This window comes from Bos taurus, chromosome 5 (assembly GCF_002263795.3).
Source record: "Bos taurus isolate L1 Dominette 01449 registration number 42190680 breed Hereford chromosome 5, ARS-UCD2.0, whole genome shotgun sequence".
NCBI lineage: Eukaryota > Metazoa > Chordata > Mammalia > Artiodactyla > Bovidae > Bos > Bos taurus.
This window is the reverse complement of record NC_037332.1, coordinates 91,318,031-92,471,463: the sequence shown is the minus strand read 5'-3', so window position 1 is coordinate 92,471,463 and position 1,153,433 is coordinate 91,318,031. Positions and strand designations below refer to the sequence as shown.

At 37.7% G+C, this 1,153,433-nt stretch overlaps 5 protein-coding genes, 1 non-coding gene and 4 pseudogenes across 16 annotated transcripts; 5 read left to right on the top strand and 5 right to left on the bottom strand.

Annotated features, from left to right (window-relative positions):
* The first annotated feature begins 75,147 nt into the window (after positions 1 to 75,147).
* LOC112446826 (large ribosomal subunit protein uL22-like) lies at positions 75,148 to 75,932 on the top strand (annotated as a pseudogene).
* Positions 75,933 to 402,868: 326,936 nt separating this feature from the next.
* PIK3C2G (phosphatidylinositol-4-phosphate 3-kinase catalytic subunit type 2 gamma) lies at positions 402,869 to 1,072,737 on the top strand. 5 transcript variants are annotated; one of them, XM_059886331.1, is made up of 33 exons: positions 402,869 to 403,308; positions 628,645 to 629,406; positions 633,677 to 633,759; positions 638,730 to 638,887; positions 645,522 to 645,636; positions 678,636 to 678,738; positions 683,703 to 683,773; positions 687,286 to 687,349; positions 705,645 to 705,767; positions 711,460 to 711,493; positions 718,987 to 719,185; positions 727,681 to 727,803; positions 734,183 to 734,311; positions 744,250 to 744,364; positions 753,965 to 754,095; positions 763,417 to 763,605; positions 786,739 to 786,832; positions 790,796 to 790,890; positions 877,755 to 877,935; positions 882,277 to 882,384; positions 889,334 to 889,426; positions 891,090 to 891,219; positions 896,793 to 896,929; positions 899,669 to 899,838; positions 939,409 to 939,565; positions 949,498 to 949,607; positions 974,769 to 974,958; positions 975,442 to 975,563; positions 979,887 to 979,995; positions 1,015,545 to 1,015,620; positions 1,035,213 to 1,035,307; positions 1,058,998 to 1,059,123; positions 1,071,426 to 1,072,737. In XM_059886331.1, exons 2-33 carry the CDS (start codon positions 628,726 to 628,728, stop codon positions 1,071,576 to 1,071,578), a joined length of 4,464 nt encoding a protein of 1,487 aa, XP_059742314.1. In that variant the 5' UTR covers positions 402,869 to 403,308; positions 628,645 to 628,725; the 3' UTR covers positions 1,071,579 to 1,072,737. The 5 variants fall into 5 exon arrangements, with proteins under 5 accessions (XP_059742314.1, XP_059742315.1, XP_010803751.2 ...); XM_059886332.1 differs by lacking the exon at positions 402,869 to 403,308 and adding an exon at positions 585,947 to 586,036; XM_010805449.4 differs by lacking the exon at positions 402,869 to 403,308 and adding an exon at positions 605,386 to 605,493.
* LOC112446893 (uncharacterized) lies at positions 409,585 to 409,702 on the bottom strand (annotated as a pseudogene).
* On the bottom strand, positions 462,229 to 473,225 carry RERGL (RERG like). The gene is made up of 5 exons (NM_001105472.2): positions 473,115 to 473,225; positions 471,410 to 471,466; positions 468,498 to 468,571; positions 466,445 to 466,593; positions 462,229 to 463,699 (listed from the first exon to the last, which is right to left on the bottom strand). The coding sequence occupies exons 1-5, from the start codon at positions 473,164 to 473,166 to the stop codon at positions 463,417 to 463,419; spliced, it is 615 nt and encodes a 204-aa protein (NP_001098942.1). The 5' UTR covers positions 473,167 to 473,225; the 3' UTR covers positions 462,229 to 463,416.
* On the bottom strand, positions 960,500 to 961,407 carry LOC132345333 (dnaJ homolog subfamily C member 2-like). The gene has a single exon (XM_059887052.1). The coding sequence runs from the start codon at positions 961,303 to 961,305 to the stop codon at positions 960,562 to 960,564; it is 744 nt and encodes a 247-aa protein (XP_059743035.1). The 5' UTR covers positions 961,306 to 961,407; the 3' UTR covers positions 960,500 to 960,561.
* LOC101904596 (dnaJ homolog subfamily C member 21-like) lies at positions 1,024,669 to 1,026,298 on the bottom strand (annotated as a pseudogene).
* Positions 1,072,738 to 1,078,264: 5,527 nt separating the features above from the next.
* On the top strand, positions 1,078,265 to 1,078,336 carry TRNAC-ACA (transfer RNA cysteine (anticodon ACA)). Its single transcript has one exon. It is a non-coding gene; the product is annotated as a tRNA-Cys (tRNA).
* A 1,493-nt stretch (positions 1,078,337 to 1,079,829) lies between these two features.
* On the top strand, positions 1,079,830 to 1,085,273 carry LOC112446738 (ADP-sugar pyrophosphatase-like; annotated as a pseudogene).
* Positions 1,085,274 to 1,086,937: 1,664 nt separating this feature from the next.
* PLCZ1 (phospholipase C zeta 1) lies at positions 1,086,938 to 1,135,688 on the bottom strand. 7 transcript variants are annotated; one of them, XM_024991429.1, is made up of 14 exons: positions 1,135,367 to 1,135,500; positions 1,134,948 to 1,135,102; positions 1,133,816 to 1,133,939; positions 1,123,277 to 1,123,508; positions 1,118,734 to 1,118,935; positions 1,112,994 to 1,113,138; positions 1,108,579 to 1,108,728; positions 1,107,792 to 1,108,034; positions 1,106,372 to 1,106,519; positions 1,099,293 to 1,099,409; positions 1,098,002 to 1,098,174; positions 1,092,195 to 1,092,318; positions 1,088,242 to 1,088,391; positions 1,086,938 to 1,087,084 (listed from the first exon to the last, which is right to left on the bottom strand). In XM_024991429.1, exons 2-14 carry the CDS (start codon positions 1,134,956 to 1,134,958, stop codon positions 1,086,999 to 1,087,001), a joined length of 1,905 nt encoding a protein of 634 aa, XP_024847197.1. In that variant the 5' UTR covers positions 1,134,959 to 1,135,102; positions 1,135,367 to 1,135,500; the 3' UTR covers positions 1,086,938 to 1,086,998.
* Positions 1,135,689 to 1,135,704: 16 nt separating this feature from the next.
* CAPZA3 (capping actin protein of muscle Z-line subunit alpha 3) lies at positions 1,135,705 to 1,136,790 on the top strand. Its single transcript, NM_001040561.2, is given in 1 exon segment — positions 1,135,705 to 1,136,790. A coding segment is annotated over 1 exon segment (900 nt). The 5' UTR covers positions 1,135,705 to 1,135,876; the 3' UTR covers positions 1,136,777 to 1,136,790.
* Positions 1,136,791 to 1,153,433: the final 16,643 nt, after the last annotated feature.

Sequence of the window (1,153,433 nt, the reverse complement as noted above, 5' to 3'; positions counted from 1 at the left end):
ATATTTGATTAATTTAATTATATACCAATTTCTTTTATACTTACTGTACTGTGCTGTGCTTAGTCTCTCAGTTGTGTCTGACTCTTTGTGACCCTATGAACTATCACCCACCAGGTTCCTCTGTCCTTGGGGATTCTACAACCAAGAATACTGGAGTGGGTTGCCATGCGCTTCTCCAGGAGATCTTCCCAACCCAGGGATCGAACTTAGGTCTCCTGCATTGCAGGCAGATTCTTTACCATCTGAGCCACTAGGGTAGCTCAAAAACTCTACTTATTGTCCTTTGCTTTCAAGATTGAAGCTTAAAAAGCTGAGTTGTTTTCAAATGAATTTTTCTCTCATTCTGGATTGGAAACAACTTGTGGTATAGTTCCAACTTCTTTGGTGCCTTAAGGCATAAGAAATGGGTTCACTTTACAAAGGATGCATGGTAATATCCAGCAAATTAGTATTAGTTAAACAGAAGCAGAAGATATTAAGAAGAGATGGCAAGAATACACAGAAGAACTGTACAAAAAAGATCTTCAGGACCCAGATAATCACAATGGTGTGATCACTGACCTAGAGCCAGACATTCTGGAATGTGAAGTCAAGTGGGCCTTAGAAAGTATCACTGCGAACAAAGCTAGTGCAGGTGATGGAATTCAGTTGAATTATTCCAAATCCTGAAAGATGATGTTGTGAAAGTGCTGCACTCAATATGCCAGAAAATTTGGAAAACTCAGCAGTGGCCACAGGACTGGAAAAGGTCAGTTTTCATTCCAATCCCAAAGAAAGGCGATGCCAAAGAATGCTCAAACTACCACACAATTGCACTCATCTCACACGCTGGTAAAGTAATGCTCAAAATTCTCCAAGCCAGGCTTCAGCAATATGTGAACCGTGAACTTCCTGATGTTCAAGCTGGTTTTAGAAAAGGCAGAGGAACCAGAGATAAATTGCCAACATCTGCTGGATCATGGAAAAAGCAAGAGAGTTCCAGAAAAACATCTATTTCTGCTTTATTGACTATGCCAAAGCCTTTGATTGTGTGGATCACAATCAACTGTGGAAAATTCTGAAAGAGATGGGAAAACCAAACCACCTGATCTGCCTCTTGAGAAATTTGTATGCAGGTCAGGAAGCAACAGTTAGAACTGGACATGGAACAACAGACTGGTTCCAAATAGGAAAAGAAGTTCGTCAAGGTTGTATATTGTCACCCTGTTTATTTAACTTATATGCAGAGTACATCATGAGAAACGCTGGACTGGAAGAAACACAAGCTGGAATCAAGATAGCCGGGAGAAATATCAATAACCTCAGATATGCAGATGACACCACCCTTATGGCAGAAAGTGAAGAGGAACTCAAAAGCCTCGATGAAAGTGAAAGTGGAGAGTGAAAAAGTTGGCTTAAAGCTCAACATTCGGAAAATGAAGATCATGACATCTGGTCCCATCACTTCATGGGAAATAGATGGGGAAACAGTGGAAACAGTGGCTGACTTTATTTTTCTGGGCTCCAAAATCACTGCAGATGGTGACTGCAGCCATGAAATTAAAAGACGCTTTCTCCTTGGAAGGAAGGTTATGACCAACCTAAATAGCATATTCAAAAGCAGAGACATTACTTTGCTAACAAAGGTTCGTCTAGCCAAGGCTATGGTTTTTCCTGTGATCATGTATGGATGTGAGAGTTGGACTGTGAAGAAGGCTGAGCGCTGAAGAATTGATGCTTTTGAACTGTGGCGTTGGAGAAGATCTTGAGAGTCCCTTGGACTGCAAGGAGATCCAACCAGTCCATTCTGAAGGAGATCAGCCCTGGGATTTCTTTGGAAGGAATGATGCTAAAGCTGAAACTCCAGTATTTTGGCCACCTCATGTGAAGAGCTGACTCATTGGAAAAGACTCTAATGCTGGGAGGGATTGGGGGCAGGAGGAGAAGGGGATGACAGGGGATGAGATGGCTGGATGGCATCACTGACTCGATGTACTCGAGTCTGAGTGAACTCCGGGAGTTGGTGATGGACAGGGAGGCCTGGCGTGCTGCAATTCATGGGGTCGAAAAGAGATGGACACGACTAAGTGACTGATCTGATCTGATCTGATTGGTTTAGTTATTGAAATTAGTTATTTGTTTAAATTGTCTTGTAAATTCAAGTTCTTTGGTGCTTCAGATAAAGCACTGTCTGGGTTCATTGCTTGTGTGCATGCTAAGTGGGTTCAGTCGTGTTCAACTCTTGGTGACATTATGGACTGTAGCCTTCTTTGTACATGGAACTTTCCAGTCAAGCATACTGGAAAGGGTCACCAGTTCTAGGTGACATTCTCGACCCAGGAATTGAACCCTCATCTCTTGCATCTCCTGCATTGGCCAGGGATTCATTACCACTGAGTCAGCTGGGAAGCCCCATATAACTGTACCGCTGCTGCTGCTAAGTTGCTTCAGTCGTGTCTGACTCCGTGCGACTCCATAGACGGCATCCCATCAGGCTCCCCCGTCCCTGGGGTTCTCCAGGCAAGAACACTGGAGTTGCTTGCCATTTCCTTCTCCAATGCATGAAAGTGAAAAGTGAAAGTGAAGTCGCTCAGTCGTGTCCGACTCTTTACTACCACAAGGACTGTAGCCTACCAGGCTCCTCTGTGCTTGGGATTTTTCAGGCAAGAGTGCTGGAGTGGGTTGCCATTGCTTTCTCCAATATAACTGTACTGCTGCTGCTGCTGCTAAGTCGCTTCAGTCGTGTCCGACTCTGTGCGACCTCATAGACGGCAGCCTGCCAGGCTCAGCCATCCCTGGGATTCTCCAGGCAAGAACACTGGAGTGGGTTGCCATTTCCTTCTCCAATGCATGAAAGTGAAAGGTGAAAGTGAAGTTGCTCAGTCGTGTCTGACTCTTAGCGACCCCATGGACTACAGCCTACCAGGCTCCTCCCTCCATGGGATTTTCCAAGCAAGAGTACTGGAGTGGGGGTGCCATTGCCTTCTCCAGGATAACTGTACTAGTTAGACTCAATTATTTCTTAAGTTTTCTCACTCTTACACAAACATTCCAGAAGGTGTATTATTTCTACATGTCATTAAAATTTTTTTAATTACATAGTGATTCATGATGATTGCATCCTCAGAATTTTGCTCTATTGCCAAGTCCTGGGAGATCATTTTCTAGTTTCTACAGAAAGACTACTGAGGCCTATAGTAGTACTTCTATAAGACTAACTAGTTATCTAAAATATTTTTGGTGTCTATAATGTGTTTGTTCTCCTTTTCTTAACATAACCCAGATTTTATTTAATTGCTTAGCCATATGCATGATGAGAAAGAAACTATCTTTGAAGAGCACATCTGCTTTTTAAAAAAGTGGTATTTTTAAAAAGTGGTATTCTTGGTGTCCTTCCCCAGCATTTCCTGTCTCTAGGGTGGAATATTCCCAATTTTAGATAAGAACCCTAAAGAGAGAGCTTGAATATGCATATGGTATTCAGTGTGACGCTAGCAGGTGCAACATTGCTTTAAAGACTGCAGTAAGGCATTTTAAAATGAATGTGATATTGCTCAGGGAACTCCAATTCATTTGATTTAAGCTAAAGGAGAGTTTCCTCTGGGTTATTCTTCCATATTCAAAACACTTTGTATCCTTTTTCCTTCCATTAGTGATACAAAATAGACTACTAAAATCATGGTCTATATAAAGACATAACACTCAATTTATATAATCAGTTTAGAAAAACATGAGACTGAGATATTTAAAAGATTTCTAGAATCCTGTTTATAGCTATTTACCTGTTATGGACAGAATTCAAATACCCTACCTAGTCTTCATAAAAGTTTTGGCAGAAAAGCTCTGAATTAAAGCAAGAAAAAATTTTCATTTTCTTTCTACCTAGCTAAAGTTTGAAAATATCAGTTACAAGTCCAATCCTGGTTTTCTTACTAGGCTAGTCTTGATTCACTCCTATTTTAGTCAGTTACAATATACCTGTACTTGTTATTTATAGGTAATTTCTCTAGATCATTGGAAATTCTAAGACAGACTAGATATCACCTTGAGCTTACTTTTAGAATTTGTTACAAGACTTAACATTTTTCAAAGAAAATCAGATATCTTGATATATAGTTACAAATACGAAGTAGAAAACAATGAGTCTCAAAGAAGTGGTATGCAGTATTATGTGAGCAGAATAGGAAAATGTTGTTGTTTAGTCACTAAATTTTATCTGACTGTTTTGCTACACCAGTGACTGGAGCCCACCAGTCTCCTCTGTGAGATCTCCCAGGCAAGACTACTGGAAGACGAAAGAAAGTACACATTTATTTTAAAATTTTATTTTTATTTTATTTTTTAATTTAAATTTATTTTTTAATTAGATTAAAACAATGAAGTATAGTTACTATATAAGTTACTGTATGCAATATAGTGATTCACAATTTTTAAAGATTATATTCCACTTATAGTTGTTATAAAGTATTGGCTATAATCCTTGTGTTGTATAATATATCCTTGTAGCATATTTTACACAGAATAGTTTGTACTCCCTACTCCTACTCTTCTATCTCTATATTGCCCCTCCCCTCTTCCCTCTCCTCACTGATAACCACTAGTTTGCTCTCTATATATGTGAGTCTGCTTTTTTATTTGTTTGTAATATTCGCTAGTTTGTTGTACTTTTAGATTCCATACATAGGTGATATGGGAAGAGATTATTTTTATTTAAATGTTTTAAATTTTATATTGGAGTGTAGTTAACCGTGTGTTAATTTCAGGTGTACACCAAAGTGATTCATTTATACATACATATTTATATTCACTTACAGCTTTCTGACAAAGGTCTCTCTAGCCAAAGCTATGGTTTTTCCAGTAGTCATGTATGGATGTGAGAGTTGGACCATAAAGAAAGCTGAGCACTGAAGATTTGATGCTTTTGAACTGTGGTGTTAAAGACTCTTGAGAGTCCCTTGGACTACAAGGAGATCAAACCAGTCAATCCTAAAGGAAATCAGTCCTGAATATTCACTGGAAAGACTGATGCTGAAGCTGAAGCTTCAATACTTTGGCTACCTGATGCGAAGAACTGACTCATTGGGAAAAACCCTGATGCTAGGAAAGATTGAAGGCAAGAGGAGAAGGGGGCAACAGAGAATGAGAGGTTGGATGGCATCACTGACTCGATGGACATGAGTTTGAGCAAGCTCCAGGAGTTGGTGATGGAAAGGGAGGCCAGAAGTGCTGCAGTCCATGAAGTCACAAAGAGTCGAACGACTGAGCAACTGAACTGAACTGAACTGAGCTGATAGCTTTCCTGGTGGCTCAGATGGTAAAGAATCTGCCTGCAAAGCAGGAGACCTCGGTTCTATCCCTGGGTCAGGAAGATCACCTGGAGAAGGAAATGGCAACTCACTACTATATTCTTGCCTGGAAAATTCCATGGACAGAGGAGCTTGGTGGCCTACAGTCCAGGGGTCACAAAAAGTCAGACACAACTGAGCAACTAACATATACATACGTATTTATAATACATACATGCTGCTGCTGCTGCTAAGTCGCTTCAGTCATGTCCGACTCTGTGCGACCCCATAGACGGCAGCCCACCAGGCCCCGCCATCCCTGGGATTCTCCAGGCAAAAACACTGGAGTGGGTTGCCATTTCCTCCTCCAATGCATGAAAGTGAAAAGTGAAAGTGAAGTCGCTCTGTCGTGCCCGACTCTTATCGACCCCATGGACTGCAGCCCACCAGGCTCCTCCGTCCATGGGATTTTCCAGGCAAGAGTACTAGAGTGGGGTGCCATTGCCTTTCAAATCCTTTTCCCATTTAGGTTACTACAGAATATTAAGCAGAGTTCCCTGTGCTATACAGTAAGTCCTTGTTTGTTATGTATTTTAAATATAGCAGTGTGTACATGTTAATCCCAAACTTCCAATCTATACCCCCACTCTTTCCCTCTGGTAACCATAAATTCATTCTCTAAGACTGTGAGTCTGTTTCTCTTTTGTAAATAAGTTTATTTGTATCATTTTTTTTTTAGATTCTGCACATAAGCAATATTATATTATATTAGTCTTTGTCTGACTTATTTCACTCAGTAAAATAATATCCAGGTCCGTCTATGTTGCTGCGAATGGCATTATTTCATTCTTTTCAGTGGTTAAGTAATATTCTGTTGTATATGTGTGCCACATCTTCCTTATCACTCATCTGTCGATAGATATTTAGGTTGCTTCCATGTCTTGGCTATTGTAAACAGCACTACAATGAACATTGGGGTGCATGTATCTTTTTGAACCATGTTTTTCTCTGGATGTATGCCCAGGAGTGGGACTTCTGGATCATGCAGTAGCTCTATTTTTAGTACTTTAACACCATACTCAAAAGTAAACTCAAGATGGACAAAAGATCTTAATGTCAGACTGGATACTATAAAGCTCTTAGAGAAAAAATTAGGCAAAGCAATCTTTGACATAAATCTCAGCAATATCTTTTTTGTTCTATCTCCTAGATTAATGGAAATAAAAACAAAAATAAACAAATGGGACCTAATTTTACTCAAAAGCCTTTGTACAGTGAAGAAATCCATAAACAATGAGAAAAGACAACCCATGGGATGGGAGCAAATATTTACAATGATGTGACCAACAAGCGATTGGTCTCCAAAATTTACAAACAGCTCATGTGGCTCAATTAAAAAACAAACAAACAAAAATTAGGCAGAAGACCTAAATAGACTGTTCTCCAAAGAAGACATACAGATGGACCAGAGGCACACAAAAAAAATGTTCAACATCACTAATCTATTAGAAAAATGCAAATTAAAACCACAGTGAGATATCACCTCACATCAGTAAGAATGACCATTATTAAAATATCTATAAGCAATAGATGCTGAAGAGGCTTTGGAGAAAAGGGAATCCTGCTACACTGCTGATGGGAATATAAATTGATAAAGCCAGTATGGAAAACAATATGGAGCTTCCTTAAAAAACTAAATGGATAAGAAAGCTGTGGTACATATACACAATGGAGTATTACTCAGCCATTAAAAAGAATACATTTGAATCAGTTCTAATGAGGTGGATGAAACTGGAGCCTATTATACAGAGTGAAGTAAGCCAGAAGGAAAAACACCAATACAGTATACTAACGCATATATATGGAATTTAGAAAGATGATAACAATAACCCTGTGTACGAGACAGCAAAAGTGACGCTGATGTATGGAACAGTCTTATGGACTCTGTGGGAGAGGGAGAGGGTGGGAAGATTTGGGAGAATGGCATTGAAACATGTAAAATATCATGTATGAAACGAGATGCCAGTCCAGGTTCAATGCACGATACTGGATGCTTGGGGCTAGTGCACTGGGACGACCCAGAGGGATGGTATGGGGAGGGAGGAGGGAGGAGGGTTCAGGATGGGGAGCACACGTATACCTGTGATGGATTCATTTTGATATTTGGCAAAACTAATACAATTATGTAAAGTTTAAAAATAATAAAAAAAAAACTATAGATAGAGGCACACATTTATTTTAAAATGTTATCATTATTATGATCCTATGACTGTCATCCATTTTAACAGAAAATAACATCTGCTTTATTTGCTAATTATATCATGTATATTAACCTGAAATTTCAACAGGAAGTCAAGTGCTCAGAAATCAGTGTCACGGATTAGGCAAGTAATTCTTTATATCTCAAGTGCTTACTTATCAGTAGTTACTGTGTTGATTAGACAGTGTGCTGTAGGCTTTACAAATATTATCTTATTTAATCCTCTTATATAACTCTAGTTCAGTTCAGTCGTTCAGTCCTGTCCGACTCTTTCCGACCCCATGAACCACAGCATGCCATGCCTCCCTGTCCATCACCAACTCCCGGAGTCCACCCAAACCCATGTCCATCGAGTCGGTGATGCCATCCAACCATCTCATCCTCTGTTGTCCCCTTCTCCTCCTGCCCTCAGTCTTTCCCAGCATCAGGGTCTTTTCAAATGAGTCAGCTCTTCTCATCAGGTGGTCAAGATACTGGAGTTTCAGCTTCAACATCAGTCCCTCCAATGAACACCCAGAACTGATCTCCTTTAGGATGGACTGGTTGGATCTCCTTGCAGTCCAAGGGACTCTCAAGAGTCTTCTCCAACACCACAGTTCAAAAGCATCTAGAGGTGGGTACTAATATCTCACATTAACTGCTCAGGAATATGAATTAGATAGAACAGTGCTAGAGCTCTTATGAAGGATCAAGTATGTGTTTAAAATCTACCACTTACCTCTGTAAAATGTCACCGTGTATATAAACAGTCTGTAACTCAGATCTTTCATTTGTAAATGCTGTACAATATATTTATCTCATATTTAAGGAGAAATTCATTAAGTTAATATACTGAAAGTGACTAAAAGACAGCACATGTTAAATAACATTTAAGAGTTTACTGTTATTACAGTAACAGAGATAGTTAATTGCAAAACCAGAACATCAATCAAGGTATTCCTGGTTATTTCAATGATTTTGTAAGAAGCAGAATTCATATTGAAGTATATAAAGATTGATTGTAAAACAAATATCTATGTTCCACCAAATCAAGAGGAATTTCACCAAGTGCTTTCTCTGTATTTATTAAAATGAACTTATAGTTTTTTTTTCCCTTTCATTTGTTAATGAGGTGATTTTCCTTGGTTAATTTCTAATGTTAAGTGAATCTTGAATTCCTGATCATCTGAAATTCAGCTCAATTTAATAAAAATACAATGGAAAAGTTTTCATATTGCTATACTCAATTTGTAGTGTCCATCTACTAATTAGAGCTCCTCAGGTGGCTCAGTGGTAAAAATCTACTTGAAGGAGATGTGGGTTTGATCTCCAGGTTGGGAAGATCCTCTGGAGAAGGAAATGGCAACCCACTCCAGTATTCTTGGCTGGGAAATCCCATGAACAGAGGAGCCTGGTGGTCTACAGTCCTTGGGGTTGCAAAGAGTGGGACACAACTAAAATCTAGTGACTAAACAGTCTACTTATTACTCCATGAAAGGTAAGAAATTATTCTCTTTACTCTCTGGCTGATATCGACATCTTCTGTTTTTCTTTGCTATCCTGCAATTTCTCTGTGATGTGTCCAGGTGATAATTCCTTCCTCCTTTCCTCCCATCCTCACTCCCTTTATTTTTTTTCCCTTTCTCTCTCTCCCTTTCTCTTTCATCTTGCTTGGGATTTATTTGAGTTCTTTAGTCTGTCAATTGATATCACTCATAAACTCCATTGGGCTAATAGATTAGTAAGTATGAGTTTACTTCAAATTCTCCCTACCATGAGAGTCCTTCAGAGTCCCAGTTTAGTGGAGAAAGAATTTCCTATTACTTTCCCTTGACTTTGTTTTCAGTTTTTGTACCTCTGTGTGCACGTGCTCAGTGATGTCCAACTCTTTGCAACCCCATGGACTGTAGCCCACCAGGCTCCATTTTCCGTGGGATTATCCTGGAAAGAATACTGGAGTGGGTTGCCATGCTCTCCTCCAGGGGATCTTTCTGACCCAGGGATCAAACTTGTATTTCCTGGGTCTCCTGCATTTCAGGTGAATTCTTTACCTGCTGAGCCACTGGGGAAGTCCCTTAAGAGTTTATTGGTATAAGTTACAAATGCTTTCAAGGCAAAAGAGGCTACAATGTTTTATTTATCCTTTTGAATTTCTATCTTCAATTAGATATTGGTTTATTAATGTCTTACTATTATAGATGCCCCTCAATAATTTTCAGAATGCTTAAAAATATTCTACCTATCATTTTTAGTTAAGATTTTGTAGATTGTAGAAGAACTTAGTGCTACCAATTATCAGAAAAATAAGTGACATTTAAGCTAAAGTACAGTGCATCCTTAAAACATCTACTGTTCACCAAATATACTTCCCCATGAACTATTTTTAAAATGCATATTGTATGTGCCAGATAGTGTTTAAGATATGTGGGATGTATCAGTGAACAGAAGAAAGATCCCTAAGCTTATAGAGCTTACATCTTAGCTTACTTTCTATATTTTAAAAACTAAGATAATATATTAATCTGAGCACTGAAGAATTGATGTTTTTGAACTGTGGTGTTAGATAAGACTCTTGAGAGCCCCTTGAACTGCAAGGAGATCAAACTAGTCAATCCTAAAGGAAATCAGTTCTGAATATTCATTGGAAGGACTGATGCTGAAGCTGAAACTCCAATATTTGGCCACCTGATGAGAAGAACTGACTGACTCACTGGAAAAGACCCTGATGCTGGGAAAGATTGAAGGCAGGAGGAGAAGGGGATGACAGAGGATGGGATGGTTGGATGGCATCACTGACTCAATGGACCTGAGTTTGAGTGAGCCCTGGGAGTTGGTGATGGACAGGGAAGCCTGGCACGCTGCAGTCCATGCGGCAGCCAAGAGTCAGATGCTACTGAGTGACTGAACTGAACTGAAGATAATACATTAATACCTAGAGAGGTAGACTAATCTTCAGGGAAAGACATTAAATATACTACATGCTATTTTGAAAATTGCAAATGAAAGATAGGTTTTTTTTAGCACTGTTATTCTTTATTTTCAGTTTTGTTTGAATACAAGTAGACAGTCATGTTAAAGTTCCAAGCTGCTCTCATTCATAGTGTAATTAAATTGGTTAGTGAAGCTTGCTGTATTTTTTTTTTAATTGAAAACTGCTAAAGCAATTTAATGAAATAGTTTAGATTTGTTTTCTTTTAAAATCTGATTATTTTTCTCAATCTAAGCTCTTCTGAACATAAACAATATAATTTTACTTTGTCTCTTCCCAGGAGGCTTGCCTAGATTTTTGTTATTGAGCTATAATTAAACATTTTAATTGTCCATTTCTTTTTATTTTCTCTACCTCTATATCTGCTTTTCAGTAGTCCTCGCTCTCTGTCTTGTTTGTATTTTTTTCATTCCTTGCCAACAACATTTTAAAACTGCTATTTGCTGCTGCTATTTGGCCAGGCCAGAGCTTTCTATTTGTCCTTGTTTCTTTTTCACTACAATTGATTTTTAACCACCCAAAGATAAACTGTGACTTCCAACTGCTCTGTGGCTCTAGTTGTTGCAATTCCTTCTTTGAAATGGCTGAGTGAGCAGGAGATGACTCAAATCATGAGCAGGAAGCAAATGATTTCTTCCCTCATGAATCTTTGACTCAGCATTTGGCAAATTCTAGCGATGTGGAGATATTTCCAATTGCCTCATTCTTCTACTTTCCTCAGATTGTTCCAACATTTATGATCAATCAGAACTTCACAGAAAGGTTCATCTATTTTTGTAGCTCATTGATAAGAAATAAGCTGAAAAATCTGATAGTATGTTTTGGGTGATAGTTGAGATGCCAAGATAAGTTTAATTCATCTTTCAACTTACAGATTGCTTGAGGACTTACCATTTACAGTAAACCTTGTTAAAGAATTACTTAGTAAAGAATTAACTACTCTTTTTCATGACCTGAAGTAACATAGTACAGGGAAAATATAATTTGTTCTAGGATCAGGAAGCCTCGTGCTTCTTCCAGTATTTAAGATCAATCAGAAGTTTGAAGGAAGTTTGTCTTACTTTTAATGACTGTATAATTCTGGGTGTATTATCAAGGTCTTAGTTTGGTCATATATGGGATACAGTTTAAATGAGATGCCTTTTATAATACCACACAGTGTCTTTGCATATATATTTTACATACAATAAAATTTACTGTCTTTTTCTTTGAACAAATGGCCCTGAGAGGGCATCCAGGCAACTCAATGGTAAGGAATATGCCCGCCAATGCAGGGGATGCAAGGCATTCAGGTTCAATCCCTGGGTAGGGAAAATCCCCTGGAAGAGGAAATGGCAACCCATGCCAGTATTCTTGCCTGGAGAATCCCATGTACAGAGGAGCCTGGCGGGCTACAGTCCATAGGATCCCAAAGAGGTGTATACAACTGAGTGACCAAGCATGCATGCATAGTCCTGAGAACTTCATCACACATAAAAGTTTGTATACCTGCTGTCAGAACATAGCAAAGTTTTATCACATCTCCCCCAAACTCTTCATGCTACTCCTTTACAGATACACCTCTATCACCTCCATTCTCTAGCAAAAACCTATCTACTTTGCATCCCTGTTGAGTTGCCTTTTTGAGGATGTCACATAAACTGAGTCACACAGCATGTAACCTTTTAAGTTTAGTTTCTCTCATTCAGCATAATTTCCTCGAGATTCATCCAAGGTGTTTTGTGTATCAATAGTATGGTCACTTTTATTTTCTGAGTGGTATTGCATTATCTGGATATATAATCACAGTTGTTCATTCACCTGCTAAAGGGTACTCAGATACATACCTAGAAGTGGGATTTCTCAATTTTATGAAATTTCTATTTTTAGTTTTGCAAGAAACCTTTATTCTGTTCGCCATAGTTGCTGAATCACTTTCCAATTCCATCAATGGTCAATGGTACATAAGGGTCCCCTTTTCTCCACATCCTTGCTGACACTTGTTATCCCTTGTATTTTTGATGATAGCCTTTCTTACAGGTGTGAAGTGATGCCTCATTGTGATTTGATTTGCATTTCCCTGATGATTAGTAATGTTGAGCATCTTTTCCTGTACCTGTTGGCTATTTCATTGTCTTCTTGAGACAAAATGTATTTTTTTAGTTTCTCTGCCCATTTTTTAATCAGACTGTTGTAGTTTTTTGGTTTTTGCTTGTTACTGAGTTGCATGAGTTCTTTAAAAATTTGGAGTATTAACTCCTTATCCAGTGCATGATTTGCTAACATTTTCCTCATACTTTACACTGCCTTTTCATTTTGTTGATTGTTTATTTTGTTGTCCAGAAATTTTTAAGTTTTTTGTAGTCCAACTTGTTGATTTTCTTTTTGATGTTGTTTGTACTGTTGGTGTTATATCCAAAAAAGTCATTGCCAAGACAAATGCACAGGAGCTCCATCCCTGTTTTCTTTTAGTTTTATGGTTTCAGCTTTCTGTTTAATTATCTGACCTATTTTGAGTTAATTATCATGCATAGTATAAGATAGGGGTCCAATCTCATTTTTCTGCATGTGGCTATCTAGCTTTCACAACATTATTTGTTGAAGAATCTATCCTCTCTCCTTTGGGTTTTTCTGGCTCCCTTATCAAAAATTAGTTGACCATATATGCTAAGGTTTAATTCTGGGCTAAGTATTAAACATATTTTGTTATTTTTTAAAATTTGTTTTCAATTGGGAGAAATTTGCTTTACAATATTGTGTTGGTTTCTGCTACCCAGCAATGCAAATTAATCATCAGGCAGTTCAGTTCATCATAACTACACATATATCACCTCTCTCATGAGCCTTCCTCCTCTCCCTGCATCCCACCCCTATAGGTCATCACAGAGCACCAGAATGGGCTCCCTGTGTTATAGAGCAACTTCTCACTAGCAATCTGTTATGCATATAGCAGTGTATAGATGTTGATGCTACTTTCTCCATCCGTCCCACTCTCCCCTTCTTCCACTGTGTCCACAAGTCTATTTTCTATATCTGCATTTTCATCCTTCACTGCCATTTTTCTAGATTCCATATGTATGTATTAACATACAATAATGTTTTTTCTATTTCTGATTTGCCTCACTCTGTATAACAGGCTCTAGGTTCATCCACCTCATTAGAACTGACTCAGACTCATTCTTTTTCACATTTTATTATTTATTCACACATATTTTTGAGTGATGAATCAGAGGGTGCCTGATTTTAAACACAATTTATTTCTCAATATTATCTTGACTATGTCAGTTTAGTCCCCTCATTGTGTGTCTAAAAGTTTTCACCTTACTATTCTGCTCAGTTCTCACGTCCATAAGAATGACTCTCAAATTTAATTCTGTGATGTATTGACTTTTATCTTAATTTCTAGTTAGATGTCTGACTGTCAGAGCTTTATTAATGCACCAGGAGCTGCTTGATTCACCTTTTATACATTAAAACTTCCTATTTATCAAATTAGTATGTTCCTCAAATGACAACACACTCCAGTACTCTTGCATGGAGAAGTCCATGGATGGAGGAGTCTGGTAGGCTCCATGGGGTCTCAAAGAGTCAGACACGACTGAGCGACTTCACTTTTACTTTTTTTCTTATTCTGTTGTGCCATCATTCTCAGTCTCAAGACCTCACCAACCTCTACTTCATCTTTCTTCTTTGCTATAGCCCATGAATTGCTGAGTTTGGTTGATTTGGTTATATATAATGTTACCATCAACCATCCTCCATTATTTCTAGCACCACTGGCACACTTTGGTTAGAGGTTTGATTAAATCAAAACATGCAGGATTTACAATGGGTGAATATTGTACAAATACAAGTTTTTTTTTTCTCCAATATTTAGAATAAGTGTCTATTTCAGTTATAGAATATTAATTGGACTATACAGAGAAAGTCATTTAGAGAAATACAGAAATCCAATGTTTATATGAGTGATGGGCTGTTATGGTGTTTATTGGGAAGAGATCATTGGCACATTACCTGCATGTGCTATCGCTTCAGTCATCTGACTCTTTGTGACCCTATGGACTGTAGCACACCAGGATCCTCTGTCCACGGGGATTCTCCATGCAAGAATACTGAAGAGGGTTGCCATGGGCAGTTAATAAAAGATATTACATATTTTATTACATATTAAATAATATTTAATATTTATTGCATATTACATAATATTACATATTAAAAGAGTTGACATTGAAATGCTAAACCAAGAAAGGATTTGTAAGATGTTCAGACTTGCTGAACACACCTTGGATACCTCAGATACTTGTGATAGGAAGTTAGTGGCTGATGTGTTTTATTGATTGAGTTTAGTCTACGGGATCTATATAAAGTTTTTCTGCCAGAATACCTTATGGCTATTTGAAGTAAGATAAATGTGAAAGCTTGATTATTAACATGCAAGCAAATAGTTGGACTGGAAATGGTCAATTACTAAATAAAGCCAACTTAGCAATTTAATTGGAGAAGGCAATGGCACCCCACTCCAGTACTGATGCCTGGACAATCCCATGGACGGGGGAGCCTGGTGGGCTGCAGTCCGTGGGGTCGCTGAGGGTTGGACACGACTGAGTGACTTCACTTTCACTTTTCATTTTCATGCCTTGGAGAAGGAAATGGCAACACACTCCAGTGTTCTTGCCTGGAGAATCCCAGGGACGGGGGAGCCTGGTGGCTGCCGTCTGTGGGGTCACACAGAGTCGGACACGACTGAAGTGACTTAGCAGCAGCAGCAATTTAATACTCAGAATGCATACGAACATTAAATCTAAAAATCTGTACAAAATCACTTATTCAACTGGTATAATCTAGTGACATTTGAATGTAGTATACTATGCTAACTGTTGGTGGTATAGAAAGTAGACTACCATTGGCAGGAATTTAAAATAAAATACTGGAGTAAGTTAAATAACCGAATATTTATTACATATTGTGATACTGTTCTATATGCATTAAATATTGAAGAGGGGTTGCTAACCAAAGTACAGGAGAAAGAAAAACCTTTGATAAACTCACTTATTTTAAATTATATGCTTATTATCCCAAATTTAGGATATGATACTATTAATTTCAAATTGTCTCCTGGATAGTTCTTATGAGAGCCTACGCATGCATGTATGTGAATGTGCTAAGTCACTTCAGTTGTCTCTGACTCTTTTGAAACCCCATGGACTGCAGCCCACCAGGCTCCTCTGTCCATGGGAATTTCCAGGCAAGAATAGTCGAGTTGGGTTGCCAATTTCTTCCCCAGGGGATCTTCCCCAACTGGGGTTGGAATCTGCATCTCCTACATTGGCAGGCAGGTTCTTTACCACTGAGCCACTCGGAAAGCTAAAATTCCATTTGCTATTTGTTAGAGCATCTCCTGTACCTGTTCTTTTGAAGTGTGTACATAAAGTGGACATATCAAATCTATGCTGCCTAAACAGTGCATTTACAGTGTGTGTTCTTGGACTTCCATTATTTAAGGCTTTTTGCCAGAATGTGACTGCAGTATTCAGTTTAGAGAACTACTTCACACCTGCCATTCTTCCCACTGAAAGTGAAAGTGTTACTCACTCAGTCATGTCTGACTCTTTGCGACTCCATGGACCCTAGCCCACCAGGCTCTTCTGTCCATGGAATTTTCCAGGCAAGAATACTAGAGTGGGTTGCCATGTCCTTCTCCAGGGGATCTTCCTAACCCAGGGGTAGAACCTAGGTCTCCCACATTGCAGGCAGATTCTTTACCATTTGAGCCACCCGGGAAGCCCACTTCTGTTTAAGTTGACAGATGAGAATATTCTCTTTGGATATTTTCATTCAGCAACTTTGAATGCATGCAGATCTCAGATTGCCATCTGTTTAATCACCAATTACCACTGAGTGAATCCAAGAAGCAGTCCTTTGTACCTGACACATAATGCCTCTTTCCTGTGACTCAGTTACACTTATACTTCAGTCTGATAAGGTTTTCAATAATATTGATGTTATTCTAATTACATATATCAGTGACCTCATATATGCTCTTGACTCTGAAGAGTAATAATTCAGAAATAACCCAATGTCTTCAACTCAGCAACAAATAACATGTAACACATTGGACATATACACTATATTAGAATAAAATATACCACCACATTAGTCATATCCCAAGCAATATTTTAACCTTTTTAAACTTATAAATAATAAGAAATATTGAATAAAAGTAAAAGTTAATATAATAATCAGTTTACTGATATAAATTAATGGATGCTAACATTAAATATTTTTATAATACCAGCATCCAATAGTTATATTGGTGAATGAGTAGTTAATTATTTGAAACTAAAGAGCCACAAAGTGATTATCAGTCTAGGAAAAATTATATGTGCAAAAGGATTTAAAGTGATGTTGTTGTTCAGATTAAGAAGGAGAAGTTGAAGGTAGTGGAAATAAGCCAAGTCATAGATGGAAGATTTTTAAAGGAGGGAAAGTAAATACATGTTCTCTACGGTTAATGAGGTAAATTTCAATTAAGAAGATGTAGGTTAGGTCATTAAAAAAACTATTGTATCCTGTAGTCTCTCTTCCTGATTAAAGGCACTATAAAATAATGGATCAGATATACAAGATAATATTTTTTTCTAATTCTTAAGTCTCTGCTTTTATTTATTTACTTGCTGATTTATTTGCTTATTTATCACGCCATGCAGCTTGCAGGCTCTCAGTTCCCTAACTAGAGACTGAACCCAGACCCCTAGCAGTGGAAACATGGAGTCCTAACCATTGGACTGCAAGGAAATTCCCTCTAAGGCAATCTTTATAAATGTTCCTACCACTATATTTACCTTATAGTCAACATTTAAAGTATATAAATTTTCTTCTTTCCTACCCCCCAAACTGACTATTTTTACTATAATTTTAGAGTCTTAAAAATGTAGAGATGACATGATAAATTTCAATATAGATATATATGTAAAATGCTGCCAAAGGTCTCAAATATCTTCATGTTTATCTAACTAATATATTTCAGTTAATCCATTTGGTCAGAATCAAAGATATCAAGCTAAGTATAAAGCTTTACAAATTTGTTTTATTATCCATCATAAATTGTCATATGTATAATAAAAACTATCAGCAAAATATACATAAAGTTTAGGAAAAAACCATATACTGCCTTACTATCTTTTAAGAAAATTGAAAATGATGTATGTTCTTACAAATGGTGTATTTATATGACTCACATATATATGAATCACATCTGAATCATATATTATATATATATATATATATGGAAAAGTTTTAAGCTATGAGTTAGAACAAAAACTTTGAGATCTAGGGAGATAATATTTGAGCTCAGTGTAGAAGATCAACTGGAAAATTATAATGATATATCTTACAAAGTATTTAAATAATAGGTAAATTGCTGCAAAGTGGACTGACTTTCAATAACAGGCTTCAATGACTTGGAAGTCACGCATATAATTATTGGAGGAAAAGATTTTATCAAATTATTAATATTTCTTATGCATTTCAATGTATCTATTCATGTTCCTAAATTTGGGATTAAGAAATTTATAAATTTCTCTGTAAAAAGTGGAACCCTTAAAGAATGGTGGAACAAGGACCTTAAAAAACTCACATTACCACAAAAGCAATGAGAAAGCTTATAAAAATTGACAAAATCAACTTTTTCAGAACTCTGAGATCAACCAAAGGGTTTCTACAATTTGAAGAGCTATTTTTTAAGAAGAGCCTCCTGAATATTGGTAAGAACAGCAACACTGGGTATTTTAACTTCCTCCATTCCTCTATCCCTTTTCTTAAGTGATGCAGTGAACTTCAGAATCTTCAGCATCGTAAACATAGTAAAAACTAGAGCCTAACAACTGCTAGAGAAAGCAGAAGGCTTTTGTGTTTTCCCCCCAAATCTATATACTAAAGATTGTTACTTCTGAACCTCACTTGGCAGCTTCGTGAAAAAATTAATGTTCAAAGGATTCGTGTTATTTGATCTGATTCAGTGCTCAAGAAGTAATAACCTTATCACCAGGACTTTTTGTGAAACAATCAGTGGTGATTATTTAACTTCACAGTTGTCTGAGGAGCTGATATAAGTTGGAGTGAGCACTGGTCAAGGACTTAAGAGGAAAATATGCAGATTAGACATCCATAAGGGCCTTTGTAAAACACCAATATATGGGACTTCCCTGGTAATCCAGTGGTTAAAACCTTACCTTTCAATGCAGAGAGTGAAGATTTGATCCTTGGGCGGGGAGCTAAGATGTCTCACAGCCAAAAATTTCAATAAAGTTTTAAAAAAAAATTTCTGGACATCTAGAAGGCGATACTTTTGTGCAAGGCTATGCATATGCCCAGAAAAGCCTTAAGAAAATTCCAAAGTATTTTACCTAACCATGAGAGAGGATATTTGAGATGGACAGAGTAAGTGATTATTTGAAACAAGGTGGTAAAGAAACAGAGTTAAAAACAGATATAGTAGCCTGTAAGTTTTCTGCTATCTTAATCCTTCAAAAGCTCTCATCATTAACAATTGAATGTGTCAAGACATGAAAGTTGAAAATTGCTCTACAATTTCAGCCTATCCATCATTTTTATCAAGAAACTTGGATAATGGGAGTAATGTCAGTATAAGATGTCCTTTCTTTTTGCCCCACTGTCATGAGCTGAAAACCAGTGTCCATCAAAGAATAAAAGTTATCTGCAGGAGTTGTGGGATCTGTTACCATATGCCAAAGGAACTGGGAGGAATCTCCTCTACTGATGCATCACATGAGCAGATGCTCAACGTGTCTGACTCTTTGTGACCCCATGGACTGTACTCTGCCAGGCTCCTCTGTCCATAAAATTCTCCAGGCAAGACTACTGGCATGGGTTGCCATTCTTTTCTCCAGGGGATCTTCCCGACCCAGAGATCGAACCTAGATCTCTCACACTGCAGGCAGATTCTTTACCATCTGAGCCACCAGGGAAGCCCTACTTTCACTTTCACGCATCAAAAAATAGGCAGACAGACCCTGGTCTGGTATGTGGAAATGGGAGGTGTCTAGGAATTGTTTCAGTCCCTCTTGACTATGACTGGGGAGCATCTAGATTATGCTAATTTGGGCAGACAGCCACAGATGAGAGAGAATGTTTGTAGAAATCCAGGTTTTCCAAAGAAAGATCTAGCACTCTGTCTTGGAGATAAGAAATGAGCTTGGACACGTTGGAGAGGAGAAGAAGAAATTTGCCAGTGCCACCTCCTCCTTCAGCATGGAGCTGAGCTAGTCCACAATGACCAATAGGAAAGTGAGTGAATGCCCAGTTTCTCCAAATGTTCAGCACATTTCTGGAGAAACCTGTTTCTCTCCCTTAGTACCTACAGTATTGAGGTGGGATCGCTTATCGCAGGGAGAGAGGGGTTTGGGGAAAAGGCAGATAAGATTATCAGAACATTAAGAGACACTGTTCTTCCTGACTGCATTCAGGACTTTAGCATGAAGCCAGCCTATGAACTACTGGACAAGCCTCACTCAAGGATCCCAATTGTCCTGTGGGTACTTCCAGTGCCTGAGTGCCAAACCCGCATGTTCTGTCTTTTTGTGCACATTCCTGAGGACAGCAGCAAGAGTAAGGTTAGGTAGACAAGAAGGTTAGCAAAGAACTGGCCAGGGTCTATGAAAGAAAACTACAACTTTGAGAGCTAGAGCCACCTTCAGGCAAAAAACAAAACAAAACAAAAAAACCCACAAAGATTTTCAGCAGCTGATGTAACTTTAAAAAAAAAATGACTCAAATAAATAAAATCAGGAGTGAAAGAAGAGACATTACAACCTATACCACAGAAATTTAAAAGATTAAAAGAGATTACTATTGATAATTATACACAAAATGATGACCTAGAATAAAAGATAAATTCCTAGAAATGTAAAACCTACTGACTAAATCTTGAAGAAATAGAAAATATGAGCAGATGAATAATGAGTAAGGAGATTGAATCAGTAAACAAAATTTCCCAATACTGAAAAGCATAGGATGAGATGGCTACACTGGTGATTCTTCCAACTATTTAAAGAAGAATTAATGTCAATTCTTTTCAAACTCTTCCAAAAAATTGAAAAGAAGTGATCATTCTCAAATTCATTTATGACATTGGCATTTTCCCTGATATCAGTCAGATAAGGACACCAGAAGACAAAAAAAGGGCTTACTAGGTGGCGCTAGTGGTAAAGAACACGCCTGCCAATGCAAGAGACATGAGACTGGATTTGATCCCTGGGTCAGGAAGATCCCCTGGAGAAGGGCATGACAACCCACTCCAGCATTCTTATCTGCAGAATCCCATGGACTGAGCAGCCTGCAGGCTACAGTCCATAGGGTTACACAGAGTCAGACAAGACTGAAGGGACTTAGCATGCACACACAAAAGACAAGAAAACTATAGACTAATATCCCTGATGAATATAGCAACAAAAATTCTCAACAAAAAAGCAAATCAAATGAAACAATCTATTGTTCACCATTTTCAAGTGGGATTTATTTCTGGGACAAGAAAGGTTCAACATACAAGAATCAAGTATATGAAATACCACATTTAGTAGTGTGAAAGACAAAAATGATACGACCATCTTAACTGATGCAGAAAAACATCCAACAAAACATAACAGCCTTTCATAATAAAACCCCTCAACACATTGTGTACATAAGGTACATGACTCAGTGTAATAAAGATCATATACAACAGACTTACAGTTAGTATCACTCAACAGTGAAAATGTAAATGCATTTCCTCCAAGATCAAGAACAAGATAAACATGTCGACTCTCACTACTCTTATTCATCGTAGCACTGGAAGTCCTAGCTAGAACAATCAGATAGGATAAAGAGATAAAAGGCATCTGAGTTGGAAAAAAAAAAGAAGTAAAATTGTCATTATTTGCAGATGATATGTTCTTATATACAGAAAATTTTAAAGTTTAAACTAAAAGCTTGTTGGAACTAATTCAACAAATTCAGTAAAGTTACAGGATACCAAATCAACATACAGAAAGTTGCATTGCTCTACACTAACAATGAAATATGTGAAAAGGAGTAAAGAAAACAATCTCGTTTATAACATCAGCAACAACAAAATACTTAGGAATAACTTTAAGGAAGTGAATGATCTACGTAATGAAAACTATAAGATTTTGATGAAAGAAACAGAAACATATCCTATCAGAAGAATTAATATTGTTAAAATGTATATACTAACCAAAGTGATATACAGATTCAATGCAATCCCTGTTGCAATTCTGATGGCATATTTTACAGAAATAGAAGAATCAATCCTAAAATTCATATGGAACTGTGAAAGACCCAAAGATGCAAAGCAATCTTGAGAAAGAAAAACAAAGCTGGAGGTATCACATTTTATGATTTAAATTTTTTTTTATGGTATAGTAATCAAATGGTATGTTACTGGCATAAAAACACATGGACCAATAGAATAGAATCAAGAACCCAGAAATAAACCTTAACCTATATGATCAACTGATATTTGACAAGGAAGGCAAGAGCATTTATTGGAAAATAAGAGTCACTTTCATAAATGGTGCTGGGAAAACTGGATAATCACATACATAAAAATGAATTTGACCCATATCAAACATTTTAAAAATGACCCATATCTTACACCACTCATAAAGATGAACTAGAAATGTATTAAAGACTCAACTCTAAGACTTCTGATCATAAAACTCTAGAAGAAAAAAAAAAATAGCCTAAACATTTTTTGATGTAGATTTTGGTGACTTTGTTTTGATTTACTTCTAAACTATACTAGTATTCCGGGTTGCCTCAATGATGTCTCAAGAAATAAAAAATACTTTTCCTTTTATGAGCTGATTAAGGGAGGCCATTTTCTTTTCTTCTTTCTGACTGTAGAACTTGGCATTGATGGCTTCCTATCAATAGGTTAGATTTGTTAAAGAAGGTTAATTAGAGAATAGAAACAGTGACCTTGTTCTTTGGAAGGAAGTTAATTATTCAAATAAACTAATAAATGTGTATTTCATTCTAGAAAAACTGTGCCTTTTGCATGAAATCACAATAAGTCAGATAATATAATATCTGAGTTTTGTATTTCACATTGTTTATCAAAGATAAGAAATTCTCTAAGTACAGGCATGAAAGATTGAGCAAAGGAGAACAGAAGTTAAATTCAGGATTGTTTCTGTACAGAAATCACACCATACATTTTTATAAGAAATGAGAAATTAAACTATATAATCATACATGTATTGTTTCTATGGTTAGTGGATATCACTCACTTGTATTCAGTTTAATCTAGGTTATATTTTGGGAAGGTTTCTGTCTTTCCAGATACTTATTGAAAGAGAAACATGAAAAATGATACAGAACTAAGACATAAAGATAGCAACTTCACAAAGAAGAATGAATCATTGCACATTCAACAATGGATCTCATCAAAATTGTTCTTAGCATCACATACTTTACATTCAATGGTCAATCTATGAACAAACTAGTGACTGAGCTATGGGTTCCCCATCTCATTTATCACAGCAAAACTATATCTTTCGCATTTCAAGAAAATTACAGAAAATAAAACTGCAATAAAACCAAAAAGCTGGAAACAGAGATGACACCCATGACAACATTAAAAAAAGGATACTGTAGATGTGCAGCCATCCGCTCAACTTACAATTAATGCGGCTCAAGATGGATGTCTGACTTTTCCTGGTGCAATATCCAACTGAACCTAAAACAGGCCCCGATGGGAATGCATCAAAGACATGAACAAAAGCACACCAAAACAGGTTTCATTGTTGATTTAATTGATGCATAAATCATATATATTTCAGTTATATACATACTTATATGTATTTCGTTATGGCTCAACTTTAATTCAGTGCAAGTATGTAAAGCATTTGTTAATCTGAACCCTCACTAAGATGAATTTATGATTTAGATCTGAGCTAATACAATGCATTTCTCTCAAGGTTCTTATTCTCGGCCATCATCACTTCTATTTGTGATATCCCAACTAAGTAGATTTATCAAAACTACATGCTTCAGATTACATGTTTGTATATGTATACAGGTAGAAGAGAAAAGGGACAGATAAAAACGGGGTGTGAAAGGAAGTATATCATTAAAGATAAACCTGATTCATATAGAGTGCTCTGAAAATTAGGTTACCTTATAATATTGCAATCCTATAGGTCGGTGGTCTTCGAAACAAGGAAAAATGTGACCTAAAGAGCAAGAGAAAAACATTTCCAGGATTTCTATTCATACTTACTTTTTATATTTCCATTTTCATTGTTGTTGTTTAGTCGCTAAGTTGTGTTGACACTTTGCAACCCATGCACTATATATAGCCCTACCAATCTATGGGATTTCCCAGGCAGGAATCTTGGAATTGGTTGCCATTTCCTTCTCCAGGATATCTTTCCAACCCACAGATCGAAATGAAAAACAATGTCTCCTGCATTTTCAAGCGGATTCTTTGCTGCTGAGTCACCAGGGAATATACAAGTATATTAATATTGTATAAAATGCTTTTTAATTAATGCTAATACATATGTTGACAGGGCATACCCACTTTTTTTTCAGTTTGGGGATCATTGCCAGACATTACCGTTTGGCCTGTATCTGATTTCACATACAGCATGCAGGCTGCAGAAAGATAGATTTATTTCCCAGAAAAATATTCATAATCAACAAGTTGTATTAGAACAATAGATATGGATTGACAACTCAATGGGTATGTGCTTATCACTGATAAGAATATTGTGATCAGATTTAATTCCCTGTCGCTGATTTCGAAGGCCTAGTCTCTAAATATATAGTACTGGCCCCAAATCTATCCTAAGAGATTCATATTATGCAATTAATGGTAATGGTGAGGGTGGTAAATACTTTTTTTGTGTGTGTGCTCATTCTTAAGAAATCAGTATAAAGTATTAAAGAAAAAAAAAAAACCTGGGAATGAGTTATTTGGTTCCTGTGATGCAAATTTCTATTTATAAAGCATATACTTTTGAAATAAACACATAAACACATACAGCTCGTTTGGAACTTTATACAAAATACAATTTGTAAAGTTTGTACAAAATTTACATTTATGTAAGATTTATTTAGGATAAAAATTACTGAGAAAATGCTAACTTGAAAAAGGAATGCATTTTTTCTTGGGTTTTTCTACTTTAAAATACTTAAAAATACTGTACTTAAAAAAGAATTTGTTGCTGTTGTTCAGTCACTAAGCCGTGTCTGACTCTTTGTGACCCCATGGAGAGCAGCACTCCAGGTTCCCCTGTCCTTCACTATTTCCTGGAATTTGGTCAAACTCATGTCCACTGAGTCAGTGATGCTGTCTAACCATCTCATCCTCTGTCATGCCCTACTTCTCTCGCCCTCAATCATCCCAGAATCAGGGTCTCTTCCAATGAGTTGGCTCTCTGCATCAAATGGTCAATGTATTGACCACTTATCGATCAATACAATGTATTGACCATTTATTGACCAATATATTGACCAGCTTCAGCATCAGTCCTTCCAATGAATATTCAGGGTTGATTTCCTTTAGGATTGACTGGTTTGATCTCCTTGTTGTCCAAAGGGTTCTCAAGAGCACCTTTGATTCTTCTCAAAAGCACAAGGATTCTTCTCCAGCACCTCTAAAAATACTGTACTTAAAAAAGAACTCGTAGGAAGAATATGTAGTAGACATGGCTGATGGTGGCAAGGAGTTTCACCCTAATGTAGTGAATGGTAGTGGAGACAGTAGAGGAAGATTGCAGAGGTAACTCAGGTTAGCTCCTCTCATAGAGCATGCCCCTCCCTCCTCATGAATCACTGGAATGGGGTGGTGCAGTAAACAAAATTCAAAAAATGCAAACTACTCCAAGTTAATTAAAACGCATGAATATGGACTTCAACTCAGAATATATTTACCAGTACTTCTTTCAAATTATGTTTTCAAGGATGAGAATATAAAAACATATTTCTCATTTCCCCCAACATAGATTGAAGATTTTCTTTCTTCTCCCCATCTTCAGCACCTGGCACAATGCTTTCTATAAAGTGGGATAATATTAGTTATTTGTTACTGAAATAATATTCTATACCACCCAGCATAGCACTGCTGCTGTGGTGGTTAAAAGCTAAGATATGGAGCCAAATTATGAACATCCAAATTCTATCTCTGCCATGTTTTAGTTATGTGACTGTGGGGTAGTAACCTACATTATCTGTCTGTATTTCCACATCTGTGATTTGAGGAAAATCATTTTACCTATTTCATAGACTTGTGTGGATTAAGTATGCCTACAATGTAGAGCTCTGTAATTATTAGTTAATTAATATTATTATAGAGCTAGTTAATATTATAGATGACCTTTGAACAATACGAGTTTGAACTGTGAGGGTCCATTTATACGCACATTTTTTTCTCAGTAAATATGTCTCACAGTACTACACTATCTGTGCTTGATTCAGTTCACCAATGCAGAACCACACATGTAGAGTGTGCTATATGCTAAGTCGCTTCAGTCGTGTCTGACTATGCCATGCAGTGAACTGTAGCCTGCCATGTTCTTCTGTCCATGGGATTCTCCAGTCAAGAATACTGGAGTGGGTTGCCATGCCCTCCTCCAGGGGATCTTCCCAACCTAAGGATCAGACCCAAGCCTCTAGATATAGAATGGCTGACAATGAGGTTAAACTTAGATTTTGCATTGCATGAAGTCAGTGCCCCCAACCCTTGAATTTTTTAAAATTATTTTTTATTTTTCCAAATATCTAACATAATTCTTTATGCACTTAACAGAACTTAATAAATACTGTTGAATACATGAATGAAGACCTATGGATACTCATACAATTTTATGTTTTGAATCATAGACTTGAGGAATGAATAAGAAGAAAAGAGAAATTATTCTGGCTTTGGAAAGTGCAATTCATTCTCTACTAAATTCTTAGTAGGGCACCCTGTCCTCGTTCTTCAGTACGTGTGTGTGCATGCTCAGTCGTGCCTGTCTCTTTGTGACCATATAGATGGTAGCCTGCCAGGGCTCCTCTGTCCATGGAATTTCCCAGGCAAGAATACTGGAATGGGTTGTCATTTCCTTCTCCAGGGGATATTTTAGACTGAGGGATTGAACCTGCATCTCCTGCACTGGCAGGCAGATTTTTTACCACTGAGCCACCTGGGAAGGTTCATATACTGCTTAGTATATTAGAAACTTTTATTTATTATTTTCAGAATAAACACTTTTCTACTATTATTCCACTGATGAATTAAAAAATGTATTAACATTATTCAACTGAGTGTATTGTTGGTTTTCTTTTCTTTGCTTCTGAACATTTATTAAATTAGTTAAGCAGTGATAATACTTGTGTGTTCACAGAGCCTTACATATGCACATACTAAAGAAATATATTTATTTGGAATGCATAAATAAATGGAAAATCCCATTTTCCAGATACTACTCTCGAAAAAAGAGACAAAGATAATGTGTCAGAATCAAAATATGAGATGAAAGAAATAGTTTTCTAATTTTCTAAGATATTATGTGCCAATTTATTTTATTGCATGCTTATATGTTTCTGGATATGCACATATATATGTATATATATATATATGTTTGTATTTATCTTACTATAAAAATAGCATTTTTGCTGGTTGGGGCTATATTTTAATGTATCTGCATGCCACAATAGAATGTAACTTTTCCTGGAAGACAGTTGTATAGCAAGAGTTGACAACACTAAATTCTATATAGCTACACTCTGGGATGTTTCCTCTTTGCAAAACAGTTACCATGATAAAGTCTGAGAACATTCCTAAAGTATAGAAAAGCTATTCATCAAAATTTAAAATGCTACTTTAAAAATATATCAGTGAAAAATCTAGTGAGAATATGATCTAGAAGAATTCATTCATTCTTCATTCACTCATTCATTCAAGCCCAGTGTTAGGATCTGAGGGTAAAATGATAAATGATACTCATATGCTTCCTACTCCCATGCATCACTCTTGCATGAAAAAGAAACGGTAATTTAGATTTCTGAGTGACAAGTGGGAGAGACAGGTAAATTCTGAGGTCAGGGATACTAAGGCAATGCACATTTAGTTGGAATTTTACCTTCAGAATAGTTTACCTTGTCTCTCTCACTTTCTCAAACACCATTTCTTTCTTTAGCTCAAGTTGAGAGTTGAGCCTATACTTACTTATGGTGAATGCATACAAATACTAATAAAGTACATCTAGAAGTCTTTTTATTCAGCTTGTTGAATATGTATTGCTGAAACTCAGGTACCATATAGAATAAAATATAATACATTTGATATATAGCCCTTCATACTCAAGGTATCCCAAAGCACTTTACAGAGCAATGGCTTAGATAATGGAGTGCAGTGATTGTGTTGGCAAACTTGACTGTCATTACTAACTCAGCAATAGATCACACTCTAGCCTTGAACATTATAACCTGTTTGAGTGAGAGAAGCAAAGTTAGCTAAAATGTTAAGAATTATGCCCTGATAGGCTTTTTTAAATGACTCCCTGTATTGTTTTTTTTCCTCCTAAATCTGTTTTATTTAAAGAGCAAACTATTCCTTTGTTAAACATGTTACCCATAAGATGGCAAGGCATTAATGCTGCAATTTTTATTATATTGTATATTTAAGGAAGAGTAATTGGAAATCTGAATCCAGTTCATGTTTTATGGATTTAAATCTATGTTTGCCTAAATTTTCCTTCATTCCAAAGATAAGTCTGGAAAAAGTTTTTTTGAGGGGAGTACTTTTATCAAGTGCTGAAAAAATATATGTGTATTATAATAATAAATTATTTTTGTTGATACGTGTGATACATCATTCTAGGAATTTCTTATATCTTACTTTCAATCCTCATAACAACCCAATGAGATGTACATTATTACCTTCATTTTACCAGTGGAGAAACAGGTGCAGAAAGATAGGGGAACTCATTCAAGGTCACATTGTCAATAAGCAGGAAAGTAGTATTTAAATCCAGCTCTGTCTCCTTTCAGAGTGTATGACCCTTTCCCTACATGAACCAGTCAATGTAGTGTGAAGATGAAGAGTATGTTGATTCCTTTGTGTTGAATGTTTCATTGAAAGTTGAAGTTAGAAAACAGAGTCATGCCAATGTGTCTAGGCTAAGATTATACCTCAAATATAAAACACTAATTAAGATAATGTCACAGTAACAAATAAAACTATTTTGAAATCTTGAAAATAGCTTCAGATACTTCCAGTGTTCAAAAACAGTCTCAGTGTTTACTTGTTTTAGAAGCAAACCTCTCCAACCAGAAGTGAATCGCTGTGAGGACAAACAAAGTCTAGTTGTTCCCTTGAATAGTTATTTGACTTCTCACAGCAATTGTTCATGGAAATAAAATTGTATACTTACCTCTTTACTCATTGTCTATTAGATATAATATTCTGTATTGGGATTGAAGAATTATAAATGGGGACTAAATACAGATGCAGCTCTCAAGAGACTTACATTCTAGTTTGCTTGTACACAAATTTCAAAATGTAACTATTAATAAAATGAAAGAACAAAGGAAAAAGTACTGAAAGAGCAACTGATGAAAGACTTCCAGAAGAAAGGTCAGGGAAGACTAATGATTAAAAGGTACATTTGTTGGACAAGTGTCCAAGTCCAAATGTACAGATAACATGCATTTATGCCATCTGCTCTATATTGAATAATAACATCATTATATACTCAGACACTTACATGGGAAATCTACACTCTTTCTTTTATTTTTCTTCCTCATCCAACATGGAATACTGTCAGTCCGAGCTGGTAAGTGTGTTTCTTTTCCATCAGCTTTACCCTCTTCCCTATTCCCATGATATTCCAGACTTCTGTTATTATCCCCTAAGTCTACTCACCTCTGAATTTGCCACATTTCAATCTTCTCTTTGGGCTTCCCTGGTGGCTCAGTGGAAACAAATCCACCTGCCAATGCAGAAGATGTGTGTTCAACCCCTGGTTGGGAAGATCTCCTGGAGCTGGAAATGGCAACCCATGGGAAATCTCATGGAGAGATAAGCCTGTGGACTACAGTCTGTGGGGTCAGAAAAGAGATGGACAAGACAATGACGAAACAACAACAGCAGCAATCTTCTCTTCACACATTAGCAAAAGTTATCTTTCATTATATAAATATCACTAATGTCATCGCCAAGCTTAAATTTTTATCTTAGTCCTCAGTTTAAAGTTCACATTTTTAAATTTTTAACTGGGTTATTTTTGGTGGCAAATGATTATTTCTCTAGTATCATTTCACCACTTCCCACCTCATTCATACAAGTATTTGAAGTTATTAAAATATACACTAACTCCTAGGATCCCTACAAGAGCCTTATAGAAATCCATACATTGATCTATGTACCTTCACTATCTACCTTCACTATCACTACCTTCACTATATCTCCTCTAAATATATCTCACTAGATTTTAAGCATCACAAGAACAATAGCTTTCATATAGTACCTACAAAATACCTATTAGTAAAATAAATTTACAAATGCATTACTTTTTTGACCTCTCCTCAAGATTGTTCATTTACCACCTGTATATTTTTGTGTACATATTTTATATTTTAAGAAAAATATTCAGTAAAATTAAAACCCTGAAAATGGCTTCACAAGTATTTTTCAGGGTATTTTGCTTTGTTTGGGTCTTTTTGTGTATATTTCTTTGAAATAATTTCTCTATCAGAAAACTACCTGAGATAGATATTGTGACAACTATTTCTTGAGATTATTCACTGGCACAAGTGATTTTTTAAAAAGTGAAAATGTCTATAGTTTTCCAATACTTTTAACAAGAACTTTCTAATTGAGAATTTAATGTGTTTATCTACATGAAACATATCAGTGCAGCACAAATGTATACATGAGAAGGTTATATTTGTAGGAACTCTTTTATGTAAATAATTAAATATCTCTTAATATTACAAGGTAAAATAAGATAGAAAAGGGCAAAAGAAGGCAAAATGCTTTTTGAAATAATTATTTAACAATATGATAAAACTGAGAACTCATTGCTGTGTTTATCTTAGTTTTTAATTCATTCCTTTCTTTCTCCTGCTTGCAGTTTATTCCAGGAGCATTGTGTCATAGTTAGCTAAATTATAAAGAGGTGAAATAATTGGTTATTCAGTCAGTGATTCTACTGGGTTAAAAACAAGACAGGTTGGTAATGATCCAGCCAAAGTGAATAAAAAGAGAACAGGTAAGCACATATGGTACAACATCTGCTTCCAAACTTGGAAAATATCTTCTCGAATCCCTGAAGCTTTCTTGGCTTTTCTTCTAATTCTCTTTCTTTGCAAAAGCACTATAAAAACATACCCTGACTATTTTTTACATTTATTATAATTTCTCCAAATATTAAATCACTACAACTTCCATTTCACACTTTCTGATCCTATCACAAAAGCTTTTGAATACTGAAGCAAATAGATTGAGAACAGTTAAACATGATACTGAATCTGTATCTCAAAGAGAATCTTTCTCTTCTTTAAGTGGATTCAGTCTGTTTTGTTCTTTATCTTTTACAATAAAAAGTAATTTTGTTTTTTTAGAAGCCTGTCAATACATTATAGGAATGTTATACAAATGAGTTTATTGTATATTTTACTTGTATTATTCTTTACTTTCAGCAAGTTTAACTAAATGTACCCAGGCATCATTCTGAATACTGTGCTGCTTTGAAAGCACATTTTAACCATTCCTTTCTGCAATGATGTTAGTCCATTATCTTCTTAAAAGTGTTGATATGAAAAATTAGTTTTCAAATGTATTATTTTGATTTCTGATAATTCAGAATTTCTGATAACTGAGAAGTTCAGATTGATATGTAAAAGGAATTTTCCCATTTATTAAATAAATAAAGTAGGTTCTATAAGCAAGACATTATAAGGGATATTTTAATTGCATAAATATTTACTCAGAGAAGGCAATGGCACCCCACTCCAGTACTCTTGCCTGGAAAATCTCATGGACGGAGGAGCCTGGTGGGCTGCAGTCCATGACGTCACTAAGAGTCGGACACGACTGAGCGACTTCACTTTGACTTTTCACTTTCATGCATTGGAGAAGGAAATGGCAACCCACCCCAGTATTCTTGCCTGGAGAATCCCAGGAACGGTGGAACCTGGTGGGCTGCCATCTATGGGGTCGCACAGAGTTGGACACGACTGAAGTGACTTAGCAGTAGTAGCAGCAGATATTTACTATCTAATTATTTACAAATAATTATTCAATGATATTTACTTGTTCAGTTCTCCAACCTCTCAAAATGACTTTACTGCATTGCTCCAAAGCTATTCCACCTTTTACTGAGAACGTTACTAACTCATGAGTTTTCATAACATTTGCCTCATTGACACTCATAGCTACCCTCAGGACATTCCCACACACAGACTAGAAAGTGAGGCTTAGAGCTGGTAAAATGAGTCTGATGTCATAGAGCTGGAAAAGGAGAAGCTGACCATTCATTTCAATCTCAGTGTCTTTGATTTCAGAACTCATGGACCCCTGAGTATATGCTAATTTATCTTTATCATAACATTTATGAATTTTACAAAAAGTAAAATTTGAATTAAAAAAAAGTAAAATTTGAATTAATCAAAGACTAATACAAAATTTGTAAATTCTACATGGAGTGAGGAATATTGCATTTATTTTTTGAGTCATTGTAACAACCATCTCTTCAGTAACAGCACAGGGAAAATACTGCCTTTCTGAAACTCAGAAAGACATGATACAGGTCAATGACGCAATTCCTTTTGTAAGATATGAGATATTGTGGTGGATTTTTCTTACTTCTAAGGATTAAGGTTTACTTAGAAGATATAAGGCTTCTCTGGTGGCTCAGATAATAAAGAATCTGCCTGCAAAGTGGGAAACCTGGGTTTGATCCCTAGGTGGGGAAGATCCCCTGGAGAAGGGAATGACAACCCACTCCAGTATTCTTGCCTGGAGAATTCTATGGGCAGAAGAGCCTGGTGGGCTACAGTACATGTGGTCGCAAAGAATCAGACATGACTGAGTGACTAACACTTTCACTTAAAAGATGCACTTATTATTTTTTCCAATTTACAATCAGAAAATATCTTTAGTATTTTAAATGCTGATGTTGTTTGGAAAGAAGTTGTTTACATTTTCTTGTCTCTCAAATGGATGAAAGGTCAGTGTTTAGTCTGCTTCAATATTGTCCTTAAATTTTTCTGTAGTTTTGCCATCATTTATATTATGGCCTCACACAAGAGATAATAACCTCATAAAGATGCAGTTCTAACATCCTTATCTTTTTGTTGAATTAGCTTTTGAACTTGTGAATGGCTTTTACTTTTTTTCTACTGATAATCAGTCATTTCTTGCTGCACAATAGTTTTTATATGAAAGGCATAACTAGTAGCTTCCTTTTACTTGTACATCTAATCGGTTCATAGTGACCATGAGTTATAATCGCTAAGTGATTTCAGAACCACTGAACAAGTATTCATGCCATTCTTATTAATCAGGCATTTTATATTATCAGCATCTTCTTCAATATCATCCTTAGATTATTCTATCTGACCTATTGTCTTTACATGAAGCGCCTCAATAAAAATGTAGGCACCCAGCATTGGAATAACAGAGGAAAGGAGAGTCTATTCAGAAAAAAATACAATGTAAGTGAATTTGGTATTATAGCACCAAGTGATATAATTCTATTGTACTGTATTCCATACTTGCAAAGAAATCAATGACTCTTCAAGTGCATTTACTAAAGAGGAAACAGGATGAAAAAGAAAAAGAGGATGGATGGAAATAATCAGCTCTATTCTTCTCCTGGCAGGCAGGAGTCCTGCTAAGCAGATTCCTTAGAGAAAGAGAGAGAGTGTGTATCATTTTCCTGCCTATTCCAGACTAGAGCTGCTGCAGACCAGACATCTATGGCTTTCCTAGGAACTGTCATTTCTGTGGATGGAAATATTTAGGGAACTTATCCAACAGCCTGGAATACTATGTAACGTAAGCACCATCTTTTGTAGCAGTGACTCCATAGGATTTTCTTCCTGTAGAGTCACAAACTTTGCCCACAATGCTGCAACCCTAAGCCAAAAATGATTCAGTGGTGTGGAGAGGAAATATGAACTCTGTCTATCTTTTGCCTGAAGTGACTTTGCCTTTCCTTAAACATTTACTGACTGCCCTGAAAACATTTTCAAATGGAATTGGTTAGTAAGCCATAGTTAAACAAATATATTTCATTTATATCACATGCATATTGTTGTTGTTTGTTGCTGAGTCATGTCTGAGTCTTTGTGACCCCATAGACTATAGCCCATTAGACTCCTCTGTCCATGGGATTTTCCAGGAAAGAATATTTGAGTGGATTGCCATTTCCTTTTCCAAGGGATCTTCCCAACCCAGAAATTGAACCCATGTCTCCTGCATTGGCAGGCAGATTCTTTACCACTGAGCCACCTGGGAAGCTATCACACACACATATGTTTATTTTTTTTATAGTTATTCCATTTGTTAGAAATTAAATCCATCATGGAAGGTTAAAATGCCTGTCTGGGTAAAATAGTCCAGAGACTACATTTCAAATTAGGTTCAGAAATTGCATTACTTGAGCACAATAGGGCCTGAAGTACATAAACTAGCATATCTAATCTCTTCACATGAAAATAATAGATTCAGCTTTTAAATATGAAAATGTCTGTAAATCTTATAAAGTTGTATAATTTGCTTGCTACTTGACTATGCATTTTATCTAATTTTAAATATGAATTTATTTCTTACATAAGTATGCTGAATAGATAGTTACATAGGCCTTGCCTTATGTAGTAGAGAAAAAGATTGTTATGCTTCCCCTCACAGATAATTAGCATCTTCTTCAAACTAGTAGATAACATGAATCTACCTCTATTGGTAGATGATGTTAAGTAGAGGTGGGTTTTCATCAAAGTTCCATTTTAAAGCTGTGAGTAACACAGATGTTATAGATATGAGATACAGATATAGAACACAAGTTCTATTTTGCTTATCTCTAAAGTTTCCAGCCCTTGGCATACTCTAAGGTTAGAATTTTTTTTTTTTTCCTCCTTCCATGTGGTTGATGGCTATTCAGAAAAGTCTTTAGAACCAGCCTTACCTATTTAGTTAGCCCTAGATTGATGTATATCTTTAACAAGGAATAGTAAACTTTTGCTGCTGCTGCTACTAAGTCGTGTCAGTCATGTCCGACTCTATGAGACCCCATAGACGGCAGCCTACCAGGCTCTGCCGTCCCTGGGATTCTCCAGGCAAGAACACTGGAGTGACTTGCCCTTTCCTTCTCCATGAATGAAAGTGAAAAGTGAAAGTGAAGTCACTCAGTCATGTCCGACTCAACGACCCCATGGACTGCAGCCTACCAGGCTTCTCAGTCCATGGGATTTTCCAGGCAAGAGTACTGGAGTGGGTTGCCATTGCCTTCTCCGGTAAACTTTTGATGTAAATATCTAAATGTAAGATAACTTTACCATGATTCCTTATCTTGACCATGAAAATTATAAATGAGAAAAAGATACAACTAGACAAAATGCATTATTTTTGTCTGTGTAAACAACTTGTAAGTTATCTAATTACTGAATACATAAACTGCTAAATCTCTTTCCCCCTTTCTTGCTTTTCAAGTACATGCATTGAGTACATTGTAAACCTTCCAACTTTTCTTGCCCCTCAATAGCTTTTATCAGAGTGGTCTCAGGACTTTGAGTTAATGCTAAAAAAGTATCCAAGCCACTGGCCAATCTCTTACTACTTAGATATTTATGTGTAAGGTCTTCTGAGTACAAACTCAGAAGCCTATTAATAATCTTACAGAGGGATGACCGACATTCTGGTTAGTTGGGGCTCCTCCCCCAACTAATGGGAATGATTTTTCATGCAGCAGAGAAAATGACATTCCTAAGTAAATCCATTCTCACACATTTAATCCCAGAAAATTAAACTGCAATGAAAATTTACATGATCTAAGATATAACTTTTGCTCAAAGTCGGTTTGGTTTAAAACTGACACTATAAATGTAAAAAATCTGTTATGAGTTTTATAACTTTTGCAGTCACTTTCTTTGTATTATAAAATTAAATTAAAAAGCAAAAAGGCTTTATAGAAAAAGTGATTGATATAAGCACATTTTCTTTTTTTAAGAGCAACCAATTTCACGCATTTTAAAAATGTACACATTTATCAAGTATGAAATGTAAGAGACAAAGAGAAAGACTTGCAATAATATTTATTGATAAAAGTCATGCCCACTATTTTTCAGCTATATTCAGTTAATATTGGCTGATAAGTATGATAGAAGATACTTGTTACAAATTTGTAGCATCATTATCCATTAATTGTCTCACATATTTCTGAAATGTATTATTCGCTACTAGAGACACATAAAACAAATTATCGCTCCTCTTTGTTCATATATATATAATCATGCCTGGATTAAGAAGTTTAGTTTTTGTTTTAAATTATCTTTCCATACTTTGACTTGAATAATTATCTCATTTATAAAGATAAACCTAAATTGGATTTTTAATAAAAATGATCATATCTATTTTTAAGGGAAATATATCAATTCTGTATGTTGTTTTTTCTTTCAATTATTTCATGTGGCCTGACAAGGGCTTCTCCCAGAATAAAAGCAGATGGTTAATACCAGCTTGCAAGTGCAAAGATTGTCTGCCTTGTGAAATAAAAAATCAATGTGATGTGTCTACATTTACTATTTTTAATAGAGCTGTTTTCCTTTATTTCTTTCCTTTCCAATGAATGGTACTTTTACAGTTCATTGGTGGGACAGAGAGGCAGAACTGGATCTTTGAAGACCTCTGTTGTCACCTCTATCATTATTTCTGCTCTGATGACAACAGGGAGCATCCTGTCAATGTCCTCCAGGTAGTACCTTTATTACATGTGTCATTAGAGGATGCTTGCCATATCTGCTTTAACACCACGGACATTTTAAGTAGGTTATTCCATCACTTTGCCATTTTGATTATGACAACAAAATGACACCATATTGAAATGGATTTTGGAAAGAAAGGCTAACTGTCCAAAGAGGTCCATGCTCATTCTAATTAAAATTGGCTTAGGTGGCACAACCTTCATAATTCAGAGTATGACTATGAAGGATATGCATGTTGAAAGCCTTCTTTGCTCATTAGTGCTATTTCTGTCAGACACTACTACCTGCTCTTTTCTTAATGAATGCTAAGCCATCTCTTTAGAAGATTGTGCTGCTTCCCTGAACTGAAGGAACTGTCTTATTTCCTCCCAAGTTCGTCAGGAGTAAAATCGGGGAGTCACCTCTTTGACATTTCTCAACCTCTGTACTTATTTATCTCTTTGAGACCCTGCGCTCCAGAGATATCACTGTCTTAATTAAGAAGAAGGATGTGACCATGGTAAATTGACTGATTTCATTGATTAAGGACTAGCTGTACAAGTAACATTGATTTTAACAGTGGGTCTACATAAATGTAATTGTTCGAACATGGGGCTGCATAATTATGGTGATGTACGAGAATAGTTGGTTTGTCCTTTTCAACCTTCACTAACATTCTTTTGCATGATAATGTACCTTGTGCAATTAGCAGAAATTTTAAATGTTACAAAATGTCGTTTGTGAAGACATGAAGTAATAATCATATTCCAATTTAATTCAACAACATCAGACAGGTTTTCTTTTTCTTCTTTTTATCTTTTTCTCTTTGTACACAGAAGATAATGTATATGGTAACATGAATATGGTATTTTGCCTTCTAATTTCAATGATCAGTTTATACAAATATGTACAAATAACCCATTTTAAATTAAAAATGAATATGCTATGTATTTTCTGAAACAATAACTTACTATTAAATGAATTTTTAAAATAGGGTCTCCATATCAGAGTTTAAAGGCAACAAAGTATCTATTATCTTTCTACATATTTATGAAAAAACTATGTAAATGTCACTAAGTTTGCAAAAGATAGATAGTTATTAGGTTTTTATGTTAAATGTTTTAATAAAGCAAACATAAATCATATATAAATTGCTTTGCAAATAAAAAAATATAATCATTGCTTTATTTAATATTACTACTATATTTAGGTGAGGAAACAAAAAGATTTTCAGGATATCACTGTAGAGGATTATCTAACAGAAATTAGGTTTCCATGTGGATACTATTTCTCTATAGACAGTCAAGTATTTTTGATACTTGCTTAATGAACTGAAGAAAGAGAAAAATTCTAACTCTGCATACAGTAAAATTGAAAAAAATAAAGAGAAAGGAGTCACAAATTTACCTAGATAAAATAATCTTGGTTAGTGAATCAGGTGCATTGGGTTTTTGTCATAAACCTACCACTAATTAGTTTTGTGACCTTTAGTAGCTGTGTACCATACATAATAAAAAGCAGCATAGGAAATAGTGCAAGGATTCATTCTTCATGTGGTTCTGTCTCTTTTATCCACTGGTAGGTAAACTAAAAAAGAATTCTATAAGCTATTGGGAAAAATGCTAAGTTTCCAACTTGACTGTATTGGTATGTATATTTGCTCATTTGTTGATCAGTTGGTTTTTATTGTTTTTTTTTTTTTTTTTTTTTTTTTTTTAATTCTTCCAATTTTATTTTATTTTTAAACTTTACATAATTGTATTAGTTTTGCCAAATATCAAAATGAATCCACCACAGGTATACATGTGTTCCCCATCCCGAACCCTCCTCCCTCCTCCCTCCCCATACCATCCCTCTGGGCCGTCCCAGTGCACCAGCCCCAAGCATCCAGCATCGTGCATCGAACCTGGACTGGCAACTCGTTTCCTACATGATATTTTACATGTTACATTGCCATTCTCCCAAATCTTCCCACCCTCTCCCCCTCCCACAGAGTCCATATTTGCAGCTTGAACTAGGATGGAAGGTTAATGATGATACTGATAGCAAAACTATTCCTATATATCATTAGCATCCAGTAATCACTTGATTCCACTTTTATAAGTTAAACTCTGTTCCATACCTTACACATGTATGTAATAGGGGCAATATTTTTGAAACACCAGCTAATGCATATTCCCTTATCAATAAAACAATTTCTTTTTCTATATCTAGACCTTCATTGAGTCTAAGCCTGGCATATTCCTCTTCCATTTCCCACTTCAGAAAGGAGGAGATATAATCCTACACAATCCAACCCAATAAACCTTACCCAAAAGCCATAAGGAGGAAGATTCATAACCTTCTGGAATATGGGAAGAATATTAAAGATGGAATTTTTTAAGACATATTCTCTAACAAGAATGTCCTTATTTGCTTCAACTGGGCCAAAATCACCAAATACTGTGTGTGTGTGGCAGAGGGTGTAATTTGGAAGGTGATGGGAGATGTGGGAAGTAGAGGAGGCTTTTGTTGGGATCCTCATTTGGAATGCTGAGAGAAGAATCATGCTCAGGTGGTTCTGTGCTAACTCTGGGTACCTGCACTAGAGGAACAAATAACCCTACAGCATGTTGGAAAGAACCAGTATCACCTTCCTTTGGTTCACGTGAGGGACAGATGTGAAAGTGCCATAGGGAAAAATAAATGTAACTGAGTTAAGAGCTATCATATCTAAAATAAGGCTGCTGCAGCAAGGGCCAAAGTGACCCTACCACAAAAACCACCTATGGCCACCCCAGACACAGCCTTAAAGAATTCTTCTGAGATTTTAAGCTTGATGCTCCTGTAAAAACCAAAAAGAGACAAGTCAAGTAAGAAAATGTCACTGAAATCTGATTCAAGAGAACAAACTGTCCGTCTGTTAGCTGCATCTCAGAAGATATTAATAGCAATGTAATGGTCCCTGGGATCAGAGATGACCCTGAGCATGGAGAAAGCAGATGTTCAGAGAAAAGCTCAGATACCTTACAGGGACCTGAGACCCTTTTCTCCTTTGTTATTAGGACACACAAAGACCAAAACATCTGAAAACCTTCTGGGAGTGAAAGTGAAAGTGTTATCTCTCAGTTATGTCTAACTGTTTGCAACCCCCATGGACTGTAGCCTACCAGACTCCTCTGTCCATGGAATTTTCCAGGCAGGAATACTGGAGTGGATTGCCATTTCCTTCTCCAGAGGATCTTCTCAACCCAGGGATCGAATCTGCATTGTGGGCAGATTCTTTACCTTCTGAGCCACCAGGGAAGCTCAGAAGGCCATATAAAGACCAACACATCTGGAAACTTTCTTGGAGGCATTTATCTAAAAGGAAGTATTTAAACTTGAATACAAAGAGAAACAGAGAAGCTAAAGTTAAAGGTATATCTTTGTCCCCAAATTACACCAGCAATTAACCACAGGATGTATCTTCATTAAAGTATATCATTTATACAAATGAAAGAAGTCCCATTTTCTTTAATGTAAGCAGAAGTGTAAGCAGATTTGAAATTATATCCACTAAATTTAACCTCTAGGCATGGTCATTTCCATTTGGTCATGATCTTATTGTTTTTAAATTATCTTTACTTTAAATTCAAATCAGTCAAGAAACCCCACTGGATGGAGGGACTGAGTGGAGAGGAAGTTGCTACTGGCCAAAAGCCTTTATGTTCCAAGTTCTGTGTTGAGCACTCAAGATACATGTGTTATCTTTTTTAAGCCTGGATTTACACATCTTAATCCAGTCCAAACTCCAGGAGATGATAAGGGACAGGGAAGCCTGGCATGCTGCAGTCCATGGGGTTGCAAATAGTCAGACATGGCTTGGCGACTGAACAGCAAAACAATCCAGTGTTAACTTTGAGGAAGTGCATCCCAAGATTTTTGGGGAATATGGGGATATAATCCTACCTAATGCTTACTTGTTTCATGCACACACATAAACACACACACCTCTATCTTTTGCTCAAAAAAGAGACAATTCATCTACAGTTATAGGAAGAAATGCATTAAATCTATTCACAAACATTTTACTTTCGCATTCAAGAGACACATTGTTACTTTTACTAGGGCTAGTCAGAAAAGGAGATCTCTGTAAAAATTTATTCTTAAAATTTGAATAGATTTTTGCTTGTCGGCAGAAAAGGCACAGACAGAGACTAGAGGAGAGGAGTGAGACCTGAAATATCAAAGGAAATTTGGAAACCTGCAAGTCATTTGGAAGGGTTTGAGCATCCATACAAAATGGCAGTGTTGAGAGATGAAGCTGGTGAGTCATCGGGGCAAATTATAAGTGATTTATGCCTGATTAGAATGCCTTGAGTTTTCATCCCAAAGACAGTAGAACACCACTGAAGGCTTTTAAGCAGGTGTCTGACATAATCAAAATGGCATTAAAAAAGTCCTCTGCCATTGATGTAGAGTTTAATACAGAAAGAAGAGACTAGCCAGCAAATATTCAGTTCAGAGGCTTCTGCCAAAATCTTAGAGAGAAACAATGTTTTTGTGAAATAATGCAGTGGCAGGTAAAAGAAAAGGTGGAATATATTTGCAAGATAGGAGAATTCTCATCATCAGGTGGGACCTCAGCTCACTTTTTTTTCTACCAATATCTGTGGGCATAGGGTGAATAATTACTACAGGAACAATGGTACAAACAGTTTCCAGGCCCCGATTTCCCTGATATTCCCTTGATCACACTTGGGCTCTCCTGAGACTGTGATTCCATGAATTTCTGATAGTCTTGGCTGTCAGTTGAGCAATGGATCAAGGCTAATAAGGTCAGCTAAAATCTTTACTTGCTTCATAAGATCAAATGTGTGTGAAGCCATAGTCAGCACATTTTGTTTTGTTTTGCTTTCTTATATCTATAGATTAAAACACAACAATTTAATTATGCTTCATGGGACTTTCCTGGCAGTCCAGTGGTTAATATTGTGTTTCCAAGGCCAGGAGCATGGCTTTGATCCCTAGTTGGGGAAGTAAGATCCCACATGGCATGCTGTTAAAAAAAAATAAAAATTTAATTATGTTTCGTAACTTTTGGGCATATTATGTGTATATCAGTTGGACACGACTGAGCGACTGAACTAAACTGAACTGAACTTTCAGGCATATATATATGTATGTGTATAGACATACTATGCTTCTGTATTTAAAATATTATATCTTATTAATTTTATTGCTTTATGGGTTATGAAATTGAGATATTTAGTTAAATTTAATTTTCTTAATACCTTGTACTAATTAAAATTCTATTATGTAAATATATACCTCATTCTTTGCAGTTGATTTTGGAAGGTTCAGTTTCTTAAACAGTAATAAAAACAGGTAACATATATTATTAACTTCCTATGTATCAAGAATGATAAGTACTCTATGTGGAATTTTTAAATTTAATCCTCACAAGTACAAAGTGAGGTGAGTATTGTTATAGGGAAACTAATACTCATGAAGTTTCCCCTAGATCACATAACTCAAAAGGGGTAGTAAGATCAATTCAGATTCAAACTATTAGACTTCAGGTCTTTTGGTACAGATGGGTTAATTTGCCAGGCAGTGACTGGGGTACAGTAGTTGCTCAGTAAAGATTTATTGCATGAGTAAGCAAGTAAATGTCCACCTACAGATTTTGCCCACCTCTAAGTAAATGTCAAACTTATATTCACAGACCTAGGATGACCTTCCTTGAGAACAATGGGTGGACATCAGGCAACATGAGGGCTGTCACATGAGTGTTGTGCTTCAGTTGTGTCTGACTCTTTGTGACTCTCTGGACTGTAGCCCACCAGGCTCTTCTGTCCATGGGATTCCACAGGCAAGAATACTAGAGTGGATTGCCATGCCCTCCTCCAGAGGATCTTCCTGACGCGATGATTGAATCCACGCCTCTTATGTCACCTGTATTGGCAGGTGGGTTCTTTACCACTAGTGCCACCTAGATTTGCTTTATAGGTGACAAAATCGGGTTCCAAAACCAAAAGTACATATGGCAAAGGAGACAGCGAATCTAGTCAAAGAGCTGTTGCAGTAATCCAATGAGAGCTTAAAAAAATGGAAGAAAGGATGGAGGAAAATGAATTTTATATAAATTAGGGATGGAGAATGAACTGAAGTTAATGACTAATATGATGTTGTGGATTAGGAAGAAAAATGAGATATTTTTTACACAATATTATGCAAAAGTATCTAAAATTCACAGCTCCTTTCCTTTATTGATACTTATGGGGTCATGTCTTATAATTTTCATAACTCATATAATTTGTTGCAACAATCTGAAATCTACATATGAGGAAAAGAGATATTTCCATATTGAGGAACTATAAGTTGAGAAAAAGAGAAAAAGGAGTTATTGGAAAAGATTGTTTAGGACTTAGGTACATGACATTTGAATGCTAAGATGCCTTAATGTTTCTCTTGTATGTCTTATTTGAACACAGCCAATATCTGTGTTCTTTTCAAATCAAGTAAACAAGTATTGCTTAAGAATCTATTATGCTTATTCATCCATTTAAAAAAGTAAACACTGAGCAGGTGGCAGGTGTTGTACCAAACACTTTTCCTATTTAGTCACTTACTTTATAATGAAATATAGAAAACATAGCTTCTTGGAACAATAAATTTAGGTGGGCACAAAAAATGATGCAAACTCAACTTCCTCATAAATTTAAAGAGTGAAATGAAATGGTATGGGTTATTATTGAAACAAATATATGGAGAAATATACCATGTTCATGGATTGGAAAAATCAATATAATGACAATGAGTCTACTACCCAAAACATTCTATAGATTCAACACAATCCCTATCAAGCTTCAATGGTATTTTTCACAGAACTAGAAAAAATAACTTCACAATTTGTATGAAAACACAGAAAACTGAATAGCCAAAGCAATCTTTAGAAAGAGTAATGGAACTGGAGGAATCAGCTTTCCTGACTTCAGACTATACTATACTACAAAGCTATACTCATCAAGACAGTATGGTAGTGGCACAAAAACAGAAATATAGATCAAAGGAACAAAATAGAAAGCCCAGAGATAAATGCATGCACCTATGGACACCTTATCTTTGACAGAGGGGGCAAAAATATACAACAGGGAAAAGACAATCTCTTTAATAAGTGGTGCTGGGAAAACTAGTCAGCCACCTATAAAAGAATGAAGCTAGAACACTTTCTAACACCATACACAAAAATAAACTCAAAATGGATTAAAGATCTAAATGTAAGACCAGAAACTATAAAACTCTTAGAAGAAAACATAGGCAGAACAGTCTTTGACATAAACCACAGCAAGATCCTCTATGACCCACCTCCCAGAGTAATGGAAGTAAAAACAAAAATAAACAAATGAGATTTAATTAAACTTAAAAGTTTTTGAACTGGAAAGCTTTTGGATAGCAAAGGAAACTATAAGCAAAGTGAAAAGGCAGCCTTCAGAATGGGAGAAAATAATAGCAAATGAAAAGATTGACAAAGAATTAATCCTCAAAATATAAAAGCAGTTCATGCAGCTTAATACCAGAAATATGAACAACCCAATCAAAAAGTGGGCTAAAGAACTAAACAGACATTTCTCCAAAGAAGACATACAGATGGCTAATAAACACATGAAAAGATCAACATTACTCATTATTAGAGAAATGCAAATCAAAACCAGAACGAGGTATCATCTCATGCCAGTCAGAATGGCCACCATCAAAAAGTCCACAAACAACAAATGCGGAAGAGGGTATAGAGAAAAGGGAACCCTCTTACACTGCTGGTGGGAGTGCAAACTGGTACAGTCACTGTGAAGAACAGTGTTGAGATTCCTTAAAAAACTAGAAATAGAACTGCCATACTAACCCAGCAATCCCACTGCTGGGCATACACACCAAGGAAACCAGAATTAAAAGAGACACAGGTACCCCAATGTTCACTGCAGCACTGTTTACAACAGCTAGGACATGGAAACAACCTAGATGTCCATCAGCAGATAAGTGGATCAGGAAGTTGTGGTACATATACACAATGGAATATTACTCAGCTGTAAAAAAAGAACGCATTTGAGTCAGTTCTAATGAGGTGGATGAAACTGGAGCCTATTATACAGAGTGAAGTAAGTCATAAAGAGAAATTAAAATGTAGTATATTAATGCATAGATATGGGATTCAGAAAGATGGTAATGACAATCCTCCAAGCAAGGCAACAAGAGACACAGATGTAAAGAACAGACTTTTGGACTCTGTGGGAGAAGGTGAGGGTAGGATAATTTGAGAGAATAGTATTGGAACATATATATTACCATATGTAAAAGAGATGACCAATGCAAGTTCGATGAATGAAACACAACACTCAAAACCAGTGCTCTGGGATAACCCAGGGGGATGAGGTGGGGAGGGAGGTGGGAGGGGTGTTCAGGATGGGGGGACACCTGTGCACCCATGCTGATTCATGTTGATGTATGGCAAAAACCACCACAATATTGTAAAGTAATTATCCTCCAGTTAAATTAACTGACAAAAATAAAAAATAAAATAAAAATAAAAAGACCATCCTCAAGAGGAAAGCAAAGTAGGATAGTTAGTGTGACTATTCTGTAGCATGGCTTTTTTAGCCTTTGCTAGGGAATATAAAAATAAGAAAAACTGTCTTCTCACATGATGCTTAGCATTTCTCTGAGGAATTCTCAAAACTTGAATTGTCAGAAAACCAGAAGAAAGTATCTCAAACAAGAAAATGGTATGTGTAAAAGAATCCCCAAGAAACTGGTGTATTGGGGTAGGTGAGACATACTGGGAAGTAGAGGAAGATGACTGTGGATACATAAAACAGGACTATTTTACTGTCAGCTTTTGGGGTGCATATGAGGTCCTTGGGAAAACTCATCTTAGTATGGCTCACATAAAATGGGATTGCTTGTTTTTTTCTTTAAAACAAAGTTACAGTCAAAGAAACGCCAGTCCAATTTCAAATGTCTCAAAGAGTAATGTAAAGCTTTATATTAGTGTACCTTAAAGGAACAGACAGAGCTTTACAGTGTGCCAAATAGGAAATCTTGTAACTGCTCTTCGATTTCTCTTCTTCTTTATGTCTCTCCATCTTCATAGTCTTCCTCCTCCTGCCTCCCACACTGCACTGTTTTGTTTTTTTTTTTCACTCCTGAGTAGAGGTATTAATGTGCTACCCCATGATAAATGCCTAGACGCACTGCACAGGGACCTTCTCAATCTTTCTCAGATTCCTCCCCGCCCCCACCATACTCCTCTAAGGAGCAACCCTTCTAGAATCCTGATAAATAAAAACGTTCACCTTTTACTACATCACCTACATAGAAAACAATAGCTCTTCCAACAAAGTTATTTTGAAACTCACTCAGACTATGCGGAGAGAAACACTTTTTAAAAAATGAAAATAGAAAATCGTATGTATTCATCAATGTGTTGTTGTGACTCAGTGTTTCTGTGTATTTGTTTACTAACAACCCACTTTTTTTCAGTTCCACTTTTTCTTCCTCTTGGGCTTGGCATTTACTCTTTCTGTTGCCCTTGAGAATTCTATTACCTGTATTAACCAGCTAAAGTCTACTAAAATTTATTGTAGAAAACACTTTGTTTGTTTGTTTGTTTGCCTTGGTTAATTGCTCCAGGAGTTAATGTCACTTCAGTTTCTTTTGGCAAGTGTACAATTGGGCACATAATGCCCTTGCATGATGCAATGGTAACAAATCTAAGGAAGACAACATCTTGGGCCCTTCAGCCGACATTAGTAAGGTGACCACCCCATGCTGAGGACTTGCCATCCATCCTATAGATACTATTTTTGCCCAACTCTGCTGATGAAAGCACATTAGAAGATTTTTCTTTAGTCACTCAGTCGTGTCTGACTCTGCAACCCTATAGACTGCAGCATGACAGGATTCCCTGTCCTACACTATCTGCCAGAGTTTGCTCAAACTCATGTCCATCAAACCAGTGATACCATCCAACCATCTCATCCTCTGTCACCCCTTCTCCACCTGCCCTCAGTCTTTCCCAGCATCAGGGTCTTTTCCAGTGAGTCACCTCTTCACATCAGGTGGCCAAAGTATTGGAACTTCAGCTTCAGTATCAGTGCTTCCAATGACTATTAGTCTCCACTCAAAGTTCTGGACTATTTTAGTTTGGAGATCATGCTTTACATACTAGGACTTTGCTTGTCAAACCTTAATTTCAATAGGGGAAGATGTGGATGTATTAATTCCAGTTAGTAAAACTCAGAAACTAACAAGTTGAATGCTTTTTATAACACATCTTAATTCAATTTTTACACAGGAAAGCACACAACAAAAAAAATCTTCCAACAAAAGATTTTCCTTACAGAATTATAATGGATAAATACAGACAGACTAGGAAATTAAAAATCAGTTTAGAATAATACAGAAATAATTGCTGCAGGTGAGACTCAATAATGAATACTAACATTAGTAGGTGAAAGTTTAAGAAGAAACAGGATAGTTGTAAAATCCCAAAGTATTTCTCAGGCTTCCCTGGTAACTCAGCTGTTAAAGAACCCACCTGCAATGCAGGAGACTCCAGTTCAATTCCTGGATTGGAAAGACCCCCTGGAGAAGGGATAGACGACCTTCTCCAGTATTCTTGGGCTTCCCTGGTGGCTCAGATGGTCAAGAATCCTCCCCTGTGGGAGACCTGGGTTCAATCTCTGGGTTGGGAAGATCCCATAGAGGAGAGCATGGTAACCCAATCCAATATTCTTGCCTGGAGAATTTCCATGGACAGAGGAGCCTGAAGGGCTACAGTTCTTGGAGTTACAAAGAGTCATAAATGACTGAGCAACTAAGCACAGCACACAAAGTATTTCTCTCCCAAAATATTTAATTATTTGGGTGATTTTACCATTAAGTCCACATATTCTTATACATATATTATGTTTTTCAAGAGGTGATTTTTAATTCCCCTTTACTTGAGTGTGAACTGGACTTAGGATTCAATGAATAGAGTATGGAAAGGGAAAAAAGAATGACTTTACAGCAAAGAAAACTGACAGACACCATTTTATACACTAATATCACCAGTGTGTGTGTTCAGTCACTCAGTCATGTCTGACTCTTTGCAGCCCCATAGACTGTAGCCCACCAGGCTCCTGTGCCCATTGAATTTTCCAGGCAAGAATACTGGAGTGGAGTGACATTTCCTACTCCATGGGATCTTTCCATCCTGGGAACTGAACCTGAATCTCTTGAGTCTCTGGAACTGGCAGGTGGATTCTTTACCGAGACTGCTACCTGGGAAGTCAGTAATGAGACATACTGCTATTATACACCCAAATTTCAGGTGACAAGAAAGAAGTAATATTTCTGTAGTATTCTTCCCCCAAATCCATAATCTCATTCTAATTGTGAAAAACAGCAAACAAACCCATATCAAGGGGCATTCTGTGAAAATACCTAATCAGTGCCTTTTAAAAGCATAAAGGATATGAAAAACAAGTTCTTCCTTGAGCTTCTGTCACAGAACACTAAGGAGATATCACAGTTAAATATGATATGGTATCTTGGATCAAATCCTTGAAATTAGTGTAAAATTTGGACAATTTGAATAATGTCTGCACTTTAGTTATAGTGTTGTCCTGATGTTAATTTCTTAGCTTTAATAATTCAAGATATTACCATTGTGATAATAATGCAAGATACTGACACTAGATGAAGCTGAGTGAATATGTGGGAACTTTCTGTATTTTCCTTTCAACTTTAATGGAAGTCTAAAAATATTTCAAAATAGAAGTAGAGGGAAAATTTAAATAAAAATATATGTCCCTCTCCAATTCTTTTAAACTTAAAATTCCTTTTTTCCCCTAAAATGTCATATTCACTTGAGCTGAAAAACCTCTCTCTTTTTCTCTTCGTGCACTTTTCCTGATCCTATGAAGCTCTGTCTTCAACCTCCTGTCCCTGGTGTTGTTATAGAACCCAACTTGGGTCTATTTGCCCATGGACAGTGAAGTCAATCTTCTGACCCTGGGTTACTCTGAAGGCAAAAAATACTGTGTTGATTGCAGAGCACCAAACAAGGGGTATGCGGGGGCTCATGCTCAAAAAGCCCAAACTTCCTGATTTCAGGAAAAAGCTTTTAAAGACAGAGTGAGGGAGAGGGTTTCAGGGTGCCTGGTCAGCACCCTGAATTTGTTGGTGGTGAGGTAACAGGAAGTCAACATCATTAGCCTTCTGGTTCCAACTGGTCTGTGCTCTACCTGCTCGTAGTCATCATGCAGTTAACTTCTTCTACCTGGAGGGGGTTTTAGTATCTGCCAAATAACTCAAGAATATGATTGAAGGTATTACCCATAGCCTTTGAGAAGGAACTAAATGTCTTTGGCTTTGTTTAATGGCTAAGCTATTATTATTATGTCATGTTTGACTGTTTTCTCTTGTTTCTTCATTTTCACTTCTCTGATTAAATTTGATCTTTGGAACTCAGGGAAGACCTAGTACTCTAAAGCTTTCCTACAAGCAAGAGGCAGGGGAGGACTTCTGTGATGATCCAGTGGTTATGAATCTGCCTGGTTATCCAGTGGTTATGAATCCCCAAAGTAGGGGATACTAGTTCAGTCCCTGGTGTGGGAAGAACCCACATGCTGTGAGGCAACTAAGCCTGTGAGCTGCAACTCCTAAAACCTAAGCACCCTAGAGCTCATGCCCTGCAACAAGAGAAGCCACCACAAGGAGAAACCAGCACACTGCAACTAGAGAGATGTCCCCACCTGTCGCAACTGGAGGAAGCTGGCATGCAGCAAGGAAAAGGCAGTGCAGCCAAATAAATAAAAGAGGCAGGTGACATGGCAAGGTCCTTCTTGGTTTCAGTGGCATGTTTTTTCAGAGCCAGTCAAAACAAAATACAGTAAAATAAAATAAAATACAGGCTTAACAGCTAATTTTCCCAGCCAGGCAAAGTTCACTGGGGCTATTCAGACCTTGAGTCTTGAAATGTCTTGATTAACTGATTCCCACATCCTGATTAGTAAGCTCTTTCTAGGCTGGGAGTAAGGGTAGGACAGGGTGAGATTAGAATTATGCTCTCTTGTTTGCTTTCTAATTTAGAAATCTTCCCTCAAGAATTTGTAGCCCTTCTAATGACAGACTCACAATCTGAGCTTTAATCCTTACTCTTTTTCTTATTGACTCTGGAAACACAGAATGATCATTTAACCTCTGTAGACTCGATTTCTTTAAATACAAAATTGTGATAATTGCTTCACAGAGAAGTTGCTATCATCATATATTTGAACATCTCAAGTCCTTCACTTTTAATCTCCACTGGCACTCAACCCTATTCAAGCATTGATCCTTTCTTCTCTGAACCACTGTTTTAGCCTCTAAGCAGCTTGACCTATATTCATGTTGGCCATTATCCAATCCATTCCTCGTCTTGTGATATAAACAAGATTTCCAAAACACAAATCTAATCATTCTCTTCTTCCACCTTCAACCTTCACAATGTTACCATGGCTTGTGAAATAAATGCAAAATGGTTCAAAGACCCTTGCAAACTCAACCTTCTCTGCACTTCTATAGGTACCTCACATGTCATGCTCCTCCATGCTGTCTTCTTTTTTAAATTGGAATGGAGATGCTACATAATATTGTGTTAGATTCTGCTATGCAGCAAATTGAATTAACCATACATATACATACATGAAAAGAAGGGAAGTGAAAAGCAAAGGAGAAAAGGAAAGATATAAGCATCTGAATGCAGAGTTCCAAAGAATAGCAAGAAGAGATAAGAAAGCCTTCCTCAGCAATCAATGCAAAGAAATAGAGGAAAACAACAGAATGGGAAAGACTAGAGATCTCTTCAAGAAAATAAGAGATACCAAGGGAACATTTCATGCAAAGATGGGCTCAATAAAGGACAGAAATGGTAGGGACCTAACAGAAGCAGAAGATATTAAGAGGGGTGGCAAGAATACACAGAAGAACTGTACAAAAAAGATCTTCACGACCCAGATAATCATGATGGTGTGATCACTCACCTAGAGCCAGACATCCTGGAATGTGAAGTCAAGTGGGCTTTAGGAAGCCTCACTATGAACAAAACTAGTGGAGATGATGGAATTTCAGTTGAGCTATTTCAAATCCTGGAAGATGACACTGTGAAAGTGCTGCACTCAATATGCCAGCAAATTTGGAAAACTCAGCAGTGGCCACAGGACTGGAAAAGGTCAGTTTTCATTTCAATCCCAAAGAAAGACAATGCCAAAGAATGGTCAAACTACACACAATTGCACTCATTTCACATGCTAGTAAAGTAATGCTCAAAATTCTCCATGCCAGGCTTCAACAATACATGAGCCATGAACTTCCAGATGTTCAAGCTGGTTTTAGAAAAGGCAGAGGAACCAGAGATCAAACTGCCAACATCTGCTGGATCATGGAAAAAGCAAGAGAGTTCCAGAAAAACATCTATTTCTGCTTTATTGACTATGCCAAAGCCTTTGACTGTGTGGATCACAAGAAACTGTGGAAAATTCTGAAAGAGATGGGAATACCAGACCACCTGACCTGCCTCTTGAGAAACCTGTATGCACGTCAGGAAGCAAGTTAGAACTGGACATGGAACAACAGACTGGTTCCAAAGAGGAAAAGGAGGATGTCAAGGCTGTACATTGTCACCCTGCTTATTTAACTTTTATGCAGAGTACATCATGAGAAATGCTGGGCTAGAGGAAGCACAAGCTGGAATCAAGATTGCCGGGAGAAACATCAATAATCTCAGATGTGCAGATGATACCACCCTTATGGCAGAAAGTGAAGAACTAAAGATCCTCTTGATGAAAGTGAGAGAGGAGAGTGAAAAAGTTGGCTTAAAGCTCAACATTCAGAAAACTAAGATGTCCCATCACTTCATGGGAAATAGATGGGAAAACAGTGACAGATTTTCTTTTGGGGGGGGGCAGGGCTCCAAAATCACTGCAGATGGTGACTGTAGCCATGAAATTAAAAGACGCTTACTCCTTGAAAGAAAGTTAGAACCAACCTGACAGCATATTAAAAAGCAGAGACATTAATTTGTCAACAAAGGCCCATCTAGTCAAGGCTATCGTTTTTCTCATGGTCATGTATGGATGTGAGATTTGGACTGTGAAGAAAGCTGAGTGCCGAAGAATTAATGCTTTTGAACTGTGGTGTTGGAGAAAACTCTTGAGAGTCCCTTGGACTGCAAGGAGATCCAACCAGTCCATCCTAAAGGAGATCAGTTCTGGGTGTTCATTGATAGGACTGATGTTGAAGCTGAAACTGCAATACTTTGTCCACCTGATATGAAGATGACTCATTTGAAAAGACCCTGATGCTGGGAAAGATTGAGGACAGGAGGAGAAGGGGACGACAGAGGATGAAATGGTTGGATGGTATCACCAACTCAATGGACATGGGTTTGGGTGGACTCCGGGACTTAGTGATGGACAGGGATTCCTGGCGTGCTGCGGTTCATGGGGTCACAAAGAGTCGGACATGACTAAGTGACTGAACTGAACTGAATTGATACATACATCCCCTCTTCCTAGGATTTCCTTCCCATTTACGTCACCATGGAGCACTGAGTAAAGTTCCCTGTTCTATACAGTTGGTTCTCATTATTTATCTGTTTTATCTATAGTAGTGTATATAATGCCAATTCTAATCGCCCAAACCATCCCACCCAACCTTGCCTTCATTGGTATCCCTACATTTGCTCTCTACATGTACTGGCTATTGTAAATAGTGCGGCAGTGAACACTGAAGTGCATGTGTCTTTTTAAATTATGGTTTTCTCTGGGTATATGCCCAGTTCTTCTCCATGCAGTCTTAATTCCAGCCACAGTATTCTTCTTTCAACCTTTTATATATTATGCAGCCTCCAGCCTCCACCTTCTTTTCCTTCAGTTATCTCCAAATCTGACTCCTCTCTTCATACTTCGGTCCAGGCCACTTCTTCAATAAAGACCTCTCCAACTTCCCTTTTATCACTTTATAAATATTTATACTATTTTGGGTATCTATCATTTAACATCTGATTCAGTAGAGACTGTCCATGTATGTGTGTGATTATTTGATTAATGCCTACAACTTATTTCACATGAAGTATACACCCAGATTTTCTGAGGATAATATCATTTCTATTTTGGGTTAATTGGTGTTTAATAAAATGTCACTTATCAGTGTTTGAAAAAGATTTGTTCAACTATTAGTTAAAAAGAATTGCCATATGTAGATAACTATATAAATGTTTATATTGTCACCAAATCATTACCTAAAAAGTATCTTTGATCTATGCAACGATGATATTTTAGATTATACGGATAACTTGGCCTTAGAATAGACTCTCTGGGTTTGTTGAAAAATATTACTGTGTCCCCATCAAAAGAATAGAATATAAATTAAGTCAATTCTCATTATTCTTGGTAGTTATATTCTATAATGATGTGTACATGCTCAGTCGTGTCTGATGTTTTGTGACCCCTTGAACTGTAGCCTGTCGCACTTCTTTGTCCCTGGGATTTTCCTGGCAAGAATATTGGAGTGGGTTACTATTTCTTCCCCCAGAGGATCTTCCCCACCCAGGGATCGAACTCGCATCATCTGTGTCTTCTGCACTGCAGGCGGATTCTTTACCACTGAACCACTAGGGAAACCCAGCTGCTAAAAGCAATGAATTAGCAAATACTGAACCATAACTTCTGGTGATGGAATTCCAATTGAGCTATTCCAAATCCTGAAAGATTATGCTGTGAAAGTGCTGCACTCAATATGCCAGCAAATTTGGAAAACTCAGCAGTGGCCACAGGACTGGAAAAGGTCAGTTTTCATTCCAATCCCAAAGAAAGTCAATGCCAAACAATGCTCAAACTACTGCACAATTGCACTCATCTCACACGCTAGTAAAGTAATGCTCAAAATTCTCCATGCCAGGCTTCAGTAATATGTGAACCGTGAACTTCCTGATGTTCAAGCTGGTTTTAGAAAAGGCAGAGGAACCAGAGATCAAATTGCCAACATCTGCTGGATCATGGACAAAGCAAGAGAGTTCCAGAAAAACACCTATTTCTGCTTTATTGACTATGCCAAAGCCTTTGACTGTGTGGATCACAATAAACTGTGGAAAATTCTGAAAGAGATGGGAATACCAGACCACCTGACCTGCCTCTTGAGAAATTTGTATGCAGGTCAGGAAGCAACAGTTAGAACAGGACATGGAACAACAGACTGGTTCCAAATAGGAAAAGGAGTTCGTCAAGGCTGTATATTGTCACCCTGCTTATTTAACTTATATGCAGAGTACATCATGAGAAACGCTGGGCTGGAAGAAACACAAGCTGGAATCAAGATTGCCGGGAGAAATATCTGTAACCTCAGGTATGCAGATGACACCACCCTTATGGCAGAAAGGGAAGAGGAACTCAAAAGCCTCTTGATGAAAGTGAAAGTGGAGAGTGAAAAAGTTGGCTTAAAGCTCACCATTCAGAAAACGAAGATCATGGCATCCAGTCCCACCACTTCATGGGAAATAGATGGGGAAACCGTGGAAACAGTGTCAGACTTTATTTTTCTGGGCTCCAAAATCACTACAGATGGTGACTGCAGCCATGAAATTAAAAGACACTCCTTGGAAGGAAAGTTATGACCAACCTAGATAGCATATTCAAAAGCAGAGACATTACTTTTCCAACAAAGGTCCATCTAGTCAAGGCTATGGTTTTTCCAGTGGTCATGTATGGATGTGAGAGTTGGACTGTGAAGAAGGCTGAGCACTGAAGAATTGATGCTTTTGAACTGTGGTGTTGGAGAAGATTCTTGAGAGCCCCTTGGACTGCAAGGAGATCCAACCAGTCCATTCTGAAGGAGATCAGCCCTGGGATTTCTTTGGAAGGAATGGTACGAAAGCTGAAATGCCAGTACTTTGGCCACCTCATGCAAAGAGTTGACTCATTGGAAAAGACTCTGACGCTGGGAGGGATTGGGGGCAGAAGGAGAAGGGGACGACAGAGGATGAGATGGCTGGATGGCATCACTGACTTGATGGACCTGAGTCTGAGTGAACTCCGGGAGTTGATGATGGATAGGGAGGCCTGGCGTGCTGCAAGTCATGGGGTCGCAAAGAGTCGGACACGACTGAGCAACTGATCTGATCTGATCTGATCTGAACCATAACTTCTAGAAGAGATAAAAGGTTAAGTTCCTGAGAGCCTCTGGCCATAGCATTATCAGTTGATCATATGTAACCTTGTTTTACATGACTTCTCTTTAAAGAAACTTTACTTAATATATACTATTGTTTAACATTTAACTCATGGCCAACAGCAACTATAACTCATGTCTGAGTGAAGTTTATCTAACATAAGTATTTTTTCTGTTAAGTCACATCACAGCCTTCTTGCATCTCAGAGCACCAAGTAGCACTTGTAACACTTGATATTTGGAGTCATTTTAAAATAGCTAACTCACACACACACACAAAAGAAAACAATAAAAATGTGAAAAATGAAAAACATGACACTAAATAAACTGCAAAAGGGATACTTGTTTACAGTATGAGAGCTAGCTAAGCTGAAACAAAAAAGGCAGAATGTTACTTTTCACCTCAGCTTTGAACCTGCAATCAGCAAGGTAAATTTTTCACAGCTCCACTTTTGCTGTTAATTTCTCAGTGATCTGCACATGATGGTGGATGACTGCCCTGATAGCAATGAGCTTGGCTTTACAAATACATTGCAACAAGTAGGCAAATTCACAACTATGAGATCCAGGCGGGGAAAAAAATGAAGATACTCTCTATGTTGCTTCAGGTTGATCTAAAGGTGACTTCTTTTGTATTTTCTCTGAAAAATTATGGACTGAAAAAGTATAAAAACATGTTTTTTTAGCAGAAATAATCCACCCAATCCAATCCATTCTGAAAGGAATCTACTTCAAACTGGGGTCTCCTGCATTGCAGGCAGATTCTTTACCAACTCAGTTATCAGGGGAACCTTTCTGAAATATGACTAGTGAATTTCTACCTTCCATAGTATGGAATCAAATAAAATATTGTCCTTGGAGGACAAAATATGTTACTAAAGGTATTATATTATATACTCATATAGTGCACAGTAATTTCCTTTGTGCATTTAAATATTTCTTTAGAATGTTTTATCGTATATTTGGGTTGGTTCCAGACGAATGTTTCAAGTTTGTCACAATTCCACATACACTTGCCAGCGCTAATGTTGAAACCTGTGTCACTACCATGGGTGGACTAAGGATGACCGCAGCAAAATCATACCCACAGGTAACTCTGGGAGTCAAGGAGGAGACTATGCAAAAATGCTGCCTTCTTCACAAACTGAAGTCATACAGATATCATCTAAAACATGATATTTTGTAATTTGATATGCATATGAATAGTTTACAGGTAGTATACATATATTATTATTAGTGTACATATATTATTACATATATATGTATTACACATGTTACAGGTAATAATACTTGTACTGTGCAATATAAATGCTAATTCACTTAATTTAATGACATTTTTCTATGCTACCTCTTAGGATGGATGGTAGCATGGTCATTTTTAAGACAAAAGACAACTACAGAATTTTCTCATGCAATTTAAAACACACCAGTTTAATATTTTCTTCTGAGAATGATTCATTTTTAACAGGAATTTCTGCACCAATAGTGGAGATTAAAAAATACAAAATTTTTAGCAGGTTAATATACAGTGCTTTTTAAGAAATGCAATTTTGCACCAGATGCATCAATTTTTTTTTTTTCAGAAAACAAGTATAACTTTGCTTATTAGGGTGAATTGAAGTGAGGACATGTGTACATAACATTTAAAATAAGAAAGACAGGTATCAAAACAGAAATTAATATGATATATTTGGTATCAGGCCAACAGCATCTGATTATAAATGCACAATCAATAATATAATTTGAAACACTGGATCTTTCACATTGTGTTCATGTCCATAGTACAATAATAATACTACTAAAGGCCTCATACAAATGGACAGTCTCACGAGTTTGGGCACAGAAGAGAAGGAACGCTTTAAGCATCTAAGCCAGAGTGGAATACTGTGTACTTTTCCCCTTTTAGTCTTTATTCTATTTGCACTATCTTTTCCTGACCTATACAATTTCTCTGACTCTCAGTGACGGTGGAAAAGAATTGATTTTACCCAGACTTCTAATACCAGCAGTCTTCTATTCACTTAAGTCAGTGTTTTATTACACCTTCTTGGGGGGAGAGTGGTAGATTAGAGAAGAAACAGAGTTGAGAGATCAGGTTCAATTGTTTTGCATTTGTTTATTGCTCTTGGAACTTCTTAGAATGATCTATGTCTCCTTACATTTGCCCATTTTCCTCCTCTCTCTCACCTCCTCTCATTTTCTTTCTGGGTGTGTGTGTGTATATATTATATTTATAATATATAACGCATATCTGAATATTATATATATGGATATATATTAACCTATCTATGGAATGAAATATATATGTATGTATATGTATATATGTATATATATATATGAAGTGAAAAGTGTGTGGTTAGTCGCTCAGTCTTATAGGACTCTTTACAACCTCATGGACTTTAGCCCGCCAGGCTCCTCTGTCCATGGAATTTCTCAGGCAAGAATACTGGAGAAGATTGCCTTTCCCTTCTCCAAGGGATCTTCCTGACTCAGGGTTCGAACCAGAGTCTCCTGCATTGCAGGCCGATTCTTTACCATCTGAGCCACCAGGGAAGCCCCACAAACATACATTTTATTCCATATTCCTTGCCATTTAAAATGATGACCAAAAACTGAGAAATTTCTTTATACTGGTATCTCCTAGAATTCTTTTGTCATATAGCTCTTTGAGGTAAGTTCTAAGTACAGTGTTTAGGTGACCACATATATTGAGGTGAATAACTGCATATAATGAGGTGAATAATAATTTGAAGACACTTAGTGGAATCCGTAACTACCCATCTTCGCTGGCTGAGCACATCTGGCAAGGTGACTTTTGACACACTTGAATCGACCTGCCTCATCTGATGTTTAAGAATAGCCATCTCTCTACTAATGTCTAAATGAGAAGCTGAGCCTGCAAGTCAAAGCAGTACATTTATATTGACTTTTTGATGTTTGTGAGTAGCTATGTTTATATGCCTACATTGTGCATAAGTACCGCATGCAGATACACCAAAAATGTTTCGGTTTTGCTCATGTAGGTCATAGCTGAAACACAGATATATAGGCAGCCCATAAACATACTTAAAAGGATGAAAATAATGGTACAGAAAGAGTCACAGATCTGGAAAATCACAGAAGTCAAAACTCAGTGATGTAGATCAGTCAGAGACATAAACAATATTACTTCTATAACAGGAAATACTTTTTAGAAAGCTGTAAAAGATAGACATTGCTATATCACGAGAAAATAAAAGTGAATTTCAGCACTGTACACTTTAGATACTTATGCAAAAAGTCAACAAGTAGTATTGAGATGTGTTTATGTCTAGTAAAATGATTATTGATTAAAGATATTTCAGATCTCTGGCTGCAAATCAAATGTAATGAACATAATAGGCAATGGCTATGAGAATTGAGCAGATAGGATCTCATCTGCTTACCTGGGCAGATTCTTAGTCTTACTAACTTGAATTAGTTTCTTCTTTTGTGGAATGTAATTTTATTTTCTTAAGATTATTATGATCTTAAAGCTTTTATTTAAAATCCAATCCAATTATTTATATTGGATATCTGAAGACAATGCAAAATAACTATAAACTATAACTATAAACTATAAACATTGCACAAGGCAGAAGAAAAGGGACAGAGATTAAGAGGGATAATGTATGTGGTGTCTATGGAAGGGATACAGAGAAATTCTCAGCTTCTTAACTTGTGCAGTAATAAGTGAAATTAAAACTTCCCAAATAATTCATTGCTCTTCTCAAAGATGCCAGGAGAATGACTTTCTTTCTCTAAATCATGCTATGTTACCTAATAATTACCTAAAACTCCTCAAATGTCTCGCCATTCCACTCAAAGAAGTCACTTAATGTTTAGAATCAAAACTACAAGCGAAGTCGCTCAGTCGTGTCTGACTCTTTGCAACCCCATGGACTCTAGCCTACCAGGCTCCTCCGTCCATAGAATTTTCCAGGCAAGAGTACTGGAATGGGTTGCCATTTCCTTCTCCAGGGTATCTTCCAACCCCAGTGATCAAACCCGGGTCTCCCGCATTGCAGGCAGACGTTTTTACCATCTGAGCTGCCAGGGAACCCCCAAAATACAAGCTGTTGTCTAAATCTTAGATGATACCTTCAAGGTGGCAACTAGAAGTTTACTGGTGATTTTGTCCTATTTTCAGTTTTGTTTTTGTTATAGGCTTAAGTTAAAAACACAAAACTCACTCTTGTCAGTACTGACAGTTGATTCACTGTAGTCCAAGAGTCACTGAAGATTATTGTAAGACTCTCGACAATGGGTTTATACCGCATGTATGTACATATTAAGACACTTACAACATATGTCTCTGCCGGGGTCCAGCCCCGGCTGATCCAGGGTATTCAAAGCGGGGACGGCGTCGACGAGGGTCAGGATACAATAGCTTCAATTAGATAGTAATTAAAGATATAAAGAGTAATAGAATAAGGATTGCTCAGTAGGAAAATTCAGTGGAGAAAAGAGGCTGAGTGGCTTGGTTTACGCGGGAGACCAATAAAACTTCAAGACAAGAAGTTTGCACCACTTATGTAGGCCACAGGCATCCTTCCATTCTCCCGAAGGAGAGGAGACACTGAGGCCTCCCCGGTCGGATCTTAGAAGCCCAGGCATAATTAGTAAGCATGGTGGGTTCCGCAATCCAGATGGAGACTCAGCCAGAGTTAAAGATAGAGAGACATGGGGAGACCAGTATTTCGAGAAACTGATCCCAATTCTTTATTTTCCAGAGTCTGTTTTTATACACTGAGATGTTATACAAAAGTCACATGGGGACAGCAGTCCTGACTTTTATTAAAGTCAGGTGCTTCACACAAATGTATACAGAGGTCTTAGGGGTGTTACATCATCTTCTGGCCAGGGGGGGGCTGCTGACAATTTAAGACCCTCTCCTTGTGACAGCGGTCAGTCAACACTTATTTCTCCAGGGGTAATTATTCTTAAAACAGACGCCACCCAAATAAAGTTACGTTCCTATAGGGTGAGGGTATAGTGGGTTTTAGTTAAGGAAATAATTTTCTTAGCCTAAGGTCTGACATGAGTAATATCAAAGGTTAATACTTATTTCTTCTATATATTCACTAATGTGTATAAGGGCAGGGGATGTGGAGACTTAGCAACAAACATTGGCTCAACAAATGAAAAACCCTTCACCAACACAATTTCTAATCAGCCCATTATACTTATACTAATAGTTTTCTAACTTTTCTAAGGAACCTGTTTTTAGAAGGTTTAAAGCATCTCGTGCCTCTCACGGTTGGGAGGCTGTGAGCAATCACATTTGGCCGGACAAGCCCATCAGGCAGGCTAGAGAACCTTCAGAGGAGTTTGTAGGTTAAAACACTCTTGTCATGCCCAGGAGTTTTTATTAACTGGAGCTCTAAGTTAACTCCTTCTCCAAAAGAGGTGGTGGGGGACAGTCCCCTGTAAAGTCAGAGGTGTAGGTGAGAGCACAAAGTAATAAAGTGGGCAGGCTTTGGTTATGGGCATAGATGCTCGAGGATTTCCAGGGGGACTCCTGAGGTTCGATCCCGCCTTTGCGTATGTCGAGCCTCCTTCCTCATGAACTTTGCCACGGGCGGAGTGCCTCACTCTGGCCCCCAACATGTTTCAACATAACATGCTTTTACATTTGACTCCTCTACTTGTTTGTGAGTTTTCTGAGGAATGTATCACTCATTCCCAACCTCTAACTCAGCATTTCAGACACAGAAAGTGCTTAACGAATGTTTGTTGAATGAATGAATCAATGAAGTTCACATTTAAATTTACTATATATTTATTTTAAATAAACACTGATAATTGGTCTGTGCTTTTCATTCAGTTTAATAATGGGAAATAACTGAATCTTACAATGCCTTTTCCAAGGTATTTTACCAATATCAACTTTTTTTAAATGCCATTATTTTTAAGCATAATATTCTATGTTTTTATGTGATTTGGAAATTTTTTATTCAACTATAAAATTTTTGAGTGCATTACTATTGAAAGGTCTATCAAATATACATATATTTAAATTGGAAGGTTGTATTTTCTCTATTCTTATACTGGTAATATACAAAATCATGAAACTAACTAAAAAAAAGAGATGAAAAACCCAACTGTAGATGAAAGGCTTCATGCAATACTTACAGAATATTTATTAGAAATTAGAAAACAATACTAGATAAAATCAAAAGTACTCATATTTTCTTATTTTGTTTCTATTTAACTCTGATTATTGATGCTTATCTCTCATTGTTCTTAAAAATATAGCAGTGATATTTGATAATAATACCTTAAGAAAAAAAGGTTTCCAAATTTGTCAGATTTTTCCAAAAGATTCTGTAATTCTTTGCTCATTACTCACGGGGTTCATGTTGAATGCCTTATACTACACACGTAGACCTAAAAAACAGGCAAACTTTTAAAACTCTAGCAAATAGAACTTACAACTTTTAATGGACTCTAAAGCAGTTTATGTAGATTAGGAAAGGCTAGAAAATATAATTTTAAAGTTTTCTCACTGAGAATTTAATACCTATCTGATTTATATAAAAAAAAAAAACATTATTTAACTTAATACAATAATGACCTTTTTGTAGTAATTTGCAATATGTATTATTCCTTTAGGGGAATATCGTTATGCATCCTGGTAAGATGAGCTTTCCTATGTAAATGCTACCCTTTTAAGGTCAAAAGCTGTGCTCAGTTAATGACAGCAAACGAAAAACAGTTAAGTCAGATGTTCAATATAAACAACAAAGAAAATCCAGAGCTTTGTGGTAATCCTCTAATATACTTTAAAGCAGTTATAGCTATTTTAGTATATCTATATATGCACATATACTTATAAACAGAGCTATATAGATACACACACACAAATACATGTTTCTCCAGAGTAGCATACAGTTATGCTATTATTTTAAATTTCAATTTGAGTCTTAATCTATACTAACAAGGTAAGTAAGACCTTTCTAAATACCATTAGCATTGTGCATTCAATATTTTACTTCAAGCATTGGGCATACATCTGTTTTTATATTGTTAAGAATCTAAAGTGCAATTGGACCAAACATCCATACAACATCAATATTCCCTGTAAAATTTACCCTTCTACGTACACACTTAGGAAATCATCCTTAAAGTAAAAAGAGGTTTGGTATTCTTTTTTCTATAATTGCTTTACAATGTTGTGTTAGTTTCTCCTATACAACAACGTGAATCAACTATGTATATAAATATACCCCAGCTCTCGTGACCTTCCCTCTCCCCACCTCATCCCACCTCCAGATGATCACAGAGCACTGAGCTGAGCTCCCTGTGCCATACAGCACCTCCCCATTAGCTATTTATTTTACACATGGTAGTGTATATATGTCAATCCTACTCTCTCAATTCCTTCCACCTTTTGGAGGGCAGGGGACTTAGTATTTTAAATAATTATCTCTTTATTTATAATCAAGGAATTTAGTGAAGCCACTATTCAGAATCTTTCCCTTCTGTTACCATTACCATAGCTTCACAGGGCAGCACAGTCTAAACAACCTAAATGCCAGCATATTATATATACTTCCCATAAGATCAGCTTTTCTCGGTGAAAAAAATTAAGAGGAAACAGCACTTAAATAGCGGGGGGAACTAGAACTTGTTCCGTACAAGTTTAAGATCAGCAGTTACCCACAAAGCTGTCAAGTGGCACTGTTAACTATAGTAATTTATTCTATAATTTAATGTAATCTTGACCCCTGTCACATGTTAATACATCATGAAAAAAGTGGGTAAGAAGCTCATGCTTATTAATGAATTGAAGAAATGTCACATTGTTTTTTGCCTTTAAGTCTATATTCCAATGAAATATCTTAATATTAGAATTAGCAGAGCCTAGACAATTTCAATATGTAATTATGTCTGTGTAGATTTTGCTAGTTAGTGCTGCGATCAAGAAATACTTAATTTTTAATTATGTCATAGATGGAGGGTTGATTTTTGAGTCAAGGATAACCGGGATAAGTCTGGACATGAACTCTGTAATGTGGACTGTAATTTGTCTGCTGGGAAAGCAGAGAGTTTTAGCAGAAAGACAAACTAGATTACTAGAGTTAAGGTGGGCAATTACTTAGCTGTTAATCTCCATGGTTTTAATGATTTCACTGGTTAAAATACTTGTCACAAATATAAAGTAAGTGCAATTTGTTTAGTCATATTGTGTTGAGAGATCGGTGCCAGGATATATTTTATTCTCTCTTCTTTCTTGTGTGTTCCATTCCTCATCTCCCCACAAAATACACACATACATAATGCATATATGCATAAGATGAACAATGGTGTGTGCTGCTAATTTCTTCATTTCCAATTCCATCATAAAAGTTACCCTTACCTACAAGATAACATGTCATAGGTTAGTAGGAAAATAACTTTGTTTAGCAAAGTAAAGATTGAATCCTCTGTTGGGAAGCACTTTGATGGGAGTTAGTCCCCTTTTCCTTTCATTGTGTGTGTGTGTGTGTGTGTTTTCTCAGCCTGTAATATTCCATTTGATCACTCCCTCCAACCACTGATTTATAATTGAAGTGAATTATTAAATTAGTGTGAAAATGACAAATGTTCTAGAATTATTTATTTGAAAAGGGAAGTCACTTCAATATAATCAATTAACCTACAATCCCATAATAAAGAGTTATTGAAGGCATAAGATGATAACATCTGATTTTTACTGGTCTGACAATCCTGGGCAAATTACTACATCTTACTGGAAACACAGAGCTAGATGAGGGTATAGAAGATGGCCAGATTGTGCAAAATTAATTTATCCAAGCTGCTCCACACAGATGAAAACCTATAATATAAAAGAACACTTTGTTATTGCTTTGTTTTTTCTAGTGGGATTGAACGCTCATGTTTCCTGTCTTCATGTTTAAGTGGGGATCACTGCTATCTATGTTGGGTACATGTTGGGTGAATATAGGCAGCAAACAAAAAGTATCGTATTGGTCTACTTACTTTTTCAGGTCTATGACTTCTTTAACACCTCCCAAGGAATGGATTTTTCCTTGAAGTTGACTGATACCATGTGCTAACGCACTGAAAAGAGCCATCACCTTCTTAGCACAATTTGCTGAAACTCACAGGGGGATGCAATGTCTCACCTGCCTGGCAGCCACTGTCTTATATTTGCTAGGGTGTGATGTAGATACAGGTTATTCTAAAGAATGCCTCAACAAAATCTTAAAAGAGCATCATTATCACAATACAAGAGAACTAAAGATTTACATGCAAATTTAAACTTTCCCTTGGGCTGCATGAAAGAAGACTCAAACTTTTGCAAGGAGGGATCTCCTGTGTATTTTCACTTGGAATCTGACTTGACTTTTTCTCTTCTAGGTCCTTCAAATTCACTGCAGCCTCTCTCAAGAGTATCAGTCTGGGGACCACTCCATCTTGCCTTAAAAACCATCTTAATCTCTCCACAGATTTTTTTCCCTTGATTCCTTCATTAATTTTTGAAAATTCTAGAGATTCTTCTGCATACAGTGAACATATTTTCATAGTCTCCTTAGGGTCTATAGTCTCATACAAAGAATGAAGGTAGGTGTGTCCATTTCTGTTCAATATCCCACTAATAAGTATGAATCACTTGTGAAAAATAAATCCACTCTTCCCATCAATAGCAAACATTTCCCTTGGAGACAAACTCTTATAAACCACTAAGAGGTGAATGGTTTTCTCCTTTGAGTTGTAAAGCTCCTCCTCACTACTAAGGAGAGAGTACTTGGCTGTGTTGACTGGGACATGCTTCATTAGTAGCAACCAGCATTTGTCACTGTGATACTTGGCAACAAGGCACTGCTCTGATTATGTTATCTTGATTTGTAAAAAATCTACCTTTAAAAGCAGAATGCTAGAATTTGTTTTGACCATTTCCACTATTAGTGATAACAGTCTAGATTCTGAGTCAAACTGGCTGAACTTAAACCCACTGGCACCATTTACTCTACTGGTTTAAGCACTCTGACTAGTCTCTATAAGCTCAGTTTATTCTTCTGTTAAAAATATTACATAACCTATATAAAACCTTGAAATATTGAGTATATGTTTATATAAAATGTAACATTTACCTTATAATACACACACACACATATATATACACACACACACACACATATGCAGAGTACATCATGAGAAATGCTGTGCTGGAAGAAGCACAAGCTGGAAGCTGTAAGAAGCACAAGCTGGAATCAAGATTGCCGGGAGAAATATCAATAACCTCAGATACGCAGATGACACCACCCTTATGGCAGAAAGGGAAGAGAAACTACGAAGCCTCTTGATGAAAGTGAAAGAGGAGAGTGCAACAGTTGGCTTAAAGCTCAACATTCAGAAAATGAAGATCATGGCATCTGGTCCCATCACTTCATGGGAAATCAATGGGGAAACAGTGGAAACAGTGTCAGACTGTATTTTTCTGGGCTCCAAAATCACTGAAGATGGTGACTGCAGCCATGAAATTAAAAGATGCTTACTCCTTGGAAGAAAAGTTATGACCAACTTAGATAGCATATTGAAAAGCAGAGATGTTACTTTGCCAACAAAGGTCTGTCTAGTCAAGGCTATGGTTTTTCCAGTGGTCATGTATAGATGTGAGAATTGGACTGTGAAGAAAGCTGAGCGCTAAAGATTGATGCTTTTGAACTGTGGTGTTGGAGAAGACTCTTGAGAGTCCCTTGAACTACAAGGAGATCCAACCAGTCCATTCTAAAAGAGATCAGCCCTGGGATTACTTTAGAAGGAATGATGCTAAAGCTGAAACTCCAGTACTTTGGCCACCCCATGCGAAGAATTGACTCATTGGAAAAGACTCTGATGCTGGGAGGGATTGGGGGCAGGAGGAGAAGGGGACGACAGAGGATGAGATGGCTGGATGGCATCACCGACTAGATGGACATGAGTTTGAGTGAACTCCGGGAGATGGTGATGGACTGGGAGGCCTGGCGTGCTGCTTTTTATGGGGTCGTGAAGAATTGGACATGACTGAGCGACTGAACTGAACTGAATGTGTTAGTTGCTCAGCCATGTCAGACTCTTTGCGACCCCATAGACTGTAGCCCACCATGCTCCTCTGTCCATGGGATTTTCCAGGCAAGAATACTGGAGTGGGCTGCCATTTCTTTCTCTATATATAAATATAAAGGTGCATATATAAGAAGGCTGAGCCCTGAAAAATTGATGCTTTCAAACTGTGGTGCTGGAGAAGACTCTTGAGCGTCCCTTGGACTGCAAGGAGATCAAACCAGTCAATCCTAAAGGAAATCAACCCTGAATATGCATTGAAAGGACTATTGCTGATGTTGAAGCTCCAATACTTTGGTTACCTGATGTGAAGAGTTGACTCATCGGAACAGACCCTGATGCTGGGAAAGACTGAAGGCAAAAAGAGAAGGCAGAGGACGAGATGGTTAGATAGCATCACTGATTCAATGGACATAAATCTGAGCAAACTCCAGGACAAAGTGAAAGACAGGGGAGACTGGTTTGCTGCAGTCCATGGGAATCACAGAGTTGGGCATAACTTGCCAAGTGAACAGCAAAAGAACAACAACAAATACACACATACTGAAAGAAAGAAAAAGGAGACAGACTTAGAGGTTTCTAGAAAAGTGCCTGTATGTAGTAATGACTTTATCAACGACGTGGTTGAAGATGCGATGACTATACAGTGTAGTCCTAAATTCACATGACTTTGCAGACAAAGGCTTATAACCTCATTCAATAAATCACTATGTTTAGTTATACTCTTTTCTTTGAATCTAAAAAATAATATGAACAAGCAAGTTTAAAAATAATTTTTTCTAGCTTTTCTTCCCCTAAAATTTATTCAACATTCTGAAGTTTGTGAAGTTTTTCTACCAGAATTTTCATTACCAATAAATCACTTGGACAATAATATATTTAAGTTCAGCCCAATTAGGAATTTTCCTCACTACAACATTATATAACAATTTTATTCTTAAATAGAGCATCATGATAGCTGAACTACTGCCAGTCCAGTTTTTTTAAATAATCTTTTCATATTGGGATCAAAAATTAAGGTGTTAAAGATCAGTAAGTAATAACACTCACCAACTGAATTTATGTTTGCTGAAAAAAATGTAAGAATAATGTCAGCATCATGGCGGACTGAGACACTCCCTTTATCTCTCCCCTTCAAGCTACACATAAGATATCCACAACTCAGGAAAAATGCTTCTGCCCAACACACCAGGATGCTGGAGAATTCCACACATCTGTGGCTGTAAAGGTGGGTGAACTGGAGCACACAAAGCAGTCAGAACTAGAGGAACAGTGAAGGTAATGCTTGCATTCTGGATATAGCAGCTGAGTCTCTACTAGAAAAAGACAAATAAATGAAGCTCAAAGTCAGTAGAAGAAAGGAAATAATAAAGATCAGAGCAGAAGGAAATGGAATAGAAACTAAAAACACAACAGGAAAATCAGTGAAACTACGAGCTAGTTCTTTGAAAAAATGAACAGAACTGAAAAATCTTGGGATTTTCCCTCTGGTCCAATGGTTAAGACTTGGTCTTCCAATGGAGGGGATGTGGGGTTCAATGCTTGGTTGGGAAACTAAGATTCCACATCAGTCAGTCAGTTCAGTTCAGCCAGTCAGTCATGTTCAACTCTTTACAAACCCATGGACTGCAGTCCACTAGGCTGCAGCCCACATGCTGCAAGGTTTCACATGCTGCAGGTCAGTTAAGCCTGCATACCATGGTGAAGATCTCCTGTGCCTCAACCAAGATCTGACCCAGACAAATAAATAATAGATTTTTTTAAAAGAAAAGTCTTTAGCTAGACTCACTGCAAAAAAAGAGAGAAGGCTCTGAAATAAAATCAGAGTGGAACAAAAAGAAATAACAAATACCACAGAAATGTAAAAGGTTAGGTTATAAGAGGTATTATGAATAAATACCAACATATTTGATAACTTAGACAAAAGGGGAAAATTTCTAGAATCATACAATGGCTAAAAACTGAATCATGAAAAAGACAATCTGAATAGACTGATCATCTATACAGAGATTGAAACAGTAATCATAAAGCTTCCCACTAAAAAAAGGTCCAGGATCGATTGCTTCACAGATGAATTCTACCAAACATTCAAAGGGAATTTTATATCTATCCTTCTCAAACTCTTGCAAAAAAATGAAGAGAAAGAAACACTTCCCTATTCATTTTCAGAGGCCAACTCACCCTGATACTGAAATCAGATAAAGACAACATTAAAAAAGCAAATTATAGGGAATATATGTATACTGCTAAGAAACTTCAGTCATGCCTGACTCTGTGCGACCCCATAGACGGCAGCCCACCAGGCTCCCCCAAACCTGGGATTCTCCAGGCAAGAATACTGGAGTGGGTTGCCATTTCCTTCTCCAATTCATGAAAGTAAAAAGTGAAAGTGAAGTCACTCAGTTATGTCCAACCCTCAGCGACGCCATGGACTGCAGCCTTCCAGGCTTCTCCGTCCATGGGATTTTCCAAGCAAGAGTACTGGAGTGGGGTGCCATTGCTTTCTCCAATATGTATACCTATGGCTGATTCATGTTGATATATGGCAGAAACCAACACAATATTCTAAAGCAATTACCCTCCAATTAAAAAATAAATGAGTTTAACTTAAAAATAAAAATAAAATAAATTTTAAAAAGCAAAGATCTCTGATGAACATAGACGTAAAAGTCTTCAACAAAATATTATCAAACTAAACACAATACATTAAAAGAACTGTATACTGTATTAAAGTGAGATTTATTCCAAAGATGCAAGAATGGTTCAACATCTACAAATCATTTAACATGATATATCACATTAACAAAATTAAAGAAAAAAATCATATGATCATCACAATAGATTCAGAAAAAAGCATTTGACTAGATTTAACACACATTTATGATAAAATGGACATACCTCAACATAATAAGGGCCATATATGACAAAATCATAGCTAACATCAAACTCAATGATAAAAAAATCAAAAGCTCTTCCTCTAAAATTAGGAAAAAGACAAGGATGCCTACTCTCACTACTGTTATTCAACATAGTATTGAAAGCCCTAGCCAGAGCAATTAGGCAAGTAAAATAAATAAAATGCTTGTAATTTAGAAAAGAAAGAACTTTCACTATTCATAGATAACATAATTATATGGGTGTTCCCTCAGTAAGTCATCTATGTAGATTTACCAGTAGTAATACTCAACAATACGACATTTATAAATACACTTTTTTCTGTTTTTATATGTAGGCAAGGCATATATGTGACTCCCAAAATGTTCAATAAATGTTTTGTGCAATCTTCGAAAATATGTTAAAGTGTGTTCTCATCATGCATACACTACTAACTTAAACATTGCTTGTCAAATTGAACCAGGTGATGTCTCTACTTTATCAAAATTTATTAAAGATCAGGAGAAATGTGGCAGCAGAGGACCAACTAGGCAATTTGCAGGTGTGTTTGAGAGAGGATGACCCTGCAAGACTCAGGAGATACGAAAAAAGCAAGAATTTAGAATGAGGGCCTTTCAGAAAAGACTCAGTTTGATACACTCTCATGCTAAGCTCCATCACTTCGAGTCTCTTCTTTTCATTAGCTTAATGTTCAGATACTTAAGTCATACATTTCTTTTATATTACAATTAGAAGACATTCTTCTTCCCACTTAATAAAACTGAAAATAATTTCCTATTTTTTTTCACTCCTGTTAATGAGTATTTGGAAGCAGACTTATCATTCAAAAATTAAACTTTTTTTCGGTTTCTTCAGTTTTGGAAAATATATGCTAATAATTAGCAAGCTTTTAAAATTACAGAAAAAATTCAAAAGTTTCATGCTCTTTTGCATTATAATTTAATTAATATTGTGTCCTTATACTTCTTGTACTTCTTAATGGCATATATATATCAATGCCGTGATTCTATGCATCTGAAATAATGTACAATATCCATCATTTCTGTATGAGCAGAGATTTTGTTTTCATTTTGTTTCTACTTTGTTCAGCAGAGGTTTTTGACTCTGCAGTCACCCTTTCTCAGTGTAACTTCCATGAATTTGACCTCAGCCATACATATTGCTGGGCTTTCCTGGTGGTTCAGTTGGTAAAGAATCCGCCTGCAATGTGAGAGAACTGGGTTCAATCCCTGTGTTGGGAAGATCCCCTGGAGAAGGGAAAGGCTACCCACTCCAGTATTCTTGCCTAGAGAATTCCATGGACTGTATAGTCCATGGTGTCACAAAGAGCTGGACACGACTGAGTGATTTTCACTGTCATCAGTTCAGTTCAGTCACTCAACTTTGTCTCTTTGTGACCTCACGGACTGCAGCACACCAGGCTTCCCTGTCCATCACCAACTCCTGGAGCTTTCTCAAATTCATGTTCATCAAGTCAAGGATTCCATCCAACCAACTCATCCTCTGTCGTCCCCTTCTCCTCCCGCCTTCAATCTTTTGCTGCATCAGGGTCTTTTCCAATGAGTCAGTTCTTTCCATCAGGTGGCCAAAGTATGTAGCTTCAGCATCCGTCCTTTCAATGAATATTCAGCACTGATTTCCTTTAGGATTGAAGGATTGATTTCCCTCACTTTCATACATATTGCTAAAACATATGTCAAGTAAAGTAGCTTTACTAAATACCTGCGTGAGTGGTGAGTGCTTTCTCAGTCGCTTCAGTTGGGTTCATCTCTGCAACTCCCTGGACTGTAGCCCTCCAGGCTCCTCTGTCCATGGGATTCCCCGGGCAAGAATACTAGAGTGGCTTGGCATGCCCTCCTCCAAGGGATCTTCGCAAGCTAGGGATCAAACCAGCAGTTTTATATCTCCTGAATTGGCAGGTGTGTTCTTTACTACTAATTCCACCTGGGAAGCCCCAAACCACATTAATAATAGCTAAATTGTACAATTTCTATGCATCAGTGCAAACTAGTTGATCTTCATTACTTCATGGAGTCTTTATATCAATAATGTTCCTATGAGGTGAATATGTTCTAACCTGTATTTCTATGATGAGAAAACTATCAGTCATAGAAGCTTAGAAGTTTCCTATAGGTCACTGAAATCTAAGTGAACATTCAAATATAAACAGAATCAACAAGATCTGCCTAACCCCAGACAACTGTATCCAGATCAATGAGCTTTGATTTTCACTTTTGGTGCACAGATGAATCATGGAAAAAGGCAGCTGGGGTTAGGAGAATAGAGAGAGTAAATGTGAAGGTGGAGAGAGGGAATTAGAAATTTTCTCAAATGGAGATACTATGAGAGCTTGGAGGTTGAAGTTTGACTAAGATTTATGTTGATAACAAATATCATATATTAGCACATCTATGGAGAAGGCAATGGCACCCCACTCCAGTACTCTTGCCTGGAAAATCCCATGGACAGAGGAGCCTGGTGGGCTGCAGTTCATGGGGTCGCTAGGAGTTGGACACGACTGAGAGACTTCACTTTCACTTTTCACTTTCATGCATTGGAGAAGGCAATGGCAACCCACTCCAGTGTGCTTGCCTGGAGAATCTCAGGGACGGGGGAGCCTTGTGAGCTGTCATCTCTGGGGTCGCACAGAGTCAGACATGACTGAAGCGACTTAGCAGCAGCAGCAGCACATATATATGGAATCTAGAAAAATGGTATAGATGAACCTATGAGCAAGGCAGGAATAGAGATGCAGATGTAGAGAACAGACATGTGAAGACAGAGCTAAAGGGGAGGGTGGGATGAACAGGGATAGTAGGATTAACATATGTACACTTTGTTGCTGTTCAGTCACTAAGTCATATCCAACTTAGACTGCAGCACACCAGGCTCCTCTGTACAGTACCATATATAAAATAGACAGCTAGTGGGAAGCTGTTGCATAGCACAAGGAGCTGAGCTCAGTGCTCTGTGATGACCTAGATGGGTGGGATGAGGAGGGGAGGGATGAGTGGGAGGGAGGCTCAAGAGAGAGGGGATATATGTGATATATGTATACTTGGCAGCCCACTCCAGTGTTCTTGCCTGGAGAATCCCATGGACGGAAAAGCCTGGTAGGCTGCAGTCCATGGGTCACACAGAGTCGGACACGACTGAAGAGACTTAGCAGCAGCAGCAGCATAGCTTATTCACATTATTTTACAGTAGAAACTAACACACTGAGAATGAGAATTTAGTCTTCTATCAATTTAGCACTCATAATTAAATTAAGGGCTTAATCATCACCCAAGTCTGTTTTTCTGCTCTGGGAAATAAAGGTCTCTTTATATTGTGCCATGGAAACCCTTTGACACTGACATTTTTATTTAAATTGTTAATTAGTAGATCTGAGTCTGTCATTTTTTCTCTTCAATGAATCAATAATGATTATCAAAGCCACAAACTCTGCAGTTCTTATAGGTACCTACTCCTCTTTATCTCCCAAATGCACTAGACCAAGTTTTTTTCTTCTTTTTAAAAATTTTATTTTATATTGGAATATATTTGATTTAAAACGTTGTACACCTTCAGGTGTACAGCAAATTGATTCAGTTGTATATAGTGGAGTAGTGTTAGTCACTTAGTTGTGACCTACTCTTTGTGACCTCATGGACTATAGCTCACCAGACTCCTGTATCCATGGGATTCTCCAGTCAAGAATACTGGAGTGGGTAGAAATTCCCTTCTTCAGCATATCTTCCAGACCCACCAGTCAAATTCTTATGTCTCCTGCATTGGCAGATGGGTTGTTTACCACTAGTGCCACATGGGAAGCCCTGAGCCATAGTACACCTGGATTTTTGACCAATAGAACAATGATATAATGAAATTGTATTGTGTTAAGCCACTAACCTCATGGTAACTTGCTACAGCAGCAACAGAAACTAATATCAGGGGAAAAGCTATCTAAAATACTACACTCATGTTAATGCAGACTGCAGACCATCAGATTAGGCTATATCAACAGTATATGAAACATGAACTTCCAGATGTTCAAGCTGGATTTAGAAAAGGCAAAGGAACCAGAGATCAAATTGCCAACATCCACTGGATCATTGAAAAAGCAAGAGAGTTCCAGAAAAATATCTATTTCTGCTTTATTGACTATACCAAAGCCTTTGACTGTGTGGACCACAACAAATTCTGGAAAATTCTGAAAGAGATGGGGATACCAGACCACCTGACCTGCCTCTTGAGAAATCTGTATGCAGGTCAGGATGCAACAATTAGAACTGGACATGGAATGACAGACTGGTTCCAAATTGGGAAAGGAGTACATTAAGGCTGTATATTGTTACCCTGCTTATTTAACTCATATGCAGAGTACATCATGAGAAATGCACAAACTGGAATCAAGATTGCCGGGAGAAATATCAGTAACCTCAGATATGCAAATGACACCACCCTTATGGCAGAAAGTGAAGAAGAACTAAATAGCATCTTGATGAAAGTGAAAGAGGAGCGTGAAAAAATTGGCTTAAAAGTCAACATTCAGAAAACTAAGATCATGGCATCCGGTCCCATCACTTCATGGCAAATAGATGGGAAAACAGTGAAAACAGTGAGAGATTTTATTTTGGGGGGCTCCAAAACAATAGTTTTGACTAGATGGTCCATTGTCAGCAAGGTAATGTCTCTTCTTTTTAATAGGGTGTTTAGGTTTGTCATAGTTTTTCTTCCAAGGAGCAAGCATCTTTTAATTTCATGGATACAGTCACCATCCATAGTGATTTTGGAGCCCATGAAAATAAAGTCTGTCACTGTTTCCATTATTTCCACATCTATTTGCTATGAAGTGATGGGACCAGATGCCATGATCTTAGCTTTTTGAATGTTGAGTTTCAAGCCAACTTTTTCACTCTTCTCTTTCACTTTCATCAACAGGCTCTTCAATTTCTCTTCTCTTTCTGCCATGAGCATGGTGTCATCTGAATATCTAAAGTATTGATATTTCTCTCTGCAAACTTGATTCCTGCTTGTGTTTCATCCAGCCCGGCATTTTGCATGATGTACTCTGCACATAAATTAAATAAGCAGGGTGACAATATACAGCCTTGACATACTCCTTTCCCAATTTGGAACCAGTTGCTCCATGTCCAGTTCTAATTGCCTCTTCTTAACCTGCATACAGATGTCTCAGGAAGCAGGTAAGGTGGTCATCTCTTTAAGAATTTTCCACAGTTTAATGTGATCCACACCGTCAACAATTAGGCTTCCTTCATGGCTCGGCTGGTAAAGAATCTGCCTGCAATGCCGGAGACCTGGGTTTTATCTCTGGGTTGAGAAGACCTGGAGAAGGGAGAGGCTACCAACTCCAGTATTCTGGACTGGAGAATTCCACGGACTCTGTAGTCCATGGGGTTGCAAAGAGTGAGACACAACTGAGAGACTTTCACTCACTCACTCACACAGTCAAAAGCTTTGGCATGGTCAATAAAGCAGAAGTAGAAGTTTTCCTGGAACTCTCTTGCCATTTCCATGATCCAACAGATGAAACAGATCTTAAATTATCACGTATTTTCCAAGGGTTAATATTATATAATTTATTGTAGTAGAAATTATAGTGTAAACCAATACTACCATTAACCTAATGGCCTCAGACACTTTTTATTTTATTTTAAATGAAATTAAACTATTATTCATTACTTGTCTTCACATAATATCTTTAATCACCAAACTCTAAATCTTACTCATAGCACCATCTATTACATATATATATATATATAGCAAATAGAATTATATGATATACTATATGTGTATATATTATATACATACCAAGCATTACCCAAACCTGTGCAATTGTAATTGGAGAGTAAACATAGTCCTCAAAGTTTGGGAGATTTTAAGAACAGTGTCATGATAATAGTAAGATGGCTTTTTTGGTAAGCAGCCTGAGATGACCTCTAAAAATGGTTCATTATTCACTTAACCCAGAAAACCCCACAAAATGATGCATATCAAGAGTTCACATCTTAGTGTTCATTTTATTTATTTATTTTTAAAATTTTATTTTATTTTTAAACTTTACATAATTGTATTAGTTTTGCAAATATCAAAATGAATCCATCACAGGTATACATGTGCTCCCCATCCTGAACCCTCCTCCCTCCTCCTTCCCCATACCATCCCTCTGGGTCGTCCCAGTGCACTAGCCCCAAGCATCCAGTATCGTGCATTGAATCTGGACTGGCATCTCGTGTCCTGACCATTAAGGATATGCGTATCCCAAAAGCCATGAAGTATCTGAAGTAGTAGTTGTTCGTAGTTTAGTTGCTAAGTCATATTGAACTCTTGCGACTCCATGGACTATAGCCTGCCAGTCTCCCCTGTCTATGGAATTCTCCAGCCAAGAATATCCGAGTGGGTTGCCATTTCTTTCTCTAGGGGATCTTCCCCACCCAGGGATTGAACCCAGGTCTCCTGCATTGCAGGCAATCTCCCATGTTGCAGGCAGATTCTTTACCGACTGAGCCACCAGGGAAGCCATGTATTTGAAGGATGTCACTTTAAGGAAGCAATGTGTGCCATTCTGTTGTTTCATTGGTGGAGCTGGTAGGTGTTCACAGGCCAGACAGTGGGGCTGAATGCAGGGTCAATGGTCCAAAAAAAGTGTTGAATTTTTACTGCACATGCTCAAAAATGCAGAGAGCAATGCTGAATTTAAGGGCTTAAATGTAGATTCTCTGATCATTGAGCACGTCCAGGAGAACAAAGCCCCCAAGAGGCAGTGCAGGACTTACAGAGTTTGTAGTCAACTCAACCCATACATGAGCTCTCCTTGCCACACTGAGATGATCCTTAACTGAAAAAGAACAGATTGTTCCCAAACCAGAAGAGGAGGTGGCACAGAGCAAAAACATATCCTAGAAGAAACAAAAACATATGGCCCTGAAATATATGGCACAAAAAGCAAAAGCAAATGAAGTTAAAAAAAAAAAAAGTGAGATGGGGCAGATGCTATATTAAAATAAGATTTCTTGACACTTAAATATTTCATATGTAAGGTTACTTTTCCTTTCCCCAGGTGGCTCAGTGGTAAAAATTCCACCTGCCAATACAGGAGCTGCAGGAGATAGGGGTTTGATCCCTGGGTCAGGAAGATTCCTTGGAGAAGGAAATGGCAACCTGTTCCAGTATTCTTGCCTGGGAAATTACGTGAACAGAGAAACCTGGTGGGCTACAGCCCATAAGGTCCCAAAGAGTCACACATGACTTAGCAACTGAGCCTGTAAGCATGCATAATAAACAAGCTGACAAAAGTTGTTTTATTCCTTCAGTGTCATTGGGAAGTTTCTCAGTCATGTCCAACTCTTTGCAATCTCATGGACTGTAGCCCACCAGGCTCTTCCATCCATGGAATTTTCCAGGCAAGAGTACTGGAGTGGGTTGCCATTTCCTTCTCCAGGGGATCTTCCTGACCCAGGGATCGAACCTGGGTCTCCCACATTGCAGGCAGACGCTTTACCATCTGAGCCACCAGAGAGTTTTATTCCTTACTCACAATTTTTTTTTTTTTTTTCTGTTTTCCTTGGTCAGTTCATAAAACGCACAACTTTTGGAAATTTTTGTTTGACACACTTCCAGCCATTTTTTCAAGAACCAGCAGCCAACATTTGATTAGATTTAATTGTAAGAAAATTTGAAAGTTATTAAATATAATGTATCCTGGACAGAAACTGGTAAATGTTTTAGTTATATACAAATATTGTTTTTTTTTCAACTTCCAATAAACTTTAAAAATTGGTTCATGTATAAAATTTATCATTTTTTCTAAATGTTTTAGCTCAACAGTCTTTTTTTTAAGCATTTATTTTATCTATTTTATTTTTCAAAAATTTTTTGGTTGTACTGGGTCTTCATCACTGCACACGGGCTTTCTCTAGTGTGGTAAGCAGAAGCTACTCTTCGTTGCCGTTCACAGGCTTCTCATTTGCAGGGCTACTTTTCTTGCAGAGCACAGGCTCTGGGTGCATGGGCTTCAGTAGTTGCAGCACATGGGCTCAGTAGTTGGCTTGAGGGCTCAGAAATTGTGGCTAGAGCACTGGCTCAGAAGTTGTGGTGCACAGGATTAGTTGCCCCGCATCATGTGGAATCTTTCCAGACCAGAAATTGAGACACAGACTCCCACCCACTGAGCCACCAGGGAAGTCCTCAACAGTCTTAATAGTTAAGCAGATTAAGACAACAGCCCTGGAACTCTATGGATGCTTAAATGATAATGATCTTATTTCTGTCATCCATTTCTCCTAATAAAAATCTGCTTTTTCTTCCATTAATACATTCATCCAATTCCCAGCTAAACCTCTCTTTATTCTTCTTCAACTAGTTTGATAAAAAAGTAACAGAGATTCTATAACTGCCAGATATGAAAAGAATGAAAACAAATCTTTAAATTTCTATGACATATATTTAACCTTTTTGGGAATATCAGAAATATTTGTTACCCCAGTTTCCTTTCTTTGAAAAACCAGATAGGATAAACCACATGTCTAAGACACAAATTCTAATATTTCTGTAAAATGCAGCTGTAGATGTCATCAAGAGTAGGGACTTTTATAGTGCCATAAAAATTCAGTATCACTATAAATTTATGCTGCTGAAAATGTCGACATTTATAGCAACTTCTACAAGGACATATTTTAAAATGATGCTAAAACTTGATGCAGCAACTTTTATTTAGTTAAAAAGTAAGATTATAGAACAAAAACATTTACTCTAATTTTTTAAACTATCAGTATGGATGATTAATTGTTAAAATTCTCAAATCACATCAAGGTTTGATGGGTACTTAAAACTTAGATCACTCAAAATTAAAAGGCATGAAAGCATGTTCAGGTGTTATTATTCAAATTAACAGTTAATTACTGCATATACTTATTATTTATTTATAAGACATTTCATACAGACTTTTAATACCTGATAAAATTATTAATGATATAAGCATACAATGATGCTTATTTTAGTATTAAAGATAATCACATAATTATATTGGCAATCTATTTTCATTCACTTCATATTGAAGAGCAAGCAAAGTTACTATTTGGATTAATACAAAATAAGAAAATTCATAATAGAATTATCCAAATTCACCAATTCATGCAGAAGGATTTTTCCCTTTTTAGCTATACAAGTTCCTTTGCAATGAGGAAGAATAACCTCATTAAATGGTCTATTTTTGGCAACTGCAGAAAAACCAGACATTTTACATTCAAATCCAATATTTAAGTTACAATAGCTGCTGTAGGCTAATAAGGTATATTTGACAGTGCTGATTGGTTAGGTGGAAATCTTTGATTTAGAAATTCAACCAGAATCTGTCTCTCTCACTCTCTCTCTTTTTTTTTTTCCTTCAGTGCTGGAGACCCGGTTTGATCCCTGGGTTGACAAGATCCCTTAGAATGGCAACGCACTCCAGTGTTCTTGCCTGGAGAATCCCATGGACACAGGAGCCTGGCAGGCTACAGTCCATAGTGTTACAAAGAATTGGACACATCTGAGCAACTAACACTTTCACTTTCATAACTGGGCAAGTTGACAACCCAGGAGGCTTAGTCTTATCCTGAAAAATCCTGTCTTGAAAATTAGGGATTCAGAGAGCTCTTGTCTAACCCTCAGAGACAGAAGTGCTGCTTCTTGGGTTCAGATCCCATGTTACAATTCCTGTTCTGTGTGAGTGCTTCCTGAGGTAAAGTGCTCACATTTAATACAGCTATGTTTACCTGGATAATTTCATTGTTCCCTCTCTATGTTGAAAATGTGCTCTTATGAGGTTTAAGCCATAATTCTTATGGATAGAATGCCTGGCCCACAAACCAATATCATGCTATAAATGTTACCAGTATATTTTTACATGATTTGCTCTGTAGTCTCACATCCAAATTTGTTCAGAGATGATCTGTCAGATGAGTAAGTATCTTATCTATCCTGAAGGGATAAAAGAGTTTCAAGCTGAAAGACAACTTCTGAGGGTGTAGAGTAGTTCAGACTTCTAGAAAGTAATTGTTATCTAGTGATAAAAGTAAATCAGGGACTACTACTTCCAGAAAAATGGAAAAGACATACTTTCATTTCTATTACTAAGTATGACTAAAAACCTTGGATATTGTATACAAGACAAAAATAAGACACTGAAAGATGGAGTGAAGAAAGCAGACCAGCTACGAACTTTAGGACACATTGAATACCATGATGGTGAGTTTTGTGAATTTTCTTTCTGCCCTGTATATTCTTTTTTTCTTTATACTTTTTCTTTCTTTTTAATTTTTAAAATTAATTAAATAAATTTTTGGTTACAGCACATGGCATGTGGGATCCTAGTTCCCCTACCAGGGATTGAACCTGCACCCCCTGCATTGAAAGAGCAGAGTCTTAACCACGGACCGCCAGGGAAGTCCCTGCCCTGTATATTCTAGATTTGGGTTCCCAATTTGAAACTGTTAACGATGCAGAAAAAAAAAAAAAATGCAATAAAAGCCTGCTTTCTCTAACCAAAGAAATAGCAAAGGGGCAGGCCAGCAAGACAGAAAACATTCAAACAATGATTACTCTGTTCTTGCCACAGGAAAACAAAGAAAGAACAAAATTGTGGCCCATTCTCACCCAGGACAGCAAAGGGCAAGTGGCAACCCCAAAATTTCACTCAGGGAAGGCTGTAGGGGACCATCCCAATCTTTATGCTGCTGCTGCTAAGTTGCTTCAGTCATGTCCGACTCTGTGAGACCCCATATATGGCAGCCCACCAGGCTCCCCTGTCCCTGAGATTCTCCAGGCAAGAACACAGGAGTGGGCTGCCATTTCCTTCTCCAATGCATGAAAGTGAAAAGTGAAAGTGAAGTCGCTCAGTCATGTCCGACTCTTAGTGACCCCATGAATTGCGGCCCACCAGGCTCCTCTATCCATGGGATTTTCCAGGCAAGAGTTCTGGAGTGGGGTGCCACTGCCTTCTCCTAATCTTTATGCTGCTGCTGCTGCTGCCGCTAAGGCGCTTCAGTCGTGTCCGACCCTGTGCGACCCCATAGACGGCAGGCCACCAGGCTCCCCTGTTCCTGGGATTCTCCAGGATTCTCCAGGCAAGAGCACTGGAGCAGTCCAGCCTTAGCGGCAGCAGCAGCAGCAGCAGTAGGTGATTATGAAGCCCCCAATTCTCCCCAAGGCATTAGTGGAGGTCATATAAGGAGCTGGACTGCCACCCCCAATCTCTTCTCTGCTGTTTTTGGGTGGTGTCAGAAAAGGCCTAATGGAGAGTTGAGAAATGAAAACAAATGCTCAAACAAAAGCTTCCACACAAATGTTTATAGGAGCTTCTAGAAGGGGCTGCTAAGTCGCTTCAGTCATGTCTGACTCTGTGCAACCCCATAGATGACAGCCCACGAGGCTCCCCCGTCCCTGGCATTCTCCAGGCAAGAACACTGGAGTGGGTTGCCATTTCCTTCTCCAGTTTATAGGAGCAGTATTTGTAATAGCAAAAAAGGTAGACACAACCCAAATATCCTTTAGCTAATGAGCAGAGAAACAGATTGTGGCATATTAATAAAACAAAATATTCAACCATAAGAAAGAATGAAGTATTGACACATGCTAAAACATGAATAAACCTTAAAAACATTATACTAATTGAAAGAAATCAGGCAAAACTTTCACATATACTATGGTTCCATTTATATTAAATATCCAAAATAGGAAAATGCAAAGATAAGAAAGCAAATTAGTGGTTGGCAGAAGAGTCAGACATGACTGAGCATGCATGCCACACCACACAGGAGCCATGCAATAGGATGATGGTGAATAATTCCCCAAAGGGTATGGGTTTTCCTTTTGAGGTGATAAAAATGTTCTGGAATTTATAGTCATGATGGCTGCACAACATTGTGGATTTACTAAATGGAGCTGATTTATATACCTTAAAATGGTTCAAATGATAAATTTTATATGATTATTTTATCACAATAAAAAAAATAACCCAAATACATCAGTAATTACATTAAATTTAAATCCAAATATAACAATTAATAGACAGATACTGAAATAGCAGATAAAATTTATGACCCAACTATATTTTGTTTATAAAGAATTCAATTCAAATATAATATGAGTAGTTAGAAAGTAAAGATTGAAAATTGTATAATGCAAATATTGATCAAAAGTAAGCAAAACTAATGTCAGATAAATTGTACTTAAAGGCAAAAAATTACTGGAGACAAAGAGGCACTATTTGTTGAAAAATCTATCTTTTGTCATGGAATCACCTTCACACATTTGTAAAACATTAACCAATCAAAAATGTCATAACTGTTGATGGACATTTAGGTTGCTTCTGTGTCCTGGTTACTGTCAATACTGCTTAAGTGAACATTAGGGTGCATTTATTTTTTATACTTCTGGTTTTCTCCAGATATATGCCCATGAGTGGGATTGCTGGATTATGTGGTAACTATTTTTAGTTTTTTAAGGTACCTCTAAACTGTTCTCGTCCCTGGTGGCTCAGATGGTAAAGCGTCTGCCTACAATGAGGGAGACCTGGGTTCAATCCCTGGGTCGGGAAGATCTCCTGGAGAAGGAAATGGCAACCCACTCCAGTATTCTTGCCTGGAAAATCCCATGGATGGAGGAACCTGGTATGCTACGGTCCATGGGGTGGCAAAGAGTCGGACACGACTGAACAACTTCACTACTACTCACTATATTGTTCTCTACAGTGGCTATACCAGTTTACATCCCCACTAGCAGTATGAGAGGATTCCCTTTTCTCCACATCCTCTCTAGCATTTATTGTTTGTAGGTTTCTTGATGATGGCCATTCTGACCAGTGTGAAGTGACACCTCTTTGTATACTCCCCAAATTTTTTAATGGAATAACTAATTTTGGACTCTCGGCTTTGTTCTATTGGTTTATATGAATACTGTTATCCTAATGAAGTGAAAACCTCTCAGTGGTGTCTGACTTTTTGTGACCCTATACAGTCCATAGAATTCTCCAGGCCTAATACAGCATGAAATTGTATGGATATACCATATGTTTCCATGTGTCTTTTGATGGATATTTAAGTTGTTTCCGTTTTTTGGCTATAACAAATAATAATGCTATGGATGTTCATATGCAAGTCTTAATGTGGACATGAGTGTTTATTTCTCTTGTGTATATATCTAAGAGTAGAATTACTAGATCAAATGGTTACTCCATTTACTCTTTGAAGGAACAGGCAGATTATTTTCCTAAGTGGCTAGATAATTTTATACGGAGCTTCCCTGGTTGTTCAGACAGTAAAGAATCTGCCTGCAATGCAGGAGACCCAAGTTTGATCCCTGGGTCAGGAAGATCTCCTGGAGGAGGGCATGGCAACCCGCTCCAGTATTCTTGTCTGGAGAATCTCAGAGACAAAGGAGCCTGGGGGACTACAGTCCATTCGGTTGCAAAGAGTCAGGCACGACTGAAGTGACTGAGCAGGCACTCCTCTGGTTGTGAAGTTTTATGAGTTCCTTATATCTTCTACAAAGAAGTCTTTCGTTAGATATACTGATTTGAAAATATATTCTCCAAGCTTATAGTTTGTCTTTCACTTTTACATATTATCTTTGAAGCATATAGGTTTTTAACTTTGATTACATAGAAGTGAAACTGTTAGTTGCTCAGTGGTGTACAACTCTTTGCGACCTCATGTACTGCAGCCTGCCAGGCTCCTCTGTCCATGGGATTTTCTAAGCAAGAATACTGAAGTGTGTTGCCATTGCCTTCTCCAGGGGATCTTCCCAAATCAGGGGTTGAACCCAGGTCTCCCTCATTGCAGGCAGAGCCACCAGGGAAGTAGAGATGATCATTTTTTCCTCTTTTATGCATAATCATTCACATATTTTGATGTTATATCTAAGAACTCTGCCTGACCCAAGATCATGAAGATCTCCAAAAGTTTTATTCTAGAAGTTGAAAATTTTTGGTTTTTACATTTATGTCTATGACGCATTATAACTTAATCTTTGTAGATACTTTAAGAGTGTAATTTCACATTTTGTTTGTATACATCCAACTGTAGCAGCATCATTTGTTGATAAGGCTGTCTTTTCCTGTGGTCAACTTGGTATCTTTGTAAAATATCATCCAGTCTTCAATGTAAAGGCTTATTTTAGGGATCTCAATTGTGTCCCATTGGTCTGAAGCCCATTACTGTCTTAGTACAATACTGTCTTTATAATTGTAGCTTGATATAACATTTTAAAACCAGGAAATGTAGTCCTCTGTTTTTATTGGATGTTTTCTCTATTTTAGGTATTTTGCATTTCTAAATAAGTTTTAGGATTAACTTCTTAATTTCTGTAAAAGGGCTTGCTGGGATTTTGATAGGGATTGTATTAAATCTAGAAGTCAATTTGAAAAGAATTATTTTACAATTACTGAGTGTTCTAATTCATAAAATGCATCGTCTCTTCTTCTGCTTAAATCTTCTATGATATCACTCAACAATGTATTGAAGTTTTTGGTGTGCAAATATTGAACTTACTTTCTTAAATTTATTCCAAGGTATTTCATTCTTTTTTATTTTACTATGAAAGATTTAATTGGTAAAGAATTTCAAAATTTATGAAATCCTTTTGAAAATGAAAAATCCAAGCTAACAATTAGTATTAGATCTACACCCATTAGTTAATAGTCTAAAATAATAGTTTGTAAAGAGTAGGTAAGCAGCCCAAATTTGTGCTTGAAATTTTTTAAAGAGATGACAAGCATCAGCTTTTTACATCATAGGATGGTAATAGTTTAATTTATAAAAGCAGACGATATGACATATATATATATATATACACATATATATATATGTAAAAAGAGAAAAAAGTCATTATTATAACAGAGTAAAATGTAAATATATTTAAAATGGCCAAGAGGCAAAAAGCCATAATCCTCTTGGAAGTTGGCATAGAAATATCTTTCTAAACATTGTGAACACACACACAACACATTCATCATAAATAAATACTGAATCAAAACTAAAGGCAAATTTGAATACAAAAATCTTAAAAATGTGTGCAAATTTCAGACAGAGAAAAACTAAAAGTAAGATGTAAAAACAATGTGTAAAAAAAAAAATGGAAAAGAACAAAAAGTCTAAACATTTAGAAATAGCTACTACTTTCCACCTAAAAACTATCGTTCCCAGGTGACTTGGAAGGAGTGAAGCAAATCAAGAGCTGTACCTTAGATCATGTTTTCTTATTCCTGGCTCCAGCCATTTGTAGTATAATCTAGGCAGATGGGTGCTAAATTGCTTCAGTCATGTCTGACTCTGTGCACCCCAATGGACTGTAGTCTGCAAGCTCCTCTGTCCATGGTTTTCTGCAGACAAGAATCCTTGAGAGGGTTGCCATGCCCTTCTCCAGGGGATCTTCTGGACCCTGGGATTGAAACTGTGTTTCTTACATCTCTCTACACTGTCAGGCAAATTCTTTACCACTAGCGCCACCTGGGAAGGCCAGTATAATCTACACTTTGCATTTTGCGTTTGACAGATCAGGGCTAAACACGCAAGGATTCAGCAGTGCAGGGTTCAGCAAGCAGGGAAGGAGAACCCAGGGAAGTGGCACTAGAGGCAAGCTTTCCTACCCAGAGATCTATCATAAAGACTGCCTGGTTTTCAGCTAGACAAGTGTTTCCACCCACTAACTAGACGTTCTGAGGAGACATTAAAGCCAGACTGGCTATGTTCCATTTAGTAACCACTGGGGCAGCAGATATTCTTAGCTCAGATATTGGCTGTAGAACTGAGTCCTAGTATTATACATTAAGTAGATATGTGACTTTAGATGAGTTATAGGATCCTTTAAGTCTGTTTTTTTTTAAACCATAAAAGCATAAAATAGTTTTTTAAACTATTGGTATATTCAGAAAAGAAAAGGAGTTTTGACAACTCAGTTGCCTTCTCAAAATCAGAGCCATATAAGTACATGATTTCTCAAGGCATCAATTTTAAGTTTCCAGCCATATCAGAGAAGGAGGAACAATTTTATTTTAATTATTTTGATTACATTTACATTTGTATTAGAATTTCTCAGGTTTTTGTTTAAAATCAAAACTGAAATACAACTATTTATTAGTAAAGAAGGTTATATTCATCTCCAATTCTGCAGTGTTTTCCTTATTTCCCTGCTTACTGATTCTGAACAGTCCCTTTCATCTCATTGAAGGACTTATTTACAGTATGATGATTTTTAACATTTTAGTTTGTATTTAAAAACTTTAAAAATGTATCAATTTTATCTTATTTTCAACATATTTATTTGTATGGTTATGGTTATAGTAAGTGATACTGAATTTCTATGCATGATAGTGACACACTTGTGATTTTAAAAAAATGTATTGGCACATTTCTGAATAGATGTAAAGAAAACATGAGGGAAAAAAGAGGTGCATTGTGTCAAGAAGATGGTGACGGATATGGCAAAGTTTTCAAAGATGGTATGCCAAATGACCTAAGTCTGGGGAGCAATGTCTAAGTGTGGAAAATTCCATGGACAGGGGAGCCTGGTGCACTACAGTCCACAGGGTTGTGAAAGAGCTGGACACAACTTAATGACTAAAACAGTAACAACAAAAGGGCTCTCAGGCTGAAATTCCCTGTATTTGATTCTTTATGGTATAAAGCACACAGGATGAAGTCCTTTTGCAACTGTAGTCCACCAGGCTCCTCTGTCCATGGAATTTTCCACGCAGGAATACTGGAGTGGGTTGCCTTTTCTTACCCCAGGAGAATCTTTCAGATCCAGGGATGGAACTCACATCTCCTGCTTGGCAGGCAGAATCTTTACAACATCAGATAAATTGTTTTATTGAAAATACGTTCTCTAAACATTATTTAATGTTATTACTATTTATCAAATTGCAAGGCCACCACCAACTTTTTTTTTTTTTCTTGCACTTAGACATTGCTCCCCAGACTTAGGTCATTTGGCATACCATCTTTGAAAACTTTGCCATATCCATCGCCACCTCCTTGACAAAATGCACTTTTTTCCTCATGTTTTCTTTATATCTGTTTAGACATGACTTTGGAGAAGGCAATGGCCCTCCACTCCAGTACTCTTGCCTGGAAAATCCCATGGACAGAGGAGCCTCGTAGGCTGCAGTCCATGGGGTCACTAAGAGTCGGGCATGACTGAGCGACTTCACTTTCACTTTTCACTTTCATGCAATGGAGAAGGCAATGGCGACCCACTCCAGTGTTCTTGCCTGGAGAATCCCAGGGACGGGGGAGCCTGGTGGGCTGCCATCTATGGGGTGGCACAGAGTCGGATACGACTGAAGCAACTCAGCAGCAGCAGCAGACAGACAGACTTAGAGACTGAACACACATACATACATGTTTCCATCTAGTGTGTGTATCTGTGTCTATGTGTGTGTTAACCCAAGGATCATGTAAAGATAAGGAGTAAACCACATCTCCTGCTTGGCAGGCAGAATCTTAACTGACCAGCCATCAGGAAAGCCCAACAGAATATTTTTCTGTATCCAAACACATAAAATCATATACTTGTTTGCCCCTTCTAGACCTCAGGTGCAGATTGCTGAGTTAATCACATTCTTCAGTTCATGGTGTGAATCATCAGTGTCAAGCCTTTTACATTTTTAAATATTTTACCCATATCTTCAGTTTTTCACAGAATCACTACCACTTCCCCCAAGTAATACTTATTTAATATATTTTAAGAGCATCCTTGGGTATGTATATAATCATGTGAAATAAATAGTCTTATGTATTGTACATGCTTATTTAATGTACAAAGACTATATTTGCTGTCGGAGAAGGCAGTGGCAACCCACTCCAATACTCTTGCCTGGAAAATCCCATGGACGGATGGGCCTGGTGGGCTGCAGTCCATGGGGTCTCTAGGAGTCGGACAAGATTGAGCGACTTCACTTTCACTTTTTACTTTCATGCATTGGAGAAGGAAATGGCAACCCGCTCCAGTGTTCTTGCCTGGAGAATCCCAGGGATGGGGGAGCCTGGTGGGCTGCCGTCTATGGGGTCTCACAGAGTCGGTCATGACTGAAGCAACTTAGCAGCAGCAGCAGCAGCATATTTGCTGTAAATCACATGCTGCTTTTTAAAAATCAACTTCTTCTTGTGTTTTCTAGTATTTTTTTTTCAAAAAAAAAAAAGAAACATGATTAAAATCTTTGCACAAAGTCACTTGTCTCAATGTAAAATCAGTTTTATCTTAAAAAATTTTAGAAGTAAAGTCAGATTTTTAACACTGCATTAGCATTGTCTCAGTTTCAATTAGTTAATTAATAAAGGATTTTCTTTAAAATTACAAACCTTACAATTATTAAGTTTTGAAAAAAATTTGATCCAAATATTTGCCTGTACTACACAGCCTCAGTTCAGTTCAGTTCAGTTCAGTAACTCAGTCGTGTCTGACCCCATGAATCTCAGCACGCCCGGCTGACCCCATGAATCTCAGCACTCAAACTCATGTCCATCTAGTTGGTGATGCCATCCAGCCGTCTCATCCTCTGTCGTCCCCTTCTCCTCCTGCTCCCAATCCCTCCCAGCATCAGAGTCTTTTCCAATGAGTCAACTCTTCACATGAGGTGGCCAAAGTACTGGAGTTTCAGCCTCAGCATCAATCCTTCCAATGAACAGCCAGGACTGATCTCCTTTAGAATGGACTGGTTGGATATCCTTGCAGTCCAAGGGACTCTCAAGAGCCTTCTCCAACACCACAGTTCAAAAGCATCAATTCTTTGGCACTCAGCTTTCTTCACAGTCTAACTCTCACATCCATACAGCCTGGTACATACAAATAAATTTCTTTAATGTATCACTTTCTACATAATTTATCAGTAGAAATTATATGTCTTCATTAAACGTGCTTGATATCTATTTAGACTTTGAAGACTTCTGTTCCAACTGGGGCAACATTTATGTGTCTGTCTCCATGTAATACTGTTACTTTGAAGTCAATTAAGTTAGAAAAATCACACTGTCATAACACATAGTTATTTGCCTTAAGTAAAAACATTTAACGAATATAATTCAAAACAGTGTTTTAAAACAAACTAATAACATATAGACTAGTATAGGCAGTAAATTTTAACTTTTTTTCTTAAAATTAGCCTTTCTTTATTTACACACATTAATTATATATTGCTTATTTGAAAATTTAGCATAGAGAGCCTGTTTGCATTTTAGATTATAACATAAACTGAATTTTTATTACCATAACTATTTCATATAAGCAAATTATTAACTCAATTTTTAAAATACTGTATCTTTTTTCCTTAATAAGTCATTGATTCTGGAGTGTAGGTTTTAGAGCATGGACCACAAATGTAAACCTGCTGTAATTTGGTCTAAGGAAATGATGATTCCTTATCAAATGTTCAAACTGGGAGAAGCCCCCTACCATCTCTGTGTGCAAATTTTCCATCTAGAAAATAGGGGAGGCAAGAATATGGTCCTAATAGGGCTGCAAAAGTGTTATAATGTTGCCAACACTTAGTATAAGCAGAGCAAACTAATAATAAGTATTGTTCAAATTGTGAAGGGTATGTGGATATACCCTTAAAATGTGCAAATATTGTGTTTATTATTTTTCTTTATCTTTTCACACTGAACAAGGGAGATTCAGTTCAGTTTAGTTCAGTCACTCAGTCGTGTCCAACGCTTTGCAACCCCATGAATTGCAGCACGCCAGGCCTCCCTTGTCCATCACCAACTCCCAGAGTTCACCCAAACTCACATGGAGTTGGTGATGCCATCTAGCCTCTCATCCTCTGTCGTCCCCTTCTCCTCCTGCTCCCAATCCCTCCCAGCATCAGGGTCTTTTCCAATGAGTCAACTCTGCATGAGGTGGCCAAAGTATTGAGTTTCAGCCTCAGCATCAGTCCTTCCAATGAACACCCAGGACTGATCTTCTTTAGAATGGACTGGTTGGATTTCCTTGCAGTCCAAGGGACTCTCAAGAGTCTTCTCCAACACCATAGTTCAAAAGCATCAATTCTTCGGTGCTCAGCTGTCTTCACAGTCCAATTCTCAAATCCATACATGACTACTGGAAAAACCATAGCCTTGACTAGATGGACATTTGTTGGCAAAGTAATGTCTCTGCTTTTCAATATGCTATCTAGGTTGGTCACAACTTTCCTTCCAAGGAGAAAGTATCTTTTAATTTCATGGCTGCAATCACCATCTGCAGTGATTTTGGAACCCAAAATAATAAAGTCTGACACTGTTTCCACTGTTTCCCCATCTATTTCCCATGAAGTGATGGGACCAGATGCCATGATCTTACTTTTCTGAATCTTGAGCTTTAAGCCAACTTTTTCACTCTCCTCTTTCACTTTCATCAAGAAGCTTTTTAGTTCCTCTTCACTTTCTGCCATAAGGGTGGAGTCATCTACCTATCTAAGGTTATTGATATTTCTCCCAGCAATCTTGATTCCAGCTGGTGCTTCTTCCTGCCCAGCGTTTCTTATGATTTATTCTGCAAGAAGTTAAACAAGCAGGGTGACAATATACAGGCTTGACGTACTCTTTTTCCTATTTGGAACCAGTCTGTTGTTCCATGTCCAGTTCTAACTGTTGCTTCCTGACCCGCACATAGGTTTCTCAAGAGACAGGTCAGGTGCTTATGGCCAATGAAAGACTAAAATTTCCTCAGTTTTTATTTTACTTCATTCACATATAAGAAACTCATTCCTCTAATTCCTACTTTCCTGTAAGAACGTAACCATTCAGGAATTTTAGCTTTAAACTACATGTGAAGAAAATGCTTTCCAATATTTTTAAATTACAAGTTATTTATTCAATCATTATAAAACCTAAAAGTTTAGGTTAATCTGGATCAAATGATGAGATTAAAGAAGAATGGTAATGTGAAATTATCCCAGATACAAAACTAATAATTATCCAAATATTATAATTATAATTATAATTAATGCCTCAAGTTGGAATGCCTATTTTTAATTTTATTTTATTCTTTATTTATAAACTAGACAGTATTCTGAAAATAATATTATTCCAGATTAAACTAGGGATGAAGTTTGTAAGAAGAAGGATACGCAAAAAAAAAAAAAATCACACTAGTTTATGTCCACACATCATGTGTGTCAGACATAAAAACCTACAGCCTCTGCTGTTTCTATTACAGAAGTTGTGGCCACATGAGTAATTATATAGAACTGGCACAGAAATATTCCCTAACATCAGTGAACGAGACTGTGCAACACTTATCTCAGAGTTGTCTTTACGTGAGAGAGGGTACTTTCCTCATAAAAACTTGGTAGCAACATATAATAGAAATTTCCAAGTAGAAAATTTCATGTCTGCTAAAATTGCTTACAACATTTTGACAGAATTTCTAATAAATGTAATTAATTAACCCAGTACCTCACCTCTGATCTAGGGCTCCGACGAATCAAACATTTCACCAGATTGACCAGATATTCAAAAATGCATATACAGTCCCTTTCTTTTTAATAAAGGGTCATAGACTCTACTTCTAGCAATAGTGGATCCCACATCAACCCTTCTTCTGAGAATAATAAAATTTGTCAAATTTTATATATAGGTGTGTATGCTTAGTCTCTCAATCATGTCCGACTCTTTGTGACCCAGGGACTGTAGCCTACCAGGCTCTTCTGTCCATGGAATGCTCCAGGCAAGAATTCTGGAGTGGGTTGCTATTCCCTTCTCCAGGGCATCTTCCCGACCGAGAGATCAAACATGGGTCTCCTGCATTGCTGGCAGATTCTTTACCGTCTTAGCCACCAGGGATTCAGGTATGGCAGAAACCATCACAATATTATAAAGAAATTATTTTCTAATTAAAAAAAAAATAAGAGAGGAACAATTTAAAAAAGGAACTCAAGATAGGCATTCCCTAAGGAGAAATCTCTTATATTGCAGGTATAGAAAGCTATTTTGTTTTATTCTTATTTATACTCCTCTCAAACTCAGAGGACACCCTCTCTCAGGGTTTATATGTCTAAAGAACAATGGATTATAAATGAAAGGAAGAATTTCAGAAAGAAGAGATTTTGGAAGATAAAGAGTTTATGCTACAACCCCAATTTAAACTGTCACTTCAAATATTTTTCTACTCTTTATTTGTAAAAAAAAAAAAAATTTTTTTTTTTATGATTTATTTTCAAGAATGTAAACCTAATCAGCTTTCTTAGCTGTAAATTTAAACACTCAACCAGAGAGGAGAATGAAACAGGCTGGGGAGTTGCCCATATTCTCTGTTTTCTTGTTAGTATTACATTTCATACTGAGGATTTACCAATGCAAGAGATCCAGTTTCGATCCCTGGGTTGGGAAGATCCCCTGGAAAAGAGAATGGTTACCCACTCCAGCATTCTTGCCTGGAGAAGTCCATGGACAGAGCCTGGAGGACTACAGTTCATGGGGTCACGAAGAGTTGGACACGACAGAGAGACTCACACTTTTTGTCTTATGATGGACATTGTGTTTGTGGATTATGAAGGCTCTTTACTGCCACATTTTATTTCCATACCTCTAGATATTCACCAAAGTAAATATGTAATCTCTAAATATACAAGATGCAGTGAAATAAATCATTTAGTTAAAAGAAAATCCTATGGACCTCCCTCGTGCTCTAGTGGTTAGGACTGTGTTTCAAACACAAGGGCATAGGTTTGATCCTTATTTTGAGAACTAGGATTTCACTTGACAAGTGGTATGGCCAAAAAAATTTTTTTAAGATAACATCCTTGCAATAATATTCTATCTTCTCTGTACTCTGACCCTTTTTTAGTCCTTAATATGGCTGAGGATTTCAAAAGTTCTAAAATTTCCTGTGAAAACTGAGCTGTTTACATTTCTTTTTTATTTACTTTGGAACTTAATTCTCCTACTTTGGGGCTTTTCAATTTTGATATCCTTTTTCTATTGGCTCTTTCTGCATATTTTTGAATGGTTGAAAGAATAAATACTTTAATTTGGATAAAGGACTTCTTAACACTTGCTTTCTATATCAAATATAGATAATTTAGTCATATATATAAATTCTTACACCATGCAATATGATCAATATAATTAAGCTTAAGTATAGCAAAATGTTTATTTTAAAGATTCAAATGAGAGTTATGGCCTTTAATTTTACTTACATGTAAATTAAATATGGTCCTTACTTCAACATGAGTCAAGAAATAGTGAAAACGCCTGGAAAGAAAAATAGTGTTCTAGGTCCTGTCAGAGATAATGGAAGCTGTATCAGAGAAATTATCCTTGAGAGACAAAAAAAAAGGGGGGGGGGATTTGGTGAAGGTGCCAACTCCAGACCTGTGTCCCAAATTGTGATGCTTATGTAAGGTAAGGCTATTTTGGGTTTTCTCTATTATTATAGTCAAGTAATTGTGACATAGTCTCTCCAGTAAAAAGCAGTTTTGAGTATAGTAAACCTATTTTACACATCAGTGCATTAAAGTGCATACCTCTATAAAATATGATTGTCATGGTTGTCATCATATCAGTGGAAAAGAGTGGAGAAAACCATAAAGGAGAGTTTACTGAGCATATCACAAGGGATGGGGGAAGGGGAAAACCTTTCCTACCACTGAAGGTATATCCTATAGTTACTTGTGATCACTTCATGGGACTTAACTTATATAATTCTGTTTAACCAGCTAATTTGAAGCAAACAGATGAACCTCCCAAGAAGTCCTTACCATTCTGTGGCATATATCCTGATATCGACAACTATTAGAGAGCTTTATCACCTGGGGACTCCTGAGCGACTGATGAAACAATGATTTATACATTTACTAATTCTCTTAAAAGGTAGAAATAGAGTGTCCCTACAGTATATACTCACTGAAGTTTGTAATTTTAAAATCTAATTCCCTTTTCTTCTGAATCTCTTATCCCCAGCCCAACATTTATTTGAAGGAATGAGAGGTATATGAAACATTTGACATTAAAAAGATTCCCTTGTAATTTTCAGGTCATATGCATTGTCTTCTCTGTGCATTATGAATTTATTTCAAGTGGGTAAGGATACTTTGCATAATGAGGCAAAGCTTTTAAACGAGATAGTCTTGTGTATAAGGCATTGTTCTCTTTTGTGAGAGCTTAGCTCTATCTTAGTTACACAAAATGCAAGATTTAGAAGCATGTAAACCAATAATAGTTATTCAATCCAAGCTGTAAGGGTAACTTACTATGGGCACTGGAGGTTGAGATGGGATATTGTATTTGCATATATACAGTATATGGAAAACTATTCTACCATTTTATGGAGCAGCAATCATATTTAGTTTAATGTCTTTTAAGTCCCATAAAAATGATATTAGGAAATTTTGCTATTTGGATGGTGAGCAATCAAAGCTGTGGTGTTAACTCATCATAACACTACTAGTTTGACTCTTCAGGCTTCATTAAATTGGAGATATAAATATGCCAGATCAACCAAATGAAATTAGAATGCTCCTATTTCGGGGTTTAGAGTAGGCTGAATCAGCTTGGTACCTGTTTTATATTTGTGGTTAGGTACTATACTTGCCTACCTGTGATTGCATGGCTATTTCAAAAAGAATCGAGATTAATGTATATCAATAATTCTCAACTTTATACCATGACTCTCTTGTTGCTGCTGCTAAGTCGCTTCAGTCGTGTCTGACTCTGTGTGACCCCACAGACGGAAGCCCACCGGGCTCCCCCGTCCCTGGGATTCTCCAGGCAAGAAGAACACTGGAGTGGGTTGCCATTTCCTTCTCCAATGCATGAAAGTGAAAAGTGAAAGCGAAGTCATTCAATCATGTCCGACTCCTGCGACCCCATGGACTGCAGCCTACCGGCTCCTCCGTCCATGGGATTTTCCAGGCAAGACTCTCTTGAGTATCCTGTAAAATGGAAATCCCGAAATGATTTCTTTCACTGATTTTCTCATCTTTTGTTGTTGCTTTTTTTCTCTTGTGCACCTAAAACAAGCCCCAGTGTGTTTTGTAGCTATTCCAAGTAATAGCATTTTCAAGTTAAACTGTGACTGCATTATGGGGAACTCTGAAATTTTCTAAGAAAAACAATAGGTCAAATCATCTGATTCTTACCGTCTATATTTTGTCATTGGAATATTTGGAGTTTGGAAGTTCTATCTCTGTCATTTCTCTTGGAAGTCACTAACTGGTCCTCAAAATAAGTAAGAGAAAGCTACAATGAAGTTAAAAATACTCAAATAAATTTTCTTTTATAGTTTTAATGAGTTTAAAAATACTTCTCAAATTTATAAAAATGGGAAATATTTCCACATATTCTGGGGTTAATATATAATTTTAATTTTCTTTATTTTATGTAAGAAATTGATTTATTTAGAGAGAAACACACTATATAGTGTGGACCATTGCTGAATGTGGCATGCCTTAATTTTCTATATTTACCTTTAACAGGGGAAAACAAAAGTCATTTTGAAATTATATTTCCTCCTTATTTTTAAAAAAATTTTTGAGATTTTTGTCTTATTTTGTCCTAATAGAAAAGTCTCTTAGAGGCAACCACAAGACATACATGACACCTAAATATTTAAAAATAAGGGCATTCAGTTCAGTTCAGTCGCTCAATCATGTCCGACTCTTTGCGACCCCATGAAAAGCAGCACGCCAGGCCTCCCTGTCCATCACCAACTCCCGGAGTTCACTCAGACTCAAGTCCAGTGAGTCAGTGATGCCATCCAGCCATCTCATCCTTTGTTGTGCCCTTCTCCTCTTGCTCCCAATCCGTCCCAGCATCAGAATCTTTTCCAGTGAGTCAACTCTTCACATGAGGTGGCCAAAGTAATGGAGTTTCAACTTTAGCATCATTCCTTCCAAAGAAATCCCAGGGCTGATCTCCTTCAGAATGGACTGGTTGAATCTCCTTGCAGTCCGAGGGACTCTCAAGAGTCTTCTCCAACACCACAGTTCAAAAGCATCAATTCTTCGGCTCTCAGCCTTCTTCACAGTCCAACTCTCACATCCATACATGACCACAGGAAAAACCATAGCCTTGACTAGATGAACCTTTGTTGGCAAAGTAATGTCTCTGCTTTTGAATATTAGACTCTATTTGCTTGTCATAGGCATCTGTGAAATAAAGTGAAGAATAATTGAACATGAAATATAAATCCTTATTCATTGCTAAGAATATTGAGTGAAATTCATGCAATCCCTGAATCCAAAATGGAAATATAGACATTAAGAATAAATAAATAAGTAAAAGTCACTAATGTCACAGTTATAATGCATACATTGTTTCATAGTATACACACATTGTTTCATAGTAACAATGTTTTATTGTTACATTTTGTTACATTATTGTTACAATAAATGTTGCAGTAACATTTATTGCTATATTTTTATTGTAAATATACACTTGCTCAAATTTTTGTTAAAAAATTAGGCAACCTAAAAAACTAATGGTTATTTGTTAGCCTAGACACCTGATATTTGTTATTCAATGAAAAACTGGATTATGAATTCTAAATAATGTACTTTTAAATGCCTATTTGAAAGATAATCCATTTTTAGATTGGTGATCTACCCCCTTCAACACACGGGTTCCATAATCCTGATTGATCTAAGTAAATTACTTTTATGTTCTTAAAATATTTTCAAACATCTAATAATGCCAAATTTCAGTCAAAGGATTACTGATCATACCACTGAATAATAGCAATTTTTAGAAATGTTTCGTTTCTCTACAAATATTTTGAGTTCTTTTCCAAGTAATTATAATTAAGAAAAATAGACATCAGATGAGGAAATAAATAGTCAAATGCTTGGGTAGAAAACCAACAGCAATTAAAGTTATGAATAAAAATATATTAGCTTCATTCACTGAAAAAATTTAGCAATTCTTGGATCATTTTAAATTATGACATAAGTTTTTCAGAATCCAAATTTTATTTTCATTTTGCATAATTCAGATTAGGATTAGCTGTCAAATTGCTGCTTCACTTTTTAAACTAAAATTTATTTCAGTATAAATGATTCGAAGTTACATGCAATTACTGAGAATTAAAAATGAACAAACTACAGTAAATCAAGTTGGACTTTTTACCAGATTATTTCTGTTATAGTTAAGTAGAAGAAATTCTAAAGAATATTACCACCTCTTTATTCAGTGTATAGGGAGTTCAAAACTACATATGGTAGGAAATACATTTTACTCTTATTTGCTTACTTGGATCATTTTTAGATGCTTTTCACAGCTCAGATCCATTATGTCTTGGAATGTCAATTGAAAGTTGTTTGCTTGGTTTCCAGTAGAGAGTTAGTTATTGTGTATCTGTCTGCACTATTCTCATTGTGAGTGACAATCATAGGCTATTCGGCTGAATACCACCCCTGTCGTTGTTGGTGCTTGCTACTTGACTATTTTGTCTTTTTTTTTCACTCTTCACAAACGGATAGAAAAATCAAGTAATTCCTTTGAAGAAATACAAAGTTACTCAGCTTTCAAAACTGCCTGCTGTCATTTTTCTATAGTTAAGATCTTTACCTGAAGAACTGACTGTCTCACCCTGACATCAGACTGTAGTAATTAATCATTAAATAGTGATTGAGGCAGTGGACCTCAGAAAATATCTCCATATACTACCATATGCTGGAGCCAGCTGCAAGCCAGTACTTAGAAGAAGCCTCACGGAGGAGACAGCGTCTGGCAGTTTCCCGCTGTGAAGTCCAAGTGCAATGTGCTTCTAACTAAGGGCCAAAAACAGAATGTTCGCTTGTGTTGACCTTCACTACCTGACACCATTTAAAAGATAAAATGTCAGTGTTAATGTACTGGAAGTTTAAACATTTAATCACATTCTAATGAGTACACCAGCATTTTTCACACTTTACCATTTTTTTTCATTTTGTTTCCATAACAACATTAACAAATCACTTTAGCAACACATACCTGTTCTTTAAAAAATAGAAAGAAAATTTAAAACTGATCCCTCACTAGCAAACCAAATAAAGCAAATCTAAGATATTTAATTTTTTTTAAATTAAGGAATAACTGGTGGATGACAAAGATGTTGGCTTCAAATACTTAAAGGGCTAGTTGTATAGAAAACAAAGCAAAAATCTGTTATCCATTTCTGCACAAGCAGTTGATAGAACTTGTGAGTGCAAGTTAATAAAAGATACATTTGAACTCAATTTAATTGTTTATTGACAATTAGAACTGTCTAATAATATCACTGCCTCTGTCAAGAAGTAATGAGTTTCTTATCACATTTGGGGACTCAACATTTGATAAAACTGTAGTGAGAGTGTTATAAGAATTCCTTGAGAATGTGATTTAATAGATCACATGATCATATAAAAATTAAGTTTATAAGCAATGTTGACCAACTACTATATACTTATCATTACTTTAGATATTTTACAGACTTGTCCAATTTTAAAATACATCCAAAATTTAAAATATCAACCTTTCTTTCTTACTGAGTATAGAGGAATACTCATTTTCAATAGGAATTTTATTTTAGTTATTTTTATTTTATTTTTTCTGAAATGAAAATGAAAAATTTGCTCTGCTTGCATTAGATACATTTTATATACCACTTCTATTCTTACAAGTGTGTGTACCCGCTCAGTCATTAAGTTGTGTCCAACCCTTTGTGACCCCATGAACTGTAGCCCACCAGGCTCCTCTATCCACAGGATTCTCCAAGCAAGAATATGGTAGCAGGTTGCCGTTTCCTCCTCCAAGGGATCTTCCCAACGTAGAGTTTGAACCCTTGTCTCCTGTGTCTCTTGCACTGGCAGGTGGATTCTTTACCACTAAGCCACCTGAGAATCATTCTTACCACATGCAAATAGCTTTCATAAATTTTCTTTTGAGTACAGTCCATCAAAGTTGATTGCCAAATTTACACCTGGAGAAAGTTTCTAGATAGGTTTTTGCTATAACTTGGATAATTTTTTTTTTTAAATAGAGCTAGAAATCTTAAGCTGGGAAAAGATATCAAAAATTGCATGATTCAGAGGGCTTCCCTGGTGGCTCAGTGGTAAAGAATCAACCTGCCAATGCAGGAAACATGGGTTCGATCCCTGATCCGGGAAGATCCCACAAGTCACAGAGCAACTAAGCCTGTGTGCCACAACTACTGAGCCTGTGCTGCAGAGTCTGAGAACCACAACTGCTGAGCCATGTGCTGCGACTATTGAAGCCCATGCACTCTAGAGCCCATGCTCCACAAGAGAAGCCACTGCACTGAGAAGCCTGTGCACCGCCACTAGAGAGAGGTCCCTGTTCACAACCAGAGAAAAGCCTGCACAGTGATGGACACTCAGCATAGCCAAAAATAAATATATATTTTTACATTGCATGATTCAAACCCTCTGATTTTGGGTATTTTTATTTTATTCCCATTACATAAATGAAACAACTCATAAAATGGTTAAATAATGGTCCCCAGGAGAGTGGATAGAATGTCTGAATATAGAGTTGAAATATTGGTGGTAAAAAATTTCCCAAACTTCAGTTGATGAGATTTTCTTGCCAACTCTTTTAGATACTGTAATGTAGAGGTCAAGCTTCACTTCTTTCAGATATAAGAAGATATACAAAGATCTGGGATAAAGAGTACATATATATACTTTAAAAAGGGAGTTTAGTATGTTAAATCACAAAATATCCATTTGATTTATTTTTCTTTCATCTAGAAATTGTTGCTGTTGCTTCTTTGTTTACTTGATACTGATACCAGAAATGTTTATATAATGAAAAACATATCCATTAGTTTCCCTTATGGATGACATTGCTCTGCATTTAGTGGTACTTTTAATTAATGTGTCTATACTCTCATTTTGGGGTATAATTCCTTCAAGTAAGAAATGAAGTATTTAGCTGAGATATTTGAAGTTACTTTTGACTTGCTAAAATTTGGTCATCTTCCTTTCTATTACATTCAAGAATGATTCACAAATGGAAATTATCTGGTAAGGTGTCAGAAAAAGTTTTTGTCAGTTAAAGGTTCTAGTCATGATGACCATTAATATATATTTTCCTTTTCTTAAGAATTTAAATATGTTAACTCCGTATGCACAAGTTTAGATCTTTACTCCATTTGAGATACTAATTCTCTTCCTCTTACCTCCACTTTTTAAGATAACAGTTGTTTACCTGAAGACTAGGGCTTCCCTGGTAGCTCAGCTGGTAAAGAATCTGCCTGCAATGCAGGAGATCCTGGTTCCATCCCTGGGTCAGGAAGATCCCCTGGAGAGGGGATAAGGCTACCCACTGCAGTTTTCTTGGGCTTCCCTGGTGGCTCAGATGGTAAAGAATCCACCTGCAATGCGGGAGACCTGGTTTGATCTCTGGGTTGGGAAGATCCCCTGGGGAAGGCAATTCTCCAGATATTCTTACCTGGAGAATTCCATGGACAAAGGAGCCTGGCAGCCTACAATCCATGGGGTCTCAAAGAGTTGGACACGACAGAGCAACTTTCACTTTCACCTGTGGACTAAAGTTAGTTTGCTAATTACTGATGTCTGGCTTTACTATTGGGTCGGCCAAAATATTCATTTCATTTTTCCATAATATCTTACATAAAAACCCAGATGAACTTTTCGGCCAGCCCAATGTATAGCTTCTGTGCCTCTCTTGTTGGGCAGTTGTCTCTAGTTTCCTCATTATTTTTCCTTCAAAATTCAGTTGTTTTTTCTGGTCCAACATCAAAAAACAAAAATAAGGGATATTTCTAAAGGCTTAGATTTCCTAGTGCATAATTAATAGCCTTTATATTTTTCACAAATTTGATTCTGTTTGATATTTCACTTTTATGCATCAAATTTTAGGTTACTCTTTTGGGTCATATAACCTTGAAATATGAATATATTGACAGAGCTTATTTAAAAAATATCTTCTAAACTAATGGTAAGCACTAATCTATATGTTTTTTCCAGATGAATTAATCCTTCTGTCAAGAATAAGTATAGTAAAATTACTTGATTCAAGAAGGAAACATCTGTTTATTTTTGCCTTTCTAAACAAAATTTCCTTGAAGTTAGCATTGTCAGTAGCATTAGGTCTCCTTTTAAAATTGCTTTTGCTGTTTATTTATAACATTTAGTTGAAATTATACATGGATACATAGCTAAAAAGACAAAAACAAAAATCAGAATTGTAGATGATCTTTTTTAGAAAATGCAGTTTGAACAAAATTGGGCAAATTTGGAAAATCATATATTAATGCTTTGAATGAGGTATCATAAGAGGGAAAAGGAAAAAAAATGACATCTTGTTTCTGTATCAGCTCCTTTGGCCAACTCGAAATAATTATGGAAAATGTATCTTTTACAAACATTGACTAAGACATATGTCTTAAAATGGGCTTATGCCACCAATGGATACAGAAAAATCCAAGCCCTTCTGTCTCATAAATCCAAATAAATATCAGAAAAAAAAATTTAAATTCCAACAGAATGAAATGAAGCTACTGTACATCTATCTAACTTAATTTTATGTGAAGATTTTTTTTGGGGGGGAACATCATATGTCTTTCTCAGTATAAAAGTGAAGTGATCAAAATCACTTTTAATTAAGCTCTTTCTCAGTTCACTAAGGAATACTGAGAGAATGCCAAACGATATTAATGTACTCCATTATGACTTTGACTATATTTTACAACTTGAAAAATTTTCATTTTTATGGTGCCATCAGCCTGCTACTTAATAGAAAATGTTTTATTGACATTTATGTTCTTTACCTAATGATGTGTATTTAAATGATGGCTGCCATCTTCATTAGAAGTGACTGTTGAAAGAGTAGTAAGAGAATACAGAAAACTGGTTTCATTCTAATTGTGCAAACTGAGAGTATAACTCTGGGCTGAACAGTTTACCAATTTGGCTACAGTTTAATTAAAAATACCATCATGCTCCAACACTGTATGATTGTTTTAATTATTATTATTAAATTATTAGTTTATTATTATTATTATTATTATTTTAAAAAATGTCCATATTATCTATTTGTTCTTAAAAATAAATATACTAATTAATTATCTAAAATTTCTTTTTGTTAAAAAAAATCCAAATTCCTTAATATTGCCAATGATCATCAGAAAAGTATCAGGCCTGGGATAGTAGAAATCATCTCAAAGATAAAATCCACCAATATGCCAGTATTGATGAGCATATGCAAGTGGAGATCATTTAGACTTTTATTTGATACTCACGTAAATCCTCATTCTTCAAACAATTGGTTAATTATGTTATATTTATCATTAATTTAGTTAATTTTTATTAGAATTAATTATGGTTCATTTCAATCACTTTGATTTCCTGTTAACTTACAATTCCCTTTTTTCCATTTCAAGATTGTTCAGAATCTTATTCTTAAATAAAAATTTGTCAGTGAAGTTTTCATTATTCAGAATAAAAAATCTGAAGAACAAATTTATTTAAACATAATCAAAATACATAGTATAGCTTAGCTCATTTTTCTAATGAAGTATAATCTTCCACTTCACTGAAAATACAAACTTGGACATTTGTAATATATTAAATGATAAACAAGCAATATTTAGTTCTAAACATTAACCATTTATTTATACTCTATTTCATTTTGTTGAGGAATTTTATCAGATTTCCAACATAATTCCAAACTGGAATTTGTATTATTTCTTCAAATACAGTTATGACTTTACTATTCATTTCTGGACTATGTATTTACTATATATATATAATGGACATATATTTTTTGTATATATAACATTACTGTCTAATTAATACTAATTAGACAGTAATTAATTAATAGATTAGACCATAATTTAATTAATATTACTAATTTTTGTAATGATTTGTTTCATTTCCTCCAAGATGGCCGTGATGGTTCTTGTCTCTTGTGTAGGTGGTTATTCTTGCATAATAAAATTAATATAAAGCAACTGATGTGTTTGACTTCCTAGGATAGGTCATAAAAGCTAATATAGCATCAGCATTGTTTTCTTCAATTACTTGCTATGGGAAAAAGCAACTGTCATGCCATGTCAAGCAGCCCGGTAGCAAGGTCTAGATGGAAAGGAAGTAGAACTCCCAGTCACCAGCCATCACTCCCTTTCCATGTGAGTGGATCCTATCAGTCACTCTAGTGGGTCCTCTCAGTCACTCTGACCATGAGTTTACAGGACACCCTGAGTCAGATCCTAGTGTAGCTACCATTGACTTCCTGACACACAAAATCCTTGAGATACAATATATGAATATTGTTATTTTAAGTCATTACATTTTTGGAAAGAGTTTTTAAGCAGTCATTTGTTGTGGTTCAGGCATTCAGTCATGTCCAACTTTATGTGACCCCATGGATTGCAGCATGCCAGGCTTCCCTATCCCTATCCCATCTCCTGGAGTTTGCTCAAACTCATGTCCATTGAGTAGATGATGCCATCCAACCATCTCATCCTCTGTTGTCCCCTTCTACTTCTGCCTTCAGTCTTACCCAGCATCAAATTTACCTTTTACTTCTTGCCTTCATTAGCTGCTGCTGCTGCTGCTACGTCGCTTCAGTTGTGTCCAACTCTGTGCGACCCCATAGACAGCAGCCCACCAGGCTCCCCCATCCCTGGGATTCTCCAGGCAAGATCACTGGAGTGGGTTGCCATTTCCTTCTCCAATGCATGAAAATGAAAAGTGAAAGTGAAGTCGCTCAGTAATGTCTGACTCTTAGCTACCCCATAGACTGCAGCCTACTAGGCTCCGCTGTCCATGGGATTTTCCAGGCAAGAGTACTGGAGTAGTGTGCCATTGCCTTCTCCCAGGGTCTTAGCAGTCATAGGCAATTAATATAAAATTTTCACATCCTATAGGAAATTTCTTGACTATTTGAGCTGTGATTTTCCCCCCATCTATATTGCACAATGCTTGTCACACAGTTGGCTGATTATAAATTAATGAATTCGTGTGATCCTCCTCTGATATCGTAAGTTCAGAAAGAGCTTAAAAGGCCTGAACATTTTGTCATAAGTTCATAAAGAGCTTAAAAGGCCTGAACATTTGTTATTCAAATATTGTGAGGAAGAAGAGATCAACATCAACTTGGTCAAAGAAACAAAATATCATTTTAGGCAAATATAATTTTAAATAATTTGATCCATCAGGGCAATTCATTTAGTTATTCTGAGTGAAAATCTGCTAACTTATCTCAACAATCTAGCCATAGAAACGTTTATTCAAAATTATACATTTTCAAAGAATTATCTGGGCTCCCCAGGTGGCTCAGTAGTGAAGAATCCACCTGCCAAGCAGGAGACATGGGTTGGATCCCTGGGTCAGGAAGATTCCCTGGAGAAGGAAATGGCAATCCACTCCAGTATTCTTGCCTGGGAAATTCCATGGACAGAGGAGCCTGGTGGGCTAGTCCATGAGGTCACAAAGATTGGAAATGACTTATTGACTAAACAATAAGAATCAAATGAAATCCGTAGATGGTCAAGAATGTTATAATTGTAATACCTGTATTTCTACTTTTCCAGTTTCATATGTTTTTCCTATATTCTATGACACAATAATTTTGTATCTCAACTTTCCAGGTGCACTGACAGAAGCAAAGTCTCCCTCACCCATGAACAAAAGCAAAAACTACAACAACAAATTTTGCTAAGATCACTTTAGTTCTGCCCAATGTGATACTTAAATATGCAAAATGGAATTCTACCTAGCCTTTGGTCTCAGAACTAAGATTTGGATTAATTCAGCCCAGCTGTCATCTCTTTTTATGCATCATCAGCTCCTCAGAAAACTGGATCAGATTAATTTCACTTACCAAAAACACCTTTTCATTAATTATAGCTTTAGGATACTTTTTTATCTTTTACTGAAGGATGACATAAGAATTAAGTCATATGTGGAATGATTCCATTTTATAAATTATTTTTGGATAGAGAGGTTTACTGAGTTATCTCAAATGATCAGAATAGATTCTAAAAGTTAAAGCATTAGAGATCAAAGAAAAGACAAAGTAAAGATTTCTACAGGTTTAGATTGAAACAAGATTTTTTTTAAAGGATATGAACAAGAGCCAGTATTAGACCTAGAATCTGAACATTATTATAAGAATTTTTGAAAAGACTTTATTAATAAACTAGTGAAAATTAATTTGGATTTAATATCACAGTGCTTAACGTATCACATGTTTTTATTAATTATTTAAATAAAAAAATCTTTAATTTTGCTTAACTCTGTAGATAATTTTTATTGTCTTTCTAAGTGCTCATATTATAAAATGATTTTGAGTATCTTTAGAAGGAGACTCCTAAACTTCAGTGAACTCCAGCAATGTGTGTCACTCTATTAATACTCTAGTAAAAACATGTCCAAGGAGGGCATGGCAACCCACTCCAGTATTGCCTGGAGAATCCCATGGACAGAGGAGCCTGGTGGGTTACAATCCATAGGGTCACACAGAGTTGAAAGGGCCTGGAGGGTTACAGTCCATGGGGTCAGAAAAAGTCAGACACAACTGAAATAATTTAGCCTTGAAAAACAAGTCCAGATTAAGCATCAGTTCAGTTCAGTCTCTCAGTCGTGTCCAACCCTTTGTGACCCCATGAATCGCAGCACGCCAGGCCTCCCTGTCCATCACCAACTCCCGGAGTTTACCCAGACTCATGTGCTTCTAGTCAGTAATGCCATCCAGCTATCTCATCCTCTGTCGTCCCCTTCTCCTCCTGCCCCAGTCCCTCTCAGCATCAGGGTCTTTTCCAATGAGTCAACTCTTTGCATGAGGTGGCCAAAGTATTGGAGTTTCAGCCTCAGCATCAGTCCTTCCAATGAACACCCAGGACTGGTCTCCTTTAGAATGGACTGGTTGGATCTCCTTGCAGTCCAAGGGACTTCAAAGAGTTTTCTCCAGCACCACAGTTCAAAAGCATCAATTCTTTGGTGCTCAGCTTTCTTCACATAAGACTTACATAATCAATGCTCTAGCATGGAAAACTTGTTTCAGTCAACTTTACATAAATATAACATTGATTTGCAGATTTACTAATTATAGTTTCTCATTTTGAACATGTCTGAGGCCATTTTTACAAATTAAATTTGGTCCATTTGATACCATAATTTAATTATTTCATGATCAATATAAATAGGAATAAAGCAATAAAGTAATGGTTTTTGTGAAGAAGCGATCTGCCTAATGCCTGTAAAGAAGAAAAAAAACCATGAGGGCAATGAGTTAAAAGCAATATGACTTACTAATTCATTTTATTGACTAGAAGTAGTTGTGGTCATGGCCAAGTGAAGAATGAAAAAGAAATCAAGATAAGATTATACTGAGCAAATAAATAATTTTCTTAAAAAGTAGAGAAACTAAGAATATGATCTATATTGGGGATTTTTCTTAACTTTCCCTAAAACCAGATACTAGCCTTGCTAGTTTCAAAGATATCATTTTCTTCTTTACTTTTTCTCAGTCATTATAAAGAATGACCAATTGTAAGAATGACAAATTATCTGAAAGATTTTGTTTTTACAATTAAATGTGAATTAAATTCTTCCTTTTGGTCTTTTTATTGATCAGGTGATACACAAACTCATCAATGACCAACCCAGCAGATTGAAGAATTAACCCTTGTCTCTAAAACATTATCTCAATCAAGTTTTTTTTTTTCCAATTAAGAAAAAATAATCTTTTCTATTTCTTCCATGGGCTGCAGTCTGTGAGACTGCAAATAATCAGATAGGACTTTGCAACTGAGCACACACATCATTAATGTTAGAATATTGGCAATGCTAATAATTTTTATTTTTTAATTTTTTATATTTATATATTGTGTGTGATATTTATTATATTCATGTTATAATGAACTAATATGTTACATAGACTATAACATATACACAAAAATAGAAACTTTAAAAGGATGAAATTTTTTTTAATTAATAGAAATGGAAGTTGAAGTGGTCTTCCTGAACACTTGTGAATCATCTTGAATCTCCTACTCAGTTGATTTAAAGAGCTGACTCTTCTGAATGATCCAGATGTTTGCATCATTAATCTGTCCCTTTCTAAACTTTTATTATCCTTAATAACTTATTATTCAAAATCTTGCTGCTACTGCTGCTGCTAAGTTGCTTCAGTCGTGAACTCCTGAGTTTTGATATTTTTGTTCCAAGCAATCAGGTTTGCTTTTTGTAGTGAACAAAAGAGGCAACTGAGGGTCAAGTTTACAAGGCAAGTAATGTTAGATCAAGTGGTTTTCACTAAGATCCCTGACCTATCCAAGCCCTCCAAAATTGCTCTGTCATGGCTCATTTTTCTCTTCCATTCATTGGATTTTTTTTTAATTTAAATTTATTTATTTTAATTGGAGGCTAAGTACTTTACAATATTGTATTGGTTTTATCAAACATCAACAAGAATCCATCACAGATGTACACGTGTTCCCAATCCTGAACCCCCCTCCCATCTCCCTCCCCGTACCATCCCTCTGGGTCATCCCAGTGCACCAGCCCCAAGCATCCTGTATCCTGCATCGAGCCTAGACTGGTGATTCATTTCTTATATGATATTACACATGTTTCAATGCCATTCTCCCAAATCATCACACCCTCTCCCTCTCCCACAGAGTCCATAAGACTGTTTTATACATCTGTGTCTCTTTTGCTGTCTCGTACACAGGGTTATTGTTACCATCTTTCGAAATTCCATATATATGCATTAGTATACTGTATTTGTGTTTTTCTTTATGGCTTACTTCACTCTGTATAATAGGCTCCAGTTTCATCCACCTCATTAGAACTGATTCAAATGTATTTTTTTTAATGGCTGAGTAATATTCCATTGTGTATATGTACCACAGCTTTCTTATCCATTCATCTGCTGATGGTAGAATGGCTAACACTGGTACAAAAAAATAAACAAGAGATGAAAAGTGTTGGCAAGGATGTGGAGCAATTAGAACCCTTATGCACTGTTGGTGAGAATGCACAATGTTGTAGGCAGTATGGGAAACAATGTTTTAGTTTGTCAACATATTTAAAATAAATATTATCATATGATCTGGCCATCTTGCTTCCAGCTCTATATTTAAAAGAATTGAAATCAGGATCTCAAAGAGATACATGAATTTCCATGTTCATTGCAGCACTATTCATGGTAGACGAGGTATGGAAAAAACCTTAACTGTATATTGATAGATTAATTGATGAAGAAAATACTTTTTATAGCATCTGGACTTCCCTGGTGGCTCAGCAGTCAAGAATCGCCTGCCAATGCAGGAGATGCCAGTTCAATCCTAGGGTCAGGAAGATCCCTTGGAGTAGGAAATGGCAAGCTACTTCAGTATTCTTGCCTGGAAAATTCCATGGACAGAGGATCTTGGTGGGCTACAATCCATGGGTTGCAAAGAGTCAGACATGACTCAGCACAGCTCAGCAACAACAAAAAAGAAAATCATGCCATATATGACAACATGGATAAACCTGGAAGACATTATACTGAAAGAAACATCAGCTAACAGAAGGACTGATGCTAAGTCAAGCCATAAGAGGTGTCTAGTGTAGTCAGGCTCATAGAAACAGACAATGTTGATCATCAGAGACTGGGGGGAGAAGGACATGGTGAATTGCTGTTCAAAGGCTATCTGGTTTCAGTTATGCAAGATGAATGAGTTCCAGAGCTCAGTTGTTCATCATTGTACCTATAGCTTATAAGACTGTACAGGACAGAACTTAAATTTCTTAAAAGGGTAGACCTCATGTTATGTGTTCTTACCATGATAAAATGTAAAAATAAATTAATATAATAATATCATATATGAAACGAGTCGCCAGGCCAGATTCGATGCATGATACTGGATGCTTGGGGCTGGTGCACTGGGATGACCCAGAGGGATGGTATGGGGAGGGAGGAGGGAGGAGGGTTCAGGATGGGGAACACATGTATGCCTGTGGTGGATTCATTTCCATATATGGCAGAACCAATACAATATTGTAAAGTTTAAAAATAAAATAAAATTTAAATTTAAAAAAAGGGATGAAAAACAACATAGATAGGAGGCAGAGGCTTAGAAAGGTATAAAGAAGTGAAAATGTGTGAGATGCGAAGGACTCCAGGAATAGTTGCTTATGGTGAAAGCCTGGGTTGTAAGGTGCAAGTAGAACACCAGAGTGGCAAAGAAAGTTGCAAAAAAGTGGCAACAAAAGTTGCCAGTGAAGCAATTAAATATTTTTTCACTAACATCAAATGTAACCTTCTGGGATTTAAGTTCTTGGAAGGAGATTTTGTTTGAAAGATTCTCAGTGCTTAGAATACAGACCTGTTCAGTTCAGTTCAGTCGCTCAGTAGTATCTGACTCTTTGTGACCACATGAACCGCAGAATGCCAGGCCTCCCTGTCCGTCACCAACTCCCGGAGTCCACCCAAACCCATGTCCATTGTGTCAGTGATGCCATCCAACCATCTCATCCTCCATCATCCCCTTCTCCTCCTGCCCTCAATCTTTCCCAGCATCAGGGTCTTTTCAAATGAGCCAGCTCTTCGCATCAGGTGGCCAAAGAATTGTAGTTTCAGGTTCAAAATCAGTAGGTAATGGTTATTCAGTAAAGCTTGAGTTCATATCTGAATGCACAGATTAATAGACAAACACACACACACACACTTACACAAATATATATGTAAAGAGAGACAGAAATGAAACTCCATAACTTTCAGTAGATTACTTTAAAAACAGAGTATAAGAAGGATCCATTTTTGAAAGAGAGCAGGGTAAAAGAGAAATCTTATTAGTGAGTATACGTGAAAATTATATAAGCAGTGTATTGTATTTACTAGGAAACATGTTTAAATATTTTGTTCTGGGTGTGTGTTAGTCACTATGAAATCCTATGGACTGCAGCCCACCAGGCTCCTCTGCCCATGGGATTCTCCAGGCAAGAATACTGGAGTCGCTTGCTGTTACCTCCTCCAGGGGATCTTCCTGACCCAGGGATCGAACCTGGGTCTCCTTCACTGCGAACAGATTCTTTACTGTCTAAGCCAGCAGGGAAGCCACTATTGATTTTAAGGCATACAGAAAGCTATAAGGGAACTAAAAATACTGACAATGCTGAGGGGGCCATTGAATAACCCTTCTGCTAGAATTGCTGGTGCTGATTTGTGAATTGAGCTGCTGTGTTCAAGTAGGATTTGAGTTTTTCTTACTCTCTGCACTCTGCTGAAGACATAGAATGCCAATGGAGAATTAATCATATGTCCTGATACATAAAATTGAAACTTTTGTTTTTTAATTAAAATTCAAGTAGCTAAAAGTGGATACAGTAGACAGTTGGACAGCTTATTTGGCAGAGAAGCTATGTTTGAGAGAAGAAAAGAGAGAAACAATTTCCTTACATGACTGCTTTGGATCTCTGTTCTCTGAGCCCTTCTTGGTGCATGAAGTGAAACTTTACCCCAAATGCATAGTTTGGAAACAAGACAAAAAATAGCTTTTTTTTTTTTTTTTTTAAGAGTACAATGGAAACCGCATAAATCAACCTTCCCTCTTTGGATGACTTTGATAATTTGCATTCATCTGTTTAAAGAGAGATGTCTTTGGAGACTTCTGATTTTTACATAAAAATTACACTCAGCATCTCCCAGTCTCTTTTGTTCACTAAAATTAGATTTGCTCACTTATACAATTCAGAAGGACTAATTTGTTTAGAGGGAAGTTACATGCTATTTACGGTATGCCCTCTCCTTACCTACCTCCTTCAAAAAAAAAAAAAAATATATATATACATATCATAGAGTACACTCCTGTGGGTGAAAGGCCACCTGTCTATTACAAACTGGAAAAGAAAAATTAGCAAAATGTAAGATATGCAAGTACCATGAGATTTTGCAGGAGTAATTACCCAGGCCTTCAGTATCAATGAGCAGTTAGTGGACCATCCATGAAGCAGTCCACCGAACCTGCGGCTTCAACAGGTCTAGTCTTGTGGTTTGCCAGTGAACACTGTGCCATGTACTTAGCCATGTCCAATTCTTTGCAACCCCATGGACTGCAGCCTACCAGGCTCCTCAGTTCATGGGATTCTCCAGGCAAGAATATTGGAGTGGGTTGCCATTTCCTCCTCCAGGGGATCTTTCCGACCCAGAAATGGAGCCTGCGTCTCCTGTATCTCCTGCATTACAGGCAGATTCTTTACCTGGTGAGCCATCGGGGAATGGAGGCTTGACTCTATACCGATGCTGAAAGCTCTGAGATTTCTGTGGTTATTATGGCTGTATTGTAGACTTCTTCCATTGGATGTGTAATCTCATACCAATTTGGAAACCTATTAGCAAGACAGTTGCAGAGAGAAGTGTACTACATAGTAACAGCAAGGAGACATTTTATGAGACAGTGAAAAATAAAGAGCACATAGACATTTAAATATAATTTTGTAAATGGTGTGTATAATATTGCTACTTGTGCTCTGTAAGACTATAAACAAGTCACAAAGAGCTAGGCATTTAGTCATACATACATATGTATATGTCCATCTTTGTTGCTTACAAGGTGTGTACACTTGGGCAAAGCAGCTAAACCTTTTGAATCCTGGGTTTTCTAGCTGTGGAATAGGGATAATTGTATGTAACATTCTTGAGACCTCCAATGTCAAGTTATCAAAGCCAGATTCGCAGCTGTATGGGCAGTTACCAAGGCCCTGTGCTCAGAAATGCCCACAGTTGGTTTAAGGCTCTGCTGTTGCTCTCTTGAAATTCTTGATATTTAAATAGGGGTCTCTTTTATTTTCCTTTTGTGCTGGGTTCCACTAATTATGTAGTTCATCCTGCCAATGAATGAATCGTCCGGCCCAGTGATTGCCATAGGTGAGTCGCTCACTATGTTTGTCTCTTCTTGTCCTCCTTCTCCTAAAAATGCAAAGGGACTGTCATGGGGTCTACTACTTCATATTGGCTTTGCACACACAACACTCTCAGGCACTAAAGACCTGTTCATTTATTATCAGTGGCTGCCATTTCCCACTGTATCTAGCTACCAATACCTAACAATTCCCTGGCTCCGTGTGCCACCTCTCCCTTACAAAGGGTGTCATCAAAAGCCTTAGGAAACAGTTACTTGATCCCCTTTAGTGGTAGAGAACTGCCCCTAATTACTAGATTAAGACAGGAGGGTGAGGACATCGTAATGGTGCTTTGAGAAATGAAGTTTGGTTTTGGTGTTCAGCTAAATCTACCCTTCGCTTTTGACTTTGGCATCAGGTCCAGGTTTTAGAGGACCACATTACAGAGGGTCTACTTAATGTCAGTCCTAACCTCTAGGGGCTATGTTTCATTACAGACCTTGTAATCTCATGTTAATTCAGTATAATGGTGTCAGTAAAACAAACAAGTCTGGTGTTTGAGTAGTTAATATCAGAATAAGCATATTTAAATACAGACAAGAATTCCAGATGTGTTTTGGAATTTTTGCCTGTCTTTGATGCAATTTGGAGTAAAATTAGCTCTGAAGTGCTTTATATGTTGAAATTCCAGCTTTTAGTGGCTGTAAATATCCACTGTCTATCGGGGGCTTTCCTGGAGGCTCAGTCGTAAAGAATGTCTGTCAGTGCAGGAGACAGGGGTTTGATCCTTTGGTTGAGAAGATTCCCCTGGAGAAGGAAATGGCAACCCACTCTCGCATTCTCACCTCGGAAATTCCATAAACAGAGGAACTTGGTGGGCTACTGTCCGTGGGGTTGCAAAGTCAGATAGGACTTAGCAAATAAACAACGATTTATCATGAAGGGGAAAATTGAAAGTCCTATGTACTAATTGTCATTTTATTACTTGTTTTCCAGTTTATGTAATTCTTCTCTGTTCATTTATTTCTTCTTTTTTAAAAATTTCTTTCCTTGTCATTTGATCATTTTCTTTAGAACTGTGTTTATGTTCCCTTAGCTCAGGCTGGGATGTGAGCCGTGGCAGTTGCAGAAAACTGAGCAGCCCCTGAAGGGCTCCTCAATCTGCCCTTTCCACCCTGCCTTATAAGTAAGCCAACACTTGCCTGCTCCTCACCATTGGAGACCAGGCTTCCCACAGGCCACCTGTTAGTCCCAGTGGCCCACCGACCAGCCAAGGGGACTGGTCTTCCTTGTATTGGACCCCAGGGCTGAGGCCCAATGTGTGGCTCAAACCTCTCACTCACGGTGAATCTCTGCCCATGTGTTGTCTCTTTCCCTCGGATACCCCTCACAGGGTCACAGGTCCCAACCTAACCACTTCTTTTCCCTTCCTGCCCAGTTCTGTGTGGATATTTCTTACAGCCCTGGTTGTACTAGAGTCTCTCTGCCAGTTTCCAGTTAGTTTCAGTGAGAACTATTCCACTTATATTAATATATGTATGCTTGGTGTGTTCATGTGGGTAAGTGAGTTGCGTATCCTCCTACTCTACCATCTTGCTCAATCACTCTTCCTTTGTGGTTTTTACTGACCATTTACTATGATTCTATTTTTTTCGTTAGCTTATAGTTTATATATATATATATATGCATGTGTGCTAAGTGGCTTCAGTTGTTTCCCACACTTTGCGACCCTATGGACTGTAGGCCACCAGGCTCCTCTGTGCATAGGATTCTCCAGGCAAAAATACTGGAGTGGGTTGCCATGTCCTCCTCTAGGGAACCTTCCTGACCCAGGGATCAAAGCTGCTCCTTTTACATCTCCTGCACTGGAGATGCAGAGATTATTATTATTATTATTATTATTTTTTTATTTAGTAGTTGCCCTGGAGTTGCAACATACATTTACACCTAACCTGGGTCCACTTTTAAATAACATATCACTCAGCCTTCCCTTGTAGCTCAGCTGGCAAAAAATCTGCCTACAATGCAGAAGACCTGGGTTTGATTCCTGGGTCAGGAAGTTCCCCTGGAGAAGGAAATGGCACCCAGTTCCAGTATTCTTGTCTGAAGAATCCCATGGACAGAGGAGCCTGGTGGCCTATAGTATATGTGTTTGCAAAGTCAGACATGACTTAGCAACTAAACCACCATACCACTTCACAGGTAGTATGAGTATCTTATAATAACAAAATAACCCTAATTCTCCCTGCTTCCTTTGTATCAATACTGTCATTTATTTCACTCATATATAAGCATATATGTATGCTTATGATAGATATGTATGCATATGATAGATAAGCATACATAATTGAAAGCATTGCTATTATTATAAATGAAATATATGTGTTAAAGAATACATTTGAATCAGTTCTAATGAGGTGGATGAAACTGGAGCCTATTATATAGAGTGAAGTAAGCCAGAAAGAAAAACACCAATACAGTATACTAACGCATATATATGGAATTTAGAAAGATGGTAACAATAACCCTGTGTACGAGACAGCAAAAGAGACACTGATGTATAGAACAGTCTTATGGACTCTGTGGGAGAGGGAGAGGGTGGGAAGATATGGGAGAATGGCATTGAAACATGTATAATATCATGTATGAAATGAGTTGCCAGTCCAGGTTCGATGCAGGATACAGGATGCTTGGGGCTGGTGCACTGGGACGACCCAGAGGGATGGTATGAGGAGGGAGGAGGGAGGAAGGTTCAGGATGGGGAACACATGTAAACGTGTGGCGGATTCATTTCGATATTTGGCAAAACTAATACAATATTGTAAAGTTTAAAAATAAAATTAAATTAAAAAAAGAATTTTTTAAGATTTAATTTTATCTTTTTTAAAGTTTTAATTTTACCTTACTTTAGTTTTAATCTTTTAAAAAAATTAATCTCTTCATTCTCTTTTTTTAATAATTTTTATTTTATATTGAAGTATAGCTGATTAAGTGTTGTTATAGTTTCAGGGGCACAGCAAAAAGACTCAGTCATACATATATATATATATATATATATCTCCATTCTCCCCCAAATTCCTCTCTTCTTTATGTAGATCTAAGTTTCCAACCTATATTATAATCTTTTTAATAAATCTTTTAACATTTAAAGAAGTCAGACTTACTAACAGCAAATTTTCTCAATTTTGTTTATTTGAGAAAATCTTTATTTCTTCCTCACTTTTAATGAATAATTTCACAGACAGAAGTCATAAGAAAGAACCAAAACGAAAGGCTAGATATAAAATGCACTGTAACAGAAGTGAAGAATGCCTTTTATAGACCAAGCTGATGACATTTTTGCTCAACACTTTAAATATTTCACTGCACTAACTTATTGCTTGCATTGTTTCAGAGGATTTATCAGATATAATTTTAATCTTTGTTCCTTAATAGGTTAAGTGCTTTTATCCTCTGAGTTCTTTCAGGATTTTTAATTCATCTTTGATTTTCTGTAGTTTAAAATTATTTTGGAGAGGTAGAGAGAGGGCAGGCATTTTTTTCTATTAGGTGTTCTTTGAGCCTTCGGATTTGTGATTTGGTGTCTGATGTTAATTTGCCAAAATTCTCAGTAATTTCTGTTTCAAAATTTTCTTCTGTTCTTTTGTCTTTTTTCTCCCTCCTTCTGGTAATGCCATCATGAGTATGTTACATCTTTTGTAATAATCATACATTTCTTGCATATTCTGTTCTATACTTATCAGTCTGTTCTATACTTATCTATCAGTTCCAAATTTATCTTTCTTTTTTAGTTTTTTGCTATATCTTCTAGATCAGATATTCTTTCCTAAACTGTGTCCAGTCTGCTAAGTCTATCAAAGGAATTCTTCAATTCTGTCACAGTTCTTTTTTTTTTTTTTTAACATATAGCCTTTCTTTTTTATTCTTTTGATTTCCATTTTCAAGCTTACATTACTCATCTCTTCTTGCATGCTGTTTAACTTATCCATAGAACCCTTAGCATGTTTACCATAGTTATTTTTAAATTCCTGTTCTGATAATTCCAACCTCGCTGTCACATCCAGTTCTGATGTTTGCTCTATCTCTTGAAATTTTGAGAATTTTTGCCTTTATACCATTAGTGATAGATGAACATGATGTAATAGGTAAAAGGAACTGCTGAATTAGACCTATATCAATTTGTGGTGGTGAGATGTATTTGTTAGGGGATACAATGTATAAAATGATTAGGTCTCAGTCTGTTAATGAGAAAATGCTTCTGAATTTTGAACTTCACAAGTGTTTCTGCTTTCTTCCTTCCTCCTTAGGTGTTATAAGTTGGCCAAAATGGGCAGTAGCTGGGTATTTCCCAATCCTCAGGATCAGTTAAGTTCTGATAATGCCCTAGCAGATTAGGATCTGGTTAGTTAGTTTTCCCTAAGATGAGGTGTTGTTAGGAGGTGTAGAATGCTCTGGTGCATTTCAAAGTGATTCTTTCTCTCTTATTCTGTTAAAATCCAAGGGAATTTTCTCCAATGTTTACTGTAAGAATCTGGTCAAGCTTCTGAAGGTAAAACTCACAATATTGTGGAAGCCTAATTAATACTGGGTTATTCGAATTTTTTTTTTTTAATTCAGAATTATCCACATAGAACTTACAATGACTTGTCAATTACAGTTCAGACTGTCCTGCCCCAGCACCGGTTTCTGCAGCAGGACTTGTGAGTCTCTACCTGGGTAGCCATAGCTCTGTTTATCTACAGACTTCCCAGGTGGTGCTGGTTGTAAAGAACCCACCTGCCGATGTGGGAGTCATAAGAGACGCAGGTTGCATCCTTGGGCATGGATGGAAGAGAGCATGGCAACCCACTCCAGTATTCTTGCCTGAAAAATACCATAGACAGAGGAGCCTGGAGGGCTACAGTCCATGGGATCTCAAGGAGTCAGACACGACTGAAGCAACTTAGCACACAGCATGTACACAGACACACATATATGTGTGTAGCCTTGAGAAAGAAGGAAATCTTATCATTTTGAACAGCATGGATGAACCCAGAAGACATCATTATAAGCAGAATAAGCTTGACAGAGAAGGAAATACAGTATGATCTCACTTATATGTGAAATCTGTAAAAGAAATCAAATTCATAGAAATAATGAGTAGAATGGTAGTTATCAGGAATGAGGCATGGTCAATGAGTAGAAGCCTTCAGTTATAAGATGAATAAGTTCTGGGGTTCTAATATACAGCATGGAGACTATAGTTAATCATGCTGTACTGTATACTTGAAGTACCCACTGGTATGATCTTTCCTATGCTATGTTTCAAGCAAAGTAGGTTCCTCTGGGGATGTCTTTGAAAGTCTCTGTTCATTTTGATGACTTTTTCTTCTGGGCAAAATCTCTGGGCCATTGCTGCAGAATCACGAGCATGTCAGTGATCTGCTTCCATTGGATTAATACTTCTGATAATGAGAACAATGTTCAGTGAACACAACAACCTCTGCTTTTGTAAATTTACTTCTGCAAGTGTGAAACCTGTGGTCATGAGTGAACTGATGAAGGGACCACGCAAGCCCCAGATCTTCATCTGCCATGCCTAGAGCTGGGCATCTCGTCTATAAGCAGAGTTTAAGAGTAGGAAATCAACACTGGTTTCTAGGCTGCACTTGCAGGAATTTATTCTTTGGAACTTGGAGCTGGTGAGAACAGAGAAATGCTTCTGGCTTACTCTTCTTAATAAGAAACATATCCCATGACGATAAGCTCATGGTGCTATTGATAATTACAGTTACTATAGCATAATACAGAGAAGGCAATGGCACCCCACTCCAGTACTCTTGCCTGGAAAATCCCATGGATGGAGGAGCCTGGTAGGCTGCAGTCCATGGGGTCGCTAAGAGTTGGACATGACTGAGCAACTTCGCTTTCACTTTTCACTTTCATGCATTGGAGAAGGAAATGGCAACTCACTCCAGTGTTCTTGCCTGGAGAATCCCAGGGATGGGGGAGCCTGGTGGCTGCCGTCTATGGGGTCACACAGATTCGGACATGACTGAAGTGACAGCATAGCATAGCATAATAGCTCTGCATCACATTCCCATGTCTTACTTATGTTGTATCTGGAAGTTTGTTCCTCTTAATCACCTTCATCGTAAATGGTTAAGATTTTTTAAAATAATATTCTCTGTATTCACCCAACTCTTTCCCTTTCTCCCTTTGTCTACAAGTCCACTCTCTACATCCGTGTTTCTACTGCTGCCCTGCTAGTAGGTTCATCAGTACCATCTTTAAAAAAATATGTACATATATACATATATATGTGTATACATATATACACTCATTAATACATGTGTGAAACAGACAGTGGGAAGCTGCTATGTAACACAAGGAGCCCAGCCCACTGCTCTGTGTTGGCCTGGAGGGCTGGGATTGGGGTAGGGGTAGGAGGGAGGCTCAAGAGCGAGCCATATATATACACATACTTATGGATGATTTTTGTTGTTGTATGACAGAAACCAACACAACATTGTAAAGCAGTTATAGACCAATTAAAAACTATTTAAGGAAAAATAAATAATAATTTTTAAGAGCTATAGCAGTTCTCTGGGTAGCAACTTCATGCAGCTCCTCATACTGCAATTATATGTCTCATAACATTTTTAACAGAGTGCCTGATGAACTATGGAATGAGGTTCATGACATTGTCAGGTGACAGGGATCAAGACCATTCCCATGGAAAAGAAATGCAAAAAAGCAAAATGGCTGTCTGGCTAGGCCTTACAAATAGCTGTGAAAAGAAGAGAAATAAAAGCAAAGGAGAAAAGGAAAGATATAAGCATCTGAATGAAGAGTTCCAAAGAATAGCAAGCAAGAAGAGATAAGAAAGCCTTCCTCAGTGATCAATGCAAAGAAATAGAGGAAAACAACAGAATGGGAAAGACTAGAGATCACTTCAAGAAAATTAGAGATACCAAGGGAACACTTCATGCAAAGATGGGCTCTATAAAGGACAGAAATGGTATGGACCTAACAGAAGCAGAAGATATTAAGAAGAGGTGGCAAGAATACACAGAAGAACTGTACAAAAAAGATCTTCACGACCCAGATAATCACGATGGTATGATCACTCACCTAGAGCCAGACATCCTGGAACATGAGGTCAAGTGGGCCTTAGAAAGCATCACTATGAACAAAATTAGTGGAGGTGATGGAATTCCAGTTGAGCTATTTCAAATCCTGAACGATGATGCTGTGAAAGTGCTGCACTCAATATGCCAGCAAATTTGGAAAACTCAGCAGTGGCCACAGGACTGGAAAAGGTCAGTTTTCATTCCAATCCCAAAGAAAGGCAATGTCAAAGAATGCTCAAACTACTGCACAGTTGTACTCATCTCACACGCTAGTAAAGTAATGCTCAAAATTCTCCAAGCCAGGCTTCAGCAATATGTGAACCATGAACTTCCAGATGTTCAAGCTGGTTTTAGAAAAGGCAGAGGAACCAGAGACCAAATTGCCAACATCTACTGGATCATCAAAAAAGCAAGAGAGTTCCAGAAAAAACATCTATTTCTGCTTTATTGACTATGCCAAAGCCTTTGACTGTGTGGATCACAGTAACTGTAGAAAATTCTGAAAGAGATGGGAATACCAGACTACCTGACCTCTCTCTTCAGAAACCTATATGCAGGTCAAGAAGCAACAGTTAGAACTGGACATGAGGAACACGTGTATACCCTTGGCAGATGCATGTTGATGTATGGCAAAACCAATACAATATTGTAAAGTAAAATAATAATAATAATAAATAGTCATTAAAAAAAATAAATAAAACTACAAAAAAAAAAAAAAAAAAGACCTGGGCATGGAACAACAGACTGCTTCCAAATAGGAAAAGGAGTACATCAAGGTTGAATATTGTCATCCTGCTTATTTAACTTCTATGCAGAGTACATCATGAGAAACACTGGGCTGGAAGAAGCCCAAGCTGGAATCAAGATTGCCAGGAGAAATATCAATAACCTCAGAAAGGCAGATGACACCACCCTTATGGCAGAAAGTGAAGAGGAACTACAAAGCCTCTTGATGAAAGTGAAAGAGGAGAGTGAATAACTTGGCTTAAAACTCAACATTCAGAAAACAAAGATCATGGCATCTGGTCCCATCACTTCATGGGAAATAAATGGGGAAACAGTGGAAACAGTGTCAGATTTTATTTTGGGGGGCTCCAAAATCACTGAAGATGGTGAGTGCAGCCATGAAATTAAAAGATGCTTACTCCCTGGAAGGAAAGTTATGACCAACCTAGATAGCATAAAGCAGAGACATTACTTTGCCAACAAAGGTCTGTCTAGTCAAGGCTATGGTTTTTCTAGTAGTCATGTATGGATGTGAGAGTTGGACTGTGAAAAAGCTGAGTGCTGAAGAATTGGTGCTTTTGAACTGTGGTGTTAGAGAAGACTCTTGAGAGTCCCTTGGAGTGCAAGGAGATCCAACCAGTCCATTCTAAAGGAGATCGGTCCTGGGTGTTCTTTGGAAGGAATGATGCTAAAGCTGAAACTCCAGTACTTTGGCCACCTCATGTGAAAAGTTGACTCATTGGAAAAGACTCTGATTCTGGGAGGGATTTGTGGCAAGAGGAGAAGGGGACAACAGAGGATGAGATGGCTGATGGCATCACTGACTCGATGGACATGAGTTTGAGTGAACTCCAGGAGTTGGAGATGGACAGGGAGGCCTGGCGTGCTGCAATTCATGGGGTCACAAAGAATCAGACATGACTGAGCAATGAACTGAACTGAACTGGGCAAGTTTGGGAAAGAACTTGAAATGGATTCTTCTACTTGCAAAATTGCTACCAAAACTAAGGATCCAGATTTTCAATCATAGAAGATTTATTTCAAAGTGAAGGACCATTAGAAACAAACCCACAGTGAGAAAACATCATGTCTATCATTCTAAATGTGTCTACATAGGTTGAGACTATTCAAATAGTGCCTGTTTTTATTTATGATATTGAATAATTACAGTAATGATGTGAAAAACAATTAAATTTATATCAGAGACTACCTTGGAATAGACAAGGAAAAACACGGAAATGGAACTTAGAAGTGAAAGTGAAAATAAATATGTTACATCAATAAGTATTCTCAGATAAACTTTAACATCGTGTAGTAAAAATATATGATACCCTCTTTATGCTAAATTCAGATTATGTAAGCTATAACCCAACTTTCTCTTGTTCCAAGATATGTAATTTTAAATGATCTGATTGTGTTGTATTCTGCAGAAGGTATATTATTGTCAATGACCCATGTGACACCACTCCACAGAATCATTTTGATCTCCTGCTAGAAAGTTGCCCTTTGCTATCATAAAGAATGTTAACTGAGTTTATTTTTCTTTATTTAACATGTGATGCATTTCTCTTTTTATTTTATCAGACATTTTTACTTCTGAAGCAGAGACATTTCTTAATTTATAAAACTACTCATTACAATTTTGCTATACTCTATAGTGCCAGATAGTTAAACTAGATAATAAACCATAAATAATGCCTTCATGTCACCCCATCTATTTAACCCGACTATCTTTGACCTGAAAAGGAATCAATTATGTTCCAAATGCTCGAAAACTTGAACTAACAACTAATGGTTAAAAACATTGTTTTTTAACATGATGCTCAAATTAATTATTTTTCAAATGAGGCATGAAATGCCCTATGTCAGATTAAATTTTAAAAATGAATGACATCATTTGCTTGATAATGACTTATCCTATGCCAAAGTTTATGTGCAATATAACTAGCTGCTATGTTAGGATATATATAAGTTGGAATGAGGAAGGTATGTCAAAATGCAAGTCTTACAACAAAAGTACATCTATTTCTGCCTACAGGCTGTGATTCTTTTTCAATAACGAATGTTTGAACAACTTTCACTGGTAGCGTGCTGTTGCTCTCTGTTCAAGGATTAATTAAAACATGTTCCAATAAAAACCTCCAGCATGAATACATGGAACCAGAGCATGTTCTGTGTGCTGCACCTTCTTGTGTGATAAGCTATACTTTCCTTCAATGGATACACATTGCTTTCGTTTTTAGAACTATTAAGCCGGGATAATTATGGAACAATCTAGGCAATGTTCAATAGCCCATGCAGATGCCTGACAGGGCATGTTGTCTCTTAATTAGGAAGTTGAATGCCTAACGCTTGTATATTAACTGAAATAATTGAATAGATGTTTTACATTTCTTTCACTTTCACCGACATCAAAGCCAGACTAGCTGAAGTCATGTGTTTCAAAAAGAAAAAACTATAGTTTTCTATGTTACGTAAGAACAAAGGATGTTGTTGAATATTATATTTAGCAGATATTGTCTTAATAATTTTGCTTACATATTTTAGCCAAATATTCAATATGGTATTTTACAGGTTCTGATATAGCCTGTATCACCTTCTATTGCTACTGGAAATTGAAGTTAGATGTTTCACTTTTTTTTCCTCTACATATCTGTTCTAATTAGGCTGTGTAAACACTGCATTTGTGTGAGAAGTGTGTCGCTGATATAGTATAAACATCTGTATTGCTTATATTTAAAATGCTTGATAACTTAGTGTTTATTCACAACTATTAATACAAAAGCTGTTTTTAAACATAACAAATTGCTCTCTATTAGGAATACACATAATGACCTATTTCCATAAACATTTTTCATAAGAGATATCTTGATGTGCAAAACCCTGCAGACATTTTATGGAAATTAGACAATATTGTGCAGGAGTACATCAGAGCCATATTGTTTTTGCTTAATATTCTGAGAGGTGGATTATTTTTGCTTGATATATAATGCAAATAAAGGACCCTAAGTAGAAGTGAATATGAGCCTTTGTATGTTTCAATATATTTCTCCCTTTATTTTGCTCTTGTACCTGGTTTATTTCTAAGATTTTATGCATAAAACAAAAAAGATATTATTTGGGAACTATGTGCTCAAAGTACTCTCAAATGCACAATCAGATTATTGTTGATTATAAACAATAAGAATTGCCTTCATGAGCTCAAAGAGTCTTAAGAGGTATGAGTTTTGGTAAAAAGAAAGAAAAGAATATTTAGCCATCCAAATGGCCTATATTATTTAACTCAATTTTTTGAAGAAAAAATATAAATTTTGCCTTACACTGGAGAGTTGTGGGATTTAGAAATGTTTAATGTGAGACAAAGATATGCATATCAGCTTTTCTCCTAAATAATATGAATTATTTCACATTAGATTAATGTGATAGTCATGCAAAAGCATAGGGAGTAGAAGCTGTGTAGAAAAACAAAGCTATAATTCAGAAGAAGATGAACTCTCCTTGTAAGAAAAGAGTTGAACATCATAAACTATTCTAATTTTGTGTTATAATTCAGAAATGCTGACACTCTTTGCATTTTTAAGCAGCCATTCAGCATCTCCTATTTTTTGCAGTTTATTTTGCCATTTTAAAATCAGAAAACCCATATGAATATATTAGGTTGACTTAAATAATATATCAACTCTTCTCTTGTCTTTTTTGTAAGAATATATATATAATAAATAAATAATAAATGTATCAGCCCATGTTTGATAGGAAAAGATATATACCATAATGAAAAGATAACAGCAATATTATTAATAGAACAGGAAATACTCAATGCCCAATAGTCATTCCTTCTAAATAACAACAACAACAAATTGAGTCCCATTAATGTATTCAACAAAGCCTTGGTGACATATCCGATGCCATCTGTCATTACATGCTTATTATGTTGTTGGAATAGAATTATAAGATTTTGCTGACAATTGCTACAGAACATAGTATGTTGCATTCTTCTCTTTTTGTTTGGGGGGGTAGGTTGTATTTCATTTCCGCTTAGTCTACAGACAGCCTGAAGAAAAAAAAAAAAAACAAATATATGAATCGTACTAAAATTGAACTAAAAAATCACATTCTGTGACTCCTTAGATATATAACTAGAAATAGAAACATTCCCCTCTTTGATTCTTTGTTCCTTTCACTATCTTCTTTTTGATGGATATAATTTTATTTATATACATTTAGGAAAATATATTTTTAATTCAAAATGTCCTTTGTTTCCAAGCACTAAATCCTTTTGGAATGGAAATTTACAGAAAGAATTATTTACAGGAATCAACTATAATTACATATAATTCATGCTGCAGCTGCTTATGATTGTAGTTTTCCCCAGGACCTTCCCCTACTTATAATCACCCGAGAATTGCTTCTTTCTAAATGGTTAATCGGAATAATAATTTTTCTATAACTAGATGCAATGGTATTAAACGATTAGTGATACACTTTCTTCCCTATAATCAGATGGAAAAATTTTGATTTGACAGAAAAACTTTGATGAACACATACTATGTGTAGAAAACTGGCCAAGGTGATGCAAGTTAAGATGTAAGATATTTGGAAATGACAGTCTCTATCTGAGAAAAAATTTTAAATCTTGCCTGAGGATCAAAAACATAATCATACATAAAAACAGTGTGAAACTACTTGTAATAGATAACATTGAAGAAGTACAAAATATAGAATGTTATTTTACTATGTACAAGACCCATTCTTTCATAAAAAGGTAGTCTAAAATGTCTTCAAATAAACTTGCTTAAGAGACTAATGTAATGCTAGCTCATTGCTGTGTATACTTATGTTGTTGGAATTCCAAAGACCATGTAATCCCATGAACATATATGAAGTTTGGAATTAATCAGAATGAAACTTACATCTAGCACTGACACTTCGTGATTAAAAGAACTACTTATTTGGGGCAAATTATTTACACTTTCTCAGGTGTCCCCTAATTAAAAAAGATAACTATCTATCTCTTAATTATTAGAAAGATTAATTCAGACACTGTACATGAAAGCCCAACTTATAGCACATCCAGGAATAATTGACTATTGCAATGGCAGAATCCCATAAGAGCCACTGTGGATAGTGCTTTGTTGTCTTTTAAGCACTAGAATCTTTTATTATAATAATAATCATAGGATTAGTATTCTCTATTTATATTCAATACCTAGAGGTGCCTTTCATTCAGGAATTCATGAAGAAAACAAAAGTGTTTCCTGAGAGTGACTGAATGCATATTATATGTTAAAATATATGTACATTCTAACACATACACAGACACATAAATATTTGCTTCTATATAACAAACATAAGATTATTCAAAGATGTTTAGTTCCTCCATCTTTAGAAAAATAATGATACCTTTTAAACTTGTTCAGTCTAGGCGATCTGTGTGTCTGTTAGAGAATTCTTAAAGTTTCTGAACATACTCGAAGTACAGACTCTGAGTTTAGGATTATCTGAGTTGAGTAGTGTGCCTCTTGATGTTCATGTCCTTTGTAATTCCCATCTTTTTGTTTATGGCTTTGCCCTATGACTCATTTTGAACAATAGAGTCCAATGAAGTGACTCCATGAGACTTCCAAGAATAGGTCATTTAAAAAGCCTCATAGTTTCCTCCAAGGTCTCAGGAAAACCTTGCTCTTTGGCTGGACAGCTACTTAAGGGGCCCAACTATCTTGGGACAAATACAGATACCCCAGATGTGGCCCTGATTGTCAAAGAGAGATTTCCACACCTGCTATGTGACTGGATAGGTTTATGAAAATTCTGGCTTTCCCAGCAATTGCTAGAAGATTCTAGCAATTGCTAGAATTCAATTGGATGAATTCTGACATCCATTTCTCATGGGCATTAAAGATTTTTCTCATGACCCTTATGTTGATGAATGAGAGACAGGAAACTGTAAGAACAGGTGATGAACTGCTTGCTCTTCTTTCCTCTTAATGGGATATTCCAAGATGCTCCAGTTTCACATGGTCTCCAGGAATATATCCCAAGAAACTCAGAAACTAGCTGTGTTTATGGAGAATGGATGGCTCACTCAGTAATAAACCTTGTGCCACTCCTCTTGCCTACTCCTATTTTCTCACTTCTCTTTTTTACTCATTGTTATCTGTCTGATTGTCCCTTCCAATAAAACACTAATAGGAAAGCTTTTGGAGCTTCCCCGATGGCTCAAGAGGCAAAGAATCCACCTGCAGTGCAGGAGAGGTAAGAGACACTGGTTCAGTCCCTGGGTTGGGAAGATTCCCTGGAGGAGGAAATGGCAACTCACTCCAGTATTCTTGCCTGGGAAATCCCATGAACAGAGGAACCTGACAGGCTGTAGTCCATGGGGTTGCAAGAGTCAGACACGACTGAGCATTCAAGCAAAACATATTAAAAAAAAAAAAAAAATAGGTCAAGCTTTGACCACAGCCTCCATTTTCTAGAGAACCTAGGTATGAGCACCAGAAAAGGGACATTATAAAATACTTAAACTGACCTGTGTAAGGATAGATTAGAGTACAATAGACTGAAATCTTAGACTTTAGGGACTTTAAAATTTTATTTTGAAAGTTTTACATTTCCCAAAATATTTTGGAAGTCTAGCATTTTCTCAGCTTAAATGTTTTAGCTTGGTTTTTTCGTAGCCACCAGGTCCCTGTTCTGCCACGTGAATAAAATTGCGGTCCACTCTGGGTTCGGTTTGAGATATAAGAGGCAAAAATACTTTTTGTTGTAAGTATGCTCAGTTTCAACCCTGCTTTTATATTTAGGATGAATTCAAATTTAAATGTGAGTAGTATTAAAACCACCTAAAAAAGAGTGGACATTACATGTATGTGTTAATATAATTGATTCACATTGCTATACGACAGAAACAAACACAACATTGTAAATCAACTAGACTCTAATAAAAATTAATAAAAAAAATAAAGTTCTCATTTGAAAATGACTGTCAGCACTCTAATGAGCTCTCATGACTTATATTAAAGGGAATGTGATATTGCATAAGAGAGGTCATTTTCTTCTGTAAATGTAAACATTTTATGAGGCAGGAAAAGTGCCACTGGAGTCGATACCTCAGCATATCCAAGACCAGGGCTGCAAGTCAGGAGAATTAGCTGCTGGTGCTTAGGGTTTAGAAAGTGCTGAAGGGACGCAAGGCCGATGTGTTGGCTCCAGGTTAGTTCTTATGATCAACTATTCTTTTTATCTTTCCCTAAGACCACCTCTCTCGTTTGCTGCAGAGGATGGGAGGGCTAAGGGGAGGGGGCCAAGGAGTTAGAATGTTTGATTTCAAATAGGAAATGGAATTCCTCAGATGATGGCCCTGTAGCAATGAGAAAAAGCACATTAGCTTAAGTAGACTGGAGAGGGAGGCAGAGGATAGGGGCACCAGAATTATTCCCATAATTTAAAGCATTAAAAGTAAATCAAGACAATGGCCTGTTCCATGTTTAGACCTGTGCGATTTCTGGCCCCCTTTCCACACATTTTTCTTTTGTTTATCTCCTGAGAGATGCCCACATGTGTACAATACAAAGAACTGAGTCATAAAAGCAGAGGCCTGTTAGCCTCCCTGAGGACCAATTAATGATGCTCCAAGTCTTATGGGCAGGCAGATAAAAAGGATAGAGAGAGTGAAGGGAAAGAGGATGAATACTCAACTAGAGTAGGGCAGGATTTCTTTTTTCAGATGTTGGAAGGGACTTCTTTAGCTATTCTTATCTAACTTCTTTGGGGTTTGGGGGTGTTTTTTTCTTTCCTATTTTTTTCCCTCTCTCCACTGCTTCTGTAGTCCCCCTACTTGTAATATGAACAGAGAGAAAAGTCGTACTTCAAAATATCAATTAGACTTTCATCCGAACTGATGACAGCACGAGTCTAGTTGGAGAAAAAAATTAAAAAAGGCCATTTAGAATGTTTCTGTTCCTCCTTTCATATATTGGCAGTTTTATTGATAGGTGCTTGAGTTTGTATTACCATTTGTATCTCCAAGCTGGATATTACTGTGAATTGCAAGGAGCTTTGTAGTTCAACCTTTAACTCCAATCTCACCCCCTACGAGTCCACAGGCCTTTGAACAGCCACAGAGTGGCACTTTGAAATCAGGAGTTGAAAGTGTTTGACATGGAAAGGGGAGCTTGAAAGTCTTGCTCTTTGAACCTTTTATTTTCAAAGTCCCACAGAAAGTACAGGCGGGACAATAATAGGCAGTCTAGGGGGCTCTCTGAAGAGGGGCTCTGTGGTAATGAGGTTTTAAGTGTTTCCCTGGCTCCATCCCATTCTGTTTCCTCTGCATGAGGAAATTAAAGCTGTCTTAAAGATAACACAGTCACCTTTGGGTGGCAGTAGTTGGATTTCTTAAGGAAAAAAAATAAGTTAATTCATTGTTCAATGACATTGTGAGAAACATCCAGCCAGCCAGTGAAGACTAGAAAGTAGACATCAGAATTCTCTCTGGCCCAGGGAAGTTGGAAGAATGTAGCATGATGTTTCAAAACTTTCCAGTGACCAGGAAGAGGCTGTAAAAGGGAAGAGCAAATCTGACTCCATATTGGATTTTCTTTTCACTCTAACTTTTGTATTCCATTGCTTTTACTACTAGTTAAAAATGTTCCTCTATTTTGAAATATATAGGATAACCCATTCTCAAGTCACTGACCTTTAAAGGTATAACACGTTTCCATTCATGTAGTGAAAAAGTTGCAGAAAGAGAATAACTTTTGTCTTGTTGAAGCCTCATAGGAATATCTTGACCAGACCCACATGGGCAGCTGAGGCAATGAAGGATTCTGACATCAAGAAATTTGATACAACTAGCTACACTCCTCCCCCTTTTAGTGTAAAAGTAGCCTGAATTCTAACTCTGATAAAATGGTGTTTAGGGACATTAGTCCACCATCTTCTCAGTCTGCTGGCTTTTCTAACAAAGTCATTATTCCTTGCTCCAGCACCTCATCTCCAATTTATTGGCCTGTCCTGATTTAGTAACAAGGTGATTTCTGAAGCTAATCTACTGAAAGGAAGATGTGCTGCTTACCTTTACTTGAACAGGGATTTGGTCATTACTGTGGCATGATCAAGCTTTACTGCTTGGCTGAGAACTGGATTACGTTCCAAACCCATTATTGGTTTTAAAACAAAATTCAGATCTTTGATGAGCATGGTGAGGTAAGATCATGCCTTAAACTTTGGGACAATTTAACTCAATGTCAACAGAATGAAAAGGTGAAGTTGCAAGGAAAACAGCTCTACATGTATTTTCTGTCTTACTGGAAATTCTTTGAGGATGGAGATGCTTCCATCAGAGCAGTCTTTAAAATATACATCTTATCTTTCATGAAGTCCCCCTTTCCACCAGTGTACACTCCCTTTGTACCAAATCCATTATGGTGATGGAATGCAGAAAGCAAAACAGATTGCAAAGCAAAGCAATGAATGACATTGAATTTGATGTGTTAAAAATAAAAATTTATCAATACATTTGGTCTGGTGGCTAAGATAATCAACAGATAACCATATCAGATGGAAATTTAATCAGTGTTACATTTGAAAAAGGAAAAAGCAACAAGAATATTTACTAAGCACCTAATATGTGACTGACACAGTACGTTCCAATGTGCTTTACAGATGTTTGCCTATTAGCCTTCTTTATAACCTAGATATAGGTATGGTTATCCCTAGTTTATGGATGACCTTGATAGTTATAGAGAGTAAGTAGCTAAAACATAATCACAATGCTAAAATGTAGTGAAATCAAATATTTACATCCAATCATTGTGATTTCAAAATTCATGATTTTTGAATTGTATGGCAAATGGGTGGTTGTGTGCTCAGTCACTTCAGTCATGCACAACTCTTCACAACCCCATGAACTGTAGCCTGCCAGGCTCCTCTGTCCATGGCATTTTCCCAGCAAGAATACTGGAGTGGGTTCCCATGAGCTCTTCCAGGGGAATCTTCCTGAACCAGGGATCAGACTCATGCCTCCTGCATCTCCTGCATTACAGGCAGATTTTTTACCTCTGAGCCACTGAGAAAGCCCTATGGCAAATGAGTAACAGAAATTAATTCATAACAAAGACATATTTTGAGTAAATTATGTAGATCATTTATTATAACAATGACTATTAATCCCATTTTGGTATCAGCAAATTGCTTTCTTAAATAAGGAGAATTTAAACACATTTAACATAGTTTTAAAGATTTTGGGGATTAAGAGTATATACCAGTCCTAAGTGAAAACTCTTTCCAAACATTCTCATTAACCAACAATAATACATAATGCAGTTGTTGAAAATGATTGAAATGCACAGAGTCTGGAAATAGCTACCTGAATCCTTTATATAAATACCTTTTAATTATCTCCATGATTACTATGAATCTAAAAGCAAGTTTTCATTAGAGCATAACATTTTGTTGTGTTCCAATACCAAAGTAATTTATGCTATTTTTGTGGCCATTCCTGAAGGATGAAAAAAAAAAAACCTGGACTAAAATATACGAACTCTCTGGGTTGCTATAGTTTATTAATTGAATAAAGAGTACCTTTTTTTCCTGTGCTTTGAAATCCAAAAACATATATTTATTTTCTATTATGAAATTGTGTTTTCTTTGCATAGCTAACGTTCACTATACTGTGACTACATAAGGGTGAGTTAAAAATAATGTTCATTACTCTAATAAGCATAGACCCTTGTGAAATCCCTTCTGGCAGTAGATTGTTTTATTCCCTCCACAGTTTCTTGTATAACTAATTTGTGGCTCAGTGTTTTCTATTTTCTGACCTATTTGAAATATAAACACTTTGTTATAATAAAAGAAAAAATTAGTTTGAGCACAAACATTTACAAACATATATACATAAATGTATTGTTACATTTATGCACCATATACATAATGCACCATATTAAATTAGCAAGGGTCTTGGACACCAGACTGCTTAGACACTGGGTCCTGGTCAGATATTTCTTAACTATGCAACTGTGGGCAAGTTACTTAAGCTCTCTGTGTCTCTCTTTATTCAATTGCAAAACGGTGATAGTATAGCAAATTCACAGAGAAGTTGTGAAAATAAATGAGAAGACAAAAATAGTGCCAATGAAAGCTAGCTGCTATTGTTATTAAAGGTATCACGTCTTTATTTGTTCTAGAGACCTAGTAACCATAGATACCAAAAATTTAAATATAGCTGTAAATAATATGACTGTCATGCATCTCATTTTTTAAAATCTGGGAAACACTGAATAATCATAATTATGCTATTTTTAATCCATTATTATCATTATGGTTGTTACTACTGGTAAACTAAGTAACTAAGACAGAAAGCATAGATAGTCAACCCAAGGGCAATTATAAAAGTTTAATTATTATTAGAACATTTTTTCTAACTAAATTTTATTTTACTACAATACTGATGAAAAGAAAAACAAGCAAATAATAATTGGGCCAATTCTAGGATGGGTGATGGGTATGCAACATCTCAAGAAGACCCTTGATTCAGTTCAGGTCAGTTCAGTCGCTCAGTTGTGTATGACTCTTTGCAACCCCATGAATCACAGCACGCCAGGCCTCCCTGTCCATCACCAACTCCTGGAGTTCACTCAAACTCATGTCCATTGAGTCAGTGATGCCATCCAGCCGTCTCATCCTCTGTTGTCCCTTTCTCCTCCTGCCCCCTATCCCTCCCAGCATCAGAGTCTTTTCCAATGAGTCAACTCTTCGCATGAGGTGGCCAAAGTACTGGAGTTTCAGCTTTAGCATTGTCCCTCCAAAGAACACCCAGGACTGATCTCCTTTAGGATGGACTGGTTGGATCTCCTTGCAGTCCAAGGGACTCTAAAGAGTCTTCTCCAACATAACAGTTCAAAAGCATCAATTTTTCAGCACTCAGCTTTCTTCACAGTCCAACTCTCATGTCCATACATGACCACTGGAAAAACCATAGCCTTGACTAGACGGACCTTTGTTGGCAAAGTAATGTCTCTACTTTTGAACATGCTATCTATGTTGGTCATAACTTTCCTTCCAAGGAATAAGCGTCTTTTAATTTCATGGCTGCAATCACCATCTGCAGTGATTTTGGAGCCCCCCAAAATAAAATCTGACACTGTTTCCACTGTTTCCCCATCTATTTCCCATGAAGTGATGGGACCAGATGCCATGACCTTAGTTTTCTGAATGTTGAGCTTTAAGCCAACTTTTTCACTCTCCTCTTTCACTTTCATCAAGAAGCTTTTTAGTTCCTCTTCACTTTCTGCCATTAGGGTGGTGTCACCTGCATATCTGAGATTATTGGTATTTCTCCCGGCAATCTTGGTTCCAACTTGTGCTTCTTCCAGCCCAGCGTTTCTTTGATTAGGATTCTGTTTTGCAATATATCTAAAATGTGTGTGTGGGTGTTTATTCAATATAATAGAGTCTACTTTAGAAATATACAGACTATTTACACACACACACACACACAAAAATCACATTTTTTTCTTCCCAAATCACGAGATTGCATAAAAATGTGTTAAAGCAGAGGTGCAAGTTTGGAAAACAGAGGAAAGAAAACTGTAAGAAGTCTATGTGGGTGAATATATCAAAATAACTCCTAGGGCAATGTTTTTAAAAATTAACTAAAAATCAGTATGTTTCTCTTTATAACAAGGCTATTTCAGTTTATTTGAAGTCTTGGCTAATGCTAATACATTAATTTCTTCATTTGCCATTAACTCATAACAGTTATATATGCTGACAATGGCAATTCTTTACATATCATTTGGTTATCCGAATTCTAGACACAAAACACTTTAAACAGTCAGTACTCAATCAAAATTTCAGGATCTTGTCATTTTCACACAACATAAAATCACTTATTTTATAGGATAGTCAGTTCTGATAGAGGTTGGAAATTTTATGAAATTTAAAAATATTTTATTTAATTAGAAAATGCAACATCTTCATCATGTTTTTACCATTTTCCTATCACTGAAGGGTTTCATACTTTGCTTTAACTGAAAAACTAATTACATAACTTAGTATATGTTGCACATATAAAATAGATACAGATAAAATATTAACTTAGGTATTGATATGCAAAGTTATTGTTATACTAGCACTTTTCATTCTAGAATATTTCTTTTCCTGATAGACTTGGTGAACTACTTAATTGATGACTATGTTTCTTCCTGATGACTCAATAACATTGTAGTTTCAAAATAAACATTTTTTCTTGCAAAGTAATCAGCCATTTTCATAACAGAAACTAAAAGGCATAATTCTTATAATCCAAAAGGATTAAATGTTATTTAGAAAATGGCACACAAAATTCACATCATATGCAAATTTCCTTCCCCCATATTTACTTGTTTGTAGAACCACAAAATAAGAAAAATCTAAGTAATTATGGATTAATTGCACTCCATGTGCCAGACTGAATCTTTTCAGAGTGAGCTGGGAAGTCTGAGTGTGACTTTCACAGGATTTCAATTTTTACATAGATAAGATGAGGCTTCCTAAAATTATGGTTTAGAAAATGCTTTTAAAATCTATGAAACAAGTAGTCACAGGTATTCAACATGATTCCCAGATTTTCAAAATGGTAACCTTCTGACCAACTTTTTTAAAATGACCAGTTATGACCCATAAAGCTTGATAATAATAAAAATTCCCTGATCCAGCCCTGGAGTTTCTGACTCTTTCAGTCTTCAGTTCAGTTCAGTCACTCAGTCATGTCCAATTCTATGCGACCCCATGGACTGCAGCATACCAGGCCTCCCTGTCCATCACCAACTCCCGGAGTTCACTCAAACTCATGTCCATTGAGTCGGTGATGCCATCCAGCCATCTCATTCTCTGTTGTCCCCTTCTCCTACCCACCTTCAATCTTTCCCAGCATCAGGGTGTTTTCCCATGAGTCAGTGCTTCGCATCAGGTGGCCAAAGTATTGGAGTTTCAGCTTCAGCATCAGTCCTTCTAATGAAAATTTAGGACTGATTTCCCTTAGGATGGACTGGTTGGATCTCCTTGTTGTCCAATGGACTCTCAAGAGTCTTCTCCAAAACCACAGTTCTTGGACATAAACAAAAAATCTGCAGAGCCAACCATCTTACAATTTGAATGTGTTGCTAGATTTATGAAACATAAGTCTCAAAACTTTTTCTTCTAAAATATTACTATTATGTCTATATTATTAATTACTTTTAAATGAAAAACATTAAAGAATTTGAGTTTTCATTAAGAATAACCTATCTTTCAACCTTTCTGCTTTACTTACTGTTTAGACTGGAAAATAAACTAAAAATAATGGCAAATCAAATTGAGTAACTCTTTCTCCAAAGAATTTTTAGCATAAATTGAAATAACATTATTAGGTGGATGGAGCTGAAAGATTCCTCAGAACTCTTGGGTTTCCTAAATGAGTTGAGATGCATGAGTTCTGGAATGAATATTTTAAGTACATTGAGAGATTTAACCATTAATATATTTTCTTTTCATTCCTTTGTTGTTGTTGTTGCTGTAATATGGATTAGCACTTCACAATAGCCATTATTATGACCGTGCTCAGTAGCAATTGCAAGGGATCATAATTCAAAAGATTAATGGCAAGTGCTCTGAAGATAGACTTCTTAGTTTCAAATCTTGGCTCTACTACAAAATTGCTCTGTGACTTTGGGTAAGTTGAATCTTGATTTCTAGTTTGAAAATATCGATATAACATCATTATCTACCTCACAGAGTCCTGGCAAAGATCACCTGAAATAATATGAAGTTCATATTTTATTGCTTGGCATGAAAAATTTTAATATATATTATCTCTCTGATTATTATTATCATATTTATAAAATGAGTCACATTAAAAAGAAACCTCAAAACAAAACTGAAGTACATTCTGTGACACTGCTGAATAACACATACATTCTTTCACTGAAAAAGTATTGCCTACAGAAAAGTCTATCTTCTCTGTTGTCCCAAGAGTATATTATATTAGCATTTCGTTATAATTGTTAACAATAGCTTTGTATATTTTTTTCTCATTTAGACTTTGTTATTAAAAGTATGCATACTACTAAAAGATTCACTTGTAACAAACAACAGCAGTCCTATCCCCCTTTAGCTGGCTAATATCACCATTTCTAGACAGAATAATTTTCAGCTGCATGCGGTACACATATAGCATGACACTGCTGGGCAATAAAAAGCATTGTGCAAGGTGGCATTATTCAAAATCATCTTCATAAACAATAGGAAGATTATAATTCTGTGGCCTTTAAAACTGTCAAAACACTGACCACTTTTGGTGTCAGTTATAACTATATAGGAAAATGAAAAAAAAAAAAAGTAAAAGTAATATTTAATTACAAAATTGCAATTTAAAACAGTAGAAACATTGAAACCAGAATTTTGTTTAAATAAATTTTGTTGATTTGTTTTTTATTTTGGCTGTGCTGGGTCATCACTGCAACATGTGGGCTCTCCTTGTGGTGCTTGGGCTTTCTCTAGTTGTGGAGCACAGGATCTAGAGCGTGTGGACTCGGTAGTTGCAGCACCATGCTTAGCTGTCCTGCAGTATGTGAGATTTTAGTTCTCTATTCAGGGTTTGAACCCATGTCGCCTGCAGTGGAAGGCGAATTCTTAACCACAGGACCACCAGCCAAAGTCCCTCACCAACAGTATTTTGAACCAAGCTTGTTACCTCCTTGTAAAACATACAATACAGAGCAAGCATCTTTTCAATGCTTTTCTGAGTTGTCCTTCTTTTACCAGCATCACTTCCTCTGAGTGATCCATTCTGTTACAACCACATTCCTAGTTATGTCAAGAAATTATCTTCAGCTAAATTCCAATGAATGGATATCTTGAGCCTCTTAAACAACAGCAGTATTAAAGCGTTCACACTGTCTGCTATTTTTTCTATAATCCATTTATGCTGATTCAAAGTTCATGTGCAGCCTTATAACTCTCTATTTACTTGTGCACTTCCATCTTGTGCACCATTTACCTGTTTGATTATTCATTCTTGTAAAATGTCACATGGGTTTGTCATTGGAAGACAAGGAAGTAAAGCATCTCCACTCTTCTGCATATTTAACAGGTCTGCAGTAACCAATCACCAACAGAGTTTGAAAGTTGTGATACAATCAGTCACAGATCATGATGGGCAGCTAATATTTACATTATTGTTTGCATACTAAAGAGCAAGCAGTGGAGTTTTTACATTATGCTATTACTCACAATTATTAATAGTATATATGATAACAAATTTGAACCAGGTCTTAGGGAACTGGTGTCATTAAACTGTGCTTACTGAACTTTGTGTGTTAGAAAACTGCAAAATGAGGACACGTATTAATATTTTGACTAGACCTTTTGGAACTTACTTCCATGCATCGAAATTGCATGGTTATATTTGTGCTTTTTTGTTTAATTTTTAACCATTTTCTTTTGACTTTCCACTATGGAAGAGGATATACAATGTTCTATCACCACCATTTCATTGTTGCTCCCACGCATGCCCACGCAAGCATGTGTGCACATATACACAAACACACACATATTCTGTCCCCCTATATATACATATTTATATCATAATTTGGGGTTTGCCAGTTAAATTAGGCTAGATTATGCTGCAATAATAAACAATACTGGTATCTCCATGGCTTAAAATAAAAGGTTTCATTTTTACGTTGTTGTTCTAGTAAAACCCAATGCTGATCCAGGACACTCTCCAAGACCATTGTCATGAAGGTGATAACTCAACAATTAAGACTGAAGTAGGCTCCATAATTTAATAGTTGATTTCTTTGGAAAGTATGTCTTCTTCAGCCAATTCAGCCAGGAAACAGAGTGCTAAAGGGACCCACACAGGGAATTAAAGTCTTCAAACCAGAAGGGACATAGGTAACCTGTTTCCACAGCCTACTAGCTAGAACTTATGATAAGGCTTTGCCTAACTTCAAGGAACTGCTGCTGCTGCTGCTGCTAAGTCGCTTCAGTCGTGTCTGACTCTGTGCGACCCCATAGATGGCAGCCCACCAAGCTCCCCAGTCCCTGGAATTCTCCAGGCAAGAACACTGGAGTGGGTTACCATTTCCTTCTCCAGTGCATGGAAGTGAAAAGTGAAAGTGAAGTCGCTCAGTCGTGTCGGACTCTTCACAACCCCATGGACTGAAGCCCACCAGGCTCCCCATCCATGGGATTTTCCAGGCAAGAATACTGGAGTGGGGTGCCATTGCCTTCTCTGAACTTCAAGGAGCTAGGAAAGTGTAATTCTCCTTTACTCCATAAAATTGGTTACAGCTGAGTAACGGAAGCTTCCTACTAGTTAGGCAGTAATCAACATTCATATTATTTGAACTCTATGAACACTATTCTTACCAAAGAAAAATACTATCTGTAAAACATCTCTCCTGAAGAGTTTTCTCCCCCACTTCAGAATTGAAAATTGTCTTTACCCCCTCATTTTCCTAGGTATTTTTATTAATTCAATGCTTTACACCTTTTATCTGTCTAAATCTCAATACAGTAATACTCAGCAGCTCTTCTTAAAACATAATTCCATTTAGGAAATCTCACTCAGATGTGTCTCGACTGCTCTTATATGTACTGATCTTCCTTTACAACAATTGCACAATTCCATATCATGGAATCTCCCTACTTCATCTTCCGTGTGTGTGTGTGTGTTTGTTAGTCAATCAATTGTGTCTGACTCTTTGTGACCCCATGGAATGCAGCTCCCCAGGCTCCTCTGTTCACGGAATTTTCCAGGCAATAATACTGGAGTGGGTTTCCATGCCCTCCTCCACGGGATTTTCCCAACCTGGGGACTGAACCCAGGTCTCCCACATTGCAGGCAGATTCTTTACCATCTGAATCACCAGGGAAGCCCTCATTCTCCACACGATTATTTTAATTTTCTTGAGTTGTGTCTCTGTTTTCTGTACCCTAAGCTTTTTTCTCTTTGATTATATTATCTCACTTAGGTTGGTAGGCTGTTTTTTGTTTGTTTATGGTTTACTTTGCAAAAGTTTTTAAGTTTGATTAAGTCCCATTTGTTTATTTTTGCTTTTATTTCTACTGCATTGGGAGACTGACTAAGGAAATACTGGTACAATTTTTGTCAGAGAATGCTTTGCCTATGTTCTCTTCTAGGAGTTTTATGGTGTCATGCCTTATATTTAAGTCTTTAAGCCATTTTGAGTTTATTTTTGTGTATGGTGTGGGGGTGTGTCTAAGTTCATTGATTTATGTGTAGCTGTCCAACATTTTCAGCACTACTTGCTGAAGAGACTGTCTTTTCTCCATTGTATATTCCTGACTCCTTTGTCAAAGATTAGTTGTTTACAAGTGAGTGAGTTTATGTTTTGATATGAGTTTTTTGTGTGTTCGGAGCATCTTTTCTTCTCTCCCACTCTTCTGAGATTCTGCAATAATATTTTCCTTGGAGTTGGCCAATTTTCAACAATTGCTCTGTGCCTCTAGTAGGCCCTTTAATTTAGAAACTTGAGTTTTTTATTCTACTGAAATTTTTTAAAGTTTCATTCATTTCTTCCCCTCCAGTATTTTACTTTCTTTCTCCAGAACTGCAATTATGAACTATTGGATGCTTTAATAGTTCTCTAATATTTCCTCTAGTTTAACTCTAAATTATGGGATATTTACTCAAAATCTTCTAACAAATTTCCCATAGTATTTTTCATATCTGCTACTGTTTTTAATTTTCAAGAATCCTTATCAGCTAATATTCATTTTAAATATGTATAATATTAATTTTGAGTTATCAGATGATATTAATGTTATTTTTAAGAATTGTATTATTGTATAGTAACTGGTCCCTAAATGCTAATTCATTCTGTTTCTTAGAGACCTTCTTGGGTGTTGTGTGACCCTTGGTCTTTATGAAGATGAATGGAAACTCTGAGAAATAGGATGTTTCTGATTATGAACTTTTTCTTTGAGACCCAGCTTCACATTTCTTTGGTGGAAATCTTCAATATTAATCAGTTCAGTTCAGTTCAGTTCAATTGCTCAGTTGTGTCCAACTCTTTGCAACCCAATGGACTGCAGCACAACAGGCCTCCCTGTCCATCACCAACTCCTGGAATTTACTCAAACTCACACCCATTGAGTCAGTGATGCCATCCAACTATCTCATCCTATGTCGTCCCCTTCTCTTCTCGCCTTCAATCTTTCCCAGCATCAGGGTCTTTTCAAATGAGTCAGTTCTTCACATCAGGTGGCCAAAGTATTGGACTTTCAGCCTGAACATCAGTCCTTCCAATGAATATGCAGGACTGATTTCCTTTAGGATGGACTGGTTGGATCTCCTTGCAGTCCAAGGGACTCTCAAGAGTCTTCTCCAACACCACAGTTCAAAAGCATCAATTCTTTGGTGCTCAACCTTCTTCACAGTCCAACTCTCACATCCATACATGACCACAGGAAAAACCATAGCCTTGACTAGATGGACCTTTTTTGGCAAAGTAATGTCTCTTTTTTTTTAATATGCTGTCTACGTTGCTCATACTTTTCTTCCAAGGAGTAAGCGTCTTTTAATTTCATGGCTGCAGTCACCATCTGTAGTGATTTTGGAGCCCAAAAAAATAAAGTCTGTCACTGTTTCCACTGTTTCCCCATCTATTTGCCATAAAGTGATGGGACCAGATGCCATGATCTTAGTTTTCTGAATGGTGAGTTTTAAGCCAACTTTTTCACTCTCCTCTTTCACTTTCATCAAGAGGGTCTTTAGATCTTCTTCACTTTCTGCCATAAGGGTGGTGTCATCTGCATACCTGAGATTATTGATATTTCTTCCTGCAATCTTGATTCTAGCTTGTGCTTCATCCAGTCCAGCATTTCTCATGATTTACTCTGCATATAAGTTAAATAAGCAGGGTTACAATGTACAGCCTTCACATATTCCTTTTCCTATTTGGAACCAGTCTGTTGTTCCATGTCCAGTTCTAACTGTTGCTTCCTGACTTGCAGGTCAGGTGGTCTGGTATTCCTACCTCTTTGAGAATTTTCCACAGTTTATTGTGATCCACACAGTCAAAGGCTTTGGCATAGTCAATAAAGCAGAAATAGATGTTTTTCTGAAACTCTTTTGCTTTTTCGATAATCCAGTAGATGTTGGCAATTTGATCTCTGGTTCTTCTGCCATTTCTAAAGCCATCTTGAAAATCTGGAAGTTCATGATTCACGTACTGTTGAAGCCTGGCTTGGAGAATTTTGAGCATTACTTTACTAGCGTGTGAGATGAGCGCAATTGTGTGGTAGTTTGAGCATTCTTTGGTATTGCCTTTCTTTAGGATTGGAATGAAAACTGACTTTTTCCAGTCCCGTGGCCACTGCTCAGTATTAATGCCTTTAGCCTTTTCCTTGTAGCTGGATGTATTCAACAAGGGGAAACCCTCAAACGTCCTGCCTGGAGGATAAAAATATGGTGGCCAGCTTTGAAGGAACCAAATGGGTAAGAATAAGATCTCCAAACTTAGTATGTAAATATTAATCATTTGATTTCTGTTTGGGACTTTTGCCTTTGTGGCTCCTGTGTTCCACTGATGATCCTTCTGTTTCACTCTGTTAAGTAATTGAGACTCTAATGTTCTAAGAGACAGAAGTGACTAGAAAATCAAACTTCTTAAACAGGTTTCAAGAAACCCTCTTCCTTTAGCTTGGTTTCCACCTGTCTTTGAGGTGGTGTCTACCACTCCAGGATTTAAGCCTCTGTGCATTCTGTGGTTTATCAGGTCAGTGCTCAGTTTTCTTCCCTACCAGCTTATCATTTAGCTTTCACAGGTCTCTCAAAGTTGTTACCATCCAACACTTGCTTTTCACAACCAAAATTTTATTTTTTCTCACATTCCTCACATTGTCCTTATTAATTAATGTCTTTGAAAATTTCCTTTACTGTTTTTTTAACAGACTTTTAGTAGAAAGAAAAATATATGTGTATTATTTCAATGTCTATTTTCAATTTTTCATCTGTACCTAGAAGCTTCTTTATAGTTTTTAAATATAAACTAAAAATCAGCAATTCCCTAAGGTATTTTAATCCTCTTGATCAACATTCCTGGAAATCTTTTTGGTGGATGTATGAAAGAACCTTGAAATTTAACCCTCCAGTCAGGTATAAGTGGCCCTCAACCACTTTTTGGAGGAGAATTTCCTTCTCTCACATGGAGACCATTCACTTGGGCTGGATGCATCAAAGAAATGTTGATTTTCCTCCTCATGATCTATCCCATCTATTCTTATTGACTGTAGACAAATGGTTCTTAGGAACGTAGACCTTGATCAGCAGCAGAATCATTATCTGGAAACATATTAGAAATAAGACCTTGGCCTACTGAATCAGAAACTCTGTAGGAGGCCTACCAACCCATTTTATCAAGTCCCCCAGGAGGTTTTGGTTCATGCTAAAGTCTGAGAAACACTGCTGTAGACAAATAACTAGGATCAGATCTTATCATAACACCAATGTAAAATTATGGACCCACGCTATAGAAAACAATGCTTATTCATCACAAGGACTGTAAAATGATTCAATAAATATTGGTTGCAAAATGGGGATGGTTCTTAAAAATGTTAGAAGAAGGACATAATTTAAGGTTGGAGGAGAAATAGTTCATTGAAATTGGGCCACTCAGTGTCTAATATCTGGCAAGAGCACCTAGACTGAGTCCTAATAAGCTAGCTAATTGAAACATAAGCATGACAATGAAGTGGGGATGTCATATTCCCTTGACAGAGTATTGAGGAAAAGGTCACTAGGGCATTACAACTGGGCATACAAAACAGAATATGACTCTGTCTGACTCTATTCCCCAAGAAGGCTTACAAAGCCTTCTACTTATGCAAGTAAAATAACTGTCTTGTGAGATGAGCAGCAGAATCATTAAATAAGCTAATGAAAGAGTAATTAATTCATTACTTAAGAAGCCTCAGTGGTGTCTATCTTTTGCAAGCAAGTGATCATGGTAGGTCATTGCCTTGCATTTGGACTCTCTAGTGTCAAGGCAGATCATAGGATCCTAAGTAACAGAGGTCATATTGTGGCAATTATAGGTTTTCTATGTGGCACTAGTGGTAAAGAACCTGTCTGTCAATGCAGGAGATGTAAGAAACGTGTGTTTGATCCTTAGATTGGGAAGATCCCCTGGAGAAGAAAATGGCAATCCACTCCAGTATTCTTGCCTGAAGAATCCCATGGACAGAGGAACCTGGCGGGCTACAGTCCATGAGGTCACAAAGAGTTGGCATGACTGAAGTGACTTAGCATGCACACACAGAGGGTGGCCATTAAGAAGGGGAAGATAACTATTGTATTAACTTTCACGCTTAAATGATAACTTGGTGCTAACAACCAAGGTATCTACAGGGTCAAGAAACCTGTGTAGCCACATGTGGTATTACTTTCCTTCTATAACCAAGATCAAGAGCTGTAAGATGAAGGGCAATGTCAGTTGCCACAATGTAAAATTGTGATGGTTTCTTCAGTTTCCAGATCTAAAGTAATTCTCAAATTCAGATCTCCATTGACTGAACAGGAGGGTAGATCCATTTGATGAAGAATTCAGCAAAACATTTGGCCCTCCTTCTGTAGTTATGAATTCATCACTACCTGAAAAGCATCTCCTGATATATTCTTGGGCCCTTGGAGAGACTGAGCACCCAAGACATAACTCACTGCTGAAATCATAGTTGCTCTTCATTAGCTGTGTATTTTTATATTTACCAAGTTGGTGGAAGGACAGCAGCCATCCCTCTGGAGATGGAAATGGAACATTTTAGATCGGCCCTAATCAGGTCCAGAGTGCCCCTCAGTTGTAGCTGTTGCTTCTTGGTAAGCAACTGAGAGAGGGGGAGAAATATATGGTCCTGTCAGAACATGGGTCAGCTTGATATAGTGACACAAGCGGAAATTAGATTTCCATTACAGTGATGTGCTCAAATCAACCCTTTAGGGAGCGTTTCAAACAGTATACTTGACTATCGAGTTTGAATGGAAAGACAGTAACCTAAGGGAAGAATGTGCAGACTTTTGGACAGTGGCTAAAAGCTTGGCTGCTGGGCAGGAAAGATTGTGAAATAGGATGAGGTTTTCTAGAAAAGAGACATAGATCTCTGGAAGGAGAATAGAAGAGAATGAATTTTTATGAGTTATGTCAGTGCCCGTCAGAAAATTCACTTCAGAGATTATGTTCAATACCCTCTTACTCGTCACCCTTTGCTTTTGTCTATTTTCTTTGTTCCCATGTCTTTCTCTTTCATAGTTTTCTTCCTTATTTAGGTGGATTCCCTTTTCTCATGGCTTCCCCAAAACAGTTGCATAAAAATTGCATTTCCTTAGAACATTTATATTTTTGGTGTACTCTTATGATTTATATTTAACTGGGTAGATAATTGTATGCTTGAAATTATTTTCCTTCAGAAATTTTAAGGTATTACATTCTTACCTTTTGAGTTGCAATGTTGCTGCTTAAAAATCTAATATCAAAATTTTTTCTCTTTTTCTACATTATTCCTTTTGTTTTTCTCTATGTAAGCTTTTAGTCTATACTTGGTATCCTGAATTATAAAGATAATGCATTTTTAAAATTTTATTAAAGATTTTAAATTTCATTTATTGCCCCAAGCCTTCAATGGGGACCTTTTAATCTAGAAACTTATGGTAATTAATTCTACAAACATTTTAATATATTTGATTATTTTCTCCTATTCATTTTCTAAGTCACTTCTTCAGGAAATTGTGTTAATTGAATGTTGGTGTTCATTCAACACCACTGCAGTATTCTTGTTTTGTACTTTGTTTTATCCTATTTTAAACTTTATTTTCATCTTTCTTTGTGAGAATTTTGTGAAGTTTGAAATAAAAATTCTTTATTTCATTGATTATTTTGACACATGATTAATATAAAAGGCTCTTCTTTCTCAATTTTTCTCTTTAAATTACATTTTATAATACTCTATAAATTCATATGTTTTGGAAGTTTTATTTTGCTCATGAAATATTATTTCCCTTAGGTTTCTGTGTTTTGTTTATTTGTCTGTGAATCATCCTAGGTACCTATTTATATTTAAGGAAAAACATTAAGCAGCATTAAAGTGGTGTAATGAATTTATTATGCTGTTATATATTGTTGGAAGATTCCAAAATTTTGGCATCTGTTTTTTTTTTTTTTTTTTTACTTTAGTAATATTCAGAAGAGAAGACTCCTTCTAGAATCCAAGACAAGCAAGAGCATCAAGGGCTTTACTTTCACTGATTCCCCCCCGCCCCCCCGCCTTTTTACCCGAGTTCCCCTATCTTTATTTGTAGAGAACTGCCTCATTCATCTGCTGAAGTGACCATTGTCCCCAAAGTCCAGGGGGACAATGGTCCTGCTTTGCATCAATATTAGTAGTAGTCACCTGAAACTGATGTGAACTTGGGAATATGAAGGTTTAACTTTTCCTTATAAAGTCTTTCATCCAATCCACTTATTCATTTTTGTGAGGTATTTGATACTCCAGTCAGCATTAATTCAAACAACCAAAACAATGGTGTCCAATAGAAACATTAAAAGGAAGAAAAATAAGCAAGAAATATGTCCTTTGTGGAATTTGGCTTAGTGACATTTTTTTTTTTCTATTTAGGAGCAATATAGAAAATTATATTAGATAGATATAAAATATGCAGAGATACATAAATAGATAGATATAGATAGATGTCATTGTTGTTTGGTTGCTAAGTCATGTCTGACTCTTTTGTGACCCCATGGACTGTAGCCCTCCAGGTTCCTCTGCCCATGGGCTTTCCCAGGCAAGAATACTGGAGTGGGTTGCCATTTCCTTCTCCAAGGGATCTCTCCAACCCGGGATGGAACCTGTGTCTCTTGTGTCTTCTGCATTGGCAGACAGATACTTTACCACTAGTGCCATCTGAGATGCTATAGGTAATTATAAGTACAATAACTCATGACTAATGGTTGAGTGATTCTTTTTTTTTTTTTTTTTTGAGTGATTCTACAGTTAGGTTCCTATAGAGAAAATGCTATACAATCATAGCAAACAAAGAGAAGTTTAAGTGCAGAGATATGGCAGCAAGAAAATAAAAACTTAAAAGCCAATTTTAAAAATACAGATAAAATTTTATGGAACATATGAAAAGAATGTGAGTATAAAATCAGCATTTGCTTTTCTTCTCACTGCATTTGGTTAGATAGACATTCTTGGCCATTAAAGATTTTTAGAAATATGCTGAAAAATACCTTTATTTTATTAGAAAACTATATTGGCCCCATCTTTATTGCATACATATATTTTTCATTCATATTTCATTCAATTTGATCTTTTGGATTTAATAGATTTAAATACCTGCCTAGGGCAAATATAAAGAAAAAATTTTGTCCCCCATACATACATTTTAATAAACGAAAGCAGTAGGGCATAATAAAATTCCAGATTCTTTAAACAAATAAAATATTCATTATTAATATGGCTTTTTATTAGAAGAAATCTTCTTAGTTTTAAATGTTAGAAAACTGAAACTGAGAGAAGTTCTATATGACAAAAAAATCATACATCAATTACTAGAGCATCTGTTCTCCAACATATTGGTCTACATACCATGTGCCTGCTAAGTCACTTCAGTCGTGTCTGACTCTGTGTGACCCCATAGACAGCAGCCCACCAGCCTCCCTGGCCCTGGGATTCTCCAGGCAAGAACACTGGAGTGGGTTACCATTTCCTTCTCCAATGCATGAAGGTTAAAAGTGAAAATGAAGTTGCTCAGTCCTGTCCAACTCTGAGCGACCCCATGGACTTCAGCCTACCGGGCTCCTCCATCCATGGGATTTTCCAGGCAAGAGTACTGGAGTGGGGTGCCATCACCTTCTCCATGTGCCTAGTGTCTCTAAACTGTTATTTTTAAACCCAATTATTGCTGTTCATTGGGCTTTCCTGGTGGCTCAATGGTAAAGAATCAGACTGCCAATGCAGGAGATGCAGGTTCGATCCCTGGGTCAGGAAGATACCCTGGAGGAAGGAATAGAAACCCACTCTAGTATTCTTGCCTGGGAAATCCCATGGACAGAGGAGGCTGGCAGGCTACAGTTCATGGGGTCACAAAAATGTCAGACACGACTTAGCAACTGAACAACAACAATATGATTTGTCATTATGTAAACCAGTACATTTTCTAGGTATGCAATTATTTCTAAAGGATTCACACAAATTTCTCAGAATTTATTATTACTCATTCTTTGTCCTTCAGCAGATGTTTCTTAAGTATTATGTGTGTTTACACTATACTAGGAATATCATTAATATGCAAAAAAGAAATGTCTATTGGATATTCTTCACCAATAGTTGAATTTTTAAAATAAGAAGCAAGAAGGTGTGTTGCTAAGAATCTTTCAAAATTTAATGCCTCTCTCCACCTTTTTGTTCTACATAAGAACATCCAGGAGCCCCAGCTTCCTCCACTCATGAGAAATTTATCACCATGCAGCTTAGTCAGAATAATGTAAATGCTATAATCCACATGTTCCATAAGGAATGCAGTAGTCACTACAGGTTAAATAGAAACAGTTTTAATATTCAGGATGTTTTTCCTAGCACACTGAAAAGCTTCAGCACCAAGATAAGACTCTAGGTGACATAAGGTGACCACAGCAACATCCTGTGCACCTGGGAGGAACCCTACAGCAGACCATGCCTTTGTGATCACAAGCACCACCTAGAATAACAATTGCTGTTGCTAGCTGTTTAGTCACGTCCCACTCTTTGACCATGGACTGTCACCTGCAAGGTTCCTCTGTCCACAGGGATTCTCCAGGCAAGAATACTGGAGGGGGTTGCCATGCTTACCTTCAGGGGATTTTTCCCAGCCCAGGGATTGAACCCTCATCCCTTAAGTCTCCTGCTTTGGTAGGACAGTTATTTACCACGGGTGCCACCTGGGAAGCCTGAAGTACTCTTTAATGAGCTTTAATGTGTGCTGTTTGGAGAAGGAAATGGCAACCCACTCCAGTATTCTTTCCTGGAGAATTCCATGGACAGAGGAGCCTTGTGGACTCCAGTTCATGGGGTCTCAAAGAGTTGGACATGACTGAGCAACTAATCAATGTGTATTTTTGCATTTATTTCAGGTCCTTAGAGACAGCTCTTAACTTAGTGTATAGAGTGTATATCCTTATCAGAAATAGAAACATTTTTGTTACTTTTTCACTAAGATAACTTTAAGTAGAAATTGTTGCTGATGTTGTTTAGTCGCTAAGTGGTGTCTGACTCTTTGCGACCCCATGTGTTCTTTGATGAGCCCAGCAGGCTCCTCTGTCTATGGGATTTCCCAGGCAAGAATACTGAGTGGGTTGCCATTTCCTTCTCCAGGTGATTTTTCTGACCCAGGGGTTGAACCTGAGTCTCCTGCGTTGGTAGGCAGATTCTTTCCTATTGAGTCATCAGGGAAGCTAAATAGAAATCAAGTAGATTAATAAATCCCTAACCCTACATCATGGAGAAGGCAATGGCACCCCACTCCAGTACTCTTGCCTGGAAAATCCCATGGATGGAGGAGCCTGGTAGGCTGCAGTCCATGGGGTCGCAAAGAGTCGGACATGACTGAGCGACTTCACTTTCATTTTTCACTTTCATGCATTGGAGAAGGAGGTGGCAACCTACTCCAGTGTTCTTGCCTGGAGAATCCCAGGGATGGGGGAGCCTGGTGGGCTACCGTCTATGGGGTCACACAGAGTCAGACATGACTGAAGTGACTTAGCATAGCATAGCAACCCTACATCACATTCATTCTCACAATGCCCAGCAAAGAGTTGTTTCTATAGCAACATCAAATTTTAATATAAGTCCACCTATTTTGAGGCCCTCTTCTAATTACTTGTAATAATTCATAAAATGCTACAACTCCAATGAATAGATGTTATTATTGTCTTCATTTTAAAATAGAGAATTTGAGTCACAGGTTAAATAGTTTGCCCAGGTTTACAACAGTGGTAACTCTAAACCCATGGATTTTAAACTCTGAATTTTGCTGTCTCTGAGTTTTCAGTATAATTTTATATGGAGAATAAATTAATATATAATGGAAAAGAATCTTATAAATATTTCCTAATTTTTTTCAGTACCATTCTTGAACTAAACTTAGTAAATCTGTTGTATCTTTTAACCTCATTACAGTACCTTGAAGATTTCTAAGGACTAATTACTGTTTATCAAGGAAAAAACATCAGTTCACATTGTATTCAATGAGGGAATCTTGGATAATTTTCTAGATGTTTTTCACATGTTCAGAAAAGTTAAAGGCAAGCGTAATTATTGCACTGGGTTGTGTGGGAAGGATGTATTTTTATTTCACTTATACTGCCCTAGATATGAGACTTCCATTCAAAGGACTCTAGCCAGATCATGAATTTAACCAAGGGTATAACGGTGGCTCGTTTTTATAACAGAGGAGAAAACATAAGTCAATACAGCCAAAAAGACCAGCATTTAAAAATGAATGATGATAGCCGATGAATCAATTCTGCCTATTACCATGTTACAGTAATAAGAGGAAAAGGATATTCAAAGCTGAAGGGTAGTAAATATGGAGCAAATAAACTTAAATGGTATAACAAAGTGCACAATCAACCTATGGGATATACTACTACAGAATGTAATCTCATTGAATAATGTGGATGGATTCCTCAAACATTCAGGCAATTTTATGACCATCGACCACATTTGTCTTCATATAAGTTAAAAAGATGATAATCAAATCTCATGCTCCTGGAAGGAAAGTGATTGCCTATTAGACATTGTTTTGGATAATGTTTTTATTTGGTTTCTTCTGAATTATAAACTGATATAGGGAGGGTGTGAACTTTGTTTTTATTCTTTTGTATTTCCTGTTTGTCCCACTTTGGAACATTTATCTCATACTGCTGTATTGCAGTTATTTGTGCACAAATCTAAGTCATTTAAATCTTTAAGCTAACTCCTCAGTGGGAAGAACTACATTTATTCAACTATTTTCTGAATAGCTAATAAAGCAAATAACATATGATAAGGAGTTAAGAAGTATATGCTACATGTTTTTCTTCCTTAGAGAAAGAGCAACCTACTGAAAAGATGAAAAATATTTTAACATTCTTCTGAAATGTTATTTGGAAAAAGAGAATATGTTCTCCATATATATTACTTCTAAGTAACATGATTAATAACATAGTCAGCTTTAATTTTTCATTGATTTATTTCTTCATTATTTCTTTCTGAGATATTGACTTGATATTATAATATTATACCCAATTTACAGAAGGGAAAACTGAACACTAGGAAGGTGGTCAACTCCTTCTATCTAACTGGTGCAAGTAAAATCAAGAACCCAAGAAGTCAAACCTATTAATTTTTAACCCATGACCTTTCTGTATAAAAGTCTGTACCTCAGCAATTATTTAATCCCCAGAACTAAAGTATTTCACTATGCTAAATACATGAAGTCCCAGGGCAAATCATTACTTTTTGTGGTTAAATTTTCAGTAGTTGGTTTACTATTTTACAAGTACAAACTTTGCTTGGACCTTTAGACACAGCTTTTGGAGAGAAAGCTGTGAGAAGGCACCAATATGACGAATAACAATGTCCTGGTTGTGTAAGATTAGAAATGATTTAATTGTAGAAGGTAGGATGAGAAAATGTTTTAATGAAGCAGGTGAAAAGTTCTATCCTTTCATTTGTATGGTAGTGTGTAAATGGGTAGTGTGTAAATGGATACTGCTCTGTCGCTTCAGTCATGTCCCACTCTTTGCGACCCCCTGGGCTGTAACCCACCAGGCTCCTCTGTCATGGGATTCTCCAAGCAAGAATACTGGAGTGGTTTGCCATTCCCTCCTCCAGGGGATCTTCCCTACCCAGGGATACAACTCGCTTCTCTTGCATTGGCAGGTGATTCTTTACCACTAACACCCCCTGGGAAGCTCTTGCATATGTATCAGTTCAGTTCAGTTCAGTCGCATCCGACTCTTTGCGACCCCATGCATATGTATATGTACAAATAGATAGTAACAATTTGCAAGATTTTTGAGAAAAACCTACACTTTTCTCTACAGACAATAGAAGATTATGTTTTTAATGCTCTAGAAGAGAAGTAAGGTGGTTAACAGCAGTGATTCTGTAACCACTCTCTGAAAGTTCAGTTCAGTTCAGTCACTCAGTTGTTTCCGACTCTTTGCAACCCCATGAACTGCAGCACGACAGGCCTCCCGGTCCATCACTATCTCCCGGAGTTCATTCAAATTCACGTCCATGGAATCGGTGATGCCATCCAGCCATCTCATCCTCTGTCGTCCCTTTTCCTCCTGCCCCCAATCCCTCCCAGCATCAGAGTCTTTTCCAATGAGTCAACTCTTCGCGTGAGGTAGCCAAAGTACTGGAGTTTCAGCTTCAGCATCATTCCTTCCAAAGAACACCCAGGGCTTATTGCCTTTAGAATGGACTGGTTGGATCTCCCTACAATCCAAGGGACTCTCTAGAGTCTTTTCTAACACCACAGTTCAAAAGCATCAATTCTTATGGACTCTGTGGGAGAGGGAGAGGGTGGGGAGATTTGGGAGAATGGCACTGAAACATGTATAATATCATGTATGAAACGAGTCGCCAGTCCAGTTTTGATGCACGATACTGGATGCTTGGGGCTGGTGCACTGGGACGACCCAGAGGGAGGGTATGGGGAGGGAGGAGGGAGGAGGGTTCAGGATGGGGAACACAGGTATACCTGTGGCAGATTCATTTCGATATTTGGCAAAACTAATACAATAGTGTAAAGTTTAAAAATAAAATAAAATTAAAAAAAAATAAAAAGACAACCCATAGAATGGGAGAAAATATTTATTAAAAAAAAAAAAGCATCAATTCTTCAGCCCTCAGTTTTCTTCACAGTCCAACTCTCACATCCATACATGACCACTGGAAAAACCATAGCTTTAACCTCTGAGCCACCAGGGAAGCCTGTATAGATGTGAGAGTTGGACTATAAAGAAAGCTGAGCACCAAAGAATTGATGCTTTTGAATTATGGTGTCAGAGAAGACTCTTGAGAGTCCCTTGGAATGCAAGATCAAACCAGTTCATCCTAAAGGAAATCAGTCCTGAATATTCATTTGAAGAACTGATGCTGAAGCTGAAGTTCCAATACATTGGCCACCTGATGTGAAGAACTGACTCATTGGAAAAGATCCTGATGCTGGGAAAGATTGAAGGCAGGAGAAAAGGGGACAACAGAGGATGAGATGGTTGGATGGCATCACCGACCTGATGCACAATGAGTTTGAGTAAGCTCTGTGAGTTGGTGATGGACACAGAAGCCTGGCATGCTGCAGTCCACGGGGTCACAAAGAGTCAGATATGACTGAGCAAATGAATTGAACTGAACTGAATATGACCAAAACTTCTGACATTTCATCCAACACCTCCTTTTACCCAATTCTCATGATTTTATTAAATAGCAATTCCATATTCTCATCTGCTCAGACTTTAAAACTAGGATTAACCTTCATTTTCTCATTCTCTCACACTGTATAAGAAATCCACTCACAAATCCTTACAGTTTCATTTTCAAAGTCAGTCGGGAATCTAATCAAAGTTAGTCTGTGTTTGGAAAAACTGTTAGCCCAGAACAACCCCCATCATCCATCACCTGAACCGCTACATAATCTCCTAAGTGGTCTCCCTGTCTTCCCACTTCTCCTATGTCTCATTTTAGCATCCAGAATTATCATTTTATTTTTTGTTTTCGACCTCACTATGCAAAATTTGAGATCTTAGTTCCCCCGCCGGGGATTGAACCCATGCCGCCTGCAGTGGAAGCGTGGACTCTTAAACACTGGGCCACCAGGAAAGTTCCCAGAATTATCATTTTATAATAAAAGAGACATGTTCCTTTCACATCTCATATCGTTTATAATAAAATCCCAAACTATACTTTTCAAGACCTTGCATGATCTGATGCCTGATTACATTTTCAACTTTATTTCCTATCCCAGTTTCTTCTCTTTCTTGGACCCAGAACTGTTGCTTTTCCAACTATTCTGCAAAACTACCTAGAAAGCTCACTTTTAATATTCTTGTCCTAGATATTCAAAAGGCGGCACATTTAATTTTCTTTAACATGTCACCTCCTCAAAGTCTTCCATGATTAACCCTGTGTAAAGAAGGAAACTCTCACAGTTGTTCCTTGATTATTACTGACATTATATTTTATATTGATTTGTTCTTTGTCTGAACTCCTCACCAGAATATAATATTCTTGAGCATGGAAACTCAGTCCACTGTAATACCCCTAAATACTAAAAATAATAACTGTCACACAATGGTTATTCTGTAAGTATTGGATAAACTAATGGCTATTACATTTGTTTATATTTATGTAAAATATGTTGAAAGAATAAATACATTGCTTGTGAAACAGTTCAGTCTGAATGCATGCGCATACATACAGGTGCTCCTAATTTGCTAGATGTTTAATTAGATAAGTGACAGGTTAATTGGGAGGAAAAAGCAATATAACAGGGTAATGATAAAATGAAGAGATGTAAATGTGTGAGAGAAGAGAATCTCAAGGAAAACATGCAAAGAAAGCAAATGAAAATAAAGTGGATCATTGGAGTAACTGAAGAAAAGAAGTATTGTATGAGTATTGTGAGCTTCCCTGGTAGCTCAGCTGGTAAAGAATCTGCCTGCAATGTGGGAGGCCTGCATTTGATAGCTGGGTTGGGAAGATCTCCAGGGAACAGCTATGCACTCCAGTATTCTGGCCTGGAGGGTTCCACGGACTGTATAGTATTGTATGAGTAAAACAAGAGAAATTTGTGAAGAAAGTGGTTTTATTTACTTACATGTACATGTACATGTGTTCATGCTCAGTCATGTTCCGCCAGGCACCTCTGTCCATGGAATTTTCTAGGCAAGAATACTGGAGCGCATTGCTATTTCTTCAACCAGGGGATCTTCCTGACCCAGGAATCAAAACCAAGTGTCTTGCATCTCCTGCATTGGCAGGTGGATTCTTTACCACCGCACCACCTGGGAAGCCCTGTATTTACTTAGCAGAGTGGATATTTGTGTGTATCAATGGGCAAAACGCAATCAGTAGACAGCCTGGACTGTATGATGCTAGTTAAGATGGGTTCCTTAAAATTATATTCTCCTGGGCTGCCTGCTTCACCAAGATATCCCTCCCGAAACAAGTGAGAGCAAGGTTACCAACAATGTTAGATGACTGGCTCCTTTTCTCCCCCCTGATTCTTAACAACGATAGTTTTTCAACTCTGGAAGTCAAATCATGACATCTCTTTAAACTCGTACGTATTATTTCCCTGGTGCCAGAAATTGATGTGTCATGGAAAGATGGCCTACAGCTATGCCTTATAAGGCTGAAAAATAAATAAAGCGCACTGTGTTCCTCCTGTTGTCAAGCTTTCTCCTTGTAACTAAACCAGGCTGTCCCCCTTCATTCTGTTTGTTCTGACAAGTTTGCAAGTCAGGCCATCTATTCCCTTTCAGAGTGTTCTGTTGATAAAGTACTTGGTCGTAGGAATAGTCCTAGAGAGCTCATCAGTGCAAGATTTTCACTGATCCAGCTGTTTATACTATTTTTCATGGCAAGTCAGCAAGGCTGATGTGAGCAACCATTGCCAGAGTGCACCGGAAATGATAGATCCAGGCAGCTGTTTTTCGGGTTGTTTGTAAAATGTATTCTATCAGATCTGCTCATTGTTTTGATATAAATGTTCTACTTGAATCCTAAGAAAAACTCAGGAATCACCATTTTTTTCTTTTGGTACTTAGAAAATGATCATCATCACAACTAAATTCCATTTAGTGGAAGCCATTAGACACTTGTTACCAAGACACGCCTTTAAGAAACCCCTTCCACGCAGTCTAAGAAGAGTTGAAAAAAGCTGCCATTGGCTAAAGAGGTTATATTGTTTGCTTACACTCACCTCTGAATATCAGCCTGAACATTCACAATTCACCTGCTTTGGCAAAATTACTATTTATTTTAGACTGTGGGTCTCTGATCTGAAAATACTCAAATCTGAGAATGGTACCCTTTGAAGACAAAGATTCTACAATATAGGCACTTTTTGTACATCTTGGGGCTTCCCAGATTTATTGTTAAAGAAGCCATCTGCCAATGCAGGACACATAAGAGATGAAGGTTTGATCCCTGGGTTGAGAAGATCCCCTGGAGAAGAACAAGGTAACTCACTCCAGTATTCTTGCCTGGAGAATCCCATGGGCAGAGGAGCCTGCCAGGCTACAGTCCACAGAGTCGCAGGGTCAGATATGAATGAAGGGACTTAGCATCCACATGCATATCTCAATCTATCTTGTTTCCAGGAATTATGTGCAATGTCCTAAGCTAAACCAAGAGAAGTAGGAACCAGTTATCAATGTTAAAAATTCATGAAAAATATTCTAACAAAATTGAACAAAGACTTGGAAATTAAAAAAAAAAAAAAGACTTGGAAATTATTTGATGAGGGAATTATCTGATGAGTTTCACTATTGTAGGGACATAAGAAAATGATTTGGTTAACCATCTCACTTTGTATTCAATTCACTTAGTTATGAAAGACTCATAATTAAAGTTTTATTCCCAAATTATTTAAATAATTTGGTTCCAGTTTTCCAACCAATTTCCAATTCCAACCAAATTCATTGAGTTGTAGCCATATGCTATCTAGGTTGGTCCTAACTTTCCTTCCAAGGAGTAAGCATCTTTTAATTTCATTGCTGCAATCACAATCTGCAGTGACTTGGGAGCCCAAAAAAATAAAGTCTGACACTGTTTTCACTGCTTACCCATCTAGTTCCCATGAAAGGATGGCACCAGATGCCATGATCTTCGTTTTCTGATTGTTGAGCTTTAAGCCAACATTTTCACTCTCCTCTTTCACTTTCATCAAGAGGCTTTTTAGTTCCTCTTCACTTTCTGCCATAAGGGTGGTGTCATCTACATATCTGAGGTTATTGATATTTCTCTCAGCAATCTTGATACCAGCTTGGGCTTCTTCCAGCCCAGCGTTTCTCATGATGTACTCTGCATATAAGTTAAATGAGCAGGGTGACAATATACAGCCTTGACGTACTCCTTTTCCTATTTGGAACCAGTCTGTTGTTCCATGTCCAGTTCTAACTGTTGCTTCCTGACCTGTATACAGATCTCTCAGGAGGCAGGTCAGGTGTTCTGGTATTCCTATCTCTTTCAGAATTTTCCACAGGTTATTGTGATCCACACAGTCAAAGGCTTTGGCATAGTCTATAAAGCAGAAATAGATGTTTTTCTAGAACCCTCTTGCTTTTTCAATGATCCAGAGGATGTTGGCAATTTGATCTGTTTCCTCTGCCTTTTCTAAAACCAGCTTGAACATCTGGAAGTTCATGATTCTAATATTGCTGAAGCCTGGCTTGGAGAATTTTGAGCATTACTTTACTAGCGTGTGAGATGAGTGCAATTGTGTGGTAGTTTGAGCATTCTTTGGCATTGCCTTCCTTTGGGATTGGAATGAAAACAGACCTTTTCCAGTCCTGTGGCCACTTCTGAGTTTTCCAAATTTGCTGGCATATTGAGTGCAGCCCTTTCACAGCATCATTGTTCAGGATTTGAAATAGTTCAACTGGAATTCCATCACCTCCACTAGCTCTGTTCATAGTGATGCTTTCCAAGGCCCACTTGACTTCACATTCCAGGCTGTCTGGCTCTAAGTGAGTGATCACACCATTGTGATTATCTTGTTCGTGAAGATCTTTTTTGTACAGTTCTTCTGTGTATTCTTGCCACCTCTTTTTAATATCTTCTGCTTCTGTGAGGTCCATACCATTTCTGTCCTTTATTGAGCCCATCTTTGCATGAAATGTTCCCTTGGTATCTCTAATTTTCTTGAAGAGATCTCTAGTCTTTCCTCTTCTGTTGTTTTCCTCTATTTCTTTGCATTGATCACTAAGGAAGGCTTTCTTATCTCTCCTTGCTTTTATTTGGAACTCTGCATTTAGATCCTTATATCTTTTCTCTTTTGCTTTTCACTTCTCTTCTTTTCACAGCCGTTTGTAAGGCCTCCCCAGACAGCCATTTTGCTTTTTTGCGTTTCTTAGATAATCCAAATTGGTTCTGTCTTCTAATAATGAGACAAATTAATCTGGAACATTCTTATTGCAAAAATTATTTTAAAAAACTGAAAATATAAAATATTTGTTGTTCACATAATCCAAAATTACTAATTAGAAACCATCTATTACTTCAATTTTGATTGTTTATAAGCAGTCTTTGGGAGAATGAAAATAATCTTAATATAATAACATAGATATTTCTTGAAACTGCTTGAATAAATACAAAGTGGTCAATTGAGCTTAAGATATTTAAAAATGTACCCTCAATGTTTCCTCTGTTAATCTAACTTATTGAGAGATTAACTAACACAATCAGCAATATATAATTCATAAATCTCAGAGGTAATATAGAGTTGGCATTCCAGTATTTAACTTTTTTTTTTTTTTTTTTACCATTTCTTCTTATAAGATAGATTACTATGTATGTCTAAAAATTAGATGTAATTCTGTTGTCACTGTTTGGTCACTAAGTCGTGTCCAACTCTTTGTGACCCTATGGGCTGTAGCCCACCAGTCTCCTGGGCCCGTGAGATTTTCTAGGCAAGAATACTGAAGTGGGTTGCCATTTCCTCACTGAGGAGATCTACTTGACCCAGGGATTGAACTCACATCTCTTACATCTCCTGCATTGGCGGGAGGATTCTTTACCAGTGAGCTACCTGTAAAGCCCCATTACATGGGTAGGGAAAGCATTGAATTTAATAACATTCACTGCAACTGAAGAAAATCATCATATCCAATTCCCTTTTAGATGGAGACCAACTTAATCTTCAGCAGTGGGAAGAAATTCCATTCATTCATCCATTCATTCATTCATCCATTCATTCATTTATTCAGATTTTCAGTAAATATTTTTACTGTCAGCCCAGATTTCAAAACTAACTTGACTCCTGTGGCAATTATATGACTTTGAACAAGACATTTTATATATATGATCCTCTATTTTCTTATCAGTAAAAAAATAATGGGGCATAGCAATAGTAATGATTTTACAGGATTTTTTTTTTTTAATATTAAATGAGTTAATGAACGTAAAGCACTTAACAGGGCTCCTGACACTTGGAAAACATTTAATAGTTCTTACTAACATTTGTAAAATTATACTGTCATGTGTCAGAACCTGTGACACACTGAAGCTATGAAGTATGTTGTAAAGACACAGTTTATACCATCATATAAATTAAAAGCTTGTGATTGAGATACATAATAACTAAACAAACATGTGCACCATATAAAACTGTGATTGTGTTCAATGATCCAAAAAAAGGTGCTATCTTCTGTGAGAGCTTTAATAGAGACATTTATCACAGTGAGAATGAAGAGTTGCTTTATTTTGGGTTTTGTTTTGTGTTTTTTTTTTTTAATGACAGAAGGAGGAGAATGGTCAAGTGGATTTAACAGAAATGTATTTAGCACAAGGATACTTGTCTTCAAGCACAACATATCATCCACAACTATAACATTTTTCCATTTTTCTGTTCAATGAAGGAGATATTTGAACTTCTGCTAGTTCAGTTCCGTTCACTCAGTCATGTCTGACTCTTTGCAACCCCATGGACTGCAGAATGCCAGGCTTCCCTGTCCATCACCAACTCCCAGAGCTTGCTCAAACTTATGTCTTGCATTCCTCCAAAATAGAAGCAGTACATAGCATTTCACCAATTTGACCCCCAATTTTGATATTTCCAAATTAGAAAGAAGGATTGGATGGGGCATTTAGTTACTAGGCAGGATAAAAACAAAATCGCACAAAGTAAAAAGCTCAGGCTCCTTATGAACTGTTTCCTTAGCTTGTGTTTTTCAAACTTTTTGAACATTGCTCAATATGTAGTTTTCCAGATGCCTACTCTGAAGATTCTAATTCCCTGGACCTGTAGGTGGGACCATTTAAAAAATTTCCCCTATTATATCTTTCTTTTCTCAATATATGAATTTTAAAACATTTCATTTTATATTGGAGTATGTGTAGTTTAGTCATTCAGTCCTGTCTGATTCTTTGAAACCCAATGGACTACAGCAAGCCAGGTTTCCTGTCCTTAACTATCTGTCAGAGTATGTCCAAACTCATGAGTTTGAGTAGATGATGCCATCCAACCATCTCATCCTCTGTCATTCCTTTCTCCTCCTTCCCTCAAAAAGCATCAAGGTCTCTTCCAATGAGTCAGCTCTTCGCATCACATAGCCAAAGGATTGGAGTTTTAGCTTCAGCATCAGTCCTTCCAATGAATATTTAGGATGTTTTCCTTCAGCATTGGCTGATTTGATCTCCTTGCTATCCAAGGGATTCTCAAGAGTCTTCTCCAGCACTGTAGTTTAAAAGCATCAGTTCTTTGGCACTCAGCCTTCTTTATAGTCCAACTCTCACATTCATACGAACTAATGGAAAAACCATAGCTTTGACCATATGGACCTTTGTTGGCAAAGTGATGTCTCTACTTTTTAATAGGCTATCTAGGTTTGTCATGGCTCTTCTTCCAAGGAGAAAGTGTCTTTTAATTTCACATTAGATTCTAGCCAATTAACAACGTTGTGATAGTTTAAGGTGGACATTAGCGGGGTTCAGCCACACACATACATGTATCCATTCTCTCTCAAACTCCCCTTCCATCCAAGCTGCCACTTAACATTAAGCAGAATTCCCTGTGCTATACAGTAGGACCATTTTGCTTATCCATTTTAAAACAGCAAAATGTACATGTCTAATAAATAGTGCAGATGGTGATTGCAGCCATGAAATTAAAAGATGCTTACTCCTTGGAAGGAAAGTTAGGACCAACCTAGATAGCATATTAAAAAGCAGAGACATTACTTTGCCAACAAAGGTCGGTCTAGTCAAGGCTATGGTTTTTCCAGTGGTCATGTATGGATGTGAGATTTGGACTGTGAAGAAAGCTGAGTGCCGAAGAATTGATGCTTTTGACCTGTGGTGTTGAAGAAGACTCTTGAGAGTCCCTTGGACTGCAAGAAGATCCAACCAGTCCATTCTGAAGGAGATCAGCCCTGGGATTTCTTTGGAAGGAATGATGCTAAAGCTGAAACTCCAGTACTTTGGCCACCTCATGCGAAGAGTTGACTCATTGGAAAAGACCCTGATGCTGGAAGGGATTGGGGGCAGGAGGAGAAGGGGACGACAGAGGATGAGATGGCTGGATGACATCACCAACTCGATGGACATGAGTTTGAGTGAACTCCGGGAGTTGGTGATAGACAGGGAGGCCTGGCGTGCTGCAATTCATGGGGTCGCAAAGAGTCGGACATGACTGACCGACTGAACTGAATTAATACATGTAAAAAAATGCATAAAATTCTTGTCACTCAATGTGGATTTCATCTCTCTCAACAAATTACTATCTTGTTATCTTCATAAAGTTTCAAATTCAGGAATTCCAGGATACTCTTAAGAAAGACCAGTAGAGGGAAGATGTAGCATCAAGATGGTGATACCAAAAATAAGCATCACTGTTTAGAAATCAAATACAGCATTTCCCTCTATTTTTTAAAGGCATCCATTGTTTAGTATTTTTAAAAATATTTATTTATTTGTTTATTTTTGGCTGGGGCTTCATTGCTGGGTCTTTGTTGCTGCATGGACTTTTCTCTAGTTGTGATGAGTGGGGGCTGCTCTCTTGTGGCGCGTGGGTTTCTTGTTGCAGTGGCTTCTCTTGTTGCAGAGCACAGGCTCTAGGGCACATGGGCTTCAGTAGTACTGGCCCGTGGCCTCAGTAGTGGCGGCTCCTGGGTTCTGGAGCACAGACTCAATAGTTGTGGTGCATGGCCTTAGTTGCTCCACTGCATGTGGGATCTTTCCAGATCAGAGATTGAACCTGTGTCATCTGCATTAATAGGCAGATATTTTTTTTTACTACTGAGCCACCGGGGAAGCCCCTCCCACTATTTTTTAATTAAATAAGGCTATACATGAGCAGGTATTAGGATTTTCTTATTTATAGCAAACATACTGGTACATTGGAGAAGGCAATGGCACCCCACTCCAGTACTCTTGCCTGGAAAATCCCATGGATGGAGGAGCCTAGTAGGCTGCAGTCCATGGGGTCGCTAAGAGTCGGACATGACTGAACGACTTCCCTTTCACTTTTCACTTTCATGCACTGGAGAAGGAAACAGCAAACCACTCCAGTGTTCTTGCCTGGAGAATCCCAGGGACAGGGGAGCCCGGTGGACTGCCATCTATGGGGTCGCACAGAGTCGGACACGACTGAAGCGACTTAGCAGCAGCAGCAGCAGCAGCAGCAGCAGCATACTGGTACATCATAGATTTTTATTCATAATCTTCATATATGCTTTGTATTTTTGCCCCATTATAGCAATGTTTATTACAGTTATTTAGCCTAAAACTTTATTTACTTCAGTCATCTTATATCTATCCTTCCCACACACCTATACCTGAGAATCCTAGAAACTGGATCAGTATCACTAAGCATAAATGAACAGAACTCTGGTCCCTGAAGTAATCCACTATGCCTTTTGGTCTTTGGTTCATTAATACACACTTTATTTTTTAACTAAAAATCCTGAAAATCAACTGAAGACTATTTCTAGAGTTTTACAAGTTTTAGAATGTGTGAATTTCTCTCAATATAGTGATTTATGCTATTAAATTCTCCCAAATATCTTTAAAACTCACATCAGTGCCTTCAAATACAACCTTTATAAAAATTTATGCATGTAACTGTGTAGGAAATGGTAACAATTAAAAACATGGAGCAATTAACACCACACACACATACACACTCACACACACACGTGGGCGCATGCACATTTAATGTGCATTCCCATATCTCTCTTCCATTCCATGCTGTGAACTGAGTGTGTGTGTGTGTGTGTGTTAGTCACTCAGTCATATCCAACTTTTTGCGACCTCATGGACTGTAGCCCACCAGGCTCCTCTGTCCATGGGATTTCCCAGGCAACATTACTGGAGTGGGTTGCCATTTCCTTCTCCAGGGGAACTTCCCATTCCAGGGATCAAACCCAGGTCTCCACACTGCCTGCAGATTCTTTACTGTCTGAGCCACTGGGGAAGCCCATAAACTGAGTGTGTGTGTGTGTGTGTGTGTGTGTATATATATATATATATATAGAGAGAGAGAGAGAGAGAGAGAGTAGGTGTTTCTATGTCCATTACTGCAAACCATATGCTGCAATGTTTTAAGATGCTTTCATGTATTAACCTTTGTTACTTAAAAAAAAAAAATCTGTGTAGAGCAAGTAGATAGGAATGAAGCAAGGAAATAAAATTCACCTTTCTCACAATGCTTGAACATTTCATTTCCATACGTCTTCAAAGAGTCTTGGCTAATTTGGGTTATGTTTCCCTCACTATAGGTCTGCCCACCTATGCTAATTCAACTTTGCCTTAAGTAGCATAGATATCAAAAGTATCTCCTGCTGCTAAAATATATTGCACTCTTCATTAAGGACTGAGGGATATGTGTGCAAAGGTAATGAGTACCCATGTGGGTTTCACACCCATCATGAAATGAAAATGTCTTGTTTTTCCATGGCTGTTCCTTGTATGCCAATTTCAAAGCCTCTGCTCTGTGTCTCTTCCCCCTCTCTCTTTCTCCCTGCCTCAAGTTTTTAATAAAATTTTCACTCTTAAGGTGATGATGATGTATTTAAGTATTAGATACCTAAAATAGGAATTTTATATTAACTATATATAATTATAATAAATTTAGTTTGGAAATACATTTGCTACTCAATTTGTAGCCTGTTTATTAAAGGAATTATAGAATTAAAGCAACTACCATTTTCCTAATCTAAGCAGTTTTGTTCCATAAATGGATCCTTGCAAGTATGCAGAAACTCCAGAGTTATTTCAACTGCCCTTGTGTAGCAAAAATATGTTTACATTTGCCAAAACAAGATTTTAAATTTGCCAAAATAAGTAAAATAAATTTACCAAAATGATAATTTTGGCCATGTTTGCAATTAAGTTTATATAATACAAACCTAAATGAAATGAAAGGCTGATGTATTACTATATACTCATCTCTAAAAAATATTTGTCTATTGTTCTTTATATTCCTCACGATTATAACTATAACTATACTTTTTAGTAAGAGAAAAGAATGAAGGTGGGCAAGGGAGAGACAAGGATTATGTACAGGGCTGTAGAACACCTTGGGGTCCACTAAAACCATAATTCAATGTCCACTTATCTTTACTTTCCTAGAGAATGAAGAGATATAGCTTAATCTGATTTTACGTAGATTCAGGAGACATGCATCAGATTTCTGTGTTGGGATGTATCTCAACTGTGGGGCCCAAACCTGCCTTAGCCTAGACCCCCTCATTAAAAATAAGAACATAGAGCATTAGCCGTCTTCCAAGGGGTTGTCCCAACCCAGGGATCAAACCCAGGTCTCTATTTAGAAAGCATATACAATCACATAGTAAAAAAGAAAATTTACTGTATATGAGAAAAAAAAATTTTTTTTCCAAATTCTATTTTGCATATATTTTCCTTATATCCTATTTCATTAAAACAAATTTCTTTAATATTAGTATTCCATCTAGCTTTTTAGTTAGTTCCTAAACATTTTAGGGAGAAGGCAATGGCACCCCACTCCAATACTCTTGTCTGGAAAATCCCATGGGCGGAGGAGCCTGGTAGGCTGCAGTCCATTGGGTCGCTAAGAGTCAGATACGACTGAGCGACTTCCCTTTCACTTTTCACTTTCACGCATTGGAGAAGGAAATGGCAACCCACTCCAGTGTTCTTGCCTGGAGAATCCCAGGGACGGGGGAGCCTGGTGGGCTTCCGTCTATGGGGTCGCACAGAGTCGGACACGACTGAAGTGACTTAGCTTTAAACATTTTAGGACTATTTTGAGCATTCTGTGCGGTGCTATAATCTATGTATTGGGTCTTACAAGGCAGAACTTTCTCTACACTAAAAAAAAGTAGGGGGATTCACTTTCCAATTTCTTCATATATGAGAGTCAGTGTGTTAAATCCTAAGCCAAAGATGGTCTGAATGAGGAATACTAAGATGATATTTGCTTTTTTCTAGCGCCTTCAGTGTCTAGTCCAGTAGCATCGTCAGTGAGATTCAATTCAAGCGCTTCTCACTAGCTTCCTTGTTCTCAAAGGCAGAACATACTCACCAAAAGTTTATTTTAATTTTTACTTTTAGAAGTAATTCATGTTTTCATCTTTGTACTGTTTTCTAAAGAAGTAAAACAAAACAAAAACAAAGAAACCTCTACAACTTTGTAACTTGTCAGAGTTTCAAGTAGCCGGGCTTTTACATTGCTGCTGCCACCTAGTGGCTGCACAGTGGAAATTTATTAGCTAGATTTAGGGAATAAACTGAGACTTGTCAAACCACTGCGTGGTCAAGTTGATTTTCTTCTATGTTAGTCCTCTTGAGAAACATGCGCTAACAAACAGAAGAAAATGCTTCCCATGAAAAAGAATTCGAAGTTCTTCATTAACAAAGAACAGAGAAGCTGATAAATTTCAATGACTGAATCAGAGAAGTATAACATCTAAATTTCATGTACAAATCTACAAAAGCCTCCTTTTTTTGCTGTGATTTAAGATTTGCTCTTGTCATTTCAGGTAGTAGATGCACTGGTCTCCACAGATTAAAAGAAGAGCAAGGGGGAGAAATGAATTAAAAGAGAGATGAGAAGCCTGAAATAAGCAGCGTTTTGTCTCATAATTAGTTGCTTACTAGGTCCTAGAAAATGATGCTTATGATCATTGTTTTTGCTGTGGTCTTTCCCTCTACTCTCTGTTAATACTCTCTGAATTGTACAGGAAATAATTAATCTTCTAGAGATTAATGCCAGTTGTTCATCAAGTTGAGCAAATGAACCAACATCCTTAGAAATGATTACACAAAAAGGAGACTATCCTTCATGGCCTTCTAGGTAATTTGATGTAAGAATTAATTTATTAACTAATTTTCTAAAGGAATAACTGACCGCTTGCTTGACGTAGGATAAGTGTTTGGACATGGAAGGGAAGATTAGATGTGCATAATTTTAGGCACTGTAAAAACACAGGGAAAAAAATGCATGGTTATATAATAAGGTAAAATGTCTGAAAAACTTATCAAAATTGCTAAAAGTATTTTAACCACTTTCAGCTTTACATTGCATTGGTTATAACTGTCAGGTATTCAAGTTGAAAATGTCCTGAAACATCACTCTACACTCTGAATTTGTATTGCATGTAGTTCTTTATCATGGGCAATACGGTGTCGAAAGCCTATGATAGGGAGAAACAGATGATATATACTGTTTTAAATAGTGGAAAAGTAAAACATAATAACAATTGAATGTAATTCAGTCAATACTTGATGATATATCAATTAGGGTGCAGTAGTGAAAATAAAAATAACTCCAAGTCTATTAAAGAGAGAATTGCATGCAGGGGATGGTGATACAAGTAATGGAACACATGAGAAACCTCAACTTTAAAATGAGCAGTTGTCAAAAGCTCTTACCAATCCTAGATTTCACCAGGAGAAGGAGTCAATGTTATTCAAAAGAAGAGATCAAAGCCAACCAAAAGAAGCCAATACACAGAGTAGCCTGCCCTTCTCTTCTTACTCTCCAGTCTTACAACAGGGCCTTTAATTGGGTGAAAAAAGTCTGAAGCCAGGTCATATGGGAACCTGGAAATGCAACCTGCACACTTGATCATCTTTCAAAATAGAGCCCCCCCCCAAAAAAAAAGAGAGAAAAATAAATTCAATAATACACACACCCATATATATTATATGGAGAAGGAAATGGCAACCCACTCCAGTATCCTTGCCTGGGAAATCCCATGATCAGAGGAGCCTGGTGGGCTACAGTCCATGGGTCACAAAGAGTCAGACATAATTTAGTGACTGAACCACCATCATCTATATATTATATGGCCACACACAACTAAAATGGCCTAAAACAGACGTCCATGTAATTACAGTTGCAAGATGGAGACATTTTAGAGCGAACATTGTTCATTCATTCTCAGTGGATCAATATTCCTTTTTACAGGGTAGTTTTAGAAATGAGTGTCAAGTTTGAAACCAGATCTGCTAAGTGAGGGTTTTGCTGCTTGACCTCTGCACTGGGTCCTCAAATAAGCCTATGTGAATGTAGTTCTTTGCCCTGTGTAAAGAAGCAGCCATATCCAAACAGAATAGGAGGAAAAATCTAGAACTATTTCAAGTTTTATTTTTTTATACAAAAATAAAACAATGAAGATAATAATAATAAAGAATAAGTCAAGGACTGGCACAAGTAAGGACAGTAAGAAACAGACAACTTAAGAGACCTGAGAGTGGAACATGACCTGAACCATGAAGAAAGAGTAGAATGTAAAGAGAAAAACGAAAGGACAAGCGTATTGTGGCAACAGTTCAAGGCTAGATGGAGAGGAAACTCTGCAAAGGGTACAATCAGGAAGCAAAGAGAGGGAAACGAAACAGCTGTAAAACAGAGACATGAAAAACAGACTTGTGGACACAGTGTGGGAAGGAGAGGGTGCGTTGAATTGAGTGAGTAGCACTGAAACATAAACAGTACCATATTTAAAACAGATAGTCAGTGGGAATTTACTGTAGCACTGTGTGACGCAGGGAGCTCAACCTAGTGTTCTGTGACAACCTAGAAGGGTAGGATGGGGTAGGTTGGAGGACGGTTCAAGAGGGAGGGGACATATGTATACCTATAGCTGATTTATGTTGATGCTTGGAAGAAACCAACACAATATTGTAAATAAATTGTCTTCCAATTAAAAATACATAGTTTTTTTTTTTTTTTTTAAGGCACTGGTCATCTAGAAAACTTGAGCATGTTAGGAGGCCTTGAGTGCTAGAAAGGCAGAGCTCTAAATCAATCTTAAAAATCCGCACTTTCCAAAAGTTTTTACATAGGATTCTAATTCTGGAAGATGACGAAAGATTTTCTTGTGAAAAGGGTGTCATCCTCGAAAGAGTGAGAAAAATCAAGATTTTCTTAACTAAGATATTAAGATTTCTTAAAATCTTAATTAAGAAATTAAGATTTGTTAATTTTCCAGGGAAGATCCCCTGGAGAAAGGGATGGCAACCACTCCTCCAGTATTCTTGCCTAGAGAATCCTATAGACAGAGGAGACTGGTGGACTACAGTCCATAGGGTCTCAGAGTCAGACACATCTGAAGCAATTAAGCATGCAAACACGTGTTCTTTGAATTCATGAAGTATATATCATAAGTCAAGGTTTACAAATTTATTTTGTGCCAGTTTATTTCTTTTGTTTACTTGTTTGTTTAGGGTGCATTTCATGGGCCCAGTGTTTTGGCAAAAGATATTCTGAAAAATATTCAAGAATTTGGAGATTCTGCTACTTAGTAGCACACTGAATGAGGTGTCCATAGAGCAACAAAACCCCCAAAATTGAAGTGAAATTACTATTATAATAAGCTATAATTTATTAAGATTTCAACTAATTCAGAGTCCATGATCTATTATCTGGAATTATGCTCTTCATTGAAAAAGTGTTTGTTTAAAATAATCAGATGTTTTAATGGATTTTATTAGAACATATTTGATCTGAAATAAGAAAGCTGATCATTACAGTTTCATTTATTCACCAATGAATAAATGGCAGGTCAGGAGGTTTAGTTGCTAAAATAATTGTAAAAATGTTTAAGATTATTCTAGATGAAATTATTATCTAATTCACAAACTGCTGTAGGATGGGGATGGGACATCTGTTTAGAAGGTCAAAAGTGGTTCTTGAAAAAAATTTTTACAACAAGTGAAACAAACCCCATTTTCTCCTGGAATCCAGTAACAGGAAGGATAAACTAGGAAAGGAAATAGGAAATCCAGCTAAGAAAGAATTAACATCAGAGAAGTAATTTCCGTACACTCTCTTTGACCAACAGATGGAATACTACTTTGAAAATAGTAGGTAGAGGCAAGCAATCTAAGACTGACTGTAGGATAATAAGATACAAATAACTTGGTGTCATTTACATGGAACATGATAGATACAAAACTATATAAATAACCATGCTTTTAGAATGGGGGAAAGAGATAGGAGAGAAAGAATACATTTAGAAGACAACAGATTTGCTAACTTGGCAACCATGCACGGGGATAAATGATGGGGGAAGTCATGCTACCCAGAAAGAAGATGGCACTCTGGCAGGAAAATGGAAAACGAAAGGAAAAAAAGCAAGGAGATGAACTGGTATCTGGTTTACCTGGCTGACTTTGTCAAGATGGGTATTGAAAACTAGGATGAAAAAGAGAATGCTAATGTGGCTGGCATCACTGAGCTGATCAAACATTACAGATTCTAGTGGGATAAGAAAGCTGCTTTGCATCCTCCTGTATCTCTGTATAAGGTTCCTCAAATATGTCAAATATATCCAGGCTTGTTCAGTCACTAAGTCATATTTGACTCTTTGCGACCCCATGGACTGCAGCATGCTAGGCTTCCCTGTCCTTCACTATTTCCTGGAGTTTGCTCAGACTCATGTCCATCAAGTCAGTGACGCCATCCAACCATCTCATCCTCTGTCTTCCCCTTCTCCTCCTGCCCTCAATCTTTCCCAGCATCAGAGTCTTTTCCAGTGAGTCAATTCTTCACATCAGGTGGCCAAAGTATTGGAGCTTAAGCTTCAGCATCAATCCTTCCAATAAATATTCAGGGTTGATTTCATTTAGCACTGATAGTTTTATCTCCTTGGTGTCCAAGAGACTCTCAAGAGTCTTCTCCAATAAGACAGTTTGAAAGCATCTGCCGCATCCAGCCTTTTTTTATGGTCCAATTCTCACATCCATACATGACTAATGGAAAAACCGTAGCTTTGATTATATGGACCTTTGTTGACAAAGGTGATGTCTCTGCTTTTTAACACACTGTCTACAGTGGTCATAGCTTTTCTTCCAAGAAGCAAGCATCTTTTAATTTCATGACTGCAGTTACCATCCGCAGTGATTATCCCAGCCTAGAAAAATTCAAATCCAAGCATGAGGATCATGATTTAGAATGGAAAATTCTGAAAAAAAGGGCTGAATTTATCTCATCAGTTAAAGCCAGATATTTGAAAAATAGTAATGATAGGTAAGATCTATTTACCCCATCCCAGGTGGAAGATCAAAGGCATTTTGCTTTGAAATGGTCTGGGAATAGTATGCAACAGTTTTTGAATTATTGAATACACTGCTTCATTGTACAGAGATTCCCATGGAGGATAGAAAGAAAACATCTAAAGATCAAAGGTAAATAAAACTGGGTGGTATAGAGATGCTGTGGTGGTAGGTAATGACCACGAGAATTATGCTGCAAATTAGAAAATGCGGTAATAGAAAATTTTAAATATTCTATGACTATATCGACGGCTGTGCAGTGCTGGAGTGGTGAGCCATGGCTGCACGGTGCTGGAGTGCCAAGCAGCCAGAATAGATACCCTATGTCCAAGGTCAGTAGCAGTGGCCAGGAGGAGATACCCCAAGTCCAAGGTAAGGAGCAACAGCTGTGCTTTGCTGGAGCAGCTGTGAAGAGATATCTCATGTCCAAGGTAAGAGAAGCCCCAATAAGACAGTAGGTGCTGAGAGAGGGAATCAGAGGGCAGACAGACTGAAACCACAATCACAGAAAACTAACCAGTCAAATCACATGGACCACACAGCCTCATTTAACTATATGAAACTAAGCTATGCTGTGTAGGGTCACCCAAGATGGACAGGTCTTGGAGGAGAGTTCTGACAAAATGTGGTCCACTGGAGAAGGGAATGGCAAACCACTTCAGTATGCTTGCCTTGAGAACCCCATGAACAGTATGAAAAGGCAAAAAGATAGGACACTGAAAGATGAACTCCCCAGGTTGGTAGGTGCCCAATATGCTACTGGAGATAAGTGGACAAATAACTCCATAAAGAATGAAGAGATGGAGCCAAAGCAAAAACAACACCCAGTTGTGGATGTGATTGGTGATAGAAGCAAGTTCTGATGCTGTAAAGAGCAATACTACGTAGGAAGCTGGAATGTTAGGTCCATGAATCAAGGCAAATTAGAAGTGGTCAAACAGGAGATGGCAAGAGTGAACATTGACATTTTAGCAATCAGCAAACTAAAATGGACTGGAATAGGTAAATTCAATTCAGATGACCATTATGTCTACTACTATGGGCAAGAATCCCTTAGAGGAAATGGGGTAGCCATCATAATCAACAAGAGAGTCTTAAATGCAGTACTTGGGTGCAGTCTCAAAAACAACAGAATGGTCTCTGTTCGTTTGCAAGGCAAACCATTCAATATCATGGTAATCCAAGGCTATGCCCTGACTAGTAGACAAAGCTGAAGTTGAATGGTTCTATGAAGACCTACAAGACCTTCTAGAACTAACATCCCCCCCACCCCAAAGAAGTCCTTTTCATTATAGGGGACTGGAATGCAAAAATAAAAAGTCAAGAAACACCTAGAGTAATGGGAATATTTGGCCTTTGAGTACAGAATGAAGCAGGACAAAGGCTAATAGAGTTATGCCAAGAGAACACACTGGTCATGGCAAACACCCTCTTCCAACAACACAAGAGAAGACTCTACACGTGGACATCATGAGATGGTCAACACTGAAATCAAATTGATTATATTCTTTGCAGCCAAAGATGGAGAAGCTCCATACAGTCAGCAAAAACAAGCCCAGGAGCTGATTATAACTCAGATCATGAATTCCTTATTGCCAAATTAAGATTTATAGTGAAGAAAGTAAGGAAAACCAGTAGACCATTCAAATATGACCTAAATCAAATCCCTTATGATTAATAGTGGAAGTGAGAAATAGATTTAAGGAACTAGATCAGATAGACAGAGTGCCTGATGAACTATGGAGGTTCATGACATTGTACAGAAGACAAGGTCAAGAGCATCCCTGAGAAAAAGAAAAGCAAAAAAGCAAAATGGCTGTCTGAGGAGGGCTTACAAATAGCTTTGAAAAGAGGGGAAGTGAAAAACAAAGAAGAAAAGGAAAGATATACCCATTTGAATGCAGAGTTCTGAAGAATAGCAAAGAGAAGTAAGAAAGACTTCCTCAGCGATCAATGCAAAGAAATAGAGGAAAACAATAGAATGGGAAAGACTAGAGATCTCTTCAAGAAAATTAGAGATACCAAGGGAACATTTCATGCAAAGATGGGCACAATAAAGGACAGAAATTGTATGGATCTAACAGAAGCAGAAGATATTAAGAAGAGGTGGCAAGAATATACTGAAGAACTATACAAAGAAGATCTTCATCACCCAGATAATCACATCCTGGAATGTGAAGTCAAGTGGGCCTTAGGAAGCATCACTACGAACAAAGCTGGTGATGGAATTCCAGTTGAGCTACTTTAAATCCTGAAAGATGATGCTGTGAAAGTGCTGCACTCAATATGCCAGCAAATTTGGAAAACTCGGCAGTGGCCACAGGACTGGAAAAGGTCAGTTTTCATTCCAATCCCAAAGAAAGGCAATGCCAAAGAATGCTCAAACTACCGCAAATTGCACTCATCTCACACGCTAGTAAAGTAATGCTCAAAATTCTCCAAGCCAGGCTTCAGCAATGTGTGAACTGTGAAATTCCAGATGTTCAAGCTGGTTTTAGAAAAGGCAGAGGAACCAGAGATCAAATTGCCAACATCCGCTGGATCATAGAAAAAGCAAGAGAGTTCCAGAAAAACATGTATTTCTGCTTTATTGACTATGCCAAAGCCTTTGACTGTGTGGATCACAATAAACTGGAAAATTCTGAAAGAGATGGGAATACCATACCACCTGACCTGCCTCTTGAGAAACCTGTATGCAGGTCAGGAAGCAACAGTTAGGACTGGACATGGAACAATAGACTTGTTCCAGATAGGAAAATGAGTCAAGGCTGTATATTGTCACCTTGCTTATTTAATTTATATGCAGAGTACATCATGAGAAATGCTGGGCTGGATAAAGCACAAGCTGGAAGTAAGAGTGCCAGGAGAGATATCAATAACCTCAGATATGCAGATGACACCACCCTTATGGCAGAAAGTGAAGAAGAACTAAAGAGCCTCTTGATGAAAGTGAAAAAAGAGAGTGAAAAAGTTGGCTTAAAGCTCAACATTCAGAACACTAAGATCATGGCATCTGGTTCCACACTTCATGGCAAATAAATGGAGAAACAGTGCAAATAGTGGCTGACTTTATTGTTTGGGGCTCCAAAATCACTGCAGCCATGAAATTAAAAGATGCTTACTCTTTGGAAGCAAAGTTATGACCAACTTAGACAGCATACAAAAAGCACAGACATTCCTTTGCCAACAGAGTCCATCTAGTCAAACCTATGGTTTTTCCAGTAGTCATGTATGGATGTGAGTGTTGGACTATAAAGAAAGCTGAGCACGGAAGAAATGATGCTTTTGAACTGTTGCATTGGTGAAGACTCGTGAGAGTCCTTTGGACTGCAAGGAAATCAAACCAGTCCATCCTAAAGGAAATCAGTCCTGAGTGATCATTGGAAGGATTGATGTTGAAGCTGAAACTCCAATACTTTGGCCACCTGATACAAAGAGCTGACTCATTGGAAAAGATTCTGATGCTGGGAAAGATTGAAGGGAAGAGTAGAAGGGGACAACAGAGGATGAGATGGTTGGATGGCATCACTGACTCAGTGGAGGTGAGTTTGATTAGACTCAGTGAGTTGGTGATGGACAGGGAGGACTGGTGAGCTGTGGTCCGTGGGTCAGGAAGAGTCAGACAGGACTGAGCAACTTAACTGAGCTGAACTGAATTGATATCACTATTATCAGAATTCAAAGTTGGAATGGATAATATGTGTGAATGATGAATTCTGGCTTTGTTACACTCAAATGCGATATTGACTGAGTCACCTTCTTTCTCCAGTACTAATTGGATATGACAAAATGGTGCCTTTGGAATTCCTCAAGTTTTTCTTTTTTTTTTTTCCCTTTGGAATTATATGTTAGTATATAATTATGGAATGTCATAAAAAGAAATCACTGCTCTGATAAAGGAAATGTTATTAGATGGAGTAGAATGAGTATTCTTAACTCCTACTTCAAATAACCCTGTCTGATTAGCACATAATGCAGACTGTCCACAGAGAACAACAGTATGTTATCAGAGATTAAATGTTTCCCCCTCATGTCTTTAGTCATGGTCAGTATGGGAAAGACTACACAAAAAGTACCAGAACTCTAACAGGCTGTAGGTGACTGGAACACAATGATGGATGTGTCTGAAGGCTTCTTTTCTATATTCATTTTTGGGTCCAGCCTGAAGCAATCTGAATTTTAAAGAATGGCAGTCAATATACATGCACAAATTTTTCCACATGGATACTATCATAATTTAATGTGACAAGCTTTGAACTTGATGACCATTAAGAATAATTTACTATAATACATTCATCAGATCATAAAAACTGCCCCTCAGCAGAAGCAGTACAAGAGGAGTTAAAGACCATTGTTCAATATGATAAATGTAGACTAACTGATAATCCCAGATAAACTCCAAGTCCTGGTCCTATCTGTGAAATTTTAACAAATGTTGTGGGATGAGCAACCAGAGACATGTCTCAAACTTTGAGAAATAAATGATTATGTTTTACTCTGCTACTAAAGAATAAGTGCTGGAAGAACCATTAGTAGAAATCACATTACCCAACTAGGAATACTCCAAAATTCTATTGACTCTAAGGCTTGAAGCTCTCAAAAGTCCTGGACTGTACTTAGAAAATTAAAACTAATTATTTGAATATGTTTACAAGTGATATTTTCACTGACAGAGAAAATAGATTCTCTGTGTACAGGGAGATACTGAAAAATAATAAATATATTCTGTTCAGAGCAGGAGGAAATACTAACTACTTTTAATCCACTGTAGTCCGTGAATTGGCCCTATCACAAAGCAAGAACAGGGCAATTTGGGGTAATCAGGTAAAAATGAACTACTGAATGGCAGAAGAGCTGCCAATGTATCTCTCTGGCTCCATTTAGACCACCTTCCATGACCAATTCCAGATAGCTAAATTAGACCATTTGGTAGGAGAGCTTTTCAACTGTTAATGAGTAATATCTTGTAGCACATCCTTTTTACTTGCCTAGAGTTGCTTTCTGCAGTGCTCCTTGATAGAATTGGGTTCAGTACTGGGGATATTTAAACTATGCCATTAGTTCAGAGGATGACGGCATCGGAGTTCACACTCACAACCTTACAATAGATGTGTAGGTGTGTGTGTGTTCTCAGTTGTTCAGTCATGTCTGACTCTTTTCAACCCATGGACTGTAGCCCACCAGGCTCCTCTGTTCATGGAATTTCCCAGGCAAAATTATTGGAGTGGGTTGCCATTTCCTTCTTCAGGGCATCTTCCCAACCTAGGGATCAAACCTGCCTCTCCTGCATCCCCTGCATGGGAAGGTGGATTCTTTACCACCTGGGAAGTGCAGATGTATAGGTGGCCTGGCTGGCCATGCTTTTAACTCACTGTGACTTTTCTTAAGCAAAACGTTAAATATTCTGGATTATATTAAGGAAAAGCTATCAATTCCTGATTCTATAAGAATGTAGAGTGGCAAGAAAAGTAAAATATATGAAAGATCAAAGGCCATTGTTACTTAAACGTGAGACTGAAGAGAATAGCAGTGTATAGAGATTGCAGGCCCGATGTGTGATCACACTCCCCATGCATTTTAAGAGCTGCGAACGAATATCTGATTTCTTCTTTTTTTTCTCGGCAAGTCATATAGTAAATAGCTAGCACTAACAAAGTCAAATATTAATAACCAAGAACTACAGATCCTCAAATCCCCTTTCCCCCAACCAGCAAAACCCATAGAAATTTACACTGACCAAAGTAAATAGAAAATAAAAGTCAAACCACTTAAACGGTTGACATTTAGGGATGGAGCCAGACACTCGCTTTCATCCTTCTGAATCACCAGTGTTATAACATTAACAGAAAATAAGTGATATTATGAACTTGGTGTAAAAGTGAGTGTTCAGGTCCAGTGAACAATAATTTAATTAATACCTGCTGGTGATTAACGTATTTTTAAATTTCATGTTGGGAAAAGAGAACTATCTTCCTTTGCACATCATAGCTGCCTTATCTCTCTTGTTTTTCTTTTTCAGTAAGAAAGAACCATTTTAAAGTAAAATAGCTCATAGCCATGGCCACATGGACCATGATCAAAATTAATTTTGAACTGGACTTATTAGTTGTAATGAGCATGACTGACTTAGAATGCAGAGTGTCTAATTTATCAAATTTGCTTTTCTCTGTTTCTCTGATATTCTGTCCTTTGAAAATATGAATTTAAAACACATCCTTTGGGAAGTTATTTCACTGATCCCAGAGAAGGATAAATTTTACCTTATTAAATTGTTCCAGTATGTACTAAAGCCAGCTGTTTTTCAGTAGGTAGTGAAAATAGCGGATTATAGTCAGGAATACAATGATTGTTGCCTTTCAGTGTCTGGTGTTCTCCTTGTATTGAGAGTCCTGAATTAGAGAGGGAAAGAAAAACCATGATTTCTTCTCTAGCCAGACAATGCTAAGCATGATGATGGCTGAGACAGTGTGGGTACTGAAGAATGTCAGAAAAAAGCAACATTGAATGAACACTAAAGTCAACTAGTCAGAATTGTGTTCTGTAAAAAAGAAGACCATCACAGGTTGAAAGCACCAGGTAATTAAAGCTCCAAATACGACAGGCAAAGTCCTTTCTTTTGAACACAATTTGCTGTCCTACCCTCTTTCTTTTCCTTCGGTGTGTTTTAAGTTTCCATAAGAAGAGTTGACTTTTCATAGCAAATCTATGGAAAGCAGATCAACTAACTGTATGAGACTCAAGGAATCCCACATGGCCATAATCTCTCAATGAGAAAAAAAAAATATGTAAGGCAATGGCACCCCACTCCAGTACTCTTGCCTGGAAAATCCCATGGACGGAGGAGCCTGGTGGGCCGCAGTCCATGGGGTCGCTAAGAGTTGGACACGACTGAGCGACTTCACTTTCACTTTTCACTTTCATGCGTTGGAGAAGGAAATGGCAACCCACTCCAATGTTCTTGCCTGGAGAATCCCAGGGACGGGGGAGCCTGGTGGGCTGCCGTCTATGGGGTGGCACAGAGTTGGATACGACTGAAGCAACTTAGCAGCAGCAGCAGCAGGAAACTATGAATTGTGGATTCACTCTGAGTTTTAAAAATGCTGGCATGTAAAGTAAAAGTGGAAAGAACCAACTTTTTACATGTAGTTAATTAGAATTTCGAAAAAAGTTGACATTTGTTATTATGTTATTCCCAAAATTCTACACAGGGAACATGGCTTTGTGTGTGTGATATCTACTCCAAAATTTGTAGACAATTATGTTTTATAATCTACAGCTCCAAGAAGAACATAATCATCAATGATAGAGAAAGAAGAGGAAGGAGAAAGAGGAGGAGGGGAAATAAAACAAGAAGAAACAAGAAGAATGAAAATAATTGAAAGCCTATCACATGCTCAGTATTAGTCTAGGCCCCTTTGCCCTTATTTTTGTTTCAGTTAATACAGCAATTCTAAGGAAAAGTGTTGTTATCTCTATTTTATAGATGAGGAAAGAGATATTTAAAGAAGTAAGGAAGCTTGTTCAAATCCATTTATAATAATCTGTATTTGGCCTTCAAGATTGGTCCAAATGTTCACATTCATCCCAGTTTATAGGGCAACTCTTTTTTTTTAATTAATTTTTTTGGAGTATAGTTGCTTTACAATGTTGTGTTAGTCTCCACTGTACAACAAAGTGTATTAGCCACACATATACATATACATATATAGCCCTCCCTTTCAGACTTCCTTCCCATTCAGGTCACCACGGAGCATTAAGTAAAGTTCCCTGCGCTATATGGTATGTTCTCATTAGTTATCTATTTTATATATAGTATCAATAGTGAATACGTGTCAGTCCCCCTCTTGTAGAGAGCAGCAGTTGAGTCTAGTTCAGACACAAGAATCCTACAAGGAGCTAAAGAATTTCTCTGAAAAATGAAATAAGATTTGAACATAGACACTTCAAAACATATACAGACACAGTTTAAAGTACTTTTTTCCCCCCTTTCATGACGTCAAATACTAAAGTAAATTAAAATCCATAGGGAACAACAAAAAAGAACATTCCATAAGTATTGGCAGCAACTTTGCTAAGAGGTGGTTTGCAGGGAATCTTTGCTGAATCTCAATGCCCTCTTCACCTTCCATAAGTATTGGCAGCAACTTTGCTAAGAGGTGGTTTGCAGGGAATCTTTGCTGAATCTCAATGCCCTCCTCACCTCCCTCTCATATGGTATTTTTCCATCACCCAACGCCTAAATTGAGACAATCTTGGAAATATTAAAATTTGAAAAGTGAAACCTCTCAAGGAGAAAACTGTTTATCCTTTCTGTGTCTCCCCTCCTTAGTATACTAACAAAAGCTTGAAAGTGATAAAGAATATTTGTCTTTCAGTGAATATGGAAAATATCAGAAAATAGCTATAGTTTTAACATACATATATCAAAAAGAAAAGGCTTATCCGAATCTCTCAATTCCTCCCACCTTCTTCTTTCCCCCCTTGATACTCATATAGCTGTTCTCTACTATTTCTGCAGAAACTAACACAAGATTTTAAAGCAACTATACTCCAATAAAAATTAATTAAAAAACCATAAACCTGGGATTCAGGATTGATTTTCTAAGAGATTTCATCTCCACTTATGTAAGGATGCACCATAGAATTCCTGTAGAAACTTTCCTGTTGTTGCATTTAAAAATACTCGATTTGCAAAATTTCCATGTGCTCTAAAATCACAGTCTATTATTAGTAATGATTAAATTATGATAAACTATATTATATAGTGCAAAACAAAGGTTTAAACATAAGTAAATATTATTCAATAAGGTGCCATATTTCTTTAGAAACATTTTCTCCCTGGATTTTTCAATAAATGTTTGGCCAATGTCTGCCCTTGAAAACACTCAGACAACTCCTGCTCAAGTCAAAAATTATGCATACACGTATTTAGGACCAAATTTGGCCCGATGCTTAATTAGCGTCTGGCTGTGATTACATCTGTGGTGTTGAATTTTCAAATCTAAATTTCGGTGTTGCAACGAAACTTTGTAAATTCGCTTTAATTTCAGTAGGAGAAAACAATGTTGAGAGAAGTTTAGTATTTCAGTAAGTCTGAGAAAATATTTTTTCTTAGTCTGAAAGCAATTCCTCTCAAATGCAAAAAGGAATAAATAGTGACTTAAATAAACACTGAGATATTATAAATAAATAAGCTTTGGCCTCTTGAGTTTGACTTCTGAAGGTTGAGAGATTTTTTTAAGGAATACTGTTCTGGGTAATGGGTACTGACTTTTCTCTCTTGTTATCTGAGAAATAAAAATCATTTTCCCTTTTCTTCTTTTTTTCTTTCTATGATTCTTTCCCCTACTTCATTAATTGTTCACAAGTAGCTACTTAGTTAGTACAATTCAACTCTTCCAACAAACATACTTTTCTCTGGGCCCTATGGGCACTTTTTCCCTTTGTATATCTGGCACATTGGTTACAAAGCTGGGTTGGAAATTTTCTTTTTGGAAGCAAGTAGATCACTGTTAAACAGCATTTATATATATATATTTCGCCAGGTTTGTCCTGAGCTTCTTTGGTGACTCAGATGGGAAAGAATCTGCCTGCAGTGCAGGCGGTCCTTGGGTGGGGAAGGTCCCCTGGAGAAAGGAAGGGCTACCCAACCCACTCCAGTATTCTTGCCTGGAAAATCCTATGGACTGAGTGGTCTGGCCAGCTACAGTCCACGGGGTCGCAAAGAATCAGACATGACTGGTGACTAACAGACACACATACATGGTTTGTCCTGGTATTTTCAGTTGCAATGTCTTAGTGCCTACTGGGCCAAAACTTGAGGAAATGTAAGAAAGCCACAGACTTCCCTGGTGGCTCAGTTGTAAAGAACTCGCCTGCCAGTACAGGAGACAGAGGTTGGATCCCTGGATCCGGATGATCCCCGGGAGCAGGAAATGGAAACCCACTCTAGTATTCTAGGGCTTTCATACAAATGTCCTCCACTCTCGGGGTTTCATACAAATGGCCTCTGAAAAATAGAGATTTAGAACTACATGTATTTTAATTGTCTAATCTTCCATTTATTGAGTGAGCAGCAACTGGGTACAAATTAATTTGACCATAATTAACTATTTTATATTTCATAATACTAAATATCAACTCTTATGATTTGATCCCCTAAGCTTTTCAATGGTATTTGATGTTCAAAAAGTGTTTTTAAGGATTCTTGTCATCTCAAGGTTACCTTCACAGCACAAGAAGGCATAGTTATAATGCCACAGATGCTGACAGGGAGGAGAAAGATTCTTTCAATTGGTTGATACTAATTTTAGAAAATATTTTCTTTGGCTTTATCATACATAATTCTTGTTTGATAAAGTTTTATTTCTTGGCATGTCAAGTACTTCTTAGGAACTGGAATAAACATCCTTTGTATAAAAATATCTCCAGGATCTGAGTAGTTTGGTGTCTATTAAGGGTAGTTGGAAGATTGTTTACTAAATGAATTTTAGACTTTGCTAAGACCCAAACTGAAAAGTATCACAGTGGGTTAAAGACTTTGTATTCAGTTACCTGCTCTAAATAATCCAAGGTCATAAGACATTTCTAATGTTCTTTAATTCCAGATCATATTATGTGAAAATAAAAATGTATTATTTGTCTCAAATATTATAACATTTTCAATAAAAAAACAAAACTTATTTTTCCTGTAATTTGCTATTGAATTTTACAACAGCAGGCAAATCTTTCCAATATTCTGGAATTTATGGTGTCGACTTCATGTGACATGATCAAGAGCTATAACTTAACTGAACATATATTATTTCTAAGTTAATATGACTGAAAATTAGTACATCTGAATTCTGTTACATAGAAGGACCAGGGGGAAAATAATTACTTCCATTAGAACACTCCAAAATCTTTTTATAGACTATAATCAGTGATATGATTTACTCTTGAAGTGCCACTCTGGGACAAGGAACACTGTAAAAATTCTAATCTTCATTGCAATGGATGATGCTACTGGCCATCACTGATTTGTGCTTTCTGTCATCTTATTCACTGAACTGTCCACACTCTTTCTGTAGCTTTCCTTTATAACCAAAGCACTTGTTTTGCAAATATAGAAAGTAGCATCACATGTACACACACACACACACACAAATACAGACATGTGCACACTTCAAATATCTGTTCAATTTATACAGTTCAAGTTTTCAAAATCAAGAAAACCAGAAAATATATTGTTGGTCAATGAAATGAGAATAGAAATGTAAATTATTCCAGTAGATAGTCTCATATTGGTAGCTGATCTCAATTCAAAAGCTTATTTAGAGCCATTCCTATGTAGCTCAGTCAGTACAGGATCTTCCTGCAATGGGGGATGCCTCAGTTTGATTTGTGGGTTGGGAAGGTCCCCTGGAAAAGGAAATGGCAGCCCACTCCAGTGTTCTTGCCTGGAGAATCCCCTGGATAGAGGAGCCTGGCAGCTACAGTCCATGGGGTCTCAAGAATCAGACACGACTTAGCGCTACCTTTTTTTCCCCAGAAATATTAGAATTGCTATTAATTGATACCTGACAAGCCAAAGCCTGTCCTTTCTCAGTCTTCTTAATTCTTCAAAAGCAAACTTACATGCTTAATGTCTCATAAGGGATAAGCTTGATTGTTTAATTTATGCTTTTAAGATGTAGGGAACTCCACATGTGTAATATTCAAAGGTGTTAAAATTTCCTTTGTAATTTGAAACAATCTTTATTTCATCTGGGGTTTTTGTGTATATGTGCATTCAGATAGGACAAACTGAGATTAGATTCAGTCGGGCTGTCCAATTTGTGGGATGCTAATTTCTTCTTAAAGTTCTTGAAAACTCATGAAACTTTGCTAAGAATTTGCCAAATACATATTATTTGTCATGCACTGTGTTAGGCTCTGAGTTTTGAACTTAAAACATACTTTATTTCTTTAATTTTAGGAGCTCATAATACAATTATGAAAATAAACAAAAATCAAATTGTTATCAAAAAGTGGGGGTTTCCCTTGTGGCTCAGCTGGTAAAGAATCTGCCTGCAATGTGGGAGACCTAGGTTCCATCCTTGGGTTGGGAAGATCCCCTGGAGAAAGGAAAGGATACCCACTCTAGTATTCTGGCCTGGAGAATTCCATGGACTCTAATAGTCCATGGCGTCAAAAAGAGCTGGACATGACTGGGAAACTTTCACTCACTTCATTCACTGTGAAGAGTAAAAGTGTCGTAAGATCGCGTGTTTCAGTGGAAGCATATGGATGAGGTGGAGAGTTACAGAAAGTTCCTGGTTGGATATGACAGAGTTCTTTGTGATTGAAGATGCTGGCATCAGTGGTGACACTACTTGTGTATACACAGATGAGATCAAACAGAGTGTGTGTTTGAAACTATCTCTTTGCTTTATAGCCTGCCTCAAGGCTGAACTTCAAGAAAGGCACCTATACCTACCTAATTATAAAATTGCCTACTGGCTCATAATTCTCTGGAAATCCATATAAAACTACATTGTCTGAAGGTAGACTTACCTGTATCTTTAAGCATTTATTCTTCCCACCCTGTTCTGTTGTTTCTATCAATCTTACATATCGATTTTACCACAATATCCAATTATTATTTTTTACCCAAACATGTCTAGTCTAACAGTTTTGTACAGAAATGAATACAACTTGATTTATTCAAATCACTGCAGATAATCTTTGAGTAAGATACATGAGACGCATGAGAGAGTTGTATTGAAATAGGAAAGGTGTCTTTTCACAGAGGAAAAATCATCCAAATAGAGATGATAAATATGTTTTATCATTTGAGGAGATAGTATTCTCACTTTTTATTTTATAGCTATTTCCTAATTTTTAAATTTATTAACTGCAGAAAAAGTATCTTGAATATTGTCAATAAGCCTAAATAAAGCAAAATAAACTATAAAAATACTTTCATTTGCCTCTTAGTTTATAAGTAGAGCATTAGATTTTTAAGCATCTTTTTTGGGATATACTTTACGTGGCAAAAATTAACTTAGTTTAATTTAATGATTTTAATAAACATAATGAAATTGTTCAATTTATACCATAATCCAATTTTAAGGCCATTTGCATCACCCGCCTGGCAACCCACTCCAGTACTCTTGCCTGGAAAATCCCATGGACAGAGGAGCCTGATAGGCTGCAGTCCATGGGGTCGCTAAGAGTCAGACACGACTGAGCGACTTCACTTTCACTTTTCACTTTCATGCATTGGAGGAGGAAATGGCAACCTACTCCAGAGTTCTTGCCTGGAGAATCCCAGGGATGGCGGGGCCTGGTGGGCTGCCATCTATGGGGTAGCACAGAGTCGGACATGACTGAAGCAACTTAGCAGCAGCAGCAGCAGCAAAAGAGATCTCTCATATCCGTTTTCAGCCACATCTTGTTCCTCCTACTTGACATTTCTTTTTATTTTATGTATATGGTGATTTCTGACTTACAAGCTTTGTTCTAAAATTCAACTTATATTCACATGTTTGAAACTTGAAAATACACATATATTTGGAGGAACTACATTATTTAAAGAATCATCTAAAAAAAAAAAAAAAAAAAAGAATCATCTAAGCAGTGGTAATAAAACATTCCAGTGTAAAATATCTTAAGAATAGAAGTTTGTATTTCTCTCTGGTGTAGCAGGTCCAAGCTGCTAGGGGAGTTCTGCCAACCTTGAAACATGGTTTTTATCTCTGAGTTCAAGGACAAAGATCCAGCTTTTTCCTTTATTAGTCAAAGGGGAAGAAAGAGGAATGAGCCAGAAAGTTACATGTGGATCTCTTATGGGACAAAACCTGAAAATTACACACATCATTTCCATTAAAGCAATGTGGGGAAAATGGTCTAGGTGTCCAACTAAACATAGACATTTCTGTTATTAGAGATGGGAAAATAGAAGGAGTAACTAGTGACTTTTTTCCGTACCTAATGTATTTAACTAATGTATTTAATGTATTACCATAATGTATTTAACTGAAAAGTTTTAAACGTCAAGACTACTTATTTTTTAAAAAATTTACCTTTGCCTCCTCCACAGTGTACCTCTCAGTTACTTAATAAAAATTATTTTAAAAGCAAAAGCAGACTAAAAAAGATGTTTATGTACTTGTTATATTAAAAAAATGTGACTAGAGCATATCTCAGCTGAATTTATCTATGATTAGGAAAAATTGGAAACTTCACAAAGTCAGTCAATTAAGAGTCAAGAAAAAAGGTTAAATATAGGAGAAATTCACTCTTAATAAACCTCCATACCAATTATCAGATAGGAATATCTGTTTAGAAAGTCATAGATTTTAGCAAGTATCTTTGAGATGGGGGCTTTCCTGGTAGCTCAGCGTTAGCAATCCACCTGCAATATGGAAGCTGCAGGAGACACTGGATCCATCCCTGGGTGGGGAAGATCCTCTGGAACATGCCACTTCAGTATTCTTGTCTGGAGAATTCCATGGACAAAAGAGCCTGGGCTACAATCCATGGGGTCGCAGAGTCAGACATAACTGAAGCAACTTGGAACCCACCCACAACTTTGAGATAAGCAGAAATGATGAGAATTAAAAGTGTATATTCACAAATGTACATATAGGGCTTTGTTGCAAATTAGTTTCATAATTTGTTATAATCATTGCCTATGCTATTAATATCAAGATAGTCAATTTCAAGCCCTTTGGGAGAAATAATTTTATTATAACTTTCATAAGAAATTTGAAAAATAGAAACAATGTTATAAATCATATACCTCAAACTCTTCATTTAAAAAGCAGTCTTAAGACTTCCCCGGTGGTCCAGTGGTTAAGAAAGATCTTGTATATCTCCTGCAGGGGGCATGGTTTGATCCTTAGTCTTGGAACAAAGATCCCTTGTTGAATGGCCAGAAATAAATTAATTAAATAAATGGTACAACTCGAGGGTTTTAGCACATTCCTAGACTTGTGCATCACCAAGTTTTAAATGTTAAAATTTAATAAATTTTTAAAAAAGGCAATCTTTACTTAAAGAGAAATATGACATATTCCAAAGATACATTGTCAGGTCCATTATTCAACTAGTATTTATGAAATATTTACTAAGGAATGGACACCATTTTAGATTCTAGGAATTGAGAAGCACAGCATCTCTACTCTTGAAGTACATATATTTAAAGGAGAATAGGCAGAAAATAAGCAAACAATTCACAGAGGTATAATAAAAATACATCAAGTATAGTGTGATCAGTCATGTCCAATCCCGTGGTCCCACGAAATGCTCCTCTGTCTATGGAATTTTCCAGGTAAGGATACTTACCTGGAGAGTGGGGTACCATTTCTCACTCCAGGGAATCTTCCTAACCCTGGGATCGAACCCATGTCTCTTGAGTCTCTTGTGTCTCCTGCATTGGCAGGTGGAGTCTTTACCACTACTGGCACCTGAAAAGCCCATATCAAGTAAATTATATATTATTGGCTCAGATGGTAAGAAAAAACATCTGCCTGCAATGCAGGAGACCTGGTTCAATCCCAGGATCAGGAAGATCCCCTAGAGAAGGGAACGGCTACCCACTCCAGTATTCTTGCCTGGAGAATTCCATGGGCAGAGGAGCCTGACAGACTATAGTCCATGGGATCTTAAAGAGTCAGACAGGACTGACAGATTAACACACACACACACACACACACACACGCAAAGAATTAAGGTACAGTGATGTGACAGCTATTTTAGATTAGGTGGTCAAAGAATTTTGAGGAAGAGGAATTTAAGATTCAAAGGAAGCAGTAATATAAAGGACCTGAGGTCCAAACATGCCTGATTTACTCAAGGAAGAAAAAGAAGGCCACCGTGGGAGAAGTGAAGTTTTAGAAGAAACTCTAGATAAGATGATGTAAGAACGGCCAGGCTGGATAGGGCTTTGTAAGGCAAGGAAATTGTTTGCATTTTATTTTACAAGGAAGGTAGCCATTGAATGTCATTAGCAAGACAATGAGATGAGATGAGATGAGATCTATTTTGTTTAAGGTCATTTTGCTTTCTATGGTGATTAATTGGATGTTAGGGTGACAAAGAGAATCAGGGCTACTGGATGAGATTACTGTGTTATCTTGGATAAATGTAGTAGTTTGGGGGAGGAAAAATTATGGCCAGATACAAAATATATTTTGGAGAGTACAGTGAACAAAGTTGAAGATGAGTTATAGATTTGGCAAGAATAGGTGAAGGAAAAAGAAGAATAAAAAATAATGGGTTTTATTAAAAAAATTTTTTTATTGGGGTGTGTGTACATGTGTGCACGCGCGCTTATTTGTGTCTGACTCTGCGAGCCAGATTCCTCTGTCTGTGGGATTTAACAGGCAAGAATACTGGAGTGGATTGCCATTTCCTTCTCCAGGGGATCTTCCAGACCCGCGGGATCAAACATCTGTCTCCAGAGTCTGCAGCATTGCCAGGCGGATTCTTTACCACCAGCGCCACCTGGAGTCACTTTAAAATGTTACTTCCTGCTGTACTTGGACTTCCCTGGTGGCTCAGACGGTAAAGCGTCTGTCTACAATGAGGGAGACCCGGGTTCGATTCCTGGCTTGGGAAGATCCCCTGGAGAAGGAAATGACAATTCACTCCAGGACTATTGCCCGGAAAATCCCATGGACAGAGGAGCCTGGTGGGTTATAGTTCATGGTGTAGCAAAGAGTCGGACACGACTGAGCAACTTCACTTTCACTTTCCTGCTGTACAGCAAAGTGATTCAGCTATGTGTACACGCTCAGCTCAGCCGCTCAGTAACTTATGACTCTGCGACCCCATGGACTGTAGCCCACTGTAGCCCACCAGGCTCCTCCGTCCATGGGATTCTCCAGGCAAGAGTACGTGAGTGGGTTACCATTGCCTTCTCCCGTGTAAGGAGCAATCAGGTCCAAAGGTACAGATTTAGGAGTCACTGGTGTGAGGATGTCATCAAAGCCATGGGACTTGATGCGGTTCTTTGGGAGAATGCACACAGAGAGAAGAGAAAGATGTCCGATTCAGACGAAGCTTTGGGGTTCCAATATTAGGAAACAACTAGAAGAAGAGTTATCCTACAAAGAAAATTACATGGAAGATTTCAGGTTCAGTCACCTCCTTAAAGTTTCAATTCCACCAGAATGAGACGCAGAACCTTCCTTCCTGCAGACAGAACATCTTCGAAAGAAATCTCTACCTAATCAAAATGTGGCCAATGCAAACCCCTCACTGTGAATGAGCTACATCTCCTTCTGTGCGACTTCTCTGGAATGTTGACAACACTCACTTTGTGGCCCCAGCAGAAACCCTGGCTAAACTCAATTTAACAAAAGGTAACACATATTTCATTATTCTTCATTATTTTAATTCTTTTGTTGTTGTTCAGCTGAACACAAGTGAATACTTTGATTGAATCTTCTTTGAAAACCTAAAATGTTTCATGAACTTTACATTTTAAAAATTATTAATAAGTTTTAAAAAATTGATTGGTGCTTTGCAATAAGAAAAATTTTAAATTTTAAGCTGCACTTCATTCTTTGGGCTTACAGGCCTTGAAACAATTTGGAATCTACTAGGTTTATTTTTTATTTCTAATCTTACAGATAAATGGCATAATCAGCTCTTCTTTTGAATGCAAATCAAATAATCACAGATTAAGAATTTTATAGCCAAAAAGGATCACTTTGGAGAAAGCCCACACTAGCCACTTCACTTTATCTTTGATTTGAAGGGAAAGAACTACAATCTTTAAATTACTTGTTTGACACTATAAAACTGATTAATATTAAATCTAATTTTACGAACAAAACTTCCTTCCTTCATACCATGGTGTTCAGTATTTGTACAAAACAACAAGTGTTCCTGGTAATCATTAAAAAGTGTTGAATGCTTTAATTTAATGGAAGATTTCTTAAGATGCTCTTTTAAAAGTAAACAGTATTAAAGTGCATCAAAAATATCAATAATTATACTTACTGGAAAACAACTGCAATCTCAATTTAAAGATGTTTTATGGGATGGATTTTCCTCTCCTGAATGTCCTTCATATTTTTGGATAATATGACATTATTGTCTTGGCAGGATAAAATTCCTTCTCAGTTCCCCGGATTATGTTTCTTTTCCCCTAGTATAGTGAACAGATGCCATTGTTAGTGTTGGCGAATTTTGAAAGGTGTCTAGATGGGAATTTCCATCAAGAAACTCCTGGCCTCTCTGACTCTCTTAAACCTTTGCATTCACTCCAGGGCAAGAGAGAAGAAATGAGAAAACACAGGATCGGGTCTGCCACTGTGTTTCCATTAACCTGAGTGGTCCCTTCACAACCTCGGAAGTGCAGAGAGTGAATGATGGCCCAAGTGGGGCAGGACAGATCGATTCGGTAATTTTTACTCACTGTTTCTCCTCAGCTCTAACTGACTATTGATTGGATGAGTTGAAGATGGGTAGTGCCTCTGGGACCTTAAAAAGACTAAGAAGAAATTCCCTCCCTCCACCTAGCAACACCTTCAGGCTCTTATAGTCATTCACTTCCCAGAAGAGAGTAAAACAAAACTTAACAATGAAGTCATCTGAAGAGAAGTAAATTTCATTCTCCAGCAGGAAAATGAACTCACCTGAATGCTTATTTAGTTTTCAGATTCCAGTTACATATCTACATTAAAGAAGACAAATATTTCACATAGGTTTATAAAGTTGCTAAGTGAGTAGAGTATTTAAGATCATACAATCTAATTCTTTTACATAACAGATGTGAAAACAGAAGCTCAGAGTTAGTAATGCACTTCCTTCAAGGCTTGGGGTAACTGGAATAACCTTGGTTTTCCAATCCCCAGTCCAGCAGCCTCTATTCTTGGCAAGGTTTTCTAACTTCTAGCAGAGCCACAGAGAGACAGGTTCTATTCTTGTTATGCTGTATTACAACATCTAAAACTAATGCAGCAGCTTATTCCCAGTGTGAAGATGTAGCCAACATCATTAATGTCAAAGTGGAAAAGGGAAAAGAACCAGGGCTTTTGACCTTGCTAGTGTTCTTGCTTGGAGAATCCCAGGGACGGGAAGCCTGGTGGGCTGTCGTCTATGGGGTCGCACAGAGTCGGACACGACTGAAGCAACGCAGCAGCAACAGCAGCAGCAGCAGACCAATTTTTAAACTTGCCATACCTCTAGAATTTCTTCTTTATGAGATTACAAATTTCTATAAGTTTAAGGCAGTTTAAGTCAATATTTTTTTCCTTATTTCAGCTTGTGTGTGTATTAGTCACTCAGTCGTGTCTGCCTCTTTGTGACCCCATGCACTGTAGCTCAGCACGCTCCTCTGCTCATGGAATTTTCCAGGTAAGAATACTGAAGTTGAATTGCCATTCCCTTCTCTGGGAAACATTCCTGACACAGGGATTGAACCCAGGTCTCCTGCATTGTGGGTAGATTCTTTATCGTCTGAGCCCCCAGGGAAGCCCTTATTTCAGCTTAAAGAGAAGTGAAGTGAAGTGAAAGTCTTTCAGTCATGTCTGACTCTTTGTGACCTCATGGATTATACAGTCCATGGAATTCTCCAGGCTAGAATACTGGAGTGTAGCCTTTCCCTTCTCCAGGGGATCTTACCAACCCAGGGATCGAACCCAGGTCTCCTGCATTGCAGGCGAATTCTTTACCAGCTGAGCCACAAGGGAAGCCCCAGCTTAAAGGGTACTAACTAAAAAAATTATTCTTCTCAACCTTATTCTTTCTTTTTTTCTCCAGTGGAAAAGCTAACTAGTCTCCTTGGAGGAATAGAGAATATTTAACTTGAGGGACAGAAAAGATATTGGCTATCTTTGTTCAAGAAATTCAAACTAGTTGTAAGCAACTAGTCAACTAATTTGACTAGTTGGTCAACTAATATCTCTTGCTGGACAGGATTTCTCATCTATATGAAATGCACAAGAACTTTTTCAGGAATAAGGTTCTTCAGAGGTGGAAAGGCTGAGGGATTTATTCAATAGCTTATTTGTTTGCAACCAAAAATCATGTCACTAGGTTTTATTAAGTTCTTCTACACTGGTGGTTCCAAACCAGAGGTGGGTTTTGTCCTCTGGGAATTTGTCCTATGAGGGGACACCTGTCAATATTTGAACTCATTTTTAGTTGGCACAATTTAAGGGAGGGGCTATTGACATCTCAGTTCAGTTCGGTTGCTCAGGCATGTCCCATGGACTGCAAGCATGCCAGGCTTCCCTGTCCATCACCAACTCCTGCAGCTTGCTCAAACTCATGGCCATCGAGTCGGTGATGCCATCCAACCTTCTCATCCTCTGTTGTCCCCTTTTCCTCCTGCCTTCAATCTTTTCCAGCATCAGGGTCTTTTCCAATGAGTCAGTTCTTTGCATTAGGTGGCCAAAGTATTGGAGTTTTAGCTTCAGCATCAGTCCTTCCAATGAATATTCAGGACTGATTTCCTTTAGGATTGACTGGTTAGATCTCCTTGTAGTCCAAGGGAGTCTCAGGAGTCTTCTCCAACACCACAGTTCAAAAGCATCAATTCTTCAGTATCATTGACATCTAGTGAGTAGAAAACAGGGTGATTGTTAATCATTCTCCAGTGCACAGAACTGCCCTGTGCAGCAAATTACAAAGTAAAAAACTGTTAATAATTCTCAGATTGAGAGATCCTGTTTGTTTTGGATTATCTGCTGTTCACAGGAATTTCAGAGTCCTCTCATTTTCATAGAGTTCTTCTATGTCACCCAAAAAATGATTGCTTCAGACAGAAAGGTTGGCTTGGACAAAGGAGGATTTTTGTTATTTTGCAGGAAAATGCCAGATCTTTTAATGTTTGATTTTACTGCATCATAGAGTAGATCATAAAGCTGTCAGAAACCTGAAGGAGAGATCACAGAGAAACTGAAGTCAATGATACAGGCTTGGGGGGATGGTGTTTTGCCTCTTGGAAATTTAATTCAGTTTTTAACAATACATTTGTTCTTAGTATTTTATGGTGAATGAGAATATTACCTTCATTACTCTCCTTGAAAATTGATGAACCATGCTGCTAGTTCTACTCAACTGACTGTAGGCTTCTGGTTGGTAACTTCCCAGCTGTTTTTACCCTGGTTCCCTGATGAGCAGCACTCCAAGTGGCAGATTCTATCAACACAGTTGATTCAACTCGAGCAATAGATAACTTCGTTATTTCAAGGCACTGAGACTTTGGGTTGTATGTTATTTCAATCTAATCTAGATTTATTTTGACAAATAGAGTTAATAAATGTTTTAAATGGATCATTTTGTGTTAAAATGCAACTCAATCAAGTATAAAGTTGGAAAGTTAATTTAAATTAAAACCTTAAAAATGGCATCAACAGAAATAGGGGAAATATAACTCTTTAACCCCCACTGTACATCATGTAATTTGCTCATTTTCATTTCATAGATAGTTATTGATCTACTATGAAGTGAAGTCGCTCAGTCGTGTCTGACTCTTTGAGACCCCGTGGACTGTAGCCCGCCAGGCTCCTCTGTCCATGGGATTCTCCAGGCAAGAATACTGGAATGGGTTGCCATTTCCTTCTCCAGGGGATCTTCCTGACCCAGGGATTGAACCCACATCTCCTGCATTGCAGGCAGACGCTTTAACCTCTGAGCCACCAGGGAATAAGCCATTGATTGATCTACTATACCACTGACTAAATGTTAGATATTGGCAATTGAAAAATGACACAACTGGATGCTCTCAGTTACCAAAGATTTTCTCAGCTTTGCCTGCTAAGGCTCAAAACTTTAAGCTCCACTAAATGAGAGATGTACTGTCTTCACTGTGATCAATTTAGCATAGACTACATCAGCTGTCCTGGCTTCCCTGGTGGCTCAGACAATAAGGATTCCACCTGCAATGCTGGAGTCCCAGGTTCAGTTCCTGGGTTGAGAAGATCCCCTGGAGAAGGGAAGGGCACCCCACTCCAGTATTATTGCCTGGAAAATTCCTCGGACAAGGGAACCTGGTAGGCTATAGTCCATGGGATTGCAAAGAGTCGGACATGACTGAGTGACTAACACTTTCATTTTCAGCCAGCATATAGCAGGATTTGATGACTGCATTAATAAATAAGACTTTTAACAACTTAAGTTCAGGGAATTGTGAGCTGTTGGGGCTGAGAGGACCATTTCAGCCTAATATCTATTGTAACCAGCAGCTGGATGGGAGATGAGAACATGTAGTCAAATTTTGGAGTTGAGTGCTGTTAACTAAGGCTATTTCTTTAATACATCTCCATTAGAGAGAGTGAGAAAAGCCCTATGAAAGTCACTCTGCAAACTGGGAACACTGTTCTATTAAGTTAAGAATATTAGGCTTCCTAGGTGGCACTAGTGGTAAAGAACTCATCTGCTAATGCAGGAGACATAAGAGATGTGGGTTCGATCCTTAGTTCATTAAGATCCCCTGAAGGAAGAAATGGCAACCCATTTTAGTATTCTTGCCTGGAAAAATTCCATGGACAGAGAAGCTTGGTGATCTACAGTCCATGGAGTCGCAAAGAGTTGGACATGACTGAAACGACTTAGCACACACGCTTGCAAGAATATTCACCATCTTACCTCTGAAAGTTTCTGAAATGCTGCATAAATGATTGCTTAATACTTTTAGGGATATAGAATGACAAAGAGTGAAGGGGTAGATTTTGAGAGTGTTCCATTGCTGCAGCCCACCTTCGGAGCTACTATGGCAAGAAAATACCTCAAAATGTGGTTGTCCTCTGCATGCTAACCATCCCCCAAACATAATTTACTAAATTTGGAAAGACTAATATCAATAGCAATGTATGTTTGTGTGTAAGTGTATGTATCTGTATATATGTGCATGCAACTAGAGGTGGAGGTTAAAACCCATATGATGTCTCTGGACAAGGAATGAAGTAGAGGCATCTCATCTCACTTAAGATCTCTTAAGTACCATCAAATGTGCCCCATGTGGTATTCCCCCACAGAGGGCAGCTGTAATCAGTCAATATCACAAAGAGGAGCAATGACTTGGTAGGGAGAGAAAAGGAGACTTTATTTTAAAAGATCATAAATTAATTACCTTAAAACAGATATGTCTGGGTCTTAGGAACTAGAAGTTTGCTCTTCTCACAGCTAAAATTACTGACCACGTGCAGAAGTGAACAAAGTTGTCATCAGAGGAAGCAAGTGAGAAAGTGGGAGGTGTCAACTTAGTAGGTGTCAGTTATTAGAAAAATAAACTAGTTTTATGTCTCACTCCAGTAAGCTGAGAATCCTAAATGAATCCATTTCAAAGAAAAAGATAGTCCTTGCTGATGAGGTGCTCATAACGAGTAGGGTGAAAAAGACAAAAATTTCAACAGGGTACGAAAGTAGTGCTGTGGGGATACACTTAGCTACAGGGATGCTCAGAGTATTTCCACTTAGACCAGGGAGATACAGGAAGATTTCCTGAGAAGACAGCATGGTGAGAACTAAAGTTTTAAGGATGAATAAGAGTTATCCAGGCAGAGAATATGGGGAAGTACATTCAGGGCAGTTAAGCAGCATGAGTTAAAGCACAGAGCTGTGAAACAGCATGGTGTGTGAGAAACACAGCAAGTCATTTGATTCCAAGTGCATAAAATAAGAGGTGGGACAAGGCAGGAGAGAAGGTAAGAGTTAGGTCATGAAGGGCTATACAGTATATAATAGTAAAGAGTGTTTTATACTATTTTATGCAGTATAAAATAGTAAGTTTTCTAGTGTGAAGATTTTATGGGGAACAGGGTTCCAACAAAGGGTTCTAAAGCAGCCAGGTGGCAAGATCACATCTCATTTCAGGTGGAATATTAATGGTTATGCTAATTCCATGGAGGATGGATTGGAAGAAAGAAGTGCTACCTGCAGACAGCAGTTAGGCACTCATTGCATGCATGCTAAGTCGCTTCAGTCATGTCTGACTCTTTGCAACCCTTTGGACTGTAGCCTGCCAGGCTTCTCTGTTCAAGGGATTCACCAGCGAGAGTACTGGGATGGGCTGCCATGCCCTCCTTCAGGGAATCGTCCCAATCCAGGAATCGAACCTGTGTCTTTTATGTCTTCTGCATTGCCAGGCGAGTTCTTTATCCCAAAGGCCACCTGGGAAGCCCTAGGCACTCATTATAAGGGCTACATCCATGGAAGGTCTAAAAGAAAGGAACAATGAGCTGTTTAGAGGAAAGATTATAGATTTATAAACAACTTTGTCGATATATTTAGTAGGGGGCTTCCTGGAAGTTGGAGTAAGGAAAAGAAAGAATTTGACATTGTATCTCAAATATTGTGTTTAAAAAATTGCATTTGGACAATTGTTTTATCAGAAATAGGTTATACAAGACCAGGACCAATGTAACAGAGAAAGACAAGTTCATGCCAAGTTTGAGATAGTTTTGAAAACATCTCCAGAAGGAGGTTGGATATATAAATCGGAATTTCAGTGTAGACATTAGCATTAGAAATATGCAAATGGGACTCATAAACATTGGCTGGTAATTAAAACTAAGAGAGTGGAAAAAAGTCTTCAGGGAGTGTATGCAGAGTGAGAATGACCATAGGTCAATGTTGAGAGACGTTTAAGAAGTCAGCAGGAAAAGAGGGAAACCGTAGTGGATTGAGAAAGACAAGTCAAAGAGAGAGAAAATAGATCCCTAATAACAAATAAAAGAGTGTTCCTACTCTACTAGTAAGTTAAGAAAGAAGAAAAACTCACTGGATTTATAATTATAGAAGATCCTTGTTTACTCTGACAAAACAGTTTCAATAAAATGATAGAAACAGTGTGTAATTATATGATATCAAAAAGTAGATGGGAAATGAGGAAAATAAGATATTATTTCAAGAAACATGCTGGTAAAAGAAAAAGAGAAATCAGATGACAAGGGACTTAAGTTTCAAATAAACGTCTTTCTAGTTATTTTTTTTCCTGGTTGCAGGGGTTGGTACTTAGACACATTATACATGTTTGAAAACTAAGAATAAAGCCAAGAAAAAAGGAGAAGGAAAGGATGAAACTGATGCACTAAAATCTTGGAAGACATTTAGAAAATAAAAGACAGAGGTCTGGGTCATGTTTGGCCACAAAGAGGAGACTCATCCAATCCTCTAGGTAGGGTGTCTATTAAAATTATGAGGGTGAGGGGGACAAAACAGCATATAATCCATGTGTATGGGTTAAAATTCCTTATAGGTATTTACTTGTAAAGAATAAGGATAGGGATAAGGGAAGGCTTGGAGATAAATATGGAATATTTGTTGAAAGAAGTGGAAGAGGGAATTGATGAAGCAGGTTGCAGAAGAGGTCAAAAGATCTAGGAATATAAATTTGTGGCTACTGGAGTGTTTCTTTTTGCTTGCTTTCTTAACTTTTTATTTTACATTGGAGTATACCCAATTAATGATATTGTGATAGTTTCAGGTGGACAGCAAAGGGACTCATTCATACATGTATCCATTCTCCTGCAAACTCTCCTCCCACCCAAGCTGCCACGTAACACTGAGCAGTTCCCTGCGCTATGCAGTAAGGTCCTTGTTGGTTATCCATTTTAAATATAGCAGTGTTTTGTGGCTATAGGAATGTTTAATACTTCTCTAGCAATCTTGAACACTAACATAGTAAAGAAGGTAGACAGAAAAATTAATTCAGAATTGAAATTTTATCAGATAGATGTCTGTAAAGATAAGAGTACAAGACATAGAGGATATTGGTAAAATAGCAGCTTAAGTGATCAATAGCAGGGTTCAAGCTAAAGACAGAAGATGGCAAACCTTGGAAAATCTAGCTCAGTTTCTCAGTTGAAAGAGGTGAAGTAGGATCAACAAACTAATTTTTTTCCATAGCGTTGTTCAGCAGATGTAGTAGGAATGAAACCGAGAGCTAGAAGGATCGTTGAGTTAAAGTATGAGATACCAGTCCTAAGGTTCTTGTAGTTGCTGTTGCTTAGTCTCTTAAGTCATGTCCAACTCTTGCTCCCTTAAGGACTGTAGCCTGCCAGGCTCCTCTGTTCACAGAATTTTCCAGGCAAAGATACCCGAAGTGGGTTGCCATGACCTCCTCCAGGCGTTCTTCAGAACCCAGGAGTTGAACCTGAGTCTCCTGCATCTCCTGTGTTGGCATGTGGGTTCTTACCACTGGGCCACCAGGGAGGCTTAAGGTTCAGACGGAAATTTTGAATTTAACTTTAATGTACATTATTGACTGTGATGAGCTAGAAATTTTGTGCCCAATTTATGACAAAGAAACTGATTTGAAGAGGTTGGGTGATTTGTCTAAGGTGTAACAACTAGTAGGCATTAGAATTATAATTTGATCCCTAGCTATTTATTCTTTTCTCCAAATTTTCTGTACTTTTACCATATTGTTCTCCACAATTTGACTTTTCAAATACTGAAATAAAGGTATAGAACTTTACTTGCATGTTTGTACTGTTTTAATCTGAAAAGGGATTGGCATAATTCTGATAATCAACTGTCTTAATAGCTTTGTTTTATTTTGTTTATAAATGTTGATCACATTTGGTTACATTTTATCTGAGTCTGTGCTTTGGTAACATCTTCGGAGATCTTAGAATCATTTAAATTTTGGAGATATTAAGTCCAAAAACATTTTGTTCTTGACATTGTGTTAAACACATCAAAGGAGATCCTATTAGCTTCAGAATTACGTATGATTAGACAAGAGAGTAAGTTGTTAAAAGTAAGTCATTTTAATTCAAATTATATGATAGTATAGATATATTGTTTATGTTTTGCCAAAAATATTCTTTAATTGAGCTACCCAAATACCCTTTCTTATAGAATACATACATACTCTATAAAATCACAGACATCCCCTAATGAGTCCATCCAAATTTCTAGATAATTAGGATGCCCTTCAGCTTAATAATGCAAGGCTGGATCAAAATATTTTATCCATGAAGTTGTGGACACTAGTTTTCCTTAATATCACCATAGAAAGTTCTTAAGATCAATGTTAAACTTCTTTATTCTGTTTAACTGAATTTTTCTGAAGTCATTTACTTCTCCTATTTTCAATTAGTTGGAACACAGCCTTCCAAATATGTAAGTGTTCTTGTATTTACATAATTGAGTTAATTTCAGAGTTAGCTTCTGTAACAGCATACTTTAAAAATAAGAATAGTAAATATATTTTCTTTTCTTTACAAGGTTAAGTTTGGTCTTATTTGTGGCATTTTATTATGTCCTGGTTATTCTTATAGCATTTATTTCACACTGAAATGTCTGCTTTAAGTTGAATTTGGTACTGTGATTCCAGTAAAAGTAACTCATTAGAAAAATGTTCTGAAACTGAGTTGCTATTCCTTCTGTTTTGCAGAGAATTTTCAGCCAAAATACATCCTCCAATTTAAATAAACTCCTTTATTTTATAAATTAAATTGTTTATAAAAAGAAAATGCAGAAACATGGTTAAACCCTTAAGTATTAGGTCATTAAAAATCCATTCCTGCCTTCCTGCCCATAAATACATCTTTTTTCAGACCTGTCACCCATTTTATTTAAGCACTTAGCTCTCTTCTAATGAATGAATTGGCATTTCATATTACCTTATTATCCTATAAAGCAAAATGCATACTCAATAACATTAACGGTAATTTCTCATAAAGACACATTATCGATCCGGGTGCTACCTGTAAGCATTGAAAATTGCAGCCTGCACACAGAGCCTTTCACATCTGGGCCTGAAGAATTAAAGAAAAATTAAATTTGACAGCAGTAAATTCACAGGCACAATCTAGGCCCCAATTTATATGCAAAATGAAATGCTTTATGAAAATTTCTTCTATTTTCTCACGGAGATTTGGGAAAAAGATTTCACTATATGCTTCTTTCTTTAATATCCCTCTACTTAAATATTATACTGCAGTCACTGCAGACTCTCTTTGATGTATAAATAATCAAGTTAAATTATGTGCAGCAAGGAGACTAGTGCTCTGCCATTCTTATTTTACAAAGTAATTTCTACCCTAGAGGGTCAAATTTCCCTGACAAATTCTTAATTACTATGTTGCAACAGAAGCAGAATCTATTTGTGCATAAATCCTGGGCATTCCCATGTGGCAAGTAACTAATATTACCAACCATTTCACTTGGCCTGCTCACTGAACTCCATAATTAGATAATACTTCTGATGATGGTACATTTGAAGTCTTAATCCATTTAATTTTTTATGAGATTTTTTTTATTTTAATAGGGATATGTTAGTGACCACTGCCTATTTAAAAATCATTAAAATTCTGTCCACAGCAGTAATAAAGATTAAAGATTACTAATATGGCATTCATAACCTTGCTGGTTTTCCAGAAATCTAGGGCTTAAGGTAAATGTTAAAGGTCATTTAATATGTTAGTCACTAATTATAATCCTGGGTAATAGGTTCCTTTTCTAATTATCACGGTATAAGAGTTCTATTGTTTGGGTCTATTCTTCTGATTTCATATTTAGCTTTTTGGAGGGTGAGTAATCCTGGAATTAAGCTCCTGAACATTGATGAAAGTAGGTAATGCTTGATGATTAACTGGATAAAAGCTTATATTTGAATGCTGTATGATAGCTTGCCTTGAAGTTACCTACAAAAGATGCAGCATCCCTTTTCTAGCACTGGGTTCAGGGAAAAGGTCACTGTAAGATTAATGCACCCATATTTTAATATCAAACTATGACAAATTTGATAACAGCCTATTGGTGCACCTGCCAAAACATTAAGAAGAGATCTTGAACAACCTGAAACATGACGATGTTTTTAAAAAGTGAACTATACTTTGTCTATCCTTTAAGTGAATAATAAAAGCACAGAGTTATCTAATTCATGGGACAGTAAATCATACACTCCTTGTTTAAACACACACACACATACATATGCACACACATGTACCCTACAAGTTAGAGTAACTACCTAAAAAAAAAAATCACTAGCTGCCTTCTTGATGAATATTCTGGATCATGATGAGCTCTAACTAGGATGGACTGATTAAAGTCCCTCAAATTTTTGGTCATTGAATTTTACAAACAACTCAAATTGTCTTGATATTTTCCATTTATATGTACCTTTGTTTTGGAATGATCACATATTCTACTTATATGATGTCCACACTTCGAGTTATTTGATTAACATGTATTTTCCCTCATTTTGAAAATAATTTGCATATTTTGCCCATTCAGTGTTATTCAGGTGGCAAGAACCCATCTGCCAGTGTAGGAGGCATAAGAGACCTGGGTGCAATCCCTGGTCGGGAAGATCCTCTGGAGAAGGCAATGGCTACCCCCTCCAGTATTCTTGCCTGGGGAATCTCATGGACAGAGGACCCTGGCAGGCTCCAGTCCATAGTGTCTCAAAGAGTTGGACACAACTGAAGAGACTTAGCATGCATGTACTTTTGTCCTTGAAGGAAATATTTAGACAAACTTCTAATAGAATACTGAACATATCTTAGGTTGTTAGAACCATAAGACTATTTCATTAGAACTTTTTCTGTAGATATACTTCAATTAATTCATACTTGCTTATTGGCATTTGCTTTGTTCCTGACACATAAAGATGCTTATTATCATGAAACTTTTATTCTACTGACATGAGATGTACAATAAAGAAAATGAATATATATAGTATTCAATAATATGTCAACAGGTTCAAAGTACTAAGCAGAAGATAAGGATTAATGATTAGGAAGAAGGTTGCTATTTTAATTTCAAATAATCTTAGAAGGATTCATTGAGAAAATGACATTTGACCAAAGACTGGGACAGGGGACTCAGCGGACACTCCTTAATGTGTTAATACCTTAATAGCAGATATTAAGGAAGAGCAAACAGCAGGTATAAGGTTGTTTGCTCTGAGGCAGGAGCATATTTGGCTTATTTGAGAACAGCATGGAAATGAGTTTGAGTGGCAAAAAGCGAGTAAAAGTAAGAGTAACAGGAGATTTCCCTTTCAAAGGTATTAGAGGTCAGGTCATGAAGGGTCTTTAGACTCTTGTAGAAACTTCGACTTTTTTCTTCATGAGATGGAGGCCATCTGAGTATTTAAATAAGAAATTTTATAAGTCAGTTTGGATTTAAAAATGACAAATCAGCCTTCTGGTGCTCATAAAAATATAGAGGTAAAGCAGTAAGACTAGTTAAGAAGCTTTAGAAATCATTCATTCAAAAGATGATAGTTGTTTGGATCAGAGGATCATTCTGAATGTGTGCGTGCTAAGGGGTTTAGTTGTGTCCTACTCTTTATGACCCTATGGTCTGTAGCCCACCAGGCTCTTCTGTCCATGGAATTCTCCAGGCAAGATTACTGGTGTAAGTTGCCATGCCCTGCTCCAGGGGATCTTACTGACCCAGGAATCGAACCTGGATAATTTACATCTCTCCAGCATTGGTAGACTGGTTTTTTACCATGAGCACCATCTGGGAAGCCCACCATTCTGAATATTGGAAGTCAAATTCTATATACTTTGAAATTAGAGCCAAACAACTTGGTACCAAATGAGATGTAGGTTGTGAAAGAAAGAAAACAGTCAGTAATGACGCTAGAATTTTGGCCGTTAGTGACACAGCTTTCATTTGTAACCTCAATAAAAGCACTTTCAGAATACTGTGGAGTCAAATGCTTAAACGAAATGAATTAAAGGGGCAGTAGGAAAATGGGAATTGAAGATAGAAGATAAAAACAACTCATTCTAAGAGTTTTGCTGTCCAAGGTGAGAAGGAAAGGGAGGCAGTTAGAGGGAAATAGAGGTTTAAGAGGTTTTCTTTTGAAGAGGAAAGAAAAAAAGAAAAAGTGCTCATCAGAATGATCAAGTAGAGAGGGAAAAATAATAGTTACTTGAAATTGATAATTATGAACTTATATTGAGACAGTGAACTATGTCCAGGTTCAAAGGACTGACGTAGTTTCAGCAAAAGTTTGTATTGTTGTTCATTCATGTCCAGCTCTTTGTGACTCCACGGACTGTAGCACACCAGGCTCTTCTGTCCTCCACTATCTCCTGAAGCTTGCTCAGATTCATGTGCATTGAGTCAGTGATGCTATCTAACCATCTCATCCTCTGCTGCTTCCTTCTGCTTTTGCCCTCAGGAGAAGTGTTTTCACAGGGTAAGTTCCCAAGCAGATCCCAAACTTGAATGAATGAATTGGGTGGGTGGGGGAAGGTGGCAAATAAATGGCCTTAGTTTTGAAAGTGGTTAAGAGACAGGCTGAGAGAAGAGTCTCTTACAGGGGAGATGGGTTTGCCTGGCTTGAACTTCCCCATCTGGTACCCAGCGAGAGCATGAGAGCTTTTTCAGATTCTTTATTAAAAGAGGTCTCCAAGATTCCATCTTGCATTGCCTTCACAAATTATGAAGCCAGTCTTTGTTTTACAGAGGAAATACAAAGATATCTATTAGGGATTAACAGCTGTGAAGTAAAGAAGGAAAGCAAGATGGGGCAGAAGGAGAGACTGGACTGTCACTGAAGCCCAACAAAATTTAATATCCCCTGAATGGAGTCAAATGGCCACGATTTTATTTCCTCTTGTGCTTTTTCAAAGAAAGGATGCTGTGTACTCCTCAGCTGTTTAGTCACTAAGTCGTGCCTGATCTTTTGTGACTCTATGAACTGTAGCCCACCTGGTTTCTCTGTCCATGGGATTCTCCAGGCAAGAATACAGAATTGAGTTGCCATTTTCTTCTCCAGGGATCTTCCTGACCCATGGATCGAACCTGTTTTTTCTGCATTGGCAGGTGAATTCTTTCCCAGTGAGCCACAGGTGTAGCCCTCAGAGGTAGGGGCAAATCCTTCTCTGAAGGGTAACCTGGGCAGGTTCATCTCTTCATTTACCAAAGTGAAGCAACTACTCAAAATCTTTATATTTGTTATAGACTTTTGAATACAAATTAGAATATTTGATGTTTTTCAGTAAATTAAATAAGTCTGAAATAAAGGACTTAGAGGTACTCATATTAATGAGTGTCCGACTCTTTGTGACCCCATGGACTGTAGCCTACCAGACTTCTCCGTACATGGGATTTTCCAGGCAAGAGTACTGGAGTGGGCTGCCATTTCCTTCTCCAATCATATTAATAGATAACAAGAAAAAGCATAAAATTTATTGTTAAAGAAGTGGCATTCAGACTTCAACTTCATCATTTATTAGATCCATGACTTACTATTAATAGCTATGGAAAGCTCAGCCTCTTTGAGGGTTAGTGTTTTTTTTTTTTTTTTTTTTTATTCAGATGGTAACAGTACAAACAAATATTTATTGTGATGAATAAAAGTATGAAATAACTGTTGAAGAACAAAGGCTTTATATAAATGTTATTTATCTTCTAGAGCTTTGAAGTATAAACCTACTGACCTGTGCTTAAGCCACTCAAAACTCTGTTCTTTTGCAGTGGAAGAAAGTTTTAAAATTAGAGTTGATTCAGTATGTTTTATTATATTTTCACCCTTCTGTTAATAACTTTCTTTTTAAGAGCAAACTTTTAAACATACTAAAACATTCATGCCCATCAATCTATGCATATCTAACATTCTCCATGGCTTTAAATTTCTTATACTCAAATTACAAATAAAAATGTAAACGTAATGTGAATCCTCACCCAGGCCACCAAAGATAAAATAGAGTCCAAAATAGAGTCCAAATTCTATCTCAATTACATAGAGGTAAGTCTTCAGTTCATTTGGAGATGGTGGTAAAGAATCTACCTGCCAATGCAAGAGATGCGAGAGATGTAGGTTCAAATCCCATGGTTGGGAAGATCCCCTGGAGTAGAATATGGAAACCCACTACAGTATTTTTTCCTGAAAAATTCCATGGACAGAGGAGCCTGGTGGGTTATAATCCATGGGGTTGCAAAGCATGGGACATGACTGGAGCAACTGAGCACACACACACTAAATGAAATAAATAGGTCCCAAGTTTGAACAAAAAAAGTCTTAAACTTGCTCCAAATTCCCTTGTAAAGAAGGTTGTGTAATCTCATGATGTCCCTGGAGGTTTAAAAAGAAAGAGCCATTGTGTTATAACACTGCCTATGTTTCTTTTGGATTCTAATTTTTTTAAACTGAAGTCTTAAGATAGGGTTGGATGTGTAAAATTAAAGTGTTTTCATCACTTAAAATTCTACAGCTGTTTCTTTTCTTACAATGTTTAGTGTCATGCAGGCAAATCCTGTCCCTATTACATAAGAACAGATTTATCATTCCTGGTCTCTGAAATAGCTCAGAATATAATTGGAGATAGATATTGTATATACTTGTATTTATATGGGATTGGTAATGTCAAATAGAACTGTACACACACCCTTCATAGGAATCTTTAATAGGAAAATGGTCATTTTACAGCCTATTTCTCCATTTACATATTTATTTTAAAGCTAATTTAAGGAAACACTTAGCTCACTGATATTTTGAAGTTAGCTAACATTTGGGTATCCAACACCAGAGTACAGAGATATTTGAAAATGTCAAGAAAAAGAAACCAAAAAAATTACCATTTTTCTCAATCAGTCCGTTCTTTCTTTTTCTCCCCTCTGCTACACTGTGCTAGGCATATATGTCTTATTTAATCCTTTGTTGAGAAATGTAAAATGTCATAATATTAAATTGTGTGCTACGTGGTTAGTTGTGTGTGACTTTTTGAGACCCAGTGGACTGTAGCCCTCCAGGCTCCTCTGTCAATGGAATTCTCCATGCAAGAGTACTGGAGTGGGTTGCCATTTCCTTCTCCAGGGGATCTTCCCAGCCCAGGGACTGAACCTGAGGCTCCTGGATCTCCTGCATTGCACTCAGATTCTTTACCTACTGAGCAAATGGGGAAGACCATTATTAAATTAAAATGCAAATAGTGCTCTTCTTGAATGCCATTCTGTTGCCCAAACCCTGCATCAAACACGCAAGTGAAAATAAGAGTGGAAAAATGCTAAGGCCTATGTCTAAATTATATTTGTTAGGCCTAGAGATCTATACCTTAATACTAAATAATGAGAGAAAGAAAGAAACAGAATGAGAATTAGAATCATTAAGAATGTAGCCAGAAAGGTAACTTGAAAGTACAGTTGTATTTGATTCCCTTGATACTCATAGAAAAGTTGACCCAATTATCAGTGATTTCAACTTGCTACTTTCTTCAGAACATATACTCTCTCCCTTCATAGCTATTAAAAAGATTAAAAGTCATGATCACAGCACTTGAAAAGAACAATGCAAGCTCATTTTTGGCTAATCTGATATCTTAAAATAGACCATCATAAAAATCACTCCAGAAAGATGAGAATCTATTTTTAAATGCTTCCAGAAAAAAAAAAAAAAAAAGTAGTTTATCTTCCTCAGTTTATCAGTCTTGACCATGAAGAAAAAGGCTGCCTAGTTCTAAATCTAATTTTTAATTTAGTTATTTAATCATATACTTTTATGCTGAATATTAGTGAAAATGTGAGCTTCCTCCTCTCAAACTCTAGAAGTTTTCTTTCTGATTCTCTTCTTCTAGTGAACTTACTCAAGGCATGGTTTTTGGGCAGTTTATATTAGAATCACCTCATATACTGAACATGATGCCAGAAAATCTACCTTTGTAATTTAATTTCATTTTTTAAACAAATAGTTGATGATCTAATAATTACTAATGTCAAGAACCCTTTTGACCTAACCTCTTTATTATCATAACCAAATTATACTTTAAATTCTTTTCAGGTTACTCACCTCCATAAACAACTTATCATATTACTATGATATCAGCATAGACTTCAAATTTTGTCACAATTCAGAATAGTCATCTATCCTAATGATTAATGTTTTTCAACAAATGCAGCTCATATCTACTGAGCACTTTTTCTACTGCTCTATATTTAGGGTAACAGCAATAAAACTAATAGAAAAAAACCAATAATCAATTTCATGGAATTGGAACTTACTTTCTATTTTCTACAAGGGAGAGGTACAGACAATAAATAAAACAATTAACCCAAATATATTAAGAAGGTGATAATGTGTTAAGGAGAGTGGGGATGCCAGAAGGGAGCTGTGGTTTTAAATAGGGCAGTCAGATTTACTAGTAAAAATTTAAACAAGATGAATTTGGGCATGCTAAGTCAGGTCCAACTCTTTGCGACCCTATGGACTGTAGGCCGCCTAGCTTCTCTGTCCATGGGATTTCCCAGGCAAGAATACTGAAATAGGTTGCCATTTCCTCTTCTAGGAGATCTTCCCAACTCAGGGATCAAACTCGTGTCTCCAGCATTGCAGGCAGATTCTTTACCACTGAGCCATCAGGAAAGCCCCCAACAAGATGAGATAAAGGAGTAAATCAAGCAGATGTCTGAAAAAGTGCACCCACAAGACGGAAAGGAGCAATTACAATGGCTCTTGGTTAGAAGTACCACTAATAACACTCAAAAAATAACAAAAAAGGAACTGAGACTTAATAGAAGTGAAAAGGGGAGAAATAAGAGATGCCATTAGAAATGTAGAGAGAATCCAGACTGGGTAGGCCTTGGGTGAGATGAGAATCCCTAGAGAAATTTTAGCAAACTAATGACCTGGTCTGGCCAAATTTGAAAGAACTCCTCTCTCTGCTCTATGGAGAACAGATTGTAGAAGGAGCAAGGAAGGATGAAAACAGGGAAACCATATAGAAGCTATTACAATAATATTGGGGAGGATCTTCCCTGGTGGCTCAGTGATTAGGATTCCATGCTTCCAGTTCAGGGGATTCAGATTTGTTCCCTGATGGGGGAACTAAGAGCCCACATGCTACTCAGCATGGCCAAATAAATAAATAAATACACATCATAAATAAATACAATCCATCCATTAAAAAATAATATTAGGTAGAAATGATAATGGCTTGGACCATGGAGAAAGTTGTGATTGGGAGTCAGGTTCTGTATATAGTCTAAAGATAGATTCAGTAATATATTTTTACTATTTGGGTATGGAGAATGAGAATGAAGGGTCATGATTCCTCTGAGGTGTTCTTGGCTTCAATAACTGGAAATGTACAGAATGCATTGAGTCAAGGAATATTACAGGCAGACAAAGTTTGAAGAGATCAAAAGAATGATTTTCAACATTGTATGACTGGGAACTATATGAGATATTCTAGCGGAAATAAGAACTATCCAAGTAGATACAGGGGTCTTTGGTTAAAGAGAGAAAGCCAGGCTGGATCATGTTGCTGTTATTGTTGTTCAGCTGCTCAGTTTGACTCTTTGTGACCCTATGGACTGCAGCACTCCAGGCTTCCCTGTCATTCACTATCTCCTGGAATTTGCTCAAATTCATGTCCATTGAGTTGATGATGCCATCCAACCATCTCATCCTCTGTCACCCCCTTCTCCCCCTGCCCTCAATCTTTCCCAGCATCAAGGGTTTTTTCCAATGAGTTGGCTCTTTGTATCAGGTGGCCAAAGTATTGGAGCTTCAGCTTCAGCATGTCCTTCCAATGAATATACAGGATTGATTTCCTTTAGGATTGACTGGTTTGATCTGCTTGCAGTGGGAAGGACTCTCAAGAGTTTTCTCCAACACAGTAGTTTGAAAGCATCAGTTCTTCGGCTCTCAGCCCTCTTTATGATTCAACTCACATCTGTGTATGACTACTGGAAAAACCACAACGTGATATGATTGCATTCAAAAGCATCAAACTGAACAAAGCAATTTGGAAGAGAAGAGAAGTAACTAAGGAAAGTCTCTGTGGAACTCCATTTAAGAAATCCAGTGCCAGAGCAGGGAATGGAGATCTCATCCACGATTTCAAATGTGATTTGCAGGTCAAATTTAAAAATGTAATGAGAATTTACCTTTAGATTTGCCAACATAGTAGAATTGTTGACTTTGATGTAAGCAGTTTTAATCAAGTGGAGAATGAGAAGCAATAACCAGATTAGAGTGGATTTAGGGGACAATGGAAAGAGAAATTTATATCTTTCAGATATATATTGTTGCCATGCTCAGTTTTGCCCTTTCTGTATCATTTAATGAAGTTTTCTATTTTTTATCCACCCAATTAGGTCACTTTTGATTAATAGGTTTAATATCAAAATTGAAGTGTGAGTCACTCAGTCATGTCCGACTCTTTGTGACCCCATAAATTATAGCACATAAGGCTTCTCTGTCCATGGAATTTTCTAAGCAAGAATACTGGAGAAGGTCCCCACCTTGTCCAGGGGATCTCCCCTTCTCCAGGGGATCTTCCTGATCCAGGGATTGAACACATGTCTCCTGCACTGTAGGTGGATTCTTTACCCTCTGAGCTTTCTGGGAAGCACCCCTAGATTTAACATAAGTATACACTTTTTTTGGCCTCTTCCCCTCATTTTTTATATTGGAGTATAGAAGAGCCTAGTGGGCTACCGTCCATGGGGTGGCAAAAGAATCTGACATTACTGAGCACCTAAATAGCAAGAAAACAACAGTTGCTTTACAATATTTTGTTAGTTTCTGAAGTACAATGCCATGTATCACTATATACATATATATATATATATATATAATATATATGCCCTCCTTCTTGGATCTCCCTCCTAACTCCCCAATCCCACTCATCTCTGTCATCTCAGAACACCAAGCTGATATTTCTTTTTTATTGATGATTCAGAGTCTACATTATTAGGGGCATTGTTGTTATTGGGAACTGTGATAAAATCTATCCTCTATCTTGTAAAAACAGGATTTTTATGAACTCTATCCAGGTAGTTGGATGAATTTCTATTTGCAAACAAAATATATTTTTTAACTAGGATGATGTGTCAACAGATTTATAGCAACATATCTTACTTATTTCCCTTTAACTTAGTTGCATTTTCAATTTTTTAACAACCAAATGCAAAATGTACACATAACTAAATACAACATATTCCACCACAAACTATCCTGTCTCAACTTGTCTCAACTTGTCTGATGCTTAACAGCAATATTGTAATACTTCAAAAATTTTAAGTCTCTGAAAACTGATACTTTAAGTTGGATAAAACAAAACAAAATGCTTGAGTAGATCCTCAAAATATTTATGAGTAACAACATATAACAATACCATGTTATTCTATGTATGTGTGTGCATGCTAAGTCACTTCAGTCATGTCTGACTCTTTGAGACTCTATGGAGCATAGCCCTCCAGGCTCCTCTGTCCATGGGTTTCTCTAGGCAAGAATACTGGAGTCAGTTGCCATGCCCTCCTGCAGGGGATCTTCCCAACCCAGGGACTGAACCTGAATCTCTTATGTCTTCTGCATTGGCAGGCGGGTTCTTTACCTTTAGTGCCACCTGGGAAGCCCATATTGTATCAATGCCACATATTAATTCTACTTTTTTAAATGTAGCAACTAACCATCTTAGAATTATTCACACCCTAAAAGGTTAAAGTATATTTAAAGGAGGAAAGATACAAACTCTTAGCCATCCAGAATTCTCTGCTTTACTGAATAAAATACTTCTAAGTAATATCTTGCCCCACACTACAGATTATTAAAATTTGCTAGTAACTTAAATAATAAAATGCAATTCAAATATTCAAAGACACGTCCACATTTATTATTTCAACTGTTTAATTTTCCTCTTGGTGCATGTATTAATTAATTAATGTACTGCCCTTCCTATGTGATGACTTGCTTAGAAAGGTAGAATTATTAATAAAGAATATTTTTCTTGTGTTAGCATATTTAGGGCAAAGACCAAATGCTTGAGATATTTAAACTTATTTTAGCTTATGACAAGCTTAAAAAGAGCAGGAAATGTGTCCCAGATACACTCTATAAGATAAAAATTGAAAAAGCTGTGACATAAAAGCTGGGCAAGAAAGAAAAAATGCACACACACAAAAATAATTTTTACAAGTCCAATTCTTTTGAACTCTATGAAAACTGAAGAGAAGAATAGCATTACAATAATACTAAGTTGAGTAGAATCAAAATATCAGAATGAATATAAAGGACACGAAATCATCTAAAGGAAGAAAAAATTATTTTAAAATAGACACTATTCCCAGGATCCAAAAGAATTTTTTTAAATCCTTCATTAGAAAAGATATTAGCAAAAATTTTGGAGAGGGCAAATGTGCTTAAGTAATCTGTAATTAGCTACTATTTTTTACATACTGTCCTCATGAGTTGAAATTAGCCTTATTGTAAAAAGTCTAGAACCAGTGGTTTAGGGTAATCTATTATTTGAAATCTCCTCCATACAGATATAAACAGGATCAGCTTATCCATTAGGCACTGTAAGCATAGTGGGTCAAAGAAAACTTCATAATATAATATTAATATGTTATTATATCAGTCCTGTTGCAAAGTATCTTTGAATTTTGTGTTTAGTAGAATAAGGGACCTACACAGAGTTAGTGCCTCGAGCCCACAAAAGTCATAATGTGACCCTGGACTGTGAACCAAGTCCTATATTTATTCTGTTACCAGATGGTGAGATATTTCCTCCTCCCTTTTACTCAAAGTGAGGTTAAGACCATTTGCCTTTCAATTCTTAAGGAAAATGAAGGCAAGAACAGATTTTGAAATCATATAAATACTATATTTATTCTCATTCAGAATGCTTTTGTATCTACTTCTGAAAAGCTCTGTGGTCATTAGACACAGCTACTTTACCTTGAAATTTATGAATAGAAAAATTGATCCCCTCTACAGTAGAGACTATATTGCTCAGAAACAATACGAAATATGCAAAGATCACATGCTTCGACGGAGAAGGCAATGGCAACCTGCTCTAGTACTCTTGCCTGGAAAATCCCATGGACGGAGGAGCCTGGTAGGCTGCAGTCTGTGGGGTCGCTAAGAGTCGGACACGACTGAGCGACTTCACTTTCACTTTTCACTTTCATGCATTGGAGAAGGAAATGGCAACCCACTCCAGTACTCTTGCCTGGAAAATTCCATGGATGGAGGAGCCTGGTGGGCTACAGTCCGTGGGGTCGCAAAGAGTCGGACACGACTGGGCGACTTCACTTTCTTTCTTTCTTATGCCACCTTGCCTCTGTATGTAAAAAAGAGTATCATGACATGTAACAGGATGGTTATGATATTTCCCTGGAAAACCTGAACTCATACAGTATTTATTCCATGCCCATATAGCAGAAAATGCCACCACTACTCACCAAGCTGCTCAGAACAGAAACCCTTGGCCTGATCCATGAACCCTATCTTTCACAACCCGTGTTTAATTTGCCATCATCTTCATCAGCTCAAATTGTCTAAACCATCAATATCTCTCTCCTAGACCAAAGCCTTCAAATTGCTAGCACCCTCTGTGACTCTTTATCTGATAATCTATGCCACATAGATGTCAGAGTTCTCTTTTTAAATTAGAAATCAAATTATTATAGCACCAGTGTTTCCAACAGAGTATCCGTGCATGTGAGCACAGTTGCTTCCGTCGTGCGTGACTCTTTGTGATCCTATGGACTGTAGCCAGGCTCCTCTATCCATGGGATTCTCCAGGTAAGAATACTGGAATGGATTGCCATGCCCTCCTCTAGGGGATCTTCCCAACCCAGGGATCAAACCTATGTCTCTTACATGTCCTGTATTGGCGGGTGGGTTCTTTACCACTAGCACCACCTGGGAAGCTCCCCCCGCTCCAACAGAATATACAAAATCTTTATTAAACTACAGTCTTCAAGGCATTCTTTGATGTGGCCTCTTTCTATCCCTCTGACTTAACTTCCTAACTTTCTAGTTAGAATGGGATTTTTATCTTGTATTTAAAATAAACTTTAAATTTAAAATTCTTTAAAATTTACAGAAAAGCCAAGAAAATACAGTAGACAGTTTCCATATATCCCATAACTAGTTTCTCTCTTACTGACACCTTTTTTCATCATTAAACAAAATATTTTATTAACTGATATATAATGTGATATAGATGGGGAAACAGTGTCAGATTTTATGGTTTTGGGCTCCAAAATCACTGTAGATGGTCATTGCAGCCATGAAAGTAAAAGACACTTACTCCTTGGAAGGAAAGTTATGACCAACCTAGATAGCCTACTCAAAAGCAGAGACATTACTATGCTAACAAAGGTCTGTCTAGTCAAGGCTATGGTTTTTCCAGCGGTCATGTATGGATATGAGAGTTGGACTGTGAAGAAGGCTGAGCACTGAAGAATTGATGCTTTTGAACTGTAGTGTTGGAGAAGACTTTTTTTTTTTTTTCTTTAATAACAGCTTTATTGAGATATAATTCACCTACCACAAAATTCACTCATTAGAAGTGATGATTTTTAGCTATTCACAGGTATGTATACTCAACAACACAGTCGAGTTTCATCATATAAAAAAAAAAAAGTTGCACACTTAAGCTATCACTCTCCAACCCCGACTTTCAGCCCTAAGCAGCCAGAAATCTGCTACTTCTGTATAGATTTGCCTATTCTGGACTGGAATCAATATAATGTGTGGTCTTTTGTGACTGGCTTCTTTCATTTAACATACTGTTTTTAAGGTACATCCAAGTTGTAACGTGAATCAGTACTTCATTTCTTTTTATGGCTGAATACTAGTCCATGTATAGATGTATCTCATTTTGCTTATCCATTCAACAGTTGAAAGGCATCTGGATTGTTTCTACCTTTTGACTACTATGAATAACAATGCTATAAACATTCATATACAAGTTTTCACATGGACATATGTTTTCCTTCCTCTTGGGTATATACCTAAGGAATAGAATTGCTGGGTCCTATAGTAACCCTATGTGTAACCACTTGAGGAAATGTCAGTCCATTTTCCAAAATGACTGCCCAATTTTACATTCCCACTAGTAATGTATCAGAGTTCCAGTTTCTCCACATTCTTACCAACACTTGGTATTACCTGTCGTTTTAGTTATAGTCACCCCAGTGAGCTCAAATTTGTGGGTTAGATTTTCTTTTTCCTAATGGCTAATTACATTGACCATCTTTTTGTGCTTATTGGCCATTTGGATATCTTTTGTAGGGAGGATGTCTGTTTAGGTCCTTTGCCTACTTTTGCTTTGTATTGTCTTCTTATTCTTTTTTTTTAATTTTTTTTTTATTTTTTTTTATTTTTTTCATGCTCCCCATCCTGAACCCTCCTCCCTCCCAACCTCCCCATACCATCCCCCTGGGCCTTCCCAGCGCACCAGCCCCAAGCATCCAGCATCGTGCACTGAACCTGGACTGGCATCTCGTTTCATACATGACATTTCACATGTTTCAATGCCATTCTCCCAAATCTTCCCACCCTCTCCCACAGAGTCCATAAGACTGTTCTATACATCAGTGTCTCTTTTGCTGTCTCGTATACAGGGTTATCATTACCATCTTTCTAAATTCCATATATATGCGTTAGTATACTGTATTTATGTTTTTCCTTCTGGCTTACTTCACTCTGTATAATAGGCTCCAGTTTCATCCACCTCATTAGAACTGATTCAAATGTATTCTTTTTAATGGCTGAGTAATACTCCATTGTGTATATGTACCACTGCTTTCTTATCCATTCATCTGCTGATGGGCATCTAGGTTGCTTCCATGTCCTGGCTATTATAAACAGTGCTGCGATGAACATTGGGGTACACGTGTCTCTTTCCCTTCTGGTTTCCTCAGTGTGTATGCCCAGCAGTGGGATTGCTGGATCATAAGGCAGTTCTATTTCCAGTTTTTTAAGGAATCTCCACACTGTTCTCCACAGTGGCTGTACTAGTTTGCATTCCCACCAACAGTGTAAGAGGGTTCCCTTTTCTCCACACCCTCTCCAGCATTTATTATTTGTGGACTTTTGGATCGCAGCCATTCTGACTGGTGTGAAATGGTACCTCATAGTGGTTTTGATTTGCATTTCTCTGATAAAGAGTGATGTTGAGCATCTTTTCATGTGTTTGTTAGCCATCTGTATGTCTTCTTTGGAGAAATGTCTATTTAGATCTTTGGCCCATTTTTTGATTGGGTCATTTATTTTTCTGGAGTTGAGCTGTAGGAGTTGCTTGTATATTTTTGAGATTAGTTGTTTGTCGGTTGCTTCATATGCTATTATTTTCTCCCATTCTGAAGGCTGTCTTTTCACCTTGCTTATAGTTTCCTTTGATGTGCAGAAGCTTTTAAGTTTAATTAGGTCCCATTTGTTTATTTTTGCTTTTATTTCCAATATTCTTGGAGGTGGGTCATAGAGGATCCTGCTGTGATGTATGTCAGAGAGTGTTTTGCCTATGTTCTCCTCTAGGAGTTTTATAGTTTCTGGTCTTATGTTGAGATCTTTAATCCATTTTGAGTTTATTTTTGTGTATGGTGTTAGAAGTGTTCTAGTTTCATTCTTTTACAAGTGGTTGACCAGATTTCCCAGCACCACTTGTTAAAGAGAGTAATCCATTAGTATGAAATATTTTTATAATCAATGAATTAACATTGATATTATTACTGTTAAAGTCTACGTATATGTGTGTGTTAGTCACTCAGTCGTGTCCGACTCTTTGTGACCCCGTGGAGTATAGCCATCTAGGCTCCTCTGTCCATGGAATTCTCCAGGCAAGAATACTGGAGTGGGTAGCCCAGGGGATCTTCCCTATCCAGGGATTGAACCCAGATCTCCTGCATTTCAGGTGGATTCTTTACCATCTGAACTACAGAGAAAGCCCTAGCATCACCAACTCAATGGACAAGAGTTTGAGCAAATTTTGGGGGATGGTGAAGCACAGGGAAGCCTGGCACGCTGCAGTCCATGGGGTCACATAGAGTCGGGCACAACACAGTGACTGAACACCAATTAACGAGTCCGTGATTTATTATGATATATTAAGTTTTTACTTAATTTCCTTTTTCTACTCCAGAATATCATTCACATTACATTTAGTTGTTCCTTCTCTTTCAGCATCTCATGGTATGTCAGTTCTCAGACTTAAATCACCTGAATGCTTGTGAGAATGATTGGTAAGGTAAACTGCAGAATGTCCCTCAATTGGAAATTTTCTGTTATTTTTCTCATGACCAGACTGGAGTTAAAGGATTTTGAGAGAAAGATCTCAGAAGAAGTATGTAATTCTCATCACATCATAACACATCAATGGGACATAATATCAACACACTTCACCATTGTTGATGCTAACCTTAATCACCTTGCTAAGCCTGTGTTTGTCAGTTTTTTCTGCGGCAATATTACACTGAAGGAAGTCATAATGTGCATTCCACACTTAAGGAATTTAGGGATTTATGCACACTTTAAGGGTGAAGTGTCTCCATAAATTACTTGGAATTTTTTCAGTTGGATATTTGTCTTTTATCCTCCATTTCTTTATTCATTCACTCATTTCTAATAGTGTGGGCTCAGATATTTTCTTTATATTTGAGTTTATAATTCAGTACTATTTTATTTTATTGTTCATATAGTTCCATCTCTGGTCTTCGCTGGTGCCTCAGTGGTGAAGTATAAGCCTGCTAATGCAGGAGACACTGGAGATGCAGGTTTGATCCCTGGGTTTGGGGCATCCCCTGGAGGAAGAAATGACAACCCATTCCATTATTCTTGCCTGTAGAATCCCAGAACAGAGGAGGTTGATGGGCTACAGTCCAAAGGGTCACAAAGAGTTGAATACAACTGAGTGACTGAGCATGCATGCACAGTTCCATCTTTGGGTATCAGAAGCTATTCAGAGGAGTGTCCCTTTGACATGCTCCTACTATTTTTTGTACTGTTTTTTTATTTTTTTGTTAGCACTTCTTTATTTTCTATCATATAAAATGCTCTAGGTTTACTTTGTGTACTCCCACTTTCAATCTTAAAATCACCTATTTTTCTAAGGAGTTCTTATTACTCTCGTTGGAGAACAGTATTGGAAGCCAAGATCTGGGCACTGGGTTTGCTCATTGCTACTAAGGTGTAATGACTACTATACCTTCTCAAACCTCAGAACAATGCCGTCAATATATGTTAACATGCCAACTTGTGTTTGTACACGTAGCTATATATATATATATATATATATATGTATCAACTTATAAATATTAAAATAAATATAGGTCCATATTGATGTCTGTAATTCTAGTCCACTTGGATTCTAGCCTTTTCCCTTTGCATGTCTGTAGCTTGCAACTACAGCAGTGAGAAACTGGGCTCCTTGAGCCACCATCATTAATATAATTATTTAATTCCAATGTACATGTACAGTGGTTCCAGGATTGTCCACATATCCTCATGGGTAGCAACTTTACCAACTAAAGTACAGTGTCCAGTGCCTTTTGCCTTTAGTCTTACAGACTCGACTCATTTCCACAGTTACTTAGCTTAGCTCCCTTTTCTCCCAACTCTTACAGGGAGTTATTTCACATGTTTGTTAAATATTTTATCACAGCCTGCATTCCACCCTTGCATCCCTGGCCTCCTAAATAATTTTTTAGGTTTTCATACATGACCGGTGACTGTGCTATAAATTTCCTGGGGTTTAACTGAGTAAAAATTTCCCTTGCCTTACCTAAACAACCCTTTCTTCTCTCCCATATTCCTGGCAGCTGCTTACCTGTTTACTGTCTCTATGTTTTTGCCTCTGTCAACATTTCATTCTTGTTTTGGCTTCGCTTGACAATCCATTTATTTTTATCGTTAAATTGTGTGCTATTGTATGGATGTACCAGAGTTTATCAATTAACCTATTTATCAGCTTACTTATTAAAAATTTTTGGATTGCTTCTAGTTTGGGGCCATTATGAAGAAAGGTGCTGTAAATATTCATGGTCTTATTTTCAACTCAAACGGTTAAATACCATAGAACACTAGTACTGGATCATACGAAAAGACTTGATATAGTATTATAAGAAACTATCAAGTTGTCTTCTAAAATGGATATACAATTTTTCATTCCCACCAGCAATGAAATTTCCACCAGAAATGAAATTGCCTATTGCTCTACATCTCATCAGCATTTGGTTTTGTCAGTATTTTGGATTTTAGCCACTCTGATATGTTGGAATATCTCATTTTGTTTTAATTAACGTTAAAGTATGTTGAGTATCTTGTCACATACTTATTTGTTGTCTGTATATCTTGTTAGGTGAGGTGTCTGTTCAGACCTCTTGCTGATTTTTAAAATTGAGCTGTTTGTCTTCTTGTTGAAATTTGAACCTTCTTTGTATAATACATTTGTATTCCAGTTTAGCATACAGGTGTTAAAAAAGATTTCCTCCCAATCTCTGACTTGTCTTTTCATTCTTTTAACAGTGTCCTTCACAGAAGAGAAATTTGTAATTTTAAAACCCAATTTATTTATTTATTTTTTAATTCATGAACAGCACTTTTGGTATTATATCAAAAACTCAATATCTAACCCACAGTTACGTAAATATTCTCCTGTCTTCTTCTAGAAGTTTTATAATTTTGCATTTTACATTTCTATCTATGATATATTTTGTGTTAACTTTGTAAAAATGTAAGGTCTATGCCTAGGTTCATAGTTATTTTGATGCTGTTGTTGTTCGTATGCAGCTGTTCATATGCAATATGTTCATATGCAATTGTTCCAGCACCATTTTTTAAAAGACTAGATTTTTTTCACCAAATTGTGTTAGCAAGTTCACTTAAAAAATTTAAAAAACAGTTAATTATATTTGTCTTCATTCATCTAGGCTCTCTATTCTATTCCATTGATTTACATCTTTATTCTTTTGCCAATACATGATCTCTTATTTACTGCAGCTTTGTACTAAATCTTGAAAACTCGTAACTGGAGCCCTCCAATTTGATTCTTCATCTTCAATACTGTGATGGCTACTCCAGATGCTTTACCTTTCCATATAAGATTTAAAATCAGTATTTTAAAACCACAAAATAACTTGCTAGGCTTTTGATTGGGGTTTCCTTAAATTAATAAGTAAAGTTGGCAGGAATTTACATCTTAATAATATTGATACTACTGATAATGGAATGTCTCTCCATTTATTTATACCTTCTTGAATTTCTTTCCTCATTGTTCTTTACTTTGGGCATTGAATTCCTATTCATCCTTGGTTATTTATATCCAAATAATTTTTTTATAGGGCCAGAGGAGAAGCTATTTTAAATAATGCGTTTTTTAAATTTCAAATTCCAATTACTTGTTGATGCATATATGAAAGCAACTGACTTTAATATATTGCTCTTACATTATATACTAACCGTGCTAAATAACTGCTTATCTTTCCCAGAAGTTTAGTTTTAGACTTTTCCTGCTTTTTTATTATGTAATTTAATGATATAGATTTCCAATAAGAACTGCTTTAAGCAACTTTCTCTTCATCAAAAATATTTTGGTAAATAGTCTTTTCATTTCTAAATTAGTTTGATGATTTTCAAAAATTTCTCTCGATACTTCTTTACTTCATGAATTATTTTAGAAGTGTATTGCTAATTTACAAGTATTCAGGAATTATCCTGACTTTTTTTCATCTAATTGATTTGTAGTTATTTCCATTGTGGTTCAATAACGTATTTTTGTATATGTATTTTTTAATTTGTGAAAGTGTATTTTATGTCCCCAAATGAGATATATCTTGATTAATATTCCATGTTATCCTGAGAAGATTATGTGCTCTGCAGTTGTTAAATGCAGTATTATATAAATATTAATTAGATTGATAGAGCTGTCTTGGACATCTGTATTCTTACTGATTTCCACATGTCTGATCTATCTAGCAATACCTCTCCTTTCACTGGTGTATTTAGACCACTCACAATAATAGTTATTGATATACCTAGATATACAACATCCCTTTGGAATGTTTCTATTCACTGTGTATGTTCTTCAATCCTCTTTTTCCATTAATTTTCTGCCTTTATTGGCAGAAAATTGTAGTTGCATATTTTATATTATTTATTTTTTTCTCTGCTACTAGTAGAGATGTAACGTATTACTTCCCATGTTACACTTACTTGTAAAATGTTTTTACTTCTTTATAAAATGGTGCTATTGTTTACTTGAAGGGTATACAGATTAACAACCCTGTATTAATTTTTTAAATTGAGTTTTCTTTATGTTAAAATTTAACCTTGATTTAAGGTCATAGATTTCAAAGACATAATTCTGCAAGACTGGCCAAATTAAGTTAGGAATTTAGGGACCTAGAAATAGACTATGAACTCAGGATTTGATGCCAAGTTATGCGGTAAATTTAGCCTGGGCAGCATGGGAAGTATTTTTCCCTCATGGCTCCACCTACCCTTGCCTTCTCCCATCCTTCAGTATCAAATATCTTGACCTAAACTGAACATCTACTCTTCTTAAGGTGAATATTTACAAGGAAATTTTGATAAGGAAACAATGTACTTTTGTTACATGAGTAGATTGGTCAAGCCAGATGTGCAGCATCATCCTCTAAAACCTTAGTATTTTTGCTGATCTCACAAGTAAGCTAAATTACTACCTTGATCTTAAAGAAATTGCAAAATATATTATACCATCTTCAAGATATTAACATGGAGAAAATAAAACGGAATTATAAAAAAAAAATCAATCACCATTGCTTACAGGACATGCCCTTTTACGTCTTAGGATGGCTTTGATGACATTTTTTGAATTTGAGCTCTGAGGAGATTTTAAATAATATGCTTTTTTTAGACTTATACCCATGGTCAGAGTTAGCATGCCCGTGAGTACACACGCACACAAACACACACACGCGCACGCTTACACCATAAATCTGATTGGCTAATGCTCACTCTGTATCTATGTGTATGTTTGTACAGATGTGTATGTCAGTGCAATGGGGAGTGAAGTGTGTGTGTAAAGGGTTGGTCCTAATGAGAGAGACATTGGAAATATAGACTTAAAAAATCAAGATTATCTCAATCATACTTCCTTCCCCCATAATCATCCCTTAACCCTAAATCTCATAAACCCACATGTTTCTTTCACTTTGGATTCTAAATGCACTTTCATTACCTCAATGAAACAAGATTTCCTTCCTGGCTTTAATTTCCAAACAGATCAAATGGAACAAGGGCAGTTTTCTGTGAAGTTCATTTCCGTTATGAACATTACTTTTCTTTGATTACTTGAGTAATATATTTAAGTCTATAATACAGGAAATATTTAATCTAAGTATATATTGACTCTCATGCTGAATTTTGAGTTTAAATATATATAATTTCTAGATACATTTCATGTGAAAATGTTACCAAATAAAAGTGTGAAGGAAAATTAGGTAGAAAATAATGTTTGAAATATAATTTACAAACTTTGGAAAGTACATCACAGATTTTTAATTACACATCTTCTGAGTTTTGTATTATATTGAGTAGTTTCAAAAATGAAATATCTTTTTTGTCTCTTAATCAAAACAATATGTAGACAGCATTAGGAAAAAAAAAGAAAATATTGAATATATAAAAACTGATAATACCCAGAAGAGTAGACTATATATATATATATATATATATATATATATATATATATATATACATATTAATGCCTATTATAGGCATTAATATGTATGTGCATATATATGTATATATATACACACACACACACACACACACACACCTGTGCATATTTATGTGTTTAGTCACTCAGTCGTGTCTGACTCTTTGCGACCCCATGGTCTGCAGCACGCCAGTCTTCCCTGTCTATCACCAACTCCCGGAGCTTACTCAAACTCTTGTCTATTGAGTTAGTGATGCCATCCAACCATCTCATCCTCTGTCATCCCCTTCTCCTCCTGCTTTCAATGTTTCCCAGCATCAGGGTCTTTTCCAATGAGTCAGTTTTTTGCATCAGGTGGCCAAAGTATTGGAATTTCAGCTTCAGTATCAGTCCTTACAATGAATATTCAGGACTGATTTCCTTTAGGATGGACTGCTTAGATCTCCTTGCAGTCCAAGGAACTCTCAAGAATCTTCTCCAACACCACAGTTCAAAAGCATCAGTTCTTCAGTGCTCAGGTTTCTTTATAGTCCAGCTCTCACATCCATACATGACTACTGGAAAAACCATAGTTTGGTCTAGACAGGCCTTTGGTGGTAAAGCAATATCTCTCCTTTTTAATATGCTGTCTAGGTTGGTCATAGCTTTTCTTTCAAAAAAGATATGTGTATATATACCTACTCATGTGTATTGGCATATATATTCATATATGTATATTGTATACATATATATTTATATCTGTATTTTCTGATGTTATTTAGTCATTAAGTCATGTCCAACTCTTTGTGACCCCATGGACTGTAGCCCACCAGGCTCCTCTGTCTGTGAGATTCTCCAGGAAGTATACTGGAGTGGGCTGCCATTCCCTTCTCTAGGGGATCTTCCTGACCCAGAGATCAAACCACTAGGAAATTCTTTACCACTGAGCCACCAGAGAAGCCCTTATATAAGTATATATTATATCATAAATATTATAAAAACTGAGTTATTGTATTTCCATTGAATTCTTTCTCTGACATTATGAACCCTGTTTTATATCTATAAGGATAGGCATTTCATCATTTCTAAAGGCTGTATATTATTTTGCTAAGTGGACGTATTATATTTTATATATAGTCACCTATATAGTAGGGTGCTTAATTTTTATACAATTATTTCCTATTAAAATAATATATTTAGTGATTGCATATGGAATAGCTGTGTAATTATTTCCTAAGAATAAACTGTAAGAGTTAAAACTTTTGGATCTCATGGCACATTCATTTTTTAACACTTAAAGATTGTATCAATGCTAATAAAAGGTACAGATTGTTCAATTTTAATTACACTTGATTTTTGTGAATATACATTTATAAAAAATGATGAATTTTTTTTCAAATTGAATATAGTTTGAACCTAATTTGAATATAAATTTCTTTTTGTGGAAAGTAATAAACTCTAAAACCCTGATTTTTTGAAAATATATATATCTCCAAAATCTCAAATAATCTCAAATAACATAATGTATATTTTACCTTATTTAAGGTATAAATAGTGAAATGCTATAGGGACTCTAAATACTGCACACACAAAGTGTTATTAGTACTTTGGGTTGTGGTTGCTGAATGGTCAGCTATGCTCATAGCTCATCTGGTTTTCTATCTCACAGATTATCAATGAAGTATGTAAATCTCTGTTTTTAGTATAATTATAGATTACTAATTCTCACAGGTCCACTTGATTATCTGAAAACCAAAAATATTAAGTCTAGAAATTCCAGGCTACATTATTTACCAATACTTTGTTGAGTTTGAGCAAAGTCAAGGAGTTGATGATGGACAAGGAATCCTGGTGAGCTGCAGTCCATGGGGTAGCAAAAAGTCAGACATGACTGAAAAACTGAACTGAACTGTTTCCCTTCAACATTACTCTCAAAATAGGCAAATAATAGAAAATATTATTTAAATAATAAAAATTGATTTTTTTCATTTTTGGAATAATTATTTTCTGACAAAAATAAATGTGAGCATTCTCAAATTACTAAGAAAAAAAGCCATGCTTGAGATGTAGAATTGAAGAATCTTGTAATACCTGAAAATACACACTATTTTTAAAAATTTAATTTTAAAAAAAATCATTTTTCTGATATCAGGATGCTTTAATAAGGAATATCATCTTTTTAACTTGAATTTCTTTTATAAAACCTCAAATCTTGAATCATAAAATGCAGGACTACATCTCATAAAGGTTACATTTGTTTTCACATCTGGAAAAGAATTAAATCAATAGGTATATTTGGAAGAGCAAAAGTTGGATAGTATATTCCACTGGGTAAAGAAAAAGAAGATACCGCAAGGTAAAGGTAGATGTTAACAGACTAATGATCATTTTTTAATAACAGAGGGACCTTTCTGTGAAAAAAATACCACTATATATTTTTTCATTGCTGTCTTCTCTTTTAGCTAACCTTTGAATGAGAGAAACTTCTGCTGATGTCAAATGACCACAAGGATATTAACAACTGGACTTGGAGCCTGTCGGCTGCTGTTGGGTATATCTCCTTTACCAAGCTGGCTCTCTTCACTACTGCCACTGACCTTGCAAACAGCTCCGACAAAGGTCGGAATGGATTCATTGATCAGCTAGACCAAGCATATGACAGTCTGTGCCTTAATTGAATCCCAAAAGGGGGCAGACTGGGTTTTTATTACAGAGGCCAGCCGATAGCACTCATTAAAAGCTCCACAGACTGTGTGGTTTACTAATTAGTTTATTATACAGACACCTTGACGATGGGCAAAGTTGTCATTTTGCCCTTTATCGCACAGGGGATGTTGTTAAAAGTTTAATCAGCTAACACTGACCAAGTAAGCTTGGCAGGCTGTGGATGGTCATTACTGAGGTCACCCCTGCTGTAGCAATTCTGACAGGGTCACAGCATGAACTTACAATAAAGAGAGTGTTACATAAGGTAAGAGAACACCTGAAAGGGACCCCAGAAAAGAGATGTGCTCTGCGGGGAGTAGGAAACAGATGGGCTGTTAGGACAAGTGAATCCTTTTAAAGTTTATCTTTGCCTGCCCTGTTTAACATATGCTTCTGAAAAGATGGGGCATGCAACAATTGCTTTGATATGTTCATCAGAAATAAGATTGGTAACCAGTTTGGTGGGGGTAGGAAATATAGGGGCACCAGATTAAAAAATTATTTCTCTGTGTTTTATTTAAACTTTCCATAGTTTCAGGGAAGTAAGCAGGATATTTCATACTGTTTAAATTTTGCCCTAGATAGACCAAAGTCTTATTATAATCTAGCACTATTTTTTTAAACTCAGAAGATCATTTGAGCACTGCCCAGTTGTATAAGATTCTCTAATTCACCAACTTTGTCTCATTTATTTCTGAAGTTCTTATTTTTCTAATGGGCTGATTTCTAAAATAGATAACAGCTAAGGAAAATTTCCTTTGTGTGTCTAAGCAAGAAAGTGAACGAAGTGTAAGTGAAGCCACTTGATGAATTTGGTGAAAACTCATTGAACGTGAAAGAAAGTGAAAGTCGCTCAGTTGTGTCCAACTGTTTGTGACTGTAGCCTGCCAGACTCCTATTTCCATGGAATTCTCCAATCTAGAATACTGGAGTGTGTAGCTGTTCCCTTCTCTAGGGGATCTTCCCAACCCAGGAATCAAACCGGGGTCTCCTGCATTGCAAGTGAATTCTTTACCTGCTGAACTACTAGGGAAAACTCATCAAAGGAATATAATACAATGTCAAATTAAAAAGTATTGACAAATTCAAAATATAGAAAACCTATGTGCATGCATCTTCAGTCTTCTTTTTCTATGGGATTCTCTAGGCAAGAATATTGGGGTGGGTTGCCGTACCCTCCTCCAGGAATCAAACCCACATCTCCTGTGTCTCCTACATTGCAGACAGATGCCTTATTGCCAAGCCACCAGGAAATCCATAGAAAGTATACAAATGAATGCACAAAATATTCTTCTTGTTATGTCCACTTTTTGACTCTCATAATGATCTTTTTTCTGTGTTCTCAGCAGAACTGGTCATGCAGTCAATCTAATTCAATTATTAAATTAGCTTCCCATAAATTTTTCAAACCATAGTTTTGATTTTTGTTTCATAATCATAACGGGATTGTACTGTAAGTAGTAACTGTTTATGCATTCTAAAAGTAATTGTCAGCTCACTGTATTATCTATCAAGAAGCAGATTACCAGTTTAGAAACTAGTATCTGCATATTCTCTATGTCTTGTCCTAGGATATTCAAACCTTTAGAGATCTGCATGAATCTGAACTTTAGATTCAGTTTACACAGTATGCAAATTGTGCTAATCCAGACATGATCCTTTGACAGTGAAGCTTTTCCCAGCATATAATCTTATTTTTTCAACGACTGTCATCATATCTGAAAGATCTGAACATTTTGTGATGGCAAATTGATATGGTTCAAATGATGTAAGAATGTGTTCAAACTACATGTTTATGTCTGATGCAACAAACTTTTATATTGAGTGTGTCATGAAAAATAAAATGCCATACTGAAAGCATCTACCTTGGAGATTAAAGTATGATTTAATAGATGTGTGGTTACATTGAAGGAGGCTTTATGAAGAGAAATAAGAAATATTCTGTATTGTATTCAAACTGCAGAAGGACTTTTAGTAAACATTGTGTATTATCCAAATTGGAATTGATCCAGGACTCAAAGCCTGATATTTAGGCTAACTATAGGGTTTGCATAAAAGGTGGCATCTTCAGGGGTTCGTACTTTATGGAATTCCTGAGGAAGCTTCCCACTGAGACAGATTGTTCTGTCAAGCCCACACAGGCAAATGCCTCATCATTAACTCACTTTGGAACAAAAAATAAACTGCTGTAACAGGGGAATTAAAAGAGTATTGCTATTGTGCATGTTTTTCCCCACAGGCTATGAAGGAAATTATGAAAAACTTTTAGGAAGAAGTCTGATAACTCATCTTTTCAAAGTATTTCATCCTCAGCATGCTAGTTTCAAACATTTCAGTGGCTTTATTCTATATAAAAGCTTGGCAAATTTAACTATTAAAGGTAAAATTCTTTATTTTAATATATCACAAGACAGCTTAAGGTAAGTGAAATGTCAAATTTTAGACCATGAGAAGATATTGGCAATATACAAAACTTTCAAAGACTCAATGTCAATGCTGCTGCTGCTGCTAAGTCGCTTCAGTCGTGTCCGACTTTGTGCGACCCCATAGATAGCAGCCCACCAGGCTCCACCGTCCCTGGGATTCTCCAGGCAAGAACACTGGAGTGGGTTGCCATTTCCTTCTCCAATGCATGAAAGTGAAAAGTGAAAGTGAAGTCGCTCAGTCGTGTTCAACTCTTCGTGACCCTATGGACTGCAGTCTACCAGGCTCCTCCATGCATGGGATTTTCCAGGCAAGAGTACTGGAGTGGGCTGCCATTAGGGTAAGGGAAAATACAAATGGAAGAATGAATAGAAGACAATGATTAAAGTACTTTAATGGAAACAGGAAGACATGGGATTGAATATTTATGTATATGGTATATACATAACTGTGTATATAATATACACAAAAATATATATATATATATATATACACACATGACATTACATGTATGCAACATGCTCAGATTTATTTGTGATCCTGAGTGCATGCTCAGTCACTAAAGTCGTGTCCAACTCTTTGAGACCCCATGTAATGTAGCTGCACCCCCCCCTCCCCCGACCCCTGCCCAGGCCCCTCAGTCCATGGGATTTTTCAGGCAAGAATACTGGAGTGGATTGCCATTTCCTCCTCTAGGGAATCTTCCCAAGCCAGGGATCAAACCCACATCTCCTGTGCTTCCTTCATTGGCAGCTGAATTCTTTACCACTGAGCCACCTGGGAATCACATCAGGAAAACGTAGTGAAGATAACAATGATATATCATTTTGTCTGTATTTCAATTGCCAGAAACTTTAAATTCTGATAATACCAATGGTAAAAAACAATGTGATACATATATAATTTCATATAGAAGTTATATTTTTGAAAATGGCTTAGCATTACATATAATTGAATATTTACATACCCCTCAACCCACTAATCTTTTGCCTAGGTATGTACCCCATAGAAGCTTTGTCACACATGTTTCAGGAGATCTGCACAGGATTGTTCATATCCTGGATAGTATATTCACAGATGTCTGTTTACTAAATAATAAATAAATAAGCCAACCAACATGCAGATATACAAATAAAGTAGACTACATATAGACGATGATGGGCGTGTTAAAGGAAATAAGGTTTTTAATTTGTGTATCTGAAGAATGAGGAAAAAATAGAGAAAATTTTAAAAAATAAATAAAATGCACATGCTTGTAATGAAAAAGAAACCAACAATAAAATCACCAGGAGATAGATGTTGGAGCTTCCTGGGTAGGGATAAGAAGTTTTGATCTTGGTAACCTAGGCAGTTGGATTTTATTACCACTCAGGGACAGAAGATAAATGCTTGGGCCCAGGAGATGCAGGAACTTAGAATGAATACTGCTGTATAAATATAATACCTTCAAAGTTATATACCATTTGTGAAAAAGTGAACCAATAACTCAGGTAGATATTTAAGAGAAGTACGAAGTTTGAATTCTGGGTAAGAAAAGAAAATGATTTTTCCTGAGCAGCTTCACCAATGTCCTGCTACTCAAGATAGTTTGGAATCTTCATTATCAGTATATCCTGGGAATACACATGTCAAAAATTAACATAAAAAAGGAAGCATATTTCACTATGATTAAAGATTTTTGACAACACACAGAATAGAAAATGATTAAAACCACAAGTTGATCCTGTTATAATACAAATATAATTTAAAAAATATTTTACTAAGAAAAATGCAAGCAAACTATTTAAAAATATACACAAACTATAAGTAAAAGACAAGCTACTATGAAATTGATAAAGAGAGGAATAGTTAAAACTATGAAAATTAAAAATATCAAAAACAAGGTTACTTAAAATTTTTAAATATTAATATAAATTGAAGTGCAATTAAACAAATGAACTGACATAACCAAGGAAGGAATTAGTGAACTGGAATATAGTGCATTTCAGGCAGATTCTTTACCACTGAGCCATTAGGGAAGCCCCTGAACTGAAGTAGAAGAATGAGTAAATTAAATAGAATGCAACTCAGAAATAAAAAGTACAGAAATCACATCAAGAGATACAAGCAGTAGAAAAGAGAAGTGGAACAGATACTTAATTGTAGTTTCAAAAATAGAAAATAAGATCATGTATTGTTTGAAGTATTAATGGATGTCAAAGGATCAACAATAAAAACTGAAATTAAAAATGAAGAGACATTATTTTGTCCATTCAGATGTTTTTAAGCTTTGATTTATATATATATATATATAACAATGAAACACACTTAACATGTAATATATTTTATTTCTTTATTATCTCCCACATAGAATGCAAACAGTGTAGGAGCAGGCCCTTTTGTCTCTTGTCTTCTTTTGTTCATTGTTTACTTAAAAGAATATAACAGAGATTGGCAGTAAACAGTTTGATAATGAATGAAACTCTGGGGATAGTGAAGGACAGGGAAGTCTGGTGTACTGCAGTCTATGGGGTTGCAAAGAAGTGGAGATGGCTTAGTGACTGAACAACAACAATAAATGAATGAAAGAAAGCAAACAATAATATTATTTTGCCACAGGAGCCAACATTCATTCAAAATGTAAACCAAATCATTCATTCCTTTGTTTAACCTACCCTAGATTCTCAAACATATATGTGTGTGTATGTATGATTAATAGAATTATGTATATAACAGAACTACAATACACTTAGCAAAAGTATAGGGGTATCATCTAAGATTAGAGTATGAAGGATTTCATGAACATGACCAAAAACTCATTATCCAATGCTTGAGTGATCAAAATGATCCTCTCTTATTAACCAGCCTAGCCAGTTTCATACTGGTACTAAACATTGTCCATAGTGGTTTCCAGAATCCCAAGGGGAGATCAGATCAACAGACTTTTTCTCTGAATTTGCTGAAATATCCCTGAACGTTTCCTCGAGTGGGGATTTTAAAAACATTCCTTTCACCATTTTGCTTTTTGTCTCTTTTTCCCTCCTTGTTGTTTTTCAACTAAATATAATATGTCTGTTAATAACACTGTAGGAAAAGTCTTTCCCCAAGGTAAAAACAGCAATTATTCTTAGACCACCTTCCTTTAATTTGTTTAATACCTTCCAATGTTTTTACTTCTGGGGAGGTGAATCATGGGGGAATAAATGGAAAGCTCTCAACTCCTGTTAAGCAAAGTAAAAGTTGGTGTTCAAAATCCTTTCAGTTCTGTAGATAACGTCATAGAAGCAGAAAACAGAGAAGAATAAGAAGTGAAAAAGGCTGAAACGATACAAAACCCATGGACAGAAAATAGAAGACCCTGATACTGGGAAAGATAGAGGGCAGGAGTGAAGAGAGTGACAGAGGATGAGATGGTTGGATAGCGTCATTGACTCAACAGACATGAGTTTAAGAAAATTCTGGGAGACAGAGAAGGACAGAAAAGCCTGGCATGCTGCAGTCCATGGGATCACAAAGAGTTGGACTTGACTTAGCAAATGAACAGCAACAACAATAGAGAAAATAGATATTTTGTTCACTAAATAGAAAAATAGACTGAAAACAAAATGATGTGGCCTGTTTGAAATTTAGGTATAATTAATTTAATATGCTTGATAAACTAGATGAAATTCAATGAAATGTTACCACTGAATTTTTATTTCTTAAGAAGTTGCAACATAACATTCTTTTGATTGATATTCAGAGTATTACGAACCTAAAGATTCAATTGCTTACAATAGTAAAACAACCTTTTGTGTATAATTTACAAAGTGCTTCTTTTTGTTCTTAGTGAAGGTCTCATTTGATCTTCCTAACAACCTCAGGTAGGTAGAAATTTTAATTCCCAGTCCAAGACACTGAAATTGAAGTTTAGCAAGTCAACTTGCATTATCATTCTGTTAATTTAATCTGTTGGTGATTTTCTTCCCTCTGTATGACTTCACAGTCTTTGATATAAGAAAGGGGTTTAATACAAAAATTTCCATACCCCGATGGATAAGATCAATATAGTCTAGAATATGTTGACTATAAAAAGAGCTCATCTTATGATGACATAGTTGTTCTTCTCAGTATTGTCCTTCCCAGTATTAAATTTCAACATTAAGTACATACGTCTTAAAGCATTTATAATGTTGATTTTGGATGCAGTGTCTGACAAAAGAACTTAGAGAAAGAGAACCACAATTAAATGTGACTGAAAAGAACATATCCTAATATCTTACTGGAAATCTAAAAGAAAGTTATAAAACTCGAATAAAGAAAAAAGAAGGTATCAAGAAAGAAGAGATGCGAACAGTGTAAAATACAGTTGGTCCTTTGTATCCATAGGTTCTTTATCAGTGTATTCAACCAATCTCAAATTGAAAATTCAAAATAAAATTAAATTCCAGAAAGTTCCACAAAATAACACATAAATTTGCTAAAAGCTGGAAACTCTTTATACAGCATTTATATTGTATTATATTACCTATTATAAGTAATTGAGAAATAATTTAAAGTAGTTGAGAGGATGTGCATAATGATTTGCAAATACCACACAATTTTATATAAAGGACTTGAGCATCTGTGAATTATGGTATCTATAGGGATTCAGTGGGGAGTGAGGGCCTGTAACTAATCCCCAGTGGATACTGAGAGGGGACTCTACTCTTTTGAAAATTCAATGAGAGAGAAAACTGGATTATAATATGTATATGACTTAAGACAATGCAAAGAAGACAGTAAATGATCATATAGCAAAGGTCTTTTATGGGACATATAAAAGATTTTGGTTTCCACTTGATTGAGACAATTTGTGCTCAGTTACCTGTGCCCATTTGAAGGATGTATTTCAAATTGCTTTGATAAGAGTATATAACACCTGCACATCAAGGATTTCTAAATTAATCCTAAAGAGCAATAGGAGCTGATTAGGCTTAGCAGTTAAATGTTATTGGAGGTCTCCAGGAAATTAATCAATGAAATCTGAGAATAAGTAAGCTATAACCCCAGGAGTGTCTTCTCTAACATTTCTTACTTAGTATCTCTTAATTGTGATATATAGCCTAATAGAATGGATTCTTAATACGATAGCTGGCATGTTTTTCCAAACTTTCTTAATTTCAACACTGCATGAATTCAGACTTATGTGGTACATATCAAACCCACATTAATTTGCCAATATATTTTGGAATATCATGAATACTGATTATTTGGTCACTAAAATTTAGGAGTACAATTTTCCTTTACACTGTAAAAATTATCTTAAAAATCAGCATGTACAGGGACTTCTCTGGTGGTCTGGTGGTTAAGACACCATGCTTCTAATGCAGTGGATGTGGGTTCAATCCCTGGTCTGTGAGCTAAGATCCCCACATGCTACTCAGTGTGCCCCAAACCAAAACATAAAACAGAAGCAATATTGTAATATTTCTTGGTCCCAACTTTCCCATCTATGGTATAAGAAGGCATTCCTCCTTCCAGTAAGGAGCCTAGGTGTCACATAAGATGTTATGGCTTGGTCCAGGGAGGAAGATGAAGGGGGGAAGATCAGAGTGACCTTCTTGCTTCTGCATCATAAGCCGCTTATAAACAACAGGCAATAAACCAGAGGTTCTCCCAAGTCCCTTCTCATGCTGAATAATTTGGTAGGGGAGGGTGGGGCTCACAGAACTGAAGAAAACAGTTCACTTATGAGGTTACCAGTTTATTTTGCAAGTACTGAATTCAGTAATAGCCAGATGGAAGAGATGCATAGGACAAGATATGAGAGAAGGGCTGCAAAGCTGCCATGCCCTCTCTAGGCATGCAACCTCCCAGAATCTCCACAAGTTTACCAACTGGAAGCTCTCAAAACCCCATACTTTGGGAATTTTTATGGAGTCTTCATTCTATGCTGCTGCTGCTGCTGCTAAGTCACTTCAGTCATGTCTGACTCTATGCGGCCCCATAGACGGCAGCCCACCAGGCTCCCCCACCCCTGGGATTCTCTAGGTAAGAATACTGGAGTGGGTTGCTATTTCCTTCTCCAATGCATGAAAATGAAAAGTCAAAGTGAAGTCACTCAGTGTCCAACTCTTAGCGACCCCATGGACTGCAGCCTACCAGGCTCCTCCATCCATGGGATTTTCCAGGCAAAAGTACTGGAGTAGGTTGCCATTGCCTTCTCCATAGGCATGATTAATTAAATCATTGACCACTGGGGAATAATTCAACCTTCAGGCTCTCTTAATTGATCAGGGAGTTTGTTTAGTATTTATACCCAAATATATTATTCATGTAAATATTATGAAATGTTTTATTGTGATTTATAACAAGTAATATATATTTGGTCTTCAACCCTGTTTCTGGCATTGAGCTCCTGCTGTTTTTGCTTAGTCACTAAGTTGTGTCCAATTCTTTTGGGACCCTATGGACTATAGCCCACAAGACTCTTTTGTCCATGGGATTCTCCAAGCAAGAACACTGGAGTGGGTTGCCATGCCCTCCTCCAGGGGATATTCTTGACCCTAGGATTGAACCCATGTTTCGTATTTCTTTTGAACTGGCAGATGTGTTTTTTACCATGAGTGCCACCTGGGAAGTCCCAAACATATGACTGATTAGATATTTGAAAATTTCTGTCCTCCCCACCTTAGCCCTGACCCAATTATGGGGAGGGGAGAAGGGACGGAGACTGAGTTCAATCCCCAAAGGCCAATAATTTAGTTAATCATGCCTGTGCAATGAAGCCTCCATTAAAAAAAAGGATAGGGTTCACACATCTTCTAGGTAGATGAGCATGCGGCGATTTGAAGACGAGAGTGGTGAACTCAGAGAGCATGGAAACCCCTAGCCCTTTCCTCATACTTTTCCCTAAACATTTCTTCCATCTGGCTTTTCCAGAATTATATTCTTTCATGATAAACAGGTAACCTAGTAAGTATAGGATTGGCCAAAAATTTTGTTCGAATTTTCCTATAACATCTTATGAAAAAACACAAATGAAATTTTTGACCAACCCAATAAAATGTTACTCTGAACTCTGTGAGTCATTCTGGCAAATTAATTAATTCCGAGAAAAGAGCATTGTCTAACTCAATGAAACTAAGCTATGCCCATGGGGCAACCCAAGATGGGCAGGTCATGGTGGCGAGATCTGACAGAATGTGGTTCACTGGAGAAGGGAATGGCAAACCACTTCAGTATTCTTGCCTTGAGAACCCCATGAATAGTATGAAAAGGCAAAATGATAGGATACTGAAAGAGGAACTCCCCAGGTCAGTAGATGCCCAATATACTACTGGGGATCAGTGGAGAAATAACTCCAGAAAGAATGAAGGGATGGAGCCAAAGCAAAAAAAATACCCAGCTGTGGATGTGACTGGTGATAGAAGCAAGGTCCGATGCTGTAAACAGCAGTGTTGCATAGGAACCTGTAATGTCAGGTCCATGAATCAAGGCAATTTGGAAGTGATCAAACAAGAGATGGCAAGAGTGAATGCCGACATTCTAGGAATCAGTGAACTAAAATGGATTGGAATGGGTGAATTTAACTCAGATGACCATTATATCTACTACTGCGGGCAGGAATCCCTCAGAAGAAATGGAGTAGCCATCATGGTCAACAAAAGAGTCCAAAATGCAGTACTTGGATGCAGTCTCAAAAAGGACAGAATGATCTCTGTTTGTTTCCAAGGCAAACCATTCAATATCACAGTAATCCAAGTTTATGTCCCGACTAGTAATGCTGAAGAAGCTGAAGTTGAACAGTTCTATGAAGACCTACAAGACCTTTTAGAACTAACACCCAAAAAAGATGTCCTTTTCATTATAGGGGACTGGATTGGAAAAGTAGGAAGTCAAGAAACACCTGGAGTACAGGCAAATTTGGCCTTGGAATACGGAATGAAGCAGGGCAAGGACTAATAGAGTTTTGCCAAGAAAATGCACTGGTCATAATAAATAACCTCTTCCAACAACACAAGAGAAGACTCTGTACATAGACATCATCAGATGGTCAACACCAAAATCAGATTGATTATATTCTTTGCAGCCAAAGATGAAGAAGCTCCATACAGTCAGCAAAAATGAGACCAGGAGCTGACTGTGGCTCAGATCATGAACCCCTTATTGCCAAATTCAGACTTAAATTGAAGAAAGTAGGGAAAACCACTAGACCATTCAGGTATGACCTAAATCAAATCCCTTATGATTATACAGTAGAAGTGAGAAATAGATTTAAGAGCCTAGATCTGATACATAGAGTGTCTGATGACCTATGGAATGAGGTTTGTGACATTGTACAGGAGACAGGGATCAAGACCAACCTCATGGAAAAGAAATGCAAAAAAGCAAAATGGCTGTCTGGGGAGGCCTTAGAAATAGCTGTGAAAAGAAGAGAAGCAAAAATCAAAGGAGAAAAGGAAAGATATAAGCAGCTGAATGCAGAGTTCCAAAGAATAGCAAGAAGAGATAAGAAAGCCTTCCTCAGCGATCAATGCAAAGAAATAGAGGAAAACAACAGAATGGGAAAGACTAGAGATCTCTTCAAGAAAATTAGAGATACTAAGGGAATATTTCATGCAAAGATGGGCTCGATAAAGGACAGAAATGGTATGGACCTAACAGAAGCAGAAGATATTAAGAAGAGGTGGCAAGAATACACAGAAGAACTGTACAAAAAAGATCTTCATGACCCAGATAATCACGATGGTGTGATCACTGACCTAGAGCCAGACATCCTGGAACATGAGGTCAAGCGGGCCTTAGAAAGCATCACTACAAACAAAGCTAGTGGAGGTGATAGAATTCCAGTTGAGCTATTTCAAATCCTGAAAGATGATGCACTCAATATGCCAGCAAATTTGGAAAACTCAGCAGTGGCCACAGGACTGGAAAAGGTCAGTTTTCATTCCAATCCCAAAGAAAGGCAATGCCAAAGAATGCTCAAACTACGGCAAAATTGCACTCATCTCACATGCTAGTAAAGTAATGCTCAAATTTCTTCAGGCCAGGCTTCAGCAATATGTGAACCATGAACTTCCTGATGTTCAAGCTGGATTTAGAAAAGGCAGAGGAACCAGAGATCAAATTGCCAACATCTGCTGGATCATGGAAAAAGCAAGAGAGTTCCAGAAAAACATCTATTTCTGCTTTATTGACTATGCCAAAGCCTTTGACTGTGTGGATCACAATAAACTGTGGAAAATTCTGAAAGAGATGGGAATACCAGACCACCTGATCTGCCTCTTGAGAAATCTGTATGCAGGTCAGAAAGCAAGTTGGAACTGGACATGGAACAACAGACTGGTTCTAAATAGGAAAAGGAGTACGTCAAGGCTGTATATTGTCACCCTGCTTATTTAACTTCTATGCAGAGTACATCATGAGAAACCCTGGACTGGAAGGAGCACAAGCTGGAATCAAGATTGCCGGGAGAAATATCAATAACCTCAGATATGCAGATGACACCACCTTATGGCAGAAAGTGAAGAAGAACTAAAAAGCCTCTTGATGAAAGTGAAAATGGAGAGCGAAAAGGTTGTCTTAAAGCTCGACATTCAGAAAACGAAGATCATGGCATCCGGTCCCACCACTTTATGGGAAATAGATGGGGAAACAGGGGAAACAGTGTCAGACTTTATTTTTGGGGGGCTCCAAAATCACTGCAGATGGTGATTGCAGCCATGAAATTAAAAGACGCTTACTCCCTGGAAGGAAAGTTATGACCTAGATAGCAGGAGAAGGCAATGGCACCCCACTCCAGTACTCCTGCCTTGAAAATCCCATGGACAGAGGAGCCTGGTAGGCTGCAGTCCATGGGGTCGCTAAGAGTCGGACACGACTGAGTGACTTCACTTTCACTTTTCACTTTCATGCATTGGAGGAGGAAATGGCAACCCACTCCAGTGTTCTTGCCTGGAGAATCCCATGGACAGAGGAGCCTGGTGGGCTGCCGTCTATGGGGTCGCACAGAGTCGGACACGACTGAAGCGACTTAGCAGATAGCATATTCAAAAGCAGAGACATTACTTTGCCAACAAAGGTCCGTCTAGTCAAGGCTATGGTTTTTCCAGTGGTCATGTATGGATGTTAGAGTTGGACTGTGAAGAAGGCTGAATGCCTAAGAATTGATGCTTTTGAACTGTGGTGTTGGAGAAGATCTTGAGAGTCCCTTGGACTGCAAGGAGATCCAACCAGTCCATTCTGAAGGAGATCAGCCCTGGGATTTCTTTGGAAGGAATGATGCTAAAGCTGAACCTCCAGTACTTTGGCCACCTTATGCGAAGAGTTGACTCATTGGAAAAGACTCTGATTCTGGGAGGGATTGGGGGCAGAAGGAGAAGGGGACGACAGAGGATGAGATGGCTGGATGGCATCACTGACTCGATGGACGTGAGTCTGAGTGAACTCCGGGAGTTGGTGATGGACAGAGAGGCCTGGCGTGCTGCAATTGATGGGGTCGCAAAGAGTCAGACACGACTGAGCAACTGAACTGAACTGAAAGAATCATTGGAACCTCCAATCTACATGTCAATCAGAGGTCCAAGTGACAACCTAGAGCTGTGACTAGTCTCTGAAGTGAGGGAGGGCACAGTATTGTCGGACTGAGCCCTTTAACTGGGGGATTTGAAGATATCTCCAAGTAGACAGGGACAGAATTAAGTTGAATTGTAGGATGTCCAGCTGGTGTTAGAGAATTGCTTTTTGTTATGGGGGAAGCCACACACACACATTGAAATTGGGGTTCTAGAATCCTTTAGTTACATATGTCTATGCTTATAAACACTTTCCAATAAAATATTTATATTGTGTTTATATTTTTGACATTTCACCATTTCTTATATAGATTTAATACATTGTGTCTTTATTCTCACTTTGTTTCATACATTTTAGGCAGAAGATGTAGATATCATTGGACTCATTAACTTTCTCAGAGGCTAATCAATCCTAATTAGTGCATTAATAGCTTTATACAATAAACAAGTGAAACCAATCTTTACGGGTAAAATCCTGAAATAGAGTATTACATTGAATATTGGCAAAGATAAGTGCTTTCTTTGAACTCAGAAGTCAATCAGATTATTTTTGAATTGCTAGGTAAAATTTTTTAATTATTAGCACTTATTGTGATTCAGATTATTTTTGAATAATGAAGAATGCTGCCCATATCAGTGACTATGAGAACTGGTTATAATATCAATATTATCTCAATGATCAGATATCTCTTCTGATATCTGATGTTCAGAAAAAAATATCTGGGTTTCCAGCTGTGCATTTAAAATTATTTCATTTTTTTCCCAAGACAGAGAAAATTTACTTCATTCAGTTAACAGTAAGAGTGTTACAGTTATTTGGTGTGTTATTAGTGTTCAAGTTGGCATCCATCAATGTACTATAATTGATTCACAATAAGAATTTTCATTGTATGGTGTAAATATTTTCATGACTTAGATACTAAAAAATCTCTGAGGAGAGTAAAAGTGCAGCACAAGCCAATGAAAGAAATCTGTGACAAGAAAGAAGAAGAAGCTTCTAGGAAATTTGATAGGGATATAGATGTAGTATATTATGTTGAAAAGTACAAGATAAGATAGAAGTAGAGATCATAAAAATGAAGAAAACTTAGAGAAGAATAAATGGGGGAAGCCTAACACATGAATTCAAAATAAGCATTGAAACATCTTTTGAAAGAAAGTTTTGAAAATATTATACAAAATATTTGCTTTAAACAGTATCTTTTCTTCAAATTCTAAGAAAGTGATCTAAGATTCTATTGATGGTAACATGGCAGATGGATGCTGAAAATAAAGCAAATTCTGTAGTTTTGCAACATGCAAAATATAACTACTTATAAAATGTAATTGAAGCATCATATTGCTTAATAATAATATGAACAAAATACAAAAAATTAAGTGCATTTCTATGTCCTTTAGGACAACAGATATTGTAAATCTGCAGTCCTTCAATTGATTTATAACTTAGGTGAATTTTAATCAAAATCTTAAAGGGACTTCTTTTAAATGCAATAAGAGGATCACTTCAGAAAAATATAACCGTAGGATGTCATTTACACACACACAATTTTATTTCAAGTAGAAGAAAATTAGCATAAACATGAAATAACCTGCCACACCTGAGAGAAAGAGTTACCGCCCATGATAAAGAACTATTTCAAAAAATATAATTAAAAATAAGGGAATCAAAACAAAATTCATTTTAGGTCATTGTACAAAAAATATGAATAACCAATAAATGTTTCACTTCACAAGTGATTTGATAAAATTAATATGGACTAGAATTTGGCACAAATGTTTTTTTAATTACAAAACATAATATTCATTAAGATGGTGAAATTCTTAGTTAAACTGAATACCAGTGAGAGTAAAAAAAAAACTATAAGATCGTTCTGAAAGGCATTTTGCCAATATTTATTAAAAGCATTAAGCATAAGCAGACTGTTGATTTGTTAATTCCTTATTTAATTAATTTATCAAGATATTAGGGCTTCTCTGGTGGTTCAGTGGTAAAGAACCTGCCTGCCAATACAGGCGGAGAAGGCAATGGCACCCCACTCCAGTACTCTTGCCTGGAAAATCCCATGAATGGAGGAGCCTGGTAGGCTGCAGTCCATGGGGTCGCAAAGAGTCGGACACGACTGAAGTGACTTAGCAGCAGCAGCAGCAGCCAATACAGGAGAAGCTGGTTCGATCCCAAGTCAGGAAGATTCCCTGGAGAAGGAAATGGCAACCCACTCTAGTACTCTTGCCTGGAAAATCCCATAGACAGAGGAGCCTAGAAGGCTACAGTACATGGGGTCTTCAAAGAGTCAGACATGACTTAGTGACTAAACAACAAGATCTGAAGATATTAGACAAATGAACAAATATGTACGTAAAACCTGTTCATAATGTTATACTGAAATTTGTATTATTGTTTAGGTAGAATTAACTAAAATGTCCAAAGATATGTATTAATTCAGTACTGTCTCATAGACTTATCATAATGCAGTATGATTAACCACTTAAAAAAGGAAAAAAGAATATCATATAAGAAATGAATCTCCAGTCCAGGTTCGATGCAGGATACAGGATGCTTGGGGCTGGTGCACTGGGATGACCCAGAGGGATGGTACGGGGAGGGAGGTGGAAGTGGGGTTCAGGATGAGGAACATGTGTACACCCGTGGAGGATTCATGTTGATGTATGGCAAAACAATACAATATTGTAAAGTAATTAACCTCCAAAGAAGGTCACTACATAATGATCAAAGGATCAATCCAAGAAGAAGATATAACAATTATATAATATATATCCACCCAACATGGGAGCACCGCAGTATGTAAGACAAATTCTAACAAGTATGAAAGGAGAAATTAACAATAACACAATAATAATGGGAGACTTTAATACCCCACTCACACTTATGGATAGATCAACTAAACAGAAAATTAACAAGGAAAAAAAAAAAAAAAAAACATGTATCTATAAAGTTCACTAAAGCAAAGCACAGTAAAATGAGGTATGGCAATAAAAGGCGTTAAATTTATCAAATAAAAAAAATAAATAAATAAAGTGCTGAAAAATTAAAAAAAAAAAAAAAGGAACAGAAGAAATAACATAAGCAATAAACTGTCTCGAGCAAACAGAAAGCATCTGTAAAAATTGCTAGACTGGATGGTGTCGACAATACAAACTATTTTTTTTTTTTTCCATCTCATGTCTTTTTCCCCTCAGTCTTCTGATCATTTCTGTTTTTCTTTATCCTGGCCTGACATTACCATCATTATAATGTCTTCAAAAGTTCAGGAATGTATCTGACAGCTTGGTGTTGAAGTGGGCATTCCAGGAAAAGATAGGTAGGATCTAGCTACTATACTGTTTTAAAGCTACTGCTATTTCACCATAAGCCAAAATACCCATATTTGGAAAGAGTTAACTTTTCATCATTATTTTAAGATTGATATTGCCAACACAACAACTGAAATAAAGGCATAAATTTTCAAAAAAAAAATAAAATAAAATAAAATTAAGCCTAAAAATAATTATTGGAGTAGGAAGATTGGGGATTGTGGTTGTAATACTATTTGAGTTCTATAATATTTCTTTAGCAACGTTTAAGGAAAACATGTGAAATAAAATTTTTTCTGATGCGTAAAAAAAAATAAAATAAAATAAATAAAATAAAAATAAAAATAAAAAAAAAAAAATAAAATAAAATAAATAAATTTAATTTAAAAAGGAATAAAAAGGAGTGGAATATATATAGCATAAATATTTTTTGCATATATTTTAAGTGAAAAACAACACAAACAATGTGAATTTTATAATTGTCTAAAGACCATGAATTTGCTTTTTAAGTCTTTCTCAGGTATATTTTGTTTAACGTAAGAGATGCTGCAGTGGTAAAAAATCCGCCTGCCAATGCAGGAGAAGCAGGAGATGCTGGTTCGATCCCTGAGTCCAGACAAGCCCCTGAAGGAGGAAATAGTAACCTGCTCCAACATTTTTACCTGGGAAATTCCATGGACTGAGGACCCTGGCAGTGTACAGTCCATGGCATCGCAAGAGTTGGACAAGACTGAGAAAGTATGCAGTAGTAGTAGTTACCATAATTAGGAACAAAATACTGTCCACATATCATACTTGGTTGATATTTCCCTTAATTACATTTTAAACTATGCATTCTCTTTCTTTTGTATCTTACAATTTATCAGTTGAATAAAACAGGCTGTTAGTCCTGTAGTATTTCCTGCGAGCCCCCATGTTGGTGGTATTCCTATGGTGTCATTTAATTTATCCTTCTGTTCTCTGCATTTGCTGTCTTTTGGTTAGAACTACAGGTTTTACCTGTTTCAGTTTCATGTTCAGTTTTGACAAGAATATTTCACAAGTGTTTCTGTATTAGGATTTGGGAATGTGAGCAACTATTGATAATCATTCCATGTATCAATTATTTATTTAATGATTACAAAATGGTAATGTTAAAATATTCATTTATTCTGCATATATTAGCTAGAGTGTCTTTATAGAGAGAAATTGCCTGTTATCCACTATTTGTTTCCTTTGAAATAGAGTTCAATAAGAAAATTACAAATGTATATTTGTTATTTTCATCCTCCTGGTAACTCTGAGCTTCATTTTTCTACCTAGTTCCTTGAGGCATAAAGGTAGGTTGTTTATTTGAGATCTTTCTTGTTTCTTAATGTAGTCATTTATCACTATAAAATTCCCTCTTCAAACTGCTTTCACTGAATCATGTAAGTTTTGGCATGCTGTGTTCCTATTTTCATTTATTTCAAGATTTTTTTTTTTCACTTTTGATTTATTCTTTGACTCATTGGTTGTTCAACAGTGTATCACATAATTTCCACATATTTGTGAACTTTTCAGTTTTCCTTCCATTGTTGATTTCTAATTTCATACCATTGTGGTCAAAAAAGATACTTGATATGATTTCAATCATCTGAAGTTTTCAAAGACTTGTGACCTAACACATGATATATCCATAGGAATGTTCCCTGTTGACTTGAGAAGAATGTATACTCTGCTGCTGTTGGATGGAATGTTCCGTATATGCCTATTAGGTCTGTTTGGTGTAAAGCATAGTTCAAGTCCAGTGTTTCCTTCTTGACTTTATGTCTGGATGATCTATCCTTTATTGAAAGATGGGGATTGAAGTCACATACTATTACTGCATTATTGTTTATTGTTCCCTTCAGATATGTTAGTATTTGTTTACTGTATTTGTGTGCTCTTATGTTGGGTATCTTTTCCATAATATTATTTAAGGCTGACCAATAAGAATGTTACTACTTAACTGTCATTATAAATATATGAATTTTTAACATACTTTCTGTGTGTGAACTCTTTTCAGTTATTCTTATTCATGATTAACTTATCCAACTTTGTCTCATGATAAGCTCACCAGGCTCACTTTAATTCTATTTGCCAAATTCCAAATAATCTTGGAAACGTACTATTTGTCACTATAACAAGCTATTGAGACCCATTTTATGTTTGTCCCCCACCAGATATGGAGTCAACTATTTTTCCTGGAATTCTTGGTTCTTTATAGTAAGAAATAACATTTAGAGAAAATGACATTTAGAGACCACAATCTGTGTAGCTGAGCTCAGCTTATTACCATCGTATTTTTAAGTGTTTCTAATGTTTTCAGAATCTATATAGAAACTATATAAGGTTTTTGAGGAGACTATAATCTTGAATTTATAAAAACTGGCATTTCCAATGTAAAAAAGACTAAAATCTTTTTAATAGAATCATTTGGATTATGTGTTTCAAACTCCTTTCCCTTATTCTAGAGTTATTGGTTCTTAATTGCATTAACATAATTAATTGCTTTCATATAGTGTGTTTGGGTATATATACATATCATGATGTCATTACTAATAATATACATACAAAAACAGTTAAAATATTTTGGTAGTTTTATTTGTTCTAAGGATATCTTATAAGACATAAATGACCGATTAGTTTACAGTCACTTGAAATAACTATTCTTCATGTGATACACCAATTAGATACATGGCAGGTTCATTTGATTTATGTTACCTGAAATTTTAAGTCTTTCATAAATTTAGGTTTATTTTACAAGGATCTTAACATCTCCATAAAAGCAAAGTCAAAAATAAAATATTAAGAATATATAAAGAAGCCTAAATCGTGGGACTGCCATTTCCTTTTCCAGGGGATCTTCCCTACCCAGGGTTTGAATCCACATCGCCTGCATTGGCAGGTGAATTCTTTACCACTGAGACACCAGGGAAGCAAACAAAACAAAACATTTTCCCCTTCCTCTCCACTTTGCTCCCTTTCTCTCACATCTTTTTCATTCCTTTTTAAATTTATCCATCAGATAGATGTTCAGTTCAGTTCAGTTGCTCAGTTGTGTCCAACTCTGTGTGAATCCATGAACCACAGCACGCCTGGCCTCCCTGTCTGTTACCAACTCCTGAGTCCACCCAAAGCCATGTCCATCGAATTGGTGATGCCATCCAACCATCTCATCCTCTGTCGTCCCCTTCTCCTCCTGCCCTCAATCTTTCTCAGCATCAGGGTCTTTTCAAATGAGTCAGCTCTTCACATCAGGTGGCCAAAAATATTGTAGGTTCAGCTTCAACATCAGTCTTTCCAATGAACATCCAGGCTGATCTCCTTTAGGATAGACTGGTTGGATCTCCCTGCAGTCGAAGGGACTCTCAAGAGTCTTCTCCAACACCACAGTTCAAAAGCATCAATTCTTAAGCATTCAGCTTTCTTTATAGTCCAACTCTCACATCCATACATGACTACTGGAAAACCCATAGCCTTAACTAGATGGACCTTTGTTAGCAAAGTAATGTCTCTGCTTTTTAATATGCTGTCTAGGTTGGTCATAACTTTCCTTCCAAGAATTAAGTGTCTTTTGATTTCATGGCTGGGGTCACCATCTGCAGTGATTTTGGAGCCCAGAAAAATAAAATCAGCCACTGTTTTCATTGTTTCCCTATCTATTTGCCATGAAGTGATGGGACCAGATGCCATGATCTTAGTTTTCTGAATGTTGAGCTTTAAGCCAACTTTCATACTCTCCTCTTTCACTTTCATCAAGAGGCTCTTTAGTTCTTCTTCACTTTCTGCCATAAGGGTGGTGTCATCTGCATATCTGAGGTTATTGACATTTCTCCCGGCAATCTTGATTCCAGCTTGTGCTTCTTCCAGCCCAGCTTTTCTCATGATGTATTCTGCATAGAAGTTAAATAAGCAGGGTGACAATATACAGCTTTGATGTAATCCTTTTCCTATTTGGAACCAGTCTGTTCTATCTCCAGTTCTAACTGTTGCTTCCTGGCCCTCATACAGGTTTCTCAACAGGCCAGTCAGGTGATCTGGTATTCCTATCTCTTTCAGAATTTTCCACAGTTTATTGTGATCCACACAGTCAAAACCTTTGTCATAGTCAATAAAGCAAAATTAGATGTTTTTCTGGAACTCTCTTGCTTTTTCCATGATCCAGCAGATGTTGACATTTTGATTTATGGTTCCTCTGCCTTTTCTAAAACCAGCTTGAACATCTGGAACTTCACAGTTCACGTATTGCTGAAGCCTGGCTTGGAGAATTTTAAGTATTACTTTGCTAGTGCGTGAGATGAGTGCAATTGTGCAGTAGTTTGAGCATTCTTTGGCATTGCCTTTCTTTGGGATTGAAATGAAAACTGACCTTTTCCAGTCCTGTAGCCACTCTTGAGTTTTCCAAATTTGCTGGCATATTGAGTGCAGCACTTTCACAGCGTCATCTTTCAGGATTTGAAATCGCTCAACTGGAATTCTATCACCTCCACTAGTTTTGTTCGTAGTGATGCTTCCTAAGGCCCGCTTGATTTCACATTCCAGGATGTCTGGCTCTACGTGAGTAATCACACCATTGTGATTATCTGGGTCATGAAGCTCTTTTTTGTACAGTTCTTCTTGTATTCTTGCCATATCTTCTGCTTCTGTTAGGTCTCTACCATTTCTGTCCTTTATTGTGCCCATCTTCGCATGAAATGTTCCCTTGGTTTCTTTAATTTTCTTGAAGAGATCTCTAGTCTTTCCCATTCTATTTTTTCCTCTATTTCTTTGCATTGATCACTGAGGAAGGCTTTCTTATCTTTCCTTGCTATTCTTTGGAACTCTGTATTCAAATGGGTATATCTTTCCTTTTCTCCTTTGCTTTTCGCTTCTCTTCTTTTCACAGTTATTTGTAAGGCCTCCTCAGACAGCCATTTTGCTTTTTTGCATTTCTTTTTCTTAGAGCACTCAAACATAAACATATTTGTATTTCTCTGTGTTCTTATATTGCACATATACATCACTATAGGGACTTTTCCCCCATCTTGCTTACTTCTCACTTAATATTGCTGGAAAAGTGAAAGTGCAAGTTGTTCAGTTGTGTCTGATTCTTTGCAACCCCATGGACTATACAGTCCAAGGAATTCCCCAAGCCAGAATGCTGGATTGGGTAGCCTTTCCTTTCTCCAGGGGATCTTCCCAACCCAGGTATAGAAACCAGGTCTCCCACATTGCAAGCAGATGATTTACCAGCTGAGCCACCAGGGAAACAGAGATGTTCTTTATTATTTCTTATAGCTTCCTTTTATGTCATTGTGCTCATGTATTATTTATTACCAAGCCTCCTGTAAATGAACATTTGAATTTTTTCCATTTACTTTTGCTTTTATTTTTCTTATATATACCACATAGGCTTCCCTGGTCCCTCAGACCTTAAAGTATCTGCCTGCAATGCGGGAGACCTGAGTTCAATTCCTCGGTCAGGAAGATCCCCTGAAGAAGGGACTGGCAGCCCACTCCACTATTCTTGCCTGGACTATTAAATATTATAAAATCTTCAGCTGTCGATATTCATGTACAGAAATTTTTCCCAATGTTTGTTCAGGTATCTTTGGACTAGAATTCTAGACATGGAATTTGGGACAAAGCAAAAAATCTCATGTAGATTTGGTAAATATTGCAATTGTTCTCCATTTCAGTTCAGTTCATTTGCTCAGCCATGTCCAACTCTTTGCAACTCCATTGACTGCAGCACACCAGGCTTCCCTATCCATCGCCAACTCCTGGAGCTTTCTCAAATTCATGTCCATCAAGTCAGTGATGCCATCCAACCACCTCATCCTCCATCATCCTCTTCTCCTTCTGCCTTCAGTCTTTCCCAGAATCAGGGTCTTTTCCAATGAGATAGTTCTTCACATCACGTGCCAGAATATGGGAGTTTCAGCTTCAGCATCAGTCCTTCAAATGAATATTCAGGACTGATTTCCTTGAGGACTGACTGATTTGATCTCTTTGCAGTCTAAGGGACTCTCAAGTCTTCCCCAACACCACAGTTCAAAAGCATCAATTCTTTGGCACTCAGCTTTATTTATATTCCAATTCTCACATCCATACATGCTACTGGAAAAACTATAGCTTTGACTAGACGGACTTTTTTCAGCAAAGTAATGTCTCTGCTTTTTAACATGCTGCCTAGGTTGGTCATAGCTTTTCTTCCAAGGAGCAGGCACCTTTTAATTTCATGGCTGCAGTCACCATCTGCAATGATTTTTGAGTCCCCCAAAATCTCTCTCTGTTTTCACTGTTTCCCCATCTAGTGATGGGACCAGATGCCATGAACTTAGTTTTGGGAATGTTGAGTTTTAAGGCAACTTTTTCACTCTCCTGTTTCATCAAGTGGCTCTTTAGTTCTTCTTCGCTTTCTGCCAAAAGATTATATAATTGTTCGCCATAAAATTATATAATTATGTATTTCTACTTGCATGTTAAATTCTCCCATATTTTATCAAAGCAATGTGTTGTCCAAAATTTAGCCTTTTGCCAATCTGAGTATTGCAAATATTATTCCTCACTGTAGTTTAATTTCATTATGTATGAGAAAAAGGTTCTTTCAATATGATTGAAGTCTATATGGTAACAAGGAGGAGAAGAAGGAAGAGGAGGAGATGTACACAAATACATTTATGTGCATGGATTTTCATAGCAGGACTATACACAATAACTATAAGACAGAAAAAGTTCAGATGTCTATCAGTAGATAATTAGGTAAACAAAAATGGTATATCCATAAAATGAAATATTATTCAGCCATTAAAAGGAATGAAATACTGATACATGCTAAAATAATGATGAACTTTGAAATCACTATGTTAAATGAAAATGGCCAAACACAGAAAGTCACTTACTATATCATTCTATTTATATAAAATATCCATATGAGATATGGATTGGCAAATCTATGGAGAGAGAATGCAGATTGATGGCTGCCAGAGTCTGGAATGGAGCAGGGTGAGAATTAGGAGTTCTTGCTTAGTGGGTTTTCTTTTAGAGTCATGGAAGTGTCTTGGGATTGGAAGGAGGAGATGGTTTTATAACATTGTGAATGTACTAAATGCCACTAAACTGTATACTTTAAAATGATCCTTTTCATGTTTTTTCATTTTCCATTCATTACACAAAAAATATTTATTTTAAAATAAAATAAATATTTACTTATTTAACTTTTTATTGGAGTACAGATTCACAGTGTTGTGCTATTTTCTGCTCTACAATAAAGTGAATCAGTTATACATATACATGTATCCACTCTTTTTTAGATTATTTTCCCATATAGACCATTACAGAGTATTGAGTAGAGATCTGAGTGCTATACAATACGTCCTTGTTAGTTATCTATTTTATATATACTAGTGTGTATATATGGAGAATGAAGAAGGCAATGGCACCCCACTCCAGTACTCTTGCCTGGAAAATCCCATGGATGGAGGAGCCTGGAAGGCTGCAGTCCATGGGGTCGCTAAGGGTAGGACACTGAGCGACTTCCCTTTCACTTTCCACTTTCATGCATTGGAGAAGGAAATGGCAACCCACTCCAGTGTTCTTGCCTGGAGAATCCCAGGGACGGGGGAGCCTGGTGGCGTGCCGTATATGGGGTCGCACAGAGTCGGACAGGACTGAAGCGACTTAGCAGCAGCAGTAGCAGCAGCATTGTGTATATGTCAGTCCCAACCTCCCAATTTATCTCTCGCCCTCTTACCCCCTGGGAGCCATAAGTTTGTTTTCTGTATCTGCGACTCTACTTCTGTTTTGTAAATAAGCTCATTTGTATCTCTTTTTTTGTTTTTAGATTCCATATCTTTTCTTTCTTTCTTTCTTTCTTTTTTTTTTTTTAGATTTTACTTCTTACTAACTCCAAAATTATCAATCCTGGTCAAAATGTACTTTATTTAATCTAAGCCCTTATTCAGTTGTCATCCCTCAGAAAGGAGTGTTAATCAGCAACCCTCATCACTACTTACACTATTGTTTTTGTCATGGTTATATATTTTTATATGTTTATATGATATTTGTGTTTATTCATTTATTTCAATCTCCTCAAAATTTTATGGTCTTAAGTATAAGGATTTTTCTAATTGTTATGGTCATTTTATGCAGAGAAGAGTACCTAGGCCATAGAATTTATTTAATAATTATTTGTCGAATATAAGAAAGGCAATGCCAAAGAATGCTCAAACTACCTCACAATTGCACTCATCTCACACACTAGTAAAGTAATGCTCAAAATTCTCCAAGCAAGGCTTCAGCAATACGTGAACTGTAAACTTCCTGATGTTCAAGCTGGTTTTAGAAAAGGCAGAAGAACCAGAGATCAAATTGCCAACATCCACTGGATCATGGAAAAAGCAAGAGAGTTCCAGAGAAACATCTATTTCTGCTTTATTACTATGCCAAAGCCTTTGACTGTGTGGATCACAAGAAATTGTGGAGAATTCAAAGAGATGGGAATACCAGACCACCTGATCTGCCTCTTGAGAAACATATATGCAGGTCAGGAAGCAACAGTTAGAATGGGACATGGAACAACAGACTGGTTTCAAATAGGAAAAGGAGTACGTCAAGGCTGTATATTGTCACCCTGCTTATTTAACTTATATGCAGAGTACATCATGAGAAACGCTGGGCTGGAAGAAACACGAGCTGGAATCAAGATTGCCAGGAGAAATATCAATAACCTCAGATATGCAGATGACACCACCTTTATGGCAGAAAGTAAAGAGGAACTAAAAAGCTTCTTGATGAAAGAGAAAGAGGAGAGTGAAAAATTTGGCTTAAAGCTCAACATTCAGAAAACTAAGATCATGGCATCTGGTCTCATCACTTCATGGCAAATAGATGGGGAAACATTGGAAACAGTGTCAGGCTTTATTTTGGGGTGCTCCAAAATCACTGCAGATGGTGATTGCAGCCATGATATTAAAAGACACTTACTCCTTGGAAGGAAAGTTATGACCAAACTAGATAGCATATTAAAAAGCAGAGATATTACTTTGCCAATGAAGGTCATCTAGTCAAGGCTATGGTTTTTCCAGTGGTCATGTATGGATGTGAGAGTTGGACTGTGAAGAAAGCTGAGTGCCAAAGAATTGATGCTTTTGAACTGTGGTGTTGGAGAACACTCTTGAGAGTCCCTTGGACTGCAAGGAAATCCAACCAGTCCATTCTGAAGGAGATCAGCCCTGGGATTTCTTTGAAAGGAATGATGCTAAAGCTGAAACTCTAGTACTTTGGCCACCTCATTCGAAGAGTTGACTCATTGGAAAAGACTCTCATGCTGGGAGGGATAGGGGGCAGGAGGAGAAGGGGACGACAAAGGATGAGATGGCTGGATGGCATCACTGACTCGATGGACGTGAGTTTGAGTGAACTTTAGGTGTTGGTGATGGACAGGTAGGCCTGGTATGCTGCAATTCATGGGGTTTCAAAGAGTCGGACACAACTGAGCTACTGAACTGAACTGAATTGAACTGAAATTAACAAATTTATATCATAACTATGAATATTTTTCTAAGGTACAAAGAATCTAGAAAGAAAATCATTGCAATTGTTAATAGAAATCTTAGACTAGACCTGCACTTCTTTTGGTTATTCAACCAATCTTTTTAATTTCATTCTTTTAGTATAAAAGTGAAGGCTTATATTATATTTTCCTTTTTACCTCTAATAGTAAATATTTTCCAGGAAGCTTTAATAACTCTCTCTTCTATATTGAGAGTCAGTATTTTTTTAGACTAAGAAAACTGGTTATGTGACCTCTTCTGATTATTTGCATCTATGCATTATTGTTGACACACTTGTTTTATTGTTTCATTAATTTGTTTTTTTAAAATGGCTTACATTTATGAGGTCAAAAAAGTTAGTACAAAGTAGTGATATTCTGAATTTTTATCTTTAAGATTTTTAAGAAGAAAATTAATAGGTATTATAAAAATAATAATACAATCAATGCAATTTATAAGAGTTATTCTTTCCTCATAATTCCTGGGATGTCTCATGCAATGACAAGTATTTAGTACCACCTATTTTGATCATGTAGATGCTGAATCAACTCCATGGTAGTTTTTCTGGTAGAATGAAATAGCTAAAGAGGTTATTGAGGCCATAGGAAATGTTCTGATCTACCAACTCTTGCAAGCCCATTGAGACTCATTCAGTGCAGCTGCTTCTCAACACTATAAGGAAAAAAGAACTCATTTGAAGATCTCACAGATGAAGAAAACTTTTGTGAAATTTTCTGCAATTCTTTATTTGATACCAGACCATGGTGAGTGGAGCTGGAAGGACTGTATAATAAGGCACACAGCTCTCTGATAGAAACTTTCATAAAGAAGAAAAGTTAGTGATGAAAGCCAGTGGACCGTCTGTGTGCGCTAGTGAGCAGTTGAGGGTTCATTGCATTTGCAGTGACTGTAGAAGGAAGGACAACAAGGGAGCAGGCCACGGACTTGAACTCCCTCTGCTCCTTCCCTGAAAGTGGAGAGAGCATCAAAGGGAATGAGAGTGACTGAATATCCAACAGAAAAGTATTGTATATTCTCTCTTTGGGTTATAGCCATGGTTTGCATTGTAAAGTAAAAGCTTCTTAATATAACATTTATGAATGTGTTAGTTGTTGTCTTAGTCCAACATTGTGAAGTTGTGAAAAATATGCTTGTGTATTTGGAGTACCATTATCTTTGGATCAATTTATAATATCTTCTGAAATCTGAGATGGAATGATCAAGTCTTTAATTGCTACTTCTTGGCTTTATTTATTTTCTCAGCTTCACTACATTTGAAAGCTTATTCTCTCATACTCATATATAGCAAATGTGTAATAACTCTAAAATTCCCAGGTAACTCTAAAATTCAAAGCAGTTACTTGTATTACCTGAAGAATGCACTTCCAGTGAAATTTTTCTTTAAAGAATATTATATTGCTTTTTTGAATTAGCAGTTCTACTCCTCACATGGTGTTTATTAAGTAAACATATTTCAAATAATAAGTAGCATTAATTAAATCATGGGATTTGCATAAGCTACTGTAGAACTTTTAATTTCCTATTTGATAAAATATGATGAAATATTTCTTTTTAATTTCTCAAGATATAGCTTCTTAGATTTACCGAGGTTATATTTGTGACTCTACAAGTTTGAGTTCTCATTCAAAATTATTTTTCTAGCTTAAATTCACTTAGTACAAATAAAACTCTTCCAAACTGCTTTGGCTGTTTTAACAAAGTAAATGTTTCTATTTTCCATGAAAGTGGAGCTAGAAACACTCTTCAATACTTTGGACATCTTACTACCCAAGTTCTTTATTCCAACTCCTCCACATCTCTGCCTCCACAGTTTTTTCACTACTAAAATATTTTGCATCTGTCACCTAAACATAGCTATAAGTTGCATAGGTCAGCTGTTTTTGGCTCCATGATCTAAATTCAGGTTTTGATCTTTACATTTTTCTGGAGACAAATATCAGTACATATTTTCAAACAGAGTCTCTGTGACTTTGTTACAGGTAGTTGAGATTTAATTTCTTTTCTTAACATAATCACAAGTGAAAAGACAGCACAGAATAATTTACCAAAATGCCAGTTCTATGCCTTTGCTTCTGGACATGGCTTTTTTAGGTCACATGTGGGTTAAGATCGATAGAGATTTAATGGTCTAATTAATAGAAAGCTTTAACATAGCTATGCAATTAGGTTAGCCTATGTAAGTGTTTCAACCAGAAAATATTGATATAACAACAAAATTCTGGTTTGGTAAACAGTAAGAAAACACAGAGAAAAATAATATCTTTTGGATTAGGTATATGTTAAATTGGATTACTCTGACAGAACTGGCATTTCAGATTTTATTCAGATGATCCAATAAAAGCGCAACAGAAGAATTCAGTACTTTAAATTCTGCATCCATGTTGCTCCTGACTAGCTAGTTGGAGCCAGAATCATTTAACCTAGAAGTATAATTTCCCCATATCCTTCCAATTGTACTACATACACAGATGTTTAATCCAGTTCTCCAACAAAGCCAGAGAATAGGAAGGGAGTACAAATGAACTTGCTTTTGTAATTGCATTCTCTCCGGTGATCATTAAATGTGTTTTATCTTTAACATGCTAAAATGTTATGATACCACGAGGGAGTACTAACTCTATAACTAACCTGTTACATCTGAGAAATCCTACAAATTTGTACTTTAAGGCTTCTTGCAAGAATGCATTTTCAATATTATTTTAGGCTGCCAACCAGTGTTCTGTATTTAGAAATTTTGATTGTCATTGCCAAATAATATATAAGCAAGTTTTCCCTACCTTAATTTTAAATTCTGAAACCCAAGTAAGACAGGAAGAATACTTAGATGACCCAGAGAAAAGAAAATAAAAAAGAAACAAATTAAGGTTGGAAAATGCGCCTGATGATGAATACCATTGGGAGAAATGTAAACACTCTCCTGTATTTAATGAACGTGAATCTGGATGATAATGATCAGCCATTTGATTTCCACAGTGTATACAAATTCATTAAACTAAACTACAAAGATTAAGTTAAGAGTCTAGGGCTTCCTTGGTAGCTCAACCAGTAAAGAACCCACCTGCCATGCAGGAGACCCCAGTTTGATTCCTGGGTGGGGAAGAGCCACTGGAAAAGGGATCGGCTACTCACTCCAGTAGCCTATCTTGGGCTTCCCTGGTGGCTCAGCTGGTAAAGAATCTGCCAGCAATGTGGGAGACCTGGTTCAACCCCTTGGTTGGGAAGATCCCATGGAGAAGGGAAAGGCTGCTCACTTCAGTATTCTGGCCTGGAGAATTCCACAGACTGTATAGTCCATGGGGTCACAGAGTCAGACACGACTGGGTGACTTCCATTTTCACTTAGGGGTGTAAAAGACAATTTATCAGATGGTTAAAACTAACCCAGTTACCTAAGGTGAATGAACAATACATTTTTTGGAAATAGTAACTATATTTATATGTTCACAGTAGCACAATGACTGTGGTACCACAGATGAATGAAAGAAAAATTTAAATAGATTATTACTGCTATTCTGCCTCCCAGATGAAGAAATTCTGTCCACAACAAACATCTGCACTTAGCTTACTCTGGAAGCAACCTGTACCGTGAACTCATTTTATCAACAGTACGACAACTTTAAAGCAGAACAAGAAAGCAATCATTCTAGCAGGGTTGATTACAGGAAACCCTTGACTTCTTGGGATCCTAAAATGCTGTGTCTGGTTTCCTACTCTGTTTTTTTTTGTTTCCTACTACTGCCCCAATGTGTGTGTGTGTGCACACATGTATGCTTGGCTTCCTCTGAATAAATAAGTTTAGACTATATATCTGTGCTCTACTTTTCTCTGTGTCCTCTAGATTCGATTTTACAACCTGATATTGGTTAATATACCCTGAGAGCACAACTCATAACTTATATATTAAGCATCTAAGTTGGCCTGAATAATTTTCCTCCGCAAACCATACACCTTTGATCCTGAGAGTGAGATTACACTATGTCTGGGGAGATGTTATTAGGATGGCTTAAATGTCAAAATAATTGCAAAATCTTGCTAACATTTATCAATAGGAAAATAAGAATGATGTACAGAAGTGGATTCTAAAGGCTGATTCAAGCAGTGCCAGGCTGAATACATCCATAAGGATGTACTTACTAGAGATTTTGCATTTCATAAGCTCACTAAAGTTGTGAAAAGTGGCTCCAACAGTTTGAATAAAATTTTGAGTTCAGTGGTAGCCTATACTCAATTAGGTCAAAATACCAGAACTCTTTTGACTTTATGAGGAGAAAGAAATCAAAAGATTTAGAAGATAAGAATGCTATCTGGATGTTCATGGTTTACCTTCTCATCTTCTCCCACAGGAAACTCCTGCTGTCTCTGGGCCAACTAGAGGACCCAGAGGATTCTCCCTCACAAATGCATTGAGAAACACATTAATTTGGAAGTACCAGCAGCTTAGAAAATTATAACTTAGCCTATTTTGTGGGGAGGGGAGATATTTAAGCCTGGTTAACAGAAACCTGACTCGGATCATTTCAATTAGAGGTAATTACCTGTCACTCATTTTCCAGGCTTAAACCAATTTATATGCATGTGAAAGACAATTCCCCATGTTTATTTTTGTTTGTTTTTCTTTTTTTTTTTTTTTTTTGGCCATGAGGCAGCGCTTACAGGCTCTTAGTTTCCATGGCCAGGGATTGAAACCAGGCCCTAATCAGGGCCCTTGGCGTTGAAAACGTGGAATCTTAACCGCTGAACCACCAGGGAATCCCCATCATTTTTGGCAGTCCTTTTGAGCTGAGTTATAAACAGATTTTCTTTTGACTGTCTTTATAAGGCTATTTACATAGCAAACAACTGTGGAAGACAGAGATAGTGCTTCCTTCTGAGGGAGGGAACAGATTTGTTTTCAGATCAGAATAATAAAATAATGCCTTGTCCTGGGCCAAAGTTCTGCAGATTTGCTTGCAACTCATTGTAGAGACTGGAGTTTCTTAAGCCTGGTATTTAGCTGAGATGCAAATTCATTGAGGACCCAGCATTTCCTTGGGTCATAATCCCACATGACTCTGTGGGAATTGTGGGCATAGGGAACCAACAGAAAAATGAAACTCTCTATCAGCTGTGGTGGTTTAGTCACTAAGTAATGTCTGACATTTGCAACTCCATAGACTGTAGCCCACCAGGCTTCCCTGTCCGTGGGATTTCTCAGTCAAGAATACTGGAGTCGATTGCCATTTTCTTTTCCAGGGGATCTTCCAGACACAGGGATCAAACCTGGCTCTCTTGTGCTGCAGGCAGTCTCCCCCATTGTTGGTGGATTCTTCACCAACTGAACCACCAGGCAATCCCTCTTTCTGCTGGGAATGGGTAATAAAATCTTTTGTTTCTGACCCAGGAGACTCTTGTCTTTTGCCAGTATCCATGAGACTGTGGCAGGTTAATCTGTTGAACAGAATAAACCTCAGATTCCTCACATTTCTGGACTGTAATGGAGACTCAGTTCCTATAATGAGAGGAGTAGTTACCTTCATGGGCTTCACAGGAGGCTCAGTGGTAAAGAATCTGCCTGCCAATGCAGGAGCTGCAGGAGATGTGGATTTGATCCCTGGATCAGGAAGATCCAGTGTTTAATTTTATAGATTCAACAAATATTTGAATGCCTCAAGGTTTTATAGTATTCACAAGTTATTAAACCTTGTTGATGGATTGTTTTGTACTATCAGAGTATATGTGTTAGTCACTCAGTTGTGTCTGACTCTTTGTAACCCCATAGACTGTAGCCCACCAGCCTCCTCTGTCCATGGAATTCTCCTAGGAAGAATACCGGAGTGGGTTGCCATTCCCTTCTCCAGAGGACCTTCCCAATCCAGGGATCGAATCCAGGTCTCCTGCATTGCAGGCAGATTCTTTACTGCCTGAGCCACCAAGAAAGCCATCAGAGTGTAAAGATACTGAAATTGAAATTTTGTAAAAGGATTTTGAGATTGATGTAATGAAGCCTGCTACTTCTATGAAAGGCCTTGAAAGGTTGTTGCTGACACATGCAAAGATGCCAGGATTCTTGGCCTCTGGAGGAGAAGAATTCAATCTGGGGCCAGAGATGAGGCTTGATCGCTCAGAGCTTTGTGTAATAAAGTTTTATCAAAGTATAAAGGAGATAGAGAAAGCTTCTGACATAGGCATCAGAAGGGGGCAGAAAAAGTATCCCCTTGCTAGTGTTAGCAATGGAATTATATACTCTCCAATCAGTTATTACAGTGAATCAAAAGAATGTCTGGAGGTTGTAAAGACCTCACTAGACCTAGTCCCATAATTTACATTTTAAGATAATAGGATTAGCCAGAAGGTTTTTTCCAGAGACTGTCCTCAAGCAGGATACATTATTGTTATATAATCCTAAGGAATGTAGAGGGACAAAAAAAAATGTCCTTTCTTCCTCCTTGAGAATTCCAGACCCCTCTCTCCTTGGAGACCCCTAGACGTCTTATCAACTTGTTTAGGAAATGACTCTCTCAGCCTCATGGATGGTTCAAGCAAAACACTGAAAGTCATCATCAAATCTAAACCATTGTGTCTAAGAAGTATTTTGGACTCAAGAGTAAAAAGAGTGTTTATCCCAACACAGTATCTTTGCCTCTTACTATAGCCAGAAAGCAGCATTTAAAACCCTCTGTAGGTATTCAAGGGGTCAGGCTTTCTCTGACTCTCCTGAGAACAGATTGACCCCCTGACCCTGGAAGAAGCACTATGCTGATTAGAAACAGAACTTATTTCTTTTGAAGAAAGAAAGAATTTGTTGCCTCTTTTGGAATCTTCATTGTATCTTTCCTGGAGCAAACCTAGATCAAATTTTAAGAAATCTATGACTCTGTGATTCTATTATTTAAATCCCAATTATAAAAGTAGAATAGATGAGATAGAGAAATGTCATTTCCTGCTCAAGGCTACTTTCAAAATCTCTGTCACAGGTAGAACTGGAACACAAGCCTCCCTCAGAGTATTAACAGTCACATTTCCTATTTGTCATAATCTTTTACCTAAAATGGTCTTTTTTCATATTTAAATAATACATATATTTTAAAGGGTATGAGCTATAACTATATCATCTTATTTTCCAAATCTTATAAGCTAGACTGCTCACCACCATTTCATAAATGATGAGAAAAATTCTTCAGATCATAATACTGTGAATTTAATGTCATCTTTAAAAGAAGGATTCTTTGTGCTAAAAACAGGTGCACCGGTATGACTACATGGCTGTCCCATATTGAAGAGCCATCTATTTCACAGTTAAGCTCTACACACAGAAATAAACAGCCATATGGCAAACAAACTTACTTTTTACTGCTTCATTTTATTTGTTTCAAAATACTGCAATGCCACAAATCCAGAATATTAACAACACTCCATCTGGAGAAATGTAAGTTTTGGAGCCCCAAACCAGCACGTCACATTCCCACAAAACTTCAGAACTTCAATTGACTCCAAACTTGGAACAGGCTTTATGTCAACCCAGCATGTCTACCTAATGTTATGCTGGTGGCTCAATTACAAATGTGTATAAAATGGGAAAATTCACATTTCTGGAAATAGTTTTAAAACTTGGTCCCCTTACATACAGTTCTAATAGTCTGTGTTACAATATTTCTAATAAGTAGAGTTAAAAATTTAGTTAGATTTATTTACCCCTGTTTTGCAAAAAGAAAAAAGAACATGTAGAGGATGTGAGATTATGTTTGATCTGCATTTAGAATCTTAGCTGTTCGGACTAGAAACAAGTGAGCGATGTTCAACAATAAATTCAACAAAAATTGTATTTATACTTATTTGTATTTTCTAGGCAGAGCACAAGAGAAGAAAATGAATAGAAGATGAGTTCCGATTTCAAGGGATTTAATATAAAGATCTATAATAGATCACAATCGATCTGAAGATCTGTTAGATATCTGCTCTATTTGGTGAGAAGTTAAAGGCACTTTTTAACTGCAAGTTATATATTTTCTGCCCATTGGGGAAGCTGCAGAATTTGAATGGTGAAATCAGAAAAATGAACAAATGAAATTCAGGGTTACATGTTTATGAAAAGTCCTAGCACATTGTTGGTTTATTTCTTTGTTTTTGATTTGTTTCCATTTTCCTTTAAGACATATTAAAGATATTTAATTATAAAGTACTGTGAAAATGTGGGATTGACATATATAGAATAGACTGTGTATCACAGGGAACTCTATTCAATGCTCTGTCGTGACCTAAATGGGAGGAAATTCAATAAAAGGGGATATATCTGTGTGTGTGTGTGTCTGTGTGTGTGTGTGCATGTGCTCAATGCCTAAGTCATGTCAGACTCTTTGAGACCCCATGGACTGTAGCCCACCAGGCTCCTTTGTCCATGGGATTTTCCAGGCAAGAATACTGAAGTGGGTTGGCATTCTACCACCAGGGGATCTTCCCAACCCAGCAATTGAAGTCAAGTCTCCTATGGCAGGCAAAATCTTTACCACTGAGTCACCTGGGAATCCCGTGTGTGTGTGTGTGTGTGTGTGTGTGTGTGTATGGCTGGTTCACTTTTATGTATAGCATAAATGAACACAACATTGTAAAGCTATTTTACAATGTTGTAATTGTAAACTGTTTTCCAATAAAAATTAATTTAAAAAGTATAACTACCCTAAAATAGACATAAGTGAATTAAATTAGTCCAGCCGCTCAGTTGTGTCTGACTCTTTGTGACCCTGTGGACTGCAGTACACCAGGCCTCCCTGTCCATCACCAGCTCCAAAAGCCTATTCAAACTCATGTCCATTGAGTCAGTGATGCCATCCAACCATCTCATCCTCTGTTGTCCCCTTCTCCATACCTCCAATCTTTCCCAGCATCAGACTCTTTTCCAATGAGTCATTTCTTCACATCAGGTGGCCAAACTATTGGAATTTCAGCTTCAGTATCAGTCCTTCCAATGAATATTCAGGACAGATTTCCTTTAGGATGGACTGGTTGGATCTCCCTGCAGTCCAAGGGACTCTCAAGAGTCTTCTCCAACACCACAGGTCAAAAGCATCAATTCTTCGGCACTCAGCTTTCTTTATAGTCCAACTATCACATTCATACATGACTACTGGAAAAACCATAGCCTTGACTAGATGGACCTTTGTTGACAAAGTAATGTCTCTGCTTTTTAATATGCTGTCTAGGTTGGTCATAACTTTTCTTCCAAGGAGTAAGCGTCTTTTAATTTCATGGCTGCAGTCACCATCTGTGGTGATTTGGGAGCCCCCCAAAATTAAGTCTGTCACTATTTCCACTGTTTCCCCATCTATTTCCCATGAAGTCATGGAACCAGATGCCATGATCTTAGTTTTCTGAATGTTGAGCTTTAAGCCAACTTCTTCACTGTCCTCTTTCACTTTCATCAAAAGCTCTTTAGTTCTTCACTTTCTGCCATAAGAGTGTTGTTATTTGCATATTTGAGGTTATTGATATTTCTCCCACCAATCTTGATTCCAGCTTGTGCTTCCTCCAGCCCAGCATTTCTCAGGATGTACTCTACCTAGAAGTTATATAAGCAGGGTGACAATATACAGCCTTGAGGTACTCCTTTTCTTATTTGGAACCAGTCTGTTGTTTCATGTCCAGTTCTAACTCTTGCTTCCTGACCTGTGTACAGGTTTCTCAAGAGGTAGGTCAAGTGGTCTGGTATTCCTATCTCTTTAAGAATTTTCCACAGTTTGTAGTTATCCACACAGTTAAAGGCTTTGGCATGGTCAATAAAGCAGAAATAGATGTTTTTCTGGAACTCTCTTGCTTTTTGATGATCCAACAGATGTTGGCAATTTGATCCCTGGTTCCTCTGCCTTTTCTAAAATCAACTTGAACATCTGGAAGTTCACAGTTCAAGTATTGTTGAATCCTGGTTTGGAGAATTTTGAGCATTACTTTATTAGTGTGAGATGAGTGCAATTGTGCAGTAGTTTGAGCATTCTTTGGCATTGCCTTTTTTTGGGATTGGAATGAAAACTGACCTTTTCCAATCCTGTGGCCACTTCTGTGTTTTCCAAATTTGCTGCATACACACAACTTAATAAACATTTGTAAAGGGAATGTACATGAAATAATCATTTAACAGAGGTAAAAGATAAAACATTGGCAGGGCTGCAGAGGCCTCTTGAATGTTATTTTGTGACCATAATCTCTTTTTGCCAACCTTAGAAGAAAAAATTAAACTTACTTATTTTCGTGTTCTTTAATTTTTTTTTCTTAAGGTCTTAACACATATTTATCACTAAATGGAAGTTTAGTTAAGGGATCAAGAAACGTTTTCTGTAAATGCAGGATATTAATAGTAAGTATATATCTTTGCAGGCTATAGGAGTCTTTGTTGTAACTACCCAACACTGTGATTATAGCACAAAAAGAACCGTATATATGCATGCTCAGTCATGTCTGACTCTTTGCAACCCTTTGGAGCTCATGGACAGGTTCCTCTGTCCATGGGATTTTGAAAGGAAGAATACTAGAGCAGGTTGCTGTTTCCTCCTCCAGAGGATCTTATTGACCCAGGGATCAAACCTGAGTCTGCAAGTCTTCTACACTGGCAGACAGATTCTTTACTACTGAGTCCCTGGGAAGGCAAAAAAAAAAAAAAAAGAAGAAGCCATCAATGTCAAAGTCAAAGTGTTAGTCACTAAGTTGTGTCTGACTCATTGCAATCCCATGGACTGGAGCCCACCAGGTTCCTCTGTCCATGGGATTTCCTAGGCAGGAATACTGGAGTGGGTTGCCATTCCCTTCTTCAGGAGATCTTCCCAACCCAAGGATCAAACCTGGGTCTCCCACATTGTAGGTGGATTCTTTATCGCCTCAGCCACCAGGGAAGCCAAAAAACCCCATCAGTAATGCATAAAGGAAGGAGCATATATGTGTTCCAATAAAACAATTTACGTAAACAGATGTTAGACCAGATTTGACCCACGGGCCATAGTTTCTGACTCCTGGTCTTCTTTTTCCTCATTTTGAACTTTGTATAATCAGAATCATAGCCTACTATTTTGGGTTTTTAGCTTTTTGCTTTTCTCACTCAACTTTGTGTTTGTAAAAGACATACACTGATACTTTAGCTTCTTCATTTTCATTATTGTTTAATATTCTATTACATGAATATTTCAAAATTCATTTTTCCATTCTACTCTTGATGAGCATTTGAATTGCTTTAAGTTTTTGGCTATTACAATGCTGCTATGAATATTCTAGTATATGGCTCCAGGTGCACATGTGCATGAATTTTACTAGTGTATACCCTCATGGATGCAATTATTGGGCCAATGGGGATGCCTAACTTCAAGTATACTAGTTAGTGCTGATCTATTTTCCAAAGTGGTAAAATCTACTGACACTATCACCAGAATGGTATGTGAGTTTCAGTTATTCTCTATCCTTTTATATATTCAATTTTTGATAGATGTTCCATGTGTACTTAGAAATAAAGTTTGCATCATACATCTTGTTTAATTCCATTACTTTCGCTCATTATTTTGTATTTTATTTTTCTCTTGGAGGCAGCATATAACTGGTGTGGTGCTCCCAATAGGAAAGTGCTAGTCAGTAAACAAGAACATTTAGTCCATTTGCACTAAATGTAATCATTCTTGAAATTTTGGAGTTAAATAGCTTTCCTATGTAAGATTATCTCCCAACATTCTTTCATTTCCCTCTATCTTTTTTTTTTTTTTTTGCATCAGTATTTTTAATTATGTCCTATATTTTACCCACTACCTGCTGGAGACACTTAAATCGTGTTTTTGTGTGTGTGTTAGAAGATCTCGCAGTGTTGTTTTCCAATTAAATGTTATTGGTGGAAATTCCCTGAGATCTAGGATGAATGTGTTTTCTGCTACAAAAGATTTTTTTCCATATTTTAAAATTGGAGGATAATAGCTTTACAATATTGTGTTTGTATCTGCTATACAACAATGTGAATCAATTGTAGTATGTGTGTATATATATATATATATATACACACACACACATATATATGTATTTTATATATATATAAAGATTTTTTCCATATTTTAAAATTGGAGGATAATAGCTTTACAATATTGTGTTAGTATCTGCTATACAACAATGTGAATCAGTTGTAGTATGTATATGTATATATATATATATATACACATATACATATATATATATATATCGGAGAAGGCAATGGCACCCCACTCCAGTACTCTTGCTTGGAAAATCTCATGGACGGAGAAGCCTGGTAGGCTGCAGTCCATGGGGTCGCTAAGAGTCGGGCACGACTGAGTAACTTCACTTTCACTTTTCACTTTCATGCACTGGAGAAGGAAATGGCAACCCATTCCAGTATTCTTGCCTGGAGAATCCCAGGGACAGAGGGGCCTAGTGGGCTGCTGTTTATGGGGTCACACAGAGTTGGACACAACTGAAGCGACTTAGCATACGTATATGTGTGTGTGTGTGTGTGTGTGTGTGTATATCCTCTCCCTTTTAAGCCTCCCTCCCACCTTACCCAATCCCATCCCTCTAGATCTTCACAGAGCCCCAAGTTGAATTTCCTGTGCTATACAGCAGCTTTCCACTAGCTATTTCTTTTACACATGGGGGTGTATATATGACAGTACTACTCTCTCAGTTCATTCCATCCTCTTCTCTGGCTGCATCCAGAGGGTTTACATTTACTTCCCTCAGGAGCATGGGTCACCATCAGTTGCTGACTGCTGCAAACCAAATCCATTGCTTTGAGTTTATCTGGCCTACCCAAGCTATGCGCTACTGGATACAAATCTATGCCCCCCATCTTGAGTTTCTGCATGCTTGTTCTTACTTCACCTACTCTAACTCAGCTTCTTGGCAAACTTAGCTAGTGGCTCTGAAAGTTGGGGAAGGTAGAAATATTTAATTCTTGTTCAGCCTTCATTGACAGTGGTCCTTTTATTTCTAGCTTATTGTGAAGTTGTTGTTGTTCAGTCACTAAGTCATGTCCAACTCTTTGTTACCCCATGGACTGTAGCATGCCAGGCTCCTCTGTCCTCCATTGTCTCCTGAAGTTTGCTCAAATTCATGACCATTGAGTCAGTGATGTTATCTAACTATCTCATCCTCTGCTACCCCTTTCTCCTCCTGCCTTCAATCTTTCCAAGCATCAGGGTCTTCTTCAATGAATCAGCTTTTCTCATCAGGTGGCCAAAGTATTAGAGCTACAGCAACAGTCTTTCTAATGAATATTCAGTGTTGATTTCCTTTAGGATTGACTAGTTTGATCTTATTGCTATCCAAGGGACTCTTCTCCACAATTCAAAAGCATCAATTCTTCAGTGCTCAGCCTTCTTTATGGTCCAACTCTCATTATGAAGAGGGCCTCCTAAAATGCCACATTTTCACTTCAATTTATCGTATTTGAACTATGGGCAAATGTCATGACAAAAGATACTTTATTTCTCAGATGCAAAAACTTAGCACTGAGGGGTTAAGTAACTTTCAATGTCACATAAGTGTGAAGTCAGGATTTTATTTTATTTATTTTTGATGTGCAGGCTAACTGAAGTAATAATTTATTGAAATGAAATAAAGAAAATATGGCTAAAAATGGAAGAAAGGCTCATGTCAAAAATGTGTAAATTGAATGTATAATCAAAGAATTTATTGAGTTTAAACTCCTCCTTTAGCATGAAATCCTTATGAGGTCACCACACCTGTGGTGCCTCTTCTGGAACATTCATGCTGATCAGACCAGCATAACCCATGAAAATGCCCCAGACCAAACAAGAAGGCAGACTCCCAAGTTGATCATACACAGTACAGAGGACTCCAAACAGAATAATTCACAGAAACAAATGGGTCTAGAAAACCAGCACCCTGAAATTTCCACATAAAACCCTACTGAGGGGTTGACACTTCCATGGGGTTGACACTTCCATGATGATTATTGCAACTTTTATTTTTTTAACAAAAGCTTTTTACTTTATATTGTTATAGTCCATTAACAATGTTGTGAGAGTTTCATATGCATAGGCGAGTGACTCAGCCATACATATATATGTATCCATTCTCCCCCAAACTCTCCTCCCATCCAGGCTGCCACATAACACTGAGCAGATTTCCCCATACTATACAGTAAGTCCTTATTGGTTATCCATTTTAAATACAGTTTTAAACCATATAGTATAAGGTGTGAATGAAAAATAAAGATATAAGCATTTTGTCAGCCTGAGAAGATTATTTTCATCAAATGATTTTCTACAATATTTGACACTATCACAATAAACTGTGGAAAATTCTGAAAGAGATGGGAATACCAGACCACCTGATCTGCCTCTTGAGAAATTTGTATGCAGGTCAGGAAGCAACAGTTAGAACTGGACATGGAACAACAGACTGGTTCCAAATAGGAAAAGGAGTACGTCAAGGCTGTATTGGAGGAGGCAATGGCACCCCACTCCAGTACTCTTGTCTGGAAAATCCCATGGGCGGAGAAGCCTGGTGGGCTGCAATCCATGGGGTTGCGAAGAGTCGGACATGACTGAGTGACTTCACTTTCACTTTTCACTTTCATGTCTTGGAGAAGGAAATGGCAACCCACTCCAATGTTCTTGCCTGGAGAATCCCAGGGACGGGAGAGCCTGGTGGGCTGTCGTCCATGGGGTCGCAAAGTCGGACACTACTGAAGTGACTTAGCAGCAAGGCTGTATATTGTCACCCTGTTTATTTAACTTATATGCAGAGTACATCATGAGAAATGCTGGACTGGAAGAAACACAAGCTGGAATCAAGATTGCTGGGAGAAATATCAATAACCTCAGATATGCAGATGACACCATCCTTATGGCAGAAAGTGAAGAGGAACTAAAAAGCCTCTTGATGAAAGTGAAAGTGGAGAGTGAGAAAGTTGGCTTAAAGCCCAACATTCAGAAAATGAAGATCATGGCATCTGGTCCCATCACTTCATGGGAAATAGATGGGGAAACAGTGGAAACAATGTCAGACTTTATTTTTGGGGGCTCCAAAATCATTGCAGATGTTGACTGCAGCCATGAAATTAAGAGACGCTTACTCCTTGGAAGGAAAGTTATGACCAACCTAGATAGCATATTCAAAAGCAGAGACATTACTTTGCCAAAAAGTTTGTCTAGTCAAGGCTATGGTTTTTCCTGTGGTCACATATGGATGTGAGAGTTGGACTGTGAAGAAGGCTGAGTGCCGAAGAATTGATGCTTTTGAACTATGGTGTTGGAGAAGACTCTTGAGAGTCCCTTGGACTGCAAGGAGATCCAACCAGTCCATTCTGAAGGAGATCAGCCCTGGGATTTCTTTGGAAGGAATGATGCGAAAGCTGAAACTCCAGTACTTTGGCCACCTCATGCGAAGAGTTGACTCATTGGAAAAGACTCTGATGCTGGGAGGGATTGGGGGCAGGAGGAGAAGGGGACGACAAAGGATGAGATGGCTGGATGGCATCACTGACTCGATGGATGTGAGTCTGAGTGAACTCCGGGAGTTGGTGATGGACAGGGAGGCCTGGCGTACTGCGATTCATGGGGTCGCAAAGAGTCAGACACGACTTAGCGACTGATCTGATCTGATCTGATGCACAATGGTTTTAGGTAATTTACTTAGGTCTTAACCAACTGAAAAGAGGAGTCATCAGGAATGTTTTTGTTAATTAGCTCTGGAATGAAATATAAAACTGGAATTTAAATAAAGTGAACATATTTTTAGATAATAGATAAAAGAAATAAATGTAATGAATCAAGTTGCTCAGTGAACAAAATAAAAATTTCTTCATCACAAAAAAGAACAAACATTTCCTGAAATAAAAATAGATATCATCATTGGAGATTTCATTTAATCTCCATTATTTGACAATTTGTCTCCTTCCACCACAATCACAGGCATACAAAATTATGGGGAAAAAAAGACATTTATAAGTACATTCACCCTCTATGTTAAGGAAAGGAACTATGAAAAACCTATAATTTAAAGGAATTTCAGACAAACTCACCAAAGAAGGGGCTAGATTAAAGCAGGACATCTATTATAGGTGCACGTATAATCTTGCTCTTTTTAGAACAGAAAACCAAATATACCTAAGCCCCATTAATTCCCTGATTTTAAAGAGCTAATAATCTGTGGATAGGTGTATCAGGACCGGATCATATATGTCAAAATTTCTTTGGCAGAATGAGAACAGAAAAAGCAAAAATAAGAAATTATAGATAATTGAATGAATAAATATAGCTATTAAAACATCTAAGATATGAAATTATAGATTCAGTCTTGAGATATGACTGAATAATTTTTAAAATGACTGAGTAAATTTTACTAATAAAAGGATGAATTTCCATTAGATACATACTCTTGAAAAAGCATCTACTGAATGATTTAGACAAAAAATTGGAAAGGTTTACAGTAATCCCTAGAAGAAAGCAAAATAAGGTGGCCTCTATATCACAGGATTCATAAAATGGAATGAACTTAATAGAAAGCAAAAGTTTAAAAATTTTAAAAAGTGGTTAAAAATATGAGAAACATCTTGGCTTTTGCTGCTGTTACATTTGTTTTGGCCCCTTAAAGACATCAGTTAGCACATAAAGTTAGTATATTTTCTCTCCTCTATACTCACTACCTTTAATCCCATTTATTCCTTTTCCTGATCATTTTCCTCTATGACCATGGATGGGATTTCACATCCATGCTTTATACTACCTATCCTATTAATATTATAAAACTTTAAATTTTCTTTTTACAACTCCAAATCTAGATTTCAGTTCTGTTGTATCTTTACTCTCTTTGCAATCTGGATTTATCTTATTTAAATCCCTTTTTATTTCATGTAGTTGCCTAATTTATCTTTATGACGTATGTTGCTGTAGCAGTCTGTCTTCCTACACACTTTCAAGCATTCTTGTGACATTTTCTTATAGATCATGAAGTAGCTGTTTTTCAAAGGGGTAGTATTCCTCCCATTCTTCTAGATGCTGATACCCATAGCAAAGCTTTATTTGTCCTGCCTGTTTTGTTACTGTTGATGGGACATTTTTTTCTTAATGTCTTGTATTAATCAATATACATGATGATGAATAGTTTGCCTTATTGTCTACTGACCTTCTGTGCAGATCTAATTCTTGTCTCAGAACATTCTCTAAAGAGCCAGTCGATATGCACAGATCTCAGACCATTTCCTGTCTTGCCGAAGATTTCCACTTGCAACACTTCTACTATAATGAGGGTGTCCTTTGTTCAATATTCAATGCCTGTTTCTATTTAAACCAATTAAATATATAAAAAACTTAAACTCCTAGACTATTGTCTTTCTCTCTGCTTCAGTGAACCCACAACTTTCAGAATATATGATGCTGCAATACCACTTTTTTTCAAACACGTTTGACAATTTATAGGTTCCATTGGAATATGAAAAAATGGTGGCATGTGCTGCACTTCTGACTACCCTTCAGATTGACACTTGAATGACATAGAACAGAAGTTTTAAACTAGATAGGCATAAAAGACTTTTAATAAAAAATAAATACTTTAAGAATTTTAAATAATACTATCCCTCTAAATTATATATATATGCCATCATAGTCAACAAAACAGTCTGAAATGTAGTACTTTTATGCAATCTCAAAAACAACAGAATGATCTTTGTTCGTTTCCAAGGCAAACTACTCAATATCACAGTAATCCAAGTCGGACCCCCAACCAATGCTGAAGAAACTGAAGTTGAATGGTTCTATGAAGATCTATAAGACCTTCTAGAACTAACACCCAACATAGATGTCCTTTTCATTATAGAGGACTGGAATGCAAAAGTAGGAAGTCAAAAGATGCCTGGAGTAACAGGCAAGTTTGGCCTTGGTATACCAAAAAAAAAAAAAAACAAACAAACAAACAGGGCAAAGGCTAACAGATTATTGCAAGAGAACACACTGGTCATAGCAAACACCCTCTTCCAACAACACAAGAGAAGACTCTACACATGGACATCACCAGATGGTCATTACCAAAATCAGATTGATTATATTCTTTACACCCAAGATCATGGCATTCAGTCCCATCACTTCATGGCAAATAGATGGGGAAACAGTGGAAACAGTGTCAGATTTTAATTTTCTGGGCTCCAAAATCACTGCAGATGGTGATTGCAGCCATGAAATTAAAAGATGCTTGCTTCTTGGAAGGAAAGTTCTGACCAAACTAGACAGCACATTAAAAAGCAGAGACATTACTTTGTCAACAAAGGTTCATCTAGTCAAGGCTATGGTTTTTCCAGTAGCTGTGTATGGATGTGAGAGTTGGACTATAAAGAAAGCTGAGTGCTGCTGGAGAGGATGTGGAGAAAAGGGAACCCTCTTACACTGTTGGTGGGAATGCAAACTAGTACAGCCACCATGGAGAACAGTGTGGAGATTCCTTAAAAAACTGGAAATAGAACTGCCATATGACCCGGCAATCCCACTGCTGAGCACACACACCGAGGAAACCAGAATTGAAAGAGACATGTGTACCCTGATGTTCATTGCAGCACTGTTTATAATAGCCAGGACATGGAAGCACCCTAGATGTCCATCAGCAGATGAATGGATAAGAAAGTTGTGGTACATATACACAATGGAGTATTACTCAGCCATTAAAAAGAATACATTTGAATCAGTTCTAATGAGGTGGATGAATCTGGAGCTGATTATACAGAGTGAAGTAAGCCAGAAAGAAAAACACCAATACAGTATACTAACGCATATATATGGAATTTAGAAAGATGGTAACAATAACCCTATATGCGAGACAGCAAAAGAGACACAGATGTATAGAACAGTCTTTTAGACTCTGTGGGAGAAGGGGAGGGGGATGATTTGGGAGAATGGCATTGAAACATGTATAATATCATATAAGAAACGAGTTGCCAGTCCAGGTTCCATGCAGAATACAGGACGCTTGGGGCTGGTGCACTGGGATGACCCAGAGGGATGGTATGGGGAGAGAGGTGGGAGGGGGATTCAGGATTGGGAACACGTGTACACCTGTGGCGGATTCATGTTGATGTATGGCAAAACCAATACAATATTGTAAAGTAATTAGCCTCCAATTAAAGTGAATTAAAATATTAATAAATAAAGTTTTTAAAAAAGAAAGCTGAGTGCTGAAGAATTGATGCTTTTGAACTGTGGTGTTGGAGAAGACTCTTGAGAGTCCCTTGGACTGCAAGGAGATCCAACCAGTCCATCCTAAAGGAGATCAGTTCTGGGTGTTCATTGGAAGGACTGATGTTGAAGCTGAAACTCCAATACTTTGCCCACCTGATGGGAAGAGTTGACTCATTTGAAAAGACCCTGATGCTGGGAAAGATTGAGGGCAGGAGGAGAAGGGGAGGACAGAAGATGAGATAGTTGGATGGCATCACGAAACAACGGACATGGGTTTGGGCGGACTTCGAGATTTGGTGATAGACAGGGAGGCCTGGTGTGCTGTGGTTCATGAGGCTGCAAAGAGTCAGACATGACTGAGTGACTGAACTGAACTGAACATCCAAAGATGGAGACGCTCTATACAGTGAGCAAAAACAAGACTGGGAGATGACTGTGGCTCAGATCATGAACTCCTTACTGCCAAATTCAGACTTAAACTGAAGACAGTAGGGAAAACCACTAAACCATTCAGGTATGACCTAAATCAAATCCCTTAAGGTTATACAGTGGAAATGACAAATAGATTCAAGGGATTAGATCTGTAGATTGCCTAAAGGACTCTGGACAGAGGTTTGTGAAAATGTACAGGAGGGAAGGATCAAGACCATCCCCAAGAAAAAGAAATGCAAGAAGCCAAATGGTAGTCTGAGGAGGCCTTATAAATAGCTGTGAAAAGAAGAGAAGCAAAAGGCAAAGGAGAAAAGGAAAGATACACCCATTTGAATGCAGAGTTCCAGAGAATAGCAAGGAGAGATAAGAAGGTCTTCCTCAGTGATCAGTAAAAGAAATAGAGGAAAACAATAGAATGGAAAGACTAGAGATCTCTTCAAAAAAATTAGAGATACCAAGGGAACATTTCATGCAAATATGGGCACAATAAAGGACAGAAATGGTATGGACGTAACAGTAGTAGAAGATATTAAGAAGAGGTGGCAAGAATACTCAAAAGAACTATACATAAAAGATCTTCATGACCCAGATAACCATGATGGTGTGATCACTCACCTAGAACTGGACATCCTTGAATGCAAAGTCAAGTGGGCCTTAGGAAGCATCACTATGAACAAAGCCAGTGGAGGTGATGGAATACCAGTTGAGTTATTTCAAATCCTAAGAGACGATGCTGTGAAAGTGCTGCGCTCAATATGCCAGCAAATTTGGAAAACTCAGCAGTGGCCACAGGACTGGAAAAGGTCAGTTTTCACGAACCAAGAACTTCCAGATGTTCAAGGTGGATTTAGAAAAAGCAGAGGAATCAGAGATCAAATGGCCAACATCTGTTGGATCATCAAAAAAGCAAGAGAGTTCCAGAAAAACATATACTTCTGCTTTATTGACTACGCCAAAGCTTCTGACTATGTGGATCACACCAAGCTGTGGAAAATTCTTCAAGAGATGGGAATACCAGACAACCTCACCTGCCTTCTGAGAAATCTATATGCAGGTCAAGAAACAACAGTTAGAACCGGACATGGAAAAACAGACTGGTTCCAAATCAGGGAAGGAGTATGTTAAGGCTGTATATTGTTACCCTGCTTATTTTACCTATATGCAGAGTACATCATGCAAAATTCTGGGCTGGTTGAAGCACAAGTTGAAATAAAGATTGCTGGGAGAATTATCAATAACCTCAGATGTGCTGATGACACCACTCTTATGGCAGAAAGTGAAGAAAAACTAAAGAGCCTCTTGATGAAAGTGAAAGAGGAGAGTGAAAAAACTGGCTTAGAGCTCAACATTTAGAAAACTAAGATCATGGCATCTTGTCCCATCACTTCATGGCAAATAGATGGGTAAACAATGGAAACAGTGAGAGATTTTATTTGGGGGGCTCCAAAATCACTTCAGATTGTGACTGCAGCCATGAAATTAAAAGACACTTACTCCTTGGAAGGAAAGTTATGACCAACCTAGATAGCATATTCAAAAGCAGAGACATTACTTTGCCAACAAAGGTTCATCTAGTCAAGGCTATGGTTTTTCCTGTGGTCATGTATGGATGTGAGAATTGGACTGTGAAGAAGGCTGAGCGCCAAAGAATGGATGCTTTTGAAGTGTGGTGTTGGAGAAGACTCTTGAGAGTCCCTTGGACTGCAAGGAGATCCAACCAGTCCATTCTGAAGGAGATCAGCCCTGGGATTTCTTTGGAAGGAATGATGCTAAAGCTGAAACTCCAGTACTTTGGCCACCTCATTCGAAGAGTTGACTCATTGGAAAAGACTCTGATGCTGGGAGGGACTGGGGGAAGGAGGAGAAGAGGACCACAGAGGATGAGATGGCTGGATGGCATCACTGACTCGATGGACGTGAGTCTGGGTGAAATCCAGGAGTTGGTGATGGACAGGGAGGCCTGGCGTGTTGTGATTCATGGGGTCGCAAAGAGTCGGACACCATTGAGCGACTGAACTGAACTACTCCTTGGAAGAAAAGCTATGACCAACCTAGACAGCATATTCAAAAGCAGAGACATTATTTTGTCAACAAAGGTCCATCTAGTCAAAGCTATGGTTTTTCCAGTAGTCATGTATGGATGTGATAGTTGGACTATAAATAAAGCTGAGCACTGAATAATTGATGCTTTAGAACTGTGGCATTGGAGAAGACTCTTGAGAGTCCTTTGAACTGCAAGGAGATCAAACCAGTCTATCCTAAAGGAAATCAGTCCTAAATATTCATTGGAAGGACTTATGTTGAAGCTGAAACTCCAATACCCTTTTGGTCTCCTGATGTGAAGAACTGACTCATTTGTAAAGACCCTCATACTGAGAAAGATTGAAGGTGGGAGGAGAAGGGGATGACAGAGAATGAGATGGCTGGATGGCATCACCGCCTCAATGGACATGAGTTTGAGTCAACTCCGGGAGTTGGTGATGGACAGGGAGGCCCAGCGTGCTGCAGTCATGGGGTAGCAAAGCGTCAGACACGACTGAGTGACTGAATTGAACTGAACTGAACTGAAGCCAACTCCAGATACACTAAATCAGAATCAGAACTGTCAGGGCATAAGAGGGGTTGTTACACTGATCTCAGGTTTTGGTAAAAGACCACATAATAGAGAGCTAGCTAGTTTTCCACTTGATATAAGCCCTGACTTTCTGGGGGTGGGGGAATGGGGAATGGAGAAAACAAAAGATGTATACTTTTCCCCTGTTTTGCTAGAAAAGGAAATTAAATAAACAACAGGAGATGTACGCTTTTTTCCAAAGGACTTTGTGTTCCACAAGAAGAAACTAATAAATGATGACTTGTCAGAGTCCAAGTTCATTTTTCTATGTTTGACTCCATTTTTCTTAATCAGTTGTGATTCATAACTATATTAACCACATAGTCAGAAATATGGTTTTGAGTTCTGTTCCTTTTTTGATAATAATTAGTTTTAATAAATCTTGGAAGACTGTGCCAGAAGCTTCCAGACATATGACATCAAACCAGAATTTCTGAAAATCATTTTTAATGCCACTTAAATCTATATTGTAGTTGTTTGAAAAAAATTGCTTAAAGCAACATATATTTTAAATTATGCAATATAAAGGGCTTTATCTCCATTTAAATTTTATTTCACCTTTTCCCAAATTGCTCATTCATATGAGCTTAGACATTTTAAAACTATTTGGATAGATACATGTTTTTTACATAAGGATATACTACTTGCTTTAATGTTAATGGTATTATGAGAAAATAATCTCAGATTCTTTCCTTTTTCCAATTTAAGCATTAAAACTATTGGCTGTGTTGCAACTTATTTGAGTCTTCAACCTATACCTGGGGCTGTCCCACTTTATATTTTGAAGTAAGAAGCACACATACTAACCAAAATGCAAAATTTTTTTCATTTCCTGCCAAAGTTTAGGTTCTATTTTTGCCAGAATCGAAGAAAAGCACATTATACAGGATATGCCTCTCCGGTTGTTAGTTCTCCTGCCAGTTCCACTTTAGCATCATAGAGCTGAGACAGCAGATGGAGCCCCCCACGTTAGCATTTGGAACCAAAAGGTGTGTAAAAGACTGTGGCAGTAAGTACAATTCCTTAATGAGAAATCATAAAGAAGGGGAAAAATAAAGTTATTTATTAAACTGTGCAAGTTAACAGCAAATCTGAATCAATAAGTAAGTTTTGTTTTGTTTTGTTTTTTAGAATATGTTTCTGAATCTGGATTTGGGATAAAAAGATGACTTTGAGTCTACTTCGCAAATCAAATAGTCAATTCTCAGACCTCATCTTGTCAGTATTTAACACAGCTAGGTACTCTTCTTTCTAAAAAACTTTTCTCACACTTATATAGACTACACATGAAGTTTTCTACTTTTTTTTTTCTTCTTGCCTCACCAGTTGTGACTTTTCAGTATCCATTCTGAAACTTTTGCATCTCTAAGTTCTAAATTTTGGAATACACCCTATAACTCAATTTTCAGATTTCCTTATTTCCCTCGGTGATATCATTTGTCCCCATGACTGTAAAAGACACTTACATGCTAATGTCCCCCAAGTTTATATATTTAGTTCAAACATCTTATATGAACAACCAATTTGAATTTTTAAAAAATGTTTAAATGCTCACATGGAGGTCTACTAAGTATTCCAAAAGTAAGACTTCAAAATTTCCACTTTTTTAAACCTGATCTCTTTGTTCTTTCTATCAATAAATGGCACCACAGTTTCATTTCTACACATGAAGGAATAAATCCTGTATGATTTACTTCCCTATTGTAAATGAATAGAAAGCTTGACAAATTATATGAAATGACTATTTCTAAGCACTGAACAAGAGGTGGTGGTGATTTTGTTGCTAAATTGTGTCCGGCTCTTGTGACTTCATGGGCTATAGCCTATCAGGCTCCTCTGTCCAGAGGATTCTCCAGGCAAGAATACTGGAATGGGTTGCCATTTCCTTCTCCAGGGGATCTTCCTGACCCAGGAATCAAACCTGGGTCTCCTGAATTGCAGGCAGATTCTTTACCTACTGAGAACAAGAGGTAGTTAACTCAAAAGGGAAAAGCCTTCAAAATATTTACATGTATCATCACATTGCACACTGTCTTAGAATTTTATTTGTCAATTATACATCAAAAAATTGTGGGGAAAAGAAGAGGTAGTATAGCAGTGTGTGGAAGATAGGATTACAAAGGGCCCTCAGTGATTCTTTTCTTCTTTTACTCACACTGAAGAATTTGCCTTCCACTTTTGAATACAACTGACGTAGGCAACTAATATGATTTTGCAGAAATTATGGTGTGTGACTCCTAAGGCTAAGCCAAAAAGAAATTGTGATTCCTCTCTTGCTCCCTTTGGGAAAACTTTATTTGGGAGAAGTCAGATAAAAAGACATGAAGATATTCCAGAAGCCTATGGAGGTACATGTGGTGGGAATCTGAAATCTCCCATATGGATGATCCAGGTTGGAATCAGACTCTCCAGCCCCAGTGGAGCTTCCAGATAACCAGCCTAAATCAACATATTGGCTACAACCTCCTGAGTGACACTTAGCTAAAACCACCTAGAAGGATGATTGCTCAATTCCTGATTGACTTAAAAAAATGTGTGAAATAATACATTTTTATTGTTTTCAGTTACTACATTTGAGGATAATATCTTACTCAGTTATAAATGACTAATACAGACCTAGAAAAGCTGTATGTGTAAAGTTGCTTCAACAAGTAACTAAGGTGGGGAGAATTTTAAATTCAGACAATGAGCTGAAGCTGAAAGTGCTCTTATGAGAGAGTTAGTATCTTGACTGGAAGGCTGATGGACTTTGGAGATACTGCCAGTGGGGACCATAAGGAAAGTGATGGGTTTTTTTTAGAAACTAGAGAAATGGGAAAACATCATTTTAGTTGAAGAAAGTTTAACAACATAGTCATCTGCAGTAAAGTGTAAAATATAAAATGAACCTAATTAACTGGATGATTAAAGCAAGAAAATTTCCATGCAGAGTGTTGTTGGTGTCATCTGTTTTCTCCTTGCTGCTTACAGTAAATGAAAGTTGAAGTTTGCTGTACGTGGTTACCAAACCACTTCCCAAAATACACACAAATGATTTAGTATACCTCTGCTGCTGATATCTGTCCTCACAATCCACTGTTTAGTAGTTTTTTTTTTTTCCTTCTTCATATTATAAGGGATGGAGGGAGAGTGAGTGCTATAGTATTATGTAAACAGAGTTATATTAGCTTTAAACAGATATTTCAATTCTTATGGCAGCCAGTAATTTTTAAAATAGATATAAAATTGATATGATAAAAAAGAAAAGAAATAGATTCATATAAAATGCTCGATTAAACAAGGGAAGGCAGAACAGGGGAAGATAAAGATGAAACAGAGCAAAAGTAACAAATAGAAAGCTGTAACACCAAAGAAATGAAGTGCTTTACATTTAAATCTAACAAATGTGTACAAATCTATACAAGAAAAACTACTAAATCTGTGGAAAGAATAGTAAATTATCTAAATAAATACATATACTATGTTCATGTATAAGAAGACTCAGTATGGTCAAAATGCCACTTCTTTCCAAATTAATCTGTACATTCAGCATAATAATAAAAAAACCCCAGCATATTATTTTGTGCATATTCACAAACTGATTTTTTAAAGTTTCTATGGAAATATTAAAGGCCCAGAATAACCAACAAAATCCTGAAGAAAACAGTTTCAGAGTAATGACATTTCCTGACATCAAAAATTACTGTAAAGATAAGATAATCAATACAGTACAAAATGGTAAAAGAGTAGAAAAATAAATTAATGGAACAGAATAAAGAGCACATAATTTAAGCAACTCATAATATTGAATAGACTCTCACAAATATAAGCAACTGATCTTCAAAAAAGGAGCAAAAGAAATTGAAAACAGAAAGGTTAGTCTTTTCAACAAATGATTCTGGAACAACTGTATACTCATGTGCAAGTAAAAATAGACACTTTCACAAAAATTAACTCAAGTTATCACAGTCCAAAAATTAAAACATATGACTACAAAGATTCTAGAAAATAACATAGGAGATCCACTTGCTGACCTTTTTTTTTTTTTAAATATAACATCAGAAGCATGATCCATGTAAGATTAACTGATAAGTTGGACTCATTAGAACTGAAAAAAAAGCAAACTTCTGCAAAAGTCCCCATTAAGATAATTAAAAGACAAGCCACAGCTTAAGATATTAGAAAAACACACAAATGATATAAGATTTGCATTCAAAATATACAAAGAACTCAAACTCAACAATCCAAAATAAAGAAACCCAATATGGTTGCAAAGAGTTGGACATGACTTAGCAACTGAACAGCAACAACAACAATGAAAAAATAGACAAAGGATCTGAACAGACATTTCCTCAAAATATACAATTGGCAAACTAGCATAGGGAAAGATGCTTACCATATGTCATTAGGAAACTGCAAGTTAATACAACAATGAGATACCATTATACATCTTTTCAAAGGGTGAAAACCCAAAACACTGACAATACCAAATACAGGTGAGGAGGTGGGTGGAACAACCAGAATTCTCCTTCATTGCTAGTGGTATTACAAAATGGTACAACTTATTCATGATACAATTTTTCAGTTTCTTACGAAGTTAAACATAGTTTAACCCTATAGACCTATAACCTCTTCTCTGGGTATTTACTCCAAAGAGTTGAAAACATATTTACACAACACCTGCTCATGAATGTTTACAAGAACTTTACTTTTAATTGTCAAAACTAGAAACAATCTTTATGTCCCTTAACTGGTGAATGAATAGGAAGCAGTGGTATATCCATACAATAGAATATTATTCAGTAACAACCAAAAAATAAGCTTAAGCTACAGAAAAGTATGGAGAAATTTAAAATGAATATTGCATAATAAGTGAAAAGTCAATCCACAAAGTCAAAACTATACAAATGTGAAAATGATCAGTGGTTGCTAGCTCTTTGAGGAAATGGAGAGTGGAAGAAAGAGGAATAGGTAAAGCGCAGGGAACATTTACTTTCTGTTTATAGTGCTGGATCTATTCTATATTATGCTACAATGGTAAATACATGACATTACACATTTGCCAGTATCCGAATAACTTGTAGCAAAAGAATGAACTCTAATGTGAACTATGGACTTCAGTTAATAATAATATAACAATGTTAGTTCACTATTTGGAACAAGTGAAAGGTGTTAATGATGTGGAAACTGAACAGGGAAGGGGTATGAAAAGGATTCATTGTATTACCGCTCAATTTTTCTATAAACTTAAAACAGTTCTGAAAAGCAATATATTGATGATCTTTAGGAAAGATATTATCTTCAGAAGGTTGACAGTTCGGTTGAGAAAATATCTCAGAGAGCAGGATAACATAAACCTATGGAAGCAGAAGAACTTTAACTTAAACACAATGATATTTGTTTGTAGAAATGAAGTGTCTTTAATCCACTTGATCTAATCATTTCTCTTTAAAAAGCCAATATAATTTAAATGTTTAAGGTGCAAAGTTCATCTGTGAAGATTTCTCCAATTAGAAGACAGAAAAAAATAAAACTCTGTTAAAAAGCCAGTATAAGTATTGGATTGGGGGATATTTTAAAAATCTTGAATATTTAAAATCTTGGATATTTTAAAAAATTGTTATAAAAAATGATAAGAAACCTGTTTTTCTCCTTAACCCCATTCACAATATTTGATAGAGTGCTCTACTTAGCACTGGAAAATATAAGTTCATAGGCGTTCACTTAAAAAATTTAGTCAACTAAACAAAGTTATATGTTAAATTTCACTGTAAAAGCCTAAAAGATAAAACTGATTACCTTCCCTATCATTTAACTAAAATATTTTTCCTTCATTGGAAACAATGAGATTTAAGCATGGTTCACCTATGAATAACCTGAATGAGGTTTCATTTTCATTGATGGTCACAGCATATTATTATTATGGCATTTTTTTTGGATTTAACTTTTGAAAATTATTTTTCTTAATTCCTTAAATAATCTACATTATCATTTTAAACTATATTATAAATATCTTCTATTCTCTATGACATATTCATAGTAAGATAGTTATTATGCATATTTCACAATATCACAACATATTATTTCTGAAATACAGCAGTGGATCAATCCTAGAAAAGAGTTTTGTATTCTGAATTTGATGGTATATATAGTCTTTTTCTAATGGGAATTTCCACAGAAGAAATAATTCAACCTAGAAAAGAAGGAGCTAATGAATGGTAGAGAAACAAATGAAAATTTTGCCAGACATTGATGGGTTTCAAATGTGTTTTAATTTCTAAGGAAAGAGATCCAGGTGTCATTGTGAACAGCTTAATAAAGATGTCAACTGAATATTCAACAGTAGCTGAACAAGATGTTTATTTGAATTATGAAAGGTAGAAAGTACACATAAGAAAAATTATATAAAGAACAACCGATAGTATTGTTTTAGCAATTTTGTTTATTGTTAAATATTTCTGCTTCATCAGACTATATAATCAATTCTATATTCATGAAATATTGAGAACCTACTTATATAATTGGCTTCCCTGGGGGCTCAGTGGTAAAGAATCTGCCTGCCAATGCAAGACATGCATGCTCCATCCTTGGGTAGGGATCCCCTGGAGAAGGAAATGGCAACTCACTCCAGTATTCCTGCCTGGAAAATCCCATGGACAAAGAACCCTGGGAGGCTATAGATCAAGGGGTCGCAAAGAGTCAGACATGACTGAGAGATTAAATAACAGCTGATATAATAGAGGGAAATAGTCAGCAATATTCCATAGTAGAGGCAATTTTCGAACTTCATTTGACTAGTTAGCAGCAGATGCCACACAGACAATGGTATTAAAAGCATTCAGGAAAAAGAAACAGCACCAGCAAAACCTTGGGGATTTAACATAAAGAATCTGCTTACAATGCAGGAGACCACGTCTAATACCTGGGTTGAGAAGATTCCCTGGAGAAGGGAATGGCAACCAGTTTCAGTGTTCATGCCTGGAGAACCTCATGGACAGCGGAGCCTAGAGGTCTACAGTCCGTGGGGTAGCAAAGAGTCAGATACGACTGAGTGACTAACACTTTTACTTTTTTTTTAACTTTATGTTTGGAAGGCTGCATGTAGCTCAATATAGCTTTTCTTTGTGTTACCTAAAAAATAGACACAGCCAGATTACAGAATTCTCAAATGTCATGGAAGAGAGGGTTTGGAATTACATAATGATGCACATGAAAATTGTGCATTTGAGTAGCCTATTGTATCCCAGGTATTGTGCCAAGTATATCAAATAGACCCATGATAATTCAATGAAGGAGATACGTAATGGTCTCATTAGATAAATGAGAAAACTAAGAAACAGAAATGATTGTTTGCCCAGTGGCCAAAACAGCCAAAACAGTTGATAATAATTAGTAGAGCAGGAATTGCATCCAGAGTGTTCAACTCTTAAGTGTTACTCATAATTGAAAATAAATATCAACAAGGAACTAATCTTATGAACTGAGCAAGAACTCATAGTTTATCACCTATGGGGCATCTGGCTTTTTTATTTTTTGTTTTCCTGGCTGCATCACAAGGCATGTGGGATCTTAGATCAGGGATAGAACCAGCCCTCCCTGCATTAGAAGTGCAGAGTCTAAACCACTGGACCACAAGGGAAGTCCCTGGATAGTCTTGCTTTAATAGCCTGAAGGAAAATACCCATGACTCAGTAGCATATCCCTTACAAGGAAACATTCCTCTCTTTACTATTGTATGTATACTTGCTACTTTAATTTTTTTCTCCTTGTTTTTTGAGCAATGAGACATGTTTATCTAACCTGTTGAAGTTTATTGTTAATTTTTCCACCAGCTTTTTTCTAATTTCTTCATTAACATTTGGCTACCTGCTGTGAAGAGCCAACTCATTGGAAAAGACCCTGACGCTCGGAAAGATTAAGCGCAGGAGGAAAAGGGGTGACAGAGGATGAGATCGTTGGATAGCATCATCAACTCAATGGACGTGAGTTTGAGCAAACTCCAGAAAGACAGGGAAGCCTGGGATGCTGCAGTCCATGGAGTCACAAGGAGGCAGACATGACTGAGTGGCTGAACAACAACAACAAAGGCTGTCCATTTCCCTCTAAGCCCAGTTTTGACTGCATTCCACAGATTTTTTACCATTCAGTTCCAGATACTTTTTATTATTAATTGTATTTTAAATCAATGTCTTACAGCAAAAGTATTTCAAAAATTGTCTATTATAAATGGACCTTAAAAACATCTTTAAGCTGATTTCTAGTTGCCTTTTACTGTAATCAGAAAAATACTCCACATGACATTCTTTGAAATTTGTAGAGATTTATTTTGTGGATAAGAAGTTAATCTTGCTTTGCAAATGATCTGTGTACACTATAATTATACATGCCACAGTTTTGGTGTATAGTATTGAATATCATAACTGTGACAATTATGTCAGCTTTGCTAGTCATGTTATTCAAATATTCCTTAAGCCTACTGATTTTTTGTATACTAATAGATTAATCAATTCCTGATAAAGTTGTGTTGAACTTTCTCATTATAATTCTGGATTTATTTATTGGTCAAATAAAACTATACTACTATTAAAATCTCTGTTCGGTTCTACTAAAAACCTTTTAACTCAATGTTATTTTCTTTCATTTTTTTAAATTAAGACTTGAGTTTTTAGAGGAGTTATAGGTTCACAGGATATTTTAGAAGAAAATAAAGAGATTTGTCCATCTACTTCATGCATAGCCTCTCCCATTGTCAAAATCCCCCACCAGAGTGGGGCATTTATTAAAACTGTTGAAACTACAATGACATACCATGCTGTGCTGTGCTCAGTCACTTAGTCATGTCTGACTCTTTGAGACCCCATGGACTGTAGCCCACAAGGCTCCACTATTCATGGGGATTCTCCAGGCAAGAATACTGGAGTGGGTGCCATGCTGCCCTCCAGGGGATCTTCCCAACCCAGGGATCGAACCCAGGTCTCCTACATTACAGACTGATTCTTTACCAGCTGAGCAACCAGGGAAGTCCAAGAATACTGGAGTGGGAGGCTTATCCTTTCTCCAGGGGATCTTTCTGACCCAGGAATTGCATCAAGGTCTCTTGCACTGCAGACAGTTTCTTTACCAGCTGAGCTATCAGGGAAACCCTGACATATTATAATTACTCAAATTTCAAAATTTACCTTAAGAGGTTTACTCTTGGTGTTGAAAATTCTATGGGTTGGGATAGTTTCTTTCACTTTAGCAGAGTTAATGTGTTGGTGTTTACATGATGTATCTTCTTCCTTCTTTTGCTTGTTTACTTGTATCTATTATAAAAGGCATATCAGGGAAAGACAGAGATGCAGACATAGGGAAGAGACATGCAGTCATGGTGGTAAGGGGTAGTGGGTATGGAATGAATTAGGGAATTGGGATTGACTTAAGTACACTGCCCTGTGTAAGATAGATCAGTCAGTCAGTTCAGTCACTCAGTCTTGTCCGACTGTTTGTGACCCCATGGACTGCAGCACACCAGGCTTCCCTGTGCATCACCAACTCACGGAGTTTACTCAAACTCATGTCCTTTGAGTCAGTAATGCCATCCAACCATCTCCTCTGTCGTCCCCTTTTCCTCCTGCCTTCAATCTTTACCAGCATCAAGGTCTTTTCCAATGAATAGGTTCTTCATATTAGGTGGCCAAAGTACTGGAGTTTCACCTTCAGCATCAGTCCTTCCAATGAATATTCAGAACTGATTTCCTTTAGGATTGACTGGTTAGATCTCCTTGCAGTCCAAGGGACGCTCAAGAGTCTTTGCCAACACCACAGGTCAAAAGCATCAATTCTTGGGCACTCAGCTTTCTTTATGGTCCAACTCTCACATCCATACATCACTACTAGAAAAATTCCATAGCTTTGACAAGATGGACCTTTGTTGGCAAAGTAATGTCTCTGCTTTTTAATATGCTGTCTAGGTTTGTCATAGCTTTTTTCCTAGGGAGGAAGTGTCTTTTAATTTCATGGCTGCAGTCACCATTTGCAGTGATTTGGGAGCCCAAGAAAAGAAAGTCTGTCACTGTTTTCATTGTGTCCCCATCTATTTTCCATGAAGTGATGGGACCAGATGCCATGATCTTAGCTTTCTGAATGTTGAGTTTTAAGCCAGTTTTTTCACTCTCCTCTTTCACTTTCATCAAGAGGCTCTTCAGTTCCTCTTTGGTTTCTGACATAAGGGTGATGTCATTGGCTTATCTGAAGTTATTGATATTTCTCCTGGCAATCTTCATTCCAGCTTGTGCTTCTTCCACCCTGGGATTTTGTATGATGTACTCTTCATGTTAGTTAAATAAGCAGGGTAACAATATACAGCCTTGACACACTCCTTTACTGATTTGGAACCAGTCTGTTGTTCCATGTCTATTCTAACTATTGCTTCTTGACCTGCATACAAATTTCTCAAGAGACAGATCAAGTGGTCTGGTATTCCCATCTCCTTAAGAATTTTCCACAGTTTGTTGTGATGCACACAGTCAAAGGCTTCAGCATAGTGAATAAAGCAAAATTAGATGCGTTTCTGGAACTCTCTTGCTTTTTTGATGATCCAACAGATGTTGGCCATTTGATCTCTGGTTCCTCTGCCTTTTCTAAAACCAGCTTGAACATCTGGAAGTACTTGGTTCACGTACTGTGGAAGCTTCACTTTGAGAATTTGGGGCATTACTTTGCTAGCCTGTGAAATGAGTGCAATTGTGCAGTAGTTTGAACATTCTTTGGTGTTGCCTTTCTTTAGGATTGTAATGAAAACTGACTTTTCCCAGTCCTGTGGCCACTGCTGGGTTTTCCAAATTTACTGACATATTGAGTGCAGCATTTTCACAGCATCATCTTTTAGGACTTGAAATAGATCAACTGGAATTCCATCACCTCCACTAGCTTTGTTCATAGAGATGCTTCCTAAGGCCCACTTAACATTGCACTCCAGGATGTCTGGCTCTAGGTGAGTGATCACACCATCTTGATTATCTGGGTCATGAAGATCTTTTTTGTATAGCTCTTCTGTGTATTCTTGCCACTTCTTCTTAATATCTTCTGCTTCTGTTAGGTCCATATTATTTCTGTCTTTTATTGAGCCCATCTTTGCATGAAATGTTCCCTTGGTATCCTATCTTCTTGAAGAGACTTCTAGTCTTTCCCATCCTATTGTTTTCCTCTATTTCTTTGCATTGATCACTGAGGAAGGCTTTCTTATCTCTCCTTGCTATTCTTTGGAACTCTGCATTCAGATGGATATACCTTTCCTCTTCTCCTTTGCCTTTCTCTTCTCTTCTTTTCTCATCTTTTAAGGCCTCCTCAAACAATAATTTTGCCTTTTGCATTTCCTTTTTTGGGAGATAGTATTGATCACTGCCTCCTGTACAATGTTGTGAACCTCTGTCCCTAGTTCTTCAGGCACTCTGTCGATCAGATATAATCCCTTGAATGTATTTTTCAAAATGATGGTGGAGTAGAAAGATGTGCGCTCATCTTCTCCTGCTAGAACTCCAAAATGGCAATTCATTGCTGAACAACCATTGACAGGAGAATGTTGGATTCTACCAAAAAAATACACCCCACATCCAAGAGCAAAGGAGAAGCTCCAACAAGACAATAGGAGGAATGAAATTGAATTTAGAATCAAACCCCATACCAGCCAGGGATGCTCAGAGGGCTCAAACAATACATTGTGCACACCAGGACCCAGAGACCCCACAGAGACTGAGTCAGACCTGCTTTTGAGTGTTTGAGTGTCTTGCAGAGGCACGAGTCAGCAGTGGCCTGCCGTGGGAACAGGGCCTCTGGCTGCAGCAGACCTGGGTCATGCAGTGTGTGGCGTAAGCCCTCTTGGAGGAGGTCACCATTAGTCCCACCATAGAGCCACCGAGCAGACAACCCACAAACTGCAGAACAAGTTTACCAAAGAAATTCTTGCACTGTTAAGAAAGTTCTAGGACCCACAACAGATTTCCCAACCTGATCTGGATTGGTTGCCAGACCCAACAGGATCTGGCAAAGAGAATGAGAACCCCCAGGGAATTTGACTTTGGGGAGGTCAGTGGGATTTGATTATAGAATTTCCACAGGATGGGGGGAACAGATTCTTCGTGGGCACGAATTAAAATTTGTGCATACCAGGAGCCAAGAGAAAGGAGCAGTGTCCCCACAAGAGACTGAACCAGGCTTGCCTGGGTGTGTCCCAGAGTCTCTGGTGCCTCAGGCCAAAGAACAGAGAGGGAACACAGCCACACCCATCAACAGAAAATTGGATTAAAGATTTACTGAGCATGGCCCTGCCCATCAGAACAAGACCTATTTTCCCCCACAGTCAGTCTCTCCCATCAGGAAGCTTCTATAAGCCTCTTATCCTCATTCATCAGAGGGCAGACAGAGTGAAAACCACAGTCACAGAAAACTAATCTAACTCATCACGTGGACCACAGCCTTGTCTAACTCGATGAAACTATGAGCCATGCTGTGTAGGACAAACTAAGATGGACAGGTAATGGTGGAGAGTTCTGACAAAACATGGTCCACTGGAGAAGGGAATTGCAAACCACTTCAGTATTCTTGCCTTGAGAACCCCATGAACAATAAGACATATAGCAGTGGGAACCTGCTCTTTGGCACAGGGAGCTCAGTTCGATGCTTTATGGTGACCTAGAGTGGTAGGATGGGAGAATATGGGAGCAAGGTCCATAAGGGAGGGATATATGTATATGTATAGCTGATTCACTTCTTTGCACAGCAAAAACTAACAGGACATTGTAAAGCAATTATACCCCAATTTAAAAAAAAATATGGTGAAATTATGTTGTTTGTTATTTTGAAATCATCATATTTTAACTGGGGAATTTATCATTTTTCTATATAATATATTCATAAATTTAGGTTTCTTGATGAAAGTGAAAGTGGAGAGTGAAAAAGTTGGCTTAAAGCTCAACATTCAGAAAACGAAGATCATGGCATCTGGTCCCATCACTTCATGGGAAATAGATGGGGAAACAGTGGAAACAGTGTCAGACTTTATTTTTTGGGGCTCCAAAATCACTGCAGATGGTGACTGCAGCCATGAAATTAAAAGACGCTTACTCCTTGGAAGGAAAGCTATGTCCAACCTAGATAGCATATTCAAAAGCAGAGACATTACTTTGCCAACAAAGGTCCGTCTAGTCAAGGCTATGGTTTTTCCTGTGGTCATGTATGGATGTGAGAGTTGGACTGTGAAGAAGGCTGAGCACCGAAGAACTGATGATTTTGAAATATGGTGTTGGAGAAGACTCTTGAGAGTCCCTTGGACTGCAAGGAGATCCAACCAGTCCATTCTGAAGGAGATTAGCCCTGGGATTTCTTTGGAAGGAATGATGCTAAAGCTGAAACTCCAGTACTTTGGCCACTTCAAGTGAAGAGTTGACTCATTGGAAAAGACTCTGATGCTGGGAGGGATTGGGGGCAGGAGGAGAAGGGGATGCCAGAGGATGAGGTGGCTGGATGGCATCACTGACTCGATGGACGTGAGTCTGAGTGAACTCCGGGAGTTGGTGATGGACAGGGAGGCCTGGTGTGCTGCAATTCATGGGGTCGCAAAGAGTCAGATACGACTGAGCTACTGAACTGAACTGAGGCTATCTTACTACTGTTTACTATTGGTGCAGCTTATTTTATCTTCCTGTTTCTCCCTTTTTCCTCCTTTCTTGTAGTGATTATTTTCAGTGTTCCAGAGGATCATTAGTGGTCATATATCCAGAAGCAAAGTAGTGGCCAGAGATTACAAATATACATGATGTGTTGGAGGAAATTAAATATGTAATAAATCAAGTCAATCCAATATGAAAAGGAAAGCAACAATAAAAATAAAAGCGCAGAGTGAGAGAAACTGGGATAAATCTGACAAATCAAAAAAGTCATAGAATACTCCTTAGCTCTACAAAAAATGTGCATATGCTACTGAGAATAATGAAAACAATATTTAATGATTTTAGTTTTATAGGATTGATGTACTGAAAGTGCATATTTAATTATGCTTACAGAACAGAAGTAACTATCATAAACCTTGTCAATATTTACAAAAAGCTATGGGTGTCAGGAGGTGAGAAGATGAAATGGGAAGTCAGGAGGCAAATTACATGATGAAGAATAATATTTAGAGCAGTATTTTGAAATTTCTTACAATACAGCACCCAAAATATACCTATGCTGTTTGCAAGTAAATGAAGCTACCCACTGTTAGAGAAATTTCTTTCTGGTTCCTGGCTACTTCAGGTCTGGAAGCCCAAGAGTTGAGGGGATTAAAATCTATGCAAAACTACAAATCAGCACCCTGGTTGGGAATTTCTACATAAGATTATACGTGTAACAAAGAGAGGCATTTTAAATGGTTTCAGTCAGTTCAGTCACTCAGTCATGTCCGACTCTTTGCATCCCCAAGGACTGCAGTACGCCAGGCCTCATTGTCCATCACCAACTCCCAGAACTTGCTCAAACTCTTGTCCATCGAGTTGGTGATACCATCCAACCATCTCATCCTCTGTCATCCCTTATCCTCCAAATGTCGATCTTTCCCAGCATCAGGGTCTTTTCAAATGAGTTAGTTCTTCACATTTGGTGGCCAAAGTATTGGAGTTTCAGCATCAGTCCTTCCAGTTAATACGCAGGACCGATTGCCTCTAGGATGGACTGGTTTGATCTCCTTGGAGTCCAAGGGACTCTCAAGAGTCTTCTCCAACACCATAGGTCAAAAGCATCAATTCTTCAGCACTCAGCTTTCCTTATAGGAAAACTCTCACATCCATACTTGACTACTACAAACCATAGCTTTGACTAGATGGACCTTTGTTGGCAAAGTAATGTTTGTGCTTTTCAATATGCTGTCTAGGTTGGTCATAACTTTTATTTCAAGGAGCAAGTGTCTTCATGACTGCAGTCATGACCTGCAGTGATTTTAGAGCCCCCCAAAATAAAGTCTGTCACTGTTTCCACTGTTTCCCCATCTATTTTCCATGAAGTGATGGGACCAGGTGCCATGACCTTAGCTTTATGAATGTTGAGTTTTAAGCTAACTTTTTCACTTTCCTCTTTCACTTTCATCAACAGACTCTTTAGTTCTTTGCTTTCTGCCATAAGGATGGTGTCATCTGCAAATCTGAGGTTATTTCTCCCGGTAATCTTGATTCCAGATTGTGTTTCTTCCAGCCCAGCGTTTCTCATGACGTACTCTGTATGTTAGTTAAATAAGCAGCGTGACAATATACAGCCTTGATGCACTCCTTTCCCTATTTGGAACCAGTCTGTTGTTCTATGTCCAGTTCTAATTGTTTCTTCATGACATGCATACAGATTTCTCAAGAGGGAGGTCAGATGGTCTGTTAATCCCATCGCTTGAAGAATTTTCAACAGTCTGTTATAACCCACACAGTCAAAGGCTTTGACATAGTAAATAAAGCAGAAGTAGATGTTTTTCTGGAACTCTCTTGCTTTTTTGATGATCCAACAGATTTTGGTCATTTGATCTCTGATTCCTCTGCCTTTTCTAAAACCAGCTTGAACATCTGGTAGTTCACGATTCACGTGGTTCTGAAGCCTGATTTGGATAATTTTGAGCATTACTTTACTAGAGTGTGAGATCAGTGCAATTGTGCAGTAGTCTGAGTGTTCTTTGGCATTGCCCTTCTTTGGGATTGGAATGAAAACTGACTTTTTCCAGTCCTGTGGCCACTGCTGAGTTTTCTGAATTTGCTGGCATATTGAGTGCAGCACTTTCACAGCATCATCTCTTAGGATTTGAAATAGATCAACTGGAATTCCATCACCTCCACTAGTTTTGTTCATAGTGATGCTTCCTAAGGTCCACTTGACTTCACATTCCAGGATGTCTGGCTCTAGGTGAGTGATCACACCATCATGGTTATGTGGGTCATGAAGATCTTTTTTATATAGTTCTTCTGTGTATTCTTGTCACCTCTTTTTAATATCTTCTGCTTCTGTTACGTCCATACCATTTCTGTCCTTTATTGAGCCCATCTTTGCATGAAATGTTCCCTTGGTGTCTCTAATTTTCTTAGAGATCTCTAGTCTTTCCCATCCTATTGTTTTCCTCTCTTTCTTTGCATGATCGCTGAGGAAAGCTTTTATCTCTCCTTGCTATCCTCTGGAACTCTGCATTCAAATGAGTATATCTTTCCTTTTCTCCTTTGCCTTTCACTTCTCTTCTTTTCACAGGTATTTGTAAGGCCTCCTCAGACTACCATTTGGCTTCTTGCATTTCTTTTTCTTGGGGATGGTCTAGATCCCTGCCTCCTGTACAATGTCATGTACCTCCATCCATGGTTTTTCAGGCACTCTGTCTATCAAATCTAATCCCTCGAATCTATTTGTCACTTTTGTCACTTCCACTGTATAACCTTAAGGGATTTGATTTAGGTCATACCTGAATGGTCTAGTGGTTTTCCCTACTGTCTTCAATTTAAGTCTGAATTTGGCAGTAAGGAGTTCGTGATCTGAGCTACAGTCATCTCCCAGTCTTATTTTTGCTGACTGTATAGAGCTCCTTCATCTTTGGCTGCAAAGAATATAATCAATCTGATTTCGGTAATGACCATCTGGTGATGTCCATGTGTATGGTCTTTTCTTATGTTGTTGAAAGAGGGTGTTTGCTATGACCAGTGCGTTCTCTTGGCAAAACTCTATTAGCCTTATTCTATACTCCAAAGCCAAATTTCCCGGTTATTCCAGGTATTTCTTGACTTCCTACTTTTCATGTTTAAATGGTTTAGTATATCTAAAACTGGGACCTAAAAGAATGAAAAGGAAATTTGATCTGAGTCTTCAACTATCATAAGAGGAAAACAAAACCTGACATAACATATTATATACCTATTATTTAAACTCTAATTTATAAATAAAGAAAAATTAAAATTGACTCAAAAAGAAAAACAGATGTTTTTGTTTTTATTAAGCTGTAACAAAGATTGAGGAGGATCAACATAGACCTATATCTTCCATTAAACATCTTTCTAGGTCTTTTAAAGTTTTTTAATCATATATGCACATAACTTTGTATATGATGAGGAACCTGTTAGATAAAAGAGTATTTCTGAGGCATGTGGTAATGTGACAAAGTAAAACAATAGTAGAGCTCTACAAAGGGTATACATAAAATGTGGGAAAACAGAAGCAATTAGTACCGTCATCGATATAAAAGTGTAAAATTAAGAACAACTTTTCACTCACATTTTTCTGAGAACTGGGAGAAAATGATGTAGAAAGTATAAACTGATAACTTAGTTTATTTCTTGGAGCAGAATAAAACTCCTGACCTCCAGATGTTGCGAGAGAAGCAAATAATTGTCTGCCCTCAGTCCAGCTCGAGAGCTTACTGAAGAACTACTGAAGAGAAAGGAAGTTCCCAAGTCCTGCTCTTTCACTTTCCATTTCCCAACCAAAAAATAACGTCTCTCAAAAGGCAAATAATCATAGTCCTCACCATGTTAGGGGACCATTAATAGTGGCATTTTAAAAATATTTCATCTATACCTTTCCTATAGAAGTCTATATTCTAAAGAAGATAGAAAATGATAGTTGTATAATAAAGAGAAACACAGTTAATAGGTTATAAAAATTTTCATGTCTGACTCTTTGTGACCCCATGGACTGTAGCCAGCCAAGCTCTGCTGTTCATGGGAATTCTCCAGGCAAGAATACTGCAGTGGGTTGCCATGCCCTCCTCCAGGGGATCTTGCTGACCCAGGTATAGAACCCAGGTCTCCCACACCGCAGGCAGATTCTTTATGAGCTGAGCTACCAGGGAAGCCCTTTTATGAAAACAGAGGTGTTTATAGACAACAGAGTACAAGTTCTGGTATTGTCACCTTAATTCAGCTTTTTTTCTGTATCCTTACAGAGCATAAGACTTGAATTATTGCTAGAGCTATATTTTTACTACTATTACTATTTCTTACAGGAAATACTGATATATGTCTGTCTCACTCAACAATTTTCTAGGAAAAGTGAATTACATTTTATGTCTTTGTCTCTTTTATTTATTTATTTATATTTTTTTGGCCATGCAAAGAGACGTATGAGATCTTAGCTCCCACCAGGGATCAAACCCATGCTCTCTGTATTGGAAGCACAGAGTCATAAGTACTGGATCACCGGGGAAATCCCATATTTCTTTTATTTTCCATCTTAATCATTCCTTTTGTACTAATCATCTTCTGTATACACTGTCTTAATAAGTTTGCTTTTACTGGATTGAGCTTACCTGATAATTATTGGTTAGGCTAAAAAAAAAATAGTGAATGTTTATAGTACAAGGGCTAATAATAAAACTAAAGTGATAGATTAAATTTAATTTTTTCTTCTTAATTGTCAAAGTCATTTTCTATTTTAAACTGATTTTCATTTGCCAATAGATAATCAAATATAGACTAAGTTTAATAGTTCTAAAACAATGCTGTAACTAAATATGATTGATTGCATGTTCAAGTTTAAAGCCATGCTATTGGGATGGAGGGAGTTTCAGATTTCAGGTTGGAGTTTTAACTAGAGATTGCACGTTGACTTATTTATTATTGTTTTTGGATCATAAAATTAAGATGTGCACATATCTGCAAAAGAATATGTGCATGTGTGCTAAGTCCCTTCAGTCGTGTCCAACTCTTTGCAACCCTTTGGATTATAGTCCACCAGGCTCCTCTGTTCATGGAATTCTCCAGGCAACAATACTGGTTTGGATTTCCAAGGCCTCCTCCAGGGAATCTTCCCCACCCAGGGATGAAAACGGGTATCTCCTGCTTTGCAGGCTAATTCTTTACCGCTAAATCACCTGGGAAGCCCCACAAAAGAATACAATCCATCACTATTCTCAAAACACTGATTTTAAAAGTGTTTATGCCTTGCTATATGGATAGATGTATGTACATATCTCGGAGAAGGCAATGGCACCCCACTCCAGTACTCTTGCCTGGAAAATCCCATGGATGGAGGAGCCTGGTAGGCTGCAGTTCATGGGGTCGCTAAGAGTCAGACACGACTGAGCAACTTCACTTTCACTTTTCACTTTCATGCATTGGAGAAGGAAATGGCAACCCACTCCAATGTTCTTGCATGGAGAATCCCAGGGACGGGGGAGCCTGGTAGCCTACCATCTATGGGGTCACACAGAGTCGGACACGACTGAAGTGACTTAGCATAGCATGTACATACATAAATTTATACATATATAAATATATATATATGTTTTACATGTGTCTTTATAATTGTGATTATACTGAAAATAATGCACCTAATTGTGTTGGCAGTAATTCTATGATCATCTCTAATGAGAAACCTTACAGCTAACTGCAAGGAACAAGTTTCTTGTTCCTGGAAATTGACCAAGTTTCTTCATGTCTTTTCCCTCTCATGTATGTGTACAAAGATGTAATTTAAAAATTATAATATGAGCATTAACCACTTATGCCAGATATTGTAACAAGAACTTTACATATATAACCTCATCTAATCTTCAAAAAGTTTCAGTTGGGTATAATATCAGTATCTCTACTATACAGCTATAAAAATATGAATCTGGTTTGTATACTAAGAGATTTGTATTTCCTTGTTTAACTTCTCCATGCTCAGTGAATTACAATTATTGTTCATCAGAAAGAGAAACAATCCCCAAACTCCTAAGTCCCCAAAATGTCATTTTCTCAAATAAAAACTGTAGGCTTTACTGCTAGAAAGAAAAAATGATGGATGAGAATCATGATGAATTTGTTAGCACTACATCTAGAAAAAGAAAGAGGCAGTGTAAGATAGACTCTAGGGGAAGTTAGAAATTTTCCAACCAAGTGGATAAAAACAATTAAAAATTTCCCTGCTGTCTAATATAAGGACTTTAGTCATCCAATTATATTTAAAAGACCTCTTTCAGTTCTGTTTCAAGGAGTCTTCCAGATTTTTTAGCAGTAATACAAACGAAATAGATTTACAATAAACTAAGACCTAACTATACTTTTCTTTTGTAATCAGGGGTAGAGACTGAGGACATAATTTTATTTCTTATTTAAATAATAGCCCCAAATGAGTAGTTTATTTACTTAGTATCTGTTGGCTCAGACCATAAAGAATCTTCCTACAATGTGGGAGACTGCGGTTCGATCCCTTGGGTCAAGAAGATCCCCTGGAAAAGGGAATGACAACACACTCCAGAATTCTTTCTGAAGAATTCCATGGGCAGAGGAGCTGTAGGCTACAGTCCATGGGGTCGCAAAGAGTTGGACATGACTGAATGACTAACACTTTCATTTTCTTTTCTTCTTAAAATGTTTTCTAAGGTTTCAATTTGTGTTGAAAATGATAGTGGTTCAAATGATAAATGTGACAGATAGGAAATAAGTATACCAACTTAAAAACAGCTATTTGTTAAAATCAGGTTTTTGTGTTTTTTTTCCCCTAATTTTCAAGGTTGTCAGGTCAAAATTTAGAAGTTATTTTTCCTATAAAGGTTACAATAATCTACTTCTTTCTTTGGCCTTTCATTCTAATCAGTCAGAATGGTTCTTGTCCTCAGGAATTCCTTTATTCCACACAGCACAAGAATATTCAATATAATAGCCCCTCCGCAGTCTTGCCCTTTCTAATGGAACAATTTACTCAAAGAAAACACCATCTGGGAAAGATACAGCCAAACTCCCAGGTTATTCCAATTAATATTCCATATGAGAAAATACTTCCTGTCTTTTGCAGGTTTGTGAATAAGTAGACAGCAAAGAAACAAAACTTGGTGTCCAGGGTATGAATAATTAGCTAAATATGCCCACAGAAAAATATTGGCAGGTCAAAGGTTATAAGAACCCTCAGGTATGAATTTGCACGTGTTCACATGTTAGAAATAACCACAATTATACCCTATACGATGGAAAAAAAAAAAACTATGTTTTAGAAACTATTTTCTGAAATTGAGTTTAGTAGTCTTTACAATAAAGGAGCCCAGATTTGAATTTTTGTAAATGAAATTCAAAAATTTAAGACTCTCCTAAAAGTCTCTTTATCCTTCTATTCTTTTTCCTATTTCTTCCCTTTCATTATTTTATTGCCTCATTTCCTTCTTATTCATTCCTCCTCTTCCTTATTTTTTTCTCTTTTGTGTCTTTATTTTCTCTTTATTAACCTCATTTCTTTCTCCCTTTTCCTGTCTTTCTTATCTCAAAACTAGGTTTTCAAGCATGGCAGTAATATAAATATCTCTCCTGAGAAAAGAGGAGTGTGCAAATATGACTTTCGGATACAAAGACTGTAGAAAAAAAAGCTTTCACACACACTCTATTCACTTACTGGTGTCACTAAGCAACTAAAACTTTCATTGTTTTTCTGACAGAAATTTATATATATATTTTATCAGCAAACAAACTGTACCACGAATTGTGTTGTCATAAGTACTAATCAGAGTGTTAATATCTCACTCTGATTTTCAGGCATAAGCTAGAACTGTCTCTTTTGAAGTCTGCTGTGCCCAAATGACTTGCTTCAGTCTACAAAATGTGAGTACAAAGTGATATGTGTCACTTTTGAACAAAAGCTTGAAAACGCAGGAGTGATTTGCCCCATTCTGATCTCCTCCCTGCTGTGATGATCCGAGAATCATGTTTCCAGATGGAGCAGCTGTCAGTCTGGGAGTCTGACCTCCTACAATGAGCACAAACCTTCTTGTTAACCTGAAACAGACATGGAGTGAAGATGGAGACATAAAATTTTGTTGTGTTAAGCCTCTGAGATTTTCGAGTTTTCTAACTGTTAATACAAACCAGGTCCATTTTTTTTGATATTTCTGAAACTAAAAATGCATATACATTGGGAAACCCTAGAGGTGTTCTAGAGGAATAATTCTAAGTAACATATACCAATATTAGATATGACCAATAATCAAAATGGGAAGATTCCAAAGTACCATTTATTTGAAAGCAATCTTTTCTGCTTGAATTGTTTTCTATTGTTGCTATTATCTTCTATACAAATGATTTAATAGACAGTTCCTTTATTTCTTGTGAAACTAAGACAATAATTTAAACATTTTGATTTCTATTCTAAACTAAATATCAAAAGATAATCATTGAATAGCAATAGAATTTTGAAATTTTATAATGAATAATGTATACTAAAGGTTTTATTTTTGAAGTTTTATGAATATAAACCTCAGTACCAATCAAAAAGTACTTTAAAGAAGAAAGCATTTGCAGAAATTGGAAATGAGCCACTTTTTTCCAAAGGAAAAGTGAAAAGGAAGTCTTTTAAAATGTTTAGTGAAATAATTTTAATGCATGTTCTTCTTACCAAATAACTTTGAAGCATTTAGTTTATGTGAATATACTCAAAATGGTTCATTTTCATCATTTAATTGAAAATAAATGGCATTCCTTTTCACAAAATTCATTGACCATTTGTGTTGGTAAATTGTTTATAAAAACTCTCCTAATCATTTCACTTTGCAACTGTTAAGAACAACAGGGTATCTCTGAGGAAAATTTAATATCACAATGTATTTTTAAATTAATATACTTTATTTTTTTTATTTTTTAGAAGATTTTTATGTTTAAAGAAAATTTAAGCATCCAAGTACAATGAATTCCCATCAGTTCAGTGCAGTCCCTCAGTCATGTCTGACTCTTTGCAACCCCATGGACTGCAGCACACCAGGATTCCCTGTCCATCACCATCTCCTGAAGCTTGCTCAATCTCACGTCCATCAAGTCACTGATGCCTTCCAAACATCTCATCTCTGTTGTTTCCTTTTCCTCCTGCCTTCAGTCTTTCCCAGCATCAGGGTCTTTTCCAATGAGTCAGTTCTTCACATCAGGTGGCCAAAGTATTGGAGCTTCAGCTTCAGCATCGGTCCTTCCAATGAATATTCAGGACTGATTCCTTTAGAATTGACTGGTTTGATCTCCTTGCAATCCACAGTTCAAAAGCATCAATTCTTTGGCACTTGGCTTTCTTTATGGTCCAACTCTCACATCCATACATGACAACTGGAAAAACCATAGCTTTGACTGGAAGGACTTTTGTCAGGAAAGTAATGTCTCTGCTTTTTAATATGCTGTCTAGGTTTGTCATAGCTTTTCTTTCAAGGAGGAAATTGTGTTTTAATTTCATGGCTGCAGTCACCATATATGTGATTTTGGAGCCCAAGAAAATAAATGAGTTCCCATACACCCACTGTATCCCCACATGCATACAGTTTTCCCTGTTATCAGCATCTGGTGCCGGGGTCCTGCCCCGGCTGATCCAGGGTATTCGAAGCGGGGACGGCGTCGGCGACCTATTTATTTAAATATTTTATCAAAGATATAAAGAGTAATAGGATGAGGATAGCTCAGTAGGAAAATTCAGTGGAGAAAAGAGGCTGAGTAGCTTGGTTTACGCGGGAGACCAATAAAACTTCAAGACAAGAAGTTTGCACCACTTACGTAGGCCGCAGGCGTCCTTCCGTTCTCCCGAAGGAGAGGAGACACTGAGGCCTCCCCGGTCGGATCTTAGAAGCCCAGGCATAATTAGTAAGCATGGTGGGTTCCGCGCTCCAGATGGAGACTCAACCAGAGTGAGAGAGAGAGCGACATGGGGAGACCAGTATTTCGAGAAACTGATCCCAATTCTTTATTTTCCAGAGTCTGTTTTTATACACTGAGATGTTATACAAAAGTCACGTGGGGACAGCAGTCCTGACTTTTATTAAAGTCAGGTGCTTCACACAAATGTATACAGAGGTCTTAGGGGTGTTACATCATCTTCTGGCCAGGGGGGCCTGCTGACAATTTACGACCCTCTCCTTGTGACAGCGGTCAGTCAATCAGGACACTTATTTCTCCAGGGCTGATTATTCTCAAAACAGACGCCACCCAAATAAAGTTACATTCCTACAGGGTGAGGGTGTAGTGGGTTTTAGCTAAGGAAAGAATTTACTTAGCCTAAGGTCTAACGTGATTAATATCAAAGGTTAATACTTATTTCTTCTATATATTCATTAATGTGTGTAAGGGCAGGGGATGTGGAGACTTAGCAACAAACATTGGCTCAACAAATGAAAAACCCTTCACCAATACAATTTCTAATCAGCCCGTTATACTTATACTAATAGTTTTCTAACTTCTCTAAAGAACCCGTTTTTAGAGGGTTTAAAGCATCTTGTGCCTCTCACGGTTGGGAGGCTGTGAGCAATCACATGTGGCCGGACGAGCCTGTCAGGCAGGCTAGAGAACCTTCAGAGGAGTTTGTAGGTTAAAACACTCTTATCACGCCCAGGAATTATTATAAACTGGAGCTCTAAGTTAACTCCTTCTCCAAAAGAGGTGGTGGGGGACAGCCCCCCGTAAAGTCAGAGGTGTAGGTGAGCACAAAGTAGTAAAGTAGGCAGGCTCTGGTTATGGGGGTAGATGCTCGAGGAGTTCCAGGGGGACTCCTGAGGCTCGATCCCGCCTTTGCGTATGTCGAGCCTCCTTCCTCATGACCTTTGTCACGGGCGGAGTACCTCACTCTGGCCCCCAACATCTCCCCCTTTTTTATTTCTTAAAACAACCAGATGCAGCTCAGTCGCGAGCTTCCGAATGCTCTGCCGAAGAATCCTGACAATACAAGGAAGAGTGATTATGAGAAGTAGAATTAGAGACTAGGGATATTAGACAGAATATTTTTTCCAGAAATAAAGTTAGAGAAGGTGTGAAAAAAGTCATTAGCTGCTCCAGTGGCGGTAAAATCCAGTCGAGAGTGTTCCAAGGTCTGTATTTGATTATGAAGTTTCCCTAAGTCCAGGCCAATATCAGAACTGTTCCAAACACCTGAGATATGATTTTTAATCTTTTCCCATTCATAATCTGTCTCGTTTACCTTCAAAGATGTCACGCATATCCACCTGTAATCAGCGTGGCACGTCAAAACCATCTTCACCTTTAAAGCCTGTAACTCAATCCCAATATGCATAATTGCTTCTTCTAAGGCGTCTACTCTCATCTCTAATTTCCTATCTATAGCTTCCTGTGTTGCTAGAGTTAAAGAAACAATTTTAGACATGGTATCAACATATTGGGCAGTATGCACTTGTTGAGTCAATGATATTGCTGCCGCAGTAACAGAAGTAATTGTTGCTATCAAAGCTGATATTCCTAGGATAAGCAAGACCACAAACCATCACGATCGCATTAAATCCTGCAGTTGTTGTAACACAGTAAGACCATAGCTATCATATAGGCACCATAAGATAGGATGGGCATTGTTAACACCACAAAGGAGCAAACATTACATTGAGGGTTTAAATAAGATGAAAGCATACATTGTTCACAAGTCACTATGTTAGGTCCACCTGAATAATTCATGCCTACATTAAGTTTGTTGGAGTCATTAGTAAAAAGGAAAACATAAGGCAAGGGTGGATAAGCTAAAACAGAATAAGTAGAATTATTTTCTGGTTGGAGTTCACGCTGCAGCTGCCCTGTCAGTCTCGCCGGGATCTCGATGTTTATCTTGTCTCCCCTGCCGGCGGGCTCCTCTTTTGTGATCGAAGCAATGGGGGAACTGGATGTCTGGGGGTCTGCAACATGGAGAATCAACCTGTCCCGGATCTAAATTGGAGAATTTGCATCCTGTGGAAAAATACAAGCACATCCTCGACCGCTAGTTAATAATGGGTCAGGACCCTTTCATTGTCCTGAGAGGAGGTCCTTCCATTTAACTAATGGTTTTACATTTAATTGCTCCAGGCATCAATGACGAAGCATTGCAGTAGTTCCGGCCTAAACGGCATTTAAAATATTTATTACAAAAAGAGCAAGTTGCAAGATTTGATGGGGAGAGCTATACCTAAACTCCCCTTCTTTTAATTTTTGAATTTGAAGCTTTAATGTTTGATGTGCTCTTTCCACAATGGCTTGTCCCCGGGGATTATAAGGGATGCCTGTATTGTGTTTAATTTGAAACTGTAAACAAAATTCCTGAAAAGACTTAGAAGTGTAAGCAGGAGCATTGTCAGTTTTCAGAGCTTTTGGTAGGCCCAAATATGAAAAACAAGTAAAGAGATGTTGTATAACATCTTTAACTGCCTCTCCGGTACGAGACATTGCAATAAGCACATGAGAAAAGATATCTATAGTTACATGAACAAAGAAAAGTTTTCCAAATGAAGAGATATGAGTTACATCCATTTACCAGAGTATGTTAGGTTTGAGACCGCGAGGGTTAACTCCCATAGAAACAGTGGGGCAGTGTAAGCAAGAGCGCACAATCTCCCTAGCAGTTTCTCTGGGAATTTGGAATTGATATCTTAAAGCAGTAGTGTATTGATGAAGTGAGTGAGAGGCTCTGGCCTCCTCAATCACAGTAGCCACTATATTTCTGGTTAAGTCAGCCAAATCATTAAAGGCATTTAAAGGGCCGGGCAATCCGGAATGAGCCCGAATGTGTCCAATGAAAAATATTTTATTTCTTTTCCAAATTTGTTGCTGTAATTTAGTTAACAAATGAAATATGGTAGTTTTATTTTTAGACAAAAACGCAGTTTCAATGTGTGGAAACAACCTGACAATATACTGAGAATCAGAATAAAGGTTAAATTCTTCATCTGCAAACATAGCAAAAGCCTCTATGCTGTTTGAAGTTTCCCATGTTTCTAAAACCTTTTGGTGATTTTTAGTAACTATGGAGGCTTTACCGTCTGCTGACCCATCAGTAAAAACTATTTGAGCATTTGGAATAGGAGATTGTTTACATCTGACAGGAAAAATAACTGGATGTCTGGATATAAAATTTAGCAAAACATGCGAAGGTAAATGATGCAGAATTTGACCACAATAATTTCCTATGGCAATCTGCCAGTCCTCATCAAACATTAGAAGAGCATCAAGTTGTTCCTTATTATATGGAATTACAATTTCTGATGGCTCTTTACCAAATAATTTAATGCTCTGCTTTTTTCCTTTAATATCAAAGTAGCTATCAATCCTGGATAAGAAGCCACTACATTTTTAGTTTGAGCGGGGAAGATGGACCCACTCTAGGGGGCCGTTTTGCTATAAAACCAATTTTTTGTCTGGCTACCACAATTACACCTATGGGGGTTTTATGGTAAAAGAATTGTCAAGCAGTTGTCAATTTAATTTTTAAAATTTTTAAAATTTGCATTTTAACAGCATAAATTTTGGGATATGTTAATTTAGGTCTAATGTTTAGTTTAAGTCTCTATATAAATTTAAATAATAAATGCATAATCTCCTTATCTCATTTTGGTATACAGATATATCTAAATGCAAAATGTATTTATATATGTATTTATACATTGGCAACAAGTATAAACTTATTGACATAATCATATACTTGAACTAATCTTTATAATTAATATGTTAATTAATATATATTACAGCAATACAACACGTACACAGCTAATACCAGCCAACACAAACCAATGTACTGCAATAATACATGTCACACATATACAATTATACAGTATATAGAACATATATCATCACAGCACATCAAACCATACCAATTAATATCAGCCACACACATTATATTACTGCAATATATATTTGATTATACAGTATATATATAATATGCATATATACTATACATATTAATTATATACAAATTAATTAAGTATAGATCTATAAATAGAATTAGGTATACCTCTATTATATTTTATTTATACCCATACCTAATTAGGCGAACTGCAATTAGGCAAATATATTTATATTATGTATTTATAATAATATATATAGTATTATTAATTGTACTGCCTGTTGATAACTAAGAAATTGAGAAAATCCTTCTCTGAGTATCTCCTATTTGAGACAGCATGTCCCTCCCCCATAGGGTAAAGGGGAGCGTAGGAACTACGTAGGGTTGGAAAGTTCCACAGGTATCTTCAAACTGCCAATCTAACATTTTTGAACTTTTAACTACTGTGGGGGCTTGAGGGCAAATGAAGCAAAATTTGACCCCTGAAATCTATCAGGGCAACTTGCCAATCATCACTACTTTGTAAAAGACTTGTAGTTGATCCTTATTGAATGGAATTACTATATTTGCTACTTCTTTTCTAAAAAGTTCCACACTTCTTTTTTCCTCCTTTTATAATTAATTGTGCCACCAAGCTGGGATAAGATAAAACTATTTTTCTTGGGGTCACTGGTAGATGGAACCAATAGGCCTTTTTGTCACAAGCACCCTGTAGGTGTATGTTTTATGGCAAGAATAATTTAATCTCATCTTTTGGTAATATTAATCCTAATTAACTGACCATTTAAAGTCTCATACACTTCAACAAGAGCTAACTCTGTCTCATTAGTCAACTTTCTCTTAGAACTGGAATTAGGATCAATTTTTAAGCAATCAAACAAAGGCTTTAAATCTGTAGTAGTCAGTTTTAAATGTAGGCATATCCAATTAATGTCCCCTAATACTTTTTGGAAATCATTTAAAGTTAGTAAACAATCTCTCCGCAGCTTCAAAGGGGCATTATCAGTTTTTAAAACTTTTGGCACACCTAAATATGAGAAGCAAGTAAAGAGGTGTTGCACAACATCTTTATAAGCTTCTCCAGTTTTTGTTTTGTAACCTAAATCTGGTCTATAGCTTTTTAGATGACAAGTAACCATCTAATCTTTGCTTGAATACTTCCAGCAACAGGGAACTCACTACTCTTCAAGGTTTTAAACTCTCCCTCACCTTTTTTTTTCTACAGCATTCTCACCCCGCATATCACTTTCTCTAATCCCACCAACTCATTTTCAGTATTATACGTGGGCCAGGAACTAGGCCAGTCTTTCCCAGCAATGTTAAGAGACGTCTGTTCTTGTGTCTAATAGCCCTGACATTTTATTTTCTTGAATTAAAAGATCTTTTAAAGGCCTTGGAGCTGTAATTCCCTGCACCCAAAAAGCTAGATCACTAAATCTAAATGCTCTGTGGCTCCTAGCTTGAGAAGTCAAGGTTTTTCTTGTCTGATAATAAGGTAAAAAGCAAAAGCTGTGTTACTCTTTGACCTTTATTAATTTGCACAGTTTTAGTAGGCGGTGAGAACAAAACTTTAATTTCTCAATATAATCAGAATCTACTACACCATGCACCACCGAAATTTTCTTTTTCTTTTTATTTATTTATTTTTTCTTTTTCTTTCTTTCTTTTTTTTTTTTTTTTTTTAAGAAAGCGAGCTACGCCCTAGCACAAGTCCTACAATGCCCTCAGGTAGGGGGCCAGCCACTCCCGTTGGAATTGGAGTAACGCTCGTCAGGGGTTAATATTGTTGCTAAATCCCCTTACCGTTTGGCTTTTCTCTTAGCCTGGGTGAGACCCCCCTGAGGGGTTTTCTCCAAGGAGCACGCTCTGCATATTGTGCATGCAGTCTGTTTTAAAAGCTCCACTGTTTAAAAAACTTTTTATCTTTTTCAGGCTTAGGCAACACTTTGAGAGGCTTTGGGGGCAAAGTGGGGAACTCTTGGGCCCTGGAAGGCGCAAACGGAGGCGGCGGCTATCGCCCCAAATCAGAAAGTGGTGGATAAGTTTTTTTAAAAGTTTGCGCAGAGGGGGAGGTAGCTCGCCAGGGCGTCTGGCCACAGTGTCCTGTAAGTCCTCTCCTCTCTCCTCTGCTGATTTTTTCTTCCTTCTTCTCTTTAAATCTTTCTCAAGTTTTCTTTCCCTCACTCTATCTTTTTTCCTTCCTCTTCTCTTCTCTTTTACTTTCTATCATTTCCTTCTTGTTTCCCTCTTTCATTCTCCCTTCTTCCTTCTTACTACCTTCTCTTTCTTTCGTTTCTTTTCCTTTACCCTCTTTCTCTCTAACTTTTTCTTTCCTCCTCCCTCTCTTTCTCTCTGTATCTCTTTTTCTAACTTCCTTTTTCCCTTTTTCTATCTTGCTGCATTCCCTGATTCCTTCCTCCTCCGTTCCTCTCTCCTTTTCACTCTTTAGTTCTTTTTCTATCTTTAGATCTTTCTCTATATTCTTTCCTTTTTTCTTTTTCACTTTTTTCTTTTTTCTTTTATTTTCTCTCTCTCTCTTTTTTTTTTTTTGCTTGGGTGAAGCCCCCCTGAGGGGGTTTTTCTGCAAGGAGTAGGCTCTGTATATTGTGTATTTATTTTTTTTTTTTTTTAATCTTTTTCAACCTTAGGCAATGCTCTGGGAGGCTTTGGATGTAAACTGGGGAATTTTTAGGCCCTGGGAGGTGCAAGCGGAGGTGGAGTAGTCGCCTTAAATCAGAAATTGTTGGATAAATTTTTAAAGGTTTGTGTAGAGGGAGAGGGGGCTTGCCAGGGCGCCCGGCCGCAGCGTCCTGTAAGCCCTCTCACTCCTCGGGAGGTAGAGCACAGTGTCCCTCCTTTTCTTCGTCAATGGCAGAAAATATGATCTGCGCAGAAGGTGGAGACCCACTACCATCCACCGCTATAGCCTCTCCCATAGGTCATCCCACAGCCTCATGACGAGGGTCCAGAACATTTTTAATCATATTTATAGGATAAGTGTTTAGTTGTTTTTTCACCTTCACCCAAGTATCTAAATTAAAGGTAGCTTCTTTAACAGTTTCAAGATTACTTGTATAAAGAGTTGCCATTCTTAGTTTCAGTGTTATCCATGTCAGAAAGTTAAATATAATAGAAGATAAAGCTTTTAGCTTTCAAAAGATCAGGCTTTTCTTTGGCCTTTTAACTTCAGAAACCATTTTTTCTCTCTAACTCTAACTCTTTAACACTTTCAACACTTCCCACTCCTACTCGCCCTGTCTATCCTACAGGGGGGTCCGCGGCACCCTGAGTGGGGTCCTATCCGTCCCTAAAATTCAACACTGGGGGAAAGGGTTGAGGACCTACCTTCGAATCGTCCCTGTATCGGGCGCCACCTGCCGGGGTCCTGCCCCGGCTGATCCAGGGTATTCGAAGCGGGGACGGCGTCGGCGACCTATTTATTTAAATATTTTATCAAAGATATAAAGAGTAATAGGATGAGGATAGCTCAGTAGGAAAATTCAGTGGAGAAAAGAGGCTGAGTAGCTTGGTTTACGCGGGAGACCAATAAAACTTCAAGACAAGAAGTTTGCACCACTTACGTAGGCCGCAGGCGTCCTTCCGTTCTCCCGAAGGAGAGGAGACACTGAGGCCTCCCCGGTCGGATCTTAGAAGCCCAGGCATAATTAGTAAGCATGGTGGGTTCCGCGCTCCAGATGGAGACTCAACCAGAGTGAGAGAGAGAGCGACATGGGGAGACCAGTATTTCGAGAAACTGATCCCAATTCTTTATTTTCCAGAGTCTGTTTTTATACACTGAGATGTTATACAAAAGTCACGTGGGGACAGCAGTCCTGACTTTTATTAAAGTCAGGTGCTTCACACAAATGTATACAGAGGTCTTAGGGGTGTTACATCATCTTCTGGCCAGGGGGGCCTGCTGACAATTTACGACCCTCTCCTTGTGACAGCGGTCAGTCAATCAGGACACTTATTTCTCCAGGGCTGATTATTCTCAAAACAGACGCCACCCAAATAAAGTTACATTCCTACAGGGTGAGGGTGTAGTGGGTTTTAGCTAAGGAAAGAATTTACTTAGCCTAAGGTCTAACGTGATTAATATCAAAGGTTAATACTTATTTCTTCTATATATTCATTAATGTGTGTAAGGGCAGGGGATGTGGAGACTTAGCAACAAACATTGGCTCAACAAATGAAAAACCCTTCACCAATACAATTTCTAATCAGCCCGTTATACTTATACTAATAGTTTTCTAACTTCTCTAAAGAACCCGTTTTTAGAGGGTTTAAAGCATCTTGTGCCTCTCACGGTTGGGAGGCTGTGAGCAATCACATGTGGCCGGACGAGCCTGTCAGGCAGGCTAGAGAACCTTCAGAGGAGTTTGTAGGTTAAAACACTCTTATCACGCCCAGGAATTATTATAAACTGGAGCTCTAAGTTAACTCCTTCTCCAAAAGAGGTGGTGGGGGACAGCCCCCCGTAAAGTCAGAGGTGTAGGTGAGCACAAAGTAGTAAAGTAGGCAGGCTCTGGTTATGGGGGTAGATGCTCGAGGAGTTCCAGGGGGACTCCTGAGGCTCGATCCCGCCTTTGCGTATGTCGAGCCTCCTTCCTCATGACCTTTGTCACGGGCGGAGTACCTCACTCTGGCCCCCAACAATCTGGCACTTGTTACAATTGATGAGCCAATACTGATGCATTACTATTAATGAAAATCCATAATTTATATTAGAATTCACTCTTTGAATTGTACCTTCTCTGGATTTTGACAAATGGATATATTATTGCATTGGACATAATATACATCCACCATTAACTATCATACAGAATAATTCACTGCCCTAAAACTATTTATGCTAAATCTATTCATCCTCCCTCCATGCAAACCTCTAGCAACTGCTGAACTTTTTACTGTCTTCATACTCCTGTCTTTTCCAGAATGTCTTATAATTAGAGTAATATAGTATATAACCCTTTCAGATTGGCTTCTTTCACTTAGTAATACAAGCACAGCTTGCTTTATTATGCTTTGCAGATGTATTTTTTACAAATTGAAGGTTTGTGGCAACCCTGCATGAAGCAAATTTATTGGCACCATTTTTCCAACAGCATTTTCTCATATCATGTCTCTGTGTGACACAGAGACACAAGAATAAGTCTTGCAATATTTCAAATTTTAATTATTATTGTATATATATTTATGAAGATCTGTGATCTTTGATGTTATTACTGTCATCGTTTTGGGACATCACAAACTGTTCTAAGAACCCTAATAAATCATTTCATTGTAAGGATACTTATATTTATCTGTTGAAGATATTTTAAATACTATTCTAGTCTGATGATTAGTTTTATTTAATGAAGTACAAATCAATCAGGGTAGTCACAGAAATAAAAACAAACAAACAATGATGTAAATAGCTCTGGAATACATTATGTGAGCAATTTATAGAATGGAAAAAACATTTTCAAGACATGTATCTGAAAGAGGAATCAATATCCAAAATACTTTAGAAACTCATGCAACTCAATAGAAAAAAATGATTAAAGTATAGGTGGTGAATCTGAATAAAAATTCTTCCAAAGAAGACATTCAGTGAAAATGAGGATGGATGGTATTTTCCCTGTAGAGGATATGTGTCACCACTTTCAACCTTAAATTTTACCCTTTATTTACATGAAGCTCCAAGTAAAACTATGTACACTATATTATTTCATGTTTCAATGGTTTTTTGTATTGTTCCTTTTGCTCAAATTACTTCTTTTAAAATTAATGTTTATTAATTAATTTATCTTAAGAAATGTACTAAATACTTGAGCAAGAAATAAGCAAAAGCTTCTCCCTTAACATTTATTTCAATTAACTTTATTAACCTATTTCTCACTCTTTAAATTTTGATTTAATGTCATTTCTTCTAGGAATTCTATTGGAATCAAGAGATTTTGCCATGTGTGTTTACTTTCAGTACCCATATATTCATATTTACACTTACCATTTTCTTCTTCTTAAACAACAACAATCAAAGCAAGTTCATTAATTTCTTCTACCCTCAAACCCTCTTATCTCTGGCAACAGTAAATACTCATAAAATTCAACTGACAGTCACTGTAGCATTTGAAATGAAACTTGCTCCTTTGACTAATACACAAATTGTGCTTAAAGTTTTCAACTATATTTTTTACACTCAAGTTCAGGGACTTTCACTCCATAAAATTTTCTGAGGAAATTTAATCAAATCTCTGTATGCTACTTGATTGCCTTATGACTAGACTGATAGGTGTGCTGAATAATTTGCAGTGACCTTTATAGGATTTATATAAATTAAAATCTCAGAAGGAAACACAGAGTTAATCTAGGGCAATAAGTTCCAAAAGTAGTTTCACAGTTTAGTTTTGATACCGTGCAGGGCCCTGTGGGGGCTCCTGGGAATAAAGCCTTTCTGTGTCCCCCATATTCTTGATTATAGGACAGCCTTCATTCAACCTCCATGACCTTCCCTGAGTTCTGATGGGCAGTTTCAAGCAGTTGTTAATTAGGGAAGGGAGGGGATGTGAGACTAGGGAGAAACAACAGTCAAGAGCAACCTTGGGGCAAGATCCAGTTTCCCTATAAAGGGATATACACAACAATATCTTTGAGCTATTTGGCAGAGACTGAAACCCCCTCCAGGTAGGAGAAGTTAACAATTAATGATGCTATATGGCCCACAAACATGTAGACCCCAGACCATTTGGGCCTGAAAGCTGATGATGCTGACTTCTCCTTACTTCACCACCAATCCATTAGAAGAATGTCCATGAGCTGATCACACCCTCTTTGAATAATTACTATAAAACATCTCACTCTCTTCTGCAAGTTGGGACACATGGTTTTCAGGGCATTAGTCCAACATGTTCCCCTTTGCCTGGCAAAGCAATAAAGCTATCCTTTTCTACTTCGCCCAAAACTCTGTCTCTGAGATTCAATTCGACACCAGTGTACAGAGAGCTTTCAGCATGAGTCACCTGTAAGAAGCTAGAACTGCTACTATTTTCATGTTTATACAGAAACTTTTCTGTATAATTCTTACACATCCATTTTATACAGAAAATTTTCATTTAGTTGCATTTTCCATGACACAAATTCTTATCAAACTGCAGCACTAAATCACTTAATATTACAATAGCAAATTATATAGCACAAAAATTTCCCCTGAAAGTTAAATACATATTATTATAATTTCCTGGAATGTGTATAGAAATTATGATTACTTTCCTAACACAATTATTTTATTCAGCTTTCAAGTACCTTACTTCTATAGAGGAAACCTCAAATAGCCAAACTGTCAACAATTACAAAAATAAAAATTCAATTATTATCAGATATTTTCAATACCAACATTTTTATAAACAAACTGAAAACATATACACATTCACAAGCAAAACTATATACACATGTAGAAAAACATTAGACTCATGAAAATATAACAAGATATTGCAAGATACATCTTCCCTATATGTGAACAACAAACAGGTGGAATTTGAAATTAAAAACACAATGTCATTTACATTACAATCCCCAAAATGAAGTACTTCGTTATAAATCTAACAAAATATCTGCAAAATCTATGTGAGGAAAATACAAAACTCTAATGAACACAATCAGTTCAGTCGCTCAGTGGTGTCCGACTCTTTGCGACCCCATGAATCGCAGCACACCAGACCTCCCTGTCTGTTACCAGCTCCTGGAGTTCACTCAGACTTACGTCCATCGAGTTGGTGATGCCATCCAGCCATCTCATCCTCTGTCGTCCCCTTCTCTTCCTGCCCCCAATCCCTCCCAGAATCAGAGTCTTTTCCCATGAGTCAACTCTTCGCATGAGGTGGCCAAAGTACTGGAGTTTCAGCTTTAGCATCATTCCTTCCAAAGAACACCCAGGACTGATCTCCTTTAGAATGGACTGGTTAGATCACACAATCAAAGAACATGTAAATAAGTGGAGAGATATTCCATGCTTATAGATAGGAAGACTTGATATTATCAAAATGTCTGTTCTTCTCAACCTGAGCTATGCATTCAATGCAATCCCAACCCGAATACCAACAAGTTATTTTGTGAATATCCACAAACTGACTGTAAACTACATATGAAGAGATGAAGGATCTAGAATAATTAACATAATCAGTAAAGAAAAGAACAAAGTTTTAGACTGACCTTACCCCACTTCTAGACTTAATATAAAGCTCATTGCCGCTGCTGCTGCTAAGTTGCTTCAGTCGTGTCCATCTCTGTGTGACCCCATAGACAGCAGCCCACCAGGCTCCCCCATCCCTGGCAAGAACACTGGAGTGGGTTGCCATTTCCTTCTCCAATGCATGGAAATGAAAAGTGAAAGTGAAGTTGCTCAGTCGTGTCTGACTCTTCGGGACCCCATGGACTGCAGCCTACCAGGCTCCTCTGCCCCTGAGATTTTCCAGGCAAGAGTACTGGAGTGGGTTGCCATTGCTCATTAGCTAAAGCTAATTTAATCAGAACAGTGTTGAAGGAAGAGACAAATAGAATAGAAAGTCCAGAAATAGACTGACATAGATATAGTCACCCGATTTTGACAAAGGAACAAGGGCATTACAATGCAACATAGTCTTTTCAACAAATAATGCTGGGATAACTGGACATACAAAAAAACTAATCTAGACTTAGACCTTACATTCTTGACAAATATCAATTCCAAATGGATCAGAAACCTAAATATAAAACACAAAAGTTCCCAGAAAACAACATAGGAGAAAATATACGTGGGTATGGCCATGACTTTTAAGATACAATACCAAAGGCATGATGCATAAAAGAAACATTTGATAAGCCGGGCTTCTTTAAAAAATCAGATACTTTTGGTCTGCAAAAGGCAATGTAAAGAGAATAAGAAGACAATCCACAGACTGAGGGAAAATATTTGCAAGATATGTCTTATAAAGTACTGCTATCCAAATACACACAAATCTCTTAAAACTCAACAAGAACAAAAACAACTTGATTGAAAAATAGATCAAATATTAACAGACACCTCACCAAAGAAGACATATAAATGAAAAATGATCATGGGAAAAGATGCTCTACATCTTTTCAAATACAAATTAATTGAAAATTAAAATGATATTTTAAAAATGCAAATTAAAATGAGATTTTACTACACAGTAATTAGAGTAGACAAAACTCAGAACACAGAGAACACAAAATGTTAAAAAAGATGTGCAGCAACAGGAATTCTCATTCATTGCTAGTGGGAATGAAAAACATTACAGATATTTTGGAAGACAGTTTGGTAGTTTCTTATGAAACTAAATGTATTCTTTTCATATGATCCAATGATTGTTCTCCTTCATACTTACCCAAAGGAGTTGAAAACGTGTCTGCACAAAAATCTGAACACAAATATTTATAGTAGGGACTTCCCTGGGGGCTCAGTGGCAAAAACTCCACATTCCCAATGCAGAGACCCCAGGTTCAATCCTGGGTCAGGGAACTAGATCCCACATGTTGCAACTGAAAAATCCCACATGCCACAAATAAGGTTGTAGATTCTTTGGGCCACAACTAAAACCTCATGCAGCCAAATAAATAAATAAAAATTTAAAATATTTATAGTAAATAAATTAACCACGGTACATAGAAACAATGGGATAAAAGGAATAGAGCTTTCAAGCCATGAAAAGATATGGAGGGAACATAAATGTATATTAATTTAATAGCTGAAAGAAGTCGATCTGAAAAGGCTGCATACTGTATGATTCCAAGTATATGACATTCTTAAAAGAGTAAAATTATGGAGAAAATAAAAATGTCAGTGGTGCGTCAAAGATGGCCTGGGGAGAAAAGAAGCAGAACATGGAAGCTTTTTCAGTCAGTTCAGTTGAGTCACTCATTCGTGTTCGACTCTGTGTGACCCCATGGACTGCAGCATACCAGGCTTCCCTGTCCTTCACCAACTCTGGGAGCTTGCTCAAACTCATGTCCATCGGGTTGGTGATGCCATCCAATCATCTCATCCTCTGTAGTCCCCTTCTTCTCCCATCTTCAATCTTTCCCAGCATCAGGGCCTTTTCCAATGAATCAGTTGTTTGAATCAGGTAGCCAAAGTATTGGAGCTTCAGGTTCAGCATCAGTCCTTCCAATGAATATTCAAGACTAATTTCCCTTAGGATATACTGGTTGGATCTCCTTGCAGTCCAAGGGACTCTCAAGTCTTCTCCACACCACAGTTCAAAAGCATCAATTCTTTGGTGCTCAGACTTCTTTATAGTCCAAATCTCATATCCATACATGACTACTGGAAAAACCATAGCTTTGACTGGACGGACCTTTGTCAGCAATATCTCTGTTTTTTAATATGATGTCTAGGTCTGTCATAGCTTTCTTCCAAGGAGCAAGTGTCTTTTAATTTCACGACTGCAGTCACCATCTGCAGTGATTTTGGAGCCCAAGAAAATAAAAGTCTCTCATTGTTTCCATTGTTTTTCCATCTAACTGCTGTGGAGGCTTTTTAGGGCAATGAAAATACTCTGTGATATTATAAGGATATGGATGACATTATACATTTGCCCAAACTCATAGAATATATAGCATCAAATTGAACGCCAAGATAAACTGTGAATTTTGTGTGATTATGTATCAATACAGGTTCTTTTTTGGTAAAACTGTACCATCCTGGTGAGTAATGAAGAGAATAGAGAAAATCATGCATGTGTTATGGCAGGGAATATATTGGAAATCTCAGTACCTTTCTCTAAATTTTGCTGTAAATCTAAAATTGCTCTTGAAAAATTGAAGACTTAAACATATACACACATATTAGAACTTGAACCTACTGACCAAATCTCAAATATTTTTAGTTATACCTAACTTTAAATTATACCCCTGTGAAATCTACATGCTTCATTTTAATTTTCACTGGAAAAGATAGTTACCTTTCCCAATCAACTTGACAATATTAAAGGAAATTAAAATGATGGTCTGCATTACTATATGAAATGATTTCTTTTCCTTCTCCTACTATTATAGATATGACTTGAATTACACATTAGCTTATGTAAAATGAGTTTTGGTCTCAGCTATCATATAAGTCAGATCAATTGAATATTCCACCACCGTATTTTAGCGATTATAAACTAAGTTTAATATTATAAGTTGCTAAAGGAATGTTCTAAGAAAATACAGAATTATAGGACTTCCCTGGTGGTCCAGTGGTTAAGACTTCACCTTCCAATGAAGGGAATACAAGTTCAATATCTGGTTGGGGAGCTAAGATTCCATAAGCCTCATGGCAAAAAACAAACAAACAAAACAAGCAGTATTGTAACAAATTCAATAAAGACTTTAAAAATAGTCCACATCAAAAAAAATTTAAGAACAAAAAGAGAAAATGGTCTTAATTTTTAATTATTTAATGTTAATCTTCATAAAAGCAGCACATTGTAATAAATAAGTTCCTAAATCCCCAGCCTAACATATGTGTCTGGTTTGGTTTCTCTGACTCTACTTACCTCTGTTACTGATTGTAATTATACTTTTTAGCCTTGCAACTGCTATGCAATTAGATTAATCAAATTATTTTTTACTTACAATGCCCCCCCCTCAACTTTTGTGCTTTATCTTCACTTTTTCCAATTTACTATAAGGTGACATAGTACATTCAGGTCCTGAAATAATTTATGCTAGACAGATAAGTCAAGTTGATTTAAAATAGTTTACATAAAACATACTAAGATCGTCTATCTCCAGACCAACTTTTAAGAGAAGGTTTAACTATAATACACACACACAAAATGGAACATAGGATGTAAAATTCTATAAAGTATGAAGAAGTATTCACCTAAAATGAGACATAATATGCAACAAGTTTAATCCCACTAAGTAGGAAATGCTCCACTTTTCCATAAGAGTATTTCAGGTAATACAAAATGACTTTTAGAAACCTATTTTTCTATAAATATGATGCATTTTATAATAGAGCCCATACTCATCTCTATTCAAATTACCAAAAAAAGTCCTTAAATTTTTGCCAAAAGAATAATCTTCATCACTAAAATGGGTTTTATAGTGCAATTTAAATCTTTGGTGGCTTGCCTGGAAATGTGCATGTTTCATGAATATTACAAATTAGTGAAGATGTTGATTGCTGATGTTGTATCATCTCTAGCCACTCACTATTAAACAGAAAAAGAACAGTCTATTCAATGTTGCATTCACCTTTCAAATGGTGATTCAAATTCCTCACATCTTTATGGGGAAAAAAGACCATAGTTTGGTTCATAGGGTATTGCAATATATTGCTAAATTACTGTGATATTTACTTGAATTTGCTTGAATATTAGCAAATAAAGATTAGTGAATTGCAATGACCTTTTGAACAGATAACTTCCCTGGTGGTTCAGATGGTAAAGAATCAGCCTGCAATGCTGGAGGCTTGGTTTCCATCCCTTAGATTGGGAAGATCCCCTGGAGAAGGAAATGACAACCCACTCAAGTATTCTTGCCTGGAGAATTCCATGGACAGAAGAGCCTGGAGGGCTGCAGTTCATTGGGTCGCAAAGAGTTGGACACAACTTAGCTACTAACACTTTCAACACTGTGAAAAGATAACAGTATAGGTGTATAATCTTGATCTTCTGGAGCAAAAAGGTTTCCTTTGCTGTTTATTGGTCTATTGTCTATTCTATTGTATCTATATTTATTACAGTCTTGCATTTTGTCAAAAAATTTAGGTGTTGGTTTAATTGTTAAATTAAACCAAATAAAAGTGAAGTGCCTCAGCTTTTAATTTTTTTCTTTATTTCCAGTATATAACATTTTATTGTCTGTTTGCTGCTGCTGCTAAGTCACTTCAGTCGTGTGCAACTCTGTGCAACCCCATAGACGGCAGCCCACCAGGCTCCCCTGTCCCTGGGATTCTCCAGGAAAGAACACTGGAGTGGGTTGCCATTTCCTTCTCCAATGCATGAAAGTGAAAAGTGAAAGTGAAGTCGCTCAGTTGTATCTGACTCTTAGCAACCCCATGGACTGCAGCCTACCAGGCTCCCCCATCCATGGGATTTTCCAGGCAAGAGTGCTGGAGTGGGGTGCCATTGCCTTCTCCATTATTGTCTGTTTAGTAGCCTCTAATTCTGAATTTTCTCCTAATATAGGAGTCAGCTCTCACCTGGTACACAAAGGGCTAGACTAGCTCCATCATTGAAGAACTGTTCAAGGAATCACTTCCTATGGGGATTGCAATGAAAACTTCTATTAATAATTGGAATCCCAGGCAGATGGTTGGGGGTGGAAAGAACAAATCCCCACAGAATTTCTCAATGTACTTTTCAACTTTCCAGATTTCCCCAAGAAATACTCTGCTACACTTCTGCTAGTAACAGTGTTAGTCAGACAAACAGGGTAGACTAAAGTTTTTGTTTTATCTTAATGCATTGAGAGAATGTTGTTAATGTCCTAAAGAACAAGCATGTAAAAATTAGAGGTAATGTTATTTGAGAGTTTAAGTATTGTTTAAAAAAAAATCTTGAGGAGACAAAGATCTTGCTGGGTTAACAGTAGAAGCTAATTATGAGGAGACTACTAATACATGAATAATCCTTAAAGAAAACTAGGAAAATCAGGGCAATGCTTCTTAATACCCAGCTTCAGAATACCTACATAGCTATGAAAAGTACTTGAAAATATTTAGTACCCTAGAGAAAACAAAAAATTGATTTTATAGATACATTACAATTCAGGCCAAAATGTCAACAAAGTTTTTTATGACAACAAAGTTTTAAATTCACAAGAAGACTTCTATTTTTATATTGAAAAGCAAATCACAGAAAGAAACTATGGCATGCCTGACAAGAAGTAAAATGAATAAGCACTGTCCTTTTAAAATGGGAGCTTAATTAAAAGTATATTATAGGGGTTACAATAAATCAACAGAAAAAAGAAATGAGGAGTAGACCTATAAATCTGTAAAAATCTTATTTATGACAGTTTTCATAGCATTTCAGTATGGAAAATTAAGGAGTATCAACATCTGGTCCTGGGACAATGATTGTCAACATGGAAAAAAGAATCAAACTTTTACATAAAACACTAAAAACAATCCAGATGGGTTAAAAAAAAAAAATCAAGCCATGTGGCTTAAACACATACACAAACCTTTAGAAGACAATATAAAATAATGCTCTTTCAGATCTTTATAAACTTTAAATCTCTGATAAATCTCATTGTTTTAAAATTAAGCTTTCTATTGATTGAAATATACTCTAAAGAAAGCAAAATAAAACTAACAGACTGAAAAGTGACTAACAAGACATGTAATTTAAAAGGAATTAATGACAATGATATACAAAGAACTCCCTGAAATCAGTAATAATTTTAAAAGGTAAACAACTTTGTAGGGAAAAAAAAAAAGTAAAACAGGAAAGAAAGTGAAAGTGTTAATCACTCAGTCCTGTCAGACTTTGTGACCTCATGGATTGTAGCCCACCAGGCTCCGCTGTTACTGGAATTCTCCAGGCAAGAATACTGGAGTGGGTTGCCATTTCCTTCCCCAGGGGATCTTTCCTACCCAGGGACTGAACCCAGGTCTCCCGAGATACAGGCAGACTCTTTACCTACTGAGCCACCAGGGAAGATCAATGCAGGAGACACAAGTTCAGTCCCTAATCCAGGAAGATTCCACAGGCTGTAGAACGATGAAGACCGTGTGCCACAGCTACTGAGCCTGTGCTCTAGAGTCTGGGAGCAGCGACTACCGAGCCTAAGTGTAGCAGCTACTGAGCCTGTGTGCCCAGGGTCCAAGCTCTACAAGAGAAACCACCACAGTGAGACGTTCACAAAACCCAACTACAGAGTAGGCCCTGCTCACCACAACTAGAGAAAAAGCTGGAATAGTAAAGAAGACCCAGCACAACCAAAAATAAATGAATAATTTTTAAAAACTGTTTGACATACCATCTATTGGTGAAATATGAAGTAACTTAATCTTCATATGTTGCTCACCTACCTAAATTTATAAATCATGCTGATAAACAATTAGCTTTTTCTATAATATTCAAGAAATTTCAGAGATTCCTCTATATTCTAGAGACTTCTATTTGTGTACCAGAAATGCTCATAGAAGCATTATTTGTGATAGGAGAAAAAAATCAACAGAAAAATGGATAAAGAAATCATGGAGAAGTCATATTATGCAACACTGAGTAGGAAATGGCAGCCCAATCCAGTATTTTTGCCTGGAAAATTCCATGGACAGAGGAGCCTGGTGGGCTGCAGTCCATGGGGTCTCAAAGAGTTGGACACGACTGAGCACACACACATGAAATAGCAGCAAAATTGAAAGAACTATAGATATACCTGTTGTATCAGTTGAAGTCCAATCAAGAAAGAGAAATTACACAGTGTTTCAACTTTGAAAATTAGAAGAATCATTAACTATATCAGGAAACTGGAAAAAATAATTGGCTAGAAGTAAAAGAAACTCTGAGACATATAGAAATTGCAAATATTAGGAGAAGCCAGAAGTCTTAAGGCTGAGATTGGATGCCCTAAGGAAAACCTCTCTCTCTCTCTCTCTCTCTCTCTCTCTCTCTCACACACACACACACACACATACACACCACCTTGAAGTGAGAGCCAAACCTTTGGAGAGAGCATTGCTAATGTTCACTGAATGCAGAGAAGTGATTTCATCAGAAATTCACCCTCTAGGGACCAGGAAAAACCATTCATGGGGAGGAGTATCATCAGCAAAACCTCCAGAGTCGTGTGCTAAGGGAGGGTGATGGGTGCTAGGTGGTGCTGTGTGATGCCTGCTGTAAGATTATGTACTAGAGAAGCTGTCTGCACTGCAGGAGCCCACTGAGGAGCTACTTGGAAATATCCCTTCCTCATGCAGTGTCCTTTTAGTGTCCTTTGAATATTCATTGGAAGGACTGATGCTGAAGTTGCAATACTTTGGCCACATGATGCAAAGAGCTAACTCATTGGAAAAAACCCTGGGAAAGACCCATGCTGGGAAAGATCAGAGGCAAAAGAATAAGAGGCGGCAGAGGATGAGATGTTTAGATAGCATCACTGACTTGACAGAACTGAACTTGAGCAAACTCCTGGAGATAGTGGAGGACAGGGAAGCCTGCATGTGTAGTCCATGGAGTTGCAAAGAGTCAGACATGACCTAGCAATTGAACAACAACAAAACATACCGCCAGTTGGCAAAAAAAAAAAAAAAAAATTATGTAAAAGGTCTAGATCCATTGTTGTTCATCTTCTGAAACAAACAAAGACAAGGTAAAGGAGAAGCATGAAACAACTTCTTGACTATCTTTAGCATTATTGCTCTTGAGCAGAGAGATGGATACATGGAAGATGACATTTTTTATCTTCTCTGTACCCTTTGTGTGGATACTAATATTTTTGTGGGCTTTTTGTATTGAATTTAAAAAAATGTAAAGGCCCAAATTTAAGATATATTGAATAGAAAATCAATCTGACCAGTGGAGTATATGTACTACATACATCACTCAAATATTTCAGTGCATAGAATAATATGTACACTTAGAAATTTTTTACAAAGATAGCATTATTGTTACCATCTTTCTAAATTCCATATATATGCGTTGCTGCTGCTACTGCTGCTAAGTCGCTTCGGTCGTGTCCAACTTTGTGCGACCACGTAGACGGAAGCCCACCAGGCTTCCCTGTCCCTGCGATTCTCTAGGCAAGAACACTGGAGTGGGCCGCCATTTCCTTCTCCAATGCATGAAAGGGAAAAGTGAAAGTGAAGTCACTCAGTCGTGTCTGACTCTTAGCGACCCCATGAACTGCAGCCTACCAGGCTCCACCATCCATGGGATTTTCCAGGCAAGAGTACTGGAGTGGGGTGCCATTGCCTTCTCCAATATATGCATTAGCATACTGTATTGGTGTTTTTCTTTCTGGCTTACTTCACTCTGTATAATAGGCTCCAGTTTTGTCCACCTCATTAGAACTGATTAAAATGTATTCTTTTTAATGGCTGAGTAATACTCCATTGTGTATATGTACTACAGCTCGATACTGGATGCTTGGGTCTGGTGCACTGGGACGACCCAGAGGTATGGTATAGGGAGGGAGGAGGGAGGGGGGTTCAGGATGGGGAACACATGTATACCTGTGGCGGATTTATTTTGATATATGGCAAAACCAATACAATATTGTAAAGTTAAAAAATTAAAAAAATTTTTTACAAAGAAAGCAAATGATATCAAAACCTGTAATAATAGTGATAATAGTAACATCACCCAAAATAACAGCTCTAACCAAAAGTAATCTATAATTGTTAATATCATTAAATTAAGAGATTCATAGCTCTAAGTTTTAATTAATCTTTACTTTCCTGTTTCTCTGACTTAGTAATAAGCTGAGATGTGATAATAGTAACATCACCCAAAATAATAGCTCTAGCCAAAAGTAATCTATAATTGCTAATATCATTAAATGAAAAGTTAATAGGAAACTTCATGAATGGATAGATGGATGGATCAAGTTGTCATAATTTGGAAGTACAGAATATCATATTTCAAAAAGTTTACCATAAAGTAGAACCTAAATTCAATCAAGTCATTCCCTCACTTCTGGTTTAACATAACTATAGGTAAAATAAACATATCAAAAGTCTCTTTGAAGGTGTAATTAGCAAAATCCTGAATGTGGGAAACTTCACAGGACAAAAGATTTGTGTTTTTTTTTTTTTTTAACTGTAAGTTTAAGTAAGATGGCTTAAGGGTCCTCAATATTAAAGGAGCTTTGAGAATACAGAAACAAAATTCAGTTTGGACCTTGACTGGATTCCAGTTTAAGTAAACCAATATAAAGGAAAAGATAAGAGATTGAAGAGTACAAACACATACTGCATTATAGATGGCAATTATAATCGGATAATGGATAATCTGCTGCTGCTGCTAAATCACTTCAGTCGTGTCCGACTTTGTGTGACCCCATAGACGGCAGCCTACCAGGCTCCCCTGTCCCTGGGATTCTCCAGGCAAGAACACTTGAGAATCTAACCAATATTATAAAATTTTGTTATAATACTGTTGTGATTATATTTTTAAAACAGTCTTCATCTTTTAGAAACACAATTTCAGAGTTTACGGTGAAATCATTTAAGCCTGGGGTTCTAATTACTCTAATTAATTATAGATAAAAGTTGATAAGCAACATGCTAAAAATTGTAGAATCTGGGTAATGAGTATATGGGATTGCATTTCACTATTGTCTTTTGCTTCATGTATAGAATTCTCCAAAAAGAGTTAGTTACTAAGATCTTGAAACATTTCAGCAAGCAGGTGATGACAAATGGAAATGAATACTATAACATCAAGTATTAATAATTGACAATGTGTAAAATACCAATAATATTCTGTTAAATAAAAAATAACTAAGTGTCTGATCCATTGTTTAGGTGATGTATATGAACAGATCAACTCTTCTCAATGTAGTTTGTGCATTATTAGAAACCTAGGTATGTTGTAAACACTGACAAAGAGACATTTAGTATATTCACAGAAGAAAAAAGAATTACAACAGTTTTCCTCCTAATTTTCAGTTTCCACTTTACACCTGACATAAGAATCTTTCAGTTGTTGCAAATAGGATATAAAGGGGCAATGGAGCAGGAAATAATTTTTATCATGACCTTTCTTCACTAAGGTATTCTCTGATGACAATAGTGACATCGAAGAGTTTAGCTATAGTTTTAAAGTTTCCTACAAAAAACAAATTCAGCAGCAACAATTTTTCAACATTTCCATATACATTCTGGTATTCATAGATGTAGAATACACGACATTTGTATTCAAAATAAAGATATTATGTACAAAGCTTTATTTAAAATGAAATATTACACGTTCTCTCCATATTCATTCACATAAGTACATTCTTTTTTTTTATTTTATTTTATTTTTAAACTTTACATAATTGTATTAGTTTTGCCAAATATCAAAATGAATCCGCCACAGGTATACATGTGTTCCCCATCCTGAACCCTCCTCCCTCCTCCCTCCCCATACCATCCCTCTGGGTCGTCCCAGTGCACCAGCCCCAAGTGTCCAGTATCGTGCATCGAACCTGGACTGGCAACTTGTTTCTTACATGATATTTTACATGTTTCAATGTCATTCTCCCAAATCTTCCCACCCTCTCCCTCTCCCACAGAGTCCATAAGACTGTTCTATACATCAGTGTCTCTTTTGCTGTCTCGTACACCGGGTTATTGTTACCATCTTTCTAAATTCCATATATATGCGTTAGTATACTGTATTTATGTTTTTCCTTCTGGCTTACTTCACTCTGTATAATAGGCTCCAGTTTCATCCACCTCATTAGAACTGATTCAAATGTATTGTTTTTAATGGCTGAGTAATACTCCATTGTGTATATGTACCATAGCTTTCTTATCCATTCATCTGCTGATGGACATCTAGGTTGCTTCCATGTCCTGGCTATTATAAACAGTGCTGCGATGAACATTGGGGTACACGTGTCTCTTTCCCTTCTGGTTTCCTCAGTGTATATGCCCAGCAGTGGGATTGCTGGATCATAAGGCTGCGATCCAAAAGTCTACAAATAATAAATGCTGGAGAGGGTGTGGAGAAAAGGGAACCCTCTTACACTGTTGGTGGGAATGCAAACTAGTACAGCCACTATGGAGAACAGTGTGGAGATTCCTTAAAAAACTGGAAATAGAACTGCCTCATAAGTACATTCTTATTGTATACTTATATATGTGTGTATGTCTGTGTTTCCACGTGTGAACATGGACTTGAAAACATACTATAAGTTAAAGCTGGATTGTCTATATTAACATCAAACAATGCTGAATTTAAGCAAAGGAATATTATAATGCTAAATGTTTTGATATATAGGAAGATTTAACAATGATAAATTTAAATACATTCTTTCTTGCTTCCATTAATGTGTGCAGAAATCAAGTGTCCATCCTATTTAGTTCCTTTGAAGATAATGTTTCTTTTTTCCTCTTGCTACTCAAACACTTTTGTTGTTAAGTTTCAGCAGTATTACTCTAATATTACTTTTTTGTGTTATTTATTCTGTATGTATTTTCAATAGAACCCCTCTTTGTCATCAATTTTGGAAAATTCATGCTTACTATACGTTCATATATTTTTTTATTGATTCTCAGATTTCTCTTTTTGAACCCCAGTTTCATGTATATTATAGTTTTATATGGAATTGATAACATTTCTTTTATTTTTAATGTTTTCTTTCTTTAATTTAGATGGTGTGTGTGTGTGTGTGCGTGTGCGTGTGTGCTCAGTCATATCTGACTCTTTACAAACCCATGGACTATAGCACTCCAGGCTCTGCTGTTTATGGGACTTCCCAAGCAAGACTAATGGGAAATGTTTGTCACATGTGTTAAGTGTTCACAGAGTCCACCTAGGTTATTTTCTCCCTTGGATACTGGATAGATTATAGTCACTTATAATTACTTGTATTGTATGCCCAAAAACCTGGGTATGATTTCTTATATATAAAATCAAGTCATTTCCTGAAACTACATTGCTCTATTTACTTGGCCTTGATTCTCCTTTACAATTGCTTACAGCATTAGACAATATATTTTTTAAGCTTTTCCCCCTGCCAGTATTTCAGTATCTATGCATCTGTACATTTTCATAGCACCTTTTTTTTTCAAATGGTATTGTGTGTTTGCTCATAAATTCTTCTCTTTTCCCTTGTCATATCTGCTAATCTTCTTGCTGTTGTTGCTCCATTTGGCATTGCAAGTTCAATTTAACTTAGGAAAATCAAGCTGTCTATTCTACTTCATTCATCATCATCAACCAATATCATTCTGGAATCAAAACTTGTTTTCTATTATCTTGTTATTTTTTGGTAATGATATATGGAAGGGAAAGTTGACAGTGGCAGGGCATAGGATTGAACTGTAGTTTATAGCAAACATCTGCCTCTGCATCGTAACCTTGTGGGATTTGTGCAGACTCTTTATCTACAAAAATCAAAATTCAGAGAGATGCTTTTTCTGCCAAACATGGTTAGATGCAGAACTCACTGTGCGGGTCATCAACAGAAAATTCAAGTGTCAAGTACACATAGATTACTCATATTATATGCAATTATAAGAAAAACTCAAGCACCGAGTATGTTATAAGTGCAATGAATAATTTAAATTGAATTTAGAAACTTCTATCTTTGTATTTTGAAGTAACAGAAACAATTTAATAGATCATAGTATATTTTTGATAAATGTTTTTGAGGACAGGTAATAGAAGGATAGTTTAGTTGTGCTAGAAACTTGGAAGAGGTATAAACTCATATCACTGTTTTAGTACAAACAGGCAAAGGGTATTCTTAATCATATTAAGATCTGATGGTTAATGCAAAGTAGATAGTATATTTTCATCTGTGATTATAAAAAGAATACATAGTAGGTAATTTTCTTCTATAGACCTTGAAGGTTATAAATGGAAAATCACTCAGAATCACTATTCTTTTATCATGCAATTTAGCCTCCATATTAACATTTAATAAACTTAACTGTTACGCATTATACCAGTCATATGAATGCTAGGTTTTAAAGCAAACATATAAAGTCTAAGTATTACTATTAATTCATTATCTGGTCAGGTTTATGAAAGTTATTGGACTTGGACACCCATTTATTTAATTTTTTCAGGTTTTAAAACTCGTTAAAATTATCCAACAAAACAGATACCTATATTTGGAAGGAATATATCAATTAAATGATGACAATTGTGAGCAAAAAAATACATCATGAATTACATGAATTAGTATTTACCGCAGAAAGATTTTTTATGATTTTACTTTTGATGACAGTTCATCCTTGTTATTGTTTTAACCACCAAGTTTTTCTGAATATTATCATTTTATTTTTACCATACACAGTCTACATGTAGGTAGCCTCTAATTTATGATTCTGCTATTTGGATAACAACTCAATTTAGATAAATCCTTTTATTCCACTATAAAGTCCAAATACTGGATATCTGAGGGCTCCTCAAAAATCCTATAGTACAACTTCTGACCTTATGCAGAAGAACTCTCTAAAACATTCCAGAGATATGGTCAATCAATTTGGAACCTCTCATGAAGGAAAAAGCCATTTCATCATAAGCAATGTGTTCTGGCTGGGGAGTTCTTAACTCGTATTGAACCAAACTTCTACTACACATTCATCTAGATTTTTCTTTTGGAGTTAAACTTATAAAAATTTAATCCTATAATCATTAAACTCTTCACATATTTGGGAATAGCCATCATGTCCAAGAGCCTTTGTATATAAGATGAAAAATTCCTATTTCCTTCAACTGCTCTTCTATCAACATGGTTTTCAGACCTCCTATATGTCATGCACTACCATTTCTATTATACTAGAATTATGTTTCTTAATATATCTATTAAAATATAATTTCCAGAAGTACGTACAATTTCCAAGTTGTGGTTGGACCTATAACAAATCATTACCTTTTATTTTCCAAAAAACAATAACATATTTTCTTTAACTCAACCTCAGATTTTGATAACACTTTTGCCAAGTACATTACACTGCCAGCTCATGTTGAATGCTTACTTATAAAAGACACAGTTTACTTTGTTCATATATCCAATTTGATAAATATTTTAAAATACACACTATTTCTATTTCAGGTTAAAAGCTGTGTTAGGTGCTGGGAAGAAACAGACAAACAAGATAGGGATTTCAATACAGTTGGTGAAACTGATGAATTCATATAAAAGTTCAATAAAATGCAAACAGTATGTAATTGAATCACAGAGGAAGATCATACTGAGAATCAGAGAAGGTTTCCTGGGAGGTACTTCAGGAGCTACATCTTGGAAAGTAAGGAGGAGGTAATTGAATCGGAAAGCACAAGGAAGTAAAATAGTGTGATTCTTTGGAAAAGTGAAAGGATTTTTACAGTGTACTAGGAAGTCCCGCTAACTTAAATAAAAGACAATGCTTAGACAATAAACTTTACAAAGTTCTAGATTAAGCTGTTTTTTTCCACATTTACCTTTGTTTAAAAAATGTTTAACACATCCCCACTTCACTTTTTGATTATAAACAAAATTTCTTTCTAAAAGTGCACAGAAGAACTTTTAATAAGATATAGTAGATTGGCTACAAATGTACCTTTTGTATCCCTCCAGAAAACTACTCTAATGAAAGTGAATAAAAAGCCTATAAATCAAAGCAATGATGTGTATATATGTAAGAGTGTATGTAAGTGTATTAGAGATTTCAATACAATTCTGGAGGATGGAAAGTAGAGAAAGAAATGATAGTTGAAATAACTGGGTAAAAGTAACCACAAGACCTACAGAGAATTACTAATCAGAAGGTATTCAACTTGACTCTTCCATTTTCTGCAAAAATAACTCTGAAGATGCTGAGTTCTTAGTATGATAAAGGTCAGAAAAAAATAACAGTGGAAACAGAAGGATTAAGATCAAATCTATGTATGGAAGATAGTGCAACTTCTTTTCCTCACTGTCAGGTTACACTCCCTTAGGCAGAAGTCCTGAAATTTCTTTTCTAGATAAAAGGGGAAGATTAAACACTTCTCTATTTTAGCATTTGGAAATCCTCCAAAGAAATATTCAAGACCTTACTCACATCGAAACAAATATATACATATATACATATGTGTATATGTTTCTCGCTCTCTGTGTGTGTGAGACAGACAGAGAGAAAACAGCCAAACAATCTTTGGTTCCTAAATTAGAACATAGCCAGAGACATTTAAGAAAAACATTTAATATGAAATAGCTGTTGTTGTGGTTGTTTAATCAGTAAGTCCTGTCTGACACTTTTGCAACCTCATGGACTATAGTCTGCCAGGCTCCTCTGTCAAAGGGATTTGGCAAGAAAGAATACTGGAGTGGGCTGCCATTTCCTCATCCAGGGGATCTTCCCAGATCAGGGATCAAACCCACATCTTCTGCATTGCAGGTGGTTTCTTTACCACTGAGACACCAGGGAAGCCCAACATGAAATAGAAAAACCACCAATAAGCAAAGAAAATTGCATTTTTATAGAAGCAAGAAGCTATGTGTAATACTAAAAAAAAAAAAAAAAGAAAAAAAAGAAAAGTATATCTCTGGATGTAGGGTGGAAAAAGATATTGCATCCAGAATGAAACAATCAGAAAACAAAAACTAGCTCTTGGAAATTTAATTTATGATTTCTAAACTGAAAAAGAAAATAAGTAAAAGATTTGGAATTATTTTAATGAAAGAATTTTTTTTTTTAGAAATTAGAATAGAAAGAAAAAGTACAAAAATATGAATGAATAGACACTAAAACAGGAGGTTAATTCAAGAAATCTAATATCAGAGCATTAGAAATTCCAGTTAATGAAAATAGCCAGACATTTGAAAAAGGGTGATGATGCAGAACTGGGTCATAAATTCAGGAAGGACAGAAAGGTAAATGTGATTTCAGGAGAAACATAGAGCTGCACCATAAACAAATATCATCATATTATACTCTCTGATTCACTCTGAGACAACATTTACATGATAATAATTAGTTCATCATTGATCATTGATTTAACTGAAAATTGGTATATCAGTGCTTGTGAAGAATGAGGAGGGAGAGAAGAGATGGTATAGTGGAAAACAATTGAGTGGAAGTCAAAAAACAATGTTCAAACATGCTGCTGCTGCTGCTGCTAAGTTTCTTCAGCCGTGTCCGACTCTGTGCGACCCCATAGAAGGCAGCCCACCAGGCTCCCCCGTCCCTGGGATTCTCCAGGCAAGAACATTGGAGTGGGTTGCTATTTCCTTCTCCAATGCATGAAAGTGAAAAGTGAAAGTGAAGTCACTCAGTCGTGTCCGACTCTGTGCGACCCTATGGACTGCAGCCCACCAGGCTCCTCCGTCCATGGGATTTTCCAGGCAAGAGTACTGGAGTGGGGTGCCATAGCTTTCTCCAGTTCAAACATGACAGACCAAGATTTAGCAGTAAAAGCGTATGTTTTCAACAAGTAATGGTAACTCCTGAACGTTTCTCCTAAGGGAGCTGGGACACAGTCATCAGGTAAATTCAGTGCAATGTCCCTCTTTTTGGAATTTCCCCGGTGGTCCAGTGGTTGAAAATCTGCTTATCAATGAAGGGGACATGAGTTCAATCCCTGGTCTAGGAATTGAGATCCCACATGCCAAGGAGCTACTGAGCCTACGTGCCATAACTAGAGAGCCCATGTGCCACAACTAAGACCCAACATAGCAAAATAAGTATATATATGCTTTAAAAGAAAAATAGTCGCTCTTTGATTTTGATTGGTTTTCAGCGTTATCTCCTACATTGTCTTCAACTCAGCAGCAGTTCTGTGTTGTCCTTATTCTTGTTCAGGAAAATATCAGTGGATACAAGGGAGAGAATTCAAGTTAAGAGAAAGTGGATAGGAAAATTCCAAGGTTAACTTGTGTATCAGCAACGTGCAAGCTTCCAACATGTAATAAATTTTAATGTAGCCACCTGGACTTGAATTCAACTGTATATTTGCTTCCATGCTTTTGGCATTCTAGTCTATCATTGTCCATATGACGTCAATTACAATGCTCTGGAGGCTGTCATTTTCCATCAAGTCAGAAGAGAGAGCATATGTCTTCCCTATTACTATTCCTGAAATGAAATTATTTTACAACCAGATCATTTGAGAAATAAAAATACAATTTTGCAACTTGATGGATTTTCATTACTTTCGTTTTGTTAGATGTTTGAGTTTTTTTTTTTTTTTCAGACCAACAATGTAAGTAATTATGACATTTTGTCCACATATTTTATCTTCCCTAGGTGATACCTCAGGTCAGTTTAAATACACACACACACACACACACACACTTCACAATGGTCTCTATTGACTTCAACAAATTGCACTCTCTACAGATGCTCCCTGTGAGATAGAAAAGAAAGAAGCTTGTTCATAGATTCCCTGTAGCACATCACTACCATTGATCCATGGTTTTAAGGGCTTTAGCCACTAATTTCCTCCCACCAATGGAGAGACCCATTGCTCACTGTGTTTAGACTCTTTTGGCTGCCCACTGTGACTTCAGTTCTTAATCTCCCTGAAAGTGTCAAAAATCACGCTGCTATTTGGAGGGAGAGCGATTTCTTTATATATATATATATATATATATATATATATACACACACACATGCTACTGAGAGTGATGCTTTTCTTAGTATTAAGATCCCCACAATAATGCAGAGAGCTCTGAAATATGTCTGTTCTGTTCACTGTTGAATAAATAACCACAGTGGTTCATCTACACATGTCAGAGAATGTTTTAGCCATGTATTTTCACTCAAGCATTGGTAGTATTTTTAGAAAAACTGCATGATGAATCTGTCACCAAGGTCTAAATATAGGTCAAAAATGTTAGTGTAATTAACAAAAGAAATCACTTTGGTATTTGCAACATGCAACCTTTAAAGCTCTAGGTAACTACTGTTCTGTATTACTCACACAAAGTGAGTATACACACAGTTTTTCTCATTAATGACATATTTGATTTTAAACAAATAGACCAAGTGCATTAAATGGCACAGCATATATAAAGATGTTTAACCTCACTGTTGATCAAATAAACACAAACTGAAACATCAATTACTTATTATTTTTAGCATTCTAAATTAGAAATATTGAAAAAGTAATACTACTTAATGATGGAAATAGTTCTGGTTGGAGAATAAATCAGTTCATTGTTTTGGAAAGCAATTTGTCCATAGGAATTTAAAACTGCTAAAATGTTTTATCCTCACTGACACTTTAATCCCACTTTTGGGAATCTGTCGTATGATACCAACCTGAGATATGGAAATAAAAATATGAACAAATGTTCATTCCAGCATTATTTATAATTGGGAAAAATCATCCCACAATAAAAAGATTAATTAAACTATGATACAACCATATTGTGTAATATTACACAGCCATTAATTTATTTTAATAAGAAGGAAAAGACATGTTATTTTGAGTTATGGTGAGACCAACAGTTCAATCCTGAACATGACTGATGCAATTGAACTTAGAAGCCGAGAATGATTGGGCATTGTTGGTACTTGGAGAAAAAATATAACACTGATTGCATTTGTGATATTTTTATTGGTCAGAACTCAATTGGATGCAGGTGACAGACTCAAATCAGCTAGCTTATGATACGATTGGTAAAGTTTAGTGTTGTTTTCAGAGCTAAATCAAATGCTAAAAACAACAGCAGCAACAACAAAACTCTTAAGAGGGCAGAATCCAAGATAGCCTGAGGGAACACAAAGATTATAACCAAAGTTTCCAGAGTTTTGCATCTCTTACCTTGCCTTCTCTTTGAATGTTGGCTCAGACTCTCCTTCCACAAATGCAGTTCTATACACACAAGGAATAGAATTACATGGCACAGGACAGTCTTCTGTTAGTATGTGAGTATGTTTGTATCCACAAAGGAAAGACTTTCCTAGGGAAAGTCTCCACTTCACTCAATTTGTGTTATGGATCTGAGCAAAACGATGCTAACTCCTTTCCTCCTCCAATTAAAAGGAGTAGACACATATCCACCCACTCCAGTGTTCTTGCCTGGAGAATCCCAGGGACAGGGGAGCCTGGTGGGCTGCCGTCTATGGGGTCGCACAGAGTCGGACACAACTGAGGCAACTTAGCAGCAGCAGCAGCAACAGACACATATCCACTGAGGGAGTCAGTATCACAGATGCCAGCTCAGTACATGCCTCCTAGAACACAATCAACATGATATAAAGAGTATAATTAAGAAAACAAAATGGGAAAAAAAAAAACTGTAAGATCAAGCCACTCAAGGTAGCTGTTGTCTTATTCTCTGTACATCTTCTGCCCAAGCAGGGCCTGCTTCACCTACACACTATTCACATGACTGGCCTTCCTACATACTTGCCCCAGGCTCCAGTTAGTGATTGTTCTTAAAGGAGTGGGCAGTGAGAGGCCTGCCTCTCTGTTAGAGTCCCTGGTAACTGATGAGTCAACCTAAAGTCAATTCCCGTATAATTGGTAATCTCTCCTTTCCTCCCTGGAATGAAGACTACCATAATGTCCTGCCCCCCAAATGCCTCACAGGGTGTGGTGTTGCTCCAGGACCTTGTTTCACATGATTAAGCCTCTTTATGCATTAAACCAGTGTTCCCCAGTATTTTGAGCACAAGCAACCAGTTTCATGAAAGACAATTTTCCCAAGGACTGAGAAGGAGAGGAAGCCGATGGTTTCAAGATGATTCAACTGCATTACATTTATTGTGCACTTTTTCAATCCCTGGGTCAGGAAGATTCCCCTGGAGAAGGGAATGGCAACCCACTCCAGTATTCTCACCAGGATAATCCCATGGACAGAGGAGCCTAGTGGGCTACAGTCCATGGGATCTCAAAGAGTTGGACAAGACTGAGTGACTAACACATGTTTATTTCTATTATTATTACATCAGTTCCCTCTCAGAGCATCAGGCATTAGATTCCAGAAATTGGGGACCCTGCATTAAACCACTAATGTCTCTATCACTGACCCCAGGTTCTTTCTCCACCTTTGACACTGGGCAAGTTTAGTTCTTACAGGCTGCAGTCCAACAGAAATATACCAACATTTTTATGACAGCAGCATTATAGCTTTTAAAATATAAACACAAACCAAACAAATTTTAAAAAAGAAAAATTCTCTGAATAAACCACCTTTCAAATTTTCTACAATGAACTCACTTTTTTTCTTTTTAAATTGCTCCACAAGTATTTCACGGCTCCCCAGGTGGCTCTGTTGTAAAGAATCCACCTGCAATGCAGGAGACACAGGTTAGATCCCCAGTCTGAGAAGATCCCCTGAAGAAAGAAATGGCTACCCACTCCAGTATTCTTGCCTGGAGAATCTCATGGACAAAGGAGCCTGGCAGGATACAGTCCATGGGGTTGCAAAAGAGTGGGACATGACTTAGTAGCTAAATAACAAGTGTTTCAGAAAGTAAAGAGAGAAGGAGTTTAAATAAATATATAGTAATGTAAAATGTTAATACATTATAGAAATGGCAAAGTATTGCTGAGTCCTAAAATAGGAGTTTTGTTAGCATATGGGCATTTCTATGCCTAAGCAGCTAAAAAGCAATAAAGGGCTTTTGATCAATTGAATTAATGATGTCGCCGGAAGAAAAGGTAGGCAGAAATACACAACATAAATTTAGAAGAAACAAACATTTTGTTACACGTTTTTACAAATGCAGAAAATGTGTGCTGTTTGCTTAGAAATTCTGGTATGAACTTACTTTTCTTTCGGAAAATAATTAAACAGGGTGACATAAAGCAGAGTTACTCTTCCAATTTATGTGAACCTAGCAGCCTTGAAAATAACCCTATCTCTGGAAAAATTATTACAAAGACTCAGTTTTGGACTTGGTTTGTCAAATTCAGGGTATTATACTATGAGGACCAAGGGATTCAAAATCTATCCTGTAAAGTTTATGGTATCTTGTTTTTCAGATCTGAGAGATGAGCAGAGTGTGCCCATTTTCTTGAAACATGGCCACCCAGTGTATCAAAGGTTAAGACTTTGATAAGTTGGCTTTTCTGATGGTTTCTTAAAGTTTATGGCCATAAATTTATATTATAGATCACGTACTTCCTCATATTAAAATATTAAGACCTTTTACCTAAATGTCAGGCAGAATCAATGAAAATGATAAGTTGGCACCCTTTTCTCAGTGAGTTTTAAAACTTCAGTTTTAAACTTCAGTTAAACTTTCTAAATAATACAGAAGTAATTTTTTATTAAATCATTTAGCTCAGACATTACAAAGTAAAATCCCATGAAAAGCATGAAAAGCAGGCTTTCTTAACACTTCTCTATGAAGACCTATGCTGTTTACTTGAACATAAGGACAGTTTGTGATGACACAGTCATTCATTTATGTCCTTGGCATACCCCACAATGGGTGGCAGTTCTAATGATGTTCTTCCTACTAAAAACAAGAGAATCACTGCTTGATGGGGAATTTGGAGGTCCATGAGATGGAGATAAATGTATTATCAAATATGAACAATTATCCCCCAAATGTATATACTAAAACAACCTCATCTTCACTAGATGGTAAAACACAGAAATATTTGGTAGAAAATCTATCCATGTATCTGTGGTGCATGTGTACTCAGGCATGTCAAACTCTTCACAATGCCATGAACAATAGCCTTCCAGGCTCCTCTGTGCATGGAATTCCCCAGGCAAGAATATTCCAGTGGGTTGCCATTTCCTCCTCCAGGGTATCTTCCCTATCCAGAAATCAAATCAGCGACTCCTGCATCTCCTTCATTGGCAGGTGAATTCTTTTACCACTGAGCTACCTGGGAAGTCCATCCATGTCTCTACCCTGTAAGTTAGCAGCGGGCAGAGAACATACCTACATGGAGTCACTGTGATGGTCAAATAGAGAAAAAATGGAGCTGAAACCCAACTTTGAGAACAGGCCTATGGGACTTCTCTGGTGGTTCAGTAGTTGACTTTGCCTTCCAGTGCGGGAGTATGAGTTCATTCCCTTCTCAGGTAGCTAGGTTCCCATAAGCCTTTCAGCCAAAAAATATGAACAACAGTAACATTGCAACTAATTCAATAAAGACTTCAAAAAAACGGTCCATATCAAAAAATCTTTAAAAAAAGAGAGAATGTGCCTAAAAGCCCAGGATGGGTCACAGAAACCTTTTGTACCTTATTCCATAATTTAATTCATAAGTAAGGTATAAGAAAAGGAAGAGTAAAACAACATATGAATAATCAGGTCCACATATCTCCCCTCTGCTTTCAGGATTTATCTCCTGCTTTCAGATGGTAAAGAATCTGTCTGCAGTGCAGGAGACCTGGGTTCGATCCTTGGGTCAGGAAGATCCCCTGGAGAAGGAAATGGCTATCCACTCCAGTATTCTTGCCTAGATAATTCCTTGACAGAGGAGCCTGGTGGGCTACAGTCCCTCGGGTTGCAAAAAGTCAGACGTGACTGAGAGACTTACACTTTCATAGACTAAGCAGCCAGAAATCAGTATCTTGGAGTCACACAGCAGGCACATTCAAGGTATGTATTTAAGCAACTCTTCGGATCAAAGTCTGATACTGATGTTCAGACTTCCCTGGTGGCTCAGACGGTAAAGCGTCTGCCTACAATGCGGGAGACCGGGGTTCGATCCCTGGGTCGGGAAGATCCCCTGGAGAAGGAAATGGCAATCCACTCCAGTACTATTGCCTGGAAAATCCCATGGACAGAGGAGCCTGGTAGGCTACAGTCCATGGGGTCGCAAAGAGTCGGACACGACTGAGCAACTTCACTTTCACTTTCACAATGTGGGAGACCTGGGTTTGATTCTGGGTCAGGAAGATCCCCTGGAGAAGGAAATGGCAACCCACTCCAGTACTCTTGCCTGGAAAATACCATGGAGGGAGGATCCTGGTAGGCTATACTTCATGGGGTCTCAAAGAGTCAGACACGACTGAGGGTCTTCTTTCACTTTCTGATCAAAGTCCCATACTGATGTTAGTTTCTTATTGTGCAGTTTCAATGAGGTTGATACAAATGAACATGAGGTTATTCCAAAGTTAGAAGTCTCCTATGAATCAATTCTTGGACTTCAGAGGAGCTGATGAGTCAGGAGTAGCCTCAATCATCTGGGTAAAACAATAAAATCCTGTAATTCAGAGGACAGCAGCCAATGAGGCCATACCATGGGAAAGTTGCTCCTCACATACTGGGATAATACACAGCTTGAATCATTTTAAAGAGTTGAGATCTGTTCTACTTAACATTGGACATATATGTCCAGTGAGTAGGTTGGACATAAATATTCAATCAAATTACATATATCCATAATATGTTTTTATGTAACAAACTCTCACTCATTCACAGATGTATGGGATCTTTTCATATACGTACATCACTGTAAGAGTATCCCTTTGTAAGAACTTGAAACCACAGGGCTAAGGGCCATTACAAATACAATAAGAATCTGTTCATTTGACAGAATAACACAGGAAACTCCCATTGGAATTCTGTGGTTATTTAGACAGTGCTGCTGATATTGTTTTGGCTTTTCCTTTGGCAATCTTGTCACTAATTCAGATAACATTTACTTTGGCAAAACACATCATACCATTTTCAGTTGTCCCTTACTTCTCTGCTTATTCCTTTTTAGCTAATAAGAATTACAACTCCTTCCAAAGTTTAACAGTTTAATTAACTTATCTCTTATTATTCTGATGATGATACTAATTTGTGTCAACTGAAAGTGATTGTAAATATTTATTGAGTTTCTGATAAGTGCCAAGTATCCTTCCAGATGCTTTCCAGGTGCTGCTATGGTAAAGAATCTGCCTGCCAATACAGGACACATAAGAGATGCAGGTTTGATCCCTTGACCAGGAAAATCCCCTAGAGAAGAGAATGGCAACCCACTCTAGTATTCTTGCTTGGAGAATCTCATGGACAGAGAAGCCTGGCAGGCTACTGTTCATTGAGTCATAAAGATCTGGACATGACAGAAATAACTTCGCACTTAGCACATCCTGCTGCTGCTGCTAAGTCACTTCAGTCATGCCCGACTTTTAGTGACCCCATGGACTGCAGCCCACCAGGCTTCCCGGTCCATGAGATTTTCCAGGCAAGAGTACTGGAGTAGGGTGCCATTGCCTTCTCCTTCTAGAATTCCTCCTGACATGGATCTTATAGTCTGAGAGTGTCTTACAGGGAAAAACAGGAATTTTTTTTTTTGAAGTATGGTGTTGGTAAATTATACAGTATGCAAGATGATGTGATAAAAAAAAAAAAAAAAAACTATGAAAAGTAAAGATAAAGAGAGGTACAGTAAATGAGGAAGGTAAAGGATGTTGCATTTTTTTTTCTAAAAGATGGTAAGCAGAGAGTGCACTGAGTTAATGTGAATAAAAGTTGGATGAAACAACAAGCCATAAACCCTCTAAATATTCAAAGAAGAACCATCCTAGATGTAGAAAAAGAATGTGCAAAGTTTCTACCCCAGAAACACGCCTGACAAGTTCAAGAACATTAAGGAAGACAAGTGTGGTGGAGGTGAGTGAGTAAAGGGATAAATCATAAGAGACAAGGTCAAAAATATTCACAAGAGAACTGATCATGTGAGACCTTCGAGTTCATCACCCACTCAAAGCAAGGTGGGAAGCCACTGGAGGGCTTTGAGGGGAAAAGAAGTGGCATGATCTAACACAGACACAATTACTACCTCTGTTGTGTTTACAATAGACAGAAGCAAGCTTGGAAGGAAGTAGGAGGACAAGTCAAAAGTTGTAGTGAAAATCTAGAAAAAGAGATTGGTCCAGGGGTATGTTACATTGAAGATAGTGAGAAGAGGTTTTATTCTTTAGTAGGCTTTTTTTTGACAGGAATGGGGGCGCATGGCATATGGGATCTTAGTTCCTCTACTGTTGGAATTGAACCAGTAACCCTTGCATTGGAAAATGGTGTCTTAACCACTGAACAGCCAGGGAAGTCCCAGATATTTGGAAAATAGAGGAAACTTGATTTTTTTGTAGAAAGATGGAGTTCTTATTTAATGATATTAGAAATAACATGTTTTGGAGATAATATAAGGAGTGTTACTCTGATATTCAAAATCTTAGAGATTTACCTGGAAATATTGAGTAGGCAGTTGGCTGCCTTGCTCTGAAATCCATAGGAGTGGTAAGCTTAGAAATAGAATTTAAAGTATTAGAATAGTGAAATTACCAAAGGAGTGGAGGGAAGAAAAGAAAGCTGTAGTAACATTAGAGTTTTAGAGTTATCACAAAATAGCCCTTTTCTTTAAAATTATAGCCTTTACATTAAAAGCATCACTTGATCTCCCAGTCGATAGCTAAGCCAATAAAGTAGTCGTTCATCTCCTAGCTATTAGTTAATAATTTAGGCATGTTCAGCTATCATAATAATTCAACTATAATTTAATAATTCAGTGAAAATTCGAGATTTTTTTTAATGCTTTCAGTTCGCCCTTAGGGTAAATAATCTATACAACATGCATAGCATAATCAGGAAGGAGCAAACACACTTTTGAATCTCTGATGAAAGCCACCAAGGATATATGTAGCACACAACATTGCATCATTGGACTCAGAAATCATTACATGCAATGTTAATGCGTGAAAATATGTAAATTCATGGCTTCTACAATATGCTTTTCCTAACTCACAGGTGTAATAGGAAAAAAAAAAAAACAGTATTTAGGACTTTTCTAGGAATAACAGTGACATTTTGCAGGTTTTTAAAATTTATTATAGTCACAAAGGGAAAAAGTCCCTGGAGGGATATAGATGCTGTACTCATAAGTGGGTAATTTGAGGTCACGTTTAATAAAGGGGCAAACGTGACAGCAAGATTCAAAGGGGCAACTTGGTAGATGTCATAAAACTAGTAAGTTCTATAACTGTCATTTGAAACTTAACTCTTTCTGACTTCACGTTCACAGATTTAACATGATACCACACTTTTAGCATCTACCTTCACAGTTGAAATGGACAAGTTAGAGGAAAAAATCCAAACCTCCAAATATTTCAACAGACCTGTTCACATACATAAAGCTTTGTAGATTAATGTTTTAGAGCAGGAAATATAATATTGCTTCCATTAGAAGAGAATAATAAAAGTGAAGATTCTTCAAAGAATTTAGCACAATTAGAATCACTTATAAGAAAATGCACTAAAATACATTTGTGTTATTTATTTATGGTGAAAAGAAACTTTCTTACTAAATATTGTGTAAGCATTAATTAAGGGGACCAGTAACTATTGATAAACACTGGGGGACTTCTCTGATGGTCCAGTGGTTAAGAATCCGCCTTCCAATTCAGGAAATGCAGATTCAATCTCTGGTTGGGGACTAAGATCCCATACGCTGGAGAAGGAAATGGCAACCCACTCTAGTATTCTCGCCTGGAGAATCCCATGGATGGAGGATCCTGGTGGGCTACAGTCCATGGGGTCACAGAGAGTTGGACACGACTGAATGACTTCAGTCACTCACTCACTCACTTGCTCATGCCGCAGGGCAACTAAGCCCGCAAGCCACAACTAGAGAAGCCTGTGTACCACAACAGAGTCCATACATTGCCACAAAGACCAGCACAGCTAAAAAAGGGAAAAAAGAAAATTTCAGAGGGAAATCACTATACACTATTGTTAGGCATCACCAGATAACTTTTGTACCTAAGCCCCCATGTACACTTTTTGAAAATTATAAACACTGGGATATTTCAAGAATGTAACGGGTTATTATTGTATGTTTGAGTGCTCATGATCATTCTGTTTAGTCTGCTTCCTCAGTGCTTCATGCCTTTGTCCTTTTCTTTCTCTTTCCATTATCCTAACTCAGCTTTATTTCTTGGTCAGACTAACATCATCTCTCATAGTTGGGGAAAAAAAAATCAGACACTTACACTATCCTCAGCATTTACAGATTAAGGTATGCCTACAAATATGAAACTTCTGTGGTTAATTATTTTTCTAATCCTATGGCCAGTTAAATCTAATAAGCCTTACATCAACATTAACATTCTTTACCATCCAGTATAAAAAAACCCTCATCTATCTTTCCTATACTATTTTTTATATGATGCTTTGAGTTTCCTTTCCCTGACCAAACTGACAACTTCTCACCACTACCCAAACCACAATTGAGAAAACTTTAGAAAATTCTAGAATCAAAAATTGCATATCCCTCCAGCACTGGGTAGTAAAATTATTTTTAAATAGTCAGCAGTACTATTCCTAAATTAATACATGTTTATTAGACTGAATTTCTAAAGCATAGATTTGAGTTTTCAGAGTGTTGGATTGGTTGGGACATATCCAATGATGAATAAAGTAACAATGACACCTGGTAGGCATCATAAAATAGAAATATAGAACTTCTTATTAGAAGCAATTAACCTAGGTAGAAATATTCTCTCTGCTCCTGCTGTCACTGCTGAGACCACTTAGCAGATACACTGACTCCACTCACCAGGCAACTTGGAGGACCTCAAATAGGCTAAGATAAAATTCATCATCCATTCCTAACAAAAACTCCAAAAGGCATAGAATAAGGTTAATTAAGTTTGATTCCTGGGCTGGGAAGATCCCTTGGAGAAGGAAATGGCAACCCACTCCAATATTCTTGTTTGGGAAATCTCATGGACAGAGGAGCTTAGCCAGCTACAGTCCATGGGGTTGCAAAGAGTCCGACATGACTGAGCAACTAAGCATACCTGCATACACATATATACTCTGAACATTATATATGTGTGTATATAAGTACATATATATATATGTGTGTGTATATATACATATATATGCATATGTATATATGTATATATATGTATGTATATGTGTACATATATATATTCCATAAAGTTTTGTAATAGATATGTATATATGTATATACATATAAAATGTGTTTATGTGTGTGTGTAATTGCTATAAACTCAAAAAGAGACCAACCAAACCTGAATGTGTGAAGAACGGGAAACAGCAAATGTGTTAGGCTAACAGTTATTATTTTATAATCACACACATGTACACACATGTACATGTACACATATCTACATAAGCACACACATGCATTTTTATCCACATACATATATAAAATTTTATATATTAGATGTTTCACAACTTTTGCATTTTTAATAAATTTTTATTTATTTATTTACTTTTGGTTACACTGGGTCATCATGTTTTTGCATGCGGGCTTTCTCTAGCTGCAACAAGTGGGAGCTACTCTTCATAGCAGCGCCCGCATTTCTCATTGAGGTAGCTTCTTTTGTTGCAGCTCCTGACTCTAGGGTGTGCGGGCTCAGTAGATGTGGCAAATGAGCTTAGCTGTCTGGTGGCATATGAAGTCTTCCCACACCAGGGATGAAACTTGTGTTCCCTGCATTGGCAGGCAGATTCTTAACCACTGGACCACCAGGGAAGCCCAACTTCTGTATTTTAATTTATTTTGGTGCACTTTTAGGTTTACAGAAAAATTGAACAGAAAGTGCAGAAGAGTTCCTGCATTCTCCTCTGCACTCCTCCTCAGTCATTTTTTCCCATAATTAAATCTGTCATTTTCCATAATTAAATCTGGCATATTTGTTACAAAGTATGAATCATAATGGTACATCACTAACTAAAGACTGCAGTTAGGGTTCATCCTTTGTGAATAGTTCTATGGCTTTTGAAAAATGCATATCAAGTAAGTACCATTACAGTATCATATAGAACAGTTTCATCATCCTAAATGTCTCCTGCACTCCACCTGTTTCTCTCTCTCCACAAACTACTGGAAACCACTGATCTTTTCATCGTATCTTTAGTTTTGCCTGTTGCAGAATGTCATACATTTGAAATATATACAATGCAGCCTTTTCAAACTGTCTTCTTTTATTCAGCAATATGCATTTGAGTTCATGTCTTTTAGTGGCCTGTGTTCATTGCTTTTTTATTTTTGAATACTATTCCACTGTATGGATATACCACAATTTATGTTCATTAATCTATTGAAGGACATCTGGACTGCATCCAGTTTGGGGCAATTATGGATAAGGTTGTTACATATATTCATGCACAAGTTATTGTATTGACATACATTTTCAATCATTTGAGTAAATAGCAAAGAGCATGATTGCTCATCATAAGATAATGCACTGTTTGTAAGCAGTTGTCAAACTCTCTTTCAAAAAGGTGTGCTGTTTTTCCATTGCCACCAGCAAGGAACAATAGTTCTTACTCCAGATTTTTGTCAGTATCTGGCAACCTCAGTATTTTGGGGATTCTAATACATGTGTAGAGATATCTCTTGGTTTTAATTTTCAATTCTCTAATGAAATTGTTGCACACCTTTTCATATGCTTATCGGCCATCTGTTTATTTCCTTTGCTGATGCCTATTCATATTTTTGGGTTGTGTGCTTTCCTCTTGTTGTGTTTTAAGAGTTTTTTTTTTTTTTTTTCCTTTGACTTATTTTGAATAAAAACCATTATCACATACACATTTTGCTTTTGTTGTCTTCCAGTTTATGGCTTGTCTTTCCAGTCTTTTAACTGTGACTCTCCAGAGTACAAGTTTTTAATTTTAATGAGTCCAACTTATCATTTTCTTCCATGTGTTGTCCATTTGATGTGCATGCTAAAAACTCATCACTAAGTCCAAGGTCAGATAAATCACATATATTATCTTTTAAAAATGTTATAATTCATGTTATACATTTATATCCATGATCAATTTTGAGTCATTTTTTTTGTGAAATGTGTAAGGTGTGTGTCTAGCATCATTTCTTTGCACATTGGCATCTAGTTGTGCCACCACCACTTGTTGAAAAAACCATTTTTCCATTGAATTATCTTTGTCAAAGATAAATTGATTATGTTTGTGTGGGTCTATTTCTGGGCTCTCTATTCTGTTTCACTGGGCAATCTGTCTATTCTTTTTCCAATACCACTCTATGATTACTGTAGATTTATAATAAGTGTTAAATTCAGTTCAGTCGCTCAGTCGTGTCCAACTCTTTGTGACCCTATGGACCACACCATGCCAGGCTTCCCTGTCCATCATCAACTCTCAGAGCTTGCTCAAACTCATGTCCATTGAGTCAGTGATGCCATTTAGCCATCTCACCCCCTGTCATCCCCTTCTCCTCCTGCCTTCAATCTTTCCCAGCATCAAGGTCTTCTCCAATGAGCATCAATCCTCCGACGGTTTTTTGTTTCCCTCCTTCAGTATTGTGCTCATTAATTCTGGGTCTTTTGACTTTTCATATCTCAAAAAAAGAATTTATTGAGATTTTAATTTGAATTGTTTTGAATCTATACATCAAATTGGGAAGAATTGAAATCTTAACAACATTGAGTCTTCTTATCCATGGACATGGAGTATTTCTCCATTTACTTATATTTTCTTTGATCTTTTGCAATCAGAGTTGTGGTTCTCTTCATATAGTTTTTGTGCACATTCTGATACAATTAAACTCATGTTTCATATTTTGTGTGCACATATGAATGGTTCTGTGTATTTTTATTTCAGATTTCACTTGCTTATGTCTGGTATTTAAGAAGCAATTGCAAAGGAGGCCAGTGGTGCAATGGATGATGAATCTAACTGAAGATCAGAAGAAAGCAATAGCTGTACAACTTTTGAACACCTGAAACTAACACAACATTCTAAATCAACTATATTTTAATTTAAAAAAAATTCAGGTCATTTTCCACTTGAAGAATAATAAAAGCAACAGTTGTAGTTATTGTCAGCAGCAAAAGATAAATGATTAAATTCACTCAGAATACTCTTAAAACTGATGTAGAAATTGAATGTTTCTTTGTTCATGTAGGGATGTGTATGCCTAATAGAGATAGCCATAAATGACATTCAGAAGGAAAAAGTTAGAAAATATTATTATAAATGTGGAAATCAAAGATGTCAAAGGACACTTGAATGGGATATTGACATTTGATCAGAAGTCTTTTTACTCATATTCTTTTCAAATTGAAGATTACAATGGCCTTCATGCCTACATAGTCTAAATTATTTTATTCATCTAAAATTATAAAAGTGTATCTCCAGATATAATTGCCACACAGGTGCACATTTGGCAACAAATAAAATAATTTTTTTATCAATAAGTTAATTTGACTAGTGTTTGTAGATATCATTTAGTAGTTTCTCACTGGATATCAAATCAGATTACTTGCACAACAGCTAGCTAGGTCTCCTATTTTCTCTGGGAATCTGACTAGGTATACATAGTGTCCTTTATCTTAAATTTTTGTCTTTAAATTCTTTTCAGATGATTATACATTTTCTCTTGGAATTGCAGGCAATTTCCTCATTTCAATCAAGAGTGTTTTTATTGTTTAAAGACTAACATACATGTTTCTGTGTGTTTGTTTATCCCAAACATTAAGGGATTTTTTTCCATGAATGTAAATGAATGTATCACCTTCTGAGTGTTTAGTACAATTGGTTGGCAAACTGTTTATATTTCACTTTCTCATAGATGTCTTAGACTACACATTTGCTTCGAAGTATGTAAATAAATATTAGGCCAAATATATTGAAGATATGTGTTCCTTTTGAAATGTATAGTTGCTAGGCACCTTTTTCATATTTGTGTGCATCGGTTTTCAGTGGGGTAATTGTATCTACCTTTTAAGTTTGTTGTGAGAATCAGTAGATTCATAGAAGTCAAGTGTTCTTGATTGAAGATATGCAAGCTAAATATTAGCTAATAGCTTTCCCCAGATGACTAATGTCTTGCTATCTACCAGAAACGCATGAAAAAAATACTACCAACTAAAACATTTAAACTAATTTATTTCTAAGGTTGGTTATACTTACAAAGTCTTTCTTTCTATTTATTTGAATGTGTAAATGAAGTTTAGATCAATTCTTTGGTACTCTACCAACATATCATAAAGTTGCTTAGTGTTTTATTACATCCTTCAGCCATAAGAATTGCTACTGCATCCTGCTTTGTATAACAAATCATTTTTTTGTTACTTAGATGTAATATTCAAACACTGAACTGTTTAAGACAACTTCAAAGGCTTTCTACAGTTAGTCCCTCAAAAAGTCCAGACTGACACTCAAGATATTCCATAACTTTGACTCCACCTTATCTTTCCATTCAGTTTCTTAACAAGGCAAACTAAATTTCTTGCTGCTTCCAATTCACATATCAATACGTATGATTCCTGCCCCTCAGATACACAGTCATTCCTCTCAAATTGTTAGGCGTGAAATTCTCAGGTAAATGTTAACTCCTCATATGTAATTAAGTTCTGATCTCAATAATGTCTAATATTTCATCGCTAATACACCATACATACATGAAAGGTAGGTTATTATTTCAGGCTTTTGGGTGTTTATAAATGGGCTTAGCTACAAAGGCTCCAACTAGCACATGAAGTGGGTGAAAGCCTATGATTACAAAGTTTTCACCAAAACCCTGTTCCAGTGGCAGCTTGAAAACATTTCATCTTGGGTGAAATAATGAGATAGTAATGAAGAAAGTTACTATCAAATTAGCAAAAACAAAACAAAGTTACTCACAGCCAGGATATGAATAACAGAAAGTGCATAAATAACTGAATCAACCTCAGATGTTATGGAAAAGGCCTTTATCAGTTATATAAAGTATTAAGTATGAAATTAGTCTTGGGGCTTTTTGTTAATACCAAAATTTTCACACTCTCATTGGGTGGTTCCAATTCCAGATAAGGTGGAGTAAACATATGTTTACCTTTCTCTTCACTGAAAACTATTATAAAACCTGTACAGAATGCAGAGCCTAGCTATTTGAGGACTGTGAAAGCAAAAGAACAACAGAAAGTTTGAGGAAGAAGACCAGAACCCAAGGATCCAATGTGCTACCAAATCTGTGTTGAGTTTACCTTTTTTTTTTTTCCCCTCCAGCATTTCCCAGCCTGAAGCCATCTCAGTTAAGAACTCAAAAGTAACACAGGACAAAGAGAGAGATATAAGAGTGCACTATTTTGTACACTATATAAGAGTATACTCTTGAGATACAAGAGTGTACTATCCTCCAGCTCAGAGTGAGGAAAAAGTACCTTTTTTTTTTTTTTTTTTAATCCTTTCTTTCCTTTCTTTCAGGCTTTGACTCCCAAGGAATTGCACTTTGGCAGCAGGAGCCTAGGAAACAACTCTAAGGGATAAAAACTCTCCTCCCCATTCAGTACAAGTGGTGTCCCTTGAGCAGAGGCAAAACTAATATTCTCTCTCTTTCCTTCTCTATCACTATCTCTCTTACTCTTACTCTCTTTCTCTGCTACTTGACTGTGGGTGCAGTACAATCACAGAAGTGAACACTGTCTGCCAGTACACCAACATGTGAGCAAGCAAAAAGTACTTGGTAGAGAGCTTGGGAAGGCTCCCCTAGGAAGGAAAATACAAACTCCTGAACCTGCCACCGTAAAATGAAATATTTCCTGCTATATCAGTGGGCAAAAAACATCAGGTATCCATGATTCCAGACCTCCAAGTGTGAATTTCTGAGCCATGCTAACAAGCAAGCCACTCCCTACACAAGGAACTTAAGGATATCACAGTTTAGTTCAGTCGCTCAGTCGTGTCCGACTCTTTGCAACCCCATGAATCACAGCACGCCAGGCCTCCCTGTCCATCACCAACTCCCAAAATTGACTCAAACACATGTCCATTGAGTCGGTGATGCCATCCAGCCAGCTCATCCTCTGTCTCCCCTTCTCCTGCTGCCCCCAATCCCTCCCAGCATCAGAGTCTTTTCCAATGAATCAACACTTTGCATGAGGTGGCCAAAGTATTGAAGTTTCAGCTTTAGCATCAGTCCTTCCAATGAACATGCAGGACTGATCTCTTTTAGGATGGACTGGTTGGACCTCCTTGCAGTCCAAGGGACTCTCGAGAGTCTTCTCCAACACCACAGTTCAAAAGCTAAATTCTTCAGCGCTCAGCTTTCTTCACAGTCCAACTCTCACATCCATCCCTGACCCCTGGAAAAACCATAGCCTTGACTAGATGGACCTGTATTGGCAAAGTAATGTCTCTGCTTTTGAATATGCTGTTTAGGTTGGTCATAACTTTCCTTCCAAGGAGTAAGCGTCTTTTAATTTCATGGCTGCAATTCCCATCTTCAGTGATTTTAGAGCCCCCAAAAATAAAGTCTTACACTGTTTCCACTGTTTCCCCATTTATTTCCCATGAAGTGATGGGACCAGATACCATGATCTTTGTTTTCTGAATGTTGAGCTTTAAGCCAACTTTTTCGCTCTCCACTTTCACTTTCATCAAGAGGCTTTTTAGTTCCTCTTCACTTTCTGCCATAAGGGTGGTGTCATCTGCATATCTGAGGTTATTGATATTTCTCCCGGCAATCTTGATTCCAGCTTGTGCTTCTTCCAGCCCAGCGTTTCTCATGATGAACTCTTCATAGAAGTTAAAGAAGCATGGTGACAATATATAGCCTTGACGTACTCCTTTTCCTATTTGGAACCAGTCTGTTGTTCCCTGTCCAGTTCTAACTGTTGCTTCCTGACCTGCATACAGGTTTCTCAAGAGGCAGGTCAGGTGGTCTGGTATTCCCATCTCTTACAGAATTTTCCACAGTTGATTGTGATCCACACAGTCAAAGGCTTTGGCATAGTCAATAAAGCAGAAATAGATGCTATTCTGGAACTCTCTTACTTTTTCAATGATCCAGCAGATGTTGGCAATTTGATCTCTGGTTCCTCTTCCCTTTCTAAAACCAGCTTGAACATCTGCAAGTCCACAGTTCACGTATTCCTGAAGCCTGGCTTGGAGAATATTTTTTTTTTTTTTTTAGTTTTTTGTTTATGATAATGATATTATTTCACGCGAGTCAGAATGACTGCAATCCAAAAGTCTACAAGCAATAAATGCTGGAGAGGATGTGGCTTGGAGAATTTTGAACATTACTTTACTACCATGTGAGATGACTGCAACTGTGTGGTAGTTTGAGCATTCTTTGGCATTGTCTTTCTTTGGGATTGCAATGAAAACTGATCTTTTCCAGTCTTGTGGCCACTGCTGAGTTTTCTGAATTTGCTGGCATATTGAGTGCAGCACTTTCACAGCATCATCTTTCAGGATTTGAAATAGCTCAACTGGAATTCCATCACCTCCACTAGCTTTGTTCATAGTGATGCTTTCTAAGGCCCACTTGACTTCACATTCCAGGATGTCTGGCTCTAGGTCAGTGATCACACCATTGTGATTATCTGGGTGGTGAAGATCTTTTTTGTACAGTTCTTCTGTGTATTCTTGCCACCTCTTCTTAATAGCTTCTGCTTCTGTTAGATCCATACCATTTCTGTCCTTTATCGAGCCCATCTTTGCATGAAATGTTCCCTTGGTATCTCTAATTTTCTTGAAGAGATCTCTAGTCTTTCCCATTCTGTTGTTTTCCTCTATTTCTTTGCATTGATCACTGAGGATGGCTTTCTTATCTCTCCTTGTTATTCTTTGGAACTCTGCATTCAGATGTTTATATCTTTCATTTTCTCCTTTGCTTTTCGCTTCTCTTCTTTTCACAGCTATTTGTAAGGCCTCCCCAGACAGCCATTTTGCTTTTTTGCATTTCTTTTCCATGGGGATGGTCTTGATCCCTGTCTCCTGTACAATGTCACGAACCTCTGTCCATGGTTCATCAGGCACTCTATCTATCAGATCTAGCCCCTCAAATCTATTTCTCACTTTCACTGTATAATCATAAGGGATTTGATTTAGGTCATACCTGAATGGTCTAGTGGTTTTCCCTACTGTCTTCAATTTAAGTCTGAATTTGGCAATAAGGAGTTCATGATCTGAGCCACAGACCACTCTGCTTGTTTTTGCTGAGTGTATAGAGCTTCTCCATCTTTGGCTGCAAAGAATATAATCAGTCTGATTTTGGTGTTGACCATCTGGTGATGTCCATGTGTAGAGTCTTCTCTTGTGTTGTTGGTGTTTGCTATGACCAGTGCATTCTCTTGGCAAAACTCTATTAGCCTTTGTCCTGCTTCATTCTGTACTCCAAGGCCAAATTTGCCTGTTACTCTAGGTATTTCTTGACTTCCTACTTTTGCATTCCAGTCCCCTATAAAGAAAAGGACATCTTTTTGGGGTGTTAGTTCTAAAAGGTCTTGTAGGTTTTCATAGAACCATACTGGTTGGGGCATAGGCTTGGATTACTGTGATATTGAATGTTACCTTGAAAACGAACAGAGATCATTCTGTCGTTTTTGAGATTGCATCCAAGTACTGCATTTTGGACTTTTTTGTTGACCATGATGGCTACCCCATTTCCTCTAAGGGATTCCTGCCCACAGTAGTAGATATAATGGTCATCTGAGTTAAATTCTCCCATTCAAGTCCATCTTGGTTCGTGATCCCTAGAATGTCGATGTTCACTCTTGTCATCTCCTGTTTGACCACTTCCAATTTGCCTTGATTCATGGACCTAACATTCCAGCTTCCTATGCAATATTGCTCTTTACAGCATTGGACCTTGCTTTGGCTCCATCCTTTCATTCTTTCTGGAGTTATTTCTCCACTGATGTCCAGTCACATATTGGGCACCTACCGACCTGGGGAGTTCCTCTTTCAGTATCCTATCAATTTTGCCTTTTCATTCTGTTCAAGGGGTTCTCAAGGCAAGAATACTGAAGTGGTTTGCCATTCCCTTTTCCAGTGGACCACATTCTATCAGATCTCTCTACCATGACCCGCCCATCCTGGGTGTCCCCACAGGGCATGGCTTAGTTTCACTGGCTTAGAGTTAGACAAAGCTGTAGTCTGTGTGATCAGATTGGCTAGTTTTCTGTGATTATGGTTTCAGTGTGTCTGCCCTATGATGCCCTGTCCCAACACCTACCATCCTACCTGGGTTTCTCTTACCTTGGACGTGGGGTATCTCTTCATGGCTGCTCCAGCAAAGTGCAGCTGCTGCTCCTTACCTTGGACGAGGGGTATCTCCTCATAGCCGCCCCTCTTGACCTTGAACGTGGAGTAGCTCCTTTCCACCCTCCTGCGCCCGCACGGCCATCTCTCCTTGGACTTGGGGTTGCTCATCTCGGCCACCTTCCTGACCTCGGGTGTGTGGTACCCCTCCCGGCTGCTGCCCCTGACCTCGGGTGTGGGGTAGCTCCTCTAGACTGCTCCTGTGCCGTTGCAGCCTGGCCCTCACAGTTTTCAGCAATAACTGTCTTTGGGTGTGAACCGGTAAGCCCTAAGGGAATTCAAGAAAAATAATACCTCTGCAAAAAATGCAGGATGCTGGCCCTAAATTGCTGAGATGCATATGAAAGGAATAATTTCTATAATTCCAGACTCTTGCATCTTCTCATACATAGAAGAACCCTAAATTTCTTAACTTGATATCTGGCTTTCTTTACTTACAATAATTTTTGATGTTCAGACTGCCTGCCCCCCTTTTTACAAACTTCTATATAAACTCCTTACCTCCTCTCCCCTGTTTCCCCACCTACTTAGAGCAGTCTCTCAGGGCTACCTGAGATGCTGTCTCCCGGGCTTGAAGTCCTAAGATTTTCCCACTAAGTAAAACACTCCCTACTTTCAGGCTGTACCTATGAATCTGACCTAGAGTCACCTATCAAAGATTTTGAGAAATAAATTAATGCCAGGTCTCCACCCAGGTCCCAAACTGATGACTGAATGGCTCACAAATAGGCAGATCTGAATAGCACTACAAAGCTTTGAAACCTGAACTGACCTTAGAGTATTGATTTGGAGAATGCAGGATGAAATTTTTAGCCTACTCTAACAAGGTCAACTGCCCACTAGAACAAAAATATCAACACACATATCAACACACCATAGAATCTAAAGAAGGCCCAGCTTCTCATAATTCAATATTCAAAATGTCCAATGCAATCCAAAGTTACTCAGTACACAAAAACCTATGAAACTATCAAGTCCCATGATAAAAAACAAGTCAGTGAAGTCCAATGACAAAGTGACATACACGTTGGAATTATCTGGCAAAGACATAAAAGCAGCTATTACAAAATTTCTTGAAAGAAGAGCTGCAAACATTTATTGAAAGAAATATTTAAAATGGAAAGTATCAGCAAATGAAGATATGAAGAAAAACCAAATGGATATTTTAGATATGAAATATACAATAAGTGAAATGAAAATAATCACTGAATGGAGTCAATAGTAAAATTGAAATGAAAGGGAAAAATTAGCAAATTACAGATAAATCAATAGAAATTATCCAGCATGAACAACAGAAAAAAGATGGAAAAAAATGAATCAACAGAGAGTCAAAGACCTTCAAAGCAACACCAGAAGATCTAACATTGGTTTTATTACAGTCCCAAGGAAGGAAGATACAGATTACAGCTCAGAAAAAAATGTTTGAAGAAATAATGACATAAAATTTGCCTGATTTGGCAAAAGACAGAAACCTACAGATTCAAGAAGATAGTAAATCCTAAATAGAATAAACCTAAGGAAACCCATGCTCAGATACTTTGAAATCAAACTGTTAGAAACAAAGACAAATCAAAATAAATTAACATTAAAAACAATCAGAAAAAAATAACACAACACCTACAGGAGAACAAAAATTAGAATGACTGTAAATTTATCAGAACACTGAAACCCAGTAAAGCTAGCATAACATATTTAAAGTATTGAAACAAAGTAATTGTAAATCCAGAATTCTGTATGTATGTGGTAAACACATCTTTCAGAAATGAAGGGGAAATCAAGACATTCTCTGAGGAAAGAAAACTAAGAGAAATCATAGTCTGCAGACTTGCTCGAAAAGAAAAAAAGTTAAATGAAGCACTTCTGAAACAAGGGAAATGATATTAGAGAAATATGACACACCAGAAATAAGGGGCAATGGAAATTATAAATGTCTGGGTAAGTAAGACTTCTCAAATTCAATTTTCAAATTTTATGTGATGATTGAAAAAACAAACTATATTATCACACTGGTTTTTCAATATATGTAAATGTAATATATTATTTAGGTAGCCCTGAGATGGTTAGATAAGATTCATAGACTCAATGGACATGAACTTGGGCAAACTCTGGGAGATAATGGAGGACAGGAAAGCCTAGTATACTGCAGTCCATGGGTTGCAAAGAGTTGGACAGGACTTAGAGACTGAACAACAGATGTAATATAAGGTAAGTATAACATTAATAGGAGAAAAAAAGAACCTATATGGTACTAAGATTTCTATGTTCAATTGAAGTGGTAAAGTATTATTTCTGAAAAGTCTTTCAAAAGGGAACTACATTTTGTAGTTCTGTAATCCAAAATGCAACCCTTAAAACTATTATCAAAAGAGATTTTGTTAAAAGCACTGTAATAAATTGAAAATATAATGTTAGAATGTTTAAATCACTCAAAAGAAGCAGAAAGCAGGAAAGGGGAATGTGAGAAATAAAAACAGAGAAAACAAACAAAACAAATAGTGATGGACCTAATTTCAAACATTAATAAGTATACATGATTTAAACACACTTATTAAAAGATGGAGATTGTCAGAATGGATTAAAAATACAATTACCAAAGTATATACCACTCAGAAGAAACTTACTTCAAATATAATGATATGAGTAGATTAAAAGTAAAATAATGGTAAAAGATACACTATGCAAATGCTAATCAAAGGAAAGCTGGAATCGCTATATCATTATAAAAGTAAACTTCAGAGCAAATAAATTTACTAGAGATGCAGACAGAAATAGGGAGACTGTGTAAGAAAGTGTCAATTTATTAGAAAGGTATAGCATTACTAAATAGATGTTGAACTAACCAGAGAGTTTCAAAATACATGAAGCAAAAACTGACAAAACTGAAAGAAAAAACAGACGTCTACAATTATATTTGAATTTTTCAAAACTCTATTCTCAATAATAATAGGAAAAAAATCAAGTTTGTAGAAAAGCTGAACAGCACTGTGAACTGACTGGATCTGATTGTTATTGATAGAAAATTCAACACCAGGTTACACATTCGTTTCAACTGCACATAGAAGATTCAACCTAGCAGACTGTATAACAAACCTTAACATAAGTGAAAGATTTAAAATTCTACAAAATATGTTCCTAGGCATATCAGAATTAAACTAAATATCAATAAGAGAAAATAACAGAAAAGTCATTTATGTGTAGAAATTCAATAACACAATCCAAAAAAAAAAAAAAATCCATGGATAAAATTTAGGAGGTTTCAAAGAAAGTTAGGAAATCTTTTTTTTATTTTTTTTTATTTATTTTATTTTATTTATTTTTTTTATGAGTTTGTTTTTAAAGTATAATTGTTTTTTTTTTTTTAAATTTCAGGTATACACGTGCTCCCCATCCTGAAAGTTAGGAAATCTTTTAAACTAAATGGAAATGAAGACAAAATCAAAATCTGTGTATTACAACTTAGAGAAAAGTTATAGAATCTAGAAAACAAAAGACAAGTTAAAATTAACCAAGAAGAAAGAAAATAATAAGCGCAGACATTAATAAAATCAAAAACAGAAAATGAAAGAAAATTATAAAATTAAAATAGGGTTCTTTGAAAAGAGCAATGAAACTGATAAGCAATTTTAACAATACTAACACCAAAAAAGAGAAGTAATAAATTATAAATATCAAGAATAAAAAATATCATTATAGATCTTGACATGATGTTATTATAAGGATAAGAATATTATTAAAGAGCACACAGAATTTTATTGAAAAGTTAATGAAAATACTACGAACAACTCTAAGACCATAAATTTGAAAAATTAGACAAAATAGACTAATTTCTTCAAAATCACACACCACTAAAGCTCACTGAAGATAAAACAGATTATCTGAATAGCATTTATAACTATTAAAGAAATTGATTTTGTAGGTGAAATCTCAGAAGAAATCTCCATGTACACTGGTTTTTACTGATAAATTCTACAAAATATTTAAAGAATTAATAGATTCAATTCTTTGGCATCACTTCCAGAAAGAGATAAAGAAAAGAAATACTTCACAACTCATTTAACAAAGCTGTGATCACCCTAAACCATACAAACCAAGTGAAGGTGAAAGTTGGTCAGTCATGTCCAACTCTGCAACCCCATGGCCATGGATTCTCCAGACAAGAACACTGGAGTGGGGAGCCTTTCCCTTCTCCAGGGGATCTTCCCAACCCAGGGATCAAACCCAGGTCTCCTGCATTGCAGGTGGATTCTTTACCAGCTGAGCCACCAGGGAAGCCCATAGACAAAATACAAAGGAACAGAAATGCGACAGGTCAATTTCTCTCATAAGCATAGAAACAAAAATTCTAAACAGAATATTATCAAATTAAAGCCAGCGATATATAAAAAGAATATTATAGCATGAAAAAGTAAAGTTCATCTCAGGAAAGCAAGGCTGATTCAATACTCAAAAATCAATTAATATTACGCACTATATTCAGTCTAGAAGAAAGAAACCCATGGTTATCTCAAGAAATGCAGAAAAGCATATAACAATATACAGTTTCAGTTATTGATAAAAATTCTCAGCAAATGAGGAATAGAAGGGCATTCTCTCAACCTGATGAAAAGCATGTATACAAACTTATAGTACTAGAGTATTAAATAGTGAGAAAATGCTTACCCTCTAAACTTTGGTATAAGGCAAAGATATCAATTCTCACTGCTTTTGTTAGTAATCTACATTCAGTATTCACCACTCTTAATATACAGTGTACAATGATTTCTTTATAGTTCTATATTCCCAATATTAATGTCTCTTTCCTGCTACATAATTAACAAACATGACTGGAATCCCATCAGGAGGGCAATGATAGATTGGGGAACTACTGTGTCACTTGGAGGAGGCAATGGCACCCCACTCCAGGACTCTTGCCTGGAGAATCCCATGGATGGAGGAGCCTGGTGGGCTGCAGTCCATGGGGTCGCTAAGAGTCAGACATGACTGAGCGACTTCACTTTCAATTTTCACTTTTCACTTTCATGCATTGGAGAAGGAAATGGCAACCCACTCCAGTGTTCTTGCCTGGAGAATCCCAGGGACGGGGGAGCCTGCTGGGCTGCCGTCTACAGGGTCGCACAGAGTCGTACATGACTGAAGCGACTTAGCACTGTGTCCCTACCTGATCTCCCTATCTCTAAATCCTACCTATCTTTACGTCAGCCTCAATTCCCCACCATCATGATCTCCTGTGTAGAAGCAGTTTCGCCATCTTAAGAACCATACTACTATCGTTTTTATCTTTTTTTTCTATATTAAAATCAATTTTTTAGTATTTCAAGGGCTAAGGCTCCACTAATCATCTCTACTACCTAAAACAAGCATAGGGACTAAAACTAGCAGGCCTTCCAATTTATGTAGTGATCAATAAATCATTACAACTAAGATCTTTTTCTAACTCTCTTCCACAAGTACATTCAATTTACAGAGTTTGATCTCTTTTATTTCCCACCTCTATACTGTTTATTAATGTCTTGCATCTGGAATACTTATCCAAAGATGCATTTCGATCAATTAAAATAATTGGCTTATCCTTCAAGAATTTTTTTTCATGATGATGCTACGTTTTGTATAATATTATTTAGACATCACTTGGCAATAAAAGAAGTTTTTCTTTGCTCCATATATCTTTCTTCCGAACTTGAGTGTAAGGTCCTTGAAAACAAGGACTATGGTATATGGTGTGTGTGTGTATGTCTTTACAGGGAAATTGACATTAAACATATGTTGGGTATTTGTATGATTTTTAAAAAATTCTAATTCTTTAATCTGGATTATTCAGAATAAAAGTGAGTATTTTAAATCTTCTACTTCCTGTTGTTCTATTTAGACTTAGCCATTGAACCTGAGATCATCTATTTATTAGACTGAATATGATCATAGTATAAATTATTCATTTTCAGAGATGCTGCCTTTAATTGTTTGTTCCTCAATATGGTTTTACTCTGAGCATATTTTTACTAGCATAAAAAAAATAGAGCTTTCTCTGACCCTTTCTAAAATTCCACTTACTAATATAAGACCATCTGTGTCAGAATGTGAATAAGTAAAAGCATATCTACATCCCCCAAAAATGTATTTTATGAATTAATATTTAAAGTTTTCCTAAGTCTTTTCTTTTCCTGCCTCATGGTGGAGACAAATTCCTGTCAATAAGCAATATAATTGTTAGCATCTTTGTTACTTTTCCTGAGCTAAGCCAAGTTGAACTACTTTTGTAATTAAAATAAATGCATTGATATCACATCATGTGGCTATTTGCTATGTAACAAGATAATTACTTTTTCTGGGTAAGAATTTTAGAAAATGATATTTTTAATGTTTTCTTAAAATTTCTATTGGCCTTCTAAAAATCCTGATGCTCACTTCTATATTGTATAATCAAAATTTTTAAAAGTCATTTGAGTTTATTAAAAAGTATTCTCTTTTTTTCATGTATAAAAGCTAAATTCAAATCCTATAGGCTTAAACTCTAACTGGAGTATATAAGACTATTCAAAATTCAAAGTTGCTTTCTGAACAGATTGCACCAGCTAGTTGATGAAACTTGAGCTAATTACACTAATGTTGACAAATGCACTGGCACAAAAACAAATGTCACATTTTTCAAAAAATTACACCTCTTCAAAAGATGCTAAATAGATTCAGTGATTTGTGGGTGTAACTGAACTATTTGTGCAAAAACAGTTTTGAAAATTCTGATTTAAGATATAAAAAGACTAAGTACAGTATGAGTGCTTATATGCCATTTTCAAATGTATTTTAATGAAATATTTGAATTTTTGGAACAATAAAGAAATTACTATATTTGGCACTGGAACATCTTCTCTAAGTTGTTTATTTTAAATGTTGTACCATATACAAAAATAAAATCGTTCTATCTTAAGAAATGCCTTTATTATAAATTGAGTTGGTATGGATATCTGAAATGAAAATGAATATTTCAGAGATTTGAGTCTATATCCTATTCCAGGGAAAGTATTTCTTTAAATTCAGCCACAAAAACACTTATACTTTCTATTACTTGGCAAAATAGCTACTTTATGCTAAAAGTTTTGTGTTAAGAACTTGTTAAAAGTTTTAAGCAAATGATCTAATTTGATCTTTCTAATAGTCCTGTAAAGAGGAAATGATCAAAATGAAGTATCTGAGAATCAGAGAGATTATATAACTCTTCCTATTTAATAGGTCTAGATTTTTATCCAAGGACTCCCTAACACTCAAGCTTCAACTGTTCCTACTGTTCCACCAGAGCTCTCAAATGTTTTATCTGAATATCATACATTCAAAATGATCAGCTTCCTTCTATTTCACATTTAAGAGTACAGTCTGCTTATTCCAGAATATGTCAATGATTCTTTGACAGTTGCAGCTTGCTTTCTATTTGCTGTTTTGAACAGCCCCAAGCTACTGTTTTGGCATCTTAGAAACAGCCTACCTGGGTTAGATATGTTCAATGAATCTCAAGTAATCAATCTCATCTGGAACATTCAGTTCAATTCAGTTCAGTTGCACAGTCATGTCCGACGCTTTGTGACCCCATGGACTGCAGCATGCTGGGCCTCCCTGTCCAGCACCATCCCCTGGAATTTACCCAAACTCATGTCCATTGAGTCAGTGATGCCATCCAACCATCTCATCCTCTGTCGTCCCCTTTTCCTCTCACCGTCAATCTTTCCCAGCACTGGGGTCTTTTCAAATCAGTCAGCTCCTCACATCAGGTGGCCAAAGTATTGGAGTTTCAGCTTCAACATCAGTCCTTCCAATGAACACTCAGGACTGATCTCCTTTAGGATGGACAGGTTGGATCTCCTTGCAGTCCAAGGGACCCCCAAAAGTCTTCTCCAACATCACAGTTCAAAAGCATCAGTTCTTTGGCACTCAGTTTTCCTTATAGTTCAATTCACATCCATACATGACTACTGGAAAAGCCATAACCTTGACTAGATGGACCTTTGTTGGCAAAGTGATGTCTCTGCTTTTTAATATGCTGTCTAGGTTGGTCATAACTTTCCTTCCAAGGAGTAAGCATCTTTTAATTTCATGGCTGCAGTCACCATCTGCAGTGATTTTGGAGCCCAAAAATATAAAGTCAGCCACTGTTTCTACTGTTTCTCCATCTATTTGCCATGAAGTGATAGGACCGGATGCCATGATCTGAGTTTTCTGAATGTTGAGCTTTAAGCCAACTTTTCACTTTCCTCTTTCACTGTCATCAAGAGGCTCTACAGTTCTTCTTCACTTTCTGCCATAAGGGTGGTGTCATCTGCATATCTGAGGTTATTCATTTAAAAGATTAAAATGAATTAGAAATATTGATGACAGAAATCAAACTAGTCATTAAAAAATAAAAAGGGAGTTTAAATTACAGGAGTTCTGTTAGTTATATGGAGAGATGAGGACTTTTGTTGCCAAAGATTTTTCTTACTGAGCCACAGAAGAGTAAGATTCAACCACTCAGAGTATCATCAACCTCTGTGATCAGGGTTCAAAATGGTCCTTCCCTTAACCTCAGTTAGAAATAACCAGTCATCAACACGACCTACTGGTGTCACCAATGCATATGACTCTTTGACCGTTAAATCCATCTCCAAACCAATATAAATCAATATTAAAGTTATAAAGGGAAATCTAATTTCTAAGGTAGACGTAAAGGAGGTAACTCCTAACTTTAATCCTAACCGTAACTCTAATCCTAAACCCTAATCATATAAACCCTAAATCGTAACCCAATACTTTTTATTATTCTATCACCTATTATGGGGCAATTACAATTTCATATTTATTAAACTTGATTTTAGTTTAGTAGATTTTACTAATCTACTAGTAGTTCAGTAGATTTTACTCTTGTTTTGTTGATGCCTTATCTTTTCCTACCTGATTGACCCCTAATTTAATCTAAAATTTGTTTACTCTTTGCTAGCCACTTAAATTCTTATTTTCCAGACTTTTGACCATCTGGGACTTCCAGTTTGCTCCAGTTTGGGGGAGCCATGCGACTTCTCAATGGTTCCTCAGCATGCTTACCTTCTGTGGATTTCTCTAGGTTTTAGTCTTTTACCAACTGGTTGCCTGAAGCTGAAACATCCTTCTGGTTGTCAGGCATATAGAACTTCACTCATATCTGAAACAGTATTGTTGGGACTAGAGATCACTAATCGAAATCCATAAAATAAGCAAAAATTATGTATTTATTTAAGATCAGGATTAACAGTTTCAAAGATATGTAGGTTTGGCTCTTCCTTGAAATCTCTGGGGCTTTTTCAAACATTAAAAGTAACATTCTGGAGTAGGAAATGGAATCTCACTCCAGTATTCTTGGTCTGGGAAATTCTATGGACAGAGGAGCCTGGCGGGCTACAGTCCATGATATCCCAAAAGAGTCAGACGTGACTTAGCCACTGAGCATGCACACAAAAATAACATTTAAAAAGGTTTTAAATTAAAAAAACAAACAAACACATAATTTCTACTTTTTTTTTCATGTTATAAAACTTGCCTAAAAATCATTAAAGTAGAGTTTTCAGCATATCCACTCAGTGTTTCTACCTTAGTAACTGGTTTTATGAGAGGGCAACTCTCTACACTCAGTACTGTATAGAGAGATAGCACCTGTTATCTTCTATTGGTCTTTTTATTCACATCCAATAGTAATAAAAATATTATGTTTGTTCATTGGATGAAAGAAAGTGAAAGTGTTAGTCACTCAGTTGTGTTCAACTCTTTGTGACCCCATGGACTATAGTCAACCATGGAATTGGCAACTCTGTCCATGGAATTCTCCAGCAAGAATACCGGAGTGGGTTGCCATTTCCTTCTCCAGGGGATCTTCCTGACCAGGGACTGAATCCAGGTCTCCCACGTTGCAGGCAGACACTTTACTGACTGAGCCACCAGGGAAGACCATATTCCTTGGATACATGATTCCAATTCTAAATTGTATTGTCATTTTAATTAAAGTCTAAACTTTTACAATATTAACATTCTCTTTTAAATGGTCAAATATTCAGCTACTTTTTATGACTGCTTAACACAGTGCAAAGAGCAAAGCCCTACGCAAAACAAAACAAAACCTGGGTTCAAATTTAGGAAAGTGATCTACTAGGTACTAGATATCAAGCTAGTTATTTGACCTTCTTTGTGCTCTACTTTACTTGTCTAAAAATAGAATGGTATTCCTTGCTTAAATTTTAAATACACAAAATCTTCACAAATTATAACATTCAGCATATCAAGACCTAACCTTCGTAATTAACAGCGTATGGTTTAATGGGATACTAATGGAAAAACTACTGAAGTGAGGAATTTTGTTTTCAAATAACCAAAATATAGAAGGAAAGCTTATGATTGATATGAATTCAGGTATATCTCTCTGGGATAGCTTGCATTTCACAGCTGTTTCATCAGGTTGGCATCAATCACATTCTTTGTCTTTGTTCTTTGTTTATGCCCAACCCTGAGTTGGGTACAAGTATATTGAGTAAAGCTGAATTCTCACCTTTTTTACATGAAAATAAAAATGAAGATCTAGGAGATACTTTTCCAACTGGTTATTTTAGAACTGAGTATTCCTCATTATTTTAAAAGTTCACCAGACAAATCATTTTGGACCAAAGACAATGAATTTCTGTAAAAGTAATGACTTTCAAGATCACTTAAGATGTTCCTCTAATAAATAAATCCAGAGCTTGCTCAATTATAGACCAATTAATGCATCTAATTATAGATTTGATTTCATATGTATATGAAAAGTGAAATATTGTCAACCAGATGTTTTCAAGTATTTATTATCATATCAGGAAAACATGTAGACAAGTAAGGTTCTGATCTGGGTATTGCTGTTGATCTTATTACTTTTCCTCCAAATATTTCAGCATGTTACAGAGACAGAAAGTAAAAGTGTTAGTCGTGTCCAATTTTTTATAAAATACATATTTTAATAATATTAGAAATAACACCTTTGCATGTTTCATCTTCAATAGTAGCCCAGATAGAGTAGATACAAGCTGTCTCTACCACTACCACTGTCCTTTACTGAATTTCTTTGTGATTAAATTTGATTTTATGATTAGAGAATAATAAAGATATGGATTAGATTTTTGCTAATTGTACTTTTTTATTTTAAAAACATATCTGTCACTACTGTTGCTTTAGCGTTCTTTAAGTGGTTCAAAATGAGAATAAAAGCAACTAATAAGATACCCTAAACTTTCTTCTAACATTATTAATCCAACTAGTGTTTAGGGAGCCAGTACACTTACTGATAGAAAGAAATTATTTTTAGTCCACTCAACATTGTTATAAATCATATTGGAAAAGTGAGACCAGATCTTGCTCAAGAAGTTCCCCTGCAGCTTTGAGGATGTGGTGATCCTTTTTTCTTTTAAGAAAATTAAATTTAATTTGTAAAAGGTTTATCTGGCTAAAGTACCCAAATTGAAAGTTACATATGCCAAGATATTTATCTTAAATGTAGACCACTAAGTAAACTTTCAAAGTCTGTCCAGTGTTTTGAGTAAGACTGTAGTGATAGTCAAAATAATAAAGCCAACCTTGAAACAGTTAAATTTTGTCAGTATCTGGTCAGAGAATGAAGGTAATTCACTAACCAGCACAGTAACATCATTTTCTATCTTTCAAAAATAATAAACACTACCCTAATTTTAGGATAACCAAGATGCTAGAAAAATAAATGAAGAAATCAGAATTCAAGGTATATTTATTCAAATAGACCAGTCACATAGAAATAAACCAAAGAAAGATTACTGGACCCACTTTTTATGTCCCTCAAATCTAAGGGAATATAGAGATTCAGAGAAAGTTCAATTAAGACCCTGACCCTTAAAGGGATGTCATATTGGTCCACATCTTTTAGTTTCCCATCCTTAATTACTAGAGCTGTCCACACTATTTTGAAATAAATCTCTAGAGAAAAATGGAATGTAAACTCTTTCCCCTATTGTTAATGCTTGCTTTATAGATGATGAAGAATAAAATGATTGATCATGTACTATAATGATGGATAAGGACAATTTCTGGAAAGGTCAAACCTATTCAATAAATCTTAGAATATATTTAAAAACATCGTATCTGCCTCACTGGAACATGGTAACTCTTTTCAATGACGGGTGGCCTTCACATCAGAGGAGTAACAGCAGTGGTAAACAATAGACATTCATACTTCACTAAAAGAGTGGTAGAGAGAGTGACGATTGAGAAATTACCACTGCTAAAGTAAGAGCCCATCTTGAATAGAACAAAATAAATAAAGACCTTGACTACAGCTGCATAGTCCTGGAACATCCTAATGAAAAGCAATGCAAAACAAAACAAACAAATGAAACACAACAACAAATAATCCTTTTCAACACTCAGACATTTGTGGACATGGTAACATACGGATATTGGAAAAATTATTTATTTTCCCATGACATGCAAAAAATTAATAAATAAAACACTAATAATATGTTTTTTAAAAATTAAAAAAACAACCTTTCTATCAAACATGTATTTTTTCTACAATATGTTGAGAAGCTTTTTTTCTATCAGTTTAGAAACTTAGAAAAAAAAGTTTCGTTTAGATTTTTACAGAATTGTGGAAGCAAATATCTGAAAGGGACATCAGCTCCTCTTAAAAACACAATACATATATATTTTTTTGATCTTGATTTTATTCTATTTTACAACAACTGCACCATTCTACCCATCTTCATTTATAACTTAATAGATATAATTTCCTTATCTTTAAATTATTTGTGAAACATAGTAGGTGGGGAGAATTCCATAGCATGCTTTCATCAGCCTAATATTAATCTATGTAACCATCCTTCTGGAGATCTATTCCCAAATTCCAATATTTTGTAGTTGCTTGAAGGAACTAAAATTCTTCATATTGCCATATTTTGTACTTGCTCTTTTTCTGCCTAGAATTTCCTGTTTAAACCTCATGTCCCTGGAAAGTTTCTTCTGATTCTTTGTAGCTTAATGAAAGCATCATCCATGAAGTCTTTCTAGTCTTTCCCAGATAGGGTCGAGTTCTCCCTCAGGTTTTGACAGCATTAATGTCACATTTTCCTTTGCGCACGCCTCTTTTATAGGACTAGGTTAGAAAACCCCAAGTCTTTTCCTCTGTGTGGCTTCCTTATTCTCACATTATTACCATACTCATAATACTTCTGACACAAGATGTATGGGGTGGAAGGATGGGGTTTCTTGCACTAACAATTCTCTGAAACATCAGCTAAGTGTCCTACAACTCAATTCTGACTCTCTCTACCCAGAGAAAATATCAGATCCCACAGGTGAAGGGACGGCTTTCATCCCACCTCCGATGCCATTTAAAAAACCAGGTTGTCACCTATGTTTCTGCTTAGTTACCCAACCAGTTATAGAACCTGTGGCCCCTGCATTGGAAGTGCAGAATCTTAACCACTGTGGCACCAGGGAAATCCCTCACCTATGTTTCTGAACAATCTACTATACATCTGAGGTTGTCTTGACCCTCTCCTCCCATACAGTTAATTCTATAGAGCAGTTCACTGGAGAAGGAAACACCAAACCACTCCAGTATTCTTGCCTGGAATATCCTATGGATAGCGGAGCCTGGTGTGCTGTAGTACATGGGGTCACAAAGAGTTGGACACAACTGAGCACATACACAGAGAAGCTCACAAAACTCAAAGAAACACTTATTTCTGTTTACCAATTTATTAAAGGATATAATAAAGGAGGGGCTTCCCTGGTGGCTCAGATGGTAAAGAATCTGCTGGCAAAGCAGGAGACTTTGGTTCAATCCCTGGGTCCAGATGATCCCCTGAAGAAGGGAATGGCTACCCACTCCAGTATTCTTGCCTGGAGAATTCCATGGCAGAGGTGCCTAATGGGCTACAGTCTATGGAAACTCAAAGAATCAGACACAACGGAGCAACTTTCAGTTTCACTTCATGATAAAGGATACTGAGGAACAGCAAGATAAAGAGATATGGAGGGCAAGATCTGGGAGGATCTCAATGGCAGGAGCTTCTGTTCCTATGGAGCTGCCTGTGTCACCCACCTGTGTCAATCCACGTCATGGATTCCTTGACGTGGAAACTCTCAGAAACCCATGTTATTGGAATTTTTATGGAGACTTTATCGTATAGGCATGATATATCATTAAGTCTGTATTTAACCCCCCTCTCTTCTTAAGAGAATGTAAAGGGAAGGAGCTGAATATTTAAAACCCTGGTGACTGACCCTCATCCAGGAACCCTTCAGAAGTCCACAGAGAGTCTCCTCATTAGAACAAAAGATGCTCTCATCATTTCGGAATCTACAAGTGTTTAAAAGCCCTGTGTCAGGGATTGGAAGCAAAGACCAAATATATTTCTCTCATTGTACATCACAACATCACAAAGATTCAACACATTACCATAATTACTTCCTGATTGTCTCTTCAACCAGACTTCTAGACTCTCAAGATCTGGACCTATGGAGCAATTATTTATTTATCTGAAAATCTAAACAGCTCCTAATACATGATATGCATTTAGTTAACAAATAAATGTATGAATGACTTATAGAAACTTCATACAAACTTGCATAGAGAATGCTGTCAAGTGAAGCTATAATGCAAACATGTTGCTACCACAACCACAGATATGCAGATGTTTTACATACTACATTAGTTTCCCAAAGCCACTACAGCAAATTACCAAACATTCATAAGTTCTGAAGACCAGAACGTGGACCATGAAGGGCCATTATTCAGCCTATCACTGACATTCAGTTGCTGTCTGATAGATAATTTTATAAATATCACTTAATCTTTTTGATGACATATCTCCATTCATTTGAATCAACTACTTCAACGTGCTGTAATAGAGTAACATATCCGTTGCAGAAAAGAAACACTTTCTTATACCATAGAGTTTTCAAACTCTGTTTTGAGAGAAGTCTCCATGGCAAGTGGCAGGGAGGAGAAACCATGGCAACAGAAACCTTTTCTCCAAAGATGATTTGAGGAAAAGCCTCCAGACATCAAACACATTAAAACAAACTATGAAGAAGCCAAGCGGAGGTTCAAGAGTTCTGTTGTATGGCTTGCTTCTACCCCTGCGTGGCCTTTAGGTATGTCCATAGGACCCTCGAGGTATGAAGAATTCAGTTTGAAGGGTGCTAATACCCTTCCTCAAAATTTGAAATTGTTTCTACCACTTGATATTGATTTATGTTCTTCTGATTTAGATAGTATCTGTTCCAGGCAACTGACTTTTATTTATTTAGTATTTTAACCTAATATGGCAAAAATGTTTGTTAGAAACTGGCACTAGAAAACTTGATTGATTGATTGATTGATTTGAGTAACAGAAAGATGTAATGAATGGATATCAACTGTGAGGGGCTTCCCAGGTGGCTAGTGGTAAAGAACCCTCCTGCCAATGCAGGAGATACAAGAGAATGGGGTTTGATCCCTGGGTTAGGAGGATTCCCTAGAGAAGAGAATGGCAACCCACTCCAGTATTCTTGCCTGGAGAATTCCATGGACAGAGGAGGCTGGTGGGCTACAGTCCATAGCGCCACCAAGAGTCGGACACAACCAAAGTGCTTAACATGCACTCACTCATCAACTATGAGTTTACTGATTCAGCTTTACAACATGGAATTTATTTCACATGTTTTAGTCTATTTTGTCTGTTACAAGGAGATTTGAATAAGCTAAAACAATGAGAATCGTACTCAACAAACACAGCTGAGTATTAGATATCAACATAACTTTTCAAATATAAAAACTGACTCAATGAGTTTAAGTATTATTTAAATATGTCTAGCATCCCAGTCTGTAATTTCAGGAAATATTTGTATTTAATAGTAGTCTTTCTTTCCATGAAAACAAGCCATTTCCTTATGCTTTTATGTGTTTCAGGTTTTGAAATTACAGATAACAGGATCTCTATGTATTTGTATTTCAAAATCATTCTTAAATCTCTCTTGGCCTCAAAACAACTCTGTCAAGTATGTAGGGCAAATGCTATTATCCCATTTACAGATGTAAAAATCTCATTTCCAGAAAGTCAAATGTTTTCTCACTAAGCAATTATGATTAATTCCTTCATGTTTGTAATAATACTACCTTAAAGAAGCTATTACTATTGAGAAAAACTGAGAAAAATTTTGTCTGAGGAAGCAGCACAGAAGCAATCTTTTCAAGTAATTTTACCAATTCAATTAACAATATTGTCCATATGGCTTCATAACCATAGCTCATATCACATATATATGTTGATGTCAAAGCACATTATTTAGAAAATCTGTATTTCTGACTATAGATCATTATGTTCATACTTACAGCTCACTAGATTGGTTTAACATAAAGGACTTGATATGATTAGCAACTGAATTATGCCTTTTTTTTTTTACTTCAGCTAAAGGATAAACTTGATTTAAAAAAATTTTATTGGAGGATAATTGCTTCACAATACTGTAAATTTGATGATTTTTAAAGACTTTTTAACCAATGTAGTCAAAAGGAAAAAAATTAGTAATAAAAAGATAGCAAATACAAATTTAAACTGATCTGTGCAGGGTGATTTTGAAAATTTTGCATCAGAGTAATGGCATAACCAATATTGTGTGTTGGAAATACTAATTTTACCTAAACTGTTGTAATAAAAATCTAATCAGATCAGTTATGAAATCATTGCAATTGTCCAATTGAGAAAATGGTGGCTTAAATCATAGAGATAAAATGTGCAGAGAAAAGCAGGGATAAGAGTTACAAAAAGTGAAATCTGACAAGACTCATCTGGTGGCATGTGATGGTAAATCAAGAAAGAAGAATAAATGAAAGATGATTCTAAGATTTTAAGGATGAGAAATTTAGATAATGATAGTACTTTCAAATAGTACAAGAAAATTTTTTTTGAAAAGGGTAGAAGTACAATGAAGAACAAATGAGTTCACTTAAAAAAATATACTAAGTTTCAGAAATCAGTGTTATATCTAGGTAGAAATATCCTGCAACTAGTAATGTGATGTTGGATTAAAAATAATAATATTAATAAGACTTTAAATGGAAGTACAGGCTGGAAATCAGCTACACTGACATAACTGAGGCACCTGTATTTACAAATAGGTTTGACAAGAAAAATACTGTATAAAGAGAGTGTTCCGAAGATAGAGTTCTTGTAAAATACTTACAGTTAGAAAACACACATCTTCCTTTACTTTTTTCTCTCTTTCTCTCCCCCACCTCCTCTTAGTTTAAGCACTGGAATGCTCTAAGAGTTTCCCTGGTTGATTACTTGGAGCTTAGAAATTCAATACGGGTGCCTCAATGGTAAAGAATCTGAATGCCAAGCAGTAGACACAGGTTTGATCCCTGGGTTGGGAAGATCCTCTGGAGACAGAAATGGCATCCTACTTCAGTATTCTTGCCTGGAAAATCCCATAGATGGAGGAGCTTCAGGGGCTACAGTCCATGGAGTCACAGCACATGCTGCTGCTGCTGCTAAGTCGCTTCAGTCATGTCCAACTCTGTGCAACCGCGTAGACAGCAGCCCACCAGGCTCCCCCGTCCCTGGGATTCTCCAGGCAAGAACACTGGAGTGGGTTGCAATTTCCTTCCCTAATGCATGAAAGTGAAAAGTGAAAGTGAAGTCGCTCAGTCATGTCCAACTCTTAGTGACCCCAGGCTACCAGGCTCCTCTGTCTTAGTGACTAAACAGCAGCAGCAGCAGATTCAATACTGCCTTCCTCTCAATGCAGTTAAGATCATGGAACTTGCTTTTCAGGCTATGAGGGATATGCAAATATTAGAATGGATATATTGTATGCAATTTTCTCTGCCATTTCTTAAAATATATCCCCTTTACTAAAGTATTAAGGAAAAACATTTATGGTGGAGTATAACACTCTTTGATGGCTTTCCACTGTAAGCTGAAGATGACTATTTTAGATTGTGCCATTTAATTGGGCTCCCCAGTTTCAGTGTTAATAACAGGACCCAAAGTTGTAGAGGCTGGGTGCTGGTGATACTCAGGATTAGAGAAAAGAGAGACACTTACCCCAATAGGCTGAAGGGACAAAAGGACATTCAAATAATTTTAATAAGATTTGCAGCAAAGTTTAACTGATTATGCAATTGCTATACATGAAAGGAGTTGGTGGTCATTTTGATATTGATTGATCTTTATATTCAGAAAAAAAAAAATTCTGTGTCTAGAGATTATAGTCTCAATGAGTTCCAGATCTAAGCTGGTTTGTACAACTGGAGACTTTATTTGTAGGGAAAATCTGTGTGCTGTGCTTAGTTGATCTGTCATGTTCAACTCTTTGTGACCAAAAAGACTGAAGCCCACCATGCTCCTCTGTCCATGGGGATTTCCAGGCAAGAATACTATAAATGGGTTGCCATGCAATGCAGGAGACCTGGGTTTGATCTCTGGGTTGGGAAGATCCCCTGAAGGAGGGAAAGTATAGCTCACTGAAAATAGGCCACTTGCAATGGAGATGCAAACATGTATTCTGAATCTTCCTTTAAACCATTGCCATAGAAACTTGGCTACATTAGTCACTCAGTCTTGTCCAACTCTGTGATTCCATGGACAGTAGCCCACCAGGCTCCTCTGTCCATGGGATTCTGCAAGCTGGAATACTGGAGTAGGTAGCCATTCACTTCTCCAGAAGATCTTCCCAACCCAGAGGTCAAAAGCAAGTCTCCTGCATTGCAGGAGGATTCTTTACTATCTGAGCCACCAGGGGCACCCTAGATGGTGTTTATACCTGATAAAATGGAAATACCAGAGATTATTAAACACTTACTTGGAAGTAGCATTAATTCCTGTGGAACCAAAACATTACCATGATTCAATCACCAGTAGTGTGATTTGCTTACAGAAGTTAGGTGACAGATGAAATCATATCCCAAGTCCAGTTCACAGTGACCTCAATAGCTATTTCTTTAGTATTAAAAAGTATGATCTTCCCAACTGGTGTCTCAGATGGTAAAGAATCTGCCTGCAATGCAGGAGATCTGGGTTTGATCCCTGGTCAGGAAGATCCCCTAGAGAAGGGAATGGAAACCCACTCCAGTATTCATGCCTGGAGAATTCCACAGACAGAGAAGCCTGTTGGGCTACAGTCCATGGGGTCACAAAGAGTCAGACACAACTGAGCAACTAATACTAGCATCTAAAACTATAGCTACAGTAGAAATATCTGGCAACTAACAGAATCCTTTCATTTGTTCCATGACCTATATTTGTAAAAAGATCCAAGACAAATGAAGAAAAATGCCTTGAAAGTTGACTCCCTTCTACAACTGCAATAATAATCTAAACACATCAAATTGACATAGCTCCTGATATTCAATATACATGTAATTCCTTAGCAGACTGTTTGTTTTTTAATTCCAAGTATTTGCAACAATCATTTTAGTTTGTCTTTATCTAGCAAGAACCCATGTACACATTTATTGTCTTAAATTCAAGTTAGGTCAAATCTACTGCATTCTGTTGTGTTAAGAACTATAAAGCATAATTCTTGAATGTTACATTGTTAACATCATTCTACAAGACTGAAGTAGTAAGTACCATAGATGGCAGATGCCATAGTAACTAACATCTTTGTTATAAGCTGAGAAAAAAAAAGTGCTATACACACAAATGTGAGGTCTGCCACATTAGAGAAGCTTTAGGGGTCCAGTGGTCTTGGAATGCCAAGATGTTTCTCTAAAATGAGTGACAGTTTGCAGCATTTTGCACCACTCACCATGAAGAAGGAGGCACAACAGATGGTGGGCCTATTTAGGTTTGATGTCTGCTGTTCTGATTCACTTATTTAGTAATCAATAAGTCTGTTAACTTTAACTGGACCCAGTGCAAAATGTGGCTCATGCAGTTATGGGTCTTATGTCAACCACTAGGAGAAGCGCATGCTGTGGCTAGTTGCTGTTTATAGGAGAGATATAAAGCAGACTTGAATATAATATGTAGGATGAAGAATCATCAGTGAGAAAAAAAAATCTGTTTGTCTCAATCTAAAGAGATTTTAAGATTCTCTGTTATGCATGGTTATCAGAGCAACAGCAGGATAATATGACAGCTTTGAGATCTTGGTTAGAAGTGAGAAATGCTTTTACCAGGGATCTCATTCATGGAAACCGAGACTGATCATGGACATTTTAGGTTTTACATGTCCTGAAATCAACAGACATTGAGAAGATTATTATTCTGGTTAGAGTAACATTTCCTTATTACCAGGGGAAAACGGGGTTCTGCTTTCACAGTTGCAAGCAAGAACATTATATTGGAACCCAGGAAATTCAATAGGATGACTCTTAGAGATCTCAAGCTCATGAATAATAATGAATGGGAAAGCAGGACAACCAATAAAGGCAGAATTGACTTAAGACCTAGATTCCATTGGAATAGTCAATTAGATAACCCAACAGATAGAGCAATCCCAGCAGCTGGTAGAGGATATGGAGAACATAAAAAAGATAAGAGTGAAGAAAGTTATGACTTTTAATATGGACCTCATGACCAGAAAGAGTCAGGGACTGTAGAAATTTTACTCATCTTTATTTCCTTTCCTCCTTTTCTAAGCCAATAGTGTGAAAAACAATTTATGTATTAGTATCATTTAGGTCCTAGATAAGAATAAAGTGATCTGACATCATCCCATGATATTGAGTCTGATTGTAGTTTATGTTTCGTCTGCACCATAAATAAGAAATTCTTCATTTGAGTGGATGACAAAATAAGTCACTTATGTTTAGTTTATGCCATCTTCCCCAGCTCTAACCCACACATTCCCTTTCCTGTTCAGAGCTCCAGGTGGTTGATACCATGGGCACCATTTTGCTTTTAGTTGAGTTTGGCAAGTGACAGGCACCAGTGAGAGATTAAGGGAAAGAGAAATAGAGAGCTCAGGACATTTTCTTCCTCCACACTTCAACTGTAACCCTCATGACTGTAACTCACCCAAGAACTGGCACTTCTTCAGGTTCTAGCTCCCACTGGGTTTCAGTAACACTATTTTCCTCTTTTCTTCTTCAACCCTATGGGTGTAATGATACTTTCTGTTGTTACCTGAATTCCTCTAAAATCTTTCTTCATCTTCATATACAATCACCTCAGTAATTCTCTTTAATTGTAGACATCTGACCGGTTTTTATGTTATGCTAGTGCCCTAAATGACACAACACACTTTCCTCTGATTGTTTTCATCCCTCCAGTATAAGTTATCTGTGTAGTGCTTTCCAGATAAGAATACTGGAGTGAATTGCCATGCTCTCCTCCAGGGGTTTTTCCTGACAAGGGTATTAGACACATGTGTGTCTGTGTCTCCTTCATTGCAGGTAGATTCTTTACCCATTGAGCCACCTGGGGAGCCCATAAGTTATGTATTTGCTCCATATACTTCTGTGGCTGGTACTGTAAAATCCCATTTGTAACCTTTCGCACATGGCTTTGTCATTGTTTGTCTTCTTTGCATTTTATAAAAGGTATAATTGCAGCACTATTTACAATAGCTAGAACATGGAAGCAACCCAGATGTCCATCAACAGATGAACGGATAAAGAAGTTGTAGTACATATACACAATGGAATATTACTCAGCCATAAAAGGAGTTGCATTTGAGTCAGTTCTGATGAGGTAGATGAACTTAGAACCTATTATACAGAGTGAAGTGTGTCAGAAAGAGAAAGATAAATATCATATTCTAACACACATATACGGAATCTAGAAAAATGTCACTGAAGAATTTATTTACAGGGCAGCAGTGAAGAAACAGACATAGAGAATAGACTTATGGACATGGGGAGAGGGGAGGAAAGGGTGAGATGTATTGAAAGGGAAACATGGAAATTTACATTACCATACGTAAAATAGATAGCCAACAGGAATTTGTTGTATGGCTCAAGAAACTTAAACAGGGGCTCTGTATCAACCTAGAGGGGTGAGATGGGGAGGGAAATGCGAGGGAGTTTCAAAAGGGTGGGCATATATGTATACCTATGGCTGATTCTTGTTGAGGTTTGACAGAAAACAACAAAATTCTGTAAAGCAAATATCCTTCAATTAAAAAAAAAGTTAAAAAGAAAAAAGATGTAATGAAAGAAATCTGGAACTTTTTCTCTTCTTTTTTCAGTTATATATTTCTAAGATATATATTTCTGGATAGTTTGTGACATATAACAAGTATTCAAAAGATCCTGTTAAATGAATGAATGGTTACTGAATGAAGATTGTCAGAATCTCAAGAAGTCCTTACGTCATTAAGAGATAAACTAAAAGTTTGATACTCTAAGGAATCCAAGAAATAATTACATTTTAAGAAAAAAGTCAAAGGGAGAACAAAACAATGCTTTTTTTCCAGGCAGGAGTACTGGAGTGGGGTGCCATTGCCTTCTCCAGATATATCAGTTACGGAAAGTTAAACAGAATAAGTGCATAGACAAAGGAGAGACAGAGACCATCACTATTTCAGTAATGGGATAGAGGTAGATTGCAATCAGGCACAAAATAACCTGAACTTCATAAAATGGAATGAGGGAATAAAAACTTTTGTATTAATTTTGTGGGTAAATACCAGAAAGTGAGGTGATAATAAATTCAGATATTATCAGAGGCAGAAGTGTGTTTACAGGAATGAAAGAAAATGTAAGATGACAGGAAGACAATAATTTGGGGGATTTGAAGTGACTAACCAAAAGTAGTAGGAAGTAGGAAATCAAATGATATCAAATATCTACCTGGCATAAGAAATGACTCCAAAAAAAAAAAAGTTGATGATTGATCAAATGGGAATTGTTGAACATCTGCAAATTGTAATTAGAATGAAGGAAATATGCATTGTGAATATCTGAGACGGAAAGGTGATATGAAATAAAACAAATGATATAGTTTACACTATTAGATATCATAAAGGATACAGGGCAAATTAGCAATATTCATCTCAATGTTTTATTCATTAAAAGCACACTGAAACTAACAATTGTGAGAGAAAGACCTCATAGAAGATTTCCTGAGGCTCAGTTAGGAATTGATACACAGCCTTCTTCAGATGTAATTTTTATTGAACTAAAGTTGATTTGTAGACTCAAAAAGATCCAAGGCTACTAAATTTACAGAGATGTGGAGTTGATTTGAAGAGTTCTCCAGGGACTTTCTTTCTTTCTTTTTTTTTTGTACAAAACTCACAAGTATTTCCTAAATCCATCTATGTTCAAGGGTCATTTTAGTGCACACCATTTTTTTTTTTCACAATTTTTCAGTATCTGGTCTGTATCCTTTTGGTTTTGTTGTTAATATAACTACTTAGGGTTTTGCTGTTTTAAGCTTATCTAATTATAATTCATACCAGAATCTCTTTGGAGAAATATTCATTAAAATCAGTTCTGATGAAAATTTTTTGGGTCATTCAAAGCAAACCCAAAAGAGATGACAATTCATTGAATTCAACTCAATATTAAAATTAAAATTATCAAAGTCTATCATGGCTATTGACTTCATAGCATTTTACAAAGTAATTAAAGAATGTGTAATCAGAAGCTTAATTTTTTATCTTGAGTCTCATATTTCAAGAAGTGATATAATGTGGTACAGAATTGTTTAGGTAAGTGGTTGAAACAGAATGAACGTTGAAGCTATCATAGTTAAGAAGTGTTGAAGGCACAAACAATTAGACCAAATTGTTGAAAGAAGTGTCAACTTGGTACTGGAGTTTTTGTGAGTCATAATATTTAGAATTGTATGTTTGTTGTTGTTGTTTAGTTGCTAGGTAGTGCCTGACTCTTTGAAACCACGTGGACTGTAGTCTGCTAGGCTCCTCCATCCATTGAATTTTCCAGGCAAGAATACTGGAGTGGGTAGCCTTTTCCTTCCTAGGGTGTCTTTCCAACTCAGGGATTGAACCCATGTCTCCTGCACTGGCAGGTGAACTCTTTACCACCGAACCATCAGGGAAGCCCAGAACAGTACCTTTACTAAATACATACTATGCGCCAACAATTATAGGATGCATTTTGGGTAGCATATATGATATTTTAAGAGCACTATGAATAGAAATGATTGTCCCATAATCAATGAACAATAATACTCTAGTTGTTGGAGGAAATCCTGCTGATCTGATTCAAGTTTGGTAGATTTTAGCTGGGCTTATCTTTGTATTTGTGGTTAGCTGACTAGTAGACTAGGAACCAGATGGTCAAAGATAATCACAGTCAAGATGATTCATCTCTGGTCCTTGTGATTTATCTCCTTTACTGAGTTTGCTATCATAGTAGAATTAGAGTTCTGAGAAAGAAGTCTCTTAAATCTAGTTTAGAAATTGGTCAACTTTCATATCCCCCAGCATCTTATTTTTCCAAAACTCACAAATCCCCTGCAAATATTGAAGTGGAAAAGTGACTTCATCCTTGATGGAAGAAGCTGGAAAGTCATATTGCAAAGAACATTTTAATAAAAGCTATTAATTGGAGTTACCAATGTAAATAAAATATCATAATACCTATTAGGCAAATATCAGAGCTAGAAAGATGGGATTGAAAGACATCAGTCCTAATGGATTTCACCCTAACACCAATGTGCAGTCTGTCCCACTACCAATGATGAAAGAACGAAGAGGAAAACTGTGAGCCAATATGGGAGGAATCTAGATGTTGATGAGCAACAATATTGGGTATTGGCAAAGGCTGGTATAATCAAGTGATATGGACCTCAGTAGAAAAGACACAAAACTGACTTTATCACTACCACTAATAGGAATAAATGAAAAAAGAGCCACATTCACTGGGAATGCTTGCTTGGTAAGTAAACAAGATTGAGGGAAAGATGAGTGTCTGTGAAAGAAAAGAAAATGTAAGGTAAACACTAAAGATTTCATAATGAAATTTGGTTCTTGGTCTAAAAAACAGTTGACTTTGTAGAGGGGCTGGAATAGAAATACAGTGAGAGTTTAAAAATAGGAGGACATGTAAACATTATGTTTAAGCAATATATAGTGGGAGAAGGCAATGGCACTCCACTCCAGTACTCTTGCCTGGAAAATCCCATGGGCGGAGGAGCCTGGTAGGCTGCAGTCCATGGGGTGGCTCAGAGTCGGACACGACTGAGCGACTTCACTTTCACGCATTGGAGAAGGAAATGGCAACCCACTCCAGTGTTCTTGCCTGGAGAATCCCAGGGACAGGGGAGCCTGTTGGGCTTCCGTCTATGGGGTCGCACAGAGTTGGACACGACTGAAGCGACTTAGCAGGAGCAGGAGCAGGAGCAGGGGATAAAAGTGTCTTCTTACAAGGCAGTATGTGAATATAAACATATCATATCTCTACACATCATGGAATTAAATTAGAAGGCAATATCTGAAAGATATTTGGAAATACCTTTAAATGATTACCATTTAAATAACACATTTCAAAATAGCCCACAGATCAATTAAATAATTAAGGCAGCATACAAAACTTTTTAACTGAAAAAAAAATGAAAACACAGCATAAGAAAATTTCTAGTATCAAGCTACAGCAGTAGAGAGGAAATTTATAGCAATACACATTAGAAGAAGAAAATTACCAAATCGATTATATTCACTTCTTTCACTAGTTGGGGACACCGGCACATGGCCCCAGACTCCTTTGGCCCTTGCCTTGGGCATTGTTTAGAACACACAGGACACACAGTCACTGCATTAACCAAGTCACTGTGTTTCAAGGGCACTTGGGCATCCTTGGCAGTGGGCCATTCACCTGGGCATGAAGTATCATGCCCCAGCCCATGGGGTCAAAAAGAGTCAGCCACGACTTAGTGATTAACACACAGATATCGGTGGAATTTCCCCCACTCCTTCCCTACAACACCCAGGAGCTGCAATGGGATGCAGGGGGTAGGGAGCAAAGTTGAAGGATATACACATTCACAGGACCTAGCAAAACCTGAATTTTTAAGACTGGCAGACAGGGAGCTCCTACGCTGCAAATAGGCATGCCACTTAGGAAAAGAGGGAGTTTAAAGCCCAGAAGAGCTGGGTGAGGGCTTCTCGGGTGGCACAGTAATAAAGAACCTGCCTGCCAAGTCAGGAGATGCTTGTTGACTCAGTTGGATCCCTGGGTTGGGAAGATGCCCTGGAGAAGGAAATGGCAACCCCCACTCCAGTATTCTTGCCTGGAGAATTCCATGGACAGAGGAGCCTGGCAGGCTACATTCCATGGGGTTGCAAAGAGTCAGGCACAACTGAGCAGGCACACAGAGGTGGGTAGATGGAACATGTCCTCATCTCACTCCCCTTGTAGGAAGGGAAGTGTTTATCCTTCCATTGCTGCTGCTCCAGGTACAGATATGCTGTGCACATCTGGGATATAGATGTTGCTTTCTGGGATATAACATGTTTCTGTTTCCTCCTGGAGCTGAGACCCAAGTCCTAGAGGGACTCTCTTCTTTTTCGCCTCAGCCACAGTGCCCAAGTCATACCTTTCAGAGTCACAGACATGGCTAACTCAGATGGTAGCCCTGCTAGGAGATGCCTAGAGATTTAATCTGCTTAGCTAATATCTTCATCTTCTCAAAACTGACCAGCTGCTCTGATCCCCAGTCCCACACTCTCCCTCTCTTTACCAGGTGGTATTCTTTGACGGCTCAGATGGTAAAGAATCTGCCTGCAATGCAAGGGACCCAGGCTCGATCCCTGGATCAAGAAGATCCCCTAGAGAAGGGCATGGCAACCCATTCCAGTATTCTTGCCTGGAGAATTCCATGGACAGAGTAGCCTGGTGGGCCACAGACCATGGGGTCACAAACAGTGGGACACAATTGAGCAACTAACACGTGCACTTTTCATTTTCACTTCATAAGCAATGGAGGCAGTGCTTTAAGTAAGGAGTAAAAGTTCCTAAAATCCCAGATTCTTATAAAGCTTCTTCTTCTTTCACATGGGACAGGCTTGCATGTTAGCAATCACAACTCTGGCACAACACACATCTTACTTAGCCAAAGGACTCCCCAAAACATTAGGGCAATGCCTCCACCTTGAATTTTCTGTGGATTCACTGCTGGTTCTTTCCTTCCAGCAAAGTCTGCATAGGGTCTACAGCAGAGACAAGTCTTCACATCTTAACATTATATCAACAAGACCATTTTGCTGAAGAGACAGGCATCGGTCTTTGACTACCTTCTCATGATATTTTGTGAGGTTGTGCATGTAACCTCGGCGAAGCACTTGAAATGTCACTTGTTCTCTTCCACATGAAGGCAAATCAGCCCGGTGACTCAGTGACCAGGGTTCTACTGAAAAATAAAACATTTGTTAAGTTCAGTGCAACACAGTATCCTCCTAGAAACTTGGACAAGGTATCTAAGTTGGTGGCAATGTTGGGCTCAGCTGTATAGATGAGGGGAGGGGCCCTATTTTGTTCATTTCTCAGTAGTTCATGGTCAGCTGCCATGAGGCTTTGTCATACCCGGCTGTTGAAAACACTATGGGCAGGGCATGTAATACCCATGCCATGCAGTGCTTGGCTGGGTTGTCCTATTTCCTTACGCCCGCTGGCTCCCTTTTGTGGTTTTCCCTCAGACTGGTTTGATTACTCTAACTCAAAGGTGGAGTTCACCAACACAGGTATGCAGAGCTTGACCTTGTATGGCTATGGCTATGGCCATACTATGGCTACAACTATGGCTACATACTATGGCTACAAACTATGGCTACAACTATATTGGAAATATAAAGATAATATAAATTAAAATATAAAGATATAAATATAAAAATATAAAAAATATAAAAATATTAAAAAATTAAAATATAAATTAAAAAAATAAAATTAAAATATAAATAAAAATATATTATTTTTTAATTAATTAATTTAATTTAATTAATTTAATTAAATTAATTAAAAATAAATTAAAATATAAAGATATAAATATAAAAATATAAAAAATATAAAAATATAAAAAAAATTAAAATATAAATTAAAAAAAAATTAAAATGTAAATAAAAATATAAAGCCATACTATGGCTACAACTATGGCTACATACTATGGCTACAAACTATGGCTACAACTATATTGGAAATATAAAGAAGTACACATGTATGAGGGCTTCCCAGGTGGCTCAGTGATAAAGAATCCATCTGCCAATGCAGGAGACCCTGATTTGATCCCTTAGTCTGCAAGAACACCTAGAGGAGGAAATGGCAACCCTCTCCCATATTCTTGCCTGGAAAATTCCATGGATAGAGGAGACTGACTAGTGGGCTACAGGTCCACAGGGGCAAAAGATATTAATAAAATACAAGAATTAAACTTGTGTAAAGGTTCTGCTCTGAGGAGTAGCGATTGGGTATTGCTCGCGTATAAGGACATTTAAAGTTTTTTTTTTTTTTTTTCCTATTATAAACCACATAAAAGTATTTGATGTATAAGTTCGTGCATACATAGCTGTGGTGAAGAATAAAATTAAAATGGGCAAAGTCTAACTCTAAATAATATACTGATCACCATTAACTGCATGATAGTTTAATGTTAACAAAACTTAATAGTTTTGAAGTAAAATAAATTTTGAGGTTTACCCTGAAATTATAAAGTTACTAAGTTATTAGGATGGAAATAAAAGTACTTGTCTCATGAGGTTGTTCTCATAAAATGGCCAGTTTGTCTAAAGGCAGTCTCTCTCTTCCCCCTGCCCCCCAATTCTCTCTCACTCTCCCTCTCCTCCCTTAACCTATGACTTCCTGATAAAAACTGTTTAACCTAAATTCTGAGAAATGTCTATGTATTACACAAAAAGTGGCTACCAATCTCTTTGCCACTAGGCAACTGTCAGTTTTCACTACGTCCAATTATCATTGGATCCCACTCTAAGTTAATTTGTTACCTGATTTGTTTCACTGCATTTTCAGACCTGTTTTACTTGCTCTTATGACAGATTTATTTCTGCCATTTTAGCAGTTGAATTGAACTGCGGAAGGCAATTGATTATTGAGGAACAATAACTCAGCTACACAGCAGCACCATCTTTTGGCCTTCGAAGGAAAATGATCCAAGCTTGTCGATTTTGAAGTTTGCATTTCTGGCATGTTAGCTATTTGAATCACATTTGTGATTTAATTGAAGTAAGAAAGTGGCTTCAAAAGGAATGAAATTAACATTTTACATGAGATAGGATACTCACAAACAGATCTTCTGAAAGAAGAAAAACAAAAAAGTTCTTTATTCATTATACACAAAGTAAAAGATCCCCTGGAGGAGGAAATGGAAACCCACTCCTGTATCCTTGCGTGGGAAAATCCCATGGACAAAGAAGCCTGGAGGGCTACTGTCCATAGGGTCACAAGGAGTTGGACATAACTGAGCGACTGAACATAGCAAAACAGTAGCAAATTAAAGTGTTACCTTAGAAACTGTTTATCTTTGAAACTGTTCATTTGTTTTTACTTATGAATTGATTGTGTCCCATTAATACTGAAAATTTAAATTTATTTATATTTTTGATGTACAAAAGGACTTGCCACAATTTACTTACTTGCTGAATTTCAGACCCCAAGATAGTCTTTCTTGAACTTATTTTCACAGTAGTAGTAATACATTTCTTCTCAAATACTCATGATTTTAATGTGTATTTACCAAATATTTTCTTTTCAGATTTTATTATCGTTTCTCCTGAAGAAAATTTGCAGGAAGTGCAAATCCTATGAAAACTAGATTTTAAGTCTGTGTAAAGAATAAAACACATTTTATGTCTTTGACTATCACTTTATTTTGCCATTACTAATACAGTTACAGAAATTGAATATATGAAATAAACAGAATGCAACATCAGAAAATCTAAGTTTTATGCTGATCTTAAAAATGATTAGTTAGATATAGGAGAGAGGTATTGCAATCTTTCTGTTATACATAGAAAAATAGTTTCTAATATAACTCTAAAAATTGAGTTTCTTACTCAGAGGTTTCCAGAGTATTTTTTATGTTGTTAATTTTTGTATCATGGTTTCTTTAATTTCACCAAATGAAACATTGTGAAATATTTATCAATGATCATTCCTCTCTTCTTTCAAGCCTAGTGTGTCCCTTTGACCACTCTTTTAGTCATGCAGCTTTCATGGTCTCAGTCCCCCAACCAGGGCTCGAATCCATGCCCTCAACAGTGAAAGCCCAGAGTCCTAACCTCGGGACCACTAGGGAACTCCCAAAACAATTAAATGTAATTTTGAATTATCTAGATTTAGATCTAGATCTGTGCTTGTTAATGTAATAGCTGCTAGCCTTAAATGACTGTTTAAATTAATATTAAATAAATTTTAAGGGCTTCCTTGGTGGTTCAGTGGTAAAGAATCCATCTGCTAATGCAAGAGATGTGGGTTCAATCTCTGGGTCTGGAAGATCCCTTAGAGAGGAAAAATGGCAACCCACTCCATTGTTCTTGTCTGGAAAGTCCTATAGGCAGAGAAGCATGGTGGACTATATAGTCCACCGGGTCACAAAAGAGTTGGACACAACTGAGTGACTAAACACTAACAACAGCAAATTTTAAAATTCAGCTTTTCAGTCACACTAGCTACATTTCAAGTACTCAGTATCTACAAGTGTCGAGTGGTTTGGACATTGAAAATAAAGAATAATTCTACCTTCACAGAAGTACTCTTGAACAGCACTGATGATTTATCATGAAATATTATCTAAAATGTTAGTAGAAAGCTGATGATGTATCAGAGTTTCAACAACAAACTAAAGTATCTAATATCTATAAACCTTTAAACAGCTATTTTTAAAATAATGGTAAGTATTCAATAAACTGGGCATTAGCATTTTAGCAATTGAAGAAATTAAGCTCAACTCTTTTTCTGTATTATAATTTCCAAGGCTTTTTTAATGTATCAAAGAACATGGATATTTCAGATAAAAATTACAATTTCCTTTCTTAAATGATGATTGCTTGGTTTAAAACTTTGTGGCAAAAACAGAGCTACCACATGATCCAGCAGTCCCACTCCTGGCTGTATATCTGGAGAAAACCACAATTTAAAAAGAAACATGCACCCCGTGTTCATTGCAGCACTGTTCATATCCAGGACAAGGAAATAACATAAACGTTCTTTAACAGAGGAATGGATAAAGAAGATGTGGTACATAGATACAATGAAACATTACTCAGCCATAAAAAGGAATAACATAATGCCATTTGCAGCAACATGGACGGACCTAGAGATTGCATACTGAGTGAAGTGTCAGACAGAGAAAGACAAATACATGATATTGCTTCCACGTGGAGTCTTTAAAAAGGTGCAGATGAACTTATCTACAAAACATAAATAGAGTTACAGATGTAGCAAACAAATGTATGGTTACCAAAGTGTAAGGAAGGGGGAGGAATAAATTGGGAGATTGAGATTAACATACATACCCACTACCATATATAAAATAGATAACTAATAACGACCTACTGCATAGCACAGGGAACTCTACCCAATACTCTGCAATGATCTATATGGGAAAAGAATCTAAAAAAGAGTGGAGATATATATATATATATATATGCTGTGTCACTTCAGTCGTGTTTGACTCTGTGCGACCCCATAGATGGCAGCCCACCAGGCTTCCCCGTCCCTGGGATTCTCCAGGCAAGAACACTGGAGTGAGTTCCCATTTCCTTCTCCAATGCATGAAAGTGAAAAGTGAAAGTGAAGTTGCTCAGTCGTGTCCGACTCTAGCGACCCCATGGACTGCAGCCTACCAGGGTCCTCCGTCCATGGGATTTTCTAGGCAAAAGTACTAGAGTGGGGTGCCATTGCCTTCTCTGATATATATATATAATTGATTCATTTTGCTATACACCTGAAATTAGCACAACATTGTAAATCAGCTATACTCCAATAAAAATTTTTTATAAAAGAAAGTTAGTTATAGTAAGTTCAAGTTGAAGAGGCATTTTTTCAAAGAAATTTGCAAGAGTCTGCCTGAAAAAAAGTCAGCACAGACCAAAAAAACCCTCTTTATATATATCTTCACAAAACATCTCACTCAAACCATTATCAGAGGGGTAAAAAATTAAAAAGAACACTGTTGATTATATTAACTGATGGGGAGGAACTCTAGGCCTCTTTATGATTCAATGTGTCTTTAAATTATCATTTACATAAAGATAATGAGAGATTGAGGGTTGGTGATTCCTAAACCACACACAAATTCTTAATTAGTGGTGTATGTGAATATAATATATTTGAGGTCTTCAGTTTCCCTTGCTTAGTTAAGTTTATATGATCGATTTCTACCTGTGTGTTTAGATTCCGTATTTTCCTCCATTTTGCTTCTTTGTACTAATGGTACATGTGAGATAAAGTCAGTCATATTTGGGTGTCCATCCGGTCTAGAAGCAACACCACTTCCTATTCACAGAGATGTATGCTTGGCAACCATGTTCATGTTAAATGGCATGATCATAGTCAATTGTTCTAGAGTTTTAACAGTTATATGTGCTGAACATGAGTTAGATTCCCAAATAATCTCAGATTTGAAAACAAATTCAAAGATAATCACCATTTCCTGTGTCTGCCTAGCACTCTGGAACATGGAGTTTGGTTCAATGAAACCTATTCAGTTTCTGATACAAATAATAAAATAGTCACCTAAAGATTAGAAAGACAATACACTAGGTTCTTAAACTAACTGATTATCTTAAATTGCATTAGTCAGTGTAATCTCAGTTATGCTGCAGTAGCAATGGCTCTATAATCTTAGTGACTTTTTATGATATTTCATGCTCAAGATTGTATCCATTTTAGGTCAGCCCCAGCTCTGTTTCACATTCTCTGCATTGTGGGAATCTCTGTTTAAGTATGTTGCTGGATCATGACAATCTCACTGTAGCAAGAAAAGTGTTATCTGAATGCAGTGTAGGGTTTTCCTTATTTTTTTTTTTTTTACCCAGAAGAGGAACATACAACTTTAACTCATATTTCAGGGACTAAACCTTGTCATATTGCCAAGACTGATGACAATGGAGTGAAAAAAAAATAAAAAGATTCACCTTCTAGATCAAGACCAGTAGGCAGTAACAGGGAAACTTACATTATCATATGCAAAGTAGATAACCAATTGGAATTTTCTGTATTACTCAGGGAACTCAAACTGGGGCTCTGTTATGGGTGTTGGATGGGGAGGGTGGTAAGAGGGGGGCTCAAGAGGGAGGGTACATATCTATACCTAAGGCTGATTCATGTTGATGTTTGGAAGAAACCAACACAATACTGTGAAGGAATTATCCTTCAATAAAAAATATATATATATATATATATATATATATATATATATATTTTAAAAAGACCAGTAGGCAGGAGTGAAAATACATTTAGAATCTCAAGGCTATTCCTAAAGAGTTAATACATACCTTACAACATGAATCCTTGAAGACTTTCCTAATACAGGAAGACCCCTATATATGAACGAGTTCTGTTCTGAGAGTGAGTTCCTAAGTCCAGTTTATTCTTAAGTCCAACAAAGTTAACCTAGGTAGCTAACTAACACAATTGGCTGTGTAGTACTGGACTGTAATAGGTTTATAATACTTTTCACACAAATAATACATAAAAAAAAACACACAAAAAAGGAAAATATTTTTAATCTTATAATAGCTTGAAAAGTACAATAGTATAGTCCAACATTTGCCATACAGGGGCTGGCATCAGGTGAACAGGGAAGAAGAGTTACTGACTAGAAGAGGGAGAGATGAAAGATGGTAGAGCTGAAGCATCATTAGCAATGGGAGATGGAGGACAAGCAGCAATTTCACTCACATCTGACATTGATGGCACGAGTTCTGGTTCCTTATTGGAACCAGTTGCACATTCACATCTTTGAACATTAGCAACATGAAGGTTCATATGTAGGGGACCTCAGTTCAGTTCAGTCACTCAGTTGTGTCCGACTCTTTGTGACCCCATGAATCGCAGCACTCCAGGCCTCCCTGTCCATCACCAACTCCTGGAGTTCACCCAAACTAATGTTCATCGAATCGGTGATGCCATCCAGCCATCTCATCCTCTGTCGTCCCCTTCTCCGCCTGCCCCCAATCCCTCAAGGCATTGTATAGCAAAGGTTTCAGTTTTTTTAAATATGTATTTTTTATTTTTTTTATTGTGGCTAAATATCTATAACATACAACTTTATCATGGTTAAATATCTATAACATTAACCATACACTTGCAACATATTTTAACCTGTTTTAAGAGTATGGTTCAGTGGCATTAGGTACATTCACATTTTTGTGCAACCATCACCACTGTTCACCTCCAGCTTTCATTTTCCCAAACTGAAAATCTATACCTATTACACAAAACTCTTCATTACCCATCCCTCTTCCCTGGTATCTACAATTCTAATTTCTATCTCTATGAAATTGACTATTTTGGGTACCATACATTAGTGGAATCATACGTATCTGTCATTTGTACCTGGTTTATTTCACTTAGCATGTTATCTTCAAGGTTTGTCCATGTTTTAGTGTCAGAATTACCTTCCTTTTTTGTAGTTGAACAATATTTTATTGTGTGCATTGGGTTTGCCAAAAAGTTCTTTGGATTTTTCTGTATTATCTTGTGGAAAAAAGCCAAATGAACATTTGAGCCAACCCCATATGTATATTTTGTTTATTCCTTCATCTGCCAAGGGACATTTGGGTTACTTACACTTTTGGTCAATTGTGAATAATGTTGCTATGAACATGGACATACAATTGCTTTCTGAGTCCCTGATTTCAATTATTTGGGGAGTATACATACAAGTGGAGTTGCTAAATTATTGGGTGATTTTATTTTAATTTTTTGAATTCTATCTTAGCATCATTTTCCACAGAAGCTGCACTCTTACTTTCCCACCAGCAGTGCACAAAGCTTCCAATTTCTTCACATTCTTGCCAACACTTGCTACTTTCCTTTTTTGTTTGTTTGTTTGTTGGTTGGTTTGCTTTGTTGTTTTGTTTTTAATAACCATATTAATGGGCTGTGAAGTGGTAATCTGTGCTGTGTTCTCAACTGCTGTCTGACTCTAGTTAGATGAACTGTAGCCCAGCAGGCTCCTCTATCCATGGGAATGTCCAGGCAAGAATACTGGAGTGGATTGCCATTCCCTTTCCCAGGGGATCTTCCCAACCCAGCGATTGAACCCAGGTCTTCTACACTGAAGGCAAATTCTTTACCATCTGAGCCATCATGGAAGCCTGACTCCTTATGAACTTGATCCTAATTCCTCTCACTTAATCAAGGAGATCATTTTCTTATGAAAATTTTCCTATTCTTCACATTCAACTGTTTTTCTCTAATAGATTGCCATAGTCATACAAATGTGATATAACATTTTTTAAATTGCTTTTTAGACTTCTGATTTTAGCCCTCCTTGACCTTGGAAGTTGTCACCTCTGTCATTACAGCAAGAAAAATTGGTGGGCAAACTGAAAATCAATGACAACACTTAATGCAACCCTTAAATGGTAATTTTAATGAAGTGCCTGAGACTAAGGATGAAGAAGCATAAGAGTGAGAAATTCTTGGGAATTTCAATCTTAGGAGACCTCCAGACTTTCATGAACTTTACACCAAGGAAACTCATCAGTCCCTCAGGGCAAAGCTCTGAGAATGCTCCCTCACGGATTTTTCAGGAAGACAGAGGAAGTCCATATTGAAGAAGTTCATCCCTCATACCCCGGGCACTTTTAGCTTTCCTGTCTCACTTAAGAAAGGAGAAAATAAAAACACTAAATGCAGTCAAACTGGATTAGGACTTCATGGAACTATTGAGAACACAACAGGCAGATAAGGGTGTAATCGACAAGGGTTAAAGAAAGGTATATTAGGAAAGAAACAGTTGTGGAAGTCACAGCCCTGAGACACAGACTTGCTACAACAGAAATTCAGTAGAACAGTAGAATAATAACCCTTCCCACACATTACAGCTCACCAGTGGGGCACTAGTATATTAACAGTGGATTATAGCTGAAAGAACTGCAACATACAATCTCTCCCTCTCATGAAGAATACAGAGGGAAACCCAGAGTAAAGAGGAGAAGAAAAAAACAGACACTAGAGTAATTTAAAGCTTTTGGCATCAATAGCTACCACAAACATTAAATACAACCTACCTCTTACCCTGATTTTTCTTATAAACCTCACACTAAAGGCTTCTGTAGCTCAGTGCCCATTATCCAATACAACACCTCTTGTTTGTTTTAATTTAAAAGTGTCAAAAGGAGAAAAGAAAAAAGCAGTAAGGAAAATGAAGTCAAATATGAAAATTATAAGACTGGCAATTTATTATACTCATGATTAATATGTTAAGGGTTCTAATGGAAAAGGCACACACCATGCAAGAAAGATGAGTTATGTAAACAAGGAGATGGAGGCTTTAAGAAAGAAAGAAAGAAAAAAAAAAAACAAACACAGGTTTTGGAAATTAAAGGGATCCCAGGTGGCGCAGTGATAAAGACTCTGCCTGCCAATGCAGGAGACTCAAGAGATGCAAGTTCAATCCCTCGGTTAGGAAGATCCCCTGGAATAGGAAAAAATACTGCAACAGAAATGAAGAAAAAATATTTTTGACAACAGATAAATAAATTTCTGAGGAAATTATTGGTGAATTTGAGTAGCTAAATAAAACAACATACAAAGTTTAAATACAAAGACAAAAAAAGAATAGAAAAATAGTAGCATAACAAAACATTCAATAACTGTGAAACAATTTTGATGCATAACAATGTGTAACTAGAATACCAAAAGGAGAACAATAAAGTAGCAAAAAATATTTGCAGTAATAACATTTGAGAACTTTACAAAATTCATGACTAACACCAAACCACAAGCCTAGTTCAGAGAACATCAACTAAAATTAATAGGAAAACGAAAAAAAAGAACTAGAACTACTACATTCAAACAGTAGAAATCCAAAGACAAAGAAAAAAAAAATCTTTAAAAAAGCTCAGAAAAAACCCACTTTATTTATAGAGGAAAAGAATATAACTATAGTGGAATTCTTGTCAGAAATCATTTAATAAGAGTAAAATAAAAAATTTAAAGTTGAAAAAATCCAACCTAGGATTCTATATTCAGCAAAAGTATCCTTCAAAAGTAAAGGAGAATAAAAAACTTTCTCAGATAAACATAAACTGAGAAATTCAGCAGCAGCACACCTGCCCTGCATAAAACGTTAAAGAGTTCTTTAGAAAGATGGAAAATAACATAGGCAGAAACTTTGATCTATATAAAGAAACGAAAAGCTTTAGATAGGAATAAATGAACATAAAATTAAATTCCTTACATTTATTACAATTAATTGATAAAAAGATATCTGTTTGTTTAAAGTGGGCCACTGATGTATAGAACAGTCTTTTTGGACTCTGTGGGAGAGGGAGAGGGTGGGATAATTTGGGAGAATGGCATTTAAACATGTATAATATCATATATGAAACGAGTCGCATGTCCAGGTTTGATGCACTATACTGGATGCTTGGGGCTGGTGCACTGGGATGACCCAGCAGGATGGTACAGGGAGGGAGGAGAGAGGAGAGTTCAGGATGGGGAACACGTGTATACCTGGGGCAGATTCATGTTGATATATGGCAAAACCAATACAATATTGTAAAGTTAAAAAATAAAATTAAAAAAATGGAAAAAAAAATAAAGTGGGCTTCCCAGGTGGTGATAGTGTTAAACAAAGCTGTGGTACATATAAACAATGGAATATTACTCAGCCATTAAAAAGAATACATTTGAATCAGTTCTAATGAGGTGGATGAAACTGGAGCCTATTATACAGAGTGAAGTAAGCCAGAAAGAAAAACACCAATACAGTATACTAATGCATATATATGGAATTTAAAAAGATGGTAATTATAACCCTGTATGCAAGACAGCAAAAGAGACACAGATGTATAGAACAGTCTTTTGGAGTCTATGGGAGAGGGCGAGGGTGGAATGATTTGGTAGAATGGCATTGAAACATGTAAATTATCGTATGTGAAACGAATTGCCAGTCCAGGTTGGATGCATGATACAGGATGCTTGGGGCTGGTGCACTGGGATGACCCAGAGGGATGGTATGGGGAGGGAGGTGGGAGGGGGGTTCAGGATGGGGAACACGTGTACACCTGTGGCAGATTCACGTTGATGTATGGCAAAACCAATACAATATTGTAAAGTAATTAGCCTCCAATTAAATAAATTTAAATTAAAAAAAAATCTGTCTGTGAATGCAGGAGTCATAAGGGAGGCTGGTTTGATCCCTGGGTTGGGAAGATCCCTCCATAGTAATTATATAATGGGTGAATAGAATTACTTGTGTATAAGGAAATGACAACAATGTTATAAGAGGTGGGAGGAAGGAATTGATTATAAGATAACCACATTCCACGTGAGACCATATAGGGTTATTTGTATTATAATTTAAAGAAAAGTTAAATTACTTAAAAATGTGTATTCTAAACTCTGGAGCAAATACTATAGAAATTATAAAAGCAGGACAATGGATGTTCTAAAAGAAGAGATAATCATATAAAATACCAAATTAAAATAAGAGAAGATTTTAAAGGAGGGAGATAAAGAACAAATGCAAAGGGAGTCAATAGAAACCAGTTATAAACATGATAGATATTAAGAAACATACATCAAAATATTTTACATTTTCAATGGTCTAAATTTATCAATTAAATGAAGATTGTCAGAGTAGATTTTTTAAAAATTATGTTGTATACAAGCCCATTTTAAATGTAAAGACTTTAAATTGTATAGGTTAAAATTAAATGGATAGAGAGAACCATCCAATAACAACACTAATCAAAAGAAAGCAATGTAGCTATAAAAATTTCAGACAGAGTAGAATCCACAACAGGAAAATTAATAGAGATAAAGAAAGGCATAACAGTAAAGGGGTCAACTTTCTAATAACACATTACAATCCTAAACGTGTATGTCTGTAACAGAAGAGCATCAAAATACATGAAAAATAAAAGAAGAAATAGAAGAATCAACCATTTTATTTGACGATATCAATACCCCTCCAACAGCAATTGACAGATCATAGAGATAAAAAGTCAGTATGAACATAGATGATCTGAACTATATTATTAAACCATGCCATATAATTGTTATTTAGATTTCTCCAACCAATAACAGCAGAGTACACACTCTTCCCAAACGGCATAGAACATTCACCAAGATAGACTATATTGGCTATGAAGGCCATCAATTGAAATCAGACCAAGTAAGTCCTCAGATGGCAATGGAATTAAACTAGAAAAGAATACCTGAAAAGATAGATAGAAAATCACCCAAATACTTGGAAATTAATTTGCACACTTCTGATACTCTGTGGTTTCAAAAAGGCTCACAAGAAAGTTAAAACATTTTGAACAAAATGAAGATTAGAATGTAAATTATCAAAGGTTGTGAGATACAGTGGAAGCAGTGTTCAGAAGAAAATGTAAAAGAAAAAAGAGAAATCTACAATGAATAACTTAGTTTCTACCTCAGGAAGTTAGAGAGAGAAGAGAATTTAAGACTAAACAAGAAAAAAGAAATAATAAATATTAGGGAAAAAATAAAACTGAAAAATAGGCTGAAAAAAAGAGAATATCAGGCAAACTAAAACCTGATTATTAAAAATATTGATAAAATTAAAAAATTTCTAGTTAGGCTAATCAAGAAAATAGAGGACACAAATTACTAGTGTCAAAAAGGAAGGATGGGTCATCACTATTAATTCCATGCATATGAATAAGAAAGAAAAATATCAGCAACTCTATGCTCACAAATTTTATAACCAATTTCTTAAAATGCAAAAAGTACAAACCTCACACAGAAGAAATAGACATGATCTGAATAACCCCATAACTATTATGGAAATGGAGCTAACAATTCATAACCTTCTCAGAAAAGATAGCATTAAGCCCAGTTGGTTTCACTGATGAATTCTACCCAAGAAATAATACAAATTCTCCATGATAATCTCAAGAAAATAAAAGCAAAAAGAACACTTTCTAAGTCATGTTATAAGGTCAATGTTACCCTAATATTGAAAACAGATAAATACATTACAAGACAGGGGAATTACAAACCAAGATCATCCAAAATAGAAAAGTCTGAGAAACTGTCACGGTTAAGAGGAGACTAAGGACACATAACTAAAAATAATGTATCCTGGTTGGGATACTGGAACCAAAAAAAGACATTAGGTTAAAATTAAGGAATTTAATATGTCTATATTCTAGTGAATATAGATAGTAGTTAATAATAGTATATCAAATTTGTTTATTGCTTGTGACAAATCTACCATATTAATGTTAAATGTTAGTAATATGAGTCTGAGTGTGGGTACACGAGAACATTGTAATACAACTCTGACTACTAAGGGTTTTCTTTTAACGATGATGAAAATGTTATGTAGTGATGATTGCATAACTCTGTTGAATATGCTAAAAACGACTGAAAGGTACACTTGAACAAGATGAATTTTAGGATATGTGAATTAAATCTCAATAATGCTTTTATAAATTTTTTAATAAAATGAAGCAAATGCATGAACTACACATTTTTAAATCATTAAGTTCTATTTTGTTACTTTTATGATATGTTTGAATTATATTAAATTGATACATATACACATTACCAGTACTCCCAAGTGGAGGCTTAATAAATATTTGTTGAAAAAAATCAACCATTATATGTAGATAAAGCTAATGTGTAACTTTCTTCACTATAGATTTTTAAACACAGAATTCTCCCTTTTTTTCTCATAATTTAAATGTCACTGAATTCCACCTTAATGTTAAATTATTCAGTCAGTGGATTCTTGTAGGTACAATCATGTAAATACATTACTTGTCCGTTCTGTCGCAGAGTTACTTCCTTGTTGGTTTGGAGAGGCATCCCTTTAATAGCTTAGTTTCCTTGCCAAAGTTTTATTGCAATGATGCTGCTCTTGACACTGCTTAAAGTGAAAATGTTCCTATACTACTTCATAGATATTCAGAACCTTTCAGGTTTTGGATGAAGAGGTCTGATTGAAAATCAGAGACAGACACATACAGAGAATTCCAAGTTCCCAGTTGCCTTGAAGTTAACTGGAGTGGGCACTTGATTATTATGAAGGTTAGAATTGGATTGAAGAATCATACTTAAAGGTGTAATAGAGCTCAGAAAGTGCCAGACCTTAGAAGTACCTGGCCCTTGATTGTAGCAGCTGGAAATGATTTAACAAGCACTTGAGGTGACAGAATCAAATGCTTTATGTGATGAATGGGCTGTTTCAATATAGTAAATTATTTTGCTCTTTAAAACTCAGAATTAAATAGTTTATGTTTTTTTTTTGGGGGGGTGGGGCAGGCTGGGGGAAGAGCTCCAGTAGAAGGGCAAAATCATATACATAAAAAAATGGGATCTCAGATCACACCATGAGCACATTTTTTTGGCTTTATGTTCTGTATTAACTGTGTTCATACTCAGTTGTACCCTACATTTTGCAACCCCATGGACTGTAGCCTGCTAGGCTCTTCTGTCCACAGGATTCTCCAAGAAAGAATACTGGAGTGGGTAGCCGTTTCCTACACCAGGGTATCTTTTTGACCCAGGGATCCAACCTGCATTGGCAGGTGGTTTTGTTACCACTGAGCCACCTGGGAAGCCCTAACATATAAACTATATATTCCTTTATTAATGAAAGGAAATTATATCTCAGTGATTATCTCTTGCAGCATTTGTGAAGGCTCTGTCTTTAGAGAAATAATATTGGGTGGCAGTTTAAAGCAGGTTTAAAGTACATCTTTCAGACACATTAAGAAGATATCGTTTTATTTGATATGTTAAGATACGTTTCTTCCATTTCTTTCTTGAATCCATTGACTAGCTGGAGTTATTCATTTGTTCGTAACTTTCATTCATTTATTCAATCATTCTTGTGTTCTTGAGCACTAGTCATTTTCTAGGCACTTGGCTCAGACTGTATAGCATCTGCATACAATGTGGGAGACCCAGGTTCAATCCCTGGGTCGGGAAGATCCCCTGGAGAAGGAAATGGCAACCCACTCTAGTACTCTTGCCTGGAAAATCCCATGGACAGAGGAACCTGGTAGGTTACAGTCCATGGGATCACAAAGAGTCAGATACGACTGACCGACTTCACTTTCTTTTCTTATACAACTACACTCTAGGAATAGAATATTTTCGAAAAAGAGCCCTTGCTCTTAAGAGAAATTATCATATATAAGTAGCAATCACTTTAAACAGTAACTTTCTCAGTATGAAAAAAAAGCAGTCAGTATTTGTGGATTATGTACTGCTGCCAAAGTTTCCCTTCTTTTTCTTGAAAATTTTGCTGAACTTTGAGCATTAGTATTCCTTGATTTGACTAGTTTCATGCCATCCAAATCGCTGCTCTGTTACATTTATTAGCAGGTCCTAAACTAATGAAGTAAAAATCAGATCCCAAACAACTAATTTCCCTTGTTTATGTGTGTGTAAGAAGACATAGTTATATAAATGGTAAATCAAAAAATATATGATTTAAATAAATATACTTGGCTTTTATTTTATTGAATTATGAAATGTCTTTTCTTAATAGCAGTTCTTTGTCCTTATTGTGAAAACAAACATACACAAACCTTGGAAAATCAATTTCCATTAAACATTTTAACTAAATAATATTATTAACAAAAGTTATAAAAGATATATTTTAAATATAAAATTGTGTGTGTGTGTGTGTGCACTCAGTCACTAAGTCGTGTCTGACTCTTTGCAACACCATGTACGGTAGCCCACCTGGCTCAGTCCATGGAAATTCCTAGGCAAGAATACTGGAGGTGGTGTGCCATTTCCTATTCAGGGAATTTTCTTGACCCAAGAATCAATCCTGCATCTCTTGCATCTCCTGTATTGGTAGGCAGATTCTTTACCACTGCTGCTGCTGCTGCTAAGTCGCTTCAGTCGTGTCCGACTCTGTGCGACCCCATAGACTGCAGCCCACCATGCTCCCCCGTCCCTGGGATTCTCCAGGCAAGAACACTGGAATGGGTTGCCATTTCCTTCTCCAATACAGGAAAGTGAAAAGTAAAAGTGAAGTCACTCAGTCATGTCCAACTCTTAGCGACCCCATGGACTGCAGCCTACCAGGCTCCTCCATCCATGGGATTTTCGAGGCAAGAGTACTAGAGTGGGGTGCCATTGCCTGCCTTCTCTTTACCATTGGGCCACCTGAATTCAGTTACCCAAACACTTAATTTTGATCTGAAATTATAGAATTGAAAATGGAAGGAATTGTACAGGAATTTTAGACTTTAAACCAACAAAAACAAAAGAAATTCAGCAGCAACTACATATTTAAATTAAAAAAAAAAAGGCAATGAGGTGATTTTTGTTTGCTTATCTCATTTTATTATTGATTCTGATTAAATTAATTAAATCTACATGCATATTTGATCTATGCAGGTCACAACTTTATTCTGTATTTGGAGTTCTGATTTGCCCTGTATGTATTTCTCTACTTTTATTTTGATTTTTTTAAATTTCTTAATTTAAGAATTATAGACTGAATAGTGAATTTACTTTTATTTGGATTCATTGATTTTCCAGCATATAATGTAGAATCTCAAATCTATTATATACTAGAGGTTTTAAGTAAATAAATGAAATCAGAGTTGTTCTAAAAATTATAGCTACATCTGGGAAATAGAGGAAAATCTGAAAATAAATGTAGTTATTGACTACTCATTCTCAACCACAAATATTTTAATTTTATTATTTAAATGGGGTTTTCCTAGTGGTTCAGACAGTAAAGAATCTACCTGCAATGTAGGAGACCCTGGTTCGATCTCTGGGTGAGGAAGATCCCCTGGAGAAAGGAATGGCTTACCCACTCCAGTGGGCTTCCCTAATAGCTCAGCTGGTAAAGAATCTACATGCAATGCAGGAGACCTGGGTTCAATCCCAGGTTGGAAAGATTCCCCTGGAGGAGCACGTGGCAACCCACTCCAGTTTTGTTGCCTAGAGAACACCCATGGACAGAGTAGCATTAAGGGCCATAGTCCATAGAATCACAAAGAATCAGACAACACTGAGCAGCTAAGCACAGCACAGCACCCACTTCAGTATTCTTAATTCTCCATTAATCTCTAGAGTTAATTGCATATATGCCTTCCTCACTCAATTTCGAACTGCTTTAGTGAAATATCAAATTCCCTATCTTCTTAACCTCTGTCATTTCAATTAATTGTATAACACAACATTCAAAAAGATATCTATGTAGCAAATGAATAAAAACATAAAAAAATAATTCAGTTATATTTACTAAATATTGTATTTCAGAATAAACTTATTTTTCATAAATAATTTTATAATAAGGGTGCACTTAATAAAACTTTGTCAATGATTTCTATTTCAGCCTCAAAAACTTAAATAAACATTTTGGAATTTTTTCCCTATGACTTTGATTTTACAGCATAATTTATGATGCTAAATTTAAACTTTGGTTATCACCTTCTGCATATAAAGTTTAAAATTTTAAAGTCAAATTTAACATTTTCATTATACTGGCATCCTAAGTTTTTACTATAATTTTTCATATATAAAGAGATATTTACCCTCTGATTCATGATGTTTTACTTATCACACAGTAAATTAATTTGTATAGTAGGTCCAATTAATGGCAATTTTTTCAGATATAGATTCTACCAAACTATATTTTTATATAGTGCATTATAAAAGACTACATATCCTAGGTGGCTACACTTATTTCTCTGACTCTGTTTTCAAAATGATCTTAACTGTTCTTAACACCATACTTAACAGATACATTTTCAATACACTTGGTGCAACATCAACATGTTTATAAACATCTAGTCCTCCAGCTTAGGAACAACAAAGTATCTTGCTCTGTTTCCAAGACTTTTCATAAACCTCTAAATAAACTGGTGTATGCCTTCATTAGTTTCCCATTAATTCTTATTAAGGTAATTTATTATTTTGCTACTTGGTTTACATTTTTATTACATAGAGTTTCCCCCATTAAACTCTTTCTGAGTATTTTTGTATACAGAAAAACTATTGAATTTTGAAATTTTAATCTAACTATATTACTTCATTTGTATGTTTCAGCTGATTCTCTTAAATTTTCTAGACACACAATCATATTTATGCTAATGAAAACTTTTCCTCTCTCCTCCTTGAAGCCATAGCCATTATTTGTATTTAGTGCATTTGACTGGTCAAAAATGATACAGTAACCATTTTAATTATTAGAAGTTCTTTTTAAAATCATATTTCAACTGCCTAAGAAAATAAAACTGTAATATTGACTTAAAGACAGCAAATCATCATGATATTTATTGGATAGTACTGTACTCCATGTTATGAGGTATAATCTTTTTCTCCAGATATTTAATCATGCAGTTTATTCAGGCCCACGTTGATTATTTTTCCTGAGTACATTATTAATTACAATAATTTGATGAAAAACATTCAGTTCAGTTCAGTTCAGTTCAGCCGCTCAGTCACGTCTGACTCTTTGTGACCCCATGAATCGCAGCACGCCAGGCCTCCCTGTCCATCACCAACTCCCGGAGTCTACCCAAACTCATGTTCATTGAGTTGCTGATGCCATCCAGCCATCTCATCCTCTGTTGTCCCCTTCTCCTCCTGCCCTCAATCTTTCCCAGCATCAGGGTCTTTTCAAATGAGTCAACTCTTCCCATCAGGTGGGCAAAGTATTGGAGTTTCAGCTTCAGCATCATTCCTTCCAAAGAACACCCAGGGCTGATCTCCTTTAGGATGGACTGGTTGGGTCTCCTTGCAGTCCAAGGGACTCTCAAGAGTCTTCTCCAACACCTCAGTTCAAAAGCATCAATTCTTCAGTGCTCAGCTTTCTTTACAGTCCAACTCTCACATCCATACATGACCACTGGATAAATCATAGCCTTGACTAGACGGACCTTTGGTGGCAAAGTAATGTCTCTGCTTTTTAATATACTGTCTATGTTGGTCATAATTTTCCATCCAAGAAGTAAGTGTTTTTTAATTTCATGGCTGCAGTCACCATCTGCAGTGATATTGGAGCCCCCCCAAAAATAAAGTCTGACACTGTTTCCACTGTTTCCCCATCTATTTCCCATGAAGTGATGGGACCAGATGCCATGATCTTCGTTTTCTGAATGTTGAGCTTTAAGCCAACTTCTTCACTCTCCTCTTTCACTTTCATCAAGAGGCTTTGTAGTTCCTCTTCCCTTTCTGCCATAAGGGTGGTGTCATCTGCATATCTGAGGTTACTGATATTTCTCTGGGCAATCTTGATTCCAGCTTGTGTTTCTTCCAGCCCAGTGTTTCTCATGATGTACTCTGCATAGAAGTTAAATAAGCAGGGTGACAATATACAGCCTTGACGTACTCCTTTTCCTATTTGGAACCAGTCTGTTGTTCCATGTCCCATTCTAACTGTTGCTTTCTGACCTGCATACAGGTTTCTCAAGAGGCAGATCAGGTGGTCTGGTATTTCCATCTCTTTCAGAATTTTCCACAGTTTGTTGTGATCCACACAGTCAAAGGCTTTGTCAGACAATCAAAAATTTTAAAGATGAGATAGGAGATCCTGCTAATTGCTTTTGTAATACCTACTTTCTTTTTCTTGCCAGCAGAATTACAATTTTGGAGGGATAGCAACACACAGAATTACAGACACTCCTCAGAACCCTTTTCTTGTTCAGATGCTAAGTCATGTCCAACTCTTAGTGACCCCACGGACTGCAGCACACCAGACTTCCCTGTCCATCACCAACTCCTGTACTTTGCTCAAACTCATGTCCATTGAGTCGGTGATGCCATCCACCCATCTCATCCTCTTTCGCCCCCTTCACCTCATGCTCTCAATCTTTCCCAGCCTCAGGGTCTTTTCCAGTGAGTCAGCTCTTGACATCAGGTGGTCAAAGTATTGGAGCTTCATCTTCAACATCAGTCCTTCCAATGAATAGTCAGGGTTGATTTCCTTTAGGATTGAGTGGTTACCCTTACAATTATAAATATCCACTACTTTATATCCTGGTAAAAGTTCAGAGATTCAAGAGACATGTCTTTTACCCTTTACTCATGCCCCCATTTTTTCTAGATAAAACATGGGCACAAAGCATGGAGCTTCAGTAAACATCTTGTTATAAACATGAAGAGGACAGCTTTGTATTAAAGTTAGCAGATCAGGGGGCAGGAGAAAGTGGCCAAAAAAGTACACACTTCCAGTTATAAGATAAAGAAGTATTAGAGATATAATGCATAACATGATGGCTGTAGTAGTTAATGTTGCTGAATGATATATGAAGGGCTTTCCAGGTGGTTCAGTGATAAAGAATCTACCTGCTGATGAAGGAGAGGTGGGTTTGACACCTGGGTTGAGAAGATTCCCTAGAGAGAAAAATTACAACACACACCAGTATTCTTGCCTGGGAAATTCTATGGACAGAGGAACCTGTCAAACTACAGTCCATGGGATCTCAAAAGTGTTGGACACGACTTAGCAACTAAAACATAACAATGATATATGAAAGAGTTAACAGAGTGAATCATCACAAGTTGTTTTTTTTTTTCCTTTGCTTCTTCCTTTTCTTTTTACTGTACCTATAGGAGATGATGGATGTGAGCTGAACTTATTGTGGTAATTATTTCACAATATATGTCAGTCAATCAAACCATCAGGCTGTACGCTTTTAACAGTGACACGTGTCAATCATTTCTCTATAACATGGGAGAAATATAACTTCAAAAAGTTTTTTTTTTTTTTTTTTAATAACAGATCAGTAAGGTGAAGCATGCTTAGATCTTTCAGGCTTGGAAGGACAGTATCAGGAACTTCTTATTGCCACCAAATTGGTTACTTGCTTAAGTCACTCTAGTTAGGTTTCAATCACATAGACTTAAATGCAATTCTGTATGTTTAAATAAATTTTTCAAAAGTTTAATTTTATTTCTTTTTATTGAAGTATGAGGGCTTCCCTTGTGACTCAGCTGGTAAAGAATCCGCCTGCAATGCGGGAGACCTGGGTTCGATCCCTAGGTTGGAAAGATCCCCTGGAGAAGGGAAAGGCTACCCACTCCAATATTCTGGCCTGGAGAATTCCACGAATTACACAGTCCATGGGGTAGCAAGGAGTTAGACACAACTGAGCAACTTTTACTTTCACTTTTCATTGAAGTGTGAAACTGAAGTTGCTCAGCCGTGTCCAACTCTTTGGGACCCCATAGACTGTAACCTACCAGCCTCCTCTATCCATGGGATTTTCCAAGCAAGAGTACTGGAGTGGGTTGCCATTTACTTCTCCGTGGGATCTTCCTGACCCAAGGATCAAACCTTGGTTTCCTGTGTTGCAGGCAGACGCTTTACCATCTGAGTCACCAGGGAAGCTTTATTGAAGAATGGCTGACTTAAAATATTGTGTTAGTTTAAGGTGACCAGCTCAAATTATCGAGTAGAGTTCCCTGTACTATACAGTAGGTCCTTGTTGGTTACTTATTTTATGTATTGTACTGTGTGTATGTTAATCCCAATCTCCTAATTTATTCCTTACCCACCTCCTTTCTCCTTTGGTACCTGTGAGTTTGTTTTCTATGTCTCTGAGTCTCTATTTTGTAAATAAATCCATTTGTATAATTTTTTTAGATTCTACATATAAGTGATCATATGATACTTGTCTTTCTCTGCCTTAAATAACTTTTAAAAGAACTGAGTCATTATAGTAAGATGTCTTTTTGTAAGTTTATTCCTTTGTAGTTAATAGCATTTTAACATTGATTTATTTTTTTAATAAAGGATAATTGCTTTTACAGTATCAATGGCAATCCACTCCAGCACTCTTGCCTGGAAAATCCCATGGATGGAAGAGCCTAATAGGCTACAGTCCATGTGGTCACAAAGAGTCGGACACGACTGAGCGACTTCACTTTCACTTTCACTTTCATGTCATCTGCAAACAGTGAGAGCTTTACTTCTTCTTTTCTGATCTGGATTCCTTTTATTCCTTTTTCTTCTCTGATTGCTGTAGGTAGGACTTCCAGAACTGTGTTGAATAATAGTGGTGAAAGTGGACACCCTTGTCTTGTCCCTGATCTTAGGGAGAATGCTTTCAGTTTTTCACCATTGAGAATAATGTTTGCTGAAAGCTTATCATATATGTTGAGGTAGGTTCCTCCTGTGTCCATTTTTTGAAGAGTTTTAACTATAAATGGATGCTGAATTTCGTTAAAGGCTTTTTCTGCATCTATTGAGGTGGTCATATGGTTTTTATCTTTCAGTTTGTTAATATGGTGTATCACATTGTTTGAATTGAATATATTGAAGAATCCTTGCATCCCTGGAATAAACCCAACTTGATTATAGTGTATGAGCTTTTTGATGTGCTGCTGAATTCTGTTTATAAAATTTTTTGAGGATTTTTGCATCTATGTTCATCAGTGATATTAGCTTGTAATTTTGTTTTTGTGTGTACTCTTTGTCTGGTTTTGGTATCAGGGTAATGGTGGCCTCATAGAATGAGTTTGGAAGTGTTCCTTACTCTGCGATTTTTTGGAAGAGTTTCAGAAGGATAGGCATTAGCTCTTCTCTAAATTTTTGATAGAATTCTCCTGTGAAGCCATCTGGTCTTGGGCTTTTGTTTTTTGGGAGATTTTTTTATCACAGCTTCAATTTCGGTGCTTGTAATTGGGTTGTTAATAATTTCTATTTCTTACCTGGCTCAATCTTAGAAGATTGAACTTTTCTAAGAATCTGTCCATTTCTTCCAGATTATCCATTTTATTGCCATATAGTTGTTCATAATAGTCTCTTATAATCCTTTGTATTTCTGCATTGTCTGTTGTAGCCTCTCCTTTTTCATTTCTAATTTTGTTGATTTGATTTGTCTTTTTTCCGTAATGAGTCTAGGTAAAGGTTTGTCAATTTTGTTTATCTTCTCAAAGAACCAGCTTTTATTTTTATTAATCTTTACTATTGTTTCTTTCATTTCTTTTTCACTTATTTCTGCTCTGATGTTCATGATTTCTTTCCATCTACTAATTTTTTTTATTTGTCTTTTTCAAGTTGTTTTAGGTGTAAAGTTAGATTATCTCTTCAATGTTTTTCTTGTTCATTGAGGTAGGATTGTATTGCTATAAGCTTCCCTCTTAGAACTGTTTTTACTGCATCCCATAGGTTTTGAGTTGTCATGTTTTCATTGTCATTTGTTTCTGGAAACTTTTTTATTTTTCTTTTCATTTCTTCAATAACCTGTTGGTTGTTTAGGAATGTGTTGTTTAATCTCTGTGTCCTTGTGTTTCTTACAGTTTTTTTCTTGTAATTGATATCTAGTCTCATAGCATTGTGGTCAGAGAAGATGCTTCATATGATTTCAATTTCCTTAAATTTACTGAGGTTTGATTTGTGGCCCAAGATGTGGCCTCTCCTGGAGAATGTTTCATGTGCACTTGAGAAGGAAATGTGTTCTTCTGCATTTGGATGGAATGTCCTAAAGATATCAATGAGATACATCTCATCTAATGTACCATTTAAGACATGTTTCCTTATTAATTTTCTGTCTTGATGATCTGTCCATCAGTGTGAGTGGGGTGTTAAAGTCTCCTACTATTGTTGTATTACTATAAATTTCTCTTTTCATGTCTGTTAGTGTTTGTTTTATGTATTGAGGTGCTCCTATGTTGGGTGCATAGATATTTTAAATTGTTATGCCTTCCTCTTGGATTGATCCCTTGATCATTATGTAGTGTCCTTCCTTATCTCTTGTAATATTCTTTATTTTAAGGTCTATTTTGTCTGATATGAGGATTGCTAATCCAGCTTTCTTTTGCTTCCCATTTGCAAGGAATACAGTTTTCCATCCTCTCACTTTCAGTCTATATGTCTCTTTAGGTTTGAAGTGGGTTTCTTGTAGATAGCATATATAAGAGTCCTATTTTTGTATCCATTCTTCCAGTCTGTGTCTTTTGGTTGGAGGATTTAATCCACTTACATTTAAAGTAATTATTGATATATATGTTCCTGTTGCCATTTTCTTAATTGTTTGGGGTTGATTTTGTAGATCTTTTTTCTTCTCTTGTATTTCATGACTGTATAAGTCCCTTTAACATTTGTTGTAAAGCCAGTTTGGTGGTACTGAATTCTCTTAACTTTTGCTTGTCTGAAAAGCTTTTTATTTCTCCATCAATTTTGAATGAGATCCTTGCCAGGCACAGTAGGCCTGCAGAGTTTCTGCTGAAACATCAGCTGTTAAACATATGCGGTTTACCTTGTATGTCATTAGCTGCTTTTCCCTTGTTGCTTTTAATATTCTTTCTTTGTGTTTAGTCTTTGTTAGTTTGATTAGTACTTGTCTTAGTGTGTTTCTCCTTGGGTTTATCTTCTATTGGACTCTTTGTACCTCTTGGACTTGATTTGCTATTTCCTTTTCCACATTTGGGAAATTTTCAACTATAATTTCTTCAAAAGTTTTCTCATACCCTTTCTTTTTCTCTTCTTCTTCTGGGACCCCAATCCTTCTGGGATCCAAATATGTTGGTGCATTTGACATTGTCTCAGAGGTCTCTAAACTATCCTCAATTGTTTTCATTCTTTTTTACTTTATTCTGCTCTTTAGAAGTTATTTCCACCATTTTATTTTCCAGGTTACTGATTAATTCTGCTTCAGATATTCTGCTATTGATTCCTTCTAGAGTATGTTTTACTTTCAGTAATGGTGTTGTTTGTCTCTGCATGTTTATTCTTTAATTCTTCTAGGTCTTTGTTAATTGATTCTTGCATTTTCTCCATTTTGTTTTCAAGGTTTTTGATCATCCTTACTATCATTATTCTGAATTCTATTTCAGGAAGTTTGCCTATTTCCTCTCATTTACTTGGACTTCTGTGTTTCTAGTTTGTTCCTTCATTTGTATAGTATTTCTCTGTCTTTTCATTATCTTTTTTAAAACTTATTGTGTTTGAGGTCTCCTTTTCCCAGGCTTCAAGACTGAATTCCTTCTTCCTTTCAGTTTCTGCCCTCCTAAGGTTGGTCCAGTGGTTTGTGTAAGCTTCCTATAGGGTGAGATTTGTGCTGAGTCTTTTTGTTTGTTTGTTTGTTTTTCCTCTGATGGGCAAGGCTGAGTGAGGTGTTAATACTGTCTGCTGATTACTGGGCTTGTATTTTTGTTTTGTTCCTTGTTTAGATGAGGCGTCCTGCACAGGGTGCTACTGGTGGTTGGGTGATGCTGGGTCTTGTATTCCAGTGGTTTCCTTTGTGCGAATTCTCACTATTTGATACTCCCTAGGGTTAATTCTCTGGTAATCTAGGGTCTTGGAGTCAGCACTTCCACTCCAAAGGCTCAGGGCTCAATTTCTGGTCAAGAACAAAGATTCCACAAGTGGTTTATTATGGCATTAAGTGAGATTTCCAGTGGTCATATATGGATGTGTGAGTTGGACTGTGAAGAAAACTGAGCACTGAAGAATTGATGCTTTTGAAATGTGGTGTTGGAGAAGACTCTTGAGAGTCCCTTGGACTGCAAGGAGATCCAACCAGTCCATCCTAAAGGAGTGTTCATTGGAAGGACTGATGCTAAAGCTGAAACTCCAGTACTTTGGCCACCTCATTTGAAGAGTTGACTCATTGGAAAAGACTCATGCTGGGATGGATTGGGTACAGGAGGAGAAGGGGATGACAGAGGATGAGATGGCTGGATGGCATCACCAACTCCATGGACATGAGTTTGAGTAAACTCTGGGAGTTGGTGATGGACAGGGAGGCCTGGCATGCTGCGATTCATGGGGTCATAAACTGTTGGACACGACTGAGCTACTGAACTGAACTGAACTGAACTGAGATTAAAATAAACACTCCCAAACAAGAAACCAAGGATGAACCCCAGACAAATGTCAGTTACATAATCAGGCAAATAATAAATAAAATAATGGAATATACATATACACACATATAAGCAAAGTCAAAACAGTCCAACAAAAATAAAGTACAGTAGATTGACCCTGCGAACAAAGGAAACCAAAAATTATATTTTCCAGTTAAGAACAAAACTAACTAAAGCACAAACTGGAAAATAAAACTAAAGCAAATGACAAGTGAGGAATAAAGCAGTGAAAATAAAACTAACAAATATGTTGAGAGGAAAGGAAAGAAAGCAAAGAAAAAAATAATAGATATGCAAGTTAAATAGAGGTAGATGAAGATTTATATACATGAAAGATTAACTGCAAGGGGAAAATAGCAGTAGGAAAAGCAAACAAAGAAGAAATGCAGAAAAAAATTATAGGTTTAAAAAATTAAAATTAAGTAAAGAGAAAAGAAAAAAAAGGAAAACTCCACAGAACTGCAAAAGTCCACGGAGAGGCAGAGGTTTATAACAACAATAAAAAATGTGACTGAGAAAAGGAAAACAAAGCTCAAAAGCTTAAGTAGATTTTGTAGTGCCAATTAAATTGACAATTATAATGGGGAGGGGGAAGGAAAAAAAGAAAAAAACCCAAAAGAATCTACAGAACAAGTCAAAACATAAGAATGATAAATGTTTTTCTTGAGTCACTGTTGTTAGAGTCCTTTCCCTCTCTAGGAGTCACAGTCCACCTCACCTCCCTAGGATGCCCTCCAACACTGTGCTGATCTCCGGACCTACTGTGGGGGCAGGTCAGATTCTAACCTCATCCTATTCCTGTGTGTTCTTGCCACCAATGTCTACAGCTATCAGAACTAGTGTGTTTTCTTTTGTGGGAGCTCTAAACGTCCTTTTACATATTCCATAGGCATAGAGTCTGCTTAGTTGATCATGTGGATTTAATCTACAGCTTGTGGGAAGGTTTTGGATCTTCTTCCTTAGCCACACTGCCCCTGAGTTTCAGTTGTGGTTTTATTTCCACCTCTACATGTGAGTCATCCACTGGGGTTTGCTCCTGAGGCTGCCCTGGAGGACTTGGGTTTGCCGCTGTTAGGGCCAGGTGTGGGGGTGGTGCAGCTGTTTGGGTAGCAGGTGTTCTGGCAGCACCAGGTACTCAGGAGAGCTGGCGGCTAGGGCATTAGAAAATATAGTGCTCTGGAAGGGTATGGCAACCAGTATTGCCCAATACAGTCCAGTACTCTTGCCTGGAGAACCCACCTCCCTGGCAGAGGAGCCTGGAAGGCCACAGTATATAGGGTTGCAAAGAGCTGGACTCGATCAAAGCAACCCTGTGCGCATAGACACAAGACACTTTTTGCCTGTGGCAACTCTGCCCCAGTGAGAGTTGACCATGAGGGTGGCACAACTGCTTGGCTTGCAGGGACCCTGGCAGCGCAAAGTGTGCAGGGACAAGGACTGTCTCTCACAGGAGTTATGGCCCTATCAGAGTATTTTTACGAGCCTCTTGTAGCTGGTGATCAGAAGGCCTCTTTGATCAGTCTTTCTCTGTAGCTCCGCCAGTTCAGGCACTTAGAGGGCTCCCTTGCCTTCTCTGTTGTTCCACCCATCAAGCATTTAGAGGGACCCCTCTGGCTGGGGTCCTACTCCATAGATCAGTATGTCAAGCACTTAAAGAGGCACCCTGGGTGGGGTCCTACTCTGTAGTTCAGTGTGTCAGGCATTAGATGGGCCAGCCTCTCTGTTGTTTAGCTGCTGATGCTGGCATGCAGGGAGAGAGAGGCTATGGTGATGGCGCCACCCACTAAGTGTGACTCAGCAGTATCGCCTTGTTTGCATGGCTGCCTGGCTTTCCTCCACAGGCATTTCCCACCACAATCTCTTCCGTCACATCCCCTCGATCCATCTCTCCATCTCTCTGCAGTCAACAGCAGCCCTCATCCTGGGATTGCTCCAAAATCCCTAAACTCCAGCTCCCAGCCGCTGCACCTTCCAGGGAACCTGTGTCCTTGTCTGTGGTATATTTGGTCTGATTCTCATTCCATTTAGGCTGCTACAGATCAGCTGTTTCACTCTCAGTCATACATGTTTCTCCTCTGACTCAGACAATTGCCTCCATGTGGGGATCGGACTCCTGCTTCAGTTCCCCGACCCAAGGACAGGTCCAGTCCTACCAACACTCCTATCCTTCCCCCTAGTTCTTTCCTCCTACCGAGTTTTGCATGATTCTACATATTCTTTTCTGCCAGTCAGGTACTGCTGTCGGCTCTCAGCTGGTGTTCTGCATGCACTTCTGTGTCTGAAGGTGTATTCTTGATGTATCCACTTCCACCTACTCCTCCACCATCTTGTTCTGTCAGCAATTTTTTTTTTTTTAATTATTGGCTGGTTGGTCTTCAAATGTCAAGTTTTTGGATGAAGCACTCATGATTGTTTAGGCCAATCATATTTTTCAGTCTCAGCTTTAGGCTTTATTGATGTTACAAAAAAACAAAAAACAAAACTGAATATGTCTTATGACTGTCTTCTGGCCTTCTATAGAAAAGAAAACAGCACTCTTCATGTATTTGAGAGCACAGACATCTTCATATTTCTTTCTTTCTTTTTTAAAACTCTTTCATAACAAAGTAATAATCTATCCCTTGATAAGACTAACTGAACTGTTTCTCCTCTTTCTTCATAAAGTTTATTATTCTACACACCAAAAGAAAATACCCCATTAACTCAGTTTATCCAAAACATCTTTATAACTCCACTATTCCTAAAGTTAGTAACATCGATGAAAATATTCTTAAGTGAGAATATCCATATTCCCTTACAGAGGATTTAGCGTTTAAAAGCAGAGTATTGTTGATTTTCTCAGAACATATCCTTTCACATTTTGTTCTCCAACTGAAATAGGAATTTCAGAAAAAATGCCCTTGGATGACTTGGTTTCTGTCTCTAACATGAGTGTTCAAATATGAATAAAAGCTGAAATGTCATATCAGCTATAGGAAATAAACTGTTTTGAACCTGAAATGATACTTGAATTTTTTTTCCTCTTATTTAACTAAAAAATTAAGCTTAGAAAAATCTTCTAAAATATACAATCCAAAAAGATAAAATTAGACAAATACACATTTTATAATAACCCCAAATTAAAGAATATTTAAATATTAATTATCTATTAAAAGGTTTAAAATATTCTAATCAATGTAATAAAAAGTAGAATTCATTAATTTATATTGCTGAACATCTGTTCCTAGTTATAATAAAATTGGAGTGGTTTTAGAGTATATCTTCACTTTTTAGAGCATCTAAAATCAGACGCTTTGAAAAAATTTTAATGTATTAAGCTTGGTGGTAGATACCACAGTCTTGGAAAAAAATTCATTTTGTACTACATGTACTGCCAAAAACAAATGTTATTTAAAGATAAAATAAATATTTAGAAAAAATGAAATAAATTTGGCTTATATTAACACATGTGACAGTAGAGCCCATGAAATGTCTTGTAATAACATGTCTACTGGTATATAAGCTTTCAAATTTTCCAAGTTTTATTTCCTATGTACCAAGTATTAGCAAAGTTTGGTGTATTAGACTCTACAAAAGCCTCCAAGTTATGTGGAATGAAAATCTAAGTGTAGTTTTCAAATCTGTTAAACTACATGCAAAATATTTCTAGATTTAAATAAATTTCTTTAAACCACCTTAAACAAGAAAGGCGTTCACTCATACAACATAGGATAATAATCCTATGATTAATCCAATAGAATGCCAACAGTGTGCTAACACTGTTCTAGGTGCTGGAAATGCAGTAGTAAACAAAACATCATTCATACTTGTATACATTTTAATAAACATATTGCATACTAATGGGCTTCTCTTGTAGCTCAGTCAGTAAAGAATCTGCCTGCAGTGCAGGAGACCTGGGTTTGATCTCTGGGTTGGGAAGATCCCCTGGAGAAAGAAATGGTGACCCACTCCAGTATCCTTGCCTGGAAAATCTCATGGACACAGGAGCCTGGTGGGGTGCAGTCCATGGGGTCACAAAGAGTTGGGCATGACTGAGTGACTAACACTAACACTTATTGCATACTAACAGAAATAAAAAAGCCAATGTTCATCGCAGCACTGTTTATAATAGCCAAGACATGGAAACAACCTAGATGTCCATCAGCAGATGAATGGATAAGAAAGCTGTGGTACATATACACAATGGAGTATTACTCAGCCATTAAAAAGAATACATTTGAATCAGGTCTAATGAGGTGGATGAAACTGGAGCCTATTATACAGAGTGAAGTAAGCCAGACAGAAAAACACCAATACAGTATATTAACGCATATATATGTAATTTAGAAAGATGGTAACGATAACCCTGTATGCAAGACAGCAAAAAAGACAGATGTATAGAACAGTCTTTTGGACTCTGAGGGAGAGGGCGAGGGTCAGATGATTTGGGAGAATGGCATTGAAACATGTATAATATCATATATGAAACAAGTCGCCAGTGCAGGTTCAATGCATGATACTGGATGCTTGAGGCTGGTCCATTGGGATGACCCAGAGGGATGGTACGGGGAGGGAGGAAGGAGGGGGGTTCAAGATGGGGAACACGTGTATACCTGTGGCAGATTCATGTTGATGTATGGCAAAACCAATACACTATTGTAAAGTAATTAACCTCCAATTAAAATAAATAAATTTATTTAAAAAAAAAAGCCAAGCAACTAATTTTATGTTAGCACATTATACCCAACCATGCAAATCTCTTGCTTATATCATCTTGTTCAATTTAGATTTAAATCATATATTCTCACTTTTCTATTTAGTGGAATCTACTTAGCCTTTAAATTCTAGTTCAAAGTTTGTTTCTTTGAAGCTTCCTTTTATACCACTTCCATCACTTCATATCTGTGTAAAATCAGTTACTTTTTCTGAATTCTAGTAGCAGCAACTGCATTATATATATGTTCACAATATTGCTTTATTATTAATTATATACTTGAATGTGAGCCTTTTAACAGGGCCATATCTTATTTGGTTTCATGGTTCTTACATATATGACTGTAGCCCACCAGGCTCCTCTGTCCATGGGATTCTCTAGGCAAGAATGTCCGTGGGTTGCCATTTCCTTCTTCAGGGGTCTTCCCAATCCAGGGATGGAACATGGGCCTCCTGCATTGCAGGCAGGTTGGCTTCCCTCATAACTCAGTTGGTAAAGAATCCACCTGCAATGCAGGAGACCTCAGTTCGATTCCTGGGTTGGGAAGATCTGCTGAAGAAGGGATAGGTTATCCACTCCAGTATTCTTGGGCTTTGCTTGTGGCTCAGCTGGTAAAGAATCCTCCTGCAATGTGGGAGGCCAACCTGGGTTCAATCCCTGGGTTGGGAAGATCCCCTGGAGAAGGGAAAGACTACCAACTCCAGTATTCTGGCCTGGAGAATTCCATGAACTGTATAGTCCATGGGGTCACAAAGAGTCGGACACGACTGAGCAACTTTTCCTTCTTTACCATCTGAGCCACCAGGAAATGGAAAAAGTGGATACAAAAATGAATGGAGTAATTTAGAAAGTCTTCATAGATAGCGTATCAAAAGAATAAAATGGTTCAATGAGGAACTAATATTCTATTGGACTCTAATTGCTGCCACAACAAATTACCACAAACTTATTAGCTTAAACATTAGGAATGTATTACCTTTCAGCTCTATAGTTAGAAATCTGACATGAGTGCTACTGGGTTAAAGTCAAGGCAAGACTGCATTCCTTTCCATAAACTCTAGAGGATAACCTATTACCTTGCCTTTTCCAGATTCTTGAGGCTACCTGCACTTTGGCTTGTGATCTCTTTCCTCCATCTTCAAAGCCAGCAATATCTCATCTCTCTGACCTTTCCCTCTCTGTTCCCAGCCAAGAAAGTTTCTGCTTTCTTCTATTTTTCAAAAGTTAATGCTTTACTTCAAAACTATCCTTGAGTGAGTGAAGTCGTTCAGTCGTGTCTGACTCTTTGCGACCCCATGAACTGTAGCCTAACCAGGTTCCTCCGTCCATGGAATTTTCCAGGCAAGAATACTGGAGTAGGTTTCCATTTCCTTCTCCAGGAGATCTTCCCGACCCAGGGATTGGACCCAGGTCTCCTGCACTGTAGGCAGACGCTTTACCATCTGAGCCACCAGGGAATCAAAACTACCCTTAAGAATATGCAAAAAAATGACATCCAAATTAAAGTTCCAATCCCAAAGAAAGACAACACCAAAGAATGTTCAAACTAGTGCACAATTGCACTCATCTCACAAGCCAGCAAAGTAATGCTCAAAATTTTCCAAGCCAGGCTTCAACAGTACATGAACTGAGAACTTGCAGATATTCAAGCTGGATTTTAAAAAGGCAGAGGAATCAGAGATCAAATTACCAATATCCGTTGGATCATTGAAAAAGCAAAAGCAAGAGTTCCAGAAAAACATCTATTTCTGCTTCATTGACTATGCCAAAGCTTTTGACTGTGTGGATCAAAACAAACTGTGGAAAATTCTTAAAAAGATGGGAATACCAGAGCACCTTACCTGTCTCTTGAGAAACCTGTATGCAGGACAAGAAGCAACAGTTAGAACTGGACATGGAACAACAGACTGATCCAAATAGGGAAAGGAGTACATCAAGGCTGTATATTGCCACCCTGCTTATTTAATTTATATGCAGAGTACATCATGTGAAATGCTGGACTGGATGAAGCACAAGCCAGAATCAAGATTGCCAGGAGAAATATCAGTAACTTCAGATATGCAGATGACACCACTCTTATGGCAGAAAGTGAAGAGGAACTAAAGAGCCTCTTAATGATAGTGAAAGAGGAGAGTGAGAAAGCTGGCTTATAACTCAATATTCAAAAAACAAAGATCATGATATCTGGTCCTATCACTTCATGGTAGATAGATGGGGTAACAATGGAAACAGTGAGAGATTTTATTTATTTATTTTTGGCTCCAAAATCACTGCAGATGGTGACTACAGCCATGAAATTAAAAGATGCTTCCTCTTTGGAAGAAAAGCTATGAACAAACTAGACAGCATATTAAAAAGCTGAGACATTACTTTGCTGACAAAGGTCCGTCTAATCAAAGCTATGGTTTTCCCAGTAGTCATATGAGTTGGACCATAAAGAAAGCTGAGCACCGAAGAATTGATGCTTTTGAACTGTGGTGTTGGAGAAGACTCTTGAGAACCCCTTGGACTGCAAGGAAATCAAACCAGTCAATCCTAAAGGAAATCAGTCCTGACTATTCATTGGAAGGACTGATGCTGAAGCTTAAGCTCCAATCCTTTGGCCACCTGATGCGAAGAACTGACTCACTGGAAAAGACCCTGATGCTGGGCAAGATAAAAGGCAGGAGGAGAAGGGGACAACAGAGGATGAGATGGTTTGATGGCATCATTGACTTGAATGACTTGAGTTTGAGCAAGCTCCGGCAGTAGGTGAAGCCTGGCATGCTGCAGTCCATGGGGTGGCAAAGAGTCAGACATGATAGTGAGACTGATCTGAACTGAACTGAACACTAATATCTGCTAAAATAAATATGAGGACCAATTACTAACTCAACAAATACATCTTAAGTATTTGCTTTATGTGTTACTTTGTGCTCGAATCCAGGAAAAGATACCAAGATTCCAACCTTAGATTTTTGAAGAGAACTAGGAAATCTATTTGTAATGCTACAATACAAGAAAGATTATAAATCCATTAAGCAAAAACAAAAGGCTCTGGAAGTTCAGAAGATGAAAATCTTTTATATCCTGAAGCTTTTTACTTACTATGTTTAATGACATTGCTGTATTTTCCACTAACTTACTGGCCTTTGTATTGTGTGTAAAGTGAATTTTTATATTTTTCATAAAGTTTTTCTTGATTTGCAAATTTCTCTGCTTTTAAAGATTTATGTGATTAATTTGGACAACGAGAGAAACCAGAAAAATCTCCCCATACCAAGGTCTTTAGTCTTCATCATATCTGCAAAATCCCCGTTGCATATAAGTTAAAATATTCACAGGTTCCTGAGATTAAGATGTGAACATCTTTGTTTGGGGTCGGGAGCATTATTGTGTCCATTACAATTAAGAACATAACAGTAGCTTGGCATGAGGATTGTAGTGACTGCTAGTAATATAGAAAAATGAAAAAGTGATCAGTAATAGAGCAAGTTGCAGTAGCTAAATTAAGACATTTAAGAAATGATATTTGGCAAAACTAATACAATTATGTAAAGTTTAAAAATAAAATAAAATTAGGAAAAAAATGAAAAAAAAAAGAAATGTATCTAGTGAAAATATTTTCTTCCTATTGTTGAAGAATTGAATAAGTAAATAAGTGAATAAAAGGAAGTCAAGGAAAGTTACATAAAGACATAAGTAAGCAAAAAATTTTGACAGACTATTTAAAAGCCTAAAAGCATCAAAGCCAAAGCCAGGTTTTTCTGTGTGTGTGTGTGTATTTTGTTTGTTTGTTTTGTTTTTTGTAGAAATTAGTTTCAGAATTATAACTCTCTTTCAACTGAGAAGCAGCAAATATGAGGAGGAATTTCAGAACTCTGTTTTCTCCACCCCAACTTCAGTTGCCAGGTATCTTATAAGTGTTCAAGGTACCGAAAACAAGTAGATCTTTCGGAATTTCCCCCAAGAGGTCAAAGCACTGGTAGGGAAATTTTCCTGATGACCAAGCTGTGATTTCAGTGGCTCAGTTTTGTCCCATCATTTCTACTTACATCCCCAGGAGCCAGCCACAGTAATTCCTCACCATTTCGGTAAACACATCTCTCAACTTCTACTACTTGTCAATGACATCAACTTAATTTTATTGGAGATAGGGTCAGGAGCAAATATCCAAGAGGCTACCATCTTCTAAATCAGATAGAAAAATACCCACATTTGTTGTTGTCACCATCAATTATTTGAAGGACAGAAAGAGAAAAAAAATAGTATTTACCCTAGTTAATGTCAATAAGGAACAAAAATTGGAAAAAACGAGAGTGGTGAACTCTCAAGAAATTATTTCTTTAATATTAAGTTACTTTTTGAATGCTGGTCTTATTCAAGTTGAAAAGATGGTCCTCTGATTCTGGTTTTTAGTCTATTAATTTTGCTTTTCAACATATAACAAAATTCCCATGTAGACAATATGCTTATTCCTGTAAGAATGTGAGGTTTGCTTATTTCATAAATTAAGTAATTAGTTCACTTGTGCAAAACACAGTTACAAACCTTTGCTTTGTTATAGGAGCAGAGTTGTGTTATTCTGTTTCATAATATAATCAGAGGATTTCAGGGTAATACTGTGCTTTAAAAATTATCTAATTTAAGCCCACATTTTAGAGATAAGCAAACTGGAGGTATTTAGTGATTTGTCCAAGGTCACATAGCTAGTTGGTGGCAAATTAGGAAGTTAAACTTAGTTTAAATGTCAATAGTCTTTCTCCCAACTTCAGAATTTCTCCTTTTCTCTAGTAACATCAACATTTGTATTCACAGTGTTCCATAATATACATGTATTCTCTCTCCTAATTAATGGTAAAGGACCAGAACCCTACTGTCAGGTAACATCTGCCATGACGATATTTGCATTTCTAAAAGATCACTCTGACTTTGGAAACTAACGAAAGTAGGGGTTAGAAGAGGCAAAAGATAGTACACACAGGATGAATTTGCAGGGCAGGAATAGAGGCCCAGATGTAGAGGATGGACGTGGATACAGTAGGGAAAGGAGAGGGCGGGACAGATTGAAAGTGGCATTGATTATACACACACACACACACACACATATATATATATATATGTATATATATACTACCATGTGTAAAATAGATAGCTAGTGGAAACTTGCTGTACAACACTGTAATCTCAGCTCAGTGCTCTGTGATGACCTAGAGGGTAAGATGGAGGGAAGGGTGTGAGGGAAGCTCAAGAAGGATGGAATATAGGTGTATGTGTGTAGGGGGGATAGTAGCTCAGTCTTGTCCAACTCTGCATACTCACAGATTGTAAGCCTGCCAGGCTCCTCTATCCATAGAATTTCCCAGGCAAGAATACTGAAGTGGGTTGCCATTTCCTCCTCCAGGTGTTGTTCCTGACCCAGGGCTCAAACCTGTGTCTCCTGCATTGCAGGTAGATTATTTACCATCTAAGTCACAAGGGAGTCAGTAATATTGAAGAGGAAACGTTAAATTTTTACATAACCTCCTGCTCCTTCTGCCTCCATAACTCAGCTTGCACCTTGCAAAGTCTGGATCATGTAGGTCACATAATCTCAGAAAGTGTGGACCTACAGTACTAGGAAGTGGAGCTTATCTCACTCACCCTTGTAACAGTTACCTTTGTAACTGCCCAGCCCCTGCAAACCTGCTTAATCATGCCTGTCCATGTAAAGGTCAGGAATTCCCCTTCCCATCTTGACTGCTGTTCCCGTGCACAAAAAAACCCTTAGTTTAAACCAGCCTATAAGCAGAGAGTGTTGCCCACTATAGTCTGTCTATAAAAACTCTGTAACACCTTTGTTAGGGGCTCAGAGCTTGGAGGGTTAACTCCTCTGGGACGGCTGGTGTAATAAACCTGTTTTCCAACTCTCTGAGTGTGGTGCTTGGATTCTCGATTACTGGTTTCTGCAACATTTCTGGAGGCTCCAGCAAGATTCCAACCACACCAGCCCCTTGAGCCGCCAGAAAGGTGGCTTGGCCAGGCTGAAGCAAAGGAATCCTGAGATGAATGAGGAGGCGTGCCACCTGATGGTATTCCGGGTTCTCTTTCACACTGGTGTTCCAACTTTCTGGATGGCCGAATCCTGACTAGACTCTTTGGAGGAATGGACCAACCCACCAGGAGTGGCCACAGGATCAGGTAAGGTCCCAGGGCCAGTCTCCAGTCAGGTCCTACCCCAACGGGTAGAAGAGGAGACTGATCACCTCCTTGGAGCTCCCAGGAAGGGGCACCAGATAGAGAGAACTGGGGACTCAGGAGAAGGGAGGCATTGTGACTGATAACTTCCTTGGAGCTCCCAGGAAGGAGCATCAGATAGAGAGAACTGAGGACTCTGGAGAAGGGAGGCATTGTGATAGCCTCTGAATGATTGTGAGTGCATGATTGCTGATTGAACGGAGTGAGAGAAAGTTTTTTTTCTTTTTAGAAACTGCAAAACCAATTCTTTTTGCATATGCAATTAAAAACAACTAGCTTGTTAAAAGGCCTGTCAAGGAAAAATGTTGAAGTTAACCTTTTCCATGTCCTTGAAATACACAGCCAACTTTGCCTGAGACCTCAGCCTTGGGCAAATTAGAACTTCAAGCAAAGAAAAAAAAGGGGGGGTAGTGGTCAAAGAGATATTTTAAATCGCAAACAGAAAACTATAAGATCTCTGTCAGTCTGTCTGTCTGGATTTATGCATGTCTCAGTGTATGTCTTTTTTTTTTTCCCCCTCTGATAATACTGTTGAAGTTGTAAATGAGTTCTAATTTAATTGGCCTAAAGAAAAGTAAGCACTTACAAATCAAACAATTCAAAATACAAGAAAAATTAACCTAAATAAAGTTCAGATTCACATAAACTGGGAAAATTCAATATTAAGTATCTAGTATTAATGTTTGTTTGGTAATCTAGTAAGGAAGTAGGATGTAGGTTTTTAATAAAGAAGATATAAAAAAGAAAATTACATTTTATAAAAGGGAAAAAAAAGTAGGTCTGACTTACAGGTAGCTGTTACAAAAAGTGATTACAAGGTTTGTGGAAAGAGATCCTAAAAAAAAGTTTTGTGCATGGTTAGGACTAAGTTTAAAATAAATATTATTAAGTTTACCTAAATGAGTTTAAAGTAAGCTAGTGCAAAATTTGGCCTTTCTCTCTGATAAGAGGACATACTTTCTTTAGATGTTGAACAGCTTTTAATAGTAGATTAAAGTTTCCTTATCTCTTAATCTGTTCTATATTTACCTTGAAATCTTTTGTCAAGTTTGGCTAAGTGAATAACTATTATTTCATAGTGACTTATATGATCCTACCTGACTGAGTGTTATAAACCCTTATGATATTTGTTGACAAATATTCCTAAGTAACTTGACTTCTAGCTAACTTTGGGATGCTTCAGAGGGCCCCTGAGACATCCCAAAGAGCTATTAAGCTACCTGGGTTCATTGGATTTGTTAAATGACATGGAAAGTACTGTTGAAGGGGTGACAAATCTTTTCAGGTTATACTGTATGGTTGGTGTTACTAATAAAGGTATCCTAAAATTGTGTGAAATTCATATAGATATGATATGCCCTGATAAAATATGGTCAATTACAATTCTAGTTATCATATTAAAGAATTACATATCACAACAACGACCAGGTTTCTTTGTGAATTGCAATAGAATCAGATTTTAAACTTCTATGGTTTTACTCTCACACCTTTAGAATACTGCTAGTTCTTCAAAATTTATGGAAAAGACTTTCCAAGATTAAGCAGATAAACAAATTTTGTTATTAACAGTAAGCTGGTACCAGACTGGAATTTAGTTCTCTCTGTCTAGAGAACAAAGTTTTCTTAGAATGCAGCTTTTAATAACAGATTATGAATTTCTTTGCCTTTAAGTGATTTATATTTGTTTTTAAAAACTTTTTGTTACTTTGGTAAGGTAAGTAAACATTATTTAAGATTATGGTATAAGTAGACAAAGCTCCTTCTGCTTATACAAAAAAATAACCCTTCATGGTTAGACTTTTGCTATCTTGATATCCTTAAAACATGGCAATACTCTGCTCCTAAATCAAGAAATTAAAAATGGATAAACAATAGCTAAAAATCAGAGAGCCAGGGGTATGGGAAATCCAAGACAGCTGCTTGGCTTTTCCCAGCTCCCTGACAGACTTCATTTTTATTTGATGGGTTAAAGCCTTCCCTGGCTACAGTGTTAATGCCCTTACAGTGAGTTCTCCAAAAAGGAAAAAAATAATGTTTCACTGAATATTACGTTCTAGTTTTGTTAATTAAGGTCTGTGCTTACTAAGACTCACTTATGAAATAGTTCCTTGTTATACTATATTGCTAAAAGGTTTAATTAAGTTATTAAAAAGGACACTCTAAGATTGTTTCTAAAGCTTATCTCAGTAACCAATCTTTGGATAAAGGTCGAATGCTCCATGATGTACAACCAGGAGATGAATACTTGGCTATAACCATTTAACTGATTCAGATGACCTGGGGTATACTGGGCTATACCCAGTGAAAGTTCTGTATTTAAATTCTTGCTTGTGACCTTACTGATAACTGCTAGCTATATCATTTTCTATGTGTGTGTTAGTTGCTTAGTCGTGTCCAACTCTTTGGAACCCCATAGACCGCAGCCCACCAGGCCCCTCTGTCCATGGGATTCTCCAGGCAAGAACACTAAAGTGGGTTGCCATTTCCTTCTCCAAAAGAAACCATAGAAAGAAAGAAAGTAAAGTCACTCAGTTATGTCCAACTCTTTGCAATCCCATGGACTGTAGCCTACCAGGCTCCTCCATCCATGGAATTTTCCAGGCAAGAGTACTGGAGTAGGTTGCCATTTCTTTCTCCACATTTTCTATGTAGCTTGTTTCAAAAGATTATTTCTTATGTTACCAAATGTGTGACTGAGCCTGTGATAAAATGCTGATATACAGTTCCATATGAGATCAATAATTATAATAATGTAACTCTAGATATGGGAAGAAGCAACAAGAGGAAATATTTTCCTGGTCCAAGAGGCTAGTAAGACAGGTATGGTCCAGAGACTTCTGCTACTTACAAGGTGTGTTCTAGTGACAACACATTGAATGGCCTGTCAGTGGACTCTTTGTTAGACCTGGGAATGAGCCTTCCCAGCATCGTGGGACACAATGACCATGAAATGCCCCCAAAACATGGTCAAAGTGTGGCTATGCAGGGGCCCTGCTGACTGGAAGTTGACCCTTGCCAGCTGCCTCTACAAAGATAAAATCATGACCACTACAAGATGCTGACCTTCAACATCCCCTTGAAAGGAGTTCAGGGTGGAGACAAAAAATAAGGCACTCCGTGCTCAGGGAAAAACCCAGAAAAGCAGACTTTCAGATAGTCAGATGTTTTCAGGTAAAGATTTTTGAGTCCAAATTCTTGCATCTTCTCATACCTAGAGAAACACTAATGTCATGGACCAATGTCTGGACCTGGTTCTCCTGGCTAGCACCTCAGCAGCTTTCCTACTTCTATTACTCTTTGGGCCATATATCTTTAACTTTCTTGTTAAGTTTGTTTCTCCAAGTAGTAGTATGACAAGAATATTCCCCAGCCAACACCAAGACAATGCTGGGACAAGCTGCCTTATCATTCTGTGGACTCTCATCTCTCTCGGAAAATGCACCCTGAGGTCCTCAGGCTATTCTCCCTTTGAAATCTTATACAGGAAACCACCCCCAGTGATAGAAAAGCTCAAGGTAGACCAACAATAACTAGCTGACCTGGAGATGTCCCAACACCTCCAAGCCCTGGAAGAAGTCTTCTGTCATATTGCCAGATAAACCTTAGAAAGGACGCCCATTCCTTTGGGCAATTGGATTCATCCCTATCAGCCAGGAGATGTAGCATGGGTTAAAGATTGGGAAAGGAACCACTTCAGCCAGTTTAAACAGTCCCTCACACTGTCGTCCTGGCAACCTCTACTGCTGTTAAAGTTACAGGTGTCATCCCTTGGATCCACCACACCAGAGTCAAGAAGGCAGCAGCTTCCTGTGATGAGGACACCTGGAAAGCAGTTCGGGACCCCAAAGACCTCCTCAAGGTCAGGTTCCAAAGACAATGGCCCTCACCCATGAAGGACGCTGAGCCCTTCTCTAGTCATTCGGAGGCTGACTAGTCAGTGCACAGCAGAAGCTTGAGGGTTCTTCAGCCTTGCTCCGGCCACATTCCAGCAGATGGCTGGTCAAAGCATGGCAGAAGCTGGAGGATCCAGCTATCAAAGTATCAATGGATTTTCATTGTCAACCCTGGTCTCTATCCTTAATCGAAATTATTGCTGTGCTTTCCATTACAGGACCAACAAGACTCCCTGGCTGAGGTGGTTTTATAGAATAGGAGATGTCTAGATCTACTGACAGCTGAAAAGAGAGGACTACGCCCCTTCTTAAATGAAGAGTGCTGCTTGTATGTAAACCAATCAGAAATAGTCAGGGACATGGCCCAACAGCTAAGGGAACCAATCATAAAAAGGAGAGAGAAACGAGCTAATTCCTGGGGTAACTGGAACAATATCTGGAGCTGGGCATCTTGGCTTCTCGATTTAACAGGGCCTCTCCTCATGCTCTTTGCAGTGCTCTTGTTGGGCCCTTGTATTCTCAATGCAATTACCCAGTTTATAACCTCTCAGATTGAATCCATAAAGTTACAAATGGTAATAGCTCAATATAGCCCCCTAAATGATGGGGACCTCTGAATGTCCTACAAAAACATGAGATGATGCTTTCTACAATGAATAATAGAAGCATCAAGAGGGGCGAATGAAGAGGAAAAGTTAAAATTTTACATAACCTCCTGCTCCTTCTGCCTCCATGACTCAGCTTGCTCCTTGCAAGGTCTGGATCATGTAGGTCACGTAGTCTCAGAAAGCGCGGACTTACAGTACTAGGAACTGGAGCTTATCTCACTCACCCTTGCCCTGCTCTTTGCAACTGCCCAGCCCCTGCAAACCTGCTTAATCAGGCCTGTCCATGTAAAGGTCAGGCATTCCCCTTCTCATCTTGACTGCTGTTCCGTGCGCAAAAACCCCTTAGTTTAAACCAGCCTATTAGCAGCTAGTCTTGCCCACTATAGTCTGTCTATTAAAACTCCACCCTTTGCTCGAGGCTCAGAGCTTGGAGTGTTAACTCCTCTGGGCCCACTGGCATAATAAACCTGAGTTCTCCGACTCTCTGAGTGTGGTGCTTGGTTGCTCAATTACTGGTTTCTGCAACTATATATATATATATATATATATATATATATATATATGCTTATAGCTGATTCACGTTGTTGTACAGAAGAAACCAATGCAACACCGTGAAGCATTATCCTCCAATTAAAAAGTTTTTAAATTTTTAAAAGTTAAAAAAAAAAAAGTACATTGCTGTAGTATAGGTGGGAGATGATGATAATTTTATTTAGAAAAGTGTCCATATATGGCAAAACTAATACAAAAATAAAATTAAATTAAAAAAAAGAAAAGTGTCCATATAGAAGCACAGAAGATGATTCTAAATCAGTTAAAGTTAATATGATATGTTGATGGAGTAGTTATGAAGAAAGAGAGAGAAGGGGTGATAAAAATGATTTCCAGAATTTTGGATTACACAACTGGGGATATGACAATATTATTTGCTGAGAAAGGAAATATTAGAGGAGAACCAAAGTATTAAGCAAACTTTGGTAAGTTATGATACGGTTGGACAATTCCCCTACTTTTGTAACTTTCATAAAAAAAAGTTTAGCTTTTTCTTCATCATTAGAAAAGCAGACTATGGAGTTAGACCTTCAGATTATGAATCCCAGCTACTACACTTACTAAATGTATATCCATGGAAAGTTACAAAGTCACTCCCTCTCAGTTTCCTCGTTTGCTGAATGAGGATTTTCAGATGAAGGAAAAATTGTAATTTCTTCCTACAGTTGTAAGAACTATATGCTGCTGCTGCTAAGTCGCTTCAGTCGTTTCCAACTCTGCGACCCCATAGACAGCAACTCACCAAGCTCCCCCGTTTCTGGGATTCTCCAGGCAAGAACACGGAGTGGGTTGCCATTTCCTTCTCCAAGAACTATATATCTACATACATTTTTTTCAAGCAAGATGACACAAAGCAAGATTTCACTAAATGTTAACTAATATTATTATATTTCTATTCTCATTCTAGTGAAGAGGAAATTGAAGTATGAAAGTAAAAGTATTGTTAGTCGCTCAGTCGTGCCGGACTCTTTGTGACTCTATGGACTGCAGCCCAGCAGGCTCCTCTGCCCATGGGATTTTCCAGGCAAAGATATTGGAGTGAGTTGCCATTTCCTTCTCCAGGGGGATCTTCCAGACTCAGGGATCAAACCCTGGTCTCCTGCACTGCAGGCAGGTTCTTTACTGACTGAGCTAAGAGGAAAGCCCAAAGGAGAGGGGAGGCAAAAAGCCTACAGCACCTTGTATTGCCAGGTGGTCTCCCATCAAGTACTAAGCAGGCCCAACCCTGCTTAGCTTCCAAGATCAGACAAGATCCACTGCATTCAGGGTAGTATGGCCATAGACTAGAGTGGCTATCTGTTCCCTTCTCCAGGGGATCTTCCCAATCCAGGGATCAAACACAGGTCTTCCACATTGCAGGTGAATTCTTTACCAGCTGAGCCAGGAGGGAAGCCCAATAGAAGTATAAGAAGTTTAAATCACCTGTCCAAGATAGCACAAATAGTTACAGAGCAGTCATACTGATTTCACATTCAATATTCTTAATACAAAATGTTAGTATTTCTAATCATACTTTAAAAGTTTTTATGGTAAAAATAAACTCTAATTGCATTAACTAAAAACATATTTTTAGCCTGGATTTTGGAATCTGGTAGATTTCCTATGAAAATTCAGGGATATTTCTTGACTATCCCTTTAACTATTTCCATGATTCTCTTCCTGATCATGTTGAAACACTGTCAAAAATGACAAATAATGATTCTTGCAGAAGCAAATGGGACTTTATGACATCACACTTTGAAGAGCGAACAAATCTGTAATCTTATCTTTTTTGACAGTTATAAAGGACATTTCAGAAACTAATTGTATCTCCTATGATTTTAAGAGGGTTAGCATACAACTAGAGAAAAAAATTTTCTTAAAAATCTTTTCTCTAGGGAAAATAGTCTAAAATATATTGTTCTTAATTCACACATACTGTCAACTTTTCCTTCAGATTCAACATCCATTACTATAAAAATGTCATTTTATACTACTCAAAGATGGAATATCTTGTTATATGTATCAGTTCAGTTCAGTCCAGTCAGTCAGTCGTGTCCGACTCTTTGCAACCCCATGAATCACAGCACGCCAGGCCTCCCTGTCCATCACCAACTCCCGGAGTTCACCCAGACTCACGTCCATCGAGTCAGTGGTGCCATCCAGCCATCTCATCCTCTGTCGTCCCCTTCTCCTCCTGTCCCCAATCCCTCGCAGCATCAAAGTCTTTTCCAATGAGTCAACCCTTTGCATGAGGTGGCCAAAGTACTGGAGTTTCAGCTTTAATATCATTCCTTCCAAAGAACACCCAGAGCTGATCTCCTTCAGAATGGACTGGTTGGATCTCCTTGCAGTCCAAGGGACTCTCAAAAGTCTTCTCAAACACCACAGTTCAAAGGCATCAATTCTTCTGCACTCAGCCTTCTTTACAGTCCAACTCTCACATACATACATGACCACTGGAAAAACCATAGCCTTAACTAGATGAACCTTTGTTGGCCAAGTAATGTCTCTGCTTTTGAATATGCTATCTAGGTTAGTCATAACTTTCCTTCCAAGTAGTAAGCATCTTTTAATTTCATGGCTGCAATCACCATCTGCAGTGATTTTGGATCCCAAAATAATAAAGTCTGACACTGTTTCCCCATATATTTCCCATGAAGTGGTGGGACCGGATGCCATGATCTTTGTTTTCTGAATGCTGAGCTTTAAGCCAACTTTGTCACTCTCCTCTTTCATTTTCATCAAGAGGCTTTTTAGTTCCTCTTCACTTTCTGCCATAAGGGTGGTGTCATCTGCATATCTGAGGTTATTGATATTTCTCCCGGCAATCTTGATTCCAGCTTGTGTTTCTTCCAGTCCAGTGTTTCTCATGATGTACTCTGCATAGAAGTTAAATAAGCATGGTGACAATATATAGCCTTGACGTACTCCTTTTCCTATTTGGAACCAGCCTTTTGTTCCATGTCCAGTTCTAACTGTTGCTTCCTGACTTGCATACAAATTTCTCAAGAGGCAGATCAGGTTATATGTATAGATTAAGCATTTTCCACTGTATTATATAAAATAAATATTACTGCTAATTTCCAAAGTTTCATTATCTTTGTGTTTTGTGTTATCCATTCTTTTACACAAATTTAAACACTTAATTTTAATGTTTTGCAGCAAAAGTAATATTTAATATTCAAATATAGGATTCCAATGAGAGTTTAATTTTATTTATATTTCTTTTAATTTTTTCATGCTTATGTAGAAAGTATATTGACTTCAGCCACATATTCTTTTGTTTTGTTTACTCTGAATCTAATTATCCTAGTCCAATTTTCAAAAAATTCAATTATGCAATACATAAAAATATTATGGAATCTGGAAAAATTTTTATTATTGACATCTCTGTTTTTAATGTTAGAAACATTATCTTTTGCAAAGAGAATGAAGGCATAGGTGATTTCAGTATCAAGTGAAAAAAAAATGCCTATTTCAGGTTATTCGGTATAATATTCCAAACTGGGATAAAATCATCTGCTTATATCTTGGGGGGAAAAAAAATGTTTCCTGGCATTGAAGATTCATAGGGCTTCCCTGGTGGCTTTGTGGTAAAGAACCCAACTGCCAATGCAGGAGACATGAGATCGCTATCTGGGTTTAGAAGATTTCCTGGAGAAGAAAATGGCACCCTCAATCCTGTATTCTTGCCTGGCAAATCCTATGGACAGAGGAGCCTGGCGGGCTAGAGTCCATGGGGTCACAAAAGAGTCGGACATGACTGAGCAACCAAACAACAACAAATTTTTATTTTATCACGTCATTTGTTCCAAAGCCTGAATCTGTGCAGTTTTCTCTTTCTCTGTAGCCTATTCTATGAAAGTGTTAGTTGCTCAGTCGTGTCTGACTCTTTGCAACCCCATGAACTATAGCCCACCAGGCTTCTCTGTCCCCAGAATTCTCCAAGCAAGAATACTGGAGTGGGTTGCCATCTCCTTCACCAGGGGATCTTCCCAATCCAGGGATTCAACCTGGGTCTCCCGCTTTGCAGTCAGTTTCCTTACTGTCTGAGCCACCACGGTCAGCCTATTCTACACCAGTGGTCTTTTGAGTCACTAAGTATGTTATTAATGTCCCCAGTATCCTAAAGCCCCACAAAGCACTGTGAATCTTTCTTAGAGGTAGGGGTTACAAAGAGTAATGACTTGTTCTTTATCTTGGATGGGATATATTAGATCATTGTATCTCTAAAATATTCACTAGTATCAAATAGTCCCCTGTATCTCCATAAGGTTTATTTTATATCCTCTCATGCTCATGTCTCTTACTTTGCCATAGTTCTTTCCATTTCCTATTTCCCAAGTAAATTAAAATAATGTCATCAATATGAAAGAACAGTTTGAGATTTCATAGAATATCCAGATGATTATGTTTTGGTTTTGGTTTTGGTGGAGGGGATGAGGGTGATGGACTGCATTGTGACAAAGAACAAGAAAATAATTCAAGCTGTTGCATAAAACAATGAAGATGTATTGCCATCCTTTCCAAAGGAACACCAATTGTTCTGTTCCTCTTTCTCCTTAAGGATTAAAAGAACACACTCAACAATAGCAGCGTAAGTGCCAGAGAATTTGTTGATTTGTTCTTGAACCAAACCCATATTCAATATGTTATCTGTGATGGGGACTATCACTTGGTTATCTTAAAGGCATCTTCTGCCACTTGATAATCCAGAGGATATTTTGATGAATGGAATATGACACGGTAAGACCGTATGGTAAATCCATATGTAGTATGGATTTCAAGATGGCTCAGTGATTGCCAACAATCATTGCATCATCAAAAAAGCAAGAGAGTTCCAGAAAAACATCTACTTCTGCTTTATTGACTATGCCAAAGCCTCTGAATGTGTGGATCACAACAAACTGTGGAAAATTCTTCATGAGACCAGAATACCAGACTACCTGACCTGTCTCCTGAGAAATCTGTATGCAGGTCAAGAAGCAACAGCTAGAACTGGACATGGAACAAACTGGTTTCAAATTGGGAAATGAGTACTTCAAGGCTGTATATTGTGACCCTGCTTATTTAACATATTTGCAGAGTACATCATGAGAAATGCTGGACTGGATTAAGCACAAGCTGGAATCAAGATTGCCGAGAGACATATCAACAACCTCCAATATGCAGATGACACCACCCTTATGGCAGAAAGTGAAGAAGAACTAAAGAGCCGCTTGATGAAAGCAAAAGAAGAGAGTCAAAAGGTTGGCTTAAAACTCAACTCTCAGAAAATTAAGATCATGGCATCTGGTCCCATCACTTCCTAGCAAATAGATGGGGAAACAATGTAAACAGTGACAGACTTTATTTTGGGGGGCTCCAAACTCACTGCAGATGGTGACTGCAGCCATTAAATTAAAAGGTGCTTGCTCCTTGGAAGAAAATTTATGACCTACCTAAGGCATATTAAAAAGCAGAGACATTACTTTGCCAACAATGGTCCATCTAGTCAAGGCTACGGTTTTTCCAGTAGTCATGTATGGATGTGAGAGTTGGACTATAAAGAAAGCTGAGCGCTGAAGAATTCATGCTTTTGAACTGTGGTGTTGGAGAAGACTCTTGAGAATCCCTTGGACTGCAAGGAAATCCAATCAGTCCATCCTAAAAGAAATCAGTCCTGAATATTCATTGGAAGGACTGATGCTGAAGCTGAAACTTCAATTGTCCACATGATATGAAGAACTGACTCATTGGAAAAGACACTAATGCTGGGAATGATTAATGGTGGGAGGAGAAGGGGACTCCAGAGGATGAGATGGTTAGATGTCATTACCCACTCAATGGACATAAGCTTGAGTAAACTCTGGGAGTTGGTGATAGCCAGGGAAGCCTGGCATGCTGTAGTCCATGGGGTTGCAAAGAGTGGGACACAACTGAGCAACTGGACTGAATTGAACAGTGGTAAAAAATCTGCTTGCCAATGCAGGAGACACAGGCTTGAACCCTGGGTTGGGAAGATTCCCTGGAGGAGGAAATGGCAACCCACTCCAGTATTCTTCTTGGGAAAAGTCTATGGAATTACAAAGAATTGGACATGACTGAGCAACTGACCACCACACGATAAGATTATCATACCTAATTCCTTTAAGTGTTTGAAAATAGCACTAATTGCTGCCATTTAACTTAAAATAATTGTATTGCTTCTTATTTTCTAACTGAGCCAAGGATATGTGTACAGTGTCCAAGCCATGCTCTTCAGTTTCTCTACAGTAAAGTCTTAGTTCTTTGGAGAAGGCAATGGCACCCCACTCCAGTACTCTTGCCTGGAAAATCCCATGGAGGGAGGAGCCTGGTAGGCTCCAGTCCATGGGGTTACGAAGAGTTGGACAGGACTAAGCGACTTCACTTTCACTTTTCACTTTCATGCATTGGAGAAGGAAATGGGAACTCACTCCAGTGTTCTTGCCTGGAGAATCCCAGGGATGAGGGAGCCTGGTAGGAGGCCGTCTATGGGGTCTCACAGAGTTGGACACAACTGAAGCGACTTAGCAGCAGGAGCAAAGTCTTAGTTCTTATTCCACAGGAAGCCAGTGTGAAAGTTTCATCAGCTGCCAACTCTTTTTATCCTCACTAGGTACCCATGAGTGGAAAAATAACCACTCGTTGGTGCTCTTACCCACTGGATCCATTGTGAGGCAAATGGAGGCCAGGAATGCCTTTATCACCTGACCCGGTTCTCCTGTGATGAGGGACCATCAGGGTGTTTTAGTTTCCGGCTATTGCTTAAGTTACTGACTTACCCTTATCTGCCCTTGGAAGACCTATCACAAGTATGGAAACTGGATTATGATTTTTCACTGTGAAAATCATAGACTGACATCACCTTCTGCTCTCCCACTGTTTGTTGTTTCTGATTTTTTATCAAATAATGACCTCATTGGCTGCCATTTTTCTTAGATCTAATAACTTAATGGTTTATTCCCCCTTATTGTGTATTTCAATGTGTCAGTATCCCATGCTGGCCATTCTAGTCTTGTTGCTCTTTACAATAATTTCATTCATTTGGGGCCTGACAATTATGTGTTGCTACATTGCTTCTGCTATTCTTGAACTCAGACACCCCCACTGACACTACATTATTTTTTTAATTTATTTTTAATTGAGGATAATTGCTTTACAATATTGTGTTACTTTCTGTCATACATCAATAAGAATCAGCCATAGGTATGTATATGGCCCTTCCTTCTTGAAAACCCCCTTCCACCTCCTACTCCATCCCACCCCTCTAGGTCATCACAGAGCACTGGATTTGAACTCCCTGCTTCATACAGCAAATTCCCACTGGCTATCTATTTGTACATATGGTAATGTATATGTTTCAGTGTTACTCTTTCAATTTGCCCCTCCCTTTCCTTTCCCCACAAGTCTCTTCTCTATATCTGCATCTCTGTTCCTGTCTTGCAGACAGGTTCATCAGTACCGTCTTTCTAGATTCCATATATATGCATTAATATATGATGCTTGTTTTGCTCTTTCTGGCTTACTTAACTCTGATGCTGTTTTTCAAAATGTTATATCCACAGAGAATTGCCTCTTTGAAACTCCTACCTTTTCACCTCCTAATGCTATCCTAAGCACCTATCCTTCTATGCTGCTGCTACTACTGCTGCTAAGTCGCTTCAGTCATGTCCGACTCTGTGCGACCCCTTAGATGGCAGGCCAGGAGGCTCCCTCGTCCCTGGGATTCTCCAGGCAAGAACACTGGAGTGGGTTCCCATTTCCTTCTCCAGTGCATGAAAGTGAAGAGTGAAAGTGAAGTCGCTCAGTCGTGTCTGACTCTTCGCGACCCCATGGACCACAGCCTACCAGGCTCCTCCGTCCACGGGATTTTCCAGGCAAGAGTACTGGAGTGGGGTGCCATCGCCTACTCTGATCCTTCTATACTCACGTTAAATTCACTTCTCTGTCATAAAGCTTTCTCAGATTCCCCAGCCAGAATGAATCACTTCTATGCTTTCTCATATTTAGTTTGTAGGGGACCATTGCATTTTCTCAGGTTCTGTTTTAGAGGTAATTATGTATTTTCCCATTTTATGGACCATAAAAAAGGTTGAGCACTGAAGAATTGATGCTTTTGAATTGTGGTGCTGGAGAAGACTCTTGAGAGTCCCTTGGACAGCAAGGAGCTCAAACCAGTCAATCCTAAAGGAAATTAACCCTGAATATTCATTGGAAGGGTTGATGCTTAAGTTGAAGCTCCAGTACTTTGGCCACCTGATGTAAAGAACTGACTGGTTGTGAAAGACCCTGATGCTGGGAAAGATTGAAGGCAAAAGGAGAAGGAGATGACAGAGGATGCGATGGTTAGATAGAGTCACTGACATAATGTTCATGAACTTGAGCAAACTCTGAGAAAGGAAAGTCTGGTGTGCTGAAGTCCATGGGGCTGCGTAGAGTTGGACACAACTTGTGACTGAACAACAGTGTATTTTACAAAATCATAGGATCCCTGAGCATGGACCCTTGTCCATTTTATCACTGACTCTCATGAAGCTCTTTTTCTAACAATCTGCCCACTTCCTTTTTGGACTGGATAAAATCACTTGAGTAAAATTAACGGATAATTTGAGAAAATGTAAAACGTATAGTACAAATATTCTAGCTGTTCATATATTTTAGTAGTTAGTATTTTGTTCATTTGTAGATACTAGAAACTAAGAAATAAAAAGCAATTCAGAGTTTTGATTCTCCCAATCTATGTAAGGCAGGTACAAAGGCATATTCTATAAAAGTGTATTTATTGTGTCTGAGAATCTCATCCATACAGAATGGCAGGTAAAAAGGAAGTTTATTAATTTCAATGGAGCAATTGATATATATTACACCAAAATCCTTCTGCATCTAGTATATTACATTTTCCAGTGACTAATTTAAATAAAGTAGCATGGATGAAGTACTTGTAATGATCCATTTATGTATACATTTATAAATTTCATAGACCTATATGTACATATATAGATAGAACTTGAAATGGTTAGAGGAAGGAATATAACAATAGTGACTTATTTATGTTAGTATTCTGTGCTAGTGTACTTTATCTAAAGATCTCCAGGGCTTTACAAACATTAACATCTCCTTCTTATCCGTGAGATAAGTATCATTATCCAAGAGTTATAGTGAAGTGATGGATGCGCAAAGAGATTAAGTGATTTCTTCAAGGTTATCATCAGTTGTGACAAGGAAAGGATAGAAGTTAGATTTATGAATCTTGGTCTTACACTTTAACTATTCTTGGGCTCTGCATATGAGTTACCCAAAATATCCAGAGAAAAAAAAATTGAGACTATAGTGAACAAAGACCATGTAGGTAAAAACTAAGTATTTGGATATTCAACATCACTGATTAAATAAACAAAATCCGGAAAGCAGATTTTACTGAAAAGGAGATTGTCCGGAGTTTGTAATTAAGGAAGTTTGGAAGAGATTGTTTTACCTTATATTCCAATCAAATTGTATAGAAGGTATACAACTGTGCTTTGAGAAAATTCTAAAACTGTATATCAAGAAAAACATATTTATGTGTTTATAGCATTTGAATTCATTACCATGGACTATAGCACTCTGTAGGCCTAAAAACTATTTTGGATAACATATTTTCACTGCTCTGTTTTAACAACCCATCCTGTCAGATCAGATTATAAAAGCTAAAATTAAGTGACCTCTACACAAGCAGAATTCTACTGTGAAAGCAAAAGAGAATTTATTCTTTTATTGTGGTAAATCAGACAAAAGAATTGACTTTGTGCAGATTGCCTAAGGAATGGTAAATTTGCATCTGTAATATGTATTTGTTTATCCAATGATTGTTTATAAGAAATAAAATTGATTCCAGGCAACTAGTACAAAGTCCTGGACTTTCTTTCCTTGTAAACAGTTTTGAAGGCAAGTGATTTTAGAAAGTAAGGCAAGTCATGTGAAGTTTCTTCACTATGAACCAAGCTTTCACATTTGCAAATGGAGGAGGTCTGCAGGTGCCTTTGGATTTGCAGTATGAGTTCTTCCATATCCTTCAATTTGTTGTCCTCTCTGTAGTATACCAATATCCTCATCTAGGCTTCCTAAGTGGTGCAGTGTTAAAGAATCTGCCTGCCAATGCAGGAGACTCAAGAGACATGCGTTCAATCGCTAGGATTAGGAAATGCCAGTTTACTCTATTATTCTTGTCTAGAAAATTCCATGGACAAAAGAGCCTAGTGGGCTACAGCCTATGAGGTCCCAAAAGTCAAATGGACTGAGGAAGCACGCACCCTCATCTTAATCATAGTCAAATGTGAAAGGACAAAAAAAGAGAGGAAAGTTATTTTCCCTATAGTTCCGTGGATTACCCAGTCTCTGACAAGCTGCTGTTTTCCTTCAATTCATTTGACCCATATTCTTCTGCAAGCAACATAAAACTACACATATTTAATTAAGGTGCATGTTTTGATACATTTTGGCACATGTATACACCTTGAAACCATTACCACTCTCAAGATAATGAAACCATCCTCAAAGTTCCCCACTATAATTCTCCCTTCCCACTTCTTCCTAACCCCATCCTTAACCAGCAGTCAGTTCTCCCAGAAAACAACTGGAGAGATGGCATAAAATTTAAAACAAGCAAATAGCTTATTTTCATGTAATTAATAAGGTAATTGACTAGATACAAATTTAAAAGATTATATGATCATCTACTGTTCACAAGTCGACATTGCAACCTTATAAATGACTTGGATTAAGTCATTACAATCTCAAAAACAACCTGAATGCAGTCTCAAAAATGACAGAATGATCTCTGTTCATTTCCAAGAAAACCATTCAATATCACGGTAATCCAGGTCTATGCCCTGACCAATAATGCTGAAGGAGCTGAAGTTGAATGGTTCTGTGAAAACCTACTAGACCTTCTAGAACTAACACCCCAAAAAGATTATAGGGGACTGGAATGCAAAAGCAGGAAGTCAAGAAATACCTGGAGTAACAGGCAAATTTGGCCTTGGAGTACAGAACGAAAAGGGCAAAGGCTAATAGAGTTTTGCCAAGAGACCACACTGGTCATAGTAAACACCCTCTTCCAACAACACAAGAGAAGACTACACATGGACATCACCAGATGGTCAATACTGAAATCAGATTGATTATATTCTTTGCAGCCAAAGATGGAGAAGCTCTACACTGTCAGCAAAAACAAGACTGGGAGCTGACTTTGGCTCAGATCATTAACTCCTTACCGCCAAATTCAGACTTAAATTGAAGAAAGTAGGGAAAACCACTAGACCATTCAGGTATGAACTAAATACGACTATATAGTGGAAGTGACAAATAGATTCAAGGGATTAGATCTGATAGACAGAGTGCCTGAAGAACTATGGCATACCTGAATGGTCATACCTGAATGGTCATACCTGAATTGTTACCAGTCTAGAGCCAAACATCCTGGAATGCGAAGTCAAGTTGGCCTTTAGGAAGCATCTCTATGAACAAAGCTAGTGGAGCTGGTGGAATTCCAGTTGAGCTATTTCAAATCCTAAAAGCTGATGCTGTCAAAGTGCTGCACTCAATATGCCAGCAAATTTGGAAAACTCAGCAGTGGCCACAAAACTGGAAAAGGTCAGTTTTCATTCCAATCCCAAAGAAAGGCAATGTTAAAGAATGTTCAAAGTACCGCACAATTGAACTCATTTCACACGCTAGTGAAGTAATGCTCAAAATTCTCCAATCCAGGCTTCAACAGTATGTGAACCACGAACTTCCAGATGTTCAGGCTAGTATCAGAAAAGGAAGAGGAACCAGAGATCAAATTGCCAACATCTGTTGGACCATCAAAAAAGCAAGCGAGTTCCAGAAAAATATCTACTTCTGCTTTACTGAATATGTCAAAGCCTGTGACTTTGTGGACCACAACAAACTGTGGAAAATTCTTCAAGAGATGGAATACCAGACCATCTGACCTGCATCCTGAGAAATCTGTATGCAAGTCAAGAAGTAACAGTTAGAAGTGGACATGGAACAACAGACTGGTTCCAAATAGGGAAAGGAGTTCATCAAGGCTGTATATTGTCACCCTGCTTATTTAACTTATATGCAGAGTACATCATGAGAAATGCTGGACTGGATGAAGCACAAGCTGGAATCAAGATTTCTGGGGGAAACATCAATAACCTCCAATATGCAGATGACACTACCCTTATGGCAGAAAGTGAAGAAATAAAGAGCCGCTTGATGAAAGTGAAAGGATAGAGTGAAAAAGTTGGCTAAAAACTCAACACTTAGAAAACTAAGATCATGGCATCAGGTCCCATCACTTCATGGCAAATAGATGGGGAAACAGTGACAGACTTTATTTTGGGGGCTCCAAAATCACTGCAGATGGTGACTTCAGCCATGAAATTGAAAGACACTTTCTCCTTGGAAGAAAAGTTATGACCTACCTAGACAGCTTATTAAAAAGCAGAGTCATTACTTTGCAAACAAAGGTCCATCTAGTCAAAGCTATGGTTTTTCCAGTAGTCATGTATGGATGTAAGAGTTGGACTATAAAGAAAGCTGAGCACCAAAGAACTGATGCTTTTGAACTGTGGTATTGGAGAAGACTCTTGAGAGAGTCCCTTGGACAGTAAGGAGATCCAACCAGTCCATCCTAAAGGAAATCAGTCCTGAATATTCTTTGGAAGGACTGATGCTGAAGCTGAAACTCCAATACTTTGGCCACCTGATGTGAAGAACTGACTGATTTGGAAAGACCCTGATGCTGGGAAAGATTGAAGGTGGGAGGAGAAGGGGATGACAGAGAATGAGATGATTGGATGGCATCACTGACTCAATAAATGAGTTTGAGTAAACTCTGAGAGTTGGTGATGGACAGTGAGGCAAGGCGTGCTGCAGTCCATGGAGTCACAAAGAGTCGGACACGGCTGAGCAACTGAACTGAACTGAACTGTTCACAAAGTATTGCTTCTTGCTATGAGTGAGTGAGTGAAAGTTGCTCAGTTGTGTCCGATTCTTTGCAACCCCATGGAATTCTCCAGGCCAGAATACTGGAGTGGGTAGCCTTTCCCTTTTCCAGGTATCTTTTCAATCCTAGATGAAACTCAGGTATCCCGCACTGCAGGTGCATTCTTCACCACTGAGCCACAAGGCAAGCCCATAATAGTAAAAATAATAATGACTAAAAATAAATACATATTATCTCCACACAGGCTCAACTCAAAAATGCCCATTTACCAAAATATTTATGCATCAATAATATTTCTTCAAACTTTAAAAAATATTTTTTAAATGTCATGTCTGTGCCACATCAAAAGTTCAGTGAGATATTTTTGTGTCTATATTTTTTTCCTACTTTTCTATTTTAAGAGTCGTGCTTGTCAAAAATTCCAAAGGTTTCATAAATGGTGGTGAATTTCTTTCTTTCAAAACATTTTCAATTCAGTCTGTGTCTTTCCTATTGTGTCTTTCTGCAAACTTCTACCAAACTGATAAAAGTTCTTGCTCTCTATAGTATACAAATTATCCAGGTTTCTAGTATATAAGAGAAATAACAATTAGGATCTTTGTTTTGAAGTATCAGTGGTGTATAATTTGTACTGATCCAAAAAATTCACAACACAGAGGAAAAACAAAAACACATTCCTTACATTAGATATCTTCAGACATAATATGCTCAATATTCTATATATATAATGAAATTTTAAGTTATCTTAGATGTGTGAATAATCATCTACAGACCAAACTGCCATCTGGTATTCTGACAAGTCAGGCTTGATTTTAGTATCTAAGAATCCAAATGTGTATCTATTTCTTTGTGCACACATGCTTATGATGGATCCAAAAAGACATATGGGAAAAAATTGTATCCATTCCTGCCACCTCCTTTCTTTTCCCTATATTTTAAGACGGGAAATGTAGTGCATCTGAAATTCGCAAGTGTCAACAATTTTTTTGTGAATCAGTAATCTTCTCATTGGACTTTTTGACAAGTTTTTTTTTTTTTTTTTTGTAAGCAAATTGCTCTTGAGGGAGGAGAAGGCATTATTATTCAGTACTTTTCAGAAACCTGACATAGAGTAAAATCTGCAGAGTGTGAGCTCATTGATGACCCAACTGATCTCTGATAGTTTGGTCAAATGAAGTTCCTCTTCATCCTTTGAATGAAGGATACATAGGTTGATGCCTTCCTCTACTTACTCCACTTACCAAACTCCTGTTCAACCTCACGGTAAGGTCTAAATTCTTCCTATTTTCATAAACCTTCCCTAATTTCTTTAGAATATGCTATCAATACATACTGCTTTATTATCTTTCACTCCAAAAGACTATTGATTTCATAACTTCAAGTAAGATATTTTTATATGTATATAATTATTATATATATCCATAAATACAACTACTATTACTACTAATTTTTATTTTAAGTTTGCAGAAATGAGAAATTAAGTATTTTTTCTTAAGTTTTCTTACAGTTTAGCAGAAAACATTAATTAGATAGCAATGTAATAAGCACTCTGGCAGATATATGTGTCTGTGTGTGTGTATATATATACATTGTTGCTGTTGTTCACTCTCTAAGTTGTGTCTGACTTTTTGTGACCCCATGGACTGTAGCCCTCTGTCCATGGAATTCTCCAAGCAAGAATCCTGGAGTGGGTTTTCATTTCCTCTTCCAGGGGATCTTTGTGACCCAGTTATCAACCCCCATCTCCTGCATTGCCAGAGTGTTATAGAAAGCTTCCTAGAGGAAGTGACCCCTAAATTGAGTATTAAAGAACAATTAGGTATTAACCAGGTGAAGGATGAGTGATGGTGGGTAGTCCGGGCAGATAGGCCACCATGTAAACACTTTGAGATGTGGAATAATAGAGGCAGAACTAGAACTTGAATGCAAATCTTGAGATTTGTATCAGAAAAGTTGAGACTAGAGCAGAAGTTGGATATCAGACCATTTCAGTTCAGTACAGTCGTTCAGTCATGTCCGACTCTTTGTGACCCCATGGACTACATCACGCTAGGCTTCCCTGTCCTTTGCCAACTCCCAGAGCTTGCTCAAACTCATGTCCATCGAGTTGGTGATGCCATCCAACCATTTCATCCTCTGTCCTCCTTTTTTCCTTCTGCCTTCAACCTTTCCTAGCATCAGGTCTTTTCCAGTGAGTCAGTTCTTTACATCAGGTTGCCAAATGATTGGAGTTTCAGTTTCAACATCAGTCCTTCAATTGAATATTCAGGACTGATTTCCTTTAGGATTGACTGGTTTGATCTTGTTGCAGTACAAGGGACTCTCAAGAGTCTTCTTCAATACCACAGTTCAAAACCATCAATTCTTGGGTGCTCAGCTTTCTTTATAGTCCAACTCTCACATTGATACATATTGGGGAAACCATAGCTTTGACTAGATGGACCTTTGCTGGCAAAGTAATGAATCTTCTTTTCAATATGCTGTCTAGGTTGGTAATAGCTTTTCTTCCAAGGAGCAGGTTATCTTTTAATTTCATGGCTGCAATCACCATCTGCAGTGATTTTGGAGCCCCCCAAAATAAAGTCTCTCACTGTTTCCATTGTTTCCCCATCTATATGCCTTGAAGTGATAGGACCAGATGCCATGATCTTAGTTTTCTAAATGTTGAGTTTTAAGCCAAGTTTTTCACTCTCCTCTTTCAGTTTCATCAAGAGGGTCTTTAGTTCTTCTTTGCTTTCTGCCATAAGGGTGGTGTCATCTGAATATCTGAGGTTATTGATATTTCTCCTGGAAATCTTGATTCCAGCTTGTGCTCCATCCAGCCCGGCATTTCGTATGATGTACTCCATATATAAGTTAAATAAGCAGAGTGACAATATACAGCCTTGACATACTCCTTTCCCAATTTGGAACCAGTCTGTTTTTCCAGACTGATAGAACAAGATGGTGGAGTAGAAGGACATGTACTCATCTTCTGTGAGAACTCCAAAATATCAGACCATATACAGCCTCTTAACTGAAGCAACCATGATTGCCCTTGGCCCAGAGTTCTGCCTACTTATGCTGTTGTTGTCAAGTTGCTAAGTCACATCCAACTCTTTGTGACTCCACGGACTTCAGCATGCCAGGTTCCTCTGTCTTCCTAAAGTTCACTCAAATTCATGTCTATTGAGTCAGTTATGCTATCTAACTATCTCATCCTCTGGTGCCCACTTCTCGTTTCTCTTCCACTCACATGTATCCTAATTTGAAAATTGTAAAATCACCGTAACTTAATCCTATTTTTTACTGCACATAGTAAGGAACCTGGAAGATACTAAAACATACTAATAAGGTCAGATAAACCATTTAGAAAAGCTATTCTAACACCGGGTTGGAAGATGACATTCACAGAAGTAAAACTGAGGACAGGAAAATTAGTAAGGAGACCCTGAAACAATCCAAATGAGAAAAAGGACCCAAGCCAGAGTGGTGAGAATGGTTAATAGGCCTGTAGAGAAGAAATAATTTCTGTAAGTATTCAGGAAGCAAATTAACCATTAGTTGAGAAGTGTGGGGAGAAAAACAAGGAGAAAACAATTAGACAGTTCATGTTATACAGAAAAATAAATGAAAATAAATGAAAGCATTGCTGTTGTTGTTTTAGTTGCCAGGACATATCTGACTCATTTGGACCCCCTGGACTGTAGCCTGGCCAGGCTCTGTCCATGGAATTTCCCAGGCAAGAATGCTGGAGTGGGTTGCCATTTCCTTCTCCAGGGGATCGTCCCTAGCCAGGGGTCTAACACTTGTCTCCTGCAATGGCACTGGATTCTCTCCCACTGAGCCACCTGGGAAGCAAACAAAGGCGTGGAGATGGGGAAAACTACAGGACGTGATCTCTGATGGTGGAACAGAAAAAATAGATAAAGCATGAAATGTACGTGGAAGTAATTGTAATTCTGGTAGAGTTTCTTGGACACAAATACCCGGCAAATTTAATGTTAGCTCTTTGAATTGTGAGACTAGAGAGAAGAATAGAATAATCTGGAGGATGTCTGAACCAAACATATGTGGGGTGGTAGGGACTGACTGCCAGGTTCTGCAATAATCTCCAGGTATCAGCTGCCCAGTGAGTCAGGTGTCAGAACAAGCAAGTCAGAGCTGGAACCTGGTAAACAACTTATTATTGAGGCTAAAGGTTGAGAACAAGTTAAACAGACTGAGGATACAACAGACTAAAGCACACATAGGAAGAAGGTCAAGGACTGCCTACTGGGGCTGGGAACCACAGCTGACACAGTTGTCAAGAAGAGACGACCATCTGTGGACAGAACCAGCAAATATATAGTTGAAAAGCTGCTCCCAACCACAGAAGCTGGAAGAATGACAAGGCAAGAAGGTGGAGGTAAGACAGCATAACTAAGTGTGCACTCAGTGAGGGTAAATTTCACCCCTGAAAGGCAACTGTCAAATGCTTCTACATAACAGATCTGTCGGTGGATCCACAAGCAACGCCATCTAAGAGCAGTCAATGCAAGGGCAGATGGCTTTGCAAGTGCCATGGCAATTTAATTTTTTTTATGTGCAAAGAGAGCAGTTAAAAAATAAAACTACAAAAAATATGAGATGATAAAATATGTGTTGGTAGCTATATGAGATGGACAGAGGAGCCTGGGGGTCACAAGAATCAACAAGACTTAGCTACTAAACCACCACCAGCTATATGAGAAGGTCTATGCCTTATAAGATATCTGGAGAATTCTAACTCATAATTAGTTTTTATTCTAAAGAGGCATATGTACAAAGTTAAAAAGCTCTATGCAATGCCATGGGACTGAACTTTTTTCAGGGAGAAAAGTTATGCCAGTAAGAATTTTTCTTCTGAAAGAATATTTTAACTTACAGATATCCCCATCAACACCTCTCATATTTTTTTTTAAAAAATGGGATTTTGCTCCTCATCAAAAAATAGTCTCTTTAAAATGATGTGTTTTATTGAGTGACAGTCACAATGAATATTCAACAGGAAGCAAATCGGATACAAAAATTATCATGACACTAAGAATTTAAAATAACAATTTTCAAAGTGAAGTATCTGTCAGATGCAAGATATTATGTCTAACCTTAGATATCTGATTAAAACTAGGATGTTCCATCACTATTTATTTTTATTTATTTATTTATGTGCCTTAAAAGCTTTGTGAGTATTTTCCATCATACTCAGATGAATGCTGGAAAAATGCGACCTACCCTCTTATTGAACAGACACTACATTAAACCAAAACAAAATGCCAAGTCACCTTTTGTACGATAATCTGAAGATGATCTGTTTCAGAAATAGCTATCTGTGGTCTATGGTTAGGGAAGATCACAGATGATAAATTGATGTATTAAGGAGCAATAAAGACAATAACTATGAATATAACCTGTAAAGAATCAATATAATTAGTGTTTGCAAAATCAAGTGCTTATTTTTAAGTGGGGTTAATAGGACTTAAGCAAATAAAGTAATTATTTGATTCTGAGTTTTTATAAGTAACATAATTAATATGTAATTAAGGCCCCTTGTTAGTTTCACTGGGAAATTCTCTCTCCATTGCATCTGTCTAGGTTGAATACAATTCATTTTATTGTCTCCCATAATTCACCTCTTCTGGTTTTATGAAAGCACACGTAGAGGTTTCACCTCTGGCTCTGGCCTGTGTTACACTCCATCACAAACTCATTTAAACAGAGATATTAATGATTTCAGAAATCACTACAAATGGTTAGCAGCGTCATTGTCATTAATGTCTCACGGGAGCCGTGCACATGAGTTTTATCAGCTTGAGGCTGAGGTATTTGATGAAGTAATAACAAACTAGCTCTGAATTGTCTTTCATTACCCTTTATCTCTCCTGGAAAGAATATAATCTTATTCAAATTATAATGGTCTCTGTTATCAATGAGCTTTACTATTTATTTACCTGCATCCACACACGCAAATACACATGCATTCTGCCTTTTCAACCTGCCTGTAATGAAATTTCTTCACTATCGGAATCATGCACCATCACAAATTACAAACTTGTTACTAATATAATTCGCTTAGCATAAAAGAACCCTACTCATTCTTTTAATATACTATCTTGATTAAAGGAGTAAAATCCAATCATTAGGGTCGAAATACAAAATATGCTGAACAACTTTTAAAATAAGATGACTGTTTCAATTAGAAAGTAGCTCTGTTTGGTTTTTCTCTTAAGCAACATATGATGTTTAATTGTGCTGAGGCTAACTTAGGTTAAGTAGAGAATTGTTTTGTAATTTGGCTGGCATGTGGGAAGATTCCCCAACCAGGGACTGACCCCAGGCCTCTGCAGTGAAAGCATATAATGTTAACCACTGGACCACCAGGGAACTCCCTTTAAGTAGAGAATTGGTAAAGACTGGTTTTTCCTGTTTGGCACAGATCACTTGGTATCTACTTTTTGTTTCAGTGTAGCTATCTTTATGACAATATTCTATTTGTAAAAGCTGGATAATTTCAAAGAGCTTTCCTATTCCATATCAGTCTCTTTCCTTTAGCCAATCTGTAAAGCAGAGAAGTAAGATGTTATTATGTATAGTTGACAGAGAGGAATTACAATTCAGAGATGTGCTCTGATGCCATGTAAAGAGAATCTAGGCAAGAGCGTCCCCCGGGCTATTTTCTCTTCTTTCTGCCTGGTCTGCTTTTTCCTTTGAGAATAATTCTATCTTCTTGTATCTTTTAGCATATGCTAACAATGAAAAAAATAGTTCTTACAATGAAGTTAATGGTGATCTGTAAACTAAACCCTTTTTTACAATTCATTCATACAATAAAGGATTTACTGACTATTCACTCTGTGCCCTATACTGTTCTAGATAGGGAGGATAATGCAATGATGATATGGACATGAATTTCTCTCTACTATATTGAAGGTGGTAAATATGTAAATGCTACAAAAAAAATATTAAATCATGTAAGATAAAGAGAGACTGTTAGGGATTGTCTTTAAAGTGAAAAAGTATCATGGTGTAGACCTCAATGAAATAGTAATGGATTAGAAGGAAATGAGAGCATAAACCATTGTATAGAAAAAAAAATCAGGTATTTGTAATAACAATTTCCAGTGGCTTACCCTTTTCTAAGCAAAATGTTCTTGACATAGCATCAGATTCAAACTTACCAATAAATTTATGAGGTAGACAGGACAATTGTTGACTACCCTTGTCTTTTAGAGAGAACACATTGAAAGAAGTAGAGTGTCATAAACAAGACCTGCAATAATTTCCTCCTACCAGGCCTCATTTTACCTTTTTAATTTAATACTCTGAGGGCAATACACCAGCTTCACTGAGGATTCTTTCAGATCAAGGAGTTTTCCTAAATTTAAATGATGAATATTGTACTAGGCAAAAGCATCCACAAAGGTGGGGTCATGTCTGTTTTATTCACTAATAATTTGAATTTGTGTCCAGATACACTGGAGTTCCTCCTGGTCCTCAAATACACCCCTTAATTGTTTTCTCTTCTGCTTTCTCTGACTGGTAAGTAGTTAAATACTTACCCACATACTCTCTTTCTCTATCTGTAGATCTGACATCAGATCTCTTTTGAACGTTGCTATTTTCTCATTTTTTGCATAGGTGCTCAGTTGTGTTCAACTCTTTGCAGTTCCGTGGAATATATCTTGCCAGGCTCCTCTGTCCATATAAAATTTCCAGGCAAGAATACTAGAGTGGGTTGCTACTTCCACTTCTAGGGATCTTCCTGACCCAGGAATTGAACCCACATCTCCAGTGTCTCCTGCATTGGCAGGCAGATTCTTTACCACTGTGCCACCTGGGAAGCCCATTTTCTCACTTTAAAAGAGTCTTATTATACTTGTGTGTTCTTACTCACTCAGTCATGTCCAGCTCTGTGCGACCCCATGGACTGTAGCCCACCAGGCTCCTCTGCCCATGGGGATTCTCCAGGTAAGAATACTGGAGTGGGTTGCCATGCTCTCCTCCAAGGGATCTTCCCAAGGTCTCCTGCGTTGCAGGTGGATTCTTTACCAGCTGAGCTACCAGGGAAGCCCCTTTTTTATACTTAAATATATGTATTTCTTTTTAAATTCTTCTTAGAATTAATTATTGTTTATAGGTATTATTTATTAAATCTAAAAGATTTCTAAAAATCACTGTTAATTGAAAATAGCATGTGTATTCTTACAGGCTCTATATTTTAGCTAAATAACAAATTTAGTTTTTAGACCTGAGCTCATTCTAAGAATGAATACCATGTTATGAGTAGCAGCTTTGCACAAATGTAAGTACTGGTGCCTAGAACGATGCAGCACCTGATGTTCTAATTTTGCATATTCAGTCTATAAAGTAATAGAACATGTGAGATTTAAATTCACTAAGTAGGTATCTTCCTGAATCTATGATATATAACAAATAAAATACAGAAGAGATGAGTATGAAATTTATTTCATAGAATTTTTTGAGTCTTGGAAGTAAAGAGGATGATGCCAAATAAATGAAAGATCAAATGACAAATAAATAAAAGATCAAATAAAGGAAAGATCAGATGAGAATACTGTTACCTCCTGCTTCCCACCTGGCCACAAGCAAGCCCATAGGCTTCCTTAAGCTAATGTCCAGAGCAAATATCTTAAGGGACCTCTTCCCTTAGAAGACTGGATGTGACCTCCAAAATAATTAAAGATAAATGGAGACGCCTGGCAGAATATTAGAAGGGTTTAAGGTTAAGGAAAATATGGTGAAAGAAAAGGAGAATCCATAGAGCTTGACAAAATAGTTAATACAAATGCAATATTTGGTAAATTTTTTAGGAATTGCTAAAATACATTTTATTGAAGGATAACACAAAAAAGGAAACAGTGGATAAATCATTAATGTGCAGTGAAATGAATCACTGTAAAGAGAACACAGCCAGGTAAAGATTTAGAACATTACTGATGCCAGGGAAATACCCTTGAAATCCTGACTAATATAAATACCCCTCTCCTTTCCAAAAGAAACATCATAGATTTTTTTGTCTCCTTTTGAATTTTATATAAATGGAATCTCATACTACGTACTCTGCTTTCACTCAACATTATGAGATTGATCCATGTCATGCCATCATGTGATGACTGTATTGATTTGAACTTTTAAAAAATAACAATTCTTTATTGCAAATATTAGGAAGTAATATATAAAATATCCAACATTTTTAGAACAATTTTAATTTGGGTAAACCAATGACCTTTTTTCTTTATTTCAAATACAGAGCTGATGATTAGCCACTAAATGTAAGCCATTGGCTTCCTATATTAAACTGGACATAGAATAAGAATTAAATATTTTCATCATTGGGATATTATCAAAAGCCAAAGAATTAGTCATAAGTGCTTCACACAAAATTATGATACAAACTAAATATATCACGTGGACATAGGAATTTTGTCATCCACATGGAAGTGAAAGTGAAAGTCCCTCAGTTGTGTTAGACTCTTTGTGACCCCATGGACTATACAGGCCGTGGAATTCTCCAGGCTAGAACACTGGAGTGGGTAGCTGTTCCCTTCTCCAGGGGATCTTCCCAACCCAGGAATCAAACCGGGGTCTCCGGCATTGCAGGCAGATTCTTTACCAACTGAGTTATCATAAAAAGTGTAAATATAATGTTGTTCAGTCACTAAGTCACGTCTGACTCTTTGCAACCCAATGGACTGCACCACACCAGGCTCCTCTGTCCTGGTTTGCTCAAATTCACATCCGTTGAGTCGGTGATGCTATCTACCCATCTCGTCCTCTGGTCCTCCCTTCTCCTTTTGTTTTCAGTCTTTCCCAGCATCAGGGTCTTTTCCAGTGAATCAGTTCTTCACATCAGATGGCCAAAATATCAGAGCTTCAGCTTCAGCATCAGTCCTTCCAATGAATATTCAAAGTTGATTTCCTTTAGGATTGACTGGTTTGATCTTCTTGCTGGCCAATGAATCTTCAAGAATTTTCTCCAGCACCACGATTTGAAAGCATCAATTCTCTGGTGCTGATGGGAACCCACTCCAGTGTTCTTGCCTGGTAAATTCCATGACAGAGGAGCCTGTCTGGCTACAGTCTATGGGGTCACAAAGAGTTGGCCAAGAATGAGCAACTGAGCACAGCCTTCTTTATGGGCCAACTTTCACATCTACATATCACATCACAACTACAGTGTAGAAAGAGAGATTTCCCTGTATCGTTTATAGAATCCTTTGTTTCTCAGCCTTTGAATCATGGGACCTTTTGGGAATTTGGCGATCACCTACCTTGGAAGATCATTTGCTGAAAAAGTCTCCATATCTACATATACAACATTTTACATTTAGTTTCAGGGTGTCAGAGATCACCTGAGGGAATTCACCAAATCTATGATGCTGAGATGAACAACATTAATTGTGAGTCACACTTTTGCAAATGCTTCTTTATAAAACCATGAAAGAAAAAAAAATAAATTAAAAAAATAAAACCATGAAAGACTCTTTAGAACAATACTCTTTTTTGTAGAGAGGAAAAATCACAGAGGCTTTTGCCACCTTTTAAAGCATAATGATAAGTAGACAAAGAATCTGAGGCCTCTGAAGCAGAACTGGTCTTGCCTTTGAGTCATCTCAGAATTGTCTCCTGTTACTATGTGGGTGTGTGCTCAGTCATGTCCGACTCTTTGTGACCCTATGGACTACACCCCCAACCCCAGGCTCCTCTGTCCATGGGATTTCCCAGGCAAGAATACTGGAGTGGGTAGCCATGCCCTCCTCTAGGGGATCTTCCTAAGTCAGGGATCAAACACACTCCTACCCATGTCTCCTGCACTATAGGCAGATTCTTTACCTCTGAGCCACTGGGGACAAATTCCCTTGTTCTACTCTTATCCCCAGATACAATGTATCAAGATTCTCTCAATCTCTTCATCCTTCTCCCTCTGGCTCTCTAACTGATACTCTGGTCCTAATATTTAATTTTTGCAAAGGTCTTCAGAAATTCCTCACTTTTTTTCTCTATTATCACTGAATCATTTTGTGAAAACACCATCAGCTGGGGTCCAGTTGGCAGCTACCACAAACTGCTGCAGGCATTTCATGCATAAAACTTACTTAAAAGGAATTGAATGCTAACAAAATCAATGTTTGGGACTTCTGGAATAATTCCAAAATCACATCATAGAAATGACCACTAAACTGCCTGTGACAAAATCAGGAAATGAAAGGAGGATACCACTTTCCCAAATTCTGACTTGAGGATCACAAAAGCTTAGCTGGAATCTAGAGGTGAGAGAGCTACTCTGTAATTGTTGGTTTAGGGAACACACAAACTTCTGTGATCCAGGAATAAAGAGGCTCCATCCAAAGGGCTGACTGCAGGCTCTGCTTCTCCAGCCAGATTGGTGCCTGGCCTCTCTTTCCACTTAGGTCAGCTCCGAATTCAAGTCTTACATGAGTGTGCATGATCAGTAAAACCCAAACTACATCCAGAACTCTTGCTACAAGATAGTTTTGAAAATGTAGTCTTTAGGTTTTCACCTCTGCACAACACAGGACAGGACACGTAAAGAGGAATAGGTGCTGATAAGATAATTTACCGTAAGTGCCAAGTATACCTAGTAGCGTTTAACCCTGGCTTCATGACCATTAAGATGTGATTATCACAAGAACAACAATGTGGTTATCACAAGAACAGCAATAAAACTCCAAAATAAACTTGATTTAAAGGTTATTCATGTTTTTTTAAAGGTTACCTGATTTAAGCATCAGGGCTATTACACAACCTTAAAACCTCGCCTACTGAATCCTAGCCAGTGAATAGTAGAGACTACTCATATCTTGCTCTATTGAAATTAATTTTGGGTTAAATTTTGTTTGAAATAAAATTTAAAATAAAAAAGCCTGAAATCTGCTAGGACTCACCTTTTTAACAACAACAACAACAAAAAAGTGTGTGTGTGTGCTCTGCTTTAGAGGGTTTTTTCACTTCATTAGCATTTTTATAATAGAATTATATATGCACATTCCAGATGTCTAGTAAGACAAGAGAATAAACAGAACATTCTTCTTTTCTTTCTGTATTTAACTTTTTCCTTACAAGTTAAAAAAAGTATTATAAATACTACATATATTTTTAAACATTTGCCTCAGTAACACTTTATAAAAGTGATGTCACATATACATTTCCTGAAAATAGCTGTTTTATTTTTAATCTATAAAAACAAGAGATCAGAACTTTTTCTTATCATTGTTTGAACTGCCGGGATAGCTGATCTAAGTGTCAGGCTGCTTTTTACCTCTAAAGAAAGGGCACTTGAATGAGATCCTTATCTTAGTAATTTATGCATAATAAAAATAATTCTGGTTATAATCAATATGTAGAAAAGCCCTTGTAGTTCAGCATGGTACAGAATAGGGAAAAGTAAGTTAGTAATTGATACATTCATCATATGTCAAATATAAGGTGTCAAGTACATCCTTATATCTTTCATGCATTAAGATTAAAAGAAAAAGTCTTTGGGGATTTCCCAGGTGGTCCAGTGGCTAAGACTCCTCACTCCAATGCAGGGGGCCCAGGTTTGATCCCTGATCAGGGGATAAGATCCCACGTGCCACAACTAAGACCCAGCTCAGCCAAATAAGTAAATGAATAAAATATTTTAGAAAACTCTTTGGTATGTTAATACAGTAAGGGGTATATATAAGCCTTGTTAGTAAATGATAACACGATTTAATATACAACCTCACCTAACATTGAATTCCACCCAGAAAACAAGGAAAAATGCCTTTTCAAACAGCCCTAAACTATGCATATATAGGCATTGTTAATGGCAACCCACTCCAGTATTCATGCCTGGAAAATCCCATGGACCGAGGAGCCTGGTGGGCTACAGTCCATGGGATCGCAAAGCGTCAGACACGACTGAGCGACTTCATTTCATTTCATTTCAATGCAAGATTATAGGCAATATTATATCAAACAAAAAAACATACAGTGTAATGGAAGCTAAATGCATTCAGGTCTTCAATTATAAAAAATATCTCTGTATTTCTTACAGCTGCAGAAAGGAAAGTGTATCTTCATCTCCACCCCTGCTTCTCCCCATGCTGACTTTCAGTGATAATTACTCCTTTTCCAGCTGGAGTGAGACACCCCCAGTAGAAGACCTCTGGCCAGGCAGTCTTGCAGGTGGATCCCCTGATCCCACCTCTGGCGATTTCTGGTCTGTCACCTTGAGAACCTTTGATCTTTATGTGTCTATGTCTTTGTGTGGGTGCAAAAGGAAGTGTCAGAAAGTGCTGGGGATAACAAAAATTCTTTCCAGTGTTGATATAATTTTTTTCAACCCCTCCCTTTTACTACCAGGAAATATCAGCACCCCCTACTGGGGAGCCAGGATATAAACCTGGGTTGAAATTTGGGCTCCAGTGTTTGCAAATTCTATCTCCTGGAGCCAATCCCAACATTTGAGGGTATCAGAAAGGCTATCATTAAATACAGAAATCCTATCTTCAAAGCTACTGTAAGAATTACATAATTGTGTGTGTGTGTGTGTGTTAGTTTCTCAGTCGTGTCCTACTCTTTGAAACCCCATGGACCAGCCCACCAGGCCCCAGGCTCCTCTGTCCATGGGATTTTCCAGGCAAGAATACTGGAGTGTGTTGCCATTCCCTTCTCCAGGAGATTTTCCCAACCCAAGGATAGAACCTGGATCTCTTGCATTGCAGGCAGATTCCTTACTGTCTGAGCCACCAGAGAAGTCCATATATATACACACATATCAAGTTTTAAGGTCTAGAGAGAGGTCTCAGAACATGAGTCCCCTTCCTCTTTCCTTGGTTCACACAAAACTACGTTTGTTCTCCCCCTAGTGGCAGACCTTCCCTCACATTATTTGCATAAATTACTCACACCAAACACTGTTTTACTTGCAATAAGCCTCCCCAAAGGTCAAAAGATGAGACAATATTATGTCCAAATTAAACATCATGGAAAACAAACAAAACGCGGACCTTCTAGAAATAAAAGGAATACAAATACTAAGTGGAGCATTTCTTTCAGCCAGAAAGGAAGATAAAGATGATAAGATATAAACAGCATAATTACAGAGAAGCAAGTGCACGTGCTGCCTGCCCAGCCTGGATGCAATTTTGGTTCTGGTTGGCACAAATTACCAGTTAAGCAGCGTTATATCGTTCATGCTTAATTTACTTCTGGGCTGTTTCAAAGGACCAGCTCCCAGTGTGTTTTTTGTGTCCACGCATCTGTTGACACTGCCGCCATTTTAGAGTCAAACTGCAGACGTTGAAGATGGTTAGGAATCCCAGCCCCTGCCTGGAGGAAAGACTGCTTTCTTAGAAACATGTGTTTCTGCATCCCATAAATCTCTTCTGTAATGTCAAGCATTACAAACCATGTTTGTATGTGTGTGAGTGTTTACTACAGTCTTATTTATTTCTTTAGTGCAATTTCATTGGTCTCCTTTTAAGCATTAAACACAAGGTAACTCCTTTGTTCTTATTGCACACATTGACAAATGTCTAGCCATTCACAGAGGCTTTTCATTTTTATTTTACAGACACCAAAAAAAGCTGAATTTTAAAATTTCTAATTGGTACAAATGGCTTAAAATTTTCATTTAGTTGTGACTTAGGAGTTAAGCTTTGTTAAAGAGAATAAAATCTTACCTGAGTGTATTTTGGAAAGAAAAAGAAACTTTAGCAGCACATTTTATATCTATGTTCAAATATCTCTTAAACACCCTGGACAATTCATATTGAACTAATGCTTATTAATTAAAGTTTTTTTGAAAAATATTTGTAGAAGATAATTAATATTGCAATTATAGACTTAGCTATTTGGTTGTGACTTCTTTTCCCATTTTCCTCCTTTTTAACTCTGCTTATCTTCATTTGTTGTCTTTTACAGATAAGAAGCATTCAGGCCAGCCACATCAATAGGTTTTATTACAAAAAAAAAAAAAAACCAGATGCTATCATCTCCTATTCTGTCAGTTTAATTAGAAATATTGGAATGTGCTATATCCCTGTTAAGCTTAAGACTGTGGAAAATAACTTGTTTTCCAAGTTCTCCAAATTCTTACACAAGTGACTACTGCCAAAAAAATAAATCATTTTTTGAATTTTAATCAGATGAGCATGTGTGTCTGTGTGCTCAGTGGCCCAGTCATGTCTGACTCTTTGCAACCCCCTGCACTGTCAGCCCGCCAGGCTTCTCTGTCCATGGGGTTCTTCAGGCAAGAATACTAGAGTGGGCTGCCATGCCCTCCTCCAAGGGGTCTTCCCGACCCAGGTATTGAACCTGTGTGTCTTGCATTGGCAGGAAGATTGTTTACCACTGAGCACCTTAAATGGATATGAGGAGAAATAAAATTTAGCATCTCTAAAATTTTTAAACAAATATCCACTGTTCAATATTAAGGTTCAATAACATTTAAGATTGATTTTAATCCTGCAGATCATGACACTATTTTAGAGGCATCAGCCCCACAGACAGGCATTTTAACATACTTTGCAAATACTTCCTCCTCAACACCTAGCTCAGGCTATAGTACTGTACGGTGAAGCTGCCATCCTAGACCATGTCTTCTAAATACATTCTTTTTGACCATTACAGGCGAAAGACTCATTTTCTTCCTGAGTCTTTTGGGCCTTCAAAAAAGCCAACCTAAATTAATTCTTATGCCAAAGAGACACCATTTGGGGTGGCAAATTTTTGCTCCTTGTACTTCAAAGTACCAGCAGCTAACCAGCACCAATGATGTCATCTAAATAGTGTGCTTAAAGGGGAAGGTATACTTTACTGTTCATGAATTTGTGATTTTTTTAATATATATTTGAAAGAATTCTTCATTTTACTTCTGATTCCAGCTATATTTTGAATTAGTGAAGTTGCTAAATAGAAAGTTTTTGAGTGCTGTATAGAAAGTCAGCTCTATACATGTATATGTGTGAATGGGCTTCCCAGGTGGCACAGTGGTAAAGAATCTGCCTGCCAATGCAGGAGACACAAGAGTCGCAGGTTCAATCCCCTGGAGGAGGAAATGACAACCTACTCTAATAGCCTACCCTCAAAAATTCCATGGACAAAAGAAACAGGCAGGCTATTGTCCATGGAGTCTCAAAAAGTTGGAAATCACTGAGCAACTGAACACACACATGCATGCACACATACACACACGTGCATATACAGAATAACTGCTGTACAGGTATTTAGATGTGAGTGTATATTTCAGAATAGTTCATTATTTTTTTTCCCTAGTTAAAGTTAAACCTTACCCAGTGGGCATATGTTTTTTCCCTGTATCAGCATACACTTATGTAAGGCCAGATCCAGGTTGGAAGAGACCAGTACATTCCACTTTAAATAGTTTTCTAATTCTCTGACATAGACACACACATACACACACACACACACACACACACACACACACACACACATTCAAGAACCAACAAAATCACCATATACAAAATTGGCACAAATAAAGCTATATAAAATGTGTTTCTATCCCATAGAAAATTATTTCAATACAGTCTCTTAACTTCCCAACAGGAAAATTAGCCTTTCTTATGGAGTGTGATATTAAAACTGTGTCCAAGGAGAGCAATTCATGCCTAGAGAATGCCATATCTGTCTTCTGGTCCCTCATGAATGAAGACTTTGTATTAAAATGTCAGAGTTGGAAACTGCGGCTAGAAACCAAGAATTCATTTCTCTAGCTTTAAATGCTAGTTAGGAAAATTAACTTCAAATTCTTATTAGCAAAACTCTGCAATTAATTTTTTTTTTTTAGTGATTGATATTTACGGTAATTTAACACATTAAAGGATGCCAACAGCTACTTAATACAGGTTCTCTACAGTAGTATTTTTTTAATTATTTAGTTTTGTGTTAAAAAAATAGTTTGTGATTTGTTCTGTTGGCATATTAAAGACAGCTTGACAGAATAGTTGATAATGAGAGTGTGTCCATTGTCGGGGCAACTCTGGAAGAAATACTTTCCCAAATGGTAACTATAGGCTCAAGTAAGACAAAACCCTGATGCTGGGAAAGATTGAAGGCAGGAAGAGAAGGGGATGACAGAGGATGAGATGGTTGGATGGCATCACCGACTCAATGGACATGAGTTTGAGCAAGCTGCAAGAGTTGGTGATGAGCAGGGAAGACTGGTGTGCTGCAGTCCATGGGGTCACAAAAAGTCAGACATGACTGAGCGACCGAACTGAACTGAACTGAAGACAAGAAATTACTATAAATAAAATCACACTGATGGAACATGGTAAAGAAGACAGCTATAAGTAAAATTCCTCTAAAGTAGGCAACAAGATTTGGAAGTCAGAGAGACTGAAGTTCTAATTGCTGCTTCACTACTTGCAACACAATTTAAGTGATTTTTTTTTTTTTCTTATCACAAGAGTACTAACTCTGAACTTCAGTGTCTTTACCTACAAAATGGGAGTTACAACACTAAAGCAAGTTTAGTATTTATTATTTAATGCAAGTAGTGTGAGTGAACACAGATGTGAATATATCCAGAGATATATTACAGTTTAATTTTCATGCCTGAGTGTCAGTCACTTTTCTGAACACTTAATGTGTTCCCTTCCCAGATAAATAAGGGTAAGTTATGTCCCTGAGTTTGGAATCCAGGAAAGAGAGAAAATCATCATTTTTCTAAAAAGATGCTCTTGGGAAGTACCAGAAATGCTCCCAATTGAGGTGATGTTATTGAGTCAATTAATTTCATCAATGCTTGGTTACAATAACTGATATCAAGATGCCTGTATGCATGCTAAGTTGCTTCAGTCATGTCCAACTCTGCAACCCCATGAGACTGGCGGGCTCCTCTGTCCGTGGGATTCTCCAGGCAAGAATACTGGAGTGCGTTTCCATGCCCTCCTCCAGAGGATCTTCCCTACCCAGGGATGGAACCTGTGTGTCTTATGTCCCATGCATTGGCAAGTGGGTTCTGTAACACTAGTGCCACTTGGGAAGCCCTGATATCCAGATGGGAGTATGATCATTTGCGGTTACCCTCAAGATGTTTCTATCCTGCATATTATCAGAGCATTCTAAATACACAGTTGGTTACTGAAGAACTGTGACTAGAAAGAAAAGTATGATGTACTAGGTTTACAAGAAAACTTGGAAAGGAAGTTGTGCTGACTTAACAAGATGACAGCAACAGGACGCTGGAAGGTATCCTTGAAGGAGAAAAATTCTGAGCAGATAGGTTATTTTCAGTTGCTTCTCCAACTTTCATTTCCCCTTTATGTCTCTTTAATAAGGCTCTGAGTTTCCAGAGGGTGGGGGCTTCCCAGGTGGCTCAGTCTGGGTTCAGTGGAATCTTCCGACCAATGCAGGAGCAACAGGAGATGCGGGTTCAATCCCTGGATCATGAAGATGCCCTGGAGTAGAAAATGGCAACCCACTCTTGCCTGGGAAATCCCATGGACAGAGGAGCTTGGCGGGTTACAGTACATGAGGTCACAAAAGAGATACAACTGAAGTGACTAAGCTTCTGACTAGGCTGAGTCATTTGATGTATGCAAAAACCCCTTAGCTGCAGTGTAGGGGCAAGGATGGGTACTTTAGGCATAAATGCTGCTTCTACTTCAAACCAGTCAGACTGAGAATTTGTTGTTGAGAAAGGCTTAGCAAATGCCTCTAGGTTATAAGTATGGCAGAAGACATCTTTTATGTCTAAGTTTTTTTCTTCCAGAGTTTTCTTTAGTTCTTTTGACCTTAGGAACTTTCAATTTCCTTCTGATTTTTTTTTCTGTATTTTAATTATGTTTTGTGTATTTTTCATTTATTTTATTGTATGTATTTTATATTTCTCTGTACTAGATGGGAATGCTCATCTGCTGGTAACTACTCTTATCTCAATCAGAGCTAAAAATTCCCATGGTAGAAATGTATAAGTGTATTTGTAACTTAGCAATTTATAAAGTTAATTATTTTCTTTAATCTTCTTCTGAAAAAGGCATGCTCTTTCTTAGCCTTTTAGTTATGTTTTGGGCTTTTATCTATTCAATTGACCTATTATTGCTATTGTTTTAAACTGTTAGTATCTGTCTAAATTTGACAACATTTACAATATATCTGAAGCATCACTAATGCATCTTGGGCTTTCCTTCTGGGAGTATTTTTACGTTTCTTATAAGTACTTCCCTAGGATAATAAACATAAACCATAACCAATTAACTAAGTCTGCTGTGCAACTTCCTGAGTTTCTAGATGCTATTCTATTTAACTTTGACATCTAAGTAAAAAAGTTGTTTGTTATTTTATTCACTAGGTCTTTGTGACCTCATGGACTGTAGCCCGCCAGGTTCCTCTGTCCATGGGATTTCCCAGGCAAGAATACTAGAGTGGGTTGCCATTTCCTTCAGGAGACCTTCCCTACCCAGGGATCAAACCTGCAACTCTTGCATTGGCAGGTGTATTCTTTACCACTGAGCCACGAATAGATAATTGTAAACAAATATTAATGAAGTAAGCTCCTAATGATAGTTTTAGAACAAGAGTCACATTCAACATTATATACATTATTATCTGTTTATATCTTTTGTCTGAGAGCTTTGGTGTTACTTTGCAACTCTGAGACCCCATGAAATTAAATCTGGCTTTTTCTCATCTTTTTGTGAAAACAAAGTTAATGAGGCTGGTCTTTAAAGTGCTGCCTGCTGCTGCTGCTAAGTTGCTTCAGTCGTGTATGACTCTGTGCAACCCCATAGATGGCAGCCCACCAGGCTCCATCGTCCCTGCAATTCTCCAGGCAAGAACACTGGAGTGGGTTGCCATTTCCTTCTCCAATGCATGAAAGTGAAAAGTAAAAGTGAAGTCGCTCAGTCATGTCTGACTCTTCACAACCCCATGGACTGCAGCCTACCAAGCTCCTCTGCCCATGGGATTTTCCAGGCAAGGGTACTGGAGTGGGTTGCCACTCCAGTATTGCCTTCTAAGTGCTGCCTAATTTATGTTAATAGGGTGCAGATTATTATGGAAACTATAATAATCACAGAGAAATTGATAATGACTTGCATCAGTGTCTCACTTGTTAGTTGTAAAGCTTTTACTATAAAAAGAAATTATTTTACAACTGCACTTAACTAGTTATGAAGTTTTATTAGACATAGAGATAAATGGTTCTTCTGACATCTAACACAGGATATAAAGCATCGTTGTGTTTATGGTAAAATTGTGATCTTCACATGTTGATACTTTATAACCAGCTAAGGATTTGGAAATCATAATGTTTCACTTTTTCCATGATTACATTTTTAAATGATTTTATTGCCAATAATATAGTGATGGAAGTTTTGTAACTAACAGCCAAATGTTCAAGCACAGTTGACTCTTGAACAATATAGATTTGAACTGCACAGGTGCACTTACATGCAGATTTTTTCAATAGTGTACATACTCAGTACTACGTGAAACACAGTTGGTTGAATCCATGGATGTGGAACCTTGGAAGCAGAGGGCCAACTGTAAAATTATACGTAGAGTTTTTATTTCACAAGATACTGGCACCCCTAACCCTTGCCATTGTTCAAGACTCAACTATATTATCCTCTCCTACAGCTATGACTTGCGGCTTCCCAGATGGTGCTAGTGGTAAAGAACCAGCCTGCCAATGCAGAGATGCAGGTTCATCCCCTGGGCCAGGAAGATCCCTGGAGGAGGGCACGGCAACCTACTCCAGTATTCTTGCCTGGAGAATCCCGTTGACAGAGGAGCCTGGTGGGCTACAGTCCATGGGGTTGCAAAAAGTTGGACATGACTCAACTGACAGCACAGCACAGCTACAACTTACTAAAAGAAACTCTATCTCAATTCTACCAGCATAAACATTTTAGAATCCCCTTTAATATAGAAGAAATTTGGTACTTTACTATTACATCAAAGCTCAAAATGTAAAGGCCTTCAAAACAAGCAGTTCACTAACAAAACTCCCTTTCATGTAACTTCCTGATATTAAACCCTTTCAGGGAAATATAGTTTAATAAAGAAAAGTAGATGAAGATGTAATAAAACATTTATTGACTGGTTTTTGCTTGCTATATGGTACACTAAGTGCTTCAAATATGCTAGTTGATTTAATGTCTCCAATTTTATAAAATAGACATTTTTACTTTCAAGATGTGACGATGGCAAGAAAGAAAGGTTAGTACCTTCCCATAAGTCTTGACACTACTGAGTGTGAAGCTTTACTTTGAAAAGCAGGTGTATCTAAGTTTTCCCACCCAATACATATTAAATGTAAAAGTAACAGAAACAAATAGAAGATGGAAAGCTTTAAGGGAGAAGATAATGAATGCCTGAAAACAGCTTCATTGTCTTCACAAACTTCTGGTAAGACAGCACTATAGATCCCCCAATCCACTGACTCTATTTTTTTCACATTGTTTCTATCCATTTCATATATAATCCATTTTATTGTTTAGAAACATCTGTTAGAAGTGACCTAAGAGAAGGAGGTGGAGAAAGAAAAAGAGACAGATTAAGAGAAAGAGTACTTCAGATATATTTGGTTATTACATATGATTACAATATAGACCATCATCCAAATTAATACCAAGAATTAACTGCAGTCCTTCTCAGTGCCTTTTTGAGGTTTCCCTGGTGGCTCAGGGGTAAAGAATTCACCTGCCAATGCAAGAGACATGGGTTCGATCCCTGATCATGGAAGACCCCACATGCCACATAGGCCTGCGTGCCAGTTATTGAGCCTGGCTGGGACCACAACTACTGAGCCCATGAGCCACAACAACGGAAGCCCAGGCACCTCAGTTACTGAGGGCCGTGCACCGTTGAGCCCCATGCTCCACAGCAAAAGCCATTACAATGAGAAACCTTGGCACGGCAACTAGAGAGTAGCCCCGGCTCTCTGCAACTAAAGACAAGCCGGTGCAGCAATGAAGACCCAGAGCAGTCAAAAATAAATAAATAAAGTTATTAAAATTTTTTCTTATCTGTAACTAGATGAGGTCCAACAGATTGACACAGGCAGGTAACACAGAAAACATTGCAGATCATATTAAGGATTATTGACTTTAAGTGTAGGTACTGGAGAAATGGCTCATTTGTATTTCACTTTGTGAAAACTTTCCTGACTTCTACAAAAATAAATTAATAAATAAAGAGGACATAACAAGAAAAAGAGAAAAAGGAGAGAAAAGAAAGAAAGTGAAGTCGCTCAGTCCTGTCCGACTCTTTGCAAGCTCATGGACTGTGGCCTGCAGGCTCCTCCATCCATGGGATTTTCCAGGCAAGAGTACTGGAGTGGGTTGCCATTTCCTTCTCCAGGGGATCTTCCTGACCCAGGGATCCTGCACTGCAGGAATCCTGCGCTGCAGGCAGACTCTTTACTCTCTTAGCCACCAGGGAAGCCCCCAGGAAAGGAAAGAAAAAATAATTGAAGAGGAAACAAGAAAATTCCTCTGTACTCACAAGGAATTTTTAAGTCATTAGTGTAACATAGATCAATAGCAAACTTTTTACCTAACTCTACCTCATAAGGAGATTTGTAGCTGAAATTGTTGAGTTATTTGTGATAATGGAAGAAGTCAAGAGATGATTAAACCAGTCTATAAAATAATGCAAAAGAAAGAGGAGATAACATTACGAGGTTGGAATTACTGTTTTGAGAGAGGAAAAGACTTCTCTTGTAGATGAAATTACAAAGATTTGTAGGGAGAAGACTTCTGTAATATTTAGTACTTTGGGGAGATTAGCAAAGGTAAGTGGATTTTACATGTGATATAATTTCTTTTGCCATTTATTTGAGACATTTTAGTGAAGATGTAAATTGCTTTTCAGTGCTTTGCATACTTCAAATTGGTGACTCTTTTGAATGTAAGTTGATGCTGAAATTGACTTCAAGACAGCTCATCAACTAGAGAAGCCCAATGGATGTTGTGTTAGCATTAGTTGTGTGTGTTTCCAGTGAGAGTGAATTCCTCAAGAATAGGTGTCATATGCTTCGGTATCTGTTTTCCTAATCCCTTCTCTTCTATACTATAGGTGACACAATTCCCTTTTGCAGGCAGAAGCACATCCATATGCTGCCCCAACTGTGACCTTGGTCAATAGAAATGTAAGAGATTGCCCAGGGTTTCTTATTCCTATGTGAGTAACTGCACACAAGCATGTCATCTGTTCTTTATCTAGAATTTGCAGTTGCTTATGTAACTCATTATATCTTCCTTCTTGTACAGCTAATGACCCTTATATCAAGCTATTCTTCTAAAGACACTAGTGAATCTGTTAGGTCCTGGTATATATGAAACCATAAACTAGATAATGCATACAGTAGCTACCACAAGAGTACTTTTTTACAAGTAGCATATAAGATTTTAATTAAAACTCAGTGAATATACAGATTAAATGAGTTCTGAGTATCTGTTCTGTTCTTTAATTCCAAGTCCTCAATTCTTAAAGAAATGTGCATTAATAATACACATTAATAATATATATCAATATACATTAATAATAAAGCCAGTCTTATTTCAAGACCACAGCTAAATTATTGCTTGATGGAGTTTATTTTGTGACAACTACAGTAGTTGTTCATTTCATTTATGGTTGTGTTCAGCAAAGAGTTTTACAAAAGTATTCCACTTGATCTGCTTCCCTGGTGGCTCAGACGATAAAGAGTCTGCCTGCAATGCAGGAAACTTGGGTTCGATCCCTAGGTCAGGATGGTCCCCTGGAAAAGGGAATGGCTACGTACTCCAGTATTCTTGCCTGGATAATTTAATGGACATAGAAGCCTGGCAGGCTACAGTCCATGGGGTCACAAAGAGTTGGACATGACTGAGGGACTTTAACTTTGACTTTTATGTTCTTAAACCATGCATGTAAATGTTTTCCACCATTATGCCTTCACAGTATTATTATGGACAAAAATATATCTATCAAATATTAACTTTTGCATCATATAGTTACAAAAATCTGAATATAACCATGACAAAATAGAAACAGCATGATGAACTAGAAATATCTCATGTGTTAAAAGATATGCTTGAGTGTGCCAAGAATTACTAAAAAGTATATTCAAACTGATTCTTATCATATACCCACAGATATTTATTTAGTGAATCCGGGGTGTGTCTCAGGACTCTGGATTTTTAAATTAACTTTACCTTTTTAACCTCTCCTAACCCCAAGAGATTCTGATGAGGAAACACAACTTCAGAAACTTTGGATTGTGTTGAATTACACAAAGGCCCTTTTCAGCACTTTTCGCCTAACTTTCTCTCTCTTTTTTTTTAACTCACCTTAGAAGTCATTGTTTTCCAAGGAGGCAATAAAATGTTGAGTTTATTTTAATTCTATGCGGAATAACAAACTTCTGATATTAATTTGATCTCTCACTTTTATTGAAGCATAATTGCTTTACAATGTTGTGTTAATTTCTGCTGTACAGCAAAGTGAATCAGCTATATGTATGCATATATCCCCTCCCTCTTGAGCCTCCCTCCCACCACCTTTCCCCATCCCACCCATCTACGTCATCACAGGACACTGAGCTGAGCTCCTTGTGCTATACAGCAGCTTTCCGCTCGTTATCTATATTACATATGGTAGTGGATATTTGTCAGTCCTTCTCTCTCAATTTATCTCTTCACACCCCACCCCCTTCTCTCTGTGTCCACATGTTGGTTCTCTACGTCTGTGTCTCTATTCCTGCCCAGAAAACAAGCTTGTTGTACCATCTTTCTAGATTCTATACATATTTATGAAATCTAATTTGGTCTCTTAAAACAGATTTTCCTACTGAGAAGATAACTCATTGAGTAGTTAGAAGTTACTACATGTCCTCAGTTTAAAGTAATACTTTGCCATCCTAGTGCATGTGTTTCTCAAGAATCTGATCAGCATGAATAAAACATATCTGAAATCTGAACACCAGGCAAAGCAGTAAAACTGAGATAATTAATTTCAGAAATGAAGAGCAAGTCTTGAAATAGAATATATCTTATGAAATATCACCTAAAAACAAAACAGAAAAGGACACCCATCTCTTGCACTGTGTGCTGTGCTAACTCACTTCAGTTATGGCTGACTGTAGCCCATTAGGCTCCTCTCTCCATTGGATTCTCCAAGTAAGATTACTGGAGTGGGTTGCCATGCCTTTCTCCAGAGGATCTCCCCAATCCAGGGATTGAACCTGCATCTTCAGCAGCATCTGTATGGCAGGCAGACTCTTTCCCATCTGAGCCACCAGGGACGCCCCTCCACCCCATCTCTTAGGTTTGGCTTATTTTCAACAACATCTGGGATGAAACATAACTCATCTCTATGCAACTAGTGGCTTTGTAAGTTTTGCCATAACAATAACATTTCTATTTACTGAAATACTCATCCATTTCATGTAAGATACAAAATTTAAGAGAAGTAATATTAATCATTATTTTCCCCCTTTTACAATGAGTCATCCCTTGCATGCTCTTAATTTTATTTAAATTGTACTTTTTGATCTGTGTGTTCATTTTTCAAGTCATAAGTAATTTGATAGCTAGGGGGGTATGTGTGTGTGTGTGTGTGTTTGTGTGTGTGTGTGTGTGTGTGTGTTAGAGACAGAGAGCAAGAGAGAGAATTTGTATCTGTGTGATTTATTTTTTTTTTTAACTCTTCTCAGTAAAATCAGTAAGATTTTGCCTTTTTTTTCTCTCCACATTTGACAGATATAGACATGAAGATAAGAATCACGATAGGCTGTTGAATAGTTTATCTGTTTGTAGTTTAGCTTCAAATATATGACTCTAAATTTCAGAATAGATACATCACTTGGTGTAGTTCAGATAATTGATTCATAAGTCAGCTACATCAGGCAGGTTTTGATGGTATCTTTATAAATAGGCCGGAGCTTTCAAATGCCTGATCGTATCTCTCATGCTGACATGAAAGGCATTTAGAGGTTGGAATATGCTAGCTGTACAACTCGTATTCTAGATACAGTTCATGAGGCCTATTAGCTTCCTATGGTACAAGTAACAAAATATCACTGAAATGTAATAAATTGAATGATAATCCCAGAAATGCTTTTCTAATTGTGTTTTAAAAGAGCAATGTGAGATATGACTTTTACATTAGATGTTTAGAAATAAAAATGCAAGGCATTTTAATGTGTTTAAAACAAAAACAAGCATGATTATAAAATAAGAGGATTACAAAGGCCAGAGACATATCTGCCAGTGCATACTGCTAAGATGGTTTCTCATCCATGTGTGAGTCAGATGGAGCCTGCCTTTGCAAAATGCATTCACTCCATCTGTCTTCATAATTCCAGATGCATGCTCACACATCTCTTATCCTAAAATGAGATAAAGGATTAGGAATTTGCATGGTGAGCTATTTGTGTAACAATTGTAAACACATAAGATTCTGAACTAAAAGTAGTATGTTAGACAAATTTATTTGGTAATCCTAACCAGATCCCCTGTACACTTCATGAATTTCTTTACATTTTTCACAACTACGGGGGCCAAACACCCTATACCACACATTACACATCGTCTTCCCCCTGATTGCAGTCCTAGCCTGACTCTCAGGTCAGATCTCACGTATAGAGGGGATATTTTTCTTATTTGGACAGGCTTGAAATACTTCATTCTAGGACTTCCCAAGTTGTGCCAGTGGTAAAGAATCCATCTGCCAATGCAGGAGACATAAGAGACATGGGTTTGATCCCTGGGTAGGGAAGATACCCTGGAGGAGGGCATTGCAGCCCATTCCAATATCTTGCCTGAAAAATTCCATGGACAGAGGAGCCTGGTGGGCTTCAGTCCATTGAGTCGCAAAGAGCTGGACATAACTGAAATGACTTAGCACATAGGCATGCACTTCATTCCAAGTGTTGTTCCCCCACCCCATTCCCACAAAAATATTTTTGTGTGTCCCACAGAAATAAGCACACAACCTTATAATCCTCGAAGACATCCGTATCCATCTGAAGAAAATTAGAATAGCTTACCCAAAATATGCCACCTTGGCATAGTGAGTATTTTTATTTACTTCAAGGCACTTAACACAGCACGTGAAAGAAAAACTCCCACAGCCCTTTTTCTTCCAAAAAGTTCCAACAGGAAACACACTGTGGAGAAACACTCCTAGTGTCCTAAATTTGGAAAGTGTTAATTTCCTAAGGGGAACCTCCTGAAGCACAAAACCTGAAGGTGCAGGAACCTATCAGAACATGTCTTCATGTGGCAGAAGCCAGGACACCTTCTGCTGTAGGATGGGGGTACTCTTGGCGCTCCACAAGGAAGAGATGCCCTCCCAGTGTTCTTCCTGTTTGCAGCAGTTCATGAAGAAGCAGTTCAGGCAGACTACAGGATCAAGCTTCTCGAATCCCCAAGCCCCATACCTGTCCCAGCTGTGTGAAGTGCTTCCTGTCCCAAGTGAACTGTGGCAGCAAAAAGGCTTTTAAGCACCGTGGGGTCTATATGTGTACAGGGACTTTGACTACAGATGTACCTTAAGGCCAAACACAGGAATTAGAGGTCATGTGTCTGCAAGTTCTGCAGCTGTGCATTTACCCAGAAGGCCATTCTCACATGTACCATGAGAACTGTACACTGGCCAGTGTAAAGACTCTGCACCCAAGCCAGCCCGGACAAACGCAAGGACACCCACACCAGCCAGAAGCCTCTAACTATGTGTTTTGCGGGCAGTGCAACACCGAGAAGGGCCCCTGATAAGGGGCACGTGGTCAATCACCCTGGGGAGGGCGCCACCAGGAGGGTCTACTTCTGCCAGATCTGTGGGAAGACATTTAAAGGGCTGGACCAGCTGTGTGGACATGTCAGACAGCCCCAGGGGGTTGAGGAAGTTCAAGTGCACAGAGTGTGGCTCCAAGTTCAGGCAGTAAGCCCACCTATGACTGATGCAGAGCTGTCACCCACTGCAGTGCAAGCTGGACCCTGGTCACTGAAGATCAGATGAGGCTCTTGGTGGTGGTGGACACTGTGGGGGTTGCGCCCCAGCCGCTGCCTGTGGAGCTGGAGGTGGGCTTGGCTGAGGGCATGGTGAAGTCCTTGGCCCAAGGTGGACTGGTCAAAGGCTGTGTGCAAAGGAGAACTACAAAAGCCTGGGCCCTGCATCCCTTGCTCATCCTCCCACCTGCCATCTCTCTGAAAGGGGACAGGTAGCTCCCTTTTCCACCACAATTTACTTGGTCTCAACACCCAGTAAGCCACAGGGCTTTGGACTAGGAAAAAAAAAAATTTTTTTTTTTTCTTGAATGTTTTGCTCCTTACTGTCTTCCCATCTTTGCTCTAAAGATCTTCTCATAAAGTCAGTACCTAACACACATTTAAAATAGCCATCCCTCTTCCTCCCACTCCCCTTGCATGCCTGCTCTTTTGGGCTGCTTAGTTTTTCTCTATAGTCCTTATGCACTCAACATTATCTGACATCCTGTAGCATTTACATATTTTGCTTATCATTGTCTCTTCTCTTTAAAATATAAGCTTCATGAAGGCATGGCATTTAATATATTTTGTTTGCTGCTGTATCTCCAAAGCTAAGAACAAAGCCTGACCCATAACAAATTACTAATAAACATCATTTTGTCTTTTAAAAGAATATATGATTTTTATGTTTTTAAGTAGGCTTCACTGGTGGCTTAAACAGTAAAGAATCTGCCTGTAATACAAGAGACCCAGGTTTGATCCCTGCATCAGGAAGATCCACTGGAGAAGGAAATGGCAGCCCACTCCAGTATTCTTGCCTGGAGAATTCCATGGACAGAGAAGCCTGGTGGGCTACAGTTCATGGGAATGCAAAGAGTCTGACACAACTGAACAAATAACACTTTCACTTTTTCAGTTTGTAAATGCAAAGATAAGAATGAAAGAAGTACACTAAACTAATGAGATTGACAATTCTTGGAGTGGTTGAGAATGGTATGAGAACTTTTGTTCTTCATACTTTATTTTAAGCACTTTCTACTTATTAACAGCATGTGTGTCTATGATCAAAGAATATTATAATAAAACTAATCACCAAGGTATAATAGCACTGCTGCTGCTGCTGCTAAGTCGCTTCAGTCGTGTCTGACTCTGTGCGACCCCATAGACGGCAGCCCACAGTGCTTGCCATATAATAGGCATTCAAATATTTTATCCAGTAAGTATTCTATGGGCTCCAGCTATATGCCAGACACTGTAGTAAGACCCTAGGTAGATGGTAGTGAAAGTGAATCACCAACTCCAATTTCCTGGAGCTTGAGATAATGTAATAGGGGTCTATTTATTGCCTAAAGATAGCATGTACTTTCTATTGTTTATGAAATTACACAAACATTTATGAAAATCTGGCAAACATTTCCAGATTGCTTGAAAAAGGGCATAAGGGCAGTTTCCAGAATGATGGAAATGTTCTATATCATGATCTGACAGCAGTAACACAGGTGAATACATTTGTTAAAATTCACTGAACTGTGCATTTAAAATATGTGCATTTTATTGTATGTAAATTATCTTAATCAAAAATTAAAAAGTATATATCCTTTGTTTTCCAAATTATAGCACCTGGTCTTGTAGAAAATTAGAGTGGTAATCTATCTTAAAATAGAAAATTAATAAATGTGATTAATAAGATTTAGGATTTGATTTAGATTAACAAATAAAAATCTACAGGTATTAGTAAATAAAGATAAACTGAGGAGATTTTTTAGAATCCATACAAAAATTTGACTATGCAAATCAACCCATAGGCTCAATATTTGTGAATATAAAATAGTCTTTGGCTGTCCTTTGATTACAGAATTAATTAATGTTTGTTTATAGAAAATTTGGAAATCACAGAAAAATCAAGGGCTCATAATCATTTGGCATATTCTATTGCAATCATTTTTCAAAGATACATTTGTACATTAATAAAATTATACTTACCTATACTTTTGTATCTTGCTTTTACATTTATCGTCAAAACACAGGTATCTTCCCTCAAATTAAACATCATTTGTAGATATGATTTTAAATGTGTGTCTGTTTTACAACAGTATTGAGGGAGTGTGGTGTGGTAGAGAGAGAATATAGACTTAGCTACATTCATTTCTGAATCCCAGTTCAGGTAATAGCTAGCCTTTGATCTAGATTAATCTTTTTGTCTTTGTTGAGGTATGTAAATGATATGATTAAGTTAGGTAAAATGAGTCAATAGTATCTTCTCTTATATATTTATATGAAATATATTTCAATTGTCTAGCACTGTGCTATGCATCTGGCATGTATTGAATAAGTGATTATATAGTTCAGTTCAGTCGCTCAGTCGTGTCCGACTCTTTGTAACCCCATGAATTGCAGCACACCAGGCCTCCCTGTCCATCACCAACTCCCGGAGTTTACTCAAACTCATGTCTATCAAGTCTGTGATGCCATCTAGCCATGTCATCCTCTGTCGTCCCCTTCTCCTCCTGCCCCCCAATCCCTTCCAGCATATAGTCCGCATACCATAATTACTTTAACCATTTCTTTAGACAGTATTCTTATTTAAAAGTTTCTCTGTTTTAACAAAGTCTACCTAAGATAGTTTGTTTTTCTGATTAGATTTTTAGACTTCCCCATTTAGGGTCACTGATGGTAAATAATATCACACATATCATTCTATGCATATGATTAATCTTAACACTAGCCTTCTAGTTTTAAACTCTTAATTTTGATTATTCTCTGTTTATTGGAATTGAAACATTGATAATCTTTCACTAACGCTGAGTATATTTTTCAAGCATTTGTATATTTGAAGTTGTCTTCATAATTCAGCCAGAATTTTTGTCTTTATAACTAAAGTTTAACAAAAGTTTTCCTCATTAGACATTTCACTTCTCATTACAAACTATCACATAGTTGCAAAGAAATTTAAGGCCAGCTAAATTTTTCCACTGATTTTTACCTTCTTTTTCTTCCTGGGAGACTCTGTAATTTTTTTTTTTCTGAAACACATTGAATCATATTTGATATTTAGGATTGTATCTATTTCCTTGTACTACAAGGATAGGGACTGTTCTACAAGGTTACAGTCTAATTTTCATGCCTGTAATATTAATTAATATCATCATATGATTTTCAATATATCTCTTTGTTATTTGAATTCTTAAAAATCTCCTCTTGTTTTACATCACCATCATTCAATTGATTTTCTGCAATTCCAGTTTAACGTTTCATTGCCTAAAATGAAACTTTTAAAGTCTGTCCTAGACTTTCTACTTATTTTTCATTTTAAAAATTATTTTTGGATATATACTTTTCTAATTTAGATTAATATTTATGTATTCTTATCTTGAGTAATATTTTCAGAAGTCCATTGTTATTAATGTATATGTATGGTGGGGCCATTTATCTGTTCTGTTATATGTTTCCTGATGCTTATAAAAGGAAGAAAGTTTTAATGGTCTGGTTTGTCAGCATATGATACTTCCATTTTTATCCTTATCTTCACCACCCTCATTATTTTAGAAAGGGATAATGTAGCTATCTCAAGTCTTATACTTGAAGTGTGGTTGTTGTGTCCAACTCAGCATAAATTCTATGCGTGTTAGTCTCTCAGTTGTGTCCGACTCTGGGACTCCATGGACTGTAGCCCACCAGGTTCCTCTGTAGATGGAATTCTCCAGGCAATAGTACTGGAGTGGGATGCCATTCCATTCTCCAGAAGACCTACCTGATCCAGGAATCGAACCCTCTCCCGCATTGCAGGGGATTCTTTACTACTTGAGCCAACAGGGAAGTATCAAATTCTATGCATAATCAGAATTTATTTAGTTTGGCTATGCTTAATGGAGGTGAAGGTAGTTCCCAAATTTGCTGTCTTCTCATTACAAGGGAGATATAACGGATAACATGACACAATTTTTTTTTCTATTTTTAACAAATGCTATACATGAATAGTTCTAAACCATAGCCCTTTGAGCCCCTGCTCCAACACTTCCTTCCTACAACCAAATCTTGACCTCATCTGTGTTTGCCTTTATCCATGATTGCAATACTGATGAAGAAAGTTTGCAACTGTTGCTTCTCTTATTCTTTTAGCTGTGACTGTTTAAAGAAAGATAGGTGTTGATAGTGGGTCTTGCAGAGAAGGCAATGGCACCCCACTCCAGTACTCTTGCTAGGCAAGTCCCATGGATGGAGGAGCCTGGTAGGCTGCAGTCCATAGGGTCGCTAGGAGTCGGACACGACTGAGCAACTTCAGTTTCACTTTTCACTTTCATGCGTTGGAGAAGGAAATGACAACCACTCCAGTGTTCTTGCCTGGAGAATCCCAGGAATGCCAGAGCCTGGTGGGCTGCCATCTATGGGGTTGCACAGAGTCGGACGCAACCGAAGCGACTTAGCAGCAGCAGCAGCAGCAGCAGTGGGTCCTGAGTAATAAGATAATGTGTATGGTTCAGAAAATCATTCTCATGGAGGGAAGGGACAGATGGTTTCTTTTCTGGGTGTGCAAAGCTTGTCTGAAGCTAGGATTTAAGAAAAGGGTAATATAGGCAAAGTGCATTTTTAGCCCAGAAGGTAGCACAAAGATATCTCCAATTTTATCTTTCATTTCTATTCTCAATTATGTAAGTGAAACACTGAAATTCTGTTACATGACCTGTGTTATATGAAACTCAATACTATTACAAACTGTCATTATTTAATTTAAAAAATTGAAGTTTAATGGAAAATTGTGAAATAGTAGATTTGGTCCTTTTCACTAGTCAATGTTTCAATTAAATCTCCATGATTAAATAAGGCATGCCAATTTGTGTCCAATATTAAAGTTCTGTGATAGATGATTATTTACTACTCGTTCTGTAAAGATAAAATCATTAAAGCTGTGTTGTTTTATATTTTTTATAGGTGAGTTCAATTTGTTTAAATGTATTTAATTAAAAAATCATTAGAGAGAGATAAATATAGACATATAGTATAACTATATAGCATACCTATATACACAAATACACATATGTGTGTGTTAGTTTTAGTCTACCAAAGACTATGTTTATCTTCAAAAAGATGTTATTAAGAGAACAATAAACAGTATTTGAAATGACCTAATTCCATAATTTTTAAACTATTTTTGAGCAGGTTTTGCTCAAATCATTTCCTATTGTGGAGAATAACAATAAGTAAAATATAGGCTTCTTTTACTTATGGCCTCAAAATTTTCTGATAAATTTCAACCAACTGGTTATTTTCTTTATAATTGTTGCTTGAATAATTTGAATTTTCTGTCTTTAACTCAACATCAGAACTTTAACCCCAAATATGTATAGAAATAACCCCAAAATTTAAAAACTGAAATAGTTTATTACCATGAAAGTAAATCTGTATCTGGAAAAAATATCAGTTTAACTTAATATGTGTTTTGAAAAGTTCTCATGTGTCTAGTAGTTTAATACTCATTTTTACAGCTGAGTTGACTAAACAACTAAAACTGAGATGTTAAACACTCAATCTTATAAAGTGATCTAAAAACTACAGAGGTAACTCATGGTCATACTTCCACATAATGGCACATAATTCCATTTCTTACTCTTCTTCCATTTTCTGTTTTTTCTTAATTCCTTATGTCTTAGTTTTTCCAGGCTTACTAAAATGGTCAAATTTCACATTGCAACTGACACTTTTTATCAGCTCATCCCTTCCTTACAGGAACTAATAGTTCCATTCTTAATAATAAATTATATCTCTATCCAAAAGAAATAAAATACTGTTTGGTGGTTTATACGTTTGAAAACTCTGATGAACTTCTTACTTGCTTGGAATGTGTTGTCATGATGGAGTATATTCCCAATTTACAGTCTGCTTTTTTTTCCTTGGGAATTTAAAATACTTTCAATACTCTGGACTTTGCCTGATTCCCCCAGAAGTGTGGAGTATGACTGATAACTGCCTTTAGAATCCCTAATAGCTAAATTACAATTATTATGCAAAGTCCTACAATAGACAGTTATATGGATTGTTAAATGACTTTGCCTTTTTTGCAAACTATAATCATTTTCCTTTATTAGCTGAAGGATTTCATAATTTAAGGAAGATGAGAAACCTATAAGTCACACTTTCAAGTAAGGAACATGGATATTGCAAACATTAAATTCCCCCATAAAAACGTTAAGGCATCATTAAACTAGGTTCAGATTAATACAATTCAGTCAACTCTAGATAGATATCTCCCATAATAAGCTGAAACAATACCTAGTGATCTAAGATGTAAAATATTTTACTACAGCCAATTTATAAACCTATAAAACATACAGGTATCATTCAACCTCTTTATTAATAGTGCATGCCTTGTATTAAATCAAAACCATTTCAAAGGCCCCTCCCCTTTGGCATTCTCTTCCTCAGCTGTTGCCCCTCATTATGTGTTATCTCATTGAAGCTCATCCAAAGTGAATGACGGCATCTTTTTTTTTTTTTTTTTAATAGAAGCAGCACAGGCAATTCCCAGCCTAGTGCTACAGCTTAACTATCTTTGAGATTTATAGACACACTTGCTATCTTCAACCTACAACGTTCTATGGCCTAATGTTGATGTATTTGTTTCTGCACTGTAAGTAGATGTGGTTTTTCTCACTTTGGAAAACTGCAATTTGTTATTTTTAGGTTTTCACAAGTTGCTTTACATATGAGTGATAGTCATAAGGAGAGCGATTTGGGAATAACTGGATATTGTAGATAATTTTGAATCTGGTTTGGAAGATTCTTTTTTTTCATTATGTTTTTGCCCAATAAGAAAGCCAAATATTTCATATTGACTGAGTTACTGGGGATTTTAAAGAATTATCTGTTCTGATTACCTATTGCCACGTAAGAACGCCTCCCTCCAAAACAAACAAACAAACAAAACATAACCAAGGATATATTCTGGGCTTAGAATTCTATAAGTGGGAATAACTTATCCCTGATCCATATAGCATGGGTTAGAGGAGTTCAGTTTTAGAGACTGAAATCACCTGAGGATTTGCATGCGTTTGGGAGTTGTGTGCTCACAAACCCCAAGCAGTATAGTATTCCTGTCCTGGTGTCTTCAGCGCAGCCAGATTCATCCATGCAAATTTTGAACAAAATTTTAAACAAATGTTGAGTCCCAGGAAGAGATGGGAGCTCGAGCTGTTTTCCAAGCTGGTCTGATGAGTCCTTTCCATTATTTCCATCTCATCCCATGTATTAAAAGAGAGTCAGCAAGGATAGTCTGTATCAGGGGGAAGGAAATTAGAATCAACCTATCAATGGGAGAAGTGTCAAAAAATGTGTGAATATGTTTTATAACTATCACATTATAAAAGGGGAAACCTAGTACCTTTAACCTCAGTTCAGTTCAGTTCAGTTGCTCAGTCGTGTCCAACTCTTTGCGACACCATGAATCACAGCACGCCAGGCCTCCCTGTCCATCATCAACTCCCGGAGTTCACTCAGTCTCACGTCCATCGAGTCGGTGATGCCATCCAGCCATCTCATCCTCTGTCATCCCCTTCTCCTCCTGCCCCCAATCCCTCCCAGCATCAGGGTCTTTCCCAATGAATCAACTCTTCGCATGAGGTGGCCAAAGTATTGGAGTTTCAGCTTTAGCATCAGTCCTTCCAATGAACACCCAGGACTGATCTCCTTTAGAATGGACTGGTTGGATCTCCTTGCAGTCCAAGAGACTCTCAAGAGTCTTCTCAAACACCATAGTTCAAAAGCATTAATTCTTCGGCACTCAGCTTTCTTCACAATCCAACTCTTACATCCATATATGACCACTGGAAAAACCATAGCCTTGACTAGACAGACCTTTGTTGACAAAGTAATATCTCTGCTTTTTAATATGCTATCTAGGTTGGTCATAACGTTCCTTCCAAGGAGTAAGCATCTTTTAATTTCATAGCTGCAATCACCATCTGCAGTGATTTTGGAGCCCCAAAAAATAAAGTCTGACACTGTTTCCACTGTTTCTCCATCTATTTCCCATGAAATGATGGGACCAGATGCCATGATCTTCGTTTTCTGAATGTTGAGCTCTAAGCCAACTTTTTCACTCTCCTCTTTCACTTTCATCAAGAGGCTTTTTAGTTCCTCTTCACTTTCTGCCATAAGGTGGTGTCATCTGCATATCTGAGGTTATTGATATTTCTCCCGGCAATCTTGACTCCAGCTTGTGCTTCTTTCAGCCCAGTGTTTCTCATAATGTACTCTGCATAGAAGTTAAAGAAGCAGGGTGACAAAATACAGGCTTGACATACTTTATTTTCCTATTTGGAACCAGTCTGTTGGTCCATGTCCAGTTCTAACTGTTGCTTCCTAACCTGCATACAGAGGTTTCTCAAGAGGCAGGTCAGGTGGTCTGGTGTTTCCAGCTGTTTCAGAATTGTCCACAATTTATTGTGATCCACAGAGTCAAATGCTTTGGCATAGTCAATAAAGCAGAAATAAATGTTTTTCTGGAACTCTCTTGCTTTTTTGATGATCCAGCAGATGTTGGCAATTTGATCTCTGGTTCCTCTGCCTTTTCTAAAACCAGCTTGAACATCTGGAAGTTCACGGTTTGTGTATTGCTGAAGCCTGGCTTGGAGAATTTTGAGCATTATCTTTAACTAGTACCTTTAAATATCACTCTGAAAAATAATCAGTGGTTCACCAACAGTTCATTCATTATGTTATCTCATGGAAACTATTTTTAAAATAGAAATTATTTTTTAATGGAAAACATTTTTCAACTTTACTAAGGTATAACTGAAAAAACTGCAATATATTTAATGTGTATGACATAGTGATTTCATCCACAGATACACTGAGGGCTTCCCAGGTGTGCTAGTGGTAAAGAGCCCCCTGCTAATGCAGGAGACATGGGAGACATGGGTTTCATCCCTGAGTCAGGAAGATCCCCTAGAGGAAGAAATGGCAACCCACTCCAGTATTCGTGCCTGGAGAACTCCATGGACAGAGGAGATTGGCAAGCTACAGTTCCTAGGTCGCAAACAGTTAGACATGACTGATATGACTTAGCACACACATATGTTGTGAAATGATTACCACAATCAAGTTAACTAACACACCCATCACCTCACACAGTTATCTTTTTTCTTTTTGCTAAGAATGTTTGTTGTTATTCCTTTGTTCCATAGACACCTTGTAACAATTGTCATCTCAGATCACCTTGCTATAAAATCAAGCTACAGTAAAGAAATATTAATATATACAATAGTATATATTGAATAGTATACTTAGAAAACTCTTGAACTCTGATTCATCACAGATACATATGCATAGATTAAGCTATGAAAGAATTTTCATACCATTTTGACAGTAGAGTTCTTCCATGTGGAATAGATAAGTATGTTACTTTTTAATGCAAAATCAGCGCCAAAGAATCATTCTTTGACTGGGAAAATAATTTTAAAGAATGAAGACCAAATCTTTTATTTGGGCAGATAATAAGAACAAAATAAATAAAAAAGATAAAAGTATAAATGTTTAAAATGATATATATATTCATATACATATACTTATATAGTCAATATTAATATTATAAAAAATTAGTAAAAGCCCTATAAATAGTTGATCAAAAAAAGTGTCCTACTGAATTTATGGGAATAATACACAAAAGAAGTTTATTTCTCATTTACAAAGCAATGTAATCTGAATATTCTAGGTTGATAAGAAGCACTCCTCACTCAAGCTTGACGTGATAGTGCCAGGCAAAAGAGGACAGGCTCTCATTACAGATCTGCCCAGAGGTGACCATGAAGTTTATTGGTAAAAGCAAACCATCCCATTTGTCAGTAGACTTTGTTGTGTACCCTATAAGACAGGAAGGTGTAATACAAGATGGTACAGAGTTTTAGACCATGATCATAGTTTTGCCAGTTGGTCAGAGGTATCTGTAAGAGGTGGGCTTCCCAGGTAGTACAGTGGTAACAAATCTGCCTGCCAATGCAGGAAACGCAGGTTCTATCCCTAGGTGGACAAGGTTTCCCTGGAGTAGGAAATGGCAACCCACTCCAGTATTCATGCCTGGAAAATCTCATGGACAGAGGAGCATGGCAGGCTATAGCACAGAGTCGAAAATGACTGAGCATGCATGCACACATCTGTAAGAGGTAAGACTGGAAGAACAGTGCCAAGAAGGACTGGAGAAAAAGTATGTGAATGGATCTCCGAGAGACAGCATAAAATGTACAGGTCTTTGTGTATCATTTTAATGCCCACTAGAGAGCATCCACCAATGCGAAATCACTTTACATCCAAATGAGCAGGATGAACTGCCCTACAGATAATCTTGTTTTGCTTGACCACTGTTGTGCTTATATGTAATGGACTCAGGATAACAATGGCCTTGGTGGCAAGGATGGCAGCAAGGTTTGAGCCCACAATATGGACTTTGCCTCAATAAAGCATCTAAGTTTCCAACCAACCAGTATAAAAAATGGAGCCTTGCTCTAGATACAGCATTGTTTCTCTGGGGGCTGAGTGAATGGATAAATAGGCTGACAGGTTAAATAGTTGTTGTTCAGTCGCTAAGTCATGTCCAAATCATTGCAACCCCATGGACGCAGCATGCCAGGCTCCTCCATCCCTCACTATTTCCCGGAGTTTGCTCAAATTCATGTCCACTGAGTCGGTGATGCTATCTAACCATTCCATCCTCTACTGCCCCCTTCTCCTTTTGCCTTCAATCTTTCCCAGCATTAGAGTCTTTTCCAATGAGTTGGTTCTTTGCATCATGTAGCCAAAGTATTGGAGCTTCAGCTTCAGCAACAGTTCTTATAATGAATATTCAGGGTTGACTTCCTTTAGGATTGACTGGTGTGATCTCCTTGTAATCCAAGGGACTCTCAAGGTTAAACAGCCTTTGGGTTAAACACTGGCATCCAGATTCTGCTGTCCCAGGATTCTATCATTTGCATTGATACTGACAAGTGGGGTTCAATGGCAGCATCTCTACTGTCAGCTCTGCCCGGTGGAGCACAGTCACTATGATGCTTGTCAAAGCTCTTTGCCTCTTCACCACTCTGTTCCTCACTTCCTTATAGTACAGGAAGTTCCTCTGAATCGTCCCAGAGAACACGATCAGATGGTGGGTTCTTGGGCCCAACCCTTCATAACAACTCAAACTCCCCCATCTTTATGAACATTCTGAACTATTTTGTAACTACCACATACAAGTTTCCTTATTTCCACTTGTGTATCATCCAGGTTAGCTTTCTCTACAACAGGAGAGCTAAATGTTGGCTCATGACTCACCATGAGCAAGATCATGTCAATGAGATGGATTCTATCCTGTGCAGCAAAACAGTTTGTATTACCCTCCTGGACTCCTGTCTACCACCCTCTACTGAAGATCTTTCACATGGTCTCTAGGTTAGTGCACATACATGTTGAATTAAAAAAAAAAAAAAGCACAACACGAGAGTTGCGAGTCAAGTTTTATTTGGGGCAAAATGAGGATGGCAACCCAGGAGAAAGCGTTTCAGATAACTCTGAGAACCTGCTCCTAGGAGGCGAGGGAAGGAGCTAGGATATATAGGATTTTCACAACAAAAGACAGGTAGTCATTAGGTGGCACAGTGATAAAAGAATCTGCCTGCCAATGCAGGAGGCTCAGGAGACACAGGTTCCATCCCTAGGTCTTGATGAGCCCCTGGAGGAGGCCATGGCAACTCCAATATTTTTGCATGGGAAGTTCCATGGACAGAGGAGCCTAGTGGGCTACAGTCTATGGGGTCACAAAGAGTTGGGCATGACTCTGAGCACATAGTCCTCAGAAACTTCAAAAGATTACCATTAATTAGAGAAACCAGATATCCCAAGTTAAGGAAGTTAGTACTTTTCTATGTATGGAAACATGCAAGAGTCTGTGCTCACTGAAATCATTCCTTTCATATGCACCTCAGTTATCTGGGCCATTATCTTGTGTTTTCACAGCCTGGGTTCCCCCACGGCTCCCCGAAGAGCCCTGCAGGGATGGCTGCAGAGAGTGGCTGCTAGATGGCAGGTATTCTTTTCCTTCCTGAGTGTCCTCAGGACTCATCAGCTCATGTTGGACGGCTGCAATTGCTGATGACCGTGACATCCTTGTTTACTGATATGATAGGAAATACTCCATTTCTCAATGTTAACTCTATAGCTCAATATTAGGAGCATTGCATGTACGCCCAGGTGAACGTATCAGAAATCAAACCTTACTTATCAGTGATTTGGCTGAAATCAGGCCTCGACCTGCAACTTGAAATGCAGCAGTCAGCAGGCTCACCAAGGATGGCAGAAGGGGCGCTGCAGTCCAGGAGGTGGACAGATGACTTTGGGGGGGAAATTGTACCCTATGTAATGGTAGAAGGCCCAAAATGTTTTTGTCTCATGTAATACTTATTTCAGGACAATAAGGGCTTCAAGCTTATATAATTATCTACTAGTTTTTACCTTTTCCTTCCCCTATGACATCTAGATTTCCAAATGAACTTAAAAAAAAATGCTAATCTCTTTTTTTGACACAAATTTTATTTTATTTTATTTTAATTTAATTTTATTTTTAAACTTTACATAATTGTATTAGTTTTGCCAAATATCGAAATGAATCTGCCACAGGTATACCCGCGTCCCCCATCCTGAACCCTCCACCCTCCTCCCTCCCCTCCCCTCCCTCTGGGTTGTCCCAGTGCACCAGCCCCAAGCATCCAGTACCGTGCATGGAACCTGGACTGGCGACTCGTTTCATACATGATGCTAATCTTTTAATCTAAAAAGGATCTTAGCCGCATCAGTTTTTACTCTATGATAATTGCCCTTGTTACTATAGTATACAATAAAGAAATGTAGACTTTTTCATCATCAGGCCGAATATAAACTATGGGTAAGAAACATTTATTTTTTTAATTGGGGGAATATTGTTTTACAGTGTTGTATTGGTTTCTGCCATACAACAATACAAATCAGCCGTAATTATACATATATCACCTCCCTATTGAGATTCCCTCCCCTCCCCTCCCTCTACCGTACCACTCTAGGTCATCACAGAGCACCAGGCTAGGTTCCCAGTGTTATACAACAACTTCTCACCAGCTATCTATTTTACATATGGTAACATATATACGTCAGTGCTAATTTTTCCATTCATCTGACTTTATTCTTTCCCCAGAATTTAACTTCTTAAGGCCTTAGCAGTTAAAAAAAAAAAAAAAAAAACTTGTGTGATCTTAAATAACTCACTGCTTATTATAGATACACTTTCTAAATTAAATCCATGCATTTCTGTTAAATAGATCTTGAATTTTACAAATTGATAAATTAAGCTCTATAATATATTGAAGAAGTGAAGTGAAAGTTGCAGCCATGTCTCTTAGATACCCCATGAACTATACAGTCCATGGAATTCTTCAGGCCAGAATATGGACTGGGTAGCCCTCCACTTCTCCAGGGGATCTTCCCAACCCAGGGATCAAACTGGGTCTCCTGCACTGCAAGTGGATTCTTTACCAGCTGAGCTACCAGGTGAATATAACTACCAGTTCAGTTCAGTTCAGTCGCTCAGTCGTGTCTGACTCTGTGACCCCATGAATTGCAGCACGCCAGGCCTCCCTGTCCATCACCAACTCCCAGAGTTCACTCAGACTCATGTCCATCGAGTCAGTGATGCCATCCAGCCATCTCATCCTCTGTCGTCCCCTTCTCCTCCTATATATAACTACATATTTCATCTAAAAGACATATATAAAATATAGGTAAGGGAGCCCTAAAGAATGGTAGTTTAAGAAAATTACATAAGCAGGGTTTATTTGGTAAGGTAAACTGTACAGTAATCCACCATGAAATTATACTAATACTATTCTGTGTATAGAGAATAGTGTGAAGCAAAATGTATAAGATACAAGCAACCAAAAAGGCAAACTATATATTTGAAAACACAGTTGTGGTTCATGGTCAATTATTTCATATCTCTAAGAGAATGTTTTCGCTGCACACAAAAGGTAAATTTAATTCCCAAACAAATGTTTGAAACTCTCTGATATAATAAATCCCCCAGGATCACATGTCTACTAAACAGATTTCCTTCTCTTTCCAAATACATTATTGATCAGCTTGGCCATGGATTTAGATCCACTGTATCTTCTCTTCTCTTTGAGTTTGAAGTTTGTCAGGATGTCCCTGATAATTCTGATAAACATCATTTCCACCTCCAGAGATTGCTCTGCTGCAGACAGTTCACAGAATTGGCACCGGTTATCCAATGCCAGTTTGTGCCCTTCTTCCCAGCCAACCTCTCGCACATGACAGAGATCTTGCTTGTTACCCACCAAAAGCACTGCTGACTCCACAGGTCTGAAATACAGATACACAATTCTTTGGTAAGACTGCTTTAACAACTCTTTTTTTATATATTAAGTAGGTTTATATAAAAATGAATTATAGGACCCCCCCCCAAAAAAGGAAAAAATATTATGTGTATTATTTGTTCGTGTGTATTTGTAGTCATGTGTGTATCCTCATTTACTCATAAAAAGGATTTTAGATTAAATGTAAATGACACAGACCCAACAAAACTCTTAAAGCATAAGATTTGAAGTGGCACAAATCTATTCCTGGAACTATGGCTCTGTTTATTAACAAGACATGAGTGTGACATCATTTTCCATTTTCAGTTCTCTTATATGTTAAAAAACAAAAAAGGTAAAATAGTTCTCATCACCCAGAATGAAGAAGTATGTCGAAAACCTAGCTCAATGCCAGGCTATAATAAAAATAAAAATAATAATAATAAAAGCATCTTTTATTAAAGATGCTTATTAAGCATTATTTTTCATTTTCTTATCAATTGAAAGAGAAGGACTAGCTACTGCTTCTTTACTAATTAAACAATTTAAATACAGTTTTCTTAAGGAAAAATATTATTCAGTACTCATCACTGTTTGTTCCCTGTTAATATTCATTATAACATATTCTAAAGAAAATTTTACCATCTTGTAACTGTGTACAACTTTTCTGATTTATTTAAGAAATATATTTCTTTGTAAGGTAATGTCTTTGGCAAATATCAATACAATCTCTGTGGTTACAGTGCAACATTTCTAAAGCAGGGTTTCATTTGAAGAATACAGTATGGCCACTGGTCCTTAAATGACAAGAAATAGTGCCAAGATATCTACTATAGGGAAGAAATGGGAAAATGAAGTCTTCAACACCATCTCAAGAGATATTGTATAGAAACCACCAAAGTATGTTTTATTCACATGATGGTTTGAGCCATCAAGGAAAAAGCATTGCATGTCTAACACTAGACTCTTGATGATAGTAATAGTATATTATGACATAGTTCATATACTAATAATATCTCTTTATATAGGGCTTCCCTGGTAGCTCAGCTCGTAGAGAATCTGCCTGCCATGCAGGAGATCCCAGTTTGATTTCTGGGTCAGGAAGATGCACTGGAGAAGGGATAGGCTACCCACTCCAGTATTCTCGGGCTTTCCTGGTGGCTCAGACAGTAAAGAATCTTCCTGCAACGTGGGAGACCTAGGTTCGATCCCTGGGTTGGGAGGATCCCCTGTAAAAAGGAATGACTACCCACTATAGTATTCTAGCTTGGAGAATTCCATGGACAGAGGAGTGTGGCAGGCTACAGTCCACGGGGTCACAAAGAGTTGGACACGACGGAGTGACTTTCACACATATAGTTCAGAAAATTATTGTGAAGAATTAATGGGGAAGAATAAATGAAATATTTTGAAGGATAAGTCACAAATATCAGATATAATTTTTTAAATGCCATATTTTCTTTCTATCTATAGATAAGAGATTTGGAAATAGACTCTACTTAAAGATTAAAAATTGGAAATACCCAAGAATTATTTGATCAACACATTAAGAATATTGCCTGAGAATGTCAAATATAAGGATTTTTAAAATATACATTTTTAATTCTTCTTGAGTGATTCTTTTGATAATGAAGAATAGCAAAGTAATTTTAATTACTTACCCTTACCACAGTTATGGTGCTTAAACATAAAATATTTAACACCCAAAACAATGGAGTTCCCTCAAAATCAGTAATATTATAGGAAATCAGAGCCCTGAGGTTTCTTAGTAAAATCATATTCTTTTCTCCTACCATGTTTCCATCAGTTCTATAATCAGAAAAAGAAGGTCTAGAAATTAAAGGGTTTACCCAAGGTCAATCAGATATAAACAAGAATTCACATCGAATGACTCCAAGGGAACACCCCTTATCAATTATTATCTGATTATTTCTTGATAATGGGCATTTAAAAAAGATATTAAAATCACAGATATCAATTTTCAGGAATGATATTGTGCTTCCTTGCTTCCCAGATTAGCATGATATTAGAGAAGGGCAAATCTGGCTAAGAGCACAAAGAATCCCTTACACCAGCATGTTGAACAAAAATAACTATTTTAAAGGGAAAGGATAAAGCAATTTAAAAAAAAGGAAAACTAAAAATGGGAAATTCATAGGTTTAAACATATATCTACTAATTCAAAAATAGTTTAAGGCATCATTGTTTTCCTGCATAATGACTTTGTCAAGACATTAACAATAGGGCATTGTAGATTAGCTCTTTATTTTAGGAGGTGAAATGGAGAAAAATGTAGTCTCATACTTAGAATTTGTAATGGTTTGATTATTCAGTCTATTTTGCTTTGTAGACTGAAAATACCAATGACTAGGAATTGAATGCCAAACGTAATATATCTGGATTTATTTAGTATCCTTAACATTTTTGCGGGAATGAAAAAGAAAGGTGGAAAGGGAACTATCTTGTGTACAAAGGACTATTATTTTGCAAGCGATTGTCATGTTAACAATAGAAGCTGTCTTGTAAAACAGTCATTTATTGGGGCAAGTTAACTGTTGATGTCTTTCAGGATATAAAGTATTCTCATCTTACTCCTTTTACTACATGTGTAACTCCTGTGGAATGGAAGGTGGCTTGTTCAGGGCTGTTAAATTTTGTAATTGGAAACCTGTATTAAATTCTTCCTAATGATGCTTACAGCTCTATGATGATTTACTAAAAAGAAAGTAGAGAGGAATGAAAAATACCTCACCTTTTACAATGACTTGTCTGTGGCTCCCGAATTCTGTAGATTAATGCTTTTGCAAATGCAAAGGAAGACCTGTCACTGATGTCATACACAATAACAAACCCATCTGCCCAATGCAGCTCACTTGTGAGGGAAAATTTTGCTTTCTGTGGCTGAAAATAAATCAAACACATTGAAAGTGGTAGGATTGGACCTCTGTATTTTACATGACAGACAGCTAATTAATGGAGACCCATTTTACCTGGAAGAGAATTCAGTAAGCAAATACTGCTATTTTCTAAAATGCAGTTTCTTTGTATCACACTTTTTCTTTTATCAAAAGTGATCAAATTTTTTTAAAAAATAAAGAACTATAATAAAGTTATATCTATTTCATTTGATAACTTTTTCTCTAAAAAAACTTCTCTTTTTCTGAAAATTTGATGAGCCCTAATAATTGCCTTTAACACCATATCCACACAGGAGACAGTATCTTCTATATTAGTGAACAGAATATGTATTGATTTTTTAGTAACAGATTTAAATCAGTAAAGCAACAATAGTGATTAAGGTTTAGCAAAAAAGATTTGAAGGATGTTTGCCATACCCAACAAAATCTATCCCACAGGGGATAGAGATGTTTTGAAATATTGAACAGCTAGCCACCCTTCTCTTACTTATATAATTATATTTAAACTTTTAAAATATAAATTTATTTATTTTAATTGGAGGTTAATTACTTTACAATATTGTATTGGTTTTGCCATACATCAACATGAATCTGCCACAGGTATACACGTGTTCCCCATCCTGAACCCCCTTCCCACCTCCCTCCCCGTACCATCCCTCTGGGTCGTCCCAGTGCACCAGCCCCAAGAATCCAGTATCATGCATCGAACCTGGACTGGCGATTCGTTTCATATATGATATTATACATGTTTCAATGCCATTCTCCCAAATCATCCCACCCTCTCCCTCTCCCACAGAGTCCAAAAGACTGTTCTATACATCTGTGTCTCTTTTGCTGTCTCGCATACAGGGTTATCCTTACCATCTAACAATAACCCTGTATACGAGACAGTAAAAGAGACACTGACGTATAGAACAGTCTTTTGGACTCTGTGGGAGAGGGAGAGGGTCGGATGATTTGGGAGAATGGCATTGAAACATGTATAATATCATATATGAAATGAGTCGCCAGTCCAGGTTTGATGCACGATACTGGATGTTTGGGGCTGGTGCACTGGGACGACCCAGAGGGATGGTACGGAAAGGGAGGAGGGAGGAGGGTTCAGGATGGGGAACATGTGTATACCTGTGGTGGATTCATGTTGATGTATGGCAAAACCAATACAATATTGTAAAGTTAAAAAATAAAATAAAATAAATTAAAAAATAAATTCCATATATATGCATTAGTATGCTGTATTGGTGTTTGAATAAAGGGGTTTGTACTCAAAATCCTTCTTACTTTGGTTTTATTGACAGTGGTTTAGTTATCTGGTGGCTCAGACAGTAAAGCGTGTTGCTTACAATGCGGGAGACCTGGGTTTGATCCCTGGGTCAGGAAGATACTCTGGAGACGGAAATGGCAACCCATTCCAGTACTCTTGCCTGGAAAACCCCATGGACGGAGGAGCCTGGTAGGCTACATTCCGTGGGATCGCAAAGAGTCGGACACGACTGAGCTACTTCACTTTCATTTTCTTTAGTTATCAACAAATGCAACTTAGCAAACATATAAACTATGAATTATATGTTTATATAAATTATATAAATTATATAAACTATGAATTAATAAGCATTAAACTATTAGTATTTTGACAGCTACATTGTGACCTGATAAAAATATATTATGAAAGCATAATAATATTGCTATTTTAAAGATATCTGTAACATAATTTTGTCATAACTTTACAGAGAAGCTAGATAATATAACACTAAAATAATTTCTTAAATATTTAATAATTAAAATTGAGAAGTAACTTCAATATTAAGGCTAGCAACTGCACACTTACCCTTATCCTATCTTCTTCAAATCATGATTGAAAATATAAAAGTATTTTGGTTTACTTACCTGAGAACAAGGGTCATATATTTCTAGATTCAATTGCTTCCCTTCCAAACACAAATGTTTGTTATAGATAGATTCTGCAAAATATACATATACTCATTATCAGTATGGAAATACTCCAGAATTTTAAAACATGGATTTATATTTGGATCAGCCAAATATAAATATAGCCCTATAAATTCAACCAGTCATATTTTAGTTTTAGTAGCTTTTCTTTATTGATAGTGGTAAAAAAAAACATGTATTTGCTATATTTGCTCATATATATATTTCTTAAAAATGAATTTCACCACTGTACCTATTCACTGACATGTTTTTGTGCCTATATATTAGTCTGTTCATTACCATAGCCTCTAGAAGAGTAACTGCCACATGACAGGTGTCCAATAAATATTTCTTGAATGAATGAAAGACTTCTTTTCTGTAACTGTCCCTCCAGTGTTTTCATACAAGACCTAACTTATCTCCAGAATTGCATACTGATACATTTGCCAACTGACACATGACCCATTCTGGCAAACACTCCATAACCCTTGGTAGAAAGATGTAGCTGACATTTGGGAAAGCCAGCTTCAGGGGGTTAGGGATGACATTTATTTTATGTAATTCAATTAATTAATTAATTGTTGGTTGTGCTGGGTCTTTGTTGCTGTGGGAGCTTTTCTCTAGTTGTGGTGCATGGGCTTCTCACTGCAGTGGTTTCTCTCGTTGGGAAGCACAGGCTTTAGGGTGCTCAGACTTCAGTAACTGCAGCATGTGGCCTCGGTAGTTGCGGGTCCCGGGCTCGAGAGCACAGGTTCAACAGTTGTGACACATGGACTTAGTTGTTCTGCAGCATGTGCGATCTTCCTGGACCAGGGATTGAACCTGTGTCTCCTGCATTGACAGGCGGATACTTTACCACTGAGCCACCAGGGAAGCCCAGGGGTACATTCTGAGATCCTTCTAGGCTACACAGAGTGAAATTTGTTACTGTTTAATTAAATCTTAAAATATGTCTTCAGACAGTTTATTCTAAACTTCGTAAGCTTACTACCGTGAGTTATCAGCAGTAAAGAATGTGCCTGCAATGCAGGAGATGCAGACACAGGTTCGATCCCCGAGTGGGGAAGATCCCCTGGAAGAGGAAATAGCAACACACTCCAGTATTCTTTCCTGGAGAATCCCATGGACAGAAGAACCTGGTGGGCTACAATCCATGGGTTGCAAAGGAGTCAGATATGACTGAGAGATTAAACAACAGCAACAACCATGAACTATATCATTTCCTCCTGAGACCTTTAAAAATACCTACTCTCAATACTCAAAAACTGCCAGCAGGGGTCACCAGCTCTTAACATTTTAGAATTTTATTATTTCCCCCTGTAGGCCTTCATTTACACATAAGGTCATTTTTTGGCTAATTAATCTTCTTGCTGTGGACCTTTAACTCACTTCATTGTCTTTATAAATGTCTCTAGGTCTTATTTTTCAATAGAGGTGTAATAGCCAGAAATATGCATACTTCATTTGCTTATATAACTATGTTGTATTAAAGATTAAGGTGACATTTACTTTTGTTGTTGCTGTTAATTATTCTTTGTAAATGTGTATTGTTTTATAGTTTTGGAACACTTTCTCATGCCTTACTCTTAGTTTGTGTGTTATCTGGCCCTTTATGACTGAAGTTGTTGACCTGAGAAATGAAACAATAAGAGTTTCTCTTTCTATATATTTTTTCTTTCTATAATCAGAGCTTGCCCTAAAACACTCACAGCATCATATGAACTAAAATACTATGTTGGCTACATGCAGGCAGCAACACAATGCAATACTTCAAAGTTGTTTTCTAAAATACTCTAATAATGCTACCTCATAAATGAATGCTAAAGATTTTTGTTGTTGTTTATTTCTCATGAAAAACACTTGCAATTGTAACTTCTTACTCTAAGTATAATGGAATGAAAAAAAAAAATCCCTTTCTCCCAATTCTATTTCTTAAAATCTTCATTCCTATTAAAAAAAACAAAAAACCTTTCCCCACCATGCCTTCAATCAGGTAAGATATTAGTAGCATTATATAGATTAATTTTTGAGCCAAAAATATATTCAAACTTCTGGCAAAATTCCCCACTTTTTATTAATTCCCCACTGTGGCATTTCCCATATGTCATGCTAATTTTGATAAAAATAACAAAATTATGGTAGAGTTAGTGAAATGATCCTAAGATTATATCAAGGTGCCCTGGCACCTGTTTTAGAATTTCTCTGAAACTTACATAAGCAACCTACATAATTATGATATGATCTTTAGTCAAAGCATAATTTTCCTGTTATTTTCACATGGTCTTTTGAAAATAAGCATTTATTAAATAAATGCTTTAAATAAAATAAGCATTTATTTTGTAGTTACTTGTGCTTTTATAGTTAGTCTTTATCTCTCAGCAGATGTTGCTTTAATTTTAAAATTGCTTCACAGTTTAACAAAACCCCCACACTCACATGCTCTGCAATGGTTGGTGCAGATGGGTGGGACCCAGGTTTAAGGTTTTTCTAGTTCTAGACTGAAATCAACTGGATTTCTAATGTATCTCAGTTAACATAAAACTGGATAAATTTTATCATGAAAGAATATTTAGTTAAAATACTTATTTGGGCTTTTAAAATCAGAGTCCATGAATTAAACAAGTTGCTTAAAAGTGCAAAAATAGAAGATTCTATGAAAATGCTTCTCTGATGTTGTTAATTTGAAGAAAATGGAACCCACTCCAGTATTCTTGCCTTGAAAATCCCAAAAAGAGAGAAGCCTGGTGGCCTACATACAGTCCATAGGGTTGCAAACAGTCAGATAAGTCTTAGCAACTGAGCACACACGCACTGATGTTAATTGATGATGCTGAAGTTTTAAAGTGAAAAAGTCTAAAGTAGCGACTTACCAAAATTAGAAGCATATTCTCCAATGAAGCGCTTGGTAAGAAACCTTACTATAAGGGCTGCAAAACAAAACAAGCTGAATTTAAGGTCTTATCAGTTTTAAGACACAGGTAACAATTTAGCTACCTTGGTGGCTCAGACAGTAATGAATCCTCCTGCAATGTGGGAGACCTGGGTTCAATCCCCGGGTTGGGAAGATCCCCTTGAGGAGGAAATGGCAACCCAATCCAGTATTCTTGGCTGGAGAATCCCATGGACAGAGGAGCCTGGCAGGCTACATTCCACGGGGTCGCAGAGTCAGACAGGGCTGAGCAACTAAGCACAGCACACATGTATGTACGTAAGGTTTTATCTCTTGGCTTAAAAATTACTAAGTATTAATGAAGACCTTGCAGTTTTACTAAATTCTGGTCTAAATAATAATCAGTAAGATTAGCAATCATAAAACCGTAAAAATTAGGAGGCTAGAAAGAAAGTGATCTTACTGTGGTGCCCACTCAATTCACTGTGTAAGTAATTCACTAAGGCAAACACACATAAGAAACCTCAGCTTTGCAACAGAGACAGATTTCTTATTAAATCTGAGATGCAAGAACCATGATATCTTTTTATTTCATCAAATTAATTGTGGCTCCAAGGTGCCACATGTTTGTAATAGTGGCCAGGACAGTATCACACCTTTGCGAATGTTTAAGGAAACAGGGACTTCAAAATCCAAGAAACGGAGGATCGCCCTCTAGTGTTGGTTAATCTTACTGCAGCTCCTGGGTCTGGCCAGTTAGGATTCACCAGGCTCAGGTGGCTCTATTGGCAGCATCCTTACTACCACCATGTAACAAAGACAAACGCGTAGCTTCCAAGGTCATGGGCACCGTGTCGCTCAGTTCCCAGGCATTTAAAAAGCCATGTCCTCATCTCCCTTCAAAGTGTTTTCTTTTTCTTTTTCCTCCTCTGAAACGTGGCTTATGTATACCTACGGCTGATTCATCTTGATATTTGTCAGAAAACAAAATTCTGCAAAGCAATTAACCTTCAATTAAAAATAAATAAATTTTTAAAAAAGTTAAAAATAATCCACAGGTCTTCACATATTTCTCTCCACAGTTAGTCTCAGGGCAGTGGAATCTTTTCAAGACCACTGCTTGACCACTGAGGCTTCTCAGGTGGTGCTGTCAGTGAAGAACCTGCCTGCTAATGCAGGTAGACACAAAAGATGTGGGTTCAACCCCTGGGTCAGGAAGATGCCCTGGAGGAGGGCATGGCAACTTATTCCAGTACTCTTGAATGGAGAATTCCATGGACAGAAGAGCCAGGTGGGCTACAGGCCCTAGGGTTGCAGAGAGTCTGACAAGACTGAAGCAACTTAGCACACACGCATGCAGGTGTGGGGGCAGGTGTGACAGAGTGAGAAGTATGTGGGATCATGATGGAGGGATTTCCTGTTGGTCCTATTTATTTTAAACATCAGTAGAACAAGATACAAATTAATACTTCAAACAGATGTATTCTTCAACCTGTATATACATTTTATAAATACAAAGTTAATTGCATTGCTTGCTTATAAAATGAAAACTCCTACTGAGAAATAATATATAGTTATATCAACTCTATAAATTATAATATGTTTATATATATATAACATCAATATATTTCTCACTCTTTATGTACTCTACACCAGAAAAAAAAAAAAAAAAAAAACACATTTACCAGATTTCCCTGTTCCTTCACCTCCCAAAACAGTAAGCTTCACATCATTCATCTTGCTTTCCTCCTCCTTCTTGGTCTGTCCTGTTTTCTGCGGTTATCCTGAGTTGAGCCAAGCATGTGTTTTCCAACATCCTTTTTATTATTGCTACTCTAATTCCCCTAAGGCCAACTCCACCCCATACTCTTACCATCCAATAATAACTTTAAAAATATTTTCAATTAGGTTTGAACATGTCTCTGAAAAAAAAAAATAAGTGGACTTACTATTTAGATACACAAAGATTTATTTAGCCAGTAGTTAAGAGCTTAACGGAAGCTTAGCTCCTCATATTCAACTTTCATGTACCTAAAGTATCTACCTTCTCCTAGAACCTAGAAAAATGATCTTTCTTCATGAAGAGTTTTTAGAGGATGGGTAAACATTCCTGTAAATTTCCTATAACTGGATTAGTTTTGCTTTTTTTCCTATTAATAGCTGAGGCTACATTTTCTTGGAATTTTCTTTCCTGTGAAAGACAAGGTGAGATGTGCCTGTGTGCTAAGTTGCATCAGTTGTGTCCGACTCTTTTCGACCCTATAGACTGTAGCTTGCCAGCCTCCTCTGTCCATGGGAATTTCCAGGCAAGAATACTGGAGTGGGTTGCCATGCCCTCTTCTACCAGCTCTTTCTGACCCAGGGATCAAGCTCACATATCTTATACCTCTTGCATTGGCAGGCAGGTTCTTTACTACTAGTGCCACCTGGAAAGCCCTTAGGTAATACTTTATAATTAGGAAAAAGACATTTAAAAAAAGGACATTTGGAAGGGTTGTTCTGATATAATTCACTCCTGCTATGAAATAAAAGGGTAAACCTGATATGCACAATTACCACTCTGTTACCCTTTTTTTTTTTTTTGTCAATGGTCCTTGCTACTCCAAGAATCCAAATTATTAATACTTTCTTACCTTTCTTTCTCCTCATTTGTATATGTATAAATTTGAGAGTTGAGAAAAGAGTACAAGAACAAAAAGAGAATGATTCAAACTTTGTGGACTACATTTAAGACCCAGGTAAAGAAGTTTCATTTCTAGGCTGGGTCTATTGTAGAAACACATGCTTCTTAAAAATGCATTTATTTAATCAACATTGATTAACTGTACTCCTTGTTAAGGTTATATTGAGTTTAATTAAATAGGTCAACAATTAAAGTATTAAATAAAAATTTTTCTGCCCTGTTAAAGTCTACAATCTACTAGGGGGAAAATGGAAATAGAATTATAATAAATATTATCATTGCTAAAATGGAGCTTTGATGAAGAGCTGGAGAAAGTAGACCAGAGGATAGAAGAGTCTTCAAAAAGTAGGTAAAGTTTGAAACATGAACAGGACCTATGGAGAGGAAAGAAAAAGTGATTGGGGATCAGGGAGATGCGTCTATTCCAAAAGAATAAATAGACTCCATAAAGAAAAAAAGGCAAGATGGAATATGACGATTTGTGGGATTAACAAGGTAACAGATGAAAAACTTAGATTTTCCCTTTTATTACAAATTATAAAGTATTTTTAAAATAAGCACTGCTCTCTATTTAATCCATGCCACTGTATTAAAAGTAACAAGAATGATTTTTTAATGATGTTTACCAGCTGAATCATTATACTTTAGAATTAAATGGTTTTCCTCTTTTGGGAGAAATCCTAGTCTTCCTAAAAAATTTCTGATTTATGTCTTTAGAAAGTTTAAGATATCTAGTGATAGGAAGGAACAACTTAACTTCATAACAAGCATGACACCGAAAATAACATATGGAAGGTTGTTATTGGCATTTTCTCATTGCAGCCGGTTCTTCCCTATGTCCACTGGATCCCAAAGTATATTTAGTTAAGAAAGCAGTATGGGATTGAAATAGAGTGAAGTTTATAAACCTGAACAAAGAGAATATCAGTCAGTTAGTCAGTTCAGTCGCTCAGTCATGTCTGACTCTTTGCGATCCCATGAACCGCAGCAGGCCAGGCCTCCCTGTCCGTCACCAACTCCTGGAGTTTCCCCAAACCCATGTCCATTGAGTCGGTGATGCCATCCAGCCATATCATCCTTTGTCGTTCCCTTCTCCTCCTGCCCTCAATCTTTGCCAGCATCAGGGTTTTTTCAAATGAGTCAGCTCTTTGCATCAGGTGGCCAAAGTATTAGAGTTTCAGTTTCAACATCAGTCCTTCCAATGAACACCCAGGACTGATCTCCTTAGGATTGACTGGTTGGATCTCCTAGCAGTCCAAGGGACTCTCAAACAGAATATAATCATGCATAAACTTTTCTAAGAAACAGTGTCTATACATATATATTTTTTCAGTATCACATAAAGGTTGCTAAAAATAAAATATTCTGAAAGACAATTATACTACCTAGAATTTTCTCAAATCTCCCTAAAGAAACATCCATTCCCAACCAAACAAAAGGCATTTATTACCTTATTCATTTATTTAATGAACATAAATTTATTAAAGGTCTACTAAATGGCACTCCACTCCAGTACCCTTGCCTGGAAAACCCCATGGATGGAAGAGCCTGGTGGGCTGCAGTCCATGGGGTCGCGAAGAGTCGGACACGACTGAGCGACTTCCCTTTCACTTTTCATTTTCATGCATTGGAGAGGGAAATGGCAACCTACTCCAGTGTTCTTGCCTGGAGAATCCCAGGGACGGGGGAGCCTGGTGGGCTGCCGTCTATGGGGTTGCACAGAGCCGGACACGACTGAAGCGATTTAGCAGCAGCAGCAGCATGTGCTTGGCACTATTCTCGGTACTAAAAATCTATCAATGAACAAAGTACTGACAGATTCTGGTCATAAGAGATGGACATTTAACACTAAAATAAGCAATCAATTGCAATCAATTACATATCCGGTATTCATGAATGTTGTTATATTTTTGTTTAGTTTTGTTTCTCTAAAGTTAGGTTAACCAGCCCTTCTCAGCTAATCTCATTTTTCTGTAGTTTCTATTAAGAGTAGATGGATAATTTCCATCAAAAGCCTCAAATTCACGGTAATGGAATAACAACAAATATCCAAGGGGAGAGAGTATCTTTGTTCTACATTATCTTGTCCCAGATCTTGAAAAGATGAAATAACTCCCAACTCATTTCTGTGTTTTGTTGCTGTGTGTACTCAGTAATGTCTGACTCTTTGTGACCCCTTGGACTGTAGCCCGCCAGACTCCTCTGTCCATGGGATTTTTCAGGCAAAAATACAGGAGTGGGTTGCCATTTTCTCCTCCAGGGGAATATGTCCAACCCAGGGACTGAAACTGCATCTCTCACATCTACATTGCAGGAAGAATTCTTTACCTGCTGAGCCACCAGGGAAGATCATTTCTGTGTCTATCATAACCCAAACCAAACATAAATGGTATACACAGACACACCAAGAAAAAAGAAATAACCAATGTCACTTATGAATACAGATCCCAGGTCCTAAGTGTAAGAGCAAATCAAATCCAGAAATCTATTTAAAGAGCCAAGCATCATGAGCGAGTAGAATATATTCTAAAAATGTCAAATTGGGTGAACACCAGGACATTTGGTAGACTATTCTAATAAATTACAAAGATAAAAGAGAAAAACTACATGTGTAACATGCTTTCTAAAGCATTTCATGAAATTTAACAGTTACTTTAAAAAATGACTTTTGTAATCTAAAAATAGGGGATTTCTTAATATTATAAAGATTATAATTTTTAAAAATCCAAATATAAAAAAATGTCTATATAATTATTGCTCCTAATTTTCCTCTACAAAGAAGATACTGTCTGTTACTCTTTAGCATAGAACCAATAGTCCTATCAAACACAATGAGGAAATAGCACATATGAGAAAGAAGAGACAAAATGATTTTTATCTACAAATGATAGTTTTCTATGTAGTTTTATTATCTACACTATTAGCATGCATTAAAGCCATTCAGTAGGTGGTCAGATAAAAGATAATCATAACGAAAGCAATAGTTTCAAACAATAAAAATAGCAGCTAACATGCATTTAACACAGTAAGCTAAGCTAAGCCATGTCCAATTCTGTGCGACCCCAGAGACGGCAACAAGCAATTTTAAAATGTGTTTTCCAGGTGTACAGCATTTCATTCTTTGGGAAACTTCATGAGATGAGTATCATTAATAACTTCTAACACAATAGAAATACAGTCCTTTTCACAAAGAAAGACTGAGGGGGAAAAGGATGCAAAGAAGAGTAAAACTAAAAGGGAATGTATCCTATTTATACTATGAATTCTCATTCTTTATTGAATATTATAAAGCAAGTTTTTTTTTTTTTTTTTTTTTTTTGATCGCTCAGAGCTTTTGTGTAATAAAGTTTTATTAAAGTATAAAGGAGATAGAAAAAGCTTCTGACATAGGCATCAGAAGGGGGCAGAAAGAGTACCTGCTTGCTAGTGTTAACAATGAAGTTATATAATCCAAAGAATATCTGGAGGTTGTAAAGACCTCATCAGACCTACTCCCATAATTTACATTTTAAGATAACACTGTCCTCAGGCAAGATACATCCTTGTGAAGACCAGGTCTACTCCCATGATTAACATTTTAAGATAACAGAAGGTTGAATCCAAAGACTGTCCTTAGGCAGGATACATTATTGTTATATAATCCTAAGGAATGTGGAGAAAGAAAAAAAGTTTGTCCTTTCTTCTTCCTTGAGAATTCCAGACCCCTCTCTCCTTGGGGACCCCTAGACTCCCTATCAACCTGCCTAGGAAATGACTCTCATTTCCCCCTTTTCTTTTAGGAGAATTATGTTGCCTAGGGAAAAGGGGCATCGTTCTCGTTCCATAACTACTTCCGAGCTGACAAGGGGCGTTTTCCCTAAATTGGTGAGGCAACATATTCTCCTAATCCTCATATTGAGGATATCTGGGGGAAGCTACAGCAGTAGCAGGAGTTTGAGCAACCATTTGTAACTTAAAAGCTTTCATGCGGCTAGAAACAAATCCAGTTATACAGTTACAGATGCAGGAAACATAGTCATTAAAACAAGTTAAAATCGAAATTAAAAGTCACATTATGTCCATAGTTAAAGTGCAACGTGTTACACCAGTCCATTTTAGGGTTGGTAGATGTCATCAGATGAAGAAGAGGCATCGCATGTGATTGTTGTCGAAGATATTCATAGACTTGGAGAAAGTCTTTTCCTTGAAGTGGAGATGTCTACCTCTGGAAGCCTTCCACTGATGAAGAGGGGAGTGCGCCACAGACCCAGCAGTTAGACCGATTGTGGAATGCAGCATAGGAGTGAGCCCAGGACAGGAAGACATTGTCTTGAGGATCCAACGGCAGACTCAGGATATTTGGAGTCAGCAGAAGTAAGCTCACATTGGTTATCAGGCCCATCCACTGCCCTTTGCTTAACTCTAGAGCTTGGGTCAGAGCCGCAAGCTCCACTAACTGAGCACTGGTTTCCTGGGGGAGAGATTTTGCTTCCAAAACCTGTTCAGCAGTCACCACGGCGTAACCTGCTTTACGCTTTCCATCCTGAACAAAAGAACTGCCATCTGTAAATATTTCCATGTCAGGATTGTCTAATGGGGTATCCTTTAGATCCTCCCGAGCTGCATAGTTTAAAGTTAGGAATTGAGAACAATTGTGATCAGGTGTTTCATTTTCCTTCTCAGGAAGGAAAGTGGCAGGATTTAAATTTCCACAAACTTTAAGCTTAGTTATTGGTCCTTCTAACAACAATGACTGATACTTAAGAAGCCTACTGTCTGTCATCCAAATATTAACCTTAGAATTTAAGATTCCACTCACATCGTGAGAAGTCAGTACAGTAAGGTTTCGTCCGTTAATTATTTTTAAAGCTTCAGGTGCTAATAAAGCCGCTGCCCCAATTATTTTTAGGCAGTGGGGCCACCCACTGCAAACTACATCTAATTCTCTGCTTAGATAAGCAATAGGTTGCTGGTGAGGCCCTCGGGGTTGTGTCAAAACTCCCAATGCCACACCTTTTCTTTCAGTGACAAACAAATTCCGACCCTGTGGGTAAGCTCAGAGCTGGAGCTTGCAGGAGAGCAGTCTGAAGAACCTTAAAAGCCTTTTGAGTTTCTGGAGACCAAACCAGTTTGTCAGTTTGGGCCTGCTGAGTTTCAGCTATAAGTTTATATAAAGGCTGGGCAAGTTCCCCGTAACCCAGAATCCAAATGCGACAGTAACCTGTGATTCCCCAAAATCCTCTCAATCGTCTTAAAGTCATAGGTAGGGGATGATTTAGTATAGGTTTAATTCTCTCAGGGCCTATGGCCCTAGTCCCTTCTGATATGATTAGGCCCAGATATCTAACATGGTTGACAAAGCTGAGCCTTTTCTCTTGATGCCTTGTAACCACAGCCTGCCAGAAAGTTTAAGATCTTCTGAGGTTCGCGAACAAGCTCCCTCTGTCTCAGCACAGAGCAAAATATCATCTACATATTGTAACACCACTGCTTCAGAACTATTAAAGTTTTGTAGATCCCGAGACAAACTTTGTCCGAATAAGTGAGGACTGTCACGAAATCCCTGGGGCAAAACTGTCCAGGTTAACTGAGAAGCTGGCTGCGTAGGGTCTTCAAAGGCAAATAGAAATTGACTTTCTTCCGCCAAAGGCACTGAATAGAAGGCATCCTTTAAATCAATTAAGTTCAAAGGAGTGAGGCTGGAATCGTTAGCTCCCATCTTGTCCTGAAGGATCCCGGACGAGCCCCCAAGATGAAAGGTTGTTGTTGAATCATGCGAATACACCGGGATTCTTGGCCCCCGGAGGAGAAGAATTCAATCCGGGGCCAGAGACGAGGCTTGATCGCTCAGAGCTTTTGTGTAATAAAGTTTTATTAAAGTATAAAGGAGATAGAAAAAGCTTCTGACATAGGCATCAGAAGGGGGCAGAAAGAGTACCCCTAAAGCAAGTTTTGACTATATAAACAAATATAAATAGAAAGACTCAATGGTGTAATTACTATCAAATTAATCTGAAAGTAAAATATAATGACTATTAGAATCCCAACAAAGATGGTTTAATTGAAAGTGGACAACCTGTTTTGGAAAAGGAAATATGCATGAATAATTGGGAAATTTTTAGGCAAAATAGTAAAAAACATGTCTTATGAGCCAAATCATACCAAAAAATAATTAAATGCTATTTTACCAGGACTAGAGTGATATGTTCATTAATAGAAGAAAATTTTAAGTGTAGAAATTGAATATAAAGTTTTTAATATGTGCTATCATTAAACTGTACAGATATCAAATTTTTTAGAAAAAGTCATTGACTAATAAATTATGTTTGTACCTCATATGCAGAAAAATAAATTATGAATATTAAAAATCTTAGCATGAAAATTAAACTAGAAAAGGGTCAAGTTGACATGTATATGGAATCTTACAAATAATCTTGAAGAAGGGAAAGTCTTCCTAGACAAAAAAACAAACAAACAAACAAACAAAACAAATCCAAAGAGAAAAAAACCCAGTTTAATGATTTTTCATAACTGAACTTTTAAGTGTCAGTTCTGTTAGTCCCATGGGATTATTTACCAAGGAGAGGGCATTTGTTGATTTATTCATAGCACGGTAAGTATCCATATACAAATGGATTATTTTAAATCGGAGTCAAGGTACTCATCTTACCTCTAATTATAATGCAAGTTACTTAAGGAATAAAAGTCCTAGAAGAAACAAATATTTTTAAGATGGAATTACTTCTGAATACTTTTACATGCTAATACGGAAATTCACCATGGAAGAGTAGTGGGTTTTTTTAAGAAGAAGAAAATGATATTCTAATCTCACAAAGTCCATATTTTCAAGCAGCTATATGGAAATTTGTACATTATACCGGGGTTAAGTAAGGACTCTAAAGGTAACATTTTACAGAACAACAACATTTGATTGCTAAGCTCTATCTTTTTTCCCTTCTCAAAGCACTTTATGCAATTCATCATGGCAAAATTAACACAGATAACATTCCCAGCCAGAGATCAAAAACAATTCCTCTGCAATCACAAATCCTCTAAAACCTCTTCCAAAGAAATTATTTAATCCAGACATTACTCTAAACAAATCATGAAGATATTGCAATACTATCAGTATAAAATTTCTGATAAAATGAATAATGGTGACTATGAAGAAGAGTGCCTTCTTGTTTGTTGATACTGTCATGAAATACCTTATACTTTAATTTCAATTTACAGAAAAAGATAAAGTTTGATAACTTTTACAGTAGACTTTACAACTCAACATAATCCTCATCATAATAAACTTCACCTTTATGAACCACTACTGTTCTATGTTACAATAAGCATTTATATATTAATATATGTATAATATATAATTTTTCTGTATGATAGGTGTGTGTATACAACTTGCATCTGAACAAGGTAAAGATGTTTTTATTCATCTTTATATCCCCAAGCAATTTAAAAAGTCAGTTGACATCATTAATATAATTGACCTATGACAGTTACGCCTTTATAATTCTAAATCACTTTTAGAACAAGCTTTGAGAGAGAATCTTTCACTTGGGTATCATATACTAAAGAAATGTTTTATTCAATATGTAATAGTAGTAATTAACTAAATTGCATGGGCCTTTTGTGGTAAAAGAAAAATGATGAATACCTCCCCAATTTTCAAGGGTTTTCAAAGCATATGTGAGACTAAATAATTGAATGGCTTTGCTAATTTTTCTCAGCATGTATACTTATAATTGCAATTATCTTTTCAAGGTAATGGTTCAGTATTTATTTTACTGTTTTAAATTATTCTTGAGGTGTTTATTGTTTCATAAGGTTTTAGCTTCCCACGACGTTCATAATAGTTAAAATAGGATAGCTAACAGTAATTACAACTCAGCTAGTCACCCTTTTTGTCTCTTCTAGAAATTATGTCCTCTTTCCACAAACACAAGAAATCTATGAAGCTACTTTAGTTTTTCTCAGCAGTTGTATGTTGGCTAAAATTTTAGTTAGTTCTTTCTTAATCATTTGAAATTGGTCAGTATTTGCAAAAGTGGCTGTGGTCTTCAAAAACAGTTTTTCTTTTGCAACAGAGCTGCTCCAACAGGAAGCCAGATCAAGTCCATATTCTGCAGAAATAATATTGCTGAACAATATAAATATGAGAAAGATATGTTGCTTATATTTTCTCAATTACTTTCACTACCCTTTAGAAATAAATATTCCAAATTAAAATAAAATTTTCAGATTAAGACTGATGTATTAATGGTGATAAGATCACATTTCACAGTAATAGATAAGCATGTATAGACATTGTTGTTTAGTCACTAACTAAATGACTTTGTGTCTGACTCTTTGCCACCCCATGGACCATAGCCCACCACACTTCCCTGTCCATGGAATTCTCCAAGCAAGAATACTGGAGTAGACTGCCATGCCCTCCTCTATGGGATCGTCCTGACCCAGGGATCAAATTTATGTCTCCAGCATTCCAGGCAGATTTTTAGCCACTGGGTCGTTCCTTTCACCTTAAGCAAGATCTAATGCTCATATTAGAAAAGATCATAATGCTGGGAAAGACTGAAGGCAGAAGGAGAAGGGGAAAACAGAGGATGAGATAGTTGGATGGCATCACTAACTTGATGGACGGGAATTTGAACAAGCTCTGGGAGTTGGTGATGGACAGGGAAGCCTGGCATTCTGCAATCTTAGGGTCACAGAATTGGACATGACTGAGCACCTGAACTGAACTGAATGTTCATATTGATTTGGCCAAAAAATTCTCTCAGATTTTTTCCATAATATGTTATGGAAAAACCCAAATGAACTTTTTGGCCAACCCAACACATGAAATGTAAATTTAAGTAAACATAAGGTGCCTTGGCTGCACAGATAAAAGAAACATAGCTAAATTAGTATAGTATGATAATATATGTTGTTTTTTAGTCACTAAGTCATTTCCAACTCTATTGCTGCCCTATAAACTGTTGCCTGCCAGGTTCCTCTGTCCATGGGATTTCCCAGGCAAGAATACTGGAGTGGGGTGCCATTTCTTTTTCCAGGGGATCTTCCCGACCCAGGGATTGAACCCATGTCTCCTGTGTCTCCTGCTTTGGCAGGTGGATTCTTTACCACTAAGCCACCTGGGAAGCTCAACAGATATAATAATGGCCTCTAAAGATATCAAGTTCTAATTAACTTCTGGAACCTGTAAATGTTAAATTGTACAGGAAAAGGGTACCTGCAGCTGTGATTAAGTGAAGAATCTTGATATTACTCTAGATGATCACTCAAGAAGTCAAAGTGTTAGTAGCTCAGTCCAGTCTGACTCTTTGCGATCCCATGGACTGTAGCCCGCCAGTCTCCTCTGTCCATGGAATTCTCTAGGCAAGAATACTGCAGTGGGTAGCCATTCATTCTTCAGGGGATCTTCCCAATCCAGGGATAAAACTGGGATCTCCTGCACTGTAGGCAAATTCTTTACCAGATGAGCACTAAATGTAGTCACAAGTATCCTTACAAGAATGAGGCAGAGGGATATTGGTTAGAAGAGGAGAAGATAGTGGGACCACAGAAGCAGACATTGAAATAATGCAACCACAAGCCAAAGAAATTGACAGCCACTGAAAGCTTGGAAAAACAAGGAAAGTACTTGCCCCCTTGTGACTCTGAGGCACAGGACCTTGTGGACAAATTGATTTCAAACCAGTGAAATTGATTTTGGACTTCCAACCTGAGGAACTGTAAGAAGATATTAATAAATGTATGTGGCTTTATGCCACAACATTGGTCAGTTCAGTTCAGTCGCTCAGTCATGTCCGACTCTTAGCAACCCCATGGACCACAGCACACCAGGCCTCCCTGTCCATCACCAACTACTGGAGTTTACTCAAACTCATCTCCACTGAGTCAGTGATTCCATCCAACCATCTTGTCCTCTGTCGTCCCCTTCTCCTCCTGCCTTCAATCTTTCCCAACATCAGGGTCTTTTCAAATGAGTCAGCTCTTCACTGAGGTGACCAAAGTATTGAAATTTCAGCTTCAACATCAGTCTTTCCAATAAACACTCAGGACTGATCGCCTCTAGGATGGACTGGTTGGATCTCCTTGCAGTCCAAGGGACTCTCAAGAGTCTTCTCCAACACCACAGTTCAAAAGCATCAATTCTTTGGCGCTCAGCTTTCTTTATAGTCCAACTCTCACATCCATACATGACCACTGGAAAAACCATAGGCTTGACTAGACAGACCTTTGTTGGCAAAGTAATGTCTCTGCTTTTTAATATGCTGTCTAGGTTGGTCATAACTTTCCTTCCAAGGAGTAAGCATCTTTTAATTTCATGGCTGCAATCACAATCTGCAGTGATTTTGGAGCCCAAAAAAGTAAAGTCTGACACTGTTTCCACTGTTTCCCCATCTATTTCCCATGAAGTGATGGGACCGGATGGCATGATCTTAGTTTTCTGAATATTGAGCTTTAAGCCAACTTTTTCACTCTCCTCTTTCAGTTTCATCAAAAGGCTTTTTAGTTCCTCTTCACTTTCTGCCATAAGGATGGTGTCATCTGCATATCTGAGGTTATTGATATTTCTCCTGGCAATCTTGATTCCAGCTTGTGTTTCTTCCAGCCCAGTGTTTCTCATGATGTACTCTGCATATAAGTTAAATAAGCAGGGTTGACTATATACAGCCTTGACATACTCCTTTTCCTATTTGGAACCAGTCTGTTGTTCCATGTCCAGTTCTAACTGTTGCTTCTTGACCTACATATAGATATCTTAAGATGCAGGTCAGGTGGTCTGACATTCCCATCTCTTTCAAAATTTGATGTGTGGATTACAACATTGTTAATAATCACATATTAGTACAAGTAGGAAAGCAGTAGAGAAGGTTTTACAGAGAAAAACTTGAGTACAGTCATGAAAGTAGGAAGTAGATGAGAGGTACTGGGCACCGAAAGAATTCTGCATTATTTGGGAGGAAAGAATGGATGAAGATGAGGGAGCTGAGGCTCATTTCAGAGACAAGGAGAAGATCAATGTTTTGTGGCAGTCCAGATGGGAGAGGACTTTGAAGGAGAATGGATACATGTATTTGTATGGCTGAGCCCCTTCTCTGTTCACCTGAAACTATCATAACATTGTTAATCGGCTATCAGTTCAGTTCAGTTTAGTTGCCCAGTCGTGTCCGACTCTGCGACCCTATGGACTGCAGCAAGCCAGGCCTCCCTGTCCATCACCAACCTCTGGAGTTTACTCAAACTCATGTCCATTGAGTTGGTGATGCCATCCAACCATCTCATCCTCTGTCATCCCCTTCTCCTCCTGTTCTCAATCTTTCCCAGCATCAGGGTCTTTTCAAATAAGTCAGCTCTTCACATCAGGTGGCCAAAGAATTGGAGTTTCAGCTTCAACATTAGTCCTTCCAATGAATATTTAATACTGATTTCCTTTAGGATGGGCTGGTTGGATCTCCTTGCAGTCCAAGGGACTCTCAAGAGTCTTCTCCAACACCACAGTTCAAAAGCATCAATTCTTTGGTGCTCAGCTTTCTTTATATAATCAGCTATATTCTTATGTAAAATAGTTTTGTTTTTTTTTAAAGACATTGAGACATTTAGTTGCTTCCATGATCTGGCTATTGTAAATAGTGCTTCAAAGAACACGGGGGTGCATGTATCTTTCTGAATTATGGTTTTCCCTGGGTATATAAAGAAGATGTAGTATCTATATACAATCAAATGTTACTCAGCCATAAAAGGCTTCCCTGGTGGTCAGCTGGTAAGGAATCCACCTACAGTGTGTAAGACCTGGGTTCAGTCCCTGGGTTTGGAAGATTCCCTGGAGAAGGGAACGGCTACCAGTATAATACCTACTCCAGTATTCTGGCCTGGAGAATTCCATGGACATGAGTCACAAAGAGTCAGAGACAACTGAGTGACTTTCACTTTCAGCCATAAAAGAGAAGGAAATTGTACCTTTTGCAGAGACATGGTTGGACCTAGAGACTGTCATATAGAGTAAAGTAAGTCAAAAGATTAAAACAGATATATATTAATGCGTATGTGTGGACTCTAGAAAAATGGTATAGATGAACTTATTTGCAAAACAGAAATAGAGACACAAATACAGAGAACAAATGCATGTATACCAGGAGGAGCAGGTGTGGGATGGACTGGGAGATTGGGATTGACGTATATACACTATTGATACTTACATAAAATAGATAACTAATGAGAACCTACTATATAGCACAGAAGACTTTACTCAGTGCTCTGTGGTGACCTAAATGAGAACAAAATCCAAGGAAGAGGGGATATATGTGTATGTATGGTTGATTTACTTTGCTGTACAGCAGAAGCTAACACAACATTGTAAAGCAACTACAATCCAATAAAAAATAAATGAAACACAAGGAGAATTCTGGGTGACTTTATATGGTATGCTAAAGACATTATCCTGTACAGATAGTTATCAAGAATTTTTAAGTAGGAGAGTAATCACCTTTATTTCTTTATTTATATATATTATTTATTTTTATTATTTATACTCCACTCTGGGAAGTAATATAAAATAGTTTGGTGACACTAAATAAAGGAGGTAAGAGAAGCTGAAGAAGTATAAGCAGGAACACTTCTTAAAAGGCCATCTTATATTTTCAAAGGTTCTGAATTAAAGTAGCAATGAAATCAAGGGAATGTTGTTTTGAGAAATATCAATACACAGCCAATAAAAATCAGAAAATCTACAGAGATAGTATGAAGAAGGGAGAGTAAACCTTAGATGAGTATTAAATTCTGATTTAAATGATTAGGTTGAGGGTGGTGTCATTAACAGGTTTTTGGTGTTTAATTTCACTGTGGGGCTTCCCCAGTGGCTCAGTGGTACAAGACTCTGACTGCTAATGCAGGAAACATGGGTTTAATCCCTGATCCAGGAAGATCCCCTGGAGAACGAAATGGCAACTCACTCCAGTGTTCTTGCCTTGGACAGAGGAGCCTGGCAGGCTACAGTCCATGGGGTCACAGAGAGTCAGACATGACTTAGCAACTGAACAACAACAAGAAAAATTCACTCTGAGAAGCAGTTTCAAGGAGCAGATGCTTCCATTTTTAGACATGTTAAGTTGAAGAGACCCTTGGGGCTGTCCAGGACTGAGCTGGCTATACAAGTCTAACGCTAGTGAGAGAAGACACAGCTGGTGGAACATGCGGTTTGTCTTATCTATAGATTTTCAGAACAAAGTTAAGTTTTTGTTGTTGTTTGTTTCTGTGTGTGAGTGTTTTTCTTACAAAACAGATTTCAAATTGATATATGAAAGATTTTTTGAGAAAACATTCGCTTGGATCTCTGGAGAAGAGAGATAACTGTTTGCACAAAATTTTCCACATTTGGTTTATTTTTGTTTTAATTGAAGGATATTCCTTTATAATGTCGTGATAGTTTCTGTTGTACAACAATGTGAATCATCTATGAGTACACACCTATTCCCTTCCTCTTGAGCCTCCCTCCTACCCCACACTTGGTTTTAAAGATGGTTTGTTAAGCCAAAGTGCCATAGGTTTTGGAAATTCTAAAAAACATATTAGGTAAAATATTTCTGCTTACTTTAATAACTGCATGAATAGGTATTACAGATTGCATTCTTTCCAGCTTATAGGCATGCACACTGAGACTCAGAGGGGATTGTAAGTATGCAACCCAGAGAAATATTCTTAGTAAGTAGAAGTTAGAATTTAAGCTATACCATTTCTTTTATACATAATCCCAGTGTTCTTTCTACTCCAATTGGAGTAGATTGGAGTAAGATATTTTACCTCAAAGCTAAATGATTCTTGTTCTTAAAATTTGTGAAACTGATTTTTTAAATCAGTTTTGTTAGTGCTATGCACCAAAACCAAAAATGTAACAGAAATCAAATTTAAAAACAAATTATAGCCCTACAATACTTAGGCCACCTGCTGTGAACAGTCAACTCACTGGAAAAGACCCTGATGATGGGGAAGACTGGAGGCAAAAGGAGAAGAGGGAGGCAGAGGATGAGTTGCTTGGATGGCATTACCAATTCGATGGGCATGAATTTGGGCAAACGTTGGGAGATGGTGAGGGACAGGGAGGCCTGATGTGCTGCAATCCATGGGGTCGCAAAGAATCGAACATGACTTAGCAACTGATCAGCAACAATAGTCCTATAACACACAGCACATTACCCTATATCAGGCTTACACTTGTCATTCACTGATTTGTTGTTTGACAATTTTGAGAGTTCACAATCAAACCAAAGTTAATTACTGAATTTTTACTTTTAATGGATGAGATATACATAGCCAACTTATTATAACTTCCATTACAGAGAGATCCTTTGTTTCTGATAGACATTATTTATTTACCTAAGCAAATATTTGTGCTGTGTCACTCGTAATTAAGTTTTTCCCAAAGGAACTCCAGCTGAGAACAGAAAACTTCTCATGAGAATCTGAAAGAGAATTTCCTTTTGCAAATCTGTGCAGTCTCATGGTCCTTATTCTTGGATTTGTTTTCCTTAGTCAATGATGACATTATTTAGCTATGCTCCATACAAGCTGCAGAGGGAACTGTATTTTGTTATAGGAATATTTGAAAATACAATACAATCATAAAGGAACAGAGTTGACAATTGTCTTTCTCAAGAAACTGTTTTTTTTCACATTATCAGTGCCTTGTTTTGTTTTTTGCTCTACATGGACACATTTTTAAAAACCATTTCTACCATTAGCCTGGTTCCCAAAAGCCTGGATTTGTTCTCACTCTTCACTGTCCCCAAGATTTTAAATTGTCATAGTGACCATTTGGAGGATTAAAGTTAAGCAGTAGTTCTCCAGTAGACTTCAGGCCTAGACAAGCCAGCTGCTTCTCAGGGTCTAGTTTATGTAGCTACAATTCACATATCCACCTCCATCCCAGCTAAGCATAGCCCTCAGTCTGTGGTGCTCTATTTTTCAATTATCAGTGATAACAAGTAAGCTTTAATATTTCAATCAAGTCTTGTTGAATCTGAACAGAATTAGCTCCTCTGTCCATGGAATTCACCAGGCAAGAATATAGGAGTGGGCTGCCATTTCCTTCTCCAATGGATCTTCCTGACCCAGGGATTGAACTTGGGTCTCCTGAACTGCAGGCAGACTCTTTACTTACTGAGCTACCAGGGAAGCCTTTAATTAATATACAGAAACAAAAGATGTTCAAAGATGTTCAGAATACCATAGATGGTAATAAACCTGGAGCTAATCAATGGAAATGAAAATGAATGAGAAATTCTGAGAAATATTTGTGAAAATTTGTTTGCAGAAAAAGAATGGACTGAGGATAATAAAAAAGCTTTCAGGTCTGTAACACCGGGATATTAACAGGAGTGGGAAAACCCAAAAAGAAAAGATCATTTAAATTCAAGATATATTCTATTTGAGAGTAAATTGATTATCTTAATAGCCATTCAATTTATTAAGTAAGAAACATAGTGTATAAGATATTAGTGACATTACTGAGCATTAAAAAAGGGAAAACAGGAGTGACTGGATATGAATGTGAAATAGTTTTTTAGATGGTCTCTATGGAGAGATGTTTTATTTTTCAATGATATATTTATTCTAAAATGTTCACGAAAAATGGTTCCACTTATAGTTCCTCTATACCCCTTAATTATTATCCCTTGAAGTCCTTTTCTTTCCAGGTCAGGTTCTGGTAAAATAGTTTTCTTCTAAGGGCAGGCCTTGTTAAGAAGAAGAGAATGATCCAGCATGTTTCAAAATGCTTCCTTGTCCTTTCCTCTTGCCATAAGGGTTTTGTTTCTGTTTTTTTTTTTTTTTTTTTCCCTTGGGTACGTAGTGTAAGTATCTGATAGATCTTCTGAGAGTAAAACTCACAAAAGTATAGGGGCTTCCTTATGACTGGGTTCTCCTGGATATTTTCACTGTCACACTTGTCCACAGTGAGCTCCCACAATTCTTTAGTTACAGTTCAGGTTTTTCTATCCAGGTGCTGGTCTCCAGAGGTTCGGCTTGCTGGTTTCCATTCTGATAAGCTGTGATTCTCTGTTTTCCTGTCTCTTTAATTTTGATGCATTGGTTTGCCCTGTGACATTATCCTTCTGATGGATCTAAGAAAAGTTGTTGATGTTTTAGTTTGTTCAGCTTATTACTTGTTAGGAGTGATGACTTCTAACCTTCTTAAGTACATATCAGACATCTTAGGGCAAAAACATTGGTAATAGAAATCTATATAGTATGCTATATGAAATGGACAGGGCAATTATTATGCGTATTTTATGCATGCTAAGAAGATTCTGGGAAGAATTAAATAATTAGCCCATGATCACACTTCAAAATTCAGCAAATATATGTTTTCAACAAATTTTGCCATTAATATTACACTTTGGATTTTCTTAGAAAATGGAACGTACATTTATAGAATTTTCAAAATTTCATAAGCTGGAGTACATATTTTTCAGATAGTTGCCATCTTGTAAGTCACCAATCAAGAATTCAAATGCATTTAAGTATTAGGCAAGTAAAACAAATGTGCGAAATGATATGAAATAGGCTGAGATAAAGCAAAAAGTGGTTCTGCCTGTGATGGTTAACTGAGTGAATGCCTACCCCCTTTTAAAGGCACTCAAGCACAAAGTTAGAAAAAAACAAGCTAAAATTCTGTAGCTGAACTTGTGCTCCAAATCACCAGTTTTTAAAACCTTTCTAAGTAATCAAATTTTATTTTGGGGGTGAAGTTTTTATTTTTAAAATGACACAAGACATAATTAGATTATGAGTTTCAATCATTTTGAATACATCCAAACATAAGAAATCAAGATTTACATCCTCGAACTACTGCATTGGTTCAAATCCAGGACTAAAATATCTCACACAGAATACCAAAATAGAAAATGGATACATTACCAAAAATAAAGTTGAAGGTAAATTATAAGACAAGCTAAAAATAAAACATAGGGGAACCAAATATACTTATGATGAAAGGAATCTAATTATGGGACTAATACCCTTTTAAAATACTTTTTTTAGGTAAAACTATAATGTGTTAGTCTCTCAGTCTAAATGTCCAACTCTTTGTAGCCTGCCAAGCTCCTCTATCCATGGGATTTTCCAGGCAAGAATACTGGAGTCGGTCGCCATTTACTTCCCCAGGGGATATTCCACCCAAGAATCAAATTCAGGTCTCCCACATTGAGGCAGACTCTTTACCATCTGAGCCACCAGGAGAGCCCAAAAATATAATATGAACTTTTGTAAACCCTACATCTTTTAAATCTCACAATAATGATATCAGTAATATAATTCTGTTCCTTAATCTTTAGAATCACATGGCATTACTATCATCAGTTTCTATAGCCCAAGTCATTTTTTAAAAATTTATCCTCATCATACAAATGTTCACTGTTGTCAATTATATTTCAGATTTCCCCCGTAGAATAAATTCCTTCTTCTGAAATTACATCTTTGTAAGTTCCTTTAGTGATAATCTAGTGGAAGTAAGCTCTATGCTTATTTTGTGTGAAATTGTCTTTACTTATCTCTTGTTATTGAAAGAAAATTTCTTTGAATATGTTGGTTGGTATGTATTTGCCCTCTGAAATGATAATTCCATTTTCTTTTGCCTTTCATTGTTGCTATCGCTACTGTCAGACTCTGAAGGTAATTTCTACTTGCTTGTTTACTTTTTTTCCTCTAGGATCTTTATCTTGCATTTGCTATTTTCAGTTTTATGATCATGTGTTTGTGCAGGTATTTTGTTTAACTTCTTTTTATTTAGGATTTCTGTGTTTTTGTTCAAGTATATAAAGCCCTCAATCTAATATTTATTTAATTATAGCCTCTCAACTTTCTATTTTATTCTTCTAGAACTCAACTGGATATGTTTTAGCATTCTCTTTGGATGTACTATGACATATAACCAACATTTCATGTATTTCCTTTTTAGTCTTTGCAGACCATGCAGTATTCTATGTAGCTCTGTCAGATCTATATTCCAATTTACTAATTTTCTCTTCAACTTCTATTTATCTAATTCATTAAAATATATGCAATATTAAACATAGATGACTTAAGACGTATTAGTAAAGATACTACTTACAGGATTTAGGGGAAACAACAAAGAATGGTGTAGTATCTAAGGGGGAAAAAAAATCTGGGGACACTTACTCCACGTAAACCCGAAGGCATAAGAAAAGAGAGTGGTCATAAGAAGCTAGCAAGAAAGCTGCTTGTACAGCACTACCTAACAAGATTTCTGATCTTTGTAGAGTAATATAGCCAAGCCAAAGTTACCAGCAGAAAGTGACACTGGACTATCACCTCTCAATTTACTATAATTTACTACAATGGATCTTTCCTTTTCTCCTTTGACTTTTGCTTCTCTTCTTTTCACATCTGTTTGTAAGGCCTCTTCAGACAACCATTTTGCCTTTTTGCATTTATTTTTCTTGGGGATGGTCTTGATCAATGCCTCCTGTACAATATCATGAACCTCTGTCCATAGTTCTTTAGGCACTCTGTCTATCTGATCTAATCCCTTAAATCTATTTGTCACTTCCACTATATAGTCCTAAGGGAATGAATTTAAGTCATACCTGAATGGTCTAGTGGTTTTCCCTACTTTCTTAAATTTAAGTCTGAATTTGGCAATAAGGAGTTCATGATCTGAGCCATAGTCCACTCCTGGTCTTGTTTTTGCTGACAGTATAGAGCTTCTCCATCTTTGGCTGCAAAGAATATAATCAATCTGATTTCAGTATTGACCATCTGGTGATGTCCATGTGTAGAGTCTTCTCTTGTGTTGTTGGAAGAGGGTGTTTGCTATGACCAGTGTGTTCTCTTGGCAAAACTCTATTAACATTTGCCCTGCTTCATTTTGTATTCCAAGGCCAAATTTGCCCATTACTCCAGGTACCTTTTGACTTCCTATTTTTGCATTCCAGTTCCCTATAATGAAAGGGATATCTTTTTGGGGGGTGTTAGTTCTAGAAGGCCTTGTAGTTCTTCATAGAACCGTTCAACTTCAGCTTCTTCAGCATTATTGGTCAGGGCATAGACTTGGATTACTGTGATATTGAATGGTTTGCCTTGGAAATGAACAGAGATCATTCTGTCATTTTTGAGACTGCATCCAAGTACTGCCTTTTGGACTCTTTTGTTGACTATGATGGCTACTCCATTTCTTCTAAGGGATTCCTGCCCACAGTAGTAGATATAATGGTCATCTGAGTTAAATTCACCCATTCCGGTCCCCATTTTAGTTCACTGATTCTTAAAATGTCAATGTTCACTCTTGCCATCTCTTGTTTGACCACTTCCAATTTGCCTTGATTCATGTACCTAACATTCCAGGTTCCTATGCAATATTGCTCTTTACAGCATCAGACTTTACTTCCATCACTAGTCACATCCACAACTGTGTGCTGTTTTTGCTTTGGCTCCATCTCTTCATTCTTTCTATAGTTTTTTCTCCACTGATCTCCATGGGGCACCTATCAATCTGAGGAGTTCATCTTTCAGTGTCCTATCTTTTTGCCTTTTCATACTGTTCATGTGGTTCTCAAGGCAAGAATACTGAAGTGGTTTGCCATTCCCTTCTCCACTGGACCACGTTTTATCAGAACTCTCCACCATGACCCATCCGTCATGGGTGGCCCTACAAGATGTGGCTCATAGTTTCATTGAGTTAGACAAGGCTGTGATCCATGTGATCAGATTGGTTAGTTTTCTGTGATTGTGGTTTTCTGTTTGTCTGCCCTCTGATGGAGAATGATAAGAGGCTTATGGAAGCTTCCTGAACAGGAGAGACTTAAGGAGGGGGAAAGTGAAGTAAAGTGAAGTCGCTCAGTCGTGTCCAACTCTTTGCGACCCCATGGACTGTAGCCTACCAGGCTCCTCTGTCCATGGGATTTTCCAGGCAAGAACACTGGAGTGGGTTGCCATTTCCTTCTCCAGGGGATCTTTCCAACCCAGGGATCGAACCCAGGTATTCTGCATTGTAGGCAGACTCTTTACCATCTGAGTCGCTGGGTCTTATTCTGATGGGTGGGGCCATCCTCAGTAAATCTTTAATCCAATTTTCTGTTGAAGTCGAGCTGTGTTCCCTCCCTGTTGTTTGATCTGAGGCCAAACTATGGTAGAGGTAATGAAGATAATGGCCACCTCCTTCAAAAGGCCCCATGCACTCACCGCTACACTCCATGCCCCCAACCCTGAAGCAGACTACTGCTGACCCACGCCTCCGCCAGACTCCTGGACACTCATGGGCAAGTCTGGGTCAGCCTCTTGTGAGGCCACTGCTCCTTTCTCCTGGGTCCTTGTATGCACAAGGTTCTGTTTGTGCCCTCTCAGAGTCTGTTTCCCCAGTCCTGTGTCAGTTCTGCCAGCTTACTGTGGGTTAATGGCAACCTCCTCCAAGAGGACTTATGCCACACCCAGGTCTACTAGACCCAGAGCCCCTGTCCCCACAGCAGTCCACTGCTGACCTGTATCTCCTCAGAAGACACCCAAACACAGTTCTGTCTCAGCCTCTTTGGGGTCTCTGGATCCTGGTGTGCACAAGGTATGTTTTAGCCCTCTGAGTGTCTCTGGTGGGTTTGGGATTTGATTCTAAATGCGATTTCTCCTCTCCTACCATCTTGCTGGGCCTTCTCCTTTGCCCATGGACATGTGGTATCTCCTCAAAGTCACTCCAGCCCCACGTAGCCATTGCTCCAGTGCCTGCCATCTTGCTGAGGCTTCTCTGTCCTTGGACATGAGGTGTCTCCTCACAGTTGCTTCAGCACCGCACAGCTGCTGCTCTACCACTGAGCAGCAGACATGGGGTATCTCTTCACAGTTTGTCCAGTGCTGCACTGGAAGCAAAGGAGAAAAGGAAAGATATACTCATTTGAATGTAGAGTTCCCAAGAATAGCAAGGAGAGAGAAGAAAGACTTCCTCAGTGATCAATGCAAAGATATAGAGGAAAACAATAAATGGGAAAGACTAGAGGTCTCTTCAAGAAAATTAGAGATATCAAAGGAACATTTCATGCAAATATGGGCACAATAAAGGACAGAAATGGTATGGACCTAACAGAAGTAAAAGATGGGAAGACGAGGTGGCAATAATACACAGAAGAACTACACAAAAAAGATCTTCATGACCCATATAACCATGATGGTGTGATCACTCACCTAGAGTCAGAAATAGATGGGAAAACAGTAGAAACAGTGGTTGACTTTATTTTTTTGAGCTCCAAAATCACTGTAGATGGTGACCTCAGCCATGAAATTAAAATACGCTTACTCCTTGGGAGGTAAGTTATGACCAACCTAGACAGCTTATTAAAAAGAAGAGACATTTTTTTGCCAACAAAGGTCCATCTAGTCAGAGTTACAGTTTTCCCAGTAGTCATGTATGGATGTGAGAGTTGGACTATAAGGAAAGCTGAGCACCAAAGCATTGATGCTTTTGAACTGTGGTTTTGAGAAGACTCTTGAGAGTTCCTTGGACAGCAAGGAGATCCAACCAGTCCATGCTAAAGGAAATCAGTCCTGAATATTCATTGGAAGAACTGATGCCCCAAAAAACTCCAAAACTTTGGCTGCCTGATGCAAAGAACTAACTTATTTGAAAAGACCCTGATGCTGGGAAAGATTGAGATGGTTGGATGGCATCACCGACTCAATGGACAAGAGGTTGAGTAAACTCCGAAGGCTGATGATGGACAGGAGGCCGGGTGTGCTGCCGTCCATGGGGTCGCAAATAGTCAGACACAACTGAGCGACTGAACTGACAATGTAACCCAACCAAAAGCTAGAGGGCATAAAGCAAGCCAGTAGTCAATATCTCAAGGCACAGAACAATGTAGAGAAAAATGGAGGGGCAAAGAAGAAACATCCAGCAAATGGGACATGGTATGACTGTCTTAGTTTATATAGTATTTTTGATTAAAGTTCTATAGATGGTTACTTTTTAAATTGTCATTTTCAAACAAAAAAAAAAGAATAAAAAAAAGTGCTGCCATTGTTATTTTATGACAGAATACTTTTTCAGAAATGTACTAGTCATTCACACAGAGATCTGAAATATTCCTATGACTGTACTCACCACTGAAATCAATTAATCTTACTCATTAAGGCATTCAGTTTTGGAAAGAATGTGGTCAAATTTTCTTCTGCAGAAAGATAAAAGTCTAATACTTACCTGTTTCATCTACATGTTTTAATCATCCCTTCAGTTGTAATTATCATCATTGTGATCACCATCAAAACCTCTGTGTGTGACTGAATTTAAAGTTAAGAGAAGTATTTCAATATTTTTTCCATGTAAGAGCATTAGAATAATGACAGATCCCAAAATTACAATAATTAATTCTATTCTCTGACTTAAATTCTAGTTTGCGGCAAACACTAGTTTAGAAGTGTAAGCCTTAAATATTCTCAGTGCAGTATCATAAAGCCTAAGATATGGACTTAAGAAATTAATTGCTCTTTCCTTCTTCTCTTAGTCATTTTAACTCATATCCAAATAATTCAAATATATCTATGAAGAGATTTAGATACATTTAGATCTAATACTAATGAGATTTAGTTGATCTAAAAAAAATCTTAGAGCCCAGTAAATTAGTCTTTATATTTTGCTCTTCAAATGTTTTGTAATATTTACAGTTTAATTTATATTGAGTATCTTAATTTTGTAAGAATAGAGAACTAAAAGTCTATGGTTTTTAACAGGAGTCATTCGTCATTGTGCTCAGTCTTGTCCAACTCTTTATGGACCCATGGTCTGTAGCCTATCAAGTCTCTTCACCCATGGAATTTTCCAGGCAGGAATACTGGAGTGGGTTGCTATTCCCTACTCCAGGGACTCTTTCCAACCACAGATCAAACCTGGGTCTCTTGCATCTCCTGCATTGGCAGGCAGATTCTTTACCACTAGTGCCACCTGGGAAGTCCCCATTCCAGCTTAGTACAGGCTTCCCAAGTGGCTCAGACTCAAAAGAATCCACCTGCCAATGCAGGAGATATAAGAGATACGGATTCAATCTCTGGGTCAGGAAGATTCCCTGGAGGAAGAAATGGCAACCCACTCCACTGTTCTTGCTTGGAAAATTCCATAGTCAGAGGAGCCTGTCCATGAGATCGCAGTCAGACAAGACTGAGCACATACACACATCTCTGACACACACACAGGAGAGCCAAAGAATATGCATAAATTCCAGAATCCATTGTTTAAAGACTAAGTATAAACATTTCTAATCTTACTTACACCTTCCCATTTTTCCTGCCTATTTTGCATCAGGCATCCCATTTCCTTTTTCCTGTAAACTGCTGACTTTTTAAAAACACTCCTGCTTCTGGCCTTACCTCTGATATATGTAATTTATGATCCAGTTTTTGCCTTCTCTATTCAGAGCATGTTTATATTTGAGCCAAATTCCCAATTAATTCATATACTAGATTTGGCTGTTGGCAAGTGTCATGAGTTCTTCTTAATGTGGCTTCTGTGAATACAGACCACCATGTTTAGAACCAAAATCTCTCCCAGCTTTAATTCTAGCAGATTCAGATTCCTAATGTTATCAAGTCCTCTATCTTGTAGATTGACAAGACTTGGGAAAAAAAAGAAAAACCATTAATGTCATTTCAAATGAGCAACTTCTCTGTTCTACAGAAAGTATATGATCTGTGGTTAGAAAATGTCCTTTTAAGTAGTTTACAGAAAGCATGCTGGTAAAGTTGACCTTTTCTACAGCAGGGCAGTCTCAGTAGTATGCCTTGGTTCATAAAATGACCTCTGAGACAATTGAAGATTCAAAAAAATTGTATAGAGGTTAAGAATGTACATATATGTATAAGTGAGTCACTTTGATGTAGAGCAATAATTAACACAACATAGTAATTCAATTGCACTTCAATAAAAAAATTGGAAGTAAAAAATAAGGATATTTTTAAAATATCCTTAAAAATATACTATATTTTATATAGTATATACTATATCTCTTGAAGTTTCTATCACATGACTATGAAACATAAACTAGAAATCAATAAACTCTTTTCTGCAAAATAAAGTGTAGAGGTTAAGAGATTAAACGTAATTCTCAGCACCTACCAATTATAATTATATAAACTTGGAAATTTTTCTTAACCTTTTGTCATGTCAGTTTCACATATAAAAGGGGTATAATAAGACTAATTCTGTCAAGGGACAGATACTGGAATAAATTAACGCATAGAAGTAAGCACTGAAGAAGTGCAACTTATGATTTCACAGTTCTTTTTCCTTAATTTAGGAAACTTATGATTCTCCAAGCCTCCAGTTTCCTATGATAGGCTGAGAGATTTTCCTGTTCTTCTAGTCTTTTAGCTAAAGGCAAAAATATATCAAAAGACACAATTACAAACAAGCAATCATTCGCTCTGAGTCCTGGATTATGAGTGTTTCTACAGGGTCTACTCATATATTGAAAATGACAAAAGATATGGATAACACATCCCAATGACAGTGTAAGTGCAACTTTTGCTGGCTTTTGGATTAAAGGCCTTATAAATTTCCATGCAGTACATTTACCATCTCAAGCCAAGATTATACCTGGAAAGATTATTTTCTCTTAAGTAGGGATCCAACCACCTAGGTGCAGCTAAACATTGCTAATGTGCAGTTCCCAGGGCTACAACCCAACCTACTCAGTAAGAATTTCTGTGAAGGTTGGCCTGCAGGAATCGTTTTACCCCCAGGGACACACAGTTTTAAGGGTACTAGCCTGCTGTGGTCCTCTTTGCAAAGCAATAAAGCTATTCTTTTCTACTTCATCCCCATCCCTTCAAATGCATTTTAACATGTACCCTAGGTGATCCTGAAGCAGATGGTAGTGGCTACAACACAACTGGAAAGCATTTCTCAAGGTGCTGTAACACCTTGAGAAGGCCCAAGTAAACGAGATGCTTATGCAGACCTAATGAGACTCATTTATCCAATTAATGCATCTTAAACAGAGATGTGCCCACCATTTATATATGCTTGCCAGTTCCCAAAGTAATGTCTGTCCAAGTGTACTCAGTAGTCAGAAGACAATGTGTCTGTTTGATGGAGTGGGATGCTCCTCAGTTGTACTTTACACAGTGAGCGTGGGAGAGATGGCATGATGGGCCATTCTGCATATTTGGTTTGTCTGAGGAATTGAGAACTCACATTACTTGATATAGTAAATCAAGAGGGAGAATTTATATTTGATGACATACAAATAGACATGGGGCAGATCATGGAATAACTTACATGTTATTACATATAAGACATGTGTAATAATACAAATAATATGTAATAAAGTAAAACAGCTACAAATCCACATATAGAAGAGCATATTCTAAAATTCATAAGGTTTTATCATAATTTAAAAATGTTATATGATTTGACTTTCTAATACTGACTCTTGCCCTCCGACCTGAAGAAGCTCTTACTATATTAGCAGAAGGTCATCTTAAAATTTCAGCATTTCTATCCTAATGACAGAACAGAGGTTGAAAAGTCTGAGACTACTTGTGACTTAACTGTTTCTACTTTTAGAGCAGGACTGACCTTTCTCAGGCACAGGATTTGAAGGGACATTCACATGACTTTTGGAGACTTTAAAAGTTAGGAACTTTCACCCTTGAGCTTAATATGATTGATGCACATATATTTCATATTTTATAGCTGTGGTGCATGGCTATGATGTAAATCAAAGTTAAAAGAATGTTCTTTTCTAAAAGTACCACAACAAAATATCTATTATGGGAATATGAGACTGGTGAAGCAAAAACTGTTTAACAAGAAATTATCATTGCTATTATATATTCATTTTGTGTATGTGTGTCTCTCATCCTTTGTTGAGATCTAAAAATGTGTGTGCAAGAAGAGTGATTTATATACATGAACCAGCATATGTTGAAAGAACACTGTGAAGCATATGCATTTCTTCTTTTAAAAAAGAGCAAGAGTATTTCTTCAATTGAAATTTTAGTACCCATCAAGTTCAAGTCCTTCATATTCACCCTGGTCCATCCAGATATGGGCTTCCCACGTGGCTCTAAAGAACCCGTCTGCCAATGCAAGGGACATAACAAACACAAGTTTGATCCCTAGGTTGGGAAGGCCCCTGGAGGAGGGCATGGCACTCCAGTGTCCCTGCCTAGAGCATCCCCATGGACAGATGAGTCTGGTAGGCTAGAGTCCATAGGGTTGCAAAGAGTTGGACACAACTGAAGTGACTTAGCATGCATGCACACACCCAGATATATTTAATCTCCCCTCTACTAAAGATCTCAACAACATAAAACAACAAAGCTCATAGATGCAGAGAACAGACTGGTGGTTCCCAGAGACAAGGGATGGAGGGTGGAGAAAATGGGTGGGGGTGGGTCAAAGGGACAAATTTTCAGTTATAAATTAAATAAGTCATGGGGATGAGTTTTATTTTTGAAATTCAATAAGAGAGTAGATGTTTAAAATCCTCACCATAAGAAAAAAATACACAAATACATATGGGGATGGATACTAATCAGACTAATAGGATATTAGACACAATATATACAAATAATGGGTCATTACATTGTGCATTTGAAACTAACATAGCTCAGTTGGTAAAGAAACTGCCTGTGAAGCAGGAGACTCCCCAGTTCAGTTCCTGGTTCAGGAAGATCTGCTGGAGAAGGGATATGCTACCCATTCCAGCATTCTTGGGCTTCCCTTGTGGCTCAGCTGATAAAGAATCTGCCTGCAATGCAGGAGACCTGTGTTCAGTCCCTGGGTTGGGAATATTTCCTGGAGAAGGGAAAGCCTTCTGGCCTGGAAAATTCTATGAACTGTGTAGTAAGTCTATCAGGTAGCAAAGAGTTGGATACGGCTGAGCAACTTTCACTTCACTTCATAAAGTTACACATCAATTATACCTCAAAAAAAAGTTCACCCTTCAATTATAGCATTAATCACATACCGCCTTGACTATTGCTCTGAATTTATTTCATGTACTGAAGCTTCTACTACAAAAATCCAGTATCGCATTAATATGGTTCAAAGAATATATAGATAGATAGACACATATGTATATCAGTTCAGTTCAATTGTTCAGTTGTGTCCGACTCTTTGCGACCCCATGGACTGCAGCACGCCAGGCCTCCCGATCCATCACCAACTCCCAGAGTTTACTCAAACTCATGTCCTTTGAGTCGGTGATGCCATCCAACCATCTCATCCTCTGTCATCCCCTTCTCCTCCTGCCCTCAATCTTTCCCAGCATCAGGGTCTTTTTGAATGAGTCAGTTCTTCACATTAGGTGGCCAAAGTATTGGAGTCTCAGCTTCAGCATCAGTCCTTCCAGTGAATATTCAGGACTGATTTCCTTTAGGATGGACTGGTTGGATCTCCTTGCTGTCCAAGGAACTCTCAAGAGTCTTCTCCAACACCACAGTTCAAAAGCATCAATTCTTCAGCACTCAGCTTTCTTTATAGTCCAACTCTCACATCCATGCATGACTGCTAAAAAAACATAGCTTTGATTAGATGGACCTTTGCCAGCAAAGTAATATCTCTACTTTTAATATGCTGTCTAGGTTGGTCATAAGTTTTCTTCAAAGGAGCAAGCACCTTTTAATTTCATGGCTGCAGTCACCATCTGCAGTGATTTTGGATGCCCCCAAAAATAAAGTCTGTCACTGTTCCCACTGTTTCCCCATCTATTTGCCATGAAGTGATGGGACCAGATACCATGATCTTAGTTTTGTGAATGTTGAGTTTTAAGCCAACTTTTCCACTCTCCTCTTTCACTTTCATCAAGAGGCTCATATACAAATATAATCTTTGCGAGATTGAATGATGGATGAGAAAGTAATCTTAAGAAGAAGCATATGAATAGGTCTCTGGAACTGAATATAGTATATAAGGATATTTGTGTCCCACAATATGCTGACCAGAAAGCACGCATGAAGAGGAGACTCTTAATAATTAAGTAAGATGACCCATCCTATGAAATTCTGTCAGGTGCCCTCCTATATGCCTATAATGTGTCCATGACAGCAGGAAGAAAGGCAATGCGTGCCCTCTAAGTGCCCAGTATCCTTCACCAAGGCTGATCTTCCATCTATCACTATTAAGGATCCAACTGACAACCGCAAAAACAAATTCTGAGTCTTTGATCTGGCACAATATTCCGGCAGAACCAGCCATAGTGGCAGGTTGTTTCTACCATCCTCTTGCAATATGGAAGGAGTAGTGATCGGTCCTCAGATGAATAGATTCACATACCAGATTACTACTCAGGTTTGCCTTTCTACTCTGAAACGTTTCTGTCGGCACCATCATTCATGCTTTATCTGCCATTTTTTCATTTCACATATCATCATGGGATTCAGCTCATGGCAAAGGATCACCTACTGGAGGCTCAATGATAAAAATCATCTGGGAGATACAAACGGGGATGCTGTTCTATGAGATGTGGTATATTTCTCCAAGGAGAGGTCACATATGGTGCCATCTACTCACTAACAAAGGAACAGAAAAGAAAATGTCCCCTTTCACTGGAAGCAAACATATCACTTTCCTGTATCTGTAAACTTGATCAGTTGATTGGGAGGTTTTAGTGAAAGGACAATAATATTGGCTGATGGGACTGATTCTAAATCCTCACAACCAATAGAGCCATTGTTACTCAATGAGAATAAGGAGAATATATTGAAGACCAGACATTATCACTGATGCACTGCTTGAAAATGAAAGTGAAAAAGAAGTCGCTCAGTCGTGTCCAACTCTTTGTGACCCCATGGACTATAGCCTACCAGGTTCCTCCATCCATGGGATTTTCCAGGCAAGAATACTGGAGTGGGTTGCCATTTCCTTCTCCAGGAGATCTTCCCAACCCAGGGATTGAACCCAGGTCTCCCGCATTGTAGGCACTGCTTAGTATTCCTTTTAAGTGAATGCTAGTACACTGGAAATTTTTACATGACAACTCAATAGAAACATGATCACCAAGGATTCAGGTTATGTAAATACACGGGCTTTGGTCACTTCATGGAAAAAGAATCATATAGTTGAGATCCTGATAAAAAGCAATCTTCAATCACAAGCACTGAATATAATTATTTTGTTTTTACTCATTACAACCTTAATTGGCCAGAAAGTTTCTTAATTCAGTTTTTTTCATGTATTTTAACAGCAATAAAATATTTTGCCATCAGAAGATTAGACATATAATTACATAGATACCCATGTAATCATTTATGAGTTTTTTACCTTTGACTCTTAGCCCATTTGAAATTTGATGCATAGTTTGAGGTGTTTATATGTTTCTGCCTCAATAATTAATAATCTTACCAACCATAATTGAATAGTTTTAAATTTATTTATTTTAATTATAATATATAATGAATGATTTCTCAGATGAGTGAAGCTTAATCTTTACTATTTACAAACTTATTTTGTATGAAACAAAACAAATACATTTTATTTCAACTGCTGATGACAGACTTTCTTTTCATATAGAACCCTTTTTGAGGAGGAGCACATACACATAAATTAATAAAATGATGCAGAAAGTTTTCTAGTTAAAAGCCAGAACTAGTGAACATTTTATCACATGCATGTGTGCTCAGTTGCATCCAACTCTTTGCAACCCCATGTACCATAGCCCACCAGGCTCCTCTAGTCCATGGGATTCTCTAGGCAAAAATACTGGAGTGGGTTGTGGTGCCCTCTTCCAGGGGATCTTCTTCACTCAGAAATCAAACCCATGTCTCTTGCATTCCTGCATTGCAGGCGGATTCTTTACCTGCTGAGCCACCTAGGAAGCCCCCATTTTATCACAGTTCAGTATTCTTATTTCCTTTTTTTCCCTTCCTCCACTTGCACCTGCCCCTTGCAAATTTGCCATTTCTCTTGTTCATTCTATTCCTCTCTATGTTGCTCATTAAAATGTCACAGTTTGTAAGCCAGTATTGTTCCCATATTACAAGACTTTTATCATTTAGATATAAGTAATTGATTTGCTACACAGCTGGTTTCCAGTGTAATCTAACTGCTTTTGTGATATGTCTCAGACACCTAATGCCACACAAAGCATTGCTCAGTTTTTCCCATAAGTAAATTATATTATTTGGAGATGAACTTCTTTTATAACATGTATCTGGGAAGATGCAGCTCATTTAGTGAGATATTTAACAGCAAATTACACTGAAAATGTACCTACAATCAGTAAATATTTTACATGTGTCTATCATATCCCTGATGTATTTGTTTTTTATCATATATTTTGACAACATAACTTTGTTTATGAGAACTAATGTTTTAAATGGTCATACGAAATTTTATGCCTTTATTTCAGTGATTTCTTTCTAATTTCAGTTGTAATGTACTACTCAAAATTTGTTATCAAAGAAGTTTAATTGAGCTGTACTTTTTGTTTGGTTTGCATGATTGTGAAAGTGAAAGTGAAGTCGCTCAGTTGTGTCCGACTCTTTGCAACCCCATGAACTGTAGCCTACCAGGATTCTTCATCCATGGGATTTTCCAGGCAAGAGTACTGGAGTGGGTTGCCATTTCCTTCTCCAGGGGATCCTCCTGACCCAGGAATCGAACCTGGGTTTCCCACATTGTAGGCAGACACTTTACCATCTGAGCCACCAGGGAAGTCCATGGGTTTGTGGTTTATTGTTATTAATTGTGCCATATCCCTTAAAGTCCATTTTGGAAAATTAGCTAATTGGTTTTAGTTTCACATCTTGCATTATTTTCGAGAGATCAAAATTTTGTCGTCTTGCTTTAGATCATGTTTAAGTTTTAAATTGAAAATTGCAAGCTTAATGCCATAATTAATTAAATGTTGGCATCCTTTTGTATGTGAGTGAAACACTTTTCATTTTAATTTTATGAAGTATTTTGGGAAAAAAATACGTAGGCGAAGAGTAGCAATATAATCAATGGTTCTACTGGAAGTTTAACATAATTATATCCATCTTTCATTTTAGAAATTGAGTTTTGGTGAAAAATAATTGTGTTTACTACCTTCATTACTTTGTATTCACAAAAACAGAGACATTACTTTGGTGACAAAGGTCCATCTAGTCAAAGCTATAGTTTTTCCAGTAGTCATGTATTGGTGTGAGAGTTGTACTATAAAGAAATCTGACCACAAAGAATTGATGCTTTTGAACTGTGGTGTTGGAGAAGACTCTTGAGAATCCCTTGGACTGCAAGGAGATCCAACCAGTCCATTCTGAAGGAGATCAGCCCTGGGTGTTCTTTGGAAGGAATGATGCTAAAGCTGAAACTCCAATACTTTGGCCACCTGATTTGAAGAACTGACTCATTTGAAAGGACCCTGATGCTGGGAAAGATTGAAGGCAGGAGGAGAAGGGGACAAAAGAGGATAAGATGATTGGATGGCTTCACCAACTCAATGGACATGAGTTTGAGTTAGCTCCGGGAGTTAGTGATGGACAGGGAAGGGCATGCTGTAATCCATGGGGTCACAAAGAGTCGGACATGACTGAGGACTGAACTGACTAATGAAATGATCAAGCAGAAGTATGGAGAGGATGGGAACTGTGAACCTGACACTGCTGCAGGAAAAACAAAACCCAGCTACAGAAATTTTAAAACCTAGGTATATAAACACTAATACCTTTAACCCAAGTTTAAATAAGCATGTATGTCATTTGCTTACATACATAACCTTTATGTATGTAACCTTTTTAACCTTTCCTACCCTATCAATGCAAACATGTGAAACATTTGTCTATAAATTACAAGAAGTAATAGTTCCTTATAGGAACTACATATTGTTGCATTTTCAGTACAAAATCACTTAAAATAAGTTTTTAAAGTTCTCAGAAGTGTAAAAATGTCAGAACTATGTATAGCAATAAAAAGAAATTAGATACTAGTGAGTATTGGAAGCAATCAAACAGGGGGGCTAAAATGGGACTATAACTACAAAGATGGATCAAGAATACTGATGAGAGACAAGCACATTCAGAAGTTAGTAAGAAAAGCAAACTGGCCAGGACTGCTGCTGCTGCTGCTAAGTCGCTTCAGTCGTGTCCGACTCTGTGCGACCCCAGAGATGGCAGCCCACCAGCCTCCCCGGTCCCTGGGATTCTCCAGGCAAGAACACTGGAGTGGCTTGCCATTTCCTTCTCCAATGCATGAAAGTGAAAAGTGAAAGTGAAGTCGCTCAGTCGTGTCCGACTCTTCGAGACCCCATGGACTGCAGCCCACTAGGCTCCTCCATCCATGGGATTTTCCAGGCAAGAATACTAGATCAGGACTAATCAAGCTCTAGAAGTACCACATGAGAAAAGTTCAGTAGAGTGTAATCACCATGAAGGAGCATAGAATATTTGTGCGTTATGTATCTAAAGATACTGGGACAAATTTTAGAAACATTAAATGTGCAAAGCACAGCCATGAGAAAGAATTCAATCAAACCACATTCTAAAACAATTGCTCTATTTTAAGAATTGCTTAAGGCTTTCCTGGTAGCTCAGTAGTAAAGAACCTGCCTGCCAATGCAGAAGACATCGGTTCAATCCCTGGTTCAGGAAGATTCCCCAGAGAAGGAAACAGCAACCCACTCCAGTATTCTTGCCTAGGAAATCCCATGGACAGAGGAGGCTAGTGGGCTATAGTCCATGGGGTCGCAAAAGTCAGATACAACTTAGCGACTAAACCACCACCACCACCAAGGGAGATATATGAGAAGCAAAAACTATAGAGAACATATATGAGAATAACAATTTGGAAAAAATTTACATGAAGAGATAAGAAGATTAAACCAAACCCTAAAAATATCCCTTCTTATGTCAAATGCAAAGCCTACTAACAGTTTGAAATCTGCTGAGAATGGTATAAGTTTCCCAGTATATATCTACTTATAATTTATGAAAACAGAAAATATGGGCTAACCAAGGCAAACATATGTTCAGCATGGTTATAAAGCAGACTGTTGTTTGATATTGATGAACTCACCTCTTTTGAAGTCTCCTTTAGGACAACAAAGAAATTCATAAATGTCATCATCTGTATTGTCTTATGTAGGTCGCATTTCTTTTTAAATTTCATTCATGCTTGGAGAATATTTTGCAAATTATTTTAAATCAAGTCACTGAATATCTAATTGCCCTCTAGAGCAGTCCAACATTGATCTCATGATCAATGGTGATTGTGCTGTGCTATTTTTTCAATTTTTACTCAATGAAAAATGATTTGGAGAGTTTAATATACAATGGTTGAAGCAGTTTATTGTGTCAATATGAACAAGAGAGTTAAAAAAGATAAAATCTACTGATTGAATTAATATCAGGCACTATTTCTCCAGCTGTGTTATTATTAATAAAACAAAATAATATTTTGGTTTATGTGTCGTGAAACTCTAATACACAGCAAAATAGAAGTAAAAGGACCATCCTAAAATTTTAAGATGTATAAAATGTAGTTTGAGAAAGAACATATGGACTCAAAAGTGACAGGAAATTCCAGGGCCCAGGACCTATAATTATAGTGAATACACTGATAGCAAGATGTGTGTGTGCGCACACACATGTGTGTCTTGGAGAGTTGTTAGGAAAGACTTCCCTGAGTTGGTATTCAAAATGGGTGGTTTTATTTATCTGAAGGACAGTGTGAAATTGCAAAGTTGTCCTAAAAAAAAAGAGATAGCAAAAGTAAAGGCTCTTGGCTCTGAGGCAGTATGGCATGTCTGAGCACAGACGATTTTTTCTTTTAATTGGAATATAGTTGTTTTACAATGTTGTGATAGTTTCTGCTGTACAATGAAGTGAATCAGCTATATGTATACATATATCCCCCACTCTTGGACCTCCCTCCCACTCCCTAGGTGAGACGGCCTCTAGGTTATCACAGAGCATCAGGCTGAGCTCCCTGTGCTATACAGCAGGTTTCCACTAGCTTTCTGTTTTATACATGGTAGTGTGTGTATGTCAATCCTAATCTCCCAATTCATTCCACTCTCCCCATCCCCCGCTGTGCTATTCTCTCCGTGTCCAGTCTCTACATCTGTGTCTCTATTCCTGCCCTGCAAACCGGTTTATCCACACCACTTTTTTTGACTTCACATTTATGCGATAATATGCTATTCTTTTTTCTCTTTCTGATTTACTTCACTCTGTATGACAGTCTTTAGGTTCATCCATGTATCCACAAATGACTCAGTTTCATTCCTTTTTATGTGAGCATGGGTGATTTTGTGCTGTCAAAAAGAAAGGGGAAAAAATGAGTTGCTCAGGAATTTAGAATTTGGAAGGATCTGGAGAAATAATAATTTTAAACATGGGAGTAATATGCTTATGTTTGCTTGCAGAGCCACAATTCTGGCATGGATATAGACTTACCAATTCTGCGAATTATTCAACTTTCCATTGATAAAACTACAATATCCAATAACATATACTAAGAACAATTATTTAAACACGTTGCTAACTTAATGAAAGCAATAATTTGGAAAGGAACAAAAATGAAATCGCAGAGATAACCAAGTGCGATAACCAAGTAGGTTCCAGCCTGAGTCCTGAATGTATTTACCAAAATATTGGGACCCTGAGTTGCCACCTAGATGATAGCAAGGCACAAAGAACAGGATATAAAGATAGGACCTCTGCTTCTGTGTATGATGCAGTAGCTTGAATCTAATCTAACTAACTCTCAATTTGTTAACAGTTAAAAAAGCAGGGGGTGGGATAAACTACTTTATGCCACTGGAAAACAACCACCACACTCAGGAACTGAGGGATTATTGTGATTCTTGAAACAAGGGTAATACACAAGGTGGGCTCCATACTGGCCTGACTTTGTCCATGAGGCCATTTCTCAGTTTGCTACATTGTAGTGGCACAGGGCCAAACAGAAGGAAGGGGTCTTAGGGGGAAAGGCTGTGTTGGACCCCACAAACTGATTAGACAAAATTCACTTGTACCACCACTGAGTATGCAGACAGTTTTACTTTGATTTTGCATTTCAATTTTCATAGTAATGCTATACAAATAGACTTTATCTCTCCATATATATATATATATATATATATATATATATATATATATATGGAGAGAGGGAGATATTTTTATATACTAACAAGGGATTAGTTAGGGATTTTTTATACTAACAAGGAATACAAAATAATTGATTTTGTTTTGTTAAAATAAGGAGACACTGCCTTACATGACTTACTCCAGTCCAAAATCTCCTCTTACCCAACTCCCTTTAAACTCATTTTGGGTCTAATTGTCAGAAAAAAATGCATATGGAAGAAATCCAGCTCAAATTTGGTCTTATTATCTAGTTGCCTTAAATTACATTTGAATCAATATGGGAAAATCACAGAAAAGGAGATAGATGGCCTTATGATGACCAATAAAGATAATTTCAGTATGTGTTAATATTTATTATCATGAAAACTTGTGATCATTTAATTAAGTTACCTTATCTTTTGCCTTAAATTCTTAAAAAAAAAAGAAACAACCATATTAATTCAGCCAAATAAGCACTTCAGAATTTTAAAAGTCTATTGATTTTTTTTTTTCTTCCAAAATCGCAATAAGATTTGTCCCTAGAGAATTCTCGAAAAGGGCAAATGATGTCCTTGCAGCCTTGGCTCTTTCAGATTGTTGGCAGTTTAATGACTCACTGTACTTATAAATGTTCCTGATTAAGCTCTTTTCATTTTATTCTGTAATTTAGTTTATATCATTACATTTCACACATAGTTTCTCATTTCTGCTACTGGACTCACGTATCATTAAATATCAACTTGTGCAGTTGACAGTCTCTTGTAAACATCAAGTGTGTTTTCTCTACTTGATCTTTGCTAACCTTCTATAACAGACCTTTTCTTCTAAATGGGCAGAAATGACTTTTTGTATGTAAGTTATCTATCACACCGGGTGAAAAATCATTTATCTTAAAATGAAACTTCAACTATACAGACACTGATGTTGAGAAAAAGAACTAAAAGAGGATGCTAGAAATTAATGATGTCCCTTGGGTTTAGCTTTATCCAGATCTTGGAAAAGATTTAACACTGAAACAGCTGTTTGCTTACTAGGGTATGAAAGTTTCCCACAGCAGAGCTTGATGCTTCACATCAGAAGATGTAGAACTCAGTGCTAAAATATGATTTGACAGTGAAGCAGAAGTTCTTCTATGACATGTGAAATTCCACCAAAAGTTGCCAGACCAAAATACAATCTTCCACAAGATAACTGGGTCTAGAATTCTTGAACCCTTGCTCCTACTTTGAGAGTATAAAATAATCAAAAACGGAACATCACAAAATAAACTTTTTTTGATGAGGGATTTTGCCTTCCCCCTTGCCAAAGGGGATGCATGAGGTCCTTTCTCCATTTCAAGCCACAAAAGGAGGCCTCCATGGAGGTTTCTGATAGAGACTATTCCTCCCATTCTGCAGACACAGGTGAACGGGGCCCGACTAATGTCTGAGAAAGCCAACACCGCCTTTGAACTGGGAGTATGACTCCTACCTGGAAAAATCCAGAGGCCAAGGAAAAGGCAGATGGACTGTTTTAGGGCAGATTTAAAGAACGTCACTGCCATGAGATAGGTCTGTACTCTGAGGGTTTTCGGACATGAGTTGCACAAATGTTTTCCAGGGATAGGAGTCTCATGGAATTGGGGAACAGAAAGAAGCCAGAGGTATAATTCCTGATACCCTGGTTGTCACAAACAGGCATACATATCAGGGAACTTCAAGGGAGAAAAACAGCAAAAATCCCCTGAAGAGCCCTGCAGAGAGTTGGCTTAAACCAGCTGCCAGGGCTGTGAGGCTGGAAAGGATCCACGGACAGAGATTAACTAATCACATTTCCTCTCTTCCCACCCTCTTCCCTTGACCACGATGGAAGCCAAAATGTAAACTAGCTGTGGGAAATCTGGAATAGCACTGAGGCAAGAAAAACAAACGCTAAATTGAGTTTGATATTTTTATTTTTGTAAAGAATTTGACTTTTCAACTATTAAATTAAGATAGCATCTACAAATTAAAATGTCTTGAAAGACTTACCTATGAGCAAGTAGAAACACACACACACACACACCACACAGGGGACCAATGAAAGCTTTCATAGGAGCTAAGGAGTAAGGTGAAGAAGGCAATGGCACCCCACTCCAGTACTCTTGCCTGGAAAATCCCATGGACAGAGGAGCCTGCCTGGTAGGCTGCAGTCCATGGGGTCGCTAAGAGTCGGACATGACTGAGCGACTTCACTTTCACTCTTCACTTTCATGCATTGGAGAAGGAAATGGCAACCCACTCCAGTGTTCTTGCCTGGAGAATCCCAGGGACAGGGGAGCCTGGTGGGCTGCCATCTATGGGGTCACACAGAGTCGGACACGACTGAAGCGACTTAGCAGCAGCAGCAGCAGCAAGGAGTAAGGAGTACTTACCCCAGCTGAATACTTTTAAAGGGATTGTTGTTGTTTACTTGCTAAAGTCTTGTCTAACTTAGCATACCAGGCTCCCCTGTCTTTCACTATGTCCCGGAATTTGCTCAAACGCATGTCCATTGAGTCATTGATGCCATCCAACTATCTCATTCTCTGTCACCCCCTTCTCCTCTTGCCCTCAAACTTTCCCAGCATCAGGGTCTTTCCTGATGAGTCAGCTCTTTGCATTAGGTGTGGCGGGCAAAAAACTAGGGATATTATTATGTCATGAGATCTGCTGACTAGCATGATTATGACATAGTTTTTGAAGGGTTAAAGAAACATACTTGGCGTGATTGAAAATATATCTCACTTCATTAAAAGTAATGACATTTTCTGTTTCTAAAATATGATACTAAAACATTAAATACTGTCATCAGAAGTTTCCTAAAATTATATCGAGTGAGTGAGTGAGTGAAGTCGCTCAGTCATGTCTGACTCTTTGCGACCCCATGGACTGTAGCCTACCAGGCTTCTCCTTCTATGGGATTTTCCAGGCAACAGTACCAGAGTGGGTTGTCATTTCCTGCTCCAGGGGATCTTCCCGACCCAGGGATTGACCCAGGTTTCCCACATTGTGGGCAGATGCTTTACCCTCTGAGCCACCACTTAATTAGGTAAATACCAGGCTTGAATTTAACTGGAGTTTCAATCTAGAATAAATAATATTAATTTGCTGTTTTTAAACTATTTTTTCAACTATAAGCATTTGAAAAGGAAGAATAGGTCTTTTATGTTTGTTCACCATTGAGTTGGTGATACCATCCAACCATCTCATCCTCTGTCATCCCCATCTCCTCCTGGCTTCAATCTTTCCCAGCATCAGGGTCCTTTCCAATGAGTCAGTTCTTTCTCCAGTAGCATATTGGGCTCCTACCAACCTGGGGAGTTTATCCTTCACTGTCATATTTTTTTGCCTTTTCATACTGTTCATGGGGTTCTCAAGACAAGAATACTGAAGTGGTTTGCCATTCCCTTCTCAAGTGGAACACGTTTTGTCAGAACTCTCCACCATGACCCGTCTGTCTTGGGTGGCCCTACATGGTATGGCTCATAGTTTCACTGAGTTAGACAAGGCTGTGGTCCATGTCATCAGTTTAATCAGTCTTCTGTGATTGTGGTTTTCATTCTGTCTGCCCTCTGATGGAAATTGAGTTCTTTATTTTTTTGAATATTCTTAAAAGTTCTATACATACTTTAGCTCTCCAGGGGATCTTCCGAACCCAGGGAACAAACCCAGGTCTCCCACATTGCAGACAGATTCTTTACCAGCTTAGTCCCCCCATTTAGGCCTATCATGACACATGACAAAATGTATCACCTTTAAATGTTTGGTGACTAATTCACTTGGGGGTTTTGAATAATTCAAATTAATAAAAATTGATAAAAGTTAGTTCATATTAATAAAAGCTCATATTTATAGCCAATGTGTTATGAAGGAAGTTATTATTCTCTCCAATATCAAAACATAATAATCTAGCCTCAGAATGTTTGTCACTTACCCCAAATCACAGTAGCAGCAAAGCTAGAAGTGAAAACTGTCTTACCAACTCCAAAGGCCACACTTTCTCCACTACATTGTATCACCAGGTGAGCCAAATAAATTCATATTTTCAAAATATAATTAATCAGATTCAAGTTCTCAATATACTACTGAAATAGGTCACTTTACAAAGTTCTGATTTGCTTAGTTTGTTACAAAATCAGGAAAATTCTGGAATTGATTTATCTTGAAATATTTACAAAAGAGAGAAAACATGCATTCTCTCACATTTGCATCATTGATTCATCAGGCATCTGTTGGCTGACTGTGCACTTGTCTAGACTCAGGAGATTAATCTGTGAATAAGTAAATGTCTCTCTTTTATATAACTTACATTTATATGGGAGAAGAAGACAATAATCACAAGTTTTCAGTAATATTAAAATTATTATTAAAAGCCTTCCATGTAATAGTATTTTCTAAAACAAAATAAATTTTAAATGCTTTGAAGTAGTTATTAACATAAAGATTGAAACGAAAGTGCTCAACCATTGGCTAAATACATTTTAGCCTGACTGAGAGGGCTTCTCTGATGGCTCAGTGGGTAAAGAATCCGCCTGCAATGCAGCTCTATCCCTGGGTCAGGAAGATACTGTGGAGGGTCAAATGACAACCCTTCCCAGTATTCTTGCTTTAAAAATCCCATGGACAGAGGAGCCTGATGGGCTACAGTCCAAAGAGTTGCACAGACTTGGACACAACTAAGCAACTAAGGATGCACACATGCATGAGAGGCAAGTACTGAAAAGTGTTAATGCTGCTGCCGCTGCCAAGTCGCTTCAGTCGTGTCCGACTCTGTGCGACCCCATAGACGGCAGCCCACCAGGCTCCCCTGTCCCTGGGATTCTCAAGGCAAGAACACTGGAGTGGGTTGCCATTTCCTTCTCCAATGCATGAAAGTGAAAAGTGAAAGCGAAGTCGCTCAGTCGTGTCCGACTCTTTGCGACCCCATGGACTGCAGCCTACCAGGCTCCTCCGTCCTTGGGATTTTCCAGGCAAGAGTACTGAAGTGGGGTGCCATTGCCTTCTCCAGAAAAGTGTTAATACTTCCCTATTATTCATAGATTAAAAAAAAATACCCTTTAATATCTTTATCTTTAGCAGCAGTATCTGAAAACACCACAAGAGGGTGACGTTACTCTTTAAAAATAAATCTTTGGTTCCAATAGTATAAACATTCTTCAGTTTCCTAAAGCGAAAACTGAAATGTTCTTCTTGCTTTTGTTTTTCTTTCTTTTCTTTTTAGTGTTTTAAAAGCAAATGTGAGATTCCAAGAATATATAACTGTGGAAATCACATAAAAGAGTGATTTTCCAAGTTAATATATTACAATCTATGACATATTTTAAAATAGCAGTGTGAATAAATGAATCAATTAGAGCTTTGGCAAATATTGATATCTCATTCTTAAAATTCCTGACCAAATACAATTATGTAAAGTTTAAAAATAAAATAAAATTTAAAAAAATAAAATAAAATATCCATTATAATAAAAGGCGATGAGTCAAAAAAAAAAAAAAAAATTCCTGACCCAAACTTATTGTGGCTCATCTATTATGTTTACACACAAAATTTTTTGTGTGTGGAACTTCACCATTTGGACTTCCCTTGGCTGTCCTTGATAACAATTTGCAGAATGATTTTATATATCAGAATAACTTAGAATATCTTGATATCAAAAGAGACTGCATTGATGATTCTAACTATATTAAAGAGATGGTTTGTTTCAGGCTTATAAGTGTCAAATGCTAAGAATTTAAGCTAGTAAAACATTCTAAAGTAATCATGTATGTCTTCCGAATTTATCAGATTTTTTATTTTCCCTGGTTATCAGATGTCTTGTTGTTAACTTTACCTTCTAACACTCCTCACAATTTTCTCCTAATCATGGGAAAATCTGTTTCCAGTGTGTTCTTAGATAAAGATCTGACAATAAGAGATTCTCACTTGAGATCTGAAAAGCAGAAGAAAAGGAAAAGCCTTTATTTTCTGGTGGCAGTTGCAAGCAGGAATGTAAGTAAGCAGTAGAGAAGAGGTTTGCAGAGACTTCTAAACTGATATCCTGTAAAAACCATCTGTCTCAGAGTTATAAGCACGTGGAATGGGCAGTTTTCCTGATGTCATTCAAGTTGATAATATCTAAGTGATCTTTTGCAAATACCGATTTGAAGGTTGTAGGCAGCTGAGATCATTGACTGCAATGTAATTTTTGTAACCTCTAGTGGCATTTTTTCAGACCTTCACTTCCAGTCCATGTCAATGGATGTATAAACTTACAATTCCTTTTATTAAAACTAGTATCTCTTGGAATACATAGAGTGGCCACTGCTTTCCTGACTTGACCAAAACTGATGTGCTCAGAGGGCTTCCCAGGTGGCGCTAGTGGTAAAGAACCCAGCTGCCAATGCAGGAGAGGTAAAAGATTCGGTTTCACTCCCTGGGTCAGGAAGATCCCCTGCAGGAGGGCATGGCAACCTACTCCAGTATGTTCGATGCCATGGACCCAGAAGCCTGGCGGGCTACAGTCCAAGGGGTCGCAAAGAATCGGATACATCTGAAGCAACATAGCACACACACACCACATGCGTGGTATGTATATTGGAGAATTTTTTTTAACTTTTTTAATCTTTAATTTGTTTTGACAATGTTTTATAGTTTAAAGGGTGTAATCTTTTAAATTCTTTTGTTAATTTCTTTTGTTAAATTTACTTCTAAGGTTTTTTAAATATAAATTTATTTATTTTAATTGGAGGCTAATTACCTTACAATATTGTATTGGTTTTGCCATACATCAACTTGAATCTCAGACGGAGTTGTATATTTTGTCACTGCAAGGATTTCTCTAATAAATTGCATTTTCCAATTGTATGGTGTTGGACTATGAAAATAGAGTTGAAGTTTTTTCTGATATCCAGAAACTGCTATGAATTAAAATAATCATCTTTAGTGAATTCCTTGGTGGTTCAGCAGTTAGGACTCAGCACTTTCACTACTGTGGCCTGGGTTTAATCCCTGGTTGGGGAACTAAGATCCCACAAGGCACACTATGTGGCAGAAAAGAAAGAAATCATCTTTAGAGTCTATCTACAAAGGCATATTTTTTTCAAAATATTGATAATATTATTTTTGTCTGATCCTTATATGTCTGTTTTATAAATTTCTGTTTCCTGCCTTATTTTAATCAGCCAGCCCAATGAACATAAGTGACGGCTCCTTTATTCATTCACAATGTTAGAGAGAAAGCTATCAATTATCACCACCAGCTGTGAGATGGGCAGTAGGTTTTCACATATGCACACTTTATATTAGCGAAGTTTCTCTCTGCTTTTACTTTACTAGGAAGTTTTATCATGCATAGATATTGAATTTTTCTAAATGTTTTTATGCATCTGTTCAAACAATCAAATAAGTTTCACTTTATTCTACTAATGTGGTGAATCAAAGAACATGTTTGATCAAAGAATGTCAAAAAAAATCCTTAAATTCTCAATATAAGCTCAACTTTCTCATGACATATGCTTTTTATGCACAGCTTGATCGAGGATTTTAATATTCTTTCTCAGATATTTGCATTTATATTCTTAAGTAAAATTGACATATACTGCTCCTTTCTTGAAAAGTCCTTGTTAGGTTTTTGTAACAAATCTTGCTTGATACCAAATGCTACCTTCTGTAGTGAATTAAAAAAATCTTTCTTGTTTTACTCTATAGGAATATTTTCCCCTATATGTTCAGTGGAATTCACTGAAAAAGACTGGAATTTATTACATTTGAAGACCTTAAATTATGGTTTCATTTTCTTAAGAGTTTTTAACTGACTAAAAATTTCTTACCCCTTCTTAGTTTTGGTAAATTTTGTATTTAAAGGGATTTGTAAATTTCACTGAGATTTTCAAATATATTAGGTTAAACTTGGTCATAAAATTCTCTTAATACTTTTTGACATCTGAACTATCAATATTGATGTTTCCTTTTACATTCCTAATTAAAATTCTTTTTCTCAGTTTTTGAATACTTTAAGTTGAGGCTTACTTTTAGAAAAGTTTTCCTTTGAACAAAAGAAAGGTTTTTTTCATTTATGCTAATTATCTATTTCATTAATTTAATTCATTAATGAACTTCCCTGGTGGCTCAGATGGTAAAGCGTTGGCCTACAATGTGGGAGACCCGGGTTCAATCCCTGGGTTGGGAAGAATAATTTCATTAATTTACTCATTTAATTCACTAATTTATCTTCTCACCTTTATTATTTTCATCCTTAAGCTTTTTTGATTATATGTTGCTGTTTATTTTTCAACTTCCATAGTTGGATTCATAGAATATTGATTCTTTAGTCTTTCTTATAAAAAAAAAATATATATATATACACATATACATACACACATATATATATATTAGCCAGGGCTTCCCTGGTGGCTCAGATGGTAAAGAATCTGCCTGCAATTTGGGAGACCCGGCTTCAATCCCTGGATTGAAAAGATCCCCTGGAGAAGGGAATGGCTACCCACTCTAGTATTTTTGCCTGGCGAATTCCATGGACAGAGAAGCCTGGCAGGCTGCAGTTCTTAAGGTGACAAAGAGTCACATATTTCTAGAAGAAAGAACTCAGAGAAAATAAGAGCTATTAAAGACAAAAAATTATGGATTATGCAATAATGCTAAAGAGGTCAAGTGAAAATATAGGAACTGTCTATTGGATCTGATATTGAAAGTCAAACTGCTGTGCACTCAGATACATTTTAACGAGGTAACTGATAACTTTACAACTGTATTTTTCTGTAGTCTTAAATTCACTCTCATTCTAGTAATTTAGCTTTGGCCATTAAATGGAAAATTGTCCAAGGCTATCAGTGATGTCATTCTAGGAAAATCCCTTGTCTTGTAATCTTGCTATCATCATATTTCTACCTTATTTGCACTAAGTTGTTTGGCATAAAATTTGTAATATAGAAAAGAAAACAGAAACAATTTTCAAGGTAAATTGGAAATATCCCCAATAAAGTATTTCTAAACATGTTCATATTCTTTAAACTTTTACTTTTATGAATTAGCAAGATATTCATTATTATCTGTAACTTTTTTTGCTTAAAATGTATATTAAAATCTATATTAATAAAAATGGCAAAACATATTAGAACTTGTTGTTGTTTAGTTGCTAACTTGTGTCTGATCCTTTGAGACCCCCTAGACTGTAGCCTTCCAGGCTCCTCTGTCCGTGGGATTCTCCAGGCAAGAATACTGGAATGGGTTGCCATGCTCTCCTCCAGGGGATCTTCCCAACCCAGGGATTGACAGACATCTCCTGTGTCTCCTGCATTAGCAGGCAAATTCTTTATCACTGTGCCACCTGGGAAGCCCCATATTAGTGCTTATAAAGAGCAATAATATTCATATTAACAATTAAAATCTGAAGAATATTTAATGACATGAAAATTTCATGATAGCCTACTAAATTAAGTTGCAGGTCAAAGAATCAAGGTATTTGAAGCTACCAATGAGAATGATAGCCCAAAATATTAGCAATTGAAAGTAGGATTCACTCCAGATGAAATAAAAGTAACTGAAGTTTTTGAGAAGATTTTAAAAAAATGTTCAGTCTTTAGAAAGCTAAAGAAAGAAATTGCATCACCAGAGTATTTTCTCCAAAATTTAAAAAGCATATACTATACAAATACATGTATTTGAATAAATTGAAAACAAATTGAAAATCTGAGACGTCAAAATATTATCTCTAGAAATAAAACATCCAACAGGAGAGACTTGAAAACAGTCAAAGAGTACTGTTAAACTGGAAGATAATGGGCAATCAACTCAGAATGCAGTATTGAGAGACACAAAATTAGAAATATAAAAGAGCACTAAGAGAAATGAAGCATACATTGAGAGACTCCACCTACAATTAGAATCCAAGAATCCCAGACGAATAGCAGAAAAGTCACCTAAAGAAACAGTGAGAACATGTGAATCCTACGTGAAAATTTGCAGGCTGAGTTCCACAAAGGATAAATAAGTTCTCACCTATTCAGTTTGACCCCTTCCCCGAAGGCTCAGCAGTAAAGAATCTGCCTGCAATGCAGGAGTCACAAAAGACATAGATTCGATTCCTGGGTTGGGAAGATCCCTTGGAGAAGGAAATGGCAACCCACTTCAGTATTCTTGCCTGGAGAATCTCACAGACATCGGAGCCTGGCGGGCTACAGTCCAGAGGGTTGCAAAGAGTTAGACATGACTGAGTACACACACACACATCAGATTACACTGAAACTACAACTTATCAAGAATTAAAGAGAAACAATCATAAATGCAAATGGAAAGTCAGATCACGAAAAAAAAAGAAAAACAGAAAACAGATCACAATATACTTACTATCAGCTATCATAAATATCAGAAAACAAAGGTATGACATAGCTAAGGAAAATAACTTTCAACTGAAATATCTGTTTCTAGCTGCCTTATTATTTAAGAATATCAATAAAATAAAGATACTTTCAGACATCAAAAGCACTAGAATTCATAGTCCATAGACACATTAAATGTATATTTACACACTCATTAAAATGTATATTTAAAACTCTTTTGGATCAGAGCTTTCCAGTTGGAATATTGTGTGACACACATAGATAGTTCTAAATTTTCTATTAATCCATTTTTTAAAGTAAAATGATACCAGTAAAATTAATTTCAACAATATTTTATTTAACCTGATATATGCAAAATGTAACCATTTCAATACAATATATATAATCAGTATAAAAGCACTTTATATTTTTAATAGTAACTGAAATTATTTTATGGTTATAGCGTATCTCTTATGAGACTGCCATATATCAAGTGCTTAGTAACCACTATGAGTCCTACTGTATTGGATAATATAGTTTTACCTGGTGAAGTTGCCACGTAGAGTCCACTTTCATCTGGAATTGCTGAGTTATGTTACAGATCCACAATGTATTTTGTATGAGACAGAAATGAATCTTTGTTAACACAGAAAATTATGGCATTCTTCATACTGCATCATATTTTACAAATCACAAAAATACACAGATAACAATAATCATGGCTTCCTAAGCACATGAAAAAATAGACCTTTGAAATATATAAAGGAAAGACTGATAAAATCTCAAGAATAATTGATAAAACATGAATTAAAGAGGCTTTTATGCATGTCTATGAAAAAGTTATTGACAGTAGCTTAAAATTTAAGAAGGTCATAGAAACTCTGAATTCACAGTTATTCTAATGTACATGTAAAAATGGAACCTATATCTCACAATAGACATTATTTTTTAAGTATGCTTCAAGCATTTTCTATATAATTTTGAAGGAATTATCAATAAAACAAAAAAATTCAATATTATATAGATACTTTCAACATAATGTGATATATTATAACAAAACACTAAAAAAAAACTCAAAGGAGATCAAAGTCTGATGAGTTTCGAAACTATATATATATAGCACTAAGTCACTAATTCATGTCCAACTCTTATGATCCCATGAACTGTAGCCTGCCAGGTTCCTCTATCCATGGAATTCTACAGGCAAGAATACTGGAGTGGATTGCCATTTCCTTCTCCAGGGAAACTTCCTGACCCAGGAACTGAACTCAGGTCTCCTGCACTGCAGGCAGATACTTTACCAACTGAGCTATGCAGGAAGCCTCATTCACTCAGTCATGTCTGACTCTTTGCAACCCCATGGACTATACAGTCCATAGAATTCTCCAGGCCACAATACTGGAGTGGGTAGCCTTTCCCTTCTTCAGGGGATCTTCCCAACCCAGGTATCGAACCCAAGTCTCCTACGTTGCAGGCAGATTCTTTACCAGTGGAGCCACAAGGGAAGCCCATATATATATAAAATATCATGCATATATATAAATTCCTCAATGACTCATAAAAAAATGATAAGTTTTCAATATCTTCAGAACTGTGGATAATTAAAATAATGCATAACAATTAACCTCAGTTCAGTTCAGTTCAGTCTCTCAGTCGTGTCCGACTCTTTGAGAACCCATGGATTGCAGCACGCCAGGCCTCCCTGTCCATCACCAACTCCCAGAGTTTACTCAAACTCATATCCATCGAGTCGGTGATGCCATCCAGCCATCTCATCCTCTGTCATCCCCTTTTCCTCCTGCCTTCAATCCAAGGTCTTTTCAGAGGAGTCAGCTCTTCACATCAGGTGGCCAAAGTATTGGAGTTTCAGCTTCAGCATCAGTCCTTCCAATTAATATTCAGGACTGATTTCCTTTAGGATGGACTGGTTGGATCTCGTTACAGTCCAAGGGATTCTTAAGAGTCTTCTCCAACACCACAATTCAAAAGCATTAATTCTTTGTGGTCAGCTTTCTTTATAGTACAACTCTCACATCCATACATGACTACTAGAAAAATCATAGCCTTGACTAGATGGACCTTTGTTGGCAAAGTAATGTCTCTGCTTTTGAATGAGCTGTCTAGGTTGGTTATAACTTTCCTTCCGAGGAGTAAGCGTCCTTTAATTTCACGGCTGCAGTCACCATTTGCAGTGATTTTGGAACCCCCAAAAATAAAGTCTGCCACTGTTTCCACTGTTTCCCCATCTATTTGCCATGAAGTGATGGGACCAGATGCCAAGATGCAGCTAAATAGTTTTTAGTGGAAATTTTATAATCTTAAATGCATTCATAAATTTAACAAGAAATTTTAAAAGAAATCATTAAGCAGCCAATTCAAGAGGCTTAGAAAAAGAAGGCAACTTCATCTTAAGGAAGTATGATTATTTTAATATCTGTTTGTAACGGGGTGGTAGAAAGGTAGGGTATGAAATTTGAAACCTATACTTTTCAGAAGATAAATTGGCCCTAAACTCAAAATAGCTTATCAATATATCATAGATTATTTCCCTACTGATATATGGGAAAATAGGCTAGTCTATGGAAATGCTAGCACTTCATGAAGTTTTTGTTCTGTAATGGTCTATAAACGATTTGTGTGTGTGTGTGTGTGTGTGTGTGTGTGCGTGTGCATGCTCATGTGTGCATGCTCAGTCATGTCTAACTCTTTGCGACCCCATGGATTATAGCCTGCCAGGCTCCCCTGTCTGCTCACCAGGCTCCCTGTCCATTAAATTATCCAGGCAAGAGTACTGGAGTGAATTTCCATTTCCTACTACAGGGGATCTTCCTGATCCAGGGACTGAACTTTTGTCTCCTCTGTCTCCTGTATTGTAGGTTGATTCTCTACACACTAAGCTATTACACAATAAACTTAAGAAATTAACATTTCCACAGTAATCAAGTATTGTGCAATCCTCATGGTATGCTATGAAGTAATTTCACAACATGGAGTTTAAGTTATTTTGATGGATGGACTAAATACTTAAGGCGCAACATGATGAAATTATAAGCTCCTTGCTTTAGTTATCAGTGTTTAACAAGATAACATGTTGATTTATTAATTTAAACCAGGCAGAAAGATAGAGTGAGGGGATATTGGAAAAAAGAAATGTCAGGATTTCAGGCTATCAGATACTTATGAATAAACCAAGATATCCTCAAGTACATAATAAATAGAAAAAAAGATAGCTATCTAAACAAGGAAAGGGACTTGCTGTTCACCATGAAGACAAAGATGTATAATGTCTTTTAATCAATATATAAAGTGCTATAAATGTCATGTGTTTTTTTTTCAATTCAATTCAACTAACATTTATTTTAAAAAACTATTATTTACTAGGGATTGTGAAACATACTGCAGACACACAGATAAAGAGTTAGACTAAGGGCAGCATAAAAGCTTCTTGCTAAGCAAAGAAAACAAGAAAATTAGCTAATAACATCTGAAAATACAGAGGTACTGCACAAGTTAAATATGTACATATAGTTACTGTAGAATAAAAGTAGATTCACTTTACCTAGGAGACAGGAAGACTTCTAAGATGAGAGAACAGCTGATCTGAGTTCTGGGGACAGAGGAAGGATCCTGTGTATTTGCAGGGGACAGAGTACAGCTGGGTGAATGGCTGTGGACAGAGTAGTGTCCTATCCTATAGATCATGCCCATTCAGGACCCTGTACTACATTTTGACCCTGATCCTTGGTCAGAATACAACTTATCTGAGCTTTGGTCACTTACCTTATCTGTCAAGAAACTACTGTAGTACTTACTTTTAGAACTGTCATGAGATTTCAGTCCAGTTGAGTCACTCAGTCATTTCTGACTCTTTGCGACCCCATGAATTGCAGCATGTCAGGAGTCCCTGTCCATCACCAACTCCTGGAATTCATTCAACTCATGTCCATCTAGTCCGTGATGCCATCCAGCCATCTCATCCTCCATCATCCAGCCATCTCATCCTCTGTCGTCCCCTTCTCCTCCTGCCCCCAATCCCTCCCAGCATCAGATTCTTTTCCAATGAGTCAACTCTTTGCCTGAGGTGGCCAAAGTACTGGAGTTTCAGCTTTAGCACCATTCCTGCCAAAGAACACCCAGGACATAAGATTTAGAAATATGTATATAAAAGCAGATGGTGAAATGACAGTTCAGTTCAGTTCAGTTGCTCAGTCATGTCTGACTCTTTGAGACCCCATGGACTGCAGCACGCCAGATCTCCCTGTCCATCATCAACTCACTGAGTTTACTCAAACTCATGTCCATTGAGTCAGTGATGCCATCCAACCATATCATCTTCTTTCAACCCCTTCTCCTCCCACCTTCAATCTTTCCCAGCGTCAAGGTCATTTTAAATGAGTCAGTTCTTCACATCAGGTGGCCAAAGTATTGGCATTTCAGCTTCAGCATCAGTCCTTCCAATGAACATTCAAGACTGATTTCCTTTAGGATGGACTAGTTGGATCTCCTTGCAGTCCAAGGGACTCTCAAGAGTCTTCTCCAACACCACAATTCAAAAGCATCAATTCTTTAGCGCTCAGCTTTTTTTATAGTCCAATTCTCACATCCATACATGACTACTGGAAAAACTATAGCTTTAACTAGATGGACCTTTGTTGGCAAAGTAATGTCTCTGCTTTTCAATATGCTGTCTTCATTGGTCATAACTTTTCTTCCAAGAAGTAAGCGTCTTTTAATCTCATGGCTGCAGTCACCATCTGCAGTGATTTTTGAGCTCAAAAAAATAAAGTCTGTCACTGTTTCCACTATTTCCCCATCTATTTTCCATGGAGTGATGGGACCAGATGCCATGATCTTTGTTTTCTGAATGTTGAGCTTTAACCCAACTTTTTCACTCTCCTCTTTCACTTTCATCAAGAGGCTCCTTAGTTTTTCTTCACACATAGTAAAATAATGACAGTAGAATAATAAAAATAGCCATAACTGAGTTCCTAATTATTAAAAGCTAAAATGAATACTTTTAACACATAACCATATTTAATTTCAAACCCAACCTTGTGATACATATTACTATCCTCATTATAGAGTTATAAATTGAAGCTTAAGAAAATTAAGCAATTTCTAAAATATTATATAATATTAAACATGAACATCACCACCTCCACCAAAATCAGATTATGGATGAGACATTTCCATCTTACTGGTCATTTCATTCAGCATCTAGCACAGTCCTTTGTTCACAGCAGGAATTCAACAAATATTCATTAATTAAATGAATAAGTGCTTGGGAAAGTCCCAGGCATGTTAAATTTCAAAAGCTACACTCAAATTACAAAGGTAAGTAAACACTAACACTCAGAAGTTATTATTATTGTAACATTTAATGTTTGCTAACTGGAAATTGAAAATACTGTCTAAATCATCTAATAGAAAGGTGAAGCTTTACTGGAAAAAACAGACAAGAGAAAAAGAAAAGTGAAGAGAAATGGAGATCAGGTAATAGAAATGGTGCTGTAAATTAAATCTGGTCATAGCAGAAGTAGTAGTTAAAAACAGCATGGTTCATCAGCTGTCAAGGCTCTCAAAAATAGAGATTAAAGAAAAGATGACACATCACTGAATAATCAGAAGTTAGAAATAGTCACATACAGAAGTAAGGCAAGAAGCCACTAGGAGAATCAATATTCCACCATAAAGACAAATCAATAATAAAAGACTTTTGAAATATGTGATATGTGGAGTAGGGAGAAGGATGAAGAGGTGATAGACATGAGTTACTCTGATATAGGGGGAGATATGTTTGAAATAAAACATATATCAGGATCTTTTTCCAATGAAGTAGACTACAGTGCCTCCTCTGTACTGATTTATTTCTCCATATCGAAAGCTCTGATTATAAAAATGTCTATAATAGTATGTCTGTACTATCCAGAAACTGTATGTGCTTTTTCTTTTCACTTTGAATTTTTGAGGCAGATATTAAGTTACATTATTTTATGTGGAATGTGTTAAGAAGTCTGAGGCACATATATATTTTAGAAAGATTTATATTAAAAATTAAAGTTAAAATATTCATGCTCAGAAATTTCAATTAGCATTTAAAAGAGTGCTTATCTTGGGACTTCCCTGGCAGTCCAATGGTTAAGACTCTGTGCTCCCAGTGCAGGGGGGCTGAGCTCAATCCCTGGTTAGGGAACTAAGATTCCACATGCTGCATGGTGTGGCCAAATAGTTAAATAAATAAAAAGACACCAATTTCCTAAAAAAAAAAAAAAAAAATTTAAAAATGAGTGATCTTGAATCTATGAAAGTCAAAGTCTCAATTGACTAAGCTATTTTGGGGGAACCTACACTTAATAGCATTGAATATCCTGTATTCCAGGGTGACCCAGAGAGGACAGAGTTACTCTGTCCAAAAGAAATTTGAAGACTTTCCTTGAACTTTCAGTGCTTGCCAACACCATGGAAGCGTTGGGTAGAACTATTAAGTCCAGCCAACGGAGTAAACTTAAGACACAGGATCATGCAAATCAAACTCATTTGAAGTTAGAAGTCCTCTTCCAGTTCAGTTTTCAGTTCCTTTTTTCATTATAACCTTCAGCCTCTAATAAATAGGAATATTTCACTAGTGATTATATAAAAGGAATGTTTTGTTCTTCCCCTCATTGATTATATGGAGATCTTATACAGTGGTATTATAGATAGTAATATTTTATGAACAACTTGTAGATTGAGTTCAGTTCATTTCAGTCACTCAGTCATGTCCAACTCTTTGCGACCCCATGAATCGCAGCACGCCAGGCCTCCCTGTCCATCACCAACTCCTGGAGTTCACTCAAACTCATGTCCATCAAGTAGCTGATGACATGCAACCATCCCATCCTCTGTCGTTCCCTTCTCCTCCTGCCCACAATCTCTCCCATCATCAGAGTCTTTTCCAATGAGTCAACTCGTAGCACAAGGTGGCAAAAGTACTGGAGTTTCAGCTTCAGCATCAGTCACTCCAATGAAAACCCAGGACTGATCTCCTTCAGAATGGACTGGTTGGATCTCCTTGCTGTCCAAGGGACTTTCAAGAGTCTTTTCCAACACCACAGTTCAAAAGCATCAATTCTTCAGTGCTCAGCTTTCTTCACAGTCCAACTCTCACATCCATACATGACCACTGGAGAAAACATAGCCTTGACTAGACAGAGCTTTGTTGGCAAAGTAATGTCTCTGCTTTTGAATATGCTATCTAGGTTGGTCATAACTTTCCTTCCAAGGAGTAAGTGTCTTTTAATTTCATGGCTGCAATCACCATCTGCAGTGATTTTGGAGCTCAAAAAAATAAAGTCTGACATTGTTTCCACTGTTTCCCCATCTATTTCCCATGAAATGATGGGACCAGATGCCATGAGCTTCGGTTTCTGAGTGTTGAGCTTTAAGCCAACTTTTTCAGTCTCCTGTTTCACTTTCATCAAGAGGCTTTTTAGTTCCTCTTCACTTTCTGCCATAAAGGTGGTGTCATCTGCATATCTGAGCTTATTGATATTTCTCCCGGCAATCTTAATTCCAGCTTGTGCTTCTTCCAGCCCAGCGTTGCTCATGATGTACTCTGCATAGAAGTTAAATAAGCAGGGTGACAATATACAGCCTTGATGTACTCCTTTTCCTATTTGGAACCTATCTACCATTTTCACTTGTAGATTAAGCAATTGTAAATGTTTTAGAATTATTAATGCACTCTACACAGAAGAACTGTACAAAAAAGATCTTCACAACCAAGATAATCACGATGGTGTGATCCCTCACCTAGAGCCAGACATCCTGGAATTTGAAGTCAAGTGGGCCTTAGAAAGCATCACTACAAACAAAGCTAGTGGAGGTAATGGAATTTCAGTTGAGCTATTTCAAATCCAGAAAGATGATACTGTGAAAGTGCTGCATTCAATATGCCAGCAAATTGGAAAACTCAGCAGTGGCCACAGGACTGGAAAAGGTCAGTTTTCATTCCAATCCCAAAGAAAGGCAATGCAATAGAATGCTCAAACTACTGCACAATAGCACTCATCTCACACGCTGGTAAAGTAATGCTCAAATTTCTCCAAGCCAGGCTTCAGCAATACATGAACCGTGAACTTCCAGATGTGCAAGCTGGTTTTAGAAAAGGCAAAGGAACCAGAGATCAAATTGCCAACATCCGCTAGATCATCAAAAAAAGCAAGGGAGTTCCAGAAAAACATCTATTTCTGCTTTATTGACTATGCCAAAGCCTTTGACTGTGTGGATCACAATAAACTGTGGAAAATTCTGAAAGAGATCAGAATACCAGACCACCCAACCTGCCTCTTGAGAAACCTATATGCAGATCTGGAGGCAACAGTTAGAAGTGGACATGGAACAACAGACTGGTTCCAAATAGGAAAAGGAGTTTGTCAAGGCTGTATATTGTCACCCTGCTTATTTAACTTCTATGCAGAGTACATCATGAGAAATGCTGTGTTGGAAGAAGCACAAGCTGGAATCAAGATTGCAGGGAGAAATCTCAAAAACCTCAGATATGCAGATGACACCACCCTTATGGCAGAAAGTGAAGAGGAACTACAAAGCCTCTTGATGAAAGTGAAACAGGAGAGTGAAAAAGTTGGCGTAAAGCTCAACATTCAGAAAACGAAGATCATGGCATCTGGTCCCATCACTTCATGGGAAATAGATGGGGAAACAGTGTCAGACTTTATTTTTGGGGGCTCCAAAATCACTATAGATGGTGATTGCAGCCATGAAATTAAAAGACACTTACTCCTTGGAAGGAAAGTTATGACCAACCTAGATAGCATATTCAAAAGCAGAGACATTACTTTGCCAACAAAGCTCTGTCTAGTCAAGGCTATGTTTTCTCCAGTGGTCATGTATGGATGTGAGAGTTGGACTGTGAAGAAAGCTGAACACTGAAGAATTGATGCTTTTGAACTGTGGTGTTGGAAGAGACTCCTGAGAATCCCTTTGACTGCAAGGAAATCCAACCAGTCCATTCTGAAGGAGATCAGTCCTGGGTTTTCACTGGGGGGACTGATGCTAAAGCTGAAACTCCAGTACTTTTGCCACCTTGTGCTACGAGTTGACTCATTGGAAAAGACTCTGATGCTGGGAGGGATTGTGGGCAGGAGGAGAAGGGGATGACAGAGGATGAAATGGCTGGCGGTATCACCAACTCAATGGACATGAATTCAAGTGAACTCTGGGAGTTGGTGATGGACAGGGAGGCCTGGCATGCTGTGATTCATGGGGTCGCAATGAGTTGGATACGACTAAGCGACTGAACTGAACTGAACTGAACTGAATGCACTCTCACACAAGACTAGGGGAATATAAACCAACAGATAAGGCAATTCTTCTAACCCTGTTGGTAAAAATACTCATGCCAAATCCAAACCCAAATTCAAATATATTACCATTTTAAGATTATTCTGGTGTGCCTTGCTAGCTGATTTGATATCCTAATATTTCAGTGAAAGCCTTTACCTCTATGTTCATGAGGAATATTACCCTGGCGTTCTAGTTCTCTTTTCTGGTAATGTTCTTATCTGGTTTGATTATAAGGCTAGCCTCATAAAACAAGTTAGAAAGATTTCTGTCCTTTCCAGTTTACACAAATATTTTAAAGAATCCATCAGTGAAGTTATAGATGAGCAGAGTTTTCTTTGTTCCAAGTTTAAACTACAAATTCAATGTCTTTAATCAGTGACCCCTATTTGGGTCATTTCTCCAGATCTCAACTTCCTTCTACAGTCAGCCTAGTCTTTATTTTTTCTTTACTTTTATATTCAGTCTTCAGACAGTTTTTGCTGTGCTGCAACACTGAGTTTTTGCTGTGACCAAAACATACTTTTTATTTTTTAATATAAATTTATTTATTTTAATTGGAGGCTATTTATTTTACAATATTGTATTGGTTTTGCCATACATCAACATGAATCCACCACGGGTGTACACATGTTCCCCATCCTGAACCCCCCTCCCACCTCCCTCCCTAGCCATCCCTCTGGGTCATCCCAGTGCACCAGCCCCGAGCGTCCTGTACCATGCATCAAACCTGGACTGGCGATTCCTTTCACATATGATATTTTACATGTTTCAATCCATTCTCCCAAATCATCCCACCCTTGCCCTCTCCCACAGAGTCCATAAGACTGTTCTATACATCTGTGTCTCTTTTGCTGTCTCTCATACAGGCTTATTGTTACCATCTTTCTAAATTCCATATATATGTGTTAGGATGCTATATTAGTGTTTTTCTTTCTGGCTTACTTCACTTTGTATAATAGGCTCCAGTTTCATCCACCTCATTAGAACTGATTCAAATGTATTCTTTTTAATGGCTGAGTAATACTCCATTGTGTATATGTACCACTGCTTTCTTATCCATTCATCTGCTGATGGACATCTAGGTTGCTTCCATGTCCTGGCTATTATAAACAGTGCTGCAGTGAATATTGGGGTACACGTGTCTCTTTCAATTCTGGTTTCTTCAGTGTGTATGCCCAGCAGTGGGATTGCTGGGTCATATGGCAGTTCTATTTCCAGTTTTTTAAGGAATCTCCACACTGTTCTCCATAGTGGCTGTACTAGTTTGCATTCCCATCAACAGTGTAAGAGGGTTCCCTTTTCTCCACACCCTCTCCAGCATTTATTGCTTGTAGACTTTTGGATCGCAGCCATTCTGACTGGTGTGAAACGATACTTCATTGTGGTTTTGATTTGCATTTCTCTGATAATGAGTGATGTTGAGCATCTTTTCATGTGTTTGTTAGCCATCTGTATGTCTTCTTTTGAGAAATGTCTGTTTAGTTCTTTGGCCCATTTTTTGATTGGGTCGTTTATTTTTCTGGAATTGAGCTGCAGGAGTTGCTTGTATATTATTGAGATTAATTCTTTGTCAGTTGCTTCATTTGCTATTATTTTCTCCCATTCTGAAGGCTGTCTTTTCACTTTGTTTATAATTTCCTTTGTTGTGCAGAAGCTTTTAATGTTAATTAGGTTCCATTTGTTTATTTTGCTTTTATCTCCAATATTCTGGGAGGTAGGTCATAGAGGATACTACTGTGATTTATGTCAGAGAGTGTTTTGCCTATTATTATTATTATCATTTTACTTCTATGTTCTCCTCTAGGAGTTTTATAGTTTCTGGTCTCATGTTTAGATCTTTAATCCATTTTGAGTTTATTTTTTTGTATGGTGTTAGAAAGTGTTCTAGTTTCATTCTTTCATAACCTACTTTTTAAAGTGGAAAAAAAGTAAATGAAAGACTATAGGTACATGTTAAATATAATTTTCTGAATTCCTAAATTCCTATTATGAATCAAGACCTTACACAGATTATTTCATTTAATCTACATGAAAAGTTGTTTACTTATTTATTTGTTATTATCTCCAATTTGAAGTTGATGGTGTGGGTGGGTTCAAAAAAACGTCAAATAACTTAACCAAACTCCTTCATTTTAGAATAAAAGAAAAAAAAATAAAAGAATTAGAATTTGAGAACAAGTTTCTGGCCAACAAAGTCTACCTACATTTTTTTTTTTTTAACCAATAATCAAAGTCATTGGAACAATACAGTAAATGTTGTATTTACTCTCTTACTTTCACAGTCATCAGAACATAATTTTAAACCAGCAGATATTCTTGAATTGATAAATTTGAGAATATCTAAAGAGAGTTTCGGAGAAGGCAATGGCAACCCATTCCAGTACTCTTGCCTGGAAAACCCTTGGACAGAGGAGCCTGGTAGGCTGCAGTTCATGGGGTCGCTAAGAGTCAGACACGACTGAGTGACTTCACTTTCACGTTTCACTTTCATGTGTTGGAGGAGGAAATGGCAACCGACTCCATTGTTCTTGCCTGGAGAATCCCAGGGACAGCAGGGCCTGGTGGGCTTCTGTCTATGGGGTCGCACAGAGTCGGACAGGACTGAAGCGACTTAGCAGCAGCAGGAGCAAAGAGAGTTTTCAAAATACTATTTGAAAATAGTTCTAAAACTCTTATATAGTTTAGTAACTAATATTTTCTCTTGAAATAATTACTAGTACATTCCAAATGAAACCTTAACTATCCATAATAATTATAGGATCATGTTCCTTCAAAGACCCTCATTAACTTCTTTAAAAAACACACGATGGATACAATATGGCAAAAGTGAAAATTACATAATTTTAATGAGATAGTCATTAATACAGTGATATTTTATCCATCTGGAAGGCTCATATAAACACCAGATTCTTATAAATAAAAAAAAATAACTATCATCAAGTATTCTGAAAACATAATTTTATAAAGGATTTCCTTATTTTATTCAACAGATATTTAATACCTCCAGTCATGTCCAATGTTCTTTATACAACTATTTTAGTATTATATCTAATATAATTGTTAGCATTTAAATTGCATTCACAACATGACGTATTTTCCTATTGAATTATATGACATATAAAAGCTTTAATTTTTATTGGATCTTCAGTTAGTAATAGTTTCTAATATATTATTTATCTTTGATTAACAAACGTATTAGTGCCCATATTGAGGAAATCACCAGCAACATGTCTCAAATTCTAAAATATGACTCCTGCCCTAAAGAGAAATATCCTTTTGTCAACGTTTTTTTTTTCATATATTTGCTTTTAAAGTATATATCTTCCTAAAGTTTTCTGCCCCGCCCCCAAGGGAAACATTCTCATTTCCTCCTATAATCAGGTTGCCAAAACCATGCAATATATTTCAGGCTCAGATTCATAAGGGCAGCACATGAAGAGTTACTTTTAGCATCTGCTTGTTATAAAGATCAGTATACCCCCCAGACATACCCTTTATAAACACTGAACCTGAGAAACACTGTTCATACTAAATTGGGCTGCATGAATAATACAGAAGTCATGAATTTAAATTATTACTAGTTTTCAGAGAAATAAATGAGAACCCTTAAATAAGAGCTTAAATAAGAACCCCACTTTATTTCTAGAAACTGAAGTTATTAAGTTGTAAATCAGAAGCATGCCACGGTTCCAAACCTCTCCTGATCTTCAAACCATGCTAAGGTATTTCAGAAATACTACATTGTATCTATCTACATTACACCTCCCCTTAAAAGATGTTTAAGCTTACTTGAGCAAGATATGAAAGCCTTTCAATGATTTTGCTTTGCATTTTCTTATTTTTCATAAAAGGGCAAGACAAAATATGCAGCCGGTGCTGAAAGATGTCTCCGACCTAGAGTATGGGAGTAGGTAGATTCACAAACTAGCATCAAGTGCTGTCATTCAGCACTGCTTCAGGGCAGTATGCTTTTTTAATGAAGTTGCCTAATTAAAAAAATTTTTTCTCTACTTCAAAAGTTTCCACTCTGCTTTTTTGCCACCTTGGAACCAGAATAGTACAGGATACTGTGAGCTGTATTTATAAGAAGTCATCAGGATCTGGAAAATATGACTGTAAGAATCACTGCTTACATGGCAAACCCTGCCTGTAATGTTATCTTCCTTCCTCTTTTCTTTCTGAATGGAACTAATTGCTTAGCAGTTTAGTTCAGTGTGGGAATCTGGAAATCATTGCAGGTTTCTAAAGTCAGAAAAATCTGAGTTTTGATTATGTCTTTGTGATGTGTTAGCAATAAGTCCAAAGCAACCTTTCTTCCCCTTTCTGAGATGGGATTGTGATTGTGAAACATCTTGTACCAGAGAAGTGAGGGCAGGTTTACAGGAAAGACAGTGCAACAAGACACTTGTCAATTTCATCACAACTTTCAGAGCATAGTCAATCAAGGAATGAACTTTTATTTTGCTTAATCCATAAATATTTAAGGTCTGAATGTTGTAGCAATTAAGATTGGATTCTAACGACTATGCTTATGTTCTTGTATACATTATGTAGCTACATACAATACAAAAGCTAGTATTACACATAATGGGAAAAGACTGTAGCTTTCTTATTAGAGTCACATACACACACACACACACACACACACACACACACACACACAAACAGGAATGTACTCCAGAACCATTTTTTATCAGTGTTGTGGAATAATCATCACTGTAATTATGTAAAAGCAGTATTTCAAGGTGGGCTTCCCAGGTGACTCAGTGGTAGAGAATCTCTCTGGCAATGCAGGAGACACAGGTTTGATTCCTGGGTTGGGAGGAGCCCCTGGAGAAGGAAATGGCAACCCACTCAGGTATTCTTGGCTGAGAAATCTCATAGACAGAGGAGCCTGGCATTGCAAAGAGTCAGACATGACTTAGTGACTAAAACAACAACAATATTTCAAGGTATAAAAAATTAAAGAGACAAATATATTTATTTGCCAGTTCTATAATTGCAATGTATAACATCCAAAACAATAAATTGGAAATATAAGTTTAAAATATACTTTTACTTTTAAAAAGTCAAAGAAAAAGCAATTATTAAAGGTTTGGATGTACTTAATGTGCAGGGCTTCTAATAATAATTTGACATTTATACATGAAATTTAATTTAGTTTTATGTTTTGGTTTTCTTAAGAAACAATACTTTTTAAGCAGAGTTCTTAAAAGTTTATATTAAAAGCTTATTTAAGTCCTGAGTGAGCTGGGTTTCATAAAGGAGCCATCAATTCTCAACATTCTTTGTAACAGTCAATATAGTGAAACATTACACTCAGTCAATATTTCTCATATTCTTTACAAGTGGGAATTAGAAGAATTTCATGAAATGTTTAGTTGAAATTTCTGGAAATCTAATAAATGTACTGTCAGTTTCCAAGTAAATATTCTAGCTGGAGTGTTTTATAGGAAGAAAAATTTGATTCATAGAATCACTAGTTTACATTATATTTTATTACAAAATATTGGGAGACAAGAACTATAATTTTTATATAAAAATGTAATGTAGAACTTAACTGATAGTAATATATTTCTTAAACTGAAATAACGTGTATCAAAATTTCCTCTTACACATTTCTTATAAAGTATTTTATTGAGTTTATTTTGATGATAGCAATGTAATTACCTTATGAAAATCTAAGACAGCTGTGAGAATTGAGAATATATAATTTAGTTTTTATAATTTCTCATTTTTACTTCTGCTTAAGAGGGGACTTTAGTCTGTTTCATGAGATTTTATTGCAAATAAAACAGTAAATGCAATTGCTGTGATGGATAGAGCAATAATCATGTTGTTGCTGTTCAGTCACTCAGTCTTGTCTGACTATTTGCGACCCCATGGAATGTGGCCCGCCAGGCTTCCCTGTCCTTCACAATCTGCTGAAGTTGGCTCAATCATGTCAATTGACTTGGTGATACCATCCAACCATCTCATCCTCTGTTCTCCCCTTCTCCCCCTGCCCTCAATCTTTCCTAGCATCAGGGTCTTTTCCAATGAGTTGGGTCTTCACAACAGGTGACCAAAATATTGGAATTTTAGCTTCAGCATCAGTCCTTCCAGTGAATATTCAAGACTGATCTTTAGGATTGACTGGTTGGATCTCCTTGCAGTCCAAGGGACTCTGAAGAGTCTTTTCCAACACCACAGTTCAAAAGCATCAATTTTTCGACGCTCAGCTTTCTTTATGGTCCAACTCTCACATCCATACATGACAATTGGAAAAACCATAACTTTGACTTTATGGACCTTTGTCGGCAAAGTAATGTCTCTGCTTTTTAATATGCTGTCTATTGTTCTTAGAAGCTTTTCTTCCAAGGAGCAAGCATCTTTTAATTTCATGGCTACAGTCACCATCTGCAGTGATTTTGGAGCCCAAGAAAGAAAAGTCTGTCACTGTTTCCATTGTTTCCCCATCTATTTGCCATGAAGTGATGGGACGGGATGACATGATCTTGGTTTTTTGAACGCTGAATTTTTAGCTAGCTTTTTCACTTGCCTTTTTCACCTTCATCAAGAGGCTCTTTAGGTCTTCTTCACTTTCTGCCATAAGGGTGGTGTCATCTGCATATCTGAGGTTATTGATATTTCTCTCTGCAATCTTAATTCCAGCTAGGGCTTCATCCAGCCTGGCATTTTGCATGATGGACTCTACATATAAGTTAAATAAACAGGGTTACAATATACAGCCTTGACATACTCCTTCCTAATTTGGAACCAGTCAGTTGTTTCATGTCCTGTTCTAACTGTTGCTTCTTGACCTGCATACAGGTTTCTCAGGAGGCAAGTAAGGTGGTCTGGTTTCCCATCTCTTTAAGAATTTTCCACAGTTTGTTGTGATCCACAGAGTCAAAGGCTTTGACATAGTCAATGAAACAGAAGCAGATGTTTTTCTGGAGTTCTCTTGATTTTTTGACAATCCAGCGGATGTTGGCAATTTGATCTCTGGTTCCTCTGCCTTTTCTAAATCCAGCTTGAACATCTGGCATTTCTCAGTTTACATAATGTTGAAGCCTAGCTTGGAGAATTTTGAACATTATTTTGCTAGCATGTCAGATGAGTGCAACTGTGCAATAATCATAGTACATCTAATTCAGTTCTCAGTAAAAGTTTTTTTTTTTTCTATTTACATAACTAAAATTAATTTAGCTCCACACAACTATAAGACTTTAGAAGGTCAGTTATTTATATTTTCAATACTAGAATGACTTACATGGAGAAATAAGTATGTTTTGGGCTTCCCAGGTGGTAAAGAATCCACCTGCCAGTGCAGGAGACACAAGACATGTAGGTTCCATTCCTGAGTCGGGAAGATCCTCTGGAATAGGAAGTGGCAACTCACTCCAGTATTCTTGCCTGGAAAATTCCATAGACAGAGGAGCCTGGTGGGCTATAGTCCATGGGATTGCAAAGAATCAAACATGACTAACAAACTGAGCACACTAGAGCACACAAGTATGCTTTGATATTATAAATTCTAAAACTCATGACTAAATAGTTATTTAAGTTTTATATTTTCCTTCTTTCCCCAAACTAACCCTTCAGGCAGGTCCAATTTTAACATTGTCTATCAATTACATTCCTGTCTTTTTTTCATTTCCATATGAACTACACATGCATGCAATGGAGAATTAAATTATTATTCTAATATGTCTATTGTGTAATTTACATTCTAATTGCAAGTCCAAACTACTCTCCATAAAACATTTCTTTCACTTATTATATTATTCATTCACACCAAAACTTTCAATAAATTCTCATTATCCATAGGATGAAGTTCATCCTTTTTGCCTTTGTATTTAAAGCTCATTTCATTCTGCCTCTAAACTACTTTTTAGAATGAATTTAAATTACCCTCCAACATGAAGCCTTAGTTCTACTCAAAATGGCAAACAGGATTTCACTAAAACAATTCCTGCTAAAAAAGTCTGTCACTAAACAAGTTAAAAAAACCCTTTACATAGTATCTAATACCACATATAAAACTAAGTTCAGTTCACTTCAGTCACTCAGTCGTGTCCGACTCTTTGCGACCCCATGAATCGCAGTACGCCAGGCCTCCCTGTCCATCACCAACTCCCGGAGTTCACACAGACTCATGTCCATCAAGTCAGTGATGCTAGCCAGCCATCTCGTCCTCTGTCGTCCCCTTCTCCTCCTGCCCCCAATCCCTCCCAGCATCAGAGTATTTTCCAATGAGTCAACTCTTCGCATGAGATGGCCAAAGTACTGGAGTTTCAGCTTGAGCATCATTCCTTCCAAAGAAAGCCCAGGGCTGATCTCCTTCAGAATGGACTGGTTGGATCTCCTTGCAGTCCAGGGGATTCTCAAGAGTCTTCTCCAACACCACAGTTCAAAAGAATCAATTCTTCAGCACTCAGCTTTCTTCACAGTCCAACTCTCACATCCATACCTGACCACTGGAAAATCCATAGCCTTGACTAGACGGACCTTTGTTGGCAAAGTAATGTCTCTGCTTTTGCTTCCTGACCTGCATATAGGTTTCTCAAGAGGCGGGTCAGGTGGTCTGGTATTCCCATCTCTTTAAGAATTTTCCACAGTTTATTGTGATTCTCACAGTCAAAGGCTTTGGTGCCGGGGTCCAGCCCCGGCTGATCCAGGGTATTCGAAGGAGAGACGGCATAGGCGACCTATTTATTTAAATATTTATCACAGATATAAAGAGTAATAGAATGAGGATAGCTCAGTGAGGAAATTCAGTGGAGAAAAGAGGCTGAGTAGCTTGGTTTACGCGGGAGACCAATAAAACTTCAAGACAAGAAGTTTGCACCACTTACGTAGGCTGCAGGCGTCCTTCCATTCTCGCAAAGGAGAGGAGACACTGAGGCCTCCCCGGTCGGATCTTAGAAGCCCAGGCATAATTAGTAAGCATGGTGGGTTCCGCGCTCCAGATGGAGACTCAGCCAGAGTGAGAGAGAGAACGACATGGGGAGACCAAGTTTCGGTGAACAAGCCCTGCACTTTATTTTCCAAAGTAGTTTTTATACCTTAAGTTATGCATAGAGGATAATGGGGGAAGGGGTGGAGTCATGCAAGGACAGCAGTTCCTGGTCCTAATCGAAGCCAGGCTTTCAAACTTATCATATGCAAAAGTTCAGGTGATTTACATCATCTTCTGGCCAGTAGGCCTGTTAACATTTTAAGGAACTTATTTTTCTCTAAAGGTGATTATTCTAAAGTCAGGCACCAGCCTCCAAAAAGCATTGGACAAAGCTGCATTCCTATAGGGCAAAGGTGAGGTGGGCTCAATCAAGAAAAGAATTAACTCAAGGGTCCAAGGTTACAAACATTAAGGCTACTACTTACATTTCTATACACCCATTATATCAATCAATACACTGCCAAGGACACAGTAGGTAAGGGGTATGGAGACTTAGCAGCAAACATTGGCCCAATAAGTGAAAAACTCTTCACCAATACAATTTCTAATCAATCTTTTAACTGCTCAAAGGACTCTGTATTTAGACAGTTTAGAACATCTCATGCCTCTCACAGTTGGGAGGCTCTGAGCAATCACATGTGGCTGGAAAAACCTATTCAGGCAGGCTAGAGGATTTCCAAAGGAGTTTGTAGGTTGAAACACTGTCACACCCAGGAATTATTAACTGGAGCTGTAAGCTAACTCTTTTTTCAGAGAGAGGTAGTGGGGGACAGCCCCCCTGTGAAGTCAGAGGTGTAGGTGAGAGCACAAAGCAGAAAGTAGGCAGACTCTGGTTTGTGGGTAGATGCTCGAGAATTTCCACGGGGACTCCTGAGGCTCGATCCTGCCTTTGCGTTTGCTGAGCCTCCTTCCTTCCTCCTTCCTCCACCCTGTTATGGGCGGAGTTCCTCACGCTGGCTCCCGGCAGTGATAGAATTCCAATTGAGCTATTCCAGATCCTGAAAGATGATGCTGTGGAAAGTGCTGCACTCAATATGCAATATGCAACATGCACTCAATATGCAATATGCCGGCTCCCGGCACTTTGGCATAGTCAATAAAGCAGAAATAGATGTTTTTCTGGAACTTTCTTGCTTTTTCGATGATCCAACGGATGTTGGCAATTTGGTCTCTGGTTCCTCTGCCTTTTCTAAAACCAGCTTGAACGTCTGGAAGTTCACAGTTCACAGATTGCTGAAGCCTGGCTTGGAGAATTTTGAGCATTACTTTACTAGCGTGTGAGATGAGTGCAATTGTGCAGTAGTTTGAGCATTCTTTGGCATTGCCTTTCTTTGGGATTGGAATGAAAACTGACGTTTTCCAGTCCTGTTGCCACAGCTGAGTTTTCCAAATTTGCTGGCATATTGAGTGCAGCACTTTCACAGCATCATCTTTTGGGATTTGAAATAGCTCAACTGGAATTAGACTACCTTAAAATATTTATTGTACATTCTAAGGCAACCATTAGATATTTTAAGTAAACTGATACACTTTGAGAGGAGATAAAGTTAGGTCATATAAATTGCTGAATTAAAACCAGAAAAAAACAGAGTATGAGAAGGTGCAAAAGAAACAAAGGACTAATGCAGCATTCAGAAAATAGTTGCAAAAATGGTGGCTGTTAGTCTAACCATACAGATGATCACTTCAAATTCGAATGGTTTAATACACCAATTAAAAGGCAGAGGATGTCAGAAGAGATTTAAGAGCCAAATTATACATTTTCTACAAGAAATTCACTTAAATTGAATCCAATTGAAAGTAAAGGGAAAGAGAGGCTATACAGTGCTATCATTACTCAAAATAAAGCTGGCTCAACCACATTAATTTCAGACAAAGCAGACTTCAGGATAAAAAGGAACATTATATAATGACAAAGGGGTCAATTCTAAAAGAAGACATATTAATCTTAAATATATATGTACCTAACACCAGGGCATCAAAGAGTAGGTGAAGCAAACACCAATGTAACTTAAATGATAAATATACACTATTATAGTTGGACTCTTCAAAATATCTCTGTCAGTAATGAATAGCTCAAACTGGCAGAAAATCAGTACATGACAGATAGACAGGGAAGAATAATAGCTATAATAGTCAGGCCACTCACTAGTTTTACTATCTGTGTGATCTTATATTATCTAAAATTCAGTACTGCATTCATATAATTGGAATAATAGTAGTATTTAATGATTCATAGAGTTGCTTGAGAGTTAAATAGATACTGCAGGTGAACTACTTATGAGTGTTTGACATATAGTAAATTCACAATGAAATACAATATCATTATTTTACATTTAGATATTAATTTTGGATTGACTTTTTATAAATGTTTTCCTAAAACTCATAAGATTCATGACACTGTCAGAATGAATTTCTTATTTTTGTACTGCCTGAATAATGTATTTAGTACTCTCACGACATTTTTTATTGACAAAATAAGTATATTTTGCTAAACACTATAACAATCAAATAATCTGCTTCTGGTAATGTCCACCATGCCTGAAGGTGAAATAAAAAGCACCATATATCACTAGATAAATATAACAATCAATAAATTATATTCATGGTTCAGCTGTTAGAAAAATATATTGACTGAGATCTTTTTCTCCTAAATGCCTTAGTAAAGTTCCTTAAGAATAGCAAATTTCATTCAGTCTCTTTCAAATCTACCATTTCAAATTATTCATTTGTCTCTCATTTACTGGCACCATAATGCATCATTTCTTTATTCTTTCCCTTAAAATTCTGACAGGCACACCAGGGTTTTTGTTCAAGATTAAGAATAAAAGGCTAGGAAACACCACTATAGTGTCAGAGCCCATACAAAAGAATGTGGACAGGAGTGAGGTGGTGAATGATGGGAATGCCAGTGGATTTTTATTTATAACCCAGAATTCTAAAGCAGAAGAATCAAATATCACCTGCCTTTCAAAACTGTTTTCTTTTTTGGTGAAGAAAAACAAACCTTGTAAAATAAGAGCTCAGTGAGTTTGATCTTCATCAGCAAATTAAAATAGACAATAACTATTTTCAACTATATTGAAACTATAATGCTGCTATTGAATAGATTTCTGAGTAGACATTAGGAAATTTTTGAGATCTCTATTTTATTCCAATGACCAATGCTTTCTCTGTCTGGTAAAGGTGTCTTGATATAAAGTCAAAATATAATGTAAATTTTACAACCAAAAGAATTGTTAGAGTCCTACATTAGTCACACAAAGCCACACATATTAACAAGAATATAATATTGACAAAATAGATACTGATTTTTGATATGAGAGTAAAATTTCTAAGTAAAAAATATATATTTTTCAGACTTACCAAATATTATCAAATTACTTACCAAGTTATGCTGATTATACTCCAATTATCATGGTTTAGAAATGTTTGTTTCTCCACAACAAACCAAAAGCTTGATGTTAGAAAATATTTTCTTTTTTCCATTCTAATAAGTATAAAATGGTATCCCATTATTGCTTAAGTTTGCGCTTTCCCAAATACGTAAGTGATACAATTGAACAATTATTTATATGACTAATTTATATGGTTCACCAAGATCTTCTACTGCATATTTTGCTCATTCTTCTATTCTGTTGCTAATTTTTTCTGAGTAATTTAGAAGCAATGATTACTAGTCTTTGGTCAAAGATAACTGTTGTGATTATTTTCTCTAAGTCTGCAGTTTTTGTATTAATTTTTGAAGGTGGACTAGATATATTTTCTAGAAACATTTGTTAATATAGTCAAATTATCACAAAGTTTATTTTAGCTTTTATGACCTTGAGTCTTATTTAAGAAATGCTTAACTACCAGAAGGTCATTTTTCTTCTAAATTTTTTACAACTTTGTTTTTATCATTTCGTTCCTTTATCCATCAGGAATTTGGTTTTTTTGTATGTTTGCCATAACATAGGATTTAAACATTCTTTTCTAACATAGGAAAACATTCCCTGCACCATGGGAGAGTCCATGCACTGATCAGCAGTGTTTCTTATTTCATGGGATCAAAGTTCCATTTGTCCATAAAACTGTTTCTGAGGTTTCACCAATTAAATTGTTCTAGCAAATATTCCCCTAGACCAACATCAGCCTACCTGATTTGACACAGCTTTATAGTATGTCTTGATATCTAGATGTCAATCGTTTCTCAAATGCTGGATATATTTCATTTGCCCTTCCACTATCATGCTCCACTTTTCTCTGTCCTGTTCTATGCTTTTCATACAAAGGCACATCAGATTTTTTTTTCACTTAGCAGATTTATTTTTTAGAATAGTTTTGAATTTAGAGAAAATTTACTAGACAGTACAGTACAGAGAGTTCCCACATATTGCCCTCACCTGCATACAGTTTCACCTATTAATTAATGTTTAACATTAATATATTAGGTATATTTTTACATTTAATGAGCCCAATATTAATATATTACTGGTAACTAAATTCCATCATGTGCATTAAGGTTCACCCTTGTGCTATAATGTTCTGTGGATTTGATAAATGAATAATATCATGTATCCACCATTATAGTGTCATACAGAATAGTTTCACTGTTATAAACTCCCACCCCTCACTCCTGCCCACACCCTCTCCCCCCAGTTCCTCACCTATTCCATCCATGCCCATATCCCTGAGCTCCTGGAAACCAGTGCTTTTTTTATTCTTTCTTTTTAACACTGTCCCTAGAGTTTCTCTTTTTCGTAATATCATACAGCAGGAATTTCATGGTACCCTTTATAGACTGGCATCTATCATTTAGCAATATGCCTTTAAGGTTCATTTATTTTTGTGTGGCTTTATAGTTAATTTTTAAAATCATCGAATAGCATTCTATTATATAAATACAACACAGTGTGTTTATTTAGTCGTCTAGTGAAGGATAATTTGGTTGCTTTCAGTTTGGGGCAATTATGGATCAAACTATTTGGAGATTGTTGGGTAGGTTTTTGTGTCAACATAGTTTTCAATTCAACCAAATAAATATCTAGCAGACTGACTGTTGGATCATATATTATGACTACATTTAATTTAATTCACTGAGCAAGTGAAGTTGCTCAGTTGTGTCCAACTCTTTGTAACCCCAAGGACTACATAGTCCATGGAATTCTCCAGGCCAGAATACTGAAGTGGGTTGCCATTCCCTTCTGCAGGACATCTTCCCAATCCAGGGATAGAACTCAGGTCTTTCTCATTGCAGGCAGATTCTTTACTGTCTGAGCCATCAGGGAAGCCCAGAAACAGCTAAACTATCTTCCAATGCGGCTGGACCATTTTACATTCCTGCTGGCAACGGAAGAGAATTCCTATGGTTTTACATTCTTGCCAGCATTGAGTATTTCTCAGGTTTGCTGTTTTTTGTTTTGTTTTTTGTCAGTTTGTTTTTTGAGTTTTTGCTATTCTTATAAATGTGTCGTATTGTGGTATCTCGATGTTTTAATCTGCAATTCTTTAATGACATATAACTTTAAACATCTTTTCATATGCTTATATGTGTATCTTTGTGTGCTTAGTTGCTCAGTCATGTCTGACTCTTTGTGAACCCATGGACTGCAGCCCACTAGGCTCCTCGGTTCATTAGATTCTCCAGACAAGAAGACTGGAGTGGATTGTTATGCCATCCTCCAAGGGATCTTCTCAACCCAGGTATCCAACCCAGGTCCTCCACATTGCAGGCAGATTCTTTACTGACTGAGCCACTGTATATCTTAAAGAGGAGTCTTTTTAGATTCTTGACCATTTTTTAATTAGGTTGTTTGTTTTGTTACTGTGGTGTTTTTTTTTTTAATTTAATTTTTTTTTTTTTTACTTTACAATATTGTATTTGTTTTGCCATACATCAACATGCATCCGCCACGGGTATACACATGTTCCCCATCCTGAACCACCCCCCTCCCTCCGCATACCATCCCTCTGGGTCATCCCAGTGCACCAGCCCCCAGCTTCCTGTATCCTGCATTGAACCTGGACTGGCGATTCGTTTCTTATATGATATTATACATGTTTTAATGCCATTCTCCCAAATTATCCCCCTTCTCCCTCTCCCGCAGAGTCCAAAAGACTGTTCTATACATCTGTGTCTCTTTTGCTGTCTTGTATACAACAACCCTGTATTGTGGTGTTTTAACAGTACTTTGTGTATTTTGAATACCAATACTTTAACAGCTAAGTGTTTTGCAAATATTTTCTCCTAGTCTGTGTCTCCTTTTTTTCATTATCTTAGCAGTGTCCTTCAGGAAGCAGAAGTTTTTTAGTTTTTTTTTTTTTTTTAATTTGTCAATGTTTTCTTCTGTGGCCAGTGCTTCTGGTTTCGTATCTAAAAAATTATCACCAAATCACAGGTCATTTAAATTTTTTTCCTATTTCATCTTCCAGAAATTTATCGGTTTTGCATTTTACATTTAGGTCTACAATCTAGTTTGAGTTAATTTTTGTGAAGGTGTAAAATCTGTGACTAGGTTCATTTGTTTGGATTTTGCATTCTCACTTTTCAATATACATATATTATTGGGGCTTCCCAGGTGGCTCAGTGGTAAACAATCTGCCTGCCAATGCAGGAGGCAGTTCTGGAACACCTCCTGGAGGAGGAAATGGTAACCCACTCCAGTATTCATGCCTGGAAAATTTCATGGACAAAAGAGCCTGGCAAACTACAGTCCTTGTATTCACAAAGAGTTGGACACGGCTGAGCACACACATGCATGCATAGAGAAGACATTATCAGTTCTTTGAAGCTTTAGTATATTTTACCTTTTACCTATAAAGTTGTCTGGTTCTTGTATCTTTGAGAGTTCTTGATTAATAATTAAACTTTTTAATGCTTAGGGGATTTTAAATGTCTTTTCCTGAAAAAATTTTGGTTATTAATTTTAGTATATGATAAGCTTCATTGAACATAATTTTTTTTAATTTATTGACTTGAACATTTTCATGATATATATATATTAAATCTTTATTATATCTCTAGCTGTTTCTCCTTTTTTATTCCATATGTTAATAATTTGTCTTTTGTTATTATTTTATTTTTATGAAAAATCTTGCTAAAAAAAGTTTCTATTATATTGTCCTTCTAAAGAATCAGCTTTGGCTTTGTTTTGGTCATCCTCATATGTATGTCATATATTTCACTATTTTATATTTTATTAATTTCTGCTGTCTTTATCATGTTCACACTCCTATTTTCTTTAAGCTATATTATTAAGCTTATCTTTTTAAGGTGTCCTGTGTTAGATTCTTAAGTCATGAAATTTCAGTTTTTCTTGATTTAAAATACAACTGAAATTATGTTAGGAAATGTTCGAGAACTCTACTATGTCTTTGATATATCCATCCATTCAGTTTTATTTTGCAGTGTCAACTGATTCTTTTTCTGTCCAAGGCATGGTATTTTTTTTTCTGTCCAAGGAACGGTATTTCCAAGGCATTTTAAATTTTACAACATATGCAGTTGACCCTTGAACAGCATTGGGGTAGGGATACCAACCCCCTACACTGTTGAATACCTGCATATAACCTTATAATTGGCCTGTGGTTCTGCTTCTATGGATTCTACCAACCATGAATCATGTAGTATTACAGTATGTCATATTTACTGAAAAAAATATCTGCATGAGAGTGAACCAGTGCAATTCAAACCCATGTTGTTCAAGGATCAACTATAGGGTTTTTTTTTAATATACATTTGTTATTCATGCACGTCTCACTTAACTGCAGTATTTCAGAAAATGAGGTCTCTGTAATATGTGTTGCCTTAAATAGCTGGAGACATGATTGTGAAAAGGTGCATGTTCATTTTGTAAAAAATTTTATGTATAAATAAATGTATTTTTCATTAAAAATAAATGTATATTAGACAACAGAAATATATTAATCCATAAAACCTAATATACAGTATAAAATGCATGAATAACAAACAGTAAAAAAAAAAAAATCCCTACAGTTGACCCTGGAACAACATGGGTTTAAACTGCACTGGTTCACTTATATTCTCTAATTTTTTTCAGCTTTCTTTTATAAATGTTAAAGCCAAGTTCTTAGGTGTAAGCAAATGCAACAGTACTATATCTTATTTGTACATTCATTTGATTACTAAATTGTATTTTCTTTATCTTTTTATCTGATATAAACTTTACAGTATCAAGGTTTTGGGTTAATACTTTTCTGTTTACCCTCTCCTTCGACTTGGATTCATTTTCTTCATGCTCAGTTAACGCCTTTACTAATCCTTTCTGTGACAGTCTTAAGAGCAGAAAGTTTGCCTATGATTCACAAATGCCTTTATTTTTCTGTCTCATGGATGATACTTTAGCTATCATAAAATACTAAGTTCTAAGGAACAGACAATATTTTGGTATTCTGGTATTTATAGTTGTTAATGACACACACTCTTTTAATCTACTTGTCATACTTTCGCAGAAAATGTCATTTCTCTTCAACATATTATAAAATTTTTATTTCACCTTTAGTATTTTACAATTTCACTCTGATTTGCTGAGCATGGCTTTACATTAGTTTAACTGGCTTAGTACACAGATTATACATTTGACTTAGGGGCCCATAATTTCCTTCACTTCTGGAAGATTTTAAATTGTCTGTTTAAAGACTTCTTTTTCTCATTTTCTTCCTCTGCAATACTTTGTGTTTAGTGTACTAAATATTCACAACATTTGATGAAGGGTTATTTATCTCTACACATAATAATCAGGCTTGCCTATGTGACTTGATTTGGTCAATGAAATTTAAGTGAGAGTGGCATGTTCCACATTCTAAGCAGATGCTTTAAGAGTAATGACATAGTTGCATTCTGCTTTCAGGGACATGTTCTGTGAATGATAACTCAACATGTGTAATTTTTAATGTATTTCTGTCATTTTTACTTAGGTATGTGTTAACATAACCTGACTTATAAAAACCTATGATATAAACATCAAATTTCTCAGTCTATTCTCTTTTAAATCTTCTATTATATACTTGATCTTTTGCACCCACCCTGGGAGTATTTCTCAATAACTACTAATATAATGTGTCAGTGAAAGTTTCTCAGGAAGTGATAGCTTAATTCAGTCTTCAACTAAAGAGTATTTAATCAGTCAACTATTTTCAGCTGTGAGGGCATGCCTAAGGAAACTGTGAGTGGTAAAACACCCAGAAGAAGCAATAGTGGGAAATCTAGTTTGAGGTCTGAAGAAATAAAGAAAGAGAATGGCTTCAGGAAACAAGTGTGGACTGATGCTGTGAAAGGAGGTAAGGCCTCTAGGAACTATAAGCATAGGCATAGAGAAACACAGGCATGGCCAGAATCACCATGAGTCCTAGCACAAGCATAATTAAAAAAAAAAAAAATCCTCACTCCATCTATCCTAATAACTCACTTTCTACTGTCAGAGACCCCGGTGCCTGGTCCCAACTAGAAGTTAAAACAGAAGAAGCCCAGATGACACAGTCCACAGAATATGGTCTCTAAGAGCATAGAATATGACACAAAACAGCAGGTTTGGAGGAAGAGGAAAATGAAGAATAATCAGAACACTTATTTTTTTGGTCACACTGTGCAGCATGTGGGATCTTAGTTCCCCAACCAGGGATGGAACCGGCACCCCTGCATTGTAAGGCAGAGTCTTAACCACCAGACTACCAGGAAAGTCCCTCAGAACACATTTTAAACCACAGATTTCTCTTTTTTATTGGATAATATTTTAAGTTACAAGGAAGAGAAGCTGAGTCTGCATAACTAGACTATTATTAAAATAAAAGTGAGTAGACTTTAAATCTGGTTATTAGAGAATAAATTGTGTAAAAGTAAGCCATCTTCCAAAACAACTCTAAAAACAATGCACAATACATGGAACACCTATTTGAATACTTTGCAGAAGAGCCAACAGAGAATTCTGGGGTCTGTGACCCTCAAGAGAAAGGAAACGCATGGATACAAGTTCTGTGTTCACCTCTGTTTCAAATTTGAGGTCATTTGCCAATTGTCAGTGAAGGACAACACAGTATGAACACAAAGCCCTGATCTCACTGAGCTAAGGAAGCAGAGATATGAAATCAAGAATTTCCAAAGAGATGGAAATGAAGGGGAGAAAACTGCTGAAAAGTAAAGCCAAAAATTTGCATGAAATTTCATTTAGAAAAGTTTGGATGAAAAAGCTGCTCATGGGAAGGACATGTCTTGAAAAATAGACAAACACAAAATACCAGAAAGCAGCAGCCGTAATGCTAAAAAGAGAGCTGAGTGGAAGTTTTCAGCAGATTTATAGTTCTGGGAAGACAGAAGGTGAAGCTGAAGAGACTGGTAAAGACCTCAGGCTTTCAGTGGAGATTTGTGGAGGTTTACTATACCAAAGGTAGAGTAAGAGGTACCCAGCATCACCCATGCAGTGATTTTATCAAAAATATTCGACCTAAATCAAGTCATAAATACATTATTTAATATAAAATTTGGTTGTTCTACAAGACAAAAGGCCTGGACTCTTCAGTGAATCAGATACGAGGAATGGCAGGAAACTTTAGGATCGTTATAGATTGTGAGAATTTGAAGGGACATAACTAATGATAATTTATCAAATTTGACTGAATCCTCAATGGGGTAAAACAGATCCTTAATAGACATTTTTTGCTACAACTGAGGAAATTTTGCATGTTGCAACATGATTTTGAATTAATGCTTATTTTCTGAAGTGTAATCTATTGTGGTTTGGTAAGAACATGTCCTTGTCTTGGATGGTTCATGTTGAAGTAGTTAGGAATGAAATGTCTTTATGTTTCCAGCATCCATTTGGACAGAGAAAGTGGAAATTAGAGCAGATAGGAGCTTAGTAATTGGTCAAAGTTGGTGATGATGCATAGGTATTCATTTCACTCTTCATTCAGCTTTTCTGAGTCTTTGAAACTTTTCAGATAAAAGATAAACTTTTAAAAATTTCAAAGCTGACCTCTAAAGCACGTTTTATTTTTGAAAGCTGATTTCTCACTTAAATGAATTTGACACAGGTCCAAACTAATTATCAAAGCCTGAGCCTTTTGATTGGTACCATTAATTGAAATTTAGAGCTGAGATACTAACTATTCAGAGTGGAGTGGTTATCTTACAAGCAACTTGCTTTTTTCACAAGGTCTGATCCAAATTATTTCGAGTGTTTTTCTTTTTCGATTGAAAACACTAAGGTTTTATTTAATTGTATAAATTATACCCTTGGCTTTGGAAACTCTAACAAAATAGATGCAAAAAATTAATTACAACATTGTCAGAATCAACCATTAAACAGCAGGATACAAGCATCATAAAATTAGCATTTTCATCTAATCATTCTAGTGTCATCTGCTAATTGCCAACAGACCCTATAAACAAATTATTTTTCAAAGCATCCTTACATAAACCCTTAATTCATACTGAACCTTGTGACAACATTTGGAGTCGGTCAAAGTTCTGAAAGAGACAATCCTTACTTCTCAAAAAAAATTAGGAGAATCATGGTTTATTTACTTTCAATTCAGACTCACAAAGAAGGTGAATACTATGCAAAACAGATGTTATTTGCCTTAGTTCTTATGACTGGGAATACTTCCAAAGACTGACATCTTCGACTGCTCAATATAGCACTCCTTTAGCTAAATCTTGTCAGAATACATTTCCTTTCTGTCTTCTCATTGCATCCTCACAAGTATTAAATAAACTGCTCTCGTTATACTAAAGAAAGAAAAAAAATCAATGTGATACACCACACTAACAAATTGAAGAATAAAAATTATATGACCATCTCAGTAAACAAACAAACAAACAAACAAAAAACAGCAAAAAACACGTGTACACGTGTGGCAGATACATGTTGATGTATGGCAAAAACAATGCAATATTGTAAAGTAAAATAAATAAATAAATAAATAAAAATAAAATAAAATAAAAGAAGAAAGTGAAGTAGCTCAGTTGTGTCCGACTCTTTGCTACCCCATGGACTGTAGCCTACCAGACTCCTCCATCCATGGAATTTTCCAGGCAAGAATTCTGGAGTGGGTTGCCATTTAACAGACCATAAAGAAGGCTGAGCACCAAAGAAATGATGCTTTCAAATTGTGGTACCTAAGAATATTCTCTGGGACTGCAAGGAGGTCAAAGCAGTCAATCCTAAAGGAAATCAACCCTAAATATTCACTGGAAAGACTAATGTTGAAGCTGAAGCTCCAATACTTTGGCCACCTGATGGAAAGAGTCAACTCAATGGAAAAGACCCTGATGTTGAGAAAGATAGAAGGCAAAAGAAGCCAGCAGCAGGGGATGAAATGATTAGATAGCATCACCGACTCAAAGAATGTAAATTTGAGCAAACTCTGGGAGATAGTGAGGCACGGGGAGGCCTGGGGTGCTGCAGTCCACGGGATCACAAAGAGTCGTACATGACTTAGAGACTGAACAACAACAACAACACTAAAAAGGTGTACAGTTTTCAAACTTTTGTGGTAGTAAATGCTGAACTTCCCTGAAAATCTCTCAAAAGTTCCTTTTCCTAATAAGTAGCCTACAAAAAAAGTTCATCATTTTGTGTAACCACAATGTTTATCATTTTTAGGTGTTTAATAAACATATGATATTGAGAATGAATTCTGTACCTGAAATACTTTTCTGAATAGACTGCACTTCCATCTTTTAACATCCATATGTACAAACTCTCTCTTGACTGGTTCATGATTCCTTCTATCTTTCCTTCAACAAATATGTATTGAAAACCTACTACATGTTAGATCCAATGTTAGCATCTGAATTTACAAAACTCATTAAGGCATGCCATCTGCCCTTTTGTGTGCATGTATGCTCAGTCACTTCAGTCATGTCCGATTCTGAAACCCATGGACCATAGCCCATCAGGTCCTCTGTCCATAGGATTCTCCAGGCAAGTATACTAGAATGGGATGCCATGCCCTCCTCCACAGGATCTTCTCAATCCAGGGATCAAAACTACGTTGCTTGCATCTCCTGCATTGCAAGTGGATTCTTTCCACTGAGCCACCAGGGAAGAAACCCTCATCTGCTCCTTTAGAGGATCCTAAATATACTGGGGAGAGAAACATGAAAATACAATCTTATAATAGTGATAAAGAAATTATCTGCAAAGTCACAAGACCAAAATGATTAGTGATAATACATTTGCCCTCATTCCAAATGGTTGATTCATCTTATTTATATCAGAAGATATATATATATATATATATATCTTTATTTATATATATATTTATATTTTTTATATATTTATATATTTATTTATATATTATATATATATTTATATCAGAAGATATATATATATATATATGTATATATATATATATATATATATATATATATATATTTGGGCAAGAGCAGACAGAACCTTAAAATACATAGTTCCTAAATATTAGAGTGAAAGTGAAGGTCGCTAGTCGTCTCTGACTCTTTGCAACCCCATAGACTATACAGTCCATAGAATTCTCCAGGCCGGAATACTGGAGTGGGTAGCCTTTCCATTCTCCAGGGGATCTTCCCAACCCAGAAATCAAACCAGGGTCTCCTGCATTGAAGGAGGATTCTTTACCGACTAAGCTAGGAGAGAAGCCCACAAGAGAACACTCTACACATGGACATCACCAGATGGCCAACACTGAAATCAGATTGATTATATTCTTTGCATCCTAAGATGGAGAAGCTCTATACAGTAAGCAAAAACAAGACCGGGAGCTGACTGTGGCTCAGATCATGAATTCCTTATTGCCAAATTCACACTGGAATTGAAGAAAGTCAGGAAAACCACTAGACCATTCATGTATGATCTCAATCAAATCGCCTATGATTAAACAGTGGAAGTGAGAAGTAGATTTAAGGGACTAGATCTGATAGATAGAGTGCCTGATGAATTATGGACAGAGGTTTGTGACATTGTATAGGAGACAGGGATGAAGACCACACTCAAGGAAGAGAAATGCAAAAAAGCAAAATGGTTGTCTGAGGAGGCCTTACAAATAGCTGTGAAAAAAAGAGAAGTGAAAAGCAAAGGAGAAAAGGAAAGATATACCCATTTGAATGCAGAGTTCCAAAGAATAGCAAGGAGAGATAAGAAAGCCTTCCTCAGAGATCAATGCAAAGAAATAGAGGAAAACATTAGAATGGGAAAGACTAGAGATCTCCTCAAGAAAATTAGAGATACCAAGGGAGTATTTCATGCAAAGATAGGCTCAATGAAGGACAGAAATGGTATGGACCAAGCAGAAGCAGAAGATATTAAGAAGAGGTGGCAAGAATACACAGAAGAACTGTACAAAAATGATTTTCATGACCCAGATAATCACAATGGTGTACTCACCTAGAAGCCAGACATCCTGCAATGCAAACTCAAGTGGGCCTTAGGAAGCATCACTATGAACAAAGGCAGTGGAGGTGATGGAATTCCAGTGGAGCTATTGCAAATCCTGAAAGATGATGCTGTGAAAGTGTGGCAGTCAACATGCCAGTGAATTTGGAAAATGCAGCACTGGCCACAGAACTGGAAAAGGTCAGTTTTCATTCCAATCCCAAAGAAAAGCAATGCCAAAGAATACTCAAACTACTGCACAATTGTACTCATCTCACACGCTAGTAAAGTAATGCTCAAAATTCTCCAAGCCAGGCTTCAACAGTATGTGAACTTTCAGATGTTCAAGCTGGTTTTAGAAAAGGCAGGGAAACCTGAGATCAAATTGGCAACATTCTGTGGGTCATCAAAAAAGCAAGAGAGTTCCAGAAAAATATCCATGTCTGCTTTATTGACTATGCCAAAGCCTTTGACTGTGAGAATCACAATAAACTGTGGAAAATTCTGAAAGATATGGAAATACCAGACCATCTGACCTGTCCCTTGAGAAACCTGTATGCAGGTCAGGAAGCAACAGTTAGAACTGGACATGGAACAACAGACTGGTTCCAAATAGGAAAACGAGTACATCAAGGCTGTATATTGTCACCCTGCTTATTTAACTTCTATGCAGAGTACATCATGAGAAACTCTGGGCTGGATGAAGCACAAGCTGGAATCAAGATTGCCGGGAGAAATATCAATAACCTCAGATATGCAAATGACACCACCTTTATGGCATAAAGTGAAGAAGAACTAAAGAGCCTTTTGATGAAAGTGAAAGAGGAGATGGAAAAGTTGGCTTAAAACTCAACATTCAGAAAACTAAGATCATGGCACCCGGTCCCATCACTTCATGGCAAATAGACGGGGAAACCATGGAAACAGTGGCTGACTTTATTTTGGGGGGCTCCAAAATCACTGCAGATGGTGACTGCAGCCACAAAATTAAAAGACGCTTACTCCCTGGAAGGAAAGTTATGACCAACCTAGACAGCATATTAAAAAGCAGAGACATCACTTTGCCAACAAAGGTCCATGTAGTCAAAGCTATGTTTTTTCCAGTAGTCATAATTGGATGTGAGAGTTGGATTATAAAGAAATCTGAGTGCTGAAGAATTGATGCTTTTGAACTGTGGTGTTGGAAAAGACTCTTGAGAGTCCCTTGGACTGAAGGGAGATCCAACCAGTCCATCGTAAGGGAAATCAGTCCTGAATATTCATTGGAAGGACTGATGTTGAAGCCAAAACTCTAATACTTTGGCCAGCTGATGAGAAGAGCTGACTCATTTGAGAAGACCTTGATTCTAGGAAAAATTGAAGGCGGGAGGAGAAGGGGGACAACAGAGGATGAGATGGTTGGATGGCATCACTGACTAAATGGACATGAGTTTGGGTAAACTGGAGTTGGTGATGGACAGGGAGGCCTGGCGTGCTGCACTTCTTGGGGTTGCAACGAGTCAGACACATTGCAGTCAGTTCAGTTGGAGCGACTGAACTGAAGTGAATTGAAATATTAGAGATATATCAATATTTTTACTCAAGATAAATAGCAGAGCTAGATAGTTGATAAGAAAATAAAAATCCAGAATGCAAAATTTACTGAAACCCATCATTCAATAATCTATACTTATCTCAACCTTAATTTGTTCTTGTTATTAACGGAAATATCTATTGAAAATTGTGTTGGAAACTTCTGAGTTTCCTTAAATCTTGCATTTCCTTGAATATTAGGTATCTTTTTCTATTTTATTTAACCTTGCCAATGTTACCATATTAGTGAGGTCCAGTAATAAATCAGAGATTTCTGATCATAAAAGTTGTTCAGGACCTATGAAAACATCAAACATTCTCATCAAAAAGACCAGTAGAATAAATAATTGTTAATATAACTTAGACATGAACTAGATACTGTAAAGAGTATATTTAAAAGCTTGGGTTAAAAGGATATTCTTTGGGTTGAAATATTGGGTTGTAGGAGTGTTCTGTTTTCATTACAAACTCTAAGCATTGGAGTAAAGGAAATCAATCATGGTTATTAAGGATTATATGGGGAGGCAGGTGCTCAACTTTTGCTATTGCCTCTAGATTTTTTTTCTTGTCTTGGAGAATGAAGTATCCATAACTTATCTGAGGACAATCTTCACCTGTGTTTAGAATTTCATTGCCACCTGCTACCCCAGGGACCTTAATGCTAGTAGTTTAAAAGTCAAATACTGATCTCCTCTCCAGCTCAGCATTTTTTCAAGAACCAATACCCATGCATCTGTACTTCAATCTGACATTCCTAATTGTATATCCTACAGTCACCTAAATTTAAATTATTTAAACAAGAATCACTAGTTGCAAGCCACAGAAGCCAACTCTAAATTGTTTAAATGTCCAATATTTTTTTTAAAGGGCCAAAGAATCTGGATTAAGAAGGTGTTGTGCTGTGCTTAGTCGCTCAGTCATGTCCGACTCTTTGGAACCCCACAGAGCCCACCAGCCTCCTCTGTCCTTGGGAATTCTCCAGGCAAGAATACTGGAGTAGGTTGCCATGCCCTCCTCCAGGGGATCTTCCCAACCCAGGAATTGAACCAGGGTCTCCTGCATTGCAGGCGGATTCTTTATTGTCTGAGCCACCAGGGAAGCCCAAGAATACTGGAGTGGATAGCTATCACTTCTCCAGGGAATCTTCCCATCCCAGGAATTGAACCAGGGTCTCCTACATTGCAGGCGGATTCTTTACCAGCTGAGCTACCAGGGAAGCCTGGATTAAGGCTAAACACCTAAAATTTGTTACCAAACTGTGGCATAGAATGATTCCTTGCCAACACGGCTGAGCACTAAACACCAGCCAGTATTTTTGCACCAGGCAACTGACTTTGCAGTTTTTACCCTATGTGACGACTACAACTGTTACTACTGTTGCTATTACTGTTGCTGTTACTACTACTTACTGCTTGAGAGAGGGAAGAGTGATGGGGGAGAGAAAGATAACCCCACTGCGAACCAGCCTGTGTCACCAGTTATAGAATCAAAGTCCACTGAAAGAGATTGTTGGAGCCAAGATCACACCTCTGCATCTTGTTCCTTTGAGGTCGAGAAAGTGTCTACTCCAATGTCTGGTGTTGAATTCAATATCTTTCCTTGATTTTCACCCTATATTTTATTTCTTTAAGTGTCATCACCTCTCCGTTGTTCACTTACGTCACAAACTTGGAACCCATTACTTTCCCATTCCCAGTCATTACTGGTCTTATATATCAATCTTATTAGTATCTATTAAATCTATCTTCTTTTTTACATTGCCAATCATAATATGATGGAAATACCTATGTGTTTTTAAGGTGTGGCTCTTAGTGAGTGACTTGATGTTAAAGGGTAGGTGGTTCTCACTCACCCAGAACCTAGGGCAAGACAGATAAATTTTGTAGTCTTATTTTGTGAGCAGGTAGATTTATTCTCACAGTCCTTTTCAATGACTGAGATCTGAAAGAGCCTAGCTTTATGGAGTAGTCTCAGTTTCAAATTCATCCATTGTTCACAATTAACAACCAAGACTGTTTTAATTACTTAAGTGACCAACAATCTCAGGTTGATAAGTTTAAGAGACGAGGGCTATAACTCTGCTTTCTAAGTTTTTTTCTTTTTCTTTTCTCTATTTTCTATTTTTTCTTGTCTTTTTTATTTAGGGTCTTTCTTTACTTTGTTATGAGAACAGGAATACAATAAAAGGATATGTCTTACAATTTTCCTTTACTGATATCTCCTAGCTTTTTAATTGTCTTCTTGTCTTTGCTAAATCCAGTGACAAACAGATTCCATGACAAATGCCACTTGCAGTGGACTGTAATGGCTGTTTTAAGTTCTGTGTAGAAATGGTTCTAAGATCAATTCTAGTGTAATAGAGTTCTGGAGTTGATTGGTGATGGAGTGGTTGAGGAAATAGGCAATCTGGGGCAAATGTTGTATGATTGCTGACATGCATCCAATCCTTTCACTCCAGACCACAAATATCTCTCAGTTTAATCCTTCCCTAGTTTTTGTTTGCCATTTGTGATACTGACTCATTTGTCTAACTAAAAACAACTTTATCTCAAAGTATAAGGACATGATATTACCTTACTGCAAGACAACTGCATCTTGTATAAAATGTGGGACAATAGTTCACTTACCTATTTCAGAGAATATTTGTGAAAATCAAATGACAGAATATGTATTAAAAATGCCACGCATATTCTGTATTGATAAATTATGACATGCTTTTTTAAAGCACCAAATATATTATTAATCTTTACTTCCAAGAAGCAGTACCTAGAACAAAGCTTTGCATACTGGAGATGGACAATAAATGTTTTTTGAATTATGTACTCACTTGCTCTTGGAAGTCTTTTCGTGTGATTTTGACCTGGAGAATGAGGGCATGTATGTGTGTGCCGCACTGGCGGACTATAACTTTAGTAGGTCAAAATCAATAAGTTATCAGTTTGAAAAGCCATGCATAACTGATAACGGTTTTTGGCGTTTCTTGTTTGCAATATAACCTCCCTGGGGGAAAGGAGCTATGCTTCTTCATATGTAGCAAATTATGTAATAAAATGTCCTATTCTGTAGATATGAGATAAATAATAATTAATATTGATGAATTAGCCTGATGAAACCTTCTGTAAATAGCATCCCAAAAGACTATGAAATATGACTTGCTCTAAAATGAAAGTGAGGCTGCTAGCTAGTTAATCCCTCACTTTTTTTTTTTTTTATCTTGGGGGAAAAATGGTTTTTCAGGGCCATTAACCTATTTGGCAGAGTTCCACTCTGATATTTGCCAGCTTCTATACCTGGATTTGTTGTAAAGCCATGCTCATTCTAGCAAGTTTATAGGACTTCTACCAGAACACTCACCTCAGGACTTATGATATAATTTTAACAGTGATTAATAAAACAACAACTTTCCAACTCACTGTTTCATTGGAGAACATAAGACCACATACATATTTAAACTGACTAGGACTTGATTCCCTGATATCTCGCCAGTTCAAATCTGTTCCGCTTTCTGCATTTTCAAATCACTCATAATGAATCACACTTTATTCATTCATTCAAGCGAGAAGGTTTCAAATCATCCTCATATTTTGCTTCTCCTTGGCCACTGTACTCAGTCATGTACAAAATAAGAGTACTCAACTTTACCTCCTGTGTGTCTTTGACTCCTTTCTCTTTGATTGCACTGTGCTTGACCTCAGTCAGGTGATTTTAGGAGACAACAGCCATAGCATCTCAACTGCTCTCTCTTGCCTTCTCCACTTTTCAAATTATTGGCAATGCTATGTTCAATTTATCCTTCAAAAATAATAGTGTCACACTCTTACATAAGAACTCTGACAATCACTGCTCACAAAATAAATAATGTCTTAAAATCCCCCTAGACATATGAGCCTGGAGAAGGCAATGGTACCCCACTCCAGTACTCTTGCCTGGAAAATCCCATGGATGGAGGAGCCTGGTAGGCTGCAGTCCATGGGGCCGCTAAGAGTTGGATATGACTGAGCAACTTCACTTTCACTTTTCACTTTCATGCATTGGAGAAGGAAATGGCAACCCACTCCAGTGTTCTTGCCTGGAGAATCCCAGGGACAGGGGAGCCTGGTGGGCTGCCATCTATGGGGTCACACAGAGTCAGACACGACTGAAGTGACTTAGCAGTAGCAGCAGCAGACATATGAGCCATACATAAACTCTTCTTTCTTCCCTGTGTATTACATATTAATTAAACTTTGCTTTTACTGAGAAGAAACTATGCATCCTAACACTTCACATAATGTATCCAAATTGTTAGATGCTTTTCCATTACTGACAACATAAGTTTATTAGTTGGGTGGTTTAAAAGATTCTTGGAGAAAAATATATATATATTTATAATTCACATATGTCATTTTGTTAAAAAAAAATCATAAGAAACTAATCTATTCAACTCAAGCTGTCAAAACTTGGGTGTGTGCTTAGTCAGTCATTGTCTGACTCTTTGCATCCCCATGGACTGTGGCCCACCAGGCTCCTTTGTCCATGGAATTCTCCAGGTAAAGAATATTGGAGTGGGTTGCCTTTTCCTTCTCCAGGGGATCTTCCTGACCCAGGGATCGAACCCATGTCTTTTGTGTCTCCTGCATTCACAGGCAGATTCTTTACCACTAGTGCCACCTGGGAAGCCCACTAACATTTGTACCATCATACCAATATTAATGAAATACTGAAGCTAACAGTGAAGCACAATAATCATCTTTTCCTGTCAAACTTAGTTTGAGGGCAGAGAAAAATTTCCATACCTTTTTCTAAGGACAGGATAGCACAAGAGTCAGATCTGGAGGTAATCCTGACATATATAAGAATTTAGAGACTTACAAACAATGTAACCTTCAAAATGTTATCATGTCTGTAGCTCATTCACCTGTGAAATAGAAATAGCATCTAACTGTATAGATTTCTGTGAATTAAATCAGATATCACTAATTAAGCATTTGGTACCATAAATAACATACAGAAGATCTCTGATAGATTCCAGTAGTCTTGTACTCATTTTAAGTGAATTTGTATTTCCAAAGTCTGGATTGGCATATGTAACTAAAAGGTCACAAAATGTGCACTATGTTCATATTCCTATATCTATTTCAAATATCTGAGTCATTAAAGACATAACTTACATGTTGTCAGATCTAAAATATCTGACAATTTACATTTAAATTCTGACTAAGCCTGGTTGTTTCAAATTTTATACACTGGAATGAATTTGATTCTTGGGCATAGTGGGGATTGAAATGCTAGAGAGTAAAATGATGTCTAAGGGTATTCAAATTTAGTTTTGATTTTGCTTTTGAACTCGTTCCATTCAAAAACAAGTTAGGTGCTTCAAATTTTTATTCATTAGAATGAATAAACATAACAATGGTGATTGTGAGGAATTCCCTGGTAGTCCAGCGGTTAAAATTCAGTGCTTTCATGGCTGGGGTCTGGGTTAAATCCTTAATCCTTTGTCAGGGTAGATCCTGCAAGTCATGTGATGTAGCCAAAATAAGAGACATTTCTCCAAAGAAGATATACAGATGGTCAAAAAACACATGAAATGATGCCAACATCACTAATTATTAGAGAAATGCAAATCAGTACTACAACGAGGTATCACTTCACACTAGTCAGAATAGCCATCATATAAAAATCAACAAGCACTCAATGCTAGAGAGGGTGTGGAGAAAACCGAACCTTCCTATATTGTTGGTGGGAATGTATATCTCCAGAGTGGTACAACCACTCTGGAGAACAGTACAAACGTTCTCTAGAAGACTAAAAATAGAAAACTACCTAGCAATTCCACTCCTGGGTATAATCTGGAGAAAACCATAATTTGAAAAGATACATGCACTCCAATGTTCATAGCAGCACTATTTACAATAGTCAGGACATGGAAGCAATTCAATGTCTATCATCAGAAGAATGGATAAAGATGTGGTACATACATACCATGGGATAATACTCAGCCATAAAAAAGACCAAAGATTGTCATATTGAATGAAGTAAGTCAGACACAGAAAGACAAATATCATATGATATTGCTTATATGTGGAATCTAAAACAGGTACAAATGAACTTATTTACAAAACAGAAGTAGGGTCACAGATGCAAGAAACAAACTTATGGTTACTAGGGGATAAATGTAAGGGATAAATTGGGAGACTGGGATTGACATATACACCCTTCTATATATAAAATAGATAACTAATATGAATCTGCTGTATAGCACAGGCAACTCTACTCAGTACTCTTAAATGGCCTAAATGAAAGTGGCTATATATATATATATATATATTTTTAACTGAATCACTTTGCAGTATACCTGAAACTAATACAACATTGTATTTTCAACTATACTCCAATAATTTTTTTAAGAAGTTGATTGTAGTAACATGTATCATGTTTACAGATTAAAAGGTGTATTTGTTACAGCAAATACCACCTTTACTTTTGCTGACACATTTGTAACTGATTGAAATATATACACATGAATGATAGAGATGAAGATCAAGACAGAGTTTTCTAGAGAAAAACTGAATCAGTGTACATAGCTTTCATGTAGGGTTACAATGTGCTTCCTAATATTTCATTCTAGAATTCACTTACTCTACCAAACTGAAGCCTTCACCCTTATATGGACAAAACCCAACCTATCATAGTTATCATAAAACAAGAATAGCAAATCACAATATCACCTCAGGACCCACAGGGTACTGAATTAATAAGTCACTGTCCTCTCCTTGGCAGGAAGGAGTAAGAAAGTATGGGAAAGATTAAGGTGTCCTGTCTAAGTTTTCCCTCATGGAAGCAGAATGGAAATTCTACCCTCTTATGCAGATATATTGTTGTTCAGTTGCTCAGTTGTGCCCAACTCTTTGTGATCCCATGGACTACAGCACACCAGACCTCCCTGTTGCTCACTATCTCCCAAAGTTTGCCCAAGTTCATGTCCATTGAGTTGGTGATGCTATCCAACCATATATGCAATATAATTAGTGGTGAATAAGTGTTTGCCCCTAGTAATCTCTAAGATACTATTTGTATATCAGCAGAAAGTGAAGAGGAACTAAAAAGCCTCTTGATGAACGTGAAAGAGGAGAGTGAAAAAGTTGGCTTAAAGCTCAACATTCAGAAAACAAAGATCGTGGCATCTGGTCCCATCACTTCATGGGAAATAGATGGGGAAACAGTGGAAACAGTGTCAGACTTTATTTTGGGGGTCTCCAAAACCACTGGAGATGGTGATTGCAGCCATGAAATTAAGAGACGCTTACTTCTTGGAAGGAAAGTTATGACCAACCTAGATAGCATATTCAAAAGCAAAGACATTACTTTGCCAACAAAGGTCCATCTAGTCAAGGCTATGGTTTTTCCAGTGGTCATGTATGGATGTGAGAGTTGGACTGTGAAGAAAGCTGAGCACTGAAGAATTGATGCTTTTGATCTGTGGTGTTGGAGAAAACTCTTGGGAGTCCCTTGGACTGCAAGGAAATCCAATCAGTCCATTCTGAAGGAGATCAGCCCTGGGATTTCTTTGGAGGGAATGATGCTAAAGCTGAAACTCCAGTACTTTGGCCACCTCATGCGAAGAGGTGACTCATTGGAAAAGACTCTGATGCTGGGAGGGATTGGGGGCAGGAGGAGAAGGAGACGACAGAGGATGAGATGGCGGGATGGCATCACCAACTCGATGGACGTGAGTCTGAGTGAACTCCGGGAGTTGGTGATGGACAGGGAGTCCTGGCGTGCTGTAATTCACGGGGTCGCAAAGAGTCAGACATGACTGAGTGACTGAAGTGAACTGAACTGAGATTCAAAAAGGATGTCTTTTTTAGTAATAACAATATTGTATGATTAAATCCAGTTACTAACACCAAACAAATCCATATGACCAATTACTTACTCTGTCATACAACACTAATTATGAAACAAAATAGGGAAACAGGGGTTTCATAAATGATTTGAGGCTCTTATAGTACAATGACTGTGCTCACTATAATGTTAAGAAAATTAACACATATTTGTGTGTATGTGTGTGTGCACGTGCACTCAGTCATGTCCAACTTTTTGTGACCCCATAGGCTGCAGCCCACCAGGTTCCTCTGTCCATGGATTGTTTTCCAGGCAAGAATACTGGGGTGGCTTGCCATTTCCTCCTCCAGGGGATCTTCTTGACCCAGTGATTGAAAATCTCTTGTGTCCTCTGCATTAGCAAGTGGATTCCTTACCACTGGAGTCACCTTAAGTTTGCCCCCAAAATAATAGCACTTTAGACAATTCATAATCATGGTTTGCTCCCAGGCCAAAATATATCAATTCAAAACACATCAATTCATGTTTGTAGAAGTTGAAGAAATAGCGTGAACATTGCCATCATCCCAAGAAAAGAGAGAGACGAGATCAGAGGGAGGGGATAAGAGGTCTGGTGAGCTGTCCTTAAAGAGGGGTGAGAACACCCGCCTTTTGTGCAGAGTGGGTTTCTCATTAGTGCTGACACAGGCAAACACTCCAGGGATTGGGGGAATTGGTGATCTAGTAAAGTACGGTCTTTAGCTAAAGGTCAAATGAAATTGTACTGGGAACCTTGGGGATACTTTAAAGTGGGAGCTAAAATGGGGGCTGCTCATTAGAGCCTGTGCTTAAGTACCAGTTTCACTTTATCAGGGAAATTGTTCATTTGTGTGAAAATGTGACCTCTGTCAGTGTGCCAAGCAGGCTGGGCCCGGGGGTGATCTCAGGCTCACGTGCACTAGCAGAAGTTAAAGCTACCCGGGGACTACTTTCAAAGGATGTTGCCAAGGTTAGCAGACCCAAAATCTGACCTTCCTCTTCTTTCTTTCCATTTATATCTGTTTGTAAAGTTCAAATAGTTCTCTTTTTCTTTTTCCCCCCAAAAAGAAAGCGCTTCAAATGCAATAAAATGATAAAAGATTCCAAGGGGAGGCAGCTATAAAAAGAGAAAGTGAAATAAAAATGTTTCATTTAGAAAGCCTGGTTATTTAGGGAAATAGAAGTCAGATACCTTGGTAACAATTACCGTATTTCTTAACCTAGATTAGAGTTAGCCTTAAAATTTTATGGTGCTATCATCCTTTAACCAGAGCTAAGTATTACTGCTGATGCATTAATGAAGAAAAAGAGGAAAGAGGCTTTTCCACAGGATGTTTGCTATCCAAAGAAGCTAGTAATTCAGAATTCTTTGAATTCTCCAAATATATGGACCCACATATATTAAGCTACAAAGAAAAGGAATGATGGGCAGTGACTTAATGGTATGGATATATAATAATTAAAGAAAATTTTAATTTTAAAAATCTACATAAAGTATCTACCAAGATTAGGTACTTTATGATTTTAATTTTTATTTCATATCTTTATATGCAATTATTTGGGTTTTTTTTAATACATCTACCTGCTTATTTTGAGTCTCCCCTTACTAGCATATATTCCTCCAGAGATAATGGATTTTATTTTATTATTTGCTATATTCCTAACATCTAGAAAAGCACCTGACATATTTGTTTGTACTGTTTCGAAATAATACCTGTTTGTACTGCTTTTTCTTTACTGAGTAAATACATGACAGACATGCTCATATATATGATCATTTTAACAATCACATGAACTAGTTACTTATTAATGTTTACTCTCACAGCTAATAAGTGGTTAAAAATGTAACTATGATTTCTAATTGTATAGACTTCTCATGTATCACATAGAGGGTATGTTTATTTGTAATAGAGTGTTTTGTTTACATTGTTAGCATATAGCTCTGAACAATTTTCCTAGCATAATGAAAATTACTTCAAGTTAAGCACTTTACTGAGAGCTTTGCATACAATTAATTAATCTATATATATGTGGGATGGCAAGGCTGTTTTAGTCTGAATCAGAAGAAATCTTCAGTACTCCACTATTTTTAACCTGCATAAATAGCAGTTTTATTTGGTTCAGTCAAATATGATTTCCATGTTACAAGGAGTAATTGAGGTTCAGAAAAATTAAATAAATTGTACAAGGCCAATACCAGTAAGCAATATACTTAAGATCTGAACTTATATTTAATTACAAATGCATTTTCTCCAATATGACTTTGGCAGTGGAACTCAAGAGTACTGAGTGAGTGAAGTGAAGTCACTCAGTCGTGTCTGACTCTTTGTGACCCCGTGGACTGTAGCCTACCAGGCTTCTCTGTCCATGGGATTCTCCACGCAAGAATACTGGAGTGGGTTACCATTTCTTTCTCCAGGGGATCTTCCCAACCCAGGGATCGAACCCAGGTCTCCCGCATTGGAGGCAGATGCTTTAACCTCTGAGCCACCAGGGAAGCCCTGGTTAAATTAAATTAATATATTTAATTATAAATGCATTTTCTCTCTCTTGCTTCTCAAATATGACTTTGGCAGTGGAACTCAAGAGTACTGAAGTCAGGGATAAACATTACACAGTAGTTTGGACATGGAATTATATAAAGTACAGTGCAAAAATTACATGAATTCTTAACAAGAGGCTCTGGAAAATTTTTACACTATGTAGGATAACTTTCTGCTAAAAGTACAATACTACAAAAAGGTAGGAAGAGTCCATTTGCTCCTAGAGCCCATCCCCTTATGCTACTATCTTAGAGTAAATGTTCACAATAAGATTTGCCACTGATCAATACAACTGAACAATCTGCTGAGAACAAGAAAAAGGTTATTTTCTTTGAAGGAAAAAAATTTACATGTCATCAATGTCATCAAAATGCAATGATTTGCTTCAGATAGAGTGTGCGCGTGCTTGCTAACTCACTTCAGCCATGTCCGACTCTGTAGCCCAACTCTGTAGGGCTCCTCTGTTCATGGGATTCTCCAGACAAGAATACTGGAGTGGGTTGCCATGCCCTCCTCCAGGGGATCTTCCCAACCCATGGATTGAACCCTGGTCTCCTGAGTCTCCTGCATTGCAGGTGATTCTTTACCACTGTTTAACATTAACATATCAATATTTTCCTATACTTCAGAAATGAATACTAATTGATGTGGAAGGCAATGGCATCCCACTCCAGTACTCTTGCCTGGAAAATCCCATGGATGGAGGAGCCTGATAGGCTGCAGTCCATGGGGTTGCAAAGAGTCGGACACGACTGAGCGACTTGACTTTCACTTTTCACTTTCATGCATTGGAGAAGGAAATGGCAACCCACTCCAGTGTTCTTGCCTGGAGAATCCCAGGGATGGGGGAGCCTGGTGGGCTGCCGTCTATGGGGTCACACAGAGTCGGACACGACTGAAGCAACTTAGCAGCAGCAGCAGCATATTCAAGTAAAACATATTTTTTTGAAAATTAATAAAGATGTTATTCCCAATTACTTTCTAGACCCTGGAATGGACTGGCTCTGCCTAGGGCCCATGCTCACCCCTATCCCCAGACAGGTGGGTGGGTTACGAAGATGCCAAACTTCCACCAGGAACACATGATACAAGTGGAGAGTGGAGACAACTCCAAAAGGGAGAGAAAGATTATTCTAGAAGTATGGAGGGCAGTTGGGTGGACCTTAATAACGGTTCACTATTATCTTCATATTCTAAAATGGTTCACTATTATCTTCATATTCTAAAACTTTGATTTAAAACAATATTATGTATGTAAAATTAATATCATGTACTAGCCAGGAGATTCTATCTAGATTTGAATTTCCTTCTTCTTTTCTTTTTTTTTTTAACCATTCTATTAACCCAGACAACCAATAAATTGCTGACTAAGCATCTTAAAAGCACAAAATAGAATCTAAAAAAATAGATAGGCAGAGCAAAAAAAATAAAATTACTTCCTATATGCATTACTTTGTTTCTTAACATCAAATTTATAGTTGCTACATTTCTATATAATACATCATTAAAATGAAAGTATTTCTGAAAACTTTCATTATCTAGAAGGTAATATTTAGCTTCTGATTGTAATTTAGAAACTTATGAAATGTTCAAACAACTTTTTTTATTTAGGCAGCAAATGATAAAGATTCAAAAACACAAAGTATTCAAATATATTTTTTTAAAAGAGAATAGTACAAACAGTTCAGTGACTCAGTGTTATTTATATAGGTAATTATCTCAATTGACTTTCAATGCAATGAATTCCTTTTCAATTAGAATTCTGAGTGGGATCACATAAATTATTTAATGAACTGATTATCAAAGTTATAGTCCTCAAATACAGGTTTCTGAGTGGCTTCATTTTCCTAAAATAGCATGTATTCTCTACAGACATAAAAACATGAAACCGACTTTGACCTCTAAAGAGTTTTTTTTTTTTTTTAATTTGGTTTTACCTTGAATTCTCATTGAGTGAGAAAAAGATTATATGAAAGAAAATTAAATTTGGATGAGACCTTACGCTTAGTTGATTTCTATACTGCTACTCAAACCCCTGGGCTTCCCAGGTGGCACTAGTGATAAAGAATCACAGGCAATGCAGAAGACCGAGGTTTGATCCCTGGGTTGGGAAGATCCCGTGGAGGAGGGCATGGCAACCTACTCCAGTATTCTTGCCATGGACAGAGGAGCCTGGCGGGTTACAGTCTTTAGGGTCGCAATGAGTTGAACATGACTGAAGTGACTGAGAACACATGCAAACTTTTATTTATATTTTATTAAAGCAGTTAGAAAAAAAAATCCCATGCAGAACTCACACTTCACACTAGCACCTCATTCACTTTCCAGGGTGTTTTATCAAGAAGTAATAAGTAGAGCAGAAATGGCGTTTGCTTTTGAATAGGGTGTAATGTGACTGGGGATAACTTCTATAATCTTCAAAAGATATAGATGGAAGAGTTGTTTTGTTTTGTTTTCCCTTAAGGAGGTGAAAAAGTTAAAGTCATGCTGAACATTAAGATCTGAAAAGCAAGAAGCAGCCAAGATGCACTGCTTCCCTGTCACAGCCAGCTGGAGCTAATTGTATTAGTTATGATAATACTGCCCTCCAGAGGAATTTCACAGGAATTTGAAAGGCAGGGAAAATGAAACGATATGAAAATGATGAATTTAAATACACACTTGTAGTAAATTAACATATTAATCCTACCCAGATAATTAAAATATACTTAAATAGTTTAAATTTAGTGCTGAAAAGCAACACTATATTCATAACAAAAATGTCAACAAACAAATGCTTTTTTAATATTTTAAGCTAACTGTGAATCTTTACTTACATATTTATATTCTTGATATATTCTAAAATATATGATATGTTATTTTAAGGTAAGTTTAATTCCAGGAACAAGTAAAGGGCTCACATTAGGGATCTAAATCTGTGACATCATTGTTCCTTTTCCTCTGTGGTATTTTTTTTTTTTTTAATTTTATTTTATTTTTAAACTTTACATAATTGTATTAGTTTTGCCAAACATCAAAATAAATCCATCACTGGGACGACCTGGAGGGATGGTATGGGGAGGGAGGAGGGAGGAGGGTTCGGGAGGGGGAGCACATGTATACCTGTGTGGTATTTCTTTTGGCAATTCTTTAGAAGTTAGTGTAAGTAGAGCTATATTCTTAAGTTAGTATCACTGAAATTAGGTAAAATTCTAAACAAGCATTATTAATCATTGAAAACAAACTGAAACGGGGGACTCTAAAGCACTAGGTTATATAGATAGTAAGTCCCATTTAACATCACAAAATGTTAACAAGTTAAAAACAGGTAATAAGTACAGGAAATGAAAAATTAGGTGCCTTATTCTTGTCATTTAAATATTTATACTTTCTTAATTTTAGAGACTGCATAATGATTATTTCACATGATTTATTGTCATTATCATCAAAATTGCTTTCACTATTTTAACATGCTAGGCACTGAGGACAATGCAGGGAAAAGGGAATTCATATTTAATGATTTCACTGCTTTTTACCTCACTCACCATTGTCAGCCACCACCATAATTATTTTCTGCATTTGAAACCTTGGAGGAAAAGACAAATCAGAAAACAAATTTCTTTCAGTAATTTACTAAAATCGCAATAAAAGAGTTGAAATTTTTCTCTTAAAATTTAATGCCAGAAACTACAAAAAGAAGAAAAGGAGAATAAACAAAAATAAGAACAAAGCAAAGGACAACAGAAAGAAAACACTAAGAAACAGGGTAGATAAACCCAACTATGTCAATAATTACACAGAATATCAATGATCTAATGAAAGTCTCTAATTTCCATCTTTGCATGAAATGTTCCCTTGGTATCTCTCATTTTCTTGAAGAGGTGGTTTGCCATTCCCTTCTCCAGTGGAACACATTCTGTCAGACCTCTCCACCATTATCCGCCCGTCATCAGTGGCCCCACATGGCATGGCTTAGTTTCATTGAGTTAGACGAGATACCAAGGGAACATTTCATCCAAAGATGGGCTCGATAAAGGACAGAAATGGTATGGACCTAACAGAAGCAGAAGATATTAAGAAGAGGTGACAAGAATACACAGAAGAACTGTACAAAAAAGATCTTCATGACCAAGATAATCACGATGGTGTGATCACTCACCTAGAGCCAGACATTCTGGAATGTGAAGTCAAGTGGGCCTTAGAAAGCATCACTATGAACAAAGCTAGTGGAGGTGATGGAATTCCAGTTGAACTATTTCAAATCCTGAAAGATGATGCTGTGAAAGTGCTGCACTCAATATGCCAGCAAATTTAGAAAACTCAGCAGTGGCCACAGGACTGGAAAGGTCAATTTTCATTCCAATTCCAAAGAAAGGCAATGCCAAAGAATGCTCAAACTACTGCACAATTGCACTCATCTCACATGCTAGTAAAGTAATGCTCAAAATTCTCCAAGCCAAGCTTCAGCAATACATGAACCATGAAATTCCAGATGTTCAAGCTGGTTTTAGAAAAGGCAAAGGAACCAGAGATCAAATTGCCAGCATTGGCTGGATCATAGAAAAGGCAAGAGAGTTCCAGAAAAACATCTATTTCTGCTTTATTGACTATGCCAAAGCCTTTGACTGTGTGGATCACAACAAACTGTGGAAAATTCTGAAAGAGATGGGAATACCAGACCACGTGACTGCCTCTTAAGAAACCTATATGCAGGTCAGGAAGCAACAGTTAGAACTGGACGTGGAACAACAGACTGGTTCCAAATAGGAAAAGGAGTACGTCAAGGCTGTATACTGTCACCCTGCTTATTTAACTTCTATGCAGAGTACATCATGAGAAACGCTGGTCTGGAAGAAGCCCAAGCTGGAATCAAGATTGCCAGGAGAAATATCAATAACCTCAGATATGCAGATGACACCACCCTTATGGCAGAAAGTGATGAGGAACTGAAGAGCCTCTTGATGAAAGTGAAAGAGGAGAATGAAAAAGTTGGCTTAAAACTCAACATTCAGAAAACGAAGATCATGGCATCTGGTCCCATCACTTCATGGGAAATAGATGGGGAAACAATGGAAACAATGTCAGACTTTATTTTTGGAGGCTCCAAAGTCACTGCAGATGGTGATTGCAGCCATGAAATAAAAGACATTCCTTGGAAGGAAAGTTATGTCCAACCTAGACAGCATTTTGAAAAACAGAGACATTACTTTGCCAACAAAGGTCCATCTAGTCAAGGCTATGATTTTTCCAGTGGTCATGTATGGATGTGAGAGTTGGACAGTGAAGAAAGCTGAGCACTGAAGAATTGATGCTTTTGAACTGTGGTGTTGGAGAAGACTCTTGAGAGTCCCTTGGACTGCAAGGAGATCCGACCAGTCCATTCTAAAGGAGATCAGTCCTGGGTGTTCTTTGGAGGGAATGATGCTAAAGCTGAAACTCCAGTACTTTGGCCACCTGATGGGAAGAGTTGACTCATTGGAAAAGACTCTGATGCTGGGAGGGATTGGGGGCAGGAGGAAAAGGGGACAACAGAGGATGAGATGGCTGGATGGCATCACAGACTTGATGGACATGAGTCTGAGTGAACTCCGGGAATTGGTGATGGACAGGTAGGCCTGGCATGCTGCGATTCATGGGGTCACAAAGAGTCAGACAGACTGAGCGACTGAATTGAACTGAACTGAATGAAAGTCACTCAGTCGTGTCTGACTCCTGCAATCCCATGGACTGTATAGTCCATGGAATTCTCTAAGCCAGAATACTGGAGTGGGTAGCCTTTCTCTTCTCCAGGGGATCTTCCCAACCAGGGATCAAACCCAGGTCTATGGCATTGCAGGCGGATTCTTTACCAGTTGAGCCACAAGGGAAGCCCAATCATCTAAATGCACCAATTAAAAGACAGATTGTCTGAGTGAATCAGAAAACAAGACACAGTGTATGTTATCGATAAGAAATTCACTTTAAGTATAAAGACATATATTAAAAGTAAATGGATTTGTAATGTCACTACATTATTTATGCACATGTGCGTGTGCTCAGCCACTTCAGACCTGTCCAACTCTGCAACCCCATGGACTGTAGCCCACCAAGCTCCTCTGTCCATGGGTTTTCTCCAGGCAAGAACACTGGAGAGGGTTGCCATGCCCTCCTCCATGGGATCTTCCCAACCCAGGGATCGAACCCAGGTCTCTTATGTCTCCTGCATTGGCAGGCCAGTTCTTTACTACTAGTGCCACTGGGGAAGCCCTCTATATGCACATCAGTTCAGTTCAGTCACTCAGTCGTGTCCAACTCTTTGCGACCCCATGGGCTGCAGCACGCCAGGCCTCCCTGTCCATTGTCTTATTTGTTAAACCCTATTCAAATAGTATACCTTTTAAGTTCCTGTCATGTATAATGATTCTAGAGACTAGAGGGTTAAGTTTTTCTTATATTGCTCTTACTTTTGAAATTATATTAGCCAATCTTGTTCCTTTGCCCATCCCAATGATCTGTAGAAGAGCTTATCAAGTTTCATGAAAGAATATGTTGAGATTTTAAATAAGCATCACACTCACTTAATAGTTTAATTCGAGGAGGACTGCTATATTTAAGATACTGAATGTTTATATCCATGACAGTGATAACGCCCCCAGTTACTATGTGCCGTTTTATGTTCTTCAGTACTAACTGCTTTCTCTGTAAAGATTCCATCTTTTGTTACATTTGCTCCTATGTGTATTACTAGGACAGAGTAAAAGGACCAAGTGGGTGATTAAATAGTTAATCTCACTAGGAGACTGCAAGTAAAAAAATATTGCTATATTTATATAGCTATACATATATATTTTTTAAGCTATATTCTATAGGCTAATAATCATGTAAGAAAGCCACTTTTCTTAACCACAAAACACAGCAGGCTTGATTAGCAACAAAACCATGCAACAAAAGCATGGGACATGTCCCCAAACGTTCAAACAATGGTGGCATGAGACCCACATCCTGCCAGTGAGCTAAGTAAGTTAATAGTCCCTAGCATATGCTCTTTGCACGTGCTAGGCTTTTAAAAAGTATACAAATGTGGATCCCTCCTTAGCCAAGGGACAGACCCTTTTGAGCATATATTTCATAGTGCAGTCTGCTCCAGCCATCAGACACAAAATTCAAAAAACTGATGGTCATCAGATCCCTATGAATGACTTGCTACAATTGGCTTATTTGGTTTTCAATAATAGGGATATGGCCAAAAAGGTGGAATGAACACAGAGAGATAAAGAAAAAAACCCAAATGATGACAAAGTCTTTGTCCACTCAAAGACCACCAAAAGACCAGGATTTCTGGGCCAGTTTGGCCACGGTAGACCACAAGGCCCATGGGTACCCAGGCAAAATCAGTGTGCCCTGTGTGGGCAGAAGGGACACTGGAGTAAAGACTGTGATTGATACTTCCTTTGCAAACAGCCAGGTCATTGGCAGAGGGAATGGCCCAGATGCCAGTATGGCAGGGGCCCCTCTGCCTTTGATGGTTTCACCATCTAAAGATTGATGGGGTCCAATGCCTAAAGTGGCTCTGCCTTAGAGACGCCACCTACATAACTAACGCCAAGACTCAGGTGGTCACTGAAATGGCGGACCACTTGATAAAATTTCTCATAGACACTGGTGCAGCCTTCTCAGTCGTAACCGAAAAGGTTGAAAACCTTAACGACTGTAAGAAATAGGTAATAGGAATCAGTATCAGTTCAGCCACTCAGTTGTATCCGACTCTTTGTGACCCCATGAACCATAGCATGCCAGGTCTCCCTGTCTATCACCAACTGCCAGAGTCTATCCAAACACACGTCCACTGAGTCAGTGATGCCATCCAACCATCTCATCCTCTGTCATCCCCTTCTCCTCCTGCCCTCAATCCCTCCCAGCATCCGAGTCTTTTCCAATGAGTCAACTCTTTGCATGAGGTGGCCAAAGTACTGGAGTTTCAGCTTTAGCAACATTCATTCCAAAGAAATCCCAGGGCTGATCTCCTTCAGAATGAACTGGTTGGATCTCCTTGCAGTCCAAGGGACTCTCAAGAGTCTTCTCCAACACCACAGTTCAAAAGCATCAATTCTTCAGCACTCAGCTTTCTTTACAGTTCAACTCTCACATCCATACATGACCACAGGAAAAACCATAGCCTTGACTAATATCTTTATTTACTAGTAATAGTTTGGCTTTCAGTTTTTTTTTTTTAATGATTTTTTTTTAATTGAAGGATAATTGCTTTGCAGAATTTTGCTGTTTTGTGTCAAACCTCAACATGAATCAGCCATAGATATACATATATCCCCTTCCTTTTGAAAAAGCCTCCCATCTCCCTCCCCATCCCAATCCTCTAGGTTGATATAGAGCCCTGTTTGAGTTTCTGGAGCCATACAGCAAATTCCTATTGGCTATCTATTTTATATATGGTAATGTAAGTTTCCATGTTACTCTTTCCATACATCTCACCCTCTCCTCCCCTCTCCCCATGTCTATTAGTCTATTCTCTATGTCTTTTTCTCCATTGTTGCCCCGTAAATAAATTATTCAGTACCATTTTTCTAGATTCTGTATATATGTCTTAGAACAATGTATTTATCTTTCTCTTTCTGGCTAACTTCACTCTGTAAAATAGGTGCCGCCTCATTAGAACTCACTCAAATGCATTTTTTCTTATGGCTGAGTAATATTCCATTGTGTATATATACCACAACTTCTTTATCCATCATCTGTCAATGGGCATCTAGTTGCTTCCATTTTCTAGCTATTATAAATAGTGCTGCAATGAACCATGGGATTCATGTGTCTCAATTTTGGTTTCCTCAGGGTATATGCCTCGGAGTGGCATTGCTGGGTCATATGGTGGTTTTATTCCTAATATTTTGAAGAATCTCCAATATTGTCTTCCATAGTGCCTGTCTCAATTTACATTTCCACCAACAGTGTAAGAGTGTTCCCTTTTCTCCACACCCTTTCCAGAATTTACTGTTTGTAGACATTTTGATGAAGGCCATTCTGGCCAGTGTGAGGTGATAGCTCCTTGTAGTTTTGATTTGCATTTCTCTAATAATGAGCAATGTTGAGCACCTTTTCATGTGTTTGTTAGCCATCTATATGTCTTCTTTGGAGAAATGTTTGTTTAGATCTTTTTCCCACTTTTTGTTTGGGTTGTTTTTCTGGTATTGAGTTGTATGAGCTGCTTGTATATTTTGGAAATTTATCCTTTGTCAGCTGTTTCATTTGCTATTATTTTCTCCTATTCTGAGGGTTTTCTTTTCACCTTGCTTATAGTTTCCTTTGCTGTGCAATAGCGTTTAAGTTTAATCAGGTCCCACTTGTTTACTTTTGTTTTTATTTACATTATTCTAGGAAGTGGGTCATAGAGATCTTGTTTTGATTTATGTCATCAAGTGTTCTGCCTATGTTTTCCTCTAAGAGTTTTATAGTTTCTGGTCTTACATTTAGGTCTTTAATCCATTTTGAGTTTATCTTTGTGTTATGGTGTTAGGAAGTGTTCTAATTTCATTCTTATACATGTAGCTGTGCAGTTTTCCCAGCACCATTTATTGACGAGGCTGTCTTTGCCCCATTGTATATTCTTGCCTCCTTTGTCAAAAATAAGGTATCCATAGATGCATGGGTTTATTTTTGGGCTTTCTATCTTGTTCCATTGGTCTATATTTCTGTTTTTGTGCCAAGACCATACTGTCTTGATGACTGTAGCTTTGTAGTATAATCTGAAGTCAGAAAGCTGATTCCTCCAGTTCCATTCTTTTTCTCAAGACTGCTCTGGCTATTTGAGGTATTTTGTGTTTCCATATGAATTATGAAATTTTTGTTCTGGTTCTGTGGAAAATGCCATTGGTAATTTTACAGGGATTATGTTGAATCTGTGTAGACTGTGTTTGATAGTATAGTCATTTTCACAGGATTGAGTCTTCCTACCCAGGAACATGGAATATCTCTCTGTTTATGTCATCTTTGATTTATTTCATCAGTGTCTTATAATTTTCTGTGTACAGTTCTTTTGTCTCCTTAGGTAAGTTTATTCCTAGATATTTAATTCTTTTTGTTGCAGTGGTGAGTGGGATTGATTCCTTAATTTCTCTTTCTGATTTTTCATTAATATATAGAAATACAAGTGATTTCTGTGTATTGATTTTGTCTCCTGCAACTTTGCTAAATTCACTGATTAGATTTAGTAATTTTCTGATACTATCTTTAGGGTTTTCTATGTACAGTATTGTATCATCTGCCAACAGTGAGAGCTTTACTTCTTTTCTGATCTGGATTCCTTTTGTTTCTTTTTCTTCTCTGATTGCTATAGCTAGGACTTTCAAAACTATGTTGAATAACATAGTTCCTGATCTTAGAGAGAATGCTTTCAGTTTTTCGCCATTGAGAATAATGTTTGCTGTAGGCTTATCATATATGGCCTTTACTATGTTAAGGTAGTTTCCTTCTATGCCCATTTTTTAAGAGTTTTAATCATAAATAGATGCTGAATTTGTCAAAGGATTGTTTTGCATCTATTGAGATGATCATGTGGTTATTATCTTTCCATATGTTAATATGGTATATCATACTGATTTCTGTATATTGAAGAATCCTTGCATCCCTCAAGTAAACCTAACTTGATCATGATGTATGAGCTTTTGATGTGTTGCTGAATTCTGTTTGCCAAAATTTTGTTGAAGATTTTTGCATCTATGTTCATCAGTGATATTAGCCTATCAGTTCAGTTCAGTCACTCAGTCATGTCCGACTCTTTGCGACCCCATGAACTGCAGCACACCAGGCCTCCCTGTCCATCACCAATTCCCGGAGTTCACTCAGACTCATGTCTATCTAGTCGGTGATGCCATCCAGCCATCTTATCCTCTGTGGTCCCCTTCTCCTCCTGCCCCCAATCCCTCCCATCATCAGAGTCTTTTCCAATGAGTCAACTCTTTGCATGAGGTGGCCAAAGTACTGGAGTTTCAGCTTTAGCATCATTTCTTCCAAAGAACACCCAGGACTGATCTCCTTTAGAATGGACTGGTTGGATTTCCTTGCAGTCCAAGGGACTCTCAAGAGTCTTCTCCAACACCACAGTTCAAAAGCATCAATTCTTCAGTGCTCAGCTTTCTTCACAGTCCAATTCTCACATTCATACATGACTACTGGAGAAACCATAGCTTTGTCTTGATGGACCTTTGTTGGCAAAGTAATGTCTCTGCTTTTGAATATGCTATCTAGGTTGGTCATAACTTTCCTTCCAAGGAGTAAGTGTCTTTTAATTTCATAGCTGCAATCACCATCTGCAGTGACTTTGGAGCCTCCAAAAATAAAATCTGACACTGTTTCCACTGTTTCCCCATCTATTTCCCATGAAGTGATGGGACCAGATGCCATGATCTTTGTTTTCTGAATGTTGAGCTTTAAGCCAACTTTCTCACTCTCCTCTTTCACTTTCATCAAGAGGCTTTTTAGTTCCTCTTCACTTTCTGCCATAAGGGTGGTGTCATCTGCATATCTGAGGTTATTGATATTTCTCTTGGCAATCTTGATTCCAGCTTGTGCTTCTTCCAGCCCAACATTTCTCATGATGTATTCTGCATATAAGTTAAATAAGCAGGGTCACAATACACAGCCTTTACCTACTCCTTTTCCTATTTGGAACCAGTCTGTTGTTCCATGTCCAGTTCTAACTGTTGCTTCCTGACCTGCATATAGGTTTCTCAAGAGGCAGGTCAGGTGGTCTGGTATTCCCATCTCTTTCAGAATTTTCTACAGTTTATTGTGATACATACGGTCAAATGCTTTGGCATAGTCAATAAAGCAGAAATAGATGTTTTTCTGGAACTCTCTTGCTTTAGTTTTCTTATTTTGTGTTTTCTTTGTCTGGTTTTGGTATCAGGGTGATGGTGGCCTTGTAGAATGAGTTTGGCAGTTTTCCTTCCTCTGCAGTTTTTGAAAGAGCTTTAGAAGGACAGGCATTAGCTCTTCTCTAAATGTTTGATAGAATTCTCCTGTGAAGCCATCTGGTCCTGGGCTTTTGGTTTTTGGGCGATTTTTGATCATAGGTTCAATTTCAGTGCTTGTAATTGGGATGTTCATAATTTCTATTTCTTCCTTGTTCAGTCTTAGAAGATTGACCTTTTTTAAGAATCTATCCATTTCTTCCAGGTTATCTATTTTATTGCCATATAGTTGTTCATAATAGTCTCATAATCCTTTGTATTTCTGCATTGTCTGTTGTAACCTCTCTTTTTTCATTTCTAATTTTGTTGATTTGATTTTTCTTTATTTTTTTCTTGGTGGGTCTGGCCAAGGGTTTGTCAATTTTGTTTATCTTCTCAAAGAACCAGTTTTTAGTTTTATTAATCTTTACTTTGTTTATTTATTTTTCATTTATTTTTGCTCAGATCTTTATAATTTCTTTCCTTCTACTAATTTTGGAATGTTTTTGTTCTTTTTCCAGTTGCTTTAGGTGTAAAGTTAGGTTGTCTATTTGATGTTTTTCTTGTTTCTTGAGGTAGTATTGTACTGCAATAAAGGTAAAGTATCTGCCTGCAATATGGGAGACCTGGGTTCGATCCCTGGGTCGGGAAGATCCCTTGCAGAAGGAAACGGCAACCCATTCCAGTATTCTTGCCTGGAAAATTCCATGGACAGAGGAGCCTGGTAGGCTACAGTCCATGGGGTTGAAAAGAGTCGGACACGACTGAGCTACTTCACTTTCTCCCTCTTAGAACTGCTTTTGCTGCATCCCATAGGTTTTGAGTTGTTGTGTTCTCATTGTCATTTGTTTATAGAAATTTTTCAGTAACCCATTGGTTATTTAAAGTTGTGTTGTTTAATCTCCATGTTTGTATTTCTTACAGTTTTTTTTTAATGTAGTTAGATATTTATTTTCTTTTTTTTTTTTAACTTTACAATATTGTATTGGTTTTGCCACATATCAACATGAATCCACCACAGGTATACATGTGTTCCCCATCCTGAACCCTCCTCCCTCCCTGTACCATCCCTCTGCGTCGTCCCAGTGCACCAGCCCCAAGCATCCAGTATCGAGCATTGAACCTGGACTGGTGACTCATTACAGTTTTTTTTTTTTTTTTTTCTTGTAATCGATATCTAGTCTCATAGCATTGAAGTCAGAAAAGATGCGTGATATGATTTCAATTTTCTTAAATTTACTGAGGTTTGATTTGTGACCCAAAATGTGGTCTATCCTGGAGAATATTCAGTGTGCACTAGAAAAGATGTTCTTCTGAATTTGGATGGAATGTTCTGAAAATATCAATGAGATCCATCTCATCTAATGTTACCCTTTAAGATTTGTGTTTCCTTACGAATTTTCTGTTTTGATGATCTGTCCATTTGTGTGAGTGGGGTGTTAAAGTCTCCTATTGTTATTTTGTTACTGTCAATTTCTCCTTTTAAGTCTGTTTGTGTTTGTCTTATGTACTGAGGTGCTAGAAAGTGAAGAGGAACTAAAAAGCCTCTTGATGAAAGTGAAAAAGTTGGCTTAAAGCTCAACATTCAGAAAACTAAGTTCATGGCATCCAGTCCCATCACTTCATGGCAAATAGATGGAGAAACAGTGGCTGATTTTATTCTTTGGGGCTACAAAATCACTGCAGATGGTGACTTCAGCCATGAAATTAAAAGATGCTTACTCTTTGAAGGGAAAGTTATGACCAACCTAGATAGCATATTAAAAAGCAAAGACATTACTTTGCCAACAAAGGTCCATCTAGTCAAGGCTATGGTTTTTCCAGTAGTCATGTATGGGTGTGAGAGTTGGACTGTGAAGAAAGCTGAGCGCCAAAGAAATGATGCTTTTGAACTGTGGTGTTGGAGAAGACTCTTGAGAGTCCCTTGGACTGCAAGGAGATCCAACCAGTCCATTCTAAAGGAGATCAGCCCTGGGATTTCTTTGGAATGAATGATGCTAAAGCTGAAACTCCAGTACTTTGGCCACCTCATGCAAAGAGGTGACTCCTTGGAAAAGACCCTGATGCTGTGAGGGATTGGGGGCAGGAGGAGAAGGGGACAACAGAGGATGAGATGGCTGGATGGCATCACCGACTCGATGGACATGAGTTTGGGTAAACACCAGGAATTGGTGATGGACAAACACAAGAGAAGACTCTACACATGGACATCACCAGATGGTCAACACCGAAATCAGATTGATTATATTCTATGCAGCCAAAGATGGAGAAGCTCTATACAGTCAACAAAAACAAGACCAGGAGCTGACTGTGGCTCAGATCATGAACTCCTTATTGCCAAATTCAGACTTAAATTGAAGAAAGTAGGGAAAACCACTAGACCATTCAGGTATGACCTAAATCAAATCCCTTATGATTATACGGTGGAAGTGAGAAATAGATTTAAGGGCCTAGATCTGATAGAGTGCCTGATGAACTATGGAATGAGGTTCGTGACGCTGTACAGGAGACAGGGATCAAGACCATCCCCATGAAAAAGAAATGCAAACAAGCAAAATGGCTGTCTGGGGAGGCCTTACAAATAGCTGTGAAAAGCAAAGAAGAAAAGGAAAGATATAAGCATCTGAATGCAGTGTTCCAAAGAATAGCAAGAAGAGATAAGAAAGCCTTCCTCAGCAATCAATGCAAAGAAATAGAGGAAAACAACAGAATGGGAAAGACCATCCCCATGGAAAAGAAATGCAAAAAAGCAAAATGGCTGTCTGGGGAGGCCTTACAAATAGCTGTGAAAAGAAGAGAAGCAAAAAGCAAAGGAGAAAAGGAAAGATATAAGCATCTGAATGCAGTGTTCCAAAGAATAGCAAGAAGAGGTAAAAAAAAAAAAAAAAAAACCTTCCTCAGCAATCAATGCAAAGAAATAGAGGAAAACAACAGAATGGGAAACACTAGAGGTCTCTTCAAGAAAATGAGAGATACCAAGGGAACATTTCATGCAAAGATGGGCTCGATAAAGGACAGAAATGGTATGGACCTAACAGAAGCAGAAGATATTAAGAAGAGGTGGCAAGAATACACAGAAGAACTGTACAAAAAAGATCTTCACAACCCAGATAATCACAATAGTGTGAACACTGACCTAGAGCCAGATATCCTGGAATGCAAAGTCAAGTGGGCCTTAGAAAGCATCACTATGAACAAAGCTAGTGGAGGTGATGGAATTCCAGTTGAGCTATTTCAAATCCTGAAAGATGATGCTGTGAAAGTACTACATTCAATATGCCAGCAAATTTGGAAAACTCAGCAGTGGTCACAGGACTGGAAAAGGTCAGTTTTCATTCCAATGCCAAAGAAAGGCAATGCCAAAGAACGCTCAAACTACTGCACAATTGCACTCATCTCACATGCTAGTAAAGTAATGCTCAAAATTCTCCAAGCCAGGCTTCAGCAATACATGAACCGTGAACTTCGAGATGTTCAAGCTTGTTTTAGAAAAGGCAAAGGAACCAGAGATCAAATTGCCAACATCCGCTGGCTCATCAAAAAAGCAAGAGAGTTCCAGAAAAACATCTATTTCTGCTTTATTGACTATGCCAAAGCCTTTGACTGCATGGATCACAATAAACTGTGGAAAATTCTGAAAGAGATGGAAATACCAGACCACCTGACCTGCCTCTTGAGAAACCTATATGCAGGTCAGGAAGCAACAGTTAGAACTGGACATGGAACAACAGACTGGTTCCAAATAGGAAAAGGAGTACATCAAGGCTGTATATTGTGACCCTGCTTATTTAACTTATATGCAGAATACATGATGAGAAATGCTGGATTGGAAGAAGCACAAGCTGGAATCAAGATTGCCAGGAGAAATGTCAATAACCTCAGATAGGCAGATGACATCACCCTTATAGCAGAAAGTGAAGAGGAACTAAAAAGCCTCTTGATGAAAGTGAAAGAAGAGAGTGAAAAAGTTGTCTTAAAGCTCAACATTTAGAAAACGAAGTTCATGGCATCTGGTCCCATCACTTTATGGGAAATAGATGGGGAAACAGTGGAAACAGTGTCAGACTTTATTTTTCTGGGCTCCAAAGTCACTGCAGATGGTGACTGCAGCCATGAAATTAAAAGACGCTTACTCCTTGGAAGGAAAGTTATGACCAACCTAGATAGCATATTCAAAAGTAGAGACCTTACTTTGCCAACAGAAGTCCGTCTAGTCAAGGCTATGGTTTTTCTTGTCATCATGTATGGATGTGAGAGTTGGACTGTGAAGAAGGCTGAGGACCAAATAATTGATGCTTTTGAACTGTGGTGTTGGAGAAGACTCTTGAGAGTCACTTGGGCTGCAAGGAGATCCAACCAATCCATTCTGAAGGATATCAGCCCTGGGATTTCTTTGGAGGGAATGATGTTGAAGCTGAAACTCCAGTATTTTGGCCGCCTCATGTGAAGAGTTGACTCACTGGAAAAGACTCTGATGCTGGGAGGGATATGGGGCAGGAGGAGAAGGGGATGACAGAGGATGAGAAGGCTGGATGGCATCACTGACTCATTGGACGTGAGTCTGATTGAACTCTGGGAGTTGGTGATGGACAGGGAGGCCTGGTGTGCTGCAATTCATGGGGTCACAAAGAGTCGGACTCAGCTGAGCAACTGAACTGAACTGAACTGAGGGCTAGTGCTCTGGGAGTCTAGAGTCTTGGAGTCAGTGCTCCCACTCCAAAGGTTCAAGGTTTTATCTCTGGTCAGAAATGAATATTCTACAAGTGATTTGTTATGGCATTAAGGGAGAGTAAAACAAATATCAAAAAAACCAGGAAACCAAAGATGAACCCCATATCAATGGCAATTAAAAAATCAGGCAAATAATAATTATGTATGGCTGTGCAAGGACTGTCTCATTCGAATTCCATTTAGTCTGCCACAGATCAGTTGTTTCACTCTCAGCCTTAAATGTTTCCCCTCTGACTCAGATAATTGCCCTTAAGTGGGTATAGAACCCCTGCATCAATTCCCCACCCACCAAGTGCAGGTCCGGTCCTACTAACACTCCTGTTTTTCCCCCTAGTTCCTTTGTCCTACTGAGTTTTGCCTGGTTCTATATATTCTTTTCCAGTGATCAAGTACTCCTTTCTGCTCTCAGCTGGTGTTCTGCATGTACTTCTGTGTCTAAAGGTGTATTCCTGATGTATCCATGGAGCGTGATGTACTCCGCATCCGCCTGCTCCTCTGCCACTTGTCCTCCCGGCTTTCATTTTTCTCATACTAATACAGATATCACAATGTTCTTTCACTAAGTATCTGCTGATATATCTTTTATATTATTTAGCTTAAAACTCTCTGTGCTTATTGTTCATATTTTCTACCTTTTTTGTAATGTACTTACTGTTTATTTTCTCTCTCCCACTAGAAATTGCATTTCATGGTCACAGGAATATTTGTATGTTTGACTCAGTGAGGTACTGAAATATCTAGAACAACGCTTGGCACATAACAGGATCTCAAAACATACTTGTTAAGCTAATTTCATGATGTAATTTATAGTTTATATTTAACTGGACATTTTCCCGTTTTAATCTAAACCCGGAATCTCTGTTTCTTGTTTTCTTGCTGTTGTTGTTCAGTCTCTACTGCATGTTTGGAGTGGGTAGCCTAGGGGCTCTTCTTACCCCAGGGATTGAACCTGGGACTCCTGCACTGCAGGTAGATTCTTTATCATCTGAGCCACTGGCTTGAATACAAATATATACATATATATGTGTGTGTGTGTGTGTGTATAAAAGATATGTGTGTACATATATATACATATATACATAATCTGTTTTTTCTGCATTATGTGTACTGTGCATAATTTCTATTTTTATTATATTTTGTCTATCCTTACAGTATTTTGTCCTATCCTTATAGGTTTTACACTTTATTGCTTAATCATTTTAAACACATAAGATTCATTTTATTATTTTCATTTAGTCTTGTTATTTCAAAATTCTGGCTTATTTTTGCTAGAACTGATACTTTACTCATGACACTTTGTTCATTCACTTGTGTTGTGATTTATTTTAATCTAAAGCTGCTTTGTAGTGAGGATTGTAATTTTTCCCTACTGAATTCCTCCCAGCCTTACATTATAAGAGTGTGGCTCTAGAGCAGTGTTACAGGTTTACAAGGGTATCTCTGGACCAGGACAAATATTTTTGCTAATCTCAGACTGAGGACTTTGGCACACAGTTGGTGCCTTTTAATCATAATTGATTTCACCTAAGACACAGACCTTGGGTCTTGATTTCTCACAAGGAGACATTTCCCTTAACTAAAAGGGAACAGTTTTGAACTTCTTTTCTCCCAAGACTGGCAGTCAGAGTATATCTAATACATCTCATCAGGGAGTTTTTTTTTTTTTTTTTTAATGGATTCAATTCTTATTCCAAGGTTTGTTTAAACTCACGTCCCAAAGTAATCATAGGATCACCTTAACTCTAGAGCTTTTAACCCTAGTTTTGTACCTTTTCAGAGTGTACCACTGGGGCTTTCTTGTCTCTAAGAAGTCAGATGAACAATCCATATTATTCAGTACATTCAATTCTTTGTAGGAACAAAGGATAGGTTTTTAACTTGATAAAAAGCCCTGAAATGATACTTCTGAATCAATGTGTATTTTATAATATACTACAAAAGGAAAAATAAACTGATTATTACTCAGATCTATGAAAGAGAATGGTACAGGTGCATTGTCAACAAAGAGAATTTTTAAGAATTATTTTTCAATAAAAAAATCCTTACTTAGGAATATAATTCAATTAGCTCAAAAATGCTATTACTACTTTTTAAAGAAGGTTTCAAAGTATTTTAGGGATAAATCTCCCTAACTAATTTTTTAAATAAATAAAAAATGGAGAAATAGAATTGTACCCTAGTGTAATCCCATTTCTAATAACAATATTGAAACAATATGAAGTTACAATAGCTACAATATGTAGGTATAACAAACTCACATTACACTAAATTTCATGCAATTTTTAGTACTCTGAGGGACATGAAAAACCATTTACCCTTTAGATTTTATAGATTTCATAAATGAAGCAACCAAAATTAAGAGGTTAAGAGTTTAAAAAATCTGAAAGCCTTACTCTAAGTTCATGAACAAGATAAGTATGTCCCTTCTTATCACTTTTATTCAAAATAGTCCTAGAAGTCCTATTCAGAGCAATTAGACAAGAAAAATGAATTGGGATTATATGAAAAGACTATACCAAAAACTGTTAGAACTAATAAATAAAATAGGTAGTTTAGCAGAATATAATATCAGTATACAAAAACCAGCTGTCTTTCTATACAGCAACAACTATCAAGAAGATAAAAAACAACCCTGTTTATAATAGCATCAAAAAGAACAAAATATTTAGGAAAATATTTAATCAAGAAGGCAAAAGATCTGTACATTTAACAGAATAAGACACTGATTAACAAACTGAAGAATGCATAAATAAATGGAAAGATATTCCACTCTCATGGACTGGAAGAATTAATACTGTTAAAATGACTATACTATCAAAGCAATCTTGAGATTTAATGTGATCCCAATCAAAATTTTGATGTTCTTTTTTACAGAAATTGAACAAAAAGTCTTAAAAGCTATGTGGAATCATGAAAGACCCTACATAGCTAAGCAATCTTGGAAAGAAAATAAAAGCTGGAGGTATCACACATCCTGGTATCAAAATATACTACAAAGGTGTAATAATCAAAACAATATGACAGTGTTATAAAAAACAGACAGAGATCCATAGAACAGAGAGCACAGAAATAAACCCACACATACATGGTAAATTAATGTATGACAAAGAAGCCAAGAATACACAATGGTTTGGGGAAAACTGGACAAAAGACAGGATAAGAAATTTTGGTGAGGATATGGATAGAAAGAAATCTTTGTACATTTTTGTTGAGAATGGAAGTTGGCACAGCCACTATAGAAAATAGTATGGAACTTCCTCAAAAAACTAGAAATACCATATGATTCAGCAATCCCACTTCTGGGTATATATCCAAAAGAAATAAAAATAAAATCTCAAAGAGATATATACACTCTCACATTTACTAAAGCATTATTCACAATAGCCAAGACATGGAAAACAACATTCATGTCCATCAATGGAGGACAGAGAAAGAAGGCATGGTTTACATATATAGATATATATTACACATGCATATTATAATAATGTGTGTGTATATATATATATATAGTGAAATATTATTCAGCTGTGAATAAGCACATTCTGTCATTTGTGACAACACAGATGAACCTTGAGGGCATTATGCTAAATGAAACGAGTCAGTCAGAAAAAGATAAATACTGTATGGTATCACTTGCATGCGGAATCTAAAAAATCTGAACTCACAAAAACAGACAGCAGAGTGGTGCTTACCAGGTTCTGGGTAGGGGGAGGACAGGGGAATGGGAGATACTGATCATATGGTCCATACCTCTGATCATAAGATACATGTGTTCTAGAAATCTAATATATAGCAAGTCATGATAGTTATTAACTATAATACTGTATTACATACCTAAAAGTATCTAAGACAGTAAATCTCAAATGTTCTAACCACAGAAAACAAAGAGCAATTAGGTGACATGTTGCATGTTTTAGCTAACCCTAGGCAGTAATCATTTTGCAGTATCAGTTCCGTACAACTCAGTCACTCAGTTGTGTCTGACTCTTTGTGACCCCATGGACTGCAGCACGCCAGGCCTCCCTGTCCATCACCAACTCCCAGAGTTTACTCAAACTCATGTCCACTGCATTGGTGATGCCATCCAACCATCTCGTCCTCTGTCATCCCCTTCTCTTCCTGCCTTCAATTTTTCCCAGCATTAGGGTCTTTTCCAATGAGTCAGTCCTTTGCATCAGGTGGCCAAATTATTCCTTCCAATGAATATTCAGGGCTGATTTCCCTTAGGATGGACTGGTTGGATCTCCTTGCAGTCCAAGGGACTCTCAAGAGTCTCCTCCAGCATCACAGTTCAAAAGCATCAATTCTTCCGCGCTCAGCTTTCTTTATAGTCCAACTCTCACATCCATACCTGACTTCAGGAAAAACCATAGCTTTGATTAGAAGGACCTTTGTTGGCAAAGTAATGTCTCTGCTTTTTAATATACTATATAGGTTGGTCACAACTTTTCTTCCAAGGAGCAAGTGTCTTTTAGTATATATGTATTAAATCAACTTGTGGCCTACCTTAACTCTGCCTGAACTTACATGTCAGCTACATCTCAATCTGGCTGAAAAACAGAACTTCAGAGAAAAATTAATACATATATATATTTTAAATAGTTCTCAATTATGATTTCTAATATGATGTCTTTATATACACATATGCATACATATATATATAAACTATATGAATAAAAGCTATTCAGTAGTTCTTAAGAGGATAAAATATTATTGGGAGCAAAAAGTTTTGAGAATTAATTCATTAGACTGAACTCTATTCTTTAAAAGACAGTGAATCCAATAATTTCCTTGTAGGGAAGAAATATAAGTACAAAGCTACAACACACACTTTTAATTCCAATTCCATTAAATTATCAATGAAACTTTTAGATTTTATATGGGTGACAGAAAAAGAGAGTGAGAATCTCAGAGAATAATACAATTTCTTTAAAATTTTATAAAAGTCCTTTTATAGCCTTGAGCCCCTGTCCAGGCCTTGGAAGTTATTGAAAGTTATTGAAAGAGGGAGCATTAAATAGCTAGATTGTTACTGGTAACTTTTTAATCATATAAATTAAATGTGTCAACAGTAAGAGTTAACGGAAGAGATTGGAGAAAATTATTTTTGATGGTGGTCATGCCAATCATTGAAGGTTCTCAAACAAAGTATGGGAACATGTAATTTTATTTGCACAGCAACTGATAAGATAAAATCAAGGGTGAACAAAACTCCTTTCAAAATGTGTAGTGAATCATTAAACATGAAATGAGCTTCTGAGTTCACCCTGTTTGCTTTCTAATGAGGCGAGAAATACAATTAAAATAAAGAAGAAATAATAAGGTAAGTAATACTGATGTACATTGTGTTATAAGATATTATCTGTATATGTGGCTCAGCTGGTAAAGAATCTTCCTGCATTGTGGGAGACCTGGGTTCAATTCCTGGGTTGGGAAGATACCCTTGAGAAGGGAAAAGCTACCCACTCCAGTATTCTGCCCTGGATAATTCCATGGACTGTATTTATATGATAGAAATACCTAAATAATTGTAAAAATGATTATTTCATAAATGGCATTAGAATTCCCATAAGCAATGTTTTCTACAATGTATATTTTTCAAATTTCAGGGATAATTTTTCTGGGTAAAAATAAAACAATATATGGCAATAATATTTTGTTTAACCATTTAATTGTTGAGGATTTGGTGTGAAACTCTTCTTTTGGAGACAGGACTTTAAAACCCAGAAAGGTTAAATGATATGGTCAAGGTCAGTAGTTCATTTCCACTTGATCCAAAGAACCAAGTGGAATTCAAATTCAAAGAAATGAGGTAAAATAGAAACTTTAGAAACACAGATCACTCTAGATATTTTAGTCACAAATAAGAGTGTGCAGTTAAAGAATATTAGTAAAAGTGCTTAACACTTAAGAAACCAGTGGCAAGATAATAAAGTTCTCATTACAGAGCTATCATTTTGGGATTTTTTTTTATCTTGTAGCTTATGAAACTAGCTTTCATTTTTAATGTGTACACACTTTTCCTACAGTTCTTGCATTTTCAAATAGAATTTAAAATTTGGAAACTCTAAATGTGACACAAACATGGAATCTGTCATTGTAACAATACGTAGAGCATACGCCTAAGCTTATTAATGTAATATTTTGAGACTTTTTAATGCTATATATTACTATAGACAAAAGAAATATTGAGAAAATTATGACTGAATCCTTGTTTTCAAGATCTTATGTTCAGGAGGAGAGAACAAAGTGACAATTACAGTTCAAGATATTGTGAGCTAGTAATTATGAGACAAGAGGCTCTACTGTAAGAATTTAGTGTGAAAACAGTGGTAGAATATTAGCTGTCACAGTGATCTTAGTAAATTATAGAATTAAGCAAAATAACTTTATCTGCCAAAGAAAATGTCTGGAAGAAAAGGACATTTTCCCCAAATTCCAGGATACATAATAAAGTAGAAAATGAACTGCCTATCAGTGTCAATAACAATATAATCAGATAGCTAACAACAGAATCTAAAAGTATAATAAAAGAAACCTAAGGTAATTCCGGGTATCATCAGCTCTTGGTCAAGCCCTTTGTATTAACAGAAAGAGACATTATAGATTCTAATGGTTAGGCAGTCTAACAAATCGGGATTCTGCAGGTTCTTGGTGGATTGCTAAAAGAGTAAAATAAAACAGAGCACTTGGTAGGCAGAGATTTTACATTACTTTTGGTGGAACTCAGAGCCTTTTTCATACCTAATTTCTGGGTTTCTGAGAACTACCTTAATCCAGGAAACCAATGAAACATGCAATTTTCTCTGATATCTTAAATTATTTTTCTAAAGTGTTTTGGAGAAATATCAATAACCTCAGATATGCAGATGACACCACCCTTATGGCAGAAAGTGAAGAGGAACTAAAAACCTCTTGATCAAAGTGAAAATGGAGAGTGAAAAAGTTGGCTTAAAGCTCAACATTCAGAAAACGAAGATCATGGCATCCGGTCCCATCACTTCATGGGAAATAGATGGGGAAACAGTGGAAACAGTGTCAGACTTTATTTTTCTGGGCTCGAAAATCACTGCAGATGGTGACTGCAGCCATGAAATTAAAAGACGCTTACTCCTTGGAAGGAAAGTTATGACCAACTTAGATAGCATATTCAAAAGCAGAGACATTACTTTGCCAAAAAAGGTCCATCAGGACAAGGCTATGGTTTTTCCTGTGGTCATGTATGGATGTGAGAGTTGGACTATGGATAAGGCTGAGCACCGAAGAAATGATGCTTTTGAACTGTGGTGTTGGAGAAGACTCTTGAGAATCCCTTGGACTGCAAGGAGATCCAACCTCCATTCTGATCTCCATTCTGAAGGAGATCAGCCCTGGGATTTCTTTGGAAGGAATGATGCTGAAGCTGAAACTCCAGTACTTGGCCACCTCATGCGAAGAGTTGACTCATTGGAAAAGACTCTGATGCTGGGAGGGATTGGGGGCAAGAGGAGAAGGGCACGACAGAGGATGAGATTGCTGGATGGCATCACTGACTCGATGGACATGAGTCTCAGTGAACTCCGGGAGTTGGTGATGGACAGGGAGGCCTGGCGTGCTGCGATTCATGGGGTCGCAAAGAGTCAGACACGATTGAGCGACTGATCTGATCTGATCTGATCTGACTGATGGTGTCTGGGAAGGAAAAAAGCACAGTATTTTTTTAATACAGCAAGATAGATTATAATAAAAGATTCATTCTGAAATCAAAGATATGGGTGAGATTTCAAGATTTATAATTTTCCCATATGCTGTCATGGAAGTCCTACATTCCTTCTGGCTCTCAATTTTTGAACTATAAAAGGAATCTATTTTCATATGCCCAGAGTATTTCCAGAATTTTTATATCAACTGCTAAAAGTATGAGAACTGTACTACATGATATTAATAATTTGGCATCTGAATTTTAAAGTACTCCATTAAGGAGGTAATTGAGCCCCTCCCCCACAAAATAGGGAAAAGCTTATGGAAGAAAAAAGGCATATTCAATAATATATAGCTCAAGTTTGGGAGTATTTATTATTACTTAACAAACACAGTGCTTTATTCTTTATATTTTATTATCACTATTGCCAATGAATTCACATTTTAACTCAAAGCTAACATCAGAATTTTATACTTTTTGATGCTGGTGTAATATAATTAAACAATGAGAAGAGTCCTACTTCATAGGACTATAAGTGAAAGATTTACTTACATTTCAATATCATGTCATAAAATTGTTGCAGCATTCTGTTATATAACTGATAAATAAAGTGGAGTCCAATTTAGTAATTCATCATTAACAATATGACTGTTATGCACACTGGAATTCTCTAATGGTCAAAACTAGGACATTCTCTCCCTACAGGCTGACCTATATAGAATCCCAAATTATGATTATAATCAATTGTTTGCTTGGCAGACTCTGAAGCAAAGAGGAATGTTATAATTTGAATCTTTAATGGCAATAGACTAAGGTGATGAAAATCATTTATTTTCGTGTTGGAGACTGTCTATCGAAAATTTTCCAAATCATATCACAATGGGCTGATAAAGAAAAATGATATGCTCTATAAAACACAATGTGTACTCAATGAAAGTTGCTTCCTCCCTGTAGGGTTTCTCCCAGATTTTAACATGCCGGTGTTCATCATTAGTGTTTCAGAGGGAAATATTATAAGCCCTATTTTCCCAAAAAGAGTTTTTTTGGTGGTAGGGGTGGGGTATGAACTCTGATATCTCCCAGAATTAGAGATCCAAGAAACCCAGATTCAGACTATGGAATTATAATACTGCAAAAGCTCCAGCTTCTTCTCACAAATGTGTGGACATCTCTTTTGTGGCATGTCCAGCATCTATAAGGAGGGAGATCCATGGCAATCAGAATCAGTGAGATTTCAATTTGCCAGAACTTGTAGGAAGCAAAAGTTAACTTCCTGGATTGTGAGCTATGGAGGTAGTGTGTTGTGCTCAGTTGCTCAGTCCTGTGCAACTCTTTTGTGACCCCATGAACTGTAGCTTGCCAGGCTCCTCTGTCCATGAAACTTTTTTAGGTGAGAATACTAGAATGGTTGCCATTCCCTTCTCTAGGGGATCTTCTCAACCCAGGGATCCAACTCATGTCTCTTATGTCTCCTGCATTGGCAAGAGGATTCTTTACCACTAGCGCCACCTGGGAAGCCCTTCTCCCCCTCTCTCCCTTCTAAACCAAAACTGCAACCAAAATTAGCTTTACTGATTAACAGGGGCAATATCTGGTTAGATTCCTTCAACTCTGATTCCATGACTGCTTTCTGTATGTTTCCATTACTGCTCAATCACTCTTAAGATTATATTCTTCATATATATCAAGGTCATACATTATATAAAAGACAATACTTTGGGGGACGTCTTGCCCTTGTTATTAATCTATTTGATATGATTTATCTCTTCTCTGATCCATTATCTTGGCTTTAAATGTATTTCTCAAGGGAATTTTACTTGCTAGTTCTCCTCAACTTCTCCCCCAATACCACTTGTAGGCATAAAAATGAATTCAAATGAAGTACTTCCAACTATCTCCTTCTGTGTCAGTCTCTCTGACTCCTTACAGTACTTTAGGACTCTAGCATACATATCTTTAGCATCATAACAAGTATCTAGAGCTTAATAAGCTTGAAGATCGTTGGACTTCTTCCTAGACAAAGTAATCAATCTACTCTTTTCTCTTGTTTTGGGTTCTGCTGTCTTTGGACTGCACGTGTGCTCAAAAATTGGGTCTATCTTTTCCTCCCCCCACCCCCAAAACAGATGGTCCTCTGATAACTGATGCTTTTAAGAAATAAATATAGTAAAACTGCTAATGACTGGTATGGTTTTATGTTTCTGACCTTCTGTCAGCCATTCCTATTGAATAAGAACTACTTTCAAAAGAATGAATATCTAATGGTGGAATTTAATTGAAGATCAGATCAGATCAGATCAGTCGCTCAGTCGTGTCCGACTCTTTGCGGCCCCATGAATCGCAGCACGCCAGGCCTCCCTGTCCATCACCAACTCCCGGAGTTCACTGAGACTCACGTCCATCGAGTCAGTGATGCCATCCAGCCATCTCATCCTCTGTCGTCCCCTTCTCCTCCTGCCCCCAATCCCTCCCAGCATCAGAGTCTTTTCCAATGAGTCAACTCTTCGCATGAGGTGGCCAAAGTACTGGAGTTTCAGCTTTAGCATCATTCCTTCCAAAGAAATCCCAGGGCTGATCTCCTTCAGAATGGATCGGTTGGATTTCCTTGCAGTCCAAGGGACTCTCAAGAGTCTTCTCCAACACCACAGACTATTAGCACTATTTGCCTACTCAAATTATATCATTAAAGGACCTGTCTTTCCACATTTTCTTTAAAACTGATATTTCTCTTGCTCATGTTTTTCTCCTACCCCAACTGCAAGCATTTTACTTTTCATCCTTCTTGTGGTTCCTCTGCATGTTACTCATGCTTCAGTCATGCTTGACTCTTTGCGACCCCATGGACTATAGCCCACCAGGTTCCTCTGTCCATGGGATTCTCCAAGCAGGTATACTGGAGAGGGTTGCCATTTTGTCCTCCAGGGGATCTTCCCAACCCAGGGATTGAACACACATCTCTTGTGTCTCCTGCATTGGCACGTGGGTTCTTTACCACTAGCACCATCTGGCTCCTCTAGGGCCTCAATAATCAGTAAGTTTCATCTTATAAATGAACTGTACTCTACCGAGAGTAACTGGAGTAAAACATTGTATATACTGCTTCCTGGATTCATAGAAAAACAGAGGCAAGTTTATTTAGTAATCTCTGCTGTGGGCATGAGTGGTTACTCATGTACAATAAATTTGCTCTTCCAGATATAGCCAATGTTTGTATGAAACCACTAAGATTAACTGACTAGTATGTATCTACATAGTCCTCAAGTGACCAGAATTAAAAATTAATACAGAGATTATGAATTTTAAAATCTTCAGCAGATTTTTTTATTTAAAAAGTGAAACCTCAGAAACATATTTTACAAAGTTCACATTTTAGAAATAAAACTATCATTAAAAAAATCTGTTTATACATGCTCATCTTCACCCCATAAGTTTCCAACAAAGAAATACCAATAGTTTGTTTGTTTGTTTGTTTTTAAGTTCTAATGCTATCACAGTGAAAACAATCGTTCCTCACAGGTGACAAATGTGGTGACCCCATACTTAAATGTGAACTCTAGCTACTAACAAGTTTAACTAGCTTGACGTAGTTAAAATTGGTCAGAAAAATCCTGATTGTCTCATGTCAAACAAAATGTATATTCATTAACTAGCCTTTAGAGCAGATTGATTAACTGGAACTGCAGAGGCTTAGCTCATTCTTAATGGTGTGAACAATGGTGTTACTTGTTTCTATGTACTATTATTATATGTAAAAATGTTATGTATTTCAGAAGCAGAACAACTTTATGGTTCTAAAAAGAGGCTGGGGAAGTAAATATAACAGAATTTTATTCCTAATATAAGCAATCAAAAACTTTCACTTATTCTGCAACTGTTATACACCAGTGTCTTCTTTAATTCCCCAGGGCTGGAGGTGGAGAATATTTGGTTGAAAGGAACATATGTTCCTGATGAAGCATGAGTTTTCTCAGTACCAAGTCCTAAATCTACCACAATCACAATGAACTGCTGCCTGACATTTAGAGAAGCATTTCATTTCCAGAAGGTGGCGTGCTAGAATAGTTAGAAACGGGTTTGCTTCTGTTTGAAACTAAACAGAGACGCATTAAATTACTATTCAAGTTAACTGAAAATCTGGAAACACAGAGTGGCTATTCAAACCAAAAAAAGAAAAAAGTCCCGCTGTCCTCTTGGTGATAGCATTTAAAAATTCAAATATTTGTGTCCATGATCTAACTTATTTTCTTGGGAAAAATAGCAACATGACAGTTTAGATATTGCAGCATTTAAACAAAATGAAAGAACAAACATTGAAAGAACAAACATTACAAAACAGAGTTACAAATACAGAGAAAAAACAAGTTGTTGCCAAAGGAGAGGTGGAGCTGGAGGAGAAAATAAATTGGTGAGAAAAATCAAGAGGTAAATGAGTCACAAGTATGAAATGAACAAGGTGGAGAATATAGTCAATAACTATGAGATACTTATGTATGGTGATGCTAACTAGACTTACTGTGGTGATCAGTTTGAAATGTATAGAAGTATCAAATTACTGTGTTGTGTAACAGGAACTACGGAGAAGGCAATGGCACCCCGCTCCAGTACTCTTGCCTGGAAAATCCCATGGATGGAGGAGCCTGGTAGGCTGCAGTCCATGGGGTCGCTAGGAGTCTGAGGAGTCTGAGAGACAGGACTGAGAGACTTCACTTTCACTTTTCACTTTCATGCATTGGAGAAGGAAATGGAAACCCACTCCAGTGTTCTTGCCTGGAGAATCCCAGGGATGGGGGAGCCTGGTGGGCTGCCGTCTCTGGGGTCGCACAGAGTCGGACACAACTTTAGCGACTTAGCAGCAGTAGCAGTAGCAACAGGAACTAACATAGCTTTATAGGTCAAGTATACTTTAAAAACAAAACAAATTCATAGAAAAAGAGATCAGATTTGTGGTTACCAGAGACAGGGGATGGGGAAGGGGGAACTCAATAAAGGCGGTCCAAAGGTACAACTTCCCAGTTATAAGATAGGTGAGTACTGGGGATCTGGCGTACAGCATGACTGATAATAATTAACACTGCTGTACATTATATGTCAAAGTGGTTAAAAGAGTGAATCCTAAGAGTTCTCATCACAAGAAAAAATTTTGTCTATTTCTTCAAATTTGTATATAAATGAGATGACAGATGTGCACTGAACTTGTGATAACCATTTCATGATGAACATAAGTCAAATCATTATGCTGCGTATCTTAGACTTATATGGGGCTATAGGCTACTCGTATCTCAATAAAACTGGAAAAAATAGACATAAAATATAACAGACAATGTTAGAAAACTTTGTCAGTTTTACATAAAAGTATACCAATTCTGTTTTGACTTTTAATAAAGTTCATTTGTAAGTATATTTGAATAATATTTGATGCCATACAATTATGTTATATAAAAATATATACAAAATTATACAATTATGGAAAATTTTGATTTCTTATTGATTACTTAAAATGTACTTGAGATTACAAAATCTTTGGCCTGTAATAAGCATACAGAGAAGCTGAAAGAGAGTGAAAAAATTATAAAAGACATTAAAAAAGATTTCTTCAGGAAAGGTTAATTCTTGAGTTTTCTAAACAGAGTTTTTAGAAATCATTGCCCTGTGAGAATGTATGTGGCACCAAAGAAGTAATAAAGTTTGACTATAGTAAACTGATCCCTTTTCTCTTCAAAGACAATTTGAGAACATTGTGATCTTGCCAGAGATTATAAATATTTTTAGCAGTTTTATTTATTTCTATCAGCAATAAGAATTTATTCAGTGATCAAAGGAAAACTATGTTTAGAATGTCAAAGACCATTAAAAATGTCATCTAATAAGTTTTCTGTAAGAGTTGGAAGTTTTAGTCATAATCATTTGTATCCTAAGAGCTATATGTCTATTTGAGTATTGTTGTTTGCCAGTTGTTATAATAAGCCACAAATGGATCTCTAACATAGCTGTATGTGACCATAATATAGACTGACTAGAAAACATATTTTAAATACATCATGTAAAATATATTTAGTACATCACTTAATATCACAATGCATTATAGAAGTATACACACCACAGTCATTTGTAAAGATTTGGGAGGATGTCTGCAAATTAAATCAGTAATTTATCTTAAGGAAAAAGATAGAGGGTACCCAAATTACATGTGATATTTGGCAATATTAACATCTTTACTAGGACTTCCCTGGTTGTCTACTGGTTAAGAATCTGCCTTCCAATGCAGGGGGTGTGGGTTCAACCCTGGTTGGGGAACTAAGATCTCACATGCCATGAAGCACAGACAAAAAAGTAAATATATATATTATATATTTATATATATAATATATAAATATATATTTTATATATATATATAAAACTCTACTAATAATCCATCTCTGTGGGTTCAACCCTGGTTGGGGAACTAAGATCTCACATGCCATGAAGCACAGACAAAAAAGTAAATATATATGTTATATATTTATATATATAATACATAAATATATATTATATATTTATATATATAAAACTCTACTAATAATCCATCTCTGAATATGATAAACTCTACTTTGCCTTAAAATAGAGTTGTTCCCAGAAAACGGATGCAAGAAACATTCAGATAGGTTCTATACAGGAACCTTGGGGCTGCTGCACTGGGATGACCCAGAGGGATGGTATGGGGAGGGAAGTGGGAGGGGGGTTCAGGATTGGGAACACGTGTACACCCATGGCAGATTCATGTTGATGTATGGCAAAACCAATACAATATTGTAAAGTAAAAAAATAAAATAAAATAAATAAAAGTTTAAAATACAAAAAAATAAAAAAGACTATGAGACGCAACTCATTCAAATATTAACATTTGGAATTAAGTGTACCAAATAGTAGACTCAAAGTTTTCAGACAAATATGGACACAGTTCAGTTCAGTTCAGTCACTCAGTCATGTCTGACTTTTTGCGACCCCATGAATCGCAGCACGCCAGGCCTCCCTGTCCATCACCAACTCCCAGAGTTCACTCAGACTCACATCCATTGAGTCAGTGATGCCATCCAGCCATCTCATCCTCTGTCGTCCCCTTCTCCGCCTGCCCCCAGTCCCTCCCACCATCAGAGTCTTTTCCAATGAGTCAACTCTTCACATGAGGTGGCCAAAGTACTGGAGTTTCAGCTTTAGCATCATTCCTTCCAAAGAAATCCCAGGGCTGATCACCTTCAGAATGGATTGGTTGGATCTCCTTGCTGTCCAAGGGACTCTCAAGAGTCTTCTCCAACACCACAGTTCAAAAGCATCAATTCTTCAGCGCTCAGCTTTCTTCACAGTCCAACTCTCACATCCATACATGACCACAGGAAAAACCATAGCCTTGACTAGATGGACCTTTGTTGGCAAAGTAATGTCTCTGCTTTTTAATATGCTGTCTAGGTTGGTCGTAACTTTTCTTCCAAGGATTGAGCGTCTTTTAATTTCATGGCTGCATTCACTATCTGCAGTAATTTTGGAGTCCCAAAAAATAAACTCTGTCACTGTTTCCACTGTTTTCCCATCTATTTGCCATGAAGTGACAGGACCGGATGCCATGATCTTAGTTTTCTATATGTTGAACTTTAAAGCCAACTTTTCCACTCTCCTCTTTCACTTTCATCAAGCGGCTCTTTAGTTCTTCTTCACTTTCTGCCATAAGGCTGGTAATCCTTTGCATATCTGAGGTTATTGATATTTATCCCGGCAATCTTGATTCCAGCTTGTGCTTCATCCAATCCAGCATTTCTCATGATGTACTCTGCATATAAGTTAAATAAGCAGGGTGACAATATACAGCCTTGACATAACTCCTTTTCCTATTTGGAGCCAGTCTGTTGTTCCATGTCCAGTTCTAACTGTTTAACAGTTTAACATACAGTGTGTACATTTATAAAGTGATGACATTAATTATATTAAAGAGTTATACTAAGAGTTAGGATCTTAAATACTCTTAAGTTGTATCATTTCTAGAGTTTTTTTTTTCAAAAATTATTTTATTTGATCCTCAAACAACTGTAGAAGATTGATATGAAATGCATTATTCTTACTCTATCTTTAAAGAAAGGCAAATCAACCAAGATAAAATGTCAAAAAAAAGTAAGTAAAAATTAACCTGATATGGCATTTTCAATTCTGGCTACCATAATGTCCATCAGAATCACAATTCTGCTGCAAGTAACTATGAAACTGGACAAAATTGGAATACAGAGAACTCAGGGCTATGATCATTGAAGGAAAGAAAATAATATATAAAATGAGGTCTACATTCATCCTGGCTTTTTGCTGGGGATCACTTTCCAATTTAAGAAGTAGAGCCAAACACAGAACAATAATCTCCTTGAATAGAAGAAATAAAGATTGGAATTCTGGGCCACGGAGGTAGCTGTTATTTTCAGGGAAAGGGTACCAGAGAGAAGGTAGCTGGACAGAGAACTTCACAAATCTGAGTAAGTGTCCTCTTGAGTTTCTGTGCAAATTCTAAGCTGTTTGTACATGGAGAAGAGATTCCTAACAGACTGCTATTGTAGAGCTATAAACCCAACTGAGATTGGGCCTGGAAGTGATAGGATACATTGTGGATCTCATCAGCCTGAGGGGAGAGACTGTCAAACATGCCAGAAATTCAGATGAAACTCCAGAACTGCCAGTGCTTAGGAGCAGAGCTGGTCCATTTCATCAAACTGTATACTTAATACCTACACGTTTCACTGTATTTAAATTATGTCTCAAAAATTATATTAAATAATGTAATATAGAAAGATATGACAATTTTTAAAGTTTCTAAGAAGTTTCATGGGTTGGAAGAGGAATTTCCTGCATTACTGTATTAATTCTGGTTTCAGAAGGTAACAGAATGAATAAAGGAAAAAATGTAACTAAAAAAAATTCTCTTTCATGAATGCATGAAGTTAGTAGAAACAATACAATAAAATACAGGAAGGCCCAGAAGCAGGATCAAGATCTGTTAACAGTGACTTCTTATAATTAACGTTTTGGTGCCTATTATGTTCAGAAAGCAAGAGGATGATAATAAAACACAGACTCTATAATAAAGAAGGAGAGTAAATATACATATATACCCATTATTATACAAGGCAGAGAGTAGTAAGTGCCTCCAAAATTGATGATATGGGAGCAATGCAATTTCAGAAGAACAAGAGAGAAGGATTTTATTTAGAAGTTGTTATTTAGTTGCTCAGTTGTGTCTGACTCTGTGATGCCATGGACTGCAGTATACCAGGCTTCCCTGTCCTTCACTATCTCCCGGAGTTTGCTCAAATTCATGTCCACTGAGTTGGTGTTGCCATCCAACCATCTCATCCGTCAGGTCCCCCTCTCCACCTATGCTCAATCTTTCCTAGCGTTAGGGTCTTTTCTAATGAGTTGGTTCTTCACATCAGGTGGCCAAAGTATTGGAGCTTCAGTTTCAGCTTCAGTTCTTCCAATGAATATTCTGGGTTTATTTTTAGGATTGACTGGTTTGATCTTCTTGCTGTCCAAAGGATTGTCAAGAGTCTTCTTCAAATGGGTAAAAATAGACTCATTAAGGAAATTAGCCACCCTGATGTCCATGGCCATTGTCCTCTGTAATTGTAGCACAATGATATCCTCCAAGGCCTGAAAGTATCCACAATATAACTTCAGTTTGATTCTTACTATCTCTTATGTTCAAATTCTAGTTATCTACAATATGCTAAAATACAATCAGTAAGTAAAATTGGCCAAAACCAACTTGACAACTTCAACTAATTTCCTTTCTTTTCAAATAAGAGTTTCAACAAATTTTCTCTTCTGGTCCCCTCTCCCCAGGCTTCACCCCTCAGCTTTGTTCTCACCCTGGCAGCCCCATAAGCCATAAGGCAATGAGAACTCTCTCACACACTCCAAGGAGACAAACCCCAGGAAGAAAGAAAAGTGCATATTAAGCTATTTGGTCTTGGATTAAGAAACACAATTTACTTTAAGTAAAGCAATTTACTTTAATTGACAAATTTGGGAATAGATATGTAATACGTGTTTTTTTCTTTAGTGTAAAGGAATTTTCTCATCATGTCATTATAAGCAGGAAAAAAAGCTGAATTCCTTTTAAAAATCAAGCCACTGTTTTTGTGCACTCTATACATACTCTGAATCTTAACTTTACATTTGATGAGCCAAGATAATTTTTCAATTGTTATTGTTTTCTTATTTTCCAGAATGGATATTAGACTTCATAAAACTCTCATTTCAAGTAGTCCCTATATGGACCATATTTCTCAGCTTTATACCAAACTATGTGAAAAGCTGTAACAGTAACCTTTCATAGAATGTTTATCAGCATTAATTTAATGATTACTGGCATCAGTAGTCAGTGGATGAATTTTTTATTGTAAATATTCTCTGGAGATAATTGTTTGAGAACAATTAAGTTTTTATTCTAAATTTATGGAACATGAAAACTTCATACAATTTTTAATTTAAACATGCACTTGGAAATAGCCAGCTTGGATCTCTGATTCAATTTTTGTAAGTAATGTATTATGAATAAAATTTTAGGAAAAATAATCATTTCAGTCTATGCATAGTGTGGTAGTTAATGTGGTTTTAACATAAACTCTATAACAAAGACTCAAAATACAGCAGTATACACATGATAGTCCATTCTCTCTTGTGTTTTCTCACTCCTCTTTCCAGCTAAGGTAAGAATGATAATGGGCAATTCAGGTTTACCCATTGTCAGCAGAAGGTATCCACGTCCAAGGTGGCCACTCTATTCATCGCTACTTTTCAGGTGTGCATCCTTGTGTGTGTGTGTGTGAAGAAGGAGGAACAGAGAGGAAGGTGTACATGTCATCCTTTTAAGGGTGCAGCTGAAGAGAATCACATATTTCTTTTCACATTTCATTGAGTAGAACTAACTAGTTACTTGCCCAAATCTCATTGAAATGGAGGCTGAGAAAGGTGGCTTTTGGCTGGCTGGCCATTACTATAGGAGGGGAAAAAGACACTGGGACACCACTTGCAGCCTGCCGCCAAAGATCCAGGTGTGCACTTCTTCCCACTGACCTACCGTCCCTCTACACACATGTATTCCCAATATAATACAGTCCCATTCCAAAAAAATGGAAGAGTGAAGTGTTGGAGATATAGTGGCAAGCACAGCTGCCTTCCAAAAAAATGGAAGAATTGGAAAAGAAACAGCTGTCATTTTTCAAAGCAATGATCAAATCCTACTGCACAGGAATTATAAACATTCCCCATTCTGGTGCTAAAATAATTTCCTTGACTAGATCCTGATTATATTATCCAGAAGAAATCTCATTGTCCCTTGTGATTTACAGTTCCTGTTTTCTTTACTTTGAGATGTTGTTCTGTGTTCATTATTTCCATTACCATAATTACTGGTTTGCTTGTGATCATCCTGACTTACATGGACTGTCCTGGTGTCACATCAATATTGAATGAATGAATTCTTTGTTTTAAATGTGTGTCTCTTTCATTCTTGAAAATATCTGAATACCTTATAATTTCCTCCTTAAGAGAGAATTGGACTCTATTCTCTCCTTGCAGACTGTACAAATTTCTGGGTTATGTTCTTCAAGGCCAGCTGGGAGGCTTCAGGAGCTGCTTTAAAGGTCAAGCATACATTGGCTTCTGAAGATCGATACAATCCCTAAAAAACTCAGTATGCTTTTTTTCTACCAACAGTCAGATCCACAGGCAAATAATCATAACCAGAAATCTAATCGAGAAAAGCTTTCCAAGCTTGCAGGCTTTCCTCATATTTTCTGTTTTCTTTGTTCAGAATATTTTGGCTTCCCCTCAATTTAATGATGTCTACTTTGGTGCTCTCTGAAAATATTAGTTGAGGCAAGAAAGCATCACCCTTAATCTAACCTTTGAAACTAGAATGGACCCCAATTAACTGAGAGGTTTTAATGGAGGCACTTGAGGACACCAGAGGTTATTTACCGTGAAAGCTGCTTCTTTAAAATTGCATCTTACAACCAGTCCAAGTACATCTTGTCAGAGAACTGTGCATGGCAAGAAAGAGCTAACACCCATAAACATTCTGAGTTTTTTTTTTTTTAATGTCCTGAGGTTTTCCAAGCAATTTACAGAGGCTGCATGTTCTTTTGGCAAGTAGTCTATCTTTATAAGGATTACAAGTGACAGTTTTGTCAAATGTTTTATGATGATATAAGAAGAATCACTGGCTTTTCAACCTGAAATAGTAGGGTTCTTGCCACCCAGTACCCAACTATTAGACCCATGCCTCATTTTTAAAATTACATTCGAATTCTACTTGTAGCAACCCAATTATGTTTTATTTAAGAATAAGATGTTATTTTTCAAAAGCAAGAGAGAGTCTAAAATCCAGCATTAAAGAAGGCTGAATGCTGAAGTAATGCTTTTGAACTGTGGTTTTGGAGAAGACTCTTGAGAGTACTTGGACTGCAAGATCAAACCAGTCAATCCTAAAGGAACACAATCTTGAATAGTCACTGGAAGGACTGATGTCGAAGCTGAAGCTCCAATCTTTTGGCCACCTGATGTGAAGAACTGACTCATTGGAAACGACCCTGATGCTGGGAAAAACTGAGGGCAAGAGGAGAAGGAGGCGATAGAGGATGAGATGGTTGGATGGCATCACTGATTCAATGGACATGAGTTTGAGCAAACTCTGGGAGATAGTGAAGGACAGGGAAGCCTGGCATGCTGCAGCCCATTGAGCCTCAAGATTCGGACATGACTTAGTGACTGAACACCAACAAAACAGGATAGAACTGTGTGTTTCATAAAATAATTCAGGTGTAGGTGGTTCACTATTGACTGCACACTATACTCTCATTATGTGGCTTCTGTCCCTGGACTCAGGGAAGATATTCAACCTTTGCCATCACATAGCAACTAGAAAGTATTAGAGTACAATATGCTCCATCCTTTTAAAGACAAAACCCAATAATACCAAATATAATACCTGTTTAAATTCTATTATCTGAAACTTAAGACACATTGTTATACCTCTCAATAAGAGAGGTTGAGCAAGGCAGTCTTTCATTATATAGACATGTGACCAGTTGAAACTATTATTAGAAAGAGGTTGACACCAGGTATTGGCAACTCACAGTCTGACATGCTGTTGTGTTCTTCAGAAACAAATCTAAATATTTAAAGCAAGAAAGAAAGATTTAATACAGAGAATAAAGTACTCTCAAAATTAATAGAAGAAAGAGCCAAAGTTGTGGGCTCTGGACTTGAACACAGCACTGTAGAACACAGCCAGGGAGTGAAGCTACCACAGGAATGGCTGAGTACAGACATTCCACTTTAAAAGCAATTCCATAATCAGAAAGCTGGGAACTAGCTGTCATCACTGCTTTTGCAACAGCTGCCTCTCAACATGGGAGGAAGTGGATAACATACACTGAAGTACTGCTTTAGAAACCAAGATCTTGACTGCTAGTAGGGGAAAAAAAAAAAATCTAAAGCAACACAACTATTCTTTGCTTCCACCTTCTAAAGTCTGTGCAAATACATTTTATTGGTAGAGTCTAATTCTCTTCCTGACTCTTTACTGCAAAGGCATAGGGGAAGTGTCACTTTAAGCTTTTCAGAATCTTCAGCCAGAAACACACAGGAAGAAGAAGGTTGGCATGGTGTTTAATGAGCCAATCTATAGCATCATCAGTGTCATTAATCAACAATAGGCACCTCAGCAAAGCAGATATTGTTGAAGTATCATTTTATTCAACTAAATACTCTAAGTGAACTTTTCATCTGTGTTTATGCCTTAGTAATTGAATTATCATTTAAAACAAAATAATTTTATTCACTTCACCAAAATAAGAGTCAAGAAACTCAGTTTGTATGAGATTTGGACACATCAATATCAATTTCTCCCTCCTTTAGACTTTAAACAAATACTATTTTTAAAGGTCTGAAAGTTCTGTCTCTATCGAGACTTCATATTCTATTAACTCACTTTTTTCCTTCTCCCAAACTACAGTGAATGAAAGAATAAACAATTTACTTTTAATATAGTAGCAATACAGCTAGCACTTAATTTCAAAATAACTTGATCAAGATATTTCCCTTTATTTGTCAGTTTCCTGATATTTGAAATAAGAATAGGCAAATAACTTTATCTTATCTGCAACTGCCTTTAATTGTTTTTCAAAGAGGTGCTAACTAGGTTCAGGTCACTCAACTAGAAAATAAGGCAGGGGTAGAAAGTTGTACTGTCCCCTGCATGATAGCAGGGACCTTGCCTGTCTCATTGATCATAGTGGACCCAGAACCAAGTATTGCTAAACACCCACTAGAAAACCTTCTAAGAATTCTTCACTTAATAAGTAAGGCTGTAAAGAATCCGCCTGCAATGCAGGAGACCCCAGTTTGATTCCTGGGTCTGGAAGATCCTCTGGAGAAGTGATAGGCTACCCACTCCAGTACTCCTGGATTTCCTTGTGGCTCAGATGGTAAAGAACCCGCCTGCAATGCCGGAGACCTGGGTTCGATCCCTGGGTTGGGAAGATCCCCTGGAGAAGGGAAAGGCTACCCAACTCCAGTATTCTGGCCTGGAGAATTCCATGGACTATACAGCCCATGGGGTCACAAAGAGTCAGACATGACTGAGCAACTTTCACTTTTAAAACAGTTTATAAAAATAATATTGGAAGATAACGAAGGGTAAGGAAAATGCTGAGCATACACGAAACACACACAACCAGTCTCAAGGTTCTGGATCATAGCTCTTTGTAGTCAATTTTCAAGATGACTATTAAACTTTATCCTACTGGCAAGGTCACCGTTGAAGATTCTTTCTCAGGTCTGAGGCGAGATTGAAGGCTGAATAGCAAGGACATTTACAGAACTTACCTTGTGTGTTCTGTAAATGTGTGTTCTGAAAATTAAGTCATTTTGAACAAAAAGAAATTATCTTTAGAGTGGGGAAAACACATAAAAAATTAATCAGTTATATGTACTTGGACATTGACTTCTTAATCCAACAAGCAGGAAAGTTTTAGGAGGCTATTCACCAAGACACTTAAATCAAGTGTTTCTAACACCTTTCAGGGAGCTTCCCTGATAGCTCAGTTGGTAATGAATCTGCCTGCAAGGTGGGAGACCTGGGCTCACATCCCTGGGTTAGGAAGATCCCCTAGAGAAGGGAAAGGCTACCCACTCCAGTATTCTGGCCTGGACAATTTCATTTAATGTTGTCTCTTATAATGAATAGACAAAACAACTTACAGTAATACTAACAGAATATACACAAAATACACAGAAAAGGAAATAAACTGATCCCATAAAGCTTTCTTTTTTCCCTAAAAGATGTGTAATTTCCATTTTGAAGGCTGATCACTTTGTCTTAAATGCTTTGCCTGTAAAATTATGTTGAAGAGAAGGCTTTACTTGTTTAAGTAGTGGGCACAGAACAAAGTCATGAAAAAATAAACAGTAAAAATGGCATGGTTTTCCATCTGATTTTATTTTGACTTAAAAGTTCTACTCAAAAAGGGTTAGCATTATGTAAAGGAAATAGATGGTGTTGAAGGGCATATTCACAGAGGAAACAAAGCACAAGGTACATCTTGGTACCCTTTTCCTGTTAATAAATAACCAATATCAAACTGTGTTAACCTTAATCTTTCAGTTTTGCCAAGATTAGACTGTCCAAACAGCTGGACTTTTCAAATCAGTCCAGATCTCTTGGCTTTTCCTCCAAAATTCATGTCTACCATAAAAAAGAGATTTATAGGTATAAATATTTCCAATTTTTCAAGGATTTGTTTTCTTAAAAATTAGCAGTATATTTTAGGAGTTACTTTAAAGAGAAAGTAAATGTTGAGTATAAATGTACTGAGTAAAAATCACTACATGTAAAGTGGTTTTGAAGTCTCTCTACCTCTCCAGAGTCCCAAAGTTTAGAATTGCAATCTAGGCTATTATTAAAAAATAAAAATGAAAACATTTCCCTGTATCACCACCCTCTATTTCCACTTAAGCTTCTACTCTGTCTTTAACCTCACACAACCTGTGTTACTCTATAAGGAAAAGAATGCAAGAGGGATGTACAATTTTGTGACTTTCATTCTTCTAAATATCTTTTCATCAGGTTTTCTAATGTGAATGTAATTTTTAATTTTCTGTTGTCTATGCTTCCATTCAAGATATCAATCTTAGAAAAACACTAATATAAAATTAAAAGGATAAAAGAGAAAAGGATGAGGATCCTATAATATATTTTAGTTCCTAAAATTTTCCTCAATAAAGCAAACATACTCCTGACTGGACCTAGTTCCTGGATCCCACTAGATATGTTATGTGTTGACTCCAAATCTCCACACATTGTTCATTTTAAATAGCAATAAACCAAAAAAAAAAAAAAAAAAAAGAAAGAAAGAAAACAACTATCCACATCTGCTTTCTGGCTAACTTTGTAAATATTCTTTTCTATTTCTTTTTCTTTCAAACATGATTAGATAATAAAATTATTTTTAAGTTGGAAATTTACTTTGGATCCTGAGGTTGAATTAAAAAAAGGAACATATTAAATCTTAATTAAAAAAAAACTGGACAGTTAATCTCATAGAATGCTTAGAGTAACATTTTCAAGGGCTCAACTCTGTTTCTGGGAATTGAAACCACCAGTGCCTCCGTCCCCATCCACTCCCACATTCAAATGCAGGATCACATGAGGGGAAATACTTTGAGGGGAAATAGGTTCACCTTATACACTTTTTTTCAAATAAGTACTTTGTTTGCATATTGCTATTTAATGTCTTCTGGCACAAATTCTGTTCAGCACGGAGAAGCTAATTCATTGTTAAGTGTTTGGCTTAACTCCTGTATTCATTATGTAAACTCCTTTTTTTTTTTTTTCCACATAACCCTCCAAGGTTTGATGAAAAATAGATTCCTAAACATGTTCAACCTGTCAAACAGGAATAAAAGGTTCCAGTGGAAGCATAATGCTCCCTTGAAATAGGAGTGTTGTAGCTTGTTTGAGTGTATTTCACTCTTGGACAGAAATGAGATCATGTTTCATTTCAGGAAGATATATGTTTCAGGTAAGAGACTGAAACAAATCAACTTTCTATAGTTAACCGAATACATAGGAGAATATTTGAATTCAAATGTACTGTTAAAGACAAGTAGCTCTTTAACTATATTGTGAAATTAAATGGTAGATGAGTTTCAATTCTGAGTAGGTTTGTAAATATTCTCCAGAAGATATAGATCTTTCCTGAAAAACTGCACCTTGATGATCTCTTCTCTCCCTCTCTCCTTCCCTTTCTCCCTCTCTCCGAATGACCCCATAAATGACGCTGATACAATTTCTTTTGTTTCATCTCTTACCTGCTCAATTTCATGTCTGTCAAAGTCTTGAGCCAATTTCGGTCACGTCTGCTGGTAGATTCCTTCCTTGTGCACGTTTTCTTCAGTGTATTGAATCAGTGTCTGTGGTCTATAGACTGTGTGCTGATGATGACAGCGTAAAGAAACTCTTAATGAGGGGTGGATATTCTTAACATGTGGGCTCCAAATTAACAAGAGTTCCTGCTGCAGGAAGCAGCTGTTTTGTTTCTGTTCTGTCACTCCATGCTGGCTCCTACCCTGTTCTATTTATGTATTGGTAGTTCACTGAAGGCTGATATGAACATGGTATAGTAACAAGTTATTCCCTCACATTCTTATCTGGCAATTATATTTCTGATACTTGAGTCTGATGATAGAAATGATATATCCCACTTAAAAATCATAATATGCATGTGATAGTGTTAAAATGCATTGTCGAATTGCAATATTGTATATCAAATAGCAGAGAGAGGTTCAAGAGCATGTTGCCTACATTATAAATAACATCATCTATGTCATTAATCTGGAGAAAGAAATGATAACCCACTCCAGTATTTCACAGATAGAGGAGCCCGGCAGGCTCTAGTCCACAGGGTAACAAAGAGTCAGACACAACTGAGCACGCACATGCCACACACACATCATTAATAATATCAAGAGCTTGGATTTGAATCAAGGTTTTCTTACTCAGTCTCAGGGGTTCTTTCCATGGCATGTGACTTAACTTCATACATGTGTACCTGCCATTTGTACTATGTAGAAGGCAAGTCTGTGGAATGAGCCATAAGGAAAGAACATCATCTTGACTGATCTGGAAAAAGAATGACATAGCTTCACCCACTTCCTATGGAAAAGGACCATAGTAAGTAGGTGAGTTCACAGATGGAATTAACAAGCTCATATGTTGCCAGGGTGAAACTTCAGTCCCTGGTTTCATGGGTTTTCTGTCTGTCAGAGCTGAGATTCTTTGGTCATAAGGAAGTCTTCTTCAAGGAAGCAAAAAAGCAGTATAATTCTCTTGGAGCTTAGAAAAACTGATGCAATAGTCATTTTCTATCTAGAAAAGTACAGTATTGTATTTCTAACAATTATTACCTTTTTCTTTAAATGTATGATCTGATAAAGTGATACATAGGTAATCATAGCGGAAATGAACCACTAAAATTATTTATGCATAAATCAATTATAACTATCATAAATCAATTATAAGCCATTAGTAATGCAGGAGACTTAAGATATGCAGGTTCAGTCTCTATGTCAGAAAGATCCCCTGGGGAAGGAAATGGCAACCCACTCCAATATTCTTGCCTGGAGAATTCCCATGAACTACAGTCTATGGGCTCACACAGAGTCAGACAACTGAAGCAATGTAGCACACGCATAGCCATTAGCAATAGTCCTTTTATGACGCTTTTCCATTTCAAGTTATTATCATTTATTTTTTTTTGTTGGATGGAATATTTTCAAGAATTATTTAGAGCTGCAGAATAAGCATGATGTGTATCTCTGAAATTCTCTTACACAAAATACTTCTTTTCTTGACAACTTTATTTCATATTTCTAAATGTCTTCCAACTTTATTGTGATTTTTTTTCTTGAGTTATTCAGAAATGCTTTTAAAGTTAAAAATGTGAGTTCTTTTGTAAACTGTCTTTCTTTTAACTAATATTTAACTACTTCAGAGTCAGAAAGATTAGTCTATGTAATACTGGCTTTGAGTTATGTTAAAAGTAGCTGAATATATGGTCAATTCTTTTAACTAATATTTAACTACTTCAGAGTCAGAAAGATTAGTCTATGTAATACTGACTTTGAGTTATGTTAAAAGTAGTTGAATATATGGTCAGTTTTCAAAAGTTATACATGCTTTCTTTAAAAACCTAGCTATCTATATCTGTACTTCTTCCTGGATATTATAAGGAACATTTAAAATTTAGGTAACCCAATCCAAATTTATACAGTCTTGCGGTCTAGTGTTTAATTATATCTATTTTGATCTTCCCTGGTGGCTCAGATGGTAAAGACTCTTCCTGCATGCAGGGGACCCAGGTTTGATCCCTGGGTCGGGAAGATCCCCTGGAGAAGGCAATGGCAATCTACCCCAGTATTCTTGCCTGGAGAATTCCATGGTCAGAGGAGCCTGGTGCACTACATTAGATGGGGTCACAAAGTGTCGTACATGGCTCAGTGACTAACACTAGTGTTTAATTAGATCTATTTTGATCTCTGTATTAGAAATCACTACTATGTATACAACCGTTAGTTTAGAATTATCCATATATTTACTACAATCTATATTCATCATTCCTTTCAGAAAACATGATCTTTTTTTTTTGCTGTATTTCTTGAAAGACATGCATATGTTCCTCATCCGATTTATTTTCCTGATCATACTAGCTTCCTGTTTTGTTGTGATATTTTTGCTTAGGTATCATTCTGATTACTTCTTACAAATGCACAACTTTGAATAGGAGTGATTTAAATATAATAATCTTTTTTCATGAAAAAAATGTATTCCCTTTTTCCCACTTTCTATTTATATAGGAACTCTGCAAGATGTTTACATTCTTTGTGCTTCCATTTCCTCTAAAATGAAGACAATAATAATGCCTACTCAAAAGACTCTCATAAGGCTCATATTTGTATGAGGATTAAAGGGGTTAAAAGTAGAGCATTTAGACTAATACCTAACACATTCTAAGTTAGCATTCTTCAATGTTTGCAAATGTAATTATTAAATTACATTTTTCTTCCTATTCAGCATTTCCCAGAACGTATGCTAAAGGACTATTTTCCAGAAAATATTAATGAGTGTGACTGGAAGAGGTGTGGCCATGTCTGGGTTTTCATCCTCCTCTGAACAGGACATAAAGTTAGGTTTGTGTTTCAGTCTGCACTAACCCTAGTACTTCATCCTCTGTCTACCTCTGACCCCTGTGACCAAGACCCAAGCCTGGTCAATCTAATCCCTGCTTCAAATGTTTAACCTGATGCCATTTGCTATGCAGAAAGTACATGTCTCCAGGAAGCCTCTATCCATATTCCCCATCCTGGAGGAAAAGTTCATTTGCTTAGAAAACACAGAAGCCAATATACTGAGAGAACCAAGGGAGAGAAAGAGAGGCTTAGTTGTGACTGTCCTCAATTCACATCACATTCCCTTCTGTATTGACTTCTGCCACTGTGACCAAGAGTCTTGACCAGAACAAAACTGTGCTTGAAAAGTATCCTGAGTAGTTTCAAAAGCATTGCAAATTCTAGCCCTTTACTGAAATTTTAAAAAAGTGAACTATGCTCTTGTGTGTGCTCAGTCATGTCTGAATCTTTGTGACTCCATGGACTGTATGTAGCCTGCCAGGATCCTCTGTCCATGGGATTCTCCAGGCAAGAATACTGTAATGGGTTGCCAATCCCTACTCCAATACTATGCTATCACAAAAGCCTCTATATACCTCTATAAGAATTTTATTTTAAAATTTTATTTAAAGAAAAAAGCATCCCTACCTTAACATAATAGCATTTCTCAAACATATCTGGACATTTTTTCTGACACCTTCTTGTAACAAATGACAAACCTGAGTCATAGAGAATAAATGTGTGCTTCATAGTAGTTTTGAAACCACTGATACAAGAGTCTCATGATTCCACATTATAGATCTTTACTCCCTATAGAATTTATTTTACAATTGTAATCCATACTTAATGGTGCTAAATTCTTTTTTATTCAAATAATTAACCAGGTGTTCCTGCCCCATCTAATTAGAGACCCAACATTTCCTTCATGTCATCAATTTTAAACTAAAATTGATATATACCAGGTTTTGTTCATGCATTTTCCCTTCTGCTTCCTTTTTGCCTAAGTCTAAATCCATTTAATTTCTACATTGTTTTAATCATTGAATCTTTAAAAGGTGTATTATTTTTCAAATCTCACCAATGATTTTTCTATCTTTTGCTATACTTGTACCAAAAGTACCATAGGATCAGCTTGTCAATTTCCTAATTAAGGGTTTTGAATTAATTTACAAATTCTTCCAAAGTTTATTTATATTTTTAAAATTTTAAACCTTCTCATGTTGAAATATTATGTCTCATTTATACTAAGGAGTTAATATAGTCTTCATACATAAACACATAAGCTATGCATAAAAATACTATTCTCTTTTCTAGCAGTTATATCCTCATTGATCTTATTGCATTAAATAAAATTCCTAAAATAATTTGATATAAGGAATAATTATCCTATTCTTGATTTGAAAGAGAAAGCGTTTAAGTGTTTCTTCATTTAAAAAATTTGGCTGTTAGTGTGTGCAAAGTATTTTTTGCATTTTTAAAGTATGTTCTTTTTATTCATAGTACACCATTTAAAAAATCATGAATGGGTAAAGAAATTAAATCCAAAAAAGTTTTTTCTGCTATGATTTATTAATTATTTATTAGAAGACTCATTCTTGGAAAGATAAAAGGGAAAATCATATAAAATATAAATACAAGATTTAATAGGCTTCCCTGGTGTCTCAGACAGTAAAGAATCTGCCTGCAGTGCAGGAGATTTGGGTTCTATCCCTGGGTTGGAAAGATTACCTGCAGGAGGGCATGGCAACCCACTCCAGTATTCTTGCCTAGAGAATCCCAAGGACAGAGAAGCCTGGTGGGCTACAGTGCATGGGGTTGCAAAGAGTCGGACACGACTGAGAGACTAAGCACAGAAAAATATTAATAAATTGAGTTGGTTACAAAATCCCAGAATTATCTATTAATTGACCTTTTTAAAAATATACACACAACACATTTTCTATATGCATAAATGTCCACATTTATTTTAAGGTCTTTAGAAACTGCAGCAAGATTATCTTGATGCATTTTTGCTTTATGTTCTATTTTCCTATCCTGCTTCATTTTGTGTTTGTGTATTTCTGTGTTTGAGCAACATACTTAGAAAAACTTTTAACCTTTCTCTGATACTTTTTGTTTCTGTTGCAAAAACCACACAACTGAAAATTACATATTTTAAATGTAATATGTTTTGCTTTTTAATGATAATACATTTATTTTTTAATAATAATTTTTTATTCCACATATCTGTACTTCTGTCATTAGAAATACCACTGAACTTACTTGCCTCATTCTAGCTTTCATTCTTAATACATACTTTTCCTATTTTCCTTATTATAGTGAAAATGCTATCAAATTTTTATTGTTCTGGTGGTTTGAAAATTATACACACTGCTCTTCAACTAATAATTCTGTGTGGCACATTACAGTTATATATGTGTACAAATAATTGTACATGAACTTATTATTTCTTAATCATTGGTAAAATGAAAATAGCATATTTTAATCTCCTTTCTTCTTTTAAGGCAGAAAGTTTAGCTTGCCTTTCAGTTTTGAAATAAGTCTATGGTTTCTCACCTAACTTATTAATACCAAATAATTTCTGAGATTTATTTAAATCTCCAAATTTAATCTCTTATTACATTTAAAATTTTGTTTATAATTATTTAGACTAAGTCAACATTAACTGGTCTTTACTATCTACTCTTAGGTCTCTAATCCTGAGTTTTTATTTTGATTAAAATTTTGTCAACTAGTACACCTTTCTCCAGTACTCTTGCCTAGAAAATCTCATGGACCGAGGAGCCTGGTAGGCTGTGGTCCATGGGGTTGCTAAGAGTCGGACACAACTGAGCGACTTCACTTTCACTTTTCACTTTCATGCATTGGGGAATGGCAACCCACTCCAGTATTCTTGCCTGGAGAATCCCAGGGATGGGGGAGCCTGATGGGCTGCCGTCTCTGGGGTCGCACAGAGTCGGACACGACTGAAGCGACTTAGCAGCAGCAGCAGCAGTACACCTTTTCCATTAGAAGTGTATAAAGATTTCTGAGCACTTACATACATGCAAATATATGTTTTAACTATTTTCGCATATAAATGGCAAACTGAATGACATAAAACATAGTTACCCTCAACACTATGTAGCTGCTGTTCCCTTGTTTTAGGACAGCTAGTGTTTAAAGGTGAAGTCTATGCCTGGATGGTTAGATAGCTTCACTAACTCATAACAGACATGAATCTGAGCAAACTCCAGCAGATAGTGAAGCACAAAGGAACACTGTAGGCTCCAGTCCATGGCGTTGGAAAGAGTCAGACATGACTTAGTGACTGAACAACAACAACAATGTCCAGATTAACTTTCTTCCCTCCTTCTCTTCCTTTTCCCCCTCCTCTTCCCCTTGTCCTTTAATAAGTTAAAATATTTTACATATATCCTCAGTTTTTCCTGGTTGTATGTGTGGCATACAAGTATTTAGGTTTGATATGCATATTCAGAGCTTTATTCAATTCAGTTAGATTTTTTTTTTTTTGGCAGTCTTCAATGTTACCTCTATTTCATCTCAATAATATGATGTTAGATATCTTTTCTCTGCCTTTTGCAATTGCAAGGGTACCTCTTATTCATTTCTATCACTAGCTCCTTTTCTTCTGTATTCATAGAGTGGTTCTCAAAGTTTATCTCAAAATTTCATTTTCTTCTTTGTCATTCTGCTTTTAATGAATATTTTAAATGTTTGAATATTTAGTTTCTTTGCATGTCAATAGTTTATTGTTTTGTTTTTAACATATCTCTTTTTTCCATTTTCCTCCATATCTTTCTTCTTCATTTTATTGTTACATTACTTAAAATTTTATTTTTATCTTATTTCATTTAACACATTTCTTAATTTTATAAAAAACAAAAAAGCTTACATTTTTATAAAATTTACTTAGGGATATTATAGCATATGGCTCAGTGGTCAAAAATCAGCCTCCAGTGCAGGAGACGTGGGTTTGATCCCTAGGTTGGGAAAATCTCTTGGTGGAGGAAACGGCTACTCACTTCAGTCCTCTTGCCTAGAGAATACCAGGAATAGAGGAGCCTGGTGGGTGCTTGATCCTTGGGTTGAGAAGATACCCTGGAGGAGGAAATGGCAACCCACTCCAGTATTCTTGCCCAGAGAATCCCAGGGATAGAGGAATCTGGCAGGGTACAGTCCATAGGGTCACAAAGAGTCAGACATGACTGAAGTGACTTAGCATGGCATGGCATTGTAGCATATATTTTTCAAAAATAACTTATCCTCTAGTCTCTGTTAGTCATTTTACTTCTAGCAGAATATTTTCATATCTTCTCTGTCGATGTTTTTCCAGCTACTCATCCTTGAGGAATAAAGATTCTTTGCACTGATTACTCATAAATAATGTTTGTAAAAACTCTCTCTGTTTTCTTGGTTGCTGTTAGAACACGTTTCTCAGATTTTCAACTACAGAAATGGTAAGTGTGAACAGACTTAGTTTAACTACTGGTCTCTGGCAGTCACTTGATTTCTCTAAATTCTGGACTTCATCAATCTTGCTATCACGATTGACTACTTTGAGAAGGTAAGCATTTTTCTAGGTAATTCTAATCAATGTATATATAGTTTTTATACCAGAAGTGGTCTACCTTTGTGCTTTCTTATGACACTCTCTTTGCTCATATTCTCAGATTCAGCAAACCAAATGCTTAGCCACTGTAGACTCTGATTATTTTGTATTACTACAAATTTTAGCCTTAGAAAGCATGTAGAAAGGAGGTTGGTAAAGTGGTCCTGAGTACAGATACTCTTTTTTTGGTCAGTTTGGGAGAGTTGTTCAGACTCTGAATCTCCAAGTCAGGCAGCACTAGGGAAATTGGTCGTTTCTTTCCCATTAGTTAGACTGGTAGATTTATTCTCCTTCAGATAATAAAGCAAGCCATATTCTAAAGATAATTAAGAAAGTGCCAGTCAATTTTTTCCCTTCTACTTCAGACTGATCTACTTGGTCTCACATATGGTGAAAATCTGGGTAACCAAGTGAATGGTTGCCAGTCTTTGTTGCTGGTAATGCTGTTCGATGAATAGACTTTGTCTTTTTGGTTTTAAAAATATTTGATTAATTTTTTAAGTCACACACTACCAGCCAGATGCCACCCTAAAGAAAGTCAACTGGACTGATTTTTTAAATTTCTACATTCTTTCTTAGATTATTTTCCATTATAGGTTATTATGAGATATTGAATATAGTTCCCTGTGCTATACAGTAGGTCCTTGTTTATCTATTTTATATATAGTGTGTGTGTGTATATATATATATATAGTGTGTGTGTGTATATACACACACTATATATATATAGTGTGTGTGTGTATATGTTAATCACAGACTCCTAATTTATCCATCACCCTCCTCCCCCTTTGGTAACCATAAATTTGTTTTCTATGTCTGTGAGTCTATTTCTGCTTTGTAACTAAATTCATTTGTATCAAGTTTTTTTTATTCCATATATAAGTGATGTCATGTGATTTGTCTTCTTCTGTCTCACTTACTTCACTTAGTATGAAAATCTTTAGATCCATCTATGTTGCTGGAGATAGTATCATTTTATTCTTTTTTGTGGCTGAGTGAGAAGACTCTTCAGAGTCCCTTGGCCTGCAAGGAGATCCAACCAGTCCATTCTAAACGAGATCAGCTCTGGGATTTCTTTGGAAGGAATGATGCTAAAGCTGAAACTCCAGTACTTTGGCCACCTCATGTGAAGAGCTGACTCATTGGAAAAGACTCTGATGCTGGGAGGGATTGGGGGCAGGAGAAGAAGGGGACGACAGAGGATGAGATGGCTGGATGGCATCACTGACTCAATGGACGTGAGTCTGAGTGAACTCTGGGAGTTGGTGATGGACAGGGAGGCCTGGTGTGCTGGGATTCATAGGGTCGCAAAGAGTCGGACACGACTGAACAACTGAACTGAACTGAACTGAACTGAATATCCCTTTGGGGCTTCCCTGGTGATTCAGCAGTAAAGAATCTCCCTGCCAATGTAGGAGATGTGAGTTTTATACCTTAGTTGGGAAGATCCCATGGAGAAGGAAATGACCACCCACTCTGGTATTCTTGCTTGGGAAATTTCATGGACAGAGTGGTTTGACGGGCTATATGCCACAGGGTCTCAAAGAGTTGGACACAATTTAGTGACTAAACAACAATATTCCTTTGTGTGCATGTATGCATACACACACCACATTTTCTTGATCCATTCCTCTCTTGATGGACACTTAGGTTGCTTCCATGTCCTGGCTATTTTAAATTGTGTGGCTATGAACACTGGGGTGCCTGTATCTTTTCAAGTTAGAGTTTTTGTCTTTTTCTGGATATATGTCCATTACTTGGATGACTGGATCATATGGTAACTCAATTTTTAGTTTTTTAAGGAACATCCATATTGGTCTCCATAGAGGCTGTACCACAGATATATGTTTTAAATGATTAAAATAAAATATGGTTAACCATATGTATATATTAACATATATCTCAGAGGAATGCCTCATGTTATAGCTCACTGTATGTGAATGGCACAATAAACAAGTCCTTAGAAGCATTAAAGGTAACAATATATTTATATTATCATATTATTATTGGTTTCTCCTACACTTGGCTTATAAAACATTTCTGAGATCTTTCTCTTAACTATTATTCAAATAAAATTCATCATGTGTTTTGCCGTGCTTAGTCGTTCAATCGTGTCTGACTCTTTGTGACCCCATGGACTGTAGCCCACCAGGCTCCTCTGTTCATGGGAATCTCCAGGCAAGAATACTCGAGTGGGTTGCCATTTCCTTCTCCAATGCATCTTCCCAACCCAAGGATTGAACCCAGGTCCCCTGCATTGCAGGTGGGTTCTTTACAGTCTGAGCCACCACAGAAGCAAAAATTCATCATATCAATAATTTTGTCAAAGATTCAGTTAAAATTTAGATTCCTTACATCTTGTGCTAATGATTACTAAGTATTAGTAGGTAGAAATCTCTTCAATATCTATGATATTTTGAATATTTAATTCACCTGGAAGTTTAATTTACCCACTGAAAAACACAGACACGTTTCTAGCTATTAGAACAGTTGATGGGTACCACATGGTGTGCATCCCTCCTCCTCCCCTTCTGCTGCATCCACGCAGATTGCAGTAATGGAGCATCATTGCTTTCTGAGTTCTGTTCAGTCTCACAATTCTTAAACCACGTCCTGAAAAGCCACTACCATATGATGAGATTTTATTTATGAGATAAAACTATTTACCACTTCAATTTCAAGTCCTTATTAGGGTTCCCCCAAAGAATAAACTGTTATTGACTTGTTTCTACTACTTTCCATTCACAGCCAAAAGAAAAACCATTTGCATGTATAGAAAAAAATGTAAATTATATTAGTATATAACAATGAAGCTTAAGCTAGATGAGACAGCAAATATCACAATTTTTCTTTTTTATATTTAAAATATTAAAAAACCTAGATTCAGGTTTAGGAAAAGGCAAAATAGAAAAACCTTATTTATTGGAGGTTATAGTAGAATAGCTATTTGCTGTAGGTTCATCGAACATGGTTAGCCCCTAGAATGGCCCTAAGGACTATTGTTGTTTTCCAAGAAAATATTAATATTTAAGGATTAAGTTCATGGGTCAGGTAGTCCAAATTATTTGGACCAAGATTCTGTGAAATGTGGCCTAATTATATGTGGCTCCCAGGTAGTTTCCCTGGCGGCTTTAACAGTAAAGAGTCTGCCTGCAATGCAGGAGTCCTGGGTTTGATCCCTGGGTTAGGAAGATCCATTTCCTTCCTGGAGAAGGAAATGGCAACCCACTCCAGGATCCTTGCCTGGAGAATCCCATGGACAGAGGCACTTGGTGAGCCCCAGTCCATGGGATCGCAAACAGTGAGACACGACTGACTGACTAACATTTCAGTTTCATTTTTTCATTTAGCTGTGGCTCTGACGGTAAAGAATCTGCCTGCAATGTAGGAGACCCGGGTTCGATCCCTGTGTCAGGAAGACCCCCTGGAGAAGGGAATGGCTACTGACTCCAGGATTCTTGCCTGGAAAATACCATGGACAGAGGAGCCTGGCGGGCTATAGTCCATGGGGTCACAAAGAGTCCGACAGGACTGAGTGACCAACACTTTCACTTTCATACAACTGTTTATACTTTAGTTCTAAACAGTCTGAAAGAAAAGAGAACAATCTATTGTTGGTATTTTATGATGAAAATATATAATGTTCCATAAATACAAATCCCTTTAAAGAATGGTCTTGTATTCTAAACATGTAACTTCAATATGCTTCAAGTTCTTTACTAAAAACATAGCAGTATTTGCCATTATTAAAAAAAAATATTCATGATACTCCAATTAAAAAATAAATTTTAAAAATTAAATTAAAAGTTTAAATTTAAAAATTTAATTAAAATGAAATTAAACAGATAATTTTAAGAACTGTGCTGTTTTTCATCATTCAGTCATGTCTGATTCCTTGAGATCCCATATAGCCTGCCAGGCTCCTCTGTCTCTGGTGGTTTTCAAGGCAAGAATACTGGAGTGGGTTGCCATGCCCTCTTCCAGGGACTCTTCCCAACCCATAGATCAAACACAGGTCTTCTGCATTGCAGGCAGATTCTTTACCACCTGAACCACCAGGGAAGCCAAATTTTAAGAACTGGAGTTGAATAATTAACTAATGTTTTGTATTCCATAATCCCTCAAAGTAAGAGGAGTAACAGAAATCCATATGTATAAAATAAGTAGTGAGAGGTATTTCTTTGGTTGAGATTTAATCTGTGCAAGATGCACTGTTGATTTCTTAGCCTCTTCACTTCCTTTTCCAAAAAGTAACCCTGGCTCTCCAAGTACTCTGCTTCTTTGCAGTTCTGTGGAAGTTGTTCATTCTCCCATGGCCATTATTTCAAGAAGAGGAGACAAGTACAACCAGGATCCCATAACATTTTGCTCTCCTACTAATGTCCCTTCTCTTACTGCCATCCCCTGACCTTGCTTTTCCACATCCATTAAAGACTTTTGCTCCTAATTGCAGCTAGTTCAGCATCTTCCTTTTGCATTCTAACTTAAGGCTGTCCAGAGAACTTCAATTTCCTCCATCATTTCTAGTAAAAGAATATCTGTGCTTCTTCTGGTCTCCTGGAAACACAGTAAGGAACTGCATTCCCCAGGCTTCCTTGCAGATATATATTGAGGCCAATGAAAGTGAGCAGAAGGGTTATGTGCAACTTCATAATAAGGTTCCTGAAAGGAAGTCACTTGCCTTTCACTGCTTTCTCTCTTATCAGGATCAAAAGTGGAGAAAATGAAGTGACAGTGGCTTACAGTTCCTCTTCCTACCTTCCAGACTATTCTGTACCTTTTCTTTTTAGATTCATTTATTAAATATTGGTTTCCCCCCACAATGGGATTCCATTCTCAGATTCATTTATAGCTATTTTAGTCCTCAACTGCTCCTTAGACAAGGCTTATGGGTCCAGCTACAAAATTTATCTCCTGAATTGAAGATTATATATGCAAATACTTATTCAGCATCTTCACTTAGATTTGTACAAGTCCTCAAGTTCCATATGGCCAATAAATCTGGGTACCCATTCCTTTTTTAAAATGTATGATATTACCAACTACATAAACTAAATATTTAGCTTAATGTACTATTATAAATAAATTGAACAACCTTCTGACTACCCTATATGTCAAGAAATAAGCATTTTTTGCCACCCCAAAAACCTCTCCAACCCCTCTTACAATACCCTTCCTTCCCCAAGAAAAACAGCTCTTCTGATGTCACATCTGTACTTTTCTACGTAGTTTCATCATTGAAATGTGTATCCCTAAAGTTTATGGCTTTGTTTTACAGTCTCTATTCCTTTGGAGGGGTACAGGAATGGGTTTTTACAGTCTTTTTAAATTGATGTATTTCATCTCTGTTTTTTGTCTTCTAATTTATTTGCAGAAGAATCTAGCTTAATTTTCTATATCAGTTTCCATCCTGATTTAGTTCTATCCTGTACCCTTGTCCGTGGTCACTGGATCTAGAAGCATACGTAGATCGATTAAGATTAGATTTTGTTGGCAAGACTTCATGGTAGTTTTGAACTCTTAAAGAGAGCACAAAATGCTAGCTACTCCTCTTTTTGTGACATTAGCAGCCACCAATGCTAGATGCCTAGATTTTATAATTCATGACTTACTGTAAAATATTGATAACCTGGCTTCATCATTCTTTCTTCACTTATCTTTTGCAGTACTTGTACAAAGAGAAACTTTGCCTCATTTATTACTTAGATCACTTCATATTATTCATAACATTTTTTATTATTTCAAATCCTTTCATATTATTACTTAGATCATTTCATATAAAAAAGGACAAAACATGTTTTATTGTGTAGTTTATTAGTCCTGTGTCGTACAAAGGCAATCAATTCGTTGTAGGTATGAATGTGTATCATTATGAATTCGTGCATCTAACATGTTTGATATGTTTTCATCCATTTCAGTTTATTATACTTTTTGGACAATGTAAGCCTTTTCAAGTTGGCTCTCAACTTCAATTGGTGCATCCTTATATTCTGTGACAACCTCCTTATTAAAACTAGAATAATAGGATTTTCTAGGCTCATGTTTGGAGAAGGCGATGGCAACCCACTCCAGTACTCTTGCCTGGAAAATCCCATGGATGGAGGAGCCTGGTAGGCTCTAGTCCATGGGGTCGCTAAGAGTTGGACACGACTGAAGCGACCTAGCAGCAGCAACAGCAGGCTCATGTTACATTACATGCCGTTTTCTCAAAGACAGGTGGTACTTCAAGTAGCTTTGTTTCTTTTCATAGAAAGTGGTATTTTTATATCACAGCCTGGATGGTAGAGATGCTCGCTGCTGTTAGGATGGGCTTTATTTCTAGACTTTTCCAATGAAGAAAACTATAGATAAATAAATGTGATTTCTTTTGAAAAAAAAATCTGATGAGTTCATTCTGATGCTTTCAGTTATAATTCTATACTTCTGAGAATACTGGTTGTTTTACCAAGCATTACACACAAAGTATTATAAGGATAATAATTCTAACACAGTCACCATGTGGTTAATAAAAACTCTTCCAAAAACGTGTACATGTTCTCTTCATTTTCCCTACCTTTTACTAAAGTTGAATTCTATCTACATTTTCAGTGCAGCCATACTAAACTGCCTCCTATATCCCTCATCTATCTGAGTTCTTCAAGATACTATGTGCATATTTAATGCTCATCAGTAGTCTCAACGTTGATGTATCTCCATCTTTTTGATTAATCTGAAGTTTATTCTTCAGTAGCTTATAAATAAAAAGTCCATAAAAACAATACTCCCTAAGCTCTCATGTGACCATGACAGTTAGAGGAATTTTAATTTGGAAATCAGTTAAGTGAAGACATATTTTTGGTTCCCAATTTCTTTCCTTGTATCTCTTAAACAGAAGAGTCAATTATCCACTTGGCACAGGTGTTCCTGCCATAAAACCTGATGACAATTCTCTTTCCATTTATGTTACAAGACTATGTTAGTCTTTCTCATGCTCTACAACACTCTGTTCCAACAGAGTATCTTTTCACATCTTCATTTTTCTTCCATCTTTCATCTTTCTTTTGTATTTCATAGTTTCTTTTATCCCCTCTTTTCTATTCTTATTTTTCTTTCTTCCTATTTTTCTTCTTGACTTTTTAAAAATAATAGTCTCTGTCTGGAAAACCAAGGACCTCCTCTTCCTTTTGCCAAACCTGTCTGGAAAACTGCTCCTTTTTTCCTCTTAGTTTAGGAATCATCTCTTCCTGAAACCCTTCTCAATCCACTTTGATAAATTGCAACTGTCTTTTCCTAATGTTGTTACTTAAAATTTAATGTAAAGTATTTCTCTGGAAACCAAGTAAATTATTGACAGAACCCTCTAATTTACTCATTCATTACTAATAGAACACTCAAGGTTGTTGTTTAGTCACTCAGTTGTGTCTGACTCTTTTGCAACCCCACGGATTATAGCCCTGCAGGCTCCTCTGCTCATGGGACTTCCTAGGTAAGAATAACTGGAGTGAGTTGCCATTTCCTTCTCCAGAGGATCTTCCTGACCCAGGGATCAAACCCATGCCTCTTGTATTGGCCAAACATTCAATAACAGAGACTTAAATAAGGGATGGGGATCTACGTATTAGTTGCAAAAGCAGGCAAAGAAAACAGCAGCCACTACTGCTTAAATCACATAAAATTTTTTAGTCCTAATTTTTTCAGAATAGATTTGTCTAATAGGCGAAACACTGCTAGTTCTTCCCAAATACCACTTGGCTGTATTTATGGAGCCCCTTCAGTTCAGTTCAGTGACTGAGTGTCGTATTTCAAGGGTTAACCGGATTGGGTCTGAAGATTTCCTCGCTTCAGGGTTGGTGTCATATTCCCTGACTCTCTCTGTCCTGCCCTGAAACAGGCTTCATTCCCACTAGGTAATTTCCCCCAAAGCTGTTACTCAGAGCTGGAGGCTGACTTTCCATTGTCATGTTTATTCTTAAGACACACTCAGAGGAATTGAATGAATTACTGCTTCAACTGCTTTATCATGTTTGAGGCTAAAACCTTAACAATACTTAGGAATTGAAGTATTCTTGAAACCAGTGCTCAGTGACCTGAACAAAACATACCCAATATATAAACCTTAAATATATCCTTTATGAATTTTACTTCTGCACTTTCTAAAGCAAAATAATCTTAATGACGTTCTATATGAAATTTCACAAAACAAAATGAAGACTTTGTCTATTAAAGCCATTCTCATACATCTGTATTATAAATTTATGTCTGTGAAACACTTGAGGGCAAGAGCTGTGCTTTATCTTTTTTATATTCCCAGTGCTTTGCACAGTACTTGACACAATGTATTTTAAAACACATACTGAATAAATAAATGTGCAAATGAGTAAATAGAGGTGTGAATAAATGAATTGATATTTTCAAGTCAATATCCCTTAAAAATAAGCATAAGTGACAGCTTCAAATTTTCCACATAAAAGTGCTTGAGGCAGTCTAATAGGAAGTGTCTTCTATAGGATTATACATTAATAAGAAAATGTCAATTATTCACATAAAAAGGCACCTGATAGAGACTCCTCGGAAATTAATGTTTTTCCTAAGTATCTCCTGTCTGTGCTTACATGAAAATAATCAGAGCTCGTGAAAATAGTATGTTCACCTTACCACTCAATTACAAATTGGAAATGGAAAAAGTAAGGTAATGCAAATTTTATACATAATATGCTTTAATTATATATATCATTAAATTATATATAAATAGTTAGAGTCTTCTCTGTATTTATTCAGAAAATTGAGCTGAGAAAGATCATATTTATGTCTATCTAAAATAGTGTCTGTATGACATATAAAATTGGCTCATAAGATGGAGAGATGGGAATTTCAGACCATGCGGCCAACTCAGACTTTTCTCAGAACCCAGGTTTGCTGCTACAGATAATGTGGACTTGCCCTCCACCTTGCTGAAATACAGATGGCTTAGCTTGGTTATGCTTTGACATGCCTTATGCTGGCACAATCTTTATCTCCCAAGACATGAATACGTATTTTAAAAACTGCTAAATTTTCAACACGTTACAACTTGCTATCTGAAACAAAAATCATGTTCCTTCAATGTCATAATTTACTCCCTCCACCCTCTTCTCATCTTGTCCCTGCAGATATAGTGATTCAGTAATGCAGCCAGAACTTTTTGGATCAAAAACAGACAATTTTCAGAAAGGTTCTTTGTTCTTTTGTAAAATAAACATCTTTTTGTTCCCATTCTGAACACTGGGGCTATTTGGATGATATTTGCATCTTAGGAGATTTACAGAGTGGAAGCTGCTAGTAGGGGCTGCCCTTTCTCTGAGAGGTACCCAGGTTTTGTCTTTACTTGTTCTTTGAGGGCAATTGAGCATTTAGTCTTCAATAAAAACAGATCTCTTGAAAGTCAAACTGAATAGGAAGTTAAAAGCTATTGAAGAATACAAATTTGTCATTATTAACACTTTTGAACTTCCCTGTTTGAATTTAGCTAGACTTACCAACAAAGACTGGGGAAATGTTTTTGTGTGGTCTGCTATCCTTCTTCAAGTCCCTGATTTTCCAATCCATTCATTAATCACATTCCAGTTTTCATGTTGTATCGATTTTCTGTTGCCAGTGTAACAAATGATCACAAACTTAAGTGACTTAAAACCACACAAATTATCATACAATGTTATAGGTAGGAAATACAATGCAAGTGTCACCGTGCAAAAATCAAGGTGTTATAAGGGATGTGCTCCCTTCTGGAGGCATCTGGGGGAAATCCATTCCCTTCCCCTTTCTAGCTTCTAGAGGCTGCTCACATTGCTTGGCTCATGGACCCCTTACTATATCTTCAAAGCCAATAAAATCAGGTTTAGTCCTTCCTGAGTATCACTCTGACCTCTTCTTCCTTTAAGTATCCTTGTGATTGTATGTGTGTGTGTGTGAGGGTGTGTGTGTGTGCGCACACTCAGTCCCTCAGTCATGTCTGACTCTTTGCAACCCCATGGACTGTAGCCCACCAGGCTTCTCTATCCATGGGATTTCCCAGGCAAGAATACGGGAGTGGGTTGCCATTTCCTCCTCCAGGGGATCTTCCCAATCCACGGATTGAACCTGGGTATCCTGCATTGGCAGGCAGATTCCTTACCACTGTGCCAAGTGGTAAGCCCTCTTGTGATTGTACTGATCCTATTCAGGTAATTTCCTAATTTAAGGTCAGATGATTAGGAAACTTAACTACATTTAGAGCCTTGATTCTTCTTCATCGTGTAACCTAACATATTCACATGTTCCAGGGATTAAGATATGGAAATGCTGGAGGAGGGGGGCATTATTTTACCTACCACAGAGTTTTTTCCTATAATTCGACAGAGTGTTATTTAAATCAGGAACCAACAGCCATGTCATCCCTATTATGACATATTTGATGCCATGTAGTATATATATATAATAGGGCTTCCCAGGTGGCGCAGTGGTAAAGAATCCACCTGCTAACATGGACATGCGGGTTTGATCCCTGGGTTAGAAAGATCCCCTGGAATAGGAAATGGCAATCCACTCCAGTATTGTTTCCTCGAAAATCCCATGGACAGAGGAGTCTGGCAGGCTACAGTCCATGGGGTTGCAATGAATTGGACACGACTGAGCAATTGAGCATGCATGCTAGCACATAGTATGTATAATTCTCAAAGTCAAGGTATATGACTTTTAGTTATTTTATGCATTACTTCCTAATGCAGACTGCATACATTTACCAGGTGGCACTCAATCACATTTTTATTTATTTTTAAACTAAGATATAGTCTATCTTCTGGACTGTCATGGTAAAGAGGAGACATAAAATTATTAGGAATTTCTTAAAATCACCAAATTTAATATTATAAAAGTGGATCTGGATGTAGTTTCTGTTTTATTACCTTTTCAATACGAATAAGTATTTATCATTCTCCTTTATCTCACTATAATGAGATTTTTTTCAAAGAGGGCCTCTCACTCATTTCAAGTTTCAGTGCTGTGAGAAATGGATGGAAAATATTATTATTAATAAAAATGTTTACGTTTCCAACTCTTTTCAGCAAAGATAGTTTGAATTAAGTTAATGCTGTCTTTCAGTGCCTAAATTCCGGCATGCTCCAGATGTTACATTAGTATGGAATTATCACTCACTTGCTTCTTTTTAATTCCCATTTAAAACAAATCTATGAACACAAACTCTTAGACATTGGGTAAGTTGATTCACCTTTCTGTGCCTCAGTTTTCGAATTTGTTAAATGGCAGTAATAATATCACAGGTTGAGAGGATATGTTAATTCATATAAACAAAGCAGTCTATTGAGTACTGCACCAGAGTGGGTGCTCAAAAGATGTTCAGAATCATTATTATTAATAACACCCAGGTGGTACAGCTTACCTGAATCTTTAATTTCAGCATTATACCACTGATATTTCATTTAAAGACTTCCCCTGTGGCTCTAGAAAAAAATTTAAAATAATTAAAAAACACTCAGTTCATTTGAAATACCCAAAAATTTAAAAAGTCAACATGATATAGCCATATTTACCACATTTAAGCTAAGACAAGACACAGCAGGCTAGACTATGGAAGACTAGAACAGGATATTAACTACGGTTGTCAGAGGAAAGTCACACTTGCTGGAAAATTCTGACTTCCATGACAGAGACAGAAGAGAGTGTATCAGTTCAGTTCAGTTCACTCAGTTGTGTCCGACTCTTTGCAACCCATGGATTGCAGCATGCCAGATCTCCCTGTCCATTGCCAACTCCTGGAGTTTACCCAAACTCACGTCCATTGAGTCAGTGATGCCATCCAACCACCTCATCCTCTGTCATCCCCTTCTCCTCCCACGTTCAAACTTTCCCAGCATCAGGGTCTTTTCAAATTAGTTAGTTCTTCCCATCAGGTGGCCAAAGTATCGGAGTTTCAGCTTCAGCATCAATCCTTCCAATGAATATTCAGGACTGATTTCTCTTACGATGGACTGGTTGGATCTCCTTGGCAATCCAAGGGGCTCTCAAAAGTCTTCAGCACCACAGTTCAAAAGCATCAATTCTTTGGCGCTCAGCTTTCTTTATAGTCTACCTCTCACATACATACATGACTACTGGAAAAATGATAACTTTGACTAGATGGATCTTGTTGGCAAAGTTATTTCTCTGCTTTTCAATATGCTGCCTAGGTTGGTCATGACTTTTCTTCCAAGGAGTAAGTGTCTTTTAATTTCATGGCTGCAATCACCATCTGCAGTGATTTTGGAGCCCCCACAATAAAGTCTGCCACTGTTTCCAGTTTCTCCATCTATTTGCCATGAAGTTATGGGACCGGATGCCATGATCATAGTTTTCTGCATGTTGGGTTTTAAGCCAACTTTTTCACTCTCCTCTTTCACCTTCATCAAGAGGCTCTTTAGTTCTTCATTTTCTGCCATAAGGGTGGTGTCATCTGCATATCTGAGGTTATTGATATTTCTCCCAGCAATCTTGATTCTAGCTTGTGCTTCATCCAGCCCAGTGTTTCTCATGATGTACTCTGCATAGAAGTTAAATAAGCAGGGTGACAATATATAGCCTTGACGTACTCCTTTTCCTATTTGGAACCAGTCTGTTGTTCCATGTCCAGTTCTAACTGTTGCTTCCTGACCTGCATAAAGATTTCTCAGGAGGCAGGTCAGGTGGTCTGGTATTCCCATCTCTTTCAGAATTTCCCACAGTTTGTTGTGATCCACAAAGTAAAAACTTTGGCATAGTCAATAAAGTAGAAGTAAATATTTTTCTGGAACTCTCTTGCTTTTTCAATGATCCAATGGATGTTGGCAATTTGATCTCTGGTTCCTCTACCTTTTCTAAATCCAGCCTGAACATCTGGAAGTTCACAGTGCATGTACTGTTGAAGCCTGGCTTAGAGAAATTTGGGCATTACTTTACTAGAGTGTGAAATCAGTGCAATTGTGCAGTAGTTTGAGCATTCTTTGGCATTGCCTTTCTTTGGGATTGGAACGGAAACTGACCTTTTCTAGTCCCGTGGCCACTGTTGAGTTTTCCAAATTTGCAGGCCTATTGAGTGCAGCACTTTCACAGCATCATCTTTTAGGATTTGAAATAGCTCAACTGGAATTCCATCTCCTCCACTAGCTTTGTTTGTAGTATGCTTCCTAAGGCCCACTTAACTTCACATTCCAGGATGTCCTGCTCTAGGTGAATGATCACACCATTGTGATTATCTGGGTCATGAAGATCTTTTTTGTATAGTTCTTCCTTGTATTCTTGCTACCTCTTCTTAATATCTTCTGTTTTTGTTAGTGTATAATTTGCTTTAATAAAACATACCTTTCACTACTACTGTGGAAATGAAAAAAATGGCAATTTCTGCAAAAGGGATTACGGCTAGATAATGTATCTATGTGACCCATCAATTTGAATAGTTTGGAATAAATTTTATAGATTAATTTTCTATTTCACATATCCTTCTATACACATTTTATTTATATCTTCTGAAGTTCCATTTTATTTATATCTCCTGAAAATCTTTCTTGAATCAGCACAATTTCTTGACTGAAACATAATAAATCTAACTCGTTTATGTCTCAGGTGGTTGTGGGTTTCAAGTAGACCCTCCGTGCCAATATAATAAAAATTATTTGTCATTGCAAAACACATTGATAGAAAATGGTATTTGATAGGTAATGACTATTATAATCACCTTTTAAAATGTTTTTTTCCTTAACACACATATAATTGTTAAGGCAATTAATAAATCCATGTTGTTGTTGTTGTTTAGTCACTCAGTCAGTCGTGTCCAACCCTTTGTGACCCCCATGGACTGTAGCCTGTCCAGCTCTGCTGTCCATGGGACCTTCCAGGCAAGAACACTGGAGTGGATTGCCACCTCCTCCTCCAAATAAATCCACAAAATGACAGAAATACTTTTCAGTGTCACTTTTTTATAATTCAACTATAATTTTTCCAACATTTAAATCATTCGATCAATAAATGCAAATGAGCAACTACTCTGAGTGAAGCAAAGCACTAAGTACTGAGTTATAAGTGAAAAGACTAACATGGCCTAATGATTTAGTGGGAAAGAAAAAGTTACATATATAACATTTATACATGTTACCCTGAGACAGTAGGAAACCACTGTTATGTACAAAGCTGATATTTGGTTAGTCTCTTAAATATAACAGTACAACATAAAAATTGGATTACAAGACTCAAGAATGAATTGTAGAAAATGTGGAAGCAGTTTCAGAGAACTGCAACATTGCAGATGAGAGGATTAGAAAACTTTAGAGTAGGATTGTGACAGTGGTAGACAAAAAAGGAAGCCAGATCCCCTACAGGAACTGGTGATTTACTGGAGGTAGAAGAATGAAGGTGTGGGAAGACTCAAAGATAAAACCCTGGTTTCTGGTCTAAGAAACTGAGTGAATTGTCGGGCCATTTTCTGTCACAGAAGACGAATAAAAGCAGGCTTTTGGGTGAATTTTGATTTAGGTTTTGAACTTTCTCTTAGAGGTTAAAAAAAATTCCAAGTGGAGACAATAATAAGAATGGTCCTGTGTTAGGGTTATTGATATGTAGATGGTAATTTAAGCCATAGGAGGTATGAAGTAATTTACATGCAGAGAATGATTGAGAAGAAAAGCTTTGACAAGGGGTCCAGTAGCTAATGAACAATACGGCAGGGGATTCTTGAGGAAGAGCTAATACAGAACTCAGAGAGTACAGTGTCACAGAGAGTCAATGTAGGACACGACAAGAAAATTTTAAATAAGTATAGTGAACAAAAGGGTTGAAATATTGCAGAGAGATAAGTTAAAATAGAAATTGATAAACAGTTGAATTTTCTCATCAGTAAACTTAATGAAAGTTGCTTTGGAGAAGTTTGCAATTATTTAAAGAAGTTCTGGGGAGGATATGAAAGGGTCTACCCAACCTACAAGATGACTGCTTATGGAGGGCAGAAAAAAGTTAAGACTGTATCTAGGAATGGAATAATCATGAAGAGACTGTTAAGTTCCTTTAGCATACTAGCATGCTATAGATGATTAAATATAGAAGGAGATAATGTTGCCATGGGCCAGTGGATTTTCAGTAGAAAAGGAGTCCGTCCAAAGGGGAATACTGGCTTTCGTTCATGAAACCACCATCATGACTGAAGTGGACTTAGTTTTCTACTACAGGAGTTTCATGCGTGTCTCTGAAGTCAATACTTCCCCTCGGACTTTAATTATGTGAGCCCTGATGGATTTTTATATAACTCATGGGTTTATCTCATTTGCTATGGGGAAACTTCGAAACAATTGTCTGTATTTATTCAACATGTTTTTTTCTTGAAAGCTCTTTTATTTCTAATTAATCACATTTTTTAAATTTCCTTTTATCATTTGTCTAGGAAAACTCCTATCATCTTTTATAATATCATTGAAGAGATATTTGGAGCTGAGTCAACCCTCTCAGTTACATAAAATAAAGAATGGCATATTACTGGAAAACAGATCTAAATTCCAGTGAATCACATGAAAAGCAGCAGGAGCACCAAGAATTCCCCTCCTTGAATCAACCTCTTTTTTCTAGCCTAGTCAGTCTAGGTTTTGATAATGTAGTAGAGGAGATCAGTAACAAAATCCCACTCTGTCAGAGAGAAATCGAAGAAAATGCCTTTTTTGTGCCCAGTGCACTACACTGGGACTCAAGAACACATTCATTAGATGAAATACACCAAACGTCCTTGAATGAATTCACTTCTAAAAGCTCAGAACTCTCCTGTCACCAAGTTAGGGAAACACCAGTAATTGGTTTTAGTAGGCATTCTGTGCTACCAAATCCTCAAAACATCAATAAAGGAAGCTCTTGGGGAAATCCCATAGGAAAATACCACGGTGCTGATGATTACGGATTCAATATTTTGCCTCTATCATCTACCAGTCTGGATAAAAATAATTCACAGAGTCAACTGGAAAATGAAAATCATAACTACCATATAGGATTTGAAAGCAGCGTTCTTCCTATATACCCATTCTTGTCAACTAACTTGATGCCGAAAGAAGAAAACAAAAGCAGGAGAAATATGAACGTTGTAGAGTCTTCTCTGATGCCCTTTCAAGGTTCTTCTCTACCCAGGACATGGGAAAGTACACACCCAAAGAACACTGAGGTATGTACCATATTTGTAAACCTAAAAATACGAATTTGAAAGAATCAATCAATAATGTGCTGGGTAGATTTGGTAACAAGAGTAACTAATCTTCAGTAAGGGAATGTATTACTATTACTTTTGAAAAAATGCTTATTATTCACAAATTCCATTTTTGTGAATTAATGATTTTTTCTAAAGAAAGAGCTTTTATAATATTTTTAAAGTTCTTGTTTCATCAAAATTAAATAGTGTAGTATAATATTTACATTTTATTAAATAAAAAATATCATAGTTGGGGGTTTATATGATTGTATTTTTCATTCTTATTGTGTTATTATGCACACATAGAAACACAAATGCATTTCATTACATTTATATTTTGAGTTACATTACCATGAATTAAAACATCATATTATTGGTAGGAAAAATGGCCCTTTACTCAGAGGCTTCTAAATTACCCTGTTGGCAGGCACCATCTACTGGGAACATTTCAAGAGTAGGAAATTAAGTAATCATTATGCAATTCATCCTGATGGGTTCATTAGTAGTTTTCCAATCATTTTAGTAACCACAAAGCCTCTTGCATAATATTTGAACACTTCTCTGCTATACTGAATCTAGAAACAAGGGAAACAAGAAGTAAACAATAAAAAGAAGAAACATTATTCCAGTTGTAATTTACAGGGTTAGACAAAAGGATTCTTCATTTATTTGACAACTATTTATCATTATTATTAAGTTATATATGATATACTAGGCATAACAAAGAAGAAAAATCCATGATACCTGAATTTAGGAATAGCATATTGTTCAAATTTACATGCAAATGAATAATGGCAACACAGTAAAATAACACAGAGGATGAGTTCATTAGAGAAGACACGACTGTGTCTGAGGCACTTGCAGAAGAAATAACACCTCAAGGGATTTGAATTAAAAGTGGATGAATTTTAGGAACCTCTACTTCTGATCATGATGGTATAACAAGTACTAAACTTTCTCTTACCACTGAAAACAACTATCAAATTAGACAAAATACATGAAACTACTGCCTTCAAGACTGAAGAATCAGTCGAGACAGTGATCCTTGAGAGAAGAGAAACACCCAAGCGTTGTTATGGTCATTCTGGTTTCTGCAGGGCTTTTTCCTGGTACTAGGCAGGCTGCTGCTAGTGGAGCCTAATCTGAGCCGCAGTACCTAAAGAAGGCTGAGTGCCAAAGAACTGATGTTTTCAAACTGTGGTGTTGGAGAAGACTCTTGAGAGTCCCTTGGACAGCAAGAGATCGAATCAGTCAATCATAAAGGAATCCATGCTGAATATTCACTGGAAGAACTGACGCTGAAGCTGAAGCTCCAATACTTTGGCCACCTCATGCAGAGAGCCAACTCATGGGAAAAGATCCTGATGCTGGGAAAGACAGAGGGCAGGAGGAGAAGGGGATGACAGAGGGTGAGATGGTTGGATGGTATCATGGACTCAGCGGACATGAGTTTAAGCAAACTCCAGAAGATAGGACAGAGAAGCCTGCAGTCCATGCGGTCACAAAGAGCTGGACACAACTGAGCGACTGAATGACAACAGCCTCACTAAACTGAGGAGGCAGAGACGCAGTTCTAGGCTGCAAAGGAAGCTGTGATTTGCAGAGCAGACCATAGAAGAAGCTATGCAATGGATGGGATTTATACTGCAGATTGTTGGCCAAGAGATCATATTCACCACACACAAATAGAAGTTACGCAGGCCACAAGTTCTGATCCTGCAAGAGAAGACTGAGCAGAGCACTTCTGGTATTTGATTGAGATCACACAAAACTATCTCTTAAGAGCAAAAGTCGTTCTCTATAATAAATGCTCTACATACCATTTAGATGTGGCCTCACAAAAAATAAAATCAAGGCAGACAAGACCAAAGGGATCTTAACTGCCTGCCAGAGAAAAACTGTAGTTTGTAGAAACAATTCCTAATGTGTCATCTACAATATCCAATATTTAATAACAAATGCAAAAGATGTGTAAAGAATAGGGAATTCTGAACCATAATCAAGAAAATAACTCAGTGAATAGATTCTGAGATAGAACAGATGTTGGAATTAACAGACAGTGACTCGAGGAAGTTATTAAAAGGATGTTCAAGTAGAAGAAGTAATTGTGAACATAATGAATAGACAAATGAGCAATCTCAGGAGGAAACAAGAAACTGTGAAAAAACAAAGACTAATGGGAAATTTAGTAATAAAAGTATACCTGCAAAGAAAAAGTCAGTGGGTATGATTAAAAACATAAAGGATGATAGAGGGAAAAAACAATACTTGAAAGAAAAATAAGAGAAATTATCCAAACTGAAAAAAAGAAAATAAAAGAACTTTATAAAAGTGAGCAGGACTAAGAAACTTATGAGACAAACAGTTTAACACATGGATAATTTGGAAAGCTAACAGAGAGGAAAGATGGAAAAATTCATTTTAAGAAATAATGCCCTGAATTTTATCAAACTGGGTACAAAATATTAAATTACAGATATAAGAAAATCAATATATCTCAAACTATAAATGCAAAGACAACCATATGTAGACAAATTTACTAAGACATATGAAGACCAAATTTGAAAAGATCATAAAAGGCAGCAGAGAGGCGGAAAAAATATTTCATGCAATGAAACATTTTGAAGTAAAGCATTATCTTTTCAGAAACAATGAAAGCCAAATGACAATGGAATGGCATTTTTAAAGTTTTATTTAAAAAAGAAAAGAAAAGAATTCATACTTCTGTACTCATTGAGTACATGCTTGAAATTTTAAATGAAATAAAAAATTATCATATAAACAAATGTAGAGAAAACTTAATTCACATACACACAAAAAACATCAAAGTGCTTTATATGCAAAGAAAATTATACCAGATGGAATCTAGAAAAGAACAGAACAAATGGTAAATATGTTAGTAAATAGGAAAAACTACATTAATCTTATTTTTTTTAAAGACAGCTGTATAAAGCAAAAAAATAGAATTTCATTATGAGGATTACTGTATATGTAAATAAAAAGTAAAAGACAACAAGAGCATAAAAGATGAAGGGGGTAAATGTTATTTGCTCTTGAAAGTTCTTACATTTTAAATGCAGTAGTACAGTATTAACTCTAAGTAAACTGTGAAATATTTAGGATGCATATTGTAATTTCAAAGCTAGTAAAACCACTACAAGAACAGTAAAAAAAAAAAAGAAAAACTAAAAATCCAACAGAGGAATTAAATGAAACAGGAGAAAAAGCAAATAGACTGAAAAAGTCAGGGAAGGAGAAATAGAAGAACAAAACAAACTAGAAGAAACGAATAGAAGTATGTGTGAACATGGCACTCTTAAACCCAACCACATCCAGAAATATACTAAATCCACTCCAAACTAGATAAGAAAGACAAGTACTATTTACAAGAGCCAAATTTGAAAAGCATAGGTACAGATAGTTTGAAAGTAAAAAAATAAAAATATTTAACATTCAACCAGCAAAACAAAGCTTTGTGTAGTTACAAATATCAGAAAAAGTACAGTTCAAGGCAAGATATTACTAGAGAAAGAAAAGGGTCATTTCATAATAATAAAAGGATCAATCAGGAAGACATAATAAATTTCAATGCATATGTACCTAGTGACAGCTTCAAAATACATAAAGCAAAGATTTTTCTTTTAAAGTTAACCTACCCTCTGACTGAGTCATTTATGCACTTATTCACAAGAAGTGAAACACATGTCCAAAAAACACTTGCATATGAAAATTAATATTTTTCTTTACAATACTCCCAAACTACAAACAACACACCTGTCCATCAAAAAGAAAATGGGTAAACAAACTGTGGAATAGTAATGAAAAAGACTACTAATAGGAAATAAAAAAGATAAACTATTGATAATGTATGACAGCATAAATTTTAAAATATGTATGATTTAAATGAAAGAAGACAGAAACACAAGAGCATATACACTTAATCTATGGTGACAGAAATGTGAATTAACAGTTACCAAATACATGTTGAGACTGATAGAAGGAGATATGGGGGAACTTTCTAAAGTGATAGAAATGTATATTTTGATTGGATAATAATATTCACATTTGCATATATTCCTCAAAGTTCAAATATATTCCAGATTTATGTATTTTTCCATTTGTATTTTTTCAGTAAAGTTTTAAAAATAAAATTAAAAGCAGAATGGCTTTTTAAAACAAAATAAAAATTTTAGAATTGTATTTACCTTTCTCCACACAAAACTATTTTAACAGTTTTTACTTTAAGCTGACAGGTTGTTCCATTCAGCTGGTTGAAGTAGCTCAAGGCAGTAATATGAGTTTGGCATCCTTTTGCAACAAAGTAAAAAAGTGAGTGCTGCTATTTCATTCAACTTTGACATTTCTAGAACATGCATGAATTTGTCTATTTTAACATCCCTGAATTGACTAATCTTGCATATAGAATGTTAAAGCTCTATAATTTTTAACGTAGTTAAATGGATACATTTATTACACAGTAGTTCATTAATCAACTTCTGGTATTGTTTCGTTGTTTACAGTAAAATTAAAATTTCCCCTGAAAATCTGCTAACGATGAATATTTTAACTTTGGGCTTGCTCATGCTGTTTGCTAATAGCTTGGTTTGTGGTAAATTAACTTCTCATTTAACTAGCACATAAGTGACTGACTTCTGTGGCTCTGTCCCAAACTAGCATGAATTTATCCTTCTATATATATCCTATATATATATACTATATATCCAATAGTATATCCTAAATGGAATATACTATTTAGAACAATGAGAATACCTTCTGCTTAATAACTCAATCTTACCCTGAATGGGCTGCCAGAATACTGAACAAATGCATGGGTGTTTGTCCACTGAGAAACAAATTTGATCACTAGGGGAGATTACCAAGAAATCACAGATCCCCTTTTTGCTAACCTAAATAAAGAACTCATAAAGGTAGATGCCTCCTTTTTAAAGACCAATCTTTCATTAATCAATGAAAATTTATATAATGCCATTTCTTCTTTTGCTCAGATTTCTGAAATTTTTGAAAAATTAGTGCACTTTCATTTTAATTACCTTGATTTTTATATTTTTGGCTGTTTTAAGTGTAATAAATATACACATAAGTAAACATATTTATCAACTATAGCTGCTGCCTGCTGAATGATCATTTGGATTTAAAGATTTGAACCATTTATTTAATCATTATCTTAAAAAGCTACCTGAATGCCTAGTAACTAGTTCATGCATGAGAGAGATTCAAACGAAGAACAAGCAAGAAAACTGAAAAGCAAGGTCAAGTTTAAAAACCTTGTTGCCATATTGAAAGAACCAAAGGGCACACACATACAAAAAAAAAAAAAAGCATTTCAAATCCATGAACCCATATTCAATCTTTAATTAATTTCTTGCTCCAGTTCACAGAAGAAAATTTTAAATGGCACTTTGGGTTCCTAAATTAGGATCTTTAAAGATATCAATATTGATTCTTTCAAGAATAAGCTACCCACTGTAACAACCTGACAAGCAGTGCCAGGAACTTGACACTTTAATAAAATTTAAGACGTGATAATTTCTACTCTCGAAGCATGAGAAATAGCTCTCTTCATATCACAAGGTAATACTTGGTATAGCTCCATCAAAAAACACTTATTAGTCTCTCTCATAACTTTTTTTTCCCCAAGAGAGTTTAGTATGTATTCTTTGGTGAAATCTTCTTAATAGTGACATAAATATATTTTATGGGATGGTTTTTCAGTAGCTCATGGTACATTTTTAAACTCTTAGATGGAATTTTTCTCAAGAGTTTCTTTCAAAGTAACCATGAGTACTAAAAAAAGACAACCAAACAATAATAAATATTAAAGTAGTAAAAAAGAAGACAAAGGTTACGTTTACACATTTACTTTTTTTGTTTTCAATAATTTTTGTTGGCATGTACTCATATAAAATGAATTTATATATGCATAATTATTTTGTACACAAACTGTTCACTCAACAATTTTTTTGAGGACCTACTATGTGCTGGTGTCCAAATACTTCCAAAAATATTTAGATATCCAAATATCCAAAGCTCTTTCATTCAAAAACAGACCAAATCGAATTTGAAAGACGAATTTCTTAAGACAGTCTCCAGACTTTCTGGAAAGCCCTAGTAGAATGGATTTATATATCCAATTTCATTTGTGTTTTTTCCTAGTATTTAAGTAACCATACCTAAAAATGCTGTTAACATTCCTGTTACATATCCTTCAAGAGGCTCCCTAATTTATGGAATCTGGTTTCCTGTTATGACAGACTTTTAAGCCATATATCTCAAGAAATATAGTTTTATGATACAATAAAATATCATAGTGAGACAGAAGACAGATGGGTCCCAAGCTATGCAGCCAGAGTTTGTCCCCTGTAGACATATACTCCAGGATAAGAGTAAGAGAGGAGTTGAGCCCTACCCAGTTAAGAGATAAAAGACCCCATATTCCTCATTCTCAATGTCAAAGAGATCTCCCCAATTACACATGTGCAGGAAGGCTCCCTGAAGGTCAAAAAGGAAGGCGGTGCCAGGGCATAGCAGGTGATGTCAATATCCAATAGCACATTTGCTAGAATCCATCTTGGCTAAGAGATGTGCCTGGACCCAAGGAAGGACCCTGAGATAAACCAAATACAGACTCAGAACCAGGGAAAGCAAGATGAATGGCCAAAGGAAACTCAGAAGAAATATCCCATAAAAGGGATTCAAACTCTTGTGAGGGCATGACTTTCTCTTAGCCCATCCATGTGCCTATCCACATGTGCTCTTTTCCTCCTAATAAACACTTTACTTGTTCCACTACTTTCCATCTCTATTCAAAAATTCACTTTTACACATCTGATGGGCCAGGGCCTTGTCACTGGCCGCTGGTCACTGGTCACTGGTCACTGGGGGTCTAGTGGTTAGGATTCAGCACTCTCACTGCCATGGCCTGACTTCAATCTCTGGCTGGGAACTAAAACCGTGCTTTAAGCTGCTGCAGCAAAGGCCATCAGAGAGCAACAGTCAAAGTCACTCAGTTATATCCAACTCTTTGCAACCCTATGTAGTGTAGCCTGCCAGGCTCCTCTGTCCATGGAATTCTCTAGGCATATTGGAGTGGACAGCTGTTTCCTTCTCCAGGGAATTTTCCACCCTGGGGATCAAACCCATTTCTCCTGCAATGCAGGCGAATTCTTTACTGTCTGAGTCACCAGAGCAATAGTACACAAAAAAAGTTTTGGGCCCACAGTAGATGCTCAGTGAAGGTTTAGAAAAGAAAGAGTCATGAATTTACATTTTAAATTTAATTCTCTAAAATGGCAGAAGGTTAAATCATGCATGTATGCATTGAGTAGTATCTTATCATATGGTTGAATGCTAGATCATCAAACTCCTCAATTCAGAAATGGAGTAAAAACCTTTGATGGAGGGTAAAAGAAGGAAGAGTGGCCTATATGTTTATCCTAAGTAGTGGTTCTTGAACTGTAGTAGTATTGACTTATTTGGGAAACTGCTGGGAGAAAAAAATGGGGGTGGGGGTGGGAATCCTCCACTTACCTACCGAGTCAAAAACTTTGGGGATGGAATCCAGAAAACAAGGTGATCCTTATGCATGCCAGGCCCATTGGATGAACATGTACTTTTCCACTTGTGAGGTCCCTTAACGAAGGGATGTTTTGGTAGAGTTTAAGGGTACAGAGATGGAGCTACCTCAGTGAGCCTATACTACTTTAATGCTGCATAAATTGTTAGGATGAATGTCAAGAATGTAATATATCTGATATATTACACAGAATGCATAATTTTTCATTCAGGAAAAGTACTAGAAAGTTTAGGGTTCTGCAAAATTAACAAAAAAGTAAAAATAATCCAAGATTTCATAGTCATCATCAAAAGCATTTTAAATAGCTAGTTACAAATTTTACGTTATACTCTACATGTAGGCATAAAAATATAGCTCTACAGGGATTCAGCTATAATGATATATAATGATAATTATGATATATTACATGCATATATTGCTTTACATTCTACAAAAGTCTTTTATATGCCTTTTCTCACATAAAACTTTAAAGTAGATATAAATATTCTCATTTGTGCAAACAAAGAAACTGGTCAAATAACTTGCCTCTGACCATAAAACTACTGAATAAGAGAATCAGGGTTCAAACTCAAGGCTCCTGGCTCCAAGGAGAAACTATTTTGCAATTCTCTGACTCTGACACAGCAAGTAATTGTGCAGAATGTACAAATGACTTCTGAACTCAATTATTTATGTAAAATCCAAATATTTGTGTAAAATCCAAATTTTAAAGAAAATGAGCTGCCAAGAATTGTACTTACCGATTTGACACAAACAAGAGAATTTAACCATCAATAAATGAATAAATAATAAATGAGTGACTTCTGGCTTGAGAAAGGCACGAGTTCAAGCTTCAAAGGAAATGTCCATGAAGCAATAGTCACTGTTCAGGGTGAATTTTCATATTTTATGAGTGACAATGTATTCCTTTTTCATCACCAAAATGGGTTTATTTGGGAGAAGCAAAAAATTACAATTTGGGACATGTAATTACAGAAAACCACAGGCAAGTCCAAGTAAAGCAAAGGCGAGGAAAACTTTCATAAAGGAGAAGGGAAGTTGGGAGGGGCTGTTACAAAAGTCCATCAGAGGCAAACTTGTGACAGGCAAGGAAAATCTTTTCTCTTGGAAATCTGGCAAATGGTATTATCCCCCATGGGATTGTCAGGCATTAGCCATCAGGCAGGTCTAATGAAATTTCTTTCTATGCTGTCACAAAATTCCAAGTCTGCTTGGCTGGCTGTGTAGTTGTGCACTGGCAAAAAGTTTTCCATTCAATAAAGCATTTAGAAGAATTTGCGGAACCCCTTTCATGTTTATGGACTGTGTTGGGTGATGGTGGGATACAAAAATGAATTATCATAGTGTGTGTGTGTGTGTGTGTGTGTGTGTGTGTGTGTGTCTGATGGGATACAAAAAGGAATGCAATATAGTGTGTGTGTGCATTTGTGGGAGAGAAGGCAGCAATAGCAACTATTCCTCTCCTGTTTTTGCTGGACAATATATTCCTAATTGCTTTAAATGAGATGCTCCAGAGAAAACTTAAAGACCAGACATTTACAGTTGTTTTTGGTTTAACTGTAATCTTTACTAAGCTAGCCTAGCTAACAGCACTGTACCACAAATCAGCTGCTGCCTACTTTCCTATATTAAATCTTCTATTGCAAACCCTTCAAGAAGTTTCTTGAAATTTTGTCCTAAGTACTTTTTCACATATATTTTTCAGAATAAGAGAAACATATCATGCCGCTGACATGGATTCCAATTCTGGGAAGATTTGGAGCACGACTACAGCATTTCCATATAAGCTCTTTTCTAATACTAAGTTTAATATAAATATTTTTACTGATAACTCAACAAAAGGACTTCATTTTATCCCATGTGGTAAGCAATCTTGCAAATAAGTATAAAAATCTACCTAAAGCTCGTATGAGCTGCCTAGCCTTGAGCCCACAGTCTGAAGTCATTAAGAGAAGCAGTATTAGCTAGTATTTTGCCCTGAAGTGAAGTAACAGGAAAACAGCTGGAAATCTTTTAACATTTTTTTAGCTATTGTTTCAAAGAACTCTCTCCATAGCTCACCCCAGGACACCTTGTTTTCCTGCTATGAAATAGCAAGTATAGCAAGTTTTTAACATATTAAAAATAAAAGCTAAATTTCAGAAAGATTCTAGAGAAAGGCTACATGTAAGTGGAAATGGCTGTTCTTATCCTTTAGAAACAACTGTTTTATTCAAAAGTAAATAAACTGGGAGATTGAATAGACATTGATACACAGCCTGTATCTTCAGAGTAATAGTCCTGTCAGTCCAGCATAGTTAACAGATATACTGAATCAGTCTCTGCAGATGGATCCCAGGTATCTATCTTATCAAACTCACCGGATGATTCTTATTCCCTAAAGTTTTAGAATCTCTTTAAGTTGTTTAATATTTATTTCACTGTTACAGTCAACCTTTTTGCAAAACAATTTTGTTCTTCAAACAACCTTTGTTTTACTGTTTCTACCTATCAACTGCTGTTCCTTGACAAATTGTTGTTGTTCAGTTGCTAAGTCATGTCTGACTCTTTGCAACCCCATGGATGGCAACACATCAGGCTTCCCTGTCCTTCACTATCTCCTGGAGTTTGCTCAAACTCATATCCATTGAATCAGTGATGCCATCCAACCATCTCCTCCTCTGTTGTCCCCTTCTCCTCCTGTCTTCAATCTTTCCCAGCATCAGGGTCTTTTTGGCTCTTCACATCAGATGGCCAAAGTTACTGGAGTTTCAGCTTCAGCATCAGTCCTTCCAATGAATACTCAAGGTTGATTTCAATTTTTTCATTGAAGTAGAAGTGTTAGTCACTCAGTCATGTCCGAATCTTTGTAACCCCATGGACTGTAGTTTCATTATGATTACTAGATTTTTTTGTTGTTGTTGTTGTTTTTTCTTTCTTACTCTAGCTAAGGCTCCAAGTTAGTACAGATGACTGCAAACATAACGATATTATGTAGGAATATTAGGATTATCTGGTTTGAAACTAACAGAAACCAACTCCTGCTGATATAAGTTAAATAATTTTTTTTAAGGATTACAGGTATTTCTTTAGCATTTAGGAGTAGGAATTCAGAAAACATTTGGGAAGAAAAATCTGATGTACAAGCAGTCCAAAATCCCTGTATGTCTCTCACCTTATCTCCTCTCTGTAAAACTGTTTCTTATGTTTCTCTTACTTTCTGCTGACTCATTTCCCTTACTTTTCTGAAACACATGGAAAGCCAGGCTCAAGCTTAAAAGTTATTTGGCCAGCTACCTTAAGAAAGTTCAATCTCTAAAGAAAGTTCAATCTGTTGGATCTGTTACCAAACTCAGGTTTGGCTGCTCACGGCTAAAAACCAATAATCAGGAGGAATTATTGAAGGTGCTTTAATCAGAAAAGCCGGCAATCTGTGGAGAAGATGGACTCATGCCCCAAGGCCACTCCAAAGATTCTGCTCAGCCCTGACAGTTTTTGAAGGGAAACAAGTGGGGGAAGAATCTCAGTGAATCGTGGAGGCAGAAGGCTGGGTTCTGCATTGTTCTCTGTTCTGTGCAGGTTGACTGACTCTCTCTTCAAATGTTATCTTCCCTGTGGGACATGTCTGCAGGATCGCTAAGGGGCGGGGGCGGGGGGGGGGTGTTGCTCTAGAGAACTAATCAATCTTTAACTACTTAATTAGGTTCTTTCAAAGTTACAGGGGAACAGAAATGGGCAAAGAGAAAAGGGGCAAAAGAGCTGCTTTCAGATCCACTTCCCAGTTTCTGAAAGCAGGGTTCTGATTGGACCACCAAGGTCAATGCGGTGTTGCACCTTGATCCAATCAGAATGATATCTGAGTAATGTTGACTTCAGTGGCTGGAGAAGAAGAAGAATTATGAACTAGGGAGACCACTCCTGATCTTCCAGTTTATAATATTTAATTTCCAATATTGGATTTGGCAAACCAGAGGCCATTTTTGACTTTTACAAGAAGTTTCAGTAAAGTGATTAGGTCACTGTGTTAAGTGTTAGAAATGTACAGTGGTAAAGAGGATGTCTGTGGCCTCAAAGATACTAAGAGTGTTTATAAGAAGGAGGAGCAGGAAGGGATGAATTAGGAGAAGGAGGAAAAAGTAGAGAGGGAGACAAGACACATTTATGAAAATATACAGAGTAGTGTATGCTACTCTTAGGAGAAAAACTTTTCCTCTGCCCATTTAAATTTGAAGTGGGATTAGGACTGTTACATAATTGACAATAAACAGATTAACAAGGCAAAAGACAAGGTTTCTTTACACAGTCATGCAGGGGTTATTCATTAATGAATGACCTGCTGAAACTCAGAGGTATACATTTATATAACAGCATAATATAAAAATGTGTGCAGGGGGAGGTATTTAAAGCTTAAGCTAGAAAAAACAATAATTATATATCTTTTTAAGCTAGTGGATGGGCAGTCTGTCTCCTTCCTGGAATTTGCAGGAAGCTCTCTCAGAAGGAAATTAATAGCATCTGTATTATGAGACTTGGCTTTATTCAGATAAGAAAAGTACAGATAAGATTTCAAATGTTTTCATTTTAAACTAATTTTTACGCCAAAACTGTGATCCCTTCACTACTTTACATTAGTGCTTTACCAATAATATAGATAGAGGATGAGATGGCTGGATGGCATCACCGACTTGATGGACATGAGTTTGGGTGAACTCCAGGAGTTGGTGATGGACAGGGAGGCCTGACGTACTGCAGTTCATGGGGTTGCAAAGAGTCGGACACGACTGAGCAACTGAACTGAACTGAACTGAATAATATAGATGTACTCTAAAGAATAAAAATCTGAAGAGCATTTCAAGAATGACCAGTAAAAAACAGAAGCTGTAACAAAATCTAGACAGAAAGAGGAGGAGACAGTGAGAGATTCTCATCCAAAGAGAATTCTGTTTCCCCCAGAGTGAGAAAATAGAATCCTTCTGGAGGAGCAGGTGTTTTGAACAAGGTCGTCTCTGCTTCTACAATCTTCAGCTATCAATTCAGTGAAGAAGATACCCTGTCCTTTTTTCCAACTCCAAAGTTATTCTAAAGCCAGTGTCTTTACTTTCTAAATTTAAATGATGCATAGTTGGAACTGTATTAGGAAGTCATTTGTGACCTGTAAAGTGGTAGAAGCCAGTTTGCAAAGATTAAAGAGTAATTGAGAACTATTGGCAGCAGTTATGTACTCTGTAAAGAAATTTGGCAGTAATGAGAAGGCATAAATTAAAGAAATAAATAAGATACTATCCTTAAGGGAATATAATGGAAGAAGAGTGATTTTATTGGAATATTAAATAGAAAAAGATTATTTTAAAGAAAAGACAAAAGCATCTTTAGAGTGGGGAATATTACATAAGAGAAGGGCTTTAAATTGATGACACTAGAAACCAGTGATGGAAGAATCATATGTGAAGAAGTTAGATTTAATAAAAAGCAGTGATACTCCAGCTCACTGGAAAAGACCCTGATGCTGAAAAGATTGAGTATAGAAGAAGCAGCGGATGACACAGGATGAGATGGTTGGATGGCATCATCGACTCAATGGACATGAGTCTGAGCAAACTCCAGGAGATAGTGAAGGACGGGGAAGCCTGGTGTGCTGCAGTCCATGGGGTCACAAAAATTGGACATGACTTAATACTAAGCAAAACAACAGTGATACTTTTACATCAAAAGAGATGTAAAGGGATCGAGAAGGATGCATAAAAACTAGATTTAAGCTGCAAAGTAGCATAATTTAAAAAGTCACGAGTGGGTCTTCACCTTTTCAATATGGTAGGCAATATGGACAACAGATTGAGAAGGGTTGTATGAAGTTGGCAACTATGAGAAACTGGGAAAAGGATCATATTAGCTGCCAAATTGAAGATACAGGTATAAAATCTCCTTAAAGTAAACCATGGTACTTGTTGGCTTACAATATGGATGAAAAGTTTAACTTACAGACACTTAACTATTTGGCTTCAAGGAGAAAAATGGTAATTTCAGATACAGACATGCTGAATTTGAAGTGGTAATGAGACATCCAAAGAGTAACATGAGTAGTAGAAGACCTGACACCAAAGCACAGAAGAGGAGTAACAGTTAGAAACTAGCTTATGGAGTCGTTCATGTAAACTGCAACAACTGACTGTAGTGAAATAATGAATTCATACATACTATGAAATAGCATAGGCCATACAGTCCTGGAAATGGGAAAGTCAAATTAATTAAAATAAACTGGAGTCTTTGGAAATATTTCCCTGCCATTTTTCATTGGCATTGCTCTCCCCTTCTTTTCAAAGCTTTTCCAGTCTTGATTTTGCTTGTGGCTATATTTTCCTCTAGCTTCAATTCATAATATTTCAGTCAATATTACCAAGCAGTAGCACATATAAGATACTCTCTCCTATGTCCGGGCATTTCTATAATCTCTAATTCCTTGATGATCACTACCGTTTGTTTCTCTAAACATTTTATTGATAAAAGCTTGATCTCCCATAAAATACACTTTTAAATCCAGCATTATATGCTTCCTTTTTTTCTTCATGGAAAGTTCAATAATACCATTTATACTATGTTTTGTTAGCCAGTCTGTGACAAAAACCTTTCCCAATAGTTTGGCCATAAAAGAAGTCACATCAATGTAAACACATAATTATAAGCAAAACTCAACTTCAGTTCAGTTCAGTTCAGTCACTTAGTCGTGTCTGACTCTTTGCGACCCCATGAATCGCAGCACGCCAGGCCTCCCTGTCCATCACCAACTCCCGGAGTTCACTCAAACTCACGTCCATCGAGTCATTGATGCCATCCAGCCATCTCATCCTCTGTCGTCCCCTTCTCCTCCTGTCACCAATCCCTCCCAGCATCAGACTCTTTTCCAATGAGTCAACTCTTCCCATCAGGTGGCCAAAGTACTGGAGTTTCAGCTTTAGCATCATCCCTTCCAAAGAACACCCAAGACCGATCTCCTTTAGAAAGGACTGGTTGGATCTCCTTGCAGTCCAAGGGACTCTCAAGAGTCTTCTCCAACACCACAGCTCAAAAGCATTAATTCTTTAGCGCTCAGCTCTCTTCACAGTCCAACTCTCACAACCATACATGACCACTGGAAAAAACATAGCCTTGACTAGATGGACCTTTGTTGGCAAAGTAATGTCTCTGCTTTTCAATATGCTATCTAGGTTGGTCATAACTTTCCTTCCAAGGAGTAGGCATCTTTTAATTTCATGGCTGCAGTCACCATCTGCAGTGATTTTGGAGCCCCCAAAAATAAAGTCTGACATTGCTTCCACTGTTTCCCCATCTATTTACCATGAAGTGATGGGACCAGATGCCATGATCTTCGTTTTCTGAATGTTGAGCTTTAAGCCAACTTTTTCACTCTCCTCTTTCACTTTCATCAAGAGGCTTTTTAGTTCCTCTTCACTTTCTGCCATAAGGGTGATGTCATCTGCGTATCTGAGGTTATTGATATTTCTCCTGGCAATGTTGATTCCAGCTTGTGCTTCTTCCAGCCCAGCTTTTCTCATAATGTACTCTTCATATAAGTTAAATAAGCAGGGTAACAATATACAGCCTTGAGTAAGTGCAATTGAGGATTTGCAGTATGCTGTTCAAATCTTCAATAAAGATCATCAGTACAATCTGTTGTACCTACTTTCATTCAAGATCACATTGAAAGCATTTTTGGCTATGTGTGCTTGGTCCCCTCAGTCATGTCCAACTCTCTGCGGGCCCATGGATTGTAGCCCAACAGGTTCCTTTGTCTCTAATTGCTAACTATTATTATATATGATAATAAATGAATCCCTCTTTATCATCTATAAATAGAAAATGTTTCATAAGTAAACATAATTAAATGGTGTGTGTGTGTCACTATGGGGGGATATTGTAGAATGTGAATATGAGACGGCAAAGGGTTTTTACCCTATAATATGCTGACACTTTTGAGTTCTAGGGAAGGTGAAGAAAAAGAGTGCATGTCCTTCAAGGTTATTATAATGCTGTCCAAGACAGAATCTGGGGTGATTCTATACAGGAAAGGAAGAATGATAAGGTGTGAACACTCAAAATTATTAAGAGCACCAGCTTTAGAAGCTGCCATATTTGGGTTAGACTCCTGGCTTGCCACCTAGCATTCACTCAGTAATCTCTTTGGCATCTCTCAAATCTCTAAGGATAACCACAGCAGAACATTTTTTTTTTTTTTTATGCAGAAGCTACCATTACCAAAGTTTTCAGAATGAGAAATGAAATACCTAGCTCTGTTAGATTATATGAAGACAGTGATCAAAGAAAATGCAAAGAATACTTTAAAAAAATCTCCAAATATAATCAGATCAGTAAGTGTAGCGTATCTCATTTTAATTCCTCTTGATGGAGCTAGACAGTTATAACAGTTCATAATGCATGCATCATTTTTTGTGCTCAAAATCTTTTACTTAGCCAATATATAATGAGCTCTTATTAACATTTTATTATTCAATCCTGTTTTTAGCTAATTATCTTGTCAAAGACCTAATTGCCGAAATTCTACATTTTTGCATGAATGACCAGTTATTCCCCAGAGATCATCTCTTAAGTATATGTGGCCATGAAGAATTTTTACAAAAGTAAGTATCTTATTAAGGTAAATTTTGATCATTGTTCATCTATATTAAGCAGCATTTCTTTCTTTGCTTTTAATCAGACTGTGCAAATACTCTGTTCATGATCAATTTTGCTCACTTAAAGGTGAATTTAAAATTTTGTGTCGTACTAACAGTCTTATTCTTGGTTTGACTTTGTATTTTGTGTATATATGGCAATGTGTATTTAAGTGACCTGTAACTAGGGTGACCAACTATCTCAGTCTGTTCGGACTGAGGCTGCCCCCCAGACATGCGACTTTGAGTTCTGAAATCAAGAAAATCTTGGGCAACACAAGTTATCTTATTTGTGACAAAGCTTAGTAGGACTGATCACAATTTAAACAATAAATTTTTTGCAATAAGTAATTTTTTTGAGTCAGAACAATATTAGCATGCTGTTTAAATACATTTCAAAATCACAGAGTGTTTGAGTATGACAATTATAACATTTTCATAAAAGACTAAATTTTAAAATACTTTCTTCAATTCTTTATTTAGGGAGCTCAGTAAAATAGTTAGAAAAGTCTATTCTCATGTATGTCAACTGCATATACTTATTTGATAGAAAAAAAAAAAACTTACCTCTTCTTAATGTACCACAATAACTATTGTCCTAAAGTTCCCTAAAGACCAAATTTGAAAACATAACACAACCTTAAGCAAGAAAATACTAATATTTCTCTCCTGCTATCGCGTTATTTCTCTCCTGGTATTTATATTTCCTCATTGTGTTTCTATAAGTACCTAAAGATTGACAACATTTTTACTTCGTATTTCTTTTGAGACACCTATTGCCACTGTCATTGCTATTCCACCATAAATAGGCTTGAAAATATCTTGTGGGTGATTTTCCTTTATTGTGCAATGTTAACTGTGAATGATTTTTAAGACGGATTATTCTCCTTTCTTTATTCCCAGTTACAACAAAATAATTTTATTCTTTTTTTTCTTGTTAATATAAACATAATAGATTTTTTAGTGTTTTTATACTATTTTATTAAAATTCATTTACCTGGGTTTATTAAGATAGGAAAGTTGCCAAGATTTGTGTAGGTTAATTAGAGTTAGTTATTATCTAAAGGAAATTGAAGGATATGTACATATCTGGAATTTGCTTACTATTTAAGAATAATAGCCTATCAGGACTGATATGACTACATTAATAAGCAGAATATTCTTACTATTCTTTCTAATAGCTAAAGGCATATGTATTTCATTCAAATTTTTTTCATGTATTCTTACATAATTTATCTTAAAAATACATGTGGCAGATTCATTTTGATATACGGCAAAATCAATGCAATGTTGTAAAGTTAAAAAATAAAATTAAATTAAAAAAATAAGAACAAACAAGTTAAAAAAAATAAAGTTATTGACTTAAAAAAAATTAAAGAAAAAATAAAATAAAAATACATCCTTAAAGACTTGGATATCTGTTCTTATTTCTCTGTAGAGGGAACACAGAAAACATTTAATAATTTAATGATGCAATAAGTAATAATTCAAACTCTAACAGTTACAGTATTACAATTCATCTGAAGTACCTAACTAACTTTGATTGCAATGATAATATTAAAATAATAGTAATCATTAATCAAGTGCTAATGATGCCCTTGTCTCAAATAAGGTAAACATCTAAGTCTCATAACATACCAAAGAGACAGATATCATAAGTTGAGTTCAGTTCAGTCACTCAGTCTTGTCCAACTCTTTGAGTCCCCATGAATTGCAGCACGCCAGGCCTCCCTGTCAATAACCAACTCCCGGACTTCACTCAGACACACGACCATCGAGTCGATGATGCCATCCAGCAATCTCATCCTCTGTCGTCCCCTTCTCCTCATGCCCCCAATCCCTCCCAGCATCAGACTCTTTTCCAATGAGTCAACTCTTCCCATCAGGTGGCCAAAGTACTGGAGTTTCAGCTTTAGCATCATTCCTTCCAAAGAACACCCAAGACCAATCTTCTTTAGAAAGGACTGGTTGGATCTCCTTGCAGTCCAAGGGACTCTCAAGAGTCTTCTCCAACACTACAGTTCAAAAGCATTAATTATTTAGCGCTCAGCTCTCTTCACAGTCCAACTCTCACATCCATACATGACCACTGGAAAAACCATAGCCTTGACTAGATGGACCTTTGTTGGCAAAGTAATGTCTCTGCTTTTCAATATGCTATCTAGGTTGGTCATAACTTTCCTTCCAAGGAGTAAGCATCTTTTAATTTCATGGCTGCAGTCACCATCTGCAGTGATTTTGGAGCCCCAAAAAATAAAGTCTGGCACTGTTTCCACTGTTTCCCATGAAGTGATGGGACCAGATGCCATGATCTTCGTTTTCTGAAAGTTGAGCTTTAAGCCAACTTTTTCACTCTCCTCTTTCTCTTTTATCAAGAGGCTTTTAGTTCCTCTTCACTTTCTGCCATAAGGGTGGTGTCATCTGCATATCTGAGGTTATTGATATTTCTCCTGGCAATCTTGATTCCAGCTTGGGCTTCTTCCAGCCAGCGTTTCTCATGATGTACTCTGCATAGAAGTTAAATAAGCAGGGTGCAAATATACAGCCTTGACGTATTCCTTTTCCTATTTGGAACCAGTCTGTTGTTCCATGTCCAGTTCTAACTGTTGCTTCTGACCTGCATACAGGTTGCTCAATAGGCGGGTCAGGTGGCCTGGTATTTCCATCTCTTTCAGAATTTTCCACAGTTTATTGTGACCCACACAGTCAAAGGCTTTGGCATAGTCAATAAGGCAGAAATAGATGTTTTTCTGGAACTCTCTTGCTTTTTCCATGATCCAGCGGATGTTGACAATTTGATCTCTGATTCCTTTGCTTTTTCTAAAACCAGCTTGAACATCTGGAAGTTCATGGTTCATATATTGCTGAAACCTGGCTTGGAGAATTTTGAGCATTACTTTACTAGCATGTGAGATGAGTACAATTGTGCGGCAGTTTGAGCATTCTTTGGCATTGCCTTTCTTTGGGATAGGAATGAAAACTGATCTTTTTCAGTGCTGTGGCCACTGCTGAGTTTTCTAAATTTGCTGGCATATTGAATGCAGCACTTTCACAGCATCATCTTTCAGGATTTGAAATAGCTTAACTGCAATTCCATCATCTCCACCAGCTTTGTTCGTAGTGATGCTTTCTAAGGCCCACTTGACTTCACATTCCAGGATGTCTGCCTCTAGGTCAGTGATCACACCATCATTATTATCTTGGTCATGAAGATCTTTTTTGTACAGTTCTTCTGTGTTTTCTTGTCACCTATTCTTAATATCTTCTGCTTCTGTTAGGTCCATACCATTTCTGTCCTTTATCGAGCCCATCTTTGCATGAAATATTCCCTTGGTATCTCTAATTTTCTTGAAGAGATCTCTAGTCTTTCCCATTCTGTTGTTTTCCTCTATTTCTTTGCATTAATTGCTGAGGAAGGCTTTCTTATCTCTTCTTGCTATTCTTTGGAACTCTGCATTCAGATGCTTATATCTTTCCTTTTTTCCTGTGCTTTTGCTTCTCTTCTTTTCACAGCTATTTGTAAGGCCTCCCCAGCCAGCCATTTTGCTGGTTTGCATTTCTTTTCCATGGGGATGGTCTTGATCCCTGTCTCCTATACAATGTCATGAACCTCCGTCCATAGTTCATCAAGCACTCTATCTATTAGATCTAGTCCCTTAAATCTATTTCTCACTTCCATTGTATAATCATACGGGATTTTATTTAGGTCATACCTGAATGGTCTAGTGGTTTTCCCTACTTTCTTCAATTTAAGTCTGAATTTGGCAATAAGGAGTTCATGATCTGAGCCACAGTCAGCTCCCGGTCTTGTTTTGGCTGACTCTATAGAGCTTCTCCATCTTTGGCTGCAAAGAATATAATCAATCTGATTTTGGTGTTGACCATCTGGTGATGTCCATATGTAGAGTCTTCTCTTGTGTTGTTGGAAGAGGGTGTTTGCTATGACCAGTGCGTTCTCTTGGCAAAACTCTATTAGCCTTTGTCCTGCTTCATTCTGTACTCCAAGGCCAAATTTGCCTGTTACTCCAGGTGTTTCTTGACTTCCTTTTGTGTTCCAGTCCCCTATGATGAAAAGGACATCTTTTGGGATGTTAGTTCTAAGAGGTCTTGTAGGTCTTCATAGAACAGTTCAACATCAGCTTCTTCAGGGTTACTGGTTGGGACATAGACTTGGATTACTGTGATATTGAATGGTTTGCCCTGGAAATGAACAGAGATCATTCTGTTGTTTTTAACATTGCATCCAAGTACAGCATTTCAGACTCTTTTGTTGACCATGATGGCTACTCCATTTCTAAGGGATTCCTGCCTGCAGTAGTAGATATAATGGTTATCTGAGTTAAATTCACCCATTCCAGTCCATTTCAGTTCGCTGATTCCTAGAATGTCAAGGTTCACTCTTGCCATCTCCTGTTTGACCACTTCCAATTAGCCTTGATTCATGGACCTGACATTCCAAGTTCCTATGCAATATTGTTCTTTATAGCATCGGACCTTGTGTCTATCACCAGTCACATCCACAACTGGGTATTGTTTTTGCTTTGGCTCCATCCCTTCATTCTTTCTGGAGTTATTTCTCCCCTGATCTCCAGTAGCATATTGGGCACCTACCAACCTGGGGAGTTCCTCTTTAAGTATCCTATCATTTTGCCTTTTCATACTGTTCATGGGGTTCTCAAGGCAAGAATACTGAAGTGGTTTGCCATTCTCTTCTTCAGGGGACCACATTCTGTCGGATCTCTCCACCATGACCCACCCATGTTGGGTGGCCCCACAGGCATGTCTTAGTTTCATTGAGTTAGACAAGGCTGTGGTCCTAGTGTGATTAGACTGACTAGTTTTCTGTGATTATGGTTTCAGTGTGATAGATACCATAATGATCCATTTTACAGATGGGAATCTGAGGCTTTCATCAAGGTTACACAACTAGGAAGTTGGTAGGGTCAAGCTTGAACTCAAACTCAGGATTGACTATCTGCATAACCTTGGCTCTTAACTATAAAACAACACTAAAAAAGCTCTTGAGTAAGACCCAGAAAATGGCTAATGGTTCTTCATGGTGGAGCATGGCGTGGAAAATATTTGCAGTTTTGCAGGGGTCTACAGGATAGGTGTGCAGGAGAATTACAGTACTCCAATTCAACACCTACTGGGCACACAGGTGTGCAAGTGATCTGGTTTATCATTGAGATACAAACATGATTTGAAAATATAATCTTTGCCTTCTTCCTTGACTAAGGAATTCATAAAACTATGTAATTAGTTATTACAAAGTCCTTTTGTGAGGGCAGTATTAGTTTTTGTATATACCAACTACCTGTAGGTCAAAAACAGACATGGATTAACAGCAAGAATAAGGAAATGGTACAAAAGAAAGTCAATGAGTAATTTGTATTTAAAGGGTAAATACTGAAGAAAGAAATCAGTACTGTATGACAAAATGATAACAGCTTTGGAATATATAAAATGTGCATAAATTTTTAAAGAAATAATTATCAAGATAAAAAATGAGCTAAGAATGTGACTGGCAATTCAGTGAACAAGAAAGTATTTAGTGTTTAACTAATGACAAACATGCAGTTAAAACAATGAGATGCCATCTTTGCCTAACAAGTTGTTAAAATATTTATTATGATGAAATTCAGTGCAAAAATGGACAAAATCCAGAAAGCTGCTGGGAATTTAAACAGATAGAGCACTCTCTAAAGGGAATTTTGTCAAAAATGTGTCAGACATCCATAGAAATGTGTCAAGAACATATATGTGTTCCAGCAATTCTGCTTCTACAAATATTTCTAAAGAAACAATCATAATTATACAAAAAAGACTTAAAAAATACTACATTCACCATAGAATAATTTCTAATAGTAATAAAAAAACTAAATCTCCATCAGTATTCAACAGTGATAAAATAATTTCATTATATACAGTTTCATTATATATATAATAATTTCATTATATTATATATATTTCATTATATATATATAATAATTTCATTATATTAATTTATAAATTAATAGAAAATACAGTATCATAAATCTTGATATGAAAACTTGTATATCCCTGATGGCTCAGATGGTAAAGCATCTGTCCAAAACGTGGAAGACCCAGGTTCAATCCCTGGGTTGGGAAGATCCCTTGGAAAAGGGAATGGCAATCCACTCCAGTATTCTTGACTGGAGAATTCCATGAACAGAGGGGCCTGGAAAGCTATGGTCCATGAGGCCACAAAGAATTGTACATGACTGAGTGACTAACATACATACGTATCATACATTTTAAGGGTGAAAAGATATATTTTCAAACCATATTTTAATATATTAATATTTGTTAAAACAAGTATACTACTATTTGGAAAATAAATAGAAATCCTACATATGAAAATGTAATCCTATACAATAAATGAGATTTATACACTAAAATGCTAGAGTAGCTATTCCTTGAAAAAGAACTACAATAAAGGTAATATTTATTCTTTTTTTACTTACAAAACATCAGCAATAGACATGTCTTTTTTGCTATCAGGAAATTAAGGAAATAAATTATTCTGGAGGGTGAGAGAAGTATTTAAGTGATCATATAATAACAACATATGCTTTAAAGAGGGTTGGAAATGAGTTAGAAGAACATATGAAAGATGACAGAGTTTAACCTAAAGTAGCAGCAGTGGGGCTAAACAGAAAGTATTAAATTCCCTAGGGTATTAAAATGGTGGAATTAACAGAACTTGGCAAATGAATGTGTGATGATTGAAATACAAACACACAATGTGAGAGCTGTGAGTTACAGTATTTGGGGGGACTGTGGGCTTCCCAGGTGGTGCAGTGGTAAAGAATCTGCTTGCCAAGCAGAAGACATGTATTCGATCCCTGGGTTGGAAAGAGCCCCTGGAGAAGTGAATAGCAACCCAGTCCAGTATTCTTGCCTGGAAAATTCCATGGTGGGCTAAAGTCCATGGAGTCACAAAGAGTCAGACATGACTGAATGAGCATGCACACAGGTACTGAGGACTATAGCCAATAGGCAGCCTCTCAGCTAGCTTGGAGGAACTGATCTGAAGAGTTAAGATGAGATTAGTTTATATGTGATCTTGGAGAAGGGATACATGCAATCAAACACACATCTTGGTGGAAGACTACTGCTATTCAGGAGGCACAGATATATGTTTAAGACTTCAGTACATGTCGGACACGACTGAGCAACTGAACTGAACTGAACTGAATATACCTAAGTATGGGAAGATGCAAGAAATTGGGTTCATAAAATTTCTCCTGAAAATATCTAACTATCTGAAAGCCAGTTCTGCCAGTTTCCTTAGAGCACAGAGTGTCTTCTTCCTATCCCTTCTCTGAACTCCTTTCAGGTTGTGGAGGTCAGCGACTGCAGTGGCTAGTGACTCAATCCTTGTAGAGCCAGATGGTGAGTGACACTCTGTAGGGTATAAAATAATTAATCAAGTTATAAACATACTGAGTATGTGAGTGCCAAGGGACATCTGATATTGAGAAAACAGCTCAGATTTAGGGAATCTGGCATAGATTAAGGAATCATTGGCACTAAGAGGGAATGAAAGTCTTAGAGATACATGCAACTATGTAAAGAAAGTGACAAAAGAAAGGATCTTGAGAACATTAATGTATAAAAAATGAAAGAAGGAAGAAGAGCAGAAAAAGGAAATTGGAAAAAAGCAATTTAAATTGTACAATACTTTGGAAAACTTGCCTTTCACAAGAAGGAAAGAGAAATTTGAATTACTAAGTAAATACAGCATCATACTGGAAATAAATTCGATGAGGACTGATAAATCATCATTAGTTTGGCAATTAAGAAATTAGTTGATTCAAATAAGAACAAGTTTCATAAAATGGAGGAAAAAAAAAGGAAGATTGCAACGAGCTAAGGAGAAAGGAAGGTGTTAAAAAGAAACTCAAGCAGACTACTCTCTCAGAAGTAATGTGTGGTGATAAAAGCCTGGAGGAAAATGGGATTTTTAGATCCTGAGGAGAATCAGTCTGGAGATTTGGGGAATGTGGATAAGAGAGATACTGAAAATATTAATAAGATGAAGGGAAAGAACCAATGATGAAGGAAACACTGAAGGCAGAGAATGTATCAGTTGTGAGGTGCTGCAAGAGCATGGGAACAGATCAAGAAGACAGATGACTATACCTGTGGCTGATCCACGTTGATGTATGGCAGAAACCAACACAAAATTGTAACTATCCTTCAGCTAAAAATAAATAAAGAAAAAAAGTCATACACACAAAAAAGAAGACAGAGAAAAGGTGAGCAATGCCTTGAAGGAGGACCCTCCCTTCCCAGAAAGACCAACAGGAGCTCAAATAAATATTAAATGAAAAAAAAAAATAATAGTAAGAAAGATAACTATGCATTTGAAAAACTGAATCTCTGATAAAAGCAGGAATGCGTAAGGAAGTTGCATTGAAATGAGAATAATAATTATAACAATGAAAACAAGAAGAAAGTCTACTTATAAAAGCCTCTAATGGGTCTTCCCTTGTGGCTCAGTGAGGTAAAGAATCTGCTGTCAATGCAGGAGACATGGGATTTGATCCTTGGTCAAGGAAGATCTCACACACCATGGAGCAACTAAGTCCATGTGACACAAATACTGAGCCTGTGCTCTAGAGCCCATGAGGCATAACTGCTGAGCCCATGAGCCACAACTGCTGGAACCCATACATCCTAGAGTCCATGCTCCACGACAAGAGAAGCCACCATAACGAGAAGTCTGTGCACCACAACTGTGCTCTCCATAACTAGAGAAAAGCCCACACAACAAAAAAAGAGACCCAACACAGCCAAAAGTTTAAAATAAATGAATATTTTTAAAAGTCTCTTATGAGCAATTAATAAAGTTTTCACATATAATACCATTTGTTCCAAAATTGGAAAAGCATGATTATTCCTGTTTTAATGTGGGGAAAATGAGGCTAAAAGAAATTGACTGACTCCTTGAAGTTCAGAAAATCATAAGCAGCAAAGCCAGGATGGCACAGATCTATCTGACTTTGAAGCCCTGTCTTCCCACTCAATTACAAAGCTTCCTTTCATGATAACGGGCCACTTGAAAACAAAACTTACAGGATAACACCTCATTATGAATAACGACCATACGTGGCTTCCCAGGTGGCACTAGCGGTAAACAACTCACTAAACGTGAGTTTATAATTCAACATAGAGTATTTTGGTCAAGTAGAAGATAAATAACTTACAGAACACTCATTTTCTGACATATACACAAAAGTTCACTTTCTTTAATCAGGATATGCTTAGAAATGCTTTGACTAAAATAAAGGCAAATCAAAATCACTAAAAGTGGACTCTAACTGTCATTTCCAAATTTCCGATTAGATTAAAATGAACTCTCTTTTTGGAATCTTGAGTCTGTTTAAGCAAATAAGTAACATGAAAACAAATCTTTCCCACTCATGGTAACTATCACCTCTGATTTGGCAAAATAAGTTATACTCCCTTAACTTCAATTTTTTTCCTTTTAAAAACTGAATTTTTAATATATTTTTATACTTTAAAAATGAGATGTAGGATTATATTTTAGTAATCTTTAACTTAAAAGGTAAAATTTTATTAAGCTTCTACTAGTCCTTTCATTACATATGGATTGCTTTAAGCTCTAAACATAGTTCTAAATAAATTAAAAGCATTATGGTTGTTAAAATATAATAAACTGAAAAATAAAAAAACAGATTCTGAATTTCTTGGTCAAGGGAAGAGACTTCACTTTTAACAGACTTCTGGGTGATGCTCACACTAATGGTTCGTGGTTTATGTTTCAAGTTGCAAGATATTAGTTCAGTTCAGTTCAGTTCAGTTCAGTCGCTCAGTCATGTCCGACTCTTTACAACCCCATGAATCGCAGCACGCCAGGCCTCCCTGTCCATCACCAACTCCCGGAGATTACCCAAACTCATGTTCATTGAGTCGGTGATGCCGTCCATTCACTGTCGTCCCCTTCTCCTCCTGCCCTCAGTCTTTCCAAGCATCAGAGTCTTCTTAAATGAGTCAGCTCTTCACATCAGGTGACCAAAATATTGGAGTTTCAGCTTCAATATCAGTCCTTCCAAATGAACACTCAGGACTGATCTCCTTTAGGATGGACTGGTTGGATCTCCTTGCAGGTCAAGGGACTCTCGAGGCCAGGGATATTAGCAACCTAAGAATTTTGACTCAATGAAAAATGAAGTACACATTTTTTAAATTATTACTTATTTATTCATTTATCTTTAATTAATTTAATTGGAGGCTTATTACTTTACAATATTGTAGTATTTTTTGCCATACATTGACATGAATCAGCCATGGGTGTACATGTGTTTCCCATCTTGAACCCCTCTCCCACCTCCCTCCCCATCCCATTCCTTGGGGTCATCCCAGTGCACCAGCCCTGAGCACCCTGTCTCATACATCAAACCTGGACTGGCGATCTGTTTCACATATGATAATATACATGTTTCAATGCTATTCTCTCAAATCATCCCACCCTCGCCTTCTCCCACAGAGTCCAAAAGACTGTTCTTCACATCTGTGTCTCTTTTGCTGTCTTGCATATAGGGTCACTGTTACTATCTTTCTAAATTCCATATATTGCGACCCAATGGACTGTAGCCTACCCTGCTCCTCCATCCATGGGATTCTCCAGGCAAGAATACTGGTGTGGGTTCCATTTCCTTCTCCAGGAAATCTTCCCAACCTAGGGATTGAACCTGGGTCTCCTGAATTGCAGGCAGATGCTTTACCATCTGAGTCATCAGGGAAGCTCATATATATGTGTTAGTATACTGTTTTGGTGTTTTGCTTTCTGACTTACTTCACTCTGTATATAGGCTCCAGTTTCATTCACCTCATTAGAACTGATTCAAATGTATTCTTTTTAATGGCTGAGTAATATTCCATTGTATATATGTACCACAGCTTTCTTATCCATTTTTCTGTCAGGTTGCTTCCATGTCCTAGCTATTGTAAATAGTGCTGCAATGAACATTGGGGTACACGTGTCTCTTTCAATTCTGGTTTCCTTGGTGTGTAAGCCCAGCAGTGGGATTGCTGGGTCGTATGGCAGTTCTATCTCCAGTTTTCTAAGGAATCTCCACACTGTCCTCCATAGTGGGTGTACTAGTTTGCATTCCCATCAACAGTGTAAGAGGATTCCCTTTTCCCCACACCCTCTCCAGCATTTATTTCTTGTAGGCTTTTGAATAGCAGCCATTCTGACCAGCGTGAGATGGTACCTCATTGTGGTTTTGATTTGCATTTCTCTGATAATGAGTGATGTTGAGCATCTTTTCATGTGTTTGTTAGCCATCTGCATGTCTTCTTTGGAGAAATGTCTGTTCAGTTCTTTGGCTCATTTTTTGATTGGAATTGAATGGCTTGTATATTTTTGAGATTAATTCTTTGTCAGATCCTTCATTTGCTATTATTTTCCCCCATTCTGAAGGCTGTCTTCTCACCTTGCTTATAGTTTCCTTCATTGTACAAAAGCTTTTAAGTTTAATTAGGTCCCATTTGTTTATTTTTGCTTTTGTTTCCATTACTCTGAGAGGTGGGTCATAGAGGATCCTACTGTGATTTATGTCAGAGATTGTTTGCCTATGTTTTCCTCTAGGAGTTTTATAGTTTCTGGTCTTATATTTACATCTTTAATCCATTTTGAGTTTATTTCTGTGTATGGTGTTATACACATGTTATAGTTTCATTCTTTTATGAGTGGCTGACCAATTTTCCCAGCACCACTTGTTAAAGAGATTGTCTTTTTTCCATTGTATATTCTTGCCTCCTTTGTCAAATATAAGGTGTCCATAAATGTGTGGATTTATCTCTGGGCTTTCTATTTTGTTCCATTGATCTATGTTTCTGTCTTTGTGCCAGTACCATACTGTCTTGATGACTGTAGCTTTGTCATATAGCCTGAAGTCAGGCAGGTTGATTCCTCCAGGTCCATTCTTCTTTCTCAAGATTGCTTTGGCTATTCCAGGTTTTTTGTATTTCCATACAAATTGTGAAATTATTTGTCTAGTTTTCTGAAAAATACTGCTGGTAGCTTCATAGGGATTGCATTGAATCTATAAATTGCTTTGGGTAGTATACTCATTTTTCACTATATTGATTCTTCTGATCCATGAACACGATATATTTCTCCATCTATTTGTGTCATTTTTGATTTCTTTCATCAGTGTTTTATAGGTTTCTATATATAGGTCTCTTGTTTCTTTAGGTTGATTTATTCCTAAGTATGTTATTCTTTTTGTTGTAATGGTGAATGGAATTGTTTCCTTCATTTATCTTTCTGTTTTCTCATTGTTAGTGTACAGGAATGCAAGGGATTTCTGTGTGTTGATTTTATATCCTGCAACTTTATGATATTCACTGATTAGCTCTAGGAATTTTCTGGTGGAGTCTTTAGGGTTTTCTATGTAGAGGATCATGTCATCTGCAAACACTGAGAGTTTTACTTCTTCTTTTCCAGTCTGGATTCCTTTTATTTCTTTTTCTTCTTTGATTGCTATGGCTAAAACTTTCAAAACTATGTTGAATAGTAGTGGTGATAATTGGCACCCTTGTCTTGTTCCTGATTTTAGGGGAAATGCTTTCAAATTTTCACCATTGAGGAAAATGTTTGCTGTGAGTTTATCATATATGGCTTTTATTATGTTGAGGTATGTTCCTTCTATCCTTGCATTCTGGAGGGTTTTTATCATAAATAGATGTTGAATTTTGTCAAAGGCTTTCTCTGCATCTATTGAGATAATCATATGGTTTTTATCTTTTAATTTGTTAAAATGGTGTATCACATTGATTGATTTGTGAATATTGAAGAATCCCTGCATCCCTGGGATAGAGCCCATTTGGTCATGATGTATGATCTTTTTAATATGTTGTTGGATTCTGTTTGCTAGAATTTTGTTAAGGATTTTTGCATCTATGTTCATCAGTGATATTGTCCTGTAGTTTTCTTTTTTGTGTGACATCTTTGTCTGGTTTTGGTAGCAGGGTGATGGTGGCCTCATAGAATAAGTTTTGGAATTTACCTTCCTCTGCAATTTTCTGGAAGAGTTTGAGTAGGATAAGTCTTAGCTCTTCATCAAATTTTTGGTAGAATTCAGCTGTGAAGCCATCTGGTCCTGGGCTTTTGTTTGCTGGAAGATTTCTGATTACAGTTTCAATTTCTGTGATTGTGATGGGTCTATTAAGATTTTCTATTTCTTCCTGGTTCAGTTTTTGAAAGTTATACTTTTCTAAGAATTTGTAAATTTCTTCTAAGTTGTCCATTTTATTGGCATATAATTGCTGATAATTGTCTCTTATGATACTTTGTATTTCTGTGTTGTCTGTTGTGCTTTCTCCATTTTCATTTCTAATTTTTTGATTCGATTCTTTCCTCTTTTTTTCTTGATGAGTCTGGCTAGTGGTTTGTCTATTTTATTTATCTTCTCAAAGAATCAGCTTTTAGCTTTGTTGATTTTTGCTATGGTCTCCTTTGTTTCTTTTTCATTTATTTCTGCCCTAATTTTTATGATTTCTTTCTTTCTGCTAACCCTGGAGCTCCTCATTTCTTCTTTTCCTAGTTGCTTTAGGTGTAGAGTTAGGTTAGTTATTTGGCTTTTCTCTTGTTCCTTGAGGTAAGCTTGTATTGCGATGAACCTTCCCCTTAGCATAGAGTTTACTGAATCCCATGTATGGATGTGAGAGTTGGACTGTGAAGAAAGCTGAGCACCAAAGAATTGATGCTTTTGAACTGTGGTGTTGGAGAAGACTCTTGAGAGTCCCTTGGACTGCAAGGAGATCCAACCAGTCCATTCTGAAGGAGATCAGCCCTGGGATTTCTTTGGAAGGAAGAAATACTGGAGTGGGTTGCCATTTCCTTCTCCAATGCATGAAAGTGAAAAGTCAAAGTGAATTCGTTTAGTTGTGTCCAACTCTTAGTGACCCCATGGACTGAAGCCTACCAGGTTCCTCTGTCCATGGGATTTTCCAGGCAAAAGAGTACTGGAGTGGGTTGCCATTGCCTTCTCCAATGAGTATTGCTACTCCTGCTTTCTTTTGGTCTCCATTTGTGTGAAATATATTTTTCCAGCCCTTCACTTTCAGTCTGTATGTGTACCTTGTTTTAAGGTAGGTCTCTTGTAGACAGCATATATAAGGGTCTTGTTTTTGTATCCATTCAGCCAGTTTTTGACTTTTGATTGGGGAATTCAACCCATTTACATTTAAGGTAATTATTGATAAGTATGATCCAGTTGCCATTTACTTTTTTGCTTTTGGTTCGAGTTTATACACCTTTTCTGTTTTTCCTGCCTAGAGAAGATCCTTTAGCATTTGTTGAACAGCTGGTTTGGTGGTGCTGAATTTTCTCAGCTTTTGCTTGTCTGTAAAGTTTTTCATTTCTCCTTCATATTTGAATGAGATCCTTGCTGGGTACAGTAATCTGCACTGTAGGTTTTTCTCTTTCATCACTTTAAGTATGTCCTGCCATTCCCTTCTGGCCTGAAGAGTTTCTATTCAAAGATCAGCTGATATCCTTATGGGAATCCCCTTGTGTGTTATTTGTTGTTTTTCCCTTGCTGCTTTTAATATTTGTTCTTTGTGTTCAATCTTCGTTAATTTGATTAATATGTGTCTTGGGGTGTTTTGCCTTGGGTTTATCCTGTTTAGGACTCTCTGGGTTTCTTGGACTTGGGTGGCTATTTCTTCCCCACTTTAGGGATGTTTTCAAGTATTTCAAGTATTTCAAGTATCTCCTCAAGTATTTTCTCATGGCCTTTATTTTTGTCTTCTTCTGGGACATCTATGATTTGAATGTTGGGGTATTTGACATCGTCCCAGAAGTCTCTGAGGTTGTCCTTATTTCTTTTAATTTTTTTCTTTTTTCCTCTCTGCTTCATTTATTTCCACCATTCTATATTCCACCTCACTTATCCTATTGTCTGCCTCCATTATTCTACTGTTGGTTCCCTCCAGAGTGTTTTTGGTCTCAGTTATTGCATTATTCATTATTGACTGACTCTTTTTTATTTCTTCTAGGTCCTTGCTAAACTTTTCTTGCATCTTCTCAGTCCTTGTCTCCAGAGTATTTATCTGTAACTCCATTTTGTTTTCAAGATTTTGGATCATTTTTACTATCATTATTCTGAATTATTTTTCAGGTAGAGTCCCTATCTCCTCCTCTTCTGTTTGGTTTGGTGAACATTTATCATATTCCTTTACCTGCTGAATATTTCTCTGCCTTTCATCTTGTTTAGATTGCTGTGTTTGGGGTGGCCTTTCTGTATGCTGGAAATTTGTGGTTCCTCTTTATTGTGGAGGTTCCTCCCTGTGGGTGGGGTTGAACAAGTGGCTTGTCAAGGTTTCCTGATTAGGGAAGCTTGCATCAGTGTTCTGGTGAGTGGAGCTGGATCTCTTCTCTATGGAGTGCAATGAAGTGTCCAGTACTGAGTTTTGGGGTGTCTGTGGGTTTGGTGTGACTTTTGGCCACCTGTATTTTAATGCTTAGGGTTATGTTCCTGTGTTGTTGGAGAATTAGCTCGGTATGTCTTGCTCTGAAACTTGTTGGCTTTTGGTGGAGTTTGGTTTCAGTGTAGGTATGGAGGCTTTTGGATGAGCTCTTGTCAATTAATGTTCCCTGGAGTCAGGAGTTTTCTGGTGTTCTCAAGTTTTGGATTTAAGCCTCCTGCCTCTGGTTTTCAGTATTATTCTTACAGTAGCCTCAAGACTTCTCCATCCATACCACACTGATGATAAAACATCTAGGTTAATGGAGAAAAGATTATCCACAGTGAAGGACACCCAGAGAGGTTCGCTGAGTTATATGGAGAAGAGAAGAGGGAGGAGGGAGATAGAAGTGACCAGGAGGAGAAGAGGGGGAATCAAAAGGGGCAAAAGCAATCTAGCCAGTAAACAATTCCCTGTGTGCTCTACACAGTCTGGAACTCCCAGAGAGGTTCACAGAGTTACATAGAGAAGAACATAGGGAGGAAGGAGAGAGAGGTGACCCCAAGGAGAAGAGGAGGATCAAAAGGATAGAGACTGATCTGGCCAGTAATCAGTTCCTTAAGTGTTCTCCAGAGCCCAGAATACCCAAACAGATTCACAGAGTTGGGTAGGGAAGACAAGGGGGAGGGAGAAGATAGAGGTGATGTGGGGGAGAAAAGGAGAATCAAAAGAGGAGGAGGGCAATCAAGCCAGTAATCACACTCCTAAGTAAAAATGGGTACTAAAGATTGGATTCTTAAAGGTACAGAATTGATAACAAATACCAAAAAGCAAAGATTAAAAATCTAGAGTAGAGGTTAAACTCTCAAAAATATTTTTTTAAAAATCAAAAAAATTATTTTTTAAAAAAGTATGAAATTTGCTTTAAAAATAGGGTTTTTTTTTTTTTGCAAGGTAATAGTAGGTTATAAAAACAAAAATTAAAGGAGCAATAAAGAACTTAAAAATTAAAAAAAAAACTTTAATGATAATAGTAAAATATATCTAGGAATTTCTCTGGAGCTGTTGAGGGCAGTATGGATCAGTTCAGTTTCAAATAGTTCCTTGTTCCAGCTTATACTTCTTCTCAAGGTCTATAGGCCACTTCCAATGTAGTCAGTGCTAACTACAAGGATTTAATCTGTTGCACCTGTCACTTCCAAAGCAGTTCCCTCTTCTTTGTTTACTTTGGCTTCCTCTGTTTGCAAGTCTCTTCAGTGCCTAATTTCCACCCTGATACAAGGGGGAGAAAGTCACTTATTTAGGCTCACTTGTTCAGTTGTGCTGGGGGGAGAGAGGAACACTGCAAACAAATATCACTGGCATGTGTGGGGAGTACTCACAGTGTCTGGGCCTCACACTGGGTTTGCCCCTGCTCATGGCATGTGTGCTTTCCTGCTCTACACTGCTCAGGCTCTAGGTTGATCTACAGGGGAACTGTCTAAAGCAGGCCCTGGGTTGTGGGCACTTCCCAGGTCTAAGGCACTCAGGTTCAGGTTCTCAGATACTCCACAAAGGCACAGACTCAGTTGGGCCTGAGTTTTGTGCCCTTCCCAGGTCCGAGCAGCTCAGGTGACCAGGTGCTTGGTAAGCACACTCTCCTCAGGTGGGCAGTGCATCTTATAACCTCCCCGGTCCCAGCTCTCGTTTCCTGGGTGCGCAGAGGGAGCGCCCTCTCAGGTGTGCCATGTGTCTCCTCTGGAGAGCTGACCTCTGGCTGTGGCCCTCCTGGCAGATGTCACCTGTCCAGAATCCCAGTAAGACTTGGTTAGCAACTGGGAGTCTGCTCGCAGTTTGGTAGAGGATGTCATCTCTGTGGTAGAGATTGCCCTTCGCCTTCCAGCTCTAGCTGTCACCCGCCTGCCTCTCTGCCTCTGGTGGCAGATGGGCCGGTCTGCAGTGTGCTAGCTCTCCTCTGGTATTCGCTCAGTCCTTTGTTCTGTGAGGCTCCCAGCAGTGCCTTAGGTTAGAGCTTTTCATGGGAAAGTTCTCTCTCTCTTTCTTTTTTTTTTTCTCTCTCTGGCTATCCCACAGTTTGGGTTGCTATCTCACATTAGCTTCCTCAGATTGTCCTCAGGGCATTCAGGCCCTGTCCTTACCCTGTGGAATGCAACCCGCGCCTCCCTGTTCAGCCCCTGCTTGCTGGTGGTGGATGCGTTCATCTGGGCTTCTGGGCTACTTCTCCACTGGGAGTTGCAGTTAGGTGTGTAGTCTATGGGATTTTTTTTTTTTTTTCCTCCCAGTTATGTTGCCCTCTGAGATTCCAAAACTCCTTATAGACCCACCAGTGAGAGGGTTTGCTGGTGTTTGGAAACTTATCCTCCTTCACGACTCCCTCCCCTGGGACAGGTCTCCATTCCTAACCCTTTTGTCTCTCTTTTTATCTTTTATATTTTGTCCTACCTCCTTTTGAAGACAATGGGCTGCCTTTCCGGGTGCCTTGTGCCCTCTGCTAGCATTCAGATGTTGTTTTGTGAAATTTGTTCAGCGTTCAAATGATCTTTCAATGAATTTTTAGGGGAGAAAGTGGTCTCCCCATCCTATCCCTCTGCCATCTTAGGACCGCCACCTAAAGTACACATTTTTAAAACCAGTGTCTTGCACACATACTGAATTTAATCAATAAAACAAAATGTTATACTTCATAACATGTTGAAAAATGAGATAATTTTCCTAGCAAGTCACAATTCCCATTTTAGTAAGTCAGCTAACTTATTTTTACAGCCATTTACCACTTATCATAACCTAGTATATGACAAACTCTTCTGTCAGTTAAAGTATTGCATTTTCACTCTGTTGAATCTTGCTCTGGCACTCCTTCTCTTGGGAAGCACTTTTAAGAATCCAGTAACTCACTCTACTAACTCATCTCCAGAACTCTTCTCAAATGAGATGGCTCCTGACCTCTTACACATGGCTATCACGCTATTCTTACCAGGTACTTCAGTTAACATCAAAGAGAGTTGCATCAAGTATCATACTCCTCAAAAACTGCCTCACAAAGTTTTTAAATCAGGAGCAAAGAGCAAATGAAAGCATTGGAACTTTATCAATTGTAACATAGGCTGTTGGTAGTGTAGAACAAAGTTGTGAGCAATATGAGGCATGGATACTGAATGAGCTAATTAAAGTCAGAATAAATTAAACAGAAAAATAATAAAAATATTAGCAACTTCCATTACTTTCCTGGTTTTAGCCACCAAGTTAACTACCACAGTAGAAGTGTCTTGGTAATCTCATTTCCCTATTTCTCATGGTCTTAACCAGTAGACAGAACCTCTGGGACTTATGCAGTGGCAGTATTGAGGTCAGGGATGATAATACCTTGTCTTTTCTGTGAGGTACAGCACAGATAAAAGACCTAGGGACAGAAAGACTGTTTCCTAGAATGTTCCTGTATCTGCTTTATTTCCAGATAGTAAACCTTGTTATACCTTCACCTAGACTCACATGAAGTTTAGATACACATATAGATAAGATAAATAGATAGATACAGAGACATGGATATATCTCAATAATATATGAAGTATAATTCTACTTCATCATCTTTCCTTTATTATCTAAAAGCCTGACAATTGCAGAGTGCAGGTTTTTGTTTCTTACTCCTAATCTATGTGATTTGAGCAAATTCTTTTCTCAAAAGTCTTGCTGGCTTGCTTTCTAATTCAACTTAAAAAGCAATTTTCCTTATGAACTTCTGTGTGAAAAAATAAAATTTGCTGCACCTAAATGTTTCTGTTAAATATATCATGACTACATTTTTAATAGTGGACCACAAGTGCTACATAAGGAGAGTGAACAGTCTTCCTTGAAATTGTGCTTGGACCTACTGCTTGCAGTTATGACCAAGTTTTGAGTCCTGGATTTAAACAAGATATGACAAAACTTTTCTTTACTATTTAACTGACTTGATTTCAAGAACTCAGAGTACTAAAAATATATAAGAAAAGAAAAAGAAAGCTTATGTTAATTAATTAAGTCTTGCCTTGAAACTGCCATCGTTTTAAATCAAATTAAGAAATAATATCTACCTCTTGATTCATCACTAGCATTCATTAGTCTGATCTGGTTATCTACTATGGAGTCCCTTTTCTCTCTTCTGACCTCTCCCAGGAAACAAAATGTTGAATTCCTTTGATAAGATTAAGAAAGTCCTCTTCAAAAATTAAATCTAAGTAGAATTTTTAAATAATCTTAAGAAAACTTCTATTTAAAAAATGTTTTAGCTAGTTCCATTACAATTAGTATTAATTTACTCTTTAAACATTTGATTAAAAGTTGGAGTTCCCTTTAATTCAAATAAAAATCAAACTATTAATTAGCAGGGAAAAAAGACTAGGTAATACTGTATAAAGTTTAAGGTAATAGATTATACTCATTAGCAGTAAAAGCCCAGTTGCCTATATTCCTGGGGGAGAAAATGAGTCTTTTTATTCTCAATAAAATTAAAGGTTTTGTTTAGCAAACTTGAACAAATTGATTAGTTTCAGCACATTCAGAACAGCCTAAGAATTATAGTACTGTAATTTAGTCTCTTATAATTTTTGAGACTTACTTTGAGCAAAAAAAAAAAAAAAAATAGATTAAAGTGCATTTCTCTTTTACATACTTTGCTTTCCTCGTAAAATCACAGAACCATGTCAGACCACAGAAAGAACATGTCATCACTTTGAGAGGTCTCACAAAATAATGAAAACATGTTTTTTTAATAAACCATCCATTAAGAGTATTCTAAGTTACTTCTATTTAGTTTTGAATATCCTTAAAAGTACCCTACCAAACATTTTATAATGAACTTTGGTTGCTATCTTTAATAAACAGTTCAGTCAAGTTCAGTTCAGTCACTCAGTCGTGTCTCACTCTTGGCGACCCGGTGAACCGCAGCACGTCAGGCCTCTCTGTACATCACCAACTCCCGGAGTTTACCCAAACTCATGTCTATTGAGTCAGTGATGCCATCCAACCATCTCATCCTCTGCCATCCCCTTATTCTCCTGCCTTCAATCTTTCCCAACATCAGGGTCTTTTCAAATGAGTCAGCTCTTTGCATCAGGTGGCCAAGTATTGGAGTTTCAGCTTCAATATCAGTCCTTCCAATGAACACCCAGGACTGATCTCCCCTAGGATGGACTGGTTGGATCTCCTTGCAGTCCAAGGGACATTCAAGAGTCTTCTCCAACACCACAGTTCAAAAGCATCAGTTCTTTGGTGCTCAGCTTTGTTTATAGTCCAACTCTCACATCCATGCATGACAACTGGAAAAACCATAGCCTTGACTAGATGGACTTTGTTGACAAGATAATGTCTCTGCTTTTTAATATGCTGTGTAGGTTGGTCACAAGTTTCTTTCCATGGAGTAAGAGTATTTTAATTTCATGGCTGCAGTCACCATCTGCAGTGATTTTGGAGCCCCAAAAAATAAAGTCTGACACTGTTTCCACTGTTTCCCCATCTATTTGTCATCTAGTGATGGGACCAATGCCATGATCTTAGTTTTCTGAATGTTGAGCTATAAACCAACTTTTTCATTCTCCTCTTTGACTTTACTCAAGAGGCTCTTTAGTTCTTCTTCACTTTCTGCCATAACGGTGGTGTCATCTGCATATCTGAGGTTATTGATATTTCTCCCAGCAATCTTGATTCTAGCTTGTGCTTCTTCCAGCCCAGCGTTTCTCATGATGTACTCTGCATATAAGTTACATAAGCAGGGTGACAATATACAGCCTTGATGTACTCCTTTTCCTTTCCTACTTGGAACCAGTCTATTATTCCATGTCCAGTTCTAACTGTTGCTTCCTGACCTGCATACAGGTTTCTCAAGAGGCAGGTCAGGTGGTCTGGTATCCCCATCTCTTTCAGAATTTTCCACAGTTTATTGTGATCCATACAGTCAAAGGCTTTGGCATAGTCAATAAAGCAGAAATAGATGTTTTTGTGGAATCCTCTTGCTTTTTCAATGATCCACCGAATGTTAGCAATTTGATCTCTGGTTCCTCTGCATTTTCTAAAACCAGCTTGAATATCTGAGAGTTCATGGTTCACAGATTGCTGAAGCCTGGCTTGGAGAATTTTGAGCATTACTTTACTAGCGTGTGAGATGAGTGCAATTGTGCAGTAGTTTGAGCATTCTTTGGCATTGCCTTTCTTTGGGATTGGAATGAAAACTGACCTTTTCCAGTCCTGTGGCCACTGCTGAGTTTAAAAATTAATAAAAATAATATATACAAACTTGAATTTGATTCTAGCTAGTAACTGTACTAGAACAAATGTCCCAGTATGAGAATATTCTATATATACCTTCATTTGAAAGCAATTCCCCAAAAAAAGAACTTATACTAAATAAGGTCATTCATTATTGAAAGAAACATGTAAAAATTATATCAACTACTGAGTGCAGTAATAGTTTTTAGTATTGTTAACATACATAAAAAGGACTATTTAGTATTTTAAACATGGCAGCCCCAAAAGAAGTACCAAATACAAATTCTTCAGCTGCTGTTGCTGCTAAGTCAGTTCATTCGTGTCCAACTCTGTTCGACCCCATAGATGGCAGCCCACCAGGCTCCTCTGTCCCTGGGATTCTCCAGGCAAGAATACTGGAGTGGGTCGCCATTTCCTTCTCCAGTGCATGCATACATGCTAAGTCGCTTCAGTCATGTCCGACTCTGTGTGACCCTATTGGACAGGAGCCCACCAGGCTCCTCTGTCCACAGGATTCTCCAGGCAAGAATACTGGAGTGGGTGGTCATTTCCTTCTCCAAATTCTTCAGCAATATGACATATTTCTGTAACATGAATTAGTTTATTCAGACAAGTCACCTTTACATACAGGGAAATTTTTCGGTCATATTTGTAATGTTTTGTTCTCCTAAGTAACAGTAGATGAATGCAAAGTATACATAAAGCTGCTGAGAGTGACAATACTGTACCAGTGACTGTGACTCTTCACCCAGAAAACATGCATTTCCCCCCCTCAGCTTGATTTCACAGTCTTGAAAATGCTTATTGAAGAATTCTCCACAACTGTTGTACATTTTGCCCTCATCTCTATATTCAGCAGCGTCAAGGTTTTCTATATATTCTCTCACCAAGTCAAAGATATTTTTAAAAGCCAGGTCTATTTTACTATATATATATATTTTTTTTTTTTTAATTTTTGAAATTAAATGTGTCTTTTTAAGACTGTGCTAGTGTTCTGTACTAAGGTGTCTCTGTGTGAATGCACAAAAACACGTGAACTCTGCGTAGACCTGTATTGATTTGAGTGGTCTCTTCCAGTCCTATTTTCCCATGAGATGTTTTATTTTTAGCCCAAAGTTTGCAAAACACCTTAATTCCCCCACCCCATTTTATAAGAAGAAGCATATATATCACATTATAACAGGAAAGCTTAACTCTATAAATAAACTTCATGCATGCTATATTTACTCCAAATATTTATGTTCTAATTTCTGATCTTAGATTGTTGAACTCAGTGTCTTTAATTGCAAATGAAAGAGCTGGACCAGAAAAGTACTTACTTTCCAGTTTTTGAGCTCTCTTCTCATGTAAAAGCATTCCCATAATTAAAATAATTATTTATATTCAGAACTGGATTAATACATTAGAGTGAAAATGCAAATCTACCCAGCAGCCCACCAAAAGTCTCGTGAAAGGACAGGAAAAAAATATTAATAAAAAAACTTCTGGTAAAACAAGAAAGAGTGATAAGCTGGAAAGGACAGAAAGATCGCAAGGGGATTGTACAGCTCCCAGGTAAATGTCAAAAGATTTTTAAAATAGAAGGCACTTGGGACATTTGTTTGATAACTTTATAAAAAATAGATAATTTCCTAAGGAATCATGAATTTTCAAAATTAGCTCAAGGAGAAGTATAAATGTGAAACAGAACAAAGAACAGTGGGGAGTAGAAAATGTAGTTTTAAGCAAATTGCACCAAACCTTGGGGGAATAGATAATTCTCAATTATATAAACTGTGCCAGGACAGAGAATAAGATGCATGCACTTTATAAAGATAGATTAATTGTAACGTCTAAAACAAATAAATATTAACACAAAGATTATAGGCCAATTTAGATTTTGCTATATACAAAAAGAAACTTTAAAAATTGAAAATTAAATCTACCCAAGATGTAAAGATAATCATACATAGAAAAAGTCTATTGATACAATTAATATATTACTACATTCAAGGAAAAAAAGATCCTCTCAATATGATGTACTCAGTAAATGCAAAAAAAAAAAACTCATTAATAAAATTTGAACCTTTTCATAATTAAAAAAAAATAACAAAATAGGCAACAAAAGTATAGACCAGGAATGCAGCAAATCTGTTATCTGTTAACCATCTGATGCATTCTCCATACAGTCAAGAAAAAGAGAAGGATATCTACTTTCATTACTACTACCCAAAAGTCTGCCAAGCATCCTAGCCATCACAATAGAATAAAAAATCAAAAGGAAACTTTTTGCTTTTGGAAGGTAATAAAATTGCAATTATTTTAAAAGTATATGGCTTTCTACTTAGAAAATCCAAAAAAATCAATTGAAAAACTTTCAGGTATTACAACAGGATTCCATAAGAAAAATCAACAAGTAAATTCAACTAATAAATATTATTGAAAAAAATTTTGATTTGTAATAGAACAGAAACTATAAAATACTTGCAAAAGGCATACTTGTAAAACCTACTTGGAAGAAAACTATCATTTTACTCAAGGGTATAGAAGAGAATCAGAATGCAAGTAGAAATACACTTTCCTTGAAAGAATTCAATGTTATAAAAAGGCCAAACTTTTTATAAATTCCAAAAATGAAATATAAGTCAACACTATATTAGAATTTCTTTTTAATATACCACATAATTTCAAAATTGTTCTGAAGGAGAAATCATGGAAAGATAATATGATTTTTTTTTAAATTATTAGTTCAGTTCAGTTCAGTCGTGTCAGATTCTTTGCGACCCCATCAATCGCAGCATGCCAGGCCTCCCTGTCCAGCACCAACTCCTGGAGTTTACCCACACTCATGTGCATTGAGTCCGTAATGCCATCCAGCCATCTCATTCTCTGTCGTCCCCTTCTCCTCCTGCCCCCAATCCCTCCCAGCATCAGAGTCTTTTCCAATGAGTCAACTCTTCCCATGAGGTAGCCAAAGTATTGGAGTTTCAGCTTCAGCATCAGTCCTTCCAATGAACACCCAGGACTAATCTCCTTTAGGATGGATTGCTTGGATCTCCTTGCGGTCCAAGTGACTCTCAAGAGTCTTCTCCAACACCACAGTTCAAAAGCATCAATTCTTCAGCGCTCAGCTTTCTTCAGAGTCCAACTCTCACACACATATATGACCACTGGAAAAACCATAGCCTTGACTAGACGGACCTTTGTTGGCAAGGTAATATCTCTGTTTTTTAATATGCTATCTAGATTGGTCATAACTTTCTTTCTAAGGAGTAAGCATCTTTTCATTTCATAGCTGCAATCACCATCTGCAGTGATTTGGGGACTCAAAAAAAAAAAAAAAGTCTGACACTGTTTCCAGTGTTTCCCCATCAATTTCCCATGAAGTGATGGGATCAGATGCCATGATCTTTGTTTTCTGAATGTTGAGCTTTAAGCCAAATTTTTCACTCTCCTCTTTCACTTTCATCAAGAGGCTCTTTAGTTCCTCTTCACTTTCTGCCATAAGGGTGGTGTCATCTGCATATCTGAGGTGATTGATATTTCTCCCAGCAATCTTGATTCCAGCTTGTGCTTCTTCCAGACCAGCGTTTCTCATGATGTACTCTGCATAGAAGTTAAATAATCAGGTGACAATATACAGCCTTGACGTACTCCTTTTCCTATTTGGAACCAGTCTGTTGTTCCGTGTCCAGTTTTAACTGTTGCTTCCTGACCTGCATACAGGTTTCTCAAGAGGCAGGTCAGGTGGTCTGGTATCCCCATCTCTTTCAGAATTTTCCACAGTTTATTGTGATCCACACAGTCAAAGGCTTTGGAATTAGTCAATAAAGCAGAAATAGATGTTTTTGTGGAACTCTCTTGCTTTTTCAATGATCCAGCCGATGTTAGCAATTTGATCTCTGGTTACTCTGCCTTTTCTAATACCAGCTCGAACATCTAGAAGTTCACAGTTCATGTACTGCTGAAGCCTGGCTTCGAGAATTTCGAGCATTACTTTACTAGAATGTGAGATGAGTGCAATTGTGCGGTAGTTTGAGCATTCCTTAGCATTGCCTTTCTTTGGAATCGGAATGAAAACTGACCTTTTCCAGTCCTGTGGTCACTGCTGAGTTTTCCAAATTTGCTGGCATATTGAGTGCAGCACTTTCACAACATCATCCTTCAGGATTTGAAATAGCTCAACTGGAATTCCATCACATCCACTAGCTTTGTTCGTAGTGATGATTTCTAAGGCCCACTTGACTTCACATTCCAGGATGTCTGGCTCTATATGAGTGACCACACCATCGTGATTATCTGGATCATGAAGCTCTTTTTTGTACAGTTCTTTTGTTTATTCTTGCCACTTTTTCTTAATATCTTCTGCTTCTGTTAGGTCCATACCATTTCTGTCCTTTATCGAGCCCATCTTTGCATGAAATGTTCCCTTGGTATCTCTGATTTTCTTGAAGAGATCTCTAGTCTTTCCCATTCTGTTGTTTTCCTCTTTTTCTTTATATTCATCGTTGAGGAAGGCTTTCTTATCTCTCCTTGCTATTCTTTGGAACTCTGCATTCAGATGCTTGTATCTTTCCTTTTTTCCTTTGCTTTTGCTTCTCTTCTTTTCACAGCTATTTGTAAGGCCTCCTCAGATAGCCATTTTGCTTGTTTTGCATTTCTTTTCCATGGGGATGGTCTTGATCCCTGTCTCCTGTACAATGTCATGAACCTCCCTCCATAATTCATCAGGCAGTCTATCAGGTCTAGTCCCTTAAGGCTATTTCTCATTTCCACTGTATTATCATAAGGGATTTGATTTAGGTCATATCTGAATGGTGAGTGCAGCCATGAAAGTAAAAGATGCTACTCCTTGGAAGAAAAGTTATGGCCAACCTAGATAACATATTGAAAAGCAGAGACATTACTTTGCCAGCAAAGGTCCATCTAGTGAAGGCTATGGTTTTTCCTGTGGTCGTGTATGGATGTGTGAGTTGGACTGTGAAGAAGACTGAGCGCTGAAGAATTGATGCTTTTGAACTGTGGTGTTGGAGAAGACTCTTGAGAGTCCCTTGGACTGTAAGGAGATCCAACCAGTCCATTCTGAAGGAGATCAGTCCTGGGATTTCTTTGGAAGGAATGATGCTAAAGCTGAAACTCCAGTACTTTGGCCACCTCATGTGAAGAGTTGACTCATTGGAAAAGACTCTGATGCTGGGAGGGATTGGGGGCAGGAGAAGAAGGGAACCACAGAGGCTGAGATGGCTGGATGGCATCATTGACTCAATGGACATGAGTCTGAGTGAACTCTGGGAGTTGGTGATGGACAGGGAGGCCTGACGTGCTGATTCATGGGGTCGCAAGGAGTAGGACACGACTGAGCGACTGAACTGAACCGAACTGAATTGAATGGTCTAGTTGTTTTCCCACTTTCTTCAATTTAAGTCTGAATTTGGCAATAAGGAGTTCATGATCTGAGCCACAGTCAGCTCCTGGTCTTGTTTTTGCTGACTGTATAGAGCTTCTCCATCTTTGGCTCCAAAGAATATAATCAATCTGATTTCGGTGTTGACCATCTGGTGATGTCCACGTGTAGAGTCTTTTCTCGTGTTGTTGGAAAAGGGTGTTTGTTATGACCAGTGCATTCTTTTTTTTTATTTTATTTTATTTTTAAACTTTACATAATTGTATTAGTTTTGCCAAATATCAAAATGAATCCATCACAGGTATACATGTGCTCCCCATCCTGAACCCTCCTCCCTCCTCCCTCCCCATACCATCCCTCTGGGTCGTCCCAGTGCACTAGCCCCAAGCATCCAGTATTGTGCATTGAACCCGGACTGGCATCTCTTTTCATACATGATATTTTACATGTTTCAATGCCATTCTCCCAAATCTTCCCACCCTCTCCCTCTCCCACAGAGTCCATAAGACTGTTCCATACATCAGTGTCTCTTTTGACCAGTGCATTCTTATGGCAAAACTCTATTAGCCTTTGCCCTGCTTCATTCCGTACTCCAAGGCTAAATTTGTCTGTTACTCCAGGTGTTTCTTGACTTCCTACTTTTGCATTCCAGTCCCCTATAATGCAAAGGACATCTTTTTTGGGTATTAGTTCTAAAAGGTCCTGTAGATCTTCATAGAATCGTTCAACTTCAGCTTCTTCAGCATTACTGGTTGGGGCATACGCGTGGATTACCACGATATTGAATGGTTTGCCTTGGAAACAAACAGAGATAACTCTGACGTTTTTGAGATTGCATCCAAGTACTGCATTTCAGTACTTTGGCCACCTCATGCGAAGAGTTGACTCATTGGAAAAGACTCTGATGCAGGGAGGGATTGGGTGCAGGAGGAGAAGGGGGCCACAGAGGATGAGATGGCTGGATGGCATTGCTGACTCGATGGACGTGAGTCTGAGTGAACTCCGGGAGTTGGTGATGGACAGGGAGCCCTGGCGTGCTGCGATTCACGGGGTCGCAGAGTCACACTTGACTGAGTGACTGAACTGAACTGAACTGCATTTCAGACTCTTTTGTTGACTATGATGGCTACTCCATTTCTTCTAAGGGATTCCTGGCCACTGTAGTAGATATAACGGTTATCTGAGTTAAATTCACCCATTCCGGTCCATTTTAGTTCGCTGATTCCTAGAATGTCGACATTCACTCTTGCCATCTCCTGTTTGAACACTTCCAATTTGCCTTGACTCATGGGCCTAACATTCCAGGTTCCTATGCAATATTGCTCTTTACAGCATTGAACCTTGCTTCTATCACCAGTCTCATCCACAACTGGGTGTTGTTTTTTCTTTGGTTCCATCCCTTCATTCTTTCTGGAGTTATTTCTCCACTGATCTCCAGTAGCACATTGGGCACCTACCGACCTGGGGAGTTGATCTCTCAGTGTCCTATCTCTTTGCCTTTTCATACTGTTCATGGGGTTTTCAAGGCAAGAATACTGAAGTGGTTTTCTATTCCCTTCTCCAGTGGAACACATTCTGTCAGACCTCTCCACCATGACCCTCCCATCTTGGGTGGCCCCACACGGCATGGCTTAGTTTCATTGAGTTAATCAAGGCTGTGGTTTGTGTGATCAGATTGGCCAGTTTTCTGTGATTATGGTTTCAGTGTGTCTGCCCTCTGGTGCCCTCTCGCAACACCTATCATCTTACTTAGGTTTCTCTTACCTTGGACATGGTGTATCTCTTCATGGCTGCTCCACCAAAGCACAGCCGCTGTCCTTACCTTGGATGAGGGCTATCTCCTCACAGCCGCCTGTCTTGACCTTGAACATTGAGTAGCTCCTCTAGGCCCTCTGGCGCAGCCGCCACTGCTTGGACGCAGGGTTGTGCCTTATTTCCAAACTTCAAAATATGATAGAAAATTAAATAATTGAAGCAATTTGGTACTGGACAGGAATAAATATATGGATTCATGAAGTATTTAGAGTACAGAAACATTGGATATTTATGAAAATTGTTCATGTGTTAAATACAAAAGGTCAGAGATGAAAAAAAAAATGTCCTTGTTAATTTAAGAATATTTGGGCAAATTGTTGTTATATTGATAAAAATGTCTAAAATTGGATCTGTAAATCCCTCTTTACTCAACAAATACATTCCAGATAGATCATTAAAACCACTACTACTGAATTAAGTGTGGAGAAAACAACTTCAAAAGATTATAATAATAAGCACAGGAATCTAAATCAATTCTCCATTCAGGTTGGAAGCTGGAGCTGAAAATTAAAGATAATTATAGATTTGTTTTATGCCAGAAGACACAAAATTGTAATCAACAGATGCTTCATCCTATATCACCAACTTTATTCTAGCATCAAGACTTTGGTTACTGAGAGGCTATTTAACTATTTTTAGTTTAAAAATAAACTGTATTATCTTTTTTATAATTCCCATTTCTAACTTTTTGGATCAACTGATCTACTATATTTTTATTGCATCCAGTAAATTATAAAATAATCTGGAAAAAAATTGAAATTATCTCTTCTTGGGCAACTGTATATTATGAAATAGAAATGAAGTTATATTAAGCTCAAAGATTTATTTGAGAATGTGATATAAATAATGATTAAATTGATGTTGAAGTGGAAAAGATTTAAGATACGTATTACTAAAAAAATAGATAACCAGTAGATTAAAATTATTTATGTCTTCTAAGCCTCTAAAGATAGAGGGAAAAGAGACTCAGGGTTCAAATAATCCCAAAGAATAATGGGAAAAATTTTAAAACAAATATGTTTAATATAAACCTATAATAACACAGTAGATGGTATTGCTATGAATAGAATAGTTTAAATTTTCTGATCAAGAAGCAAAGTCTCAGGAATTCCTTGATGTTCCATTGCTTGGTACTCTGTGCTTCCACTGCAGGGGGCATGAGTTTGATTCCCAGATTGGGAAATTAAGATCCTGAGTACCATGCGACATGCCAGAAACAAAAAAGGCAGAGTCCAAAAATAAATTAAAGAAATTTAGCTACAAGTTAGAGACCCAGCTAAAATAAAAATGATCTTATTTTTAACATAAATGTATGTGTGCTTGATCATTTATCTCAGCCTGTTTTCTTTCTTTTTTTTTTAAGTGCAATAAACTCTTGTTAACTATTGCTTTGGACAAAAGGAAAGAGGATAATTTTAAGGTCTTTCTTATTGTGCACAATTTAGTATAATTCAAATGTTTTCCCTGAGAATATATTCCTATAACATAACTTTTTTAAAAAAACAAAAGAAAATTTATAGGGGAAAAAAATTCCTCCCAAAATCTGATAATTACCCAGATCTTACCCCTCTCCTCACCACACTTGAGGCAAAGATAAGGGAAGAACTAGGGCTGACTTTTAGAAGGGGGTTGAACTGACACATTTAGCAAATAATATACAGAATTTTCAGTTAAATTCGAATTTCAAAAATTTCCATTTTTCTTAGTGTATGTTTGAAACATACTTAGACTAAAAATGTTTATTCATTGTTATCTGAAATTCATGTTTATTGGTCATCTATTTTCTCTGGCAACCCTAGTGAGGGACGTATGTACTGCTAAGTCGCTTCAGTCGTGTCCGACTCTGTGAGACCCCATAGACAGCAGCCCATCAGGCTACCCCATCCCTGGGATTCTCAAGGCAAGAACACTGGAGTGGGTTGCCATTTCCTTCTACAATGCATTAAAGTGAAAAGGGAAAGTGAAGTTGCTCAGTCGTGTCCCACTCTTTGCGACCCCATGGACTGAAGCCCACCAGGTTCCTCTGTCCATGGGATTTTCCAGGCAAGAGTACTGGAGTGGGGTGCCATTGCTTCTCCGGGACATATATACAAGTGGGTGAAATAGGCAGTTCAAGAAAGCAGTAGCCATATCAGGCTGAATTCACTGCACTGGGATCCAGGGTCCAGACTTCAACATACTGAGGAAAGGAAGCTTTGAAAGCAAGATGGGTCACCACTCTTAAAGTGGTTCCCAAAATAGGAAGAGGAACTTCAGAGGAATTTCAGAACTCTAAGCATGAAATAGATAGGGAAACAGTGGAAACAGTGACATACTTTATTTTTGGAGGGGTCCAAAATCACTGCAGATGGTGACTGCAGCCATGAAATTAAAAGACGCTTACTCCTTGGAAGAAAAGTTATGAGCAACCTAGATAGTATATTGAAAAGCAGAGACATTACTTTGCCAGCAAAGGTCTGTCTAGTCAAGGCTATGGTTTTTCCAGTGGTCATGTATGATGTGAGAGTTGGACTGTGAAGGAAGATGAGTGCTGAAGAATTGATGCTTTTGAACTGCGGTGTTGGATAAGACTCTTGAGAGTCCCTTGGTAGGAGATCAGCTCTGGGATTTCTTTGGAGGGAATGATGCTGAAGCTGAAACTCCAGTACTTTGGCCACCTCATGCGAAGAGTTGACTCATTGGAAAAGACTCTAATGCTGGGAGGGACTGGGGGCAGGAGGAGAAGGGGACGACAGAGGATGAGATGGCTGGATGATATCACTGACTCGATGGACATGAGTCTGAGTGAACTCCGGGAGTTGGTGATGGACAGGAAGGCCTGGCATGCTGCGATTCATGGGGTTGCAAAGAGTGGGACACCACTGAGCGACTGAACTGAACTGAACTGAAGCATGAAAAAAAAAAAAAAAAGAGTTGGGGTTGGAGGAATTGAAAAGAGGAACCTGAGTATATGTGATAGAATATGAGAATAGCCCTTGGAGGAAGGCAGAAATCAATGATTCCAGAAACTCAGGGAATACACTGGCCATGTCTTATGTCTAAATTCACAGTAGAAACAATCCAAGGAACAATATAAGAGCCCTATACGAGTTGGAGACGACTGAGCGACTGAATGAACTGATGGATAGCAATAGGTTGTTTTGTTCATTATTTCACCTATGATTAGGAAATATTTAGAGAGAGAGAGAGAGAGAGAGGAAGGAAGGATGGAAGGAAGGAAGCAAGGAAGGGAGGAAAACAAAATACAATTACATCATTAAAAATGTCTGAAATGTGTAATATTTTTTATTTAATCTGCTTGTCAAGCCTTTGACATAGACATTAATATCCCAACTCTAAAACAAAAATATTGTGTTTCAGATAGTTTAACTGGCCTAAGGTCAAGGAGCTAGTATATCTGTCTCTAAACTTGTGATATTTCTACCACACGACTCTGCTTCCTTGTTACAGTGATCCCCTCATACATTTTGTGGCATCAGTTAGACCTCCCAGAAGCATGCTGTGGTCAGCTTTGAGATGGCCGGATAAAACTAACTCTGAATATGGATTCTTTATCATATCCATTCTAAAGGTGTCTAGTCATTTTTTCTAACAATGAATTTGCAAATAAGTATATCTTGTCTTTAAAACTGAATATGAGGAGACATGTCTCTATACGTCTATAGAGATATAGACGTATAGAGAGACAGATAGACAGATAGTTAAGGCACAGTCATTCCAGTGTCCTACTCCTTGCAATTCTATGAACTGTAGCCAGGCTCTTCTGTCCAGGGAGTTACCAAGCAAGAATACTGGAGTGGGCTGCCATTTCCTCCTCCAGGAGGGATCTTTCTGACCCAGGAATCAAACCCATGTCTCCTACATTGGCAGGCAGATTCTTTACCACTGAGCCACCTGGAAAACCATGATAGAGAGGTAGAAAGACAGAAAACTACAGATATATTTAAACTTTTATCAGAGTAAGTTCTTAAAATAAAATGACATAGAGTCAGGGAGGAAAACATACACTGGGGGAATAGTAAGAGAATAATTATGTTCATTTTTTTTTCTCTTTCAGTGATCACTATTTGGGAAGCCACAGAGTATTTCAGAAAAATAAATCTGTTATTCAACTTCATCTACAGAAAAAGAGAGACACTCCAGGAACATTATCTCGAAAGGTGAGACTTTCTTAGCATTGGCATCAGTTAGCAAATGGGTTCTTTAAGGACAGTGTTCCCATCCTTATGGATTGTTGCCATTTTGGGATTACATGGCTTAATATTTGAGTATATTTACTTAAACATAATGAAATATATGTCTATTAACAATTTGGACTAAAGCAATTATATGTACAGCGTACTGCAACCTCAGTATAATAAATCAAGTGGTCTCTTGAAAAGTCATTTATGAGTAACTTATTAATGTTATCATATTCATACAAGAATCCACCAGTAAATGAATGGGACAGAAAATGTGATGGGGAAACCATTGAAGGAAGCAAAATAACACAACTCTTGCTCTATTTGAAGACAATGGTGATATCAACACAGTTTAAATCAGGACAGATTAATATTTATAATATATATAATAAAACTCCTTAGAAAGGAATTACTGTGCTTTAGTGACAGCTTCATGCTGTTAGATATAAATTTTATTCCCTGTGTGATGTCTTGAGTTACATCAAACCCAAATTGCACAATATGCAGTAAACTTTGATATTTTAGCAGTTTTTATCTATGGAATCTTCCAATTACCTGCTTCAAGCAAAACTCCCATCACCCTGTCATCTACCTCAGATAACAGATTTCCAAGGCATGACTTTTGTTTCTAGTTTGGGGTGCTTCATCATAAAAAGTGGCAGGTAGTGCATTAGTTTGCAGTATATCTATGTGGAACATAACATAATGAGGCCAAAAGAGAGTTGTTTAGAAATATCTTTTGGAATTCATACCCAACTCAGACGGCATTGACGGCTCCAGGGCTATGCATTGAAATCTCCACAAATAAGCATTATAAAGTAACTAATACCCTTAATATTAATAAACATAAGTGTCTTCAAATTGTCCTTGGTTTTGATGAAAAAGCTGAAATTATCATACTTCATTTCAACAGGGGGAGGAGAAAATGTATAATTCTAACTCCTACTCTTATTTAGAAGCTGAATAATTGCTAAAAAGAATGTCACTGGTAGTAATTCACAAATCACTAATATTTCAGTTTCATGTAAATTAAGGTTTATTCTTGAAGTGAAGTGAAGTGAAGTCGCTCAGTTGTGTCTGACTCTTTGCGACCCCATGGACTATAGCCTACTGGGCTCCTCCATCCATGGGATTTTCCAGGCAAAAATACTGGAGTGGGTTGGCATTTCCTTCTCCAAGGGAACTTCCCAACCCAGGGATCGAACCAGAGTCTCCTGCATTGTAGGCAGATGCTTTACCATCTGAGCCACAAGGGAAGCCCCAAGGTTTATTCTTAAATGCATATAACTCCACTACTTTGATATAATATGTACTGAACACATATTTTATATCTGAAACTTTAACATTTACATTACATATACCACTTACAATTCCATGTGTCAATAAGGACACTGAATCCCAAGGAGCTCATGACCTTTCTTAGGTCACATTCATGGAACTAGTAAGCAGAGACCAGTCAGTGAGTCTCCACTGAGAATTTACGGACTATATTCAAACGTTTTAGATGTGGGTGTCAGAGCAATTAGTCAAAATTCTACCTTTATGTTTTTTTGGCTTTGTTTTGTTTTCCACAGCTGTATCCACATATCCCAAAGCCTGGGCCATGACAGGATATTTAATGATAATTAACCATATTAAGTATATATTAGGTGTCAGGCACTGTTATTAGCGCTGTACATGTATCAATTCATAACAGCACCAAAGCAAAAACTATAGCGTGTTAGACTATATGATATTGTAGTCTTTTTTAAAACTGTTAAAAATAATATTATTTATTTTTGGTTGTGCTGGGTTTTCACTGCTGCGTGGGCTTTTCTCCGGCTGTGGCAAGTGGGTGCTACTCCCTAGTTTTGGTGCACAGGCTTCTCGTTATCCAGAGCACGCACTCTCGGGCATTACAGCTTCAGCAGTTGTGGCTCCCAGGCTCTAGAGCACAGGCTCAGTAATTGTGGGGCATGGGCTTAGTTGCTCTGTGGTGTGCAGGATCTTCCCAGTTCAGGGATCAAATCTCCATCTCCTGCACTGGCATGTGGATTCTTTACTGCTGAGCCACTAGGAAAGTCCTAAAGATTTTTTTGATGTGGACCATTTTTAAAGACTTTATTGAATTTGTTACAGCATTACTTTTGTTTCTTCAGTTTTTTGGTCACAAGTCATGTGGGCTCTTAGCTCTCCAATCAGGGATCAAATCGACATCCCCTGCATTGGAAGGCAAAGTCTTAAACATTAGATCACCCTAACGTTAGTTAAGACATTCATAAATTTCAAAAACTTACTCATGATATTGAAAATATTAGAGTCTGGACACTGGTGTGTTATGTCAACATGATGCATATGTTGCACTCTGATATATCACACTTTTTGTTATGAACTTTTATTACCCATGAAGTAGGTTAGATTATAATTTCACTTGAAAGTCTTATAGTTGAAGAAAATAAAAACTAATTGCCTGGTTTTATAAAATCTTCTTTCAGGACTAGATAAGCATGTTAATTAATTTAATATAACTGGATATAACTGAAACAGTTTAACAGTTTGCAACCCTTCTTCATGGTCTGAATGGCTATATTTAAAATAAATAGCCCATGATTCTTTTTCTTTTATAAACTTATGCTAAAGGAATGGTGAATGGCCTTCTATCTCAAAATTCTCTATGATTTTCATAATTTCAGCTGTATGCTAAACATTGTGAATAATTAAATTTTCTTTCTACTTAACATAAAAGTGGCTTGACAATATTGTTTCTATGTAATATTGGAACTATAATGATCACTATCATTTTGTTAAGTTTACTGACACCAACACTGTTCAGGAGATATTTCAGAGTTTATTTTCAGTGTAAAAAGCATTACAAAGCTCAATTCAACTTAGATGATGGCTTTCTTATTTTAAACTGACTCCTATTATATTGATATATGATGATCTAATTCATGTTCCAAGAGATTATTCACAAAACAGGTTGATATTCTTTAGAAATCGTCCTAGATTTCAAAATTTTAAAATTCCTGTCTTTATTAAAAATGACACGAATGACTGAAACTTTTTTTTTTAATTTTCTTCCTTTACATCTTTTGGGTTTGATCAAAAGTATTGCCAACGTTGTAGACATTAATCATAAAATTAAGATTTCCTTATAGCTCAAGGAAGCTTTCATAGAATATTTAAAGCAATAGATTCCTGTATGAAAAAACGGGACAAAAATTCCTTAGTATTTTTACTAAAACAAAGGTATGGCTTTCAGCTTTGGAGAAAAGTAAATTGCACAATACATTCCAAGGATACGTGCTCAAACTTCCCTCCAACTCTTTGAGATCCTTTAGATAATTTTTTTTTCTTTTAAGTGACTGTATGAAAAAGGACAATTCCCCTGCCCCAAAAAGTATCTCTGGAAGACAAGTAAAGTAGCTTTTAAATGAATATGATTATGCTATACCGAAAGATGCAAATATGTCATATTATTTACATGCTGCTTTGGTTTTAACTTCTAAAATAAGTGCATGTGTGCTCAGTCATGTCCAACTCTTTGCAACCCTATGGACTGTAGCTCCCCAGGCTCCTCTGTCCATGGGCTTTCCCTAGCAAGAATGCTGGACTGGGTTGCCATTTCCTCCTCCAGGGGGTTTTCCTGACCCAGGGATCAAACCCGCATCTCCCATGTCTCCTGCATTGCAGGTTGATTCTTTACAACTGAGCCACCAGGGAAGTCTCTGAAATAAGGCAAATGTCAAACATTACAGTTCAAATCTTATTGTATTTTGACTTTAAATTTCTTTTTCCCTTCACTTTTACTGTCCTTTCCATGCCTGAACTTTAGCTTTATCTACTGCAGAAAAAGAAATTGTCTCAATCACTATCACACTTTCAGATTTCATCAACCAGAGACCTTGGATGTAAATTCCTATACAGTAAGCCTCATGTTGCCAAGTTCCTTAGCATTTCTAATAATACAAAGCCTTCCTTTTTTATAGCAGTGACCTTATTCTTTCCATGTTACTTAGCTTCCTCCCTCTTCCTCACAAAACAACCCAATATAAAAATTGATTTACCGTTGACCTTAAGCCATGTAAAGGTTTTCCTTCTGATGTTTTCTGTCAGAAACTCTAACAGGCAGTTTTAAAATTAGATTGTGTGCGTACTGACATACAAGATTATATGCACTCCAGGCACTAAGGGACTCACTGGGCTGTAAAACTTAACGGCTCTGGGTGATGAAAAAGTGCAAAGAGGATGGGGTATATTTGCTTCCTCTGCAGACCTGCATAGGGTTTTCATAGGTGCCCATTTTAGAAGAGTTGATCAAGGAGTTAAGATGAGAGTGCGTCTGTGTGAATGCAGAGATGTGGATCAGGGGGCTGCTATTTTAAGATGAGTAGTTTCTGCTCATCTTGGGAGAAAAATACAATGCCATCTGATAACTCCTGCAATTTATACCTATCAGTAGTTGTCTTTCATTAGCATAACTCAATGTTCATGAGACGGGAAGTTCTCTTACCCTGACAGTTTAGTGGCAAGGTATGGAAAATCTGAAAAATGGAGGATTCCGTTCTGTGTCTGCTGGCCAATGTGGCAAGCTGTCAAGTCCTATGCTGCCATGGATCCAAGGCCTAAATGTAAAGAAAACGTACACGTGCATGGGAGAACTGGTGTCAAAATTGCCTTCCTCCTGGGATAAATTTGTATTTGACCTTGGTAGTGGCATGATGCTTTTCAACTGTCCTTGGGGTTTATCCTCAACCAAAGAGCAGCTTTCCACTTTACTTTTGAAAAGAATGCTTCTACAGTTAAGAAGTGTCTTCTAAGGTCTTTAAAACAAAATATTAAAATGATAAATGAGGGTTACCAAAAGAGGTGAATAAAATGACAGCAGGAAGTTACGGACCTATTTTTATCTGGGATTCATTCCTCTTCACTCTATAAATATTAATATATCCTGCTATCTACAGCATGAAGATGACCACAGTCAGTTTTATCTGAACCAACTTCTAGAATTTATGCATATCTGGAAAGTATCCAGGTAAGACATTTCATTTCTGTTCTAAGACTACTTTCTGACTGATTTCTCAAGTGCCAAATCACAATATTTTTCAGTTGATTGTATAAACTATCCTTTCACTAATACTGTGGAAGCTATTGTACTTTTAATAGATATCTCCCTTTGGCAAATTCTGTTAATAATTATCTATTCTTCACAGCTATTCAGATACATTTGAAGAGCTGCTAACACCTTCCAGAACAATCTAACATTCATTTAAAAATCTCTCTGCTACCAGTTATTAGATTTTCGAGGATTTTTTTCCCTCATTCATTTGGTAAATTTGATTGTGCATGTGTCACTAAGCTCTTTGTATCACTGAATTTCCATACACTGAAAATCACTATCTCCTGCTTTAAATTCCTTTCTGGAACTCCTTGAAAATAATTGGTACATTATAAACAAAGGAGAGTGAATTCAAATTGGAAAACTCAAGTGACAGCAAATGAGCATATCCTAATTGAGTCTGATATCTCAACATATGCATGTATTATTTGAAAGAATAGACATATCAAAAAGCTAACCTGGGAGAAGGTATCAGTGCTACAGGGTGAGTTTATCAGGAATTAAAGTTGTTCTGAGCTAAATGAGCAAAAAATGGAGTGTGGGAGGTATGTGTCATAAATTCTCTAAAGCACAGCCTGATATAAAAGTGAGTTAAAATTGTTTTAGTGACTATTAATAATAGCTATCACTTCCTGGAGTTCTAGTACATTTTGCATACATTATCTCATCTAATTCTCCCTTTAACCTCATAACAATACATACTACCTTACTTCGGAATCAAGGAAACTGAACTTCTGGAAGGTTAAATAACTTATCTAGGGCCGATCACTCAGTTTGTTAGTAGAAAGAGTGAGACTAATGCTGTCTGCAATTTGCAAAGGCTACATTCTTTCATTAAAATATCATGTCTTTCTCTTTCCCCCCAGTATTCAGCCTCATACCATAAAATCATAGAATGGGTAAAACAAGGAGGACTTTTTATATCACTTAATCTAAATTATTATTGTATTACTAATTATATGCTTCAGATAGGTCCCCATCAAAATGGTGTATTAAATCAAAGGTTGTGTTTCAAAATAAATTTATAAGACAACAACTACCACATCAACAAATGCAGAGAGAAACACCAAATTGGACAAATTCTTCAAAAAGTCTGGATTCCTGGGAGTCAGATATTTGTTCTGAACTGTTTGGTGGAGGGCTGTGACTTGTAGGTGGATGCTACCTGGGGCACAGGGAAACAAAAGGAGCCTGTGACTCTTTGGAAAAGACCCTGTGCGAGGAAAGGTTGAAGGCAGGAGAAGAAGGGGATGATAGAGGATGAGATGTTTGGATGGCATCGCCCAATCAATGGACATGAGTTTGAGCAAGCGCCAGGAGTTGGTGATGACAACTGCATGCAGGAATGACATGCTGCAGTCCATGGGGTCACAAAGAGTCAGACACAACTGAGTGACTGAACTGACTGTGAGACCCATAGGATTTATTCACTAACTTTTCATTGTCAGTAATTTTTAATTGAAGTGTAGTTGACAGACAACATTTCTTCATTCCCTTTCTTCTTTTTGTTGTTCTTCTGACTGGGTGATTTCAAGAAATCTGTCTTTAAGTTTAAGGAGTCTTCTGCTTGGAAGTTTATCAAATTCTTCGGCTCAGTCTTGTATTCTTTAGCGCAAACATTTCTATCTGACTCTTGTGTTTTCTCTTTGCTGAATTTCTCATTTTGTTTCTTGCATTGTTATGCTAAATTCACTAAATTCTTTTTCTGTGTTCCCTTTTGGTTCTCTGAGCATCTTTAGAACAGTTATTTTGAGTGCTTTAATCAGACAATTCTTTTATCTCCATTTCTTTGGGGTCAGTTGCCGGAAGTCTACTGTATTCTTTGGGTGGTGTCATATTTCCCTGATTTTTTGTGATCTTCGGAGAAGGCAATGGCACCCCACTCCAGTACTCTTGCCTGGAAAATCCCATGGATGGAGGAGCCTGGTGGGCTGCAGTGCATGGGATTGCTGAGTCAGACACGACTGAGCGACTTCACTTTTGCTTCTCACTTTTATGCATTGGAGAAGGAAATGGCAACCCACTCCAGTGTTCTTGCCTGGAGAATCCCAGGGACGAGGGAGCCTGGTGGGCTGCCATCTATGGGGTCGCACAGAGTTGGACACGACTGAAGCGACTTAGCAGCAGCAGCATAGCCTTATATCCCTGGGTGGGGAAGATCCCTCAGAAAAAGGAATGGCAACTCCCTTCAGTATTCTTGCCTGGAGAATCCCAAGGACAGAGGAGCCTGGAAGGCCACAGTCCATGGGGTCACAAAGAGTTGAACATGACTGAGCAACTAACACTTTCACTGCACACAGCCTTGCATAGCTGTCTGTACAGAGGAAGCAGCAGTCACCTCTTCTAGACTGTATGAGCTGGCTTCAGTATGGAAAGACCTTCACTCACAGGCAAGGGTGTGAAATGTGCTGTGACCCTGGGTGTAGTGGTGCAAGGCACCAAGCACAGAATTGTGAGACAACTCCAGGTCTGGAGGGGAGGAGAAACACAAAGTCTGCTCAGCTCAGGTCACAGGGTTCCACGGCATCCACAACCATGTGGTCCTTGGCAAGTGCTGTAGGAGGTCTGCAGTGCTGCAGAGGCTGTTGTGATCCTCAGCCGTGCCTCCAGATAGGGACCATGGCAGACAGCAGTTGCTGCTGGAGCTGGTCGTGTACATATACACACACACCCAGCTGTGAAGACCAGCTGCAGGTGCCTGTGTAGCGACAGGGTTGGCTGCAGACACTCAGAGTTGGGCGGGAGATTGAATAGGGCTACCTGCTACTATAAAATATATTGGTGTGTTTTTAACATTGTGAATTTGTGTTATACATTTCATTATTTGATTCAATTCAGGAGTTTTCAAGACAAATAGGAAGGGAAAGTCAATAACGTTTGGGAAAATAATTTTGAATAGTGAAGCCAGAAGAATCCCTGCTCAACTCACATCTATTCCACCTAAGAGATAAAGCTGAAGCAATAAGAGGAGCTTAGGGAAAAAGGCAAAAATAGCAGGAAAAACTCAGAGGTTTGGGATCAAATACAACACCACCTATGATAAATATGTCCTTAATTCTGAAAGCAATTCTCTGCAAATTTTTGCATATTTAATATTTCTTGATGTATCTGTCATTATCTCCTTATGAATCCCTTTGCAACTGACATTTTGAATTAAAAGTAGTTTCTTATAATGAACAGCATTTGAGAGGCTTGCTTAAGATGTCAAAAATTTCTTCGGAGTTTTAAGGTTTTTAAATATGCTTGTAGCCTATCAAGTTATACAGAGGTTTTAAGGAAGACATGCAAAATGATATTTAAAATTACATCAACAGAAATCCTTAAGCCACATTTGCTATAGAATCATGGGCAAAACAATACTTGTGATAAACTTGCTAAATTTAATGTTTTCCCACTCAATTTTAAACAAAGCTCTTTTTTCTTTCCAGACAGTGTCTCTCAACAGTAATCCAAAAATATGACTCCCACCTGAAATACTTATTGAAAACTCAGGTATTAACTTTTGTTACTTACTTAATTGATCCAATAAGCATATATGTATCTTTTTCTAAAACTTTGCACATTTCTGAAGATACAAAGATTTATAAAGCAGAGGATCTACACTTTAATGGCTTTCGTTCTATCATGGCAAAACCGACAAGTAACCAGATGTATGTAATAAAGTGTCATGTGTACTGTGAAAGACCTATGTGTATATAGGACACACAAAAGAGGGTTATCGATGTTACTTATTTGATCTGAGTGTTGAAAAATGAGTGTGTCAGCCAGGGGAGGGGTGTGGTGAAGGAAAGTCAGAGGTAGGGATAACTTAAAGCAAATAACAACAGTAATAGAGCAGGTAGCAAATAGCCTGGTTTGAGTCAGAAGCTGTATGCTTTTGAAACTTTGGGATGTTAAGGTTCAAGGTGAATGCCTAGGAAAAGACCAGATGAAAGGGAGAAGCAGGAACCAAGTTATGTATGGTCTTAAGGACATTTTATGGACAATTTAATGATTTTCTAATTTATCAGCTGATGACATAAAGCCATTATGCAGGGCAACATAATGACAGATGGGTGACTACAGGACATTTCATTAACCCAAAGAGATGAGGAGGGCCTGGACAAAAGCTCTAACATGGGGTTGGAGAGGAAAGGACAGATTCATAAAAGGTGAAAATGTACAATTTACATGATTTGGTGAAAAACTGTGAACAACAAAAGAACACAGTGCCTAGACTATCTCCAGATTCCTGGAGGCTGACTGACCACATGGAGACATTAATTAACTAAACAGTGAAGGTAGGAGAAGCTAGCTTGGCAGGGAAGATAATGGATTCAGTCTAATCTAATGCCTATTAGGCATCCAAATTGTAGTCACTATTAAGCAAATCATTTCTTACAGTGTGTTCTTCCAGGGAAGGATTTTTGTTTTTCAGTCTCCCGGTCATGTCTGACTTCTTGCAATCCCATGGACTACAGCACACCAGGCCTTTCTGTCCCATACCATCTCCTGAAGTTTGACCAAGTTCGTGTCCATTGCATCAGTGATCTCATCCAGCCATCTCATCCTCTGGCACCCTCTTGTCATTTGCCCTCAATCTTTCCCAGAATCAGGGACTTTTCCACTCAGTTAGCTGTTCACACCAGATGACAAAAATACTGGAATTTCAGCTTCTGCATCAGTCCTTCCAACGAGTATTCAAGGGTGATCTCCCTTAAGATTGACTGGTTTGATCTCCTTGCTGTCCAAGGGACTTTCAGGAGTCTTCTCCAGCACCACAGTTCAAAGGCATCAATTCTTTGGTGTTCTGCCTTCTTTACAGTTCAGCTCTCACAATCATACATGACCAGTGGGAAGAACATAGCTTTGACTATACAGACTTTTGTCGGCAGAGTGATGTCTCTGCTTGTCAACACACTGTCTAGATTTTCAAAGCTTTCCTATCAAAAAGCAACTGTCTTCTGATTTCATGGTTGCAGTCACAATCCACTGTAATTTTAGAGTCGAAGAAGAGGAAATCTGTCACTGCTTCCACCTTTTCCCCCTCTATTTGCCATGAAGCAATGGAGCTGGATGCCACAATCTTAGTTTTGTTTTTATTATTTTTTTTTAATATTTAGTTTTAAGCCAGCTTTTTATTCTCCTCCTTCACCCTCGAGAGGCTCTTTAGTTCCTGTTCACTTTCTGCCATTAGAGTGGTATCATCTGCATATCTGAGGTTGTTGATGTTTCTCCTGCCTGTCTGGATTCCAACTTGTAACTCATCCAGCCCAGCATTTCTCCTGATGTGCTCAGCATACATATTAGTCTTCCACAGATAAAATACTGTATGATTACAGAAAATGAGGTAAGAGAATGTTTTTAAAACAAGTGAAGACTTCTTTTTTCATTAAACAAATGACTCTTGGTATCTATACAAAGGGTACAGATCTTAAGCAATATTAAATTGCTATCCCCAATATTAAAAAACAGTAAACAGTTCTGAAAATAATAAATTACACTTCTTGATGTAGATACAAAACTCACACATGAATTCCATGTAAATAAGTAAAGATACAGTGATGACAAATACACAACTCGTCTTCCTTCCCAAAGTGTAATCCTCTACTCTAATTCCACTCTTTCTTGAGTCTAGCCTGAATCTGGAAGTTTAAAATGTGGAATGTGCAAACAATTCACAATTATTTATATTGTTTTAAACTTCATAAAAGTGTCATAATTACTATTTCTTTGTGACTGCCATTCTTCCTAGTGTAGAATTTGAAATATATCAGGTACCCAGGGCATATTAAGGCTCCATCCCCATGTCATTTATGGCTCTTGACTATACACAGATATACTGTGGAGGTTATCATACCTTACTTATGGATAAATTTTAATTACCTAAATGTCTTAGTACTGCTCATGTATAACAGATCCATGATAATTAATTTAATTTTCAAATGCAGTGGTTTGGTCATATCACTTATATATGAGGCCTCCAATACTTTAAAAGAAATCATTTTTTGAAAGAAAGCAATTTTTCCAATACAACTGAAAAGTTGGCAAACCATCAAAGAAATACTGTCTTTATATTATCACAGGCAAATAGTTATTATCACCACATCTGAATTATTTTATAAATAGGCCAGAATGTCTGCAAATTTCCACATGAACTCTCTGTAAACCAATGAATTTTTTAAATGAAATTTCTTCCTATGAAGCATCAACAGCTAAATATCTAAGAAGTGAGAACAGACTGTGATATTATCAATTTACAATATTGCACTTTCTGTTTGTTTGACAAGTGCATTAAGTAGCATTTCATCAACACTGAAAATAGTTAACAATTTGAAGAATAATGTTTTTATCTTCCTCATACTTGAATTATTATATGATTTGACAAAATAACAAGCATGTCAAATAAATTTGCCATGAATATTACTGAATAATATGGATAACTTAAATTTCCAAATATTTTGTTTCATCAGCAATGGCTATTGGCATATTTTACATTTGACACATTTCAGATTGTGTATCCTAACTTATGCTTGCTAAACAGCTAATTTTGTAAGTAATTTACATAGAGCTTTTCCTTTCAGCAATTTTCCCCCCTCTATTCTATTCTACTAATAATTAAGGAATGTTTTCCGTATTCATGCTATATTCTGAATTCATTGCTAACATTTAGGAGAAATTAAGAACAGAAGAAAGAGAAAGAATTTTCCCCGGAGGTGTTACTTAATGCTTACTTAGTACAAATTACTAAACTATTTATTTAATGGAATCAACAGAAATCAAAGTCAGAACCATGCTCTGAAGTTGCTAACAATCTGGCTGGAAAGAGCATTTTCACATAAAGCACACAGAGAGGTAAATCTCCAGGAGAAAGCAGTGAAAAGCCAGATTTCCATTAGGTGGAAGAATCAGCTTCTGATTCAAAGTTGCTGTCTCCTAGTAGCCTCTAATGCATTGTCTCCAAAATTTTTATTTAAATGCCAAGTAGGACCTTTACAGAAAGTTAGCAATCCCAATCACTGAGGACACACTTACACTGGGATCTAGTAACTGATGAACTAATTGTAGATCAAATGGATCTGGATTGAAAAAAATCCAGCCATGCTTCAAAATGTAGGTTGGCTTCATGAAACATCTGCTTGGTATAAAAAGAGCTAAGAGCCTCCAAACATTTTACCTTCAAGCACATGACTCAGAGGCTGTACCAACTAGATAACCAGACAAAAAGTGAAAAAGGCACCTCTATGCACCTCATTTGTTTGTGTGTGTCTGTGCTAAGTCTCTTCAGTTACATCCGACTCTTTTCGACCCTGTGGACTGTAGCCTGCCAGGGTCCTCAGTCCACGGGATTCTCCAGGCAAGAATCCCAGAGTAGATTGCCATGTCTTCCTCCATGGGGTTTTCCTGGTCCAGGAATCAAAGCCAGAAGTCTCCCAAGGCTCCTACACTGCAGGCAGATTCTTTGCCACTAAGCCAACAGGGAAGCCCCTCTCTATTGTTCAGGTGTAACTAACTCAATGAGGAAGGCAGAATAATTCTTTTCTCACACCATCCTCAAGACCAAAATCTAACAGTTTTTAGCCTCTAAACAGAAATCAAAAATTCCATTTATAAGGAGAAAGAAAGTGGGCACACAGGGATCTGATAATATATATTTAGTATTTTTAGGACAATAGCTTTCTTAGTAATAAGCAGACTGACTGTTGGATTTTCAGAAGTTCCAATTTCAAGCATAATTTAACCAGAGTGGCAGTAAAGACAAGAGTTTAGGAGCAGAGATTCCAAATGTATGTGTAAACATTCTGCCACAGGGTAGGCTTTAATTCATCAATCCTTGAGTTTATATTATTCACTACTAGAGTGAAGATAGTAAAATAAAATTGTTAAAAATTAACAAAGCAGTAGATGTAATGTGCTTAATATTATATACTGGCTGGAAGATAAAAAATGTTGAAGTAAAAGATAAGTACAAGTTGATTTATTGTTATTAGAGTTACTATTTTTAACACTGTCACTAAAGTAGAGGATTGTATATGATCCAAAAGAAAAATGTCACAAAACTGGTTTGCATTCACAACAGAATATAATAGGAGGGAAAGGAGCAAAAATAATCATTAGAAAATAGAGTAAAATGAATAGGTAGCATGGACCAGCTAAAAGGTCACAAAAGGAGAAGTCAAGGAAATGAAGGAGATAAGTCAGGATAAAAAGGAAGTAAAACACCTTTGCAGAACTGGAACCTATCTTAGCAGAAAAAAGGGGCAGATTGAAACTACTAAAAGTCAAACCTATGTATAGAACACTGCCAGACAGGAATAAGAAGAAACAATGAAAGATCTTCAGTAAGGAAGATAATTACTACCCAAAGTAATTTGTATTCTAAGTGGGCTTCCCTGGTGCCTCAGATGGTAAAGAATCTGCCTGCTAACGCAAGAGACCTGGGTTTGATCTCTGGGTCGGGAAGATGCTCTGAAGGAGAGAATGGATTCCCACACCAGTGTTCTTGCCCAGAGAATTCCATAGACAGAGGAACCTGGCGGGCTACAGTCCATGGGGTTGCAAAGAGTCAGAAACGATCGAGTGACTTTCACTTTCAAGAGAGATATAAAGAGTTTCATCAGAATAATGACATAATCTGATGACTTAAGATTTGTGCAATGAGTTATGTAATACATGAAGAGTGCACACACATAAATTAAAGAACTGAATAGGCAATCTTATTACATAAGTTTGGTACAAAATATTGCCAGTATCCTAAGATCTATCTATATGCCTCTTTATATCTCTTGGCTTCTCCATAACAGTTATTCTTTGAAGAAAAGCCACTTTGAACCTTTTCTTTGCCATTTCACCATGGAAGTATGCATCCATTAGCAGTTTGCACCTCAGATATTTCAGATTTGGTTTTATTCCATCACAATAAAGAAAACATGGCACTAAAGTGAGTCACATGAATTTTTTTGATTTTTCAGTATGTATAAAAGTTTTGTTTACACTGTTGCTGCTGCTAAGTCACTTCAGTCATGTCCAACTCTGTGCGACCCCATAGATGGCAGCCCACCAGGCTCCTCTGTCCATGGGATTCTCCAGGCAAGAACACTGGAGTGGGTTGCCATTTCCTCCTCCGATGCATGAAAGTGAAAAGTCAAAGTGAAGTCACTCAGTCGTGTCTGACTCTTAGCGACCCCATGGACTGCAGCCTACCAGGCTCCTCCGTCCATGGGATTTTCCAGGCAAGAGTACTGGAGTGGGGTGCCATTGCCTTCTCCTGTTTACACTGTAGTAAGTGTGTAATTACATTTTGTCTTAAAACGTACAATCTCTGTCCCTTAATTAAAAAATAATTTCTTGCTTTGATTCACTTCAGTCACTCAGTCGTGTCCGATTCTTTGCAAAACCATGAACCACAGCACGCCAGGTCTCATTGTCCATCACCAATTCCCAGAGTCCACTCAAACCCATGTCCATTGAGTCAGCGATGCCATCCAACTATATCATCCTCTGTTGTCCCCTTCTCCTCTTGCCCTCAATCTTTCCCAGCATCAGGGTCTTTTCAAATGAGTCAGTTCTTCCCATCAGGTAGCCAAAGTATTGGAGTTTCAGCTTCAACATGAGTCCTTCGAATGAACACCCAGGACTGATCTCCTTTAGGATGGACTGGTTGGATCTCCTTGCAGTTCAAGGGACTCTCAAGAGTCTTCTCCAACACCACAGTTCAAAAGCATCAATTCTTCTGTGCTCAGCTTTGTTTATAGTCCAACTCTCACATATATACATTACCACTGGAAAAACCATAGCCTTGACTAGACGGACCTTTGTTGACAAGGTCTCTGCTTTTCAATTATCTGTGTAGGCCAGTCATAACTTTCCTTTCATGGAGTAACAGTCTTTTAATTTCGCGGCTGCGGTCACTATCTGCAGTGATTTTGGAGCCCCCAAAAATAAAGTCAGCCACTGTTTCCACTGTTTCCCCATTTGCCATGAAGTAATGGGACCAGATGCCATGATCTTAGTTTTAAGAATGTTGAGCTTTAAGCCAACTTTTTCACTCTCCTCTTTCACTTTCATCAAGTGGCTCCTTAGTTTTTCTTCACTTTCTGCCATAAGGGTAGTGTCATCTGCATATCTGTTATTGATATTTCTCCCAGCAATCTTGATCCCAGCTTGTGCTTCATCCAGCCCAGCATTTCTCATGGTGTGCTCTGCATATAAGTTGAATAATCAGGGTGACAATATACAGCCTTGACGTACTCCTTTTCCTATTTGGAACCAGTCTTTTGTTCCATGTCCAGTTCTAACTGTTGCTTCCTGACCTGCATATAGGTTTCTCAAGAGGCAGGTCAGGTGGTCTGGTATTTCCATCTCTTTCAGAATTTTCCACAGTTTATTGTGATCCAGACAGTCAAAAGCTTTGGCATAGTCAATAAAGCAGAAATAGATTGTTTTCTGGAATTCTCTTGCTTTATCGATGGTCCAGCGGATGTTGGCAATTTGATTTCTGGTTCCTCTGCCTTTTCTAAAACCAGCTTGAACATCTGGAAGTTCATGGTTCACAGATTGCTGAAGCCTGGCTTGGAGAATTTTGAGCATTACTTTACTAGCATGTGAGATGACTGCAATTGTGTAGTAGTTTGACCATTCTTTGGCATTGCCTTCCTTTGGGATTGGAATGAAAACTGACCTTTTCCAGTCCTGTGGTCACTGCTGAGTTTTCCAAATTTGCTGGCATATTGAGTGCAGCACTTTCACAGCATCATCTTCCAGGATTTGAAATAGCTCAATTGGAATTCCATTACCTCCATTAGCTTTGTTCATAGTGATGCTTCCTAAGGCCCACTTGACTTCACATTCCAGGATGTCTGGCTCTAGATGAGTGATCACACCATCGTGATTATCTGGGTCATGAAGATCTTTTTTGTATTCTTCTGTGTATCCTTGCCACCTTGTCTTAATATCTTCTGCCTCTGTTAGGTCTCTACAATTTCTGTCCTTTATCGAGCCCATCTTTGCATGAAATGTTCCCTTGGTATCTCTAATTATTTTGAAGAGCTCTCTAGTCTTTCCCATTTTATTGTTTTCCTCTATTTCTTTGCATTGATCATTCAGGAAGGCTTTCTTCTCTCTGCTTGTTATTCTTTGGAACTCTGCATTAAAACGGGTATATCTTTCCTTTTCTCCTTTGCTTTTCATTTCCCTTCTTTAGAAATATCAACCCAAACACTTGAGCTTTCAATGAATTGTAATCTTTTTTGCTGACAGAGGGTACTCCTTGATGTTGATGTCTGTTGAAGGTTGGCGTGCCGAAGCAATTTCTTAAGAAAATGATGAAGTCTGCCACATTGGTCGACTCTTCCTTTCATGAATTATTTCTCTGGGGCATGCAATGCTATTTGATAGTACTTACTGATAGTAGAACTTCTTTCAAAATTGGAAGTCAATCCTCTCAAACACTGTCACTGCATTATCAACTAAGTTTATTTAATATTCTAAATCCTTGGTTGTGATTTCAAAAGTCTTTGCAGTGTCCTCACTAGGAGTAGTTTCCCTTTTGAGAAACCACTTTCTTGGCTCATCCAGAAGAATCAGCTCTTCATCCTTCAGGTTTTATCATGAGATTGCAGCAATTCAATGCCATCTTCAGGCATCATTGTATCTATGTGTGTATGTATGCTCAGTCACTCAGTCACTCTGATTCTTTGCAGCCCCAGGGATGTAGTCTGCCAGGCTCCCCTGTCCATGGATTCTCCAGGCAAGAATACTAGAGTGGTTTGCCATTTCCTCCTACAGGGGGTCTTCCTACCCCAGGGATCAGACTCATGTCTCCAAAATTGGCAGGCAAATTCTTTACCACTAGTGCCACCTGGGAAGCCCCTCACTGTACCTATACATATGGGTGTATGATTTTCTCATTTATTCTTTTCAATTTTTGAAAAATTTTTGCACTACTATAGATACAGTAAGGGGATTCTCAGGTGGAACTATTGGTAGAGAATCCACCTGCTGACTGGTGATGGAAGTCAAGTCCGATGCTGTAAAGAACAATATTGCACAGGAACCTGGAATGTTAGGTCCATGAATCAAACTAAATTGGAAGTGGTCAAACAGGAGATGGTGAGCATAAACGTCAACATTTTAGGAATCAGTGAACTAAAATGGACTGGAATGGGCAAATTTAACTCAGATGACAATTATATCTAATACTGTGAGCAAGAATCCCTTAGAAGAAATGGAGTAGCCATCATAAGTCAACAAATGAGTCCAAAACACAATCTCAAAAATGACAGAATGATTTCTATTCCATTCCAAGGCAAACCATTCAATATCACAGTAATTCGGGTCTATGCCTCAACTTCAAAGAAGCTGAAGTTGAATGGTTCTATGATGACCTACAAGATCTTCTAGAACTAACACCAAAAAAAGATGTGTACTTCATCATAGGGGACTGGAAAGCCAAAGTAGGAATCAAGAGATACCTGGAGTAAAGATAAGTTTGGCTTTGGATTACAAAATGAAGCAGGGCAAAGTCTAACAGAATTTTGCCAAAAGAACATACTGGTCATAGCAAAAACCCTCTTCCAACAACAGAAGAGAAGACTCTACACATGGACATCACCAGACAGTCAATACCAAATTCAAATTGATATATCCTTTGCAGCCAAAGATGGAGAAGCTCTATAGAGTCAGCCAAAACAAGACCAGGAGCCATAAGACTGTTGCTCAGATCATGAACTCCTTACTGCAAAATTCAGACTTAAATTGAGGAAAGTAGGGAAAACCACTAGACCATTCCAGGTATGACCTAAATCAAATCCCTTACTATTATACAGTGAATGTGACAAATAGATTCAAGGAATTAGATCTGATAGACAGGGTGCCTGAAGAACTATGGACAGAGTTTCATGACATTGTATAAGAGGCAGTGATCAAGAATATCTCCAAGAAAAAGAAATGCAAAAAAGGAAAAATGGTTGTCTGAGGAGGCCTTGCAAATAATTGTTAAAAGAAGAGAAGATAAAGGCAAAGGAGAAAAGGAAAGATATACCCATTTGAATGCAGAGTTCCAAAGAATAGCAAGGAGAGATAAGAAAGCCTTCCTCAGTGATCAATGCCAAGAAATAGAGGAAAACAATAAAATGGGAAAGACTAGAGAGCTCTTCAGCAAAATTAGAAATACTAAGGGAACATTTCATGCAATTATTGGCCCAACAAAGGACAGAAATTGTATTGACCTAAAAGAAGTAGAAGACATTAAGATGAGGTGGCAAGAATACACAGAAGAACTATACAAAAAAGATCTTCACAACCCAGATAACCATGATGGTGTGATCACTCACCTAGAGCCAGACATCCTGGAATGTGAAGTCAAGTGGGCCTTAGGAAGCATCTCTATGAACAAAGCTAGTGGAGGTGATGGAATTCCAATTGAGCTATTTCAAATCCTGGAAGATGATGCTGTGAAAGTGCTGCACTCAATATGCCAGCAAATTTGGAAAACTCAGCAGTGGCCACAAGACTGGAAAAAATCAGTTTTCATTTCAATCCCAAAGAAAGGCAATGCCAAAAATGTTCAAACTACTGCACAATTGCACTCATCTCACACACTAGCAAAGTAATGCTCAAAATTCTCCAGGTTAGGCTTCAACAGTATGTGAACCAAGAATTCCTGATGTTCAAGCTGGATTTAGAAAAGGCAGAGGAACCAGAGACCAAATTGCCAACATCTGTTGGTCATCAAAAAGCAAGAGAATTCCAGAGAAACACCTACTTCTATTTTATTGACTATGCCTAAGCCTTTGACTATGTGGATCACAACAAACTGTGAAAAATTCTTATAGAGATGGGAATACCAGACCACCTTACCTTCCTTCAGAAAAATCTGTAGGCAGGCCGAAAAGAAACTGTTAGAACCGGATAGTACAATAGACTTGTTCCAAATTGGGAAAGGAGTTTGTCAAGGCTGTATATTGATACCCTGCTTATTTAACTTATATGCAGAGTACATCACGAGAAACGCTGGGCTAGATGATGCACAAGCTGGAATCAAGATTGCTGAGAGAAATATCAATAACCTCAGATATGCAGATGACACCAGCCTAAAGGCAGAAAGTGAAGAGGAACTAAAGAGCCTCTTGATGAAAGTGAAAGAGGAGAGTGAAAAAGCTGGCTTAAAACTCAACATTCAAAAAACTAAGATCATCGCATCCAGTCTCATCACTTTAAGGCAAACAGATGGGGAAACAATGGAAATAGTGACAGACTTAATTTTCTTGGGCTCCAAAATCACTGCAGATGGTGACTGCAGCCATGAAATTAAAAGATGCTTGCTCCTTGGAAGAAAAGCTATGACCAACCTAGACAGCATATTAAAAAGCAGAGACATTACTTTGCCAAAAATGGTCCATCTATTTAAAGCTGTGGTTTTTCCAGTTGTCATGCATGGATGTGAGAGTTGAACTACAAAGAAAGCTTAGTGCTGAAGAATTGATGCTTCTGAACTGTAGTGTCAGAGAAGACTCTTGAGAATCTCTTGGACTGAAAGGTTATCAAACCAATCAATCTTAAAGGAAATGTCCTGAATATCACTGGAAGGTCTGATGCTGAAGATGAAGCTCCAATATTTGGCCACGTGATGCGAAGAACTGACTCACTGGAAAAGATCCTGATTCTGGGAAAGATTGAAGGCAGGAGGAGAAGGGAATGACAGAGGATGAGATAGTTGGATGGCATCACCGACTGGATGGATTGCTTTGAGCAAGCTGCAGGAGTTGGAGATGGACAGGAAAGCCTGGCATGCTGCATTCCATGGGGTCGCAAAAACCCCAGACAGGACTGAGCAACTGAACTGAACTGTAATGACTTAGAATTCTTTCTACATATTTCTGGCTTCAATTAGCAAATATTTTTTAAGGCTATCTGTATCTGTGTTTATGAGAGACATCAGTCTATACTTTTCTTGTAATATTGTGGCTTGATTTTAACATTGAAATAATGCTAGCTTTATAAAATAAGTTAAGAAATGTTCCCTCTGGCTGACTCTGCATTCTGAAATAATTTGTGTAGATTTGGTTTTCTTTCTTTCTTAGATGTTTGATAAAATTTACCAGTGAAGCCATCTGTTGATAGAATTTTCCTTATGGGAAGGATTTATTATAAATTCAATTTCTTCTAATTCAATAACATAGAATCATTCAAAGTTTAAAGTCATAAATTTCCCTCTAACTTTTAGTGGCATCCTATGAATTTTGATATGTTGGCCATCATCTCTTTAAATATATCTCTCCCCCATTTTTATCTTTCCAGAACTCCAAATGCATAAATGCCTCTGACAGGCTTGGATGATGTGTACTGGCTTTTCTTCCCACTCATTTTCCTTTTTGTGTTTTGGTAGGATGCTTTCTCTTGATCTATCTTCAATTTCACTGATACTTTACTTCACTGTGTTCAATCTGATGCTCAGATTGATGTTCAATCAACTGAAAGAATTCTTCATCTCTAGTATCAAGTATATTCTTATATTTCTATGATTTCCACTTGCCTCTTGTACATCGTTTTCATCTCTCTGCTGAAACCCCCATCTGTTCATGCTTGTCGTCTACATTTTCCACTATGTCTTGTCCCATGCTAATCATAGTTACTTAAAAGTCCTTGTCTGATTGTTCTAATATCTGGGTCATTTATTAGTTTGGTTTTGTTAGTTGTTTCATCTACTGACAATGGATTGTTTTATCTTGGTTTTTTGGTATAGATCCTAATTTTGCATTGAGTCCTAAACATCCCATGTAGAATAATACTAGAGACTGAGGTTTACTGTATTCATATCTGGATATGGGGAATGCTCTTCTGTTATGTTATTTGTACATAGAGTTGGTAAATCTAGTCAAGATTTGAGCTTTGTGTGTGTGTCTCTGTGTGTGTGTGTGTGTGTGTGTGTGTGTTTCTATCATTATAGTCAGGGCACTTCAGGCTTCAAATTCCCCTAATGGTTAGTTACCATCACCTATACTTACATAGAACACCTGCAGTACTAGAGTCTTTTTCTCTGTTCCTCAGCTTTCAACAGCCCATTTGCCAGGTCACAGAGATGATCTCTCTCAATACTATTGTCTCTAGTGTACTCTGCTATTGTTTATTATTCAAAATAGACTCATTTTTGTATTAGAGTAAAGGGAATTTTGAGGTAATGATCAACAACAGCCCTAGGCTGTGTTTTTGAATCTCAGGATTGGAACTGTCTGAGCATTTCTGCCTTAAAATTGGAACTTTTTGGCAGCCTAAGTGTACCTTATATCTGCACTCAGTCTTGTACAGGAGACAGTTTTCTGTCCTTCCTCCTAGTGGTTCCTGACTTCAGATTGGTATCCATGTGGGAGCCTGGGCTCCAGACAGGGTCCCCAGTCTCCTCCCCAGAAACAACAGGTTTTTGCTTCAACCATTCTCTCACCAGCAAAGGATCTTAACCTGTGTCCCACCTATCCCTGCAAGGCAGGCTGTTTGCTTTTTCTCCCTTCCTCCAAAGCAAGAGATTTTTGCCCGGGCTCAGGATCACAGAGGATATCTGTCTCCTCTCGTATTATCATTTTTCTAGTATCATAAACCAGTAGCTTAGAGCTTTTGCTTCTTATAAGAGGAAGATCTACAGAAATAGGGTTTCCCCTAGAAGGCCAGTGAATGGACCTTCAGTTTCCTGCACCGTCTTCATTATTTCCCCTGAACAACTGGTGGGTGTCCAAGATGAGCTTACAAATGACTGTTAACTCTCCTTGTGTCTTGAACTCCCAGATATTTCAAACTGACATGCTTGCTCACATCTAGCCTTTAAGAATCTGCTGAAATTTTGGCTGATTTATTCTTACCCTCTTATATAGTGATCATCTTGTTCTCCTGTGCTCTGCCAAAGGCCAAAGACATTTTGTGCTCCATCTCCCCTTGGCAGGGCCTGCCACTCTTTGGAATTTGGTCTACTTGGTCCCCTTTTGACCTCAAATCTCTAATGCAGTCAGGAAAAATTATGATCTTTGTATATTATCTGCCTTTTTCTATTTCTACAATGGGTCCAAAGTTCTACATTTTAAGCTGAAATGAAACTCCAAAGGCAATTTTTAATCTTTAAGGAGCAATTTATAATAGCACTAACCACTGAACCTGGAATAAAAATAATTCTAAATTCCCAATTTGTCTCCTGAATTTGATAATTAATTGAATTTGATAATGTTTAGTATGTAAACAGAAATAGAAATTAAGATTTATTTTTAAAATCCTGGAAAATAGCAAGCTATTTAAACACATTATTACTTTGGTCTCCCTCATAGCTAAATTAAGGGGATGGGATGGGGGACATGAAACTTATGCTCTTAGTTTGGTTTTGTTTTCAAAAAAGATGAGAAGGAAAGTTTGTCAGCAATCTTCTCCAGTGTTCAAAATACATTACAAATATGCTTAATCTCTAAAGTATTAGACTGGTGCTCCTTCAGAGTCTATGATACATCAATTATATCTAAGGTTAGAATATAGCACATAAAATAACTTCACAGCAGTATTGTCAGTTTTCACTAATCCATAGAGTTAGAAAGAATTTAAAGTAGTCTACTTCAAACTCCTATTTAATGCAAAATTTGCCTCTAAACATCCTTATTGGCTGCACACTGTAACGTGGGTCTCTACTCAAAAGGCAGCCTACTCAATTTTGGGAAAAAATAATTTTTCCAAAATATCAAGCCAAACTGAATATCTCACACAGAGCCAAAATAATGTGCAATCATTTGTTCTAATTTATCATTCCAGAACTTACAGTAAATCTAATCCCCTTTTCACTTGAAAGGTCATCATATACTTGAAAGTGATTGTGTTTCCTTTTCCTATTTTCCAAACTGAAACTTCCTAGTACCATCTATTATATTTCCTTTATGCCCATTAAACTGTAGTCTTATGTCTCAAAACTTTGTGTTCTCCAACTGTGACCCATACTTCCTCTTTCATCATCTAAATATTAAATGTTCTGAAATGTATATACCTATGTTTCCATTTTTATTTCCTCTATTTGTATTTTCCTTTTGGACAATCAAATCCAACTTCTTTGTCATGTATCATCTCTATGAAAATAACACTCACATCTAAGCTTTGATATCTCTTGAAACCAGGGACAAATTCTGTTGTTTTGTGTCTGTAGAATATCTCATGATGGATCACCCAAAGCCCTTGTGGTTTGGGGTCAGAAAAGTTTTGCATTTGCTTCTGCCTGAGTCCAAAATAGTAACAGCACTGGCATTATTTTGGCATAAATTCCTGCTAAGGGTAGTGCAAATTAATACTCCATAGCTACACATAACAGTTCCTCAGGTAATCATTTTCCTTATTCAATGCCCAGCTTGACAGAGAATTCCTCAAATGTTCTCCTGGTCAGTAGACACTGTTTTGTTTTGTTTTGTTTTCCGCATCTTTTGCAGGTGACAAACCAGTGTCAGGGATCTCAGCCCCAGGTCTGCCCCTTCTCCTACCTCAACCAATAGCTTTAGGTCTAAAATTTCAGCACTTGTCCCATTCTAAGCAGTAAACACCAGTATCTAAGTCCACTGACATTTTCCCCAGGCTACTGACATATCCATGTTGAAGCTAATGCTCAGCCTTTAAATTCCTTCATTAAATTTCTGCCATCCACAGATTTATCCTATCTTTGTTTTGGGCTAAACTTTGGATTTACATTTTTTTCTTGTGGTTCAGCTAATGTTTATATGAGTGTACAATGTGTGTGTGTGTGTGTGTGTGTATGTGTAAGGTGTCCATGTTTGCTCAGTCCAACAGCTGCAAGAGCTAGAACTCTGCTGCATTTCCCAGTATCCAGAGGCTGAGTCTACTTGGTTTTTCCATTGGCAACTCAAGCTCTGTGTATCAAAAATAAAAACATATCACAATTCCACCAAAACTCCATATTTTGCCATAACTCATGGCACTCTATCTTTGGGTTTTCCAAGTATGAAATTTTGAAAACATCTTCAATCCAATATCCCTGTTGCACTCAATCCAATTAGTCACCAAGTTAATTCTACAGTGGCAACATTTCACTTAACATAGTCTAACAATTTTAGTCACTCAAAAATGAAATATTTATCTTTCGGAATTTTTATGCAGATCAAATGAGATCAATAGATCAGACAAGAGACACTACAAGACTACAATAACAGATGGAATAAATTAGCTATTGAGTGACCCAGCAACCCAACATTTGCATTTTAACTAGTAATATTTCATGGATTTCAACAAATTCACATGTATCTCATATCTACCAAGAATGTATGAATGAAAAACAAATTCATTCACTCAGAACCTGATATACATCTCTATCATAGTTTTAATATTTCTTAATTTTCATATTATTAGTTACCTGGGCATGAACAGTGTCTGATTTCTCTTATAAACCAAAAAATCTGTGTGAATGGATAAAAATGAACTAATTTGAAATGAATAAACTAAAATTTAGCCCACATTATTTGCCAGGGACTTTTCCTATTTTACTTTATTTAACCTTAATAATAATTGTGTGTTGTGTGTTAGTTGCTCAGTCGTGTCCAACTCTTTGCAACCCCGTGGACTGTAGCCCACCAGGCTCCTTTGTCCATGGGATTCTCCAGGTAAGAATACTGGAGTGGGTTGCCATTTCCTTCTCCAAATAATAATAATTAATTATTATTTAATAATCAGTTCAGTTCAGTTGCTCAGTCGTGTCCGACTCTTTGCGACCCCATGAATCGCAGCACACCAGGCCTCCCTGTCCATCCCCAACTCCTGGAGTCTACCCAAACTCATGTCCATCGAGTCGGTGATGCCATCCAGCCATCTCATCCTCTGCCATCCCCTTCTCCTCCTGCCCCCAATCCCTCCCAGCATCAGGGTCGTAATAATTAATTATTATTGTTCCAATTCTACAGATGAGGGAATTCAGATACATGGAAGTTAAATAATTTTGTTAATGTCCATAGGTAGAATAGGGCAGAATCAGGATTTTATCACACATAACCTTATTGCAGACCTGGAAATAGAATTTATTATTTCTTTCACAAGAAATAGTATATTCATATCATAATAATAGTTGGGTTGCTGTCTTTGGGGAAAATTTGATTTGTTAAGTTCACTGTCAAATGTGGTACTCAACACTAACCTCAGTTCAGATTATGTACATTTGCTGAGCTCTAACTTTCTGGTTCTGGGGAGTACATGTCTTCTAATTTAATAATAAAGTAGCTCTTCTGGCAGCCACATCACAATGTGGACTCATTTATTTCACACATAAATAAAACAACTGACCTTTTTCCACACGCATTAGTAATAAATTTTTCTTCCTATGTTGTAACTGAGTAGTTATATTTTCTTAATCTGTGAAGATTTAAGATCCAAGTGAACCCAATTAAGTTCAATTTTTTGTTTGTTTAGTTTTATTTTCTTTTTAGCTCATTAATCAAGTCTGGTGATAATTTTGGAGTCCTGATTGTGTCTTTCATAGTATTAATTAGCCATTCTTTCTAGGTTTTTGTCAACAGTTTTCACTGTTTATAAAATCATTATAAAAGGTACTGGAGATATATTAAAAAGCTTTGTTTTTCCATAAAAGACACAAAATTATATTCTTAAATATAATACCCACTTTTTTGTCTTTATATTGATAATGCTTTGATAAGAAAATGATCTAGAATAAGTACAGTTAAAATCTTTTGTACTATGAATTCATATCTTTGTGTGAAAAAAAATTCTTCCATCTCTCTTGAAATAAACTTCACTGAAATTCTCCATTGGAATGACTGTGATTCTAGACTTGATAGAGCTCATGTGTTTTGAAAAGCCAACTTTATAGTGATATAGTGATATAGATAAAATACATTAAAATATTATAGAGTTAAAGATGATTCACAAATAATTAAAGAAAAAAAGAGATTTCTAAACAATTACCAGTAAAAAACAAAAAAGAATAAGGTCAAAATTGGGCAGTTTTTCTTTTTTTTTTGTGTGTGTGTAGTAAAGTTTTATGAAAGCTAAGTTTAAGAACATGTGAAAGCTCAGAAATTTAAAAAAAAAATGAAAAGCTCTTAGAACTGTGACACAAAGTCTGTGTATAACTATCTTAAGCAGAGACAGAAATTTTGATTTTAAGAATAGTTGGTCATTTCTGTGGACTGTACTTGTCATCAGTGATTTTATTTTTGAAACATCATAAGCCTGAAATATAATATAATCAAATGATTATATAACACCTCCAGTACCAAACTTCATTGTACCAAGTTTGTTCTGAACTCTGATTTTTAATAATTTTGCCCTCGTATACAGTGCTTACAAAAATAAATGTATTCTGCACTCTACATAGATCTGCTATAACTTTTCTGGTTTTCAAAGTATTTTTCAGGAACCAGAGACTTTCAGTCTCTCTCTCTGTCTCTGTCTCTTCTCTCTCCCGTTTTATATCAGATAATGTTGCTGCTAAGTAGCTTCAGTCGTGTCCGACTCTGTGCAACCCCAGAGACCACAGCCCACCAGGCTCCCCTGTCCCTGGGATTCTCCAGGCAAGAACACTGGAGTGGGTTGCCATTTCCTTCTCCAATGTTAGAGTTGATATGTATCAACTAGGACTGATAGTCCTAGTTTTCAGCATTCACTCAATGCAAATCACGCTTAGATCACAGGGTAACCAGTCCTGAGAATCTTTCACATGGAAACAACCATTTTTTATTCTGTTTCCTCTTCCTAGGTAGAGAGGTAGTTTAAAGATAACTTAGTGTCCTCTTGATTTCAATAAACTAAAAGATATCAATCTTTTCATCTACAGCAAAATGTGGACAATGTTATTGAAGAAGTAAAAAGTATATGCAGTGTTCTGGGATGTGTGGAGACCAAACAAATTACAGATGCTATAAATGAACTAAATCTTATTCTTCAGAGAAAACCAAAGGTAAATACACTCATTTATTACACAGCAATTATTTTAAACCTGAGTTCAATAATTAATTAAGGAGAGTGAAAGACTTTTGATGAACTGGTATAAATGTATGTGTGTGTGTATGTGTGTGCATGTGTTGCTGTTCATATATATTTCAATCATTTGGGGATAATGAAAACTTAATTCTATTATACCAAAATAATTGAATTAAAAGGAAATTTCTTATACCTTTGAAGTGTAACTACAATACAACCTTCAAGTGAGACTGAAATCTATCCTACAGTCCTACCTAGATGAATGTGCTTATATAATAATATTCACAGGCAAGTGTTTGTATAGACTATTAATGGTTCTCATGCACACCAGTGTATGCAGAGGTAGGTACCCATGCTTGCTTGGACAAGCATTTATGCAGGAAAGAATAGATCAGTTTTTGTGGTATTTTTTGTTGAATCTTCAAGGCACACTGCTTTGATGATCCCACATTCTATAATGATTTCCTGGGTTTTCCATTTATAAAAATGAACATTATATGAGCATTATATGATTTTTTCTTTTAAATCTCAGAAATCTGATGTAGATTATATGTGAATATTGCCTAAGAAAAAGATTAGGACATCTGGTTACAATGAATTGTTCAATCTTGGTGCTAGTTTAGCAAGTGATAAAGTCAAAAGATAGGATACTGTTGATGATAATAACTAATACTTGATCAGATCAGATCAGTCACTCAGTCGTGTCTGACTCTTTGCGACCCCATGAATCGCAGCATGCCAGGCCTCCCTGTCCATAACCAACTCCTGGAGTTCACCCAGACTCACGTCCATCGAGTCAGTGATGCCATCCAGCCATCTCATCCTCTGTCGTCCCCTTCTCCTCATGCCCCCAATCCCTCACAGCATCAGAGTCTTTTCCAATGAGTCAACTCTTTGCATAAGGTGGCCAAAGGACTGAAATTTCAGCTTTAGCATCATTCCTTCCAAATAAATCCCAGGGCTGATCTCCTTCAGAATGGACTGCTTGGATCTCCTTGCAGTCCAAGGGACTCTCAAGAGTCTTCTCCAACACCACAGTTCAAAAGCATCAATTCTTTGGCACTCAGCCTTCTTCACAGTCCAACTCTCACATCCATACATGACCACAGGAAAAACCATAGCCTTGACTAGACGGACCTTTGTTGGCAAAGTAATGTCTCTGCTTTTGAATATGCTATCTAGGTTGGTCACAACTTTCCTTCCAAGGAGTGTCTTTTAATTTCATGGCTGCAGTCACCATCTGCAGTGATTTTGGAGCCCAAAAAAATAAAGTCTGACACTGTTTCCACTGTTTTCCCCATTAATAAGCAGCAAAATAGAAATTTGAGCCCAGGCCTCTAAACACACTTCAGTACATATGAAACTTCATAAAAGAGAGTGACTGCATGCATTTTTTATCTATATGGATAGGAAGAGCACAGATTCTATTACCTTGAATGCACCAGTCTTGAAATTTCAAAAAGACTGATTTACAAAGTTGACAATTATACTAATATATATAAATTGTCATTGTTTCAAATAGGTGACTAGTAAAAATCAGTAATTTCTTACTATCAGACTTCCTATGTCTTTTTTTTCCTCAAGTGCAACTGCTTTACAATGTTGTGTTAGATTCTGCTGTACAACGAAGTGAATCAGCTATATGTATACATAAATCTCCTCCCTCTTGAGTCTCCCTCCTACTCTCCCATCTCACGCTTTTAAGTCATCACAGAGCACCAAGCTGAGCTCCCTATGATATACAGCAGCCTCCCACTAGCTATCTATTTACACATGGTAGTGTATATATGTCCATGCTACTCTCAATTCATCTCCTCCTCTCCTTCACAATCATCCACCCCTGCCCCAATCAACAAGTCCATTCTCTACATTTATGTCTCTATTCCTGCCCTGCAAATAGGTTAATCATTACCATTTTTCTTGATTCCACGTGCTTAGTCGCTCAGTCATGTCCGACTCTTTGCAACCCCATGGACTGTAGCCCAGCAGGCTCTTCTGTCCATTGCAATTCTCCAGGCAAGAATACTGGAGTGGGTTGCCATGCCATACTGGAATAGGTTTCCATGCCATACTGGAGCAGGTTGCCATGCCTTCTTCCAGGAGATCCTCCCAACTCAGGGATGAAATCCAGGTCTCCCATATTGCAGGAGGATTCTTTACCATCTGAGAAACCAGGGAAGCCCAAGAACACTGGAGTAGGTAGCCAATCCCTTCTCCGGGGGATCTTCCCATCCCAGGAATCAAACTGGGATCTCCTGAATAGCAGGTGTATTCTTTACCAGCTGAGCTACCAGGGAAGCCTGCTAGATTTCATACATACGTGTTAATATATGGTATTTGTTTTTCTCCCTATATCTTATTATAAACAATTACAATTGTATTTTTTGCAATTAGATGTAATAAATTCAGAATTTTTAATATCCTATTTGCATTACATGAACAGTGACAGTGGTGACTGAGGAGCAAAGGTCTCATATCAACAAAAGATTTTATAACAGCTGAAGTTAAGATAACAAGTGAGAATTAACTTGCAACAAGTTATTCATTTCTCTTAGATTACCACATTTTGGAGATAATACAAATACCTAGAGCTGATAATAAAATACAAAAAGCATAGGGTCATGCAGAGATGATTTGAATTTGAGATCTGCCACTTGCCAGGTGAATATACTTTGGAAAACTAATTAACTTCTCTAAGTTTCAGTTTTCCTCCTCTCTAAAACAGAAAAAGAAAACAGAATTTGCAGGGTTCTTGAATCAGAAATAACATTAACAAATGGGCCAGATGAGAGTATATTTTGAGTGGCTCAGAGGTAAAGAATCTGTCTGCAATGCAGGAGACCACCTACAATGCTGGAAATGAAGGTTCAGTCCCTGGGCCGGGAAGATCCCCTGGAGAAAGTAATTGCAAACCACTCCAGCATTCTTGCCTAGGAAAACTGATGGACAGAGGAGTGTGGTAGGCTACAGTCCATGAAGTCACAGTCAGACACAACCTAGCAAGTAAACCACTACCACCCATTATTATTAGTGGAAGTAGTAGAGATGATGCTGTAGTAGTTTTTTATAATCTTCCTCATGAGGCCAAGAAGAGTTTAATTCACCCAAGTACCACTAAATACTCTCTTATCTCTGGGCCATTGGTTATAGCCAACCTCAGGATAAATGCTAGAGTAGGAAACCAGATACATGAATGTGGACACATGTCTTCCCATCTGTTAAGACCACTTGGCTGTTCTTTAGTTTTTATGTCCTGCTCTCAGTAAATCAGTAGAAACAAACAAATGATCAAAGAAGGAGGAAAATCTAATTTTAGGATGAAGCATTTCAAATGCTGTTAAAGTAGCACTTTAACAACAACAACAAAAAGCTTTTTAAAGAAAAAGCTTTCTTTAAACATTCATTTTCTGAAACTCCCTAGATAAACAAAAATGACAGTTTTCTCAAAAATATCAAATTTTCAACATATCTGAAGCAAAAGAATCCTTCAAGGAGAAACAAAGTATTTCCTAGGAAAATATGGACAATTACAATAATCGAGAGAAGCTCATATCATATTTCACATTTCTTCTATACTTAAGAGCACTAAATTGTATGTGACTATTCATGCATAGAAATGAAGAAAAGAATTGACATTTACCAGTTTTATTTCATATATGTCAAGGGTCAAAATAAATAGTTGAATATCCCCAAGTAAACAGATTCTGCTTGAGTACCTTTTCAAAGTTTATTCAACATTATTCACACATTTTGTCCATCCCTTTTCTCAACATATCTTAACTATAAGCCCACCTATATAAGAAAATCAGCACAAATAGTAAGTATATTTTACATTATTTCTGTAGTAACCAACTATGGCTAATAATGCCAAACTATTTCAATCTATCCACCCACCATAAACCTAAAACTAAAGAAACACTGAGAAATATGTCTTCTGCCAACAGATTCAAATTTCAGAAGCTGTCCTTTTTCTTGGCTGCATTTTTAGGTCAACTAACAAAACACTATTTCCTGCCATACCAGGAAGTAATTAAGTATTTACTAAATGTAAGTTTTGGCAAAATGAAGAACTATATCACAAATGCAGTTGTACTCCATCTATACTTCACGCTCCCACCTAGCACTGGAAACAATTTTCCATTCTTTAGAACTGTATTCCAGAAGCTCACATATTTCCATTAAATACACAATAAACGAACTACAAATAAAAAATACAGTCTTAAAAAAAAATACAGTCTTACACATTGTGCTGTAGGTGGGTGTCATGGTGATTTAAAAATACAAGTTTACATTTCTGAATAAACTGAATTCTAGTTAAGTCACGCTAATGTGTTTAACAATCTCACCCACACAGCTGGGGTAAAGATCTCATGTGTTCAGCTTAGTAGTTGAATCTATGCTCTAATAGGTGAACTATTTTACCTAAGAGAATTGCTTCTGAGAAGGTTCATGTGAATGATACTCTTCAATGAAAAGTTACATACACGTTTAATTACATTCTAAACATGACAGACGGCTTTTCTCTCTAAAAGGAATACTCTAGCAAGTTCCTTGTTACAGGAAAACAATTATTCCCTAGTTTGTTTGTTTGAAAAATCAAGCTTTTCATTAATTGGATTTCCTTCAAAGCAAACTTGTCAAAGCAAAATTTCCAAAAAAATTTAGCGTCAATTAAAATGGATCTTGTTAGAAAACTGAATTTTCTTTTTGACTGAAATGTAACTTTTAATGAATCTGTGAATCACCTACCTTATATAGTTTTCATGATAATGAAGTTATAGCCAGTAAATTCTAAACCACTAAAGTAACTCCAGGTGTACAATAAACATAAACAAACAAGCAAATAAAAACCCCCATGCTAATGGATACAAACTTAAATGATAATAAAAAACACAAAATTTCAGATAGTTTTTTTTTTTTTTTAATCCAGGATACAATCTCAAGTATTTGACTACCAGTTTCTCTTTTTAATCCTACAAAATAAAGAAATGAAACTATACAGTGAATCTGTATGATTTTTTAAGCCTGTATATAAATGACTGTTAAAATAAGAACTGAACACACTAAACAGCGAAAATGACAAATCTTTTATACTAAAATATCAGTCCCTGTTGTGGAAGGGGGATTGAATTTAGGCACTATCTGTGGGTGTGTACTGAGTCTCTTTAGTCGTGTCCAATTCTTTGCTACCCTATGGACTACAGCCCTGTCAGGCTCCTTTGTCCATGGGATTCTCCAGGAAAGAAACTGGAGTGGGTTGCCATACTCTCCTGCAGGGGATCTTTCCCACCCAGGGATCAAACCTGGGTCTCATGCATTGCAGGCAGACTTTTTTACTGTCTGAGCCACCAGGGAAGCTATTTTGCCACCAGGCAATATCTGCAGAACTGTTCAAATAATACTAAGAAGGCTGAGCTTATGCTAGAAATTATTTTTTTTAATCAAATAATAAAGATCGATGATTATGACAGTTAGAAGACTCTTCTTTCATCTTACAATTTAGATTTCCTGTTTAATAAGTAATATTTATATAAGGCACCAAGAAATGCATTTTCTTTTTATCATAGCAGAGAAATTCCTATATGTAGATTGTGGACATTATTGGTTTGGTTTTCCAAATTTGTTTTCTGAATAACAATTGTATCTTTCGACCTATTTTTCTTTTTCAGAATCTTCATCAAAATTCAGACACTTCAGCAAAAGGTAAAACATATGTGCACCCAAATATTTTTTAAATAAACAATTTCTAAAGCCAAAAATAATTTAATTTTTCCAAATATGGTGATAACACACACATAAAATATTTTTGAGGGAAAAAACTTGCTAAAACTCTTTTTACTGACAGTAGTGATTATTCTGCAAGTGAATAAAAATCCACTGCCTTTGAGCCTGAGATTTTTTTAAAAAATAAAGTCAAGAAAGCTATAAAAGTAAAAAGAATTCTGAAAATGCCCTTTTTACCATTCTAAGAAAATATAAAATTTTATTTAACTAATGATATTCTGATGTAAGAGAAGTCAGAAATGTAGCAGATGTCATTCTTCAAGGTCATTAATTTCCATTTTAAAATCAAGCTCTATTTGAAGCATCAACTTAATGTATCAGGCAGGAGGATTTGGTTCTGAAATACTTAAGTGTTCGCAGAAGCTCTGAACCTACAAAACTATAAGCCACAGGAGGACTGGGCCTCTGTTGAAAAGGGTAGATAGTGTGGTCCACAGCAATGAGTCTGGCTTCTGGAATCAGGCAGAACTGATTTTGAATTCTAACTCTGCCCATATTTTTACTCTGATGGTAAAAAATTACTCTCTGATCCTCAGTTTTCCTAATATGAATAAAGGATAGGGCAGTATGTAAAGTGCGGGGTGTGGTCAAGATTGCTCTTGTTTGCACTGGCAGATCGTATTTGGCTTATGAACACTTATGAGTATCTTTAAGAAAATTATCTGACTCACAGATGTTCAGCTGTCAAAGGTGACAGTGAGGCACAAACAATAACTCTGACCTGTCCTCCATAGCCTTAGTGGTTTTCAGTGGAAAGTTACGTATAGCAGGGTATCCTGTCAACTCTAATTCCCATCACTCAAAAGAAGATACAGTAAGTCCCCTACATGTGAACCTTCAAGTTGCGAACTTTGAAAGATGCGAACGTGTGTTCAGGCATGAGTGAAACTGCAGCTTGCCCTCCATCTCCTACTGCTAGTGATTCTTCAGCTCCACTGCTTCCCACCTCCTTCTCTCCATCTCCAGTCAGTAACTCTTCTCACCTGTTCACTCGATGTCAGTCTCTGTATACCAGCTGCTGGACTGTACTACTGTACTTTTCAACATACTATACTATCAGATTAAAAATGTTTATTTTTTGTTTGCTTTTTATATGTTATTTGTGTGAAAAGTATTATAAATCTATTACAGTACAGAACTATATAGTTGATTGTGTTAGCTGGGTACCTAGGCTAACTTTGTTGGACTTACAAACAAATTGGACTTACAAATGCACTCTCAGAACTGAACTCATTCATATATAGAGGACTCACTGTTTGCAATACATAGGAAGAACTCCCCCACTTCACATCACAGAGGAAAATGGGACGGCAAAGGGTAAGGGCAAAAAACCTGTGCTAGTGCAAAAATCCCTATTCCAAGCATTCACATAATAAAACTCCAGAGCACCACCAAGAAAGGGGAGAGATAGACACCCCCTAACAATTTTCCCATCACCGAGTACAAGTAAAAGAACGAGGAGTGAATAAGCCAGAGGTATGCCTATATGAAACTGGCCTTTTCCTCCTTTCTATCAGGAATGTTGGAATAAACTCCTCTCATCCTATGCTCTTCAGGGGTCAGGATATGAGAGTCCACAAAACGGCAAGAAATGTTCCCATGGATTTATAATCCATCCTAAGTCATCACAGAAAAGGAATTAATTCTGAATTAAAAATTCTTCATCTGCAGCTCTCATAAACTTTTCATGAATCATACTTCTCATTCTACAAGATAAATATATTTTCTAGTATTTTATTATATAGAAACACCTTACAGTAGTTTAAAAAGCAGAAAGGAAGAGTGCTGAAATGACAGCAAAATGAACATTTATCCGTATATACATGCAGTTGCTTTCTATTTAAGTACTCTGAAATAAAAGTCTAGAATCCTCTTTACACAAAATGTTGATCTAACAATGCTGCTGCTGCTAAGTCACTTCAGTCGTGTCCGACTCTGTGCGACCCCATAGATGGCAGCCCACCAGACTCCGTCGTCCCTGGGATTCTCCAGGCAAGAACACTGAAGTGGGTTGCCATTTCCTTCTCCAATGCCTGAAAGTGAAAAGTGAAAGTGAAGTCGCTCAGTCGTGTTCGACTCCTAGCGACCCCATGGACTGTAGCCAGCCAGGCTCCTCCATCCATGGGATTTTCCAGGCAAGAGTACTGGAGTGGGGTGCCACTATTATTGATGATTCTGATTCTCATACTTAATATTCTTATGGATTCTTCGCAATATACTTTGAAGCTAAGAGATCTAATCATACCTGTGCTCTACACGAGCATTCATTAAATCTGGCATGCTGCCTGTTTGTGTAAACAAAGTTTATTTGGAACATGAAAAACAAACCAGATTTTAATACAGATTATGTTTGCAAGGAAAACACAGACTTCACTGAACAGAAATACAGAAAGTGACAAACAGCAGCAACACAGAGACTGTTTTCCATTCAAAAGTACACTAGAATAAAGTCATGTACTCTTACTCCCTTATTTCCATAAAAATGCAAACAAAACATCCTAATTAAGGCATTTTAATCACCTATATATTGTCATTGCTTATTTCCTGTTACTACAAGTCTTTTCTCATTGCAAAATCAGGTGCAATAAACATTTTCCCATATTTCACCAAGCCCAGTACTTTAAGTCCTTAATATATTCCCGATGATAACTAAAAATGCATTCTTCACCCAGAGTTCTGGAAGAAGCACACATCTCTACACTACTACCTCAAAGAAGCAAATTCTAATCTAGAACTGTTTTTCTGCAAAAAAGTAAAAAGTGGAGTTTGAGTAATTAGCCCAATAATTAAGATTCTCTAAAATATGTGCTGGGGCTTCAATTAATGAGATCTCTAACTCAACTTTATGATTTATTTTAACGTGCATTAATTTGGACAAGATTGGGAATTATTAACAAGAAGTCTGTACTTCCTGCTTCAGAATACAATTTGGGGACCAGAGAAACAAGATGTTTTTATAAATTTATAATTCTCTGCCTCCTGTTGTTCAAGAGAAACCCTGTTGGTTGGCCTCCAGAGTTTGATGAGGCCTCTTTAAAGACTATTTTTATGCTCCTTTCCTCTTCTGTTTCATTAATTGCTACTGCTGATTTCTCAGAGAATTTTAATTAGAGCTCTTTCACTCTGCATGTCACCTCAGGCTGTTTCAACAAAGGGCACAATTTTAGAAACACAGCAAGTGAGTAGAATTTGGCCATCTCATAAATTTTGTACAAATTTATGAATAACTAAGTGAATAATAGCATGTGTTGGACAACAACAACAAAATGTTTAATTATGGGCAGAGCTACTGAGGGACAGGATGTGGGAAGAAGCTCCATGCAGAAGCTGGCCTCTTTCCTGGGCAATGGAACACTGCACACATACTACTGGAGGAAGCGTCTAGCTCATTCTGCTAATTTCTTTTCAAACCGACTAAGAACCAAAAGAATCTGCCTGCAATGCAGGAGACCCCAGTTGGATTCCTGGGTTGGGAAAGATACCCTGCGGGAGGGCACGACAATGCACTCCAGTATTCTTCACTGGAGAATCCCCATGGACAGAAGTATCTGGTGGGCTACAATCCATGGGGTTGAAAGGAGTCCTATAGGGCTGAGCAACTAAGCACAGCACACAAGAACCAAAAAGCAATTTCCGTTTTGGAAACTACTCATGAGAAAGTGCACGTGTCTCAAAAAAACAGTGCTGTGTGATGCGACTCCACACTGAATATGCTTATACCAAATTTGTGACTTGTTCCACTTGTTCCATTCATCATCTTTTTATCATTATTATTATTATTATTATTATTGGTCGAACTGCGTGGCTGGTAGGATCTTAGCTTGAATCGCACCTACTGCAGTTTAAGTGTCCGGATTCTTAACTACTGGACCACCCGGGGAACCCCGCCCCCACACTTGGCCCCTTTCATAATCTTAATAGACATTTCTTTTTCTATACCTCATAATATAAAAATATATTTTAAAATATAAAATATAAAAACCTTTAAAATATAGTACAGTAAGTAAAATAAAATGTTATGAGAATTTTTTAAAAATCACAGCAGATCTTGAGAACATAAGATCTAAGGATGCGCTTACTTGTTCTGTCAACGTCTCCTCAGCTGCCAAGGGCTTGGCAACCTTGCTCTTCTGGGCTGTGGTCTTGGGGACTCACGGCTGCACATGACCCAGCCGCCCGAGGGGTAGGGAGAGGGTGGGGGGAGGGAGGGCGAGGAAGGAGCCCACCCTGGCCCTGGCATCCGGGACCCCATCTGGGACAGGTGAACACCACCAGCCCTGCCCAACCAGTGGGCTAAGAACCTGCAGTCTGGAGAGCGAGAACAGGCGTTCAGGCCGGACCACTACAAAGCCAAGGCCACGCAGCCCTACTCCGCAACTGACACTCCCAGTACCATGTAGACGCCTCGCTTGAAAAGGCCCGCACTCTGACCCCGGAGTCGTGAACCAGAACTAGCTGGTGTCCAACTAGCAAGCTTGGGGTTGAAATGCAAGGAAATTGTCCATCAGTCCCTTCCTTGCCCTACAGAAACCTCAGTCATCATCTGCAAACACCTGCCAGGCGTGTTCAGCCTAAAACTTAGTTCAGCCCTGCTGGGGAAAGGCTGCCCGTCGAGGCCGACCAGCTCCTGTGTCGGCCCTTTTCCTCCTGGAAATGGAGGCTGTGCGGTAACCCGAGACGGAAGTCAGATGGAGGCTTGACTTCTGGAGCAGCAACCATGTGCGGAGGCAGGGGAGAGAATCTTCTGCCTTTCCCCACACAGGCTGGCTCCGCCCATCCCTCCGCCGGGGCCCCATCACGTTCCCCGTGGTCCCGCCCAGAAGCCGAGGATTGCTGCGGATGCTCAGCAGCACTGGCTTCAGGCCTCCAGACACAGTGTCTCCCTCCCAAGTACCGCCTGGAGGACCAGCTCTCCTCCGGCAGGCTCTCCTCCGCAGCCCGGCGACCGTTCCCGATGTGGGAACCGCCGCCAAGAATATGGTTCCTCCGCCTCTGTCTTCCCCACACTGGTGGCACTGCCTTTTCATTTACTTTCTCCAGAACAAGGCGGCCGAAAAGGAGAAACATCTGAAATACGGCATTTCCGTACATATTTCTGGCCCAGGATGGATAGAAGAACGCAGGGTTTTCTGCCTCACTCTCGTCTACCTAGACCCGCCTGTGGGATTTAAGGAGGCCTTTTGCCGGGACTGAACAAGGCCTGAAGTAGGGGTCTTGATCACAACCACAGGAGCCTTGCAACCCCCGACCTTCGAGACTTGTCAGCAAAGTCAGGCAGAAGTGACCCAGAGGAGTAGGAGGGCTCCATTGATAACACTTCGTATTATACATTCATCTCTTAAAACTCTTTGTCACCTAAATATTTGTCCATTTTAAAGCGTTTCCTCTTCTAGGTAAAAAGGGAATAATTTTTAAAATACAATTTAAAAAATTATTATTTTTTTTTACCTTACAATATTGTATCGGTTTTGCATACAATTTTTTACACGAGGTTATTCACCTAACTTCTGAAACAGCGTAGTTGAATATTAAAAATAATTGCAAGTCATGAGCGTCTTATGATTTTCGATGCATTGACTGCTGCTGCTACTGCTGCTACTAAGTCACTTCAGTCGTGTCCGACTCTGTGCGACCCCATACACGGCAGCCCACCAGGCTCCCCCGTCCCTGGGATTTTCCAGGCAAGAACACTGGAGTAGGTTGTCATTTCCTTCTCCAATACATGAAAGTAAAAAGTGAAAGTGAAGTCTCTCAGTCGTGTCCGACCCTCAGCGACCCAAGGGACTGCGGCCTTCCAGGCTCCTCTGTCCATGGGATTTTCCAGGCAAGAGTACTGGAGTGGGGTGCCGTTGCCTTCTCCAATGCATTGACTACTGCATACAAAATGTCAGCAGTGAGTGTTATTCACCTTCCCTGTAAGGGTCTGACAGCGAGTCCTACCTGGAGATGGCATTCATCATCCTCAGGTTTCTCCATCCTAATGGCGCCAGATTCCTGTCAAAGTCCACCAGTTCTGCCTACTCCATTTCATCAGCCTTTTCTGCTTCCTCCCACTCAGGTTGGAATTTGTCCAACAGAAAGTTTAAAGAGAGGGAGAATACCATTCTCAGAAAAATTTACCTTAAATTTAATGATCAGGGGACGCTTTTCATGTGCTCTAAACTAAATTCGCATGGAATCTAGCAGACATTTCAAATCTATTGGTCCCTGTAGTTAGTCATTTTTCTTCATTTTTTTCTTAATTTTTTCTTCCTTCATGACAATTCAGCTTTACATAATCAATAGACTCCCTATAAATAACTAATGGTGAAACTGGAATAAAGTTTTGATTTTGAAGAAATATAGTAAATGTCATAAATCTTTTATTCTAAACTTACCTTGGATACCAGCCATGTACTTCAGTTCAGTTCAGTCACTCAGTCATGTCCGACTCTTTGCGACCCCATGAATCCCAGCACGCCAGGCCTCCCTGTCCACCACCAACTTCCGGAGTTCACTCAGACTCACGTCCATCGAGTCAGTGATGCCATTCAGCTATCTCATCCTCTGTCGTCCCCTTCTCCTCATGCCCCCAATCCCTCCCAGCATCAGAGTCTTTTCCAATGAGTCAACTCTTCTCATAAGGTGGCCAAAGTACTGGAGTTTCAGCTTTAGCATTATTCCTTCCAAAGAACACCCAGGACTGATCTCCTTCAGAATGGACTGGTTGGATCTCCTTGCAGTCCAAGGGACTCTCAAGAGTCTTCTCCAACACCACAGTTCAAAAGCATCAATTCTTCGGCTCTCAGCCTTCTTCACAGTCCAACTCTCACATCCATACATGACCACAGGAAAAACCATAGCCTGGACTAGACGGACCTTTGTTGGCAAAGTAATGTCTTTGCTTTTGAATATGCTATCTAGGTTGGACATAACTTTCCTTCACTCTTTTTATGGCAACATAATGTGTATGATTAGTGTTCAGTTAATGGCAAACATAGCATAATCAAACTTATTATAATTAATTCCTTAGATGGAGTTTGTTTAAAGTAGGTATAAACCACACAGAAAACATGTCCCTTGTCTGAACATTAATTCTAAACAATAATAATCTAGACCAAAAATTTTGTGAATTATAGTTGATCAGAATGCCAAATTGATAACCCAGAATTATGATTTGTGATTAAAGGCTGCACTTCCCAAATTTATGCAATTGAAGAAATGAAAGCTGATTAATTACACTGTAGCAGCTACCCCAGACTGCATACAGAGGCACAGATGGCTAATTGGCTTCAGTTGATAGAGGGTCATTTTAATTCAGTTTTCTTTAAATTTTGTTATAAAAATTTTCAAAGCTGTGAAGAATGGTTTGTGATAAATATGACCCTTCATAGATGACCTGGTTTCTATCCCTCTCCCCGCCCTCCCCCCAGGTTTGATAGAGAAAGTGACAACCGAACTATCCACATCCATCTGTCAGCTAATTGATATCCATTGCAGCAGCTTCTGTGCAGATTTCCAGCCTCTACACGCACCTCTGTATAGTGTCTCCTGTGTAAATCTTGGGCTCCATTCCCACCTTAGCTTCACAGTGTATGCAGCTCACAATATTCCAGAAACCTGGGTGCACAGGTGAGTTGTGATGCCTTTTCCACAAAAGGGTTAATTAGTTTTGTGTCGCTTCTAATTGAATATATTTGCCTTGTTCTTATTTGCAGAAGCAAGTATTTCATCTTGAAATTTAATCGGCATGGATGTATCTATGTTTTTAAAATCATTCACACTTATTTCCAGTCCAGTGCACATTCGTTTTCCCTCAAGTCTTCTCCCATTCTATTTAAAATAACTACATGTTGTCAGTATATCATAAGAGAAACAGAAAGTGCCCATCCTCACATGGTGATTGCCCTAAATTTTTCATTTTTTATGTTTGAGTTTAAATGACTTACGCCAATTAACACAGGGTGAGAATGCACACACACATACAAGGAGATGGAGAGTATTTAAGAATAGAAAGAAATCACTTGATCCCTATCAAGTTGTGAGTGGTAAATATTTTGTGAGATTAGTACCTTGATAAAGTGAAAATTAGCCAAGAGTTACTTGAGTTACAATAGAAATTAACCACAATTATGCATGGAGCATTGCCGGGTTTGAGGTTAATTCTGCTATGTGCTATTTTCTTGAATAACATAATTAGAATAATATTATAATAATTATTTTAAATTCCTTATGGATTAAATCTGTAAGAGAATACTGATTAAATCAAATTAAGGTGATAAGAGAATAGTAATTTTCTAATGGATTTATTGTACCCACTGCACTTAGCATCTCAAAGAAAGGCTAAAAGAAACAGAAATAATTTTATCTTGGTCTGTATTTTTGCAAATGGAAACTATGCAAAATTTATGAGTCAATTATAACAAAAATTTTACCTTTGTATGTAAAAATGAAAAACGACCATCTATGTATCTCACATAAACTTTCTTTAAAACCCATGGGATGATTCTTTTACACTTATTCTCTTTCTTAATTTTATGAAGTATTTTAGGAGGATGATGTGTAATGTTACAAACTGCTACTCGAATGTTTTCATAATTTTTAAACCTTTAGGATATCCTTATTTATTCTAATTCACCTGGAAAAACTATGTAGCCAGATAAGTACTCAGAAAGCTATATACATAGAGCTATTTATGTACGTGGGAAATTTAGTTTTGTTTATTTTTCTATTGTTTCTCTATTCTGTTTTACTTATTTTGTTTCTGATCTTTATTATTTTCTTTCTTCTTTTAATTTTTATCTTAGTTTGTTCTTTGTTTTCTGGTTCCTTGAGTATAGATTTAGATTATTTGGGAACTTCTTTCATTTTTAATTTTTTAAATCTGTTTTTAAAATTTTTATTGCAGCATACTTGATTTACAATGTTGTGTTAGTTTCTGCTGTAAAGTGAATCAGTTATACATATACATGTATCCACTCTTATAGATTCTTTTCCCGTATAGGTCATTCGGAGTATTGAAAAGACTTCCCTGTGCTATACAGTAGGTCCTTACTAGTTATCTACTTTATAAATATATAGTAGTGTGTATATATCAATCCCAGTCTCCCAATTTATCCCTCCCCTCCCCAACTTTTCTGGCTGGTAACCATAAGTTTGTTTTCTGCATCTGTGACTCTATTTCTATTTTGTAAATAAGATCATGTGTGTGTGTTAAGTTGCCTCAGTTGTGTCTGACTCTTTGCAACCCTTTGGGCTGTAGCCTACCAGGCTTCTCTGTCCATGGGATTTTCCAGGCAAGAATACTGGAGTGGGTTGCCTTTCCCTTCTCCAGGGGATCTTCCCAATCCAAGGATCAAGCCCATATCTCTTAACGTCTCCTGAATAGGCAGGTGAGTTCTTTACCACTAGTGCCACCTGGAAAGCCCAAATGAGATCATTTGTACTTTTTTTTGTAGATTCCACTTATAAGTGATATCACACAATTTTTGTCTTTCTCTATCTACCTTTACTCAGTATGAAAATTTCTAAGTTCATTCATGTTGCTGCAAATGGCATCATTTTATTCTTTTTATGACTAATATTCCATTGTATATATGTATCCCATCTTCTTTATCCATTCCTCCACTGATGGACATTTAGGTTGCTTGCATGTCCTGGCTACTGTAAATAGTGTTGAAGTGAACATTGGGGTGCATGGTTTTCTCCAGATATATGGCCAGGAATGGTATGCTGGATCATATGGTAGCTCTATATTTAGTTTTTTAAGGAATCTACATACTGTTCTGAATAGTAGCAATACCAATTTACGTTCTCACCAACACTGTAGGTGAGTTCCCTTTCCTCTACACCTTCTCCAGCACTTATTATTTGTAGACTGCCTGATAATGGCCATTCTGACCAATGTGAGGTGGTACCTCATTGTAGTTTTTATTTGACCTTTCTTCTTTTAATGTAAGTATTTATTGCTTTAAACTTCTTTTTTAGCACTGATTTTGCTATATCTCATAAGTTTTGTTATGGTATGTGTTTTCACATTTTACAATATTTTCTAATTTCCCTTTTGATTTCTGTTTGACACACTGGTTGTTCAAAAGTACTCATTTCTACTGCATGATCTCACTTATATAGAATCTGAAAAACAAACAAAATGAAAACAGACTCTCAGAGAACAAGTGTTTGCCAGAAGCAAAGGGGTGGGTTGGGGATGAAATAGGTGAGGAGGATTAAGTGGCATAAATTTCCAGTTATATAACTAATAAGTCACATGGATGTATTAATAATATACACCATAAGAAACATGGATCAATGATACTGTAATACCTTTGCATGAGGACAGATGGTTACTTAACTTATCATGGTCATCATTTCATAATGTATGCAAACATCAGATCATTATGTAGTACACCTGGAACTAATGTAATATTGTACAATAACTATATTTCAGTAAAATAAAAAAAAGAAACAGAAACTAAGAAGTGTTAATTAACATTAATTTGAGAATTTTTCCAGTTTTTTTTTTTTTTTCTGCCACTGATTTCTACTTGTATTCCAATGTGGTCAGAAAATATACTTGGTATGATTTCAATTTTTTTAAATTTATCAAGACTTGTTCCATAACCAATTTTGTGATTTGGGCTAGAGAAAGATCCAAGCTTGAGAAGAATGCATATTGCCCAGAGGTTAGGTGGAATGTTCTATAAATGTCTATTAGGTTCATTTGGACTATAGTGTAATTAAAACCCTCTTCCTTATTGAGCTTCTGTCTGCTTGTTCTATTAATTGTAACCAGTATTGAGATCTTCTGTTATTATTATGTTATTTTCTAGTTCTTTTCATCCCTTCAATGTTTGCTTAATACATTTGCTTCAATTTAGGGTGCATGTATATTTACAGCTATTGTATCCTCTTAGTAAATTGACCTCTTTATCATTATATAATGTTTTTGTCTGTTGTGACAGCTTTAACATAAAGTCTATTTTGTCTTGCATAGGTATGGTCAATCCTGCTCTTTTGATTATCATATATGGAATATATGATATATATATATATTATATATATATATATATATATATATATATATATATATGTCCTTTCACTTTCAGGGGTGTCCTTAAATCTAAAGTGTATCCCTTGTAGACAGCATATGGTTGGATCTTGTTTACTAATCCATTCCGTTATGCTGTTTCTTCTCATTGTAGAATTTAATTTATATCTAATATAATTAATGATAGAGAAGGACTTACTTTTGCCATATTTTTTTGCATCATTTTCTGTCTTGTAGCATTTTTGTCCCTCTTTTTCTGTCTTGCCACTTTCCTTTGTGTCCTGATGAGTTTTTATAAACTCTTCAACTCCTTTCTTATTTTCTTTTGTGTATCATTTATATTGTGGTTGCTTTCTTTGTGGTGACAATGGGCCTTACATAATACATATTATATTTAAAACACTGTTTTAAGCTAATAATAACTTCACTTTTTAAAATTTTGTTATAACTTCACTTTAAGTTCAGTTCAGTCATGTCCGACTCTTTGCAACCCCATGAACCGCAGCACGCCAGGCCTCCCTGTCCATCACCAACTCCTGGAGTTCACTCAAACTCACGTCCATCGAGTCAGTGATGCCATCCAGCCATCTCATCCTCTGTCATCCCCTTCTCCTCCTACCCCCAATCCCTCCAAGCATCAGGGTCTTTTCCAATGAGTCAATTCTTCGCAGGAGGTGGCCAAAGTATTGAGGTTTCAGCTTTAGCATCAGTCCTTCCAATGAACACCCAGGACTGATCTCCTTTAGGATGGACTGGTTGGATCTCCTTGCAGTCCAAGTGACTCTCAAGAGTCTTCTCCAACACCACAGTTCAAAAGCGTCAATTCTTCGGTGCTCAGCTTTCTACACATGATATCCATACATGACTACTGGAAAAACCATAGCCTTGACTAGACGGACCTTTGTTGGCAAAGTAATATCTCTGCTTTTCAATACTTCACTTCAGTCATATACAAATTCTCTACTCTTCTTCCCTCATCATACTTTGTGTTACTAATACCACAAATTGCATCTTCTTAAATTTTATATATTGTTATCATTAAAGTTTTCTATACTTTATCCTTTTAAACTCTATAGCAGAGTTAAAAGTTATTCATGTATCACCATTACAGTCTCACAGTATTCTGTATTTGTCTATATGTTTCCCCTTACCAGCAAGCTTTCATGCTTTCATATGCTCTCCTGTTGCTATCTAGCATCCTTTCATTTCCACTTGAAGGATTCCCTTTAGCATTTCATGTTGAGTCAGGTCTAATGCTGATGAACTCCCTCAGCTTTTTACCTGAGGAAATATTTATTTCTCCTTCATTTTTGAAGGACAGCTTTGCCAGATACAGTATTTTTTTTTCTTTCAGAACTTTGAAAATATCATGTCACTCCCTCTGGCCTTCAAGGTTTCTGCTGAGAAATCTGCTGAAAAACTGATGAGATCCCTTTTATGTGGCAGATCACTTTTCTCTTGCTGCTTTCAAAGTTCTCTCTTTGTGTTTGACTTCCAATAGTTTAATTTTAATGTGTTTTAGTATGGTCTTCCTTGGGCTCATCCTAGTTTAACCCATTAGGCTTCTTGAAATTGGATGTCCATTTCCTTTCCCACAATTAATAAGTTTTCAGCCATTATTTCTTCAGATCAGCTTTCTGCCTTTTTCTCTCAGTCATCTTCTGGGACTCAAATAATGTGTTTGTTTGTCCTATTGATTGTGTCCCGTAAGTCCCTTAGATTTTCTCCACTCTTCATTTTTCTTGTTTCTCTGAATAATTTCAAATACGTATGTTTGAGCTCACTGATTTTTTCTTCTGCCTGATCCAATATATTCTTGAATCCACCTATTGATTTTTTTCAACTCAGTTGTTGTATTCTTCAGCTCCAAAATTTCTTCTTAATATTTTTATGTTTTTTAATATTCTCATTTTGTTTATGCATTATTTTTCTGAGCTTATTGAGCATGTGTGTGTATATATGTACATATTTTATTCTTTGTCCGGTAGTTCATATACTTCCATTTCTTTTTTTTTCTTTTAAATTTTATTTTATTTTTAAACTTTACATAATTGTATTAGTTTTGCCAAATATCAAAATGAATCCACCACAGGCATACATGTGTTCCCCATCCTGAACCCTCCTCCCTCCTCCCTCCCCACACCATCCCTCTGGGTCGTCCCAGTGCACCAGCCCCAAGCATCCAGTATCGTGCATCGAACCTGGACTGGCAACTCGTTTCTTACATGATATTCTACATGTTTCAATGTCACTCTCCCAAATCTTGCCACCCTCTCCCTCTCCCACAGAGTCCATAAGACTGTTCTATACATCAGTGTCTCTTTTGCTATCTCGTACACCAGGTTATTGTTACCATCTTTCTAAATTCCATATATATGCGTTAGTATACTGTATTTATGTTTTTCCTTCTGGCTTACTTCACTCTGTATAATAGGCTCCAGTTTCATCCACCTCATTAGAACTGATTCAAATGTATAATAGCCAGGACATGGAAGCAACCTAGATGTCCATCAGCAGATGAATGGATAAGAAAGCTATGGTACATATACACAATGGAGTATTACTCAGCCATATACTTCCATTTCTTTAAGATTGTTTTCTGGCGATTTTTCTTTTAGCATAAACCAACTCTCCACAATTTTGATGTATTCATAAAATTTCATGAAGTTGGTCAATATAGTGAGGTAAGAATTTACCCTTTTCTGAGGGAAATAAAAGAGTGTTAGTTCGGTGTCTGCACTTGTTGCTTTAATTCATCTGTTATAAATGTCTTTGCTTTCTAGCCCTGGCATCATTTTATGTTGATATGCTTCAAATAAACTTGGCTTTCCAGTGAACAACACTTGAGAGTTGTTTGCATTTTCTCTTTGGTTTCTAATTTTGTTCTTTCACTGAGAGACCTGGTAGAGAAATGACTAGAGGATCTTTGTAATGTCAGTTGGATTCATACAAAATTATTGACTTTAAAGATAGCAAGTTTATCTAGCCTAACCTCATTTTTCATCCTTTCATTCTCAGAAATGATTTAGAAATGCATTTTGACTCTCAGGGCTTCCCTTGTGGCTCAGCTGGTAAAGAATCTGCCTGCAATGCAGGAAACCTGGGTTCGATCCCTGGGTTGGGAAGATCCCTTGGAGAAGGGAAAGGCTACCCACTCCAGTATTTTGGCCTAGAGAATCCCAAGGACTATGCATGGACTATACAGTCCATGGGGTTGCAAAGAGTTGGACACGACTGAGCAACTTTCAGTTCACTTCTGGAGATTTATCTTGTTCCTTTGGTTGGGCCCATGTTTTCCTCTTTCATTGTATACCTTGTTTTACTTTGTATTGAGATTTGAGCATTAAAAAAAAAAAAACAGCTACCTCTCCTAGTCCTTATGGACTGATTTCATACAAGGAAAGAATTGTTGCTTTAAAAAAAAAAGATGCGTAACGTGAGAGTTGTGAGTTAAGTTTTATTTGGGGCAATATGAGGACTCCAGTCTGCAAGACAGCACCTCAGATAGCTCTGAAAAACAGCTCTAAAGAGGCAGGGGGAAAGGACAGCATATATGTGACTTTGGTGAAGGGTGAGTACATGCAATCAAACACATATTTTTTGTAGAAAGCTTCTGTTGGTTTCGTGAAGCTTCTGCCAGTCATGAGAAATGATCATTTTAGTGCTTTCCTAGATATGAAGGATTTTGGTGCTTTTCGAGATATAAGGAGAATCAAGAATGGGGCTCATAAACTCAGTTTCTGAAAATATCTTACTATCTATAAGACCTGTCCTTGCCAGTTTCCAGAAACACAGAGTGCCTCATTTCTGCTGTCTACCCTGAACTCATTCAGGGGGTGTTGTAGGTCAGCAACTGCAGTAGCATGTGATTTAATCCTTGCAGAGGTAGATGGCAAGCATCCATGGCAAATGCCAATTTGTGGTTGACCGAATGTTACCAATCAGCTAGAGATTTGGTGATTTTCAAACCTTTCTTGTAGGTGCATCCTCCCTGGATTTGTGTGTGTCGATTCACACTTAGAGAGGTTTTACTTCTTTTATCAAGAACTTGAATTTCTTGTTTCATCTAGTGTCAGCCTGTGGTCCTTCCTGCTGGTTCTCCATAAGCTACCCAGCTCTGTTTTGTTCTCAGTTGAGAGCCAGTATTTAGAGTATGTCTGGTCCCATAGATGCTCTGGTGATGAGACATAAACCAGACCCTCACACAGCCTCCAAAGAAAGCCAAACAGTTGGATGCACACTGCACTCTCCCTGCTCCCCTCTCTTCCTGCCAATTCAGAGATCATCAGATTGCATCAGCCTCTGCCTATGAGTCCCACAAATCCTCTGGAGCAGCAGCAAGCCTCCCAGCTTTTTTTTGTTCTCCTAAATCCATGGCCCCTGGGTATCTAGAGGATATCATATCCTATTGGAATCACAATCCAGATCTTTCCCAAGGGAGAAGCTAGGAGTTGGGGGTTTTCTCCTATTCCTTTTGCACTGAGCTGGGGGAAGTGGTCAGTTAGTTTGTGCTAGTTTAGACCACTCACTGCCTTTGTTTTCAGAGGCCCCCAACTTGGCACCGATTCCTGTTCAGCACTCAGATTCAGGCAAGAGAGAAACCAGTCCCTTGGATAAACCCCTAAAAAGTCTGAATGTCAGACATATGTTCCAGTCTTCTCTTTCCCACCCCCGGGAGAAGATGGGAGTTAGGAGTTCTCTCCTGGTCACATGACACTCTGCTGGGAGAAAGGGCTCTGCAAAATGAGTGCCATGCATTTTCCTACTGATTTCTTTGTGACTGGTTTTGCGCTTGGGTGCAAGAGCCTTTTAACTTGTTTCTGGATTTCTCGCAAAGGAAACTGATCCATGTATTGTTAAATTGGTGTCTCCAGCAGGGGAAAGAAGGTCTAGGACTTCCCATTATTCTGCAATTTTGCTGAAGCCACAAAACATAAATTCTTAGTAATTTTTAAAGTACACTCTGTACAAACAAACATCACTTTATCATTTGACTTTTAACTATAAAATAACTGACCCATATAGAAAACTGCTTCCTTCACAGTGTTCAACTTATTGAATCAATGTTGTTTCTTTTTAGCTATAAAGCATTTTCTTTCTCCTGTTGGCTTACATATGCTGGAAAGAAGCTGTGCCAAGTGAGAAACTGCAGAAATATTCCTGTCAAAAAGTTGTTTTTTTTCTTGGTCAACTGGAATGAAACGTAAGTTTAATCTTTATTCTGGAAAGATTATTTGTCTAATAAAGACCAGGGTTCCTTCCACCTCCCCTCTCCCCTGCTGCTTTCTAAGTGAAAGATATAATTTTTTTTTTTAATGTAGCTGGTTGATTTGATTCAGAGATGTGGTAAATATGCTAAGCATACTAGGTAACTGACTTCAACTCAACAGATTAAAGGTGCCTTTAAAAATCTAGATAAATATCCAATCTATATTGTTGAGCTGCTCAAAGAGGGAAATTGGGGAAAGGAGAATTATTAATCATTTGTAGACTGTGGATAAAAGGAATACCCTCTATTGGTGTTGGAGGGAGATAGATTTCAGTTATAACAAAGAAGAAAGATGTCACCTAATGACATATGAAATCTCTATTTTCTCACAAAAGCCAATTGCAAATTTACTTAAACAATCAAGTTTTTGTACAGTAACTATCTATGCATTGTGTAAAATGTCATCTAATTTGGGATAATCAACTCCTACCAAGATCTTTATCTATTTATTTATTTAATTTTCAAATTTTTTCCCTAACAACTAAAGCAGCACCAGACACAGTAAAAGTCCAGTAAATGTGGCTTGGCAAGGGAATGAATTTTATGTAATAAGTGACTCCCCAAAAATATATTAACCAGCTCAATGACTAGAATTAGGACACCCCAGTTCGATTCCTGGGTAAGGAAGATCCCCTGGAGAAGGAAAAGGCTACCTACTCCAATATTCTGGCATGGAGAATTCCGTGGACTATATAGTCCATGGGGTCACAAAGTGTCGGACACGACTGAGTGACTTTCACTTGACTTTCCACTTTTCTTCTGACTTAATTAAAGCTTATCCATGGTTGTTTTCAACTGACAAATATGTGTCATCATTTAAACAATTCAAGAGAAAAATTTCCTAATTTTAGAATCAATTTCAGAGAAAAAAAATCTCAAAAGAAATTGAAATTATTAGTATTAGTGGAATAACTACATTGGTATACTTTTCTTCTTGTCCTTCAAGAGTGCATAAGTATTATTTTTCCTGTGGAGTTTCTCTGATTCCCCCAAGAGTTAGTTACTTTAGCCCAGAATTCTTTTCTTTCTTTTTTTTTTTTTATCCTTCAAATCTCTTTTTTTCCCCAAACTTTAAACTCTTTATTTTGTATTGGGATATAGGCGATTCACTATGCTGTGGTAGTTTCAGATGAATGCTGAAGTGATTCAGCCATACATATACATGTATCCATTCTCCCCAATCTACCCGCCATTCAAGCTGGCACATAACATTGAGTAGAGTTCTATGTGCTATACAATAGGTCCTTGTTGGTTATCCATTTTGAATATAGAAGTATGTATGTGAATTCTTTTCATTTTATTTAATTAAAAATATATTCATTTACCATTTTCCTAGGTGCCTGGCCTGTAGCATCCTTTATATATTTTATTGACATATACCCATTACAATGCAATTAATTGCATGTTTTATTACTAGACTGTAAATTTGAGGACATAAACTTTGTTTAATAATAATATGTGACATAGATTTTGACTGCTTATTGCATTCCAGTCATCAGAGTTTACCCCCAAAACATATTATCTCATCTAAACTTAATAACAAAAATGCATAGAGATATTGTCATCTCCATTTTACAGATCAGAATATTGACGTTTATGAAGCTTAATTAACTTGGCCCAGGTCCCACAACCAGCAAATGGCAGAACCAGTGCTCAGATGCACTCTGACTCCAAAACTGAGGTTTTTACTGTGATTTTCATACTTTCTTACAACATATAAAATCTTAGGCTGAATATTTATATTCTGCAAATAGTTCTTAATCTTAAACTTAAAAAAAAAAATTGCTTTTTTGTTTCAACAGCAGCTATGCCATTTTTCTCTCTCCTTTGCAGCAAAACCCTTCCAAAGAGTTGTCTGTATTCACTTTCTTCGATTTTTTCCCCTGCTCTAAAACACTCCAGTCAGGCTTTCATCATCTCTTTTTCACTGAAATTGATCGTTAGAGTCACCAGTGACCTGCAGAGCTGAATCTGATGTTTGTCTCTCTGTCTTCATCTTACATAATCTATTAGGAGCTGTTTCCCACATTCTTTTAGCTTTCCGCCTCCCTCACTGGACATTCCTTCTCTGTATGCTTTTCTTCTCCCAGACTGCTCATAGTCTTAGCCCTTAAGCTTCCTCTGTAGTATCTACATTTATGGCCTTAGTTTTCTCTTATAGTCACATAGCATTAAATGCCATCTGTATGCCAGCAACTCCCAAATTTATATCACCAGCCCAAGCATCGGTCACAAACTTCGTACTTATTCACTCAACATGTCTAAAACTCTTGATCTTACACTCCAAATTTGTCCTACCCATGAATGGCCACCCTGGATGATCGTTTCCAGTTTTGGTTGTTTAGATCAGATCCTTAGCCTGAATTTCCTTCTCTCAGACCCATGGCTCAGATATCCTACTGGCTCTCTCCTCAGAATATTTCCAAAATGTTACTTCTTGTCTCTTTCATCTGTCTAGGCCACCATCATATCTCCCCTGTATTCCTACAACTGCCTTGTAATAGTCACCCTACTTCTCTTGCACCTTTGTAATCCTTCTCATACAACAGCTCAAGTAACATCTTTTAAAATGTAAGTCAGGCTACATCACTCTTCTGTTTTATAATCCTGAAATGTCTCCCACTTTCACTCAGACAAAAGTCAAAGTCCTTACGATGGTCCATTATTTTATATCAGTATTAATAGGGGAATTCTATACAGTGTGACTTTTTAAATCTCCCAATTGCACTATCAAAAAGTTATTCTGATTTTAGAAAAACTGTCTTATATAGAAGCAAAGAATGTTTAAGAAAAATTTTAGTTTTTACTCATTTTTAAATAGTGGAGTGAGGCAAGCATGTGGTTAAAATTTGAAGTTTGTAGATATAGAGAAGCAATCTTACTTCACTTATTGAATTATCTCAAAGTATTTTTCTTCCTTTTTTGTGTAAAGTTCATTCCTTTGGTTTTTAAATAGCCATGTAGAAGTTAATAAAAAAGATTTCTCAGTGACTATGAGATTATTCTGGCTTAAAAATCCATATGTATTCAAGAAAATGAATAAATAACCATATGTATTCTTACTCTGGAAGAATTTATTTTTGTTAATAAAAATGACAAAATGGACATTGTCAGTAACTATCCACTGTAACTTATCGAATGTTTTGTCATTCTTGATTTGAAAAGCTCACTAATAAGTGAAGTTACACATGAAGAAGAGAGACTCAATGGGAAAAAGAACATTCCAGATTATATGAGAAATAAAGTGAAATTATAACTTCCATCCTGACACAAAATTGTGAAAACTAAATAGAAAGTCAATTACAGGTAAAAGAGAATATTCAAGAAACTGCTGTGCATTTTACAAAATCATCAACATTTTATGTTGAGTTTCAGGGCTTCTTTTTAAGCTGAGAAATATGTTTACATTACATTGAATGAATATTATAACTGTGAAAGAATATGAAAGATAAGAAAAACTTTTGGATAACTGTGTGATAATTTAATTTTCAATAGTCTAAATTTTGTTAATATTGAAAAATAAGTTTTCTTTAGCCTTTCCTTTGTTTTATGTCCTTCCTTTTTTTAAAAATTTGTTCATTGGAGGATAATTGCTTTACAATATTTTGTTGTTTTCTGCCATATATCAACATGAGTCAGCCATAGGTATATGTATGTCCCCTCCCTTAGTTTTAACTAGAATTATATTTCATCTGTTTTACAGTGGCTAATACAAGTTTTTACACTGTTGATGGGATAATGAATATACTGCTGATATACAGTCTACCATTTATCACATATTGTGTAATGTAATATGTTTTCCTTTTTATAGATAAACAAGGCTTAAAAAGGTTAAATTCATCACTCAAAGAAGAACATCTGTTTAGTCACAGGACCAACATTTGGATCAAAACCTTTGACTCATCTCCACACGCAGTTTGCATATTGACATCTCTGAGTTATTACTAACTCAATGGCAGTATGCCATAAGCCACATATAAGTCACCTACCCCAAATTCCTTATCTGTGTTTTCTATCAGTTAAAGGGATCCACTAACATAATCTAGGAGCATGAAATTCATCTTCAGTTCGTCATTGTCCTATTCCACTAATATGCTGTCAGTCAATTATTAGTTATCCATTTTACCTCTAAAATAGCTCTTCTGTCTTTCCTCTTGTTGGATGTTTTTTTACACCTGTACCTAGACCGCTCCATCTCAGAGAATAGCATGTTGAGGGGAAAGATGTGTATTTCCTCAGAATCAGTTACGGTCACCGGTGTGAATTAACTGTTCCTTATTCCTGAGGCTGAATGCTGCCTGTTGTTGTTGTGTAGTTACTAAGTCGTGTCCACCTCTTTGCAACCCCATGGACTGAAACAAACCAAGCTCCTCTGTCGTCTACTATCTCCCGGTGGTGATTTAGTCGCTAAGTTGTGTCTGACTCTTGCAACCCCATGGACTGTAGCCCATCAGGATCCTCTGTCCATAGGATTTCCCAGGCTCCTTGAGCTTGCTCAAATTCATGTCCATTGAGTCAGTGATGCTATCTAACCCCCTCATCATCAGCTGCCTTCTTCTCCTTTTGCCTCCAGTCTTTCCCATCATCAAGGTCTTTTCCAGTGAGTCAGCTCTTCATATCAGGTGGCCAGTGTGGGGCCTCAGCTTCAACAAAAGTCCTTCCAGTGAATAGTTAGGCTTGATTTCCTTTAGGATTGACTGGTTTGATCTCCTTGCTATCCAGGAGACTCTCAAGAGTCTTCTCCAGCACCATGATTTGAAAGCATCCATTTTTCGGCATTCAGCCTTTTTTGTAGTCCAACTCTCACATGCTTCCTGAGTGAGTGAGTGAAAGTCGTTCAGTCGTGTCCAACTCTTTGTGACACAATGGACTATAACCTGCCAGTCTCCTCTGTCCATGGGATTCTCCAGACAAGAATTCTGGAGTGGGTAGCTGTTTCCTTCTCCATACAAGCTTCCTAGCCACCCATAAATCTATCTCTCCTAAACACTGTATTTCTCTTGAGACTCTTGTATCATTTCTATGTAGCCAAGATGACTCCTGAAAGGAAAGAAAGGTACCCTTCTTCCTGTCCACCATTAGGAACCTCAGATCTCTCAACTTCCTGTCAAAAGCCCTTTCTTCTTAGCTTCTTCAACCACCCAGGTGTATTCCTCCCAGTCTTACAGTATCTTTATACCTTGTAGGCAATCTTATATAGATTAATGGATTCGATGCCCAAATTCAAATTTTTTCCACCTTTAACAACCTTGTGCTTATCCTTAGCCACTTTTTTTTTACCCATATCTACAATCCATCCAGGGTCTGAGTTTGATGTTCTTCACCTTGACACATCCAGGAATTGTCTATTACATCTCAGCAATCAGCCCCCAATTTCCTGGAAACTCATCATCACCCAGAATAGTTCACATTTAAAATTATAAACAACTCTCGATGCTTTTAGCTCTCTCATTTAAACGTTTCCTTTTGCCATTAGGAAAAAGACCGCAAATTCCTTTGCCTGGCATACAGAGTTCTTAAATATTCTGACAACCACCTATCTTTCTAATTGCATCCTTCATAACTTCCAAGTTAAGACCAACTTGACTACGTTTCTTGTTCTAGCTACAATGCACCACTCAGCATTCCTCAGCAACATGCGTATATGCCCTTGTCTGTGCACTTTTTTTCTTTTTTGGAATATTCTTCTCCAACTATTCACCTTGTTGTAGCCAAACTACTGTTTAAGACCCATTATGAGTTATTTCCTGTCCTCCCCCCATTCCCTAAGACAATGTTAATCATTCTTTCTTGATGCTCAAGTTTTTGTAATTTTCAAAAAATAAGCTTATGTATCAAAATCATAACAATCACCATAGAGTAATCAATCTCATTATTCTAGTACTTCTGCTATATTTCTGCATTTGCAAGATAAAACATTAAAACTTGAGATAATTCCTCAATTCAAATAGTTAAAATACTTGTGTCACACAGCACTGTATTAGAAGGCAATATTTATGAAAACATCATAGTAATTGGGCCCTAGTGTCCTAGAGTTGTTGGGAATATTAATGAGATCAAGGGTTAACAGTGCTTGACACACAATAAAGCGAAGGTGTTAGTTGCTTAGTAGTATCTGACTCTTTGTGACCCCACGGTCTGTCCATGGAGATCTCTAGACAAGAATACTGGGTGGATTGCCATTCCCTTCTCCAGAGAATATTCTCGACCCAGGAATCAAACCAGGGTCTCCTGCATTACAGGCAATTTTTTTTTTTATTTTACCATCTGAGCTACCAGGGAAGCCCAACTTAATTTTTTCTTTTATTTTAAGGATCAATTTTCCTCTCGAAATAAAATCACTTCCAAGGGAATCCATGCTCACTATAAAATTGTTTGGGATTACCTATGCAACCAATGCAGATTTATTGGCCTGGACTTGTTTTCCACTGTTTCCAAAACAGTAAGTATATCTTTTGTGATTAATAAAACTTCCATCTCAATAAAACCTCCTTGGAACTAGATAATGTTCAGTATATGGCTTAATGAGAAAATCAAGAAGACATTTTATTCTAAAACTGAGCTGCTACTGCTGCTGCTAAGTCGCTTCAGTCGTGTCCGACTCTGTGCGACCCCAGAGACGGCAGCCCGCCAGGCTCCCCCGTCCCTGGGATTCTCCAGGCAAGAACACTGGAGTGGGTTGCCATTTCCTTCTCCAATGCATGAAAGTGAAAAGTGAAAGTGAAGTCGCTCAGTCATGTCCGACTCTTCGTGACCCCATGGACTGCAGCCTACCAGGCTCCTCCATCCATGGGATTTTCCAGGCAAGAGTACTGGAGTGGGGTGCCAGCTACCTCAATATAAATCATGACAGTTGAAAGCAGGACTGAAAAGCAAAATGTAGAAATGGCTTTAGAAACAAGCTTCATGCTCAGCTTGTCAACTGGATCATTTACCATGAAAAGGTATCACCATTACTAATATCAATTTCTTTTCCTTCTCTGACCAGCCAGTTTCTCTGGAATTACTAATGCAAAATGATTTAGATCAGTACTGTCATTTAGCAACAATGTAAGTCTTGAAATTCTGACTGAAGTAAAATTATTCAATGTAATTGGTTTACTGACCTTTTATTGCCAAGAAAAAATATGTCAACTTTAAGACAATATTTTCAGAAAAGTAAGCCAAATAGGAGTTCTGTCAGAACTGGTTGCCACTGAAAAAGTAGCTGTCAATTTAACCATAAGGATTTGGAATTATTAATACTTAGAATATTTGAGAAAGTCAGTAATGTGATTTTCTGTGTTACTAAAGAAAAATATTTTAAAACATCTTAGTTACTTTCCTTTGACGAAACTTGCTTTAGAATCAAACTGTTTAAAAAAAAGGACTTTTGAAGAATTAGAACTTGTGTTGTTATTTTAATATTATAGAGTGTTTCTGCCTCCGCTCTTTTAGAAAGATTTGGTAATATGAAAATGTTAACAAAATTCTTCATCAGGTTTTAGTTCCCACTTTTAGTCAGTATAAATAAAATATCATCAAAGCAACTGTGATACATATTTTGGTTTTGTTTGCTTGTTTGTTTTGCTTTTGGCCATACCTTGTACCATGTGGGATCGTAGTTCCCCAACCAGGGATCTAACTCGTGCCCCTTGCAGTAGAAGCACAAGTCTTAACCACTAGGTCTACAGGAAAGCCCCCTGGAATACATTTTAAAAATCATTTCTATTGGATTAATTATGACATGGTGTGCATGTTTGTATGTGTATATGTGTTGCTCTTTTATTTGTTTTCATGTTATAGCCAGTTTCCACATGTGTGAGCAGAGGGAATGTATTTTCTTGGTAATTTCTGTCATCTAACATGGTACCTCTTATAAATAGGCGATCAGTACAGGTTTGTTTATTAAGTTGAATTAGAAGAAAATCAATCTCTATAGGAGATTTAGAATGAGATAAGATCTCAAAAGTCTATAAGAAATAGTTCAACCCTAACGGGAATACCAACTGCTGTTAGCAGATATTTCAAAAATCTGATTTGTGGGCTAAGAACTTTCATTACTTTCTCACTGGGAGCAGCTGCACAGGTGCCTTTCCTTCTCTTGAGTGAGTTTCTTTAAAGTTTCATCTGCAGTATTTGTAAGATCTAAAATGTTTGTAGAATACATTTGTAGCTATTCACTGAAAACAAAAATCCATTTTATTACCTCTAACACACTATTTTGTACATAACAGGCAATCAAAAACTTGTTAAATATATTAAAGGTCTGGAATATTTTTTGTCTTTCAAACTAATCTTCAAGGCTTTTTTCTACATGCTTATTGTGATAGCAAAATACTGCCTTCGTGTTGTTTTGTCATCTGTCACTTAACCTTTGGTAGACATTTAAGAGGCAAGTGATTAGAGACAATGGGTATCTTTAAGGAATGCCATCTGGGACTGATACTAAGTGCTTTTCCTAAGGGTAAATGGCAAAATTGTGGATGCTGAGACATCACAGAAACACAGCTTACTTCAAAGAGGATTTCAATAAGCATTTGTGAAAGTGTTTCCGAAAGATCATTTCTTATGAAAATCAGAAAATCTGCTCTGTCCTGGGCTAAACAACGTAAAGAAATTTAGATCTTTTTAAGACATCAGAAATCCATCACGTGGCCATTTGGGGAGATGTAATAACTCCCACTGTGTTCATTGCTTTGAGTTACAGAGATTCTAACCCAATTTATGTAATGCAGGTATTTCAAGATCACATCAAATAAGTCACTTAATCTCATTTCCTTTCACAGAATGACCCCTGCCCATAAACATTTGGTATCATTTATGTCATTTATTTCAGTTCAAATTGCTCATACCTAGTCGTGTGGAGCTGTAATGAGCATTTATGTCTTTATTTTTTTCCAAGATACACACAACCTGAAAATATGCAGACTTAAAGGCTTTCTGTCTCTTTGTGGTTTCCAGAGATGGGTTTCAGAAGAACCAACCAAGGTTAAACTTATATGTATTGGTTGTGGCTGCATCAAGAGTGTGTACAAATAAAAATAAAGTTCAACATTTTCAAGCACACAAACTCACTTTCAATCCTATTAAAAAGATATGTTTCAAGAACAAAGGTAAAATATTGCCCACAGAAGTTTTATTATCCTCTCCTTTGCAGACAGGGCTTATACCACATCTGTATTCACAATGCCTCCACTGCAGTAAGACAGGGTTATTCTCACCTCAGTCATTTCTATGAGCTACCTTTCCTACTTAAATTCAAAACAAATAGTGTAGTCCTTACTTAGCATTTCTAAACTGCAGTAAACTCCTTCAATGCAGAGATGCTCAACCCTGGTTGAACAATAGAATCTCCTGGGGAGATTTAAAACTAAACCCAAAACCCAAGTGCTCCCAAAGATTCTAATTTAATTGGTCTGTGGAGAAGCCCAGGCATCAGTATTTCCAGAGTTCCTGAGATGAGTTAAAATCCAGGAAAATGAGAATCTCTTTTGTAGAATTTAAAAAGAATCCTAAGTAAATCATAATAAAATTTTATTCCTGAGATTGTTCTCTGAGTGGCCAACCCTGACCACACTAGGTATTGTCATTTCAGATATACCCTTAAAATCAAATAATAAAAACAAGTTGTAGATAAAAATGCCTTATCGTTCTTCCATCCTGTAGGAGAAAGACTCTCAGGATTCAATTCAAATATCTTACTAATATATGAAGACCTTTATGATGAAGGAAGGTTAAGGGACTGGCTAGAGGTTACTGGGCTACCTGGGAATAGAACAAGAACCAGAATGGAGAGTTGCCTTCTCTCCACACATCTTCCTACTTCAAGTCGCCTCCCTTCCTGCCATTAGATACCACACCCTGCTTCATGAATGAGCTGTGGAAACCTCACCAGCACAGGAGGGGATCCTGTTTCTCTTCCTGGCCACGAAACCTGTTAGATCTATGAGAGTCAGAGTCTCAAAGAGTTTTATAAGATCAGATCTTCTGAAAGTGCTGGTTCCAGAATGTCAAACCATAGACTCCTGTACTTAAAATGGGAGTAATTAATTTATTCTGACCATTTTTTTAAAATTCTCTGACGAAACAGGGGGACAGAGAGGGTCAACTAGCCCATCTGTTCTCCTGGTGCTACAGATTTTCATTTCGTTTTTCCCGGGATAGGAATTTGTATAATATTGAAATTTAAAGGACCCTTAAGGTAGAAATGGGATGAACCTAACAGGTAAAGGAGCAAAAATGGTATGGACCTAGTAGAAACAGAAGATACTGAAAAGAGGTGGCAACAATACACAGAAGAACTGTATGAAAAAGATCTTCATGACCCAGATAACCATGATGGTGTGATCACTCACCTAGAGCCAGACATCCTGGAATGCCAATAAAGTGGGCCTTAGGAAGCATCACTACAAACAAAGCTAGTGGAGGTGATAGAATTCCAGTTGAGCTATTATAAACCCTAAAGGATGATGCTGTGAAAGTGCTACACTCAATATGCAGTCTAATTTGGAAAACTCAGCAGTGGCCACAGGACTGGAAAAGGTCAGTTTTCATTCTAATCCCAAAGAAAGGTAATGCCAAAGAATGCTCAAACTACTGCACAGTTGCACTCATTTCACACGCTAGCAAAATAATGCTTAAAATTCTCCAAGCCAGGCTTCAACAGTACGTGAACGGAGAACTTCCAGATGTTCAAGCTGGATTTAAAAAAGGCAGAGGAACCAGAGATCAAATTGCCAACATCTGTTGGATCATCAAAAAAGCAAGAGAGTTCCAGAAAAAACATCTATGTCTGCTTTATTGACTATGCCAAAGCCTTTGACTGTGTAGATCACAACAAACCGTGGAAAATTCAAGAGATGGGAATACCAGACCATCTTACCTGCCTCCTGAGAAATCTGTATGCAGTTCAATAAGCAACAGTTCAAACTGGACACGGAACAAAGACTGGATCCAAATAGGGAAAGGAGTACATCAAGGGTGTATATTGTCACCCTGCTTATTTAACATATATTCAGAGTACATCATGAGAAAAGCTGGGTTGGATGAAGCCCAAGTTGAAATCAAGATTGCCGGGAGAAATATCAATAACCTCAGATATGCAGATGACATCAACTTTATGGCAAGAACCATAATGGCAAAGAGCCACCCATATGGCAAAGAGCCTCTTGATGAAGGTGAAAGAGGAGAGTGAAAAATTGGCTTAAAACTCAACATTCATAAAGCTAAGATCATGGCATCTGGTCCCATCACTTCATGGCAAATAGATGGGGAAACAATGGAAATAGTGAGACTTTAATTATTGGGGCTCCAAAATCACAGCAGATGGTGACTGCAGCCATGAAATTAAAAGATGCTTGTTCCTTGGAAGGAAAGCTATGACAAACCTAGGCAGCATATTAAAAAGCAGAGACATTACTTTGCCAACAAAGGTCCGTCTAGTCAAAGCTATGGTTTTTCCAGTAGTCATGTATGGATGTGAGAGTTGGGCTATAAAGAAAGCTGAGCACTGAAGAATAGATGCTTTTGAACTGTGGTATTGGAGAAGACTCTGAAGAATCCCTTGGACTGCAAGGAGATCCAAACTGTCCATCCTAAAGGAATTCAGTTCTGAATATTCGTTGGAAGGACTGATGCTGAAGCTGAAATGCCAATACTTTGGCCACCTGATGCGAAGAACTAGCTAATTGGAAAAAACCCTGATGCCGGGAATGATTGAAGGCAGGAGGAGAAGGGGACAACAGAGGACGAGATGGTTGGATGGCAGCACCGACTCTATGGACATGAGTTTTAGTAAGCTTCAGGAGTAGGTGGTGGATATGGAAGCCTGGCGTGTTGCAGTGCATGAGGTCACAGAGTCAGAAACAACTGAGCAACTGAACTGAACTGAACTAAGGATAGAAATGTTATTTATCCTGCATCGAACCTGGACTGGCGGTTCGTTTCTAATAATAAAAGACAATTGGCCATTAAAAAAAAATGTTATTTATCAGCATAGTCCTTTGCTAATGGCATATTATTCAAAATCTCCACATATAAGATCAGTGAACAGTCCATATACATGTTGGTGGGGTAGGCAGGGTGGCATCTGAAATTCTAGATTCCTATCTATTTGCCAGGGCTTCCCTGGTGGCTCAGTGGTAAAGAATCCACCTGCCGATGAAGGAGACAAGGATTTGATCCCTGGTTCAGGAAGATCCTCTGGAGGTAGAAATGGCAACCCACTTCAGTACTCTTGCCTGGGAAATCCTATGGATAGAGGAACCTGGCAGGCCACAGCGCATGGGGTAACAAAGAGCCGGACATAACTTAACAACTGAACAACAATTTGCCATCTCCTCAACACCTTTCTGCTTCCCTGGTGGCCCAGATGGTAAAGAATCCCCCCTGCAATGCAGGAGACCTGAGTTCAATCCCTGGGTTGGGAAGATCCCATATAGGAGGGCATGGCAACTCACTCCAATATTCTTGCTTGGAGAATCCCCATGGACAGAGGAGCCTGGTGGGCTACAGTCCATGGGGTAGTAGAGTCAGTCACTCAGACATGACTGAGTGACTAAGAACAGCACAGAACATCACCTTTCTAAAGTCTACTCCCCCAAACACAAAGCCACATGAAGACAAATATAAAACTAACTACTGATTCTGTGTCAGAAACTTGAAGAAATTAAGCAAATTAAGGCTTGCTAATGAAGATAGGATACAGATGTCCTGGTATAAATCTGGTGCTCTTTCCACGATTACGAAACTGTTTCTGGTATGTTTTGCTTTCATCATGTTTTTATTTTGTTTGCTTAATTTTAACTGACTTCATAAACATTTGCATGGCATTGTAATGTAAAACCTACTGGTGAATCCCACCAACTTGGAAGTTAAAAATTTCCACCTGTGGTGGATTCATTTTGATATATGGCAAAACCAATACAATATTGTAAAGTTAAAAAAATTAAATTAAATTTAAAAAAAATTTCCATTTTCATCCTTTTTTCTGAGACCACCAACACTAAGATGCATTCTTTAAACCCCTTGATTCCACTGATCATCTTTCTCATCCTCATATTTTCTATTCACAAACATCTATGGAAATGTAGTCCTTCAGTCATGCTTACAATATTGAAAAAGGCCCCTTGTCAGAATATAAATTAGGTGATTTCCTGCCAACAAAGAACCCAAAGAATGGTGTCAAACATCCTTTCCCGCAGAATTGTCTTAAAGTATGTATTATATTAACCTTAACTGGACAACTAGAAGTTCATTCTCTCTATGCCCTATCCCTTGATACATCCTTTCATACATATTCTTGAATCAAGAGTTCTTACTTCACTGTGCCCCGTACAACTCAGGGTTAAAACCAGGGTGACTATTGATCCAGACTCCATCTGAGGAGACAAATGACAGATAACTCACGGTTATTCTTGAGTCTCTTCATTATTTGTAGAAATCAGCTTAGATCACTCAGATTTTCAGAGTGAAATATGACCAAGATGTATAAATAATAGGGCCATAAATATAGCTTACTACACAACTTAGATGTGAAGAAAAAGTGCAATTAATATATCACACTTTTCCTCATGAACTCCCGCACTGTAACTAAGGAGGTGGACAAATTAGCCAATTTGATCATCTAAATAGGTCCTTTTAGAATTATGCAGCCTCCTTTGGATAAAATGCTCAATTGCTCAGCTTCCTGACACCCTAAGTGTTTTTTTTTTTTTTAATTTTTTTTTTTTACTTTACAATATTGTATTGGTTTTGCCATACATCAACATGAACCCTAAGTCTTCAAGAGGACAGTTGTTGTTTAGTCACTGAGTTTTGTCTAACTCTTTTGCTATCCCAAGGACTATAGTCTGCCAGGCTCCTCTGTCTGTGGGATTCTCCAGGCAAGAATACTGAAGTGGATTGCCATTTCTTTCTCCAGGGGATCTTCCCGACCCAGGGATAGAACCGTCATCTCCTGCATTGACAGGTGGATTCTTTACCACTGCATCACCTGGGAAATCTGGATACAAAGGATCAGAAAAGAAACAGATTATTTGGCCTAGTGACGTACGATATCCAAATCAAAGGCATTTTTAAGCTGGTGGTTGGTTGTTCCACCTATTGTAGCCTGTGGTTGGTACTCTCCCAACTTGGCTAGGGCTAACTGACACTGCCAAGGTGTCCTGGGGTCTCGCAGGCACCACAGAGCCACACAGGACTCCAAGCTGACCTCAGCTCAGATGGTCTAACCAGATGCCCTTATTGTAGAAGCCCTTTGTCCCCACCACCTGACTCCCTTTATAGAAACATTCTCACATACAGACATCTCAGCTCTGTCTAGATTCTGTCTCTTCTGTAAAGAAACCAAAAACCCAATAAAGCTGAACACGAGTTCCTTTGGCTTGTATATCATGTGGCCCCATGTAAAGGTCACTCTTCAAGTCTGTACAGGATCAGCTCAAGAAATGATTTTCTTCTCAGATCTGAAGCACAGAGCATAAAATGGAGCCCCCTCCACCTTCAGCATTAGGCTGTGCTCACTTACTTAACACTTCTCCCCATCTGCCTTCCTATGGGCAGAAGAGAGGAACTTGGGATACCATGATCGCACTGTCCCCTCTTTCTCTGTCTTGCTTCCCACCAACTCAAATTGCCAGGAAGTAGTAGCTTTTTCTTTTGCCACATTCTCCTTGCAGTATGCCACATCCACCTTCCTACACTCCTGTTTACTCTACCATGGATAGGCGTATTTTCTGTAAATACTGTGGAGGACATTAACATCTGAGCCCTCCAAGCTCAGTTATAGCCCTCTTCTTTTGCATTCTGGCTGAAACTAATCCAAAACTTTCCCCAAGAAGATGGATGCTTCAGACCATTTGGGGCAAGATTATATACTCTGAAAGGTAAAAGAGAAAATCACAGAAATAAGTTTCAAATCTTTATCTCCATTGAGTTAAAGTTAAAAGTTAAACTAAAAGTTAAACTTCTAGCTTGCTAATATACTGTGGGCTTCCCTGGTCACTCAGACAGTAAAGAATCTGCCTGCAATTCTGGAGACCCAGGTTCCATCTTTGGGTCAGGAAGATCCCCTGGAGAAAGGAATGGCTATCCATGCCTGGAGAATTCCATGGACAGAGGAGCCTTTGCGGGCTACAATCCATGGGGTCACATACAGTCAGATGTGACTGAGCAGCTAACACTTTGACACTACTTTTGCTAATGCTGGTATTGGCTAATACTGGTCCCTGGTATTGTTATGCCAAAAAACAAACAAACAAACAAACAAAAACTCAAGTTCTGCCAGATGAAGTGAGGATAGAAGAAAAGGATAAAAATGACTCGAAATTCATCCTGCTAAAACAATATTCTTGGGTTATATAAAAATATCTGCACAGTAATGCTTAAAATTATACTTCCTTGTATACTTTCTAATAGTATCTTTTGATATGAAAGCTAAAGAAGCCAAGCCTCAAGAAGCTAAGGGTTTAGAAAACTTTATTTGGATTTTTTTCCTCTTACTTTGCATATTTGTCCATTAAATGGCAAGGTAGAATTCTATATTATTTTCCAAAGACTTGCTTAATGAATTAAAATTCTATATAAACTTTAATCTTGTTGACTTTAAGTTCTACAGTTTTAATTTTATGTTAATCAAAGACTGTTTTCAGATCAGTAGAACATTTTAATCAATAATCTTATTCATATATACAAGCCAGGTATAGCTTGTTTTTTAATTCCTATAAGCCTCTGTGAATTTGGATGTTATTGAAGCTGTTAAAAACTATCCATGAATTCTTCCTGTCTAAAGTCTTTCCTGTATTCACTCTCATTTACTATGGTAATTTACAACATAGGTTTAAATATTCAGAATATGAATAATCTTTCTACTTATGCATAAAGAACCACTTCCTCCATGAAGTCCCACAACTACTTTGATCTGCAAATCATATGCTAATTTAAATCTTTTCTTTCTGTAAATTTAGAGCTCATATCTTTAAAGATGCCCAGGGAATTTAGTCACCCTATGAAGCAAAAAAATATTCCTAAGAGTTATTAACATCTTTATTAATTTAAGGCAGTCATAACTCCAAGAATATAAACTTGAGATTCTTAGTCCCATCTTGTAATCAGCATTGTTGGAAATTAAGAGTAAATCCTACCTGTTAGAAACCATTGTGGAAACAGTTTTCTCTTGTGGAAAATAATGTAGGTATACTGTGCATGTGGTATAATTAGAAACGAACCATTCATCAGTATCTAGACTTGTGGAATATCCTATTTCTCTTTTAACTACTGAGTGAAGCTACTGAAATAGCTAATTGTGGTGGTGTTTTTTTTTTTTTTTTTAATTTATAAATGATAGTACCTTCCCTCTTGAAATGACTTTTGTCTGTCCATATGTGTTGTCTTTTGCAGCAGATCCATTCTCGGGTCTGCGCTATTCAGCATGACATTACAAAGTGAGCCTCCCATGGAAATGATTGCTCCAGGAGTGTGGGATGTAAGTCAGCCATCCCCAGTGACCCTGCAGGTAAGTGTCAGGCTATGAGATTAAAGTACACACAGCAAGGATTACTTGATAAATAGCTTGTTGTCAATTACAGAAACAATTTTCTTCCAGGATCACACATTTTAATAGTCTTCTCTTTCTCTGGCCTGCTGGGATCTGTAAAACCTCTATTGCTTTTATTTTGCATTCAGTGTTCTCAAAGCACTTTTCTCCCAGTTTATATAATAGCAATTTCAAGCCATTCTCCATCCAACACAATCAGGAAGGAAAGGAATGGACTGTTGCCAGGAGTCTACTCATTACACATATTCATTTTTCTTTCCATTGTCTAAAAACAGTCATTAGTATATATTATTAACTTGGTACCTTATTCACACCTACCTCTTCATTATGTCATATTGCCTTAAAGTCTCTTTTGTTACGTGTTTCCTAAATGACTAGCCATTAAGCTGAATAGTAGGGGGAGAAACAGCAAACCAAATCCTTCCTTTTTCCTTGACGGCTCTCTCCTTTCTGTGATTTGTAATCATGAATGAAAGGTGATTAATGATTTTGGGCTTCCATCCTTTCTGCTCAGAGGATTTTTTTTTTTTTTTTTTTCATTTTCCTCACTTTTTTTTCATGCTGGTAAGTGATCAGGTTCATTAGATACCTGAAGCCTAACCACTCCCATACATGCAAATGCAGGGAATACAGACTATGCATCTGCGTAGGAAAAACTGGGCCGTGCGCCATAGCACAGGATTTTCAACCTCTCACTATTGACATGTTGGATGGGATGAGTCTTTGTTGTGGAGGGTGCCCTGTGCACTGTAGGATTATTTAACAATGTTTTGGGATTTACCCACTAAGTACCAGTAGTACCCTCCCAGTTCTGATAACCAAAAATGTTTCCACATACTGTCAAATGGTCTCTAGGGATAAAACTGCCCTCAAGTGAGAATCACTATGCTGGAGGAAATTAGTAGAGTCTCTAGGTTCGTAGAATTTCCAGGTTTGGGGTCAAGGATGTGAGGGACAAAGTTTAGCAATATGGAAAGTAAGCTGTTAAAATGGAAAAGAAAAGCAGCACTAATAAAACATGGCTTTCACTTTGCAAGATGGAAGAACTTCCCCCTCCAGACAGTAGCTGAAGACCCACTTCTAATCCATGGATGGGGTGATAAACAATCAGTGTTACAAAAGAGAGACACACAGAGAAGGAACTTCTGACTGTGGGGGTTGGGGTGGGGAATGGGGGATGGGATAGTTAGGAAGTTTGGGATGGATGCACACACACTTCTATGCTTAAAATGGATAACCAACAAGGACCTACTGCGTAGTGCAGTGAACTCTGCTCAATGTTATGTGGCAGCCTGGATGGGAGGGGAGTTTGGGGGGAAATGAATACATGTATATGTATGGCTGAGTGCCTTTTCTCTCCACCTGAAGCTATCACAACATTGTTAATTGGCTATATACCTCAATACAAAATAAAAAATAAAAGCCAGATGTTGTCAAAAAATAAAGCACACAAACACGCCAAAGAAGTGGTTGATTAGGTTGGATCTTGGCATAGCATCCTAGACACTCAGCAGATGATGACTTAGTGATTAGCAGATGTTTCCTTGTAACAGGACAACTACCTTTCTTTAAGAGGATGAATGCAGACTTTTTCTTGCCAGATCCAAACCACCTGAGCTTAGCAAAAATCTTCCAAGTCTGCCCATTGCCAGAGCTTTATGGATATAAATTAATGATTATCAGGGTCTTTAGTGGGTGAGGTAGGGTGGGAGACGTGAAGGAGACTATCAGATGAGACCTTCCTTGATTCCTCTCAAGTGAGGGTATCAGCTGCTTTAGGAGCACCCATCCTGGAAGTATAAGCTGAAGAACAGTATCAAGTATTCAGCAGCATAGATTTCCACGTAGAGACCTACAGCCAGGACAGAATTACCTCATGCTTGTGTTCAGTCACTAAGTTAACTGTTTGGGACCGCATGAACTGTAGCCTGCCAGGCTCCTCTGTCCATGGGATTTCCCAGGCAAGAATACTAGAGTAGCTTGCTGTTTCCTTCTCCAGGGTTTTTCCTGACCCAGGGATCAAACTTGTGTCTCCTACATTGGCAGGTAGATTTTTTTTTAACCTCTTAGCCATCTGGGAAGCCCCTATGACAAAATTTATCTTACAAGAAAAGGAGAAAAGATATGGGAAATCATCCAACAGGATGAAAAAATGTTCAATTATCTGCTCTTGCAAAATAATTTCACATGGTATAGACATAGATGGAAACATCTCAGAATTTTTTCAATTGATGATGAAATATACAAAATAAAGTAAGAGGTATTAAGGTAATAAAGTTAAAAGCCTTAATAACTAGTCTCATTCTAATTACACACAGCTAAATTTAGAGCAGAATTTTCAACCTAAGGATTATGAGATGGTGAGGAAATTAAAAGCAAGCTCTGCAACCAGTGTTTGTGTTAAGGAGTCAGTGTGAGTCACAGGGAAAGACATGAGGCTCAGAGTCAGGAGATTCAAAGTCTAGCCTTAGCTCTTTAACAATAAACGTTATGACTGAACAAGTCACTTTCCACCTCCATACAGTGAGAGGATTGTACTATGCCTGTTCAACTTCTTTCTGGTCTGTGCTTTGCTGATTGTCTGTGTTATTAAAAGATGACAATTATGGTATGATGCAGGTTATAATATGTTACAGAACTTAATTCCTTCCAGTCAGCCTTCTTTTTTTCACACTATACTGCAGACTGGAAGCGGTGAATAGAGTGAAGTAGATCTGAGTTCTGAGCGTCCCAAGTGGCACTAGTAGTAAGGATTTCTCCTGCCAATGCAGGAGATGTAGGTGACGCAGGTTCATTCTCTGGCTCAGGAAGATTCCCTGGAGGAGGACGTGGCAACCCACTCCAGTGTTCTTGCCTGGAGAATCTCACAGATAGAGAAGCCTGGAGGGCTACAGGCCACATAGGGTTGCAGAGTCAGACATGACTGAAGCAACTTAGCATGCAAACACAGATATGAATTCAGACATGGAGACAAATTATTATATGATCTGATCAACATGTGTCTCCCTCAACTTCTTCCCTCTCCCTGTATACAGTCCAGTATGCTGCTGTTGCTGTTACGTTGTTTCAGTCGTGTCCGGCTCTGTGTGACCCCATAGACGGCAGCCCACAAGGCTCCCCCGTTCCTGGGATTCTCCAGGCAAGAACACTGGAGTGGGTTGCCATTTCCTTCTCCAATGCAGGAAAGTGAAAAGTGAAAGTGAAGTCGCTCAGTCCTGTCCGACTCTTCTAGTGACTCATAATTTAATCACTAAGAGCAGAGTTGTTTTAGTTAATGTTGCTCTTGTTCTAGTTTATATTTCTCTACTTAGTTTCCCATTCATTCAATTTTTTTAAGGTTTTTCTTTTTTTTCATGTGAACCATTTTAAAAGTCTTTATTGAATTTGTTACGATATTGCTTGTTTCATGTTATGTTCTTTTGTCCACAAGGTAGGTTGGATCTTTGTTCCCCAACCAGGGATTGAACTCACACTCCCTGATTTGAAGGCGAGGTCTTAACCACTGGACTGACGGAGAAGTCTCCCCCCACCATTCATTCTAAATACACTATATTCTGGTTTATTTGTCCTCACCACACTGCTGTCAGATAACCTCCTAATTTCTAGTTGCCAAACCCAGTACTGGTTTTCATACCTCTTCATTCTAGTTCTCTCTGGGCAGTTTTTGGCACTATCTCTTCCCTATTACTGGCTTTCTAAAGGAGTTCAGTGGTGAACAATTTGCCTGCCACTGCAGGAGATGCAGGAGATGTGGGTTCCATCCCTGGGTCTGGAGGAAGAAGTGGCAACCCACTGCAGTATTCCTGCCTGGAGAATCCCCATGGACAGAGGAGCCTGGCTGGCTATAGTCCGTGGGGTCACAAAGAAGACCAACAGGACTTAGTGACTCAACAGCAACTTCCCCACTACAGAACACTCTTCTCTGACTTTGCTGATATTGCTCTCTTAGGTTTCTCTTTACACTCCCTATGGTTATCCTTTTTCTGTTTTCTTCTCCCACTCCTTTACTTTTGCTTGTCCCCTCTGTTGACAGTTCCCACAGGTTCTGTCTGCTGCCCGTTGCTATTCTCAGTATGTATATTCTCCTTGAGAGAATTTCTCTAAAGCTTTATTGAGACGTATGTCACATACCATACAATCCTCCCATTTAAAGTATACAATTCAATGTTTTCTAGTATTTTCACAGATACGTACAACGAATCTCAACCAACGCCAGCTTTAGAGCATTTTCATTTTTATGAAGAAATCTCATACTTTTTTAGCTATTGCTTTCCAGTCCCCAAATCTAAGCAACTACTAACATACTTTCTGTCTCTATAGAGTCACCTACTCTGTACATTTCATGTAAATGGAATCATATAGTATGTGTTCTGTTGTGGCTGGATTCTTTCCTTTAGCATAATGTTTCAAAATTCATCCACATTGTACCATATATCAGTATTCACTTATTTTTTTATTGTTGAATAGTATTACAATGTAGAAACGTGCTTAGTCACTCAGTCGCCTCTGACTCTTTGCTACCCTTTGAACTATAACCCACCAGGCTTCTCTGTCAATGGGATTTCCCAGGCAAGAACAGTGGAGTAAGTTGCTGCTTGACTCAGGGATCGAACCAACATCTCCTGTGTCTCCTGCATTGCAGGCAGATTCTTTACCTACTGAGCCATCAGGGAAGCCCCACCCACAGTATAGATATACCACTCATATGCATGAGTGATTTAGAGTGGTATAGAGATATACTACTCTAAATGCATAGTTGATATGCATTTAGATTGTTTCCTTTTGGCTATGAAGAACATAGCTGCTCTGAACATTCATGTACAAGTTTGTGTGTGAACCTATGTTTTCATTTATCTGGGCTGTATACCAAGCAATGGAATTGCTGAGTCTCATTTGTTCCTAAGGTTTGATTTACAGTATCTTGCAGGTTCATGCCTAAGTGTGAATCTTTAGTTCACACTCTTTTACACCACAGGAAAAGAAAGTGTTAGTCACTCAGTTATGTCTGACTCTTTGTGGTCCCATGGACTGCAGCACTCCAGGCTTCTCTGTCCTTCTCTATCTCCCAAAGTTTGTTCAGATTCATGTCCATTGGTCAATGATGCCATTTAACCATCTCACTCTCTGCCACCCCCTTGTCTTCCTGCCTTCAATCTTTCCCAGAATCAGGATCTTTTCCAGTGAGTCAGTTCTTCATATCAGATGGCCAAAGTATTGGCATTTCAGCTTCAGCATCAGTCCTTCCAAAGAATATTCAAGACTGATTTCCTTTAGGATGGACTGATTGGATCTCCTTGCAGTCCAAGGGACTCTCAAGAGTCTTCTCCAGCATCACAGTTCAAAAGCATCAGTTCTTTGGCACTCAGCCTTCTTTATAGTCCACCTCTCATATCCATACATGACTCCTGGAAAAATGATAGCTTTAACTAGATAGACCTTCATCAGCAAAGTGATTTCTCTGCTTTTTAATACACTGTCTAGGTTGGTCATAGCTTTTCTTCCAAGGAACAAGCATCTTTTAATTTCATGGCTGCAGTCACTGTCCACAGTTATTTTGGAGCCCAAGAAAATAAAATCTGTCACTGCTTCCACTTTTTCCCCTTATATTTTCCATGAGGTGATAGGACCAGGTGCCATTAGTTTTTTTTAATGTTGACTTGCAAGGCAGCTTTTTTACTCTCCTATTTCACCCTCATCAAGAGGTATTCGTAGACAGCTTCCAAAACAACACATCCCAAATTGAGTTCACTATCCTCTGAGAATTGCTTTCACTCCCTGAATTATTTATGACTGTTCATGCATTCACATACAGCTAGTTGTTGCACTTGTCTTGTCTCTCTCTCAGTACTCATATTCTGTCCACCGTAGATCCTGTCAACTCTCCTCTCATATGTTCCTCAAGCCTGTCCTTACAAGTCCCCCCTGTGTCTGCCCTAGTTGTTATTCTCTAATCCAAAATCCACAAGCATGATCCTTCTAAAACATGAATCTGAACCCAGCACTCTCCTTCTTAAACTCTTCAGTAACTCAGCACTGCCTAGAGAATTACAGGCAAGTTCTGAAGGACAGCCTCCTCCCATTGTTTCCCTTGCCACTCCCTGATGTCAAGCTCCAGCAGATTCAAAAGTTGTAGTCTCTGACGTGCACTGTCCTGCTTTGACCTTTTGTACATTTATGAATTCTGTTCACTGCCTGCAATGTGTCTACCATCTTCCCTTAACTGTCTGTTACCCACTCTTGGCTTAGTTTCTGTCATTGTTATTCACCTTTTAGGATCCATGGAACCCTCTTCCATGAATTTCTCTCTTACCCGCTTCCCTCTTTTCACTCTAAGAAGTGTTGGAGTGTCCTACCTCTGTGTTCACATAATAACCAAGAAGATTTTTGTCAACACTTTTACAACATTGTATTTCTTTCTTGAGAACTTTTTTAAACCATAGTTCTTACCTACTCATTCATACAAGGTATTTTACTTTACCTAACATTTCATTACCTATTTATCCTTCATTATCAGTGATGTTAGGGTGAGGCAACAGTAGTATTATTGGTACATGACCCTTAGAACACAGTACATTTTTGTCCGAGTGTAGCATAGCTTCCTTTTTCTTCACCCCCTCTTTTACAACTCCTTCCACAGACTCACAGCAATTGCCATCTAGTTGGTGGACATCATTCCTTCCCTTGAACTGCATAGAACTTATGGTCCAATATGCATATGCCTTATGTCCAAACTACACCTACAGCCCAGGTTCATTCCTTTGAACAAGGTGGTAGAATCATGGGGGCCTGAGCAAGTCCATGAACATCTTATTGGCATAGTTCTGTGAACATGAACACCAGGAACATTCACAGCAGCCCCTTCAAGGAATTCCAAAACATGAAGCCATAGTAGGAACCGTAGTGGCCAAGTGCAAATGGAGAAGGATGAAGGAGAGAGTAAAAGCAGAGCAGATAAATGGAACACAAGAATTCAATATTCAGTGTATAAGGAAGTGTGAATTATAAGTGTGCATGATTGGATCTGAATATTTTCCTGTACCCTGGAAGAAAGCCTCATTTTTTTTTTTTTTTGCTTGAAGTCAGTAGTCCATCCTTAACTCTTTGAGGCAAGAATGGAATAGTAGGTGCCATGGCACATTAAGTGAACACATTAGTAGAGAGCTCCTGTAGCACTCTATTAAAGAAAAGAAAAAAAAAAAAAAATAAGACTAAGGCCAAGTTTAGTGCGTCATGACCACAGAAGTGTCACATGTTTGCCATTATTAACTTGAAACATAGCTTGGGGGGCTTTGTATATATTCAACCCTATTTTAATTGTTAATGTTTGCCTTTCTCCTCCTCCATAATGCATAGAACTCAAAAGAAATCTTGGGAAAATGTTGTACATTAACACATATTTTGGGAAAGTATCTTTTGTGAAAAATTAGAAGAGGTAACTGGGGAAAGCCCTAATATTTTCTGTCAGCAACTGAAGAATCGGTAACTGTTTAACTTTATAAAATATGAAGATATGCAGTTTGTATAGGACCTCATTCATGTATCAGGAATGAAAAAAAATTTCATAATTGAAATATATCATGGAATTTATTATGGATTTTGTATAAGGATACTTCTAAGTTCTCATCCACTGGCTTTAGTTTCCTCATCTACCCTGCCCTTTACTTAGGACCAACATAAAGTTGAATAAGCTCATTAAATACTATTTCTAGTATTTTTGTTTTCTATGTTTAAAATATCTGGATATATTAAGAGTAAAGGGTAACCTACTAATACCGGAGGCACTTCTTTTCAAGGCAAAATTAATCTTTCTGTCAAGAGGCAAAATTTACTATAATATTTCTTTGGTATGTTGAAATAATGAATGATATAACAAAAATTATACCAAAAACAAATATTGCAACAAATTTTAAAGATTAAAGAATAAAATTCCTAAGACTTTTCAAATAAGAACCCAAGTAGATTAAACTGTATTTCAAACTGTAACTGACAGTCTACCTTATAATTTTATTCCATTTTCTCTGAGATCACAATCTAACATAGATCAGCAGAGAAAAATAAATTATTTAGATTTTCTGATATGAAAGTGAAAAAAAAAAAGTGATACTCTTAAGTACTATGAAAAGTGAAAGTCACTTAGTCATGTCCAACTCTATGACCCCATGGACTGTATTCTGCCAAGCTTCTCTGTCCATGGAATTCTCCAGGCAAAGGGGTCTTCTGACCCAGGGATCGAACTTGGGTCTCCCACAGTGAAGGCAAATTCTTTTACCATTTGAGCCACCAGGGAAACCTCCCAAGCATAATATGGGGCTGAAAATATTTATCTCATTTACATACTTGGAAACTGTATTTTTTTATAACTACCGTTTTATTTACTGGGCTTCCCTGGTGGCTCAGTGGTAAAGAATCTGCCTGCCAGTGCCAGAGATGTGGATTTGATCCCTGGTCAGGAATATCCCCTGCAGAAGAAAACAGCAACCTACTCCAGTATTCTTACCCAGGAAATCCCATGAACAGAGAAGCCTAGTGGGCTATAGTTCATGGGGTCACAAAAGAATCAGACATGACTGAGCAACTAAATAAAAACAATGACAAATGTTATTTACTAGAATCAGGGTATCACTTAAATGTGGTCTAGTGGGAGGCATGTTAAGCCAGGAAAAAATAAGGTCTGCATTCTAGCCTTGTCTATAAAACTGAACTATAGAGCCACAGCAAGAATATTGTCTGGTTTTATACTTGCAAAACAGATCTTTACCAGAGAAGAGTTCACTGTCATGTCTACAAAGTGGTTCACAGACTTACAGATTTTAAGTAGTAGCTGCTGCTAAGTCACTTCAGTTGTGTCCAATTCTGTGCGACCCCATAGATGGCAGCCCACCAGGCTCCCCTGTCCCTGGGATTCTCCAGGCAAGATCACTGGAGTGGGTTGCCATTTCCTTCTCCAATGCATGAAAGTGAAAAGTAAAAGTGAAGTCGCTCAGTCATGTCCAACCCTCAGCGATCCCATGGTCTGCAGCCTTCCAGGCTCCTCCATCCATGGGATTTTCCAGGCAAGATTACTGGAGTGGGGTGCCACTGCCTTCTCCGTTAAGTAGTAGAGACCAACATAAAGTTACTCTTTTTATTTTCTCAAGTGATTACATGAAAAAAGTGTGATTAAAATCTATAATTTTCATCATTTAATTACAGACATTTAATAATGAAATACAGAAAAGGTATTATTTCAGCATTACATAAAAATGCAGCATTTAACTTTATGAAAAGTTAATAAATATTATTTTCTTATTTTTTCTCAGATAAAGTTACAGACTACAAATTTATATACCATTTATATAAATAATTGAGGATTTACCAAATATCATGTATATTTAAACACCAAGTCCAAACCCTAATGATTCTTCTAAAATTATTGTTAAATAATAAACATCACAGGAAACATAGGATATTTTCCTGCCCTTTGCTTTATTTTCTATAAATCTAAGATAGAGATCATTAAATTAATGATGCATTTTTCAGGCATTTGATACATGGCAAACCATCTTTTTGTTATTTCAGATTGATTTTCCAGCTACTGAGTGGGAGTATATGAAACTTGATTCTGAAGAGAATGGAAGTGATCTTGAAGAACCACCAAAAGAATGTTTAAAACATATTGCCAGACTGTCACAGAAACAGACTCCCATACTGTAAGTGACCCAGTTCTTGGGAGAGGATTTTGCCTGCATTTCATGATACCAGCAGTCATTCTAGAAGCACTCATATCTGTTAAGAGTGAACCTTCCTTCCCACATAAATCCTCTCATTTCCTACGATCACATCTGTTGGATGATCCACTAATACTTAGGAGCTAAGTTAGTAATTGTGGGTTTTTTTTAAGATTTTTTTTATTATAACACTTAGAAACTTTAACTTTGATCAAAGGAAAAATAAAAAGATTGGAAAACATTCAGTTCAGAACGACAGAGCAGAGACTGAAGGATACAGATCAGCATTTAACAGTGATAAACCATTGTTCTTCAGTTAGATAGAAAACTGTTTTGGTAAACCATAAGATGTAAAATTTAATTATAATGATATTAAAAAAAAACAGAAATAGCTTATTTTTTTATACCACTAAATTGGTAACTAAAGAAGTGCTTAAATTTTGTCAAACACCAATTCTCTGGAAAAGAGATATCCCAGGAAGAATTATAAGAGATTACTAATTCTGTATACTTACTGTTTGTACTTAATATTTGGTAATCTCTAAGCCACAGTTTATGATGCTCTCATTACCAACATGGAAAAGCATAAAACTAAGAAAGCAACACTTCATGTGTGTGAGATATATAATATAATAAAACATTTTATTCCAAGAATAAGAGATTATTTAAAGGTTTTGAACAGGGTAGTCATGTGATCTGAATAATCTTTTTGAGTGATCCTTTTGGCTATAAGTTGAAGGATGGTTTAGAGAGGAAGTAGGAGAGGAAGACATTACTTTGTCAACAAAGGTCCGTCTAGTCAAGGCCATGGTTTTCCCAGTAGTCATGTATGGATATGAGAGTTGGACTATAAAGAAAGCTGACCACAGAAGAATTGATGCTTTTGAACTGTTGTGTTGGAGAAGATTCTTGAGAGTCCTTTGTACTGCAAGGAGATCCAACCAGTCCATTCTAAAGGAGATCAGTCCTGAGTGTTCACTGGAAGAACTGATGTTGAAGCTGAAACTCCAATATTTTGGTCACCTGATACGAAGAGCTGACTCATTGGAAAAGACCCTGATGCTGGGAAAGATTGAGGGCAGGAGGAGAAGGGGAGAACAGAGGATGAGATGGTTGGATGGCATCACCGACTCGATGGACATGGGTTTAAGTGGACTCTGGGAGTTGGTGATGGACAGGGAGGCCTGGCGTGCTGTGGTTCATGGGGTCACAAGGAGTCAGACATGACTGAGCAACTGAACTAAACTGAAAAGAGGAAGAGAGCAGTACAGTAAAGTAGCTGATGTAATATTTTAGGCAGAAGGCTGTGGTCACTAGAACGAGGGCAATGGCAGTGGACATTGTGAACATTGATAGTAATGGCTGGATTTGGAGCATATCTGGGAGTTAAAAAGGCATGACTTGATGATTAATAGTAAATAGGGGTGAAGCCAAATGAGAAACCAAATAATCAAGATACTGAAGAGTCTAAGGTTTGAAATTGCTGAACTGGGCAGATGTTAGAGTCATTTTCTGGAGGAGGGATTAGTTTGAGACCTTCCAGACTGAGGTGTTGAACGTGATTAGGCATTTCAGTTCAGTTCATTTCAGTCACTCAGTCGTGTCCAACTCTTTGCGACCCCATGAACCGCAGCACGCCAGGCCTCCCTGTCCATCACCAACTCCCGGAGTCCACCAAAACCCATGTCCATCGAGTCGGTGATGCCATCCAACCATCTCATCCTCTGTTCTCTCCTTCTCCTCCTGCCCTCAATCTTTCCCAGCATCAGGGTCTTTTTCAATGAGTCAGCTCTTTGTATCAGGTGGCCAAAGTATTGGAGTTTCAGCTTCAACATCAGTCCTTCCAATGAACACCCAGGACTGATCTCCTTTAGGATGGACTCTTTGGATATCCTTGCAGTCCACGGGACTCTCAAGAGTCTTCTTCAACACAACAGTTCAAAAGCATCAATTCTTCGGCACTCAGCTTTCTTTATAGTACAACTCTCACATCCATACATGACCACTGGAAAAACTAGTTTGGGGTAATCTTGTTACTGCCCTGAGCTCTAATTTCCACACATCCTACTCTTTTCCTCAGTCATTTCAAGCCAATGACATCTCTTTACTTCATATATTTCACATATGCCATTCCTTCTCCCATCTCAGGGTCTTCTTATTTGGGATTTCCTCTTAATGAAATACTCCTCCTTAGTTCTTCACATGGCTGAATCATCTCATCTTGTAGTGAGTTAGTGTTAGAAAGTGTTAAAATGCTAGTCGTTCAATCATGTCTGACTCTTCACAACCCCATGGACTGTAGCCCACGAGGCTCCTAGGTCCATGAGATTCTCCAGGCAAGAACACTGGAGTAGGTAGCCATTTCCTCCCCCAAGGGATCTTTCTGACCCAGGGATCGAACCTATCTCCCGCATTGCAGGCAGATTTTTTACCATCTGAGCCACCAGGGAAGCCCCTCAACCTATAGGTCCTCACTTAATTGTGATCTTCTCAAAGAGACCTTCTTTCATGACCCTATCAAATGAGGTTTTTCCCTCTTTACAATCTCTCTTATTACCTTTTTTATCACACACAACACAATCTAGTATCATATTGTTCACTAATGTGTTTTTTTTTTTCTCATTTGTTTGTGAGAACCAAGAGAACCAGGAATCTATCTTGTTTATTACTACATTTCCAGTGTTCCACATTGTGCCTGATAAATAATATGTGTAAAATAAATGTTATAAAGGATAAAGTTCTTTGGCATAGAGTTTGGTTTAAAAATGACCTTACGGATTCTCATAGTCCTTATGACACATATTTTGATGATCCATCGTTATTCTAGACTATTGCCATCTTAATTAGATGAAGCATGTTTTGATAGTTCTTATTCAAAAATATAAAACTTTACATTTAACAAGTATGTCATATATCAGAGACTGATATATTTGTATGAAAGATTTTTAAAAATATAAAAAGTTGCTATCCTTTGAAATTTTAAATATGTTCAAACAAAAAATGTCAAAACCAACAAATAAATAAGCACAGAAACTGCCTTTAAATATTAAAGGTTTGTATTTTTAAATTAGCCCCAGTGAATTCTAGCTGGTTTTATACTTCAGTTTTCTATTTAAGTGAATAACTTATACATAAAATAAGCAACATTTTTCTGTTTTACTCACTCAAATACAATTATTAATGCTCAGTAGAGTACAGTTTCATTCAGGACTGTGAAAACAGATGGAGAACAGTCTTCAATGTGATAAAACTTATGTTAGAAACAGATTAAAGTCAATTTCCAAACACCACATTTTATGATTTAGTTGGTGACATACTTGTCTTCTTTCAAACTGGTTAAATGTAAGCAGTTGAGAAGTTCAGACTCAATGAAGTTTGGTGAAAATGTACTCTAACATTTGTAAAAATAAAAAGAATACCTTCTTGATGACCTCTAAAGAAAAGTATCTAATGTAAGGAAAATCTCAGAACATAAGGTAAAAAACAAATGTTTTGAAAGAAATTATGCCTCCATCTCTAGCCATGAAGGTTACCTATTATATTACTAAACTAGTCCTCCTGAATTAAAGAAATATGATACAAGAGAAATACATATAAAGCAACTGCTCTCAGAAATTGAGCAGAGAAGGCTTGAGGTGAACCCATGAGTAAAAAGGCCTTCGGACCCAGAGACATTTTCTGTAGCATTGCTCTGGAAGTTATAATTAAAGAAGAGCAGGCAGGTCTTACCTCCTGAGATTAAAAAATAAATAAATAAGGCAGAGATCACAGAGTTTAATAATTTTGAGGCAGCTAGAATTTCCAGAGAATAATAGTAGAGAAAGGCATATCCACAGAATAGGAGCTTCAGAAATATGTAGTGGTGTCCCCTTATATATTCAGCTGAGTACTGAGCCACTCATGAGCACGTGGGGATTTTATAGCAAAAGAACTGCTACAGGGAGATATGAAATAAATGTAGATTCTAGAGGTTGTACAATGCTGGGAGACATAAATTTTCTGACCAGTAATGATGCAGAAAGATCACAGAACACCTCAGCACTCAATAAAGAAATCAGAAAGATGCATATTAGGAGTAAATGTGCTCTAGCTCAAGATTTAGGACTGTGCTTGGCCTAGTCTAACACATCATAAAAACAGACCCCAAGAGGATTAAGCTGATCTACTAGTAATTAAACTGCCTCCTAAAAAAAAATTGGAAACATTCAGCACTCAAATGCAGCAAAATGCAGACTCTGAACAATGTAGGATTTTAAATGTTTAGTGTACAACCAATAATTGCTAAACATAGGAAAAGTCAGGAATACATAACCATAGACCAGGATTGAAGGAGGCAGTTAATAGAAACAGCTTCAGATATTTTGCATGTGTGCTAAGTTGCTTCGGTTGTGTCCAACTCTTTGCAACCCCATGGACTATAGCTTGCCAGGCTTCTCTGTCCATTGGATTCTCCAGGCAAGTACAATGGAGTAGGTTGCCATTTCCTCCTCCATCAAATATTTTACAACTGTTATAAAGGTATTTATGGGTTTAAATTAAAAAATACATATGGGTGAACAAATGAAGTAGAAAAATGGAAATTTAAGAACTGAAAAACACAGTATTAAAATTTTTAAAAATCACTGGAAAAGCTTAATAGATTGCATAATGAAAAAAAAAAGAACAGTGAATTTAAAGAATGGGCAATAGAAATTATCCATGTTGAAGAACAGAAAGAAAAAAACCTGAAAATAGTGATACAGCTTTGTGACCTATAGGACAATTATCAAGCAATGTAATATGTATGTATTGGACACACAGGAGAGAAAAGAGATAGTGAAGAAAAAAAATTCTTAAAGAGATAATAGCCAAAATTTTACAAGTTTAAGTTTTAAAAAATCACCTACAGATATAAGAAACTTAGCAAATTCCAAACACATACACACACACACATCACCTAAGCACACCATAGTCAAATTTCTGAAAACTAAAGATAAATATAAAATTTTTCTAAGGCTTCAGAGAAAGTCAACAAATCACATTCATGGGATGAACTATAATTCTACAGATTTCTCATTAACTTCATATTTCTCATTAGAAACTATGGAAACCAAAAGACATTATAAGTTATCTTACATTTTGAAAGGAGAAAAGAAACTCTATCAACTTAAAAATTCTATAACCAGTAAAATTGCATTTCAAAAATTAAGGTAAAATTAAAACATTTCAACTAAACACAGCTGAGTTAGTTAATTATAAGCTCATCTGTACTGTAAGAAATTTTAAAGAAAATACTTTAGGCTGAAAAAAGATGGACATTCAAATCTACAGGAGTAAATGAAAAGTACCATGAAGGGAAATAGCTAGATAATAAAGATATACATTTTTCATGTTTATTAATTTATTTTTAAAAATATTTAACTAAACATAATCATAATGTACAAAATAAAAATAAAATGAGAAAAAATAAAAATAAGAATGAGAAATAGAAAAATAAAAGCATAGTATTCTAAGGCTCTTATGCATAAAGCAGTGTAATAACTGTGGTTGGCTGGCTCAGTGGTAAAGAATCTGCCTGCCAATGCAGGAGACATGGATTCAATCCCTGGGTCAGGAAGATCCCTTGGAGGAGCAAATGGCAATGCACTCCAGTATTCTGGCTTGGGAAATCCCAAAGATAGAATAAATGAAAAGACTGTAGTCCAAAATCACTGCAGATGGTGATTTCAGCCATGAAATTAAAAGACACTTATTCCTTGGAAAGAAAGTTATGACCAACCTAGATAGTATATTGAAAAATAGAGATATTACTTTGCCAATAAAGGTCCATCTAGTCAAGGCTATGGTTTTTCCAGTGGTCATGTATGGATGTGAGAGTTGGACTATGAAGAAAGCTGAGCACCGAAGAATTGATGCTTTGTGGTGTTGGAAAAGACTCTTGAGAGTCACTTGGACTGCAAGGAGATCCAACCAGTCCATCCTAAATGAGATCAGTCCTGGGTGTTCATTGGAAGGACTGATGCTGAAGCTGAAACTTCAATACTTTGGCCACCTGATGCAGAGTTGACTCATTGGAAAAGACCCTGATGCTGGGAGGGATTGGGGGAAGGAGGAGAAGGGGACGACAGAGGAGGAGATGGCTGGATGGCATCACTGACTCAATGGACATGAGTTTGAGTGAACTCCGGGAGTTGGTGATGGACAGGGAGGCCTGGTGTGCTGATTCATGGGGTCGCAAAGAGTCGGACATGACTGAGCAACTGAACTGACTGACTGACAGTCTACAGGGTCACAAAGAGCTGGACACCACTTAGCAGCTGAGCACTCATACACGCCCATGATGTGCTGAAGAAGAATATTATAATCTTGAAAGAAACCATAACCCCCAGATTTTAAGAGTACATTTAAAAGTAAAAAAGATAACAGAAATTAATTTTTTTTAATCCAAAAGAAATAAGAAATAAAAGAAATAATTTGGACAAAAGTAATTAATAGCAACATGGTTGATTTAAACTGAATCACATCAATATTCCATTAAATATAAATAAAAACCCCAATTAAAAGGAAGAAATTGTTAGCCTACATTGCAAAAGTAATATCCAACTTTATGTTGTTTACAGGTGCATATTTTAAATGCAAGAATTCAGCTAGATTAAAATTAAAAGAACTGAAAAAGATATATAAGGAAAATCATACCATCTTGATATATTTGGGGGAAAAATTTTGACAAGATTCAGCACCAATTCATGATAAAAAGTCTCAAAACTGGAAATAGAGTGGAACTTCCTCAACCTTCAACTCCGGAGTTGAATCTGGATCTATAGGAAAAGCTAGAGTTAGCATTATATTAAATGATGCACGAATAAATGTTTTCCCCCTAAGGTTGGGAACAAAGATGCTTGCCTAAATATTCCTCTTCAGTGTTGTACTGTCAGTCCTAACCAGTGTACTATCGCAGGAAAAAAAAAAGTTTTAAATGTGTAAAAGTCATAAAGAAATAAAACTGGCTCTATTTTCAGACGGGTAATTATGTAAGATCATAGCATTTGCAATTAATGTACAAAATGCAACTATATTCCAGTAAAAAGGGGAAAATAAATTTCATTTTTCTAAATTCGAACAATGTTGATATTTACAATATAAATATCTCTATCCCCTGCAGAAGGGAATACAACCCACTTCAGTATTCTTGCCTGGAGAATTCCATGGACAGAGGAGCCTGAAGGGCTAGAGTCCATGGGGTTGCAAAGAATGAGACATGACTGAGTGACTAACACACACATACTTAAAAATGCAAAACTTTGCTAAGAGAACTTAAAGAAAACCTCAGTAAATGGAAGGACATATCCCGCCATTGATTAGAATAACCATTATTGTTAAGATGACCATTCTAGTTGTTCCAAAATTAGTGATGAAAATACAATTATAATCTGGTAGAAAGTGTAATTTTTTTTCAAATGATCAGTATGCTTTTAATTAAACTGCAGTGACATGGATAATATTTTTTAATGGGCAAAATTAAAGAATGGCAAGAATGCTATACAATTGGTTCTGTCATACCCTACACCTGATAATGTAAAATGCAACAACCGCTTCGGAAAGCAGTTTCTTCAAAAAGTAAACACATGACATACAACCAAGTCATTTCCCTCCATGGTACTTCGTAGGAGAAATGCAAATACACCTGTACAAATACATGCACACAAATGTTCACAAAAGCTTTATTCATAACATTCCAAAACAGGAAACACTCCCAGTATCCATCAGATAGGAGAAAGGATAAGCAAATTGTGGTATGTTCATATAAAGGAGTAATACTCATTAACTGAAAGAAATAATCTACTGATATACTCAACAGTATGGATAATTTCAAAAAAATATACTTAGTGAAAGAAGCTATAAATAAAAAATATTCATGATTCTGTTTATATGAAGTTTGAAAGTAGATATTATCTGTCTAAAGTGAAAGAAGTCGTACTACTGCTAGCCTCTGGTAGCATAAGAAACTTTTATATCTTGAAAAGAGTGCGGATTTTATTATGCTTGATATGTGCATTTGTCAAAATTTAATTAACTGAATCCATGCATTCTCTTTTATGTAAATTATGCTTCAATAAAAGAGAAAAAGGCATTATTCAATATTGAAAAATGAATTCAGTTAAAACAAAATAATTAGTTTTAGTAGCATAGTAACACATGTATACCTGTGGCGGATTCATTTTGATATTTGGCAAAACTAATACAATTATGTAAAGTTTAAAAATAAAATAAAATTAGAAAAAAAAAACTCAAAAAAAATAATAATTTTATTATGGAATATTTTTCTTCTGGGGGGTTTCTGGTGAAGAAGGTAGTGACAAAAGAGAAAAAGAGCCCAAATGTACCTCAAAAACCATCCTCTGTAATTCGTTTCTTTCATTTTGCAGAGGGAGAGGATTTCAGAAGATATTGTAGAGATATAATGATATTTAAAATCTGTTAATAATTCTTGCTATCCCTTCTTGGGAGTTTTAGTTAATGAAAGCTGAGTGACAGAGTGTCAGTTTGGAGGAGACAGTGTTGAAAAGCTGTCATTGTCGTGTGAGAAATGCTGTCCTTCAGTTCAACTGTGGTCTTGAATGCCTTTCTTGGAGTGTAGGCAAAACATGGTAAACTGTCAGTGAATCAATGGCCCTTGTCCCAGATCTAGATCTTCTGAGGGGCACACTTGTGCATGTGAGAAAGTCCTATTCACTGGCATTTTAACTCCAAACTTCCAGCAAACTCTAAGAATTTAAAGCCAGAATCCAGGGATGAAATGAGATCTTTGTTTCTGAAGTTTAGAGCAAAAAGTTTTCTGACCTCTGATGAAACTTGCTTCGAAATGAAGGAATATCATCTTTAAAATGTGCCATTTCTCCACAGGCCCACTTGGGTCTAAGTTAATTTCCAAATACAGTAAGAAAGCAAATGGTTGAGAATCTTTGTTCTAAGTAGTACATGTGGCAGAATTGATAAACTTGGTCTGCCTTAAAGGAGACAGAAACTTTGCTAACCAGAATGACATTTTTTAAAAAGTGGCAAAGATAAGAGCAAGGAAAAATACATGTGAATTATCTGAACTGAAATACATTTTATTTAATTTTTCTATAAAAGATTAAAGTTAGTGGGAAATAATCTGATAAAATAACCTATCAAACTGTCCCAAGAAGATAAAGGACTTATTTTCCAAAAGAAACTAAAAATCAAAGAACTAGACCTAATATTTTGCACTGACTGTTCATAACAAACATGTGTTAGTGTCATGAACTCCAGTAAATTATCACTTCCAATCTGGTTTTGCAGCCTCTCTGAGGAAAAGAGAAGATACTTATGGTTTTATCGCTTCTACTGCAACAATGAAAACTGCTCCCTTCCTTTGGTCTTGGGAAGTGCCCCTGGATGGGATGAAAGAACTGTTTCAGAAATGCATACCATTTTAAGAAGATGGAAATTCTCTCACCCTTTGGAGGCACTTGGACTTTTGACTTCAAGGTAAGAATTGCGTGACAGGCATGATATTACTAACGTGAAAATTTTGAAGAGAAAAACTGTAAGTCTCTATTCAATACCCATTCTGTTTATTTCCAATTTCAGTAGCTGTGGATATTAAATTTAGATAAATGTAAGCTGTGAATATAAATTTGAAACAAATCTAAACTATAATTGTGTCTTCTAAACTAAACTTGAAATAAAATTAATGGCCAGAGTTTCTTAAATGGGGAGTCTAGTTGCTCTTAGAGAAATAACAACCAAAAAATATTGAATAGGGAAAAATAAACTTCTCTACTTGTCCCTCTCTCAAAACAAAAGAGTCCTTAAAAATTGAAACAGTATCTTTTACTATTGAAATATTCAAAGCCGGGCAAAATACCCTGTTTATAGTAGGTGTCCAGTTAGTAAGACAATGATAATGATAACAAAATGAAAAAAAAAAACCTGTCCCTTGTGTACTCTCTGTATCTTCCCTAGAATAAAATGCATGGTGGTTGAGAATCCGGTGGATAATGATGTCATCGTCTAGTTAAGAGGAAGCATGTGGGAACAAGTGTGATGTCTGGTTCTGGCTTGGGGAAGCAGCTCTTACTTGGCTTCTGCTTCACATTCAAAGCCAAGAAGAGATATTTTAAGTCTGTCTTCATGGCATCAGCACTGATGCCATGAAGAAAGTCTGCAATCTCTAGAGTCAGAGAAGAATTGTGACACTCAGTTCTGTTCTGAATTCTCTCTCAAGATCCTGATGAAGGAGAAAGGAGGGAAAGAAAGTGACACAAAGGGCTTTTCAAACAATTTATTTTGGTTTATTTTAAAATTCATGGCTTTTATAAAACTTCTAGGAAGTGAAAGGAGGAGAAAGAAATTTTTTCCTATTATTTGTAGGAGTTACTAGAAGCTTCCTCTCAATCTTCCAAGTTCAAAATTTACAAATTATCTTAAAATTCTGTTTTTTGTGCCTTGTACATTGAATATTTCTGTTTTCTGATGTCTTTCATCGACGACTGTGCACCCATATACCAACCTTCCTTGATAAATGATAGAACATAGATAGATACATAGATAGAGTTTGTCTTTTAGTTGAGCTTGCAGCTTTCCCCCTTTTTATAAGGCTTCTTCTACATGGACCTTCTTTGACCTCACTAAGTAACACTGCCCACATTTCCCTACTGCAGTGCTTTGTTTCTTTATGAATTACATTATACTGCAATGTTTTACACACAACATGTGAAACATGTGATTTACCCACATTAGAATGAGAGCTAGTTAAACCCAGATAGTTCATCATAGTGTTTCTGTTTCCCACAAGCTTAATAATACCTGAGACATAGTAATTACTCAACATTGAATCAATCACTCTCAAAAATTCATGATCACTATTTATACCTTATTTTAAAATAATATTTAAACTATATTATTTGAAGGAATCATCAATTATCTTTGTTTCTTACATTGCCTTATACAGTTGAATTAATTAATGAAATAATTACATAAGAAAATCAATTAACAATTGGTTTCATTGGAATTGACTTCCCTGGTGGCTTAGATGGTAAAGCGTCTTGCTTACAATGTGGGAGACCTGGGTTTGATCCCTGGGTTGGGAAGATACTCTGGAGAAGGAAATGGCAACCCACTCCAGTACTCTTGCCTGGAAAATCCCATGGACAGAGGAGCCTGGTAGGCTACAGTCCATGGGGTCCCAAAGAGTTGGACACAACTGAGCGACTTCACTTTCTTTCATTGGAATTACTTACAGTTCATACTTATATTTCAAGAAATTTCTGGAAGAAATGAGTTCCCATTTTCACCTTACTCTTAACCTCTTTTTCTGATTTAGATAAGAGTAGCCAACATCTAAAAAAAGTTTTTTTAATTCTAATTGTTTTTTAGCTCAAGTAAGACTTAGAAAAGTAGCAGTTGTTGTTTTGTCATTCCTGAACTGATTAGCTCACAGAAAATTGTTTCAAAATATAAAGGTTAAAAAAAAGTGTGAAGGTAACAATTCACAGAATAAGAGAAGGTATTAGCAAATCCTATATCTTAATAAAGGAATTTAATTCAGAATATATACTCATGACTCAATAACCAGAAAATAAATAACCTAATTAAAAAAAAAATGGTCAGAGGGTCTAACATTTCCTCAAAGAAAATATAGAAATGTCCAATAAGCATGTGGAAAGATGCTCAGCATCATTAATCACTAGGGAAATATAAATGAAAACCACATTAAGATATCACTTGACACTAACTAGGATGGCTATAATCAGAAAAACAATTACCTTTGGCAAGGATGTGAAGAAATTGGAAATCTCATATACTGCCCATGGGAATGTAAAACGGGGCAGCCAGTTTGGAAACCAGTTAGTCAGTTTCTTAAATACTAAACATCAAGTTAACATATGACCCAACAATTCCACTCTTAGGTAAATACTCAAGATAAATGAAAAATAGGCAGTTCTATTTCCAGTTTTTTAAGGAATCTCCACACTGTTCTCCATAGTGGCTGTACTAGTTTGCATTCCCACCAACAGTGTAAGAGGGTTCCCTTTTCTCCACACCCTCTCCAGCATTTACTGGAGAGTTACTCAGCCATTAAGAAGAATACATTTGAATCAGTTCTAATGAGTTGGATGAAACTGGAGCCTATTATACAGAGTGAAGTAAGCCAGAAAGAAAAACACCAATACAGTATACTAATGCATATATACGGAATTTAGAAAGATGATAACAATAACCCTGTATATGAGACAGCAAAAGAGACACTGATGTAGAGAACAGTCTTTTGGACCCTGTGGGAGAGGGAGAGGGTGGGATGATTTGGGAGAGTGGCATTGAAACATGTATAATATCATATATGAAATGAGTCGCCAGTCCAGGTTTGATGCACGATACTGGATGCTTGGGGCTGGTGCATTGGGACGACCCAGAGGGATGGTACGGGGAGGGAGGAGGAAGGGGGGTTCAGGATGGGGAACACATGTATACCTGTGGCAGATTCATGTTGATATACGGCAAAACCAATACAATATTGTAAAGTTAAAAAATAAAAAAATTTAAAAAAAATGAAAAATAGGTTCCCTCAAAAATTTCTCCATGGATGTTCAGACCAGCATTATTTACAACAGCCAAAAAGTAAAAACAACTCAAATGACCATCAAATAATGAATGGATAGATAAAAAGTGGTCTGTCCATGCAACGTTAGAGTATTCAATGATAATAAGTGAATATTAATGTATGTTACAACATGAATGAACCTTGAAAACACGTTAAGCAAACAAAGCTAGTCACAAAAGACCACATGTTTTATGATGCCCAGATATAGGCAAATGAATGGAGACGGAAAGTAGATCAGTGATCACCTAGGGCCAGAGGAGTTTGGGGCAATGTAGAGAATGAGAACCAGTTGTTATGAGGTTTCTTTTGTGGTTATGATTCAGTAACTCTAGGAGGAAGCTAAAAGCCATTAAATTGTACACTGAGTGAATTGTATGGTATTTGTTACATCTCCATAAAACTGCTAAAAATACTTAAAGAATGATTGTAAAGGCAAAACTATTAATATGACTCTCTATTTCACTAAAGCCTAGTTTTTTTATGGGATAACTTTTTTAAGTTTCTAAAGCATTAACTATGGCTTTTTTTTTTTTTTTGGATAGCTTATTGTTCCATTAAGATGTACTTTGGTCTATTTTAAAGACGTTTAAATGTATTAACTAATATTTTCTTGTAAAGTTCATGGAATACTTTTTACAAAAATCTTTGTCAGCATGAAGCCTGCTTAGTTTTCTTGCTTATAGATAAAGAGGATTCACTAGATGGACTTCTATATTCTTTGATTGCTGATAACTAAGCTTCTCTACCTGAAGAGATGTTGAACATCTATTTGATTCTCTTAATATTTTAAGTATAAAGTTTAGATTTTCATTTAGTGCTCCCTTAGTACTGCCTCACTTTATTATCTATAATAACCCTATAAAACAAATACTATTATTATCCCAGTTTTACCTTTGAGGGAACTGAGGCTTACAAGGGTTAAATTGCCCAAATGGCACTTGTAAGTTAAGGAGCTAGAGTTAAATCCAGAGATTTGGAGCTTGCCATCCTCACCCTATAATTCACACCATTCCTACATAAATACATGCTGTTTGTTTATGTACTAAATATGTAAATAAAACTATCCTACAGTAGTTTGATTATAGTAAACAGCAGTACTTTCCCTTGGATGTTTCCACTTCACTGTGTAATTTCTTTTTTTCTGAATAATCAGAGTTTTAGATGTTATGAGGACTGGTTTCAGAATAGAGTGGGGTTTAGAAAGCATCAATCAAGGAACTTAGTAGAAACTTGATTTATTTGCACATTGAACAGTTCCTTATCATGCATCAATAAAGGTCACTGAAAAGGTTGGAGTGTTTCCACTGTACTCATCCTCCAACTCCCACTCTCAGTTTAACAGAACTGTTAAAAAACTTGAGGACAGGCTGTTTCGAGAAATGAACCTTTCAACTTCTCTAAATTCAAAAGCTGACTTCTCTGAGAACAAACAGTATGTGCTAACAAGTAAGTTGTCAGAGTGAGTTCTTCAGAGGTCTATATTTTGTCTCCATTGAATAATCTATTTTTTTCCAGTGGCTTAACCTCCTGAGAACTGACGTGCTCCATTTCTAGCTCAGATAATTTTTAATATTGCTGATTACTTAATCCTGTTTGAAGATTCACCACCTCCTGCTGGCTTCTTTTTAGCAAGAAACATGTTGATATTTGATTTAGCTCTTGTGGGCCATAGGGTGTTAATATTTCCACAGCTGAGCATTAACAGTGTGTTCAGCGGGTACTGATACTTCCATTAGAGAAGGCGGTGCTGTCAGAATACCAGAGACCAAGGGCTAAGGTCTGTAGTTCTTGGCAGATGGTTGCTATTTTCTTGAACCCTGGTGCACAGACACAACTATTCAACTACTAATAATAAGCAGAAATTACCCAAGGAATTAGAAGGCAGTTCAAAGAAAGCATTCATTTAAAAATAGCAACTCTGAATTAGCATCAGAGGATTACATCAGAAGCTTAAATAAAAATTTGACAAGGTACTAGAACTTCCTATCCTACATGAAGTGAAATTATTGTCTTGCAGAAACAAGAGCAATACTTAATAGGCAGTGCCTTAGCTTTGAAAATCAGTTTCCCTGGAAAAATGTCCCACAAAAATGTTTGCATCAAACCGCTGTATTCTTTATTGTAGAGATTAATGTACTAAAGTCATTCTTAACTACCATTGTAAGCAGGCCAAAGAGAATATGGAAAAGGTAGACAGCTATAACTTCCACATTTGACTAAACAATCAACTAATAGATGATGATGTATTCTTTCCATTTATTTTTTGAGCAAAAATATGTATATATGGAAACTGGCACACAATGAATCAAAGAAGCAGAATAGGACACAGCAACTGTGTTTAAAGAACATACACTTCAGAGGGAAAGACTCAAACTGAAGATCACCATACAATGTTCTCCAGACTATAATCATAGTGTTGAGTGCTGTATGCCTCCAAGAAAGAGAGAGGCAGATTCTCTCAGAGAATGTAAGAAAAGGTTTGGAAAGGAATTGAATTCTGACTTGAAAAATTCATAGGCATTTCCTGAGTGGAGAAGAGAGGAAATGGAATTCCAGAAAGAAAGACTAGATGGTCAAAGTTATGGAAGTTCAGAGAATAATGAGAGATTTACTATAATATTATAAAGGAATGGTACTAGGAGACAAAGTTGAAAAGGCTGGTTCAGTTTAGATCATTTGGAGCTCTATAAGTCAGGCAATTATTCATAACTAACTTTACGGCAGCCCATGGAATCTTAAAAATGGGACTCAGGCAGTCTGATTTATTTTGTACAAGGATAATTCTGTGCATTAATGTAAAGTGTGGACTGTAAAAAAGAATAACAGCAAGGATATTAGATGTAGGTATAGAAATAGTCTACTTGAAAAGTGGTCTGGGCCTGCTCTAAGCATCAGTAGAAATTTACAGAGCAGACTGGAGAAACATTTCAGAGGAAAGTGAACAAGAGAGGAAATAAGGAAGACTTTGAACTTTCTGATTAGGTAAATGATAGATAATTACATCATTAACCAAGACAAGAGTTTTGGATGAAAGAGCAAATTTGGGTGTTGAAGTTGGATGCCATCTTCAAGGCCTCAAAGAGAAAATGGAGAAAACTAATTTGTGCCTCTTGGAATAAGATTGATCGTAAAGGTGAGAAGATCACTAAAGTTGAAGGAGGTAGGAGAAAGATTTTAATGTTTGGACTTCTTATGTTTGTTTAAATAAAAAAGCTCCAAGCATGTTTACAAACTGAGATGAAAGATGCATGAAGGGAAGGAAGCTCAGAAAACAAGGATGGGTGAAGAGACAAAATGAGATGACCCCAACACCCAACAGACTGGACCAAAAATGAAAATAGAGCTGTTATCAAGGAAAGAGAGTAACTTGTTCCTCTCAGTTGGGAGGGAAGGGAATATATGAATAGAATTATAGGTAACTATGGATACGGAGAAAGGAGTACAACAAGGCTGTATATTGCTACCCTGTTTATTTAACTTATATGCAGAGCACATTATGCGAAATGCTGGACTAGATGAGTTACAAGCAGGAATCGATTGTAGGGAGAAATATCAACAACGATATGCAGATGATACCACTCTAATGGCTGAAAGCAAAGACTAACTAAAAAGATTCTTGATGAAGGTGAAAGAGGAGAGTGAAAAGGCCGGCTTAAAACTCAGTATTAAAAAAAATTATGATCATGGCATCCAGTCTCATCACTTCATGGCAAATAGAAGGGGAAAAGGTGGAAGCAGTGACAGATTTTCTCTTCTTGGGCTCTAAAATCACTGCAGATGGTGACTGCAACCATAAAAGCAGAAGACGATTGTTTCTTGAAAGGAAAGCTATGACAAATCTAGACAGTGTATTAAAAAGCAAAGACATCATTTTGCTGACAAAGGTCCATATAGTCAAAGCTTTGGCCTTTCCAGTAGTCATGTGTGGATGTGAGAGTTGGACTATAAAGAAGGCAGAACACTGAAAAATTAATGCTTTCAAACTGTGGTGCTGGAGAAGACTCTTGAGAGTACCTTGGACAGTAAAGAAATAAAACCAGTCAATCCTAAAGGAAGTAAACCATGAATACTCATTGGAAGGACTGATGCTGAAGCTGAAGCTCCAATGCTTTAGCCACATGATGAAAAGAGCCAACTCCTTGGAAAAGACCCTAATGCTGGGAAAGATTGAAGACAGAAGGGGAAGAGGGCAATGGAGGATGAGATGGTTGGATGGCATCACTGATCCAGTGGACATGAACTTGGGCAAACTCCGGGAAATGGTGAAGGACAGGGAGGCCTGGCGTCCTGCAGTCCATGGTGTCTCACATGAAGACAGAGTCAAAGTGATATACTGAGAATGAAGAACTTAGAATTGTATAAACCAAAGACATGAATCTTACCTTTGTGCATTTTTGAAGAGTTTATGGAGTTGCTTCCAAATTTCACAGTTGACAATACAAGCTTTGAAATCAGACATTTCTGTCTCTGTCACTTATTAATGAAACACTTCGTTCAAGTTTTTATTTTTTTTCTTTTATTTTAGTTTTATTTATTTACTTTACAATATTGTATTGGTTTTGCCATACATTGACATGAATCTGCCATGGGTGTACATGTGTTCTCCATCCTGAAACCCCTCCCACCTCCTGCCAATGGGAGTAATAAGTATCATGCATTGTACCTTACAGGATAAAGTACTTATGAGAACTTTCAATAAATGCTACCAGTCAGTCTTGTCAACATCATCTTCTTCCTGGTATCTATGTTTTTAAGAGTGTTTACAGTTTACAGATTTTTTTCAATGCTAAATTGTAAATATCATAAAGTCACGGGAACAATTTCGTTTCTAGTAAGATTCACTAAGCTTAAATTCACTTGTCAAAACGTATATGGTAAAAGAGCAAATTTATATTTGAAAATTGAATAGTGACTTATAGATTACTTATTAAGCACTTTCAAAATATTATATGATTGACCTACAAAACAGTCTCTATAATATTGTTACCATCATGTGCAGTTTCCCCCACTTTATGGATTTCCACTTTATAAATAAAGAAATTGATATCCAGTTTGTTTATTCATTCACTCAGTAGATACTTACTGATGGCCTGTTCATGTTAGACACTTCTTTAGGCTCTGAAGCTAGCATGTTAAGCAAAAAGAAACATAGTCCTGCCTTTATGGAGTTGTAGTCCACTGGAAGTGGGGAGAAATAGGCCCTTACCAAATTATAAATGTAAAATAACAGGTGTCATAACAGCTCTGAGAGAAGTACATGGTTCCATGATAACATAAAATGAAGGACCCAAATCTTTCTCCAGAGTGGGAAAAGTCTTCCCTGAGGAAGTTTTATGTTTGATTGCATATCTAAGATGAGTGAAAATGAACTGGTGAAAGGGAAGATAAGAGAAGAGTTCCATGGGAAGACGGGAGCTAGGAAATGCAGAAACTGCATTTAGGAAGTGAGAAGAGAGCCTACTGTGAGCAAGAATTCCTTAGAAGAAATGGAGTAGCCATCATAATCAACAAAACAGTCTGAAATGCAGTACTTGGATGCAATCTCAAAAACAACAGAATGATCTCTATTCATTTCCAAGGTAAACCATTCAATATCACAGTAACCCACACCTATGCCCCAAACAGAAATGCTGAAGAAGCTGAAGTTGAATGGCTCTATGAAGACCTACAAGACCTTTTAGAACTAACACCCAAAGGGTTGTCCTTTTCATTATAGGGGACTGGAATGCAAAAGTAGGAAGTCAAGAAATACCTGGAGTAACAGGCAAATTTGGTCTTAGACTACAGAATGAAGCAGGGCAAAGGCTAATAGAGTTTTGCCAAAAGAACGCACTGGTCATAGCAAACACCCCCTTCCAAAAACACAAGAGAACACTCTACACATGGACATCACCAAATGGTCAATACTAAAATCAGATCGATTATATTCTTTGCAGCCTAAGCTGGAGGAGCTCTATACAGTCAGCAAAAATAAGACTGGGAGGTGACTGTGGCAAAGAATATAAACTCCTTATTGCCAAATTCAGACTTAAATTGAAGAAAGTAAGAAAATCCACTAGACCATTCAGGTATGACCTAAATGAAATCCCGTATGATTATTCAGTGGAAGTGATAAATATATTCAAGGGGTTAGATCTGATAGGGTTCCTGAAGAAGAAGGCAGAGATCAAGACCATCCCCCCAAAAAAGAAATGTAAAAAGGCAAAATGGTTGTCTGAGGAGGCCTTACAAATAGCTGTGAAAAGAAGAGAAGCCAAAAGCAAAGGAGAAAAGGAAAGATATACCCATTTGAATGCAGAGTTCCAAAGAATAGCAAGGAGAGATAAGAAAGCCTTCCTCAGCAATCAATGCAAAGAAATAGAGGAAAACAATAGAATGGGAAAGACTACAGGTCTCTTCAAGAAAATTAGAGATACCAAGGGAACATTTCATGCAAAGATGGGCTCAATGAAGGACAGAAATGGTATGGACCTAACAGAAGCAGAATATATTAAGAAGACATGGCAAGAATACACAGAAGAACTCTACGAAAAAGATCTTCATGACCCAGATAATCATGATGGCATGATCACTCACCTAGAGTCAGAAATCCTGGATTGTGAAGTCAAATGGGCCTTAGGAAGCATCACTACGAACAAAGCTAATGGAGATGGTGGAATCCCAGTTGAGTTATTTCAAGTCCTAAAAGATGATGCTCTGAAAGTGCTACATTCCATATGCCAGCAAATTTGGAAAACTCAGCAGTGGCCACAGGACTGGAAAAGGTCAGTTTTAATTTCAACCCCAAATAAAGGCAATGCCAAAGAATGCTTAAACTACTTCACAATTACATTCATCTCACATGTAACCCACTCTAGTATTCTTGCCTAGAGAATCCCGTGGACAGAGGAGCTTGGTGGGCTGCTGTCCATATGGTCGCACAGAGTCAGACACAACTAAAGCAACTAAGCATGCATGCATTGGAGAAGGAAATGGCAACCCACTCCAGTGTTCTTGCCTGGAGAATCCCAGGGACAGAGGAGCCTGGTGGGCTGCTGTCTATGGGGTCACACAGAGTCGGACACCACTGAACTGAGTTAGCAGCAGCAGCAGCACACGCTAATAAAGTAACGCTCAAAATTCTCCAAGCCAGGCTTCCACAGAACGTGAACCAAGAACTTCCAGGTGTACAAGCTAGATTTAGAAAAGGCAGAGGAACCAGAGATCAAATTGCCAACATCCATTGGATCATCAAAAAAGCAAGAGAGTTCCAGAAAAACATCTGTTTCTGCTTTATTGACTATGCCAGAGACTTGAACTGTGTTGATCACAATAAACTGTGAAAAAAAATCTGAAAGAGATGGGAATTCCAGGCCACCTGATCTGCCTCTTGAGAAATCTGTATGCAGGTAAGGAAGCAACAGTAAGAGTAAGACATGGAACAACAGACTGGTTCCAAATAGGGAACGGTGTACTTTAAGGCTGTATATTGTCACCCTGCTTATTTAACTTATATGCCGAGTACATCGCAAGAAATGCCAGGCTGGATGAAGCACAAGCTGGAATCAAAATTACTGGGAGAAATATCAATAACCTCAGATATGCAGATGACACTACTTTTATGGCAGAAAATGAAGCAAAGCTAAAGAATCTCTTGAAATGAAAGAGGAGAATGAAAAGTTGGCTTAAAACTCGACATTCAGAAAATCCGGTCCCACCACTTCATGGCAAATAGATGGGGAAACAGTGGAAACAAGAGATACTTTATTTTTGGGGGGCTCCAAAATCACTGCAGATGGTGACTTCAGCCATGAAATTAAGAGATGCTTGCTCTTTTGAGGAAAAGTTATGACCAAGCTAGACAGTATATTAAAAAGCAGAGACATTACTTTGCCAACAAAGGTCCATCGAGTGAAAGCTATGGTTTTTCCAGTTATCATGTATGGTTGTGAGAATTGGACTGTAAGGAAAGCTGAGTGCAGAAGAACTGATGCTTTTAAACTGTGGTGTTGGAGAAGACGCTCGAGTCCCTTGGACAGCAAGGAGATCCAACCAGTCTGTCCTAAAGGAAATCAGTCCTGATATTCATCGGAAGGACTGATGTTTAAGCTGAAACTCCAATACTTTGGACACCTGATGTGAAGAACTGATTCATTGGAAAAGACCCTGATGCTGAGAAAGATTGAAGGTGGGAGGAGAAGGGGACAACAGAGGATGATATGGTTGGATGGCATCACCGACTCAATGGACATGAGTTTGAATAAATTCTGGGAGTTGGTGATGGACAGGGAAGCCTGGCATCCTGCAGTTCATGGGGTCACAAAGAGTCGGACAGGACTGAGTGAGTGAACTGTACTGAAGAGAGCTAGTGTGCCTGTAGTCCAGGGGAGGAGTGTGTGATGGAAAGATACCTTCATATGGAACTAGATCATGTTAAGGTCTTCTAAACAGGGTCATGTTAAGCAACTTCATCTTTATTCTGATAGCAACATGAAGGCATAAATGGTTCTTGGCGACAAAAAATTTTGAATTGATTTGCATCTTTCACGGAGGAGGCAATGGCATCCCACTCCAGTAGTTTTGCCTGGAAAATCCCATGGACAGAGGAGCCTGGTGGGCTACAGTCCATGGGGTTGCTAGAGTCGAACATGACTGAGCGACTTCCCTCTCACTTTTCACTTTCATGCATTGGAGAAGGAAATGGCAACCCACTCCAGTGTTCTTGCCTGGAGAATCCCAGGGATGGGGAAGCCTGGTGGGCTGCCGTCTCTGGGGTCACACAGAGTCGGACACGACTGAAGCGACTTAGCAGCAGCAGCATCTTTCAGAGATTACTCTGGTTTCTGAGTGAAGCATGGATTTGGTGAAGGAAGCGTTAAGTAGATGAGAGAAGATGAGATAAGTTATGGAAGTAGTCCAAGGATCAGAGAATGGCAAGTGAGCCTTAGAAGGTGGTGTTGGTGGTGGTTGTTTCGTTGTTCAGTTGTGTCTGACTCTTTATGAAACCATAGATTGTAGCCCGCCAAGGTCCTGTGTCCATGGGGTTCTCCAGGCAAGAATACTGAAGTGGGTTACCATTCTGTTCTCCAGGGGATCTTCCCCACCTAGGGATCAAAGCCATGTCACAGGCAGATTCTTTACTGCTGAGCCACCAGGGAAGCCCTAGAAGGTGAGTGGTAATGCAATGAAATGAAGAAAACCAGAACATTTAGACATAAAAATGACAGGACTGAATGGGAAGGAGTAGTGAAAAAGAAGAGTACCAAGGATTATTCCCAGGTCTCTGTCTTTCATAACTAAGGGGATAAAAGTAACATTCCCTAAGATGGGGCACACTGGGAGACACATAACCAATAGAAGAACAAGAACTATGCGGTTTAGACTTTGCATGTTGGCTTTGAGGTGTGCTTGAGATGACCAAAGGTGTTCAAGAAAGGTATCTAAGCTGGAGACCCCAACATGGAAGTCATCAAGTGAAGGATGGGAATTAAGTCAAGGGTGCAAATAAATTTGTTTAGGGAGAGGTCTTAAAAAAGGAACCCTTCATATTTATTTATTTTTAGAACCCTTAATATTTAGACTCAAAATCCCTTATTCTTTTTTTTTCCCCACAAGATAATGAATAACTTTATTATCAATGAGTATTTTTTGGTTATACTTTGGAATTGTAAGTACACATTATTATTTTTTTCAGTCAGATGCCTATTGACTAGAATTATAAAACTCTAAGAACTTTTAAATCCTTTTTATTGGAGTATAGTTGCTTTATGATATTGTGTTAGTTTCTGCTGTACAGCAAAGTGAATCAGCTATATGAATACATACGTCCCCTCTTTTTTGGATTTCCTTCTCCTTTAGGTGGTGACAGAGTGCTTGTTATAATTCCCTGTGCTATACAGTAGGTTCTCATTAGTTATTTACTTTATACATGCTAGTGTATATACGTCAGTCTCCCAATTCATCCCACCCCTCTTCCCTCCATGGTGTCTATATGTCCATTCTCAGAAAGAGAAACATATCATAGATATCTTAAGTAATTCATTAATACCATGACTATATGGCTTACCCAGTGGGTAAAGAATCCACCTAAAGTGCAGGAGACACAGAAGACATGGATTTGATCCCTGGGTTGGGAATATCCCTTGGAGGAGAAAATGGCAACCCACTCCAGTATTCTTGCCTGAAAAATCCCATTAACAGAAGAGCCTGGCAGGCTATGGTCCAAATGGTCGCAGAGAGTCAGACAAAACTGAGCGACTAAGTACACATGCATGACTATATAGGCATTTCCCAGTATTGTTGTGCAAGTCCATAACTATCCATCAGGAAATATCTGAACAGTTCCTTTGTCTGTTTGGGCCTAGGACTCATTCTTATTCCTTTTGGTTCATGGCTGAACCAGTGCCCCAATCCAGATAAGTAAATTACACTACTCACTATTATATGTTTCTACTGACCCATTTAGAATGGAATAAAATTTAAAATACACCCAAATAAGTCTTGTGCATATTATATAAGCATAGAAGATAATAGCTAGTCAAAAGATTAGAAGGCCTTGATAGAAATATTGGGCTAGTATTCTGGATGTTTATAATCTAGTTTTGTTATCAACCAGTGAATGACTTCAGGAAAATAGCCCAAACTCTCTTGAGTTTCAGTTTCTTCATTTATACAGTCAGGAGGTTGAATAAATCTCCAGGTTTCGTTGAATTCTAATATTCTATAATCATGTGAACAATTTTGAAAGAACATGAATTATTCAGTAGATAGAGGTTGACAATCATTTTAAAGAAGCTTTATTCACCTCTTTTCCTAGAAAAAAATTTCTTCTGTCATGTCTGATTGTTTTTAGTGTTAAAAAAAATAGCGAAGATGTTCATATTGACATTTTCCTTCCAAGCTGATGCTGAGTGTGTCATCAGATTCAAAACCTGTTGGAAAAACAGTTCTGTACTTCTGATGGTTTTCTAATTCCAACCTGACATTGGTGCTTTTAAGCTGAATAGCCTTATGGCATTCTGCATGAATTCTTACTGTGTTTTCTGAAGTCTGACATTTCTGTTACACTTAAATTTGATCTCAGATTTCTTTGCTTTTCAGTTTACCCCAAGTTGCTTTTTTTTAAAGGTCAACATTTGTTACATTGCATTTGGCTTTCACCCATCACTTCAGAAGTTTTTGAAGTAAGCTATTGACCCTACAGAAAAAGAAAGTAAGAAAGAAGTAGAAATGACAAAGTAACAAGCCAAATGGGAAGAAGTTGAAAGATGTATTTTTCTGTTGAAATTTCACTTCATAATTCCAGTGGTCCTATTGAAGCTTGTCTGAATCCGTTGTGATATTCCTATAGCCCTCTGAGATGAGAGGAATTATACATGTTTGAGAAGGAATGACAATTCCCAAGTCTGATGTTGGCAGATGACTTTGAAGCCAATTTTCCACTCATGGGAGACATAGGTTGATGTGCTGCTGTCTTAGAAACAGGGCACAGGTTCTGATTCTTTGACCAAAACTACATTGTACATCAAAGTTTTCAAAGTCTACAGTCTACAGTCATAGAAGGTCTACAGTCCTCAAGATGTTTACAGCGATGTCACAAGGTCAAAATTGTTTCCAAAGTAGTTCCAGACATCAGTTCTTTTTGTCATACTCATTTACTCATGAGTGTATAGTGGGGTTTTCCAGAGACTGCATGATATGCAGTGTTACAACAGAGTTAATGCCAAAGCAGATAGGAGAATTCAGCTGTTTTCTGTTAAGCCAGACATTAGAGACAAAAATATTAAATGATATAACTTTTCTCACTATTTTCTTTGTGAAAATGCAGCTATACTTTTAGAAACATATTGTTTATGTTAACATATAATGAATTATTGTCACTTAAAATGAATTGATAAATATATCTTAAATGTCTTGGTTGTATTTTTAATTGATAATTGTTAATAGATAGAGGCTTTCCAGGTGACTCCCCGGGAAAAATCTTCCTGCCAAAACCCAGGAGATACAGGTTCGATCCCTGAGTGGGGATAATCCCCTGGAGAAGGAAAGGGCAACCCATTCCAGTATTCTTGCCTGGGACATTCAATGGATAGAAGAACCTGGCAGGCTACAGTCCATGCAGTTGCAAAGAGTCAGACATGACTGAACATGAACACCTGCCTGCATAACCCACATAAACAAAAACTCTTTGGAATCATCTATAATTTTTAAGGATCTAAAATGTTCCAAAAGAAACTGAAGAACTTCTACTGTACAGCAGACTTTAACCACTGGTCAGTTTCTGCTTCTCCCTTGAGCCAAAGAATTACATGAATACTTGATACACTTCCTTTCCTACCCATGTAAAGATTGCAATTCCAACTTAATTTTCTGCTTGACTTTCAACTTTGTGTTTACCCTACAGTATTGGCAAAATATAGAATTGATATCTCACTGAAGTTTCTTTGAAAAATGTTTGTCTTGAATTTGCTTTCATTTTACTTAATGTTTTCACATTTTGAGGTTTTTAACCATATTTCTTAGATTCCTTTTATCAACTTTTACAGTCAGTCTGCAAGGAGTATTTTTTCCTTTGTGTCCAAATGTCCTCATTGGACAACAAGCTATTTTTAGGTAAAATCCTTTAACAATTACTGTGGCGAGTTTTATATTTATCTTAGGTATGGTATCTTGTCCTTTTAGAAATCCTAAAGATGCAATTGTTAGCTCCATTCAGAAGCAACTAAACCCTGAATATATAGAATCACTGTTCAGGAAACTCATATAAAACTGAATAGTAAGCCAGTCTTAATGTTTTTGTTTTTGACCATAATTGTAGGGTTTTTGGGGGTTTTTTTGTTCTTCTCTTCAGACATACATGGGAAGCTAAATTAGATAGCATAAAGTTAATGGACATTTAAAAATTATGTATAACCTTAAATAAGTGATTATTTCACATGGACTCTTTATTTCTAATTTTTAAAAATTTCATAATAAATGAAAATTTGTTTCGCTTACCTGGTCTCCTCCCCAACAAGCAATGAATTTTACTGATCCTATATATTTTTAATACCTTAAAACAGATAAATCTCCATTTATTACATTTTAAATTATCTATTTTCTGATTGATTATAAGGAAAGTGAAGTCGCTCAGTCATGTCCAACTCTTTGCAACCCCATGGCCTGTAGCCTACCAGGCTTCTCCATTCATGGGATTTTCCAAGCAAGGGCACTGGAGTGGGTTGCCATTTCCTTCTCCAGGGGACCTTCCCGACCCAGGGATCAAACCTGGGTCTTCCACATTGCAAGCAGATGCATTACCCTCTGAGCCACCAGATTATAAGGAAGTTTCTGATAAATATAAATGAATGAGGACCTAATTGACATCAGCCTGATGAATCCTTCTACTGAGACTTTTCTTTATTCCCCAGATTCAAGGTGTTATGTTCATGCCTACAGAAATTAGCAATCCCAAGGTTAGCAGGATCACTAGAGAGTGGCTCTAGTTTATTATCAACAAAAATTATACTTATTTTTCAAGCAAACCAGGTCGTTGGAAGTTACAATAGCCTGACTTGTGGAAAATTCAAAATAGATTGCAGTTCTTCTGATACATATGACATTTCAGCATGTAAATATCACACCACAGTCAGAGAACTAATATGAGCAGCCCTCACTTCATTGAGGAGCGAGTTACTGAGCATGAAATGCCAATAGCTATATCCCCAAAGAATGTTTAAATAGTTTCAGACAATATTACAGGGAAGAAAGGCCAGGATTTGTGGAACATATTTGTCCATTGATCTGTGGCTGAGTTCATGGCCCTGAAAAGATATTAAGCACAAATTCTCCAGGGATAGAGATCCCTATTTGGGCCTAATAGTTAAAAGAATATTCTAAAGCAAGTACAAAATATGAGGCTTGTTCTTTCACTCTACAATGTGTACTCTTAAAAGGACACATGATTTGGATCTTTGTTCTAGTAGTAATAAATTTGCATTTATTTATTTTCAATTTATTTTATTTTAAAATGTGCAATTATTTGCAATTATTAATGTATTTTCGTAATTAATTGAATGAGACTTACTTTTAAAATTACTGTTTTTTAGTAACCAATAAAACTATCATATAGAAAGTTTAAAAATCTTTAAAAATTAAGCTTTAAAAAAGAAAACTAAAGTCATCCATGACATTTCCATCTAGAAATTTGGTATTCATATTTTGATCCTTGCTTTCCATCTTTTTTGTTAAGCATGTGGAAAAATTCACAAATGTTTCATAATATTCTCATATTATTAAATATTATTTTAATATTTTAATGACAGTATTTTATCATAGAGTCATAGCACATTTAACTTAACTGCTTATTTTTAGATACTTACATTATTTCCAGTTTTATTTGCATACATATATCCTCACACACATCTTTGATTATTTCTGTAGAATAAATTCCCAAAGTAGAATTGCTTGATCAAAAATAAGCACATTTTAAAGATTCTTTTTATACATGTTGCTATATATTGCCAGCAATGTATAAAAAAGCCCCATTTTCCAGGAACTTCACCAACACTGCCAGCATCTCTTTTAATGTAGCCAACTCTTCCTAATATAGTCAGATTCAGGTTATATTTGGATATGCTTTAATGTCGTTAGGCCTTAGTCGCATCTCAGGATGTCATGTGGTTCATTTCTTGGCAGTTTCTCTTCCAATTTCTTCCTGAACTTCAAGCACCAGTAATGAATAAAAAGAGACATCCCTTTCTATAAAAACGCAAAAACATTCTTCCAACATTTGTGTGTATTAATACAAATGCATAATATTCCTTTTGGACTGTTCTATAAAGATATCACTAGTTTTTTGTTCTCCTGTTCCTAAACAGCCTGAAAAAAAATCTTTCTCTTCCATCACCATTGGATTTGTTTTTGTCTTACTGTTTTGATTGTAAGGGGGAAAAATCTGGGATTTGTATGAGTGCTTTTTGTGGAATTGAACCTCTTGCTACCAATATATAAATTATCTCAGAACACAAGAAGCATAGTATGATTTTCCTCATTATTATTGTGACCAATGCTTTTATTTTATTTTTTTGGCCATGCCACATGGCACATGGGATATTAGCTCCCTGACCACTAGGGATTGAATCCATGCCTCCCTCCCCCGCCATCCCAGCAGTGCAAGCATGGAGTCCTAACCACTGGACTGCCAGGGGGTTCCTATGATCAGTGCATTTTTATTAATCACCCAACACATATGGAGAGTGGTCTTGAATTCTGGAAATCAAAAAAGAAGATAGAACAATCCTTAGCTACAGTATATTCACTAGTTGAGGAATGAGGATACATATTACTAAAATGATAAATGCTTTCACACACTGTCATACCCAATTGCCCAGTGGAGGAAACCACTCAATGCCCTGGGAGTTGAGAAAAGTGATTGCTAAAGACTGGCATAGTGGCCTTCAAGAGAATATGATCTACAGTTTAAAGGAGAACTAGAAGTCTAAGAAGAGAAGGGAGGGTGTTCTAAGCAGAGGTTACAGTGCTTACAAAGGTGAGAATGAACATAGCATGTTCAAAGTAAAAACAGCATACAATGAGCCAGGGCAGTTTATCCAGTATTACAGTAGTACAAAAATCTGGAGTGTTCGGCTAGCTTTTAATATGTAAATAAATAGTATGGGCCTGAACGTTTCTTTGAAAATAGAAAACCATTTACTGTTTTATGGGAAATGAATTTACAAAATAATTCAGGAAATTTTATAAGGTAATACTATGAAAAATGCTAATACCAGTGTGAGCCAAGTATAGCCTAGCACAGGTAATTGCAGAAGAAACTGAAAACAAGCACAGAGTACTTCCCTGGTGGCCTGGGGTAGAGGAATCCGCCTGCCAATGCAGGAGATGCAGAAGACATGGGTTCGATCCCTGGATAGGGAAGATGCCCTGAAGGAGGAAATGGCAACCCACTCCAGTATTCTTGTCTGGGAAATCCCATAAACAGAAGAACCTGGCAGGCTACAGTCCATGGTGTCACAAAAGAATTGGACACAACTTGGTGACTAAATAACAACATTGGTGCGAGAGCCATTGGGATAGAAAAATTAACAGAACTTGGCAACTGATCAGATGTAAAGATAAGAGACTACTAGAAATTCCGCAAACTTTTATTCTGTTATGCTTGGACTAGGGATATAAATGAATGAGTCTACCCTCAACCTTGTGTTTAGAATCCCATAGAAAAAGGGGTAATTCTAGAAAGTGGCTGAAACAGCTTTACCAGTAAATTGATGCTTGAACTTTGTCTTCGAGGATGAATTGAATTTCACCAGATAGAAAGAGGGGGAATTAAATGATGAATCTTTAGCAAAGAGGGAGAAAACATAATCATTAACATTTCAGACCTACATGACTGGAGAAAGATGATAACACAGAGTGTGAGACAGAAGTCTGGCAGTAGTGATGCTTTAGATGGAAAGATAACTAATTAAATTTAGACATTTCTGAAATATGTAGAGAGTGTCCACCAATCTAGAGATAATGGGGACAGGTAAGTGAACAAAACAGGCAAAATTTTTCTGTTTTCAAGGACTTTACATTCTAGTGTTTGGAAATAAGCACATGATTAGAGATACAGTGTTTACCAAGGAGTTTTCTTTTGTTGTGATGTTTATTTTCTGTTTTTCCTCCTTTGCTGTCATTCACATCAGTAAGATGAAATAGGCACACAGGAAAGCAAGGATGACTAGTATCTGACCTAAGTCTTCACTTAGGCAACAAAATGTACCAAGTAACTATTCCCCCAAGACTTCAAAGTGTCCTCAAACTGACCTTGATGTCTACAAGCCTCAGACAAATGGTTTAGTAATTGAGAGAAATAAATTAGAGTCAATCACATTTAGTTAGGAGAAAATAAAGTCTTAGTGTGCTAAAACAAGCTGACCTTCTTCCAGCTTTGAATTTTTATTACACCCTTTCTTCTTTCCTTCTGTGCGTGATGCTATGCTGAAATCTTCTGACCTTAGTGGTACTTCATGAGATGTGCCTGGACTACAGTCTCAGTAGGTCTTATTGCTAGAATATTCGTAGAGAAAAAATTATTGGAAAAGTATATGTAGATCAGAAGTAAGGGTTTTGAATGACCAACCTTGGAAGTGAAATTCTTATTGCATTTAAAATGCTCAATTTAAGATTAATTAGGTCCCATTTGTTTGTTTTTGCTTTTATTTCCAATATTCCAGGAGGTGGGTCATAGAGGATCCTGCTGTGATGTATGTCAGAGAGTGTTTTGCCTATGTTCTCCTCTAGGAGTTTTATAGTTTCTGGTCTTACGTTTAGATCTTTAATCCATTTTGAGTTTATTTTTGTGTATGGTGTTAGAAAGTGTTCTAGATTCATTCTTTTACAAGTGGTTGACCAGATTTCCCAGCACCACTTGTTAACCTTAAAAGCTTCTGCACAGCTAAGGAAACTATTAGCAAGGTGAAAAGACAGCCTTCAGAATGGGAGAAAATAATAGCAAATGAAGCAACTGACAAACAACTAATCTCAAAAATATACAAGTAAGTCCTATAGCTCAACTCCAGAAAAATAAATGACCCAATCAAAAAATGGGCCAAAGAACTAAATAGACATTTCTCCAAAGAAGACATACAGATGGCCAACAAACACATGAAAAGATGCTCAACATCACTCATTATCAGAGAAATGCAAATCAAAACCACTATGAGGTACCATTTCACGCCAGTCAGAATGGCTGCGATCCAAAAGTCTACAAGCAATAAATGCTGGAGAGGGTGTGGAGAAAAGGGAACCTTCTTACACTGTTGGTGGGAATGCAAACTAGTACAGCCACTATGGAGAACAGTGTGGAGATTCCTTAAAAAACTGGAAATAGAACTGCCTTATGATCTAGCAATCCCAGTGCTGGGCATACACACTGAGGAAACCAGAAAGGAAAGAGACACGTGTACCCCAATGTTCATCGCAGCACTGTTTATAATAGCCAGGACATGGAAGCAACCTAGATGTGCATCAGCAGATGAATGGATAAGAAAGTGGTGGTACATATACACAATGGAGTATTACTCAGCCATTAAAAAGAATACATGTGAATCAGTTCTAATGAGGTGGATGAAACTGGAGCCTATTATACAGAGTGAAGTAAGCCAGAAGGAAAAACACCAATACAGTATACTAACGCATATATATGGAATTTAGAAAGATGGTAACAATAACCCTGTGTACGAGACAGCAAAAGAGTCACTGATGTGTAGAACAGTCTTATGGACTCTGTGGAAGAGGGAGAGGGTGGGAAGATTTGGGAGAATGGCATTGAAACATGTAAAATGTCATGTATGAAACGAGATACCAGTCCAGGTTCGATGCATGATACTGGATGCTTGAGGCTAGTGCACTGGGATGACCCAGAGGGATGGTATGGGGAGGGAGGAGGGAGGAGGGTTCAGGGTGGGGAACACATGTATACCTGTGGCGGATTCATTTTGATATTTGGCAAAACTAATACAATTATGTAAAGTTTAAAAATAAAATTAAATTTAAAAAAATTAAAAATTAAAATGCTCAATTTAAATGAATGAAGAGAAAATATGTAACCTGTTTAAGCACCACATTTCAAACTGCTGTCAAAGACAGTTGGGAAGATACTGAGTAGTGCTATTTTTGTCCTTTATACTATAGCTGCATGTATTCCTTTCACCCTTAAGTAACCGGACATGCTGAAAAGAGACTTGGCATTAGAGACAAAGTTTTCTGACCCCCACAGTCTTTAGAGCTCTCACCTGAAAAGCATTCACTTAGTTCCCATGCAAAAAATTTGAGGGTCTTGTTTATTCTTTTTTTTGTTGTTGTTTCTAAGTGAATTGCTCTAAACTGTTCCTTTGAATTTTAAATTGTGCATATTAATTTTTTAAGATTTGTTTATTTAAAATAATAAATAAAGGTGTTTCTCTCACCAAAACCCTTGCTATATTTATTTATCATGTCAAAGCAGGTGTGTCAAATTTATATCTAAACAATTTCCGGGAGCTCTGGCAATGTAGGAGATACAAGAAACTCCAGTTTGATCCCCGGATCAGGAAGATCCCTGAGGAAGGGAATGGCAACCTGCTCCAGTATTCTTGCCTGGAGAATCCCATAGAGAGAGAAGCCTGCCGGGTTACAGTCCATGGGGTCAAAAAAGAGTCGGACATGACTGAGCACGTGTGCGCATACTCACACACACAATTCTACTGATGGAGCAGTGTTAGTTGTTCTGAGGAGCACAGTCATCCATCAGTATCGTTAGTTCCAACACCCCTGCAGAAACCAAAATCTAGAAGCTCAAGTCCCTTATATAAAAGGGCATAGTATACAGTCCACACTATGTACCCACAGATGAGAACCCTCCAATATGGAGGGGGACTGTAGGGTTTCAGATGTGAACTACCTTCATAAATTTAGTTTAGTAGCAAGCTTTTATTGTGTTTAGTTGGTGCTAAATCTTACACCAGGCATATGAAGTTCAAAATGAGTAAGGCATAGTTACATTCAAGAACTTAACAGCCTAGTATGATTTAGCTGTATTACATTATTTGTGTTTATTTATTGTAAGATACATTAGATTTCTTGTTTTTTATTATTCTCTGCCCAAAGACTCATTTAAATATATTTTATCCCATTTTTAATCATATAAGCCATCAGATCTCCAGCTAGTAATTATTTACTTAAATATATGGCTAAATAATAAGCAAGGATTTTCATGTATTTTTAAAAAATCTTAGATATCCTATAATCCACATTTTATAGGCAGAAAAGTTGGCAGGAATCTGACTTAAACTCATGTTTCCAAAATCTAGTCAAAAGAACTTTTGACTGCAGTTCATAGAGCACAGAATATGAAAACAAAAAAGAATGATTATTTGATGCTAATGATTATCTTAAATGATTGTGAGATTATTTTATCTAATGCATTGGGGGTGGAGTTAATTCTCTGTTTTCCTGATATTTCTCATGCATTATTGTAAGCTATTAACAGCTTAGTAAGTGTATTTACTTTGTTTTAGTTTTCCAGATCAAGAAATTCGTAACGTGGCAGTTCAGCAGTTAGACAACCTCTTGAATGATGAACTACTGGAATATCTCCCACAGCTAGTTCAGGTAAGGACAGCAAAGTTGCCAAGGGATTCCAGGATTTTAACCAATAATTCTCTAAAACAGGTCCCAGTGAATCAACAGTAGCCTACATTAAAAGTGATAATTTCAGTTTGGCTAGCCAAGGGGCTAAAAATACAGCTGTCAACTTGGGTATCATGGAAATTCTCTACCCAAAATTGATATGGTTACAAAAAAGGTATATAAACACCAAAAGGGAAATTTTTTTTAAAAAAACACCTTCACTTATTAATTAGAACAGGGAAAAAAAAATACTGTGATGAAAAATTGGTATCCAACTGTATATATAAAACTATAAAAAAGTAACCAAATAAACATTATGTAGAAAGTAGTCATTTACTAGATATCTGTTCATAATATTTTTCTTGCTTTTCCCATATTCTAATATTAATTACAGATTTTAAAACAGTAGTTTCTTACAATCAAATTCTGCTGCCAGATAGTAGTTTTGTGACATCATATATCATGATATTGGAGTAATTTTGGAAAATACTATAAACTTATCTAGAAATCTGATCATGGTCTGATTTAGTTTGACTATGTTACCATTTAAACAATTGCACAAATAGTCATGTATATGATTGAATATCCAAAATATAAACAATGATTTTTTTCTAAGTTAACTGGATACTGAATGCTGAATAGGTCTAAAATAGGGGTCTGTATGTTTTTCTTTTGCTTTGTTTTTAACTCAGGTGTTTTCTTATCTGAAAGATCAGGTCATTGTTATAAGCTATTTTAAATGCCAGGTGCCTCAGGTTTTGAATTTAAGACAGAGACCCTGAGACTAAAGTGCTGCTAAGCTGCTAAGTCAATTCAGTCGTGTCCGACTCTGTGCGACCCCACAGACGGCAGCCCACCAGGCTCCCCCGTCCCTGGGATTCTCCAGGCAAGAACACTGGAGTGGGTTGCCATTTCCTTCTCCAATGCATGAAAGTGAAAAGTCAAAGTGAAGTCGCTCAGTCGTGCGCGACTCTTAGCGACCCCGTGGACTAGAGCCCACCAGGCTCCTCCGTCCATGGGATTTTCCAGGCAAGAGTACTGGAGTGGGGTGCCATTGCCTTCTCTGGAGACTAAAGTGAGGAGCCTCTAATAATAGAATTGAATTCTATGTTACTTTACAATCAGAACATGTACTTCTCTGAAGGCCTTAAAGAGAGAACTGATCTAGCAGCATGTGTACTGTAGAGTTACTAACACCACTCCTTACAGTTGTGATTTCCCTAGCCTTGCAGGAGTATGTAGTGTAGTGAGAATAAAAATTAATTCAACTTGCAGAAACACTATTCATCTCATGCCTCTTGAGTATGGGCAACATGCTATATCTAACCCAACTCAAAAAAAGGAAATTTCTACAATAGTATATGTAAATTAAATCTTTGAAAGCCAGAATCTGAGTCAATAACACTTGACACTAGGAATGTGGCTGAGAGACTTATGCCTGTAAATGCAAATTCATTTATAAGATAAGTCGCACCCAGGACCCAGCATTGCAAATACACAGAGGTAAAGATAGGTAACGTTGCAAATATTCCCTAATTAAAAATGATAATTATAAAATCATGTGAGATGGAAAGAAATATTTAATGTGACTGGAAAATTAATAACAAATGGGAAGAATTTTCAAAACATTAATTGTGAGATTTGCCCTTAAAATTTCGATGCTGCACCCTAACTTTCCAAGACATAAAAAAAAAAAATTCCTACCCTGCTGATTATTTTCTGGAATCATGTTATTTTTTATGCATTATTTTATTAGAACTGTGCAGGCTATGTTAAAGAGCAATATGAAGTTACTTTAAGACCATGATGAAAACAGAAAGTATGGTTCTTAAAGTGTTAGTCACTCAATAGTGTCCAACTCTTTGTGACCATGTGGACTGTAGCCTGCCAGGCTCCTCTGTCCATGGAATTCTACAGACAAGAATACCGGAGTAGATTGCCATTCCCTTCTCCAGGAAATCTTTGTGACCCAAGGATCAAACCCTGGTCTCCCGAATTGCAGGCAGATTCTTTACTGTCTGAGGCACCAGGGAAGCTTATGGTTCATAGCTAATGCTCTAATAAGCCACAGACCCAGAGGTCACTGCAAACCACAGGCTGTAGGTAGGTTTCAAGAAGAGAGTTCAAAACAATGTTGTTGTTGTTCCATTTCCTTAGTTGAATCCAACTCTTTTGCGACCTCATAGACTATATCCTGCCAGGCTCCTCTGTCTGTGAGATTTCCCAGGCAAGAATACTGAAGTGGGTTGCCATTTCCTTCTCTAGGGTATCTTCCCAACCCAGGGATTGAACCCACCTCTCCTGCATTGGTACACAGATTCTTAACCACTGAGACAACTAGGAAGCCAACGAAATATGCATCCAAAATATTGTCTCCTGATGATGATGCAGGATGTAGGGAGAAATTGTAGCAGTAGACAGAATGATGCAGTGAATTTGGAAGCAAGGGAGGCCATTCATGATCAGTAAGTAGTTTCTGGGTTCAGAAAGAAATCACAAGGAAGTCTTCAAAGAAAGCTAAAAGACAAGCATGGAAGTAGACTCTGAGGTATCTCTCTCCTGCTAATGTACTCATAGGATATGTTCACGATAAGGGCATGAACACAGCCCATGGTCTAGTCAATCCAATATTAGCATGTTACTTAAAGAAGGTCATAACTGCAGTTTAAGACAGCACACATTATGATCCTTATATATTCAGACAGCATCACGAGTTTATGCAAATTTGCTGAGATCATCTTTGACATTCTCACACTTCAAGAATTCATAAACATTCCCATCCTGGAGAATAATTAGCATACTGAGGTGTTTCTTTAGGTGTGTGTTGAATGAATGTTGTTCCCATTTTTTCTGCTCTCTGGACTGTGGTGTTAACTCTGTGTGTGTATGTGACTTAAATGGCTTATGGAGCAACACGCCATAGAATCTTTGTTTCTCAAGCAGGAATAAGTACTTTTAGAAAGATAGGAAGAAAGCCTGACATTCATTTTCACAGCTTATTGTGGTTCATGAGATGATGATGATGATGATGATGAGGGCCCAGACACCGAGTGCTGATGGTGAAGTCCCTGTAGAGTGGGTGTGGAAGTCTAAATTAGGTCTCAAAGGTTGCTGTTGCTGTCTGTGTTTTTCCCTCAGGTTGGATATCCTAGAAAACATTAGAAAGTTGTTCACGTTGCAGATGAAGGAATGGGAGATTGGAGGATGGGTGGATTATGTGTCCACCAAAAGGCAGCTTTGACACTTTAAAGTAAAGCTTCAAATTCTGCAGGTTAATACTCAATAGGTGATTTCAGTTAAGGCTTTGATTTTGTGGGGCTTCCCTGATAGCTCAGTTGGTAAAGAATCTGTGTGCAATACAGGATACCCCGGTTCAATTCCTGGGTAGGAAGACCCCCTGGAGAAGGGGTAGGCTACCCACTGCAGCATTCTTGGGCTTCCCTAGAGGCTCAACTAGTAAAGTATCTGCCCACAATGTGGGAGACATGGGTTCGATCCAGGCTACCCACTCCAGTATTCTGGCCTATAGAATTCCATGGATCCATGGGGTCACAAAAAGTCGGACACAACTGAATGACTTTCACTTTTTCAAACCAAAAGAAGAGAATCATCTATTGTTTAATAATGCCATTTTTTTAATATCCAAGACACTGTTCATGATATTACTTTCTGTGTGCCAGGATTCTCTCCCTAGGCGTGGTTGAACTCCACCAACCACCAGGTCTTATTTATTCTGTGATACTAAAAGCCAAAAAAAAAAAATTGTGTGATGTGTATATGCTCTATTAGTTACACACCAAATGATAAAGCTATTAAATATAAGTATTTTGTCAAAACTTTTATGCTGTTTTCCCTTTCTCAAGCCTCTTAAGTACCTCTGTATTCTGCTATAATTTTGTTACTGAGGAAAAAAAAAAAAGTAAAGTAATTGATCTCTTACTTCAGGCTGTCAAGTTTGAATGGAACCTTGAGAGTCCTCTGGTGCAACTTCTGTTACACCGCTCACTACAAAGTGTCCAGATTGCCCATCGTCTTTACTGGTAAGATTAACCAAAGTAGGGCAGGATGCCTTTTTTTTATTGTCAACTTCTTTTTGTGGGGCAGCTTTTCCTTATAAACCTGATTCAAACTTCCACTTAAAATTCAGCCAAATGTGAGTCTTTATCAGGGTTATTTTTACTTATGAGTATAATTTAACTGTCATTGTCTTCAAAATCTTCCTTTTGTACTGTTGCTGCTCTTTAAATCCAACTGGAATTTGAAATCTAGGTGATCCTTTTCCAATAGCTTTAAATCGCAAGGTCTACATGTGGTCACATCCACTTGTTGAATATTTCAGTTTAAAATCTAGTTATAAGATCCTGTATGTTTTGGAAGAATGTAAGCTTGAAAAGTAACTTCTGTAACAATATTAGTTACAAACAGTGGGATCGAGGCCAATATATACTGTCTTAAGCTTATAATTCCTGGAGCACTAAAGTTTTCCAAAAACATTAACTTTGAATATTATTAGTGAAGAAGTTAGATTTATTTAAGATATATCAGGATTTCTCCCATCACTGCCTGCTCCTGATCCTACTAAACAACGTGTTCTTTCGATGCTGTTCTCCCTACTGTTATTACTAAATTTGCACAAAAAATTTAGCAATTACAAGTGTCAGTAACCTAAGGATGGAATTGAATCTATCTTTTTTCCTCACATATGTATAACAAGCATCATTTATTGGCTTCAATTGCTAGTGAAGAACCTTAATTAATGGGAAAAAAGAAAGTCAATATAATTTTTGAATATCATGTTTTTCTACTTCAAAAAACATTGTTCTTGTTGACATCACTCTTCCCATGAAAATGACTCAAGGATTTCATATAAAAATAGAAATACAAGGAATTGTCAAGCCCTAATGTTTGATTAGATGCAGATTTCCATTTCAAGTGTCTAATAGAAAAGCCAGATCATTTTCCTCTAGTATGTCAGTATAATTAGGCATCAGATACATTGGCCAACAGCAGGCCTTCCACTAAGTAGACTCTCTTCATCAGACTCTGAATTAAGTCTTATTCTCTTACATTTTTCCAACAGCTACTTTGATGATAAGGTAAGTTAAGTGGATATATTTGTTGGTATTTCACTGTCGTATTAAAGCTAGAACTCCATTATCCTCAACATTTATTTCCCTTAAAGCTTGACTTTTTTTCACTTTTCACTTTTTTAAAACATGTTTACTAAAATGAAGACATATTCAAAAGTAACATGACTACATAATAGTCTTGATTTAAATATTTGAACCAAAACATAATATAAAATATATAAAGTAGAAGAGCAAATAAAAAGATCATTTAGAAAAATTAGAATAAAATATTGAGGACTTACATCGATTGTTATAATACTAGTACTAGAACCATCTTAGTAAGTTCTTCATCTGCTAAGGGTGCGAAAGTGGAGTCATTTGATAGGAAACAGTGAATACAGACAGAGCTGTCAATCAATGCCACACTTGCAGGTTCACAATAAATACAATACAGTCACTTTTCAAAGAAGGTGGGAGGAAAGACTTTCTCAGTATAGAACTCACCCTTACGAAAAAGAGAAAAAAGAGTAACAAAGCCCATTTCCCTTCTCACTGATTTAAGAAGAGAGTAAGATAGAGGAACTAGAAAAAGATATAAGTTATAAATGGACTGCTTGTTTCTGAATGCTTAATTTATGAAAATACGAAAAGAACAAGACAACATGGAGGGAAATTTTAAAATACCCATCTCATTTTAAAACTTAAGAATTAAGAATCAGGCAAAATGTTGTAAACATCAAAGTACATTACATATATTTAAAATATATCTTGGAGTTAAAAAAAAAAAAAGCTTCTGCCTAGCATCGTATTTGGGGCATCCCAGGTGGCTTGATTGGAGAAGGCAATGGCAACCCACTCCAGTACTCTTGCCTGGCAAATCCCATGGATGGAGGAGCCTGGTAGGCTGCCATCTCTGGGGTCGCACAGAGTCGGACATGACTGAAGTGACTTAGCCGCAGCAGAAGCAGCAGCAGGTGGCTTGGTGGTAAAGAATCCACCTGCAGTGCAGGAGACGCAGGATTTGCAGATTTGATCCCTGGGTTGGGAGAATACCTTGGAGAAAAAAAAAAATGGCAACCCACTCCAATATTCTTGCCTGGAGAATCCCGTGGACAGAGAAGCCTGGCAGGCTACAGTCCATGGGATCGCAGAGTCCGACACGACTGAGCGACTGAGAATGAGCATCATATTTAGGGGACATTTGTATGTAGAATGCTGAGTTTAAACTTCAAAGATGCAGCTCAGACTCCTCATGATACACTTGAAAACATTCTCAATTTATCTTTCCTTAGAAAACAAAGCAACAACAATAAAAAACCAATATCTGATAACTTTTAAAAAAAAGTTCCATCAGACATCAGTTTAATGATTTTTTTCCACTTGGGTGAGCTCCTGCTTCTTCATATTCAGCATATTCAGCACTGAACTCAATGACTTACCCTGCTCACTCAGGTCTTGGAAGCTTTTCTGGACCCTCCCTGTTTCTCACTAATATGCTCAGTTGTTTACCAAGCCCTGTAATCGTATACCTCCCAAATAGGTCTCCCCCAAACAGTTGCTTCCACCTGCCACTGATCAGAAGGTTAACTCCTCAGATATTGAATTGTGAATAAACGGGCTTTCACAGAAACCATCTTGACTACTTACCATCACTGCCGGCAGCCTTCCTGAAAAGGGAAATTGATTTGGAGTTACTGCAAGTCTCCTCCATTGAAAGGGTGACATAGGATGAATATCCCCAATTTCTTATGGAAAGGGAGCTAACAATAAGCTTTGGATTGGGAAAGTTTAAAAGCTCTCAATCACAGTTTGCACCCTAAAAGGTGGCTGTAGATTGGTAGGGTAGCATTTGGAGTTCATACTTAAGAGGCCCCTCCCCCATCATATAGCAATTATAGAAATTTAAGCTCAGACCCTTTCCTTTTTGAATAAGAAATAAACAGCCATCGCTAGCTGATAGTGAGACACTGGATTGAATGGGATATCCCCAAAAAGATATTTACATCTTAACTCCAGGAACCTGTGACTCTGAACTTATTTGGGTCTTTAAAGATATAATTAAATTTAAAATCTTGAGATTAAATTGTCCTATTTTATCAGTGTGTGAGTGCTAAGTTCCTTCAGTCATGTTCAACTCTGTGCGACACCATGGACCATAACCTTCCAGGCTCCTATGTCCAAGGGATTTTCCAGGCAAGAATACTGGAGCAGGTTGCAATGCCCTTCTCCAGGGGATCTCCCTGACTCAGGGATCGAACCCAAGTCTCTGGTGTCTCCTGCATTGGCAGGCAGGTTGTTTACCACTGAGCCACCTGGGAAATCCAGTGTGGGTTTTTATCAGAGTGGGTCCTCAATCCACTGACAACTGTCCTTGTAAGAAACAGAAGAGAAGACACACACATGCAGAAAAGGCCATGTGGAGTATCACTGATACTCTGATGGGAGTGATACAGAAAAGGCCATGTGGAGTATCACTGATACACTGATGGGAGTGATACAGCCCAAAGCCAAGGAATGTCCAGAGTCACCAGGAGCTAGAAGAGGCAAGGGAGGATTCTCCCTCTGAGCCTTGAGAGGGAGCACATCCCAATCTCGATTTCAAACGTCTGGTCTCCAGAGTTGTGAGATTAATCTCGATTGTTCAGTGTGTGTTGATCTCTTGTGGCAGCCACAGGAAGTACACAGCAAGGACAGGACTTTGTGAAGGGCCCTGACTAGACGCTCTGATGACACATCACACAGGAAGCTTCTCCTGACTCTTTCCACAGCCACTGTCCAGCATGAGTACTGCTCCCGTGCTGTCTCCCAACACCCTATATGACTCCCCAGGTGTCATGTCACATTCCTTAACACTTCTGTTCCCCTGTCTGCTTCCCCTCCTAGTCCTTATAGTAACCCATGATAGCTATCATGTCATACTCATCAACGTACTAATCATACCAATGCCTGAAACTCAGGAGATACTGACAAAAAACATTTTTTAAGTTAGGAAACCAGAGAAATTTCTTTAAGGCCAGCAATAGTTTCACATACAGGGAATTCAGTGCACTCTCAAAGGTACTGTCAGTACCCTAGGCAGATCCCCTCTACCAGCTGGTGGACCTATCTTGCAGCTTCTGTGAATATTGACCACAAATTGACAGCTGCCTCTTCTCTGCAGAATTGGTCTCTGCTAACATAGCTACCTAGTCTGGGGAGTGGGAAATCATTAAGGTACCATTTTCATTCCAAGCCTCCACCCAGATGACTCAAAGCTAGATTAGACCTTGATCTCCTGGTTAACTCCTTCCCCTCCCCTACAGTGCTTCTCACTCCCTCAAAGGTTTTTTTTTTTTTTTTTTTCGCTGAAGAGTACTCCTTCAGTAAATCACATCCACCTTAATTCCTGTGTTATAATCTGTTCTAGGGAAGCTTAGCTAAGATAAACATTTCTTTATCAAAGAAAACTAATTCAAATATTTGATTAAAAAAAATTGGAGCATCAGTATGCTAGACACGTATCATAAGTGGAAAAGCAATACTGCAGTCTTTCATATTCCTAATAGTATTAATAAGTCTGGCTGAATGAGCTGCGAGAGAGCCATTTTGAATAAAAATCTGTATAAATTGTTTTTTTAAGTCATATCCTACAAAACTCTGAAAGTGTTCTCTTCAAAGTGTGAGGATAACCTGAGATGAAATGCCCATTGGCAGACTCTCCAAGAACAACAATATTTTTCTGTTTTATTTGCTGATAAATAATGTCATATTTATCAAGTACTATCAAGTATATAATGTTTATTTATCAAATATATCATATGTATCAAGTACTATCAAGGACAGTACTTGGCACTTGACAAATTCTCGATAACTTGCTACTGAAGGAATGAATAAGACAAAGTTGCCCCAGGCCCAGCTGGGTACATGCAGACTTGTGACAGAAGGGGGCAGAAGAGAGCTGCTTGAGTGGTCAATCGGTCTTGAAGCCAAACAATGCTGGCAAGGAGAGCAGCATCAGGTGATTGGCCCCTGATGCAGCAGTGTCTGCTGAAACAGCTGGGAGAACGCCGCAGTAAACTAAGGCACTGAGTCTCTGGGACCACGAGGACTTTCCAGGGTGGCCCATGGTATCAAAGGACTGTATGAGCTCTAATGTAGGACGCATAAAATTGAGATGATTTGAAAACTGACCAGTCATTTTCTTAACAATCTACCTTAAACTTTTCTTATCTAGAATTTTGGGGCAATTTCTCAAATCAGGGACTACTCTAAATAAAGCAAAATAATGTGGAAATTTTGCATCATGTGATCTGAAGTCACATGTCCCCCTTCAGTTTAGTTCAGTTCAGTTGCTCAGTCTTGTCCGACTCTTTGTGACTCCATGAATCGCAGCACGCCAGGCCTCCCTGTCCATCACCATCTCCCGGAGTTCATTCAAACTCACCCTACCCCTTTTCTAAATTTGTCTCTCACCAATGCCTGAAATTCTCTCATTAGCAACCACTCCTTTTGGTTAAATAATGTTCCCTCTCAGAAGTACTCTTCTCATATATACATATATATGCTGCTGCTGCTACTGCTAAGTCGCTTCAGTCGTGTCCGACTCTGTGCGGCCCCATAGACGGCAGCCCACCAGGCTCCTCTGTCCCTGGAATTCTCCAGGCAAGAACACTGGCATTGTTGCCATTTCCTTCTCTGATGCATGAAAGTGAAAAGTCAAAGTGAAGTCGCTCAGTCATGTCCGACTCTTCACGACCCCATGGACTGCAGCCTACCAGGCTCCTCTGCCCATGGGATTTTCCAGGCAAGAGTACTGGAGTGGGGTGCCATTGCTTTCTCCAATATATATATATATTCAGAACATAATGCTTATGAGGAATTAACTTATCATTTGTTCATATTTAAATATTTTATTTTTGGCTGTGCTGGGTCTTCGTTGCTGTAAGCGGGCTTTCTCTAGTTGTGATGAGTGGGGTTACTCTCTATTTGCTGTGCATGGGCTTCTTGTGATGGCTTCTGTTGTTGCGGAGTATGGGCTCTAGGGCATTCGGTCTTCAGTAGGGCATGCTGGCACATTGGTTTAGTTGCCTCAAGGCATGTAAAATCTTCCCCAACCAGGGACTGAATCCATGTCCCCTACATTGGCAGGGGGATTCTTAAGCACTGGACCACCAGGGAAGTCCTCATTTGTCCATTTATATGACAGATGTTAAGATGTTAGATACCGGTGAACTACTAAGGATAGACTAGAATGGTGCTTGCCTAAAGAAACTCACAGGCTAACTCTCATTAGCATCCAGCGGGTAGGAAAAAAACCTATGGGCTGTGTGACAGGGACAGAGAAGAAGGAGAGAGCTGACAGCAGATTCTGTCCATTTTACAGTTTTTCCCATGACCTGTTCCAAATATAATGTAAGCACAAGGCAAAGAGGCAAGGCTGGCCATCAAGTAAATAAAAAACACTTCCATTCTGTCAGACTTAAATATTGATAAAGGCATACAAATTATACACAGAGGAGGTACGTGCTCTGTCTCTTTCGAGGTCTGGATCACTCCCTAAAGTGAGAGTGAAGAGCTGCACTTTAGGGAGTTATTGCGGTGTAATAGAGCACGCATGATATAGAATCAATAGGAGGTTTTAAAGCCTCAATCCTTTACCTTCTAGAATCATTTTATTGCCACTAATTCACCATTTTACCTTTACAGTGTAATAAATAATAAATTGTTGCTTCACTTTTTTGTAAGAGAAAGATATATCTTGTCATTTAATATTGATCTGTTATAATCATCTTTCACCCTGTCATTCTCAGAAAAGTACACACCAGATAAAATCCCTATAATAAGCAATTCACCAAACTAATGATAGTTCTTCTCCACTCCGACCAACTTGGAAAAAAGCGACAGTTATTTGTGAAAAGGTGTACATTTTACATAATAATCTGTAAAATTCATTAGCACAGTTTCCTAGTTAAGGTAAAAGATAAGAACAATTGTTTTTTGTCTGTTTTATATGATAAAGGTTATATGTATTTCCTTTAATAAAAAGATTTATTTAAAAATCATAATATAAATTTTAAGTTATTTTCTAATATAATTTGTCTTATTACTATTAAATATACATGAAAATAGAATCTGATGCAACCCCCTGGACTGTAGCCCACTAGGCTCCTCTGTCCATGGAATTTTCCCGGCATGAATACTGGAGTGGGTTGCCAGTCCCTTCTCCAGGGGATCTTCCCAACCCAGGGGTTGAACCTGGGTCTCCCACATTGCAGGCAGATTCTTTACCACCTAAGCCATGAGAAAAGCCTGATACAAAGGTCTACCATAGATCAGTGCAAAAACAGGCACAGAGCTCTACCTTCAATTTATTCCTAGTTTAAATTCTTTTTCCTTGATATTCTTCTATTTTGTTAAATAAGTTAAGAGTTGTAAAAAGGAACATTTTGTATATATGTACTGACCTCAATTATTGGAACTCAGACATATGACGTTTGGGAACTAAACTTTCTAATCCAGTCTCTTGCAATTTTTCATTATGCTGCTGCTGCTGCTGAGTCGGGTCAGTCGTGTCCGACTCTGTGCGACCCCATAGATGGCAGCCCACCAGGCTCCCCTGTCCCTGGGATTCTCCAGGCAAGAACACTGGAGTGGGTTGCCATTTCCTTCTCCAATGCATGAACGTGAAAACTGAAAGTGAAGTCATTCAGTTGTGTCCAACTCCTAGCAACCCCATGGACTGCAGCCCACCAGGCTCCTCCATCCATGGGATTTTCCAGGCAAGAGTACTGAAGTGGGGTGCCATTGCCTTCTCCCATTTTTCATTATAACTGCATGCAATTACATCATTGCTTCCTTAGATAGTCATCTGGGTCCCTTATAATAATATTAGCCCCTCTCTGCCATAGTTTATGGCATAGTTTATGCTGGAGATTTGGGTTAAGACCTTGAAAAACAGCATTATATTGTTTGATTTTTGTTGGTTTTTAATGAAGATCAGAAAAAAGATCTGGATTAATGACAGGTAATAGAAGCGTATCACCATGCTGATGGTATTGGACCCAGAAAAAGAAAGAGAGAGAATCAGAGCATCAGGTTGAAGATACTTTTAGGTGCCAGGTCTAGAAATGGCGCATACACTTCGGATTATATTCCATACATGGGAAGTCAGGAAGAAGGCCCCGTCCACTGCCAGCTAGCGTAGGAAAGAAGATTGGGTGTATATCTACGTGAACGCGTGCTCATCCTCCTCAGTCATGTCTGACTCTGTGCGATTCTACAGACTGTGTAGCTCACTAGACTCCTATGTCCATGGAATTTTCCAGGCAAGAATACTAGATCAAGTTGCTATTTCCTACTCCAGGGAATCTTCCAATCCAGGGATCGAACCTGAGTCTTCTGTGTCTCCTGCATTGGCAGGTGGATTCTTTACCACTGAGCCACCTGGGAAGCATGCATACTTTCATTTACTTCATTATTTCCCTTTTCTTTAAGACACTTTGGGCCATAAGTAACAGAAAATTTTGATTCAAATGGTTTGAAATGATGTGAAAAATTAATCATCTTACAGTTTGTTTGTCAGGTGGTTCTGGAGTTTATTATTGCAGCTCACTGATTTTGTCATTAAACTCAATTTCTTTGATCTTTCTGCTCTGTCAACCTTAGCATGTTGACTGGTCTCTAGTCTATCTCATAACATGGTTGCAAGAAGACTGCCAGAGTTGGTATCACATGCATACATGGCACCATGCAGCAAAAGGGAAAGGACTGATCTTTCTCCAACAAGAAAAGTTTTCTGTAAACTACATAGCGGAGTTAACTTCCTATATCATTTGCCAGAATTGGGTTGCATGTCATCCTGAACCAGTTACCTAATTAGATGACAATGGAATGAGTTGACTTACCCAGCTGATTTAGAATATTGAGAATCTATCCCAAAACTGTTTATCTCTCCTGAAGATTTTTATATCTGAACAAAATCAGATTCTTTACTCAGATATAAAAAGGGAAATAGATTTGGTGTAGATAAAACCCTCTATTCCCTTTCTGTACTGTGAGGCTCTATCTTGATCATCTCTCCTAACACAGAACATTGCACATAGTAGAATCATTCAGTTCAGTTCAGTTGCTCAGTTGTGTCCGACTCTTTGCAACCCCATGGACTGCAGCACAACAGGCCTCCCTGTCCATCACCAACTCCCAGAGCTTGCTCAAACTCATGTCCATCGAGTCAATGATGCCATTCAGCCATCTTGTCCTCTGTCGTCCCCTTCTCCTCTTGCCTTCAATCTTTCCCAGCCTCAGGGTCTTTTCTAATGAGTCAGTTCTTCACATCAGGTGGCCAAAATATTGGAGCTTCAGCTTCAGCATCAGTCCTTCCAAAGAATATTCAGGACTGATTTCTTTTAGAATTGACTGGTTGAATCTCCTTGTAATCCAAGGGAATCTCAAGAGTCTTCTCCAAACCACAGTTCAAAAGCATCAATTCTTCAGCACTCAGCTTTCTTTATGGTCCAACTCTCACATCCATACATGACTACAGGATAAACCATAGCTTTGACTAGACGGACCTTTGTTGGCAAAGTAACGTCTCTGTTTTTTAATATTCTGCCTAGGTTTGTCATAGCTTTTCTTCCAAGGAGCAAGTGCCTTTTAATTTCATGGCTGCAGTCTCCATCTGCAGTGATTTTGGAGCCCAGGAAAATAAAGTCTCTCACTGTGTCCATTTTTTTCCCCATCTATTTGCCATGAAGTTATGGACTAGATGCCATGATCTTTGTTTTTTGAATGTTGAGCTTTAAGCCAGCTTTTTCAACTCTCCCCTTTCACTTTCATCAAGAGGCTCTTTAGTTCTTCACTTTCTGCCATAAGGGTGATGTCATCTGCATACCTAGAAGAATCATTGGTGCTCAATATATATTTGTTGAATGAATTTTAAAATAATCACACCACATACATTGGTGCTGCCAACAGGTTATCTTAACTACTATACTTACAACAGTAGGCAATCTGCCCAAATCATGTTATATTAAATGTATAGGGTTGGCCATTGGTATTCTAATAATCGTATTTGTTGAGTTAAATGACTTCCAGAAAAATATGGTAGTTTGGAATAAATTTTTTGAAGAGGTATCAGGTGTTAATACTGATTGAGTCCACAGAGTGAGATGCTTTTAATGACTTTAACTATGCTGTTTCTTAAAGCCCTGATTGAAAATGAAAGGTTACGTCTAGTGATTTGGCAAGAAGTGTTTTAGGGGCAAACCTTGTGAAATAGCTGATTACTATCTTTTAAAATATAATCTTCTGTATTGAGACTTTCTGTGAGCTTTAGGGAATTACTGAAGAGTTTATGACTTTTGCTGACTCCTATATTCTTCAATTTTTTGTTCTTTTTTCTGGGCTGTGAAGATTCTTAGTTCTTTTTGTTTTGTATCAGTTACTGAATAAGTCCTTTCTTTTCAGGCCCTATTTTACTTTCTATCTTTGCCATCAAAAGATCACTCTTTGAAAAGGTTGAATGGAGGTTTGATTTGCTTTTTTTCTAGCTCAGATTTCAACTTCATCTGTGTACAATTATTGTAGTTACAACAGAAAGGCATTTACTTTATTTTCCTCTGAAGAGCTTCATATGTGTTGCTTTTATTTGCAACAAAATCTAGACCTGGGTATTTCAATCAAATATGTGTCATCTTTAATAACTCAGAATTCTTGTTCTTGTTTTGGCATGTGTGATTCATTTTTGACCAAAGATGAGTGAACAGCTTGCACAAATAGTGTTTGTCTTCAGATATGACAATCTGCCTGATACACTAACCACTCGTGACAGAATGTCAAACTATTGGTCTATCTGAACTTGAGTTTAGTCATCTAAAATTGTTAAATGGAGAATCCCAATGTATGCATCACTTTCCTGTTTATATTGGGCACTGTGTATATATGTTTACTAAGATACTGTAAATGTCATTCAGTTGCCAAAATGATGAAATTTCCATTACTTTCTGCCAAGTAAAATAGCATTACTTTTAAAGAGTCTCAGTTTTTTATGTCAAAAAAAAAAATTGATTGAGGATTCTGCAAATATCACAGAATTCAGTCTAGAACTTTACTTTCCAGTTGTCATGAGGGCAGCTGAAAAAATGGACCAGTGGGACAGAGGTAGAAAAGTGCATGAGAAGTCTACTGAGAAAAAGAGTGTAATGTTAGTCATCCATTTTTTCATTCATATATCTGTTCTCCAAGTTTTTATTGAGTGTCTATTATATATATATAATTTTAGCTATTTTGTGAAAGAAATAGAAAATATAAATAAATTATGATAAACACAGTTTAAGTAATGTGCTTTCTTCAACCATTTGCGTCCCTCTTAGCTAATCCAAGCAGTTACTACAGATGCTAGAGTTTATTTTTCAACTCTATTGTCTCAACAGAATAAATATAAACATTTTATTCAATGATTTTTAAGCCCTCTGACTGAGTTATGAAACTAAATTCAGTGTTCAGTTCAGTTCAGTCGCTCAGTCGTGTCTGACTCTTTGCGACCCCATGAATTGCAGCACGCCAGGCCTCCCTGTCCATCACTAACTCCCAGAGTTTACCCAAACTCACGTCCATTGAGTCGGTGATGCCATCTAACCATCTCATCCTCTGTCGTCCCCTTCTCCTCCTGCCTTCAATCTTTCCCAACATCAGGGTCTTTTCAGATGAGTCAGTTCTTCGCATCAGGTTGCCAAAATACTGGAGTTTCAGCTTTAACATCAGTCCTTCCAGTGAACACCCAGGACCAATTTCCCTTACGTTGGGCTGGTTGGATCTCCTTGCAGTCCAAGGGACTCTCAAGAGTCTTCTTCAACATCACAGTTCAAAAGCATCAATTCTTCTGCACTCAGCCCTCTTTATAGTCCAACTCTCACATCCATATGTTCAGTGTGTTCATGTGCAATTACTTGTTCTTGGGAATAGTTGTGTCAAGTGTCCAGTGAACTGCTTCCCAGGATCAAGGGACTTCATTAACTTAATTGGTGGTGAGATGGTGTCTTGGATAATCTTTAGGAATATTTTACTATCCTTTCTCTGCTAAGAAGACTAAAATACTAAAGTTTATCAGCTCTGGTATGGCTCTGACTTGAAGAGTATTGCTAAAAATTCTAATCATCCAACTCTCTGTTTTCAATACTCTTTCTTCTCAGGACAGCATTGCCTTCTGGTAGACATAGTATGATTAATGCTAGATAATATACTAGTCACTTCAAATACTCTTTCATTAATTCAGAGAACTCTGTTATCTCCACTTTTCAAATGAAAAACATAGTTCTCAAAAGGCAAAATATGCAAAGCTACTAAGTGGAAGAGCCAGAAATTGACCCCGAGTCTCATCCATTATGATCTGCCAAGCCATGTAAATATTATAAAAGATAATAACAGTAAAAGGCAGAATAATGTAATAGTAAGAGAACAAGATTTGGAGGAAAACGTAATAGAAATTCCAACTCAGATCTCTACTAGCTAAATGCTCTCAGAAAAATTACTTAATTTCCCTGATCTTTTTCATAATCTGTGAAAAGAAATACAATTATGCCTAATAGTTGTTAAAATGGATTGAGATCATATATATCAAGATGTGTATTTAGCACATCTAAGGATGTATTTTTGAGTCATTTAGAAAACATAGGAATTCATTTAGAAACATGAAATTACAGTTCCCAAGGTTATATCATTAATTAATAATTGTTTTGGATTTAAATCTTGGATTATTGACATTTGACTCCTCACTCCTACCATTATTCTTTGTTTTTTTTTTTAATTCAAATTTATAATTGAAGTTCAATAATAGAATTTGGATGTGGGACCAGGAAAATCAATGTGTATACGAATTAGTTCAGAGACCTGTTGAGAAAAGTATCTTGAAACATTCTCAGTGTCAGAAAAAGTTGGGAATATGTGCATCGTTTAGGTTCAGAGAAATTTAACAGACAAAGGAATCTAACAACATTCACAGATTGCCTGTTGATACTTGTTTTTACATTTCAACAGCCAGCATCTATATCACTCACATCACTCCACTGCCTGCTAACACAATTCAGAAGAAGATACAAGTAAAAATTTCCACCAATCCTTTGTTTATTTTTTTTTTGTTTGTAAAAATGCATTTATTTGAAACACAAACAATTCATGTTCAGTAGAGAAATTTTGGAAAACAGATAAAGAAGAATTTAAAAATTAAAATTAAAAAATCATTTTGGGATATTTTGCCCCTATTCCTTTTTATTTTTTTAATTTAATTTAATTTTATTTTTTAACTTTACAATATTGTATTGGTTTTGCCATATATCAAAATAAATCTGCCACAGGTATACATGTGTTCCCCATCCTGAACCCTCCTCCCTCCTCCCTCCCCATACCATCCCTCTGGGTCTTTGTTTATTTTAAAGGGTTATGACTGTAAAGTGAAAAATTGTACTCACTCAAGAAGTTGAGAAAGTCAAAGGCAAAGAACAAAAGAACCTATTACAACAGCAAGAGAATGGATCACCAAAGCATTGCTAAACCTACCACACTAGGAAAGCATTGTAGGCTATCCAAGAAAAGATAAGAAATCCCTGGAACATCTCATGAAATGGGGAAGAAAATGTGATTGGTGGTCATCATGGACTTATTCATAATTTAGTCAGATTTTCAAACCTTGAATGACTTAGTCATTTGGTACAAAGTGTCTATAATAAACCTTATTACTGAGCTTGTGCCTAAAATGCAATAATTTGTTCTTAAGGTAAAATAACATCAGTTATGCAGGGTTCACTTTCAGGGTCATAGTTGGCAGTTCCTTCCAATTTGGCAGTGGATTAATGACAAGTAAAGACTGAATATTGCTCTTTTCTCTTTCCTTTACCCAGAAGCCTTAGCAATTACTATCTTGAAGAAATTATTTTTATTTCTGTACATATGATGATGGGCTTCCCTGGTGGCTCAGAGGGTAAAGCGTCTGTCTGCAATGCAGGAGACCCAGGTTTGACCTCTGAGTTGGGAAGATCCCCTGAAGAAGAACATGGCAATCCACTCCAGTATTCTTGCCTGGAGGATCCCATGGACAGAGGAGCCTGGTAGGCTACAGTCCATGGGGTCACAAAGAGTTGGACAGAACTCAGCAGCTTCACTTTCTTTTTTTTTTTTTCATATTAAAGTTCGGTCCAACTCCTGCTCCAACTTCTAGGGGACACTGTATCTGTCACTTTTGGAGCTTTATTTTGAAACACCCAGTGATCTTTGCTGACACACCATGCCTTTTTGGTCCTGGGCAATTGACTTAACCATCTGAGCTTCCATTTCCTTATTTGCATAACAAGAATAACATCCTTACCGTAAGTACCTAGCACAGGCCCTGACACCTGTAGCTACTCAATAAATATAGGTTGAATCAGTCAATCATTGAAGAATTGAGATTTTTTTGAAGGTGGAATGACATAAGATTATGCAATATACCTCATACACCTCCTAGACATGACAATTATTTCTTCTTATGCTTTTCCTTCTTTCCCTTTCTTTTTTTTTTAATTTTTAAATCAAATGATATTTTATTTGTTAGAATATAGCACTCCCCAACTGAAGTATTTCATCAGATAAGTGGGCATATATCTGTAACTCTGTCTAATTCACGCATACTTCACCTAAGTGTAAATGGGAAAACTACGTACCTGGGAAAACTGCTGAAACACTATTCCTCCTGTTTCTCACCATCCCACATTTTATCACCATTCTGGAATGTTTCATTTCTAAATGAATGATTCAGCTAAAATCTCCAAGTGTCAAGAGCCCTCAACCTCCTTTTTCACCAGTAAAACTTAGCACCTTCACACTTCAGTAACTCCTTTCCATGGCTACATATTTAATCTTGTCATCACTAAGAATGGCACTTTATTTGAAGTTTTAAACTTAGAAATCTAATGTATTAATCTTTTCACATGTTGACTTTACCACAAATACTAAACTCAGAGTTCATTGTCAATAGAAACTCCACTCCTGACCTTCACTGGTTCTTCAGTCTCATCAAACCACTCAGAGTTGACTTACTTTCCTATCAGTTTTTCTAGCCACTCATTTCTCTATCTGGGTTAATTTTCTCCATCACTCACTGTATCTACCAAGTTAACTTAAGAAATATGAATCAGTACCATCTCCATTGAACCCTTAACTTAGAACATCATCATTTCCCTACTAATAATGCTGTTGTTTATTATTTCATCTACCCAATCCAATGATTCATCAGTGTCTGTAAGAACAGATCAAATTCATTCATCCTATACTATATAGAATGGCCCACAAGATAAATTAATTTTATTATCTGTAGCAGGAAAGCTTGTGCTTCTCCAAGATATGCAGTTTGTTTTGAACATATAAAAATGTAGGTTTTCTTAACTCACAGGGTAATCGTTAATAGTTTAGGATCTACATCACTATACCTGGATGCAAAACTTGGTTCTACTATTTACTAGGTATCTGACTTCCAGCAAGGTACTTAAACTTTATGAGACCAGTTTTTCTCAGGCATTACAAGTGAGAATATCATTTACTTTCAGAGGGTTGTTGTGAGATCAGATTTGGGATGAAAGAGATGGAGAGCTTTGTGATACAGAAAATCTAACCAGTGTCAGGCTTATGTCTATAAGAGATAATAACAATATAAGAGATGTTATCCTATCCCATAGGAAGGTTTACTCATTAAATAGGTATTTATTAAGCACATTCCATGGGCTTCCCAGGTAGCTCAGCTGGTAAAGAACCACCTATAATGCTGGAGACCCTGGTTTGATTCCAAGGGCAGGAAGTTCCCCTGGAAAAGGGATAGGCTACCACTCCAGTATTCTTGGGCTTCCCTGGTGACTCAGATGGTAAAGAATCCACCTGCAGTGAGGAGACTTGGGTTTGATCCCTGGGTTGGGACCATCCACTGGAGGAGGGCATGGCAACCCACTCCAGTATTCTAGCCTGGAGAATCCTCATGGACAGAGGAGCCTGGCAGGCTATATTCCTTTCGTAGAAGAGTTGGTCACGACTGAGTTACTAAGCACAGAAGCACCTTCCATGAGCTAGGTTATGTTGTCATCTTCAGGGATACAACAGTGGATAAAACATTCAAAAATCCCTGCCCTTCCTTATGTGTCATTTGAGAGAAATAAGATACATTGTTATAGGATGTTGGTATGATTTAGGGAGAAAAATGAAACAATCAGGAGATACAAGAATACAAGAGTCAAAGGAGTTGCAATTTTAAGATAGAGTAGCTGGAAAGCTGGATTTGATCCTAAGATTGGGATCCCCTGGAGAACGGAATGGCTACCCACTCCAGTATTCTTGCCTGAAGAGTCCCAGAGGAGCCTGGTGGCCTACAGTCCGTAGGGTCGCAAAGAGTCGGACAAGACTGAAGCAGCTAACACTTTAATCATGCTGCAGTCCATGGGGTCATGAAGAGCTGGACATGACTTGGTGACTGAACAACAAGGAAGGAAAGGCCTTATTAAAAAGGCGGTATTTGGAAGAAGACATCAGTGAAGCATAGGAATGAATTATTTAAGTATGTAAAAGAAGATAATATCAGGGAGAGGAAATGGCAAATGCAAAGTGTTTTTGGGTGTTAGAGAAAAAACAATGAGGCCAGTGTGGCTGAATTAACTTGAAACGGGGGAAGAATAGTAGAAAATGAGATCAGCTGGGAAAAAGGTGAAGATGGGGACAAGTTATATAAAATTCTCTGCAGCATTATGAGAATACTAGTTTTAATCTAAATGAAAAGTCATTAGAGGGTTCAGAGAAAATGAAAGACATGATTTGACTTATATTTTAACAGAATTACCCTGTATGCTGGATTAAAAATCAGCTGAGAAGTAATGGTAAGAACAAGAAAACCAGTTAGGAGGCTAATGCAGTGATCCAGGTGAGAGATTATAGTGTCTTAGTCTAGGATACAGTAGTCAAAGAAGAGAGAAATCGTTCAATTCTGGATTCATTTTTGAAATTAAAGCCAGCAGAATTTTCTGATGAATGAGAAGTATAAGAGAAACAAATTATGATACCAAGGTTGTTGCTTGAACAGCTGAAATAATTTTAAGAGTGTTTGTTTCTAAGGGTAGGAAATAGATGTCAAAACATCAATCTGGACCTATCAAAATCTGACATAACTATTGGACATCTTTATCTGTACTACAGTAAAAAATGGATTTATCAACACAAAAGATGAGGTTTAAAACTATTAGCACAGATTATGTGGTGGTAGAATGAGAACAGATAGAAAGGCAAAGTCCAAATATTTCATCGTCAAGCTAACATTTAAGTCAAAAAGATAAGGCAGAAGCAGAAATAGAGACTAAAAAGAAGCAGAAACAGAGATGTAAAAGATAAGCCAAGTGAGCATGGACTCCTGCAATGTTATTTCTAAATAAAGTATAGAAATAAACTGGTATGATCAACTTTGTCAAGGACTGCTAATAGGTTAAGTAGCTCTGAGATCAGAGTAGCACCATGAAGGTCACTGCAGGTCACTGGAAAAGCAATTTGCAGTACAGTGGAGATAAAAGCCTGATAGGAATAGATTCAAGAGATAATGGAAGGGGAGATCAGTCAGTTCAGTCTCTCAGTCGTCTGACTCTTTGCGACCCCATGGACTGCAGAATACCAAGGCTTCCTGTCCATCATCAACTCCAGCGGTGTACTCAAACTCATGTCCATCGAGTTGGGATGCAGCCAAAGCAAAAAGAATACCCAGCTGTGGATGTGACTGGTGATAGAAGCAAGGTCCGATGCTGTAAAGAGCAGTATTGCATAGGAACCTGGAATGTCAGGTCCATGAATCAAGGCAAATTGGAAGTGATCAAACAAGAGATGGCAAGAGTAAATGTTGACATTCTAGTAATCAACAAACTGAAATGGTCTGGAATGGGTGAATTTAACTCAGATGACCATTATATGTACTACTGCGGGCAGGAATCCCTCAGAAGAAATGGAGTGGCCATCATGGTCCAAAAAAGAGTCCGAAATGCAGTACTTGGATGCAATCTCAAAAACAACAGAATGATCTCTGTTCATTTCCAAGGAAAACCATTCAATATCACAGTAATCCAAGTCTATGCCCCAACCAGTAACACTGAAGAAACTGAAGTTGAACAGCTCTATGAAGACCTACAAGACCTTTTAGAATGAACACCCAAAAAAGATGTCCTTTTCATTATAGGGGACTGGAATGCAAAAGTAGGAAGTCAAGAAACACCTGGAATAGCAGGCAAATTTTGCCTTGGAGTACAAAATGAAGCAGGGCAAAGGCTAATAGAGTTTTGCCAAGAGAACGCACTGGTCATAGCAAACACCCACTTTCAACAACACAAGAGAAGACTCTACACATGGACATCACTAGGTGGTCAACACCAAGATCAGATTGATTATATTCTTTGCAGCCGAAGATGGAGAAGCTCTATACAGTCAGCAAAAATAAGACTGAGAGCTGACTGTGGCTCAGATCATGAACTCCTTATTGCCAAATTCAGACTTAAATTGAAGAAAGTAGAGAAAACCACTAGACCATTCAGGTATGATTTAAATCAAATCCCTTATGATTATACAGTGGAAGTGAGAAATAGATTTAAGGGACTAGATCTGATAGAGTGCATGATGAACTATGCACGGAGTTTCATGACATTGTACAGGAGACAGACATCAAGACCATCCCCATGGAAAAGAAATGCAAAAAAGCAAAATGGCTGTCTGGAGAGGCCTTACAAATAGCTGTGAAAAGAAGAGAAGTGAAAAGCAAAGGAGAAAAGGAAAGATATAAATATCTGAATGCAGAGTTCCAAAGAATAGCAAGGAGAGATAAGAAAGCCTTCTTCAGCGATCAATGCAAAGAAATAGAGGAAAACAACAGAATGGGAAAGACTAGGGATCTCTTCAAGAAAATCAGAGATAACAAGGGAACATTTCATGCAAAGATGGGCTCGATAAAGGACAGAAATGGTATAGACCTAAAAGAAGCAGAAGATATTAAGAAGAGGTGGCAAGAATATACAGAAGAACTGTACAAAAAAGATCTTCACGACCCAGATAATCACAATGGTGTGATCACTGACCTAGAGCCAGACATCCTGGAATGTGAAGTCAAGTGGGCCTTAGAAAGCATCACTATGAACAAAGCTAGTGGAGGAGATGGAATTCCATTTGAGCTATTCCAAATCCTGAAAGATGATGCTGTGAAAGTGCTGCACTCAATATGCCAGCAAATTTGGAAAACTCAGCAGTGGCCACAGGACCGGAAAAGGTCAGTTTTCATTCCAGTCCCAAAGAAAGGCAATGCCAAAGAATGCTCAAACTATCGCACAATTGCACTCATCTCACACTCCAGTCAAGTAATGCTCAAAATTCTCCAAGCCAAGCTTCAGCAATATGTGAACCGTGAAATTCCAGATGTTCAAGCTGGTTTTAGAAAAGGCAGAGGAACCAGAGATCAAATTGCCAACATCCGCTGGATCATTGAAAAAGCAAGAGATTTCCAGAAAAACATCTATTTCTGCTTTATTGACTATGCCAAAGCCTTTGACTGTGTGGATCACAATCAACTGTGGAAAATTCTGTAAGAGATGGGAATACCAGACCACCTGATCTGCCTCTTGAGAAATTTGTATGCAGGTCAGGAAGCAACAGTTAGAACTGGACATGGAACAACAGACTGGTTCCAAATAGGAAAAGGAGTACGTCAAGGCTGTATATTGTCACCCTGTGTATTTAACTTATATGCAGAGTACATCATGAGAAACACGGGACTGGAAGAAACACAAACTAGAATCGAGATTGCCGGGAGAAATATCAATCACCTCAGATATGCAGATGACACCACCCTTATGGCAGAAAGTGAAGAGGAACTCAAAAGCCTCTTGATGAAAGTGAAAGTGGAGAGTGAAAAAGTTGGCTTAGAGCTCAACATTCAGAAAACGAAGATCATGGCATCCGGTCCCATCACTTCATGGGAAATAGATGGGGAAACAGTGGAAACAGTGTCAGACTTTATTTTTCTGGGCTCCAAAATCACTGCAGATGGTGACTGCAGCCATGAAATTAAAAGACACTTACTCCTTGGAAGGAAAATTATGACCAACCTAGATAGCATATTCAAAAGCAGAGACATTACTTTGCCAACAAAGGTTTGTCTAGTCAAGGCTATGGTTTTTCCTGTGGTCATGTACGGATGTGAGAGTTGGCCTGTGAAGAAAGCTGAGCGCTGAAGAATTGATGCTTTTAAACTGTGGTGTTGGAGAAGAGTCTTGAGAGTCCCTTGGACTACAAGGAGATCCAACCAGTCCATTCTGAAGGAGATCAGCCCTGGGATTTCTTTGGAAGGAATGATGCTAAAGCTGAAACTCCAGTACTTTGGCCACCTCATTCGAAGTGTTGACTCATTGGAAAAGACTCTGATGCTGGGAGGGATTGGGGGCAAGAGGAGAAGGGGATGACAGAGGATGAGATGGCTGGATGGCATCACTGACTCGATGTACGTGAGTCTGAGTGAACTCCGGGAGTTGGTGATGGACAGGGAGGCCTGGCGTGCGGTGATTCATGGGGTCGCAAAAAGTCAGACACGACTGAGTGACTGATCTGCTTTTTAACCATCTTGTCCTCTGTTTTTCCCTTCTCCTCCTTCCTTCAGTCTTTCCCAGCATCAGGATCTGTTCCAATGAGTCAGTTCTTCACGTCAGGTAGCCAAAGTATTGGAGCTTCAGCCTCAGCATCAGTCCTTCCAAAGAATATTCAGTACTGATTTCCTTTAGGATGAACTGGTTGTATCTCCTTGCAGTCCAAAGGACTCTCAAGAGTCTTCTCCAACACCACATTTCAAAAGCATTGATTCTTTAGCACTCAGCTTTCTGTATAGTCCCACTCTCACATCCATACATGACTACTGGAAAAACCATAGCTTTGACTAGACGGACCTTTGTAGGCATCAAAGAATATGATTTTATGTGTTTTACTGGGAAGGAAAAGAGAAGTGTGGTCATGAAAATGAGCCTTGGGTTTGTTTTTAGAATGTGAGAAATAGCAACATTTTTATATGTGTATATACTGTCGCTTTAGTCATGTTCGACTCTTTGTGACCCCATGGACTATAGCCTGCCAGGCTCCTCTGGCCATGGGATTCTCCAGGCAAGAATACTGGAGTGGGTTGCCATGCCCTCTTCCAGGAGATCTTCCCAACCCCGGGATCCAACCTGCATCTCTCACATCTCCTGCGTTGGCAGGCATGTTCTTTACCACTACTGCTGCCTTTGGAAGACCACTTTTTTATATCCTGATGGGAGTAACTAATAGAGCAACATTAATGAGACAAAAGTGGTACATTTCTGATGCGTCGTCAGTGAGTAATGATAAGGAGCAGAATCTATGGCACAAGAGCCTTAGTACACTGAGTTCATACAAAGTAACAAAAATAAATGAAAAGTAGATGGGAACAGCTGGGAGCTAGATGTAATGATACTTGCTTATAAAATGAAGGAAACAAGAACACCTTTGAATGGGGCAATTGGTGTTGGAGATATGAAGAGTGAGATCACTTGAAATTACTGCTTTTAATTCAAAAGGATGACAGGTATGCTTGTATGTTTTTCTCCCTGTCCAAGAAATATGTGGATATCTGGATTTAACCAGAAATATTGTTTATCAGAACATATCATCAAGCAAGAGAGGCAAGAAGGGATTTCCCTAGGGGTCCAGTGGTTCAGACTCCTCTGGCTCAACACAGGGGATGCAGGTTCCATCCCCGGTCAGGGAACAATGATCCACATGCTGGGCAGTGCAGCCAAAAAAGAGAGAGAGGCAAAGAAATGGAAGGTTTATGCAACAGAGCGTTACCCAAAAACTGGATTCACCTCTTGGTGGGTGTCAAGCCAAAAGACACAATCAAGCCAGAGATCAGGAGAAGGAAGAATTTATTATTATTTTCAGCAAGCAAGGAGAACACCAGAGATCCTTCCCAAAGCAATGTCTTCTTGAACAGCAGAGTTGGGGAAGTTTTAAGCTAAGGGTATGTGCATATTCTGGAAGAAGAAATGGCAAACCACTCCAGACTCCTTGCCTGGAAAATTCCATGGACAGAGGAGCCTGGTGGGCTACAGTCCATGAGGTCGCAAAGAGTCAGACATGACTGAGCGACTAACACACACACACACACATGCCTATTCAGGGCTTTCCAGGTGGCACTAGTGGTAAAGAACCGGCCTACCGCAGGAGATATAAGGGACGTGGGTTCAATCCCTGGGTCAGGAAGATCCCCTGGAAGAGCGCATGGCAACACACTCCAGTATTCTTGCCTGGTGGATCCCATGGACAGAGGAGCCTGGCAGGCTACAGTCCATGGGATTGCAAAAGAGTGGGACACAACTAAGCAACAACAGTATCGTGCTCCAGGAATCTTGTGCTCAGCCGGAAGTTACTGTCCTCTGCCGGAAGTTACTGTCCTCTGCCTGGGTGGGGGCTTTAGTTCCTGCAGAAGAGCTCAGAGATATGTTGTTACCTATATCCCAAGAAGGAACCAAGACCCTGCTGCACAATTGTTTATTGCCTGTTCCTCCTTTGTTTCTGTATTCCCTCCCTTCCCCAAGTAGTAACTGTTTGAACCTGCCATTTGAAACTCGGGGAAGATCTAGGAGGCTGAAGCCTTCTCCCTACAAACAAAAAACAGGGGACTCTCAGAAAGACTTTTGTACCCAGGAGGGCCCTAAAGGGCCCTGCTTGGTTTCATCAGTAGTGGTCATTGGAGCCAGAAGGAAAGTCCTTTAAATATTAAGGGCCAGAAAAAAGCAAAATTTATTTAAGTGACAGAGCAGCTTGTGGGAGCCAAGGTGAAGGTTGGATAGGGATCTGGAAAGGCAGGAAGGGGCAGATATGAGAGGATGTAGTAGAATGCCAATATCAGTCTGAAAAATGATGTAATTTCTAATGTGAACCTAAGGAACATGGGTTGAAGGATACCCTCAGTTGGAAGGTGTTGACCTAGATCTAGAAATTACAAACTAAGCATCAACTGGCCAGTGTTCTACCCAGAAGCCACTCTGGTAGTTAGGAAATCTCATCAAGCTGCGAAAGCAACACAAAAATTGTTTAAAAAGGTATTCCAAGATTGTTTGGAATAACATGTTTGCATCTTTAATGATAAAGCATTTTAATCTTTTTGCTTGTTTTAAAAGTGTTCAAATACATACAAAAATAGAGAAAATAGTACCATAACCTACCCCCACACACATACACTGTCACCAGATTTCAACAATTATCAAGATTTTGGTACATTTAAGAAAACATCAGAAATTCCCTGGTGGTCCAGTAGTTAGGAGGATCCCTAGCTTTCACTGCCACAGGCCAGGATTCAATCCTTATCTGGCTGGAGAACTTGGAGTAGGAAATGGAGATTCACTCTGGTATCCTTGCTTAGAAAATCTCATGAACAGAGGAGCCTGAGCAGAACAATGCTCAGGACTGAGGGCTGAGTGACTTAGTTAGGGAACTAAGATTCCACAAACCATGTGGTGCAGCCAGAAAAAAAAAAAAGCATCATTTAATCCTTAGATTTATAATTAGATGTGGAAATATTTGAGAGAATTAGACTGTAATAACTATTATTACATGCATATGTATGCCATTGTAATTTTTTTGAATAAGAGACTATGGCCTTTAGAGTAGCAGATTAGCCAAGTAATCAAATAGGCTTGTGGTTTTTAGGTTGAAATTGTACTATATAAATAATATGAAATATTTGAGTAAACAGCGCACCATATTTATCATATTATGTATAAGCTATATTGAGAAAATTTTCTCTCTTAAGACAGATTACTGAGCTATTAAAAGAACATTAAATATACTAAATTTATAAATGGAGTTCAAAATGTTTGAGAGCATTAAGTTTCTAACTAGGAAAATATTAATCAAAGATACACCCCCCCACTCCCCAGCAAAAGTGATTATTAAAATTAATTACATTTATAAATAGTATAAGATATATAAACTGACCTTAAAACCTTAAGGAAAATGGACTCTTTAAATTTAAAAGTTAATAAAATAAATATTAATTTTTACAGCTAAAATAATTTTTGAATGATCTTTTCTAGACTGAAAACTGAAGACACCAGAAAGTCTGATATTATTAAGAATAGTGCTTGGCACATGGTAAACATTCATTAGATGGCATTATTCCCTTTGAATACACAACTTGGGATATACTTGTGATATCCCCAAGTATATACACTTGGATATACCCAAGTATACACAACTTGGGACCTTTAAGCATGAGCTTGTAGCCTGAATTCTAATACTAACTTCACTCCAGGTCCATCCTTCCTATCTGTACTTTTCCTTTGCATCATATTTAAAGTTTTAATTTTATACTGTAGACATATATATCTGATACATAAAGAGAAAAGCACATAAGCCCTTTACATTTGGTCCTTCACTTGCATCTTTTTCGTCTCATTTTCTATTTTTTATTCTATGCTCTGATGGTCAGACATGCCAGCATGCTTGCTGCTGCCTGGAGAGATCACTACCTTCACATCTCTTTACCGTCTGAAGACACTAAAATGCTTTTCTTTGCTTTTTGCCTGGAAAACTCCTTGGCATTTCTCAATACACAGTTTAAATATCTTCTCTAAATCTTCTCCATCCTTTGCTAGAGTCAATTAAGCCTTTCTCTGGATTCCCAAAGACCTCCTGTTTATGTTACTTATCAAATTGTCTGGAAATTAATTGTTTAAAGTCTGTATAAAGTCTGTCTTTCTGATAGCTCCTTGAAGCTATCAGATTAAGCAAAGGCTTAATCACTCCTAAAAGTAACCTGTTCAACACGATTTCCTTGAATTATTTTAGTCAAGAGCTGGTAAATATAAAATATAATCAGTGTCCTTAACACATTAATTGCTGTTATTATTTTTGATGATGACAATGATATTATATCTGTTATTATTATTATTATTTAACTCCTATGTAGTCTCATATTTGTGAGTTCTGTTTCCCTGGCTAAAACCATAAATTACATTTCTCTGTTTGTCCTGAATTGTCTGGGTTTTTGCACCCAAAATCTCATGTTCCGGAAAACCCCTCCATTCCAGGCAAAGTGGGTCTGTGGTTTGCCCAAAACCACAGCCATAACTAGCAGGTATGCAGGGCTTATACTGATGGGAGCTGTTGTTGCAGTTCAGTCACTGAGTCTTTGCACTATGTTAAATATTTTACCAGTATTAACTCATTTAATCCACACAACAGCTCCATCATGGGATACTATTATTATCCCCGTTTTACAGATAAGAAAATTGAGATGTTAAGTAATATGCTGAACTATTAAGTTGGAGAAGGAGGTTTGAATCAGGCAGTCTGACTGCAGAGCTCCCACTCTTAATACTAATGAAACTGCATTGTCTCTCACAATCACAGAAGTGTGATCAGCTAGTACCTTCACCGCTTTTTACCCTGCACATGGTATGTACCAAGTACCAAGTGCTCAATGTGTCATCAACAAGTAGGATTGCCAGAGGTCATGCAAAATATACAGTTAAATTTGAATTTCAAATAAACAATAAGTAGTCTTTAGTACAAGTATGTCATGCTATATTTATGACATATTTATGCTGAAAAATATTTCCCTGAAATTCAGTAAATTTAACTGGTTATCTTGTACCCTCATTTGCTAAACCTGACAACTCTATGGCTATTCTATCTGCAAAGTAGATGTTATTTTTATACATGAAAACATTAAGCCTCCAAAAAGCTAAATAACTTATTCAAAGATAAAAAGGGTTGTGGCGGGGTCATGAATGTCTAGTTGATACATTTATTTCAACTAATATATGAACCTTCATTCCTCCAATTACACTATTGTTTCTTTATTGAATTTCTGATCTATGTTAAATAACTACCTATTATCTAGGACTAGAATTCAAAATTCTGATTTCCCAGAATGCTTAGTTGGCTTATTCATTCATTCAACTACTCATTTGCAAAAACACTGTCTCTGGGCCTATTTATTTTTTCTATGCCACAAACTCTAAAATCATGTATAATAATAGGAAAAGTCCAAGATTTTCCAATGATACAACAAAGGACAAACTAGTAGAGCAGATGATGATGATGAAAGGTATGAGAACAGTGTTCTAAAGACAGATGTACATTCTAGAGACGTGAGTGCCACGTGCCGCAATACAGATTGCTCTACTTCAACTCCTGACTTAACTGTCCTTTAAGCTTGTTTTCTTTTAATCTCCTACTTCTGTCTGTGCATTTTATTATTCAAATGAAGCTATAAAAATGTAAAACTTCAAGTAAACAAAATTTTAATTCAGTAGTGGGACCGAATACCAGGTTCCATTAAGAAGCAAAATAAATTTTTTGACCACCTATCAGCAGCATTTAAGGTTTGTACTCTACCAATTTAGAAACATCAAATTAGGATTTAAGGTGTGATACATTTTAGCATGTGTGTATGTGCTCTGTCACTAAGTCTTGTCCACCTCTTCTGCCAACCCATGAACTGTAGCCCTCCAGGCCCCTCTGTCCACGGGAGGTCCCAGGCAAGAATACTGGAGTGGGTAGCCATTCCCTCCTCCAGGGGGTCTTCCCATCCCAGAGATGGAACTTGCATCTCCTGAGTCTCCTGCATTGACGGGGGATTCTTTTACCACTGAGCCACATTTTAGCATAATAACATTTAAGTAAAAACTATATTAAAATGAATGGCTATGATTCCTTTGATTTAACTGACAGTATGAATCCCCAGACTGTGAGAAACAACTGTTTTCATCTCGCTCGGAGACGTTTAATGATAGTGCGGAGCACTGTTAAAATATGCACTGGACCAATTTAAAAAATGTAATAAGTACCTGTCCTCGAAAAGTTTACATTCTTTCTTAAAATAATAAGTATAAACAAGCAATTTAATCTGAAACAATATAAGAACATTTATAAAGGAATATCACAATAATTGTAAGATAACCACAATAACTGTTAAGGGAATGGAAAATAAAAAAGTCTTCAAGATTAAGCGAGCTTAGTTAAAATGAATTCTTGGGAGTACAGTTTTGACACTGTTTCAAAGAGGCAATGGATAAGGATAATATGAGTAGGTTCCACACAGGCTGAAATGAGAAAAGAGTGGCCAGAATAATTTTCTGAAACTGGGCTCATTTTAGGAAAGAAAGAAAGAGTACCAAGTTACTGCATTATAATTCTTCAGCTGTTACCAACAACCTTCACAATTGATTAAATTATCTAGGAGTACTTCTTTTAAAATGACAAGAAAAGCTATGTCCTTTTGTACCTACAATTTTCAAATAGGAGTTAGAACTCAATAACACAGGCTACAAATTTCTCTCTATGGTCAATGTGTTAATTTTTAGTTTGGAATGAGTTCCTGGAAGCTGATCTCACAATTTAAGAAACAGAATTAGTATACAGAAATCAACAGAGTAATTACTCTGTGTGTTGTGCTATCTCTGAGTATATGTTTGCATGTGTGTGTGTATGTATTCCCCATGTGTGTGTGCACGCTCAGTTGGGTCTGACTCTGTGCTACCCCAAGACTGAAGCCCTCCAGGCTCCTCTGTTCATGGAATTTTCCAGGCACGAATACTGGAGTAGGTTGCCATTTCCTACTCCAGGGGATCTTCCCAACCTAGGGATGGAATCCAGTCTCCTGTGTCTCTTGCCATGGGCAGGTGAATTCATTCCCAGGCGGGTACCACCTGGGAAGCCCGAATAAAAGGAAATGTATACTTACAGCTCAGATGGTACAGAATCCAGACATGGGTTGGGAAGATTCCCTGGAGGAGGGCGTGGCAACCCACTCCAGTATTCTTGCCTGGAGAATTGCCATGGAGAGAGGAGCCTGGCAGGCTGTAATCCACAGGGTCACAAAGAGCCAGACACGTCTGAGCAACTAAACAGAGCACATACTTACATATTTAATATTTTTATCTTTGTTCAATGTTATATGAATATCCGTTCAGTTCAGTCGCTCAGTTGTGTCCGACTCTTTGCAACCCCATGAACTGCAGCATGCCAGGCCTCCCTGTCCATCACCAACTCCCAGAGTCCACCCAAACCCATGTCCATAGAGTCGGTGATGCCATCCAACCATCTCATCCTCTGTTGTCCCCTTCTCCTCCTCCTGCCCTCAATCTTTCCTATATATTCCTTTTATTTCATGTGCTGTTATGGTTTGGAAAAGCATTTCTGTTCATTACACGGCACATAGGAAATAAAGAAAACATTTATTGGACCCTGTAGCTCAGATGGTAAAGCGTCTGCCTGCAATGCAGGAGACCCAGGTTCTATCCCTGGGTCGGGAAAAGATCCCCTGGAGAAGGAAATGGCAACCCACTCCAGTATTCTTGCCTGAAAAACTCCATGAACTGTCGTCTGAGGAGCCTGGTAGGCAACAGTCCATGGAGTCGCAAAGAGCTGGACAGGACTGAGCGACTTCACTTCACTTCACTTTGTTTAATTTAATTAAAGGAGCCTCTGAAAAACCTGTTTACCCTTTTGTTTCCATAAGCACTGGAAAATTCTTCTGTATGTTGGAGTAGAAATGCTATTGTCAAAAGCTGAAATTTTGGTTAATGACAAGGAAAGAATAAAATCGGAGTCAGAATGAACAGAAAATCATTTTATGGCAAAAGTGAATTACATTGTATAACGATTATAATAAGACAACGAAGAATTGCTAAATCAAAATGTATAAACTACAGTCTATTCCTAATCTCTTACTATCCAATAATTATAGTAATTGTACTGTCATTGCCAATCATTTATGCATAAGAAAGATGGCTCAGTGGTAAGGAATCTGCCTGCCAGTTCAGGAGGTACTTGAGATGCAGGTTCAATCCTGGATTGGGAAGATCCCTGGAGGAAGGCATGGCAACGCACTCCAGTATTCTTGCCTGGAAAATTCCATGGACAGAGGAGTCTGGCAGGCTACAGTCCATGGAGTCACAAAGAATCATCACGACTGAGCGACTGAGCACACAGGCATGCTAGCACAGGCATAAGAAAGATCCAAGGATTGTTTTAAAATAGGACAGCAAAGTTTGGATGGAAAACATTTTAGAATGTAATGACTTCCCCTGGCCACCCAAGAGCTGTTTATTTACACAGTTGCCACTTCTGCATTCCTCGTTCATGAAGCATTATGTAACTATGAATATGCAGATATTCACACCCGGCTTGACTCCTATTCCTAACTCTCATATGTTTTTTAATGTATTTCCTTTGATAAGAAACAAATACCAGTTATCATCTTGTCCATCAGAAAGTACCAAAGTGCCATTCTCTTACAAAATGAATACATAAATGAAGTAATGGATGTAAAAGCTCTCCCATTCTGATAAAATCTATACACCTATTCTCCAAATACATTATGAGCCATCTTCCTTCTATAACATTATGTTTGATCTTCAATTCCACTCCCTGGAATGACCTCTTGAATCATGATCTTTACTTCCTGAGTCATCCTCTTTAACAGTTCCACCTATTAATATAAAAATATTGTCATACTTGAACAACCCCAATCTCGAGAATTTCTAACTCTGCTGAAATCCTATATCACATTTTGTCTTTATCAATCATTTGATAATTTATGTTTCAGTCTTGTATATAGACCTGAATCTTATGAATACTTATGGCCTAATACATGTAGCAAATACTAATCAAAATTTTAATTGTGGTGATGTAGTGGTTCTGGTATTTCCTAGATGCCTAATCTTAAATTCCCCTGACCTCAATTTTCACAAAGTAAAATGGGTATAATGATGGCCAGGTCCTCCATATTATAGTCAATACAGGGATATTTCTATTGCCACTGCTGATGATAGTGACAAATGATGACTAATTTTTCTTTTATTATTTTCAGTGTGCCTGAATTGATTTGACCTTTTATCCAACACAATGTTTTTATTTTTTTTTTATTTTTATTAAAAGTACTTCTCTGAGTCCACTTGTTTCATCCAAAATCCAAAGAACTCATTCAAGTTATGTTCTAGGTTTAATATATTCATGAACACTCTTCAGCACATATTTATCATTTTGGTACATTTATGATCAAAATGAATCATTATCCATAATAAAAACCGTAGAGTACTGCCAAAACTAAAAAACCAAAGATTGCCATAAAAAAAGATTAGTGAAAGAGATTTGAAGGTCCAGATGTATACCAAATTGTCTTTTATAATTTAGTAGGTTTATTTTTAATAAAAAGAATTTCAGATTAGTGGAGGAAAGATAGATCATTCAGTAAATAGTGCTTGGATAACCAACGATGTGATAAAAAGCTGGATCCATAACTTATACAATTCCCTGAAATAAATTCCAAGTACATCAAAGATTTATAAGACAAAGAAAAAGAGGGTAAAAGAGAAAGAGGCCATAAAATTTCTATAACAAAATATAGAATTTCTTTCATGTAGAAAAACACTTTTTAATAAATCAAAGTGTTTTATAAACCCACTCTTTTCAGTAGCAAATAACTTATTTTCTTAATGAATATAGAGCCCTTCCCAATCCATAAAAATGGTTAAAGGATATAAACAAGCAATCCAATAAAAAAATAAATATACTTTGTTCCTAGTTGGACAATGAATCATTTTCCAACCTAAATCATAATAGTAGAAATTAAAATTAAATCATTTGTCATTTTAACTTGTCAAATTAGTAACAACAAAAAATTTGGTGGCACTCAGCTGGTGAAAATGTAAGAAAATAGACTCTCAAACTGCAGCTGGAAGTTTAATGATTATGACTTTTATGGAGATTTATTTATCAGTATAATTTAACATTTTGAATGTGCTAACCTTATAACAAAGCAATGTTGCTTTTAAGTCCTGTTATAAATACAGTAGAAGATGTAAAAATGATTTATTTATTATAATATTCAGTGTAGATTTTGTTGTAGGAAAAAAGCAGAAACAAATACTCATCAATAGAAAACTAATAAAGGAGGTTCTGTTCAACTCATGCAAACAAAATCTTATATACTACAGAAAGCAGGGCTTCCTTGATGGTTCAGCAGTAAAAAATCTGCCTGTGATGCAAGAGATGCTGGTTCAGTCCCTGGGTCGGCAATATCCTCTGGAGGACAGCATGGCAACTCACTCCAGTATTCTTGCCTGGAGAATCCCAAGGACAGAGGAGCCAAGCAGGCTATAGTCCATGGGGTAGCAAAGAGTCGGACAGGACTGAAGCGACTTATCATGCACACACGCACTATAGAAAACACTCTATGTATTGATTTAAAACCATCTCAGTTCTGTTCAGTCACTCAGTCCTGTCCGACTCCTTACGACCCCATGAATCACAGCACGCCAGGCCTCCCTGTCCATCACCAACTCCCGGAGTTCACTCAAATTCATGTCCATCGAGTTGGTGATGCCATCCAGCCATCTCATCCTCTGTTGTCCCCTTCTCCTCCTGCCCCCAATCCCTCTCAGCATCAGGGTCTTTTCCAATGAATCAACTCTTTGCCTGAGTTGGCCGAAGTATTGGAGTTTCAGCTTCAGCATCAGTCCTTCCAATGAACACCAGGCAACACCTAAAACTGATCTCCTTTAGGATGGACTGGTTGGCTCTCCTTGCAGTCCAAGGGACTCTCAAGAGTCTTCTCCAACACCACAGTTCAAAAGCATCAATTCTTCAGTGCTCAGCTTTTTTCACAGTCCAACTCTCACATCCATACATGACCACTGGAAAAACCATAGTCAACGAGATGGACCTTTGTTGGCAAAGTAATGTCTCTGCTTTTGAATATGCTATCTAGGTTGGTCATAACTTTCTTTCCAAGGAGTAAGCGTCTTTTAATATCATGGCTGCAGTCATGATCTGCAGTGATTTTGGAGCCCAAAATATAAAGTCTGACACTGTTTCTGCTGTTTCCCCATCTGTTTGCCATGAAGTGATGGGACCAGATGCCATGATCTTCATTTTCTGAATGTTGAGCTTTAAGCCAACTTTTCACTCTCCTCTTTCACTTTCATCAAAAGGCTTTTTAGTTCCTCTTCACTTTCTGCCATAAGGGTGGTGTCATCTGCATATCTGAGCTTATTGATATTTCTCCCGGCAATCTTGATTCCAGCTTGTGCTTCTTCCAGTCCAGCGTTTCTCATGATGTACTCTGAATAGAAGTTAAATAAGCAGGGTGACAATACACAGCCTTAACGTACTCCTTTTCCAATTTGGAACCAGTCTTTTGTTCCATGTCCAGTTCTAACTGTTGCTTCCTAACCTGCATATACGTTTCTCAAGAGGCAGGTCATGTGGTCTGGTATTCTCATCTCTTTCAGAAGTTTCCACAGTTTGTTTTGATCCACACAGTCAAAGGCTTTGGCATAGTCAATAAAGCAGAAATACATTTTTTTCTGGAACTCTTTTCCTTTTTCCATGATCCTAAAGATGTATTATTACATTTCAAAAGGAATGTACTTCTGTGTATATAATATGGTACAATACTTGTAAAAAGTAAGAAATATATATTTATATACTTACTCTTGATTGCAAGCACATGGAAAAATCTGTTAAGTACAGGAAAGAAACTAGAAGCCATAGTTTTGTGTAAGGAGAGAAAATGAGGAAAGGAGAATTGTAGATAGTTTTCACTCTAGTCCCATTTACAATTTTGAATTTTGTAACATAGAAACATTACCTATTCAAAATGGTAAAATAAGCAATTTTTTAAAAGCGTATAATTAGTCATGCTTTAAGGCCACAGCAACAGACTGTATAATCTCTCCATATTTTTTAATTGACCTCATATCTTTTTTACATACAGTTTTTTAAAAATAGAATTTAGTGCTAGTCTGCCATTTAACTATTTTATCTTACAGAAGGGAATAAACTTGAAAAAGATCTGGCCTTGTGTCTTGTGTTTGCCTCTTCAGACCCACTGTACACCCTTCACCCTGCTCTCTGCCCTAGAAGGCTAACCTTCACGGTCAGCTTCCAGAGTGTCTTTTGCCTTTGGCTGACAATAGCCAGTGAGTAGGCTCAGCAGGATATTACAGGAAAAGAAGGAAGTGTTGTCGGGGTATGTATTTGTTCCCTGCCTCTATCTGTGAAGCTCTCCTTCACTTGGCCATGTCTTCACTGCTCCTTGTGTGGTCACTGACTCTTTCCTGAGGTCCATAATTGTTCCCACACCCCAGGCCTAGTTAACAATCCCACTGTTAGTGGCCCTACTTATTAGCTGTTCAAGGTGGTTTCTCATCATCCCTCCCATATCTTCTTCATAACACATTCATCAAATTATTTAAATGGACATTGTTCCCCGTTTGGACCCTGACTATTACAGTGAAGGAGCTAGGTTTTGGTGTTGCTTTGTTTCAATTAATATTGGAATGAGCAAAAGTAAATATTTAATTGTTATCATGAACCCTATACCATAAATCATCATAGTCAGAAAGGTTTATGTTACCTTCCAGAGCATATATGTATTAAGACAGTCTTTATTCAAAATAAAGTATACTCTATTTTTTTATTTTATTTTAAACTTTTTATTTTTTACTGGAGCTTAGCTGATTATGTTGTGATAGTTCAGGTGAACACTGAAGGAACTCAGTCATACATATACATGTATTCATTCTCCCCAAGACTCCCCTGCCATCTAGTCTGCCATGTAACACTGAGCAGAATTCCCTGTGCTACACAGTAGGATTTTGTTGGGTATCCATGATAAATATAACAGTGAAATATACACTCTATTTAGTCTACTGGGTTCCAAAGGCCTTGTTTCTTTCTCTTGACTCTTCTTTTTTTCATTTGATTGATAGATGTTTTTACTACTTAATAAAACATATGTGGAATAAAGAGCAGATGGAGTTGAATGAAATTGTTTTATTTAGAAGAGCTGTAAATTATATTAATATCTCCTTGTAGGTAGGGATCTTAAATTTCTTCAGTTTCTTCCCAAGGCTCCATGGTGTTCCACCTTTTTTCAGTGATTAAATAGAGATATTGAACCACAAATTGAAGTAATCGTTGCACTTAATATGAGGGTAATCATTGGTATCCTCATTTGACTCAGGTGTCAGGTGATCATTTTCTCTTCAGTTCAGTTCAGTTCAGTCACTCAGTCCTGTCTGACTCTTTGCGAACCCATGAATCGCTGCACGCCAGGCCTCCCTGTCCATCACCAACTCCCGGAGTTCACTCAGACTCATGTCCATTGAGTCAGTGATGCCATCCAGCCATCTCATCCTCTGTCGTCCCCTTCTCCTCCTGCCCCCAATCCCTCCCAGCATCAGAGTCTTTTCCAGAGTCAACTCTTCGCATGAGGTGGCCAAAGTACTGGAGTTTCAGCTTTAGCATCATTCCTTCCAAAGAAATCCCAGGGCTGATCTCCTTCAGAATGGACTGGTTGGATCTCCTTGCAGTCCAAGGGACTCTCAAGAGTCTTCTCCAACACCACAGTTCAAAAGCATCAGTTCTTCAGCGCTCAGCTTTCTTCACAGTCCAACTCTCACATCCATACATGACCACAGGAAAAACCATAGCCTTGACTAGATGGACCTTTGTTGGCAAAGTAATGTCTCTACTTTTGAATATGCTATCTAGGTTGGTCATAACTTTCCTTCCAAGGAGTAAGCGTCTTTTAATTTCATGGCTGCAGTCACCATCTACAGTGATTTTGGAGCCCCCTAAAATAAAGTCTGACCCTGTTTCCACTGTTTCCCCATTTATTTCCCATGAAGTGATGGGACCGGATGCCATGATCTTCGTTTTCTGAATGTTGAGCTTTAAGCCAACTTTTCACTCTCCTCTTTCACTTTCATCAAAAGGCTTTTTAGTTCCTCTTCACTTTCTGCCATAAGGGTGGTGTCATCTGCATATCTGAGCTTATTGATATTTCTCCCAGCAATCTTGATTCCAGCTGGTATTTCTTCCAGTCCAGCGTTTCTCATGATATACTCTGCATAGAAGTTAAATAAGCAGGGTGACAATATAAAGCCTTGACGTACTCTTTTTCCTATTTGGAACCAGTCTGTTGTTCCATGTCCAGTTCTAACTGTTGCTTCCTGACCTGCATACAGATTTCTCAAGAGGCAGAATAGGTGGTCTGGTATTCCCATCTCTTTCAGAATTTTCCACAGTTTATTGTGATCCAAAAGAAGAGTGAATTCCACAACGGACAGCAATTGCCTGTGGCCCTTTATGCTTGTGCCTGGCTAAGTAGATGTATCTTATTTTGAAAGGCAGAATCCTATCATTACAATTCTTTGTAATAATACAGAAGTAACCATGAAGAATGGTCCAGACAGAGAGTGGCTATCTTGTGATAGAACACTTTAAAAAGTTGGCAAACATGAAAATGAGTTGTGCAATTTCATTTGTAAACTATGAGTTCCAAATTTGCAGCTTTTTCTGTGATGTCTACTATGCTACTTGGCAGATATTTTCTTAAAGTAAACACATACACACACACGCATACATATATACATATGCTGAATTTCATGTGCTTCTTCAAGATAAAGGTAATTTTTTAAAGTAATGGAAAAGCAAATGTCATTTTTGTTAATGTACTAAGAGGGAGTATTTTGAAAATGTTATGTTGGATAGGATAGGTTTTCATAATTAAGTGGATTTGTTGCCAAAAATTATGTAAAAGGATGACCTGCAAAATCTCTCATATCTATGCACTTTTAAAACTTGGGGATAGAAAATTCTAACTTGTATTAAAATTTTCAAATAAAGAAGTTAAAAGTATGAAAGTGCAGAATCTTCCACTAGCTTTTAAGAACAACTAGTATGTAATAATAAAAATTTCTAGCAAAATTTTAAAAATGTTTGCTTAGCTGTTAGTATTATTTTTTATAGCCATTAGCACTTTTATTTTTTATTTTTTTAATTTAAATTTATTTATTTTAATATAATATTATTAAAAAATATTATTAAATACACCTATGACAGGGCAGACTCTGAGGTCTTTCTCCTACTTGAATCTATGCATCTTTGTGATGGGCTCTTCCCAGTAATGAAACCAAGTAAACCAAATATTGAACCCAGACCTTGGTAGCATAAAGTGATAAGCCAAGACCTTAAAATATAGTGTAGAATGTTATTAATATAATTGTCACCAAGTAGTGTTAGTAACTGTGTTTAGAAAGAGCAAAAAATGCATTTTAGTTAATATATGTGATAGAATTAAAATTAATTTTAAATATTTATTTTATTCTAGTATATCTTTTATGTTTTTATAATATAACATATTTATATGGAAGAATATGCAGGTAACTCTTAAATGAATATATATATATATATATATATATATATCTGAAAGCAGCTTTACAATTTTCTCTATGTGAGAAATGAATGGTGAAAAATTTTGAGACCTGTGGTTTTAATACTTGCCTATAGGTCCTGAGTGTTGGAGTTGGGTCTAAAGTTCAACGTAATAGTTCAAAGTGACACTCTTATCTTGAGCTAATGGCAATATTGAAAATTGGAAAGTGCCTTTAGGAATTTTCTTTCAGGTGTTGTTTCTGAAGAATAATTGTGAAGCCACAAAGAGCGACTTTCTGTCATCCTTGTTTTGTTCTCTTTAATTAAAAAAATAAAGAGGAAGTAATTTACTACTGAAATAATTTCTGCAAGTAAACACCACTCAATTAGCTTTTAAATGTAAATTTTAATTAGTGTTCTGACTCAGTGCCTAATTTGAATGTTGTCAGTTGTCTGTGGTTTGCAGTATTCCATGCCAAGGTTTACTCCTGTTTTTTTAGGAAGAACCAAAAGTTGACTTAATTCCACCCCACTGCTTAGCTTATTAATGTAAAGCTCCTTGTGGTCTTAAGTACCACAAAAATGTCATTGCATATTACATAATACACATCCTCTCTTCAAAACTGTTTTTGTACTAATTTCTTCTAGCAAGTACAAATTGATAATATTCATTCATTCATTCATTTAATGAATGCCTACTATATATTAGGCAGTTTCATATGCAGGAAATAATAGTAAACATGTTAAAACTCTCTGCCCTCATGGGATTTATATGCTAGTGGAGTAGACAGATAATAAACAAGATAAATAAAATGTATAAAATATTCTATTGTGATAAATACTAAAATGGAAATAAAACTAGGAACTATGTTGAGAAGTTGCAGTTTTACTGGGGTGTCCAGGGAAGACCTCTCTGAGAAGAAGACAGTAGAGTAAGATATTTGAGGGAACCAGCCATGAAGTTGTTGGGTGCAGCACATTCTATGCTGAGAAAGCAAAATGCAGGGGCTTCAAAATCTGATGATGAGTATCCGAGTGTGATAATGGCTTAGTAGGGAAGTTTGAGAAGCTGGTGTGATTGTGCTATGCGTGCCCAGGAAGAAGAAACAAACCAGACATGCCTATATAGGTCTCTGTAAGGTGGTTGAGTATCTGACTTAGAGTAGACTCCATTAACAGGATCTTTGTGCCTGCTGTTTTGAAATAAAATAAGGGGGGAAAGGCAAAAGCAGAAAAGTCACATGTTCTTAAGAGGTTACTGCAGTAATCAGGTGAGAAATTGTATTAGATGAAGATGGTAGCAGTAAATTGGTAAGGTTATATTCTAATTTTGAATTCAGGAAATTTTATTAACAGAATTTTCTACTCTAAATGTGAACATAGAGCCGATGCAATTTACTGATGAATACATTATCTGATGTTGTTGTTCAGTCGCTCAGTCGTGTCCAGCTGTTTGTAACCGCCATGGACTGTAGCACATCAGGCCTCCCTGTCTGTCCTTCACCATCTCCCAGAGCTTGCCCAAGTTCATGTCCATTGCATCGGTGATGCCGTCCAGCCGTCTCATCCTCTGAGACCCTATTCTCCTTCTGCCCTCAATCTTTCCCAGCATCGGGGACAGGGTAACAAATTACCCCAACAACTTACTGGCTGAAAAAAAAAAAAAAACAAGTATTTGTCATCTCTTTTTCTGTGGATCAGAAATTCAGGCAGAGCCTAGCTATTTATTTTGCTTCAAGATTTCTTTCTCAAGAGGCTGTAATACGGTGTCAACCTGAGATCCACAGTCATCTCAAGATTTAGCTGGAATAGAATTGACTTCCATGTTGACTCAAACTAATATTTGACAAGATTTGGTTCCTGAACCTGGAGACCCCCTTTATCAGAGGTCTTAAGTACCACAAGAACAGCCAGAGAAAATACCAGCAACACAGAGTTTTATAGTGCAATCACAGAAGTGACATCCTGTCACCTTTGCCATATTCTATCAGTTGGGAGCAAGTCACTAGCTTCAGCCAGTGCTCAAGGGGAGGATTCGCCAGGGGCATGGACACCAGGAGAAGGGCATCATTGGGAACCATATCAGAAGATGCCTCCCACCTGAGGTATGAGGGGATGGGGAAGAACCAGGAATGGCTTCAATGTAAGTAACAGTGAATAGGTCATCTGTTTTTCTTGAATTGCTGAGTTTGAATTGCAATCAACTTCAAATTCAAAATCTTCATGATACCTTTTTTATTTAAGGATTTTATGCCTCCATTCATAAGATGTCAGAGACATTTGACTTATGCCATTTTTTCTTCACCATTTTTTTAAACCATTCTGGAGTTCCCAGAAGTGGCCCAGAAATCTTGACTGAGGTTTCAGCATGTGTGTATGCTCAGTCACTTCAGTCATCTCTGACTCTTTGCGACCTCATGGACTGTGGTCCACCAGACTCCTCTGTCCGTGGGATTCTCCAGGCAAGAATACTGGAGTGGGTTGCCATGCCTCAAGGAGACCTTTCCAACCCAGGGATCAAACCTGGGTCTCCTGCATTGTAGTCAGATTCTTTACTGCTGAGCACCCAGGGAAGCCCTTGAGGTTTCAGATGTGCCCATCATTGAGTTACAGGGTGGTTACACAGAGGCTTTATCCTCAAGAAGAACACAGAGGCCATTGCTTACTAGTCAGAGACTTAAAGAAAGCTAGATGCACATTTAGGAAGAAATTACGCTTTTAAAAAGTTAAATCATTTGTTCAAGGTCATGCTGCTAGTAAGGTAGAGCTGGGTTTGAGCCTGTACACCTGTACCTCTCTTATTTTACACTCCATCTTCTTTGCACAAATATTTTCCATTTTTAAGGCTTTGTATTCCTGAGAGACAAAATCAACATCTTTGAAGCCATCGAAAAGTGGTTACTTCCAAAGCATTTCAATGTGAAATGATACTGGATGCTTGGGGCTGGTGCACTGGGATGTCCCAGAGGGATGGTACGGGGAGGGAGGAGGGTTCAGGATGGGGAACACGTGTATACCTGTGGTGGATTCATGTTGATATATGGCAAAACCAATACAATATTGTAAAGTTAAAAAATACAATAAAATTTAAAAAAGAAAAAAAAAAATTAAACCAAGGAAAAGGAGAAATCAGGGTGGACTGGAGTAGAGAAATTGGCTGAAAGAAGACAAGACAAAAAAGGAGCCCTGAAAAATGGACAGGATGAAGATATGCATATTATATTTTCCTTGTGGCTTGTGCATAGGAAGTTCTTAGATAAATGTGAAAGTAAGAAAGATTAGTATGAACAGAGAATAGTTAAATGCTTTTGCTTGATTCTGCAGCATTACATATTACCTCTTTCTTGCTGAATTTACTTTTTATTTATGATGGTAACTGAAGCAATATAAAAAACAAATATCAATGCAATGTAGACCCATATTATCATGTCAATACAGGAAAATAACTTAACAATTCTGCTTTCGTGGCCATCAGGAAATTATGCTGTTATGTACACTACTAATATAGCTCATTCTTCAGTGCTTGCTATCATTGGCCTCATTTCTGTGTGAGCCTGTTCCTACCTGTCTAAACCACATACATCACTGATTTTAGAAAATTTATGTATCTTCATACTGTTCCAAAAAATTTCCCTAATTCTTTAAGTTACAAGCGTAGGGTCCCAGATGCTCCTTCTCTGTAATGTGTTTACCTGTGTTGACTCTAAAAGTTTTCAATCTCTATAAAATAAGAATAAGGTGTATCAAAAATTTTTTAATGAACAGCCAGATTTTTTATTTGAGACTTTCAATAAGAATGAATCTAGTGATATTCATGGTAAAATTATGAAATGAAGAAGTTTGAAATATTATGAGAATTACCAAAATGTGACACAGACACAAAGTGAGCAAATGCTGTTGTAAAAATGGTGCCAAGAATTAGTCAAAGCCAGGTTGCCACAAATCTTTGACTTGTTAAAAAAAAAAAAAAAAAAACAGAAAGAAAGAAACAATGCAGTATTGGGGAAGCAGTATAAGGCAAAGCTGAATAAAATGAGGTCTGTCTGTATATGGCAAGAGAAATTACCCTGTGTGGGCCTCGCTAGTTGAATGCTTATAAGCAGAGTTCCCTTTAGCTGGCAGAAGATAAAGCTACTACAACAATTCTAAGTGTGAGAGGGAATCTATGTGAGGAGATGCTCTGTAGCTGACTTTGAAGATGGCAGGAGACCATGTGCCAGGAAGTGATAACGATCTCTACATTCAAGAAGTGATGCCCAGCTGACAGCCAGTGAGGAAATGGAAATCTGAATGAGCTTGAAACCAAATTTTTCCCCAGAGCTTCCAGAACAGTACTTAATCCAGCCAATATGTTGATTTCAGCTTTGTGATATCCTGAATAGACTACCCAGTCACACCATGCTCAGACTCATTATCCGTAGCTAATATATGGTCATTGTTTTAATACACTAAGTTTGTAGCCTATCAGCTGTCATTCTCATTAAAATCTGAGAAAAAGAATCCTTAGCGAAAGACAGTTTGAAGAAGTTTATCACCTGGAAACCCTCAGCTAGTCTTTTTTTTTTTTTAATATATAACTACATCTCAGACAAGCCTTAAAATTTGTAATATAGATCCCCATAAATAATTATATAGGGCTTCCCTGATAGGTCAGTTGGTAAAGAATCCACCTGCAGACCTTGGTTCGATTTCTGAGTTTGTTGAAGTGTTTGTTTGGCACAGGTCAGTCCAATATGAGTTGTTTTAGCCACTCACTTAATTCTAAGGCATTTAGAAAAAGGAAAAGAGACCAACTTACATGAGGAACTAACTAATGGAGAAGCCTACATTGAAAGTGTTAGTCGCTCATTCGTGTCCAACTTTTTGTGACCCCATGGACCGTAGCCCACCAGGCTCCTCTGTCCAAGGAATTCACCAGGCAAGAATACTGGAGTGGGTAGCCATTCCTTTCTCCAGGGGATTTTCCTGACGCAAAGATCAAATCTGGGTCCCCTGCATTGCAGGAAAATTCTTTACCATCTGAGCCCCCAGGGAAGCCTGCAACCTATGTTAGGAAGCAGTTATTTTGTTGAAAACTTCCTTTTACTACAGCAGAAGCCTCAAGGAAATGTTCATGGGAAAGTGTGAGAGATTAATTTCTACTATTTAGATATTGATCCCTATGAATGTGTAGACTGCTTCACTCCTTTATATTATGTAATGGGTATCTTTACTGATAGAAACAATTAAATTCAAATCTCACTACTTGGATTTTATATTGGAAGTACATTAGTTATATTGAGATTCATTTCCAGTCCTTTGAGTATTTAACCTGTGCCTAAATTGAACTCTTTAATGAAATATACTCAATATAACTAAGTCTATAATGTGTAGAGAATTGCTGTTATTAAGTCACATCAGATGGTATGTTGAAGTTCTCTGAAGCCATGGCCAGAAAGGGAGGGTTTCTTTCCTTTCAATGAATTTTTCTACAGTGTTAAGTTTATTCATGCAGCATGACATGGTAGTTAAAACCAGTGGCCTTGAATTCTGGTAAGTGTGAACTTCCATCTGACAGTAGTTGTGTGATTGTGAAAATGTACCTTCACCTCTCTGAGATTTAGTTACTTACTATGCAAAATAGGATGATTAGAAATATTGCCTTGTAAGTTGTTAGTTACAATTAACTGATATCATGCATAAAAGGCATTTAGCGCAATGCCTGGAATAATTAAAGCACTCAATATATCTTAATCTTTGTTACTATTTTTGTTGTTGTTATATCAAAACCAAAAAATCTAGACCAGCAAAAATATGTTTTCAAATGTCACTAATCCCAGCATTGTAAGGCTGGCCCCTGTGAGTTAGGTGCATAAATTCTGTACATCGTTGTTTTAGTTGCTCTATGGATTGTAGCCCGCCAGGCTCCTCTGTTCATGGGATTCTGTCTAAGCAAGAATACTGGAGTGGGTTGCCATTTTCTTTTCCAGGGGATCTTCCCGACCCAGGGATGAAACCTGCATCTCCTGCTTGGCAGAAGGATTCTTTACCACTGAGCCACCAGGGAAGCCTGTACATTGATTACCAGATCTCCCACTCACTATTTATATCACTTTGAACAAATTAAACCTTCTTAACCTTGATTTCCTCAGCTGTAAAATAGAAACTAATAATAGCACTTACTCTCTAGGTTTGCTGTGAGGATCAAACGAGTTATGTAGAATGCCTAGAATAGATGCTGCAAATCAGTTGTGATATGTAACTGTTAGCTATCAGTAGGCCTTGCTGGCAGATACTCTCCTAAACTGTGTTTATGCGTATGTATATGCATAATCTGTGTGTATTATATATACTATAAAAATGATATTATATTATAGATATTGAGTTGTCCATAGTGTTATTTTAAAAATACAACTTGCCCTGAGCATCTTTCCAAAAATAATTATATTTTCATAATGTTATTTTTACAGCTCACAAGTATTCTGTTGTTAACTAATACCATTTATGGAACAACAGACTGGTTCCAAATAGGAAAAGGAGTACGTTAAGGCTGTATATTGTCACCCTGTTTATTTAACTTATATGCAGAGTACATCATGAGAAACACTGGACTGGAAGAAACACAAGCTGGAATCAAGATTGCCAGGAGAAATATCAATAAGCTCAGATATGCAGATGACACCACCCTTATGGCAGAAAGTGAAGAAGAACTAAAAAACCTCTTGATGAAGGTGAAAGTGGAGAGTGAAAAAGTTGGCTTAAAGCTCAACATTCAGAAAACGAAGATCATGGCATCCGGTCCCATCACTTCATGGGAAATAGATGGGGAAACAGTGGAAACAGTGTCAGACTTTATTTTTCTGGGCTCCAAAATCACTGCAGATGGTGACAGCAGCCATGAAATTAAAAGGCTTACTCCTTGGAAGGAAAGTTATGACCAACCTAGATAGCATATTCAAAAGCAGAGACATTACTTAGCCAACAAAGGTCCGTCTAGTCAAGGCTATGGTTTTTCCTGTGGTCATGTATGGATGTGAGAGTTGGACTGTGCGCCAAAGAATTGATGCTTTTGAACTGTGGTGTTGGCGAAGACTCTTGAGAGTCACTTGGACTGCAAGGAGATCCAACCAGTCCATTCTGAAGGAGATCAGCCCTGGGATTTCTTTGGAAGGAATGATGCTAAAGCTGAAACTCCAGTACTTTGGCCACCTCATGTGAAGAGTTGACTCATTGGAAAAGACTCTGATGCTGGGAGGGATTGGGGGCAAGAGGAGAAGGGGACAACAGAGGTTGAGATGGCTGGATGGCATACTGACTCGATGGACATGAGTCTGAGTAAACTCCGGGAGCTGGTGATGGACAGGGAGGCCTGGTGTGCTGTGATTCATGGGGTCGCAAAGAGTTGGACATGACTGAGCGACTGATCTGATTTATTTTAGCATCATCAATTATTATGATATAGTTAGTTAACCCCCTATTATCAGATGGCAAGAATACACGAAAGAACTGAACAAAAAAATATCTTCATGACCCAGATCATCATGGTGGTGTGATTTTTCACCTAGAGCCAGACATCCTGGAATGTGAAGTCAAGTCGGCCTTAGAAAGCATCACTATGAACAAAGCTAGTGGAGGTGATGGAATTCAAGTTGAGCAATTTCAAATCCTAAAAGATGATGCTGTGAAAGTGCTGCATTCAATATGCCAGCAAATTTGGAAAACTCAGCAGTGGCCATAGGACTGAAAAGGTCAGTTTTCATTCCAATCCCAAAGAAAAGCAATGCCAAAAAATGCTCAAACTACCGCACAATTGCACTCATCTAACACCCTAGTAAAGTAATGCTCAAAATTCTCCAAGACAGGCTTCAGCAATATGCGAACCATGAACTTCCAGATGTTCAAGCTGGTTTTAGAAAAGGCAGAGGAACCAGGGATCAAATTGCTAAATTCTGCTGGATCATCAAAAAAGCAAGAGAGTTCCAGAAAAACATCTATTTCTGCTTTATTGACTATGCCAAAGCCTTTGACTCTGTGGATCACAATAATCTGTGGAAAATTCTGAAACAGATGGGAATACTAGATCACCTGACCTGCCTCTTGAGAAACCTGTATGCAGATTAGGAAGCAACAGTTAGAACTGGACATGGAACAACAGACTGGTTCCAAATAGGAAAAGGAGTATGTCAAGACCATATATTGTCACCCTACTTATTTAACTTATATGCAGAGTACATGATGAGAAATGCTGGGCTGGAGGAAGCACAAGCCGGAATCAAGATTGCTGGGAGAAATATCAATAACCTTAGATATGCAGATGACACCACCCTTATGGCAGAAAGTGAAGAGGAACAAAAAGCCCTTGATGAAAGTGAAAGAGGAGAGTGAAAAAGTTGGTTTAAAGCTCAACGTTCAGAAAACTAAGATCAAATAGATGGGGAAACACTGGAAACAGTGGCTGGCTTTATGTTTTTGGGCTCCAAAATCACTGCAGATGGTGATTGCAGCCATGAAATTAAAAGACGCTTACTCCTTGGAAGGAAAGTTATGACCAACCTAGACAGCATATTAAAAAGCAGAGACATTACTTTACCAACAAAGGTCCATCTAGTCAAGGCTATGGTTTTCCAGCAGTCATGTATGGATGCGAGAGTTGGACTGTAAAGAAAGCTGAGCGCTGGAGATTGATACTTTTGAACTGTGGTGTTGGAGAAGACTCTTGAGAGTCCCTTGGACTGCAAGGAGAGCCAACCAGTCCATCCTAAAGGAGATCAGTCCTGGGTCTACATTGGAAGGACTGATGTTGAAGCTGAAACTCCAATACTTTGGCCATCTGATGCAAAGTACTGACTCATTTGAAAAGACCCTGATGCTGGGAAAGATTGAGGGCAGAAGGACAAGGGGGCGACAGAGGATGAGATGGTTGGATGGCATCACCTAGTCAATGAACATGAGTTTGGGTAAACTCCAGGAGTTGGTGATGGACAGGGAGGCCTAGTGTGCTGTAGTTCATGTAGTCAAAAAGAGTCGGACATGACTGAGCAACTCAACTGAACTGATGAGAAATTCAGATTGTTTCCTATATTTACCTAGTCACATTTAGATAGACTTCCTTGTGCTTAAGTAGTTGCTAGGGCCTTGGTTATTTCACTGGGCTACTTTTCAAGAGTTGAATTGCTGGAATAGAAATTGTTAAGTGTTTATACTTCTTTTGATCTCCATTGCCAAATGCCCTCTATTAAGTAAGATTGTGGGAACTTATACACTCACTGTGAGTGAAGTGAAAGTCACTCAGTCGTGTCCAACTATTTGCGACCTTCATTTACGATACAGTCCATGAAATTCTCCAGGGCAGAATACTGGAGTGGGTTGCCTTTCCCTTCTCCAGGGGATCTTCCCAACCCAGGGATCGAACTCAGGTCTCCCACATTGCAAGCATATTCTTTACCAGCTGAGCCACAAGGGAAGCCCAAGAATACTGGAGTAAGTAGCCTATCCCTTCTCCAGTGGATTTTTCTGACCCAGGAATAGGCTTGATTATCAAGCCAGTTGACTTTATTATCAAACCAGACTGCAAGTATAGGTGAAAATCCAGGAAACAGCCATTTTTGTATGCTACATATTCACTGCTGCTGCTAAGTCACTTCAGTCGTGTCTGACTCTGTGCAACCCCATAGACGGCAGCCCACCAGGCTTCCCCATCCCTGGGATTCTCCAGGCAAGAACACTGGAGTGGGTTGCCATTTCCTTCTCCAATGCATGAAAGTGAAAAGTGAAAGTAAAGTCGCTCAGTTGCATCTGACTCTTAGCGACCCCATGGACTGCAGCCTACCAGGCTCCTCCGTCCATGGGATTTTCCAGGCAACAGTACTGGAGCGGGGTGCCATTGCCTTCACTAGCAGTACACAAAAATGGCTGTTTCCTGGATCCTCACCTATACTTGCACTCTGGTTTGATAATAAAGTCTAACTATTGAGGTAATCACATTCTAAAGGAAGTTGGGTATGGTTTTGTTCATTTTATTTAGTATCTGTTAATTTTTTGAATAGTATATTTATTTCACAAGGGATGTTATACAACTTGCATTGCAAAGAATTCCATTTCTCAGTAAGACCCTATAGCAAATATATTAGTTTACCATTGCTGCTGTAACAAATTACCATCAACTTAGTTCTGGACATTAAAATCAGAAAATGGATCTTGTCAGGCTAAAAATCAAGGTATTAGCAGAGCTCTATTTCTTCCAGAGGCTCTAGGGAAGGAACTACCTCCTCGCATTTTCCAGCTTCTAGAGGCTGCCCACATTCCTTGACTCAGGAGTCTCTTCTAGCAGTGGCCTCACTCTGACATCAGTTTCCATCATATCTCCTTCTCTTCACTCTGACCCTCCAGCCTTCCTTTTGTAAAGACCCTCTGATTACAGTGAGTCTAGCCAGATAACCCAGAATAATCTCTCCATCTCAAAATCTTTAATCATAAGTCTCTTTTACCAATTAAGGTAACACATTCACAGTTTCTGGGGATAAAGACACAGATATAATGGGGGAAAGGAGTGTATTATTGAGCTTACCATAGGGAATTACCTTAATGTCCTCCCTGCATTGCCTTTAGTTTAACCCACGGTACATTAGAGAATGCTTAGAAAAGGCTGAAGAGATGTAATTCTGATGTTAAACTTCATAAATGGTCTATAGAATATTGGCCACTCAGAGACAGTATTCAAATGTAAACACAGCCCTATTGCAAAAGGTAAATAACATACTGTTGTGGAGCAACAACAACAAATACGGCTTTCCCTTAGAGATATGGCATGCATATTATAACCGATACTAGAATAGAATGGAATCAAGGAAGCAGTCCTTTTCCCTCTCCTTCCCTTTTGCTTGCTTTGTCTCCACTATCATTTAGGCCTGTCTTATAGATCACTGACAGAGGATAAGTCAAAAGGAATTGATAATTCTGAACTCTAAACCAGTACCCTTGGGAAAGCTGAATGAAACAATCGAATTTCTTTTTTAAGCTGTGAGAACATCTAAAAACTTAACCAAGTTTACAAGAGAAGTCACAAATGTGGATCTTCTGTGTGTTTTTCTTTTTCCCCAAGTAATATCATTTATTTTTTTTTTGCAAGTTGAATTTCTGGCTTAGGAATTTCCTCTCACTGATTAAATTGGCCTCATTTCAACACATGATATTGGCTGTTTTCTAAAGGCCAACTTGCTTACCAACAATTAAATCTATGCTCTTTACCAATAAAACTCAATTATCCAGCATTACATTATTTTCAATCATTTGGAAACAGCTTTTAAAAGAATAAATATATACTATCATTTATAAAATGTTCTTTTGGCATAGAATCATTACGTGTACAAGAATACCACAGCCTTTATCAACGGTGCTTAAAGATACAGTTTTTCCAATCAGCATAGAAAAATTCCATAATTGATAAGGATATATTAGGTTTTGACTGAATTTGATTATTGTTAATGGTCACCATCATCAACATTGATTCCTGTGGTCTATTTCTATCATTCTTTTAGACTCCTAAGATTTGCTTTACCTATTCATTTTCATGGTATACCTTACATATCCAAATTTGATAAGATTCAGAATTATTTCTTTCATCACGTGATTTTCAAGCATGCTTATAGTAGGGCACAACAGTTAAAATAGCATATGGCTCAGTCTTGTCTGACTCTGTACAACCCCATGGACTATAGCCCACTAGTCTCCTCTGTCCGTGGAATTATCCAGGCAAGAATCCTGGAGTGGGTTGCCATTCCCTTCTCCAAGGGATCTTCCCAGCCCAGGGATTGAACTTGGGATTCCTGCATTGCAAGCAGATTCTTTACTGTCTGAGCCACCAAGGAAGCCCACCATATCTAAGGGAAATCAAACATAAGGCAGCAAGAAAGTGAAGCATTCTCTCTCTTACAATAACAGCTCAGTATTTGAATAAACTGCTGCTGCTGCAAAAAAAAAAAATTCACCACCACTTCCCCATAATAAAATATTTTCTCTTTAATATTTCAGTCCAGGTTTCTCCTCTTACAGATAAATTTGGCATAGGCAACAGAGAGGATTCTTGCTAAATGTTTACCAGAGAGGATGAATGCTCCCTAATTAGTCACCTGTGGACTGCACTGGAGATTATATGTTGGTTGTGTTTCTGATGCAGGTGTTCACAATTTGAATGGTATTTAATGAGTACAGGTAGTCTAGCAGCTTTTATTCTCTGGTGCAAACCAAGGCAATTAGACAGTTTTTGTGTTTGTGGAATCACAGAAGCGTAGAATGTGAGAAAGGAGAAGACCTTAGATGTCTTTATAACCTAGTCTCTCATTCTACAAGTGAGAAAACTGAAACCCAGAGAGACTCAATGTCTTCCTTCCTCAAACCCCTTTGTGTTAGCCCTGAATGAGTTTACTGATGGTCTCAGAGCTGACAATATGCAAGGGCTCTTTGCTACTCCAGCCTCTCTGCTTTCCCCTTTACCTGGTCCCACTTCCTCCTTGCCCACTTGCTTTCCCTTCTTCCTCATGTCGGAGTCAGTCACAGGTCTGATCTCAGAACTTGACACTTAGCTGTGTACTCAGTTCCATTATCAACTTCCCCAGAATTATTTACATTAACAAATCATAAACTGTGAAATTGTACAGTGAAAAATTATCTGACAGTATGGGTCTGATTTTTGTGTGTTTTATTGCTGCTGATTCCGATTCATAGTGTCCTGTTTCCTTACGTATACTGAGGTATTTGATCATGCATGTGTGCTAAATCACTTCAGTCGTGTCTGACTCTGTATGACCCCATGGACTATAGCCCACCAGGCTCCTCTGTCCATGGGATTCTCCAGGCAAAAATACTGGACTGGGTTGCCATTCCCTTCTCCAAGGCATCTTCCCAACCTAGGGAATCAAACCAGCATCTCTTGTGTCTCCTGCATTGGTAGGCGGGTTCTTTACCACTAGCACCACCCGGGAAGCCCCTAGAGTTTTTGACTGAGAGCTCATATTTTCTGGAAACTTATCTATAGGAATTTTTATCCATTGGTATGAGGCCTGCCTGGATGAATGTGAGAGTGAAAGTGAAAGGGTTAGTCCCTCAGTCCTGTCCAACTCTTTGCCCCCCCATACACTGTAGCCTGCCAGGTTCCTCTGTCCAGGAGATTCTCTAGGCAAGAATAGTGGAGTGGATTCCCATGCCCTTCTTCAGGGGATCTTCCCAACCCAGGGATCGAACCCAGGTCTACATTGCAGGCAAATTCTTTACTGTCTGAGCCACCATGGAAGCCCTGCCTGGATCAATGTGGGTTCCTTCAAAGAAGATTTGCATTTGCTTCTGCTGTGTGCCTGAGAGCTCTGTCAATTCAGAATGATATCAACTAAGTTATTTGCTGAAGGAGTTTTTGAACACTAGGGTACTATATGTATGAGATATAAACCCAGATAGGAGCCAAAAGAATTCTCCACCCAGCACCACATTTTCAGAAAGTTAATTTTCCTTAAAGTGCTTTGGAAATGTCTAATTGATTTTAGTTCACTCCTACACTAAAGGCCTATCCCTTTGAGCTCCAAGATTTATGGGTAAATTGCTTATTAAATCCCTCTTCTCAGGGTACAATCTTTGTTCCTTATCACCCCATGTGAAAAATAAAAGTCCTTGTTGATGAACTTCAGCAAAGGCCAGGCAAAATCTGGCTTCCGAGTCCTATTTACATCTCCACATTTCTGCTTTCTCTTATTTTTTTGGCATCTGAGGACTCTTTATCTTCCTGCTGGCTCATCCATGCATGTAATACATTTTTAAATAAATATTTTAATTATAATCTAGCATTTGGGATTTTCTTTTGCAATAAACTTGGTCAGGATACTTAAACTGCTACATTACCCAAAACGGAAGTCAGTGATCAATTTAAAAATATATTTTTAATACTGTTACTAGAAGCAGTATGCATACTATAAATCATTACTTATGTGCATCTCCAGTTTAACAATTTAGTAGTCTCTCAACAAGATTTATACACCCCGTCACACACATACACATATATACATATTAAGAGTGTGTAACAGGCATTCTTTCTTAAATATTTAGTAGATGCCAGACACTCTAGTATATTTCATATGGATTATCTCATGTAATCCTCACCACGGCCATATGTAGTCCTAAAGAAAATTCACATTCTGCAGAATCATCTACACAAAGGAAGTAGGGATTATGGGAAAAAGTATTGAGGCTGACTATTCAACATTTCTGTGAATATTATTGTTAGAGAACTAGGCAAAACAGTAACAATCTTAGTAATAAATACCAGGACCATTTGAAAATATGTTAGATTCCCAATACATAAAGAAATGCAAAGTATAATTGCATGTGTGCTCGCTCGTGTCTGACTCTTTGTGACCCCTGGACTGTAGCCTACAAGGCTCCTCTGTCCATGGAATTTTCCAGGCAAGAATACTGGAGTGGGTTGCCATCCCATTCTCCAGGGGATATTCCTGAGCCAGGGATCTACACTGGGTGGCAGATTCTTTACCACTGAGCCTAAGCCCTCATTTAGGTTACTGGCTTTCCAAGCTGCTGCCAGAAAAGCTACATTCTCTCATCTCCTTGCTTCTATCGTTGTTCCCTGCTGTTAATCTCTGGGGCACTTTGCCTGATGAAGGTCATATTTATCATCCTTACATTCTCAGGGTGCTCAGGGTCTGTATCTGTGTAGCACCTATAAACTTGATAAATTCTTTCTAGAAACTGACGGATCCTCAGTTGGCTTTTATCTCCTGAATTTTGTTTAAGTTCTTCTGTCTAGGTATCCCATTGGGTTTTCTCTCAGATCTCTGCACCATAAGGTGGTAGTCCTCTGACTCCTTTTTCTCCTGATGAAATAGCATAAATGCTTCTACCTGTGGTATCTCATCTCTTTTCCCTGCTCTTTTGCAAAACACTTCTAACTGTCAGATTGCATAATATTTGAGTGAGCTATTCAGGGGCCATCGCTCCTCTGATTCTAACATATATTGAGCCCAGACCATATTACAATAGCATAGTCATAGGCCTACAGTTATATCCAGTATCCATTTACCATATCCCATTTGTCCAGTATATGCCCAAAAGCACTCTCCTTCAAGATAGACAGAGTAATTCCCATTAATTGATGGAACACTTCCCATTTTTATAAGTATGACCATCAGTTCAGTTCAGTTCAGTCGCTCAGTCGTGACCGACTCTTTGCGACCCCATGAATCGCAGCATGCTAGGCCTTCCTATCCATCACCAACTCCCGGAGTTCACTCAGACTCACGTCCATCGAGTCAGTGATGCCATCCAGCCAACTCATCCTCTGTTGTCCCCTTCTCCTCCTGCCCCCAATCCCTCCCAGCATCAGAGTCTTTTCCAATGAGTCAACTCTTTGCATGAGGTGGCCAAAGTATTGGAGTTTCAGCTTTAGCATCAGTCCTTCCAAAGAAATCCCAGGGCTGATTTCCTTCAGAATGGACTGGCTGGATCTCCTTGCAGTCCAATGAACTCTCAAGGGTCTTCTCCAACACCACAGTTCAAAAGCATCAATTCTTCGGCGCTCAGCCTTCTTCACAGTCCAACTCTCACATCCATACATGACCACAGGAAGAACCATAGCCTTGACTAGATGAACCTTTGTTGGCAAAGTAACGTCTCTGCTTTTGAATATGCTATCTAGGTTGGTCATAACTTTCCTTCCAAGGAGTAAGCGTCTTTTAATTTCATGGCTGAAGTCACCATCTGCAGTGATTTTGGATCCCCCCAAAATAAAGTCTGACACTGTTTCCCTATCTATTTCCCATGAAGTGATGGGACCGGATGCCATGATCTTCGTTTTCTGAATGTTGAGCTTTAAGCCAACTTTTTCACTCTCCTTTTTCACTTTCATCAAGAGGCTTTTTAGTTCCTCTTCACTTTCTGCCATAAGGGTGGTGTCATCTGCATATCTGAGGTGATTGATATTTCTCCCGGCAATCTTGATTCCAGCTTGTGTTTCTTCCAGTCCAGCATTTCTCATAATGTACTCTGCATATAAGTTAAATAAGTAGGGTGACAATATATAGCCTTGACGTACTCCTTTTCCGAAATGGATCCAGTCTGTTGTTCTATGTCTAGTTCTAACTGTTGCTTCCTGACCTGCATACAGATTTCTCAAGAGGCAGGTCAGGTGGTCTGGTATTCCCATCTCTTTCAGAATTTTCCACAGTTTATTGTGATCCACACAGTCAAAGGCTTTGGCATAGTCAATAAAGCAGAAATAGATGTTTTTCTGGAACTCTCTTGCTTTTTCCATGATCCAGCAGATGTTGGCAATTTGATCTCTGGTTCCTCTGCCTTTTCTAAATCCAGCTTAAACATCAGGAAGTTCACAGTTCGCATATTGCTGAAGCCTGGCTTGGAGAATTTTGAGCATTACTTTATTAGCATGTGAGATGAGTGCAATTGTGCAGTAGTTTGAGCATTTTTTGGCATTGCCTTTCTTTGGGATCAGAATGAAAACTGACCGTTTCTAGTCCTGTGGCCACTACTGAGTTTTCCAAATTTGCTGGCATATTGAGTGCGGCACTTTCACAGCATCATCTTTCAGGATTTGAAATAGCTCTACTGGAATTCCATCACCTCCACTAGCTGTGTTCGTAGTGATGCTTTCTAAGGCCCACTTGACTTCACATTCCAGGATGTCTGGCTCTAGGTCAGTGATCACACCATCGTGATTATGTGGGTCGTGAAGATCTTTTTTGTACAGTTCTTCTGTATATTCTTGCCACCTCTTCTTGATATCTTCTGCTTCTGTTAGGTCCATACCATTTCTGTCCTTTATTGAGCCCATCTTTGCATGAAATGTTCCCTTGGTATCTCTAATTTTCTTGAAGAGATCTCTAGTCTTTCCCATTCTGTTTTTTCCTCTATTTCTTTGAATTGATCGCTGAGGATGGCTTTCTTATCTCTCCTTGCTATTCTTTGGAACTCTGCATTCAGATGCTTGTATCTTTCCTTTTCTCCTTTGCTTTTCACTTCTCTTCTTTCCACAGCTATTTGTAAGTCCTCCCCAGACAGCCATTTTGCTTTTTTGCATTTCTTTTCCATGGGGATGGTCTTGATCCCTGTCTCTTGTACAATGTCGCAAACCTCATTCCATAGTTCATCAGGCACTCTATCTATCAAATCTAGGCCCTTAAATCTATTTCTCACTTCCACTGTATAATCATAAGGGATTTGATTTAGGTCATACCTGAATGGTCTAGTGGTTTTCCCTACTTTTTTCAATTTAAGTCTGAATTTGGCAATAAAGAGTTCATGATCTGAGCTACAGTCAGCTCCTGGTCTTGTTTTGGTTGACTGTATAGAGCTTCTCCATCTTTGGCCGCAAAGAATAGAATCAATCTAATTTCGGTGTTGACCATCTGGTGATGTCCATGTTTAGAATCTTCTCTTGTGTTGTTGGAAGAGGGTGTTTGCTATGACCAGCGCATTTTCTTGGAAAAACTCTATTAGTCTTTGCCTGCTTCATTCCGTATTCCAAGACCAAATTTGCCTGTTACTCCAGGTGTTTCTTGACTTCCTACTTTTGCATTCCAGTCCCCTATAATGAAAAGGACATCTTTTTGGGGTGTTCGTTCTAAAAGGTCTTGTAGATCTTCACAGAACCGTTCAACTTCAGCTTCTTCAGAGTTACTGGTTGGGGCATGGACTTGTTTTACTGTGATATTGAATGGTTTGCCTTGGAAACGAACAGAGATCATTCTGTCGTTTTTGAGATTGCATCCAAGTACTGCATTTCGGACTCTTTTGTTGACCATGATGCCTACTCCATTTGTTCTGAGGGATTCCTGCCCACAGTAGTAGATACAATGGTCATCTGAGTTAAATTCACCCATTCCAGTCCATTTCAGTTCGCTTATTCCTAGAAAGTTGACATTCACTCTTGCCATCTCTTGTTTGACCACTTCCAATTTGCCTTGATTCATGGACCTGACATTCCAGGTTCCTATGCAATATTGCTCTTTACAGCATCGGACCTTGCTTCTATCACCAGTCACATCCACAGCTGGGTATTGTTTTTGCTTTGGCTCCATCCCTTCATTCTTTCTGGAGTTATTTCTCCACTGATCTCCAGTAGCATATTGGGCACCTACTGACCTGGGGAGTTCCTCTTTCAGTATTCTATCATTTTGCCTTTTCATACTGTTCATGGGGTTCTCAAGGCAAGAATACTGAAGTGGTTTGCCATTCCCTTCTCCAGTGGACCACATTCTGTAGATCTCTCTACCATGACCTGCCCGTCTTGGGTTGCCCCACGGGCATAGTTTAGTTTCATTGAGTTAGACAAGGCTGTGGTCCTAGTGTGATTAGATTGACTAGTTTTCTGTGAGTATGGTTTCAGTGTGTTTGCCCTATGATGCCCTCTTGCAACACCTACCGTCTTACTTGGGTTTCTCTTACCTTGGACGAGGGGTATCTCCTCACTGCTGCCCTTTCTGACCTTCAACGTGGGATAGCTCCTCTAGGCCCTCCTGTGCCCTCACAGCCACCGCTCCTTGGACGTGGGGTTGGTCCTCCTGGCCAGTGCCCCTGGCCTCGGGTGTGGGGTAGCTCCTCTTGGCCGCTGCCGCTGACCTCAGACTTGGGTAGCTCTGCTCAGCTGTTGCCCCTGACCTCGGACGTGGTGTAGCTCCTCCTGGCCGCTGCCCCTGACCTCAGACTTGGGTAGCACCTCTCGGCCATTCCTGCACCGTTGCAGCCTGGCACTCTCAGCTGCTGCCCCTGACCTCGGACGTGGGGTAACTCCTCTTGGCCGCGGCCCTTCAGGCATGGGGGGCGGCTGCAACCTGCGCACTAAAGCGTGGGTGGCTGCTACAGGTGCACTGAAGCATGGGCGGCTGTGACCAGCGCACTATAGCAGGGCGGAGAGGAGCTACCCCATGTCCGAGGTCAGGGGCAGAAGTCGGGAGGACCCCATGCCTGACGTATGACCATACCACAGCACAAAAGATGTATACAAGTCCAATATAAAAAATTCTACAAAAAAATTGCAGCATCAATACACCAACAAATTGGTTCCCAAGTCCCAAACTTACCAGACAAAACAAAGAACTAACCAATACAATATTTTAAAGTTAAAAAATAAAAAATTAAAAAATTAAAAAATGGTTTTTAATTAAAAAAAAGCCAAAGAACTAATTCCAACCAGGGTAGACTTACCCCCACAAGAACTAGTTCCCAATAAACTGGTTCCAACTGAACTGATTCCCAACTCATGTAAATAAATTTACTCTACAAAACAAATGAGTTAATTCCAACTAGGGTAGGCTTACTACCACAAGAACTAGTTCTCCAATGAACCCAGTTCCAGCTCAGGTACAGTCCAACAACAATTCCCCTTCCCAACAGGGTACCCAAATCAAATTGGCCTGTTCCCTAAAGGAAAAGCCCACACTGAAGGGGAAATATGTTCCCAGTGTGAACACCGCAGTGACTAACCCTACAAAATCGAGTCTGTCGACAGATAATTTGTCGGTTCCTAGCTTCAACTGCCAAGCCCCGGGGCAGCTGGTGCCATGTCAGGGAATCTTGAAGGAAAGATCCTCAGGACAAATGGTCCAGGCAGCTGCTAAGGCCTTGCCCCTCTATTCCCTGACTGGGGCCATGTAGCCCTGAGCAGCAAAGCTTAACTTAAAAGTATAACATAAAATTTACCTTAATAGAAGCAAGTATAAAGTTCTTCATGAGAAAGGTTGTGGCCACTTTGAACAGAGAACTTGAATACTACTGGAAACTATGAAAATACTACTGTTATTTTTCCTTGGTTTATTGTTTTCAACTCTTTTGCTGTACATGACATTCAGTTGCTGCTTCTTAGTGGCACAAAATATTAATAATATGCTAGAAAAAATAGCTTATGAACCAAGGTAACTTCTGCATTATGCCAACATCATTCCCCCATATGCTAATCTTACATGAGTAATTCACATTACAGAAATACATGCTACTGCAGAGCAGACTATATTAATATCCTCTCCTTCCAGATAAAGAAAATTTGTCTTAGAGAAACTAAATGACTTGCCCAGAGTTATTCAGCTAATAACTGTTGAACCTGGGATTTGAACAGTGTGATTCCAAACACTCCTGTGACTATTGTCTCTTTGTAAAATAAGCCAAAAGAATGGAAGGGCCACCCAAGATAAATTATGATAAGTATTTTTGCTGCATTAGATTTATCATAGACTGTCTTTGAAGAATTATACAATTTAAAAATCACTTGTTATAGAATTAGACTGAAAATAATCTTGGAAGTATCAATGTTTATAAAATTTTGAAATCTAATTGCTTTAACCTTGAATTAACATATTGAGAAAATCACCATGTGAGAGTTGTGAAGATAGTCCAGGATTAAATAATGTAAAATAGTAAGTAAGCATTATTTCTATGGCTTACTTTGGAGTTAGTCCACATAAGCAAGATAAGAGAATAGGCATGCACATTCATTTAGTTATCTGCTCATTCATTTAATCTTTATTGAATACTTCCTAGTCGCTACACTGTATCATTGAACAGAATGAAATTTATGCCTTCAGGGGTGTCTGTTCTAGAAGGAAAAAAGATACAAATAAATATGTGATGTTATATGATGTCAAGTGGTGACAATTGTTATTAGGACAAATAGAACAGTGTTCAGGATATTGCTGGTAAGGATAGTAAGATATTTCATAAACATCTGAATGAAATGAAGGCAGGATCCATTTGAATGCCTGAGGAGGACCCTTAGGAATGAGGGTTGGGACTACATGCATTGTGCTGGAGAAGGCCAAGTGATCCAGTGGAGTGAGCAGGTAGTTTGAAGTGAGGCGACAGTGCTCAGTAGAGCTGAAATCATCATAAGCCATGGCAAGAATTTTGGATTTTATTATGGATAAGGTAGAAATCCCTTGATGGGTTTTGAACACGGAAGGATATGAACTGGTTCAGTTTAAAAGCTTCACAGCTATTGTGTGGTGAATAGATTTTATAGGTGTTTATGTGTAAATATGTGCATGTGCATTGTGGTTGGAGAAAGCAGCAGAGATGTAAAGATGAAAATAGGTAGAACAGTTCAAATAGTCCAAATTTGGATTAAGGTAATAGTGATGAAAGTGATCATATTTCAGATATACATTAAGGGTAGAAACAAAAAAATTTATTATTGTGGACTTCTCTTGTGAACATGAGACCAAGCGAAATTTTGTCATAAACAGTGGAATTAGAGAAATAGAGGGCTTAATGAACTTCTTTAAAAACAAAAATGTTAATAAAGACAGGACTAATATTCTTAAACATTATTATATTCCATCTTGAAATATTTTAATTTCTGCTTCCTACACCAATTATCTTCAGGGCTGATATGAACGTATTGGTTTCAAGCTTATTTGTAGAACTCTTTTATAAATGAAATCTTATCAGCTCAGTTCAGTCACTCAGTCGTGTCTGACTCTTTGCCACCCCATGAATCACAGCACGCCAGGCCTCCCTGTCCATTACCAACTCTCGGAGTTCACTCAAACTTATGTCCATTGAGTCAGTGATGCCATCCAGCCAACTCATCCTCTGTTGTCCCCTTCTCCTCCTGCCCCCAATCCCTCCCAGCATCAGAGTTTTTCCAATGAGTCAACACTTCTCATGAGGTGGCCAAAGTATTGGAGTTTCAGCTTTAGCATCAGTCCTTCCAATGAACACACAGGACTGATCTCCTTTAGGATGGACTGGTTGGATGTCCTTAAAATACATAGTTGTACTGTGCTGTGCTTAGTTTCTCAGTCATGTCTCACTCCTTTGCGACCCCATGGGCTGTAGCCTGCCAGGCTCCTCTGTCCATGGGGATTCTCTAGGCAAGAATACTGGAGTGGGTACCATGCCCTCCTCCAGGGTATATTCCTAACCCAGGGATCAAATCCAGGTCTTCCACATTGCAAGTGGATTCTTTAACATCCGAGCCACCAGGAGAATACTAGTTGTACTGGTTGTAGTTTATTTCTATAAATGTTTTACATAAATCCAAGCTTGTAACACTTGGAATAAATTTAATCAATTAACTAATAAAAAGCTATTTTATGAAGAGAATAGAAAAATGTTAGTACCTTCATGAAGCTTAAACATTTATTGGCTGATGTGATGACTGAATGGATGGATGAATTTATTTAGAGAAGCTTGAAATGTTCAAGAACTAGCACATGGGAAAAAGTCAATAGCAAACCACTTTACTCCAACACAGAAAGGAGAAAGCTGTGTTAAAATGACCCCAGAGTCAGATAATCAACATTACCCTTCCCTAACCTTCATCTGTTGCAAACTTCTAATTCAATCACACATGAACAAAGTATTAACATTTGACACAAATAGAATTAATAACCTCTTTTTTCACTTTGTATGTTCCTGATTTAATAAAAATAATACAATAATGGAAGAACACAGCTCTCAAAAAGAAAACACAATCAACAGAACTCTTCATTTTTACCTTTCATTACTATTTTTACTGAGTCACTTTTGGAGCTTACCATGTTCTAGAAGAACAAGTACTAAATGACCTTACATTGTCATTTATAGTGTCCTATTTTTGAAATGTTGAAAGATGGGAAGCCATATAAAAATGACTTGATATTATAAACTGAACTGCCCAGTTATTCACTGATTCACCAGTTCAGTCAAACAAGTTATGACTATGTCAGTTTGCTCAAAGCTGGCAAACAGATTTCAAATACAGAGACACTGCTTCAGATAATTGATTCTACTCCTATTCTTAGGATCTTTTTCTGGCATTATTCTATTATTCTGGTTGGAAATCCAACACACAAAATGCTGACTTCTAAAACCAAGAAGCATGGGACCAAGGGAGCAGTATTTCTTATTTCAAAATTTTATCCTTGATTGGCTTCCTTGTTGATTCTGGAATGCTGTCCCCATCCAGAGCCTTAAAATACTATTTGTATTATAAATTTCATTAATAGAGAAGTTTTCAAAAAATTATTAACTATGTCAAGCAAAGCAGACAGTCTGAACAGTGTGAGGTCATGGATTATGAGACTACAGGGAACAAATAGTTCCTGTGACATCCTCTGCCTTTATTGACTGTAAGTAATACATTGTGATTAATTGTTGTACCTTATGATCTTTGAGCAGTAATATTCTGTGATTAAAAAGAATTTCCAACCTTTTGTGACTCACAATTGGTTTCTCAAGGACCAAGTTTCATAAAAAATAATGAATGTAAGTGCTTCTGTGAATTACTTTTTCAAAATATACTTTAATCTCATTCATGTTGCTGTGAACAAAAAAAGCCATATACTTAACAACCAGAACATGAATCAGTGTATTGATGTGAAACTGAGGGGCTTAATTTCGTTGGTTAAAGGTAAATAATGCACAAAATAAACCGATGACTAAGATTTATCTTAGGGAGAGAAAAAAGCCAACATAGTTTCATTTCCCTGAAATTACAACATACTAAACCTGTAATCCGGAGAAGGCAATGGCACCCCACTCTAGTACTCTTGCCTGGAGAATCCCATGGATGGTGGAGCCTGGTGGGCTGCAGTCCATGGGGTCGCTAAGAGTCCGACACGACTGAGCGACTTCACTTTCACTTCTCAACTTTCATGCATTGGAGGAGGAAATGGCAACCCACTCCAGTGTTCTTGCCTGGAGAATTCCAGGGACAGGGGAGCCTGGTGGGCTACCGTCTATGGGGTCACACAGAGTCGGACACAACTGAAGCGACTTAGCAGTAGCAGTAAACCTGTAATCCATCTTTTCAGCAAAAAGGACTCTAAAAACTGTTGAGTATGTTCTTTGATCATATATCCATATTGTTTCAATCAACTATTCAGATAAAGCCTTTGTGTTGTATTTTTGAACTTTCTTCCCAAATCAGAAATAAATGTGCTTTGTGTGAAAATGTGACCAGAGGCTCCTCTGTCCCTCTCAGTCCCTAAACTACTGCTCCTAACTTGAAGCTGCCTCAGAGGTTCATTTCTGACAAGGAAGCTCTTACCTACAAAGTAGTGTATAGCTTCTTCAATATCAATGCAGTGACTCATTTGACTCTGCATAAAATGGAAATAGCAATTTCTTATGGGAAATAAAGAGGGGGGGGGGAACCCACAGGGGAAGGAGAGAAGGGGAAGTTTTCTTGGAAATACTTTCATAAACTTGGTAATTAATGGCAACAAATTATTATTTTAACCATGACCTTTTCAAAGACATGCTGAATATGCTCAAATTATACTATACCTATTTATAATCACATTGCAGATTGTAGTTGAGGTTTTATTTAAACAAGCTATTATATATATTACTCTGACTTTTATCCTATGGAAGGGCATCTCTTATTTAACCCCTTGTTTTTGTTGTTTTAGTCGCTAAGTCATGTCCGACTCTTTGTGACCCCATGAACTGTAGCCCACCAGGCTCCTCTGTCCATGGGATTTCTCAGGCAAGAATACTGGAGTGGGTTGCCATTTCCTTCTCCAATTTAACCCCTTGACCCCTTTAATTTCTTTTTAATAATCCGTTTCCCCCAAAATTTCCTTTACCTCCCAAATCATTCTCTTTCTCTCTCTCTCTTTTCCCTCTATCCCTTTCTGAATTCCATGTTTGGTTTATTATATTATTTTCTGATATTTCATTTTATATTTTCTTTAAAAATATGCATGCATGCTTAATTCACCTATAGAGTTGCTTTTTTAAAAAGCTTACTAGATAAACTAGATCAGTTCAGTTCAGTTCATTCATTCAGTTGTGTCTGACTATTTGTGACCCCATGGACTGCAGCACATGAGGCCTCCCTGTCCATCACCAACTTCTGGAGTTTACTCAAACTCATGTCCTTTGAGTAAGTGTTGCCATCCAACCATCTCATCCTCTGTCATCCCCTTCTCCTCCTCCCTGCAATATTTCCCAGCATCAAGATCTGTTCCAATGAGTCAGTTCTTCGCATCAGGTGGCCAAAGTATTGGAGCTTCAGCCTCAGCATCAGTCCTTCCAAAGAACAGTCAGGACTGATTTCCTTTAGGATGGACTGGTTTGATCTCCTTGCAGTCCAAGGGACTTTCAAGAATCTTCTCCAACACCACAGTTCAAAAGCATCAATTATTCGTCACTCTGCTTTCTTTATAATCCAACTCTCACATCCATACATGACTACTGGAAAAACCATAGCTTTGACTAGACAGATCTTTGCTGGCAAAGTAATGTCTCTGCTTTTTAATATGCTATCTAGGTTGGTCATAGCTTTTCTTCCAAGGAGAAAGTGTCTTTTAATTTCATGGCTGCAGTCACCATCTGCAGTGATTTTGGAGCACCCCAAAAACAAAGTCTATCAGTCTTTCCATTGTTTCCCCATCTATTTGCCATGAAGTGATGGGACCAGATGCCATGATCTTAGTTTTCTGAATGCTGAAATTTAAGCCAACTTTTTCACTCTCCTGTTTCACTTTCATCAAGAGGCTCTTTAATTCCTCTTCACTTTCTGCCATAAGGGTGGTGTCATCTGCATCAACTGGTTACTGTAATATTAAATGTCAGCACTTTTACCTCTTACCTATCTTCCCTGTGTGATTAAAACTTTTAAGTGTAGAAAAATGAAGGGTAACAATCTGCTACTACTATTTTTCTTCCTGTAGACTTTATGAGACCTGGCACTATCAACTTCGAAGATTTGGAGCCATATAGAGTTGACCTGAGTTATAGCCCAACATGGGCTTCCCAAGTGGCACTAGGGGTAAAGAATCCACCTGCCAGTGCAGGAGATGTAAGAGACACTGGTTCCATCCCTGGGTTGGGAAGATTCCCCCCAAGGAGGGCATTGCAACCCACTCCAGTATTCTTGCCTGGAGAATACCATGGACAGAGGAACCTGGTGGGCTGCAGTCCATGGGGTCACAAAGAATCAGACACAACTGAGCAACTAACACACACAGAGAGTAGAAGGCAATTTGAAAGATTATATATAATATTGTTTTATTATTTATAATAACATTACAGGCTGAGAAATTATTAATTATAATAATATAGGCATGAGTAAAGGTATATGACCATCAGGAGGGCAGTTAAAATCATAATAGACATGGAACCAGACTAGCATTTGGGGTGTGAGTTAGTCAAGGGCAAGATTTTGTCAAAGTTGCTGATTGGTACGTGCTAAGTTGCTTCAGTCCTGTCCAACTCTTTGCAAACCCATGGACTGTAGCTTGCCAGGCTCCTCTGTCCATGGAATTCTCCAGGCAAGAATAGTGGAGTGGGTAACCATTTCCTTCTTCAGGGCATCTTCCTGAACCAAGGAGCAAACCCAGGTCTCCTGAATTGCAGGCAGACTCCTTACCGTCTGAGCCACCAGGGAAGCCCGAGAGAGAGACATAGCTCCTATCAACAGGATTATGTATAATTTCAAAACTCAGATTTAGCTCTGTACTTTTTTTTGTTTTTTCTTTAATTTATTTATTTTTAATTGGAGGATAATTGCTTTACAATATTGTGTTAGTTTCTGCCACATAGCAACATGAATCAGCCATAGACATACATATGTCCCCTCCCTCTTGAACCTCCCTCCCACCTCCCACCCCATCCCACCCCTCTTGGTTGTCACAGAGCATCAGATCTGAGCTCCCTGCATCATACAGCAAATTTCCACTGGCTATCTAATTTTACATACGGTAATGTGTATGTTTCAATGCTACTCTCTCAATTTGTGCCCCCCTCCTCCCTCCTGCACTGTGTCTACAACTCTGTTCTCTTTGTATTTAATGGCTCATCATAAAAATAATTTACTTGATTTCAAAATTTCCAAAAAGGATTGAAGGAAGGCTTGAGATTGGTTTTATTCATCAAAAGGAAGAATAGGTTTTAAGAAATCAAGAAACACCTTTATGAGGGCCCAATCATTATGTCAGAGTTTGTCTAATCTGTTTCTTTGCCCTCTAGTGTACCATAGCCACTCTCAGCAATGCAATTATCTGAAAAGAAATAAACAAAAACTTCTCCTCATCTTGAAAACCTATAAAAATGCAGCCAAGCGACTGCTGCAAAAGAACCAGTTGTTTGACATCAGGCAAAACAGTTATGCCCTATGGAATTAGGTCTTCTCATCTACAAAGTGAGTACACAGGAGGAGACAAATCTTAACCTGTATGAATATAACATCTCTTCCCTACTCATAAATCTTTACTGCATGTACTCCTGTCTGATGTTATTTATAGAAAACTCCCACCTTCTTTGCTAGGTATTTAAGATCCGTGGTGACTCAGATGATAAAGAATATGCCTGCAATGCAGGAGACCTGGGTTTGACCCTTGGGTCAGGAAGATCCCTTGGAAAAGGGGATGGCAACCCACTCCAGTATTCTCTCCTAGAGAATTCCATGGACAGAGGATCCTGGTGAGCTGCAGTCCATGGAGTTGCAAAGAGTCAGACACAACTGAGCACATGCTCATAATCTATCACAAATCTATTAATACCTTTACAACTTTGCTTCCACTAGTCCCCTGCATAAACTTTCTGCTTTTATCAGATATTTGAAGTTACTAGTGCCTGAATAAACTTTGCTTCATCCCATCACAGAGTCATTGCTTATATACGACTCATCTCCGGAAACTTCTTACCTTTCTAACATATCTCATCCATGTGTTACTTATTTTTTATGGTTTAATTTACATCTGCCCTTTCTGCAGTCATTCTGAACAAAAATTATTTTTTTTCTGGTCAGTTTTCTGTACCAAAAATTTGTGTGTTGATATTTGATCCTCGGGCTTCCCAGGTGGTGCTAGTGGTAAAGAACCTGCCTGCCAATGTAGGAGCCATAAGTGACTCGGGTTCAATCCCTGGGTCAAGAAGACCCCCTGGAGGAAGGCATGGAAACTCACTCCAGGATCATTGCCTGGAGAATCCCATGAACAGAGGAGCCTGGGAGGCTACAGTCCATGGGGTCGCACAGAGTTGGGCATGACTGAAGTGACTTAGTACACATTTGATCTGCATAATGTAAGATCTTGTATTTTTAAATGTATCTTAATACCCTTAATTCCAATTAAGCTAGATACGCTTCTTGTGCAAGGGATTCTTATACTTTAGTGGCTTTCTGACAGTACCTAATAAAATATCTCACCTGTGTCCAGGAATTAATATTTATAAATATTTAGATATTAATTTATTATGGAAGGTCTCTAAATCCATAAGAGTCTATTTATGTCAAATTCAAAGCTGAGTCACCAAAATGGCATATACTTTAAAAGCTATGAGAAATGTGACTCTATTGGTCTATATTACTAGAGTGAACTTTCCCCAGTAACTAACTTATTCTAAATAGGAACTAGTTCAACTTTCCCTTACTTTCAAATTTGAAAGAACACTCTGCATTTCTTGATTCAAAAGTATGTTCAAATGTATAAAAATATGAAGCAGATCAAGCAGTTAATTTATTTAAGAATTGCTTGTAATTATATGTTTTTAGTTCTTTCACTTTTGCTTAAAGCATCTTTCTTTAAAATGTACCCCCATCTTAAAAGTTAAACATCTGCAGATATATTAATTGTATTTTTTGTACTCTAGATTTATGTCTAAAGGTGTTCTTTTACTGGCTATACTTATCAGTTATGTAAAGGTCTGCATTCTGGTCACTTTATATTACAAATTAAAATTATCTTGCTAATCCATTTTCATATTTGCTTAACATCTGTCTTCGCCCACTATAATGTAAACTCCATGGGCATAAGAATTTTGGTCATCACAATCAATACTATATCTTGGTCACTGTTGCACTTCCATGTTTTGGTCAGTACTGTATTCTTAAAGAGATAAGAATACCAGATCACCTTACCTGCCTTCTAAGAAATCTATATGCAGGTCAAGAAGCAACAGTTAGAAACAGAAATGGAACAGCAGACTGGTTACAAATGTGAAAGGAGTACGTCAAGGCCATATATCATCACCCTGCTTATTTAACTTATATGCAGAGCACATCATGAGAAACGCTGGGCTGGATGAAGCACAAACTGGAATCAAGATTGCTGGAAGAAATATCAGTAACCTCAGATATGCAGATGACACCACCCTTAAGGCAGAAAGTGAAGAAAAACTAAAGAGCCTCTTGATGAAAGTGAAAGAGGAGAGTGAAAAAGCTGGCTTAAAACTCAACATTTAAAAAACTAAGATCATGGCATCTGCTCCCATCACTTCATGGCAAATAGATGAGGAAACAATGGAAACAGTGAGAGACTTTATTTTTTGGGGCTCCAAAATCACTGCAGATGGAGACTGCAGCCATGAAATTAAAAGGCACTTGCTCCTTGGAAGAAAAGCTATGATTAACCTAGATAACATATTAAAAAGCAGAGACATTATTTTGCCGACAAAGGTCCATACAGTCAAAGCTATGATTTTTCCAGTAGTCATGTGTGCATGTGAGAATTGGACTATAAAGAAAGCTGAGTGCTGAATAACTGATGCTTTTGAACTGTGGTGTTGGAGAACACTCTTGAGAGTCCCTTGAACTGCAAGGAAATCCAACCAGTTAATCCTAAAGGAAATCAGTCCTGAATATTTGTTGGAAGGACTGATGCTGAAGGTGAAGCTCCAATACTTTGGTCACCTGGGGCGAAGACCTGACTCATTTTAAAAGACCATAGTCTTTTACAGTTCAGTCGACTGAGCAACTGAACTGACTAAACTGAGTGTCTGACTGACTGTATTATCAGAGTATATGTAGATGCTTAGTATCTATCTTTTGAATAAAATATTGTAAATCAAGTAGTTGTATAAACTAGATAGTGGAGGACAGGGAAGCCTGGCGTGCTACAATCCATGGGGTTGCAAGAGTCAGACACGACTAAGCAACTGAATAACAACAAACTAGAACAACTCACTATTTCTCTTGGTCTCAACCATTGCATCTCAAAAAATAGAAATGTTTACCTATTCCAGTATGTTTTAAACATATGTTCTTTCTAACCACAAATTTCCTGGAGATATATCTGAATGTGAAGTCAGTCAGTTCAGTCATTCAGTCATGTCCAACTCCTTGTGACTCCACAGACTGCAGCACACCAGGCTTCCCTGTCCAGCACCAACTCCTGCAGCTTGCTCAAACTCATGTCCATCGAGTCAGTGATGCCGTCCAATCTCATCCTTTGTTGTCCCCTTCTCCTCCTGCCTTGAACCTTTCCCAGCATCAGGGTCTTTTCCAAGGAGTCAGTTCTTCGCATCAGGTGTCCAAAGTATTGGAGCTTCAGCTTCAGCATCAGTCCTTCCAAAGAATATTCAGGACTGATTTCCTTTAGGATTGACTGGTTTGACCTCCTTGCTGTCCAAGGGGCTCTGAAGAGTTTTCTTCAACACCACAGTGTTGGAGAAGTGTTTTACTGAAGGTGAAAGAAGACACCAAACAGACCATTGGTCTAGGCAGCGGTTGACCTCATTCTCAATTGAGCAAATCTCTTTTTATCTATTTTTCTAATAAGAGAGAGGTGGGAGGAAGAAGATAGTTCTAAATAAGATTTTGTTTAAAAATGTATGCTGCTTTTACAAAACAAATAAAAAACTTCTAAATAAAATTATTTCCATAAAACTTCTTATAGTCCAAGTCCCATTTTATAGCTTATTATTGGGCAAACAGTAAAAGAAATAATTATTCTCTCCACTACTGTGCAAATGTTAGCCTACAAATGATAGTACATTTGTCTAATGAAAAGACAAAATGCCCTTGTGTATCTGGCCATATTTATATATTGGGGCAGTTTCCAAAGTTGAAAACTTTGGAAGACAGTTTCTGTCTTATGATTGACTGCTACTTCTTTGCATGCTAAACCAATTCAAATCAAATATCGAAAACAAGCCCTGCTTTGTGGGTCAAGTAGAAGTAATATGTCTAGAGCTATATGTCAGCATATGTTTAAAAACTCAGAAAAATACTCATATATTCACTCTTATCAGTAACAATAGTCAACTTTAGAGTACCTGCTGAATAAATTACAGAATTTTTCTTACACTTGGTGCCTCAACTTCAGTGATTGTTGTCATTATTATATGTTTATTCTCTTTGTTATTCTACTGGTTGTTTTGCCAGTATTTTTGATAGTGATATGAAACAAACTGAAGATACTGAACCTGCATATCCTTAGAACCAGAATTGCCTTGAACAGTGGAGAAAGCTTTCTACCATTCTTTCTAACTGTCTTTTTGTTAAACAGAGAGTGTTGTCTAAATAGCATTCAAATAAGAAATGTATTTAACTCAGCAGCTATTTTGATTGAGGAAAGTTTAAGTTTTCCATTAGGTCATGTTTAGAAAAACACTTCTTGTAAAATGAATCACACTGTAAGCAAAAACATTTATGAAGTCTAGAAAAATGCAAGCTAGAATTCAAACTGCATATTTCTATGGATAGCAAGAACAATGATTGCCATTATGAGTGAGATGATAGTAATGGCAGATTTTCACTAAGTACTTTCCTGAATTTTATCATTTAGTCCTCATAGCAGTCATTAGATACTGTGGAAGCTCAGAGAGTTTTAATCAGAGACCAAAAGTCACACAGCAATTAAATGGCCCAATTGTTGTTACATTATCAGTTATGTCTGACTCCTTGGCCTATTGTTTTATCTATATTTCAAAGCCTTTAAACTGAAAATACCACTTCTTAATTGATTACCAATGGTATCACCAGTCCAAGAGAGGGATGAGACCATGAATGTTCCCTGAGGCAGAATTTATGCAAAAATATAGACTTTTTCTTGCTGAATTCTTTGTCCATTTATACGTTTCCAAAGTTCTTAGGAAAAGAAATGAGCACAAATTCGTTATCAACTTACCCTCTTATCAGCATGTTTTCCTCATTTGTGAAAATAGAAATCATTACACTATAAACAGAAAAAGCATTAAAATAAATAAGTTATTTTGTTCTGCTGCTGCTAATTGAAATAGAGGGAAACAGAAAAATGTTAAGCATTAACAAAGGAAAAATAGAAATTAAGCATTATTGGATTTGGCTAACATACAATACTGTTTTAGGGAAGAACACCTCCAAAAGCAGAGTATGTAAATATTTGATTCATAATTCAAATGAATTAATTTTAAAATCCTAGCTAAAAGTAAATGTCATTCCCTAAGAAATGTGAACAGTAAACCACTTATTCTTTTTTTTTTTTTTTTTAATGTGTGTGTCATTAAAAAGAAGAAAGTTCTCAACCACTTTTGTCTAAAGCAATTTTTGTTATCTGCCCTTAGAGCACTATCATCCAAACTCCACTGTTGATTTCTGGGGTAACTAAAGAGTCTCATTAAAGCAAGCTTCTGAAGCTTTTCTTCAAGGATAAATTATGAACGGACAGTCCCATAGAGAACTAGACAATTTGGTGGTCCAAAGTAGAAAAGACTTGGAGGCCCCCTGAAGGATAACAGTAGGAATAAAAACCACCCTTAGGTTGTTACAGGCTATATTAACTTGGGTAGATAAAAATTTTTTAAATTATTATAACTACTCACATACTTAAGATGAAATTTTAGGATCTGACTTTTTTTGCACCAACATTTTTTTTTTAACATGCGATTTAAGTATCATACAACAAGCATTTGGAAATTCCTTGGAAATAAATGCTCTGATTACTCACCTAAATAGATCCACCCTCCCACACGGACACATTCTTGCACACAAATGTACAGTACTGTTTTCCTCAGTTCAGGTCAGTTCAGTCACTCAGTCGTGTCCGACTCTTTTCGACCCCATGAACTGTAGCACACCAGGCCTCCCTGTCCATCACTAACTCCCGGAGTTTACCCAAACTCATGTCCATTGAGTCAGTGATGCCATCCAACCATCTCATCCTCTGTCGTCCCCTTCTCCTCCTGCCCTCAATCTTTCCCAGCATCAGGGTCTTTTCAAATGAGTCAGTTCTTCACATCAGATGGCCAAAGTATTGGAGTTTCAGCTTCAACATCAGTTCTTCCAATGTACACCCAGGACTGACCTCCTTTAGGATGGACTGGTTGGCTCTCCTTGCAATCCAAAGGACTCTCAAGAGTCTTCTCCAACACCACAGTTCAAAAGCATCAATTTTTTGGCACTCAGCTTTCTTTATAGTCCAACTCTCACATCCATACATGACTACTGGAAAAACCATAGCCTTGACTAGATGGACCTTTGTTGGCAAAGTAATATCTCTGCTTTTTAATATGCTGTCTAGGTTTGTCATAACTTTCCTTCCCAGGAGTAAGCATCTTTTAATTTCATGGCTGCAGTCACCATCTGTAGTGATTTTGGAGCCCAGAAAAATAAAGCCAGCCACTGTTTCCACTGTTTCCCCATCTATTTGCCATGAAGTGATGGGACCGGATGCCGTGATCTTAGTTTTCTGAATGTTGAACTTTAAGCCAACTTTTTCACTCTCCTCTTTCACTTTCATCAAGAGGCTTTTTAGTTCTTCTTCACTTTCTGCCATAAGGGTGGTGTCATCTGCGTATCTGAGGTTATTGAGATTTCTCCCAGCAATCTTGATTCCACCTTGTGCTTCCTCCAGCCCAGCATTTCTCATGATGTACTCTGCATATAAGTTACATAAGCAGGGTGACAATATATAGCCTTGATGTACTCCTTTTCCTATTTGGAGCCAGTCTGTTGTTCCATGTCCAGTTCTAACTGTTGCTTCCTGACCTGCATACAAGTTTCTCAAGAAGCAGGTCAGATGGTCTGGTATTCCTATCTGGTATTCCTATCTCTTTCAGAATTTTCCACAGTTTATTGTGATCCACACAGTCAAAGGCTTTGGCACAGTCGATAAAGCAGAAATAGATGTTTACATTTATAATTTTTTTTCCTCTGAGATATAGGAAATTCCAATTCTAAAATGGCATGGCTTATCTAATAGAAAAGTGCTTTGCAAGATATCTTCCCTACAGATTACCTGCCTCTTAGCTCAGGTACATTTCCCAGTGATGCATTTTCAATATGAGCCTCCTCAGCTAAGTCTGTCTAATTAAGAACAGTAAGTCCCCTCCATTTGAACCTTCAAGTTGCAAACTTTCAAAGATGAGAATATGTGTTCTCATATCCAATCACGTAAGTTAGTTCACATGTTCAGTGTACATTTTCATGTGCATGTATCTTGTACACATGGTTATACTTTTGTGAACATTACTGTATAATACTGTATAGAGTCTCCTGGAGGAGGAAATGGCAACCCACTCCAGTATTCTTGCCTGGAGATTCCCATGGACAGAGGAACCCGGCAGGCTACAGCTTATGGGGTCTTAAAGAGTTGGACATTACTGAAGTGACAGCGCTAGCCCGTTGACTGGCTGCTGTCACAATTAGAAACTTTCTACTCCAATAAAATTACATTTAAAAAAGAACTTAAAGTCTAGTAGGAGAGATAAAAAAATAAGCAATTAAAACACCATAAAAAAAAACAGGTAGTGTTACAAGAATAATGGATATGGGAAAATACTTCATCTTTACAGAGAGAAGACTGAACATATGCCCAAGATTGGAAAAAAATTAAGAAAGATTTTTTTCAGAAAAGATGCCAATTAAGTTAAACATTAAAGGACAAACAGATATTGGCATACTGAAATATCTTTTCAGACACGGGTTGGTGCAGTGCAAAAGCATTCTAACCTGTGAAAACAGAAGATTCAACTTATTATAAGTAGCACTTTGTATTTGGGAATGGAAAAACATGAATGCAAATCAGAGACAAGTCTTTAAGATGTGGAGGAGCTAAACTATCAAGTGCCCTGTCTGTTCATACTAAGGATTTTATATTTTATCCTGAGGCTATATGGGTTTTAATCACAGGACTTTCAGAACAGGACTTATTAGACTAAGTGGAGAACTAATTTGAGGTAGAAAAGAAGTAAAAATGCAGGTGGTGCGAAAATCAAGTACCAGTAGATTAAGGTAATTAAGACCTCAATTAAATGCTGTCAGTCCGAGCAGAGAGAAGGAATTAGATTTGAGAGCTATTTAAATGGTAAACATAATGACACATGGTAACAGATTTGATGTTGGGATGAGGATAAGAGAAGAATCATGTCTCATTTTTAGTTCAGGTGATGGATGGCTGACCATTCTCTTTGTGGTAAAGTAATTCAGGTAAAGAAGTAGGCATTGGGAGGAATAATGATGAAATTAGTCATGTAATGGTTAAGACAGTAAAAAAAATCTGCCTTCATTACAGGAGACCTGCGTTTGATCCCTGGGTTGGGAAGATCCCCTGGAGGAGGGTATGGCAACCCACTCTAGTATTCTTGCCTGGAGAATTCCATGGACAGAGGATCCTGGTGGGCTGAAGTTCAGGGGGTTGCAAAGAGTCAGACACAACTGATTGACTATCACTTCTTGATTTCTTCACCCTCAAGGTAAAGATGCCTTAAGAAAATTTGAGAATCATATCTTGTAGATAGATGAACATGCAGGTCTGAATTGGAAAAATGACTTCTAGATTGGAAACTGTCTTACAGTCTGCTAGGGCTGCCAAATCAGAGTACCAGAGACTAGGTGGCTAGAACATTAAAAATTAAGTTTCTCCCAGTTCTGGAGGCTGGAAGTCCAAGATCAAGGTACTTAAGCATTGGTTACTGGTAAGAGCTAAAAACAGACTTTTTGGCTTCCAGACAGCCCACCTTCTCATTGGGTTCTCACATGGCCATTTTTCTGTGTGAACACTTACCTGGCATCTCTTCCTCTTCTTATACAAACCCTAGTCCTACACACTCTTATGACCCCATTTAATCTTAGTTACTTCCTTAAAGGCCTGTCTCCGAAGACAGTGGCATTGGGAGTTAGGGCTTCCACATAAGAATTCAGGGAACACAGTTCAGTCCATAACAGACACATAGATCTGATGACAGGACACTCATTATTATCATTTTAGAGATGGGAAGACTAAGGTTGGAACCTCTAAGTTACTTGTGCATACAGAGAGCATGAGAGATGGAAAAGGCTTAGTACTCTTCCCGCAATCATACAGTATGGTGGACAGGACAGTTACCCCTGCCTGGCAAATACAATCTGAACCACAGCAACAAAACAACAACAACATCACCTAAATCAACAGAAAATTAACCAGGTAGGTTGGATACCTCCTGGAACACCTCTAAGGCTTTATTGAATTTCCAAAAGGAACAGGATTAAACTGCTTGCCGACTTCAGGGAACACACTCTTTCATGATGCTGAGCAAGAATGTCCCAGAAATTTTCTCAGGACATCAAACACAGCTCCAAATCTTATAGATAGCCTCCCAGGGAACCTTTAATACCTTCACAGAATAAACCATGCTATTTGTGCCTCTGAAGGATGAAGGGTGAAGCAACCACCCCAGCTGTGACTTGAAACTGGGGTTCTGATGCGTTTGGGTTCTGGGGAAGCAGGGTATTTCAAAGCCAGCTTTGCCTTTAGCCTTGTAAACCAGCCCCTCTGGCTGTGTTCAAACACATGACTTGCTCACTGCACAGTGTAATGATTATCCAACTTTCACCAGAGGGCTATGCAAGAACAAAAGACTGAATGGTAAAGAGGATTTTTATTATTAGGTTGCTGTTCTTATGAAACATTCATATAGCAAAGGAATTGCTTTGCCGTTAAAAAATTTTTGTGAAGGAAGCTTTATGAAAAATGTGCTTACCTGGCCTTTAAAGTAACTATACATGTATTCAGGAAAAAAAAAAATATATATATATATGTAGAAAAAGAAAACAAAAAGGCTGAGTTTAGAAACTTAGTTCAGAACCATATTTTAAAATATAAGTAAGGGAAAATGTAGACATCTATTGGACTAGTTTAAAACTCCACAGGCATGGATTTGAACACTAATTATATGTCAAGTAGAATTTATTTTATTTTAGCACATGTGCTATTGGTAATGACTCCCCATTTCTCTTCTGCCACAGCTTGGCATTTATTTGGAACCACAGACCAAGTTAAGGTGGGTAGTTCAAGGCACACGGGTTGTGTCCACACAATTCATCAGGATTTTATAGGTTCCCAAGTGCAATGAGTGTTATTTTCAATTCAGCATCTTTTCCCTCCACTCTCCTAGCTAGCCTCACCCAGCACCACCACTTGTATAAATAAACCATGAAAATCCAAATCATTTGAAACTGTGGTGCTGGTCTCGCTTTCTCAAGTGAGGAAGGACAGAGCATAGGTGAGTGTATTACCTGCATTATCAAGGTAGATCCACATATCCTATTCTTTTTACTGACTAGGTAGGGAAGAGAAAAGTATTCTTGTTTGTAAGTATTTCACGTGAAAATATGTTTAGGTTAACAAGCTCTTCTTTAAAAGTTCAAAAAATGTTATTAATAGAAGCAGAAAGGAAAATATTATTAACATCGTTTGGTGGTTTTTGCCAGGGAGCTTACACAGAGCAGGACAAAATTAAATGAGGAACTTTGGAAAGAAAGAAGTCAACCTGGAAAGCATGACACTTCTGAGGGTTACAAAACAGTAAGTAAAAGATGTTAAAGAAAAACATAATTAGAAAGCGGCAAGAAGAGAATTCTTCAATTGTGTACTCCGTTCCTGTGCTCAGTCATGTCTGACTCTCTGCAATCCCATAGACTGTAGCTCAGCAGGCTCCTCTCTCCATGGGATTTTTCTTAAGGCAAGAATACTGGAGTGGGTTGGCATTCCTCCTCCAGGGAATCTTCCCAACCTGGGGATCGAACATGCACCTACTGTGTTTCCTGCATTGCATGTGGATTCTTTACCCGCTGAGCCATCGTTGTTAGTCTCAGAGTAAATCATCAGCTGGTACCTGTGTTAGGATATCACAAGGTGATGATACAAGGTGATGATGAAGGGCAAGGGCTCTGGAGTCTGATACACTTGCATTTGAATCCCTGGTCTACAGATTGGGTGACTTTGGGCATTGTCACCCAATTATCCAATAACTTTGGGCAAGTTATTGGGTCTTTGTAAACTGTAATATCCTCTGTAAAATCGAGGGAATCACGTTACTTGGAGCGCTTGTGAGAATTACCTAACAGAGCTACCGGAAATGCTTAGGAAATGCCTGGTGTAGATGTTGGGTAAGTTCATTAAGTATTAAAGTCATGGAGCCCTAGAGCTGGAAGGTATCTTAACAGAACCTCACAAACTCCAACATTTTGCAGAATAGGAAAGTGAAGAGCTAAAGCATTAAGTTTCTTGCCAGAGGTGATGCAAGCATAAAATCGTCTTCCAAGTTATGTTTTAATGGTTTTTAGGACACTGTGTTAATCAGCTCAGGCTGCAGTTACAAAGGAGAAGGCGATGGCACCCCACTCCAGTACTCTTGCCTGGCGAATCCCATGGACAGAGGAGCCTGGTGAGCTGCAGTCCATGGGGTTGCTAAGAGTCAGACATGACTGAGCGACTTCATTTTCACTTTTCACTTTCATGCATTGGAGAAGGAAATGGCAACCCACTCCAGTATTCTTGCCTGGAGGATCTCAGGGATGGGGGAGCCTGGTGGGCTGCCGTCTATGGGGTCACACAGAGCCAGACATGACTGAAGCGACTTAGCAGCAGTAGCAGCAGTTAAAAAATAACAGACTGTGTGCCTTAAACAATGTAAATTTATTTCTCACAGTCTGGAGGCTGGGAAGTCCAAGATTGAGGTGCTGGCCAATTTCTGTCCCCCATAAGTGTCCTCTTCCTGGCTCTTGGATGGATACCGGACACCTTCTCAGTGTCCTCACATGGCAGAGCTCCAGTCTTCTCTTCTTATAAAGGCAGTAATCTAATTATATTACTCCAGTCTCATGACCTTGTCTAAGCTTAATCACCTCCCAAAGGTCCCACCTCCAGTATCATCCCATTTAGAGTTACAGCTTAAACATACAGATTTTGGGGAGACACAAATATTTGGTCCATAACAGACACAAACTATGGTGCTGTGGAAAGAGCCTGTTAAGAACGCAGTGTTCTCATCATAAGGATCTTAGGCAAGTCCCTTAATGTTCCCGTTTCCTCGCCTAATAAATGCGATGGGTGGGAGGGCTTATCTCAAAGTGCAGTTCAGCTCTACACTAATGTGATATTATTCTCTAAAAATATGAGTGTAATTTGAAGTGAGAGATACCATGTTTGGAGTAAGAAAAACAAGGAGTAATTGGGACCCCAGGACACAACAGGGGAGAGCAGGGCTAGGTAGTTTCTGGCAAAGGAAGAGCAGCAGAAGCAGTATGAATCTTGAGGGTCAGGGACAGGAGAAAACCAGAATGAGAAGAAAGGGAAATGTAATACAGGAGGGCCTCATTGAAGGCTAGCTCGTATTCTAAAGTGTGCCCAGGGCCAAAATTCTGCCTGTTTTGTTTTAGGATTATAAGTACATATGGAGTATAACAGTGGGGACCGAGAGAGGTCACTGATAGCCATTCACAGCTTGGTGCTCAATTAAGGAAAGTGATTTGAATAAAATAACACTAAAGCATAAAGTGTGTTGGAATGAGAGGAGGATGACAGAGTTTCTGCTCTCTGACATCACATCATTCAGTGTGTTAGACATGTGAACATAGGAATACCTGTGAGTGGATTGGAAAGAGTTTTATTTATTTACCTTAATCTCCCAAGTTGGGCTTTCCAAGTGGCTCAGTGGTAAAGAATCTACTTGCCAAGCAGGAGACATGGGCTCCATCCCTAGGTTGGGAAGATGCCCTGGAGAAGGAAATAGCAACCCCCTCCAGTACTCTTGCATGGGAAATCCCATGGAGAGAGGAGCCTGGCGGGCTATAAGCCTTGGGGTCACAAAGAGTCAGACACAACTTAGCTACTAAACAGCAGCGATAACATCTCCCAAGTTGACCATGTCCCTCAGCAAGATGAGCGGAAAGGGCTCTGATTTCTAATTATAGATTCAAGAATCTCCTCAGGGGAACTTACCTGCTCAGCATAGTTGTTGTTTTTTGTTTTTTTCTTTCCTTCATAGCTTCCAGATGATCCTAAGAGAGCAACACTGCTGTGTAAGCGTCATCCTAATTACAAGTGTGTATATAAACTGGGTACCATTTATGGCTAACTTTTGCTCAGAAAAATACCATTTAGGCTTATAATTATGCAACTGGTCACAACTGTTAAAAGATTTTGATATGATGATAAAATATCAATTATAGTAGTAAATATACACCTATATGTACACATATATGAAGTATTAATATCCTATTTCTTGATGAAACAACTTGGATTTCTTGAATACAATTCTGTGCTTCATGACAGTCATCCACAAAGGAACCCAAAATCAGCAGTGCTCTAAAAGAGCAGTCAGTGGTTGAAGGAGATGAAGAAAGGCAAAGAGAGAAATTCCAGCCAACTCTCTGAAAATTAAGAGATAAGACTCCCCAGTTTTTACTCTGCATTTTGAGACATTTTCTCTCATGCAGTACAGTCAGTGCATTTCCTGAAGTTCTCCACTGACTCAAAGATGTTTAATTGTCTTGCTTAGTTTTCTTTAAACTGGCTGAGCCTGGTATTGGTAGGTCTCCAATAAAACTTTTTGTTATTTTGAAAATACTACTCTTCCTTTTCGAATTTCCTAATTAAAGCCAGGGTAGATTTCATAGTTGCCTAGGTCACTTTTAGATAGAAAAAAAAAACAAAAAACCTCTTCACCAGTTTTGTCCAATTTGAAACTTAATTTTCTTCTCCAATTTAGCATACACTTCCTCCTCATTCTCTCGCACCCCCAAGTTTTAGCCTGGGGGACTTGTGGTGGGTGGAGAATATTACCTGCTGTTTCGCTCCTCTTCTCTCTGTCTTCTGGTTCTTGCTTTTCTTGACGTGGAGTGGGGGGAAAAGAGAAAGAGTGACCCTCACATTGATTGAGGCAAGAAAGTACAGTTTCTGTCTGTGATCTCTGATTCTCCATCAAGGCCCACTGTGGATTCCGTGTCAAAGCTGGCTCCCTCATGTGAGTGAGTTCCAGCCTTGCAGGATTTCCCATTAGGAGATTTTCCTTTGGCTGAGCCTTTGGTGACTCAGGTAAAGAATCTGCCTGCAATGTGGGAGACTCAGGTTCAACCCCTGGATGGGCAAGATCCCCTGGAGAATTCCATGGATGGAGGAGCCTGGTAGGCTATAGTCCATGGGGTCGCAAAGAGCTGGACATGACTGAGGAACCAACACAAGGAGTGGGATCACATTTAATTACCTGCCTTGTGTTTATCTGAACCTTGAGAAACTCACACATGCTTGCTTTGCCAGTTAGGGTGCAGGAGTACAGGCTGCTCCTTTGCTATCCTGTTTTTCCATCCTAGCGTTGCACTCTCTTCCCTATTGACATCCCCTGGGAAAATCAACAAACCCTCTTTTAGCACAGACAGTTAACCTGAAAATGAGGCAATAGTCTCCCATTCTTGCACATATCTGAATAAATGGCTATCCTTGAACTTCCCTCTTCACTAGATTTTGCAGGGATGAGTGGGAATAGCAGATCCACTCTATCCTCACTAAGCTGATGACTCATGACTCTCAAACAGCCCCTTTCCTTGAACCCCACTTGAAAATATAAAGCCCAGTAGGGGAGATGGTGCTTGGTGTGTCATAGCCATTTTGGCCATCTCCCAATAAACCCTGTAGAGTTCTCTGACTTCCAGTCACTCCTTTGGCTATTGTTAAAGCATAGGATAACTGTTGTCTCTTTCCTTTAATCTTAGGTCTTGATCACCAACTCCAGAGCAATAAAGGAAGTTCCATTAAGCACGCTAATATAGATAGATGCTTTCTCCTCCAAAACCCTCCCAATTCAGCCATTGCATTCTTCCAGCTGTCGCCATTAGCAGAGCTCAGTTTCTCAAGCAGCTACGTTTAATGCCTCCCTCACTGTCCTCAACCATCAGACCCTTCATCTAGTAGTGTGTTAGATTTGTCTAGTCCTGTAATATATATAAGTAAAAAGATTTTGTCGTTGCCCTGTTGCACTCATTAGTGCATTTTTACTCAGAGAGAATCTCCTATTAGATATTCAGACACTTGGGCTGGATAAAACAGCAGATGGTACCTAGGCCTGTTCATACTCTAAATGAGTCAAAAAGTATGTTAGTAGTAATAAAATAACAATAAAATTCTAGTAATATAATAGAATATACATGTCCAAATGAACCATATCAAATCATTTTTTTAAGTACTCTTTTGGGCATTTTATGATCCATAAAATCAAACCAGTCAATTCTAAAGGAAATCAGTCCTGAATATTCATTGATGATGATGCTGAAGCTGAAGCTCCAATACTTTGGCCACCTGATGTGAAGAACTGACTCATTACAAAAGATCCTGAGGCTGGGGAAGATTGAAGGCAGGAGGAGAAGGGGATGACAGAGGATGAGATGGCTGAATGGAATCACTGACTCAATGGACATGAGTTTGAGCAAGCTCTGTGAGTTGGTGATGGACAGGGAAGCCTGGGTCTGCAGTCCATGGGTCACAAAGAATCAGACATGACTGAAAGACTGAACTGACTGAGTGATCCATTAAAGAAAGTCATTTTTATAACTTTTATAATTTTTTAATCTAAAATTGTGTACTCAAATTGATCACCCATCTATTTCACCAGACTTGTCTCCTTTGTTTATTTTCATTAATTAGATTTGCCCCCAGAGCATCCTCAGGGCTAATATTGGAGAGATTAAAAAATATATATGCTCCATATTCTAAAGGCAATACAAACAAATGAAAACAAAAGCAAAGAAAAGGGAAAAAGGAGTTGCCAGTCCAGGTTCTATGCATGATACTGGATGCTTGGGGCTGGTGCACTGGGACGACCCAGAAGGATGGTATGGGGAGGGAGGAGGGAGGAGGGTTCAGGATGGGGAACACATGTATACCTGTGGCGGATTCATTTCGATATTTGGCAAAACTAATACAATTTTGTAAAGTTTAAAAATAAAATAAAATAAATACAATAGTAAATTTTGGCAAAGATATGGAGAAATCGAACCTCCATGCATTGTTTGTGAGAATGTACCAAAAAAAAGAAAAAGACAGTGTAAAACTTGGCATATTCACCATATCAACAAATAGCCCCACAGTTTCAGTGGCTTTTAGTAATAGATTTATTTCTCACTTATACCACACAGGCTGCAGATTTGCTATAGCTCTGCTAGGCTGCCCTGGACTTCACACAGCAGTGCTCAGCTCTGCTCAGCATTGTCTTCTCATTCCAGCACTGAAGGAACACCCCCATCCCTCACCCCCAACCCCGAGCAGGGACATGCTGTTCTCATGGCAGAAAGTACAAGACGGCAAACCAATCCATGATAGCACATTTAAAGCATCCACATGGACTTGGGCATACATTTTATCCAGTCATAGCCTACTGGCTTAAGCAAGTCACAAGACCAATCCTGACATGGGGTGGAAAAGTAGATGTTGCCTCTGGGAAGACACTGGAAGTCACAGAGCAAAGAATGTAGCTGTGTAAGCTTCACAGAAGAAAGCATGGCGTTGGGAAAAATAATCAAATCTACCACACAGTGTGAACACAGTGGAAAGATTATAAGTATGAACATATGGCATTCTGAACACACTGCTTTGGAGGTGGTAATAAATATTTGGTACATAAATTGCAAAATGGGGATAAAATGAAGTCAGTTCATATCTTAGGGGCTCTTCTCATATATTTAAGTGTTCCAGAAATGTATACAGTCTCCAGAGTATGTATTTCATTATCTTCTGAATTTATTCCTTCTTAATAGTTTTATATTCTTGTTGTCAGACCATGAACTCCTTCTTGCCAAATTCAGACTTAAATTGAAGAAAGTAGGGAAAACCACTAGACCATTCAGGTGTGACCTAAATCAAATCCCTTATGATTATACAGTGAAAGTGAGAAATATATTTAGGGGCCTAGATCTGATAGATAGAGTGCCTGATGAACTATGGAATGAGGTTCATGATATTGTAGAGGAGACAGGAATCAAGACCATCCCCATGGAAAAGAAATGCAAAAAAGCAAAATGGCTGTCTGGGGAGGCCTTACAAATAGAAGAGAAGCTAAAAGCAAAGGAGAAAAGGAAAGATAAACATCTGAATGCAGAGTTCCAAAGAATAGCAAAAAGAGATAAGAAAGCCTTCTTCAGCGATCAATGCAAAGAAATAGAGGAAAACAACAAAATGGGAAAGACTAGGGATCTCTTCAAGAAAATCAGAGATACCAAAGGAATATTTCATGCAAAGATGGGCTCGATAAAGGACAGAGATGGTATGGACCTAACAGAAGCAGAAGATATTAAGAAGAGATGGCAAGAATACACAGAAGAACTGTACAAAAAAAGATCTTCATGATCCAGATAATCACGATGGTGTGATCACTGACCTAGAGCCAGACATCCTGGAATGTGAAGTCAAGTGGGCCTTAGAAAGCATCACTACGAACAAAGCTAGTGGAGGTGATGGAATTCAAGTTGAGCTATTCCAAATCCTGAAAGATGATGCTGTGAAAGTGCTGCACTCAATATGCCAGCAAATTTGGAAACCTCAGCAGTGGCCAATAAGACTGGAAAAGGTCAGTTTTTATTCCAATCCCAAAGAAAGGCAATGCCAAAGAATGCTCAAACTACCGCACAATTGCACTCATCTCACATGCTAGTAAAGTAATGCTCAAAATTCTCCAAGCCAGGCTTCAGCAATATGTGGACGGTGAACTTCCTGATGTTCAAGCTGGTTTGAGAAAAGGCAGAGGAACCAGAGGTCAAATTGCCAACATCCACTGGATCATCAAAAAAGCAAGAGAGTTCCAGAAAAGCATCTGTTTCTGCTTTATTGACTATGCCAAAGCCTTTGACTGTGTGGATCACAATAAACTGTGGAAAATTCTGAAAGAGATGGGAATACCAGACCACCTGATCTGCCTCTTGAGAAATTTGTATGCAGATCAGGAAGCAACAGTTAGGACTGGACATGAAACAACAGACTGGCTCCAAATAGGAAAAGGAGTTCATCAAGGCTGTATATTGTCACCCTGTTTATTTAACTTATATGCAGAGTACATTATGAGAAACGCTGGACTGTAAGAAACACAAGCTGGAATCAAGATTGCAAGGAGAAATATCAATAACCTCAGATATGCAGATGATACCACCCTTATGGCAGAAAGTGAAGAGGAACTCAAAAGCCTCTTGATGAAAGTGAAAGTGGAGAGTGAAAAAGTTGGCTTAAAGCTCAACATTCAGAAAATGAAGATCATGGCATCCTGTCCCATCGCTTCATAGGAAATAGATGGGGAAACAGTGGAACAGTCAAACTTTATTTTCTGGGCTCCAAAATAACTACAGATGTTGACTGCAGCCATGAAATTAAAAGACACTTACTCCTTGGAAGGAAAGTTATGACCAACCTAGATAGCATATTCAAAAGCAGAGACATTACTTTGCCAACAAAGGTTCGTCTAGTCAAGGCTATGGTTTTTCCTGTGGTCATGTATGGATGTGAGAGTTGGACGGTGAAGAAGGCTGAGTGCTGAAGAATTGATGCTTTTGAACTGTGGTGTTGGGGAAGACTCTTGAGAGTCCCTTGGACTGCAAGGAGATCCAACCAGTCCATTCTGAAGGAGATCAGCCCTGGGATTTCTTTGGAAGGAATGATGCTAAAGCTGAAACTCCAGTACTTTGGCCACCTCATGCGAAGAGTTGACTCATTGGAAAAGACTCTGATGCTGGGAGGGATTGGGGGCAGGAGGAGAAGGGGACAACAGAGGCTGAGATGGCTGGATGGCATCACTGACTCGATGGATGTGAGTCTGGGTGAACTCCAGGAGTTGGTGATGGATAGGGAGGTCTGGAGTGCTGTGGTTCATGGGGTCGCAAAGAGTCGGACATGACTGAGCGACTGATCTGATCTGATCTGATTCTTGATGTTTCAAAGTGGCTTATGGACAAATATATGCTGCAAAACAACTATTGATTAGAAATTACATTTCAGCAGACTTGTACCATGTAATGCTCCCTATGTGCAAAATTCAAAAGAAGTTCAGTGCTATTTTTCTGAAAGGGCAAATCAATATTCTAGAAATGAGCTAGTTATAGGAAATAGTTATGTTTGCAAGACAATAAAATGTATCAGGTACCTCACTTTAGGGAAATATTAAATAAATCTCTCAACCAATTAGAAGTAAAATAAAGTTATAAAGACTAAAGAGGTACATTGTTTTTTACTTTTTAACAAACTGTTGAAAACTTATAGTTAATAATTCCATATCAAATATTGAATTTCAGTCTTTATATGTCCCAGGGTTATAAATAAATACACTTGAGTAATCGCATTCTAAAATTCAACCGTGGTCACTAAGACATGGTCTAGGAGCACACCCCTGACCCCCACCTAAAGTAAAAACCAATAGAGGCAATGGGAAGGGGAGGTCCTGGAGTGACCTGAAATCACTCATCTTCATTGTGCAGCTCAGTTTTCTTCCAAATGTTGTTTCCTCTCTTCCCTCACAGGAAATATACATGTGGGTGTGTATTTCATACATTCATTCATGTCTGACTCCTTGTGACCCCATGGACTGTAGCCTATCAGGCTCCTCTGTCCATGGCATTCTCCAAGCAAGAATACTGGAGTGTGTTGCCATGCCCTTTTCCAGGAGATCTTCCTGACCCAGGGATCAAACATGAGTCTCCTGCATTGCAGGCATATTCTTTACCATCTGGTTAGGATATCATGCTATTGAGAACTAAAATTAAGACCTACACCGAAGGGAGTCATGAGGCAAGGAGAGCTGGGCTGGTGTGATTAGCCTGTCCTGTCCTGCTGGTAGGCTGATGAAATGAAAACTAGCTGTCCTTTTCCTCCGGCTCCAGCAAGTCACTCACCACGTGATCAGAAGCATGATGTGCATGAAGAAATGGGGAAAAGCTCTAATTTCCAAGGAAAATCTCCATTTCATGCTGCTGGGGTTTGTGTATATGAGTTCACCACTATCCCCTTAACTTAGGCAAATGCCTTATGACATCCCAGAACAAGTATGCTCTGTCACCTGGGTTATATTTGCTTCTCTTCTTGTTTTTTGCCTCTCATTCTCAACACTACCAAAACCTTTAATCAGCTGGATTTTATGCATGTATTCTCATTTTAATGTTGTCATTACTTACAGTCCATTAGACACACGTAAAAAATAATATCAAGTTGAACTACTCCTGTATCTCGCGGCACTGGGATAAACAGGTCTCTGACATTTTGAGGTTTACCTCATAGTTTGTGGTCACATTGCCTGCATCTTAAGAGCCCAGTCTTTCAGCACCAAGTCTTATTCCTGTTTCTCAATCCCTTGACCTGAACTTTAAAAAATTATTTTTTTTTAACTTGGCATAAGCAATTCTGCTTTTCCCAGTGACAGTGTCTTGTGAAAAGAGTTTCTGTAATTCTCAGGGGAAAGTGACCAGTTGTTTTCCAGCCTTACAAACAGAAGCAGCAGGTAAAAAATACCACATGATGGGTTTGCCACTTCCTGCTGGTGAAGGTCATTGACACAGAATTATGTAACCCTCCACTCAAAATTGAATAGTCCAGCTTTCTCTGAATAGATTAAAATTAAAGTACATGTTAATTTCTCTCCTCAGTTAAAATGATTGTCCCTGACAACACAGGGATAGACTAGTTGACCTCTCAGGATCATTATACAACACACTATTATTTCAGTTCTGCACTGTGTAAAAAAACTTACAAGTTGAGTAAAAATCCATAGAGCTTGAACCAGGAGATCGTGTCATCATGGGAGAAACGAAAGTTTGAATGAGACATGTTCTATAAGGAAAATAATCACAATGAAACACACTGAGTTTTCTTCACTTAAAAAATTTTAAAGCACAGTCACATAATCTCTCCACAAATCTCCCCTGTTTTATTTTTTAATTTATTTTTTAAGGATTTTTTTTTCGATGGTGAACCATTTTTTAAGTCTTTATTGAATCTGTTACAATATTGCTTCTGCTTTATGTTTTTTAGTTTTTCACCATGAGGCAAGTGGGATCTTAGTTCCCCACCTAGTAATTGAACCCACGCACCCTGCAGTGGAAAGCAGAGTCTTAACCACTGGGCTGCCAGGGAAGTCCCTGCTCTGTTTTATTTCGAACAATGAGTTAGACTGATTTTTCTCCCCTCTTTGAACCAGCACTTATGAGAGAAGCAAATAGACTTCTAATAGAATTCAGTTCAGTTCAGTCACTCAGTCATGTCCAACTCTTTGCAACCCCGGGGACTGCAGCTTGCCAGGCTTCCCTGTCCATCACCAACTCCCAGAGCTTACTCAAACTCATGTCTGTCGAGTTGGTTAAGAGTATTTTGGGTACAAGCAATACAATTTTAACAATTCCTATGACCATACTCCCATTCCTAAAATATATCTTTTCTTTAATTATTTTAGTAAAAAGTTAACTTCATCTGTGCAGAATAACCTTTCATCATGTATGTAATAGTCAGGCAGTAATAGAGTTATATTTATGTTCTAAAAGTTTTAAATAATAATATCTTTAAAAACAGGTAACTCAGTATTTAAAAGGTATGAGAGTGTTGGCAAGCATCGATATGGGATATAGAAATATCGTACCCATCACTTCTTTACCTTATTGAAAACTAAGTAGCCTATACAACTGTATATTGCTGAGGTCCTCAGATTACTGTGAAAATCTCTGAGGTATACATGGGTATATGCTCAGTCACTTCAGTCATTTCCAACTCTTTGCAACCTCATGGACTATAGCCCACTTGGCTCCTCTGTCCATGGGATTCTTCAGGCAAGAATACTGGGGTGCCATGCCCTCCTGCAGGGAATCTTCCCCATACCAGGATAGAACCTGTGTCTCCCATGTCTCCTGAATTGAAGGTAGATTCTTTACCACTGAGCCACTGGGGAAGCCCCTCTGAGGTATACATTCTGCAGAAACTACCTTGAAGTTTTAAACGTGGATGCTTTCATTTGAGGCTTTCCAGTTCACATTCATACAACTCTTATTCTCCTGGACCCTTCAAATAATGACATGATTCATTTATTATGTCTGAAATCTCAAAATCTCATTGAAGGAGTAGGTGGGAAACTTTTTCATTGTCTGTTATTCTCCTTACATTGAAAACATAAGTATCAATAGATTATATTTTCATCAATACATCTTTAGCCCCTTGAGGTTTTTTTTAATGCTTTTCAGAAACAAGAACTATTATTCCACTTGGTTTATGTTTCCTTTGCAAAAGTCAAAAAGGTGAGAGAAGATAAGTTGGCTTCGTAAAAATGACAAGAGAGCAAGCCCTTTCCTTAAAAAAAAAGCAAATTCATTCAATTAATTTTTTAACTTAAATGTGTAGGAACAGAGAACATACAACAAATGAAAATAATGTGTTTCTTAGACTCTCTAGCACAATACATAGTGGGCAGATATGCAAAATTAGGAATGCAAAATGAAACTCATCTATATATATATATATATTAATATTTTGGCTCCTAGGAATTTAATCCTTTTTTTCAGCATTTCATTCTCATAACTTTCTTTTTTTTTAAATTTTTATTTTATTTTTAAACTTTACAGAACTTTCTTATAGTTCCTTGAATGGTAATTTTTTTTTTTCAGAAGAGAAGAAGACTAGAGACAAGTTAAGAATTAAAGAATCAATCAAAGAGATTTAAAGGAATCAGTCTTTTTTCCTTCAGTGTTTTAGGGCATAATAAAAAGTAAAGTTGAAGCATATTGGAATTAGTTTCAAGGAAATATAAATTGTTACATGGCAGAAAGAGTAATCCAGTAATTGTCACTGTTGCATTATCCAGCCACATGTCCTTCCCTTGTTCTGTTGTGCCTCCCGTGCTCATGACACAAGCAGACTGCCAGTGAGGGAAGTTGGCTTGGGGAGACTGCAAGATACAGCTGAACTAATGTTTGTTTTATTGACTAGTACATACTTTGAGCTAAGCCCTTTTGAATTAGAATCACATTAACTTTTTCTGCATTCTGTATAATTCTATAGGTTCAGAGATATTACCTTTTTTTTTTTTTTTTTAACCTCAACCGGCTTAAGTAAGTAGCCTAAGTTACTTGTTACTTGGAAGTTGTAGGGCTGAGATTTGACTCAGAAATACCTGAAAGCAAAATGAAACAACAAAAAAACACCATGTTCTTGCCTTTCTGGTATCTTCCTCCAGGTAATCAAGGGGAAGTGATGGAACAAAGAGCAATACATAGATATATGACAGTGTGGGGACATTATCTATTGAAGAAAAACAGAAAAACTTGGGGTTGATGGTTGAGTCGTCATTAAGTATAGTGACTTTTAAATACAATTTAAAAAACTTTGTCTGTATTATAATAAGTCAAAAATAGGCTCTTAAGATAAGTTATTTGTCATAGAACTTAAGAAGCCTGAAAGAAGAAAAAGTGCATCGTGAACTGAAATGAGGAATAGTGGGTCTCTTATTGATTTTTCACTCTCGGAATCTCATTAACTATCAGATGAAACTTGATAACTGGCAACAAATAAACAACATTTTCCCCATTCTAGACTGTTAAACTACCCAAAGCCATCACACAGATAAGTCTGAAATGCACTTATTGTTCCTGCTGGAGGTGTTTTAAAAAATCAGCTTTAGATATAAGAATTCTTTTTCTCCCTTTCCTTCAGGCTGCTAAAGGATGCACAGAATGAAGCTTATTTTAAAATCTGGTATCAGAAGCTATTGGCTGCACTCCAATTCTGTGCAGGAAAAGCCTTGAGGGATGAGTTTTCCAAGGAGCAGAAACTTATCAAGATTCTGGGAGACATTGGGGAAAAAGTCAAGACTGCTAGTGACCCTCAAAGACAGGTTTGTTGGGACATCAATGTTCATGTAATGAAGTTTTGTTTTCTTTTTCATTATGGTTCAATTAAGATTGAAGTTCATAACACTGAAAGTACGTTCCTTGACTGCCACTTAGTCATAAGACACTTCAATTAATTCTTTTGATTAAGTTGGTTTTTTTTTTTTTTTTGTCAATTTACTACCCTAATGTTAATGATAATTTCTATCACCAGGACATGGTTTTTTAATTTAAATAGCCATGTTGCACAAACAGTACCTGACAAGAGACCAATTTCAAGGCAATTTGACTAAAATGACCAGATGAAGTAATTTCCTCAGAATGGAAGCACAATTCAGACTCACAGAAGAAATACACAAATGGGACTTTTTAAACACCCTTGTCCAAGGGACAACATTTTGGTCTAAATTTTTCCAACTCTGCACTAATCAAAGTTACATTTTTAAAGGCACTTTTTTTTTTTTTGCCACAACAAATAAAATGAAATGCATGAAACAAATGAATAGTGGTGTGGATAGTAAGGCTTTCACACTAACATCCATGGATGGCAGTCAAAATATTGTCCCTCTTTCATCACTGATTATAATAAAGGACCTGGCTGTTCTTTTTCTTGATCTAATGGAAGAACACTTGCTCTTTTTAATTGTCTGCATTACTAGTTCCCTTCATTAGTGATGTAAAGAATCTACCATTGAGCAGATTCTCTTAAGCTCACATTCTAGATATAGAGGATAGTGAACTTCCATTCATTGGATTAAGAATGTCATTCAATAACAAGGACTTACTATGGTCTAGGAGTTAAGGATAGAAAGATGACTAAACCATGAATCTTGTCCTCAAAGGAGCTCATGGTCTCTCTCCACCCACTGTTTAAAATCAACAAGTTTTCAACAAAATGATACAAAAATAGTAGGAGGCAAAGTGTCCCAGAACTCTTTCCAGCACAAGATTTTTCTTACTGGAAATCACTTCATTTGGTAGTAATGCCAGAAACTATGCTACTTCACCTACATAGGAAAAAAAATGGAAAATAAAATGCAGAAGCATGGAATTTATTTTTAAATGGGAGGCATATAATCTCTGGATGCAGAGAAGAGCCTTAAGGCACATAACATGATAAGCAATGCAAAAAACATTTCTATGACTTCTCCATGTTATTGCAAACTCATTAGTTATTGTCTAATGGTAAACAAAAAGTTGAGCACAAGTAAAATAAATTTGGTTTAAAATGTACAAACTTTGTGTATAGGTTTGGTCTTTATTTCTTATATTTTAAAACCCCTCATGTATTGAAGATGCATACTACAGTCAGTACAGTGCCTTTTTCGACCAATTGCATCAAGTTTTGAAGTGATACTGACATCATCCTCTCATATAAATACATTTATCTCACCTTGACTGGCTGCTCCTGTGAGAACACCGCTTCACATGAAAACAGGAAAAGAAAAAAGAAGGAGATGGGAGAAGAATTTATAATTTCTCACAAGTTACTATAAGCTTTTTTTTCCCATTTTTTTTAAGCCCAATTAACAGGACTGGAAAAGGTCAGTTTTCATTCCAATCCCAAAGAAAGGCAATGCCAAAGAATGCTCAAACTACCACACAATTGCACTCATCTCACATGCTAGTAAAATAATGCTCAAAATTCTCCAAGCCAGGCTTCAGCAATACGTGAACCATGAAATTCCAGATGTTCAAGCTGGTTTTAGAAAAGGCAGAGGAACCAGAGATCAAATTGCCAACATCCTCTGGATCATCAAAAAAGCAAGAGAGTTCCAGAAAAGCATCTATTTCTGCTTTATTGACTATGCGAAAGCCTTTGACTGTGTGGATCACAATAAACTGTGGAAAATTCTGAAAGAGATGGGAATACCAGACCACCTGACCTGCCTCTTGAGAAACCTATATGCAGGTCAGGAAGCAACAGTTAGAACTGGACATGGAACGACAGACTGGTTCCAAATAGGAAAAGGAGTATGTCAAGGCTATATATTGTCACCCTGCTTATTTAACTTCTATGCAGAGTACATCATGAGAAACACTGGGATGGAAGAAGCACAAGCAGGAATCAAGATTGCCGGGAGAAATATCAATAAGCTCAGATATGCAGATGACACCACTCTTATGACAGAAAGTGAAGAGGAACTAAAAAGCCTCTTGATGAAAGTGAAAGAGGAGAGTGAAAAAGTTGGCTTAAAACTCAACATTCAGAAAACTAAGATCATGGCATCTGGTGCCATCACTTCATGGCAAATAGATAGGGAAACAGTGGAAACAGTGTCAGACTTTATTTTGGGGGGCTCCAAAATCACTGCAGATGGTGATTGTAGCCAAGGTACAGGGAGGGAGGTGAGAGGGGCGTTCAGGATGGGGAACATGTGTACCCTTGTGGTGGATTCATGTTGATATATGGCAAAACCAATACAATATTGTAAAGTTAAAAAAAAAAGAAAGAAAAAGAAAATAAACAGTGATGTGTTTATGAAAAAAACAACAAGAAAAAAAGACAAACAAAAAAAGACACTTACTCCTTGGAAGGAAACTTATGAACAACCTAGATAGCATATTAAAAAGCAGAGACATTACTTTGCCAACAAAGGTCCATCTAGTCGAGCCTATGGTTTTTCCAGTGGTCATGTATGGATGTGAGAGTTGGACTGTGAAGAAAGCCGAGCACCAAAGAATTGATGCTTTTGAACTGTGGTGTTGGAGAAGACTCTTGAGAGTCCCTTGGACTGCAAAGAGGTCCAATGAGTCTATCCTAAAGGAGATCAGTCCTGGGTGTTCCATTGGAAGGACTGATGCTAAAGCTGAAACTCCAGTACTTTGGCCACCTCATGCGAAGAGTTGACTCATTGGAAAAGACTCTGATGCTGGGAGGGGTTGGGGGCAGGAGGAGAAGGGGACGACAGAGGATGTGATGGCTGGATGGCATCACTGACTTAATGGACATGAGTTTGAGTGAACTCCAGGAGTTGGTGATGGACAGAGAGGCCTGGCGTGCTGCGATTCATGGGGTCACAAAGAGTTGAACGTGACTGAGTGACTGAACTGAACTAAACTGATATCCAGTGAAGAAATTTTAGTTAAAGAGAGCAGAGGTTCCCCTCTGTGTTGCTCTTCAGGCAAATCCAGGTATAGAAAAGACAAAGAGGACAGACGAAAAGAATCCCATTGTGGAACTTTGCCCCACTTCTCCTCCTTGTTTTTCTGGATTCTGGAAGCAGTCGATTCTGTCATTTGACCATGAGCCAGGAGTCAGAGCTGAGAAACTCTTGAGAGTTGGTCAAGCATCATTAATCTGATATCCTCATTTGTAGAAATGTACTTAAAAGTGTTTTCAAAGTAGGCCAAAAGTTTTTTGTTTTTTTGTTTTTTTTTTAATTATCATTGCTTTTCCCTCTTTTTGACAGGGAATACACAATTCTTTTTTTTTTTTTTACTTGAGTATAGTTGCTTTACAATGTTATGTTAGTTTTTTCTGTACAGCAAAGTGAATCAATTACATGTATACATGTGTCCCCCTTTTTTTGGAGTTCCTTCCCTTATAGGTCACCACAGAGCACTGAGTAGAGTTCCCTGTGCTGTACAGTAGGTTCTTGTTGGTTTTCTGTTTTATACCTAATAGTGTATATATGTCAGTCCCAATTTCCCAATTCATCCCATCCCCTCAGTTCCCCCTTGATATCTGTAAGTTTGTTCTCTTCCTCTCAGGGGATACACAATGCTAAAGGTGTTGTTTGGTCTCTGACCTTCCACGTGTGCAGAGGACTGTTGAAGGGAGTAAGTCAAGTATCAGAAATACACTCACTGGCATTTAGTAAACTATTTGTTCATATATGTTACTGTTTCTGACATTTATCAATTGTCCATAATTATCTTTTTTGCCATTATTGCACCTACTGTATGTAAATTTTTTTCTAAAATGTACTATCAGTATTAAGTGTAAATCTTAAGAGTTACAAACTAAGATTTCAGGGAATTACAATAAATGGATCATGTTAATAATTCCTTAAAGTAGGGGTTGCAAGTTGCTGGGTCACAGGTCAAGCCCCATGCATCATGTTTTGTTTGAACAGAACAGTACTTTGTTTTGCTTTTGTTTTTAATTTAAAGTGCTTCAGAAAGGGCATTCAATCTTTACGCCTTCATTTTTCCTGGGACTCCCTCTTGTTTTAGCCTGTTGCCTCCTCATATGCAGCTACATCACCCACCGACCCAAAGCACCCAAGTGTGTAACCCCTAAATTAACGAGTTTATATAATCAATAGAAGAAACATATAACTTGAAGGGAAAGTCAAGTTCTTTACAGTTTCAAAAATGCTTTTTCTAATGATCTTTCACAGGAGGTGCTGAAGAAGGAGCTTGGCAGACTAGAAGAATTCTTTTGGTGTACAAAGACCTGTCACCTCCCTCTGAACCCTGCCCTATGCGTACAGGGGATCGATGGTGATGTAAGTCGATGTATTCAGTAGATAAGTTAAGTATTTTTATTTTGTGTTGTTTAGGTTTTGAAATGGCAGAAACAATTTGTGAATTGTTATTATAATTATTTAAGAAAAATTAATTGGATCTCATCCAAACTGCATGATCTACTTGATGCACTGTGACCAGTTGGGATCACATTAACTGCATCAGCTATTTCACTGGTTTATTAATAGAAGCAGACTTTCAGTTCAGTGAAAAAAATAAAAATACTCCTTACTTAAATTGATTTCTTGACTTAATCAAAACTGGTTGGTTTGGTGACCCCATGTAGGCTGGTTTAATTTCATGCTTATTTAGATTATGTGTACACCCTTGCCTAGGACACGAATATATCATTAGCTATAACATCTCAGTTTTGATTCAATTTAAAATTCATTGATGTTCATGAGTCATGATGCTATGTGATATATTTTGTGATTTTACTCATGCCTGGAAAGCCCTTCTTAGCATCACTGAACTCACAAACTCCTTCTCTGCCAAGTCTCTATCAGTCACACTTGTCTGACTTAGAATCATTCTTTCTCCATGAGTTTTATTATTTTCTTTCTCCAAAATCCAAGACTAGAAGACTCTATTAAAAATGAATGATAAGTGACATTTAGAAGTGAAGAGATTAAACTTTCATACATACACAGTAAATGTTACATAACTGAAGTCTTAATAAGTCAAGGAAACAAATTTAATAATTAAGGGGAAAATTAGACCATTAGTATGAATAGAAGAGGGCTTCCCAGGAAGCACAGTGGTGAAGAATCTGCCTGCCAAGCAGGATACGAAAGAGACTCAGGTCTGATCCTTGAGTCAGGAAGATCCCCTGGAGAAGGAAATGGCAACCTACTCCAGTATTTTTGCCTGGGAAATCCCACGGACAGAGGAACCTGGAGAGCTACAGTCCATCCATGGGGTTGCAAAGAATTGGACACGACCGAGCATGCACACACCCACACAATGCATGAATAGAAAACATTTTGCTAAAAACTTAATGCTGTCACCTTGACAACTTTTCTGCTACAAAGACACCCTAAAAAGTTTCCTAATATACTTCATAGATGTATTTTGAACAAAAACAAAACATCAATTCCATAAGCTGAGGTGTCTATCAAAGCTAAAATCCAAATCATCACTGATTTTTTAAAAAATGTGTAACATTTTTATTATGAGTAGTATACACTGATTGATGCTAAAGATACATGGAAACTCGATATTTCAAAGACAGTGTATCTTTTTTTCTTTGGTTATAAGTATTAATATATTTTTCTAGCACTACAATCAAAAAACAGTTGGATCCAGTTAACAGTTTTTGAAATGAAAAGGAAGGTTTTTACATAAATAACTAGGTCATTTAAGCAGCCACATGAGCAATACATAGAAAGAACAATGGAGATTGTGAAGGCCAGATGTTATTTTTTATTTCTGCCTTATTGATTTGTTGTTATTGTTTAAGGAATATAAAGATTTTCTTTTTCAGTTAAAATTACATATCAAGGCCTCATGCAGGCCTTGGGGATGTGGAGCACTGGCTCTACTGGGTGGCTGTGGAAGTGTCCAGGTGAGTTGGCCAGGCCAAGGTCCCCACTAGCCCAGCAGTCAGCACCCAAAGTGCTGTGGCTGAGACCACGCTCCTCCCCTACAGCAACCCGCAGCCATCAGCACTTCTCCTGAAGCTGGCAAGTGCCCCAGGTGGAGCCATCTCTTTGCCAATATGCTCTGGTCAGCTCTGCTGTGCGTACAGCAATGAACAGGGAAAGTGGCAGGCGAAGCTCTCACCTGCAGGACATTTTAGTCTGTCCTCAGTCCTACTGAACAACAAGGAGGTCTGAATGGACACACATCACCTCTGAAGGTGCCATAAATGCAGCAAAATTCTAGTCAGAATCCACATCTGGTTAACCATCAGGGAATCCACACTTGTATGAAACTCTGGGAATGTAATGAGTATGTTAAGAGCTTTAGAGAAACCCCTCAGGCAGTGGTTCATCTGAGCACCCACTGAGGGGACAGACTCTATGGAAGTGAATGTGAGGAGACTTGTCACCACTCCTCCCGTCTCAATAAATATAGACAGGGAGAAACCTCATCAAGGTGACAAACAAGAAAAGCCTTCACTCTTCATTCCCTCAGAGGCACATCAGACAGCCCTTACTGGGGAGAAGTCTGCAGAATATCATGAGTGTAGGAGGCCTTCATTCAGAGTAGAATCTTTTTACAGCACCAGGCACTTCACACAGGTGACAAATGTTATGTTGAAATGAATGTGGGAATGCTCTCTGTTCTGATAGAAATCTTACTGACCACCAGAAAGTTCACACTGGGGAGAAGTCTTACAAGTGTAAGGAACGTAGTAAGGCCTTCAGTTAGAGTAAATCCAGTGTCAAATAAGATAGTCAGTGTCAGTCTTACTTGACACTGGGTTCCCCATGCCAGCGAACAAGCACATATGTGTTGGCAGTGTAGAAAAGCCTTCAGTCAGACCTCTAAATGTGTTGATTATGAGCAAGTTCACGCCAGAGAAAAGCCTTTTGAATGTGGCATGGCATGGCGTTTAGTCTAGTGAATACCTTACTTTATGCTACAGACTTCACACCAGCAAAAACACAATAAATGTGGAAAATACATAGTTGAGACTCACACCTCATTATATATCACAGAATTCACACAGGTTAGAAGTCCTATGGATGTAATAATGAGTATGGGAAGATCTTTGGTTATACCACCAGTCCTCTAGGACATCAGAAAGCCCATGTGGGGAGAAAGCTGATAAATGCAGTGATGGTGGAAAAGTCAATACTGAGCTTATCGTGTGTCAGAAGTCACTCTGCAAAAGAGACTTAGATGTATAAAACAGTCTTTTGGACTCTGTGGGAGAGGGAGCAGATAGGATGATTTGGGAGAATGGCATTGAAACATGTATAATATCATATAAGAAATGAATTGCCAGTCCAGGTTCAATGCAGGATATAGGATGCTTGGGGCTGGTGCACTGGGATGACCCAGAGGGATGGTACGGGGAGGGAGGTAGGAGGGGGATTCAGGATGGGGAGCACGTGTACACTTGTGGCAGATTCATGTTGATGTATGGCAAAACCAATACAATATTATAAAGTAATTAGCCTCCAATTAAAATAAATAATTTTTTTTTTTTTTTAAAAAGAAGTCACTCTGGAGAGAAGTCCCATGAAGGAGAGAGCATGGCAAAGCCTGCATACACAGTCAGCATTCTAGTTTAATCACCATCAGTTAACTACATTAGGGAGAAGCACTCAGGCCTGGCTCAATCCATTTCTTAAAACATGGCCCTTCAAGACAGAAAGCAAAAGTCTTCTTAGGTTTGGCTAAGCTTTCTTTATAAGAAGAATTCTCACCCCTACCTCTCTCATTCAGACCACTAACCACAATGGACCATTTCCTGTTTCACTAAGGGATGGATAGAATGAGAGAGTAGGAATAACTTAATGCAATCCTTCTCTACTCCTGGGAAAGTAAGGACCAGATTTTTCATTTACTAAATAGATTTCTTTTCCTTTTAAAAATCTCTTTTAAATCTATTTCAGCAGTGTTTACTTTACAACAAGAGAAGTCATATCATCCTTTCCGTATTCTTATCTTTCTCTATTCCAGCTCCTTTATCTCATCATTTTTATAAACTATCCTCTAAGACTTTGATTTATTCTTCCCTATCTCTTGGTTATGGCCTTCCCAATCCACATTTAACTTCTACTCTGAGGTGTCTTTGTTTGCCTTTTCCTATCTAGCAAACATTTTCTTTCACCTGTTTACTAATCTATGTCTTTCACAATCTTCAAATTCAGCTCATCTCTGAAATACTCCCTTCTTCAAATGCTTCCTCATTCAACTATGTTACATTGCCTTGTAAATTATTTTTGACTTAATGCATGTGTGTATACTTTCTTACCAACTTACCACAGGCTCTTTCAGAGGTAGATATGGTGCCTCTTTCTATTTGCATATAGATAGTGGTTTGTGCATACTAGTTGTCAAGTGTATGGTATTTTTGTTGTGACTCTCAAAAAACAGACTGCATCTGAAAACCAAAATATGAAACAATGAAAGCACAATCACTCTCAGTGATGTAATTACAAAGAGGGGCTGAGTCTCCCTTAGCCCTTTGTCTCTTCCCTGGACTTGGCATGCCTCAAAGACTTTATCACCTCCCCCCATGCCTCTCATCCCCAGAGTTGAATGAGGAAAATTTGAAAACCACTAGTCTAGACTGTGGCCCAATACAGGGTTTCCTAATTAATACCATGACAGAAGGTCATATTCCCTGACTGACTGATTCTTGCAGCAGGAATTCATTACTTAACAGGCAGCCTCATCCTTTCACTGTAAAACTCAAATTGATTCAGTAAACAAGGGTTTCTGTTTGCCTGGGGATTATGTTAGATTTACATCGATAGGTTAAGAAATAGATCCTTTCCTCTCTTCTACCCATTTCAGACTTCTCAGTAATAATGACATTCAAACCGATCTTTCAAAATGTATTGATGTCATATTTTTACTAAGTTGATAAGTTAAAAGTATAAAATCCTTTTCCTTTTAGTATTGATTTAATTTTTCACTGTCAACATGAACTCTCTAATAACCTAAAAACATATAGCCTTTAGCACTCAAACAATTATAAGCACATAAAAGGAAAATAATGGAAAGCAGTCGATACTGTTTATGATATTGTTCAGCTTTAGCTGAAGATAAAATGTAAAGTATAATTGAAAAACATGAGAACAGGAAATATATGTTGTACAGTTATTTGTAAAGATAAGAAAATGTTCATTAACAAAAAGGGGGGAAATGCATTAATCTTTCAGAAGTACCTGATTAATATCAGACATTGTAAAAGCCATTTTATATCCATATACCTATTACATTTGTATGAGGTAGGATTTTTACCCCTATATTACATTAAGATACAAACATTTATTCCAATGTGAAATAGGGATAATGAGTCAGACACAACTGAGCAACTAACACACAAGCAAAAACATTTAAGTAATTTGTCCAAGGTGTTACAGTTGATGTGACAGAGTCCACGTTTTTTTTTTTTTTTTTTTAATTGGAGGATAATTCCTTTGCAACATTGTATTGGTTTCTGCCAAAGCAATGTGAATCAGCCATAAATATACATACATACAAAAACAAAACACTGGGAGCTGGCTGTGGCTCAGATCATGAACTCCTTATTGCAAAATTCAGATTTAAATTGAAGGAAAAAAGAACACCACTAGTTTGAGTAAAACTCCAGGAGTTGGTGATGGACAGGGAGGCCTCGCATGCTACGGTCCATGGGGTCGCAAAGAGTCGGACACAACTGAGTGACTGAACTGAACTGATATGTGTGTGTATCTGTGTGTGTGTATTCAGGCTTCCAAGTTGGCTGAGTACTAAGGAATTTGCCTGCCAAGCAGGAGACACAGGTTTCATCCCTGGGTCAGGTAAATTGTCTACAGAAAGAAATGGCAACCTACTCCAGTATTCCTGCCTCGAAAAGCCCATGAACAAAGGAGCCTGGAGGGCTACAGTCCATGGGGTCACAAAGAGTTGGACATGACTCAGAAACTAAACAACAACAACATACATATTGTTGTTGAACCTCCCTCCCACCTCCCCATCCTACCCTCTATGTTGTCACAGAGCAACATGCTGAGCTCTCTTCTCTGCTATACAGAAACTTCCCACTAGCTTTCTATTTTACACGTGGTAGTGTGTATATCAGTGCTACTCTTTCCTTTTTCTCACCCTCTTCCTCCTCCACTGTGTCCACAGGTCTGTTCTCAACAATTATGTCTCTATTCCTGCTCAGCCAAAAGGTTCATCAGTACCATTTTTGTAGATTCCGTCAGTTCAGTTCAGTCACTCAGTCATGTCCGACTGTGCAATTCCATGCACTGCAGCACTCAGGCTCCCCTGTCCATCACCGACTCCTGGAGCTTGCTCAAACTCATGTCCATTGAGTCAGTGATGCCATCCAACCATCTCGTCCTCTGTCATCCCCTTCCCCTCCTGCCTTCAATCTTTCCCAGCATCAGGGTTGTTTCAAATGAGTCAGTTCGCATCAGGTGGGCAAAGTATTGGAGTTTCAGCTTCAACATCAGTCCTTCCAATGAATATTCAGGACTAATTTCCTTTAGGATGGATTGGCTGGATTGGCTAGATTCCATATATGTGTGTTAATTCAAAATATTTGTTTTTCTTTATGGCTTACTTCATACTCTGTGTGCATGCTAAGTCACTCCAATCATGTCTGACTCTGAAACGCTATGGATTGTAGCCTGCCAGGCTCCTCTGTCCAAGAGATTCTCCCGGCAAGAATACTGGAGTGGGTTGCCATGCCCTCCTCCAAGGGATCTTCCTAACCCAGGGATCAAACCCACATCTCTTATGTCTCCTGCATTGGCAGGCATGTTCTTTACCTCTAGAGCCACCTGGGAAGCCCACTTCCCTCTGTATCAGAGTCCAAATTTGTATTCAGGTCTTTCTTAACTCTGTATCCATGTTTCTTTAAAATATGCTCTTGGGCAGAAAGAATGAAAAGGAAATATATTTTTTTAAATAGCAATTTCATCTTTTAGATATTAACCAACCAGCAAAAGCACAATACCCACCTACTACTTAGATTATTTAAACCCCCTCCACACCATCACTGCTTAGTGAGGAAAAAATGTCCTTGAAGATTTAAAACCTGCTGAAAAGCTGGCTTTTTAGTTTACAAATGAAGGCTTTGATTGGTAGACTAAAGTCTTTTTTTTTTTAAATAAATATGTTTCTTTGTTTCAAAGTGTAAAAATTATTCATATGTGTTATATTTGCTCGTATAACAGATTCCGCTGGGGCCATGATTTCAAACTGTTCTCTTTGCTTTATTTTGCTCACCATATTTCTCTTGCTTTTGTCCTGTAGGCATGTTCATATTTCACATCTAATGCTTTGCCGTTGAAGATTACCTTCATTAATGCCAATCCAATGGGCAAAAACATCAGTGTCATTTTTAAGGTACAGTAGCTCTCCTGAAACATCGAATTGATCCCATAGATAGGACTATTGATTTATTACTCAGAAAAATAAATTAGTATAGCTCTATTCCTCTGGCAACAGCACAGAAGCTGCCAGTTATTTTCGATTCCACATTTTCACAGAATAATAGTACATGCCCTACTATGATTGGCAATAAATCCAACATTACTGGCTCAAAGCCAATGAATCTTCAGTGCAAAACTCCGGGAGGTATGTTTCAATAAATGAAATTGTATGATCACCTTTGACTAGTACAGAAAGCAGAATTGTGCTGTTTCTAGAGGGGAAAGTCTTCTTTTGGCCTCCATATTAAATTTGAATCAAAATCAGCTGCAACTCAAATGATATGATTTAACATAAAATTCTTCTTAGTGAGCACTTGCTTATTTTAGTAATTTGGGTTGTTGTCTTCTTTTATAATAAAACATAAATATGGGCCATATCAGGCTTTAACATGGATCCCATGGGACAGTAGAGTAAAAAGTTACATACAGTTCAGTAAGAATAAAGGAAACATTTGCCAGTCATTCTATTAATGTGTTAAATGACGCAGCCAAACCAGAAAACAAGGTCTCAGAGTGGAATTTGTATTCAATTCTGACTAGTTTAAGGATCACACTTATTGCTGCTGCTAAGTCGCTTCAGTCGTGTCTGACTCTGTGCGACCCCATAGACGGCAGCCCACCAGGCTCCTCTGTCCCTGGGATTCTCCAGGCAAGAATACTGGAGTGGGTTGCCATTTCCTTCTCCAATGCATGAAAGTGAAAAGTGAAAGTGAAGTCGCTCAGTTGTGCCTGACTCTTCTCGACCCCATGGATTGCAGCCTATCAGGCTCCTTCATCCATGGGATTTTCCACACCCATATTTTTGCTGTGATCTGTGTAACCTCAAGCATTAAGAGTTCCCCCAGCACTGCATTTTTGGTGAAGGAAAAAGAACCACACAGAATCTCATCGTGGCACACAGTCTTCTGAATATAATTTAGAAAGCGTTTTCAAAACTGAGCCTCTTAGTAGTTAACAGCATAGAACTGTCCTTCCCCTTTGGACATTTTCCATTTCCTTCACCTATGCTAGAAAATCACCCCTTTATGATTTCTTGTTATCAAAGGCCATTTATTCTGAAAACTTTGTAACTGCCTTCAAAATAAGAGAAGCCAATAAGTCAAAGTCTGATGAATCATATATGTGCTATTTATACTCCCAGTCAAGAAGCTCCAGGTAATATAAATGTGTATCAGTGTATAAACTTGTAGCACACCAAATATATTTCCCTCTGAAAGAGATGTCACTTGGCTGAGTTTGAAATTTGGATGAACGTTTGTCTAGCCTCTCTTCACCAGACTTTGAGGTTAAGAGGCTGCACATGGATAGTAAATTGAAAGATTGTTATCAGGGAACAACATTGCAAGACACTTCTAATTTGATGGCTGAAGCTTCTATAATCATTTAAAAGAAAGCTCTTGTTTTCTTTGATCTTCTATCAGAAACACGGGGTACTCTTAGTGCTAAAAGAACAACTGAAACCACCCTAAGTCAGGCTGGAAAGTTATTCAGAGAAGGAAATGACATATACTGAGTTGTTGAAAACTTTCAATGGAATTCAAGAAGAAACCCAGAGTCTATAATTTTGTTTCTAACAGGCTGGAGATGATCTCCGTCAGGATATGCTTGTTCTGCAGATTATTCAAGTGATGGACAATATTTGGCTGCAGGAGGGCCTGGATATGCAAATGGTCATTTATAGATGTCTATCCACAGGAAAAGGCCAAGGTCAGTATAGATTAGAAAGCTGACTTACATTGCTTATCTCATACATTTATTGGTAATATGCCCTCAGACTTTCTACAACTTTCATTTTAGATGACAAATTTTAAAATCCAAAGAACTAAACACAGTCATTCTTCTTCTTCTTCTTCTTTTTTTTTTTTTTACAAAGAATTAGTTTCAAAAACAATAAGCCAAGATGATTTAATATCATCAAGTGACTAAAGTCACTTTAGTCATGTCTTACTCTTTGTGGCTCTATGGACTGTAGCCTGCCAGGCTTCTCTGTCTATGGGATTCTCCAGGCAAGGACACTGGAGTGGGTTGCCATTTCCTCCTCCTCCAGAGGATCTTCCCAACCCAGGAATCAGACTTGCATCTCTTATGTCTTCTGCTTTGGCAGGCAGGTTCTTTACCACTAGCACCACCTGGGAAGCCCCAAACATAGTCATTCTTCTTTAAAAAAAGAATTGGCTTCAAAAACAATAAGCAAAGATGATTTATATAAAGCATAATGTCCTTCTAAATATTAATCAGGATTCTGACAACTTAAATGTTAACTGTAATATTCTTTTGAGTGTCTTTAAGGATTATTTACATTAATAATTCATATTTTTTCTCTTTTTTAAGCTAATAATCGAAAGGTCTGCTTATTCATAAAAATTACAATTGTTTCCAATTAAGACAAAATTTACAAAGTTGCAAGCACCTAAAGGAGTTCTGAAAATTCTAAATAAGTTATCAACATGCACTTAGTTTCTGAAAGACTTTTGAGTAAAGTGTGATATCAACAATCAAAGATGATCTGTATTCAAACTTTGAACTTACTTCAGCATTTCTCTTTATAAAAGCCAAGACATTAATATGGAAATATAATTACATATGTACACATTTTCAATGAAAATAAAATGTTGAAGATCCACACAAATAAGCAGACATCAGAAGTAAAAGTTGTACTTAATTACAATCATGCTAAATTGAAGAAATAATTTCTAAGGTATCATAATTTTTTTACATGTGGCGACTGCCACTTAAGATTTCATTAAATTAATTGGTATAAAATATAAAAGATATGGGCTTCCCAGGTGATACTAGTGCTAAGGAATCTGCTGCCAGTACAGCAGACACAAGAGACCCAAGTTCAATCCATGGGTTGGCAAGATCCCCTGGAGAAGGAAATGGCAACCCACTCCAGTATTCTTGCCTGGAAAACCCCATGGACAGAGGAGCCTGGCAGGGCTACAGTCCATGGGGTTGCAAAGAGTCAGACAAAACTGAGCACTTGTCAGCAGCAGCATAGAAGATATATCTGCATAAACAAAGGGATAAAATAATCATAGAATTGGAAAAAGGATTATGTTGTTGTTGTATTTAATTCAGACAGAACTACAGTTTAAACCCATCATCTTAAAAGAAAAACTGTTACTGTCTTCAGGTACCCTCCAGTTCCTGGGGTCCCATCACTAGGCTCAGTCCTCCAGCCAACTGAGATTCAAGATTTTAGAAGCTAAACATGGAAGCATCTCCTAGTTAACTTGCAGTTATATAGTTCAGGGTTACTGTTACAAGTCAAACTGCCCAATTATTTTGATTCTAATAAAAGGGCCCTTGTTTCCATGCCAAGTGTACCACTCCTGAACTTCTAACGTTCTAAATCCTGAAAGTCTTTTATTACTGCTACTACTCAGAGATCCTTATTCCTTCCGTTTTATTCTCCCTTTTCTCACATAAATGACCTAATTCTTTCATATCATAATATGTTGAAAGGGTAAGAATGAGCCAAGGCTTAGATGACCCAAGCTGAGCTTCTTGATGTCACACGGATTACTTTTTATTCAGAAATTGAATACAGCAATAGCCTCAGTGGAATTCTTCAATTCCATCTCTTTGTTTCTCTGTTTACAATCATAGGAATGTAATGGAGACTAAAACTTTTAACTTTCATAAAATAGTTCAGCAAAAATAACCCTAGACTTGCCCAAAGTTAGAGATATAATTAGGCAAACAAGTTATTCTTCCCCATCCCCACTATCTACCAACAATTTCTTTAGTTGTAAGATTATAATGGAAAAAAACTTCTTCCACAGAAATGGCCACCATTAAAGCAAATGTCTTTTTTAGGCATTTAGGTTCCATTTTAAATCAGGTTCCAAGGGTTATTGAATATCTACTGTTCTCAAGAAATGTCACAAAGTAATATGCATGTGTGCTAAGTCCCTAGTATCCGACGCTTTGCGACACTATGGACTGTAGCCTGCCAGGCTCCTCTGTCCATGGCATTCTCCAAGCAAGAATACTGGAGTAGGTTGCCACCCTCTTCTCCGGGGGATCTTCCTGACACAGGGATCGAACCCATGTCTCCTGCATCTCCTGCACTGCAGTTGGATTCTTTACTGCGAAACCACTGGGAACACCTGTCACAAAGTAAGATAGGGAATACTAAAATTACCTAAACAGGGCTGTTGGTCTTAAGGAGAGTATACTCCAGGCCACAAGTTAATATAACTTTATCAACATTATTGTTAATTCTCATGACCACTTGGGATATGGTGTTGTAGGAACTTTGGGAGAGATTATCAGAGCAGATAAAATTTCTTTAGGATTTATTTCATTGCTCCAAATTTGCTCCAGATTTGATGGGATAAAAGTTACTTAGGAAAATTGGACCAGTTACATCTAGGATCCAGCCAGGTTACTAAATCAAGCTCTCCACTGGGCAGGGGTGGGGAGGGGAATGGAAGGTGGAGAGGCTCAGTCTCAATGATTACAGAAAGCTGCTAGTGTTTCTCAGGCACCTTTTTTTGAGAAACACTACTTTCTGTGATGGCTTAGAGGTTAAAGCCTCTGCCTGGAATACGGGAGACCCGGGTTCAATCCCTGGGTCGGGAAGATCCCCTGGAGAAGGAAATGGCAACCCACTCCAGTACTCTTGCCTGGAGAATCCCATGGAGGGAGGAGCCTGGTAGGCTACAGTCCATGGGGTTGCAAAGAGTCGGACATGACTGAGCAAGTTCACTTTCACCTTCTGTGATGGGGGCTTCCCTGGTGGCTCAGTGGTAAAGAACCCATCTACCAATGCAGGAGATGTGAGTTCAGTCCCTAAGTCAGAAAGATCCCCTGGAGAAGGAAATGGAAACCCACTCCAATATTATTACCTGAGAAATCCCATGGACAGAGGAACCTGGCAGGCTACAGTCCATAGGGCTGCAAAGAGTCAGACATGATTTAATGACTAAGCATGCATGCACAGCTTGTATGATGTCATCTTAAAAAGTTTTCTCCATAAGAACCTTGCTACTTAAAGTGTGACCTACGGACCAGCAACATGACATCATCTGTGAACTTGTTAGAAATTCAGAATCTCAGGTCCCACTTCCACCCTACTGAACCATAACCTACATTTTGACAAGATCCTCAGGCAATACACATGGGCATTAAATTTTGAGAAATGCTATATTACAGAACTATGTGATTGGAGCCACACATGTTACCCAATGTGCACAGAATTGTGCTAGAAGTGTTTAAAAGGTGTATAATACACAGTAGCTTAAAATGTATAAAAATGTAAATTATGGTTTGAATTAATGGGCAGAATTTACCCACCATGATTGTTATAAATGAGGTACAAAGTTTTCTGGGTAGTCAGCAATGAAAGACTTATGATAAATGACTTGGGATTTAGCAATGATTAATTCCCTGAAGACAAATGAGGTCTGAAGCATAACTGACTTTGCTGCAGTACCATATCTAAGGGTGCATTAATCCACGTCCTAGTCTGGGGTGTGGTCAGATGCACAGGGCCTTCCCTGGTGGCTCAGTGGTAAAGAATTGCCTGCCAATGCAGGAGATGCTGGTTTGATTCCTAGGTCAAGAAGACCCCCTGGAGAAGGAAATGGTAACCCACTCTAGTATTCTTGCCTGGGAAATCCCATGGACAGAGGAGCCTGGTGGGCTATAGTCCATGGGGTCACAAAGAGTCAGATATGACTCAGAGACTGAACAATAACAAATGCGAGGTGGCGATGAAGCACCATGGAACCAGGTGCCATGATTTTCTGTTAGAAAGTGTTAGATGGAGGAACTGGGAGAATGAAGGAAAATTTCAGGGTCGGAAAAAGGAATTATATTGCTGTTTCCAAAGTAATTATATTACTATCAAGTGTTAAGTTTTACATTCACTATCTCTATACGCAAGGGAATACCTGCACAAGAGCCAAATACTGTCAGGCAGAGAGGGAGAAATGATATTAAAGATATGACCAGGATTTATCTCTGGGGTGTTACATTTCCTTCTTTTTTGTTTTCAACAAACTGATTGTAATATATTATTTTTTACAGCGTTCTATTCCCACTCTCCATGTTTTAAGTTTCTCTCTGATCCAGCAAAGTAGTTGCCTAATAGTCACCCCAGGGCTGGGCTATTGAGTATTACAAGATTTAGGCTGCAAAAAAAAAAAAAAAAGAGAGAGAGAGAGAGATGAAGGCTACAACCAGCTGCCACTGGCCAAATCCAACACAGAGAAGTGTTCTGCCTACCATTACTATGATCTACTCATTTGTCGTTTAATTTGAATATTTTTAAGGTAGACATAAAACAGTCAATTTTTAAAACTTAACTGTCTCTCTTTTCATATAGTTACATTTATGTCCCTGATCCCTTTGGGCATTTGTGTTTGCAACTCTTGCAGCTGTCAAAGATTGTGGAAATTAGAAATTCTCAACTCTAATTTCTTTCAATGACTTTATTTACAGAACTGTAGATTACAGATTGTTTTTTGGGCATTATTCCTAGGAGAATTTTAAATACTGGGTTTAAATTGCTATTCTGTACATAATAAAAATCAGAAGGTTTGAAAATATTTACATTCCAAAAGCCTTAGGAACACAGCGAAAAGAAGCCTTGATGGTTAGTGGGTCAAATGTCCTATTGAAGTTCATTCAATGTATGTTCCCCTAAAAAATTATCATAGTTTCCCTTTAATATTGACTGAGAAGGAAGGAGCAAGCGGCTCTGTACATGTTTACTGCAGAGTTACTCTGTTCAGTCCTAGAAGTGAAACTGGTAAGTGAAGCTTTTATTAACCTGAACATTGATTTTACAGTATATTTGAAATATTTGTCATGTAGATTATATTAGATTCACTTATTTCATAAATGTGCTTGTTATACAAGTATAAATGTCTTCCTTTAAACTGTAAATGAATGCACAAGCCATACATTAATTAATTCACTACTCTGTTGACTCAGTGAGGTTTCTGGGAGACCATCTAGATTGACTCTCTACTATTGTTTTAATGGAACATCTAAGCATCTAGTAGAAATAGATGCTTCTGATACATCTGACCAAATATGAGTAGCCTCATCACTCCCCAGGATTTAGGAAAAATTAGAAGGCATACCATCTAGGTAAGACTCCTTCAGAAAAGAAAATTTGAAAAAAGAAAAAAAGTGGGGTGAGGGGGTAATCCAAGTCATGCTAGCAACTGTTGTTGTCGTTACCTAGATCAAAATGCATTTCCTAAGTATCCTTCATCCTGCAGAGAAAGAGCTGTTTCCATAATCTCTTTTTTATCACGCAGGGTTGGTGCAGATGGTGCCTGATGCTGTAACCCTAGCAAAAATCCATCGCTGTTTTGGACCGATAGGACCCCTGAAAGAAAATACAATCAAAAAATGGTTCAGTCAGCATAACCCTTTAAAGGCGGATTATGAAAAGGTTTGTCCTTCTGTAGCTAATTTTAAATGATGTACTTAAATAAGGATATACACTGGCTCATTAGATATTCTGATTTTTTTTTCTTTCAGAGCACTTTATTTATTTTATTTTTTAACTTTACAATATTGTATTGGTTTTGCCATATATCAAAATGAATCCGCCACAGGTATACATGTGTTCCCCATTCTGAACCCTCCTCCTTCCTCTCTCCCCATACCATCCCTCTGGGTCATCCCAGTGCACCATCCCCAAGCATCCAGTATCGTGCATCGAACCTGGACTGGTGACTCGTTTCATATATAATAGAATGGTAGAGATATTTTGATTTATGAAAAAATAAATTGAGTTCTCTTGAGTTCTTGAGTTCTCTGGAGTTCTAATTTCCTCAGTCATCAGCCTAGTAATAACAACACAGTTTAAATGGTATATTGTTGTCATTGTTCAATCATTAAGTCATTTCTGACCCTTTTTTGACCCTATGGACTGCCATATGCTAGACTTCCCTGTCCTTCACTGTCTCCTGGAGTTTGCTCAAATTCATGTCCTTTGAATTGGTGATGCTATCTAACTATCTCATCCTCTGCCACACCCTTCTTCTCCTGCCTTCAATCTTTCCCAGCACCAGGGTCTTTTCCAGTGATGCAGCTCTTCACATTAGGTGGCCAAAGATTTGGACCTTCAGCTTTGGCATCAGTCCTACCAATGAATATTCAAGGTCGATTTTCTTTAGGATTAACTGGTTTGATCTTCTTGCAGTCCAAGGGACTGGTATGTTAACTCAGTAAAAATTTCTGTGTTTGGTTTTTCCTCTGGGTGGAAAATCTGGGCTATCAATAGAGACTTAGCTGCCCCTCTTACAGCAATCTCACATGAGATGATGCTTCTTGAAACTACCTTCTCTAAGTTACCTCTGCCTATTTGTCCACAATCTATAATTTCTAGAAATCCCCCTCCTTCCTTTGCAATGTATTTTCTTCTGCCAAGTTCTCTTTTCTCATGCCTTATTCTTTTAATATTTTCAGAATGCATAATAGAGTTTTCATTTTTTATATCTCAGAATTTACAAAATGCAATATTCCATTTGACCACAAACATTTTTCCCACTTTACCCTGGCATCTAGCCTGCAGTGTACCGTGTTCAGATTCTGCCCTCAACCAGAGCTCCTACATGAAAGAATAAGTTGACTAGAGTCAGGCCTTGCCCCACTTGCCAAAGCATGAACTGGTACAGCTAGGTCCCCTAGAGAGGTAGGGACACCTTTATGCTGATTCACACAAAGATGCAATATGGGCCAGCATCAGATTTGCTCAGAACCATCTTGAGCCCTAAACATCCTTCATTCTAGGAAACTCTTCAGTCCTAGGCAAACTGGGAGGTTTAGTCACCCTAGTTGGCCTGGGACAGGAAAGAGAGACCCAAGATTTAATCCACTCCAGACTTCTATGAGATTGAGTGAGTCAGTGAAAGTGGCTCAATCGTGTCCAACTCTTTGCAACCCCATGGACTATACAGTCCATGGAATTCCCCAGGCCAGAATACTGGAGTGGGTAGCCTTTTCCTTCTCCAGGGAATCTTCCCAATCCAGGGATTGAACCCAGGTCTCCTGCATTGCAGGCGGATTCTTCACCAGATGAGTCATGGAATACAGTAAAATACAGGTTTGGGAGTTCACATAACAAAGAATTAGATGAAAGTATCTTGAATCTATTTTTTACCCATTCCCAAAATTGAAACTTGAGTTAGGCACAAACCCTGAGGTTGTATTGTTTGAGGTGTTTCCACATACATTTAATGTTCATAAGTACCACGTGAAAGACATATTTTATTATCTTTATAAATAAAGAAAATCAAGACAGACAAATTAAGGCACCTGGGATACCTGGAACTGATCCGGCATGTAGTCCAGCCACATGGACTTCCCTTCCCAAGGGTCAGCCACTAGCTAAGGAGGCCCACACGTGTGGCTCAGCCTCATTCACGGTTGCACCACGGTTACACTTATCGTCGCATCATCCATCAAAATGATGTATACCCAGGAGACAAATTTTTTGTAGAAAAAGGAACTTTGGCAAGAAGCCTGTGTTCATTAAAGAAACGTAAGCCACAGCTGACTTAATGGAACCTTCTTCCACCCGCACAGGTATATACTGTACCAAACCCTTTGGGGCATTAACTGGATAATATTTTTGTAAGGGATCAGACATCTCAATATTTTTTATTTTGTGTAAAAACTTCAAATATTCAAAAATTGATATTTTACATTTCTATAGGACTAGGCAATAGTGTTCTTGCCTGGAGAATCCCAGGGATGGTGGAGCCTGGTGGGCTGCCGTCTATGGGGTCCCACAGAGTCAGACACGACTGAAGCGACTTAGCAGTAGCAGCAGGCAATATTGAGCCATATTGTTCCTTCTTTTACCTTGAAAAAAGTAATCCACTCTTGTGCAACTGTAACATTAAAAAATCACATTATGAATAAACTATGAAAATTAGCTTTAATTGAATGAAAGATATTTTCTTCCATTTCAACAAAAACATTCATTGAGCCAAAGAACAGACTGCTTCACCTTCTTCTGTAGCATATCAAGAACCAACCATTTAATCATATCTTCTCAACTGAGATGCAGAATTGGTTCCAGATGATATAATTCTGTTTTTTATCATACTTTTACCATTACCACTGTGTTTGCTCATTTGTGTTTATATTACTTTTGTGTTACTGTTTTTCAACTGATTAGGTCTTAAGGAACTTCTTCTATTCCTGTGCTGGCTGGTGTGTGGTAACGTTCATCCTAGGAGTCTGCGACCGACACAATGACAATATCATGCTGACAAAGTCGGGCCACATGTTTCATATTGACTTTGGAAAATTCCTGGGTCACGCGCAAACATTTGGAGGGATAAAAAGGTCAGTGCTCAAATCATGTTTATTGTAGTAATTAAGCAGTCTCCTGAAGTGATCTAGAACGTGTAACAGCATAGCAACCCGGTAGATGAGTTGCTCCGCATCTCTCAAATCCCCTAAGATAACATAAACATGATTATATAGCTAATAATACTTAAGGAAAGAGTTTTCTCAATAGACTATTAATGGAACAAATTGTGTGTGTGTGTGCGCGCACATACTCAGTCGCTCAGTCATGTCCACCTTTTTGTGACCCTAAGGACTGTAGCCCTCCAGGCTCCTCTGTCCATGGAATTTTCCAGTCAAGAATACTGGAGCAGGTTGCCATTTCCTACTCTTGGAGATCTTCCTGACCCAGGGATCAAAGCCTTGCCTCCTGTGTCTCCTGCATTGGCAGGCAGATTCTTTACTACCAAGCCACCTGGAAAGCTCTAAGGGAAAAAATTAGGTTTCCTCAAATTGTTAGGGAATTAAATTGGCCTTCTCTCACAGGATCCTATTCCTGTTTTGGTCTGAATTGTTTGAAACATGGTATTTTCATTTTCTTATAAACTTTGAGTGGACAGTGAGGACAGAGCTCATGGTCTCAATACAGCTGGTATCTTGCCCATAGCAATCACCACCCTGGTCTACATGAGTACACTTAAAATGAGCACACTTCCTGACTAAGTTAGGCTTGAATCATTCCAAAAATATTCAGTAAGCAACTACCATTCAAAACTCTGAGGATACAACAGTGGAGGAAGCAAATACAAACCCTGACCTCTTTCTAGTAGGGATAACAGACATCAAAGAAGATAACATGAGGAAATGAGGGGTTTAATTTCTTACTAAGAAACAAAAGCTGAGAATTGGGATAGAAAGTAACTGCGTGAGGAATGCTATTTGTGTTGGCCAAAAATTTCACTCAGGTTTTTCCATAACATTGTAAGAAACTTGAGTGAACTTTTTGGCCAATCCAATATTTTAGAGAGACTTCCTGGAAGAAATGAGAGACAGCTGTATAGTGAGTGATCCTCTTGTGGAGATCCATGAGAAGATTATTCCTGGAAGAGAGGACACCAAAATAACAGCCATGAGCACAGACTAAGCATGGTACATTCTAATGACAAGAAGAAGGCCTTGGGGCTTGGAGATGGGATAAAGAGAGGTGAACTGTAGGGAAGAAAGATGAAGAGTTTGGTGGAGGCCAGATCAAGTAGGGCATTGAAGACATGGTGTAGAGGGTGAAAGTGAAGTAGCTCAGTCATGTCTGACTCTTTTGCGACCCCATTGACTGTAGCCTGCTAGGTTCCTTTGTCCATGGGATTCTCTAGGCAATAATACTGGAGTGAGTTGCCATTTCCTCCTCCAGGGGATCTTCCTGACACAGGGATCAAACCCGGGTCTCCCACACTGCAGGCAGACTCTTTACCATCTGAGCCACCAGGGGTGTAGAGGGTGGCTTTTACTTAATGTTCAGAGGCAACCATTGATGGATCTCAGGGGAATTCAAAGCTCTCTCCTGCTGTCCTGTGAAGTAATGGGAGTAGTTAACAGACTATTCAGAGAAGGCAGTGGCACCCCACTCCAGTACTCTTGCCTGGAAAATCCCATGGGCGAAGGAGCGTGGTAGGCTGCAGTCCATAGGGTCTCGAAGAGTTGGACACGACTGAGCGACTTCACTTTCACTTTTCACTTTCATGCATTGGAGAAGGAAATGGCAACCCACTCCAGTGTTCTTGCCTGGAGAATTCCAGGGACCGGGGAGCCTGATGGGCTGCCGTCTATGGGGTCGCACAGAGTCGGACACGACTGAAGCGACTTAGCAGCAGCAGCAGCAACGGACTATTACAATAGTTAAGGCAAGACCTTAATGGTAAAGAAGATTCCAAACATATTGTGGAATCTGAGCCACAAGACTTACTAATTGACTGGGTGTTGTCGATCATTAACAGGAAGAGAAAACAGGCCTGACGGGTAGAAGAAGTAAGGAAAGCATTCAAGGATGACTCTTAGATTTTTGTTCTTTGCAAATAATTATATCTTTTACTGAAATGGAAAAGACTGGTGAATAAACAGGTTTTTGGTTTATTTTATTTGAGCTGGAGGCAAGGGAACCAGAAGTCTAAGATTAAAAGTCCCTTCCTTTAAAAAGATAACTTCATATTAAAGTAGAAATGGTATCAGACCATTCCAAAGACCCATCAGTCACTTTTATCTAAAAACAGCTCCTCAACAGAGGACATAAAAATGTCTCCTACAATATTACGAGATGAATTTTCACCAGATGGTCATAATCTGGTATTAAAATGCCAGTATAAACTACATAATAAGATTCAATTCTTACAAACTGATAGCTCCTATTTTCTGAAGGCCTACAAATGGAGTTGTTTCACTTTTTATTACTTTCAAAACATTGCCTTCTATAATTAATTAGCTCAGGAAAATTCACCACATACTCATTCATTCCTTAAACATCTTTTGGTATGGTCTATATGTGAAGGACTGTGATAAGCCTTGGGGATACATAGATGAATAATATATAGTTACCACCTCAGTGGTGCTTACTCTGTCTTTAGAATTTTGGGGAGTGAAGTGAAATGAAAGTTGCTCAGTTGTGTCCAACTCTTTGCAACCCATTGGACTATACAGTCCATGGAATTCTCTAGGCTAGAATACTGGAGTGGGTAGCCTTTCTCTTCTCCAGACGTTCTCCCCAACCCAGGGATCAAACTCAGGTCTCCCGCATTGCAGGCGGATTCTTTACCAGCTGAGCCACAACCACCTCAGTGGTGCTTACTATGTCTTTAGAATACTAGGAAGACTGACACATAAATAATTATCAAAAATGTGGTGAGGGAAAAGATAAATATATAGAAAATTAGAACACCACAGAGGAGGGATACCTGGTTTATGAAAGACAAATGTTTGTTAACAGCTATGAGCATATTACATAATTTACTCATGTAACACTTTCCCTAAGATCCACTCTTTCCTAGAAATTTAAAGATTACATTAAAATTGTGACATCTTTATTGTGCTGTGTTGTTCACTGGGGGGCTTCCCAGGTGGCACTACTGGTAAAGAATCTGCCTGTCAGTGGAGGAGACATAAGAGACGTAGGTTCAATCCCTGTGTTGGGAAGATCCCCTGGAGGAGGAAGAAATGGCAACCCACTCCAGTATTCTTGCCTAGAGAATCCCATGGACAGAGGAGCCTGTTAGGCTACAGTTCATAGGGTCACAAAGACATGGGCACAACTGAAGCAACTTAGCACACATGCACACCATCCACTGAGAATTCGGGTTAACCCTTATTCATTTACTTGACAAACATCTGTGTTGACCACGGAGTGGTTAAAATATGCATAAAGATATTCCAGTTATACAGAAAAAAGAAATTCAGTTAGGGAAACATAAAAAGTAAAGGACAAGTTACTAAACAATAGGGTAAGTGCTATATTAGAGGTAGGTACAAGAGTCTACAGAAGAGGTGGAACCCAGTTTGTTGGTTTATTGATGCTTCAGCAGGTACTGCTGCTTCTGAAGTGTGACAATTTTTTTTTAATGCAACCATTAAGGGGGTCATGAAAATGTGCCCTGTAGAGAACCTTACTTATGGTAGGTTCTTAATACCATTTGCTGAATTGTTGTTGTTTAGCCATTAAGTCATGCCTGACTCTTTTGTGACCCCAAGGACTATAGGGTCCCACCAGGCTCTTCTGTCCATGAGATTCTCCAGGCAAGAATACTGGAGTGGGTTGCCATTTCCTTCTCCAGTGGATCTTCCTGACCCAGGGACTGAACTCTCATCTCCTGCATTGGCAGGTGGACTTTTTACTACTGAGCCACCAGGAAAGTCCTTGCTGAATTAGTCAGCCACTAAACTATTCACAGGTCAGCCCTCAGCCATTCAATAATTAACTGGATGAAAGAAAATGAAGTTGGCACTGTCTTTCCTTGAGATTATTGAGTACCAGCTGAGGTGGCTGACAGAAGCATTGTGACCCATGTGGATTATTGTTTGCAGGATTTTATCTCCACCAGTGACTATGTAAGGCTCTTTGGCAATGTCTCCTTAGATTTCTTTCTTGATACTGATTCTTCTGCCCTTTTATTCTTTTTTTTTTTTTTTTTTGGCTGTCCTGGGTCTTCATTGTTGCACACAGGCTTTCTCTAGTTGCAGTGAGTAGGGGCTACTATTCATTGCAGTGCATGGGTTTCTCATTGAAGGCTCAATAGTTGTGGTACAGGGGCTTAGTGGCTCTGAGGCACGTGGAATCTTCCACAAGCAGAGATTGGACTCATGTCCTCTGCACTGGCAGGTGGATTCTTAACCACTAACTGATTCTTAACTTGACCACCAGGGAAGTGTTAATCTATGCCTTGAGTTTCTATAATGATTAAACTGAACTATGCAACCTAGATAGCATATTCAAAAGCAGAGACATTACTTTGCCAACAAAAGTTCATCTAGTCAAGGCTATGGTTTTTCCTGTGGTCATGCATGGATGTGAGAGTTGGACTCTGAAGAAGGCTGAGAGCTGAAGAACTGATGCTTTTGAACTGTGGTGTTGGAGAAGACTCTTGAGAGTCCCTTGGACTGCAAGGAGATCCAACCAGTCCATTCTGAAGGAGATCAGCCCTGGGATTTCTTTGGAAGGAATGATGCTGAAGCTGAAACTCCAGTACTTTGGCCACCTCATGGGAAGAGTTGACTCATTGGAAAAGACTCTGATGCTGGGAGGGATTGGGGGCAGGAGGAGAAGGGGACGACAGAGGATAAGATGGCTGGATGGCATCACTGACTTGATGGACATGAGTCTGGGTGAACTCCAGGAGTTGGTGATGGACAGGGAGGCCTGGGGTGCTGTGATTCATGGGGTCGCAAAGAGTCGGACAAGACTGAGTGACTGATCTGATCTGATGCCTACTCACTATTACTCTGCATAGATTAATATTTTGAATTATAGCTGCTGCTGCTGCTGCTTAGCCACTAAGTCATGTCTGATTCTTTAGCGACACCATAGTAGCCCACAATGGGGATTTTTCAGGCAAAAACTGTCCATGGGATTTTCTAGGCAAGAACTGGAGTTGGTTGCCATTTCCTTTTCCATGGGATCTTCCCAACCCAGGAATAGAACCCACATCTCCTACTTGGCAAGAAGATTCTTTACAACTGAGCCATCTGGGAAGCCCTGAATCATAGGCAACATCCAATAATTTCCTTCCACATCTCTTTCAGTTGTGTCTGGAGTTCATTTGAATGTTGTTTCATTAAGCAGCCAGCTTCTTCAATCCTAAGTCCGTTGGTTGCTCTTGGTTGCTAGGTGAACAAAGGTCTCTTATAAAAAAGGCCTCTGAATCCCCCTGAGATAAATGTGTTCATTATTACATTATATAACTGATCTCTAGAGCAAAACCTAACTACACCTTGCTTCTTCTATACACATACTAGACATATTAATAAACATCCTCTAATGCACTATGTGAATCACAATACTGTGGAAAATTCTGAAAGAGATGGGAATACCAGACCACCTGACCTGCCTCTTGAGAAACCTATATGCAGGTCAGAAAGCAACAGTTAGAACTGGGCATGGAACAACAGACTGGTTCCAAATAGGAAAAGGAGTACGTCAAGTCTGTATACTGTCACTCTGATTATTTAACTTATATACAGAGTACATCAACGAGAAATGCTGGGCTGGAGGAAGCACAAGCTGGAATCAAGATTGCTGGGAGAAATCTCAATAACCTCAGATATGCAGATGACACCACCCTTATGGCAGAAAGTGAAGAGGAACTAAAACGCTTCCTGATGAAAGTGAAAGAGGAGACTTAAAAAGTTGGCTTAAAGCTCAACATTCAGAAAATGAAGATCATGGCATCTGGTCCCACCATTTCATGGGAAATAGATGGGGATACAGTGGAAACAGTGTCAGACTTTATTTTTTGGGGTTCCAAAATCACTGCAGATGGTGATTGCAACCATGAAATTAAAAGACACTTACTCCTTGGAAGGAAAGTTATGACCAACCTAGATAGCATATTCAAAAGCAGAGACATTACTTTTCCAACAAAGGTCCATCTAGTCAAGGCTGTGGTTTTCCCAGTGGTTATGTATGGATGTAAGAGTTGGACTGTGAAGAAGGCTGAGGACCAAAGAATTGATGCTTTTGAACTGTGGTGTTGGGGAAGACTCTTGAGAGTCCCTTGGACTGCAAGGAGATCCAACCAGTCCATTCTACAGGAGACCAGTCCTGGGTGTTCATTGGAAGGACTGATGCTAAAGCTGAAACTCCAGTACTTTGGCCACCTCATGCAAAGAGTTGACTCATTGGAAAAGACTCTGATGCTGGGAGGGATTGGGGGCAGGAGGAGAAGGAGATGACAGAGGATGAGATGGCTGGATGACATCACTGACTTGATGGACATGAGTTTGAGTGAACTCCGGAAGTTGGTGATGGACAGGGAGGCCTGGCATGCTGCAATTCATGAGGTCGCAAAGAGTCAGACACGACTGAGTGACTGAACTGAACTGAATATACAAAGCCAGGTTTGTAAATCATGCTCTATGAATATTCTAATCTCTTGTAGCCTAGCAAGGCCATTTAAATGTCCCAGTAATAACCAGCACTAAGCCAGGATCATACTCCTTTACATAAAATGCTGTACCCACAAGGAAAAAAAGAGCATATGTGTCCCAGAACGCATATTTCTATTTGTCTACTCCTTAAAACCATGAAGAAGGAAAGTATCCATGTGACTTTTTATGGTTTACAAAGTGTCACTAACCCATACATTAACTGATTTTATTTCATAAGACAATTGCTTAACCTCACATAAAAGAGTACAGTTTCCAGTTGTGAATGGGAATGGAGCTGACAAAAAAAATCACATAAAATCGTTCTCTATGTTGCAGATTTAACCCTTAGCCAAGGATACAGAACTTAAAAATGGAATTTAACAGTCCAACAAAGCAGTGCAAATAAATTTAAGCTGGGGAGAGATTTTCCCTTGGTTTCCTTAAAAGGAAACAGTAATGAAGTGACATTCTCCATAAAAATATGATCTTGCAAAATAAAGGACTTTTTGTTGTTGTTTTTTACCATGCCCTAAAGCATGCAGGACCTTAGTTCTCCAACCAGGAATTGAACCTGTGCCCCTGCAGTGGGGGCATGGAGTCTCAACCACTGGACCACCAGAGAAGTCTCAAGACATAAAGGAATTTCTTGCTGTGCCATTGCCCGTTAATACTCATGCTTACATCATCATCCCAGAGCATCTCACACTAACCATCTGTGTGATTCTGTTTAAGAAATGTTTATAAACATCAGGCTCTTCTGATTCTTGAATTATGTGAGTCAGCCCAGCAACACTCCTTAGGAGTCTTCACTCAGGTCTCCCTGAACCACTGCTCTGAATTCAGTTTTCCAGAAATCTGGAAAACCTATCTTCAATAGACCAAATCTGAGGATCCTATAGATTTTCTAACTATGAAGAAAGAAAAAAAAATTACAGCTCAGTTATGAATTTGAAGAATTTCACATCCTGTACATAAAAAAGCAGTTCTTTAGTGTTGGTTTTAATTATGAGATTAGATAAAGAGGATTTACACCAGCAGATTAAACCACATGACAGTTTAGCCCCAGCATTACTCAATGATTCTCGGAGAAAAAAGTGGCTAAATCCCCACAATGAAAACAATGAGATTTCACCAACTTCCTGAAACCAATTGGTTTTTCTTTTGAAATATTGCTTAATTATTTTGTTCATTTCTTTATTTTGTCTCACAAAGATTCAAATTAAAATGGTTAACAAATTACACATCCACAATTTTTCAAAGTTGCTGTGTAACAATTATTTCTATATAGTATTTTTTCATTACATAAAAATATTATTGTAATAAACTCTAAATTTCCACTCAATGATTTCTTGATGGTGACTCTGTTACAGAGGAGGGGATATTAAGGAAGGCCTTTATTAGCAATGTTTATTGTTCTCCTAATTCACTGTTTCACGCTTTTATTTTTTTTAGACTATTATTTCCAGTCCATATGATCTTTCACTTTGGTAATGCTGGACTTGCATGACGTCTTTCTTGCAGCCTTGTGCATGTATGCTAAGTCACTTCAATTCAGTTTAGTTCAGTTGCTCAGTCGTGTCCGACTCTTTGCGACCCCATGAATCACAGCATGCCAGGCCTCCCTGTCCATTACCAACTCCCAGAGTTCACTCAAAACCATGGCCATCGAGTCAGTGATGCTATCGAGCCATCTCATCTTCTTTTGTCCCCTTCTCCTCCTGCCCCCAATACCTCCCAGGATCAGACTCTTTTCCAATGAGTCAACTCTTTGCATGAGGTGGCCAAAGTACTGGAGTTTCAGCTTTAGCATCAGTCCTTCCAATGGACACCCAGGACTGGTCTCCTGTAGAATGGACTAGTTGGATCTCCTTGCAGTCCGAGGGACTCTCAAGAGTCTTATCCAACACCACAGTTCAAAAGCATCAATTCTTCGGCTCTCAGCCTTCTTCACAGTCCAACTCTCACATCCATACATGACCACTGGAAAAACCATAGCCTTGACTAGATGGACCTTTGTTGGCAAAATAATGTCTCTGCTTTTGAATATGCTATCTAGGTTGGTCATAACTTTCCTTCCAAGGAGTAAGTGTCTTTTAATTTCATGGCTGCAGTCACCATCTGCAGTGATTTTGGAGCTCCCAAAAATAAAGTCTGACACTGTTTCCACTGTTTCCCCATCTATTTCCCATGAAGTGATGGGACCAGATGCCATGATCTTCGTTTTCTGAATGTTGACTTTTAAGCCAACTTTTGCACTCTCCTCTTTCACTTTCATCAAGGGGTTTTTTTAGTTCTTCTTCACTTTCTGCCATAAGGGTGGTGTCATCTGCATATCTGACGTTATTGAGATTTCTCCCAGCAATCTTGATTCCAGCTTGTGCTTCTTCCAGCCCAGTGTTACTCATGATGCACTCTGCATATAAGTTAAATAATCAGGGTGACAATATACAGCCTTGACATACTCCTTTTCCTATTTGGAACCAGTCTGTTTTTCCATGTCCAGTTCTAACTGTTGCTTTCTGACCTGCATACAGGTTTCTTAAGAGGCATGTCAGGTGGTCTGGTATTCCCATCTCTTTCAGAATTTTCCACAGTTTATTGTGACTCACACAGTGAAAGGCTTTGGCATAGTCAATAAAGCAGAAATAGATGTTTTTCTGGAACTCTCTTGCTTTTTCCATGATCCAGCAGATGTTGGCAATTTGATCTCTGGTTCCTCTGCCTTTTCTAAAACCCGCTTGAATATCTGGAAGTTCACAGTTCATTTATTGCTGAAGCCTGGCTTGGAGAATTTTGAGCATTACTTTACTAGCATGTAAGAATGCCAAGAGAATGCACTGGTCATAGGAAATACCCTCTTCCAATAACACAAGAAAAGACTGTACACAAGGACATCACCAGATGGTCAACACCAAAATCAGATTGATTATATTCTTTGCAGCCAAAGATGGAGAAGCTCTACACAGTTAGCAAAAACAAGACCAGGAGCTGACTGTGGCTCAGATCATGAACTCTTTATTGCCAAATTCAGACTTAAATTGAAAAATGTAGGGAAAACCACTAGACCATTCAGGTATGACCTAAATCAAATCCCTTATGATTATATAGTGGAAGGGAGAAATAGATTTAAGGGACTAGACCTGATAGAGTGCCTGATGAACTATGGACGGAGGTTCATGAGATTGTACAGGAGACCGGGATCAAGACCATCCCCATGGAAAAGAAATGCAAAAAGCAAAATGGCTGTCTTAGAAAGGGAGGCCTTACAAATAGCTGTGAAAAGAAAAGAAGTGAAAAGCAAAGGAGAAAAGGAAAGATTTAAGCATCTGAATGCAGAGTTCCAAAGAATAGCAAGAAGAGATGAGAAAGCCTTCCTCAGCAATCAATGCAAAGAAATAGAGGAAAACAACAGAATGGGAAAGACTAGAGATCTCTTCAAGAAGATTAGAGATACCAAGGGAACATTTCACTGAAAGATGGGCTCGATAAAGGACAGAAATGGTATGAACCTAACAGAAGCAGAAGGTATTAAGAAGAGGTGGCAAGAATACACAGAAGAACTGTACAAAAAAAAATCTTCAGGACCCAGATAATCACGATGGTGTGATCACTCACCTAGAGCCAGACATCCTGGAATGTGAAGTCAAGTGGGCCTTAGAAAGCATCACTACGAACAAAGCTAGTGGAGGTGATGGAATTCAAGTTGAGCTATTCCAAATCCTGAAAGATGATGCTGTGAAAGTGCTGCACTCAATATGCCAGCAAATTTGGAAAACTCAGCAGTGGCCACAGGTCTGGAAAAGGTCAGTTTTCATTCCAGTCCCAAAGAAAGGCAATGCCAAAGAATGCTCAAACTACCGCACAATTGCACTCATCTCACACGCTAGTAAAGTAATGCTCAAAGTAACTTCAGTTGTGTCCAAATCTTTGAGACCTTGTGGAGGTAACCCACCAGGCTCTGCTATCACTGGGGTTCTCCACGCAAGAATACTGGAGTGTGTTGCCGCCCTTCAGGGGATCTTCCTGACCCAGGGATTGAACCCATGTGTCCTAAGTCTCCTGCATTGGCAGATGGATTCTTTACCACTAGTACCACCTGGGAAAACCTCTTGCAACCTTATTTCTAGATAATTTTAAGAGGCCATATGAGCAGTAGTTAGTCTCATACCCTGAAGATAGGTTTTGCTTTAAAAAAAAAAAAAAAAAAACTTATCATTTACTAGAGATCTAATCTTAAATATGTGGCTTCTCTGTGTGTCAGTTTAATCAGCTATAAAATAGATTCGGTTTGAAGATTAAATTAATTGATATATGTAACGTGCTTAGAAGAGTTCCTCAAACTGAGAGAGGCCTCTATAAATGTTTGATGGAATTAATAATAATGTAAATACTCCAAATGAAGTGACAAGAAATTAGTGTTAGTTGCTCAGTCGTCCCCGACTCTTTGTGACCCCATGGACTGCAGCCCACCAGGCTCCTCTTTCCATGAGATTTTCCAGGCAAAGATACTGGAGTGGGTTGCCATTTCCTTCTCCAGGGGATCTTCCCAACCCAGGGATCGAACCCGGGTCTCCTGCACTGCAGGCAAATTCTTTACCAACTGAGCTACAAGGGAAGCACCGACAATAAATTAGGTTGTATCATTAGGTAATTATTGTTTCTTTTGTTTAAATTTACCTAAATATCGTGAAAGTGTGTTAGTTACTCAGTCATGTCTGACTCTTCGTAACCCCATGGACTGCAGCCCTCCAGGCTCCTCTGTCCATGGAATTCTCCAGGCAAGAATACTGGAGTGGGTCGCCATTTCCTTCTCCAGGGCATCTTCCCCATCCAGGGATCAAACCTGGGTCTCCCACATTGCAGGCAGACTCTACCAACTGAGCCATCAGGAAGCTAAATATCTTATCTGGTACTCTTTAAAGGATGTGTTTGAAAATCATAAATTGAACTGTTCTTTTAGCTCTCTGACTTTGAAGCTTGTTGCCTGAAAGAATAGATTGCACTATTTGTCAGGTTTATTCAGCTTGTGATGTTTTTCACCAAGTCACTCTTGACTTCTGATGTCATTTAAGACATGAGCCAAGGTGTGTGAGAACTGGCTCATACTGGCTTCAAAGAGCCTACTATGTGTTATTTCTTCTCAACACCACATTTCCTTGACATTCAACTGGTAGCCTGAAATCAGCCATGGTGGGAGAATATATATTATGGAAATTTGGCAAATGTCACAAGTCAGAGCTTTTTTTTTTTCCTTACAAACAGTGAGTGAGCAGGTTATTAAATATTTACCACCACACTCTAGGACCTAAATCATCTATTAAAACAGATGAAAAATCATTTGAGAACTCAACAAAAGTCAAATTCTGGTTTTTTCCTATTAAAATACATACACTTGGGTGATTAAAAAAAAAAAAGTATATATATGTCTTTTTACAACATGATTTAGACCCAGTTTTCAAGTCTTATCCCAGCAGATCAACAATCACTTAATATAATTGATCTCAGAATTTCCCTCAATTTTAGTCATAAAAATTATCTGTACCTATAATCATTTTGACATTATCTTCACTATTTAATTATTACTAAATTTTAAAATGTTTAATGTCTCAGTTCTAATTTGAGTATTATATTATTTATATTCTAAATATCCTCAATTTAACTGTCTTTAGGGGAAAAAACTCCCTGAGCAGATTAAAAGATTAATTTTTGTCTTACTCCAGTCTTTCTGGTTTAGTACAATATTCACAGTAATCCACATGCTGTATGGATATTAATGATTTCATGCATGGTTTAATTACTATCTTGGTGTTCTTTGAAATTAGGTGAGTTTAACTGGTCTGTTATTCACAAAATTGTTTATTAAGAAAAAGACTGATTCCTTTAACTCAAAGCAGGTTTCAATTTCACCTGAACTTTTGAGAAGAAAAACATACTTTCCAATACCTCTCCAACTGTAAGTGCCATGAGAACACTTTTGTATCTTAAGCACCTAGCTAATGCCTGACATTTTCAGAGGCTCAGTTTTGGTTGACCGAAGGATCACTGCAAAAATGCCATACATTTTACTTTCCTTCACTTTTTCTGAAGATAAAATTGTGAAGAACTTGCCATATTCTCTTATTCCTGGAAATTTACCAGGGGATTTTACCTTATGGTCACTTTCCATGTGGGAGTCTGGAAGATGAGATTCAAAATTTGATCTGCTGCTGCTGCTAAGTTGCTTCAGTCCGACTCTGTGCAACCCTATAGATGGCACACCAGGCTCCGCCGTCCCTGGGATTCTCCAGGCAAGAACACTGGAGTGGGTTGCCATTTCCTTCTCCAATGCATGAAAGTGAAAGTGAAGTCACTCAGTCATGTCAGACTCTTAGCGACCCCATGGACTGCAGCCTACCAGGCTCCTCCACCCATGGGATTTTCCAGGCAAGAATACTGATACACACTACCTCATACCCACTTAGGATGGCTACTATCAAAAAAAACAGAAAATAAGTTCTTGATAAGGATGTGGGGAAATGTCAGTGAGAATATAAAACAGTGCAACTACTGTGGAAAACCTTCTGGGTGTTCCTTATAAAATTAAAAATGGAATTACCATATGATCCAGCAATTCCACTTCTGGGAATATACCCAAAAGAACTGAAAGCAGAGCAGCAAAGAGATATTTGGTACAACCATGTTTATAACAGGATTACTCACAGTAACTGAAAGGTGGAAGCAATCCGAATGTCCATCAACAGATGAATGGATAAGCAGAATATGGAGTTCTTTAAAGAGAAAATTCTGACACATGCTACAACATGGACAAGTCCTGAGGACATTATGCTGAGTAAAATAAGCCACTCTCAAAATCACAGGTGAGCCTGGCAGAAACCAACACAATTCTGTAAAGCAATTATCCTTCAATTTAAAAATAAATAAATTTAAAATTAAAAAGAAACACACAAGTGAGTGTATGACTCCACTTTCATGATGTACTTAGAGTAGTTCAGATCATAGATCCATAGATACAGAAAGTAAGGCAATGGTGGCCAGGAGCCCCACAGCCAGGAGCAGTGGGGAGGGTAAATGAGGAGTTTAAAGGATATAGAGCTGCACTTTTAAGAGAGGAAAAGAATTGTGGAAGTGCATGCTGTTGATGGTCACACAACATTATGAATATTTTAATACCACTGAACTGTACACTTAACAATGGATAAGATTGCATATTTTATGTTGTTTGTATTTTACCACAGTGAAATAACTTGGGGGGGGGGGCGGGAAATGGTAAACTGTAAGTTTGATAAAAGCCTTATCTAGCAACAACAAAAAAAATCAATCCAAGGTAAACTCCACCTAGCATTTGAATAGACCTTTGGATTTTTCAAAGCTCTCTATTTGAAGAAATGAAGTTTGTCACTCTCGTCTTACAGCTGACTCTCCCTCTTTTACTTCACTTTACCATTCTACTATGTTTCACCATTGGCTTTCATTTGAGTAAATTCCTTTTATTTACCTCCCTCTTATGATAAGTTAAAAAACATTCTTATGAAAAAATGCTCAATTTGCTCTTTATTACAGAAATTCAAATCAAAACTATAAGGTATCACTTCATACCAATCAGAATGGCCATCATCCTAAAATCTACAATTGTACTGATGAAACTATTTCCAGGGCAGGAATAGAGATGCAGACATAGACAACAGATTTGTGGGCACAGCAAGGGAAGGAGAAGGTGGGACGAACTGAGAGAGTAGCATTGAAACATACAATAAGGAAACATACACTTTACCATGTGTAAAATAGGTAGCTAGTGGGAAGTTGCTGTATAACACAGGGAACTCAACCCAGTGCTCTGCGACAACCTAAAGGGGTGGGATAGAGTGGGAGGTGAGGGGGAGATTTAAGAGGAAGGGGCCATATGTATACCTATGGCTGATTCACATTGTTGTTATGACAAACCAACACAACATTGTAAAGCAATTATACTCAAATTAAAAAATAAATTAAACAGAGAGAACAAGATGGTGAGGAGGAGGTGGACATGGAGTACATCTCTCTCCACAGATACATCAGGAATACATCTTCAGACACAGAAGTGCATGCAGAACAACAGCTGAGAGCAGATAGGAGTACCTCACCAGTGGAAAAGAATATATAGACCCACGCAAAACTCATGATCAACCCCCGAGCCTTTGGAGTGGGAGCACTGACTCCAAGACCCTAGAATACAAGAGAACTAAACCTACCGGGGCATGAAATAGTGAGAACTCACACAAAGAAAACCACTGGAATACAAGGCCTGGCATCACCCAACCACCAGTAGCACCCTGTGCAGGACACCTCATCTGAACAACAAACAAAACAAAAACACAAACTAAATCATCAGCAGACAGGAGTACCACCTCACTCAGCCTTGCCTATCAGAGGGAAAACAAACAAACAAAAACTCAGCACAAATCTCACCCTAAATGAAGCTTACACAAATCACTGGACTAACCTTAGGAGGGCAAAAAACAAAAGGAAGAAGGAATTCAACCTTGAAGCCTGAGAAAAGGAGACCTCAAACACAGTAAGTTAAAAAAAAAAAAAAATTAAAAGGCAGAGAAATACTGCACAAATGAAGGCACAAACTAGAAACACAGAAGTCCAAATAAATGAAGAGGAAATAGGCAAACTACCTGAAAAAGAATTCAGAATAATGGTAGTAAAGATGATCAAAAACCTTGAAAACAAAATGGATAAAATGCAAGAATCAATTAAGAAAGACCTAGAAGAATTAAAGAATAAACATGCAGAGACAAACAACACAATTACTGAAATTAAAAATACTCCAAAAGGAATCAATAGCAGAATATCTGAAGCAGAAGAACATATCAGTGAGCTGGAAGATAAAAATGTGCATATAACTTCTGAAGACCAGGATAAAGTAAAAAGAATTAAAAGAACTGAGGATAGTCTCAGAGACATCTGGGACAATATCAAACACACCAACATTCAAATTACAGGGGTCTCAGAAGAAGAAAAAAAAAAGAAAGTGTATGAGAAAATTTTTGAAGACATTTTACTTGAAAATTTCCCCAACATGGAAAAGGAAATAGTCAATCAAGTTCAAGAGGCACGAAGAGTCCCATACAGGATAAACCCAAGAAGAAACACACTAATCAGACTAACAAAGACTAACACAAAGAAAGAATATTAAAAGCAGCAAGGGAGGAGCAACAAGTAACATACAAGGGAAACCCCATATGCTTAACAGCTGATCTTTCAGCAGAAACTCTGCAGGCCAGAAGGGAATGACAGGATACATTTATAGTACTGAATGACTGTACCTGGCAAGGATCTCCTTCAAAATTGATGGAGAAATAAAAAGCTTTTCAGACAAGGAAAAGTTAAGAGAATTTAGTACCACCAAACCAGCTTTACAACAAATGCTAAACAGACTTATATATAGTCAAGAAATACAAGAAATGATAAAAGATCTACAAAATCATTCCCAAATAATTAGAAAATGGCAATAGGAACATATATATAAATAATTACTTTAAAGGTAAATGGATTAAATGTTAAAACCAAAAGACACAAACTGGCTGAATGGATACAAAAACAAGACCCACATATATGCTGTCTACAAGAAACCCACTTCAGACCTAAAGACACATATAGACTGACAGTGAGAGGAGGGAAAAATATATTCCATGCAAATGGGAAGCAAAAGAAAGCTGGAGTAGCAATCCTCATATCAGGCAAGATAGACATGATCAAGGAATCAATCCAAGAGGAAGACATAACAATTGTAAATACCTATGCACCCAACATAGGAGCACCTCAATACATAAGACACATATGAACAGACTAAAAGGAAGAGTTGACAGTAACACAATAATAGTAGGAGACTTTAACACCCCACTCACACCAGTGAACAGATCATCAAAGCAGGACATTAATAAGGAAACACAAGTCTTAAATGATACATTACATGAGATGGATTTCATTGATATCTTTATGACATTCCATCCAAATGCAGAAGAATACACCTTCTTCTCAAGTGCACATGCAACATTAACCAGGATAGACCACATCTTGGGTCACAGATCAAACCTCAGTAGATTTAATAAAATTGAAATCATATCAGGCATCTTCTTTGACCACAATGCTATCAGAATAGATATTAATTACAAGAAAAAAACTGTAAGAAACACAAACACATGGCGATTAAACAACACATTTCTAAACAACCAACAGGTTACTGAAGAAAATAAAATGGAAATCAAAACATTTCTAGAAATAAATGACAATGAAAACATGACAACTCAAAACCTATGGGATGCAGCAAAAGAAGGAAGTTTATAGAAATACAATCTTACTTCAAGAAACAAGAAAAACATCAATAGACAACATAACTTTACACCTAGAAAAACTGGAAAAGGAGAACAAAAAAACTCCCAAAATTAGTAGAAGGAAAGAAATCAAAAAGATCTGGGAAGAAATAAATGAAAAAGAAATGAAAGAAATAATAGTAAAGATTAATAAAACTAAAAGCTGGTTCTTTGAGAAGATAAACAAAATTAACAAGCCTTTAGCCAGACTCATCAAGAAAAAAAGAGAGAAGAATCAAATCAATAAAATTAGAAATGAAAAAGGAGAGGTTACAACAGACAATGCAGAAATACAAAGGCTTATAAGAGACTATTATGAACAACTATATGGCAATAAAATGGATAACCTGAAAGAAATGGACAGATTCTTAGAAAAGTTCAGTCTTCTAAGACTGAACCAGGAAGAAATATAAATTATGAACAACCCAATTACAAGCACTGAAATTTGAAGCTGTGATCAAAAATCTCCCCAAAAACAAAAGCCCAGGACCAGACAGCTTCACAGGAGAATTCTATCAAACATTTAGAGAAGAGCTAATGCCTGTCTTTCTAAAACTCTTTCAAAAAATTGCAGAAGAAGGAACACTTCCAGACTAATTCTACAAGGCCACCCTGATACCAAAACCAGACAAACACACAAAAAAGAAAACTACAGGCAAATATCACTGATGAACATAGATGCAAACATCCTCAACACAATTTTAGCAAACAGAATTCAGTAACACATCAAAAAGCTCATACACCATGATCAAGCTGGGTTTATTCCAGAAATGCAAGGATTCTTCAATATGTGCAATTCAATCAATGTGATATACCATATTAACAAATTGAAAGATAAAAACCATATGATCATCTCAACAGATGCAGAAAAAAGCCTTTAACTAAATTCAGCACCCATTTATGATTAAAACTCTTCAAAAAATGGGCATAGAAGGAACCTACCTCAACATAGTAAAGGCCATATATCATAAGCCTACAGCAAACATTATTCTCAATGGTGGAAAAACTGAAAGCATTCCCCTTAAGATTAGGAACAAAACAAGAGTGTCCACTTTCAGCACTATTATTCAACATAGTTATGGAATTCCTCACTATAGCAATAAGAAAAGAAAACTAAATAAAAGGAATCCAGATCACAAAAGAAGTAAAGCTCTCACTGTTTGCAGATAACATGATACTTTACATAGAAAACCCTAAAGATAGTACCAGAAAATTACTAGAGATAACCAGTGAATTTGGCAAAGTTGCAGGATACAAAATAAGTACACAGAAATCACTTGCATTTCTATATACTAACAATGAAAAATCAGAAAGAGCAATTAAGGAATCAACCCCAATCACCATTGCAACAAAAAGAATTAAATATCTAGGAATAAACTTACCTGAGGAGACAAAAGAACGGTTCACAGAAAATCATAAGACACTGAAAAAAGATATCAAAGACGACATAAACAGAGAGATATTCCGTGTTCCTGGGTAGGAAGACTCAATCCTGTGAAAATGACTATACTACTAAACATAATCTACAGATTCAATGCAATCCCTATCAATTACCAATGGCATTTTACACAGAACTAGAGCAAAATTTTACAATTTATATGGAGATACAAAAGACCCCGAAGCCAAAGCAATCTTGAGAAAGAAGAATGCAGCTGGAGGAATCAATCTTCCTGACTTCAGATTACACTACAAAGCAATGGTCATCAGGAAAGTATGGTACTGGCACAAAGACAGAAATATAGACAAGTGGAACAAGATAGAAAGCCCATAAATAAACCCATGCATCTATGGGTACCTTATTTTTTACAAAGGAGGCAAGAATATACAATGGGGCAAAGACAGCCTCTTCAATAAATGGTGCTGGGAAAACTGAACAGCTACATGTAAAAGAATGAAATTAGAGCACTTACTAATGCCATACACAAAGATAAACTCATATTTGAATAAGACTAAAATGTAAGATCAGAAACTATAAAACTCTTAGAGGAAAACATAGGCAGAACACTTGCTGACATAAATCAAAGCAAGATCCTCTATGGCCCATCTCCTAGAGTAATGGACATAAAAACAACAAGCTTTTTTTGCACAGCGAAGGAAATTATAAGCAAGGTAAAAAGAAAACCCTCAGAATGGGAGAAAATAATAGCAAATGAAACTACTGACAAAGGATTAATTTCCAAAATATACAAGCAGCTCATACAACTCAATGCCAGAAAAACAAGCAACCCAATCAAAAAGTGGGAAAAAGACTTAAATAGACATTTTGCTAAAGAAGACATAGTGATGCCTAACAAAAACATGAAAAGATGCTCAAGATTGTTCATTGTTAGAGAAATGCAAATCGAAATCATTATTAGAGAAATGCAAATCAAAACCATAATGAGATTTCACCTTACACTGGTCAGAATGGCCATCATCAAAAAGTCTACAAACAATAAATGCTGGAGGGGGTATGGAGAAAAGGCAACACTCCTGCACTATTGGTGGGAATGTAAATTGATACAGCCACAATGGAACAGTATGGAGATTCCTTTAAAAGCTAGGACTAAAACCACCATATGACTCATCAATCCCATTCCTAGGCATAAACCCTGAGGAAACCAAAATTGAAAAAGATACATGTATCCCATTGTTCATTGCATCACTATTTACAATAGCTAGAACATGAAAGCAACTTAGATGTCCACTGACGGATGAATGGATAAAAAAGTTACGGTACATATACACAATGGAATATTCAGTTCAGTTCAGTTGCTCAGTCGTGTCCGAATCTTTGCGACCCAATGAATCGCAGCACGCTAGGCCTACCTGTCCATCACCAACTCCCGGAGTTCACTCAGACTCACATCCATCGAGTCAGTGATGCCATCCAGCCAACTCATCCTCTGTTGTACCCTTCTATTCCTGCCCTCAATCCCCCCCAGCATCAGTCTTTTCCAATGAGTCAACTCTTCCCATAACGTGGCCAAAGTACTGGAGGTTCAGCTTTAGCATCATTCCTTCCAAAGAAATCCCAGGGCTGATCTCCTTCAGAATGAACTGGTTGGATCTCCTTGCAGTCCAAGGGACTCTCAAGAGTCTTCTCCAACACCACAGTTCAAAAGCATCAGTTCTTCGGCACTCAGCTTTCTTCACAGTCCAACTCTCGCATCCATACATGACAACAGGAAAAACCATAGCCTTGACTAGATGGACCTTTGTTGGCAAAGTAATGTCTCTGCTTTTCAATATGCTGTCTAGGTTGGTCATAACTTTTCTTCCAAGGAGTAAGCATCTTTTAATTTCATGGCTGCAGTCACCATCTGCAGTGATTTTGGAGCCCAGAAAAATAAAGTCTGACACTGTTTCCACTGTTTCCTCATCTATTTCCCATGAAGTGATGGGACCAGATGCCATAATCTTCGTTTTCTGAATGTTGAGCTTTAAGCCAACTTTTTCACTCTCCACTTTCACTTTCATCAAGAGGCTTTTGAGTTCCTCTTCACTTTCTGCCATAAGGGTGGTGTCATCTGCATATCTGACGTTATTGATATTTCTCCCAGCAATGTTGATTCCAGCTTGTGCTTCTTCCAGTCCAGCATTTCTCATGATGTACTCTGCATACAAGTTAAATAATCAGGGTGACAATATACAGCCTTGACGTACTCCTTTTCCTATTTGGAACCAGTCTGTTGCTCCATATCCAGTTCTAAGTGTTGCTCCCTGACCTGCATACAGATTTATCAAGAGGCAGATCAGGAGGTCTGGTATTCCCATCTCTTTCAGAATTTTCCACAGTTTATTGTGATCCACACAGTCAAAGGCTTTGGTGTAGCCAATAAAGCAGAAATAGATGTTTTTCTGGAACTCTCTTGCTTTTTCCATGATCCAGCGGATGTTGGCAATTTGATCTCTGGTTCCTCTGCCTTTTCTAAAACCAGCTTGAATATCTGGATGTTCACCGTTCACGTATTGCTGAAGTCTGGCTTGAAGAATTTTGAGCATTACTTGACTAGCATGTGAGATGAGTGCAATTGTGTGAACTGCGGTGTTGGAGAAGACTCTTGAGAGTCCCTTGGACTGCAAGGAGATCCAACCAGTCCATTCTGAAGGAGATCAGCCCTGGGATTTCTTTGGAAGGAATGATGCTAAAGCTGAAACTCCAGTACTTTGGCCACCTCATGCGAAGAGTTGACTCATTGGAAAAGACTCTGATGCTGGGAGGGATTGGGGGCAAGAGGAGAAGGGGACGACAGAGGATGAGATGGCTGGATGGCATCACTGACTCGATGGATGTGAGTCTCAGAGAACTCCGGGGGTTGGTGATGGACAGGGAGGCCTGGCATGCTGCAATTCATGGGGTCTCAAAGAGTTGGACACAACTGAACAACTGATCTGATCTGATCTGATCTTGAGCATTCTTTGGCATTGCCTTTCTTTGGGATTGGAATGAAAAATGACCTTTTCCAGTCCTGTGGCCACTGCTGAGTTTTCCAAATTTGCTGGCATATTGAGTGCAGCACTTTCACAGCATCATCTTTCAGGATTTGAAAGAGCTCCACTGGAATTCCACCACCTCCACTAGCTTTGTTCGTAGTGATGCTTTCTAAGGCCCACTTGACTTCACATCCCAGGATGTCTGGCTCTAGGTCAGTGATCACACCATCGTGATTATCTGAGCCTTGAAGGTCTTTTTTGTACAGTTTTTCTGTGTATTCTTGCCACCTCTTATTAATATCTTCTGCTTCTGTTAGGTCCATACCATTTCTGTCCTTTATTGGGCCCATCTTTGCGTGAAATATTCCCTTGGTATCTCTAATTTTCTTGAAGAGATCTCTAGTCTTTCCCATTCTGTTGTTTTCCTCTATTTCTTTGCATTGATCACTGAAGAAGGCTTTCTTATCTCTTCTTGCTAGTCTTTGGAACTCTGCATTCAGATGCTTAAATCTTTCCTTTTCTCCTTTGCTTTTTGCTTCTCTTCTTTTCACAGCTATTTGTAAGGCCTCCCCAGACAGCCATTTTGCTTTTTTGCATTTCTTTTCCATGAGGATGGTCTTGATCCCTGTCTCCTGTGCCCTGTCATGAACCTCATTCCATGGTTCATCAGGCACTCTATCTATCAGATCTAGTCCCTAAATCTATTTCTCACTTCCACTGTATAATCATAAGGGATTTGATTTAGGTCATACCTGAATGGTCTAGTGGTTTTCCCTACTTTCTTCAATTTCAGTCTGAATTTGGCAATAAGGAGTTCATGATCTGAGCCACAGTCAGCTCCTGGTCTTGTTTTTGTTGACTCTATAGAGCTTCTCCATCTTTGGCTGCAAAGAACATAATCAATCTGATTTCGGTGTTGACCATCTGGTGATGTCCATGTGCAGAGTATTCTCTTGTGTTGTTGGAAAGAGGGTGTTTGCTATGACCAGGGCATTTTCTTGGCAAAACTATTACTCAGCTGTAAAACGGAATGCATTTCAGTCAGTTCTGATGAGGTAGAAGAACCTAGAACCTATTATACAGAGTGAAGTGAGTCAGAAAGAGAAAGACAAATATTGTACTCTAATGCACATATACAGAATCTAGAAAAATGGTAATGAAGAATTTATTTACAGGGCAGCTGTGGAGAAACAGACATAGATAATAGACTTATGGACATGGGGAGAGGGGAGGAGAGGGTGAGATATACGGAAAGAGTAACATGGAAACTTACATTACCATGTGTAAAATAGATAGCCAACAGGAATTTGCTATATGTCTCAGGAAACTCAAACAGGGGTTCTGTATCAACCTAGAGGGGTGAGGTGGGGGAGAGTTTCAAAAGGGAGGGGATATATGTATACCTGTGGCTGATTCATGTTGAGATTTGACAGAAAACAACAAAATTCTGTAAAGCAATTATCTTTCAATAAAAAAATAAATTAAAAAGAAAAAATAAATCAAAAGAATAAAAATAAAATAACTTAAGCAAAAAAAAAAAAAAAAAGAGCCAAAACCAAACCAACCAATGAGTTTTTTTCAAAGAGATACTTGTAGATTGTCAGATGAAAAAAGTGAAGAGTGCTTGAGAAAGGAAGAAAAGTTTGTGACAGAGAGGGAATAAAAGGAACAAAATGAAAGAGGGAAGGAGAGAAGGGGAGAGAGAGAATAAATACTGTAAGGATCCTGCCTTCCTGAACAATGAGAACAAAGCATGTTTAAGATGGAAGACATGCGTGCTGATTCCTCAGCTGATCCAAGGTACAATGCGCTTGTCAAAAAAAAATATCTCATAGTCCTGAGTCTGAGTCTAGTTTTTAAAGAAAGACTTATATCTCCTAAACTTGAGCCAGGTATTATAACTTTATCTGTTACCCAAATGAAGAAACAGTATCTGCTTCTGTGCTCGGGGAGATGCTCCTGGTGTTAAACTCTTTAATAAGAGGTAAAAGGTCCATTTCCATTCAAGCTTCCTAAATTTTGATCATGCGTATGGCAACTTTAGGAGTGACTGGAATGCTTTCAGAGTCAATTTGGGCTATTCTTGATTTTTGCCTTTATGATACAAGCATCATAGTATAAATAATCTTTTTTTTTTTTTATATCCAGACTGATTTCTAATCCAAGCAAACACTGGAATTCCATGTAAAGCATAACTGTGCGCTTTACCTTGAACTCAAGCTCAAGGGGGCCAAATATGGGAATTTGGATCAGCTGACCATTTTCTTCCCATTCTCATAAAATCCTGCACGTGTGCTAAGTCACTTCAGTTCTGTCTGACTCTTTGCAACCCCATGGACTGTAGTCCACCAGGCTCCTCTGTCCATGGGTATTCTCTAGGCAAGGATACTGGAGTGAATTGCCATGCCCTCCTCCAGGGGATCTTCCCACCCCAGGAATTGAACCCACATCTTTTATGTCTCTTGCATTGGCAGGTGGGTTCTTTACAACTAGTGCCACCTGGGAAGCCCAATATAATCCCAATCTACTACAAACCCACTCCCAAAATATCATACTTAGGAAAGTAGGACTGATACTTAGAAGACGTAGCTGTTTTAATTACCATTTTTCAAAGAAGCAAGATGGCATGTTTGAGCCTGGGAGGAACTCCAGAGTCAGTATCTAAAGTTATTAAGCAATTAAAGATCAAGGACCTCCCAGAGTCTAACTTAGGACCCACAGTGAGTTATAAAAGAGGTTAGTGGAGGGAAAACTTTATTTTACACTTAAGAGATTATTGGTGAGGGTCTCCTTAGTTAATAACTTCTGAGAATTTGGAGATCTCCCAAGACTTTAAATGTTCTTTTTGTGATACTACATGTACCTTTATGTTCTTATTATATTGCACAGATGAGGTTTCTTGTGCTGTCTAATTATACAAGGTGCTCTCCTGTCCAATGGAGATGCCAAATCTGCCTTCTCAATTAACTCATGGATATGAGACAAGAGACCTGTGTTCTTTGTGTTGGACAGCAGAATGTGCTCTCTGAAATGTAGGTTGCTTGTGGTATCAGGGAAAGTGTAGGCTGAAACATTCCCCACTTAATTTGTGTGCTAAGATCACCATCCACCATGGTGGCAGTCTGAAGCTTTTAAAAATCTTTAAAACAGTATATTTTAATGTGACAACGATACTTCTTGGGGACAAAAACATTTTTAACTCATGAAATTAGTAATAATAATTTCAGTAATAGAAATAAAATGTGCCTCATTACTGAGTCCCACATTGCAGTGCAATGTACAAACATGTGTTCAGCACTGGAGCCTTTCAAACTTGTATATGTCCTTTTGTATGTATCCACTTACTGGCTTTATCAGTTGCTCAAGTAAATACTAGATGAACTATCCTATAAAAGGGCTTCCCCAGTAGCTCTGATGGTAAAGAATCCACCTGCAATGCAAAAGACCCCAGTTCGATCCCTGGGTCAGGAAGATCCCCTGCAGAAGAGAATGGCTACCCAGTGCAGTATTCTTGCCTAGAGAATTCCATGGACAGAGGAGCCTGGTGGGCTACAGTCCAAGGGGCTGCAAAGAGTCAGACATGACTGAGTGACTAACACTTTCACACTTTCATCCTATAAAAAGAAATAGAAAGTATGTTCACAGAGTATTAGCAGACAGATTCTACCACCATGAATCCTTGCTGAGTTCTCTGTCTTCCAACCCACACTTCATATTCCCTGCCTCCATCATCAATACTAAAAGACATAGCTTTTCTCAAATTGCTGTGAAATATCTCTGGGAGTGGTAGAAAGCCGTGCTTCTCAGTGTAGTGCTATATCATCCAGTAGTAGGGAGCAGATTCTAAAGGAGAGATTCAAAATTACCCTTTAAAGAGTTGTCAGTATTTGATATGCATTCAGTTCAATTCAGTTCAGTTCAGTCACTAAGTCGTGTCCGACTCTTAGCGACCCCATGAACCACAGCATGCCAGGCCTCCCTGTCCATCACCAACCCCTGGAGTTCTCTGAGACTCACATCCATCGAGTCAGTGATGTCATCCAGCCATCTTATCTTCTGTCATCCCCTTCTCCTCCTGCCCCCAATCCCTCTCAGCATCAGTCTTTTCCAATGAGTCAACTCTTTGAATGAGGTGGCCAAAGTACTGGAGTTTCAGCTTTAGCATCATTCCTTCCAAAGAACACCCAGGACTGATCTCCTTTAGGATAGACTCGTTGGACCTCTTTGCAGTCCAAGGGACTCTCAAGAGTCTTCTCCAACACCACAGTTCAAAAGCATCAATTCTTTGGTGCTCAGCTCTCTTCACAGTCCAACTGTCACATCCATACATGACCACTGGAAAAACCATAGCCTTGACTAGATGGACCTTTGTTGGCAAAGTAATGTCTCTGCTTTTGAATATGCTATCTTAATTAATTCTTACAAAAGTCTTTGAGGATATTACTGTTATTTTCTCTAACTTATGAATCAAGAACTAAGATAGAGGTCTTCGTCATTATAATTTGTCTAGAGTCCTAGTCATTGGGTGGTGGTACCCTTGGGAGGGCGCCATGTAGGAATTTGGTAATTCTGTTTCTCTATAATTCCATTTCTCTGTAATTCCAACACAATGTTTCCTCTTCAGCACTGGGAAAGTTGGCTGTTTCTTTAGTTAGTACCAAATGACATAGTTATCCTGCATTTATGGCCATTATATATATTAAATTCATGTCCTGAGCAACTATGATCAAATGTGTTACAAGATGGTTGTATGGTAAGAGGCATTCAAACACTAGGACCAAGTGTGACCGCAGCAGGGCCACTCCCTTGTCTATGGGCAATATGCTCTTTTATAAATGAAAACTTAGGCACAATTGCTCACCCTTTTTTTTTTTTTTTTCTTACATTTAAAAAAAGTCTAACAGGGTCGGGAAGATCTCCTGGAGAAGGAAATGGCAGCCTGCTCCAGTATTCTTGCCTGGGAAATCCCATGGACAGAAGAGCCTGGTGGACTGTAGTCCACGGGTTTGCAAAAGAGTCGGAGATGACGTAGTGACTAAACAACAGTCTTCTCTGTAACTTTTAGTTGCTTATCATACAGGTATAAATTAAGAAAGCAAGAGATTACAAAAGCAAAGAATGCTTCTTATGATCGTCTATTCTCCTTGAGAGAGTCCAGTGTTAGAGTAATAAAATACCAGGGACTTTTTTGTCTTAGTGAGTTAATGCCACATAAACTTTAGTGAGCTTCTCAGAATATGACGATAAATTTCCAAATATGATGTAGAAGTCAGTCATTTGGTTTTTTAAGATAGTAAGAACACAAAATTTCTAAATTCATACACTGAACATTAATCTTCAAAAATGTTAGGTCATATTCTGTTGACTTATTTGGTAGCTTTGTTGTTTTGCCAGAGACAATGTTTACTTTTGTGTCCGAATTCACTTTGTTCCTTTAGAAAACTGACTCTTTGTAGAGATAACTCTATTTACGTTTAGAGGAAAGAAAGTTGTGAACTCCTCAGTGTTACTTTAGTTGCTGTTGGTCATTCGACAGCCCAGAAGGAAAGATGCAATCTGACTTTTGCACCAAGATCAGAACAACAAGCTGGAAGAAAAAAACGTGAAATATTCTAGTGCTAAGTCACTTCAGTCGTGTTTGACTCTGTGCGACCCCATAGACGGCAGCCCACCAGGCTCCCCCGTCCCTGGGATTCTCCAGGCAAGAATACTGGAGTGCGTTGCCATTTCCTTCTCCAATGCATGAAAGAGAAAAGTGAAAGCGAAGTTGCTCAGTCGTGTCCGACTCTTAGCGACCCAGTGGACTGCAGCCTACCAGGCTCCTCCATCCATGGGATTTTCCAGGCAAGAGTACTGGAGTGGGGTGCCATTGGTAGAAATTTATAATTGAATGAACATACAACTCAAAATAAAGTTAACTATTGGAAGTTGGCCTATGGAGGACCAAAACTTCTTGTAATAAAAAGAACCATCTCTGAAAACACAGAAAAGAAATTAAGTTCTCAAGGGATGTGACTCTAATTTTCCGAATTCAGCAGGGACTGTTTTGTTGAACTTGGTATGGCCAAAGACCACTCTGAACCATTGGGATGAAGCCCAGAGGTACTATTAACATTTAGATTGTGTAATTCATATCTGAGGAAGTTGCTTCTGTGAATTATTATGTCCTCAAATAGGTTAGGTGCTTGACACTTTAAAATCCAACATCATTCATTTTTTAAGTATGTACCTATTTGTTTAAGGAACGGTTCAATAAATGGAAGAATGCTCATTTTAAGGAGACTGCACCACAGCCGTTTTGGGGTGCGGCCATTGCAGTCGGCATGCTTGGTCCATTTCATTAATACTGTATTTCAGAATAGGGTGGTCTTCACTGCCAGGGCTACTGACACTCAGCAGTTTTGCACTCCAGGAAAGCCTCAGCACAACAGGGCAGAGGTTCTTGGTTTCCAATGGGCCATCCACATGGCCCAGCAATCCTACCATACTTATCCTTGAAGGATAAACCTTCAGTCTCTCCAACCCACTGTTTACTACTCCTTATTTTACACAGACCGCCACACCTCCTACTTTATTGTGGAAAAAAAAGAAAAAGGGAAACAGAACAGAGCCTGCTTTTGTGCTCAAAACAAAACTCAGAAACTTATGTTTGCATCACAACTTCTTTCTTGTTCTGATAATAGACAATTTGTTTTTCCTTTCCAAAGCCAGTCCCTCCATCTGTGCTTTGGAGCCATTTCCTTCTCACCTTCTTACATACATTATACTGGACCTAATGCCTGATGATCTGAGGTGGAGCTGATGTAATAGTAGAAATAAAGTGCACAACAAATGTAATGCACTCGAATCATTCCCAAACCATCTCCACCCCCATCCATGAAAAATTGTCATCCACGAAACCAGTCCCTGGTACCAAAAAGGCTGGGGACTGCTGCATTATACTACCAAGAATTCATACTTCCCTGCATTCCTCTCCTACCTATTTATTTATTGGCCACACTGTGCAACTTACAGGATCTTAGTTCCCCAACCAGAAATTGAACCTGTGCCATCACTTCCCTGGGGGCTCAGACAGTAAAGAATCCACCTGCAAAGCAGGAGATGTGGGTTCAATCCCTGAGTCAGGAAGATCCCTTGGAGGAGGGCATGGCAACCCACTCCAGTATTCTAGCCTGGAGAATTCCATGGACAGAGGCGCCTGATGAGCTATAATCCATGGGGTCACGAACTGTCAGACACGATTGAGTAATTAACACTTTCACACTTCATGGCAGTGAAAGCACAAGGTCCTAACCTTTGGACCTCCACAGAATTCCCTCTCCCTTATAAATAATACTGTTAAATATGCTTATTTCTCCAAAGTTTAAATAACCTTGCCTCAAACCCCCCCATTTCCATGCATTTTGCTCACCTTCACAAATTTCGTGAAAGAGGTATCCAAACTCCTGACCTACATCTCTTACCTCTGATTCCCCACTTCAACCTGGTTTTATTCTTCATTACTTGATAAAAGCAGTGACCTTCACTGGGCTAAACCCAACATTATTTGGGCTTCCCAGGTGGTGCTAGTGGTTAAGAACCCTCCTGCCAATGCAGGAGACACGGGTTCAATCCCTGGGTCAGGAAGATCCCCTGGAAGAGGGCATGGCAACCCACTCCTGTATTCTTGCCTGGAGAATCCCATGGACAAAGGAGCCTGGCGGGCAATAGTCCATGGGGTCACAAAGATTCAACCACTACTGAGCACACACATGACTGAGTACCCCCCCTACACACACACACACACACACACACATACACACACAATAACTAATGATGTCAACCATTCTTTATATGATTATTTATTGCATATCCTTCAATGAAACATTTCATGTCTTTTTCCCATTTTTTAATTATATTGTTTGTTTTTTACTGTTAAAGTTTGAGAGTTCTTTACATATTCTAGACACTGCTCCTCTGCTGGCTATGGGATTTGCAAATATTATCTCTCAGTGTATAACTTTTCTTTTCATCCTCTTAAAAACTTTTTGCATAGCCCCCAAATTTTCTTTTGTGTTCTCTTCCGAGAAATTTTGCTTTTACATTTTGTATTTAAGTCTGTAATCCATTTAAGTTAATTTTTATCTTAGGTATGAGATTTAGATCAAAGTTTATATTTTTGCTTATAGATGTCTGATTGTTACAGTGTCATCTGGTCAAAAGACTGAAACCTCTTTCCATCAAATTGTCTTTGCCCCTTTTTCAAAAATCAGTTGGCATATTTATTTGAGCCTATTGTTTAGTTACTCAGTTGTATCCAACTCTTTGTGATGCCATGGACTGCAGCATGCCAGGCTTCCCTGTCCTTCACTGTCTCTTGGAGTTTGCTCAAACTCACATCCATCATGTTGGTGATGCCATTAAACCATCTCATCCTCTGTCACCGTCTTCTCATCCTGCTCTCAGCCTTTCCCAGTATCAGGGTCTTTTCCAGTAAGTCAGCTCTTTGAGTCAGGTGGCCAAAGTATTGGAGCTTCAGCTTCAGCATCAGTCCTTCCAATGAATTTTCAAGGTTGATTTCCTTTAGGATTGACTGTTTGATCTCCTTGCTGTCCAAGGGATTCTCAAAGGTCTTCTCAAGCACCACAATTCAAAAGCATCAGTTCTTCAGTGCTCAGTCTTCTTTATGGTCCAACTCTAACATCTGTACATGACTACTGGAAAAACCATAACTTTGGCTATACAAATTAGTATTTCTGCATTATTTATCCTTTCCCACTGATCTATGTATCTCTTCACCAATACCTAGCTCCTTACTCACCTGTCTCTGATACCCCCTGGAGAGGGAACTGAGGTACCTCAGTACAGCCTTGTGAGCATGGAAGTTTAAGCTCCCCACTGTTCATCATTTCTAGTGTGGTAGGGGAGTATGCTGCTAAGTCACTTCAGTTGTGTCCGACTCTGTGCGACCCCATAGACAGCAGCCCACCAGGCTTCCCCATCCCTGGGATTCTCCAGGCAAGAACACTGGAGTGGGTTTCCATTTCCTTCTCCAATGCATGAAAGTGAAAAGTGAAAGTGAAGTCGCTCAGTCATGTCCAACCCTCAGCGATCCCATGGTCTGCAGCCTTCCAGGTTCCTCCATCCCTGGGATTTTCCAGGCAAGAGTACTAGAGTGGGGTGCCATTGCCTTCTCCAAGGGGAATATAGTCACAGTCTTTTCTGTGATATTTGGCTGGAGTAGAGTGGTTATTGTTTAAACATTTTCTGTCTTGTCAAGCTACCCTTTCCCAGTCTTTTGGCTAGAGAGAGCAGGCCTTCTTTTGGTCATGTTTTTGCCTACATCCACTGGCATTTACATATTGCTGGCTTCCTGAGCTCTATGTCTGGAGTATGTGAGGCAGAAATATATGTTGTTCCTTGAGGTCTGAGGCCCCTATTAAGTCTCTTCTCTTCTCTACACCCTTTAAGAGTCTTCTTATATTTGTTTTATATATAATTTCCAAGAGGTTTTGTGTACTTAGTGGGAGGAATAAGGAAAAATATGCCTATTCAGTCTTCCCAAAAGTCACAAAATTTTACTTCCAGTTTATATCCTTTCTTTGTGGTCCAGAAGTAAGCGTTGCAATACCTCAGTATCCTCTGTTCTTGTAAGTCTCAAAGGTAACTTGCTCAAACTGAGCCCACTCTGAATGTTGTGCTGTCACCTTCCTGATACAGATGCCAAAAATATAAAGTTCTTCTCTGCTTTTCTTTTTGCTTCCATTTTAACCATCATGAAGTCCTCTTGATTTTTTTCTTCAAAGTAGTTTTTAATTCTTTCCACTTCACTGTATCTAGGTATTTCCCTGGTGGCTGAGATGGTAAAGAATCCACCTGCAGTGCCAGAGACCTGCATTCAATCCCTGAGTCAGGAAGATCCTCTGGAGAAGGGAGTGGCAACCCACTCCAGTATTCTTGCCTGGAGAATTCCACGGGCAGAGGAGACTGGTGGGCTACAGTTCATGGAGTCACAAAGAGCTGGACATGACTAAGCGCGCGCACATACACACACACACACACACACACACACACACACACACACACTTTTCTGTATCTGCATGCCACAATTCTAATCTAAACAACTCTCACCTCTAATCAAAACCTTCTGCAAACATCTCTTACCTAATCTGCCCACATACACCCTCGCTGTTTTATGTTCTTTTCCATATTATAGCTGGAAAGATCTTTTCAAAAACTATTATTATTCAGTAAATTTTCATTGCTTTTAGGGTATTGGTTTTTAAAATCTTTAACCTCCACCTACCTGTTAGCCTTCCATATCTCTATTATAGATGCTTATTAAATATCTGTTGATAAATACCTATAGTATGCTAACATTTTAGATGCATGCCTCTCTAGCTAGATTGAAGTCACCTAAGGAGCAAAGTGTGCAGGTGTGCTCAGTCACTAAGTTGTGTCCGACTGTTTGAGACACCATGAACTATAGCCCACCAGGCTCCTTTGTCTATGGAATTCTCCAGACAGGAATACTGGAGCAGGTTGCCATTTCCTTCTCCAGAGGTTCTTCCCAACCCAGGGATCAAACTTGTGTCTCCTGCATTGGCAGATGGATTCTTTACCACTGAGCCACCTGGGAGCCCACAGGGCAGAGACATTTCCTAAATCTCTGTGTACCCTCAGTACAGTAAGAATCTGTATATAGTTAATGATGATGACCTTGGTATTCTAGTCACCTGATACAAGGAGCTTATATCTACAGTACAGTTAAAAGGGAAGCTTATGCTTGTCTCGGTAATTAGTATTTATTTATAAGAGAAATATCCTTAAATTTCCCAAGTATATATACATTTTTAAACTACTACTTACTTCCTACCTATATTGAAAATTTATACAAAATACTCCCAGCATTTCTACAGAATAATAATTTCAGGGAAAGACTGATCATAAGTTAATAAAAAGATTAAATTTGACAACAAAATGACAGAATCATAACAATAAGTTTGTTCACACCATCTTCTCACATAAATGTTAAACCATCTAAGCTCTTCACTGTGTGAGCTTGTATTTATTTACTGTTGCATTTAATAAATGCAACAAAATATTGTTTGAGATACTAAAAAATATAAAGGGAAAATAAAATACTTCATGTTCCCTTGAAAATCATACAGATCATTGAGGGAAATGCATGAGATTACTAGAGACTATATAAAATACAATATATTAGCTGTAGGACTAAGCAAAAGGATAAGGCAGAGTAAGGAGAAATCAGCAAAGGAAAGGTTAATTAGAGAAAACTTGTTAAAAAAGAACTTTTGATCCTGGTCTCTTAGAATAAGGATATTAAGAGGGAAAGAAAAACATATCCAGAAATGGCAAACTACACAAGTAAAAGGTACAGAAGCACAAATAGTTAGGGCTTAGGCAGGTAATAGCAAAAGCACTTATCTGGAAAAGGGGAAAAAAAAGGATAGTCACAATAAGGAATTTCTGGTTTATTTGTACAGCTATAAGTGAGAGATTTCCAACATATGATTCAGAATGCAGTACAGTATATACTTAAGAGATCAAATAGTTTCCAATCTTCCCTCTTGCCACAACCAATTTATATCTCAGACTTGTGAGTATTGCTTTAACTTCATACACAGGCTCCAATACATTAATTCTGCAACCTGGGATTGTGGTCACATTTGAGTAGACTGATAAATCACAGTCCAGCTACAATTCCTACAGCTTGTAGGCTGGGAGAGCATTCTGTTTCATATGAGGCTTCCTAGTGTTTATAGAAAAATCTTAGTCAAATTCTAATTATTTTTAAAAATTTCTCAGAAGTGAGCCATGCAAATCATATAGAAAAGATGCCATAGTTTAGACTATCATAATATTTAAACATAGCTAAAATTCAGTTCAGGTCAGTCACTCAGTCATGTGCAACTCTTTGTGACCCCATGAACCACAGCATGCCAGGCCTCCCTGTCCATTACCAACTCTCAGAGTCCACCCAAACCCAAGTCCATTGAGTCAGTTATGCCATTCCAACCATCTCATCCTCTGTTGTCCCCTTCTCCTCCTGCCCTCAATCTTTCCCAGCATCAGGGTCTTTTCAAATGAGTCTGCTCTTCACATCAGGTGGCCAAAGTATTGGAGTTTCAGCTTCAACATCAGTCCTACCAATGAACACCCAGGACTGATCTCTTTTAGGATGGACTGGTTGGATATTCTTGCAGTCCAAGGGACTCTCAAGAGTCTTCTCCAACACCACAGTTCAAAAGCATCAATTCTTTGGCCCTCAGCTTTCTTTATAGTCCAACTCTTACATCCATACATGACTACTGGAAAAACTATAGCTTTAATTAGACGGACCTTTGTTGGCAAAGTGATGTCTCTGTTTTTTAATATGCTGTCTAGGTTGGTTATAACTTCTCTACCAAGGAGCAAGCATCTTTTAATTTCATGGCTGCAGTCACAATTGCAGTGAATTTGGAGCCCAGAATGAAAAAGTCTATCACTGTTTCCATGGTTTCCTCATCCATTTGCCATGATGTGATGATATCAGATGCCATGATCTTAGTTTTCTGCATGTTGAGTATTGAGCCAACTTTTTCACTCTCCTCTTTCACTTTCATCAAAAGGCTTTTTAGTTCCTCTTCACTTTCTGCCATAAGGGTGGTGTCATCTGCATATCTGAGATTATTGGTATTTCTCCCAGCAATCTTGATTCCAGCTTGTGCTTCATCCAGCCCAGCGTTTCTCATGATGGACTCTGCATATATGTTAAAAAACAGGATAACAGTATACAGCCTTGACATACTCTTTTCCCGATTTGGAAACAGTCTGTTGTTCCAGTTCCAGTTCTAACTAATGCTTCATGACCTGCATACAGATTTCTCAGGAGGCAGGTCAGGTGGTCTGGTATTCCCATCTTCAAGAATTTTCCACAGTTTATTGTGATCCACACAGTCAAAGGCTTTGGCGTAGTCAGTAAAAGAGAAGTAGATGTTTTCTGGAACTCTCTTGCTTTTTCGATGATCCAACAGGTATTGGCAATTTGATCTCTGGTTCCTCAGCCTTTCCTAAAACCAGCTTGAATATCTGGAAGTTCACGATTCACATACTGTTGAAGACTTGGAGAATTTTGTACATTACTTTGCTACTGTGTTAGATGAGTGCAACTATGTGGTAATTTGAGTATTCTTTGGCCTTGCCTTGCTTTGGGATTGGAATTAAAACTGACCTTTTCCAGTCCTGTGGCCACTGCTGAGTTTTCCAAATTTGCTGGCATATTGAGTGAAGCACTGTCACATCTTTTAGGATTTGAAATAGCTCAACTGGAATTCCATCACCTCCATTAGCTTTGCTCATAGTGATGCTTCCTAAGGCCCACTTGACTTCGCATTCCATGAAGTCTGGCTCTAGGTGAGTGATCACACCATCGTGATTATCTGGGTCATGAAGATCTTTTTTGTATAGTTCTCCTGTGTATTCTTGCCACACCTTCTTAATATCTTCTGCTTCTGTCAGGCCCATACCATTTCTGTCCTTTATTGAGCCCATCTTTGCACGAAATGTTCCCTTGGTATCTCTAATATCCTTGAAGAGATCTCTAGTCTTTCCCATTCTATTATTTTCCTCTATTTCTTTGCATTGATCACTGAGGTAGGCTTTCTCATCTCTCCTTCCTATTCTTTGAAACTCTGCATTCAAATAGGTATATCTTTCCTTTTCTCCTTTACCTTTTGCCTCTTTTCTCAGCTATTTGTAAGGCCTCCTCAGACAACCATTTTGCCTTTTTGCATTTCTTTTCTTGGGCATGGTCTTGATCACTGCCTCCTGTACAATGTCATGAACCTCCATCCATTGTTCATCAGGCACTCTGTCTATCAGATCTAATCCCTTAAATCTGTTTGTCACTTCCACTGTATAATCATAAGTGATTTGATTTAGGTCATACCTGAATGGCCTAGTGGTTTTCCTTACTTTCTTCAATTTCAGTCTGAATTTGGCAATAAGGAGTTCATGATCTGAGCCAGAGTCACTCCAAGTCTTGTTTTTGCTGACTGTATAGAGCTTCTTCATCTTTAGCTGCAAAGAATATAATCAATCTGATTTCGGTGTTGACCATCTGGTGATGTATATGTGTAGAGTTAGGGTTAGTTATGTCCATATGTAGAGTCTTCTCTTGTGTTGTTGGAAGAGGGTGTTTGCTGTAACCAGTGCATTCTCTTGGCAAAACTCTATTAGCCTTTGCCCTGCTTCATTCCGTATTCCAAGGCCAAATTTGCCTGTTACTCCAGGTGTTTCTTGACTTCCTACTTTTGCATTCCAGTCCCCTATAATGACAGAGAAGGCAATGGCACCCCACTCCAGTACTCTTGCCTGGAAAATCCTATGGACAGAGGAGCCTGGTAGGCTGCAGTCCATGGGTTGCTAGGAGTCGGACACGACTGAGCGACTTCACTTTCACTTTTCACTTTCATGCATTGGAGAAGGAAATGGCAACCCTCTCCAGTGTTCTTGCCAGGAGAATCCGAGGGACGGGGAAGCCTGATGGGCTGCCATCTATGGGATCGCACAGAGTCAGACACGACTGAAGCGACTTAGCAGCAGCAGCAACCCCTATAATGAAAAGGACATCTTCTTTGGGTGTTAGTTCTAAAAGGTCTTGTAGGTCTTCATAGAACCATTCAACTTCAGCTTCTTCAGCATTACTGGTCAGGCATACACTTGGATTACCATGATATCGAATGGTTTGGCTTGGAAATGAACAGAGATCATTCTGCCATTTTTGAGATTGCATCCAAGTACTGCATTTTGGACTCTTCTGTTGACCATGATGGCTACTCCATTTCTTCTAAGTGATTCCTACCCAAAGTAGTAGATATAATGGTCATCTGAGTTGAATTCATACTGTTCATCGGGTTCTCAAGGCAAGAATACTGAAGTATGGATGTGAGAGTTGGACTGTGAAGAAAGCTGAGTGCTGAAGAATTGATGCTTTTGAACTGTGGTGTTGGAGAAGACTCTTGAGAGTCCCTTGGACTGCAAGGAGATCCAACCAGTCCATTCTGAAGATCAGCCCTGGGATTTCTTTGGAAGGAATGATGCTGAAGCTGAAACTTCAGTACTTTGGCCACCTCACGCGAAGAGTTGACTCATTGGAAAAGCCTCTGATGCTGGGAGGGATTGGGGGCAGGAGGAGAAGGGGACGGCAGAGGATGAGATGGCTGCATGGCATCACTGACTCGATGGACGTGAGTCTGAGTGAACTCCGGGAGTTGGTGATGGACAGGGAGGCCTGGCGTGCTGCGATTCATGGGGTCGCAAAGAGTCGGATTTGACTGAGCAACTGAACTGAACTGAGTTGAATTCACCCATTCCAGTCCATCTTAGTTCGCTGATTCCTAGAATGTCGAGGTTCAGTCTTACCATCTCTTATTTGACCACTTCCAATTTGCCTTGATTCATGGGCCTAACATTCCAGGTTTCTATGCAATATTGCTCTTTACAGCATCAGACCTTGCTTCTATTACCAGTCACATGCACAGCTGGGTGTTGTTTTTGCTTTGGCTCCGTCCCTTAATTCTTTTGAGGTTATTTCTCTGCTGATCTCCAGAAACATATTGGGCACCTACCAACTTGGGGAGTTCATCTTTCAGTTCACTTTCAGTTCTTTCTTTTAGTTTATATATTTTCTCTAATTTGTATATGTTTCTTTTACATGTTTGAAATATGTTATCACAGGAAGGTAAGCATAACTAAAAAATTTTCCAAAAGAAATCAATTTGGTCAGACATATTTTTCTCTATCAATGAGAAAAGCATATCTATCACACTAAAAAAGAAAATTTCAGGAAGTTGTAAAGTTTGAGACTCTCAAAATTATTTCAAAAACTTCACCCAATATAGCCAATATACTATAGAGAGTAAGAAAAAGAATTAGAAGACTTTTATATATAAAATTAAGTTTTTTTCTGATTATAGAAGTCTAAGATTTTGCTAAAACTCACTGAAATGTTACCTGTAGTGATGACCCCATGGTTGAATGATTTATAAAAAATGCTACCAAATTCAAATGTCCACTTAAGGGCTTATGCAGCCAAAGAGATCACTTTGGAGAAGCTGAAAGTAAATTAAACATTTAAGGATAGATGGGATCTCACACATGGAATTTTTGAAGAGAAAGAGAGATTTAACTATGACTAGGTTCAGCTCTAAGAATAATTTTATTAGTTTGGAGACTAAGAACAGTATTTAGAATTATTGAGTGTTTACTATATGCCAGGCTATGTTTTAAGTACTTATACTCATTTAATCCTCTCACCTATCCAAAGAGTCAAGAGCTCTTATTCCCATTTTACAGAGGAAGAGATTGAGCCACTCAGAGGCCAAGTGACTTGTTCAGGGTTGCAGAACTAGTAAGTGGTTGAATATGACTGGAAGCGTACCTGGCAATGCTACAGTCTGTGCTGTCTGCATGAACCTGTTATAGCCATTCACAGATGTGTAGTTCTCTCTGTGTCCGGCCTTTGTGTGTATGTTCTTAGTCCTCACAGCAATTCTAAGAGCTAGGTATTGTTGTTCAGTCGCTAAGTCATGTCCGATTTTTCATGATCCCATACTAACAGTGTCTGGTCATATTTCCTCCTTTCTGACCAATATTTTTATTATACCTAGTATAAAATGAAATATAGCTACCTCTTTTCCCCTTACTAAGCATATCACAATGAATTGGTAACATCTGTGTTTTTCATAGATTACCTTCTGAAATAATTTGTCATGCATATCTTAGCTTTTTTTTTGTTGTTGTTCTGAACTATAGTTGACTTACAATACCATCATTCATTTCAGCTGTAGAACATAGTGATTCAATATTTTTTATGCATTATAAAATGATCAACACAATAAGTCCAGTTACCATCTGTGTCCATACAAAGTTATTACAGTATTATTTTGACTATATTCCCTATGCTGTACATTATGTCCCTATGCTGTACATTACGTCCCTATGACTTATTTATTTTATAACAGGAAGTTTCTAACTCTTGGTCTCCTCTACCTATTTCACTAATTCTTCCATCTCCCTCCCCTCCGGCAACCCCAGTTTGTTCTCTGATTCTATGAGTCTGTTTATGTTTTTTTGTGTTTGTTTTCTAGAATCTACGTGTGAATGAAATCATATAGTATGTGTCTTTCTGTGACTCATTTCATTTAGGATGATGCCTTCTAGATACATCCATGTTGTTGAAAATGGCAAGATTTCATTCTTTTTTATGGCTGAATAACATTTCATTTTATATATATATATATATATATATATATATATGTCACATCTTCTTTATACATTTGTATATTGATGGACACTTAGGTTGCTTCCATATCTTGGCTGTTGTAAATAATGCTCCTCAATTTGTTGAAAGTGAAAGAAAGTGTTAGTCACTCAGTCTTCCCAAAGACTGTAGCCTGCTAGGCTCCTCTGTCCATGGAATTTTCCAGGCAAGAATACTGGAGTGGGTTGCCATTCCCTTGGGATTCCCTGGTGGCTCAGATGGTAAAGCATCTGCCCACAATGCAGGAAACCCAGGTTCAGTCCCTAGGTTGGGAAGATCCACTAGAGAAGGAAATAGCAACCCACTCCAGTACTCTTGCCTAGAAAATTCCATGGATGGAGGAGCCTAGTGTGCTACAGTCCATGGGGTCACAAAGAGTCGGACACGACTGGGCGACTTCACTTTCTTCTCCAGAGTATCTTCCCAATCCAGGGATTGACCCTGAGTCTCTCTCATTGCAGGCAGATTTTTTACCATCTGAGCCATCAGGGAAGACCATTAAAAAAAAGAAAAAGTACCATGAGGTTAAAAACATGATCTGTTCTATCATTTCATACTTTAGCAATAAATGTATTTTCTGTAAAATCACATTCCCTATATTAACTTTAATGGATAATAGTCACATCAAAAATAACTTGAAATTACTATTTGAGACTGTATAGGTCAACTTTGTAAAATAACTTGCCCTTCCTTCTCTGTTACAGCTCAGTTACATTATTCAAAACCTATAATTAGCAAGCTTTTATAACCATCCTACAATGAAGGAGGTTCATCCATTAGAGTGGAGAGAAAAATAACAAAAATTTTCAAATGGAAATAAGTTGTTGTAATTGCCTAATTTGATTTTTTCAACCATTTCTCTTCCTGCTTATGGTTGTTCTTGCTTTTCTTTCTTTTTTTTTTTTCCCCTTTTTTTGCTTATAGGGACCGAGCCCCTTTTATTTTTACTTCAGAGATGGAGTACTTTATTACAGAGGGTGGGAAAAACCCACAGCATTTCCAAGATTTTGTGGAGCTTTGCTGTCGAGCTTATAATATTGTCAGAAGACACAGCCGGCTGCTCTTGAACCTGCTAGAAATGGTAAGTCCCTTGGGGAATTAACAAAAATAATAAGCTTCACTTATTTCTCTCTTTCTGTCGTCTATCTTTGCTAATGGTTTGGAGTTCCCCAAAGAGCTATTCAAAACGGAATGGAATGAACCAACTAAAAGTACCATTGTACATCTTTTCAATACGTTTCTTAACAGTTCATAACATTAATTCACAGTCATCGTCTCAAACCTTTCTCTTCACAATAATATTGATATATTCAGGGGTTATTTCAGTACATTTTGATTAAAGATGAAGGACAGTAATCTAGAATATTATATCAGTTGCACAATGCTTTAGGATTTTTTTAAAAGTATTTTAAAAATATTATCCCATTTTCACATTATGGCAACCCAATGATGTAGAACAAGCAAGGATTTTTCCTGGTTTCCCTCCCAACCCCTTTGATCACTTGCTTATTTTCCAGAAGAAACTGAGAGTCAAAAATGTAAGATGACTTGCTAGCAACTCGACTCTAGAGCAGCACATTTGAGTCTATGCATCATAGTCCTGGGTGCTCTCTGTTGGCCAACAGAGGAATTTTTAATGTTTCATTCCACTGTCCAGTGGACCAACCAAATGTCAGGGTGAGAGGAGAGGGATCTGATAGAAATATCTCCTGGAAGGGAAATGTGGTGATTCCTATGGGCACATACATACATGCTAATAACTGCAGCAAATTGTAGGAGATACATACATCTTTTGTAAATCAGCATGGTGTTGGAATCAGTACAATCATCAGAAATTTTTGGTTTAGGGTGAGCTGTATGGAGAGAGTAACATGGGAACTTACATTACCATGTGTAAAATAGATAGCCAACGGGAATTTTCTATACGTCTCAGGAAACTCAAACAGGGCTCTGTATCAACCTAGAGGGGTGGGATGGGGAGAGAGATGGGAGGAAGGTTCACATGGGATATTTGTATACCTGTGACTGATTCATTTTGAAGTTTGGCAAAAAGCAACAAAATTCTGTAAAGCAATTATCTTTCAATTCTGACTGCAGCACACCAATTTTCTCTGTCCATCACCAACTCCTGGAGCTCACTCAAACTCATGTCCATTGAGTTGGTGATGCCATCCAGCCATCTCATCCACTGTCATCCCCTTCTGCTCCCACCTTCAATTTTTCCCAGCATCAGGGTCTTTCCTAATGAATTGGCTCTCTGCATCAGGTAGCCAAAGTATTGGAGTTTCAGCTTCAGCATCAGTCCTTCCAATGAGTATTCAGGACTGATTTCCTTTAGAATGGACTGGTTGGATCTCCCTGCAGTCCAGGGGACTCTCAAGAGTCTTTTCCAACACCACAGTTCAAAAGCATCAATTCTTCGGTGCTCAGCTTTCTTTATAGTCCAACTCTCATATCCATACATGACTACTGGAAAAACAATAGCTTTGACTAGATGGACCTTTGTTGGCAAAATAATGTCTCTGCTTTTTAATAAGCTGTCAAGGTTGGTCATAGTTTTTCTTCCAAGGAGCAAGCATCTTTTAATTTGATGGCTGCAGTCGCCATCTACAGTGATTTTGGAGCCCCCCAAAACAAAGTCTCTTACTGTTTCCATTGTTTCCCCATCCTTCAATTAAAAATAAATAAATTTTAAAAAACTGGTTTAGCACCATGAGATGACAGTTCTACTAGATGCTGTTAAGGGTAGGTTTGAATTCCTGGGTTTGAATTCTAAGTTGGCCTCTTACTGGCTATATTTCTCAGCATATGTTACTTACTCCAGTCAGACTCTTGTTTCCTCATCTGCTAAATAAAAGTAATAGTATCTACCTTGTAGGACTGATAAATAAATGACCTAATGCTGAATATTTTGCATAAGCATTTATGCTAAGTGCCTTATGCGTACTAATTGATTTACATTTCATAATAGCCCTATTAGATAATTAATATAAACAGCACAGTACCTGTCCTATAGTAGGATCCAATTATTACACTAGATCCTTGTTAACCTATAAGAGCATTGTCCAAAAAGTATCCCCTAATCACTTGGTTATTTAAATTTAATTAGCATTGAATAAAATTTAAAATTCAGTTCCTTAGTCTCACTGACCACATTTCACTTGAAATTTCACATTTCACTCACCAGCCACATCTAGCTAGTGGTATACCATATTGGGCAGCACAAATATAAAATATTTCCATCAAAGCAGATGTTTAGTTCTATTAATTTAGTTCTATTGCATAGTACTAAATAAATGTTGACCTTCTTGCAGTGAAGATTGGATTTTGATTCTTGTTTCACTTTTCAAACAACATATGGACCTTACTTCTTTCCTCTCTGTCTTGAAAATATGGATTTCTAAATATTCTATAAACATGTAGTCCTTCATATAGAAAGACATTTTGGTTACTTCACATGTAAACTGGATATATACGGTTCTGTCCATCTCCAGAGTCAAACTGACTTTCCAGTAATAGCCAGTGATTCATACTGGTAGAATTTTACTCTATCTCCCAATTATATTAGGTCATATTATAATCATGAGATGGTTTATAATTCATTGTATTCAAGCCACAGGTAGAACTCTACAAGGACTGAGTCTATGACCTTGAATCCATTTCATAGTAAAAATCCAGATGATATCAATGTTTACACTCTAGTGGGGTTTAGCTCATGAATCCATAAACTCTTGAGTACTTACTACATGCCAGAAACTATAGAGAATACATTAACATATTAGATCTTGTCAGTCTTAAATTTTTCAATTTAGTAAGGAAGACAAAATTCATGTACACAAGCAAATTAGGTATCCAGCATTTCTAAATGTCTAAAACATGTAAGTAACTGCCTACTAAGACTGAGAGTAACATATTCTAACAACTGCTTCCACCAGCCACAGACATTTCAAAAATAAACCCAAAGCAGAAAAGGACAAATATCATTTTATACTGTTTCTTAGCTGATAGTAAAATTATGCTGAATGACAAGCATGTTAAAATAATGTGAAAGAACAGCCTTTTGAAGGAAAAAAAAAAAAGATTCTAAAAGGTATTGGTGGGCTTTTTTCTTTTGTTTAATAATCATTTCCACTTACCTAAAAAGAAAACTTTTAGCCTGTGGGTCATAATATATCAAATAGTCATTAAAGAGTATATACAATGTTATTTCATCTAAAGAAGCAGATATGTGATATTTTATTCAGGTAGTCAAATAATTTTTCATAAAATAACATTGAAATCAGACATTGAAGGATTCTAGTAAATAGTACTTGCAAAAAAATTCCCTGTTTTAATTATTCAACTGTGACTTTTAGGCTAAGGAAGAAAAATAGGCAGTGAATGATACTAATTCAGATTAATCTTATAATCTGAGATTTAGACTTTTACAGAAATTGAAACAGAGATCAGATGCAATGTGGGCCAATTAGCGTGGGCATGTGTGCTCAGTCGTGTTCAACTCTGTGACCCCATGGACAGTAGCCCTGGTGCCAGGCTCCTTTGTTCATGGAATTTTACAGGGAAGAATACTGGAGTGGGTTTCCATTTCCTGCTCCAGGGGATCTTCCTGACCCAAGGATCGAACCCATGTCTCCTGCATTGGCAGGCTGATTCTTTACCACTGAGTCCCACCTGGGAAACAGACCAATTAGACAAATGAACGTAGTTGTTATTTAGTCACTAAGTCGTCTCCGGCTCTTTTGTGACCCCACACACATGTGTAAAACAGCAATGTTATATCTCTGTTTCTGATTACTTACCTCTTGATTCTCTGCTCTTCACATTTCTTTCTTATGGGGTTCTGTAGGTAAATAAAGCATCAGTAAAGGCTTCAAGACCATATCTTCTCTGGTAGAGCTTCTTATAAAATAAAGACCAAATTTAAATTTACAGAAGATTGTTTTACAGCATTTAGTTATCTATTCTATCACTCAACAAATATTTGTTGAATATTGGCTGCATCTATGTCACTGTGCTAGGCTCTGGAGATATATCTGTAAAGGGATGAACAGAATTTCTGTCCCCATGGAGTTTATAGTCTATTGGAAAAAGAAGTATCCATTGTCAGAAGAACTGCAGTACCAGTGCCAACCTCTGGGGACTTTTTGTTTGTTTCTTAATTGTAGTATAGTTGATTAACAATGTTGCATTGGCTTCTGCCGTATAGCAAAGTGATTCAGCTATCTATATACATATATACACTCTGTTGACATTTTTAGTGGGCATCCCTGGTGGCTCAAATGGTAAAGAATGTGCCTGCAGTGTGGGAGACTGGGGTTCGATCCCTGGGTTGAGAAGATCCCTGGAGAAAGGAATAGAACTCACTCCAATATTCTTGCCTGGAGAATCTCATGGACAGAGGAACCTAGTGGGCTTCAGTCCATGGGGTTGCAAAGAGTTGGACACAACTGAACGACTAACACTGACTTTTTGCTCTTTTTTGGATTTCCTTCCCATCTAGGTCACCACAGAGTACTGGGTAGAGTTCCCTTTGCTATTTTATGTATAGTAGTGTGTACATATCAATCCCATTCTCTTCACCCCAAACTATTTTTTTTTCCATTCCAATTCTGGCCTACACATGGACTCCTTTTGGGTTACTTTCTACCTCTGTGTATAATCTATATTTCCCTCAACTCTCTCTCAAATGACTCTTTCTGTGTTAACTTACTCAAAAAGAACTTAATCTACTGTGCCATAACCTAGTTATGACTTGAGAAGTACTTGACATGAGTCATAAATTCTGCCCTCCATTAATGGTCAATAACAAAGGATTATAAGACACAAACATTTGGTGTCTGCTGTGGAGTTCATTGCTCATCCTTGGTAGAGAACAGCCCATTTCCAGATATTCACAGTCCTTTTTGTTTACTCCTGGGAAAAGCTGGGGAAAAATAATCCATGAAATTCCCATCTTGCTTAAAAGCAAAACATCTGTAGAGACCCAAGAGTGTTGCTGGCTGGATTCACTAACATAAAAGCCTGTATTTCATCAGCTTTTCTCTTATTAAAAAATCAATAGCAGTCATTATGGAAGGCTCCCAAAGAACATAGGGACCATTCACCCAGTTTAAAATGTTTATCACACCCATTTTTATATCCAATATTTCCCAGCAGAAATCTTTCTAACTTCTCTACGTGGTAGCAAAGAGTGTCTGCTTTCTGAAGCATAACTATCAAGATAGATTTGGACTCAGTAAGAGAAAAACAGAATTTAAAAAAATTTTTAATGTTCCCATGTTTTAAGAAGGAACTTATCTGTTTTTCTGTACTAGCCACCCTTTCTCTTTCTTATTGCCCCAATTAACGTTATTGTTGATGATTTAGTCACTAAGTCATGTCCAATTCTTGTGGCCCCGTGAACTTTAGCCTGCCAGGTTCCTCTTTCCATGGGATTTCCCAGGAAAGAATACTGGAGTGGGTTGCCATTTCTTGCTCCAGTAGATCTTCCCAACCCTGCGATCTAACCCACATCTTCTGCATTGTAGGCAGATTCTTTACCACTGAGCCCACCGGGGAAGCCCTACAGTTTTGACCCATGTAATCTAAGCTGGCAGGCACTTGAACCACATCTCTGTGGGCCAGTGAACAGACCTGGCTAAGTGCACCAACGTTTGAGACCGTCCTTACTCTCATGTGCAGAGTTGCAACACTAAAAGCCGTCTTTCTAAGGCATTAAGCCCATCAACAAGGGCAAAATTAGCACTTGCTTCCTTTAATCAGCCACATGAAAGGGAGAGAATTTGGATCCGAAGTCATCTATACTTGGCAGACCACTGGTGTGGTGTGTATGTATGTGTGTGTGTGTGTAGGAAGGGTAAGTATAAGGTCTACTTCCCAAGGAAATGTTTGACATAGTCCTAAAGGAGCATGTGTGAAAGCAGAATATTCAGAGAAACTAGAAAGGAATTCAGCTTTAGGTGTTCATAGCAAACAGGCAGTCATAGTGTGTTAAAGGGGGACACTGGCACAATAAGTGCACACGTCTCTGGAACTCTGAAGTACAGAACTGATAGAACCTAATCTAGGTTTTAGTTGCTCTGCAATGTATCTCCCTATGGTTGATTTTAAGTTTATTAGTTGGGACTGAAGTTCTATCTGTAGGCTTTCAATGCCTCACAGGGTCAGATATTTTTTCATTCACTCATGCATTCATTAATTCAGACATTCATTAAGTTCTAACTACAAAGCACCATGTTATGCAATATAGACAGTTCAGCATGGACTAAAAACTTAATTTCTATTCTCAAAGAACTTAAAATCTAATGTGACAAACATACACTCAAACAAAACATAGTTAAAGCTAGGCAGCAATAAGTTCTTTGAAAGAGCTGTAGCCAAAATAGGATTACTGTACAAAGAAAGCAAATTAAGAAATCTTATCAAGAGCATCTGTGGTGCTTTCAAGGAGGAAGAAGTATTTGACATGAGGCTTCAAAAAGAATTTCAACAGACAAGGGAAGAGAGGAAAGGAATCCTGACTGAAAGAAAATCATAAGTATGTGTGAAGGCTTAAAGACCATGGGCATGACATGTGTTAGAAATGGAGGTGACCAAGTACACCCAGTCTGTGGCACAGGTGGAGGCCTATGTAGACAGTAAGGTTGAAGTGTTATATCACAGTTAGATTAAGAGTCATTTATGACCAGGATGAAAATTTTGGACTTATATAGCCACCTGAGATATAGCCATCTGAGAACCGAGGAGTGTCTTTGTTTTTGATAAAGGAAGTACCATCATACTAAAATCCATGTAGCTTGGATTTTAGACAGATAACTTAGAAATTATGTAATTAGATAAGGATTGAAGAGCCAGAAAAAAAAGCTATTCAAGTTATCTAAGCAAATGAAGATGGGGAGCTGAGCTGGAACAATAATTGCAATGGAGGATTGTCATTGGGAATCAGGAAGAAGAGAAACTCAAACAAGATATGAATTTCTTGTTACTATGGGCTTCCCTGGTGTCTCAGACAGTAAAGAATCTTCCTGCAATGTGGGAGACCTGGGTTTGAGCTCTGGGTCAGGAAGATCCCCTGGAGAGGGGAATGGCTTCCCACTCCAGTATTCTTTCCTGGAGAATGCCATGGACAGAGGAGCCTGATGGGCTACAGTCCTTGGAGTCACAAAGAGACTCGACTGAGTGACTAACACGTTCACTTCTTGTTATTTGGACAATGGTGGCAGTGAGATATGAAATAAGAAGCAGGAGGGAGAGTTATAGAAGAAAATTTGCTCAACTTTAGATATCATGAATTTAAGATGCTCGGTCATCCACAGGGAAAGACAGCTAACAACTTCCCAGGACAACCTAATCCATTCCCATGGTTTCAATTACTATCTGTATGCTGCTGCTGCTGCTGCTGCTGCTGCTAAGTTGCTTCAGTCATGTCTGATTCTGTGCGACCCCATAGACGGTAGCCCACCAGGCTCCCCCGTCCCTGGGATTGTCCAGGCAAGAACACTGGAGTGGGTTGCCATTTCCTTCTCCAATATCTGTATGCTAATAACCCCCAAATCTGTATTTATGCTTTAGGCCCCATCCAGTCTGCCAAATATATCCAGTCAACCACCTAGTTTTCTCAATTCTATCCCCTAGGTATATTTAACAGAGAAGGCAATGGAACCCCACTCCAGTACTCTTGCCCGGAAAATCCCATGGATGGAGGAGCCTGGTAGGCTGCAATCCATGAGGTCGCTAAGAGTCGGACATGACTGAGCGACTTCACTTTCACTTTTCACTTTCATGCATTGGAGAAGGAAATGGTGGCCCACTCCAGTATTCTTGCCTGGAGAATCCCAGGGACGGGGGAGCCTGGTGGGCTGCTGTCTATGGGGTCGCACAGAGTCGGACACGACTGAAGCGACTTAGCAGCAGTAGCAGCAGCAGGTATAATTAAACTCTAGTAGCTTTTCTTCATTCTTCAACAGTCTCCAATCTAGCCTCTTATTTGGCCCCACTTTATTTTTCACATGTAACCATGATGATCTTCCTCAAACACAATTCATTCTTTTTATACTCATATATAAACATGGAAGGAGCTTTCTTTGCCTTTAGGATAAAGTACAGAATACTTTGGAGAAGGCAATGGCACCCCACTCCAGTATTCTTGCCCGGAAAATCCCATGGATGGAGGAGCCTGGTAGGCTGCAATCCATGAGGTCGCTAAGAGTCGGACACGACTGAGTGACTTCGCTTTCACTTTTCACTTTCATGCATTGGAGAAGGAAATGGCAACCCACTCCAGTGTTCTTGCCTGGAGAATCCCAGGGACGGGGGAGCCTGGTGGCTGCCGTCTATGGGGTCACACAGAGTCGGACATGACTGAAGTGACTTAGCATAGCATAGCATAGCGTACAGAATATTTCCTATTGCTAAAACATCCCACATTCTTAGCCTTTTCAGCCCCATCTCTTGTCACTCACCCACAGGATACCCAATGTTCCTGAAATCTGTCTTGGATCTCTGTCTGTGAACAAATGGAAGATATCTTGCTCTCCTCTGTCCATCTAGTTATGCTGGTCCCTCAGCCTATGTGTAAAGAGTAGGAAGGGAAAATAGTTTCAAATCCATTTTTTTCCACTTGAACTTCATCAAGTCAGTCACAACTTCAGCCATCCTCCATAGCCACACTCAGTTTATTCTTTTTTTTTTTTTAGATTTTTTTTTTAATGTGGACCCTTTTTAAAGTCTTTATTGAATGTGTTACAGTATTGTTCCTGTTTTATGTTTTAGTATTGTGGCCACAAGGCATATGGGATATTATCTTCCTACTGCTGCTGCTGCTAAGTCACTTCAGTCGTGTCCGACTCTGTGCAACCCCATAGACAGCAGCCCACCAGGCTCTGCGTCCCTGGGATTCTCCAGGCAAGAACACTGGAGTGGGTTGCCATTTCCTTCTCCAATGCGTGAAAGTGAAAAGTGAAAGTGAAGATGCTCAATTGTGTCTGACTCTTAGCGACCCCATGGACTGCAGCCTACCAGGCTTCTCCATCCATGGGATTTTCCAGGCAAGAGTACTGGAGTGGGAAAAAAAAAAAAAGTACTGGAGTGGGGTGCCATTGCCTTCTCCAATTATCTTCCTAACCAGGGATCAAACCTGCACCCCCTTCATTGGAAGGCAACGCCTTAACCACTGGACCTTCAGGAAGTTCTTCAGTCTTTTCTTTATTTTTAGGATCAACAGCATTGTTCTTAACTTCCCACAACTGTTCTTAACTTCCCTTCCTCTATTCCAGAGCAGGAAGTAATGTATTTTAGTCATGAGATACTGATGACATTCTTTTTTTCTCAGAGCTCACATTTATCTCAAAGATCTATTTTTTTTCTAAGATGTTTGCCTATAACTAAAGAGAGTATTACCCCTTCAATATGCACTATAATTTAAACAGAGCATTTTCCCAAAGTTTGGCAAAAAAAAATACCTGAAACTTAGTATGGTTTAATCTTTGTTTCATTGTTTTAATATTTTTTAATAAATTCAGTCACCACTTAACTAGGGAAAAATATGTTCTTATAGTAAGAGTCATTGATTCATGAAAGAACACAAGATGAAAAAGCAAAGGAATGGGGCATAAGATTAAGCAACAGAAAGATGAGTTTTTTTCTTTCCTTACACACCATTTGACCTGGATGCTTCACTTACATGTTTGGAGGGATTAAGTTTTTCTTCTTAAAAATAGGTATTGTGATATAATTTTTGTGCTATAATTTATATGTATAGCTCTTTCTTAATCATTACTAGTTGATTCTCCCAGAACATGTTGGGTATTTTTACATCCACTTTAAAAAGGAGAAAATTCCAGATCATTTAGATTTTAAATCATGGATCCAGAAATTCGGACACTAGAGCTCTTATTATTTCTGTTTTCTCTTGCTGAACATGCCTCTTCTACAGAAGACAAGAATGGAGATTTTATTTATATTTATTGAGATTTTTTTTTGTTTGTTTTGTTTGTGTGTTTTTGTGTTGCTAAGATGTTACATGCAGGATTGCCCGAGCTAAGCGGAATCCAAGACCTGAAATATGTGTATAATAATCTTCGTCCACAAGATACAGACCTGGAAGCAACAAGTCATTTTACCAAGTAAGACTAGCTGTGAATGTATGAGTGTGCATGTATTCTTGTATACAGACACATCTCACATTTGTGATGATCTTAGGGTGAACAGTCATGGGTATAAAGCTGTCATTTCCACAACAAGCTTGTGTCTTTTCCACAGGGACAGAAAAGCAGCAATGCAGACTGTCTAGCAGGAGGCCTTAGTCAGCATTTCTGTAGCAAAAGCTATTGTTTGCTAACCAGCCTCTACGTGTAACACATTACTCAGTAAAGAGGTCAGAGAGCTGACAGAAATAAATTGGTTGTTCTACTTGAACTATGTCCTGAAAAACAATTTGGAAAAAGATTTATGATGGAATATGGACGCACTACTTTCATCTCTAAGACAATACAAATGTTGGAATATTTGGTGACTATCTTCTGTTGTTAATCTAGTTTTTATTAAGCCTGTCTTGCAAAGCACTAGTGAACAAGAAGATAAGAGTCTGGGCACAATATGCTGATTATTAGTTAGATTCCAAATCTGTCAAGTGGGTGGTTCATTTTATAATACAAAAATCTTTTGAACTTTAATTTTTGAAAGGATAGAAAAAGTGCTAGCAGATTTTAGATGCTCCATAAACATTAGCTGTAATCATTACCCTAGTAAACATTTTAAGTAGAGAAATACAGTGCTCTTTCCTGTAATTTCTTAATATTGAATCTTGTGTGTATATTCAGTCACTCTGTCATGTCCAACTCTGTAATCCCATGGACTGTATAGCCCACCAGTCTCCTCTGTCCATGAGATTTTCTTGGAAAGAACACTGGAGTGGGTTGCCATTTCCTCCTCCAGGGGTTCTTCCCAACCCAGGGATCAAACCTTCATCTCCTGCATTCTCTGCATTGGCAGAGAGATCCTTTACCACTGACCTTCCTGGGAAGCCCAATATTGAATCTTATTTGAGTCTAATTTTTAATCGTTCTAATATTTTCAACTGGCAATTAGTAAACACAAATTATACTTTTTTAATGGATGTATGTTCTGTCTTTTTATTTATTTTATTTTATTAATTTTTTAATTTAATTTAATTTTTAACTTTACAATATTGTATTAGTTTTGCCAAATATCGAAGTGAATCTGCCACAGGTATACATGTGTTCCCCATCCTGAACCCTCCTCCCTCCTCCCTCCCCATACCATCCCTCTAGGTCATCCCAGTGCACCAGCCCCAAGCATCCAGTATCGTGCATCGAACCTGGACTGGCAACTCGTTTCATACATGATATTATACATGTTTCAAAGCCATTCTCCCAAATCTTCCCACCCTCTCCCTCTCCAACAGAGTCCATAAGACTGTTCTATACATCAGTGTCTCTTTTGCTGTCTCATACATAGGGTTATTGTTACCATCTTTCTAAATTCCATATATATGCGTTAGTATACTGTATTGGTGTTTTTCTTTCTGGCTTACTTCACTCTGTATACTAGGCTCCAGTTTCATCCACCTCATTAGAACTGATTCAAATGTATTCTTTTTAATGGCTGAGTAATACTCCATTGTGTATATATGTACCACAGCTTTCTTATCCATTCATCTGCTGATGGACATCTAGGTTGCTTCCATGTCCTGGCTATTATAAACAGTGCTGCGATGAACATTGGGGTTCACGTGTCTCTTTCCCTTCTGGTTTCCTCAGTGTGTATGCCCAGCAGTGGGATTGCTGGATCATAAGGCAGTTCTATTTCCAGTTTTTTAAGGAATCTCCACACTGTTCTCCACAGTGGCTGTACTAGTTTGCATTCCCACCACTGATAGTAAAATCTTTCCCACACAGGTATTATTTTTCTCTCCTTTTGCCAGAATGTATACTGTAGAATCTCTCTCCATTCCAAGGGATTAGGGGGAGTTCATGGGAATGTATGTTCTAAACACTCAGAGAATTTCACTTTTGCAAGGAATCTCTGTTTCATGAACTTTAATGGATAGGCTGCTCTTGTGGTTGAATAGTAGAAATATGACAGAATATTAGAGCTAGAAGAGCCCTTATTGTTTACTTATTTATTTATTCTGACAATAAATATGCAAATCAGAAAACTGAGATCCAAAGAATTAAGGGCTTGCCCATGATTTAAAGAAGTAGTAAGAAATAGAGCTGGGACTAGGGCCCAAAGCTAAGACTTTGATCCCATGCTCTAGGGTTTTTTTCAGCATTCAACATTGGAAACTATATGATATGATTAAGGAACTCCAGGCAGAGGCCCTGTCAAAAATATACCTTCCTGCTATTTGGTTTGTTTCTGAAATTCTACCATTAGTGATTCTTTATGTAGGTCTGGTTTTTTCAGTCTTAACCCTGAATATTCATTGGAAGGACTAATGCTGAATTTGAAGCCCTGAAAATTTGGCGACCTAATGTGAAGAGCCAGCTCATTGGAAAAGACCCTGATGTTGGGAAGGATTGAAGGCAAGAGAAGAAGGGGACAAAAGAGGATGAGATGGTTCGATGGCATCATCGACTCAATGGACAAGAGTTTGAGCAAACTCCAAGAGACAGTGAAGGACAGGGAGGCCTGACCTGCTGCAATCCATGGGGTTGCAGAGTCAGATATGACTGAGTAACTGAACAACAACAGAAATGCCCTTTAATAGTAAAATTACCTCTGAAAGAAGCAATGGTGTATATCTACTTGCATGCTGAGTTGCTTTAGTCATGTCCAACCCTTAGAAACCCTATAGACTGTCACCCACCTGGCTCCTCTGTCCATGGGATTCTTCAGGCAAGAATACTGGAGTGGGTTGCCATGCCCTCCTCCAGGGGATCTTCCGGACCCAGGGATTGAACCCACATTTCTTATGTCTCCAGCATTGGCAGTCGGGTTCTCCACCACTAGTGAAACTTCAGTTCAATTCAGTTCAGTCGCTCAGTCATGTCCGACTCTTACAACCCCATGGTCCATAGCATGCCAGGCCTCCCTGTCCATCACCAACTCCCAGAGTCCAACCAAACTCATGTCCACTGAGTCGGTGATACCATCCAACCATCTCATCCTCTGTTGTCCCCTTCTCCTCCTGCCCTCAACCTTTCCCAGCATCAGGGTCTTTTCCAGTGAGTCAGCTCTTTACATCAGGTGGCCAAAGTATTGGAGTTTCAGCTTCAACATCATTCCTTCCAATGAACACCCAGGACTGATTTCCTTTAGGATGGATGGGTTGGATCTCCTTGCAGTCCAAGGGACTCTCAAGAGTCTTCTCCAACACCACAGTTCAAAAGCATCAATTCTTCGGTGCTCAGCTTTCTTTATAGTCCAACTCTCACATCCATACATGACTGCTGGAAAAACCATAGACTTGACTAGATGGACCTTTGTTGGCAAAGTAATGTCTCTGATTTTTAATATGCTGTCTAGGTTGGTCATAACTTTCCTTCCAAAGAGTAAGCATCTTTTAATTTTATGGCTGCAGTCACCATCTGCAGTGATTTTGGAGCCCAGAAAAATAAAGTCAGCCACTGTTTCCACTGTTTCCCCATCTATTTGCCATGAAGTGATGGGACCGGGACTGAATGCTGAGTTTTAAGCCAACTTTTTCACTCTCCTCTTTCACTTTCATCAAGAGGCTCTTTAGTTCTTCTTCACTTTCTGCTATAAGGGTGGTGTCATCTGCATATCTGAGGTTATTGATATTTCTCCTGGCAATCTTGATTCCAGCTTATGCTTCCTCCAGCCCAGCATTTCTCATGATGTACTCTGCATATAAGTTAAATAAGCAGGGTGACAATATACATCCTTGATGTACTCCTTTTCCTATTTGGAGCCAGTCTGTTGTTCCATGCCCAGTTCTTACTATTTCTTCCTGACCTGCATACAGGTTTCTCAAAAGACAAGTCAGGTCGTCTGGTATTCCTATGTCTTTCAGAATTTTCCACAGTTTATTGTGATCCACACAGTGAAAGGCTTTAGCATAGTCAATAAAGCAGAAATAGATGTTTTTCTGGAATTCTCTGGCTTTTTCAATGATCCAGTGGATGCTGGCAATTTGATCTCTGGTTCCTCTGCCTTTTCTAAAACCAGCTTGAACATCTGGAAGTTCATGGTTCATGTATTGCTGAAGTCTGGCTTGGAGAATTTTGAGCATTACTTGACTAGCATGTGAGATGAGTTCAATCGTGTGGTAGTTTGAGCATTCTTTGGCATTGCCTTTGGAATTGGAATGAAAACCGACCTTTCCCAGTCCTGTGGCCACTGCTGAGTTTTCCAAATTTGCTGGCATATTGATTGAAGTACTTTCACAGCATCTTCTTTTTGAATTTGAAATAGCTCAACTGGAATTCCATCACCTCCACTAGACCTCTATTAACTTTGTTTGTAGTGATGCTTCCTAAGGCTCACTTGACTTCACATTCCAGGGTGTCTCGCTCTAGGTGAGTGATCACACCATCGTGATTAACTGGGTAGTGAAGATCTTTTTTGTACAGTTCTGTGTATTCTTTCCACCTCTTGTTAATATCTTCTGCTTCTGTCAGGTCCATACCATTCCTGTCCTTTATTGAGCCCATCTTTGCATGAAATGTTCACTTGGTAGCTCTAATTTTCTTGAAGAAATCTGCAGTCTTTCCCATTCTGTTGTTTTCCTCTATTTCTTTGCACTGATCACTGAGGAAGGCTTTCTTATCTCTCCTTGCTATTCTTTGGAACTCTGCATTCAAATGGGTATATCTTTCCTTTTCTCCTTTGCTTTTTGCTTCTCTTCTTTTCACAGCTATTTGTATGGTCTCCCCAGACAGCCATTTTGCTTTTTTACATTCCTTTTTCTTGGGGATGGTCTTGATCACTGTCTCCTGTACAATGTCATGAACCTCCATCCATAGTCATCAGGCACTCTGTCAGATCTAGTCCCTTAAATCTATTTCTCACTTCCACTGTACAATCATAACAGATTCTATTTGGGTCATACCTGAATGGTTTAGTGGTTTCCCCCACTTTCTTCAATTTAAGTCTGAATTTGGCAATAAGGAGTTCACTTCTATGTGCCACTTAGAAAACTACAAATATTAGTTGACAGTTGACTGTGGCAAAAGACACTAGCTTGAAGACTTGAAGAGATGTTTCAGATCCTCAGTTTCAAGGATGAGGGACTCTCAAGTTGCCTCGATTAGTGGGGGCAGGGACTAATGAGAAATCCCAAGGAAGGACTGGCTAACTGCCTGCCTCAGGAAGAACAGAAGGTCTATCACAAGGCCTGGAAGGTCCTTCCAGATTTGTGTTGAGGGCAGGTCTGGGGACCTCATGAATAGGAATCAGCCTTTCACTTAAGCTTCTGACCTTGCTACAGTTAACTCCATCCAAGGTTCACCTGGTACCAAAAATAGTCCCCTCAGGCTATTCCATCAGGATCTGACTTGGATGCCCTTCTTTAAAGTGGGCTGCAGCAGGGAAGGCACAACGATTGGCATGTCAGTGAGACAGGGTAGGACAGGGGAGGAATGAAGAGAGGCCCAGAAAAGGTGGAGATTGAAAACATGATTGTGCTCCAACCTGCATTTTATGTGTCATGCTTGAACAATGCAGTTATAGGCTGCAGTCCACAGATAGTCCCTGCTACCATTTAGAACAAAGGGAAAAACTATATATTAGATGAAGAATGTTCTTTCAGCATGAGGCCATAGAAAAAAGGTAAATAAGTTTTGTCTGCCAGAGTCTCATCCCTCCACATCCTCCAACTTCATCTGGCACACTCAGATCTGTGAGGGATGGAATTGTAGAGATGGGAGAGCTTGCCTATGTCGACTCATCTCCCCTTCCCATTGAGAGGACCTGACCAAACAAAGGAAGTGGATCTGAAGCCAGTAGATTTCTGGCAGTGAGCTAGATCTCATTATCTGCCTGCATCTCTCTGCCAGGCTAATTTTCTCACTTTCAGATGTTATGTGGTACATTCGGTTAATTAAGTTTTTTCTACAACTTTATAGTCAAGAACTTGTTTTCCTTGGGAGACTTAAAACGCATCTGGTCATCTAAACCACAGCACATTATTATTCTGTTCAGTAATTGTCTTTGACTCACCATTTCCTACCTCTTACTTTTGAGGACCTTATAACTTGATTGTCTTTATTGAGGTTTATCCACACCACCTCTGTTATTCCCAAATGAATTCTTGTCATGGTAGATCAATTTGGCAATATACTTTCAGTCCTGCAGGTGTTCCCTGGTGGTTCAGTGATAAAGAATCCACCAATGCAAGAGATGGAGGAGATGCCAGTTCAGTCTTCCCCTGGGTTAGCAAGATTCTCTGGAGGAGGGCATGGCAATCCATTCCAGTACTATTGCCTGGGAAATCCCATGAACAGAGGAGCCTGGTGGGCTACAGTCCATGGAGTCACAAAGAGTCGGATACCACTGAGCATGCGTGTATTCATTCCTGCTTTGTCTTTTTAACTTGTGTGTACAGCCTCATCAAAAATGGCTCCCTAAGAATCATAAAATTACTAGAAAAGAGGAGGGTGTCTGATCTAACTTTTACTCCTATCCATCTCTTGAGACTCTGGACGTCATCCACAAAGCCTTTTCAGATTATTTTAATACCGACTAGTCTTCTATAACTCTACAGAACGTGTACTATTTCATGATATGCCTAATTTATTACTGAATTATATACTATCTAGTATATCACCTAAGTTAATCTGCTGGTTGGTTTAATCAGTTTCTCCCAAGTAAACAGAGGACTTATTTCCAATTCCAAAAGTATCTGAATGTGAAACAAGCTCTAGTCCCTTAAAATATATCAAAAAGTTTATCTTCAAAGAAAATACAATTTTAACATGAAACATCGTGTATAAAATTCATATAATAATGGCCAATATTTAATACAGTGCTTCTTACATGTCAAACCTTGTTCTAAGTACTTTTCATGCAGTAACTTGTTTAATCATCATGACAAGTCTATGAGGCAGTATCACTTTTCTCTACATTTTTAGATCAGGAAATTGGGACCCCAGAGAAAGAAAATGATTTGACAAAGGATACAGCCAACAGGAGACAAAGCCATGATTCAAATCCAGGGGCTCATGCCCCATAGTGTGGGGTTTTAAGTTCTACTGTGCTCAGATGCTCCCCTCGCATGTGAGGGCCACTGGAGTTGTGCTGCTTCATAATTCAGATCACAGTTTTTTGAGGTTCTTCGGAGCCCATGCTGGCTGCAGGATGATACTGTAACCTTTCCTGGGCACCTATCTTCATTCCTGAATACCCCGAGCCTTGGCAGACTGAGGGCCTTCCCAGAATTATTATTCTAGCTCTGTACTGTGCCACCATCTGGTGTCCCCCAAGTGTTTGGTTCAGGATGGTGGTGCTAGTGGTAAAGAACCCACCTGGCCATGCAAGAGATATCAGAAATGGCAGTTTGACTGGGTTGAAAAGAGCCTATGGAGAAGGGAATGGCAACCCACTCCACTATTCTTGCCTGGAAAATCCCATGGACAGAGGAGCCTGGCGGACTACAGTCCATGGGGTCACAGAGAGTTGGACATGACTAAAGTACACACACACGCTGATGCATTGGTTGGCCTGGGAGATCCCCATGGGATAACTTGATTACTGATGCCAAGAATACCTCCTGCCTTCCCACTTTTGGCATGTTACCAGATGCCTTGAACCTGTATTTTTTTCTACTTTTCTTCTCAGAGAAATCTCCAGGAGACTCACGCTCCCATTAATTTCTAAGAGCCTGTCTCAGTAGTATCTTTTGTCCTAAAATCTCAATTATGTACCTTTATTTTTTACATGTGATTTAATATGCTTTAAGATTATCTTTTCAACTCTCCTGTAAGTTCCTTGGTCATTATCTGTAGATCAAATGTTTAGGGTCTTTCTTGTCACACTTTCCGTCCAGCACTTTGAGGAACCTATTATCAAGGTTCAAGAAGCCTTGAATTGAATGCTACTATGTGTCTTTACCAGTTAAGAAGTTACTTAAACTCTCTATTATTTATACATTTAAAATTTTAAAGGAAATTGTACAATAGTCTTCTGTTAATGCTTAACATATAGAGTGAATTTATAAAAACAGGGTGGTGAATTGAAAACAATAAGGAAGCCTTAAAAACTTCTGTGTGCTCGTTTACTTGTCTGGATAAATAATATTATCTTAAGCTATGTTTTCTGAAATTATATGAATGTCAAAACTTAAGGAAAAAAATTGAAGTGTCGATGATAGAGCACATAATTTACCAAAAAGAAAACCAAGTTCAGTAATGGATCCAGCAATGCTCTTGGGGCCTCAATGAGTGTCATTAACTTGGGTATACTTATGAGAGCCCTGGTATATTTAAACCCCTTGTTCTCTTTGTTCTAACAAGCTAGAAGTATTTTATGCCACTTTTTATTCTGATATCTCTACTAAGATACAGATAAAACTAAAATGAAAATCAACCCTCTCCCACCACCACTACTAAACTCAGAGATCTGGGTCATGAATGAGGACTAAGCCATCTGAGACACAGCATGAGTGGGTACCTTAAGTGCCCGCATCCTGACTACAGTATTAGCATTAAGAGGTTGCCCCTCTTGACCCTCTTCGAGACTTGAAAGAAATAAATGGCTTTTCCCGTGTCTCTCAGGGAGTACTCTATTCATGAACAATACAGAATCCTGCTTCACTCTTGGGTATTCACATTCTGGGTTAAGAAATGATCACAAGAGCTTCAGAGGATGTGTGACATTAAAAAATCATATTACAATGAATAGCATTTAGAGAAAAATGAAAATAAAATTGGTTTACTGGCCACAAAGGTTTTTTACCTCATTGCCAACTCCTCTCTCTGCTTCCCTTACTATTTTTTGTTTTACTCCCCTTACAGCTGCGAACATTCTGCTGAATAGAATCAGCAAAGTATCACAACTCAGTCCCTGCAAATTGATACTCTCATGTAATATCTCTGCCGAGCCCACTGCTAGGCAACAAAGGCAACCATCCATTAAAGTGCCATCCAAATGGGTTGTTTCAGAATTTTCAGTCACTCTCAAACCTCAGGCGAGCTGTCCTTTAGAAACAGGCAACCTATTTCACAGGCCAGACCGGGATCATCAAGCATAAATTTCCCGGCCTACCTTCCCTCCTAAATGCAGATCCTGCTTTTCACTTTACCTATTTCCTCCACCAGAAATATGAGAAGACATTTTCCATGTCTTCCCAGATAATCCATTTGGCCTGCCACGCAGATTCTTTGGTTTAGTAAGTATAAGATCTCCTGCTCTTCAGCTAAAACTGTAGGCAGCTTGAAGCAAAACAGAACCCCAGACTTCAAAATACCCAATTATTTGCATCAGTGGGATATTTTGATAGCAAGAACTAGATTCTATCTGGTATCTTTGGGGAGAAGAGTTTATGTGGACTCACACTGTCACCTAACAAACTCCAGAAACAGATATGCCTGGCCAGTTTCTATTGAAAATGAAGGCCTTTTCTTCTGCTTATCTTTACCTAGCAAATACTACTTCTCTTTGCCTATTGGCCAGTATTCTCTCATATAAATTCCAGAGAGAGTTTTGTCTAATTGACTTAACTAGTGGCCTTTATTGCTACTGGACAGGGTCCTTCATGCAAAGCCATCATGGATTCGGTTGTCCATTCTTGTTCTCACCATGGGCCACCCCTTCACAGAGAACAGCCTGGAGTTTGTTCTCTGAACTCTGGGCTTTAGAAGGAACAATCTTAATAATGAGGGGTCATTGGGTAGTACAGGCACAATTACTGTCCCAAGAAGTACAAGCATGAAGCTGCTGAAAATGTTGATGACATCCCAAAAGAGTGCTCCCAGGCCTCACATCACAAACACTGGAGTCAGAGTCCCTTAGCTGACAAAGTATGCAGACATGGTGCCAGAAATCCCCAGTGTCCCCAGCATTCCTTCTTGTTTATTTTTCATGGCTATAGGCTTCCCAGGTGGCACCAGTGATGAGAATCTACCTGCTAATGCAGGAGATGCAGGTTTAATCCCCAAGTTGGGAAGATGCCCTGGAGTAGGAAATGGCACCCACTCCAGTATTCTTACCTAGAGAATCCCATGGACAGAGGAGCCTGGTGGGCTACAGTTCATGGGGTTGTAAAGAGACTAACATAACTGAGCTTGCACACCTAACCTAGTAAGATGAGACAAGATTCCTTATGCTCAAATGTTTCAAAACATAGTTCAATGGCTTTCTACCTGGTTTCTCCTCAAAACTGAGAAACAGAGTATGGGACAGGAATGCAGATCCCTGGGCTCTTTTATCATTAAAATTTTTTTATTTTATTTTTTTAGGACTTTGCAAATTGTCATCTTATTGTTCAGTTGCTCAGTCATGTCCAACTCCCTGTGACCATGGACTGCAGCACGCCATACTTCCCTGTCCTTCACTATCTTCCAGAGTTTGCTCAAACTCATGTCTAGTGAGTTGGTGATGCCATCCAACCATCTCATCCTCTGTTGTCCCCTTCTCCTCCTGCTTTCAATCTTTGCCAGCATCAGGGTCTTTTCCAATGAGTCAGCTCTTCACACCAGGTGTCATCTCATGGATTGCTGAATTCCACAAACATGGGTCAAAGTTTTCTTTTGCCTTAGCTTAACTGTTGATACCTTCAGAAATGAATGCTCCCAAGAAAAACCAAATAAAAAAACAGGAGTTAGAGGAACTAACAGTTATGACCTCCAACTTTCCTTAAATTAGGACAGCACATTCAAAGGGAAATGTAAATTAAACTGGCATTTTCCAAAAAAAAGTTTTCCATTAAAAAAAATGTAATTGTAAGAACTAATCTGAACAAAATTGATTTTTGAAACTACTAGTTTTTAATTGCAGATAGGACAGCTCTTAGAGGGGCTTCCCAAGTGGCACAGTGGTAAAGAATCAGCCTGCCAATGCTGGAGACTCAGGTTTGATTTCTTTTTTTTTTTTTTTTTTTGTATAGTATTTTCAGTTTTATTATAAAAATGCACACGCAACAAAGATTGTCATAAGTCATTTCTTGCCTCTACTTGCATTCAGCACTTGCTCTTGTGCAGCTTTCTTTGCTTTTACCATTTCAACCAGTTCCTTGTATCGTTTCATGCAGTCCTTCTTTGTCCTGCCAGGCACTGCTTCTGCTATTTTTTCCCATCTTTCAGGTGTATTTACTGGGTATGTTTTCAAAGCTTGTTCCAAAAGCTTCTGTTCTTCTGTTGTCCAAGGGGTGAAATCTGTGCATGGACCTTCAAATCGTTCTGAAGGTGCTGCATTGTCTGCCTGAGGCAACACACCATGTTCTTTCTGAAATTTATCAAAAGCCTTTTTGTTTATGTCATCCTTTTGATGAGGGTCAAGTTTTTGAAGGCTCTTTGCTTTGCCAATAACATCTTTGGCGGTTCTCTTAACTCCAGAAGAAGAAGAATGTATGTTCATGTAATTAGCAATAACTTCCCATCTTGAATTTGTTCCAGCAGGGAAGAGATTCACAGCTTTAATGAGTAATTGCAGATCATCTTCTGACCAATGTTTACTTCCGTTTCCACCTCCGCCAGCTGACTTCTCTGCATTCTTAGATGCTTGTCGCATACTAGCCTCAGCTTCCTCTTTCTCTTTTCTAATTTGCTCATTTATTTCTTCTATCTGTTTCTCCAGAGCAGCCTTTCCTACTTCTTTAGTAGAAGATGTGAGTGTTTCATTCAAGCACTGTAAACTTGCTAATTCAAGCCGATCACAAAGTTTTTCCACTTCTTCCATCATTTTAACACGTTCTGCCTCACTGTCAGAAAAGTGATTCCAGGTCTGAATGGTCTAGTGGTTTTCCCTGTGTGTGTATAGCTGCTCAGTCGTGTCTGACTCTTCGTGATCCCATGGACTATTGCTCACCAGGTTCCTCTGTCTGTGGGATTCTCCGGGCAAGAATACTGGAGTGGGTTGCCATTTCCTTCTCCAGGTTTGATTTCTGAGTCAGGAAAAATCCCCTGGAGTAGGAAATGGAACCCACTCCAGTATTCTTGCTTGGAATATCCCATGGACAGAAGAGCCTGGAGGGCTACAGCCCAAGGGGTCAAAAAGAATTGGATATGCCTGAGTGACTGAAGACACACATATGATAGCTTTTACAATAAATCCAAAAAAAAAAAAAAGCTGGCTTTTAGGGGAAGATGGGGATCAAAACCTGGAATGCCATTTTGCTGGCATAGTACTTATACATAAGACTAGTCCATCTAACGGAGAAGGTGATGGCACCCCACTCCAGTACTCTTGCCTAGAAAATCCCATGGACGGAGGAGCCTGGTAGGCTGCAGTCCATGGGGTTGCTAAGAGTCGAACACGACTGAGCGACTTCACTTTCACTTTTCACTTTCATGCATTGGAGAAGGAAATGGAAACCCACTCCAGTGTTCTTGCCTGGAGAATCCCAGGGATGGGGGAGCTTGGTGGGCTGCTGTCTATGGGGTCGCACAGAGTCGGACACGACTGAAGCAACTTAGCAGCAGCAGCAGCAGCAGTCCATCTATATTTCCCTATTTTTTTTTTAATTCCATTTGCTCTAATTTGGCTAAATTTTGTAAGAAGACTCCATAAGAAAATATAAGAATTAGTTATTGTATTAAAAGCCATGGAGCCTGGAATTCTTGTTTGTATGCAATTGAGTGCTTTTGATGAAATTTTGCCTAACACTTGCTGACCTTGTAGATAAATTCTGAAAATTTGAAGATTGGACTTGGAGGAGAGCAGGTTTTCATTCTTATAGCCAGGTTCTAAACTATGAGGAAGGATAAAAGAGAAAAAGATGAGAAACTCTAAAGTTGCCTCTTATTTTAATCCCTATCTAACATCTCTTTTGTAGGATTTCAAGAGTCTGCCATAAGTCAGTTTCCACAGAACCGTAAATCTGTACATTTGTTTTTCCCTTGTATCTATCTTACTAGTTTACTGCCTTTTGGGCTCATATATATATTCTTTTTTTTTTTTTTTTTACTTATTTAGTAGTAAGCTTTGGTAAATAAAATTTATAAGGCTTCCCTGCCAATGTAGGAGACATAAGAGACACAGGTTCGATCACTGGGTAGGGAAGATACCCTGGAGGAGGGCATGGCAACCCACTACAGTATTCTTTCTGGAGAATCCCACGGACAGAGGAGCCTGGCAGGCTAAGTCCATGGGGTCGCAAAGAGTCAGATAAGACTGAAGCTACTTAGCACATACACATTCTATTTCTAATAACTTTATATGTTACTTCATTTGATTCTGTCAATAGTCCAGGGGATGGCATGGTTTAGTCATCAACTATATTTCTGCTGCTGCTGCTGCTGCTGCTGCTGCTGCTAAGTCGCTTCAGTCGTGTCCGACTCTGTGCGACCCCAGAGACGGCAGCCCACCAGGCTCCCCCATCCCTGGGATTCTCCAGGCAAGAACACTGGAGTGGGTTGCCATTTCCTTCTCCAATGCATGAAAGTGAAAAGTGAAAGTGAAGTCGCTCAGTCATGTCCGACTCTTCGTGACCCTATGGACTGCAGCCTACCAGGCTCCTCCGTCCATGGGATTTTCCAGGCCAGAGTTCTGGAGTGGGATGCCATCGCCTTCTCCGAAACTATATTTCTAGATGGTAACAATTGAGTCTCGTGAAAGCTAACCGACTTTCTTGAGATTACAGGTGGAACTGATAAGTGAGTTTAAAGAGAACAAAACTGATTTCTTGCATAATAGGTGCTCTTCCCAGGACTCTAAACAAAATTAGGTGGGGAAAAAAACTACATAGGAAACTGATAATCTCAAATAATATGGATGTGCTTTAACTGTAGTGTCTTTGGATTAGTTGAAAGAACATAGTGAGAAAAAAAAAAAAACCTAAATGTTTATAGCTGTGTTTCTCAAATTAGGGTACCATGCCATCAAAACTATATGAGATTAACACGAGATATCCATTTTTAGCATCAAATTTTTTAAGGTTAGACCATGAAGCTTAAATTTTTATCTTCACACAAATATATATACATGTTACATACCCCAAAATCATCAAGTGCTCTCATTTTAATGTCAGATAATCTTGAATTTTTTTTAAATAAAAGTGCATAGAGAGGAATTTTTTTAATGGTGTACCAAGATTGCATTAGCAATGATTATTCATTAAATTCATTTCAGAATGATAATTTTTGGTTAAAAATATTTTGAATACTCTTGTATACTTATTGGTCCAATATAAATTTGTAACGATATAGGAATTATCATGATAGTGTATTTTATTGAGAGTTAGATGAAGAAATTTGTTCATGGAGAATGAGTTGAAACTGTTTACATATGATAAAATTACAGTGTTGATGGTAAAATAAGAACATTCTCATGCTAATTCCTTCACAGAAAAGTCATTTGAGAAGTTTTCCCTGAGACTATTAAAGAGATTGACCAGTAAAATAGATCGGTATTCTATGAAACAGCAAAATGATATCAAACTTCAGCAGTAGAAATATGCATTTTTTTAAATTCCCATCAAGTGTTGCCTGAGAACCTTCACTCAGTCACCTAAACTACACCTTTAGGCCTTCAGTAGTTGGCCTTCCCTAGTAGCTCAGATGGTAAAGCCTCTGCCAGCAATGAAGGAGACCTGGGTTCAATCCCTGGGTGGGGAAGATCCCCTGGAGAAGGAAACAGCAATCCACTCTAGTATTCTTGCCTGGAGAATCACGTGGACAGAGGAGCCTGGCAGGTCACAGTTCATGGGGTCGCAAAGAGTCGGACATGACTGAGTGACAAAACACGCACACACACTTCAGTGGTTACTCCCATGTAGTTTATGAAGCAATTAGAAAGTTTTGCCATTTTATTTATTATATAAATTTATATTAGTAAAAATATGAACTCAAAAAATACAGTATTTAACCTGAGAAGAAAAAAAAAAAAAAACTGACATGAAAGATTAGACCTGAATTTGACAGTTTTCTGAGACTAATAAACTCAATTGCCTAGTCACACATAGCTAGGAAACCTATTAGTAACAGTTGTTTCTGATGATAAACAGTTTAAAATATTTATATAAAAAGGTACATCTGTTCTGAAGTAGAAAAGAATTTGTACATCTGTTAATGATGGAACCTATTGCTTAGGAAATTTTATCTTATTTTATGTCCCTTTGGACTATGTTCCCTAGATCCAAGAAATATTAAATTTTTTTTCTAAATGTTATTTCTATATAAAAACCAAAGGGGCATTGTTTTAGTGCTTTTATCTCACCTAGGAATTCCATACTAATCTATTGGCTTGTGCTCAGTTGCTCAGTTCAGTTTAGTTCAGTTCAGCTGCTCGGTCGTGTCCAATTCTTTGTGACCCCATGGACTGCAGCACAAAGGGCCTCCCTGTCCATCACCAACTCCCAGAGTTTACTCAAACTCATGTCCATCGAGTTGGTGATGCCATCCAACCATCTCATCCTCTGTCATCCCCTTCTCCTCCTGCCCCCAATCCCTCCCAGCATCAGGGTCTTTTCAAATGAGTCCGTTCTTCACATTAGGTGGCCAAAGTATTGGAGTTTCAGCTTCAGCATCAGTCCTTTCAATGAATATTTAGGACTGATTTCCTTTAGGATGGATGGGTTAGATCTCCTTCAGGCCAAGGGACTCTCAAGAGTCTTCTCCAACACCACAGTTCAAAAGCATCAATTCTTCGGCGCTCAGCTTTCTTTATAGTCCAACTCTCATATCCATACATGACTACTGGAAAAACCATAGCCTTGACTAGACACACCTTTGTTGGCAAAGTAATGTCTCTGTTTTTTAATATACTGTCTAGGTTGGTCATAACTTTTCTTCCCAGGAGCAGGTGTCTTTTAATTGCATGGCAGCAGTTGCTCATTCATGTCCAATTCTGCTCTGACGTCCCCAGTCCTAAATTGCACCATATTTAACAACACTAGTTTATCTGACCTGTTAAATCTGACACTTGAGAAACTGGAGATGGATTTAGGTGAAAGTTGCCTTAAAACTCTAGGTTTATCATAAGAGTTCATCCTTCACCACTAGTCCTCTTGCATCTTGTCTGTTGAGAAATCTAAGAATAAGGCCTGGATGTATGTGTTTGAGATTATGTGAGCATGAGTACATCAGAACTCAAGATTTATGATTCATAGTCACTTCATGAGAAGTGAGTACCTGCTGTTACCATAACGCTTTCCATCCCAATACATAAAATGTGCTCAGTAAATATTTGTTGAATGAGTGAATAAATTGTAAGGTCTCCATAAATCATGATTAGTATTATACTCTTACTATTATTATTGTCTTCATGTCTTTAAACTGCTGATGAGGAAAGAAATTAATGTTTTATCCTGTACTACCTACCCATAAATTCATAAAGTCAAAGGACATCTTTAGAAATAGTGAACACTGTGGAAATGAATAATGATCAAGGTCATATTTTAACTTTCTTAGCAAATTTTGGCCAAGATTGATATATAATAATGGGAAATTTTGGATTTTTTTTAAACCTAATACCAGAACAAGATAAATGGGCTTTAAGTTTTATAAAAAATGAGGGAGAAATTATTAAACATTATTGATTTATATTTTTAACATCAGGGACATGGCTGATTCTTCATAAAGAAATCACTGCATGATAACTTTGATGGATGCCAACCCAGAAAACCAGTGTTTATTACATTCGATATCTATTCCTCTTGGAAAATTTTAGTAAGCTCAGAATAGAAGGAAACTTAGATAAACATGTATTTTAAAGTGAAAAATTATAAGCATTAATGTCATTAATGTCAGAAAAAATATAATAATGCCTCTATCTTTATAGTAAAGCTTTATATTTAAGATTTGCTATATTATTATTTTCCACTTGAATAAGAAAACAAATAAAGCAATTCCAGATACTTTTCTTTTAATTTTTGAAATAATGAGAATTTAATACAGTAAGTAGTTACAAGATAAACATTCAAGAGTCAGTAGTGAAAAAAATAGAGGGGGAACTTTATATGATCACCTAAGTAGATACAGAAAATGCAGGTATTAAAATTTAGAATCACTGTTTTTTCAACTCTCTAAACACAAATAGAAGTGTCCTTAACCTGTAGCTAAAAACTATAGAAAACATTGTGCTTAGTGGGAAAACATTAAAAGCTTTTCCCTATAATCAAACAAACCAAAAATGCCTGCTATTACTATTTTTATTTAACATTGAACTAGAAATCTTAGTAATGTAAAAGGTAACAGAAAATTCTGTCACTGTTTTCATATAACATGACTGTGTCCATTCAAATTTCAAAAGAATATACAGTATATTGTTAGAAATAATGACTTAAAATCTACTCATATATTAACAGTTATTAGGTAAAATTTAGGAAAAACTAGAATTTAAAAGCTATGATAAATCTAACAAAAGATATGCAAAACATCCACAGGAAAAAAATTCTAAAATTGTACAGAAGGATGTAAAATGAGACTCAATTAAATGGAGAAATATGCCATGTTTAGTGGTTGTATGTTTCAGTATTGTGAAGATGTTGATTCTCCCCAAATTAATTTATAGTTTAATGAATGCTACTCAAATAATTGTTCATTTATTTTGTGTATGGGTAAGCTGGATAAGCACATCAAGCTGAGCACATCATGAGAAATGCTGGGCTGGATGACTTACAAGCTGGAATCAAGATAGGTGGGAGAAACATCAACAACCTCAGATATGCAGATGATACCACTCTGATGGCAGAAAGCAAAGAGGAAGAACCAAAGAGTCTCTTGATGAGGGTGAAGGAGGAGAGTGAAAGAGCTGGCTTAAAACTAAATATTAAAATAAACTAAGATCATGGCTCCATTACTTCATGACAAATAGAAGGAGAAAAGGTGGAAGCAGTGACAGATTTCCTCTTCCTGGGCTCTAAAATCACTGTGGATGGTGACTGCAGCCATAAAATCAGAAGACGATTTCTTCTTGGCTGGAAAGCTATGACAAACCACAAAAGTCCATAGAGTCAAGGCGATGGTCTTTCCAGTGGTCATGTACAGTTGTGAGAGCTGGACTGTAAAGAAGGCTGAGCACCAAAGAATTGATGCCTTCAAACTGTGGTGCTGGAGAAGACTCCTGAAAGTCCCTTGGACAGCAAGGAGATCAAACCAGTCAATCTTAAGGGAGATCAACCCTGAATACTAATTAGAAGCACTGATGCTGAAGCTGAAACTCCTGTATTTTGGTCATCTGATGTGAACAGCCAACTCATTGGAAAAGTCCCTGATACAGGAAAAGATTGAGGTGTCAGATGATGAGATGGTTGGATGGCATCACCGACTCACTGGACATGAATTGGGTGAACTCCAGAAGATGGTGAAGGACAAGGGAGCCTGGTGTGCTGCAGTCCATGGGGTCCCAAAAAGTCAGACATGACTGGGTGACTGAACAACAACAGAAGCTTGATAAGCTGATTCTAAAATATATTCAGGAGGTCAAAGGACCTAAATTCATGGGAAAACAACAACAACAACAACAAAAAAAAGAAGAACAAGGAAAAAGAATTTTCAAGACTTACTGTAAATTCTAGCTATTTAAGAAAATGTAGTATTAACACAGAGATAGACAAATTGACGAGTGCAACCAAATGAAGAGGCCAAGAACAAGCCTATATGTATGTAGACCATTGGTGTTGGACAAAAGTTGAATCAGTGAGGAAAGAATGGTCTTTGCAATGGAAAAAAAAAATTGGTTAAACTAATCATTGTATATCTATACTTCTAGATAGATAATTTTTTTAATTCTATTTATTATTTTTTATTTTATTTTATTTTTTAACTTTACAATATTGTATTGGGTTTTTTTTAAAAAATAAAGTTAACTCTATTTTCTGAAATAGAAAGATTATTCATTCAACAAATATTTGGGGGCTACTTACATTGCACAAGTTATTGGAAAATTTTTCTTCCAAAATATATTTGTTGTTGTTCAGTCACTAAGTCATGTCGGACTCTATGTGACCCCATGGACTGCAGCACAGCAGGCCTCTCTGTCCCTCACCATCTCCCAAAGTTTGCCCAAGTTCATGTCCAAAATATATTACTGTTAAAAAAGCAGATTACATTTCAAATAATTGTGATTTTTGACTCTTGCCTTTTTTACTTCCATCTCACACAACTTCAAAATTCTTACAAAAACATGCTCCCTTTATCTGCCCGATTCCCTTCTTCCCCTCCTCACTCTGTCAGCCACACTGCAATTTTTTGCTGTCTGTTAAGCATCGGTCATCCATCTACCTCTGAGCTTCTGGATGAGCTGTTGTTTCTTTCTAGAATATCCTCCAACAGAAATTCCTATGGTCTATGTTCTTGGCAAATTAAATTTGTCAAATCACTCCGCCCATCTTTTCAGTGAGATTATCCCTGACCATCCTGCTTAAGGGGTTTCCCTGGTAGTTCAGCTGGTAAAGAATCCGCCTGCAATGCAGGAGACCCCAGTTCAATTCCTGTGTCAGAAGATTCACTAGAGAAGCAATAGGCCATCCACTCCAGTATTCTTGGACTTCCCTTGTGGCTCAGCTGGTAAAGAATCCACCTGCTATTGTGGGAGGCCTGGGCTTGATCCCTGGGTTGGGAAGATCCCCTGGTGAAGGGAAAGGCTATCCACTCTAGTATTCTGGCCTGGAGCATCCCATGGACTGTATAGTCCATGGGGTCACAAAGAGGCGAACAGGCCTGAGTGACTTTCACTTTCATCCTGCTTAAAACAGCAACTGTTTCCTACTGCGTATTCCTTCTCCCCAGTTTCTATCTTAGTTTCTTCTATGGTTTATATTACTTTCTCAAATCCTATATTTTTATGTTTATTTCATGATAGTTTATATTCACATTATAGAAACTTTATAAGGGGAGACATTTCTGTCTGGTTTTCTCATTGGTATATCCTAGTATGCACCTGGCATATAACAAGAGTAAAACTAGTGCAAGTGTCATCTGTGTCTGTGTGTCTGCTCATTTGCACAAGTGTATAGAGGAACCGCAAAAGAAAACTACCAAACTCTTCATACTGGCTATTTGGGGGGAGGAGAGTGGTAACGGGAGAAGGATGAGGCAAACCTTTTACATTTTACTTAATATTTTACTGTGCGGCTTGAATTGCATTTTATTTCTAAAAAAGCAAATATTTTAGTGTGCCTGGAATTTCTTTCATAATTCATAAAACAGATCAAATAGGGTAGCAAAACCCCAAAACTGTGGACAGCATCCAAAACAGAACTAAGTAACAAGGTATTCCTAAGAACAAGCAGGGAAGGGCAGATCATTAAGTTATAAGACCTGTGTAACAGAATCTTATGGGAGGAAGCTAAGGAAGCCACAGTTACCTGGTGGACCTGAGAACAAGGCTTCACAGAGCTCACAGGTACTCATTGGAAAGCTGAGCAGGCCAATTTGATAAGCTATGAAGCAGCTGAAATGGGGAAGGACTTTTACACCCTCCAGTTCACAAGGAAGGGCAAGAGTCCATGGAAAATCTGAAAAGGTTGGAGAAGTCTATAAACTCGCAAAGGTAACTGACACTTCCTCCCTAGAAAAAGTCCTAAGCTGAAGACAAACTGCCATAAATATAATCTGAATGAAAGGAGAAAGATTGTAGGAGCAAAAGAAAAACAAAATCCAGAAAAAATTGGGGGCAAAGGGACCAGCCAAAGCAGCATATCTCAGAAAGTATGAAACAGTGTTTTTTTACCTGTGACAGCAACAGAAAAGAGGGCTTAAGATCCTGAGAACCCTCTACTCCTTCCTGAAAGTTTAATTTCATCTTAAAATGAGTAAGTAAGATGGATCATGTCTGAATGTCATACAAAATTAGAATTTTTAAAAAAGAAATAAAATGCAAATAAAATCTCTTCAATGAAAGTATGCCAGAAAGACATTCCTAACAAAGGGTTAAACTGTTATATTTCAAATTGAGCTAAAAGAAATCAAGAAAATGATAAAGATATGGAGGAGCAATGTAAATTATAACTAGAGAAAACTCAAAAATGAAATGATGAAACCTCCCAAAATTAGAAAATAAAACATACTTTAATAAAGTCCCTGAAGAAGAAAAATAAAGTAATATATCAAAACAATATCAAAACTAAATTGTATATTTAGTATTTTGATGAATATTAACATCATAATTCAAGAAGTTTTCAGAAAAATGAAAAGACTTGAAATTACGTATGAAACAGACACTTTGCATATTGAGAAAGTTACCCAGAATAACCAACCTGAAACATATTTTTGGAGAAAGTATTGGATTTGAGGGGGGGAAAAAAAGCTTGCTTTAAGCATCGAGGCAAAAAGATCAATTCATTTGTAAGGGAAAGAATTTCAGACTGTCATAAGAATTTTGGGTCATAATCCTTTATTCCAGAAGAAAATTAAATAATATTTTTATGACCCCCCCAAAAAGGAAAACGTGAGCCACGGATATTGTAGCCAGTAAAATTGACTTTCGTGCATAAAGGTCACAGAAACACTGTTATCAACACCCAGAACTCAGAAACTTACTTCCTTGAGCACTTCTGGTGGAATTTGCCAGAAAATGAGCCTCAGGTAGTCGAAATGACAGAGGGATGTGACATAGGACTGGTAGAGCATATCATATTTAATGATAGTCAGAAGAGGGAATGTGTAATATGTATAGTATAGATACCATATGATGCAGATAGAATAGCTCTGTAAAAAATGGGAGTGGAATAGGAAGCACATATGAAAAGTGAAGTAGGCATAAAGATTGCTTTATTAGATGAACTGGGATAAAAAGGATAACACTGCAATCAGATACTGGAGAAAAAGGGCACAGGGGATAAAGGGTATTATCTGAAGTTATTTATTATACCATTAGGACACAATTGCAAACCTTCTTAAATATAAATAATCATAATACTAGAGCAGAGACAATCCAAAACCAAACCAAAAAATAAAATAAAATAGAGACAGAGTGAAAACATTCCATGTAAAATATGTGTATATTAAATATAGTATTATGGTATACAACTTCTTAGAAAATAGTTGACAGAGGAAATCAAATCTATTTGAAAAGAAAACAATGAAAGTTAAATCATAATTTTTAAAAAATGTTTAAATATAGAGGGAAGAAGGGAATAGTATAGAAAGTTCAGGGATAGATGTTGGGCTTCTTGGAATATACACTGTTTTGATAAATATAACTTCTGAAATTGTTTTAGTATTTAAAACAAAATGATGTTTTAAATTATTCCTAAAAAATAGAATACAAAAATCCGAGAACACATTACCTGTCTCCTGAGAAACCTGTATGCAGATCAAAAAGCAAGAATTAGAACTGCACATGGAACAGAGAACTGGATCAAAATTAGGAAAGGATTTCGTCAAGGCTGTGTATTGTCACCCTGCTTATTTAACTTATATGCAGAGTACATCATGTGAAAAGCACAAGCTGGAATCAAGATTGTTGGGGAAAATATCAACAACCTCAGATATGCAGATGATACCATTCTAATGGCTGAAAGTAAAGAGGAATTAAAGAGTCTCTTGATGACAGTGAAAGAGGAGAGTGAAAAAGCTGGTTTAAAACTCAACATTCTTAATCCATTTTGAATGTTGAGTTTTAAACCAGCTTTTTCACTCTCCTCTTTCACTGTCATCAAGAGACTCTTTAATTCCTCTTTACTTTCAGCCATTAAGATCTAAATATAAGACCAGAAACTATAAAACTCCTAGAGGAGAACATAGGCAAAACACTCTCTGACATACATCACAGCAGGATCCTCTATGACCCACCTCCCAGAATATCGGAAATAAAAGCAAAAATAAACAAATGGGACCTAATTAAACTTAAAAGCTTCTGCACATCAAAGGAAACTATCAGCAAGGTGAAAAGACAGCCTTCAGAATGGGAGAAAATAATAGCAAATGAAACAACTGACAAACAACTAATCTCAAAAATATACAAGCAACTCCTACAGCTCAACTCCAGAAAAATAAATGACCCAATCAAAAAATGGGCCAAAGAACTAAATAGACATTTCTCCAAAGAAGACATACAGATGGCTAACAAACACATGAAAAGATGCTCAATGTCACTCATTATCAGAGAAATGCAAATCAAGACCACTATGAGGTACCATTTCACGCCAGTCAGAATGGCTGCGATCCAAAAGTCTACAAATAATAAATGTTGGAGAGGGTGTGGAGAAAAGGGAACCCTTTTACACTGTTGGTGGGAATGCAAACTAGTACAGCCACTGTGGAGAACAGTGTGGAGATTCCTTAAAAAACTGGAAATAGAACTGCCTTATGATCCAGCAATCCCACTGCTGGGCATACACACTGAGGAAACCAGAAGGGAAAGAGACATGTGTACCCCAATGTTCATCGCAGCACTGTTTATAATAGCCAGGACATGGAAGCAACCTAGATGTCCATCAGCAGATGAATGGATAAGAAAGCTGTGGTACATATACACAATGGAGTATTCCTCAGCCATTAAAAAGAATACATTTGAATCAGTTCTAATGAGGTGGATGAAACTGGAGCCTATGATACAGAGTGAAGTAAGCCAGAAGGAAAAACACCAATACAGTATACTAACGCATATATATGGAATTTAGAAAGATGATAACAATAACCCTGTGTACGAGACAGCAAAAGAGACACTGATGTATGGAACAGCCTTATGGACTCTGTGGGAGAGGGAGAGGGTGGGAAGATTTGGGAGAATGGCATTGAAACATGTAAAATATCATGTATGAAACGAGATGCCGGTCCAGGTTCAATGCACGATACTGGATGCTTGGGGCTAGTGCACTGGGACGACCCAGAGGGATGGTATGGGGAGGGAGGAGGGAGGAGGGTTCAGGATGGGGAGCACATGTATACCTGTGATGGATTCATTTTGATATTTGGCAAAACTAATACAATTATGTAAAGTTTAAAAATAAAATAAAATTTAAAAAAATAAATAAACAATAAAAATAAAACACACACACACACACAAAAAACTCAACATTCAAAAAACTAAGATCATGGCATCCAGTCCCTTCACTTCATGGCAAATAGAAGGGGGAAAAAATGGAAACAGTGACAGACTTTATTTTCTTGGGCTCTAAAATCACTGCAGATGGTAACTGCAGGCATGAAATTAGAAGACGCTTGCTTCTTGGAAGAAAAGGTATGACAATCTTAGACAGCGTATTAAAAAGCAGAGACATCACTTAGCCGACAAAGGTCTGCCTAGTCAAAGTTATGGTTTTCCCAGTAGTCATGTATGCATGTGAGAGTTGGACCATAAAGAAGGCTGAGTACTGAAGTATCGATGCTTTTAAACTGTGATGTTGAAGAAGACTCTTGAGAGTCCCTTGGACTGCAAGGAGATCAAGCCAGTCAATCCTAAAGGAAATAACCCTGAACATTCATTGGAAGGACTGATGGTGAAGCTGAAGCTCCACTTTGGCCACCTGATGGGAGGAGCTGATTCATTGGAAAATACCCTGTTGCTGGGAAAGATTGAAGGCAGGAGGAGAAGGGGACAACAAAGGGTGAGATGGTTGGATGGCATCACAGACTCAATGGACATGAGTTTGAACAAACTCCAAGAGTTAGTAGAAGATAGAGGAGCCTGGTAACGGCACCCCACTCCAGTACTCTTGCCTGGAAAATCCCATGGACGGAGGAGCCTGGTAGGCTGCAGTCCATGGGGTTGCTAAGAGTCGGACACGACTGAACGACTTCACTTTGACTTTTCACTTTCATGCATTGGAGAAAGGAAATGGCAACCCACTCCAGTGTTCTTGCCTGGAGAATCCCAGGGATGGGGGAGCCTGGTGGGCTGCCGTCTATGGGGTTGCACAGAGTCAGACACAACTGAAGCGACTTAGCAGCAGCAGCAGAGGAGCCTGGTGTGCTACAGTCCATGGGGTTGCAAAGAGTTGGACATGACATAGTACTGAACAACAACAAAAATAGAAATTTAAAGAATTTCTATTTTTGAAAAATTTAAAGAAGTCAAGATAGAAATATTGCAATTAGTTTTATATTTGACCACAGAAGTTTCTCTTATATTTGCTAACAGCTCAAGATGTGAATTTGAAGTTGGTAAAAATAATGTTTACTATTAATAGTGTACTCCAAATCAACAGGCATGGTCCTTGACTCTCCCATCCACATCTAACACAAGGAAATGACTCAAGTGAAATGGGTCAACTCAGGGGTAACATCACTCACTATCTTATCTTTTTTTCATTTCTCTAGGAAAATAAAGGAAAGTCTGGAGTGCTTCCCTGTGAAATTGAATAACTTGATCCATACACTTGCACAAATGACAGCCATAAGCCCTGCCAAATTGACTTCACAGACGTTTTCCCAGGAATCCTGTATGTCAGGTGCAAGCAGGTCAATCCAAAGAGCAACAGTCTTAGGGTTCAGCAAGAAAACCAGCCATGTAAGTTTCAAGACTGTCATCTTAACTTAAATATCATTTGACTACATCTCCCACTGTGCTTCACCGTACACATTCTTCCTGATACCATGCTTAATTTTCTTTACTATGCATATGAAAAATCATTTAAGTGTGCCATTAAGGAGGATGTTCCAAGGAGAAATCATAACAACCAGAGCTGTTAGTAGAGAATCTCAAAGAGAACAGTTCCTGCCCTGTAGTAGACTATAAATCAAGAACCAATTAAAATGTCCACAAGGAAAGAAGAACAGAAATTAGGCAGTCTGTTCCTAGCACCTAAGATTATGATATCTTTCTATACCGTGTGTTTATAGGTAATTTTGCCTTTACAAAATGCACCTCTTATCTTTTGTGATGATTTTTTTTTGCAAAAAGTATTGCTTTGTTTAGTTTACACGGAGCCAGATTTTAGAATGTATGGAAGGTTGATACTGCCGTCTTTTGATTTTGTCTTCTTTTCTGCAGCTGTATCTAATCCAGGTGACTCACAGTAACAACGAAACAAGCCTGACAGAAAAGTCATTTGACCAGTTTGCAAAACTTCACAGCCAACTTCAAAAGCAGTTTGCATCACTGACCCTCCCAGAGTAAGGATTGTCCTCCTTAGGGTTTTGCGTTCAGTACTTGCCCTTAAACATAAGGAGAAATTATGGTTATGGGGTTTTCTATTTGTGAACAATACAGCATTCTGATTCTAGTTCCACTGAACCTATCCAAGCAGTCTCTATTGCTCTCAGAATAAAGAACCTTTTGTCTCGTAAAACAGAAAAAAGTTTTTAATTTTGTCTGCTTTCAGGCATTGGTGTTTTAGACAAAAAAATCAGAACCAATTTCATTTTTCATCAATTATCAGTAAAATTGTTTTCTTTGCCTGTTTTTAAAATTTAATCTTTTTCTAGAATTTTCTGTTAAAATAAAATTGAAAATGCAGAATGAAATTGGATATATCTTCTCTTTCAGCAAATACTGGTGACAAAAAACTCTGATATATTTTTTTGCTGTATAAAAAAAATTTATCAGTATCAATTAGTATACAAGTAAAATTTATTCACATCAATTCATTTTTGTTATTAATTATTAACTTGATCCCTGGAGAAGGAAATGGCAACCCACTCCAGTATTCTTGCCTGGAAAATCCCATGGACAGAGGAGCCTGGCAGGCTACAGTCTATGGGGCCGCAAGTGTCAGACACGACTAAGCACAGAGCACACACATTAACTTGAAATTGGGTTATCTAAGTTTAACTTGTTATTAGCTTCATTTTGCAGTCCTGAGAACCACTGCTTCAGTTCATGTTATAGCAAAAACATATTATGCATAGACAAAGGGTATAATTCAAAATAACTTCTGATTAAATAAATCTTCTAAAATTTATCATTTAGAACTAGCCAAATTTAGATTATAGACTTGAGTATGTGGAATATCTTGACTTTTAAAGAAGGAACTTCTTAGAAATTAGATATTTGCACTTAGGCATATCAAATGTTACCTGTAGAGTAGTTTCTTGGTATCCGCAAAGGATTGGTTCTAGGACCCCCCTCCTGTGGACACCAAAATCCTTGCATGCTCAAGTCCTACACATAAGATGACATAGTGTTTACATATAACCTACCCTCTTACTTTAAAGTCTCCTCTTACTTTAAATCACCTCTAGATTTCTTATAATATCTAATACAATATAAATGCTATGTAAATAGTTGTAAATACAATGTAAATGCTATGTAAATGTTTTCTGGCATGCAGCAAATTTAAATTTTGCATTTTGGAACTTTCTGGATTATTTTTTCCTAATAGTTCAATCTACAGTTGATTGACTATGCAGATGTCGAACCTGCAGATAGGGAGAGCCAAATGTACCAGGATTTTTCTTGAGTAAATGGTCCTTTAACAATAGGAATGTTCATACCTGACCTGACATACTTGGTACATGTGGATTTTCATTAGACTTTCAGAGTTTAGTCACTTACCAATGTATAAATCTAAGCAACATCACCAGTGGATGGAAAGATAGTGGGCATTATTGAAGACTGAGTAGTTTACATTCATGAAACTCTATACTTGCAGATATCTCAAAAATTTTGAAATACAAATGCTTTAAAAATAAGAAAGTCATCAGAGTAAGAGACTGACAGGGAAGGAATGTCATTGTGAAAACTTAAAGACAACATCAGCTTTAAGAATTATTGAAAAACATCTAATATGATAACTGAAGAAAAGAAAATACTGGCCAAAAAATTTAAAGTCCAACTACAAATACTGAATTCAACATTAGTGGTTTCCATTGTATCTTACTTATTAATGATTTAGAAATTACGTTCGTTCATTTCTGTAAATGGTTGTTCCTTTAGGTTTCAAAAATGTCTCTCTTCTACTCTCTTCTCTCCTCAATACATATTAGTATAACCTGTAAAACTTTAAAGTGTCAGTAATCTCTTTCCATGTGCCTCGTCTCGATTTTCAGCTTTAGTTAGGATTCTGCTTTGCTCAACAACTCCTGCCAGGTAATGGGACCTAAATTGATTTTAAAACCATTCAAGCAACATGTGGAAGGGAGGAATATTTAGTCCTTTATGCCCTGAACAATATTTGTATGCTGACAGTCCCAAAGGAGCTCAAGCTTATAGCAATGCATATAGATGAAGGATGAGGGCAAGATTTCCTCTGACTCCTAAATTTACTAAAAGAAGCTTTATGCAAATTATGTAAATCCAATCTAGAAAGTATGATCAGAAAGTTCAAATTAGACATATTGTAAAACAGTGGTCTTCAAATCAGGTTGTTTATACTTCTTGGTACCTTCTGAGAATACACAGACATAGGAATCTTCCTTGAAATTAATCATCTTTAACGTCATCTGCATGAGGGCTTCCCTGGTGGCTCAACGGTAAAGAATCCACTTGCCGATGCAGGAGGCACAGGTTTGATCCCTGGTCCAGCAAGATCCTACATGCTGCAGAGCAACTAAGCCTGTGCACCACAAGTATTTAGCCTGCACTCTGGAGCCTGGGAGCAGCAACAACTCAAGCACGCACGCCCTAGAGCCTGTGCTCTGCAGTAAGAGGAGCCACCGCAATGAGAAGCCCTCGCACTGCAGGTAGAGAGGAGCCCCCACTCACAACTAGAGGAAAAACCCACGCAGCAACCAAGACCCAGCGCAGCAAAAAATAAATGAATAAAATTATAAAATAGAATTAAAACTCATCTACTTGGGAAAGGTTGATTTCCTTTTCCTGGCTTACTTTCACCATCGCTCTTCTCCCAGCCATCCAGGATTTTATATTGATACACTGTCCCAGCGAGTACAAAGTCTCTGAGACTCAAATAAAGGGCAAACCAAAATATCGGTATTGGTACTGAGAAAATGAATTATTCTAATAACTGGATATCAAATCTGTTTGCAGGTCAGGTTTTTCTTAATCTGTGGTGTGAACAGAACTAAGAGAAGACTTGTCAGCACCATCAGATAAAATATTCTAAAAAATCATTTTCAAGAACTATTACTATGTTATATTTGACATATAACTCAAAAGCACTTCAAACAATTGAAGGATATTACTGGAGCTGAATTCCTTAATTCTCATATATTTATTTATATGCAATATTTTTTAGTACATCCATCTATAAAAATGGAATAGAACTAATGTTGAACTCCATTTTATTCTAGCAATAAAGAAAACTCATCCGCAAATAAACAAATTAATATTTAAAACCAGCAAAATCTATCTACTTACCAAATGTATTTCTGTGCTTTGATTAATTATATATGATACTAAATTTTATGATAACTAAATCTGGATGAAAACTTTTAATACTTTAAGCCTTAGAACCACAAAAGTTAAAAAGTAAAATATCAATTATTTAAAGACACAGACATATTATTTTAGATTTCCCTGATGTTTCTGACAAGAAGCAATGGATAGGATGTCCTGCGGTTGTCACATACTTTGGTGTGTTTGCTGACAACCCTTTACCATCCCCCGTGCTCCTTTGCCCAGGGGAAGGTCTAGACCAAAGCAGCAGAAGATGAAGGAGGCAAGAGCAAGACTGCAGTCAGAGGGAGCTGCTAGATAGTTCCTAAAACGATGCATTTAACCAGAAAATTTAAAGTGTTAGTCGCTCAGTTGTGTCCAGCCCTTTGTGACCCATGGACTGTAGTCCGCCAAGACTCCTCTGTCCATGGAATTCTCCAGGCAAGAATACTGGAGTAGGTAGCTATTCCCTTCTCCAGGGGATCTTCCTGACTGAAGAAGTAAACCTGAGTCTCCTGCATTGCAAACAGATTCCTTGCCATCTGAGCTACCAGAGAAGCCCTTAAGCAGCAAAACCTATTGCCTTTAACACCTCATGCCACCCAATAATTGGTCGTAATCAATGTCCAACCCATCAAGATGAATCATCAGATAGCAAAGAGGAAATTCTGCAAGTCAGACCTCTGAGGAAAGTGATACTTTGTTCCAAAAGACTAAGACCAGATGGAAGCATATGTCACTGGTGAAGTGTTTAATTTAGCTAGTGTAGCAGTGTCTCTAGTGAACCCAGAAGCAACAATACCATCTGACTTTTTGGGAAAATTATGAATCATTAAATTTCAGAAAGTATTTATTAACCCCCACATGTATTAAAAGACAAAATGTGTGGTCTGCCATAAACACAGTAAGAGGGAAAATATATATTAGTTTAGTGTGCTAAATTAAATTAAAGTAGTGTTAATATTAATAACAGTTAAAATAGCACATGTCCACAGCCATGTTAATAAAACTCTCAGAATTAATCATGTATTCTGTGGTTTTATAAAAAAATGTTTTCATTGGCTCTTCCATCTGATGCAGCTAAAACTCCATGAACAATTCTAAGATACAGACACCAATTTTCAAACTAATGAAAATATACTTTTTTTCTTTTAAAACAGGTTTCCTCACTGGTGGCACTTACCTTTTACAAATTCAGATCACAAAAGGTTCAGAGATCTAAATCATTACATGGAACAGATATTAAATGGATCGTATGAAGTTGCAAACGTATGTTACAATTTACTTTTTATATTTTTACATAACATATGGACTATTTTATATATCATTACTGGGAATACTTTTAAATACCTTATACCATCTTTAGTCCTACATTTACTCAACACATGTGCAAATTAAAGTTATCTTGTCAATTCCATGCAAAAACCAACCAGGGTTTTAGTTGAAATTGCATCTTAATATGTTTCGATCCATTGTCATATACCCATTTAAGTATTTTTAGAATGTTCTTTCAATAATAGTTTACTGTTCTATGCATAGAGGTCTTAAAAATATTTTGTTATACCAGATATGGTACTTTTAAAAATCCTTTTTCACCAGTATATAGATGGAATTGATTTTATATTTTGATGTCTTACCCAACAGTCTTACTAACTTCACTTTTATTTCTAACAATCATCTGTGTAATCATCCATGTTGTTTCTGAGATTTCAATTTATGATCATATCATCTGCAGATAACAAGAGGTTTTTTATTTATATATTAATGGAACAAGTTAAAAGTGTTAGTTGCTCAGTCGTATCTAACACTTTTTGTCCCCATGGGCTGTATCCTGCCAGGCTCCTCTCTCCATGGAATTCTCCAGGCAAGAATACTGGAGTGGGTTGCCATTTCCTTCTCCAGGAGATCTTCCCGATCCAGGGATCAAACCTGGGCCTCCCGCACTGCAGGCAGATTCTTTACCATCTGAGCCACCAGGTTCCAAAATTTATTTGTGCATTTCTTTTCCTTTCTATTTCATACTCTTTAGGGCTTCTAGTATGTACTGAATTGAAATAGTAATGGTGGATATACTTATGTTATTCCTGAATCCAGGGAAGAAGCATCTAATATTTCCTCATTAAGTATGTAAGTTTTTATGGGCTTCCCTGATAGTTTCATTGATAAAGAATCTGCCTGCAATGCAGGAGACCCCAGTTGGATTCCTGGGTCAGGAAGATCCACTGGAGAAGGGATGGGCTACTCACTCCAGTATTCTTGGGTTCCCCTTGTGGCTGAGCTGGTAAAGAATCTACCCGCAATGCGGGAGACCTGGGTTCGATCCCTGGGTTGGGAAGATCCCCTGGAGAAGGAAAAGGCAACCCACTCCAGTATTCTGGCCTGGAGAATTTCATGGACTGTATAGCCCATGGGGTCGCAAAGAGTCGGACACAACTCAGTGACTTTCACTTTCAAGTATGTACGTTTTATAAGTACCCTTTATTGTTTTATTTCCTTTTATTTCTAGATTGTATTAGTTTTTACAGTGAAGCTTGAATTTATCAAATTTTTTTCCTGAATCTATTGGGCTAATCAATGATCATCCAATAATCCTGGTTTTCTCCTTTATTGTGTTAATGTGGTGAATTACACTGCTGAACTTTCTAATTTTAAACAAGTTTGCTTTACTAAAATAAACTTCACATTGTTGTATGTATTATCCTTTTTATGTATTATTGGATTTGATTTAACACTTTTTTCTTTACTATTTGTTTACATCTTTGTTTATGATAGAGACTGGCCTGAAGTTTTGCCTTCTTACAAAGTCATTACCAGGTTTCAGAATCAAGAACATGCTGGCCTCATAATATTAATTGCAAAGAGTTATAGCTTTCCCCACACACAGACACACACTCTGGAAGAGTTTGTATAAAATTGGTTTTATTTCTTCAATGTGTAAAGTCATGTAGGTCTGGAGATTCAATTTGTTTGAGTTGTAAGTCATTTCATATTTTCTATTTATTCTTGGTTCCATTTGTTAAGTTACATTTCTCTAGGAGTTTGTGCTAATCTATTGGTATAAAGTTATTCATAATATCATATTATAATCTTTTAAACATTTATAGGATCTGAACAGATATTCACTCTTTGATTTCTCACACATACCATTTCCTGATCAGTACTTCTGAGAATTATGAATTTTACCAGTCTTCGCAAAATATGAAACTTGGAATTTATTGACACTCTCTATTGTGTTATTTCACTATTTCATTTATTTTTTATCTTTATTATTTTCTTCCTTTGCCTCCTTTCTATTAATAACATCCTCACATAGCTAATTATTTTCAACCTATCCTCACTTACTCATTTAAAATTCTTTTTTTTTTTTCCTTTTTTTTATTTTTATTTTTAAAATTAAAAAAATTTCAGGTATACACGTGCTCCCCATCCTGAACCCTCCTCCCTCCCCCCTCCCCATACCATCCCCCTGGGCCGTCCCAGCGCACCAGCCCCAAGCATCCAGCATCGTGCACTGAACCTGGACTGGCATCTCGTTTCATACATGACATTTCACGTGTTTCAATGCCATTCTCCCAAAACTTCCCACCCTCTCCCTCTCCCACAGAGTCCATAAGACTGCTCCATACATCAGTGTCTCTTTTGCTGTCTCGTATACAGGGTTATCATTACCATCTTTCTAAATTCCATAAATATGCGTTAGTATACTGTATTTATGTTTTTCCTTCTGGCTTACTTCACTCTGTATAATAGGCTCCAGTTTCATCCACCTCATTAGAACTGATTCAAATGTATTCTTTTTAATGGCTGAGGAATACTCCATTGTGTATATGTACCACAGCTTTCTTATCCATTCATCTGCTGATGGACATCTAGGTTGCTTCCATGTCCTGGCTATTATAAACAGTGCTGCGATGAACATTGGGGTACACGTGTCTCTTTCCCTTCTGGTTTCCTCAGTGTGTATGCCAAGCAGTGGGATTGCTGGATCATAAGGCAGTTCTATTTCCAGTTTTTTAAGGAATCTCCACACTGTTCTCCACAGTGGCTGTACTAGTTTGCATTCCCACCAACAGTGTAAGAGGGTTCCCTTTTCTCCACACCCTCTCCAGCATTTATTATTTGTAGACTTTTGGATCGCAGCCATTCTGACTGGCGTGAAATGGTACCTCATAGTGGTTTTGATTTGCATTTCTCTGATAAGGAGTGATGTTGAGCATCTTTTCATGTGTTTGTTAGCCATCTGTATGTTTTCTTTGGAGAAATGTCTATTTAGATCTTTGGCCCATTTTTTGATTGGGTCATTTATTTTTCTGGAGTTGAGCTGTAGGAGTTGCTTGTATATTTTTGAGATTAGTTGTTTGTCGATTGCTTCATTTGCTATTATTTTCTCCCATTCTGAAGGCTGTCTTTTCACCTTGCTAATAGTTTCCTTTGATGTGCAGAAGCTTTTAAGTTTAATTAGGTCCCATTTGTTTATTTTTGCTTTTATTTCCAATATTCTGGGAGGTGGGTCATAGAGGATCCTGCTGTGATGTATGTCAGAGAGTGTTTTGCCTATGTTCTCCTCTAGGAGTTTTATAGTTTCTGGTCTTACGTTGAGATCTTTAATCCATTTTGAGTTTATTTTTGTATATGGTGTTAGAAAGTGTTAATTACTAGAACTAATCAATGATTATAGTAAAGTTGCAGGATATAAAATCAACACACAGAAATCCCTTGCATTCCTATACACTAATAATGAGAAAACAGAAAGAGAAATTAAGGAAACAATTCCATTCACCATTGCAATGAAAAGAATAAAATACTTAGGAATATATCTACCTAAAGAAACTAAAGACCTATATATAGAAAACTATAAAACACTGGTGAAAGAAATCAAAGAGGACACTAATAGATGGAGATATATACCATGTTCATGGATTGGAAGAATCAATATAGTGAAAATGAGTATACTACCCAAAGCAATTTATAGATTCAATGCAATCCCTATCAAGCTACCAACAGTATTCTTCACAGAGCTAGAACAAATAATTTCACAATTTGTATGGAAATACAAAAAACCTCGAATAGCCAAAGCGATCTTGAGAAAGAAAAATGGAACTGGAGGAATCAACCTACCTGACTTCAGGCTCTACTACAAAGCCACAGTTATCAAGACAGTATGGTACTGGCACAAAGACAGAAATATAGATCAATGGAACAAAATAGAAAGCCCAGAGATAAATCCACGCACATATGGACAGCTTATCTTTGACAAAGGAGGCAAGAATATACAGTGGATTAAAGACAATCTCTTTAACAAGTGGTGCTGGGAAATCTGGTCAACCACTTGTAAAAGAATGAAACCATTTAAAATTCTAAATCATTTCTTCTAATCAAGTTTTAATAGCACCCCATAAGTTTTTATATTTAGTATTATATTTTATCATTCTTCCAAACTATTTATAAAATTTTCACTGTGAATTTTCCTAGACTCGTGGATTAAGTCTCTTTAACCCACTTGAGTTTTATGTGCTGTACCAAAAATATACTATATCTGTAAACTTAATAAATACTTATTATTGTTTTATGCAATCAATATATCTTTAATATTACTCAGATATATCATTTCCATTGCTTCCTGTAAACTCTGGATTTCCATCTTGGAATTTTTTTCCCCTCTACCTGAAGAACATTGTCTACTATTCCCTTGAATATGAAGTTCCTGCTCAAAAAAAAAAAAAAAAAACAAACTCTGTATTTGCATATGTCTGAAAAGTTTTTATTTTACCTACATTCTTGAAGGATATTTTTGCTGACTATGGTATTTGGATAGCAGTGATTTTTATTCTAAAAAACTTTAAAGCTATCATTTCATTGTCTTTTAGCTTTCATTGATTCTATTGGGAATTCATCTGTTATAATTGTTTCTTTGAAAAGTTGTTTTTATTCTTTATAATATTGTTCTTTTTACTGTTGGTTTTCTGCAGTTTTATTTTCATTTACTCAGATACGACTTTGTTTCTACTGATGATGCTTGAGCTTCAGCACTTTTTGAATTTGTGCCATGATGTCTTTCATCACCTTGGGAAAGTCCTGTTATGATCACTTCACATGTTGTTCAAGCCATTTCCTCTCTCCTCCTTTTCTGGGACTTCAATCACATATATGTTAATCCTTCTCACTGTACCCTCTATGTCTCATGCCTGTACTCCTGTATGTTTTATTCTTTGTCCTCTGCGACTTAGTTTCGAATAGTTTCTTCTAACTTATCTACTGACCTGTGTTCAACATACTGTGGAGTCCATTCTTTGAGTTCTTAATTTCAATTATTATATTCTTCAGATTTAGAATTTTTTTTCCAGTTCCTAGTTGTTTGCTAAAAATCTGTCCCTTTTATTATTTGTTTGAAAATGGTAAGCATTAAAATCTTCCTAAAAACCCCAATATTGGGACCCACTGCATGTATATTTCTATGTTCTAAAGTTTCTGCTAGTTTTAAATCATGTAGTCTTGTTCTGTTGTGAGCCTGTTTCTTTTTCCTTTTATAGTGACCACATATTTTACTGTAACATCCCTTGTATAAATTGGACACCTATATAACTATCATTCGAATCTAGAGAATTAAAATATGTGAAAGTGAAAAGTGAAAGTGAAGACACTCAGTCCTGTCCAACTCTTTGAAACCCCCATGGACTGTAGCCTACCAGGCTTCTCAGTCTATGGAATTTTCCAGGCAAGAGTACTGGAATGGGTTGCCATTTCCTTCTCCAGGGGATCTTCCTGACCCAGGGATCGAACCCACGTCTCCCACATTGTAGACAGACGCTTTACCCTCTTAGCCACCAGGGAAGCCTGGTATATGTGAGTACATTAACAATTTGGGGTTGCAGAAATTCAGCTGCAGGGGTTCAGAGTATTTGAAACTGAATGGTAGCTCTTGTGCAGGACTATTACTGGTTCACCCTATTCCTTAGGTGCAGTCACTTTGGATATAAACCCAAGTTGAGACAGACTCACCAAAAAATTATGTGGCAGCTCTGGATTCTATTCCCTTTCCTCTTAACTCTGCCAGGTGATCAGAAGTGCTAATCTATGTCTCAGTCTTCCACTGCTGCAACCTACATCAACACACACCTACAACAGAAAATTGTGCCAAAACCCAAGTTCACATCCCCAAAATTGTCTTGCCCCAGATTTTAGTCTGGTAATTCCTCACTATCTTGTTAGCTATCTGATGCTTTCAAGGAGTTTGAAAACAAATTGTCTAATTATACAAGTTATTCTCACTGGGAGGTCTAGAATAAATGACTGAATATACTGTCACTAAAACTGGTAGTTTAGAGCTGCAGTCATCACCCACTCAATCCCTTCCCTTCCAGAGATACCTGCCATTCTACCTCCTCACCTCCATCCTGTGTTCTAACAAACCTTGTCTCTCATAGGGAGCTGTTTCAGAGGATCTAAGGTTGTGGTCACTTCCCATATGAAAAAGTATTTAAGAATTTCTTGGTGAGATTTTGGTACTACTCACCAGTGATTCTGAGTAGGCTGGAAAATTGAAAAGATATGCCACTTCCCAGTTTTGCTGTCTTCTGTCATATGCATCAAAAAAAAAAGGACACTTAAGATCCCTACCTAATCCACATACATACAACATACACGAGCACACAGAAGATACAGGTCCTTCTGAGGATTCAAGGGAGCACTTGCTCCCTTTACTATTAAGTCCTTATCATCATCTTGCATGAAAAGTTCCTATGAGATAAAAGTAAGTTACAGAGGCAAGTACAAAGCTAATAGAATCCTCTGGGGTTATTGGCTAGACATAGGACCCTTTAGGGATTTATTTTGAACATCATCCCTAAGGGTAAAAAGTTACTGTTATTGTTGTTTAGTTGCTAAGCTCTGTCCAATTCTTTGTGATCCCACAGACTGTAGCCAACCAGTTTTGTCCTTGAGATTTCCCAGGCAAGAATACTGGAGTGAGCAGCCATTTCCTTCTCTAAGGGATCTTCCCAACCCAGGGATCAAACCCACATCTCCTGCATTAGGCAGATTCTTTACTCCTGAACGACCAGGGAAGCCCAAGTGTAAAAGGTACAAGGTCTATTAAGCTTTTTGCCTTTTGATGAAAGAATGGAGACTACTTATGGAATATCTTTAGCTAATCCACATATCTGGAATAACTTTAGTGTCCCAACAAGAGACCATTTCTAATATTAATCATGCTAGTCAACAAGCTACCACTTTTATGAACAAAATCTCATCTTTGACATCCAGTGTGCTAATTAATAATGTCCATTTTTTCAAGGTTTTCAGCATGATGGCTTAAGTTACATATATTTTGAACTGGTTACAATAGGTTTAGTTAACATCTATCATCTCCTAAAGATACAATAAAAAGAAGAGAAAAAAGCAATTTTTAAATTTATAAATATCATAAGATGAACATATAATAGCTCTACCTCTTCTTCATCCTCTCCCCCAAATTTTAGAGTGCTTTTAATTACATCAGTAATTAGCATTTGTAAACTGTCTACTGTTGATTGAGTTGTGAGTATATAAAAGTAGCACTTACATTGACTGCTTTTAGTATGAATTTCTTGATTAAAACAATGAGAACCTCCTATTTCCTTCTCCTCTATCCAGGCATCCTGATAGTGAAGCCTTTCAGTTGAGATCAGTTGCTCAGTTGTGTCTGACTCTTTGCGACCCTATGGACTGCAGCAAGCCAGGCTTCCTTGTCCATCACCAACTCCCGAAGCTTACTCAAACTCCTGTCCAGTGAGTCGGTGATGCCATCCAATTAGGACATTAACAGACCACTCCTGGATTCTAGTCTCTTTTCCTTTTATTGAAGTATAGTTGACTCACAATATTATATTAGTTTCAGGTGTACAGCATAGTGATTTGATAATTTTTTTGCAGTCTTGATTAAATCCTAGCAGCACTTTGGTATACTTTGATCTAAGAAACATACAATATGCAGACTTTGAACTTCAGTAAGTTAAAGGTATTGTAACAAGAGGACTACAACTAACCCTATAAAAGTGTAAGTCACTGAGTTGTGTCTGATTCTTTGCGACCCCATGGACTATAGCCTGCCAGGCTCCTCTGTCCATGGAATTCTCCAGGCAAGAATACTGGAACAGGTAGCTGTTCTCTTCTCCAGGGAATCTTCCACAACTGACCCCATAACTGGGACTTAATAAAGCACCAAAGAATCCTATTTCTCTCAGCTGTGAATTCAACAACTTTTCTTCTCCATGTGGAGCTTGGGAAAGACATTAGATGAGATTACTTTCCAGTCAGAGTGTGAATTGTTTTAGTTACATGTTATATAGCAGATTAAGTCAGTATATATCAAGGTAACCTTACTGAAATTTAAAAATAAAATATATTAATGAACATGTTCAAAATTGTTTCCTAACTGTAGGTTTGCTGATTCAGGATGTTGGCATATTGCTAGACCTCCTAGTTAGGTAATATTGTGGTTTGCTGATGAATAGACCCACTTTAAAAAAAATCCCACAGTTCAGATTATAAGCATCCTAAATCTATTAGGAAAAAAAAAAAAACACAGTTGTCAGTAATGATTGTATTAGATTGCATGTAGTCAGGATCAAGAAGAGAAAATTTTAAATCCCTATCACCAGTCCCTAAGAATAGTGGTTCTCAAAGCTCAGTTTCTGCACTGTGCTTGGAACATCAACTGAAAATTTATAAGACTGCAAAATATCAGCCTCATCCTCAATAAGAATCTAAATCAGAAACTTTGGGGATGAGGTACAGCAATGTGTTTTAATAAGCCTTCCAGGGTGTTCTGATCTGTGATAGTGTTGTTGTTGTTGTTGGCTTTGCTGGGTCTTCATTTCTTTGCTCTGACTTTGTCTAGATGTGGTGAGCAGGGGCATGAGGGCTTCTCGTTGAGGTGGCTTATCTTGTTGTCAAGCACAGGCTCTAGCCACTAAGGGTTCAGTAAGTGGAACAGTGGACTCAATTGTTGCCACTCACAGGCTCTGGAGCTCAGGCTCAGTAGTTGAAACGCATGGGCTTGGTTATTCTATAGCATGTGAAATCTTCCTGGACCTGGGACTGAACCTATGTCCCCTGCATTAGTAGACAGATTTTTTTTTTTTTTTATGCACTGCATCACGAGGGAAATTCCCAGGACATATTTGAGAACCATATTTCATAGTCTAGTCATCTTTCCTCTTTTTTTTTTCCAGTTTGGACATGGTCAGATGTTTGGTTTCCAATGTAGTAGATATTAAGGTACCTGCGGGGAGCCGGTGAGGCATTCCACTCGTGACAAAGGTCATGAGGAAGGAGGCTCGGCATACGCAAAGGCGGGATCGAGCCTCAGGAGTCCCCCCGGATATTCTCGAGCATTTTCCCCCAAAAAACCAGAGTCTGCCTACTTTATTGCTTTGTGCTCTCACCTCTGACTTTACTGGGGGCTGTCCCCTACCACCGTCTCTCTCTCTCTGTGTGTCAAAGAGTTAACTTACAGCTCCAATTAATAAAGTTGCTGGGCAATTAGGAGTGTTAAAATCCAAACCCCTCTGATGGCTCTCTAACTCGCCTGACAAGTTTACCCGGACTCCTGCAGCTATGCATACGATTGTTTACAGTCTCCCAGGAGAGGCATGGGAAGCTTAAGATATTCAAATAGCTTAGAGCCTCTCAGAGAGTTAAAAACTGTCAGAATAAACTAGTAAAGGATTTCATTGATGAGTCAATGCTTGTTGCCAAGTTTTCACATCCCCTGAATTGTATCCTTGAATATGTATCAATTAATAGTGGGTATGTAGAAAAAATAAGTAGTGGCCTTGGTGTTAGTAACTTTAGACCCTTAAGGTAATAAATTCTTTCTTTGTTGTAAACCCATTACACATCCGCCCTATAGGAATGCAATTTTATCTTTGGAAGATGGTGCCAAACCTTGAAATAATTACTCTTAGAGAAAGTAAGTCTTTGTTGATAAGTCCTTGTCAAGAGTCATAAAATGTTAGTAGGCCTTCTGGCCAGAAGATGATGTAAATCACCTAAACCATTTGTATACGATACATTTGCAGGAAAGAAACCTTGGTTTTTGATAAGAACCAAAGACTGCTGACTTTGCATCCCCTATTATCCTCTATGTGTAACTTAGGGTATAAAAGCCCCTGTTAAAAATAAAGCTACGGGCCTTGTTTACCAGCGCTTGGTCTCCCCATGTCATTCTTCCCTTTAACTTCCAGCTGAGTCTCCATCTGGAGCGCGGAACCCACCACGCTGACTAATCATGCCTGGGCTTCTAAGACCCACTCGAGAAGGAGTCTAGGGTGAGACACCTTCCGCTATTCGAGAGGGCGCCTGCGGCCTACGTCAGTGGTGCAAACTTCTTGTCTTGAAGTTTTATTGGTCTCCCGCGTAAACCAAGCTACTCAGCTTCTTTTCTCCACTGAATTTTCCTACTGAGCTATCCTCATTCTATTGTTCTCTATATCTCTAATTAGCATGTAAATAGTCGCCTAGGCCGTCTCTCCTTCGAATACCCTGGATCAGCTGGGGCTGGTCCCCGGCAGGTACCCTACTATATTATTGATTTTTAGCAAATCTGGACTCAAGAACATTGTGCTGCAATATTGTTTCCAGACTGATAGCTCAGCTGGAGATGCTGTTTTGTATCAAAGGACAAATGCCTGAGCACTTAAGGAGGTATACTTAACCCAGTTCCCAGTGAGGTAAAGAAGGCATCCCAGGGAGTACGGCATTCAGGTTGTTGTTAAAGGGCAAACATAATACAAGTTAGTAAATAGCAACTGGGAAAAAGTTGCCCTAGACAAGGGGAATTGCAAGGACAAAGCATCCATTATGGTTACATGTTTTTCTCTTGTTTGGAAGCTTAAAGAAATCAATGACTATATTCACTTAATTTTTATTCATGGATAGCACACTTATAATCTCATCAATATTTAACAAATACTTTAAATGAAAAATAACAGAATTATTAGCATATATTAACCTATAGGATTTATGTTGTTTTGTAAAACTTAGGGGACTGAAACTGAAGAGTATCTGAAGAGTACTAGCAGTCTTCTAATTTATTCTTACAGTTTTATTTTAATTTAATGCATGCTCCCAAAATACATAATTTATTTTTAATATATAAACTACGATGCTAGTAAGCGATAAAGGCTTTAAAATTTATAGAAAATAATGCAAAATTTGGGGGAAATTTTGGATGATATTATAAAATAAATATGAATGCAATTTTGATTTTTTTCTCACCCCATTGTATAATCCCACATGAACCCTGTGACCAGACACCTCTGGTTGGTAAACAATGATCTGGAGAATCTTGCTAGCTGCCAGCTTGAGGACAAGTTCCTTTGTTACCTAGTGCTAAAGCCAGGAACACTGCTTGGCCATGCTTTAAATGATGAGCATTACTGGTGTACTGGGTCATGATTTTACCCTTCAGAAAGATCACTCAGAGCACATCTGTAACATATCTGCTATGAACAGAGAGAAAGAAGTGAACAGTATCTGTTCATCATGGGAACAGAACCACATAATAAGCTAACTGAAAATAAAGATGCAAAATGATTGTTGAAACAGCAATAGACAATAGAAAAGCTACACTATACTAAATGATATATGTAGATATCTTGCATGTGCATGAGTTTAACTGTTTGAGATGGCCAAAACATTCATTAGGACTTCTCTGTAAATCTTTTTTTTTTTTTTCTTTTTTTAAAATTTTTTTTATTTTTATTTTTTTACTAATAAAAATTTCTAAAAATAAACCCTCCTCCCTCCTCCCTCTCCATACCATCCCTCTGAGTCGTCCCAGTGCACCAGCCCCAAGCATCCAGCATCGTGCATTGAACCTGGACTGGCATCTCATTTCATACATGACATTTTACATGTTTCAATGCCATTCTCCCAAATCTTCCCACCCTCTCCCTCTCCCACAGAGTCCATAAGCCTGTTCTATACATCAGTGTCTCTTTTGCTGTCTCGTATACAGAAAACTGAAAGAATGTTTTTGGCCAACCCAATATTATACTAGCATACTCAATATAAACTATATATTATATCTTTTGAATATATTTAGTATTTAGGTCTCAAATCAGTGAGTAATGGGAAATAAGTGATAAGAGAGGCTTCTGTTCTATAGGATCAAGGCAACTGAATTTATGTCATTGGACTTCAAATGCTTTTTGCATATTCAAGAATGTAGTGTGTTGAAATCTTAATGTTCTGACTAACTCTGACATTCTCTGAAGGTCATGTCCATTCACTTTGTCATAGTGAATGACACATGGCTATGACAACTGTCTGTAAGGGATCATGCTGAGAGGACCATGAATGGGATTGTCATCTTTCAGGATGAGGGCTGCCTTACAGATTAGATAGTTTTAAAGACTTTTCAGGGTAATTGACAAAATATCTAGTAACCACTGAAAATGTCAGGCTTTGGCCTATCTAAGCAGAGGCAAGTGAGTGCAAAGTGAAGAGGCTTCTGATTTCTGGTCCTGGTGTGAATAGGGTAAATATTGAGATCTGTCTTGGTATGGCAACAACAGAGATTTCCTCAGTATATCTGCCTAGAGGATGGGTTCACAGAGAACTGTTAGCAAAGGACTGTCATGAGAGGGGAAAAGTAAAGGAGTCAGACATATACAGGTAGAGAAGACTTGCAAAGTGAAGTTTATCACCACAAGTTTTAATGGATAGTGTTACAGTTCATCATGATCACAGCTGCACTGAAACAGCTGAACAGAACTACCAGAGGACCTCCGTTTTCATCACATTCACATTTACTACTGTGCTAAATTAAAGTGCTACTGAAGCGGCCTCAAGAAGAGATGTTTTTATTTTGTTTTGTGCTATTCTGAAATTCCATTGGCAAACATTCAGGGAAAACAAGGCTTAAGAAATTTCAAGCACCACATTATTTTTGTTTCGGATGAATTAAGATCTAGGATTTGAATGGGAAAAAAAAAAAGGAGGAGAAGAAAAAAGAAGATACATTTATACCATCAAACATGAGATACTACTGTGAAATCACAGATCCCAGAAATGCTCCCAGTAAGGCTATGTCAACCACTTTCTAACCTTGGACTTCCAAAGAGAGCAATCCTATTTTGTGCCATAATAGTATCAAGCAAAAGGAAACTGATATGATGGGTGTGATTCTCATAAAGTAACGCCCTGCTAATAGTTTAATTGAATTTTGTAAAATGAGTATTTGAAGTACAAGAAAATACCTTTCTAAGATGCAAATCCTACATCTACTTCTTAGTTGTCCTTTATATATAACAAAATTAAATAGTGCTAGATTAACAAAGATAAAATCAATAAAAATTAAATCTGAAGACTGGAATAATAAAGACTATTAATACTTTCAAAATCTACTGTCTTTGTCACTCAACAAATGTTTATTAATTAATTAATACATTAATTAATTAATTAATACAATGCCTACATTGTATACTTTCTGGCCAAGAAACCAAAATAGTACCTATTGATCAAGTGTTTCATGGGGAGGTTTTAAAAAGTATGTTCTAAGGCCAGTCATTAGAGATGCTGGTCATACAGGCAAAGGGAGATATAGGTATACTCCATTTTATTGCACTTCGCTTTATTTGCCATGCACAGGAATTATGTTTTTTTTTAACAAATTGAAGCTTGTGGCAACCCTACTTTAAACAAATCTATTGGTGCCATTTTCCAAACAGAATATGCTCAGTTTGTGTCTTTGTATCACATTGTGGTAATTCTCAAAATGTTTCTATTATTATATTTGTTTTGGTGATCTGAGACAAGTGATCTTTAATATTACTACTGTAATTGTTTTGGGAGGGTGCCACGAACTGGACCCATATAAGACTCTGAGCCTTTGTGTGTTCTGACTGGTCCATATTGCTGATTAGCCTTGCCTTCATCTCTCTCTATTTCTCTCTCTCTCTCTCTTGCCACCACCATCCTTGGGCCTCCATCTATTCTCTGAGACACAAAAAGATTGAAATTAGGCCAATGAGTAACCCTACAATGGCCTCTAAATGTTCAAGTGGAAAGAAGAGTTGCACATCTCACACTTTAAATCAAAAGCTAGAAATGATCAAGCTTAGTGAGAAAGGTATACTGAAAGATGAGATGGTCTGAAAGCTGGGCCTCTTGCACCAAATACTCAGTCAAGCTGTGAATGCAAAGCAAAAGTTCTCGAGGGAAATTAAAAGTACTAGTCCAGTGAACACATGAATCACAAGAAATAAAAACAGCCTTACTGCTGATAAGAGAAAGTTTTTGTGGTCTGGATAGAAAATCAAACCAGCCACACATTCCCTTAAAACAGAGCAAGACTTTAACTCTCTTCAGTTATATGAAGGTTGAGAGAGGTGAGGAAGCTGCAGAAGAAAAGTCTGAAGCTCACAGAGGTTGGTTCATGAGGTTTATGGAAAGAAGTTGTCTCTATAACCTCAAAGTGCAAGGTGAAGCACCAAATGCTGATACAGAAGGCCCAGCAAGTTATCCAAAGGATCTAGCTAGGATAATTGATGAAGGTGGCTATACTAAACAACAGGTTTTTGGTTTAAACAAAACACCCTTCCTTTGGATGAAGATGCTGTGCAGGACTTTCACAGATAGAAGTCAATGCATGGCTTTAGAATTTCAAAGCTCAAGCTGACTCTCTTGTCAAGGGAGAGTAATTACACTAATACAGCTGGTGTTTAAGTTGAAACCAGTGTTCATTTGCAATTCCAAAAAACCTAGGGCCCTCAAACAGTATGCTAAATCTACTGTGCCCTCTGGTCTGTAAATGAAACAACAAAGCCTGGATGACATCTGTTTACACATCTGTTTACAACATGGTTTACTGGATATTTTAAGCCCATTGTTGAAGAGCTATTGCTGAGGGGGAAAAGACTCTTTATAAAATATTACTGTTCACTCACAGTGCACTAAATGGATACGGACAATGAGATTAATATTGTTCATGCCTGCTGATACAACATCCATTGTGCAGCCATGGATCAAGGAGCAATTTTGACTTTCAAGTCTTATTATTAGGTTGATGCAAAAGTAATTGCGGTTTCAGACCATGAATCATCATAACCAGACTTGAACACATCTTTATTAATCAAAATAGGAACCATTACAAGTAACACGTTTTTGACAACGAGAAGTTTGCTTATTCATTTAGCATAAAAATCTGTGCTTCAGGATTTGATGAATTCTTGGAAAGCATTTTCTGCCTCCTGCTGGTTGTGGGAGCATTTTCCCTGCAAAAAGTTGTCAAGACACTTGAAGAAGTGGTAGTTGGTTGGCAACAGCTCAGGTGAATATGGTGGATGAGGCAAAACTTTGTAGGCCAATTCATTCGATTTTTGAAGTATTGGTTGGGTGACGTGCAGTTGGGTGTTGTTGAGAAGAACTGGGCCCTTTCTGTTGACAAATGCTAACTGTAGATGTCGTGGTTTTCCATGCATCTCATTGATTTGCTGAGCATACCTCTCAGATGTAATGATTTTGCCAAATTCAGATAACTGTAGTGGATCAGACTGGCAGCAGATCACCAAACAGTGACCATGACCTTTTATTGGTACAAGTTTGGCTATGGGAAGTTCTTTGGAGCTTCTTCTCGGTCTAGCCACTGAGCTGGTCACCGCTGGTTGTCATATAAAATCCACTTTTCATCGCACATCACAATCCAATTGAAAAATGGTTCATTGTTGTTGTGTAGAATAAGAGAAGACAACACTTAAAGACGACGATTTTTTAATTTTCAGTCAGCTCATGAGGCACCCAGTTATCGAGCTTTTCCCCCTTTTCCACTTGCTTCAAATGCTGAACCACCATAGAATGGTCGACGCTGAGTTCTTTGGCAACTTCTCATGTAGTTTTAAGAGGATCAGCTCCGATGATGCTCTTAATTGGTCACTGTCACCTTCCAATGGCTGGCCATTGTGCTCCTCGTCTTCAAGGCTCTCATCTCCTTTGCAAAATTTCTTGAACCATCACTACACTGTATATTCATTAGCAGTTCCTGGGCCAAATGTGTTGATGTTGCAAGTTGTCTCCACTGCTTTATGATCCATTTTTAATTCAAAGAAGAAAGTCGCTCAGATTTGCTTTTTGTCTTAACATCATTTCGATAGTCTAAGGTAAATATCAAATATACAGCAAGTAATGTCATTAGAAAAAATATATAAACCAAGAAATGCACATTAAAATGATGTATAACATGACTGCATTTATGAAGAATGCATTCCAATATCAAATGGCAAATATCCACAATGCAAAACTGCAATTACGTTTACACCAACATTAATATTTAAGAAAAAACATTTTTTACGGCTAAAGTTGCCATAGATAGTGATGCCTCTGATGATCTGGGTAAAGTCAATTGACACTCTCCTGGAAAGGATTCACCATTCTAGATGCCATTAAAAACATTTCATGGCTCCTGGGAAGAGGTCAAGGTATCAACATTCACAGTTTAGAAGAAGTTGATTCTAGCCCTCATGGATGACTTTGAGAGGTGCAAGACTTCAGTGGGGGAAGTAACTACAGAGACAGAGAGAGAGATCAGTCGCTCAGTCGTGTCTGACTCTTTGCAACCCCATGAATCGCAGCACGCCAGGCCTCCCTGTCCATCACCAACTCCCGGAGTTCACTCAGACTCACGTCCATCGAGTCAGTGATCCCATCCAGGCATCTCATCCTCTGTTGTCCCCTTCTCCTCCTGCCCCCGATCCCTCCCAGCATCAGTCTTTTCCAATGAGTCAACTCTTTGAATGAGGTGGCCAAAGTACTGGAGTTTCAGCTTTAGTATCATTCCTTCCAAAGAAATTCCAGGGCTGATCTCCTTCAGAATGGACTGGTTGGATCTTCTTGCAGTCCAAGGGACTCTCAAGAGTCTTCTCCAACACCACCGTTCAAAAGCATCAATTCTTCGGCGCTCAGCCTTCTTCACAGTCCAACTCTCACATCCATACATGACCACAGGGAAAACCATAGCCTTGTCTAGCCAGACCTTTGTTGGCAAAGTAATGTCTTTGCTTTTGAATATGCTGTCTAGGTTGGTCATAACTTTCCTTCCAAGGAGTAAGCGTCTTTTAATTTCATGGCTGCAGTCACCATCTGTAGTAATTTTGGAGCCCAGAAAAATAAAGTCTGATACTGTTTCCACTGTTTCCCCATCGATTTCCCATGAAGTGATGGGACCGGATGCCATGATCTTCGTTTTCTGAATGTTGAGCTTTAAGCCAACTTTTTCACTCTCCACTTTCACTTTCATCAAGAGGCTTTTGAGTTCCTCTTCACTTTCTGCCATAATGGTGGTGTCATCTGCATATCTGAGGTTATTGATATTTCTCCCGGCAATCTTGATTCCAGCTTGTGTTTCTTTCAGTCCAGCGTTTCTCATGATATACTCTGCATAGAAGTTAAATAAGCAGGGTGACAATATACAGCCTTGATGAACTCCTTTTCCTATTTGGAACCAGTCTGTTGTTTCATGTCCAGTTCTAACTGTTGCTTCCTGACCTGCATATGACATAAATAGCAAGAGAATTAGATTTGGAAGTGGAGCCTGAAGATGGGACTGAATTGCTATAATCTTACGATGAAGCTTTAACAGGTGAAGTGGACTTGCTTCTTATGGTTAAGCAAATCAACTTGTTTCTTGAGGTGGAATCTACTCTTGGTAAAGATGCCATGAAGATTGTTGAAATGACAACAAAAACTTTTAAATATTACATAACTTAGTTGATAAAACAACAGCACAGCTTGAGCAGATTGATTGCAATTTAAAAAAACATTCTACTGTGGATAAATGCTATCAAACAGCATTGCCTGCTACAGAGAAATCATTTGTCAAAGAGGCAGCATGTCATCTTATTTGAAGAAGTTGCTGCAACCACCCCGACCTTCAGCCTGATTAGTCAGCAACCATCAACAGCAGGGTAAGACCCTCCACCATTGAAAGATTACAATTTGCTGAAGGCTCAGATGATAGTTAGCATTCTTTTAGCAATAAAGTATTTTTAAACAAGTTATGTATGTTTTTTAAAGACATATTGCTATTGCTCACTTAATAGACTACAGTATATTATAAACATCACTTTTATATGCACCAAGAAACCAAAAAGTTTGTGTGACTCACTTTATTGCTATATTCACTTTATTATGGCGTTCTGAAATTGAACCTGCAATATCTCCAAGGTATGACTGTATCTAGCTAGGTATTGGTATGTTTTTTTAAGAACCTTTTTCTGACATGTGCTTCCCAGGTGATGCTAGCAGTAAAGAACCTGCCTACCAATGCAGGAGACATAAGAGACGTGGGTTTAATCCCTGGGTTGGGAAGATCCCCTGGAGGAGGGCATGGCAACACACCCCAATATTCTTGCCTAGAGAATCCCATGGACAGAGGAGTCTGGCGGGCTATAAGTCCATAGGGTCACCAAGAGGCAGACACGACTGAAGTGACTGAGCACACACACACGTTTCTGACACCACCAGGTTTGGGAACAGCTCTAGAAATTCAAAAGCTGAATCAGATATGTACACTGCTCTAAGAAAATTACAATCCTTGTCCATATTCTGTGTATGTTGATTATGTTCCAGAGCTTCATAAAGACTCATAATTTCACACATGGGAGTTTTCTTTCCTTTATTGCTAAGGAACTTTATGGGGGTTTTCCTGGTGGCTCAGTGGTAAAGAACCAACCTGCAATGCAAGAGAGGCAGGTTCAGTCACTGGATTGGGAAGATTACCCTGGAGAAGGAAATGGCAACCCACTCCAGTATTCTTGCCTGGAAAATCCCAGGGACAGAGGAGCTGGGCGGGCCACAGTCCACAGGGTCACAGAGAATCAGACATGACTTACCGACTAAACAACAACGAACTTTATGCATCTGATCCATTACTCGTTATACATATTATACAGTGATAGAACACTAATAATTTGACAGGGACATCAGCAGATGCTGACTAGCCTTAATAATCAGTGTGACCTGACTGACCACCCAGGTTCTCCGTGATATATAATGTCAATTTTCAATTATCTTCAAATAGATTATCCACAGTGAAAGCTTAAGTGTCTCCATATGCTGGCGTATGCTTCCCTGATTCCATTTGTTTATATACAAGGAATGAAAACTTATTTTAAGAGCAGCTAAATAAACATTATTGGCCTAAAAATCACATAAATAACTTCAAAGTAAATCATGTTATTTTGAAATTTTTAAAAACCTTTGTATTACTGATGCAGTTCTTCCCTTCTCTCATATGTTTTAAAAGAGCTATCTGCATAAACACTAAAATCTATAAAGTCAGGGATATAACATAAATATTGTAATTATTTTAAGTGATATGGACAACTTAGAGGACTTGTTTACATACACATATTTTTCCTCTTCTAATAAGACAGTTATTTTGTAATATTTATAAAATAAATTTATTTTATTTTAGCAGATATTTTATTTTATTTTAGCAAATATTTTATTTTATTTTAGCAGATATTTTATTTTATTTTATTTCAGCAGATATTTCTCTGCTGAATACTCCTGTGATAGGATTATCCTCATTTCTGACCCTGGAAAAATCTCATAAAAATACTTTTCTTCTTCCATAGCTGCTTATCATTTGGCAATGTAGGAAAGACAAACAATTCTATTATGTCTATACATTAAACATTGCAGTCTTTTTAGTTATGTGAAGCAGGTATCTGTAACTATTTAAAAATATTTTATATCACTGTACATAACTCTGTAAAGGCTTTTAATTTTTACTGATCACTTACTATGTATAACACTCTAGATTAAAAACTTAAAATTGGTTGTAGAGAACAAATTGGAAAGATTAAAATAATGCAATATGTTCTTTACTCTCAATGAATTTATAATATGGTGATAAATACAGACATTAAATATAAATAATAGATGGCAGCGAGTGGAAAAGGAGGAGAAAAGAAAGTAGTAGGTACATCTTGAATATGAAATTGGACAACATTACCTTTTAAAAATAAAATATTATATACCCTTTCAGGGGCATAGTCAGTTGTAAGCAGTCTTGTTTTCTTGTCAAGGAAATGAGATGAAAAAGCTGCTTTGAAGTCCGGTCTCAAGTATCAGAGTTAAGTTAGATGTGAGATGTCTCTGGAGGTTTTATCTGAACCCAAGGTATATGTGCATCATATGTGTTTCAATTACCAATGATACACATATATGTATCATCAGTAAAACCAGTTCAGTTCACTTCAGTCACTCAGTCCTGTCCGACTCTTTGCGACCCCATGAATCACAGCACGCCAGGCCTCCCTGTCCATCACCAACTCCTGGAGTTCACGTCCATAGAGTCAGTGATGCCATCCAGCCATCTCATCCTCTGTCGTCCCCTTCTCCTCCTGCCCCCAATCCCTCCCAGCATCAGAGGCTTTTCCAATGAGTCAACTCTTCCCATGAGGTGGCCAAAGTACTGGAGTTTCAGTTTTAGCATCATTCCCTCCAAAGAAATCCCAGGGCTGATCTCCTTCAGAATGGACTGGTTGGATCTCTTTGCAGTCCAAGGGACTCTCAAGAGTCTTCTCCAACACCAGTCAAAAGCATCAATTCTTCAGCACTCAGCTTTCTTCACAGTCCAACTCTCACATCCATACATGACCACTGGAAAAAACATAGCCTTGACTAGACAAACTTTTGTTGGCAAAGTAATGTCTCTGCTTTTGAATATGCTATCTAGATTGGTCATAACTTTCCTTCCAAGGAGTAAGTGCCTTTTAATTTCATGGCTGCAGTCACCATCTGCAGTGGTTTTGCAGCCCAAAGAAATAAAGTCTGACACTATTTCCACTGTTTCCCCATCGATCTCCCATGAAGTGATGGGACCAGATGCCTGATCTTCATTTTCTGAATGTTGAGCTTTAAGCCGACTTTCTCACTCTCCTTTTTCACTTTCATCAAGAGGCTTTTGAGTTCCTCTTCACTTTCTGCCATAAGGGTGGTGTCATCTGCATATCTGAGGTGATTGATATTTCTCCCGGCAATCTTGATTCCAGCTTGTGCTTCTTCCAGACCAGCGTTTCTCATGATGTACTCTGCATAGAAGTTAAATAAGCAGGGTGACAATATACAGCCTTGACATACTCCTTTTCCTATTTGGAACCAGTCTGTTGTTCCATGTCCAGTTCTAACTGTTGCTTCCTGATCTACATACAAATTTCTCAAGAGGCAGGTCAGGTAGTCTGGTATTCCCATCTCTTTCAGAATTTTCCACAGTTTATTGTGATCCACATAGTCAAAGGCTTTTGCATAGTCAATAAAGCAGAAATAAATGTTTTTCTGGAACTCTCTTGCTTTTTCGATGATCCAGCGGATGTTGGCAATTTGATCTCTGGTTCCTCTGCCTTTTCTTAAACCAGCTTGAACATCTGGAAGTTCACGGTTCACGTAATGCTGAAGCCTGGCTTGGAGAATTTTGAGTATTATTTTACTAGCATGTGAGATGAGTGCAATTGTGCAGTAGTTTGAGCATTCTTTGGCATTGCCTTTCTTTGGGACTGGAATGAAAACTGACCTTTTCCAGTCCTGTGGCCATTGCTGCGTTTTCCAAATTTGCTGGCATATTGAGTGCAGCACTTTCACAGCATCATCTTTCAGGATTTGAAATAGCTTAACTGGAATTCCATCACTTCCACTAGTTTTGTTCATAGTGATGCTTTCTAAGGCCCACTTGACTTCACATTCCAGGATGTCTGGCTCTAGGTGAGTGATCACACCATCGTGATTATCTGGATTGTAAAGATCTTTTTTGTATAGTTCTTCTGTGTATTCTTGTCACCTCTTCTTAATATCTTCTGCTTCTGTTAGGTCCATACCATTTCTGTCCTTTATTGGGCCCATCTTTGCATGAAATATTCCCTAGGTATCTCTAATTTTCTTGAAGAGATCCTTAGTCTTTCCCATTCTGTTGTTTTCCTCTATTTCTTTGCATTGATCGCTGAGGAAGGCTTTCTTATCTCTTCTTGCTATTCTTTGGAACTCTGCATTCAGATGCTTATATCTTTCCTTTTCTCCTTTGCTTTTTGCTTCTCTTCTTTTCACAGCTATTTGTAAGGCCTCCTCAGACAGCCATTTTGCTTTTTTGCATTTCTTTTCCATGGAGATGGTCTTGATTCCTGTCTCCTGTACAATATCACGAACCTCCGTCCATACTTCATCAGGCACTGTATCTATCAGATCTAGTCCCTTAAATCTATTTCTCACTTCCACTGTATAATCATAAGGGATTTGATTTAGGTCATACCTGAATGGTCTAGTGGTTTTCACTACTTTCTTCAATTTCAGTCTGAATTTGGCAATAAGGAGTTCATGATCTGAGCCACAGTCAGCTCCTGGTCTTGTTTTGGTTGACTCTATAGAGCTTCTCCATCCTTGGCTGCAAAGAATAGAATCAATCTGATTTCGGTGTTGACCATCTGGTGATGTCCATGTGTAGAGTCTTCTCTTGTGTTGTTGGACGAGGGTGTTTGCTATGACCAGTGCATTTTCTTGGAAAAACTCTATTAGTCTTTGCCCTGCTTCATTCCGTATTCCAAGACCAAATTTGCCTGTTACTCCAGGTGTTTCTTGACTTCCTACTTTTGCATTCCAACCCCCTATAATGAAAAGGACATCTTTTTTGGGTGTTAGTTCTAAAAGGTCTTGTAGATCTTCGTAGAACCATTCAACTTCAGCTTCTTCAGTGTTACTGGTTGGGGCATAGACTTGGATTACTATGATACTGAATAGTTTGCCTTGGAAACGAACAGAGATCGTTCTGTCGTTTTTGAGATTGCATCCAAGTACTGCATTTCAAACTCTTTTGTTGACCATGATGGCTACTCCATTTCTTCTGAGGGATTCCTGCCTGAAGTAGTAGATATAGTGGTCATCTGAGTTAAATTCACCCATTCCAGTCCATTTTAGTTCACTGATTCCTAGAATGTTGATGTTCACTCTTGCCATCTCCTGTTTGACCACTTCCAATTTGCCTTGATTAATGGACCTGACATTCCAGGTTCCTATGCAATATTGCTCTTTACAGCATTGGACCTGCTTCTATCACCAGTCTCATTCACAACTGGGTATTGTTTTTGCTTTGGCTCCAACCCTTCATTTTTTCTGGAGTTATTTCTCCACTGATCTCCAGTAGCATATTGGGCACCTACTGACCTGGGGAGTTCCTCTTTCAGTATCCTATCATTTTGCCTTTTCATACTGTTCATGGGGTTCTCAAGGCAAGAATACTGAAGTGGTTTGCCATTCCCTTCTCCAGTGGACCACATTCTGTCAGACCTCTCCACCATTACCTGCCCATCTTGGGTGGCCCCACAAGGCATGGCTTAGTTTCATTGAGTTAGACAAGGCTGTGGTTCTAGTGTGATTAGATTGACTATTTTTCTCTGAGTATGGTTTCAGTGTGTCTGTGCTCTGATGCCCTCTTGCAACACCTACCATCTTACTTGGGTTTCTCTTACCTTGGACGTGGGGTATCTCTTCACAGCTGCTCCAGCAAAGCACAGCCACTGCTCCTTACCTTTGATGAGGGCTATCTCCTCACTGCCGCCCCTTCTGACCTTGAACATGGAATAGCTCCTCTAGGCCAGCAACTCAAATAGAGGGATGACTATGAATCCCTGAGACCATCGTTCTCCCCTCTCCTTCTCTCTCTTCTCTCCACTCCCCTTCTCCACACATAAATTGGCTGATAAAACAGACAAAAATGAGGACTGCAGTTACACACTATTTCACTTTCTTCTAATGAGGCTGTAAGCACCAATTTAGACATTCTAGCCCTCTATCTACTTGGTTTTATTTTTGCTTGTTTAGCTTGACTCCCGTCCCTCAAACTGATTGAAACTTCTTTTGTTCTTTCAATGTGTGCAGTTTCATTCCACAAGTAAACGATAGTCGTCATAACAGGAATTCCTTTTGTTTCTTTAAATTTTGCTCTGTTTTGGTTAAATTATGTTGTAAACTAAGTAAGATCTTTATAAAGGGCAATATAAACATGTAATAAAAGTTACAGCAAATGATTGCAGTACCTAAACAAATGTGTTCCCACATTGGGTTTAGCTGAGATAATCCAACAGCTGTTGTCTGAAAACTTTTAAAAACCATATTCACTGTGATTTTTAGCTCTTAGTCTTATTGCTTATTTCTAGTAGTCCCTTAAAATAAGGAATACTATCACTTTCGGCATAAGCAATATTATTTTTTAAAGCAGAAATCAAATGTCAAAATAAATCCAAACGGGTAAATCCTGTCTTAATAGTGAACATATGTTTCTTGTTCTCTGCTTGCTAAACCCAGATGTTAATTACTGCATTTGTCACTATATTGCTCTTTTCCTATTTGAAGCTGGCTGAGCTTATGATGCAGGCAGGATAAATGTCATATGTGTATCATCAGTAAAACTAAGATTATTTTTCAGACTCTGGAAAAATGCTGATGACATTTTAGAGCCAGGATTATAAAAGATTCCTTAGAAGTTCACTATTTTTCACAGTGCCATTCTTCCATGTAACTCCAATACAAATATAGTGGGTTGAACTACATTAAAGACTGGACATTCTGACAAGCTGCTCTATGAAAAAAGCAATAAAATATAATTACTGTTCAACTTTGATTTAAAACTCTTAAAGGAATTCATTTTTAAATTCACATTTTTATAGTGCTTCATGGTGTTTGAGAGAGATAGATTTAGCTTATTGTTTTAACTTGTTGAAACTAAATCTTGCAGTCAGTTCTAGATGTTGGCTGGCCAGTTAATAAATGGGAATTCTTAATGTGTTATTTTAAAGAAAGAAAAAATTGATCTCAGTGTCATATTACATTACTTCTGATCTTCGCAAGGATTTAACTCTCTGTCGTCTTTGAGAACAAGAATATATTCATATGATATTAGAAAAACACTTAGGTTTTGGGTGACTTTGAATTGATCAACTCTCTCAAAAATCAATTATTTAAAATTACAAACGACTTATTAATATAATTGGTAAACAAACTATTAATATGAGCTCTGAGTTTGAAATATAAGCTGATGGAGATTTTGGTTTAAAATTGCTCAGTTGGCTTTTAGATTTACTTTTTGCTGACTGAATTTCTAATTTAAAAACACATTATTAGACATTAAGAATCCTGTATTACTTAAATAAAGATCAACTTTAGCAAATAAAAAATATGTATAACCTCATAGTGTATTTAGTATAGCTTAGTGCATTTACCTGGATCATTGATATCAAAGTTCAATAACTTTAGAATCATTTAAGATAAATGGAAGTGGAAGTGAGAAATAGATTTAAGGGTCTAGATCTGGTAGATAGAGTGCCTGATGAACTATGGACAGAGGTTTGTGACATTGTACAGGAGACAGGGATCAAGACCATCCCTAAGAAAAAGAAATGCAAAAAAGCAAAATGGCTATCTGAGGAGGCCTTACAAATAGCTGTGAAAAGAAGAGAAGGAAAAAGCAAAGGAGAAAAGGAAAGATATAAGCATCTGAATGCAGAGTTCCAAAGAATACCAAGGAGAGATAAGAAAGCCTTCCTCAGTGATCAATGCAAAGAAATAGAGGAAAACAACAGATGGGAAAGACTAGAGATCTCTTCAAGAAAATCAGAGATACCAGGGAACATTTCATGCAAAGATGGGCTCGAAAAGGACAGAAATGGTATGGACCTTACAGAAGCAGAAGATGTTAAGAGGTGGCAAGAATACACAGAAGACCTGTGCAAAAAAGATCTTCATGACCCAGATAATGATGATGGTATGATCACTCACCTACAACCAGAAATCCTGGAATGTGAAGTCAAGTGGGCCTTAGAAAGCATCACTACGAACAAAGCTAGTGGAAGTGATGGAATTCCAGTTGAGCTATTCCAAATCCTGAAAGATGATGCTATGAAAGTGCTGCACTCAATATGTCAGCAAATTTGGAAAACTCAGCAGTGGCCACAGGACTGGAAAAGGTCAGTTTTCATTCCAATCCCAAAGAAAGGCAATGCCAAAGAATGCTCAAACTACTGCACAATTGCACTCATCTCACACGCTACTAAAGTAATACTCAAAATTCTCCAAGCCAGGCTTCAGCATTACGTGAACTGTGAACTTCCAGATGTTCGAGCTGGTTTTAGAAAAGGCAGAGGAACCAGAGATCAAATTGCCAATATCCGCTGGCTCATCAAAAAAGCAAGAGAGTTCCAGAAAAACATTTATTTCTGCTTTATTGACTATGCAAAAGCCTTTGACTGTGTGGGTCACAATAAACTGTGGGAAATTCTGAAAGAGATGGGAATACCAGACCACTTGATCTGCCTCTTGAGAAACCTATATGCAGGTCAGGAAGCAACAGTTAGAACTGGACATGGAACAACAGACTGGCTCCAAATAGGAAAAGGAGTACATCAAGGTTATATATTGTCACCCTGCTTATTTAACTTATATGCAGAGTACCTCATGAGAAACGCTGGTCTGGAAGAAGCACAAGCTGGAATCAAGATTGCCGGGAGAAATATCAATAACCTCAGATATGCAGATGACACCACCATTATGGCAGAAAGTAAAGAGGAACTAAAAAGCCTCTTGATGAACGTGAAAAAGGAGAGTGAGAAAGTCGGCTCAACATTCAGAAAACTAAGATCATGGCATCTGGTCCCATCACTTCATGGGAAATAGATAGGGAAACAGTGGAAACAGTATCAGATTTTATTTTTTGAGGGGGCTCCAAAATCACTGCAGATGGTGATTGCAGCCATGAAATTAAAAGATGCTTACTCCTTGGAAGGAAAGTTATGACCAACCTAGACAGTATATTCAAAAGCAGAGACATTACTTTGCCAACAAAGGTCCATGTATGGATGTGAGAGTTGGACTGTGAAGAAAGTTGAGCACCAAAGAATTGATGCTTTTGAACTGTGGTGTTGGAGAAGACTCTTGAGAGTCCCTTGGACTGCAAGGAGATCCAACCAGTCCATCCTAAAGGAGATCAGTCCTGGGTGTTCATTGCAAGGACTGATGCTGAAGCTGAAACTCCAATACTCTGGCCACCTCATGCGAAGATTTGACTCATTGGAAAAGACTCTGATGCTGGGAAAGATTGAGGGCAGGAGGAGAAGGGGACAACAGAGGAGGAGGTGGCTGGATGGCATCACCGACTCAATGGACATGAGTTTGGGTAAACTCTAGGAGCTGGTGATGGAAAGGGAGGCCTGGCGTGTTGCCATTCATGGGGTCGCAAAGAGTGGGACACAAATGAATGACTGAACTGAACTGAACTGAAGATGAATATCAACCATGCATTAATTTATTCACCAAGTATATAATGTTTTACATAGGAAGGATGTTCCATATATTAACAACTGTTAGGGCACATGAACTGATTAATCAGGATAAATGCAGGCCAACAACCCACCTTTTTGGCCATACATGCTTGCATTGGTTGAATGTTTGTTGTGATGGATAAAACTACAGGAGGAGCAGTGGGGAGTGAAGGTTTTCAGGAGTTTGGATCAAAATATACTGAGTTGCTTATGAGGCTTTTAAGTAGAGATGTCCAGTAGAAAATTGACTATTTTCAGTTGAGGGGAAAAGAGAGACTGGAAATATAAATATTGGAGTTTCAGCTAATAATTGGTTTTTCTTGCCATGAGCCTGGATATTACTTAGGGTAAAAATGTAAATATTAAAGAGAAGAGGTCTGAGGATGAGACCATGTAGCACACCAATTTTGAAATTTGAGATGATGGAAGAGAATCAATCTAAGAGACTGAGAAAAAGCAATCTGTTAGAAACTGAAAGAATCTGGTGCCTGGAATTTAAGAGAAGGAAATATTTCAAAGAAGAAGGGCTGATGACATCCTGTTTCAGATGCTACTGATGGGTCAAAAATTGAGAACTGACCACTGGATTAACAAAATGGATATCTTTGGTGAATTTACCAAGTCAGTTTGATGAGAGTGTTGGGAACAAAAATCTGATTAAAATGGGCTCAAAGGAGAATGTGAAGAGAGAAATTTGGGGTAGAAAGAAGAAAACAATCCTTGTAGAATCTTTGCTCTAAGGATGAATGGGGAGGGGAGGCAAAGGAGGAGGGGGAAAATAGTGTGCAGGGAAATGTAAGTCAAGAATTTTTTTTTTTTTTTTAATGAATGATGTATAAGCTGGTAGGAAAATCCACTAAAGAATCAAAAATTGGTGATGCACTTAGCCAGATATCAGAGTGATGACGTAAAGTAGAGAAGAAGGCATGCTATCTGGTGCCCAATCAGTCTCAAATTAGAGCACAGGCAGTCCACCTACGTAGCAGACAAAATGGCAGAGGTATGGTAAGATAATAGATATTGGGAGCTTATAAAAATTCTTCTCTGTGGCTGTTTTGTCTATCAACAAGAAGATTGAAAGATGGAGAAAGCATGTTCACATTTTGAGGAGTGAGGTTAAGACATTAAATAGTCCTATAGGTGAATGGAACACCAAATGGGATAGTGATATGTGTAAAATTGCCAGAAAATCTTGAATGCCAATTCAAGTACCATCGGGTAGTGGGCTTGAGGTGACAGTAAGATCAGTAAGCATGAATGAGTGATTTTCTTTAGCAATATTCTTCAGGCCTGTTACAGTTGCAGAGTTGGCAGAGAGTAACCAGAGTTATTTTGTTTTCATTTTTTGCAAGTGAATGATAACATAAAGGGGAGAAAGGGTCAAAGGAGTTGAAAGGAGTATGCAAGAGAGTTATTATAAGTATCGACCATGAGATCCATATTGGCTAAGGAAGGATATGAGAATATGAGAGGGGTTAAGTTCAGTGTAAAGATCAACAGATTGTTCAAGTTACATAACTAGAGGAAGTGAGCTGAAAAGGAGGGAGCAGGTGCTTGTAGCCTCAGAGTCTAGAAATCAAGAAAATGGAAGAACTTCAGTCATTGATCAAGATAAGATCAATAGAACAAAAGTGAGCAATGGAGTGAGATGCAGAATAAGATTACTGGATGAAATGAATGTTTTTTTAAAAGGATGTTTTGTGTCAATATTAAAGTATATGACTGATTCATGTCAACGTATGGCAAAAACCACTACAATATTGTAAAGTAATTGGAAAGAAAGAAAGAAAAAGAAAAACATAAGTGTGAATTGTGACTGGTACTATAGGAGAAAATGACAATGTTCCAAGATTTTAAATGTTCTTGGAATAAAGGCCAGTGACCTAGAGCTCAGTAGACAAGTGAAATAAGAGGGAGAGGGCTGTGTAGTAGACATGGATATTCAAAGCAAGGCATTTTTAGATAGAAAGCAAGTGTGGAGATTAGAAGAGAAAGGAGATGCAAGGAGGAGACCTACCCCATCACCAGGACCAGGGTTATAAAGGGAAATGTGAGACAGCACTACCATCATTTCAGAAACTTAGAAGGAAAGCAGAGTGGAATACTTGGAGAATAGAATATGTTGAGCTTACAAAGGATTTTGCTGATGACATTCTCTAAGTCTGGCTTCTATTTTTCCTTTCCTCCACAATCCTGCACTGTAAACTTTTTAAGAAATATCTTAGAAATATACTTATCGCATATAAGTATATTGTGTGTGTTAGTTGCTCAGTCATGTCCGACTCTTTGCAACCCCATTGACTGTAGCTCGCCAGGCTCCCCTGTCCATGGAATTTTCCAGACAGAAATACTAGAGTGGGTTGCCATTCCCTTCTCCAGAATATATAGTATATAAGTATAAAATTATTTTTCTGAAAATAATATCATATTTTTCTGTTTATAACTCATCAATATGTCCCAGTTGCTTCACGCTTGTGCAGAAGACTAGAGTGCCCTAGGATTCCTGCAAAACTCTCTGTAGGCACACCGGTCCTCTAGGTATTCTTCATGTCTATAGGTCATTGGCAGTGGTAACACAGTTGAGCCTGGGCATACCAATTATACTCTACATTCTTTTTTATACTAATTTCAATCAGTCAACCCCTTATGAGTTCTGATATTCAGTTTTCTCATTTCTAGAATGAAGTAGAGTTTTTCCTCTGGGAAACCATTACCTTTTGAAGAATTAAACAGAAAAGTAACATTCTTTGTGATGGGAGAATATTGTAGGTATGTCAGGATATTTAGAATAAGTAGCCTTATTCATTAATTGCCAATTGTACTTGCTAGTCATTGAGACAACCAAAAGTGTGCCCATACATCTTTAAGCATCTTACACTGTAGGATAGCTAGATAAAATGCAGGCTGCCCAGTTAAATCTGAATATGAGATAAATAAATTTCTGGCTCAGAGGGTAAAGAATCTGCCTGCAATATGGGAGACCCAGGTTCTGTCCCTGGGTCAGGAAGATTCCTTGGGAAAGGGCATGGCAACCCACTCCAGTGTCCTTGCCTGGAGAATCCCATGGATAGAGGAGTATGGCCCTCTACAATTCAGGGGACTGCAAAGAGTTGGACATAGCTGAGTGACTAACACTTTAAGTTTTCACACTTGAAATATTGCATGGACATCATCTTTTTTTAAAACATATCAGATCAGATCAGATTAGTCGCTCAGTTGTGTCCAACTCTTTGCGACCATATTAAAAAAAAAAATTGATTGATTTATCTGTCTGTGCCAGGTCCTAGTTGCAGCATGCAGGATCTTCAATTTTCATTGTGGCATGCAGAAATCTTTCAATTGCAGCATGTGGGATCTAGTTCCTTGACCAGGGATAGAATCCAGCTCCCCTACATTGGGAGCAGAGACTTGGCCACTGGACCACCAAGGAAGTCCCGAGCATCATCTGTTTTTATTAATTATATCTGGCAGTTCTACATTTGGAGAGCCCTGCAGACTAGGAGTATATCTATAGTCAGTGTAAAGAAGGCACGCATAGAGTTGCTCAGTCTACACGACTAAAGACAGCCACACTGCCTGGTGGTCAGTACAAACTCAACTGAAAACACTGGTTCAGAGTTTCAGTGAAAGCAATCGTAGCACTAACATTTCAATAATTCTCCAAACTCTCCAGTAGTGCAATGTGCTAAAAAGCTGTGGGATACATGCGCACAAGTAAAGTCAAATGTGAAAAAAAATTTAATTATTTTGAAATCCAGCAATATCAACTTTCCCATCCTATCATCATTTTTATTAATTTTTTTTCCCCTTCCATTGACACTGGATCATGTTTCTCATAGAGTGAAAACCATCTTGCCACAAGAAGAAATTAGCGTTAAGCATGTCACCCACACCTGGAATTACAAATGAGGGTTTCAAGGATATGACAGTGTAAACACAAGGGAATAATTAGCTAGTGGTGACATTTCAAACACTAATTGGGGAGTTATTCTGCCTACTACTGAAGTTTAATAACCATTAGGAGGTGAGGTCAAAATGTTGCCAAAATGAGAAGAATAACTGACTAGTTGGCAAAAACCAATGAAGGTCAGATTTCCTTCCACAAATTCTGCACGGTCTGAAATTTGACTTCAGACTCTCAAACTAAAAAACTTGATTTGGTCAGCTCTCTGAATATGGATATATTTCTTGAAGATACATTATTAAACAAGTTCACAAGAGAACAACATGTAGAGATCAAAATTGCTAATCAACTAGTTTATAATGATGCATAAAACTGCTACACAGAGAAAAATATTTCCATTAGAAGATCAATGTATTCTATATCTGAAATCAGACCTGTTTTTATTAATAAATATTTATTGAGTAAAACTACTCTACTAGATATGAGTGAATAAATGATCTCTGCTCTTGATATCACACTGACTACCCTAAATGAGTAGAGAAAAGAGAATGTGATAAAGCTTGGGCAAGTGGGTGGATAGAGGTGGAAAGAATGGAGAAAGGAACATATAGAAAAGCAGAGGTGAGAGAGCATGAGGAAATACAGTTCAGTAGAGTGGTGGCACTACTCTTGCCTGGAAACTCCCATGGACGGAGGAGCCTGGGGGGCTGCAGTCCATGGGGTCGCTAAGAGTTGGACACGACTGAGCGACTTCACTTTCACTTTTCACTTTCATGCACTGGAGAAGGAAATGGCAACCCACTCCAGTGTTCTTGCCTGGAGAATCCCAGGGACGAGGGAGCCTGGTGGGCTGCCGTCTATGGGGTCGCACAGAGTCGGACACGACTGAAGCGACTTATCATCGGCAGCAGCATAGTGGTGGCACAGTGATAACGCATCTGCCTACAGTGCAGGAGATATGGGAGATGTGGGCTTGATCCCTGGGTCAGGAAGATCCCCTGGAGGAGGAAATGGCAACCCACTCTGGTATTCTTGCCTGAAAAATCCCATGGACAGAGGAGCCTGGTGGGCCACAGTCCATAGGGTTGCAAAGAGTCAGACACTACTTAGTGACTGAGCATGCATGCACAGGAAGTAGCAAATCAAGAGAAAAAAAAATGCATTTAGTTGTGTTCTTTGGGGGTTTTAATTATCTTTAGAACAGTCAAGGAAGCCAATAAAAAGATATTTTGATGTAGTGAAGTAGAAGGCTGAGGTTCAAGAGATAGAATGGAGATAAAACTGTAGATTTGCAAATCATTATAATGTCTATTTTTTAAAAATATTTATGTATTTATTCATTTGTTTATTTGGCTACGCCGGGTCTTAGTTGCGGTGTGTGAACTCTCACCTGCACCATGTGGGATGTAGTTCCTTGACCAGTTATCAAACCTGGGTTCCCTGCATTGGGAGTTCAGAATCTTACCCCTAGACCACCAGGGAATATAGAAGCCACCAAAGGGGATAACATTACCCAGAAAGAACATGTTAGAACAATGAGAGAAATGAGCCAAAAGTGAAGGACACTAGATCTGAAGTTATAAGCAAAACGAAAAGGAGCCTGAAAAAAAGTGTAAGAAGAGATGGCAGGACAAATGGAAGAAAAACTGGGAGAACAAGAAAGCAAGTGAAAGAGAATTTTTCACTAAAAATGGAGCAGCTATATATATATAAAGGGCCAAGAAAATCTCTATTGGATTTAGGGGGGGAAAAGACCTTAAACAAGAGAAATGATGGTAAGAGCATTTTCAAAGTTCAATTAATGACAGAAACCTGAGTGTGGTAGATCATAAAGTGAGAGAAAGTTGAAGAAGTGGAATCAGTGTGAGTACTGACAGCTCTTCCCATAAGTTTGTGTTAGAGAGGAGAAAAATAACAGGACTTGAAAAGGACATTAATGACAAGAAATTGTTTTTGTATGAGTATACTTTGCATGGTTTGAGAAATTTTATAACTCATCTGGGGTACCATGTCAGTGTATAAGCTGTCCTACTCTTCCACACTGAGAAAACTTTGACTTTTTTTTAAACTTATCTGGTGGGAAAATAGGATACTGAAAACTGAAACTGAAAGTCGTTCAGTCATGTCCGACTCTTTGCGACCCCATGGACTGTACAGTCCATGGAATTCTCTAGGCCAGAATACTGGAGTGGGTAGCCTTTCCCTTCTCCAGGGGATCTTCCCAACCCAGGGACTGAAGCCAGGTCTCCCACATTGCAGGTGGATTCCTTACCAGCTGAACCACAAGGGAAGCCCAGGAAAAATAAGATGGTACCAGCTAAATTGGGTCCTTATTGTTTTTGTCCAAGTTAATATTGTGATGGCGATTACTCCTTATGGACATATTAATCATCCTTCCCTCTCTTTCTGGAATAAAACTTGGAAGGAATGGAAATGGTGAAGGAAAAATTTCTCTAGGAATAACTGTTAGGGCTATAGTCTTTTTGTGCTTTATGTATACTGTGGCCTCCCTTGCAGTTATTTTTAAATAAAGTGAAGTCTCTCAGTCGTGTCCGACTCTTTGCGACCCCGTGGACTGTAGCCCACCAAGCTCCTCCGTCCATGGGATTCTCCAGGCAAGAATACTGGAGTGGGTTGCCATTTCCTTCTCCAGGGGATCTTCCTGACCCAGGGATCGAACCCAGGTCTCCCACATTGCAGGCAGAGGCTTTAACCTCTGAGCCACCAGGGAAGCCCTACTTTTAAATAAGATGCTATTAATAAAATGGACAGAAATGTAAACATCATAAAAAGAGAAATATGGTTGTAAAGTGAAGGGAAATGTCCATACTTGATTCTTAAGGGAGAGAAAGAAAGAGGGAGGAAAGGAAGAGGAAGGAAGGAAGCAAGCAAGAATGAGAGGGAAGGAGGGAGGGAAAGGAGGAAGGAAGAAAAAGACTATAGACTGGGACATTCTACAAGGTTCTTGAGGAGAAAGGTATAGAATCTGGGACACTGAAGGACATGAGCAGCATTCAGTGGTGTTTTAGTTTGCAAGGGATGCCATAACAAAGTACCATACACTGGGTGACTTAAAACAACAGAAATGCATTGCACCACAGTTCTCGAAGCTGTGAATGAACACCTGAAATCAAGGTGTCACAGGGTTGATTTCTTCTGACAGGTGTGAATGCAGAATCTATCCCAGGCTTTCACCATGGATTGTAGATGATAGATGGCCATCTCCTCCCTGTCTCTCCACACCATCTTTGCAGCATGAAATATGTCTAAATTTCCCCTTTTTATAAAGACACTAGTCATATCGGATGAGAGGTCCACCCTCCACCATATGACCTCATCCTAACTTAACTAATTATATCTGTAGTTATCCTATTTCCAAAGAAGTTCACATTCTGAGCTACTGTGGGTTAGGATTTCAACATTTTGGGGGAGGGTGCAATTCAATTTAGAATAGATGGGAAGAGAGACAGATCTTCCCTTGGAGAAGGAAGAAAAGAGAAAACATGACTTTGTGCATCTGTAGATTTTTCAGCAGGAAATTCAGAAATCTCCATCTGCCTTTTGTTTTTCTCTAGAGTGGAGACAAAATCATCAGGAAAGGAGTCAGAGTTGGAAGCTTAAGTTTCTGGAAAAGGTTGAAAGAACCATTGCACAGAACAAAGCTAGCTGGGGAGGATGGAGAATGTCAGGTGGCTTTGCAGCTAATATGGCATCAGCTTATGATAGTCAAAAGCAGTAATCAGTTATGTAGTGGTGCCCTTCAGATAAAAAAATATAGGAAAGGCTACTTTGCTTAAAACAAAATGCGTGTCAATATAATGGCTTAAAACAAAATGCCTGTCAGTGTCACTAAGGACAAGTCATTCTGATTCATCAGTTAGCCCATTTATTTGGAGTCCAGGTTAAATGTCAGTTTGTTTGTGATCATATCAGTTTAAAAGAGAAGCACACTCACTTCTTTGTAGTAAAATTACACAGAACCAGAATTTCTGCTGAAGCATTCAATACAATCTGTTTCCTCCACTAATCAGATTGTGTTCTAATACAGAGGTCACCTTTTGCATCTTTCTCTTTCTAAATATACCCTAACATTCCATAATGCTTAAAGCTTAGTGAGCATTTCTAGAACTGAACTCTGAAGAGCAATGGTTTTTCACTGAGTGTCTGTGTCCTACTGAGAGTAATTTTTCTCCAAAAGTTTTGTCCAACAGTACACATTTTCTAGAAAAAGGACATGTGAGATTGATGCATAATTATAAAGTTCAAGAGTGTAAACATTGTGGTGAGCTCTAAAAGCGGTGTACACCTGAGCCTCTTAAAGAAATATAAAATAGCCAGATTCTAATCTCGTGAGAGATTAGCTTAATTTAGTGAAAAATTATAGCATTGGCTTAATAGATTTCCTAGTATATTTTGCTTATTTATGGAATATATAAATATAGATATATCTATAAATAAAAACAGGTATATATAAATATTCTATATTTGGGTCAGTGTTTTCAGAGACTAAGAAATAGGAATGATAAATAAATGTATGAAATGAAAAAAATATATTTTGTCTTATTTTTCAGAGTGATTGTGTACTTAGCTTTTTTCTCTCTGAGCCTGTGGAACAAGCAGTGAAAGAATCATCAGCTGTGGACCTAGGCAAGTAATTTTATCATTATTACCATGTACAATTATTGAGTTTCAATATAATTGTGAGGCTTCCCCAGTGGCTCAGTGGTAAAGAATCTGCCTGCCAGTGCAGGAGACCCAGGTTCAATTCCTGGATTGGGAAGATCCCCTGGAGGAGGAAATGGCAACCCACTCCAGTATTCTTGCCTGGAGAATCCTGTGGACAGAGAAGCCTAGTGGGCTATAGGCCATGGGTTGCAGAGTCAGACCACAACAGAGCATGTATGTACAATTATTGAGTTTTAATTGTATAAAAAATAAGAACTATATGTTTTTAATTTTCAAATTAAAATATTTTTTAACAATAAGGCTTTCATAGTCTTTTCAAACCATTTTTAACCCCTTAGAATATGTTTATCAAGTTAAATTAAACCCAGGTGTGTTTGTCTAATTATAATAATTCCATGCTACCCCACTATTAACTTACTTCAGTTAATTGTGCTTTGAGGTGGAATTGCATTTCAGAGAGAGAGATCCTGGTTTCCCCTGCATGTAAATCTTACAGTTTACTCAGCATCTTAGAAAATAACAAAAATAAATATTGGGCAATAATAATGACCATGAATTATCTAGCAGTTTCATACTTATCTTTTAAAGCTCAATAATTATTCCACCTCCTTCATGAAGTCTTATTTTATTAACAGGATCCTAAATGAGCCCAGCAAAATTATCTACCCTATTCTCTGCCAAATGTGTGTTAATTCTAATTAATTGCTCTATCATCTCACATAGATTGGCAAAGACTTTTTAAATATCCTATCAATCTAAAGCATTCTTTAATGTAAATCCATTGCCAGTGGCCATCTAATACTGATACTGGTTTTTATCTCACACAAAATTTGCAAACTCATGATTGGCTAGGCCTCACCACCCCCCACCCCAAACTTCCCTTTGCAACTCCCAGTCTTCCTTTTGTCCACATCCACCTTCGTATTCTCTACCTTTAAGATTAGGCCCATCTGCTCATCACCTCTCTCTGTACCTGATATCCTAGTTACTTACCCCTTATGAGTACAGTTCTCTATAGCCAGATCAAGTCTTATAGTGTGATTGTTTACTGTTACATATGTATTTTTGTGTCTGCCTTGTTTCTCTTGTTAGACTGAAAATAACTTTCAGTCAAGCACTCACTTCTCCATTATGTACTGCTCTACACTAACAAATTCTAAATTAATATATGATAATTAAATTACTTTTATTGTGCCTATATTTTATTCATGTAAGTAATGTTACCCTCTAAGATGCTTTGCTTTTATAGTTAAACCATAAACAGTATTGAGTAAGGAAATTTCTTACATTTCATAGCATGTATCTAAAGAAGAATGATGTCCACAAAATAAAATATTTTTAGAGACTGAGACAGAACTGTGTTTGAACGTCTCCTGTGGAGGTGTGGGTCAGCAGTGGACTGCCACTGGGACGGGGCTCTGGGTGCTGCAGACTTGGGTATGACATAAGCCCTCTTGGAGAAGTCACCATTAACACCACCACAGAGCTGCCAGAACTTACACAGGACTGAGAAATAGACTCTTGGAGGGCACAAACAGAAGCTTGTCTCCTAGGACCCAGGAGAAAGGAGCAGTGACCACACAAGAGACTGACCCAGATTTGCATGTGAGTGTCCAGGAGTGTCTAGCAGAGGCATGGCTTGGTGGTAGCCTGCTGCAGGGCTGGGGGCACTGAGTGTAGCAGTACATGCATGGGATCTTTTGAAGGAGGTCATCATTATCTTCATTACCTCCACCATAGTTTGGCCACAGGTAAATAGCAGGGAGGGAACACAGCTCCAGCCATCAACAGAAAATTGGATTAAAGATTTATTGAGCATAGCCCTGCCCATAAGAACAAGATCCAATTTTCCCCACAGTCAGTCTCTCCCATCAGGAAGCTTCCATAACCCTCTTATCCTTCTCCATCAGACAGCAGACAGACTGAAAACCACAATCACAGAAAACTAACCATTCTAATCACATAGACCACAGCCTTGTCTTACACAATGAAACTATGAGCCATGTCCTGTAGGGCCACCCAAGAGAGAAAGGTCATGGTGGAGAGTTCTGACAAAATGTGATCCACTGGAGAAGAGAATGGCAAACCCCTTCAGTATTCTTGCCTTGAGAACCCCATGAACAGTATGAAAAGGTGAAAAGACAGGACACTGAAAGATGAACTCCCCAGGTCAGTAGGTGCCCAATATGCTACTGGAGAGAAGTAGAGAAATAACTCCAGAAAGAATGAAGAGACAGAGCCAAAGCAAAAACAACACCCAGTTGTGGATGTGACTGGTGATAGAAGCAAGGTCCAATGCCGTAAAGAGCAATATTGCATAAGAACCTGGAATGTTAGGTCCATGAGTCAAGGCAAATTGGAAGTGGTCAAACAGGAGATGGCAAGAGTGAACATCGACATTTTAGGAATCAGCGAACTAAAATGGACTGGAATGGGTGAATTTATCTCAGATGACCATTATATCTGCTATTGTGGGCAAGAATCCCTTAGAAGGAAACGAGTCAACAAAAGAGTCCGAAATGCAGTTCTTGGATGCAGTCTCAAAAAGGACAGAATGATCTCTGTTTCCAAGGCAAACCATTCAATATCACAGTAATCCAAGTCCATGCCCCGACCAGTAATGCTGAAGAAGCTGAAGTTGAATGGTTCTATGAAGACCTACAAGACCTTCTAGAATTAATACCCAAAAAAAGACTTCTTTTTCATTATAGGGGACTGAAATGCAAAACTAGGAAGTCAAAAACACGTGGAGTAACAGGCAAATTTGGCCATGGAGTACAGAATGAAGCAGGACAAAGTAATAGAGTTTTGCCAAGAGAACTCACTGGTCATAGCAAACAACCTCTTCCAACAAGACAAGAGAAGACTCTACACATATACATCACCAGATGGTTAACACTGAAATCAGACTGAATATATTCTTTGCAGCCAAAGATGGAGAAGCTCTATACAGTCAACAAAAACAAGACTGGGAGCTGGCTGTGGCTCAGATCATGAACTCCTTACTGCCAAATTCAGACTGAAACTGAAGAAAGTAGGGGAAATCACTAGACCATTCAGGTATGATTTAAATCAAATCCCTTATGATTATACAGTGGAAGTGAGAAATAGATTTAAGGGACTAGATCTGATAGACAGAGTGCCTGATGAACTATCAACAGAGGTTGGTGACATTGTACAGGAGACAGGGATCAAGAACATCCACAAGAAAAAGAAATGCAAAACAGCAAAATGGTTGTCTGAGGAGGCCTTACAAATAGCTTTGAAAAGAAGGGAAGTGAAAAACAAAGGAGAAAAGGAAAGATATACCCATTTGAATGCAGAGTTTCAAAGAACAGCAAGGAGAGATAAGAAAGCCTTCCTCAGAGATCAGTGCAAAGAAATAGAGGAAAACAATAGAATGCAAAAGACTAGAGATCTCTTCAAGAAAATTAGAAATACCAAGGGAACATTTCATGCAAAGATGGGCTCGAGAAAGGACAGAAATGGTACGAATCTAACCGAAGCCAACGATATTAAGAAAAGATCATAAGAATACACAGAAGAACTGTACAAAAGATCTTCACGACCCAGACAATCATGATGGTGTAATCACTCAACTAGAGCCAGACATCCTGGAATGTGAAGTCAAGTGGGCCTTAGGAAATATCACTATGAACAAAGCTAGTGGAGGTGATAGAACTCCAGTTGAGCTATTTCAAATCCTAAAAAATGATGCTGTGAAAATGCTGCACTAAATATGCCAGCAAATTTGGAAAATGCAGCAGTAGCCACAGGATTGGAAAATATCAGTTTTAATTCCAATCTCAAAGAAAGGCAATGCCAAAGAATGCTCAAACTACCACACAATTGCATTCATCTCACACGCTAGTAAAGTAATGCTCAAAATTCTCTAAGCCAGGCTTCAACAATATGTGAACCATAATCTTCCAGATGTTCAAGCTGGTTTTAGAAAAGCCAGAGGAACCAGAGATCAAATTACCAACATCCACTGGATGATGGAAAAAGCAAGAGAGTTCCAGAAAAACACCTACTTCTATTTTATTGACTATGCCAAATCCTTTGACTGTGTGGATCACAATAAACTGCAGAAAATTCTTAAAAAGATGGGAATATCAGACCACCTGACCTGCCTCTTGAGAAACCTGTATGCAGGTCAAGAAGCAATAGTTAGAACTCAACATGGAACAACAGACTGGCTCCAAATAGGGAAAGGAGTACGTCAAGGCTGTATATTTTCACCCTGCTTATTTACCTTCTATGCAGAAAACATCATTAGACATGCTGGGCTGAATGAACCACAAGCTAGAATCAAGATTGCCAGGACAAATATCAATAATGTCAGATATGCAGATGACACCACCCTCACGGCAGGAAGTGAAGAAGAACTAAAGAGCCTCTTGATGACAGTGAAAAAGGAGAGTGAAAAAGCTGGCTTAAAGCTCAATGTTCAGAAAACTAAGATCATAGCATCTGGTCCCATCACTTCATGGCAAATAGATGGGGAAGCATTGACAGACTTTATTTTTGGGGGCTGCAAAGTCACTGTAGATGGTGACTGCATCCATGAAATTAAAAGATGCTTACTCCTTGGAAGGAAAGTTATGACCAACCTAGACAGCATATTCAAAAGCAGAGACATTACTTTGCCAACAAAGGTCCGTCTAGTCAAGGCTATGGTTTTCCCAGTAGTCGTGTATGGATGTGATAGTTGGACTGTAAAGAAAGCTGATCACCGAAGAATTGATGCTTTTGAACTATGGTGTTGGAGAAGACTCTTGAGAGTCCCTTGGACTGCAAGGTGATCCAACCAGTCCATCCTAAAGGAGATCAGTCCTGAGTGTTCATTGGAAGGACTGATGTTGAAGCTGAAACTTCAATACTTTGGCCACCTGATGTGAAGAGCTTACACACTGGAAAAGACCCTGATGCTGGGAAAGACTGAAGGCAGGAGGAGAAGGTGACGACAGAGGATGAGATGGTTGGATGGTATCACCAACTCAGTGGACATGAGTTTGAATAAACTCCAGGAGTTGGTGATGGACTGGGAGGCCTGGCGTGCTGCAGTCCATGGGGTGGCAAAGAGTCAGACAGGACTAAGTGACTAAAGTGAACTGATTGTCATAATTTATAAATATTCTCTAAAAAACAGTATTAATTGGATAGATTTTTAACAATCATTATTTGTAAACTTGAGTTAACCAGATTAAAAAAACAAATAATAAGAAAGTAGCCAATTTCTAGAGAAGTTAACTTTAAAAAAAAGCTACTAGGTTGGCCTCTATTTTGTCATTAAAGCCCTTAAAGAAAATTCTTTCAAAACATAGACTATGGGTCACTATCAAGTTTTTGATTTTGTGATTATTATTTGTCTATAAAGTGTTTTAAAATACATGCATACAAAAAAAGTAGGGTTCTTATTATAAAAACTAAAATGGTTGTTTCAGAATTCTTTTTGGGTTTTTTTGGTTTGCTTTCTTCTTACTACATCATATAATACTTAAGACTTTTTTGTCAGTGATAATGGACAAAAGTTTTGGTTCTCGATATTTTATGTTACAACAGCAGGACTGCATATTCTAAGCAGGATATGCAAATCACTGAAACAAAGAAGGATTAGCAGGAAGTTGTTCCTTTTTGTATTCTTTAAATTATTTCCTCTTTCTTATTCTGAATTCTGAATACTTTGGTCACAGAATATCAGTTGATTCCAAAAAAGAAGCACACTACTAAGGACACTTCTTGTCAGTCATTTGAAACTTTGAATTGTTAAATAATTAGATGATAAATTTATTCAGTGTATTAAAGTAATGGTTAAATAGGATGACCTGAAGCAAAAATCCCAGACTGTACCATTTTACTACCCCTACTAACGAACTGAGAGTGGATTGAAGTGACTTAGCACAGCACATCTGGACACCTATGTATCTAGGCACAAGACTTGCAAAGATCATATTAGTAATCATTTGTAGTCCCACCTCTGCCGTTGCTGCTGCTGCTAAGTCGATTCAGTCGTGTCTGACTCTGTGCGACCCCATAGACGGCAGCCCACCAGGCTCCCCCGTCCCTGGGATTCTCCAGGCAAGAACACTGGAGTGGATTGCCATTTCCTTCTCCAATGTATGAAAGTGAAAAGTGAAAGTGAAGTCGCTCAGTCGTGTCTGACTCTTCGAGACCCCATGGACTGCAGCCTACCAGGCTCCTCCATCCATGGGATTTTCCAGGCAAGAGTACTGGAGTGGGGTGCCATCGCCTTCTCCAGTTACTCACTAACTAAACATGCCTTGGTAGAACAACAGGAAGTGCCAACCAAGTATACTCTCTCCTCTACTTATCCCTTTTCCTTGGCTTTGCATTGCCTAATTTAGGCAGAGCCAACTTCCTGGGCTTGTAACCTATGCAGTCGTACAAAGTACAGTACTTAGAACAATCCTATACTTGGTTTAATATTCTGTTGTCACTAACTTGAAATTCTTAATAAAAAGTTTTTGGGGGAAAAGAACTGTGAATTTTCATCTTGCATTTTTATTTCAATGACTCCCACAAATTATGTATGCGGCTGGCCCAGCAATTTGGAAAAAGATCAGAATTCTCCAGCTGTATCTCAGCAGAATCTGGTACCCACCAATTTCCCTTAAAAGTCAAATATCAGGTCCTTCCCAATCTTGACTCTTGTCTTTTTCCAATTCTTCAACTAAGACAAGACCCTCAGTACCTCACAGATCAATTTTCTCTGCCTAGATTTCTTGATTCCTGTTCCACCTTCCCCATCATTATCTGCATCCTTCAGATCTCATCTCAATTGCCTTTACTATATAGACCTATATAATGTTTTTTTCCCTCAAAACACATATTGCAATGATAACTATGCTATGTGCTTCTTTGCAGACTAAAAATCCATGAAGACACAAGCCATGTGTATCTGGCTTACCAGTGTAAACCCAGTGCTGAGCAACGTGCCTTGTCTCCTCTAGATAGTCCATAAAGAATTCCTGAATAAATAACTGACAATAAAAGGACAGTAGAGAAGACACCAAAATCCAAATTTAAGCTCCTTCTCTCACACTCACCATTTTAAGTGGAAAAATCCCAGCACAAGGAATTCAAAGCTTCCCAACCACTAGAATTCTCCTGAAGTATCACCAGGGGGAAAAAAAAATCTGTAAATTATCATGTTTAATATTATAGACACCAGACTCAACCAAGGCACTAACCAGAAAGTTGCTGAATTTTATCTTGTGTATTCTTTAATTCTCTAATGACAGACTCTCTGTACTCCCCACAAATTAATACAGCCACCATGCCAAATAATACTTTTACAAAAATAAAAATTATCCACCTTCCACCAGTACGCAGCTCTGATACACAGAAGATAGATTTTTGTCACAATACAGAAATAATAATGTAGGTAATGGGCTAGAACTTGATCAAAGACAACAGTTGCCAGAGTTAAGAGGATGAATTAATGAGCATGTTTAGATGCCATTGATAATTATAAATGATTACAAAGAGGAGCTTTCAATCATTACCTTACATCACTACTTTCCCTTTGAGATGTTAATTTAAAAGGAAGCCACACAGTCTCTATGGCAAGGTCTCTCTGGTTAATGTTCTAGCTGCTTGTTCTGGCAAAGCCCAGACCAATTGTCCATAGGTTGAAGTATGTTACTCATGCAAGCGTGCTCAGTCGCTCAGTCATGGCCGACTTGTTGTGACCTCCCTGGACTGTAGCCGCCAGTCTCCTCAGTCTGTGGGATTTCCCAGGCAAGAATACCGGAGTGGTTTGCCATTTCCTATTCCAGGAGATCTTCTCAACCCGGGGATCAAACCCAAGTCTACACCATTGGCAGGTGGCTTCTTTACCACTGAGCCACTGGGGAAGTCCATGTTACTCAGGTTTTGAATTTAAATTTTACTGATATGGAAGGACAAGAGATGAAGGGCTAGTTATGATTGTCTGTAAATAAATACTTGTATTGTTTTTTAAATTTTCCACTGAAAGCTTTGAAATATACATTTTGCTACAATATATCATATGATCTCATGTTTTTAATTAGAAGATTATTTTAGATTAGGCTTCCCTGGTGGGAAGACGGTTCAGACAGTCAAGAATTTACCTACAGTATGGGAGACCTGGGTTTGATCCCCTGCAGAAGGGACTGCCAACCCACTTCAGTATTCTTGCCTGGAGAATCCCATGTACAGAGGAGCTTGGCCACCTACAGTCCATGGGGTTGGAAAGCTTTAAAATATACACTTTGCTATAGCATCTCATATAATCTCATGTAATTAGATTATTTTAGACTGTTGCTGTGGCTGATATAGGAAGGAAAAGATGAAACAAAGATGAGAAAAAACTTTCTCTAATTACCTCATGTCTAATAGCTCTGTGTCAAAAGATATCACTTAAAGTGTAGCAAATCAAGCAATAAAAAATTTTAGCATATGTAATATTAGTATTAGAAAAACACTGAGAAAGATCACAACATTGAATGTAATTGGGTGGTAGATCAAAGTAGATGAGAAAGATCATCACACTAATTTTATCTTTGCTTCTATTAGGAAAGAAATATTGTCAAAAGAAATAAAAGTCTAAGAATATTAAATAAAATAACCACTAGAACAAAAATTAAAACTTCTATAAATATCATAAGTACATAAAGCAAATTACTTTGTGAAAGACTTTCTTTAAAAATCATTGTTAAAAGTTATATTTCTTTTTTTATGTGTTAATTTAATTCTCCTGTACATTTCTGTCCACATGAGCCAACAAAAGTCAAGAATGCATACTTTACAATATTTACCTGTTTTGAGATATTCAAGTCAATTTCAGATGGCAAAAGTAGAATTCAGTCACTAATGACATGTTTAAAAATATATATATTTTAAAAAATGTTTTTACAAGATAAAAAATAATCTTCCACAAGATCATTCTTGCAGATCTTGCAGATCACTGAAATTTTAACTCTTTAGATAATTTCACTTCAGTTTTTGGTTTCAAAATCTAGAGACAATTGAAAGGAAAAAGCATTGGCAGAATTTCTATTTTTAAGTCTCTCTTTTTTGTTTCAACTATTTGTTACACTGTTTAAAGATGTTAAGGATGAAGGTGCTCTTTGACTGATGGCCTTTAGATGATCAAAAAGTTTATTTCGGGATGGAAATTCACTGTGGCAGGTTGTACAGCTGATAAGCACATCACTCATTGTCTGTGGTTCAGCAGGTACTCTGACAGACTTTTTAGTATCTTTGGCTTTCTTTCCTTTGGGTTTAGAAACCCTTTTAGCCTCAGTTTTTGGGTCATCGCACAGTTCCACAGTCTATGTGACCCCAACATTTTCTTGGAGACTATCTTCCAATTCTCTGGCATTGTTTTCATTTAGGTTGGTATCTTCCGGGTCAAGCTTTACTCCTTCTCCAGTTCCATTTTCATGGAAATTATCATCACAGTTCTGTGCTGGTTTCTGTTTCTTTTTCTTCTGTTTTTTAGAAAGCTTTTGTTTTGGCGCCTCCTCCATTTCTTCCTAGGAATTGACATTCAGACTGTTTTCACCAGTTTGAGGTCCTGAAAAATTTGCTTCCTCCTCCTCCAACTGTTGTTTTAACAAGGCAGCCATTTCCCGATGCTTCTTTGATTTTTCATGATTCCTCAGAGCCTTTTCAGTCTTGAAAGACTTATCACACGCGGGGCAGTAAAGGCCATCATAAAGTTCTGTGTCCTCGGCCTCGTCTCTGTCTTTACCATCCTATCCGTCTCTGAGCTCCAGTTCTTCCGCTTCATCTTCACCCAATCCATCTCCAAACTGCTTTTCATACTGCGCCTCCATCTCCCTGAGCTCCTTCCCAAAGTCAGCCACTGCCATCCAGCTCTGCTGTCTGTACTGCTCTGCCAGCTTGGCCTGTTTTAGCTTCTGCTGCCACCTCATTGCCTCCGCTTTCCTTGCCTTCTCTGCATTTTGTTCTTCCACAAGCTTTCGATGAGCCTGCACTCTTCTATCCTTTTTATGGATGAAAGCGACCTGCTGACGGACAAGTTCATTCTCCTTCCTCCCCTTTCCTCGCTTTTCCTCACTTTTTCATTTGTTTTCTTTTTCCATGGCTCATTCCTCCCAGCCGTTTGAAGCCTGCTGTGTATCATATTCTTTCCAAGCAAAGTTCTGAGTGCAGAAACTCTGCCGGTAAGCATAGAATGGTGGACTACCATATCATAGTCACTCTGGGAGTCTCCAAAAGTTGGGAAATCTTCCATGTCCTCTTCTAAAGCAGATTCTAGTTCTTCCTTTGCAGTCATTTCAAAGTCATTACGGTGCACCGTGTAAAAGCCCTTTTCATCATCGCCGTAACCAGGGTAGCAGGTCACAGTGAAATAGTGAAGCAAGTCTAAGCTGTCATCTTGATATTCTGCATCACGTCCACCTTTCACCAGAGCTTCTCTATGATTATTGCACCACGCTCTTTCCTGAGGGTCGCTCAACACATTATACGCCGCTTGGATTAGTTTAAATTGTTCAGCTGCTTCTGCGGCATCATCCAGATTTTTATCCGGGTGCCCTTTCTGGGCCAGCTTCCGATAGGCCTTCTTGAGCTCCTCCTCGCTGGCGTGGCGCTGCACCCCTAGCGCTTCGTCGTGACAATTCATCGCCCGACAGAGCAGGGGGCTCCGGCCGGGGCGGGGCTGGGCTAAAGCGGTGGCAGCGGCCCTAGTGGTCGTCTCCTGCGGCGGGAGCCCGGCGCCCGCACGGGACCAGCCAGTGAGTGCAGCGGCGGCGCGGGCTATTTCTTTACTAATTTAATAAGAACAAAGAGAGAATATATTATATCAATAAAAATAAGAATGAAGAGAAAAACTATATATCAATAAATATAAGTCTATTAAGAAAATTCCTATAGGAGTGAAAGGGAAAATCCTAACTATATTTAATGTAAAAATACACCTAAAGCAAAATGATTTTAGAAGACTGAAAATTGAAATATAGGCATAGGTATATTAGGCAATGGGGCTTCCTAGGTGGCTCAGTGGTAAAGAAGCCTCCTGCCACTACAGGAGACGAAGTAAACATGGGTTCAATCCCTGGGTGAGGAACATTCCCTGAGTAGGAAATGTCAACCCACTCCAGTCTTCTTGCGTGGAAAATTCCATGGACTGAGGAGCCTGGTGGGCTGTAGTCCATGGAGTCACCAAAGAATTGGACACGACTGAGCAACTGAGCACACACATATTAGGCAAGGCAAGAACATGGAAATCAAAAGTCACAAGCACATATAAAAACAAATGCAATTTAGTCCCAGAAGACTTGAATAGAACTTTAGACTATAACAAGTACAATTCTCAATAAAGATATAAGCAACTGCTGCAACATGTATAAAATTATGGAAATTGTGGAACATACAAGGAGAAACATACAAAAACAAACCAGTAATAGGATATTCTAATTTACTTCTCTTGACTTTTGAAAGATTGAGTAGAAAAAATAAGCTATACATAGAAAAACTAAATAGTAACATTAATAAGGCAAACTGTAATTTATACCAAACTCTTATTCTGAAAATAGAGAATATATCTTCTTTTCAAGAGCCCATGGAATATGCATGAAAACAGATTATATAGTAAGTCACAAAGGAAATTAATTTCAATAAATCCTCAAAAGTAGAAATTGCCTAAGAAATATTCCCTGATCATGAGACAATACAGTGAGACACCCATGGAAAAATTCATAAAGCTAAAAGATACTTAAGTTTGAAGGTTTAAAAAATTAAGTTCTCTTGAACAACTTTTGGGTCAAAGGACTTACAAATCAAAATTACAAAACTTACAAAGAATAGCAATAATGAAAAACCACATCTCATAAAACTACAAGAGAAAGATAAAGCAGCACTCAGAGGGAAATTGGAATAATTAGAATAAAAGCCAAAAAACAAACCAAAGGAAGACAAAAAAAAAAAAAATGGATAAAGGTAAAAGTAAATATATGAGTTAGAACAAAGCTTTTCACCATTGAATATGATATTAGTTGTCAGCATGTCCTAAATGAATTTTATTATGTCCAAGAAGATACGTGGGCTTCCCAGATGGTGCATTTGGTAAAGAATCCATCTGCCAATGCAGGAGTTGGAAGAGAGGGTTCAATTCCTGGGTTGGGAAGATCCCCTGGAGGAGGAAATGGCAATCCACTCCAGTATTCTTGTCTGGGAAATCCCATGGACAGAGGAGCCTGGCGGGCTACAGTCCATGAGGTCACAAAGAGTCAGACACAACTGAGCAAGAAGATATATTGAGATACGTTCCCTGTGTATTCACTTTGATGAGAGTTTTTATCATGAATAAATGTTGCATTTTGTAACATGTTTTTTTCTGCATCTATTAAGATGCTCATGTAATGATTATCCTTCCTTTTGCTAATATGGTATTTCACATCGATGGATTTGTCAGTATTGAACCATCTTTGTGTCCCTGGAATAAAACCAGCTTGATCATGGTGAATGATCCTTTTTATATATTGTTAAATTCACTTTTCTGTTATTAAGGATTTTTACATATATAGTCATCATAGAAATTAGCCTGTAATTTTATTTTATTGTAGTGTCTTTGTCCGGTTTTGGTATCAGGGTGGCCTAGTAAAATAAACTTGAGAGTTTCTGTCCTCTTCAATTTTTTGGAATAGTTTGAAAAAGATAGGCATTAGTCCTTCTTTATATGTTTTGTAAAATTCCCCTGTGTAGTCATCCAGTCCTGAACTTTCGTTTGCTGGGAGTTTTTAAATTACAAATGCAGTTTCACCACTGGTGATTGGTTTGTTCAAATTATCTATTTTTCTTGACTCAATCTTGACAGGCTGTATGTTTCCAGAAATTTGTCCATTTCTTTTAGGTTATCCAATTAATTGGCATCTGACTTATGGTAGTATTTTATGTTTTTTTTTTTTTTTTGTATCTCTATGGTATCAGTATGTATCTCTATGGTATCTTCTCTTTCAGTTCTCATTTTATTTGGGTCCTCTTTCTTTTCTTCTTGGTGAGCCTGGATAAATGTTTATCAATTTTATCTTTTCAAAAAACTAACTCCTGGTTTCATTGATCACTCATGCTTTCTTCTGTATCAATCTACTATTCATTCCTTCTAGTATGTTATTTATTTAGGCTATTGAATTCTTCATTTCTGATTGAGTCTTTTTTATATTTTCTAGTTCTTTGTAAATTTTCCACTGTATTCATCTATTCTTTACCCTAATTCAATTAACATTTTGACTGCCAGTGCTTTGAATTCTTTATTTCTGTTTCATTATCTGCTTTTTCAAGGGTTTTCTCTTGCTCTTTCAACTGAGAGCATTTCCTCTGTCTTTTCATTTTGCTTAACTTTCTCTGACTCCATGAATTTAGTGTGAAACAGTTGCCTGTTGCAGTCTTGAAGGGGTGTTCTTATGTGGGAACATCCCTATTCAGACCGCACAGACTCAGGGCTTTAATGGGAGAGCTGGATTTGACATGGGTGCAAATCACATGTTTAGTCAGGGTGTGATGACAGCTACCCCCTTGGTAGGGAGTGAAACTGGAAATGGAAGGGCTGGAGCTGGAGTCAAGTGCTAAAAAATGGCAAGTTCCTTTTTAAAATAGTTTTACTTATTTATTTTTGGCTTTGCTGGGTCTTCCTTGTTGCCCGGGCTTTTCTCTAGTCACGGCAAGCAGGGTTACTCTCTTGCTGCGGTATGCGGGCTTCTCTTTGCAGTGGCTTCTCTTGTGGAGCACAGGTTTCAGGGTGCAAGGGCCTCAGTAGTTGCAGCACACAGGCTCAGTAGTTGTGGCTCACGGGCTTAGTTGCTCTGAGGCATGAGGGATCTTCCTGGATCAGAGATCAAACCCATGTCTGATGCATTAGCAGGTGGATTCTTTACTATTTAGCCACCAAGGAAAACCCACAGGTGCCTTTAAGGGTGGGTTTTCCCCTATCCCCACCCTGGAACCTATGTCCCAGAGTTGGGGAGTATTGAAGCAAGGGGGCCCATGCAAGCTATCAGCTTGTGCCAGCCATAGCAGAGGTCCAAGCTTTCTGCGCCACACTGCCTGTGCAAGCACCTGCAAGTGTGTCCCTTAGCTCAGTTGCAGCCTGAGGTCCAAGTATTCTTCATCCTTCACAGTCAGTCACTGCCTCCAGCCTCCACCACCCTCCTTTCCACTGTGGAGCCACACCACAGGGCAGGCAGGGCCCCACATGGATACTCAGCATGTACTGGGGCATGAGCTGCGGTGGAAGGGCTGCTTTCAGAGCTCTGGGCTGCTTCTGATGCGCAGCTTGAGTAAGCACCAACCATGGCCACTGCCACCCCACAAGACTTGCCCTGGGTCTGGGTAGTCTCTGGATCCCTAAGTTATGTCTTCTCCTCAGTAATAGCTGCCCTAGATCCAACACCACACTGTGATATGAAGAGTGAATGGGGCTGGAATATTCACTCAACTGGGGCTGGGACATGCACCAAGGTGGTTGTGGGAAACCGAGCGGCCACTTGACCACCTCCTTCTGCCCGTCCTGGGGGCAAGCCAGTGTGCATGTGCTCCTCAGGAGCAGAATCCAGGCTTCTCACAGCTCCCCTACTAGTTCCAGTGGTCCCCCAGCCAGCCAAGGGGGCGCTTCTTACAGGACTGGGGTGCCCAACCCACAGCTCTCACTGCTCACTCCCCAGGGCAGGTGTCTTCCAATGAATTCTCCCTTTTCCTCTGAGTCTCTCCCAGGAGCAAAGATCCCAACTCAATATCTTTTCTTTCCTTCCTACCTGATTACATGTATATCTTTCTTATAGCCTTGATTGTATAGGAGTCCTTCTGCCAATTTCTAGTGAAATTTGTCCCACATTTAGATGTATTTTCTGATATGTTCTTGAGGGGAGGTAAGCTCTACATCCCCTTACCCCACCATCTTGATTGATCTCCAGAAGATTTATTTTTAACAACATGAGCTAATTCTACAGTTTATAAACAAAAATAAACAAAGAAAAATCAGGAAAACTTAGCAAAACAAAGAGGTGAGGTTGCCTTATCTGATACAAAAACACATTAAAAGTCTCAATAATTAAAATGGTGTGATGTCAGTGCATAAGTAGAGGAGCAAGTAAAACATAATAGAATGTCCATAGAGTCAAATATATTCAGGAATTTAATAGGTGCCCAAACCAGTAAGAGAAAACAAAGAATGTTGGCATAGTATACTTCATACCATATGCCAGGAAAAATACCAAGTGAATGAAAGACTTTAAATGTAAATAATGAAATTATATATATGACAAAGAAAACATGGAAAAATTCTTTTTAATCTTGGGATGAGCTGCTATAGCTGTGACAGCTGAGTGCCAATGAATCGATGCTTTAGAACTGTGGTGTTGGAGAAGACTCGTAAGAGTCCCTTGGACTGCATGGAGATCAAACCAGACAATCCTGAAGGAAATCAATCCTGAATATTCATTGGAAGGACTGATGTTGAAGCTGAAGCTCCATTAGTTTGGCCACCTGATACAAAGAGCCGACTCATTGGAAAAGACCCTGATGTGAGGAAAGATTGAAGGCAGGAGGAGAAGGGGATGATAGAGGACGAGATGGTTGGATGGCATCACCGACTCAATGGACATGATTTGAGCAAGCTTCGGAAGATGGTGAAGGACAGGAAGCCTAGCATGCTGCAGTCCATGAGGTCAAAAAGAGTCAGACACAACTGAGCAACTGAACGACAATGATAAATTCAGAAGCTGTAACAATTCTGCATGATATAAGACACTGTAGCAAAGTTCAAAAAAGTGAAGATAAGTGACAAAATGGGTGAAATATTTGCAAGTATTTAACATGTTACCATCTCCTATGAATTGGTTTTTAAAAATGACCAAATATAAAACAGTGTAAAGAATACAATAATAAATAAATAAATAAATCCAAACCTTCAGAAAACAAAAACAGAATGCAAGTGGCTCTTAATGAAATGAAAGAATCCTCAATGTCACTCATAAGAAAAATGCAAATTACAGCTACACTGACCCTGTTTTAACTCATCAGATCAGCAAAAATTCAAAAACTTAATTAACAAGCTTGGTTATGAATCAGCAAGTACTCATACACTGTTGGTGGTAATGCAAATTGGTATAACCTTCATGGAAGGCAGTTTGGCGAATTTACCAAAATTATAAATACCAATACCCATTGACCCCGAAATTCTGCTGTTGAAATTTATCCTATAACACTTGTACAGGGGTACAAAATAATACACATACAAAGCTATTTAATGCAGCATGGTTTGTAACAGCTGGAAAGCATTGGAAACAACCGACTTGCCCATCAGTGGGTAAATTGTTAAATAAATTATGGTATTTCCTCATGATGGAATATTCTGAAAGTATATTTAAAAATAAAGAAGCTTTGTATTATTGATATGAAAGTATCTCCAAGATGGTTGTGCAGAAAAGTAAATATGCTATTCTTTTTGAGGAAAAGGGGGAAGAATAAAAATACTTATTCATATTTACTTAAATGGAGAAATTCTGGAAGAATATGTGTCCCTCTGGAGGAATACTTGCAAAACTAATAAAATAATAATTGGAGAACTGGCTGGATAGGTATTAGGAACAGAAGAAAGACTTTTTACTGTGTACTTTGAAAATGCATTTTCACTTTTGAATCATATGAATATATTATCAGCTGAAAGGAAGTTAAATTTTGAAATGCCATTTTTAACATGAATGTACACATTATGCATAATAAGCCCTGTATTATCTACTGTATGGCATGCATTCAAGCATTTCAACATGGTCATTCTTTGGATCAACATTATTTTAACAGTTCTTGGGGTTACTATAAATGGTTAGATTAAGCATGATGAGATTCCCCCAGAATAACTTGAAACAGAAAAATCAAAATATTCTAGCATCTTCTTGTCCATCTGAAGCTATTCTCAAATCTCTCTCAGGATTTCTGATGGTCCAGTGGTAGGACTCTGAGCTTCCAATGCCAGGGGCGCAGGTTCGATCCCTGGTAGGGGGACCAAGATCTCATATGCCCTGTAGTCAAAAAAAAAAAAAAAAAAGCCTCCCTCTCTGGGCTGTTCATTTAAAGTCTTTCCCCTTAGTTTACAGACTCTTCATCTACCCTTTACCGCATGATATTCAAAAACAGGCTGTAATTCTATTTTATTTTATGTACATATAATCACACCAAAAAAACAAAAAACAAAAAAACAGGCTGTAGAGATCATTTGACCAGATATCATTAATTGTCTGCATAAGCTTGGACCAAATACTTCAATTTCCTCAGGTGTAAAATGGAAGTAAACATAAACTTTATAGATTTGCTGTGAGGATTTAGTGAGTTATGTACGTGAAACTCTGAGCCCACCATTGGCATATGATAAGAATTCTAGAAATACTAAGCACCTCGACTATTCTTACACTGACTACAAGGACTTCCTGTGTTGCAGTTGTTTAGTCGTATCTGACTCTTCGCAACACCACGGACTACTGCACACCAGGCTTCCCCGTCCTTCACTAGCTTCTTGGGTTTGCTCAAACTCATGTCCATTGAGTTGGTGACTTCCTAGTGGCTGGCATTTCCAGTGGGTTCTAAACTCTGACGTGTTTTGATGGATACTCTGGTTACTAATCTTGCATGAGATGGTTGGATGGCATCATCAACTCGATGGACATAAATTTGAGTACATTCCGGGAGTTGGTGATGGACAGGGAAACCTGGCGTGCTGTAGTCCATGGGGTCGCAAAGTCGGACACGACTGAGCAACTGAACTGAACCGAACTGATCCTCTTGTCAATTCAAGTAACAGTTGTATGGCTATCATTTAGACACTCATCCATAAATTTATATTAATCTCCTATCTTTGAATTAATGCTCCTCTAATTCAACACATTAAGTTTCTTATTAATGTGTCTAATAATCCTTTCACTCTTTAATTCAAAAATAATGTTCATTGTTCATAAGAAAGTATCAGCATTTTTTAGCATCCTCATACCAAAAGTTCAGCTACATTTTTTAATCATGAAATGCAGTTTACCCATGTAATACAGTCAGAATTACCTCATAGTATCTCAGACTCACAGTATCACTCTACCACTGTAATCAAGATATTCTTAGGAAGAATTCTTTATTTATCTACATAATTGTCATTTTAGTGGTAAGAAACACTCGATGTCAATTTTAATTATTTCAATGTCAATAATCCACATTAAGATGAAAACTATTAATAATTAATACACCTGTTTACAATGTGTGCAATTCTAATAAACATGTAAAAGACTTTGGGAGAGGAAACATACCACTCAGCTTTAATATTCAAACGTTAGGGCCAGAGAGCTAAGATTGACTATCAGAAAACAACCTAGACCCCAATAAGCCCACAAGACATTGCCAAATTTCTTATTATTAATAAATTTCTTCTCTCTGAATTCCCTCAGAGAACATACAACCAGTGATTACCAAGGGAAATATTAGAAAACTGTGAATTATATTTAATCCTTGGGCTATAAACTGGAAATTTTTAATTAAAAAACTAAAGCCTTCATTTTAATGTTGGAATGCTATTATATAACTTGAAAAGAAAATTGAGGTTTACTTTTGTCATTAAATAGACGTTTAGTGCAACATTATGGAGCAAGTGCTGATTTACATATCCTTTGGGGAAAGAGGGAAAAAAGTAAGCCTTAAGGGAGATTGTAATCTACTAAGCAAATTGAGACAGGTAAGGTAATAATTAAAATATAAATAATAAGTGATAAGGGCTGTGCTAGTGAAATTCAGAGGGAGGTGACCACAGAAACTATTTTGCATTTTAATTCGGCTTTGTGGAGAGGTAAAAATTCAACAGCCAGAAATAGTGAAAAGAGATCATTTCAAATAAAGGGAATAATATGAGCAATGTCTGGAAGCAAATAGCAGAGCATGTCTGTAGAACTGAGCATATGGACTGCAGTATGAAATAATATTAATGGGAAATAAAACAAACATGGATTCAATAAGAAGCAACAATATGAAGCCGAGAAATTCAGAATTTTTTTCATAAGCAATGGAAAGCTATGAACAGTACTTTGATTGAAAGGGTAATTTTATAAAAGTTGCCCTAGGAAGATTATACTGGTAATTGTGTACAATATGGGTTACATTTGGGTTCTGGGGATGGGCAAGAGAGTGTTCTAGCAATTTAGGCAAAAGATCCATATGCATCTGAACTAGGTGCCATGGAACTGGAAAGGAAGAGACGAGGTAAATATATGGAGTATATTTTAGTTTTAGTCTTTGAATGTTCAGTGTATCATGTGGTCATGCTCAGTCACGTCCAACTCTTTGCAGCCCCATGGACTGTAGATCACCAGGCTCCTCTGTACATGAGATTTCCCAGGCAAGAATACTGGAGTGGGTTCCCATTTCCTCTTCCAGGGGATCTTCCCCACCCAGGGATCAAACCTGCGTCTCCTACGTAAGCAGGCGCATTCATTACCACTGAGCCACCTGGGAAGCCCCCATCCCATGATCAGCCACTTCCAATTTAACTCACTGAAATTCTACTCTTTCATCAGGTGAGAAGTTTGCTGACAAGAAGCCTAAAGTGCAGTTAGTCATATCCTACAAAGACGCGAAGCTGACCATACTTGTGAAGCACATGAAAAACATCGTGAGTTTCTCTTATCTAATAAGAAACATGTAAACCTACATTTAGAAATAACTTTCTTCCTTTAAGCAATTAATGTCAACACTTGTGAGAGGAATGGGGCCAGCCACCAAGTATCAGTGAGGAACAATGAGCCAATTACAGTATTCAGTATGCTCAGTGTACAGGATAATGGTGATCCTTGCTGGAAAGGCTATAACATATTTCACAGGTAAAGTCCTAAAATGAAAGTCAGACTTTTTTCAAAGTGAACTGTCAGAACAAGTCAAGTCCAGCATAGCTAGAATATTGAGAACCAAAAGAAGGAAAAGAAGAAACAAAAAAAAAAAACTAAGTCCCAAGTTTACATCTGTCTCATCAAGTTAAGTTTCATGGAAGGCTGACTCATCTCTTTGAACAGTGCCAACACCTTCTATGTGAAGCCAGAGAGGTAATTTTCTCACAGATTCCCATTTAGTGCTTTGAACACTTATCATATTCTGATATAATTGCTCAAAGATGTTTTTCTTCCCTCAAAAAGTAATAATTTTTCCAATAACAGGGACCCCCCATCTTTGCATCCCCAGAACCAAGAATGGTAGTTAGCCTCTAAGGAAAACCAAAAACTGCTCTATTATACCCCATTACTCCCTGAAGATGGGTCAAGTCAGAGAGACCAGGATGGCAATTGCTGCTGCTAAGTCACTTTAGTCCTATCCAACTGTACAACCCCATGGACGGCAGCCCACCAGGCTCCTCTGTCCACAGGATTCTCCAGGCAAGAATACTAGAGTGGGTTGCCATTTCCTTCTCCAAGGATGGCAAATGGATCATGTCTTTAAGAGAGGGAGCCTTCTGTGTCACAGTTAGTCTCTCAGTCATGCCCGACTCTTTGCATCCCTATGGAGTGCAGCACGCCAGGGTTCCCTGTCCATCACCAACTCCCAGAGCTTGCTCAAACTCATGTCCATTGAGTCGGTGATGCCATCCAACCATCTCACTCTCTGTCATCCCCTTATCCTCCTGCCTTCAATCTTTCCCAGCACCAAGGTCTTTTCCAGTGAGTCAGTTCTTCACATCAGGTGGCCAAAGGATTGGAGACTTAGCACCAGTCCTTCCAATGAATATTCAGGACTGACTTCCTTTAGGATTGACTGGTTGGATCTCCTTGCAGTTCAAGGGACTCTCAAGAGTCTTCTCCAAACCACAGTTCAAAACCATCAATTCTTCAGCTCTCCGCTTTCTTTATCATCCAACTCTCATATCCATACATGACTACTGGAAAAACCTTGATTTGTCTAGATGGACCTTTGTTGGCAAAGTAACATCTCGGCTTTTTAATATGCTGTCTAGGTTTGTGATAGCTTTTCTTCCAAGGAGCAAGCAGCTTTTAATTTCATGGCCACAGTCACCATCTGCAGTGATTTTGGAGCCCAAGAAAACAGTTTCTCATTGTTTCCACTGTTTCCCCATCTATTTGCCACGGAGTGATGGGACCAGATGCCATGATCTTAATTTTCTGAATGTTGAGCTTTAAGCCAACTTATTCACTCTCTTCTTTCACTTTCATCAAGAGGCTCTTTAGTTCCTCTTCACTTTCTGCCGTAAGGGTGGTGTCATCTGCATATCTGAGGTTATTGATATTTCCCCCTGCAATCTTGATTCCAGCTTGTGCTTCATCCCAGCCTGGCATTTCTCATAATGTACTCTTCAGAGAAGTTAAACAAGCAAGGTGACAATATACAACTTTGACGTACTCCTTTCCCAATTTGGAACCAATCCCTTGTTTCATGCCCGGTTCTAACTGTTGCTTCTTGACCTGCCTACAGGCTTCTCAGGAGGCAGGTCAGGTGGTCTGGTATTCCCATCTCTAAAAATTTTCCACAGTTTGTTGTGATCCACACAATCAAAAACTTTAGCATAGTCAATGAAACAGAAGTAAATGTTTTTCTGGAACTCTCTTGCTTTTTCTATGATCCAACAAGATGTTGACAATTTGATCTCTGATTCCTCTGCCTTTTCTAAATTCAGCTTGAATATCTGAGTCACCTTTAATTGGTTAAACGTCTGAATCTGGATGCAGTAAGTGGCAAGGGTAACACTAAGCCTCACTAGCTTCTCTGGTCTTCCACTAGCCTAGCAAAATGGATCCTCCACATGGCAAAACTCCCCGGAGAATCCACTGATGTGGCAAGTCAGAAGCATTACTTCGGCTCTCTCCTTTGTGCATATAAATCTCTAAGGATGCACTTGGATGGACTTAAAGGAGCAAACTCTTCTCAACATCATGTGCATCTGGAACATACTAGCACTTGATAAATATTTGTTCACTGAAAAATATTTGGCATAATTTTCAGGGAATACATCCTTTATAAATTTAGTATTAGCCAGACATCCAAAGATGCCTGTCTGTAAATCTGTGTTGTTTGCAATCAGCAATTTTTATAAGAACTGGGCAAATATTATTAAATGTGCTTTGTAGAACTTTTACTCTTTAAAAATAATTATTTTCAATTGCTTTAGCTTATTTAAGTTATATGCAGAGGGCATCATGAGAAACGCTGGGCTGGAAGAAGCACAAGCTGGAATCAAGATTGCCGGGACAAATATCAATAACCTCAGATATGCAGATGACATCACCCTTATGGCAGAAAGTGAAGAGGAACTAAAAAGCCTCTTGATGAAAGTGAAAGAGAAGAGTGAAAAAGTGGGCTTAAAGCTCAACATTCAGAAAATGAAGATCATGGCATCTGGTCCCATCACTTCACGGCAAATAGATGGGGAAACAGTGGAAACAGTGTCAGTCTTTATTTTTGGGGGCTCCAAAATCACTGAAGATGGTGATTGTAGCCATGAAATTAAAGGATGCTTACTCCTTGGAAGGAAAGTTATGACCAACCTAGATAGCATATTCAAAAGCCGAGACATTACTTTGCCAACAAAGGTCCATCTAGTCAAGGCTATGGTTTTCCAGTGGTCATGTACGGATGTTAGAATTGGACTGTGAAGAAAGCTGAGCGCTGAAGAATTGATGCTTTTGAACTGTGGTGCTGGAGAAGACTCTTGAGAGTCCCTTGGACTGCAAGGGGATCCAACCAGTCCATTCTAAAGGAGATTAGTCCTGGGTGTTCTTTGGAAGGACTGATGCTAAAGCTGAAACTCCAGTACTTTGGCCACCTCATGCGAAGAGTTGACTCATTGGAAAAGACTCTGATGCTGGGAGGGATTGGGGGAAGGAGGAGAAGGGGACAACAGAGGATGAGATGGCTGGATGGCATCACTGACTCGATGGATGTGAGTCTGGGTGAACTCCGGGAGTTGGTGATGGACAGGGAGGCCTGGCGTGCTGTGATTCATGGGGTCGCAAAGAGTCGGACACGACTGAGTGACTGAACTGAACTGAACTGAGTAAGTTAATCAGCTTAACTGAGAATAGCAGTTGTTTAAGACAGTCTTAGGCTGGGAAATGAAGATTAAGTTAGATATAATTTATAGCAATATGTATGTTCATGGACTTTAAGAATCTATATAAATACACATGATAAAGAAATAGTATTTAAGAAATAGTGTTAATCAATTTAACAGAATTTATATATATATATATGACATATAATGGGCAACTGAAAATAGTCCTCTTGGAAAGTATACATATATTTCAGTAATGTCATTGCTGAAGACATTTTAGAACATGCCTGTCGACATTGCTTTTAGATCTGCAGATAAACCACACAGTAAGCTTGTTGATATTATTCAACAGTCACGCCTAATGTTTCATCAAAAACAGTATTAACCAACCTGATCACTCATTTTATTCATTAGCGAAATCCCCAAATTACTTTTGACAGTTTTCAAAAATGCATTTTACACTCCGATCAAGTTGTACTACCAATAAGTATATTCAAAACAAGTGTGATGAAAGCATAAAGGAGGGGAGTGAGTAAGAGTAAGAGTTTAAGATTTGGATCAAGTTATGAGTAAATGGAAAATGAGACAGTGAATCCTTTAAAAATTTGAAAACTGCTTGGAATTCCCCGGTGGCTCAGACAGTAAACAATCTGCCTGCAACACAGGAGACCAGGGTTCAATCCCTGGGTGGGGAAGATCCCATGGAAGGACATGGTCACCCACTCCAGTATTCTTGCCTGGAGAATTCCATGGACAGAGGAGGCTGGCAGGCTACAGTCCATGGGGACACAATTGAGTGACTAACATGTTAGGGCCACTAGGGCCTATATGTTGCCAATGCCCTTGAAAGGGAAGTTGTTAATAATGAAGTCATGTTTCCTCCTGGTTGTTCTCTGCCCCCTAATCTCTTAACATTGCCCTGGAACTCATCTCTTTCTCTCTTTTAAAAATATTTTCTTTGCCTCACCTCACAGATGTGGGATCTTAGTTCCCCAACCCAGGTTCAAACCCTTGCCCCTTGCATTGGAAGTAGATTCTTAACCACTGGACCACCAGGGCAGTCCCTCTTCGCTTTTTATTGCCAGGCCTGTAGCTTTAAATACCCTTTACATGTCTTTTCCTTCTGTATTTATAATACAACTTGAAAGTCTCCCTAAAATCCAGTTATATGTACAACTGATTACTCAACAACTCTAGTAGAAATTCAATAGGCATCACGACTTAACATACATCCAGTCAAACTTCTGATTATTGTCCCCCTAAACCTGCTTCTTTGGCAACTTGTCTCACCTCTAAATAACACCCTTATCCTACTAGTTGCTCAGGTTACAATCTTTAGAGTTCTTTTGACTGCTCTCAAAAACTACATCCCAATTTATCAGCAAATTCTCAGTTTCATCTTGCAAAATAAAGCCAGGATTCCATTGTGTTGTACCACCACCACTACCACAGTTGGATCAAGCTGCCATGTCTTCTCACTTGAATTACTGCTGTTGCCTCTCAATAGCTTTCCCTGATTTTACCTTTATATCAGGAGCTCCCAACCTCCAGGATCTAATGCCTGATGATCTGCAGTGGAGCTGATGTAATAATACTAGAAATAAAGTGCACAATAAAGGTAATGTTGTTGAATCATTCCCAAACCATCCCCCCACCCCCTAATCCATGGAAAACCTGTCTTCAGGAAACCAGACACTGGTGCCAAAAAGGGTAGGGACTGCTGCTTTATATCTTTTTAGTCTTTTTCTAACCTAGCATCCAAAATATTCCTTTGAGAATAAAAGTCAAATCCTATATTCCTCTGCAGAAGGAATCTCATTCTACTTACAATGATAGCCAAGTACCACCCTTGACCTCTCCAGCTTCACCTCACGCCTGTTGTAATCAGTCCCAGAGTCGTGTCAGACTCTTACAACCCTGTGGACTGTAGCCTGCCAGGCTCCTCTCTCCATGGGATTTCCCAGGCAGACTCCCTAAATCACTCCATTCCAGCTGCAATGATTTTCTTCCTATATCTTGAATACTGAAGCATGTTTCTGCCCCAGGGCATTTGTACCTACTACTCAGCATACCTGGACTGCTCTTCCCCAAGCCCATGGTTCAAATTCCCCAGTGGTTCAATCTCACATATGCTAAACAGCTATTTTTACTGTCACCTTTTCCCATGAGGTCCTCTCCTACTCCCATATATAAAATTGCGGAAACACCCCTGTTGGTTGGCACTTCCAAACTTCCTTCCTCCACTGCCCTGTTTCAGTGTTATAACCCCAGGGCTAAAGCAGGGTCAAGTATATCATAGGTGCTCAATGAATACTTTGTTAAATAAAAGAATGTTAAGTTACTTCTAATGTGGACAACAATCTCTCACCTTCCCAAAATCATCACAACAAAGTTCTCACGCTTTGCATTTTTCACAGTTTCTTTTAAATGACTACTTTATTTCTTTGGCTTATCTGAAGACTGAGATGACACTATAATGCAAATGACAAAAAAATCTATAAATTCTCAACACATTTTCTTTGCTCATTTCAAGTTGTAACTAATTGTTATTTATTTTTTTCGCCTTCAGTATTTTCACATGCTTGAGTAATCAGACTAAAGAAGTTGTGTTTGATTTTATTTTAATATTAAAATGAATTATTCTGCCTGCAGTTCTGTTATATTTGATAGTAAGCTTGATGAAAAGAATTGTTTATCTTATATTAAATCTTTGAAGCTTTGCTGTCAGAACTACTTCCCTCCTGTGAATTCACAGCCTAAAACAAAATTGCTAAAATTCTTCCCTTTCAAAGCCACACAATATGATTTATCCTAGTGAACAGAGACTGACAAAATAGTGCAGTTATTTAGAACTGACCAAGATTTTTAAAAATAATAGTTCAGTTTGTATAACCGAGAAACAGAAAAATGATTTACAGTTAAAATATGTCTTTAAATCTTTCTAGTGTTTTCCCATGTAGCCTACATTAAAATGCTCTCTTCCACTGACTTCTGCGATCTCTCTTTGCATTGCTGTGTGTCTCCTGGTCTTGTGGATTCCCCTAGTGTTGTGTCATTTCTAGACTGTTTTCTTCTACCTGCTCCTGAGTGATCACGTTCCAGAAGCCTCTTAAGATAATCAGTAAGGATTACTGATTAGCATCAGTAATGGCATCAGTAGGGATGCCAAACCCCCTTCTGATATGGAATATGCTCACACCAGGAGAGTCTCCTTAGTCTGTAACAGAATAATAAGTCATTTCATATGAAGAGCAAGTAATGACCAGGAAAGTCGGATATATCTCAGCTGGAGTGCTCTTTAGTCCTTTCCTAAGACACAAAATGGCAGAAAATCCTTACTGTATGAAATCAACGGAAGAGAGAGAAGTAGTCAAACACAACAAAAAGAACTAAATACACACATTAAATTTTATTATGTTTTATTTTTAAAAATTCTTACAGTTTTACTATGTATTTGTAGTCTGGCGGGGGCTGGGGGGTCTTGTTTTTAAAATCCACATTCCTGGATGCAACTTCCATGACATTGACTCTGTCAGTATGGGTTGGGATTTCTGCATCTGCCTTTTATAGGCGATTCGTGGACTCCTCTACTCTTGCATTTCTAGACTTGTTTTCTTCTCTCCTGCTCTCAATTCTTTTCAATTTTTTAAAATCTAGACCTTTAAAAGAAATTTGTCATTGCTCCATCTTAGATTCACTTTATCTAAATGAATGACAATTTCTTGTTAAAGGGAAATTTTCTAATAATAATTATTCAAACAATTATATTTGCCTTGTATTCCATGAATAAAAATTGTTCTTCCAGAGTTGGCGTATTATGACATCCATTTCCCATTTCAAAGAATAAATGAGATGCAAAGCAATGAACAGTGAGGAGTACCCAGCCCAGATATACATAACTTACTTTGTTTCATGACTTTTCAACCAAAAAATTGACCCTCAAAGATTACCAATTGTTTCTTAAGGAAACAAACTATGTTGTAGTTCAGTTGCTAAGTCCTGTCCGACTCTTCCCAACCTCACGGATGCAGCAGGCCAGGCTTCCCTGTCCTTCACTATCTCCCTGAGTTTGCTCAAACTCACATCGATTGAGTTGATGATGCTTCCAACTATTTCATCTTCTGTTGCCCACTACTCCTCTTGTCCTCAATCTTTTCTGCCATCAGGGTCTTTTCCAACGGGTCAACTCTTTGCAACAGGTGGCCAAAGTACTGGAGTTTCAGCTTCACAATCAGTCCTTCCAATGAATATTCGGGGTTGATTTCCCATAGGATTGACTGGTTTGATCTCCTTGCAGTCCAAGGGACTCTTAAGAGTCTTCTCCACACCACAGTTCAAAAGCATCAATTCTTCAGTGCTCAGCTTTCTTTATAGTCCAACTCTCATATCCATACATGATTACTGGAAAAACCATAGCTTTAACTAGACAAACCTTTGTTGGCAAAGTGATGTCTGCTTTTTAATATGCTCTCTAGGTTAGTCATAGCTTTTCTTCCAAGGAGCAAGCATCTTTTAATTTCATGGCTGCAGTCACCATCTGCAGTGATCTTAGAGTCCAAGAAAATGAAGTCTCTCACTGTTTCCATTGTTGCCTCATCTATTTGCCATGAAGTGATGACACAAGATGCCATGATCTTCATTTTCTGAATGTTGGGTTTTAAGCCATTTTTTTTCACTCTCCTCTTTCACATTCATCAAGAGGCTCTTTAGTTCTTCTTTGTTTTCTGCCAAAAGGGTGGTATCATCTGCATATCTGAGGTTATTGATATTTCTCCCAGCAATCTTGATTCCAGCTTGTGCTTCATCCAGCCTGGCATTTTGCATGATATGCTCTGCATAGACGTTAAACAAGTAGGGTAACAATTCACAGCCTTGACATACTCCTTTCCCAATTTGTAATCAGTCTGTTGTTCCATGTCTGGTTCTAACTATTACTTCTTGACCTGCATACAGATTTCTCAGGAGACAGGAAAGGTGGTCTGGTATTCCCATCTCTAAGAATTTTCCACAGTTTGTTGTGGTCCACACAGTCAGAGGCGTTGGCATAGTCAATAAATCAGAAATAGATGTTTTTCTGGTATTCTCTTGCTTTTATGATGACCCAGCGGATGTTGGCAATTTGATCTCTGGTTCCTCTGCCTTTTCTAAAACCAGCTTGAACATCTGGAAGTTCACAGTTCATGTATTGCTGAAGCCTGGCTTGGAGAATTTTGAGCATTACTTTACTAGCGTGTGAGATGAGTGCAATTGTGTGGTAGTTTGAGCATTCTTTGGCATTGTCTTTCTTTGGGATTGGAATGAAAACTGAACTTTTCCGGTCTTGTGGCCACTGATGAGTTTTCCAAATTTGCTGGCATATTGAGTGCAGCACTTTCACAGCATCATCTTTCAAGATTTGAAATAGCTCAACTGGAATTCCATCACCTCCACTAGCTTTGTTCTTAGTAATGCATACTAAGGCCCACTTGACTTCACATTCCAGGATGTCTGGCTTTAGGTGAGTGATCACACCATCGTGGTTATCTGGGTCATTAAGACTTTTTTTTGCACAGTTCTTTTGTATATTCTTCCCACTTCTTCTTAGCATCTTCTGCTTCTATTAGGCCCATAACATTTCTGTCGTTTATTGTGCCCATCTTTGCATGAAATGTTCCCTTGGTATCTCTAATTTTCTTGAATAAATTGCTTTCCTTTATTTCTTTGCATTGTTCATGTAAGAAGGCCTTCTTATCTCTCCTTGCTATTCTCTGGAACTCTGCATTCAGTTGGGCATATCTTTCCCTTTCTCCCTTGCTTTTTGATTCTCTTTTCTCAGCTATTTATAAAGCCTCCTTGGGCAATCATTTTGCCATTTTGTATCACTTTTTCTTTAGGATGGGGTCACTGCCTCCTGTATAATATCATGAACCTCTGTCCATAGTTCTTCAGGCACTCTGTCTACCAAATCTAATTCCTTGAATCTATTCATCATCTCCATGTAAAATTATAAGGAATTTAATTAAGGTCATACCTGAATGGCCTAGTAGTTTTCTCTACTTTCTTCAATTCAAGCCTAAATTTTGCAATACAGAGCTGATGATATGAGCCACAATCAGCTCCAGGGCTTGTTTTTACTGACTGTATAGAGCCTCTCCATCTCTGACTGCAAAGAATATAATCAATCTGATTTCAGTATTGACCATTTGTGTTGTTGGGAAAAGAAGTTTGCTGTGACCAGTGTATTCTCTTTACAAAACTGTTAGCCTTTGCCCTGCTTCATTTTGTACTCCAAAGCCAAACTTGCTTATAACTCCAGGTATATCTTGACTTTGGCATTCCAATGCCCTGTGATGAAAAGGACATCTTTTTGAGTGTTACTTCTAGAAGGCCTTTTAGCTCCTCATAGAACCATACAACTTCAGCTTCTTCAGCATCAGTGGTTGGATCATAGACTTGGACTACTGTGATTTTGAATGGTTTGCCTTGGAAATGAACTGAGATCATTCTGTCGTTTTTGAGATTGCACCCAAGTACTGCATTTTGGGCTCTTTTGTTGACACTGAGGGCTACTCCATTTCTTCTAAGGGATTCTTACCCACAGTAGCAGATATAAGGGCCATCTGAATTAAATTCACCCATTCCCTTCCCTACAAGTTCACTGATTCCTAGGATGTTAATATTCACTCTTGCCATCTCCCACTTGACCACATCCAATTTACCCTGATTCATGGACCTAACATTCCACATTTCTATGCAATATGGTTCTTAACATCATTGGACTTTACTTTCACCACCAGATACATCCGCAACTGGGCCTTGTTTCTTCTTCGGCTCAGCCTTCATTCCTTCTAGAGCTATTAGTAATTTCCCTCCGTTCCTCCCCAGTAGCATACTGGACACCTTCCACCTTGGGGCCTCAATTTTCAGCATCATATCTTTTTGCCTTTTCATATTGTCCATAGGGTTCTCGTGGCAAGAATATTAGAGTGGCTTGCCATTTCTTCCTCCAGTGGACCATATTTTGTCAGAATTCTTCACTATGACCTGTCCATCTTGGGTGGCTCTGCATGGCATGGCTCGTAGCTTCATTGAGTTACACAAGCCCCTTCACCACAACAAGGCTGTGATCCATGAAAGGGACTGTGGGTGGGGTGGCGGGGGGGGGGGGGGGGGGGCTGGGGCAGGCAGGAGCAGGGGGAGGGCAGCTAACATTGTACTCAGTGGTAAAAATCTTAGAGCTTCTCCTCAAAAATCAAGAACAAGACAAGGATACCCACTCTCACCACTCTTATTCAGTTAGGTCAGAAAAAGAAATTAAAGGCATCCAAATTGGAAAGGAAGGTATAAAAATGTCCCTGTTTATAGATGACATGATATTACATATAGAAAACCCTGACCACTTCTCAAACAGTTATTAGAATTAATAAATAAATTCAGTAAAATTGCAGGATATGAAATCACCACATTTCCCTCACTATCTAAAAATAGGGCATTCCTATGAAATCTTAAGTAAGCCAAAATGGCAAAAATGAAAAAGCAATTACCTTCAGGTGCATTTTGCTAACAAATTCACAGAATAAATCAAGATAAAGCATACATGCTCACAGACAGTTCAGAGCTATAGCAGCTTGATACTGAAGTTCTAAGTGTTGTTCTTGGGGAATGAGCTTGGCAGCATGTCTCACTGTTCAGGGTTCATGCTACCTTGAGCAATGAGAGCACTGCTATTAACAGATTGTTGCCCCCAAAAAACACTGAAGGCTGTTTTCACTTTTCACCTTTCCTTGTAAAAGCGAAAATTCTCTGGATTTTGTTCAGTTAGCAAAAACAGGTGATAATGTAGGTTTTTCCTAAAAGCAAAATGGCATAAAGCAAACTTCCAAAAAGCAGAAAATACATATATATATATATATATATATATATATATATATAAATCACCTGCATTATAGTAATAATGAGCAATCAGAAAGAGAAATTAAGATAACAATTCCAAGTATAACTGCATTTAAAAGAATTAAATACCTAGGAATAAATTTAACCAAGGAGATGAAAGACCTGTTCACAGAAAAGTCATAAGATACCAAAATAAATTTGAAGAATTAAAAGTAAATGGAAAATATTCCATACTCATGAATTGGAAGAATTAACATTAAATGTCCATACTACCCAAAGTGGTCTACAGATTCACTCAATATTTTTTAATATAAATTTATTTATTTTAATTGGAGGTTAATTACTTTACAATATTGTATTGGTTTTGCCATACATCAACATGAATTCGCCACAGGTATACACGTGTTCCCCATCCTGAACCCCCTCCCTCCTCCCTCCCCGTACCATCCCTCTGAGTCATCTTAATATGAATCAGTTTTCTATCAATATCCCAATGGCCTTTCCAAAGAAACAGAAGAAACAATCTTAAAATTTGTATGGAACATAAAAGACCCCAAATAGCCAAAGCAGTCTTGAGAAAGAACAAATTTATGGCATATGAGCCTAAAACATACAATAGGGGAAAACAGTCTCTTTAATAACAGTGCTTGGAAAACTGGACAGCTACATGCTTTAAAAAAAAAAAAAAAAGGAACTGGGTCACTATCTTATACTTGTTGCTTTTATTTAGTCGCTACATTGTGTCTGTCTCTTTTGTGACCCCATGGGCCGTAGCCTGCCAGACTCCTCTGTGCAGGCAAAAAATAGTGGAGTGGATTGCCATTTCCTTCTCCAGGGAATCTTCCCAACCCATGGATTGAACCTGAGTCTCCTCCGTTGGCAGGTGGATTCTTTACCTGAGCCACCAGGGGAGCCCATCTTATACCATACACAAATCTTAAGTCAAAATTGATTAAGGACTTGAATGTAAGACTTGAAACCATAAAACACCTAGGCAAAAAAAAAAAAAAAAACACTGGAAAAAGGCTCCCTGAGATTGATCTTTCTGATGATTTTTGGATTTGATACCAAAAATAAAGGCAACAAAAGGAGAAATAAACAAGTGAGACTATATCAATCTACAAAGCTTCCACACATCATGGAAAGCCATCATCAACAAAATGAGAAGGCAGCTTACTGAATGGGAGTAAGATACATGATTAACAAATCAGATATCTAGTAAAAGACGAATATCTAAAATACAGAGACCTCATTTAATTCAGCAAGAAAACCAAACAAGCAAATTAAAAACTGGACAGATGATCTGAAAAGACATTTTCCCAAAGAAAATATACAGATGGCCAATAAGTACTTGAAAAGGTATTGCACATCACTAATCATCAGGAAAATACTAATCAAAACCATGGTGAGATATCACTTCACAAATAGAATGGCTATTATAAAAAAAAAAAGACAAGAAATAACAGGTGTTGGCAAAGATGTATAGAAAAGTGGACCCTCATCCACTGTTGGTGGAAATGTAAATTGTTATTTTCCCTTATGAAAAAATATGAAGTTTCCTGAAGAAATTGAAAATAGAACTACCATGTGATCTAGCAATTTTACTTCTGAATATTTATTCAAAGAAAATGAAAATGCTAATTCAAAATTATATGTGTACCTCCGTGTTTACTGCAGCATTATTGGCTGTAGACAAGATGTGGGGGCAACTTAAGTGTCCATCAATGGATGAATGAATAAAGAAAGTGTATAGTCATACAATGGAATATTATTCATCCATAAAAAGAAGAAAATCTTGTCTTTGGTGACATCATGGATGGACTTTAAGGGCACCGTGCTTAGCAAAACAAGTCAGGCAGACAAAGAAAATACCACAAGATTTCATTTGTATGTGGAATCTAGACAAAAATGAAACCAAGCTTATAGATACAGATAATAGACTGATGACTGCCAGAGATCAGGGAAGGGGTGAAATGGATAAAGGGAATCAAAAAGTATAATCTATCAGTTATAAAATACATAAATAACTGAGGATACAGCGTACAGCATGCTGACTATAGTTAATAATACTGTATTGTATATTTGAAAGCTGGGGAGAGTAGATTTTAAAAGTTTTTGCTATCATAAGAAAAAAATTTAACTCTGTGTGGTCATGGGTGTAAATTAGGCATCATAATCAAATCATTATGTTGTACCCCTAAAATTAATATAATGCTATATTGATATTGTTCTATTAATGGTCTAATCCTAACCCTAACCCTAACCCTAACCCTAAGCTTCATTTTTTAAGTACCAGTATAAATTTAAGGACTTAAATATAAAATATCTAAAATTAAAAATCTTGCACTCAAGAGAAGAATGGAGATGATGGGAGAGTCAGTAAACCAGAAGATAGATCAAGGGAAATTATCCAATTTAAAGAACATGGAGAAAAAATATTAGAAAAAGAAGAATAGAATTTTAAAGGTCTGTGGGAAAATACTCAAAGATCTAACATTAGGTCACATTTGTTTCTGGACTCCAAAGACAGAAGTAAGAGTTTGAGGCAGAAAAATATTTGAAGAAATAATTGCCAGAAATGTACAAAGTTTAGTGAAAGGCATACATTTATAAATTTAAGTACCTTATTGAGTACCAAAAGGAAAAGCTCAAACAAAAGCATGCATTTATATATTGTTCTCAAACTGCTAAAAACCAAAGATAGTGGGAAAAAATTGTGAAAGAGCTAGAGAAAAACAACACTTAGCAAGTAGGAGAACAAAAAAAAAAAATGTAGGTAAGAAATAACCAAAGCTTGAAGACAGGGGAACATGTTAAAGAATTGGAAAATAAAAAGGAATGTCAATTTAGATTTCTGCAGACGGCATATCCCCTTCAGCAACAAAAGAAAAATGCCTATTCCAGTGGAGGAAAGCAAAAAGAATTTCATACCCTGGATTTGCAGAATGAGTTTTCCAGGCCCAAAAGAAGAATTTGACATTCAGTCTATTGTTTTTAACTTTGTTAGATATAGTTCATCATTCCAGCCGGTCATAACTCAGTCCCGATGATCTGATCTAGCATATTAGCCATAACTGTTTAGTTGGACATGATCAAGGCAAATATTTGAGGTATATGGATAAAAAAAAAACTGTTACATTTTACCTCTAAATTACTAGTTTCTGCTTTTTATAATTCATCTTTTTTTCCCCATCTATCAAATATAACATCATCAAAGCTAACCTTCCAGTATTTATCTGTTCATCACAATTCCTCAGCAATCACTAACAAAACATAGTCTGTCTCTTGTATTTCGATTTCTCAGCACTGTAAATAGAAGCTAAGGCTTTGGAAATTGGAAATCATCTACAGTGGTTCAATGCAACTGTAAAAAAAAAAAAAATTTAATTACCAGTTAACTCAAATAGTTCTTCAGTATTATCTATTAGGTAGATTGTAAAAAGTAAATAAGGTTAATGCCTTACTTGTTACATGCTATTAAGACTGAGAAATGGAAAAACTTTTCAAGCTTCACAAGATACTTCAGTGAAAGTCTGGAGTCCTAGTTAGAATTCTGAACTTTTAAAAGCAATTCAATCCATATGTACTGAGTCAGAAAAGAATTTCTATCTACTAGACTGTGACTTCTGTCTGGTTGCTAACTATATTAAGTAGAGGATTAAAAATTTTAATATATATATATATATATATATGATACAAGATGATCATGCCAATGAGTTTGTTATTGCTTTGAAGGCAGAAACTATTTTGATCACTTTTCTGTGTCCTCTCTCAGAACATCCAAAGTGCTAGACATATGGTAGTTTGATTTTTTTTTAAATTATTGGAAATCACCTATTGATGATAAGCTCTATTTAAGGCTTAAATTGATGTGAAATGAAGCAGAAGACCATTCGAATTGAATTCACGAAGACCTGAAATCATCCCATTCTACACAAATTAACACAAAGACTGGAAAAACCATTCCACCATTTCTTTGAGGCATACAGCAAACCATACATCACAAGCATTTTTATTGTACTCCTGTACTTTTATTGTACATTGTCATTTTATAAAAACACCCTCTTCATGATGGCCAGCCTGAATTTCAAAATTGCCATTTGGCAGGCACATAAATGAGGGAAATACTTTTTTATTACATTGTTTTGTTTCTGGCATAGACCTCAGGTTTTGATAGTCCTATCTTGTTTTAATCGTTGTTAGTTGAATTCTACCAATGCCTATATTACCCTATGATTGGAAACATTTAAGTTAAAAAAAAAAAAAACTTGATGGAAAATTCTCATAAATTATTCATCAAAAAGATAATAACCTATTAAATACAATTAAACTTTGAATTAATCTACAGACACTTCCAAAGAGTCTGATATTTTTAAACCATGTACGTTCATCACATAACTAAGAAAATTTGATCTAGAAGTGCTCTTAATTTGAATCTGTCAGTTTCCTTTGCATTCTCTGTAGAGACCTTACAAGATAGTGGATAAAAGCATAGCCTGTACATTGAAAAATCTTGAATAAAATAAAGACAATACCAGCTCAACGATTATTTTAAGAGAGTGCTTTAAATGAACTAAATATTCACGATGTGGTAGCTCTTATTATTATTACTGTGTATGAAAGATAAAAGTCTTTTTTCATATACTCATATGAAGAGTTGCTGGCATACCCTACAATATGAAGATGGTTTTATTTACTTAACAAACAGTTTATATTTCATTTTCTTTCTACACCAACTTACTACTGCTTACTATTTTTTCAATTCTGATAAATTATATTTTCAAGATACTTTCATCCACTGGTCACAAAAAATACAAAAGTAACACTGAAAACCATTTGAAAGGCTGTGTGCAACCTAAGGCAAGAAATGAAGACAGAAATTTGGCATATTTAACTATTAACAGGGCTACCCAGGTGGCACTGGGCTTCCCTGGTGGCTCAGATGGTAAAGAATCCACCTGCAATGTGGGAGACATGGGCTCAATCCCTGGGTTGGGAAATTCCCCTGGAGGAGGGCATGGCAAACCACTCCAGTATTCTTGCCTGGAGAATCCCCATGGACAGAGGAGCCTAATGGGCTTCTGTCCACAGGCCTGCAAAGAGTAGGACATGACTGAGCAACTAAGTACACATTGTGAATAAAGATTTACTAATGTATATGTTTATATATATATATATATATATATATATATATATATTAATTTTTCTAATTTAAAATGAGAATCCCCTATATTTCACTCTTCAGTTGAGAAGTCTCTTCCACCAGTGAATGCTAAGAGTATCCTAAGACTTTTGTTTCTAATCTTTTCAACTAGAGGAGCCTCTTTTTAAACAAGCAAAAAAGTTTCTGATTTCTCAGATGCCACTGAAGTCCTTTTGCTATCTGATATATCTAAGAAATACAAAAAGTGTTTAAAACTACTATAAATGCAGCAGTGCTTTTAAATAATAAAATTGTGTTAACAAAAGCGCCTACATATATTTGAAAAAATAGTAAATACGTGTGAGACATATTTATTTCCTCTCCAGGGAGTGCTTGCTGCTAATGTGGGGCCATCTCCCTGCCCCCACACAAAGTCCCCCATAAGGCACTCCTCCAATTAAACTGAATGTACCTCTTTCTGTTTCTTCCATGTACTCCACACAGCAGGACATGGAGAGGAAAACTTATTGGTGGTTGTGAGAGGGCATAGGAATGTAGCGCAAAAATATGACTTTAGTTCACACTCCGCCATTTATTAGGTCCCCAAGAAATTGTTGGATAATCATTAGCTCCTAGAAGCAGACTTAAATAACCTGCTGTGCTTATTGTCAAGGAGATTTTTAATGAGTTAGTAAAGTCCGGAGGGTTGAGAGGACTATCACAGAAGAGTAAACAAGATCTCAGGAAAAGGACAGCAATTAGAGATCAAGCCTCTGAGTGAGAAGAATGGTGACCAAGGACTCATTCTGAGACAGAGTGCAAGTAGTTATGTTACAAATACAGTCTAGCTCCAGTTGGAGCAAAAAAGGAGTAAGAAAGGGTCATAAGGATCTAATTGTCTAACAGGATCTGAGAGATTAGATGAAGTCAAAGTTTTTGAAGTGAAGCATTAAGAGACTATTCAGATGGTAAAGAATCTGCCTGCAATGCAGGAGACCTGGGTTCCATCCCTGGGTCAGGATATAGCCAACTGAGCGGCTACATTAAGATACTGAACATAACAAACAGACCTTAATGCATAAGTTCCTGATGCAGCGGTGTGCATGAAAAGATCAGCTCTAGCAGAGAGATGCCTTCAGACAGCTTGCCTTCAGACAGCTTTGCGTTCAGGGTAAACACCTAGGACAGACCTGGGAAGCAGACCCCAAGATACATCTATTTTACCCTGCAGTCAGCTTTTTTTCTCTTTTTTTAACTGGGATAGTTTCTTTATAGAGTTGTGTTAATTTCTGCTGAACAACCAAGTGAATCAGTTATGTTGTTCAGTCACTCAGTCATGTCCAACTCTTTGCGACCCCATGGACAGCAGCATGCCAGGCTTCCTGGAGTTTGGTCAAACTCCTGTCCATTGAATCAGTGATGCCATCCAACCATCTCATCCTCTGTCGTCCCCTTCTCCTCCCGCCTTCAGTCTCTCTCAGCATCAGGGTCTTTTCTAATGAGTCGGCTCTTCACATCAGGTGGCCAAATTATTGGAGCTTCAGCCTCAGCATCAGTCCCTCCAGTGAATATTCAGGATTGATTTCCTTTAGGATTGACTAGTTTGATCTCCTTGCAGTTCAAGGGACTCTCAAGGAAGAGCTAAAAATATTCACATATCCCCTCTATATTGGACCTCCCTCCCAACCCACCATCCCACCCCTCTATGTCATCATAGAGCATGGAGCAGAGCTCCCTGTGCTATATAGCTGCTTCCCAATAGCTATCTGTTTTACACTTGGCAGCACACATATGTCAATCCCAGTCTCCCAATTCAGCCCACCACCTCGTCCCGTGTCCACACATCCATTCCCTACGTCTGTGTCTCTATCTCTGCCTTCCACATAGGTTCATCCATACCATTTTCCTGGATTCCACACATATGCACACATGTTAATATACAATATTGTTTTCCTTTCTCTGACTTACTTCACTGTTTATGACAGACTCTTAAGTCCATCCAGTGGGCTTTTTATTGCTTGGTTACAGTACTCTTGCCTGGAGAATCCCATGGATGGAGGAGCCTGGTGGGCTGCAGTCCATGGGGTCGTTGGGAGTCGGGCACTACTGAGCGACTTCACTTTCACTTTTCACTTTCATGCATTGGAGAAGGAAATGGAAACCCACTCCAGTGTTCTTGCCTGGAGAATCCCAGGGACAGAGGAGCCTAGTGGGCTGCCGTCTATGGGGTTGCACAGAGTCGAACATGACTGAAGCAACTTAGCAGCACAGTAAGAAATGTTGCAGTAGGTAACAGAAACTACTTATATCTTAGGAAGTTAGGAAGACTTCTGGTTTTTATGTTGTTGTTCTGTTGCTAAGTCATGTCTGACTTTACAACCTCATGGACTGCAGGCCAGACCTCCCTGTCCCTTACCATCTCCTGGAGTTCACCCAAGTTCATGTCCATTGAATCAGTGATGCTATCCAATGATCTCATCCTCTGGAAAAGGTCAGTTTTCATCCCAATTCCAAAAAAGGGCAGTCCTAAAGAATGTTCAAATTACCAGTCAGTTGTGCTCACTTCCCATCCTAGTAAGGTTATGCTCAAAATCCTTCAAGCTAGGCTTCAGCAATACTTGAGTCAAGAGCTTCCAGGTATACAAGCTGGGCTTAGAAAAGGCAGAGGAATCGGAGATCAAATTGCCAACATTCGTTGGTTGGATCATAGAGAAAACAAGGGAATTCCAGAAAAAAATCTACTTGTTTTCTTGATGACGCAAAAGCCTTTGTGTGGATCACAACAAACTGTGGAACAAACTGGTTTTTATATTGCATTATAAATAATGATTCAGCAAATATTTATGAATAACTTTCAAAGAGCCAGGCACTATAAATATATAGCTTATTTACTCAGTCATTTGATAGCTGCTTATTGAGTATTTGGACGCTCAGCTGGTAAAGAATCTGCCCGCAATGAGGGAGACCTGGGTTTGATCCCTGGATTCAGAAAATCCCCTGGAGAAAGGAGCAGCTACCCACTCCAGTATTCTGGCCTGGAGAAAACCATGGACTGTATAGTCCATGGGGTCGTGAAGAGTCAGACACAACTGAGTGACTTCCACTTCATTTTGCTTCATTTCTTGAGTATTGACTAAGTGCCAAGTACTGTGTTAGGGTTAGAGCTTCTATGAAGGAAAAGAATGCTATTGAGGAAGACAGCTGTGAAAAGAAAGACACGAATAAGGTAAAGAAAAGCCCAATCTCAAGTGAGGATTTAAAATTTTTAATTGGTGATTCAGAAACATACTGAACGCTTAGAAGAAGGAAATGAGGGTTGGGGTTAGGTTAGCAGGATAAAATAACCAATGCAGCAAAATCCAAAGCAAATGCAGGGGTAGGGGAAGAGAGGAACAAGAAGACATGGATTTTCCTTTTAAATGATTTCTTATCTCATAAGGAAACTAACACACATATAAAACTATTTATTGAACTTTGAAAAATAATAAGCAGTTTAACGGGAAATCTAGAATATAAAAATTCAGAATTGGTCTAGGCAACAAAATGAAATTTGGATGACTTCACATCATCTTCTGAGCACAGTAAGAACATCAGGCAGAATTCTAGAAGACTGTAGTAGTGTTCCTTGACCTTAGCCCACCATGAATAAGAACGTCCTCTGGGTGATACAAGGAAACGTCTCATTGTTTAGACTGAACCTCAGTCTAAGAACTCTAACCCCAAGCCTTATCACTCTTCAAAGTGTTAAGTCTTTGTGAAGGTCTAAAACACAACCAGAATACAATCCTGGGGTAAGACAGACAAGTAGGAGTTATTTAGTCATTTTAAAATAAAAATTTAGTTCATATAAACATAAGGGTGAAATGAGAAGTGTTGATGAAAAGACACCTAGTGATTTCTTTAACATATCAGATGAGATCTTTAAGGGGCAGGTTACAGTCCCAGTAAGAGGAGCAAGGGAAAAGTGTTGATAAGACAGCTGCTACGGGAAAAAAGTGAAAGTGAAAGTTGCTCGGTCATGTCCGTCTCTTTGCAACCCCATGGACTATACAGTCCATGGAATTCTCCAGGCCAGAATACTGGAGTGGGTAGCCTTTCCCTGCTCCAGGAGATCTTCCCAATCCAGGAATGGAACCCAGGTCTTTCACATTGCAGGTGGATTCTTTACCAGCTGAGCCACAAGGGAAGCCCCAAAATACTGGAGTGGGTGGCCTATCCCTTCTCCAGCAGATCTTCCCTATCCAGGAATCAAACCAGGGTCTCCTGCATTCTAGGTGTATTATTTAGGGGGAAAAAGGATTTTCTTAAAGACTTGAGAAATCCATGTCTGCATATTTACAGCTGCTAAGGACAGACTAACTGTGCTGCTCAAATCAAATGCATCCCTGACTTAAATTGTTCTATTATTCTGAAAACAATAGGATATTCAAAGATCTTGTCAAAGACACTAATTGGAAACAGAAGCCCAAACCTTTAATTAGTAAATGCCTGGTGAAAGCTGGTATACAAAATCCTTTTTCTGTTCTCTGATTGGGAGCTTATCCCTCTGTGGGGAATCCTTGAAATGTTCTGAGAAGGAAAGTGACACAGTCAAAACAGTTTCCAAGAAGGTTAAATACAACAGTGATAAACAGAATAAATGAGGGAATGAAGTGGGAAGACTGGGACACAAAAAAGGAACTGAAATCTAATTATAAGGTAGGGAATAAAGATCTATGGTGGCAGATGAACTAAAGCAAAAAGGGAGGATGTTGATCTTGGTACATACTTGGATTTGAAAATCAGTGACAAGGGAGATACTGGAGAAATGAAACTGTATCATTTAATACAATTTCAACAGGCTGAAAAAGAAATCGATTTTGGAGTAATGAGGAAAGTGAAGATGAATTTTGGTTAGAGTGTAACCTACTTGTAGAGCTCTTCATAGGTCACTAGACTGGAATCTGAAGGCTGAATTACAGATTCCAATTTGGGAGTCATCAATATCAGTGGTTTTCAATTGGGGTCAGCTTTGCCCCCCAGGGGTCATTTAACAATGTCTGGGGACATCTTTGCTGTCACAACTAGCAGGATGGTATTGCTGCAGGCTGGTAGGTAAAGGTCAGTGATGCTGTTAAAGTATCCTCTGTGCACACAACAGCTCCCTACAACAAAGACTCACTTGGCCCCAAATGCCAATAGTGTCAATGTTGAGAAATCCTGCTCTCAAATGTCAGAGTACATTAGGGCTATCTAGTCCAATCAGTGCATATAGTGTATTCTTATTCAATTTATAGAAAATAAAAATAGTAGGAAGCATATATTGGATCTTACTCTTTCAGGCACTATACTCACATTACATGGTTTATTTTATTTAATCTTTTGAATCCTTTGAGATCAACACCACCTTTATCTCCATTTAAGAGGTTAGGAAACCGATCCACAGAGAAGTTATCTACCAAAAGCCACACAGTTGAGAAATTTGGGGGCCCAGACTGCAACCAAAAAGCCCCTCCCAGAACCACAATTCTAAGATGTCACCACTAAGATGACACATACAGTGATTATAGGTATGGAATGCTCAAGCCCAGTGGTAGGAAAGAGAGACAATTACACAGAGCAGAAACACTTTACTGCCTTCATTTCTCTCTCTTTCTCTGTCTCTCACACACACACAAAATCAGCTCTCTCAAATTTTAATAGCAATGTTTTTCTGTGTCACAGAAAAGTCCATTGTGTCATTGACAAATTCCAGAGCTCCTCCTGGGGGAGGGTTTTGAGTGGAGCAAGGTACCTTGAGCACCATCCAAAGCAGCAGTTTTGATGATCTTAGCATTTGGACATGTGCATGTGTCCAGATGTATTTTATCTAATTTGTGAATAATAATAAAGACCCAGATTCTCCTGATGACATGATTTTTACTATGTAAATTAGAACAGAATAGAAGTTAGTCCTATAATAATGTATATCACATTTCCTTACTCTCCTTCCTTTCCAATATGCTTTTCTAACTGCCAAAGAACGATGTAAAATTCAAGCTAATGACCTTGGGGGTGGCACTGGATGTTCATGTGTGATTGTCACTGTCATTCACAGAATTTGTTGAAAACTACTGATTTAGTAGTTAGGATGTATTCACCAAGATAAGCATTTAAACTCCTCAATTGTGACTTTCAAATCATCCTCTTTAAATGTAAATTACACAAACATTTCTCATTTTATCAAGCGAGATAGGCACAGCTTTTAGTACAATTTTCTCTCCATTTGGTTACAAAGATAGAACCCATTTCTCTGAAGTACAGTTGTTTCCAAACTTTTAAAAGTATACTCTGTCTTCAAATTTATTAAGAAATAAAAATATTCATAAGAAAAAAGGTTGAAAAAGGGAGACGTTCTGAAGCCGTTGGGGAAGTTTGGGGGGAGGAAGGCTGGAGAGCATTGATCCACCCATCAGGCTGGAACTCACGCAACTTTGGGAGCGCCACAGAACACAATTTTAAAAGGATCATCCAATATATTTTAGGATAATTTAGATCAGTGCTCCCCAACATTTTTGGCACCAAGGACTGGTTTTATGGAGGACAGTCTTTCCATGGACTGGAGTGGGGGGTGGTTTTAGGATGATTCATGCACATCACATTTATTGTGGACTTTATTTCTATTATTATTACATCAGCTCTACCTCACATCATCAGGCATTAGGTCTCAGAGGCTGGGGACCCCTGACTCAGATAATAAAATTATTAAAACTATCTTAAAATCTTGTAAGTAGGTCTAATTGATATTTTATTTATTTTTTTTAATTTTATTTTTAAACTTTACATAATTGTATTATGTAAATATGAAAATATGATATTATGCAATATACATGTCATCAAGTGCTACATCTTATTTTAGGTGTTAAACTTGAATTTTTTTTTTCTTTTTTTTTTAATTTTCAAGTGGTGTACAGTCCCCTGAGGCACTCAGGTCCTATCTCAGCCAGTGGCTTATATTCATCTCTTGACCATTTCTGTCAAAAATGCAAATTTCATTTTTACTACAAAAAACTAAAGTAACTCATACTTACTGGAGTTTTAAATGTAGCTCTCTGAAACAGTGCTTAATTTAAGATGGACTGTTTTACTCCTTTAAACTGTATTTTGGGATTCCTTTGGAGCCGTGATGTATTTCTTTTGATTGTTCTCTTCTTTTCTGGTAAACAGTGACTATAATAAATCTCGATCCTGTCTTTGGTCTAGATATTTAGTAGCCATGTATTTGTTTTCTTTGATAGCTGCGCACATTAATATTTATAACCATTTTTCTCTGCAGCATCTCCCAGATGGCTCCACGCCCAGCGCACATGTTGAATTTTATCTTTTACCGTATCCCAGTGAAGCCCGGAGGAGGAAAACAAAATCTGTTCCAAAATGTACTGACCCCACTTACAATGAGATTGTAAGTATGATTCATCTCTTGTCCAGTCACTTTGTATTTTTTCTTACCATTTTTCAGCTTCACAATGAAATATGGAAAATCTGTAGTAATTGGCAGCATTATTTCATAAAGGGAAGATGTTTCCCAAAATAGCCACTGTGTGCCACTCACTGTTCTTGATGCTATAGGAATAGGAAAATACAGCTTTCAAAGTGCTTATGAACCAATTTTCAAATTGTGGCTAGCTTACAGCAAGAGCCCAAGACTTTATGGCATTTGTTTTGCCTCCTAACATTATCCCTGACTCCATCTTGTTTTCTCTAATAAGCTTTTCTTTCCCTCGTTTTCCTTACCTGATAACTTTATCATAGTCTAATCTATTGTAAACATTATAAAATCTCCTTTGAAAAACTGAAAAAAAAAATAAGTACAAAGCACAAATTATATTAAAGTTAATTTATATTATATACAGCTCTCTAATTCCTTTGTAGTATACAATCTGAACATCTGATCCTCTCTTTTTTTCTACGGCAAACCCTACATTTCCCTCTTGATTCCATCCTTTCCCATCTCTTCTGTAGCTTGCTCACTTGATTCTTTGCTTACCTTTCCAGTGGGTTGTCTTACCCACTGGATCCTCAACTCCAAAATCTTAAAAAAAAAAGTCTTCAACTCAGCTTTTATAAAGCATCAATTTTTTCTTCTCTTGCTATCACCTCCACACTTTAGCAAACTTGGCATATTTCCTGCTCTCTGTTCATCGCCTCCTTCTCACCACTTAATCCTTTGCAATATGGATTCTACCTTGACCAATGCTGCTTTGTTCAAAGGGCACCAGAAGACTCCTGATTGTTCAGTCCAGTGATCCAATGGGCTGTCCTCTCCTGAGCACTTAGACAGCAACTCTATTAACTTCTTTCTCTTTCTTGACACCTCCCTTTTGCTTCTTGAGCTCTGCCTTTTAAGTCCCTTGTTTTCTTTAACCACTCTCTCATTTTCCTTCATTGCCATTCTTCCCCTGAAAATATTTATTTACTGGAGTTCCATGATGTGACCTCATCTCTTCTTGATGTATACACTCAAAATGATCTTATGGATCTACAGATTTTCATTTATTACCTACTTGAAGCTTGCATCTCAATTATTTCCTCAAACTCTAGCTTCTTTCCTAAGCTCTAAACCTGTGTGTGCATGTTCAGTCGTGTCTGAGTCTTTGTGACCCTGTGGACCCACCAGGCTGCTCTGTTCATGGGGATTCTCCAGGAAAGAATACTGGATTGGTTTGCCATGCCCTCCTCCAGGGGATCTTCCCAACCTAGGGATTGAACCCAGGTCTCCAGATGGCAGGCAGATTCTTTATCACTAAGCCACCAGGGGAGCCCTTTAAACCTGTAATTTTACCTGATTATTGAAGAGCCCCTGAGATGTCAGGGAGGGTGGGAGGGAAGCTGAAGATGAAGGGGATACATGTATACTTATAGCTGAATTCACATTGTACGGCAGAAATCAACACAAGATTGTAAAGCAATTACAAGAGTAAGTTAACAGTTAGTGACTCAGTTGTGACCGACTCTTTGCAACCCCATGGACTGTAGCCCACCAGGCTCCTCTATCCATGGAATTCTCCAGGCAAGAGTAGTGGAATGGATAGCCATTCCTTTCTCCAGGGGATCTTCCTGATCCAGGGATTGACTGGGGCTGCCAGAGTCCTTTCTGAGTTGACTCAGATGCTCATCTGGCCTCACTTCTCTCTGGCTGTTGGAGGAGGTCTCAGGTGTTAGCCACATGTGTGCTTGATGTTCTTTACCACATGCTGCTGGCTTCCCAAACAGCAAGTTATCCAAGACAGAGACAAAGATGCCACACTACTTTCTGAGCCACCAGGGAAGCCCAAAGCAATTATACTCCAATTAAAAAAGAAAGAGCCCCTTTAGGATGCCTCCTAGGCCCTTTTAAACCAGGTTTCCCTCCACTGTCATCTCAGAAGATACTAATGACATCACTCTCTTCCTCACTCACAAGTCCAGTTAATCCCCAAGTTTTGTCAGTTTCACTTGGGCAGTCGTCTGTCTCTTCAATCCATCTTCTCCTCTGTGTCCCATAACTGTGTCTCTGGTGAAAGGCCTCATAACTTTGGCTAATATAATAGCTTCCTATCTGCCCGTCTTGCGCTTTTCAATTAAATCATTCAAATTTCTATCTAAAGTATCAAAAACTACTCATTTTTATTGCTCTCCTACATAACTTTTTCCAAATGTTCCTTACTACCTACTGGATAATATCCAAAATCCTAAGTGTGGCATTCACAGCCCTTCAAATTTGACTCAGTAATTTTCCAAAGTTGTCTCTGGAGCAGTATCATCCTTATATACCTTTAAAATTTTTTTTGTTTTGAGATAATCGTAGATTCACAAGCAGTTAGAAGAAACAATATAGAGAGAATTCAAATACCCTTCAACCACTTTTCCTAAAATGGTAACACTTTGCCTGACTATTGACAATATCATAATCAGGAAATTAACATTGGTACAATTCACTGACCTTATTAGGATTTCTCGTTTTACACGTGTTCTTATGTATGCGTATATTTAGTTCTGTACATTTATATCACATGTATAGGTTTGTGTGATCACCACAATCAACCAAGGTCTAGGCCATTCCATCACAATGATTCCTGGTGCTGTCGGAGTAAAGCCACAGTCACTCTTCCCACTCTAACACTCCACGCCCAACTCTGGCAATGCTTAATATATTCACTATCTCTATAATTTTGTCATTTCAAATGTTATATAAATGGAATCATACAGTTTGTAACATTTTGAGGTTGGCTTTTTTCTTTTACTATACATCTCACGAGAGATCCATCCAAGTAGCTGCATGTATCAACAGTTTGTTTTCGCTGCTGAGTAGTAGTCACGGCAGGGAGGTATGAAAGTTTAACTATTTACCAATTAAAGGACATTTGGGTTGTTTCTGACTGGGGACTACTGCAATACAAAGCTGTTCTGAACGCTGATGTATAGATTTTCGTGTAAATATAAGTTGTAATTTCTCTAAGAGAGATGCTCAAGATGTAATTACAGGGGTATATGGTAATGCCACATATAGTTTTTTCTTTTTTTTTAATTTTATTTTATTTAACTTTACAATATTGTATTGGTTTTGCCATATATCAAAATGAATCTGCCACAGGTATACATGTGTTCCCCATCCTGAACCCTCCTCCCTCCTCCCTCCCCATACCATCCCTCTGGGTCGTCCCAGCGTATAGTTTTCCAAAGAAATTGTCATACTCTTTTTCCACACCATTTTACACTCCCAATGCAATATTTGTGCTAGTTTCGCTGCATCTCTGCCAGCATTTGGTATCATTTTTATTTTATCAAATAAAAATATCACTTTTTAATTTTAGTTCATTTGACAAGTAATGAGTGATAGCTCACTGTGGTTTTAATTTGCATGTATCTAGTAGCTAATGATCAGAGAATGAATGGCACCCCACTCCAGTACTCTTGCCTGGAAAATCCCATGGACGGAGGAGCCTGGTGGGCTGCAGTCCATGGGGTCGCTAAGAGTTGGACACGACTGAGCGACTTCACTTTCACTTTTCACTTTCATGCATTGGAGAAGGAAATGGCAGTCCACTCCAGTGTTCTTGCCTGGAGAATCCCAGGGACGGAGGAGCCTGGTGGGCTGCCGTCTATGGGGTCGCACAGAATCGGACACGACTGAAGCGACTTAGCAGTAGCAGCAGCAGTAGCTAATGATGCAAATTTCTTTTCATGTGCTTATTTACTATCTACATATCTTCTTTGGTGAAATATGTCTGTGTGTCTTTGTTCATTTTCTAATTAGAGAGTCTACATTTTTACTTATGTTTACTATTGACTTTTGAGATTCTTTATATATTATCAATAACCTTTGTCAGATATGTGGTTTGCAAATATTTTCTCCAAGTCTGTAGCTTGACTTTCCATCCTTTTCTCAGGGTCTTTCACAAGTAAAAGTTTTTAATCTTGATGAGGTCCAATTCATCAGTTGTTTTTCTCTTATAGACTGCATATTTGGTGGAAAGTCTAAGAACTCTTCACCTAGCACTTTCTAAAGATTTTCTCCCATAGAAAGTGAGTCACTCAGTCGTGTCCGACTCTTTGCGATCCCATGGACTGTAGTCTACCAGGCTTCTCTGTCCATGGGATTTTCCAGGCAAGAGTACTGGAGTGGGTTGCCATTTCCTTCTCCAGGGGATCTTCCTGACCCAGGGATCGAACCCAGGTCTCCTACATTGCCGGCAGACACTTTACCCTCTGAGCCACCAGGGAAATATTTTATAGTTTTATATTTTACATCTAAGTCCATTATTCATTTTGAGTTGACTTTTCAATAAAGTGTGTATTTTAGGTTAAAGTTCACTTTTCTTTTGCCTATGAATGCCAATTATTCCAGCACCATCTATTGAAAAAGCAATTCTTCCTACATTTAATGTCTTTTGCACCTTTCAGCACCTTTAACAAAAATAAGTCAGGAACATTTGCTTGCTCATGCCCTTCCACTGCCCCACACTTAGTCATATTCTCCAGTCACATTACACAGCTTGTCACTCCATGAATAATCCCTGTGACCTCTGTGACTGAGCTCATGAGGCTGTTCACCCTCCTGCCCTTTTCTGCCAACTTTGAGGTTCCCCTCAAATATGGACTCTGTGAACCACTCTTTCCTCCCTGACTCTTATACCACATTTACCATCTCTTGTTCAGTCCTACATAATTATTTTTTTCTTTTAGTACACTGAAAACTTCTTGAGGACAAAGAAAAAGTTTTATCTTTCTTAGTATCTCTGAAACTTAGCTATTTCTTTTTTTTTTTTAACTTTACAATATTGTATTAGTTTTGCCATATATCAAAATGAGTCCACCACAGGTATACATGCGTTCCCCATCCTGAACCCTCCTCCCTCCTCCCTCCCCATACCACCCCTCTGGGTTGTCCCAGTGGTTCGATGCACAATACTGCAACTTAGCTATTTCTTAAAAGATTTGTGGAATTAAATATTTGGGGTAATTCCGTAAGTGACACTTTTTGTGTATGTGGAAAAATGTAAAACCAGCAAACATTTATATATATTCAACTGTATGTATAATTTAGTAAGGAAAGATACTTTGACATTTTATTATTTGCCATGATGTCAACCACTAGAGATATATGTACATGCTCAGTTGCATCAAACTGTTTGCAACCCTATGGGCCATAGCCTGCCAGGCTCCTCTGTCCATGGGATTCTCCAGGCAAAGATACTGGAGTGGGTTGCCATGCCCTCCTCCAGGGCATCTTCCTGACCCAGGGAGGTCAAACCCACATCTCTTAAATCTCCTGTATTGGCAGGTGAATTATTTAGCACTAGCACCACCTGGGAAGCCCATAAGTCTATGCATAGCAAACTCCAATTCATACATAATCCGAATGAGCAGGAAGATGAATTCATGCGTGAGTAAGTGACTGCCTTAATAGTAACGATCATCATGTAAACAAATTTGTCAAGGAAGTGGTTGAATTTAGAAAGCCATGAGAAGAAAAAGACATCTTTTTTAGGAGTCCTTGTTAATATTTTAATAAGTATTCTTTCTGAATTATGTCTCTTTCTCTCAACAGACACATTCTCTAACAAAAATGGGATCATATTGTACCTATTAATTTGTTACCTGCTTTATTCAATAAGCATATAAGACTACAGTATTTTAATTTTTCTCCCATTATGCTGTGTCTGTATCAATACAAGAATATTTCTAAGAAATATCCCACAAAAGGGTACCAGTTTTAACTGTGGTTTTATTTTCTCTCCCCTTCAGCTATACTATAGGCTCCCATCTCTTTGCTAAGTCCCCTCTATTATTTCTGTGCATTCTTAGCAACACCTTATACAGACGTCCTCATCCCTTCGTATCTGCAGGGGAGGTTAGCTCCAGGACTCCTGAGCATACCAAAATTCTTGGGTGCCCAAGTTCTTTCTATAAAATGGCATATTTGCATATAACCTATACACATCCCCCATTTACATTAAATTGTCTCTAGGTGACTCATAAGAGTTGATACAATGTATATGTCATGCAAATAGTAGCTGGTAGGCAACCTATTCAAATTTGCTTTCTAGAACTTTGGAAATATTTTTCCCTGAATATTTTTTGATATGTGGTTGATTGAGTCCATGACTGCAGAGCTCATGGCTACAGAGGGCCAACCATTTGTGTTTTCTGAGGAGCCTGGTAATTATCACATGGCATCTACCTTGTATTTAACTTCTCCCGTTTGCTTCCTGAGGGCTGCTATATCAGGGACTTTGGGATTTCTCAAACTGCCAAAGCCAGGCAGAGATCTGGGGAGTGGGAGAGAATGACTTCACTCCCCTTCTTATATAAACCTCTTAGAGGAATTCAAAGGGAATATCATATTGCATCACTTCAGAAAGCTTTTCAGGAAAATAGTTCTTTGAGGTGTTATTCACAAGCCTCTTTCTCCCTAATACTCAGACCTGAGAGAGGCTGGGTCAGGACCACTGCCAAGTGTCCCTTCAGCATCCACCCTTCAGATACTAAAGCTCTGATACAAGGCCAAGTTTGTCACCTTGATGCTCTCCAGAGTGGCTCCCAACAGGACTGCCTGCAGCCTTCCTGAAAACCCTTCTCACATACAGAGCCTTGTGGTGGACACGACTGGGCTCAGGACAGGGTGGGGCTGGTGGTCGGAGTGCCCCCAGAAGTTCCCTCCAAGTCTTTCAGAAGCAGAGTGGGCTGCTAACGCCGCTGCCACTGCTCTTTCTACTCTACTGTCTTTGTTATCTGGTTGAGAACCATCATTTTCCAATACAATATTGTAAAGTAATTAACCTCCAATTAAAATAAATAAATTTATATTAAAAATAAATAAATAAAAAGTAAAAAAAAGAACCATCATTTTTAATGACTCATTAGAAATAGATTCAATTTTAAAAATTAATTATATTGTTATAGTCCATGTATCTTGCACATTGTATTCCTTTTTTTTTTAATTGAAATATAATTGATTTACAGTGTTGTGCCAATCACTGGGCATATAGACTCACTTATAATATAGAGACATTCTTTTTATATTCTTTCCCATTCTGGTTATGACAGGATATTGAATATAGTTCTCTATGCTATACAGTAAGGCCTTGTGGTTTATCCATCCTGTATCTAGTAACTGACATTACATTCCTTTCTTAGACATTATCCTAGAGGAGATATTAGAAAGGACAGAATAAGAATGTTCTATGTAGTTCACGTGCCTTAAAATATCCAGCATGTGCATGAATATCTAGCATAGAACGCGGTGAATGGTACACTCAGTAAGCAATGGTTATTGTTGTCTATAGCATCCTCTCATTCCATACTCATAAAGTAATGATAATTCTTTTTGTAGAGGAAGACCCTGAGGCCCTGAGGTAGATATTTTGATCAGGGTTAGGTAACTAAATTTCAAGCCCAGAAGTGCCTGATTCCAAAGCTCTGACTGACCCCATTAAACTTTCTGTGCTGTCCCTCCCTCGCTCTACCCGCAGAGTCCTGGCTTTCAACTCTGCCTTTCACAGTCACCTCTCCACTCCTTCTCTCACCAGCCCTAAGCACAATTCGGCAGAGTCCTGGCTTTCAACTCTGCCTTTCACAGTCACCTCTCCACTCCTTCTCTCACCAGCCCTAAGCACAATTCGGCAGAGTCCTGGCTTTCAACTCTCCCTTTCACAGTCACCTCTCCACTCCTTCTCTCACCAGCCCTAAGCACAATTCGGCAGAGTCCTGGCTTTCAACTCTCCCTTTCACAGTCACCTCTCCACTCCTTCTCTCACCAGCCCTAAGCACAATTCGGCAGAGTCCTGGCTTTCAACTCTGCCTTTCACAGTCACCTCTCCACTCCTTCTCTCACCAGCCCTAAGCACAATTCGGCAGAGTCCTGGCTTTCAACTCTGCCTTTCACAGTCACCTCTCCACTCCTTCTCTCACCAGCCCTAAGCACAATTCGGCAGAGTCCTGGCTTTCAACTCTGCCTTTCACAGTCACCTCTCCACTCCTTCTCTCACCAGCCCTAAGCACAATTCGGTTCCCATACTATTTTCCTCCCCTTGCAATCCTTCAAACACTCTTTAGAATTATTTACTAGAACTTGGTGTCAAATGACATAGTGAATGCTTGCATATAAGTTAGTAGATACTAAATTACCCTAAACAGTGTTCTACTTGATATAACAGTTTCAAACTTACACATTCAGTGTTTGTCAGAAGGCAGTGAAGACTTGACACATGCCTCAATGGCACCCCACTCCAGTACTCTTGCCTGGAGAATCCCATGGGCAGAGGAGCCTGGTAGGCTACAGTCCATGGGGTCGCTAGGAGTCGGACATGACTGAGCGACTTCACTTTCACTTTCCGCTTTCATGCATTGGAGAAGGAAATGGCAACCCACTCCAGTGTTCTTGCCTGGAGAATCCCAGGGACAGGGAGCCTGGTCGGCTGCCGTCTATGGGGTCACACAGAGTCGGACACGACTGAAGTGACTTAGCAGCAGCAGCATGGGTAAAAAGTATTACAAAGTGAAATTAAAAGAGCTGTGTATTTTTGGTTCTGTTTATATTAAGGCAGAATACATATTAAATCATTTGGTGAAAAGTCTCAAAGAATATAGTCATCTGCATACATCTCTAGCATTACACACTAATTATTCATTGCAATGAAGAAAAAAGTGCTTATTTTTAAAATGTTACAGATGAAGTAAAGCAATTAGAATATATGTATATATCATCTATGATGTGCAATGATTACATGTTATAAAACAGTCACTTTCAAGAAAAATAGCTTTTACATAATAAAGCATAGGAAAAAAATCCATAGTAATATAAACTTTGGAGTTTAAATGTTTGCATTTTAACCAGGAAGGCAATTAATTCCTAGCATCGAATATTAGAGAAATTCTGCTTGCTAAATAGCTGGAGACTCAACTTTGTCTACCACTGTTATTTCCTGTCAGCTAAGGTAAAATGGGCTTCCCTGGTGCCTCAGCTGGTATAGAATCTGCCTGCAATGAGGGAGACCCAGGTTCGATCCCTAGTTGGGAAGATCCCCTAGAGAAGGGAATAGCCCTCACTCCACTATTCTTGCCTGGAGAATTCCATGGACAGAGGAGCCTGATGGGCTACAGTCCATGGGGTCACAAAGAGTCGGCCATGACTGAGCAACTAACAGTTTCACTTTTCAAGTCAAAAATACCAAGAAATGACTGTTCTTTTTTTGTGTATTTGATGGATCTTTTTTGGTTATAATTCATTAGTGTTTACTATGTACCAGGTTTTGCACCAAGGCTAATTATATTCATTCTCTCATTTTATTCTTCTTCACAATACTAAAAGGTAAATATTATCACCATATTCAAATAAGAAAGTTCATTCAGATGGCCCCCAACTTGGGCTGGTTCAACCTGAAATTTTTTGAACTTACAGTGGTGCAAAAGCAGTATGCATTCAGTAGAACCTGTACTACAAATTCTGATCTTCTCCCAGCTTATCAGTGCGTGGTAGAATATTCTCTCCTGATGCTGGGCAGTGGCAGTGAGCCACAAGTCTCAGTCAGTCACGCAATCATGAGAGTAAACAACCAATACTCTCACAACCATTTTGTACCCAGCCAGCCATTCTGCTTTTCACTTTCAGTACTGTATCCAATAAATTATATGAGACATACACACATTGTTATAGAAGAGGCTTTGTGTTAGATGATTTTGTCTAACTGTAGGCTGACATAAGTGTCCTGAATGCATTTAAGGTAGATGAGGCTAAGCTATGATGTTCGACGGGTTAAGTGTGTGTGTGCTCAGTTGCTCAGTTGTCTCCGACTCTGCAACCTCATGGACAGTAGCCCTCTAGGCTCCTCTGTCCATGGAATTTCCCCAGGCAAGAATACTGGAGTGGGTTGCCATGCCCTCCTCCAGGGGATCTTCCCAACCCAGGGATCGAACCCGGGTCTCTTATGTCTCCTGTATGGGCAGGCAGGTTCTACCACTAGCGCCATCTGTTCAGTTTACCATGGGTTTATAAGCCCATCAGGATGTAACCCCATTGTAAATGGAGGAAGAACTATCAGATCAGATCAGTCCCTCAGTCGTGTCCGACTCTTTGCGACCCCATGAATCACAGCACGCCAGGCCTCCCTGTCCATCCACCAACTCCCGGACTTCACTCAGACTCACGTCCATCGAGTCAGTGATGCCATCCAGCCATCTCATCCTCTGTCGTCCCCTTCTTCTCTTGCCCCCAATCCCTCCCAGCATCAGAGTCTTTTCTAATGAGTCAACTCTTTGCATGAGGTGGCCAAAGAACTGGAGTTTCAGCTTTAGCATCATTCCTTCCAAAGAAATCCCAGGGCTGATTCCTTCAGAATGGACTGGTTGGATCTCCTTGCAGTCATAGTGACAACAGATTTAAATAAATATGTATCATAGATATGTTTCTTAGAAAGTTACATCTTTAGCACTAATTTATAAGATTCCCAGTGTTCTGAAACCAGATTTTCCAAAAGCCTAATGGTCAGAGCTATTCCATTTTTTTTTATACACTTTGAAGAGCCCTTTGTCTATTTCCTCTGTAAAATAGGAATTGAGTGTATCTGCCGAATGTGTTGTGGGGAGGAAAATGGAGGATAATTTAGACAGTTCAAAATAACCACCATAGAGAAGAGGAAAAGGAGCTTACTCTGAAGTCCTGGAAAAATAGGTGTTCAGGAGATAAGAGTGATTCAGAGTCCACGTTAGACTTCTCTTTGCCATTAAAGATGAATTACATCAGTAAGACTTTGAAATTTTTAAGGCAGCCCTTAAAATCCTTTACTATCTGGGGGAACTCAAGAACTTAAGTGGAATAACTTGAATAAGCAGTTCTGCCCTGAGAATCCCATGGACAGAGGAGTCTGGCAGGCTACAGTCCATGGGGTCTCAAAGAGTCGGACACAGCTGAGGTGACTTAGTACGCACACACAAGAATTTAAAAGGTAATCTCCTGCCTGGAATGGGAGCAAGATAATAGAAGAGTAGGTAGCCAGGAGCTGTCACAAGAAGTAATATAGACTGCATCAACATCCTGTATTGTATGTCATATCCCTTAATTGAATTATTATTTTTTTGATAAATAAATCACTGCTCAGAGCTGCTGGTAGATTCTTTAGTGGAATTTCATTGATATCTTAAGATGGCCAGAAATCACATCCATACACACTGAGCAGGCTTCCTAGAAGATTCAAGGCTTTCCTCTCAATTTGTTTCCTCTGATTCTTCTTTGCATATAAAGCACTTCTTTCTATCTTGTAGCTTCACTATAAAAAGCAAGCACATTTGTAGCATCATATGAGACTCCTCTAAATGTGTTATAAGGAGTTTCCTTGGCAACCACTTTGGGTTTATACACAGCAATCTCCTCCTTTTATGATGTACAACTAACTTCTTGATCCTGCAGTTTTTAAAGTTTCTTTACCACTGCAGGAACACAGTGATAATGCCTGTAACTTACTTCTTGGATATTATAAATCGCAGTTGAATAGCTCTCTCTCCTTAAAAATAGTTCCATGACTAGTAAATGAAAAGAAGAAAGACACAAAACTGTACACACAACATAATCATAGCTCAGAATCTAAAAATTGATTATATATAGAAAACAAAAAGCACAGCAAAATGTTAACTATAATTATCTCCTAATGGTAGAAATATAAAAATGTTCTTTTATATTCATTTCTGTTTCATCCCCATATTTTACTTAATGAGCATATATTTTCATAACTAAATATTAAACAATTTTAAATTAAAGTAACCATAGTATGACTGCTTCACATGGAGAAGGAAATATTGTTGGACTACATTAACACAAGGAAATCATGGAGATTGGTCTGATTTCCTCATTAGCCTTCAACAAAGAAAAATAGTGTTCAAGGCTCCATGCTGCACATAAATTCAAGGACAGTTAAAAGGTGGTAAGTATTTAAATTTCTTCCTAGAGAATGATTTGCAACCTTATTAAATTTGGGATAGACAATTATTAATGGAATCAGAGTAAATTTTAAGCTTCTTAAGAAATACTTTGTCATTAAACTCCTTCATGTTAGCAGAACCTTTAGCTCTTCAGAATTAAGAGTTAGAAATGAAAGATTCTAACAACATTAACCTGTCCATTCCAAGGTACAAAATATGAGATGCAATTATTTTGTTAAAAGAAATATTTTTTAAAAGATGCATTTAAGCATATCTAATTTATATTTTCAAAATTCTCTCCCTTTTCAGGTAGTATATGATGAAGTCACAGAGCTCCAAGGACATGTCTTAATGCTTATTGTAAAGAGCAAAACCACGTTTGTAGGAGCAATTAACATCCAACTCTGCAGTGTCACACTCAATGAAGAAAAATGGTATCCACTAGGTAACAGTATAATTTGAGCATTGCTTTGAACATACAGATTCATTAACTACTCATATTTTTTTCACTTTTGGGCCTCTCTATCACAAGATCAGGACATTTTTTTAATCAAAGGTAGTGTGGTAAATTAAGGACACAGAGAAAAGAAATCAGAATCAATGTTTTTAGTTATTTATTCTCTGTGTATTTCACTGTTTTCTTAGAACCATTTCTCCAATTGATTGTGTAAATTCAATATGTAAAATAATAAAAGGATATTTTAGTGTATCTTTTAAATCAAACATGCGTGCACTTTATAATTATGTGCCTATAGTTAAAAGCAATACTTTTAATGTAGTTTTCAAAAAAAACCAAAGCAAATAAATCTTATCACTTCAAGACCTAAGTATATCTGAAACAAGTTTTTAAAATTTGGATTAAGTATATATACCTACACATCCACTTATAATTTTATATGTATTGAAGGCATTAGTAAGCTCTGGCAGAATACTATAGTTATTTTCTAACAGAAAAACCAAGCATAAATGCCTAAAATTCTTAAATCCAATTTTTGGAAGAATTTTTGTAGTTTTTCACCGTCTTCAATACTCATCACCACTGGATATCACCCAATCAGAGGCATTATCACATTTTAAACTGTGGTATACCTTAATTCAAAGATCTCAAACTCTGAAACCCTCCCTTCTGATCAAAACATCTTTTCTGTACAACAAAAAGTTTTCTTACTTCTGAACCTACTTTCATACCCATCGTGACCTGAGTAGACAATCCTGGAGGGACTTCCCCGGTGATTCAGTGGTTAAGAATCTACATTGCAGTGCAGGGGACACAGGTTCGATCCCTGGTCAAGGAATGAATATACCACACACCACAGGGCAACTACGCCCTACTGCCTTACTATGGAGCCTGGGAGCCCTAGAGCTGTGCCCCACAAGGAGAGGAGCCATCGCAACAAGAAGCCCACGCACCACCACCAGAAAGTACTCCCGCTTACTACAGATAGAGAAAGCCCTTACACAGCAGCAAGACCCAGTGCAGCCATGAATTAACTTTTTCAAAATCCTGCAGATTTCCACCCTGCAAAGTAGGTACAAATCAAGGCACTTTATCATATTTTTTAAGAGAATTAAATTGCTTTAAAAAATTCCTGCCAATTAAATTATTAAAACCCTTGCTTTACTCAGCGTTCTCCTGTGTGTATATTAAAAAAGCAACTTAAGTTCTTTTTTATACAGTCATTGGCGTAAACTTGTAAAAGACTGTACATTTATTCATTGAAAATACATGTGTGCCTAGTGTGGGCTGATATGGTCTTGCTCTGAACACATGATCATGTGAGTCAAATCATCCATAATCCTCTGGGCAGTGACTGGGTGTTTCAGGTCGATTCCCTGTCCTTTTCTAATAGAGTGATTCCATATCCTTCTCTCTGATGAAACCCCAGAACCCTCTACCGTAATCCTCACTCTCAGTTGATGACTGTGTTTCCTACTTCACTTAGAAATTGGAATCAGTCCACTAGCACGTCTACCCACTCAGCACAGTCTACATTCCACCTTTCTACTTATTATCATAGAAAAACCACCCCAGCTCCTACCCAAAACCAATCCCTCAGCTTGTACATTTGACTCCAGGCCCTCTTAGCTCATGCATTGGCAAGTGGTTCTTTACCAATTGTGCCACCTGGGAAGCTTTTGGATCATAGAAAAAGCAAGGGAATTCCAGAAAAACATCTACTTCTGTTTCACTGACTGTGCGAAAGCCCTTGACTGTGTGGATCACAACAAACTGTATAAAATTCTTAAAGACATGGGAACAACAGACTACCTTATCTGCCTCCTGAGAAACTTGTATGCAGGTCAAGAAGCAACAGTGAGGACCAAACCTGGAACAACACATTGGTTCCAAATTGGGGAGGAATATGTCAAGGCTGTATATTGTCACCCTGCTTATTTAACTTATATGCAGAGTACATCATGTGAAATGCTGGGCTGGATGAATCACAAGCTGGAATCAAGTCTGCAGGGAGAAATATCAATAACCTCAGATATGCAGATGACACCATCTTAATGGCAGAAAGTGAAAAGGAACCAAAGAGCCTCTTGACAAAGGCAGAAGAGGAGAGTGAAAAAGCTGGCCTAAAACTCAACATTCAAAATACAAAGATCATGGCATCTTGTCCCATCACTTCATGGCATAGAGATGGGGAAACAATGAAAACAGTGAAAGGCTTTGTTTACTTGGGCTCCAAAAACACTGTGGACAGTGACTGCAGCCATGAAATTAAAAGGCGCTGGCTCCTTGGAAGAAAAGCTATTATGAAAAACCTAGACAGTATATTAAAAAGCAAAGACATTACTTTGCCAACAAAAATCCATCTAATCAAAGCTATGGTTTTTCCAGTAGTCATGTATGGATGTGAGAGTTAGACTATAAAGAAGGCTGAGCACCAAAGAACTGATTTTTGTTTTTTTTAAAACATCAAGGTCTCTTTATTTATAACAGGTAAAAACTGCAGTAAGGTCATCTAATATACAATAAAAAAAAAAAAAACAAAACAAGTGTAATTACATCCTTAACAAAAGGACAGCCAGCATGTTTTCTTCCATAGCACAGAATTACTGGTTTGTCTCCTGGTTGGTCCTCATCATCTGGTACATTTTCCCCCCAGGAATTTCCTTTTCAAAGGAAGACGGTCTTCAGGGCAAAAAATGTTTGTCAGACTCTAGTCCCAGTAGTATATATTTTATTCACTTATAGATCCATAACCACCCCACCCCACGCTATCTTGCTCCAGCCTTCCTTGAATTCCTATTGACATCAGTCATTTATTACAACTCTCCCCCAACATTTATTATAACCTCCCAAGTTGTATTTACAGTTAAGAAGAATCTGTAAATACCACAAAACGACTCAGCTGTTAGTGCACAGAAGTCAAATGATCCTCTGAAACACTGAAGTACATTTCTCAAGCTTTTGGTAAACAATTATATGTTCATTTAAAACACAGACAACATTCCTTAGACAAACATAACTCCTGAAGCTCATCTGGCAAGACAAATTGCTTTGTATTTCTTAGCACAATAAAATGTATCTTTGAAACTGAGAAGAACCAAAATTATTTAAAACAATAACAGAACACCACACATAAAAATCACACAACAGATTGACTGATACATTGAAATTCTGTCAAAATCGATTTTCAGTGAGGCTTTGCATTTCAAATAGGCCAGAAAAAAAAATGATCCTAAAAGGTGTATTTTATACATGTGACGTTTCATCCTCCAAAGAGCTGTTTTTCTCACTTGAAGTTTCTAAATAACATTTAGAAAAAGAAATATTATAAGAGGGATTATCCAGCTCAGTCGAACTGATGGTTTTGAACTGTGGATTTGGAAAAGACTCTTGAGAGTCCCTTGGACTGCAAGGAGATCCAATCAGTCAGTCCTAAAGGAATCAACTCTGAATATTCATCGGAAGACTGATGCTGAAGCTGAAGCTCCAATACTTTGGCCACCTGATGCAAAGAGTCAACTCATTGAGAAAGACTCTGATGCTGGGAAAGATAGAAGGCAGGAGGAGAAGGGGACGACAGAGCACAAGATGGTTGGATGGCATCACCAACTCAATGGACATGAGTCTGAGCATGCTGGGAGATGATGAAGGACAGGGAAGCCTGGCATGATGCAGTCCATGGGGTCGCAAAGAGTCAGACATGACTGAGGGACTGAACAACAACAACCTCTTACCTACTCAAAAACAGTACTGGAATTCTCCTCTATGCAAAAGCATCATTTCTTTATTCTCTTCTAGACAAGTCTCTTCAACATACATGGTTACATGATGGAACAACTATTCTAAAAAATATCTCAGCACTTCTGTCTTCTTTCCAAATATTCATCTAATTGACTGGCTCTTTTCTGCAGCAGAACTTTTCAAAATGGTTGTCTCTAATCTCTGCCTCCAGATTTTCTCTTCTCATTTTCTCTCAGATCATTCCAAGGAGATGTTTGTCCCAAACACTTCAACAAAACTGCTTTTGTCACGATACCTACTGACCTCCACAAAGCTAAATCCAAAGGTCAGTTTCCAAACCGATTCCTTTGGATTTAGCTATTTAGTTTCCTTGGGATTTAGCTATTTAGCCCTGATCCAAACTTACCTATCAGCAGCATTGAAATACACAGTCAATAACCTTCTTTCTCAAAGCTCTTCCTTTGGCTTCCAGAATACAACCCCCACTTGTGCTTTCCTTCTATAACACTGGTCCCTCCTTCTCAGTCTTCCGTGCAGGAGCATCTCCACAGTCTCCAATGTTGAAGTGTCTAGGGCCCAGTCCTTGGTCCTCTTCTCCATCAACTTCCACTCCCTACTGGTCTCATCCCATTTTGATGGCTTTAAATATCATATGCTACATACGTGCTAAGTTGCTTCAGTCATGTCTGACTCTGTGACCCATGAACTGTAGCCCACCAGCCTCCTCTGTCCATAGGATTCTCCAGGCAAGAATACTGGAGTGGGTTGCCACATCCTCCTCCAGGGTCTTTCCAACCCAGAATCTTTCCAACCCAGGAATTGAACACTTATCTCTTATGTATTCCCCAGTTTTACAACTCCAGCCCAAAGAATGGCCAGGATGATGGAGTAGGAAGACTCTGAATTCGCCTCCTTCCATAAGCACACCAAAATAACAACCAATTACAAAGCAACTCAGCTATTTCTAAAGACAGCCACTCAATGGACATGAATTTGCACAAACTCTGGGCAATAGTGGAGGACAGAGGAGCCTCAGAGTGCTGCAGTCCATGTCGGATACAACTTAGCTACTGAAAAACAACAGAGCAACTATAAATAAGAATAATCTGAAGACTAGTAGAAAATTTCTACAATTGGAGATAAGAAGAAGGAATCACAACAAGATGAATAGGAGGAATGGACACACAAAGTATAGTCAACTTTTTCCAGATCCAACCACTTACCCCTCTCCATCTGTTTCCTCTCCTTTTCAAGGCAATCCTATCGACTTTGGCCCAAATTACTACAATTGCCTTCTTCTAAATAGTCTTAGTTTCTGTGTTTACCCCGCCTGCCCTTACAGTTGGGAGAAGGCAATGGCACCCCACTCCAGTACTCTTACCTGGAAAATCCTATGGACAGAGGAGCCCAGTAGGCTGCAGTCCATGGGGTCGCTAAAAGTCGGACCTGACTGAGTGACTTCACTTTCACTTTTCACTATCATGCATTGGAGAAGGAAATGGCAACCCACTCCAGTGTTCTTGCCTGGAGAATCCCAGGGATGGGGGAGCCTGGTGGGCTGCCGTCTCTGGGGTTGCACAGAGTCAGACATGACTCAAGTGACTTAGCAGCAGCAGCCCTTATAGTAATAGTAATAGTTTCAGTCGCTCAGTCATGTCAGACTCTTTGTGACCCCACGGACTGTATCCTGCCAGGATTCTCTGTCCTTGGGATTCTCCAGGCAAGAATACTGGTGTGGGTTGCCATTTCCTTATCCAGAAGATCTTCCCAACCCAAGAATCAAACTCAGGTCTCCTGCGTTGCAAGAAGATTCTCTACTGTTTGAGCTACAGGGAAGTCCTTAGAGTGTATTCTCAACTCAGCAATTGGAGTCATCATATTGTTCTTCTGGCTCAAAACCTTGCAGAGCCTTCTAATCTCAGAGTAAAAGCACAAACCTTCAAAATAGCCTAAAAGCCCAATGTGATCTGGCCTCCCATTGGTCATCTCTCTGATTTTAACTCCCATTACATCCTCCTATGCTCAACACACTCAAGAAACACTGGCCTCCTTTCCATTCCCTGAGTGTTCTAGGCATATGCTTCTTCCCTGGAATCTTTATCATGCAGATCCTTTCCTCCAAAATGTGTTTTTGTCCCATGTATCCACCTACCTGTTCTCTCACCTCTTTCTAGTCTTGGTCATATGTTTCCATCTTGACCTGTCTGTGTCATACTGAAACCTGCTCTGTCCTCAAATACACACCAGATCCTTCCCACTTGGCTCTACTTTTTTTCTTATATCCTTATCACCTTTGAACATTCTATACAATTTACTTATTCATTTTTTTTATTATTCATGTTTTGTATCCTTTCACTAAAACACAAGACTCTCAAGAAGTGATGTCACTGACAGTACAGCTATAGCCCCAGGCAAGAAGAATCCTTGCTCAGGTGCCCTCACTATATACCTATGGTGAGGTCTATGACTCACCTATACCCACAAGCCTCATTCTAGACCAAATTCTAGGTACACGTGACTCCAGAATTCCCTGCCCAAACAGCCTCTGCAGGCCTTCTAAGGATCCATTCGCCTGAAGTCAGACACCACATCAGGGCGAGGAATGCCTAGGCTCCAGTGGTGGCCAAGGGCAAGCTGCTTACAGTGTATATGGATGCAGCTTAAATGTACCAGCTGGAGCGTCCACAAATGTGCATGAGGCCACTGACAGTACAGGAGGGAGCCCGTAGGCGAAACAGGACATACAGAAGGAGAGCCAGTTCTAGGAGAGGACCCAGTCCTTTTCAGGTCACCATAATCCAACACAGATCTCTAAGACATCCAAGAATTCTCAATTAAAAGCTGTCTTTTCAGGTGTTTATAGAGGAGATCAAGACATGTTGCACTTAATGACTTCTTGGCTTTATTTATAACTTTTATATTTAGACAGATGTTATGTAAGTTTTGGACTTCCCTGGTGGCTCAGATGGTAAAGCGTCTGTCTACAATGCAGAAGACCCAGGTTCGAGCCCTGGGTTGGGAAGATCCCCTGGAGAAGGAAATGGCAATCCACTCCAGTACTATTGCCTGGAAAATCCCATGGACAGAGGAGCCTGGTACGCTACAGAGATGCGTGGAACAGATTGTCAGAAGGAACCAACCCTGCCAGCCCCTTAATTTCAGGCTTCTATCTCCCAGAAGTGTGAGACAAAAACATTTCTGTTGTTTAAGTCACCAAGTTGGTGTAATTTTTTATGGCAGCTCTAACAAATGAATCTAACATTGAGTCTTCATTTGTTTTGCTGTTTTAGCCCCTACAAAAACCTGGCATGTAGTAGATGCTTAGTAAGTCTTTATAAATTAAATGCCTGAATAATGACTGAATGACACACCAGTGAACGAGAAAAACAAGACACCAGTGAATGAGAAAAACAAGGTTCCTAGTCTTAACTCTCATTCATATCATGTTTTACAGCTCTTTCAGCCTTTTTATATCTGTATTTTATTTGCCTTTTACAAGAAGTCTAATGAGATGGGGAAGTGAAAGCCGCTCAGTCGTGTCCAACTCTTTGTGATCTCATGGGCTATACAGTCCATGGAATTCTCTGGGCCTGAATACTGCAATGGGTAGCCTTTTCTTTCTCTAGGGCATCTTTCCAACCAGGGATCACACCCAGGTCTCACACATTGCAGGAGGATTCTTTACCAGCTGATCCAAAAGGGAAGCCCAAAAATACTGTCATGGGTAGCCTATCCCTTCTCCAGTGAATTTTCCTGACCCAGAAATTGAACTGGGGTCTCCTGCATTGCAGGTGGATTCTTTACCAACTGAGCTATCAGGGAAACCCAATGAGATGGGGAAGGGAGAGATTATTATAGTTTTAGAAACTAATAATATTCAAATGTTTCATAGTAAACTTTCCAGTCAAATGAATTCTTGAATGTAATGTTTACATACACACTGGGGGAGGGGCGGATTTTTAGGTTACCTGGATGTGAGGGACTGGAAGCACTGGACGACTGCCCATCCCATGAACCCCAACCCCTGCATTCTCATCTTCAAAATCCCTGAGAAACTTCCACAGAAAATTAAGACATCTCAAAACGAGCAGGCTAAAAGAAACTGAGGGTCACAGATATGACATGGCTACCGATATCAAACAATTAAGCGGTTATGGTAACAGACTCATTTCTAGCAAACACAGCTCAAGGTCAGGACTTGATTCCCAAAAAGAAATGGATTACTGAAGAGCTACCATGACTGACATATTATCTAGGCCCAAAGTGAAGATTTAATACATGAGAGAAATTCTAGTGACTAAACTGCCCAGCAACCTTAACCCTCATATTGTTAACACAAATGTCACAAATTAAGATATACTTTATTTCTTAGCACAGGATCCAGAATGTTCTCAATACAATTTAGATAAACATATTAAACCTAACACTTTTTCTTCAAAAAAATATTGGAGGGCTTCCCTGTTGGCTCAGTGATGGAGAATCCACCGGCCAATGCAGGAGACATGGTTTGATCCTTGCTCTGGAAAGATCCCACATGCTGCAGATCAACTAAGCCCATGTACCACAACTGCTAAGCCTGTGCTTTAGAGCCCAGGAGCCACAACTACTAAAACTCGCATGCTGAAACCACTGAAACTCATGAGCCCTAGAGCCTGTGCTTGGCAACAAGAGAAGCCACTGCAATGAGAAGCCCATGCCCTATAATGAACTGTAGCCCCTGCTCGCCGAAACTAGAGAAAAGCCAACACAAGAATGAAGACCCAACACAGCCAAAATTAAATTAAAAAAAAATTTTTTTTTAATGTTGGAGTGAACACAGCATCAACACAAGTTTCAGTAGACCAAGAGACACTCTTGGACTTTAGGCTTTGGTAAGCACGGGCTATGTGGATTTATTAACCTTGGTAGTTTGTAATGGCTTAGATTGCACCAAATGACTGGTTTTTATCATTAAAGGGATATAGCATTAAACTTTTAGGCATTAATGAGTACAGACCATGTAAGATTTAGTCTTTAGAACAAAACAGACTATAAGAGAAAGATAACCCTTTTAAAATTTTCTTAAGCTTTTTAAGCATTAGGTGATAAAAGAACATCGACTGCTTTCTTTAATGGATTTCTCAGCCATATCTCAAAATAACTAGGCCAGAAATTTGAACATTAGCTGAATTTAAAGTGTGCTACAAGCTCTAGTAAAGTTAGAGCTTAAAATTCTTAGCTCCAGAGACAGATATGTTTCCTACTGTATCAACTTCCCCAAACTGTGTTCTTGTGTGTGTGTGTGTGTGTGTGTGTGTATTATTTTGAAGTGACTTTAGGATAACAGCTGTGGAAGAGAAGGGGCCAAACCTGAATTTGTGTGTCATGTCCACAGTCTTCAGTCAAAGAAATAACACTAGTCTCAAGGAGGTACTGCATTTGATAATTAAAGAAACTCTAATTATTAGAGTTCAGATATTTCAACCATGCCTCCAATTGCCAGAAGGGAAGTGGATTTTATTAATATTTAAATCAACAAAAATGGGTATTCTTTTCATAAAGAGAATATGCCCTCTTCCTAGGCTGAGGTCAAAAAATAACTGACTGAGATTATTAAATGCCCCAAAACTGAAAAAGCAATTTAAAAGTCTGTGCCCGTTAGCCTCTGGCTCTGAAATTCTGATTTACCCCAGGAATCAAGAAGGAACTGGAATTTCTTACCATCAGAACAAAGGTAGTAGAAAAAGGAAAATAAAATAGAAGGCATCAAACAGAGTAGTAATGAGAATGATATTTCCTTGAAAGAAATACTGGGGTCTTAAAAACATAAACTGGGAAGATATGAAGGGGAAATGAGATGCTAAGAGCCAGGAGAGAGAACTACAAAGTGAAAAAGGTGACAGATTCAAATCCACTTTCTCTTGAAAAAGTAATCGAAAACGGCAATATATTTCAATTGTTACTGGTTCAAAAAAAAAGTCAACCAGATAAAAAGAGGAAAGGCCTTGGAGAGCAGCTATCATGACATCCTAGAGAGAGTTAAAATTAGAAAAACTTTAAAAAGATTTCTCATAAAGCAGCAGCATTTTGTAAGAACAACTGGGAAACCGTCTCTCAAAAACTGAGACAGAGTAATTAAGTGATAAGCAAATCTGGTCATATTTGAGAGGGAAACCCAGGAAGACAGGTGTAAAGGATTCCAAGAATTATTATGTGACTTTCAAAAGAAAATAATTATTGGCAAGAGGGCCTAGGGGAACCTATTTGGAAAATCTCTAAAACTGGTACTGTAAGGGAAAATGAAGCAAACAGAGGACTTACTGAAGGGAAATCAGACAGGATGGTTACAGGTCAAGACTTGCTCTGGAGCAGATATTGGTCTGAAAGGAACAGTTTAGGTGAGACTAACCATTTCCTGGGTGGCTCAGTGGTAAAGAATCGCCTGCCAGTGCAGGAGATGAGGGTTTGATCCCTGGGTAAGGAAGATCCTCTGGAGAAGGAAATGGCAACCCACTCCAGTATCCTTGCCTGTAGAATTCCATGGACAGAGGAGCCTGGCGGGCTATAATCTATGGAGTCACAGAAGAGTCAGACATGACTTGCAACTAAATAATAACAACACAACCTACTCCAGAGGATCAAGATGGTCAAGACTCATATGAACAAGGGATGTGGAACAAACATGAAACTCACTGACTTCATCTCCCTCTAGACAGAACTTTGAGAGTAGAAAGAAAAACAAACGCCTAGGCCAGAGTGAAGGGATAGGAAAAGTAAACATGACACTCAGGTCCAGGAAACACTGTTATCCTTATATGAACTACAGAAATAGACAGACCAAAGGATGGAGTAACAAAAAAAAAAGGTATAAATCCAGCTCAAACTATCTGAAAATAATATTAAAACAATAAGAGGGGGGAAATACCAAAAGTTTTCCTCATGTCATCAGAAAAAGAACTTTAGGGACAGTGGTTAAGACTTCGCCATCCAATGCAGGGGGTGTGGATTTGATCCCTGGTTGGGGAGGTAAGATCCCACATGCCTCTAGGTCAAAAAACCAGAAACATAAAACAACTAGTCCGCACATGCTGCAACTAAGACCTGGCACAGTCAAATAAATAAATAATTTTTTAAAGGTTAAATTGTATACAAATGGAATGGAAAGTAGACAGAGAGCATGCGTTCCTGCGAATGTGTAGGTTTGTAAGGAATTTAACATCAGCTCCCACCACCATCCCCGCCACTACCATGTGCTAAGGTGATGCATAAGAATGCAAGACTCAAAGAAGACCAACCTCTCATAATCTCAAATTCCACTTTAATCTACCTCTTTGATGTTTAAGTGGAAATTTCTAGTGGCTGGTAAAAATAACTTACCTCCAAATACTACAGGGGACTCAAACTTGATGGCCTAAGAATCCAGAATGCATCACAAGAAAGCTTTGTTGGTACAAATATTTCCAGAGGGTTGTTACCTTGAAAGAAATGTAATTCAGCAAATGTTTAGAGACTAGCAAAAAACAAGGAATTTCAATAACTCCTGAAAATAGAATCTAATTCATATAGTCTCTCAATAAAATGTTTATTGGTCAAGCCCAGAAGGGCTTCACTAAAAGTAAGCGATTCCATTTTCCCGATCCTAATCCACAGCATGAGGTTCCTGCCTTTGTGGCTCCCAAATAACCCCTGAAATTTGCATAAATTTTTCAAGTGGAATCTGGGATTCTCATGTCTGCATCTCAGGACACCATATACTCCTCCCTAACCAAAATTTACATAACGACCTCCTTTTTACAGCTCTAGGCAGTTCTTCCACACTTCTTTCAAAAATAGGGCAACTTAAGAGCAACCACCATCAGTGGCCTCCAGTGGCCACCATCTCCCAAACAAAAGTCAAGGTAAGTCTAGACTGTGATCTGCATGTTTTCTATTTGAAGTTCTAAACAACCAGAAGCAAGGGGGGGGAAAATAAAGGTCAAAATTAATGACATAACAAAACTTTCCTGTCATTGATCACTAAAAGGTCATGAGAGTAACAAAAGGAAGAGTCCAGGTTTGTGTTAATGACCTCCAGCCAAAGACCACCAGAAACACACACAGTGGGTTGACTCCTCATCTCAATGAGGGAGATACACAAATGAAGAGCCATGGAGTGTCTCAGCAAAGGACGTACTGTTGGATTCAGGCTTGTGTTAGATGATTTGAGAGAAGGTCCAAGGAAGCAGGTGAAGAATCCAAGAGTCATTCACGTTTCCCCAGGAGTGTTTGGCACTTTGGTGTTTGGACAATATTCATGCTTCTGTCAGGTGCCCCACCAGGGTTGCAGACTTACAGACTGGTCCCGTTTTTCTCCTTATCCATCGTGGTCACACAGTGGCCCTGTTGGGTATTGATGTGAAATCGTTCACGTCTGGCAAAAGAACACCGTAGCCTGACTGTGAGTGTCAGGCTAGCTTCCAGCAACACCAAGGCCTCCCTGACAGTGCAAAGTCACTTCCTAGCTGTCACTTTCCTCAGTTGCATGGAGACATAAAGCAAGGAATGTAACCTAATCTAGGAGGTCATGGTTGGCCACCCTGAGGAAGTGACATTTAAACTAGAGTTTAAAAGCTAAAAGATCTTCCATTAGCACAGCCTAGAGGTTCATTTTAGCTGTTTCTTCTGTTTCTTTTCCCTCACCAACACAATTATTTTTCTACAAGTGAATTAGGCTTAGAAATAAGTCAAAGCTGGCTTTTCACACCATTCCCAATCTTCTCTAATATGAGAACATCTCTGGCAGTGGAGTTTCTATGGGTAGTATCTGGTAAAAGCTCTTGTGAGAAAATAATAATAGTAATAATAATGGTACCAGTTTAATTTAAAGGGTGATGTAAATGATAAATAATGCACATAAAATGAAAACAGACATGCCTAAAGACATTCCAAGATTACTGGAAGGGAAATAACAATCTAATGTTTCCTTTCAAAATTGCATTTCTAAAGTAGTGTGGGATATTAAAGAAAGATTTTGTCTTCAAAGAGTGAGCTGAGTTTGAGTGGTACCTGAAGGAAAGTGAGAAAAGGAAAGCCTTTTTTCTTCCTTATTTTAAATCTTTTTGGTGTAAATGAGAAATAAGTTCTTTCTGCTTCAAGAATTAAGGAACTCTTACAATATTCACCGATAAAAGCCTTTAAACTTTCATGGAATTCCAAATCTTCAAAAGGCTTTAGGAGTTTAGAGAAGGTGAAAGCCTTGCATTAATGGGCGGAACAGGCCACTTGCTATTAGGTTGAACAGTAAATGATTTAAATAAGATCCTTCTGGAATGGATCATGCTTGAAAAAACAACTTACAGGGATCCTACTGGTCACACAAGAAGTTGTGAAACAGCAAAGCAAAGAGGATAGTCGGGTGATGGGGGTGGCAGTTACCCCAGAGCCTCAAAGAACCCTTTGCTAGGAACGCATCATTCTAGTGAAGCAGTTCCAACCACCGATGGGAGGCTACTGTCATGAATTCCCCCCGGTCCGATGGATAACAGCGAAAGCCCAGAAGCAGCTGCTCTTCGGGAGCTCGAGGAAGAAAACCAGCTATAAGGGTAATGCTGCATGTTCTTCAGCCATACGTATGGATCTGGGTTTGTCAAATTAGTTGCACCCCGCACATCTCTACCATAACTCTCAGTGCAGATGATAATGAAAATGTAAGGCCTAAGCCACAGTCAAGAGATGGAGAATTTGTGGAAGTAATTTCCTTACTAAAGAATGACCTGCTGAAGAGACGGGGTGCTCTGGTAGCTGAAGGGTATCTGAGAGTAAATGCCAGAGTCTATTTCTGTGCTCAGGTCACTAAAACATGCACACGTGAGGCCTTTTGAAGGGCTCTTCCTGAAGCTGGAATGCCAAAGGACAGTAGCCACGTTTCTGCACACAGAACCACCAGGCCTGCTTCACTAAGACTTTGTATCCGGCTTAGTTTTCAGGGAGATTTGAAATTGGTTTTTTTCATAAAATAAAAGCATTATAAATAAATATAAAATCCTTTTGTAATCTGGCAAAAGAGAAGCATTCCTGTGAGAATTGGCTGTTCATTTCCCCCCTGGGAAGACTGTGCTTATGTGCTCATTATGCCCAACTCCTGTGTGAGTCCATAAGCCATAGCCTGCCAGGCTCCTCAGTCTATGAGTTTTTACCAGTGCTTTCCTACTCTAAAGGATCTTCCCAACCCAAGGATCAAACCTGCATCTCTGGAGTCCTCTGCACTGCAGGCACCGTGCCACTGGGGAAGCCCACTGGGAAGACTGTCTCTTGGTCTTAACTCCTGACAGCCCATGAAGGAGGATCTGGATGATTATACACTGAGCAATCTGGGATACCCAACTTCTTATAGGCTGGGTATTTCAATTCCCAGTGGCATGTTTATTTTAAATATTTAGTTCTGAGGCTAAATCATGATAGTAGGAAAACATGGTAGATGACTTTTAGTGTATTTTTCTGGCTATCAAGTGATAATGCATTAACAATCATAAACAAAGAGTCATTTTTGTTGTTTTAATTATAAAGTCAGATTTAATTTCAAGAAATACTTATAATGGCTCTTTTTGTTGTCAAAAGGGCAACTGGGTGATTTCACCTCACTGCCATGCAACAATATGGTAGAATCAGTATTAGTATGCTTGGTTTTTTGAAAAACAGTTAACACTGAACCATATTCTTCTACATATGACATTTAGTAAAGCAAAACCTTGCTGATGGTGAGAAGCCCAGTATATGAAATAGCACAGCAATTTTCAAATCTGACCAAGAGACTAACTTCAATGTACACTTAGTGCAGATTCAGAAGGGAAGTGAAAGTCACTCAGTTGCATCTGACTCTTTGTTACCCCATGGACTATATGGTCCATGGAATTCTCCAGGCCAGAATACTGGAGTGGGTAGCCTTTCCCTTCTCCAGGGGATCTTCCCAACCCAGGGATCATACCCAGGTCTACCACATTGCAGGCAGATTCTTTACCAGCTGAGCCACCAGGGAAGCAGATTCAGACACAGTGCAAATTCATTCCGAGATCTGAGCATGTAAGCCACTGTAGTAGATCACTTTTAGAGATACAGAGTCTGGAAGGCAGTTTGAACGCAAATCAAAATCATATGCACTCATAAAAACGTCTATGTAATTACAGGGTACCCAATCCAGTGCACAGCATTTAAGAACTAGTCTGACAGTGTAAGGGCTAATTACTCTCCGGGATGTAAAAGGGCACTAAGCACCTGGAATCCAATTCCTTCCCACTACAATATGCACTAGTGGGTGTCTAGAAGTTAAAACACTCTTAGATTTCACATTTCTTTTATACCTCCAAATATTTGCCAACGTATCTTATTCACTCAGACATATTTTAGAAACTTGTAAATTCTACTAATTAAACATGATACAAGCAAGTTGAAAGAGCAGCCTCAGAAACAGGGGGGGAAGAGAAATTGGCTGACAAGGATGTCACGCTGAGTCGGGACCCACTGAAGCTTTTGTTTTGTTTCCATTGCTCGTTTGCATATTTAAAAGTGAATTTGCTCAGTACTTCAAAATAATTATTTTTCTTTACATTAAAAAATAATAAAATAATAATAAATAAATAAATTTAAAAAGAGAAAAAATATCTAGACATTCATTCTAGACTGTTTTATTGCAATGTGTAAGCTAATGATATGTCAAGTACCATGAGTGGCTATCTGATGTACCAAACATAAATAAAAAGGGAAGCGGGCTCAAGACTCTCACCCATTTTGGAAAACAGAGGAACACGACGGTAACCTGCAAAAGGAATCACATCTGATTAACACAATAAAAATACATTCATCAGCAGGGGCCCCAATAGGGCTCCTGAGAAATAACATACTTTGTTGTTTGTTGCTCAGTCGTCTGACTCTTTGCAACCCCATGGACTATACAGCATGCCAGACTCCTCTGTCTACCACTATCTCCTGGAGTTTGCTCAAATTCATGTCCATGAGTTGGGCTATAGGGATGCCCAAAATATTTTCCACTGCTACAGTGTTAACTGTAAAAATACACTGTATTCTACTGAATCTCAAACTTGGGGTAGATATAAATTGACTGTCTCATGTCAAGTCTTGTGCTGTCTGTTGTTGTGCCAGAAATCCATGTCTATTGAGTCGGTGATGCTATCTAACCATCTCATCCTCTGCTTCCCCCTTCTCCTTTTGCCTTCAATCTTTCCCAGCAAGAAATATAAAGTACATATAAAAACTAGGACTATGCAACTATATTCCATCATGTATATTCATTTTCCTCCAAACTAAAATATTTGAAGTTTCTACTCCAACTTCATATTAAGTACCACAACAGCTCATACTTCCCCCCTGCCCTGCCCCGAAAATGATGCATCTCCAAAATTAGCCATCACCCTTCTGCTTCAGAAAGGCCGTTTTCTAGGTACATCTCAGATGGTACTAGAGAAGTAAATATAAGGATAAAATTGGGAGCACACTGTAAATCACCCCAGAGAGGTGACTGCAAGGCAGCTCTGAAAAGAGTCAAGATAAGAGTCTTGGGCTCCCTGTCTCTTCTCAGGTGGAAAAAAAGAGTCACTGCTTCTCCCTTCTGAATGGTTCCCATCCTTCATTCCTTCATGGCAGTCATGCCTACTCTTAACTGAAACAAAAGAGCTATAATCCATGCAGAGAAATTTTCATATAAGTCAAGTTTGTCTAATTAGTCTTCCTGGCATTCCCAGTCCCCAATCCCACCTTATGTATCAGAACATACTTCTATAATTCCACTAGGAAGAACTATATCAATATATATATATATATATATATATATATATAAATTTTTTTTCTTTACATATCTGTAATGAAGACAGCTATTTGGTATATCAAAGAGTCTCTTTGTTAAACTCAAGTTACACATAAATATTAGCACAGTCATCTTACTTTTCAGAATATTACCTCTGTTCATGCATAGAACTGGTAAAGTATATTGTCCAAGAAATTCATTTCCAGCTATTAAACCTTGATTTTCAGCAACAAAACGAATCAATGCTAATTCTGGCACCTGAATAACAAATGTGAATGTTTCATTCCATCTTGGATTAAAAGCTGAAATATAAAGGAAGAGATAGAATAAAAAAAAAAATCAAAGACTGTTCCTAGGGGAAAATGCTTAATATCTGTTCTCTAAAATTCTTATTTTTAACACTTTAATAGTAATAATGAAAGCTAATGGTTTAGAGGACTTAAATCTTTATGCATCCAATGAGAAAGAAATAATAATGGCAATAATAATACTTATTAGGTGTTTACAAGTGCTGGGCAATATTCTAAAAACTTTAAGGAGATAATCTCACTTATCCCCACGCCAGGGTTATCTCTGTCAACACTTACAGATGGGAAACTGAGTCACAAAGATGTTTCATAATCTTCAAAAAATAGCCATTTTTGTGTGTGTATGAAATAGCCTTCAAGAAATAGCCATTAAGTAGTGGGGCAGGAAATCAAACAAATGGTGTCTGATTTCACAGCAGAAACGTGTAACTGTTATATAATATGACTGTTGGTGTTCAAGTATTTTATCAACAAAGAACTTGAGACAACAGGAAGTTATATAACATCATTTTTCTAGATCAGGACATATTATGGGAAGAACTACAGACAGTGGTTGGACTGAGAGTTCACTAATGTTTGCTCTAAAGTCAGCTCTTGATCCTTCTTTTGATTAAATGCTTATTTTCAAATCCAAAATTGATGAGTAATCTATGTCCCTAGCGAAACAGATCATCCCAAATACTCTCCTGCCAAACAAGAAATCCAAATTGCATTACAATGTGACCCAAATCAGATAAAAATTAAGCATAATTGAATGGAACCAAGAAATTCTCATCCAGATCAAATAAATGCTCTTACTTTAATAAAAAAAAGTTCAGGGAAAAATAATGCATTGTTTTTCATGTACAAAGGCAATGCTACACATACTACCTCAAAAGATTTGCCCTTTGTGTCACGTTTCAGCACATATTGAAGCATCTGTGACTTATTATACCTTATCTATGCTTTTTATGGTATATCTTTGGTCACAAGTGCATGTTTACTAGGTAGGAATTCAGAATGCAGTCAATGCTAGTGAAAATATTAAACGAATCGACTCACATTGAAATAATGACCACCTTACCTTGCCCTAGTAGAGAAATAATTCAGTGAAGTACAGGAAACAGGTTTAAGAGTGAAATCTCTATAGACACTACAAAATGTCTGCACAAAATTCTTATACTGACTTATTCTCTGTCTTCTAACCCTGCTTGACCATACTCTTTCATATACACATAAAATCATACATAGATATATGTGAAAGTCCTTTTAGTTGTCAAAGTAAAAAAAAAATAATAATAATTTGATAGTTACAAATATAGTTAAAAATCATGGGACTTCCCCGGTGGTCCAGTGGTTAAGAATCCACCTTGCAATACAGGAGACCCAGGTTCAATCCCTGTTCAGGGAACTAAGATCCCACGTGCTTTGGAGCAACGAGGCCTACCCACCACACCTAGAAAGACCAAGTGCTGCAGCTACTTAAGCCTGTACATCCCAGAGCCTGCGCCACAACTAGAGAGTCCAGCACCACAAGGAAAGATCCCACATGACGAAATGAAGATACTCCATGCTGCAGCTAACACCTGATGCCACCAAATGAATAAGTGTTTCTAAAAACTCACTTCCTTATTGTACGCAAACGTGATTGTTTTCCTCCCAGACGCTCCTGTCTTTCAATGCACTACCATCACCCTAGTAGCTAGGCGATCTCAGCACCCTTCTCGTCCGCTATCGACACTTTCAGTCCTGCCGGTCTTGCTCACGTGCATCCTCCGTCCCTTTTCTGATGGTGCAGCCCTTCTTTAAGACTCGACTTCTGCATCGTGTCGCTGTGAAACCACATCCTGACTCTCCTGTATTTCTCATCTTTCTCTCTCACACTTCTTCCTCTCTACTCTGTAGAAACGATCTCTGTGAACACTCAGTTCTTAGTGCTTTATATCCCTGTTTAAAAGTTTTAGTTTTATTCATTTTATACAGAAAAGAAAGTTTCTATTACTGTGTCATGGCTTTCATGATTTTCCATAGCCATCTCCAGAGTAAATCTCTCATTTTATCTCACAACTAATCTTTCTTAAGTATACTGTACTTGAACTTTTGTACTTTCTGCTAACATGTTTGAATTTTGTTTTCTCCATGTTTTAGCACACATATTACTTTTGCCTTAAATTCCCTTATCCTAGGGAATTCCCTAGAGGAACAGTGGTTAGGATTCAGCATGTTCTCTATCACCTGGGTTCTATCCCTGGTCAGAGAACTAAGATCCCACAAGTCTCAAAGTGTGGCCAAAAATGGAGAAAAAAGAAAGAAAGAAAATTCCCTTATCTTCAATCTCTATTAAAAAAAATTCTACTCATTTGCCAAGAACCATCTTCAAATTTGCCCCTTCCATACAATTCTTTGTACTTTCTTTAAGGCACTAATGACTCTTTCATAACAATTTCACTTACATCTCATATTCCACACTGAACTATAAACTATCTATAATAAAATTAGTTGGGGCATACATAAGAATGTAGTCAATAGAGGTTTTAAGTTTTTTGATACTTAGAATCAGGCTTTTAACATGATAGGCTCAATAATGTCTGGTGAACCAAACTGAATTTTTGTAGGTATATTCCGATGAAACCAGGGATGCAATCAAATTTCTAATGGGAGCTAAAATCACAGTATTACATAAGGGGTGCATGGAATAAATTAATGTTCTGTGCATTTAGTCATGAAGACTCAAGTAAGGGGGATGGAGAGAACAAAGGATAGGTTACTAGAAGCTTCCTGATATTAGCAGTTACCATTTCTTGACATTGCCATTTCAACTCTAACAGAAGCCAAATAAGGCAGTGAGTTACTACTAGTATCCCTTCCCGATGATAACACAGGATGAGGTAATAAAACTTTCCAAAACTTTTTTCTCTCCTTTGTTCCTAGAGGCTGAGGTGGAGGAATATTTGGGGTTTGGGAGGAGGCAAACATTGGATTTTGAGGGAATTATCACCAAAGAAGAAAAAGATAGCTCAAACTGCACCTGCTTCTCTGTCCATGCCATTCAACCTGGAGCAGATTTCCAGACTCTGAAATGAAGTCCACTATACTTTGAGAATATTCACTCAAAGAAGGTTCTGCTCTCAAAGGATCAGTTGCAAGTTCTCTTCCTGAGTGATTCTGACTATCTAACAGTCAGCCCCAAGAATCTATACTTTTCTAATGTCCTTAATGATTTCAACTTCAGAGAATAAATAACAGTGTTAGTACTGTATTATGTAAACTGTCATGAGATGCTGGCACACTGAAAATCTCACCAAAGTCACTTCTTTCATTCCTACATTTCCCTTCTGGCAAAAATGACTGAATTATGAATCTAAATACTGTTATGAGTAGGTTTCTATGGCATATTGAGTCAGAAGCCACAGACTTTTGATCTAAAATAATTCAAGCTGTTAAGTAAAACTGTGCAACACACTATATCAGAGAAATCTTAAGCTCTTTATTTTACACAGAAGCTAGCAGCTAGATTTGAGGCAGTCAAAATATCTCTCTTAACCAGTCAAATAAGAAAACATAAAGAGGAAGTACAAATGGAAAAAACACTACTTCTTCAGGTCAGATACATTTTTGTATCTGTAATTAAAACTATATCTAACCAACATTAAGTAATTATTAAATTTTTTGCTGATATAATACTTTCATCATCTTGAACATCATGCAAAAGCTCTTATGAAAAATAAATATGTATCAAAACACTATCAATACACAATTTTTAAGCTTTCCAACATGAAGTCTAATAGACCGATCAATAAAATATATTAGGAGCTCACCATTTTTTTTAATTACACGACTCTGCTGCTTCATTTGATCATTTGGAACCCCAAAAATTTCTACAATCACTAAGGTATCAGCTTTGTTTTGATAACTGGGAGGCAACTGGATACCACTGATGAGCTGCACAAAAATAAGTAAATTCAAGAACTCAGCATAACAAACTGTATCACTGCTAATTTTCAAAATAAAATGTTTTCCAAAAATTATGATGAACTAAGTCCCACCAAAAAACAACATAGAAAACAAGGCAAATCTTAAATTTTAGTCCTTTTTGAGTTAAATTTCAACTTAAGTATCAAAAGATGATTACCAAATTATTCCATTTGACCCAGATGTGATTATAGTAGAATCCACATTCTCCAATAATTACGGTCGAACATATATTTTTATTCTAACAACATTTGTTATGATTGTTATAAAACAATGTTAAAAATATTATGACCGCCCTTCTGCTTTAATACAGACTGAGCACTCTGATAACTTGAACTATTTTTAAATCTATATAGTCTATAAACAATGGAAAAAATGGAAACTATAAATATTACTTCTGAAATGTATGAAAAAGCACCACATAATTTTCTATGATAGCATTTTCTGACAATATAATTTATATATTTGGATAAATTATCATGAATTTTTACCTTATCCATTGTTGTCTATATTATCATAAGTCACCTGAGTTTGAAAAATCAATTATTTCATATATACATATCTTAGGGATTGAATAGCAGAAAAATGTTAACAAAGTGATTAATAATAATATTATTTCACCTTCTATTATTCAAGCTAATTGTTGAAGCACAGATTTATTTTACTTTAAGGAACAAAGGAAATGATGTTGTTAAAGTGCTATACTCAATATGCCAGAAAATCTAGAAAATTCAGCAGTGGCCACAGGACTGGAAAAGGTCAGTTTTCATTCCAATCCCAAAGAAAGGCAATGCCAAAGAATGCTCAAACTACCACAAAACTGCACTCATCTCACACGCTAGCAAAGTAATGCTCAAAACTCTCCAAGCCAGGCTTCAACAGTACGTGAACTGTGAACTTCTGGATGTTCAAGCTGGTTTTAGAAAAGGCAGAGGAACCAGAGATCAAATTGCCAACATCCCCTGGATCATGGAAAAAGGAAGAGAGTTCCAGAAAACATCTATTTCTGCTTTATTGACTATACCAAAGCCTTTGACTGTGTGGATCAAAATAAACTGTGGAAAATTCTAAAAGAGATGGGAATACCAGACCACCTGACCTGCCTCTTGAGAAACCTATATGCAGGTCAGGAAGCAACAGTTAGAACTGGACATGGAACAACAGCCTGGTTCCAAATAGGGAAAGGAGTATGTCAAGGCTATGTATTGTCACCTTGCTTATTTAACTTCTATGCAGAGTACATCATGAGAAATGCTGGACTGGATGAAGCACAAGCTGGAATCAAGATTGCTGGGAGAAATATCAATAACCTCAGATATGCAGATGACACCACCCTTATGGCAGAAAGTGAAGAAGAACTAAAGAGCCTCTTGATGAAAGTGAAAGAGTAGAGTGAAGAAGTTGGCTTAAAGCTCAACATTTAGAAAACAAAGATCATGGCATCTGGTCCCATCACTGCATGGGAAATAGATGGGGAAACAGTGAGAGACTTTATTTTCTTGGGCTCCAAAATCATTGCAGATGGTGACTGCAGCCCTGAAATTAAAAGACGCTTGCTCCTTGGAAGAAAAGCTATGACCAACCTAGACAGCATATTAAAAAGCAGAGACATCACTTTGCCAACAAAGGTCCATCCAGAAAAAGCTATGGTTTTTCCAGAAGTCATGTATGGATGTGAGAGTTGGACTATAAAGAAAGCTGAGCACCAAAGAATTGATGCTTTTGAACTGTGATGTTGGAGAAGACTCTTGAGAGTCCCTTGGACAGCAAGGAGATCCAACCAGTCCATCCTAAAGGAAATCAGTCCTGAATATTCATTGGAAGGATTGATGTTGAAGCTGAAACTCCAATACTTTGGCCATGTGTTGCGAAGAACTGACTGATTGGAAAAGTCCCTGATGCTGGGAAAGATTGAAGTTTGGAGGAAAAGGGGACGACAGAGGATGATATGGCTGAATGGCATCATCGACTCAATGGACATGAGTTTGAGTAAACTCTGGGCATTGGTGACTGACAGGGAGGCCTGGCATGCTGCAGTCCATGGGATCGCAAAGAGTCGGACATGACAGCAACTGAACTGAACAAAGGGATCAAAGTCTAAATAAAAAAACACAGCACTTGAAGTGTACTAATTTATAAAGTGTGAAAGTGAAAGTCGCTCAGTCCTGTCCAACTCTTTGGGACCCCAGGGACTATACAGTCCATGGAATTCTCTAGGCCAGAATACTGGAGTGGGTAGCCTTTCCCTTCTCCAGGCAATCTTCCCAATCCAGAGATCGAACCCATGTCTCCCGCATTGCAAGTGGATCCTTTACCAGCTGAGTCACAAGGGAAGCCCAAGAATACTGGAGTGAATAGCCTATCCCTTCTCCAGCTGATCTTCCCAACCCAGAAATCAAAGCAGGGTCACCTGCATTGCCAACAGATTCTTTACAAACTGAGCTATCACTAATGTAGAAATTGAGACATGATTTCAATTTCTGAAGATTATAATAAATAGGAACAAATAAATAACTTTGAATAAAGGGAAAAATGAAAGAAAGAAAAAGAATTAGGCCATATCCAATAAAAGTTTATTAAAAAGAAAAAAGGAGGAAAGAGAAAAGAAAAAAGTGCCAATTTGTAATTTTTCCTTTCCTACCTCCATACATAGCAGCACCCACTAGAAACCAGAGTGACTGCACAAATATTTAATGATCAGCTTGGAATTGGCCCAGCAACCCACTGTAGTATTCTTGCTTGGAGAATTCCATGGACAGAGGAGCCTAGTGGGTTACAGTCCATTGGGTCCCAAAGAGTCACACACGACAGTGACTGAACACCCACGCATCAGCTGACTATCAGCCCTCCGGGCGATATATCCTTTTCAGTAGGGAGAAGGTGTAACTCATGACAAAAAAAAAAAAATTGCTAACTAAGTAATAATGATAATTGAATATGAGCACTTAAATAGAATTTAAGAGATTTATTGTTCAAATAATTTGTACACTCCGATTCACAAAGCCCTTTCAGGGGCCACTGCAGAGGATGGATGTCAAGCAGACGACCCTTAGTGGTCAACCAGATAGCTCTTGCTTTCATCTGGTGGTCTTACTCAGGAGACTTTAAACTTAGGAAATTATTCCATAGTTTTTATAAGCTTGAAAATAACTGATTTAATCCAAAGTTCTCTGTTTACAGATGACAAAGAGTAAACCAGAAATGTTGAATGACTTTATCAAGGAGCTAAGAAAAATAATGGCAAAACTGGGTCTTCTGATTCTCAAATCATGCTCTCCACAATTTGTGCAAGTAATCACAAAGCTCTCTAGAACAATCAGAAGAGGGGAAGACCCACGTGGCTATGAGAGCAGCTTCCTAGGAAAATCATTAACCCTACCTCTTTCACATCATGTCACTTAAGCCCCTTTTGGAGTATAAATAGGTGGCATTTATAAACATCTGTGCATACCAGCTATCTTCCAGCTTCGCTTTTTCAAATTAACCTACATGTACTAAGCAAGTACTTTGTGTCAGTGACTGTGGATAAGGATTGAACAAAACATAGTCCTTATTTTTAAAGGACCCTCGGACAAGTAGGGGGAGAAAGACAAGTATAACAAGTAAATAATTATAACTCACAGTGTGGTAAGTGCCATAATGCATGCATGTATAGGGTTTTATGGGCTTCCCTGGTGGCTCAGTGGTCAAGAATCTGCCTGCCAATGCAGGAGACATGGGTTCGATTCCTTGGCCAGGAAGACCTCCCAGAAAAGGAAATGGCAACCCACTCCAATATTCTTACCTAGGAAGTCCCATGGAGAGGGGAGCCTGGTTAGCTACAGTCCATGGAATTGCCAAAGAGTCAGACACGACTGAGTGACTAAACAACAACATAGGGTGTCATGGAAAAACAGAAGAAAACTCCAAAAGAAATGCAACTTAGCACAGGAAAAGATTTCCAAAAAGAAGTGACTCTGAAAGTCTTGAAAATGAGTCAGAATGCAACAGGCAGATGAGGAATGGAAGAGTAGTCCAGTCAAAGGAAATAGCATATGCAGTACCTAGAGGTGCCATTGTGGACCAAAAAAAAAAAAAAAAAAAGGCTTCCATATGGTTTTAAAATGGGTTAAAATGCTGGAAGTGGTGAGAGATGAGGTAGAGGAGTGGGACAAAGCCAGACTAAGAAAACAATCAGGAGACAGAATAAATATTAAGTAGACATGATCAGATTAGCCTCAGCAAAATCTCTCATGTTGACTTGTAGAAGATGGATCAGGATGACTGAGACAGGCTACCTAAAAACCCCTTAGGAAGCCAAATGAACAGAGGTGATGACAGTTAACAAATTCCTTAAAAAAAAAAGACAGCAGCAAATGACATCAGATTAAGGGAATGAATAAGAAAGACAGTTAAAGTAAGATCTACAGAAGTTAGAGACTGATAAGACATGGGACGTGAAGGAGATGTGGAAGAGAAGAATAGCTCCCAATTTTATGGCCTGAGTCAACTGAATAAATGAATTTGACTCAATACACTGAGATTTCAACAAAATAGAAGAGAGTTAATTAGGAAGGGATGTTCAGCTTTAATATTTTAAGTCTAACAGAACACTGATAGGGATGCTAGATGGGCTATTAAAAATAAGCCTTTAGAGTTAAAAAATGAAGTCAGATTAGCAATGTGAGCATGTTTGTGGTTGAAACCATTAAAGTGTATAAAAGAACACAAAGAGAATGTTTAGTTTGAGATGAGGATTGAGAAAAAGCCTTTGGCAACATGAATATTTTAGGGGCATTTAGGGGTTACCCTGAAGAAGAGAATGGCTACCCACTCCAGTATTCTTGCCTGGAGAATCCCATAGACAGAGGAGCCTGGCAGGCTCCAGTGCATGGGGTCACAAAAAGATAGACACGACTGAGCGACTAAGCATGCAGGGGTTTCCCAGCTGGCTCAATAGTAAAGAAAACACCTGTCAAATCAGGAGATGTGGGTGCAATCCCTGGGTTGGGAAGATTCTCTAGAGAAGGTAATGGAAACCCACCCCAGTATTCTTGTCTGGGAAATACCATGGACAGAGAAGCCTGGTGGGCTACAGTCCATGGGGCTGCAAAACAGTTAGACATGATTTAGTGACTAAATAACAACTAAAGAGGAACCGACAAATGAAAGTGAGAAAGAATTTCTTGGAGGTAGAAGGCAATAGCAACCCACTCCAGTACTCTTGCCTGGACAATCCCATAGACGGAGGAGCCTGGTAGGCTGCAGTCCATGGGGTCGCACAGAGTCGGACACGACTGATGCGACTTAGCAGCAGCAGTAGCAGCAGCAGATTGAAAAAGGAAAGAGAAAACACACAGAAGCACATCAATGAGATTTGTGTGGATTAGGAAGGGGCCTGAAAATGTGGCTGCTTCCTCCCAGCTATTCCCTAGAACAACTAGACATGTTCCCATGTTCCTCTAATTAGAGCAATGCAACTTTTTGAATTTTTTATTCATGCAAAAAAGCAACAAAAAGATATGGCAAGATGCTGCAATACCATCCACCAACAGTACCTGAAAAGATTAACAGAAATTTAAAAGGTATTAAGGAAAAATCAGTGGAACTAAAAATATTAATGGGTACTATCTAGCTTATATCATAACTGAAAAAAAGGTAAAAGTAATCTTACCCTTATTGTAAGTGTGAGTGGATTACTGTCTATTTGTACTTTATGTGGATTAAACTTTGTTTTTTTATCTCTTAGGAAGCGTGGTTTTAAAACATATCCAGAACAACCATTATCCAAAAATTTCCCATTTTGAAGATCCATAGGGACACCAGGGGTCTGGAAATTTAAGGCCACTATAAGGGAAAAGAGTATTTTGACCTTGTCAGGAAATGAGGGAATATCTAAAAAAACATAGTTAAACAGTTGAGTGAAACCTAATCATGGATTATATATCTTTGAACATTTTAAGAGCAAGTGTTCACCGAATGACTCATGATGTTTAAATATTTGTTGTCACCATGTCTACATTAACAGATGAAGGTGAGTTTCAAAACTTAATCTGTAAATTATTCTACAGCTTTTGAGTTAAAAAATCAAAATGGCACATAGCACAGATTATAGAATAGCAATGTACATGTCAGATAACATTCAGGAAACATGAGAATAAAGAAAATCACTACATTAAATGCTGGGAGGGTTGACACCAATGTATCATAAACTTTCAGGTCTAAAGGGGTACTGTTATCACTTGAGGAGAAAGCAAGGAACAAGCAGAGCGATAATTGTTGTTAAAATATACAGACAACTTCATATAGCCTGGTAAACAGACACTGGTGGTATTCAGTACCACCATCTGCCCCCCACTGCCCACTCTACCATCCTGGTCCCAATTGTTCCCTCTCTACAAACCTATGGGCCTTTCCACAGTTCAGTAACAGAAGAGTTAACACTTGGCACTTTCTAACTGGTTAATCCCAATGGCATTACCAGTTGATCAGTTTGGAATAAGGAGGGTCTGACAAAGATAAATAACAGAGCTCATTACTCATTTTTCAATACTATGAATTCAGAAGTGATTAAAGTACAAAAAGTACAGGTCATTTGATTTGAAGAGGCCCTTATCAAATCTTTAATGCAAAGCACTTGATCTTCACTGTCCTCTTACATTCATTTTCAGTTTCCTTTTCCCCTTCCTACATTTTCCATGCAAACTCTTCATGAATTTAACCTCCATGTCTATACCCTTACCTAGATTTATCCTATGCAACCCATTTAAGAATAAACTCAACTCTTGAAGTCAATGATTCATCATTGCTTGACTCCAAAATATCCAGGGTCAAAAATTTTTCAAAGGAAGCTCTTTTCATGAATATTTTATTAGTTCACAAAATGAACTTATTTTGTCTTATTTTTGCAAAACAAACAAACAAACAAAAAATAAACCCAAAGCTCAATATTCTATATAACATACCCATTTGACAACCTACATTCCAAAATTCTTGAGGATTAAAATTAGAAGAGTCAGCTCTTAATGCTTTGGGATATACTCTGGTAATGAACCTCCTGGTGTGAAGAATAAATTCCCTGGCTGAAAAACAAATTTATTAAAATATTGTAAAATATTTCAAATAAACTACTATGTATATATATTTATTTAATTCTACAATTTTGATGTCTACTGTCTTGGCAAAAGTATTTGCAATTCATGGAAATCAAAATAAATTCATGCTTTTGTTTCACAGTATAATTCAACTGTTATTGAAAAGTTAATAATAATTTATTTTACAATTTTATGTAATCATTCATTTAAAGAAATAAACAAGTGAATAACATGTTTCTTTTTCTCACATTCAAGTTAATTTCACTTTGACATAGAGAATATAAAATTCCAAAATAAAATATCATCCATAATGGTAAATAGTGCAAATTACTTTTGAATCTTAAGTGATTTAAATAGAATAAATAGAAATGTGTAAAAAATATACATAGACACTTAAAGAATATGTATAGGAATTGTAAAGAAAATGAAACAGACAGTGTGTATATATGGGTTTGTCCCAGGTGACTCAGTGGTACAGAGTCTGCCTGCCAATGTAAGAGACTCTGGTTCAATCCTTAGATCGGGAAGATCTCCTGGAGGAGGAAATGGCAACCCACTCTAGTGTTCTTGCCTGGGAACTCCCAAGGACAGAGGAGGCCATGGGGTCCCATGGCATCACAAAGAGCCAGACATGACTTAGTGACTAAACAAAAACCACCATTGGATACCCCTCAAATTTTTGAACACAGACTTCATATTTCTCCAACGTTTTTATTCTTTCACTATGTAGATCCTCTTCCCACATCTATTTCAGCTAATATGGTAAGAATCGTGGAAGAAATGGTTATTGCCTACATCCACTCTATTTCCTAGTCAAGTTTGAGCAGAATCATTGTTACTCTCATCCTAAATGCTATTCTTTTCCTAAGATGCATGGTCAGATAAAAAATTGGTTACTGAAGTTAATAGTAATTATAGTTAATTTAATTAACTCATTTCTAGAGGCTATACTCTCCTTGAGGAAAAGTTCATTTTGAAGCTGCTTATGTATAAATGTGTTTTGTGTGTCCAACTCTTACGATTCCTTATCTAGTCCTACATTAGATGTCTACCTTTCGATAAAACATGGACTCTTCTGGGTCTTAATTATTTTCATCTACAAATTGATAAACATGAATGATCACTAAATATCCTTAATCTGATTTTGTTACTTCTGAGACTTATAAATTAAACATGTTATGTTTTCACAAATGCGATTTATGTTTATTTTAGATAAATGAGAAAATCAAATAGAAAATAGAAGAAAACAACATATAATCTCATCTCTCTATTAATAACCCTGATAACCTCTTGATAAATATATTTCCATTCTTCTGACATAGGTATATACTTATGCTTCAATTGAATCTTATTGTTAACTCTCTTTTATAAACTTCCATTTTTGACTTACTAAGATAACATGAAAATCATCCCATTTAAAAAATATTCACCTATGATATTATTTTTAGATGAATGAAAAGTATTCATATATATGAAAACTTGTTTCTGATTTTTCCTTATAATAAAATTAATGATGTTTATTATATTTTAAGAATGATGGACCTCTTTGTAGTACATCTTTGACCAATCATTATATACTAGAGCCAGGCATCTTGGAATGCAAACTCAAATGGGCCTTAGAAAGCATCAACCAAAGCTAGTGGAGGTGATGGAATTCCAGTTGAGCTATTTCAAATCCAAAAAGATGATGCTGTGAAAGTGCTGCACTCAATATGCCAGCAAATCTGGAAAACTCAGCAGTGGCCACAGGACTGGAAAAGGTCAGTTTTCATTCCAATCCCAAAGAAAAGTGAAAGTGAAAGTGAAGTCTCTCAGTCATGTCCAACTCTTTGTGACCCCATGGATTGTAGCTTCCTCTGTCCATGGAATTTTCAAGGCAAGAGTACTGGAGTGGGCTGCCATTTCCTTCTCCAGGGGATCTTCCCAACTCAGGGATCGTACCTGGGTCTCCTGCATTGCAGGCAGACACTTTACCATCTGAGCCACCAGGGAAGTCCCAAAAAAAGGCAATGCCAAAGATTGCTCAAACTACCATACAATTGCATTCATCTCACACACTTGCAAAGTAATGCTTAAAACTCTCCAAGCCAGGCTTCAACAGTATGTGAACCGTGAAATTCCAGATATTCAAGCTGGATTTAGAAAAGGCAGAGGAACCAGAGATCAAATTGCCAACATCCGCTGGATCATTAAAAAAGCAAGAGAGTTCCAGAAAACCATCTACTTCTGCTTTATTAACTACACCAGAGCCTCCCACTGTCTGGATCACAACAAACTGTGGAAAATTTTGAAAGAGATGGGAATACCAGACCACCTTACCTGTCTCCTGAGAAATCTGTATGCAGGTCAAGAAGCAGTAGTTCGAACCAGACATGGAACAACAGACTGATTACAAACTGGGAAAGGAGTAGGTCAAGGCTGTATATTGGCATCCTGCTTATTTAACTTATATGCAGAGTACATCATGAGAAATGCTGGACTAGGTGAAGCACAAGCTGGAATCAAGATTGCCAGGAGAAATATCAATAACTTCAGCTATGCAGATGACACCACCCTTATGGCAGAAAGTGAAGAACTAAAGAGGAGAACTTTCACTAAAGTGAAAGAGGAGAGTGAAAAAGTTGGCTTAAAGTTCAACATTCAGAAAACAAAGATCATAGCATCTTGTCTCATCACTTTATGGCAAATAGATGGTGAAGCAGTGGAAACAGTGAGAGACTTTATTTTCTTGGGCACTAAAATCACTGCAGATGGTGACTGCAGCCATGAAATTAAAAGATGCTTGCTCCTTGGAAGAAAAGCTATGACCAACCTAGACAGCATATTAAAAAGCAGAGACAATACTTTGCCAACAAAGGTCCATCTAGACAAAGCTATGGTTTTTCCAGAAGTCATGTATGGATGTGAGAGTTGGACTATAAAGAAAGCTGAGTGCCAAAGAATTGATGCTTTTGAACTATGGTGTTGGAGAAGACTCTTGAGAGTCCCTTGGACTGCAAGGAGATCCAACCAGTCAATCCTTAAGTAAATCAACTCTGAATATTCATTGGAAGAACTGATGCTGAAGCTAGAACTCCAATATTTTGGCCACCTGATGTGAAGAGCTGACTCATTGGAAAAGACCTTGATGCAGGGAAGGACTGAAGGCAGGAAGAGAAGGGGACAACAGAGGATGAGATGGTTGGATGGCATCACCAACTTGATGAATATGAGTTTGAGCAAGCTCCAGGAGTTGGTGATGGACAGGGAGGCCTGGCATGCTTTAGTCCAGGGGGTCACAAAGAGTCGGACACGACTGAGCGACCGTACTGAACTGAACTGAGTTTTGTTTCAAGAAAAGTGCTCTATACTCTTTCCAAAGAAATGGTGATGCTATCTTTTCTGACTCTACTCAGTCCCTTTTCAAATGCTGATCTAGTGTTTAATATGATGAGAATGAGAGAATAATAACCACCTTTGCTGTGCCCAGAAGTCCCAACCACATGAACAACAATAAAAACCATCCTATAGTTTGAAATCATGGACTCTAGTAAAGTAGGTCAAATTCAAACTCCGTTCACAATATTTCACAGTAAAAATACACTTTATATCACAATCCAACACCACACACACACACAATTGTTTTATAAAATAATACTTATGTTTCCTGCATACAATATACTCTTCTATATTCTATTATTTAGTTCTATTCCATTCCATTTTGTTATGTTACATTTCATTCTAAGAGCTACTGAATAGATTTTTGGTCACAAGCCTCAGTTTACAACAAAAACCAAAAAGTCCTAAAATATCCAGCATGTTTCTAACAGGCATTTTGAGGAGATGAGTTAAAGCATGCCTCAAAACCCTAAAGCGCCGGTGGCCAGCCCAATGAGGTTAACCACCATATATATTAGAATCTGCATTTCCAAATAGCCAGGAGCTTTTCTCAAGTTTTCTTTTGCAGGTTTGGAGGTGCTGATTTTTCTGTTTCTAGATGTATGGCAAAACCAATACAATATTGTAAAGTAATTAACCTCCAATTAAAATAAATAAATTTATATTTTAAAAAAAGATAGTAGATTGCAGTTTTTAAAAAGGATATGGCAAGTCACCTTATTCTCATTGACTGTGGAGGCCCAGCATGCTGCTGCTGCTGCTGAGTCGCGTCAGTCGTGTCCGACTCTGTGCAACCCCATAGATGGCAGTCCACCAGGCTCCCCAGTCCCTGGGATTCTCCAGGCAAAAACACTGGAGTATGTTGCCATTTCCTTCTCCAATGCATGAAAGTGAAAGTGAAGTCGCTTAGTCGTGTCCGACTCTTGGCGACCCCATGGACTGCAGCCCACCAGGCTCCTCCATCCATGGGATTTCCCAGGCAAGAGTACTGGAGTGGGGTGCCATTGCATAGGCTGCCTCAAAATGTGCCTCAGTGGCATACTGATTATTTTGGATTAAAGTTAAGCAATGGTCAGTGCAAGAGAGACACTCTCCCTCTTTTCTTTCTCTTTCAAAACAGTAAATAAATCTCTCATGTGACAGGTACATTCCCTGTATCCAAAGGTAGGACATCCTTTCCACCAATGACAGGGAATTCAGAGCTGAGAAGCCTATAAACATAAACCTGGTGCCTTATTTAATTACAACCCCAAGCTCAAACTGTTTAGATTCTTCACTAATTTCCTGTCAGTTTCTCACACATTTGTTTCTTTGTCTGGAAAGCATAAAAGCTGCCTACTTTGGTCACTTCTTAGGGTCCCATTTCTATGAATTAATTTTGTTTCTTTTTCTCATGTCAATATGTCTGGCATCAATTTTATTACTAGTCCAGTCACAAGAACTCAGGAGGGGTAAGAGAGAAAAGATTTCCCCTACCAACAGACAATTCCTTTTTAAGTTGATAACTGTTATTTAGTCATTAAGTTATGTCTGACTCTTTTGTGACCCCATGGACTGTAGCCACCAGGCTCCTCTGTCCATGGGATTTTCCAGGAAAGAACTGGAGTGGGTTGCCATTTTCTTCTCCAGGGGATTTTCCTGACCCAGGGATGTAACCTGAGTCTCCCACTTTGGCAGCTGTATTCTTTACCACTGAGCCACCAAGGAAGCTCCAAGTTGATGATGTTCCCCACCATGTAAGTCTGAGAACAAGGCAGAGTCCGCTTTCCATTCTTTTTCCCAGGCCTAACAGTTGTATCTCTGGCTGTACCATGTAGAGTAACGAACCTCAGATTTAGAATCTGGAGACAATGAAAACAAGATTCAGAGACAAATGGCTCCTCTGTAGGTACACAGCCATCTGGCAGCCTGGTCTGGGTATCATTTTTACCTTCTTCTTCACTTTAGAGATGCAGCTTCCAGTCTATTTATCTCTACCTCATAGATGCCCACTTCTGCTAGTGGTAAAGAATCCTACCAATGCAGGAGACACAGGAGACATGGCTTTGATCCCTGGGTTGGGAAGATCCCATGGAGTAGGATTCCACTCCAGTATTCTTGGCTGTAAAATTCCACGGAAAGAGGAGCCTGGCAGGCTACAGTCACAAAGAGTCAGACACAACTGAGTGACTAGGCATTCATTCATTCATAGATGTCCACAAAGTTCACCCTGGCTTCAATTTTGCTGCCACAAGCCAATCAATCTCAAGGGAAATCAACCCTGAATACTCGCTGGAAGGCCTGATGCTGAAGCTGAACCTTCAGTATTTTCGTCATCTGACGTGAACAGCCGACTCATTGGAAAAGCCCCTGATGCTGGGAAAGATTGAGAGCAGGAGGAGAAGAGGGCATCAGAGGATGAGATGGCTGGATGGCATCACCGATGCAATGGGCATGAATTTGGGCAAACTTCAGGAGATGGTGAGAGATAGGGAGGCCTGGCATGCTGCAGTCCATGGGGTCTCAAAAGAGTCAGACACAAATGGGTGACTGAACAACAACAAGCCTTTATCATCTCCTGCCTACAGCCAGCATCACTTTTAGGCTGCTAACAAAGCATCTATTAGAAACATACAACTGTACTGTACTGTAAGTCACTTCAGTCGTGTCTGACTCTGTGCGACCCCAGAGATGGCAGCCCACCAGGCTTCCCCATCCCTGGGATTCTCAAGGCAAGAACACTGGAGTGGGTTGCCGTTTCCTTCTCCAATGCATGAAAGTGAAAAGTGAAAGTGAAAGTGAAGTCGCTCAGTCATGTCCGACTCCTAGCGACCCCATGGACTGCAGCCCACCAGGCCCCTCGGTCCACAGGATTTTCCAGGCAAGAGTACTGGAGTGGGTTGCCATTGCCTTCTCCGGTCAGTATGGTATCTCCGAATAAAGTATTATTAAGTTCAGCAGCACTTAGAAATTCAATGAATCTATGTACTAAGCATCCAATATTTAAGAAATTAAGTCAAATTGTAGAACTCTTTAGTCCCTCCTCCTGCCACACGCTTCTACTTTTCCTAGTCACTGAACTAGCACCTACAGCCTAAGCGTTTTCCTAAATGCTTGCCATACTTGCCTGTATTTTTGTTAGAGAGCAGAGAGTGCATCAGCATCACACTGTGTCTTAGTCCCCCTTTTCCACAGTCTGCAAGTTTACGCACAAGGGATCATGTAACTCCTGAGATTTCAATCTTCTGCTCACTTACAAAGTTCAAGTTTCTTGTAATTTAGCTTTGCCTACATCTGCAACCTTGTCACTCACTACTCTCTCATATAACCTGCTCACCACAGCCCCTCCCAACAAGTGTCCAGACTGGACATTCTCAAGCAAACTTTCATGACTTAGAGAAGTAAATTAATGGTTCGGTTCTGTGAAATAAAATGTAAAGTGACCTGAGGCATATAACCCTTTTTAAAATCTGTTAAATACATTGAAATTGTATTAGAACATAGTTTTATGAACATCAATGACCAATTTTGACATCTTAAGAGTGAATATAACTTGTTTAAACACTTCCTCTATTTGAATTATAAGAATTTACCTGCCAACTTTGTAAGTTTTCGGGCTTGGGACTCCCCAATAGAGTTGCTTTCATTAAATTGTTGATATAGATGTGAATGATGAAAACTTTTGAACTTCTCAACTTTAGTATAAATAACAAGATCAGATAGGGCCATAGATATTTTTATCTTTGTGATGCAAACAAAAAAAAAAAAACAGTAATTTCACAATTTTGCACTAATCATTTGAAAAATTCTTTCTCCAATAAAGAAAATATGCTTTCAAATCAATGATTTTAGTTTTTTCATAAGATTATATCCTCAAAAACTATTTGGATTGGGTCAATGTAAATATGTTCAATGATAATAGCACTTGATGTTACTTACCAGGCAATCTAAACCTAAAATCCCAATTTATGCAGTAAGTACTGAAGATGGCAATTATTTCTATTTCCTTTTCCCAAAGGTCTTAGTCTGGTCTCATAAATTTTACAAGTTCAGGTATTTTAGACTATTTCCAATGTGATCTAACATTTTGGAATAACTTCTGCTGTATAGTACACTATTGTACACTTTTCCAGCCCAGGATCTATATTCTCTGCACTTCTGTTAGCCTCTTCCAAAGTGTGTTTTTTTTTTCTTTCTTCAGGAAAACATTGCCAGCCCATGCTCAATCCATGTGCTTAAGTGTCGATCATGTGGAGTGGGCGTGGCTAAGCAGACTGCATTCCCCTGGCAACAGTAACCAACTTAGGCATGTGTGCATACTTGGATCACAGCCAGCCTGCCGAGATCCAAAAGGAGTCAGCTTGGGCAGCTGAAAAGACAGGACTTTCAGATTTGAATCTGAAAGCATGTAAAACTGAAGCTTTGCAAAGGCTTGCACCCATATTAGGAAAGTGGGGCCAAAGTTGGCAGAAAGAAAATTCTGTGGACTTTGCTTAATACAACTTTAACCAATCATTCCTGAAATTAGATTCCCTTTCCTGAATGTTTCATTTCTATGGACCAGCTGAATTAATTCATATTTTACTTAAAGCAGCTGAATTAGTTTTGTATTGCTTGCAACCTTGTATACCTTCCTTTGTCGTGCTAACTTGTATACTTAAAATACTATATAATATAAGCAGTGATTTTCTTATCTTCACAGTAATCTCTCCTTCAAGGCAGAGACATTACCTTTTGTACACGGCACAAGGTCTAATATATGAGAAGGCTTAATATGCGTTGGCTGTAGAGAAAAAGAATTTACAAACAGCTAACACGGGGAAAGAGGTAACAACTTCTAAAATTTCTTTTCCACTGCTAATTTTTCCCAAAATAAATTTTAAATGATAAACTAAAGTGATTACAAGTAGGAAAAAGATGTTTTCCTCCAAAAAGTTTAAAAAATTCTCAACTAACAAAAAAATAAAACAACTTTTCAATCACTTGTAAAATTTTCACAAAACGTTGCCTCACCTTCTTTTTCCTGAAGAGTGGGATTCCGACCACCCGTTTCAACTGTTCTTCCTTTGCCAAATCATCTTGAAAATCACCCACTGGTTCTGGTTCTTTGGCACCACTTCCATCCTCCTCTTGTTCTATCTCCTCCTCTTCTTCAAATTCCTCTACCTTCCCATGCATATCAGAACCTTTCCTTTCAAGGGTTTCATGTAAGGTTCCTATTTTCTTGTTTCTAACTAATATTTTGAATTTTAATGCCTAGAGAAACAATTTGAAAAAGATACAATTATACATGTACAGGTAAATTTGTACTTGTCATGGTCATTGAAAAGTCTTTCATCATATTTTCAATATGCCCACAGTAGTAATATATGTAGCTCCTTTTTCCATATTCCTAAAAACCTAATAGAAACCAAGAGATCTACCTGGTGGCTCAGAGGCAAAGAATCTCCCTGAAATGCAGGAGACCTAGGCTTGAACCCTGGTTGAGGCAGATTCCCTGCAGAAGGCAATGACTATCCACTCCAGTATTCTTACCTGGAGAATCCCATGGACAGAGGAGCCTGGAGGGCTACAATCTATAGGGTTGCAAAGAGTCAGATACGACTGAGCTACACTAGACTATCCTTTTTATCAAAATATATTCACCTAAATGCTCACGGGCTATTTCCTAGGAACATTGCAAAGATACACCACTATAATTAAAACTAAGCATTTTTCATTGATCTCTAGCTCAGTTTCATTGGCAATTATAATAGCAGTAGGCTTTTTCTTAGCCTAAGCTTCTCAGACAAAATATTACCTCTGGTGAAGGTAGTCTGTCTGAAAAATTATCAAGCGTATATGACAGCAAGGCATCCCCAAATGTAGCGAGCAAACTGTCGGCCATCACTTCTTGTTGGGAAGGGGAGCAGTGATTTTCTAAAGAGAGCACCACTGGGTACTCAGATGCCTAAAAAAATTAACCATTACCACGGTTAATAGTCAAAATTCTTCAATAACTTTAATGCAATTAATAGAAGTACTTAATTGATTTTAAAACTAACTTCTAATGTTCAGTATCTTAGCAAAATAATTACCTATTCTTTAAACTGAAAATACTTTTGAGTCTGACAAAACAGGGAACATTAAATCTGTATATAAAGGTAAATTAGTCCTAGTTGTACTTAAAATATAGGGAAAAAACTGAAACTCCCAATAGTTTAAATAAATTTGTTAAAACTCCCAATTTTTAAAAATAAATTATAGCATAGTCATATAAAGAAATGATAAAGATCTGTCACAAAGGAAGTAGAGCTATATACACTGCTATAGATATACAGTATCTTTGATCTAGTCTTATGAAGAAAAACAAGTTGCCAAACAGTAAGATTCTACATTTTTACTTTATAAGGTACATATGTTTCAATATTTTTAGGAAAAACTTTAACACTGATATGTTAGAGAAAATGTTAATTTTCTACTTTTTTCTATTTTAAATTCTATAATCGAAATTCACTGCATTATAATTAGAAACAAAGATAAAGATATTTCCAGGTTTTAAATAATAAAGAATATCTAGTAAGTAAAAGCAACTTTGTGTGTGTGTGCGTGTGTGTGTGCATGCTAAGTCACTTCAGTCATGTCTATTCTTTGTGACTCTGTGGATTCTAGCCCACCAGGCTCCTCTGTCCATGGGAATCTCTAGGCAAGAATACTGGAGTGGGTCAAAAGTGACTCTACAAAGGTGTTTTCCACCACTGTAACTTTTAAATTTGCCACAAAATAGTGAATATCACTCATTTGGAGATCTTATTCAAAATTATTTTCTTCCTTTCCACATATAATTTTCAGGGCACATTTGCCAATTTACAGTAACAAGAAAAGGAATTGTAAGGTCTGCTGAATTATTATAGACCTTTGATATATATGTCATATGTCATATTGCATATAGCATACCACATTAAGTCTGAGTCTATTAATTTCTTATGGCTGCTGTAACAAATTACTATAAATTAGGTGGCATGAAACAACAGATATTTATCTTTTCATAATTGTGGAGGCCTAGATTTTGAAATCAGTTTCACAGGCTAAAATGAAGATGCCAGCAGGTTCTAGGGGAGATCTGGTCCCTGCCTCTTTCAGCTTCTGATGGTGGCCAACATTTCTTGGCTTGTGGTCATATCACTCCAGTGTCTGGCCCTCATCTTTGCATTGCCTCTTCCTCTGTTATGTGTCAAATCTCCCTCTGCCCCCCATGAATAAGGATACAATACTGGCATTTAGGACCCGTCCAGATAATTCAGGGTGGTGTCTCATCTCAAGATTCTTAACTTATCACATCTGCAAAGATCCTTTTAACAAATAAAATAACATTTACAGGTTCCAGGAATTAGAATCTAGTATCTTTGGGGCTCTTATTCAGCCTACAAAATGATCTTCCTGTAAATACCCACATATATTTATAGGGCTTCCCTGGTGGCTCAGACAGTAAAGAATCTGCCTGTGGAGACCCAAGTTCAATCCCTGGGTCAGGAAGATTCCCTGGAGAAAGGAATGGCAACCCATTCCAGTATTATTGCCTGGAGAATTCCTTGGACAGAGAAGCCTGCTGGGCTACAGTCCATGGGGTCACAAAGAGTTGGATACAACTGATAAACTAATACTTTCATTTTCATTTATACATATATAAACTTAAGTCTAATATCAAGAGAAGAGTGTAAATTTTTTTTCCCAAATATAATAAGTGATTTTGAGTTTAGGCAAAGTGAAGGCCTAGCAAATAGATTTCTCACTTAGGCCCTGACTTTACTCACTGGGAAGAGCTCATTGTCTTCTGTGGTCTTTGTTCCATCCTCTGGGAAGATCATCTTGTCTTTATCCTCCTTGGCCATATCTGAAGTACGAACTGAGGAGTTGGCTTTTCTTAAAGCCAAACAACTTTTGCAGCTCGCTTTCTGACTAATGGTGGTTTTAGGTTTCCCCTAACAAGTCAGACTTATCTTTTGTTTTTAGCAATCTAATGCCCTCAAAAACCACAATTTCGTATAAACCACAATTTCGTATATGCTTGTTTCTAGTAAGTCGCATGTGCTGGGGCCTATACTCAAAGTTCTTTCTGCACCATAGATATCAAGTGTATTTTATTTCATCACTCTCTTATCCCCAAGTTAATGGCAACTATGTTGAGTAGAAAGTCTAAACTTCAGTCTAATCTTTGCTGCAAAACTGTGTCACTGCATCCAACTGAGAAGTTTCATTGAGTCTGTTGAAAGCCTTTTTTTTTTTTTTTCATTCCATCACGTACTCTTTGGAGTCTTAGAAGTTGTAGATGTCTGTCCATCCTTGTAAGGCCTTTGAATTTTCAGACTGTCTCTATTTCCTTTTATTCCCTCAGTTATACACCCTGAATGAAGTGGGAGAGTTTGGTACAAAAATATTTGGGAAGAGTATTTCAGATGAAGGGAATAGCAAGTGCAAAGGCTTTGAGATGGGTCTGAAAAGAGGTAAGGAGGCCAGAATGGCCACATGAACAAAGGAGAGAGGAGGAGAAGACGTCAGGGAGGTAATGGTAAACAGGTCATGTAGGGCCTTGGGAGTCATGGTACAGATTTTAACTTTTATTTTGAGTGGAATTAAAGAGTTTGAAAAGGGGAATGCCATGATTGGACTTATCAAAAAGTCACTCTGCTACATTAAGATGAAACTGCAGAAGAGGAGGGAGAGAAGCAGAGACCCTGGATAAGAAGCCATTGCAATAATGCAAGTCAGAGGTGATGGTAGTTGACCAGGAGAGTGACAGTGAGAATGGGGGAAAGGGATTAAATTCAGTGTACATTTGGAAAGTAGAGCCAGGAGGATTTGCTGAAGAATATATAGAGGATTCAGAGAGAAAAGAAGGGAACATTAAAGTAGACAATAATGATTTAGGGCAAACACAGTTGTCATTAAGTGAGATGGAAAAGACCATAGGAAAAGTGGGACTAGGAAAAAGAAGGATATGATCTGGAGCTCAAGCTGAAACATGTTAACTATAGCTATTAAACATGCAAGTGGAAATGTCAAATAGGAAGTTGTCTACACTGGTGTAAAATTTAAAGGAGAAGTTTGGATAAATTTAAACATCAGAAATTAGATGTTTAAGAGAATCAATGCCATATATTAAGGTTTTATATTATGATAAATTTTAAAACATTTTATAAATATTTATTATTTTATACTCTAATAAATAATGGAACAATGAATCTAAGTATGTGATTTTAAGTTAGGCTTCTGTTTACAGATAAAAGATTGACCAAGCTAGGAGAACTTTAGGTTTTTCAACTTTTTAAGTTTAATTTATTAAATAGACATTAAGTACTTAGATTTTGTTAAATCTCTTCAATTACACTACAATTGAAGTACTTAAGAAAGAAATCAAATATACTAAGTTTAAAAACACAATTTAAAATGTCTGAAGGTGCTCAATTAACCAAGCTTGTCAATGAGATCAAGTATTACTCAAAATTCAGTGACTATTAAAACCTGCTCAATTTACAGATGAGTATTTTTAAACTGAATTAGAAGCTTTAGACAGAAAGAAATAGATCTTTGAATCTTTAACTTAATAAATTTAACAATAATTTTTAAATCCAAAGTAAACTTTTAAACATTCTTTTCTGTATAAATACCTGCCATCAGAGTATAAAATATGCCAAAAGTTGAGATAATACATTTTTTACATTTGTGTCCTGAAAGTAAAATATCTGAATGTTGGTAAAATATTTACTATTACATAGAACAGTATTTCTTAAACTTTTTGGCCATAACTCATGGTAAGAAATATAATTTACATTAAGACACAATACACATGCATGCATACATATACACACATATAATATAATTACATAATTAAACAAAAAGTTCCTTGAAACTACATATACCTTCCTACCTGAGATCTGTTTTAATAAATCTACCTTTAATGATATACTCCCTGAAGACGGAAATGGTAACCCACTCCAGCATTCCTGCCTGGAAAATCCCACCTGATGGGCATACAGTCCATGGGGTCACAAAGAGTGGGATATGACTGAGCATACACACATAATGATACATAATACATGGATTTTGCTGCCAACTAATGGATCATAACCTACAATTGAAAGGTCACTGATCTAAACTAAGGCCAAGCATTATAGGATTTTGAAACAAATTATCTTATGTTTAAATAACTGTGACTTAACAAAGGCATGTACATACTAGGAATGCATATTTGTTTATAGCTTGGATAACAGTTTTAAACAGAAGCTTGCTGGTGAATGTATAGCCATGGTATACAACAGGTTCATTTTGTGATCCATCCCAGCAGTCAATTTCCAGACAGCGGCATCCTTTCACAAGGGCACTAGTAAAATTTAAACAAAATAAAATTGTCACTCCTGGACTATAGGTTAAACCTTTAACCATATTCCATGGACTATACAATGCATGGGGTTGCAAAGAATCAGACACAACCGAGTGACTTTTACTTTCATTTTTAACCATATACTACCTGGGTTATATTGCCTACTAGTAGATCAAAACCCTCTGTGGTTTTATAGAAAAATTTTTTTTCATGGAGGACAAACTTAAGAATATTGCTTCTTGCTACAATCTCTCAGTTCAGTTCACTTCAGTCAGACTGCTCAGTCATGTCCATCTCTTTGCGACCCCACAAATTGCAGCACACCAGGCCTCCCTGTCCATCACCAACTCCCGGAGTTCACTCAAATTCACGTCCATTGAGTCAGTGATGCCATCCAGCCATCTCATCCTCTGTCGTCTCCTGCCCCCAATTCCTCCCAGCATCAGAGTCTTTTCCAATGAGTCAACTCTTCACATGAGGTAGCCAAAGTATTGGAGTTTAAGCTTCAACATAATTCCTTCCAAAGAAATCCCAGGGCTGATCTCCTTTAGGATGGACTGATTGGATCTCCTTGCAGTCCAAGGGACTCTCAAGAGTCTTCTTCAACACCACAGTTTAAAAGCATCAATTCTTCAGCGCTCAGCTTTCTTCACCGTCCAACTCTCACACCCACACATGACCACTGGAAAAACCATAGCCTTGACTAGACGGACCTTTGTTGGCAAAGTATGTCTCTGCTTTTCAATATGCTATCTAGCTTGGTCATAAAGATAGGTTAACTTTATCCATGATCAAGCCAACCTTTAGCTGCTTATTTTAACTACATGGTTTGGTCCCCAGCAAAAAATGAGGGGACTGCACTGTGTCATGGCAAACCCTTTACTCAGAAGCTGGTAAGAGAAAGCTCTCTTTCAGTGGTGGTATGGAAGCCACTTTTCACTGTCTCACACTGAGTGAAATGATTGAATAATGAATCATGGGAATGAATCATGAAAAATTTCTCACTCAATAAAGAAATTCTCCACTTAAATAAATCTAAGGGGGTTTCAAGAATTAAAATCTTTAGTGCAGTTAATATTGGTTTTTATCTTTTAAAGAGGAGGAAACTGAGACATAAAAAATGTTATACCCATCAGGTAATTAACAAATGAGGGACTGAGAGGAAAGATAAACACCAGAAACTTAAATATTAATAGGTAAACATCATTCTACACCACCTCTCACAAGTAGAGAAATTTCGAAGACTTTTATCAAACTGTAACCCTTATAAGTGGGTAAGGAAATAGAGGAAGAAATATAATTAAAGTTAACTTTAAATGTTCACAGGGGTAGAACATTTTCTCAGAATTCAAAATTAAATTTCTGTATTTCTAAATAAACCTATTGAAAAGGTATTTTCTCTCAAAAAAATATAATGGTGTATGAACAGAAATTTCTGTAGAGCTATGAATGGGCTTATCCTTACAGGATTTTAAGTGGGTATATTTCTGAATTTGGGGATTTATGTACTTACTTAGATTTTAAATTATAGAAGCAATGTTAATTTGTGAGTTTGATGTTATCATGGGATTATAAGATATATTTTCTATGATTTTTCCTAAGTAATATCACCCAATCACATAGCTTTGAATGACATCTATATGCCAAGGGCTTCCAAGATTATTTTTCCAACCTGGATACTTCTTAAGGTCAAGAGGGGTGATGGTGAGAAGATACCCTTCATCCAAGGTAAGGAACAGCAGCTAAGCTTTGCTGGAGCAGCCATGAAGAGATGCCCCACGTCCAAGGTAAGAGAAACCCAAGTAAGATGGTAGGTGTTGTAAGAGGGCATCAGAGGGCAGACACACTGAAACCATAATCACAGAACTAGTCAATCTAATCACACTAGGACCACAGCCTTGTCTAACTCAATGAAACTAAGCCATGCCCGTGGGGCCACCCAAGATGGACGTGTCATGGTGGAGAGGTCCGACAGAATGTGGTCCACTGGAGAAGGGAATGGCAAGCCACTTCAGTATTCTTGCCTTGAGAATCCCATGAACAGTATGAAAATGCAGAATGATAGAATACTGAAAGAGGAACTCCCCAGGTCAGTAGGTCCCCAATATGCTACTGGAGATCAGTAGAGAAATAACTCCAGAAAGAATGAAGGGATGGAGCCAAAGCAAAAACAATACCCAGTTGTGGGTGTGACTGGTGATAGAAGCAAGGTCCAATGCTGTAAAGAGCAATATTGCATAGGAACCTGGAATGTCAGGTCCATTAATCAAGGCAAATTGGAAGTGGTCAAACAAGAGATGGCAAAAGTGAACATCGACATTCTAAGAATCAGCGAACTAAAGTGGACTGGAATGGGTGAATTTAACTCAGATGACCATTATATCTACTACTACAGGCAGGAATCCCTCAAAAGAAATGGAGTAGCCATCATGGTCAACAAAAGAGTCCGAAATGCAGTACTTGGATGCAATCTCAAAAACGACAGAATGATCTCTGCTTGTTTCCAAGGCAATCCATTCAATATCACAGTAATCCAAGTCTATGCCCCAACCAGTAACACTGAAGAAGCTGAAGTTGAACGGTTCTATGAAGACCTACAAGACCTTTTAGAACTAACACCCAAAAGAGATGTCCTTTTCATTATAGAGGACTGGAATGCAAAAGTAGGAAGTCAAGAAATACCTGGAGTAACAGGCAAATTTGGCCTTGGAATAAAGAATGAAGCTGGGCAAAGGCTAATAGAGTTTTGCCAAGAGAACATACTGGTCATAGCAAACACCCTCTTCCAACAACACAAGAGAATACTCTACACATGGACATCACCAGATGGTCAACACCAAAATCAGATTGATTATATTCTTTGCAGCCAAAGATGGAGAAGCTCTATACAGTCAGCAAAAACAAGACCGGGAGCTGACTGTTGCTCAGATCATGAACTCCTTACTGCCAAATTCAGACGTAAATTGAAGAAAGTAGGGGAAACCACTAAACTATTCAGATATGATCCAAATCAAATCCCTTACGATTATACAGTGGAAGTGACAAATAGATTTAAGGTATTAGATCTGATAGAGTGCCTGAAGAACTATAGATGGAGGTTCGTGACAATGTACAGGAGTCAGGGATCAAGACCACCCCAAAAGAAATGCAAAAATGCAAAATAGCTGTCTGGGGAGGCCTTACAAATAGCTGTGAAAAGAAGAGAAGTGAAAAGCAAAGGAGAAAAGGAAAGATATAAGCATCTGAATGCAGAGTTCCAAAGAATAGCAAGGAAAGATAAAGCCTTCCTCAGCGATCAATGCAAAGAAATAGAGGAAAACAATAGAATGGGAAAGACTAGAGATCTCTTCAAGAAAATTAGAGATACCAAGGGAACATTTCATGCAAAGATGGCCTCGATAAAGGACGGAAATGGTATGGACCTAACAGAAGCAGAAGATATCAAGAAGAGGTGGCAAGAATACACAGAAAAACTGTACAAAAAAGATCCTCACAACCAAGATAATCACAATGGTGTAATCACTCACACAGAGCCAGACATCCTTGAATGTGAAGTCAAGTGGGCCTTAGAAAGCATCACTACAAACAAAGCTAGCAGAGGTGATGGAATTCCAGTTGAGCTATTTCAAATCCTGAAAGATGATGCAGTGAAAGTGCTTCACTCAATATGCCAGCAAATAAGGAAACCTCAGCAGTGGCCACAGGACTGGAAAAGGTCAGTTTTCATTCCAATCCCAAACAAAGGCAATGCCAAAGAATGTTCAAACTACTGCACAATTGCTCTCATCGCACACGCTAGTCAAGTGATGCTTAAAATTCTTCAAGCCAGGCTTCAGCAGTATGTGAACTGTGAAATTCCAGATGTTCAAGCTGGTTTTAGAAAAGGCAGAGGAACCAGAGATCAAATTGCCAACATCCGCTGGATCATCAAAAAAGCAAGAGAGTTCCAGAAAAACGTTTATTTCTGCTTTATAGACTATGCCAAAGCCTTTGACTGTGTGGATCACAATAAACTGTGGAAAATTCTGAAAGAGATGGGAATACCAAACCACCTGACCTGCCTCTTGAGAAACCTATATGCAGGTCAGGAAGCAACAGTTAGAACTGGACATGGAACAACTGACTGGTTCCAAATAGGAAAAGGAGTATGTCAAGGCTGTATGTTGTCACCCTGCTTATCGAACATATATACAGAGTACATCATGAGAAACGCTGGGCTGGAAGAAACATAAGGTGGAATCAAGATTGCTGGGAGAAATATCAATAACCTCAGATATGCAGATGACACCACTCTTATGGCAGAAAGTGAAGAGGAACTAAAAAGCTTCTTGATGAAAATGAAAGAGGAGAGTGGAAAAAGTTGGCTTAAAGCTCAACATTCAGAAAACGAAGATCATGGCATCTGGTCCCATCACTTCATGGCAAGTAGATGGGGAAACAGTGGAAACAGTGTCAGAATTTATTTTTTGGGGGGTCTAACATCACTGCAGATGGTGACTGCAGCCATGAAATTAAAAGACGCTTATTCTTTGGAAGGAAAGTTATGACCAACCTAGATAGCATATTGAAAAGCAGAAACATTACTTTGCCAACAAAGGTCCATCTAGTCAAGGCTACGGTTTTTCCAGTGGTCATGTATGGATGTGAGAGTTGGACTGTGAAGAAAGCTGAGCACCAAAGAATTGATGCTTTTGAACTGTGGTGTTGGAGAAGACTCCTGAGAGTCCCTTGGACTGCAAGGAGATCCAACCAGTCCATTCTAAAGATCAGTCTTGGGTGTTCTTTGGAAGGAAGGATGCTAAAGCTGAAACTCCAGTACTTTGGCCACCTCATGCGAAGAGTTGACTCATTGGAAAAGACTCTGATGCTGGGATGGATTGGGGGCAGGAGGAAAAGGGGATGACAGAGGATGAGATGGCTGGATGGCATCACTGACTCCAATGGACGTGAGTCTGAGTGAACTCCAGGAGTTGCTGATGGACAGGGAGGCCTGGCGTGCTGCAATTCATGGGGTCGCAAATAGTGGGACATGACTGAGCGACTGAACTGAACTGAACTGAACTGGATACTTCTTCCAAATCCCAGACACATATACCCAACTGACTATCTAGCCTAGCCCTTTGATAACTAACTGATATCTCCAACTGAACACAGACATCATGGAACTTTTGCTTTTGAATCACACCCTACAATGGCTTCACCATCTCTGCCCATAATGTCTTCACATTCTAGGTTATCAGGCCCAAAATCCTGATACTCTCTTTCCCTCATACTTCTCTTCAAACTGCCTGGTAAATCACCTTGTTGGCTCTGTCTCCCTAAAATATTTCAAATTCAACCATGTATCTCAACTGCTGCCTCATGAATTAACCATCTAGATCACCATCATCCCTGGACTCCTACAATATTTTCCCAAAGCATCTTCTACCTCCACTCTTTCACCATCAGTCTTTCCTCCTCAGTAAAGAATAAATTAAATTATGACATTTTCCTAAGGAAAACCCCTCCAATGAATTACAGCTTGCTGGAGTAGAAACCACTAGGAACTTTCAAACATTTTTTAAATGTGATGGATTCAAAAATCAAAAGAAATACCTTATATATCCCCAAAGGTCACTTGGTCCCCATAATTGGTCAGATATCAAGTATGTATTATGTGAACTTGAAATAAAATAATCAGTCAATGGATGAGTCATATCTTGGTAAACATGATCACACTTATTATCAAATAGCAGACATTCAGATGAATCCATGTATCTTCTAAAACCTTCAAATGACATCTGGTGTGCTTGTTTAACTTTAAAAAATAAAAAGAATGCAGAAATACCATAAATAGTATAAAAATTACATTTCACTTTAAACATAGTAGCAGAGCATGATTCTAAAGTATTCATTTAGAATTAATACTGATCTAAGTTTCTTTGGAAACAAATTTTTCTAAGGTTTTTATTTTTAGTTCTTTCAAGACTAAATATTACTTAATCATCTCTTCTTTTAATGTTTAAAAAACATATACAAGACTACTATATTTAAAATAACCAACAAGGAACTATTGTTAGAAAAATTTTTTTAATAATTAAAATACATACAAGAAAAGGACACGTGTCGTAGATTCATGAATTTCCACAAGTGAACCATCCATGTAGCCAACACCAAGGTCAAAGAACAGAAGATGACAGCACCCCAGAAGACTGCTGCCTGCCAACTTTCTAGTTTTCCTCCAAACCCCAACCCCCAACTGCCAAGTATATTCAATGGTATGGCTTCTAGAAGCAGATAAGTTTTCTTTAGTTTTTGCGTTTTACATAAATGAACTCACACAATATGTATTTTTTATGACTGGTTTGTTTTGCTCAACATTATTTATAAAATTTATTCTTATAGTGGTACACAGATATTTTTTATTCCTATTTTTGTATAGTTCTCCATTGTGTGAATATACCACAATTTATCAATTCTGTTCTTGACAAGCATTTAGATAATTTCCAGTTTGGGGCTATTTACAAAACTACACTGCTATAAATAACCAGTATATATCTTTTGGTGCAAATATGTACATGTTTCTATTGGGTGCATTCTTATGAATCGAATTACTAAGTCATTTGCATATAATTATCTTTAGCAAATGATCTGTGAACTTTTTTGCTCAGTATCATATATACCAAAATTATCTATTTAAGCAGAACACTGGCTCTGGAATGAGACAGCTTGGGTTAAATCCACTAATTTGTTATATACGAGTCTGTTAACCTCTCCCTGTCTTAGGAATGATGGCAATCATAACACCCATTCGTGCATACTAGTGCTGTATATTAGATCTATAAAAGTTAGTTACTGTTGCTTTTGTTGCTGATAACTCAGTTTGCCTCATATTAAAAGTTGGTGTGAGTATTCACTTTAGAGAGTGGTCCTTGGCAGAGAATTTTATTTCTGGGAATTTAAATTACAGAAATAGAGACTCAGACAAAGCTTGATATGCAAGAATGCTCACACCAGCATTATTTATAAAAGCAAAATAAATGGGGGAGGGGAGGAAAGAGATTAAATCTCAAAATATGACACAATACTAAGCAGCCATTACAAACAATGTATCAGAAAAAAATATATAGTGACATTAAGTAAATGTTTATGACATCATAAAAACAAAAAAGCCAGCATTCAAAATGCTATTACAATCTTACTTTTAAAAATGAAAGCTAGAATAAAATACATAAAATATTTATAGTGATGCAAACTAAACTCTCTATTTCAAAGCTATACAAATTAGAAACATGCAAGTGAACGGGGCAAATGCTTCATATATCATAATTGTAATGATTTGCATGAATTTATTCTTTTTCCCAGTGCAATTACCAATGATTGGCTTATAGGTCTTTGAACTATTAACTAAGTAAATATCTTTGGTAATGGAATAGAAAACAAACTCATGTTATGCCCTTAAAAACTACCAGACTGAGATGACAGTTAATCTGATGGATTTTTATATTTAAAATAAAATGAGGTTCTCCTCATTTGGTACATGTCACATATCACTGTGGGACAAGGTTGAGAAACTTAGCAGCATTTGGGACTATAAGTTCATAATTCAAATTGGCCCCAATAAGTCTCTAAAGTGATCAATAGCCTTGTAAATGAAATGAGTGGTCTTGCCTGTGTGCAAAACTATCTGAATGGAAAGCAGAGGAAGACTCAAAAGATGGAATAGATACACATTATAATATTATAGTTAAAATGTAAACACAATTCCAAAATGTCAGTGGCACCATTCCACTATGCTTTTGTACCTTTTAAGTTGGGCTTCCCTGGTGGCTTAAACTGTAAAGAATCCTCCTGCAGTGCAGGAGACCTGGGTTCGATTCCTGGTTGGGCAGATCCCCTGGAGAAGAAAATGGCAACCTACTCCAATATTCTTGCCTGGGAAATCCCATGAACAAAGATGCCTGGCGGGCTACAGTCCATGGGGTCACAAAAGAGTCAGACACAATTTAGCAACTAAACAACAACCATTTAATTTACCATCTGCAGGTAACAATTCCAAAGTACGTGTTTTAAAAATCTTCACTGGAACAGGGCCATAAAGTGCATGTCTGTGAACTGGTTGTTTCCAGGTGGAAATGATATAAAGAGTTTGAACCAAAACATAAATCAATTCACTACATTCTTATGGAAAGTCTTTGCAATTGAAAGTAAAGACTCCATTGTGTATATGTACCACAGCTTTTTTATCCATTCATCTGATGATGGACATCTAGGTTGCTTCTATGTCCTGGCTATGGCAAAACCAATACAATATTGTAAAGTTAAAAAATAAAATAAAATTAAATTTAATTTAAAAAAAAAGAAGAAAAAAAAAAGGAAGAAAGAAAGTAAAGACTAAGCATCTGGACTCATCAGATGTGCTTAGAGACGTACTTGTTTTACATTCTGATACAAGTGCTTTATCTTGCTGCAAACTTGCAAGTTTTAATGGAGACCAAACTCTTACTAGCACTATCTTCAGTCTTACCACAACGATGCTTAGAAGCATTCCAAGTCTTTATGTGGTACCGAGTCATGAGCCAAAATCTAGCTTACGACCAATGAGACCTACATGATTTAATCCCTGCCTATCTCTCCAGGTTCGAACCACACTGTCCTCTTCCTGTTCCTTGCCTCTCCACCTCAGAGCCAACACTTCCCTTGCCTAGACGTCAGACCCTTCTCCCATTTTGTCACATGACTAATTCTTTCTCATCATTTTTGTCTCAGCTCAAATGTTACATTCCCCATGAAGGACTCTGCTAAACACTCACCTGAGCTAGACCTTGTGGGTTGTCTACTGTCTATTTTATTTTATTTTTTTCATAGTACATAGTACTCTCTGAAACTATTTGTATGTTTAATTATTTATTGTCAGTCTCCTTCCAACCCTTATCAGGAATATAAGACCTAGTTTGCCTCATACTCCACTGTATCCTCAGGCCCTAGAAACATGCTTGGTTGCCACAAATAAATGCTTCAGTAAATCAGGAATGTATGAGTCCATGAAGGAATGTTTTGTTTTGTTAGAACCCATATCATCATATGTTAAGCACTGGTAGACATAAACCAGTTTGCAAAGGCAGAACTCGGGCTTTCACATGTGTGTGTGTGTCTGCTAAGTCCCTTTATCTTGTTTGACTCCTTGCGACCCTATGGAGTGTAAACTGCCAGACTCCTCTGTCCATGGAATTCTCCAGGCAAGAATACTGGGGTGGGTTGCCATGCTCTCCTCCAGGGGATCTTCCTGACCCAGGGACTGAACTCACATCTCTTGTATCCTGCATTGGCAGGTGAGTTCTTTACCAATAGTGCCTCCTGAAAAGACCTGCACTTTCATATATCCCTTATTAAATAAATATTCTGAGCTATTCCATTAATCTCTGTAGGGTTAAACAGCATGCTTTAATAGTGCTTTTTCTGCAACTATATGAATATTGTATTATATTATGTCTTTATTATTTTATTTAAAAATAAGTATAAATGGAAAAAATTGAAGTGCTTTACCCATTAAAGATGAAACAAAGATCAAAAACTATACAAGAGATCACTAGCCAAAATGGTTATTGGACTTAAACCAGATGAGTGCATAGGAAAATGAAAGAAAAGCAAAAATCTTTTAATGTTTATGAAATGTTGTAAACAATTAAGTGTCAACAACAGAGAAATGAGTGATTTTACAATGTTTTATCTCTTCCCTAGAACTGTTTTCGTTTAGCTAATTTAATATTCTATATTTTGTCAATAATATATAAAAACGGAAAACTGCCTACACCTGGGTTTTTATCTTACTAATGAATATCAGGACCCTTTCTTCCATTATGGTATTTATAATAATAAGATCCTCATCTTGTTTTCCATGCCTAAGTTCATCTCTGAACACTTGAAAGATACAGAAACAGTTAAAAGGAAGGAACTGGACAATGAAAGAAAGTCGTGGTTACACAACATAGCTTTCTAAAAGGTATGTACACTGTCTGTAAGTTACAAAATTATAACTGTCAATATATAATATTACCTAGAAGAAAGCTGACCCAATCAAGATTGAATTTGAAAACTTCTATTAATAAAAAACAGTTTGCATATAAATATTTGATAAAACTTTGAAGTACAAGCATACCTTCTTCAATAGGCTCATATTTCTGAATGATCTCAGAAGCAATACTTTTATTGAAGTCAAGTGTATACTGTTCTCGCATCAAAAATTCGACCAGGTTCTTTTCTAAAAGAATTTTCCGGTTTTCAGAATACGTGTTGAAAATCTCAATAATTTCTTCTCTGTATGTAATAATTCGATAAATTGTTCTAAATTCTTCTATGGTGATTCTTCCTTGTTTCAGCCTGTCATTATCCTACTAAAAAAATTTACTGGTGGGCTCACATTTCGAATGTAAAAAATACACAAAACAAAAATGTTAGAGTAGTTGTGTAATATATATACCAACTCATCCTGAAAACAAGTTACATTGGATTCTTATTTTACATAAATATATAAAACTGCATGAGATGATGCCAAAGCTTGGGAATCACTAGTGGATAATTACCACTTAAAACCTGGTGGCTTTATTCTCTATTACTACTTCTGCTTTGCAAATAGGTTGGATTTCACATATATGCATTAATATACGGTATTTGTTTTTCTCTTTCTGACTTACTTTACTCTATATGATAGTCTGTAGGTCCAACCACATCTCTACAAATGACCTAATTCCATTCCTTTTTAATGTGGAAAATAGATAACTAATTCAAATGGGTTGAATACAGAGTTCCAAACAACAGCAAGGAGAGATAAGAAAGCCTTCCTCAGCGATCAATGCAAAGAAATAGAGGAAAACAATAGAATGCGAAAGACTAGAGATCTCTTCAAGAAATTAGAGATACCAAGGGAACATTTCATGGAAAGATAGGTACAATAAAGGACAGAAAAGGTATGGACCTAACAGAAGCAGAAGATATTAAGAGGTGGTGGCAAAAATACACAGAAGAACTGTACAAAAAAGATCTTCATGACCCAGCTGATCATGAAGATATAATCACCCACCTAGAGCCAGACATCCTGGAGTATGAAGTCAAGTGGGCCTTAGGAAGCATCACTAAAAGCAGAGCTAGTGGAGGTGATGGAATTCCAGTGGAGTTATTTCATATCCTGAAAGATGATGCTGTGAAAGTGCTGCACTCAATATGCCAGCAAATCTGGAAAACTCAGCAGTGGCCACAGGACTGGAAAAGGTCAGTTTTCATTCCAATCCCAAAGAAAGGCAATGCCAAAGAATGCTCAAACTACTGCACAACTGCACTCATCTCACATGCTAGTAAAGTAATGCTCAAAACTCTCCAAGCCAGGCTTCAACAATATGTGAACCATGAACTTCCAAATGTTCAAGCTGAATTTAGAAAAGACAGAGGAACCAGAGATCAAATTGCCAACACCCACTGGATCTTCAAAAAAGCAAGAGAGTTCCAGAAAAACATCTATTTCTGCTTTATTGACTATGCCAAAGACTGACTGTGTGGATCACAACAAACTGTGGAAAATTCTGAAAGAGATGGGAATACCAGACTACCTGACCTGCCTCTTGAGAAATCTATATGCAAGTCAGGAAGCAACACTTAAAACTGGACATAGAAAACAGACTGGCTCCAAATAGGGAAAGGAGTATGTCAAGGGTATATATTGTCACCCTGTTTATTTAACTTATATGCAGAGTACATCATGAGAAATGCTAGGCTGGAGAAGCACAAGCTGGAATCAAGATTGCCAGGAGAAATATCAATAACCTTAGATATGCAGATGACACCACCCTTATGGCAGAAAGCGAAGAACTAAAGAGCCCCTTGATGAAAGTGAAAGAGAAGAGTGAAAAAGTTAGCTTAAAATGCAAAATTCAGAAAACTAAGGTCATGGCATCTGGTCCCATCGCTTCATAGCAAATAGAAGGAGAAACAGCAGAAACAGTGACAGAATATTTTGGGGGGCTCCAAAATCACTGCAGATGGTGACTGCAGCCATGAAATTAAAAGATGCTTGCTCCTTGGAAGAAAAGTTATGACCAACCTAAACAGCATATTAAAAAGCAGAGACATTACTTTGCCAACAAAGGTCTGACTAGTCAAAGCTATGGTTTTTCCTATAGTCATGTATGGATGTGAGTTGGACTATAAAGAAAGCTGACCACCTAAGAATTTATGCTTTTGAACTGTAGTGCTGGAGAAGACTCTTGAGAGTTCCTTGTACTGCAAGAAGATCCAACCAGTCCATCCTAAAAGAAATCAGTCCTGAATATTCATTGGAAGGACTGATGTTGAAGCTGAAACTCCAATACTTTGGTCACCTGATACAAAGAGCTGATTCATTGGAAAGGACCCTGATGCTGGGGAAGATTGAAGGTGGGAAGAGAAGGGGATGACAGAGGATGAGATGGTTGGATGGCATCACCAACTCAATGGACATGAGTTTGAGCAAATTCCGGGAGTTGGTGATGGACAGGGAGGCCTGGCGTGCTGCAGTCCATGTGGTCTTGGACACAACTAAGTCGGACACAACTGAGCGACTGTACTGAATGAGAACATATTGTATAGCACAGGGAACTCTATTCAGTGCTCTGTGGTGATCCTAAAGGGAAAAGGATATCTGAAAGAGGGGATATATGTATATTTATTGCTCATTCCCTTTGCTGTACAGTAGAAACTAATACACTATTTTAAAGCAACCATACCTCAATACAAATTAAAAAAAAAAAAAAAAAAAAACAACCTGGTGGCCTGGGCTGCCCAGTTTAAGCAAAGAAGCAAACCCTGTTCCTCAGGAGAACTGCAGCCCATAAATAGCTCTCTGCCCAGAAAGACTTGCCCAACTTCAGGCTGAGGTATTGATACTCATGATTCTTCAAGACTGAGGACGTCCCTGAACCATCTGGATTTGCTTCAAACCTCGTCCTTACTGTGGTGATGACATCCACCATCCTGGGAGGTACTTAGGTGTGCTCAGTCATGTCCGACTTTTTTGCAACCTCATAGACTGTCGCCCACCAGGTTCCTCTATCCATGGGATTTTTAAGGTAAGAATACTGGAATGGGTTGCCATTTCCTTCTGCAGGGGATCTTCCTGACCCAGGAATCAAACTGGGGTCTCCTATCATTGAAGATGGGAAATTATAATTTTGGTAGAGAAGGGAAAGGAAAGCACAAAGGGTAAGTAATAAGGAGAAGAAATATAAGGCCTGGGGAACACAGTGTCAGCAGAAGAAAAGGGGGAAGAAGAATAGTGGTAAGCAAGGAAGGTTCAAATCTGAGTACTGAACCTCTTAACAGCAGCCTCAATGTTAACATAGGGTATCAATGTATTAATATCTCCCCTGTAGGATAAAACTGAAGAGCAAAAACCTTTATATGTTGATTGTCACCAGTCCCAGAGCCATGGTAGACCAGGACTTGAACTAACTCCAAGGAAGGAAAGAAAAAACAATACACTATTGCCTGTACTCAAAGTGAGAAATGGAATATTTCCTGCCATATCAATAAACAAAGGATATCATCAGTGATTGCAGCCCTCCAATGTGAGCTGGCAGGGGGCTTCCCTGATAGCTCAGTTGGTAAAAAATCACCTGTAATGCAGGAGACCCTGGTTCAATTCCTGGGTCAGGAAGATCCACTGGAGAAGGGATAGGCTACCCACTCCAGTATTCGTGGGCTTCCCTTGTGGCTCAGCTGGTAAAGAATCCGCCTGCAATGCGGGAAACCTGGGTTTGATCCCTGGGTTGAGAAGATCCTCTGGAGAAGGGAAAGGCTACCCACACCAGTATTCTGGCCTGGAGAATCCCATGGACTTTACAGTCTATGGGTTCTCAGAGAGTCAGACAGGACTGAATGACTTTCACTTTCACCTTCTTTCAATATGAGCTGGTGAGCCCTGAGGGAACTCAGGAAGGAAAGAACACCTGCCATCAGACTGCAGCCACTCCCTATGTTGAGCCCTGAGGAGGATATGAAAACACAGAATAATGACCCCAGATAGCTGAGGTGCATATCAAAGGAAGGATTTCAGTGAGCCCAGACACTTACATCTTCCTATACTTAGAAAAGTACTAAACTACTTAAGATATCTGGTTTTCTTTAATTTACAATGAACTTTTGACATTCAGACTACCTACCCTTTGTAAAATTTCTATGTAACCTGGGTCCCCCTTGCCTCCTCAGAGCAATTCTCCCAGGATTACTTTAGATGCTACCTCCCAGGGCCAAAATCCTAAAACTTCCCATCAAACAGAACGTAACTCTCAACTTTTAGGTTGCATGTATTGATTCAGTTGACAAGAGTATATGTGCAGAAATAAATTGCCAAATACAAGTCTGATCTCTCTAATTCTCTTAAATTTCTCAGTGTTTCTCCTCTGGTTTCAAGACAAAATCCAAACTATTGGCATCCAAGACCCTCAAAGACATGGTTTCTTCCCCCGCCCCACCACCACTTCTTCCATGCATTTCACACTGTACTGTGCTCTGAATCAGTTACAATACAAATACCAAGCTACCTCTTGCTATTGTAAAGGCTCTTTCTTCTGTCTGGAATATTGTTTTCTTTTTTATTTAAGTTGGTTGGGAAGAGCCCCTGGAGCAGGAAATGCCAACCCACTCCAGTATTCTTGCCTGGAAAATTCCATGGACAGATGAGCCTAAGGGACTGCAGTCCATGGGGTCACAAAGAGTCAGACATGATCAAATGACTGAGCATGAGCATGAATTTCTACTAATCTTCAAAAAAATGTCCTTCTCTTGAAGTCTTCCCTATGTCCCTCTGTGTCTCCTCCCCACATCATGTTAGAGAGCCCTACCTAAGATTCCTAGAAGATTCTATACCTGCTTCTCTACTGGGGTTTATTACACCAGAATAAAACCTTTACGCATCCCTTCTAGAATTGTCTCAGATGCAAAGTCTGTCATTTGTTTCCCATATCCTTAGTACATATAGGGCTTCCCTGTTGGCTCAGATGGTAAATAATTTCCCTTTAATGTAGGAGACCTGGGTTCAGTCCCAGGATCGAGAAGATCCCCTGAAGGAAGAAATGGCAACCCACTCCAGTATTCTTGCCTGGAGAGTTCCATGGACAGAGGAGCTTGGCGGGCTACAGTCCATGGGATCACAAAGAATCGAACATGACTGACTAACACTTGGTATGTATAAGAGTGTCTGACTGAGGCCTTCAGAACTTGATGATTCTGATGAAATATGTTCATTTAATTGGAAAAAGGAACTAAGTATCTCCCTAAAACTAGGGAGAGCAGGAAAAGATGTCTTTTATTACAGAAAATATGCAAAATCTCAGGGCCCACTGCAGGGAATACTACAGCTTTTCAAAATGTTACATATTAATCACTTACAGTTTACAACATAAAAAAAAAGAGTAATGAAATCATCTTTCTCAAGTTTACAAAAAAATAAAGTTCATTAAGTGGTTATTTTTTGCAAGGCATTACAAAAAGAACTTTCCCAAATAATTTATGTATAATTCCAAAATATATCTTTTGGGGACTTCCATGGCAGTCCAGTGGCCAAGACACCATGCTTCCAATGCAGGGAGCCAGGGTTTGATCCCTAGTAAGAGAACTAAACCCACACATCATGCAGTACAGCCAATAATAACTAAATAAATAAATAAAAATGAAAAGTTTGAATAATTTTTTAAATTTAAGAAATAAAATATATCTTTTACCTTAAGCCTATGACCCCATGAAGGTAGATACTTTATTCTTTTTTTATTTCCAAAGCCTATTACTGGAAGATGGAAATGGGAACCCTCTCCAGTATTCTTGTCTGGGAAATTCCATGGACAGGGGAGCCTGGCAGGCTATGGTCCAAGGGGCCACATGGGGCTGCAAAGAGTCAGAGATAACTGAGCAACTGAGTACACCCTAAATTAGGAGCCTAGTGATCATATGTTTAAATGAATGATTGAATCCAGGAGGATAAAAGAACATATTAAAATAATTCTATTGTTAGTCATTCTGATAGTACACTTTAGAAAACAGAATAAAGTTCTTTCATGTTGTTACCATTTCCATTGCTCAGTTTGCTAGTAAAAAGATGAAATGTTACTTAATAAACAACATTATAAGAAAGCTGATCTATCTGATGAGAAAGCTGAGCTATCAAAGCCAGAACTTCTAACATAAAATGTAGCATTTTAAAATTCTCTCTGAAATTACCCTAAAAACAATGTATTCAAAATATAGTCTAGGAAATCTTATGACTTGCAACTTTTTCCTCAAACTCTGATATACTTTTCTTATGCTCCTTGGAAGAAAAGTTATGACCAACCTAGACAGCTTATTAAAAAGCAGAGACATTACTTTGCCAACAAAGGTCCGTCTAGTCAAGGCTACGGTTTTTCCAGTGGGCATGTATGGATGATGGATGTGAGAGTTGGACTATAAAGAAAGCTGACCACCAAAGAATTGATGCTTTTGAACTGTGGTGTTGGAGAAGACTTTTGAGAGTCTCTTGAACTGCAAGGAGATTCAACCAGTCCGTCCTAAAGGAAATCAACCCTGAATATTCATTAGAAGGACTAATGCTGAAGCTGGAACTCCAATATTTTGGCCACCTGATGTGAAGAACTGACTCATCTGAAAAGACCCTGATGCTTGGAAAGACTGAAGGCAGGAGGAGAAGGGGATGACAGAGGATGAGATGGTTGGATGGTATCACCAACTCAATGGACATGAGTTTGAGTAAACTCCAGGAGTTGGTGATGGACAGGGAGGCCTGGCATGCTGCAGTCCATGGGGTCTTAAAGAGTTGGACACGGCTGAGAGACTGAACTGAACTGACATACCAGTTTAAATTAGCAGGCAACTTGTTCTTTCCCCTTTTCTTATTCCCTGTTTCCTTCTGTCCCTAATGCATGCATGCATGCTATGCATGCTAAGTACTTCAGTCGTGTCCAACTCTGCGAGCACATGCACTGTCGCCTGCCAGGCTCCTCTGTCCATGGGATTCTCCAGGCAAGAACACTGCAGTGGGATGCCATGCCATCCTCCAGGGTCTCTTAGGTCTCCAGCACTGGCAGGCAGGTTCTTTACCACTAGCACCACCTGGGAAGCCCTAATGCAGATACAGTAATCAAAGGCACCTAAGACCCAGTCTTCCCTGAAGAAGGCCTTTGTGCATATCTTGGAGTCTAGCCTGAAGAAGGGAGCTTGAGCACACAAGCTGCTGTGCAGAGGACACATTCCTTGTCCAGAGGTCACACCTCTTGTCCAGAGGACACACCCCTTGTCCAGAGGACACATTGGCTCCAGTAGCCAGTGGGCTTGTATTTCTGGGTTCAGCTGAACCGTGGCAAATATAGAGAAATATAACCTCTTAAAATTGAAAAGGATACTATTTCATATTCAGCCAACAATCAAGACTGTAATCTAAGACTAGCTATGTGAATTGAAATGACAGGAGATATTAGCTTGTGCTGTGTTGTGCTGTGCTTAGTCTATCAGTTGTGTCAGACTCTTTGTGACCCCATGGACTGTACCCTCCAGGCTAATCTGTCCGTGTGGATTCTCCAGGCAAGAATACTGGAGTGGGTTGCCATACCCTCCTCCAGGGGATCTTTCCTGCTACAAATTAAAAATAATGATTAAAAACAATTTTTTTAATTTAATAAAGGGATTTTTTAAAGAAAACTTAGAGAACTACTGCTCAAGTCAAGATTCAGTAATTAATTTTGGAAAAAGAAATTTAGAATATTTTGCCAGGGTCATGAAGTTATATGTGCTTTACTCAAGTTTTATAATAAAATTTCACTTTGTCAGAAAGTAAATTCATGTCAGAATTTATGTCAACTATTAAACACTTAGGAAATCAATAAATATAATGTAATTTTCTCTATTTTTTTGAACAGTCATGATGTAGCTTCAACTAAAATTTACTTGGTGCCTACTTTATGCCAAGCCTGATACTAGGTACATTCACAAATGATAACATTTAATATTTAGAACCATCCTGCAAAATAAATATATTAGTATCCCCATCCTGCAGATTAAGACATTTGCTCAGAGATTTCTGACTTGTCAATCAAGTACTGTACAACTAGGTTCTCAGAGACTGAAGACTCTCTACACCCACTAAGCTTGCTAATGATAACAGCTCTGAGACACTGAGCGTCTTTGTGTTTGTGTGGACACCAAAAAAAAAAAAAAAAAAAGATTCACTGTGATTCATTTTATTTGGTCTCACTAATAGGTGTATCTTTGCCGAGTGGAGAGATCAGCAACATAAGTTAAAGCAAAAGAGTTGGATGTTTAAGATTAATCTTGAGCTATCTAGAAAATTCAGTTAACCAATATACTTTCCCTAGGCATACTACTTAATCAACATTTTAACCAATATACAGCAATTTCACCTAAGGCAACAAAGTATTTCTATTAGGAGAGTTATTTAAATAGAAGATAATGGTTTACCATAATCATCACTCTTTTATACATAATTCATGCTTCTAAAGTATCTGAGGTCACTTTAAAGGGGTTTTTGAAGTATTCTAAGGAATCTCTGCTCCTCTAATTTTTATAATTAACATTGTTTTCATAGCTACTTTAAAAAGGTTTTGCTATACAAAATAGACCTTCAGCCTGGCTATGTCCAAATAATCATAAATTCCAATTAATGAGCTATTTATTTAATTGTTATACCTGTTGAACATTCTACATAATGCTTTTCGATACAGCTTGAGTTTTACTCAAGAGCATTTCAAAGACCTATCTCTATCTTGCAGCTAATTCAAAGCAACTTGAAAATCACTAAGATTTACAGTATTTCACATTAAATACAGATTTAACATATTACTACCTCTATATTGTGCTGAATGTGAATTTTATTAAACCAGAAAGCACACAGATGTTTCTCCCTTTGGGCAATACCACTGGGTTAAAATTCTATGTGTAAAGGCCTTTCACATAAATTTGTGTTCTTCAGGTGTGGTATTAGAAATTAATCAAAATTCTTATCGCTTATGGCAGCACAAGCTACTTGGAGCCATAGAAGCAACTCTGAATTCTTTGTCTTTTACAGCAGTCTCCTGAGAAGTTCAGTTTTTCTTTTCTGAACCTCCTCTTTTGGTTAGTAAACCTGAGGACTAAATCTGACTGAGAGAAATGCTTGCTCCTGTGTTTCTGCTTATTTTCTGAGCAGAGTCACCAATTGCCTTTCTTCAGGACTAGCTCTTCAAGGATATTTACATGATGAAGAGATAGTTCTTCATTCCAGAGGAAAAAGCAGGTTTGTTTACTGTCCAGGATAATAACATTAATAACGACACCCTCCGCGGCAAAGATCAGACAGGCTTATTGCCCATAATAAAAGCTCTGGGTTTCTTAAGCTTTCTTCTGAGGTCCCTCTCAGGTAATACACCCACTGTATGTGCACATGTCACCAGGCCCTCCTCATATCACTTTGGGAACAGGGCCAGGAGAAATGGCAGCAAAATGGTGATAGCCTGGCAACTGGTATATTTGGGAGTACCAAGCTGTCTTTTTTCTCTGAACTGGAACCTGCCTGTGCAAGCATTCCTGGAACTCTACCAGGCTCGCTGGTTAGCCCACGTGTGAAGTAACAACAGGGGCTTCCCAGGTGGCTCAGACCATAAACAATCTGCCTGCAATATAGAAGACTTGGGTTTGATCCCTCAGTCAGGAAGATCCCCTGAAGAAGGACATGGCTATCCACTCCAGAATTCTTGCCTGGAGAATCCCACAGACAGAGGAGACTGGAGGATTACAGTCCACAGGGTTACAAAGAGTTGGACAAGACTGTGCAACTAACACTTTCACTTTCAAAGTAACACAGGCTTCCCAGGATAGGTTAGTTGCTAACAATTTCACCACAGATTGTGTTATCTGGCTTCCCAGTTCCAAGAAACAAAATCATACTCAAGATGTCTACCCTTCCTAACTGTCTGGGTTGGCTAGTCTAGTATTCTTGCCTGATTCACCAAGAAATTTGCCATCTTCCTAGTAAAAAAAACAAAAAAACAAAAAACTCAGCTCTAACATGCAGCTTTTTCTTTTTTTCATGATCTTTCCATTCATCCTCTAGTGACAGAATTGAACCAGGTTCCCTTCCTACTAATTCTTCTTTAAACAAAGGGAAGTGAAAGTCACTCAGTCGTATTTGACTCTTTGCGACCCCATGGACTATATACAGTGGGATCTCCAGGCCAGAATACTGGAGTTGGTAACCTTTCCCTTCTCCAGGGGAGCTTATGGTATAATTCCTTGAAGATGAGTAAAATATGATTTTTATCAAGATTGCCCATGCCTTCTATAAATCACTAACATCCAATCCAGTTACCATTTCATCATTTATATGATTTGATCTAATCAGATGACAAATCTTAATCTGATGTGAACATCTATGCATTCTCAGCAGATTGTTCTAAGCAGATAACCTGGTATTATTTCAAATTTTATCAACAACTCATTTTTCCTCTTACCTAAATGCTTTCCATTTTGATTATAAATATATCTAACATAATTAATTGCTTTAATTTCTCAGAGACTAATCTTTCATATGTATTTTCTGCAGAAAACATACAAGTAGCTATCCACATTTTCTTATATTGGATGAAGTCCTTCCTAGGGTGGGATATGCAGGGGACAGATATTATCTCACCTTAAAAATATATTTCACATGAATAGTATTGCACTGAATATCTAATTTTTCAAGTAGTTTCAGAGCTTTTTCTAGAGTAATTTTTCCACCTTTGAAGTCATCTCGAACCATCAACAAAAACCATGTAGGAGACACACCAAAAAAATAAGTTAAGGAAATTCTCACAGAAAGTCATTAAGTACTTAAAATGACTAAAGAATATTTTGTCTCTCTTCAATTCAATGTTTTTCTTTTTCTTTTCAGAGGATAGTCTATCTCATGCCTAAGTGAGAAAATAATTATATGATAAATAATATTTAAAACAAAATTAAGTAGGTACTATTTAGTGTTAAAGGTATGAAAGGACTTAATAAAATAAGAATTATAGGAAAAGAACAAAAGTTAACATTTGAGAAATCCAGCTATTACTTGGGAAATACAGTCTATTTTCTGAAGACATGAACATCAAGATCTTTCTATCACTTGATCTCTCTCAGGGTTAGTTTCCTCATCTGAAAAGTGGTCAAATTAATACTTCAGGAAGGTAGGGGCATTAAATGAGCTCATAATATATCATTCAATATAGTTTATGTTACTGAGAGTTCAATAAATAGTAACCACGTCTGATATGATTATTACCATTATACTAGCCAAATGTCCAGCTACTCACATGCCTCCAAAAGCAACATTTTAAGGACCATCAGAAAGAGGTTTTTTTTTTTTCCCTAATGCCATGATGAGTGTCTAATTAATATGAAGGAGAAAACAAAAATAATCAAGTTTGCTTTATCTACAGAGAAACAACAAAATTTAGGACACTTCAAATTGAAAAAATAAGATTGAGAAGGATTAATATGACAGCCTATAAAATCATGAAAAGTATCAGTAAAAATTGTTCAACAATACACTCAATTTCAGATTGTTAGAACTAATAGGAAGCCCTTCAATTTAATGGCTGTGACTTAATATGGCAAAGCTCATGTTATAAGAAAAAGATATAGGAAGGTAGGGAAATTAAAAAAAAAAAAAAAAACTCAGGATGCAAAAAGAAGGAAGCAGTTTATACTCAAATGAGAGAAACAAGCTCAGGAGTCTTCAAAGGGGATAAATCAAGAGAAAGAAAGAGGAACAGAAAGGACTTCTGAGTGGATATTTGTTCTCCATATTTTCATGACCTGAAGTTTGTTCCTCCTCACTTAGAAGCTTCTCTCCATTATGAGTTGTTGCAGGTTCCAAATATAATTAACTCTGCCGCTTGGCAAGAAAGGGATTCCTTGAAACTCATCCGCTGTTGCCACTGCCCCTTTTCTAGAAAGAAAGCAGAAAACACAGTGGTTTGTTGCCTTTGTTCTTTGCAGTTAGCACAACACTAAAATCCCCCAGAGACTGTATGGAGGTTTGTGGTCTCTGCACTTCACTGCCCTTAAAATTTTTCTGGCTTCTTGCTTATGTTCTGACCATTTCCAAACCCACAATGTTTATGAGAGAGGCAACCCTTGCCGTCCGGCATTTTCCCATGAACAGCCATCATCTCTCATTTTATTTTTACTATTTTGTTTAAACCCCTCAAACCTTTCAGGATAACATGCTTCCACTGGGTTGGGGACAGTTATTCTGACGGTCTGATTACAAATCACTGCCACTGTGGTCCCCAAAGCGTCAAAGAGCTTCCAAATACTCCTTAGAAACTCTGGGATGCTTCTCTTAGATCTATGACCACCTATGCAATAAACACACCACTTTATGAAGAAGGCTGTTCTGGAGGCTAAGTTCTTAAAAATTCTTCAAAATTCGTATAACTGGTTGGCCGGGCACCACGCTGTCAGGTGACTGTCATGTTTTCCTTTGGGTCCAAACGCCCATTGTGATCTCATCAAAAGTTCCATACTTCACAGAGCAAGCTCCTTTATGACTTCATCAGGAGACTCAGAGCTGGCCAGACAACCTGGTTTTTGCATGGTCAGACATGGTAATCTTAAGCTTAAATGTTTAACACCTGGATGGGAAAGGTGCCCCATGGAATGTTCTCTCATCCTCTGAACACTGTTTATTCCAGAAGCTCTGCTTCTGCCGCAACCAAACATGTCACGTAGCACTCTGAGTAGGAAAGAGAAAGAAAAAGTAATTCGCAGACTATTGATACAGGCTCCTCCAGGGGAATTTGTAAATGCCTTCGATGATCTCTGTCTGCTTATCCGTGATGAAAAACTCATGCACCATCAAGGGGAGTGTGCGGGCCACCAACACTGCCAAAAATACTCTGTCCCACTCAGCATTGATGGGAATGCTGTCCTCCTGTCTCACCACAATGTCGTGGGCGACTACAGGTTTTTCGATTACCAGAGCAAACTTTCTTTCAAATTTGACCTGCTTCAAAACCAGTTAAAGGACATCCAGAGTCATGGAATCATTCGGAATGAGACAGAGTACCTGAGGACTGTAGTTCTGTGCGCCTTGAAGCTGTATGTGAACGACCACTACCCAAAGGGAAACTGCAATGTGCTGAGAAAAACAGTGAAAAATAAGGAGTTCTTGATCGCCTGCATCGAAGACCACAGCTATGAAACAGCAGACTACTGGAATGGGCTTTGGAAATCAAAATGGATTTTCCAAGTCAATCCATTTCTAACCCAGGTAACAGGGAGAATTTTTGTGCAAGCTCACTATTTCAGGTGTGTCAACCTACACATCGAAATCTCCAAGGACCTGAAAGAAAGCTTGGAGGTAGTGAACCAAGCTCAACTGGCTCTAAGTTTTGCAAGACTTGTGGAAGAGCAAGAGAATAAATTTCAAGCTGCACTGTTGGAAGAACTACAGGAGTTATCGAATGAAGCTCTGAGAAAAATTCTACGAAGAGATCTTCCAGTGACCCGTACTCATATTGACTGGCAGAGGATACTCTCTGACTTGAATCTGGTGATGTACCCTAAATTAGGGTATGTCATTTATTCAAGAAGTGTGCTATGCAACTGGATAATATAAAGGATTGCTCCTGGTAACTCTCTTGATCTGATTCAGTTGTGTTTCCAGGGACAGCGGGTGGGGGAGGCACTGAGGTTATTTTCCTAAAGTTAAGAACCCACAAGATATGTCCATCACTTGGCAGATGTAAATTTTGGGGCGATTTTTGGTTTTACTTTTTTGGGGTAGGGGCACATCACACAATTTGTAGGAACTTGGTTCCCCAGCCTAGAACTGAACCTGAGCCTTCAGCAATTGAAAGCAGAGTCCTCACCGCTGGACCACCAAGGAATTCCAGATGAAAGTTTAAATTAGGGACAAGTCTTTCAAATCATTTTATTCAAGGAATATTTACCAGTAACTTAAGGAAAGGGTGATGGTAATGTGTTTCATGGTAGTGACAATCACAAAGCCAGAAACATTTATTAGAACCTAAAATGACTTTGTAGAACGTGGCACCCAGAAGTATTAATATAGGTAGCCAGAGTTAAGGCTGTGTGAGTGTGTGTAGGAATGACTTTTGACTTTCTTTGTAACTGGAGAAGGCATGCAAACAAAAGTCATTCTGCAAATGATAATTCACCTAACTCAACTCACCAATAAAGGGGTAGATTTCAATCAGTGACATTAGGGTTGGATGGTCCATGAAACCAAAAAATATCAAAAATCTAGCTCATATGAAGGACTACTGGACCCATGACCACTCCCCCTCATACTCCAACCCCTCAAAAGAATCTGGAATTACTCTAATCTCCAGGCTTTTCTTCAAAGAATCAAGTAGAAAAGCTTGATTCCCCAGCTTATATAGTCTAGCTCTTGTGAAGTCATTTATACAAGAATTAGATGCTGAACCCTGTGCTAGATGATTTACAACAATTTTTTTGTCATTAGGCTGCTACTAGTGGTAACCCCATTTTATATGAGAAGAATCTAAAAATGGAGTCACTTAATTCATCCAGGCACATGGTGAATGATGAGTGTTACTGACCCCTAGCACTCTTAATCTCTAGGCCAGGGTCCCCAATCTCCAGGATCTAATGTCTGATGATCTGAGGTGCAGCTGATGTAATAATAATAGAAATAAAGTGCATAATAAATGTAATGTGCTCGAATCATCCTGAAACCACCTCCCACCCCTGGTCTGTGGAAAAACTCTTCCATGAAACTGGTCCCTGGTGCCAAAAAGGTTGGACTCCGCTGCTCTAAAGCACTGCAGCTCTCGGGGGAAGCCCGTTTCATTAAAAGTTGTGAACTCTACTCTGCAATGACTCAGGTAAGCATTCCACCCAAAGGATACCACTCCCAAGGGAACTAGAACTGATGGGTCGCTGTTTTCTAGCCAACCAGTCCCCTATCATTTGTCCCAGCAATGTTGCTGAACACTTTGTCTGTTCTTTAAGAATTCCAAATCTAAACCTCTCTACTAAGATTGCAGTTGAGCAGTAGCTGGGTCCCAGCCCTACATCCAACTTATGTGATAAACAAAGTGCTTTACAGTTTGGACCCATGCAACTGAAAAAAAAGGTTAAATTCTATTTAATGAACATTGGAGCCAATGTTTAAGGTTCCTCTACAAAAATGTCTAAATGTCATACCTCTCTTAATTGGTAGTAGATCTTAGAGAATCTCAGGAGGGTGACCCAGGGGTATACCTTTAAAACAACTTCCCTGTACCTATCCTCAGATTCTGAATTACTAGGTCAGCAAATCTACGCTTGAGCAATTATAGTGATGATTCTGATACAAGGGGCTATAGGATCACATTTTAAGATATATTGTTCTACTCTTAAAGTAACACATCTCTGCTTTCCATTTACTTAATTGAAATCATTTCCTATACAGCTACTGTCCACTGAAGGCTGCTTCTACTCCTTCACTGCATTCACCACACACAGGCCAAAGACATAGTTCTACCTTCATTTGCCATGTTAAAAATTTAAGGAAAAAAAACTAAAGAAAAGCAACCAAGAAAAGTGCTCTCATTGCACTAAAATATACCCATCTGACAAATTCTTTCACAAAACTCTGAATTGATATTATGGTTATATATGGAAGCGCTGATATTCCAGATTGGTCCAGCATAAGAGTTCAGTGTTTCATGGGACAATCACAGAAGCATTTAATGCCTACTCTGACACTGGGGTTTTTATTTTTATTTTATGTATACAAATATTCCCTCCCTCTTGAGCCTCTGCCCATCCCCCATCCCCCATCCTCCACCCAGGTCATCACAGAGCACCAAGCTAAGCTCCCTGTGCTATATAGCAGCTTCCCACTAGCTACCTATTAACACAGGGTATTTAAAATAATATTTATTGCTATTTCTGAATATAAAAATCACATGTACAAATCATAAAAATGCTTAAAGTGTAAAGCATTTTGGCCTATTTCCTTGCATCCAATTTTATGGAATTGCTTTAAATATTAAGGATATACAGCATATAAAAATTTGTATCCTGTTCTTTTTATATAATTTCCTGTATCATATTGTCCCATGTCATTAAAACTCCTTGAGCAAATACTTTTAATTATTTATATGATACTCATATTTTCATGTGCAATAACAAGACAACCATTTCTCTATTGATACATAATTTAAATTTTTAGCATTTTATTTCTGTTATTAATTAGGCTACAGTATCTCTGTGTATAAAGCTTTGCCCACATCCTACATTATTTCCCTTAAGATAAATTCCCTAAAATCACATATTGAAAAGATATGAACATATTAATGTTCTTAGTACATACTGCCAAATTGCTTTCCAGACAGATTCAACAATTTATACTCCCATCGGTAGCATGACAGTGCCTCGCTAAAATCTTGGCAATACTGAATATCAAATTTTTCTTTGAAAGGAAACATACTTTAAAGTAAAACAAGTATAAAAGACATTTCACTAACTTATGCTCAGTTTCATTCAGTTCAGTCGCTCAGTCGTGTCCAACTCTTTTTCAGATCCAATGGACTGCAGCACGCCGGGCCTTCCTGTCCATCACCAAATCCTGGTGATGGGCACAAACTCATGTCCATTTAGTTGGTGATGCCATCCAACCATCTCATCCTCTGTTGTCCCCTTCTCCTCCCACCTTCAATCTTTCCCAGCATCTGGGTCTTTTCCAATGAGTCAGCTCTTTGCATCAGGTGGCCAAAGTATTGAGTTTCAGCTTCAGCATCAGTCCTTCCAATGACAGGTTGGATCTCCTTGCAGTCCAAGGGACTCTCAACAGTCTTCTCCAACACCACAATTCAAAACCAGCAATTCTTCGGCGCTCAGCATTCTCTATAGTCCAACTCTCATATCCATACATGACTACTGGAAAAACCATAGGTTTGTCTAGATGGACCTTTGTTGGCAAAGTAATGTCTCTTCTTTTGAATATGATGTCTAGGTTGCTCATAGCTTTTCTTCCAAGGAGCAAGCGTCTTTTAATTTCATGGCTGCAGTCACCATCTGCAGTGATTTTGGAGCCCAAGAAAATAAAATCTCTCACTGTTTCCACTGTTTCCCCATGATTTGCCAAGAAATGATGGGACTAGATGCCATGATCTTCATTTTCTGAATGTTGAGTTTTAAGCCAACTTTTTCACTCCTCTTTGACTTTCATCAAGGGGCTCTTTAGTTCTTCTTTACTTTCTGCCATAAGGGTGGTGTCACCTGCATACCTGAGGTTACTGATATTTCTCCCAGAAATTTTGATTCCAGCTTGTGCTTCATCCAGTCCAGCATTTCTCATGATGTACTCTGCATATAAGTTAATAAAGCAGGGTGACAATATACAGCCTTGATGTATTCCTTTCCCTATTTGGAAACAGTCTGTTTCATGTCCAGTTCTAACTGTTGCCTCCTAAACTGCACACAGATTTCTCAAGAGGCAGGTCACATGGTCTGGTATTCCCATCTCTTTCAGAATTTTCCACAGTTTGTTTTGATCCACACAATCAAAGCCTTTGGTGTAATCAAGAAAGCAGATGTTTTTTCTGGAACTCTCTTGCTTTTGTGATGATCCAATGGATGTTGAATCTCTAGTTCCTCTGCCTTTTCTAAATCCAGCTTGAACATCTGGAAGTTCACAGTTCACGTACTGTTGAAGACTGACTTGGAAAATTTTGAGCATTACTTTACTCACGTGTGAGATGAGTGCAATTGTGCGGTAGTTTGAGTATTTTTTAGCATTGCCTTTCTTTGAGATTGGAATGAAAACTGATATTTTCTAGTCCTATGGCCACTGCTGACTTTTCCAAATTTGCTGGTATATTGAGTGCAGCACTTTCACAGCATCATCTTTTAGGATTTGAAATAGTTCAACTGGAATTCCATCACATCCACTAGCTTTGTTCAGTGATGCTTCCTAAGGCCCACTTAACTTCACATTCCAGAATGTCTGGCTCTAGGTTGGTGATCACACCATCGTGATTATCTGGGTCATGAAGATCTTTTTTGTACGGTTCTTCTGTGTATTCTTGCCACCTCTTCTTAATATCATCTGCTTCTGTCAGGTCCATACCATTTCTATCCTTTATTGAGCCCATCTTTGCATGAAATGTTCCCTTGGTATCTCTAATTTTCTTGAAGAGATCTCTAGTCTTTCCCATTCTACTGTTTTCCTCTATTTCTTTGCACTGAGCTGATCTTATCTTTCCTTTCTATTCTTTGGAACTCTGCATTCAGATGGGTTTATCTTTCCTTTTCTCCTTTGCTTATGGCTTCTCTTCTTTTCACAGCTATTTGTAAGGCCTCCTCAGACAGCCAATTTGCCTTTTTGCATTTCTTTTTCTTGGGGATGGTCTTGATCTCCACCTCCTGTACAATGTCAAGAACCTCTGCCCAAAGTTCTTCAGGTATTCTATCAGATCTAATCACTTGAATCTGTTTGTCACTTCCACTGTATAGCCGTAAGGGATTTGATTTGGGTCATACCTGAATGGTCTAGTGGATTCCCCTACTTTCTTCAATTTAAGTCTGAATTTGGCAATAAGGAGTTCATGATCTGAGCCACAGTCAGCTCCCAGTCTTGTTTTTGCTGACTGTATAGGGCTTCTCCATCTTTGGCTGCAAAGAATATAATCAATCTGATTTCAGTGTTGACCATTTGGTGATGTCCATGTGTAGAGTCTTCTCTTGTGTTGTTGGAAGAGGGTGTTTGCTATGACCAGTGTGTTCTCTTGACAAAACTCTTTAGCTTTTGCCCTGCTTCATTCTGTACTCCTTCTAACTTATGCTGCCCTCTACCTAAAAGCATGTCCACAGTGATATTATTCAGTAGTTATTTTCTTTATATGAAGGCTGGCATAGTCAGGAAAATCTACAGTTACTACCTCTTCTCTGAATATTTATCGCACACATACACAAATACATTTACATTTAAAGCTGGATATGGATACAAACACATGTACATATGCCTAGGCATATAGGGATTTCCCAGGTGGCACTAGTAGTAAAGAAACTGCCTGTCAATGCAGGAGATGTAAGAGATGTGGGTTCGATCTCCAAGTTGGGAAGATCCCTGGGAGGAGGGCATTGGAAACCACTCCAGTATTCTTGCCTGGAGAATCCCATGGACAGAGGAGCCTGGTGGGCTAAAGTCCAATGGGTTGCAAAGAGTCGGACATGACTGAAGTGATTTAGCATGCATACATACAGGCATATGCATACAGACACACAAAATGCTTCAGATTCTGAAGACTCAGTGTGATATTTTTCTTAATATTCTAGTATTTTCTCCTTCTCAATGCTATTTCCACCTGGACTGTGATCTCCATAAGAACATGGACCTTGTTTATCCCAAGTATCTAGTTTATTATTGTCTGTGTTAAGATAAGTACTCAACGAATGAATGAATGAACAAAGCAGGATAATAGACACATGAAGCATGGTAGACTTCATCGGGCTTGAGGTTTATTTTGTAAACCGTGAATTACTGCTGTCCCTTTAGGAGCCATGCATTCCTCTGCCTATTACCAAGACTGACACTGGGACTCTTCATACTAAGGCAGTTGATTGCTTTCTGAAGCTGCCTCAAGCTCTGATGAAAACCTTTGCTCTTTTCCCACTCCCAATGGAGAGAGATTGTTTCCTCCAACATGTTTAAGAAAATCAAGTTCTCCAAAAATGATGTACAGTATTTTTTTTCTAACACTAAATAAACAACTTTGTTCCTTTACTAGCAAGACACATGCTTTCAAAAAGAGCTCTGACAGCTTCTCTTCTCTGCACTTAAAAACATATTTATTTCCTTCTCCTTCCTAAGAGTCACCAAAGTTATGTATGTTCCCTTTGAGGCCCATTCTTCTTGCACACCTGATCCTAAATTCTTGATCTTTTGTCATCCAGGCTCTTGATTCATCATTTTTTGTTTTTTGGTTTTTTTTCTTGACTCTTCATGTTCTCTACCCTCTCTTAGCGTCTCTCCTCTATAAGCTAATGTATGTGTGTGTTAGTTGCTCATTCATTTCCAATTCTTTGTGACCCCATGGACTATAGCTCACCAGGCTCTATTGTCCATGGGATTCTTCAGACAAGAATATTGGAGTGGGTAGCCATCCCTTCTCCAGGGGATCTTCCTGACCCTGGGGTTGAACCCGGGTCTCCTGCATTGCAGGCAGATTCTTTACCATCTGAGCCACCAGGGAAGCCCATACTGAATAAGCAAACATACTCAGTTCCAATTATCCTAAAAAAAATCTTCCCTTGAATTTCTCAGGTCCTTTCATTGTGAAACTTTTCAAAAGATTACCCTATTCTTAGCTTTTTTTCTGTTTGCTTACCACTTATTATTTTCTTAAAGGAATAGGTTTAATTAAGGCTGTGCTATGTTCTAGGCATTCTACCAAGCAATTTCACTTGCCTCATTGAATTCTTATAAGAATCATACAACAGGGAATTATTTTTTACACTGTAGAAAACTAAGAATATTCTTAAGAAATTTGGCCAAATTGACACAGCTGGTAAGTGACAGAACTGGGATTCCAATTTAGGGATGTCACACTTCAAAACTCCTGCCCTTACCTCTGTGGCTTCTGGTCCAGGAGTATACTGAGAATCCATTCTTGCAAGTTTGCAGTATCATCGTTCTTCATTCCAGTGACATCCCCTCGGTCATCATCATGGGAACTTGACTATTTCTTTATCCTGAAAAGCTTTTCTTTCCTCAGTTCTAACTGCATCCTAGTCTCCTCCTCCTCTAAGTCTTTTCATTTTTCCTCTTCCAGTGTACCCCACACTCAATCAGACACAGGCATCCTCCAAGCTTTAGCTCTCCATTCTCTTCCTCTTACATGATCACCCTCACGCACCAAGGTTTTCAGCAACCACCCTTTTCTTCACAATATTCATCATAATATGCAGCTACAACGGTACTGGATACTCACAATCCACACCTATGATTAAGTAGCTCTTCAAAACAGTATTTTTTTTATAGCATATGTGTCTTCTCTTTGCTCTTGGCTTTCAAACTTGTTGCTTATTTTTTCAGTTTTATTTTATTATTGAACTTGTTGCTAAGCACTAAGATACAACCTTGACCACATCTCCCAGGGTAGCTTCACATGAACACATCTCCCAGTTAGACCTGACCTTCAAGAACATCCTGTCTTGACACAGCTCCCCCTTGACCCACACTCCATCCCACCATCCCTCCAACTCTGGCCACCTATGTTCTACAAACAAAAACAAGACACCTACTAAATAATATTAGAGATGACCCAATCAGCTTGACTGTGCCTCACTTCTACATTTCAATATTCTCTAGAAGTCCTACTTACAGTGTGTCAAAGGCAGAAATTTCAGAATTAAGTTTTTATTCTTTCCTGCCTCTCTCCTCTTCAATAATATGATTTTTTCCTGCTTTAGAATCTCTGTCTTACCATTAATTCAAAGTCAAAACTTCTGGCATCTTTAACTTCCTTCCTATTTCCTAAAATCCAATTAGTCATTGTAACTTTTTATTTCTATTCTTTTAAGTATTTTTCTTATTTTTTCCCTTTCTCATTTATCAGTAAATTTTGTTACTTCTCATATATCATGTTTTATAACTAGCCTTCTTTTATTTCCTTTTTAAAATCTCTTCTCTGAGATGCTGCCAAATTAATTTTCATAAACCTTAACTGATTATTCACTGGTGTTACAATCTTAATCAAATACTTTTAGAAAATATCTACTGACTAGGGGCTACATTTTAAATTTCCTGGCTTAGCATTCCAAGGTCCCCCATGACCCAAATGCCCCATCTTCCATGGATTTAATATGGCTAGACTGGACTTTAGGATTGGACTTAAACACCTTTTCCAAAAAGCCTATGAGAAGCTTCATCACAAATGCTATCTTCATTTCCTACATGTACACACCTACTTTCTCTAATTTTGCCATGAAACTTTACCATCCTATTTTGAATATTAGACATCTGTGTTTGTCCTATTCATCTTAATACACAAAGGAAGGGATTTTGCTTCATTCATACACAATGTAGTGGAAATCTATAAAATTTTGAGTCAGAATATCTAAATTTGAGTTCTGATTCTACCAATAATCTCTTTTGTAACAAAACACAAGGTTAAAATATATGATTTCTCTGATACCCAATTGTTCCATTTATTAAATTACATATAATGTATGAAAAATAAATAGTGTAAATGTCCCAGGTAGGAGAGCTTCCTGTAAGTCTCTCAGGTTGGCCAGAGCTTCACAAGCAGTATTTCCTAAATATAAAAGAAGGGATCTGAGAGCATCATTCCTCAATTTAACCAAAGCTCTCTATCTTCTTGGAACTGTTTACCAATATCTCTGATTTGGAAATACAGATTAATATTTTGAAGATCTTTCATAGTGTCTGGCACAAGATAAAAATATAATCCCATGCTCTATTTTCCTGGAAATAAATTCTTTGTATCTTATTATATGCCAAATGAAAATAGATCCCTTAAGGAAGCCCCGCATCTGAGGTAAGGAGCAGCAGATGTGCTTTACTGGAGCAGCCATGGAGACCCCACGTCCAAGGTAAGAGAAACCCAAGTAAGACGGTAGGCACTGAGAGAGGGGGTCAGAGGGCAGACAAACTGAAACCACAATCACAGACAACTAGCCAATATGATCACAAAGACCACAGCCTTGTCTAACTCAATGAAACTAAGCCATGCCATGTGGGGCCACCCAAGATGGCCATGTCATGATGGAGAGGTCTGACAGAATGTGTTCCACTAGAGAAGGGAATGGCAAACCATTTCAGTATTCTTGCCTTGAGAACCCCATTAATAGTATGAAAGGGCAAAAAGATAGGACACTGAAAGACAAACTCCCCAGGTCGGTAAGTGCCCAATATGCTACTGGAGATCAGTGGAGAAATGACTCCATCAAGAATGAAGGGATGGAGCCAAATCAAAAACAGCACCCAGTTGTGAATGGGATTGGTGATGGAACCAGGGTTCGATGCTGTAAAGAGCAATATTGCATAGGAACCTGGAATGTCAGGTCCATGAATCAAGGCAAATTGGAAGTGGTCTAACAGGAGTTCACAATAGTGAACATTGACATTCTAGGAATCAGTGAACTAATATGGACTGGAATCTGTGAATTTAACTCAGATGACCATTATATCTACTTCTGTGGGGAGGAATCCCTTAGAAGAAATGGAGTAGCCATCATAGTCAACAAAAGAGTCCAAAATGCAGTACTTGGATGCAATCTCAAAAACGACAGAATAATCTCTGTTCATTTCCAAGGAAAACCATTCAATATCATGGTAATCCAAGTCTATGCCCTGACCAGTAACACTGAAGAAGCTGAAGATGAAGAATCTATGAAGACCTACAAGACCTTCTAGAACTAACACCCCAAAAAAGATGTCCTTTTCACTATAGGGGACTGGAATGCAAAAGTAGGAAGTCAAGAAACACCTGGAGTAACAGGCAAATTTGGCCTTGGAATATGGAATGAAGCAGGGCAAAAGCTAATAGAGTTCTGCCAAGAGAATGCACTGGTCATAGCAAACATCTGTTTCCAACAACACAGGAGAAGACTCTACACATGGACTTCACCAGATAGTCTACACAAAATCTATACTTTGCAGCCAAAGATGGAGAAGCTCTATACAGTCAGCAAAAACAAGACTGGAAGCTGACTATGGTTCGGATCATGAACTCCTTCTTGCCAAATATAGACTGAAATTGAAGAAAGTGGAGAAAACCACTAGACCATTCAGGTATGACCTAAATCAAATCCCTTATGATTATACAGTGGAAGTGAGAAATAGATTTAAGGGACTAGATCTGATAGACAGAGTGCCTGATGAACTATGGGTGGAGGTTTGTGACATTGTACAGGAGACAGGAATCAAGACCGTCACCAAGAAAAAGAAATGCAAAAACAGCAAAATGGCTGTCTGAAGAGGCCTTACAAATAGCTGTGAAAAGAAGAGAAGTGAAAAGCAAAGGAGAAAAGGAAAGATACACCCATTTGAATTCAGAGTTCCAAGGAATAGCAAGGAGAGATAAGAAAGCCTTCCTCAGTGATCAGTGCAAAGAAATAGAGGAAAACAATAGAATGGGAAAGACTAGAGATCTCTTCAAGAAGATTAGAGATACCAAGGGAACATTTCATGCAAAGACGGGCTCGGTAAAGGACAGAAATGGTAGGGATCTAACAAAAGCAGAAGATATTAAGAAGAGGTGGCAAAAATACACAGAAGAACTGTACAAAAAAGATCTTCACAACCAAGATAATCACGATGGTGTGATCACTCACCTAGAGCCAGACATCCTGGAATGTGAAGTCAAGTGGGCCTTAGGAAGCATCACTATGAGTAAATCTAGTGGAGGTGATGGAATTCCAGTTGAGCTCTTTCAAATCCTGAAAGATAACACTATGAAAGTGCTACACTCAATATGCCAACAAATTTGGAAAACTCAGCAGGGGCCACAGGACTGGAAAAGGTCCGTTTTCATTCCAATCCCAAAGGAAGGCAATACCAAAGAATGCTCAAACTACCGCACAATTGCACTCATCTCACACGCTAGTAAAGTAATGCTTAAAATTCTCCAAGCCAGACTTCAGCAATATGTGAACCATGAACTTTCAGATGTTCAAGCTGGTTTTAGAAAAGTCAGAGGAACCAGAGATCAAATTGCCAACATCCGATGGATCATCGAAAAAGCAAGAGAGTTCCAGATTTATTGACTATGCCAAAGCCTTTGACTGTGTGGATCACAATAAACTGTGGAAAATCCTGAAAGAGATGGGAAATCCAGACTAGTTGACCTGCTTTTTGAGAAACCTGTATGCAGGTCAGGAAGCTACAGTAAGAACTGGACATGGAACAACAGACTGGTTCCAAATAGGAAAAGGAGTACGTCAAGGTTGTATATTGTCACCCTGCTTATTTAACGTATATGCAGAGTACATCATGAGAAACGCTGGGCTGGAGGAAGCACAAGCTGGAATTAAGATTGCCTGGAGAAATATCAATAACCTCAGATATGCAGATGACACCACCCTTATGGCAGAAAGTGAAGAATAACTAAAGAGCCTCTTACTGAAATTCAAAGAGGAGAGTGAAAAAGTTGGCTTAAAGCTCAACATTCAGAAAACTAATATCATGGCATCTGGTCCCCTCACTTCATGGCAAGTAGATGGGGAAACAGTGTCAGACTTTATTTTTCTGGGCTCCAAAATCACTGAAGATGGTGATTGCAGCCATGAAATTAAAAGACACTTACTCCTTGGAAGGAACATTATGACCAACCTAGACAGCATATTAAAGAGCAGAGACATTACTTTGCCAACAAAGGTCCGTCTAGTCAAGGCTATGGTTTTTCCAGTGGTCATGTATGGATGTGAGAGTTGGACTATAAAGAAAGCTGAGTGCCGAAGAATTGATGCTTTTGAACTGTGGTGTTGGAGAAGCCTTGAGAGTCCCTTGGACTGCAAGGAGATCCAACCGGTCCATCCTAAAGGAGATCAGTCCTGGGCGTTCACTGGAGGGACTGATGCTCAAGTTGAAACTCCAATACTTTGGCCACCTGATGCAAAGAGTTGACTCATTTGAAAAGACCCTGATGCTGGGAAAGATTGAGGGCAGGAGGAGAAGGGGACAACAGAGGATGAGATGGTTGGATGGCATCACCCACTCGGTGGACATGGGTCTGGGTGGACTCCAGGAGTTGGTGATGGACAGGGAGGCCCGGCATGCTGTGGTTTTTGGGGTCACAAAGAGTCGGACACGACCTAGCAACTGAACTGAACTACACTGAAGGAAGCTCCAGAGATAAGATTTGCTTTCAAATTTAATCAATCAGGCTTCCCTGGCAGCTCAGTGGTAAAGAATCCACCTGCCAATGCAGGAGACATGGGTTCAATCTTCCCTGGTCCGGGAAGATACAACATTCCAAGAACAATGAAGGCTGTGTGCCACAACTATGGAGTTTGTGCTCTAGAGCCTGGAAGTCACAGCTATTGAAACCCCCAAGCCCTAGAGCCCATGCTTCACAACAAGAGAAGCCACTGCAGTGAGAAGCCCGTGCATTGCAACTAGAGTAGCCCTCACTCCCTGCAACTAGAGAAAAGCCCGCACAGCAGCAGTGAAGACTCAGCACAGCCAAAAGTAAATAAATGAATAATTTAAAAATTCATCAACCTACGTCCCAACAGGAAACAGATACAAATACAGATAGGATACTTCACAGAAAGTATAATGAAGGGATTATCCACAAAGATGTGGGAACATAAGAGACAGTGGAATAAAGTGAGAGCTGTTTACCTCTTTAGAGCAGGGTCAGGGAGTGACCACTAGAATGTAGAAGGAGTCAGTATAATGGCTCAACAGAAGAAATGCTGTAACCTTCTGTGGAGGAACACTCCAGCTCAAGGAGACCCCTCAGGAAGAGAGCCAAGGGCATCAGTATACTTCTTTCTCCGGCTTCTGTCAGAGATTCCCTTTGGCAAACCCAATCAAAAATGAGAGGGCAAAGGAGTCCATGAATAGTTCATGCACATCTGTCTTCCAAGGCCAAGAGTTGGGAGGCAGGGAGGTGAAAGGAAGAAGATGGGTCTGGATGGGGCAAATGGAAGATACCAGAAACACATTCATTCATCTGAATATGATTTCTCATACCAGGCAGGTCTTTTGTTTTAGCATGACAAACATCTGGCATTTTCTTAGTACGTTTCATCCTTTTGTTCATTTAAAAATGTCATTATTTTGAACAAGTAAATATATTTTGTAAAGCTACATAAAAGCTGTGTTTGGAAGGACTTCAAATAATTTTTCTATATACTTCAGTCCATTTTAACTCCTCTGAAAAGGACAACCTCTTCTAGGTTATAAATGCAACAGCTTTCCTGAATTAATTTTATTACATAAATATAATGCTTATCATACTGTTCTTATTTCCCTAGCCACGTTTTATTCTTATTTTAGAATATGTAAAGTACCTGCACTTTGCAAGCACCATGTCTGTGCACCAAACTCTTATGAATAAAAAAGAATTTATGGTGTGAACAGGATTTACTAATTGGACAAATTCTTTTTTTTATTCCCCAGGAATGTGATCTGTGACCCTAACAGCATGCAAATGCAGCCCCTCAGTTCAGAGATAGTTAAGGCAAGGGACAATGAAGTAATGCAAAAATTCCATAAAATCATATTTTTTTAGTAGAGATACCTGAACAGTATCCCAATGTTTCCAAAAGATATTTACTAGGTTCACTTCAGTACTTCATTTTATACCTCATTCTTGGATTAAACAATCTTCAACAGCTCAAATGCTTTCAAATTTATTAGAAAATAACAAAAAAAGAAAAATCAAGACTCTTTTGCCAAACTATTATTATAGCATAACAAATGCCCAAAGTTCAAGAAGGGTCTGAGGTATTTGTCTGGCATTAAATTCACCAAGTCTAGCACTGAAATTCCTTGGTCAAACTGATCTCTTCAGAATTTCTAGAAATTCTTGCACTGTGTCATGATTTCTAATGACAAGATCTCATGATACAGAAGAAAATATGATGGCAGTGACTATTTATAGTCATATGGAACCATTCAATACACTTTATTGGCCATTGACTCTCAGTACACATCTATTCATAAGGAATTTGACTGGAAAATTTGAGTTAAGCTGCATTGCCTTAGCTTGGCCTAGGATGTACTTTTATTTTTTAATTGGAGGAAAACTGCTTCACAATATTGTGTTGGTTTGGGGATGTACTTCTAACCAGCTACCAACACCCATAGTCACACTGTATTCATTCACCCAAGAAGACCTCATACCAAACCCTTTTGGACTTTGCAGAACAATCTGACCTGGCCCAATTCATCCATATGTGTCTCATCTTCTTCCTTTTTAAGAGACTAAAATCCCAAGATCCTCTCTTATGTTACTGTAAATTTATTTAACTCCAGAATTCTTCTGCAAAATATTTTCATGGACTTATTACTAACCCTGCTTCCTTTTTACATTCCTATTACTCAATTCTTTTAAATTAACCTTCAAAAAATAGGTTTTTATTAAAAAAAAATAGGTCTTTATAGATGTATGCCTCAAGAAAAAGGACTTACTTACTTTGGTGAGTCCATTACGGAGTGTGGAATATAATGAGTATTTAGCAGATTTTTTTTTTTTTTTGAGGACAATTACTTTATAATGTTGTGTTGGTTTCTACCATACAAAAATGTAAACCAGTCAGAATTTTATGTATATATTCTCTTCCTCTTGAGCCTCCCTCTCCCATCCCATCCCATCCCTCTAGGTTGTCACAGAGCACCAGGCTGGAATTCCCAGATTATATAGCTGCTTCCTGATAATTATCTATTTTACACATGATAAGGTAAAGTATGTCAATGCTACCTTCTCAATTCATCCTAAGATATTTGCGGAATGTGTAGATGGACAGTAAAATGAATGAATACATTGAAGGGAGAAAACAAACTCTGTTTCCTTTAAATAGATAACTTCTCTACTAAATATTTTAATCTTCAAAGCATCAAGAGATGATGCTGAAAACGCAGGGACAAAGGATGTGCCTGAGATCCCATATAAGTTTGAATATGCTGCATATGCCCCTACTTAGAGAGTCTCGATCTGCATTAAAGGCTCAGAGGTAGTCTGCTGCTAAAAAAGTTTTTTTAGTTGAGTATTTTCTGCAATCAATTTTGATTCCTCCTTTTCCCCCTCACCATCCACATCTAACTTATCTGCAAGGTCTATGAGTTTAACCTTTCAAAGAATATCTGTCTACTTCTCTCCACACAACTGCTATTACTGTAGACTATGGCCCCATTGTGTCTCTCAGGAGTACTGCAATTGCCTCCCAATTGACATCTCTGCATCCACTCTTAGACACATAACCATTCCAACAATGAAGCCAAAATAAGCTTTCAAAAATATAAATTGATTCCCTGCATAACAATGAGTTAAATGTTCTTAAAGTACAGTCTTCATAAATAGGCCTGCAGAGCCTTTTGACCTTTAGCTGGAACCTCACTCTCAAACCTTATCAATCACTACTTGCCCACCACTCTTTTGTCCACTAGGTCCCATCCTCTGCCTTTTACCTGCCAAACCCTTTCCGACATGAGGGACTTTGTACTTGGAATTTCCTTTGCCTGAAAACATATCCTTCAGCTCTTATGATTAACTCTCTTGACTCTTTAAACCTCAGCTCAAGTGTCTTCTATCTGAACCTCCTCTAAAGCACTGGCCCTTCCCAGTTCTCCCCACATCACCAACTTTATTTATTTCATAGTGGGTGCTTGTATGCCCAGTTGCTTCAGTTGTATCCAACTGTTTGTGACCCCATGGACTGTAGCCTGCCAGGCTCCTCTGTCCATGGGATTCTCCAGGCAAGAATACTGGAGTAGATTGCCATGTCCTTCTCCAGGGGATCTTCCTGACCCAGGGATCCAACCAGCATCTCTTTATGTCTCCTGCATTGGCAGATTGGTTCTTTATCACTGGCACCACCTGGCAAGCACTCATCACCACTACAATTTTTTAAATTCTGATTTCAGAATACCAACCCTATGGGGGCAGCAACCTTGTTTATTTACTAGAACATCCTTAGCACCTAAATAATACCTGACACATGGTAGGGAATAAATATGCACTGAACAAATACGTTTATTTAGGGGATCCTCTTTGACGTAAAACTTACTAACATTCCACAGATCACAGAAAGTCAAGCATAGGCTGAAAAGTTATCACTTTACATAAGAGGTTGAGGCATATCTTCAAGGAGTTAAGAATTTCTATTCATATGTAATGAGCTTTATAATTCTGACACAAGTTATTATATATGTGCTCAAAAATCCATTACTAATACATAATACATTAATACTATACATGTATGTATACATACATAACTAATGTCAAGGCTATTAGGTGTGTGGAAGTGCGTGCTCAGTCACGGCCAACTCTTTTCAACCCCATGGACTCTAGCCACCAGGCTCCTCTGTCCATGAAATTTCCCAGGCAAGAATACTGAAGTGTTGCCATTTCCTCCTCCAGGGGATCTTTCAGAGCAGAGGATCAAACCCACATCTCTTTCGTCTCCTTCTTCAGCAGGTTGATTCTTCCCTGATTGCTCAGCAGTAAACAATCAACTTGCCAACGCAAGAGATGTGGGTTCAACACCTGGATCAGGAAAATCCCCTGGAGGAGGGCATGGAAACCCACTTCAGTATTTTTGTCTGG

Bases quoted from the DNA above. Each gene is read 5' to 3' on its own strand.
- PIK3C2G (XM_059886331.1), top strand. From the start codon at position 628,726: ATGGCATATTACTGGAAAACAGATCTAAATTCCAGTGAATCACATGAA. The intron at 882,385-889,333 runs GTAAGTCGATGT...TTTGTCCTGTAG, and splicing joins TACAGGGGATCGATGGTGAT to GCATGTTCATATTTCACATC. The intron at 899,839-939,408 runs GTCAGTGCTCAA...TTTTGCTTATAG, and splicing joins ACATTTGGAGGGATAAAAAG to GGACCGAGCCCCTTTTATTT.
- PLCZ1 (XM_024991429.1), bottom strand. The intron at 1,108,035-1,108,578 runs GTAATATTTTGT...TTGTTTCTCTAG, and splicing joins ACAGACTACCTTCACCAGAG to GCATTAAAATTCAAAATATT. The intron at 1,099,410-1,106,371 runs GTAAATTCTTAT...TTTGTTTTTCAG, and splicing joins AAAACTTACAAAGTTGGCAG to CCAGGGAATTTATTCTTCAC.
- LOC132345333 (XM_059887052.1), bottom strand. From the start codon at position 961,305: ATGATGGAAGAAGTGGAAAAACTTTGTGATCGGCTTGAATTAGCAAGT.
- RERGL (NM_001105472.2), bottom strand. From the start codon at position 473,166: ATGAATGATGTGAAGCTTACTGTTTTGGGAGGTGAAGGAACAGGGAAA. The intron at 471,467-473,114 runs GTAAATGTGTTT...TTTGTTTTGCAG, and splicing joins TGAAGGAACAGGGAAATCTG to CCCTTATAGTAAGGTTTCTT. The intron at 466,594-468,497 runs GTAAGTAAACCA...ATTTATTTTCAG, and splicing joins TATATGACCCTTGTTCTCAG to CCACAGAAAGCAAAATTTTC.